The sequence below is a fragment of the Carettochelys insculpta genome, chromosome 1 (assembly GCF_033958435.1).
Source record: "Carettochelys insculpta isolate YL-2023 chromosome 1, ASM3395843v1, whole genome shotgun sequence".
NCBI lineage: Eukaryota > Metazoa > Chordata > Testudines > Carettochelyidae > Carettochelys > Carettochelys insculpta.
In genome coordinates this window covers 348,611,433-349,631,887 of record NC_134137.1, presented here as the reverse complement: position 1 = coordinate 349,631,887, position 1,020,455 = coordinate 348,611,433, and the positions used below count along the sequence as shown (strand labels likewise).

Here is a 1,020,455-nt window from a genome sequence, read left to right as displayed (position 1 = left end):
AGCACCGTAGTGGATGAGGGGGATTGTCCATCAGAGTCCCCCTCATGCATCTGATGAAGCGGGTCTGAGCCCAGGAAGGCTCATGCTCCAAAATATGTTAGTCTATAAGGTGCCAGAGGACTTCTTCTTGTTTTTGAAGATAGATTAACTTGGCTACCTCTCTGATGCTCATCAAGGAGTTGTGGCCATACGGCCCTTCATATCGGCTGAGTGGCCCTGGGGCATGTTGCTTCGAGGTAGGGGCTGTATAGAGTGATGGACAAAACAATCCCATCTCGGCTGGAGTGATTGGAGTTAAACTCCCAGTTCTTTCCTCTCTACCCCGCCCCAGCAGCTGGAACAATTCCATGCTAGAGGCTGTGAGTTTGGTGAGCAAGAAACTGTAGGCTTCCCTCTGAAGCAGATCTGAACCAATATCACAGCTAGGTGGTACAGAGGTGACATTTGCAGATGAATAAAACCAAGTTCCAGAACACTTGAAATATTATTTATTCCCAAAAAGCTGCAAGGTCTGAATGGGAGGGGATGGAGAGGTTATGAGGAGACTCAGTCCCAAAGGCACATAACTCGATGCCTGCTACACTCCTACAACCTGCCCCTCACTGCTGCGGGAATAACGGGGAAAAGCTTCAGGAGACACCCATTGCTGAGCTGCTGTAGGAGACTTTGTGCCTTTGTAGGGCCAGATGTGCCCTTTCACTAGCAGTCACTAACTCCCTTGCCAGGTAAGAAATAACTGTTATGGAAGTTTCAAGACAGATGGCTACAGTGGTTTGGACACCTGTCAAAAATGGACTCAGGAAACTTCTCATACATGCATACCAGCAGGAAAGGAACTAGAAATAAAAGACCAAGGATGCATTGGATAGACGCGAGAGAATAACAGAGAACAAGAATATTTAAAGATGAACAAAGCCATGACACTAAAATAAAACAAAGTGGGGGAAAGATTTCATTCAGGCCCATCATCACTATTGAACTGAGAGAGATAGTGTTACACCTTATACATTGTCTCCTTACCATTTAGCTGCTGTCTAGCTCCACCTAATGTCCAATGTAAGAGTATGACTTTCTTAGTGTGACAGATGCATTGCAAATGTTTTAAATAAATACATGATGCATAAATTTATCCACAGTAACCCCTGAAGTAGGAGCTTGTTTTAATTGCCAGGCATAAAGCTAAGGTAAAATGGTGTTAAGATTAAAACGCCATATCAGTTATTTAGGAGAAAATGAGATCCTTATAAAAACTGGAACTAATTAGGGGGAACTGAACATTTTTTAGATGCTATCAGTAACTTCAAGATAATTGATACAGGGTAGTTTGCCCCTTGGGGGCCCAAGGTGGGACCCACTCAACCCTAATTGCGGAAGGTACTGCTCCAACCCACCTTTGTCATTACCAGGGCTTTATTACATTAACTGGAGATCAGTGATCCAGAAATCAATCTCCTGGGGGTAGATTTTGCAGCTCTTGTAGGGATCTACTGATTTGGGGTGGCTAATCTTTTTTCATCAGAGGCCACATGGCATTTTTTTTACATGTTCTGGGGGCCAAACACAAAATAACCCCAAGCCCACTTCCACGCCTTAACCCCTCACAGCATCAAAACCAGGATTAACTTGCTTTATTCAGGAGCTCTGCCTCCTGCTGCCCCCTCACTTCTCCTTCCCTGGGCTGCCGTCTCCTCACTGCAGCTGCATGGCTCCCCCCTCAGCCTTTCTACTCCCTTCCCCCACATACTGCACAGCAGGGGCAGCTTTCTGCTCTGCCACCCTGAAATAATGAGACTCAGTTTAATTAGTTTAGTGGCCAGATCCCTCCTGCTGGCCATTAAACCAATTAAATCGAGTTCCACTCTTTCAATGTGGCAGGGCAGGGAGCTGGAGGAGAGAGTGGCTGCAGCGGTAAGAGCCACAAATGGCTCCTTAAAGAGCCACACGCAGCTCAGAGCCACCTAGCCAGCTTTCAAAATGGCATTGCTACTGGCTCCAAGGACCAGATTCTGGTGTGTGGGCCATGTGTTGGCCACCTCTGTACTAAATCAAACACTCATCACTCTCCTGTCCACCCCACTACTCCCCAAGGTCATAAGGAGTAAGGGAAGTCAATGGGAGCGTTTCTCCCTTCAGTCTCCAGCTTAAGGTATGTCGACTCCAGCATAGTTAGAGTTGGGGTGTCTTAAATCAACTTTCTTCCTAAGTGTACACCTGCCCTGATTTCCTGGTAAAGGGCAACAGGCAGCTGCAGGAGGAGGGAGGAAAACTAGGAAACTGTGGTAATGCCTGCAGTATGCCTCTTTCAGGAAAGTCCTTCAGACACTGAGAGTGGTCCTAGATAGGAGGATTCAGAATTAGCCTACCAAGGTAGGAGAAAGTCAGCACCAGGAGGTTGAACTTCAGCCTTAAGTTGTCTTAAATAATTTTTCACCATATTATTGGTTTTCCTGGCTGCACCTGATCCCCGCTGCAGCAGTGGCCTCTAGTGGCCAACTAGAAAGTTTGTTTCTCGCATAGCCAGTACTATATCAGTATGATGCAAACCTTTCAGCATTTGAAGCGCTGCTTGGGTAATACAAGCCATAAAAATTTGTATAACAAGTGGGAAAACACAAAAACTTTTTTTCCATATTGTGCCATGCATAACAGCTAACAGTTCTAGTGGTAAGAACTGATCACAAGGATACTTTCTCTCCTCAGTTAAAGATACCAGAAGTTCTGAAAACTTGAACTCAGAAAGGCAGCTTTCGGCAAAATCTGTTTCTGTCAGGCCAGCATGTCCTCTTTTAGTCATTGGCAAGAATGCAATCTCTGTGAAGAATTAGATTCTCACAGCAGTTATCAACATTGAAACTGTATTATTTCATGGCGGAGGAAAGCAATTATTTCCAATATTTCTGACACAGAAAAAAAGTCAATGATTTCAGTTGTGACCAATGTTTTCAATGAATGTATTTTTACCCAGAAAGGTCTCCCTGCCCCGTTGGAAGTTAGTGGCATGTGTACATTTTCAGCTATTCAGATTAACCTAAGCAGCCTTTCCAGAATAACAGGAAAAGGAATGGTTGAAAATATTTTAAACTTTCCCATAATCAAGCTTGAGGCCTGATTTATGCTACAAAATTCAGGTAATGTGCAGTCATGGTAAAAAATGTAAAAATGGTAAAAAATGTAGACAGATTGGGTTTTGGCTTCACTCTGGGTCAAAAAATAAAACTGTCACCCCACAGTTATTCAGTATTGTCTCTGAATTACCTTGCTATGGGTGGGGAGGAGCTAAAGTCTTTAATTAGTATTTAATTACAAAAGCACAGTACTTTTTTTACACAAAAAGAGAAGCTGGTGCTCAGCCAGCTCCCTGCTGGGGTTCTGCGCCCCAGCTGGCTCTGCCGCCTGGCTGGGGGTCCCATGGCTGGGGCAACCTACCAGCACAAAAAAGCATGGCAAAAGCATCCTAGACTGAATTCTTGCTTGTGTGAATGGGCTGCTATTTTCTCAAGCTTGCAGTTCCAGTTAAGTTTGGCCTCTTCTGATGTTCCACAGTATTTTCTTTACTTTTATAACCCATAGTTATAGTGTTAGTCCCCAAATCCTCTCTTGCTTTATGGTGGCTTTGCAAATACAGTTGTTTTTATAACTTGTCACGTAATCTTACCAGGATAAAACACATTTCAGCTGTTGGAGTGAAAGTGCAGATCTCATGCTCTCAGCAGAAAGGAGGCTGCATTGGCTTCGCAAGAGCCAGCTGAACACTTATCACTGATACTTTATTTTGCTTTTTGTAATCATAATCTCTTAAATCCATTCAGTATGTAAGCAGAACATTTATTTCTAGATCCATTGTTGCTAGTTCTGAAATACTTTCTTAAACACTGGCTTAGAGAGTCACTGTCTCATTAACAATGGCACTTCTGTCTGAAATATTTTACCTTGTTACACATTACACTTAAAACAGAGATAAAATAAATTACTTTGTTTCATGATTTTTTAATTTGTGTATGTTTCCCTGCATGGATATCAGTAGAGCAAAGCACCTAAGCAGAGGCATAAATTTTAAGCTTGTATAGGGGTCTGTAGCAATATAGAGAGTCTGGCTAGTGGTTCCCCATACCGGACTGGAGGCTATGTTTGTTCATTGTCCCTGCTGCTTGCTTGGGTTTTTCACACAGTAGGAAGAGAGAGCAGGGGGCATCATTCAAAAAGCACCAGGAGACTCAGAGGTAAGTATAGTAACAAATTATATTTATCTCATTTTGTTTTTAATGTATTAGATTTCAAACATAGATGCTCCCTGAGAAGTAAAACCAGTTACCCGTTTGGGACTGATTCTGCAAATCTTGCCTGTTATAAATTGTCTTTCCTCTCACAAGAACCTACTCTAGGGTCAAGAAGGTGGTTGATTTCACTAGGATTATGTGTCTGAGTAAGATGTTGCAGGAATTCTTGTTGTCTTGGGCTGCAATTCTAACATTAATTTCACAGTTTACATACTACTGTTTCAATAAGTGGAAAATCAGGTGGTAATGATTGTACAAATTTCTTATAAAATGGATGACATTTGTATTCTTCCAAAACTTTGACCCTCTAGGAGAGGGAAACTTATTCTAAGGTCTAGATATCAGTTCAACAATTAAAATAAAAAATGTATATAGAGTTCATAAAACACATTAATGATCCCCAAACTATAATTTACAAAACTAATAATGAAAGAGAGACTATGTCAAGATTCTTGCTCATGTAATTGCAGTCATCCATTTGAGAGAAAAGATGAGCAATGGAGCATACTTTAAAAGTTAATGAGTCTGGTTCTAGCAACTCAGAGAACAAGTAACAGAGATAAGGATCCTCCTAGTTCAGTGGCTTCTCCTTCATCCAGGACTTGAGATAAATGGCAAATAATTTTAAATCCCCCTCCCCATTTCACAGCTATGATTTCAGACAAATTAACATTCTACTAGAGCAAAATACAGAAGTATGACAAATAATTTGGTAGCGTGAGGGACTAACAATCTGGGCTGAGATCCTCAGAGATATTCAGAAACCTAACTCCCTTTGAAGCCTTTGGGCATGAGGTACCTAAATGCCTTTGAGGATCTGGAACCTATGGTTACTCTTAGTATCCAGTGTGACGTTACTAAATGCTTCTCCAGATGCTTGTGAACACCTAATTTGCTGTCCCACCCTGAAAACAGACCAATGGAGGCACTGGCTATCAAATGCAGAGTCAGCAGAGAGAGGTGCTCTGCTGGTGACCCTAACACATAAGCTAGAAGAGTGCTCAAGTGAAGTGGGTGGGGGATTAGGAGAAAGAGAGGGAAGTGGTGATAAGGTCAGGCATTGACAAAATGGGACCCAAAAAAACAGGGGCTTGGACTACATTCCTGGCACCCCAAACTTGGTAGCTCAATTAAGTGGAATCATGTCAACCTAAGTGGGCTTCATCTGCTAGAAGTGACCCACATATCCTGGCCTTGGTAGCTAGCAACAGCACCACCCAGTTAAGATTTGCTGAGTGTTTGCTGGGGGGGACATGAACTATTGTATTTAGAGGATCTCAGCCAGTAACCTGAATGCTGGGGCAACCACCCCTGAGAGATTCAAATGCAGCCCAGCTGATTAACAGAGTGCTCACAGCCAGCAAAGTGTGTTTCTCCTGATGGTGAACATCTGCACCTGCTTTGGTGCACATAACATTTATTCTGCACAGGGAGAGAAAAAAATTAGAGGGACTACAGATCACTTGTAAAGAGAAGTAGTAAAAAGGAAAGCTTGAATGAGTCAACAGACAAAGTGAGTTGTCCAGTCATAGTACTGCAGCTTTTAAAATCCTCTGCAGGGGTGAAAGCTAGTTTTTTTTTTTCCTAAGCTTGTTTATTTCTTTACCCTGGCATGATCCGTTTAGAATTTACCCTCAGGAGTACCTCTCCACCCTATGCTAGTATTACCTGTTTGTTTTCCACACATTAAACATCCAGGCCCTCATTTTCTCTTTTGTAGATTAGGAGGAAATTCAACAAGTACAAGCATGCAAAAAGCTAGATCAATAAAAATCAATCATAAAGAACAGACACCACACAATAGCCAAGAGCAACGACAATCGCAGTAGAGTGTAACACTCCAACTGGAAATGCGATGTTTTTCCTGCAGGCACCAATGTGTGATTTGTCTAATCCTCTGGCTGTATAGTGCTGAAAAGGTACACCCACAGTGGATATTAATGACACTAGAAATGAAGAATGTTTAAAACTAAATCAAGCATCTTAGAAAGCCCAGATCTCTCATTCAGGCCTGGAGGGGGTAAAAGGAAAGAATGAATGAATGAAGGTGAAGGAGCTGATTTTCTTTTACTGTCATGCTGTTTAACAGTCTGAATTGGGACATAATCCCTTCGAAGTTACCCATCATGTTTCTCTGGAGCAATTGCATCAGAACTTTTGTAACAGGAATGCTCGGCACACAAGAAACGTGATCTTTGACAAGTGCAGTGTGGTGCAAATATCCACCACTGAAACAAGAAAAAGAAGAACTTCAATACATACTATCTCAAATAACCCAGCTGACCCCTTTAATACAAAAGCAAGAATGTCAAAGTCCCAAAGAGTCCCTCTTCTTGCTGCTCTCACAGGCTTTGTCTATGGGAGAGGCTTTTCCTGGCAAACCTGGGCTTTTGTTGAGAAAAACCGTAGAGCGTCTACACACAAAATGCACTTTGTTGACTAAACCCAGTGTGATGGAGTGGGGGGAGTGCATGTGTGAGTCAGGCTGGATGTCCGAGGCAAGCAGCAGCTCCCAGTGGCTAAGGATGACCCTGGGGCTACAACTGGCAGATAACACCTCTGCCTGAACAAAGAGCAGGGAGGAGCTGAGCTGGGTTTTGAATCGGGGGCGGCAGTTAGAGGCGAGGAAAAGGGAGAGCTGGAAGGCAGCCAGCTGAGGAGGGGGGAAAGCTACACCCCAGAGGGACACCCCTCGGGGTCTTCCCCCCAGGACAGGTTGGAAGGACTGTCTCTGGCTGCTATGCTGTTGCTTCTGTGAGAAACTGGACATCTGTTGCCTAATAAACCTGCTGTTGTACCTGCTGAGTGAGAGTCTCTCCTGCCAGCGGGCAGGGTGCAGTGCAGGGGGACCCCTGAACCCCATCACACCCAGCACATCTGCCGGCAGTGTTAAACCTCTCCCAGTTCAGGTATAACTCCTCTTTTGACAGTGTTCTGTTGACCAAACAGCCTTGTAGACGCTCTGGGCCCTTTTGTTGACTGACAGGGCTTCCAGTTCCCTGGGCAGCCCTGTTTTCAGAGCTTCCGGTCAGCCGTTCTGTCAAGAGAGGGCCGGGCAGTCTGGCTGCTCTCTGACAACAGAGCAGATTGCTCTTTCCATCTGCCTTTATGCGTAGATGCAATCTGTCGACACAAGTTTTGCTGGTAAATCTCTTCCAACAGTGACTTCTGTCCACGGAGGCTTCTTGTGTAGATGTAGCCATAGTATTTTCCCCCATGGAATGTCTGATCTTGGGTCAAATGAGGCCCCAGCTCTCTAAAGAAAACACCCAGGCTACGTTTACACTCTGCCTTTAACTCAAAATAATCCTATTTCAATCCTATTTAATTTTGCAATAGGCTATTTTGGCATTTGACGCTGTCTATGCAGCACTAAATGTCGAAAATACTGTGCTATTTCGAGGAACCCTTACTCCTCCTGCAACAAGGTATACAGGGATGCTGAAATAGCACACCCAGTATTTCGAAAAACATTTTGAAATACTGGGCACATTTCATAGACGCAGAGTAGCTATTTCAGGATATAGTGGAATAGCACTGCAGTGTAAATATAGTCTCAGTAAAGAGGCTTTTTCTAAAAGACTGCCTAGGAGGGATTGCTGACGGGAATGTTCTGCCAACCTGCAGAACCAGGGGTGTGACACAAAAGTGCGGCTGAGAGAGTCTAAGCTTTATTTCCTGGCCTCTGTCATATGATTGGGGTTTGAAGATTGACTTGAGAAAAGAGAAGGAGGTTATAAAGAGGACAGTGACTGTTTGTTTTCTATGTTCACTGAAGATAAGGTATGTAACAGAGTTACTCTGTAGCAGAAGAAATCTGGGTTAGATATTAGGGAAAACTTTCTAACCAGAAGCGTAATTAAGCTCTGGAGTAAGCCTCTGATGGGGAGGATATGGAGTCCCCAGCACTGAAAGCTTTTAAGAACAAGTTGGACAGATATCTATCAAGCAATGTTACCTTCCGTCTTTTCCATCCAGGCCTGGATTTTTTCCATCCACATGCAAAATAAAACTTTCATGTGTAGTGAGGCATGTGTGAATATGTACCACCAACAGAGTTGGCTGTGTAGGCATTTGAATTTCTCCTGAAGGGCTGCACAAACACCCACTGTACAGGGAACAGTGCTGACACAGCTGGTCTAGGCTTGCTTGAGCCTGTCACGGTGCAGTGGGCTGCACTTAATGACTTCAGGTTTCTTCCAGTCATACAGTTCTGTATGTCTAGCAGGGCAGGGCGTAGCACCAGTCTACAAACATGCATTAGGTGACCACCAAGGAGGGGAGAGGAATAGTTAGGTTAGCACAAGGGGGCATAATAGGAGCCATGGGCCGAACTTCAAGAAAGGGAGTGTGCTGATTGACTATTAGGATTACATTCTTGATCTAAGGACCTGTTAGGCTATGAAATAGTCTCCCAACAACAGATGCCCTATTGTCTGGAAGAGTTGAAATCCTATTGGAGAATGCAATAGGGACCATAACCTACAGGCTGCAGAGCCCTTACTCATACTGAGAGAGAGAGAGGGAGAGAGAGAGCTGTGTGTGGCTTGAGCTATGCTTAGTCTGGAGTAAGAGGATATGCAGAGAAACAGCTCTATGACTGGATCCTGGTGTGTCTCATTTGCAAGAGTAACCTGCCACCTAACTGGGCCTGCACAGATACTGGTCAACCTCTTCCCTTAAGTAAGTTCCGGAGCCTTGAGGATACGTTTACACTGCACCTGGGAGTGAGCCTCTCAGACCTGAATCCAGAGACTTGCGGTGGGCGGCTCACACTAGGGTGCTGCAGGTAGCTGCATGGATGTTGCAGCAACCTCAGGCTGTGAAGACTTTGTGTAGGTGGGGCCTAGGGAGGGCAAATTCCAGCCTGTGCAATGTCTACACAGCTATGTTTTAGCAAGCCAGCATGAGAGCCACTATCACAAGTGTGCAGCAACTGCTGGTCAATCTCTGTCTGAGAGAGCCTATTTCTCCAGGTCCAGGTTAAGGAAGACTGAAAACAGGAATGTTAAACCAATTGAATGGTCTTTTTTGCAGGAATCCAAGTGATTCCATTCTTAAAGTGGCTCATGCTGTTGAGGAAGGTGGAGGGTATTAGAAGTGAAACATTTTCATGACTGGGGATCTACTGAAATGGAGCAGATATAATTGTTTAAATTCAGACATTTAGAAATTAGAGCCTGTGGACAACAGGTCTGGTCAGATGGAACTGAATAGTCTTATTTGACGTTTCTTGGCAGTCTCAGAAAAGGCACAGTTATGAGCTTGGGATAGATCAGCTGTTCTTCTTCACGTCTGATAGACTTGTAAAAACTCTTTCCTATGAAGGGCCTGCCCCGGCAGGCTCTCTTTGGAGCCTTCAGCACATACTGTCTGACCTGGGTTTCAGTTCACATGACTACTGTTGCGTTTTCAAATACAGTATTTGACAATCACCTTTAAATCTGTGCCATAGGCTTTTCTTCTCACTGACCAATCACCCTGAATCAGGGCAAAAGGATTGCAACATATCCCACAGATGGGGAATGTCTGATCTACTGTTAGGTGGCTGATGCCGAGCATGAGTTTGCCAGCTGGACTTCTGGAGGGATCACTCAATACTGGTTCATTAATGAGAGAAGGAGTAATCCTCCCACTGTAGGTTGTCATCACTGGCTTATCTGCCAGCATCATGTTAACGGTTGAGCTGTGCAACTAGAATTAAATAGGTCATTTATAATCACAGGATCATAGAATACTAGAACTGGAAGGAACCTCAAGAGGTCATCAGGTCCAGTCTCCTGCCCTCATGGAAGGACCAAGCACATCAAGCAGTGGTTCCCAAACTTTAGGGCATCATGCCCCCCTTTTGGTTTTTGAGAAACCCTCACCCCCTCCTTTCCTTTACCATCATCCAATCCCCCTTTTAACAAAATCTTCAATTTGTAATTTAAAATAAGCACAACAACTTGATATAAAATGTATTTAAAATTAAAAATGAGCACAAAATAGTTTTTCTTGGCCCCTTGTGGTTGCCTGGTGCAGCCCCAGTTGTCCATCTGCCTGAGCCCCATGCCAGCTACCAGAGCTGCTCGTGACAGCCGCTTGCCCACCTCAGACCAAGGCTGCCAGAGCCGCCCGCCCAAGCCCCGGACCGCCAGGGCCAGCCACCCACCCGCCCGCCAGCCACTGGGGCCAGCTGCCCACCCCAGCTGCAGCCCAGTAGTCCCAGCCACCTGCCCAAGCTCCACGCTGCCCTCGCCAGCTGCCAGCCCGAGCCCCATGTTGCTGGGACCAGCCACCTACCCTCCAGTCCGAGCTGCCTGAGACCTGCGATGCTGAAGCTGGCCACCCAAGTCCCATGAGTCTTGCAAACCAGCTGGCCACCTGAGCCCCATAAACCACCTGCCCCATCCCCAACCCCTTTACCTGAGCCAGGCACCCCCAGCTCCCTATCTAACCCCATCCTCCTCCTCCTCCTCCCACAACCCACACTTACTCACCTTTGCATGTGGGTCTTCGCTGGCTGCCTGCTTTTTATAGCGGCTATGCTGGGTCATCCATGTAAAATGGCAGGGGCTGAGAGCCAGAAGCAAAGGGTGATGGGGACCATGGGGGGGCCTGGGTTGCCTCGTGCACCTTCTGGAATTTCTTCAGGCCCCACCAGGGGGGCATGCCCCCCAGTTTGGGAAACCATGATCTAGATCATCTCCGTTAGATCCACTAAAGCTCATTACCTAATAAATTTTTTTAGTCGACAGTTGTCTACAGGGCTACTTGTTTGTTTTTTTTCTTTTAAAGAAAATGGAGCTTGTTTTCCATTGCATGCCAGATTGCGGAGACTGGACATGCAGAAGTAGTTAATTTAAAGCACTAAAATTGGGAATAAAAATGTCAAATCACAGGGTTTTTTTTTTTTTACATACCCTGAACTTTGTCAAAGATTTATTTGCAAAATATTTGCAGGAAGGCCAAGTCAGTTGTCCTGCTGAATATATTAAATATTATAGAATACATGTTGCAGCCCTTCTCTGTTTTACATTTTCTTCATTAGTATTTCTAAGCTGATGGATTTGTGAAGAACAAATCATACCAGACCAATCTGATAGTTTTCTTTGACAGGATAACAAGCCTTGTGGATAAGGGAGAAGTGGTGGATGTGGTATACCTAGACTTTAGTAAGGCATTTGATATGGTCTCACATAATCATCTAATCAATAAACTAGGCAAATACAACTGAGATGGGTCTATTATAAGGTGGGTGCATAATTGGCTAGATAACCATTCTCAGAGAGTAGTTTTTAATGGTTCACAGTCCTGCTGGAAGGTCATAACAAGTGGGGCTCCACAGGGGTCTGTTTTGGGACCAGTTCTATTCAATATCTTCATCAACGATTTAGATATTGGCATGGATAGTACACGTGCTCAGTTTGCACATGATCCCAAGGTAGGAGGTGTTGCAACTGCTTTGGAAGATATGTCATAATTCAAAATGATCTGGACAAACTGGAGAAATGGTCTGAGGTATACAGGATGAAGTTTAATAAGGACAAATGCCAAGTGCTCAACTTAGGAAGGAACAATCAGCTTCATACATACAGAATGGGAAGTCTTGGAAGGAGTAATGCAGAAAGGGATCTAGGGGTCAAAATGGACCACAAGCTAAATATTAGTCAACAGTGTGATGCTGTTGCAAAAAAAGCAAGCATGATTCTGGGGTACATTAACAAGAGTGTTGAGAGCAAGACATGAGAAGTCATTCTTCCCGTCTTCTCAGTGGAAGTACTGTGTTCAGTTCTGGGCACCACATTTCAAGAAAGATGTGGAGAAATTGGAGAAGGTCCAGAGAAGAGGAACAAGAATGATTAAAGGTCTAGAGAACATGAGCCATGAGGGAAGACTGAAAGAACTGGGCTTGTTTAGTTTAGAAAAGAGAACACTTAGAGGGGACATGATAGTGGTTTTCAGGTTCCTAAAAGACAGTTACAAGGAGGAGGGAGAAAAATAGTTTTCCTGGTCTCTGAGGACAGGACAAGGAGCAATGGGCTTAAACTGCAGCAAGGGAGGTTTAGGTTGGACATTAGGAAAATCTTCTTAACTGTCAGGGTGGTTAAACACTGGAATAAATTGCCTAGCGAGGTTGTGGGATCTCCATCACTGGAGATATTTAAGAGCAGATTAGATAGACATCTGTCGGGGATGGTCTAGATGATGGTTGATCCTGCTGTGAGGGCAGGGGACTGAACTCTATGACCTCTCACACTCCCTTCCAGTTCTAGTGTTCTACAATGCAATGATTCATAACAAAACATGGTTATGAAATTTAACTATAAAAATAGGTTTCCAAAGATTTTAGGCACACCAAAGGACTTCATATCTTACTAAGGTACTGGTTTAGGTGGAGGGTTCTCTTAAAACTAGTTCATCAAATAGTCCATTTATCTGGAAGAAAAGGATTATTGTCCCTTTAAGGGGGCAAAAGGAGAATAAGTATGGATAGCAAAGCCAGGAACATTTTAGAAGCAAGATTTTTAATACAGTAATTAAAATTAAAATGTGTATTTTACAGAAGAGTGATCTTTTAAGAAGTTATTTAAAAAGCTCACCACCTGAAGATCCAACCGTTCAAGGCTGACGTTGAATACTCAAATGGTACATCTAAATGTCCATGTGAGGATTTTTTAGAGATGTGATTTATAATCTTCACCCACAATCTAATGAAATATTTCAAACAAATTTTAAGCTAGGGTTCTGTAGACATGGTAATGCACAACTGTTTTTGTCCATAAAATAGGGTTGGTATATGCCTGTTAAATGGTTCCATTACTACTAAAATGGCTCTTTCACAGGTTCAATACTGTGCTAATAGGTCTGTCAAGGGGGACAGCTTTTCACTTTTAAGTGAATGCATCTACCTTGGGGAAAGAGTCATGAATCTCCAAGCTGTAACAGATGGCTGTGGGAGCCTTCAGGAATGATCAGAATAGGGAAAGAAGGAGGGATGAAGACTGCCTCCCTTTGCCTCACACCTGCCATCCATGCAGCAACCCTTGTCTCCGTCCCACTCATAGTTGCTGCCCTTGGTCAGTGCTGGCCCCCAGTTTCAAGGTGCATCTGTGGAGTTCACCTCTCGTTCTGCGTGTGGAGAGATAAAAATACATCTTAGTCATTCTGCCAGTCACTTGCCATCTGCCTGCTCATAGCTTTCTGCTGCCATTCTGCTGGCCACTTGTCACACCTATCCATCACTGGCTGGCTGCTCATCACACCTCTTCCCCACCACCCTTCAAGCTGTCAATCACCATTCACTGCCATCAACATGTTGACTGCAAGTTCTGCCTGTCAGCTCCAAATGACATCAACTCTTAGTAAGCAGGATAGAAGAAACAACTCCAACACAGTTAACATAAGAAAGTGTGTAGATGACGCCTACTTCTGATTTTTGAACAGTCAAGGGGAACAGATCAACACAACCTCAATGAGGAATAACCTTCCCTCCTCCCTGGTGTAGCAAGGTTCTTTCTGCTAACTGTGAGTCCTTTCCTTTGGCGCAATTTAGCATAGTCCTGCTGTTCTGTATTCCCATAAAATTACTAATATTGGTAACAATATTTTAGCTATCTCTGCATTTAATACTAATATATTTGGTGTTGGGCCACAAATTAAGTTGATTACAGTAAGCGTAATACCATTCCATCTGCTGAATATTTAACAAATCTAAGCAAGCAGAAACAAACTATATTTACATAGACACACCCACAATCTCTCTCCCATTCCAGCTAGCTGTAGTAAAAGCATTCTTTCAGACCTTGCTTACATTTTTCTTCAGGTTGCTTTCACTCCCACTGCCCTTCCACACTTATCCAATAATTCTCTGAAGGAACAAGCAGTTTCTTGTGGACATACAGAGGCAATGACAGTGGATTTCAACAGGGGAGTGACCCAATATTTCTGTAGCAATTTTCCATTTTCATCCATCTTCGAATTCTTGTAACTGGGACAGTAGGTTATGGCCATCGCATACAATTAAAATACTTGTTCCCACACAGCTTGAATGTCTAAGCACAACCAGCTGCCTGCAGTCCTCTCCTGCTTGTCATCACCTCCAGCATTTATCTAGACTGCTGCATTATGTTAGAGACAAGGTGGGTGAGGTAATATCTTTCAGTGGACTGACTTCTATGGGTGAGGGAGTCAAGCATTTGAGCTTACACAAAGCTCTGTGTAAGCTCACAAACTTGTCTCTCTCTATCTGTGTAAGTTCAACAGCTTGTTTCTCTTACCAGCAGAAGAGGGCTTAATAAAAGACATTACCTCACAAACCTAGTGTCTCCACCATTTTGGGACCAATGGAGCTAGAACACTGTAAACCACAATGGCATAATATGTTGACAGTTTTCTTAGGATGAACAATACAGGGATACAATAGTTACTAGTTTAAATATAACCACTGTGGTAGCAGGCATGGTTCCCTGCCAGGTCCAATCCAGGGGTGAAAGTAGCTTAATTTCTTTACAGGTGCTGTTGTATTACCTTTCCTTTGGGTGGGGGGCATGTGGTGGGGGTGGGATGAGGGATACAACATCAAGAAGAAGAAGAAGTTTAAGTGTTGGGTGGAGTGCAGGGGAGGTTGGGGGCGCAGGGCAGGAGCTGGGAATGTGAGGGTGCAGGAGTCAGGACATGGGGTGTAAGGAGGGGCTCAGGAAAGGGGGTTGGTGTGTGTTGGAGGGTGTGGGGCTGCAAGGGCAACCTTTACGGAGAGCAGGCGATTCCTTCCAACGTGGCTTGTTGCTTGCTCTTCCCTTAGGTCACCATTGGGGAGTGAGAGGAAACCCACAGCGTGGTCACTCACTCCTCTGCCCCCTGCCCTTGGCAGCCAGGAGGGAGAGGAGGGCAGGTGAGCTATGTACTTTCCTTTCACTCCCTGACTGATGGAAGGGAAAGAGCAAGCAATAAGCAATGTCAATGAGAATGTGTGTGGTGGTGGGACTCCAGCCTCACTTTCTTCCCTAGTGGTGCCTGGGAGGGAGCTCAGGCAATCCCAGACCAGCATGAGACATTTCGCAGCCAGCCCCTTTCATTTGTTTGCTGCTTAGTGCGGCAGCCTGCAGGAGAGCCCTGGGAGCCTGGCTGGAAGTGAACCACCTCTCTTCTTGCAGCTGAGCCCTAGCACCTCTTACCAGAGCAGCACCCTGGGGTGCACTGGCTTCCTTTCCCCTCTGATCCAAGCAAACATCTGTACCCAGAAATCCAAATTGTTGTTGTTGTTGTTATTATTATTATTGCAACACACATTTATTTGGAGGTGATCACTCTTTTCTCTGGAACTCTTACAAGACACAAATTGAAACAATTAAGAGAAACTGCGTACAGGCTTCCCTGCCGACTTCAGCTTGACCAACCAGGTAGGATATATGGGTTAAGAGTCTATTCTCAAAAGCGTTGAGACCTTTTTCTGTGTTGCTTTTTTGGGGTTCAGCAGTGGGAGTTAAGAGCAGCTCAGCATGTCTCAGAGTTAGGCTCCTTTGACTCCACCCAGAACCAATGGGAATTTTGCCTCTGATTTCAACAGAAGTGAGGAACATAGAAGGACTCACCTGGGCAGACCCCTGGAAGGATCAGAGCCTAACCGTGGTATGTACACAACACACTTTGGATGTGAAGGGAGACCCTCAAGCAGTTTAAGACAAAATTAGAGTTAATAAATGAAAAAAGGCTGGAAAACCTTGTATTAATAGACAAATTTTACTGGTTTTAGAGACAAATGCTATAAATTGCAGATTGGACCTCTCATCTCTGGCAGCCTTGGGACCTGATCTGTCCCAAAGGGAGGACTTGGCTGGACCAAGGGAAGTCAAGCCACTCTGGGCTGCCCTGAACCCTAGGCCACCAGTGGCTCTATGCCCCTGGCCACCAGCACTCCCTCCTCTGGGCTGTCATTGATTCTGTACCCCCAGCTGCCAGGGCTTCCTGCTGTGGGGTGGCCACTCTGGTCACTGGGACTCCCTGCTCAGAGCCGATGGCAGGTCTGGTCCCAGCCAGTAGGGCTGTCTGCAGCCAGACCGGTTAAGCTTCCAACAGCTGGAAACCTCAGTGGCTGGGGCTCTCTGGTCCAGCAACATCCATGGTCCTGCCGAACCACAGATGTTGCCATACCAAAGAGTACTGGACCAAAGAGGTTCAACCTGTTCATGCAAAACTATGTTAAAAGAAAATTATTAAGGTTGCAAAGTCAAGCACTCAAATCAGGAAAACCCATCTAGGCAAGCTTCCCTTTGTAGTAGATGGTCAATTGCACAATAATATTCTGGTCATGCCCAGTCTTAAAGGACCCATCACTTACCCCAGATCAACTGCACTTTAGCTCTTACACCAAAGACAACACACTTAGCTAATCCTATAATAAAGTAACTAGAAGCTTTTTAGCTCAGAAAAAGTGGATTATTTACAAGCTTAAAGCAAGTAAACACACAGACAAATAAGTTACAGTCTTAAGTTTCAAAAGGTATTAGAAGCTACAGCAAACTCTGTATGTTCTCTAAGGGTAACCAAGGCTAAGTAGCTCAGTGTCCCTTGGTTTTGCTTAGAAATCTTGTCCTCCAAAAATCTCAAGCAGCATACAGATAAAGTTTCTTCTTGTCAGGGATTTTTATTCCCTTTCCCACAGAGTTCAAGCTGATTGGACAAGTCCGCCTGTGTCCCCCCTTTTCATGGGCATTGTGGGGCAAGAGAGGAGGGAGGCAGGCAGCAATCAACAAAGATTTTTAGCCTCTGGTGTTCTATAACGATGTGTCTGGTATCTCTGGTCTTTTTTACTGTTGGGCAGTAGATCACAACAACCTCTGTGGCAAACTAGGTAATGCTTCTCTCCTGACTGGTAGTTTGCCTGTTGGAACAAACACTTCTGCAGTGACAGACCAAACACTTACATATGACCTTCTACCAGGGGCATGTGTGCAGCAATTCCAGAGAAATTCTTAAAGTCTTACCATTAGGCACATTTTATCTATTATCTAATATCTATTTCAACAATAGTAACACACAAGTGAGTCAGACGTGTTTCCAGCTATGTATTTGTCAGTGTGTTATGACCTAGGAATCATTGTATAAGTTGGTATCTGGTCTTCCTCACACCAAGCACATGAAGTTTTGCAAGAAGTTTCAAATATCTGGAAACGAGATCGTACAATGGGAAGTACCTAATCGATCGATTACCAGCCCTGCCTTTAATGAAAACAGGTTGTTGTTTTGTTTTTTGTTTCTTTTTTTCAAATATTCCCATGCAATGGTGACAATCTAAACTCTAGCATTGTGCTAGCACATGAGAAAATGATAATGAAATTGACTGGAATTTTACTATAAAACCCCCAAAACTGCTTGGTGTATGTTCATCCAAGCTGAAAAAAGAATGCAAAAAGTAGGCCTCAACCCTCTAGGACAAGAGTGTCCAATACTCTCCCCATTCACCACAAGTGGCACATGGGGCAGCGGAGAATGGCAAAGTGCAGCTTAGGAGAGCCTCACACCTGGGGTGCCTCTCTGGCCACGCACTCCACCGCATGGTGGGACAAACGCATGGTGACGGTGGTGGAGGCAGCTCCTCTGGCCCTAGCAGGCTCCAGCGATGTTCCAGGGCAGCTTGTGTGGCTGCAGCCTCGTTCCAGGGCGGCTTTTCTGAATAATCTATTGTGGGGTGGGGCGGCTGTGGCGGTCCCTTACGTCCCTTTTAGACACCACTGCTCTAGGAGGTTGATGGTGGGCATACAGATTTACACCATTGGTGCTGGATCCTGGCATACAAGCATTGTAAAACTGAGCCACAGAGTCAGAATAATTCAGTGTGTTTCTATGCTTTTGGGTTTATCTTATCCAAAAGACCCTTTTTCACAAAATACAAAAGCTGTGTTTAATGTCATGCAATTCACTTTTCATCCACTGGGTAGAGGCAAATACTGTTAAAAAACAGACACAATGCCAGAAGAACTTTTCAGAGGTTTCAACAGATATTTCAAAAGCTCTGATCCATTTATCTTCGAACAAAAGCTTCTGACCAATCTGTGATAATGTTGCAGTGTAAAATAATTTTTATCATAATCAACAACCACCCTGGGCTCAGTACCTGTTGGTGTCTGATGTCTCTCTCACTATTTCCTTCCATTTTTCCCTGTCCAGTCTGGAATGACTTGGTTTCTGAAGACTAGCTACGCACCATGGTAATTTTGGTACATATAGATGTAGGGAATGTGGCAGAAGGAACGCAATGCCGCTGAAGGCTGGGAGGAATGTGTCTCCCAGAGGTCATCTGCATGAGAATGCAAAGGGCGGCAGGTGTGATATTGAGGCTGGGAGGAGTGTGTCTCCCAGTGATCATTTGCATGAGAATGCAAAGGTGTGCATGTGTGATACCTTTTCAGGCAAAGCCTAATGGGTAGCAAGTAAGCCGTGAGATTTGGTCTATTGTAAACATGTAGTTGTAAAATCACAATTTAAGCTGACACTTAATGCGGGAGTTGTGAGATCTCACCAATGCTCTGGGTTGTTGTGGGGGACAGGGCAGTCGCCTTAGCTGTGTAAGACATTGATTACACAGGGCTCCCTGATTTAAAGCATTGTGAGAAAGAAGGGAAGGGGCACTGGTTGAGCCAGCTTGCTGAGTGCTTGGTCCTGCCTATGTCTTGGCCATATAGCTGTAAGCCTGGCTTGACTAACCCTCCCCACCTGTTGAAAGATAGAGCTGGATACTAGGGTGTTTGTGAAACCCCACACTAGAGATACCAAAAGCTGAAATCACAGAGTGACAACTGAGGCCACACAGAGCTGAAATCACAGAGTGGCAGCTGAGGCCACACAGAGCTGAAATCACGGGGTTCTGCTTTAGGGTGGTTCCAAGCAGTGGGATTAGGACCGGTGGATGATAGCAAGACTGTCGGGTGGCCAGTAGGAGCAGCAGCGGACTGGCGGGCGGCCGGTAGGAGCGGCGGCAGATGACGGCAACTGGCAGACTGCTGGTGACAGCAAGGGGAGGCTACAGACAAGTGGACAGCTAGTATTGCCCTGGTAATGTATTTGCGGGCTTTGGGTTTGGGACTGCACTGCAGAGGGTACACCCTGTAACTGTGTGTGTGTGGAAAAGGGCCAAGAGCCCCAGCAAGAGACTGGGTTCTACTGCATATGGGGATGGTATCTGCGTAAAGGGGGTTTGTCTCTTCTTTGCTGAGATATACTGCATCTGTCGCTGTAACCTTGGGGTAGGTTACGGTCATTAAACAAGCCATTTCTATCTCAGACTCTGTGCTTGCGAGGGGAGGAAGAACCGCCTTACAGGCACCCAGCACGGGGGTGAAATTGTCCCAGGCCACTGGGTGGGGGCTCGAGCCAGTTGGTTGTATCCTTGATAGGAAACCCCACAAGAGTTGAACCCGGCCCTTCTGGCAGGCATCTGGCATTAACAGAAGGGTTACATAAATATCAAAACTACTTCTCAGTCTCATTCTCTCTTCTAGTCAAGTCGATAATGCAGAGACATTTCCAAGATAGCAGCAACACATTATCAAGCATGATCTAATTGCACACCATTGCATTTAGGATGTTGGAAATAAGCTGTTTTAGGACACCCCTCTGAGACCATGGTACAGTTTAGTTCATTTAAGATTTTGACTTCATTTGATTCTATGCTTTCTTCCACATATAGTGCCACTCTCCCATCAGCATGACTTGTTCTGTCCTGCCAATATATTTTGTAACCTGGCAGTACTGTAGCCTATTGATGAGCCTCATTCCAAATTTCTGTGATGGCCCTCAAACTCTGCAAAAGCCTTGTCCACGCGAACAAGAGAGGAGGTCACAAGACACAAAACAATTCACATTTTAGCCAACACAGCCAGGAAAAGAGAGCATGGAGCTTCCTTCTCCAGCCAATTCCATGTCACCTTCCTCACAGCTTGACTATACTTTATTTTGAAGGGTAATCCTCAGAAGAATCAATTTTAAAAGTTTACTGGTTTGTAAAGACAGGCGTCTGAACCTCATGTTCTATGAATCAACATGCTGTGTACAATATCACAGTATTTACATGCCCAACCCTAAAATGTGCCCTGCACTCACGCTCACATATATTGAATGAGGTTTTTTCTTGACACTAATGACACTGCTGATTAATGTCATTGTAAAATTTATGCATTAAATCTGTGTAAAGAAATGTGGATACCTGATGATATTGTGCTTTCACGTCTGTGGTCAAACAAAAAGAACCACTTTCCCTCCCAGACAGCAGAGAAGTCATATAGCTATTGCCAGTAAGATTAATTTTGATGAAATCAAAACAAGAGAAGCCCCCTGATATACAGAGGGGTGGGAAGCCCACAGAAAGGGAAGAACAGCATGAGGCCACCCTGTCTTTTGAAACAAAGTAGTTGGACTTTGGAAGATATAAGCAAGGACAGAAGCAGTGTGGACATCCATCACTAGACAGACTCAAGAGAACAGAAATAGAGAGGTAGCCGTGTTAGTCTGAACTCCACAAAACAAAACAGCAGAAATGTAGCATTTTAAAGACTAATAAAATGATTTATTCGGTGATGAGCTTTCATGGGACGGACCCACTTCATCAGATCAATCTCATTTCCAATACAGACTGACATTTATAAGTACAGAGGACCAAAAAAAAAATTACAATAAAAACTGACAGATCAAATAGGATAGAAGGAAGGGTGTGAGAGGTGGGGAGATGTTAAATGTCCTGCCTGAGATAATTACAAGTATCAAAGGAAGGGAAGTTGTTTTTTTTTTGTTCCTCTGTACTAATAAATGTCAGTCTGTATTGGAAATGAAATTGATCAGATGAAGTGGGTCTGTCCTACAAAAGCACATCATTTCTGCTTTTTTTTTTTTTTTTACTGAAGAGAGCAGAGTTCTTGCAAGCCGGCAATGAGGGGTCCTTCCAATAAAGAGGTGTGTGGTGGTGCTGAAATCTGTGGAAGCTGAATGCAGGTTAGAAACCTGCTTAGGTAAAGACTTTTCACATAGGAAGATAAGGAAACCTCCATCTTGTATGATTGGTTCTGACTGCAGAAAAGAGACCTCTCTGCCTCCAAAGAATGACTGGTAAAAGAAACCAGCTTGAACAAACCCTTTAGCTTGTTAAATTAAGCTTAATTAAGACTTCTAACCATGTCTTGTTCTGTTTTACTTGTAGCTCTGGCAATCTGTATTCCTCATAGCTGTACTCACTTAATACTGTGTATAGTTTGCTAATAAATTGTTTCATTTTTACTATAAAGCAACTCAGTCCTGTGTTCTAGAGGGAAGGCTCTAGTTATCTCAGCAAAGTTAGTAAGTTGTGATGTGCTTTTGTCTCTTCACAAGAGCAAACAAGTCTTATCTTTTCTATGAGCTGTCCAGAATAGAGTTGGATGCTTCAGGGTACACAGCTCTGGGGAAACTCAGGGCTGAGTCACCTTTCTGGTTATAACAAAGACTGGAGGAAGCCAGAGTGAGACTGTAGACCACTGGAGCAGTGGAAATGGCCTAAAAGGGAGGGAGCCCACAGAGTGCCTGAACTGTGGCACCACCAGCAAAACTGTGCCCCGACACAGCCTTTCTCCAGGAGCGCCTACCTTCACGCGGTGATGTCCACGAGCAGGTTCCCTCTCGTTTTTCATCCCAGGTGGAATAAATTTTATTATGCACACAAAGGCACATGCAGATATGCACCACCAGAAGAAATACATGCTGATGGCTGTAGGCGCTGTGCTAATCAGCAGGGCGGCCCCCCAGTCTCTCCGGAGTGGCTGCCCGAGCACTCAGCTTGCCAGGAATATTGTCCCTGCAGCCCCACCTGACATCACTTTTTCACCTAAGGAACCACCTCTGCTCTGCTGCAGCACCACTTGGTCCCCACTAAAGAGGCTTCTAAGGTTAGACCTGCTGAACTCGTGCCAGCTGCATAGCACACAAATACTCAGGGTATGGCTTGGATTCAATTTGGGCATTATTTTAACTCCATATTTCATGTATTAGAAGAAAATCACTTCAGCTGTGAACCCAGCAGTGAAATGCAATCAGGGTTAGAAACTAATGCTGGAGAAAAAGCAACACCTACTCAGGGAATGTGACCTGATCCAGCAAATCACTTAAACACTTGTTCGGTTAAAGCACTGTGAACAAGCCCTGGAGAATCCCATGCCAATCTGGGAAGTATTAGTAAATTGGCATGTCATAGTGTAGGAAAAGGAACTACCTGGCTTCTGTTCAAGCTGTGTCATTACTGTAAGGGTTCCCTGTTAGTCTACTTCCATGACAGCTGAGGGTAACAGCTGGCATGTGTTGTCTTTTCTGTTTCCCGTGACAGAAAAACCACATGAAAACTTCAGAGTTCAAACTGAACTAGGAAGTGCCTGGTAAAAGAAAATGGAGAGAGGCAACTTCTCCAGTATTCCCATCCATGCAACAGAAATCAAGTCACATTGAAGCAACTGCAATTCAGCTGCAGGTGGTGAAAAGGTACTGATTTATGTGCTAGGCTCTATCTGAAATACCAGCATCCAGTCAGTCTGTTAATTGCGTTTTGCTCCATTGCTGGTAATCACTGTGAAAACTGATGTCTCACAGGGCGGACTACTGTTAATGGTCAGCTGCAAAGTCAGTTGCTCCAGTTTTCGTAATAAGGCACTTTTACAACTGTAATTTAATACATTTTCCCCTGTTGATTATCACGTGAGAACTGCACAGGGAACTGCTTCTTCCAGAGTGAGCTGCTGATGAGTCAGCAAATGTCACAAGATACCACCAGGTCAGTGAGAAATTAGACCAGATTAGATTACAGCTGGGAGTTTGTGTGAGACAGTCAGCACTGGGGAATTTTTGGCCCTGGGCAGACAGCCAGCACTTATCAAACCTAAGAGTTTCACATCTGCTCTTCTTTAACTGCCATACTAATTAATTAATTATAACCGCTTTCTAACTAGCCTTTTCCAAGCAGAGAATTTCAGGACAGGGTGAGATTAAGGTCTGGGTGCCCTCGTCAGAGGGTTACAGCAGTAACCTCAGGTTCCATTAACACCCTGCCCAATCAAAGTGGCAAGCGGACCAGTACGCAGCTCTTTCATATGCTGCTCCTTTGGCCTCCCTGCTGGTGAGATCTAGCAGCATCACCCATGGGAGAAACAAAAGAAGCATCAGCCGTGGGACCTGGTGATTTAAAAGGGCCCAGGGCTCCTGCTTGTTGCCACGGCAGCGGTGACTAGGAACCTTTCAAATTGTTGCCGGAGCCAGCACTGGAGGGTTGGCTGGGGAAATCTGGTACTCAGCACTGCCCCTTCTGCCTGAAGCTCCACCCCTTCCAGGGCATCAGCGACACTGCCCCCACTTTGCCTAGGGCCTCAACCGCTGTTGCATACCAGTAAGTCTGTGCCCAACCTAAGTCTCTCAGGGCCCTCTTGCTCCCATTCTTGCCTCCTGAAGGTAAGGAGGGAGGATCCCTTATGCTGCCTGTGAGGCAGGGTGGACTCTACTGCCAGTCCCAGTGTGAGATTGGAGCGTGAGTTCAGGGCACATTTTAGGGTTGGACATATAAATACAAAATACGCCGTATGGCCTTCTCTACCAAATGCACCTATTACGTTGGGCATGTGTTACCTTTTGCTCAGCAGACTTGGTGTAGCATTGACAATGACAAATCAGTCCTCCTTCTCTGCTTTCCAATGCATGACAAGAAGTCACTCAAGCTATGGCACATCTAGAAGTGATCAGGTATCATTCAGAACCAGCAAATAGCTTTTGGCTGGTTAGAGCATTAGTCTGTGAGATTGATTTCTGAGAGCATCAGAGAGACAAGAATCAAAGGAGCATTAGCTGTACATAAATTATTTATTGACTTTTTATTGGCAGCAAAAAACTTTATATTACAACCCTTGTGAGCTGCACTCAGACATTTGAGTCAGTATTTATTTATTTTAACATGTGGTCCCACTTGTTTCAAGACTGGGAAGCGAGGATGCCATTGGAGTGATGGAGGAGAAAAGCCAGAGAGCCTGAATTGTTCACTTTTGCTACTGATGATCAATGAATAAATATGTATGTCACTAAGTCACAGCATTTCCAAACACTGTATGTTGCAGGTCTGTAAATCTCAAACGTGTACACATAAGCATAGGCCACTGACTCCAGCCAGTCATTAATCGCAAGGGATTACATGTTGCCAGCACCACAGCTGCTTTGAGGGAAACGGGAAATCAGAGATATTCTAATCGGAAGAGTAAATTACCGGAGATTTTGAAATATGTCAGGTAATTTACAAAGGAAATGAAAAAAAACATCAAACAGGAAGCCATCAGCCTGAGAGTCTGAAGATTTGGTAAAAAGCACAAGAAATGCACCTTAATACTGAAAACTCTGAAAAAAGCAGGGATTTTCATAGCTGTTGGAAATCAATTTGTTACAGTAATTGTCAAGGTCAAATTCTGCTGTGTATTATGGAGTAACAAATGGAGTAACACTATTTACATCCAGATTTAAAGTGCATAAGTACAGCATGATAAGTGAGCCACAATTAACAGCAGCAAGCAGGGGTGAAAATAACTTAAAATTTCTTACAGGTGCTGCTGTATTGAAGCCAGGGTCCCTGCTAGCTCTTAAATACCTCCCTCCTGGATTTTGCCTCAACTCGGCCTTCTCTAGCCAGAGCTGTGCACCAGGGCACATCCACTTATTTTAACCTCTGGCAGCAACCCAAACAAAGATCACTTAAAACAAATGTTCGGTGAACAATGGAAACAGTTATTCATCATGATTGTCCCTAGATTTGTCATTATGCTATTAATGGATTATTTGCCTGGTGCTATGATGTGGGGAAAGGATGGAGAGATATTCTTCAAATTATTCAATTTTGAAAAATATTGTAGTGAGTGAACATTGTTCCATTGGTTCTGCTGAATCTGTAAGAGTCTGTGCCCATCTCATCTTTTCTGGGGGAGCATCATTTCCTGTAGCTTTATCTACTTCCAAGAACAAGGGCTAATCTAAAGATTAAAGGGGAAGTTTGCCCTTGTGCTGTAGATACTGACACAACATGGATATAAAGAGGCTGCACAGCCTGGGATGAATTCCTCATGGACCAGAGCCAGCTGCATGTGCTTGGTGCCAACTCTGAAGCAGAAGTCCCAGTGCAAGGTGCATTTGGACAAAATGGCAGGGGAGGGAAGAGGAGGAGGATGAAGACAAGACCTGGGTGAACTTGGTCCATAGTTCTTCTCCTCTGCTTCAAATCTTGTAGGATCTGTGGCAGCACGAAGTATGGGTTAGAGCCATCTCAAGGCTGCCTTTGCTTGTACAGTGGCCTCCAGCAACTGAGAATAGGGGCCTCGCTTGTGTCTGGGTATCAAGAGTTGGCACAAGGATGAATCCACACCATTGTGTCTGCTGTGGTTCAGAACCCTTCTTTCTCTCTGTATATTCTCATACAGGAAGAATCTCTCTCTCAAGATTACGAATAAGCACTTCATTTTCCCATTACATGTCAAGGTTCTTCCTTTAGAAGGCAACATAGTGAGGGACCCATGAATAGGATTAAGACCAGAACAACAACCATGAACTTTTCAGAGGGCAATAAGTCTTCCATGTCAGAACAGTGCAGAATGTGTCATTATTTCAGAGTGCCTGAATCATCTCTCCACATTCACTTGTGTTTGTAATTTCAAATACACACAGGTACTATCACAATCTTTAAAAGCTAAGATAAATCAATACAGAATGTTAATAACTGTGATGCAAGATGCTCCCTGGAGGTCAAGTCCACCCTTATCATTTCCTTAGACAACTCTGTCTTGTCTATTCCCACCAGTTGTGTCTCTTAGTTTACACTTAAATTGTAAGCAGGGCAGGATCCTTGGAGCACGAACCGTGTTTCGTTATGTGTTTCTATAGCACCTAGCACAACTGGGTTCTGGCCTGTGACTGGGATTATTGTAATAGGAATTGTTTATTAAAAATGACAATAATGGAAAGAGAGATAGCACTAGATCGAGTACCAGTAATATGTCACTCTGGTGTGATGTTGAGGTAGCTGAAGATTCAGGCCCTAGCATCCCAAGAATCCGGCTAGCCTTTTCGAAACTTCTAATTCTCAAATTGTGAAAATGGTATGCTCCGACCCTGCAGAGGGACAGCATTGAAATAGGATAGTATGGTATTAAATAGTTTGTGAGCCCTCTGGCAGCATCTGCTTGGACAGCAGTATGTAGCTTGATCTTACTTGCATATTTGGTTATTTAGGACTCAGCTGGACCCATGTAGTTTTTTCATATTTGTTTTGCTGTGAAAAGAGCAAAAGACAACAGACTTTATTTTCCATTGCACAACTATAACCTCTCATTCTGAAAAGGAGCTGTGTGTATAAATTCAGCATGCGTCATGTGTCCCCTTCTGTGCCTGATCTGTAGAGAATAGTTGTCTGCTACAACCCGAGTTTGAGAGACATAGATCAAGCTTAGCGGCACTTAGCTTAATTCTACTGGTGTTTGCCATCATATGCAGAGGCTTGTCTGGGATTGTGCACCTCCCACACTTGGGATGAGCTTTCCTTGCTCTGAGGAAGTTTGTAACCTACTGTTGAGTATGTGATAGAGGGTTCTCCTCTCTGCTTGACCTAAAGGGCCTCTTATAACCTCATCTTGAAGGAGAGAATCCGTCACTGACGCTGTAGCAGCTCACGCTTTTAGCTTGGGAGATCCTACTTCAGTCCAATCTGTGTTGCCCAAGATGACCACAGTCAGACACCAGCAAAGCTCCATAGGGAGAACTTCTGTCTTATCTTTCCTTAAAAGTCACTCAGGCTATAAAGAGCTTGTTGTAAAGTAGGAAACAAGGTATTTATTGTCAAGCACTGACACACAATGGATGCCTTATGCCTCCTCCTACAAAATCCATATTTTCCTGGTAGAACTGAGCAGTAATAATAGCAAAGATGTGAGATCATCATGGACACAAGGTCTGTGAAAGGATCAGCTTTAATCCCAGTAACTGAATTGTCTTTGCTGTGTTACAGACCTATGGAGCTGACCCTTCCAAGGTCTTCTGAGTCAGCTGAATGACACTCTCAGCAAAGCCTTTGACAAGCTTTTGAACGGACAAATCTCACCTATAAGTTAAGCATTATGTGTAGCAAACTTCTCTTTCATTTTCTTTCCATAAAAACTCTTAGGCGATGTCTACACTGAAACAAATCTTAGAAATGGCCATGCAAATGGCCATTTTGAAGATTACTAATGAGGTGCTGAAATGCACATTCAGCGCCTCATTAGCATGCTGCCGGCCATGGTTCTTTGAAATTGCCGCTTTTCGCTGCCACATGGCTCATCCTGAAGGGGGTCCTTTTTGAAAAGACCCCAGGAACTTTGAAATCCCCTTATTCCTATCAGCAGATAGGACTGTTTAAGGGAAGAAGGATTCTTTCGTAGACGGGGTTTACTTTCGAAAGAGCAGTGTCGAAAGGTGACCCTCAGCCAGAATATTTTAACCGAACTCTATTGGATATTCTGGGACGCTGCACCCAGCCACCAAGAGCTGAAATCACAGGGTTTTGCCTCAGGCCAAACCCACAGCAGATGGCACGACCGGCAGCCAGCCAGTAGGAGGAGCAGCGGATGGCACGACTAGTGGGTGGCCAGTAGAAGGAGCAGCGGACAGTACAACCAGCAGGCGGCCGGTAGTAGGAGCAGCAGGTGGCAGTCAGTGGGAAGCTGCAGACAAATGGACAGCTAGCACTGCCATGGTGGTGTATCTGTGGACTCTGGGTCTTAGACTGCACAGTGAGAGGTACACCCTTTAAGTGTGTGTGGGGTAAACGCAAAAAGCCCTCAGCAAGAGACTTGGTTCTATAAAGTATTGGGATGGTACCTTGTTAAAGGTGTTTATCTCTCCATTGTTTAGATATATTGCACATGTCACTGTGTAAACTTGGGTTAGGCTATTGTTAGTAAACAAGCTGTTTTCTATCTTAGACTCTGTGCTTGCGAGAGGGGAAGAACTGCCTTACAGGCACCCAGCAGGCGGGGTGAGATTGCCCCAGGTCACTGGGTGGGGGCTCGAGCCGGTTGGTTGCATCATTGACAGAAAACCCCTAGGAGCTGAACCCCGCCCTTCTGGCAGGCACCTGGCATTAATAGAAGGGTTACACATATCGATCGTGTTCAGACTGCTCGTTGCTTGTTCAAAATAACTACTCAACGTTCTGGGAAGATATCCCATGGAGCAATGTTCTGCCAATAAGTTCTTCTTCTCATGGTGCTTCTGAGATGCTTGCTGGAAACTACAGGAATTCTGGGATTGTGGAGAGTGAAATTCCTATGATTTCCCTACTGGAATCCATTATTTTTACAAGTGCCATTCAACAGATGCCAGGCTGTATGGAGGACACACTGCTGATCCCCTCTGCCAGTGAATACAAGAGGATGATGCATTTAGAATCATGCAGACAGCTGGGTTTAGCTCTGCAGTTTCTTAGGATTGTTGATGTTGAAGTGATATGACTAGAGGAGGAGGATGAAGGAGAACAGTTACTGGGGCAGAGTATGGATCTGGAAGAGCTTTACCCAGCAGAGTGCCACATCTGGTCTCAGCCAACTAGTAGTGATAGTGGGAGATGGTAGTGATACAGCACAGAGGTGACCAGTGGGTCAGCAGAACTTCTGCATCATAGAGGCAACTTTTTCAGACACCCATGTAGTGCTCACCCTCAAGCTGCATTATTATCGTACTAAGATGGCCGTTCCCCTCAGCAGGAAGCAGGGTGATGCCACCACCATCTGGAAACTTGCCACACCAGAACAAGCAGAAGCTAACCAGTCTGGTGCTGGTAGATTGGCCGTCAGTGCTGTTGTCATGGAGGTCTGCAGTACTATGAAGGCATGCTGCGGTGCCATGTTATAGTGCTTGGCAAGGCACACAAGGTTATTGGCGGCTTTGCATGGATGGAGATCATGACCATCTTAGATCCAGAACCAGAACCGAGAGTGGGCAGATCAGCCATTTTGCATTAAACAGCTTAGGCCTTTGATCTTGGATTTAGCTTCAAAAGTTTGGGTTTTTGCATAACCTGTGGATAGAAGATGGGTGGTGGTGGTCGGGGACTTCTGCATAAGAGGGACGGAGTCATCCATCTGCTGTCCAGACCTGGAATCCTGGGAAATTTGCTGCTTAGAATCCAGGATGTGATTGAGTCTCTTCCAAAAATCATCAAACCTGTGGATTATTACCCTCTCCTGCACTTGGGATGGAAGAGTCCAAAGCACTGTTCCAGGCTGGGGACTGACTAGCTAAGTAGCAGTGCAGCAGAAAAAGACCTGGTGATTATAGTGGATGAGAGGCTGGATAAGAGTCAACCTGTGTGCCCTTGTAGCCAAAAAGGCTAATGGCATAATGGGGTGCATTAGGAGAGGCATTTCCAGGAGATCTAGAGAAGTTGTTATTCTCCTCTACTCAGCACTGGTGAGGCCACATCTGAAGTATTGCGTCCAATTCTGGGCCCCCAGTATAGAAAGGATATGGACACACTGGAGTGGGTTTAGCGGATGGCAACAAAAATGTCTAAAGGGCTGGAGCACAAGACCTATGAGGAGAGGTTGAGATGTTTGGGCTTATTTAGTTTGCAGAAGAGAAGACTGAGGGGCGATTTGATAGCAGCCTTCAACTTCCTGAAAGGGGGCTCTAAAGAGGATGGAGGGAGACTATTCTCAGTGTATCACAGAGGTAGCCGTGTTAGTCTGTATCTTCGAGAATAACAAGAAATCCTGTGGCACCTTATAGACTAACAAAACAACAAGAAGTCTTGTGGCACCTAATAAACTAACAGATATTTTGGAGCATAAGCTTTTGTGGGCAAAGACCTGCTTCAGTGGTGACACATGGCAGAACAAGGAGCAATGGTCTGAAGTTACAGAGGGATAAGTGTAGGTTGGATATTAGGAACAACCATTTTACCAGGAGAATGGTGAAGCACTAGAATGTGTTACTGAGACAGGTGGTGGACTCTCCATCCCTAGAAGTTTTTAAGTCCCATCTTGACGTAGTCCTGGCTGGGATGATTTAGTCCAGGTTGAGCCTGCTTTAGGCAGGGGGCCGGACTAGATGACCTCCTGAGGTTCCTTCCAGCCCTAGGATTCTATGATTCTATGATAACTGGAGCTGGGGAATTTGCATTAACCTCTCTGTAGGGATTCCCCAGAACAGTGGTGGGGATCTCCCAGCCCATGGTCTGAGCTTGTCTGGATCTGGAACCCAAGACTCAGGGCTCCCCTCCATGGTATCTGGCCTATGGCAGTGTAAAGGGTGTGGAGCCCTGAGCTCCACGCACCGGGTCAGGCAAACCACATCCAGATCCAGACCACAGGCTCGGCTAGGGCTGGTGGGGTGGGGGCAGGAAGTGGCTCTGGACTTTGTTGCTATTCTCCCAGCTGCAGGGAGCAGCAGCAGCCTGCGCAGCCTGTCTGGAGGCTTCCTAATGCTGCTCTGATAAGCCAGAATTCCAGCCAATCAGAGCAGCAGGGGGTGGTGCCTGGAAGCAGGGGCAGGGACACAGAGCTATGTGTGTCCAGTGGTGCTGCAAAGGAAAGTACATCCTCATTGCTCAGACCCTGCGCCCCCAGACAGCTCCTGTGCCCTCTCCCATCCAGACCCCTCTGCCCACCTGCTTTCTTCCCTCTCCCTCCCTTCAAGAGCCCTCACCTGACCCTTCTCTTTCAGACCCTGCACTTCCCCAACCCCGCTTGCCCAGCCCTCTCCTGCACCTCCCTCCCACCCAGCCTCCCCACCCGCACCCTGCTTCTGCTGCCTCCCTTCCCAATCCCTCCCTCCACCCTGACCTCTCCCTTCCAGACCCCACACCTCAAATCCTCCTACACCTTCCTCTCACCTAGACCCAGCCTGCTCCTGCACGCCCTCCCGCCCAGATTCCCAACCCACAGCCCGCTCCTGCACCCCACTCTGGCCCAGATCATCCACCCTAGCCCACTCCTGCTCCCTTTCTCCCTCTGCTCCTGCAACCTCCTGCCCAGACCCCACAGCCCCAGCCCTCATACAGGTGGGACCACATCAGTGATGTGTGGGGGGTTTTCTTGTTTTGTTTTGTTTTTCAGGGGAGTTTTTTTGCTTCTCACTTCTGCGGCCCCTGACCGATTTGTCTACAGGTCATGGCCCCTGACCTGAGAAAGTTTCCCGACTCCTGCCCTAGGAAATCCATTTAATACTTATTGTCCCAAAAGGCCATATTTGTCTGGCACATTTTCAATATAGCCTTTGAACTCCCATGTCTCATCTCTAGCACATCTCTTCCTCCCTTACCTATGCCCTAAGAGGCTGCATGCAAACCCACCCCCACTAATTCACTGAGACCTTATAGATATTACAGGAAATTGACCTATCACAAACACATGCTCTTCTAGGAAATCCACCTGCTGACCAGTAAGAGTGAGCAGCTCAGTTAATCTGCAGTACCTTGAGATAAGTCTCCTATAGGACCCACTTAAATGCACCTGGTAGGTTGGTGGGAGAGGGTTGTTGGGGCTGCCTGCTGCTGTGGTTATCCTTTCTGGGCCAGTCTTTATTCAGAAGGTACACGCAACACAGCTGAGGGAAAAAGTAGCTCTGAACGACAAAAACCTGTCAAATGTCAGGGTCAGTGCCTGCTCATTACAGCAAGTTACTAGTGTTCTCCAGTTCTCAAGTGTTGGCTGTCCTGGACATTCCATTTGTAGTGGTGGTGGGAATACAGCCTGTCCTCTGATGGAGGAAAACAGAGGGAAAGCTGTACACTGGGGAGAGAGAGGTCGGTGTGTGTGTGCGTGCATGCACACGTAGAAACCTTCTCGAATTTTCAGTCTGCTTGCATGTTTGTTTCCCCCACCCCAAAGTAGATGATCTGGGCTGTGGCTGAAACATAGTTAAGTCTGTAGCTGTTTATTACTTGTATTAGAATTTTGTAATTATTATTTTGAACACTAAGTCTTGGAATCCTGGGTTGGTTTAAAAAAGTCAACTGTTGGGACGTGAAGAAATTAGCACTCTTGGAATTTTTTTCTAAAGGAAATCAAAAGCCTCACTTCTCTCCTTGCCACATGCCATCTGTACAAAAATACTTGAAGATGTGTTTTGTGAACAATCTCTTCATTCTGGATTGCATACAGCTGGTGTACAGATAAGCCTATGCACTGGGGTAGGAGTGGAATGAATGGAGGTGAGTCAGAGCCAAAACAAGGCAACTTTTGTCTCATCTTGATTTAGGTAGCCTGGAAAAAAATTTAAAAAACCTGCCGGAAACTCATCTCCTGCTGATTACAGCCTAGTGCTTGTAAACCAGTGACCTTTTGTGAGCTTACCCTTGCCCTAGTAGCGCCCCAAGCCTGAAGAGAAAATTGTAAGAAGCGAGCAGTGTGTTTTGTCAAACAGAACTTTTGACTAACAACTACAGACCAGATTGTTCTTTGCCCTTATGGAAGAGCCCAGGCAGTGAGAGAGAGTGATACAGTACACATGGTGCAGCAGGCAAATCCCACTGCACATGCTTGGAAACGTAAAACCGTGATGCCCCCTGGAACTCTGTCTGCCTTATCATGGATCCATTCCCCAGTAATACAACCAAGCCCTAGATTAAGTTGGCTGTAATAATGCTCTTATCATGCACCAGGTTTGGTGAAGTTGAGTATAGTATAGGCTACATTGTGGGGCAGGTTGAACCTCTCTAATACAGAACTCTCTTGTCCAACAAATTCTGTAATCTGGCATGAATTTAGTTAGCTGGACTACCCCTTCTCATGGGTGCGGCCAAGTTTCCTGTGGTCCCATAAAGTTTGTTTACAGCCACCAATCCTGGCTCTCAGTGCTGTTATTTAGCTCCAGTTTACTCCAAATGTTATCTAAGAGCCCAGTAAGCAGTGAAGTGTTGGTAATGTGCTAGAAAATATTGACCTCCCATGGGCTGGCAAATTGTCTACTCCGGCACCAGTCAGGTCCCCAGGGTGTCAGATGAGTGAGGTTCAACCTGCAACATGGAGGTTAAAACTAGGCCAAATCTTCCAAAATCCTGCTTGGCTTTATAATCACATAAAGGACAAAAAAAAAACAACCCTAGAATCTTTCCAGAGCTCCAGAGCCAGATCAGCAAAAAGCCGGGAGAGCAGCGTGGGTACTGCTGTGCGAATTAGCAAGACAAACAGAAGGAAAATCAAGAACAAAAAAATGTGTTGGGAAATTATACTAAATTATAGGCTCTTAAAATAATGCTTTCTGCTCCAATTTCACTAGCCCTATGAATCCAGGAAGTGTAATCATCATCCAGTTAGTGTACACGATGATGTTCACTGTCCCTGCAGCTATTATTTCTATGTTAAGCAGTGTTTGGATATTTGCAACTCTTTTCCATCATGCAACAGCTGTTCTAGTACTTGTCACCATTTTGTTGGATAAATCATCATGATCACATCCTTCAGACACACTATTCCCTTTGATGTAACTATCATTCACGTGTTTAAAAAAAGGCTTTCATATGAAGGAGTTTTCAAGCACTGTAATCAGTCATTACAATCTCCATAACTTTCTGAGTCCCACCTTTCCCATTTTCTAATGATCAAAGACATTGCTAATGGCAGTGATTAATAATTAAAAATCAATAATGCGAACGTGTAGTGCAGTACCTCTCATACCAAAGAATGACAAAGCACTTCTATAGCTACAGTATACACAGCACTGCCAAAATGTGCCTTATCTGGGTTGGAGGGCTGCAGCCAGGCAGAAAGCAATGTGGGTAGAAGTATGGGTCAAAAACAGTCAAGCAAATTGCTATAGTTAATACATAGAAGGGCTTCTTCTCTGAGGAGCCAAACTTGACCCATCGACTTCAATGAGAGCAGGATTGGGCCCTAACCCTCCACCCCCTTAATCTTGTGAAGAAAATATAGTGCTAACTGCTACCTCCCAACTGCACTGGCTGTTATGGGGCACATTCACAGTATCTCTGGGGTTCCCTCATGCTAGCCCATCGTGTTCAGTCTCATTTTTCTCACAGCTGCAGCTTCTGTGGTCAATCACGTTAGGCAGGCCTCCTCTTGGTCCAGTCCCCTTCCAGAGTTAACAGGAAAAAAAGTCTAATGGCCTCTATGTCAGGCCCTCAGCACTTATCTGGGACTCATTCCTTGTCCTTCAATCCCTTCTCTGTATTTCTCCTCATAGTCTGGGGGAGATATAAGAGAATCCAGGCCCATCCTCTCCTCTGGATTCCAGCACAGAAATCTCATATTATGAGCAGTCCTTTGCCACTTTCTAGAACCGGTCCCACCCCTTCTCTTCTTCTCAGTATCTTGCACAGACCTACAGACTACTATTTCTGCCCTGGATGTGTAGATCCTCCCAGCATCTCTTAAGAATATGTAAGTATTCAGAAGGAACAAAGAGCTGTATTTATCTTTATATCTGAGGCTGCTCTGTTATATTGATAACTCTGTTTATTTGGTATGCAGTTAAAACTTTTATCGGTCTCCATCACATATTCCATCATCTTATTCACTAGAAACTTTTATGTAACTATCTGTAAGGGAAAGAACTTGTGCTAATTAATAAATAAAGTATAAAATATTATCACATTTATGGTGTCATTATTAGACTAGGCTGTAAGATGGATGTCTATAAATATTTTTTCTACTGTAAATTTCTCTTTATGACAGTTTTGAAAGTTTTTGTGATGTATTCTATGGTACCTACATACCAATACTTTCCTGGTATATCTGTTGTGTTCTCCAGAACATCTGCTTTCATTTAAAAATGTAAATCTCTGTTTTTTACGGCTACAAAGAAAATCTCAAATGTGAAGTGAAGCAGAGATGTCTGAGTATGTGTGGAGCCTGGAATAATAACAGCTGTCAGAGGTGTGAACATTAGAGCACATTCACCTCAGTTAGGCATGAAAGCAGATACCTACTGATGATTCAAATACTAATATTAACTGTTTCTTTCCTATTTCTTTTCTCATGTGAAAAAAGGAGAGGGAAGATCATCATGTATTCTCACAATTTACTATTATTTACATCCCATTGTGGTACCAAAAGTGGGTTGTCCCAAGTATCAACACTACTGTTTCACCTCCGAATCAGGTATCAGCCGAACCAAACCTAGAAGGCCCATATCTGAGCTCCTCAGAAGAGAAGCCAACTCCAGGAAAACAAGAAGAACCCAGAGCCATATTCATGCTCCACCAAGGGGCAGACAGTCTCAAGAAACTCAGTGTACACCTACACTACAGGGAAGATTGACTCTGTTGTGGTTGATCTTCCAGAGTTTGATTTAGCTCGCCTAATGAGGACGTGCCAAATTGTATTTACAGGGCACCCTCACCTACTGTGGTACTTCTGGCCCCCATTAGGAATAAGGGAAGTCAATGGGAGACCAGGGTCCTGTCAACCTCCCTTAGTGGCGATGGTGCGGAAGCCCAAATTAAGGTGTGTTGACTTTAGTTATGTAATTAACGTAGCTGCAATTGCATACTGTAATTTGTCCTTCCCCTGCAGGGTACACCTGCTCTCAGTGGAATTGAGGGTATGCATAGTTATATTTTGAAAGCTGTAGAATTCTCTGGAAATGACAGTACATTTGTCAGCTTATAGGTGGAACTTATTTTATGGCTAGAGCTTGCTGGAATACTCCCACCATTTTCCTCTTAGTTCAAACCTTGACTGAGACATTATTAAAACAAAGACACTTGGACTAATTCAGTGAGTCAGTCACAGTGCAAAGCCCTACTACCCAATGGCAGCAGATCTTGTCCATGGCAGGAGGAAGTGGAATTAGTGGTAATAAGGTCAGCCCATAAGAAAGGGCTTCCAACCTCTCCAGCTCGCTCAAGGAAGGAACCATGTTCAGCTCTCTTATGTTGGAAGGATGGGCAATGTGATCTGAAGACTTGAGATACAGGAGAAAATAAGGAAAGACATGGGCCTTAGAGAACTCCATGGGCATGGACAAAACATACACAGAAGGATAGCCCAATATCAACTATTTATAATGAAAAATGTAAACTCTCAATCTACAAATTAAAAAGCATAACATGTAAACCTCTGTTACGAATAATGATATAAAATACCATGTACAGTAAAAGGAGTAAGTTTATAAAACACCATATATGAAAATGAAGTAGGAAAGATGCATCCCCTCTACAGTATTGGGAACAGTCCAAAATTCTGGCAGGATGTGATTTTTTGAAATATAACACCGGTAAATGTTGCAATACTGTTCTCTCAAGACCCTGGGTACTCCATGCCAAGCTGAACCTCAACTCTGCAGCACAGCTTCATGCACTCAGAGGCAGAAGGATCATTCATAGCAGAATAATTTAAATTAATGTTTAGCTTTTCTTTGTATTTAATGTGAGAGTGAATAATTCATTCAGCACTATACCCCCGGGTTATTTTCATACTGCCTTCATTTATTCATATGCAGGCCTCACCTCTTCAGCTTTCAAACTGCTGTACATGTTTTACTGACAATGCAGCAATATACTACATGTGATATTTGTGGGGTGGGGAAAAGTAGTTTTTGCCCAATGACAGGTTGCCTTTTTTTTTTAATGTTCTTCCCCAAGCCTGTGTGTTGTTTCTGCAATATCACAAAGGCCTTTGCACAAATTTGCTCACTACCTCTGATGGCCAACTCAGTCACATCCAGCGCCCTCTTCAGACTCAATTAATTATAGAAAGATCATGCTTGTAACATTATTCAGTCTCCCCAAACACATGCTTGCAGTTAAACATGGCAGGTAAGTAGGCGGGATGGATCCAGCAACCAAGAAGTGCTGTGATAGTCTGTACAGAGAAGCAGCAGCAACATTACCTAGCACAAACTCCTGGGTCCTTGAAGAGGGGGGAAAAGGCCAGGAGGTAAGGTAGCTGATCAGTCCAAATGTCCCATTTTTCCTGCTCTCATATCTTAGCAAGTAATGTGAGCCAGCTGAAAATCCCAGTACATCCAGTTTGGGTCAAAGGAGGATCAAGAGCTCAGGTTTCCATTGCAGTATTTTTTAAAACTTGCTGAGGCCACGGAATACCAAACAATAATATTTTTATGTGAAACGCCTATGAAAATTTTCTTAAAAAAATCATTGTCAGACCAAATATATTGTGGCAGAGTCAGTCTCATTGCTGGGCCCCAGGTCCTCCTTTCAGTCCACTGGCCCCACCATATGAACCCTGTTACCCTCGCTTGGGTACGGGGACCCTGGATGGCAAACCTGGACCCCACCCACTCGTTCTGGGTTCTGGCCCAGGGACCCTGGATGGCTGCTACCAGCAAGGGCTGATTCCCTTCACTCTTGTGCCTGCAGCTCCTCTCCCTGGGCCACTTCCCAAAATGATTCCACTAGTGCCTCCTTCCACTAGTGGTAGCCATGGCAGCAAGTCCCCTCCTTTCTTTGGCTCCTCCAGCTGACCTGTTCCTCACAGTCTCTGGCTGAGCTTCAGTTCCCCCCAGAGCTGGGGCAGTCCAGCCCCCCAGGTTCCTGCAGTTCCTGGCCTCTTTTGTGGTCTCTGGTGTTCCTCCAAGTCTCCTTCCCACTCTTCACTCACCTTCCAAACTCTCCTTACTCACCCCCATCCCCCAACTTGTCCTGCACGGAGAAGGGCTTATAAAGGTAGCCCTGAGGGGGATCAGCTGGCCCTAATTGGTTAAGGGAAGCCTTCTTCTCAGTTGCTCCCAATTTGATTGTCAGCTCCATCTCTGCTCTGTTTTTACTCCTGTCTTTTCCTCTCCTGGCCCCACCCTGCCACAATATACATATATATATATATATATATATATAACACCTAATTTAATCGGGTATCATAGCAATGAAGAAGTATCATTGTACCTGGTTTTAATAACAGAAAATATATCCATGGGCTACAGGTCATTGCTAGTTGCCACTCCACTGCGGCACACCTGTGAGTTGTTCACGGAACACCAGTGTTACAGGGAACATAGTTTAAGGAGCATTGCTCTACTGTGTATGAGGCAGAGTGTGTTAATTCAGCCCTCACATATATGGCTATTTCTATGCTATTAGATAAATATGATCTTCAATAAATTCGATTTTTTACCCTCTTTCTTATGAATTGGAATTTAAATGTCTACAAACCCTCCTGAAATTTGACCCATCATTTTTCTGCATCGAGTTTCCGTGCCCCCATTGCCCTCAGCAAGTTCAACAGCATGAGCAGTGCATTGTGGGTACCTGTCCCACAGGGCCTTAGCTCTGGTTGCTTGTGGGTGTTTCACGTTAGAATCCCAGAATGCAATGCACTGTCCCAGGATTCAGAGCACCCAGTAACAGAATTCAGACCTCCTCCAAACCCGCCTGAGTTCCCTGTGCCGTGTGTCCTCTGCGGATGTTGGCATGCCGGCGGGCAGCTGTGCTGTTAGCTCTGTCCACCCCACCTGGTTCTGTCAGCCACGTGTCTGCTGTGGACATTGGCATAGGAGGGGGCAGCTGTGCCTTCAGCTCACCCCAAAACCTACCCGGGTTCCCTGTCCCGTACATCCTCTGTGGACGTTGGTGTAGCAGCAGGCAGCTGTGCTATCAGCCCTCTCTACCCTGCCAGGTTCTGTCAGCCGTGCATCTGGACCTTCATATTTGCAGGCCTGAGCGCTACAGAATTCTCCCTTTATGTTATTTTAGCTAGCCATCCCATTCCTTCTGTTTGTATGCTGACCTACGTGTATTGCTCAAGGACAAATAGGCTACTGTCCTCTAGATGAACTATTAACACTGGTTTCTCAGCTCCCTTGTGACCAGGGTCTCAAGAGAACCATGCTGAGATTGCTCAGTTAGGGCAAACTATAAAGAAAGTATCAGACAATCTCCAAAGCTGCTGATTACTCTAATACTTAGATTTATCCAGGTAGCAACAAAACAGCCTCTACAATATCTTACTGGTTACTCAGAAACCAGAAATACAGTTCCCTTAAAGTGACCCCACCTTGAGCTCCCACCCAGACACCCAAGTCAAATATGATAAGGCAATGGCACTCACCCTTTTTTTCCACAGACTGCTTGAAAATTGCTGAAGATTTTGGTGGGCCTCTTAGTGATCTTTCAAATGTCTCTGCTTCTTTGCAACAGCTACAGAGTTGGGGCTGGAGGGAAGTGGGGGAGTGTCTCTCAGTCTCTCTCCCCCACCATGGCAGCCCCCGAACTGGGCCTGGGAAGAAGGTGTGTTCTCTTCCGCTTCAGAGCATCCAAAGAGCTGAGGCTCGGAAGGAGGGCATCTCTGCCTGGCAGCCACAACCCTGGAACTGGGCAAAGTTGTCTCTTTCTCTGGCTGCTGCAGCCCTGCACATCCCATTTTTCACCTATCCCCTCTTCTTACCCCACTGTCCCCCACCTACCTTCTATTTTCCCCACCTCACTGCCCTATCTGCTCTCATCTATCCCCCACCAAGGCCACCACATCACCATACATGTGCACCTTCTTTAGGGTTCAGGCAGCCAGTTAGTGGCACTACACCTGTGCAGCACCACTAATTTGAAGGACTAATTTCTCTTGTGTGGTCAGCCAGGCATGCACCTTAGTGGGAACTATCTGCAGAAAGGAATGGAGCTTGTGGACCACCGGTGGTCCACAGACTACAGTCTGAGAACTTCTGTGATAAGAATTACTGAAGATATTATTCAGCGTATAAAACATTATGTGAATCCCCCATGAGGTTAATGAACATTTCAGATATGCACACTTATTTCTTATTAACTGAATTGTTATTCAGTTCTTATTAACTAAACTAACATCTGGTAAAAAACAAAAGAGAGAGAGTATTGGCTAAAAGATCATTGTACATATTGGTTAGAATAGAGTTCTTAGGTCTGTTTCATAGTAGAGAAGGTGAGCATGAGAGCTGCAAAGAGTCCTTTCCAAAATTAGTTCATTAGGTAAAAGTCCAAGGTCAAGGTGAACTACAATGGAAGTGGAGATCTCAGTCTTGCAAGTCAAACCTCCCTGATGAAACTTAAGCAGATCTGAGATAAAAGGATCGGGGCCGAAGACTTCTTTATGTAGATAACTGGCAGGCTATGATAGCTGCTTGACAGGAGGCAGTCTGCGTGCTGGGTGAACAATAGGCTATGAAGGAACCTGCTATTCCTAAGCACACTCCTAATTTAAGTTCATTTAATGTAAGCAGCTTTCTGATCTCTGAATAACAGAACACAGCAACAGACAGGGACAATTTGTTTACATTATCAACCTCTCACAATATTTATCTAAATACCCAAAACCACAGACATTATCTTTCTAATGGTTGAATCTAGGTCAATTTGACCTGTGAGTTGTGTAATCCTTTCTGGGCCTGTGTCACAACCTATTCTCAGGGGTCTAGGAAAGTAGTCAGATAGCGGGATTTCAGTGACAAAGTTTATGTCTCCATTGCTCATCTTGCCTGCCACTGCCAGACAAGTACTTTGGACTTTTAATGTATTGAAATCAATCCTTTAGGTGAAATCTCAAGTCAAGTCTCCTTCTGTTACTTTTAAATTGCAGTCTGCTGGTACATTTTGAAAAGATTATGAAATAAACCAATGTCCAAGTCAATATTGCTTCTCTCTCAATGAGCCCATGTTGAACCCATGTCTGTGAGCCGTAGCTGAGTAATATTGGCTGTGCTGTTTGTCTAAATGTTTGTTGGCATTCTGTCGTCTTTCTCCCTCTGCTTTGTAGAACACTTTGAGATGTCTGAAAAGTACATTTTGATAGCAAGTCCTATTCTAGCCCTCCCTCTGATGATATTCACTGAAGTTTGAGATAAGTTCCCCAAGGTCAATTGCAAACATTTTTAATCTAGACACGAGAGGTGGGATATTTTGCACAGATTCTCAAACCCCACGTGAAATTAGTCTAGTGCCAAGGGTCATAGGGCTGAACTACAGCCCACAGAAGTCTCATTGGCAAACATGGGCTGAAATAGCAGAAGAGAGTCACCAGTAGGCACTCCTGCCAAAGAACATGATAATTACAGAATTTATTTCTCTGGAGGGCCTTATAGGATCAGATCCCTTTTCTTCTACATTCCTGTTTTCTTTTCCCTGCTGTCCCTGCACTCAGTGGTGTGGTGTGCACACCACCACAAGGAGCCATGTATGTGACAAAACAAGTTTCCAGATGACTCCAGTACAAGACAGTTGTCACTGACCCAAATAGTCTTTTAGTTTGTAGCAAAGCCAAGACCTAACAGAGTCATGTAACTCAAACTCCATTAAAATCCCACATCTACGTTACAAGCCCTACATATTTTTACTGGGTCAAGGGACAAATATGTTGTAACTTAGTCTCCTGACTTGCATGTTTTTTTATTGTGGTTGGAGCCATAAGAGACCTCCAGCCCCTTGTCCCTGTTGTGTCTCCAGCTCCATCCCCAACCTGCTGTTGTATAATCTCAACCCTTGCTACAAAAATTCTTTCCCCACTCATACCTATTGCTGAGGCTTTGTAGTGAGGAGGTGAGGCCTCTCAGGCTATGTCTAGCTTAGACTGATCTGTCGACAGAAGTTTTTGTGGGAAGATAACTTCTGACAAAACTTCTGTTGACTAATTGCAGTCAGACAGCAAAGCGGATCGCTCTTTTGATCCACTCTGTCAACAGAGAGTGGTCGGATTTCTCAGCTGCTCTCTTGACAGAATGGCCACACGGAAAAACCGTCATACAGGGTCACTTGGCTGGCAATCCCTTCTGGGAGCCACAGTGGGACGTGCTCTGAAAAGGACCCCCCTGACGCCCATTCCCTGCCCATACCAATGTGTGCCTACCTCCCGGAGGGACAGCACAGCTGCTAGAGCAGGGCTTCAATGCTTGCTGAGAGACATAGCACTTTTCAGCTAGCAAGGGTGCCAGAGCATCCCCGGACATGCACCGACCCCACCCAGAGGTGCTTTAGCACCTGCTTCACCTCCTCATGGCTGTCCTCCTCTTCCCCTGGGAGTGCAAGCCAGACACCAGCTTTCAGGAACTCGCCCCATCTGCCACATGGTCTCACCTGTGCCCACCCCCCTGGTGCACAGGTAGATCTGGAGGCACTGCACCAGTTCCGACTGGTGGGACCAGCTGGTCATGGGGCAGTGGGACAACCAGTAATGGCTCCAGAACTTCTGCGTGCAGAAGGACACCTTCCTGGAGCTCTGTGCCTGGCTCAGAGACAGGACACCTGGCTGCAGCCTGCCATCCCCATGCAGAAGCGCGTTGCCATCATCTTCTGGAAGCTTGCTACATCCAACAGCTACTGCTCATGGGAAAACAGTTTGGTGTGGGGAAGTCCACCATCAGGGCCCTCCTCATGGAGGTAAGGCACACTTGGGCTGCAGTCCCTGCATGGTGAGGAGGACATCCTGCCAAAGCATGGCCCTTGAGAAGTGGGGTCAGGGAATGCAAGGGGTGGGATGAGGGGGAAAGCCCCGTCCCCAGTGGACTGTGCCATCCCACCTTTGCACAGACCTGCTGCCGGGGAGGTGTCCACATGGGGGGATCCCAGAGAGCTTGGTAGACAGGAGATGGGAGGGGGCAGAGGACCTCCTGCAGGGCCCAGGGACTCCCTCTCTCAGTCCCTGACATATGTGTTCAGTTCCCTCCCTTTGCAGGTTGTGACGGCCATCAACACCATCCTGTTGTGGAGGGTTTTCTGTCTAGCAGATGTGGACACAGTCATGGCTGGATTCACTGCCCTGGGGTTCCCAAACTACTTAGGGGATATCAGTGGGACCCACACCCCCATCTGTGCCCCAGACTGCAGTGCAGCCAAGTATATCAACAGAAAGGGGAACTTCTCCATGGCGCTGTAGGCCCTGGTTGACCACCGTGGACACTTCAGAGATGTTTACGTTGGGTGATCAGGTCGGGCCAGGTATATGATGTGTGAGTGTTCTGCAATTCCAGCCTGTGCTAGAGTATGGAGGTGGGCAGATTCATCCCCCACCGTGAGCTGGCAATTGGGGATATGCACATGCCATGGTGCATCATGGGGGACGTGGCATACCCCTCATGACATGGCTCTTTAGGCCTTACACTGTCCAGCTGGACCCAATCCAGGAACTCTTTAATGCTCACCTCAACCGGGCCCACATGCAGGTGGAGTGCACCTTCCGCTGCCTCAAGGCACACTTCCAGTGCCTGTTTACCCACTGAATGTGGGCAGAACAGCATTTCCCAAGTTGTGGCCGCATGTTGTGTCCTGCACAACATAGTGGAGAAGGAGGAGGCCTTCTTCCCAGGGTGGGGTGTGCCTCAGGTATGAGCAGCCAGGTGCAGCTCCATTCCATCAGACCCATCAGGATGGGGTGTGGATCTGGGTGGCCCTGAGGGAGAGCTTCTCCCATGGCTCCCAAGAACCTACCCCAGGCCCGTCCTCAGCAGAGGCCTCAGGCCCACAGTCCTACTCCATCCCTGCCATGGCCCCTCCCTTTGCCTCCTCTCTGCTCCTCAATCCCTGCCCAATAAAGAGGGGCACGGGCATGGTGAACAACTATTTTACTGGAAGAAGGAGAAACATGTGCAAACAAAACTGTGTAATACAAAACTATTTAAAAGAAAGCAAAGTGAAAATGTCTTTGAACTATTTACACCCGGCGGGGCTTGGGACAGGGGTTGAGGAATCAGAAATTGGATAGGGGGCTTAGGAGAGGGGTGGGGCATCAGAAATTGGATGGGGGAGCTTGGGAGAGGGGAGTGGAAGGCTGTGAACCTGAGTGGGAGAGGGACCCCAAGTGGCATTGGTCTCAGGATCCCCGCCCAGCATGTGTTTAGGGCCCCCATTGGGGCTGGATTGGGGCCAGGAGCAGGGGGACAAATGGAGGCATTGTGGCTGTGGCAGGGTCTGGGTCAGTGGGGGAGGGCAGCCATGGCCCTCAGCCATTGCAGGAGGTCCATGATTCCCTGTGGGATGGCTGGCAGGGGCAGGGGGATAACAAGGGCAGTGGGTGTGCAGGGGATGGCAGCCATGGACAGCTGCACCATCATGTCCTGCCATACATTGCTGGTGGCATCAAAGAGGCACCTGAGTTGGTCCCAGGCCCATGGCCACCACTCCACGAGCTCCATCATTCTCCAGAGAGTTGTACTGTGGTCCCTTTGGATGTCCTCCTACACCTGGCAATGGTCCCTCCAGCTGCAAGCATGCCCTTGTCCTTGAGTGGGGCTGGTTTGCCCTCATGGTGATGTGGGGCTGGCTCACTCCAGTGCTGGGGTGGGGTGGCGGGGGGCTGGCTTACCCTGGTGGGTTGGTGGGGCTGGCCCAGCCCTTAGACGGTGCAGGCCCTGCTGTAAGGAAGACAAGAAGGAAAACCAGTAAGTCATTCACACAACACAGCCCATGAGGTCCTGCCCCCCTACCCTGTACAGAGACCAACACTCTCCAGGCCAAGGGATAGGGATGTCCTGGGAGCAACACCATGCGTGGGCTGCACAATGGGCCCTCCTGCATGAGCGCAGCATGGTGCCTCTGGGACTATGCTGACCGCAGCATCCCCCTGCCCCCCACACTCAATGGGCTAGGGGCCAAGGGGGGGTGTCTGGCAACAGAGGGGTCCCCACATGGGTGGTAGGTGAGTCAGGAGCCACCTGGCCCTCCCTGGGTGCCCACCCCACCCCTGTGGCTTGCAACACTGTCTGCAGAAGTGGGTGCTGCCTCTCACCTGTGGTCAAGCCTGCGTGCTGGAAGCTGTACTCCTTAGTGTGTCTGGAGTCAGGCCATCACCCTGGGGGTTAGCCCGCTTCCAGGCTTGGCAGGTGCTGGCAGCTCCCATCCCCCTCCGGGGACCTGGGGCTGGCCCGGCCTCCTGTGAGGCTGGTAGCAGACTGGCACCCATGACAGAAGGCTGCTAGCTGGGTCCTGGTGCAAACACCACCTTGCATGTGGCTCCAGTTGATGCTTGCAGCACACCTGGTCTGTGCCTGCCTCCCATGCTCTGGGGTGTCCAATGTGTAGGCTGTTTACCATAGGGACCCTTGCCCAGCTCTGAGAATGCCCTGGAGGTGGCCTGGCTGGCGGGGACTGACTCCTGCATGATGACCAGTGTGCTGCCTCCGAGACCATGTCTGCCTCTGGCTCTGGTGGGAGTTGGGACTTGGAGTGCTGTTCCTCCTCCTCTTCCGCCTCTGGGGGCTCCAGCTGCAGGGAGAGGAGCTTTCAGCGCTGTGTTGATGAGGCCTGGGTGGTGATGTGTCCCCCACCCCCAGGATGTCATCTAGCTCCATGTAATAGGAGCAGGTGGTGGGTCCTGTTCTGGAGCATCAGGCTGCATCCTGGGCCCAGATGTAGCTCTGGTGAAGTTAACGTTCACCTGAACCTGCCACATGCTGTGCGCAAGGTGGCTCCATGCTGCAAGGGCGGTGGCCATGTGGGCACAGGCAAGGGCATTGTGGTGCTTGGCCTTGGGGTCTCTGCCTTGACCCCAGGTCTAAGAGGGTCTGCACCTGGGCCCAGTCCAGGAGAGGGACCATTCCTTGGTGCCCCAGAGTGGATCCTCAGACCCCTCCAGCTGGTTCCCTCTAGGGCCCAAGGGCGGAGGGGGGTCTCAGGGTGCCTGGCTGTCTGTCATCTGTGATGGCTCTAGCACAAGGAGTGGCTGCACAGGGGACTGCAGCCTGTAGCCCTGCTGCTCCCATGCTTTCAGCTTCCTGCCACAGGGTTTACCAGGCTTCATGCAGCTTTAAGAGGGGCCAGTGGCTGGAACCACAGAGCGCTGATTGCTGTGGACAGGGTGCCCCCCTGCCCACCTGCATGGTGCTCTGGAGGCCTTTTCTGCTGACAGAAGGCCCCCGTGGAACATCCAGACCAGCTTTCTACTGACAGGTGCCTGTCAACAGAGGCATTATGCCTTGTGGGGAGCGGGATAGGACTGTACAAACGTGCTGTGTTCTGTTAATCTACTATCAACAGAACACCTTGGGACAAAACCCTCTAGTGTAGACATAGCCTCTCTGCGATTGAAAGGGAAGGACCACAACTCACTGCCTGTTGGGCAGAACCAGGAAAGCCATGTCCCATCTGTTGGAAGTGGACGGGCGGTATAGCAAGAGGAAGTATAAAAGGCTGGGTCAGCAACTCATTTTCAGTGGAATTGCCAAGGGAGATAGATGCCTCCTGCTACAGCCTGAAGAGGACGCTGGCTATACTGAGGACTGGCAGACAGTCCCAGAGCTGCTGAAGATACCAAAGAGCTATGAGGGCCAGAGCTCCCAGAGCCATTGGCCAACTGAGACCTCAGGAGCTGCTGGGGCTGCTGCTGATCACTTACCCTGAGGAGAAGGAGGACAAGTACAACACAGAGGTACCAACCCCAGAGGCGTATGAAGTAGCCCAGAGAAACTAGATGACAGTTTCATGGGGTGTTGGCCTGATACTAGGTCCATATGTTGTAATCAATTGCTGACTCAGTGGTGGATCACTTTGCCACTGTTACAACTCTGGTGATAGAGTTAGGTGGGCCTATGTCCCCCAGTCGCTGTGGTGGCAATCTGAGGCCGGGAGACTCATGTTAGTTTACCATCTACACAGCAATTGCACAGCCTGTGCTGGTGCTAACCTCTGGCCTGGGGCTTCCAGACTTCATTGCTCTGTTCTGGTTGCAAACCAGCACCCTATAGACGATGTGCTACTTTGCCTTGACTGAGGCCTGGGGCTCATAGCCTGCTTTACTGCTGTGCTTGGCCTGAGGGCCTGAACAATAGGGACAGCTAGTTCCCGTTGTTAATCACCCTCACAGGTGTGTGCCAGTGAGGGGCATGGCCTCCCTCAGCGACTGAGTAGGGGGGTTGACCAGGTTCCAGCCAGAACTTGGCTTTTGAGCTGAATTCTGCAGAGGGCAGAAGAGACTAATGAGAATGAGTCTGAAGGTACATGTTGAAGTGAATGGAGATCAAACATGAGAGAGGAGAGGAACAAGAACTGCATGTACACCAGTGGTCCCCAACCTTTGTATGCCCCAGATCACTTTCTAAATTTAAGGGCAACCCAAGATCTACCCTGCCCCATTCACAAAGCCCCACACTGCTCACTCCATCCCCCTTTCTTCAGTTGCTTGCTGTCCCCAGCCTCACTTAGACCAGGGTTTCCCAAACTTTATATAGTTGGAACCTGTTTTTTTTCCTGTGGTTTTTTTGCGGCCCAAAAATATAAGCATATAAAAATATAAACACATATAAAAAAAAAGAATGAAAAAGGAAGAAATTTTCACTGTTTATTATTTATTCACAGTAATAATAGTACATAATAATATAAATCTTGATATAAATACTGAAGTGCCTAATTTATTTTTATTACCTTAATCCCAAATTAATAGGATCATGCGCGATAATTTGCATATTTTCTAAGGACTGGTATTTTTTTCCAAGAGCTGGTACTGGGCCATGGCCCACACGTTGAGAAATGCTGACTTAGACTATGGCTATACTGTGGGTTCTATTTCAGGATACAGGGCTATTTTGAGCATGGTATTTTGTTCCCTCTACCTCTCATTATGAGAGGGATAGTGGGAAGTCAAACCTCAGTGCCATCCTGTACAAATGAGAACTAGGGGGTCACCAAATGAAATTAACGGGTGGCAGGTTTACAACTAACAAAAGGAAGTTTTTGCTCATGCAGCTCACAGTAGGCCTGTGGAGATCCTGGCCAGAGAAGGTTGTTAAGACCAGGACTTGAACAAGGGTTAAAAAAGGAACTAGATAAATTCATGGAAGTTAGGTCCATCAATAGATGTTAGCAAGGATTGGTAGGAATGGTGTCCCTGGCCTCTGTTTGCCAGAGGCTGGAAATGGATGACAGGAGAGGGATCACTTTGATGATTATCTGTTCTGTTCACTCCCTCTGGGGCATTGCTTGACCACTTTCAGCTGGTACCTGCATCTAGTGTCCCATTTGTATGAGAGACATAATGGCGACAATTCCTCATGACAATAGACTCTAAGGCAAATCTTTTGACCAAAATAAGGGCTCTGGTAGGTAATGATTTCAGTAAAACCAGTGTTAGTCCCCTATGTAGGGTTAGGGCAGAGTGTAGGGAGTCATCACAGGAAACCTAACCTGCCCATGATGGAGCTATGCCACCAGGGGGCTTTTCCACATTAGGCAGTGGGGTACCATATCTGGACTACAGAAATTAGCTTTCTTGCATGTTGCACTTGGATGGGTGTAAGAGGGCCATCAAGCCAGTCTTTATACTGTGATGTCTCACAATGGCCCACTTTTTATACCCTTTTTGATAGGTGTGGAACCACTCCTCCTGCCAGGATGCACAAGTTGAAAGCAGATAATTTTAGTTATAAAACAAAACCTACAGATTATGATACCGCATGGGATATGGGCGGTACAAGCCAGATTAATTCATGCAGCAATTTAGAAGCATTTATAAAGTCAAAACACCAAACACGTCCTTATAAGTTTAACACTTATCTTCAACAATACTAAAGTACTGTTGAGCTGGTCTGGTTTCCAGGTCTGAACGTTACTTATCACCTTCTTTCCCAAGTTTGTGGGCTTCTTTCTTAGTTGTGTCTTGGCTGGGGTTGTTTGGGGTGGGGAGACGGTGAGAGAAAACATTCCACTTTCTTTCTTGTTTGGAATCTAGGAGATATTTATTTTCAAGAGAAAGACATTTTTCCAAGAAAATAGATATTTGTCCCTGTCCTTGGGATTGGCTTCTTGACAGAAAAATATCACAATCATGGTCCTGAAGAATGTTTCACACTGTCAATTTTAAATGTGCTGTTTGCACATTAATTTTTAGTCCCACCTCTGCCCCAGTTTCAAGGAGAACACAGTGCTCCTGACAGATGCCAGCTTATCTACAAGCCAGAGCATAGACAACACACTTCCCCATTAACTTGCTTAACCTCTCTCCTGGATATTGTGGGTGGGACGTTACTTATGACTTCCAGTCATATCTCAGACTTCTGCTTTTAGGTTACACTCTGTTTGTTTTATTGTTACTTCACCTTTTCTGGCTTTTCAACTCTCCGCACTTTTCTGATGTGCCCTCTCCAATACCCTACATCAGCGGTCAGCAAGGCACACAAGTCATAAGCTTAGCCCTGCCCCTCCTGCTGTAAGAAGCCAGGCGCCTGTGGATTAACAAAAGACAAACTAATGCTACCAACCCCCACCTAAATGGTAAAGCTTGGCAACTTTATTTATCAATGAAGCTGTTCTAAGTAGGAGTATTAGTTACTTTAAAGCAGTGTCTACACGTGCACGCTACTTCGAAGTAGCGGCACTAACTTCGAAATAGCGCCCGTCACGGCTACACGTGTCGGGCGCTATTTCGAAGTTACCTTCGACGTTAGGCGGCAAGACGTCGAAGTCGCTATCCTCATCAGGAGATGGGGATAGCGCCCTACTTCGACGTTCAACGTCGAAGTAGGGACCGTGTAATCATTGCGCGTCCCGCAACTTCGAAATAGCGGGGTCCGCCATGGCAGCCATCAGCTGAGGGGTTGAGAGTCGCTCTCTCTCCAGCCCCTGCGGGGCTCTATGGTCACCATGGGCAGCAGCCCTTAGCCCAGGGCTTCTGGCTGCTGCTGCTGCAGCTGGGGATCCATGCTGCAGGCACAGGGTCTGCAACCAGTTGTCGGCTCTGTGGATCTTGTGTTGTTTAGTGCAACTGTGTCTGGGAGGGGCCCTTTAAGGGAGTGGCTTGCTGTTGAGTCCACCCTGTGACCCTGTCTGCAGCTGTGCCTGGCACCCTTATTTCGATGTGTGCTACTTTGGCATGTAGACGTTCCCACGCACCGCCTATTTCGATGTGGTGCTGCCCAACGTCGAAGTTGAACATCGACGTTGCCAGCCCTGGAGGACGTGTAGACGTTATTCATTGAAATGGCCTATTTCGATGTTGCTACATCGAAATAAGCTACTTCGATGTAGGCTTCATGTGTAGACGTAGCCTAAGTGTCCAAAAGGAAGCCCACCAATCGCCACATCCCCTCCCCTGCAGCCAGGCGCCACCTCCCCTCTTCAGAGCATCCTCCCCTCAATCAGGCACCCTCCTCCCCTGGCATCTAACCAGAGCTGCGCCACTGGAGCTGCCCAGACCCAAGCTGCACAGGCCCAAGAGCTGTGCAGGGAGGGAACCACTGCAAAGGAGCTGTACTGAAGCAGCACTGGCTGAAGGAGGCATGCGGAGCACAGCCCCTGACTAAAGCCACAGAAGCCATGCCGAGAAGGAGCTGCTGGGAAGAAGCCACACAGCGCGCAGCTCCTGGCCAAAGCCTCAGGAGCTGTGCTGGGGAAAGGGCTGCAGGAGCTGCCTCCTCCACTGCTGCCGTGAGCTTGTAGTGGGGTGTTGTAGCCAGACGGAATCCCCCTGCTCTATTCCACCTTGCCCCTCTTAGGTGCCTCAGAGCACACAGGACAAAAGGGAACAGCACAGTCTTTGATGCCTCGGAGCACAGATGTGCTGCCTCATCACGACTGTGGACAACAGAAGACCACAGATAAGAGAGCTAACACGCCAGCCGATGACCACAGGACCTCAAACTGCCCTTGGCTGGTACTGATAATTGATACACCTACACATCGTCCCAGGAGAGGAATCTTGCACCCATACGAAAAGAATGTCCTGTCTTAATGGTTTACTTATCTCTGTCTTACAAGTGTAAGAACTGGCGTCACAAAGGCGAACCAGCATAATTGGCATCTTTAGGTAAGGAAGAGCGTATGTTACCCAAGGGGTATAAAGAAGGGTCTGGCAGCCCACTCTAACAGAGCTCCAATTACCTATACCTGCCGGTCGGGTAACATCATTGCCTCCTGAGGACCCAGGGGACGCCCTCCTCATATTCTTCTTCCCAAGGGATTGAGTGAAAGATGCTGGCTACGCCAGAGTCAGAGGACACAGGGGTGAGAATTATACCTGCAATGTACTTTTGTGCACATTTAACAGTAAGAGCTCTGTAAGCTAAGGCATTTTGTCCTTATACGTGTAACTTGTAATCTAATTGGTATACCATATGTACCATCCTACTAGTAGTTAAGAAGAAAGAGCAATAACCTTGTAACTGCTAAGATTCTTATTTCTGCCTTTTAATAAATAGTAACCATTTAAGCTTCAGCCTGACTCCTTCCAGTTACTGTAACTCGGCCAAACACAAACAAAGAACCTTAGCTGGTTTGGCTACCTTAGCATGGTCAGTGGTAAGGTGCAGTGAGAGCTGAGCATTGAGTCATGTCGCCTCCATGGGACAGACTCCTGGGGCACCCGTCTGCCACCCTGGCTGCCTGCTGTGAAGGGACAGCCTGTCCTAGCAGTTAAAGACTTGGGTGAATCTCTGGGGCATCCGTCAGCCATTCTGGCTGCCCGCTGCGAAGGAACTGCTGGTCCTAGCAGTTAAAGACTCAGCTGTAATAAGGCTCACAGACCACTCATTACCCGGCCACCGGCTAACAGGTGTGTGCATGGAGTGGGCAGAGGGGCAGAGGGGCGTCTGTGGCTCTACTGAGCCGCTGAGTGGCATTTCTCCACATTGCGCTGCCCTGTTTGCTACATATGGCGAATGGGAAGCATATTGAACAACACAGCTTTAAAAAGTACCACCGGCACTTGGACTGCACATAGAGGTCTAAAAGTCAAATTCTGGCCCTCTGCCTTGGAAAGGTTGCTGACCCCTGCCTTAGATTATCAGTTCTCTAGGGGGCAGGGACTGTTTTCCTTGTAATTTGTCTGTACAGTGCCTAACGCAATGAGACCCTGACCTTTGATGGAGGTTCCCAGGTGTTAGCATAAAACAAATAAGGGCTGAAAAGGCTACCAGTGACATTATAAGCAGCCCCAGCAGCAGTCTTAGGCATGCCAGACAGGTGGAAGCCTATACTAGTGTGATACAAAGTCAACTGAACTAGGATTAGCTGAAAAATCTCCCCAGCTGAACTATATTTCCCATAAATCAACACAGTCAGGGTCTCCCATGGTGCATCACATTTGCTCATCAAAAGGGGAGACCATTGTGCATCATAGGAGATGTAGGCTAGAAAGGAAGACCAACAAATAGGAATAGGGACATGTAGCACATGAACTACAACTCCTATGAGACACCTAAGGACAGCATTTCTGAATAGAAATGTTTGGGCTTCAGCTGAAAGGTTTTGGTTCGCATTTTTAATTTTTGTCGATGCAAATGACTTTTAAAAATTCTCATCAAAGCCTTCTGCTGAGCAAAACCCACTTTCCAAACAGTTCTAACATGTAGGCTGGCTGCTACTATTATCTAGGATAGCCAGGCTGTTCGCAAAAGGTGTCAGATGTGTCCAGCTTTGGTCCAACGGCCATTTGCAACAGCAAGGTGAAGAAAATTCTCCATGTGCTTTTGGCTTCCCTGGTGTTGGGATAAAGTAAAGTGTGCAAAGAAACAAGCTGAAGAAATCTATTATATTTTTAAAGCATGAAGCATTATAGTATCTAGCTACCAGTGGGGTCTACAGTGGGATGGGAAACGAAGCCAGAAAATCCTACTTCTGTCTACATCAGGGGTCAGCAGCCCCCGCCAGCACAGGTGCCAAGAGTAGCACATGAGCCAATTTTCATCAGCACATGAGGCAGGAGCTCAGCCCCACTCCTCCTCCCCCATACAGTCAGGAGCTCACTAAAAGTCATGCCGCCTGTGGATTAACAAAAAACCAGCTAATGCTACCAACCACCACCTAAATGGTAAAGCTCAGAATCTTAATATATTAATTAATGAACCTGTTCTAAATAGAACTATTAGTAACTTTAAAAAGTATTACTGGCACTCGGATTGTACATAGAGGTCAAAAGGGCCAGTGTCAGCACTCTGCCTTGGAAAGGTTGCTGACCCCTGGTCTGCATCTTCCCCAGGTCCTGTAAAGCCTGATTATAGCCCTGCCTAAAGAGAGCCATCTTTAGGACTGAGATGGTGGTTCCATGTGTATGCCTTTTCCCTTCTTGATCTCTCTGCTGTGATTGGAAGAAGGTGCCAGCAAGTACTAACTGTGATAATAGGGGAGTTTATTTAGTTATTTGGACTATCGGCCAAAACATTTTTCACATATGAAGCCAAACAGCTGTCAGCTTTTCAATTCCTGTCAGGCTGAACCAGATTCCAAGCAGTGACCTCGGGCAGTTCAGCTCCACAGCTCATTCTAATTCACAGATCTCCTCCAGTCAGAATTTATTAATGAACCTAACAAGTTATATTGGCATATTTCTTTGTGTTTCCAAGTTTTTGATAGGAAAAATGAGTATGTGCAGTAAAAGCATGTGATCTTAGCCTTCACACTTTTAGAGCCTGAATACTCCTGATATTTGTTCTATTTTTGACAAGCTATCTTAGAGTAAACAGAAGCCATTTGGACACTCATTTACTCAGCTCTTTACGTCTGAATTGTTGTTAGTTCTGTCCAATTAATTCTCCTTTCTTTAATTCCTCTTGCAGAATGAAATCAATAAATCTGACTTTAATCCTACATGTCAAGAAATTTACATTGAAATTGCTGCTACTCTTTGTGTTGTCATCTCCAAACACAAAGAAGAGACTGCAAATTACTGTATGTTCCCATGGAAAGAAAATAAAAACTTCTCGTAATGGTCTCTTTCATCTGTTGAGAAACACTTATAAAAGCACTGACAAAACGTTTGTAACACACAATTTAGGAATGGCCAGACTGCCATCAAGTGACAGAGCTATTATTGGAACACTGTATTATTGCAAATTTCAGTCCATTCCTTCTTACGATACATGATATTCTTTCCTCAACATTATGAATTCTCTAAGACTGACGGTTTTGTTAGGACTCACAATGAAATTCTAGAAAATAAATTGACATGTTTAGATTATTTGGATCTCAAGCAATATTCTCTCTAATTTTTTCCATCCTTGTGTGGAATAATATTTTATGTGTACTGAGGCATGTGCGAATATGCAGCACCAGGAGAAGCAAAAAACCTAGCTGTAGCCACTCTGCTAATCAGGGGGGAAGCTTTTGAACCTTTCTTGAGAGGATACACAAGCACACAGCAAACAGGGAACACTGATTAAGTGTATCTCCCAGTATAAATGAGTTCCAATACTCATTATTCATTGAGATACATGTGGTGTCACGTGCTCACATGCATGGACTGATTGCCATATTTCAAATCAGAAAGCATTATTCTTTCTGGCATGCATTGTTACCGACTGCAGTGTTGATGTTATATTTGCCTTCTTCTGGAGCACTGATAAGGAACATCTATTGAGAAAAGTGAGCTTTTCCCAAATGACTAATTTTCTGCAATTGCAGTGAAGCATGGGATTGATAGACACTAAATCTTCTCTTTGGAGGCCTCCTTTTTAACAGACCATAATTCTTCAAAAAAAAGTCCAGTGGGAAGAATCTACTGGATTTGAAATATGGTATTTTTCAAAAAGTGACCATTTAATTACTGACAGCCAAATTCTATGTTGGGATAAATGAGTGTAGTTCCTATTGATTCTAACTAGATGTATTTGATTGTGAGAAGATTAGAAAATGACCTGCCCTAGAGTTACATATATGTATGTGTGACACAGGCTGGCATTAACTAAGGAATTTTGAGTAGCTGCCAGCCTGTATAATACTTTCACAAAGCCTATGTAGCGCTATACAAAACAATACTGGAAACAAATTTTGTGACTTATTAGAGCCAAATGTCTTTGCCCCCAACCATATGACTGTCCTTATACTTGTGTGTGTTTTCCTATTTCAATATTTATTTGTAGTTTGGAGAAAACATATATATTTTAAATACCAGAATCAAGATATTTTTCTGAGGTCCATACAAACTATGTTTCATATTCCTTTGGCCAGAGCTGTAAATTAGTCTCAGGCATATGGTGATATCATCGCTGCTGATGCACAAGCCAAGATATGAGTGTTAGACAGTGCTGAAAACAGGATGCATAATTTGAAATTTTAAAGAGAATGTAAAGTTCAGATCCACTATAACAGACGAAGAAATAAATGTTTGGCTAATAAAACAGCACACCATTGGTAGATTATCAAAACAAAAAGCAGTCAAGTAGCACTTTAAAGACTAGCAAAGTGGTTTATTAGGTGAGCTTTTGTGGGACAGACTCACTTCTTCAGACCATAGCCAGATCAGAACAGACTCAATATTTAAGGCACAGAGAACCCAAAATAGTAAGCAAGGAGGACAAATCAGAAAAAGATAATCAAGGTGAGCAAATCAGAGAGTGGAGGGTTGCGGGGGAGAAGGTCAAGAATTAGACTGAGCCAAGTATGCAGACGAGCCCCTATGGTGACTCAGAAAGTTCCCATCACGATTTAAACCATGTGTTAATGTGCCGAATTTGAATATAAAAGCCAGCTCAGATGTTTCTCTTTCCAAAACGGTGCGATAATTCCTTTTCAGTACCACACATAACTTTAGGTCATTGACAGAATGCCCCATTCCATTAAAATGTTGACTAACTGGTTTGTGGACCTGGAGTGTTTTGATGTCTGTTTTGTGCCCACTGACCCTTTGTCTAAGGGAGTTAGAAGTCTGTCCAATATACAAAGCATCTGGGCATTGTTGGCACATGATGGCATATATGATGTTAGTAGAGGAGCATGAGAAAGTGCCCGTGATTCTGGGAGTAACCTGGTTAGATCCAGTGATGGTATTTCCAGAGAAGATATGTGGACAAAGCTGGCAGCGGGCTTTGTTGCAGGGAAAGGTTCCAGGACTGGTATTCCTGGGGTATAGACTGTGGCTGTTAGTGAGGATCCTCATGAGGTTGGGAGGTTGTCTGTAGGAGAGAACAGGCATGTCACCCAGGGCCTTCTGGAGTGTGGCATCCTGATTAAGGATAGGTTGTAGGTCTTTAATAAGACCTTGTTTAATAACAGGGCTGCATAATTGCCCCATCACTATTCTGCATCTTCATTGCTATGTCCCTTCACCTCATTGATGGCAAGCTTCCAGATGGTGTGAAGGTTATCTATAGGACAAATGGAAAGCTTTTTAATCTCAGGAGATTGAGGGCTAAAAGCAAGATCTCCATGCCCTTGATCCTGGAGCTCCAATACACAGATGACAACATGGTTGCTGCTCTTTCTCTTGGAGCTCTTCAGAGCATCTTAAGTGCCTTCACCAAAGCATACAAGAATCTCTGATTCACACTGCTTGTCTAAAAGACCAAGGTGCTCCGCCAATTCTCCCTGATGGGACAAATCTAATTTATCTTCTACTGAAGTCACCAGAGAAATGCTGGAAAATGTAGAGTATTTCCCATACCTTGGAAGTCATCTTCCTGCTAAAGTCGACATTCAAAAGCAGCAGCTCCAACATGTGAATTAAGAGCAACCAATATGTCTTTGACTGAGCCAGTGAGAGCTCTATCATCCAAAACTTGTTTTTATATATCAACAGTATAATGTCTCATTTTAGACACAGCTGATCACTCCCACCTCTACCACGTATTCTCATTACTATGCTCTCCCCACCTTCTCTTTCATATCTATTCGTGATTGCCTTTCCTTCTTCCCACTCTCTTGCTGTCACTGAGTATCCTATTCTTCATCTCTTCCTCTTCTGTCCCTGCACCCACTGCTGGATGAACTCTTTCATGCCAAGGGTTCAGCTAGCTCCCTTATACTGCTGACTCCTAAGTCTTTCTCCTTGCATTGACTTCTGTCCCTCATTGATTGTGCTAATTTAATAATAATAATAACAACAACAACAACTAGTATTGGGCTGTGGGTTGAAATATGCACAATTTTTTTTGAGGAGCCGGGGGCGATTTGGTGGCTGCTGCATTTCTTTCTCTATCTTTAATATATGGTAAAGACATCTAAATCAACAAAACAGCACTCTTATGCTAGGTGCTGCATGGAAGACACATAGGAAGACATGGCCCCTACTGCACAGAGTTTACTATCTCAGATCTTCTGATCTTTCTCCAGCATCTCCACTTGGGTGTCCTATCACCTCTCAAACTCAACAAACTGGGAACTAATCTTGTCTTGCTGTCACTTCTGTTTTTGTAGGCAATTCTCCATTCCCTTCCATCAAACTTGTAACGTTGTGTTGCTATGAATTCCCCCAAACCAACTTCATCCCTACTGCTAAGACTTGTGTGTCAACTTCAAAATAGTTTGAACTGCTGCAACATCTTCCTCTAAGACCTAGTCCCTGCATCTCATTTCATCCCCCTCCATTGACAAATGCTGCTCAAATAGCTTCCTCTCCCACTTTCTGGCTTCTTCTCACCTTCCCTATCTTCAGGAGGAAGGGATAGCTTGCTAAACATAGTGTGATGAGCTCTATCCTTGAGGGGCCATTTAGGGATCCGGCAGAAACAGATTAAAAAAAATTGCCACAGATAGTGACTAGGCTCTACTGGGAGTGTAGGGGACTGCACCTGATAAATTCAGAAGGTTCCTTCCAGTTTAACAAGATATCTCCCAATTCAATATTCTTGCTCTAATTTTGAGACTCTACATAACTCTCTACATGTCTATGTTTGGTTCATCTTAATCTCCCTTTCAATACTTTACTCTTAAGCCTCCATCCTACTGACACCTTCACATCTTTATTTCACTCTGATCTTTATAGCTTCTTCTCAGTAACCCCTTGTGCTTGAGCTAATCTCTGCTAACTCTAAATGACTTCCTTCCTCAACACACATTCCTTTCACTAAGGCTGGGTCTACACGTGCCCCTTCCTTTCGAAAGGGGCATGTTAATGAGCAGGTTCGAAAGATGCTAATGGGGCACTGCAATGAATATGCAGCTCCTCATTAGCATAATGGTGGCCACGGCAATTCAAAAGTGTGGCTTTTTGAATTGTGTGCTGCCCGTGGAGATGGGACCTTCCGAAAGGACCCCCCCACTGGTTTTCGAAAGCCCTTCTTCTGATCACCAGATAGGAAGAAGGGCTTTCGAAAACTGTGGGGGGTCCTTTCGGAAGGTCTCGTCTCCACAGGCGGCGTGCAATTCAAAAAGCTGCACTTTCAAATCGCCGTGGCCACCATTATGCTAATGAGGTGCTGCATATTCATTGCAGTGCCTCATTAGCATCTTTCAAACCTGCTCATTAACATGCCCCTTTCGAAAGGAAGGGGCACGTGTAGACCCAGCCTAAGACTTTTGGTAATGATCCTCTGCATCATTTTGACACCAACCTTCCAGCTAATATATCTGAAATGTCATATTTCATTTGTGTTAACCTCTTCATGATATACTGTGTCTTTTACATTTACACAAGAATAAACAAACTGCCAGTGCTCAATAAACAACAGCAGCATAATGTATTTATTACAAGGACCACTTGTAAATTTGTTGTAGATTTAGATAAACTTTTTATCTTGAAGTATCAGAGATATTTAGGAAGATAAAATATTCATGCCTGGTGGATCATATTTTAATGGGGGTCTGTGAAATGACGTGATAAGGGTGATGATTAACATTTACCACAAAGGAAAATGTTGAGTTGCTGTGGGAGACATATAAATTCCCCCACTCCCCTTCTGACTCAGGTAAGTTGCTAAAAAGTGGAGGTGGCTACTGGGGAATGGAACTGTTGACACCAGCCAACTGCTCATGAAGTTTATTTTTTTACAATGAGAAGACAGTTAAATTGTTGATCAAATATTTTAATAAGATTCTTATTTAAAGAGTCAAACCTAACACTTGGCTTAAGCACACATTGAAATATTAGTGCCTGCTGAATTAAAGAACAGTCTAGTGTAACCTTTTGTCAGCCCCTCCGTATTCCCACTCCCACCGCTGATGATACATATGGTTCTACAAGTGCATCTTACCATTTCTAAAAGCACTTTTTTTTCTCCCACCACTGTATGGCAACAAAGGAAACTAGCTAAGGTCCCAGACCTGCAATTACCTTCACTGAGACCTTGAACCACACACAGTTCTTGACAGGATTTGACTCTAATAGACTGAAGAGGGGAAACATTAGTAATGACTATAGATAGCATGCTGTCCAATATACCAGAGACACAAACTGGGGACAGGGGGCAAGAGAAACCTACTGCCCCCACCACCTCAACTTATTTGGATTCCAGTACTCTTAGGTGTTACTTGTAACAACAGTTTGCTAAGGGTGTTCAGATGGAAGTTTTGATTTTTTTAAATGACAGTATGTTGTTACTCCAAAGGGTTAAGCAACTCAACCCAAAAGAAACCAGAAGCAAAGAAGACTCAGAAGTTAAGAGACAGGGCTTGTAGTCACGGATGTGGTGGTCCCAAGTAGACCTCTGGCACTTTGGAGGGGTGCAGAATAGTCCATTTGCTTCTCTAACTCCAGGCTGAAGGGTCAACACGCTACTTTCCGATCCTCCAGAACATTCAGTCCAGTCAGTGCTCTCTATTCCCTGCTCCACCTGATACTTCACATGTGTTTCTGACATGGCAGGGGAAAAAAGTACTTGAAAATACGACAAAATATGGGTCCAGCGATGCCTTGGACTGGACTAGCAGTATGAATCAGTGGCACCCATGCAACAGCTGGGAAGTGGAAGATCTGTAGTGTATTAATGTGGGTGTGTAAATCAGGAAAAAGGGGGTGGGGTGGAGAATGGCTAGAAAGTAAGGCTTGAACAGAATGAAGGGACCAGAGTAGCAAACTGTGTAATAGAATTAGGGAGCAAAAAGGGGGAAAAACATGGCATGTGAAGTGGGATGAATGATGGAATGTAAGCACAGAGAGGGAGAAAAGAAGAGGCGAGGACATAGTAAGGGAGCTAGAGAATGAAGGAGTTGGCAGGAGAAAGAAAAAGAGGAGATAAGTGGGGAGTTGGAGGTAATGGATCTACAAGTGAGTGGGATAGAAGTAGAGAGAAACAATGGATGAGAAGCAAGAAAGAGGAGATTGAAGAAAAAGAAAGACAAGGAGTGGAGAAAACTGAAGAGAGAATCAAGTGGAGAAAACAGACAATCACAGAGAGGAGGCAGTGCTGCATCAAGGAGGGATGATTCCAGTATCAGGAAGGACAGGAGATTAAAAAAGACATGGAGACAACTTCCAGATCTCAAATCAGACATAAAAGAAAACACCAACAATTCATGTCTCTATGTTAATGGCTTCAACATGCTTTTAGGGTGCCTCCCCTTTTTTCCTCTTACAGTCCAAATCAGTTCCAGTGCTAATACATAGGTATGCCTACATGTCAACAACATACTCTATGACATTATAGCTAAAGCAGCCTTTGTCTCCATGTCTCTTATGTTCTCAGGCACTAATAAAATATTTCAATATGAGTTTAGATTTCCTGTTTTCCAAAATTATCACAACACCTTTGCAGTATAGTTCAGAAGATGATTAAGAGACAAACAGGGATGGAATTTGAAGAAACAGTTAAATAACTAGAAAAAAACTTACCCTTACATAAGGAAAAACTCAATTTCTGCTGGGCGAATTGTAGCACCAGTTTGAGAAATCAGTTTTATTTGTAGTAACAGGATTAGCATGTGAGGATGAATGAAACCGTGTTTGTAAATGTGATATACAATTGCATGAACTCCCTCCTTGGTTTGATTTTCCACTACCTGACTCATCCACTGCATGGATTGACTCCCCCATCTTTTGATTCATAAATTCTTTATCAGGTAAAAATAAAAAGTTAAAGTCAAAAGCCTCTTGTGAGCAAAAAGGTCTCAAGATGATCTAAAACACAATAATGTTGGAGACAAGGAACATGCAACGAGTCATCATCAAGTGAAGAAAAAAACATCAAAACATCCAGCAACTCCCCCTCCCACCCCACGAAAGTTGACTGCAAAAATATAAAAGTCCAGATCACTCCCTTCAGGAATCAGTAGGATACAATACATAGGAAGCTACATCCTGTCTCCATCCTACTAGAGGCACAGAATGGGGTATATCAATACTTCACAAAGAGTGTATGACATATCCTTTAAATTGTAGATGTACTCATTTATGTATTCCTTGAATATAGAAAGTCAAGACGGTTTTGATGCAGAAGTATAATCCAGCCTTAAGTAGTATAACTGTCTATATTCTAGAGTCTAAAATGGCTAATATACAACAAATAATGCATAATTATATGTAACGTGTAACAAAGATATGTACTGAATACTAAATAATTACAATACACCTGTGTAATGTAAAAATGCAGCTCTAAAATGTGTAATTATGTATTAGGTATGTAATATTTACCAACTAATGGTAGAAACTCTACACCTCTAATGCAGCTATAAAATGTGTATATGTGAATTACTTTCCTCCCACCCTCCATTTGTCCCGGTCTTCTGGGCGCCTGATCCTCCAGGCACTTTCGCACGTGAGTAACTTCCCCGCCCGTTGTGGCGCCCTTGCTGTCAATGGGCCTGTTCCCATTTGCAGGGCCACGGACAGCGCTAGCTGCGGGGCTGGGCCCTCCAACCTGGCTCGGCACACCGCGCGAGCAGCCCAGCTGACAGCTAAGGAGCTACTCCCGCTCGAAGCGGAGCCCGATGCCGCTGGACCGGAGAGCCCCGGGCTGCGTTGGCTGCTGCCTGGAGGCCTCGAGCCGCCACCGTGACAATGGCGGGGGCTGCCCTGGCGGAGCCGCGGCCGGAGAGGAGCCGGTGCCCGCCTACCCGCCCGGGCGAGACTCCCTCACGGGCTCCGCGCGGCAGCAGGTGCCCCGGGGGCGGGTTCTCGCCACGGCGCCACAAGTCGCTTGGGGACTCAGCAGACTCGCCGCTCCGCGGCGGCGGCTCCCCGACCTGTCTCTGCCCGTGCCGCGGGAGCGGGGGGGTGGGGAGGCGCCAGGGCTCCCGGCGGGCCGGGCCGCGCCGCCCCCGCCCGGGAGCGCTGACGGGTGAGGGGGCGGGGCGCGGCTGCGCACGGCAGGGTTGACGGCGGCGCGGGCCCGGTGGAGGGAGGCAGACGGGGAGCGCGGGTGTGAGGCTGAGTGGCCCGCCCGGCCCAGCAGCCGCAGCGGGGTCCCTCGGCGTCGGGCGTCCCCTGGCGGCGGGCGGGAAGCCGGACAGAGCCGAACCGTCCGCGTGAATGAGAGTGCGCGCCGAGTGCCGGGCCGGGTGAGTCCGCCGCGATCGGGGGACACCGGGCGGGGACCGGGTACCCCCCCCTCCGGGCCCGGGCGGAGACCGGGTACACACCCCGGGTACCCCCCCCCCTCCGGGCCCGGGCGGGGACCGGGTACACACTCCGGGTATCCCCCCCTCCGGGCCCGCGCGGAGACCGGGTACACACCCCGGGCGGGGACCGGCTACACACCCCGGGTACCCCCCACCCTCCGGGCCCGGGCGGGGACCGGGTACACACCCCGGGCGGGGATGGCGGGGACCGGGCGCCTCCTCCCTGGAGGGAAGCGCTCTCCCTTCCCGGGGCCCGAGCTTCTCTGCCGCCCTTTGTCTGGCGGGCGGGAGCGTAGAGCTTGTGGATCGGGCCGGCTCCTTCGTCCGCCCGGCCCCGGCGAGCAGATGCCCGTGCTGTTCCTGCAGCGCTTGCCGCTCGCGAAGGGTTAAGTGTATTGTGCGGGGTTGTGGCGTCCTCCGGGTGCGAGCGGGCTCGGGGGCGGAGCTGCTCACCGCGCTTCGGCTGTTCTGGCCTTGTGCGTGTGTGTGTGTGTCGGGTGCGTTCCTGGCTGGCTGTGGCGGCGGCGGCGGCGGCGTTTATTCCCTCCTGGGGCTTGTGCTGCACTAGTGGGTGTGACACCGGGGTCAGGAGTGTCGGGGGAGGGGCAGTATCTCCCCGGGAGGCAGCGGCACCCTGCTCGGGGGGTGGGGGGGTGATGGGCAGGTGACTTTGCTGGGCAAAGGCGCCCTACGTAAGTGGGCGCTGTGGCTTTCCGCGCGTGAGAGCAGAGAGGGCGCCGGTCGGGTTATTTGCGGGGGGGTTAGAAATGGAAGCCTGGGGGTTTGGGTTTGTTGCTCTTACTTTCTCCCTGATCTCTGGGGAGAGCCAGCCCAGAGGGGCCTGGTGGGTGGGGCCCAAGGCAGTATGGTGACAGCGGGACTCAGCACCAGCTTGGTGAATGCTGTAGCCCGGAGTTTCCCCCATGTGCGGTCCGTGGCCCAGTACTGGTCCTTGAAAAAAAATAAGGGTCCTTAGAAAATATACAGATTGTCATTATGTATTATTATTATTATTATTAATTATTATGAATAAATAATAAACAGTGAAAATGTATTCATTTTTCATTTTTTTTAAATATGCATTTATATTTTTGGGCTGCAAAAAGAGGTACTGAAAAAAAACAGGTCCCTGGTATATAATGTTTGGGAAACCCTGTTATAGTCAATTGCAATGCTGGGCCCTGAAGTGGTGGGACCCAAGGCTTGCCTTGCCTGTGCCTGGTCTCTGTGCTCGTTTCTCCCTGTGTAAAATGCAGAGAATCACTATTTCCTTTTTTGGGCAGCTGGTTGCTTTCGTTGTGCTCTCTCCAGTTCTTCCATAGGCAAGTTGTTGTCAAAATTATTCTGGGCCCTTCAGTTGTTGGTGAATGTTTGTTTGGCTTTAGATTCCTTTCAAGGAGTTCAGTAAATTAGGGTTTATAAAAAAGAAAAGCCTCTTGAATATATCTCTCTCTGTTGATATTTCAGTAGCTATAAACACATAATCATGCTATGTGAAGTACACTGAGAAAGATGCTAGTAGTCTACCTAATGATCAGACACTGGGGGAGATTCAGATCATCCTCACGTCCATAGGGATACTTTTAGAGTAGCAACCATAGTTGCGGGATGCCTTCATTTTTATAAAGAAGGAGTTGGTGAGAAAATGTTTTTTGCCCCTTTTCTGATCTTGAGAGTTTGCTCTTGTATGCAGGTAGCAGTTGGTTCTTAGCTCTGTAATGTATTTCTTGTGCTGGCTGATAGGGTCTCTCCTGGAGTGGAAGCAAAGGACAGGAATGACCTGCATGCCACTGCCCTGAAAAATATCACCAGTGTCATGAATAAAGAGTCTAATCTGGTCATTTCCTACTAAACATTCATTTAAAGATAATGACCTTGTAGAGTAAGATCTACTGCAGGGCACTGTCTTCTTTCCTAATCTCTAGTTACTTCATTATGTAAAAGTTGAATGTCTATCTTCAGTTTGAATGAGCATGCTTACGTGTAATATCAACAATGTATTATCTGAAATACAATAAGGTTTATCTAAAATGACTGAATGTGGAGCAGGAAGTAGAGGAAGAATGGAGGAATGAAAGCTACAAAGGACTGTGTGAAGGGTTTTCCTCTGAAATAGATAGGAGAGGGGATACTTATCTGAATTGAACTGATAGACAAATGTCTGTAGTTAAACAGACCAAGCTGTGTGGCAGTGAGCTTATTTAGGAAGTGGTCTTCTGCTGGGTATGCTCATAAATATATTAGTAGATTTTCCTCTGCAGTCTTCACTGAATCCATTTGTAGGTAAGCAGTAAATTATTACTCTAAAAATTGCAAATTCTTATAAAGAGTAAACTGAATTACTGCAGCTGTAAACTCTTTAATACTAATACATTTTTGTTTGAGTTTTAGGTTTTTAAGCTTGTATGCAGGAAGTGGGTGTGTGGCGGGAGAGGGCTGGGAAAGATTGATTGCATTAGAGCCAAGCTTTCATGCATGGCTGGTGGAGGGAGCATGTTTACTAAACTAAGGAATCTAGTTAGTTTAGACTATCAGACATGTGAGAGCTGCTGCAGACGTCTGCTTAAGAACCTTTAGCTATGAATGGTAGATGATTTTTTGACTCTTGTCTTTAAAATGTTAGATTTGCCCAGCAGACCCCCTTGAGCACCTCCACCTGTCCTCCTGCAGGTACAAGTTAACCTCTCTATTCTGACACCAGCCAGTTCTTCAGAGTGCCAAAGGAGAGAATTGCCAGACCATGGGTGGTCAGTGTTGCAGCATTACCAATACTTTCACTGCTTACTGAACTAATAGAAGACATTTGGGATAAATTACAGCTAAATAACAGCATGGGATGCTGAGAGCCAGATCTGGTGACTGTAAACAAACGTAATGGAACTATGGGAAACTTGACCACATTCATTACAGAAGCTCATCCAGCTAACTAAAACCATACTGGATTATGGATGTTGCCAGACTAATGAAGTTCAGCCTGTACTAAAAATGGTATCCTTGTGGAAATGTAGTATATTCCAGAAACGCATTTTTATGGAAGTCTTGTGGTAGCTGAGAGCAGTGATGTTAATTTTATGCTTACAGTTTGAAACACTCAATTTCATGTTATTAGTAATATGAGCTAACATGCAAAGTAACGACGTTATTTGTGTTTCAGCACTTCCTCATGCTGCCTGTTGTGAAGGTAGGAGAGAAGTGTGTGAAATACATTTAATGTGGATGGGGAAGATGAACTGGAAAGACTAGTTCACTTTCAGGTTCTCATGCCCAAGCAGAGTGGCACAACAGTGGGCCCTGCTCCAGTGAGGAGCAACATGCTGGCAGACCTACGCAACTGGTTCCTTTCGAGATTCAGGCCCTTGGTTGTAAACTTGGCAAGAATACCCTTAAGTCCAAACAGACTTCTTTAGGTTGAAAAGAGCTTTTGTCCGTCTTCCACCCTCACTCCCGTAGGTATATCACAGAGATCAGATGCCATAGAGACTTGTGGAGGGTTTGGGGATGGAGTGGAAGAGGTCATCTGTTGTAGCATTGTTCCTGTCTCACTCTGCAGATACAGCATAGAGAGCTAGTTGCCTCAGGTACCAGAACAGCCAATTCCTGTGGAGTCCCATCCCCTGTGTGCTTGTACCTTCCACCCCTCCTTAGGTTTTTGGATTATTTTGGGTGAATTGGGTGAAGAGAGTGGGTTCTGGCAGGAGTTATGCTGTCAGGCTAGGGGTAATTGGAGAAGGAGCAGAAAGAGATGCCTGGAGATCACATTCTCTTAGGATGTAGGATTTCCTGCAGCTGGAGGTGGTTTTCTGTAAAAGTATCAGATTATCAAGTCATGCCTTTTCCTTCCTTTCCATGTGACCTCTATTCACACGTCTGTCAGCTGATGGCAGGAGGTCTTTGGCTTTGAGTCCAGCTTCAGTTTTCTAGATTCTCTGTCTTGCTCCACTTGATTTTAACTTGGGGTAAGTTGAGCTAGTCCTTTATCAAGTGTAAAAGCATCTGTCATCTCAAGCAGAGCACTGCTGTTTAACACAATGACCTAGCTCAGTTACTGTAAAGCAGACAGTGAAGTGTGCATAGAATAACTTAAAGCATGCTTTCCATTATAAAGATCTTACAGGATGACCTCAAAGCAATGACTTCATAGCTCGCTATGAGATAGATAGTAAAAGGCCATTTCAGACATTCTTAGGCAGTTCCTATATTGTTTCAAGAATGTTTGCAGTGTTGTTGTAGCAATGTTGTCTCTGACATCATTGAACCAAAGTGGGAGAGGTAATATCTTCTATTGGACTGACTCCTGTTGGTGAAAGAGACAAGATATAGAGCCTATGCCGAACTCTTCTTCAGGTCTAGGAAGAGAACCTCCATATAAACTCAAAAATATGTTCTACACAAACAGGAGGTGGTCCCATAAAGGATACTGTCTCACCCACCTTATCTGTCTGGTTTTAAGAACAGCAGATGGGTGGTGGAGATGGGGACAGACACTAACTTAAGTAAACATCTACCAGTAAGTTTGTTTTTACATATTTATTTAATCCCTCAGTCCACTTTTAAAAAAAGAGCATAGTTCCTTTGAAAATTCTTGGTCTACTAAGCCTCTAGAGACTGAACTTCGTGCACAAAATACATATGGCACTGTCTATTACAATGCAACATTGCTTTGTGCTGCACCTTGTGGCTTCAGACTTGAGTAGGAGGGACCATTTCTAAACCTATAAAGCAGGTTTCCTCTGCTGGGATGGCAAAACCTGTGATTCCACTTCTAGTGGTGAACTGTCAACCAGGAAGCTGACTGAGAGTTCCACTTCATTTAATCTAGACTACCAAAGAGCCCTCAGTTGGTAATGACTTTTTGGACACTAGCAAACTATTCTGTATTACAGGTGGTAATTTGAAATGAAGGGATCCATATTAAATGATTGTCCATTTCCAATAATGGAGTAACTTCTGTTGGTGAAAGAAAAAAGCTTTTATAGTAACATAGCTCTTCAGATCTGGGCAAGGTACTCAGAGGCCTTGTCTACATTGCACAGTTTTGGCAACAAAAAGCACTTTTTTGTCAACAAAACACTGGGAGTGTACGCACTAGTGTTCTCCTGCTGACAAAACTCTTCTGGTTTTGGCAATAAATTGAAACTACATTGATGAAAGGGGTAGAGCTTCTTGGGGCAAAATTAGGTTGAAAAAGTTTCAGCGTAGACACTGGATTTGTTACCTTGCCATAACTGGCCTCCAGACGGCATCCCATAATGCTCAGTGTGATTGCTCTGCTCACTGTTTTTGAACTCTGGTGCCCTGCATCCATCTATTTGGGAATGCTCCTCTCCTGTTTCAAAGCCCCAGGAAATTTTGAACCTGTGGATAGTAGGCATATAAATAACAATTTAAATCGTTAACTGCCAAAATGATTAAAATTATAATGTTTGCACAGTTAACTGTTTATCAGCACCGGGGCCTGGTGGAAGTGGCTGGGGCTGGGGCCCCTCCTTCCCACCTGCACTGTACTGGTGTGGCTGAGGCCAGAGTTCTGCTTGCCTGCTTTCGTGTGGCTTGGATCCTGATGGCCCATTTGAGCCAAGTTAGAGCAACCAGGGTTCAGCCTGCCTGCCCCCACATGGCTGGGGGTCGTGCTTGCCCAGTGCAGCTGACGCCAGGGTCCTGCTGTATCCATATAGCGAGGGGTCTGATGACCTGATGGAGGTGCAGCCCTGCCTGCTGCCCCCACACAGCTGACACAACTACAGGACTGCATGTCATGGCAGGCCTGTCATGGTTGGCTGTCCAAGCAGTTACCCAGTAAGTATTCTGGTAAGCCTAATGGTTACTGGGTAATTGGTTAACCAGTTAATCTTTTACATCCCTAGTGAATAGCTCACATGGTTATGGCGGAGCTCAGTATACTGGCTCCCAGCAGCAAATGCATTTCTGCCTGGACTACAGGGGAGGGAGTGGATCTCTTTGGTCTGTGGGGTGAACAGCTTTGGGCAAAATCAGAGTGAACCATGGGATCAAAACATTGATGTCTAATCCAGCTGTGCCCAGAACTAAGACTGGAACAGGAGGTGAGTAGGGTTGGTTGCTGCAGGCCTAGGGTAAGGGAGGAAGAGACAGCTGTGCTGTGCAGAGTTGGGGAGGGAAGCAAGGACTGATGCTGTGGTGTCCCCCCCAAGTCTGAAGCCACAAGGTGTGGCACACAGTTAGTGTACTGTTCTTTGTTCAGCTGGGGTTGGAGGGATGGGGAACACCAGCTGTCTGTGCACCAGATTCTGTCTCAGGATTGGCTGCTTCCAGCTGTTCTCTGAATTTAGAGACAGTGTGCTGACACCCTCATTCTCCTCCAACATTTTGTCCTCTTGCATTTATGCTTCTCCCCAGTCTCTTATGTTCCCCCCAGTATACACTCTCACTTTGTCTTGCACACACTCCTTCCATCTCCGTATATACACTTGTGTGGGCTTCTTGTAGTGTTCAGCAGTGTCAGCTTGGTTATATTACCAAGTGCTACTTTAAAAGAGATTTAAAATGTTACTTTTTGGAGACACAGAGGAATCACTACAGGGCTAAGAGCACAGTTCCAACCAACAATGCCAAGCTCAGCACACTTCCTGGCCCTCATGAGGCATTGCAAATCCTTCCCAAGGCGCCTAGTGGCCATTTGTGCAAAGGGATTGCTACACATCATTTCCTGAGCTCTCTGTCTGTGCAAGATGTTCTATTGTGGATGTACTCAACTGACATAAGGAACAGTGTGGGCATGCAACAGTGGTTTAATTACAGCCTTGGCTGTGTGTCAGTGTAACCTGTGTTTACAAAACTCTGCAGTATAGGGAAGGCCAGAGCATTGCAGATTGTGTGGCAGAAATAGTGAACGAGATCATTCTGGATGAAGTAGCCAGTTAATACTGCTATGCATGTAAGACCAAATAAGGGGTTTAGTGAGTTACAGAGCATTGTAATAAATCATAAATCCTTCGTTTTTGTAAAGAACATTTTTAGTGTCGAACAGTTAGTGTCTAAGCATTCCTTTGAAGACAAGAACTGAGAGGTCAGATATGGATTGATTGCTTTGAAAAAAGTGTTTTCCCATAGGTGATAAGGTATTTTAGAGAGACAAGGTAGGTGACAACTATCAGAGAGGTAGACGAGTTAGTTTGTATCTTCAAAAACAACAAGAAGTCCTGTGGCACCTTAGCGACTAACAGATATTTTGGAGCATCAAGTTTTGTGGGCAAAGACCCTCTTTGTCAGATGCAAGGTAGGTGAAGTAATATGTTTACTCTCTACCTGCAGTCTTCTCTCCCTAACATCCTAGGACTAGTGCAGTTGTAACAACACTGTGTACAGTGATGGTTTTTTTGTATGTTTGTTTGAGAATGTACTGGTTATCTGGTTTCACCAACATACAGAGGGCATTACTGATGCATAAGATACGTATGTTCCACCTTCATTTACCTGTGACGCTCCAGAAAGCTCTGAAATTTGTCTTTCACTAAACAGATATTGGTCCAATAAAAGATATCTCATCCTCCTTGTCTCTTTAATATGTCAGGAGCAACACACCAAAACACTGCGAAGAGTTCCAATAACTAAATCCTTTTTTTTAAGTTAAGCTATTGTGTTCAAGCAGATATTAATCATAGCTTCCCAGATGTTTCTCTGTGGCTGTTTTGTCTTCATGAATTTGGAACACCATTTAGGGATGTTGGATGACTTGCTACTCATAACTTTTTGCAAATCTCTTTAAAGCAAGCTGCGTGGTCAGGATCACCATGTTTATCAAGCCTAGCTGAACCTCCATAAAGCAGTAGTAACAGCATAAAGGATGTAATTATGCATGCAGACAGCTTGCAGGTCTCCCAAATAGCCTTGGAGAATGAAGTCAAAAGTTAACAGATTGAAATAGCTGTTCCAAAGCTTTCATGCCTGTTTTCTGTGCCACAATCTTCTTTTCCTTCCTTTGTAAACAATTATTTCCCACACTTTCCAGTACCAGCCTATATTCTACAAACAGTCTCTAACATAGCTTTCTTTCTACAACTCATTGGAAATCTTTTGAAAAAATGTTTTATTTTAATCAAAAATGTGGCTTCATCAGAACGACATCTTATGGCAACAAACATAGGAGATTTTTTTTTTAAACACTTCAAAATTGGCAAAATGTTCTGTTCTGAAATTTTTGAAACAAAGTTCTGCGTTTTTGGTTAAAACTGACTGTACATTTTAAAAAGTACTGCATATCTGTTTAAAATAAAACAAAGCAACACAGAACACTTTGAAGTGAATTAATTATATTTTATTTTGTTGATTGTGGTTTGTAGAAATTTTTGAGATTGTCTTTTTTCTGGATTGGGGACAATTTTTCAAAATCTAAAATTTTCTTGGATGGAAGATGGCTTCTTATTTGGCTCTAGTTGTGGTTGTGCTGCTGGAAGTTGCTTTTACTATGCTCTCCTAATACAGTATTAATTAACAAGAGGTGTTAGATCCCAGACATTACCACTGAATTATGAAAATTACTAACGTCAGAGTTTTCTGGAGTGTCACAGAAAGTGTGTCATATTCTCCGTCTGAATGTTTGGTGTGAAAAGTGAGGCGGCTAACCATTGAAGTCCTATGTGTTCAGAAACACATCTGCTACTTAGCTTTGGGTGCACTAAATGCACAGCATTAAGCATAGGTAGATACATAATATGATACATGACACTGTGACATATGTAGAAGGCTTGAGTTAATCATAAAAGTTAGGCATCTTCTTGAATCTGTATCTGTTTGAAGAAAGAAGCATCACCCTTTAACTCATTACAATTTGAGACATCATTAATGCAACATTTTTTGTTTAAATAATGTTACTAGGTTGACAACCTATATTAATATGTATTTAGATTTTATTAAAAGCCAGATTAAATAAAAACAGGATTAAAAATCAGATTTTTATTGACCTTGATTAAAATCAGTGGGAGTTAGTGGTGAAGCTTGTTAAAAGCCTTTCCAAAACCTCACTAGACACTGAAATACACTTTGAAATCTGGCCTGTGGTGACCAGAATAATAAACCAATTCACTGATTACAAAATACTTCTCAGTAAGGGTCTCTCTTGCAGCCAGAAGCCATGGCAGAAGTGTGGGGGAATACAGAAAGCTGTGTGTACGCTGAATAAGGTCTTGCCTTTTTCTTTCCAGTCCGCTCCACTCTTATTTGTATGCTGCCTCTGTCCTTTCCTATATATTGTCTCTCTGTTGCTGTGTCTACACTAGCTCCCAACTTTGAAGGGAGCATGGTAAGTAGGGTGTTGGGAGATTACTAATGAAGTGCTGTGGTGCATATGCAGCACTTCATTCAGGTAATTCTCCTCTGCGGCAACTTGGAAGTGCTGGCTTGTGTGTAGCTGTGGCTAACCTGCTGGTACTTCAAAGTGCCTGAGCTACTTCGAAATCCCTTTACTTCTCAAAATTTAGACAGAGTTTTAACTACCTACTTTGCCATGCTTGGCTAAGGTCCACCACCACGTAAGCACAGAACAAACAGTCCTGTCCTGGTTGTCTCTCTCTTTGTACATGTGACTTGAGTCTGCTGAGAAACTGAAAATCCAGAACCAAGAAATGGTAGTTAAGCTGGACAGATGAGCTATTAACTGATTTTTGAGAGACTGTAAGAGTAGGTGCAGTATGTTTGTGATGATATTTAATTGCAATTGATTTTTAAACAAGAAAGAAATTTTAGTATTGATTTTTTTAAAAAAATAAAAAATCTGATTTTAATAAAAATCCAATTTATTTGATTTTTTTAAATTGACTTTTGTCCACCCTTGTATTTTGCTATTTATGCTATTATACTTTTTAAAATGACATTCTGCAGGGGGCCCTAGTCATAAATATGAAGAGAGCAGTTGTTCCCCCCTCCTTAGAAAGCTTTTTCAAATGGTTACTGCATCTCAAAAACCCAAAATCCTTGTAGTTATAAAATGTTGGCTAAATTCAGTGTAGAGTTTACTAAGGTGAACACAAATATAAGTGGTATTTGTTTATTAAAGTTGTAGTGTAAGTTCACTGCTCTTTCTGGTAAGTTAACACTTATTTTTAGAGGTCTTTAGTTTTTATTTTAACTCAGTCTTGTTTAGTTAAATACTTCACTACTGCTGAAACACAAATATGTCTTAGTATACGTTTTGATGGTATGGTGAGGGATAGTAACAGACTAACACAGCTACGTCTGTATTCTAACAGAACAAATCAATAGTCATGTAGTACTTCACAGACTTAAAATTATTTATTAGGTGATGAGCTTTCATGGGGCAGATCCACTTCCTCAGACCTGGAGATATCGCCAGATAAATTACTTTTAGTCTTTAAAATGCTACATGGTTAAGATTTGTCTAACTTCACAGGATAAGTAACAGGGAGGTAGCTATGTTAGTCTGTGCTCCAACAAAACAAAGCAGCATAAAGGTAGCGCTTTAAAGACTAACAAAATGATTTATTTGGTGATGAGCTTTCGTGGGACAGACCCACTTCTTCAGATCAATTTCATTTCCAAGACAGACTGACATTTGTAAGTATAGAGGACTTTAAAAATGTGGCAAAAACTGACAAATCAAATAGGATTGAAGGAAGGGGGTGAGAGGTGGCGGGGGGGGGATGTTAATTTTCCTGACTGAGATAATTACGAGCATCAAAGGAAAGGAAGCAGTCCTTGTAATGCATGAGATAGTTGATGTCTCTGTTCATACCACGTGTTAATGTGTTGAATTTGAATATTAAGGCTATAGACGTGAAGAAGTGGGTCTGTCCCATGAAAGCTCACCACCAAATAAATCATTTTGGTAGTCTTTAAAGTGCTATATTCCTATTGCTTTGTTTTCACAGGATAAGTGCAGTAATGGATTTAATTGTTACATTACTTGGTGGGCAAATGGTGAATGATATTAATTTGATGAGAAGAACAAGTGAACTGAAATGTCCCCTGGGCTAAACCTATAGTAGCTATTTCTGTGGGTTATTGAATTCTGTAATGACATGGCTGAAGACATTAATGAGGTCAACACTGGGCTTCAAAAGTGACAGAGTTTGAAGATGGTGCTCTCTCCTGACCCCCCATGTTTGTGGACTCTGAAGTTTCACAATGTAAGTTTCGTTTATAAAAACAGGTGAGCCAATAATACTGGCATTGGTGTAATGCATGCTAAATTTTTTTTTTGCAAATACCACTTAATTTGTGGACGAACTATACCCCTTTCTCTTTTCTTTCCCTCTGAAGTCTTGTTAAATGTTCTGTTGCCCTAAGATTTTTTCTTTATAGGGCAGTTGCTAAGAATTTTTGGATGTTAGCGACTGAATGGTGAAACACTATCAAATTACAGTTCTCCTCAATCTTTTGTCCTCCTCGTCTGTTATTCTACTCCAGTGTTTCCCAATATTTGGCCATGGAACCCTTTTAAACTTGAAAGAATTTTACAGAACCCCATTCCCAGGCTCTATCCGTCTGAGCCCCAATACCGCTGTGCCTGCATCCCCTGGCTTAACCTCTTTCAGCCCCAAATCAGCCCCTGCAACTAACCCATCCATGGTGTTGCCTGAGGACCCTATTTTTCACTTAGTGGAACCCCAGGATTCTGTGGAACACCATTTGGGAAACACTGAGCTACTCTGACATCTAATCTTCTCCTCCCCACGCAAATGGTATGGTCTCTTCAGTGAATAACTCCAGTCTCTGCTATTACTGCCTTTTCCCTGCAAGCGTTATGAAATTGTTACAAGGGAAAGTTGTATGGCAGTGTTGTATAAACTTCCTCTGGGTAGGAATGCTATGATCCATAAAGGAGGTGCTGAAGTTGTAGGCAGGCTTGGGAACAGAGAACCTAATTGGTTTATAACATTTGCTTTATGTTTAGGGTGTTCTTTACACTGTTAAAGAAACCTCGTTTAAAAGTGCAACTTTACATATATAGAAATTTATGGGTAATGTCCTGGAGAAGCTTTCCACTCTCCTGGAAGGTGGATTTTTCAAGTCATCGAGAAATATTACTACAACATGTGAAAAATGCATTTCAGTGTTAGATATAAGCAGGTTACTTGCTACCTGTGTCAGAAATGGGCAGCCTTTTCAGTATCTTAGGGTCTGCCATCAAAATAATGAAATTCCAAAAAGCAAACCAGATTTTTTTTTCAAAATTCCAAAGTATTCTGTTGTTAACAAATGCTGGATGTTGCAAGGTGTGCTTTAAAGAGTTAGGAAAATTCCTTTCCCTGTAGAGATTGAACTGAGAAAAGGAAGGGGGAATACAAGAAAAACCAACACCACAGCAATTCAGATAAAGGAGATGGATGTGAAATTATTAGCAAAATATAAGAGGTTTTTAAAGGGTCTGAGCAGTAAGGTATGAAAGTTTAACTAGTGTGTGAGAGCAGGAAAGTATATCAGAAATGTATGGGGGCATGGTTAGATAAAGCCTTCAAAGAAAGTTTAAACTAGGTCCATCAATTCTGTTCTTTCTACGTACTCATATATTAAGGGTTATATGCATAATACATATGCAAAAAAGTTGTTCAACATGAGAGGAAAGGCAATATTTATCTTAAAGAGAACAAAGCCCTGCACTGCAAGCTAGGTGCTTCTTTTGTGGTGGGGGTGGGGGCTGATGGATGTAGTGGACTTTGGCAACAACTAGGGGCTGGTGGACATCCATTGTTCCCGAAGTCTGCTAAATTGAGGTCTGCAGAATTGAGGGTTTACTGCATGTTCTACTGGGAATCATAGTGGAGTGTTGTAAGAAATGACTTGGCCTGACTCTTGTTAGGGTGGCTTTGGATCCCGATGGTTAAATCCGGGGTCTGATTAGGTCTGGAGCCTCTCTTTATTATATTGTTGGGCCACATACCAATCTGTCTGAATGAAAAGCTAGAACTCTACCATTTGGAAGGGTGAGCATTAATGGTATATGACTTTCTGTCCCTGTATTTAACCTGAAAGTGTAAAACTGTATTTAGGATCTGTTTTTAGACTTCTTTTCCAGTCCTCTTAACGATAACTCTGCATTTCTATGGTGCTGTCCGTTCAAGGGCTTCAAAGTACAGTAATTTACAATGCCCAGCTCCCTTGTGGGACACTTGGGATTGCTACATGCAGCCCCCTCTGGAGTGAAACGTAGCAGCTTGACAACATTGCTACTCAACAGTTTAGGTCTGGACATGAAAAATATCATAACCAAAAAATTACAGGTAGGCAGAATGAATTTCCTCCTTTTACGAAAATTACAGACTGCTTTTTGGCTTGCGGCCCAGCCCAGGCAACTACCTGTGATGACAGAATGTATTTTCTTATCTCTAAATACCTTAAATACTAAATTATTCATGTTAGTCTGCTGGACCATGAATACATCTTTAGGAAGCTGTAACATGGAGGGGGCCAAAGGTCTGGAGAGTGAAGGCAGGCTCCCCCCACACTTTGAGAATCACTGATCTAGGTAGATGCTTTCCCAGTAGGAGTAGTGAGAAAAAACAGTTCCAGAACTTCAGTCCCCTGATACTCAGAAACCTTCTAATTTCCAGCCTAAATATGTTCATATAGCCAATTTATATCCATTTGTTCTTCTGCCAGAATTGTTTCTTTATTTGAAATAGCTCTTCTCCATCAATAATGCATTTATAGAGTGCAATAATGTGCCCTGTTGGCTTGTTTAGACTAGCAAAATACAGGCTAAGCTCTCTTAGTTTCTTCTCTTAAGGTAGGTTCTACATCCCCCTCATAATTCCTTGCACTTGTTCAAGTTTGAATTAATTTTGTTAAAATGTGGGTGATGAGAATTACATGCAATATTTTAGGTGAGGCATTAATACTTCTCCATCTCTACTGGAAATAATACCTCACATGATGGATACATTTGCGTTTCTTTTATGGCTATGTTACATTGGTAATCAGGGGCAACTTTTTTGTTTTTTATTACTTACGGCCTTTTATTTAGGGCATTTTTGCTAGGAAGTCAGTTTTATTTTGTATATTAGGACATTTGCAGTATTATACCTCTGCATAGTGGAACTTTTGTTTATTTTTGCTTTTTTTTGTTGAATACAATACTTCAAATGCTAATGGTGGCTAATCTTTATGTAGTAGATAGAGTACTTTTGCTGCTAGCTTTTTTTTTCCAATGCTTGGTCACAGTTTTTGTTTTCTTGGTTTCAGGGGGACGTACAGTCACAAACAGGCTTAACTCTCTGATCCTATGTTACACTTCTTGCAGTTTTGTTACTGTCCCCCCCGCCCTGCCACCATGGCAGGCTTATGCATTTTAAACTTTTACTTTTTTGTTTGTAAAATCCTTTTAATAGTTTTATTGTTTTTTGATGGGTGAAATGTAATGACTCTTGGCACATTAATAAGCTAAGCATTATTAAACAAAATTTTCTTAATAGATTTAACCATAAACCATTACAGGTTGAACCTCTGTAATCCGGCACACTCTCGTCTGGAAACATCTGTTGTCCACCAAGATTTTTAGTTACCTAGATATCCACTTACCGTGGTTGTGGCCAAGTTTCCTGTGGTCCCATAACATTTTTTTAAAGCTACTGGTCCTGATTATCAGTGGTCTGTGCTGTTGTTTAGCTCTAATTTACCTCTAAATATCTTCTAAGAGCCCAGTAAGCAGTGGAAGTGTTAATAATACTACTAGATGATATCGACTTCCTGTGGTTCAGCAAATTCTCTTGTTTGTCCTGAGGATGTTAGGCTTCAGAGGTTCAGCCTGTACTTTAGATTTGTTTTTAATTTAGGGCTTTTCATTTTTATATAATTGTGTAGTTTTGGTATAATTTTGTCATTTACAAATACTACCGTATAGGTTTTTACTTTTTAAAAGAATTCATTTTACACTACAACTAAACAAAACTCTTAGATAGGAGTACTAAAATTAAGTTTCATTTCCTATATTAATAGATATTGCTTTGTGTTGAGTGGGTTTCTACTCTAAAGCATACAGCCACATAAAAACAAAAACGACCTGTTGTGCCTCCTTTTTGAGGCCCTGAAGAATTTTAATTAAATAGCATGTTTTTACATTTGTGTTACCCCTTTTAGGATATATACTACATATTCTAAGGGAATGCACCTTCCTTCCATAGTGATGCTCTTATCCTTTATTTGCCATAAACTCATGTTAGCCACATACGTGTTCACATGAAGTATAACGTTCTTATACAATTTTTGTATTCCTTTATAAACTGATTGTCTGATTACTCTGAACCACTTAAGGCTCTGTGTTTCAAACGTGGGTAGTTTTATGATGACCGTCTCTCCTTGTTGTTACTTCAGAAGTGCACTCTGCCAGTTAGACAGCTGTAGAACAAAAATGGGGGGAAAAATAAAGTTTATATTTTATTACTTAATAAGTTTCTTCTTTCTAGTGTCCTAATTCTGACCACCCCACTCACAAACACGACTATGTCCTTTTGTCCTTGTTTTAAAAGACGTTGAACGTCTTCATAAAGATGTTGCAGTATCAAAGCCAGATAACATCACCTGTTTGTGTTTGACTTGATGGCAGAGCAGAGAGGAAGAATCTAGCAAAGACTAGTAGGAAACATTGGCAGCTGCTCAAAAAGTGTTGGTGAGTTTTTACAATTTTGAATGAAAAATTCAAGTGAAATTTTAGTGGTACCTTTTTAAAAAGCCAATTTTAAATGCACAAAATGGAGTTATAAGCTGGGAGTATCGTGCTGAGTCAGAAGCTATGGTCTCCCCATGCAAAGGCACAGAGGCACGGAATTGGAGTAACAGCCCCCTCCAGCAGAATAACGTAGCCACTGTGAACAGCTCAGCTTCGGGGAGGGCTTGGTGTCAGGGACTTGACAGAATGCAGGTGCATAGCCCTAGTGGAATCAAACCCCCAAATAAAAGTCTTACTCTGTACAAAAGTTTTAGACAAAGAAAGCTCATAAAGTTTGCTCTCTCTGCCAATGAGAGAGAGAGATGCACAGCTATTGTACTCATCTCCCCTGGTAACGGTTATTTACACTGAGTTTGATAATAAATAACAGTGGTTTTATTGAGTATAAAAAGTAGGATCCAAATGATTACAAGTGATAACTGACAGACTAAAGTATGTTATGAAGAATAAATAAAACAAAATATGCCAGCTAAGTCTAATAAACCAAAAGAAATTGTTATAGATACTAATTTCCTACCCTAGCTGTTATTTCAGGTAAAGTTCTTCTAAGGCTAGAGCTGTTTTTTTTTCCTGATGGGTGTCTGGCATCTTCTATCTCAGCATTCTTTTGTTCACATTCTATCTTGTGTGTACTCTTGTGTGGGGGAGGAGTCTGTGAAGTTACCTGAAGACAATCATTGTTTGCTTTCTATTCCTTAAATAAAATTTCCCCAGGGCAGGAAGTGTTTGTTGCATTCCCCCATCTCTGTGGAAAAATACAAAATTCAGAATGGATTCCAGCACTAGGTGGTATGGTCATGTCTACATAGGACCAACCACAATTAAGGGTTATAGAAAAAAACAAGGCTGATCATTGCGTTAAGCATCAGGCCATTAAGTTTCTTGACTATGACTATTGGTTATTCACTAGAATAAGTAGATTAATAAACAGGATTACACTTCTTATTTCTAATGAGAAATGATAAATGCACACATCTGGGGTTTACAGACTCTTGAATGATAAGTCACATACCTTGATTTGCATATACTTTGTTATGCTTATTCGCATGCAAAACACATTTCCACAAAAATATGGGGTGCAGCTCCCTAATATGTTTGCATTTCTTTTAAATATTTTAACACTTTATACTGCTCTAATAACTTTTTAATCCAACTAATTGCACTCAGATTACCTTTAAGGGGCAACCAAATTCAAATGAAACCCCCTTATTTACTTTTAGTGATCTTGACTATATTGTTCATAGTTAACTGATTCATGTCAGATTCAAAACAAAAAAGCAGTTTTGTGGCACTTTAAAGACTAACGAAATGATTTGTTAGGTGATGAGCTTTCGTGAGACAGACCCACTTCTACAGATCTGGAAGAAGTGGTCTGTCTCATGAAAGCTCATCACCTAATAAATCATTTTGTTAGTCTTTAGAGTAATACAAGACTGCTTTTTTGTTTGTGAAGGTACAGATTAACATGACTACCTCTTTGTGACTATTCATCACATCACGTTGTTTGCCTACAGCAATCATTTACAGTTGATTATTTACAGATCTTCCCCCCCCCCCAGTGGCTCTAAACGTTTCTGGAAACAAAAGCATAGTGATTGTAGTTGTTACCACCTGACTTCCTTTTGCATAATTTTTTGTGCCTTCTTGGGCTTGACCAGACTTGGTTAGACGAAGATTACTGCCATTACCAGGTTTTAATTATTTCCAGATGGGAAGGCAAACGCTCTAATAATTTTGTGTCACTATTTGGAGTAGCATTTATTAGCGTATGATCAAACTAAGCACGGAGCCAACTTTCCAAATTGAGAAGGGGTGTGTGCTTGATGCCTAGCTGTGCTCCAGGTCCCAGCTTTGCTTCTTCCCACCTAATTTACTCTCTCTCTCCTGAATGTGCCCTGCGCACTCCTTCTCCCTCTCCCCCACCCCCAGAGTCTTAAACAGCTGATCACAGTGAGCAGGAGGTGCAAGAGGTGGAACAGGAGTAAGGCTATGTCTACACTATGAGATAAATTCAAATTTAAGGCAGTTAGCTTGATAGTATGTCTACAATACAAAATAAAGTTGAATTTATCAAAGTCAAATTTGTAACACTGGGTTTTATAAAGTCAAAATTGAGAGTCTGCACCTGCCCACAAAGTTGACTTGGTGTGTTCCCACCAATTGTCAAAGTCTGACTGTGGCAGCAGGAGATCCCTGCCCCCCACCCTTGGCTACAGCCAGATCCTGAAAATCTTTGCCAGGGGCCGGGGGTGGGGGTTGGGGAGGGATGGGACACTTCCCCTCCACCCCCATGGCAGGGATTTTTGGGGGCTGGCTGTTGTCGGGGGAACGCTTCCCCCCCCCCCCCCCGGTGACAGCCAGTACCTGAAAATCTTTGGTGTCTTCACCAAGCATTCTTATTTAATATTATATCCAATACTTAACTATACTAACCTGCTTAATCCTTTCAGCGCTTAATAATATTTCTAAGAGCTGCATAAATGCTGCCTTTAGCTCACTCCCTTTCCACAAATCACTTGCTCATGTTTCAAAGGGACACATTTCTCAGTTAAGGTCTTTCTGTGGCTCTGTGCTTATCTTTGTGCTTGTTTGCACTCTTTCTTTAGCTACAGTTACTATTCTCATCATGTTTGCCTATAGGTCTTTAGCGTTCCAGTGGCATTCAGAAGACCGTTGCTGTGCTTTGCTAAGCATTCTTTTACATAGTTATACAGAGTTCTTCCACCTCTTCCCCTAGTGATACTAAAGTTCTGTGTAGGAGTGACTTCTGGTGTTACAGTTTTTTTTTCTTTCATTTTTTTTGTCTAATGTATTTGCTTGCATGCCTTCATCACCTATTTCTGTTCTTCCTGTCACTTCCTTAGGGAAGATCTAAAGGAAGTCCAACCCCCTCCTCCACTGATTGGGGAAGGCTCCTCAAAATTAAATTTTTCCAGGGCCATTACAAAAATTGTGATATGTGACTGCAAACTACATGTACTGTACAATAAATTACATGCTCCTGCTCTAGATGAATGTATCTGATCCAAGGTATGGTATACTAATGTTGAGATTCTTGCTGAGGCCTTTTCCATTAAACTTATTGGCTATGTCTACACAAAAGGGTTTTTCTGACAAACCCGGGCTTTTGTTGAAAAATCCCACAGAGTGCCTACATGCAAAATGTGCTTTGTCAACAGACAGCTGACAAAACTTGGCACGTGTGCCAGCAGCATTGTGCTTCTCCACTTTGTGAAATAACTCCTTTGTTGCTGGTTTGTTGTCGACAAAAAGGTGTGTAGGTGCTCTGGGGAGCCCTTTTGTAGACATACAGCGCTTCTGGTTTGCTGGGCAGCCCTGTTTGCTGGGCTTCCACTTGGCTGTTCTGTTGAGAGAGTGGCCGGAAGTTGCTGGTTGCTCTCTGTCAACAGAACGGATTGCTCTTTCGATCTGCTTTTGTGTGTGGATGTGCTCTGTCAACAGAAGTTTTACTGTAATATCTCTGCTGACACAAACTTCTGTCGACAGATGCTTCTCATGTAGACGTACCCATTCAGAGTACCTTGCGCAGATGTCATTCAGCAGAACATGTCAGGAAAACTCAGTTTGATTCCAGATTTCATAATTTATGCATCCTTATTTGGCATAGAGCAGAGCTACGCTGAGCTAATCAGGCTCAAATGTAGGGGCATGCCACGCATCCAGAGTTCAAAGAAAATCTCTTTCTGTATATACATACGCAACATTATATTGCATATATTGGCCAGTGCCTCACATGTCTCTTGGATTGGATTGGTTAGTCTGCATGAACCAGTCCCTTTGCAGCATGCTCTGTCCGTGCATTGTCAATACTTGACCTCATCTCTGTACAGCAAACCCTTGATCTGATAGACTAATGGGGGGGGAGAGATGTCTGTTAAACCCGAAAGTTGGTTGAATACGAGGCTTTACTGCCACCCACCCCTCCCCCGCAAAAAAGCCAGGGACTCACTAGACTGCCTTGGCTGGAGGAGCTGCCAACCCTGCCACACGTGGCTGGAGCATTTCTGCCATGTGCGGCTGGGACCCTGCCACACAGCTGTGAGAGCCACCGCTGGAGTTGATACCCACTTCTTCCACCAGGGGTGGGGCGTGTACACGAGTGCCATCTGTCTGCGTACGCACCACACCCCTGGTGGGAGGAGAGCATGGTGGCAGTGGTCCAGGCCACCATGGAGGGTTCAGCCATCGCAGACCCAGGAGTACTGAACAATATTTGGGGCCCCAGTTTGGTTGATGCTGTGTGAACATGAAATGGTTTTCTGCTCTGTAGAGTACTTGTAAAACAAGCAGTCTGCAGAGGTTGAGGGAGAAGGAAATTATTCAATGTAGACTTGCTACTTTTTATAATGATATAAATATTGACTTCCTTATCTTCCTGTTCCCTAAGCCGTCACTCATTATAGCCCTGCTACCCTAGTCAGTCATACAGTTACCCTGTCTTTAAGCCTCATTTGTTACACATACCATAATGTACTGATTACCCAGGTTTGTGTAAGTCAGGGGTGGGCAAGTACTGGCCTGCAGTCCAGATGGCCCCCTCCCTCTATATTTGCCTGTGCCTCCACAGGTATCGGGCATCCTCAGCTTCTCTTGGCTGAGGATCACCATTCATGGCCAGTCAGGGTGGTAGTGGAAGCCTCTCCCCAGGAGGTGCTACTCTGCTGTTTCTCCAACTCGGGGAAGGGGAGGAGGCGCGGCAGTAGTGGCAGAGGCACAGGCAGCAGCATTTTGTTCCTCTTGGGTAAAGACTTCAGACTAATGTCTTTTTAAAGGAAACTTAAAATCTGAAACATTACATAGATACAAGAGGGAAAGTCAATCACATAAAGGTTTGAGTAGGAACTGTGTTTTGCTTGTGACAGAGTCAGAGATCTGTTTAAAAAAGGTCAACTGATTAAGCTGAGGAAAATGTAGTGTTTTCCTCTTCATGTAGAAGTATTTTTTTCAAGTACTCCAGGGCCTTCTAGTATATTAGAAGGTTCTAATCAGGTTCTAATCTATAGATTTGCATGAATGAGTGGGGAGAAGTGTTTACCTATCAACATGCTGTTGAAAAACTGGTGTCATCAGTTGTAATGGAATGGCTAGCACTTCAGCTTGGTACCTCTCCTGGTTAAAACCAGAGCTCAACTCTGACAGCTGATAAGACTTTCAAATGCTTTTTAACAGATTGTCTCATTGAATATTTCAAGGCACGGTGACGTTTCTGGGGTTGAGTATATTAAGGCAATGTAAATGCCAAACTGGACAAGTAAGTTACAATTTGGAATCATGGACTACTAGTACTGCAAGAGACCTCAAGAGGTCATCAAGTCCAGTCCCTTGCACTCATGGCAGGACCAAGCACTGACTAGACCACACTGACAGGTGTTTTGTCTAATCTGCTCTTAAAATTCCCTAATGATGGAGATTCCACAGCTTCCTTGGGCAATTTATTTCTGTGCTTAACCACTGGACAGGAAATTTTTTCTAATGTCCAATCTAAACCTCCCTTGCTGCAATTCACACGCACTGTTTCTTATCTTATCATCTGAGGTTGAGGTGAATATTTTTCTCCCTCCTCCTTGTAACAACCTTTTAGGTACTTGAAAGCTGTCGTCATGCCATCTCTCACTCTTTTCTTTTCAGACATGCTGCACCGTAAAGATTAACAAAGTAATTTATTAGGTGATGAGCTTTTGTGGCACAGACCCACTTCTTCAGATCTGTAGCCTTACCAGAACAGACTCAATATATAAAGCACAAAGGTCCAAAAATTGTTATCAAGGTTGACAAATCAGAAAAATTGTTATCAAGTTTGGCAAACAATTTTTCTGATTTGTCAACCTTGATAACAATTTTTAGACCTTTATGCTTTATATATTGAATCTGTTCTGATAAGGCTATGGATCTGAAGAATTTGTCTGTCCCCTGAAAGGTCATCACGTAATAAATTATTTTGTTAGTTTTAAAGTGCTATGTGACTGCTTTTTTTATTTTGATACAATACAGACTAACAGGCTACCTCTGTTACTTTTCTTTCTAGACTAAACAAATCTATAGCTCATGTTTTCTAGGCCTTTAATCATTATTGTTCCTTTTCTTTGGGGCTTCTCCAATTTGTCCACAACTTTCCTGAAATACGGTGCCCAAAACTCCACTCATTGCTCCAGTTGAGGCCTGATCAGCAGAGTAGAGTGGAAAGAAGTATTATTTTTCATGTTTTTGACACTTGAAGCAAACCACAAAGAAACAGATAAGACCACTGCTTGTCTATTTCCACTACTCCCTGAAGCTTAATTTCTACTTCCTCCTTCAAATGCCAATCTGAGTATACAAGAGGTTAATATAGGTTCTCTGTTGCTTCTTTTTCAGGAATTCCTGTGGAGGGAAGTGCAGACATTGGGTTCTGATTTGTGAAGTTGCTCTTATGTTCCTGCCGTGGGGATGGAATTGTCCTATTCTTCTCCTCTTTGTTGTGCTAACCCGTGATTTAGAACCTTCCAATATTGGGAGTAGAGAATCTGTCTATTAGTCACAAGGGGCAACTATACAAAGACCTTATATGTAGATGGATATAGCTAAAATGTTTTTCTGTGGCTTCTGATCTTCCTGTGTTGCATTATTTTCTTCAGTACTTAGGCAGATGAAGCATGTTTATAAATAAAAATTACTTTGACCTTTGGACCTTGTCATTAAGAATTGAAATGTCAGCATAGCACAAATACACCCTTAAGTTCTGACTACTATAATTTTGGCTCAGTTCCCAGTTTCAGAGGCGTGAATATGAACTGCTCTTCGGCTTGCTTGAAAACTGGGCGGTCTGGTCATGGTTAGGCTTGAGTTAATTGTTTTCTGTTGTGGTTTGATTTTTATATTTATTAAAAATTTTATCTGAATTTAATCAACTTTGAGGTAGGGCTTACATAGTCTCAAATAATTGCCACATTCTTCTGAATTATATTTGTTTGCTGTAATATTTCAGGTATCTGACAGTTTATGTAATGACCATGATGTTCTGTCCTTCATGGAACAAGGATGTTTTATTTAAAACTTGGTTTGAAGGCTTAGCTTTATATCAGTGTCAGTAAACATCAGTTTCATTGTGCACACCTAGTCCACTGGAAAAAAGTATTTCAGTTGATAATGATAGAAATTTACAGATAGGCAAAGTAAGAAAATATTGCGTGAAAACTTGAGAGTTAGACTTAGTGATACTTATTTTGTGTATTTTTACACACGCTGTTCTTATAGATGCCAAGGCCAGAAGGAATCATTGAAATTACCTAGTCTGACCTCCTTTGTAATAGGGGCCATAGAACTTCCCCCAGAAAAATTCCATGATCATGTCTTTAGAAAAATATCCAGGCTTGATTTTAAAATTGTCAGTGATGGAGAATCCACCATGACCCTTGGTAAATGATTCCACTGGTTAATTACTCTGATAATTAAAAATGTGTGCCTCACTTCCAGTCTAAATTTGTCTAGCTTCATTTTCGAGTGATTGAACTGTTACAGCTTTCACTTCTTGACTGAAGAGACCATTATAAAACAAATTCCCCATGCAGGTACTTATAGATCAGTATTTCTTAATCTGTGTTCCCTGGAACACTGTGAACAATTCACAGGTGTGCCGTGGGTGTTAAGAAAAATACACTGATGTATATATTTTCTGTTAGCTATATCTATACAGGCTTGTCTACACTTACCCTCAACTTCGAAGGGAACATGTTAATCAGGGCGATGGGAGATTACTAATGAAGTTCTGCGGTGAATATGTAGCACTTCATTAGGCTAATTCTGCCCCGCGGCAACTTCAAAGTGTCAAACTTCGAAGTGCTGGCATGCATGTAGCCACGGGCACTTCGAAGTGCCTGCACTACTTCAAAGTGCCTTTACTCCCCAAAATTTTCAGGAGTAAAGGCACTTGGAAGTAGCATGGGCACTTCAAAGTGCCCGCAGCTACGCGCATGCCGGTACTTGGAAGTTTGACACTTTGAAGTTTCTGCGGGGGAGAAATAGCCTAATGAAGTGCTACATATTCACCACGGCACTTCATTAGTAATCTCCGATCACCCTGATTAATGTGCTCCCTTTGAAGTTGGGGGCAAGTGTAGAGCCAGCCTACTGGACATAAAAGTCAACTGCCAGTACCCAATTCTAGCTACACCATTTGTGTAGCTAAAATTGATTTATCTGTGGTCGACTTCCATGTCAGTCCACATGGGGGACCATCAATGGGAGCATTTCTCCCGTCAACCTTCTGTGGTTGACTTCGATGTCTGTCCACATGGAGGACCATCAATGGGAGTGTTTCTCCTGTCAGCCTTCCTTATTCCTCCCCATCTCATGAAGAGTACAGGGGTTGATGTTGATGCCTGGGAGCATGAAATTAAACACCAGAATATTGACCCTAAGGAGGTCAGTCATCCACTGTGGTGTGGCTCTAGCCTTATGAAAACAATATGCAATGTTACTTCTTCATTGATATGGTACCTAATTAAATGTCTTCATTTTGTTTTTGCTGTATATGTTGCTGTTTGATTTTTTTTTTTTTTTTTTTGGTCTGACAACAGTTTTTTTTTATTGTTTGGTGTCCTGTGATTTCAAAAAGTTTAAGAAACACTGTTATAGACTAAAATCAAGTCTGCCCTTAATCTTTTTAAGCTAAATGGATTGAGCTCCTTGAATCTGTTATTGTAAGGCTTGTTTTCTAATCTTTTAATCGTTTTCGTGGCTCTTCTCTGAATCCTCTTTAGCTTATCAATATCCTTCCTCAGCTGTGGGCAAAAAAACTGGATGCAGTATTGCAGCAGTGGTCACACTAATGCCAAATATAGGCGTAAAGTAGTATTTCTGGTCCTCCTTGAAATTCCACCTGGAGTTAATTCTCCCAGGATCATATTAGCTCTTTTGGCCAAAGTATGATCTCAAGTTTAGGTGATGATATAACAAGACCCCCACATTTTTTGAGAGTCGCTGTTTCCCAGGATAGAGTTCTCCATCTGGAACATAAGAATGACCATACTGGGTCAGACCAAAGGTCTGTCTAAGCCCTGTATCCTGGTTTTTTTGACAGTGACCAATGCCAGGTGCCTCGGAGGGAAAGAACAGAATGAGTAACCATCATGGTTGCATCTACGCTACAAAATAACTTTGAAGTAACGGACTACTTTGAAGTTAGGAGGCTCACTGCGAAGTCACTACTCCATTCCTGGTAGTGGAGTTGTGCCCTAGTGCAAAGTTGTTCTTCACTCACGACTGTGAAGTAAAGCGTTGGCCATGGCAGTGCCCCCTCCCCCAGAGCTCCAAGACACTCTGGCCAGCCCAGACAGGTCTCTGTGGTCCCTGCCTACCACCTGACAGGAAGCAGCTCCCCGGCAACTCCAGGCAGGAAGCTGAGTGTGTGCCACAAGCAGGGGCAGCACAAGCTCCCACTCAGACTGCCCCTGCACGAGGCTCCAGCTAGCGCCTGTACTGTCCGACCATGATGGCAGCATGGCAGGACTCCCCTGCCCCTTCAAAGGCCCCGGACAATGCCGAAGGCTCACAGCACCCGGGGAAGGGGCATGCCAGGAGGGGACGCTCCTGGACTGAAGGGGAGCTGAAGGACCTCTTCGCTCTGCGGTGGGGAAGAGGAGGTCCTTCAGTAAACCAGCGTCTGGCAGTGCAACGCGGAGGCCTAAGACAGGCTGGCCAGCGGGCCTGCTGCCTGAGGCCACTCCGACTGCATCACCAGCAGCTTCTGCATCAAAGTTAAATAACTGATGCAGGCATACTCCAAAGCCTGCGATGCTGCCAGCTGGTCGGGGCACAGCCTGTGCACTGTCCCCTCTACAGAAAGCTGCGCAGGCTCTTGGGGCCAAGGGAGGTAGACGCCTCAGAGTACAGCACCGGCCTCCTGCGTGGACACCAGTGACAAGGTGGGCCCCTCCGGCATCAGCAGACCCCTGCATGGGGAATGGATGTCTGAGACCGAGGGTGATGACAAGGGCTCCAGCTACGGGGCTCTCATCATTGCCCTCCCCTTTGGGAAACCCAGCTATGCCTCGTCTTGCCTGAGCCCTGCGAGGTCACAGCCGGTAGGTATGGGGCAATTGGAATGTCACAAAGCCTGGGGATGGGGGCTCCCCCAGAACAGCCCTGCAGCCCCCACACCAGAGCACATCACCAGGCAGGAATCCCTGGGCACCCGGGATCCCACAGGGCTCGTGGGCCATTGGGCATCAGGGGAACAGGGTGGGGGCCAGTGGAGCAGGGGCCCCAGCCCCCCTGGCGTTGGGACCCAGCACTCATGGGCCGTCCCCCGTCCCCATCTGCCGCCACAGCCCATTGGAGTGGGCTGCAGCTGCACGGGTCCCCCCATGACCTGGCCACATGGAGAGAGAGCTAGGGGGGATGAGGAGGCAGCCGCCAGCTGGGTGGTTGAGCAAGAAATGACTGGTGTGCTCTGGGACTGGCTGGCAAGGGAGCAGGAGGTGTGGTCTGGCTGGCTGGCAGCCTGGATACCGTGGCCCAGGCCTTGGCTGCCCGCCTTGTCTAACCTCTCACCCACTTGCTAGCGCCCCCCCCCCCCCCCAAAAAAAAAGGCTCCCACTGCATGGCAGATCTTTCCTTGGCTGCCTGCATTCAGCTGGCTCAGTGTCTCCTGGCCAGGGCAGGCATACCTGGCGTAGCCCCAGTGACCCCCTCCCTCTGCACACCCTACAGAGGCCGAGCCGGTGGCACCCCCACTCCACCTCCTCGTGGTCCCGGCCCCATTGCAGCCCTGCAGGGGGCCCCAGACTCAGGGTGGTGGGGGCAGCCGCCACAGCTCCTGGCCCTCCACATCCCTGGGTGACCGAGCCTTCTCCCATCCCAGCCCCCCCCCAATTCAGTCTCCCCAGCATGCCCCCCCAGCCTCCTCTCCGTGGAGCATTCCCCCTCGTGTACTGTATATAGTTTGACACATTCTGTTTTGTTCAAATGCATCTATTCCCCAGTAGTTCTGTGTATTGTTCCCACCCTAATCCCAAGTCCATGGTGTGTGGTGAGGAAGTGGTGAAGAGGGGAGCAGGAAGGGGGTATGTTTGGTGGAGGAGCGTGAGGGGTGCAGGAGTTGGGGGCTGGCTGTAGTGTGAAATGTGGCTGGGAGGGTCAGGGCAGGAAGGCATGGCACAAGGCCTCCCGTACCCTGACCCCATCCATCTGGACTTGGTGGCCTAGGACACCGAGTGGCTTCTCATAGCTGGCCCCCAGGTCCAGGCTCCAGCCCTGACTGAAGGACTATCATCTGCCCTCCACAAGATGTCGGAGGGCACAGCATGAAGCACCCACCGTGGGGACGTTTGGGAGGCTGACCTCCAGCCTCATGAGAACACTGCGAAACCTCCCCTTCAGCCTCCCAAACACCCACTCTGCTGTGCTCCTGGTGTGGCTGAGGTGGCCGTTGAAGGCGTCCTGGGCTGGTGTGGTGCTTCTAGTATAGGGCCTCAAGAACCACGGGTGCGGTGGCTTTGGCCACAATGCAGGGGGCATCTTGATGTCTCCAAGCGTGAGCTCTCGTGGGGGCACATACATGCTCTCCTGAGTCCGGCATCCCAGCCATGAATTCCGGAACACTTGGCTGTCACGGATCCTGGCCAGCACCTCATGCACACATCAAGGAAATGGCCCCTGATGTCCACCAGGGCCTGGAGCACCACTGAGTGGTATCCCTTACTGTTAATGTAGGCGCCCCTGCTGTGGTCCAGAGCCCAGATTGCCATGTGCGTCCTGTCCAGGGCTCTAAAACAATTTCAGAATGCCAATTGAGTGAACCCAGTGAGGGTGGTGTCCAGGTCCCTGAGAGTGATGAGGTATTGCAGGAACACTGTGTTGATGGCTCGGACGATCTGTGGGGGTGGAAGGACAACATGTCTATGAATACCAGAACGGGAGGACCCCTTGCCCCATCCCCACCAAGGCCTTCCTTGCCCAGTAGTCCCCTCCCTAGTGTGGGTCTGTGGCAGCGGCTGGACTTACTTCTATCAGCACCTCTCCGACAGTGGCTTTGCCGACTCCAGATTGGTGGCCGACGGACTGGTGGCTATCGGGGTGGCTAGCCTCCACAGTGCGATGGCCACCCTCTTGTGCACTGGGAGAGCTGGCCGCATCCAGGTGTCCTGCTGCTGGAGGACTGGGGCGAGCTAATGGCAGAGGTCCTCAGATGTCTGCCAGGTCATCCTGAGATTCCTCAGCCACTGCTTGTTGTCCCAGTCCTGCAGCACCAGCTGGTCCCACCACTCGGTACTGATGGTGAAGGCCCAGGGGGGTCTGGGGGAGGGGCAGCAGGGCTGTAGCCAGGGTGTGGAAGCTGGTGACCATGCAGGCAACCTGGCTGCGCCACTCCAACAGCACAGCAACCAGCATGGCCAGCAGGCTGGCCAGGGTGGAGAGGAGGTCCTCCTTGGGGAACGTCTGGGTGAGCATGTTGTGGAGCTTTTCTCCCAGCTCGTGGTCTGCCCTGCTGTCTGCTGCCTGGCAGCCTTGAGGATGTGCAGGGTGGGGGTGTAGGGAGGGGCCCTTTAAGGTGTTGTCTGGCTGCGAACCCAGAAGGGCTTGTTGGCCATGTGACCCCCTGCCTGCATCATTTCCGGGCCCCTTACTTTGAAGTAGGAGCTATTGTGTGTTGACACTCTACTTCAAAGGTATTTTGCAGTGTGGACGTGGTTGTTCTAAAACCTCCTTTAACGCGTCCATCTAGGCCAGTTCCTCACAGAGGTACTCAGGTTTGGAAATCTCCTTAATATCCTCAGCTGTGAAGACTGATGCAAAGAATTAGTTTGGTTTCTCCACAATGTCCTTAGCATCTCATTTGTCCAGTGGTCTCACCGATTACTTATCAGGCTTCCTGCTTCTGATGTACTTCATTTTTTTTTTTCTTTTGCTTTGTGTCTTTGGCTAGCAGTTCTTCAAATTTTTGGGCCTTCGTAAAAATATTTTAACACTTCATTTGCCACAGTGTAAATGGTCTAAATTCTTTGTTCCCACATGTATAGATTTATATTTGGCAATATCAAAATGTATATTATTTGTTCCCAGTTTGCCAAACAATCCATTTTGCTCTGAATCAGTGATCTGTTTGTTCTTCATTATTTTCACTCTTTCAATTTTTGTCAAGTGCAAACTCATGGTGATGGTTTTATGTTTGTTTTCTAGGTCACTGATAATGTTAAATAGGATAGGTTCAAGAACCAATCATGTTGCTACTGGAAACCGATCTGCATGATGACTATTCTCTGTTTATGATTGATTAGCTAGTGTTTAGTGTGTTTAATGCATGCCATGTTAATTTTGACAATTGCTGTTTTAATGATTCTAAAGCTTTAACTTTTTGATCTGTGGTCATTAATTATTGTCTGGATCCCTTTCCCCCCAGTTATTACCCATATCTTTGAAAAAATAGTTAAATTCAGTGACCACAATAATGGATGTTAAAATCTATTAAAATATAAAACCATTTAAAAATAAGTATAGATATCATCCATTGGGATAGCTTTTAAAAAGTGAATTCTGCCACACCTGCTTAAAGTGTATTAGAGTTTGTGATGGGTGTAATATTTTGTTCATTTTGCATCTGGAATGTTGCTACTCAAATACCACATCTCACAGAGCTGGAAGGGACCTTGGGAGGTCATCTACTCCAGGGCTAATCACCACCCCGTTACTTATTTGGCCTGATCCCTACATGGCCTGTTCAAAGATTGAACTCAAAACATTGGGTTTAGCAGGGCAATGCTCAAACCACTGAGCTAGTCCTCCTCCCTTTGCTAAGATTGTTTAAAATTGAAACCCCAAGCTAAAATAAAAATGGGACTTGTCTCCAAATACCCTGGCCCTCCCAAGCCTGTTTTCTTGTGTACATATTAAAGCACTTCTGCTAGTGGTGTGTGTATTGAAAAGAAATGGTGTCCAGGGAGATGATGGTGCCTGATGCCACACCCTTTTATTGGGGAAGATTTCTTCCAGGCATAACAACATGAGAGTTAATTTCAGGTAGGGGTTTTTGTGTGTAAGTGTGTGAATGCCTACAAAGGGGAAAGGAGGGCTTGGATATTTCTGTCTGACCCTGTTTCCCTGAAGATTTACTGTAGTGCAAGGGTGAGCAAACTTTTTACATCGGGTCCCACTTTTCATCCCTGCAGTTAGCAGCCCCCCCCACCTGTCTAAGCCAAACCAATGGACATTTTGGTTATATTCATATGGGATGTGTGGGGGGGAAAAAAGCCCTTTTGGAATGTGTGAGAAAATAAGCATGTAGAATGTAAAAACTTTATTAATTGGTACATAAATGTGAATACACATGCATAAAACAGGAACACATTTCAACATTTTAAATTAGACGGATGAGCCTGACACTCAGCAGCCGATCATGTTGCGCCCCCGTATGAAATTTCATGCCCCCTCTTTGCACACCCCTGCTCTCAGATGTGAAATCTTTGAATTTTCAACCTGTTTCCATCTGAAAGGGAAAATATGTTCAGCTGATTCTGCAGCAATATACAGATTTTTTTTTTTTTTTTTAAAAACCACATTAACCCTATAGATTTGTAATGTGGCCAGTTTTCTGTTCATGGGCTTGAAACTTTGCACGTAAGTTGTCAAACTAGGTACAAATTTGTTTTCTGTTTTCCTAAGTAGAATTTAAATTAGAGCTGTCTGTTACCTCATGTAATTAACTCAAAACAAATCAACTTGATTAAAAAAATTAATTGTGATTAATCACACTGTTAAACTATAATAGAATACCACTTCACATTTATTATAAATGGTTTTGCATGTTTTCCAATTTTTTTTTGTTTTCCAAAATGTTGATTTCAGGTTTTTTTTTAAAGCTCACAGCACTTTAAACCTAGGGACACTCATTGCACTATGCTGCTGCCTCCTGCTGCATTTGGCCAGAAGATTGATTTTTTTCCCTACTCATTAAGAAGAAACTCAGTGTCTAGAAGTGATACATAAAGCAGTTAAGGCACCGGAAGGAAAATGCATCTGCAGCACATAAGTTCTCCTAATAGGCACATCTAGGCAAGAAATTTTATACTACTTTAAGGTGTACTTTTATTTAATTAAACATGATAAATAAAGTGTCTTCAATGCCGTAGTCATGACAAGTTAACAACATATGTTCTGTTTATATTCACTGTTGTCCTTGAAATATGTGATCTTCTGGAGAAGGATCACCTCTGATGGCAAAGGGTATGCAGCCAACACTTAACAGAGTTGTTTGGGGAAAATTTCAATGGACAATTGTGTGTGGTGGGGTGAGGCAAGAATTTTCTTAATTTATTTTCATGGAATCGTAGAATCATACGGTTGGAAGGGACCTCACAGGTTATCTAGTCCAGCCCCCTGCTTCAAGCAGGATCAACCCCCACTAAGTCAACCCAGCCAGGACCTTGTCAAGCCGGGACTTAAAAACAATGAGGAATGGAGAATCCACCACCTCTCTAGGCAATGCATTCTAGTGCTTCACCACCCTCCTGGTGACGTAATTCTTCCTAATATCCAACCTACACCTCTCCCTCTTCAACTTCAGACCATTACTCCTTGTTCTGCTATCTGACACCACTGAGAACAGTTTCTCACCATCCTCTTTAGAGCTTGCCTTCAGGAAGTTGAAGGCTGCTATTAAATCACCCTTAAGTCTTCCCTCATGTAAACTAAACAAGCCCAGATCCCTCAGCCTTTCCACATAGGTCTTGTGCTCCAGCCCCTTAATCATTTTTGTTGCCTTCCACTGAACCTGCTGCAGCAAATCCACATCCTTTTTATACTGAGGGACCCAAAACTGGGCATAGTTTTCCAGATGTGGCCTCACCAGTTCCGAATAGAAGGGAACAACCACTTCTCTAGATCGGCTTGAAATGCTCCTCCTAATGCACCCTAGTATGCCGTTAGCCTTCTTGGCTACAAGGGCACACTGTTGACTCATATCCAGCCTTTCATCCACCATAACGCCTGTGTCCCTTTCTGCTGTATTGCTGCTTAGCCAGTCAGTCCCCAGCCTATAACAATGCCTGGGATTTTTCTGCCCCAGGTGTAGGACTTCTCCTTGTTGAACCGCATCAGATTTCTTTTGACCCAATCCTCCAACTTATCCAGGTCACTCTGGATTCTTTCTCTACCCTCCAATGTATCTACTTCTCCCGCTACCTTTGTGAGAAAGTTGCTGAGGGTGCAATCCAGTCCCTCATCCAGGTCATTAATAAAGATGTTGAATAACACCAGCCCCAGAACTGAGCCGAGCGGCACTCCGCTTGAAACAGACTGCCATCCAGATATTGAGCCATTGACCACTAACTGTTGGGCCCGACCTTCAAGCCAGCTTTCTATCCATCTTATAGTCCAAGGATCCAATCCATATTTCCTTAACTTATGGACAAGAATGTTGTGGGAGACCGTATCAAAAGCCTTGCTGAAGTCAAGGTATATCACATCCACTGACTTCCCCATGTCCACAGAGCTTGTTACCTCATCATAGAAGCTAATCAGATTGGTCAGGCAGGACGTGCCCCTGGTGAATCCATGTTGGCTACTTTTGATCGCTTTCTCCTCTTCCAAGTGCTCCAAAACGGATTCCTTGAGGATTCCCTCCATTATTTTCCCAGGGATTGAGGTAAGGCTGATGGGTCTATAGTTCCCTGGATTGTCCTTCTTTCCTTTTTTAAAGATGGCCACTATGTTTGCCTTTTTCTAGTCATCTGGGATCTCTCCCGATCTCCAAGAGTCTTCAAAGATAATGGCCAATTTTAAGTGTGTTTCAGTGTTGGAATGTTTGTTGTTAATAAATGCAGGGCTCTGTTTTCATAGGTTATCTGCCATAAGTGTGTTGAGCACTAAGGAAGATAATGTTGGTACTATGTAGGAAGATCAGTTTCACTGCACAAAATCTAATTTCTGTAGCTGTACTACAGCTCTTTTGTTTTCACACCTTTTGACCTGCAGGCTGCATGTGGCCCATCAGGGTTCTTTTTGTAGGCCATGTAAGATTTTGTTTACTGCTGTTCATATGCAGGGTTGACAGAATCTGCTGGCTTCTCTGCTTTTTTTTTTTTTAATGGGTATTACTGAAATGACATGCATGTAAAGCAAGGACATGTAAATTGAGATGTGTGCTAATTGCACACAGGATTGAGTGTGAGACTTGTGCACTCCCTCTGCATCCAATCAAAGTATTGTTATGGTTCACTTGTCACACCCTTCAAATTGGAGGTACACCCTTCGAACTGTAGGGTAGAAAAACTGCCCTATCCCAGGAGACTCTCTTGGTCATCACAGTCTTGTGGCCCACTCACGAGTCAAAGTTGCCCATCGCTGTTGTACTTCCTACCAGGAGCATGGGTGGTGCCCTGAGGCTTCTCATTTGGAGCTGGGATGTGCCTGGCCATCTCACAGCCAGAGATTTAACTGGACTCTCAGCTTGTTGTTCATGGACTCTCAGCTCATTGGGGTCGAGGACAGCTGTGTTCCTGGTAGAGTGTGAGAAGTCTGTTCCTCATGGGGAACTAAGAATCTGGGGGCAGCCCAACTGGGAGCCAGGAAAGCAGACAAAACCCTGGCTCTGGGTGGGGAGCTCAGACAGTCCCTGAGCTCCCAACAGGGAGCCAGGAGTTTCAGACAGGTCTGGCTCCCAGGGTTGAACTTTGCTCGGAGCTGAGTCTTAAGTAAATGAAGGAACTCCTAGTAGGACATGTACCGCAGAAGACGAAAGGAAAGTATGGAAACAAATCACCACAGATAATTACGTTTTTAGTGTAGACATGCCTTGACACAGCTGTATATAGTTACTGATTAAACTGGCTACATATAGCAACACCCTGTTTTCTGTGCAGTTTGTCAGAGTGCACAGGAAGTGGTCACTGTCTTCCAGCTCATTTTTGTTAGTTATGCTGTGCTAGGTTTAACGAATCAAACCTATTTAAAATGTGTTGCCAGAACTAGCTTGTTTAATCTTCTTTTTCTTTAGCTCTCAAGTAAGTGTTTTTATTAGAATCTCTGAAGGATCAGTGGGTAGCAAGCTTTTCTTTAGGTTGGGGTTTTAGAAAAAGTTCAGTACCTCACAACCTTTATGATTTGCTTTTTTATGACCAAAAGAATAAGGTCTGGAAAAAGAAGAGTTGCTTGTGTTACATAATCAAGTGTTCCTGGAAGTGTCAGTGTTACCTTATTGAAGATCAGCGTTAAAGTTATAGAAACCATGGTTGAATATCAGCTGCAGAGGTGAGCCTTAAGAATCCCTCTTTTGCTGAAGTCCAATTACTGGTAATAACATTACTTGTTTATTGAAGTGTATAAAAAGCACAAGGCCTCAGGGGTTTATTTGTCAGAGCTCACCTACTTGCAGTCAAGCTGTGATGGGAGTATGTCTCTTGAGCCTGAAGATACTGTAAGCCATGGCCAAAATGCTTGTAATTGTAGTTAATAGGGTTTATAATATGTGTGTTTATGTGCTTATATTTGTATTTTGGATGTAACCAGCATACAGTGGCCTTTGGATTAGTAAATAAGTGCTTGGGTGGAAACTGAGTCATGGTAAGCCTTAATAATGTAAGAAAATTATTTCCAACACCTTGGCTGGGTCTACACTTGCCCCACCTTTGAAGGGGGCATGTTAGTCATGGCAACAGGAGATTAGTAAGTGAGTAGGGAGTAAGTGCTGCGGTGAATATTAATTCTGAATTAGGCTAATTCTCCTGCGCGGCAACTTTGAAGCTTCATACCTCAAAATGCCTGCATGAAGAGTAAAGGGACTTAGAAGTAGTGCAGGCACTTCAAAGTGCCTGCGGCTATACGCATGCCAGCACTTTGAAGTTTGAAGCTTCGAAGTTGCCATGGGGGCGAATTAACCTAATGAAGTTCTGCCTGTTCACAGTAGCACTTCATTAGTAATCTCCCATAGCCCTGATTAACATGCCCCTTTCAAAGTTGGGAGCAAGTATAGACAAGCCCCTTGTGTTTTGGAACATTCTCTCTATTTTATTTGGACACAATACACACAGTAAAATTTTAGTGCAAAAGGCCCACGCAGGCCTCAAACCGCAGTCGGCTCCTTTTAATATTGGGCTTGAGAAATACAGGGGGTAAACCCTTTGCACTGGTGTGAAATTAACACAGTGTACTCTGCAGTTTTGGAGATCAATAAAACCACTAAAGCTCACAGTCTGTCTTTTCCTCTGTCTACTCATGGCTTGGGGAAAAGTCAGTTAGTTTGCCTGGGGCAAGTCACCAGTGGTGGTGTTAAGCAGAGCTCTTGACCCTTCAGTCTGATTGACAAGATCATGCTGCGCCCGTCTGATTGTAAGATTTCCCATGGCCAAAAAGCAGTCACCCCTAAACAGTAAGAGCAGGGAAGAATAATGGAAATCTATAATCCAAAAGATTCTGCCTCCATTCTGTGGTCTGCCTTGCAGTAGGTAAAAGGGTGGTGGGAATAGGGAACAGTGCCCTTTTTGTACTTCGGGAGTGGCAGCAGGTGTTCCCTCTCCCTCTGGAATGAAAGGTGTTTTTCTTGCTAATGAATAGGTAGGGGTATCAGCAGGGGAGGATGTACTCCAGTAAGTGGGTTAAATCTGCCAAAATCATTGTTTTTCTCTTGCTGCTCGCATGCTGTGGTCTGTGTAGGAGCAATGGTGTCAGGTCCCCTAAAGCCCTGAGTCTTGGAATTAATTCCCTGTTAAGATGCATTGGACATGTTCTTTTCTTTCTTGAGTCAGCCAACAGCTTCTTACTGAAAAGTACCTTTATAACCAGCAGCTCTTCTATAAGCTACAATTTTGGGAAACTTTGACTCCTTATTTAAAGGGCACTGGAACTGAAATAAGAATTTTTTAACCAGTTAATTCAAATTGAATCTGTAAAGCTTTTTGCTATGGCCAAATGTCCTTTCTTGTTGAATGTTCTGAAAAACCTGCTGATTGAGTCTAATTCTGATATATTCAAAGATTGAATGTTTTTGGTTATCCTGTAATGGCCGTTAAAACAAACCTAACTGAATCTGAGTAGTTCAAAACTGTTACTGCCAATGAGTGAAATAATAAAATAACCACCCTTCTGTATAATATAAAACATCAGGAATGCTTGTCACTGCAAACTAAGATAGAATTAAAGGCTAAAATTTTTAAACTTGTGGTTTAATGTAGCTATGAAACCTAATTTTTATCACTTCATCAGAAATGGCATGAATTACTTTTCTTTTTAACTTGCTGCCATTCCATCAAAGGCGCTGAGCTGTTGTAATTCCCATTGGCTGCATCTACAATGCCCCTTCAAAAGGGGCATGCAAAAGTTACCCATTGAAAATGCAAATGAGATTGATTTGCATATTCAGTCCCTCATTTGCATAACGACAGCCATTTAACATTCTAGAAGTACTGTTTTGGAAATGCAAAACAGCCGTGTAGGCAGGGTTCCTTCGAATGGAAGCCCCCCTTTCCAAAGCACACTTCTTCCTGGAAAAAAAAGCAAAATAGGAAGAAAGGTGCTTTCAAAAGTGGGTTGTCTTTTTAAAGGAACCCTATCTACACGGCTGTTTTGGATTTTGAAAACAGCACTTCCCGAATGGCCAGTGTCTGCTGTTATGCAAACAAGCTGCTGGATATGTAAATTAGTACCTCATTTGCATTTTCAATCCATTGTATTTGCATGCCCCTTTCAAAAGGGAGGGTCAGTGTAGACGCAACCATTGGCTTTTGACTTTGTGCATTCTTCCCATATGAAAGTCAAACTATTGACTCTGACTATAGACACCCAATTTGGAAAAGTAAGTCAGTAGTCTTATGGTCTTTCTGTATATTTGGAGTATGGAAGTATACTGGAGAAAAGTGAAGGGGTGTGGAAGTGTAAGTGGCATACATTGATTTCACAATATATGTGTATAATAAATTTAAAACTTTACAGTTTTGGCTTCATATCTGTAGTCTGTTCTTTGTACTCTAATGGAAATTTTCTGTTTCCTCCGGTATGCAGTAGGGCTGGTTTCATTGGTATCTCTGGGAGGGTGTTAACGCCAAATATTTAGAAAAGCTGAACTAAGGGCATGTCTTCACTGAAAGTCCTGCAGCGTAAACACTGTATGTAGGCAGTGCTGACAAAAACTTCTGTCCCCTACAAACAGCATTTGTTTTGGTGGCAGGAGAGTATGCCTGCTGACAAAGCACTTTTTACACTTGAGCTTGTGGCAGCAAAGCTTTTGTGATTGCGTGGAGGAGTTAAGTGCCTGTGCACACTAAAAGCTTTCTCGCTCATTTGCCAGTGTAGACAAGGCCTAAGCAAGACAGAGTTGTCATAATACTGCCATTGGAACAGCTTATGTTTTGTGGCTTAGGAGAATACTGAAATTTGCAATAAGATAAGTTAATTATGAATAAACAAAACAAACTCAAAAGTTGGTGCTATGTTGAGTGTCAGGCAGTAGTCTGTTGCTTTCTATTAATATAATTCCTTTTGAGGACAGTTACGATCGTCACACTGAGTCATTTGCAGTCTGCTGTTTTGAATATTCTCTTCATGTAAATGAAGCACGTTGCCACTTCTAATTTGCAGGTTTTTTTAAAGGGCTAAAAACAATGTCTTATAGTTGTAAGAAGGCATGTTTTGTCAGTACTCAACTAGTTACCTGTTTCTGAGATTGTAGGTAATTAGTAAGAAATTGGGTAAAAACAAAACCAGTTCTTAAATATTATTAAAATTTAAGTGCTGGACCATGCAGAACCTTTTGACCATGACAGTATAAGTAAAAGAACATCCTGTGGACACAGTTTTAAAACAACGTGATTGTTATGCTCATAAATCTCATAAATGTCTAGAATAATGACTTTAGGCATGTCTACACTCGCCATTTAAACTGCAAAAAATCCCTTTTTGTGCATAAACTGCAGGAGCTTCTACACTTGCCAATGACTTTTTGCAGACGTTTCACTGCAAACAATAAACCATCTCCACGGGTGGCCTAAAGATCTTACTGGTAATGCTTCTGCAGTGATGTGCAAGTGAAAGATGCTTTTTTCCTGTTTCCACCATTTTTAAACTCTGGAAGAGATCCTAGAGTGCCTATGTGACCACTCTGTTCAGCAGCTTGCTGCTCTGATGCCTGGTAAACAGACTTCTGCCCCGTCTCAAACCCCTTCCCCTGAAAAGCACTGGGACTTTGAAACTCCCTTTCCTGTTTTCTTGGCATTTGTCTCACTTGTTTGGCCAGGCGACACCGGCTGCTCCACAGATCACGTAGTTAGAGCAGTGCTGAGCTTTTGGAGCTGATCAGTGTTTGGGGAGAGGAGGCAGTGCAGGGACTCAGGGTACCCTGCATTCACCCTCTCCCCCCTTCCCAGAAGTCATATCCTCAAAATGGAGAGAGCTGCCCTGTGAGGTATTTGGCCCACAGTGTGTGCTCTCATTGGTGGCATAAGTGCAGCAAATGTGAATGCAATATGACTTACCTGGAAGTGAGAATACAAACTAGTGTTTTTCTTTTACTGGTTCCTTATCACCAATGAAAGTGACTGCAGAAGCTCTGCAGGTATAGACATATCCTTCAACTCCTTTTGTCATGTTGTGAAAATGTAACATGAAAGGAACAGGATAATATGATGAGCAGTGCAATAGGTTTTCTGTTACCAGAATTAATATTGCAAGAGAGAAGCTTTTTAAGCTGTATTGGTTCAGGGAAAATACAGGTCCATCTTTGGTTTTGAACATTTTCAAAATATGTTAAAGCTGATCAGAACTAGCAGGGGAAAAGGAGTAGAGGCAGTATGAAACAGCTGAGCTTGTGGAGTTTGAGACACGCATGCTGAATCTTTTGGGGACAAAGTGGGGGTTTATTGTAAATGTTCACAATGTAGCTGTAATTTAATGAATAAATGAAATTGCAACCTTTACTTCCATTTTTATAATTATTGCTTCAAGTGTTAAGTAGAAGATTTGTTTTTAGTTTGAAATTGCCTTAATTTTTATCTTGAGATGCCCAAAGCTTTGAGAAACAGATCCATAATATTGTTCAGGGGAGACTTAAGTGTTGCCATCTTTGTTGATTTTCATGGCTTTCAGCAGCTAGTTGAAGAAATACCACACTAGGTGTGTTTGTAACCAGAAAATGCATAATGCTGCACTTTTGTATGAAAACTGGGTTTACTTGTGTCCTAGTAGTGTTTCAAATACTCCTTTCTTAATGGAATAAATTGTGAATAGCGTAGTAGCAATAAGCAATTGTGGGACTAGAAGTTGGAGTTCTCAATAATTTTCAGACCTGTACTGAACAAAATGCCGCTTTAATTTGTACTACCCTTTTCAATTTATAAAGGAAGAACATCATATTTTTTTAAAACTTTTCTAACTCTTCTGAATATTAAAATCTTTCTTTGAAAAAGTAATATGACTTTGAAGTTTTATTACAGGTTGAATCTCTCTAGTCTGGCAATCTCTCATCTGGCAACATCCATAATATAGCATGACTTTAGTTAGCTGGACAACCCCTTACCATAGGTGTGACTAAGTTTCCAGTGGTCCCATTTAAGTTTGTTTACAGCCACCAAACCTAGCTCTCTGTTCTGTGCTGTTGTTTAATTGTAATTTACCCCTAAATGTCTTCTAAGAGCCTTGTAAGCCGTGGAAGTGCTTGTAATGCTTTTAGACTACAGTGACTTTCTGTGGTCCTGCAAATTCTCTCGTTTGACACCAGTCAGGTCCCCAGGGTACCACACTGTAGAGGTTCAACCCATATTCACAAGTTTGCTTTTAACCATCGTAGTTTAAATTAAACAAGCACAGAAAGAGTTTCCTTACCTCATCATATACTTTTTTTAAACTTCCACTTTATTTTTAATCATTTTCATTTAACACAGTACTGTACTGTATTTACTTTTTTTTTCTACTGCTTAGGCATGAGGTATTTCCAGTTGCAAATGATGTGTGTGGTTGAGTAGGCAATTTGTAACTCTGAGGTGCTGTTGTAAACCTAAAGGAAAAAATCAGCGTTTAAATAACAGTAAATTATCATGTCACTACCGGATGTGAAGAAAATATTTTTGGCAAGAGCTCAGTCTTTGAACTAATGTGCCATAAATCAAAATGTGCATGAAACTAGTGTAGAACTGGTTCTTGACCTGTAAGCCTTAGTTTGGAAAAGGCTTGCTTTTATCACCAAAGGAAGTTTTTAATGCTTTTTAAATGAGTTTCTTACCCCTTCTTTCTCTGTTGTGTCCTCCCCCATGGGGCCAGCTTGGGGGCATTCCAGCCTGACTGGAACAGTCTTCATCTGTCATGGGCCCAGCCTGGGGACTCTGTGGGCGGGGGTGCTCCAGCTCCAGGGCACGCGCGCGTGTGTGTGGTGAACCACTTCAGTTCTTCTCCTTAACTGATTTTAAATGAGATTTTACATCCCAACTATGGAAAGCAGTTACTGTGGGACTTTTGCCACGTTTACATTCGCATCTCTGATGTGTCACAAGTCTTCTGAACATGCTGAGGGGACTTTGTCCATAACAGGAGTTACATACCTTCTAAGACTTTGCATCTGCTGAGGTGCTATGCCAGCAGAGCAAGGGTTGTTTCATGCTGCTGGAACTTTAGTGAGAGGGCCTATCCTGCTGGACTGTTTCTTCAGTTTGTGTTCCCAGTGTGATCAAACATTGTGTTGGAATGTGAGGCAGAGGAAGGATAGAACAAGGCAGAGGTTGTTGCTGAGGGTTGCTGAGGGTGACACCAGGGACAATGCTGGTTAGTAAAGATGGTTCACTTATGCACTGTACATGAGAAGTACGTGTACTCCAGTCATGACTGGAGATTTTGAAGAGGGGAGGTTGATTTTTCTCGAGGATAGGGAGGGAGTAGTCTGGCTTCTGTATGATGCACAGAGGAGTGGGCCAGCAAGTCTGCCCTGCTCCAGTCTCTTGATAAGCAGCAAATATACTTGCTTTTGGTTTTGTGAGTGAAACAGCATCCTGTCAGAAGTTTCTGAAGTGACATGTTTTTCTGCCTCGAATAATTGAATCTGTTTTAAGAAGTAAACTGAACTCACTCACAAATCAACCCCTTCCCCCAAGAACATACCTTGTGTGTAATGGGTGTGGGGTTTTTCTGTTCTTTTTTTATTCCTCCTGTTTACCTGGGATATAAACTAGAATGGCAAAGCAGCTAAACCTCAAATGTTAGATTTTAAAATTCAGGTGGTCAAATTCTGGTGTAGCGATGTTATGGATGGTAACTAAATTTACATCTTTGTTTTTGATGAAAGACTCAGTTCACAGCTTCTGCAAATGTTACTATGGCATCCAAACTATTCCATTTATAGGAAACTTTTTGCCATATATCTTGTTCAGTTCCATTTTTGAGTGCCTTTCTTCATTAATTTTTTTTTGAATAATGTTTGAGTAATTTCCCCTCCTCCCACACCGGAAGAAGTAAGAGAGAAGTCTTTGGGTGTATGGGTCAGATAGCAGTGGTGGTTTTGGAGATGGATCTGGTAACTGTTTGCATAGATGACTATAGATAACTGCTTTTGTTGACTTCTCTTAATTTTGATGAGGTCTTTGATTTCTGTTGGCTGTCTAGAAGATTTCTTAAGTAAAACCTGTGCAGTATCTCACTATGCTAGTCCTTGACTAATACTTTAGTAGCTTTAATGCCAGTACATGCACAATTTCTTGCTGTGATTTTATAAGTCCCTTGAAATAACTGGTGTCAGTTATTCAGTAGAGTTGTATACCCTTTTTGATTAAATGTGGCGGCAATTCAATGTTTGTATATAGGAATTTACCCTCAGAATAGACGTAATAAAAAAGCAAAATGTCCAAAAAATCCCAACGAGCAAAGTCTTTTGTGGGTCACTTAGTTAGCAAGTTCCTACAATCAATTATCAATTAGATTTCACCATCAATTTTCAGCCATTAGAACATTCTCCGCTCACTGTCATACCTGAAAATGAGTACTACTTTAAAAGCTAAGCCTTACTACAGTTCATGTTCTAAATAACTGCTTAACCACAAAGCACTTGAAAAACAATTAAAAGCACTTTTTGTAATTAGAATGTTTGTTTGTTTGTTCAGGCATAGTGTAAGCATTTAAAAATATTTAGCATACTCTTTTCCTTAATATTTTGCAGAGACTCCAACCGTCATGTTAAGGTAAAGCAGAAAAGTGCAGTGCTGAACATGCTAAAGAGGTTAGACAAAATAAGATTCAGAGGTCACAAAAGAGATGAGTTCCTTGATTTAGCAGAGTCTCCAAATGCTTCAGATACTGAATGTGGAGATGAAATCCCGGTGAAAATACCTCGAACATCACTCAAAGAGAATGACGAACTAAGAGACCCTGTAAGTATTCAATCTGGCTACATTTTTGTAGCAATTATTAGATTAAAATAATGTAACATGCTACTATCATGATATTTTTTTCATAGTATTTCAGGGTGAAGAAAGCAAAAGGTGGGGGTGTACAGCTCTGAATACGCTCATATTTTTATAACTGCACATCAACTCTTCTTTTTTTTCTTTGTGTACTTTAAGGCTATTTATTCTAATGGTCAACTGCTGTCTGTCAGAAAGATATAAAGTTATATTATTCATGTTGTTTCCTTGGGCTTTTTGGGGTTGACAAGCCTATAGATGCAGTTAGCACAGGAAAGGAAGACCAGTGATACTCAGCAACATCAGTTTGGTAGCAAATTGTTAACCTCAACTGACATACTATTTATTATTATTATTATTAATTATTATTCTCATAATTTATCTATGTGATGATCAGGGCTGGCCCGAGCATTTATGGGCCCTATGCAATACTATTAAACAGGTGCCCCTAAATGCTTCACAGCAGCTCATGGGTGGGGATGAGAATTTTTTGGAGATGTGATTTTTATAATTTTCAGCAACACTCTAATGAAATATTTTAAAAAGCAAGTTTTAAACTAAGGTACTATAGATTAACACAGTAAATTCAATGAGGGGTTCTGCGGCACCTTAGAGACTAACAGGTTTACTAGGGCATAAGCTTTTGTGGGCAAAACCCACTACAATAAATCCTTGAGTTACGTGAGGGTTGTGTTTCTGCAACCACCGCCTAACTCGAATTTTCGTGCAAGTCAAGGGGAGATGGGAAACTGACCAGCCCAGCAGGACTGGTCAGTTTCCTGGCTCCCAGAGTGGCAGAGAGCCAGGAATCAGGGGTCAGCCTGCTTGCCATTTGCTGGACCTGGGAAACTGACCAGCTGGACAGTTTCCTGGGTCCTGCAAGTGGTGGTGAGCTGGGAATCAGGCAGTACCCTGGCTCCCAGTTCCCCTCTACTTGCAGAAAGGGGAAACTGAGCAGGGCAGCAGCCTTGTACAGTTTCCTGGCTCCAGCCAGTGGTGGGGAGCCGGGAACCATGGACAGCCTGGCTCCTGGTTCCCCTGTGCTCATTGGAACCAAGAGACTAACGAGGGCTGCTACCCTGCTCAGTTTCCTGTCTCTGCAAGCAGAGGGCAGCTGGGAGCCAGGCTGCCACCTGGTTCCCACCTCCCTGCCCCTCTGGAGACCAGGAAAACTGCTCCTGTCAGGGGTGGCACCCTGACTTGGAGCTGCCCTTCCTGATAGGAAACAGCTCCTGTTAGATAGCCCTCTCCTGTAAGGGACGGAAGCCTGACTAACATCTGCTGCCCTTTTCAGCAGCGGCTGCCACCCTTGACAGGAGGAGCAAGAGCCAGGCTGCTGCACGTTAACCTGAGACACACTCAGCTTGATTGCGCGTATCTTGAGGGCTTACTGTACTGCAAAAAAGTTAAATAAGGTGATCAGTCTGGGTGATTGTGGCCATTCAGGGTAACTGATGTGGACATGTGAATGTTCATCAAAAGGAAGTTGCCTCTAGAGTTTTTAACCCATTAAGATGCTTATTGAGATCTAATAGTATAGTATTGAATTGACAAATGAGCTCCAGTTCATTTCAGGAAGTAAAATCATATACCTGGGGTTGGCAAATGCCTCTCTAAATAGTTTAAGTACAACTTTAATGGCTCTTTCACAAGTTGAATGTTCTGATAAGTAAACTGGTGGGCTTTTCACTAGATCCTCTCCGGAACAAAGAGCCACAGAACAAGGAAAGGAAGAGGTGAGAGGGTGAAAATTAAGAACAGTGGTTCCCAAAATTTTTGGGTGCTTTGTGCAGCTGCATAGTTTGCATATTGCGAAGGACGCCCTGTTGATGGTATTCTGTCTGACATCATAGATGGTTGTTAGAGGGAAACAAATGGAACATGGACAGAGTAAGACATTTCTAGAGCAGGGATTCGCAAACTTTACTGTACCGGGATCCCCTTGTGATGATAAAAATTACTATCTGATCTTAGAAGGTGACTGAAGCTTGAGCCTATCTGAGCCTCACTGCCACAGATGGGAGAGTGGGCAAAGCCAAGGGATGTGTGTGGGAAAGCTGAAGCCCTTAAGTTTTGACTTCAGCCTGAGGCAGTGGAGCTTTGGGTCCCAGCAAGTCCAAACCAGTCCTCATGTCTCCATTAATGTGCGCTCAGGATTCAGGTTGGGGTTCTGACTCACAGTTTAAGAACCACTGCTTTAGAGAGAGAACACTAGCAGAACAATACAGGGATCAACTAATGGGGAAAGAGCCATCTGACTGGCTTCTGCTAGGTTGGCAGAGTTACAGTATCAGAGAGCTAAGTCACTAAAGATCTATGTTGAAAAATGGGGGTGAGTAGGCAGCAGTGCTGGAGGTGAAACTGGCATTATTGCATTATTAGCACATGCATCCAAAAATGTTTGGAATCTGCATTATTATGTTTAAATCAATACCCAAAACTTTTATGTAAACCTGAATTGCTGAGTTCATGAGCTCTCTCTCAAGGTGTTACCTCCCCAAGGAGCTATTTACTAAGTAAAACAATGCAAGGTATATTTTCGTCACGGTACTTTCAGGAACAGAGGTGGTGTGGGAATATGTAGTCTTGTGTGACTTCATTTTCATGAATGACTCCTAGGGGTACTGAGCAATAGTAAGAAAAATAAACAACAACACTAGATCTTACAAGTCTGTTTACATATTAGGCTGCGTAATCCTAAAGCTATATCTACACTAGAAATACTACAGCAGCAAGGGGTTCTTCCATTACCGTAGTAAATCCACTTCTCTGAGAGGCAGTAACTAGGTTAACAAAAGAAATCTTCCATTAATTAACACAATCTACACCAGGGATTGGGTCAGCTTAACTATATCTGTCAAGAATGTGATTCTTTGCATGCCCCTGAGCAAATGTACAGCTGGATCAGTCTAACTTCTACTATAGAGCAGCCCTTAGTCTTTATTCTGCTTTTCTGTATATTTTTGTCTCCTTTTGCTCCTTCATTTGTTCAGTGGGAACAATGGTGTTAAAAGATAGTGAAGAGTGCAAAATTATTGCCATCATACATATTGTTTCAGTCAAACACAACTGATATAAAAAATGGAGTACAAATTTCATGTTTGATGTAATCTGCCTGATTGATGATACTAAGGGTCCTTATCAATGCTTTTGGACTCCACATTTTCCATATTTGGTGTGCAGATGAACTCTCCTTGCCAACACTGCTAGTTCCACAGTGTATCAAATACAGTATAGTAAAAAGAATTTATCATTGGTTCTCTTAGATAAATTATTTACCAAGGGATTGATGATCTGCATCTGAATTTTTTTAACACTCACTTTGGTGTTTCTTTGAAATGTCAAACTGATGGTCTTGAATACTACAGCATCTTGTCCTTTATACTATAAAATCAGTGCAGCATGGGCAGTAGAATGCAAGTTGCTTCTGTAGTGTGCCATGAACCTGAATGGAATGCAGCAGGACAGTTCAGTCTGCTTTCAGTCCTTGTCTTGTGAACTTGTCAACAAAAAAGCCAGTTTACTGATAATTTTTATTAAGATATTTAATAAATATTATTCACTCACTAAGGGCACATCTAAACAGAGCTGTACTGCAGGCAGCTGCATGCTAATAAGCAGTCTCACAATTGCAAAGGGTTGCTCATTAGAGTAATCACATAATTAGCATAGCCACGTGAGATCTTGCTGTCGGCAGAGGGTGCTGCTGGCAGTGAACAAGCCATGTGGATGTGCCTCTGCCAGCTGAACACCCCCTCTGTCACCAGCCCCTTATGCCTCAAAATCTTCAGGGGGTTTAGCTGACAGAGGCACATCCATGCAGCTTGTTTACTTCCGGTAGCACTCTGTGCTGACAGCCAGATCTCACATGGCTATGCTAAGTAGCCCTATAATTGTGCTAATGAGCAGCCATTTGCTCATGCAAGACTGCTCATTAGCATGGAGCTGCTGGTAGTAGAGCTCCATTTAGACGTTCCTTAAAGGTTTACTGGCAAAGTTTTAAAGAATGCCCAGCCTCTGAACTGGCAGAATTCATTGCTCAAATACCTTGAACCAGAATTTATTAACCTAGTAGCAGTCTCTTCTGAAATGGAGAGAGAATATTTTCTTGATTTCATTCATTTCAGTGAGGAGTTATTCAAAGTTCAGAAACCAGTTGATGGTTGTAAAAAAAAAAAAAGTTTACTTTGTTTTGATTCCTCTCCCAATCATGACAAAAATAAGGTGTAATAAGTTCTTCCACTTGTAAAATCTTGAAGGATATGTTCATGAGACATAATAGGATCAATATACTAACTGCAGATAATCAATTAACCTTTGCTTAATCAGTTTTAAATGCAGAATGTTTCGATGCACTTGACTTATGTATCCACACTTAGGCCGTGGCCACACTTGGCCAAAATTTTGAAATGGCCATGCTAAGGGCCAAATTGGAGAATACTAATGAGGCACTGAAATGAATATTCAGCACCTCATCAGCATGCTGCCAGCCACAGCACTTCAAAAGTTCCGTGTTTTGCTCGTGCGTGGTTCGGCTGCATGGGGTTTCTTTTTGAAAGGACCCGCAGACTTCGAAATCCCCTTATTTCTATCAGCTGATATTCATTTCAGCGCCTCATTAGTATTCTCCGATTTGGTCATTAACATGGCCACTTCGAAATTTTGGCCAAGTGAGGCCACAGCCTTATAGTAACTGTAATTAATGAAAAACGACTTTTAAAACCTGTTTGCTTGGCTGTGTAAATTAAATTCTAACTTCTATCCACATGCAGCTAATAAAAAACCAAGAATTAATAAATGTGATTGTTAAAATCTGAATATGTTGTAAGCTGTATAATGGCTTAAGTAAATGATCAGATACCATGTACTGTCCTCTTAGCAATAAGTATCCCATTTATTAAGAAAATTGTTTAATAGCAAATGAACATGTTATCTGTTTGCAAAATACGTCATCCACTTCTCTTGTAACAAGATTAGGTAATACAGTTGAGCTAGTATTCGTGTTAACTTTGCTGTTTTCTGCTGGAAGACTGTTACAGCAAAATACAATATGTCCTACAACTTCTTAGCACATGTAGGCTACGTCTACACTAGCACACTACTTTGAAGTAGCCTATTTCGACGTAAGAACATCGAAATAGGCTACTTCGATGCGTATCGTCTACACGTGCTCTAGGGCTGGTGCCTTCGACGTTCAGCGTCGAAATAGTGACAGGGAACATCGAAAGGAGCTGCCCCGGAAGGAAATGCGGAACGTCCACACACACAAATGCTCCCCGTCGAAATAAGGGGCCAGCAAAGCCCCAAGCTGCTCTCTTAAAGGGCCCCTCTCAGACACACACTGCCTGCACAGCACGAGATCCACAGAGCCGACAACCGGTTGCAGACCCTGTGCATGCAGCATGGACCTGCAGCAGCAGCAGCCAGAAATGCGGCGACCATAGAGCCCCGCAGGGGCTGGACAGAGCGTCTCTCAACGCCTCGGGTGATGGCCGTGAGGGAGGACCCCACTATTTTGATGTAGCAGGACACAGATCGTCCACACGCCCTTCTTCGACACTCTTCCAATCTTCAGATAGGAATAACGATTTCGACGTCTAGCTGCCTAATGTCGATTTCAGCATCGAAATAGCTCATGGTACATGTAGACGCGGCACGTACTATTTCGACGTCGTGCCAGCTAGCTACTTCGAAGTAGCCGGCTAGTGTAGATGCACCCGTAATGGACAATTTTTTATTACCTAGAGCAGTTGTTCCCAACCAGGGTCTGCAAGGGTATGGCAGTATATCTGTTGGGGGGAAAACACGATAAATAAAAATGATCACAGAAAATAAGTTTTAAATCAATTACAAAGTGGCAATCAATTATTATTTTAAAATTAAATTAATTTTTAATTAATTAAATTAAATTAAATTTTAAATTAAATATTTTCCAATAGTGTTATTCATTCATCATCATCAACAACCATGGGCTCAGCACCTGTTAGTGTCCAATGCCTCTGTCACTATTTCAGTCCATCTTACCCTGTCCAGTGCAGAGTGGCTTTGGTGCAGAGCTAGTCTACAGAAACAATCTGTTATATCATGTACTCATTCTCTGTGGGGTCTGCCTCTCTTATTTGAACCATCCATTATGTCAAATACCAGGGTCTTGATTCTTTGTTGTTCATTCATTCTGCAGATATGCCCAAATAACTGTAACTTCTGTTGTAAGAGACAAGTAGCCATGTTTGTCTGTACTCCAACAAAACAAAGCAGCAGAAATGTAGCACTTTAAAGACTAACAAAATGATCCAGAATAGGTTGTAGGTTTTTAAGGATGCATTTCAGGGATTTGGGTTGGGGCTACAGGTGATGACAGGTGGTGTCTGTTGTTGATCTTCAGAGACAGAAGGCTATAAGACCTGTACCATGGGCCCTTTCTGCCCTGACTGCATAGAGTTTGTCAGCTCTAGCCCTTCCTTGTACTGGGACCACCTTCTGTAAATCTTCCTCTGATCTTCCCCCCCGATCATGCATCTGATGAAGCGGGTCTTTGCTCTCAAAAGCTTGTGCTCCAAAATATCTGTTAGTCTATAAGTTGCCACGGGACTTCTTGTTGTTTTTGAAGATACAGACTAATACTGCTACGTCTTTAAGACCTGTACCAAGCATTTATAAAACTGAATTACCCACCAGGAGAGATGAAAAAACAAATTAACAGGGCCAAACGAATACCCAGAAACCAACTACTTCAAGGTAGGCCCTTGCAGTGCATCATTAAATATCTACAACCTATTCTGGATCAGGATGCTACACTCCAGAAGGCTCTAGGTGACAAAGCCAGTCCTTTCCTATAGATGGCCTCCTAACCTGAGAGAGATTCTCAATACTAATCCTGGAACTTTTCCTTGCAACAAGCCCCGCTGTCAACTTTGTCCACATCTTTATTCTGGGGATACCATCATTGGACCTAACCATGTTAGTTACAAGATCAAAGGCACATCTTGTGCGCTTCCAGCAGCATTATATACACTATCATGTGCCAACAATGCCCTGACACTTTGTACATTGGACAGACTGGGCAAAACCTTCTCCAAAGAATAAATGGACACAGAGCACACATCAAGAAACTCAATACACATAAGCTGGTCAGTGAACATTTCAATGTAGCGGGCCATTATGTTAAAGACCTGAGAGCTTGTGTCCTGGAACACCAAGAATTTAACAGATTACATTGAGAGATTTGTGATTTAGAGTACATATTCAAATTCAACGCATTAACATATGGTATGAACCGAGACATCAACTACCTCACGAATTATAAGGACTGCTTCCCTTCCTTTGATACTCGTAATTATCTCAGACAGGATGATTAACGCCTCCCCCCACCTCTCACCCCTTCCTTCAACCCTATTTGATTTGTCAGTTTTTATTGCAATTTTTTCTTTTTTGGTCCTCTGTGCTTGTAAATGTCAGTCTGTGTTGGAAATGAAATTGATCTGATGAAGTGGGTCTGTCCCACAAAAGCTCATCACTGAATAAATCAGTTTTAGTCTTTAAAGTGCTACATTTCTGCTGCTTCGTTTTGTAGCTTCTGTTGTATACCCTTGTGTAGTAGGTCTTCTTTTGGCTGTATCTTCCTATATAGTTCCTCGCTGGTGACATTCTGCATCCATCCTATTCTCAGGATCTTTACATAACTCCTTTTGAATACCAGTATCCTTCTCTTTGAATAACAAGCTCAATTGCAAGGCATTCCTTCTAATGCAGAGATAAGAGGCCAATGTGGCTGCATAAGGAGTTCTTTAGCTATCTAAAAACCTGGTAGGATGCCTACAGGAAATCTAAGGAGGGGCATGTCACCAAGGAACTATAACTGAGAATGTGTATGTAGGGGTAAAATCCAGAAAGCTAAGGAAAAGAATGAACTAAAGTGGGCAAAAACGTTTTTTAGAAAATTTTTGAAATACTGGGCGCGTTTCATAGCTGTGAAGTAGCTCTGCAGTGTAAACATAGCCTTAAGGTATAATTTTCAGCATAGTTACATTTTTTCTTATAATTTATATGAAAACATTTTCCAGTGATTATAGCTGTTGATGAAAGACAAGCTTCCAGTAAAGATGGTATAAGGTACTTTTTGTAGGTAAACACCACAAAACAATGTGTTAGGTGTGCAGGTCCATCCGTAATCTGGCATGATTTTAATTAGCCAGAAGGCCACTTATCATGGGTGTGGCCAAGTTTCCCACAGTCCCATAAAGTTTATTTACAGCCATCAGTCAGTCCTGACTCTTCATTCTGTGCTGTTATTTAGCTGTAATTTACCCCTAAATATCTTCTTTGAGCCCAATAAGCAGTGGAAATGTTGGTAAGGCTCCAACATTGACCTCCCATGTTCTGGCAAATTCTGTTGTTTGGCACTGGTCAGGTCCTGAGGGTTCTGGACTAGAGAGGTTCAACCTGTAATGAGTTTCAGGTTTGATAAAGGATTTCCTCCTAGAAAACAGTGGATTCTTTTGCCATTTGGCATCAATGGGCCTCTGTCTTATAGACGCGTTGTCAGAGTACTTTAAAAGTATGAATCATTCCTGTATGTTATAAAGAAATAACTGAGCTGCTTTTGAAACTTTTGCATGGGATACAAAAGAACATTTTATAACTGAATATTTAACTTGGGGATCATGCCCTCCTGCTTGTCATGCTCGCCAACTCCCTCTGTTGGTCAGCTCCGGCCTCCGTGGGGGGTTGGGGAGCTGTGCCGTCAGCCCCGGCCTTCCTGGGGTCTCTCCTGCACGGCTCTGGTCTGTCTGCCACTCAAGAAGGCTTGGAGGAGGTTGCTGTAGGCAGCTTCGGTGGGGCAATAAGCTGTACAGCTTCTGGCCGTTGGTAAGAGGATGAGCTTGGAGCAGCCACTGCCAGAAAGCCATGTGGAGCGAAAGGAGCCTCTTGGAGATGAACTCCATCTGCTGCTACTGACTCCCCCAGCCCTGGAAGCGGTTTCCCTGCCAGCAGCTGCAACTTGAGATTTGCTCGGAGCTCCACCTTCCCTCCCCAGCAGGAGTGATGGGAGGGCCTTCTCAGAGCTGAGCTCCATCTGCTGCTACTGATGGGAGCCCACGTCCTGCTGCCTGGCTGGGGATGGTGGAGATGGGCAGGAGAGACCAGGGCTGGTGGCAGGGGGAGATGGAGAGAGGGCCCCAGGGATGGGAGGGTGGGGTGGAGGCACGTGGCCAGCTTCCACCTTCCTGCCACCTCCCCTCCCTGCTTCGACTCCCCTTGTGGCTGGGGGGTGGTGCATACTGCCGTGATAATGTTATTCTTTTGCTCTGGAGCAAAGTATTTTTATATATAAAGAGAAATAAATTGTTCTTAAATATTTAATTTGTTTTAAAATTAAAACTTCTTCACTAATTTGCTGAATTACTTGAATATATTTGTATTCCATTATACTGGATTTTATTTTGTATAAACTATTTCATTTCCTTCAGAAGTACTTGTGTTCTCACTTGAGCTCTGAAGCTACGTTTACACTAGCTTGGAAGACTGGGCCGCTCAGTCGATCCTCCAGAGTTCAATTTGGCACATCTAGTAGGGACACACAAAACTGACTTCTCGGGGTTGGAGTTGACCCCTCTACTACTTGTGAGATGCAAGGAATAGAGGAAGTCAATGGGAGAAACTCTCCTGTTAGCATGTTCAGTAGGGACAGCCAAGTAATCTGAGCGCAGAAAGGTTGGTTCTAGCTATGCAATTGCTGTAGCTAGAATTGTGTATTTCGAGTTGACTTAATTTGCATAGTGTAGATCTAGCCAGAGTAGGTACAGATGACTCAGCTGTGGACTATGAATAAAAGGTCGTATTTTCTTTACATATAATGGGTACTAAAAATATGTGCATCTGACAAGTGTTTAATACCTCGGATACTCGAAGAGCTTAAACACAGAACTAATCTGAAGGCTTTTTACATTGCATATGATATTTTAATTAGCCAGCTTGCAAGACAGAAATTCGTCTCTTTCCAAAAATGAAGTATCCTCACCTGTCTCTTGCTAAGTACATGTGTTCCTTTTGTGGTTTCATCTTTTGTAGGCTGATGCTGCTTCTGTTCATAGCCAGGCTTTCTTTGATTTTTCACATTCATCAGTATTTCCAGTACTTAGTTTATGCAGCCATTGCTGGTAAAGATGGCAATAAATCACTGCCAAAAGATGCAAGATCCTGGAGATTTTGTCCTGCAGCATCATCTTTTGGGCACTATTCACATCCCTTTAAACAGAAAAAAATGGCCTTGCTGGTTTTCTTTTTTTTTTTTTTTTTTTTTGACGTTCTTGCGTGAAGACTGCAAATCTTCTTCCTTCAGGATTATATCTCGACGCAAAAATATTCACAAATACAAGAGAGAGGATTTGTGTAGAATGGCAGCTTAGTGCTCAGAAAAAAATCTTTCTGTGGGGATTCTAGGCATGTAGCTGTGGCACTGTATCTCTGCTGCTGTGACACCATAATGTAGACATACAGTAGAGCAATGGAACTAACTCCTGCACTAATTGCACAGTAGCTTAGTCAGCAGAAGGATTCTGTGCCTGCACTGAGTTTTTAGGACAGCATGGCTGTGGCACTCAGGAATGTGGATTTTTCGCAGTGCCAAGAGCTATAGCTATGTTAACCTAAGTTTTAAGTGTAGACCAGGACTTAGATTGTTGCTTGTTTACATACTTGTAATATTGTTTGTTTTTAACTGGCCATAAGTCAAATTAAAGGGAAATGCACCCTCTGCCAGCAGGAGGGAAGTAAGATGATCGTCATGTTGCAGTAAATCTAGTCTTTCCGGGCAAGCGCACTGAACACTGGTCACATGTAAGGCAGATGCGGTGTGTCTGATCAGCTGCTATTGATTCTTTTCAGTATTTCTAATGCTAAATAAGACAGTTGCTGAGTAGTTGATTCATTATAGAGTTGGCTTCAAATCCTAACACAGTTTTTCACACAGCTTTTTGTTTACTGTCTTTGAGGTAAAATTGTGTATTTAAATGACACTGCAGGAAGAAGCTTCTTTCTGAGTTATCGATGTGTTTTGCTTTTCATTCTTTTTCATAGGCTGGTCCAGGGACCATCATTATGGCATCAGGAATCCAGGATTTTAACAGAACAGAGTCTGATAGATTAAATGAGATCAAAGGTCATTTGGAAATCGCCTTACTGGAAAAACACTTTTTACGTAAGTAATGAAGAATGCCCTTGAAACAAGAAAGCTTATTGAAACATGGATTGATGAGAAAATGGAAAACCTGCTTGGTAGTGCCTGAGGTTTTTTGATGTATGCTGTCTGTCGTTGAGTTTAGATGGAAATAACACATATCAGCGGGGGTCTTTAGAAAAGTGGTAACTTTTTCTCCCTTTTTAAAAGCGCAATCCCCAGCCAGCCCTGGTGCCTGGACTCCTCCCTGACATCCCAACCACCTTCCAACACCCTCCCCAGAGCACTTTATTGTACACTTAGATTTCTTCCAGGTACTGCCATATTGCAAACTTCCCTACCGCACAAGGTGGGAGGAAGTTGTAATGCAACAGTGCCTGTAAGAAATTTTGTTACTTTTTTCATTTTATATTGTTAAATAGCAGGGGAGATACTTTCCATTTCCACAGAGATGCAGACTAAATGTAGTGTTTGTGCTGATCTTTACAGTTGTAAAGAATGATTGAGGAGCTATATATATATAATATTATATATATTTTACTTTTAAGACTGTGTAGATTGATATAATATACAACTTTCAGCTCAGGTTCCTCATCTTGTTCATTTTGTTTCTGTTTATCAAGTTAGTGATTAATGTAAATTATGGCTTTATTTTTTCTTAGGAGGTATAAGCTTACTGATTACTTTCCTGTTGAGAGTCCAGGTCAGGAGATTAGTTCATGACATCCAAGTTGTGTAGATCAGTTTGTATCCACTGGTCGTAAGAAAGCCCTTGTCATTTTGTTAAACCCTTGATGAAGCTGCAGTGACAAGCTCTTGTTCTGAGGTTGGGTCACAGCCAATTGGAGAATACAGAAGGGGACAAGATAGTAAACTGTAGTGGTTGTAAAGAAGAACTCAACATATGCTTTTATCTTAAAATATGTTTCTGGCCTGATTGGAATAATCTGGCTGCTAATCTCCTGTACCAGACCACAGTTTACTTTTCAGATATGGTTCCTTTCTCTTTTCCATTCTCTGCCTTCCTTGCAGGTGCTCCTTAGAGTAAACAAATGCTAAGTGTTCTTTATAAATTATGGTATCAGTCCAAGTTAATCATGAGTGTCCCATAATATTACCAGTGTTTGGTTGTCTCCAGAAGGATGAATAGAAGAACATGATGCAAATGTAAAGTCTGTTTACTGTATCCTTAGAGTATAGGTTTCAGAATTCAGGATCAGAATTGGACTATCAAAAGTAAAATACAGAAAATCATATAGGGAGACTTGTCATGCAGCTGTCTGCAAAATACATCTTGCATAAAGATGGAATTTCATATTTTGAAAAGTAAGGTACATAGATGCTCTCTTCACCAGTCTTTTTGGGATTTGTTAAGTTATTTGTATGTAAACAAGTGGTCTGTCATTACATCTCATTCCTCTTTTGCCCAATGAAGTCTACAAGGAACTAGTTAGGTAAAACTGACAAAGGAGGATGATTTGCGGGATAGTTCATGAATAAACAAAGGGCAGCCCCATGAAACAATCAATTAATGTGTCAACTGTTACCCTTTGCAGAGCTGTCCTGTCCATAGGATGAGGTGGGGCAGCCACTCCATGCCCTGTTCTTTTGGGTTCCCATGACAGCTGCCCCGATCATTGTATGAGCGAGGGGAGGGGGTTACCGGACACAACAGCGGTAGCAGCAGCAGCGTGTTGCCTCCCTCCCTCACCTCATGGTGTGTGTAGCAGTCTGCTCTTCTCCACCATGTCCGGCCCCACTGAGCCGCACTCCTTTCTGACTGCTGGAAGTGGCTTCTGCTACCCTCCGCCTTCAGGGGAGCAGAGCACTGCAGGTGGGGTGGGAGCAGCGGAGTGGAGCAGGCTGCTGCTCATGGCATGTGGTTAGTTTTGAGGGGGAGCGAGGGAAGGTGACTCCATGCTGTGGCCGCCTGCCCCCTCTTCCTGCACCCTGCCCCAGGTAATCCCTAGCCAGGCTGGTCAGGAATGGGGTAAGAGTATAGGGTGGGTTGGGGCAGGGACTTGAGCATGGTGAGGGTTGTCCTGGGCTCCAAGCCTGGGGCACTGGAGATGAGGGGGGGTGGTTACCCTAGGCCTCACCCTCTCTTGGGATGGCTCTGACCCTTAGGACTCTTTTTTCCTTCTCTTCGTTACTTTTCTTCTTTCAGAGTGTAAGCTGGCGTATTATGGGTACTACTGCGGGCTGAATGATCATTCTGGTTGAACATACAGAAATTTATAGGGCTGTATTTTTCATGCTGATTTACATTCCAAAGGGCTCAGTGGAGGATGCACATATGACGCAAAGGTAGCAGAATGTTGACCTATTTCTTTTTACTTTTCCATGGAGATGTACGTTATTGTCAATCTTGAAGTCACAAATGTTGTGCTGACTTACATAACAGATCCAACAGAAAGAATCTGTGTTGTGAGAGAGAAATATCTTAGAACAGCATTACAGTTATCAGAGTGCAGCAGTCCATTTTTTGATAATGGGATGTATATATGACTTTTTCTTCTAGTTAACACCAGTAAGGAGCTCTTTCAAAATTTTTGTTTCCTGTCTGATTCTAGATTTAAAAAAAAAACAAAAACAAAAAACCCAAAACCACCAGGCTTAATGGCAAATTAAGTTTTTTGGTTTTCTTATGTGTATTTTTTCTGTTTTTTATTTGTGATCTAAGGTTAAGACTATTGCAGACACTTATTTATTTTGGAATATTAAAGGCAGAAAAGACCATGTGCGTAGAGAATGAAACAGTAGAGAGCATGGTGGAAGTCTGAGGTGTTGTTTACACTTATGTGCAAGGTTGAGCTACTTCAGCCATGTAAATAGCATAGCTGATGTTGACATACATACTGTGGCATGTTGTGTTCAGTAAGGGTGACGGAAGCTGCTCTCCAGTCGATGCCGGCTACTTTTCTTGTCTTGGTGGACAAAACACCAAGAATGGCACCATAATATGATATTAAATACTTCTGTGCTGTTTATATGCATTAGGAAGGAGTCAAAAGCAGCTTGGATTTAATGACTGCTTCCTTAATTCAAAACAAGTTTAAGGCAAATCATAATCTTTAGATTGAATTATTTAGTAATGGCATGGAACAAAAAAGCTTCACTTTTATTTCTCAAATTAACCCCAGTAAATAAGGTGGAGGTAGTACCTATTTATTTATCAAGGTTTGTAGGTAAGATACATAAAATAAAGCACAGAAATGTCCCTTTGGATAGTAAATGTTTTTAATCACAGCTGATGAACTTCAGTGACAGTTTTTGGTGTAAAGGGCACAATATAGCCATTTAGCTCATCAAAGCTGCATGTATGCAAAACAACAAAGAGATGAAAAGCAAATAGTGTGTGCCCATTTATAATTGTTCTTGCTTAGGTTAGCAAATGTTTTGGAATTAAACATGGAGCCTTAAAGTGTTAAGAGATTTAATAAAAGCTGTGAAAATGTCTTTAAATTATTATCATGACCTAATAACATTTTGTTGTAAGAACATTAGCCAGGCAGCAGCTGAGCTGCGGGCAAAATTTTCTCCTTTTTTATATAGGCTCTTTTTGGTAGACAAGGGAAGTATTGGATACTATGTCTTTCAATTCTTGATTCAAAAATTAACTGGGGATTAAAAGGATAGAAACTGTCCTATGGCTGAAAAGACTAAACAAAGGAAAGCTAGCAACGTATCAAATTGGGTGGATAGTCCTAGAGGGGTACTATAAGGATTGGTGAGCAGACTGCTCTAAACTTATGAAATAACATGATCTTAAAGGTTAAGTAAATGACACGTCAATGAGATTTGCAGTTGATTGTAAAGCTGGAATTGTGTATACTCGTAAAGTTAGAAGGCAACCATACAGAAGGATGAAGAGATCATAAATGTGGAGAATACATAAGAAACTGAGATTTTTTTTAAATGGAGAGATGAAATGAGAGATGTGTCAAATAATTGTATTCTGTGGGGAAGAAACTTGGCAATCAGTAATAGTGAAAAGAAACCAAAGCGGGGGCAAATTCACCATATGTTTAAACAGGTTCAAGAAAACCCAGTTTTGGGTTGCATGTGCAGATATATTACCTAAAACAATGGGAGGTTAACTGTCTTGCTCAACACAGCTTTAGTCTGGCACTGCTAGGAATATTGTGCCCACTTGTGTGATCCACACTAAAAGAACAACAAACTGAAGAAAGTTAAATGATGATATATCAAAAGTATTAGTAAACTGATGTAGTTAAATTACAAGAAAACCTTAAGAGTGAAAGAAGTAGAACTTGGCGAAGCAGTGATTTGGCAGAGACATGGTCTACAAATAATTTGTGTGTGTGCAGAGTGAGAGTGTAGAGCAGGAGTCAGCAACCTTTCTGAGTTTTTTGCTGAAATTTGACCTTTTGACCTCCTACATATGGTCCAAGTGCCGGTGATACTTTTTAAAGCCACTGAGAGATAATAAAAAGATGATAAAGTCACTTACAGCAGCTTCATTCTTAAATATATTAAAATGTAGGACTTCAAAGTTTTGGTGGTGGTTGGTAGCATTAGCTGGTCTTTTGTTAATCCACAGGCAGAATGGCTTTGAGAAAGCTCCAGCTGCAAGGGGGAGGAAGGGTGGGGCTGAGCTCCTGCCTTGTGTGCTTATAAAAATTGGCTTACGTGCCACCCTTGGGACCTCTACCAGGGGTTGCTGGCCTCTGGTATGGAGAAGTAGTTTGTGGTATGCAAGACTGTAGGTAGTCAGAGAAGCAGGAAATTGAGAGACAGATAAACTTTAGGCTGAATATAGCAACATTTGTAAACAATAAAGGGCAGTGAGCTGCTTTATTTTGTTCTTTTTGCTTTTAAAAGCCTTATTTCATTTATTGTGACACTATTTTAGTATAATTATTTCAACAGATTGGCTTATTACTCAGTCTCCCATCAAGTGTCCAGACATCATCTTTAACTCTGTTATACTGATTATCATGAATATCGAGCTCAGAAAATAAGTTATGTTTTTAGGTGCTTCATTTTGTTGTAATTTTCTATCCCCCTACCTCACAGAATTAAAATCTCCCACAGCGTGGCTTTGGGCATGATTTGAGTAAGTGTCTGACTTCTGGCTAGAATGGATAGATTTAAATTGTAGAGTTTGTGTGTTGCGTTTGTACTTATTTTCCTAAAGGAAGTTTCATTCTCATTTGTTGGTAACCATTACAAAGTTCCGATTTGTGGACATTTTAAGTAATTATTTTGCTTAATTTACATTTATTTTGAATTTTTAAAATTATATTAGAAAATGATGACTGGTGTATTATTTATTCGATGATTAGGTCTGTGCTTGTGACTTACGACATGCTGTACCAGTGAGATTGTGGTTTTATAGATAAACTAAGTGACTTGCACAGAGGATCACAATTGGAAATGGAACTCTGGTCTTCTAACATCTGTTCTAATTCATAGGCAAAGCTCCTGCATAATAAGGGTCCAGATCATCCCGTTTTGGAGGTGATTCTGGGGGAGCAATTCTGCATGTCTCCTCCTGGAGCTCCTCTCAGTTCTTTCTGTGATGGGTTCAATTACACAGATTCCTTTGTGACTGTCGCTTGATGTGCTGAAATACCACTGAATCAACCTTCCCACCTTCCTTGGCACCCCCTTTACTCTCTTGCTGGTTCTCGGTCTTCGTCCAACGCTGACACAGAGATGGGGGTCACAGCCCTATGCAGAGTAATACAGACACTGAGATCAGAGCAGCACTGGGAAAGCCCAGGTACAGGGACTTGCCACAGCCCCTATGGGACCTGAAACTCTTAAAGTTTCAGGTTTAATGGAAAAAAAGACAAAAAAAACCAAAAACGTTAACAGCAACAGAAGATGTTGTAGTTCCCGCAGTTCTAAGTGGATTAGCAAGTTGACATGATATATCTGCTCTGGCTTCAGTCGGTCAGGCTGGCGAACCTTATAATCCACCTTGCCAACAACTTCTATCACCTCATACCCTGCCACCTGGCGAGTTTACTCTCAGCTGCTGGCACCAGCACCATCACCCGGTCTCCCACCTGGAATTTCTGGGGTGTCGCTTGCTGGCTGTAGTGGGCTTGCTGGTCTTTCTGCGCCTTCTCTAAGTGTTCCCACGCTGTTGGGGTGACTCTGGCGAGTCGGTCTCTCATCTTCAGCACATGGTCAATGATGTTCCGCCCCGGGTTGGACTGTTCCTCCCAGGCCTCTTTGGCAAGGTCCGGAATTCCCTGGGGGTTACACCCACACAAGAGCTCAAACAGGGAAAACCTGGTATAAGGGAGATCCCTCAAGCTTCTAGCAAACATGAGAAATGGCAGCAGCATGTCCCAGTCCTTGCCATCCTGGCTCACAACTTTTGTTATCATACTCTTCAGAGTTCTGTTAAATCGCTTGATGAGGCTGTCAGTCTGGGGATGATAGACTGATGTCCTCAGGGTGCGTATCGGGAGCAGGGTACATAAGTCCTTCATGAGCTTGGACACAAAGGGGGTCCCCTGATCAGTTAGTATTTCCTTGGGTATCCCCACCCTAGAGAGAATCTGGATCAGCTCCTTCGCTATTGTTTTGGACAGGGTATTGGGCAGGGGCACAGCCTCCGGATACCTGGTGGCACAGTCCACAACAACTAGGATGCTCTGGTGCCCCTGCTCAGACTTCTCTAGTGGCCCAATTACGTCCATGGCAATCCTCTCAAAGAGGACCTTGATGATTGGTAAGGGCACCAACGGGGTCTGCAGGTGCAGTCGGGGCCCATGTAACTGGCGTTCTGGACAAGAAGCACAATATTTCTGGACTTCCATATAGATCCCTGGCCAAAAGAATCTCTGTAGTATGCGGTCTAGGGTCTTGTCCACCCCCAGATGCCCCACAAACAAGTGGCTGTGGGCCAGCTCCATTACCTCCCTGTGGTGCTTCTGAGGTACCAAAAGCTGCTCTACCTCTTGGTCCTGTATCCAGGCTACTCTGTACAACAATTCCCCCTTAATTACATAATAAGGGCCCATACCTTTGCTCCTTCCCCTCACGGGGTCCCATTAACCATGAATACCTTCTTACGGACATTCTGGAGCAGTGCGTCATTGGCCTGATCCTGCCCAAACGTTTCCCAAGGGAGACCCACAGGTTCAGGGTCGTCCACCTTGTCGCCTTCCCCTGATGAGCTAGAGCCTGCCACTGGCTCACCTGCTTCCCTGCTTTCTCCCCTAGTAGTTGGACAGGTTTGCCCGCCTGCCAGTACCTGCTTCAGATTGTGGCCCAATATCCTGGTCCCCAGCCTCTTGGCTGCCCTTCTCTCCTGTTTCGTCTTATGGGCCTTCCCAGGCACCAAGAATAGGTCCTGGGAAAATTCACAAAAGATTGGGTCCGGCCTATCCCCTTCGGCCCCATCACGCTGTAGTAGGTTATTGAACCCGTGAAAGTCCCATCCTATGACCACAGGATAGGGGAGCTTGGGAACCACTCCTGCAGTTACGTTTGTGATGCTACCTTGGACCTCTGGCTTTACCGGGATGGCCAAATAATTAACGTCCCCAAGAACACAAGAGATCCCTGTGCGTTTGGCCTGGGTCAGTTGGTCCGGTCCCACTAACATCCCTGATGCCAAAGTAACTGCACTCCCAGAGTCTACCAATGCAGTCGTTTCTGTCCTGTTCATCTTCACTGGGTAGGTGTACTGATGGGGGGGCTGTTGCAATGCCAGCAAAGTGAATCAGGGTGCAGGGGTCTTGCAGGCACCCTACGCCACGTTGCATGGGCTCCTCCTGATTGGGGCATTGTGCTGCTATGTGCCCCAGCTCCCTGGAGGCGTAACAGCTATACCCTGTGCAGGGCATCCACCTTCTCTTTGGGCTGCTGGGTCTGACTCTCAGGCCTTCCTTACCTTTGCCCCCAAGCTTCCTCACACCTTCAAGCTGTTCCCCTGCCCCCGTCTTCTCTGCCCCTGCCCATTCTGGGGCTTCAGGAACAGGGGCCCTGGGAACGAGGTCGGGCTCCTTGCTCTGCCACACCCTTTCCCTGGGGGGTCGAAACAGTTCCCTGGCCATCAAGCGTCTCTCCATGGGCTACCACCTCATCGAAGGTAGCAGGGTCATTCCGCCCAACCCGCTCCTGTAGGTCGGGTGGCAGTGCTCTGGTATATCTGTCCAGGATGACTACCTCAACGACCTTCTCCGCACTGTGGGCCTCCGGCCGCAACTACATCCGTGCCAGGTGGATTAGGTCAGACAATTGGTTTCGGGAGGGGTTTGTCCTTCCGGTACTTCCACTCATGAAACCTTTGTGCCCTCACCGCTGCTGTGACACCCGCCTGTGCTAGGATTTCTGCCTTCAGCTGGGGGTAGTCGGAAGCCGCTTCTTCCGCCAAGCCAAAATATGCCTTCTGGGCTTCCCCATTCAAAACGTGGGGCTAAAATACTGGCCCACTGAGCCTTGGGCCAGCCCTCCTGTACAGTGGTTCTCTCAAAGGCCAACAGGTAGGCCTCAACGTCACCATCCCCAGTCATCTTCTGTAGGTAACAGCTGGCATGTACCAACCGGGTCCTGTCCAGATTTGGCATCTGGAGATCCAGGGCCTCCACCTGCTCCATGACCTCCTGCAGGGTAGCACAGTCCTGGGCAGCCTGACTCACCAGCAGATGGTTCATCTCCTGCTGGACCTGGGTAGCCTCCTGCTGGGCAGTCATGGCCTTCAGGAGTGCCTTTATCATGTCCTCCTTGGGTACTTCTTTATGAGGGGCCCAGATAGTTGGCTTTAGGGTCGCTGTGAAACCTCACAGCAGTTATATCCCAGCTTGACACCACGTGTGACAAAATCAGTCCTATTCCTGGGCCTCTAGCTTCTGTTCACTCCATTAGGACCACTTAAGGGTCCTGTTGCCCTCGCTGGGGTGAGGGGTGGCCTGGCAGTGGGAGGAGCTGACTCCCTTAGCCCTTGGCTCAGCAGCTGTCCTTCCAGGGCCACTTCCCCAGACAATTCCCCCTGGTACCTTCTCCAGGCTATTGCAGTCATGGGTCCTCACTCTTGATCTGTAGAAGCTCCCGCTCTCCCTCTGTGATCTCTGGTGTTCCTGCTGCTCTCCTCTACTCCTCTCAAACCTGTTCTCTCTTGCTGCTCCTGTCTCCTTGCGTCTCTCTGCTCACCTCTCACTCTCCCTGCCCTTCCCACTGTGAAGGGGTTTAAAGGCTTCTTATTAGCACAGTCACTGGGGCAGGCTGACTTTAATTAGGCTGAGCCATCTCCCACCCAGCTGCCTGTTATTGCCCTGCAGGCCCTTCTGCTTGTTTGGGCTCCCTCTGAGGGGGCCTTCACCCTGGCCCTGCCACAACACCCAGCCAAAGTATGATGTTGCAAAAGGCTAAAATCTGAGCGATTGTGAGGAAAAGGGATTTTAGTCAATATTTTAGTGTCTCATCCTCACCCGTGGCATGGTGGGGGAGAAAGGGTTGTTTTCCTTAAACACCTCCCTGTCCCTGAGTGCTCCCAAGACCTCAGTTTCTTCCAGCAAATCTAGGAAGGCTAGTTGTAGCTTTCTTGATATTTCTAAGGTAAAAATCAATTAGGTAAACTTCTCTTTGAGGAGAACTGCTCAGGGCTCTTTTATGCACCAGATGCCACACAGAGGAACTTGAATTCAATCAACAAAGAATGCTTTTCATGCCACTTTCCTCACACTGAATAAATAAACCACTTGCGGAAATTAAACACAACTATTCTAATGTACCATTAATACTACAAATACTACAAATTTAAATATAAGAACGAGGTGTTAAAGTTTTCATAATGGCACTGTTTAACTACACTCTGAATCAACACAAGTGGGACGTTCTCGTGTATTCAAACCATCAAATTGTACTTGTAGTAAGTCTCTTATTGCTTTGAGTCTATCTGCTCACCTCCTTTACCTGCAGCCTGAACACTGTTTGTTCCATTCAATTGTAGCTCCAGTTATCTCTAAGATCTTGGGACAGTGACTGTTTTTCCTGTATGTTTTATGGCACTTAACAGTATGATCTTGAAAGTGGCCTTTGGGTGCTGTAGTAATGGAGTATACTGGACATTGGAGGCATCATACTAATAAGTTTAGATGAAGAAATTTACAAGTGGAATAGGTCAGATGTTTTCTTAAAACCAGTGAAACGCCATGTCCCCCCCTCCCCCCCGCAAAATCAGTGGTTGATTTGAATCCTAAATCAGAATACTCTGAAAGCTGTGCTTGAATATTCAACTTGGCCCTCGTGTATTAACACAGGATGTGAGTCTGTGCAGGACAGTGCAAAACTTCTAGCCTGGGAGAAAGGGGTGCTGTGTGGTTCAGATGGCTTTCTTCTTGCTGCTGTGAGAGCCAGAGGGATTCCCAGCACAATTTTGACAGCCCTGGATGATTTCCAAACTATGGCAGCCTGCCCATGCCTTGCAGTGCTGCCATCTGCTTACAGTCTCCTCAAATATACGTTCTATCGGCAAACCTCTGTCAGGCTTTTTCTTTTTTTTCTTTTTCTTTTTCCTAAGTGGCTGTCTTTGTCAGTTCCTGAACTGAGGAATTCTCCATTGGCTGGAAGTGAGGCTTACAGCCCTTTTCTGTTCCTGTTTCTGGGACAGGCTCCCTTTCATAACTTGTCAGATACTGTAATATAAACTGCAATCTCTTATGTGCTACGCTGTAACACAGGTTTATCCTACCTGCCTCTGCTATCATGGCATGTCCAATTTTCTTCAGTTAAATTAAACTTGGTATTTTTCAGCTCTTTCCTATGGTCTGGTTGTTATACAGTGGGAGTAGTTTGCAAGCATTTGCCTTATTGCAATATCTTCCATCTGTTCTGTAGTTTTAAAATAGTATTAATAGATCAGCAGTCCTCAGAGAGCCTAAAAGTTCATTAAAATTCTACAGTGTATTTCCAAAATATAAATATATAAATCGGTTTGATGACACTTCCCAGCCTCCTGATGGAGGGCTTCCATTTCTGTGAAATAAGGGAAGGGCTGTGATATCAGACAACCTGTGGTGTGTTTTGTACTGGACCTTGATTTGACTGGGGAGTCACTGGAATTCCATTAATAATGGGGGTGCTGTAGTGTTGCAGGTGAAAACAGGAAAGCCTGGAGTGATGGAGAAGACCCCATGTTATGTGTTTATATCTCAGACTAAATTTTCATTCTGAAATGCATACATGTAACTGGGTGAAGCTTTATTTTAAAGCAGGCTTTTAAAAAAATGTTAGTTCAAAGATGATCCCATCTTCAGGGAGGTCTATTTTGTGATTTCTGGAGTGTGAACATGTATTCTCCCTTGTACGCCTAGCTGTGCAAGTTATTTTATGCAAATATTTATTCTCTTGATTAACTTCAGATGTGGCAATAATCTCCTTGAGTTAAATTGCTCTATGAATAAAGTCTGTTATGTTGGTACTTCTTCATGGAATTGGAGCTTGTGTGTACCATACAAATTTTTTGGCTGTCTAGGAAGTGAATGAAATTGAATCCTATTCCTTATATTTCATGTTTACCTTCAGTTACTCTACTATAGCTGCATTATGTGCACTGACTTTGAAGTGGAATTATCTAAAAATTGGATTTTCACAAAAGCTGCTTGTCAGCACTTCAATGAGCAGCATTTTAGGAAGTGTCACTTAGCTGCTACCTCACTGAACATGGCAAAAGTTCTGTGGTGGTGGTTGGAGAAATACTCATCCCTCGTTTAACTAGTACTTTGCTTACCAGTACTCACTAAAACAAGGGACATACATACCTACCTTTGCTCACAAAGCAAGTGAACTTCCCCCACTTATATGAGCCAGACCCTGAGTCCCTGGCCAGGGAGCAGGAAGAGCTTCAGCCCCACGGCTTTCTCTGCTCCAGCCATGGGGTCCCTGGCTGGGGGTGGGGAGACCCGCAGCCCTGTGGTTGGCTCTGCTCCAGCCGCAGGGTCCCTGGCTGCAGGGTGGGGAGACCTCCAGTCCCATGGCTGGAGCAGAGCCAGCCATGGGATCGCTGGCTGGTGGGAGGGGAGATCCGCAGACCCAGCCCAGCCCATCCCGCTCCCAATGCCCCGACCCGCAACTCCCCATGCACCCCCCGCCCCAGTCCGCTCCCAACACCCACCCTGCCCATCATGCAGCCGCCAGCCCGCTGCAGCCTAGAGGAAGGAGCCGCCACCTCCTCCACCGGAGCTGCCACCAGGTTTTAATCCTCCTTCCCGCTCATGGTCCCAAACTGCCCCCAGGCTTTAACCCTTCCTAATCCTGCCCCCCCCAAACCCAAGGTTCACTTACCTTTCAAAAACAGTGCCACATGCTGCCACTCCTTCTCCAAGTCAGGAGCCCTAGGAACCAATCAGAGACGTTAACGTGCGTTTAATGGTAATTTAGTGTCCCTCTCACAAGTTTTTGCCTATGAGCAGAAAATTGGGAACCAGTTGTGCTTGTGTAGTGAGGGATGAGTGTACACTTGTTCAAGATTCATTGTTCTATGTCAACTAGGAAGTCAGGTGATGATCTGTGTTCAAGAGCAGATATTACATTGTAGGCTTTACACAGGGCTAGGAAAAAATGCACCTGTTCACTTGCCAGTTGACAGAGAGTGGGCTTTTCAGAGAGCCCTGGCTTGTAATTAGAGCATTGTTTCCACACTGATAGATCCTGCTGAATGAATCACATTAGCCCTCTATGTAGGATCTTAGGCTTTGTATACACTTGCAGATTTTGTTGAGAGTAAGTGCCTTTTCCCAACAACTGCATGAGTTCACATTGCTCTGTAAGGTGCATTGGGAAAAATAGCCATTTTTATTGACAAAAAACTTCAATCTTTACAAGGGACTTTTCCCCTCCCCATGTTGTCAACAAAATGTAGGGTAGACACTGCAAGGCATTTAGTTCCTGATTCTGGTTTATATGTAGCTCTTTGTAAGATGTGGGTTTCCGTTTCAGATGGTAACATCCAGTATCCTCTAATGTTACAGTGCTTGGCAGTTCACTAAATTGAGTCTTGTTAAACACACCTGGTAATTGAAATTAAAATACATTGTCAGTAAAATTGTTCAATTAGGATTGTATCTTGAATGTAGGATGCTACTAATAGAGCAAAATAATCGCGAGACTTTCCTGGACGATATATTTAGTATAGCTTAGTTTTCAATTATTCAAGGAAGTAGTGATGAATCTGACTCTTGTTGCTTTGTGCCCTGAAAACTGACTTTTGATTAAAATGTATTAGAATTCATTTTTCAAACAGACTTGTGTGGTTTGACTTATTTGGCTGATGAATGGGTTGGAGGGAGAGGATCTTAGTGAAAAAGACTTTGTGTTCTTAATAATTCTGTTTTCATTGGAAAGCTCATTGAAGTAGTAATGGGGAAGCTGTTGCAGATATCAATATATTGGGAAATGTGACAATTTTATGTAGCATTCATCATATGCATAACACTTTGTTCTCTGATAGCTGCAGTGATTCATAACCAAGAAGAGAATGATGGAGAATGATGTGGGCAATATTTAGTCTTCTCTAAGTATACACACACACAGACATGGGCAAGATCCATATTTGGTCATCACTCATCTGGGTATCTCAATATAGATTTAAAGGGTAGCTTCATCATCCTTAAAACAAACATAAAAACCTTCCATAAAACCCAACAATTTTGGCCACAGCCAGAACGTTTCTGTCCCAATCAGAGGGTTTGACTCTGTGGACATCCTGGGACTAGAGCACCTATGGAAAAATAATACTGAGTGCTCAGCAACTACTGTCACCGCTGCAGGTCAGGTCCTTCACCTCACTCCCAGTGCCCTGATCTGTGTTCAGCAGTGTGCAGGAGGTGCTGGGAAGAGAGGCATGATGGGGGATGGAAAAGAAATGGGGTAGAGGCTTGGGGAAGGCATGAAACAAGGGCAGGGCTGGGGGCAGAGTGAGGTTTGAGCTCCCCTGCCAGGAATGTGGGAAGTTGGCACCTCTGTTCCTAGGTAGTTTATAGATTGACTTTTGGGTACCCAAAGCGTAACATACCACTTTGCTTTTGCATTGCTGCCTCACGTCTAGGTTTGAGTCAATGGGGGAAGACTTCCCCAAAGTGAGTTTTAATGAAGGATTTGGAGGAGGAAAGTGTTGTGGTGCTAAAACTGGTCTTCATGCTCGACAAAGTACATAGTAATGGGCCTCTATGATTTAAGGGAAAGGGATCTGTAAATGTAAAGGAAACTCTCAGGGTGCATCTTCATGTTGGTTCCTAGCCTCCTTCTTTGCAAGACTAGTGTTGTAATGATTTAATGATTGCTGTAGGATTTTTATGTGAAACTCAAAATGTGCTACAAACTCATCTTGGTAGTACCCTGCACATGATGGAGGATAGAAATTGGATAAGAAGGGAAGAGGGACAAGGAAACTGCTTCTTAAGCCTGCCATAAAATGCTAAGGTGAACAGGACCTGGGGAGGGAGAGGGTCAGTTCTAAGTATAGTGATCAAATTTGAAAGAAAGCATGAAGCTAAGAAATGGTAAAGAAGCAAAAGGAACAGCTAAGAGAGAAAATGAGGAGCCTAGAGTATTGGTTTGGGAAGACAGCTACTGCATGTAGCAGTAAATGGGGAGATGAAGGGAGTTTGTCTAACACTAAGACTGTGTCTACACTAGCCCCAAACTTCGAAATGGCCACGCAAATGGCCGTTTTGAAGTTTACTAATGAAGCGCTGAAATGCATATTCAGCGCCTCATTAGTATGCGGGCGACTGCGGCGCTTCGAAATTGATGCGGCTCGCCGCCATATGGCTCATCCCAACGGGGCTCCTTTTTGAAAGGACCCCGCTTACTTCGAAGGCCCCTTGTTCCCATGAGCAGATGGGAATAAGGGGACTTCGAAGTAGGCAGGGTCCTCTCGAAAAGGAGCCCCGTTGGGACGAGCCGCGTGGCGGTGAGCCGCATCAATTTCGAAGCGCCGCTGCTGCCCGCATGCTAATGAGGCACTGAATATGCATTTCAGCGCTTCATTAGTAAACTTCAAAATGGCCATTTGCGTGGCCATTTCGAAGTTTGGGGCTAGTGTAGACGTAGCCTATATGTGCAAGCAGCAAACTGGATCTTGTGTGATATGTTGCTGCAGAGGGAAATACTCCTATAGGCTCTTGTTCTTAACCTACTAGAAACATAGGAATGGCCATTCTGGATCAAATCAGTGGCCCATCTAGCCCAGTATCCTGTCTTGTGACAGTGGCTAGTGCCAGGTGCTCCAAAGGGAATGAACAGAACAGGTGATCATCAAGTGATCTATCTCCTGTCATCCATTGCAGCTTCTGGCCAACAGAGGCTGCGGCACCTCGGAATTTGGTGTTGCATCCCAGCCTGTTTTGGCTAATTGCTATTGAAAGTCCCAGTTTCATTAATTTCTTCAAATCTGGAAGTTGTTCCATACTTCTGTTCTTTTTTGTTGCCCTTTTCTGAAGCTTTTCCAATTTCAGATTTTTTTTTTTTTTTTATTTTGAGATGGGGCAACCAGATCTGCACAAAGTATTTAAGTTGTGGGTATGGCATGGACTTAGATGGAGTCAGTATGATATTTTCTCTCTTATTATCTATCCCTTACCTAATGATTCTCAGCATACTGTTAGCTTTGTCTGCCACTGCACGTTGATGGAATGTTTTCAGATAACTGACCTCAGTGGTTCCAAGCTCTTTCTTTCTTGAGTGGCAACAGCAAATTTAGACCCCATCATTTTAATGTATAATTTAGATTGTTTCCCACAAATGACCTTGCACTTATGAACATTGACTTCCATGTGCCATTTAGTTGTCCAGTCACCCAGTTTTTCAAGACCCATTTTTTAACTCATCACAGTCTGCTTTGGCTTTAAACATGCGAGTAATTTTGTATCATCTGCAAATATTGCAGATTATCTCACTGTGTAACCTTTTTTTCCAGTTCATTCATGAATATGTTGAACAGTACTTGTCCCAGAACTGGGCTATGAAAGACACCATTATTTACCTCTCTCCATTCTGAAAACTGGCCATTGATTATGGACACCACAGTGTGGTGATTCTGGCTCTGTAGCGACATGCAGCTCTTGTAGCCTCTAAATATGGTTCCTCCTAGAGCTGCATGTGGGGAGAGCCATCTGCCGTTCTGTGCACACGCCCCACTTGTTGGGGAGAAGTGCATGGCTGCAGTGGCAACTGCTCAGGTGGCTCTGGCCCTGGCTGCTCCAGTGGACACAGTGGGTCTGGCATCCCCAGTGGCCCCACCAGTAGTGTTTTTGGCCACTGTGACAGTCCTGACAGCTCCAGTGGCTCCAGCAGCCCTGGTGGGTCACCAGCATTGATTTAGAATCTGGGGGGTGGGCTTGGGGGGGAACCTGTTTTAAATATGGAAGGACAACAACCACAAGTGTGGCGATCTTTGAATTACTATTGTACAACACTGTTCTAACCAGTTTCCGATCCGTGAGAAGGAAGTTCATTTTGTGCCTGAGGGGAAAACACATATGAAAGCCTACAACTGACTCCCCTATTTAAGGAATTGTAAGCTTTCCTCCTTTTAGCAGAGGAAACCCTTTTGCCAGTGATAGAGTGGTGGTAAGAGATTAAAAAATCCAGTTTAGTGTCTCGTAGGCTTTCATATGTGTCTTTCCCCTCAGTCAGAAAATGAACTTCCCTCTGAATGGTTGACTAATTGGATACACGCCAGGAGATGCGAGGGAGTGGGATATTAATCTGTGTGGTTGACTTAAATGTAAATATGTTAGTTTGTAGTTTATTACTGATATTGGAGATACTGGCATTGATTGAGATCTGTACCAAAGTAGTAGGCACAAGCCTGGTAGTTAGCATGTTAAGAGCGCGACTGTGAACTTGGTCAGCTAGATGCTGACATTCTGCTTGCAATATTTTATGACAGATCCTTTTGGAAAACTATAAATAAAAGCTTTAGGGTAAAAAAGCTGGTGGTAAGTTCGTGTCAAAATCATGTTAGAGTGTCTGGCACTGCCAATGTTGCTGACTGGTCTAGTTTCCCAGTGTGTGACTGGGATTTAGTATGTTAATCTGTACCTATTATGCAACATGCTTGAACTTGAAATAGTGTTCAGGGAGTCATAGTGGATTTTCCATAATTAACACAGACATAGAGAACTATTTTTGTCTTAAGCTTACACTGGGAAACACCAGTGTTTAAGTATCTGTGACTAGAGGATGTATTTAAACTTTCCATTGTCACTTCTATTCAGTTCCTCATGCTCAAAGTCAATATAATATAGTGTCTGATAATATGCCACTTTGGTAAATGTAAGTCTTGCATTGTGGGCTGTACTCTAACACTGCACAAACTTACAGCTTGGAGTAGCTCAAAAATGTGAATGCCAACTCGGGCGGACTGTTCTCAATCCTGGTGGAAAGGTATAACAAGTGGGGTTCTGCAGAGGTCTGCATTGGGACCGGTTCTGTTCCATATCTTCATCAACAATTTAGATATTGGCATAGGCAGTACACTTATTAAGTTTGCAGATGATACCAAGCTAGGAGGGGTTGCAACAGCTTTGGAGGATAGGGTCAAAATTCAAAATAATCTGGACAAATTGGAGAAATGGTCTGAAGTAAACAGGTTAAAGTTTAATAAAGACAAATGCAAAGTGCTCCACTTAGGAAGGAACAATCAGTTTCACACATACAAATGGGAAGCGACTGTCTAGGAAGGAGTATGGCAGAAAGGGATCTAGGGGTTATAGTGGACCATAAGTTTGACCATGAGTCAACAGTATGATGCTATTACAAAAAAAGCAAACATGATTTTGGGATGCATTAACAGGTGTGTTGTGAACAAGACACAAGAAGTCATTCTTCCGCTCTACTCTGCACTGGTTAGGCCCCAATTGGAGTATTGTGTCCAGTTCTGGGTGCTGCATTTCAAGAAAGATGTGGAGAAATTGGAAAGGTCCAGAAACGAGCAACAAGAATGATCAAAAGTCTAGAGAACATGACTTATGAAGAAAGGCTGAAAGAATTGGGCTTGTTTAGTATTGGAAAAAAGAATATTAAGTGGGGACATGATAGCGGTTTTCAGGTATCTGAAAGGACGTCATGAGGAGGAGGGAGAAAACTTGTTCTTGGCTTCTGAGGATAGAAAAAGAAGCAATGGGCTTAAACTGCAGCAAGGGAGGTTTAGGTTGGACATTAGGAAAAAGTTCCTAACTGTCAGGGTGGTCAAACAGTGGAATAAATTGCCTAGGGAGATTGTGGAATCTCCATCTCTGGAGATATTTAAGAACAGGTTAGATAAGTATCTATCAGGGATGGTCTAGACAGTACTCGGTTTTGCCATGAGGGCAGGGAGCTGGAGACGATGACCTCTCAAGGTCCCTTCCAGTCCTAGCATTCTATGATACTATATCATTCCTGCCAGGGCTTTGTTAAACCTTTGCCTTAAAAACTTGTAAGGATAGATATTCCACCACCACCTCTCCAGCTAACCCATTCCAGTGCTTCATCACACTCCTAGGCTACGTCTACACGTGCACGCTATATCAAAATAGCTTATTTCGATGTAGCGACATCGAAATAGTCTATTTCGATGAATAACGTCTACACATCCTCCAGGGCTGGCAACATCGACTTTCAACTTCGACATTGGGCAGCACCACATCGAAATAGGCGCTGCGAGGGAACGTCTACAGGCCAAAGTAGCACACATCGAAATAAGGGTGCCAGGAACAGCTGCAGACACGGTCACAGGGCGGACTCAACAGCAAGCCACTGCCTTAAAGGCACCCCCCCAGACACAGTTGCACTAAACAACACAAGATCCACAGAGCCGACAACTGGTTGTAGACCCTGTGCATACAGCATGGATCCCCAGCTGCAGCAGCAGCAGCCAGAAGCCCCGGGCTAAGGGCTGCTGCACACGGTGACCATAGAGCCCCGCAGGGGCTGGAGAGAGAGCATCTCTCAACCCCTCAGCTGATGGCCGCCATGGTGGACCCCGCTATTTCGATGTTGCGGGACGCGGATCGTCTACACGTGCCCTACTTCGACGTTCAACTTCGAAGTAGGGCACTATTCTCATCCCCTCATGGGGTTAGTGACTTCGACGTCTCGCCGCCTAACGTCGATTTCAACTTCGAAATAGCGCCCAACATGTGTAGCCGTGACGGGCGCTATTTTGAAGTTGGCGCCGCTACTTCGAAGTAGCGTGCACGTGTAGACACGGCCCTAATGAGATAGTTATTCCTAATTTCCAACCTAGATGTCCCCCTCTGCAATATAACACCATTGCTTGTTCTATCAAGTATACCACTGAGGACCTGTGTATGCTAAGCAGAAGATCGATGCTGCTGGTGCCGATTAATGCTTCCAGGGTTCTGTGTAGTGTGCTTACTAGCAACCTGCTAAATCAAACTCTGAGGGTGCCCTCCTTGACCACAGTACTCTATCTCAACCAGTCAGGGAAGTCAATGGGAGAGTTTCTTCTGTTGACCTCTCTCAGTGGGGCTGTGTTGGAAATTCGCCTTAATGTACCTCAACCCCAGCTCTGCAATTCTGATAGCTGGAGTTATGTATCTTAGGTCCAATTTCTTTTGCAGTATAGCCTATCCTGAGAACAGCCCTCCATTGGAACCCCTCTTCAGGTAGCTGAAGGCTGCTGTCACATCCCCCCTCACTTTTCCCTTCAACACACTAAATAAGTCCAGTTCCTTCAGCCTCTCCTCAAAAGTCATGAGCTCCAACCCCCTTTTCATTGCCCTTCTCTCCAATTTGTCAACATGCTTTTTTTTGAAGTGGGGGGAACAGGAGGAAGAAACTGGGCGTAATATTCTAGATATGGCCTTACCAATGCTGAATAGAGAGAAATGATCACTTCCTTCAATCTGCTGTAGCAGTGCGTGGGATTCTTCCATCCTAAGTACAGGAGTCTGTACTTGTTTTTGTTGAAGTTCATCAGCTTTCTTTTGGCCCAATCCTACAGTTTGTCCAGGTTACTCTGGACCCTATCCCTACCCTCCACCTTGTCTGCCTTGCCTCTCACCCCACAGCTTTGTGTCCTCTTCAAACTTGCTAAGAGTGGAAAACAACATATCACCTAGATCATTAATGAGTTAATCACACTCCGGGTTTCTCTTCAAAAAGGTTAATTGCACTGCAGAGCTCTCTTCCCAAATAGTACGTTTTATTGCCTATTCTGCGGCAAAAATATTCACTAAAGACTTATTAGCTAAGAAAAGAAATAGTTATTTACAAAGTTAATGCAGGTAAATATACACACACAGAGGTAAGTCTTAAGTTTCAAAAGGTGATAGTACCTGTGATAATATGCAGCCATCCTTGTTTCTAACTGTGACAGTGAGTACATTTTCCAGAGATGAAGCAGAACTCTGTCTCTCACCAACAAATGTTAGTTCAGTAAAAGATATTGTTTCTCCCACTTCGTGTGTATTTCATATCCTGAGATTAAAAGGCTACCACAATACTACATAAAAGCTCTCATCTTGGGGATCTCTTGTTTATGTTTAGAAAACTTTTCAACTTCCTAATAGTTGCTCCTTAATAATTCCCCCAGTGGTCAAGCTGTGATGGGATGAGGGCTTGTGCACGTCCCCTCTTCATTGGCATGAGGGGAAGCAATCAACAAAGCGTTTTGTTCAGTGATGTTTCACTGTGTTTTACTGGGGTCTATAAACCTTTTGTGCTGGAGGAGGTGACTCGCAATGTGGCAAACTGATATTTCATGCATAGTAATGCTTCTCTTCTGACTGTGAGGTTTATAGTCTGATCAAATATTTTCATAGTTACAGAGCAAACACTTAACTGCAACCCCATAGTGTGAGATACAGATATAAATAAGATACTACAAGCAGCATCCAGCAGGCATTTCATAAAGTCTAAATATTAAACACATTCTTACAATTCTGATATCTGTGCCAACAACATTAGCACACAGATAAGCTTGACTGGTTTCCAACTTTGTGTTTGTCAGTATTCTGTTAGGCCAAGTGATCTTGAAATGAGCTGGCACCTGGTGTGCCAGTGTGTCATATCCCTCTATTTAGCAAGCAGTTTACATAGACTGTCTGCCTGTCTGGTAAAAAGCACAATAGATACTGCAGCATTTTAAGATCAGCATTAAGAGAAGACTATCCTCGTTATTGTATATGCATTTGAGATGAGATTAAAAGCCTTGTTTACTGACAGTTTTCCCAGTCAATAAGGTATTTTATTTTATTCTATTAGACATTATCAAAAATTAACTGCTGCACTTCAGAAATATTCAGCCTAATAAAAAGGAGGTCTTACAGCTAACTGGTGTCATCAAGGGATATTTTTGATAATTCACATTTTGGTATTTTCCTTCTCTGCACAGAGCTGTAGATATCCAAGTGACCTAAATGCCTTTTATATTATTGCAACCTCCACAAAATAGTGCAGAGACAAAACTTCCTGATGGATGGATTTCTGGGTCCAAGGCATACAGCATTTGGCTATAATATTTTTGAAGAAGGCAGTGGTGGAGAAAGGGAGATGCTTTGGAAAAAGTGAAGATTTCAAGGTTGTTTTGGAAACTCATTCCACTGCCATTGATCTCTGCTATTTGGGTCTATTGTGTTACATGCTTAACAATCCAAAAGATAATTGCACTTAATCTTAGCATATAAACTTGTTCAGATGACTTCTCTTCTTTGTGCTTTTACATTTTTATTTATATAACACTCAAGGCTTTTTAACAGAGTGAGACAGGACCCTGTTACAGAAAAGATTGAAGGGTGCTTTTCTAGAATCACCTGTGGTGATGGTGCTACAACTCTACATTGTAATTACTGAAGAATTATACTGGTAGGTACGTCCTGTATGTAAAGTGTGTAGGAGTGTGTCTTTGGGCCAGAGACTAAGAAGGAGGTGTGTCAGGGCTGGCAAATTATTGGCCTCAGGGCCACATTTAAGTAGGCAAATTGTATGGGAAGCCGTAAATGTTCATTGGCCCAACCTCCTCCCAGTGGAAGATTAGCCAGTTGGCCAAAGGGGCATGGCTACAGGCCCTGTCCAGTTGGAGAGCCAGAGAAAACTGAGTGCTCCTGTGCCACCAGCAGCTCTGACTTTCTCTACCCAGTGTTCCAGCCAGGGAGCAAGGAGCCTTGGACCCTGCTCCTTGCTGGAAACTCAAGGCTGGATGAAAATGTCCAATGGACTGGATGCAGCCCATGGACTGTAGTTTGCCTATCCCAAGCAATGACAATGAAAGGTTATGGAGGAAACTGTAGTAAGAGCCAACCTGGACTGAGGTTTATGGTGTGTGTTTGTTTTCTGGGAAGTTAGAGAGAGGGGCCTTTGAACTGCTAAAAAATTAAATCCCAGGAAGGAGAGGTGAGTTTCAGATACTGAAGTTTTTTGTTGTCTGTTGAAGGTACTGTAGGGTTCACCTGTTTGCACTACTTTACAGACAAGTTGCTGATGTACCCTGAAGAATTTTCCCTTTCCAAGAGTATTGTGGACTTTTTTTTTTTGGGAAGCTTGTACACCCCACTGTTGGCAGCAGACCTTTAACATTTTTCAGGGTTAGGGCCTTGGGAGTTTTTTTTGTCACTGTCCAATAAAATTCTCTTCAGATTTGAGTATAAACTGTTGGAAACTGCCACTAACTCTTCTGTTATTTAGCAAGACTTGTAAGCACGCCAGACTAACTGCACATGAATGTCCTAATCAGCCAGAGCTCTGCTGCTGCCAAAAGTGGCAATAGCGACATTGTGTTAGGAGTGTCTGCTATTGCTCTCAAAGCATCTGTGTTGGTGGGAAATAGGGAGAAGCGGGTATTTTCCTCAGCACCTCCATTGTGTTGCACCAGTGCATGGTTTCTTTCTGCTTCTCTTCTGGGATAAGACTCCTGCTGTTTCAGCCTAATATAATTAGTTATATGCTCTGCTACTGAATGTCCAGAGTTCAGTCTTCTCTGATATGGGGCTGTTTTAACCTTTTTTAAAAAAAACAAAAAACAAAAAACTTTCCCCCAAAACCTAGGTAAGCACGTTCCAAACAACTACATAAAGAAATATCATTTGAGTTCCAAAATTATGAATTTGAAAGTTAGGAAATGTCACATTTATGGTTGTCTTTGTAACCTTAATTTTGCTATTGTGTACGTATGCTTTATCCTACAGTCTTCATTTTGATGATCATGTTATTTTTTTCATAGGCCCTCTGCCTCATTTATTGCGTAGGATGAATGCACGAGGGAGCCGAATTAAGATTCCATATGAAAAGGAAATTAGGTGTCATTCCCAGCTGTGGTAGAGTGTCCCCTGGCTGGACATTCACCAGGTGGTTGTGTGAGGAAGCCTAGCAAAGTGGTTGGTGTGTCAGGAATGTGCGTTGTCTGAAGAATGTCCAGGTGCCTGTCCCGGTTGGGATGTCTAGGCAGACTCTTAATCTGTCTGGCACCCTCTTCTGAGAACTGAGACCCTGCAGTCCAATTGCCTAGCACCTGGGACAGTGCTGACTCTTCAGACTCTGCCAGTGGCTTAAGCACATGCTGTCCAGAACTCTAGCTGAGTGGGTGCTGTGGGTTTACTGTTTAACTCTTCAGGGGCGTGTGAAAGTGAAAGCAGACATCTTTTGCACAGGATTCTAAATGCAATCACTCTGCTTACCTATTACAAAAAAATACAAATTTAGGCAAAATAATAAACAAATCTGTCCACATTTCTCTGTCACAGTTTTGTCACTTTTCTGGAAAATCCTTTGAATTTAGGGTAGAGAACTCCTCTTCAGCATTAAGGAGTGCCTCTCTCCAAGGTCAGCTAGCCCTCTTCTGTCCCACTTCCTGTGCATCTGGCTCCCAGTTCGTATGTTTCAGCAGCAACATCTGGTTTCTCTAATTTGCTGCAGAGGATTTTTCACTCTTCTCTTCTACAGCCCTATGCAGACAAATTTGGTTGAACTGTTTTCCCTCTGCTTCAGCCAGCCCGTTGTCCCAGGGTGCTGCTTCTTTAATAGGTGATCCAAAAGTAAAGGTCCAATAATCAACCCGGCTGTAGGAGGGACACACTATAGCCCTGCAAGCAGACAGAGCAGACTCTTCCTCTGTATACACATGCATAGTTTCATAATAACTTTGTAATATCAAGGTTGACCTTCCTTCCATATTCTTTTAATACTCAATCTTCTTTTTAAAGGGACTCCTTACTAGACGACTGTCTCAGATTAATTATTCCCTGTCAACATGGGTGGAAACTAAACCATTAACATAGCAGTGAATGGAGGTGAAGTCTGTTGTCGGTCACCTGAGTTACTTACTTACTTTACCTACTTTATATAATGTAACCTTTCAGTATGTATTCAGAAACATGAAGGAAATGGGTGGGGAGGAGAGATGTTTTGTCCACTATCTGCTCCCAGGTCACTTAAAAGCATAATAAAATGTCTTTGCAAATTGCACAATCCTCTGATTAGCTGAGACTCAAAAGAAGTGACATGAATAGGCACAGAACAGTTAGAGTGCAGGACATAATCTTATATAAGCATGTGTTGTTAGCTTATGTGAAATACCTTGTAGCATAGATCTGTTTCTCTGGCCCTGTCTGGGTTGCTTTGAGTTTGAGGCATTACAGCTGTTCTGCTGCTTATTTTCAAGGCACTGTTTTTTTAAAAAAGCAACAAAATACTGAGCAAAGTAACTTTCATTTTTAAAATATTAATGCAACTTCCTTTCTTGTTTTGTTTCATGCCTTTGTGCATCTGCTTAGAGTGCTGGAAGAGATATTGAATCCTTTCCTTCGTGGGAGACTATTGTGGAGTTTTAAAAAGGATACTGTCAGTACTTCAGGATACTTCAGTCTCTAGACTGCAAGATTAATTAGCCATTAATCAGGCTTTTCATTGGTTAAACTGGTTGATTCAGCACAGTCGATTTTTCTTAAAAACATATATTATAATACTCTTATTGGCTGTAAAAATGTAACCTACATCATGGGAAGGAATGGGTCTGAGTGGCAAAGTTTATATTAATAGCTTGTACGTATTTAAAAGTGTTCAGATCTAGGGCTTTGGTTTGACCCTCTCTGATTTAAAGGGAAAATAAAGAATCGCCTAGTATTTCCTTTGCTGTACTTATTGTAAAGAACAATTCTGTCCTGGGAGAAATTTCCCTGTTACTGGGATCCAGTCCAGAAAACTGTATTTGGCACTGATAGCTTATGCCTTTGATTTAACTATTTAAAGTGTTCTGCAAGTGCATTTTAATTAATGCCTTCTTTTTAAAAAAAATTAATCAGTGTTACCCTTCTATAGTGCATTTGGACACATTGAAAATATGCTTCCTTTTTATGAAAAGCATATTCAACAGTAATAATATTAAATGTTGAGTAAATTGGTCATTCTGTTCTTCTGGACAATATGGTTGTAATGACATAATGAGTGTAAAACAATCCATTTGATTGCTTGTTTGCTTTTTAAAAATTTTCTTAACATTTCAAGGTAGTTAAACGCTCACCTTGGCTGGCTTTCTTTACAGAGGAAGAGCTCAGGAAGCTCAGAGAAGAAACAAATGCTGAAACTTTAAAGCAAGAACTAGAAAAAGAACGACAGAGAAGATTGGAACTAGAACAAAAAGTCAATGAAGTACTTAAAACAAGGTGAGAGAAATCACTGCATGAAGTACAGCTCAAGTGTCATCTAAACAATATGAATGGCACTAAAGGAAGAATTGAATTTTTAAAAAAAATCATGCTTCCTTACTCTCACAGGATTTCACTAGCGAGAGTAGGGAAGTCAGAGGATTGGACATTTGTGATTATCTAATCTGTCCTCTTGTGTAACACAGGCCATAGGTCTTCCTGGAATTAATTTCTTTAAACTAGAACATATGTGGGTTTTTTTTTTTTTTAAAGAAAAAATTATGTCTTGATTTCAAAATTTCCAGTGGTGGAGAATTCATTGCAAACATTGCAATAACTTGGTAAGTTGTTTTTGCTGGTTGATAGTGTGCCCCTCATCTGCATTTTTTTAAGTGCCTTATTTCCAATCTGAATTTGTCTAGTTTCAATTTGCAGAGACTGGATCTTGTTAACCCTTTGTCAGTTAGACTGAAGAGTGCTTTCTCAAATTTCTATTTCCCATCTAGATACTTAGACTGATGAGGTCACCCCCTTAAGCGTCCCAAGATAAACCAATTGAGCTCCTGGAGTCTTCGAGTATTAACTCCTTTTTCCGATCCTCCTTCAGTTGTTTTCATAGTTCTTCTCTGAACCCTATCCACTTAATCAATATTATTCTTGAACAGTGGATAGTGGAACTCAACACAGTGTGAAATACAGATGTAATGTAAGCCCCTCTGCTCCTACTCAGCTTTCCCCTGTTAATGCATGCAATGATTCCAGTAGTCCTTTTGGCCACAACATTGCACTGGAAGCTCATGTTTTGGGTTGCCAGTTTTGGTTAGATGTATTCATGGAGGTTTCATCGTATAATTTCCTCAATTAAAGAGTAGTCTTTAATTCCTGGAGGTTCCAGGATATTCCTGGAGGGTTGGCAACTCTGCTCATACCTGGCTGATGATCTATCCCACTGGCTGACTTTAGCTCAGCAAGCCTTTTATCCAGACTGTGGCCATCCCTGATGGCTGTGGAGGGAAGAGAGCTTCAGGTGCTGCCCCCACCCCTGAGCAAACTCTCTCAGCTCCCATTGGCTGGTTTCCTGTGCTGCCTCTGCCCCCCTGCAAAATCTCTCAGCTCCTAGTGGCTGGAAGCTGGCCAATAGGAGCTGAAAGATTTTGTTGGGGGCAGGTGCAGCACGAGAGCCCCGTGGAGCAGCCAGAGCCTGCTTTTGGCACGACACCCCAAATCCCTCCCTTACCCTGTACCAGCTCCTGCACTCCTCCCCCAGGCCAGCATCCCTTCCTGTGCCCATGCCCTCTCTCTCTCTTGCACCCCAATACCCTGCCCCAGGTCACAAACCCTCCTTCTTAGACCCCACAGCATCTCCTGTGCTCCAGTCCCCTACCTGGGCTCTCTTCTGCATTCAACCTCCATCCCAGATCTTGCACTCTCTCCTTAGAAAAATGTGGCCTTGACCTCTTATCACAAGCTTGGAGAGTCCCCTGCATCAAAATTTATTGCCCATTCCTGATCTACTGTGGTCTCTGTCACAGGCAGACCTGGTTGAGCTCACCCCTACTGGACAGTCGCCAGGTTGTTTTAGTTGGACTCACATCCTGGGCTTATGTAATTTTTAGTTTCCCTTGGCTCCAGCACTGTGCCAAACTGTCTGATTCCTCTTTTGGAAGTGGGATCCCGTGGTCCAGCTATGCTAAGCTCCCAGGGCCAGTACTGCCCCCCTAGCCGCCACTCCCAAGAATTTCAAGTACACCTCTGCCCCCCACAAGTGGTAGCACTGCCTGGGGCCTGAACTGCTGGGGACTGCTTAATCCCTGTGAGAGGGTCGTGAGACAGGTGGCTAGAGAACAGGGAGCTAAGTCCATGCTCCCCGCATCTGGTGTAGCAGCATGGGCTAGGGCCTGCTGCTGGGAGCGGCTTAACCCTGGTGTAGATGGGTGGCTGCAGCACAATGAACCAGCCTCTGCCCCTTTCCCACATCCCTCCCCCATGCAGCAGCACAGGGCAGGGCCTGAGCTGCTGGGACTATGGAGTGGGCTGCACTGGTGGAGGCACTGCTCCAGGGCCAGGCTGTCGAGGGCTTCAGGGAGTGGAAGCCTGCTATAGTACAGACCCCAGACGGTGAAGGGATCCTCTTGATTTTCTGTAATATTTGAATATCTGGCAACCTCCCAGTCCCAAAGCTGCTGTATGCGGAAGAGTTTACCGTATGGTACATAGTTTACTCCTCTGGAGGATAGTTAAAGCTTGGACACAGACTTTGCAGAAGGATTTCTGCAACCACAAAAGGTGTATGTATACATAGATCTAGATTAAAGCAAATGCCTGAACACGGTTCCCTGCTTCAGTTTCCTTACCACTGTGACTGTTGTTTGGGATCAGGGTTAATGTCTTTTCAGGGTCCCAGGTCCTGCTTATGTCTTCTCTTCAAAATGGGGAGTAAGCTCTTACTCCTGTACCAGCTTCCCTTTCGTTCTCCTTCACTAAAATGGCTTGTGCCTTCCTTTCATTTCTTCCAGTCCCCTTTGGATGATACACTGTTCAGCTTCAAACCCTCCATCAGGTGATCATTTCTCTGGGTTCCAGGCTGTCTTGGGTAGAGTAGTGTCTCTTGATGATACCCTAGGTCAATGAGCTGGCTATCTCCTTTTAAATAGAAGACCACCAAGGTTTAAAGATCCTCTACTGTAAAACTTGTAACTCATTGGGATTTCTGACTAAGGTGGAGGTTATAAAGATAGAAAGGTACAGCCCAGCCTTTAAGTCAAAATGGGATTTGTAGTTTGATATAGATACAAAGCCCATAATATCAAACAGAATTCAAAAGTTGCACATAGATTCTTTAAATTGTCAGCATGCCCAAGTTTGTTTCTGTTTTCATGGTTGTGCCTGCTGTTGATTTTAAGGCATGGAGATGTGTGCAAGACCGAAAGGACAGCACCACTGGGAATAGTAACAGAGAGAAAGCCGAGCTTGTCTATATACTATCAAAACAAAAAAGCAGTCAAGTAGCACTTTAAAGACTAACAAACTAATTTATTAAGTGAGCTTTTGTGGGACAGACCCACTTCTTCAGACCATAGCCAGACTAGAACAGACTCAATAGTTAAGGCACAGAGAACCAAAAATAGTAATCAAGGTTGACAAAGACCTTGACTCCCCCCCCCCCCCGCCCCGCCTTCTGCACCTCTATTCTCTGATTTGCTCACCTTGATAATTTTTTTTCTGATTTGTCAACCTTTGATTACTATTTTTGCTTCTCTGTGCCTTAAATATTGAGTCTGTTCTGGTCTGGCTACAGTCTGAAGAAGTGGGTCTGTCCCATGAAAGCTCACCTAATAAATTATTTTGTTAGTCTTTAAAGTGCTACTTGACTGCTTTTTGTTTTGATACCACTGGGAATGTTTCCCTTTTTGTTTGGCTCATGCCAACTAGGTCTTTATTTTTAAGGCATCTTTTTTTAACTTGCCTTTCCACTTGAATTAAATGTGTGTTTTATTCCTTTTTGATCAATTACACATAACACAACATTTATTTTAAAACAACTTATGTGATTTGCATGCACAGACAACAGGGGTATCAGATAGAAACTTTTCTTTAGGGATGGACAGGGACTGTCTAATCTTTTCGCTGCAGCTTTTGGTGCTTTGCCAATGGAATGATGCATGAATGATTTGCCAGGCTAGAGATGAGGACCCATACCACACCGTCTTGTCTTGCTCTTTTGCATTACAGTGCGGAACAGTCATCTTTCTGAAACAACCAGTTGGCTGCACTTACTGTTTTATTTATTTTTAAACCGCATGAGTTAGTGATAGGTTGCATGTACAGTATGGCATGAGAATGTTTGTTTGTTTTTTATCTGTTGTGAAACCTTTCAGCATCTCAACAGAATCTCTTCAGATGTAAAGAACACATGGATCTGTACGGTTTTGTTCATGGGATCTCCTGTGTGAGAGCTCTTCCCTCTATTTTTGTTGGCAAAGAACTACAAGCATAGAACGTTAGCTACATAGAGTGTGCTGCATGTGTGGGCGTGCCTGGTGGGCAGAGAGAAAGGGAAGTCAATAGAATTTGTGTAAACCTGTAATCATTCCTCTGAAGTAAATGCAGTTTGTGAAATAATGTTCGCCCTGCTCACGCAAGAGGAGCAAAATCTGGAAAATATGTAATTGTTGTGTTAACTCACCTGTTCATTTATATAAAGGGGTGGGGAACCCCTCACCCACAGTCCAGATCTGGACCGTGGCTTGTCTGGATCCGGACACTGAAGCTTTGGGCTCCCCTCTATAGCATCTGGCCTGTGGTGAGGTGGAAGGTTTGGAGCCATGAGCCCTGTGGGCTGGATCAGGCGAGCCAGGAATGGATCCAGATCACAGCTCCGCTGCAACTTGCTGCCGTTCTCCCAGCTGATGGAAGGGAGGGGGCGCAGCAGCATCCTCGACAGCCTGCTGGGAGGCTTTGTATTATGATTCTGATTGGCCAGAATTCCAGCCAGTCAGAGCACAGAGGGAGGGGGAGTAGAGCCATGTGTGTCTGTGGATGAGCTGGTAAGCTGCAGCCCCATTGGCCAGACCCTGCACCATCCAACTGCTCCTGTGCTCCATCCAGAGCCCCACTCCCTCCCACTTCCTGCACCCTCCTTCTCACTCCTGTCCTGACCTCCCCTGACCCTGCACCCCACTCTGACCCAGATCACCCATCTCCAGCCCTCTCCTCTACCCTCCCTCCTGCCCAGATCTGTCCTCCCAATTCCCAGCCTGCTCCTTCACCTTCCTCCTGCCTAGACCCGTAGCCTTGGCCCCCGTGCAGTTGGGGACCACATCATTGCGGAGGTTTGTATGGCTTCTCACTTGTGTCGTCCTGGCTGATTTGTCTGTGGGTCTCTGGCCCCTGACCAAGAACAGGTTCCCCATCGTGGTATATAACTTCACTCCAAGTTCAGAAACCTTCACTTTGCCAAAGCACAACTGAATCACTCTTTCTCTGCCTTAGTTTGAGAAGAAGTGTCATGTTTGTACCCTTTTTATTAAGATATTAAAGTAAACCCTCAATTTAACAGGCCTCGATATAGGACTTTGGAAATAATGGAAACTGGCTGCCAGCCCCTCCTCCCCACTTAAATAAATGCTAGAGACTCACCAGAGCCGCCATCAGGGCTGGTGGAACTGCTGGAGGGGCTGGGGCCGCCAGGGCTGGAGGGGCTGGGGCCATTGGAGCCAGAGGAGCACCGGGGGTGGGGAGGGGGCGCTGCAGCAGGGTGCAGGAACACTCCTCCCCCAGCCCTGTGTGCGTGGAGCATGTTGGAGCCCAGCCGACACTGTCTGCAATGGCACTGAGCAGTAGCCATGGTGTCGGAGGCTGCTGCTGACTGGCAGGCTGGGGGTGCCCACACTCTGTCTGCGTGCGGGCAGCTCAGGGCCAGGGGCTGGAGGACCTGCAGCGCTGAGAGCTGCAGGAGGTGGAAGGATTCAGGCCAGCATTCAGCTCCTCGCCTTCTAATTGGGAGAGGGAGATGGAGGTGTGAGGGGAAGAATGGGGCAGGAGGTGGGAGGGGAGGGTGATGGGGCTGAGGACAGGAGTGAGTGATGGGCTGGGAAGGTCGGTCCATCGTTATACATAATAACAATTCAGCTATAATGGAGTTTTGGCATTAATGGACACCCCTTCCCCACTTTAGTCCTTTAACCAAGGGTTTACTGTATTTCAAGGATTAGAGGGCATGAATGCAGTCACTTTTGTATGTGTACTTAGTAAGATGTGCAGGGCCAGATCCTCTGCTTCTCTGAGCTTCTGAAGCAGTCATCAGGAGGCCAGCTGTGTCACAGGTGAGTGCTGATGCTAGAACACTGGTGTGTTAGAAACCATCCCTGTGTTCTGTCTATAACCTGAAGCAATTTGTGGCAAAGAACGTTTAATTTAATTCTCACATACCTCCACTGCTCACCTTGTATGTGCTTACCCGCTCACAGTTCTCTCCAGTTTTGCCCCTTGAACCACTGCCTCCTCCTCCCCCGACCCCTGTTGCTTTTTCATATCTCCCTCCTCTGATGGGCACGTCTGGCTCCCAGTGCTGCATGGAGAACAAGCCTTTGATTGGATTATTGAGCTCACCAGTAGCCTAACTGGGGCTCCTTCCTTCCACTACTGTCTTGGGATGAATCAGTGCTTTGGAAAAGCCCAGTACCTTCTGGCTCAGAATGCTGGCCAGGAAGAGCCAAGCTCTGAATGTGCTGGAGCCCCACACAGCACTAGCACAGGAAAGCCTCTCTGCTCCTCAGTAAAATTTTTTTTTTAAATACATTAGAAGCAGGAAGCCCGCTAAAAAAGCAGTGGGGCCCTTGGACGATAAAGATATAAAAGGAGCGATCAAGGAAGACAGTGCCATTGCGGAGTGATTAAATGATTTCTTTGCTTCAGTCTTCACGGCTGAGGATGTTACAGAGGTTCCTAAATCTGAGCCAGCCTTTTTAGGTGACAAATCTGAGGAACTCACTCAGATTGAAGTGACATTAGAGGAGGTTTTGGAGTTAATTGATAAGCTGAATAGTAACAAGTCTCCAGGACCAGACGGTATTCACCCAAGGGTTCTGAAAGAACTCAAATGTGAAATTGCGGAGTTAACAACAGTGGTTTGTAACCTATCCTTTAAATCCACTTTGGTACCAAATGACTGGAAGACGGCCAATATAACGCCAATATTTAAAAAAGGCTCTAGAGGAGACCCTGGCAATTATAGACTGATAAGTTTAACATCAGTACCAGGCAAATTCGTAGAAACACTAGTAAAGAATAAAATTGCAAGGCACGTAGAAGAGCACGAATTGATGGGCAGAAGTCAGCATGGTTTCTGCAGAGGGAAGTCGTGTCTAACTAATCTATTAGAATTCTTTGAAGGGGTTAATAAACATGCGGACAAGGGGCACCCAGTGGACATAATATACCTAGATTTCCAGAAAGCCTTTGACACGGTCCCACACCAAAGGCTTTTATGTAAATTAGGTGGTCATGGGATAGGAGGAAAGATCCTTTCATGGATCAGGAATTGGTTAAAAGACAGAAAACAAAGGGTGGGAATAAATGGTAAATTTTCACAATGGAGGGGGGTAACTAGTGGTGTTCCCCAGGAGTCAGTCCTGGGACCGATCCTGTTCAACTTGTTCATCAATGATCTAGAAAATGAGGTAAGCAGTGAGGTGGCAAAGTTTGCAGATGACACCAAGTTGTTCAGGACAGTCAAAAGCAAAAGGGATTGTGAAGAACTACAAAAAGATCTCAGCAAACTGAGTTATTGGGCAGCAAAATGGCAAATGAAATTTAATGTGGGTAAGTGTAAGGTAATGCATGTTGGAAAAAATAACCCAAATTACACGTACTACATGATGGGGTCAAATTTAGCTACGACAGATCAGGAAAGGGATCTTGGAGTTATAGTGGATAGTTCTCTGAAGACATCCACGCAGTGTGCAGCGGCAGTTAGTAAGGCAAATAGGATGTTAGGAATTATTAAAAAAGGGATCGATAATAAGACAAAAGATATCATACTTCCCCTATATAAAACTATGGTACGCCCACGTCTTGAGTACTGCGTGCGGATGTGGTCTCCTCACCTCAAAAAAGATATATTGGCATTAGAAAAGGTTCAGAAAAGGGCGACTAAGATGATTAGGGGCTTGGAACGGGTCCCATATGGGGAGAGGCTAGAGAGACTGGGACTTTTCAGTTTGGAAAAGAGGCGATTGAGGGGCGATATGATAGAGGTATATAAAATCATGAATGGTGTGGAGAAAGTGAATATAGAAAAATTATTTACCTTTTCCCATAATACAAGAACTAGGGGACACCAAATGAAATTGATGGGTAGTAGGTTCAAAACTAATAAAAGGAAATTTTTCTTCACACAGCGCACAGTCAACCTGTGGAACTCCTTGCCCGAGGAGGCTGTGAAGGCCAGGACTCTATTAGGGTTTAAAAAAGAGCTTGATACATTTTTGCAGGTTAGGTCCATAAATGGCTATTAGCCAGGGATAAAGTATGGTGCCCTAGCCTTCACAACAAGGGCAGGAGATGGATGGCAGGAGATAAATCACTTGATCATTGTCTTCTGTCTCCTTCTCTGGGGCACCTGGCATTGGCCACTGTCGGCAGATGGGATGCTGGGCTGGATGGACCTTTGGTCTGACCCAGTATGGCCTTTCTTATGTTCTTATGTTCTTATAACTCTGGAGTAGCAGGAGGAACAATTTCAAGCCTGTTCACACACTGAACCTGCAGGCGCATAGCACTGTCCTCGCTCACCCCGATCCCAGCCCTGAGTCCTGCTCCATCCCCAAGGGTGCCCTCCGGTGTTGAGTACCCCCTCTGCTGGATTCTCTGAAGCTCAGCAGAGGAGGGCCTGGGCCCTGGTGTACAGTGCATCTATACGACTTAACCCCTTTCTGCGTGCGCTGTAGCCAGGGGATAGGAAGTGACTGCGTTATCTTGGTGGAAAGCAACAGCCTGGAGATGTTAGCAGACTTTTGACACTGTGTGGACAGAAAGGGACAAGCTGTTTCCTGCCACATCAGCATGGTGGTAGGGGGTGGGGGAGAAGAAATGAGCTCTGTCAGATGTGCCCTCCTCCTCCTCCTCCTCCGTCTCACTCCAGCCCTGCAGGGGGAAGCCGCTCCCATCCCTTTCCCCTGCGCCGTGTTGATAGGCTGCTATTGGTCACATTCTGGTGCAAACCCTGGCAGAAATCTGGGGAAGAGTTATGTGACTTTGTGTTACCCCAGGAAGGCTGTGCCAGGCACCAGGAGGGGTGGATCCATTCTGGGAGTCCAGCCAGGTGTGGAAGGCACTGAGTGCCATGTAGGAAGAGCTGTATGAGAGTGGTTTTGCATGTTACCCCTCCTTGTTTGAATTCTAAAGCTTTAAATAAAAGGTAAATAAAAAGAATCCAATTATACCATGATTCTTTTTAATGGGGACTCGCTAAATTTGATGTTAATTTGAATATTTTATGATTCATTGCCATTAAACTCTCTTAAATATAAATAATTTTACTAGGTGTTCCATATTCAGCATATGGAAATAGGGTCATGCTTGATATATAGTGCTTACAAACTTTAAATTCTTATTTCCCCCCCCCCCCCCCCCGCCCACAATTGTGATATCATTGTCATGTAACGTCAAAAAAAAGTCATGTAGTTTATGTAGCACTTTGAGAATTTTGGAGTAAATTAACTAGCATGTCTCGTTCAGTTTTTTTTAACTTTATGCTTTGTGCGTGCAACTATAAAACTCATGCTTAAAACTCATGTTCAGCACTGTTGCAGGATGTTGCCATGGTTCACAATTAAATGGAAAAATGTAATCCTGTTCTTTTAAACTGCGTTGATGTTACATGACGTTTGCTACTTGCGAACAGCTAAACGTGACATTTCATGCATTCATAATTGCAGTATGTTTAAGCACAAATGAGCCTATTTTAAAAAAGATCTTCATTAATTCTACTGGGTGCCATGACCTTTTTATCAATTTAGTTAGTCCTTGCATTCAAGTGCAGGTCATTTGAGGTTGAGTAAGCATATGGCTTAGTGTACTCTTAATTCTATTACCCCTTAAAATGGCTTAGCCCTTCCCCGACACAGTTTTTCTTGGTGGGAGTTCCTAGTTGCAGGTATACATCTGATGCGGTATATTTTTGTTTTAATATGGAGTGAATTTAGGAACCCTGAACATGGAATCAGCCCTTCCTGTTTGCCAAGCTGTTGCACTCCATGCAGTGTGGGACTTGGGGAGACTATTATGTGAGTGTGCCCCATAACCTCCCCGGCTGAAGGAGGAGCTCAGAAGCTGGTGAGAAGAGAGGATCTCTCCATTCCTCAGTCTGTTTATTCAATATGTTCCAGTACTTGGGCCACTATTTTACAGGTGCACAAACGTGAAACAAAGGAGTTTGTGGCTTCACACGAACCTGTCTGAAGCAATTAAGTACAGTCCCTGACCTCTAAAAGCAGCCAAAAGCTGCCATGCATTATCACCTCATAGCCTGATTCTGAAAGTCCAGGTTGAGGTGGGCAGGATATGCCATACATACTCGTTCATTAGCCTCTTCGTTTATAAGCCGACCCCCTCCCCCGATGAATAGGCAGAAATGGAAAATCGCTCTGACTCTGTCGTAAGCCGACCCTGTATTTCGGGGATTGTCTGCCTTTGTTTCCCAACCTGCCAGGGTAAGCCACTGGCATGCTGGGATATTTTGTTTGTTTGAAGTGTCAGCAGGCACAGAACCCTGCAGCTTCCAGAGTTTGCAATTCACCATTCCTAGCCAGTGGGTGGCGGCCAGCACATCTCTCAGCCTGCGCTGCTTCCTGCTGCTTCCCTTGGCTGAGAAACAGGAACAGGAAGTGAGGGGATCCATGTCTGCTGACACTCCAGGTATGTGCAATATCTGGACATGCCAGTGGCTTATCCTGACAGACTGGGAGCCAGCGTTTACCAACCCATTGCTAAGCTGACCCCTGCTCTTTGATTCAAGTTTTAATCCCCCCTCCCCCCCAATATCGGCATATGAACAAGTATATATGGTGATTATTCAAGCAGTTATTCTGCCAAGACACTGGGGTGCACATCTGCATTCTTACAAAGAACATAGACAAAAGTGCCTCAGGAACCAACGGCTGCAAGCAGTTAGGCCCTTGGCTATGAATCTTACTCGAAATATGACACCATCAGCAGCACAGTGTAATTTTTGTCACATTTCTGGGAAGCAGAAAGTTTAAATCATAAGTTAAAATCCTTTTTTAAGAAGACCAATATGAATAAGATTAATGCACCCTTGGACAGCAATTTTGGTAATTTCTTGATGTGCCGAACCTGCCATTTGCTTGCTGCTCGCTTCTGCCTGCAGCCTGACCCTTCAGGGTCACTAGGAGAAGCTGCTTCTGGCATCATTAACAGCCGTGGCTTTATAGAGTAAAAAAAGACATTGGGCTGCAAAGTGTTTACATCTAATTCCAGATCTGCGAACATGTCATGCATAGTGCAAGGTGATTGGCCCATGATGAGGCTGACAGAACAGGAGGTGAAAAGGAGTGGAGGTATGGAGAGAGGGTTGAGGGAGAAAATGAGATGTGGGGCGATAGGTTTGCAGAAATTTTGGTAGTGCCCAGAATGCCCAAAGCCTGCACGCTTCTCCCACTCAAACTCTGCTTCCCCTGCTTTTTTTCCCTGCCTTAAGATCTGAGAGAGAGCTTGGTGGGGGAGGGTTGAGGGCCCTGGGGTGGAGTTTGTGTGCTGGGTGCAGGCTCTGGGGTGGAGCAGAGTGACTGGGGGCAAAGAGAGGGTGCAGGCTCTGAGAGGGAGTTTGGGTACAAGAAGGGTGAGGGGTAGGGCTTGGGGAGTGTGGTGGGGTGCAGGTGTGGGTCTGGGATGCAGGCTCTGGGATGGAGTCAAGGAGATTGGGATGCAGGATTTGGGAAGGAGTTTGGGTTCCAGAAGGGTTCTGGGGTACAGGTTCTGGGATGGGGTTTGGCTGAGCTACCCAGCGCCAGCAGGAAGGCCAGGGGACAGGGAGTGTGGAGTGGCAGGCAGTAAGTTTTCATAGAGCCCAGCCCGAGGTCAGGAATATTTCTTTTGTGGAGGCACCACAGGCCCATACAACTTGCTGCAATGATGAGTTGAACTGTATAGCAAGTGACTGAACAGAAACAGAGCAAAATGAGAGAAGTAGATAATATGGGAAGAGAAGTCCTAAGTCAGCAAGTACACCAGTGAATTTTCAGAAGGGATTTGACAGAGTGTTAAAATGCTTGATGCAGATAGGAATGCCCTGCAACATGAAGATGGCCCACAGAGGAGTAGGATGCATGTCTTTTGTTTTTAACTGTGGACTTAGCAGTCTGTGTTTCAGAAATTGGGTTATTCCTCAATATTCATGCTGCAAACATGCTGCAGGAATCAAATCGTTCAAGGAAGGGGCGATTTGTAAAGTATTAGAAAATGTGAAAGTGGTAGGAGCTGAGATCTAAATTACATGCCCCTCCTTCACTTCTCTATGTTCAGCTCCATGTTAGTAAGACTGTTCCTGGCTAGTGTCATGTTTCCAAGTTCTTTGTTTTTCGTATTGACAGAGAAGTAACTTTGCCCTTTCCTATGGTGAGGCAGGTAGAGATGTGACTTGATTGTTGGAAAATCAGTTTTCTGGCAAGACCTAGAAACTTTCCAATCTGTGGTATTAGATCTAATCGTGCCCAGGGCTTATAAATCAAGTTTGCAATTTAATTAAGGCGTGCATAACAGAGACCTGTGAAGCATTGTTTCACATCTTTTTATTGTTATCACTGACCTCCCTAGGGCACTGAATTCTGCATATCTTTTGCAGAGATAGTGGCCTGGCTTTTCTTGTGCTTAACTCTCCACTGTGGCTTGCCCCACTGTGTGTCTTGTTTCTCTCCTGGCTATAGTGGGATTGAGTCCAGGTTGGAGGATATTATGCTTTGCATAGTTTTACAATGTAGTATACCACTTAAGGATGGAAGGAAGCTTCTTCCCCATTCAACAATAGGGCAAGGGCCTTTGGGAGATCTCTTGATCCTTGTTTACAACTAGATGATTAGAAGGCCAACTCATGCAGCAAGTCTTTGAGAATCCGTTTTCTATTAGTTACAGGATCCATCCACTTCCCCAGTGCTGCACATGCTACAGCCTGCAGTGCTCAGGAACACGTGATGTGGGCTTCTCCTGTGAAGATGAACAGCATTGCATCAGTCTCATAGCACTTTCACAAGCTTTCCTGTGAAATTCTGCTGTGTTTACAGGATCCCTGTAGTTAGAGGGCGGTGCATCTGCTCATCCACATTTTACTGACCTACGCCGGGTTTGGCTTTTAGTGTTTTTATTGGGAAAAATACATCATAAAACTGAGACTGCTAAAACGCATTTATTTGACTTAATCATACTTTTGCTTCAAACACTAGGTGCGGCAATCATGTAAGTTCATGTTAAAGATGCTGTTATTACTGTTTATCCTACACTAATAGCTTCTCCAGTAGTGCAATTGGGTTGCATAGTGTCAGAGCCATGCTGTATGGATTGAGGGTGCAGTGAAGGCCCCAGTCTTACCTAAGGGCATCCCAGCAGCAGCTGGCTATGCATTGAAATAGATTTGCTGAAAATTAGGGTAAAAAAAGTAACAAAGTAGAAAGCTATGTATGAGAACAGAAGTTTGTATACATCTAAATACATAATTGTGACATTTGGATTTAAATGTACCAAAGTTAACTTTCCAAGCTAAGAGGACAGTGGACTTGAAGGACCTTTGGTTTCATCTGTTATGATCAATCGTGTATTGTTGGTCCTTCAAGCACGTATCCCTCAGCAATCCTGGTATATTCAGGATACGGAAATATTGGGCTTTTACATTACCTGCTTTTTCCTCACTAGTGACAAAATGATAAACTTATCCTCAGGAAGTTTTAAAGGTCATTTCACCATAAGTTGGTATCTGTGTACTCTGTATAGGAATTTAAACAATACCATACTTAAAGAAACTCTTTGTGTTATACTTAGTGAAGATGAGTAGATTGTGGCTGTAGTAGTAATGATGGTATAAATGAAGCTTTTGGGGTTTTGTTGTAGAACTGTGATTCTCAGTCCCCCCAGGCAATCAGCAGTGTGGGAAGGGAGCATGGTTCAGAAATCCCAATGCATGTTGGGAACCCTAGTTCTTGATCATTGTACTGCACATACAATACAGTTATCAAGAGAGATCTTGGACTGAACTAAAAATGAATGGCTGTCTGTAGAGCTACAGAGAGGAACAATTGAGCAGTCAGGGAAGAGGGGTATAGTCTAGCCTTTTGCTATAAATATATACTGTTTTTACAGATTCTAAAAATCTGTCAAAATAAATCTACAGTGAATATTTTACTTCCACCTTAGCTACCAGCTCTGCTTGCGCCACAGTGGAAACAAACTCCTTAGTTCCTCCTTGTGCTTCCTTTCTACCACACACTTGTGATGTCTCTGTATGGAAACACACAGTAACAGCCTTTTTCCTTCTAACCAGCAGAGGCAGTCCTGGAACATGAAACTGTTTCTGGTTCATTTTGGGGGAATAAAAAGCATGACATATTCTATTTCTTTGGGTATTCATTTCATCTTGTTTTTCTCTTTTTTTTTAATAGAACAGAAGAGCTGCCTACCACTCAGCAATCCACAAAACCACCGACACAAGTCAATGGAACAGGTAGTTTTTGACTAAGTCAGTACTAGTGACATGGTTTTTCTTCATGTGAGCTTTTCTCTCAAAGCTGATCTGGAAGATGACACTGGAATGTTTGTGTAAAAGCTGCTGGTTCTTTATTCAGGCTTTTGAAGAATTACATATGCCACGTGGTTTGGATATACTCTTCCTCTGGTCATGCGGCCATGGTTTAATTTAATGAACTTAAGTTTACAGAATGAAATAAAAGAATGCTCTGTTATCTCCCTTGACTTCCTTTGAGGTTAAATGACAATGCTGGTATTGAAACATTCTTTAGTCTTTAACATTAAGTGGAATTTTTGTTTTCTAAAAGCAAAGCCGTGTAGCTTAGTATCCTGTCTTTCAACAAAGTGGCCATTGCCAGTGAATGAACAGAACAGGTGATCATTAACTGACATATCTCCTGTGGCCCAACTTTTGGCAAACAGAGGCTAGGAACAATTTAGAACATTGTTTTCAAGCCGTCCCCATCCTGGATAGTAGCCATTGGTGGACCTACCCTCCCCAAACTTGTCTAGTTCATATTTTGAGCCCTGTTAGTCTTGGCCTTCACAACACCCTGTGTCAGAAAGTTACAGGTTGACTGCAGATTGCGTTGTGTGAAGGATTTTTTTCCTTTGATAGTTTTAAACCTGCTGCTTATTGATTTCATGCGCTGACCCCTAGTTCTTGTGTTAGGAGGAGGAATAAATAACACTTTCTTGTTTACTATTTTTCCTTACTAGTCAAGTTTTGAGAGAGACTATCATATCTCCCACCCCCAGCCATCTCTTTTCCAAGCTGAAATGTCAGTTTTATTAATCTGTTTTCATCTGGAAGCTGTTCCATACCCCTATCATTTTTGTTTCCATTTTTGTACCTTTCCAATTCCAGTATATCTTTTTGGATATGGGGCAATCACATCTGCATATAGGCAAGATGGTGGGTGTACCTTGGATTTAGATAGAGGCAATATGTTGTTTTCTGTTTTATTAGCTATCTTAAAAATCCAGGGCAGTTTTGTGTCATCTGCAAATTTTGCCACCTCACTATTTACCCCCCTTCCTAGATCATTTATGAATATACTAAATCCTGAAGACATCACTATTTCCCTCTCTCCATTCTAAAAACTAACCATTTATTCCTAGACTTTGTTTCCAATCTTTTAAATAGTTACCAAACCATGAAAGGACTTTCCCTTTTATGTCATGACAGCTTACTTCACTTAAGAACCTTTGGTGAGGGTCCTTGTCAAAGGATTTCTGAAAATCTAAGTAGGCCATATTCATTGAATTCATCTTGTGCACACGCTTGTTGGCCAGCTGAAAAAATGTAGATTAGTGAGGCATGATTTCCTGTTTTTTAAAAAATGTTAACTCTTCTCCAACAAATTATGTTCACCCATGTGACTGATAATTCTGTTCTTTATAATAGGTTCAACCAGTTTGGCTGGTACTAAAGTTAGGTTTATTGGCCTGTAATTGCCAGAATCATCTCTGGAGCCTCTTTTAAATATTGGTATAACGTTAGCTCTCCTCTGGTCATCAGGTACAGAAACTGCTTTTAAACGGTGGGTTATTGATTCTGCAGTTTCACATTTTGAGTTTTGGAATCTCCATCGTATCCTCAGCTGCTAAGACTGCTGCAAAGCAACTCCAAAGAGGAATAGAATTACTGATTATAGATTCTGCCTGGGGGGGGGGATGGCAACATACTGAAATATGCAAACACTCAGACAAAATCCTGATTCACCTAATCCATATCTGTTGTTTCTAGATTTTTCACATGCATTTTGATAGACTGTACCAGTTTCAATTTTTAAAGGAGTTCATGGATTACATAAAACTTGGATACAAAACGTCGGAGGGATTGGACTATTTCATTAGGTTTTCTGTCAGTTCTAAACTACTACTTTGCCCAGGGAGCGTGTTTAAAAAGGGGTTGGGGTCGGGGTCGGGGGGGAATCATTGTCTTCTTGTTAGTCCCCAAAAGTGTTTTAGCATTCAGAAATAAATTTTACCTTTTCTATTCCTCATGTTCTAATAGGGTCTGCAATGACTCTGCTACAGAATATCACTATGTTTCTTACTTCTTGTACATAGTGCATAGATTTTTGTGTATTTAGCTTAATTCCTTTTGGTAATGACCAACCCTTTGTTTAGTCTGCCTAAAAGCATATATCTGCTTCAGGCTATTTATCAAGCATTCTGCTGCTTTTTTTTAATACATGTAACAAAATATTAACATCTCAGATGTTCTAACCTAATGAATTCTATTACATAAATATTGAAAACAGGTTGGGTTCAAGAGTAGCTGCGATCCATCTTCTCCTGCTGTGTCAGAGTATAAATTAAATGTTTGTAGATGCTAATCTTCCTTTCTCCTATTTCCAAAGTTCAGTGTTTGGCAGTGCGCTTGCTTTTTCACTTGCTGTTTTCATAGCAAATGCGTTCTTTATCCTGACCCAACAGAAAACTTGAGGTGAGGTGAAGGTAGAAAGCACACATATGATACATGAATTGCATTATGAGAAGGTTAGATTTTAAAAAAATTGACCCCAGGATTAGAATGTTAAGGTAAGGTTACATTTACAAATGATCCAGACTCAGAACCTAAAAGTATTCACAATTAAGGCAGCCAGTCTGTCTGAATTCTGCTATAGCATCCTGTCTTTCCTCCTGGTGTTAGTAGAAAATTTCAAAATCTAGAATATTAGTTTTAAAATAGGTAGATTGTGTACATGTTAAATATAGTGATCTGTAGCCACAAGCTCCTTCGGTCTTTAAAGTAACAGCCATAATTTCATGAATGGGATCGTTCATATAGGCATGCTAATTTGGCATCTAATGAAATGTGGATGATAGATCAGAATCCTTTGTGATGGTGAGACCCTTTGACTCAGTAAAATGTTGATTTCCTGTGTTGCCATGCCTTTAGTGATACGTTTACACATTCTCAAAGCTTTCTTTACGTTCTCCCTATGAACTGACACATTTACAAACTGGCTTGATAAACTTTAAGAATAGCAGATTCACATTTTTTTAAAGGAAGAGACCTTTGTTTCTGACCCTGCATCTGTATACTGTATGCATTGGTATCACATTTGATAGGAAAAAAAGATTTACAAAGGTTGTACATCTGGCAGAAATTTCACAAGGTGATTTGGTTTGGCAGTGATGAAAATTCAGAGGGTTGATCTATAACTAAAGTAAAATTGTTATGAATAAGATATCTATTTCCCCACTGCATTGCTTGGAACATTTGTGATATTCAGTAACAAACCCCTCTTCAGCAGAGCATTTTTATATCTGTTAGAATATAGTATCTTTATTACAACTAAAGTAACCCATAAACGGGAAATTCTGGTTTGCAGGAAGTTCCAAAATTCAAAACAAAAGCTCTGAAGCAGAACGTAAACTAAAATTTGGGAATTTGACAATTTTGTTTTGAAAAGGTATCGATGAACTATTTTGACTTTGAAATATTTCCAAGGCTCGCTAGGGTTTTTGGAGATGTTGAGGAGCTGGTAGCCCCAATCCTAAGACTGCTTGACTGAAGGAAAGGAGGGTGTATTGGAGGCTGGGACTTCCTGGATCCCTATAATTTGTCCAGACAGGGTGCCAAGGAGCTGTACAGGCAAGCTGGCAGGAAACCATGAAGGTTTTAAAGCTTGCCTGATTTCTGTCAGAATCTTGTTTGAAATCAGGACATTCCTACAGAAAATTTTTACTTCATTGAATCAGCATTTTCCACCAGAAGAATGTGTGGTTGGAAAACTTTCAACCAACTGTAATTTGTGAGTCTCTCACTTACTGAATAGAATCTGCTTTAGTCAGTAATAGAACACACAACTTTTCTGTAGCTGTCCTGTAAGGAACTTACTGTGTGGATGGGTAAATTACTAGAAAATGTGGCTGCTGCATCTCAAGTTCTGTCTTAATGAAAATTACAATGGTGGGACCTAGGTACAATACCGCTCCAATTTACAGATAGATTGGCCTGTCAGGATAAGTCCACACTACCAGGTATTGTTGACAAAAATTTCCAGACGGTGTTCACACTTGCTTCCACTGTTGATGAGCATATCCACAATGGTGGCACCATCATCCACAGTCTGAACAATGCACTTAGAGGTTGCATCCCACAGTTCAGTGTTGTGGGAAGGCAGAGCTGACCCGTGTGCATCTTGGAATTCCCTCTGAGTTCTCTCTCAGTGTCTTCACCAGCTGGGAGCAGCATCATGAGTAGTTCTGTGCTCTCTCCATGTTTAGAAATGTCAAAGCAGCACAGCAGTCTTTCCCCGCTTCCCCTTCAGCAGCAGTCTGCCTGGGCTGAGGAGCATTCCAGTGATTTTTAGTTTGCTTCCCAAATGGAGCAGCTCGCTCAGCTGTCAGATACTTCACAGAGGGGCACAGAGATCAAAACACTGATCTTTGGTACTAATTAAACATTTACTGTGTTTGAACAATTGTACAATAAAGGACATTTGACTCTTCTCGTTGAATTCTCATGAAAACCAACCTAGTAGTCATTAAAATATTGTGTCCTGACCTTAAAAATTAAATGATTTCTCCAAATACATAGTCTTTTTCATCAAAGGCTTGCATAGAGTAATATATCACAGTTACTGTTCAATTTGGGGTTAATCAGTATTTTGAAAGGTCACAGAAACACTTGTATGCCTGAAGTTTCCAGATACTCCTTGCTTATTTGAGCAAGACAATCCTCAATCCTGGCATCAAAGGTGATGTTAATTGATATGAAAGGTGAAGGATGAATACTAAGAATGGTAGAAATTTGGGGGGCCTGTTGTATATAATTGGTGGGCTATCTAAAAGAGAAGCAATCCAGAGGAAGAAACAAGCTGTGTGTAATAAAACTTTAGCTAGAGACATCTACATTTAACTTTAATATTTCTTCTTAAAGACCAGGAGACAGATATTAATTTAAAGAGTGGGTGGCTGGCTCTATTGTTTTTGATTTCTAGAGCTGGCGGGGAAGGAATCATTCAGTTCCATTGGAATTTGCAGTGGGAGACCATAACTTTCAAAGAATGCCACTAAACTGAAAATTAAACTAGAGTTGGGGCAGTTGTAATTGTATATTACAATTAGTCATTTTCCACCATCTTTAAAAAAATTTTTTTTGGCCTAATGTGCAAAATACTCTGTTTGGATTCATAGATAAACGCAGTCAGATGATGTGTTCGAGAGTCCAGAAGTGGTTTTATGACAAATTTGGGGAATATGTTGAAGACTTCAGATTTCAGCCAGAGGAAAACACTGTGGAAACTGAAGAGCCACTTAGTGCAAGAAGGTAAAAATACCTGTATAACAGGCTTTGGATAAACTAGCTTAAACCTGTCACAAATGATTCTACTGTAATGAAATACATGTAAGGAACTATATTTCTATACAGAGTAAAAGAAGACGAAGTAGGAGGGCTAATTTTGGCTGTGTATGAGTGGTTTTAAATTAGTGTTATCAGCAAAGTGTTAAAATCCTATATTTTTCTGCATATTTACAATGAAATTGGAGTTGGAGTATGTTTACACCATAGCCTGTAGTGTGCTTTCCAACTTGGGTGAACAGACAAATGATAGCTCTGCTCAAACTGGGCACATGAAAAATAGCAGAGTAGTCAGGGATAGCGTAGGTGGCCACTCTACATACCAGATGGTCTAAGCAGTGTTGTACCCAGGTGATTAGCCCAGACTGCTGCCCATTTTGTTCCTTGCTATACTTCTAAGTTAGTATGCTAGCACATTCAGGGCTAGCACACCTACCAGTTTGGGTGTGGTTCACTTTATCTGTGGTGGCACTTAGACCACTTACAGAGAGAGAGGGAGTGAGGGAGAGTGAGTATCCTGTACAGCGAGAGCCAGCTTGCTTGTAGCTCAGTGTAGTGGTTCATGCACTAAGCTTCAGAGGCCCCAACTGCAAGTCAGATACACTAGCTGTTCAGTGTATTCGCAATACATGTTGTACTAGAACAAAATATATGTGTACTAGAACAGCTATGTTAAGTTGTCTTGAAATGCTTGTTTGCCTGACATCATCTTGTATTATGCATCTTTTTCTAGGTTAACTGAAAATATGAGACGGCTAAGTGAGTACCCAGCACCATCATTTTCTCAACATAAAATCAGACTTCTTTTCTCCATTCACTTAATATTTGTGCACATAAAAATGAAGTTCTGGAAAAATGCTTTTGTCAGTTTATACGGGAACCATTTCTGAATCTTTGAATTGATCCTTGGTGGTAGAGGAGTAAATGCAAGCAGTGTAGCACCAGAGTTGGTACTCTTCAGAGCTGGGTAACTTAAAGCTCACCTTTGCTCCTACTTAATTAATGGAATATTAGCAGAGATAGAGGTCTGCTGGAGTCAGTAAAAGTTTGCAGGCACTGACTCTAACTGACCAGGAGGAGCACGTCATTATTGCAGCCTATGCTAATGCTCTGTATAGCCTAATTTTAAAAGTAAAATGATCGAAGTGTGTTGCTTCCATTATTTGTGTGGCTAACCTGCAGCTCATGAAGCTCATGCAGCTCTTTTAGAGTAAAAGTGCAGCTTGAGGAGCCCCCCTGCATACCCTGCCATTTTCTACCTACCAGACTGGATGGGGAGAACACAGGGCTTCTGCCTTGAGGGAGGATGGTAGGGCTAAGGGTTTCTGCCCAGCAGGAAGAGGGATGTAGGTGCTTCAGCCCTGCTGGAGGTATCTGCTGGGGCTTCAGGGTTAGCCCAGAGAAGGTGGCAGCTGATGCCCCCAAGTCCCTCCTCCCTGCTTCAGTACAGAAGACCCGAAACCTAGTGGCTGTACCCAGCTCTTGAAATTCTGCCAAATGTCTTATACAGTTTGGAGGGTCTGTAAGTTTGGCTGCCTTTGGGGAGATGATTACGTGACTTGTTCTCTTTATTGGGAGGTCAGGAAAGTCCTGTCTGAGTAAGATTGTGCCCTGCATATTTACCTGGGCGATCTGAATAGTACTTATATTTCCTCAAGTGAACACTACAGGCTAGACTGCCTTAAGTTGGTGTAAAGGGTTGTAAAGATTTCCTTGAGCCATCCCAGCCCCTGGTACCCAGGTACAAAGACAAAGCAGTATTACCAGTGTTACCCAGTCTTAATACAATACTGTCTATGGCAGCTGCCTCACTGAAGCAATGAGCTCATCTAGTGCTACTGCCCTCCCAGCTAGTTCCCTACAATCTTGGTGTGTGATATTGGTGCTTAGAGCTAATATTTTGCTGGTGCTGACCCTTAATAAAATCCAGCCCTTGTGTTTCCTCTGCATGGAGGGGGTAGCAGGGATTGTTGAATTTTGAGCAATACAAATGAAGGCCTGCATCCTGTATTCCATGAAGTTATCAGATGTCTTGACCAAGAACTACAGGGGAACAGATTAGGCTCAGTAATAGGATATGAGTCTAGAAGGAGAAGCGTGGTTAGAGGATCTAAACCACAGTGTGAATCATGTTTCTACTTCCTTATTTAGTTTGTGGGTGTGTGATTCTCTGTAATTGCTCAGTGACCTTGAAATCGCTGTTTTTAGTTATGTTTGTCTTTTTGAATTAGCTTGGCTTGCTGGGATTTTGGGCAAGCTCTTGTATTTAAATAAAAAAAAATTAATCCATAAAACTGTTTTTAACATTCAGGATAAAACTCAGATAATTTCCAATGTATTTATTGTTTTACAAATGAGTCAATTGCTGTTACTTCCATTTTTTTTCTTCTGCCTAGAGAGAGGTGCCAAACCGGTTACTAATTTTGTGAAGAATCTTTCTGCCTTATCAGATTGGTATTCTATCTACACTTCTGCTATTGCCTTTATTGTAAGTTTCCCTATTGCTCCAAGTGTAATAACTGTTAAAAACTTTATAGCCATCATTTAGTGGCATTCTTTGTAAATGCTTCCTATAATTCGCCATTGCGACATTTGCTGAAGACACAACAATGTAGTATAATTTATTTAATATAGAAATATATTATCTTAAAACTATTTTTATTCATTCAGAACTATTTTTAATATTTGGATTCTTGTTTCATTTTATGACATAATGGCTACATTTTCACTAGCCAAAAACTTCGAAATTGCCATGCAAATGACCATTTCGAAGTTTCTTGTGCTGAAATACATATTGAGCGCCTCCTTGGCATGCGGGCAGCCAGGGCACTTCGAAATTGACGTGCCTCGCCGCCACGCGGTTCGTCCAGACAGGGCTCCTTTTTGAAAGGACCCTGGCTACTTCGAAGTCCCCTTATTCCCATCTGCTCATAGGAATAAGGGGACTTCGAAGTAGCTGGGGTCCTTTCGAAAAGGAGCCCCATCTGGATGAGCCATGCGGCAGTGAGCCGCGTCAATTTCGAAGTGCTGCGGCTGCCTGCATGCTAATGAGCCACTGAATATGTATTTCAGTGCTTCATTAGTAAACTTCGAAATGGCCATTTGCAGGGCCATTTCTAAGTTTTTGGCTGGTGTAAACATGGTGAATGTCAGACATTTACAACAATTTCCATATTTGCAGATGGTTTAAAGCTTAGTGGGTGTCCTCTTCATCCTGTTGCAGGTGCCTGCCACCACTTCTTCCCCACTCTCCGGAAAATGTGCCCATTAATCTGACCAGTGGTCCTCTGTGAAATATCTTGTCAATCTCAGTCCAGTTCCTAATGTGGACAGGTCCACGTCCAATGCACATGTTGTCCATGTATGGCCCCCCCCCATAATATCACAGTTAGTATTAATTTGGCACCATTGTTGCCATTGTCAGAAGAGAGGACCAGGAAATAGGCATGTAGACTGTATTGTGGTGGGGTTACGTAGGAGGACTGGTACTGCTGCAAGGTGATGTGTGCTCTGTGGATACTTACAGGACTTTGCTCTTTAGATTTGTCTGTATGGACACACTTCATACCCATTACATGTAATTTAAAATATGCTGGAAAAATTTAAATTCTAATTTAAAAATGTCTGAATTGGAGGGCTCTAGAAACATCATAAGTAAAGCATGCGAGTGAAATTTAATTTTACGTAGTTACAACTGCACTTCCATTGATTGTAGCAGCGCAGGTCAAAATGTGCTGCTGACTTAATGCTGTTTTTAATATGCTGATCAAGGAACGCTACAGAGAACCATCTCACTTTTGGGCTCCCTTATGCCATTTAGCACTGCCTCTATATCCCTTTGCCCTGACTTCTCCTTCTCCTGCTCCTCTCATCTCTGCATCTCACCACCTCTTGCTTCTCATCTGGAAGTGATATACCTAGAAGCATCATGGCCTCTGGAAGAGTCTTTTCTGGAGTTTGGGAACTGCTAGCTCTAAGACTGGATGGGCACGGTTTCATTGTGTGGCTTAGAGTAAAACACTTTGCTATGTTTCCTTGTCCATAGAGTGCCCTTTTCAGAAGTTTTGAGAGCATTAAGGAACGTATGTAAAGCAGTTCAAAAGGACAATCTCTTAAGCAAGTTCTAAATAATCTTTTCCATTTTCTTCTTAGACATCTTAGTTTTCCTTCCCCTGAATAGAATCAAACTTGGGGAAGCATTGAGGATATTGCTTCTGTGGGAAAAAAATACAATTTGGTATCTTGGTGCTTATCCCGCTCTCACTTCCTTAAGTCCCCAGTCGTAGGAACCACTCTGACTTCCACTCAGCTGGGTCTGATTCATTGCTACCTGGACCTAGCAAAGCCATGCTAGATGAACATAGTATACTCCCCTCTGTGGTACATTCCATTAATCTAATAACTTCTGTTGTCCTAACTTTGTACAACTCCAGCGACCATTCAGTTCCACACATGCAGCTCAGAGCTACGTCATTGAGATTGACAGAATCTCACAGTTATCTCTTGACTTGGTGTGTGTGTGAATCTGGTGCATTTTCATCAGTCACAGGGGAGCTTTCATAGCCCTAAGTGTTAATAGCTTGGGGAGTTGTGTTTTAGCATGTGTTGCAGTATATACCCTGTAACGTAGTTTAGGTATTGTTTCATGCAAATCACTGTAATTTATCATGTCATCTGCAACTCTTTCTTTTTTGTCTGCAGATTTACATGAATGCTGTATGGCATGGCTGGGCCATTCCTATGTTCTTATTTTTAGCAATTTTGAGGTTATCCCTAAATTACCTCATAGCCAGGTATTTACTTTCTTAAATATTAAGGATTTAGCCATTTGTATAACTTAATTTATCTGAAAGCTTTTATGTTGTTTTTAACAGCTTACAGTTAATTTCAATTTAACTTTGGTTACAGAAAGGATTAAAATGTGGGTTTAAATAAATTGTTCTAAAGCTATGGCAAATATCAAAAGCCCTAATATCCAAACTAGTTAAGTAGTACTCCTGGTTTGCATTGACTCAGGTCACCAGAATTGATGCTACATATCCAATGACTTAATGCAGTACATTATTACAGTAAAATCCCCAAAAGGAACCAGTTTCCATCTTCTAGCAGTGCCGGAAATGATTGAAAAGAATTACATTACAAGCCAAAGCCTGTTCACATTTTATCAGAAGAACTTCTTCTTTCTTCCCGGCTTAACACAAGTTGAATTAATATTTTACCTGGGATACAAGTATGTCAGCAAAAGGATATTTTATTTTTCACAATTTTTAACCTAACTAGTCTTCATACTCTTAGATAGATATAGTGGCATTTTTATTGTAAACATAAAACTCAGCAGCTACGGAGAATCTGTACCAAAATCTAAAAATTCAGTAACATTGATTTGATTTAAACAGCCCAGAAATTTATATTGACTGTTCTGAGAAGCTAAGGTATTGAACAGTATCCGTTCCTGAGACTCATGAAGAATGCCTAACAAAATCTGTGTGTCAGGCTTAGAACTCTTCAGAGTGAATGCAAAGTCTCACTTCCAATATCGATGACTTTCAGCAATCTTGCTGAGGAAGGGGGAATACTCAGATCCTTGCACTAAAGTCTTTTCTAACTAAAACTTAACAGGTAAAATTTAGTTTGTAGGGGTGTGACTTCATCGGAGGTTTGTCTTTTTAATTGTTGAATTGTATCCAGAATTTATTTAAGGGTTGAATTAGATCCAGAATATATAACTATTCTGTTGCTAAGGAGAAAATATGAGCTTTGTTGTTTCAATTGAAAATGGCCTGTGCAGTATTAGTAAGTATTTATGGAACAAAACTGTAATCCCTTGATCAATGCTTATGTCAGAAAGGGGTTGATGTGCTTGTTTTTTTTGTTTTGTTTTTAAAGAGCTCCCTACACAAATGATGATTTTGAACAGTTGATGTGATGTTTTTCTCTGAAGCTTAGAACAAACTTCAAATCAGTGCCTGTAAACATACAAATGGCTATAACTTCATTGCCATAAATCAGTGCTCAGTGTTTGAACAATCAAGGCCTTCTGACTAGTTATTGGATTGAGAGAGAGACTGTAGATTTAAAAGAACTCTTTTAACTGCTTTCCCATAGATATTTAAAAACATCATTTAGTTAAAGTCACATAAGCGTTGGCTGCAGAAAAGCATTTTAAACTCTGCTCAGTAGACTTGTGGAGAAGAGGTATCTACATAATTTGCTCCTTTGACTTTTAGGGGTTGGAGAATACAGTGGAGCATTGTGCCTGAAGTTTCTGAGCCCATTGTAAGTCTTTAATCTTGAATTTGCACTGCATGTTGTTATGCTATTCCAAAATACAGAAAAATGTCTGTGTGAAAATCGTTCTAAATCTTTTCCCATTTATAATAGCTCAGTTTGTGGGTGGAGGGTATAAAAATACAGCTGTCACCATTCTTCTGTCTTTTCTTAGTTGTAGCTTCGAATCCAACATTGATTGTGCTGTATATTTATGGGTTTTCTTTATTTGTTCTTTGTGGAATACAGTGGCTGTTCCATCATAAACTAAATAAATTTTTAGCTTAAGCTGAGATTTGAGATAAATATCGTAATTGAAAATGGGGTGACACTCTCAGTAGCTTTCAGCCTGTTGAAAGTCATGTTGATTTGATTTAAACAGCCCAGAAATTTATACTATCTGCAGGAGTTCTTGCGAAGAACTGTTGAGGCTAGGCAAACATCTATTTGAATTACAAAATCTTTTCAGTAAGATATATTGTGGATCTTGGGGTTCCAGCGAAAACATTTTTATTTTTATCATAATTCTCTAGGTGTATAACTTTACTAAATAGTTTTTAAACAGAAATGTAAATGATTAGTGTCTAGAGCAGGAAGGGCATCATTTTGGCATAATATTTGTATTCATCTGAACAGTTTGTTTAGCTACTGCTTACACAGCCAAAAAACTAAAACCTGTAAGTAGCATATGGAAATTTGAGGATACAGGATGAGCCTATATATAAAATGTTTTGATTTTTGTCACAGGCAGTTGTATAAAATGTAAAGAACTAAATTTAATTGAATATATTTATCTTGTCCAAGGAACCTCCAAAGGAAGACCTGACAGTGTCAGAAAAATTTCAGCTTGTTCTAGACGTGGCACAAAAAGCACAGGTAACTATACTCCATTCAAACTTTATCAGAGGGGTAGCCAGGTTAGTCTGTATCTTCAAAAACAACAGTCCTGTGGCACCTTGTTGACTAACAGATATTTTGGAGCATAAGCTTTCATGGGCAAGGACCTGCTTCATCAGGTGCATGAGTGGGGGAGATCCAGAGGAGGGTTAAAAGAGGGAGTCTCAATCAAGAGGAGGGCCAGAGTTGACAAGGTCTGTTCAGTCACAGAGGATGTGGCCCATTATCAGCAGTTCATGTGGAGTTGTGAACATCAAGAGAGGAGAAATCAGGTCAGTTCAGTCAGGGAGGATGGGACCTGTTACCAGTAGCTAATGTGGCAGTGTGAACATCAAGAGCGAAGAAATTGCTTTTTGTAATTGACCAACCACTCCCAGTCTCCGTTCAATCTTTGGTTGATGGTGTCATGTCAGATTTGCAAATGAATTGCAGCTCTGCATTTTCTCGTTGGAGTTTATTTTTGAAGTTTTTTTGTTTTAGGGTGGCTACTTTTAAATCTGTTACCGAGTGTCCAGGGAGTCTGAAGTGTTCTACTGTAGGTTTGTGTATGTTAAACAGTCTGCATGTAGAACACTTCAATCTCCATGGACACTCGGTAACAGATTTAAAAGTAGCCATCCTACAACAAAAAATCTTCAAAAATAAACTCCCAAGAGAAAATGCAGAGCCGCAATTCATTTGCAAATTTGACTCCATCAGCCAACGATTGAAAGGAGACTGGGAGTGGTTGGCCTATTACAAAAGCAGTTTCTCCGCTCTTGATGGTCACATGTCTACATTAGCTACTGATAATGGGGCACATCCCCCTGACTGAACTGACCTGATTTCTCCTCTCTTGATGTTCACAACTCCACATTAACTGCTGATAATGGGCCACATCCTCTGTGACTGAACAGACCTTGTCAGCTCTGGCCCTCCTCTTGACTGAGACTCCCTCTTTAAAGTCTCCTCCGGATCCCCCCTACTCATGCATCTGATGTAGTAGGTCTTTGCCGACGAAAGCTTATGCTCCAAAATATCTGTTAGTCTATAAGGTGCCACAGGACTTCTTGTTTGTTCAAACTTAATCAGGTTTTTCCTGAGTAAAGAAAGGATACATCTTGAAGACATGGGTGTGTAAGGTATAAAAATGGGTCAGAACAATCTGATCTACTTTTTAATCTTGTACCTTTATATATTTAAAAGAAATATTGTGTAATGGAGAGGCAGAAATCTTGCTAAACTGCTTTGGATTTTATGGAAACAGTATGCTGAATTACCTAAGAAAATGTCAAAGTATATAAAGAAAGAAAAATCCAGCATATAATCATTAATCTTCACAGATGTTTGGTTATTGTGGATGTGAGTCACTGTTGGGTTTTGCAGCTTTTTTTGTTTATTGTAAAAGCCAATTATTGGTATATAGTTTTTATCACATGGAGTGCAACGAAAGGTGCTTTCCAATTGATCATGGCTGCTCGATTTTTACTCTTTTTGTTTTGAGTGTAGAGAGCCACTCATTATCGTGTTCTGCAGTACCCGTCTCCAGACTAGGTCACCAAGTTGAATGATCTTTCACTTGGGCTTCCCGAGTCTGTGGCTCAACACCATTAAAATCCTTTGAGTTCCCTTTTAGGTGTTTTGAAATATAAGTTTTGGGTGTCCTCTCTTTAACTGCCCATATAAGATGCCTTTAGAAAGTCTTCCATCTTGCATCCTATGCATATGACATAACCAACAAAGACGGTTGTGCTTGATAGTAGCTGTAAGGCTGGAGATTTGTGACATCTCATATTGATTTCTCTGTTCCATATAAAACATGGCTACTAAGATAACTTCCTTGGCTTGTTGGTTTTCTCAGAGGACCTGCACTGTCTCCCACTTTCTCCTCTACTTCATCAAGTTCATGCTTTGTGTCTTTCTTCCAGTTCCGGTGTAATTCTACCCCTCCTTATTTATTCACGTCTGTCATTTTTCATCTTTTCTCACTCCCAGACCCTCATCTTTCTTTACTATCAAAGGTGCCAGCCTCACCGTACTATTTATCTGTTTCTCCAACAACAGTCAGACCATGCTCTCTTTATATTTAATAGAGCTTAATGTGGGATCTACTGAAAACTAACCATGCAATTAAAGGTGCTTCAAAAGCAAAGGTCGAGGAAAAAAGGTCTTTAGAAAATTCTGTCAGGCTCTCAATAGAGTGGTGGATAAACCAGTGTTTTTCGTAAGAGCTGTAGGGAATCTGATAGGCTTTGTCTGCTTCAGAGGATGTACCATTCAAATAGGTCCACCACCCTCATGAGACAGGCAGAGCCTGACTCCAAGCCAAAGACGCTAATAGTCAAACCATGACACAGACAATAACCAACATTTCCAAAATTCCAGTCCCATTTAAAACCTTTTTTAGTTCAGATCTGATGGGTTGTCTTTTTCAGTAGTTTGTCTTTTGACTTCTCCATTCCTTTGAAACTGTTACCAGGACACGTACATTTTCCAGCCATAACAATAAAGATAAACAGTTGCTTCCACTTTAGATAACCAGTGATTTAAGAGGTCATAATTTTTGGAACAAGATATGCAACAAAATGCACATCCCTGTCAAGGGAAAACATTTATATTAATAATAGTACATAATAATGTACATAAAGCCAGGAGAAACTAAGTGGTTGGCTTTCCAGAATCACTTAACACAGGAAGTAGCTTTGCTTTCCAGTAGTTTTATTTATTGCTGGGAAAAGCATATTACAAATTAACTGTCTGTTGCTTTTAATGCAGAACCTTTTTGGCAAAATGGCAGACATATTGGAAAAAATCAAGAAGTAGGTTCATTTTGTTCTTTATTTTCTTTTAAATAAGCCATTTGAACATCCTCTGCCTGAAAATAAAATGCTGTAACAATTATTTGTTTTATTTTTACAGTTTGTTCATGTGGGTCCAGCCTGAAATAACACAGAAGCTATATATTACTCTATGGGCAGCTTTCATTGCATCCTGCTTCTTTCCCTACAGGATTATAGGGCTTGCAATGGGTAAATATATACAATTTTTACATCAACTGGGTAGACTTAGCTCTTTGAATTTTGGAATTTGTTTCCTGAAAGACCATCCAGTTTAGGAAGAAAATGTTTTGATAATTTTATCCTTTGTTTAAAACTTAAGTCCATACATTTGAGCACCATATTTACTAAAACATCAGCATTTTTCTTGGCACAGTGTAAGAGACAGAATACAGGCACAATCCAGTGTAAGACACAGAATAAAGGCATAGTGGTGGCCCTGTGAGGCACACAGTTTAAAAAACAGAATAGATTATGTGCCAGGAGTGCTTGTGAATATTAACTCTGGTAAGCCAGGACTTTGTACAAAACAGGCATGATGAGGATATGCCATTAATGTGGGTTAGATTTTGTAGACCTCTCAGATTTTCAGGAAGCGTGTAAAACAGTAGCGTCCTGGGACATAGGTGTGAGGGGCAGCAGGGAAGAAGTCATGAAGCTGAGAGTGATAGGAGAAACACTAAGGTAACAACGACATTGTTTGTAGAACAAGGACATAAGGAACAGTAATACTGGGAGCATACTAGTTCCCCTAATCCTAACAGAGGAATTGAACAGGTAAGTAAGCTATGTCAACGGTAGCCAAGGAAGTCTTTGGCTGCTGTGTTCAGTATGCTAGGCTGCGGGAGTGTTTGGCTGTGGGAGGTGTGAGGAAGAGCGATTGAAATGTTGAATCAAGAAAGAAAAGCCTCTTCTGTACAACATGTAACTATGCTCCACGAATTAGGAATACCCACAATGCTTAGGTGCTGGAACTAGGGATGCTTGTGCGCCCTCTGGTTTGAAGTGGTTTCTATTATATACAGGATTTGCAGTTTGAATCAATCGTTCTCCACACCCTCACTGTACAAATTGTTCCAGCACCTCTGCCACCATGTTTTTGTAATGAAGTTTCTGATTGTCATGTATGCAGTTCTTAAACTGTAAGTAATATTTTTTAAATGTGACATAGACTTTAAATAGCTATGCTACATTTAGCACCTACTACACATATTGGATCGTTTTATATGGTGGTTGAATTGACTGGTTGGAATTAATTTTTCAATGGTTTTCAGAATGCAAATTCACTCACTCTGAAGACTCCTTTTAAAATTATTAGTCTCTTGGTAAGAGTAGGGGTTTGAAGCACATTCAGTGACCTAGCATAATGGAAGAGGTTTTTTTTTAGGAAAAATAGGACATAATCATTTGTCCAAGTGCACTGTGTTACAATTTAGATTATTTTAGACGACTGCTGTTTTAATAGAAAAATGGGCAAAAGGACATCTCTTGTCTCTGTTTTATTCTGAAAATAGCAGATGTATGCTTGATCTTTTTTTAAAATGCTCCTCAGCATTAAACCAAAATTATAGTTGCAAAGTGGTCCCACTTTCTCCACCTGATTTACTTTTGTGAGACAAAAGCATATATGCAGGTGTGCTATATGTTTATATAATATTGATTAAAAATATAGTTGTAAAATATAGGTTATTGAAGGACTTTATGAAAAATAGTGGAAAATCTGACACTCTTAATGCCGGCTATTATGTTTGCTAAAAATAGAATTTTTTTCCCCCAATTGTTCAGGACTTTATGCTGGAATTAAGTTTTTCCTGATTGATTTTATCTTCAAACGTTGCCCAAGACTCCGAGCTAAATATGACACTCCTTATATCATCTGGACAAATCTGCCTACAGATCCTCAACTTAAAGAAAGGTCGAATGCTACAGTATCTAGACGGGTAAGTAAAGTTGTTTTTTTTTATTTTTTTATGACCTGGCAAAGTCCACCCTTGTTTTCATTTTAATTTCCAGTGACTAGAGCACATTGAGGGAGGGGTAATTAATCTAATTTTAGTGTTTCGTTTCAGTGGTAGTCTGACATGTCTTTATGAATACAGGGAGCCTAGATTTAAAAATAAAAGTGACTTGCTTTTTTGTAGACAAGGAATTTTCTTTTAGTTTAAAACAAAAGTGTTTTGGTTTCTAATGCTTATCACAAGAAAAATTGCTAAAAATAGTATCTAGATATCCATATTAGTCTACATTTCCTGAACAAATTTGCTTACGAAAACAAAGTTTGGGTTTTCTTCCCATGTGCCAAAAGTGAAGACTTAGGCTATGTCTACACAGTGGGTGCTATTTTGGGATACGGTGGTATCGCGAAATAGCTCTCCTCATCTAAGAAACATGCCCATTATCTCGAAACAGTTTTCAAGATAATGGACGCATTGTTCCAGCATTGCTGTATGCATCATTGCATACAGAGGAATGCCTCAAAATAGTGCTTTATTTCAGCATGAGACACCATTTAGATTGGCTATTTCAGCATGTGGCACTATTTTGAAATCTACTTGAAATAAGCTACACAATTTGTGTAGCACAAATTGCGTAGCTTATTTCGAGGTTAGGGCCCCATGTAGACATAACCTCATTGTGCTATCTGGGTTACACAGATAAAGAATCACTGTAATACTGAAATTATTCATGTAATAATAAATAGTTTAGTTTAATACAAGATTAATAAATATTGTAAGACCGTTACAAATCTAAGTAGTGTGTCAAAAGGAGCCTTCAACATTTTGTGCTTTAACGACTGATTTAACCACTTATTAAAACATTATTAACTCTCTTACAGAGATAGCATTAATATAAACTGAGTGTTATGTTTATTAAATAATTACTAGCATTATAGATTTTGGAATACGAAATAACTGCTGCATGAAGCAGATTGGAATGCATTGTGCTTTTCCACATTTTTGAGTCTGGTGGTGTTTACAAAAAAGTAAAACCTTGCTGACAACTAAAATGTGCTCACAGGGAATCTTACATGCAGTAGAATGAGTATAAACTAGAATTTTATCTTAGAACTTTCGTTATTCTCTCACTGTTCTGAGTACTTTGACAATCATTGATCGCAGTGGTTTGCAACCTGTTTTTAATTTGCAGACCCCTAAAAAATTTCACATGGAGGTAAGCCAAAACCTCTGGCTTTTCAAACCACCATTTGAAAAAGCACTGTTCAACCTTTTACTGGCCCCTTTGCCATAGTGTATGGGCCACTGATTCATATGTGCGTAATCAGCCTTTAAAAATCAGGGTGTCCCCTCTGTTACTGGAAATATTTTTAAAACACAAGTTGTCTAAAAGTACGAAGTTTTCCAACAGATATAATTTCTCTTCCCCAGCCCCACTTTTACCACTTGGGTTTCTAAACTAAGCATTAGCACTCAGGAGAGAGAAGTGTTATCAGGTATGACAAACTTGGCTGTGGATCTAATTGTAAAATTACTGAATGAAGCCAAAAGTGATAGCTAACTTTTTCCGAAACCATTTATTCTCCATTCAGTCTGTAATCAGAACTCAAAGCTTTTCTGAATCTCTGACAGAAGGACTCATACTCTATTCAAAAATACAGAATAAGCTTCTCTAGTCTAGCATCTTTGAGACCTGATGGGTGCTGAAAGAGAGAATTTGCCAGACCCTGGTAGGTCAGTTTTGTCTAGCAGCATTACCAACACTTCCACTGCTCACTGGGCTCTTAGATGACATTTAGGTGCAAATTAGAGCTAAATAACAGCACAGAACACTGAGAACCTAGATGGGTGGCTGTAAACAAACTTTACAGGACCACAGGAAATGGCTAACTAAAATCATGCCGGATTATGGATGTTGCCAGATGAGAGAGTGCCAGACTAGAGCTGTACAACCTGTAGTGCTAACATTAAGCTGACTGCTTTCTCCTTAAGCAAAGCACTGAGAAATGATGATGTAGTATGGTTAAAATACTGTGAGTGTAAGACTTCCAGTGTACAGGTTTTTTTTTTAATTCTTCCCTGTCCTTTTCCACTGAGGCATCCTTATATTAAAATAAGGATAAAGGCAAGGTAATAAATAACCCCTGAATGCTTAACTGTTTTGTAAGACTAGATTCATAGACAGTGATTTCAGTGCTCGGGTGTCATTCATTTTAATTTTTTTCAGCTCGTAGGGCTCAATATGGAGTGTGTCATGAACTTACAGTAAAATCAGAAGCAGCAGAGGGTAGTCCAAATCTTTGTGGACTGTGTTTGTATGGATTAGGGGCTGAATTCCACACCCATATGTGGGGCATTTGTGCACTGGTGTGAAGGGAATGAGAATGGAGTCCTTCATAAGTAATTTCTGGGAGAAAAGCCAGCCTGTGGAACCATTCATTGTGCACCAGTCAAGATACAAGAAAATAAAGTTCAAAAGAGCTTTTCAGAGTCAGATGTGCACTTCCTTGTTAGAATTCAGGGTTTGGGCTGGATCCACCAAGGGCCATAAAACTTGAAATGCCTAACTCTTAGGTTCCCTGTGAGCTGAGCTCTTGGGTTACTGCCCAGGAGAGACTCAGATGGCGCCCTGCTGATTAGCAGAGTGCCCAGAGCCACGCACAGTGGGCAGCATGTGTTTCTGTTGGTGGTGCTCATATGGATGTGCATTGGTGCATATAACAAGATTTATTCTGTGCATGGATGAAAAAAATTAGAGTGAACACTGGTTCTTTGTTGAGGGTCCTCGTGAGTGCGCCACCTTTAGATGTGCCAGATTTGTTGGTAGCAGTGTTCTCTCCCCTGTTCCCCCCACGGCCGGTCATGCACGCAGGCACAGCACAAGATGCCTGTAGCACTTACTGTGCATACGCAGCCAGCCAGATCCTCAGTTTTTCTCTGACCACCACCAACTTTGGTAACAGAGCAGTTCCCTCACCTCAGTCAACTGACAAAACAAAAAATCAAAACCAGAAATCCTACGACTTACCTTTAGTGAACATCTGAATAACAACAAGCAAAAGACGACACTGGAGAAAAGCCGGAGATGTGGTTTCTCTGAAGCGGCAGTAGTCACTTCCAACTTTATAGCGCAGTCCAGTCTTGTCAGTTTCACTCACACCTGGCTCTCCAGGATTCAAAAAGTGCTCCTCTTGTGGCCTGTCCAGCTCAGTTTCAGATGGCCACTCTGTATTCGGTGTTTGGGTCAGCAGCATAATGCAGATGACTGCCCATGCTGTAAAAGACTAACAAAACAGTCCAGAAAAATGAGGCAACAACAGCTCCGTATCTGACAAGCGTAGCAGGCGCTGACACCTATGGATGCTCATGACGACTCCTGCCTCAGGCATAGACCACAGGAGGTTGAAGCTAATGATAGGGCTTTGATTCTGGCAAGCCCTAGAGATAAGGGGAAATCCCCTGGAGCAAGAGATCACATACTTCCTTGGGGGTCTGTCTCCCTGATGGTGAAACTGACCAGTTCCAAGCACTGCACTCCACCCTCCCTACTTTGAAGGAGTCGGCTAAGAGCACCTTCACCGAAAAGGAGATATGAGGAGAGGGTTCACCCCTCCTCAAATGAAAAGGTGGTGAGGCTTTTCGATTCAGCCACTCTCCCAGCACTACAGAATAAGCTGACTAAGAAAAGATGTGCACCAGCTTCTGCACAGAGCAGGCTAGTGCCATCAGCTGTTAGCGCCGACAAGCTGACACCGGTAAAGCATGCGTGAGTGCTTAGCGCGGCTTTAGCCTGTACTGTGTTCCCAGCACTGAAAGCGCAGGGGGCTCCAGTACTGATGCCACCCTCCTCCATTTGTACCGCCTTACACTACACAGGGGAGCTTTCAATCACCTGTGTGTCAGGCACCCTGCTGCTTAGCTAGCTCTCTCTACACAGCTCAATGCTTCTGTTTTCAGCCACTCCAAACTTCTGACTCAGCAAGGTTCTCTGACTCAGACGGTGATGTTTTACCTCAGAGAACAGCGGGAAAGCCTTCATCTAAGCCAGTGCGACTACGACAGTGGCAACAGCCGTGGGTGCCACCACCCATGCCACCCAGCTGGTCCTACTGGGATCCGTTGGCAGTCGTTCCTCAGCAGCCCATGCCCCTGCCATTGCCTCAGCCTCTACTGCTGAATAGTCCTCGACCCCCTAGCATAGTCACTGGACAGGTCTGAGATTTCAGAGGTCGAGGAGTATGGCGGTTACACAAGGGGAGATGATTGGTCAAATCCTCCGCTCCCCTGACAGTTCTCTCCCTCCTTGTCCTCCACAGATTCAGCTGTTTCACATTCCACCTCCCTGTTGGGTGATGACTCCAGGGCATATCAAGACCCATATCAGGAGGGTTTCAGCTGAGCTAGAGATAGCCCTCTCGACTCTGACGGATACACATCATAAGCTGACTAACATGTTACATGTGTCCACTCAGAACAGGGTGGCAATAGCAATTGATGAAGCCCTTCTGGATCCCGCCAGGCTTCTGTGTAATACCCCAGCCTCCATTCCACCCACATCAAGGAGACTAGATTGAAAGTACTATGTGGCCTCAAAGGGTGCTGAGTTCCTCTTTTCCCATCCACCCTCCACTTAACTTTTCACCGAGAACATGAATGCGACACTTCATTCCCTCAAAAACTTGTGTACCCTGGGCATCCAAATGATCACTGCAAAATGTAAACAAAACAGTTTAATTACATGTATAAACCATCTCCATTCAATAATGGACACTACGATAACAGGCAATGGCAGAAACAACTGCGGTGGAGACAAACCACAGATCAGTCTCTGACACAGCAGGCTCTGGCCTGCCAGTCATGTTCAAGCTTTGGTCGAGTGGTAGATGGCCCCCATAGCTTGCAGGCTCCAGGCTGAGCTACACATCATCTTTGGCTCATGGCTAGCAGCATTTTACCCTGCATGGTGAGCCATCACCACTGACAAGTGGGTCTTAGAGAGTGTACACACCAGTTATATCATCCAGTTCATGTTAAAACTCAAATCCCAGTCCCCGTCCTTTTTTGGGACCCCTCTCTGAGCTTGTCCTTGTGCAAGAGTCTCAATGTCTTCTACACCTGGGAGCCATAGAAGAGGTACTCACCGAGCACTTGGGAAGGGGCTTCTATTCACGCTACTTCCTCGCACAGAAGAAAACAGGGTTGGAGACCCATACTAGAGCTCAGAAATCTAAACTGGTATGTACTCTGTCAAAGATTCAAAGTGGTAAAGTTAGCCATGATCATCCCGGTGCTACAGAAAGGGGATTGGCTGTCTTTTCTTGACCTCCAGGATCTTTATTTTCACGTCACTATTCACCCATTGCACAGATGACTCCTCAGATTTGCGATAGTGAAACAATACTTCCAGTACAGGTGCTTCTCTTTGAGCTGTCCACAGCACCAAGTGTTTTCTCAAAGGTGCTAGCAATGGTGACTGCATGTCTCAGAACAAAGGGAGGAACCACCTTTCTCTACCTAGGTGACATCTAATAAGGGGCCACTCTTTAGCTCAGAACCAACAAGCAACAGCTTTGACCACAACACTATTCTCGGACCTGGGCCTATGCACAAACCTTCCAAAGTGCAGCCTGACACCAACCTGCACACTTGAGTTCATAGGGGCACTTTTGGATTGCCAGACAGCTGCACCCTTGCTGCCTCTACACAGATTACAGGCAATCCAAGACCTTATCCTCACGCTGCAGGTCAGCCCTAGAATAACTATGAGACAACGTCCGTCTTCTCGGCCACATGGCAGCAGGGATCTCAGTCATACCCCATGTGCACCTCAGGATGAGATCAGTGCAGGCCTTGCTCAGATCAGTGTTCAGGCCCCATGTTCATCTGCTGAACAAAACCCTGAACATTACAGCTACAGTCTCTCTCAGCTGGTGGATGCAGTCACAGAACATACGCAAAGGGGTTCCCTTTCAGACAGCTTCTCCAACTATCATGACAGATGCTTCTCTTCCAGACTGGGGTGCCAAGTGGTTCAGGGCATGCGGTCAACAGACAAACGGCTCAAGCACATCAACCTCTTGGAGCTCAGAGCAGTGTGGTATGCCTGCACGCACTTCTCCATGCAGATAACCAACAACACAGTGCACGTAGTGATTGGACAATACAGCAACAATGCACTACATCAACAAACAAGATGGAGTACGTTTGACAACTCTGTCGAGAAGCAGTGCAACTGTGGGACCTTCATACTAGGCCAGCCTTTTGGTGACCTCCATACTAGGTGGGGAAGATCTACTTGCAGAGTGGGAAATCAATAGATCTGCTGTCTACCACTTCTTCTGCAGATGGGGGTTTCCAACTGTGAATCTATTTGCCACAAGTACCAATGCATGCTGCTCCCTCTACTGCTCCAGTACCACCAAAAATTAGGATTAGGCTGAGATTCACTGAGGGATGCATTCAGCATCATGTGGAATGCATCTTTAGTGTATGCATTCCCTCCAGTTCCTCTCATCGAGAGGGTCATGATCAAGATAAAGTGGGAAAAGGCTCAAGTCATACTACTAGCACCCAAATGGCCCAGACAGACCTCATTCACCAAACTTCTACAATTGTCCAGGTGTCCCCCATCTTATCTTCCTCCCATTGCCTCGCTCTTAACCCAACAGCATGGGTCCATTCGCCACCCAGCCATTGACTGCCTTCACCTCCATGCATGGTTCCTGGGTGGCTGAAAGAGTCAGAGCTGCACTGTCCATCCCAAGTGTGAGGGATCCTTGAGAACAGTAGGCAACCTGCAATGAGAGAGACTTACTCACTCACAAAAATGGCAGTGCTTCATAGCTTGGTGCCTCTACCAACTATGTGATTCTCTGCATGGAGGGATCCCACATATACTCACTTAGCTGCTTTTCCTTTAGCAAACAAACCTATCCCTCGGCATGATTGGCATGTATATCGGCTTTCCACCCACCTATCCAAGACCACTCGGTCTTCACCCACCTGTCAATCAAGTGGTTCCTTAAGGGCCTCCACAACATGTTCCCGACAATTAAAGAGCCAATGCCAGAGTGGGACCTCAGTTTGGTCCACAGGGCCCTAACCAGCAAACCCTTTCAGCTGATAGCCACCTGCTCTTTGTTACGCTTGTGGCTTTCCTTTTGGCAATCACCTTGGCCAAAGTGTAGGAGAGATCAGTGCACTGATGTTGGAATCACTGTATATGACCTTTTACAAGGACAAAGTAGTCGTCCACACCCATCCTAAACCAGTGTACTTACCTGTCTTCTTCCCTAGCCCTCATTCCGATGATCAAGACAGAGCCATGCATACTCCGATGGTTGCCCTGCGTCTGCTCACATGTTCACTCAGCATTACCCCATACGAACCTTTGCTGACTCAGATTGCGTTTGGCTGATCTCTACTATTGTCATCTGATGTACACCATCCAAAGGTCTCGCCTCCAAGAAATGACACTGCTTTGCAGTCACCTAAAGGTGGAGCAGCCACGGAGACCTTCGAAGAAGAAGGGAAATTTATTCACCCTGTGTTGTTACCATGGGTGCTCCACCACCCACCCTCCTCCCCTCTGCTTCGGATTCCTCCTTAGGGTTCCGGATCAGAGAAGAACGGAGGAGCTGGCTGGCCGTGCTGCACAGTAAAGGAGATGCTGCTACCAACAAATCTATGGCCAGTGGGTGCAGCGGTGTTCGTGCACCTGCTGGTGGAGCACCCACGGGGACAACATCTCGAAGAATTCTAGTTACTGCACATGGTGAGTAACCTTCACGTCCCTGCTGGTGAACAGGAGTCAGAGCCCTGAATTAAGAGCCAGGGATACTTTCGCATTGCACAGGGTGAGTTAAGCACCCGAGAGAGGGATTCTCAGAAGTAAAACTAAGTGGGGAGCCACCTAGGTTAGCCAGTAGGAAATACTAGAGAGAGTGAGGTATAAGTCCCACCCTCAAAAGGAATTAGGCACCTAACTGTGAGGTAAAACGAGACAACTCCCTGCACTTGGGTTTCCCAGCTATGAACCTTCCCCTGGAGCTAGGGCTGACATGGCTTAGGGGCCTTTCTGGTGAAAAATGAGTTGGCAAGTGGGCAGTGGTTAAAGCATTTACGTGGGATGTGGGAGAATCAGGTTCAATTTCTTGCTTCAAATCATGCTTAAACTTGTAATTCTGTATGCTGGAGAAGAGCACTAAATCACTGGGCTACGTGGTGATGGCTGTAATCACATACTTCATAGTTAGCCACAAAAAATCCCATTATGCTACCCCAGCTGTGTTTTGTGTAAGGGCTGTGCTGTGAGAATGTCTACTGGTTTGGGTCCCACAGATGAGCTGGGTCCTTGCCTTGTTTGAGAATCCCACCTGGACTAGGATTCATAGCAGTTCGGCAACATCACCAGTTGTGCAGATGGCTGCTAGCCAAAATGAAGGCACCTAAATTTCCTTGTCTCCCATAGAGTTAGGATAGAGCTGAACAGGGGTTTCAAGGGTCAAAGGATTCTACCTAAATGTGTTGTATGTGCCTAAAGTGGAGGTTTAGAGCCTAAGTCACTCTGTGGACCTCATCTTTTACAATGGGACAGCATACAGTGACGTGGGGCTTTGTTTGAAAGTTGCTTTTGCTTTCGAACATGTCTGAGAAATCTTCAATCCTATCCTCAGCGTTTAATAATTACTGTAGTGTTAGCTTGGAAAATTCAGGTCAGCTTCCAAAGTTGGGAGGCCAGTCCACCTTTAGATAATACGGATAAATTTAAATGGTGTGCTCTAACCACTGATAACCTGTTCTAAATTGCCTTTGTTGTGTGCAATTTCTTGGTATGTAAGACCTTGCAGCTTCATTCAATTCATGTTTTATTCTGTATATGATACTGTTAAATAGATTTCACTTTTTTTCTTTTGTCACTGTCACATTTGTGTTTGTTGTTTCTTTTCCTGCTAGCTGTCAGGGCATGAAAAGGTATGGATCTTAGCGTGGAAATTTTTCTTTCAATTTGAGCATTTGTGTTCATAACAAGCTGATGCTGTTTTGTGTGTGTGTGTGTGTGTGTGTGTGTATGCGTGCACGTTTTCTTTTAATGTTTGCTTTTTAAATTCTTTATTTATAGTGACTGTTCTGGGTTTGATTTAAAGACAAATCGTAAATGCTGCTACTGGTTACGTGTTAACTGGGCCTGGAGAAGTCCCTTCTAGCAAATTAATTTGGATTGTGTGCATTGATGTATCCACACCTAATCTGATGTATTCCTTGGTGTGCAGAAACTGTATTTAAATACAGCTGCCTCTTGTAGAATGTCTTTTGGAGGCAGGAGCATCTGTCCAAAGAATAAAATTGCAGCAAATCAACACTTCTGAAAAATAACCTTCCTATGGGATATTAAAACATGAACACTATTCAAGGTTATTTTTAGTGATCCTTTTAAATTTGATTTTAAATATAGAAAGTTAACATTAATAATTATTTAAAGAGGCAATTAAATATTGATATAGAAATTAATCCAATTTATTCCCCTGCAGGTTCAAACAGCATCATCAAGAAGCTATGTGGGCTCAGGTGCCCCAGCTGGAGTGAACAAAGATGAAGACAGTAGTCGTTTTCATACCACCAAAAGAGGCAATTTCCATGAAGTCTTCAACCTATCAGAAAATGAACGTCCTTTGGCAGGTATTTGTGCAGATATTAAGGTTACAGTAGTGGGGAAAATTAACTCCTTTGAACTGGTCAGACATGTAATTTGAAGTCTGGTCCTTTGTCTGCATATCTCAGCAACATTCAGAAGTGAACTGTTTGCAATTCTATCTACTCTGCACTGGTATCGATGGGAGATCAAGTTAATCCTCTATTGCTTGTAATACAAGTATGATAAGAGAGAAAAGGTGCTTAGTCAACTCAGGAAGTTACTGAACACGTCGTTTGAAACAAATATTTTCCTTTTTAGAAGAACCTTGCCAGCAATGTCTGTAGAGCAAAGATTTACAACTACAAGAACACACGTGAAACTCCGTTTTCAGTGCATGGTGCAAAGGGGGACCTGTTTTAATTGCTGAAGAGCCATCTGTCAAATTTTAAGACTTAAACTTTTCTGTCCTAAGACACTGTCCTTGACATATTTGATTTTGTGTGTTGTATTTTCTGGTAGTATGTGAAAATGGTTGGCGCTGCTGCTTGATTAACAGAGACAAGAAGATGCCCACAGACTACATTAGGAATGGAGTTCTTTATGTCACAGAAAAGTGAGTACTTGACACTGCATCGTTTGGTGAGAGAGAACAGGAGAACATAATTACTGGGAACTCATTTCCTTTTGTAAATGCAGTTAAAACAAAGAAATGCAAATATAAATGTAATCCTGTAGAAAAATATTTTCAGTGGGTTTTTTCATAATACTTAAAATATAAAGAAACTATAGGGTAGAAACAGTTGGAAATGGGAGCATGGTAGGATTTAACAAATGAGTTGTGTGTAAAATGTTTGTAGCTGAGCAAGCCACAGTATCATTGTTTAGTGAACCGGACAGCTAATTTATAAAAATGTAAAGCACTAGCTGCTTGAGTGTGGTATTAATGTTAGCTCATTATAGTTTACCAAATTTTCTGTGTTTTGCTGTGTATGTCAAATGTTGACAAAACACTGGTAAAATTAATATATGCCTTTAAAAACAAAACAAAAAAAAAAATCCCACAATTGAATAAGGTAAACTTTGGTTTCAGAATCAAAGCCATTTGCCCTTCCAAGTACTGAGTGGGTATTACCAATGCTTCTTGGGATCTTAAACTAAAATTCCTTCAGCGTACTAGAATCTTGTAGAACTAAATTCCATCTGTATACTGTGCCAGCTAGGGATGGAGATACTTCTTCTGAGGTCTAGAATGTCAAGCTTTATTTTATCATCTTCAGGTCTGTCTGCATTATGGTAGTTTGCAGCTAAGTCCAAGTTCTCATTAGGTTTTATTTACAAGGGGCGCAGGTCATATGATAAGATGAGATTTTTTTTTTAACTTTCAATACAGTGGCCTACTTTTGTTCTAATATAAGATTTGTGTTTGGTCTCATTACACAGACTTTCATTGTAATAACAGGAGTATGAAATGTTTGTACATGCAGTAATAACTTATTTTTGAGAGGAATTAGATGTTCAGTTGATGGCATTTATGGAAGTTTTGTTTAGTATAAAATCATAATTGGAAATCACATTTTTCACAATTCCTTGCCAAGCTGTTTTTAATGTTAGAGAATTTCAAAACTCCCTTTTTTTTTTTTTTTTTAAAGATGGCAGGACTTTAAGAGTTTTGGTTTTCCAATTATTGTACTAACTAAACATTTTTTTTCGTTTGTCTTCAGTTACTTGTGCTTTGAAAGCTCCAAATCTGGCTCTTCAAAGAGAAATAAAGTTATTAAACTAACAGATATAACAGATATTCAGAAGGTATGTCTATTTTAGTTAGTGTATAGTAATGTGAGAAGTTGACTTTTTTCCTGTTCCATTGCTAATTTTTTGTTTTCAAGGAGTGTATCTTTAAGAATGAGGTGGTGAGAATTTAGATTTTATAATGCAACTAGGCATGCAATCATCTGAGTAAAAGTGACAGATTTACAAAACTCTAACTGAACATTGGGGTTCATCTAATGCAAAACTGAAATGAAGGTGAAATAATGCAGAGCAACACAGGCTACATCTATACTGTGAAATAGTTGAATTTATTAAAGTTGTCTTTGTAAAACTGAGTTTTATAAAGTCAAAGTTGTTTCTGCATCTGCCCACAAAGTCAATTTAGTGAGTCCCCACTAAATCACCACAGTTCAACTGTTGCAGCAGTGCATTGTGGGAACCTATACCACAATTCCCTCAGCACAGTGGCATCCTGGGTTTTCTTGCTGGTGTCTTATGGGGAAAGAAATGCTCCACTAGTGGGAAAACAAATGGCCATTTTTCTGAAGTCTCTTTGCCCATTGAGAGAAATTATTTCAGTTGTCCACATTATGCCCCCACCCTACCCTCCAAAGCCATTTCTAAGCATCCATTGCTGGGACTGTGCTTCATTCTGTCCCTTTTTAAAGAACAGTGACTTTAAAAAATAACCTTACTGTACCATGTCAAGAAGTTGCTCAACTACTTTTCCACTGGTACCAAACAGGTCACGGCTGGGACTGTGGTTCATTGTGTCCCTTTTTTGTGAAAAACAGTGACTTTTAAAAATAACCTTAGGGAGCACCCAGCTGACTGCTATGTTAACAGGTCACTCAAGAACTTTTCCCCTGTGAAAATGCACCAAACAGGTGGGCTTCAGAAGGCAAAGCACCCAAATGAGCTGTGGGAGGAGAGCAAAACAGTGACTTTTAAAAATAAGGGAGCACACAACTGACTTTGCCATGTCAACAGGTTGCTCAGTTGCTTCCCCCCTGGTGAAAATAGAGCAAACAGGAGGCAAATGAGCTGTGGGAGCACCCAGCTGACTGTACCTTGTACTCATGATGCCCATGTGACTTGGGAAACACTTTGTATTATTCGCAAGCAAAGAAGGAAAAGCAGGGAATCGCAGGGGAAAGAAAAACAGTGACTTTTAAAAATAAGGGAGCACACGCTGACATGGCACAGTCAGCAAAGTCACTCAGCTACTTTTTCCCAGTGAGAACACTCCAGACAGGTCACTGTTGAGAATGTGGTTCCCCTGAGACATGCTTTGGGAAGAGAGAGTACTTGAGCATGTTAGTATCACATGCCAGGGGCCAGCTCCCTGGCATATGTTGCCCAGAGGGGCCAGTCCCCAGTTACCTGTTGATGTTTTCAATCAGTTGTGTGCCTAGGCGGGGTGGGGGGTACAGCCCTGAAAATATTTACCAGTGTTGGCTAGTCTTCAAAAACCTGACATGATTTAGTCTGTGCACCTAGATGGGAGGGGCCAGCCCTGAAAATATTTGCCACCAGGGATGCCAGCTCCCTGGCTCATGTTCCTCTCAGGGGCCAGCCCCTGAAAATATTTGCTGCTGGGGGGACCAGCACCCCAGCACTTGTGAGCCCAGGAAAATGTGAAGTGCAGAAGCCTTTATCCCATGCAAGCCAGGATGTCTTGCTGTCCAGAAGTATGGGAGCACTGCACAGCTGGCACGTGGTGTGATGCTGTGGGGGCTGGCCCACCAGCTACATGGTGCTGGTGTGGGGAGGCTACCCCTGTGGTCCAGTGGGGGCTAACCCACCAGCTGCATGCTCCCTGGGGTTGGTGGGCGGCTGCCCTGTACAACTGTGAAGCTCAGGAAAGAAGTTTCTCAACCTCTCCTGCTACATCCTGTTCAGGGAAGAAGCCTTCACCTCTCTTGATGGCTCCATGCTGGGACTCTCTTTCATGGTTAGATGGCAATCGCCACACTGATCAGAAAAAAAAATGAATTCAAATTGCTGAGCTCCCTGTTTCCTACCTCCTGCACACTTGGAGAGCAGCACAGGTGGAAGCGGATAGAATGTACACATTCTGGACATTGTGGGATACCCCAGGGGCCAATAAAATCAATTTGAAGTAACGCTGTTTCCACACTAGTTTAGTTCAACATTTTAAATTCGAATTTGGCATTATATCGCATCGGAGGCTCGAGTTGAGAAAGTCAGCCTTAGCGCCCATTAAATTCAACCTAATGGTATTTGCAGTGAAGACCAGTCACATTGTAAAATCGAATTAAGTGCCTTAAAATCAACTTTATGCTCTACTGTAGACATAGCCTCGGTTGAGTTTTCCAGCAAAAGACATTTAAAGGAGTATATGGCATACTTTGAATTCTCAATGGCTTGAATGCCCACACTAGGGTTTTTTTCTGATAATACCTTGAAAACCGTTTGTTTTTTTTGCTACTGAATATCTATTATAATATAAATCTAAGTTGGAAATTGTGTTTGTGTTCTTCTGGTTCAGCTTCCTGAATTCCTCATTCTTCCCTCTTGATTTCATGGGAAGTGACTATTAGATCAACTGGTCAGATCCTCTACCTATCACAGGCCATTAAATGTCATGTTGTTACCTAGTTTGGAGCATATGAGCTAAATTAAAACTTTTCAGTCTTTGGTAGAGTAAATTTTTGTGCCTCGCAGGCAGAAAACAGGAGAGTGAGGTGTCCCCACACCAGATGTTTCGCCCATGCAGTGGCAGGGAGTTGTTTGAGGAGAATAGTCCTGTTGACCTTTCATGTCCCTTTCAATCTGTCCCTCCAAAATTGAAATTATTTCCTCCTGATGCCTCTTTATTGCTACTGACAAGTGAATTGCCCTTCCCATCTCAAACTCCCAGCCTCCCTTATCTTCGACTCTGTCTTCTTTCTCTCAGCATGTCATGATAGTAACTCAGTCAACAAAATTCTCCCCCTCTCTTGCTCTCTTACAGTCTTTATCCAGGGGATAACTGTGTCCTGCTTCTTGCTTCACCCCCTCCAGCCCATCCAGAATGTGACTCTGTGCCCTTCTACCCATTGATTTCAGGTTTTTGCCCAGCCTGTCATATACACAGCTATTTGCAGTATTTTGTCTAAGGCCAAGTCTGCCCTAGGAGAGAAAATTGATACATAATTCTAATTATGAATTGTATAGTTGGAGTTGATGTACCTAAAATGATTTTTGCTGCCATCTCCACAGTGGGAGGTCAATGGGAGAAACTCTCCTGTTGACTTCCCTGAATCCTTGCAACTGCGAGGAGTGCTGGGGTCTACGGCAGCACCATGACAGTTTGATTTAGTGTGAACCCACTAGGTGCACTAAATTGAACCCCAGATCTACTACCAGTGTGTTGATCTTCTGGTAAATACAGATACAGCCTTAAATATTCTTTTCCTCTCCTTTAAATATCTTCTTAAACCCCATTTCTTCTTTATCAGTAACCTGTGTCCTCTGCTCTCTTTCTTGATGACCTGACAGTGATGGTTTAAGGGTCTCACAATTAGGAATGATTGCTTAATCTTATGTAGGGCTTTTATGTGTAAGGAAATAAGAGACTGAAAAGAGAGCAATCGCACAGAAACATGCCCCAGAACAAACTTACATTCTTGAATATTATTGCTGGCACTTCATTTTGCTTGGCTTTGGTTTCTGTTCAAGTAGTCTGCTCTTGTTACAGTACTTTCAAAAGGCAGCATACAGTCCTTTGTTTATGAGATTTTCAGTGCACTGTTCTTGCATAATGAGAATTCTTCAACCCAATAGGAAGCTGTGATTCCTGCTCTACTGTCCCTCTAAATAATACCAGTTTGTGAACTCCTTAATGCATATATAATGGCAGACCTCTTCCAATGATCTTAGAACATGTTGTTGACAAGAATGGTATAAATACAAAGAAAATCTCTTGCATTGGTATATTTGGTTTGTTAAAACCAATTTACTATTTCAGTTGGAAAAGTAATCTTTGCAGTGTCCTTTTAAACACCACAGCTCTCACTTAAAGCAGTAAAAGTAGGCAGCTTTCAGGCAAGCTTCAGAAGTGGATTGGAGGATCCACTGTAGATGGCTTACATCACATGCTCTTTCGTTTCCTTTTGTAATTGTTCAGCATGTAAAGTATCTTTTTTTGTTTTATTTTTGTTTTTTTATAGTACAAAGTCCTCTCTGTTCTCCCAGGATCAGGAATGGGTATTGCAGTATCAACACCATCTACACAAAAAGTAAGTTCACTCTGTGTTGCTTCTCAGCAGCTTCTTTTGCTCAGCTTCCCCTGTTCTGTTTTAAAAGCTTCTTCTGACTTCTATTCAGATCCTGGTAATTTTTCACTTGACTAAAATAAAACCCAACCCCAAAACAAAAGAACCTAAAACACTAATAAAATCTTGTTTAAAAGGAAGTTGGGTGGGGGAGAGAAGGATGATGATGTGAAAGAATCTGGTTAGATTTGCAAAGGTTTCAGGAAACTTTCTCATTTCCTTTAGACTAATTTGGTTTGATATATATGTCTTTTTTTGTCCTATAGCCATTAGTGTTTGGTGCCATGGTACACAGAGATGAAGCGTTTGAGACAATTTTCAACCAATATGTGAAAATAACCTCTGCAGCATCGAACAGTGAAAGCTAGTATCTTATCTTCAGAAGATCTAAAGGAGACTTTTTTTATTTTACACGTTGGTAGTGAAAAATTGAACATGCTCATCTATTTTGCAATAATTTTTGTCATATGGTTTATAGGCTATCTGTTACAGAAATCAAGTGTATTTTATATATGCCTTCATGTTTATTTAAGGCTTTTGTAAAAAAACACTGAAAGTGCTATCATCACTATTAGCCTTGCACATTAAGCACTTTTAATGTTTATTTACTGACATTAAAAGCTAGGAAGATACTTGGAAAACTGACTAGACAACAGAAAGTCTGGAACAGATTGATTCCTTGGGTAAATCTAGTGATACCAACAGGAATTAATTTTGCCTACTGTTTTTTGCCTGAGTTGAAACATGTTACAATAGTCTTTATGTTGAGTGCAAGCACACAACTGGGGACTTTATGAAACCAGTATCAACACCTAGGAAATACCACTATTAGCTGGTTAGAATATTACTAATAAGGCAACTTTTTCTTCTGGTTTCTGTATCCAGAAGGATTTATTTTGAACAGTTTGACATGATTTTCCTGCATACATAGTTTCAGCTCCTTTTATGGTGAATTCAGCCTTAGAAACCAGAAGAAAATATTTGGAATCTTATCTTCCTTTTCAGATTAACCAAAAGTGCAAGAGGAAGAAAGGAAGCTACTTGTTTTTGGGCACATCATAGCTTTGTTCATAAAATATTAGGCAACATATATTTGTATTCCTATTGCTATTTGGGATGGAAGGGCTTAATAATTGTACTTGTACACATAATGTAGCAAGATGCATGTACATTCATGCAAAAAGACTTATGGGTATCTTTTTGTGAGCAGGGGGATAATTATGCCCAAGTAAAACTTGAAATTAACTTTGTATGTTATGTATTCATTTTTATTTGAGATTGTGGGGTTTTTTTGTTTTTGTTTTTTTTGGAAGCGTTTCTCATAACAGAAATGTCAGGATGATGTAACAAATGAAATCACTATTTCCAGAAGAAATTATTCTGTTTTGATCTCCCCTTTCTTTCTTCTAATTTTTCAACAGTAGAGCCTAAGTTTGCTAAATGGAGCAGAGGCACTGTGCCCATTGTCTCCATAGTTTTTCCTCTATTAAGGAAAAAAAGCACATAGCATTATCATATTTTACATTATGAAAGCTTGCATATTCCATGTAATAATGTCCACCTGAGAGTTTAGGGTTTAATTTGCATTATCCTAAAGGCCTAGCAGAATGTATACTAGCTCCCAGTATATTTTCTTCCTAGTGCATCTTTTGAGTTTAGGAATATTTTTATTGCACAAATGTTCCTATGAAACCAGTGAAGAAGATAATTCTGTTAGCCTGTCTAAAACAAAAAAATCTTGAGTTTTAAGTCAATACACTTAGCCATGTGTTTTCTATTGAAACTAATTTTGCAGGACATCATTACCCAGAAGATCATTACACAAACTCTGGGTTTGTATTCAGTTAAGCATAGTGATACAAGGATCCAGGGGAGCGTACTATTCTAAAGCAGTATCATAGTGGCAGTGAAGATCATTTTAATATGCATATGAATAATTGATAATATTTCTCTATATTGTATTTAAAATTTATGTGCATTGGGAGCCAATCAATTGAATATTCAAGGCACAAAATTCTTGATGCTAAGATCCATACTGTAGACATAAGTGTATAAATATGTATGAGAATACGTCTTAAATAATTGAACATTTATATCCATGTGCTGAATCATCAGTTTGTGAAATCACTTAATCGTGTATTCAAAGGTTGTCCTGAATAGTTATGGACTTCAACACATGCTTAAATACAGTAAGAACAGGAATGTTTTCCTGAACCAGAGCCTTGAAAGCTTACGATATTATTTAAATTGGTAGGACATCCAGTTTTCCACTGTCTAACTGGGTTGTTAACAAAAAAACATTGTGAAGTTAGTTTCTTTTGGCATAAATATGCTTATATTGTAGTCAAGCTGCTACTTTTAATTTTGCAGAATTTTTAAAAAGCAATTTGGTTTAAAGAGAAAAAATGATCATTTATCCAACAATAATTTATTTTGTAATTAGACTTTTATAAAACCTCCTTTAAGGATGAAAGTGGCAGATGAATTACAATAAGTGATGAACAAATAAGCATTAATATAGCTTCAAGTTATGTGCAACTTTGTCATATTCATAATTCATTCAGTTTGTCTTATAATCCCTTGGGTGTTCGTGAGGTTGTCATTTTTGAACGAAAAAACAAAAGATTATATTTTTTACAGAGAGCAAGTGTTTTTTTCTTATTTTTGTATCATTTTCAAATGTAATTTTTACCTTCTCTCTGATCAAAAGACACTGGATTCAGTGCAACTGCCGGTAACTGCACTTATTACCTCCTCCCCACACTGACTGTTGTATATAATAGCGTCTTATATTCTGGTTCCAGAAAGACAAAAATATTATTGGGTTGATGATGCCAGGACAGTTAACAAGACTTATTCTTTAAAGAAGAAATTCATTATTTGCCATCTTCCCAGATTTAGAATCCTTCCAAGTACAACATGCTTTTTTAAAATGTTAGGTTAGTCAACAAAGATGACCTTCCTCATGCTGATTGTCATTCAAAATTAATCTGCACTTTAACAGTATATACTTTAAAAATTGTTAAAGCAGCAAACTTATTGCAAGTGACAATGCAATGTTGGTTCATTCTAATAAAAATAAAATGAACTGGATTTTTTAAAGAGTAAAATGTGTAATATAACTGATTCAACATTCATGTATATATTTTGCAAAGTTGACTTTACATTAGGTTGTAAGAATTACCGCAAAGTAACTGCTCTCGTGTGACCTACTTAAAGGCACTAAACAATAACTTCAGTGTGCTTACTTGTGAGTATTGCTGCGCTTTTGTTTCTCCTAGGTCCTGAAATGCTGGGAGGCAGTGGGCAATTACATCATTTACCTGTGTAATTACACTGAAGTTAATAATTTTAAATTTACCTTCCTACATACAACTTGCAGTATAGTCTTCTTTTTGATTCAAAGTTGAGTGGTGCCACTTAATGTAAAGTATTACCTTTTTGATAGCAAAAAGTGACATTTTTGCCATACTATTGTTCACTTGCTGTTTAACTGTTGTAATTCCATTGATTGTATATGGTTTATTGTTGGATTGTTCACATTTAATTGATTTGACTTCTTTCCTAGAAGTATAGTGGTTAGTTTGAGCCCCTTTCAAGAAGAAAAGGGAGATGAAGACTTACCACATTTATTATTCATCGGTGACCATTTAAATATGAATTCCTGATGAAAATGTCGGGTATAACATCATGTCTTTTCTGTACTTTGTCACTCCTGTGAGGTCAGATTGAATATAAATGAGATACTTTTAAGGGGCAACATTGCACAAAAAGCCAGCAGAAAAATCTTTACTACTGTCCATGCAGACCAAGAGAAAAGATATGTACATGAGAGTGAAGAGGTGAAAGTGGGTACTTTTTTTTGGCAACTTAAATGCCTACGAAGAAAACTCGTAATTTCTATGGATTCTGTACATTTTGACTGATATTTAATTTCTACTAATAATCATTGAAATAGAATGGATGTTAAAATAGTTTTTATGTCTGAAACTTGTCTATTTTGAAGTTGTAAATAATTATGCATTAGCAGTGTAACTTTTGTTCAACAAAAGAATTATACTGTATGAAAAACTGAAATTATGAAACAATTTGCCCTGTACATTTTTTAAGAACCTTGTTTGTTTAAAAAAACAGTCTTGTATAAATTATAATTTTTATTTAAATAAACCTAAAAATGCTTTGTGCTAACAGGTATATTTTTAACAAATTTTCTTCCTTAATACAGGGTTTTGATTTCCACATACAAAGGTTAGTAAAAAATATTTTTCATCAGTTTATAGGCTAATCAGGAAGCTCAAAGAGATTCTTTTATAAGAAGCAGTGTTTTGAGCTGTTGCTCAAATTTTTACGTCTACAGGCTGTTATCGATAGTTCCAATAGGTTATGTGAGATGAAGAAAAAAAATTGCATTCTTCATCATGCTGGTCAGATTTACTTCATGGAAGTTCTTTCTGCAGTGATGGCCCTTACCGGAAATTATGTTGTGTTCCCTTCTGCATGTCAGCATTTACTTGAAGGAAGGAAACACCTCATAGGTTACATGTGTAATTGGCAAGAGTTCAGAGCCCACCCACTGTAACTATCCAATTTTACTCCTTTGTTTTTAGAAGAAGTATATTCAAAATGAGTTACTAGAAAAAGTGTGGGGATATTTAAAAAAAAATTGCCAAACATTTGAAGTGTCTACATTAGATTGCATTTAACACAAATGAACCTGGATGAGAAGTAGTAAGTATTATCCAGACAGGCAACGAATTTCCCTAGTTTCTGGAAAGTGCCCTGCCTTACCACCACTCCTTTCTTCTTTTTTTCCCTGCCCCCAAAAGTCTGTTCACAAAACAGGTGGGGAAGAGTAATTTTGCTGTTCTCATCCTTCGTTAATGGGTAGCTTTCAGTCCCTGACTGTAATCGTACCAGATGGATTTTTCCCAGGAGAGTTCCACAGGGGATAGGGGAGAAAGGAGGAATTCTACTTCCAGGTCAGATTATGCAGTTACTTGTAATACCAATGACGCCGTGTGTTTTGGGGTTGGGGGTGGAGGGACACTAGGTAGGGTGACCGTCCTGTGTTTGGGACACCAAAAAGACATCCCTACTTATTTTTAAAGGGGACTAATTGTCCCATATTTGGGTCCTCCCACCTCTGACCTTTTCCGCCAGCTACTGCATCCTTGCTGCTTCTCCAGGGCTCCTGGGGAAGGCTGGGGGCTGCCGCTTCCATTGGTTCCTGGGGCTTGGTGGAGCTGGGAGGAGCTGCCCCTCCCCCAAGATCTCCCTGTCCTGTATTTGGAACAGGGAGATGGTCACCCTAACACTAGGGGAACGAAATAATCACTGACCTATAGGTCACTCCTGCACCTGATTTACCTCTCTGCCCTGTTGTAGGCAAAGCCTCTAACAGAGCATGCCTCTGTGTCCATGGAGTTGAAATATTTTGCGTGGATTCACTATATTCCGTGCCTCTTGACCAGTGGTACTACCGCAGCAGTTCCATTGCCTGTTGGAAAACCCATTCTTCTGCCTGCAGTTGATTGGCTTAGAAATAAAAATCCAGAATTCTGAGACTTTAGAGATTAACTAGTTCAACCATATTGCTGTGCTAAAACAATTTTCTTCATCCATTTTACTCCATCATGGTTTTTCTTTGAATGAGTACATGTTGGTTCCGTTATTCTACTGACTTGCTTTCTGCTGAAGTCTGGCTAAACTGACTGAAATGTCAGTTCTACATTTTTTTTCCTTTAGGCCAGTCTTATGTTCCTGTTGTGTGTTTCCATGAGTGTTAGTGCAAAATGAGTTGTATTTGTACCAATGCTCAAAAAGTAAATATTGATTTGCATATCTGAACTTCAGGCATGCACACTTAAATGCTTGAAGCACACAAATATTGATGAGCATGTTCAGAATTTTGTCTTTCCACTAGCAATCTAACCAGCAAACAAAACTTGTTATTCCCAAAATACAGCCGTGAAAATGACGATAGTTCTGACAGTCTGAGATAGCAATTAAATTCACTGAACTATTAATTACCCTCCTGTTTATTACTCACACAACTCTTGACTGGGAAAACAGTAAGGCTAAGTACACATTAGAAACATCTGTCGATAGAAGTCACTGTCGACAGGATAATCTCAACAGAACCCAAAATGGCAAAACACAGAAAAACACTGAGGGTAAGTTTTCAATATGAATGAGACACGTTAGTATCTGTAGTTGCTCTTCACTGGCTCTTACCTGTAAAGCATCATAAATGTATTCAATGTTTTAAATTAGGAAATAGGACACCATGGTATCTTGTGTTTACAGATTTCAAGGGAACCTTCATGGCGTTTCTACTAGTTTACACCAGAGTTGAATTTGGCCCTATTGCTTTAAAATGACTCCTGAGTCAGACGTGGCAGTCTAGCTGCCAATAATAGCAACTTCAGTAGGAAACCTGTCAGGCACTAACACTTTTGGTAGCTAATCATAAAACTTTCTCAAATACCTTGTCAGCAAGCCACTGGTTCCTTTAAGAGATCCAAATCTCTTTCCTACATTATAAATGTACTACGAAAGCTGTTAAGTGATTCCATCTGTCTGACTCAAGTAGGGCATTTTCCAATGATCAGTCCCCCATAGCAACAGTATCCATAGTTGCCTTGTTTGCAGCCTTTAAGTGCATATGCAATAAGGTGCCTGGGAAAATTGTTTGAGAACGTAAAGATTTCTTTCGAGATGGATTTACTCTGTATTTGAATGAAGTGTTTTGGAGTCTTCTCTTGTCTTTGGACATTTATAGATATCTAAGTCCTTCTCACCAGTTACGTGCTTGTCAAGAGCTTGCTCATGTCCATTTTGGGCTGGGGTGTGTGCTCTCAGCAGTATCTGTAGGGGAGCGGCTCTAGCAACCAGGGCTGGATTCTGAAAAGGGCTTGAGCTGCAGGCGAGGGCCCCAGGGCCAAGAAGTATCCCTTTAGCTCAGGGCCCTGGGATACAGCCACTAAAGCCCTTGCATGCTGTATTCCTGGCTGGCTCTACCTGGGTGGGGAAGGAGGCAGCTCCACGTGCTGCACTTTCTCCTCTTCCCCCCCTCCCCCAGGCTGGAGCTGCGTCATTGTGAGCGCAAAGAAGCGTTCTGTGTCTGCTTCTCTGCAGGCTTTTCCCCGTCGGTTGCTGTTGGCTGGAGATCACAGCCAGTGGGAACAGCAGGGGGGTGTGCAGTTCCTGCAAGACCAGAGCAGTGCAGAACCACCTGTTTTCCGCCCTCCAAACAGGAGTTGCACCAGGTAAACACCCCAAACCCCTGCACTCTTCCTCCCTCCAAGATTCCCACCCCCATCCCCAGCCCACTCTGGCCATCTCCTTCCCTCGCAGACACAGCATCCCTACCCTGCCCCATGGCAGCCCCCTCACCCACTATGAACCCCTCACCCTTGGCTCCACTCGGGAGCCTAAGGAGCCCCACAAAATCTAGTCGCCCAGGTCCCCAGAAGAGTTCATCTGGCCCTGCTGGCAACTGCTGGATTGTCACTCTCATGGTACAGTATAAGGGGCACTATGTGCTCCTCCAGCCCTTAGTTCTTCCTTACTGCCAGTAATGGTGCACAGAATGCTCACTTGCTACAGCAATTCCTTTCCCAGTTACTACCCATGAACAGTGTTGCTGTAAATAGTTTTCTGCTTGCAGTTAGTTCCCTTAAATCAGTTTGATATCAGTGTGTCCATATTAGGACTTAGCCTGTCAGTGATCCCTAAGCTAGCTGCATGTGCTGCCTGGGGGATACCCACATTACCAACGAGTGTTGCATTTGTAAAAGTTTCAAAATGTGTTTGAAAAAGGAGCATGACATTAGACTAAAGATACGAATTATGGAATTTTCGCTGGGATTAAGCCAGTTTGGGCTCTGTGCAGAGTGCCCAGCTGGCACCATCATCAGACCGGGAAAGAGCCATCTTCCTGGTACTGTCCATTAGGAAATAGAACATGGGGAGAGGTCAGACTCCTGATCACAAAGGCAAGGAGAGAGCAGGAAGCAAGTCTAGATCCACACAGGGTGTCTCATGGCTTCCAAGTGGGAGCTGGGCCTCAGCTTTTATGAGCAGGAGAGCACTTCTGAGGACATGCTTGCCATCCCAGACAGCAGCACTAGCCTGTGGCACCTCCAGAAATGCCCTTCAGGAAGTGCAAAATGTCTTGTCCATCCTGGTGCCACCCACACTGCCTATGTCAGCTCCCAACTCTGGAGGTAAGCCTGGTGTGGGACTGCTGGAGCCCCAGGTGCTGGCCTCCTACTTTTTTCTATGGGATGGAAGCACCCATCACAGCTAGGTGGCAGGGCCATCAGGAGGCACATCTAGCCACACAACTTCGGTACCATGGGCAGGAGAGCCACTCCCTGTCCACACAGTGACAGCAGAGACTGCTAGCGATGATTTATGGTATCGATCTCCATCTTAGAGATGCAGGCTTCCACTGCTCCACCTCCTAGTATGCAAGACTGAGGAAAAACAGTTGAAGACTATAGGCAATTTTCAAAGGGACATTAGTAAAGGCACAAGAGCAAACTGTTCCTTTATGTAGGAAAGATCAGAAGAATAGCAAGAGACTGGTGTGGCTTAATCAGGAGATCTTGAATGATCTGAAAATCAAAAAGAAATTGTATAAAAAGTAGAAACTAGGTCAAAAAGCAAAAGATGAATATAAAAATATAACACAAGAATGTAGAGGGAAAATTAGGAAGGTAAAAGCCCTAAATGAGCTCAATCTAATATAAGACATGAAGGGACACAAGAAAAAAATTGTTCCTCCTCCTGCTTCTCATATACTTGTACAAGGACAGGTTAGGCCCATTGCTCAATGAAGAGGGAAAAACAATTCTGAAAACATGGAAATGGCAGAGGTACTTAATAATTCCTTTGTTTTAGTTTTCACCAAGAAGGTTGCTGGAGACTAGGTGCCTAACATAGTGAGTGCTAGTGGAAAATGGGCTAGTTCAAGAAATTAAAATAGGGAAAGAAAAAAAAATTACTTGGAGAAGACAGATGTCTGCAAGTCACCAGGGCTTAGAATATTCAAGGAGCTGGTAGAGGAAGTATCAAAGCCACTGGTTATCCTCTTTGAAAAGTCATAGAAGTTGGGAGAGATTCTAAAAGACTGGAAAATGGGCAAATATAGTGCCCATCTATAAGAAGGGAAACAACAAAAACCCAAGAAATTACAGACCAGTCAACTTAACTTCTGTGCCAGGAAAGGTAAAGGAGCAAATAATTAAGGAATCCATCTGCAAAAATCTGGAAGATAAGGTGATAGATAACTGTCAGCATGAATTTGTCAAAAATAAATCATCTCAAACCAACCTGATAGCGTTTGTTTTTTTGATAGGATAACAAGCCTGGTGGGTAAAGGGGAAACAGTGGAGGTAGTATACATACACTTTGATACAATATTTGAAAGCATTTGATAGTGTCACATGACCTTCTCAGTAAACTAGGGAAATGCAAACTAGATGGGCTACTATCAGGTGGGTGCATAACTGGATGGATAACCATTCACAGGTGTCAGTTTTGGGTGCAGTTCTGTTCAATATCATCATCAATGATTTAGATAATGACACAGACCATGATTATCAAGTTTGCAGATGATACCAGGCTGGGAGGGATTGCAAGTGCTCTTGGGGATAGGGTCAGAATTCAAAATAGTGTGGAGAAATGATGTGAGGCAAATAGGATGAAGTTTAATAAAGACAAATTCAAAGTACTTTACTTAGGGAAGAACAATCGGTTTCAGACATACAAAATGGAAATGACTTCCTAGGAAGGAGTACTGCAGAAAGGGATCTAGAAATTGTAGTGGCCCACAAACTGAGTATGAGTCTACAGAGTGACACTGTTGCAAAAAGAGCAAGCATGATTCTGGGACGCATTAACAGGAGTGTTGTGACCAAGACATGAGAAGTAATTCTTCTGCTCTACTCTCCGTGGATTAGGCCTCAACTGGCGTACTGTGTCCAGTCCTGAGCATCACATTTCAAGAAAGACGTGGAAAAAACTGGAGAAGGTCCAGAGAAGAACAAAAATAATTTAAAACATCTAGAAAATATGAGCTATGAGGGAAGATTGAAAAAATTGGGCTTGTTTGGTCTGGAAAAGAGAAGACTGAGACAGGAGGAACATAATAGCACCTTTCAAGAGGTTGTTACAAGAAGTAAAGGAGAAAAATTATTCTCCTTAAAATCTAAAGGTAGGACAAGAAACAATGGGCTCAAATTACAGCACAAGAGATTTAGGTTAAACATTAAGAAAAGCTGCCAAACTGTCAGTGTGCTTAAGCATTGGAATAAATTGTCTAGGGAGGTTGTGCAATCTCCATCACTGGAGATTTTTAGAAGCAGTTTAGATAAACACTTGTCAGGCTCTACCATGAGTGCAGAGTAATGGAATAGATGACCTGGCAAGGTTCCTTCCTGCCTCATCTATGATCATCTTACTACCAGTTTGCAGTGCTGCTGTTCAGCCTAGTTACGGCACCATGAGTGTTTAGAAAATATATGGCAGCCTACCTCATACTTCAGAGCCTTCTCATCTTATCCATACCTTGGCAACAGGCTGGTAAAGGATCACTCCAGGTTTCAGGTCATGGAAACCATCAAGATGTTTCATTCCATGTGCAAGAAGCTAAGACTGCTGCCTTAGTGTCCTGCACATGTAGTTGTTTCACGTTCCCAGTGTGAAAAACACACTGGTGGTTCATCTCAGCAGATCCTTCTTTCCTTAACATGAGTGGTCCCTTTATTTGGGAGTGTCCTAAATGCTCTTCCTGAAGTGTGAGAGGACCAGTTTGCCACAAGCACAACATGAAATGTCATCAGTTTTGCTCCCTGTTGGGTCAGGCAACAAAGCTCTCATAAACACCTGATGTATGCATTCTCACCCATTCCTCTGGTCAGCATAGTCCTGGCAAAGACCAAGAAAGAGAGAGTCCGGGTTATTTTGATTGCCCCAGCATGGCCACCTCAGCATTGTTTCATCATGCTCTTGGACCTTACAGGGGTCCAGCAGTGGACAGTGCCTGATATCCCAGATCCCTTTTCGCAGGATCATGGTCATCTGCAACCTAAGCTACTTTCCCTCCACCTCACGGCACGGTTGTTACATTGCTGAACCTGCAAGAGCAGGTCTACTCTAGGTAAGTGCAGGTGGTACAGGTAGGCGATAGGAAGCCCTTTACTAGGGCAATTAACTGATGAAGTGGATGAGGTTCTGTCTCTGGGTGGCTGAGTGGATTCATTCTTGCAGTCCAGGCTGGAATATGTGCTTCTCCTGAAAAATCAGGGCCCAACCTTGTCCTATACTAAGGTTTATCTAATGACTATCCCAGCATTCCACCCTCCAGTTCAGGGCAGATGGTTGGTTTTGCACAAGATGTTGGAGACACAATCCTAAAAAGCCTTGAAAAGCTCTTCCCTCCTGTCAAGTAGCACTTTAAAGACTAGCACAATAGTCCTCCTGTCAAGGATGTTGTCCCTCAGGGGACCTCAGTTTGATCCTCTCTAGGTTGATGGCAACTGTGAGCCAGGGGGCGCAAGTTGTCTGGTTCACTTATGGAAAGTCGCCTTCCTGTTGGGAGTGACATTGGCCAGATGAGTGCCAGAGCTGAAAGCCTTGACATCCTAACTGTTGTATACAATGTTCTACAAAGACATGGTCCAGCTCTGACCCCACACAGCCTTTTATCAAGAGTGGTATCATCCTTTCTTACTCATCTGTATAATTTTCTTTGTGGTATTTTACTTTAAGCCACATGCACACAGTGAGGAGAGGAAGGTGGATGCTTTGACTGTCAGGCGGTCCCTGGATTTTTACTTTTTGCGCATCAGGCTCTGCTTGGCAACTGCTGACAGGATGAAAGGCCTTCTTCACTGGCTGCATTCCTTGTCCATGTCCCCATTCAAGACATCTGTACGGACACAACATGATCTTACACGTGCACGTCCACAACTCACTATGCCCTCAACCAGCAGGCTAGGGAGTACTCTGGCTTTAGTAGTTCTGTGTGATGAGCAACACATCCCTGAACTCCTACCCACCTCCATCAATGCTGCTTGGAAGCCATCTAAATTGCAATGCACATGAGCTTGCACTCAAAGTTACCTGACTTGTAACTGGTGTTCTTCGAGAAGTGTTGCTCATCCATTCCGTGACCCCTGCCCCCCCCCTTTTTCTCCATTGATGGAGTTTCTTGCACGAGGGAACTGAGGGTCGGGGGAGTGCATGATGCGCCTTATACTGTACCATGAGGGCGCCATACCAGGGCTTGCCAGAGCCATTTCCCTTGGATGCTGACAAGGGAAATACTTTTGGCACCGGTGCAGATGGTAAGCACGCACACCTACTTTGGAATGGACATGAGCAACACATCTCAAAAATACCAATTACTGAACAGGTAACTGCCTTTTCTTTACCTCTGCGCTATCCAGTTTACGTGGTAAATGCCTCTATTTGGAGTTTAAATAAGGCATATGGTATCTCCTTTGTCTCGGGGGTAGCTGTGTTAGGCCAGGTCTACACTAGGGAATAAAATCAATTTTTAGAGACACAAATTCAGCTACAAGAATTGTGTAGCTGGAGTCAACATATCTAAAATTTTTCTTTGCTGCCCTCCCCACAGCTAGAGGTTGATGGTAGAAACTCTCCTGTTGACTTCCCTTACTCCTCATGACTGCCAGGAGTACTGGGGTCGATTTTGGCACCATGACAGTTTGATTTAGTAAGGCTCTGCCGGCGTATTGATCTTCCAGTAAGTGTAGACATACCCTTAGTCTGTAGCTTCACAAATAACAAGTAGTCCTGTAGCACCTGAGAGACTAACATATTTTTAGGTCATGAGCTTTCACGGGTAAAACCCACCTCTTCAGATTAAAAATGGAGTGGAAAAATAGAACTCATGGTTTATATTGCAAGGAGGCAGTGGGGTAAAGGTTACCTTTTGCTAGTAGGACTAGTTGAGGAAGCAAATTAAGTAGGATGTTTCCCATTCCTGTGCATATCAAAGGCTGGGAAATTGCCTTTGTAATGCATGAAATAGTTGAGATCTCTTGTTCACGGCTAGTTTTAAAGTGTCAAATTTGCAAATAATCCAATTCAGATTTTTTCCTCTGTAATCTTGTGGTAAAATGCTTTTATAGAAGAATGGCTACTTTTCAGTTTACAATTGAATTAAAATTAAATTCAAATATTCCACTACAGATTTGTGCGTATTCCAATTCCTAATGTCAGTTTATGTCCATTCACCCCTTTTATTTTTCCTTTTTTCTTGACAGCTTCTAGGGAAGAGTGACCATATATACAATTATTTGCGTTCAACCTGTCTCTCTCCTTGCCCTTTCTTCTCCCCCAGTTACTGATCTGGAGGTGTCTTGCTACTTCCACCTGGCCTTTGGGCTTCACCCACTACTCCCTATTGCACTCTCTTGCACTAGCTCTTATTTCGCCTTGTCATCCTCTCCTTCTGGAACCAGCCTTCAGTATATACTTCACCCAAACCCCTCGCCCTTCGCCCAAACCGCTTGAGCTCTCCTTTTCCCCCGTGTAGTCCTTTCTCTCTGATTTTTTCCCCTCTATATTTTGGTTTGGGGTGACCTCACCTGTTCACATAATTCACCTGCTATCAGCATGCTTAAGAGACAAACTTCTCTGTTCATCTTCCCTTATCTTCAATCGGATACAGCACCACTATCTCTGACACATTGTCACAGATGGCCTTATGGAAGCTCAGACTGGAGATGGCAAAGAGGAGCTGCTTTTCTCTGTCTTCCCATGTTCTCTTCACTAACTTCTTTCTCTATTGCTGTGGATACTACACCCATTGTCAAAGTCACTCCTGCTCCTCTTTGAGTCCTCTCATTCTCCCGTCACACACAAATTGTAGATATTCTGGTGCATCTTCACAACATCTAAACATTCCCTTCCTTCCTGCCCGGACAGCTAAACTAAGTGTGTACAGCCTGATCATTTCATGCTTTAGGTATTGCAATCTCCTCATTTCTGGCCTCCATATCAGCCCCTCCAGACTGTACAAACCAGAGCTGCTAAAATTACCGTCCTTGCCCTGTCAGCATCATACCTTCTCTGGATCTTTCCACTGGATCATATTTTTCTCCTCATATCAAGTTTATCCTTCTCACTCTTGCTTTCAAGGGCCTGTGCATTTGGGTTTAACTGAGGTCAGAGTATGGGCCTTAATGCTGTGTGCTCTCATTCCAGCACAAATTATTTTACAACACCTTCCATACAAATGCAATCTCTAGCTTCATCCAGCAGAGTTTGTGCTTGCAGGGCAGGAAAGAAGTAGATCACGCTGGATGTTGCAGGACGATGTTTGGGAATATTTGTTTGAATTCCAATTCACTTGTTGTCCAACCTTCTTTGTACCCTCTGAACTCCTGTCTCATTTGTAAACATTGAGTGTGACTGTTCAGTGCTGACTCAGCTCCCGGAGGGGTTAGGTGGGTACTGAGTGCTCTGGAACGTCCCAGCTAAGGCTTTAGTAAAGGTGAATATAGCAAGAGTGATTGCTATTTGCATAAATACCTGTATTTGCTGGAAAACAAATACGACATATACACTGGTCCCTACTCATCATTAATTACTCTCCTGTATAAAAAGTCCCCCAGTTTGCAGAAGAATTGTGAACAGAAAAAAGGGCCAACATTTGTGATAAATACTTGCAAAAAATAATCCAACCTGGCCTAGGGAAAGACATTGCTCTGAGGGAACTCTTGCCGTTTTAATTAATACCTGTGAGTATTCTGCTAGAAATGGGTGTTGGTTTTGTTGAAATGTGGACCCAAAATGGCAAAACACAGAAAAACACTGAGGGTAAGTTTTCAATATGAATGAGACACATGTTAGTATCTGTAGTTGCTCTTCACCTAAGGACGCATGGGCTCATATGAGCTAATTTTCAGCTGGACCTTCTTCAGTTTGCAGCCTGTTGCTCAAATATATAGAGCAATAATTACAGTAGAAGAAGCTCCTGTGTGTTTAATTGGGCTCTCAAATTACGGGGCCTGAAACTCCTGTTACAAACTTATTTTACAATATCATGATTAAAAAAGTAAGTCACTTAGACTTTTTTTTTTGTAGAGTTTCTCATGTTCTTGTTCCAGCTCACACTGAGCAGGGTGGCAGGAACCTGTAAGGATTTGCTGTGGCATCTCCACTGATGGCAAGGTAACACTTTGCCTGCTCCTAACTTGAGGCGCCCTCTGATGATGCCCAGCAAATAGAGTGAGGAGGAGGCAGAGCAGCTGTTATCTCAGGGCTTTGCAAACAAGATAGGGAAAAGTGACATGGCTCCAAAGGGAAAAGGTGGAAAGAGCCTGTCAGTTCTCCTTTGAGTCCCTGTTGCTCCCCCATTCTGTTCTATCTGTTTCCTCTTAGAGCACCTGTTCCTCAGCTGGGACTTTCAGGCCACTGGTTTGTCTGCTTGGAACAGCCTTTCTAGAAGCAGTGCACATAGAAACAAGCTCATCTACCTTTGAAACCTGTCAAGGGCAAGGCAGCTCTAGAGGCCAGGGACGTGTGTGTGCAGGTGGGGTGGGTATTTTATTAACTGGGGGCAGAATTGCCACACCCAGGAGTTAGAACTCAGGCATTAAAACTCAAAAATCATGAGACTGAAAAACAAAACGGGTTTGGGTAGTGTTTACACCTCCCCTTCCTGCTGTCCATGTCTCTCAAGCACAGACAGGCAGCCAGCCAGCCACACACAATTACAGGCTGAAAATGCATTCAGAATATGCATGCCCACCACTCTGTTCCGTCCAACTCCCTCCCATTGCTCAGACCTGACAGGCACCATCTTGCCAACCCCACACCTTCCCCAGCATCTCTTAGCTGTCCCCGCTCCTCCAGTTCCCAGTACAGACTCCAGCAGCCTCTTCCCCCTCCCCTGTCCCAGCTCCGACTTCCCTGCAACATCCACACCTTGCCCCTGCCCCACATTCTGACTTCCATTGGCCCCTGGCTGTGGTGGGGATTTTACACTAGAGGTGCAAAGGAGTCCCCCTCAGAGCCAGGGGTGCCCTGACACTGGAGGCAAAGGCTCTGGCTGCCTGAAGCACTAGGAGCCTCCAGCCGCCAAATGGGGAATCTGTAGGCAACTCTAGCAAAAGTCCTGAGGTGATTGTTATATCGTCAGAGCCTCAATAGTCACCCTACCGCTGTGGCAAGGCAAGTGCTGGCAGTGCTCTTGTTTTCTAACGTTTTGTTAGAGAGTAGCCAAGTGAAATGTGGGCTCTAGCATGGGGGTAGGTGGCACCTTAGTGGCTGTTTCAATAAAAGTCAGGGCTGGGTGGCTCCCCAGTCTCAGAAATGATTTTGGGGAACTGAACAGCCTGGGTTTTTGCAGGTGCCCAGAGGAAACCCAAGCCTATGAATGTTCCTCTGCTGTGAAATTATTTATTTCCAGGGCTTTAGTGTTGCATGGTCTATACAGTTCTGAAGCTGACTTCAAAGGATCAACCTGGAATTTGTGTGAGCTGGCAGTAGATGAAAAATTAGTGTGGTCAGCCTGCATCAGAAGAAAGCTAACGGAAGCCTGGTCTTCCTGAATTTTCCACTCTTACAGGTTCTGCCCCATCATCTACAAAGTGGAGGCAGCTTGAGCTATGAGGAAAGCCATTAGCCTGAAAAAGACTCTCCAGCATGCAAAGTTTTGCTATAGTCTAAAAATATTTTTTGTCCTTCTGAAGTGCAGTTGCTGTGGAGCTCATACGTATGGAGTTTTGGCTTAGGTTGCTGTTGAAATAGTGCCTTAAAAATATGTCTCCATTTATGAAATTTAATGACTCAATTTAAATGTGCAGGAAGAAAGTTTTACAGCAGGCGTGAAAGTTGGTTTCGTGACAGTTGCTTTACATTAAGCTACTTATATTTTTCTGTAATTGGTGTGCTTAGATGCTGTATATTATAATCTTTGAATGCCAATTACATTTTCCCCACTAACCATCACATGAAACTATAGTGATCATTTTTGGACAGCCTATATGCCTATATGATTTTAATAAGGCTTGTGATATGATGTGTCTTGTATTCCCAGCTACTGTTGGTCACAGGGGTACATGAGACTATCAGACTTCACTTAAATGTTTTCAACCCTCAAGACAGCAGAGGAAAACTTGGTGCTCAAACAGCAGGAGGGACATCAAATGACACATGGCCAATGTGTAGTTTTAAAAACCATTTTAAAGATAATTCTGTACAGGAATTTTACATTTAAATGCATTCGCCAAAAGTTGTTCATAATGCTGCCTTTGGGAAGAGCTATTTTGTTGTCCTTTTAGTTTTGTACATTTTTAATTAACACGGGACAGTTTTGTCGCCATCAATAGCTACAGTCAGGAACTGAATGTCAGTTCATCTGTAAGTATAATGCCCACTGCCTTGCAGAGGACATATTTAAAGTATACTTAAAAATAACCCACCAATTACTTCCTTTCCTCCTGTATTTTATGATATCTTTTTCATATGTTATAAAGTCCTGCTGTAAACAATTGTTTTGAAAGAGGTGGAAAACTCAGAAGACTGCTGACAGTCTAAGATTCTCAGAAGTCATTTTGGGTGATGAAGGTGGGGTAAAGATTTCAGAGGGAAGGTGCTTAGCACTGTCTCAAGTTGAGCATTCGGAGTCTCTAATTGCTTTTGCCAATCTTGGCCACAGTCCCTAAATTTGTGTAACATGCAAGAGATATTGGTTAACCATGAAGAAAACATCACAGCTTAGAAAGCAGAACTCTTTGTTGTTGCCAGCCAGCCAATCTTTTCAGTGTCCTACCAGGCTGTGTGTCATGAGCATCAAAGAGAAAACATGTCTTCATTTCTTCATTGTATTTGGTGGCTGTCCAAGTCCTGCTATTAGAAGTTCTCATTAGTATGTGTAGCCCAGCGATCAAAACAAAAAGGAGTAGTGTGTTACGTCATTTCTGGATTTGCTCCAGTATGTATTTTCTCCAGATTCCCAATCTTAGTTTCCTTCTCCAAATTTGCATGGGCAAAGATCTAGCAACTGGATACTATGGTGACTATTGCTGTAACTACAACTTAAATAGATTGCTTAGTCCCTTTGGAAGACACCTGTGAGGTGATGTACAAGCAGATGACATTTCACCCTGTTCTATTCATATAAACTGCAGAGGAGATGAGCCAAATCTATGGCCGTCCTTGGGTTTTCCTTTGGTAAACTGAGGCTTGTTCATTGTAACCTTTTTACTCCTGAGCTGTACTGAATAGGATACATCAGATGTTACTGTCAGGTTGAATCACCATAATATACCACAGCAGATGCTGCTCTAGTGCCTGCTAAAGTTGCTGTAAATATCCTGAGTCCATCACTACCAAAGGCGTTGTATAGCTTTAAACAGTGCATCATAGAGCTGATTGGCAAGGGGAGGGGTTGTTTGCAATTGAACATTTTTGTAGGAAAGGAAAAAGATTTTTTTCTGCGACAATTGCTAAATTCATTCTTAAAACCAATTGTAAAGAACTACCCAGACAAAAACCTCAATAGCTACACAAGTACTTTGCTAATGCTGCAGATGAAATATCTTCTGGGTGTAGAACGCTTTACTTCTACACTAGATATTCACTGTTTGCTCTGTTATATGCATTTCTCTATAAAGGGTCAGCAACCTTTCCCAGGCAGAGTGCTGAAATTTGACCTTTTGACCTCTATGCACGGTCCGAGCGCCGGTGATACTTTTAAAAGTCACTATTAGTCCTACTTACAACAGCTTCATTAATAAATAAATAAAGATGCAGAGCTTCACCATAGAGGTGGTGCTTGGTAACATTGGCTGGTCTTTTGTTAATCCACAAGTGGGATGGCTTTGAGCAAGCTCCTGGCTGCATGAGGGACAGGCCTGACCTCCTGCCCCGTGTGCTGATGACGATTGGCTCACATGCCACGGGCTGCTGACACCTGCTCTATAAGCTTAGTTTTGTGTTGGTTCTAAGTTCATAATTATTAGAACCTGGTCCACAGTAGTGGCTCCAAATACTCTAGAGCCCTGGAATGCGAATGACATTTTTATAAGGGGTTTTAATCTTCCACATTTTGTCTGTAGCGTCTAGCTGCAATTACATTGGATAATAAAACACATTCAGGTTAAGAGCCAGATTCCCGTCTCACTTTCTGGCTATGTCTGCACTTGGCTGAAATTTCGAAATGGCTATGCTAATGGCCAAATCGAAGAATACTAATGAGGTGCTGAAATGAATATTCAGCACTGCATTCGCATGCTGCCAGCTGCGGCACTTCGAAAGTGCTGTGTTTCGATTGCATGTGGCTCGTCTACATGGGGGTCCTTTTCTAAAAGACCCTGCAAGCATCAAAATCAGCTGATAGGAATAAGGGGATTTTGAAGTTGGCAGGGTCCTTTCGCAAAGACGAGCTGCAAATGACGAGCTGCGTGGCAGCGAAAAGCGGCAATTTCAAAGTGCTAATGAAGCGCTGATATGCATTTCAGCACCTTGCTAGTAATCTTTGAAAAGGCCATTAGCTTGGCCATTTTGAAGTTTTGTGCTAGTGTAGCCACAGCCCTTATGTCAGATTATTGGTCATATAAAAAAGAAACCCCAAACAAACAAAAAAAAAAAACGAAAACAGAAAAAAAAAAACTTCCCCTGTAAGAGGGTCTGATTCTTTGGTCCTCCTCAGCTCAGAAAGAAACAAGAGCATTCCTTAGTGTTGTCCTAGGGCCAGGGAAGGAGTTTGCGAGAGAGACTTCCCCTGCAAACCCAGGAAGCCCAGCCTCATCCCCTTGGAAGTTACAGTGAAATAGATGTCTGAAAAGAGTCTGGGACCATTCAAGCCTTAAAAGTTAAAGCCAAGGTCTGGTCATGCAGACAGTATTTAAGAGAGCCCAGCAGAAGGGAAGGGTGAGCACAGCCTCTCTCTAACAGGTATCAGAGAGGCAGCTGTATTAGTCTGTATCCGCAAAAGCAACGAGAAGTCCTGTGGCACCTTATAGATTAAAAGATTTCTTGGCGCATAAGCTTTCGCGGGCAAAAGCCCACTTCGTCAGATGCAATGAAGTCCAATTCTATATGCATTAATTATTGGAAGTAGTATGTACCAATAACAAATGCTTTCCATCTTGCCACCTTGATAATTTGTTAATCAAACAGATGAGGAAGCTGGTTAATTTGGTAGAGTGTATGCTTCCTTCACAGAGACATCAGGGCTATGAAGCTGAGTTCAATCTGATGAAGTGAGTCTTTGCCCATGAAAGTTTATGCTCCAAGAAATCTTTTAGTCTATAAAGTGGCACAGGACTTCTCTAACAAGAGTGGAATTGTTACATTCTGTACAGACTGCAGGCCTCGGAGCAGAGCCCGCTGCATCTAGTTAACAGGAGTGTCACAAATGTGCAAATCACCATTGCTGGCTCAGCACAGGAGAGGCAGAGGTACAGTCTGGAGCATGAAGTAAACTGATATCAGGCTTACATGAATGAGAAGTAACTTTGGATTTACATTAATGTGTGTACTGCCTAACTGCTTTCAGCTACTAAAATACTATTCTCTGTGCAGCCTTGATAATCAGGACTCACCTGGGAAAGGTCAAAGTGACCTGTGATTTCACTCTTAAAAGCAGAAGAAATACCAGGGTGTTTAAGATGCTGGTGATTGCCCCAACAACCAGAACTGGGTTGCAGAGCACTTTGTTTTGTTCAAATTCATGGAATGTGATATTTCCCACTATCTTGCCCATCCATGTGTGGTTTTCAGTGTGGATGGCAGAGTAGAAACAGCAGGGCTGAAATTAAAAACAAAGCCACACTGCCTTTGAGATATCTGCAAATGCAACAGGCACGTCACCATAAAATTGCTGGAGCTCAAAACAGAAGCTTGTCCATGGAAGGAAAAGGTGCATAAAGAAGCGAAAAGTAAGGGACTCTGAGTGAAGGGTTGGAGCTATATGTTTCATTGTGTATCTAATTCTAGTGTTCTGTCTTGATCTTGTGATCCTTCACACTTCAGTGCATAAGGGTGCTTGCTCTTCAGAAGAAACCCAGCTGCTGCAGAGCTTCAGTTCTCCGGTATAACAAACTAATCGAAATGAACAATCCAAAAAAGATTGAAGTTAATAAATTGTTTGATTTATTTTCTGTTAACCCTTCTTCACTGGGGTCTTAATTTTTTCCCTTAGCAGTTGACATGAGGGGTATTTTTTTAAATGTAACTTTGGATCAGTTTGACTCATTGAGGGAACAATCCTTAACTCATCACTGAAAGGTTATTGTTAGCCCTGAGGTCTCTGTAAAGGGAGCATACACTCTACCAAATTAACCAGGTTGCTCTTCTCTTTATTTGATTAACAAAAGATCAAGGTAGCAAAACAGAAAGCATTTACTATTGGAGTACCTTTCTTCCAGTTATTAATACACACAGAATTGGACTTCACTGCAAGTCAGAGAAAACTGTGGAAATGAGCCCTGAGCATGTTGGGGTTATGTGTTATTTGCATAAATACTAGTGTGAAACGTTGCATCAGGGAAAACCTGATGTAGAAAAAAGTGAAGTGGTATTTAAAATGTCACTCAAAGTCTGTGTCTACACTTGCATTCCTCTTTTGAAAGAGGCATGCAAATGAGGGAAATCAAAATGCAAATGAGGTGCAGAAATACATATCTGGAGCCTCATTTGTATTCTTTCAAAAGAGCTTCTTTCCAAAGAAGAAAAGCGGTGTAGTTGCAACTCTTTTGAAAGTAAACCCCATCTTCAAAAGAACCCTTCTTCCCATAATGGTTTACTTTCAAAAGAGCCGCTTCTATGCTGCTTTTCTTCTTTTGACAGAAGAATATGCAAATGAGGTTCCAGATATGTAAATCTGCACTTCATCTGCATTTTTGATTTCAAAAATGCAAATGAGGTGTATATTACATATCTGGAGCCTCATTTGCATATTCTTATTTTAAAATAGCCTCTGTCAAAAGATAAACCAGTGTAGAAACTCCTTTTTTGAAAGTAAACCCCATCTTTGAAAGAATCCTTCTTCCCATTAAAAAAAGGAAGAAAGATTCTTTCAAAGATGGGGTTTACTTTTGAAGGAGGAATGTCTACGCTGGTTTTCTTCTTTTGAAAGAAGCTATTTTGAAATAAGAACATGTAAATGAGTCATCAGATATTCAAATCTGCCCCTGTTTTGCATTTTTGATGTCCCTCATTTGCATACCTCTTTTGAAAGAGGAATGCAAGTGTAGACACAGCCCCAAAGTGTTAAGCTATAGTTTACACCAACTTTGTTCTCTGTTTCCATGGGAGACCTCAGGTAGCAACTGTGAAAAAATGAGTTAGCAGGGAAGAAGTGAACAGCAATTTATTATCTGTCTCTCGTCAGAATAGCTTTTTGCTAGCTTTGAAAACCATTATATAGAATGTAATAGCAAATCATATCCATTCTATAGGAAAGCTGAAATTAACAACCCTTTAAACAAAGTTAAATGCTGTAGCTTTTTAGAGTAACTCCCTTAGAATTCTATTACACGACTCAAAGTATACGACTTTTCATAAGGGTGCAGATCACATATTGTAATGCACTCAGGTAAACCAATGAGCTGTTTTTATCTAATCCTTTTGTGTTCTACAAGAGAAATAACTGGCAAATCTTGTCTGGACAGCCTCTAAAGCAGAACACTGTGCATAAATAGTAACAGAGAGGAAGCCGTGCTAGTCTATACACTATCAAAACAAAAAGCAGTCAAGTAGCACTTTAAAGACTAACAAAATAGTTTATTGGGTGAGCTTTTGTGGGACAGACCCACTTCTTCAGACCACAGCTGAAGAAGTGGGTCTGTCCCACGAAAGCTCACCCAATAAGCTATTTTGCTAGTCTTTAAAGTGCCACTTGACTGCTTTTTGTTTTGATTGTGCATAAATGTTCTTTTTCCATATTCAGGGTGTACCCATAAAACCACACATCTGCACAGCCTACAATCCACTGAGGTAATGCTTCATACAGCCTGTTTCACACCATACTTGTGTAAGCAGGGTCTGAGTGAATTCTCCCCTAAGAGTTAGATGAGAGAGAGGGAGAAACTTCAGGAGCAAACTGTGTTTACAGGAACACATGGACTCTGCATCTGTATCTAGTAGACACCAGTGTTGTGTTGCTTAAAAGTGACCAACTTTGACTGGTTTTGGTTTACAAAACACTGTAGAACTGAATGTGGGGTTGTGAACTGTTAGCTTTATAGTATGAGTCAAGGGAGCAGAACCTTGCTGAGCCTGTCCTGAATGAGGGGTTGCCTTCAGATGACAGCAATTTACGAAGTCAGGGGCTTGAATGCCAGGCCCTCATGAAAGTAGGAGAGCTGGGTTAGATGTTCTAGCCAGGAGGTGTGGATTCTCCTGAGAAATCCCTTGTCTTGTTCCCTTTGACTATTCAAAGACAGAGCTAAGTAGCTTCATGAGGAGCCGTTTGTTTTTTTTAAAAATGTGCTCAGTAAGAGCTGAAATTACTCATGGTGGGGGCAGCCCTGAGAGCTAAACATCACTAAGAAACTGGCCTACAGAGGTTGCAGAAGAAGGGCAAGTGGTAGCTTCACATGACTGATGAGCAGCCAGTGAAAGCAGTGAGCCGTGGGTGGTGCGTCGGATAGCTGGCAAGTCATAGCAGCTAGCTGGGTGACCAGCTAAAACAAGAGCAGCTACTGAAATGGCAAAGCAAGCAAGGTGCCTTCTTCCCCAGGTGGGAGGTAAAATCACACAACTGCTCCTCTGAACTCTGGGTCTCACTGGCCAAGGACAACACTGAGTGGGGTGTGTGAGGGAGCAGAGCGAGGCCACAGAAATGGAACTTTTGGCTGTAGAACTCAAGAACATGAGGTCAAAGGCCCTGCCCCATGTACTCTGGGGTGGGTGTCCTGCTCACAGTTTTATGATTGTTCTGTTTGTGCCATTTTCCCTAGTTCATGACAGGTGACTTCCCACTTTCATCAAAAGAAAAAAACTATGCTAAACTCAGATAGCATGGTTAGATAGCAGGACCCAAATGCTGATTTTAAAATGGTGACCAGTGTTTCTCATTCTATTTTCCAGTGATTTATTTCACCTTGTCACTTCTATTCAAACAGTTGCCTCGGGAAACAGCAACTGCAGTTTAATGGTGTTAAAGCCAGCCAATTGTTACTATAACAACTGTAAACTCCAATTACAAGAAAGCCGTTAGCTACCAGCCAGACAGAACCTGATTTTTTTTAAATGTCCATGTTATGATTGTTCAAATTATTTTTCTTTAGCATAAGTTTAACTGTAACCGAAGTGTAATAAATCTAAGTGATATTACTGAAAATGGCGTATGCATTAGGGTCCTTTTACCTTGCCCCCTACATGAGTGTCTGATCCTGTTGTACTAAATGCTTCTATGTGGTGGTGAGAGCCTTAGCCAGTCAAGCAGAGGGAAGACGCACACTAACTTGCTGGCCTGGGCCATGATTCAGTAGATTTATACATCTAGGTAACAAAACTACAAAATACTGACCTGAGCCGTTTATTTTCTAAAACCCCATTTCCAAGCAAACCAAAAAATAAAAATTGTGGAGACAGAAAAAAAGCACTCGCGGTGAGGTTTTAATAGTATAGAGAAATGAAGAGTAAACTGCAAATGTGGGGGAGGGGAAAACACCTCTTTCTGCCCAGCGGAAGAAAATGCTGAAGACTGGAAAATAAGACATATGAAGAAAGTATGAGAGTAGACAGTGTGTTCAAGGGGATGTGATCACATGCTATATAATGCCTTCAAAGTTGTGCTATAAATGAGATCTTGGAAGATGACAAATCAGGAGCTAAAGAAGGAAAAATTTAGGCTAGAACTTATAGGCAAGTTCTTAAGAATAATTGGGCAGGCGAACAATAGCACAGACTGCCAAAGTACAATTAGCAAACTCACCATTGGGTCAGATGTTCGTACAGGTCAGCACAATTTCATGGAAAATAATGCCGTGAGCAAACCTATAAAGATGTAAGGAAACAGAAAGGGCTAATTGTGCTCTTTTGACCCAGTTATTTGAGTCTGGGACAGAACATTCTCCCCACTGCCTGTGACCCTCACTACTTCTGCAGTTAGACCAGTGGTTCTCAACTGGGCATACATGTACCCCTGGGTGATATGCAGGGCTCTTCCAGAAGATGCAGTAACTCAGTGTTTCTTAAACTTTTTTTATGAATTAAAAAAATTGGATTTATTTTATGTTCAATATGTTTCTTTAATTTATCCTTTTTTTTGTAATCCTAAGTCTGATATCAAGTTTATTGTCTACAGGCAATTTCTTCCAACCAACCACTTATGATTAAGTTGTTTAAACAAATATGTTGCAATGGTAGAAAGATTTTTTGGGAGTCTGAAAATTGTAGGTTCAGGGTCTCTTTTTTTTTGAAATAGGGTACTTTTTAAAAAAAAATGTTGAATCATTGAGTTAGATGGTGAATTCAGCACTCATGATGCAAAACCTTCATTGTAACCCTTTTCAGTCTGCTAACGTTACAGACTTGTCATGTAGATCCATTGAAGGAATACTGTTAAGCATGGTCTAGCCACAAATTTAAGTCCTGACCCAGTAGTTTAAATACATTTGAGGCCTATGTTTGGCACAAACTAGGACTGATCGTGTCCCTGGAACAGATTCCAGATCCCATCTAGGTGCAAGGGTTGCCAGTGTAGATTTGACAATGCCATCAAAATTGTTTTTTGTTTTCAGTTTTTATGTGTAAAATAAAATTCTGGGAATTTTTCAGTGTTTATTTTCCAAACATTAAAATGAGGATGATATCTTGTTAAAACGACATTTAAAAAATTAAGAAAAATCAAGGAAAAGGAAAAACAAAAAACTTTCATAATATACTTATTTTAGTACAAGAGAAATGGAAACTTTTAAAAAAGGTACTAAGGTATCTTTTATCTCTCTGATCTAGTAGTTTTCCTGAAATCCTGATACATGTGAGCTCGCATAATTTTCAACAAATTATCTTCGTTCTTGTTGAACTTCTTGCTGTTTTGGAAGCAAACCAACTTGAAAACAAGTGCTGTACATCAACAACTGCAAGGGGTCACTCACAGCTCACCAGGCCACTTTTTTGAAGTTGGGGGAAAAAAGCCAGAACATCTAGTTTCACATTGTCAGGGTTAAACATGGTCACATAAATTGTAAAATCCCCTTTCAGATTTTAAAATTCATCTTAGTGGCAAAAGGCTGTAATCCTGGCATAACAGTTGTAGTCTGCTGCCAAATTCACCTTGAGGAAGAATATTCGGCACCAGATATTTTGGGGTTCAGATTATGGGTCAGGGTCTTCTCCCGTTTGTCACAGAGCATTGTGTTGAAGGATTTGAATGTTTTTTGTGATTTTCTTGTAAACAGGGTCAGTGAGATATCCAGAAACAGCTGGGTTTTCTCACCATATGTGACTCTTGCTGTTTCGTGCTCACCTCAGCTGAAATTTTGGTGGTTGTGATCTGATAAACATCTGTGCTGGCAAATGTGTTGGCAGCAGTTCGAGAAAACTCCAGTGTTTGCTGTGTGCCACTGTTACAATAAGTTTCAACAGTGAACATTACCTTGGGGTAACGAACATGAAGGTCATTTTGATTATTTGTCCGTCTCTTTGGAGATTCCTTTTTGGAACCAACAAACTCAAGATGACCAGGGAGACTCATTAGCACAGTTCATGTGTTACTCAAATGACAGGCAATGAAATACAACTCATCCACCTATGAAGCACGGCAGGGATAGGTAGTCAGCTGAGCATGTGTCTCTAATTATGTAAAATAAAGCCTTTAACTTGTTCATGTACTAGAAAATGACCTCGCATCGATGAGGCAAGATTTCATCTTTAGTTTCTTCCACAGCAGTAGCTGCTGACTGTGCAATGTTAATTGGATGAGTAGGACAGGTAATACTTAGCAGCTCCAGTTTCTGATTTAATTTCATCCACAAACTTACCCAAATAGGAAGTAGAATCTGTATTTATCGTTGCCTCTTTCCCCAAATTTGTTAGTACAAATCAAACATGTCAGTATTGCTGCTGTATTGATAAAACTGGTGTCAGCAGAGGGGATGAATGCTACATCAGTGAAAAACAATGTGACTTTATTTGTTTTGGAGTAAGAAACGAAAACAAAAGGCCAAGAATCAGGCAGTCCAAGTTTCAAAAACCAGACTAGACATCATGTTTCCATCAACGTATTTCACTGATTTACATACTAAAGCACTGTCATTTTTTTCCAGCGACTTATGAGTGAGGCTCTCTATTTGAGGGCGGATTTTTGCTGCTGGACAATATTGTCACACAAAGGCACTAAAGCATCTCTATAATTAACAGCATTTGTCTGGTGAAACAAAGAGTGTGCATAAATTCATCAACACAATCATGCCACGTCATCTCCTTTATTAAAGCACCAGTGAAAGTGCCTGCTATTACTGCTTATCTCATTTTCTTCTTTAAGCTGCTTATATCACTAGCTTTGGACAAGCTCTTTTACTCGGCCAGTGTGAGCACTGACCCCAGTGTGGCTGCACTTTCAGTGCAGTGCCTCCGCTTCACTCCTGTCTGTATTTTTCTTGAAAAGTCTTAAGCACTGATTTTTTTTCTTTTGTTGCTATTCAGGCAGAGATTTACATTTTCACCCCAGGTTTACTTTATTTCCCTCAGCGTTGTCCGTGGAGGACGGGAGGTTTAAAATCAGCACCACACTAAATGGGCTCAAAGAAATAAGGAGACAGCATCTGTTTGGACATATTTGCAGAATGAACGATGAACAAAAAATCAAGACCCTGGTATTCGGCATAATGGACGGTTCGAATAGGAGAGGCAGACCCCACAGAATGGATAGATGATACAGTAGACTGGTGCAGAGCTAGGCTACAGAAACTAAGCCATGCTGCACTGAGTAGGGAAAGATGGAAAGAAATAGTGAGAGAGGCATCAGACACCAACGGGCGCTGAACCTAAGGTTATTGATGATGGTGATCTCCTTGGCAACCAATCATAGCTCACTATTAATGTTGTTTGATCTCCCAACCTCCACTGTGTGTGTTCTGTGTTTCACTTTGTGAAACTTCTTCATTCTCCGAGCTGCAGGACACAACCACCATGTAAAGCTTTGTGTTACTCCTGAAAACTGAGTGGATTGATAAACTGGTGTAAATCAATTAAAAAAAAAACAAGCTGCTTTAATAAAAGAAACCAATAACTTATTGGTGAAAATCATTCATATTTGAAAATGTGGAACATTAAGAATCCAGGCTTTAGGTTTTAGAAAAATAAGCTTTTGTACTTATGATTTTAGGCATTTTTTAAATTTAGTAGGGAAAATGTTTTAACCACCACTCCACCCCCCACCCCACATTAATATTTCCCTGCAACATTTACTAATAATATATTGTGGTTACAGCTGGTTGACAGTTTTCCATGTGATAAAATTTTCCAGTGGAATATGCTCTTTTCACAAAATTGAAATTTTCTGCAGAAAAATTTCAACTTTACCAGAAAATTTAGAAAAATAATTAAGATTGGCTCCCTGGCTTCTTGCCCAGAAGGCTCTTGTCAATTTCACTCCCTTTCTCTAGGAAGGACAGGAATTATTGCATGTGGTGTAGTTGTAGCTGTGTCAGTCCCAGTGATCGCTCTATACCCGACCTACCTGTCCTCATCCTTAAAGGAAACTGGCATGATGCTTTCAAAAGATGAGCCTGGGAGCTTAAATTTGTCACACTGCTAGAAACACTGGATATGTGGCTTATTACAACACTCTCTAACCCACTAATCCCCACTTTTTGTCCTGTTTCAGTGCCTGCAGAGATGTTAACGGGCCCCTGGACTTCGAACAGTCCCTTAGAATGTCTGCTATCTACATATGATAAATAATCTGTTCTATATTGTCTTTGGCTGTGACACTGGGAATGTCTTTTTCTAGATATGAAGCAGAGGTCTGGGTGGCTTGAAAATTTGTTTCCCTGTTCCCTCCCCCAGAAAAAAGATATGCCCGATAAAAGATATTGTGGCACCTACCTTGCCTCTCCAACGACTGTCTAGGTTTGTAGCTGGCAAGCCAGAAACTTCAGTGTTGGTTCTTCTGGAATTGCATATCTCCGGAAATCTCTTCCCACCCAAAATTTTTCATTTTTGCCTTTTGTTTTTATTTTGTTTTGCTTTAGACTGGAAAAATGTTAAAAATGCAGGACTACGTTTCCGTTCACCTGCCAGCTCAACTTGTGGCATTATGCTAGTGCTCAGGAATCTGGAAATAGAATTGATTGAAGCTGTGTCTACACTAGCCTAGAAGATCGACACAGTCAGGGTCGATTTTCCAAGGTTCAATTTTGTGCATCTTACAAAATTAACCTATCAGGGATGAGATGTGAAGAGTAAAGGAGGTAAGCTGGAGAAACGCTCCTATTGACCTTCTTCAGTGAGGATGGCCGGGTAAGTCAACTGCAGATAGATCGATTCTAGCGATGCAATTAGCTAGAATCAGTACACCTGCAATTGACATTCTTTTCCTAGCATAGACACAGTGTTAAAAACCAAGCAAAATAGGCAGGTCTTTGAATTTTCCAGAATGCAAGAAACTCTGAAGCAAGCAGCACAAATACAGAAAAAGTAAAGCTGCATAAAATCCTTTCAGTACTAACTCGCCAAGGTGGTGGTAACGCAGGCAAGGAATTTTAAATCTCTGACAAAATCTGATTGTAACAGAGAACCTGGGGCCTGAAGTAGCCATACTACCCAGCTAACACCTGGAATTTCACAGCTGAGATTGAGGTTCCTGGCTCAGGCCATTACCATGTCCTCGGTATATTGCCCAGAGTGTATTCCAAATATTTGGTCTTGGCAGAGCCAGTCTGACATTTGGCCAGGTTGGGTCTCCTGGCCATATGGCCAAGTGTTCAAGCAGATCAGTGCTTCCCAAGGGGAGTTCACTGGGAATTCATCAGTGCTTACAGGGAGATTGACCAGGTCAGTGTCTATCTTCTGCGGCTGATTTTGCGGGCCTAGTGGGGACGTGAATCGCACTACAAGGGCTCGACGGTCAACCCTGTGCTTCTCATTATCACACAGAGTAAGGGAGGTTAATGGGAGAGTTTCTCCCATTGGCCTCCCTCAGTGAGAACAGCCAGATGAGTTGATCCTACATAAGTTGATTCCAGCTACTTAACTGTCACAGCTGGAAGTGCATATCTAGGATTGATTTTCAGGTCTAATGTAGACCTGCCCTGGGTCTCAGGAGGGTTCTAGATGGCTTGTCAGATGAAGGGCTGGCTTGACCCATCACTAGGTTCTAGCCTAGGCAAACATACCTTTCTGATGACCCGCTGCTGAAGGGAGGCCTTGCCAAATTGGAGGGTGAAACAGCCTCACGCTTACCCCACAGTGATCGCGCCAGCCCAATGCCAAGGCCCAGCCATCAAATAATACACAGCCTGGGGGCTTGTTCTCAATTCCCTGAAGATTTATACACCATGCACTGAGCTTCTAAGGTTTGATTATCAGGTTCACAGAATCACAGGGCTGGAAGTGACCTCAAGAGGTCATCTAGTCCAGCCCCCTGCTTCAAGCAGGATCAACCCCCACTAAGTCATCCCAGCCAGGACCTTGTCCAGCCGGGACTTAAAAACCTCAAGGGATGGAGAATCCACCATCTCTCTAGGCAACGCATTCCAATGCTTCACCACCTGACTGGTGAAGTAGTTTTTCCTAATATCTAACCTACACCTCTCCCTCTTCAACTTCAGACCATTACTCCTTGTTCTGCCATCTGACACCACTGAGAACAGTTTCTCACCCTCCTTTTCAGAGCTCCCCTTTAGGAAGTTGAAGGCTGCTATTAAATCACCTCTAAGTCTTCTGTTCTGGAAACTAAACAAGCCCAAATCCCTCAGCCTATCCTCATAGGTCTTGTGCTCCAGCCCCTTAATCATTTTTGTTGCCCTTTGCTGAACCTGCTCCAGCAAATCCACATCCTTTTTATACTGAGGGGGGCCCAAGACTGGACACAATATTCCAGATGTGGCCTCACCAGGGCCGAATAAAGAGGAATAACTACTTCTCTGGATCTGCTCGAAATGCTCCTCCTAATGCACCCTAGTATGCTGTTAGCCTTCTTGGCTACAAGGGCACACTGTTTATTCATATCCAGCCTCTCATCCACCATAACCCCTAGGTTCCTTACCACGGTACTGCTGCTGAGCTAGTCGGTCCCCAGCCTGTAACAATGCTTGGGATTCTTCCGCCCCAGGTGCAGGACTCTACACTTCTCCTTATTGAACCGCATCCGATTTCTTTTGGCCCAATCCTCCAATTTATCCAGGTCCCTCTGGATTCTCTCTCTACCCTCTAACTAATTTATCTCTCCCCCTAGTTTTGTGTCATCCGCAAACTTGCTGAGGGTGCAATCCAGTCCCTCATCCAGGTCATTAAGAAAGATGTTGAATAACACCGGTCCCATAACTGAGCCTTGCAGACCTCCGCTCTTCAATAAGAACCTGTTAAATCAACTACTGATTGTGCTCCTGTCAACCTCAGAACTCCACTGGGTCACAAGGAGTAAGGAGTCTGAAGGGAGATTTCTTTCTGTTGACCTCTTGCAGGGGGGACGCTGCAGGAATTTGACCTTGTAGCTTGAGTTGCATATCTTAGGTTGACTTTTTCCAGTAGTGTCGACCTGCCCTGGGACTCCCTTGGCAAGTACAGTAAGCCCTCAAAATGTATGACTCCGAGTTGTGCTCAATTTGCAGTAATACAAGTTAAGCACAACTCAAAGCCGCTTTGCGGAGGTCTACTCACTAAGCTCCCTCAGCTGGTTGAACCCAGGCAGGCAGACTGCCGCTGGGAGAGATAAAGAGAAGCTGTGCCTGGCTCCCAGAGTGGTGGGGAGCAGGGAACCAGGCTGCTGGTGGGCTGGTCAGTTTTCTGGGTTCCACCAGCAGCAGGCAGAAGGGAACCAAGCAGCAGCCTGGTTCCTGGCTCTCCTGTGCTGGTGGGCCCGGGGAACTGACCAGCCATGTGGTTAGTTTCCTGGGTCCCACAAGTGGTGGGGAGACAGGAACCAGGCTACTGGCTGGTTCCCGTTCCCTGTCGCTCTGGGAGCCAGGAAACTGACCACCCCTGGTGGGCTGGTCAGTTTCCCAGCTGCCACAAGCCCAGGGGAGGAGGGAACCAGGCTCTCACCTGGTTCCCGTCTCCCCCGACTTGTGCAAAATTTGAGTTATGAGGAGCTTGGGGGTTTACTGTAAGGAGCAGTGCTGAGGGCCCAAACCTCTTGGGCACCTACCACATGTTCTAAGGTTGCCCGGAAGGTTTTGGAGTAACCCTGCGGCCCCATCTTAATGAGAAATCCTCCCCTCCCTACAGGAAACCACAGCATAACATCAGTCTGTGAATCTGGCCATTCTGAGCTGGAGCTGAAACTGCCCCCTGTTGCCCTTTAATCTGCTGTTGCTGCACTTGTAGCTGTTCCTGCTGGAGCTGCTGGTACCGCTGTTGCTGTCACTGTGCCAAAAGCTGCCTCAGCGGCTGTTATTTTTGTAGGGCTTCAGGCTGTGGCAGTTGCCTGTGTTCTCCAGTGTGGGTAAACTCAGGGGCTCCCTCACCAGCCCAAGAAGAATTCATTCCATACCTGAGTTGCCTTTTCAGACCCCTTCCTCAGGGCACAGTCTATGAATGAACCTGAAGCTGCCCAAGATGATGCTGAACAAAAAAATGACTCTCGGGTGGCCACTGACAACAGGGTTCTCGTGCTGCATCGCTCTGTCCTGGAAGAGGGCAGCCCCTTGCCCCCTCCCTCCTTTAAAACCCAGCTGAATCTTGTGGCAACCCACCTCACCCCCACAACCAACTCCTGGCTGTTGAGCCCTGCTAGGGTCCTAGCTCAGGACAAACCCAGCTGTAGATGTATCAGCCCTTCCCAGCAGCTGTTTAAAGGAAGCAGTGTTAAGACTAAGGAGTCAGTGGGCAAGTTGCTGGGCAAGGCCATGATTATGGTGTGTGGGTCACAGTTCTTACAGTAACTGCAAATTGTAATAACATCTGTGACTCCCTCTTGGCAGGGCCTGTGGGCCCAGTTAGTTCCTTGCTCTGGTCTGGTGCATTTTCTCTTCCACGGAGAGAGTGGGGCAGACATGGCAGCCCTTTATGGTGGTGTGCCCAGATTCACTGGGCTGCAATGCTTAAAGCAGGTAGCGAGGCCAGGCCATGGGACAGAATCTGCCTTGCAGAGTGAGAGTGGGGTGGGCTCTCTCCCCAGCCCCAGAGGGCCTCTCTTTTTGGTTTGCTAGCTCAGATACCCGCCCTCCCCTCAGATGAGACCTTTCACTGCCTAAGGGGTTTTCCCAGCACCCCTGCCGTGAAACTGACGTGACAAAGTTGCACATTGAACTCATTGTCTTACTGGTAACGCATTTTTCCAGGGGCGCTCCAACTATTTTGCTGGCCCCCTTTGAAAATAAACCAGTTCTGGTTGTGGTAACCCCCGGCCCAGAGAGCAGATTGCCTTCAGCATGATGCATTTATTCTCACAACACCTCCAGAGGTAAGTGTGTGTTAGTTGCACAAGGTGGGAGGGAAAGTCAAGCACGCACATTCTAAGTGATTTGCCCATGGTCAGAGGAGAAGTCTGTTGTGGAGCAGGGAAACATGGAGATATACCTATCTCATAGAGCTGGAAGGGACCTCAGGAAGTTGAATCCAGGCCCCTGCACTCACAGCAGGCTCTCTCACCATCTGAGACAGATTTATTTTAAATATAACCGTTCTCAGAACCTTTAAAGGCCCCTCAAGGATTGAGCTCACAATCCTGGATTCACAAGGCCTACGGTTTAGCCACTGAGCCATCCCTCTTCACCCTGAGCTCAGCCTCTCTCAAGTCCGATTGCTAAGCACTGGATGAGCTCATCTCACTCGCCAGGTAGGATTTGGAATAGCTTTTGAAGCAAAATAGCTGTGAAGTACTTAATTTGTATTCTCAGGCTCACATACAGTACGGCATTCCTTGCGCTGGCTGGGGACGGCCGGGGGCAGGAAAGCTGTGCACTTTGCTTGTGCTCCCTGCGAGGGACAGGAAGGGGAACAACAAGCAGCTTCAGCCCCTGCCCTCCCTACATCCCCCCCATGCTCCCATCCCCCCTGCCCTGACGTCTGACCCCCTTCACAGCCCCACCTCTTGCCATGAATCCCTCTGCACCCCAACTCTGACTCCTACACCCTCCATCCCCCTTGCCCTGAGTCCCTTCCTTACCCCCCAAACTTGTTTTCATGGCTCCTTTTGGTGCTCTTTCTTCCGTGTCCTGTTGTATTACAACCTCCCCCGCATCCCCATTGGGGGGCCCTCAGGGCAGGAGGGTGCAGAAAGTGACGGGGGTTGTGATATAACAGTACCTGTGAGAAATTTAGGTGTAGGGTGGAATGTTGTGGGGGTGGCTTAAGGCAGGGAGGGATGGGATGTGGGGGCTGCAGGTTTTGAAAAACGCGATCATTTAAATAAAGCATGTACATTTTCCTTTTATTTAAGAAAGACATCACTGAGTTCAGGATCTGAGCCACACTGGGTAAATTTGCTAGTTAGGAAATAAAGAAAGGGCTAGGGTTGGGCAAAAGTAATAGTTTGTACTTTGTGAGGTGTTCTCTCTCAATGCTCACCCCGATTTTAATGAACATGTGAAGATTTGGAAACTCTGCCATGAAGCCTCTAGGGGTTCCATGCCAGTCCCAAGCCTGGATAAAGGAGGAGGGTTGGTCAGATGAGTGATGATGCGCTGACCATGAAACAACAATATGAATGAAATTGGATGCCAGTACAACCAAATGCTAGCTGCCAGCTCAGACGTCGCCTGGATATACAAGGTCCGCGACATCAATTGAGTTATTGGGGTTGGGTCAATAAGTTGGCTACCGAAAGAAAAATACAACTAACACTTGTCTATCAGTTGGAATATGGAACGTCTGAACACTGTGGGCGCCTGGAAACTTAGAGCTGCTTCGGAAGGAGATGGAGAGATACTGACCTGATGTACTTGGACTGACAGGGATGCGTTGGAAGGCATCAGGAAAGATGTGCTGTTGTGAAGTCATTTGGTCAGGAAAGGAAATGAAATACAAGGCAGGAGTTGGATTCCTTCTTAGCCAAAGAGCTAGAGCAGCATTATTAGGATACAAACCAGTGAGTGCAAGAAAGATTGTAGCGAGATTCAAAGCAAAACCTTTCAACATCTTGGTCATTCAGGTGTATGCACCCATGTCAGACAGTATGGAGCAAGAGATTAAGCTATCTATAAAGACTTGACAAAGACGCTGGAGGAGATACTGAAGAGAGATACGTTGATCATTGTAGGAGATTGTAACACTAAGGTTGGAACAGATAACGAAAGTTGGCAGAGAGTCATGAGAAGGTTTGGATATGGAGAAAGAAACAAAAGAGGCAAGAAACTACTAGAAGTTGCTACAGAGCATGAGATAGTGATCTGCAATACGAGATTCCAACAAAAGGGCTGTAGGAAGTGGGCGTGACAATTGAATAATGGGAAGTCCAGGAACATGATAGATATGACTTTGATAAGAAGAAGATGGTTATCATCAGTACAGTGGTGCCAAACTTTCCAAGGAACAGATATAGACTCGGACCACAGTCTAGTGATCTCAAACATCAAGAATAAAACTCAAGAGAAAATGGAAGACACAATTTAAAAAGTGAAGAGATGTGGTGAGGCTAGGCAAGGAAGAAATAGGGAATACATACAGAGCAGTGCTCAAAGAGAATATTAGGAATGCAGCCACAGAGAAAGACCTAAATTAGAAAGTCGAAGGACTAGCCACAGTGATAGAAGAGGCAATTGAGCAGAGTGTTCCGGAAAAAGAGAAGATTAATTAGAAGTGGATTATGTGGGAGACACTGAAGTTGGTCCACGAGAAGAGAGCGTTGAAGATCAGAAGGGATGTTTCTGAGAGGGTGGAACAGCAATATAGGGTGAAATGCAATGAGTTGAGGAAAGCAGCCAGAAACGTTAAGGTGAACTGGTTAGAAGAGCAGTGTGAAGATATGGAGCGGTATTATGGCAAAAGTAAGACCAGGGAGGTGTATAAAATCATTAGGAATATTAATAAGTGGCAGCCAAAGCAGATGGTGATCAAAGATGAGAACGAAGAGGTGCTCATAAACAAGGAGACGCTTGTGCAGTGATGGACAAGATATTGCACTGATATATTCAAAGCATAGTTGGACCTGACTGTCTCAGCGAGACTGATTGAAGAACTGAAAGAGTTATCTCTACTGAGCATCAAGAGTGAGAGTGATATTTTGAAGGAGGAAGTAGAAAGAGCAGTGAAACAACTAAAGAACAACAGCAGCCCTGGAAATGATAAGCTCATGGGAGAGATAATCAGATCTGGTGGAGAAAGTATGATTCAGAAGATACACCAACTATGTAATACAGCATGGAAAGAGGGGAAGGCACCTAAGGAATGGACAAGAGCCGTGCTTGTGACAATACACAAGGAAGGAAGTACATTGGAATGCAAGAGCTACATAATGATTGCCCTAACAAGTCATCTAGGCAAGGTGCTACTGATGATACTGACAGAAAGACTAAGATCGCAGATAGAAGAATATCTAGTGGATGAGCAAGTGGGGTTCACAAAAGATAGAAGTACCATACAGCAGATAGTGGCACTAAGATTGATAGCCGAGAAAGCTCAATGAAAGAACAAGAACATATACACTTGCTTCGCCGATTTTCAGAAGGCATTTGACAGTATAGATTAGAAACTGAGTTGGGCAGTGCTGGAGTTGTATGGAGTGGATAGAAGACTGATACGGTTGTTGAAGGATATCAATGACAATGAGGAGGCAGCCGTGAGAACATGCGGGGAGTTGAGAAGTTGGTTTAGAATGAGTAGAGGTACGAGACAAGATCTGATATCTCCGAATATCTTCATCATGGATCTAGAAAGAGCGATGGACAAGATCAAGGAAGAGGTGGAAGGGATATCATTGCATGGGAAAAGAATTAACAACTTGAGGTTCATGGATGATATATTTATCATTGAAGAAGATGAGGAGATGCTAGTGAAAATGGTGCAGGTCCTAAGCGAGGAAGGAAAGTGGTACAGGCTATTATGAACATCAATAAAACAAAAACAATGGGACCTGGAGATAAGGAAATAGGAAGGAAGATCAGTGTAGGTGGGATTGAACTTGAGAATGTAGAAAAGTTCACATATCTGTGGAACAACGTAACATATGACCTAGACTGTAAGAAGGAAATAGGAACCAGACTAGCAAAAGCAAGAGTGAGTTTGAAGGCAATGGATAAGATCTGGAAAAGCAAAGTGATTAGCTTAAGGACAAAGCTGAGCGTCTTGAAAATGTGTATTTAGTGGCATGTTGTATGGGTGTGAGACATGGGTGATAGTGAAAGATTCAAAGAGAAGGATGTTGACCTTTAAGAGGAGTTGTTATAGACGTGGGAGCACGAGCATCTGGTGTCCGGGCCTCACTCGCAAGGCAGAATGACCATACACTCCATCTTGGAACGCTATCATACAACGGCGGGAAGGTCTGAAGCCAGGCCAGGAGAAAGAAATCAGAAAGTTGACAAGTAGGTGGAGAGTCCCCAAAGAGAACATCCTGACAAGCAGATAGTAAGCCCCCAAAGAGAACAGCTGGGGCTAGTAGCTGGAAGCCCCCTAAAGAGAACATCTTGGTTGTACAACATCAGAGGGTCCTGGGGGAGGTTCAGAAAAAGACCAAGGACAGAGGAAATCTTGTAACATGTTCTGACAGGCCGGGAGGATAGAAAGCCCAAATTAGGTAACAAACGCTTCAATTGGCCAGGTATCGAACCCCCAAGTAAGAAACAGTATAAAAGGTGATTTAGCAGGAATAAGGGTGTGGGCTCCTGGACACAAGATGGAGGCTAGCAACTTCCAGTCCAGACAGCAGACCCCGGCCTGGTCACCTGGACGTCACCACCACGAAAGGTCCCAACCAAACCGTATCTCTGACTTGAAGGGCTGCTGTAAAGTAGTTGTTGGTGAGATGTGGGAGCATTGGATGTTATTGGTAAGTCACATGTAATTATATACAGCTATATGTAACCTAGTGTTTAGCCTATGCCAAATAAATAACTATATATATATATATATATATATATATATATATATATAACAAGTGTTAAGTAATTGTAGTTATGAATAAATGAATCAATCACTATCGGTAAATACCACTAGCTGGTCTCGCTGGGGCTGTATAGAGAATTATTGGGACTTAGAACAGCCACAGGGCGTTGTGGTGTTCACAATCGGAGTGTTATTGTTCCTGGTACTCATAATACTGTGGAAACCTAGGTTTTAAGTAGATACATGGAAACACATATTGCTGCTACACTATATAAGGCTGCTATAAAGGTGGGGTGGTCGGTCCCGTGCCACCCGACTCCCCCCACTGTATCAAACCCCACACGCACCCACGGGACCTGGAATAGGTCGGCACATCGTCAGTAGAAAGATCCTGAGACTAGGATGGATGCAGAAGGTCACCAATGAGGAATTATATAGGAAGATACAGCTGAAAGAGAAGCTCCTGCAGAAGATTATATGATGCAAGTTACAGCTATTTAGGAATGTTTGCAGAATGAATGACATACAAAAATAAAGACCCTGGTGTGAGGCATAATGGACGGTTTGAATAGGAGAGGCAGACCCCACAGAGAATGGGTAGATGAAGTGGTAGATTGGTGTGACGCTGGTCTACAGAAACTAACCCACTTTGTGCTGGACAAGGAAACATGGAAGGAAATAGTGAGGAAGGCATCAGACACCAACGGGCGCTGAGCCAAAGGTTGTTGATCATGATGATGATGAACATTTGGACCAGTGAGGAACTTGTATCCATTCCTGTTCCATGTTGTAAAGATATTTTATGAGTTTGTAGTTCTCACTACATGAAATTTTGCCAGTAAAAACAGTTTTTCACACAGGTGTGACAGATGCTTTTCAACTGCCAGACTAGCTTTCAACAAGTGGAAATTACAGATGCTTTGAGACGTGTAGGCTCACTTTTTTCAGGTCTTAAAGTGGGATAAGATTTTCTTCTATGTCCATTAGCTTTAGAGAAAGCCTAGTGAGACTCTTTTCTAATACAAATAAATAACCCTCAATCTGCCTAATCTTTTTTGAAATGAAGGGTGACTTTGGGAGCCCTATTGGATACACCTTAAAGGGTCTGATTTCCAGCCTGAAGAAACGCTGAGGGCCTCCTGTCTGCTTGATTTGTGATGAAAGGGGTGTTGTGACTCAGCCCTTGCATGAATTAAGCACTGGCTGGGTAGCTAGAGAGTTGCAGCTGGTGGCTGGCAGGTGAAGGCAGAGCCGCCGTCAGCAGCGGTGCAGAAGAAAGGGTGGTGTGGAATGGCGTATCATCATTCTTACATCTGCACACCTGCTGACAGTGGCTCTGCCTTCAAAGCTGGGCGACCAGAGAGCAGCAGCTGCTGGCCAGAAGCCTAGAGGTGATGAGCTCTGAACTGCCAAGCCTAGAGTTGCTGGGGCTGCGTCCTGGAACAGTTAAGGTGTCCCAAGCTGGGACCTTTAGACTGAAACTCTCAGGATCACCAGTTGAGCCTTCAGCCCCTCCTGCAACAGTATCATACAATATATTTCAAGGCACTCCGGTTTTATTGTGGCTTTGGCCTGTTACCAACAACATCTGGAGCAGTTCTTTTCCAAAGGAGCACAACGTATTTGTTAAGGAGTCAAATCACTGGGTTAGCTCTTCACATGAAGGCGTGAGTGCAATATCCCACAAAAGCACTGGGTGGCAGTAATTGCACAGTAAAAAACCTAACTGGCCAAACAAAGAATGTGATGACTTCAACGGGTTCAGTGCCCAATTCTTTACAAATGGTTATTATATAACATAATACGGAATTGTATTGGCCCAATTCATGAGAAAGCAATGTGCATGAGTACAACCTGTCTGCTTTAAAGGGCTAAACAAAGAAGTTGGCTGTATCAGATGTTAGCGGAGTAACCAAATATCAGGCAGAAGTGAAGGTCTTTTGTTTGCAGGACTATTGCAAGAGGGGAACCTAAATCTATTTTTCTGACAGTTTGAACAATGTAATGCGTTGTGTTGCTTGCTGACGTTTTGTGGGAATGATTGCTTTTGATGGAGATCCAGGCAAATGAGTGTGCAGTCGTTGTCTGTCAAACCCGTTACTGTTTTTTGATGACATTACAAATCAGATTGATAAAGATAATTGTTAACATAATATCCTTGGAGTGCTGTAAGCATCTGACTTTAATACTGCATGACATTTCGATTTAAAAATTAGCACTATACAAAATCAATTCAGTCCATATTAAATTGATTAAAATTGGCTAACTGACAGATTTAATCAAATAATAGTAAATGAGCACTCATCATCCAATGGGAGAGTTTCTGTTGGGGCCCCAGGGAACTGTTCTTGGCCTATTCTATTCTATAGCTGCCAGTGATTTTGGAAGAAAACGAATTCAGTGCTGGTGAGGTTTGCAGATGACGCACGACTAGTGGAGAAGTAAGTAATGATGAAGACAGGTCAGATCGACAAAGTGATCTGGAGTACCTGGCAAGCTTGTTCCCTTGAACAATATGGCTACGTCTACACTAGCACACTATGTCGAAGTAGCCTGTTGCGATGTAAGACGCTACTTCGAGGCGTATCGTCTACACATCCTCCAGGGCTGGTGCCATTGACGTTCAATGTCAAAGTAGCGACGGAGAACGTCGAAAGGAAGGAAATATGGAGCGTCCACACACACGTGCTCCCTGTTGAAACAAGGGGCCAGCAAAGCCCCAAGCCGCTCCCTTAAAGGGCCCCTCCCAGACACACTTGGCCTGCACAGCATGAGATCCACAGATCCAACAACCGGTTGCAGACCCCGCAGCATGGACCTCCAGCTGCAGCGGCAGCAGCAGCAGCCAGAAGCCCTGGGCTACGGGCTGCTGCACGCGGCGACCATAGAGCCCCGCAGAGGCTAGACAGAGGTAGCTGGCGAGTGTAGATGCACCCCATGTGTTTGAATGCAGCAAAGCAACGAGGGCCTATGTCTTGGGCCAAAGGAACTAGGTCATGCTTACAGGATGGCAGTAGGTATTTTGGAAAGCAGTGACTCAGAAAAGGACTTAAAAGGCATGCTGAATAACCGATTAACCACAAACACCCAGCTCAATACAGTGGCTGAAAGAGCTACTACAAAGCATTCAGGCACAAGGATGGCAATTCAAGCAAGACTGAGGAGGTGGCATTACCATTACATGTGCTGCATTGGTGAGACCATTACTGAAATACCATGACCAGTTCTAGTGTCCACCCTTTAAAAAGGATGTTGATGAACTGGAAAGGTAACAGAGAGGGTGCTGTGTTAGTCTGCATTCTAACAAAACAACACAGAAGGCATGTAGCACTTTAAAGACTAACAACATGATTTATTAGGTGATGAGCTGTTGTGGGACAGACCCACTTCTTCATATCTGAAGAAGTGGGTCTGTCTCATGACAGCTCATCACCTAATAAATTATTTTGCTAGTCTTTAAAGTGCTACACGACTGCTGTTTTGTTTTTTAAAATTGAAAAGGGTCCAGGAAAGAGCTACGAGAATAATTTGAGTCTGGAAAACCTGCCTTACAGGGGAACTAGAGAAATTCGATCTATTTAGTTTTTCTAAAAGAAGACAAAGTGACTGGTAGGTGGTATAGAATGGTCTATGCAGAGAAAAGATTTCAGAATGCAGATGAGTCTTTAATCAAGCAGACAAAGACAAAACGGGATGGAGGTGAAGCCAGATTAGAAACACACTGAAGGTTCAGACAGAGGGCAGGGACTTTTTGAATTGTGTCTGGGTAGCATCTTCCATTATGGAGTATTGTGTTCTGACTGCAGCCCTTAAAAGATTAGCAAATAGAGAATAAATATAAGCAATACACACACCTGTTGCGGGCCAATTCAGCGTTCATTTACACCCATGGATACCTAGCGTAACTATGGAAGTTATTTTCGGTGTCCACATGTGTAAATCAGAGTGGAATTTTGTCCTGTATTAGCTACTACCAGATTTACTGGCATTCCTCAGGTCCATAATGCAATTAAGTTTTTTTAAATAAAAGAAAAATGTACATACTGTACTTAAATGATTGTAGTCTTCAAAATTAAAGTATTATTTTTATGAAATTAATTTTTATTCTGGGTTTCTTAAAAAAAGGAATTAACTTTTTCCATTAAGTTTTTTCAGTAAATTTTTTAAAATGGGAATTCCATCAAGTATATTTTTTTCTTCATTCCTATAAACTCTTACCATTTGCTATGTTTTAACAAAAAAGGGCTATGATCAATTTGATTACCAAGTACATTTTCTTCTACTTTTCAAGCATTATTTATCTGTCCCAAAACAGAGCCCCACTCCAAATTTCTCCACCTTTTATCTCTTTCCTATAAGGTTCATTCAGAATCAATCCTATTCCAGGTACATTCTATTTTTCTGGTTCATCTTAGTTCTCTTTCTTTCAACATTTGCTCAGTTATGTGAATTTTGCGGACTATACTTGATTTGCTGATTCTGTCTCTCTTCTGTTTGGTTTTATGAGAAGCAATCCCATTCCAGGCACATCCCACTTTCTTGGCATATGCAAACCCTTATGTTGCTGTAAGTTACGATAAGAGGAAGCTGTATACCAAATTTGGTGGTTCTTGCTCTTACTGTTTAGTTCTTAATTAAAGAGTCAGAGACAAACTCTCTAAAATGTATAATAGATGTATATCTAAATGTTAATAGTTTTTGCACAAGACATAATAAACCTATGTTACCATGAAATATGAATCTATGTGAAGTATAAGATTCCATCAATGTAATTTGAAGTAATCAATGTCATTTGCATTACATCTGATGAATAGATACGCTCTATTTGCAATAAAAACGAAAGTGAATCTCTGTGTGTAAAGAAAAGCTGAAGGACACCAAATAAATATTTCAGAACACAGCTAAATAAAAAGGGAAAACAGTCCATATTCAATGTTTTCTAAACACCTTGTTCTGTCTGTCAGATCCGATGATAGCTGGTGACTAGATACTTCAACGAAGTGCTGCTTTGCTATTTATTACTTATTTGTACTCCTGAGAAATCTCAAAACATTTTAAATTTGATTTAGAGAAGTTTCATGACATAAATTGAACACGCTGCACAAAGCAGTTTACTTTCATGGTCAATATGCAGAGAACAAACGTGAAGTAATTTCATTCTGTGACACTTGCCTTGTATGTTTATGCTTTAGTGGGATTTTAATACCCAAGCCACTTGCTTTTAAGCTCCTGGATACTTCCTTTATGTTGAATCCTTTTGTTAAAGCTAAATCTTCACTGAGTCAAGAATGTAAAGCAGAAGTGTGAAATGCAACCCAGCCAAAGGCCAGGTGAGTTAATTGCCTGAGAGCCACACCTAATCTACGTAAAATGGACCAGACGTATAGGGACCACTGCACGCTAGGTAGATAGTGGACATTCCATACTAATGAAGATGACAGCTGTACTAAACAAACAACTCCACATGCTTTTTTTCCCCACTCCAGTGAAAGACAAAGCACCACAATGAGTGGCACCTATGTATAATTACTGGAAAACTGAATGGGAGGAAGGAAATGCACTCATAGAATCCAGGGGCTGGACGAGACCTCAGGAGACCATCACGTCCAGCCCCCTGCTCAAAGCAGGACCAACCCTAACTAGCTCATTACCGTGAACATTAAAATTCTCTTACCCCGACTTGGAGTTTGGCCACTTGTGGAGCGCCAGGCCGAGCTTCTCATGGTTCTAACCAACGGACCATGGCCGGGGCTTCACTCAGGCAAAGACACTGAGAAAAGGACCGGGTGTAAGCTGGCCATTGTTCACAGTGCTGTGTTAGCTGTCTCAGCCCAGCATGCCCCTGCTCCCACCTGCCCAAGGAGACGTGGGGCTTAGTGGGCTGGGATGCTGTGGCGCAGGCTGCTGCTCACGCTGTGCAGTGTATGTGTGGGGGGAGAGGGGAGGCTAAGGGGAGGTGACACCCTGCTGCGTTCTGCCACCTGCACCCTGCCCCAGGTAAACCCCAGATGGGCTGGTTGGGGAGGGCATCGGGGGCAGAGTGGGCAGAGCAGAGGCGTGGGGCCTGTGGCATGTGTGTGTGGGGGGGTTGCCTGTGGCCCTGGACCAGCAGCAAAGGAGGGGGTTGTGATGGTGGTGGGTGGGGCCAGACAGCACTATTGTCTCTTCCCTCTGGGGATGGGGTGGGGAGAAGAAAGGAGAGGTCCACTCTCCCCTCATCATTTTCCTCTCTCCAGGGGTGAACAGAGCGCCCTGAGACAACCTGGTCAGTCCGTCACGGGTGCAGGTTCCCTGGTTTTGCATGACTGAATGTAAAGCTGTGTGTTTCCCTACAATGGAAAACTAAACAGTTTTACAAGTTTGCTGCTGAGGTCTCGTGACAAGAGTTTCCTTTTCAAATACATCTGCTAAAACTTTATCAGCAGTTTCTACCCACACCAGGCAGACACTGCGGCCATGGTTACACTACAGCCATCTGTTGACTGAAGTCGCTGTCAGAAGAGATTTCCTGACAAAACTTCTGTCGACAGAATGCGGCCACACACAAAAGCCCATGGGAACAGTGCTCTGTCCTGTCGACAGAGTGCCCAGATGGACTGGCTGCTCTCTTGACAAAACAGGCACCTGGAAGCAGCATATGCCTCATGGCTGACAGGCAGAACACCGCCAGCAGAAGGGCTGAGTTTTGTCAACAAACTGTCAACAAAACATTTTTTGTGTGTGGACATTCCACCACTTTTGTTGACAAAACTGGGGTTGTGTCAGCAAAACTTGCTAGTGTAACCGTAGCCTGTGTCTCTGCCTTGGCACAGGGATCTTCCCATGCAGCATTGCGTTGCCCATCTTTGCAAGTTTTCTATCACTCCGCTTGAGTAAATGAGAGAATTGATCCTAAATGCACCTATTTGCTTCCATGAACCAGATTCTATATTAGTTGTGTCCTTCGCCTTCCACTGCTTTGTACTTCTCCCTCTCAAACTGCAGCCACCTAGGTCCACCCTTCGGAAGTCCATAAGATTCTGACTTCAGTGAGAACTGAGTGCATTCCGTGCTCTGAAGGACGAGGCTCTAAAATCCATTCCAATTAACACAGAATTTCAGTGGGTTACACACAGCAGCTGATGGACTCCTTTTTCCAAATTTGCCTTTACAGAGCCAGCTGCATGCAAGCTTTGCAATAAGTGGCACAGAGGGGTAACTCAGAGCCTTTTTTTTTTTTAATGTATATGGAATCTCAAGTCTCAATTTCCCCATGGAGCTAATATATTTCCAGGGCATTCTGCAGTGCCCATTGACATAGCATTTAAGCGCTTTTCCTGTTAGCTGCTAAACCCGCTGTTTTTCCCACAGTGCTCTGGCATCCTGACCAGCCTCCAACCACTATAAAGCCAGAGGGTCCAGTCATGGAGTTTAGCTCCTGTAACACACTCAGCTACAATTTAGAATCATGCAAATATAAGGTTGGAAGGGGCCTTGAAAGATCATCTGGTCCAGGGGTTTTCAAAGTTTCCCCTCAGAGGTACAGCTGTGGAAGTGCAATAGGCACTATGACCCTCTAGCAATACTTGTTGAGAAATGTGTTCATTTGAATTATTATGTACATAAACTATAGCACTGAAAAAATAAACCATGTACAGATTTCCTTTTTCATTTTAATATAAACAATTGTAATGGTGCAGAAAGAAACCGTCCCGATGTGCAGCAAGAGAAGTAAATATGGTAGGACACCAGACTGGCTTACTGGGGAAATCCTTGGAAAACTTAGGCACAAAAAGGGAGCTTGCAAAAAGTGGAGACTTGGACAGATGTCTAGGGAGGGCTATAAATGTATAGCTCGAGAATGTAGGGCAGTTATCAGGAAGGCGAAAGCACAACTGGAATTGCGACTCGTGAGGAATGTGAAGGATAACAAGAAAAGTTTCTACAGGCATGTCAGCAAGAAGAAGGTGATCAGAGAGGGTGTGGGGCCCCTACTGGAAGAGGGAGGTAACCCAGTGACAGATGATGTAGGGAGAGCTGAAGTGCTTAATGCTTTCTTTGCCTCTGTCTTCACAGACAAGGACAGCTCCCGGACTAATACGATAAGTGAGGCACTGTGGGATGAAGGTGGACAGCCTTTGGTGGGGAAAGAACAGGTTAGGAGCTGTCTAAAAAAGCTAAACATATATAAATCCATGGGCCCGGACCTAATTCATCCGAGGGTTCTGAGGGAGTTGGCCTATATCGTTGACGAGCCCTTGGGCATCATCTTTGAAAAGTCATGGAGATCAGGAGAGATCCTGGATTGTTGGAAAAAGGCAAATGTAGTGCCCATCTTTAAAAAAGGGAAGAAAGATGATCCAGGGAACTATAGGCTGGTCAGTCTTGCATCAGTCCCTGGAAAAATCATGGAGGGACTTCTCAAGGAAGTTATTTTGAGGTAGTTGGAGGAGGGGAAAGTGATCAGGAATAGTCTGCATGGATTCATGAAGGGCAAGTCATGCCTGACCAATCTGATTAGTTTCTATGATGAGATAACTGGCTCTGCGGATAGGGCAAAATCAATGGATATGATTTATCTTGACTTTAGCAAAACTTTTGATACAGTCTCCCACAATATTTTTGTGAGCAAGTTAAAGAAATGTGGATCGGATAAATGGATGGTAAGATGGATAGAAAGCTGGCTAGAAGGTTAGGCCCAGTGGGTAGTGATCAATGGCTTGATGTCGGGATGGCGGTCGGTTTCTAGTGGAGTGCACCAAGGTTCGGTTCTGGGTCCCGTTCTGTTCAACATATTTATCAATGATCTGGATGAGGGGTTGGATTGCACCCTCAGCAAGTTTGCACATGACACTAAGCTAGGGAGAGAGGTAGAAATGCTGGAGGGTAGGTACAGGGTCCAGAGTGACTTAGACAATTTGGAAGACTGGGCTGCAAGAAATCTGATGAGATTCAATAAGGACAAGGGCAGAGTCCTGTACTTGGGCCGGAAGAATGCCAAACATTGTTACAGGCTGGGGTCTGACTGGCTCGGTAGTAGTTCTGCAGAAAAGGACCTGAGAGTTGTAGTGGACGAGAGGCTGGACATGAGTCAACAGTGTGCCATTGTAGCCAAGAAGGCTAACGGCATATTAGGTTGCATCAAGAGGAGCTTTGCCAGTAGATCCAGAGAAGTGGTTATTCCTCTTTATTCAGCTTTGGTGAGGCCGCATCTGGAGTACGGTGTCCAGTTCTGGGCCCCCATTTATAGGAAGGATGTGTATATGCTGGAGAGGGTCCAGCAGAGGGTGACTAAAATGACTGGGGGGCTGGAACATATGGCCTATGAGGAGAGGTTGAGAGAATTGGGACTGTTTAGTCTGTAGAAGAGAAGACTGACGGGGGGACTTGATAACAGCCTTCAACTTACTGAAGGGAGGTTGCAAAGAGGCTGGAGAGAGGCTGTTCACAGTGGTCACGGATGGCAGAACACGGAACAATGGTCTCAATTTGAGGTTGGGAAGGTCCAGGTTGAATATTAGGAAAAACTTCTTCACTAGGAGGGTGGTGAAGCATTGGAATGCTCTACCTAGGGAAGTAGTGGAGCCTCCGTCCCTAGAGGTGTTTAAGTCTCGCCTCGACAAAGCCCTGGCTGGGCTGATCTGATGGGTTTGGTCCTGCTTAGGGCAGGGGGCTGGACTTGATGGCTTTTTTAGGTCTCTTCCAGCTCTATTGTTCTATGATTCTATGATTCTATGAAATGTCCAGGAGTAAGCACTCAAAATATGTCAGGATCCTGGAAACGTCACCAGTTTTAGGAAAACTATACTTTAAAACAGCATTGAGAGCAAAATGTGATATTCAAATAGGGAAAATTTTGTATAACATTGAGCAACAAGCAGCACAATAGTAAAAACTCTGTTAAAATCACATTGTGTTATTTGTTGATGTTAATACAAAATAATTGTCTGGCTTTGAATGCTATATTGTGGTTTCAATTTTTGTGTGTATAAAATTTTATTTTCTGTGTTGTATAAGTAAAAAAACAACATTATGCTCTGCTCTACTAGTTCTAAAATAATCATATATTGTAAATAAAAATATAAGATAACATTTATATTCCAACACAGGAGGGCAACAGATACTCATCTAATCCAGCAACGAAGAATCCAGATTTCAAGTATGTGTCATCATATTTTCTTACCATTTTCATTCTTGCTTTTTTTCTTTTTCTTTTTTTTTTTGGCTGTCTGATTTTGTGTAGCTGTAGATGGCCAGAACTTTCATTATGTTTTTCACCACTGCACCCTTCTTGTTTTTGACAAGTATATTGACTCATGTCAGACTGAAATGCCGCTTGCCAGTTTTTATAGTTGTAAATGACAAATTGTGTGTACACTGCAAGGTTGCATTGAAGTGACGCACACCATTGTACACATGAGAATTAAACTTGGCGTATTGCCTCGTTTGTTTTTTAAATATTTTTTCTGTACTCTGGCTCGAATCATTACATTAAAATAACTTCTACTTCAATCACCGCAAGTCATATGGAGAGAAAGAACAACTAAGACCTTGACTGGAGTGCTGTCAGACCATCTGGGACTGTGTTGTGGCCCATCTTGGGCTACAGCCCAAGTTTGGAATCCTTATGCTTGAGTTCTTAGAAACAATCACTGATTATTGTGAGATTGCTTCACTAATTCCTTAACTACTCTAGTGCAACGTTTCTTCAACTTTTTGAGACTATGGGACACAAAACAATAACATTTTTATGCAGAACACCTACAAAAATTTTCTTCAAAAAATTGTTGTCAGACGCCCCCAAAAAATAGAGAAACACACTGCAAAACCAACATGAAATAATTTAATCAGGTATCACAGCAATGAAATAGTAACATTGTGTCTGGTTGTAATTACAGAAAATCCATCCCATGAGGGTATGACATCAAAATAGTATCGGATGGTTGTGGCACACTTGTGAGTTATTCACAGAACACCAGGGTTCCACAGAACATAGTTTAAGAAACACCTCTGTGGAGTGACTGTCATCAGGCCCTGCCAGCTTGAAAGCTCTCTGCTGTATAGGCTAGGAACCAAACTGGATCAATGACTTGGCAGACTGCTCTGCTCACTGCTATACTACTCAGCCAACAGAAGGAGCAGAAACTACTTGTTACTTCTGTATATGTGCGCAGAAACCTCAAGTCTCTCAGAACCTGGATACTGCCTTCTCCTGTTCCTTCAAGTCCAGTTGAAATATAATTGGTAGCAGGACTCTCAGGGTGGGGGAAATGTGAAGAATGAGATTATTGACAGAAGCAGCTATTCAACACTGACTCCCTGCTTTCCCTGCTTTTGCTGACAGTTATTGGTTCCCAGTTTTTCCTTATCACCCTCTCATCTTCTGCTTAATTCTGTAGAGAATTCAAATCCCCAAGGCCTGATCCTATAAGGTGCTTAGCATCTCTTTGGCGCTGATAAGAGCCCTCAACTACCACTCCAACAGGAGTTGAGGCTTTCCACTATTTTCCAGTTTCAGACATTTCATGACAGCTCTGCCTGTTAGCATGGAAATAAGCACTGCTGCTTTCAGTTTCCGATGAGGGTTCAACAACAGCTGAGTAGCACTGGTATTGATCACCACTCATTTTTGCAGGTTACTTTAGGCCACTCATTTTCAGAATGCACATCAACTTCAGTCAACAAGGGGTTCTGGAAGGCAAAAGTGCGTCAAGACTGACAGAGCTAGAAAACCTATACTTTTCAGAGTAACTGCACTGCACTCCAAAAAGCAACGTTTTCAGATCAAATGTATTTCTACTTAGAATTCAGCTATTTCCCTCAACAGTATGCTTGTAGCTCCATGGAAATCCTTACGTTCTATAGGATTCACAACATACAAGCAAGCAACATGGAGAGAGGATTTTTTTCTGTAGAGAACAGGGCCAAATTCTCAAAGAGGCTGAACATTTGCCGCAGCTGGATTTTTGTATCAATACAACTCCAAACTCAGCTATCATTTTTGGTTTTGCAGGTTGTTGTGAGTAGCCCAGTCATGGGGCGTGTACGTGGGTTTCTTATCTTTCAGCAGAAGCTACTGCAGATCTCCATTTCTGCCCCATAGTCTAAATGCAACCCCCTGAATTGGTTGCACCAAGCTACTTGCACTTGAAGACAACAGAAAGTTGTGAAGCCCTACAGTTCCTTGTGGTTAAATGTCTTTAACTGAGACCGGCTCTACATGTAAAGTCAATTTTAGACACACAGTTCCAGCTATGGCAGTTGCTTACCTGGCTGTCCTCAATGTGGAAGGTCGACGGGAGAAACTCTCCTGGTGACCTCCCTTATTCCTCATGAGATTGAGGAGTACAGGGGTCGACTGATAGCTCAAATTGCACATCCCTACTAACCATGTGAAACTGAACCCTGGAAGATCAACCCTTCCAGGTAGTGAAGACATGCCCTGAGAGGCTTCCCCTGAATGAATAAGTGGGGATTGACTTTGTGTCATGTCTATGAACGATACGTATACAAATACCACAGTGGAACAGGACTGCTAGGTTGATACTAACCCTCATTTCCTCTTTTCTGAAGCATGGGCTGCATAAGAATCTGCACAGGGACACACATTTCCAGAGCTTGATCTAGGTCCATGAAGATTCCCTCTCCCAGAAGGATCCACTGTCCTGTCAGACTATGCTCTGAGTCTCCACCCCCAGAAGCATGGCTGTGCAAGGTAGCTTTTTGCAGCAACTTCCCTTTCCAGCCGAGAAGAGATGGGAAGCAGCCCAGAAAGAGGAGAAAGGAAAGGCAATGGGGGTTATGGCTCCCTTGTTAGAAACATTATTTACTTTACACTCAATACAGTGTGGGCCAGCCCTGCTAAGTTCGTAGGATGAGGGTACCGAAAAGAACCTGAGCAACATGACCTTCTGGACAGGCACTGAACTGTGATGCAGAAGAGTGAGGGGCTATTCCCATCTCTACCACAGCCTTGCTGGGTAACCTTTGGCAAGTCACTTCTCTGGGCCTGTTTTCTCTCCTACATAACGCACTGCGCATCAAACAAAACTAGACTTACTTGTCCTGTTTTAGTCCAGTTACTTCCAGTGGGGCCAATTAAGGGGTGGGTGGGTGAGGTGTGGGGGGCTATGAAATGTCAGTCAGGAGGGCAGATCAGGCTGGTTGGATAGGCCCTTCCACATCCAGACTACCATTGGCAAGTCTCTTCTTCAACTCCCCTTTCACTGTTCCTCCTGCCAGCTGGGGCACTCCACTCTGGTGTGCAGGCTTTTCCCATTTAAAGCACTGCAGGATCTCACTCACCTCTTGGTAATGGCGAGCTCCTGTCCTCGCTGCTGTGGCTCAAGCTGCACTGCCTGATGACTCCACCGGAGCTGCAAGAGATATGCCTGAATCCGCCGCTGGTGCTGCTCAACCAGACCACGTTCCTTCATCTTGTCCATTGGCTGCACCATAGCCACCTTCCTCCTTGACGGTCAGGAGTCTCAAAAGTCCTGCCAATGACACCCGTTGGCAGTGCTGTGCTTCTGCAGAGGCCAGTTCTCTCAGCGTCAGTTCTTGGGGTCTAAGGTTTTTATGAAATTGGCCACGTTCCTAAACAGCAGAAATCTTCCACCCAGCGCCAAGCTGGGAACAGCCATTCCCTGATGTCTGCAGGGCCAATAGCCACTGTGGGCCCCAGGGCAAGTTGGGAGGGGGCCCCGCTCCACAAGCCAAGGGTGGGAGGGGCAGGGGCCATGACAGACAGCTCTTTGTGCCAGTTGGAATGCTGTGCTCGGGCCCTGCCCTTCCTCCAGAGCCAGGCGAGGCAGCACTGCTGCAGCATTTCAAAGGGGCAAGGCATTTCTGCCCTCCCCCCCGCTGAAGTGGAAGCGTTGGCAGCCGAAGCTTTGAAGCACCAAGCCCAGGGGCAAGTGCCCCCTTTCTTCCCACATTGGCAGGCCTGCCTGATGTACTCTCCACCCTGGGGACCACTGCAGAAGGCCTCCGTCCACATAGTTTTCACTCCACTGTCCCCTTCTAGTTTCGCTCTTCCTTTATTCTCACCCTAGACTCTGTTGGACAGTGGCTTGACAGGAGCCAGGCTTTCTCTTTGTAGCTGCTCCTACGGACTGGCCAACTTTCCAAGGAGCTTGTATAAATCTGGTGGTGTATGAATGAAGAAGCACTGTTCTTCCATGGTCTAGCCCAGGGGTCAGCAGCCCCCGGCAAGAGGGGCATGTGAGGTGGGAGCTCACCCCTGCACTCCTCCCCTAAGCAGATGAGAGCTTGCTCAAAGCCATGCCGCCTGTGGATTAACAAGAGACCAGCTAACGCTACCCACCACCACCTAACGGGTGAAGCTTTGCATCTGTATTTATTTATTAATGAAGCTGTTGTAAGTAGGACTATTAGTGATTTTAAAAAGTATCACCAGCACTCAGACTGTACATAGAGGTGAAAGGGTCAAATTTCAGCACTCAGCCTTGGGAAAGTTGCTGACCCCTGGTCTAGTCAGTCTCATACTGAAGTCAGCCAAAGTTTTGTCACGGCAGTGGGGTGGACCCTTAATCTCTGATAAATTCTCAGAACAACAAAAAACTAAACACAAATGCAGGAGTGGGTATGGAGAGTGAAATGTGATCCAAGTACAGGACTCATCTTTTTCCTTGATTGTTTTGTTGAGCTGGAGAGCTGTAATTAGTCTTTGTCCTGGCTTTGGGGAAGAGTAAGACTGGAGCAGACTCTGATCTTTGCTGCACTAATGTAAAACCCAGAGCAATAACTGTGAGATTAATGGAGTAACTTTGCATTTATGCTGCTGTTATTTATGTCAGCTAAATAAGACTGCATTGTTGCAACAGCACAGTGGTGACTAGGTTGCTGACAGCAAGGCGCGTCACCCACAAATAATTCTACCAGCTTTTTCACTAGGGCTGTGTCTACACTAGCCCCAAACTTCGAAATGGCCATTCAAATGGCCATTTCGAAGTTTACTAATGAAGCGCTGAAATACACATTCAGCACCTCATTAGCATGCGGGCGGCCATGGCACTTCGAAATTGATGCGGCTTGCCGCCGTGCGTCTCGTCTAGATGGGGCTCCTTTTCAAAAGGACCCCGGCTACTTCAAAGTCCCCTTATTTCTATGAGCAGATGGGAATAAGGGGACTTCGAAATAGGCGGGGTCCTTTCAAAAAGGAGCCCCGTCGGGACGAGCCGCGCGGCGGCGAGGCGCATCAATTTCGAAGTGCTGCGGCCGCCCGCATGCTAATGAGGCGCTGAATGCGTATTTCAGCGCTTCATTAGTAAACTTCGAAATGGCCATTTGAATGGCCATTTCGAAGTTTGGGGCTAGTGTAGACACAGCCCTAGTGAAAAAGCTGGTAGAATTATTTTTCTTATAAACAAGTTACACATGTGACAGGAGTAACCCTTTATCTTGGACCTTCTCATAACTTGTTTTAATTGTATCCAAGAGATCTTATGCTCGGATTACTCAGTTTAAATAAAATACACAATTTAAATTCTAGTTAGGTGTTGGTTTATTCCCATGTTCCACAGCGGCAGAGAGGTATGGGTGGTTCCCACCGCCTACATAAGCTAATACTGACTTTTTGGAAAAATATATCAATTTCTACTTAAGGAGAATTCACACTTAGATGGTCAGCCTTTTTAGGTGACAAATCTGAGGAACTCACTCAGATTGAAGTGACATTAGAGGAGGTTTTGGAGTTAATTGATAAGCTGAATAGTAACAAGTCTCCAGGACCAGACGGCATTCACCCAAGGGTTCTGAAAGAACTCAAATGTGAAATTGCGGAGTTATTAACAGTGGTTTGTAACCTATCCTTTAAATCCACTTTGGTACCAAATGACTGGAAGACGGCCAATATAACACCAATATTTAAAAAAGGCTCTAGAGGAGACCCTGGCAATTATAGACCGATAAGTTTAACATTAGTACCAAATTAGTAAAGAATAAAATTGCAAGGCACGTAGAAGAGCACGAATTGTTGGGCAAAAGTCAGCATGGTTTCTGCAGAGGGAAGTCGTGTCTAACTAATCTATTAGAATTCTTTGAAGGGGTTAATAAACATGCGGACAAGGGGCACTCAGTGGACATAATATACCTAGATTTCCAGAAAGCCTTTGACACGGTCCCACACCAAAGGCTTTTATGTAAATTAGGTGGTCATGGGATAGGAGGAAAGATCCTTTCATGGATCGGGAATTGGTTAAAAGACAGAAAACAAAGGGTGGGAATAAATGGTAAATTTTCACAATGGAGGAGGGTAACTAGTGGTGTTCCCCAGGGGTCAGTCCTGGGACCGATCCTGTTTAACTTGTTCATCAATGATCTAGAAAATGAGGTAAGCAGTGAGGTGGCAAAGTTTGCAGATGACACCAAGTTGTTCAGGACAGTCAAAAGCAAAAGGGATTGTGAAGAAATACAAAAAGATCTCAGCAAACTGAGTGATTGGGCAGCAAAATGGCAAATGAAATTTAATGTGGGTAAGTGTAAGGTAGTGCATGTTGGAAAAAATAACCCAAATTACACGTACTACATGATGGGGTCAAATTTAGCTACGACAGATCAGGAAAGGGATCTTGGAGTTATAGTGGATAGTTCTTTGAAGACATCCACGCAGTGTGCAGCGGCAGTTAGTAAGGCAAATAGGATGTTAGGAATTATTAAAAAAGGGATCGATAATAAGACAAAAGATATCATACTTCCCCTATATAAAACTATGGTACGCCCACATCTTGAGTACTGCGTGCAGATGTGGTCTCCTCACCTCAAAAAAGATATATTGGCATTAGAAAAGGTTCAGAAAAGGGCGACTAAGATGATTAGGGGCTTGGAACGGGTCCCATATGGGGAGAGGCTAGAGAGACTGGGACTTTTCAGTTTGGAAAAGAGGCGATTGAGGGGCGATATGATAGAGGTATATAAAATCATGAATGGTGTGGAGAAAGTGAATATAGAAAAATTATTTACCTTTTCCCATAATACAAGAACTAGGGGACACCAAATGAAATTGGTGGGTAGTAGGTTCAAAACTAATAAAAGGAAATTTTTCTTCACACAGCGCACAGTCAACCTGTGGAACTCCTTGCTGGAGGAGGCTGTGAAGGCCAGGACTCTATTAGGGTTTAAAAAAGAGCTTGATAAATTTTTGCAGGTTAGGTCCATAAATGGCTATTAGCCAGGGATAAAGTATGGTGCCCTAGCCATCAGAACAAGGGCAGGAGATGGATGGCAGGAGATAAATCACTTGATCATTGTCTTCTGTTCTCCTTCTCTGGGGCACCTGGCATTGGCCACCGTCGGCAGATGGGATGCTGGGCTGGATGGACCTTTGGTCTGACCCAGTATGGCCGTTCTTATGTTCTTATGTTCTTATAAGCCATAACATAAACACTCAATGGGGAATGCAGTGTTTTTCACTACTCCTCAATATATGCAGTTAATTTGAAAGTTTATACCATTTCCAACAGGCCCATTGTCTGTATCAACTGGGGCTTTTCCTTACATAGTGGGGGAGCTTCTGCTCTCATTTACACTGAATAAATAAAGAGTGATAGCACCCAACTGAACAGAATCAGGTCCATTGTTTCCTACCTACAACTCTGTAGCAGGCCCAGTTCTGCTGAAAGCCCCTTTTGGTTTCAAGATCAGTATGATCAGAAAGCAGAAATATTACTTCTTTTTGTTGGACTCTCCTATATACAACAAACAAACAGATACTTCAGTCAGAGAGAATGACAAAAAAAAATGACTGGAAAGTACACAGCAGCTGCCTCTATGTGTCAAAATTAGGAACAATAATTTACCACAAGTGGAGGCTGTGAAAGTAGAAAAAAGACTCAGGTGTTTTTACCACCATGTCATTTAGGTATCAACAAGCCGTTATTTACAGGCTCCAATTTTCTTCATGCAGCAAAAGATGTATTTCAGCCTTGTAACAGGTTGCATTTCAGTACAAAAGGCAAGCTGTCTCTGCAAGCAAAGGAAAAATGTATCCCCATTTAAAAGGGGATGGAGAAAATACATTAGCCTTAACACAAGCTTCAGCCTCCCAACTCCGATTTGCCAGTTAATTTAATGGTAATCTAAAGGCCTAGGTATTCAGTTAGTGCTTTGTGTAAATGTCAGACAGAGAATTATTGGACATTTCAAAAAAAATCAGAACATTGATCGTCCCATGAGTACACATATGTGCACGTACGCAACAAGCTTTCTGACACTATCCTGCATGACATGCTAATGGGTGTCAGGGATTTTTACCACCCCCTGGGCATGATCGTCCCCGTGGGCCAGGGGATACAAGCCTTTGGCCACATAAAATCAGTGCAGGCACATGAGAAATCTAAAGTGTCATAGGCTGCCATTTAGCTGCAGCACCAACGGTCACTTTGGGTCAGTTGGTTTCCCCGGTAACCTGAACCCATGAATAATTCATAAGCACATATTTGAATAAAGGCTCCTGATTGGGCAGAGTTCCAGTTTTCTGGAAGCTTCCAGACCCGGTCGGACCTGATTGAAAACTGTACCTGAGAATCACAAATATTTAAATTAGCTCATGAATAATGCATGGAGACTGTCTATAAAAGTAAGGCTCGCCCCTGCATTCTTTGGCCCTGGGCGCTCACTGTCCTAACAGTGGCACCACATAGGTGAGCGTTGGTTGCTCCGGCAATGTCTGCTGCCCCTTAGGCTAGCCCATAGGGCGAAGACCTTTGAGAAGAGCTCCTGAGGGATCGCCGGCGGCGCCCACCTGCTGCCGCTGTGCCAGCGCCGCCTGATGCTGCCTACGGCCCCATTGATTCGAAGTGCAATATTTCTCATCACAGCGCTTGCGTCGAGGGAGCAGCAAGTGGGCCCTGTGGTGGAGCAGCCAGGTGGCGAACTGGCCCTGCCTTTTTTGGCGGGGTACTGCGTACCTGGCTGCAAAGCCCAGGGTTCGCCGCCTAGCGGCACTAGCGCTCCTGCCGCCTCCACCATCTTGAGGCATCGACGCCTTCACCACTTCAGCAGCTACTTACCTGACTGGACAACGCTACCGAACACGACTCAATCCACCAGATTTGACCACCACTCAGACTTCAAGACACATAACAAACCCTATCTACTATACCAAACAGAAAAACAGACGCCATTGTCTGGGTTTCGGGGCCCCCAGTGGGGGAGTAGGGGGTCGCGCCCCTTACACCGTGGAGTGGCCTGATGAGGCCCCGCCAGACCCGAGGGCCTGACCCTTCAAGGCCGGGCCTTTGCCCAGGCAATAGGCACATTTAATTACAGTGGTAATATTTTAATATTAGTATTATTAGTGGTTCTTATCGTTTAATAATTTATAGTAACAGGCCTGAAATTAAATAGATATACGTAACCTGGCAAGGTGAAGGCTAACGCCTCCCTGGTCCTTTAGCCTCTTTATCCCTCACTCCCTTATCCTATTATTCAGAGGGAGTCTCTCTATTGGGCCCCTCGCTTATCCCCCACTATCGAGGTGCCTTTAATACAAGGTCTCCTTGCTGCAGCCGACCTGCGCAAGGATCGTAGGCGGTGGCGTTTATCTCCCCATCCGGTAGCACCGATAGGAAGGTTCGGGCACTGGGTGTCATCTTTTCCCTTTTATTGCCTCAATTCGCTCTCCCAACATATTTAACTAACCAACCACTTTGCTTTGCGGTAAAATAAAAACTACATTCATTCAAGAGGAATTTTACCAAAGCACTATGAGTGCATCAAATATAGCTGTGAGTTAAATATACATATACTGTTACATATCATATAAGATCTTCCTTGTTACTACTTCATTGTATTTATTTGTTAACCTTGTTACATGTCTAATAAATAGTTAGTTAGTTTGTAACTCATTCTTGGGGTTCAGTCTTCTCTGCCAGCTCCCTCCTGCCAGGTGGGTTCAGGGGAGGCATATAGCTCCATCGGAGTTCTCAGGAGTAAGCACGCTCTCGGCTCGTTGGGTTTGGGGCGGTCTGCAACTGGGTCCTTGGGACTGGGAGGTGCTCGGCCCCTCCCTGGTGCGACACAGACCTTTGAGTCGAGGCAGGGGAACCTGTCCTGTAGTCTTTAAACAACAACTTGTCACAGCAATGGGTAGGCTGGAGAAATGTGGGCTTGGTGGAACAACTATTACAGGGGTAAACAGCTGCAAACAAAGAGTGACTATTAATGGAATGATGTCAGTCTAGGAGAAAAATGGTGTTGTACATCACAGGTACACATGGGTCAGGCTTTCACTAGATTGAGAGAGAGCAGCTGACAGTTCAAAAGCAAAGACATAAGTTCTCCTCCTTCTTTCTAGGGGCTCCTGGCCACCATTCACCTTGCTGGTGAGTGATATCATTGACCTGCCTCCCATGCTGCAAATCTGTGGCCTTTGTAGTGCACCTTTACTCTCCCAGGCACCAGTCAGGTGGGTGTTGCTTGGCTTGGCCACCCGTGTCTCTCTAGGATCTGCTGTGCCCGCCTCTGAGTGCCCAGATGGCCTGTTTTAACCTACGCTCTTTGACAGCCTCTGCAGAGTCCAATGGCCCTGTCACCACTGGCCACACCTGCTGTCCGGAAAGCCAAAACCCTCTCCTGGGCCTTCCGCCAGGCAGTGTAGCAGTTCTCCACCCTAGGCTGTGCCCTACATCACTGTGAGGGAGGGGACGAGGTGCACCCATTCTGGGATACCTTCCAGTCCCAGTTGTTGCCGGTAACAAAATCCCCATTAACAACAGTGAAATCTGCAGGAAAACACTTCAAGGATGTTATTTTCTTGCAGACTCAAAGGTCTCTCTCTGTATTTCTTTCCTAGGTTACAGAGACAGGCCTGCCAAGCGGGGGGAGGGTGGGACAATTTCCCTGAGGCCCAGTGATACAAAAGGGCCCAGAGCACTGAGCCCCTTAAACCACTCTTGGAGCACCTCCGGGAGCTGGGGTAGGGGGCAGGAGTGCACCATGGTCTGGGCAGTGCTGAGAGCTGGCTGCCGCACCCCTTCCACCTCAGGCCTTGTGCCTTCCGGAGGCACTGAACAGTCTCCCCCCAGTTTGTCCAGGGGGTCAGTGAGGCTATCAGCCCCCACTGTGCAGAGAACATGGTGATGAGGGGTGATCAAGAACCAGCTGTTTGAAGCTCAGGGGACTGCTCCTGCGGTTTTCAGTGTTCCCTGTAAGTTGAGTGCTCGGGCAGCTGCCCGGGAGAGATTCAGGTACTGCTCAGCTGATTAGTACAGGCTGAAGCTCTCCAATTCGGCGCTTTCTTGTCTGGCAACATCTGTAATCTGGCATGATTTTACTTAGCAGGATGACTATTTATCATGGGTGTGGCCAAGTTTCCCATGGTCACATAAAGTTAGTTTACAGCCACCAGTCCTGGCTCTCAGCATTCTGAGCTGTTATTTAGCTGTAAATTATCCCAGCTGTCTCATAAGAGCCCAGTGAGCAGCTGAGGTATTGGCAGTGCTGCTAGACAATAGTGCCCCCCTGTGAGCTGGCAAGTTCTCTCCTTCGGTACTGGTCAGGTCCCCGGGGGGGCGGGGGTGCTGATTAGAGAGGTACAACCTGTAGTGCATCTGCAGCACCCACAGCCGGCAGCATGTGATTCTCCCGGTGGTGCACATCTGTGCATGCCTGGGTGCGCATAACAAAATTTATTCTGCTCAGGGATGGAAAAAAACTAGTGGAAACACCAGCAGACACCATGATTACTTTTGTATTTGCTGAGTGACAACCATATCACTGGTGCTACCAAAATCCAAACAGTAAATCACATTGTTATTCCTCACCTTCTCATTTGCATTTCCCCTTTCAAGGGAAGATGGTTGTTTCTATGAAGTGGCAAAATGTCTCTGAATAGCAGGAGAATATTTCTGTCTTGTGCAACTGTTTCATACAACAGTGATCAGCGCATGGAAAGGAAGCCTTCAAGTAGCTCCATTTACAACTATTCCTGATGGAGGCGTGCAACGTTTATTACTTGTGGTTTGGATGTGTTAAAAGATAAAAAAAGGACCAGTGGCATGATTGGAAGCTGCCTTCCTTAAGAAGAAAGAGGAAGTTAAAAGTTTTATGCATCTGTACATCAAAGTGTTATTACTAGCTAAGGTTTCTTCTTTTATAATATCAGCCTGTGCATGAATTGAATTTCAATGGCATGGCTGCGTATAGTATTCCAATCTCCAGATCAGTCAAATTTTATGAACACCCCAAAGCTCAGTGGCCATGAAAGAGAGAGGGGGGAAGGAAAGGCATGTTTAGCAACATCAAATGGGAATGCAGGACTGATATGTATTGTCAGTAGAAAGATTGTTTTAATACCCTGTCGGTCACAGTAATAACCTTAAACAAATAGATCACTTGTATTTACTTTGTAATATCAATGCTTTTACCAGATTGACTGCCTAGTGGGATTGTCTGTACAAATTTCACAGTTGTCCCCAGGCAGCTCTGTGGAGAGGACACTTTCACTCCATATGCCATAGAAAGATGCCTTCAGTGATGCTCTATGAATTAATCATATCCCCAGGGGCTGGAGAAGGATAATCATAGAAAAACCCAGTGGAAGGGACTCGGAGAGCTCCAATAAGCTGTAACAGCACCTGGCCACTTTGTACAATGAAGAGCAGTTATATCAAATAGGCTGCTGCCTCCGAGAGCAGATAGCTCTGAACCTCATGGAGCTGCCTGGGTTAGTCAGAGATGAAATGAGATGAGTCCACATGATTTACATTACAGATTTGTGCCTGCTCCTCACCACCTGAGGCCAAGGGGTTTATAGGAGAGAAAAGGCACTAAACATTTATCTAGGCGATGACTCATTTTTAAAATCCCCTCACTGCTCCTATATGAGAGGAGCACAGCAAGGACAGCCTGCACTTTGTTCAGTGCTAAAATACAAATGCTAGACAGCAAGCTGAAGGTATTGGGGAAATGGTGGTATGTATCTTCATCAGTTCTGAGGCTTTCCTGCACATTTCTTCCCTTTAAGGGAGATGAACTCACCCTCGTGCTCGCCAGGGCATCATTCCATGAAACCAGCTATTATACCCAGCCTTTTCAGGTGACATTTTCTCTCTCTCCTGCTGTACCCCTAGCACATAGAGCCGAGGGAACTTACATTGGTTTCTTGGCCTCCGTGGAAAATAAAAGGTCTTATCACACACCAAGGGAAGGGAAATGTACCATTAAAACTGGGTCTGATTTTTGGCTCTTGGCCTTTTAACTACTACGACCACACTTGGTTAAGTTTCGTTGTATCTTTATAGGAAAATAAGATGGTTCTTAAAGTAAACAGATTTCAGAGTGTGCTAACTTGCAAAGTCATGGACTCGGGCCCTGCTATATAAACCCAGGATTCTGTATTTCCACTTCAAATCCCATCTGATGAAGCAGATTTTACACACAAAAGCTCGTGACAAAAGCTCATGGTTCAAATTTGTTAGTCTCTGAAGGTCCAGAGGGCTGCTTGTTATTCTGTAAAGAGCAAGTGCATAGTGCTGGTTTTTCCTCTGCATGTGAAACCCATTTTGTTTTATTTCCTCTTAAGCTGTGAGCAGGTTTATTACTCTTATTTAAAAGCCACCAGCAAACACGAATTGTTAATTTTTCAGGATATTTTTCTGCTGGCCTATTTCTATTTATTTTAAAGCTTTTTGTTTCCCCTTCAGACAAATTCTCACCTGGTCTAAGTAGGTGCAACTCTGCAAACCTCTGTAGTTTTGCTTCTACTTGTATTGGCATCCTGATTATCCACTTATTTACACCAGTGTAAATCCATGGATTTCAGTGAAGTTACTCCTATCAAAGGGAGAGGTGAATGACCTGATAAAACATCCATCCCTTCCTAAACAGTGTCACATTTTCATACTTGACACTAATTAAATATTCAGTAAATCTGTTCCTTTTAAAAAAAAAGTCTGGAGCTCTCTCAGGCTACATCTACACAGCAGCCCTCTGTGTAATATCTACTCCGAAATAACTATTTTGAAATAATGCTGCTACACACAGGTTCTAAACACATAGGCTGTGGCCACACTTGGACAAAACTTTGAAATGGCCATGCTCATGGCCAAATCTAAGAATACTAGTGAGGCGCCAAATTGAATATTCAGCTCCTCATTAGCATTCGCATGCTGCCAGCTGTGGCGTTTTGAAAGTACCACTTTCAAACATACACAGCTTGGTGTGGCTATACGTGGGTCCTTTTCGAAAGGACCCCGCACGCTTTGAAATCCCCTTATTCTGATAACTGTGGTCTTCTGAAATTAATTTCAAAATTTTCAATACATTTCAATTTTCAATTAATTTCAAATAATAAATTCAATTTTCAATTAATTTAAAAAGAACTTTTTGTGTGTAGATGTTCTGCTGGATATAGAGAAAGAGCCTCTTCTTTTGAAAAATATTTTGAAAGAATTTGCTAGTGTAGACATGACCACAGGGAACAACGCTGATTTTGAAATGCTATTTCAAAATAGGCACTATTCCTCCCACTATGAGGTTTACAGCTTTTGACATAACACACCTGATATTTTGACTTTATTTTGAAATAGCATGTGTGTATAGTGTGGATGACAGGAAAGTTATTTCAAAATACCTGCTGTTATTCTGGAATAACTTTGCTGTGTAGCCATAACTTCAGAGCTGAAGCCCAAAGCCTATCACATCTGAGCACCTAGCTCTGAATTTGGACAACATTTTATAGATGGCTGCTAGCTGCACCCTTTCTGGGAATTTCAGCAGACAGATCAGTGATTAAGGGGATACAAAAGCTAAACTCCCCCTTTGGCCTGGAGGTCAGATTTGAGCCACCCGACCAGCTCAGCATAAGATGTGCTTCCACATCTTTCGACATGGCACCTCACGGTCACTGAAGCTGGCAGGCAGGCATATCTATTGAACTGTTTTAGACCACAGCCCATCACCCTGGAATATGGGCATCTTCCATGTAAAATTGATAGTAGTAAAGAGTTACCTAGCACACATGGAGTACTGTTTCTTGTCTTTTTGCTGTAAAAACTCTTTTTAGCATAGTTGTGGTGTTTTTTTTTCCCTGGGTAGAAGACAGGGCCAGTTGATTTTTTTCCCCAGTGTGTTTTTCTCTATCCTATGCTAGATTCACACAGTTTTTATTTCTACAAAGTAAAATTCTACAAAGTTAAGCCAAAACTTTCTCTTCTAGTATAGTACTCAATCTTCCCTGGCTGTTTTGATATGAAGCCTCCTTCCGCACTATAGCAGTGAAATCTCCTGGGAGAGCACGTCAGTTCTGATTACTTGACTACTGTAGGAAATGGTGCAGAAGTAAGGCTCTTTCTTGTTGATGAAAGCATTGATTGCAGGTATAGGCTGCACACAGTCCTTTTGAAATTAGTTCTTTGGTTTATCAGGGGAGCAGGGTAGGCAATATCCTGCCTGTTTGCCTCAGTCATCCCTGTCAGTTCAGTGCTGCTCTCTCTTGTCCATCTACAGTAACAAAATAACTGTGATTCACCGTGCTTCAGGAGTGCTATTGCAGATCCCCACATGAATACTAGTGAAGCGGCATACTCAGTGCCAGCGCCATGTAGAGTCAGTCTACATGATAACATGAACCTGGGCTTGAGCCCTGTTCAAGCCTAACCCCTGTCACATCTACCCTGGTTGCAGAGACGAGGCAGCCCCATTTGCCTTGGGTCCCAAGAATCAGTTGGAAGTGACCCATAAATCCATGGGATCACGTCCTTAGTCTGTCTCTGCCAAAAATCTGCAATCCACTGTATTGAAAACGGAAGTTGCTCAGGGGTCGTTATTAAGCCATTCTCTTCTGATCATTGATCTGCCAGTGCACCATCAGAGAGCCTTCTGGGTTCACCAAGGAGACCAAACTGCAAAGGAAGCTGCTCTTCCTGGTAATGTGCCAGGTAAAGTTTTCCCACAGTACACCACAGTCCCAGGGTTTCAGAGAGCAGCCGTATTTTGTGGGGGATGGTGGGAGCTAGGGATGAGGGGATACGGTTACTTTGAGTCTGGTCTGTGCTGAGCAGTATGGACACCCCAGCTCTAGGTTCGGGCCGTTTGTGTGTTCCACTGACTTGGCTTGTGCTCTGTGCCGTTGAGCCAGGCCTCAGGATTTAGCCTTTGTGTCTGAATCTTACGGAAATCAGAAGGCAGCATTCCTTCTTTAAAAATGTTCCAACACTGGAAAAATCCAAAATGTTCTATGACAGAAATAAGACCTCTTGGGGTCGGAGCCTTTGGACTATTTCTGAAGTGGCATTTGGAAAATTCCCAAGTTTAGATCCATCAGTCCTGTTCCCCTGAAAACAGCACACAATGACTCTTTTTGTTTCAATTCTTAGAACTGCAGTAGCAGAAAAAAACAGACATTATTAATTATTATGAACAGTCCTGAGGCCTGATTCTCCTTTCCTACACTCAGATTTTAACCCAGATGCATGTCAGTGGGAAGAAGAAGAAGAAGAAGCTGGTCCTTTATTACTATTCAGGACTTTCTCCACTTAGTAGTGCAGCTTCAGTCTTAAGATCAGTATGTTTCTGAGTGAAAAGATACTGTTTCTTGCAACTGTCTGCAGTTGTTTATTCTTTGAAAAGAAAAGCAACACCAGACTAGGTGTATTTTATTTAAGAATACAACTCTCCTTTCATCTGCTTCTGTTATCTGACCATTTATAGATCCTCAGGGAGAGAGTATCCTCTCAAGAGAAGGATTTAACGGTATATTGTTCAAGATGAAGCATACAAAGGAAGTACGGCTCTGAACTTCTTCCAACCTGCCTTTCTGTAAGGTATTTTAACATGCACCACACACAGAGATTGCTTAAGGTTCTTTTGTAACCAGGTTACAAATGGCTTTGCCATCATGGGTGGCAGGATAGGATGGGAAGAAAAGAAGAGAGAGACTGGGAGGAATGGAAAAGAGAAGATTTTGAAGTCTAAAGCATAAAAGGAGGTAGAATGGGGATGGGAGTGAGGAGAGGAGAAAGAGAGTGAATAGATTGGCTGAGTAAGTAAGAAATCTGGGAACAACAATTCTGCTCTGACTTACTCAGTACAAGTCATTGTAGGATTTGTATTTCATAGCCTAAAGCACAGAGGTAAAGAGAGAAAGGAGCCATTTGGTGAAAGAGGATGCAGTGGTTCTGTGCTTGGTTTTATTATTTATTATTAATTGTCTTAAACAGAGATCAATTATTATTTACATTGTCATATTTTATTATATGACTCAGACGCGTGTGAGCCTTGATACTAATTTAAAAAAATCTTCCCAACTAAGCCCAGCTTCTGGATTAGGCATTCCATTTTGGCTCAGCCCTCCCCTGGTAAGCCTACACACTTCTAGAATAAAGTTGCTTCTGATGAAGTCTGTGCCTTTCAAAGGGCAGTCTGAAACAACAGACTCATATTTTCACCCCATTCCTCTCCCTGCTCAGGGCTCAGTCTAGGAGGTATTACAAGCCACACGGCCTATCCTTGGGGAAAAGTATGACCCATTGGCAGGTTTGACACACTGGAGGGGCCCTCCCAAGGAATTGCTTGTCACCTCTGCCTACCATCCTCCTGCTGCAAAATCATACTGAGTTTGTGTTTAGTCAGCTGGTAGCTTTCTATTGATAAATGTCTATTGTTCATGAGCTGAAACTTCCATTGTCTCTGTAGGCACTTCCAATAGGGCTGGTTCCAGTCAGTCCTGAATGACACATTCATACCACTCCTGACAGCTACTGGCCAGAAACACCTCATGTCTTTTCTTCTGCCCTTTGAGGCACAGTTTAAACTTTCTGAACCCGTTGCCCACTAAGGTGGTAGGTTCAGACTCACACTGACCATTCATAATATTACAGATAATCTCAATGTGCAGGTTACTTCTGAAGAAATGGAAAAACTTAAAAACTCTGGAACTAGAAGAGTTGGCAAACTGCACAAGTCGTGTGAAGTAGAGCTCCACAATTTTGTCCAAAGTGAGGAAGAACGGTTGCTGTTTTGTGTCAGTGTTTTGGAAGGGCAGTTCTAAGGTGGAGCAGAGAGGAATAAGAAGCCTTCTCATGCACACAGGGATGAAAGAAAGCCTGTGAAGCTGAGCACAGTTGGTTAAAAATTAAACAAATGAGAGGGAACTTGGTGGTGGCTTTCATACTAAGATAAAAGCCCTTAATCCTTATTGAATCCTTGCGGAGTTATTTATAATATTGAAAATAATGGAGCTCAGAAAGGATTTAGAATTTTTACAGAGTTAAACTATACGCTGGTATTTTTAGCTGAGCTTTGGACATGTCTGCAGCAATGAAGTCTGTTTAACTCTTTCTTCATACAGCAGAGTCCATTTTAAATAACTTTGGCAAAAATTATCAGAGAGGTAGCCATGTTAGTCTGTAGCTTTGAGAACAACAAGAAGTCTTGTGGCACCTTATAGACTAACATATTTTGGAACATAAGCTTTCGTGGGCAAAGACCCATTTCATCAAATGCATGAGTGTGGGGGGCGGTGTTTTTAGAGGTGTATTTAAAGAGTGGGGTCCCAGTAAGAGAGAGGGCCAGATCTGACAAGGTCTATTCAGCAAGGTGGAAATGGCCCAGTATCAACGGTACTTATCAAAACAGAAAAAACAAGTCAGATCAGACAGGGGGTTGTGAGCCTTTGTCAGAGTCTGATGGGGAGATAGCACCCAGAGCAGAGAAACTGCCTTTGTAAGATGAGAGCCACTCCCAGTCTCTGTTTAATCCATGGTTAATGGAGTCAAATATGCACATAAATTGCAGCTCAGAGATTTCTCTCTCCATTTGATTTTTAAAATTGTTTTTGTTTCGGCACTGTCACCCTTAAATCTGCCACTGAGCGTCCAGGGAGATTGAAGTGTTCTCCTGCAGCCTTCTGTACATTACCGTTCCTAATGTCTGATTTATGTCCATTTATTCTTTTACAGAGAGACTGTCCAGTTTGGCCAATGTAAATTGCAGTAGGGCACTGCTGGCACATGATGACATACATTATGTTAGCAGATGTGCAGGTAAAGGAGCCCCTGATGGTATAGTTGGTGTTGGGTCCTGTGATGATGTCACTGGTGTAGATATGTGAGCAGAGCTGGCAGCGAGGACTGTTGCCGGGGCTGGTTCCAGGCCTAGAGTCACTGGTTTGTGATTTGTAGTGGCTGCTGAGGATTTGTTTAAGGTTGGCAGGCTGTCTATAGGCGAGGACAGGCCTGCGTCCCAAGGTCTGTGAGAGTGAAAGATCATTGTTCAGGATGGGTTGCAGTTCACCGATAATGTGCTGGAGAGGCCTTAGGTGGGGGCTGTATGTGAAGGTCAGTGGTGTTCTCTTGTTTTCCTTGCGAGGCCTCCCTGTAGCAGGTGGCTTCTGGGTACCTGTCTGGCTCTATCAATCGGTTTCCTCACTTCCTTAGGTGGGTATTGTAGTTTGAGGAGAGCTTGGTAAAGGTCTTGTAGATGTTTGTCTCTGATGGATCAGAGCAAATACAGTTGTACCTTAGTGCCTGGCTGTAAACAACAGAGCGTGTAGTATGCCCTGGATGGAAGCATAGCAGTCCGTGAGTTTTCAGTATAGGGTGGTATTTAAGTGACTGTCGCTTATCTGCACAGTAGTGTCCAGGAAGTGAATCTCTCGTGTGGACTGGTCCAGGCTAAGGTTGATGGTGGGGTGTGTTAGCCGATGGTAAGGTAAGATACCACCTATGCCCGTATTTTCATCCGCGTCTTTAACTGCTAGGACAGACAGTCCCTTTGCAGCGGGTAGCCCGGGCAGGCCGATGGATGCCCCAAGGTCCTAACACCCGAGCCTTTAACTGCTAGGATAGGAAAAGTCCTTTTGCAGCAGGCAGCCAGGACAGGCTGACGGATGCCCCAATGGTTGCACTGAGAGCTTCCCACACCTGAGTCTTTAGCTGCTAGGATGAGAAAGTCCCTTCGCAGCAGGCAGCCAGGGTGGCTGACGGGTGCCCCAGAGAGTCTGCTCCATGGAGGCGGCAGAATTCAGCTCTCAGCTCTCAGCACCCTCTTACCAATGACCAGGCTAATTGCAGCTGAAAAGCAGCTGGGTTCTTTGTTTTGTGTTCAGCTTGCACAGTAACAGGGAGAGTCAGGTTACAGCTTAACCAGTTACTTATTTATTGACTAAGGAGACTTAACTCTTATGGTTACAAGATTACAAGATATGTATATTTAGTTGCAAGCTTACAAGATTTATACTTTGTTACAAAAATTACAGAGTTTACACTTTGTTCTTTAGTTGCCAGTAGCTAGCATGTAACCATTCATAGATCTATTATTGAATGTGCACAAAGCAAACAAAAGGAAAGCAATACACTTTACAGGTCTTATTCTCACCCCTGCATTACCAACATGACGTGGTCAGCACTTTCACTCAATCCCTCGGGAAGAAGTAATAATGATGAGGAAACGGGCATCCCCTAGGACCTCGGGAGGCAAAGACCCTCCTGACCGGCAGGTAGCGGTAACTGGAGCTCAGTTAGAGGGGCTGACGGACCCTTACTTTATATCCATTGTGTCACGTACGCTTCTTCCTTATCTAAAAGCATGCCAATTGAATTAGCTCGTCTCGAGACACTAGTTCTCACAAGGCTGGTTCACACCTGTGGGGTGGAAATAATTTTAGGGCATTCTTTCTTTATGGGCCGGAGATTTTTCCTCTGTCTGGGCCGTTTGTGAAGGCGAATCAACTGATGGTACTTAGCCAAGGGCGGTCCGAGGCCTGGCTGTTTATTAGCCCATTGTCTCTTGTTGCAGCTCCGGAGCATCAAAAAGACTGTGCCTGAGATAAGCACATCTGCGCTCTCGGGCATTCCAGGGCTGAGCTGTTTCTTTTAACCCTTTTGTGCTCTGAAGCACCCAGGAGAGACCAGATGGAGTAGAGAAAAGGAGGGGTTCTGTCTGGCTACAGGGTGGAAACTGTGAAAATCATGGTGGAACTGTTCAAGAGCCTCCTTTCCATGGGTCCAGATGATGAAGATGTCATCAATGTAACGTGGGTAGAGGAGAGGCGCTAGGGGACTAGAACTGAGAAAGCATTCCAGGTCATCCATAAAAACGTTGGCATACTATGGGGCCATGCAGGAGCCCATAGCAGTGCCACTGATTTGAAGGTATAATTTGTCCCCAAATCTGAAATAGTTGTGGGTGAGGACAAAGTCACAAAGCCACAAAGCCATTGTGCCTCAGTCTCATCAGGAATAATGTTCCTAACAGCTTGGAGCCCATCTTCATGTGGGATATTGGTGTAAAGGGTCTCTACATCCATGGTGGCCAGGATGGTGTTTTCAGGAAGGTCACCAAGGGATTGTAGTTTTCTGAGGAAGTTGGTGGTATCTTGAAGAAAGCTGGGAGTGCTGGTAGCATAGGGTCTAAGTCTGGCAAAAATTGTGCGCCGCATTCCTTTTCTCTTCAGCATTTATTTCACAGAAGTACCAAACATAAACTCACATAAACATAAACCCCTCTTCCCTCTTCACTTACTGTGATAGCTGCATTGGTTCCTTACTCCCTTAGGCCCTTCTCTGTTGCCCTCACACTCTGCGAAGGAGAGGCAGTTGGAGACAGAGGGGAGGCAAGTGCCAGTTTCCCCATCTCCTTCTACCCATCTTCCTTCCTTCAACTCACTGAATGAGCCACCCACTGCCAATGCCCTGAATTCCTCTGCTTTAACACCAGCCTAGTTCTTCTCCAGCCCAGCTTCTGCCCTTGGCAACTGTGGGCACCAAGTTTTCTAATGACTTTTATAAGGGATGCAGGCCACTTGTCTGGCTTCACTTCTTCTTCATGCTGACAAATCTCAAATCGGCTTCTCCACTGCGGTCCTTGAACCAATCTCACATTTCAGCTGGGCTGTTAATTTAACTACCTGCTGAGCCACAGGCAAACCTGAGATGGAAAGCCCCATCTTACTGCTGTAACCCAGCGGTCAGCAACCCCTGGCACAGGTGCCAAGACTGGCACATGAGCTGATTTTCACTGGCACCCAAGGCAGGAGCTCAGCACCGCTTTGCCTCCCCCATGCAGCCAGGTTCTTGCTCAAAGCCACGCTGACTGTGGACTAACAAAAGACCGGCTAATGCTACCAACCACCACCTAAATGGAAAAGCTCTGCCTCTTAATTTATTTATCAGTGAAGCTGTTATAAGTAGGACTATTAGTGACTTTGAAAAATATCACCAGCACTTGGAGCGTAGATAGAGGTCAAAAGGTCAAGCTTGAGCACTCTGCCTTGGAAAGGTTGCTGACCCCTGCTGTAACCCTTGGTCTTCTTCACCTTCCCATCCCACTTCCCTACTATTCCCACTGGTCATGTCACATCTGAGTATAAATTGTAAATTCTTTGGGGGAGGGACACTGTTTTGCTATCTGACCCATAATGGACCTACAACGCTTTTGGATGCTGTAACAATACTAACACACATGGGATATCATTCATCCCCTTGTTCTAGTTTGCTAATGATAGTATGATATTCTGTCATTTCTAAGGCCCCATACCATAGGAAAGGATGACAGAGTATTTTTGCCTGTCTAGTAGTTATTTGTAATTACATAGGAATGTTTATTTAAAAGTTCATGTGGCTTACATTAAAAAAAAAGCCCGGACTATAGGAGCAAACTAATAGCTACTATCTGCTGCCCTTATTTGGAATAAAATCACTTTCAGCCTATCGTGTTATACTCTGAAACACCCAAATAAATGCAGCCTAAGCTGATTCATCTTTCAGGACATTTCTGTCCTTACATGCTGAGGTTTGGCTAGGGTTTAGGCTAGTTGTTCAGGACTGTTAAAAGGAAGTTGAGGCAGGTGAAACCCATTGCTTTGTCTTTTGCTGTGTTCAGTCTGACAATAAGACGTTCTCCCTCACAGGCCTCACTAAAAATATTGTTTTTCCAATTTGGACTCTGCCGGCTTTTATTTTTCATGCTCTATATGTCTTATCACTTAGCGTGACAGGTGTTTTGTAAAAGGAGAAAGATATTGCTTTTCTTCTTAGTGTTTGACAACTTCTGTGTGGTTATGTCCAGACTTTGTCACCTCTAATAGCAGCAAGTTTTGAGATACTCTGCTCCAGCATCAGGGGAACAGACATTATGGAAAGACTAATACTATTTGGCATTAGTTCCTTCACTTTTCCAATACAAGATTGTCCCCTACCATCAATTGCCAGTCCACGGATCCCAATTTTCAGTTTGAACCCAAACCAGCTGGATAGATTGCAATATGTGTGCTTATTCAAACGCTGCTTTTTGAAAAAATTAACTCAGAAAAAGATGAGGATACATGGAGAATTCCTGATTGTTATGTCCATAACAGCAATAACTCACCTGTTCACATTCTTCATGGTTTCATTCATGAGCTTGCAGTGCAATGGCAGAGTCAACATTATTTCTGTGAGGTTATTATGACTCAGGCAGTTGATCCTTGCAGCAGAGTGATCTGTCGCCAGCGGCAGTTAATAAGAGCCCTGAGCCTTGTGGACCGAGCTGGGGCCAGATGAGGCATATGGGCTCTGCCTGGTGGTGGTGGGGAGGAAACAGCTGTCTACACTGCCATTCTTCCCTCCCCCAGATTGGGCAAGCACAGCAGAAACACTGGCCCTGCTGCTCCCGCTGGCCAGAATTCTGGCCAATGGGAGTGGCAGGGGGCAGTGCTTGGGAGCTGAGGGATAGGGCACAGAGCCACTTGTGCCCACCTGGGAGCTGCTCGGGGAAGGTCCTCCAACCCCCTCATGCAGCCACTCTCACCCTGCTCCTGCACACCCTGCCCAGACACTACCCTCATCCCACTCCTGCACCCTCCTCCCCACCCAGGCCCCCCACCCTGCTAGCTGTGCCTGTAGCTGGGGGCCCCTAGCTCATCTCTTACTCTGTTTCTCACCAGAGCTTGGAGCAGAGGAAGAGCTCTGGGACAAGTAGGGCAGCAGCAATGAGAACTGGCATGCTCTCAAGAGAAGCTACCCAGCTTAGGGGCAGCTTAGAGGGCATTTGCACTCTTCTTAAGGGAAGGAAAAGTGCCCACAGGCAGGGAGAATTACATAGCAAGGAGTGAGGGAAGCACAGAAGTAACGGCATGTAGAAAGTGAGGCAGTGAACTGGACTGAGGGGAGGGGAGGAGTCTGGGCATTAAATTATGGATGAGGGAGCAGATACCAGAACTGAACTGTTTGGGGCAGGGGAAAGCTAGAACTGACAAGGTGCGAAGTTAATTGGATGGGGCTTGACAGGAAGGAGAGTTGAGAAGGGAGAGAATACAAGCAAAGGGCTGATTGGTTGAACCTGATGTGTGGGGCACTGGCTGGGTGAAGTGATTAGGAAAAGGGGCATTGAACTGATGGGGAAGATTTGTACAGGACTGATGCACTGGTGGGAGAAATGGATGATACGGTACATAAAACCGGGAAGAAAAAGAATGACTAGAATAGGGAGAGAGCTGTGGAGGGGAGAGAGCGAGAGGCTGGGTCTACACTTCCAATATCGATGGCTGCTACGCAATTTTATGCATGCCAATTGCATACCAAAAATCCATTTTGCAGCTGTCGATATTTGTCCCTGTCCTCACTGCAGAATGTCGATGGGAGCACTCCTCCCATTGGCATTCCTTAATCCTTGCAGCTTGAAGGGAGTTCTGGGATCGACATTGACTGTTCAACCTTTCATGGTGAGTGTAGACCCAGCCAGAGAGAGACGGGAATGGGGAAAATGGTGAATAACATATGGGACACAAAAATGGCAGGGACGGCGGGGGGGAGTGGAGGGAGATATTTGGGTCTGGAAAGAAGAGATAGTGACAGGATGTCAGGGAAAAACTGAAAAAACAAAGAAATTGTACCCAGTATTTCAAAATTGTTCTCTCTGTTTTCTGGAATTTCTGGGTAGTTAGGGACTGTGTCTAGTTTGGGTAGCACCTAGCACAATGTGCACACAACTAGGCTAATAATAGTGATGAAGATAAATGACAAATAGCAGTAGAATGATCACACACTTTCCCACTCATTTCAGTAATTTCTATTGTTTTTTTGCGAGATGCCAGTATTTGGTTACTACCACCTTACTTTCAAGATGATAGCCTAGTCCTATAGATGTCAAAATGCTTATGCTTATGAAATAGGGCTAGCTGAACCAAAGTACCAATTTTTCCATTACATGTATACCTAAAATGACTGAAAAATTATCTAGCTAAATGGTAAAGGGGAAAGGTTGTTTTAATAAAAGGCCTAGCAGCTCTTAAAGTTTTAGAAAGCTGGTGTGTATCTAGATCAGTTTTTGTTTTATCTGTTAGCTCACTTAAGAGCTGGATTAGTCTGCAAGTTGGTTTCCCACCTTGCCTTGTAGTCTGACAACAGGAAACGTGTTTGTTCTTTTCCCTCAATATTTTTTTTCTTATCTCACTTAAAGGGCTGTATTTCAAACTAATGAGAAACATCACAATGGTGTTCAATACTAAAAGATCATTGTGCATTGCAAGTATCAAGCCACTGTCAAGGAGAGAAATGACTAAGAAGGAGGAGCATTTTTCCCCCCAACTTACTCCAAGATTGACATGACTGTTTTCAGGTACTTCTTTAGCTGCTGATTTCAACCAGTGTGCATAAATAATTTTTGATACATGGATTTCTCCTAGGCGCTCGGTGTGCAATCCCTCCACAATACTTAGCATGTCAAAGGCTGTCAAACATCTCAGAGCCCTGCCTGTAAAACATATGACTACAAACACTACAAAATAAATAAATGTACCAAAGACTGAGTTTTCGCAGTAGGCTTAAATCTCATGCAAACATTCCAGTACTGAGATTAATTAAAGACAGCCCAAGCGTTCCTTTAGCCAGCAGCGATATAAGCTGGTGGGGCATCTTAAAGCACCCTAATTAATACTAGGATACAGTGAAACAGGAAAGGTATTTTAGGTTTTTAGTTACTAAGGGAAACCTAAGCAGTGTGCTAAAGGTTTTGGCCTCTTTTTACCTGTAGAAAAATCTGCTTTATAACTCCTCCATATGCACCCGCTGTTCTCTTCCTGATGGATGTTGCTATGGAAGCAAACTGGGGGAGAAAAATCAAATAGCTAATGTTTCTGCAAATGACTGCACAGGTGGGGTTGGGAATTATGGATGACACAAGTTAGTTAAGCAGGAGCTCTGAACTCCAGCAGCAATTTGAGCACAAACTGGTGAGAGGATTTTTTATTTTACTGTCATTCCTTTCTCTTTCTCTGTGTTTATTGAAACTCCACATCCCTGTCAAAATCAGACCCTGAGGGCTTTCTGTGCTCTTAGCCGACTGAGTTTATTCAAAGAGATTCAGGGATGTGCCAAACCTCTGGACAAAATAACTGGGGGAGGGGAGGGCGTGTGAGATGAATAGAGGGAGGAAAGCAATGAGAGATGTTCATGCTACGAAGGTGAAATGGCGGAGGTTCCCTGAGGCTTGTGGATAACTGGCATATGACGTTCAGCAAAATTTCTGAAGCGAATGTCCATTTTGTTTTATGTAGCAATTTGCTATTCTCATGCCAAAGGTGGTAAAATGCAGGCAAGGGGTGAGTGGCTGTGTGACTTTCCATTAACTCACAGAGCTTTGGTTAAAGAACCTCACAGTATCTGAAGGGGAGCAGTGGCTGAAGGCATATGCAGTACAGCTGGTAAGGGTACACGGATAGGTAAGTGCAGTCACTTGTCTGGGCAGAGATTCCCAGATGAACATTTGAATCAATTCAAGCCACATTTGGCACTGGAAACAAAGGCTACATCTACACTTACCGGAGAAGATTGCCTGCTCTGGGTCGATCTTCCCTGCCAGAGCTGGAATGTCACAAACAGCTGATTTGCAGCGTCCCGGCTCTGAGAGGTGCGGGGCGGGGAGGGAGTAGGAATCAGGCAATTTGCAGCTCCAAAAATGCTGGGAGGGAGGGGAAATAGCAAGGAAGTGTGGGGCTCCAGTGCCCCAGTGTGCGAGAGGTGTGTGGAGGAGAGGGACAACTAGGAGGTCTGTGGGCTGCAGGTGGAGCTCCAGTGGGCCACGTGAGGGAAGTAGGGCCAGGGTGGGCAAAGTCCCACTGCCTCTCCCTTTCAGGTACGCAAGACTGCAAAGGGGCTTCTTCCACTTCACCTTTGAGCTGATGAAAAGTGAAGATGAAGCTTTTTCTGCAGATTTAATTGGAAATTCAGGTACACAGTTTGAAATATGGAAATGATTCCTAGGCTAGCCCCTTCCTCCAGGTACTGGAGTAACAGTTGCATTGTAAAGGCGGAGAGACCATATATTATGACTAGTGTTGCCAGCTCTGACTGAAGTTATTTCTGGAGATATTTTTTCCCCTAGCACAACATAACATCATTTTCCAAATATGTCCAGGATTGATTTCAATAGTAACTGAGAGATAGGTGCTGGGCGATTCCAGGCCAGCAGTTCTCAGCCTTTTCCAGACAGGGACCCATTTTGACAAGTCAGGAAGAATTGGTGACCCACAGCAATTCTGAAGAGAAGAGGGGAGGGGCAGAGAGGTGGGAGTACCATAACTAGCTAATTTTTTGCCTGAGGCAAGAATATAAAATTGCATCCCCTCATGTTTATATATTCATAGTAGTTATTTCATAGAAAAAGGGAACATACATTAATAACAATAAAATAATGACTACTTTAATTATAGTTAATTATTATTTTACTATTGTAGTTGATCTGAGTTGTGGTGGAGGAAAGACCTTCATCCCCAGACTGCTGCCCCCTGCTCCCCAGCTTAAACCCCACACTTAGGGGCTGGAGGTGCTGGGGGAGTCACAGTCAGGGGCTGGGAGGAGTCACACTCAGGCTGGGGCCAGGGGAAGGAGGGTCGCTCTCCAAGGCTGGAGGGGCTGGGGGAGTCACAGGCAGGGGCTGGGGGGAGATACAGACCTTCGTTCTCATGGGAGACTTTAATCACCCGGACATTTGTTGGGAGACCAATACAGCAACACTCAGACAGTCCGGGAAGTTTTTGGAGAATGTTGGAGATAACTTCCTGGTACAAGTGCTGAAGAAACAGACCAGGGGTTGTGTGCAGCTTGACCTGCTGCTCACAAACAGGGAAGAACTAGTGGGTAAAATAGAAATGGGTGGCAACCTGGGGGAGAGGTAGATACATCAGAGGGTAGGGATAGGGTCCAGAGTGACCTAGACAAATTGGAGGATTGGGCTAAAAGAAATCTGATGAGGTTCAACAAGGACAAGTGCAGAGTCCTACACTTGGGATGGAAGAATCTCAAGCATTGTTACAGGCTGGAGATCGACTTGCTAAGTAGCAGTGCATAACAAAAGGACCTGGGGATTGCAGTGGATGAGAGGCTGGATATGAGTCAACAGTGTGCCCTTATAGCCAAGAAGGCTACTGGCATATTGGGATGCATTAGGAGAAACACTTCCAGCAGATCTAGAGAAGATATTATTCCCTTCTATTTGGCACTGAAGTATTGCATCCAGTTCTGGGCCCCCCCAGTGTAGAAAGGCTGTGGGTACACTGGAGCCAGTCCAGTGGAGGGCAATGAAAATTATTAGGGGACTGGAGCACATGACCTGTGAAGAACGGCTGAGGGATTTGGGTTCATTTAGTTTGCAGACGAGAAGAGTAAGGGGCGATTTGATAGCAGACTTCAACTTTCTGAAGTGGGACTCTAAAGTGGCTGTTCTTAGTAGTGACTGATGGCAGAACAAGAAGCGATGGTCTGAAGCTACAGAGGGCGAGGTGTAGGTTGGATATTAGGAAAAACTATTTCACCAGGCGGGTGATGAAGCACTGAAATGCTTTACCTAGAGAGGTGGTGGAATCTCCATCCCTAGAGGTTTTTAAGTCCCAGCTTGACAAAGTCCTGTCTGGGATGACTTAGTTGGGGTTGATCCTGCTTTAGGCAGGGCGCTGGACTAGAGGACCTCCTGAGGGCCCTTCCAGCCCTAGGATTCTATGATTCTATGCAAACAAAAACAAGAACAAAAACTGAAAACTGACAATCAATCAGCTACATAGAACAGAAGAGCGGGGGAAAAGGGGGAAGCAGGAGGCGAAAATCACTTACTGCAAGTCTACTGCAAGCTGTTCTGGTCTGGCTCTGGTCTGAAGAAGTGGGTCTGTCCCACAAAAGCTCACCTAATAAACTATTTTGCTAGTCTTTAAAGTGCTACTTGACTGCTTTTTGTTTTGATAGTGTATAGACTAGCACGGCTTCCTCTCTGTTACTATGCAAGTCTACTATGTGGCTTGCCTGGGATGACTATGAATATCAAGGGTGGAGAATCTGTCTTTGTAATGCATAAGGTAATTGTTTACCTCCATTAACAGAGATAGCCGCTTGAAGTGGCAGCATTGAGGAGCTGCAAATGGCTCTTTTAACAGCCACATGCAGCTTGGAGCTCCCCAGCCAGCGACCCTTAACAAATCTAATTGTGACCCATGTTTGGGTCCTGACCCATAGGCTGGGAATTCCTCCTCCAGGCTAGTTCTGGAGGTTGAGTACTCTACTTATGGCCCATAAGTGTCAGACCTGGCTTTGTAGGGTTTAGGAGAACAGTCACACTCAGCCATCCGTCTGGCACCTTCCTGATGTTTGCTTGCCTGGGATCCCTTAAGCCCAGGCCCAGTTTGAGGCTCCACCCCTTTAGCCATATTGGTGGAGTCCCACAGCTGCTGATTGGCTGGCTGACCCTACTTAGTTCAGAGCTGGTACACAAAGCTCATCCGGGCTTTGTGTGCCTTGCGCTTCCTGCTCCAGTTTTCTGGTTGCTTGACCTTGTGGGATTCTTGCATCTGTTTCTAGTTTTAACCTCCAGGAATCCTGATTCAGTTGGCTCCTTTTTTATGACTGAATTCTGGCTCTGACAACTAGGTCTGGCTGCCCACTATCTGGTCAGGACACCTTTTGCACACATCTGTTAAATAAGCCTTGTAACTTACAGTGACAGTTCACCACCACATCTGCAGCCTCATCCTAAAGAATAGAGCTATGACATACGGAGTAGCTGTGCTGCACTGTTTTGCTGATAGTGCACATTTCTACAAGCGGACAACGCTGTGCAAGGCAGTGTCACACAATCACTTCTGCCCATTTTCACATCTCAGCCAACCATCAGAAGGCAATCAATCAATGCCACTTCGACTTGCCAAACTAGTTCTGTAATTATTGACTGCGTTATAGATGCTGCAAGGATGAGCAGAATAGAAACCCCTAAAATAGTTTCATTGCTGCCCTGCAGCCTAAGAGTAGGGTCTAAAAATTAACAGGTAGAAGGAAAATTCTAACAAGAAACAGGAACTGAATCTGCTTAGCACGTGTCTGCTAAAATCTGAGTTGTCTGTCAACCCTCAGGACAGAACATCTCCTTCTCCCACTGCCCCTGAGGCAGCACTCAGTCTGCTAGCAATGGAGACGGAGTACCCTATGTGTAACAGGTTGAAGTGTCATGTTCTTCATCAGCGTAACAGTCAGGGAACAGCAAGTGCAGCCTGGGGCGCTTGCCTTGTGTGTCTTGCTGGGCTGAGTTTGAAACCACTGGGGGCTGAATAAGATTGACCTGTGTGACAAGAGGTGTTGGCTGTTTGCTGTGGAGAATATCATGGATGAAGTGGGATAGTATGTGTAAAGACAGAGGGAGCCTGGCCGTTGGGATCGAACCTGTGACTGGAGAGGCTAAAGCCATACACCTCAACTGCATAAGCTAACTGCCTCAGAACTAAGGCTCCAAAACAGATTTCCCTTGTCATCTCAGTGCTTCTGGATTACACATGGAACTCCTGTCTCCTCTGGTGTACAAGAGGATAAGCAAAACAATTTTTGAATGTGCTCTTATTGTTGGATGTGACATAAGAAAACCGGGGAGGATGAAATTTGATTCTCCTGAACTTTGTCCAAACTCAAACCAAACACAAACCCATGTGGCTCTTTGAAAAAGTTCATTTAACTGTCATTATTCTCTTGTATATCTGTGCTCTTGTAGATGGAGGTTCTGGCTGGGCCCAGATGCAGAAGGATCAAGAATACATTTGCTTTGCACAAATCAATCAGACCATTGACCCTTCAAGCACAGTGACCTGTCACCAACAGCAGTTAGTAAGGTTTTACTTCTGCAGTAAATTATGTGCAATATGATGGACACACCCCCACCACCAGAAAATGGGTTATAAACGTAATTATGAACAACTCAGAAACATTTGGACAAAATGCCTCTTGTAACCTATCATCTTTGATGTTATAATCTGCTGTATTTGTGAATCCTATTTTTGCATGTATCATTTTTGTAGTTGAAGTTATAGGTGCTATATACATATTTGTATTCCAAATATTTGTCTCTGAGAAGACCTCAACAAGAGGTGTGGCTACCCTTTTGCAAGTGTGTGGTTTGTGAGGGAATAGGAGTACTTAACTGACAAAGAGCCTTTAATGGGGGATAATCCACATCTGAAAAACTTTGCTGTCTACGTTCAGACCAGCAAATAGGCAATGGCTGATTGCCTAAAAAGCACAGGAACAGGTGATTCACTCTTGTGACAATCCCCATCTTGGATATGCTGTAGCAAGCGCAATGGTATTCTCTTCACAGGGGCAAAGGTATATAAAGGGCCCTGGGGGTTCCTTACTCTTTGTCTTCATCCTCCCTTGGAAATTCATTATTGTTCTTTCTTTTACTTTAATTTGATAACTCACTTGGATCTGCCCATTTTTCTGATAATTACTTCAATCCTACTATTTTACTTAATAAAAACTCATGTTTATAGTCAAACAATGCAAATTGATATTTCCTGGGGAGGGATAGCACTCTGCATATCTCCCTTTCATTGTTACCTAATGAGGCTCTCTGTGCAAATCTTTTACACATAGAAAGATGAATTTATTTGGGAGTTGATCCCTTTTGGGGTTAATTTTCCAGGTGCTGTGTACCTTCCCAGAGCTGTGATTAATCAGTGTCTGTATTGCTCTGCAGGTGGGCCGTAACCCCACTCTGTGCCTTGGCCAGGGAGATCAGAGGATCTGACTGAGCATGCCACAGTGGTGGAAAGCCCCAGGGAGCAAAAGGCAGGTGTCAGTGGTATGATCAGCACACTGGGGAATACCCCAAGAGATCTTCTGTGACAGCACCCAGTTCCAAGCAGGCAGAACCCTTTTGAAGAGAGAGGTGGACAGTGTGTGTGCAGTTGGAGGACAGGGGCCAAATTATACTGATAATTTTACAGAATAATTTGCTGGGCTTCCTTTCAGTTGGTAAATTTTCTACCATCAGGCCAAAATTTATTTGCCACATAATTTTTGTGCGTACTTTTGTCCTGCTGCTCATTCACAATCAGTTTGTTCCAAGTATTTTGAGCTTGGTTTGATTGGAAACATGGGTCATGTAGTATGTTTTGTGCCTTGGGTGGATGTGCATAATTTCTGGAATTGGGTTTCCAGTGTGACTACCTGGGGATACATATTCAGCACTTGTTTTCCAGGGACGTGCTGCCATAGTAATTTGAATTTGCTTTCTTTGGAGATTACTGGCAGGAATCTTCACCTTTGCTTGGCTGTTTTCAGGAACTGAACACTGGAGGGAAGGATATAAAAAGCAAATTAATTCAAAAGAAATTGAATAGCTGCAGAAGACTTTGTGGTACATCCACCCAAGCAGTCTACCCCAAGCCAGTTGTGCAATGCAGCTCATGGGAAGAGATGGTGTTTTTATTAACACAATCAGCCTAGGTGTCCTGAAGCAAGAGATTTATTTGTATGTTTGCATGCTAAAATACAAACCCTATTACAGGTCATAAAACTGTCTAGAGAGACAAAGTGGTTTAGGTGATTTATTTTTTATTGGACCAACTTCTTTTGAAGGGGCAAACCTTCAAGTTTTACAGAGCTCTTCTTCAGGACTGGGGAAGGTAAGATGAGTCTTAGCTAGACAGAAGTTGAGACAGATTGTTAAGCATAAGGCAGTGGTCCCCAAACTTTTTACCTCACACGATCTCTTACTCCTGTCTGAGTGCCTCCTCGCCCAAGCCATATTTAGGAGTTGGGCCAGGCCTGGGGCTGCAACTCAGATCAAAGCACAGGATGTGGCCAGAGACTGTGGCTGAAGCAGAGTTGGGGGCAGAGCTGTGGGGGGCTTATCCAGTTCCCACCAAGTTCCTTGAACGTTTCTTCTAAGGGTGTGTGTCCCACAGTTTGGGGACCACTGGCTGAAGGTGTTTGGTGGGATACCACCTAAAACAAAGTGGGCAGTTAAGGGACAACAGACAGCAAGTTGTGTTACAAACTGCAGCATTGAACCACAGTCACTGACTTTCTCATTTCCATGAACATGCTCAACTGCTACTCTGCTAAAGGCCCAGACCCCTCCTTCCTAAGACCACACTTCCATCTCTTGATGACTCCTGCTCCATCACTCCCCCAAGAAAGCCTGGCCCTCGAGTCACCCTCCTCCCACTGCAGGTCACTGAACAGCTGATTGAGTGGGGAGGAGGTGAGAGAAAGCAAGTTGCTGGTGGGTGCTGAGAATTCATTGTTTTTTTCCTCATGAGTCCTCCAGCCCTGGAGCACTCATGGAATTGGTGCCTAAGTCATGAGCCGTAATATCAGAGGTATTTGTTTAGTGCCTAGCAGAATTATGAATGTAGGTTCCCAGCTTGTCTCTTGAAGGAGTTGTGCAGAATTCCTCTGGGACTGAGGACTGACAGGTCAGATATAGCGTGGTCACTTGGTAAATATTCTTTCCCCATGGATGAAAGGACGTTTTATGCCTATTATCATTTTCCTGTGTGAGTTCATTTGGGAGCGTAGTGATTTTCTGGTATGGATTATAATTGTTCAATGCACTGTTCAGCTTCCAGATTAGGCTTTTAGGTGACAACTAGAAGTGTGTGTTTGTGTGGCTGTGGGTTTTTTAATAGAAACAGGTTTTCCCAGGATATTTGGGTGTCCCATTCCACAACAGAATCTACTTCTTTGGTGGAGTGCACTCAAATAATGAAGGTGATGTTGAGTGTGTTAGGTGTAGAACCCAGACTTTCCCTTCCCTTCAGAGCAATCCTATGGTACAACAACACCACAAACACCACCTTATCTACTGCTTGTGTATATCCAGCACCAGGATTCAACTCTAACCCTACTGCACTGGGCAGACTGACTGTATACCACTGTTACCCACACAAATTTCTCATCCCTTCCACACTCAGGAACATATACACCTTTACCCAAGCCATAAGGATCAAGGTGTGACACTGTAAATTTAACTCCCACCCCTACCCCATTCCTAGGGCTCAGGGCGTAATTCCCTGCGGGTATGCAGGATCTGTGCCACTGAAAAAGCCGTACACAGTAATATTCTTATTCTCTATTTATTTACAATTACCAAGAAAACAGAATACATGCTAAGCACACAGTATCATGCTCACCAGTCCTGATGAGGCAGGCAGGCAGACTTCCACTGCTGGGACAGACAAAGTAAGTCTATGGATGCTGGTTGCTGCACCTCAAGGTTTTGGGGGGACTCTTGGGGGGCAAGTCTTTTAGGTGTTCCTTCTTCCCGCCTGTTGGATGTTCTGTTCTTCTTTTCCCCCTTTGATGTTCTGTTCTTCCCTTTTTCTTCTTGGACCCCAGTCTTTAAGTAGTGAAACTGAGTCCTGCTTAGCTATACCTTGACCAATTACTTTAGTACAATTTTACTAACCAATAATAGCCCGGGGAAACAGAATTACCTAACCAATCATAACCCACCACCTTAACTGATTTACACCTAACAAAATTAATTATACAGCAGACAGGAGCAATAACAAACCAGACAGAGAATATATAGAAAACAGTATACAGAAAACAGTAGAAAAGTGAAGACAGTCATCAGAGAATGGTGGTTCCACCTCAGCCATCGATAAGTCGTTGCCTGCCAGACAAAATGCTGTTAGTTAAGTTTTCTTTACCCACCTTGTGATCTGTTTAACAGTGGGTGGCACTACGACGTGGTCTTCTTCTTAACAGCCTGATATGCTACTATTGTGCTGAAATGTAGATGGAATGTGAGTATATGACTTGTAGCTTCATGGTTAATGGCTGCTGCTCTGTAGCCTGGCTGCAGACAAGCTATAGGCCTCTCAAAATGGCTAGACAAACCATATTGGTTCTACTGTTACACCGCCTGAGTGGCAGTCCCATTTGTTTGACTAAATATATCTGCTCTTTGCCTTGGTAAGTGGGTCAGTGTAAAAAAGGAAGTGCTGGACAGTTTCATTACAATCATCCTCGTTCTAAATTCTTCAGTTTGGTGATCTTTATTTCCTTCCTTCAAGAAAAAAATAATCCTCGCCTCAAAATACCTCTGCAAACTCAGCCCAGCTAGTCCAGTAATCCTGGTGTACCTGGGTATTAATTACAGTAGTACCCAGCGGCTCCTATTTGGAGCAGAGCATTAGGTACTGTAGAAACACATCAAAAACACAGCCCAAAGAATGTACAGTTTTCATTGGCCTTCCCTATACCGGCTCAGCCTATGGTGAGTTCACCAAAACTGCATACAATGATCCTAAAGAGAATGGGCTATTATTTGGTAGAACGTCATTGTAAAGAGGCATGGAAGATATCTGCAAGTGTATTTCAAAGGAAAGCACAGGGTGTGGAGAGGGTATTCCTAAGTCAAACAGCTGCAGTAGGACTGGACTCTTAATGGGATTTATCAATTGTACCATGTTCACTGGGGACAGTAAGTTTTTTTACCCTTCTTATACAGGTTTATTAGAAGGGAAATTTATGGTGCAGCCATTTTCACTTCAGTCTCTCCCTGCATCTCTCTTTCAGACCAGAAGTGGAGTTACTGCTTGAGCAGGGCTCAGACGACAAAATATGGGCCCATAGAAATCAGATATTTATTGTTATCACTGTAGGTGGACAAAAGAATTGTGTTTAAGGGAATGAAGTGTATTTATACCGTAGCAGTTAAATCCAGTATTCTAGAACTAGTTAATTCATTATGTTATCCTAATTCCCCAGATGACTGTACTAATAGCAGCCTGATACATTCTTAACAATTGGGACTGCTCTACATCCTTGGAATATGTAAATGCCAAACATCTTTGTATAAAGGCACCTATCTCCTGAGTATCCTCAGAAGAGGGTAGCATTCAACAGTGGAAAAACAATTAACACTTTCACATTACAAAAATGTGGATATTTCTTAAGGTAAAATGACCTTATTCTTTGATTTCAGGTCCCTTCAGCTTCTGAGAAAAGTTAAAACGAGTTCAGCCCATCCAGAGAAGTTAAAATGAGTTCAGCCCATGCAGAGGAAATGTATAACATTTCCTGCTGAACAAATATGCCCTCATTCATTTTATTCCAGTTTCCTGGCTCTCCACAAGGCTGTCTGAAAAAAAAAATCAGGATATATTCCTCCATATGTGCAAACCAGGTCTTGCAAAATTCATTTACAGATGCCAGCATAGTTCTGCTTGTTAGATAGCAAGAATACTCCAAAATGGATGTCTTACAATCTTTTGGGCCTTGTGGTGAAACTTATGGTACCATGGGTTAAACCAGTACTCATTTTTCCCCTACTTCATTTGCGCCGCTTCTGCACTTGCAATGAACTTCAAAATTCATTTCAAAGTTAGGGCTTTCTTTGACGTTAAGCACAGAGCATCTACACACATTGTACATTACTTCAAAATAGCGGTCTAAGTAAGGAGGCCCAACTTCAAAGTCCTTATTCCATTCCTGGGAGGGGGATAGCACCCCATTTCAAAGTGTAACTTCAAAATAGGACATGTGTAGATGCTCCACATTCTGTAACTTCAGAGTAATGGAGGCAGGCTGCAGGAGCCCAGAGACACTTTAGCCAGCCCAGATGGGCCTCTATGGTTTCTGCTGGCCATGGAGAAAGATGTAGTTACCCAGCAACCACAGACAGGAAGCTGAGAGCATGCTACAAGCAGGGGTAGCACAAATTCTTTGCTGTACTACCACTCCTCAAACACACCGTGGTGACAGCCACCCCCAGCCTGCCATGCCGGCCAGCCAGCAGCCCTGTGCCCCCCTCAATAGTCCACTGGTGAGCCTAGCCAGGGGTCCCAGAAGCCCAGCCAGTGTCAGCAAAAAAGGGGCCCCTCCTGGATGGAGGAGGAAGTCCAGGACCTCCTTGCACTGCAGAGGGTGGAATCGCTCCTGCTACAGACTGGCATACAGCGATGGAATGCTGATGCATACAACCAGCTGGCCAGGGGCCTCGCCATCCAGGGGCACCCCAGCAGGAGCAGTGAGACAGGACAAAGGTCAAGGAGCTCTGTCAGGCCTACTGGAACACCTCCTGGACACTGCCACTCCCCGCACCCGCCCAGAGATTGAGGAGGCACCAGAGGCAGCCTCCGAGGAGGAGCCAGGACCCTCAGGCACTACCAGCACCTGCCTGAGGGACCAGAGGACAGAGGCTGGGAGCAAGGATGAGGGTTTAAGCAATGGGATCTTCCTCATTTCCCTCCCCTCCAGAACATCGAGCCAAGAAACCTCCAGCTGGGCATCCCTGAAGTTCATGGAGGTATCAGCCAATAGGTTAGGGGCATTTGGGATCCCTTGGGGCAGAGACTCCATTGGGGCTGAGTTGGGGCTGGGACAACAGGAAGGTAGGGGTATTGGGGGGGTATGGAGGGAGCCATGGGAGGGACTGGGTAGCAAGGCCACAGGCAGCAAGGGGCCACATGCCCATGTCATACTTGCTGCCCACCCCTGCACAGCCCAACAGTCCACATGCTTGGGGAAGGAAGGGCCACTGAACCCGTCCCAACCCTCACCATGCAGGACCCCTTCTGCACCCAGGATGCTGGGAGGACCCTGGACATCCAACAGCGGGGGGAGAGGGGCAGCAGAGTGGAGGCCCCAGGCCCTGGAGTCAGGACAGAGGACTCATGGGATGTCCCCCTGTTTCCTTCCATCTCCACAGGTCCACTGTCCAGGAGCTGTTCCAGCCCTTTCCAGGACAAGCCAGCAGCCAAGAAGGTTTGGGATTCAGCCTCCCCACCTGATTTTGCATCCCCGCATGGTTGCCAATGGGCTGGGTGCCACCACCAACTGGGGGATGAGGAAGCAGATGCCAACAGGGCCATCCTTCAGGAGAGGACTGCACTGCTCCAGGACTGTCTGGCGATGGAGCAGCAGGTATGGGTGTAGGTGGCTGACAGCTTGGAAACTCTGACCTGGGCTGTGGCCACCCTCCTCGCCCAACCTCCCACTCCCTCACCAGGCTGCCCTGCAGCAACTCCCACAGCTCCCCCACCCCCCACTGCTCCTGGGGTGGCCGCCAACCTTGGGGCCCTGCTTCTGCCCACTATCCTTTCTGCCACCTACCTGGCACTAAACCAGTGGATGGCGGGCCAGTGCCGCTCAGGGTGAGCAGACCCCTCCCTGAACACCAGCTCCCCTGTCCCCCCCATGGCTCCCACTGACCCCAAGGCCTCCATACCCTCCTAACACCCCTACCTTCCTGTTGTCCCAGCCCCAACTCAGCCCTGATGGAGTCCCTGCACCCATGGTGGTAGGGTGTCCAGCAGCTGCCATGGTTCCTGGTCCTCCACACTGGTGGACGAATGAGTCCTTGCCCATGCCAGCTCCCTCCTCCAAGTAGGTGACCTCTCCACAATGCCCCAGCCCCATCCTCTTGTATAGAGTTCTCCCCTTGGACATAGTTGTAATTACTTGTGTTGTTTAGAGATTTATAAACATACAAGTTTTATTTACAATAATAAAATTTTAAATTCCATCCCTACTCCCATGTCCTTATTGTGTGGTGGGGGTGCACGGGTGTGTGTGGCCGGGAGTTGTCTCGGGAAGGGTCACTGTGGGTCCTGGGCGAAGGCTTCCGCAGGGCCTTCCTGACACCAACCCCATCTCTGTGCGCATGGAGGCATGGGGCTGCAGGTGGCTGCTCATACTTGCCAGCAGGCTTAGCAGCCCAGCCTACAGCAAAGGGCTCCCCTTTAGTCACCACAATATTGTGGAGAGCACAGCAGGCCATGACCACTGAGGACATGTTTGGGAGGCTAACCTCCAGCCTTGTGAGGAGGCATCTAAATCGCCCCTTCAGCTGCCTGAACACCCACTCCACTGTATTCCTGGCCTGGGTCAGGTGTGCACTGAACATGTCCTGCGATAGATTGGTGGGTCCTGTGTAGAACCTCATGGCCATGGTGCAGGGGACACATGTCATCAGACACAATGCGGGGGGTGGGGGCATGGTGATGTCTCCTACCGCGAGCTCCCACGGGGGTGGAGGTAGGTGTCCTCCTGCATTCAGCGGCAGAGCCAAGAGTTCCAAAACACCAAGGTATCAGGAGCCCTGCCCGACCACCTGACACACACACATCCATGAACTGCTCCACTGGTGTCAACAAGGGCCTGGGGGATCATGAAGTGGTACCCCTTTCTGTTCACAAAAGTGCCTGTGCTGTGGTCCGGGGCCTGGATGGTGATGTGCGTGCAGTCCAGTGTGCCCAAACACTATGGGAAGCCCAGGTCTGTGAAGCAGGTGAGGGCGGCATTCAGGTCCCCGATGGTGATCACTCAGCAGAGGAGGGGAGTGTTGATTGCCCAGATGACCTGCATGGGGTGAAACACTGATGCGCCCATGAGTGCATGGCCGGTTGGTACCTACCTCCGTTCAAGGCCCCTCTCCTTGGCCCCATGCAGGGCCACCCCTTGCCAGGTGCCTCTCCATGGGGGTCCATGGCCCCGGCCTGGCTTACCGCTATCAGGACTGCTCCAATGGTGGCCTTGACCACCCCAGGCTGATGTCTGATAGAATGGTGGCTGTCCAGGGTGGCACGTTTCCAGATGGCACTGGCTACCCTCTTGCACAGGTGGAGTGTGGGCCGCATCCCAATGTCCTGGTGCTGGAGGGGTGGGGTGAGGCAGTGGCATAGTTCCTTGAAGGTCTCCCTGATCATCCAGAAGTTGCTCAGCCCCCGCCCCCGGTTGTCATCCCAGTTCCCCAGCACAAGGTGGTCCCATGAGTCGGTGCTGGAAAGCCCTACTGTTGGCAGATCACTGTGGTCGGGAGCATCCACTGCCCCAGCAGAGGGTCTACAGGAAGAGGCCGATGTGATTGGCACTGCAGTGCTGCTAGAGAATGGCCTCCAGCAGCACTGTCAGCAGGCTGGCCATGGCCTGGAGGAAATCCCCTGCAGGGAACTGCTGAGGATCCATAAGGGTCTCCGCAGTGGCTCAGCTCTGTGTAAAGGGTGTGCTGGGCTGTATACAGTCTGGCAGCTCTGAGCACATGCAGGGTGTGAATGTTGAGAGGGGCCCATTAAAGAAGGGGCTGGCTGCAGGCCCAGGAAGGGCTTGTCAACCGTGTGACCTCCATCTATGGCATTTTCTGGCCTCTAACTTCAAAATAGAGGCCATAGGTGTGTAGACACTTCCTTTCAAAGTGCTGGGCCGCTACTTTGAAATAGTGGATGGTGAATTCTATTTGCTTTTGTGTGTGTGGAGGCACATTTTTGAAGTTCATTACTTCTAAGTTGAACTTCAAAATAAGCGCCTTTGAAATTATGGTGTAGTGTAGGCATGGCCCTGGTGTGTAATCCAATATAGAAAGAGCTAAGGAGAAATTACTATATTTGGGAGTGAAACAGCCTGTTGTGCATACAGTCCTCATATTACCTGCATATTGTACTTCAGGTGGTACGAAATTTGGCTGATTGAAAATAGAGTTAAGTTAGATGTAAATATTTTTAGTAGGCTTCCAGTTCTGATCATTTGCAAATGCTTGCACTTACCTAATTTGCCTCTCTAGAACCTGCAGTCTGTCAGGTGGCTGTTTCACTAAATAATATGCATAGCCATCCATCCCTACTTCATGCTCTTTTTCCTTAGACCTTTTGCCAACACAGCTAAATATAACCATAAGGTTTCCCTGCTTTTCCCAATATGGTATAGGAGCTGTACAAAGCTGGGGTCACCCTGGGTATTTTATGTGGGTGATTTTTCAGCACCCCTGCAGAACCCACTTTGGGTCTCAGTGGGTTTGATGGAAGATTATCATAAGATTTTCTTAAAAGAAAAGAGGCACAGGCCAAAGTTTCCTATTTTGTGGTCATCAAAGGAAGGACTTCAATACTTTAAAAACCACTACCTACTACTGAACAGTGTGTTAAAACACACCGGTATAGCCATTAAAGTGCCTCCAGGAGAGCCAGGAGAAATTCATATAAAGTGAGACCTCATTTGCTAATGCAGAGAATATGGGCCTTAATTTTGAAAGATTTTCACAAAATTTAGTGACGGTTCACAAAGAGATGTATTTCACTGCATGACATCAGTACATTCCTTCTGAGTTCAACACGTAAAGTTGATGAACCTGGTTCAGATTGAACATCTCTAATCTGAAACTCCTTCATCCAGCAACATGTGTGAGATGGCACAATTTTAGTTAGCTGGATGACCACTTATGGATGTGGCTAAGTTTTTTGCAGTCTCATAAAGTATATTAACAGCCACCATCCTGGCTCTCAGTGTTCTGTGCTTTTATTTACCTGTAATTTACCCTTAAATGTCTTCTAAGAGCCCATTAGTAACAGAGGGGTAACCGTGTTTGTGTTGGTAGTGCTGTGAGACAATATTGACCTTTTGCCATCTAGCATATTCTCTCGTCCAGCACCAATCAGGTCCTGAAGGTGCCAGATTAGAGAGGTCTAACCTGTATAAACGTGCCCATAGCTATGGATGCAAAATGGACGAAGAAGAGCAGTTTGTTTGTATTTTGGATGTAACAACAACTTGGCATTTGTAATTCAGTAGATACTAGATAAGAAAGAAACAATTTCCCAGAATAGTTGGTGGATGGGGCATTGTTCTTTAGGAACTTCTGCATTCATTGTTGATGTTGACTAAGTACTTTGATTTGGTTCCCCCTTTTTCTTTCTTAGGTATCACTATTGTGTGGGCTTAAGTAGCCTCTCAGTTCTAAGAAGCTCATTTATATGGTATTTATACCTCAGTGACATCTTTCTCCTTCTATGTGTGCTTGTTTTGATTTAGTATATCAGGTCCCTTTAGTACCAAGAAAACATGTTGCTTCTCTCTGGATGATAAACTCTGATGATTGCTCTTGTTTCGTCTTATGTGAGGAGACATTTTAATATTGCCTTCTCATCCATCTGATCTCTTCTTCATCTCAGAGATACCAGCCACCATTCTATTGGGAACCATTTCTTATAAGTGTTATTTTTGAAAGGTGAACTCTGCCCGGCCGCCGCTTTTAACCATATTTTAAAGACAAAGTGTTTGCTGAGACATTGTTATCAAAAGGATCTTTTAGCACATCTCCAAGGAGCATTTCCATACTTGGACTCAGTCTGTGTCCCACCTCCACTGCCACTTCCCTTTGTCTTCTGTTGTCTAAGAGAAGTAAGGCAACAGCCAACCAGCATATTTTTGTACTGAGCGCTTAGAATTGGCTACTCCCCCAAAATAGGAGGATGGACACTACTCCTGGAACACACTGTGAGCTGCACCTCTTGTAAAAAGAGACATTTGTATTTATATTCATAACTAGCAAAGGGATTTTAATTTCTTACATTGAGACTGCAGATTGCAGCCAATTGAGATTTGTTCTCATGTCCAGGGGAAGATAAAATTTCATTTGTTCCCTGCTGGCAGGGACCAAAGATCCTGTTTTTGTCAGTAGGCCTTTGATATGCAGGAGCAGCCACATAGGAAGCCAAAAAAGGCATTAAACTGATTCTTTGCACCTGGATGGTGTTGGAGGTGAACAATTAGCAGACTTTTGCTTGAGAACCTCAGGAGACCATGACTCTAGACGTTCTCGGGCTTCCCAAACAAATGAAGAATGACAAAGCTGGGCACAATAGGAAGTATAGGCTGGTACAATCAATCAGCTTCTGGGTTGCATTAACTGATCTTTTGTCTGACTCCACATCAGGTATTTGGAGTGAAATGTCTTTTGTAAAAGCTCATTATTTTCAAAGGAACAGTGGAAGTGTTCTGCATGGCAGGCTGAGTTGGCCCTGGCAATGGGCCAGCCATAGCAAAGCCCAAACTGAGCTGCAAGATGATTGTGCTTTACCTGCTGGAAGGAAACCAGTATCATTTCTCAGGCTTAGAACTTGAAGAGACATCTGATAGGTTGTGGCAGGGCCCTGCTAGAGGGATCAGATGTTTCATTTTTAAAGGGACCATATTGTAACCCTCCTGCAGGTGTACTGACTTTCTTAAAAGCAGGCAAATTGTCCTGTATTTTCTACTAACGTGCCCTGCTGCTGGCCAGATCACTGCTCATCAGCTGCCCTCCCACCAGGAGTGAGTGGAAGGGTCCAGTGGCTAGCCATGGTGGGTGCAAAAAGTTGGTGGCAGGGCAAAACTGCAGCAAACTCTGTTGCTGGTCTGTTGGCACGGACCCCACCATGTGTCAGCTCCCAACCAGCAAAGCTTTGCCTTCCAGATCATTTTTGGCTGCTACTGCCCTCCCATTAGCCCTTTAGGTGTGCTCACTTGACTCTCCCTGATTTTCCCCTTTCCCCTCCCCCAGACCCACTGCTCCTCCAAATTCCCCCCACCCCCCAGCGGGGCATGTTCTGCTCCCTCTGCTGTGGAAACCCCTGCTCAGAGTGCTCAGCTCACCAGCAGCCAGGCTGGCAGGCTCCTTCCTCTCCCCACTGCCTCTAGCTGGGCTGGCACCCTGGGAAAGCTGAAGACCCTGGACACTTGCCAGGAGGAACCAAGCCCTGCCTATGCCAAAGCCTCGCACAATATTGGGGAAGCTTTTCCATCCCTCAGCTAAGTTCTGGAGTGATGCGCTGAGGCTGTGGGGGGTTGTGATTTCCAGCCTGTTCTTGACACAAACTTGCACAGGGTCTTAGCTACCTCTTTGCCCCCTTGCCCTGGGTCCTGCATGCAGGGAGCACAGGATTGCTCTGTCCCCTACGCACCTGCCTCTGGTTGGTTTGCTGAAGATGCTGCAGTCAGGCTCTCTGACATCCTTAGGACTTAATCCCTTCCCGCCTGTTCTGTAGCAGGGGAGGAGGGACAATAGATGGCTGGGTTATGCCACTGTCCAGTGGCAGCGTGGAGGTACTAGCTGCCTTCTGATGCTATGGAGGAAGGAAGGGACAAACTGATTCCAGCTGACAGGTGGGTTGGGAGTATGGGCAGGTGGGAGGGAGGGAGAACAAGAGATGAGCCCTACAGAGACATGGGCTAAGTTATCTCTTCCCCCGCAACCCAGACTGGAAGCAGATCCCATCCCTTTCCTCCCAGACAGTGCCAAAAGGCAGCTGCTGGCCACATGCTGGTGTGAACCCTGGAAGAAATCTTGTGGGGGATGAGAAATGAGATCCTGTGTCCTCCCACCCCCCGTGTTGCCTTGGAGAGGGAGGGTTCAGTTGGTTGGTAATCCCACCTTGTAAGAGCGGTGTAGGGGAGTCTGAGTGTGTCACCTCTCCCTGTGCATGTGGGGCAGGGAGAAGGCAGTGCCTGTGTGTATCTCCCATCCTGTGTGAACCCAAAAGCCCTAGAGATAAGAAGGAAAATAAATGATTCTAACTATACAGCATTTCTTTGAATGGGTGTTCAATCAGATCGATGTTAGTTTGAACATCTGTATTGCAGAATTCTGATTGATTGCCACTGAACTTGCTTGAATATGAGTAATTTTACCAAGTGTCCTGTATTCAGTATGGGGAAATATGGTCAGCCTAGACCTGCACCCATCAGGCTTTAGCTAGCTGCAGAAATAGCCATTTTAAATCATGGCAGGTATGTGATTTGGTGCATTTTAGGGCTGCAATTTATCCACTCCTCTGAGTTTCTACTGTGTACTAATATACCAGACACATGTGAACCAGTCTACTACCTGTGAACATGAAGAGTTCTCAGCCAGGGGGGCAATGAGCAGTACCAGAGATCTTCCCAAGGTGACATTCCCAGTCCCTGAAGCCCCAAAGGCAAACATTTTTACAAGAAGGTTTATTGAGGTGCATACAGTCCTGCCAATTCTACTCCTTGTCTACTCCTGGTAGACTAGTTTTTAGCAATTCCTGGAATCAATTGCTGAGGGAGGTTGTGGAATCTCTGTCACTGGAGATATTTAAAAGCAGGTTAGCTACACAACTATCAGGGATGGTCTAGATGGTGCTTTGTTTCTGCTTCGAGGGCAGGGGACTGGACTTGATAACCTCTCAAGGTCCCTTCCAGTTCCAGTGTTCTATGATTCTGTGATTCTGTTGGGAAACCTGAGCACAGATGATTATTTTGTATTAGATTGGTGTGATGTAAAATAATAGATCAGGCAGCTAAATGTTTCCCTCAGAAATAACCAATGCCTTTGTTTTGCTCCTAAGTTAAAGTATCCAGATCCAGATTTGCCAGAGTCTATAACAAGACATCATTCTAAATATATTTCCTTATTCACTGTCCCTTATTCACTGCCCCTTATTCACTGGCTGTCCTTATTTCTCAGGCTTTCATTCCATTTAAGTCTGACATTTTCTATGAGATCTTGTTGGATCCCTTATAATATTTCATGTTGTCCATGGGCTAAGAGATCAAGCTGTTCTGCAGTAAATGAAATGGGAATGAATTATTCCACTGATACAACTTCAAGGAGCCTTTCATTGCTAGATCTTCTAATTTGCCCTAGTGCAGAGTGTTTGAAACTGCTTAATCTCTCTGAATTTGCCTTTGACAATCCTGCTGGAGTTGGCTCATATGTATAGTAGGGATGGTCCTTGTTTCCCCATCACTTTTTTTAGGATATACCACCGGGAAAATAAAACAGAGTGAGAAATCTGACTGGGCATTAATTTGTGATTATGTGTACTGTGTTGGCATCTCTTTTAAACAGGCTATGTATTGTTTACTCTTTTACAGCCCCAAATGCATGTGGTGCCACGCAGGCGCATAGAACAGTTCATATTCTAGACTACTTGGAATCTAGGCTCTTGGTCCTGCACCATGATCTCGGTGGGAAGAGCCCTGCTTTCACTAGGAGTTCCACTGATTGCCAAAAGCTCCCACTCTGGCACAGAGGACCACCTGCAAAGCCCTATAGATGGAGGGATCTCTTCTAGAACAGAAGTCTTCTCTTGACAGTGGCTTACTTGGCAAAAAGGCAAATTCAACATGAAGGTTCAGAAACTCATATTGTGTTAGTTCTCTCACACCATGGATGCACATCAAAAGGCTTATTTTGAATCATTCACCAGTTAACATGATCTATTTTCCTTTTTCTCCCTTCTGCTCTGCAGAAATGAGAATGCACTCCTTCAAATGCAGCGGGTTGGCAGGCATTCCTCATGCTGACTGAACAATAAGTTGGTGACAGTTTCTATTCATTTTACCTCCTCACAGGTCAGCAAACTCATGCTGGATTTCATGTTGCTTTTTGGTCACAGGCACATAAAAATGCTTCAGTGAACTCAGTGTAATTTGTCTGTTTTCAGCATTATTCCTTATTACTTCAGTGCTGAAGTGCCAGCAAGCTTAGGAAAATAATGTGACAAATATAATATCCTGGACCAATCTTACTGAATTACATTAAACCTTAGTAAATGAAGTCAAAGTATCTTATGCATCCATTGAATTATAATAAATATGTTTATGTATTGTACAATTATATATAATGTCTTGAGGGGGCAAGACATGACCAAGGTAAACTTGAAAATTATTATGAGCTTCAAGGAACAATTTGAAACAATATGAACTTTTCCAGTTCGGTGGGTTTCCCAGGAAATCTCCAAGGGGTGCATATGCAAATGCAACTCCTCACATTACCAAACTCCCTTTCTTTTGAAGCTACACCCTGAGGAGAGTCCCACTGCCTACGATTTACCTATTCCCAGACCTAAGACCCAGACTGCATAAAGGAGGCACTAAACTTTTTACAAGTGAGCTTATTCTGAGCTAACAAGGTTATGAACCCATGTCTGCAGACAAACACTTTGGTGGGTTTCAAAGGACTGCTCACCTGCCAGATACCTTGCTGGAGCTGGGGTGATGCCTGGTAAGCTTATGAGCATAGGTGGAGATCCCTTGATCATTTTAAGTGTTTTCCTGGTAAAGCTTTCATCTTCAGATTATAAGTGCTTGATAGCAGGAGCTATGTGGTGACTGAGCTAAAGCCGTCTGATTTGCTGGGGAGTCCACATTGCAGGCAGGGAACTGTGCAGCCAGGAAATACCTGTGTCGGAAGGGAGACAGACATGCATCTCCATCCAAGAGAGTTGATAGTGGGGGAACCTAAGGCCTCGCAGGCTCATAGAAGGGGAATACAGGTGCTGTTGACCTGAACTGTAGAAAAAGGTATAATGGAAGTTTGGACAGCTTTGGTATTCTTTATGAAACAGTTATAAAACAGATAGTGAAAGAAGGACTCAACTGATTAGATGAAAGCGAAAGGCTCCAAATTAAAAAGCAAAAATGATAGAAGTGGAAGGAAAGTCAGGGCAAGAGCATCTGCTCTAGGACACTTGTGGTCTAGCAAAACATGGCAGATGGGAAGATGTCGACCTTCTTACTTTTGTTATTGCTCTGTTGCTTCCAACAGTGCTGTTACTGTGCATGATACTTGATAACACATTATAGCTGAAAGGCGCTTGTCAGGTAATGAACAGGGCATCAGTTAGCCTCTTGCAATTTGCAGCTTTTCATACCTGCTGGATTTCCGGAATGAATGTGAAGGAGACACCGGAGGGGACTGGGAAAGTACAGAGTGACAGACCCAGCAACACAGACGTTACCTTGGAGAAGAGTTAGGGGCAGTGAGGACAATGCTGAGCTATAGGTTCACTCAGAGGAGCCGGCTTTCTGAGTTCCCTCAGGGGTGATTGACCCCCACTCTGCCCCAAGCTCTTCCCCCACTCCACCCATTCCTAGGGTGACCTTATGAATATGGGACAGGGCGATATGACAGGCGGTGTCTGTCCAGCTGCGACTGCCAAGGGCTGCTGCCCTGGCTGGCCTTCCTGGCTGCCCCATGCTTGGGGAGCTGGGAACTGGGTGGCAGCCGTGGGGGTGGGTTCCCTGCTCCCCACATCTTGGGGATCTGCTAAGGAGGAGACAGCCACCCCCTGCCCGCACATACCTTTTCTCTGCAGTGCCCCCTGCTGGCTCCCGCTGGTGTGACCAGAGAGCACATAAGGCCATGCTCTCCACGTGCTCTCCCGGCAGCAGCCGTGCCTGTGCGCCAGCAGGGGGTCGAACACAGACCATCTAGCCCCTTTGGTAAAATAGGTCGGGACACCCTTCTGGCACCTGAAATACGGGGCTGTTCTGCCAAAAACAGGATGGATGGTCACCTTGCCCATTTGCCACGGCCCTTCCCACACCCCTGCTCGGCCTCTTTCCTCCCTGTTCTGCCCATCCGAGTGTCTCACCCCCACTCCCCTCCCTCTGAGCTTCCTGCCTCCAGCTTCTCCCACCAAATTCAACCTGGGGTGTAGTCTCAAATGCAGGGGGAGCAGCCTGGCACTTGCTGCTGTGCTGGTCAAATTCCTGCCTTGGGAGCATGACTCTCCTGTTGGGGCTAGTGCAGCTTGGAGCGCTAGGGTCAGCTCTCCAGTGGGGGGCAGGGTGGTTCAGAAGTTACTGTCTGGAACACCCACCAGAGCCTGGAAACTCCAGCTGAGCCCAGGTGCCTCATTTGCCCTGCTCTTGGCCCCAGCATGTGAGACTTGGACATACGGAGAGCTTTGTGTCTGAGGATGGGGGCATGACTCAGACAGAACTCTGGGGTGGCAACTGTGGTCCCTGTCAGAACTCGGTGGCTGGAGATCTCCACTGTGCTAGCTGGACATGTGGTAGATGGAAGGGATGCTCTGGCTTCCTTGTCCTGGTGCCTGAGCCTGGGGGAGAAAGTGGAAGCCACCTCCTAGCCAGGGTCTCTCAAGCATCCCCTAGCCCATCAACTGCAGAACAGCACCCACAATTTTTTTCCATTTGTGCTGCGGGGGCTGAAATTGGTGCTTGTGTGATCACTGATGCAATTCAGTGCCTCTGGAACAGGAAGGCCAACATCCATACCAGGGGAAGGACAGGCAGTATTTGCACTGCTGTCTGCTCACAGAGGTCCCTTGAGGCCAGGACAACATAGGAATGCTGCTGCCAGAAGCATCCCAGGGGCCAGCAGAGAGTACATAACAAAGCTTAACATCTCATGTTGTTCTGGTTATACCCAGCCAACAGTGCTAATTGCTGGGACAGCTCAGTAGTTAACTGACACCTGTTGGCGTGGGAATTGTGGGCACTTTCTACTTCTGAAACCGGCTTGAGCCTGAGCCCTAGGACATGTCAGTGCAAACACCCTGTGCAAAGGCTGAATTAGGACCTACATATACAAAATATTAAATTACCTTTGACTGGTCTCAAAATAGAGACAAAATATGGAAAAGGAAAATATTCAAACCCATATAAGCATCCCTTCCAGGCTTTATGCCTGTTTTACATACATGGCAGCGTTGTGACAAACCAGTTTCTGTATCATTTATTTGGGGGAAAATATTGCAGGAAATGTCCCCTCTTTCTTTTGCTCTTCAAATCCTCAATCACCCAGGTTACCTCTGAGCACAATCACATGTTACAGCTGTAACAAAGACAGGTGGCTTGATCTTGTTTTAAACAAGAATTTTACTTTAATTCTTGTCTTTCATTGCCTAAACCATAGCAAGCCAGAGCTCCGTTGCGTCTAGCGATTCATGCTCACCATGTATCACACAAATAGCTCTTTTACTAGCGCTCTGTTTTCTTTCTCATTCCCTGATTATTAAAGGCGTTATTACAGTATCATCTCATAACAAGCCTACAGACGTGGCTGTTGTGGCATATGTGAGAACTCAGTTTTTATTTCCTAAGTGCTGCACGTTTAAATTTCTAAGAACTCTCCAGATGTGCGGAAATCAGACACCTCTTTGTAGAGGTTCTTTGCCTGTATCAGAGCAGGAACACACAAAACAGTCTTCAATAATATTACCTGATCTCTTCACCTTCTATCTTTTGAGGCAGTTCCAAAACACCGGTGGCATTTGAGTTTGGCTTGAAAAAGGTAGCAAGAAGGATGGATTTTCATCTGCTGCTGGGAGCATAAAGAGAAAATAAAAGTTTGAACATAGACTCCTCGGAAGAGCCCATAGGGACTTATTTGCTGGAGTTTGCATTTCCATTGAAAAGTGTGCAGAGGCCCTAGTGAATTTCTTTCTGTTCTAATGGTCTAGTCATCTGCATGCATTTGGGGCTTAACTTGTTATATCTGAGTTTGAAGTAATGTGCCAACCCAGAGTATGGCATAATGTGATCATTTATTTTTTCTGACCGCCTAGCTTCTGCTGGTAGCTTTTTGATTATGTAAAGTAATGAATCGACTGATAGCAACTTCAGAGACTTGCAGAAAATCCCACTCTGACTGTAACTGAGGTGGAAGCAATGCACCCACTAATGAATCCATCTGAGGGCTGCGTTCATTGTTTGAAAGGACCCAAACCTAGAATCACACTAAACTTTTGTTTCTAATTCCTAATTTGGAGTCTGGGTAGTTACTAGTTATTTTCTTGTTTTTTAAATAAGTCAATACATATTTGCAGTGTGAGTCCATGGAAGGCTATAATGACACCAAGTTTCACGCAAGAATGGTCTAGCCTGTTTCTTGGCTTTCCTACTTGACTTTCAGCGTGTCATGTCTCTTCACATACAGCATGTGCTGAGGGACAGCTAAAATTCAATTATCACCTGTCGTTATTATTTATATTGATTTATGAATCATCCATTGTGACAAGTTCATTGTGCAGCCTTAATATGCCTGAATGGCATTGCTGTTTATTAATAATACAACGTACCAGTCAACTTTAAGCCTGCTTAAATGTAAGCTATTTCATTGTCCGAAAGCTCAGTGGTGCAGATGTAGGGTAGGTTGCAGAGACAGTAAAACTGTCACTAATGTGCTGCAACCCTGCCTTTTATGCTAAGCCTGTACAAACAGGACAAGGAATAATTCCTCTAATTAATGAGTTCCCACAGCTTATTTTTTCTTGCATAGATTTTCGAGCATAAATAACAGGTCCTCAAAAAGATAATTAAGAAATAAAGAGGTTTAAATAACTGAACATTTGTCATTCAAATAATCGCCTGTTAATGTTCCTAACAGGCTAACAGTGCTTCCTTGTTCTTAGTCCTTCGTAGTGCTCTTTGCTATTGAGAGTCTTGCTGGTCTGTGCATTTCCTTTTGTGCTGCTTCTGCAGTTACTGCCTGCGTTCAGCAGATAGCACTACACTACACAGAATCGTCTGAGCTCCTTTAGCACATGCAGTCTGGTGACAAACAATAAAAAGTATGAAGATTAACATTCCAAATGGTTAGCATATCAGAACCGAGTCATAAAACCAAGACTATTACAGGGAATGTAGAGGTGAAAAATAATGTGCAGCATGGGGCTTTTTTTATGGCAAGCTATGTTGAGTTTTATAATGAGGGCAGAGTTCACTGGCAATTATTGCCGGGAAGAGTTCTCCGGGAAGGCTATTTCTCTTTCATTTCTGAATCTTGCTCTGTTAACGATCCAGGAGAAGTGTGTTTTATTTCTGCTAAACAGCACTGAGCTATTCCAGCAGGACAAGGAAGCAGGAATGTTCAGGAACAGCACAACAGTACAATGGAAAAACAAGTGTCCTGAATTGCAATGGGTTGTGGTTTCACAGTGTACCCTGCATATGGTAGCACATCAGCAGTATTAGAGGGCTAAGCAGCTGCACACTTCATATATTCCATTATACTGTCTGGCTACAATATTTGCAGGACTACATTTCACAATGAAATTATGTTTGTTTGCCTGTATATAGATTTGTGTATTTTCTCCTCTGTGCCGTGATCCTGGCCACATGACACCTAATGAGTCATTTGTTTTTTTAATTAGTTGCAACACGTTCTGATAATTCCAGGAGGAAGTTGCCTTGAAAAAGCCGTAAAATTGAATTGAGGCATAGAGCCAAGTTGTTACATGAGCATGGAAGGGAATAGGCCCAAATTCTTTCTCAAGGTGCAGCTATCAGTGCTTCAGACTCATCTGTAGCAGCACAGCTCTTTTATGCAAGTTATTTACTATCACAGCAGAGTCCAGTAACAGAAGTCCCTTCCAGAAAGTTTGGTGCTACCTGATATCTTGTTCATTGGCATTGAACACCTTGAAAGGACTATATTTATGTGCTTTTTTTGTCTTTTCCTTAGTCTGCTATGTTTTCCCACATCAATGCATAAATTCTCTTTCACTTACTAAGATGAGGAGGAATGGATTGCATTTTTGATATTATATATTAAAGCGAAAGATGCACACAAGGTATTTCCATTCTGATCTTCAGTGCCAATGGGACAATTAGGGTTTTTCTTTTTTTCCTTTCTTGGGTTCCGTTTTTAAGCGAATGCAGCAGGAGTTACCATTTCTGATGATGAGATGTGACCTCTTTTAATCACTGCTGTCCACTGTCAAGCCTGTCAGGCAATTTAACTTCAGGTGCATAATGGCAAGTTATTACAGAGAGAGAATCGTTTCAAGTTTCTAGACAGTGGGAGCATTCCCAGAATCCATTACTGCCTGATTAAATTACCCAGATTTCTGCGTGTGAAGGTTTTTACAGCAGCATGTAATCCACAAGAGTAACTAATCATATCATATTGATTTAGATGCTGCTAGAATAGGAAATCTAATTGTAATACTGTGAAAGCTTCTCAGGGAATGTGTACTAATGATTGCATTTGTAATCCCATTTGCAGGTGAAAGTTCTAAAAGTCATCCGTGAGATAAATATCAATGCTGTAGTTTTGGACAGTACATTGGAAACCAAACTGCAGAAGGTGAGGCTGCTGGAGGTTATTTTGACTCAGTTCTAGAGTCACAAGGTCGTACCATTCTAGCATACTTCTCTGCTGTTTCCTTTTACCATATACACAGAAAAATTGCATGCACATATGAGATAATTTAAAGGATTTGACTTTCTGTCTTGCTAGACCTTCCTATTCATTTCGGTGTGGTTGCTATACTTTGATCAGTGCCTTCAGGCTTTTGTAGAGATTGATATCCTTGATCTCCTCTCTCTCCACAGAGAAGAACAAACAGGTGTGAAAAACACTTCTCATTCAGGGCAATGAAATGATGGACTGCTTTTTAGCTGCTTTTTATCTGGAGTGCTTTGTTGCTCTTCAGATCCTCTTCATATGATAAAAAAATTCTACTGTGCACCTTTAGCTTTCAGTGACTTACAGCAGCTTAACCCTCTCTCTGTGTGTGTATTGAGCTAGCTAAACGGTTTTCGCTTTAGTGAAATGCATGGGCCATTTATTACATAGCAATTTTATTTATTGTTTTCAGTCTGTTGTCTATGTAATGTTGAAGTGGGCTGACCTGCAGGCTGTATAAATACAACACAATGGCATATATAGCATACTTGTGGGCAAGGGATTCTTTCAGTAAACCAGTATATTCCCTCTTCTGAGCTGCAGGGACTGTGTTTTAGGAGAGTCGTAAACAAGCATACAGCATATCAAACCAAGTCATTCTTATCATCACCAACCAGCTTTGTGTGTTAGCAACTGATTAGATGTGCACGATGAGGACAAGTGATGTGAGTGGTTAAAAGCCAGCTGTGTGTACTGTATTTTGGAAAGTGTTTCAAATCCTTTCATAAAGTGAAAATGAGGATTCCACAGGGCTACCTGGTCACTCTTTTGTTTTCAGATGACTCTGGGACTGATGAAAATAACAATTAATAGCAATGGCTAGTGACTGGGTCACAGCAACCTCCGTTTCAGAAACAGTGTTACTGCAGCACTTTGGTGGCAGAATGTGTTACTGGTGGAGGGATATGGATTCTGCAGGTGTCCAATAGCACAGAATTCCCTCAGGAGTGACAGTAATAGCAACATTGCACTATTTTACTTCTTATATTTATCACCAATGGGACTCGGGTAGGGCAGGGTATGAGCCCCTGTACCTAAAAAAACAGCTAAAGTAGGAATTCGGTATGCTAATTAGCTCATTGTCACACAACTTCTGCCCCAGCTAATAAGCACTATAGCTGTGTATTCAGTATTCAATTACTCAGAATTCAGGAAAATAATTTCAGAAATCATCTGAATTTTGGAAACACTAGTAAGGCAGGTTTCACAAGATGGAACTGTTATACAGTCTTCCGTTTTTTTCTTTTCTTTTTATTGGGGGGAGGAGCATGTGACCAAATGTTCAGTCTTGAGAAGACATGTTGCTGTAGGAAGATTAGTGTGAATATCGCTTTCTTGGTCAACAACTGCAGCCAGTTCTCAAGGCAGAAATGCTATCTGGGAACCTAGCGCTGCTGTTAGCCAGGGGCGGGGGGTATGTCTTCACTTCCTAGAAGATAAATCCATTCAGGGTCTATCTTCTGGGGTTCAATTTTCTGCACCTAGTAGGGGCATGAGAAATTGAACTATCTGGGGTCTACAGTTGACCCTTGTACCTCTCAATATTGTGAGGAGTAAGGGACGTGGATAGGAGAGTTTCTCCCATCAACCTCCCACCGCGAGGATGACCAGATAAGTCAATTGTGGATAAGTTGATTCCAGCTACGCCATTCCTATAGCTTGAATTGTTGTTTCTACAGTTGACTTTAAGGTCTAGTGTAGACCTGGTCTAAGAGTCTGAAAGAATGGATTGTCTGCAAACTGTATGACTGATTTCCCCCTCCCCCAGGACTTTTGTATGTGTCTAAATAAAACAATAACAGTTAGAATATGCCTACTATTTTGTCCTCCTGTGGGAAGCGGCCCTAGACATTTGCAAATGCTAGGCTTTTGCACAATAATAAAAAGAAAAATAAGAAAAATAGTAAAAGAACTAAGCTTAAAACACACTTTACATATTATTTACTAATATATAGTAAGTCTTGTCTCACTCTGAAATCACATTGTCATCTTCACCATTATTCTTCACTTCACCTTCAGAGTCTGGCTTCCTAAACCCATGTTTTACCAGCATAGGTTACCTCATATTTTGTAGAATACAGAACTAATATAGAAAAACCTTAATTAATCATGCCTTTTTAAACTTATTAACATGCTTTCTCCTCCATGGGAATCTCTGGTCTGAGATCTCATGCACCTGCTCATTTATTCTTTTGGCAAGTAGGTTCCAGGATCTACTCTCATTATTGGGAATCTGAACTGTGCTCTCAATTGCAATTTCTCTCCAGGTTTCTCCTGGCAGGATGTGTGGCTTCTCTAGTATGTGCACATATGATCGTTTTTAGCAAGACCTAACTGGGTCCACCAGATCTCTCATTGTCTCATTGCCTAGCAGAATTAGAGCCTAACTTTGACTTGGTTTTCTAAATTTCTGTCTGTCTATTGTCTATGGATTGGTTGGTTTTCTATGGTACTCATGCAAGTACTTTAAAATCAGTGTCAGTGTTACAGAATCAAGCCTAGAAACTTCCAGTCATTTGATATGGAAAGTCAGCCATGACATAATAACATGAGACAATGGATGTGTTGAGGGTAACTGATAATACAGTGGTTTTTAAATTCCCACCAAAGAAATTTAGCTTGTAAGCTTATAGACCAGTGAGTGTTAATAACTATATTGAAACTTTGGCTAAAGTATACCACATTATTTTGGTAATTCCTAGGCTATAGAGAGACAGTCATTTTTTCCCAATATCCTTCATTAATGAAATTAAACGTGAAGAAAAAAATCACCGATTAATGCAAGCATAATGTCCCATTACTGGAATTAAGAGTCAAATAAATTACCCAAATGCCTTAGCAACCATTTTGAGTGACGGACTTCTAGACTTTTATATTTATGTTACAAAGACATTGGGACAGATTTTAAATAAATGAAAGAATAGTTGCATTGACATTGGTGACTTAATTCAGATTTTCACTGGTATAGTTTACTGTTTCACACGGTTTTCATTCAAACCAGGTTAATTTGGGTAGTTTGGGTTCAATTATGGGACTTGCTCCAAGCAGCAGTCAGAAAAAGTGAATCAAACAAAACAAAATCAAATGAAATGTTCAAATGATATCTGCAAACAAACCCTGCTGAGTTTTGCACAGCTATCGTCTGTCACAACAGAAGCCTCAATGAGTAATTTTTCCTCCAGTGGTGTTGCTTTTATTTGAACTGTTTGTAAGACGTCAGAATGCCAGAGTATATAACAATCCTGCAGGGACAGCCATTGTGTTAACCCTTCATAGTCATTAGTCCTAATGCAGAATCAGGCATCTTACCTACTACTCGTGGTGTGGTATTTCCTAAAAAAACAGGTTGCAGTGCTTGCTCACATATCCTGCACAGTTTTAAGCATTATGCACCATAAATACAGTTAATCTGTAACACAGATATAAATCCTGATGGGCTACATTTCTGTTTTCCCGGTACGTTCCGTTCTTATATCTCAGTCAGCATATTACATTCCACCAGAGAAGAATTATTTCCACAATCAGATTAGTGCTGGATTTATACTAAGTCTGAAGTGTAGGGATTTACTTACTTTATTATTTAGTTTGCTGTACGTGTTGGAAATAAATTCTGAGAGAGGGAATTGAGCAATTTCTTTTCTACTGCTCTGATACATATTTCTAATTATTTGCACTATAGCTTTACTCCATTGATATTGGTTGTTAAGCAAAGACTAAACTGCTGTTTAGGAAGATTGTAATGTCTCCCACTGTGTAGAAATAATATCAGTAAGCTATGTTGCAGATGAACAGATCCCATCCGTTTCATGTAAATTTTCTCAAAGTAGGGTTGGCATTTCATCTACACCAAGCTGATTGCTGGTCTTGAACCTGAGTAGTAAAGAAACATTTCTTCATTTCCAAGTTGATGACACTTATGGTTTATTTACACACAACATAGGATCAGAGTTATGCCAAAATAGTTCTTCCTCACAGCTTTTTTGTGTAAATTTCTGTATGGCTAGCAAAATTTTAAAGGCATTCAGTGTAGATGGAGTCTCCTTTTGTGTTGTACAGTAACCTCTTTCATACCCAGCAGCCTGGGACTGGCAGGATGCCGAACATTCAGATATTCTGGATAATAGGAAGGTATTCTTAGCAATGCATAACACTAAAGAAAAATATAATTAGATATTAAAAAACAAACAAAAATGTATGCAGAGTGCTTTATTTACCAATGACAGTGGTATTGTACATTGTAAACTTACACTGTATTTGCTATATTTATTTGTATTTACTTTCACTATACTATACTTATGGAAAACGTAATTAAAATTTACTGATAGTTAAAATGCTAGTTATTTGACAGTTCCAGATGATAGAATGCTAGACATGAAAGAGTTTACTCTACATTCTGTGCTAGCCATGGCTAGATATGGTTAGTCTCAGAATTACATTCATGTCTTTGAGGGCTTTTCTAAGCACATGTGTTGCATGCAGATTTTTATTGCTTTAGGACTGCTGGCATTAGCAAAGAGAGAAAGGACTGACAATCCACTCAGATGCCCCCTACACGCTCTCATAGTTTTACTGAGGTTTTGACAAGCTTGTTAATCATTATTATGTTCTCCCACAGCTTCTTGGCCCTGGTAACCTATTCTCATTCCATGATCTTAAAGGGCAAATATTTTTATCTCTTTAAAGCTGTCTAAAACTGCAAATAATAAAGTTCTAAGTAGATCATAGAGTAAGGAGATGGATATATGTACTAGCGGGCAAGCTTCTCAAATGTGGTACTTAAACTACACTTCTAACATTTGTAAGCGTACCATTTCTTGAGTGCAAATCCAACATCTGTGAGGGGAGGAAAAAAAACTATAAGTAGATATGTAAACAGGCCCTGACCCTTGCAGTTACTGGTCTTCCACCAAGAAAAGAGTTCTTATGATCTCTGTTTCCTGGCTGCTTGTATGTATGCTGGGCATTATGCTTGCAAATATACAAAGGACTGTGTGGCTATGTGGGTATAGCAGAAACAAGGACATTATCAAATACACTCATCCCTCACTATACGAGCACAATTGGTTCCCAAATTTCTGCTTGCAGGCAAAAACTCGTAAGAGTTACACTAAATTCCCACTAAAACACATGTAAAAGTCTCCAATTCATTCCAAGGGCTTGTGACTTGATGTAAACCAGTTGAGTTTAGGTACTTTTCTGATGTATTTGAATAGTTTGGCACCAGAAATAGGAGGTAGGGTATGTATGTAGAGCAGGGATTCCCAGCCTATGGGTCGGGACCAAAACATGGGTTCCATTAGATTTGTTAAAGGTCACCAGCTGGGCAGTTTCCAGCTGCATGTGGTTGTTAAAGAAGCCATTTGCAGTTTCTTAACACTGCTGCGTCAGGCAGGTATCTATCAATAGTGATAACTGCTAGAGATGGCAGCTATCTTATGCCTAGGTGCTGAAACCTTAACACTTGAGTTAATTGCTGGGAGTGGGAGGGCTGGGGGAGCCACCCAGCCTAGCAGCCCCAGTGAAGAGGCTGCAGGAGGAGGAGCAGTGCCTAAGGCTGGGGCTGTTGAGGGATGCGGGGGGTGGGGGGGGCGTGTCTAAGAATGGGGAAAGTTTGGGGCTTCAGGGAGAGTCTAATGCTGGGGGCTGTTTGGGGCTGCTGTGGGGGGTGTAAGCCTTCGGGCAGCTTGGGGCTGCTGGGGGGGGCGCTCTAAGCCTGGAGGAGGTTTGGGGCTGCTGGGGGGGACGTTAAGGCTGGAGGCAGTTTGGGACCTTGTGGGGCAGTTAAAACCTGGCTGAGGGTGAGGTCTGTGGGGTGGGTGGAGGGTCTAATACAGTAAACCCTGGAGTTACCCAGGGGTTGTTTCTGCAACCCCTGTGTAACTCAAATTTTCCTGCAAGGGTACTGGAGCCAGGAAGCACCAGGCTGGTCAGTTTCCTGGCTCCCAGAGTGGCAGGAGCTTGGAGCCAGGGGCAGGCTGGTTCCAGTCTCCCAATGGCTTGTTGGGCCAGGAAACTGATCAGCTCTTCACTGGTCAGTTTCACGTTCCCACCATTGCAGGGGAGGGAACCAGGCTAACAGCCTTCTCCCTCTCTTCCCCACCAGCCAAAGGGCTGTCAGACAGCTGCATGTCTGAGGGAAGGGAGGGAGAAGGCTCCAGCTGCAGATCTCCCCGCCCTCAGCCAGGGACCCCATGGCTGGAGCTGAGCCAGCCGCAGGGCTGCAGGTCTCCCCACCTCCGCCAGTCAGTGACTATGCTCATATAAGCAAGGGAAGTTCACTCACATAGTGAATAAACGTAGGTGTATATGTTCCTCATTTCAGCGAGTACTCATAAGTAAAGTACTCATTAAACAAGGGATGGGTGTACAGTGATCTAGAAGGTAAACTGGGTCATTCTCTTGCCAATGCAGAATTATTCTTTATAATGGATTTCTAGTTTTTTGCTGTCTCATGAAATTTTAAACTTCTCCTCTTGGGAGATTGTTCCACAATCTAATAGCTTTCACCATCAGGAAGTTCTTCCTGAGTGTCTGAATTTTCACTTCCTTAATGTCATTTCCTTTCTTTTCTTTCCTGATAAGATCTCCATGTACCATCCCAAATAATTCTCTTTTTTTGCTGTTCACCGCTATCAGAGCTTTGTGAAGTGTGATCACACGCAGTGAACATGCACAGATAATTTATAATGTTCAAAAATGCCAAAGTGTATTGACATGAAATGCACTTCATACTCACAGCATAGCTCAAATCTTACAGCCCTTACTCAGCAGAAAGGCTCATGGAAGCCATGCCCATGGGGAAGGATTTAGGATTTAGGGTGGTAACACATTTGTTTGTGACCCACGTTAAGTCTGTCTTATCTGTTCATTAGCGTATTCAATTATTATGACATTCCTATTAGTTAAACATACTGTAAACTTTTCTAAAAAGCAGTCCAGTAGCACTTTAAAGACTAACAAAATAATTTATTAGGTGATGAGCTTTCGTGGGACAGACCCACTTCTTCAGACCATAGCCATACCAGAACAGACTCAATATTTAAGGCACAGAGAACCAAAAATAGTAATCAAGGTTGACAAATCAGAAAAATCTTTATCAAGGTGAGCAAATAAGAGAGCAGAAGGACAGAAGGAGGGGGGAGGAAGTCAAGAATTAGATAAAGCAAAGTATGTAAAAAGGCCCCTATAATGAGCTAGAGAATTGTCATCCTGGTTCAAACCACGTGTTAATGTGTTGAATTTGAATATAAAAGAGAGTTCAGCAACCACCTTACTCACCTTGCCCTAAGTCCAGGCCTGGTCACAGTATAATAAGTAAACTGGGCGTCAGATTCATCGGAGACAGAAGCTGCTCTGCCTATTTTCCTTCCTGTAGTTGAGGAATAGGTTTACAGAAGTGACACAAAGTCTGTTCCTGTGAGTGATGTCTCCAGATATTCTTTTCTCTACTGAAATCTGAAGTCATTTTCAATATCTGCCCAGCAGCTCTGGCACACAGTTATGTGATTAGGGCTCTGGTTTATCTGACCATATTGCTTCATACATTCCATCTTCCCGGAACCACCTATTGGAGCTTCCCTGGGTGCGTAAGACTTTTATGGTAGTATATGAATCCATCACTGAGCCCCCAGAACAACAGCTGCCCTCCCCCTCCTGGTGCCACTAGTAAAAGAGAACCCTGAAGATTTGCACCGCTCTTGGGAAGAAATATGTATCCATTTGTGGGAGGATTTGTTGTTTCCAACACAAAAATAACTCCCTGACACCCACCTACGTATTTTAAAAGTGTTCTCGAGTTATAACCAGTGATCAAGGAGATGCTGTACTGTGGAAATGAGCCTTCACTATGGAGTAAGTGCTGCAGCAAAAGCATTACTGATGGGGCAGGCTCCATGCCCATTACAGAAACCAGCCTCATATACAAATGCTATTGAGTGGGGAATAAAAGCAATTAAGCAGCACACTTCGTTTGCAGCTCAGGACGGTATTTTTCATAGTCCATAAAGCCTCCTCACTTAGCAGTTTTTACACAACTGAAATCTGTTTTAGTTGCTACATGTTGGCCACCAAAGGTTTAAATCAAACAATTTAGAGCAAAGTTTAAACAAGTCCCTCTGAGAACCAGCTGAACCTCTCCTCTTTTGAGGGTGATTGATAGTGTTTCTTTTTGCTGTAAAACAGACCTTCAGCAGGTTCCTGCTGCGCACAGAAAGACTACTCATTCCCAGTACAGATGCGGAGAACTCCCCTTCTCCCTTATACCTCAAAGGGGAAATCTTGGATACTTCAAAACACCATTCATGGAATAATGTGAAACCCTCTTAAGCGCATAAGCGCTAGAGAAATGAAACTAGTCAACACTATGAGTTTGCTGCTCAGCCGAGTCTGTGGTGGAAGCAGTCTGACCTTTTTTTAAGTGAAAGAAAGAGACAGTCCAGCATCACTAAAGGAACCTGCTTATGCAGATTTTGACTGTCCTCAGAGGAGAGCGGGGATTTCTGGCTGTCACAACTGTGCTCACGGATAGGCTCCTGTTCACTGAAGAGCTTACTGTATTAGCTTCAGACTGTTAACCAGAATAAGCCCTAAAACATGGAACTCCTTGTTCCTTTGAGCCTAACAGTTCAGGTCACGTTTTATTGGATTGTCTTTAGCAATCTTTCCTGCTCTGTTAATCATGATAACTGTCATGTAATAAGAAAAATATTAATTAATTGTTCAGATTTTGTAGGACCTACAGTTGCGGCTTCCCAAGATGAGATATTGATGATAACTAAATAATGATTTGGCTGCACAGGGGTATTTCCTTGTGTTTGTTTATTGTATTAACTCAGTGTTTCCCAAGCTAATTTGGCCATGGAACACTTTTGGGCTTGGAATGTATTGATGGAACACATATGCACTGGTTGGCGGGTGGGTGGGAGTGGAGGGCTTTCAAATCAAAAAATTGCCACACATAATGCTCAAAAGTTGATTCAAAAGAGAAGAAAAATTAACAAAGAACAAAAATAACAAGAGAAAATCATCTAAATGAATAACTAACGGCTTTCTGAAATGAGGACCATTAGCAACTCCATAATTAAGTATAAAAATTAAAAATTAAGTACAAACCGGAAACAAAATGTCAGTATGACAACAGAAAGAAGAATAGTTAGTGTCTTTCTTTTGCACAAAAACAGAAAGGACAATATTTTTCAAAAAAGTACTGTCCTTTCTTAAAGCTTAAAAATATTTTTGTGAAAAGGAATTGCAAAACAAAGTAGGTATGGAAAAATATTTTCAAATGTTGTGGTTTTATGAATTTGTTATTTTTACAGAAAACTACCGGAAAATAAAAATAAGTAACATCTGACAGTTTTTTTTTAATGGGAAGAGTGTTTTTTGCATCTTTTGTTCACAAACCTGCCTAATATTAGGAACAATGCTATAGAGTTGGATCTTCATGTCAGGTTCAGCATCAGGATGGATCTTCATATCAGGTTCAGATTTCTCTGAACATGACTCGTACTGAAACAATCCAAATTGATTCCGATTGTTTTGGCATAAGTCACATAATAACAACTATGTGATTATGAATGCATTATAAATGTTAATATACCTACAATCTAAATACTACTAAAATACCTCAGTGTTTTTGATGCACACATTTCATACTTAATATTTTTAGAAGGAAAAATATCGCTAGCATCAAAATTATTTCACAGAACACCTATTCACATTGCATGGAACACAGAAACACTAACAGAGAGTAAGCCGTGCTAGTCTATACACTATCAAAACAAAAAGCAGTCAAGTAGCACTTTAAAGACTAGCAAAATAATTTATTAGGTGAGCTTTCGTGGGACAGACCCATTTCTTCAGACCATAGCCAGACCAGAACAGACTCAATATTTAAGGCACAGAGAACCAAAAACAGTAAGCAAGGAGGACAAATCAGAAAAAGATAATCAAGGTGAGCAAATCCGAGAGTGGAGGGGTGGGGGGGAAGATCAAGAATTAGATTGAGTTAAGTATGCAGACGAGCCCCTATAGTGACTCAGAAAGTTCACATCCCAATTTAAACCATGTGTTAATGTTCCGAATTTGAATATAAATGTCAATTCGTCCGCTTCCCTTTCTACAAAGGAGTGATAATCTCTTTTCAGTAACACACATACCTTGAGGTCATTGACAGAATGGCCCATTCCATTAAAATGTTGACTAACTGGTTTGTGGATCTAGAGTGTTTTAATGTCTGTTTTGTGCCCGTTGACCCTTTGTGTAAGGGAGTTAGAAGTCTGTCCAATATACAAAGCATCTGGGCATTGTTGACACATGATGGCATATATGATGTTAGTAGAGGAGCGTGAGAAAGTGCCCGTGAATCTGTGAGTAGCCTGGTTAGGTCCAGCGATGGTATTTCCAGAGAAGATATGTGGACAAAGCTGGCAGCGGGCTTTGTTGCAGGGAAAGGTTCCAGGACTGGTGTTCCTGGGTATAAACTGTGGCTGTTAGTAAGGATCCTCATGAGGTTGGGAGGTTGTCACTCCTTTGTAGAAAGGGAAGCGGACGAATTGACATTTATATTCAAATTCGGAACATTAACACGTGGTTTAAATCGGGATGTGAACTTTCTGAGTCACTACAGGGGCTCGTCTGCATACTTAACTCAATCTAATTCTTGATCTTCCCCCCCCCACCCCTCCACTCTCGGATTTGCTCACCTTGATTATCTTTTTCTGATTTGTCCTCCTTGCTTTCTGTTTTTGGTTCTCTGTGTCTTAAATATTGAGTCTGTTCTGGTCTGGCTATGGTCTGAAGAAGTGGGTCTGTCCCACGAAAGCTCACCTAATAAACTATTTTGCTAGTCTTTAAAGTGCTACTTGACTGCTTTTTGTGGAACCACTGTATTAATTAAAGGCTTATGGTCTGGTTCAGACACAACTGGTAACGAGGAGTGTTGTGTACTTTTGACTTCACCATGTCTCTCTGTCACAAGGTTTCAATGTGTGGTGGCACCTACAATGAAGTAAGTTATAGAGAAACTATACCTATGGATTATACACACATAGACTTTCAGATCAGAGGCGACCGCCATGATTATCCAGTTTGACCTCAGGCACATAGCAGGCACAGAACCTTACCCACCCACTCATGTAATAGACCCGTAACTTCTGGCTGTGTTACTGAAGCCCTCAAATCAGGTTTTACAGCAAATGATGTTGCAGGAGGGGTTAAAATCAGGGTCAGCAAGTGCAGGGTGCACAAGAGGTCACATGCAGTACAGCCCTGTGTCAGCACCGTGCCACTTTCAGTGAGTGTGGGGGTGCTCCCACCCCTCTCCCAGAGTGGCACACCACCAGAGGAGAAGGCGTTTCCCAGCTCGCACTGCTTTTTGGCCACAGCACTCAGAGGGCGCGGCAGAATGGCCACTGTGCTCACTGTTAGCAGCATGACGCGTTCAGAGGAAGAGGTGGAGTGGGGGGGTGGAGCTGGGGGAAGCAGTTGAGCAGGGGCAGGGAGGGGGTTGGCCATGAGCAGAGCAGGGATGAGAGGGGTGGACGGGGGGGGTGGGGGAGAAAGATGGGTGGAGCAGGGGTGTGACAGGGGCATGTGGCTGGACCCCCTTAGAAGCCCTATCACCAGTTGCCTCCGGTTAAAATTCCTGAGCTTCATGCCTGAAGGGAGGAAGATTTATTCCATTATTCTTTATGATTTTTCAAAACATACACGATCTGTGAGGTGTTTACTTAAGAGTTGTGGATCTTAACCTTTTCCATACCAAGACCCCCCCCTTTCCATGGCTCTCAATCCCCTTTCTCTATCCAGGATCCTCCTCTCACTTACCCATGGGAAAAGCAGGTTGATTGTGAGGCTCTGATGCCCATTTGAGATGCCCCAGGTTGACAAACCCATCTCTTAAGAGCAAAATTGGATGGGTGGTTTGAAGGGGATTTGTCATCTGTGTGACTCATTATTCATGTTCTCTCTTTCTCCCGTGTACCATGATGTTCAAGGGTGCTTGTGGGTGGGGCTGTTGACCATTTTTTATGAACGTATGTGTAGAGTGGGTGTGTATGGGGTGTGGAGGTGGGGGAATTAGTCATTGTTCCTTTGGTAATCTGTGAATTTCAGGACAGTTGCCAATGCGTTATAAACTGCAGCTCTATGCTCAGGCCTCCCTTGAGTCAGCAGCTGTAGGAGAGCTAGAAGTGACAAAGCAAACTTCAGCCACTCAAAACGGCAGCAATAATGCAGCCAAGTAAACAGAAAACATGGCCATTTCAAAGAAAGTGGGTGCTGCTTTTAATTGGGATATCTATAGAGGTGAGTGCACTGAAAAATACTTTGGTAGATGCCATTAGATTAAATGGCGCAGAATAAAATAACCAAGATATAGCAGAGCTTGGACAACAGATGGGAAAACAGAAACTAGAGAGGGAGAAAGACCTAATGTGCTTTCTATGTCCGCTGCCTATGAAGGAACATCCCCTGCTAACCCTCTTCCCTTTACAACTTCTGAAATAGGTCTAACCTGTCTGCCAGCTGAAGTCTGCAGCAACAGTATCTAGGGGTTCTTCTTAATACAAAACTGAAAAGACTCAAAACCCCAAAGAGTAATCTGGGAAAACACAGCAGTGCCCCTGGGTGCCTTGCAGAGGCAGTACTTCCCTTCTTGCAAGCACTGAGCCTGTGTGTAGTAAAAGAGCACTTTTAGGAAAAGGGAAAGGAAACCCAGCATTAATTTGGGACAATGCTACAACCACATTCAAAAGTCTGCGACCACAAGCAAGACCAATCCCACAGCATGTGGGACAGTGTCCTTTGCCTCAGTTTCCCAGCTTGTAAGTGGCAGAGTCTGTTGACCAAACACATCACTCCCCTCTCCCTCTGCTGTAACCTACTCACTTCTGGTGTCCTTGGTTAGCAAAGACCCACTGTTCAGAGGTGTGTTCACAGTGGCTCACCTCCGAGCCCGGGGTTGGGCAGCATTGAGCAAAGCCCCTGCATCTAGCTCACCTCTTCTGATGTCTCTTTGCCACTGCAGCCCACCCTTTGCTGTTGCCACTAGTGTCTCTCTAACTGCTCACTGCACTTCACATTCCCGGGTTCCACCACTCACCCACGTCTCAGAGATTTCAGTAGGTAGCGGGGAACCTCACTGTCAGTGGCACTGCTGTGTTGTCTGTCACTCCAACACAGTCCTCACACAACATCCAAGGCTGAGCCCTTAGCCCTGCCCAGTAATGATGTCAGCACCAGGAACCACCCACCAGTGCAAAGGAGTCTCAGTGAAGTTTCATCAGCTCCATCTTTAAACACTGGAAAAGGGCAGGCCAAATGTTGCTGAGACCACTGGAGGCAGAGTCTGCACACACAGGCAGAAACGCCTGTCCCCACCCACTCCCATCTTCATTAGAGTGTGGTGCCTCTACTCCCTTCTGACAAACAAAGGTTCAGTTTAGGGCAACCTCCCCTCAGTTAGGACATGCTAAGCTCAGTTCTCCGGCCTGTCATCTGTACAATAAGGATAGCAATATTTCATTACCGCTTCGTTCAAATATAAGCACCAACTGTCACTCAAAGCCAATCAGAACTAGTTGTGTTGGCAAAGACGCTCCATCAGGCTGAGCACTGAGGCAGCTCCTTAAGTCTTTTCCCCCATGCATCACAAGGTGTCAGGAGAGAGCTTGTTCAGACTCTGCTTGTATAGAAAATAGAAGGCAAAAGATAGCACTTGCAGTTTTGCTTTGCTGTGCGTGCACAGGCAGTGACTGGTTTTTAGGGTGAAATGTTAACAAACTCGAGTTTGTGGGTGGTATGGTTGCACTGAGTGGCCAAACCAATGAGGAGAGAGGTGGGAGATGGTGAGAGTAGTTCCCTTCTTAAAATAATCAGTGAGTTTAAGGTAGGGAAATGTCACAGAAATAAGAGGACTTCCTCTTATTTAATAGGGTTTCGCCATATTATATGTTCACCATTCAAGCCCTGGGGCTCATGTTCGATCTATGAATGTCTATTCTTCTATTAGAGTAGAGACGCTTCCCTTCTCTCTCTTTTGAAGAAGGCCTGCATTTGCCTGAGCCTCATGAAATCCCAACATGAGCCATCCAATTCAGCTCCAGCCAACAGACCACCCTGGTGGGGATATGCCTTTGGCAGCTTGCTGTCAAAAGTGGTTCCCTGCAGGCACGCTGTCTTTTTCAAATTCCTGACAGAACTGCTTTCTGAAAGCTTTCATTCTGCAAGCATGTTTCATTTGCTCCCCCCTCAAACCTCCTGAAAGCCGAATTAGCACCCTGTCAATGCCTCTGGTGTGTGCTCTTGCACCCCCGAAAGCTGCAGGTTCCACAATCTGATCAGATGCATAATTTAAATTCAGCAGACATCTGGCAAACACGTCTGAGGAGTTTCAGTGCGTGCCATCTCGAAATAGTTGAAGCAGAATCTACAGTGTTAATTAGCAATTACATTCATGTCCAAAATATGTAAATAAAGTACGACAAGCTAGGTACGCTGAAGATCACAAAGACTGTGGGTACTGAGCAAAGCCTAATTAAAAATGTGAGGAGACTGCTGGTGTCTCTAATTTGTGCATCTTCCTTTACGGTTGATCCTTTCAATAGGTAGGGTTATCAAATGTGAGTTATTCCTATTCAGTGCAGATCATCACCTAGAAGCTCTCTCTACGTGGGGACTGAAATAAATACAACTTGCTTGGTGAAAAGAAACCTTGAATGGTTAGCAGGAACAAAGCTGTCGGAAGACTCATGGCCAACCTTTGCATGGTGAACTAACTGCCACTACCAAGCTTGGTCCAGAAGTATGATGGAGGACACTTTTTCTTGAAAGCCGTCAAAGCTATTGTGATTTCTACCCTAAGCAGGAGCTGTGGAGAGGCTTAGCACTTTTGGCTTTTCTCTGTCGATATTCCTGGAAACTTTTAGAAATGGTATAGTCGAAACACAATGCTGGGTTGAATGTCTTTTTGTAGAGCAAATGCAGAAATGTAATAAAGTGCAGCTGAGGTACTGTGCAAATTGAATACACTGAATTGCCTCTGAGTGATCCTTTTAATTTCCTGTACAAATCACTGATGTTCTCAAAGCTGCCTTCTGCTTTTATGTCTGTTAAAAAACCCAAACCAAACCTCAGCTAACAATCAAGATCTATTGTATGTCACCCGCTGGTAATCATTAATGGAATGTGAATGACTTTGAAGGCAAACCTCCAGAAGTGGCACCTGAAGGCCAGTTGTCATTTCATCCTCTGTAAAGGAGTATTATGGAGGAGGAAGAGGAGGAGGAGAATCTTCCAGCATGAGGTGCATTTTCACCATTAAAAAATATGAACCTATTTGCTTATGGTTTTCTGCCAGTCACCTCAGTGCATGCCTTTGTGGGTACCCACATTGGATGTGGTAGGATCCTGACATCCCCAATAGTCCCACTGATTTCAGAATCAGGGCCTTGAGTAGTGTTTTTGAACTGAAACAGAATTGAAAACTGTGTTTGTGGTACACAGGAATATAACAGATCAAGCCTAGCTGTATTGCTTCAGAAATCTAAAACATTTGCTGCTAAAGCACTTGTCAGAGGAAGCCATTCACATGCTGATATATAGAGCATTTTTTAAGCCAGGGAGAGGGAATGATGTTCTGCAGGTTTGTTTTTATTAAATAAAAATGTTAGTCTTGAGATTTGTGTGCTGTGTGCTGTGTGTGAAGCTTGTAAAATGAGCTGTTAAATTTCTTTGTCCTTGGCTTTACCAGTGAGTGGTGCTAGCAGCTCAGTTTTGTAGCCCTTTAATAGCGATTGAAGTTGTGAATACCGTGGATCCCCTATTAAAGGGTTACTTTTTTATCTGATAATATTTGACTATAACCAGTTTGAACTGCAAAGCATGGGAAACCACCCCCAGGTTAGTGTAGGCTTGCAATGGACGTGTTTGAATAGACAGTAAAGACAGGAAAAAATCACTCCTTGTTTTTCTAACCTGTTACTAGTATTATGAATATCCATTATTTAAGTAACTGCAGTACATTAGTGTGCACGTTTTTTCAAGTCCTTGCCTGATTTGTGCTCATCCACTTCACAAGCACAGATCAGGGTTTTGATTGTGCTTCTCCCAATGTCAAATCAAAAGCTACAGACATTCATAAACAGATCAAATGGCAAGACTTGGTCACAAATGAGGAGCTTTAGAACAGAGCAGGACAAGAACCACTTGATGGTCAAATCAAGAGAAGAAAGTGGGGATGGCCAGTCCGCCCTCTCAGAAAACCATTATCTGGCATAGTCTGTCAAGCTCTCATGTGGAAGCTGCAAAGAAAACGCAAAAGGGGAAAGGACAAAGTGGAAACGATCTACTGAGATTGAAAGACAACAACTGAGGTAATCCTGGGGTCAGCTAGAAGTTTTGTCCCAGGACAGAGTGAAATGGAGGAGACTTGTATAGGACCTAGGCTCCACTTGGAGAACAAGGATTTAAGTCAAGTAAGACACTTCTCCAGAGGTCCATGAATACTGATGCATACACGGAGTGCCAGAGAGCTCAAGGAGCAAAAGGCCTGCACACTTCGGAAGTGGGTGCAAAGAAGACATTTCCTCTGGGAAGGAAAAATGCCCTCTCTGCCTTTGTACCCGTAATTAGCAGGGGTTTTCCACATTTCTGTAAGGGATGGGGTGTTGGAGGCTGAGAACTTTGCTTCCTGTAAGTGAAGGACTTGATACAGCTTTAACATCATGTAAGGGTGCCTAGGTATTCTGGAGATTAATGCCTCAGAGATATACACACCAATAAAATAAGATTCACAGTGCCAGAGTGTTGGTGAGGGTTAAACTGTAAAATTAAACAAGGACAAAAGCCTTTGGCAGAAAACACCATCGAGAGGCTATTGCCAGAGAAGAGCGATAAATATGCATGTGCCTACCTGCCTGTATGAGTAACTCAACTATACAGAGTCTTAGCTAACAGGCTGCGTGGCGCTTATCAGCAGACATTCACTCAGGGTGATTTCCTAGCCAGGCCTTTCTCAGAGCTGGATGAAGCTGCATCAGGCTGTTCTAAGAATTTTATTAATAAAGCAAAATGAAAACTGGTGCTCAGTTAAAGAAGGGGAGTGCATGACTGGGAGTGTGATAAAGGCTCTCTCTGACATGTTGATGCATGGCTTTTTTCTGAGGGCAGGTTTTGTGGGGTGCAGATTAAAAGTCTGTATTAAACTCACAGCCTCAGACAAATCGACTGTCTAAAATGAACAACCCTGTAATGAGCTAGTTTTCAATTGCCATTTTGTTCTGGATGAGGGAGGTTGCAGACTAGTGCTTTGCAGGGTTGTGTCATGTCAAAAATTGAAATCCTGAGGGCTCAGCTGGGATAAGATGTATTGATCCCTTGGGCAGCACTTTAAGCAGGAGTCCCAGGGGTAGTGGAGCACTCCTGGCAGATGGAACCTTCGTAGACCACAGGGAACTCTTTTCACTCATCAGAGGGTATAATAAAAATGTGAGCTCAGGGCGGAGAGTTTCTTTTCTGGCCCTGGCCACTTGAGAGAGGTCAGTATTCACTGGCTTCGCTAGATGCAGGAATGCTGTACTGGGGAGAAGTTCATGAAGTGCAGGACTATTAATATCATCCACTGTATCTGATTTACACTTGAGTCCCTGGCCCATGGTCTGTGGATCATGGCTGTTTTGCAGTTTCCTTACCAAATAGGTGCAGGAGGGGAAGGTTATCAAAAAGGACAGAATAGCATCATTTTGTTAGCAAAGGAGATTCTGTTTCTCTTTCTGATTCCCATCCGACGTATGGATGCTGTATGCAGCTGACTACCCCTAAAGTCAGCCTCAGGGAGGAGAGAACCAGGGGAATAGTCTGCTCTCTGAAGAACAGGGATGCACAGCTGAAGGGAGCTCTTCTGTAACACACTGACTGCCTTGAAAAAGTCTTGCTTCTGCCTTAAATTGGACTTTCAAAGGTTTTTGCAGTTCAAGCATTCTTCTCCAGTTTGAGTGTTTTGTTTTGTTAGAATACAGACTAGCACAGCCACCTCTCTGTTACTATTCAGTTTGAATGTAGGTGCATCTTCTTGGACTGGCAGCTGCTGCAAGGATCAAGGGCATAAGGTACCTGGGATGGGGAGGAAAACCTCTTGAATACTAGTTAGTACTGAAAAGGTGAGGGGGCTGCACCTGGAAGGTGTTCTCTACGCAAGAGCTGAAATTCCAAAAATTCAGCCTGACTAAATTTTGCACTGTATGGAAGCTGCCTCCTGAAGAACAGTCTCTGTGGAACTGACTGTAAAATGCTGATTGCCAGAAAGGTGGGAGAGGATGTGCCACAGCAGGAGAGAATTTTTGATTAGAGCTGCTCTTGTTCAGAGCATGGGGATTGCAAGGAGCAGGTGAAATAGGCCCTTAAACATTGCTACCGAACAGCCTTAATCAGAACAGCTGCTACATCTCTTGGAGACAGGAAGGTGCTTTTGAACGTGAAGGAGGGAATTCTTTCCTTTGTTGCTGCTTCTCCCACCTGCAGAAGCTGAAAGTTAGCCAGACCCAGCACTGTCTGCTCCCAGTTACACAGAGGAAGGGTGCAGAATGGTGTGTGGGGTGGGGAGGCAGCTACTCAGCAGCAGCAAAACATGAAAGGTAGAAATGATTCCGAGAGAGCACCAGAAGCCTGGAAATCTCAGCTGTAATTGTGTTCACAGTAGAAAGAATTCTGTCTCAGCTGCACCTGTGTTAGGAGTGGACACTGTTCAGAAGCAACCTTAGGGTGGTCAGTGTTAAGGTGGTATGCAATTTTCACTCTCTTTTTTTCCATGCATGAGCAAAATAAATTTTGTTATGTGCACCCAGGCTTGTGCACATGTGCACCACCAATAGAAACAGGTTGCTACCGTGGGCGCTCTGTTAATCAGCTGGGCAGCACCTGAATCTCTCCTGGACAGCCGCCCAAGTGCTCAGCTTACAGGGAACATTGGTGGTATGGAATGTCACTGCAGGTGCAGTAACCTGCCCAGGGCATTTCCAGGCCAGGGATTCCTGCTGTGCATATGCATTTTCTGTGATTGTGTAAAGGTGACTGAAAACAGGTGGGGCAAAACCATTGTTCACATCGGCTCTCATTAGAATAACACTTGTCAGTGTGAGAACATCCAGTACTTGTAAGACGGGTGGATCGTATCACATAGGTGCCTAGCATGCTAAACCTTACTGCATCATCAGTGGCAGGACTGCGCTCTGGGCTTTTCAAAATAGCATGGTGTTGAGCGGTCTTAATTGGTGCTGACTTCAGCCTGCTTCATTTCAACTGCTGTGGTAAGCCTTGCTCACCTGATACTGAATCCAGCGTGGTTATTGAGGGCAGATGAGATGAAGCACAACCCTCAGTCATAAAACCAGCAGTCAGTGCAAGAGGAAGGAGTGAGTAGGAATTGTTATTAAAGCATTTGCTTCACTGGAATCAGTATAAATGCTGCTTCTCTACCCCCACGTCACCAAAACAATGGGAAAGTTTAGGTTCTATGCTTGGTGTGCAGCCCTACCAGAAAGAACAGCCAGCCCTGCTGTAGGTTTTCAATTAAAAATCAATATGTGGATTGTCAACAAATCAAATTGCCTCTCTGTATTGAACTCAGTTGCCATTTTGCAACCCAAATTTCATCCTACCAACGACGTCAGCCCCTTGAAACCAACATTTGAGGACTGTCTAAAGCACAGAGTTTGGAGCAAACAGCACTTGCCGCCTTACCAGCCAGAACTGTTGCAAATGGAGCAGTTTGTTGACACCTACATCGATGATTGTCTGGCTAGCCTAGGATTTTAACTTCCATTGCTGGAAGATCATAACTAGCTAACTACAGTGATGCAAACAGTTCTGTCTTGGGGAAGCCTGAAAACACCTGTGGCATGAAATCTGTTTAGTAGTTTATTATTAAACGCACTGGCAGTGTTCCCCGGACACCTCTGTGTGTTTGTGTTTGGAGCGGAGGGGTGGTCTGTGTCTCTCCTGTCTCTTGGTGGTAACTCAATAATGAGTAGGACGTGTTCATGTCACCCTCTTATTTGTGAGTCTGTTGATGGCTGATCAGCCTGAGCCTGGAGCTGCAGATCTTATCGCAGAAAGGGCAGGTGTTGGTAGCTGTATTTCTATGTCTACATGGAAAAGCCAGACTCTCTGGCAAAATAATAAGTATATAGTACTCTTTGTTTCTTGTATCTAGTTAATGTAACTTTTGCAGACAATGCTTAGAATGAAGCAAAGGGCATTGCATCAACTGATCTGTGAACAATTTAACCAATTTTTCATTAATCAACAGCTTATGGAGAAGTTGCTAAATTTTATGGGCCATTAGCAGCTTCTGATGCTGCAAATGACTATGAAAATCAGGGTCTTTCGCTTTTGAATCCTGCTCACTTGATAAATTGCCTCGTTGCAACTGTAGCATTTTTGAAGAAATGAACTCAGTCAGTATTACCCAATTTAAACAAGTTGTTGAAAGCTAGTAAAACAACCCACCCGGTGGGAGGGAAACGACTGTAGCCACATGCAAATACTCCACAGCTTTGAAATGTGCTGTTTATTTTTTAAAAGTTAATTTTGAATATTTTTACATCGGGGACATGGTTCATTGTGGTTTGGAGCTAGGGAGGATAAAGAGGAACAGATATTTATGCATCAAGTAAAGTGCCCCTTCCTGAAATGAACAAGACAGCTAACAATGACGTATTGCTCTCATCTTCCACATGTAGCAAAGGACTTTAAAAAGGAATGTAAATGTCATTCTTCCTATTTTAGAAATGGAAATCCAAAGCCCAGAGAGGTGATCACACAGCAGATCAGTGGCAGAGAAGGGCCTAGCACCCAGGTCTTTGGGCTTTCACAGTGCCCAATCCATCACGCTGTGTTGTCTCCTCCATACGGGCAACACAGTTGTGCATCTGTTTTTGAACTAAGGGTTAGTATAATTATTTTTGTTGTGTCCCAAAGCACACTGGGAACCTCACGACACAAATAAAAGACAGTGATCCCGGTCTGAAGAGATTGCAATGTAATATGTGAGAGAAGAGAAGAGCTGAAGCCACTAAATTTAAATATGGAAATAAATTTTGGAGGGTGGTTGGAGATGGAGTGTTCAGATCCAGGGTTATAGTCCATATTCAGCTCTCGCTTACATATAATTTTTTTTGTCAGCAGGGTTCAGTTGTCTTTTCCCTGGGCTATGTGAACAGGAATTTTTTGTTTGGGAACAGCATTATACAACCACATTGTAAACTACCAATGGCTATGGGTCTGATGCTTGGCTGGGAGGAGGGAACGGCTGAGAACCATGCTAGCAGCAAACCAATAGGTAAAATGCTTCTGCTCCCAAGGTTGATGGAAATTTCACATTCTTGCCATTCACTGTTAGCCTTGTTTGTTAAAACCAATTGAGTCAAACGTTAATTTTGAGATGGATTAGTTAGGCCTAGGTGGATGGGACAATGCTGCATCATAGCCAGACTTTAAAACCCTGCAATTTGCTCTCTATGTGGGAGAAGAAACAATTGCATAACTGGATAATAATACAGGTTAGCCTTGTCCACACAGATTGTACCAAACCATGTCTTAACATAGCTGGACCACAACTTAATTTAACAAGCATTGCTAAAATCAGGAGGTGTAGCTATGAGACAAACTGAGCCATAGGCATTTTCATAGTTTTGTTGGCCTAAAAATTTTTGGCAATCAATGGTCTTTATAGGGTTCAGCTTCCTGCCTTTGACTGATGCCCCTTCTGTACCGAAGCCATTAGAGTCAGCTGGCACGGCCATTACAATTAGAACATCTTCCCTGCATTACCAAGGCTGTGACGTCATGCGGGTGCAGAGGTAAAGGCAGAAAACTGCAAAGCAGAATGTTTTAAGCCCATTCGGAATCCCTTTGGTCAAAAATCTTAGATGATTTTCAAAAGGCTGGTTTAGAGGGTCTCATTATGATGGCCTTTCAGTGAGACTGTCCCTCAAGAAACACACCGAGTTGGCAGTTCTAAGAAAAACTGCTGGTAGATGATAGATTGGCCTGATGCCAGCATGCCCTTGGTGGCCTGTGAAGGTGGATTAACAGGATAGCAGTTCAGATGAGGATCTTTTTGACAAATCTTGGCACATGATTGGAAGATACAGTGATCTAAAGAGACATACTTTCACACCATGCTATAGAGAGGAGGTGGAGGAGATGGCATATACAAATACCCATCAGGGAGAAGTGAAAAGAAAGAACAGACATACGCTGGACAGGATTTGAACTTTCCTTTTTACTGAAATTCTTGAGATTCCCCAGCAGCGCTCCAGCTCCACGCTCCCACTCAGAGGAAAGCACGCACATAAGAACATAAGAATGGCCATACTGGGTCAGACCAAAGGTCCATCCAGCCCAGCATCCCATCTGCCGACGGTGGCCAATGCCAGGTGCCCCAGAGAAGGAGAACAGAAGACAATGATCAAGTGATTTATCTCCTGCCATCCATCTCCTGCCCTTGTTATGAAGGCTAGGGGCACCATACTTTATCCCTGGCTAATAGCCATTTATGGACCTAACCTGCAAAAATTTATCAAGCTCTTTTTTAAACCCTAATAGAGTCCTGGCCTTCACAGCCTCCTCGGGCAAGGAGTTCCACAGGTTGACTGTGCGCTGTGTGAAGAAAAATTTCCTTTTATTAGTTTTGAACCTACTACCCATCAATTTCATTTGGTGTCCCCTAGTTCTTGTATTATGGGAAAAGGTAAATAATTTTTCTATATTCACTTTCTCCACACCATTCATGATTTTATATACCTCTATCATATCGCCCCTCAATCGCCTCTTTTCCAAACTGAAAAGTCCCAGTCTCTCTAGCCTCTCCCCGTATGGGACCCGTTCCAAGCCCCTAATCATCTTAGTTGCCCTTTTCTGAACCTTTTCTAATGCCAATATATCTTTTTTGAGGTGAGGAGACCACATCTGCACGCAGTACTCAAGATGTGGGCGTACCATAGTTTTATATAGGGGAAGTATGATATCTTTTGTCTTATTATCGATCCCTTTTTTAATAATTCCTTACATCCTATTTGCCTTACTAACTGCCGCTGCACACTGCGTGGATGTCTTCAGAGAACAGCACACTTGTGCTGGTATTCAGCTGAGCTATAGCAGGAGTTCCCAGAGGATCTCTGTGTCATCTGAGGAAATGCCTCAGCACAGAAGAACGGTTATAGACAGAGTGAATGAGGGTGGGTGAAGGGGGATGGAAAAGTCTTTAAAGTTTGCGTCTGCGCTCCTCTGATCTTGGCACTGCTCTTTCCCAGACTGGTTCCCATTCACTGGGACAGAGCAGCCCTCAGGTTGTTCGATCAGATGCCAGACTGCACAAGCAAAATTGACAAGCAAAGGGTTACCCAAACCCCACTCTTTTTCTCTGGCCATGCTGTGGCGAAAGCAGGGAAGGAGAGCTCAGAGCAGTTAAGCCACTTTAGCACCATGGTGGCAGCAGAGAAAGGCAAAGCAGTTGAACCTTACTAGAGACTATCTGTGATGAGAAATAATAGTGGGGAAGGGAATTGCTGGTTGTTGGGTCCTTGGGCTGGAACCAGGAATAGAGGTTGTCCCAGGTTTCCCCTGCCAGCCACTCAGCTGGGGCTGAGAACTGTCTGGAAAAGACATTTGGACTGTCGTCACATTGGACTTCATAGCTGCAGAAGAAGTCGGTTAAATGGTGGGTTGGCCTGCAAGGTGCCATTTCAGGAAGGCAGGCAGGGCAGCAACTGTGTGTACCAGGACTGTACTAGCTCTTCTGATCATTGCCTTGCTTTCAGGGAGCGAGGGGAAAGTCCGAGGCTTGTTTGAATCACTCCTCTGCCTCCTCCCCAGACAAGAGCAAGAGGCATGCGCACAAGCTGGATACTTTCCCCTCACTCCCAAACAGTCAGGGGAACAGGAAGAAAAGCAATGGGTGTCCTGGTACACGTCTGCTGCCTCCTGTTCTCCTGAAATGGTCTCCTTTGCTGGCCAGAGGCCAAGCTGACCAAAGGAGACTGTTGCAGAATGAGTAACACTCACTGCGGAGAGAGCTATGTTCCCATACCTAGATGCAAGGAGGCATCTTGATCGTGAGTGGCAATCCCATTACACTAGCCTTAGATCAGTAATTAAATACTTCCTGGGGAAGAAAAGGAGAATCCCATAAACCTCTCTGACGTATGCGCCAAGCCCTGTTTGCAGAGGTCAAAGAGAAAGCAATAAAAATGCTCGTTACAAGGACTCTTGAAGCAAATTCAGATCGTTTTAAAGATGTTTACTGACAAAGATACTGGAACACTTGGTGCTAAGAAGGAGACGAGACGACAGCTCAGCTAGAGCGGCAACAATCAGATGTAAGTGTTTGTTCAGTAGTCTGTGTGTCTCAGCAGGAAGCTTCACATAAAGAGGTACCAGACAATTTCATACCAGCTATAGTAAAAAACGTTCCTGGAAAGGTACTGAATGGATCCCTAGTTAATTAGTGGTAGCATTTTCTAGATCTAACAAAGAGAAGCATACCAAACCTTGCTTGCTACTAGAGAACTAATGAAAAATGGTAAATGGAAGGACTGGAAGTCAAGCAACTAGTTTTGGTAAGACTGAGTGGTACCCTTTTTGCATACAAACAGATCAAGTTTCCAGGGGTATAATTGATTAAGAAGTGATGGACAGAGAATTAAAAGTGGGAAAAACAGGAGTGAGCAGCAGTGAGGGACAAAACACTGATAAGGGAAAAGGGAGCCATTTGCATCCAGGTGACAGATTCATATCCAGTCCTTACTGGAATTGGCATCTGATGTCTCCTTGGTGGCATATGTGAAACGTGCTGGTGCTCTCAGGTGCCCCCTCAAAAACTGACGTGAAAATTGCAGTCCTTGTTGTCAATCTCAGAGGAGAGGCCATTGACTGAATTAAGTAAAAATCAACTTGTCTCCTGGGGCGTTGAAGACAGCAGCATATTAGCATAATGGGAAAACATGTTCTGCTGAGGTCCCACTGAATCTGTTTTATAGCAGATTTCAGTCTCAGAGCTGGCAATCTGGTGTCCTTGAGGAGCACTTAGTATGTGCAGTGGAATCCTCCATAGACTTGTAAAAGCACTTGATACAATCTGACAGGATGGCAAAACTAAATATTTAACAGAAAATGGCTATTAAGGAAAATAATTGGATTCAAGAACTGGTAAATATAGAACCATAGAATTGTAGGACTGGAAGGGAACATGAGAAATCATTTAGTCCAGTCCTCAGCATTCATGGTAAGACTGAGTATTATCAAAGTCATCCCTGACTAGTGTTTATCTAAATGGCTCTTAAAAATATCCAGCGATGGAGCTTCTACAACCTTCCTAGGCAATTTCACTTCAGTGCTTCACCACCTTGTTAGTTAGGAAGATTTTTCTATTTGATATGAGTGTCCGGTAGTGACATTAAGATATCACATAATGGCTACGTCTACATTAGCCCCAAACTTCGAAATGGCCATTCAAATGGCCATTTCGAAGTTTACTAATGAAGCGCTGAAATGCATATTCAGTGATTCATTAGCATGTGGGCCGCTGCAGCGCTTCAAAATTGACACGGTTCGCCACCGTGCGGCTCGTCCCGACGGGGCTCCTTTTCGAAAGGACCCCACTTACTTTGAAGTCCCCTTATTCCCATGAGCAGATAGAAATAAGGGGACTTTGAAGTAAGCGAGGTCCTTTTGAAAAGGAGCCCTGTCGGGACAAGCCGCACAGCGGCGAGGTGCATCAATTTCAAAGTGCCGCAGCCGCCCGCATGCTAATGAAGCGCTGAATATGCATTTCAGCGCTTCATTAGTAAACTTCGAAATGGCCATTTGAATGGCCATTTCAAAGTTTGGGGCTAGTGTAGACACGGCCAATGTGTGGATTAGATATTAAAAAAGATAGGTAGTTTAAGGAAAAATTTCAGATACTTGCCTATGTCTGTTTAATCTGGTGTTTTATGTGTCAGAAATAATTCCACAATAGACTTTTTATTTCTTCTGCATTTTGATGCTTTTGCCTCTGCACACGTCCAGGAAATACACAGGCCTTTGAAATGCACGGAGTGAATCTCCTGAACGCTTGTACATTTTTGTACCTTCTGGGTCACTTAACTCTGACTATGCCTATACATGTCCTTAAACAATGCCAGGGAAGAGTTGCTAAGGAGTGAGATAGCAATCTCCTCTGTGCTCAACATTTTGTTCCCAGATATAGCATATTTGTCAGCCTGTCCTCGAAGGATGAAGTACTTTCTCTGCTTGGGCCAGCCAACAACTATTTTCTGTTACAAACTGACCAGTCAACCACACACCTTATTTGGAACTGGAAATATGCAACCAGGCATCAGCAGACAGCATTTTTCTTGAGCATAATAAAGCTTCAAAGCTGTATTAAGTCAATATTCAGCTGAAAACTTGTGAAAGGACCACCATAATGTTTTGTTCAGAGTTACAAATGTTTCAGAGTTTTGAACAGCCTTGATTCCCAAAATGTTGGTGACTAAAGTTCCTTCAAAGCTATATGTTTGTTATTACTTTCACATGTTGATTTGCAGATAGAATCAAGTTCTTGGTTGAGGAAGTAAACCAGCATTTGGGCTATACTTTGCTTCTGTTAGTAGCTAGCTGTACTGTTGTTAGCTTTTCCCAATAACCATTCCTCATATATATGCATGACTTGCTTAGTGCGCAGTATGTGGCAACTGTAAAGATATTATCATGTTTCAATGCCAGCTTTTTAAAAGTCACAGACACTAGTAAATGACATGCAGTTAAACCCATATAACAATACACTTGTCTCTTAGTTTATCTTTTCACCATGCAAAATTAATAAGCCAGTTCTAGCCCAACTGCCATCTATTGCTACATGAAATACTTTTGCATTGTTGGAGCAGTGTAATTTACAAAATGCTTGTCTCTTGAGAGGAGCCTCAGAAAAAGGTACTCTGTACTTCTTTCATATTTTCAGGACAGCCTGGTATGGATTTTTTATTAATTGAGTTTCCCATTTTCTTCTTTGTTTGGTCTATGGGTATTTGCTTTCATAGAAAATCCTTCTTCTTTGGTATCTATTATGAAAATTCATTACATGGGTTTAATTTTCCACAGTGAAATGGCATAGTGCTGAGTTGCTTGAGAGTCTTTATAGGAGCCCCACTAATTTAAATTATGTGCAAAGAAATACCACTGAAATATATATTAATTCACATGTCTGGAAAATGAGTCATCCAAAAATACTTCCTGTTCATGCCTGGCTAATTGAACAATGTACATACACACATGGTGGGAATATCCATGTGCTAAACAGTTTTTATCATTTGCTTTTGACCATCTTACTTGCACTTTACCATGTGATTCCACCCCTGCTGGGAATATTTCTAAAATGCCAAGGATGAAATTAAGAGCATAAGAACAGCCACATTGGTGCAGGCCAAAGGTCGGTCTATCCCAATATCCTACCTTCTGACCGTGGTCAGAGACAAGTGCTCCAAAGGGAATGAACAGAACAGGTAATCATCAAATGATCTACTTCCCAGTTCTGGTCCCACGGCTGTCAATAGTAACACTTGCTTAGATTTCATCAGGGCCAGGATTGTACTCCAGATCTTTGAACTGGTTCAAGTAGTTCCCAGTTAAAAAAACTGACCTAATACATTTTTTGTCTTCGTCCCTTTGCCCTCATCTTTCAGTTCACCGTTCTGAGGTGCAAGATGAGCCATATTCAGTCCAAACAATTGACAGTGCATATGCAGCACTTCATTAAGCAAATTCCGCCCCCCTCAGCAACTTCAAAATGTTAAACTTCGAAGTGCTGGCTCGCGTCTAGCTGCTGCTCACCCACTGGTACTTCAAAGTGCCGGCTCGCATCTAGCTGCTGCTCACCCACCGGTACTTCGAAGTGCCTGAGCAACTTTGAAGTCCCTTTGCTTCTCAAAATTTTGTAGTTTTCAGTTCTTTGGTGATCTGGAAGCCTACTTTCGCCTTCTCCGACTGAAGGAATACTTCTAACATGACACAGAACAGTGCACTGACCCACAGGTATGCTCCCACCTACGGTACAGGAAAAAGAATTCCTCATGGACTCCCCCGATAGTCGAAATGACAAACTGGACCCATACATAGAATGCATCTGCCGACGTGCACAGGCAGAAATTGTGGAAAAGTGGCATTGCTTACCCTGTAATCTCAGCCTTGCAGAATGCAATGCCATCAACAGCCTCAGAAACAACTCTGACATTGTCATCCAAGAGGCTGACAAGGGAGGTGCTGTTGTCCTCATGAATAGGACAGACTACCAAGAGGAGGCTGCCAGGCAACTCTCCAATGCCACATTCTACAAGCCTCTGTCGCAGGATCCCTCTGAGGAATACACAAAGAAACTACAGCATCTGCTTAAGACCCTCCCTATACAAACACAGGGCCAAGTCTACACAGACACACCCCTTGAACCCAAACTGGGTTTATTCTACCTACTAGCCAACATCCATAAACCCAGGAATTTCAGATATCCCATCATCTCAGGCATCGGCACCCTCACCGCAGGATTGCCTGGATATGTGGACTCCCTACTTAGACCCTATGCTACCAGCACTCCCAGCTTTCTTCGAGATACCACCAACTTCCATAGGAAACTACAATCCATTGATGACCTTCTTGAAAACACCATCCTGGCCAGTCTGGATGTAGAGGCCCTTTACACCAATATCCCACATGAAGATGGACTCCAAGCTGTTAGGAATATTATCCCTGATGACACCAAGTCACAAATGGTGGCGGAGCTTCGTGACTTTGTCCTCACCCACAACTATTTTAGATTTGAAGACAAATTATACCTTCAAATTAGTGGTACTGCTATGGGCACCCGCATGGCCCCACAGTACGCCAACGTTTTTATGGCTGACCTGGAACAACGCTTTCTCAGTTCTCATCCCCTAGTGCCCCTCCTCTACCTGTGCTACACTGGTGATATCTTCATCATCTGGACCCTTAGAAAAGAGGATCTTGAAGAGTTCCACCATGATTTCAATAGTTTCCACCCCACCATTAACCTTAGCCTGGACCAGTCCACACAAGAGATCCACTTACTGGACACTACTGTGCAGATAAATACCACCCTATACTGAAAACCCATGGACCGCTATGCTTGTCTACATGCCTCCAGCTTCCATTCAGGGCATACTACACGATCCATTGTATACCGCCAGGCACTAAGGTACAACTGTATATGCTCTGATCCATCAAACAGAGACAAACATCTACAAGACCTTTACCAAGCTTTCCTCAAACTACAATACCCACCCAAGGAAGTGAGGAAACAGATTGATAGAGCCAGACGGGTACCCAGAAGCCACTGGTACAGGAAGGCCTCGCAAGGAAAAAAAGAGAACACCACTGACCATCACATACAGCCCCCACCTAAGGCCTCTCCAGCACGTTATCAGTGAGCTGCAACCCATCCTGGATAATGATCTTTCACTCTCACTCACCTTGGGAGGCAGGCCTGTCCTCGCCTACAGACAGCCTGCCAACCTTAAACAAATTCTTCCTAGCAATTATAGATCACAACACAGAAACTCTAAATCTGGAACCAATCCTTGCAACAAACCTTGCTGCCAATTCTGCTCACATATCTATACCAGTGATATCATCACAGGACCTAACATCAACCATACCATCAGGGGCTCCTTGACCTGCACATCCACTAATATAATATATGCCATCATGTGCCAGCAATGCCCCACTGCAATTTACATTGGCCAAACTGGACAGTCTCTACGTAAAAGAATAAATGGACATAAATCAGACATCAGGAACGGTAATGTACAGAAACTTGTGGGAGAACACTTCAATCTCCCTGGACACTCAGTAACAGATTTAAAAGTAGCAGTCCTAAAACAAAGAAATTTCAAAAATCAAATGGAGAGAGAAATCTCTGAGCTACAATTTATTTGCAAATTTGACTCCATCAGCCAAGGATTAAATAGAGACTGGGAGTGGCTGCCCCTTACAAAAGCATCTTCTCTGCCCTGGGTGTTAATATCTCTTCATTAGACTCTGACAATGGGTCATATCCCCCTGTCTGATCTAACTTGTTTTTATCTCTTTTGATTCATACTACTGATAATGGGCCACCTTGCTGAGTAGACCTTGTCAGCTCTGGCCCTCTCTTTTACTTTCTACACTCAGACTCCATGCTTGTGAGTCGGAAAACATTGCCATGGAATTGGGCACCTCACAGGCTTTGATTCTGTAGCCTGCAAGGAGCTGAACATCATGGAGGTCACATGTCTGTGTATGGCCACAGCCCTAGACCAGCAATTTTGACCCCGGCAGCCGGTCAGCAAATACCAACCACAATCTGACTTCCAGCAGCATTGGCTACTACTTGCAGGGTGACCCCAACACACTCCTAGTATTGAGTACTCCTAGTACAGAAGCACCCAAGGTGGTGCATGAATTTCTCACATTTCTGGGTGGGCTTGGATCTGTGTTGGATGGATGGAGAGGAACCCCTAGAAACTGAACCTAGCCCTGGCTGCTGCTGGCTCCACTTGGCAGAAGGTTTACACAATGTTATAAGGGGACTAAAATGAAAGCTGATGGCAGTTTTCATTTTTGGAAACCTACCACCTGTCCATAATACGGGAACTATCATAGGCTGGCATGGGGACAAACTAGATGCTCCTACTGGTCTCAGCTTCCAGTTTCCTAAATTTTATATAGTCTCTAATTTAAATATATAATAAATTCTTTTCCCCTTTTATTTGCAGTGTTCTTAGTTCCCACCAAGATTCTGCTGTAAGTAGTAGCTAACCATGCATAATTATTCAAATATAATTATGTAGCGACTTGCAAATTTGGGGGATAATTCAGTGTTTTCTTGTTGCAAATCTCTGGTTCTAGCCAAAAGAGATGAGTTGAAACACTGTTGGAAATGTGTGTGACCTATAAGCCTAATGTTGTGTAATGACATAGTTCCTTTGTTTACTTTGATCTTTTGCAGTTTTTTTCAAATTAAGACTTTTCTACTAGGTCTTAAAAGTATTTAAACTCTAATAGAAAAGAACCCCTATGGAGAAATTATCACTCTCAAGGTATCTTTTAACTTGCTATTATCTCTTTCTTGGCGAATGACTTAATTACAGCTATATTGTTTGCATTCTGTGTTGTCTAAAACTGTTGAAAGTGAAAGCACTAGTGTTGATGAACTGGCATCATTTGAAGCTGATAATGAGCTAGGCATCTAGAATCTCACCTAAACTGACACTAGAAATCAGCCCTGATGGTGATATGTATTGCACATCTATAAATAACACCGCCCTACATAATTGCTGTCATTTTGTGGAATGTATTTTCACCTTGCCTTTTGAAGTTAGAATAATCAGTGTCTTTTTTAACAGTAAAGCACTTGGGAAAGTTATTGGATCAGAAGTAGTATATGATGCCTTGGTGGGCAATTTAGGCACAGATGTTATTGAAAGATAAATTCGCTATGCCGCTTTCAAGCCTACCCCAACAACAGTTTGTAGACTATCAAAATTGAAGTTGGCATAGTTTGGTGGGTAAAGAATCTGAAGTTTGTTTGCATAAAGAATATTTTACTATATGCCAGAAAGATTAACACTCAAGACAGCCAAGACACTGAGATGGAGGCATTTGCTGCCAGCTGAACTTTAGAAAATGAAAGATTTGAGTGAGGGCCCTAGGCAGGAGAGACCTGATATGTTAATCCAGCTGCCATTTGATATTAGAACACAAAAGTCACCGCTTGTCATGGCTCTTCCTCATTATTTTTGAATAGGTTTTATTTAGAGCTTCTCTTTCACCAGCATCACAGCAGTTTTTATCCCTGTAACTTGCAGATTCAAAACCTTTTTTAGTTTCTTTGACTCTGATGCAAACCACAACCACTCAAGTTGCAGTTCCTGAGCCGCGTCTCCACGTGCCGACTACTTTGAAGTAGCTGCGCCTACTTCAAAATAGCGCCCGCCACGACTACACGTGGCGGGCGCTATTTCGAAGTTGACATCGATGTAAGGCGGCGAGACGTCGAAGTCACTATCCCCATCAGGAGATGGGAATAGCGCCCTACTTTGACATTGAACGTCGAAGTAGGGCCCGTGTAGCCGGTGCGCGTCCCGCAACATTGAAATAGCGGGGTCCGCCATGGCAGCCATCAGCTGAGGGATTGAGAGACGCTCTCTCCAGCCCCTGAGCTCGATGGTTGGTGCTTGCAACGGCCCCTTAAAGCTCCCCGCCCCCTGCCTTCCTGTGCAGGAAGCTGAGAGAGCGTGCAGGCAGCAGCACAGCCACGCGGCCGGCCTGCACGTCTCACAGCAGCCCAGAGACACGCCCCCCGCTGCGATGGCCGCCTGCCAGCCCCCCAAACGACCCCAGGGCACCCCCCCCAAGGGGAGCCAGCCCTCCCAGGCTGGCAGCCAGCCCGGGAAGAGGCAGCGGGGCCCCTCCTGGATGGAGGCCGAGCTTCGGGACCTGCTGGGGCTCTGGAGCGAGGAGGAGGTGCTCCAGGTAATGGGGAGCAAGAGGCGGAACGCGGATGCGTTTTCGGCTGGCCAAGGGACTGTCTGCCTGGGGTCACCCTGCCCGCACTCCTGACCACGTCAGGAGTAAGGTTAAGGAGCTGCAGCAGGGTTACGCCCAGGCTCGGGATGCGGCCAGCTGATCTGCGGCCGCCCCCGCCACTTGCCCCTTTTACAGGGAGCTCAGGGAAATCCTGGGCCCCCGGAACACCTCCTCCCCACCGGCCACTTTTGACACCTCGGCCAACAAGCCCCAGCAGGCCCCGGAGGCGGAGTCTGCCCCGGAGGCAAGCCCCGCACCCCAGGGGCCCCCCCAGGAGCCCACCCCTGGGACACCGGAGGAGGAGGAGGAGGGGGGATCCTCCTCCAGCAATGGGGGGCTCCGGATAGCGCTGCCGTCCCGGAGCTCCAGCAGGGCGTCCGCCCACCGGGTGTCCCCTGACCGTGGGAGCGGACCATCAGGTATGTACCGCCCCTGGTGCACTCCCCCGGGGTTGAGGGGCGGGGGCAACAGACATGACCAGGGCCCTCCACATGCCCAGATGACCATGGGCCCAAGGACAGCAGTGGCATGTCCGTCAGAAGAGTGCATCAGCCCCTGCCCCGCAGCACGACAGTGCCATGCCCCATCCCTGGGGCTGGGGGGAGCGGAACCTAGGGTCCCCCGGGTGTAGGGAGTGGGACACCCATCAGCAGAAGCAGCATCTCCCGGGGATGGGGATGGGGAACCAGCAGCAGAGGGGTGGGGGGACAAGGGCCACAGCTCGGGGGCCACACTAACGGCTGTCTCCACTCTTCTTCCCCCCCTGTGTTCCGCAGCTGCACCATCGGAGGGACCGGAGAGCACCGGCGAGGTGTCAGTGGTCCCGGAGAGCCCACTGGGGCCATCACTCCAGGCCAGCCCCTTGGCGGAGCACCGACCAGCCCCAGGGCGGGGACGATGGTGGACCCAGCACCACCCACGGATGGCGACGGACCCCCAGCTGCTGGCGATCCTCCGGCGGCAGCTGGAGGTCTCGGAGCAGCGCCTGCTGGTGGAGGAGCGGTGGCTCCATCTGCAGGAGTGGACGCTGGCCTGGCACCAGGAGGCATGGGGGGGCCTTTATGCACACTTTCGAGCGCATAACCGACTACCTGGCTTCCCATGCCGCACTGGCCGCCGCTCTGCCTGCCCTGCCTGCTCCACCCGCCGCTCCACCCGCTGCTCCACCCGCTGTTGCACCGCCGTCCACCACCGAGGGGCCATCTGCCGAGGGGGACCTGGGGCCCGTTGACACCCGCCGGCCATATCTGCTGGTCCGCCTGGTCCCCAGCCAGCCCCGGCCAGGGTTGAGGCCGAGGCGCGGGTCAAGGCTGCCCACCCCCAGCGCTGAACATTAGGGAGTGCGGAGCCCAGGACTTGGCCCCCCCCTCCCCCTTTGTACATATCCCCTTTTACTTGTGTTTTGTATATCATTTGTATTAGACCCCTGTTATTTTATGATACCTGCCCCCCCATGTAAATAGTTCTCCCCTTCCTTGTCTTCCCCTTTTTTTCGCTCAGTCATCATTATAATATATATAATATTTATATTTGTTGTAAATAATATAATAATAATAAGAGTTCAACGTTTGGTAGTTTCACGAACAACAGGTCTATTTTTATTTGCAAGAAAAGTTGCGGGGGGTGTGCTCTTGGGTGCTCTGTGGTGTGGGCGTAGGGGCAGGGAGTGTTGTGGAGGATGGGGGGGTGCAATGGGGGGGCCTGCCAGCGTTCACCCTGCGGCCTGGTCGAAATGGTCCTGCAAGGCCTCCCGGACCCGGATCCCCTCGGGGTCTACCTGGAGACTGGGGGCAGCGGGTGGCTGCACGTTGGCCCTGCCAGCCTCCACAGCCCAGCCCTGAAAGAATGCCTCCGCCCTTGCTCTCGACCAGGTTGTGGAGGGCGCTGCACGCGCCCACAATCTGGGGGATGTTGGTGGGGCCCGCATCAAGGCAGGTGAGGAGACACCTCCAGCACCCTTTGAGGCGGCCAAATGTGCGCTCAACCACCTGGCGCGCGTGGTTCAGGCACATGTTGAAGCGCTCCTGGCTGGCTGACAGATGGCCCGTGTAAGGGTGCATGAGCCAGGGCTGGAGGGGGTATGCTGCGTCTGCGATGACGCAGAGGGGCATGGTGGTGTCCCCCACAGGGATCTCCTACTGGGGGTGGAGGTCCCTGCCTCCAGCCGGCGGCACAGGCCTGAATTCCGGAATATCCACGCGTCATGGGTGCTGCCAGGCCAGCCAACATATATGTCCAGGAAGTGGTCCCGGCTGTCCACCAAGGCCTGGAGGACCACTGAATGGTAGCCATTCCTGTTTAAGAAGCATCCTCCACTGTGCTCCGGGGCACGGATGGGGATATGGGTCCCATCCAGAGCCCCGAAGCAATTGGGGAAGCCCAGCGTGGCAAAGCCCATGACGGCGGCATCGGGGTCCCCAAGCCGCACAAGCCTGTGGAGAAGCAGGGCATTGATGGCGTGGACGACCTTCAGGGGAAGGACATGGGAGAGCACCAGTGAAGGGTGTGCAGGGTGTGTCTGGCCCTCCCCTGCCAGGGCTCCCCTCCCCTCCCTTGCCAGGGTCACCTCCCCTCCTCTCCGTAGGGCTCCCCTCCCCTGCCAGGGCTCCCCTCCATCCTCAGGGCTGCCTCCCCCTCCCCGTGGGTCCTCTTACCTCCATGAGGACAGCCCCGATGGTGGCCTTGCCGATGCCAAACTGCTGGCCCACGGATCAGTAGCTGTCTGGAGTGGCCAGCTTCCAGACAGCGATGCCGACCCATTTCTCCACGCTGAGGGCACGCCGTATGGTGGTGTCCTGGTGCCTCAGTGCGGGGGTGAGCCACCGGCAGAGCTCCAGAAATGTCTGCCGGCTCATACAAAAGTTCTGGAGCCAGCGGTTGTCATCCCACTCGCCGAGCACCAGCCGCTCTCACCAGTCGGTGCTCGTGGGGTAGCTCCACAGCTGGTGGCGTGTGCAGTGGGTGAGGGGGTGTGGGGGGCTGCAGGGTCTGGGGTTGCTTCCTCCTCCCCTGGGGGCAGCTCCTCTTCTGTGACTAAAAGGTGATCAGCTGCCTCCTGCATGGCATTGAGCAGGGTGAGCACTGCTCCTGCAGGGGCGGCTGGGTGGACCTCTGGCTGCTGCTGCTGCTGGGGGTCCATAACTGCATTGCCAAGGTGTGCGTGCCTATGGCTTTGCAAACCTTGTGCTGTGCAGGCTGAGTTTGTCTGGGAGGGGCCCTTTAAGGGAGCGACTAGCTGTTGCCCCGGAAGTGCTAGTCCACCCTGTGACCCTGTCTGCAGCTGTTCCTGGCACCCTTATTTCAATGTGTGCTATTTTGGTGTGTAGACGCTCCCCCGCAGCGCCTACTTTGATGTGGTGCTGCCCAATGTCAACGTTGAACGTCGACGTTGCCAGCCCTGGAGGACGTGTAGACGTTTCGATGTCGCTACATCGAAATAAGCTATTTCGATGTAGCATACATGTGTAGACGTAGCCCTGATGACCAGGCATGCATACTATATGCAAGCCCCCAAGTCACTAATAAACACAATATGATTGTTTAACCTGTCTCATTCATAACGGCAAATAGTGCAGAGTCTCAGCTGGGTGATCTATTGTAACATGGATTATAAAGCAGTGATGAAGCTAGACAGGTGGACAATTGCAGGATGAGGGAAGAAAGGAAGGGGGCCCGAGGGAAGGTGGCAGGAAGTATTGGGATGCAGGAAGAATCTGGTGCCCTAGTGAGGGGGCAGGTGAGATGGGGGGGGGGTTCACCTCCACCACCGTCTCTTACTAGTCAGCAGGAACTCCAGGGCACCCATTGAACAGAGAAGAGCTCCAATGAGGCTTGAGCTCTGCCGTCCCATCCCCACTTCAGCTGAATATCTCTTAGGCTGCGTCTATACTACGAGATAAATTCAAATTTCAAGGCTTTAGCTTGATATTAAAATGTGACTGTCTTCATATGTAATACTGTTAGCTCAATTTATTGAGCTATAATGCCGATTACGGAATATCGATATTACGGGATGGGTATAGCATCTATTTCAAATTTAAAATCTTGAATCTAGTCCAGCCCCCTGCCTAAAGTAGGATCAACCCCAGCTAAATAATCCCAGCTGTGACTATATCAAGAAGGGACTTAAAAACCTCTAGGGATGGAGATTCCACCACCTATCTTGGTAACGCATTTCAGTGCTTCACCACCCTCCTGGTGAAATGGTTTTTCTTAATGTCCAACCTACACCTCTCCCTCTGTAACTTCAGACCATTGCTCCTTGTTCTTCCATCTGTCACCATTGAGAACAGTTTCTCTCCATCCTCTTTAGAGCCCCCCTTCAGAAAGTTGAAGACTGCTATCAAATCACCCCTCAGTCTTCTCTTCTGCAAACTAAATAAACCCAAATCTCTCACCTCTCCTCATAGGTCATGTACTCCAGCCCCCTAATCATTTTTGTTGCCCTCTGCTGAACCATCTCCAATGTGTCCACATAGTTTCTCTACCGCGGGGCCCAAAACTGGATGCAATGCTTCAGATGTGGCCTCACCAGTGCCGAGTAGAGGGGAATAATAACTTCCCTAGAGCTGCTGGAAATGCTTCTCCTAATGCACCCCAATTGCCATTAACCTTCTTAGTTACAAGGGCACACTATTGACTCTTATCCAGCCTCTCATCCATTGTAATCCCCAGGTTCCTTTCTGCTGCACTGCTACATAGCCAGTCCGTCCCCAACCTGTAACCGTGCTTAGGATTCTTCCATCTGAAGTGCAGGACTCTGCGCTTGTCTTTGTTGAACCTCATCAAATTTCTTTTGGCCCAATCCTCCAATTTGTCTAAGTTGCTCTGGACCCTATCCCTACCCTCCAATATACCTACCTGACCCCCAGCTTAGTGTCATCTGCAAATTTGCTGAGGATGCAATCTATCCCCTCATCCAGGGCATTAAGAAAGGTCTTGAACAGTACTGGCTCCAGAACTGATCCTTGGGGCACCCCAGTTGAAACCGATCACCAACCAGACATTGAGTCATTGACCACTACCTGTTGGGCCCGTCCATCAAGCCAGCTTTCTATCCACCTTACAGTCCATGTATCCAATCCATACTTCCTTAACTTATGAGCAGGAATGTCGTGGGAGACTGTATCAAAAGCTTTGCTAAAGTCAAAGTATATCACATCCATTGACTTCCCATGTCCATAGAGCCTGTTTCCTCATTATAGAAGCTAATCAGATTGGTCAGGCACAACTTGCCCTTGGTGAATCCATGTTGACTACTCTTGATCACTTTCCCCTCTTCCAAGTGCTCCAAAATGGATTCCTTGAGGATCCCTTCCATGTTTTTTCCAGGAACTGAGGTGAGTCTGACTGGTCTATAGTTTCCTGAATTGTCCTTCTTTCCTTTTTTTTTTAAAAGGTGGGCACTACCTTTGCCCTTTTTCAATCATCTGGGACCTCTCCTGATCACCACAAGTTTTCAAAGATAATAGCCAAAAGTTCTGCAATGACATCTGTCAATTCCCTCAGCACCCTTGGATGCATTAAATCCAGATCCATGGATTTATGTGCATCTAGCTTTTCTAAATAGCTCTTAACCCACTTTTCCCCACCAAGGGCTGCCCACCTCCTTCCCATACTGCATTACCTAATGCCATAGTCAGGGAGCTGACCTTGTCCATGAAGACTGAGGCAAAAAAAGCATTGAGTACTTCAGCCTTTCCCATATCATCTGTCACCAGGTTACCTCCTGCTTCCAGTAACAGCCCCACACCCTCTCTGATAGCTGTTTTATTGTTAATATACTTGTAGAAGCCCTTCTTGTTCCCTTTCACATTCCTTGCTAGCAGCAGTTCCAACTGTGTTTTCACTTTCCTGATTCCCCCAAGCATTTTCCAGCCATATAGTTATACTCCTCCTTTCTCATCTGTCCAAGCTTCCACTTCTTATACTCATCCTTTTTGAGTTTAAGCTTACCAAGGATTTTTCTTGCAAGCCAAGTTGGTTGCCTACCATATTTGCTTTTCTTACTGCACATCAGAATGGTTTGTTCCTGTGCCTTCCATAAGATCTCTCTAAAATCCTGCCAGCTCTCCTGAACTCCTTTCCCCTTCATATTAACTTCCATGGGGGGACCTGACCATCAGTTCTGTCAGGGAGAGTCAAAGTCTGCTCTTCTGAAATCAAGGGTCTGTATTTTACTGCTCACCTTTCTTCCTTTTGTCAGAATCTTGAAATTTATCATCTCATAATCACTGCAGCCCTGCTTGCCATCCACTTCTATTTCTTCTACTATTTCTTCCCTGTTTGTGAGCAGCAGGTCAAACCGCACATGGCCCCTGGTCAGTTTCTCCAGCACTTGTACCAGGAAGTTATCCCCAACATTCTCCAAAAACTTCCTAGATTGTCTGTGTGCTGCTGTCTTGGTCTCCCAACAAATGTCTGGGTGATTAAAGTCTCTCATGAGAACCAGCACCTGTGACATTCAACTGTCTCTTCTCCCTCCATACACTGGAGCTCTGAGCAATCATATTGCTCTCTCTCACATAAATCACAGCTCCTCCTCCTTTTCTCCCTGCCTGTCCTCCCTGAACGGTTTATACCCTTCCACGACCATGCTCCAGTTATGTGAGTCATCCCACCAAGTCTCCATTATTCCAATCACTTTATACTTTGACTGTGCCGGGGCCACTAATTCCTCCTGTTTGTTTCCCAGGCTTCTTGCATTTGTGTACAAACACCATAGATAATAAGCTGATTGGCTTACTTTCTCCTTTTGAATGAGTGATCCTCCTTTGTTATACCTTCTTCCTTCCTGCTCACCTCAGGGCTTGGGTCACCGTCCCCCGCCAAACCTAGTTTAAAGCTCTCCTCACTAGGTTTGCAAGCCTGTCCACAGAAATGCTTTCCTCTCTTTGTTAGGTGGATCCCGTCACTTCCTAGCAATCCTTGCTCTCAAAACAGAATCCCATGGTCAAAGAGACCAAATCCCTCTCTCCTTTCTTCAGAGAATTCGCTCAGATGATATTAGAGCTGACTGGTTAAGTGGTTTCACCTTCTGTCCCAGGCAAATTCTCCTGTTAGCTGCCCCCTGTTTGCAGCTCCCAGCTGTTCATGTTACTGCTGGTCACTAGCTTTCTTGTAAGGTATTTCCAGGAGCATCTTTTAGGACACCTGAGAGAGCTTAAAGATTTTGATTCATGTAATAAATAAAACAATAGGATTTTTTAATAACTACAAAATGTTCTTGCTGAGCACAGAATAAATTCTACCCAGTTTAAAATAGTTCGAAAGAAACAATCGGTGAGGTGAAATGTGCGTCCATGGTGATAAACCAGGGTGGGTGTGGAAAGTTGAATGAGCCATGGCCTGAAAATGCATGCTGAGATGTCCATCTTTTTCTCGGACTTAGAATCTTTTGAAACTAAACCTGCTGACTACAATTTCTTAGGTTTCTGTTAAGGTGATCCAGTTTGTTGCATTGTTTAGAACCAGAATTAAAGATCTGCATTTCATAGAACAACAGATTCTGCTCTGATCCCAAAGGGGTAAAAAATAAAGGCACAAACACCACCAGATATGTTTCAGCTGTGTTTTGCACCCAGTCCAAACTACTTGTAACACTGACAAGTGATTTCCCTGGTTACCTGTCAGGGGATTAAAGCAAATTTCATTATTTAATGAAAAATAAAAGAAATAGAATGTTTGTTTGACGAGGACCTCTAATGCTAATATGGATGTAATTAAAGTAATAAAACTAAGAAAATGTCATGAGGAAAGAAAAATACTTGAAGGCAGAGGGTTTTTTCCTAATTAAAAATAAGTTAGCACTCAGGTGGTGAGATCTTGGCTGCTACCTCAATGAGTTCTGCTTGTAGTAAACACTTGAGAATTTCTAATAAAATTACTCACTTGGGGCCACAAAAGCTCATATTTTAAACTTTGTTATGAAGGTTACTTTTTATCACAAATGGCTAGGTGCTATGTAATGCCATCATTAAAAATCCCAGAATGCAAAGTGTAGTAATGCGAGCGCCTGACAATCAGGCTTGGTGTAAGGCTAAAGGCCTGGAACAACAGTCGATGCTTTGTTAACATACAGCAAAGCTGAAGGCCTCGAGCCTGAACAATGGAGGGTTAAAGCAAGAACTGTGAGCTAGGTAGATTCTGCTCACAGGAATGCAGCAAAAGACAAGGCTGATAAGTAGCAGGGCCTAAATGCACACAAAAACACCCAAAAGCACCCAGTGCCAGGCTTTCAGTGATACACATAAACATATCCTGCTTGGTGCCATGTACTCCCTATGCCCTCCCCACGCCCTCCCCATAGATAACAGCTTAGCACCAGGTACATTCTGACCCAAGTTCAGAAACAGGTTGTGATGACAACATGATGCATAGTGTTGTTTTGATGGTACCACCACTATCCCCAAGTTAATGGGCAGATCGAGTTACACTGGGTGGGGGGTGTTGATGTATTACAGTTAGGGGTTGTACCTGGATACATAATGTATATGAACTTGTTTGAAACTGAGTATAAAAGCATATGTCACTCTGAATGTATCGCCTGGTTTAGGGAACAGCATTGGGGCACTCTGGCCCCTTGAAAATATACCGAGGCCATTGTTGAGGCATATGCTAGCACCAACATAAAAGCGCAGACACCTAATGTAGATTCCTGGGGGTCTGGAGACCATACATCAACCACGATAAACCTGTTTCCAGTGCCTTCGTACCTCGCTTGACTTGTGGTTCTTGGGAGCTCTCCGAAGGTTATAGTGTTGCCTAACCGTGGAGTCTAAACTGCTGTCTAAAGAGAGCACATGCGTGCAGCTGAGATGATTAACATCAAAGGGAGCAGACTGGACATCCAAGCACTGTTCAGGTAAAGATGCCTGACAATATGGGGATTACATGTGCTGATATCACCACAAGAAGCTTCGACCAGGCTCCTGTGAGAAGTACCACCCAGCAGTATCAAGAGGCTGCTCCTTACAGCCCACCGATTGGCTGGCACCAGCATTTAAGTCAGGAATCCATGACAGGGAGCTGTCAGAGCAGCAATACACTCTGGCTTGCTTCAGATGCTGACCATGAGAGAGGCCACATTCCGGCTTCTGACCCTGCCTAATACCTCTTGCTTTATGGTTTATAAGGCCTTTGGTGCTCCTGAACTTAGGTCTCCCAGTAAGCACACTCTGCCTATCTCCTGCTTTGCCTTCTGGCATGTTCTGGTCTCTGACTTTCTGGTACTGATCACCAGGTCTGACCGCCCCTAATACTGTTGTGACATATGGGGTGAGAACACAACTTGTACCAAAATTTAATCCAGCTCATACTTATACTTTAAACATAGTAAATAATAGTGTGGACAGATGGGACTTCCTCAAAGAATGCAAGTTCATTCAAGCTATCTGAAATGGGACCCAACTAAAACTGTTAGGCACCATATTCAGCAAAATACTTAAGTGTGTGCTTAACTGCAAGCACGTGTTGAATTCCATTTTTATTTAACAAATGACAGCTTCAAAGGTATGGTTAAATCTCAATGACTTCAGTGTGACTTAGGCACATACTTCAGTGCTTTAGTGAATCAGAGGCTTTAATGTTCATGTCCTCATGAGCTTTTATAATCAAATACAAAACATCAGCTTTCATTGTCTTTCTGATATAAAGATGATAACATTTTGAGCTCTGCTATTTTTGGTAAGTTGTCTTTTTAATGGTCTCTGAAGTGAAAATACAAACAATAAGGGATGGGGGACTTACGGTTTTGCATGGGACATCAGCTCTTCCGAGATATCAAAGTGTCTCTGATTGAACAGTGACAAAGTGACATACTCAAAATCACAAATTACTTTGGTAAAATATAGCTCTCATCGAAGATTTACCTGGTGTTGCTCAGGTCCTTCAGGGTAGGGGGGCTGCAGGAGTGGAGCCACAGGAAACAGGGCAGAGGCTTGGGGATGGTGGGTGCTCAGAGCAAGGGCCTGGGGCATGGGGATGCAGGAGTCAGGGAACAGGGTTGGGTACAAGAGTCAGAACAGGGGCTGGAAGTGTAGGGGGTAGGAGGGCTGGGGGTGGGGATACAAGAACTAGAGTAGAGGGTGCGGGACCCAAGGGGGGGACTAGAAGGTGTTGGGGGCTCAAGATAGGGGGTGATGGTCAGACCAAAGGGGACTCAGTCTAGGAAGCTCAATTCAGGGGCTTGAGAGGTGAGGTGGAGGCTTACCAAGGCTGCCCATGGCTGTGAGGGTGGTGTTGCTCTGACAGCAACTCCTCTCAAGAGACTGTGGCTGCACTACCTTGGTGCCTCCTCCTCAGGGGCAGCTGCCTGCCCCTCACCCTCGCCCCAGTTGTCAACTTCTCATGGGCAGGGCCTGGGGATCTGTGGTTGGGCTGCCTGCCTGCCTGGCCCTCTGGATGCCATCCAGTGCAGTGGCCGAGGGCCAGGGATCCAGGGTTGGTTTGCCTGCCTGCCTGGTGGCCATCCAGTGCAGCTGCCAGGAGTAGGAGTTTAGGACCAGGGGGTTCTCTTACCTGGGCCCAATGGCTGACAATATGGAAATCCCCAGCCCCAGATGGCCACTCTGTTCCTGCCCCCCCACCCCTCACACACATTACCACTCTGCACTATAAGTGTCCCCTGCATTCACTGCTTCCAGGGATCATTGTGGAGTATAACTCTTCCTCTTATCAGACTCATCCCTTTCCAAGTTACAGAAACCAGTCTTACTCCTGGCACAGCCTATTTTCCTGGACCAACCCAACCCTGGCCTTGCTTTACCTTACCATGTGAGGAATCTGGTTCTTAACATTTAGGAGGAGTTCTTGAACTGACTCCTGGACGGATGGACTCACAGACAGACAGATACACAAACACTGTCTGTGTACACACACACACACACACACACACACACACAGAGATACCTGTGTCACAGGTGATCTTTGCTCTACCTGCGTATGAATCCTCAAAAATAAGTGCCCTAATTAAAAAGAGAATAAACTTTATAATTTCTCTGCATTTTAAGCCACTAGCAACCCTTCTATGTCCCAATGCAGTTACAAGCAATGATGAATTTGAGAAACAGTAATTAGAATATTGTCTATCTTGATACACTGGGTTCCAGCCACAGTAGGAAACCAAATTATTAACTTCAATTATTCCTAATAGAATAGTAGAGGTTTTTTTCTGCTCTAATTCCTACTGCCCAAATAATAGCCAAGAGATGATAATGCCAGAGAATTTTAGCTTTTACTCAATTGTTATTAGCTTGTTCTTGGGCTTCAGAAAATTGAACTTTTATGTAATAAATGATTAAAGTAACCAGAAAGCACGCATTCTAAATAAAGTCTAATGTTATTGGATGCCTCCAAATTGCCTTTAGTGTCTGAGGCAATTCTAGTCAAGTAACATTGTGGCACATATAATCAATAAGTCATGGCCAAAAAGTACTAGGTGTGTTTGTCTACTCTTTTCCCAATGCTTCCCATTTACTTGGATAAGACATACATTGCCTGTGTTTTTTTTTATTTGTGGGTTATTTCATTTGACAAATAATATGCTTTAATTCTAAAAATGACTCAAGTTCTGGTAGCTATGCTATTATAGCTACAAAGTCTGGGAGTTCTCTACTATTTTTTGTGAAACAGGAATTTTTAGCTGCACATTCATAGTTTAGTAAAGATTAGCTCTTCTTTTTTTGGCTGGGTAATTGACTTGGTTGCTTATATAAACAGTACATCAATTACATTCAAAGATTATACAAATTTATGAAAGTTTATCATCCATAACTGCTACCTTCCATGGTGTTTCCATGTTGCCAGCAAGGATGGAGTGACCTATCCATATGATGTGGCTGCAATAGCTTGAGCAGTTGATTGGAGGCATTGCTTTACCCATGTGTCAGTATCCCCCTCTTGACTTCACTGGTTTGGACCATAGGAAGGATGGTAGTTGACACATTTGGAACCAGCTACACTGCAAGAGATGCCAGTGTGGAAAAGATCTTTCATCTCCCCACCTTTCTCAGAATCCAATAACGTCACAATGGCAAAATACTAAAATGGGACCAAAAGAGGATAGGTTTGCAGGCATGTAATAAAATGAGGGTCACCCTGGAAAAATGTAAATTGGGAAAAGGCAACCCAAATGGCAAATATTCAATAGGAACAAGGTACACGGCACTCAGTCATGCCAATGAAAACCTAAAGAACACAATATATTCATATTTAATCTTCATAATTTGCAGCAGTCCCCCACAAAAGTCCTCCATATGATTCTGGGAATAAAATGATGAAGAAGACTGTCCACAAATTTCTTCTGTGAGATACAAAGCACAGCTCTTTGTTCAGTATAAATATTTCATAATTAGCTATTGCTTGGAACTTAACATCACATGTGCATGGCTATTCTAATTATTTATAATGTTAATATTTATTGTCTCATGCATTGTTACGGTGCTTCACACAAAGCAAACATGCATGATCCCACTGCAGAGAAGCTTGAACTCTAAAACAGATACATGTAATGACAGCAAGGGAGTGTGAAGCCCCTCAAAATAATGACTATGAGAGAAGAATGAATGGGAATACCTAGCAATGAACCCAATATCAACCGTGAAGAGCTAGCTGCAGTTGTACGCTTTCAGAAGCAGTTTGAAGACAAAGGGGTAGATGATGTTTTGTTGCGCATTTAGGGGTGAAGGCCTAGGCAATATTTATGTTGCCCTTCAGCCATTATTGTCATTATTATGAGCATTAATGGGACATAAGTGATTGCATTGGCTCTGTGATGGGTCTCTACAAAAGGTGAATTTCTCCCTGGAAAAGTCATAGAGGTCCAGACAGACAGTTTAGCATAGGCAGAAGAAGCCTGAAGGCAAAAATCAAAGATAGAAGAGTGGGCATGAAGAAGGGGGTAACTAGAAAGAAGGACTGACAGCAGGGTCATGCAGCATCCTGAAAGAATAGAGGAGAACCTTGCATGTGATGTGGAAAGAGATGAGGGCATGTGAGACGACATACATGGAAAGAGCAGTACGATTATGGCTGACAAGTCTAGAACATAGTATTTGTACATCTGGAAGACCAAAGCTTCTGCTGGTATAATTTTACTAACCAATCATGGCTGCCTGTGTGAAAGTAGCTAAGTGTATTCCCCTCTATTAACCTGTGGTGTGTTAACATTTTCCCATGAAGCGTTTTCATTTGCATTTGCCACAAACCTGATGGGGAGCAGGACTCTGAGTGGTGGTATCCTCAGAATCCCCTCCCACAGCAGGTTCAGGGCTCCTGTTGGAGCTGCAATGGGGCCAGGAGCAGGGGGAGGTATGGGTGGGGAGGATCTATGATGGGGTCAGAGTGGGCAGAGGGAGTGGGGGGGGCATGAGGGGCAGTGGAGCCTGGGGGGGCGGGGGGGGGCCTGCGGACAGCTGGGCCATCATGTCCTGCCAAGCATTGGTGATGGCATCAAAGCGGGACATGAGTTGGTCCCAGGCCCATAACCATCACTCCTTGTCGGCCTGCAGCTGCCACTCCATGATCCAAGTCATAGTCCACAGGGTGGACCCCTGGAGGTCCCCACAGATCCTCCAACAGCTCCTCTGGCTGTGAGCTGAGACTGGTGGTGAGGTAGGGGTGGCTTGGCCCTCAGTGTGAGTCTAGATGTAAGTAAGACAAGGAGGAGAGATGGTGAGTCACTCCTGCAGTGCAGCCCCTGAGGTCGTGCCCCTGCCCCCCTGCACCATGAGCACCAATCAACATCCCCCACAGGCCAAGGGACAGTGATGTCCTGGGAGCAGAGCCATGTGTGGCCCGCACAGCAGGCCCTGCCACACAGGGGCGCCACAGTGTCTCTGGAACCCTGCTGACCACAGTGCCCGCCCCCCACACAATGGGCTAATGGGCTATGAGGGTGTCCAGCCACATGGGATCCCCTCTTGGGTGGCAGATGAGCTGAGCACAGCCTCACTCTCCCCAGGGCCCACACACACACCTGCAGCTCATGGCACTGTGCACTGTGTGCTGCACTCCTCCATGTGTCTGGGGTCAGGCCAGCGCCCTTGTGGCTAGCCCACTTCCAGCCATGGCAGCTGCTGGGAGCCCTCCCACCGGCCCCCCCGCACTCAAGCCTGAGGCTTCTCCAGCTCCCTGAAGCTGGCAGCAGGATGCTGCCCATGCCTGCAGGCTGTCCGCTGGGTCTGGGTGGGGTACACTCCCGCTGCACAGGGTTCCATGTGCTGGGACTGCAGCCAAGTGAAGCTCACAGCATGCTCCATCTGTGCCTGCCTGCCTGCCATACCCCGCATGTGTAACAGGTAAGGTACTCACTGGAGGGCCCCTTGCTCAGCTCCAAGGATACCTGGCATGTGGCCTGCCTGCCGGTGACTGGGTACAGCACCAGGAAGAGGCTTCTGGTCTTGGAATCCAGCTCCGGCTCAGGTTGGGGCTTAGATGCCTCCTCATCCTCCTCAGCCTGCTGGAGTTGCCACTGTGGTGGTGGGAGCTAGAGCACCATGTCTATGTTCAGGCATGGGGGGATATATCCTCCCCAGGATGGCTTTGAGCTCCCTGTAGTAGGGGCAGGAGGCAGGTTCTGTCCCAAAGTGTCAGGAAGAATCTCAGGCCTGGATATATCCCTGCCTCAGCTCCTTGGCTTTTGCCCGGACTTGCTCCATGGTGTAGAACGTAGCAGGTAGACCTGTTTGGACCAGGTGGTGCCCACTCTGGTGTAGATTGGGGCTTTCCGACACCTGGTCTTGGAGTCCTGGAGGGTCTCCTCTTCCCGCCACAGGTCTAGAAGGGCCTGAATCTAAGCTCCACTCCAGGAGGAGGCCCATGTCTTGGGGTGGCTCCTGGGACCACTCAGGCTGGTCCCTTGAGGGTCCAGGGGGATCTTGGGAGGTCTCTTCCATTGTGGGTGGAGAGACAGTGTGGCTCTGAGGGTGTTGGAGGGAGAAGCATGTTGCTCTGCTGCTCGCACACTCTCAGCTTCCTGCCACAGGGTTTCCTGGGCTCCCTGCAACTTTAAGAATGGCCAGATGCAGGAACCATAGAGCGCTGCTTGCTGTGGACAGAGTGTCTGCTGTGGCACCTGCGCAGTGCCCCGGAGGCCTTTTCTGTTGATAGATGCCCCCCCGGAACATCCAGACTAGCAATTTCTTGACAGATCTCTGTCAACAGCAGCTTTCTTCCTCATGGTGACCTGGGTACAGCTGTCAACAAAAGCGCTGTGTTCTGTTGGCAGAACGTGCTTGGTAATCTGGATACTTTATGGTTTCTCTTGACAAAATGGCTATTTTGTCAACAAAACCCTTGAATCCAGACATAGCCTAACATCAGTAGACTTAAGTTTCTAGTTAGACAGCCGCTTTCACCCTATTCCGTTGTGTTTAGGACAGTGGGACCCAAGTGCGGCTGGCAAGCCTTCTCTCTACACTGTTCAATGTGCTAATGTTAATGTCAGTGTAGAGAGATGCATTCTCTTATGGTGTCTTTCTTTAGTTTTCTTTCACTTTTGGACCGGAGATCCCCTTTGGTCATGCTTACTTTTGGTCTGTGCCCAACTGTTCCTTCTACCTATGAAATTGCACAGTACCCATAAAGTGTCTGAGCAGAAGCCCCTACACACACACTCTGATAAATGTAGCTGCCGTCTCTGTAGACAAGCTATATTTCATTGAGAGCTGTTCTAGTCACAAGAGCAGCCTAGCAGTGGAAGAATGCAAACATAATTTCTTCTGTTGCTTTAGTTTACTGGGTTGTGAGGTCTGGGCTGTGCTTTGCAATACAGACTTTCACCCTTTCTTTGAAGACTTTGGTGGAAATTTTTTTAAATCAGACCTCATTTTTGACTGATAAAGAAAATGACTTTTAAACTCACTTTCCTAACTTGAATAAATATTTTCTTGGAAATGCACTGGAAACTACTCAGATAAAAGTTGGTGTACTTTAAAACTGGAGATAGGGTGGGTAATGTGACATTTGCAGAGGGTAGAGTCTCATATTTGCCTTAGTGACTAACTGAACTAGACTTAATAGATGCATTTAAAATACATTATATAGCAAAAGACCAGATGAGCCAACCAAAAGATGTTTCATCTAAAACAATTCAATTACAACCATTACATAAATGTTCACATAAATTTGACAGTGCTTGAAGATATGTCAGATTTAAATCATCCAGCAAGCCTGCTGGGTTTTGCTCATGCCAAGCCTCTATAAACAATAGCTCACCATTGCAATACAACCTATGTAGATTTCATAGAGTCTGCCTCATCTGTGAAGATGAAATAGACATACAAAATTTCCTCAAGTGCTTGTGGAAGTTATGTACATACATTAGCCATGTCAGTCGGAGAAAAGACTCTACAGTCTTAATTGTAGCAATTTGATTATTAATGCCTCCTGTGGCTGATTGCTCATCCTCTCAGTAAAGCTTTCCTAACAGGTATGCAAAGTGGAAATGAACACAACCCTCTGAACAGCAAATCCAATATCGCCTGTGTACTCCAAGCATGAGCACAGCTGCAGCCTGTAGCTGTCATAGTCAGATGGGCTGTTGTACTCAACAATGCAGAACTGCTAAGTATGCTCACCAAACCAGGCAATCAGGACAAAGAATTTCAGTTTCAATTCATTATGGTATTAATTTTTAGCCAGAGAACAGAAAAAAAGAGGAACCTTTCATTTCTCAAAATTAGGGTAACTGAAATCATCCTTTGTTTAAAGATAAAAAAAAAAAGTAAAGTATCCAATGCATGATCTAATGCAAAACCTGAATCCTTCTTTTTTTGTTGTTGCAGTACTGAATTATGTTGCAGAGGCTGTAAAAGCCAGTCCCACAGATTGGAGGAAGTGGAAAAGAAAGAATAGTTTACCAATTTGAGCAGATAATGTTGTTGTTCTGAGCAGGATTCTACACTAGGGAAGTGCAGGAGAGAACCAGTGTAGAATGTCACAATTTGGCATGCAGTCCAGATCCATGAAAGCTCATGCCAACATTTGGATTATAACTGAGTGGCCGCAAGTGCTTCTGCTACTTGTGGCTTCCAGGTTGGAGGGCACACTGCCATGCACTTTGTGTTCTGTAAGCTGTACAGCTCTGACCAACCCCTGTGAATCCAACAACAAGCCCGCAATTACCACAGACATGCTCTTGTCTTACTACACTTGATTAATGTTCACAAGTGATCCTAACACCCTCATCTCTAGTTCTGAACCTTCCCAAACACAAGTGGGCTGCAAGGTCCACACTGAGAGATAAATTCAAATGTATTAACATCGATTTTGTAACGCTGGGTTTTATAAATTCGATTTTGAGCAGCTTCACTTCCCCACAAATTCCCCACAAAGTTGGCTGACTGCTGCCACACTCAATCATCATATATCGACCTATCCCATAGTTCCCTGAGCCCACAAGTGGTTGTGGTATGTGATGTCATCTTCCTACATTGCATTGCCCTCCCTTGGAAAACAAATGGTCATTTTTCCAGAGGGAAAGAAGGAAAAATAGGGCATCAACAAAGACCCCCAAATTATCTGAAAGATCTTGCTTCTATAACTGAATTATCAAAGATTTTACAAAAAGCAGCACGTCTGAGTCTTCTCAACTGGTACTCCATCCACTGTCCCACATCCCTTGATTACATATGGTCCCTGAAAATAATACAGGAACAATGTAAGGCTTGAAGAAAGAGTAGGATAGTAAAGGTTTGGAAAAAAGATTGTGTGAGGCAGGGTTTTTGACTTCCCAGTTCATTACACAGAGGTGCCCAACAGGGGGGATGCGGCTCACCAAATTTACATACACAAATGCTTCTATACCCTGGCATCACCCAGACGTCTGTGTCATCTCAACTGCCCCCCCCCAAGCCACTTTTATCTGTGTTAAGGGGCTAAAGTTTGAGGAAAGAGAAGTATAGGAAAAGAAATAACTGAAATATCAAAGATTTTACAAAAAGCAGCAGGTGTCTACAATGGCCTTAAAGTTCAGCAAGGTGTCTGTGGCTGTGTCTACACTGCAAGATAAATTCAAATTTATTTATATCCATTTTCTAATTTCGGAATATATAAGCTCAATTTGGACCATCCTCACTGCACACCTTGCTCCCCACAAAGTCGAGTCATTGCTGCTGCACACGTTGACTAACATGGACTGTTGCAGCAGTGCATTGTGGGAAGCTATCCCACAGTTCCCTCATCCCCGTAGCATTCTGGGTATGCTCGCTGGCCTTGACATCATCTTCCCCCATTGCACGTTCATCATTCCCCTCCCGATCCCTGAAAATATGTCGACCCCTGGAAATAACGCAGAAGACACTTAAAATAACAGGAGAGAATTTCTGGTTTCCCCACACATTACATTGCCAACATGGGTGCAGTGACTGTGCTCTCAAGTGGCCATCCATCCTACCTCCCATCATCGCAGAAAAAAGGATTGTTGGTTTTCCCCCAGCGGCAGCAAGCCCAGGTATGGGCCCAGGGTGTTGCTGGATGACCAGTTGAAGTATTCTCCCCCATTGGCAGCAAGCCCCTTACCCACCAGGGGAGATATTTCCCTGATGGCAGCAAGTTCAGGTATGGGCTGAGGGGGTAGGGGTGTCGCTGGATGACCGGTTGAAGTATTCTTACCCAATGGCAGCAAGCCCCTTATCCTCTGGGGGAGACTTTTCCTCAGTCACAGTAGCAAGTCAAGGTATGGGCCAAAGGTGAGGCAGGGCGGGGGGCGGGGCATCAGTGGATAGCTTGTTGAGCTGTTCCTTCCCAACAGCCCGCCAGGAAAAAAGGCTGAACGTCTTCCACTTGCGCTGCCTCAGGCGCATCCTTGGAATATCATGGAAGGACAGAGTGACTAACACTGCTATCCTCGAGCAAGCAGGAGTCCCAACCATTCACACCCTCCTCAGGCAGCGTCGGCTCCGCTGGCTTGGCCATGTCCACAGGATGAATGATGGAAGGATTCCAAAAGACATCCTGTGTGGTGAGCTAGCCTCTGGCAAAAGACCTCCCGGACGCCCCCAGTTGCGTTACAAAGATGTCTGCAAGAGAGACCTCAGAGAGGTAGACAACGAGCTGGACAACTGGGAAGAACTAGCAGACGACCGCGGCAGATGGAGGCAGGGGTTACACAAGGGCCTTCAGAAGGGCAAGATGAGGATCAGACAGCTAGCAGAGGAGAAGCGAGCGCACAGAAAGCACACTAAGGACTTGCCAGACACCCACCACATCTGCAAGAGATGCAGCAAGGACTGTCACTCTCGTGTGGGTCTTCGTAGACGCTGTAAATGAAGTCCTCAGTTGAAACTATAAAGTGTGTGATCCATAGTCTATGCAGACTGAAAGATGCCTACTACGCATATGTTAGTCATAATTCTAGCATATCCCCAAAATACTTAGTACACACAAGGTACATAATCCTTGCAAGAGTATTAATGAGCAATGAGCTGTTTGTTTTCAAATGTTGCCTCAGAAGGTATATTTTGTATAAAGACTATAACAATGGTGTGTAGGGCTGTCAGGAGGCATGACTCACTGCCATGGCACCTCCTGCTGGTAACTCACAAATTAGCTATTTCTTCAGAAAGACTTAATTTTGAGGCAGAACAGCCTTAGTTTAAAGAAGCACAAAGTTAAGCTCCTCCTTGAGACACAGATTTGTTCATATTTCTAAGTGGGCAGAGCTTGTTCCACAAACAAGTCTAATCTGCCTGCAGCATCAGCTAATCAGATTTACAATGTGTCTACTGAGAAATTTTAGGTTGAAAGCTGTTTTATGCATGCTTGTGTTCTTGTACATGTAAAGACATATAGTTGGTAATAGCATGGACCTTTGAGATAACATTGTTTATGCCAGTAATGAAAGCCAGGGCAGGACTCCCTGTTTTATAAGACATGTTAACTATCCTCCAGGGCACCATGTGGCACAAGTCCTGTGAAATATACCACTGACATAAAAAGGATTAACATTTAGAAGCAGCAGAAAGCCTGGGCATAATAGCTATATAATGGGGCGGGGGCAGTATGATAGAAAGAAGCCCATATGTAGTTAGGATGATTATATTTGTAGGAAAATCAGCAGTTACTCTTATGCAATGCACTGTTCTTATATACAGTATTATTATATCTTTAAATAAGCTCCTGAATTTAAGGGGGTGGTCCTGTTTCCTTTCAGATTAATGACAAAACTCCCAAAGACTTCACAGGCGTCGGCTCAGCAAAGCCTATGCATACAAGTAGCTCCATTGTAGTTAATAGGATACCTGTGTGCTTAAAGTCATGTTTAGTCAAGTGCTTTGCTGGGCCAGGGCCATATGAATTAGGAGTGTGCCCAAAGAATTCTAGGGGTTTTGTTAGCTTTGCAACGCTACTGCTTTTCAATGAGTAGCACAGAGAGTCAGTCTGGTTCAACACTATGGTCTACCAACATGCAACTGGTCCTATGGGTGACATTATGAATTGTATGGATTTATGACAGAGAAATTACATTCAGAATATGGTACTTTGTTAACAAAGCACAGCCTGCAAGATCTGGGCTTTATTTTAGGCTACTTGATTTCCAAGAGGGTACTGACTTCAGTGTCTTACTATTTTAACTCAGTGAATTCCTCCTTAGGAGAGAGGATCACGCTAGCTATCAAGTACTTTGCTATCGCTAATTCCTGTACTGAGAAGCTTGTGTTCATCAACAAATGATCTCTAAGGCTGATGGTTGGTTTCTCTCTGTAGGCAAATGTACTTCCAAAAGGACTAAATGTTTAAATTTGTGATGCATATTTAAAACATTCAAAACGTGCTTTGAGAGGGAGACCAGACGCAGGTGATTTGTAACCTGTCTGCTCATTTCCCTTGACTCTATTGGAGAAATGTGTATAAACGTAAGTTAAATATCACTTGTCCATAGATGCTACCTTTTGCCTAGAAATTTAGTGCGCAGTGGATTGTCTATCTGACGTAGGGCTAGGTCCTGAACCCACTGATATTTTTAAACTCCCATTAACTACAATGAAAGTGACATCAGACCATTTCCTCACATTGTAAATGCTTATGAATACTGATGGAGCAACACATAATGGCAAATTACTCCTGCTGGTATTTATATTCACATATGTATAAATACAGTTATTTGGAGAACAGTTTCTCTGCTGTGTCAACAAGGCCTTGATGCACTTGGCCAAAGGGAGTTGTATTGGGAGAGATGGGAACTTGAGCTAGTCTTATGTTCTAGAATGTGTCTGTTTCTCGATCTCATCGAAGTTTGGAATCCTTTAAGGTGGAATAGAATACCTGCGGTAAGTACTAAACTGCTATAGTTGACTTTGCACTAAACCAGGTGGGTCCAACAAGTGGCTCGTGGGCCAGAATCTGGCCCATGCAGCCTTTTTATCTGGCTTGTTGAACTGGCAGCAGCACCATTTTAAAAAGGCAGTTGTGCAGCTCACCTAGCCCTCCGGCTCCCCACACGTCGAGCACGGCAGGGATAGCCCTCAGCAACTGCCGCGGTGAAACAATAGGACTCAATTTAATTGATTTAATGTCCATTAAACCATTAAATTAAGTCCTATTGTTTCAGTGCGGCAGGGTGCGGAGAGCTATCCTTGCCGTGCTCAACATGTGGGGAGTTGGAGGGCTGGGGCAGCTGCAGTGAAGAGGAGACAGCGAAGAAGCAGCATAGGGAGGCAGCATGTGTACTTCCTGTGCAAGGTGAGTGAATCCTGGGTTTGTGGGGGGATGGTTTGAGGCTGTGGCATGGGGGTTAAGCTTGGGGGCGGTTTGGGGCTGTGGGGAGGTTCAAGGCTAGGGGAAGCTTGGGGCTGGGGGGGGTTAACCTTGGGGGTGGTTTGGGGCTGTGGGAGGTTTAAGGTAGGGGGCAGCTTGGAGCTGGGGGGGTTAAGCGTGGGGGCAGCTTGGGGCTGCAGGGCAGGGGAGTTAAGCTTGGGTGCAGGAGGGAACAGTTTGGGGCTGCAATGGGTTAAGCCTGGGAATGGGGGTGGTGGTTTGGGGCTATTTTGTGTTCAACCCCTGGAGCATGTACAAAATTGCCATGTGTCCCCTGATGAAAAAAGGTTGCACACCCCTGCATTAAACTGTACCATAGGAAATTCATGGCAGATAAGGTTAACATAACAGAGTGGGAATTATTTTTCCCACAAATGGCCATGAAGGCAATGGAGAATGAGGCAGGTGGAGTAGTCAGATATTTAAATTAAAGTTCATAATTGTACTTATTGACGTAATTAAGGGAGTTTCCAACACCTTTATTCACCTTGAATAGCTCCTTGGTAGATGAGTAGCACCACTCTGAGCCACTTGAGTAGTCCCATAACATATATTATCCAGATTTGTGAAGTAGGAGCTAGGGGGTTTGAAGGGAAATACATTATGTTATGGAAAAGAGACAAAAAGAGGTGCTGGGGAGGAATGAAAATATTTCTGTTACTTTGGGGGTTAAGATCGTACAGTCACCAAAGTTTCATAGAATCATAGAACACTAGCACTAGAAGGGACCTCAAGATGTCATCAAATCCAGTTCCCTGCCCTCTTGGCAGGACTGAACACCATCTAGATCATCCCCAATAAGTGTCTGTCTAACCTGCTCTTAAATATCTCCAATGATGGAGATTCCACAACCTCCCTATGTAATTTTTCCAGTGTTCAACCACCCTGACAGTTAGGAAGTTTTTCCTAATGTCTAATCTAAAGCTTCGTTGCTGCAGTTTAAGCCCCTTGCTCCTTGTCCTATCCTCAGAGGCCAAGGAGAACAATTTTTTCTCCCTCCTCCTTGTAACCCTCTTTGAGGTACTTGAAAACAACCATTATGTCCACTCTGAGTCTTCTCTTTCCTAAACTAAACAATCCTAGTTCTTTCAGTATTCTCTCATAGCTCATGTTCTCTAGACCTTTAATCATTCTTGTTGCTCTTCTCTGCACCTTTTCCAGTTTCTCCACATCTTTCTTGAAATGTGGTGCCCAAAACTGAACACAATACTCCAAGTGAGGCCTAATGAGAGCTAAGTAGAGTGGAAGAATGACTTCTCGTGTCTTGCTCACAACACTCCTGTTAATGTGTCCCAGAATCATGTTTGGCTTTTTTTTGCAACTGTCTCATACTGTTGAATCATATTTAGCTGGTGGTCCTTCTCCACAGTACTCCTTCCTAGACAGTCACTTCCCATTCTATATGTATGAAGCTGATTGTTTCTTCCTAAGTGGAGTACTTTGCATTTGTCCTTATTAAACTTCATCCTGTTTACCTCAGACCCTTTCTCCAGTTTATCCAGATCTTTTTGAATTGTGAGTCTTTCCTTCAAAGCAGTTGCAACCCCTCCCAGCTTGATATCATCTGCAAACTTAATAAGCGTATTCTGTATGCCAATAGTTATATCGTTGATGAAGATATTGAATAGAACTGGTCCCAAAACAGATCCTTGCGGAACCCCACTTGAAGTTAATATAAGGCCAGCAATGGACTAGGAAGTCTTCTCCCACCACTTCTGCCAAGTAACGGATCTATGCTGTATCAACAAGAAAGTAAATTAAGTAATAGGAGAAATCTTTGTAAGTACCCAAACTGTGTAATAACAATTCTCTCCAACAGAGTCCCTTTACTATGACTTGCTAAATACGCAGAGATAAACTGTCCATTTTCAGGGTCAAAAGAGAGGGTTTGGCCTTTGTTATTATGTGGTCAATTTACAATTGCCTGAATTACTAGCCTATAAAGTCTAATAAAACCCAGCTCTTATGTAATTAATTTAATCTGTATTTATCAAAGTGCTTTTCAAGGCAGGTAAGAATCATTAACCCTATTTTACAGATAAAGAAAGTGAGGTATAGGGAGCTGATGTACTTGCCTACAGTCATACAGGATTTCATATTTGCTACTTTTGGTGACCCCCATGGATGACACTTCAGGGACTACAGAGGAAAAGCCAGACGGGGTGATGGCCCATCAGTTAGTTCATTGGACTGTGAATTGTGTTGCCCTCCTGGGGACATTCCATAATGCTGCTGATTCATGGACAACCAAGTCAGGCAACCTAGTCACCTGATACTAACCTACACTTTGTTCTGCTGAACTGTTTTACAGGCATGTGGGAGGAATCAAACAAAGATTTCCACCTCTTATGGAAATTTTGTATAAGGCAGGAGAGGAAAATAATGATAGTCTTCAGGTTGCCTTACCTCTGCCTCCCTATCCCAAAGATACACTTAAAAACACCAAGAAACAAAAGGCTTGTAACTGAGCAGGGAAAGAACTGCTTGACCAAGGATAAAAAGACATCTGGCCTGTGAAGGACTCTATGGCCGTGTCTACACGTGCACGCTACTTCGAAGTAGCGGCACTAACTTCGAAATAGCGCCCGTCACGGCTACACGCACCGGGTGCTATTTTGAAGTTAACTTCGACGTTAGGCGGTGAGACGTCGAAGTCGCTAACCCCATGAGGGGATAGGAATAGCGCCCTACTTCGACGTTCAACGTTGAAGTAGGGACCGTGTAGTCGTTGCGCGTCCCGCAACTTCGAAATAGCAGGGTCCGCCATGGCGGCCATCAGCTGAGGGGTTGAAAGATGCTCTCTCTCCAGCCCCTGTGGGGCTCTATGGTCACCATGGGCAGCAGCCCTTAGCCCAGGGCTTCTGGCTGCTGCTGCCGCAGCTGGGGATCCATGCTGCAGGCACAGGGTCTGCAACCAGTTGTCGGCTCTGTGTATCTTGTGTTGTTTGGTGCAACTGTGTCTGGGAGGGGCCCTTTAAGGGAGTGGCTTGCTGTTGAGTCCGCCCTGTGACAATGTCTGCAGCTGTGCCTGGCACCCTTATTTCGATGTGTGCTACTTTGGCGTGTAGACGTTCCCTCGCAGCGCCTATTTCGATGTGGTGCCGCGCAACGTCGAAGTTGAACATCGACGTTGCCAGCCCTGGAGGACGTGTAGACGTTATTCATCGAAATAGCCTATTTCGATGTTGCTACATCGAAATAAGCTATTTCGATGTTGGCTTCACGTGTAGACGTAGCCTATCTGAAACAATGCTCAGGGTGACAAATTATTAGCTGTAACTAGTTTCTTTAGTGAATATAACTTAGATTGTGTGTGTTTTTTATTATTTTCTTCGTAATCTGCTTTGTTCTGTGTGCTACTTCTTTATCCATGTAACATACACCTTTTCATAGTTCATAGATTTATTTCTGGTTTATAATATAACCCAGCTTTATTGAAGTTCTAAGGCTGGGGATAGAATGCTGTGCATCCTTCCATCACATTGAGGAAGGAGGCAAATTTCATGTAACTTTGGGTTTGTACCATAATGGGGGTGGGGAGGAGCTTAACATCTGAGTGGTGCAATAAATCCCTTAAGATGAGTCTTTCCAAAGTTGTTTTCAGGATCTGTACTGAGGGATAACGGTAACTTACTTTTCTTGTAGGTACTGTTCTACCACAACTTGCGCAGCTTGACGGGGTGCTCAGTGCAAGGGGTGTGGATGTTGCAATATGACAATACATGCAAGAAATTTAAGTGAGGTGGAGTGGAGGGAACTCAGGGCATAGGGTTGGGGTGTGGGAGGTGCAAGAGTTCTGGCAAGGGTGCATGAAGGGCTCAGGGCATAGGGTTGGGGTATGTATGGGGGGTGTAGGAGTCAGGGCAAGGGGCTGGGAGGATGGGGAGGCTCAGGACAGGGGTTTTGGGGTCAAGGGGTCAAATCAGGATGCTGTGGGGTGTGGGGGGTGCAGAAGACAAGGCAGGGTTTTGTTGTGTGGGGGCTCAAGGCAGGTATGTGCGGAGTGTGGAGGGAGCTGAGGCCTGGAAGTGCGGCCACCACACTATCCAGCCACTAGGTCACTTCACTCTGCCGTGCAGCCCCTCTGCATGCTGCACCATCAGCACCTCTGTCAGGTTGCCCCTGAGCTCCACCAGGAAGTAGACCCTGCCCTCCAGCTGACCCAAGTGCCGAAAGAGGCCCCAGTACCGCGGGCTGAGATGGTAGCGGAGCTGCTCTTCGACCTGGAGCAGGACACCTGGCTCTCTCTGCAGCTCCCGAGCCTGCAGCGCCTTGGTGCTGAGCTTGGCACACCAAAGCTGTTTGTAGGCGGCAGCCTGGCCTCCAGGTGCTGCAGGAGTGCATGCACTCCACGCTGTGGCACTCCGTCAACAGTGGCGCCTTCTAAATCTCACAGGGGAGCAGTGGGGGCACTTAGTTGCTCAGCAGCTCCTCCATGGCCAGGCTTGGAGCCACCACTCCTGGGCCTGGAGCAACAGTGGGGCCTGGCCCTGCCAGGCCTGTACAGAGTCCTATCACTATGGAGACACTGCTAAGCCACCTCAGCAGGACTCAGAATTGATGGAGCAGAGGCAGCGCAAACAGAAAAGGGCCCATCTGGCTCTTGATGGCTGATCCACACGTGGGCTTCTCACTGCATCCTAGCAGCGCTAGGCCACCGTGGTTTTTGGGTGGCACTCAGACAAAGAGCCTGAGTGGGTGGCATGGTGAGGACTGCACTTGCCTGGCAGCTGGATCCCAGGACTTGGGCGGGGAGGGAGGGACTGCACCATCCAGCTGCCCAAGCACCAGAGCTGGAGCCTGGATGTGTTACAGCCACACAGCCCAAAGTGCCGGCCACATCCAACACCCCCAGCTGCCCAGTTTCCTACTGGGGTGCTGCACCAGGGCACATTGGCTTACTTTCTCTTTTGTCTGTACTTCTGCAGCTGGGTCTGTGCCCTTTGGGGGAGGCGGCCTTACTGCCTGTCTGAGCTAGACAGGGTTTAAAGGACATGTAGGCTGTTAAAATAGGTGGTGAACCAGTGGTATCTCAGCACCTCAGTTGTCATCCCAATGGTCCCAAACCATCCCAGTCTGTAAAGGAGCAAGACTGGTGACGACAATCCTCTGGCACAACAGTACTTTCTGCAAAAAATGGCAAATCTTATCTGAGACAGAGCTCCTCAGCAGGGATTGTCCAACACCTTGAAATGAACTGGTACAGGAACTAAACCTACCACAAACCTCATCCCTTTCGACTCTAAATGCAAGAAGTAGTTCTATGACTTTGTCTTGTCTAAAATAAAAGGAGCAACATGTGTAACGATAAATATTTTTAAAAATCTGGAACAAAACCCTCCCACTTCACACACTTCTGCTGCTGGAGAAAGGAAGAGAGAGACCAAACAGATGCTAGTCCCTTTGCTTAATGCATTACTGGAAGCAATGTAGATAGTACTGTGATGAGCATAGTACATAGTATGTAGTGCAGGAACCTGCCAGTATAGAATAGAATAGACATTGAAATTTGCTAGTTGTGAACTTTCACATTGGTCAGGTTTGCTAAGAAAATTCCTAGCCCCATCACCATAATGGGGAGGGGGTGGGGTGCTGTAAAATTTTTCTTGTTCTAGACAGAGCTAAAGATTATTGTTGCCCTGTTGCCAGGTAACTGTCTCTTAATCAAAGAGGAGGCTGGAGGGATGCAATTAAAGCAGAGGCCCCCAGATGTCCCAAAGGAGGGGATCTTTGGTTGGTTCAGTTCCTCAGAGAGCAGATGCCCGGGAAACTCCACCTTGGGCTGGAGCACAAGACCTATGAGGATAGGCTGAGCAATTTGGGCTTGTTTAGTTTACAAAAGAGAAGACTTAGGGGTGATTTAATAGCAGCCTTCAGCTTCCTGAAGGGGAGCTCTAAAGAGGAGGGTGAGAACCTATTCTCAGTGGTGTCAGATAGCAGAACAAGGAGAAATGGTCTGAAGTTAAAGAGGGAAAAGCATAGGCTGGATATTAGGAAAAACTACTCCACACTGAGGGTGGTGAAGCATTGGAATATGTTGCCTAGAGGGATGGTGGATTCTCCATCCCTCGAGGTTTTTAAGTCCCGGCTTGACAAGGTCCTGGCTGGGATGACTTAGTGGGGGTTGGTCCTGCTTCAGGCAGGGGGCTGGACTCAATGACCTCCTGAGGTCCCTTCCAGACCTATGATTCTATGAGACAGAAGATAATTCTTCCCTCTGGGGTAATAGATTAAAGGGAAGAGAGCTGGAGAGATGAGAGATGGGTGGGGAGCTCCAGCTCCCCTGAGAGTGACTATTTTTACAATTTTCTCAAGCTCTGTCAAGTTAGGTTTCCACTTAGCCTACCACATGGTTACAAAGGGAGTGACAGCCCAACGGGCAGGTCAGCTAACTCCCTGCAGCTTGCTCAGCCTGCAGCCTGATTACTCACAGTTGCCTTGGCCAGGAGGAAAGGCAGGAAGCTTACATCTAAGCTTGTTACCCCACTATGAGGTGGCTTCAGCCCATGCATTGGAGGTGAATAGATATTTCTGAGACCCAGATCATTGGATCCCACAAGCACAGGGTCACTGAAACATCTACATGTACACCAGCAGTAGGGGCTGGACTTGGAACAGACATGTTAAAGGTTTGACTTAGCAGATAGAGTGAAGAAGCCTTTGTGTGGTTGTAGTAAATAACCAAAAAATAAAAAGAGGTATAAGACCTCCTCTCCTGACCTGAGAGTTTGGTCAGCAATTTTACTGGTAGTGTGGTAAGGGTCTTCACCTTGAACCAACCTGGGTATGTTAAATACAGAAAGCAATTTATCTTTGGAGCATAAGTTTTTGTGGGCAAAGACCCGCTTCATCAGATGCAGGTTTGCATCCCATGAAAGCTTATGCTCCAAAATATCTGTTAGTCTATAAGGTGCCACAGGACTTCTTGTTGTTTTGAAGATGCAGCCTAGCACGGCTACCTCTCTGGTACAATTTATCTTTATTACTTTTGTAACTATTTCTGGTGTTAATGACTCATACTTGTACTCACTTAAAATCTGTCTCTTCATCGTTAAATAAACTCGTTTTATTTTTTAATTAAATCTAAGCCAGCGTTGTGAATTGTCTGGATAACTTCATCTGAGGTACAGAATGTTGTATGTTGATCTCCTTAGAGGAGCAATATCCCTATTATAGCTGGATTGTCCAGGAGTGGGCTAGACAGTGCAGAACCTATCTTCTGGTGAGAAAATATGGGATTCGGAGTGTGTGGGGGGTCACCCTGTATCTAGTAACCAAGGCTACTGGCAGCCACAGCATGGCTGGTGTTCGCTAGAAGGGTGCTGGGGTCAGATATGGAGGGTGTACCTTGTTGGGAACTACAGGAGCAGAGCAGGGTGAGGCACTCCAGGTTGCAGAGCGGGCTTGACACAGCCCCTTGGTGGTCTGGATTGCACCTCAGAATGTCATTCCTGCCAAAAGAAGAGGAAGGAAAACGCTCCCATTTCAAAAAACAAGATTTTGCTTTAAAAGCAATTTCTCCCTCCTGTCCTCAGGTACCCCGGTGTCTAGATACCCTCCTTGGCAGCCCAGGGCACCATGGTCTAAGTGAAGGCAGCGGAATGAAGACGAAAGGCTTGTCTGTAGTTTAATCAGATTGTCTCCTGAAATTACAGTCTATATTCATCTTCTTATAGGAGCAGCTTTTACCTTCTACCCTCGACTGGAGTGGTGATAAATCACAATGTGGGCTGGAGTCAGCTCCCATTGTGTAACACACGGCTAATTCAAGATGCAGCTGAAGAAATCTTTGCTTTTGGGTCTGACTGGTGTTCCTCTGTGACCTCTCTTATTAGGAAGAAAAGGGGCTTTGGTGAAAAGGGGAAGATGCACTAAATTAAGACAGATCAGTAACTCAGAGTGGGCTGGAACTTTCAGAGAGGATTTTTAGATTCTGGCAGTCAATCAGCAGCAGCCCCTCAACAAGACGGAATCCAAACAGCTGAAAATGAATATTGAGGAAAATGAAATTGTGTTGAAAAGGTCGGGAGTTCAAACAGTCTCAAGTTAAAGTACAATAGGAAGAGGCAATAAAAAGATGGCTTTTCAAAAGTTTGATTCTACAATGCTCTTCATAAAAGATCTCATCTGGGGTTTTCAAACTTTTTCCCTCACTTGCTTGTTCAGCTTTTTTTTAACTCAAAGTACAGAATGGGGAGAGCAGATGGATCTGATGCCTGCTGTGTTTAAAGCAGTTCAAAAATCCTGCTAGTCCAAAGGAGAAAAAACAGCTATGCTACTTCCTGTTAGATTATGAAAATCACTTTGGTATCAATGATCCTATGAGCTATGTGTGACAATATGTGTTTGTATACATGGGACCAGCATAGAGTGATTATATTAGTGTTATAGTTATATTGGTAGTAGTTATTATTAATGGTAATGACAGAGGGGCACAATCTGCAAACTTTGCAAGTGGATCCTGAGTTGGAACAGACCAGAGTTCAGCAGAGTCCAATCCTTGACAAAGAATCTGTTTGCTATATTTGGATCTGAGTCTACATGCAGATTTTGAACACATCCTCCGTATTTCAAGGGTGTTTGCATTCATACTATGGCCCAGGTCCATCTCATATCAGCATTAATGACGGGTATCCATGAAGATATGTACATTTTCAAAGAACCAGCACTGTTTACTGATTCTGCACCAGACAGTCATTGCTACCAAAATGTTATAACCAACGACATCCAGAAGCCCCTCGTCTATCTTGTTACAAGGAAATGCTTTCCACTATGCAGTGACACCTAATGTCATGGATATCAGCAGACAGCATTCTGTTTGTGACATTCTGACTGACATGTTGTCACAAGGCATCTCTGGCTGGCAATACGAATTTGTGTATGAGGGTTATTTTAGAAAGTGGGATGACAATTTTATATTTCTGTCTGGTATTGTAAAATGAACTGCACTGGGGTCTTTATTTTTTAAAAAAGAGTCCCACTAAGATTTCTTACTTTGTTTTAAGCAAAAGGAAACAATTGCCAATGATACTTTGGACACCAGAAAAATCCTTTAACCTGGCAGCTCTTACTTCCCTATATATGAAAGTGTCAGAAACTAAACTCATTAAATGGGAAATCTATTTACTTTTCTATCTCTACATGCAACTATTACAGAACAGGAACAAAACATATAATTGGGGGCGGGGAATGGCACCGAACATAATTGAAAATTTTGTGCAACCTAGGAGCATTATGAATATGAAAGCTTTGTCGTACAAGTTCTAGATACACACCTTTTAGAACAGTGAAGACCACGGAGAGGCAATTCAGAGAACAGTGACAAATAACTGAGGGACTGGAGAGATTGATTTATGGGGCAAGATTAAAAGAGCTAAATATTTCAAACTGCCCCAAACAGTGTCTAAGGAAATATAACTGTCTACGAGTAGTTGAGAGATGTAAATCATAAGGAGGCAAAGGGATTGTTTAGAGTGGTTCTAAGAGATATAATTAGGAATAATAGAATAAAACTGAGCAAAGGGAGATTTAAGCTGACAAGATACCTAAAACAGATGTCTAACCGATTGTGAAATAGCTTTCCAAGTAAGCTGTAGAAGCCCCATCTCTGGGGTGATTTAAAAGTAGGTGGACATGGTACTTTCAAGTGTCATGGAATAGAAAAATACTGCAGTACGTCTAAATTATATGATCCCACAAGTTTTTGTTTGATAGCACATACCACCTCCCCTTCCATCTGTGATTACATGTACCATGCTACCTCCCATTGGTAACTGAATAACACCCCTGTGCAACTAACATGGACAATTAGAACAAGGAAAGTATTTGATGCACTGTTGCCATGTGGAAAGAGGGAGGAGGAACCAACATTACGGGTGTGTCTACGCTAGCCGGCAACTTCGAAGTAGCCAGCATGTTGAAATAGCACCCATTGCGTCTACATGTGTCAGGTGCTATTTCGACGTTGAAATTGACATTAGGCGGCGAGATGTCGAAATCGCTATTCCCATCCGAAGATGGGAATAGCGCTCTACTTCAACGTTGAACGTCTAAGTAGGGTGTGTGTAGACGATCCACGTCCCACTACTTCGAAATAGCAGGGTCCTCCATGGTGGCCATCAGCTGAGGGGTTGAGACGCTGTGTCCAGGTCCTGCAGGGTTCTATGGTCCCCACACACAGCAGCCTTGAAAGCACCACGGACCTGGATTTCCTGTGGCAGGAAGCTGAGAGCGTGCAGGCAGTAGCATACGCATGTGCTAGCCCTGCACGCTTTCCAGAGTCCCCGATCTGCACTGCCACCACCCATGGTCTTGAGCCAAACCCCCCCGAGCGCCCCCACGGCTCCCCTCCTGAGGGGACCCAGGCACCCAAGAGGAGGGCCAAAAAAAGGCGGGGCCCCTCCTGGTCGGAGGCTGAGCTCCGAGACCTGCTGGGGCTCTGGGGTGAAGAGGAGGTGCTCCACATGATGGGGAGCAAGCAGTGGAATGCAGAAGTGTTCACCTGACTGGCTGAAGGCCTGGCCACCTGGGGTCACCCTGCCTGCACTCCAGATAATGTCCGGAGTAAGGTAAAGGAGTTGCAGCAGGGGTACAGCCAGGCCCGGGACTCGGCCAGCCAGTCTGGGGCCGCCTCTGCCACTTGCCCCTATTACAGGGAGCTCAGGGCCATCCTGCACCCCCGAGACACCTCCTCCCCCCAGCCATCCTTCACACCACGGCCAACGAGCCCCAGCAGGCCTCAGAGCCAGAGTCCGGCCTGGAGGCCAGCCCCTCACCCTGGGGCCTACCCAAGGAGCCCCCCCTTGGGACAGCAGAGGAGGGGTCCAGCAGTACAGAGGGGGGGTGCTGCTCATCGACCTCCCCTCCTGGAGCACCAGCCAGGCGTCTGCCCACTGGACTTCCCCCAACCACAGCAATGGATGGTCAGGTACGTACCCCACAGAGAACACACCCATGGGTCACGGGGCAGGGGCACCAGACATGACCGGGAGCCTCACACACCCCCAGCGGACCCCAACCCGCAATTGCCCAGCCACAGCATGGTCCCAGGATGGTGGCACAGCCGTCAGCACCCGCACCCATGGACAGCACTGTGCCTTAACCCCGGGGGCAGGGGGGACAATGCTATGGGGACAGTCAACAGGGACATCACACCCACCAACAGGAACGGAGACTTTGCATCCAAGTGGGGCAGGGGAAATGGGCCACAGGCCTGGGCACTGTACTAACACCCTTCCCCTCCCTCTCTCCCTCTCTGCAGCTGCAGCATCCGACGCCCCAGGCAGCCAGGCACCCTCCAACATCCCTGACAGCCCGCTGGAGGTCAGCCACCGCCAGCACCCAGAGACACCCCCAAGGGCAGTGGGACGGTCCCACCACCGCCGGACCCTGGGGATGGCCCCTGTGGACCCCCAGCTCCTGGCAGCTCTCCGGCAGCAGACGGAGGTGGCGGAGGAGAGACTCCACTTTGACAGGGAGGAGTCCACCTGGTGCTGGGTGGCATGGGAGGACTTCATGGGGGTGTTCCGGTACATAGTTGAGTTGATCTGGGAAACCATCACCTGGCTCCCGCCCCCCACTGCCCCCCGGGCTGCCCTCCCCGCCACTCCACCTGAGGCGCCCCCTGCCGCACCGCCTGCTGCCCCACCCGCCTCGCCACCTGCTGGCCCACCTGCCACCCTACCCACCTCACCTCCTGCAAGCTCCACAGAGCCCACTGGGGCTGAAGACCAGCCAGGGGATGCAACCCGGCCGTACTTGCCGGTCCTCCCAGCCCCCAGCCGGCCACGCTGGAGACCGCAGACACGGGGCGGGGGGCTCGCGAGCCATACCCACTGGGGGTCACGCCCCTCTACTCCCACTCCAGCCTGATGGGCCAATGGCCGAGCTGTCCGCCAGGCCCCCATGTATATACTAGTCCCTCATGTATATAGTTGTCCCCCTTTTTGTATATTGGTTGCAGTTTCTGTTGTGCACAAAACAAGTTAGCAGTTTTCAGAAAAAAAAAGTTTTTATTTTCAAAAAAGCTGGAGGCGTGTGCTTGTTGTGGGGGTGGCGTGCGGTTGTTGGGGGCGGTGTGCAGGCTGTGTGTGGGGGGGGTCTTCTGGGGAAGGCCAGGGAGGTGCTCAGGGGTCTCCCTGATCGAAGTGGGCCTGCAGGGCCTCGCGGACCTGTACCCCCTCATGGTAGGCCTGGTGGCTGGGTGCAGCGGCCAGCTGGGGGAAGCCCGTGCCAGCATTGACCGCCCACCACTGGACGAAAGCTTCCCCCTTGCTCTCGACGATGTTGTGGAGCATGCAGCATGTGCCCACAACCTGGGGGATGTTTTGGAGGCTGACGTCCAGTTGGGCAAGGAGGCACCGCCAGCACCCCTTCAGAGGTCTGAATGTCCTCTCCACCACCTGGCGGGCGTGGTTCAGGCAGGCGTTGAACCGCTTCTGGCTGGTGTTGAGGTGGTCAGTGTACGGGCGCATGAGCCAGGGCTGGAGGGGGTAGGCTGCGTCTGCCAGAAGGCAGAGGGGCACGGTGGTGTCCCCCAGAGGGATCTCCCTCTGAAGGATGTAGGTCCCCGCCTCCAGCCGGCAGCACAGGCCCGAGTTCCTAAAAACACGAGTATCGTTTGTGCAGCCGGGCCAGCCCATGTATACATCCTGGAAGCAGCCCCAACTGTCCACATGGTGTGCAGGACCACGGAGTGGTAGCCCCTGTGGTTTATGTATCTTCCTCCGCTGTGGTCCAGGGTGCGGATGGGGATATGGGTCCCATCCAGGGCCCCGAAGCAGTTCGGGAACCCCATGGCGGCGAATCCAATGATGACTGTGTCCAGGTCCCCAAGTCAAACAACCCTCTGGAGCAGCACGGCATTAAGCGCACGGACCACCTGTGGGGAGGGAACACAGGTACCCATTAGGCTGTGCAGGGTGCCCCAGGGCCCTTCACCCAGGCCCCCCTCCTGGGCACCTCCCCGGGGACCCCCATGCCCAGCCCCTCCCTCCCCTGGCCCCACACCCGGACCCTCCCTCCACAGCTCCATACCCAGCCCCTCCGCCTCCCAGTGGGTGCGTGCCCGGGCCGCCTTACCTCCATGACGACAGCTCTGACAGTGGCCTTTCCCACTCCAAATTGGTGTCCCATGGAGCAATAGCTGTCTGGAGGGCGCGCTGCATCCGGGTGTCCTGGTGCCTCAGTGCTGGGGTGAGCCACTGGCAGAGCTCGAGAAAGGTCTGCCAGCACATGCGGAAGTTCCGCAGCCACATGTCGTCGTTGTCCCACTCCTGCATGACGAGCTGCTCCCACCACTCAGAGCTGGTGGGATAGCTCCAGAGGTGGGGAAGCAGCTGGTGGGGGAGGAAGAGGGGAGCCCAGTGGTCAGGGGCATCCCCGTCTGCCTCCGGGGAGGGCTCCTCTGGCAGGAACCCCTGGGCGGCCTCCCGGGCAGCACCTAGCAGGGCACTTGCCCCCTGGAGGGCCTCCTCTTCCTGCTGCTGCTGCTGGGTGTCCATATCTGCTGTGACTTGGTCTGCGAGAGAGTGGCTACTGCTCTGCAGACCTTGTGCTGTGCAGGCCAGGTGTGTCTGGGAGGGGCCCTATAAAGGAGTGGCTTGCTGTTGACCCAGAAGGGCTAGTCCAGCCTGTGACCTGGTCCATGGGCTTTGCTGGCCCCTTATTTCAACAGGGAGCGCTTGTGTTTGTGGACGCTCCACATTTCCTTCCAGGGCGGCTCCTTTCGACATTCCCCGTCGCTACTTCAATGTTGAATGTCAACAGCACCAGCCCTGGAGGACGTGTAGATGATACGTGTCGAAGTAGCCTATTTCGATGTTCTTACTTCGAAATAGGCTACTTCGACGTAGTGTGCTAGTGTAGACGTAGCCTACGTGATAAGCCAGTTACCACAGTTCAGAACTACTGAAAGTTATGTTTAGTTTTACCTGATGAATCCTGCAACCATAATATGTCTAAAAATTTCTGAAAAAAGAGGCTGAAGATGAAAAAAAGTAAAACTACAAGCCCATGTTTATTTGAAACATCTAAGGAATTTGCTATATTTTCTCCCTTTTTGTGTTCTACTTCTGCACACATTCTGGTAGGTGGATTCATTGCCACATGTTCCACTAGATGGGATGTATTAACAAGAACGTTGAGAGCAAGACACGAGAAATTTTTCTGCTCTACTCTGCTGTTGTTGAGATGTTAAGAAATCTGATGCGGTTCAATAAGGAGAAGTGTAGAGTCCTGCACCTGGGGCGGAAGAATCCCAAACATTGTTACAGGCTGGGGACTGACTGGCTCAGCAGCAGTACGATGGAAAGGGACCTACGGGTTATGGTAGATGAAAGGCTGGATATGAGTAAACAGTGTGCCCTTGTAGCCAAGAAGGCTAACGGCATACTAGGGTGCATTAGGAGGAGCATTTTGAGCAGATCTAGAGAAGTAGTTATTCCTCTTTATTTAGCACTGGTGAGGCCATATCTGGAATATTGTGTCCAGTTTTGGGCTCCCCAGTATAAAAAGGACGTCGATTTGCTGGAGTAGGTTCAGAGAAGAGCAACAAAAATGATTAAGGGTCTGGAGCACAAGACCTATGAGGATAGGCTGAGGGATTTGGGCTTGTTTAGTTTACAGAAGAGAAGACAGAGGTGATTTAATAGCAGCCTTCAACTTCCTGAAGGGGAGCTCTAAAAAGGAGGGTGAGAAACTGTTCTCAGTGGTGTCAGATGGCAGAACAAGGAGTAATGGTCGGAAGTTGAAGAGGGAAAGGTGTAGGTTAGATATTAGGAAAAACTACTTCACCAGGAGGGTTGTGAAGCATTGGAATGAGTTGCTTAGAGAGGTGGTGGATTCTCCATCCCTTGAAGTTTTTAAGTCCCAGCTGAACAAGGTCCTGGCTGGGATGACTTAGTGGGGGTTGATCCTGCTTGAAGCAGGGGGCTGGACTAGATAACCTCCTGAGGTCCCTTCCAGCCCTGTGATTCTGTGGTTAGGCCTCAGCTGGAGTATTGGGTCCTGTTCTGGGCACCACATTTCAGAAGATGTGGAGATATTGGAAAAGGTCCAGAGAAGAGCAACAGAAATAATTAAATGTCTAGAAAACATGATCTATGAGGAAAGATTTTAAGAACTGGGTTTGCTTAGTTTGGAAAAGAGAAGACAGAGGGGACATAATAGTGGTTTTGAAGTACCTAAAAATGGGCTTAAACTGCAGCAAGGGAGGTTTAGTTTGGACTTTAGGAAAAACTTCCTAGCTGTCATGGTGGTTAAGCACTATAATAAATTGCCTAGGGATGTTATGTAATCTATATCATTGGAGCTATTTAAGAGCAGGTTAGAAAAACATCTATCAGGGTTGATCTAGATGTTGCCTGGTCCTGCTGTGAGGACAGGGGTCTGGATTTGAATGAACTCTTGGGCTACATCTACATTAGACCAAAACTTCAAAATGGCCATGCAAAGTTTACTAATGAAGCGCAGAAATGCATATTCAGCATATTAGCATATTAGCATGCCGGCAGCTGTGACACTTCGCAATTGCCATGGCTCGCCGCCGCCGCCGTGTGGCTCGGCCAGACGGGGCTCCTTTTTGAAAGGACCCTGGCAACTTTTCCTAACAGCAAAATTTTGAAGTTTTGGGATAGTGTAGACACGGCTTTGAGGTCCTTTCCAGTTCTAGTAGTCTATGATTCTATGGATTCACCGGCACACATGCTTGCCAAAGCAGAACATTTTAAGAACATATTACAAAAGTCAAATTTAGCAGCCGTCATTATCCTCTAGTCCTGGTAGTCATAGTCTTTAGCGGTACCATTTATTGAAAGCAGTGGGACATGGTAGTTTGGTGGCTGAGATACAAAAGGAGTCAGGAGACTAGCTTCTGTTCTTGGCTCAGCCTCAGACTTTTCTTTGTTTGACTTATAAACAAGTTGATGATAAATCTCTCTCTGGGCCTGAGTGCTTTCATCTGTAAAATGGGGATAATAATGTGTACTTACCACAAAGCGCTGATGGGAAGCTCAGTTCATTAGTGCTTTTTCTGAATTTACATCCAAGTAATTCATGTTAGGTGGGATAACCGTTATTACATTGTAACAGTCTTTAAGATTCTCAAGTGAGAAATACTGTGGAATAGAAAAGGATGATTTAACATCCATTTTACTGCCTATTAGGCCAGTTGCTAGGAGGTGAGATCCCTTTTCGTACCTATCAAGAGATCAATCACTTTGCTTGTTACCAGTAGTGCAATATTAGACCTGACAGATCATGCCAGGAAGAAAATCTTGGTTCTTGGAAACATCAGGATGGTCTCAGCAAATAATGGCTATGAACATAGCAACAAGAGCTGGCTGAGAGTTAGATAATCTCTGGCTGAAAACAAAAGGAAAAAAGCCTTAGAGCAATCTTTGCAAAGCAGCACTAGATGTCCTCTGACACCGACAACTTTGGTCTACATACAGCAAAAGCCAGCTGCCGTGAATTTTTCTTAAAAAGAGGATTCATGTAACCGAAGGGCAGCATCAATACAAGCCTGTAACCACAGGGAATGATGAACAGTGTTGAAAAACAGAAATACAAAACAAAGCATCAGGCTTCTATGTGCCAATAAGCCTTCTGCAAGCCAACAACTCCATTTACTAAATCTTCCATAACACTGGAAATATACCTCTAAGCTGTAAAGTGCCACTACCTACTTGAAAAATTGCAACAGCAAATGTAGACCTGTCAAAGGGCAAATTAGGGAGTTTATTATGCAATTATGTGAGTTTATTTATTTTATGAAAGTAATGGCAGGAAAGTCTGGCTGGGAATAATATGTGGGAAGAAAGTCAGAAGAAAAGATCTCCCCAATTAAAGTTCTAATGAAGGGTTCGTGTTATTGAGCTACCTTCTTTCCATCATCATTACCACCAATATCATGGAGTGCAAGCTGGTGGCTGCTGACATCCAAGTGTCTTAAGGAGCCTCTTTCTTCCCTACTATTTTGAATGGGGGACTGCATTGCTTGATGAATCACAGGGAGCTTATCTGGTGGAGAAGCCATGTAAACATAGGCTGTGGCTGCCTCTAGGCACCTTGGCGGCTGTGCTGAGGAGAACACATAATGCAGGTATTCAGAAGGTTAATAAGAGGCCTTCTAAATCAAATACTCTCACAGGCCAGCCTGGTTCAAGCTCTAGCAAACAGAGGTCGCTGCTTTTGTATTCTGTTCAACTCACTTTGTGCCCCTGAGATGCAGGGCGATTGCATGGGCAGAGAGAAGGAGCAGAAGGGTTGAGGACCATAGACAACTGGCACAAGCTGCAGCAGCACCCAAACTGTTTTAAAGGAGGCCAGGGCCATGGATTGGGCAAAGACTTGGGGAACCTGTGACCAAATCTCTGGGATTCCCCTTCCTGCTATTGTCCTACTGCACTGCATTGTGCTGATATTGCTTTGAGAACCTGCTCTGTGTATTAGAGCTTGTCTAGCTGAACAGCTTAGGTTGCAGCGATGTTCCTTGTTCAAAGAGGAATAAATTAAAGTGTATTACTGAACTTTTAGTATGCAGTACTTGGCCCATGTGGACATTTAGTACTCAGCAGGGTAGATTTTTGTGTTCCTCTGGATCCATTGTACATACACCATCAACAACCAAGACCTGTGGCAACTGACTCACCAACTTTCTGCCACAGAAGAAATCAGGAAGAGAAGACAGTGGTGGATTGGGCATACCCTTAGAAAATCAACCACCACCATCACTAGACAAGCCTTAAGTTGGAATCCACAACGTAAAAGGAAAAGAGGGGGCCCAAGAAACACCTGGAGTAGAGACCTGAAGGCAGACACTAAAAAGATGGAATACACCTGGTCAGAACTGGAAAAGATTGCTCAGGACAGGGGACACAGATGAATGGTCATCAATGGCCTATGATCCAAGATGTAGGAGTGGAAGATGCTTATTACTTGCTGTGTTCATCTACCAACCCTTAGCCTTTACTGTGTCTTGTGGTGTAATGAACCACAGGTTTTAAGAAAAGTCTCTCCATCTCAGGCATTCCATATCCCACTTCTTGTGTGGTAGGCTGGGCCATTCTTCATCTAAGAGAACTCTCCTATCAGCCTCAGAGTGTGCTACCTGAGGAACCAAAAACAAGAGCAGCCCTGATACTGTGGTGATGCAGGGTCACAGAACTAAGTAGATTGAAGCCCTTCTGCCCTGATAAAAGCCAGTCTTTTCTTGCTTCAGGGTCTCATCTCTGGTAGGGATCCAGATGCTTCTGAAACTGGTGGAGGTAGTCATCTATCTTGGCATTTGCTTGAGGTCACTGAGGTCAGAACCTCTCAGAGTGTTTTTGTAAGGACTCATGGTAATACCTTAGTTCCTTCCAGGGTCTCCTGTCCGATTACCTAACTCAGGGCTGCCTCTTTGTGACTTTCCTCCAGGACTCTACTCTTTCTCCTCAGAGAAGAGTTTTTGGGTTTTGATTAGTTAAAAAAGTGACCATTCCAATTCTCCAGAGCAGAGCTGGTGCTAGGCATCAGAAGGAGATATTGGAAGATATTGTTTGGCACTTCAGAATATTGTGTCTTCATAATGGTCTAGCTCTTTTCAGCAGAAATGTCATATCAATATTTAGCCATTCAGTATCCTCAAAATACTATTTTGTACACGAGGAAGACATTTCCAGTAACATTGCAAAAACTTTCTTTCCACAATAGTCAATGTGAAGAAGCCAATACAATACCTCTACCTTCCTTCCACACAACTGAGGGGAAAAATAGGTCATTTCCTTCTATGCCTTGATGGTAAATTAATGCAAATCATTAAATCAAATCATCATAAAATGTAGACTTGCATTTGACAGATTGTTATGTTAGGATTTATCAAAAACAGAAAAAGTCAAACCACTGTACCTTGAAGGATTATATCACAGCAGTCATCAGATCTTCTTGTCTGCTTCAGCTACTTAATCAAGCATGAGTCCATGAAACCACCAGGGTGGTTAAGAAACGTAAGTGACTATGTGAAGATTAAAGGAGCACATCAACACTAAAACAGTTGGACAGTGATGAATCCTGATACTTTTTCAAACATGACCCACAACGACCACAGCTGCAGAACCCGTCATGTTGGCTTAGTGACAAGTATCTACCTAATGTAATTTTTCACTTTTGAAGCTAGTCCTCAGTGACAGGCAGAGGCTGTTTATTGTGGCATTTCTGCTGCACATTGTTACACTTTACATGTCTTGCTGCATATTTGTGATGTCTCAACTGACAGGTGCATGTCTTAATAAGTTCTACCAGGGGCAGGAATTAACAGACAAGAGAGCCTGAAGCACTGGAAGCATCTGGTAAAAAGAAAAAAAAATGGCTTGTAGTCTGTATTCTGTCAAGTGTAATTAGAATGGCCAATTGTCATTGCTGCCAGCACTTAGCTAAATAAGTTACTCTGATGTTATCTAGCTGACAAAGTCAAAGCCAGTCTATAAACTCAAAAGGTAATATAATTGCACACAGTGGCAATCATCTAATTATTTACTGTCTCACAAGCTAATTGGTGAGGAGTTAAGAAGTTTAGTAAGTTGCAAAACAGTTTTAATACACCTGTTTGTTTGGGTGCTTTTTAAATGTCACTATCAGCAACATCATTGTGTTATCGGTAAGAGGATATGTTCTTCAGCCCAAATAAGAAGTGCCCAATATGCTGTGATATATTCGATTTAATTTCTTTTAGACTATAATACATGCGCTATAGAGAAATATGTGTATTGCACACCTCCACAATTTACTTCCTGTCACCCTTTCCCACAGAACTGTGCTTTACGTGCTACAGCTTCAATTCAAACCACGCTATAAAGGAAGCCCTCCACATTAAAGCCTAAATTATCCTAAAACCAACACAGTTCTATGGAATGCAGGCTTTCAGACTTTGTGAACCGTCTGATACAATCATCCTAATGGGAGAGGTGGCTGTTCATTTTCCCTCTGAAGCATCAGGATGACAAGATAAGATTCAATAGTGTTACAGCTGATCAGCTTCACATTCACTCCAAGTTTTCTGCCATCTGATGTGTGGTAAAATGCTGCATGCTGGGGAGCCCCCACAGTAGGGAGCTGGCCACAGCGACATCATGTAACCCAACAAGAATATTTGCAGGAACTGTGATGTTTAATAGCCACACCTTGCTTGACAAAGCTGGAGAGAGCCAGTAACTTCACTCAGTGTAATGGGATCGCTGGAAGCAACACATCCTAGATGACGCAAAAGAGGCTCACTCTGTAATATTGTGAAAGAAAGCTAATAGAATGATTGTGTCACTAAAAATATTTCTCCCAATAAAATAATTACAAACTGTTGTAATGGATAGTCTTGTGTTTCCAATATTTACACGGCAATGTCTAGTAGACTAATTAAAACATTCTAGACAAAAAGAAAGAAAGAAAGAAAGAAAGAAAGGCTATATTTACACTAGACATAGAAGTCTACTGCTGATATGCAATTTTAGCTATGCCAATTGTGTAGCTGAAATCTATTTATCCACGGTCGACTTCCATGTCTGTCTACATGGCAGAAGGACAACATTCTTTGACCTTCCTTATTCCTCACCTCTCAAGGAGTACAGGGGTTGATGCTGACCCTTGGGAATGTCATTTCACACAAGCAAAATGAAACCCTGGAAGGGCAACCCTGAGCAAGTCAGTCTTCAGCTGACAAAGGAAGAAAGAAAGAAAGAAAGAATAGCATGATTTATCTTTACATTTACATTTACTGCAGTCATCACTTTGATGACCAGTTGTTTCAAAACATGGATAAGTTTTATAATAATCTGTGAGCAGAAATTTCTCGCAAAAGTAGAGCCTCGTGCAAGTGGGCACAGCTCCTACTGAGGTCAGTGGGCATTGTACCTGACTCCGCTAAAGTCGAATTACACCCTCCATCCTGTTGCACTGGGCTTGTTCTTGTCAGTAGTTTTTCCATCATTCCTAATTGGCTGTTAATGAGCTGTCAGTAACATCTGCTCATTAGGTGGCAGCACATATTGAAAGGTTGCGGAAGCTAGACTTGAAGTTTATCTGAAATATGACAGTATAAATGTCCAGCTAAGAACTGCCATTACCCTTTTGTCCTGATGTACAGTGCACATATTCTGTGATCTACCCTACAGATGAGGTGACTTTAAGTGTCCCTTTAATATATTTAAAGAGGTGAACAGAGGATTTATAATTCATATGGATGCTGATCCAAAGCTCTCTTTTGATATGCCCTACAGTACAGTTTAGTATAATCCTGCATTAAGAAGATGATACAAAGTATCTCTTGTGGCTATTTATTATTTAATAACAAAAAATTGGCCAAATCACAGTGGATTAGCTGAGATGCAGCAAATGTCTATATCTTAAAAAAAGATGACAGAGAGAGCATGAGAATTTATATTTGAATACTCCGGCCTCTGCTTGTTTCTTGTCTTCTTAGATTGTGAGGTCCTCAGAATAGGGATCAAGGCTCCCTAAGTTTTGTGCAATGAGAGCCTGATCCAAGTGGATGGCTTTGAAGCTACTGCAATATTCTAAGGAACAATTAATAATTGCCAAGTACCCTAATTGTCACAGGGTAGGTTTGAAATCAGAAGTAAAAGCTGGGAAGGGGATCGGCCCCAGTGGGTTCACTCTCAAGAAACAACTCATATCATGAGCAAGTTTGATGGCAAATGTGCAGTAAGAGAAACAATCAGTCATTTACAAAGGCTAATTTCTGTGCAACACAGGTATAATGTGAAGGTTTTCAGATGACAGTAAAAAAACCTATTGGATGAGACCTCCAGGGTGAGGTGGTCATTAAAGGTTCCATTTACTTTCACTGTGGACATGCAGGAAGAAAGAAGATAAGAGGGACTGGGCTTCTTTAGACCTCATATGTCACTTAATTCCCCTGGGAGGGCTCCATCTGGAGTGACAGGATTTATGTAACCTTCCTAAGAGGCAGCTAACATGAGTATCTTCAGCCAGCCCACTGGTTCAGATAATGCTTCCCCCTTCACTGAACCACCGTCCCTTTGCCCCTCCATGGTCAGTGAGGAACCCTCAAAGAAGCCACCACTCATCTCTTCCTGCTGAGTGGGGAAAAAGCAACCACTCCTCCCTGAAAACACACACATATAATTTTGAAATCACAGGGACTTCACTTCTAAGAATATGGAGGTTGGTCTGAGTGACCTGGTAGGATTTCAGGTCAGATAACAATATTCTGACTTTCTTACATTTTCTCTGTTCAGTCCGTTGGCTATCAGCATTCACTTTCTACTCTAACCTGGTATTTAGGTTGCTGAAGAGGTAAGGGAAAAAGAGATGTGTGCTCAAAGGTTATATGAGACAATAATAAATAAAGTAGGGATAAAAGAAGCTTATGGGGATAAGCAAAGAGATTCATGGCATGATGTTTTAGGAACAAGGTTGGCTTATTAAACAGCACAGAGATCAAGGCAGGAACATGATGAAAAAGAACCTGGACAAAACGGATTAAAGAATCATAAAAATAAATAAAGAAGGATAAAAGTAGCAAATATAAAACAACTAGCAAAAAGAGTAACGAGAAAACAGCAGCTTCTTTAAATACACTCTAACTGGCCCAGCGCCTGCACACATGAGTTTTGGACTATGAAACAACTTCAGCTTTCTCACTAGAGCTTGGAAAGTCTTCAGAGCAGACCAGAGGAAAGACACAATAATTAGCACCTTTCAGCAATCACCTACTCCTGGATACCAGTGCCAGGTGGTGGACGTGTCTTGCCTTCCCAATTGCAGAATAAAGTGAAGCCATCACAGCTAACATGGTAGATGTTATTTAAAGACATGATGTTAAAAATAATAATATAGGGAACATTTTAGTATAGATAAAAGCTGGGGTGAGAGGTTTTCCTTGCACAATGCTACTGGCAAAAGTGTAGCAGAGTCTAGTCCAGTGGTTCTCAGACTTTTTTTTATAAAGTACTCCTTTAAAAAAAATTATAGGTACCCCCTGACTTCTCTCTCATACCCCCAATGGTACATGTACCACCAATTGATAAACATAGTCCTAAGGTAATCTGAGGTCTTGAAACAAGTGCCATTCAACCTTTCCAGGAGTCAGATTTGTTTTGCATACCACCAAGTTACTCCTCACTTAAAAACTACTGACAAAACCATGCAAAAATATCACAGAATACTTCAGAATATTTGCTGACTTGCTATGATCTTATTATCAAATACATGAACTGGAAGAGAAATATTGTACTTCCATTTCAGCATGAGGAAACAAGTCATTGTCTGAATGAACTTTTAGGTTCTACTGACTTTACCAGTGTTTTTTCATGTAGGCTGTTTTAAAACCAGGCATATATCTAGATGAGTTGATGTAGCCCTGGAAGACCTCAGTGTACCCCCAAAGGTACATGTATCCCTGTTTGAGAAACACTAGTCAGTCCTCTGGGAAAATGGTAGTTACCGCAGCAGTTATCCCTGACAATGGTCAATAGGACTGGGATGCGCTGCAGACTGAGATGTGAGCCCTGGGACCAGTTTAAAATGGTTATTTTGGCGCATGCGTGAAGGTGTAAGGGAAGAGTGAAAGAGCACTAAATGCTCAGGCTGCAGGCTGCGTGGAAACAGAGGTTCAATGAGCAAGGTACAGGCCTGAGAACTGGGAGACCTGGGTTTAAGTTGCTGTGGGTTTTTCACAATATTTAAAGGCTTTATTACAATTTTTCAGGATTCTACTCAACGGATCATAGAATGCAGTACATGGAGAAAAGAATTCAATCAGAATATGTTTGGACATCTGCCAGAGACACTCCAAGTAACTGATGCTTGTAAAAAGACATGCTCCACTTACAGGGGGTTAAATATTTGAAATGGGGTATTATTCTTATTTTTAAAGAGTATTTTTAAAATGTTGCACCCACACATTTTGGGTGTACAAACAGAATTTATTAGATATCCAACTATCTTTGTGCTTTAATTTCATGATATTATATACATTCATCTTCAACAAATGGTGCGTGAAGTTTACTCACTGACGCTGGTAGATTAGTCTGAGTAGTCTGTTTGATTTAGCTTTTTTTATGAGGATGTAGCAATAAATCTGGCAAAATATCTATTTCCTGAACAAAAGCACAACGTGAGTAACACTCTCCCAAATGAATAAGCTTGCACAGAAAACCAATCTGTTTTTTTAGAAACTTTGCTGAAAAGTAATTGAAGAGCCTTTAAAAAAAAAAGAAAAGAAAAGAAAAGAAAAAAAAAAAGAAAAGGGAGGCCAGCAAGCACGTGTGCAGTTGTGTGAAATTCTGAAGATGAAGAAAGGCAGTTTGGGGAGAGTAGCCACTTGATATCTCTGGATTTTTCTTTTCTATTACAAGTGCACATGGTAACAAGCTAAAGTAGGATTTTGACTGACCGCACTAAAGCTCTTGGCATTCAGTGGCAAGATGGAATGAACTGATTAAACTATCTAAAAAGTGGAGCAGCTGTGCTAGGGCTTACTCAGAGAGACTAGAGCACCAAAGCTAATTGGCAGTTAAATTGATCTGGCTATATTGCTGTGTTGAAAGAAAGTTTAAGAACTGAAATTCCCCAGTAGGTATTTCCCCTGTTGGCCTTTTAATTAAAACTCTTGTCTGCCCTGACTTGGATACAAAAAATAAAGGAAAGACTTGTTATTAAAGGATGCTGTAGAGAACATGGGTTATTTTTGGTTCACAACACCCTGCCTTCCACTTACGCTGTGTAGCCATGGGCAATAACTGTGGAGAAAAATGAGGAAAGAAGAGAGCTAGGAGACGAGAGATCTGGAGCTCATTCCTGGCCTCAGCAAAGAATTTGTTTGCCTCCTATACCAAGGCAGATAGGTAGGGTGACCACGTCTCCCTGTCCCCAATATGGAACAGGGAGTTATGGAGTAGAGGGAAGGCTCCTCCCAGCTCCACCAAGCCCTGGGGAGCCAGGAAGGAGGAGACAGCTGCCAGCTGTCCCCGAAAGCCCTGGGGAAGCAGCAGTCACCAGTCCTCCCCCAGAGCCCTGGGGAAGCATCAGGGATGCAGCAGTTGCCCACCCTCCCCCTGCTTCCCCGAGGCTCAGGGAAATGACTCCCACCAGCAGCTGCACCTGCGCAGCTGCTGGTGGAATGGGTCAGTGGGGGGATGGCCCAAAGATGGGACAATGAGTCCCTTTTAAAAATGGGTAGGGATGCCTTTTTGGCATCCCAAATACTGGACCACCCCACCCAAGAAGGCATGGATGATCACCCTGCAGAGAGGCCAATTTTTTTTCAGACTTGGGCAGCTAACGTTAGGCATCTAAATCCACATTAGACAAGAAAATTGAGTGGCCTAGATTTCCAGATACAGGGTTCGCAGCTGCGACTCAAAAATCAAGTTTGAAAGAGCTGGCCAAGGGAATGTGAAGCAGACCCAAACACAGCTCACCTTACTCATTTCTATCCCATAACCCTGTTAGTCTATAAGGTGCCACAGGACCGCTCGTTGCTATTACAAATGTTAAGGGCTAGCAAACTATAACTGATCATATAAGGCAATGTCAGGAAGGTATACCTTGGGGAGGGGGGAGAGAGAAACATCTCACACTGCATGAAACTTGAAACTATTGGGGTTCCCAGGTGGTGATGGTAGCTGAGGAAGTCCATAATGTTGGAGGCAGGAGGAGCAGTGTCCTCAGCACAATTGGTCAGGAGAAGGTGAAGTCCAAATGGACCTGATGCAGAATTTGAATTCAGGCATCAGAACACTTTACTTGAGCATGGATAGGGTTTTTTCAGGGAACCAACAATTATTTAAGAATATTAGGTTCGTTTATGAGTAAACTGATGGGTTCAGGGAGAATTCCAACAATGTTTTGTTTAGGTTAGACAGTAGAAACTGATCACTCCTGCAGGTGGGCTGTGTTCCTCTGAGGGCACTCATAACGTAATTAGGCCTTTTCAGCATTTTGGATACCAATAGAGGATTTGTTATTAGAATCAGTCTGATAATTGCTATCTGAGTGTGTGCAGGTGTGGGTTCATTAGCATCTACAGGAGACATTTCCAATCAGACGATGCTTTCCTGCTTTCTATGTCCCAGAGTTCAGTGCAATCCTTGCCTTAGAATTACTGCTCTCCATTCTGTATGCTAATGGAGATGCCTTTCTGTCCCATCTTTGATGTATACGAGGGTAGTACCAGAGAGGGAGCTGTGTTAGTCTGTGCTACAACAAAACAAAGCAGCAGAAAAGTAGCACTTTAAAGATTAAAAAAATTATTTGTTCGGTGATGAGCTTTCATGGGACAGACCCACTTCAGATTTGTACTTGATTTGTCAGTTTTTATTGCAATTTTTTGGGGGCGGTTCTCTGTGCTTATAAATGTCAGTCTATATTGGAATGAGAGTGATCTGAAGAAGTGGGTCTGTCCCATGAAAGCTCATCACCGAATAAATCATGTTGTTATTCTTTAAAGTGCCACCTCTCTGTGGTTTTGTTTTGTATATGAGGTGAAGGGATTTTCTGGACGGGTTAAAGCGTGTCTTCCCCTGCCTTTTCATTGCTTTTTGTAAGTCTTTCTTCTGATTGGCTTGGTTCAAGCAGAGGCTCTGGGATGGGGTGGGGGAGGTCTGCCATGTGATGGGTAACCATCAGACTTCCACTGAACTGCAAATCAGGCTCTGCCAGGAATAACATATCAGACCACCACAAAGTTGTAAATTAAGTTCAAAAAGACCCCTTTTGAATGGCCAGTCCCTGGGGCAACTGCCTTGTTTACACCACGGTGGACCTGAATAATAATAATACATTTGGGCAGCTTTCTGTGTGATGTCTGGTTTTGGGACCTTTGAGGTTCACTCAGATCAGATTTTCAAGCCTTGAATCACAACCATGAGGATTAAACATAACTTACACTTGTTTAAAGTGAAAGCTGAGATGCTCACTAGTCACACAGCTCTAGGAGCTTTGACTAGTATAACACATGCCATAAGAATTGGCAATGGTATTGCAACAACTGTCCCATCCCAACTCTTCACCAGACTGAGACTTCATGGATTCTGGTGATGCTTGCATGTTACACAGAAGTGGTGCTCAAGCCTAGCAAGGCAAAGGTCAGTCAGAGAGGGACTTAAAAGACCGTGCTCTGGCATTTGGAGTTGTTTACATCCATGCTTGCAGCTATGCAGCTACGTAAACTTAAAAATAACCCAGACTCCTTTTTCCCTTTGTAATTTCACTCTGGGTCTACTTTAATTTAAATGTAGGGCTTTGTGCTATTCTTAACTCCCTATCTGATGCATTTAATTCCATTTCTCTCTTGTGAGATAGATCATGTCCATTGTTTACTTTTTATCTGTCACAGATTACTGTAAAATAAAGCAAAGCAATCCTTTGGGTGCCAAAAGCATCCACGAACTCTGTAGCCATATTTATTTTTCCTCCTGTTTTTGAAGAACTAAACTTTTATCTCTTCTCTCTGTGACTTGTGCAGTCAGTATAAGTGTGGTAAGAGTCACAGGTTAATAGCACAGATGCAAATTATACTTGGTTTTCTTGGTCATAAAAGATGACAATATTAAGGAAATAACTTGCTGCACTGCAGTTGTGTCTATGCGCAGAGATAGTGCAGATATTTTAGCACTCTCTCTTTTAAGCAGGCTTGGAAGATGCCGAGGTGACACAGTGCTACTAATGCTACTCTACACACACAGAACCAGTGTGCGTATGGATGTGGTATTGTGATGAGCAAGGAGACATATTCCCCACCTGCAAATTTTTTACCCCTTTGCTGACGTTTCTCTTCCTGGGCCTATACTTCCAAAAATAGCAGGGTGGAGAATAAGGACTTTTGTGCATAACTTAAGGCACCCAAGTTTGAAAGTATTGGTTTGCTGTTGCATGTCTCCTGCATTCTTATCTCCCCTTTCTCCAAATTTAATAATGATGTGAGTGGTGTTTGCTCTCTCTCTATATATAAGTAGACCCCCAAGTTACGTGAGGGTTGCACTCCTGTGCACCCTTGTGTAACTCAAATTTTGCACAAGTTGTGGGGAGCTGGGAGCCAGGCCAGCTCTCCTGGGCTTGCAGGAACCAGAAAACTGATGGATGGAACAGACCCCCATATGGATGTTCGCCTCAGGACCCAAGGGCTACGTCTACACGTGAAGCCTACATTGAAATAGCTTATTTTGATGAATAACGTCCACACGTCCTCCAGGGCTGGCAACGTGGATGTTCAACTTCGACGTTGCGCAGCCCAACATCGAAATAGGCGCAGAGAGGGAACGTCTACACGCCAGAGTAGCACACATCGAAATAAGGGTGCCAGGCACAGCTGCAGACAGGGTCACAGGGCGGACTAGCGCTTCTAGGGCAACAGCTAGCCGCTCCCTTAAAGGGCCCCTCCCAGACACACACAGCCTGCACAGCACGCGGTCTGAGGAGCCATAGGCACACAGACCCCGGGCGACGCAGTCATGGACCCCCAGCAGCAGCAGCAGCAGCAGCAGCAGCAGCAGCCGCCAGAGGTTCACCCAGCCCTCCCGGCAGGAGCAGGGCTTGCCCTGCTCCATGCCATGAGGGAGGCAGCTGAGCACCTCCTTGCTACACCGGAGGAGGAGCTGCCCCCAGGGCAGCAGGGCTCAACCCCCAACCCTGCAGCACCCCGCCCCCACCCCCGCCTCACACACTGGCGGCTGTGGAGCTACCCCACCAGCACCGACTTGTGGGAGCGGCTGGTGCTTGGGGAGTGGGACGATGACCGCTGGCTCAGGAACTTCAGAATGAGCCGGCAGACATTTATGGAGCTGTGCCAGTGGCTCACCCCCGCACTCAGGCACCAGGACACCGCCATGCGGTGTGCCCTCACAGTGGAGAAACGGGTCGGCATCGCTGTCTGGAAGCTGGCCACTCCCGACAGCTACCGATCCGTGGGCCAGCAGTTTGGTGTCGGCAAGGCCACCATCGGGGCTGTCCTCATGAAGGTAAGAGAACCCACAGGGGGAGGGCAGGGCAGGGGAGGGGGGCCCGGGCAGAGGAGGGCAGGGGAGGGCGGGGGAGGGCAGGGCAGAGAAGGGCAGGGCAGGGCAGGGCAGGGCAGGGCCACGCACACCCTGCTCACCCCTCATTGGTGCTGTCCCATGTGCTTTCTCTGCAGGTTGTGCATGCCATCAACGCCATGCTCCTGCACAGGCTCGTGAGGCTGGGGGACCCAGATGCCACCATCGCGGCCTTTGCCACCCTGGGCTTCCCCAACTGCTTCGGGGCTCTGGACGGGACTCACATCCCCATCCGCGCCCCGCATCACAGTGGAGGACGATACCTGAATCGCAAGGGCTACCATTCTGTCGTCCTCCAGGCCTTGGTGGACAGCCGGGGACGTTTCCAGGACATTTATGTGGGCTGGCCTGGCAGCACCCACGACGCCCGGGTTTTCCAGAACTCGGGCCTGTGCCGCTGGCTGGAGGCGGGGACCTACATCCCCCAGCGGGAGATCCCTCTGGGGGACACCACCATGCCCCTCTGCGTCATCGCAGATGCGGCATACCCCCTCCGGCCCTGGCTCATGCACCCATACACGGGCCATCTCTCCGCTAGCCAGGAGCGCTTCAACCAGCGCCTGAACCATGCGCGGCAGGTGGTGGAGCGCTCATTTGGCCACCTGAAAGGACGCTGGAGATGTCTCCTGACCCGCCTGGATGCTGGCCCCAACAACATCCCCCCTGTGCCTGCTGTGCCCTGCACAATTTGGTGGAGAGCAAGGGGGAGGCCTTTTTCCAGGGCTGGGCTGCGGAGGCCACCAGGGCACACGACCAGCCACCCGCTGCCCCCAGTCGGCAGGTGGACCCCGAAGGGACCCGGGTCCGGGAGGCCCTGCGGGCCCACTTTGATGATGAGGCCACGGGGTGAACTCTGCCAGGCCCCTCACTGCCCACCCCTTCCTCCACCACACTCCTGCCCCAACGCCCACACCATGGAGCACCCAACCGCACCCACCTCCCACTTTTCCTGGACAAATGACAGCACGCACTTGTGGCTGAACTTAAACTGCTTTTTCTTTGAGAACTTTTTTTTTTAACTATAAATATATAAAACAAGAACAAACTATATACAACGTGTGGAACCAAAGTAATATGTACAAATAAAACAATAGTAAGAAAAAAGTGTGCTCAGTAATAAAAAGAAAACCAGGGAGGATAAAGGGGAGAACTATTTACATGGGGGGGACGGTGCAAACGGGGGGCACAAAATAATAAGTTCAAACTATATTCAAGGGGGGGGCCACGTCCCGGGCCCCTCGCCCCTAAAGTCTGGCACTGGGCGTGGGCGGCCGGGAGCCCCGCCGCGGCTGCAGCCCTGGCTGGGGCTGGCTGGGGGCGGGCCGGACCGGAAGATATGCCCGGCGAGTCTCATCTGGCTCCAGGGGTCCCTCGGCGCTCCGGCCCTCGGCGGTGGGTGGCGGGGCAACGGCGGACGGGATGGCGACGGGTGGAGCAGCTGGTGGTGCGGCGGGTGGAGCAGGCACGTCGGGTGCTGCGGCGGCCGGCGCAGCATGGGGGGCCAGGTAGTCCACCAGGCGGTTGAAAGTCTCCATGTAGGCCCCCCATACCTCTTGGCGCCAGGCCAGCGCCCGCTCCTGCAGCTGCAGGTGCTGCTCCGCGACCTCCAGCTGCCGACGGTGGATGGCCAGCAGCTGGGGGTCCGTCGCCGTCGGCTGGTGGTGGCGTGGGGTCCGCCGTCTAGCCCGCCGTGGGGCCGGTCAGTCCTCGGCCGAGGGGCTTGCCTGGAGCGATGGTCCCGGAGGGCTCTCTGGGACCACTGATGCCTCGCCGGCGCTCTCTTCCGGTCCTTCTGATGGTGCAGGTGCGGGACACAGGAGGGGGGGTGGGGGAAGAAGAATGGAAACAGGCGTTAGTGTGGGCCCCAAGCCGTGGCCTTTGTCCCCCCAGCCCTGTGCTGCAGGTTCCCCATCCCCGTCCCCGGGAGATGCTGCTGTGATGGATGGGGTTCAGGGGTTCCCCTGCCCTGCACCCCGTCCCCTGGTGGGAGCGGCTCTCACTTCACTCCGCAGGGTCTGACAGGAGAGGTTTCTTAGGCCACAGATGCCCAGTTTCTCCCAGGAGTGACAGCACCAGCTGTCGGAAGAGACAGTCCTTCCAACCCATCCTGGGGAGAAGACCCCAAGGGGTGCCCCTCTGGGATGCAGCTTTCCCCCTCCTCAGGCTGGCTGCCTTCCAGGTCTCCCTTCCCCTAGCCTCTACCTGTGGCCTCCGCCCTCCCCCTCGAATTCCAAGCCAGCTCGGCTCCTCCCTCCTCTTTGTTCAGGGCAGAGGTGTCACCTGCCAGCTGTAGCCCCATGATCATCCTTTGCCCCTGGGAGCTATTCGGCTCTTGTTGCTCATATCTAGCCTAAGTCTCCCTTTTGCACTCCCCCCACTCCATCACATGCTGCTGCTGCTGCTGTTGCTGCTGCTGCTGCTGCGGGGTGTCCCACCCCCTCCTCCTGGGGGCCCCTCGATGTTCCGCTCCCCCCTGCCCCGGGGACGGGGCATGGCACTGTCGTGTGGGGTGGGGGGGGGCAGGGGCTGATGCACTTCTGTGAGGGACATGGCCCTGCTGTCCTTGGGGCCATGGCCATGTGAGCATGCGGGGGGCCCTGGACACATATCTATTACCCCCCGCCCCTCAAGCCCAAGGGTGTACACCAGAGGGGGGTACATACCTGTCAGTCCACTCGCACGGTCTGGAGATCCCCGGGGGGCGGAGGCCTGGCTGCTGCTCCGGGATGGCAGGAGGAGGATCTGCAGCCCGGAATCTGCGGAGGAGGAGCCCCCCTCCTCCTCCTCCTCCTCCTGCCGCCGTGATGTCCTGGGGGTGGGCTCCAGGGGGGGGCCCCCGGGGTGCGGGGCTTACCTCTGGGGCGGACTCCGGCTGCAGGGCCTGCTGGGGCTCGTTGGCCCAAGTATCAAGGGTGGCCAGAGGGGAGGAGGTGTGCCGGGGGCCCAGGATGTCCCTGAGCTCCCTGTAAAAGGGGCAAGTGACGGGGGCAGCCCCAGATCGGCTGGCCGCATCCCGGGCCCGGGACTAACCCTGCCGCAGCTCCTTCACCTTACTCCTGACGTGATCAGGAGTGCGGGCAGGGTGACCCCGGGCAGCCAGGCCGTCGGCCAGCCAAGCGAACGCATCCGCGTTCCGCCTCTTGCTCCCCATTACCTGGAGCACCTCCTCCTCGCTCCAGAGCCCGAGCAGCTCCCGCAGCTCGGCCTCCGTCCAGGAGCAGCCCCGCTGCCGCTTGCCAGCCTGGCTGCCCGCCTGGCTGGGCTGGCTGCCCTGGCTCCCCTTGGGGGGGGGTCCCCTGGGGGTGCTGGGGGTGCTGCTGGGCAGCCATCGCAGCTGGGTGGGTGTCTGTGCTGGCTGAGGAACGTGCAGGCTGGCCGTGTGTCTGGGCTGCCGCCTGCACGTTCCCTTAGCTTCCTGCACAGGAAGGGAGGGGGAGACGACCTTGAAGGGGCCACTCCATGCGGCCACCATTGAGCTGAGGGGCTGGAGAAAGTGTCTCTCAACCCCTCAGCTGATGGCCGCCATGGAGGACCCTGCAATTTCTACATTGCGGGACGCGCAACGACTACACAGTCCCTACTTCGACGTTGAACGTCGAAGTAGGGCGCTATTCCTATCCCCTCATGAGGTTAGCGACTTTGACGTCTCGCCGCCTAATGTCGAAGTTAACTTCGAAATAGCGCCCGACGCGTGTAGCCATGACGGGCACTATTTCAAAGTTAGTGCCGCTACTTCGAAGTAGCGTGCACATGTAGACACGGCTAAGGTGGCCCGGGGGCATTACCTGGGGAGCCTGGGGCCAGCAGCAGGAGTTGGGCCTCCCTGTAATCACCATGTCAGCGGGAACCGTGGGAAGGGGCTGGGGCTGGGTTGCTCTTCTTCCAGCTTCTGCAGAGAGGTGGTGTGACCCAGCTGAGCAATGATGGTGGAGTGGAGTTGCTCCCATCCCACACCAGCCCTGTCACGTAGCTAGGGGGCTTCACAGAAGAGGTACAATGGGGTTGGGAGGAGGCAGAGCGTGGGTAAGAGGAGGAATGGTGGAGGGGAGCACAGGTGGGGTTTGGAGAAAGGGTGGAGTGGGGCCAGGATGGGGGCACAGCAGGGGTGGGAAAAGGTAGGGCAGGGATGAGACCTGGGCTAGGGGGTTTGCCCCAGGTCCTGGGCCCTCTAGGGACAGCCCTGGCTGGCTAAGAGCCCAGTCCCAAAGACAGAACCACTACTAGAGTGGCACAGAAGTACCCATGGCCAAGTGTGTCACTGACACCCTGCAGAGCTTTGCCCTCCGTCGGCAGCTGCCACTATGCAGCCACACAACTCTGAAGGCAGCAGCAGCAGCAGCACAGAAGTAAGGGTGGGCAGGCATAATATTGCTACGTCTATTTCTGCACTGCTGCTGGCAGGCCGGTACCTTCGCAGTGAGGTGATGGACGAAAAACGGCCTCTCTCCTGCCAGCCAGCTCTGAAGGCTCTGCAGAAGGGTGGCAGTACTACAACCCCTTTAAAACTCCTGTGACACTCCCCTTCCGGCAACTCTCTTTAGAGTCAGGACCTCACTTTGAGAAAAGCTGGTCTCCCCCGTGAAAATCTACGTAGTACACAGCAAAAGCACCCAGAAAACCTGATTTCACGTGGAGCCCAGCTTTCATGGTCCATGACGTGTTTTTCATGACCATGAATTTGTTCGGGCTCTGTACGTGAGCACAGTCCATGAGGCCAAACAGAACGACGCTCCCCTCTCATATGAAAGCTGAGCTCAGGTGCTTTGTATGAGCGTAAACTTGATGGGGGTTTGTTAGCCGATGGCCGGGTAATGAGTGGTCTGTGAGCCTAGTTACATCCAAGTCTTTAACTGCTAGGACTGACGGTCCCTTTCGCAGTGGGCAGCCAGAATGGCTGATGGATGCGCCAGAGATTCACCCGGGTCTTTAACTGCTACAACAGACAGTCCCTTCGCGGCAGGCAGCCAGTGTGGCTGACAGGTGCCCCAGATGTTGGTGCACAGAGCTTATTTCACCTGAGTTTTAACTGCTAGGACAGACTGTCCCTTCGCAGTGGGCAGCCAGGGAGGCTGACGGGTGCCCCAGGAGTTGGTCCCATGGAGGCAGCACAACTCAGCACTCAGCTTTTACTGCACCTTACCACTGTCCAGGCTGATACAGCCAAATGGCTGAAGTTCTTTATTTTGTGTTCGGCCGAGTTACAGTAACTGGAAGGAGTCAGGCTGAAAGCTTAAACGGTTACTGTTTATTAAAAGGCAGAAATAAGAATCTTAATGGTTACAAGGTTATTGCTCTATCTTCTCAACTACTAGTAGGATGATACATATAGTATACCAATTAGATTACAAATGAAAGTTACACATATGAGGACAAAGCGCCTCAGTTTACAGAGCTCTTACTATTAAATGTGCACAAAGTACATTACAGGTATAATTCTCACCCCTTCATCCTCCGACTCCGGTGTAGCCAGGTCTGTCACTCAATCCCTCGGGAAGAAGAAGTGCGAGGAGGGTGTCCCCTGGGACCTCAGGAGGCAATGACCTTACCCGCCCACCTGGTATGGGTAATTGGAGCTCAGAGTGGGCTGCCGGGCCCATCTTTATACCCCTTGGGTCACGCACACTCTTCCTTACCTGTTAGATGCCAATTATGCTGGTTCACCTTTGTGATGCCAGTTCTTATTAGGGAGTTGCAACTTGATTTACACCTGTAAGATAAAGGTAACTAAATCATTAAGGCAGGAAATTCTTTTCGTATGGGCGTGAAATTCCTCTCCTGGGACAATGTGTAGGCATATCAATTATCAGTACCAGCCAAGGGCAATTTAAGGCCCTGTGATCATCGGCTGGCCTGTTAGCTCTCTTATCTGTGTCCTTCCATTATCCAGGGTCATGATATAAGGCAGCACCTCTGTGCTCCAAGGCATCAAAGACTGTGCTTGAGATTAGCACATCTGTGTTCTCCGGCATCAAAGACTGTGCTGTTTCCTTTGTCCTTTGTGCTCTGAGGCACCTAAAAGGGGCAAGGTGGAGTAGAGCAGGGGGATTCTGTCTGGCTACAGGGTTCTGGGCAGTTAATTTATTCCTCATGAACAGTGGGTAGGTACTGAAATACTGGCCAGATGTTGGATGATGAACTTTTTTAAACTCTGAAATTGTGCTTGTGTGTTGGGGAGGTGCAGAAGAGCTATGGGACAAGTCCCTAATAGAAAGGCATTTCTTGGACAGATGAAACCAGGCAAACTTTTAAACACCAGGTGTTTACTGCACCTGTAAGTAATTGCTGTGCTGCTGAAAAACAAGATTGCTCTGTTGAGATGCAAGTGTTCTTTACTCTGAAACCTGGGAAAATAAATGGCTTCGTTCATGAATAAAAACCCAAAAACATCATTTAGAGCTGAGCAATCAGTCTTAAAAGGTGGATCTTGTCTGACATAGCTACAGAAGTGGCATTTTCCTCAGCAAGGAGCTTGTGTTAGTATCATAATTCCTGCAGGTCCAGCTGGCTGCCTGGCAGAATGCAGAGTAGCTTTAATCACAGTTTTAAACAAAAGTGGCAGAAATTTATGATAGGAATGACAGTGGTGTCAGCTGTGTTGGATGTTGTTGCAAACTAACTATCAGCTGTCAGATATGCAGACAAAATAAAAAGAAGCAAGCCCCTCTTAAAATGGTGAGGTAATTTTATAAAAATAGAAAGAACACAATTAAATTTAATTAAACATTTATACTTATAAAAGCCACACAGGTTTTTTGGGGCTTTGATGAACACATTCATATTGTCAAGTGTGTCTGCGGGAAGATTAGATGGAGAGGTATTGTGATGAAAAGTGAACTGAGAGAGGTAGCTTCTCCTGCAGTATTCCTCCAATCTATATCCTATAAATTATGTCCCATGGCTGTTCACTCTTACCTCTCTCCCTGGAACTTATGCTGCTGATAATCAAGGATGCTAACTAGCTCAGGGAGGAGTAAATCAGACAGAAACAGTGAGAAGTCTCCTAACATTATGCTCTAATGAGTCAGATCCTAAAAATAACTGACCTTTGTGTAATTGTTCAACATCAGCTGTCTTAAATATCCTTCTCCAGTTTCACAAGCTGGTAGCCATGTACTATTGCACTTTCTCTGCATTTTCTTATTGTTCTTGTTCTCACTTCATTGTCCTGATGCTGCTGGCCTGGGACCATCAATAGCAGAGTTTCTTGTCACTCACTGTCAGGAACAGCTGTCTGCTGAAGGGCATGTTTCACATGACACAGTAGTTCTAGCGACATAGGGAACTGATCACTGTTCCAATATAATATTTCTTAAGTAAATAAGAGTATGTATCAGTAGCAGCTCAGATTCCGAAGGTTTTTTTTTTTTCCTAAGTAAACAAGCAGAAAGGTTTATATCCTGGATAAGCAATAATCGTGTAAAGTAAAAACACAGCAACTTAGAAGACTAATGGAGAATGCAGAAAGAAATTTAGAAGCACTGAAAGCAAGCTGATGGTTGGATGGAATTCAGTACATTGGTGTTTGTTACAGTCCTGTGGAGGACTCCTTGACTCATCCACAAACATTTTATTTTCAAACTTTATGAGTTGTCACAACCCCTGTCCCCTCACCTTTTTTTTCACCTTGGTGTCCACATCTATTCTGAGTCGGCTTCTTCTGGAGTATTGCGTCCAGGTCTGGGCACCACATTTCAGACAAGACATGGACAAATTGGAGAAGGTCCTGAGAACAACACACATAATGAAAGGTCTAGAAAACATGACTGAGGAGGGAAGATTGAAAAATTTGTGTTGTTTAGTCTGGAGAAGAAAAGACTGAGGGGGGCGTAGTTAAAGTTTTCATCTACCTTAAAGGTTGTTACAAGGAGGAGGCAGAAAACTTGTTCTCTGTAACCTCTCAGGATAGAACCAGAAATGACCGGTTTAATTTTCAGAAATGGCAGTTTAGGTTGGACATTAGGAAAAGTTTCCTGTCTGAGTGGTTAAGCGTTAGAATAAATTTCCTAGGGAAGTGGTGGAATGTCTATCAGGAAAGGTCAAGAACAGTGGTTCTTAATCCAGGGTGCTTGCACCCCTTGGGGGTGTGTGATGCTGTTTCTGGGGGTCTGAGACATGCCAGATTTTTTTAGAAGGTAAATCATCAAAAACACAAATTAAGCACAGGCACACAAGTACAGCTACTTAGTTTAATCAAACCATTGTATTTATCAACATTATAAACGTTTGATTACTGTAATGTACAAACAAAAATTTATTTTCAAGTTTTTAAGCTAATTGGAGTGAAATTATTTGCGGTGAGTAATAATATAAAACTATTTTACATATATTTAATATGCATTGAGAAGAGTATAGCCCCCCTCCCATTTTTGATTTTTGATAAGGGGTGCAAGAACATAATTTGAGAACCAAAGGGGTGCAGGCCGCAGTAAAGGTTAAGAACGAGTGGTCTAGAAAATATTTAATCCTGTAGAGTGCAGTAGATTCAAGGTCCCTTCTTTGATTCCGTAACCCTCAGCACTCCCCAGACATAGTGAGTGTATGGTCTCACTTCCCAGTTTAAGACAGGCTATTACTTCATTGCAAATATGATCCTTTATTGCGAACCCTGCCCTATGCCAAAGCCAGGAATAGAGGCTCAAGACTAGGGAAGAATCCTGAAGACGTAATCCTCCCCCAAGGGTCCACAGAACAGGAAGAGAATTATTCACTACTGAACTCTTAGGGCTTCGTTGTCTTCCACACTGCTTGATCCATCTAACCAAGCCGCCCAACCTCAGGAAAACTCTAATTAGCAGACACACACCACACCACAGAAATACTAATCCTGGACCTTTTCCTTGTTACAAACCCCCTTGCCAAATCCGTCCACATATTTACACTAGAGACACCATCACTGGACCTAACCACCTCAGTTACATAATCGAGGCGCATATTTCTGCACTTCCTCTAGTGTGATATATGCCATCGTAAGCCAGCAATGTCCCTCTGCCATTGGACAAACTGGACAATCACTTCACCAAAGAATCAATGGACAAATCAGATATTAGATAAACCAGTCAGTGAGCACTTTCATTTGGCAGGACACACTGTTAATGACTTAATGGTTTGTGTATTACAACAAAGAGATTTTAACACCAGATTACAAAGGAAGACATCTGAGTTGGAACTCATTTTCAAGTTTGATACCTACCACCATGGACTCAACAAAGATGTCAATTATCTCATACATTACAAGGACACTTTCCCCACCTTTGATATTCGCAGTGATGGCAGACATCCCATTTAACTTAGTAGAAACTTCACAGAAGGTTTTTTCCTCTCCTCCTCCTCCTTTTTGCCCCCACATTTAGCTGATTTCTCAGTTTTCTCTCATTAATATGCCAGATCTGAAGAAGTGGGTCTGACCCATGGAAGCTCATCACCTAATAAATAATATTGTTAGTCTGTAAGGCACTACAGGACTGCTTGCTTTGTTTTGTGAACACTTACACTGCTATTTTAGCTCCAACCCTGCCAGTGCAAGGCTCTCTCCCTGGGCTGAAAGGCTCACTCCCAGCTGTAACATAGACATTCCCTTAATACATCTTCCATTGCAGTCATGTGGAGCTGGATTTGGAACAGGGATTTCCTTTATACCTTTCCTTTGATTTCTGTGTTTGTTCCTAGCGCCAGGGGGCCATGGTAACAATATGAAATCTGTCATAACAATGAGACACACTATAGGGAGATAATTGGATCAATTTCTAAAATGACTGCACTTTTTCATATAATGGAGAGAGAGAGAGAGAGAGAGAGAATATATATATTTCAATATATTTCATATAGTCATGTTCAGTATTTTCACATTTTTAAAATAGTAAATCGTAGTAGTAGTAGGCATCCTTCAGTCTGCATAGACTATGGATTGCGCCCTTTATAGTTTCAATTGAGGACTTCATTTACAGCGTCTACTGTGACTATGAAGACCCACAGGAGAGTGACAGTCCTTGCTGCATATCTTGCAGATGTGGTGGGTGTCTGGCAAGTCCTTAGTGTGCTTTCTGTGCGCTCGCTTCTCCTCTGCTGGCTGTCTGATCCTCATCTCGCCCTTCTGAAGGCCCTTGTGTAACCCCTGCCTCCATCTGCCGCGGTCGTCTGCTAGTTCTTCCCAGTTGTCCAGCTCGTTGTCTACCTCTCTGAGGTCTCTCTTGCAGACATCTTTGTAGCGCAGCTGGGGGTGTCTGGGAGGTCTTTTGCCAGAGGCTAGCTCACCATACAGGATGTCTTTTGGAATCCTTCCATCATTCATCCTGTGGACGTGGCCAAGCCAGCAAAGCCGCCGCTGCCTGAGGAGGGTGTGCATGGTTGGGATTCCAGCTTGCTTGAGGACGGCAGTGTTGGTCACTCTGTCCTTCCATGATATTCCAAGGATGTGCCTGAGGCAACGCAAGTGGAAGACGTTCAGCCTCTTTTCCTGGCGGGCATACAGGGTCCAAGTCTCGCTGCCATAAAGAAGGGTGCTGAGGATGCAGGCTCTATAGACTTGCATTTTGGTGTGAGTGTACAGCTTGTTGTTATTCCACACTCTCTTGCTGAGTCTGGACGGAGTTGTGGCCGTTTTTCCGATCCTCCTATTTAGCTCGGTGTCCAATGACAGGGTGTCAGTGATGGTGGACCCGAGGTAAATGAACTTGTGGACGACCTCTAACGTATAGTTGTCAATGCTGATTGATGGGGATTCAGCAACATCCTTACCGAGTACGTTTGTCTTCTTTAGGCTGATGGTAAGCCCAAAGTCCTTGCACACTTTGGAGAACTGATCCAGCAGTTTTTGAAGCTGGTCTTCTGTGTGAGACACTACAGCATCGTCTGCGAACAGCATGTCTCTGATGAGGACTTCCCGCACCTTAGACTTAGCTTTCAGCCTTGCAAGATTAAAGAGTTTCCCATCAGATCTTGTGTGCAGCAAGATGCCCTCTGTTGAAGATCCAAAGGCATGCTTCATGAGGAGTGCGAAGAAGATCCTGAACAATGTCGGAGCAAGCACGCATCCTTGTTTGATGACGCTCCTGATTCTGGAAGCATCTGATAATGCGCCGTCATATTGGATGGTTCCTCTCATGTCGTCGTGGAATGACTGGATCATCTTGAGTAACCATGAAGGACAGCCTATCTTGTGGAGCAGTTTGAACAGACCATCGCTGCTGACCAAGTCAAAGGCCTTGGTCAGGTCGATGAAGGCTATGTAGAGTGGCTTCCTCTGCTCCCTGCACTTCTCCTGCAGCTGCCTTAGAGAGAAAACCATGTCAACGGTAGACCTCTCTGCGCGGAATCTGCACTGCGATTCGGGGTACACCCTCTCAGCAATCTTCTGGAGTCTGCCAAGGATGACGCCAGCGAACAGTTTACCAGTGACGCTTAGGAGGGAGATTCCACAGTAGTTGTTGCAGTCGCTTCTGTCTCATTTATTCTTATACAACGTTACAATGTTAGTGTCGTGCATATCCTGTGGAACCTCACCCTCTTTCCAGCACAGGCACAGTAGCTCATGTAGGGGTTCCAGGAGTGTGTCCGCGGCACACTTGATTACCTCTGGTGGTATACCATCCTGGCCAGGGGCCTTTCCTGCTGCAATGCTGTCGATGGCTCTCTTCAGTTCATCCACAGTCAGTTCCTGATCCAGTTCGTCCATTACTGGTAGGAGCTCGATGGCATCGAGGGCTGCGTCAACCACAATGTTCTCACATGAGTACAGCTCGGAGTAGTGCTCAACCCAGTGCTCCATCTGTTTGGCTTTGTCAGCGATGACTTCACCAGATTTGGATTTCAGAGGTGCCATCTTGTTCTGGGTGGGTCCTAATGCCTTCTTCATACCCTCGTACATTCCTCTGAGATTACCAAAGTCAGCACAGGTCTGGATGCTGCTGCATAGCTGGAGCCAGTGGTGGTTGGCACAGCGCCTGGCTGTCTGCTGTACTGTTCTTCTGGCCACTCTAAGTGCTTGCTGGGTACCCTGGCTTGGTGAGTGTTTGTATTCCAGGAGTGCAGCGCGCTTCTTTTCAATGACTGGAATCATCTCATCGGAGTTAGCTTCAAACCAGTCGTTCGTGTTTCTAGCTCTTCTTCCAAACACCGACAAGGCCGTGTTGTAAACTGTATCCCTCAGATGTTGCCATTTGGATGTCACATCAGCGCCCCCAGGGCCGCTGCGCAGATTTTCCTGGAGGGTGTCTCTGAACTTTTCAGCTTTCTCCGAGTTTGCTGTCTTTCTGGCGTCAATGCGGGGCCTTCTAGCAGGTTTAGAGTGGTACAGCTTCTTGGGTCTCAGCTTGAGCTTGGAGCAAACTAGCGAGTGATCTGTATCACAGTCAGCACTATGATAGGTACGTGTCAGAAGGACATTTTTGAGGTTATTACGCCTAGCGATGACCACGTCTAGTTGATGCCAGTGCTTCGAGCGTGGGTGTCTCCACGACACTCTGTGCTGTAGCTTCGTTTGGAAGAATGTGTTTGTGATGCACAGATTGTGGTACGTGCACAGTTCAAGGAGATGCTGTCCCTTGTCATTCATTTTTCCCACACTGAAGTGTCCTAAGCAGGAAGGCCATGAGGTCCAATCAGCTCCAACTCTTGCATTGAAGTCAGCCAAGATGTACAGTTGTTCACGAGCAGGTATTTGCGCTACAGCAGCACTAAGCACATCATAACACTTATCTTTTACTTCTGGTGTGGCGTACAGGGATGGGGCGTAAGAGCTGATCAGGTGGATGGGACCAGCACAAGTTTGAAGCGTGATCCAAAGAAGTCTTTCTGATCCGCCCATGACTAATTCCACCATTTGTAGAAGGGTGTTTCTCACAGGAAAGCCAACACCATGCTCTCTGGGTTTTTCTTGGGCTTTACCCTGCCAGAAAAAGGTGTAGTCCTTTTCCTTTAGAGATTCCGAATCTGCGAGTCGCGTCTCTTGCAGTGCAGCGATATCAACTCGGAGCCTCTTCAGTTCCTCGTTGATGACAGCGGTCTTTTGGGTGTCACTGATGGCCTGAAGATCTTCAGTCAGGCCGGTCAGCATGGTCCGCACATTCCAGCAAGCAAGCTTAAATTGTTGATGTTTCTCATTTCTTGTTGATTTTCTTATTGGTTTGCCTGGTGCCCAAATTTCAGTCACTTGTCAGGTTCAGGAACCTTAAGCCTCACGCACCCAGCGAGGCAGGTGAACTGTGGCGGGACAGTACCCTATTGACTGGGGGCTGCCCAGCATGAGGTGGGCGGTGACTGTCCAATGAGATGCGAGGATCTCTCCCACCGTCGAAGGCAACCCCTGGCACTCGTTCTCTACACCAATCGAGCAAGAGCTTATAACTGGTATCTGTTGCCTCCCGTGTTGATGCAACGCTGTTCAGCGATGCCGGAGTACCTCTCCGGGCGCGAGCCTGGGCACTTATTATGGAGACTCTGGGCTGCCCAGACACCAGTGTCCCCCTCTTGGCTTTACTGATATAGTCCAAAGGAGAGGATAACCTCCACGTCTGGTACCAGCTCAGCTGAAGGAGTTGCTGGGACAGTGCCAGAAGTTGACACCGAACCGCCTTCGGACTCCACTCTGGATTTTCTGTCAGCTTTTACTCCCTTAGCCTTGCTTCTTCCCAGGATATCCCACAAGGCAGTGGGGTGTGGAGAATGTGGTTAAGAATCCCACTACTTCATACCTCCCTGTCACCACGAGTCACCATAGCTCCCTGTGGACCAATGACCTCATATCCCTGGGACCCTTCTCCCCACCTTTCGCCCCCCACCCAGCTACCATCACCATAGGACCCTCCCCAACCCACTACCCCCATCTGCTCCCATGTCCGCCCTCCTCACTGCACTGACCCCTCTCCCCCCAGCTGCTCTCAGTGCCCCCCAGGTCCATCTTCCCCCATCACTCTTCAGGCTCTTCTCTTCAGAGACTCCTTTTCCTGATAGTGCTGCCTTTCAGGGCACAGGTGGAACACCATACCTGAAAATGACAACAAACACGGGGCTCCTCCCTCGGCGAACTCCCAGAGGCAAACTCCCTTCCCTGTTAGCTGCTGCCCCCTGTTCACTGCTCACAGTGTTCACTGAGAGCTCCCTTCTTATAGAGAGAGCTGCTAGCTGGTTAGGCCTGGCTCAAAGCCTTGCCTCCAGTCTAATCAGCCCTTGAAGGCTCACCTGGCAGGAAACTCCCCCAATTCACACCTTGCAAACTGCTCAGGCACACAGGCAGCTGATCAAACTGCCCTTCTCTGCAAAGTAACATAGCTGCAGACAGACAGACATTCACCCACCAGCTCACCACACAGCCCCCCAAATCCCACACTCACCCAAGCTCCTCTAGGACGCTTTGCCCAGAGGCAAACTCCCTTGCCTGTTAGCTGCTGCCCCCTTTTCACTGCTCAATCAACACTGAGAAAGCAGACAGTGAAGCACCTGGCTTCCTGCTACCACACGTGTTACTTGGGGAATGGAGAATGTGGAAACATACTGTCATTTTAATGAGAAAACATGCAGCAGAATCAAACACCTTAGAAAAATCATTTGTTCCTCACCACTGATAACACAATGCAGTCTGTCCTAGTACATGGCCTCTGAGATAACAGGTCCTACTTTTCCAGCCTCAGACCTGCTACCCCTTCTTGTGTCCTATTGTTGTCTCTCCCCATCAGGCTCAGAGGGAGACCATTGCCTTACTGCATCACAAAGCAGATAGTCCGGGGCCCAAGATCAGGCTAAGGCCCAAGCTCCACTCAGTCTCTAGCTTGAGCCTCCAGGTGGGGCAGAAAGTAATTTACACAGTATGGGGCTCAGAGTGGGGCAGAGAAGGGGCAGGTTTTAGCCCGATTTCTGACTAGGGAAAACAGCAAACACAAGGCTCTGACCCTCAGGGTGGGACAGAGCAATAGGTAGTAGTTAGCCCAGCCTTACGGCCAGGTTATACAGCCATAATACAAGGCACAGGCCTTCAGGGCTAGCTGAGCAGACCATCACCCCTCATGGGTTGGCAACAGGAAGCAGGAGGACCTGGGCCTACCCTATTCTACCATGTTCCAGCCAAGGACCTGAACAGGGGCAGAAAGTCCCCTCTGGATAGACAGTGGATGGCAGTTCAAACAACTCCTCTCAGTGTCTTCTGAGTAAACCATAAATGGCAAATCTCTGTACTTGGTTACCTCTGAGGAGGGGGTGCCAAAGAGCACAGTAGTGGGGCTGGATTCTTGCAGCTGGCTAGAGACATCTGTTTTCTTCACAAGTTCACTCCAAACTGAGCTGAAGAACCCTCCTCTGATATTTCCCATTCCACCCCTCTGCTTCCAGCACGGGACGGCCATGCCTGCTTGGCTCCACCTACCAGGGGAAAGTAGAGGTCCCTCCCCAACAAGTTCAGAGGAAGGACACTCTGACTCACTATGCTCCACATCTGAGCCCCAGCACTGGGAGTTCAGGTGAGAAAGAGCTGGGTATTGGTAATTATCCAAGATCAAAAGCATATTTTTTTCCTCCTCAGTTTTTGAAGACTTCACAGAGTCATAGGGTTGTGAGATACCTCAGGAGGTCATCAAGGCCAACCCCTGCTGAAAGCAGGACCAATTCTGACTAAATCATACCAGTCAAGGCTTTGTCAAATCAGGACTTAAAGACCTCTACTGAAGTAGATTCTACCACCTGTCGAGGTAACCCATTCCTGAGTTTCACCACTCTCCTAGTTTATTTCTTCCCACTGGTGATACTGTTAAGTACACACACTTAATTGAGTTACAAGCTAATACATAGAATGATGACAGGGAGTTTATTTTTGTCAAGCCTAGATAGAGAATTAGTCTCCTTCACACTCTGATCTGAGCAAACAGAACACTTTAAATTGGTATGTGGCTTTAAGATAATGTCAATACATTCTCTTCTCCTTTGTTTAGATTAGTATGCGTGTTCCCTAGAAAATGGAAATTTTCCTGGCCCAAGACATGCCCAGAGACTTTCATCACATTAAGAACTGGGTTCACAGGATATCAAGAGAGCACTGAAAAATTAGTTTTTAGGTAAAGATAACAGAAAACAATTCTACATGTAATGCAACCGATACAAATGATTGTTCCAAAACCAAATCTGATGAAAAGTACTTTGAAAAGCCACCCGTGTGGGATGCATATTGACCAAAAAAGATTAAGTCAAATTCTTAGTTGGTGTCAAGTCAACTAATGGAGCTCCTGTAAAATCAACAGAACTATGCTAAATTACATCTGCTGAGAATATGGCCCTTAACACTAAGTTGTTTTTGTTCATGGTCTCTATGAGAGAAGAAAAAAATCAGGTTGCTTGCAGTATCACCAACATTTAAGTGAACTGGAGAGGCTGTGTTAAGATTTGCTTGGATTTCAAAACTTTTACGTGAGATTGTTAAAGCAGAGTGGTCATATGCCAAAGACTTGAAAGCACAGTCTCTTTGGATTTTGTAATTAGCATGCCCCTGGCCAAGCCTTCAGTGCAAATCAGAATAAACTCAGAGAGGCCTCACTTTGGCCTGGCAACTATTTTTCTGTTGTATGGCTTTATTCTACTGCTCTCTCTGGGGCAGAAGAAAAAGTTCTCCTTAGGCTTTTGATGACTGTTCTCATCCTTTCCACTACAGAGACAAAGGACCTTAATACTATCAAATTTAATAATGTCTATGACCAGCAAAATGTCCAGATGCATGGAGTCCTTCCACCAATATAAACAGCCATTATCCTATTTATAGCTTATGGTCTCTGCCAAAATCCAGTTACAAACACTAGGATGCTCTTCAGTCAAGTGTTGTGTAGGTCGGGGATTCCATTGTAAGCAAGCCACTTCATGGCAATAAATTTTAGGAACACTGGCATTGTATTCAATTGGTCCTATTTTCTCAAAGTTGCTTTTACAGGTGTATTGTTGTTTTGCTATACAGGAAACAATATACAGAGCATGAATATGGACCCTTATATTACCCATGCCCATCATTAAAAAGATATGTTTTTTAAAGGCTTTCAATAAAGCCTTGCTGTGAGTAGGTTAAGTAAAGTGGGAACAAGAAACCGTTAGCAGTACGCTATTGTAATTCTGTTTCCTTGGAGATACTCTAGACATAAGTGAGGGCATATTATTGTTCACAGTATAAGAACTAGAAGTTTCTTTTAACCCTCTCTTAGTGCACATTAACTAGGTGCAATACAAGAGTGAATATGCCATACTAAAGTGGCTATTGTCCAGTGCTTCTGTACCAGATATGGACTGGCTACAGAAGATGGGGGTCTGTAAAAGCACATAGTTAAGAGCTCTCTACTCTAAAGAATTTACGGTCTACCACTTCATCTACTGAACCATATTACACCTAATATTGTTTTCATACTACCATGTTAATGCAGATGTTGGACCCTCGATATTTCTAGCTGACATAGGATTTTCAGCAGGTAAATTATCTAGGAGTTTGTGTGGATGTGTACGTCTGTCCACCAATCTGTTTGTTCAAGATCTCCTTTTAATTGGTAAGAGCTAGTACCGCCAAATACAGTATGCAGCATCCTTTTATCACAACTAAAAGCAAGGTAAGAGGTTGGTTGTTTCAGGACAATGCGATGTGCCTGGAATGTGATTATTTCTCATGAAATGGAAAAGGAAGGCTCTGTTAATAGGGACAGTTATACTGCACAATGACCACAGGGGGCAGTAAGGGGAGGGATGGGAACCAGGACAGCTATAACTCCATTGGGGCTGCAGGGGGCAGAGGTAGAGAAAAGGACAGTTATTTACTATATTTTTTCAGAGAGTTTGTCTGTTTGCATGTCTGTCTATGTACCTGTCTGTCCCTCCCAGCTGGGGCTGTGCTCCCCTTCCTCAACTTTGCCCATTGTAGCTGCTGCATCCATAGAGGTGCTTCTCACCTGGCCCCAAGCTGCTGCAGTGTGAGAGAGCTGAGGTAGTCATCACTCCCCCTGGGCAGCCTAAATACTGATCTCCTCATTACTAGCCCCACCCCGGAGCAATGATTTCAAAGAAGAAACAGCATATTTGAGTTAAGGACCCAGCAACGATGGATAAACATTCTATTGAGTGCGTGTGTACACACAAGTCATGGCTACAGATAAAAACTTGGCCCATGTGGCTTTTGTGCTCTGGTGCCTAGTTTCAATAACTGTTTGGCTCAGACAGCTGAGCACCACAAAAAGATACCTTTGGCACTTGGACCCATGTAGTGGACAAACAATTATAATATCCTTCACTGGACTATAAGAAAACAAAAAAGCAGTCAAGCAGCACTTTAAAGACTAACAAAATAATTTATTAAGGTCTTTAAAATGCTACTTGACTGCTTTTTTGTTTCGATAGTATATAGACTAGCATGGCTCTCTCTCTGTTACTACTTGGACTATGAGAGTATGCCCATTCTTCCAAATTCAGGTCCATTGGCTCTTGGAATATCTTTACCATCAGAAAAATCAAGAAAGGTTCTGTATAGACTAGAGAAGGACTAGAAAGATTATCCACTCGAGTAGCAGAGAACTGTGCCACTGGAATATTAAAGAAGGTCAAAAAGAGCATAAAAGAATACAGAGTAAGGGTGGAGAAGACAGTACTACGCAACCCAGGGATTACTGGGAGATGGTAAGGGAAGAAATAAAAGGAAAAGACAGCATGAAGTGAAGCAAAAAGAGAAACCTGCATGGAGAAGCCAAACAGAAAAGCAGGAACCAGTTGTGGCACAGAAGCAGGTTGGATATGCTCTGGGAAAAGCTGGGCCTATCAGTAGAGTTCATAAATGATTTGTGGCATAGATGAGCACAGAAGGGCAGGGCACTGCCTACCAGGAATTTACACAGGGATGAAAACAACAGCTTGGCTTTCTGGAATTCCTGCTCAAAATGTGGCAGATTTTACACCTTTGCCATAATGACTTCAAATGATACAAAATCCAGAGAGTGATTTTTTGGTGAGTTTTCTGAAAGGTGCTGGAACAAGGGAGCTAGAAACTTACTGTCAGTATTTACCCATGTTCTGTCAATGTGCCTCAAGAGAAATCACCCTCAGGGATGAAACAGTAGTCCAGCTTCAGAGTCTGTTTATTTTTTGTCTTCTCTGTTGAGATTGCCAACAAAAGTGCTAATTAGTATGAGTGATGGTGGCTGGGAAATATGAATTAGACTTAGCTCACAGGCTCATTTCACATAGGTCATCATATAGCCATCTGATGAAAATGGCCTTCATTAACAAACCACCAGTATTACATATGACCTGGGGAGAGAAAAAGATTTTACATCCCATTACCAATCACTAAGGCAGACTAAATCTACAGGAGCCATATAAAAAGGCCAAGGACCCCAAACACAAAAGAGCTGCAAAATTATTTTCATCCAGTAGCAATTTTTTTTCTGGTGTATGTATGACATTTTTAAACAACTCTAATGAAGCCAGAAATCAACTTGTTCATCTAATGAGTTCATCCAACTTGTCATCAAAAAACATTAATTAGAAAGGAAAAAAACTACATAGTTTTTTCTAAACCATCCAAAATTATAATACTCACAAGAAGGAAAATTAAAAACCAGAAAGTAATGGTTTGTAATAGACATGCATTCTTTTCTTGAAACATTTCTTGGCCATTTCTTAACAATTGGCTTGGATTTGCTAACCTGCCAATAGCACCAAAAACCCTTGTTGAAATATGCAGCATTTTAAGATAATTAATTTTCAGTAGAGAGAACTATAGGATGACAAAATCTAGTGTTCAGCAGCTTTAATGGCCATAGTGTTTTAAGCAACATGAAAAGTCAAAGCAGTGGCATATGCTTGCTCTGAAGAAGAGGAGGTTAAAGCAAAATACCCAGTTTCCCACAGATATCAGAACACATCCAAGCAACAGTTCTGTCTATTTATCTGCTTGGGGATTGGGTTCTTTGGCCCTCTTTCCAAGGCAGCTGCATAAAGAGACTTTAAAAGTTGTCTCAAATGAGCTTTCTGTCAAATTACAGGGTTTACCTTTTGTCAAATAGTGATCTGTGGGGGGCCCCCAAGGAGATTTTGGGGGGAAATATGAGCACATAGGTCTGTCTGAAAGTGAGCAAAGGGGGAGGAACAAGCTTAGCCCACCATGGCTCTACCTGCTCCGTCTCTGGAACCTCTGACCTTCTTCAACCTAATCCTGGAGATGTCATTACACTAATCCTGGAGAGCCAAATGACACTGGCATGTCAGCTAAATCCTGAGCACCTGGGCTATGCCATTTTGTCACACTCACATACCTTATTTCTTCCTTTTCCTGCCCACTTTTCCTTTCTCTCTACTGAAAGAGAGAAAGGCAAGACTGTATATTTTCGCAACACTGCTGGCAGCCTGTGACCAGACAGACAGCTAAATGCAATGCCCTGAACAGCCCCAACAATGGTACAACTTGGCTAGTGGCTGACTGGCTGACAAATCTGTGTACTGCAACATTTTTTTTCTTTTTCCAGCAGGAAGGCTGTAAATGAACATTAACACCAGGGCAGGATCTGGTTTTCTGTCTTCTTTGTTCTTCCTTTCCACTTTGTATATGTCTGTCTCATTTTGTCTTCTAAGAAGTGGGACAGGTTTTAACAGCACCACCACCATGGGTTCCAGCCTATTCCCATTCACTTCCTTTTCCTCCAAAAGGCCAGTTTGTAGCATCTCTAATTCCATTTAAGTGACACCCAAAGGTGGGGCATGGGGGATTCTTTTCAAAAATACTCTCCAACTACTGGGAAAGGGAACAAGGGGTATTGTTATAATGCAAGCCTTACTTAATGCTATACATTGTAATTGCTTTTAACTTTTTCCTTCTTTCTATAGCTTTGACAAAGCATTATAAAAGACTTAACAGTGCGTTTGCCATGGTACCATGTAGGCTGAGATCTCTGTACACCAAACCTTGTTTAAAAACTCCTTAGTAGGTTACATCTTTAACTCTTGGTCCCATACGCTGCTCTAAATTAACACAGCAGGAACCTGGGAGGCATCCAACTGAGGAACAGAAAGGAATGAAAAGTCAAACCTGATAAGGGAGCAGAGGTTTAGATTTGGCCTCTGGGATTTTGTTGGGAGATTCCAGGGGAGTATCCTTGAATGTTGGTCCTGAGAGAAGGGTGTGAAGACTGAGATGCCCAGTTTCAGGGCTGAAGGACATTGGATTATCTGATGGGTTGGATTTTCTGTTATCCTGGAAGGGGAGAGAGTTTAGGTACCTGGACAGAAGGCTAAATTTTAGGCCAGGAGACCAACACAGGCAGAAGCAGCTGTAGGTGGGTGCAGGCCTGGAATGGGACAGAGCCTGCTATGCCATGTCCAGCAGTGAGTCCAGTCTAGTGTACCTTCATGTTGAACTCAACCTGCTGTTCCCAGTTAAAAGTTGAGCTTCCAGGTCTTCACTGTGATTTTAATCCAGATTACTTAACATGGGTTAGCTAGCCCAAATTACAAACACACTTCCTTTCTGCATTGTAGACCTACTTGGAGACCATCTGTGGTGAGGCATCTAGTGGAGGCTGGAAGACATATAGTTACCAACATCATGTTTAGACCAGCTCTGGTGTTTGAGCAATACTTTATCAGATTACTCAATTATGATGTTAGGCTAGATTAAGCATCAACACCTCTTTTGTTCCTTACAGCACTGCCTGAAACAGGAAGGATAGGGAGGTGTTGAGCACCTGTTGGAAGCTCTGACAGTCATGTGCAAGGAAGGCGTCCTAAAGTTCCAGGGAGAGTCCGGTCCATCATTCTGCCTTTTTGAAGAGTGCAGTATCCACTCCTGCAGTACCTAGCTAGCTTCAGTAAGGAGAGAGTCTAGAACCAGAGCCCTACTGTCTCACTAGCCTCAGCTGGTCCATGGGCAGCAGGTATCGTAGGCAGGGGAAAGTATTGCTTTCCCAAACTGCCTCATCTGGCACTGTCCATGCTCTACTGGAGGCTACAAGCCTCCCCCAACAGCCTGCCCTTCTGGGGGAGAGAGGCTTGGGAAGGCAAGCTGGGGACCTGCTGCAGCCATGCAGTCGGCCTGCTCTCCGAATCTCCAGGGCCATTTTCTTGTGGGCTGGGAGCCAGTGGCCCCATTGTGTGTGTGGAGAGGTGGGTGGCAAGGGGTGGGCAGTGGCCACAGGGGAGGATGGGGCATCAGGAGGAAGGACATGGTTGGGGGTAGAGGGATCTTACCTCCCCAAGCCACGGGGTCACCCACCACCACTGCCTGGACCCTTTGGAGAAATGAGCCCCAGCAAGACTAGCCTGCCAGAGACTTTGTACTACAAATGCCAGAGGTACTGTTGTGCCTGACCCATGTAAGCTACACGGTGGAGATGGGGTTGCTTCCCTGCCTTTGTACCACCTCTTAATCCCTCCTTGCGTATCCCTGCACTGGCTAGCTCAAACTAGTCCAACAGAAGACACCAGTGTTTACTCTGAGTAAGTGCCATTCACCAGTGCACAAAGCTCCAGTGATGGATTAATCCAGTGGTCTGCAGGAAATTAAACAGGGGTAGGATGTAATGCAGTTACCTCTTAGCTCATGGGCCAATGGCATGGCTGCACTTCAACCACTCTGATTGCTACAGGTTGGAACTGCCCCTCCCTGACCTCTGTGAGGGAGTTTGGCCCACTGGCCCTCCGCAATTACAGATTCTTTAGCTACTCAGCCCAGACCAGCCCAACTCTCTCTTGCGCATGAGCCTAGACCCCCCCGACAGTCTCTGTATGCCCCTCTGCACCAGGTGTTGGGATGGGGGCTTCACATGCTGCCTCCACTCCAAGCACACACACAGCTCCCCATTGGCTGGAACTGAGAGATTATACTGGGGTTAGGGCAGCAAGCAAAGCCTCTTTCCCCTCTCTCCATGCACGGAGGCTTTGAGTCCCACTGGACTGCTGGCTGGGACCCACCTTGTTTAGTGCCTCATACATCCCCTCCATGGAAATGTACAGCCCTTGAGCACTCATCAAAATATTGGATTCGCCCCCTCTCCTATCAAAAATGTTTGGCCACGCAGGCCTATACAGAACTGGAAAGAGCTCCCATCTTAATACAATGGGAAGTGCAGGACTATAATCCAGACACTGTGCCTGTGGGTCCCTCTTATGCAGCCTCATGCAAGAGCTGTACATTTGCTGGCATTCAGCTTTGCACATACATACATACATACAGAGATTATGAGTAAGGAGCACATCAAGAGTGATGGTGGGGGTTAAAAGCCCTTTATAAGCCTCTGACCCAACTACAGAATCACAGGGCTGGAAGGGACCTCAGGAAATCATCTAGCCCAGCCCCCTGCTTCAAGCAGGATCAACCCCCACTAAGTCATCCGAGCCAGGACCTTGTTCAGCTGGGACTTAAAAACCTCAAGGGATGGAGAATCCACCACCTCTCTAGGCAACACATTCCAATGCTTCACCACCTGCCTGGTGAAGTAGTTTTTCCTAATATCTTACCTACACCTTTCCCTCTTTAACTTCAGACCATTACTCCTTGTTCTGCCATCTGACACCACTGAGAACAGTTTCTCACCCTTCGTTTTAGAGCTCCCCTTCAGGAAGTTGAAGGCTGCTATGAAATCACCTCTGTCTTCTCTTCTGTAAACTAAACAAGCCCAAATCCCTCAGCCTATTCTCATAGGTCTTGTGCTCCAGACCCTTCATCATTTTAGTTACCCTTCGCTGAACCTGCTGCAGCAAACCCACATCCTTTTTATACTGGGGAGCCCAAAACTGGACACAATATTCCAGATGTGGCCTCACCAGTGCCGAATAAAGAGGAATAACTACTTCTCTAGATCTGCTTGAAATGCTCCTCCTAATGCACCCTAGTATGCTGTTAGCCTTCTTGGCTACAAGGGCACACTGTTTATTCATATCCAGCCTTTCATCCACCATAACCCCTAGGTCCCTTTCCATCGTACTGCTGCTGAGCCAGTTGGTCCCCAGCCTGTAACAATGCTTGGGATTCTTCCAGCCCAGGTGCTGGACTCTACACTTCTCCGTATTGAACCACATCAGATTTCTTTTGGCCCAATCCTCCAATTTATCCAGGTCCCTCTGGATTCTCCCTCTACCCTCTAATTAATCTACCTCTCCCCCCAGTTTTGGGTCATCCGCAAACTTGCTGATGGTGCAATCCAGTCCCTCATCCAGGTCATTAATAAAGATGTTGAATAACACCAGCCCCAGAACTGAGCCGAGCGGCACTCCGCTTGAAACAGACCGCCATCCAGATATTGAGCCATTGACCACTACCTGTTGGGCCCGACCATCAAGCCAGCTTTCTATCTATCTTATAGTCCAAGGATCCAATCCATATTTCCTTAACTTATGGACAAGAATGTTGTGGGAGACCGTATCAAAAGCCTTGCTGAAGTCAAGGTATATCACATCCACTGACTTCCCCATGTCCACAGAGCTTGTTACCTCGTCATAGAAGCTAATCAGATTGGTCAGGCAGGACGTGCCCCTGGTGAATCCATGCTGGCTACTTTTGATCACTTTCTCCTCTTCCAAGTGCTCCAAAATGGATTTCTTGAGGATTCCCTCCATTATTTTCCCAGGGATTGAGGTAAGGCTGATGGGTCTATAGCTCCCTGGATTGTCCTTCTTTCCTTTTTTAAAGATGGGCACTATGTTTGCCTTCTTCCAGTCATCCGGTATCTCTCCTGATCTCCAAGAGTCTTTAAGGATAATGACCAAAGGTTCAGCAATGACCTCTGCCAATTCCCTCAGTACCCTGGGGTGCATTAAATCCAGACCCATGGACTTGTGCACATCCAGTTTTTCTAGGTAGCTCAGAACTTGTTCCTTCCCCACAGATGGTTGCTGTCCACCTTCCCATACTGCATCGTCTAGGACCGTCATGTGGAAGTTGACTTTGTCCTTGAAGACTGAGGCAAAAAAAGCATTGAGTACTTCAGCTTTTCCTGCATCATCTGTCACTAGGTTACCGCCCTCATCCAGTAATGGCCCCACACCTTCGCTGATAACCTGCTTATTGTTCACATGCCTGCAGAAACCCTTCTTGTTACTCTTCACAACCCTTGCCAGCTGCAGTTCCAATTGTGCTTTCGCTTTCCTGATTACTGACCGGCATTCTCCAGCCATGTGTTTATACTCCTCAGTCAACTGTCCACATTTCCATTTCTTGTATGCATCCTTTTTGAATTTAAGCTGATGAAGGATTTCCCTGTTAAGCCAAGCTGGTTGCCTACCATGTCTGCATTTCTTACTATGCAGCGGGATGGTTTGTTCCTGTGCCTTCAGTAAGACTTCTTTAAAATACTGCCAGTTCTCTTCAACTCTCTTCCCCTTCATCTTTGTTTCCCAAGGGATCCTGCTCATCCGGTCTCTCAGGGAGTCAAAGTCTGCTCTTCTGAAATCAAGGGTCTGTATGTTACTGCTCACCTTTCTTGCTTTTGTCCAGAACATGAAATCTATGATTTCATGGTCACTGCAGCCCAGGTTCCCTCCCACTTCTATTTCTTCTACTAGTTCTTCCCTGTTTGTGAGCAGCAGGTCAAGTTGCGCACAGCCCCTGGTCAGTTCCTTCAGCACTTGTACCAAGAAGTTATCCCCAACATTCTCCAAAAACTTCCTGGATTGTCTGTGTGCTGCTGTATTGGTCTCCCAATAAATGTCCGGATGATTAAAGTCTCCCATGAGAACCAGGACCTATGATTTGGAAGCTTCACTTAGCTGCCAGAAGAAAGCCTCCTCTACCTCATCTCCCTGATCTGACAGTCTATAACAGACACCAACTACATCACCACCTCTAAGCTTAACCCAAAGACACTCAACTGGATTTTCACCTTCCTCATACTGGAGCTCTGAGCAATCATACTGCTCCCTCACATAGAGCACAACTCCTCCTCCTTTTCTCCTGTCTGTCTGTCCTTCCTAAACAATTTATAACCTTCCATGACCATGCTCCAGTTATGCAAATCGTCCCACCAAGTCTCCATTATTCCAACCACCTCATACTTGTTTGACTGTGCCAGGGCCTCTAATTCTTCCTGTTTGTTCCCCAGGCTCCTGTTTGTTCCCTAGGCTTCTGGCATTAGTGTACAAGCACCTTAGAGAAGGGGCCGATTGCCCCACTTTCTCCTCTTCACCCAGGAAATCCACTTGATTGTTCCCTCATCCTTCCCCACTTACCTCAGGGCTTGTGTCACCTTTCCCTGACAAACCTAGTTTAAAGCCCTCCTCACTAGGTTTGCAAGCCTGCCCGCAAAGATGCTCTTTCCTCTTTTAGTGAGGTGGATCCCGTCTCTTCTCAGCAATCCCTGTTCACGAAACAGAATCCCATGGTTAAAGAAACCAAATCCGTTCCTGCTACACCACCTACGCAACCACACATTTACCTCTGTGATTCGACGATCCCTGCGCGGACCCCTTCCTTCCACAGGGAGGATAGACGAGAAGACCACTTGTGCTCCGTATTCCTTGATCTTCTTTCCTAGGGTTACTTACTCTGCTGTGATCTCGTCAAAGTTGTTCTTGGCTGTATCATTGGTTCCTACATGAAGAAGTAGGAAGGGGTAATAGTCTACAGGTTTAAGAATTTTTGGCAGCGACTCTGTAATATCCCGAATTCTAGCTCCAGGCAAGCAGCAAACGGGATTCTAGGTCCAGGTGGCAGATGGATGATTCTGTCCCTCTTAGGAGGGAGTCCCTGACCACCACCATTTGTCTTTTTCTCTTAGGGGTGGTGGTCATAGAACTCCCATCCCTAGGACTGTGCATCCCATGCCTTCTAAACCATGGGGACTCTTTCAGATACCTCCCAGGGATTGTATCAGCCCCAATTATCTCTGCTGTATCACCTGTGGAGAGATGCCGAAAGCGTTAGTTAACTCCACTGGAATTGGAGAGACTTGAACTGGTTTTCTCCTTCTGGAGGTAACATGCTTCCAGTTCTCCTCCTTGTTTTGGGTAGCCTGCTGTTCCTGCAGTATTATCTGTTGCCTTCCATCCAGAAAGTCTTCACCCTCTCTGATGGACCTGAGGGTTGATATTTGTGTCTCAAGTCCTTTAACCTTCTCTTCTAAAATGGCTACCAGCTTGCACTTCGTACATAGCAAATCCTTTCTATCGTTCGGGAGGAAGACAAACATGGCACATGACATGCAGGTCACAACAACAGACCTCTCACCAGCCATATCACTCTCCATTTTTTCCCTTTACAGAGATCCCTTGTTTGTTTCTAGGGCCACCTTGAAGGGCACAAGAGAAACACTGTATAAGAAAGGTAAAAACAGGTATTAGGGCTCCTCCCGAAGGCGAACTCCCAGGCAAACCCCCCATTAGCTGCTCCTGTTCGCTGCTCACAGGGTTCGCTGGGGCTGCCTTCTTATAGAGCTGCTAGCTGGTTAGGCCCAGCTCAAACCTTTGCCTCCAATCTAATCAGCCCTTGAAGGCCCACCTGGAAGGAAGCTCTCCCAATTCACACCTTGCAAACTTGCCAAACTGCCAAACACGTTTTCCAGCTGCCCCTCTCTGCAAAACAGATGCTCAGGCACACAGGCAGCTATGCAAACTGCCCCTCACTGCAAAATGAAACAAATGCACAGACACCACAGACAGAAATTCAACCCACCAGCTCACAGCACAGCCCCCCAAACTACCTACTATATAGGGCAGGGAAAGTGATAGCACCTCACACCTGGGGTGCATCTACACTAGCTGGCTACTTCGAAGTAGCTGACACAACATCGAAATAGCACACATCGCATCTACATGCGCCATGCGCTATTTCAACGTTGAAATTGATGTTTGGCGGGGAGATGTTGAAATCACTATTCCTATCTGAAGATGGGAATAACACCCTTCTTTGACGTTCAACGTCAAAGTAGGGCGTGTGTAGACGATCCACATCCCACTTCATCGAAATAGTAGGGTCCTCCACGGCGACCATCAACTGAGGGGTTAAGAGACGCTCTGTCCAGCCTCTGCGGGGCTCTATTGTCGCCATGTGCAGCAGCCCTTAGCCCAGGGCTTCTGGCTGCTGCTGCTGCAGCTGGAGGTCCATGCTGTGAGCAAGGGGTCTGCAACTGGTTGTTGGCTCTACTGACCTCATGCTGTGCAGCCTAAGTGTGTCTGGGAGGGGCTTTGCTGGCCCCTTTTTTTGATGGGGAGCGCTTGCGTGTGTGTGTGTGTGGACGCTCCACATTTCCTTCCGGTGTGGCTCCTTTCGGCGTTCCCCGTTGCTACTTTGACGTTGAACATTGATGGCATCAGCCCTGGAGGATGCGTAGACAATACGCGTCGAATTGGCCTATTTCAATGTCCTTACTTCAAAATAGGCTACTTTGATGTAGCATGCTAGTGTAGATGTAGCCCTGAGGTTCCAACCCCAGGTTTTGAAAACATGGAACAAAAGGTGATCTATTTGAAGACCCTATACCAGGGGCCAGCAACCCCCCAGCACATGAGCTGATTTTCACTGGCATGCGAGGCAGGAGCTCAGCCCTGCCCCTCCCCTCCCATACAGCAAAGAGCTTGCTCAGAGCCATGCCACCAGTGGATTAACGAGACCAGCTAATGCTACCAACCACCATCTAAACGGTAAAGTTCTGCATCATTATTTATTCATTAATGAAGCTGTTACAAGTAGGACTATTAGTGACTTCAAAAAGCATTACTGGCACTCAGACCGTACATAGAGGTCAAAAGGTCACATTTCAGTACTCTGCCTCAGAAAGGTTGCTTGACCCCTGCCCTATGCAAGTGTGCACAGCCCTTTCAGCAACAGGCAGGTAACTACCAGTGAATCATGTTACAGATCACGTCTCTGGTGGCATATTACTCGGCTTCAAGCAGTTTTCACTTACAACTGATTCAGCTCTAGCACTTGTTTTGGTTTGAGCAGGTTGACCTTTATATATAAAACTTTACAGATAAATACTATACAGATATTACAGTGATAGGCACTTTGGAAAAACAGCAAATAGTAGGCAGAAATAAAGGAAATAATAAGAGGACAGATGGTGTCTCTCACAAAAAGAATTCTGAGATGTGTATTCTCATTCTGGGCTTAAGTTTCCAGATGGGACGTACAGGAAAGATGTTTCATTTTGCAGTATTAAACAGTGGTGGAGTTACTTATTATAGTGACATTTTAAACGTTCATGTTTTTAAGACTGATGTCTGAAGATATTTTCTGTACTCAATAGTTTTTCGTTCACTTTGGTATTACAAATTAGAAGTACAATAGAGTTTGTGCATTAAAATTGCACTGCATCTAAAAATTTGCCTTTTTGTTTGGCTATTTTTCAGCATACAGCTAATAAGTTATTTAACAAGACTCTAGTTATCAGTAGAAGGCTAAGTCCTGAAAAGTTAATTGCTAGAAGTTGCTATTGGCGTTGTGGCAACAGCGTGCAAACTCAAAGAATCAGCAGATAGCCACACATTGTCTTAGTAAAGGAATTTATACCAGATTGTCCATGTTTTTCTTGTAGCTGACTTTTGGGAGGGGTTACTGTTAGTCATATGTATAGTCTACACAACAGAGAGACTAGGTGAGCTCAGTAACATGTTATTGGACCAAATTCATATTGTCATTTGTTATCCATGCATGCTGCAACCAACTTTATGGATTTGTTGTGCTCATTTCTCTCTCCACTGCCAATCAATAGGGCTACTAGCCTCAAAATAATACATCAAATGAAAAAATGACTATTAACCAGCAAATGATCTGAGAAGTGCATTAACTAAAATATATGTTTTTTTTCTGGTTTTTAATTCCTGGTGAATCATCAGTACAATGACTTAGTTGAAATGTGGAACATAATTTTTATTTCATATGCAAACATTCTTCAGCTCTCAGACTATGACAGAGATACCAATGTCTATGGTGAACGACAGATGTCAGGACTTTAAGAAACGATCTATGGTCAAATTACTTTTTCAGCAATGTCACAAAGCTTCCAAAATATGTTGGGAACTTCAGAGTCACCACCCATAAAAATGAAATCCACTGGCTAATTTGCCAGTTCCCTGTTTTTTTAATTTTGCAAATAATCGTATCTGTACTGGCAGGTTCACATGCATAATGAATGATGCATGCACTTCTGTATTTGTTGCTCTGCACCAAACTGGATATATAGTAACAATGATACTATTTTGAATTAAGATCTCCCACATGGAAGCCTGTTAATTCTGTCTTTGGCTACCTCTGCTTACACTGGTGTCAACTAACTCTTGCTACCACAAACCTACATGGAGGTGGGTGAATAGGTTAGTACTAAAGTTTTGATTGTTCACTTTACATAGCTTATCCTGAATTTTGAAGATCTTCTGTGCAGATCAGAGTGGCTGAAGTGTAGGGGAATTAGCTTTGCTAAAATAGGGCAGACTCAAATCTGTAGAAAAAGAACAGACTCGAGCAAACGTATAACAGAAAACCAGCCATATGGTGTACATCATCTCTTTATTTTTCAGAAGACTTCACTTCAATGCGTCAGAACAAAACATACTTTTCGCATCTTGAAGCCAGCAAGATTTAAAAAGTTAAACTTCTAGTTTTTCCATCTGTAATTTCCGTATTGAGATGTTTTTAGAAAAGGACAATCAATTCCAGTATCAATGAAGAAACAAGTAGACACTACTTACACAGCTCTCTTTGCTTAAAAAATATACAAACATATCACACAACCACACATGGTGCTTTAGTAGTACAATAAACTACAAAGACATTTTTAGAGGAAACAATAAAGTTTGTCAATTATCTACATTTTTGCTATGTTGTAACAGCCCAGTTATTTTTTTCATTTACTTTCCATCTGTTCAGAGCACAACTCCCTCTGTGCTTTTCCTTTGTGGCTTGCTCCTCACGCAAGTGCCCTTTAGAATAGGATTCTTTTGGAAACACTATAAACTCGGCCATGCCGAGACTGCAAGCTTCTATCGACAAAACTTCTGTCGACAGACGTTTTGTCGGCAGAGTGTGCGTCCAAACTGCCGATCTCTCAGAAGAGATCTGCCGGTCAGGAGCATTCTGTCAACACCCCTGTACATCACATTCCATAAGGAAGAAGGGATGCCTTGACAGAGGGGTTTTTCCAACACTTGTCCCTGTGTGGATGGGCCAAGTGTTGGAAAAGCCTCTCCTGACAGAACTGTTTGCAGAAGATATGCAAATCGCAGTCTAGACATAGCCAAAGGTTTTCAGTGTACGTTCTTGACAGACCTAGGGCTTTTTACTCCCAAAAATCTCTTTTCTCAGCCTTACATCTGTGATCTGGTGCAGCTGGATAATGCTCACTTCTGAGCACATAAATCATAGTTCTGACTGGCTGGTACAAAAACTTCAGAACATGATCAACATCTCTATCTGATCATGAGCTGAATGTGCCACATCCACAGTGCCTACCCAAGGCTCAAAAGAATTGGACTTCCCTCTAAATGGTCTTGACTAAGTCACAGAAGTGGACACCTTACTTTTACATTAAACTGATACTTTTACAAAACATGGATTTGTAAAACTTACTTACTGTATTTCCAGAGGAGTTTTTATTTCAAATACCGTTAGTAAATGTGGCTTTAAAATATAGTGTATATAATGTTTGTATGTTAAATGAGTTTGAACATTGGTTCAATCAATTTTCCAACCATTCCCATTATAGAACAGTATAAAATAGTACTGCTTTTGGAAAAGTATTCAAGTATTTCACTGAAATAGTACATAATGAAAAATAGAGTCTAAGCTTTATATTATATTTTAAAGGAAAATAATTTGCATATGTTATCAGAACACTGCAGTACAAATATCATTATAGCAGTAAAACAGCATACAACTTAACAGTTACACTTAAACATAATTGCTTTCCACGGAAAAAAAAATCAGACATCTATGATAACGGTGCTTCAAGTGCTTCAGCAGTACTATAAAAATAATCATGGTCTAAATAATACAAACAGATGGGGGGAAAAACTAACAGCTAATCAACAAAAGCTTCAATAAATTATGTAAATACAGTACTGTTAGTTGTTCAGACACAAAACAAGCACAAACAGAACATTTTAAAGAAAAGCATAGGTCACCAAAAGGCAGCATACAGAAAGAGTATTAAATTCTGGTCTTCATTATGTAGATGTAAGACTGGAATGACAAAGGAAAATTCAGCCCCCAATCTATACTGATGTCAGATTTCAGCACAGAAGGGTTAATAAACAACTTAATATACAAATTAAAAATAATCATTCTGTATCTGTACAAGATAATCCATGTTCCTTGCTACAATAGCAAGCAACTAACACAGTGAATTTGTGATTTATCAAAGATCAGTTTTTCCTCATGACTTCATACAGCAAAAAGTTTTGTTCTACCTGTTTCCACATTTCACTAATTAAAACTACCTAAAACCTTGCAGTTGATTAAATTACATTTAAGCTGAACATTTGGCTTCCTATTCCTTAAAAAAAAAAAAAAAAAGTTTTGCCCTTTATAAAGAACTCTAGAAAGGGCTGCGCCGTTGTCATTGTTGAGGAGGCAATCTTTCTGTGTATTAATCACAAATACTTTAAAACAATGTAAAATTGGCTGGTGCTTTATAATATATTTATACTATCTCCCTTGCCTGTACCTTCCTGGTACTATAATATGGCTCTATGAGCTGCACGTGAGATATTTCACCTGCAGTACTTGGTATCAGCCCAATAGTTCATGAAAGCCTTTTATGATCCCACAAAGTTCCACGTAAGGGAGTTTATAAATACAGTCTGTAAAATCATGTATGATTTATATATAGATGTGCCTTTTATTTGTTAAAAATATTTCTAAACTCTTTAAAGAGTTACTTAAAGCCAGGAATATGTATTTGAATTGCATTGATAAGTTGCAGGATACAGTCAGAATCAAATAATGAAAGATCAAAAACTGAAATGAAGATGAAGTAAAAGAAGATATACTATCACTACTTTCCAGCATTTAATCACATGCATCTACAGAATAATTCTAGCGAAGCAGATCTTTTCAAACAGACATTGCAAATATCTTATTTTGATCTACTCCAAGGATGTGATTTCAAGGAAAGTACTCACAATACTTTAAGCACATCTATAACTGTTTTTGCAGCACAGCCAGTCATTTAGTTATGCAGAAAATATAATGAACATCAGTCATTATGAAAATGTAAGCCAATTAATCCTCATTGTGCCACACAACAAAATTTAGGTTTTTCTCAACGAGCTTCTGATGACTCAGAAGATTTAAAATCCTTAAAAAAATGTACACAGATGAAAATAAAATATTTATAAACTATTTTAACAATCAAAATGCTTTCCAATTTTAAAACATATTAACTTGAATTAAATTCATATCATTGCTCAACTGTACTCTGGCTGTAAATAGCTTCATCAACGTCCTCTTCTATTCCTCTTGCAAAAAGTTTTATTAACTGACAGTGAACCCTGGAAAATAAAGAGATCACGTATTACTTTTACAAAGTACTCACTTCTGCTGCAGTCCTAATTTGGAATCACTGTGCACTCCCTAGGACTGGTCAAATCGTTCAAGGCCACAGCACAAAACTATTGTGGGCACTCATCTTCTGCAGAGGATGTTAGCATAGTGGACTACATATTCACACGTTCACTAGTTCTGTAACCACCACTCCCTGGAGAGAGCATTCAATGGAAGTTTTGCAGAAGCAGACATCTGATGGGCCATATCTGTTTATGAACACCTCTATAAAATAATTTATTCATAGATTCGAAGGCCACAAGAGGCCATTGTGCTTGTCTAATAATCTGATTACTGTTCAGTGGAGCTCTATTTTATGGCAGACTTTGTACTGTATCTCTGCCTCCTTTTACCAATTACAATAAAACAGTTTTCCACTATCCCTGTCCCATCTGATCTGAACATTTACTAGTTGTAAATATATTTCTCTACCTGCCAAGGCAACATGTGACAAAGACCTCAAATCAGGGATACGTGACGTCTTCATGTAGATTAAAATAATATGGGATGGGTTCATTCCTTTGGAGATAGTAGTTTCTATCATTTCTGTCTTATGACCCTTTATTTCTGATGCAAGTCATTTTTAACAACAAAAGTAAAGGGATAATGAATATGTGTGGAATGTAAGTAACTCAAATGTACATGAATGACAGCCCTCAAAATGAAGGATAATTGAAGGATACAGATTAAAAAGAACAAAAGTTTCTTTTAAGGATAAATTCTATATATGCCTAAAAATGTGGCATAAAATAATGAAAAATATAAAAACAGCAATATAGATATTGTCAAGGCTTACATAACCTGTTGGGTAAGCTTGTGATGTTGCATGGGACTAGTTCCTCCCTAGCCCAAGTTAGCACCAGAAGTGCTTGAATCTTCATTTTGGAATCCTGAGAATTATTGAAACAACTAATAGCTACAGTAAAATTCTTTTAATTCAGCCTCTGATGGTTTGGCATCTTGCAAAAATAGTCCCATTTATGGAGATAACCTTGCAAAATTTGATGGTCTGGCATACAGAAGTCCCCCAAGATACACATGCCTCAAAATTCACGTAAGTCAGGGGGCTTGGATGGTGGGTTGGGACCATAGGAAGGGGCGGGGGGCTGGTGGCCACAGGCGCTCCTGGCCCACAGGCCTAAATATGGGACAATTCATCCCTTTTAATAAATAAGTAGGGATGCCTTTTTGGTGTCCCAAATATAGACCGTCCTGCCCAATATGGATGGTTGGTCACCCTATGAAGTGCGAGGAGCGCAGGGATGAAGAAGCTGGGGACCGCGAGGGAGTGGTGAAGAAGTTGGGGATGTGAGGGCGGGGGGCGAGGTGAGCTGCAGCTGGGTGCAGGGGTGGTGACGTCCAATAGTCCAGAAAATTTGATAATCCAGCACCTGTCTGGTCCTGGACGGGCTGAATTAAAGGAATTTTACTGTATTTAAACTTTTAGATGATGCAGGAAGAAACGGACTGAAGCATTTTCCTTTTCAACCACTGCTATTCAGGCATATTTACAACCTCTTTTACTTAGCAAACAAGAAGGCATATGAAGAAAAGCAAACAATCCCTGGTGTACATCCAAAAAATGAAATTCCTTTCAGGATGTGATCTGAAACATTTTCGTGTGCTCTAGTGCAACAGAAAGGATGCATTTAATACTTTCCTGTAAAGTATCTCATAAAAACCAAACACTAGTGTTCAACGTAATTCTTCATAAAGATTCCAAAAAGAATCACTGAATTCTTTAGGAATATAATGTCATCTATAACAGTCTTAAAACTGGCTGACTTAAAAGCAGGTAACTTAAAAGGATCTGCTTGCCAGAGACAGAACACACCTTGACAGTTACTCACCAAACTTCAATAGCCAAACTATCCAAAGTTTCTCCATCACAGTTCCAAATGCTGTTACTAAGATTACAGCAACAAGCTGGATGGTCGCTGCAGAACTGGCCAAAGTGTTTCTTTCCTATGTCCTTGACATCGCTCTCATTGTCTTCCACATGCTTTGATGTAAAATGAAACTTCTTCACTCGATAAACCTCTACAAATGTGAAGTCAAACTGTAAAGAGAAATTAAAACAGGCATTCTAGAAAGTATTTTACTTTAATTAATCAGTAAAGCTCAAACACAGAATGCAGAATTTCATTTTCAATGAGGTCTCCAATTTTCCACAGAGGCTGAATGTGGCATGAAATACAAGTGATATTTTTCTAATGTTACACTGTAACTTTATGGTTCTTTTCACTTCATCCTCCTGGATGTCAGGCCTTTTCTTTCATCAACAGAACATGGGTTTTCAATCGACTTTTTCCCTCAGGACCCTGCTCTTCCTTCTAGATAAAAAGGGGTAAATCCTGAAATTTTGTGTAGAAGGGGTCCCAAAATTATTTTATGTTGTGTCATAAGGTCGCAATATGAAAAAGACTGCAGTTTACTGCTACAACAGCCACTGATTCTAAATATCCTAAATATCCAGACCATGTACTTTTGCACTGACTTTTCTGCAAACCTCTCACTTGTAACCTTCCTGTGATAGTGGGGTCTAGAGATTGCCACAGCTAGAGAATACCACAGCAGCACAGGCACTTTGAAGGAGCTGGGAACATCAGGGGTAGGAGGAAAAAGCATTATTTTCCAAGTAGATAAAATCTTCTTAACTAGGTAACTCTACTGGAAACAAATGTGATAACTGAGAGATTGTCGTAATTGTCAGAGGCTTACACTGTGATAACATACATTTCTGTGGTTGGCGAGACAAACTTGTAGGTATATACAGGCATTTTGTGAGGGATGTGTTTTAAATACTAATGGTATCCAAAAGAAATCATGAAAAATTTAGGAAAGCCTAATATAATTACCAAAAGTTGAAATTTGGCTAAGGACACCATGGGGGAAGTCCTTGCTCTTATACAAAATGTCATGAGACCTTCAATTGTCACACATGGTCAAAATATCTCATCCAAAATGCATAAACATGCTCATTTATCAGTTCCATCACAAATTATATTTGTGCCAAATAGTTCTACCAGTATTTATACCCCATTTAGACCCTGGTCTTAGAAAGAGATAATACCTGATCATCTTGGTTTGTATGTCTGACAAGATACCGGAGAAAACTGAATCTGGAGCATTTGCGAACGAGAATGAGGTCAGTAGAGCCATCTGCCAAGTGAGCTGCTGGGGAAAGGCCTTTAGGACTCCGCGGACAGGCACAGCTCATATTGACTGCATTGATGGCCAGAAACTTTCCTTTAATAACCTTCCAATCTTCTCCTTCATCCTCTGAAGCACAAAGTCATGCATGTCATTAAGATTATTGTGAATATGCTTACAGGAGGAGAGAGATACAGCCATGCTTAGAAATTTCAGCTATTTAATAAATAAAAAATAATTACGTATATGTAATACAATGTGTTTTATGCATTTTATCATGCATTCACATATAATTGATACTGTAATATCTACTATTTCTTCCTACTACAGATTCTTTTCTGAGTCTACAGCACCTGAATGGTCAATGCACTTCTCCCTTATACCTGTTTGACACCTCTACCACATGAAGGTTTAATTCAGGTACCATATACTTAACAATCATGGAGTGTAATTAATCCATATGAAAGGGAAAAAAATGGTGCCCACTGGGGAAAAAAATGCACAACAGGAGACAGCAATTTTTGCAGTTTTATTTATTAAAATGTTGATCTTAGAAAACTAAGGATGTATGAGTGTCGGAGGGGTAGGTTTGCTGTTTCATTCGGTTTTCAATTTTTTCCCCATGACACAAAATGTACTAAAATAAATTGTAAAAAAGGCAGGAGTTCTGAGAGGGGCTTTCCTGGTCAAGGAGGGGGCAAACTACAGCACCTTCAGGTAAGTGGCTGCCTAGAGTGTGTGGGTGTTTGTGTTTGGGGGTTCTGGGCTTGTGTTTGTCTGTTTGTTTGGAGTTTGGAGTGCTGAGCTGTCTGTTTGAAAGGCCATGTGCTCAGGCTGGCAGTCGGAAGCTGTGAGCCTTGATTAGGTTTGAAATCTAAACCTCTGTGCTGATTGGACATTAGAAGTAACTAGCTCCCTCTAAACTCCCCTCTCAAAACTCCTGCCCTGGTTGCTTGCCAGCAGGGTTTAAAAGGCCCTGGCCTTCCTGATAGCCCCTCCCTCTGGCTAAGCTCAGCCAATCAGCACAGAGGTGCTGTAGTTTGCCCCCTCCTTCACCAGGAGAGCCCCTCTCAAAACTCTCGCCTGTTAGCAGTCGGCCTGTTTGCAAGAGCCGTGGTCGCAAGCGCCCTGGTTTGCAGTAAAAAAAAAAAATTAAAAAGATGAAAGGCCACTGCTTCACATGCTTAATAGGGGATTCATCTCCCTATTCTGCATCGTGCCTGCTTCTCCCCCAGCTCAGTTTAGCAGAGGTTTAGAAAATTGTGCACATTACTGAGCGCTGAATGCATTTCTCAGTATTATGTAGAAGGACAGTGATAGTGATGCTGAAATGCTAAGGGAGATTAGAGGCTATCAAAATAAAAAACTCACGAATAATGGGGGATTTCAATTATCCCCATATTGACTGGGTACATGTCACCTCAGGAAGGGATTCAGAAAAAAAATTTCTTGATGCCTTAAATGACTGCTTCTTGAAGCAGCTGGTACAGGAACCCACAAAGGGAGAGGCAATTCTTGATTTAGTACTGAGTGGAACACAAGATCTGGTCCAAGAGGTAGCTATTACAGGACCGCTTGGCAACAGTGACCATACCATAACATTTAATATTCCTGTGTTGGGAAGAACACCGCAACAGTCCAACACTCTGGTATTTAATTTCAAAAAGGGGAATTACACAAAAATGAGGTTAGTTAAACAGAAATTAAGAGGTAGAGTAATGAGAGTGAAATCCCTGCAAGCTGCATGGAAACTTCTCAAAGATACCATATTAGAGGCCCAACTTAAATGTATACCCCAAATTAAAAAACACAGTAAAGCTGCGTCTACGTGAGCCGGCTACTTCGAAGTAGCCGTGCCAACTTCGAAATAGCACCCGCCACGTCTACTCATGGGGAGCGCTATTTCGAAGTTGAAATCGACGTAAGGTGGCGAGACATCGAAGTTGCTCTCCCCAACAGTGGGGCACGTGTAGATGATCCGCGTCCCGCAACATAGAAAGAGCGGGGTCCGCCATGGCAGCCATCAGCTGAGGAGATGAGAGACGCTCTCTCCAGCCCCTGAGCTCTATGGTCTCCACGTGCAGCAGCCCCTTAGAGCTCCCTGCCCCCTACGTTCCTGTGCAGGAAGCTGAGTGCTTGCAGGCAGCAGCACTGCCACGCGGCCAGCCTGCACGCCCGCAGCAGCCACAGCCCAACACCCCCGCATTGATGGCAGCCAGCCAGCCCCCCAAGCACCCCCCCCCCAGGGGAGCCAGGGCTCCCAGGCTGGCAGCCAGCTGGGGAAGAGGCAGCGGGGCCCCTCCTGGACGGAGGCCGAGATGTGGGACCTGCCGGGGCTCTGGGGCAAGGAGGAGGTGCTCCAGGTAATGGGGAGCAAGAGGCGGAATGCGGATGTGTTCGCTCGGCTGGCCGAGGGCCTGGCTGGCCGGGGTCACCCTGCCCGCACTCCTGACCATGTCAGGAGTAAAGTTAAGGAGCTGCGGCAGGGTTACGCCCGGGCCCAAGATGCGGCCAGCCAATCTGGGGCCGCCCCCGCCACTTGCCCCTTTTACAGGGAGCTCAGGGCCATCCTGGTCCCCCGGTACACCTCCTCCCCCTGGCCACTCTTGACACCTTGGCCGATGAGCCCCAGCAGGCCCCAGAGACGGAGTCCGCCCCGGAGGCAAGCCCTGCACACCAGGGGCCCACCCAGGAGCCCACCCCTGGAACGCAGGAGGAGAAGGAGAAGGTGGACTCCTCCAGTGACGGGGGGGCTCCGCATCGCACTCCCGTCCCAGACCTCCAGCAGGGCATCCACCCAGTGAGTGTCCCCCGACTGTGGAAGTGGACCGTCAGGTATGTACCCCACCCGGTGCACACCTTCGGTGTTAAGGGGCAGGGACAAGAGACATACCCAGATGACCATGGCACCAAGGACAGCAGTGGCATGTCCCTCAGAAGAGTGCATCACCCCCTGCCCCTCAGCAGGACAGCGTCATGCCCCATCCCTGGGGATGGGGGGAGCAGAACCTAGGGTCCCCGGGGGTGGGGGAGACACTCATCATCATCATCATCAGCAGCAGCAGCAGCATCTCCCGGGGACGGGGAACCAGCAGCAGCATCTCCCGGGGACGGGGATGGGGAACCAGCAGCAGAGGGGTGGGCGGGACAAGGGCCACGGGTCAGGGCCCACACTGACGGCTGTCTCCACTCTTCTTCCCCCGTGTTCCGCAACTGCACCATCGGAGGGCCCGGAGAGTGCCGGCAAGGTGTCCGTCGTCCTGGAGAGCCCGCTGAGACCATCCCAGCAGGCCAGCCCCTCGGCGGAGCACCGACCAGCCCCAGGACAAGGTTGACGGTGGAGCCACCCGAGGACAGCCATGGACCCCCAGCTGCTGGCGACCCTCCGGCGTCAGCTGGAGGTGTCGGAGCGGCACCTGCGGGTGGAGGAAGGGCGGCTGGAGCTCCAAGAGCGAGCGCTGGCCTGGCGCCAGGAGGCTTGGGGGTCCTTCATGCGCACCTTTGAGCACATAGCGCAACACCTGGCCCCCCCGCCGTGCCACCCGCCTGCCGCCAGCCACCCTGGGGCCTGCTGCCGACGGGGGCCGGGGGCCGCCGGGGGCCGGCCGTATTTGCTGGTTCTCCTGGCCCCCACCCAGCCTCGCCCAGGGCTCCGGCTGAGGCGAGGGTCGCACCCTCCAACACCGGGCACTGGACAACAGGGTGCGGGGCAGAGGATGTGGCCCCCCACTCCTTTGTAAATATCCCCCATTTGTATATAGTTTTTGTTGGTCCCCTGTTTTGTTAGCTGCCCCCCATGTAAATAGTTCCCCCCTTTTTTTCTAAGTTATTAATAAGAGGTTGCACTGTTTGGTTTGAAACAACATTTCCATTTATTTCAAAGAAAAGTGGGAGGGGTGCGCTCTCGGGTGCTCTGTGGTGTGGGCGTGGGAGCAGGGAGTGTTGTGGAGGATGTGGGGGGTGCAGTGGGTGGCTCGCCCGCAGCTGGCCCTGCCAGTGTTCACCCCGCAGCCTGGTCAAAATGGGCCCACAGGACCTCCCAGACCCGGATCCCCTCCGGGTCAACCTGGCGACTGGGGGCAGCAGGTGGCTGGATGTTGGCCCTGACAGCCTCCACAGCCCAGCCCTGGAAGAAGGCCTCTCCCTTGCTCTCCACCAGGTTGTGGAGTGCACTACACGCGCCCACAACCTGGGGGATGTTGGTGAGGCCTGCATCCAGGCGGGTGAGGAGACACCTCCAGCGCCATTTGAGGCGGCCGAAAGTGTGCTCGACCACCTGGCGCGCAGGGTTCAAGCGCGTGTTGAAATACTCCTGGCTGGCTGTGAGATGGCCCATGTAAGGGTACATGAGCCAGGGCCGGAGGAGGTACACCGCGTCTGCGACGACGCAGAGGGGCATGGTGGTGTCCCCCACAGGGATCTCCCGCTGGGGGATGTAGGTCCCCGCCTCCAGCCGGCGGCACAGGCCCGAATTTCTGAACACCCGGGCATCGTGGGTGCTGCCAGGCCAGCCAACATAAATGTCCAGGAAGCGGCCCCGGCTGTCCACCAAGGCCTGGAGGACCACGGAGTGGTATCCCTTCCTATTGAGGAAGCGTCCTCTGCTGTGCTCCGGGATAGGGATATGGGTCCCATCCAGAGCCCCAAAGCAATTTGGGAACCCCAGGCTGGCAAACCCTGTGATGGCAGCAGCCGGGTCCCCAAGCCGCATGAGCCCGTGGAGGAGCAGGACATTGATTGCGCAGATGACCTGCAGGGGAAGGACATGAGAGCGCACCACTGAGGGGTGTGCAGGGCGCGTCTGGCCCTCCACCCCCAGGCTCCCCCGGGACAAGGCTCCCCCTGCCCCGGGTCCTCTTACCTCCATGAGGACAGCCCCAGCGGTGGCCTTGCCCACGCTGAAGTGCTGCCCCACGGATCGGTAGCTGTCTGGAGTGGCCAGCTTCCAGACAGCGATGCCAACCCGTTTCTCGATGGTGAGGGCACGTCGCATGGAGGTGTCCTGGTGCCCTAAGGCAGGGGTGAGCCATTGGCAGAGCTCCAGGAATGTCTGCTGGCTCATGCGGAAATTCTGGAGCCAGCGGTCATCGTCCCACTTGCCGAGCACCAGCCCCTCCCACCAGTCTGTGCTTGTGGGGTAGCTCCACAGCTGGTGGCGTGTGCGGGGGGTCAGAGGGCAGCAAAGTCTGGGGCTGCTTCCTCATCCCCTGGTGGCAGCTCCTCCTCCACAAATAAAAGATGATCAGGTGCCTCTTGCATGGCACTGAGCAGGGCAAGCACTGCTCCTGCAGGAGCAGGTGTGTGGACCTCTGGCTGCTGCTGCTGCTGCTGGGGGTCCATACTGCTTCCACGGTGGTTTGTAACCTGTCCTTTAAATCAGCTTCGGTACCCAATGATTGGAAGACAGCTAATATAACACCAATATTTAAAAAGGGCTCTAAAGGAGACTCTAGCAATTATAGACCGGTAAGTCTAAACGTCAGTACTGGGCAAATTAGTAGAAACAATAGTAAAGGATAAAATTGTCAGACACGCAGAGGAACATGATTTGTTGAGCAAAAGCCAACATGGTTTCTGTAAAGCGAAGTCGTGTCTTACGAATCTACTCGAGTTCTTTGAAGGGGTTAACAAGCATGCGGATGGGGGAATCCAGTAGACATAGTATAGAGAAGTTACGCACCGTAGTAAAGATGGTTCTTCGAGATGTGTCCCCGTGGGTGCTCCACAATAGGTGTCGGGCTCGCCCGGCGCCACAGATTGGAATGCTTCCAGCAGTTTCTCCTAAATCGTGCATGCGCCGGCGCGCACCGCTCCCTAGTGCGTCCCCGGCCACGTGCGCGATCTGGTCCCCGCCAGTTCCTTGACCAACTGCCTCGGATGATCCTGAAAAACACTAAACAGAGATCCAAAGCGGGGAGGATGGGCGGGTGGCGGAGCACCCATGGGGACACAACTTGAAGAACCATCGTTACTACGGTGAGTAACTTCTCTTTCTTCATCGAGTGTCCCCGTGGGTGCTCCGCAATAGGTGACTACCCAGAAGTAACCCAAGTAAGAAGGTGGGTAATCGGTTTATGTGCAGCTCGCCCCCGAGAGGACTGCTGTCGACAGACGGGTGTCCTCTTGGTATACCCGATGTAGTGCATAATGTTTGGCGAAGGTGTCGTAGGATGACCAGGTCGCCACTCTACAGATGTCTTTTAACGCGATGCCCTTGAAGAAGGCTGTTGACGCCGCCACAGCCCTGGTGGAGTGAGCCCTAGCCGGGGCTAGCAAAGGAGTCTTTCAAAGTTCGTAGCACATTTTTATACAGGACACAATGTGCTTAGAGATTCTCTGTGAAGAGGGACCTTCTCTTTTTGATCTGGGAGTGAGAGAGACTAAAAGCCTGTCCGTTTTCCGGAAGGACTTAGTTCTGTCTATATAGAAGGCCAACGCCCTTCTCACGTCTAGGAGATGTAGGCGTGTCTCCTTGCTGGAGCTGTGAGGCTTCGGGTAAGACGAGGGTAAAACTATTGGTTCGTTAAGGTGGAACTCTGAAGAAACTTTCAGAACAAAGGCTGGGTGCAGCCGTAAAGTTACCGCCTCCTTTGAGAATACTGTGCAGGGCGGTGTTGCCATAACTGCTGCGAGCGAGCTCACCCTGCAAGCTGATGTAATTGCAAGGAGGAATGTTGTTTTTATCGTAAAGAGATGTAGGGGAACTGTGGCTAAGGGTTCAAATGGTGGACCCGTTAGCGTGCTGAGCACCAAGTCCAACTTCACAATGGTGGAAGCGGTTTCCGAGGGGGGTACAGGTTTACCAGCCCCTTCAGGAACCTGGTAACAACAGGATGGGCAAATACTGTGGGCCCCTCCTCTGCATGCCAAAAAGCAGATATAGCAGCGAGGTGGACTTTTAGTGAGGATAGGGAAAGCCCACCCCTCTTGAGGTCCAATAAGTATTCTAGTATTACAGGTATAGGAACGTCAAGGGGAGCTAACTGCTTGGTGGAACACCAGGCAGTGAATTGAGTCCATTTCTGCTTGTAGGTCTTCCTGGTGGAGGTCCTTCGGCTACTTTCCAGGACTTGTTGTACTCCCTCCGTACATGTGCTTTCCAGGCAGCTGAGCCATGGATTAGCCATGCTTGTAGGTGCAGACCTTGAGGGTGTGGGTGCACTACGGACCCCTGGACCTGCGTGAGTAGGTCCGGCGCCACCGGAAGGGGGAGCGGTGGGCGGTCCGACATGCTCAGAAGCAATGGGAACCATTGCTGTCGATCCCACGTTGGGACTACAAGAATCATGCGGGCTCTCTCCCTTCTGGCTTTCTGCAAGACCTTGTGGATGAGCACCGTTGGGGGAAACGCATAAAGTAGGGGGCCCTTCCATGAAATCGTGAATGTGTCCCCCAGGGACCCCCGCCCCAATCCTGCCCTGGAGCAGTACTGGGGGCACTTCTTGTTGTGCTGAGTGGCAAACAGGTCGATCTGGGAAAACCCTCATGTGTGAAAGATCGGTCATAGCAGATCGGAGCGGATCTGCAATTCGTGCGTGAGTGCGAAGTGCCTGCTCAGCTGGTCTGCTTTCACGTTGTGAGCTCCCGGCAAATATGAGGCTTTCAACGTTATATTGTTGGCGATGCACCAGTTCCACAGCCAAACTGCTTCCGCACATAGGGCACGGGATCGGGCTCCTCCTTGTCGATTTATATAAAACATAGTGGAAGTATTGTCTGTATTGATCCCGACTACTTTGCCCTGTATGTGGTCTCGAAAATGTTTGCAGGCGTTGAACACCTTGTCGCCAATGTGTGCTCCCCATCCTATGTGGGAAGTGTCGGTAGTAAGAAAAATAGAGATTTGTGGTTGGTTAAAGGGTACCCCTGTTAGCAGGTTCTTGGGGTTTACCCACCACTGCAGGGACCTGCGCACCTCTGTCGTGGGCGATACCACCCTGCGGACAGTGTGGGATGCTGGTTTGTAGACGCTCGCCAGCCAATGTTGTAGGCTGTGCACGTGCAATCTGGCATTCTGCACCAGAAACGTTGCTGCCACCGTGTGGCCCAGCAGCTGCAAGCACGTTAAGACTGGCACCGTGGGGCTGTATGTAATGACTTGCACCAGCGAACTGATGGCGCGAAAGTGGGCGTCGGATAGATACACCCTCGCTGTGATAGAGTTTATACGTGACCCTATAAACTCTATGTCTTGTGTGGGGTCGGTCTTTGACTTCGCGAGGTTGATGACTAAGCCCAGCGAAGAAAATGTGTCTGCTGTTACGCGTATCATGCGTAGGAGCTCTACCTTCGAGGCCCCTTTCAATAGGCAGTCATCCAGGTATGGGAATATAAATAACCCCTGTCTGTGGAGGTAGGCTGACACCACTGCCAGGGTTTTGGTAAAGACTCTGGGGGCTGAGGAGAGGCCGAACGGGAGAACCTTGTACTGGAAATGCTCCTTGCCGACCGTAAAACAGAGGAAGTGCCTGTGTGCTGGGTGGATCGTTATATGAAAGTAAGCATCTTGTAAGTCGAGGGCTGCAAACCAATCTCCATCGTCCAGTGCCGTGAGTATGGAGGCGACTGGGATCATCCAAAAACCTTGTTTGTGCAAGTACTGGTTGAGGCCCCGAAGATCTAAGATGGGCCTCCAGCCTCCTGTTTTCTTCTCTGTGAGGAAGTAGCGTGAATAAAAGCCTTTCCCCTGGAATTGCTCCGGCACTCTTTCCACCGCCCCTATGAACATAAGATGGTCCACCTCCTGTTTGAGTCTCGCCTCATGGGAAGCGTCCCTGAGGTGGGGCCTGGGAGGAGGTTTCGGCGGTGGGAGCGACTGGAAGGGGATCGCGTAACCCGTGGCTATGATCTCCAGTACCCGTTTCTCTGCGGTGATCTTTTGCCATTGGGAGTGAAACAGTTGGAGGCGATGATGGAACATGAGCTGGGAATGGCATTGCGCGATAGTAGTGATAGTGCAGCCCTCGACATGCCCGTCAAACTTGTTGCCTTTGGGCCTGCCCCAAGGATGCACAGCTTTGTTGAGAACGTCGCCTGGGAGTTCTGTACTGTTGCTGCTGTTGATGTCGCCCTTGGTCGTAGCCCCATTGATACGGCGCACGCTGTGGTTGGTACGGGTATCGTCTTTGCTGAGGGTAATACTTTTTCTTCCTTTATGGAGGGATATAAATACCCAGAGTTCTAAGTGTAGCTCTGGAGTCCTTACTGGAGTGGAGGACCGAGTCGGTTGAGTCTGCAAACAATTTCTGCGTGTCAAAGGGAAGATCCACAATCTTCGCCTGCAGATCCCTCGGGATACCCGATGTCTGGAGCCAGGATTCTCTATGCATGACCACCGCTGTAGCTGTTGAGCGTGCCGCTGTGTCCGCCACGTCCAGGGCAATATGGACTCCCGTCCTCGAAGCCGCGTAGCCCTCTTGCACAATTGCCTTTAGCACCGGCTTCTTATCTTCCGGAAGCGAATCCATGAGAGAAGTAAGCCTGGAGTAATTATCAAAATTATGGTTCGCTAGATGTGCTGCATAGTTTGCCATTCTCAAGAGCAGGGTGGCGGAGGAATATACCTTCCTGCCAAACAGCTCTAGCTTCTTGGCATCTTTGTCTGAACCCCCCGAATTATACTGAGAAGTCTTTGATCTCTGCTGAGACGATTCTACCACCAATGAGTTTGGTTGTGGGTGACTAAAAAGGAACTCCATGCCCTTTGCCGGGACGAAGTACTTCTTACCCGCTCTCTTGTTCATACGCAGAGCGGAGGCCAGGGTCTGCCATATGGTACTGGCTGACTCCATAATGGCTTCGTCGAGTGGGATAGCGATTTTGGATGAAGCCGGGGGTCTCAAATTTTTCAGGAGTTTGTGATGTTTCTCCTGCACTTCTGCCGTTTGGATGCCTTGCGTAAAAGCCACCCTTTTAAACAGCTCCTGAAACTGTTTGAGGTCGTCCGGGGGAGCAATGTCCTCAGGGGCCGTGGCCTCATCGGGGGAGGATGAGGAGGAACCACTAGGGTAAACCTCCCTCGAATTCTCAGGTTCCTGCAGCCGATGTTACACCCGCTCACTGGAGGGTTGCGAAGGAAAGTCTCGGGGTTCTAAAATTAACTTCCCTTGAGATATCTGTGTTTCCGTCTCCGGCCGGGAGTGTCCACGGGGGGTATTGGACGGCCGGGGGGACCTGCCCCTAGGTGTAGGCCTGTGGTGTCTGTGTCCAGCATGATAAGAACGACCATGGCAGCACGGGCCTGGGTCCGGGAATGGAGACCTGGACCACTCTCGGGGTGCGTAACCCCGACGTCTGGGACAGCGAGATCTCCACGATGATACAGCTGATGGTGAAACTGGTTTGTGATAGTACTCCAGGGGATCCAGTCCCAGAAAGGGCGAAGGTGGCCCAAGCCATGGTGATGTAGGTTGGAGGAACGGAGAAGGTGGCTCTGGACAGGCTGGTGGAGACCCAGATCTTCTGGGTGGCGTGTGCAGCGTAAGGGGAGGGCTTGTTGATAGCAGCATTGCAGCCCTGTCTGCAGAAGGGCTGCGGTGCCGGGTTTTTGCTCTTGCCTTCCCCCTCCCCTGCGGGGATGGCACTGCCCCCTCCCGTGCTGGGGATCTCAGCCCCACTGTCAGCGCTGCACTCAGCCTGCTCAGCTGCTGTGCCGCGCGGATGACGTCCTCTGGTGCCTGCAGTCTCCGTGCCTGTTGGCCCTGCACCGCTGGCGCCGCAGGGGTCGGTGCCGCCTGTGGCGGCGCCGCCAGTTCCGGCGCTTGCCTGGCCACCGCTCTAGGTGCCGCGCGTGTCGGCTGTTTGGTAATCGGAGGCTCAGCCTCTGCCACGTGTGCTGCTGCGCTGCCGCTTATTTAAGTATGCGGCTGGGGGCTGTGTGCTCCGCCCGTCCCGCTCGCTGAGACCGCCGGCAGGGATCGGGCTGGGGAGAGCTTCCTCCGTTTCTGCACCAAGGGGGAGAGGGAAGCTGCCTTCCTTTTGTGGAGCCCTGAGGGCCCCTCTGGTTGAGGCCTCTCCGGCAAGTCGGGCTGGAAAGCCTTATCAAACAGGAGCATTTTCAGCTGCATTTCTCTGTCTTTCCTGGCCCTGGCTGTGAGCTTAACACACTGGGAACACTTCTGGGTAACGTGTGATTCCCCCAGGCACCGAATGCATTCGCTATGCCCATCGGAGGCCGGTATATAGCTTCGCGGCAGAACTCACACTTTTTAAAGCCTGAAGAGGACATCACGGTGAGTCTTTTTGTTGTTGATAGGGCACTTAGCACTCAATTCATGGCTGTTTACCCGTCGTGGATACCGGCCTGCAGCGGCAGGAGTCCTACTGGCCTACACGTCCACGCGTCTTCTCCGCTCCTCTCTCTCTTTTTATTATATATTTTTTTCTTTTTCTTTTCTTTTTTGAAAGAAAAAAACCCAACAATTTACAGGTAAAACTCTAGCTAATCTGACTCTGGCCGTAGCCTGAGTGGATTCCGTCTGCAGCCGATGGCAGTTGAGAAGGAACTGGCAGGGACTGGATTGCACACGTGGCCGGGGACGCGCAAGGGAGCGGCGCGCCGGCGCATGCGCGATCCAGGAGAAACTGCTGGAAGAATTCCGATCTGCGGTGCTGGGCGAGCCCGACACCTATTGTGGAGCACCCACAGGGACACTCGATGAAGAAACTAAGATTTCCAGAAAGCCTTTGACAAGGTCCCTCACCAAAGGCTCTTACGTAAATTAGGTGGTCATGGGATAGGAGGAAAGATCCTTTCATGGATTAGGAACTGGTTGAAAGACAGGAAACAAAGGGTAGGAATAAATGGTAAATTTTCACAATGGAAGAGGGTGAGTAGTGGTGTTTTCCAAGGGTCAGTCCTGGGACCAATCTTGTTCAACTTATTCATCAATGATCTAGAGAAAAGGGTAAGCAGTGAGGTGGTAAAGTTTGCAGATGACTCCAAACTGTTCAGGATAGTCAAAACCAAAGCAGACTGTGAAGAACTTCAAAGAGATCTCAGCAAACTGCGTGACTGGGCAGCAAAATGGCAAATGAAATTTAATGTGGGTAAGTGTGAGGTAATGCACATTGGGAAAAATAACCCCAATTATACATAAAAGGTGATGGGGGCAAATTTAGATATAACAGATCAGGAAAGGGATCTTGGAATTATAGTGGATAGTTCTCTGAAAACATCCACGCAGTGTGTAGCAGCAGTCAGTAAAGCAAATAGGATGTTAGGAACAATTAAAAAAGGGACAGAAAATAAGACGAAGAATCTTACTTCCCCTATATAAAACTATGGTACGCCCACATCTTGAGTACTGCGTGTAGATGTGGTCTCCTCACCTCAAAAAAAGATATAGTAGTAGGCATCCTACGATCCCGAGGAATCATGGGTTTGCGCCCCAGTTGGACTGATTCAAGCAGCGTCTTCTGTGGCTGTGCACTCCAATGCGGGAGTCGCAGTCCCTTCCGCATTGTGAGCAGCAGTAGGCAGATGTTACTCTGGTATCACGGGCATGGATCTTCCCGAGGGCTCTCCTGTCTTCCGCTTCCTTCACCAAGGTAGTTTCATACATAACAAGAGCTTCCTTCACTCCCTGTTTCCAGGGCATGCCTGTCTGACGTGAGCGAATGCCAGGTGTTCATACTGATAGAGTGCGCGCTGAGGTCACGCTTGAATGTGTCCTTGTAGCGCAATTTAGGTCGCCCTTTCGGCCTCTTTTCAGACGGCAGTTCGCCGAAGAGGAGGTCCTTCAGTATTCAGCCATCTGTCATGCGTGACACATGGCCCAGCCACAGCATACGCCTCTTTTCGAGAAGGGTGAACATGGAGGCAGTGCCTGCCCTCTCAAGCATTGCGCTACTGGGGCCCTTGTCCTGCCATGAGATACCAAGTATGTGACTAAGGCAGCGCATGTGGAACGTGTTGAGCTGCTGCTCTTGTTTTGAGCGCAAAGTCCATGTTTCACTGGCATACAGCAATGTGCTCAAAACACAGGCTGTGTAGACCTGCACCTTGGTGCGTACAGTGAGCTTATTGTTAGCTCATACTCTCTTCGTCAGCCTGAAGAACATTGTGGTGGCTCTTCCAATGCGCTTGTTGATCTCGCTATCAAGTGACAAGTTGTCCGAGATAGTCGAGCCTAGGTACACGAACTCATGGATGACTTCCAGTTCGTAGTCTAGCACATTGATAGATGGCTCATTACCCACGTTTTGGCCCACCACCTGGGTCTTCTTTAAGCTGACTGTGAGGCCAAATTCCATACATGCATACGCAAAGCGAGTTATGAGTGACTGCAGTTCCTGCTGAGCGTGAGCAGCAATAGCTGCATCATCAGCAAAAAGGAACTCCCTTAGACTCTTCGTAAGCACCCTGGTCTTCGCTCTAAGCCTCAACAGTTTGAAGAGGTTGCCTTCCCTTCTTGTGCGGAGAGAGAGATGCCCTCTGTAGAAGTTCCGAAGGTATATTTGAGCAAAACTGCAAAGATGCCAAATGGTGTTGGAGCCAGCACACATGCCTGCTTCACTCCGTTGAGAATCTCAAAGGGTTCGGATGTAGATCCGTCGTATACGACGGTCCCCTTCATGCCTTCATGGAAGGCCCTAATAATGCTGAGAAGAGTTGGGGGACAGCCGATCTCAGCCAGAATCGCAAACAGACCTTTTCTACTGATGAGGTCAAATGCCTTGGTCAGGTCGATGAAGGCAATATACAGAGGTTTGTTCTGCTCCCTGCACTTTTCTTGTAGTTGCCTACCAGAGAAAACCATGTCTATGGTGGACCGTTCAGCTCTGAATCCACACTGAGACTCAGGGTAGACTCTCTCCACAAGAACATTGAGCCTCTTCAGAACAGCACGTGCAAACAGCCTCCCCACGGTACTGAGAAGGGAGATGCCGCAAAGAGAAGTTACTCACCGTAGTAACGGTGGTTCTTCGAGATGTGTCCCCGTGGGTGCTCCACAATAGGTGACGGGCTTGCCCGGCGCGACAGATCGGATCTTCCAAGCAGTTTCTGCCGGACCGCGCATGCGCCGGCGCGTGCCGCTCCCTTGCGCACTCCTGGCCATGTGCGCGATCCGGTCCCTGCCAGTTCCTCGACCAACTGCCTCGGGTGCCCCTGCAAAACACTAACAGAGATCCGAAGCGGGGAGGATGGGCGGGTAGTGGAGCACCCACGGGGACACATCTCGAAGAACCACCGTTACTACGGTGAGTAACTTCTCTTTCTTCTTCGAGTGTCCCCGTGGGTGCTCCAAAATAGGTGACTACCCAGCAGTAACCCAAGATAGGAGGTGGGTAATTGGATTATGTGCAGCTTGTCCCCGAGAGGACCGCTGCAGAGAGACGGGTTTCCTCTTGGAATACCCTGTGAAGGGCGTAATGTTTGGCGAAGGTGTCATAGGACGACCAAGTCGCCGCTCTGCAAATGTCTTTTAACGCAACGCCCTTGAAAAAGGCTGTTGATGCCGCCACCGCCCTGGTGGAATGAGCCCTGGGAGTGGCCGATAAAGGAGTCTTTTTGAGCCCGTAGCACATTTTTATGCAGGATACAATGTGCTTTGAGATTCTCTGCGAGGAGAGACCCTCTCCTTTCGATTTGGGAGCGAGGGAGACTAGGAGTCTATCCGTTTTCCGGAAGGACTTGGTCCTGTCTACGTAGAAGGCTAGCGCCCTCCTCACGTCCAGGAGGTGTAGGCGCGCCTCTTCGTTGGAGTTATGAGGCTTTGGATAAAACGAGGGTAGAACAATAGGTTCGTTGACGTGAAACTCGGAAGAAACTTTGGGAACAAAGGCTGGATGCAGCCGTATGGTTACCGCCTCCTTGGAAAAAACAGTGCAGGGTGGCGTTGCCATGACTGCCGCGAGCTCGCTCACCCTACGAGCTGACGTAATTGCAAGAAGAAAGGTCGTCTTTATTGTAAGGAGGCGGAGGGGAACCGTGGCCAAGGGCTCGAACGGTGGTCCCATCAGTGTGGTAAGCACCAGGTCCAAGTTCCACGAAGGTGGAATTGGTTTCCGAGGGGGGTAGAGGTTTACCAACCCTTTGAGGAACCTGGTAACCATAGGGTGGGCGAACACCGTGTGCCCTTCCTCCTCATGTCTGAACGCCGAGATGGCGGCAAGGTGGACCTTTAACGAGGATAGCGAGAGTCCTCCTCTCGAGGTCCAGTAAATACTCTAGAATTGTAGGTATAGGCACCGAAAGGGGGGCCAGCTGTTTGGTAGAACACCAAGCCGTGAAGCGAGTCCATTTTTGTTTGCAGGTCTTCCTAGTGGAAGTCCTCCTGCTACTTTCTAGAACTTGCTGTACTCCCACTGTGCATGTGCTCTCTAGGGAGCTGAGCCATGGATTAATCACGCTTGCAGTCGCAGGCTTTGGGGGTGCGGATGCACTATGGACCCCTGGGCTTGCGTGAGCAGATCCGGCGCCACCGGAAGAGGCATCGGTGGACGGTCCGACATGTGCAGGAGTAGGGGGAACCATTGTTGGCGATCCCACGTTGGGACTATCAGGATTATCCGGGCCCTTTCCCTCCTGGCTTTTTGCAAAACTTTGTGGATCAGCACTGTGGGAGGAAACGCATAAAGCAGGGGGCCCCCCCACGGGATCGCGAACGCATCCCCCAGGGACACCCATCCCAGTCCTGCCCTGGAGCAGAATCGTGGGCACTGCTTGTTGTGCTGAGTGGCAAACAGATCTATTTGGGGAAAACCCCATGCGTGGAAAATCGGCCGTAGCAGATCGGGACGGATCTGCCACTCGTGTGTGAGCGGAAAACGCCTGCTCAGCTGGTCTGCCTTCACATTGTGCGCACCCGGCAAGTATGAGGCTTTCAAGATTATATCGTGGGCGATGCACCAGTTCCATAAGCGGATTGCTTCCGCGCATAAGGCACGGGATCGAGCTCCTCCTTGCCTGTTTATATAAAACATGGTGGAGGTATTGTCTGTACTGATCCCGACGACTTTGCCTTGTATGTGGTCTCGAAAGTGTTTGCAGGCGTTGAACACTGCTCTGAGCTCCAGTACATTGATGTGTAGTGACTGTTCCGTGGGTGACCACAGTCCTTGAGTCACCTCTTCGCCCATGTGCGCTCCCCACCCTATGAGGGAGGCATCTGTAGTGAGAAAAACCGATATTTGCGGCTGGTGGAAGGGTACCCCTGTTAGCAAGTTCCTGGGGTTTACCCACCATTGCAGGGATTTGCGCACCCCGGCTGTGGGCGACACCACCCTGTGAACGGTGTGTACTGCCGGTTTGTATACACTCACCAGCCAGTGCTGCATGCTGCGCATGTGTAACCTGGCGTTCTGCACTACAAACGTCGCTGCTGCCATGTGGCCCAGCAGCTGCAAGCACGTCAAGACCGGCACCGTAGGGCTGAAGGTGATGACTTGCACGAGGGAACTGATGGCTCGAAAGCGAGCCTCTGGTAGGTATACTCTCGCTGTAACCGAGTTTATGCGAGCCCCTATGAACTCTATGTCCTGTGTGGGGTCTATTTTTGATTTTGCCAGATTGATAACCAGGCCAAGTGAGGAGAACGTGTTTGCTGTGACGCGTATCATGCGCAGAACCTCCCCTTTCGAGGCCCCTGTGAGCAGGCAGTCGTCCAGATACGGGAAAATAAATACCCCCTGTCTGTGCAGGTAGGCTGACACCACTGCCAAGGTCTTGGTGAAGACTCTGGGGGCCGAGGAGAGGCCAAACGGTAGGACCTTGTATTGGAAGTGTTCGTTGTCTACCATGAACCGGAGGAATCGCCGGTGAGCCGGATGGATGGTTATGTGGAAGTACGCGTCTTGTAAATCGAGGGCTGCGAACCAGTCTCCATCGTCCAGTGCTGTAAGGATGGAGGCGATCGTGGTCATCCGAAAACGCTGCTTGCGCAGGTACCTGTTGAGGCCACGAAGGTCTAAGATGGGCCTCCAGCCTCTTGTCTTTTTCTCCGTGAGGAAATACCGGGAGTAGAACCCTTTTCCTTGCAGTTGCTCCGGCACCCTTTCCACCGCCCCTATGAGCACGAGATGGGCCACCTCCTGCCTGAGCCTGGCTACATGGGAGGCCTCCTGGAGGTGGGGCTTGGGTGGAGGTCGCGACGGTGGGAGCGACTGGAAGGGGATGGCGTACCCCGTGGCTATGATCTCCAGCACCCATTTGTCTGTGGTGATCCTTTGCCACTGGTCGTAGAATGGTCGGAGGCGATGGTGGAATAGCCGCTTCGGATGACCTTGTGTGATGGTAGTGATGGCGCAGCCCTGGATCTGTATGTCAAACTTGTGGCCTTTGGCCCCGCCCCGAGGACGCACAGCTCTGTTGTGAGCGTCGCCTGGGAGGTCTGTACTGCTGGTGCTGTTGATGTCGCCCTTGCTCGTAACCCCTGTGATACTGGGGGCGCTGTTGCTGGTACTGGTACCGCCTTTGCTGAGGATAGTACCTTTTCTTTGTGTATGGAGGGGTGTAAATCCCCAGGGTCCTGAGTGTGGCTCTTGAATCTTTACTGGAATGAAGGACCGAGTCAGTTGATTCAGCAAACAGCTTCTGCGAGTCGAAGGGAAGGTCAACTATCTTCGCCTGCAGATCCCTCGGTATACCCGAGGTCTGGAGCCAGGACTCCCTTCGCATCACCACTGCGGTTGCTGTGGAACGTGCTGCTGTGTCCGCAACGTCCAAAGCAATCTGAACTCCCGTCCTCGCAGCCGCGTAGCCTTCTTGCACTATGGCCTTGAGGACCGGCTTTTTGTCCTCTGGAAGCGAGTCCATGAGGGAGGTTAACCTGGAATAGTTGTCAAAGTTATGGTTCGCTAAGTGCGCTGCGTAATTTGCCATTCGCAACGTTAAAGTGGAGGAGGAGTAGACCTTTCTGCCGAACAGCTCTAGCTTCTTGGCATCTTTGTCTGTTCCCCCTGTTTTAAATTGAGATGTTTTTGATCTTTGTTGCGAGGACTCCACCACCAAGGAGTTTGGCTGTGGGTGGCTAAACAGGAACTCCATGCCCTTTGCCGGCACGAAGTATTTCTTATCCGCTCTCTTTTGGACAGGCGGAATAGTTGCAGGGGTCTGCCATATCGTAGTGGCGGACTCTAAGATCGCTTCATCAAGCGGTATTGCTACTCTGGAGGAGGCCGGAGGTCTCAAATTTTTGAGGAGCTTATGGTGTTTCTCTTGCACCTCTGCTGTCTGGATGCCTTGCGTGAAGGCCACCCTCTTAAACAGCTCCTGAAACTGTTTGAGATCGTCCGTAGGATGGACGTCCCCCAGGGCCGTAGCCTCGTCCGGGGAGGAGAGCGAGGAACCGCTGGGGTACATCTCTCTGGACCCTTCCGGTTCCTGCTGGTGATGGTACACCCTCTCGCTGGAGGTTTGCGAGGGAAAATCTCAGGGTTCCATGACCAGTTCCCCCTGAGATGCTTGAGTCTCTGTCCCCGGTCGCAACTGCCCTCGGGGGTACGAGATAGTCTGTGGGGATCTCTCCCTAGTAGATTGCCGATGGTGTCTATGCCCCGCGTGGTAGGGGCGACCATGGCAGTATAGGCACTGTTCTTGGGAAGGTGACCTAGACCACTCCCTTGGTGCGTACCCTCTGCGTCTGGGGGAGGGAGATCGTCGAGACACTGGAGAGAGCGATTTCGCATAATAGTCCAGCGGTTCAAACCCCAGGAAGGGTGAAGGTGGTGCCAGCCATGGTGAGGCTGGTTGTACAAATGGAGAAGGGGGCTCCGGGTAGGCTAGGGGGGACCCCTGCCTTCTGGTTGGAGTCTGCAACATGAGGGGAGGGCTGTGAGAAAGCAGCTCCACAGCCCTGTCCGGAGAGGGGCTGCAATGCCTCCTCTTGTGTGCAGCCTTCCCCCTCCCTGGAGGAGGTAACTCCGCCCCCTGACGCGCGGGGGATCCCGGCCCCGTCGGCACCGTGCTAGGCACGCTCGAAGGCGGTGTCGCATGTGCGGTGTCCTTCTGCGCCTGCAGGCTACGTGCCTGTGCGCTCTGCACCGCCGGTTCCCTGGGGGTCGGTGCCGCTGCCTGCGGTGCCGCCGGTACTGGCGCTTGTTTAGCCGCCGCCCTGCCTGCGGTGCGGGGCAGCTGGCTGATTATCGGAGGCTGAGCCGCTTCCACGTGGCTCTCCGTGCCGCCGCCGATCAGCTGTTGCTGTGGCTGGGGGCTGCTTGCTCCTCCCGTCCCGCTCACTGTTGCTGCCGGCAGGGATCGGGCTGGAGAGACTTTCCTCCGTGTTTGCGCTGATGGAGTGAGGGAGGCAGCTTTTCTTTTAAGGGCCCCAGAGGGTCCCTCCTGCTGCGGCCGCTCCGGCACGTCTGGCTGGAGGGCCTTATCAAGAAGCAGCATTTTAATCCGCATCTCCCTGTCTCTCCGTGCTCTGGTCGTTAATTTAGCACAGAAGGCGCATTTCTGTGCCACATGGGACTCCCCCAGGCACCTTATGCATAGACTGTGCCCATCGGACGCTGGCATCGCCTCTCGGCAGGACTCACATTTTTTAAAGCCTGAAGAGGACATTGTTGGTGAGTCTGAGTTTTTAAGCAGGTACTTAGCACCTTCTTTGTGCCGTTTTCCCCGTCTGATGGCCTGCCTCAGCAGGAGGGCTGATGGCCCTAGCTCCTGGCCTCCGGCGCTTGTTACTGGGACTGGACTGAAGCTGTCCCGCTCGTAGTTTGTTTGTTGTTGGTTTTTTTTTTGCAAAATAACAACCGGCTAACTTGTAGTAGCCTAAGTACCTGAAAAAACTTCAAAGAAAAACAGATAAAGTCGTTGAATACGCTATTTGGCCTTAGCCTAGTCGGATTCCGTCTGCAGCCGACGGCGGTTAAGAGGAACTGGCGGGGACCGGATTGTGCACATGGCCAGGAGCGCGCAAGGGAGCGGCGCGCGCCGGCGCATGCGCGGTCCGGCAGAAACTGCTTGGAAGATCCGATCTGCAGCGCCGGGCAAGCCCGTCACCTATTGTGGAGCACCCACGGGGACACTCGAAGAAGAATAGTTGTTACCAATCGCTTTTGTCACCCTTGTTCTTGTAGACAGTAACGATGTTTGCATCCCTCATATTTTGCGGTACGCCGCCTTCTCTCCAGCATTGGCAAAGTATTCCATGCAGCTCTGAAACCAGGGTACCATTGGCACATTTGAGGATTTCTGAGGGAATACCGTCTTTCCCTGGGGCTCTTCCAGAAGAGAGTGCTTTTAGCACATTGCTGAGTTCCTCCAAGGTGGGCTCAGCATCGAGTTCAGTCATGGTGGGCAGAGGCTCGATGGCATTCAGGGCTCTCTCTGTAACTACGGTCTCTCTGGCGTACAACTGTGAGTAGTGTTCCACCCAGCGTTCCATCTGCTTGGTTCTGTCCTTCAAGACCTCGCCTGCGGCTGACTTAAGTGGAGCAGCCTTTCTTTGTGATGGACCGATGGCCTGCTTGATCCCATTGTACACACCTTCCATGTTACCAGTGTCCGCAGCCTGCTGAATCTTGGAGCAGAGTGGGAGCCAGTAATCGTTGGCACACCGCCGAGCAACCTGATGCACTCAACTCCGAGCAGACCGGAGCACCTGCAGGTTCACCTCACTGGGAGAGGACCTGTATGCAGCCAGTGCCTGTCTCTTCTTCTCAATCAGGGGTGTCAGCATTTCAGTGTGGGCTTCAAACCCATCAGCAGACTTGACTGTCTTCTTCCCAAAGGTAGATATCGCAGTATTATAGACAGTGTTCCATAGTTGTTCCCAACTCTTGCTGATATCAGTGTCGTCTGGGCGGGGCAAGGCCTCTTCAAGTGCTTGGACAAACTCGCGTACTTTTGAAGGGTCATGAGATTTGCCAGGGTCAATGCGCGGCCTCCCTTCCTTTTTGGGGCGAAAGAATCTTCACGGCTGGATGTGCACCTTACTACACACGAGCAAATGGTCAGCGTCACAGTCTGCGCTGTGGTAGCTACCTGTCACCCTGACATTACCTAAACGGCTGCATTTGGTGAGGACAAGGTCAAGCTGGTGCCAATGTTTCGATCTTGGGTGTCGCCATGAAACATCGTGCTGGGGTTTGACGTTGAAGAAGGTATTGGTTACGCAGAGGTCATGTTGGGAGCAGAGTTTAAGGAGGCGCTGTCCGGTTTCATTCATCTTCCCTGTTCCAAACTGTCCCAGACAGGATGGCCAGCTGTGATGATCGCTGCCAACTCTGGTGCTGAAGTCGCCAAGGATGAATAGCAGCTCGTGGGAAGGTACCTCACTGATGGCATTGCTAAGTTCATCATAGAACTTGTCTTTAACTTCCTGGGCAGAAGTTAAAGTAGGCACATAGATGCTGAAGATGTTGACCATGCCCACTGGTGTTTGAAGCTGGATTTTCAGCACTCTCTCAGTTCCTACATTTGGTGGTATGACTGAGCCAACCAGGCTGTTTCTGATTGCGAAGCCAACACCATGTTCCCTGGTCTCTTCTGGAGGCCTCCCATGCCAGAAAATAGAAAAGTCTTTCTCCCTGAGACATCCAGAGGACGATAGCCTTGCTTCCTGGAGGGCCACGATGTCCATCCGCAGTCTTCTCAGCTCATTGTTAATGACTGCCGTCTTCCGGGGGTTACTAATGCTCTGTAGGTCTTCCCTAAGGCCCGGAGTCATGGTCCTTACATTCCATGTGCCCAGTCTGAAGGCTGGATTATTTTGTTGCTTGTTTGCTTTGCCTGGTGTAAGGTTAACGATCCACCTGTCGGTGAGTCCCTAACCCCACACACCCAGTGGAGCAAGTGGACCGTGGTGAGGCAGCACCTACTTGGCTGGGGGCTGCCCAGCTTGAGGTGGGCAGTAGCTGCCCTATGAGATCCAAAGACCTCTCTCACCGTTGGAAGCAACCCCTGGCACCTCACTCTATGCCAATCGAGTGCAGTGGCTAAATACCGGTATCTGCTGCTTCCCGTGTTGTGTCACCACTCAGAAAGCGATGCTGGAGTGTCCTCTCCAGGGCGCAGGCCTGGGCAAGTAAGTTTGAAGAACCAGCTGATGCCCAGCAGCAGGTTCTCCCTCTCCACGCCACTGATGTAATCCAAGGGAAAGGTAAGAGACAGTACAGCTTGGCACCAATGTTGTCACAGGAGCTGCCAGAGTGAGATTGAGCACAACCTCAAACTGCCTTAGGGGCTCCATGTCCGGACTTTTCCTCGGGGTTTACTCCCGAAGCCGTTCCCATGACTAGGTATCGCTGCAACGCAGTGAAGGTTTTAAATCAGAGTTTCCTTCTCCTAGGTGGACAGCCTTCCTAGGCTGACGAGCCCCATCTGTCTGAAGCAGCTGGTTTGAAGGCACCAGTCACCCGCCTTCGCCCCTTCTCCTGTCAGTGCAAACAGTTTCGCCGGGCTTAGAAACTAAGCCACACGTGAAGGCCAGGAGCTGGACTTCGGTTGTCAGAGGCTATTGGAGATGCACGCCATGGGAGCATTTTATAGATAGTGGGAGCTTATCCCCACTACCACCCCCGGCTATGACAACCCTTGAAACCAAAAAAAATATATATTGGCATTAGAAAAGGTTCAGAAAAGGGCAACTAAAATGATTAAGGGTTTGGAATGGGTCCCATATGAAGAGAGGCTAGAGAGACTGGGACTTTTCAGTCTAGAAAAGGAGAGACTGAGGGGCGATATGATAGAGGTGTATAAAATCATGAATGGTGTGGAAAAAGTGAATACAGAAAAGTTATTTACTTGTTCCCATAATATAAGAACTAGAGGACAACAAATGAAACTAATGGGTAGCAGCTTCAAAACTAATAAAAGAGTTTTTCTTCACATAGCACACAGTCAACCTGTGGAACTCCTTACCAAAGGATGCTGTGAAGGCCAGGACTCTAACAGAATTTAAAAAAGAGCTCGATAAATATTTGGAGGTTAGGTCCATAGATGGCTATTAGCGAGGGGGTAAGGTATGGTGCCTAGCCTTTTGTCGAAGGCGGGAGATGGATGGCAGGAGACAAATCGCTTGATCATTGTCTTCGGTTCACCTTCTCTGGGGCACCTGGCATTGGCTACTGTCAGCAGACAGGATACTGAGCTAGATGGACCTTTGGTCTGACCCAGTATGGCTGTTCTTATGGTCTTAAACCAAGATTAACAGATTATTCCTCTTCGCTTATCAGTGTTATTTAGAAAATTAGGACCATCACATGCAATCTGGTAGGATGCCACAGGGAAAGATGTGAAGTAGATTGTTAATAGTCCATGTTTGTAGTGTGATAATTTTGATTTTTAAAATATATAACTGTTTATTTGGGATGAACTTCAATGCTGAAAAAAGACAAAACTCACTCCAATCTGCTCTGACATCTATCTAGGAGGCAAATCAGCTTCCATACTAGCTCAGGGTTTGCCAATTAAGGTTTTTTTTTTTTTTTTTTTGTGATCAAGAGTTCAGATTTAGGATTTAGATGAGACCACAAAATAAACTCATCTTCTCAGGCAGAAAAGCCTGATCCACTGAACCGCTGAAGGAATCAATATATTTATTAGAAGGGTGATGATATCTTAATGGTTTTTCTTTAAATTCTTCTTTTCAGCTAGAATCCTGAGTTCTTGGCAAGTTTATAACAGTTAAACCAAAGTGAAGCTCATCTAGGTATTTAAGAGTTTTTTGTAATGCAACACTATACCAGGGATTCTCAAAATTTCATTGTATTGTGAACGCCTTCAAATAACAAAATATGCGATTCCAGGAGAAGGAACGGAAGCCTGAGTGCACCCAAATTTCACTTTGGCTCTGGGTGATGGTCTTAACCTTCAGTCGTGGACCCAAGCAAGTCAAAAGCAGCCTTGGCAACCTTAGTAAAATGGAGGTGACAATCCACTTTTTGGTTATAACCCATAGTTAGAGAACAACTGCACTACCTATTCTTCATATTTGTCAGTATAGTATGTTACCATTATGTGCTAATTCATAGTTCTTCTCTTGCGCTGCAGGTTGATGCTTACTCTGCCTGCAAATGTAGCATCTGAAAAACAAAAATATTGTTCTGTGTTAGTGTTTCTTTTCCTCAACTATCTAAATATGTAACTTTTACCGGTGACCTACATTCATTATTCTTTAGCATACAGAGATTCCAAGTACTTCACACAGAGTTCAAAGCTTGGATTTAAATTGAAGAAGTCTGTGCAAGAAATATCCAGCCTGTAAAAGGGATACATACACAGTAATGGATTATTTTAATACAGTAGCCCCTCAAGTTATGTGAGGGTTGCATTCCCACACACCCTTGCATAACTCAAATTTCACATCAGGTGTGTGTGTGTGGTGGGGGGGTGTTGGTCCTCCAGATGAATGCTGCAGCCAGGGAAGCAGGAGCACCTGGAACTCCTTTGGAAAGGGAAGTCCTGGAGCTGGGAGGGTTAAGCCTGGCAGTGGGTTGGGGCTGTGGGAGCGGGGGCAGGTAGAGTAAGGCTGCAGGAAGGCTGTGTGTGTTCCAGAGCCATACGTGGGGTTGGTGAGCCGGAGCCATGCGCAGGACGGGGGGGGGTTGAACTGGGGCCAGAGGGTTGAGTCAGAGCCACACATGGGGGTGGTGAGCTGGAGCTGGAGACATGTACAGGGGTGGTGAGCAAGGCTGCAGGGACTGAGCTGGAGTGGCAGGGAACTCTGAACTAGGGCCAAGGGATTTTGAGTTGCACTCAACTCGCATTAATGTGAGTTAAGCGCAACACAAAATCGCGCATTTTGAAGGTTTACTGTACTTAAACTATGCAAAGTCACACTAAACTTGTATTTTCTGCTTATGATCAGAATCAAACTCAGCTGCCATTTCAAGAGATCTGTAATGTACTTCCAAAACTCTACAGCAGAGCACAGATACAGGATTACGAACACAAGTACAGTATAACCCCCTCCATGATCCTTGTGCTCCAAATGCAGCTATGCAGATGGATTCTTGTGCCCATGCCCAGCCTCACTGATTTCAATGAAGATCTGTCTTCATGGATTGGACTGCAGGACCAGGGCTTATATTAAGTCTTATGGGAGGGGGCTCATTAACAGCAATGTCAAGGGCTGAGGAAAGTCATTTCAGACAGCCTTTTTTTTTTTTTTGTAAATATGTTTGGAAACTCTTGTTTAGCTTTTACAGGATTTCTTAGTTTCACAGTTATTTTCAGGTTCAACATATTTAAATGGAAAAGAAACACCTAAAAATGCCACTTCAAAGAAAAATGTCTGCACAAAATTATGGAATTTAGTAAGATCCCAACATGACAGTATTCTACTGCCTATGTTATGCTTCATTAAAATTGCCCATCACATTTGAGAAGGACTGCTATATGCTAATGCCAGAGTGGGACAGGATGCTTTAAGCGCCGGTCTTTGGCAGCATGGATGGGACCCAGGATGCCTGGATAGGAAGACATGAGCCTCTATTGTCTGAAATCGAAGACCCAGGTCTGTTATCTCAAAGCCAGTACACGCTGCACCTCCTAAAACTGGCACTCTCTGGTCTGGCAACATCTGTAGTCTGGGCAGGGGCAGGTGGCAGGGCACCTCCCCATGTCCAGAAAATTCATTTGTTTGGCACTGGTCAGGTCCTGACCATGTCAGACCAGGAAGGTGCAACCTGTAACAGATTCTTAGGCCTCAATGACTACTGACAACAACAGTTCTAACATAGACCAAAACTATTACAATTGGAAAAAAGGAAACTAGGATCAATTAAAATACGTTCTCCCGGTTTAGGGTATCCTGTCCCCAGTTAAAATAGTTGAGTTTTGTCATTTATTTCAGTGGGAATTAACCAAGCTCCCAATTCTGAACTGTCTGTAGCCACATTTACCTCAACAGTCATCTTATGATAACTGTGAAGATTTTTACCTCAATGGGACTACTCATCTGCTTCAGTCTTCCCAGGATCCGGGCCTCATAAGCTGCGTCTACACGTGCACACTACTTTGAAGTAGCGGCACCAACTTCGAAATAGCGCCCGTCGCGTCTACACGTGTCGGGCGCTATTTCGAAGTTAACTTCGACGTTAGGCGGCGAGACGTCGAAGTCGCTAACCTCATGAGGAGATAGGAATAGCGCCCTACTTCGACGTTCAACGTCGAAGTAGGGACCGTGTAGACGATCCGCGTCCCGCAACGTCGAAATTGCTGGGTCCTCCATGGCGGCCATCAGCTGGGGGCTTGAGAGATGCTCTCTCTCCAGCCCCTGCGGGGCTCTATGGTCACCGTGGGCAGCAGCCCTTAACCCAGGGCTTCTGGCTGCTTCTGCGGCAGCTGGGGATCTATGCTGCAGGCACAGGGTCTGCAACCAGTTGTCAGCTCTGTGTATCTTGTGTTGTTTAGTGCAACTGTGTCTGGGAGGGGCCCTTTAAGGGAGCGGCTGGCTGTTGAGTCCGCCCTGAGACCCTGTCTGCAGCTGTGCCTGGCATCCCTATTTCGATGTGTGCTACTTTGACGTGTAGACGTTCCCTCGCTGCGCCTATTTCGATGTTGGGCTGAGCAACGTCGAAGTTGAACATCGACGTTGCCGGCCCTGGAGGACGTGTAGACGTTATTCATCGAAACAGACTATTTCGATGTCACAACATCGAAATAAGCTATTTCGATGTTGGCTGCACGTGTAGACGTAGCCATAGTGTAATTACTTTCTTGCTTGCAGAAGCCAGAAGGCATTTGGATTTGCCTTTTGCTAGCATTTATATAACATGCGCTCCCAAATTTCTTTTGGGTAACTGAGCTCTTTGTTATGGTTTTATTTTGCTTCCTTTAATAATGCAGGATAAAATAAGTCAGCAAGTCAATAGACACGTTTCTGCAACACAAGTAAATTCTAGGGTTTCTTATAGTAAGGTCTCAGAATACGCAAGGGCTCCATTCCACACTCCCTCGTGTATACCTGGATTTCGCATAAGTGGGGGTCCGGCTTTTTCCCAGGCAGAAGACGTTCTGCAGCCAGGGAAGCAGCAGAAAGGTAAGTCCTGGGCTGTGGGTGGCAGTTGGGCTGGGTTAAGCCTGGGGTGGGTTAGGGCTGCAGGGGTGTGAGGGGTGGAGTTGAGCTGGAACTGTGCGCGGGTGGTGATCTGGGCTGCAGGGGGATGGGGAATTGAGCTGGCAGGGGGCTGCACTGGAGCCGTGTGGGGTGGGACTGGATGGGTGGGCAACTTGTGAGCTGAGGGGTTGCACTGGGGTCATGGGGGTGGGGAGGGAGGTGGGCAGCTTGTGAGTCAGCAGGGTTTGCAGTGGAGGCATGTGGGGTGGGGGGGGGCTTGCACCGGAGCTGCAGGGGGAGGGAGGCAGGTGGCTTGTGAGCTGGCAGGGGGTTTGCACCGGAGCCACATGGGACAGGGGGGACAAGCAGGTGGCTTGTGAGCCGTCCGGGGGTTGCACCGGAGCCGCGCAGGGCAGCGTTGACGGCTTGAATCAAAGCGGCTTGCGGGCAGTTTAAACTGAGCCGGGGGGTGAGCTAGAGCCACGTGAGTGTGGTGGTAAGCCAGAGCCAGGCATGGGCATGTGGGTGGCGAGTGGAGCTGGAGGGGAGCTGCTCTGGGGCTGTTCAGAGCTGAGGAAGATTAAGCCAGGGCAGGGGGAGTGACTTAAGCAGAACTGGAAATCATGGTACACAGTTTACAATAGGAATAGGGGTTCGACACGTCAGAGCGGGGTCGCATACTCTGAGACCTTACTGTATTGTTTTGAAGAGTTTGTCTATTGATCCAGGAAAATTAAATGGTCCATTTTATAACTAAGGAACTGCCCTTACTCATCTCTTACACAACTTCTCTCTTCCATACCGTTTCTAGATATGAAGAAAACAAAAGTGCCTTCACCTGTAGTAACGATGGTTCTTGGAGATGTGTCCCCGTGGGTGCTCCACAATAGGTGTCGGGCTCGCCCGGCGCCGCAGATCAGAAATCTTCCAGCAGTTTCTCCTGGATTGTGCATGCGCCGGCACGCGCCGCCCCCCTGCGTGCCCCCAGCCGCGTGCACGATCCGGTCCCCGCCAGTTCCTTGACCAACCACCTCGGATGCTCCTGAATAACACCAGACAGAGATCCGAAGCGGGGAGGATGGGCGGGTGGTGGAGCACCCACGGGGACACATCTCGAAGAACCATCATTACTACAGGTGAGTAACTTCTCTTTCTTCTTCGAGTGGTCCCCGTGGGTGCTCCACAATAGCCGACTACCCAGCAGTAACCCAAGTAAGGAGGTGGGTAATCGGTTTATGTGCAGCTTGCCCCTGATAGGACTGCTGTCGACAGACGGGTATTCTCTTAGAATACCCGAGGCAGGGCATAATGTTTGGCGAAGGTGTCATAGGATGACCAGGTCACCGCTCTACAGATGTCTGTTAACGTGATGCCCTTGAAGAAGGCTGTTGACGCCGCCACCGCCCTGGTGGAGTGAGCCCTGGGCGGGGCCAGCAAAGGAGTCTTTCGAAGTTCGAAGCACATTTTTATACAGGACACAATGTGCTTTGAGATTCTCCGGGAAGAGAGACCTTCTCCTCTTGACCCGGGAGCAAGAGAGACTAGAAGGCTGTCCGTTTTCCGGAAGGACTTAGTTCTGTCTGTGTAGAAGGCCAACGCCCTCCTCACATCTAGGAGATGCAGGCGTGCCTCCTTGCCGGAGCTGTGAGGCTTCGGGTAAAACTAGGGTAAAACTATTGGCTCGTTAAGATTGGACTCCGAAGAGACTTTTGGAACAAAGGCTGGGCGCAGCCTTAAGGTTACCGCCTCCTTTGAGAATACTGTGCAGTGCGGCGTTGCCATCACTGCCGCGAGCTCACTCACCCTGCAGGCTGAGGTAGTTGCAAAGAGGAAGGTTGTTTTTATCGTAAGGAGACGTATGGGAACTGTGGCTAATGGGTCAAAAAGGTGGACCCGATAGTGTGTTGAGCACCAAGTCCAAATTCCATGATAGTGGAAGCGGTTCTGAGGGGGGGGGTACAGGTTTACCAGCCCCTTCAAGAACCTGGTAACGATAGGATGGGCGAATACCGTGGGCCCTTCCTCTGTATGCCGAAAGGCTGATATAGTGGCGAGGTGGACCTTTAGCAAGGACAGAGAAAGCCCGCCTTTCTTGAGGTCCAATAAGTATTCTAGTATTACAGGTATAGGAACGTCAAGGGGAGCTAACTGCTTGGCGGAACACCAGGCTGTGAATCGAGTCCATTTCTGCTTGTAAGTCCTCCTGGTCGAGGTCCTTCGGCTACATTCCGGGACTTGTTGTGCTCCCTCCGTACATGTGCTCTTTAAGGAGCTGAGCCATGGATTAGCCATGCTTGTAGGTGCAGACCCTAAGGGTGCGGGTGCACTATGGACCCTTGAGCCTGCGTGAGTAAGCCCGGCGCCGCCGGTAGAGGGAGCAGTGGGCGGTCCGACATGCGCAGAAGCAAGGGAAACCATTGCTGCCAATCCCAAGCGGGACTATGAGTATCATGCGAGCTCTCTCCCTTCTGGCTTTGTGCAAGACCTTGTGGATAAGCGCTGCAGGGGAAACGCGTAAAGTAGGGAGCCCTTCCATGAAAACATGACCAGGGACCCCCGCCCCACTCCTGCCCTGGAGCAGTACTGGGGACCGTTTTTTGTTATACTGGGTGGCAAACAGATCGATCTGGGGAAAACCCCCATGTACGAAGAATGCACTGTAGCAGATCAGAGCGGATCTGCCATTCATGCGTGATTGCGAAGCGCTTGCTCAGCTGATCTGCATTCACGTTGTGAGCGCCCAGCAAGTACGAGGCTTTCAACGTTATGTTATTGGCGATGCACCAATTCCATAATCGGAAGTGCTTCTGCACATAGGGCACAGGATCGTGCTCCTCCTTGTTGATTGATGTAGAACATAGTGGAGGTATTGTCGGTATTGAATCCCGACTACTTTGCCATGTAGGTAATCTCGAAAACGTTTGCAGGCGTTGAACGCTGCTCTGAGCTCCAATATGGATATGTGCAGTGTCTGTTCCGCAGGGGACCATAGCCCTTGCGTTACCTTGTCGCCGATGTGCGCTCCCCATCCCATGTGGGAGGTGTCAGTAGTAAGAAAAATAGAAATTTGTGGTTGGTGAAAAGGCACCACCACTAGCAGATTCTCGGGGTTTTCCCACCACGCCAGGGATCTGCACACCTCTGTTGTGGGCGACACCACCCTGTGGACAGTGTGGGATGCCAGTTTGTAAACGCTTGCCAGCCAATGCTACAGGCTTGACATGTGCAACCTGGCATTCCGTACCACAAACGTCGCTGCCGCTATGTGGCCCAGCAGCCGTAGGCACGTTAAGACCGGCACCGTGGGGCTGTATGTAATGACTTGCACCAGCGAACTGATTGCGCGGAAGCGGGCGTCGGGTAGGTACACCCTTGCTGTGATAGAGTTTATGCGTGCCCCTATTAACTCTGTATGTTGTGTGGGTTTGGACTTTGACTTTGCGAGGTTGATAACTAGGCCCAGCGAAGAAACGTGTCCGCTGTGACACGTATCATGCGTGAAACCTCTGCCTTCGAGGTCCCTTTTAGGAGGCAGTCACCCAGATATGGGAAAAATAAACTCCCCCGTCTGTGCAGGTAGGCTGACACCACTGCCAGGGTTTTGGTAAAGACTCTGGGGGCCAAGGAGAGGCCAAACGGAAGAACCCTGTGCTGGAAGCACTCCTGGCCGACCGTGAAGCGGAGGAAGCGTCTGTGTGCCGGGTGGATTGTTATATGAAAGTAAGCATCTTGTAAGTTGAGTGCTGCAACCCAGTCTCCATCGTCCAGTGCCGGGAGTATCAAGGCAACTGTGATCATCCGAAAACGCTGCTTGCGGAAGCAACAGTTGAGGCCCCGAAGATCTAAGATGGGCCTCCGGTGTCCTGTTTTCTTCCCTGGTAGGAAGTAGCGTGAATAGAAACCTTCCCCTGGAATTATTCCAGCACTTTTTCCACCGCCCTTATGAACATAAGGTGAGTCACCTTCTGCTTGAGCATCGCCTCGTGGCAGCATCCCTGAAGTGAGGCCTGGTGGGAGGCTTCGTCAGTGGAAGCGACTGGGAGGGGATCACGTAACCCGTGGCTATGATCTCCAGCACCCATATGTCTGTGGTGATCTTTTGCCATTGGGAGTGGAACGGTCTGAGGTGATGATGGAACATGAGATGGCAGTGGCATTGAGCGAGGGTATTGACAGTGCAGCCCCCAACATACCCATCAAACTTGTTGCCTTTGGGCCTGACCCGAGGGTGTATGGCTTTGTTGAGAACGTCGCCTAGGAGTTCTGTACTGTTGCCGCTATTGATAGCGCCCTGGGCCGTAGCCCCGTTGATATTGAACACGCTGTGGTTGTAAGCATAGTGTCTTTGCTGAGGATAAAATTCTTCCCTCCTGTATGGGGGAGTATAATGCCCGAGGTTCTAAGTGTAGCACTCGAGTCCTTACTGGCGTGAGGGACCGAGTCGGTTGAGTCTGCAAACAACTTTTGTGTATCAAAGGGAAGGTCCACGATCTTCGCCTGTAGTTCCCTCGAGATACCCGACGTCTGGGGCCAGGATTCTCTACGCATGACCACTGCTGTAGCTGTTGAACGTGCCGCCGTGTCCGCCACGTCCAGGGCAATCCGGACTCCCGTCCGTGATGCTGAGTAGCCATCTTGAACAATCGCCTTTAACACCGGCTTTTTATCTTCCGGAAGTGGATCCATGAGGGGAGTAAGTCCGGAGTTGTTATCAAAATTATGGTTTGCTAGGTGTGCCCATAATTTCCCATTCTCAATAGCAGGATAGGAGAGGAATATACCTTGCTGCCAAACAGCTCTAGCTTCTTAGCATCTTTGTCCCATCCCCCAATTTGTAGTGAGAAGCCTTTGACCTCTGCTGGGACGACCCGACCACCCAAGAATTTGGTTGTGGGTGACTGAAGAGGAACTCCATGCCCTTTGCCGGGACAAAGTATTTCTTATCCGCTCTCTTGTTCGTAGGCGGAACAGAGGCCGGAGTCTGCCATATAGTAGTGGCTGACTCCAGAATGGCTTCGTCCAGCGGAATAGCAATTTTGGATGAAGCCGGGGGTCTCAAATTTTTCAGGAGGTTGTGATGTTTCTCCTGCACCTCTGCCGTTTGAATGTCTTGCGTGAAAGCCACCCTTTTAAACAGCTCCTGAAAACTGTTTAAGGTCATCTGGGGGAGAGACATCCCCGGGGGCCAAGGCCTCATCTGGGGAGGATGAGGAGGAACCACTAAGGTAAACCTCCCTCGAACCCTCGGGTTCCTGCAGTCGATGGTACAGTTGCTCGCTGGAGGATTGTGAAGTAAAGTCTCGGGGTTCTAAAATTAACTCCCCTTGAGACAACTGTGTTTCCGTCCCCGATCGGGAGTGCCCACGGGGGTATTGAGCGGCTGGAGGGGGACCTGCCCCTGGGTGTAGGCCTGTGGTTTGTCTGTGTCCATCATGATAAGGACGACCATGGCAGCATGGGCAAGGGTCCGGGGATGGAGACCTGGACCACTCACGGGGTGTGTACCCTCGATGTCTGGGAGAGCGAGACCTCCGCAACAACACAGATAGAGGTGAAACTGGCTTGTGACAGTACTCCAGGGGATCCAATCCCAGAAATGGTGAAGGTGGCCCAAGCCATGGTGACATTGGTTGGAGGAACAGAGAAGGAGGTTTGTTTCTTTTTTCTGGATGGGCTGGTGGAGACACAGGCCTTCGGTGCGGCGTGTGTATCACAGGGGGAAGGCTTGATGCTAACAGCAGTGCAGCCCTGTCCAGAGATGGACTGCGGTGCCGGGTTTTTGATGTTGCCTTGCCCCTCCCCTGGGGGGCCGGCACCGCCCCCTCCCATGCCGGGGATCTCGGCACTGTCAGCTGCGGTGCCGCGCGGGTATCCCCCTCCGGTGCCTGCAGGCTCCGTGCCTGGCGTCCCTGCACCACTGGTGCCGCGGGGGTCTGTGCTGCCTGTGGCGGTGCCGCCGGTTCCGGCGCTTGCCTGGCTGACGCTCTAGGCGCCGTGCGTGCCGGCTGTTGTATGACCGGAGGCTCAGCCTCTGCCACGTGTGCTGCCGCTTGCCTGAGTATGCGGCTGGTGGCTGTGTGCTCCGCTCGTCCTGCTCGCTGCAAACGCACGGCAAGGATCGAGCCAGGGAGAGTTTGCTCCATTTCTGCACTGAGGGGGTCAGAGAAAAAACTGCCCTCCTCTTATGCAACCCAGCGGGCTGTTCTGGGTGAGGCTTCTCCAGCAAGGGAGCCTGGAATTCCCCCAGGCATTGGATGCCTTTGCTATGCTGCACGGAGGCCGGCATAGCTTTATGGCATGACTCCCGCTTTGTAAAACCTGAAGAGGCCATTGCGGTGAGTCATTTATTGTTAATAGGGTACTTAGCACTTAATCCGTGCCTTTCCACCCCAAATAGTGATCACCGGCCTGCGGCAGCAGGCGGCCTAAATGGCCTTCACGTCTGCTCTTCTCTTCTCCTCTCTTTTTCCTTTTTTTTTTTTTTTGATATTCTCTTTGTCTTTGCTTTCTCTCCTTTTCTTTTTTTTTTGTTTAATAACCGAAAACAACAAATTACACATGGAAAAAAAAACACTAAGTAATCTGACTCTGGCCTTAGCCTGAGTGGATTCCGTCTGTAGCCGATGGTGGTTGAGAAGGAACTGGCGGGGACCAGATCGTGCACACGGCCGGGGGCGCGCAGGGGGCGGCACACGCCGGCGCATGCGCGATCCAGGAGAAACTGCTGGAAGATTTCCGATCTGTGGCACCGGGTGAGCCCGACACCCATTGTGGAGCACCCACGGGGACCACTCGAAGAAGAATAAATGTTCTGCATTACTTTTCTTTGTTAGAGCATGCAAAAAATAAAATGTAACAGTTTATCAAAATTTAAATGTCCAGTTCTGATCCCTTTTTAATCAGTTTCCTTGTAGCACCAACAGAAAAATATCTTACCCTGTTCTGCATCTTTTTTTATCTCTTGGAGATCCTAATGTATGTGTTGCTGGTAGAAAGGAAACCGCTCCTTCGTAGTAATTATGAGAGAGAAACTTCTTGAAACCTTAAAAAAAGGCATTACACAGTTTTTATTTGTTTTAATCTCACATTTAATCCATCCCTGAGTTGTTGCTCCATCTCCTCTACCAGGAATTACAAGAGCACAGTTGCTCTCTTCAATTTCACATCTCTTAGCTATTCTGGAATTTTTGGAATAGGGAGAGAGAAATGCCTCTCCTTTGTTTTCCTTAATTATCACTTGAACAACAAAAAGAGGTGGTTCAGATTTTTAAAGCCAGCTGTAATGCTTACCTACACAACTCCCATGAATTTCAATAGCCAAGATGGGGCAAAAACTTTATTTTCTGGTTTTCAAGGATAAGGACAAACAGTACTTCCCAGAAGCATAACTGGTTTTATAGGATTAAACAATGGAGAGTAACAACAAAATTAAAATAAATATCTACATTTACAAAATGCTCTGTGAAAGTGAGAAGCACTACAACATGAAGGTGAAATACAACACTGAATGAGTATATTCCTGGATTTACAAGGATGTTGGCAAACAGTTTTAAGACATGGTGATGAAGAAATACTGGGAGTAGAAATATTTCAAGATGACTACTTTACCACCCCTAAAAAGTCTATAAAACCAAACCTTTTTTCCCCCGACTAACATGATTTATAGAATTTAGTGTAACAACATTTAGCAGAATAACGATGCTTCCTTCATGTTAGTATAGTTCTACAGCTCTTCTAAACCCAAGAGACTGTCAATCTCTCCAACTAATCCAGTACTTTGCTCCATTTTTGACTCCTTGAAAATATAATATAGTATTTTTAAGAGAACACTTTTGTTTGTTGGCTCCTCTTTCACTATCAAATATTGCTAACTGCCTGTAGCTCCTTAGATCACTAACATTAGTTGCCCTTGGCCAAAAAAACCCAACAACGAAACCACCCTTCAAAATATTCCAAAGTTATCTCCACTAGAAATGGTATGATAGATATATAGTATCACTCTTACAAAGGGACATGCACAATAGCATTGCTTTTAGTAAAATTTGGATAATAACTAGCTTGAAAACTATCAAATTTAACACATTTTGTTTAACCTCGCAGCTTCCACAATGTGAATGGAAGTATTTGTGATAAAGAATGTTCAACTAACTTAGAGTAAAGTGAACAAAGCTGCTATCAATTACATTTATTGTCAATGAGATCTCATATCTATAACTGGGAGAGTTTTTTGAGATGTGTGGTCTGTGCCTGTATTCTATTGTGGGTTACACATGTGCACTATTGGCCCAGAATTTGAAAGAAATGTCTGAGTGACTGTTGGAAGAGTTGTTCCAACAAAACTTCTGTCAACAGATCCTGTCTCCACATAAAAGCAGATCGATCTTCTGATCTGCTGTCAACAAAAGGGCCCCCTGGAGTGCCTATAAGGCTTTTTTGTCAACAGTTTCTATCGACTACAAACAAAACACGTTTCGACGCTCTGTGACTTTTGTCTACAAAACTCCAGTTTTGTCTGCAAAACTCTTTAGTGTAGACACAGCCAAAGAGTGATAAAGAGTGAGGTGGACTAACTGCAGCTCCAGTTCCTTCTGCACTGTGAAAACTGACAGATCTGATGTGGCAGGGAAGAAGGGCAGGACCACACATCTTGAAGAACCTCCAGGAAAATAACCTCCTTTTTTCTTCTTTGAGTGATGATTCCGAGTATATTCTACTGTGGGTCACTGACAAACATACCTAAGTGAGAAGAGGGTGTGAAGTTGAGTGGAAGACCATCATTCCAAAGGAAGCAACTGTTACCATGACTTGCATCAAGGCAAAGAGTTTTGCAAACTTGTGGACAAAACCCCACATGACTGATATACTTAAATCTATCAAAGGGATATCCTGAAGGGATGCCAGAGTTGTTGCTTGTATTCTAGTGGAGCAAACCTGTACCCTTGTGGGAAAAGGTTTTTGTTCTTCACAAGTAAAAGGTCAAAGCTTGTTGGATATTAAGGAAATGGAGTCCATATTCTTCCGCAGATGTATGTGCTTGTATGTGTGTGTGGGAGGGGGAACAACTAAGTGAAAGGACTGGTTAACATAAAACTGGAAGATGACTTTTGGTAAAGATTTCAGGTGTAGGTGTAAGGAGACCTTATCTTTGCGGAATCCTGAAAATGGCCTGTCTTCCAAGTTTATCAGTCCTTTTTTCTTAATTGATAGCAACAAGGATTTAGACACTCATGGAGAGGAGGGAAATGGAGCAACACACCATTGGTGCAAAGAGAAATTTTTGTAATACTGGAAAGTACCAGATTCAGGTCCCATTGAGGCATGATCACTTGAGGTGAGCAGGCTGTTTGGAGGACTTTCTAATATCTACCATTAACGTGAAACAGAAACATCCCCCATGGAAGTATGGAACATGCTAATCATCACCAAGTGGACTCACAAGGAGCTGAGAAAGAAACCCAATGCCTTTAAAGACAGCATATAGTCCAGAATAAGGGAAGCTCTGCAGATTCTGGTATAACACAATTAATTTGGGTCCAAGATGAAAAGCATCTCCACTTAGTCCACTAAAACTGTCCAGTGAGTCTTTCCTACTGTTAAACAATCCTGTACTGCTGAGGAATGTATATGATCTATGGTCAATGTGCAACCAAACCTCATACTCTGAAGTGCTGTGGTTGTAGATTGGGGATGCTTGATCCTGCTGATGCACTCAGTGAGAACATCAGGGAAATTTGGGTAACTGGTGGACAAGATGATGTGCAGGAGATGAGGGAGCCAGAATTGTCTGGACCTGAAGATGACAATCAGTGTGAACACCTTGTGTCACTGGATTTTGTATAGCATCTAGAGTAGGAGCAATAACATAAGGAACGTGTAGTTTAGTTGGTGTGACTAGAAGCAACTGGAAGAGCAAGAGTTCCAGATATTGACTGCAACTGCGCATAGAGCTAGAATTTCATTCCCCATTGTATGTTGATGTACAAAACAATGGTGGTGATGTCTGAAATAATCAGGATGAGAGCAAATGAATGCATGAAAAAATTTGCATGCCCTCCTGTTTCAAGTTCCATGATATTGATGGGCATCCTGGATTCCTGAGATATCCACATCCCTTGTGTTAAGATGTTGTCCATATGGACTTCCCAGCCTACCAAGCACAGATGACAGTTTTGTCTGGGAAGAGCGAAGAAAGAGGACTCCCATGTGTATATGATGTGGATCTGTCCACTGTAGGAGGTCAGGGAGTACCTTAGCCAGGACTGTCAGCATGAGGTCTATGGCGTGGCAGCTTGCTGACTGCCTTAACTGCACCCCTGCCTGCAGGCAATGGAGGTGAAACCTTGCCAAGGGGTGTCACAAAAGTTAAGAAGGCCAAGTGACCAAATAGAGAGAGAGAGTTCTTGGCTGGTATGCAAGGGATGTTCATGGTGCAAACTGTGATATTGTTCACTTCCTGTAATATGTCTGTGAGCAGGTATGCCCATGCCAGGAATGACAGGGGCTAGGGACGACGCTGGAAGCAGTGTTCAAGATAAATTACCTGGAGGGGAATGACCAGGCCCCTGCTTGTCCCCCACACCTTGTACAAGCTCCTGGATGAATCAACTGATGCTACTTTCAATTTCTCTGACTGTTAACGCAAAGCCACTTATTCATTACAATAGCCTGACAAATAGATTAGACACCAGCTGAAACATTTTAAAAATCAAGTCCTTTTAAGCTCCTTCCAGGTTCCAAAATATTGAAAATTACAACTTTCTAGGAAATAAAATTGATACAATCAGAGGAAGTGGTCCATAAATTTTGGGCATTGGAAACACTTATTTTCATCATAGATAAAATATAAAGAAATAAAGAGACTGAATCCCAGTGGTACACCGAAAACTCAGTGTAACTTTCATTTAGGAGCTATTTGTGATGTCTCCACATCAGTGTTCCTTGTAAGCCGTGTGCCTGCTCAGGAGAGATTCAAATGCCACACAGCTGATTATCAGAGTACCCATAGCTAGCTGCTTCTACTGATGGTGCACACTCACACATGCCTCAGTTCACATACATTATTTTGCACGTGCATGGAAAAAACATGCAAATGGATAGAGAAGAATAGAGGGAACACTGCTCCAAGTTATGATGCACTAAACATGAATGAAGTTTTAAAAACAATCTAGACTATTAATGAGATCTAATGTGCTTGGTGCTGCCTTAAGGAATGTCTGTCTGATTCAATCTGGCTGTTATGTTTTAACTTACAGAAACTTACTATGAAAGAGGGTATGCAGCCCTCCATTATCTTTAGATTTTTCTACAAAAACAATGTAGTGATTAGACAAGTTACCTGAAAAGTCATATCTGATTGTACCCATCCACCGCTTCTTTTCACTGTCTTGTAGAATATCGCCATAAAAGCCATAACCCAACAATGACACAGAATACTTAAGAAACGTATTGTTGCGATGTATGGAGGAGACATCCAGAGGCTGAGAATCACCTGTTAACAGAAATTCAGACTTTATTTCAGTTAAAAGTTTCTTTTTTTCAAATCTGATACTAATTTTTAACATTAAAACCATGTCTTTTTGCTGAGAGCTACCTTATAAAACATGCAACAGAGAAAGAGAGAAGCATTCTGCAAGACTAAAAATGCTGTGTACTGTTAAATGAGAAAAAATCATGAGGAAGCAAGGAGGCAGTGTACCAATAAGAGATACTGGAACAGGGTGGAAGAGACAAATAGAACCATCTTCCTGAGACCTGCCATTTTTGAAGTTGCTTAATATATTTGGGCTAATTCTATATTTTAGCAAAAGCAAAAATGCAATAGTTAAAATTACAACTACATTCCTACATTTGATATTCTAGTCCAAATACCATGTCCAGAGCACATAAGGGTCCCAATCCTACAAAGATGTCCAGAAATGCTGAACTTTGTTTGCTTCAGTGAGACTACTCACAGTTCATGAATTTAAGTATGAGCATAAATCTTTGCACAATCATGTTTTAGAATTACAATGGTTAAGCTTTTGAAAGCTGAGAAATGCTGAAATTAAGTTGGTATGCAAAACTTTATTGCTGTCCTTTATACCTCTGCATTACAATCATCTTCAAGTATGTCTTTTTTCTCGTTTACAACATAACATTTTCCTACAACTTTAAATCATAATCTAATATTGTGTATTGCTCTGTGCATGCCAGACAGAATCACAAAAACATCTATACCACAAGTTAACATTTCAGAAGGTTATGGTAACCTGAAAACAGTGAGTTAAAGTAGAAATGCTCAGTCTTAGCTCTCTTTAGAACATACGTCTCACTAGCAAACACATCATACTTTAGTATAACCAAACTATATTTTTACACACCCAAAGAACGGCCTAAGCAGAAATGATTACTCTTGTGTATGTTAAGGACTTGAAAAGAAGTTGCTGACCTCTAAGCAGAATACCTACCTACAATAATATGTAATGCTGATGTTACTGGATCAACGACACCAACTGTTGCATAGCATATGCAGTCTGTTGAACCTGTAAAAACCAAACGCTTTTCATTTTTCATCTTAAACAACAGAGAATACTGCTCTATGTACATGCGGTCTTTTAGATAAAAACATTATTTCCCCTTACTTTTATTCCATTTTCTTAAATGTGGAAATAGAATAAACACCAGGCAATATGGCTATGAAACATATAACAAAGCGTGGTCTTAATTAGAACACTGATTTTCTCTCTAAGTGAAAATCACCCCTCTGCACAAAGTGCATATATTTCCATTTTATACTCTGCAGAATGCTGGATTTGGTGAGCCAGAATCAGCTTCCACTTCAGAGATAGGACAACAGCACATCCCTTTATCTCAGCCTGTGAAGAGGAGTGGCAACTGCTGCTACTTTGCAGCCCAAAGTTCAGAATTTCCTGCTCACTAGAACCTTGTTAAAATAATAATGATAATTAAAAGCAAACTACTCCATACCAGTTCATTCTCAGCCTTAAGGCACAGTTCCTTAGGATAGTGGGATGCATATTCAGGTGTTGCTTTTTCTATCATCAAAGCCTGATCTATATTACCAAGTTAGGTTGACATAAGACAGCTTGCTTTGACTGACATAAGTTTTCTCCTACACCAATGTCATAACTCCACTTTGATGAGAGTCATAGAATATATGTCAGTGTAGTTAGGGTGATGAGTGTCTGTGTAGACACCCTGTTACTTACATCATTGTTAGCTCTTGTGCATTTCATAGCTCCACCAGAACCATGAAACTGACAAAAAAGCCTGGCAGCTAGAGCCCCACTGCCACTACTGTTTCTCTTTAGAGCTGAGTGGCTGGATCCTGCTTCCATCTGGGAACTACAGCAAGAATGGACCCTATGGCCAGGTGGGAGCTCTGGATAGCTAAACTCCACACTCAGCTGAGAAATGGGGAAAGAAGCCCTGGCAACTAGACCCTGCTCCCAGCCACTAACTAGATGAGCAGGAAGCCCTGGAGTCTGAACTCATCTTGGGGGAAGGGCAGGGAGAGCCCAGAGGAGCTAAACAATGGAGAGGCCTGAAGCCACAAGTGGCTTCCCTCATTTCCAGCAAAGAACAGGAAGGTGAGAAGCCCAGGCAGCTTCTCCCAATCACAGTGGGGAATGTTGAGGTGACACTCCTGGGCAGCTTCCCACGGGGGGCAGCTTCTGGAAGCCCCAGAGCTGTTAATTATATTTGCACCTGTGAATTTGATGAGGGCCTTATAGAACATACTTGCAATCTTTTTTTTATTTTCTCCCATATAAAAACACCTTTTCTTCCCCACTTCAAAACTACTGTTACCACAGTACAAAATTACTGGGTTCTGGACTCTAGTCAGTAAGTTTATACAAGCACCTGGATTACACAAATGTTTGTCAGGCATAAAGATACAACAACAAAAAAATCTAAAATCTAGCAGATATATTTTGACTTCTTATTAAAGTAGCATATTATTAACACATTTGTTTGGAAGAGGAACAGCTTGTGATACATTCAACACACTGCAAAAGAGTTGCTGTGAAACAGAGGTTCCTGAGGGAAAGGTCACCTCCTTCTTTGCAAACAACTCTCATCTCAGACCTGACAAACTCACTACACCCAACACCTCTTATAGGCTATCTATCTATGTAAGGTATTTATAGAAAAGTCATAACTTGATAAAATGCACAATCATGAGATTTATGTACAATATTTAAGGAATAAAATACTAATTTGAAAGTATGGCTTTATGGAGTTGGAGTAAAAATTAGTCACCAGGGATAATATTCATTGATGATGGCCTATTCAAGCAGTTGCAACCCTGCCTGTTTTGCTGGTGATACAATAAAAAGCTTAATTTTTTTCGCCTTGTTCAACACCAAGGCTGCATCTACATTACAGTTCTGTTTTGAAAGAATGTCTTTTGAAAAAGAACATCGAAAGATGGTCTTTCAAAACAGAGCATTCACATAAACCAGCAGGGACTGAAAGCTCAGCCCATTCTTTCGAAAGGCCTCCAGCACAATTTCAAAAGAGTGTCCACACATGCCAGGGCACTCTTTCAAAAGAGCAGGGGCATGAAGTGCCACGGGCAGGGTCGCATGGCACACAAGCCCTTCCGGGGCTGCTGCCCTCCGTCCCCTTAAAGGTGCCCCCCATACCTCAGCCAGCACACTCCAAGGGCCAGCAACTCTGTCCCCAGGCAGCACAAGAGAGAGAGACAGAGAAAGAGCACGCGTGAAGGTGGCATCTTGGGCTGCCATGGACCCCAAGCAGCACCACCCCCCCAATCACAGCCATGGCCAGTGCTCTGGCTGCCATGCTGCAGTGGTTCTGGCTGGCCTCCTGGATGCCATCCTCAGGGCACGACATCCCCAGCCAGTCCCCAGGGTCATCCGCCGCCTGTGGAGCTTCCCCACAAGCAGCAACTGGTGGGACCCGCTGGTGCTGGAGGACTGGAGTGACGACTGGTGGCTACAGAACTTCCGGATGACCAAGGGGATATTCTTGGAACTGTGCCACTGGCTCGCTCCAGCCCTGCAGCACCAAGACACACACCTGAAGCTGGCACTCCCCCTGCACAGAAGGGTGGCCATCGCCCTATGGAAGCTGGCCACCCCAGATAGTTACCGATCCGTCAGCCACCAGTTTGGGGTGGGCAAAGCCACCATCAGGGCTGTCCTCATTGAGATAAGCCATACTCAGCTCACACTAGACTGCATGTGGTGGGGGGAAGGGGACAGCATGGCAACAGGCACTGTCAGGAGAAGGGCGGGCACCCCGGGACAGGGGCAGGGACGGGGACAGGCACAAGCAGGCAAGCCGCACCCCACCCCATGCTCACGAGCATGCCTCCCTATGCCCAGCAGGTCATCCAGGTGATCAGCAAGGCGCTCTTGAGGCAGCTGGTTTGTGTTGGTAACCTGGACGACGCCATCGGGGATTCCAGGAGTTGGGCTTCTCCAACTGCTTCGGGGCCCTGGATGGCACCCACATCGCCATCTGGGTCCCAGAGCACAGCTGCGGGGCCTACGTCAATTGCAAGGGCTATCACTTGGTTGTCCTACAAGCTCTGGTCAACCCTTATGGCCGGTTCCAGGACGTCTGTGTGGGATGGTCCAGCCGCGCACATGACACGAGGGTCTTCCAGAACTGAGGGCTCGGACGTCGTATGGCCGAGGGGACCTTCATCCCCGGGGGGAGCTCCCCATCTACACTTGCTCTCTTTCAAAATTATCTTTCAAAAGAGGGTGCTTTTCCCATCCTGGGAACGGAGGACCAACTTTGAAAGAATGAGGGAGTGAAAGAGCGCTGTGTCAGTGTAGACGTTCCGCAGCTTCTTTCGAAAGAACTCGGTCTTCCGATCCTAATTTCTAACGCACTTGCTAGTGTAGACGCACCCCAAGACTTTCAACAGAAAGCCACTGGCGGCAATGGCAAACAATCAAAACCTCCTGAAGATAAACAAAAAAAACCAAAACAAAACGGCACATTACAGCAAGATGGAGGCTCACCCAATGTCTGAATATAAATACAATTCTGTTTCAGTGTAACACAGAGAAAGGGAAGATACCTGAATCCTTTCACTGTGGAGACCCCAAGATAAACATGGAGTTCACATGGAAAAACTGCTACCTTGTTCATGTGAAGCCAGCTGGTCTGCAACAGACTGAACTTGGGGCATGAAGCCCAGAAACCTACATTTTAGATAAGGAAGGTAACTGTTACTAAGTGTGGACACTGGTTCATGTTTGATTATTTTGTTTTCCCTTGTAACTATTTGTTTTCATCATTCTCTCTTAGTTCTAGTGGAATCTTTATTCTTTTGTTTTATTACAAGTGCTGCGTGTTAGTCAGACTGCACTCAAATAAAACTGAACTGTTTCTCTTGGGGGCAAAGGATCTGGAATTTCTGTTAGCAGAAAGTGTCAGGTACTGGATTTCACAGGGGAACAATTCAGAGGACCTGGGGACTGGGCAAACAGATTGTTAATCTGTAAAACCAGCTTGGGGAACACCTGATTATAAAGTGAAGTCTCAGCTGGCACTGCCTAGAACAGAGTCTATGAGCGGCTGTGAAGCTAGTGGCATTAGGGAACTGACACCCAGCCAAGGGCAGGCAAGATGCTTTCACACTTGAGGGGTTAACACACTTGTTGGGGTTGGCAAGGTGACTCATTTCTGGAAACCCTTACCATAGTTAAAATTAAACTTCGCTCTCTATAGTAGAAGAATATTTCTTGTTCTACTTTCTGAATAATAGTAAAAAGAGCAATCCTCTGCAGTGTTTACAACTCAAACACTTCCCTACCCTGCAAACAAAATTGACTGAAAAAACAAAATGCTAAGAAATGGAACTGAAAGTGAAATTGACTGGTTGATTTTTTGTCTTCTCATTAATGCAAAGAAACCTAACATCATGTTTCTCAACCTTTTATTTTTAGTACACCTTTTTTTAAAAAAAATTGTTAGCATCCCCAGACTTGTCTCGTGCACCCCTAAGGCAAAACACAGTTCTAAGGTAATCTGAGGTCTTGAAAACAAGTGCCATTCAACCTTTCCAGATTACTGTACCCTCTTCAAGAGTCAGATTTGTTTTGTATACCACCAAGTTACCCCTCACTTAAAAACTACTTATTTACAAAAACATGCAAAAATATCACAGAAGACTACTACTGAAAACTTGCTAACTTGCTGACTTTCTACCTTCTTATCAAATAAATGAATTGGAATAGCAATATTGTACTTACATTTCAGTGTGAGACATATGAAGCAGTAGAAACAAGTCATCGTCTGAATAAACTTTTAGATTGTCCCAACTTCATTGGACCATTGTAAAACTAGGCAAATATCTAGATGAGTTGATGTACCCCTGGAAAACCTCAGTGTACTCCCAAAACTACATGTACCCCGGCTGAGAAATACTGACCTAACACACAGTGAGGAATGCATTTGATTTTTTTCATATTTAACAAACGAAGGTGTTTGTTGCAGCACAGATATGGAGGTTGCATTCAGTATTATTGCCAGTGTGCCAGCATCCCTTTAATTTTTGGCTTGCCTTATGTATAGATAATTAACATATCAAAGACATTTAGCATTGGATGATACAAATTTATACAGTAGAGACAATCTATTTTATACTGTTTGAAGTAAGTCACAGCATTTATTTAAAACCATACTATAAAGGACATATGTTATACATCCAATCTTAGATTATGAAATACTGTCTTAAAGCGAAGAACCAGCTTTTGAGCGCAGACTAAGCAGAGGGAAACTCACCTACGGGAGCCCTAACAAGAGTGAAAAATGGGTGTGGAGGAAGATCAAGGTTGGTTTAGTTAGGCAAGTCAAAGAAAAGATCCTGCCAGAAGTCAATGCCTTGGTGAGATTTGCTGTGGGTCTGCAGAGCCTTCTTCCCCATGCCATCTCACCCCACTGAAATACATTGACAGCATAGGCCTTTGGTCCATTTCAGATTCACCATAGTCATACTGGACACAGGCCTAATCAGATTATTCCATTTTCACAAGGCCAATTCAGACACTGCAAAACATGCCAAGGAATGAATGATTTATCAGTTTCAAATCCATTCTCCATTTTTCCTCACTCCAAATGAAATCAGGGCATCCAGTTTTGGTAGATGGTGGCAGGGAAAATCGTTCTCTCAGCCTTGCTTTCAAGGTGACTGTCATCACCACTCCCACTTATGGATACGAGAGAGCATACTGCTCATCTCACACAACCATTTTTTAAATGCTGGTCACAGTGATTGACAGATTTTTAATTAGTAAGGCCCTGACAGCAGGATGAGGCAAACACATTATGGAATCACACTCCAAAAAGAAACAGTAAGTGTGATGGAGAGACCTTTCTGAGAGACCTGTGCACAGTTCATGACACACTGTCATGGGCAAGTGCTTTTGCACAGCACACAGGACTCCAATTTCTTTTCAGGGTTGTGACAAACATGATGGATGACAGATGGTAAAGAGCCAAATTTGGGACTGTACAGTAGCAACAGCTATTTAGAAATTTAGTAGGTTGAAATGGTAAAGAAAACTTTCCATTTCATTTTGCAAGCAGCTTGCAAGCGGTTGAAGATTTCAATAGAATCTGGGCATTCAAATGTGAACACTTGGTTTGTCGCTCAGTGTTTTACCCTTCTTCTAAGTAGCGGATTAGCAACTGAGTTCCAAAGTTGGGAAGATGCAAGAAATCACTTGGTATCTGTTAAGGAATAACAGGATAAAAGGTAGAGTTCCTTCCTATGAGTTTTCTGAAAGACTGGTACATGCCTTAAAGCATGAGGGTTTGTAACTTTTTTGCTTTGACTGTGAATGAACTCACTATAAAGTAATTTCCTTTCATCAATTTCAAACCATGTTGGTTCTGGATAAGTGTGGAACCCATTACTTCCAAAACACACCGGCAGCAGGTGCATAGGCAAGAATCTGTGACGGTAATGGGACTCAGAAGGTGCTGAATGGTGTTTCAACCACATGATTGAGCACCATTCCAGACCTAAACTTAATTCATACCCCTTCTACTTTCTGAATCCAATAGTGTCTTATTGCATCTAACCTGCTTGGAAACATCAAAAAATAGACCCTGAAGTAATCTTAGCTTCCTGCCCTTTAAATACACAAACACAGTGAAGGAAAACCAGTAGCATTAATAATGACGTCTGGAAACCACAGTTGTGTTCTGCCCTATGAGAGAGGTGAGGGCGAAGGGTAGCCTTTTATCCAGCTCTAAATAAATGGATTTGCTTCAATAAAAAGACTACCTTTATACTACCAGCTCGCACTGTGACTCCTAGCTTTCATACACATATCTGTACTAGCTTCATGACAGCCAGTATGAATACAAACAGTGAAGCTATAATGGGAACTTACCCAGAGGCTTCAGGTGGGCTTGTCCTGGGCACCACTCTGCTGAGCTGCCAATGTCTGTTGCCACAACTTTTATTTCTCTGTGATCTCTCTCTCTCAGTGAACTAATACAAAAGCCTTTTGTAAAGTTATTGCTAGTGCTGAAATACCCCTATGACAGTGAAATAGATTCCAGCACAGAGGTACAAATCAACTTATTTGTGTGGGCCAAGATGCAGGACAATATGTAAATTTGGCAGCGTGGGTAGCGATCTGAACAGGCTTCTTTCATGCTAGTAAATGCACAACTTCATTAACTGTATACTGAAGTTAAATTACTACAAAGGACTGGTGAGGTGGCCAACAGGGAACATGTCAAAGAAAAATACTAATGACGACCTGATCAGTCAGATGAGTAAACTGCCAACAGGTGCACTGTTGACCGTATAATAAACTTCACAGTTCACAACACTGCACTAAGTAACATTCTTATTTGGATTGTGTGATCAGTATTTGCATACACAGCATAGATACAGTTCCTAATTTGAACAGGGTATGCACACAGAATAAGATTAATTTCTATTGCTATTTAAACAATTGGGGGTATGTCTAGTAAAACGAAGAAAGGTATTTTGACACATATGCGGTCTGGGGTTTGTAAAAGGCAGCTGAATGGAGAAGAAAATGGAAGACAGTGCACTGACAGAAGCAGGATACAGTGAAATCCCTATTTACATGATTTTGACTTGTGCATTACTTGGATTAATGTGAGTCAAAATTGTGAGTGATAGGGAGCCAGGAAGCACCCAGCTCCCCTCCACTTGTGGGAGCCAGGAAACTGACCAGCACCACTGCACTGGTCAGTTTCCCAGCTCCAAGGAGTGGTGGGGAGCCAGGAACATGGTGGCTTACAGGAGCTAGGAAACTGACCAGTGCTGAGAAGCTGGTCATTTAAAAAAAAACTAAAGAAAGAAGGGTGGGGAGAGAATCTTGATCATATTAAGAGCAAAGGCACAGCTACCATTACCAAATAGGCCTGACCCTATTTTACTAATAATGAATCTTAACTGCTCTCAAACTACCTTTACACGGAACTCTTATTTTGTTTTATATACCGGGTTTAAAACAGGAAATGTGACCCACGTAAGAAATGTAATTCTATCTTAGCTGAAGTTGACTCTACTAGTATGTTCTTCCCATACCCCCAGAGACAGGCTCTTCTAATAGCTTTTTCCTGCCTTCCTTCACTGGTTCTCTGTCAGTCATGCGATACTCAGTTTTCTTGAACATTTTACCCCGCTCCCTATTACATCACAGCACTTTAGTTTAGTTTTCTCAGCTGTCAGGGCTGATTCCCACTCTGACACTCCAAGTGGAGAAAGTGGGGGACTATAAAAAACTTACGAACACCTTCTCTCTAGAGACACTGCTTTTTAAAAAAAAGCTTCCCAAGGTCACAGATTTCCTGACCTGGTGGTGCTGCCACCACCAAGTGAAGAGAGCTTCCCTTTAAAGCTCAGGAAGACGCACTAGGCTATCTTGCTGTGGAGTAACCCCAAGATTTTCCCTTTTCTTAGTCGATAGCTTGGAAACAAATAGAATAAGCTGTAATCTGATAGCTGACCTTTTGCTATTGACATGCAAATACACAGACAGTCCTCTAGTGCACAGAAATCAAATTATTGCCCTAAAAAGTAATTCATTCACAAAGCAAAATATGAAAAAATACCAAAAAAGTAAATAAATATACTTAGTTTCTGGCTTATAATAAAAGTAACTCAAAACAAAGATTACAGCCCAGAGAATTACTTCCCTGGGATTCAGTTTAGAAGTTAGAGTATGGGGAAAATCATCAACCATCCTAAGAATTCCACACCAAACCCAAAACAAAAATAACCTGATCACATCTAACTAAACATTTCCTTTCTACTTGCATACCTATGTACTGATTATGATGTGGCCAGGATATTTACTGGATACATTAGCATATTGGTCTCTCGCTGCTCCAGTCGCAGAACAAAGACCCCTCAACCTACAATTGTTTCAATTCAAAAAGAATCTCACTTTCTCCCTATTGGCTCACCCGGCTTCTTTCCTTAGAGAACTCCTCTTTCTGGGTTTAACCCTTTACAGGCATTAATTCGTGACATTTGCATACACAGGGACATATCTATATAGGTGAGGGAAAAAAACAGGGTCACAAAAGGAGGAAAAGTTCTCTGTGCCTTAAATATTGAGTCTGTTCTGGTCTGGCTATTATCTGAAGAAGTGGGTCTGTCCCATGAAAGCTCATCACCTAATATATTATTTTGTTAGTCTCTAAAGTGCTACTGGACTGCTTTTTTGTTTTGCTAGTATATAGACTAGCACGGCTGTCTCTCTGTTACTAGACAAAGATATAGGTGAATAAAGTTATGAGGTGTTCGGAAAGAAAGTTGAATTTCATTTGAAAGAAAAATCAACTTTTTTCAAAAACAACATATACTTAAATGTGTAACATTTTAATGAAATCTCCATGAAGGAATGAAGGACAAAAGGAAAAGTTTGTAAATAGCGTGAACACTTAATTTCCAACACAGAGTTAAAATAGGAACTTAGGCTATGTCTACATAAGAGGATTTTGTTGGCAAAACAGCTGTTTTGCTGAAAAAAATCCACAGTGTCCAGATTCCCAAGGCATTCTGTCAACAGTAAGTCAAGAGAATGCAGCACTTTTGTTGACAGTTATATCTTGCTCCCTAAGAGGAATGAAGTCTCTGTCAACAGAAAGCCAGCCTGGATGTTCTAGGAGGCCCTCTGATGACAGAAAGGATCATTGGGCAGCCCTGTCTGCTGTGCCTCCAGTTGGTGATTTTGCCGACAGAGCAGCTGGGCTGACCAGCCACTCTGCTGACATAGTGGATAGTTCTTGCGATCTGCTGGGCAGTCTGGCTTTGATCTGTCAACAGAAGTTTTGTTGCAAAAACTTCTGTCAACAAATCCCTGTAATCTAAACATAGCCAAAGGCTTCAACTGGAATAACTGTTCCTTATCTGCCCTTAAAATGGTTTGTTTCATTTCTGGGGTATATTCTGAATTTTCCAACAAGACTTTAATTGCAAACTTTCTCTTACCATTAGTTGGAGAGTTGGCACAACATGATAGACTGTAAAGTTTCACAGTTGTCTCACAGCACAAGGGAAATTACAAAGAATACACTATAAACAAGTTACTACGCTAACAGCAGATCCCAAACTTTTTCACACTACAGTTCCCTTTGATCTCACTTCTTAACACAACCTACCTGGTATTTAGCATTCTGGTTGACTTTTCAAAAATAAATGCTCCATTTTATCAGTCTACTTTGAAAAATGTGGGTGGATGATGAGACCCGTATTAATCAATATGCCCTCAACATACTTGCACAGTCACAAGGCCTCCAACTCAGGAGGACCACGTAACCACTGGATCCAAAATTAAGAAACCACCAACAAGTAGCCTGTAGGCCTCCTCCAGCTTATCAAATTATTTCATTTGGCCTGCTGCCTCGTGTATGGGAAGGGGATGGAAAGTGGGAATTCTTCTTTCTCCGATCTCATCACTAAGCTCCTGCATCCTCCACATGGAGCTTTAGACATGTTGCAGACCACCAAAGGCAGATTGCTGCGGGGATAGAACTCTATTTCTCCACAGTAGGGACGCTGTCTGGGTACCCCAAGAGCTATTTGCTTAAAACTCTGTTACATTTCTCCCACCCCTCCACAATCTCATGACTTTGATCCCACTCTCAGAACTACAACTGGAGAAAAAATGCTCTAAAATAAGTATATGAATAAAGATTTTTTTTGGATACAAGAATATGCCTTTGCCTGCCACTTTAAAGATTTAATGCTTCCCTCACTTGCCTCCAAAACAGGCATTGATACACAATGCTTTCATTTTAAATTCAGAACTGTTTAATATAAAAATTAAATATTTTATCTTCGAATAAGTAAAAGGAAAAATGAACATATATATGCACATTTTAAATTAAAGATTACAGAAGCAGATTTCCAATTGCAATATGACAATGCATAATATTTTGTAGACATAATTCTGCCCCATCAGAAAATCTAACATAATGCACATTGAACTCTAAGACTGTCATTGTGAGTGTGTTCACAAGAGGATAAAGGAAAAGTCCTGCTACTTTTTCCTCACACATATGACAATTTCACAGGTCAGAATGACCTGAAATTGATCCTTAAGCTCAGTACCGTGTACAGAATGATACAGCTCACTGAACATATTCAAGTACACCCTATACATATGCACCCCTTTACCAATTTCCCATCTTTTAGTAATGAAATATTGAGGGGGGGGGAAAAAAAAAAAGACTCCCTGCTTTTCCCCCTTACTTCTATCCACAAAAAAACAAAGCTCCACACATGCTTAACTAACATGAGGATTTACATTTTTAACTTTCTTCCCAGAAGAGCATTTAACAAATAACGAGGGGATTGTAGCATGTTAAAGACTAAAATTTATTTTGGTACAAACTTCTATGGGCTAGGGCCCACTTTCATGTCAGATCCATGATTTGCTGGCCTTCAAGGTGCCAAAGGACTGCCCCCCCACCTTGCCATTGTTTTTCCTGAAACACGTAAGCCTGGCTTACTTAAACATGTTCACTCTATTTTTCAAATTTGTTATTTAGAGTCAAAAGTTACATTAAGACAATATTAACAATGTGTAGTATAAAACCTTGCAAATTACAGGACAAGAATACAATGAAAATTCACTTACAGAATGTGGCTGTACAGTGGACAAAATTAATGTAAAAAGCAAACAATTCACATTTATAGCAAACAGACTATAAAGGATTGCACAACAAAGGAACTTAAAGTTTAATACTGTTTTAACAGTGATGATTAAAAAAAGCAAAACAAACAAACAGACAGGAAAAACTCCTCCAAATATGTGCACTTACAAATGTCAGATAGTGACAAACTGATACACCACAAAACAAATAATTTCAACTCCATTTTAACTTATTTCTCTCCCCAAAGTCTAAGTGTGCAATAAACTTAAACATGACAGTTATGTTTTTTACTTAAAACTTCTTTAGGTCATTAACACCATAAATAGCTGAATGTTTTCAAATAAACCTATGTCAAAACACAGAACACTTTACTTGGACAAAAAAATCTTGACGAACGTCAATGGAACTTTTAGCTGAGAAAAGAGTAGGGAATAAAAAAGCAATTCAGATTTTCTGCCTGTGAGCCTGAGTTGCAAATGGATTCAAGCACGTGTTTTCACTATTATTATTAGGAGCACAGACAAATCTCTCTGCAGTGTGATTTATTGAAAGCACATAGGATATACAGTATCTTTGTTTTACTCACTTGACTATAAGACTAAATGAACAGGACCGAGGGTGGGGTAAATTTAACAGTTAAAATATTAAATGGGAACAATTTAGTCAACATAAAAATTAAAATATGAAATTGCAGATTTTTTTGTTATCAGTACACTCAGTGTTTTGTTTTTAATCACTCCTCTAGTTTCAAATTTAGTCATTTACTCAAAGGCAGTCACGTGACTGCCAAAGGCAAAGTCTGTTCCTGACTTGAACAACTGTATGCCCACACTCATCTGCAGTTCTGGAAACACCATCCATCTGAAGGGGGTTTCACCCTCGAAAGGTCAGGACCTAATATACTTGTTAGTCTCTAAGGTGCTATAAGACTTTTTGTTATTTGGAAATATCCTTGAGTTTTATAAACACGAACTTCAGTATTGGAAGAGGAAACCTTCCCGCTAGCCCAAACTACATTTTTAACGGAGTCTCGGGGATCTCTTTTTGGCTATATGGGTCATTAATTTTCAATTAAAAGATGCTTTGGATTACCTATTGCAGTTAAATCTACACTGTCAAAAGGACTACATTCGGAGGGAAGAGTTTGAATTTTGAATAATGTTTCTCACTAGAGAATTAACATGAAGGTGGTTATCATCAAATGGGAGTAAACCTTGAAAGGTCATCAAGTCTAGTCCTCTGCACTCTTGGTAGGACCAACCACCATCTAGACCATACCTAAGAGGTATCAGTCTAACTCACTCTTAAAATCATCTCCAATGGTAAAATTTAAGCCCATTGCTTCTTGTCCTACCCTCAGAAGATATGGCGAATAACATTTCCCCCTCACATTTGTAACAACTTTTTAGATAGCTGAAAGCTGTTATGTCCCCACTATCTTCTCTTGTTCATACTAAACAAATCTTTCACAATCCTAGGCCATGTCTACACTAGCCAAAAGTTTCGAAATGGCCATTTGCATGGCCATTTCGAAGTTTACTAATGAAGCGCTGAAATACGTATTCAGTGCCTCATTAGCATGCGGGTGGCCGTGGCACTTTGAAATTGATGTGGCTTGCTGCCGCGCGGCTCCTTTTTGAAAGGACCCCGGCTACTTCCAAGTCCCCTTATTGCCATCTGCTCATAGGAATAAGGGGACTTCGAAACCGACTTGGCTTGCCGCCGCGCGGCTCGTCCACACGGGGCTCCTTTTCGAAAGGACCCCAGCTACTTCCAAGTCCCCTTATTCCTATGAGCAGATGGGAATAAGGGAACTTGGAAGTAGCCGGGCTCCTTTCGAAAAGGAGCCCCATCTGGATGAGCTGCGCAGCGGCAAGCTATGTCAATTTCAAAGTGCCGCGGCCACCTGCATGCTAATGAGGCGCTGAATGTGTCTTTCAGCGCTTCATTAGTAAACTTCGAAATGGCCATTTGCATGGCCATTTTGAAGTTTTTGCCTAGTGTAGACATAGCCCTAGTGAATTAAAATAGGCCAGCACACACCTCACTGAAATATGGAAGGAAGCTAGCAGCAGCGTTTCTGTGAGCCTTATAACTACAGAGCATCAAGAAGAACATAAAAGATGCACCTGTCTCTGGAACCCATTGCTGGGCTCCCCAGTGATTCTTTGGTTCCTGCGACAGAAGCACTGAGAGAGAAGGTGAGGCTATGTTTCTATACCACTAAAGGGATTTCAACACTTGCATAGCTGGCTGATCACGAAAACTGACATAAAATATTAGGCTATTTTTACTGTACAGAACAGGAACAATACATGTGGGGGGCATTTCCAGGAGTCACATGCAACCTCCAGAGTCACCCCACCCCCCATGTAAGTGCTGTGCCACTTTTGGTAAATGTGGCGGCAGCCCTATTCCAACCTTTCTAGCTCATGCTGTTCTTGCGCCGTGACACTCTGGAGGGGGAGGGTCAGCCCCCACACTCGTTGAAAGTGGTGTCGTGCTTTTGTAGGAAGAAACAAGTTGATCGTGGACATGATACAGGGAAGGGTGGGGCATGGACACATGGCTGGTGGGTGCCTCCCTTGGAAAACCTGCACCAGTTGCCACTGGTACAAAATAAACAGTATTTTGCCTCCATTCAGTGGGTTTCAAAAGATAATGTTTTCAGTTAATGTTTGTTTGTGTGAATTTATAATTTCTTCACTAGCAGGAATGGTTCCTCACCATTTTTTATAACATTTGTACTAGCATATGTAAGCCCCAAAACACTACACAAAAAAGCAGTTATTAGGTTCTACAATAATAATTTTATCATACACTTTAATTTTTGCTTCCTCCCATTCATGCAAATTCCCTCACCCTCAAACAAGGCATTGCAGCCAGCACTGTGTATGCTGGCCCACCAACAGCGTTATGGCGCATTACTGTGCATATTGAATTCTACAGGTAGGCCTAATTACACAAAATTATTGCATTACACTAATAAATAAAAGTAAACTGAAAATTAACCCTTTTTCATTCTTACCAGCAGGAACAATGCCAATCCTTATATTGCACTGGACTAATGGAGCTTTGGGATTATTTTGATCTATGCCAGAATCCTTCTGTATTCTTCCAATTAGACCATGCATCACTTCACTGAACATTCCGTCCCCACCAACACAAACAATACTGCCAGAAAACACAAGTTAGAACACATTCTAACAGTAAAAAAAAAACAAACAACAAAAAACCCACATTAAATGTTCCAATTAGTGTAGACACCACTTACAAAGAGTCATCACTTTGTTCTCCCTATTCACCTTTATGATTTATGAAAAGCAACACCACTTAAAACATTTTATTTAAACACAAAACAAAAAATAAAACAGAAAACAAGATAGCAGCAGGAACCACTGGAGTCCCCCTACCAAATTTTGTAACTTTCTCCTATTTTTAAATAAACTTTTTCTTTGCTGCTGCTGTGTGAACAGATACACACGTTAGTGACAGCTAAACAAGCAAAACACTGAAATGAACTGATCACAAAGAGTTCTTAAACACAAAAATAAAAATTCACCTTTTGTAAATTGCTGTATTTATAAATAATTTGAAAGTTCACAGGTAGTTTCAGACAGAATTATGATATTTGTATCCATTTAATACTGAATACAAATAATTTAATGTATGTTTTTATATTAATTTTATCAACTTTGCTTGATATGCTACACCACATGCAATTACTATTAAAAGATATAGCTAAAGCCTGGAACTAAACATTTACTCATTTCAAAACCATACAGTACAAAGACTTATATAAAGTGACTTACCATTCCTAATGTGACCGAATCCTGACGCATTAAATTGGCTTGTTACATAAAAGCATAAGAAAGCTGGCTATAAACACAGGTTGAACCTCTAGTCCAATACCTCAGGACCTGACCAGTGCCATACCAGAGAATTTCCCAGACCACCGGAAGTCAGTATAGTCTAGCAGCATTATCAACACTTCCACTGCTTACTGGGCTGTTAGGGAAAAAAAAACCCAGCAGAAATGTAGTACTTTAAAGACTAAACAAAATGATTTATTTGGTGATGAGCTTTCATGGGACAGCCTTTAAAATGCTACACTTGTGCTGTTTTGTATTGCTGGAGTACAGAATAACAGGACTACCTCTCTGTTACTATTCAACATGCTGGGCTGTTGGAAGACATTTTAGGATAAATTACAGATAATAGCCCATAACACAGACAGCCAAGACTGGTGGTCGTAAACAAACTTTCTGGGACCACAGGAAATCTGGCCAAATCCATGATAAACAGTTGTCTGGCTAACTAAAATCATGCCAGACTATGGATGTTGCCGGAAGAGAGAGAGAGAGTGCGCCAGACTAGGAGAGGTACAAGCTGTATAAAGATTACAGTTATACAATCTGATAAGTAGCTTTGTGTGTCTTCAGGTACAAGAGTTTGTTTTCCAAAAAAAAAAATCAACCCAGTTTAGCTGAGTACAACTATATAGCTATAGCTGATCTGTACTGAGCTTTAAGGTTGTAGTCAAGAGTAACCTCATAAACAAAATGTCAAATCATTATAAATATCTGGTCTGTTTACATTACCCTTACGAAAAAAACACTCCCTTAAAAATCTTAAAAGGGTACAAAGCTATAATTTAAAAAAAAAACAAAACAAAAAAACCTCTTCCAATGAGATACACTAAAAGAATGAGCCTAAGCAAATCTTCAGAAAAATTGAATAATAAGTCCCCAACGTACCCATACAAGCACTGGAAAGTAATAATGCATATGAAAACAAGTGGATTCATACAATTACTCTCTGATTGTTCACTGTCTGCTCTCACTTGTAGCACTTATTTCTCTTTTGCACTAATTTCTCAAGCAGCATACTCTTATTGCATATTTTACACCATCTGTATGAGAAAGACCAGTATGGGAAATAGACACCCCACAGTACAGACAAGAATAGAATTTGTCCTCACCATCATTCAACATATTTAGGCCAATATACCAATTTCATGTTACTTGTTGATTATTTAAATATTTTAATTCTGTCATCACTGAACTACTGTGTTGTGAAACTGATCAAACTCATGGTGCAGAGCAGGAAAAAAAGCAGTTGGCAATCCACACAATTGACATTTATCTTTTAAGAGAACACTTTTTGCTCCAGTACTGGAATTACTGCACTATAGATACCCGTTAGCCTCTGCTCAATACTTGCTCTCTATGAAAAATATCTTGTTTTACAAGTAAAAGAAAGATAGATTTTCTCAGGTGTATATTGCTGAGCTATATTATACCTCTGTTTCTCTCCTCTTTAACTGTATTCTATACCCAATCAAACCCTTGCCAAATTCCTGCCCCAACTCTAGATTGGATTTATGGCACTGTGAAGACAAGGACCTGGTTTGGAATGAATGTACAATTGATTTAAAAGTAACATTATTCCACTCTCAAATTACAGCAAACACAGATTCAGTACTGCCAGGATGAAACAGATGCCTATCCCTTTTGAGGATAATCCCCACAGCCAATATAATAGAAACCAAGAAATTTACGGTACATTACCTTGACTCAAACTGGAGGTGAATACCAGAATGTCAATGTGCAAAGAGAACTGTGCTTTAGCGAAGAATTTCCATAACTCAAGGGCTATTGCTCATTTTAATTAAATTCTTATAAACTGGCATCCCAGACCTGGCTATTATGGAGATAATTAGCACCACCCCCAACTTTTATGCTGAAGTATCCAATAAACAGATATTAGAAATAAATAGATTCACAAGGATTTTTATTTAACTGGAAAAAATCTGAAACAGCTGAACAAAGATTTTTGGAAATCACATATGCAGTGGGAACCAGCAAGGGTCAGAGGTGAAGTCAGCTTAATAACTGACAAATTTTCTTCTAAAGATCAGACCTTCCTTTTATCTGAATTATTTACTGAATTGCTGTAAGACACTGAAGTATTTTTGCCTTTTTTTCAGTCTGGTTTCTATTAGACAGTTCAGACTTCTCTCTCAGCCAAATCAAATAAGTTCCAATTAAAACCGAATGTTCTATCAACTTAGAGAGATAAAAGAAGATGCTCAGGAATAATAAAGACTACCTATGGAGATCTCTGGCACTTTCTTCAGGAAGTCTTTGCCCAAGGTATTGGTAGTGATTTTCTCTGGAATAGGCCCTATGCTGCATTAGAAGCTACTTTATATTTGGCCACTACCACACCTTCTATGAAAATATAAAGGAAGAAAACTCACTGAGAGGATTGTTGTGTGTTATTTACAACATATACTAGATTACATTTTGAAAGCATCAATTTCCCTTTCTACAGTTCCCCTGTGGGGATAGATTTATCCCTACAGCTGGCTTACAAACATGAAAATACCATCCCAAACCACCTGAAACTCCACTCTTATATTTTGGAACTTAGACAGACAGTCAGTAGCAAAGGTTGAAGCTAGCTTCAAATTACAAAACTGTTTTCAGTCATCTTCTCTGTAACTTCTCCAAAACACCCAACTCTCCTCAACTTAACATATCTCACTTTACACTGGAACAGAACTGTTCTGGGAAATCAGAAATGGAGTTTTGATATTTGTGGTGGTTTTTTCCCCTGTTGACATCACAGAAGTCATTGAATAATTTGGTTCAGTTCTCCAAAATGGCTTTTCCTAGAAACCCTGGGTTTCATTTCATTTTTCTGGGCTTCCTCAAGAGAAACATACTAGTATTCTGAAAGAGTGATGAGCAAGGAGACACCCACAGCCAAACCCCTACCCTCGCCTACTCCTTCTATTTTAACAAAAGACAGAAAGACTGCAAATGCCTGCCAACAAGCTATAGGTAATCTTTGAACCATCTCTGACTTTTATTAATCCAAGCATCATTTTTCCTTCTTTCTCCAAAATACAGTTATGTCCATAAACCAGTGCTTTTTTTGTGCCGGAACTGAATACCAGCACCTCAGCGGCCCCAGTACTGGAACTGGCTGGGCGGGAGGGGAAGCGGGAGGGGAGCCAGCTGAGTACCGGCTCCTATCTATTATTTTTTTAAACAAAAGAAAAAAAAGCACTGGCATAACCGTGTATATTTTCCTTTTATTTACCAGACAATAAAAATTGCCTCACTTCATACCTGAGCAATGCTGGGTCAATTGCTAGTAGTGCCATGTGTCGATGGGTCATGTTTGACTTCTCCTTCCCTCCTCCCTTTCTTCTTTATATTGTGTATCTCCCTCAGTCCTCTACTTTCATTGCCTTTTTTATCATTTGTATTTAATTCTGTGCCTAAGAGTTAATAATTGGTAGTCTTAGCCCCTATGGTAATTTTCACTGTAGTAGTTGGGTTATTTTAAATTATGTTATACATAACCATGCAATATAAATGGAAAGAAAACACTACAAATGGTTACATACTGTAACTGCAGTGCTTCGCAATGGGATGCAGATGCACGTTCCACTTATGCCTGTATGGACCACTACAGCCCATGACTTTTGCCTAGCAATATCCATAAAGTGGCTGTGCTCATTCCTTGTAGCTCTGGCGTTTCCCTTGGCTACAAGAATTAGTGCCACCCAAACTCCTTGCCCCCTGTCACCCTCACCCCAAAATCCTTGCACTGAAAACCTAGGCAGAGGGGACAAAGGGTGTATGCATCACATCTAAACAACCATTTCTTCTTCCACTAGATGCAAATGTGTTTTCTACTTTGGTCACTTGCAAACTCCACACCAAACTGAAGATGGAGCTTGAAGTCTACTGCTAAAGGGGTCAAAACGACTGTCCTTCCAAGGCCTGCATCCACTCTGGGAGATATGGTAATAGCATAATCAAAAATGTAGGTATGGATGACCACATGGCCACCCTGCGAATATCCAGTATGCCCCTGTACACTGAGTCCATATCTATTGAGGATGTACAGTGAAAAACCTATCTCAAACAGCCTTAACACAAGATGTTTTATCACTAAAGATAACATTGTGTGATTCATAAGAAACTGAGACCCCATCTTCCATAGAAACCTTGGATGTGGCCCAATGTTCCTTCTAATGTTTTCATCCACTGGTGGAATAATTTTTATGTGCACTGAGGCATGTGCAAAATGTGTACCACCAGCAGAAATAAACCTAACTGCGGGTTCTCTGCTAATTGGGAGCGGGGACTAAGTCCTGGCTGGGATGATTTAGTTAGGATTGGTCTCTTCCAGCCCTAAGAGTCTATGAGTCTATTACACATAGGTTGTGTTCCTGAACAACCATGCTTAAGTCAGGATGGGTCCCCTGCCCCCATGAGCGGCAGGGAGCCCAGAGCCAGGAGCAGCAGTGCTAGTCAGTTTCCCTCTGGCTGCCCACCACTGGCAGGATTCAGGAAACTGAACAGCACAGCAGCGCTGCTCAGTACAAGCAGAGGGGAGCAGGGAGCCTGGTTCCCAGCTCCCTGCCACTGCTGGAGCCAGGAACTGACCAGCGAAGGAGTGCTACTCAGTTTCCCAGCTCCTCTGAGTGGCTAGGGAATGGGGGGAAGAGGGTGGACTAGTGGGGTGGCATGGCTGCTCCCCCGCACCTGGCCAACTCCACTCGCTGGTTTTGACGTGCATTAATCCAAGTAACGCATAAGTCAAAATAGCATCAATCAGGGTTTTACTGTATTTGAATTTCTCCTGAGCAGCCATACAAGCACACAGCTTAAAAGGGACACTGGTATGGTTGCAGTGCTACCTTGGACAAGTGAGAGAAAGCAAACTCAGCTACAAGGCTGCAACTCATGCTCTTCTTGTCAAATGGGATGGTTATCAGGAATGCAGTTTTCTGACATAAGTACCTGACAGGATGTAAGGGTTTGAATGGAAGGCACATCAAAGTCACCAGAATCATGTTTAGATCCCACCATTGACCTGTTCTTATACCAGATGATGTAAATGGACAAGCCCCTTCAGAAGGCTTGTCAGGATGGTCTTGTAAACTTATGAATGGAACTCAATGTGAATAATACCCAGGTGAGGCTAGTCCTGAAGAGACACTTCAGTTGCTGCTAGTGCTCTAGAAGAATGAGCTCTTACTCTTTTGGGGGAAAGGTTCAAGAGTTGACGGCAGAGCAGAATGTAGTCAGATATCCATCTGTGGAGTCTCTTGGTGGACACTGCATGCTCTCTGACTCTCTCTGCTAGAGTAACAAACAGTCTTAGGAATTTCCTGATTGGTCTTTTAATTACAAAGAGCAAAACCAAGGCTTGTCCAACAGTGAGGAAGTGGAGTCTTCATTCTTGTGCAGAGGTATGTTGTTTTAGGATAAATGCAGGTAAGCGAATGGACTGGTTAAGGTGAAATTCCAAAACTACTTCTGGAATAAATTTGAGGTGTAGATATAAAAGAAGAAAATTTATGTTTCTGGAACACAGTGCATGGAGGGTCAGACAGCATTGCTCCCAATTCTCTAGTCTCTCTCACAGACACGACAGATAGAAAAAAGGGAAACTTCATAGAGAAGAGGGACAAGGAATAAGTAGTTAAAGACTCTAAGGGAAAGCCTTTTCAGAAAGAAAGGATGGACGTCAGGTCCCATTGAAGCAGAATCTTCTAAGCAAGAAGGTCTTTATTAAGTCTTTACAGAATTTACTGATTATAGGATGTGCAATAATCCAGTAGCACTGAGCAGGAAGATAGTATGGACTGACTGACACTAAGTCAACTCATAAGAAGATAATGGATAGACCCAAATCTTCAAAGACAGGATACAGGATCTTTGTGGACAAGAAAGATTCTGACATGAACCGTCTGACTAAGAGAAGGAATTGGAGAGGGGTCAGTCCACCCCCACATTTTGTCATCTTAGTCAAAGGCTTAAGGAGAGCCACAACATGTGTGTGGACAGACACTATTTTCAAATTCTCTGGCTCCAGGTGCATGGTGCACACACATAATCCCACAGTGGAATACAACCAGGACCATCACTTGAAGAATATTAAGTTCTGCCGGGGAACTGGACTCCGCCGAAACACTCCATATTCGCACTTAGGAATAAATCTAAATTCACATGCAACAGGCCCCAAGACCATGCCTGTCTTGAAATCCTATTTATTATAATGACTTCAAAATTATCACATTACCATAAACTATTTTGTTACAAAACTATCTTCTTCAGAAATTAAACTGCAAATTCCAGGAAAAATAAACATGTAAGCTAACGAGAATGAAATCACTTACCCATCATACTTGTATATATTAACTTCAAATAAGTTATCCTTAGCGTGGTTAGCATGTTCAGTTACTATGGAGAAAAAACAAACATTCACTCAAGCTTTCCTATTAAGTAGAGTTTCATAACTTGTAAATAATGTTTCATGACTTTCAAAAACAAAAGATCAAATAAATGTGACAGCCACACAGAAAACATGAAATAAAGTTGATGAGGGAGTATCTTTAACTAGACCTCTTATCAACAAAAAATGGTCCCTTAAAAGATATTTCCTCCACAACTTGTCTAACATCCTGAGACCAACACAGCCACAACTATATTGCATACAAGCAGAAAACAAAACTATTACAATGCCTTAGCTTACCAAAAATTTAATTGCAATGGATTTTACAACAAGGAAACAACTGAGAAATGCATTTTCTAAATAAAAGGAAAATTCTTTGTTTACCGAGAAAATGCAAGTTTAAGTGTTACGTACATAACTTTTACTGTGAGCCACTGTATCATTTTGTAATTATTTCATCAGGGCGATGTCCTGTGCAGTTTTAAACAACAAGTTTTATTTATATATTTTAAATGGAACGAGCAGGACATTGGTTTTATAAATTGAGAGCATAAACAGCTTGGGATGTATCACTACCTATGAAATGGTTACCAGTGTACTGAAATCAATAGCGAATTGCTATATCTCATTTGGTATTGCAAAGCTGTCTACATTAACTCTCATTTGGAATCACAAGGCTACAACTACATTAACTAACAATTTGTCACTACTCCACCTATTAATAGAGAAACAGTTCTGAAAAGGTATTCTCTTAAGCTTTACAGAAGTGTTGATTTAAAGAGTTTAGTTTTATACTTAATCAGAGATTCAAGTCGAATATTAACTTACTAATGACATCAGTTGAAATGGAAGCTAAACTAAACAACGGAGCCACTTTTTGTTCATAGATCCTCTTCCCTTGCCGTTTTCCTCCATATGGATTAATGTATACGAGCAGCTGCTTTGGTCTACATTCTGAGTGGGAAAGCAAACAGACACGTCACATTGTTAGGCACTTGAGTACAAAAATAAGCCAGTTTTGATAGAATGAAAAAGAAATTTAAGTTATTACATTTAAATACATACTCAAATATTTTGTCAGTGAATAGAGGTAATTTGGATAAAAGACTTTGTTACAACCCCTGAGTGTGAGGATTAAATGAGTTCCTTCTTATATGGACAGAGCAGCAGACAGTGCATATTACTATCAGGCAGTTCTGCTTCTCGCGCACATGTGAACACGCGCACACGTGAACACACACACACACACACACACACACACACGGAGAGAGAGAGAGAAAGAAAGAAAGTGTATTTTGTAAAAGCATATTCTGACCGGCGGGAAACTGCTCTGTAGATCTGAACTCAATGTTATACAGGAGGTTAGACTACATGAGCCAATAACCCCTTCTGACCTCAAAAAGTTTTATGAAATCAAAGGGTTCAAATGTTCATGTTTCTGGATAGCTCATTGTTAGTATTGGTATTTAAACTATTCAAAATATAAGGAGTGTTCTTTTTTAAAAATAGTTTTAAGCAACATTAAGATTCTGAACAAAAGTAGTATTACAGTAACTATAAAGCCAGCACTCTGAGGTAGAGGACCCTTTGGAGCTGGCACTGTAACTTATTTTATTAGAAGAAACATGATCACTAAAGCTATTGCATGAGATACTAACCCCTGAGCAACGCATTTAAACAGACCTAACCCCTCCGTGCATATTATACTAGGTTGAGAGAAGAATTTCCCCAACCACCAAGCTACCACTGCTTGGGAAAGTGGATTTACTTGCATCAGCGCAAGGCTCTCTCCTGTCGGCATAAGTAGAGTCTTCAGTGAAGCTCCACCATTGAAACATTTTAAGTCTAGGCAAGCCCATAGTTCAGGTCCCAAAGGGAATTTAATTAAAGACACATGAAAGGTGGAATAGGGGAAGAGGAGCTTAAACATCAGTGATTTTGCACCTAATGAAGTTTTGGGAGATAGGCAGTATTCCTTGTAACCGGAGCACTTGAACGGCTCTCCAGCAGAGAATCAGGTGCTGCCCAGCTGATTAGCAGAGTGCCAACAGACTCCCATAATAGGAAGTACATGTTTCTATTGTTGGTGCACATCAGCATGTCTCTTGGCGTGCATAACAAAGTTTATTCCACCCATGGATGGAAAAATTAGAGGGAATGCCGGTGGCAGGAGAGACTATGGATGTAATGGCTATTTTGTAGCAGAATCATACCGGCTAATAGGCAAACTTTTATGCAGTGGCCAGGGATTCCCTGTCAACATGAAGAGATATGTGAAAGACCACACCACTCTAAGCCATTTTATCCCTTTTGAAGAAGTAGGCTAGGGCAGAGGTGAGAGTCCCAGAAATAACTAATGGGCAGGTCCCTTTTCTCAGGGCTCATAGTTCTGAAGGGAAAGCCCCATCTTGCAGCTGTTTCAAGTCTCCATACAGAAATCCCTTTAGATTTCAGACATCGCTCTCTGCCATCACCCACCGTCCACTCAACTAAAAGATAAAAGAGGTTATCTATTCCACAGTACTGCGACTTTGAAAGTCAGCAGGTTACACATTCTCCAATGCTCTACATGGTCATCTGGCCACATCAATATGACCCCGACTGTTCTGATGTTAGGATTGACATTCACTTTCCATAGGTACTAATGGCCATGCTGCCTTGTGGCAAAGGAGAATCAGATACTTGCTAGTTCCAATTCAGCATGCCTTCCACCCACAAACTGCCCTCCCTTTGGAGGGCATGAGCCAGCTTAAGAGCTTGAGATAGCCACATTAATAGAAATGTAACTGCTGTAGGTGCCATGCAAATAAATGTTGTATATTTCAGGAATTCAGTCAAATCACTTACTCTGTAACTCAAGTAATTCTTTGAGTGCCTGTATCCACTGGTTACACAATTGCTCATCAACACACCAAAATGTTAGTTCGCTGCACCGCCAGCGGTGCTTTCGTGCTCTTGTCACATAGTATACTATATAAAAACAAATGAAAAACATTTATACATTCTACATTTACTGTAACAATTCTGAAATGTGCTTATTTGTGTGTTAAAACCCAAATTTTAAAATTCTATACAGCATATTTTGAAAAAAGACAATAAAGGAAATTGAACACAAGGTTACTACCTCCTTCTGGAACACTTCCAAGTATTTTTCACTATATAAAAATACAAATTCTTTCCTGCCCCACATTTTAGCTTTGAGTAGCTGCTCAAACTTGAAAATGACATTTTGTAAGACACTGTCCCTTCCTCTGGTCATGCTGGGAGTGCGTTATGACAAGATAGTTTACACAAAATACAAGTCACAGCACAAATATATGCCTTAAGTTGTTTTGTGTTGAAAATACTGTACATCATATAAAAATTGTGACGTCCACGACAGAAAAAAAGCCAGACTTCAGAAACATTTTTTCAATATCACATCAGCTCACAGGAAGCTGAAAGGAAGAGGGTGAATCAAAGAACCACTCTCGCTCTCTTGAGACGCATGTGAGTGGGTAGAAGAGAACCACACAAATATTTCCATTTTTCCAGTTTCAACAATCAAACTCACATATTATTACAGTCTATCTTCTCACTATAACTCCTTCCATAAAGCCTTGGAAAAGTACTCAAGTCCCCTTTCCAGGTTTCACAGTACAAAGAGTTGTCATCACATCGCTAAAGAGATTAGAGTACTGTTATACCTCATGATGGCACAACTGAAGTACTTATGTAAAAGAAAGCTTCACAAACTTTTCCAAAGTGTGAAACGATCTTTTTCTCATTGTTTGATCATTAATAATGGATTGGCATTTTAGTGAGGACTCATTTTCGGAGCATCTGTTACTTGATTCTCTAGTGGAATAATATTGTGGCATCATATATTCTACATTTACTTTACAGCAGCAAAATATAGTAAGCAAGGGTTAGGACTTCATTGTTCGACCAAACAGGTGAACCATGAAGGAAAGATTTTATTACAACATCTTTAAGAATAGATTTGGCTGTAAAAACTCTTTGCATGTCCCCTAGATTCAAGTCTCCTGCAAAATATCTACATAGTCCTGCAGGTAAATAAGGACAGGAATACTCTGAAAAGAGGTGTGGATTCCCTACCTGTGAAAGCGTGAGGTTTTGCCATTTTTTGCCATTTTCCCCTACTACATTGTTTCTTGTCAATTTCAGTTTCTTCTACAGCAAGTATCTCAGAGGCAGGCACAACACAATTTTCTGTACAAAAATAACATCCATATATGAAAAATGAATGTTAGCAATGCAAACATATTAAGAGCCTCACATCAGTTAAGTGTAAAATGTGTATTTCACATAAAATGTAAAGAATACCAGAAAGGCAGCTTTGGAAAAGAGGCATGGACAACCATGAATGTATATGAGGAACAAAGGGTCGTCAGACTACTCACTTACTCAAAACTGGCCCAGATATGGGCCCATACTTCCCCTCACTTGTGACAGAAGGTCAGCTAGGTCACGAGTGGCACTGTAACCCCGTGCATCCATTCCTCAGGCCTAAAGTGGGCAGACAGGCTCAGAAGCCACTGTTGCAGGATAAACATGAGGTTGGCTTTTCCTCCTGAACTGCTGAAGGACAGTCCCTCATCCCTACTTTAAATAGTGCTCCCTATGACTTAAAGCTACTTCTCCCTAAGCCATGAGTTTTAATAAATTTACTGTGACTGTGCAAAGGCATTTTGATAAACATGCTATAACAAATCTGAACTAATAACAAAAAAGGATCCCATTACCCTTTTGAGGGAAATGACAGAGGTCCAGAAAACATTCCCAGTCTTCTAAAGTTTTCTTCAAATTTCAATCCTTTCCATGCCACATATTCTTTCACTTTCAGATGGGAAAACCAGAACTAATCACAGTACTTCAGATGAGATCACATCATTGATTCATGTAGGGGAATTATACTACTTTGGGGATTTGCCTAACTCTTTATATCCCAATTTTTTAAACAGCAGCTGTATAACAAGCAGAGATTTTTACTCAGCCATTCATAATGATGGATAAGGGTATGCTTACACTGTAGTTACACACTGGCCCATGTCAGCTGACTCTGGCTTGGGCTAGAAGGTAGTTTAACTGCAGTATTGACATTTGGGCTTAGGCTACAGCCTGAAGCCAGGACTCCACAAGATGAGAGGGTTTCAATGTAGAGCAATTGCAGAGTAGTCTTTTTCCACAGTTCCATGTATGATTTGTTTTAATTTACTCTTCTGAATGCATATTATTTCTTGCTTGTCAATCCTATTCATCTGATTCTATCCACTGTATTGCTAACATACTTAAAACAAGTCTAGTAGATATAAGAAACATGCTTTTTCTTTCATAAAATTGTGCTCTTTTGCCTCCATCAGAATACATTCACTGAAGTGGTCTGCAATTCTAATTTGCATGGTTGTTTCATTCCTACTCCTACTACTGAAGGAGCACTGACTGTTTGGTGTCTAATCTCTAAATCACCCTGGCAGCATGATGATCTGGTTATTTCAGAAACCTGGCTACATTAAAAAGTGGGAAGTACATGAAAAGAAGAAAGATTTCACTGTACAAATAATTGTTATATTTATCAAGTCTAAAGAGGAGTAGAGTGTAGCAGGCCAGCCATAGCTATTTATTTCTGTGAAGTCTCTCCAGCAGGGATGGGCAACCACAAATAGTGAATCAGCTGCATGAGTAGCCCTCCTTCACCTCAGTGGACTGCAGCAGCCCGCAGACCACTGGTGTTCCTCTTGCACACCAGAGCTCCACACTTATCTGATCCTCCTTCTCCCTCCCAGCACTTTCAGTACATGTTCCAGCTTGGCTCCTTCACCTTCCTTGGAGAGCTGGACCACCACGAAGAGCTGATCCACAGTGTTCCAATTCTGGGAGGACGGAGGAGGAGGGAGAATGGAGCATAAAATAAGTAATCACAGTGCTGGGAAGGAGGCGGAAAGCACAGGAAGGGTGGAAGAGAGCCGCCAGGGCATCCATGGGTGGCAGGGGGTCCATCACTGCTCTAGAGCATAGATATATCTTCAAAGATTGAATAAGTATTGCTAGCTGCAGTTAAACCATGACTAAGTGTGTAATGGTAGGTTGTAATATCAAAAGGTCAGCTCCCAATAAAAGAACAGAATCATTTATGGAAGGAGAATTAAAAATTTAATTGCCTTAACCTCACTTAATATGAAGCTGTCAAGCAGAGAAGAGCAAGAAAGAAAAAAGGTAGAAATTTGTTTATTTATATTGTGTTGTTGCCTTTCATTCTACTACTGAACTATATAAGTTACTCAGGACAAATCTATGTTCTAGTTACAATAAACTTTTAATGATTGCTCATGTTGCTATATAAAATTAAAATGGGACACCCCAATTAGATAAACAAAGATTCTGGATAGGATACTCACTGGCATGTTTATTAGAAGTAGTAACAGGAGGCATATTGCTTTATCACACACTTTCCATACAATAAAGAAAAGAAAGCTCTCTAATCCCATAGAAAACTGCATAACCCCATAGCTAACAAAGTTCATGCAAACTTTTAAATACATATTAGTGCAAGCATTTATATGGCATCAGGCTGCTTTAGATGTGGCTTAGATGGTAAGCCTACATCCACTACCATTTTAACGACACATCAAGAAAATTTTGTTAATCAAACATGAGGGGAAACAGCCAGCAGTGTGCACAAAGCTAGTCAAAGATAAGTTTCACTATTTTTTTTTTTAACACTGAATGAGGCCAGGCTTAGGGTCAGATATACTCCTGACAAGAGAAAATTCTAGAGATGTTACCTGCTGCTAAACACACTAACTAACAAACTCTTTACTTCTTAATTTGAGGAATTTAGTTTAAGCATTCTAGATAGAGGTAGACAGGCAGCATGACGGGTTAGAGAGAAAATGGCACTTTTCATCTATCAAATCTCTTGGACTCATATACAGATTTAACCTGATCAGTATGCTGTACAATAAGCAAGAGAGGATCAAGAATGACCTCTCTAACCTGGAAACTCTCATCAATAAACAAACATCCACACAAGATGCCACATTGTGGGACTTCAATAATACTAGACAAGAAATCTGTAATATCCACTTCTATTCCCTACAAAATAGAAAGGACAATAAACTAAACTACTTCATATCAGAGGATATTACAACTGCGACAACCTCAGCTCACTGGATAATATTGTTAATCTTTCCAGCTACAGACTCAACCCAGCTGAAGAGTGTTTTATCCTGGGGAACTTCTTTCTGGCCTACCTCCCACACAACCTTGATACAATTTTGTGGTGACATTGAAGCCTTCTTTTGCCATTTCCATCAAAGGGGATACTTCCAACATACCAATGAACACCAAGCTGACTACCTAGTTCCCTCCTAACACCACCAAAAGAAGAAGAATTCTATGTGGACTCCCCCCTGACTGTAGTAGTGACAGTCTGTATTTCTATATTCAGTGCTTTCACAACTACGTACAGACTGATACTATGCGCAAACAACAAGTGACACAATCTCACTCATGTTGAATGCTATGCTGTCCAGAGTCTCAAAAATAATTTGGACATTATAATCAATCCAGCTGACAAAGAGTGTGCAGTAGTCATCATGGGTAAAACAGGAGGCAGCTAGACAATTCTCCAACACCATATTTTACAGACCTCTCCTCTGATCCCACTTTAAAATACCAAGAGAAATGACACAACCTTCTTAAAGAACTTCCTGCCTCTACTAGGGACCAAATTCACACAGGCATGTCTTCTGAGCTCTGGCCAGGATTATTCTATTTGCTTCCCAAAAATCTATATAATAGGAAACCCCAGATGCCCTATTACTTCAGATATTGGCACCCTTACTACCAGACTATCCACCTATGTAGACTCCCTCCTCAAACCCTATGCCACCAGCTATCCTTGCTATCTCCAAGATACCACTGATTTCCTGAGGAAGTTACAAAACATCTGAAACCTTCCTAACACCATCCTTGCCACCATGGATGTAGAAGCTCTCTACATCAATATTCCACATGAAGATGGACTACAAGCGATTAGGAACACTAACCCTGATGTTACCATGGCAAATCTAGTGGCTGACCTATGCAACTTTGTTCTCACCCACAATTATTTCCAATTTGCGGACAACTTATACCTCCAGATCAGCAGCACTGCTATGGGCACCTGCATGGCCCCACAGTACACTAACATTTTTATGGCTGACTTAGAGCAACGTTTCCTCAGTTCTCACCCCTATTACCCCTCCTTTACTTATGCTACATCAAGATTGACCCAGGAAGGTTAAAAACAGAAAACCACTCGTTACCTACAGCCCCCAACTCAAACCCCTCCAGTGCATTATCAACAACCTACAACCTATACTTGAACATGATGCTACACTCTGAGAGGCTCTCGGTAAGAGGCTTGTTCTCTCCTACAGACAAGCACCTAACCTCAAGAAAATTCTCCCTAGCAGCCACATGCCATACCGCAATAATACCAATCCTGCAACTTTTCCTTGCAACAAACCCCGTTGCCAACTTTGTCTGCATATTTATTCTGGAGACACCATCACTGGACCTAACCACGTAAATTACAGGACCGTGGCTCATACTCCTGTACCTCAACAAATGTTATATATGCCATCACGTGCCTACAGTGCCCATCTGCTATGTATATTGGACAGACTGGACAATCACTTCACCAAAGAATGAATGGACACAAAAGAGACATTAGGAATCTAAATACACAAACCTATCAGTGAGCATTTCAATGGAGTGGGCCATAGAGTTAAAGACCTGAGACTATGCGTTTTAAAACTAAGAGACTTGAAACAGCAGATTACAAAGGGAAACATCTGAAACAGAGTTTATGCTCAAATTCAATACTTTGCTCCTTGGCCTCAACAGAAATAGCAATTACCTTACACATTACAAAGACAGCTTCCCCATCTGTGATATTTGTAGTGATCTCAGGCAAGCAGCTTAACTTAACAGACACTTGCAGTAAGTAATTTTTCCCCCTCTGCCCTCCCTTCTGTCCTAGGTACCTGATTTGTCAGTTTTCAATTTTTTTCGTTTGTATCTGTTATATAATAGTCATGTCAATTCAATTTCAGCACTATCTCCAAATCTGAAGAAACTGGTCTGCCCCATGAAAGCTCATCACCTAATAAATTATTTTGTTAGTCCTTAAAGTGCTACATTACTGCTTTTTTGTTTTGCTAAGATACAGACTAACACAGCTACCTCTCTGTTACAGATTTAACTTGGAAACACCGACTCTGTTTAAGTTGATATAACTAATGTTCCTCACGGATATGCAAAAGCCACTGCTATGAACCACATAAGTTATGTCAACTTTGTGTGGTATGTACACTGCTTTATATTGGTGGGAGATGCTCTCCCCTCAACATAGCACGACTTCATCAGGAGTGGTGCAGTTGTGTTGAGGTAGCAGAGTAGTGTGGACTAGCCCTAAGAGTTTGACCTCGCTGAAAAATGCTGCAAACTCCCGTGCAAAATTACCTGGTGACCCTTAAGTTAATGGCCACGCTCAGGCATGTTAGGGTGAATTGCATGGGCACTTGAACAACGCGGTGAGGTACGTGGGTGGAGGCAGGGTCCACAGACCCTTTTAAATTGTGATAGGGAAATGTACCTTAGCACAAAAGGCTAAACCACAAACTCCAGACCAACAACTGAGGAACCAAGTGAATTGGGGAAGTCTAACCCAGTTAGCAATGGAATTTACTGAACTGCTAGCAGACTGCACTGTCTGCAGCCACCGCCCCAGTCTAAAATTGACAAACAGGAAAACCCTATACAGAAAAGAGCCATGGCCTCTGACCTAGCAGCCCAGAGGCGCCAGCTGCATACCTTAAAAGGGAAAAAGAAGTATGGGATTTATGGTTGTGTAAAAAGGGGAGGGGGCTGAGAGGGGCTGCAGGCGAAGAGAAGCAGAAGCAACCAGGATGTGATCTGTCAGGCCTCGGGTAGAGCCAGCAAAAGGCAGATCATAAAAGGGGGCAACAAAGTAAGGAGAAGGAGGAACTCCCGAATCCTGGAGAGACCGGATGCTGTCTGCGACAAGGACTGATCACCCTTCGCCGCTCCTCCCGCCTGCTCACGAGTTAAATAGAGTAATGTGTGAAAACCTATTGGAACCACGAAGAAATTTGTAACAGTATAGCTTAGATAGCCAGATGCAGTGTTTTATTGTTTTGTTCCTGTACCTGCTCAGCTACATAAGTAAAAGTTAGCAGTTGCATTTTATCTCTGGCTTTTCTTTTGATACCCTGCCATAGCTATGTGTATTGCTGTGTGTACGTCTTTAGTTTTATGAGTCTGTAAGGGTCACGTGTAAGGCTGAGGCAAAGATGCCCCAGGACCCCTGAGACGGCTTTGACCCAATGACCGGGAAGCTCTGAAAGCAAGCTGCCTCAGCTGGGAAGCGTGGTCCGCTGAACCTCCGTGTTCTACAGAACAGAGTGTTGTTTGTATCTGTACGTCACTTTCTCCTATTAATCCTTAAATCCTATCCCCTGAAACTCAAAACTCTCACTTCTTGGGTATAGATAACAGCTCTTAGAAATCAGGCTAGATAACAGCCAATGAATTCCACCAACCCGTGGGCTAATTTAGAGAACTACTGGGAGTTAGAAAAACCGCAGGGGGTGTTTCTTTTCCTTTTGGGTGTAATCCTATTCCTCCTGTTAGTAGTGTGGTGTAAGCCACAGCTATCAGTATGTCAGTTTCATAATAAATATCACAATCACTCTCAGTGGAGCGGGCCATCACTGAGAAGCAGCCCTCCCTTTTCCCCAGTTCAACACTTCACCAACCTCTCACCTGCACCCTTATTTAGGACTTGGAGCACAGTATATTTGCTCCTCAATTCCCAACAAAATGAATATCTGGTTGAGTCCTCACCATGCACTCACGTCTGTATCAAGATTCAGTGGACACAGAATCTACTGCTGAAGCTTAATAAGTAAATTAAGCAACACTCAAGTACAAACCAGAAAAAGATTGTTCCCTTGTGGAAGCAACAAAACTATAGATATTACATGTAAAAAGTTTCATGATTGATTTGTTCAAGTTTTTGTAAGCCACAACAGCTCTACTGAGTAGATTCACTCCATAAAAACATCTGCACTATTTTTAATTTTATGTATTTGACATATCTCAAGACAGAATCAGCACTGTTTCAAGAAAGCTAATTTGCCATGTGAAAATTCATGACGCAGCAAGCTGAAAACTGCACTGTATAGCCAACACCATTTTCTGACACTTAGTTTGTTAATATTCCTAAAATAGAAAATATTTTAGTAAATTGTGAATATTAAATCATTAATTCTAAGTCAAAATGGTACAGAACATGACAGGTATAACAATTTCTTGCCATACCACTGAAAGCCTGCAGGTCTTAAGTTTATGTATTGGTGGAGGGTCAAGATGGTATACAACATCTCTAGTGGAAAGATGTGAGACCAGGGAGATTTAAAAAAAAAGCATCAAAGAAATAGAGACTTCTGGGACAATCACTATTAAGTTGATTTCCTAGGCAGAGATTAATGAAATTTCCCCCAACTCTGGTTATGTGAAAACCCAGAGTTTTGAAGCTATGCACTGTAGAGTCACTGTCTGCTGATTACATGTTGGCAGAAGACCAAGCTCAAAGGTCTGAATCATATAAAGAAATGGCTGACAGGCACAGTTTCTATTCTGAATCTAAAAACCATAGGAAAAAACACAGTTGCAGGTTTTGAAGGACTTGCCTATCAGAGTTCTAGACTGGAAAGTGGTGGTGGTGATCCCTGGTAAGCTTTTAAGCCCATGTGCAGGTTCCTTCAAATAGGCTCTCTCTAATTACCTTAATAACTTTTTTGCTCAAAAGGAACTCAGTGGTAACTTATAACTTTGGTCAATATATTACTCATAGTCACAGGAGGGAAAATAAAGTGCAAGCCCTGGCATTTTAGGCAATCTGGCTTGCTGGCAAGATCAGTGTCAGGCCTTAAAATCTGTGGTCGGGAGGGAGGGAGATAGTTTCTTCCAGGAGAAGAAATAACTCGGGAGCTGGAAACCTAAAAGCAAAAGCCCTTCCTGGGCAATGGAGAGGGAATATGAGCACATCCTTAAAACTGTGACAGACACACATTTCAGTACACAAGCATCAGAAAAACGTGACAAGCGCCTGCTATTATTATATTTCCAATCCCTTAGTTCTACATCTGACTTAGTGTGTCCCCACTAAATTGCTTAAGTTTGACTGTGGCAGCAGTGCATTGTGTGCACCTATCCCATGGTTCCTGCAGCCCCACTGCACTTTGGGCATCTGTGCCAGTGTCTTGTGGGAAAAAATTTGCCACAAGTGGTTGTGGGTGTGTGATATCATCTCAGAGTGCAGTGTTCTCACTCCCCCCAGCCACTGGAAACAAATGGACATTTTTCCGAAGCCAGCCCCTGCATAAGGACACTTGACAACTGGCACATCAATAGCCAGCTCTGATGGTGGCAATCTGCCTGGAGCATAGTACTGGCTCAAGTACTGTCATTACTTCAAGTAAATTCTGAGAAAACTACCTCTTGCCCAAGAGCCTCTTCCCCCAGTGAAGCCTACAATACACAAGTACCGCTTGCGGCTAGTGTAGATACCAATGGAATCACCAGCAGTGACCACATGGACCACTATTTTCAAAGAAGATACAGTGATGTGTTCTCTTCCTGCTCTGAGAGTGGGGTCTAGTAGGTTACAGAGTAGGAGGTGTAGTAGCTAGGACTCTTGCATTCTCTCCCTAGAGCTTGGAGTGCATTGGTGTCTAGTGTTTAGAGTGCTGGAAGGAGCCCTTACATGGACATCTCCAACATGAGGTGAGGAGCCCCTCAGAAATAGCAGTGGCTCAAGCTCTGTAATTACTAAGTGGAATCCCAGAGCACACTGGTGTCTAGTGGTAGTGGCTCAAGCACTGTAATTAGTTCTATGGAATCCCAGAGGGCACTGGTGTCGAGTGGTTAGAGTGCTACAAGGCACTGTTGCCCCATCAGAAGTAATGGTGGCTCGAGCACCAAGACTCATTAGGAATCCAAGATTAAAAAGCAGAGAAGGAAAAGTTAAGGATGTACTAGACTATAAAAAAAAAGTTGGGGAACAATGAACCCTTGAATTATTCTCTGTTGGCCTCACTAAGAATTAAGCACTTCCCTTGCCTCTTCTGGCAAAGAAGCCCTAGCTCAGATCTCTGTGTGGAAGAGTGAAAAAAGAGAGAGAGCCCACAAGCTCCATTCCTTCATAAAAATTGTCCCCCGCAAGCCAAACACTTTGGGAAGGAAGTGTGGCCCTGCAGGGAGAATATAGGAAACCATCTTTAACCAAAAAACCTGTTGGGTGGGGTTACTTTTTTAAAAGGGACATTAGACAATGCTCTTTAGTAAACAGGCAATGCAGAACAGGGCAGGGGCAGAGGTCCTGAAGCACGGTTCCAGCAGGAACTGGTAACAGCTGCATGGCACTGGGTGGGGGGCGGAGGGAAGAGGAGGAGAGAGAGAGCCCCGTAAAATGCACAGTGCACAAAACAAGTTTCTCAACCTCTCCTGCTAAATCCCGTGGAAGGAAAAAGCCCTCTCAAGAACTGAAACCCCATGTAGATCAGCAAATGCTTCTGTCTGCAAGCATGGTCTGCACAACCTGGCAGCCACATAGCAGGGGTACTGAGAAATAGCCTGCCAGCCACTTGGCAGCTTGGAAGCAGCAGCACCATAAAACGTATATTGTTAGATGCTGCAGGGAATTCTTTTTGGCTTAGCACAGTAACTGCAGTATTTCTTGCTAACCATGGGAGGGAACCACAAGGATGAGGCCTCTCAAGCTCTGAAACCGCACGTAGCACAGGACATAGCTCTTTCTGGAAGCATAGTCTGCAAAAGCCTGACAGCCATGTGGTATGGGGGCTAGCCACATGGGGAAGTGAGGGGGCTAGCCCACCTGCCCCATGGCTGCTTGAGAATGACAGCCCCGTAAAACGTAAAGTTCAGAAAACAAGTTTCTCGGGCCTCTCCTGCTAAATCCTGTACAGGTAAGAAGCCATCTCAAGCACTGAAACCCTGCACAGGAAGCATGGTCCGCACAGCCCGCCAGTCGTGCAGCATTTGTGCTGAGCGGGCGCTGGATTTTCACTCAGCACTGCTGAGCATTCCTGATGTTTACTCAGCACAAATTCAGCCACCCATGCAGAAATGAGATCCTGGTCCTCCTGATGGCTCCACACTAGGGCTCTATTGCAACCCTGAGAACTCACGGCTAGATGCAACTGCTCTTGAGATCTGCTAGCCATACTGGCCAGAAAGAAAATGAATTCAAATTCCGAGGCTTCCTGTTACCTACATCCTGCACACCTGGAGAACAGCAGAGGTGAAAGTGGCCAGAACAGATACGTTTGGGGCATTGTGGGATACCTCTTGAGGCCAATAAAATTGACTTAAAAAAACACTGTTTCCACACTAGCATTAATTCAACCTTTTTAATTCAAGCTCTTAAATTCAATCTTGGCATTACAAGGACAATACCCCACCTTTGATAGTCGCTGGGATGGTAGACATCCCACTTAACTGACACTTCTATGGGGTTTTCTCCGCCTCTCTTCTCCTCTTTCCTCTCCCTGCTCCTCCCTCCTTCCTTAATTTTTATATTTAGCTTATTCTTCAGTTTTCTCCTGGTTCTCTTCTCAGCTCTTCTCCAGATTCTGAAGAAGTGGCTCTTTCCCACAAAAGCTCATGACCCTAATAAATAATATTGTTAGTCTTTAAGGTGCTACAGGACTGCTTGCTTTGTTTTATATGATAGATTATGAGGCACTTAGGGCAGTAAGTAAGGTCATAAACACCCGGAGATAACATTTTTGAAATAAATAGGACACTGCAAAACACTACCTATGCATAAGGCTGTTTCTGTCTGTCACGGATGTCTCAGAAACCATAGATTCTGTGACTTTCTATGACTGCCATGACTTCTGCAGCTCGCCTCCAGGAAACCTCCACTCCAGGTCCTGCCACTTATCCCCAGTAAACAGTGAGGGCATTCCCCCCAAGCACCCGCAGCAATCCTGAGCGGCAACACCCTAGGTTGGCTCCCCACTACTAGCAGAGCCCTGGAGCAGCTTATCTGCTTTCTTTTCAGTTCATGTATCTCTTTTGCTTTTTTGTAAAGGTTTCTGTGCTGGGAAACTTGTAAAATTTTTATCGCTGGTGGAATCTCTCAGGCAGCAGGTGGGGGAGCTACAGGAGGAGGTGGCCAGGTTGAGGAGTATCCGAGTCCATGAGCAGTTCCTGGATAGCATTCAGGTGGAGACTGCAGAGGTAACTGTCCCAGTGCACAGGACGGCTGATAAACCACTGGAGGAGGTGGACCAGGGTGGACATTGGCAGCTGGTTACTTCTCGCAGCAGGCTGTGTCCCACCCCTGCTCAGAACCCTCCCACCGTGGTACCGGAAAACCGGTATGCTGTACTCGATACAGGAGACCAAGAATTACCCTGTACAGAAGAGGAGAAGCCTCGTACCCCCAAGGCTGGGAAGTCTACTGCCACCCCTGCAAGAAGGAAACGTAGAGTAGTGGTGGTTGGAGACTCTCTTCTGAGGAGAATGGAGGCGCCCATCTGTCGCCCTGACATTTCGTCTCGGAAGGTGTGCTGCCTGCCGGGGGCCTGTATCCAAGATGTTACGCAGGCATTGTCGAGGATTATCCGGCCCTCTGACTACTATCCCATGCTTCTCATCCATGTGGGCACTAATGATACTGCGAGGTGTGATGCTGAGCAGGTCAAGAGTGACTTCAGGGCTCTGGGGGCACGGGTCAGGGGGTTTGGGGCGCAGGTGGTATTCTCTTCGATCCTGCCTGTCAGAGGTAGGGGCCCAGGTAGAGACAGGTGTATCCTAGAGGTGAATGCTTGGTTGCGTAGATGGTGTCGCCAGGAAGGCTTTGGTTTCTTTGACCACGGGATCCTTTTCCGGGAAGGACTGCTAGGCAGAGATGGCGTTCACCTTTCGAGGAGGGGGAAGACCATATTCGGACACAGGCTGGCTAACCTAGTGAGGAGGACTTTAAACTAGGTTCAACGGGGGCAGGGGAGCAAAGCCCGCAGGTAAGTGAACAGCATGAATACATGGGAGATGAATTTGAAATGGGAGGGAGTATGGGCTACACTGGGAGAGTAAAAAGAGGGCCAGGGCAAAACTGGGAGGCAAGACCAAATCAATGTCTGAGATGCCTATATACAAATGCAAGAAGTATGGGAAATAAGCAAGAAGAATTGGAAGTACTAATAAATGAATATAACTATGATATCATTGGCATCACAGAAACTTGGTGGGATAATACTCATGATTGGAATGTTGGTATTGAAGGGTACAGCCTGCTTAGGAAGGACGGACAGGGAAAGAAGGGAGGAGGTATTGCCTTGTATATTAAAAATGTACACACTTGGACAGAGGTGGAGATGGACATAGGAGATGGACGGGTTGAAAGTCTCTGGGTTAGACTCAGAGGAGTAAAAAACAAGGATGAGGTCCTACTAGGAGTCTACTACAGGCCCCCTAGCCAGGTGGAAGAGGTGGACGAGGCTTTCTTTAAACAGCTAACAAAATCATCCAGGGCCCAGAATTTGGTGGTGATGGGGGATTTCAACTATCCAGGTATATGTTGGGAAACTAATACAGCAGGGGACAGACTGTTCAATAAATTCTTGGATTGCATTGCAGACAACTTTTTATTCCAAAAGGTTGAAAAAAGCTACCAGAGGGGAAGCTGTTCTCAATTTAATTTTAACAAATAGGGAGGAAATTATAGAGAATTTGAAAGTGGAAGGATGCTTGGGTGAAAGTGATCATGAAATCACAGAGTTCACAATTCTAAGGAAGGGTAGAAGGGAAAACAGTACAATAGAGATAATGGATTTCAGGAAGGCAGATTTTGGTGAACTCAGACAGCTGGTAAGTAAGGTCCCATGGGAAGCTAAACTGAGGGGAAAAACAGCTGAGGAGAGTTGGCAGTTTTTCAAAGGGACATTATTAAGGGCCCAAAAGCAAGCTATCACGCTGTGTAGAAAAGATGGAAAACATGGCAAAAGACTGCCTTGGCTTAACCAGGAGATCTTGCATGATCTCAAAATAAAAAAGGAATCGTATAAGAAATGGAAACTAAGACAAATTACAAAGGACGAATATAGGCAAACAACACGAGCATGCAGGAGCAAGATTAGAAAGGCTAAGGCACAAAATGAGCTCAAACTAGCTACAAGCATAAAGGGAAACAAGAAGGCTTTTTACAAATACATTGGTAACAAGAGGAAGACCAAGGACAGGGTAGGGCCATTGGTCAGTGAGGAGGGAGGAACAGTAACAGGGAATTTGGAAATGGCAGAGATGTTTAATGATTTCTTTGTTTCGGTCTTCACTGAGAAATCTGAAGGAATGCCTGACATAGAGAATGCTAGTCAAAAAGGGGTAGGTTTAGAAGTTGAAATAAGAAAAGAACAAATTAAAATTTACTTAGAAAAATTAGATGTCTGCAAATCACCAGGGCCTGATGAAATGCATCCTAGAATCCTCAAGGAGCTGATAGAAGAGGTATCTGAGCCTTTAGCAATCATTTTTGGTAAATCGTGGGAGATGGGAGAGATTCCAGAAGACTGGAAAAGGGCAAATATAGTACCCATTTATAAAAAGGGGAACAAGAATAACTCAGGAAACTACAGGCCAGTCAGCTTAACTTCTGTGCCAGGAAAGATAATGGAGCAGCTAATTAAAGAAATCATCTGCAAGCAATTGGAAGGTGGTAAGGTGATAGGGAACAGCCAGCATGGTTTTGTTAAAAACAGATCATGTCAAACCAATCTAATAGCTTTCTTTGACAGAATAACGAGTCTTGTGGATAAGGAAGAAGCGGTGGATGTGGTATACCTAGACTTCAGTAAAGCATTTGACACCGTCTCACATAATATACTTATTGATAAACTATGCAAATACAACTTAGATGGGGCTACTATAAGGTGGGTGAGCAACTGGCTGGATAACCGTACACAGAGAGTAGTTATGAATGGTTTTCAATCCTGCTGGAAAAGTATAACTAGTGGGGTTCCGCAGGGGTCTGTTTTAGGACCGGTTCTGTTCAATATCTTCATTAACGATTTAGATATTGACATAGAAAGTACACTTATTAAGTTTGCAGATGATACCAAGCTGGGAGGGGTTGCAACTTCTTTGGAGGATAGGGTCATAATTCAAAAGGATCTGGATAAACTGGAGAAATGGGCTGAGGTAAACAGGATGAAGTTTAATAAGGACAAATGCAAAGTGCTCCACTTAGGAAGGAACAATCAGTGTCACACATACAGAATGGGAAAGGACTGCCTAGGAATGAGTACAGCAGAAAGAGATCTAGGGGTTATAGTGGACCACAAGCTAAATATGAGTCAACAGTGTGATGCTGTTGCGAAAAAGGCAAACATGATTCTAGGATGCGTTAACAGGTGTGTTGTGAACAAGACAGAAGAAGTCATTCTCCCGCTCTACTCTGCGCTGGTTAGGCCTCAGCTGGAGTATTATGTCCAGTTCTGGGCACCGCAGTTCAGGAAGGATGTGGAGAAATTGGAGAGGGTCCAGAGGAGAGCAACAAGAATGATCAAAGGTCTAGAGAACATGACCTGTGAAGAAAGGCTGAAACAATTGGGCTTGTTTAGTTTGGAAAAGAGAAGATTGAGGGGGGACATGATAGCAGTTTTCAGGTATCTAAAAGGGTGTCATAAGGCAGAGGGAGGCAACTTGTTCTTCCTTGCCTCTGAGGATAGAACAAGAGGCAATGGACTGAAATTGCAGCAGGGGAGGTTCAGGTTGGACATTAGGAAAAAGTTCCTAACTGTCAGGGTGATCAAACACTGGAACCAATTGCCAAGGGAGGTGGTAAAATCTCCATCACTGGAGATATTTAAGAAGAGGTTAGATAGATGGCTTTCAGGGATGGTCTAGAAAGTGCTTGGTCCTCCCATGAGGGCAGGGGGCTGGACTCGATGGCCTCTCGAGGTCCCTTCCAGTCCTACTCTTCTATGATTCTATGATCCCCATCTCGAACAAGCAGCACCCTGGGTCCCCCAGTAAGATTTTGTCAGGGATCTTTGTAGTGAAAGTCACAGACAGGTGATGAACTGTGTTTTTTTGTTTTTTGCGTGTGACCTGTCCATGACTTTTACTAAAAATACACATGACTGAATCATAGCCTTACCTACGCATACTATTTAAAATCCAATAGGAAATTTGATAGCTTTTTGAAATGTGAAAGATAGTGCCATTATTTCCAATATTGCACTTCTTCCAACTTGTTAGACATTTTTCTCCCAGTGAACCGAATGTGCATCACAAATGAACTATTTCATTATTCTTACCATGTGAAGAACTTCTTTTATCTCATATGACAGGCCTCTCCGCAGGAATTCCTAGGTGTGTGTACCTTATTTGTAAGTGTGGGTCTCCCCCTCAGCAGGCTCTGCCCTTCTTCCCCAGCAACCCCCATTTCTCCAACTGCCCCCTCACTCTCCTTCCAACCAGCCTGGCCCTGCCCTTCCCTCACCACCACCCCTGCTGCCACACTGGGGGTCCCTGCTGTCGTCTCCCACTCCTACCTGCCCTGTACACTGGGGTCTTGACTGCTGCACAAACAGGGCTCTCCTAGCTGCTCGCAGCCCAGCACATGCACTGGGGCCCTTCTGCTGGCACTCACAGTAGAAAAGCACCCAATAAACTATTTTGCTAGTCTTTCAAGTGCTACTTGACTGCTTTTTGTTTCATGGCAGAAAAGCAGTGTTCTAAGACTTTCCAGCCTTGAATGGGTTGAACATTGCTTATTATGTTTATTGAAAAGGAAATGAACACTACTCTTGGAGTAACTGCATTAGCATCCTTTCTAACAATGCAAGCTAGTGAAGCCAACAAAATGCATGTTTTCTACACGGAGCTCAGCTTTTAAGTTGCTAAACAAATATATCAGTCACTTAGAAATGCTCCAAAAATTATGGGATGGAATGTGAGGTGCTCAAGACAGTGGGCTGGGGGAGTGGGGGGTTCAGAAGTCAGGGTCGGTGTATGTCTTAATGTCTCTTCCACAGGTTCTATATTATGCTAATAGGTCTGACAGAGCGACTTTTGGGGAAGAGTCATGGGTCTGCAAGTTGCTGTTGCCTGAGCCTTCAGCGACAGTCAGACTAAAGAATAGGAAGTGGGAAAGACTGAGCACTGAAACCTGGGAAGGCCTCTTATAGCTGCTGCCCATTCCTTGGGCAAGGGGGTATTTGCACCCCACAGTGGAGTGTCCTGTAGGAACTAGGAAACTTCACAAGACTCTGCAAAAGCAGTTTCACTTTCAGCTGAGGGGTCATGCAACAGCTCCAAAGATAAATTTATCAGGAAGATATGGAGTGCTGGAAGCTACGGTGGCTTATCACAAAAGTGCTTTCTGAGCATATCAAAGTCCTCTAACTTAAACAAAAAGAAATGTTGTTACTGTTTTAAACCAACAATAATTCTACCACATCCAGCTGCAACTAATCTGAACATGAAAAGGAAAAACTATGTACTCAAGTAACGTACCCCACTGAGGTTCTCAGAAAAAAGTGTAATCATGTTTTTCAATCTGTGTTTTTGTACTGCACCTCTCCTGTATGTATTCTTGTGGTTGACAGAAAGGGGCAACGTTCACACAAACCACATAGTCATATGCTAAAATCATACAGTCTGAAAAGCGTACTGGCAAATAACCCCTAGGATTCCTAGGGCTGGTTTAAGACTCGCTTGTTTCAATGTCAAGGAGCGTTCGCTGTGACTGCTGCTCATACACGATAGTTCCACCCTATCTGCTCTTCCTTCTATTTCCCCCTTCTCCCATTAGCACTGAAGACAAAGGAGATTGGTACCTGCACACTGCGCCGTGTGCTGCCACACGAGCAAGAAGGAGCCTCAAAATTCGTAAGGTCTTTGTGCCAGAGCCACTCCAACCCCACACTGTGCAGCCCCCACTGCCAGAGCACCTCAGTGTCCCCTCTCTATGCCCCCAGCGTCCCTCCTAACCCCCCCGCCGCCTTTCAGTGCCCCGCTACCGTCACACCCCTCCCCCTCTAGCCTGCCCCACTCACCGCGGCCCCGGCGCCGTCGCGGCTGCGGGTCCCGCCAGGACAGCAGCCCCCGCTCCCGCTCTAAGGTCACCTCCCAAGCGCGCTGCCCGAGCGCCAGCAAGGAGACAAGCCGGGGCCGCCGGCCGCCCTCGGGCTCCGCCATGGGCGCTCAGTGCCGGGACACGGCTTCCGCACCACGCATGGCCCGGGCCGCAGGAGCCGCGCTGCTGCCCGGCACAGGGATGGCGGCAGCCGGCGGCTAACGGAGCCCTGCCTCACCGCTAGCCGGTGACTGCCCTCGGGGCAGGGCGGACACGTCACCGCGTATGCAAATAACTGCCGGGGGATGCACGTATGCAAATCACCGCGGGGTGGAGCCTCGCCGCCTGCCTGGGCCCTGGCTGGGGGAGGGGGAGACACTCCGTGACGCGGCCGCGACCTCTGGCCTACCCCGGGAGAAACCCGCCATGACCCAGCCTCCAGCCTAGGGCTCAGCCCTTGCCGCCGCGCCAGGAGCGGGCGGGGCTCTAGTGTAGCCCGAAACGCCCCAGCAAAGCGGGTTCGTGCTGCCCCGGGCAGAAGTGGCGCCGCAGACCTCACTGGGGGCCAGGGCTGCCTGCGGGGCCGGCCGCAGAGCCGGTGCCTTGTCTCGCCGGCGGGAGAGCCGGGCCTCTGGCCGCACGCACCTCTAGCCTGACTGCTAGGGACCGCACAGCCCCGTTCAGTCCCCCCAGGCTGGGCGCGCCCAGCCCCACTCCTAGCAACGCCCGGGGAGGTCAGGAGCCGCGTGCTCAGGTAAAGCAGCAGAATCCCCAGGACCAGCTGACAGGAGCAGGTGTGTGACAACTAGGTAAAGATTAACCAGACGGGCTGAGTAATGCTCCCTGCTTGTCTGGGTGTGTAGGTCATCTGCATTCACATCTGCACTGGTGTGTTGTTAACTGTTTCATGTCAAATCACTGATGGTCAAATCAATGCCACTCTACACCAGAAACCCACTGACCCCACGCCTGCCTACAGGTCTCCAGCTTCCATCCAGGGCACATCACATGCTCCATCCTTTATAGTCAAGCCCTAAGATTCAGCCGCATCTCCAACCTTACTGACAGAGACAAAAACCTTCAAGATCTCCACCAGGCATTGGTAAAACTTAATTGCTCATTGGGAGAAGCAAAGAAACAGAATGATAGGGCCTGATGAATGTCCAGAAGCCAGCTACTTCCAGATAGGGCCAAGAGAGTTAACAGAGACCCCTTGTCATCACCTATAGCCCCCAACTCAAACCCCTCCAGCACGTTATTGAGAATCTACAACATATACTGGAACATGATGCTTCACTCTCACATGCCCTAGGTGACAGGCCTGTACTTTTCTCCAGACAGCCACCCAACCTCAAGAAAAATCTGCCTACCAATCACATGCATTATCACAGAAATACTAATCCTGGAACCGTTCCTTGCAACAAAACCCATTGCCAAATCTGTCCACATATTTGCACTAGAGACACTGTCACTGGACCTAACCGTGTCACTCATACGATCAGGAGCTCATACTCCTGCTGTTCCACTAATGTGATATATGCCAACGTGTCCCAGCAATGCCGCTCTGCCATGTACATTGGACAAACTGGACAATCAGTTTGCCAAAGAATGAAGGGACACAAATCAGACATTAGGAATCGGAATACATATAAATTGGTAAGTGGGTATTTCAACTTGGCAGGACACACTATTTACAGCTTAATGGTAGGTGTTTTAAAAGAGATTTTAATACCAGATTACAAAGGGAGACATCTGAATTGGAATTTATTTTCAAATTTGATACCTATCACCATGGACTCAACAAAGAGGTCAATTATCTTATGCATTACAAGGACAATTTCCCCACCTTTGATATTTACAGTGATGGCAGACATCCCATTTAACTTAATAGACACTTTCAGAGGTTCTTTTTGCTTCTTTCTCCCCGGCCCCCATCTAGCTGATTAATCTGGTTTTTTTCTTTTTTCATTTTTTCCTCTATCAGTTATTCTCCAGATCTGAAGAAGTGGGTCTGTTCCACGAAAATTCATCACCTAATAAATAATACTGTTAGTCTTTAAGGTGCTACTAGATTGCTTTTTAGTTTTGTTTCATGTCTGAATGCTATCTTCTTTAACCCAATTTGCATTTAATGAGGATCGTAGCAAGTGGATAGTACTTGGGTGCAGACAAGATATATAATCTTATAGAAGCAATTTGTAAAACTGTGATTCAGCAAAGTGGCTGTTCAGGTAGAATGGGAGCTAGGAAAGTGCTTAGCCCTGCCCCCCCCCACCCTTCCCTCTTTTGCCTCTCCTGTGATCCACAAAATTGCAGAACCGTCTAGGTGCCTAAACTCACTTAGCACTTAAGTTTGCCAAAGTAAAAGTTCCTTTGAGGTCTATGGTTCTGCCTGTTGACATGTGCACTGAAGGGTTCCCTTAGGCACAGAATCTTAGAATATTAGTTTCGGAAGAGATATCAGAACTAACCCCCTGCCCAAAGCAGAACCAAACCCAACTAAATCATCTGTGGCAGGGGCAGGGCTTTGTCAAATCTGGTCTTGAAAACCTCTAATGATGGAGATTCCACCCCCCCGCCCCCAGGTAACCCTTTCCAGTTCTTCACCACCCTCCCAGTGAAATAGTTTTTACTAGTTTCCAACCTCTCTCCCCAACTACAAATTGAGGCCATTGCTCCTTGTTCTGTCATCTGCCACCACTGACAACAGCCTAGCTACATCCTCTTAGGAACCCCCCTTTCAGGAAGTGGAATGTTGCTATCAAATTCCTTTTCACTTTTCTTATCTGCAGCCTAAAGGAGCGCAGTTCCCTTACTCTCCTCATAAGTTATATGCACCAGTCCAATCATTTTTATTGCCCTCTGCCAGATTCTCTCCAGTTTGTCCACATTCTTTCTGTGGCAGAGAGCCCAAAATTGGCCTTACCAGTGCCGAATAGAGGGGAATATGCACCTTTCTCAGTCTGTTAGCAGTGCTCCTGCTAATGCATCCCAATGTGCTGTTAGCTTTTTTGGCAACAAGGGCACAGTGTTAATTCATATCCTGCTTCTTGTCCGCTATAATCCCCAGGTCCTTTCTGCAGAACTGTCAATTATCCAGTCAGTCCCCAGCCTGTAGCAGTGCATGGGATTCTTCTGTCCTAAGTGTATGACTTTGCACTTGTCCTAATTGACCCTCATCAGATTTCCTTTAATCTAATCCTCCAACTTGTCTAAGTCACTGTGGAACCTATCCCTGCCTTCCAGTATATCTACCTCTCCCACCAGCTTAGTGTCATCTGCAAACTTGCTGCCAGTGCAGTCCATCCCCTCATCCAGATCAGTGGTGGGGAACCTGTGGCCCATTGGAGTTCTATATGTAGCCTGTGAGATATTTTGTTTATCATTGCCAACATGGTTGCCAGGTTCAGCTGGTTTCCATCTGCATAGTTTCTTTCCTACTGGTATTACTAAAGTGACATGCACAGAAAGGAAGGGCACGTAGTCATCAAACTTGTCACAGAGATCCCCTTGAGGGTGTCCCCTGGTGTGCTGATCATGCCTCTGAGCCCACCTACCTGCTATCCTGGCACCCCACTACCCTGTCCTGCTGGGCCAGAAACAGTGGTATCCACCAGCAAAGACACAGAGTTATGATAACAGCCCCCGCCTCCCCCTCAACAGAGCAAGACAGGTGCTGAACCAGTTCAGCTCTGGGAAGGTTCAACTATAAAGCCATTGACAGCACTCAGAAACAGAACCCCCAAAAGGGACCAAAACCTCAATTAAATTTGTCTTACTCTGTGTAAAAGTTTTACACAGAAAAAGACCATTAAGATGTTCACTCTCTATCACTAAAAGGAGATACACGGCTGTGGCTGCTTCCCAGGAAGCATTTGACAATAAACAAAAGTGTTTATTAACCATAAAAAGTAGGATTTAAGTGGTTCTGAGTTAAAGATCAAAGTAATCTTCAAAGCCAAAATCAACAAAACACACCAACTAATTCTAATACACTAAGAAAGATGATTACAGAACATTGTCATGTGACAAGCCTGCAGTCTTCAGAGATCAAGAGTGGGAACTTCCATTCCTGAGGCATAGCCCAAGTCCCATCCTTGTGTTACAGCCTTGGACCCTGTAAACATAAACATGAGATAACCATAACAGCCCCTGTCACGTGTGTTTAAATATGGGAGCCTAGAGAAACCAGGGCAACCTTGGCTTCAGCCCCATGCGAATGTTAAAACTGACATTGAGCCAGTATGCACGCATGCAGCAAACAGCTAAGGGATACAATCACTGTGAGGTCTCATCCCTAGGCAACTTTCACCGGGGAGACTCTGCCTCAGGAGTGCCTTGGACTTTCCCCCAGTTGGAGCAACATCCACTGCAGCCCTGATGTGAAGTGCTTCAGGACTGGAAACTCCCCATGGCAAAAAGAGATGTAGGCATGCCAAATAGCCTCTTGTCCAGGCATGTGCATTCTGTTGTGCTTTGCTTGCCAATGTGTACCTTGTGAATAATTTGCAGTAACTTGGAGTAGGTAAGTTTAATAAGGTGCAGTTATCCCTAATAGGCTCTGTGTTGAAGCAAATCCCATGATCCTGTCTGTCCGTGGCCTGTGAGTTGATGAATAATTTGTAGCCTAATCCTTAGTCCAGGTAAAAATCCTTCAAGACAGTGGCTATGTCTACCTTATGGCCCAGATGGATTCTCTGAGATCAATCCACTGGGTCTAGTGAAGACCAACCAAATTGACCACAGATTGCTCTCCAGTGAAACTTGTTTCTCTACCCTGGACAAGACGAGTCTGAACCCTTCCTTGGGGCCAGAACCCTTTGTTTTATCTCTTTACCCCATGGAAAAATACCGGATTCAAGATAGGTTTTAGCACCAAGTGGCATGGTGTAGGGATATTAAAGTTTAACCCATTACCCAGTAATTTTCATCATAAACAGATGAGTCTTACTGGTTATGGTTATCTGGTATGGGCTAGAGCAGCCCCATGCCCGCCACACACAGAGAGTTGCTCCAACCCCACAGGGTTGCTGCAAAAAGGGGTGTTCCGGCTGGGCCAGAGTTGCCCTGTCTGTGGCACCGCCCACCCATTTAACTGGTTAACTGGTTAACCAGTTAAACAGAATTTTACATCCCTAGCATGGTCATGTGTCTTTCTAGTACCAACCAGAGTTTGTGTTTACAGGACCTCATCTTGAGCACTGGACCATTAAGTTTCCTTATGTACCAGTAACGGTACTAATGGCTTTCACCAGAAGACTTAGATTAATAAAACAGGTTTACCCTTCTTATTTCTAATTTCATGTGTAAGAATAAGACATGCACAGAAATAGAGCATGCATATTCAGCAGATCATAACTTTAAAAATATAACACATGATGCATTTTGCCTAAAGCAACTTTGAGCTATACATATCCATATTTGTAAGACAATTCGTCAGACCCTGACACGTGAAGTGAGGTGCATGCTGATTGCACACAATATTGCAAGAGCCATGTGCTTCCTCTGCATCCAGTCAAAGCATTGCTACAGTTCAGTAAACACACCCTGCAAATTCTAGGCTCACAAGTGCAGTTTGCCAAACTACCCTATCTCAGGAGACAGTCTTGGTTATGGACGATCTTGCAGTCCACTAAGATTCATAGATGGCCAGTCATGTGGCTCACTCAGTATCTTGAGTTGTGCATTACAGATCCAGATCTTTAATGAAGATGGAGAACAAAACTGCCCCAAGAACAACCCCTGGGGCACTCTGCTTGATGCCAGCTTGTAATATGCAGGACATTTCTGGGCACTGTTGAGAGAGCCAAATTAGGGAAGATTAACTAAAACTTACAGCTCAAGATGGTGGGTCCTTTTTTACAAGGCACACCAAGCCAGTCACAAAGAACACCTCTACTGCTTTGCTGGCTAGCCAGAAGTTACACAAGTGAAACCCTTTAAGCGCTCCAGCTTTCCTTATGCTACAGCCAGTATCCCTCCTAATACAGATGAGAATTTATGAAAACCAATCTCACCAAAATCCACACAGGTCTTCCCATATCCCAAAGGGACCAGCCACATTCCCAGGTCAATATATACTTAGATCTTACCCAAGCCAGCATACTATGCCAATTCTTTAGAAGATAAAATCTAAGATCATGTCTCCTCTAGAGGGCTTTGTAAAGAAAACTGTCATTATGTCGACAAAACTCAGAGCATCTACACACAAAATACATTTTGTCAACAGAAACTGTTGACAAAAAAGCCATGTAGATGCTCTAGGAGAGGCCTTTTGTCAACAGAGTGGATCAAAAGAGTGATCATTTTATGTGTAGATGCAATCTGTCAACAGAAATTTTGTCATCTCTTCCAACAGTAACTTCTGTAGACAGATGCTTCTAGTGTAGACATAGCCTAAAGATTTATTAAGAAAGAAAGAAAGAAAGAAAGAAAAAGAATACGGTGCAAGAAAACTTCATCAAGTGGTTAAATTACAACCACCAATCAAATCTCTTGATGAAGGCTGCAGCAGGTGGTAAAGGCTGCTATCTTAAAAGTCTCGGGAAATACATCCTTTGTTCGACGGATCCCCAGTCCATTCTGGCTTAGTTCATAGCAGAGATGTTTTCTGTAAATTATTGAGAAGATGGAGGCCGAAGACTGAGAACAAAATGGTAACTGCCAGAGTTCTCTTTTTATAGACTCTTGCCCATGTGGAGGGAATTTCCTGCTTCTGGTTATGTACTCAGTGGAGAAACTACCTGATCAGAGCACCTGTCCTTCCCTTTTTGGGCATTCTGCCATTGGCAGACTCCCAGAGGGCACGTCTCAGCCAAATTCCTGAGATATGGATTGGAATCTGATGGGGCTATTGCCATTCTGCTAACTGGGGAAAAAGGATTTGAACAGGGGTCTCATCTCTCAGGGCAATGCTCTTATCACTGAGGCTATGTTTAGATTGTGGTTCCTATTTCAGAACAGAAGTCCCAATATAGCAACTCTGCAGCTTTTGCCCCCACTCTTGAAATATCAGTGAATAGCAGCACTATTTCGAGCATAGTATTCTGGTTCTGCTACTCCTCTTTGTGAGAAGGGTAACAGAACCTTTGAAATAGGTCCTTATTTCAGACATTGGTGCCATTTGGATGGCAGCAGAGTTCGAAATAAGGACCTATCTCAAAATAATTTTCACAATTACATTGTGCAAATTTCATAAATTATTTAGAGATAAAACTGCACTATAAATATAGCCTGAGATCTATGGGATATTTTCAGGAGAAAAGAGGGGGAACTCCCTCAGTCTCTGCTGTTGAAGCATTCACTGTGGAGCTATACTAATTGAAGTGTGATAGAAGCAGGAGAACTATATCTGAGGTATCCCACCTCTCACGTGTGTAACCTAGCCACTGGGTTAAGTAGTCATTCCTCCCTTTGGGCCAATGATTGTTCCATGGTGGATAAGTATTATGGCTGTGAATTAATTACCATTAACTAAAGCAATTAACGCAAAACAAATTATTTGAAAATCAATTTTAATCACACTGGTCAACAAAATAGAATAGCAATTTAAATATATTATCATTGTTTTTGGATGTTTGTCCATAATATGTGCAATGCTCCCTTTATAGTATAAGTATTTGCAAAAAAATAGTGTGCTTCAATTTTTACCTCAAAAGTAGAGTAGTGTGATTTGTTTATTGTGAAAGTGCAACTTACAAACCTAAAATTATTGTTATTACATAACTGAACTCAAAACCAAAAAACAAAGTAAAACTTTAGCAGCCAGAAGTCCAATCAATCGTACTTCTTGTTCAGACAATCATTACGACAAACAAGTTTGTTTACTGGAAATAATGCTGCTGCTATGTACAGTGTTACCTGTAAGGGAGAATAGGCATTGTTTTAGCTGGAATTGCAAGGAGGAAGCTTACTGGTGGAAAGCTAACAATTTCCCATGGATTTAAGTACATGTTTTTGAGAGGATAACACACCATACCTCTGATCAGCATGTCCTGTTGGGTAGCTTAGGTGGTTCCTTGCCTCCCATGCTAACTTTGGTGGATGAACAAGAAGTCTTGTGGCACCTTATCAACTAACAGTTATTTTGGACCATAAGCTTTCATGGGCAAAGACCCACTTCATCAGATGCATGAGTCATCAGGTGGATGGTATTCTTAGGTTCTTATCTCTCTCTATTCACCATATGGGAAACCTTGGTACTGCACCTGGTTTTGTGGATCCCTGCATTGTTCCTGGACTGTGTCATCATCATCATCGTCATCATCATCAACCATGGGCTCAATGCCCGTTGGTGTCTGATGCCTCTCTTTCACTATTTCCTTCCATCTTTCCCTGTCCAGTGCGGAGTGGCTTAGTTTCTGTAGACTAGCTCTGCACCAGTCTACTGTATCATCTACTCATTCTCTGTGGCGTCTACCTCTCCTATTTGAATTGTCCATTATGCCAAATACCAGGGTCTTGAGTTTTCCATTCATTATTCACTGGCTGTATACGTACCTGTAAATTAAGTGCCAAGATATTCGGGACTGCAAAATTTAAGATCCTTGGTTCCCACTCATAGCACTGGCTCTCATTGTTTGTATCAGCTAAGTCACATTCAAAGCTATCTAAAATGCATACGTCTTGTTAATTATCCCTGTAGGCCGACTGGGAGGGAAACTGTCAGCACACTCATTTCTTTATTAAAGTTTGAGTCACATTATGTGACTCCTGGCTTAAAAAGAACAATTCCCCAGATTTAAATGCCAGATTCAACAGAGACGATTTTAATTGTCTTGCTTTAACAACAAAAGAATAACAAAAAGTTGCAAGCTGCTGCACATGCAAGTCAGTGGAGTTACTTCAGTAATGAATATATCCCAACTAAAAAAGCAGTTCTGTAGTACTTTAAACACTAACAAAATAATTTATTAGGTGATGAGCTTTCATGGGACTGACCCACTTCTTCCAATCTGGGAAAATCTCTGTGACTATACTCCAAATGTTTATCAAATCATAATCTGGGTGTGAGTTATATAGCCCCAAAGCTTCAGAGCAGATTAGGGTAAAACAGTGGACTGTGAAGGTTCTGGAGATCTAGGTTAAGTGCTGACGAAGTAGGGGGATTTCACTTTTAGTTGCTAACAATGTCTATTTGTTCAAGGCTAGAGAATCTCCTGATATGCTACTGCCAGGTTTCCTTAATTCAGCATTTTTCTTAAGAATATCTTTGGGTTTAATTATACCTTGGCACAATAAAGCAACTGTGTTTTTATTGGGAACAAACAGATACAAGTTCAGCTTACTTATATAACATAGTATTAAACTTACAAGAGATACATTCAGAATAAAATGACTTCTCTTCTTCCGAGCAGAAATAACAGTAAAGTTTTTGAATGTTTATCAGTAACGTACGTTGGTCCTGAGCTTATGGTATAGCAATGAGATGCATAATACAGAAGGAACCCTTTCCAAGTGACCACCTTAATTGTCCCTGCTAATTACCCTTTGCACAGAGTTGCCCTATTACCTGGTTTCTCTCACATGCTTTTCTGTTCCTTTTCTCCCATTCTCCCCCTACCCCCACTGTATAAGCTCTGGATTCTATTTTTCTACTCCATTCATCTGAGGAAGTGGATTTTACCCATGAAAGTCCATGACTTAATGAATTTGTAAGTCTCTAAGGTGCTACAGGGCCTCTTGTTATTTGTGAATGCTTTCCTGCAGCTGTCTTTTCAACACTGCAGAACTAAAGTGCTGCAGCTGTAAAATGGATATTTTGTAAGTGGTAGTTGCACCTTCCTCTTTTCCACTACTACATATTTGTCTCAGAACAAAAAAGCAGTCCAGTAGCACTTTAAAGACTAACAGAATAATTTATTAGGTATGAGCTTTTGTGGGACAGACCCACTTCTTCAGATCATAGCCATAGCAGAACAGACTCAATATTTAAGGCACAGAGAACCAAAAATAGTAATCAAGGCTGACAAATCAGACAAATATTATCGAGTTGAGCAAATCAGAGAGTAGAGGGGCAGAAGTGGGAGGGGGACAGTCAAGAATTAGTTTAAGGCAAGTATGCAAAAGAGCCCCTATAATGACCTAAAAAATTCCCATCCCAGTTCAAACCATGTGTTAATGTGTCGAATTTGAATATAAAAGCGAGTTCAGCAGCCTCTCTTTCCAAAGTAGTGTGAAAATTCCTCTTCAGTAAGATGCAAACCTTCAGGTCATTAACAGAATGGCACACTCCATTAAAATCCTGGCTGACTGATTTGTGGATTAGGAGTGTTTTTATGTCTGTTTTGTGCCCATTAATTCTTTGTCTAAGAGAGTTTAAAGTCTGTCCAATATACAAAGCATCTGGGCATTGTTGGCACGTGATGGCATATATGTTAGTTGAGGAACGCCAGAGTGTGCCCGTGATTCTGTGAAAAACCTGGTTGGGTCCAGTGATGTTATCTCCAGAATACATATGTGGACAAAGCTGGCAACGGGCTTTCTTGCAAGGAAAAGTTGCAGGACTGGTGTTCCTGCGGTATAAACTGTGGTTGTGGGTGAGAATCCTTGTAAGGTTGGGCGGTTGTCTGTAGGAGAGAACAGGCCTGTCACGTAGGGCCTTCTGGAGTGTGCCATCCTGATTAAGGATAGGTTATAGGTCTTTAATAATGCTTTGTAGTGGTTTGAGTTGGCGGCTGTAGGTAATAACCAGTGGTGTTTTGTTCTTGGCTTTTTTGGGCCTATCTTGGAGTAGCTGGACTCTGGGTATTTGTCTGGCCCTGTCAATTTGTTTTTTCATTTCTCCTGGTGGGTAATTCATATTTGTACGCTTCCCTTGTTGCATTTCTACTTTCCCTTTCTTTTTCATGAGGTGATAGCATGTTCTTACTGTGACTGAACAGTCTTGCCTCCTAAGATAAGATTCTTCTGACTAAATTGTTATAGGCAAATAGCCAGTTAATAGAAAATTGGCCAGTACCCAGCATTAAAGAAGTTGTTGTCATTCCCCACTGTTCCGGAGCTTTCTAGAATTGACAAAAGAGGCTGCTGTTCCCTGAAAATAGCTTCTAGTATGCAACTATTTATGTAGAGCTCTTAGTGTGAATCACTAGTATTTAACCAGGAGGGAGTGATTGTGAGTTAAAGACTGTACTTGCTGAGTTGAAAACAGTCCATACACTTTAGTGGACTGCAGTGAAGCTGCAATTGCTTATGCCAGTTGTGAAACTGACTAAATTAAAAGTCATTTCAAAGGGAGAAAAGTGGGATTTAGTGCTCTTTGTTTCTTTATAGTGAAAGACTATTTTTTTTCAAGTTGGGTTTTATTCTGATTCAGTAACTATGGTATTTCCTGATTTTGCTGGAGGTCTTCCTTGGTAGATGCAGAGAAATGATTTGAGAGTTCTCAGACATTCAGTGAAGGGACCTAGCATATTTAATTTTTAACAGAAGAAGTCTTTCATCCTGCAGTTTCTTAAGGTTTAGCTGAACAAAAATCACTTCTCCCCCTCAGTGAATGAAGTTTCGTTTCATTGATATGTATTATGTCATTAACACAAGGTTTCCAGCTTTCTAGGAAAAACAAACTAGATGAGTCATCAATATCTAGTGTTAAATTACTCAGAAAACAAACCTTTTGTGAACAAAGACTACGTCTACACTAGAGCCATTTGTCGACAGACGTTTCTGTCAGAAGAAATCTTCTGACAAAACTTCTATCGACAGATCGTGGCCAGACTGCCAAGTGGATCAAAAGAGCGATCCGCTCTGTTGACAATGAGCAGCTGGGCAGTCTGGCTACTCTCTCAACAAGATGACCAACCGGAGGCACAGCAGACAGGGCGGCCCAGCCTCTCAGAAGCCCTGTCTGTTGACAGAGGGCCCCCTGGAGCATCCAGACAGGCTTTCTGTAGAAAAAAAAACTATCAACAGAGGTGTTCTGCCTCTTGGGCAAGTGGCAGAATGCTGTTGACAGAAGTGCCTCATTCTGTCGACTTCCTCTCAACAGAATGCCTTGGGAAAGTGGATGCTCCAGGGGTTTTGCTGATGAAACACCTGTTTCAAGCTTTCTTTATGCCTCGTAAGAAATGGATTGCAATAAGGGGAGCAGGGTGGGAAAGAAGACACAAACCCATTTCTTCTCTTTGCAAGTCATTTTTTGCACCTATAATTTCTTCTCCTTTCCCAGATCATCCCCTTAGTAACTAGTAGCAACTATTGTAAAGTAGCAGTAATATATATAGTGAAAGAGCAACATAGGGGATGAGTAGCAGGCAAAAGCAGCTAATAAGAGGGTGGATGATAAAGTAAGCCCCCCCATTTCATTATCTCACCCACAAGTCTTAAAAGCAAATTTTACCCTGGGGTAGATTTCACTCCTGTCAATAGCTATCCCACCACAATCGGATATGGTAATTTTAAATAGATGAAAGTGGCCTTTGTTGCTTTCAGAAATATTATAGCTCATAGGCTAGACCTGACAGAGAACACTGTATAAAAGGTACACTGGTTATAATGTCATGAAAAACACACATATCAGGATAACCGATTTCATAGGGCTTACAACATTCCTCACCATTTTATATATAACAAACAACAATATTTTAACATGTTCCCAGAAAATCTGTGGACAGCAACTTCTGTCGACAGATCACTCTAGGGTAGACGTAGCCTCAGAGAACTTTACAACACAAGCAATCAATGTAATTTTATACCATCGCAACAGATGTTATGAGTGAAAGCATCCTACAAGCATTCAATCAAAACTAAACACATTCTTATCAACAGGTTTAACAATGCTAACACACATAAACCAGCCTGTTTTCAGCTCCGTATGTGTCAGTGATCATTCAGGCATGAGCTGGCACCTGGAGGGCTTACACTACTTTAGCAGGTGCACCTGGAGACTTTCTGGTGGAACTCCAAGGAAACTCAGTGTCTGTGCCATTCTTTAGTAGGGTGCAGCATGTACTTTCCTCTGGACCAGATTGTTTGGTATAGAATAAGATAGGCTTAAAGCCCAGACTCCTCCTTTTCCAGCTCTTTCAGGTAGCTTGCCTCACTAGCCAGTGGCAAATGTGCTCAGCCCTTAAGCTGGGATCAATCTTATTATCCTCATTTTACAGATAGGGAAGTGAGGCACAGAGCAAAGTGATTTAAACAATGTCACCCAGCAGGGCCATGGCAGAGCCCAGTATTGAAGCCATGTCTTCTGAGGCCTATGCCAGGTCTGTCACCACTAGGCCACAGTGCCTGGCTCCTTGTGTAGGAGTGCAAGTGGGAAAAAGGTTCCTTTCATCTACTCTTGCACATTCCCAGAAGGGACAGCACATTCTGGCCCAATGGAGAGATCTAGGTATGGCTAGCGGTGATATATATTGTGGAATTTAAAGGATAGTCACAGTTTCAAATTCCCAAGTAGTGAAACTTACAGTTTACTTTGGACAGCTTTTGGCATGGGTGCTTTCCGCTCCCCATTAGCAATTCCAGGTTGTTTCCTCTCTTCATGAGGAGAAACCATCTGAAAAATATCAGAAATGCATCACTCAGATCACCTCAGGAAAAGTGAAAGGAATAAACTTGGGCCAAAATTCTTCCAAATAAAAGCACACACATCTCATTAAAATTAGGTACCTATGGCTGAAGGCAGAATTTTGTCCTTTAATGCTTCTAAAGAAAGAAACCTAATGACCAAGGTAGTAAAGTAGAGACAAAAATGTATTTTGAAATTAAAATGCTGAATGACATTCTGAACTGATGAGTAAACAATGACCTAACTAGTAAGATCTTTCATCTGATGAAAGGGATGACATCATTCTCTCTGAAAATTCTTTTGAGTGTTTTTATGGTCTTTTTATGCTTATATTTTAAAATATTAATTATAGTAACGATTGGAAACAGTCTGGGAAAACAAATCCTGAAAGCTTGTCAAAAAGGCTTCTATGCCTCTAGCCTTTTTTATTTGAACTGAAAGGTAATTGTGGGAAAGTTATTGGCATGCTGGCGGGTATGGGAATGGATCCAAAGATAATTTGCTTTCCTGTGAATGGCACTGCTGTACTTTGTTATGGTCCAGGGAGATTTGGAGAGCATCCATCATTCTTGTTTCTCTTGAAGTCTACTCGTGCCCCCCAAAAGGTCGCATTACAGGCTAAAGGGAGACTTCTTGTGGAATTCTGTCTCAAGGATTTAATGGGAACTTTGAATTAGACTCCTTGGCTACGTCTACACTAGCCCCAAACTTCGAAATGGCCACGCAAATGGCCATTTCGAAGTTTACTAATGAAGCGCTGAAATGCATATTCAGCGCTTCATTAGCATGCGGGCGGCAGCGGCACTTCGAAACTGACACGCCTCACTGCCTCGCCGCCGCCGCGCGGCTCGTCCCAACAGGGCTCTTTTTCGAAAGGACCCTGCCTACTTCGAAGTCCCCTTATTCCCATGAGCTGATGGATTCCATTACACAGGTGAAGGGCCCTGCTAATTGCAGGGGTGAAATGTGGGGCCCAACATAAAATGTTTGCTCATCCTTGGTCTGGACAATAGAAACTGATCATTCCTGGCTATGGGCAGTATTTCTTTGAGAGCTCTCGTAATGCTGTTAGACAGTTTCAGTATTCTGGGTACCAATAGAGGATTTATTACTCAAATTGATGTGATAATTACTGATCTGGATGTGGACAGGCCTTGGTTCATTAGCCTCCATCCACAGATTTCTCACCAGGCAGTGCTCCCCAACATTCTGTATCCCAGAATACAGGGCAATCTGTGCTTTTCTCCATTCTGTATACTAATGGAGCTGTCTTTGATGTAGATGAGGCTAAAGGTGGTTCATTAATCCAATCACCCTTGTTGGTGGGATTTAGGTGTATCCACTCCTGCCGGTTTCAGTGTGTTTTGTGTTTTTTCAGTCTGAGGCTCTAGGTGTGTCTGGGGTATCTTCCGTTAGTTTTATGCCCTGTTTCCCCAAAAACACATTGCTAATAGGTAACAATGCATCCATTTCCCTCTATATAATCATTAAAAATAATAGTGATGATTTGTTTCAGGTTGCTGTGTCTATGGCTGCCATCCATAGGTACTAGTAAATGAAAAATGCCATTAGCATTACTGCCAATCCTTCGCTGAGCCCTCAAGAGAGCAGCAAATCAAATCCAAACCACAAAACCAGAGGGGGAAAAAACCCATTACGAGGAGAAGGCAAAGAAAAGTGATTTGATACAGATTGCTATAAATTAAGGGGAATGAACTCTCCAGTTTAAAAACCTGAGACCTACTTGATGCTAATTTGTGCACTGCTTACTGCGACATACTGCAGCACTACAAATCAACAGTTGAAAAAGAGGAAAAAGTGAAAGCTCATGAAAGAAAAATTGAGACAAATTGAAGAGGCAATAGACATCATTCCTTCTAGCATACCTGAGAAAAATGTAAATCAACTTAGGAAAGAAATCTCACAGCACAGGGTAGAAAAATCTGGAGAGAACGTATACAAGGCCTATAGGAATCTAAGCTGAAAAACTTACTTGTGAATGAAACAATGTCATTAAAGAAATGATTACACTGAAAAAACAAATAATACATGAAAATGTTTTAAGAAATGAATCAGTGACAACATTAATGTTGAGGGATCCTGTTGTCTAGAGGCAGAACCAAACACGAGACCTTTGGAGCTTAGTGCATGAACCTCTGTCACATGAACCAAAGGTCACACAGCTATTAGATAAGCTGTCAATCCTTAATCTCTGTAAGTGGTCTCAGTGCCGCTAGATGTGACAGTACTCCACACCCAGAAGATCCATGAGTTACACGGACCTTTACTCTGAAGCAGACATCACAAACTTCCAGCCCACAGGCCACCCATGGCCACAGCAGTTTCACAATCTGGCCAAGGGGTACTGGTGGACCAGGGAGGGGTCTGTCCATTCCTCTTGCCCAAGCCCCTCCCCTTCTCACCACTGTCCTGGAGCAAGGGTGGAGCAAGGGTGGTGAGGGAGAGAAGAAAGGGCTCGGAAGGGAGCAGAGCTTGGGGCAGGGGTGGGTTGTTCCAGCTATTCCCCAGGCTGAGGAAGAGCATATGGCCATTGCCTTTCCTTGAACCCCCTGCCCCCACTCACCAATTGCCTCAGCCAGAGATTCTCATTATAGTATTGATTATATAATACATAACATAGGCCATGTCTACACTAGGCAAAAACTTCGAAATGGCCATGCAAATGGTCATTTCGAAGCTTACTAATGAAGCGCTGAAATACATATTCAGCACCTCATTAACATGCGGGCGGCCGCGGCACTTCGAAATTGACGCCGCGTGGCTCGTCCAGATGGGGCTCCTTTTCGAAAGTACCCCGCCTACTTCAAAGTCCCCTAATTCCCATCTGCTCATAGGAATAATGGGACTTCAAAGTAGGCGGGGTCCTTTTGAAAAGGAGCCCCGTCTGGACAAGCTGCGCGGCGGTGAGCCGCGTCAATTTCGAAGTGCCGCGGACGCCCGCATGCTAATGAGGCTCTGAATATGTATTTCAGCGCTTCATTAGTAAACGAAGTTTTTGGCTAGTGTAGACGTAGCCATAATGATTAGGGGGCTGGAGCACATGACCGATGAGGAGAGGCTGAGAGATCTGGGTTTATTTAGTTTGCAAAAGAGAAGACTGAGGGGTGATTTGATAGCAACCTTCCACTTCCTGAAAGGGGGCTCTGAAGAGGATGGAGAGAGACTCTTCTCAGTGGTGACGGATGGCGGAACAAGGAGCAAAGGTCTGAAGTTACAGAAGGAGAGGTGTAGGTTGAATATTAGGAAAAACTTTCACCAGGAGAGTGGTGAAGCACTAGAATGCGCTACCTAGAGAGGTGGTGAATCTACATCCCTTGAGGTTTTTGAGTCCCAGCTTGACATAGTCATTTCTGGGATGATTTATGGGGTTTGATCCTGCTTTCCGCAGGGGGCTGGACTAGATAACTTCCGGAGGTCCCTTCCAGCCCTAGGATTCTATATTCTATGAATATGTAAAAACAATTAAAATTTACATTCAAAATAGTTTCCAAATGATCTGTCCATCAGTTTTTTTTTCTCACAAAACCACATGAATTCCACTCCAATGGCCATGATTCTTATTACAGAGTTGTCATTAGTCTCTGGAATCTCTGAGAGGCTGCACTCCTTGGCTACGTCTACACGTGAAGCCAACATTGAAATAGGCTATTTCGATGAGTAACGTCTACACGTCCTCCAGGGCTGGCAACATCGATGTTCAACTTCGACGTTGCGCGGCACCACACCGAAATAGGCGCTGCGAGGGAACGTCTACACGCCAAAGTAGCACACATCAAAATAAGGGTGCCAGGCACAGCTGCAGACAGGGTCACAGGGTGGACTCAACAGCAAGCCGCTCCCTTAAAGGGCCCCTCCCAGACACAGTTGCACTAAACAACACAAGATACACAGAGCCTACAACTGGTTGCAGACCCTGTGCCTGCAGCATGGATCCCCAGCTGCCGCAGCAGCAGCCAGAAGCCCTGGGCTAAGGGCTGCTGCCCACGGTGACCATAGAGCCCCGCAGGGGCTGGAGAGAGAGCATCTCTCAACCCCTCAGCTGATGGCCGCCATGGCGGACCCCGCTATTTTGAAGTTGCGGGACGCGCAACGACTACACGGTCCCTACTTCGACGTTGAATGTCGAAGTACGGCGCTATTCCTATCCCCTCATGGGGTTAGCGATTTCGACGTCTCGCCGCCTAACGTCGAAGTTAACTTCGAAATAGCGCCCGGCGCGTGTAGCCATGACGGGCGCTATTTCGAAGTTAGTGCTGCTACTTCGAAGTAGCGTGCACGTGTAGACACGGCTCTTCAGAGGCAAGTAAGATGTTCCACTCACCACAACTTCAGCAGGTCTTTCTGCCCTGCTCTGGGAGGTACAGTTTTAAAAGGCTTAGGTCACCTTAGATAATTGGGATTTACACACTTATATTAGTCATTTTTAAAAATGCTACTGTCTTCTACTCAGAAACCCCAAATGATCATATCTCTCTTCTTACTTCTACAGTTCTCTCCAAGTACATTGAAATTGGACTTCTGCTTTGCCCACTCTTTGTATCAGCTGATATACAGTTGAGCTCATCTCCAGACCTCTGAGTGCAGTGCTCAGAGACAGATGATTGGGTCTATCCCCTTGCAAGAGCAAAGTATGTGTCCTCTAAGAGAAGATGCATCTGATATTAAAGTGATAATAGACTTGGTCTTAAATAGGAGATCTTTATGACACTATATTTCTATTCAGTTTATTCTTCCAGCTAAGTCACAGAGAGAGACAGGTGTATGTAACACAGTCAACTGAGATAAAAAAAAATTCAGAAAAGCTAGAATATATGAAGCACAATAAATATACTTGAGATTATGCAGGTTTTAAGCATAAATCCCACTGATTTGCAAAAAAGGTGGAGAGTTTATATCTTCCTGAGGTTGCTACATGGACATCTATCATCCATGAGTCTGTGTGCCTGATTCCATATTATTTATTTAAAGTTGTATTTATGGTTTAAAGCTAGGATGAGGGATATTTTTGTTTTTAAATTATTTCCAAATCTCCTTGATAATGGATTGAGTCAGCTCATATATATGTTAATTAATAGTATAAATTTCAGTATCTAGTGCTCCAAATTATTTTTAAAGTGCCATGTAAACATACAGTAGATGTTTAAAGAAGTAAGGCAAATTATCTGTCACAGGCTAGTTTTACATGCCAAGATTCAGAGCAATCAGATATAAAATGTATTAAAGTGGTTCGTGTTTGAACTGAGTAATGTTCACTTTGATAGTAGTGCAGCTGAATACAGTAGTAAACGAGATGACAGCTGGGTATGAAGTTGTCTGAAACACTGATACCAGAATGTAAATGCACTCCGTTAATTTGCATAAAATGTACAAATCAGAGCTATTTCTGCACTGCCATCTCAGCATGCATGTTAGGCTGAGTACGCTGTCTCTTTTCCTCTTTTTCTTATACCAAAATTAGAAGGAAAGCTAAGAACATTATGAACAGAATATAAACTCTGGCACAGCTTACCCAAGAGGTGGGGGAAGCAGGAGGAATAGAATCATTTCCTATTTAAAGCCATATATTTCATTCTAGAAAACACATATATTAAAGGAAATCTGTTCTACTGGGATTCACAAAAGCAGAAAATCACCATTGTTCAAAAGCAGACTGTGATGAGATGGAGACATTTTTGAGTATACCGAGGGGAGACTGAAAGGGACAGTTGTCAGTTTGTCCACAAAGATAGTAGTGGCCGACAAATTAACCGGGAGTATCTCCAGTACTATGGGTAACTTGTCTAGGGTTAATTGGTCCACATGTCAGTCTGAAGTATAGGAAAGTTGATTTTGAAAAGAGTAGGCTATGAAAAAGGGACGTTTTCAAAGGACCGCGCATGGTTTCAGTCAGAACTGTGAAGTTAAATACACTTGCAATGCTTTGTGAAATCTGTCTAGGAACCACTCTGCAAAAGCATTACTCCCTAAGTAATTACTTCAGATATCTGTGGCCAAAAACTTCCAACTGGGGACACGGGCAGCATGTGGTAGGCTAACTCCCAGCCCTGTCCTTTCTGAAGTTCCCACCTTTTCTGCACCCTCTACTGGAGCCAAGAGCCCTCTCCACCACAACTGCTGGCCCTTGCCCCAGGCTAGCACCTCCAGCCCTGGAGTGCCAGGAGAGTGCACAGTGTGGTCCAGCCCTGGAGTGCTGGAAGGGTGGGCCACGTGCTCCCCTCCACCAGCCCCAGAGCTCTATAAGGAGGATGGTGCAATTCCAGCCCAAGCCAAGTCGATCACACAGGGAGACTGGTTTCACACACTTAGTCCAAAGCAGAAGGAAAGGCCTGTGTGGGGAGGTAGGGCAGAATGCGAGCAGGGCCATGCTTGCTTGTTTGGAGAGATGTGGCCTCCCCCAGCATATGATAAGCGCTGCCCATGCTTGACGGTAATCAGTACTGCTGGAAAAAAATCAAGTCCAAAACAAAATCATCCAGTCTGATTGCTTGCATAACTGGGATTCTTGAGAACAAATCTGCAGGAAAAGAATTGTATTGTTGAAGGAAGATTCTTCTCCCTTGATTAGAGGCAAAAAGAAAAAAAAGTATTATTGAGACTTCCCAAACTAATAACATGTGCAAAATGGATTTAGTTATGAAAAACTTCCTTCTCCTTCAAATAAGGATGGACATATGACAACCTGTAAAGTTGTTTACAGTAATGTTGGATCCTGGATATTAAAGATACAGAGTGGGTGAGGTAACATCTTTTATTGGACCAACTTCTGTTGAGGAGAAACGTAAGCTTTCAAGTTTACCCAGAGCTCTTGTTCAGATCTGGGCTCTGTAAATTCAAAAGCTTGTCTCTCTCGCCAAGAGAATATGGTCCCGTAAAAGATATCACCCTGCCCTCCCTTGTTGTTCTAATATCCTGGGGCCAACATGACTTTGACAACACTGTATTAAATCCATCTTATTTTGGCTTGAAGGCTCCATATTGGAACACTATGGGACAGAACTTCATGGGATGGATGAGAAATGAAAAGCATTGCATGTGAGTTTCTCATTAAGGGCCTAGCTCAGGGATAAATTGTGGTGGCCTTAGGAAGAAGTAAGAGAGAGGGCACAAAAGCCAGATACTGTATAGCTCTTGTCCATGCCTCATACCCACACTGCACCAATTTAAAGAGGGATAGGGAAGGAGTTAATGCAGGCTGCTGGGAGCCTGCACAACACACAAGCCAATAAGGAAAGGGCTCATGGGGGAGCAAATCATAGGGCAGCTTGCTGGAGCAACCCTGAATATAAGGATGTAAGGTTTTGCAGCAATTGGGTCCTGACCAGGGGAGCTGCAGGACCAGCTCCCAGTAAGCACCAGCATCTTAGCTAGATCAATGCTGGGCATGCTAAGGGGAGCTAGGGAGAGGCTGCAGCCTGACTCCTGCCAGGCTGCTGGACCTGCCATAGAAAGTCCAAGGGGTGTCAGGGGAAGCGGTCCAAGGAGTGAGAGGTGGTCAAGGGAGAGAGGAGGAGGGCAGGACAAGGCTGCTGCCAGATAGTCCCCGGCTCAGGACTCAGAGAAGTGAGCAGGTCTGAGTACCTTCCCTCCCTCCCGTATACAGAACCTAGTCACTCTGAGGGGTGGCTTATATGAACTGTGGCTCACCCTGGGATGAGGAGCTAGGCAGGGGCTACAGGTGGCAGTGGTGGGAGCCCTGAGACAGGACTGCAGAGACCCACCCCCCTGAAGGAGGAACTGTAGCGGAAGAGGGAAAGGAACTGTAAAAACTGGAGAGCAGTCCCTGAGGGGGACACTGTGATCTAGGAGTGATGTGGGTCCTGATACTGGAGCATGGAGGACAAAACAGCCAGAAGGAAGCACCCTGCTGAAGAGGAAGCTAACTCCCTGAGCAACCGGCAGGAGGTGCCATGACAGTGAGTTCACCCCGTGACATTATTCTTTCTGGAAAAGGTATTAACTGCAGACTCACAGGAGACCTTTTATGATGTCCTATTGATGCTGCAGCATTGGGGACCATAAAAATTCCCATTGTGTGCTCTTTGGGTCTGATGGATGGCTTGAGTAAGCCCCTTACTTATATCCAACATGGATAAAATGGCAAATTACATATCAAGCACTAGGGGCAATGTAAAGACTACGTTCACTTTGAATCAGGCCCTAATAGACATAAAGTGATGGAGAGGACTATTTGATCCCCTCCACTGCATAATGGAGATGAAATGGGGAATACAAAAAGGATAAGAAAGGGCAAAATCCCCTCTGTTCATGCTCACAGTCGGTCATTCTTGTGACATTTCTGTGGTTGAGAACTGCAAGAATTCTCAGAACATTTCAGAGCAGGGGGAGCTCAGGGCAGGGTGTGTGTCCTTCAGTATGTGGGGCCTCTCAAAATGGCATTGTGACAGGATCCCAAGGGTATAACCAGGAGCTGGGATACTGATGTGCCCACTTAACTCTCCAGCTTGCATCTGTACCTGCAAAAAGTACCTGCATCTGACAAAGTGGGTCTTTGCCCACAAAAACTTATGCTCATACATTTCTGTTAGTCTAGAAGGTGCCACAGCTCCCCTTGTTGCTTTTGCAGCTTGGGCTGTCTCTCACAATGCTTTGCTAGTGACAGGCAGCCCGGCAAAGTCCTGATGCTATAACTCAAAGACGGTGTTAAGATCATAGCTGATAAACAGAAGAGCTGTGGGACTGGAAATCAATATATCAACACTGTCATGTTGGAAATTAGTCCTAGCTGGTGGACAACGTGAAGAGGGGACAGCTATTTCTTCCCATCACTTGGGCAGAGCCCTATGTCAGTCAAGGAGTGAAAAAGTGCCTCTAGGCGCAGTTAGTTCCAACCTGGTACACATGTGGGTATGTATACATAGCAAGGAAAAACATGCAGCTGGACTGTGCCAGTCAGCTTGAGCTCATGGGACTCACTCAGGTTGTGTAGACTTCTGGGTTTGGGCTGGGCCTAAGTTCTGGGACTTCTGATAAATTGTGAGACCTGATAAGCCTGGACATAAATGGGTGTCTAAAAGGATCACTGGTCTGTGCACTATTTTTAAGAAGCAGAACAGCAGCTCAAAAATGACAGTTATCACCTAAAAACTGTCAAATACACTGTCCTTATAAAAGGCTCCTGCTAAAGGGAATAAAGGATGTTAACATGAAAGCTTTTAACTATCTTTTCTTTTGTGAATCCTAAATAAAAGTGGTGATGGTTTTAGCTATGGTACTTAGCAGGATGAGGCCTCTGTATACACAGCTCATAGAGCTGGAAGGGACCTTGGGAGGTCATTGAGTCTAGTCCCCTGCCCTCTTGGCAGGGCCAAGCACCATCCCCCACACCTTTTTTTTAGTTTAAATCTATTTGACTCAGATCCCTAAATGGTCCCCCCAAGGGCTGAGCTCATATCCCTAGGTTTAGCAGGCCCATGCGCAAACCACTGAGCTATCCATCCCCCTAAAAAGTCTGATGGTCTACCAACTGAGATAGTCAGGCTGCCAAATCCTATTTGAGGTTGGACAGGTCATGTTAATAACTTTAACTCTGTGGGCTCATATGTACTCTGAAAACTAACAAAATAAATTCCTGAGTTCTGAGGAGTCAAGAGATCCCCTGCCTCTTCAGATTTTGCACACTATCATTCATGAAGTTCTAGAAGAGACCATTTGGCTTAAACATCTAAAAGAAACTTAAACACTCCATTTCTGTGTGCTTATGTAGTCTTTCTAAGTGGAGTTTATTTGTGGTGCCTTTTACTTGACTATTTTTCTAACTTTCTGCAGCAACAGGTCTTCCCCACATACAGTAATATAGATGGATGTGATGAAACTGTGACTGTATTTAAACTTTAGAACCTCTTTGGTTGGAAGGACTGAAATTTCTTAAGTGAGTTGGCAGAAGTATTTTTCACCCATGTTACAACCCAAATTGTCCAGGCTTGGGGAAGGTCAAAAAGCCTAAAAGTTTCACATCATGCCTCACGCAATTCTTTCCTTTTCCAGAAACAACTGAGCTTATATTTAGAATATTCCCTTTGTGCTTTCCATCACCTTTGGTCCTGACACATAAAGTTAGGGTCAGCTTCTTCCCACTGAAGTATGGGCACTGTAACATCTATGGGATCAGATGGACAGCATTTGTGGAAACTGAGCTATACGGGTGCCTATGACTGCATGTTTTTGAGTGTAGTCTGAGACATTTCACTTCCTTTCTGAACATGCCGCAGTTTATAACAGGAAATACACCAATGCAGAATAACTGATCCAGTCCCATCTTGTCCTACTCTAACAGAGAAAATCTCTGTTGTGGGTAAAGAATCTGTTAAAACAAATGCTGCTGTTTCTTTGTGGGCAGTGGGTAAGGGAAAAGTAGGCAAGTGTCAGGCTTCCATCTCAGGAATTAAAAGACTCTGGGAATTACATTTACACAAACTTTCTGTAAAGTGTATGAAATGTCAAACTGCTAAATGCAAAGTTTCCCTGCCCTTGTCTATGGGCCAGTCCAAAACTCACTGATGTCAATTATAAGACATGTAGGCTACATCTACACTGCATTCCTCTTTTGGAAGCAGAATGCAAATGAGCAAGATCAAAAATGCAAACGAAGCACAGGTTTACATATCTTGAGCCTCATTTGCATATTCTCACACCATTGTGCTTCTGGAAGAGGCTTTTCTGGAAAAAAAACAGCCATATAGATGGGGTTGCTTCAAATACAAACCCCATTTTTGAAAGAACCCTTCTTCCTATTTTGTTTCTGGAAGAAAGGCTTTTTCAAAAATGGGGTTTGTTTCCAAAGGAACCCTGTCTACACAGCTTTTTTGTTTTGGGAAAAGTCTCTTTTTGAAACGTGATCACATGAGATTATGCAAATCAAGTGTGAGATTTGTAAATCAGCACTTCATTTGCATTTTCAATCTCCCTCATTTGCATTCCTCCTCCAAAAGGAGAATGCAGTGTAGCCCAAGATCTTACTAGTGAGTGCCATTTTGAATTTTTTCCTCTGATGTCAGCAAGCCCTTGGGCTTATCAGATAAGCTGTCTGAACAATGGCTTTGTGCATATAGCCTATTTGAGAACTTAGATGAAAGCCTATTGAATTTTCCAGATCTAAAGTGTATCTGTCTGAAAGCTCATCACCTAACAAATTATTTTGTTAGTCTTTAAACAAAACTGCTTTTTTGCCCTAAGAATAGAAATCACTTGCAGATGAGTAAACTGATGATTCCTAGCTGCAATATAAATTTCTTGGGAACATGCAGCTCATCTTGTAACTTTCACATAATGTTCAGCTTGTTTATTGTTGACTTTGCTACTTTATGGATGTTTAAAAACAAGCAAACAAAAACCATTCTGAATATAAGTGGCTTGGATTGTTGGTGTATCCTTATCCCATTTATTAGTATTTTCAGAGACACTACATTGTTCCTATTGAGTGAATGTCTAGATCTTATGTTAATTTACCTTAAGCAATGTAAATAAGATGCTATTTATATAAATGACAGAATTCTATAGCTGGAAAGCTCACTTTAATCCATTACAATTGAAACCTTTGAAATAACTGTCATGTTCCATTAAGTTCACCAAAAATCAATATTATTTTTGCTAATCCAATAATAAATCTACACTGCTTTTCAGTCAAAATTAAATAGTTGAGGTAATAGAATCAATTAAAAAAACCTGGAAACTCTTCTACCCTTACAGCAGTTTCTGTAACACAGATGGAAAAATATTTTTGGTACTTGCAGGAATGAGACACGTCCTACTGAGTCTTTGTCATTAACTGGCCTTACTATTGACAAGTAACTTTTCTTCCTGCCCTCCCCTGCTCAACCAACACTCCAATATATAAACCCTGGATTCTGTTTTTCCTCTCCATTTTCATCTGAGGAAGTGGGTTTTGCCCATGCAAGCTTGTGACCTAATAAATTTGTTAGTATCTAAGGTGCCATGGGACTGATTTTTATTTGTGGAGCTACAGACTAACACAGCTACCCCTAGAGACTGAAAGAACTGAACGACCATAGACATTGAAAAGGAAGTAGTCTTGTGAGTAGTGCATAGACTTTTAAGCCCACAAGGGCCTGCTGTCATCTAATCTGACCTCCTGAATAACACAAGATATAGAATTTCATCTCATAATTTCCACACAAGGACCAATAAATTGTGGGTGAACCAAATATCTTTCAGAAAGAGGCACTTAGTCATGATTTAAAGACTCTAACTGATGTATAAACTACCACAGCCTTTAATAAGATGTTCCAGTGTTACCTATCCTCACTGTTGAAGATGTTTGCCTTTTTTGCAGTTTTGATTTTTCTAGTTCCCACTTCCAGACACAGAATCTTGATAGATTCTTCTGTAGAAGTGATTGTCACTTCTGGAGTGGTACATGGAAATCTTTGGGCCATCTGCAAATTTTATCCTTAATTATTTTATTTCTTTCTCCAGATAATTGAAAACAAAGACTGAATAGGGAACTGATCCCTGAAGGACCTCAATATGTATGCCCTTGTTTATTGATTCCTTGTTAACAGAGCCTTGCATGGTGACAAGTATTAGAGGGTAGCTGTGTTAATCTGTATCCGCAAAAACAATGAGAAATCCTGTGGCACCTTATAGACTAACAGATTTTTTGGAGCATAAGCTTTTGTGAGCATCTGATGAGGTGGGTCTTTGCCCACAAAAGTGTATGCTCAATAAAATCTGTTAGTTTATAAGGTGTCAAAGGACTTCTCGTTGTTCTTGTTAATAGATATATCCAAAATATATTTGTTAGGTAATTTTTAAGTCATGTAGCATGTTTCCTATAGATACATAATGTTCTAATTTTCAAATTGGCATGGTAGTGAATTAATAAACATAGAATGAATGAGTACTGAATTTATTATAACATTACAAAGTTCATCACATACAACTGTATTTAAACAGTGTTTATCATCAGAGAAACAAATGGTACTGGGCTCAGCTTCATAGTTCTGATTAAAATGTACTGTGGGAGTGTAGCAGGACTTGCTTATCATTCCATGTTAATATATATATTCTACCCTGAAAATATAGTTAATTTTTTGTAATAGGTCTGCATAAACATAACAGGAAAGAATAATTCTGAAGGAGTTTCTGAAACTTGATTAGTATTCAAAACTGTACCTTCGTGCAGCACATTGCCACTGTGGAGATTTACAGAGATTTTTGCAGAATGATGCATAACATATTAATTTCCTCTGGCTACTTGTGAAATCTCATTTTAATGACCATGCATGCCAGAATTATTACCACTGTACTTTAGTGTCTCACCACAAGAGATTAATCCTTTGAGGTTTTTCCTTTTAAAATAGTTCTGATTTCTAAAAAACCTTGATTGCATTACCATTCTCTTTCCAAACTCAGGGTCTCTCCAGTGGTCTTACGTCGGTGCTGTAAGTACACTTATAATGAGATTGCAAGACTTGAAGCACTTGTCTAGGCTATTCAAGTGAAATTTCACATTGTGATTTTTGTTTTAAGGTTTAGAAGCTAAGCTGATCTTTCCTCCATTACTTTATTTTCAGCATCATCCCCAATGCTTTGTTAAATAAGAAAGTCATATGAGTTAACCTTTAATACTATCATTGTTATTCATTTACCGGGGACATTGTTTTCTTTATACAAGAGATGAAAAAGGTAGTTCTGCTCCCTCCTCCAAACTTCAACCCTATCTACATACAAGGAAAGCTAAACAATCTATCTTTTGTATAAAAATCATTTAACAATACACCTGTCCACTATGCAGAAGCTGGGGAAAAGTATTTCCAATATTTATACAGTCAATTCCAGCCAACCATTTTTAGGCTTATTTGAAAGTCACATCATAAATGTGGATTAAGGGACTTTTCCTTAGACATCTGCAACATATGGCCAGAAAGGGTTAAGGAAATCACTGGATTAATGATTCAAATTCAACCTTTAGGGACATACTGACAGATAATGAATAATAAGCAGTCCCATGGCACCTTAGAGATTTAGTCTTATTTGTGAAACTACAGACTAACACAGCTACCCCTCTGAGACTTGTTAGGTAATGATTGTGGTTTTGTTTGTTAACCTGTAACATCATTTATATAAGAAAACAATGTAACCAAATGGCTCCTGTGTATACTGTATTCTGTTAATTCAAAGATCAAAAAGAAATATTAACATGAACTGTAAATACTATAAATCACTATATTGAGCTCACTGTGAGGTGTATAGCAAATCACCTATGAATGGTGGAAAACAGTTGCCTTATGTTAATCCATGTAGCTAATTATTGGTCATGCTTAAAAAATCGGTCTAATCAGTCTATTTCAAAGTCTGCATGATTGCATAAAGACTCCAAACTGTCAAGAGAAGGACTGGAATTGTATAAAGGTTTCTTGGGTCCTGATTCTGTCATCTCATATCTCCTTCATGTAGAGGAAGCTTAAAACAAAAATCTGAGTTCTCCAGTCCCACCCGGATCACCTTGAATAAGGACATTGGACTACAACCGATGGACTAATTCTAAAAGAACTCTTCTGCAACTACAAAGCTCACCATCTTTGCTGTGAATCTGATTTCAGAATTATACTCACGTGTGCATGTGCGCTGATCTTTTAAGTAATACTCTCTTTTCCTTTTTAATAAATTAAAATTTAGTTACTCAGACTTGTCTGTAAGCATGTATAGGTTCAACCTCTGAAATCCAGCAACCTCTGTGGTCCGGCATGTTACTGAACCAGAGAGCTACAGTGGACAGTAGTGGGCGCCAGCAGGGAGTCCCATGGCTGGAAGCCCCCACTGGGGCCAGGCAGCTGGTGTCAGGGGCCAGGAAGCTAGCAAGAGCAGGTCATGGCAGCTAGGGGTGGGAAGCCTCGGGGGAACTGCAGCTGAGCAACAGGTAGCTGCTGGGAAGTCATTGGTGGCTGGGGAGCAGGAGCCTTGCTAGGCCCAGAAAGCTGGAGGCTGGGGTGAGGGCGGCATCTGGGAATGGGCTGACACTCTGGAGTGGTGCTGGCAGTCAGCAGGGGAGCACTGACCTCCTCTGGTACAGTAACATCCCTGGTTTGGGACCAATAAGGTCTCAAGGGTGCTGGACCAGGGAGGTACAACCTATATTTGGGTAAGAGCTGAAATATTCATTAACCTGCGAGATAATGTGTCCAGTCCTTTTAGGGTTGGTAGAACTTCCTTCTGTGGTGAATAAAACTTTCAGTAATCCTCAGCATATTTGACTTGAGTGTCTGGGTGGAGGCCTAAGGCTGGGTTGCTGTAAGAGAACAGTGTTTTGGCTTCTGGGTAACTGGTAAGATACTGTAGAAGCAGTTTTGATTTGGTAGATATTAGCATTGGAATATGCACTGGCTTTTAAGAGTGTCTGCCCCATTTTTTACAGTTTGTCCTAACTGAGTAACCTCAGTATGTCTCTCCTGGGATCCCAGTTACAGAACTCAGGGTTAAAACTTTGCCCTGTGTGGATAACAACTGTTAGGTTTTAGAATCTGCAAAACTGATCGAATGAAACACACACCTGGGATGATGTCTTTCATCCATTTTGGAGAATTTTACCATTCATTCTTTAGTCCAAGCCACTGAGATACTAATTGGGTGATTAATGACTTCCATCACACCTTTATAAAATTGTACAGTCTCTGTAAAACACTTAACTGACCAAGTACTGAGAAAATCCAGTTAATCAGCTGGGGTGGAGCTGGGGCTTACTGTGATGCAGAGACAAAGGGAAAAACTTCCAGGTTTCACAAATTAGATTTATAAAGTAAACTCTTTCATATACATCAGCCCCAGGACTGGGAGGTTGCTGGATATTCAAATATTCTAGATAATAGATCATAACACGAAAGAGAAACAAATAAAATTGCATGCAGAGTGCTTTTATTTACCAACAGCAGTAGTGTTGTACACTGTAAACTTACACTGTATTTTGCTGTATTCATTTGTATTTACCTTCACTATACTGTACTTATGGAAAATGTAACTAAAATTTACTTATGGTTAAAATGCAGGTTATTTGAGAGTTCCAGATGATAGAATGCCAGATAACATAGAATCATAGGGCTGGAAGGGACCTCAGGAGGTCATCTAGTCCAGCCCCCTGCTTCAAGCAGGATCAACCCCATCTAAGTCATCCCAGCCAGGATCTTGTCAAGCCAGGACTTAAAAACCTCTAGGGATGGAGAATCCACCACCTCTCTAGGCAACGCATTCCAGTGCTTCACCACTCTCCTGGTGAAGTAGTTTTTCCTAATATCCAACCTACTCCTCTCCTTCTGTAACTTCAGACCACTGCTCCTTGTTCTTTGTATCACCACTGAGAACAGTTTCTTTCCATCCTCTTTAGAGCAGCCTTTCAGGAAGTTGAAGGCTGCTATTAAATCACCCCTCAGTCTTCTCTTCTGTAAACTAAACAAGCTCAAATCCCTCAGCCTTTCCTCATAGGTCTTGTGCTCCAGCCCCTTAATCATTTTTGTTGCCTCTGCTATGAAAGAGTTTTCTGTATAAAGGCGACTGGGCCTGTTTTACTTTGCTCCTTTTCTGTACAGGTAGGTCACTTTTCCTTTCAGACCACACCAGAGTCACTGAACCACCCACCAAAATGCTATCCCTAGCTAGTTCTCCTGCACTGAGCTCTGGAATACCTTCTATGAAGAATGCTACATAAATTTAATTTATTGCTAGAATTGCCCATGCACTGTTCTGAAACCAGTGGTATTATCACTACAGAAAAACAATTTTAAATGAGTCTATTTTTACACCGGTGCACAAAGAACATGTGCACAGCCCCCTTGTTGTCACTCCGCATTTAATTCCCCTATGCGTACTGTGAAGATTTACCCTTTAGCGGTCCTCCATTTCAGCCTCTAAACCCTCTATAGACAACATTACATTTGGTTCTCCCACTCATTCTTGTCTATTGGAATTTTTTATGCCTTACTTTTAGAGTCTTTCTGCTTCCCAGAGGGAAATATTTCTCACACATTCTAAAGTTTTCTGCAACCAATAAAATTTAAAACTTGTGTTTTGATTACGTTGTTCATCTCACTGAAGGGAAGCAAGTGCTCTATCTAAAATAGTTAAACCAATCAGGGTAAACCACTTTCTGTTTGGGACAATTAATCATGAACTGTGGTTGCAGTACCAGTGTGTGAATATGCAGCCTTCTTACATGTAAAACAATAAAAATAAATAATTTAAAAATAGCAAATGTAATCGATACAGAAGTATAGTGTCCAACTTCACAGATTATATAGATAATATTGAAAAATTATAGCTTTCTGTCCAGGCCTAGGGTGAAAACTGAAATGGCTTATTTTTGGCACATAATTTATATAACTGAAAAACAGTATTGAGAAGGGTCCAAACTGGGGCTAGGAACCTCTGGGCTGCACTCAGTTCATTGGGGTTAACCACTAGCAGGCTCTGAGATAGTTTACCTGTGTGGCTGGAGGCATGGTGTCCATCAGCTCCCAGTAGGTGCGATTTCCTGTTCCTGGCCAATGAGAGCTGAAGGAAATGGGATCCATGTCCACAGCTTCTATTGGCTGGGAATGACAAACTGTGCCCAGGGATGCTCATGTAAACAAACTGTCTTGCAACCTGCCTGTAGCTAACCTTGAAGAAGTATGTGCAACCAGTGTGCTGGAAGTTCCCCATCCCTCGTCCAAACCTCGGGAAGCACTGTGTATGTTATACCCATTAACATCAATAAGTACAACCTGCTCAGAACCTTCAGCTGCTGGATCTTTGGTTTATGCAAATATTAGCTTTTGTTAAGCATCTCCTTTTTGGAAATGACACTATGCTGCAAAAGAACACCTACTCCGTACTGTAATACACCATACCACATCTACTCTAAAACAAACTGTCTTGGCAATCAAATCCTCTTTACTTAGGGTGCATCTACACTTGCATTCCACTTTCGAAAGAGGTATGCAAATGAGGGAAATCAAAAATGCAAATGAGGTGCATATTTGCATACTGACACCTCATTTGCATATTCTTATTTCAAAATACCTTCTTTTAAAAGAAGAAAACCAGTACAGATGCTGCTCTTTTGAAAGTAAACCCTTTATTTAATGGGAAGAAGGATTCTTTCGAAGATGGGGTTTACTTTTGAAAGAGCAGCATCTACACTGGTTTTCTTCCTTTGAAAGAAGCTCTTTTGAAATAAGAATATGCAAATGAGGGGTCAGATATGCAAATTTGCATCTCATTTGCATTTTGATTTCCTTCATTTGCATGCCTCTTTCGAAAGAGGAATGCAAGTGCAGACGCACCCTTAAAGTACAGATTTGCACTTTTCCATTTGCAATATGAGACAGGGATAAACAGGCGCTTCAAAAATCGAGCATTTTAAGAGTAATACCAATAGTAAATGATTAAGAACTGCAGTATCTCCAGTATGCGGAATTAATAAGAGGTGTTGCTAAAAAAAGCTTCTTCCATTTCTGGCAAAAGCTAGATTTCTCACTCCCTTTTTTACTCCAGAGTCAAGAATTTATTGTATTAATTCAACAATCCTCTGAAGTAGTATCATTTTGCAGTTCTATACTTGAACTTACACTGCATGTGCCATCCAGAGGCTAATAAAAAAGAGCAAGATGTATGTAAGAAAGAGAGCATATTACAGCTTCCAACTTTGCTATTTTCCCCTAGTCTTCCATTTGAGAATTTATTTGAGTCTTCTTCAGCATATTGCACCAGAATTTAGGAAGGGACCATTTCAGGTAATAGAAAGTCAGAAGGTGAATGCTCACTGGGATACAATGTGGTGGTGTTATACATTGCCATTCAATAGAATGTGTCGTAATGTCAATCAGTCCATTATAACCCTATAAGTGCTTTTGGGTTTTTGTTATTTTAATTGCATTGAATATAAACATGACTCCTGCTGCGAGAATATTGGTGAGTGGCAAATTTTATTTTTGAACTCTCACACTGATTACTTGTGAAGGCAGAATGACATTGAACATTGCAGACATTTACCCAGAGAGCAGCATTTATTTACACTCTCTCCTGTTTCGGTTTTCTTCTTTCAGTGTTACTGAATATATAAAGTATATCATTCCGTGCATGCATTGTAGCAGCATGTCTTTTCAGAATCTTGCTAATCTTATGGCCAAAATGGAAAGAGATCTATTTATGGAACATGGCCAAAATTGGCTATATAAGCCGTGCACATATCTGTCTCTTATTGTTTATGTAAAATGTGCACTATTAACTTAAGGAAATCACAGTGACTAATGAAACTGGAAGTAGTAGCTGGTTAGCTAAGAATCACTTATCCTAATAGGTTCTCTGATACTCTGATTTGTGTTACTCCTTTAGGACTTTGCTGTCAGGTGTAAGATCTTTCATTATCAAGATCAGTCACATTATTCAGAGATAACCAAAGTCTATAAATGAGGTTTGCCCCAAAAGAGTCTTATGGTTAAGTAATTCCCTCATAAGTGGAATTATGACATTTTAAGCCAGTGCATGGAGTAGAGAATTATCCCACTGTTTTTAAATTGTCTTCACTGACTATCTTAAACAGTTTTCATTCTGAAGGTCCATAGTATTCCCCTAAGGATGGTCACAGCCTAGTAAGGTGCTGGCTTTATAACTGAATGGAATTATAAACAAACACAATCCCACACTGGGTTTTGGGGCTCCGGCGTCTGTGATATTGCCTAAAGGCAGCGATGGGCAAACTGTGGCAAGCCCAGTAGCCATTGATACAGAAATTTACATATATACCAAAAAGTAGTGGTGGGAGCCCTTCAGAGTAATCTGATTGTGGGCCACAATACATGTTGAGGACATTGACCATCCAACGGCCCCATCCCCCACAGTTCTTAGTGGCCCATTTTGCCATTCTTGGTCAATGGGAGCTGTGGGAAGCAGCAGCCAGCATGTCCCTCTGGTCCCTTTGCCAGCCAATGCCATTCCCACAGCTTCCATGGGCTGGAAGCGTGAACCACAGCCACTGGGAGTTGTGGGGGGCGGTGCCAGCAAATAGTCAATGTCAGCAAAGTGTCTCATGGCCTGCAGTCAGATTACCCTGATGGGTTCCCATCGCTGCTTTAATATGTATCTGTGAATTTCTGCATCAGTGGCTACCAAGCTAGACAGGTAAAATCTTCTCTGAGGAGTAAAGGGCTACGTCTACACGTGCCCCAAACTTCGAAATGGCCATGCAAATGGCCATTTCGAAGTTTACTAATGAAGCGCTGAAATGCATATTCAGCGCTTCATTAGCATGCGGGCGGCAGCGGCGCTTCGAAATTGATGCGCCTTGCCGCCGTGCGGCGCGTCCAGACGGGGCTCCTTTTCGAAAGGACGCCACCTACTTCGAAGTCCCCTTATTCCCATGAGCTCATGGGAATAAGGGGACTTCGAAATAGGCGGGGCCCTTTCGAAAAGGAGCCCCGTCTGGACGCGCCGCGCGGCTGCAAGACGCGTCAATTTCAAAGCGCCGCTGCCGCCCGCATGCTAATGAAGCGCTGAATATGCATTTCAGCGCTTCATTAGTAACCTTCGAAATGGCCATTTGCATGGCCATTTCGAAGTTTGGGGCACGTGTAGACACGGCCAAGGGGAATTTTAACATTCCCATCCATTGCTAGTATTCCCAGCTCTACCTACCCTTCTCTTTCCCATCCTGATCTTTCTCCTTTTCCAATTCATTCTAACTCTGAGCCCACGCTGGCACACATGATCTCTGCTCCCATGCTGGGCTTCCCACAAGCCTCACCCTCTTTACATTGTTATTTTCCCTGGCACCACCTTCTGCCTCACTGGTTCTTTCCTCACAAACTTACAGCCTTCCAGACCCCTCCAGCTCCAAAACGACTATAATAATCTATGAGCTTTTCATCACTCACTCCCTTCTTTTTTGGCCATCTTTTGGATCCCTTTCAGATGCTGTCTTTGTAGCCATGCTTCTGGTGGTCTCCATAACTTACACTCTGGATACTGGAGATCTTTGCCCTTGCTCCTTCCAATTCTTCACTCCTCTGTTTTACCACTCTTTCCTTCTGAGCAGAAATCCATCTGATTCTTTTCTCCTTTCCACCCTCTCTGCTGCTGTCTGCTGCCCTCCTCAACCCTTCCCTTCTCACCCACCACTAGCCACCTTCCTCCCCTTCTTGGTTTCTGGCTCTTTATTCTTCTCAATACATCCTTCAGCTTCCATGCTGATCACGTGCCTGCCACTTTAGCTGCATGTCTCCTTGCTCTCACTTCTACTTCCTCATGTCCAGCTGGTTCTTTTTTTTTTTCTCCCAGTAAATCAGCATTGATTATCTCTCTTTTGCTCTCAGCAATTTTCTGCCTGCTCTCTTCCCTTGAGATGGTTGATCCCCTGCACTCTATGCTTTCCTAACTCTGTTTTCTACATGGCTTTTATGAGGCTGGGGATCTTTGTTAGTAGTCCCATACTACAATAGAATACAAATAGTCCTCTACTTGTAGTCCCATACTACAATACAAGTAGTCCCATACTACAATCTGGTTTTCTTCACTTATCCTCAACCTCTCCCTCTCCTCACGTTTCTTCCCATCATTATACACATATGCTTTTTTCTTCTCCTCCATCATGAAAAAGCTACCATGCTATCTCTCCAACACATACTTTTCTCCCCTTCACCCAAATGCAGTTAATGTATGTCTCTGCTCTAGTAAAACTGTCTTCAAAAAGGTCTTTAATGACCTATTCTTGGTCAAATCTCAGGGTCTGTACTCTATACTGACTCTCCTTAACCATGTAAAAGCAGAAGAGACATCAATCATAACCTCCTCTTGATATGTTAGCCATCTTTAGCTCTTGTGATTCTGTGCTTTTTGTTTTTCTGACCTCTCCAGCAATTCATACAGTGTCTGTTTTGGCAGGTTCTTCTCCTCCTCTTCCTTCTGCTATTATTTACCAAATCATTTTATCGTTGACCTCATCTATTGTCCCTTTATACGTTCTCTTTGGGTGAACTTAGCCTCACATGTCATGTGCATTGTTATCTCTGGCAAACTGCCCACAAATCTACATTGGCCCATTCCTGAGTCTCGGCCTGTCTTTCTGAACCTTTAAATATCCCACTCTGTCTGAGCTTACTAAGACCAAAACTGAAATCATTCTTCTGTTCCAAACCATCTCCCTTCATTTGAATCCCTGTTACTTTTGAAAGCACCATCATCTTCTTGTCTTTCAGGGTAATCTTCATGTCCTCCCACATATCCAGTCTGTGTCCAAATCTTGCTGCTGCTTACTCCACTGCATTTCTAAAAGCTGACCTTTTCTTTCTGTCCATGCAAGTCAAACTCTCCTACAGGAAGTTCTTTTCATTACTGCAACCTCCACTTCACCTCTAGCCTCTGTGCCTCTCACACAGTGCCTCTCCACTCCATGCAAAGGGCAATTACTCAGATAAGTTTTCCTTACTTGACCATTTGGACATATTATACCCTTTTTCAATCCCTCTATTGGCTCGTCTTCTCCACAGCATCAAGTTCAAGCTTCTTGTGCTATCCTGTATGGTCCTGCACAGCTCTCCCCCTACTTATCTTATAACTTCAAATCTCATTACTTTATCTTCTTCTCAAAAGCTGCCCACTCTGTTGGCTTATCCCACAATGCCATCGGTGCTTGTAGCATTCTGTTCTTATTTTTGTATAGAATGCCCTTCCTAAATTGGCCTGCTAGGGAATTCATGTGACCCTAAGAGCAGCCTCATTCCAGATCACAAGGGGCAACTTGGCATATGACAGTAGATTTCAGCTGGCCTGAATAGCATCTAACACACTTATATTAGAAATCTTTGAACTAACTTCATCTGAGAACTAATATTATGCTGGTTATTAATATCATTGTGAAATGTACAGAAGAATGCTATGTGTAAAATTATCAGGCGGTAGCTGTGTTGGTCTGTATCAGCAACAAAAGCAATAAGAAGTCCTGTGGCACCTGATGATGTGGGTCTTTGCCCATGAATGCTTATGTTCCAATAAATCTGTTAGCCTGTAAGCTGCCACAGGACTTCTCATTGTTTATGCGTAAAATAATGAATAATTTCTGCTATTATGTTTTGGAGTCTGTAAACAGACCAAAGAGGCAAAAACAGTTTTTTTTCCAGACAAAGGAGAATGGTCAATACCTCCCAGGCTCAACTGCAAACAAAGATAGGTGTGGCAAAGAAAATGGGCTATTCATTCTCATTGGAAATGTCAGAGGAGACTAAACAAATTCATGTGGTGATAGCTCCCTGCTGGACGTGGGAAGCTAAGCCCCTGACTTTTTTGAAAAAAAAAACAACAAAACTTTGAGGATATGGAAGGGACTGCTGAAGGATTTTGGGGCTTGTCGTCTCAGGGATGAGCAGGTGCAACACCCCCAGAGTTAATGAAAAGTGAATCCTCCAAGTTTGAGAGGCATGAGTAGCTGGAAATGGTCATAGGTGGGAAACACACTTTGATAAAATATTGTAACATGAAGTGTGTCAGTCACTAGAAAGCCATGCTTTGTTTTGTTGTAACCACGTTTCTCTCTTCTGTTCTTACTTATCACTTAAAGCTCTGTTCTTTGTCATATCCTTATACTTGTTTTATTATAAAGCCATCTGTGTGTTGTGTTTTAGAATAAAGTAAAATCTTCAGATTGAAAAAAAAGGCTTCTGTGTCTGTGTGTTCTTCTTCTCTGGAGGCAGCAAACTTGATAGCTACCGTGAGGGTCCATTGAGAGAGACTAGAAACTGCAAGGAAGACGTGGGGAAAAACTGGGGCTTGGAGGGGGCATTGGTGTCTCTGAGAAGGCTGCTGGAAGCCAGGCTGGCGTTGTTGTTCCGTGAGCAAGCTGCAGGGTCGTGGCCCTGAGCCAAAGCTGTACAGCTGAGAAGAACCCAGGATTACAGGGTGGGCAGTGACACAACCCTTTACTAGTCTGAGTGAACTTCTAAAGCATCATAATTACTCTCTCCTCGTTCAAATTCCTTCTAAAGAGCCATTTCTTCTGTGACACGTATAATAAATTAGCCCAGCGGTTGTAACCTCCTTTTAATAAGATTGTCAGGGCTAGCTCAGACTTCTTGTTAGAGCCTGGGGAAAAAATAAAAGCCTGAACTCCACTGCTCAAGATCAAAGCCAAAGCCCAAGAGCTTCAGCTCTAGGTGGTGGGGCACAGGCCTCCTTAGGCCCCCTGCCTAAGGATGAAACCCCTGGGCTTTGGCCCTCCCGTCCAGACTGACAAGGCTTTGGCTTTTGGCCTTGCCACCCAAGGCAGGTGGGCTCAGGCTTCAGTCCCCCTCCAGGGGGTCACATAGTAATTTTTTTATCAGAAAAGGGTCATGGTGCCAAGAAATTTGAGAAGTTCAGAATTAGCCAGATGGTAATGGCTAGATGGAAGGGCAGGTGGGAGGGGATGACCAGAGCTGACCTGTTCATAGGACAGTTCAGAGCAGCCACCTCAGGCCCCATGCTTCAGGGGAGGGGGGTGGGGGCTTTCAGTGACTGCTTCAACCATCCTATGGTGGAGCCCAAGGCAGCCTGGGGGTGCTAATTGGGGAGCTGCCATGGGGCGGCAGCAGGGATCGGGCCCTTCTGCACTCACCATGGTGGCCAGAATGACTTGGCAGCCTGTTCCTCTCTGCCCCGCCCTGCCGGCCACCTCCCAGCTTGTTGAGCTCACTTCATTGTGGCGGCAGGAAGCGGAGTACTCCAGCCCCAGTCCCAGGTGTCTCCACTTCCCACTACCACAGTGAAGAATAGCATAAGAGGCTGGGAGGTGGGGCAAAGTGGAGCAGGCTGCCATGCATGCCAGGTATCTCTGGTTCTGGACACCTTGGTGAGTGTGTGTGTGTGCGGGGGGGGGGGGGGGGGGCGCCTGCTACCACCCCATGCCAAGCTCTCCCCCAGATATTCCCATGGCTCATATAATTCGGGGAAGGGGTTTGTGGTAGAAGTGGGGTGGAAGGTGGTGATGGAGCAGAGGACTGTAGTAGAGGTGTGGTTGCCCTGTACACTGGGGTGGTTGTCCCAGTCCCCACATCTCCCCTAGGGACAGCCTTGGGGATGACATACACATAAACAAAGCAAAGCCACATGGAGCTATCAAAACCCCGTAAACTGACGCTCTGATCTCTTTGTATGTTTTTCCTTTTGTGTCTCAGTGTAGTTTTCAGGGAAACGACTGTGCTTTCTGGTGTTTCTATACTGTGTACATTACTGAGATAGTTGTCTTTTCTGCAATTATAAAAGTGTTTATTGTAGTATATGTGTTTTATGGAATGGTGGACACCAAAATTATCTTGCTGATCAGCCATTATAAGAGGGTAGAGTGTGTGTTTAGAAAGGGGAAAAATTTCAGATGGTTGCATGTCAAAGTTTAAAAAGTTTTCAAAAGATTGAGGCATCTGCCCTCCTGTTACAGTATGAAACACAACAGCAAATGATTTAACTGAAAAGGCAGACTTTTATTACAAGATTGCACTAGTTTAGCAAACAGGTGGATGATATCGACAAATTCTACAGTGAGATATTATATACTGTGAACTGCAGGCTTTGGCTACACATATTTGTACCAGTTTATTTAACTGTTGCAGTCATGTATGCAGACACTAATTGCAGTGTTAGTAGCTTATTTCAGTTTGCTTAAACTGTTCCCTATTAATTTAAGGAAAACAGAACTAAATTGATTTTAAAGTGAAATAGGTGTCCGCTTAGCCTTTTAAACTGGTTTGATTGCATCTGTTTAAAATCACCTTAAGATAAACAGTGCACACTGTGTGTGGAGAAGTCTATAGGAATAGCTCCCTTGGGAAGAGCAGCACACCAGCTCTAACACTAATGAGTAAGATTGCTGTGGTGGTTTCTCACTCCTGGGGTGCAGTCATGGAGCTGTGGGAACCACTGTGTTCCTCAGCTCACCCAGTTAAGCTGATCCTTTTATTACACTGCTTTGCTGGTGACATACCGCCTGCCTTTCCAGGCCCTGTTATCACCCAACAAGACCACAGGAAGCACCACACACCTAACTGAGTTACCTGAAAGCTTTACCTAAGCCACTCAAAGACAGCATATTTCTCAGATTCCCAGGCTTGCTCCCCCACTGCCATTCTGCCCCTGCTGGAATATCAACCCAGAATCAGAGCATCTTGCAGTGCATGGGGATCTCTACAATGTAAGCTTATTAATAAAGTTTATCTTCCCCTCGATGTGTGACACATGCCACAGCCTTTGCTCACAGAGCTGAGACTTTCCCCAGGCTTTTCATTTGAAGGTACCCAGGTTTAGCTAAACCCTAAAACAAAAGAGATTTTAAGTGATTCTGAGTGATAACAAATACATAAAAAATTACCTAGTACAGTGTTTCCCAAACTAATTTGGACAAGGAACACTTCTGGGCTTGGACTATATTGATGGAAGACATGTATGCTGGATGGGGTGGGTGGGTGGAGGGTTTCATGAACGTAATGTTCAATGGTGATTTAAAGGAGTTAGTCTTCTTATATGTCTTTTATTTTACAAAGAACAAAAACAAAAACAAAAAAACCCCCAAAAACACAAACAAAAAAACCAAGAGAAAACTACCTGAATTAAACACTTATTTCCTTCTGCTATGATGACAGTTATTAACCCTATAATTAAGTATAAAAATTAAACATTAAGTACAACCCAAAGCAAAACATCACTGTAACAGCCAAAAAAAAAAGGTCAATGTTGTTCTCTTGTACAAAAATTGAAAGGACAATATTGTTCAAAAAACGACTCCTTCCTTAGAGATTTAAATTTTTTTACGAAAAAAATACAAAACGAATTAGCTATGAAAAATATTTTTAAATTTAGTGTCTTTATAAATAGGAAGAATATTTTTGAATCTTTTGATTACAAATCCACATAAGATTAGGAACGATGCTGGAGAGTTGGATCCTCATGTCAGGTGCAGCATCATGTGATTTCTCTGAACATGACATATCCTGAAACAATCCGAATTGACTCTGATTGTTTTGGGACAAGTTGCATAACAACATCTATACTACTATGAATGCATTATAAATATTAATATTCCTACAGTCTAAATACTATTCAAATACATTAGTATTTTTGATACATACATAATTTCATATTTAATATTTTAGAAGGAAAATATCTCTCACATCAACATTTTTTCATGGAACACCTATTCACATCACTTAGAACACCAGTATTCCACAGAACACAGTTTGAGAAATGCTGAACTAGTAAATAAAAACAAAAACGATATCCAAAATACCAGATAATGGTGAAGGGAAAAACACAAAATAAAAGCTATGGAATATCCTTATATTTTGGGAGTGGAATTTCTGGTTTTTTATTAAAAGAAAACTATGGAGCTTTTCCAAAACTAAATAAATAGCAAAGCCAATACAATCAAATTTGCAAAAATTCTAATATTTGCTAATTTCCTCTCTAACATAACACATTTCCTCCATGGAAAATGCTATTTTTATTTCCTCAGATAGTAATTACAGAGATTAATGTTAGATAAAATAAAGTTGCACTGAAATGTACTGGAAAATGTGCAGGAATTTCAAATGAAGACAGATCACCAGAGCTACCTCCCTAAAAAATAGGAAGGTTCTGTTGGCATTCTAGGACTTTTTATCCCAGTAAATGCATCTCAAAATTCTGCAAGATCACTCTTCCTTGCACTTTGAAGACTTACTTTCCCCATGCACCTCAAGTTTTTAAAGTCTAAGAAGAATGATGTGATGACATATGAAGTTTTCATCAATATATGAAGCAAATGACAGTCAGGATCTTGGCAGAACAACTCTTTTCCTTCTCTGTCAATTTTATAAACTTCAACTGATTACACCAATAACTGATTTATACTGGTTTCAGAAGCACAAAATAAAATAAAAATAAAATACAATCCAAGTATTGTGTATGACAGCGCAAAAAAGATGGTCTAGTATTATTATAAGATGAAAAGTATGTTTCATTTAGAAAACTTGTGTACTTTCATTTTAATTAAAATTTGTCTTCAGGGTCAAGATAAGCAGAGCTTAGCAGTATTACTACTTTAAGAAAACAGTTTATGTTTTCATTTATCAAGAATTTTCTTTATGGTCATTTACATTTTTAAAGTATTGTTATATGCCAAACTTACATCAACAATTTTAGGTACTAATCCCGAAACTAGTTATCCATGTGAGTTGTTCTATTTAAGACAAAGGGCCTACTTCTATTCTATAGTCTATATACAATTTAAAATATTCTACACTTAAGTGGGCACATAAGTAGCTAGAGGACTGTGTATTATATGTCTTTTGTCCTAGGCTAATGTTAAAGCTATAGATATCAGAGAGGTAGCCAAGTTAATTTGTATCTTCAAAAACAACAAGAAGTTGTGTGGCACCTTATAGACTAACAGATATTTTGGAGCATACGCTTTCATATATACCCACTTTGTCAGATGCATGAATGGGGAGATTTCAGAGGAGAATTTAAAGAGGGAGTCTCAGTAAAGGGGAGGGCCAGAGATGACAAGATCTATTCAGTCAGGGTGGATGTGGCCCATTATCGGCAGTTAATGTGGAGTTGTGAACGTTGAGAGGAGAAATCAAGTCAGTTCAGTCAGGGGGGAATGTGGCCCATTTTCAGTAGCTAATGCGGAGGTGTGAACATCCAGAGCCAAGAAACTGCTTTTGTAATGGGCCAACCATTCCCAGTCTCTGTTCAATCATTGGTTGATGGGGTCAAATTTGCAAATGAATTGAAGCTCTGACATTTCTCTTGGCATTTTATTTTTGAAATTTCTTGTCGTAGGACTGCTGCTTTTCAATGTGTTACTGAGCGTCCAGATTCAATCTCCCTATACGCTCAGTAACAGATTTAAAAATAGCCATCAGAGAGGTGATTCTGTCACCTGTGCACTCTTCAGTTGCATGCCAATTTTGTCTTAGGTGTGTCTCATACACACGCCTGAGCTCTGGCAAAAAGTAAACTGCAAGAGGCACATTAAAGACTCTCTACCCCCAAGTAAATCCTGATTGTTCACTGAGGTTATGTCTACACTAGGGAAAGTAAGTCGATTACATATATGCATTTCGAGCTACACTGCATAGCTAGAATGGATGTATCTGCAACCTACTCACCTGGCTGCCCTCCCTGAAGAAGGTGGACGGGAGAGTTTGTCCCATCAAGCTACCTTTCTCCTCATGCTACGTGAGAACAGGGTCCACAGCCGTCCCCAATAGGTCGATTTTGTGCATGCCTGCCAGATGTGCGAAATCACACCCCAGAAGACTGACCCTATGACCGCAGAGACAAGGTACAGCGTCCCCAGCACACACCAAAGGGGGCTGAGGTGAGGCACGCGGGTGAGATGGTGGGGGAGTGGGCGGCATTTGAGGGAGGGGGAGTGGCGACAGGAGGGGCATGGCTGCTCCGGCTCTCGTCCCCCGCCTCTCTTCGGAGCGGCTCCCAGTCGTCCGACCGCAGCTTGGTTGGTCCTGATTGGATGACTCTGACCCAACGGTGAGAAAACTTACTTCCGATTGGCGCGCGACTCCGCCAGCCAATGGGGGTAGACTTTTTTTCCTGGTGTCAACATGGCCGCGCTCTGCGTCTAGTAAGTGGGAAGCGGTTGGGATGGAGTAAACTCCCCGGAATTGGGCAGCGCCCCGGGGAGGCGAGCGGACGCCGCGCTCCGGCGAAGGGGATGAGGTGACGCGAGCTATGGCGAACGACGGCGGCAGGAAGCAATTCTGGAAGCGGAGCAGCTCGAAGGTGCCGGGGAGGTGAGCGAGTGGTGAGGAGGAGGCTGGCTCCGGGCCGGGTGGGGGTGTTGGAAGATGGAGGGTCACGTGTCAGCCTGGGGAGGGGAGGAGGGGGGAAGACTGGTCCCTTGACCTGGTGCTGGGAGCGGCTCTGCGCGCGTCCCCGGTGTCCGGCGCTGCACTGCAGAGGGTGGGAGAGCAGCGCAGCTCTTGTTTTACAGCAGTTGTAGGAATAGCCGCGAAACTGACAAGCGCTTGGAAATAGCTGTGTGCTCTGGTGAGCACAGCTGTAGGTACGCGCAATCATACCGGCTCAGACCAAAGGACCGTCTACCCCAGTATTCTGGCGTCTGACAGTGACTAGTGCCAGGTGCCTCAGAGGGAATTGCAGTCATAAAGAACAGACAATTATAAAGTGATTTATCCTTCACATCTGTGCTGATCGTCAGATAAAACAGAGGCTAGGGACACTATTCCTGCCTATCCTGGCTAACAGCCATTAATGGGCCTAGTCTTCATGAATTTATCTAGCTCTTTTTGAATGTTGTTTTACTCTTGGACTTCACAGCATCTTCTAGCAAGGACTTCCACAGGTTGTGCATTGTGTGAAGAAGCAGAACATGAGTCCTGTCCTTTGTTGCTTCAGTTGAGGGATGTACATTAGACCAAAAATAATTGATTCCCAGGCTCCCTGTGCCTTGAAATATGGGAGTGTGGTCTTATGTTGGACCAACTTATTGTGTTGAGAGAGGTCAGTTTTGTTGCTTACACAGAGCTTGTCCTCAGGTCTGGGAAACTTACACAGAATGCCACAGTTAAATGCCACATGGAAGAGATTGTTTTGAGTAAATGGTAAGGTGTAATTTAAGGTAGGTGGTATTGCAGCCATGTCCTTCCCCTTCTTTAACTCACTAAGTTTCCCAGACCTGACGAAAAGCTGTTTGTAAGCTAGAAAGCATGTCTCTCTCATCAACAGAAGTTAATCTAATGAAAAAATGTTATCTCACCCACCTTGTCTCTCTGAACAGATTCTTGTTAATATCACTTTGGTTGTGTGGTAGCCACAGCAGAGAGTTCTTTGCTCCATGCTTGAAAGAATGCCAGGATATCTTTCAGGTCTTGTCTGAAGCTTTTCCTGGAGTTGAACTAACAATTGGAATTTTTATGTGTCAAACCATTCAGTTACTTGACTAGCTCATCTCAGTAGGTTTCAGTTACAAATCTTTATGTGTATCAATCAGGTAGTGTGTAGAGAATAGAGGATTCATTACACTTTGCAGAAATTCATAGATTGTAGAGACAGCAAGGATGGCTGTGGTCATCTACTCTGATCTTCTATGGCTACGTCTACATGTGAAGCCAACATCGAAATAGGCTATTTCGATGAATAACGTCTACACGTCCTCCAGGGCTGGCAACGTCGACGTTCAACTTCGACGTTGCGTGGCACCACATCGAAATAGGCGCTGCGAGGGTACGTCTACACGCCAAAGTAGCACACATCGAAATAAGGGTGCCAGGCACAGCTGCAGACAGGGTCACAGGGCGGACTCAACAGCAAGCCGCTCCCTTAAAGGGCCCCTCCCAGACACAGTTGCACTATACAACACAAGATACACAGAGCCTACAACTGGTTGCAGACCCTGTGCCTGCAGCATGGATCCCCAGCTGCCGCAGCAGCAGCCAGAAGCCCTGGGCTAAGGGCTGCTGCCCATGGTGACCATAGAGCCCCGCAGGGGCTGGAGAGAAAGCATCTCTCAACCCCCCAGCTGATGGCCGCCATGGAGGACCCGGCAATTTCGACGTTGCGGGACGCGGATCGTCTACACGGTCCCTACTTCGACGTTGAACGTCGAAGTAGGGCGCTATTCCGATCCCCTCATGAGGTTAGCGACTTCGACGTCTCACTGCCTAACGTCGAAGTTAACTTCGAAATAGCGCCCGACGCGTGTAGCCGCGACGGGCGCTATTTCGAAGTTAGTGCCGCTACTTCGAAGTAGCGTGCACGTGTAGACACAGCTTATATGTAATAGCCCATAGGATGTCCTTGAATTAATCCCTGTTTGAACTAGAGCATAACTTTACAGCAGTGATGTCTGAAAGAAAGTCCACCAATTGCCACATGCCCGTGCTGCCCCAGCAGCCAGGCACCCTGTTCCCAACCCACCCCAGTGACTTGCTGCACTGCCGGAGCTACTCAGCCCAAAGCTGCACAGCCCTGAGAGCTGTGCTAAAGCCACAGGAGCTGTGCTGAGAAGGAGCCGCTGGGGTGGAGCTGCGCTGGGTCAGTGTCGTGGGGCATGGTGTGCGTCTCCTGGCCAAAGCCTCAGGAGCTGCTCCAGGGAAAGGGCTGCAGAGGCTGCCTCCTCCACTGCCTCCACACACTTGTGGTGGTGTGTGTGTATATATGTGAAGCAGGCAGAGGGGCACCCCATGTATGCGGCTCTACTGAGTCACTGAGTGGCATTTTGCCACATTGATCTCTCCTGTTCACCACATGTAGCAAATGGGAAGCTTATTGGATGACATGGTTTTAGAGAGACATCAAATAAAATGTCTTACAGAAGTCTAAGGCAGGAATACATCGGAAAGTGGGATCACGCAGCTGCATTACTCAGGAGGTGTGGAAAAATGTGTGTCTTTGAGAGGTGCATTTAAGATGACCTATGCCCAAGTGTAAAGCATTAGGTTGGGGAAGAAATCTGTTAAGCAAGTTGCTTCTTCTCTGCAAGGGAGATTTATTGCAGCAATGAAAGCTTTAGTGCAGCCGTATCCAGCTAGCAGTCGGGCCAAGAGGCTGCATATGGCTTGACCTTTTTTTTTTTTTTTTTGTGGTCTGTGACTATATGTTAATAAAACATATACGTGCAGCCCACCTGGCCACACATCCTTCTCCGGCGTGCATGAGTGACCGGTGGCAGGACAAACACGAATCCTGGCTCCTCAGGTTGTCTGCGTCTGGCATGTGTGTATTAAAATCTCAGGGAGCCAATCCCCAAAGAATCTGAAAGGAGGAGAACACAGTGATCAGAGATTGCAGTGTAAACCCCAGAATGTCTGAGAAGGAAGTGCAGAGAAATTAGTTGGGAAATGCAGTGTAAACTGGAGGGGAGGGGGTCTGAGAGGGAGATGGGAGTGCAGTGTTTCTCCTTGGGTAGGACTGAAAGGAAATATCCTTTCTGGACTTTGGACAATAGCCACAGAAGCTGTGAGACCCTGACCTGGTCTCTCTCCCCATCACCTCTTCCCCTACTGAGGGCCACCCATTGCCCCTTTTCCTCATTCCCTGCTTCCTTTCTGCAGGGAAAAAATGCCTTGTGTGTCCCACTGAAAGGGAGTGGAAGGAAAGGGGAGTCTCTAATCTCCATGTGGAGAGAGAAGCTGCTCTTGGGGAAGGGGAGGGGTTTCACTGTATTGTACACACCCTGTATGAAGGTCAGATGGAAATAAGTAAAATCAGCCTAAGTATCATTCAAACCTGGTCACAATGATTGACAATGCAAACCCTGTACAATGGAAATATTCCAACTTAAGTACGCCCTTAGCAACACGACATCAGGGTGTTCGACTAGCGAGCTGGTGGTGATCAGTTTTTCTCAGCCTTCATCTTCATTCTTTGAGTCTGTACAGCTCCATTCCCGTCAGATACCGCTGCTTTAAATTAACTCTTGCTATTGTTCCTTCCAGTCACAAATCTCAAAGCCCATTCGTTTGTTCATGTTGGTAACTCATGACTGTCGCCAGATTTGCCTGCTACTCTGGGGTATGCTCATTTATTTGGGGTTATAGTGGGGAAGAGAACAACAAGAAGTCCTGTGGCACCTTACAGACTAACATATTTTGGAGCATAAGCTTTCATGGACAAAGACCCGCTTCATCAGATGCAGGTCTTTGCCCACGAAAACTTGTGCTCCAAAATATCTGTTAGTTTATAAGGGGCCGCAGGCCTTGTTGTTCTCGAAGATACAGACTAACATGGCTACCTCTCTGACACTTGTCACCAAGCGGGGAAGAGGTGAGAATTCTATCAGTGTGCTGCTTGTGACACTAGTGTTCCTAAGAAGCTTTACTTCTCCCTTCTGCTCATTCCCTCCCCATGGAGCTGTTCTGCCTGACACAGGGTCCACAGGATTAAATTCTTCCCACCCTGGGCTCACACGCATGCATGCATGCACATACACACACATGTGCGTGCGCGCGCTTGCACACACACACAGTCACTCTCTCTCTCTCTCAGTACTCGTCTGAGAGGACTGGTTAATCAGCACTTACCAGCTGACAGTGTCATATGTCCCTGTACTCAGTGGGCTAGGTTGCACAGCAGTGCCAAGCTGTGGCCCTTATGTGCCGTTGGACTCAGTGTCTGGGTTAAACAGTGCTCTCAGCTGCTGCCCCCATATGCCACCCTGGTTCAGTACCCCCTCCCCAATCCCACTTTCACAGTGCAATCATTCTGCTAGTAACCCTCTCGATGGGCAAACCCAACAGGAGTTGTGGGCACTAAAGGGATCTTTTAGCTTAGGTGCAAGAAACGCTGTTGCAGAGTGAATGGAGAGGCCAAAACAACACCTCTGAGGAAGAGTGAGCCAGAGGAAATGAAAAAGAGAGAGAAGCAGCCAGTTTAACAGTGACAGTTATTTATTTCTGGGTACTGAATATATATTTAACAGTTACAATAGCAAATAAACTGATTACAAACGTTAGGGCTAGCAAACTATAGAACTGATTACATAAGGCAAGGTTAGGAGGCTATGCTGAGAGACAGAGACTTCGCTATTCCGTGGAGCTTGCACTGAACGGGCATCCCAGCTGGTGATGGTAGCTGGGGATCCAGAGGGTAGGAGACAAGCAGAGCCTCCAGCATGATCAGGCAAGAGATGGGGAGGTCTCAATGGAACTGATGCAGAGTTTACACCCAGGCATCAGAACAGTTTCTTGAGCAAGGACAGATGTTTTTATAGAGACAGGACAATAGTTCAAGAAGAACACTGGGTTTGATTATGAGTAAACAGAGGTGAGATAATGGCTACAGATCATGCCTGGCTATGGGTGATGTCCCTTGGGCTGAGCTCACAATGCAACTAGGCAGTTTCAGTATTTTGGATCCATTACTAAAACTGGTCTAATTTGGATGTGAGCAGGCCTGGGTTCATTAACTCTAGAGCAGAGATTTCCCATCAGACAATGGTTCCCTGCTTTCGGTATCCCAGAGTTCAGTGAGTTTCCTGCTTTGGAAGAGCTGTTCTCCATTCATTATGCTAATGGAGATGTCTTTCTGTTCCATCTTCAATGCAGATGAGGCTAGGGGTTTTTCCTTAATCCAGTCACCCTTGTTGGTAGCATTTTGGTGTGTCCACCCCTGTCAGTTTCAGTGTTTTGTCTTTGATTCAAGCAGAGGCCTGGGGGAAGGGAATTTGTTTTCCATGAGTGTCACTCCCTGACTCCCCAAGAGCACAGGGCTGATAGGCAGTCATGTTTTGTTTCCCCAAAAACAGAGCTGGTAGGTTACATGAATTTCTTGTGTTGTAGGTTATCCTTATTTTTAGAGATGATGAAACTGACAGCACAGAGAGTGCAGCGCTAGCTATAGAACGCAGGCGTCCTGACACCTGGCTTTGCATGTTGACTACAAAGCCATCTGTCCCTTCTTTCTGTGAGATGTTGTAGCTTTTCTCCCTTGTGTGCTTTTATCATCAGTGTTTTCTATCTCTTTCTTCCCCTAACTGTGTGTCTTTTCTCAAAGTTTCTGAACTTCTAATACAATTATAAAGTAATAACATGGATATTAAATATTAAATTCTCAATTAAAATATTGTATTACATTCAAACAAGACCTGAAAAATATTATAAAATATACCTAAAACATAACCCATAATAATAAATAATTGCTACTTTCCATTAGACGTACATTTTCTTTGGCCCTGAAATTTATCAGTTTTTGTTTGTATGACCCTCAGTAGGCCTTGAGTTTGATACGTCTGCTTTAGTGTCTATGCAGCTGCACCACTGTAGTATGGTAGTGTAGACATAGCTTCCATATCTTATGCCACCAGTACTATTACCTTTATCCACCAAACTTGTAATCACTTCAAAAACATATGAGGTTAGTTTCATACAATCTATTTTCCCATAAAACTCTTGATTGTCATTAATTATATTTCCTCTTCTTTTAGTTCACGATGGCTTGATTCTAAGTCAATGCAATTTAAAATTTATTTTTTAAAAAAAGGTATATTACATATAAATTAAAGCATTAACTTTTTAACAAGTGATTTTTTTACATCCTCTTTTTGACTGGGGTTGATATCGGGTCAACAGTCCAATAATTACTAGGTCATTCTTACCTTTTTGAAAGATTGACACAATATTAGCCTTCTTCCAGTACTTTGGAACTTCTCTAGTGTTCTAGGATTTATTAAAATAAACATCAGTGGTCCAGGGAGATCTTCAACCAGTTTTAAAATAACTTTGGATTCAGTTGTACACCTTTCTGTTTCAGAGTGGTGCAGGAGCTACTTGACTACTGCATGCAGTTCTAGCATCAATAATTTAAGAAGTCTGTTAACATATTGTAGGAAGGTCATCCAAAACAAAAAAAATCCCCCCCAAAACACCCAACCCAAACAACCCCTGCCGAAAAGAAAATAACCAAACAAAAGAAACCCGAGCAAACCATAAACCTACTTCACTGACTTGGTTCCTGAGTGAGAAGCAGAAAAAAGACACTCCCTGTATTCCCCTTGCATACCAGTCTCAGAGCCCATGGGGCCTGGGCTAAAGGATTTTTGTAGACTCTGGTTTAGAGCCAGGAATGAGGGGCTCAATGTGTGGGAGGGAGCTGCCAGAAAGTGGGGTTGGAGCATGGGGTCTGGGCAGGAGGGAAGTGTTCAAGAGCAGGGTGGGGGTTTTGGAGGATGTAGGATGCAAGAGCTGGCTGAGATGTAGGCTCTGGGTGGGAGGGAGGTACAGGAGTGGGCTTGGGGTGTGGGGCCTGAGACCCCCATTGCTATGGCAGGACCAAGTGGCGGGACTTAAGTTAAAATAGTTAACCAGTTAACTGTTTTAAGATCTCTGATTTCTTGTGCATGCAAGCAGTTACCATAAGTGTCACAGAGATATTACATAGTTAAATAGAGAGGTGATCTTTCTGCTTGGGGATGAGAAGAAAAGTGATTGACAGTGTTAAAGAACTTCAGAACTCTTGTATCACCTGAGCAGGTAAATAAGGGAATCCTGAAAAATTCTTTCTTCACCATCTGTTTTCACAAACATCGTCTTTTCTGATGGTCCAAAAGGCACTATGATCATTCAGATGGCAGAGTGCCTTTAGTAATTGCCACATGCAATACTCTTACTCATTCTAGGTAGTGCATACTGCCATCACACTGTGTTTGTACTTGGAAATATGAAGACTCAAAATAATGTCATGCTAACCTAGATTGTACAGCCAGTCAGTATTAGAGTACACATTACACATCACAAGATGTACAGAACTTACTGATTTTATCATTGTTGCACTTTTTGTTTTCTTCTTGAACAGCAACCCCCGGGTCCTTCTCTTCTTCATCTTTTATTTTACACTGTTTGCAGTACCGAGGTGCTTGGAATCTATCAGTACAGTTTCTTGATCATTCACAGTACTTTGCTGAATGATGTTAAGCCCCCTTTTTCAGGAACTAAAGGGAAGGTCAGTCCACAGTTTTTGTGAAATTTTCACTGCTCCTTTGACTTCAATATGTCTACGACAGCTTGCCCCAAGAGAGGATCTGCACCCTAAATATGCTGCATTCCTGGCTTTAATCAGCCTTTGAATTGATTCTGTTGGAAAGCCATGACACACAGGCTGCTTCTACACTCGCCCCCTCCCATCAGAGGTGGCATGGTAACGAGGCAATTCAAAGCAGGCATGCATATTCAGTGCCTCAGTAGCATAATGGCGGCCATGAGAATTTTGAAGTGCAGATTTCAATTTGCAGATTGACAGTGTAGATGGGGGAGTAAGGGAGTGTTGAAGTGGAGCACTTATTTCAAAGCTGCCCCTATCTACACTGTCAATTTGCACGACTTCCATTATGCTAATGAGGTGCTGAATATGCACGTTAGACCCTCATTAGCCTGCATCAAATTGTCTCATTGCTGTGCAACCTCCGACAGCAGTGGGTGAGTGTAGAAGAAGCCATAGATAACAGGATATGATGTAATTGGAGATACACATCTCCTAGAGCTGGAAGGGACCTTGGGAGGTCATCTAGTCCAGTCCCCTGCCTTCTTGGTAGGGCCAAGCATCATCCCTGACATCTATTTGCCCCAATCCCTAAATGGTCTCATCAAGGATTGAACTCGCAAGCCCTGGGTTTAGTAGGCCAATGCTCAAACCTCAGAGCTATCCATTAATTTCACAGAGCTGGCTTGCGTGTGTCTGTTTTTAATTTTTATATCTGGCTATTCAGTCTAATAATTGAGTACAGACCTTGACATTGTATTGGGCTGGTGACCTCAATACCAGTGGGCAGTGAACAAAACCATTAGCTTTGAAGTTATGTATGGAGATTGGTGAGAAGAAAAAAGAAAAGTGGCGATCATACTGATTTTCTTTTAAAAGCAAGAAAGGAAATAATAGTCAAGTGTATTGCAAATTTTTCATTGCACACATGTTATAAACATGCATTTCTATACAACCCTTAATACTGAATCAAAGTAAGTATTATTCTCCATGCAGTTTTGGAATATTAGTAACAACAGAGCCATGGTGAAAGTATTATTCTTTCCCTTCCCTTCTCATTTGGAGGAGTAACTGTATAACTTATTCAACAGCCAAGCTTCCATGACTAATAATGAATTATCTTTGTCTGTCATGGGACAAACCTTGTTGTTTTAGTGGTGCATAATAGTTTTAGGAAGGGCTTGTGGATGGAGAACTGAATGCTGTCAGTGGGTTCTGAATGTTGGTGGTTTCAAAGATGAGGCTGGGAGTGAAGAAAAAGTATAAAATATGGGAGTGATGTAGTTATTAACATAATATCATAGCACCTAGGAGTTGTAGTAATGGACTGGAAACCCGCTGTGTTAGGTGTTGTCAGAAATACAGTCTGTGCTCCAAAGAATTAGCTTTCTCTTTCTTCATTCCCCAATAGAAGACCAGATATCACAGGTACTTGTCAGGAATTCCAAAGAGAGAATGCATAAGCATTGGTTAGCATGAGAGGCAGTGGTCTGCATATGCCAGCAGCCTCACCATGTTCTTGTTCTTGTAGGCCTCAGAGCAAATTACAGGTTTGAGGGGAGATGAGTTGGTTTGGCAGATGTTTATGTAGATCTTCTCCAAAGCATGAGACAAAACATGGGAGAAAGCATGACGGTGCTTGTTTGTAAATTTAACAAGTGGGTGATGGAACCTGATGTTAGGACCATTCAAAGGAGGACAGATGATATGCAGGGTGGGAGCAGGTTATGATGGCCTTGAAAGTCAAAACAAGTAGTTTGTGTTTATTATAATAGGGAAGAGGAGGCAACCAGTGAAGGGCTGCAAAGAGCAGAGTCATACGGTCAATGTGAAAGGCTAACAGAAAGGTCTTTGCAGTAGTATTCTGAATGCATACCGGTGGGGAAGATTCAATTTGTCAAGACCAAAGAAAAAGGCTGCTGCTGTATTTGAGTTGCTGCATTAAATAGTTGTGTGGCTGGATAGGAAAAAGCTACATTGTGGAAATTGTCTGTCTGTCCTGCTGAGAATGCAGACTGCTACACATTGCAAAATCTGTAGTATCTGTTACTTTGACCTTCAGCCTCAGAACCACTGGATGATGATAATCTACTCTAATGGGAAGAGGCAATGTGAAGGGGGAAACAGTATGTGGGGTCATGTGCTGCCTTCTCCCTGATTCTGCCATAGTTTACCAGCCCTGCTGAGTCACATGGTACAGTATAGCCTGACTCCCCTCCCTTTGTGGCAACTGCCACACCCTGTGAGCTGCGTCCCACAGGAAGAGAAAGGAGCAACAGCTGGGTGCTGCAGGGAGGGGGTGCTGCTTTCTTGGAAGGAAGTGTGAGACTAAGGGTGGGAGGCCTTGCTGGGGCGTGGGGGTGTTTGACTGAAGCTGCTTTGTGTATGGCTGAAGTTTTAGATTTTCCCCAGCCCATCAGCAGGTTTCGGTCATCTCTGTCTGAAGGGGATAATGGCATAGAAGTGGGAATAGTTGACTATTCCTAGCAAGCAGGAGGTAGAAGAGGGCATATCTCTCTAGTGATGCTACCCAGGTGTCCAAGAACAGTGACAGGTTGAGCAAGACTTTGAGGCCAAACAATTCTTGATGAATGAAGGGAACATTCCTTTGATGGGAAGGGATCTGTGTCTTGATTAGTTGTAGGAGGGTTTTTCTCCTTCCATCTTACTTGGGTTTAGCTGTTTTTGATGCAGGCATTGCTATCTTGTAGCTTTCATAGAGCTTTCTGTGTATCCAATAGGTAGGAAACTGACATGTTGTTGAAAGCAGAGCGTGTAGCATCTCCAGATGAGCTCATGTAGCTGTGCAAAAGGAGGAGGAATCGGGTAAATGTACATGAGTTTCAGCAGTTTTGAGAAGAACAGCAGTTGTCCATTGCCACTTACTTGGTCCTGCTTTCGGAGAATGATCCTAACTACATTAGTACTTCACAATCTACTCTGGATGTGTTTATATAAGAGGGTGATTAACAATACTTTTTTATTTACTGGGTCAAATATCACTAAACTCACTTTTATTCTGTTGTTGGTTAAGAACTGTGCCATGAAGTAGTAGTTTAAGTGCAGGTATGACACTCTCCATGACCAGTATGGAACATACAGCATTGAGTATATTCATGCTACAGGATAGCCTGTGTCTCTTTAATCTCCCCAATTCTCTCTGAAGTTTTTATTTCAGCAGATGTTCGCCAGGCTGAAATTTGCAGTAAATTTACTTTTGTTTTGAGATGGAGATATCTCATATTGCTTTCAGAGTAACCTTTTTAGATGCTCTGTAAGAGTGTTATACAAGAAATTGTATTTACAGGACTGTTTATTTCATGGTATTGTTATTGTTTTTGTTCTCTTATGCATGCTGGCTGACTTGAACTGACTGACCTTATGTACTTTAGTGACTATGAAGGAGCTGTTGGGATGGTTCATGATGTAATTGTCTAATAAAACCATGCAAGCTGTAAAGCATATAATACATCCTAACTATAGTTGTGCTTCCACTGCAGTTAGATAACCTTGGCTGGCCCATTCCAGCTGACTCAGGCTTGTGGGCTTTGGGCTAAGGGACTGTTCAATTGCAGTCTTGAAGTTAAGGCACCTCATGAAGTCCTAGACTACTTCAGTCTGAGCCTAAACATCTAGACTGCAATTACTCAGTCCTTCACACTGACTCTCAGTCAGCTCTCACCAGACATCCTTGGGTTTTTATAATGTGACACTTTTATCCTGTTTTGGGGCAATTGCAGGTACACTGTGAAATAACACTAGACGTGATGTCATGATTGGTTGATAACGTGGCACCCAATATTGCCCTCTGTATCTCTTCTTGAAAAAGTGAACTCTTGAAAATGTTAGGACAAAATGAAAAAACAAGAGAATTTTATGTTAAAACTTTCAACTCATTTAGTTACTGCAATACATGTGTTATGTTGCATCAGCTACCATTTGAGTGCTGCATCGTTAAGGCACCTGGGGAGACTTCTGGAGTTGATGCCAATTAAGTCTAAATCAGATCCTTAAACCACCTGTTCAACATTACACATTATGGGGGCCTCTGTGGCGTTTATAGGAAAGTTGTCTTTTGTAAGACTGAAAGTTGCTGACATATATCTTTTTTAAAAATCCCTTATCAAATTTGTGATTGCTTCTTTTTCTGTCTTCAGTATCCAACATGTGTATGGAGCACAGCATCCTCCTTTTGATCCATTGTTGCATGGAACGTAAGTTAACATGAAATTGAAAAGTATTACATAATTTTGACCAGCTATGGCATCTCACTACTTCCTCTTCTTTCTTAGTTTGTCCAAAATGCTGCTGTTAGTCATCTTCCTTTCATTTCTAACTATGTCATGTTTCTCTCACCCTCATTCTATCTTCTGCTGTTACGTTGGGTCTCTAATTACTACTGCATCAAATACGCTGAATTCCTGTTAGGTGTCTTGCATAACTTAAATTACAAACTCATTGGAATATTGTGTTTAAATGTGTTAATCAGTTTGCAAAACACCCTATGCATTTACCATGTTATATAAATGGTTTGTACTAATCACAATTTAAAAATGGCTGTCAGTAAATTTGGTAAAATAAGGTTAATTTAATCTTCTGTTTTAGGCTATGTTAGGTCCATTCTTTGTCATAGTTTGTGTGTCTCAAGGACCCAGAGAGGTATGATAATGGGAGCTACAGCTCCTGAAAGGGTCACCCAAACTGGACAGGCCAAAGGGTGGAGACCACACAAATTTGGATCACATCTCCTGGAGGTAAAAGAGGTTGACTTTTAGGGTTAACAACAGTATCTGTTTAAAAAAAAAAAAAAAAAGTTACAGAAACATCTACAAAGAAACCTGCAGCTACACAAGTCTTGTGGAGAGTTGCCAATCCGCTCAGATTGAATATGAAGCATGGAGGGAAAGAGATGAAATGTTACAAGCTTGCAGTTATGAGCTTGTGTGTGACAAGATGGACACAATCTGAGCATCTACACCTGTCGACAGGTGTAACCTCATCTATTCAGGACATGAAGAAGGGGGTGTACCAAACACAGAAGGTGTGGGATTTATGTTATCAAGAGAGGCATCTCATGCTTTAATGGAGTGGACAGCAGTATCATTGTGCATCATCCCAACCAGATTCTACACTGAAGTGCGAAAGGTACTAATTGTGCCATGTTATGAACCAACCAATGAAGCAGCTGAAGAATGTAAAACAGTCTTCTATGAAAAACTACGAAGTGTGGTGAACCTGAAAGCAAAGAAGGATATGTTGTTTTTGATGGGTGACTTCAGTACAAAAATTGGAAGCATAAATACAGGCAGAGAACAGACCATGGGAAAAGAAGGCCCAGGCATTGTGAGTGAAAATGGAAAATGCTTCAGTGACTTTTGTTCTTTCAGTGGATTGGTGATAGGTGCTAGTGTTTTTTCCACACAAAAGGATCCATAAGGTCGCTTGGGTTTCACCAGACTACCAGTCAGAAAATCAGACTGATCATGGTAAGCAGTTTTTTTCAGAAGATCAATGCAGGATGTCTGTGCTAGAAGAAGAGCAGGTGTAGGTTCAGACCACCATTTGGTCATGGTACCACTCAAGTTCAAGCAGTACACCACAACAGTGCCTAAGTCAGGATTGAGATTCAACACAGAGCAGTTGAAGGATTTAGAGACCACAGGTGGTTGCCAAGTGGAGTTGTCCAACAGATAGACACTGCTGGTAAACCTCATTCCAGAAGATGCTACCGTGGAACAAATGTGGGAACACACTAAAACAGCCTTGAAAGAAACCTGCAATAAAACATTGGGAAAGAGGATAAGGTATCACAAAAATGGATCACAGCAGAAGCTCTGAGAAAAGTGAGGGAATGAAAGGATAGAAAAGCAGCAGTTAACAATGGCAAACAAGAGCAGCCAAGGTGAAAGCTCAGAGACTGTATTCTAAAGACGACAAAGAACATGATAAGGCTGTAAAACAGGACAAGAAGAACTTTGTGGAAAACCTTGCGCAACAAGTGGACTAAGCTGCAGGACAGAGAAACTTGAAAGAGCTCTATAACATCACATGAAAGCTAACTGGGTCACAGCTTACAGTAGATCAGCTAGGACAGGTTAAGGAGCAGCACGTGCTAACAAACCCAAGTGAGCACCTCAGTAAATGGAAGGAACACTTTGAAGAGCTACTGAACTGCCTTGACCACATAGAACCTCCCAAGTTACCACCTGTAAATATACCACTGCAAATTAACAGCAACAGACCTCCAAAAGAAGCAATCAGAAAAGCCACTGCCCATCTGAAAAGCAGAAAAGCACCTGGTCCAAACAACATCCCTGTAGAAGCAATCAAGGCAAGTAGTGAGACATCAGTCAACATAATGTATAATCTGTTGGGAATATTTGGGACACTGAAGAGGTTCCACAAGACTGGAAACATAGCTACATTATCAAGCTTTCAAAGAAAGGCAACCTGAAGGAATGGAAGAACTGGAGGGGCATCACATTACTGTCTGTTCCAGGAAAAGTGTTCAGTAGGATTCTCTTGGAGAGAATGAAGATAGACATGGATAGACAGTTCAGGGAAGAACAGTCCAGTGTCTGAAGCAAGAGATCCTGTACTGACTAAATAGCAACTCTCAGAGTGATCATAGAACAGTTGCTTGAGTGGAACTTGCCCATGTACACAGCCTTTATAGACTTTGAAAAAGCCTTTGACAACGTTGATAGAGACAATTTGTGGAAACTGCTGCAACACCAAGGCATCCCATCCAAAATTATTAACTTAATTGGTTTAACGTATGAACCCTCAACAAGCCAAATCGTTCACAATAGTGTCTTGACAGAATCCTTCAGCATATTGTTGGGAGTGTAACAAGAATGCCTATTGACACCTTTCCTGTTCTTGGTCACAATGGACTGGATTATGAACAGGACACCAGATGGCCGTCAACAAGGTATTCAATGGACACTTCTCAAACCTCTAGCACACATTGATTTTGCTGATGATGTCACTGTCCTTTCACACTGACATGAAAGCATGAAAGAAAACTCCACAAATTTAGACAAAACAGGCTCAGTGATTGGACTGAGCATTAACAAGGTAAAGACCAAGACAATGAGGATCAACTAGTGCAACGGCACCAGCATCACACTGGGAGCAGATGGCCTGTAAGAAGTGGTGCATTTCACCTACTTGGGGAGTATTTTGGGCATAGATGCAGGAACAGATAAGGGTATCAATGTCAAAATATGGAAAGCAACAGCTGCATTCGAGGTTCTCCATCCCATATGGAGTTCACAAATAATATCTGCGAAGCCGAAACAGCAGATCTTCAACACAAATGTGAAGAGTGTGCTCTTATATGGATGCAGGACCTGGCATACTAAAAAGACTTGAAATCACAAGCTACATCTTCATAAACGGATGCTTGAGCTTCATCCTTTGTATCAGATGACAAGACTTTGTCACAAACAAGGAGCTTTGGAACAGAGCAGGACAAGAACCACTTGACATTGAAATCAAGAGAAGAAAGTGGGGATGGCTAGGCCGCACTCTCAGAAAACCATCATCCAGCATAGTCTGTTAAGCTCTCACGTGGAGCCCACAAGGAAAATGCAAAAGAGGAAAACCTGAGACAATGTGGAGAAGGTCTAGTGAGACTGAAGGACATCTGCGGTACTCCTGGAGCCAGCTAGAAGTTTTGTCCCAAGCCAGAGTGAAGTGGAGGAGACTTGTAGATGACCTATGCGTCATGTGGAGTACAAGTGTTTAGCAGTAGTTTAAGCTGTATTTCTCAATTTTGTACTGTATTGAATAGCTGTTTAAAAAATGAGTTTTTTGCCTTTGTTTTGACATATATTGTTTTGCCAAAGGCAAGATACCGACTATATTGTGGTCAGGTATGGCAATCCCCTTGCTCATAAATCAAAGTTACAACTTGAAAATCTGTGTCTAAATTTTTTTATCCAACATTTGTCACTGGCTGCAATATAGTGATGTATACTGTGCTTGCTTAGCTTGTGACAACTGTACACCTTTGCATATCTATGCCATCGTGAAGCTTTGCTTGCTTGGAACACAATAAGGGGTTATTATTGTTAGTTCTTTGTATTTGTGACAACTCTTGTATGCCCATTTTACTTAATGGGTTGTGCATGTGCCATATGAGACTTACAAGAATGTCTTTCCAAATAGAATATTTTATAGTCTTATTTAACGATAGAGCAGGGAACAATATACAGAGATAATGAGTTTGTCCAAGATTGGTGACTTCTTCTACATGAGAGAGAAACCACGTTATTTTATTTCATTTTCTCCAGTGCCCAGCCAAAGCTCAAGGCCTTGCTCATTGTTTAAAAGCACACATGGTTAACACAAATCCAAAAAATTATCTATTCTAATATCATTGTATCATTGTGCAGTGATACAGCACAACTGATTGTATTAGTTAAATTACAATGGTTGTTTTCTTTTTGTTTTTAGTTTTTAAGGGGGTGAAGCATCTCCAATTGCCCAGTTGGGAAGGAGTTACAAAACCACTATATATACACATGGGATTTTGGGGTGGTGGCATAACAGAAGCAATGGAGGGCGAAGGTATATATGTATTGGCTGTTGAAGTTTTTAAGCACTAACTGGTGCTTAAAGGACAATAGAAATAATCAAACACAGGAAGGGGAATGAGAGATTTTCCTCTGTTAGGTATCTTTGTCCTGTTAAAGTGTCTAGACTTTATGGAAATAAGCACATTAGAAATAGCTAAATAGGACTTTCTGGGCTTGTCTACACTACCTCCCTACTTCCAAGGGAGGATGTAAGCAGGGTGTTGGGAGTTCACTAACGAAGTGCTGCGGTGCATATGCAGCACTTCATTAAGCAAATTCCACCCCTCGTGGCAACTTCGAAGTACCCCAGGCACTTCAAAGTACTGGCGGGTGAGCCACGGCTAGACACGAGCTGGCACTTCAAAGTTTAATACTTCGAAGTCCCTTTACTCCTCAAAATTTTGAGGAGTAAAGGGACTTTGAAGTGTCCCCAACACTTCGAAGTACCAGTGGGTGAGCCGCAGCTAGACGCAAGCCGGCACTTCAAATTTTAACACTTCGAAGTTGCTGCGGGGAGTGGGGGAGGAATTTGCTTATTAAAGTGCTGCATATGCAGCGCAGCACTTCATTAATAAACTCCCAATACCCTACTTACCATCCTCCCTTTGAAGTAGAGAGGTAGTGTAGACAAGCCCTATGGGTATAGAAGGAAGTATTATTTCCTGAGCTGGCTCTCTATGACCTGCCAGGAGTGGCTGGCAGTGGATTTTTTTCCTGCTGACTTCTTTGTTCACATCTCGAGTGATGTCATATGAACAGTCTCCCATCTCCATGTTGGAGAGGAGAGCCATGAGAGCAGACACCTCTGTGGAGTGAGTGAGGAGTCTTCTGAGAATCATTGGTGCTAGGTAGCTGGGAAAAAGAGCCAATTCTTCCCCTGCTTATAAAAAATAGCCATGTAAAAAAGTATGCAAAAAATAGCTATGCATATGTACACTAGCCCCAGAACGTCAAAAGGGGCATGGTAATGAACCTAATTGAAAGATGCTAATGAGGTGCTGTCATGAATATGCAGAATCTCATTAGCATAATGGCTGCCGTGGCACTTTGAAAGTGTCACTTTTGATCATACGCAGCTCGTCTACACACAGTCCTTTTTGAAAGGAAACTGCCATCTTTGAAATCCCCTTATTCCTATTTGGTTACCTTTGGCTGCCCCTGGAGAAAACCTAGGGACTGCTAGAGCCTAATTGCCCATGAAGTCCAGCTTGGGGTATGGTAAGCAGGATCTATTTAGAGAGGAAGCTGTCACACTAGGAGAGGAAACCTGCACTTCCTCATACCTAGTGGAAGGCTTAAAGGGAGAATAGGAAGTAGCACAGAGAAGGTGAAATGAGGCTATTTGGTTGTAGGAATAAGGGGATTTCGAAATGTGAGGGGTCCTTTCAGAAAGGACCCTGTGTAGACGAGCTGCGTGCAATGTGTATATTATCTTTAGACAGTGAGGATGTCTGAGGGTTGACTTTTTTTGTTTTATTTTTTGTTTAAAAAAAACTGGCAGTCCTGGTAGTGACTCAAAACAAATTAGGAAAGTTCTATTACTATGCAAGAGGAACTGATTTGATTAAGGATTTGATGTAGGAATGCACTGGATGATAAGGCTGAAGATAGTCTTCCATAATATCTAGGAATTGGTGATTTCCTTTTTTATTTACACTTTTTTTGTTGTATATTATCAGTGTCTCAGGTGATAGAGTATATGGGTAAAATAACATTCCTGAAATTAGTCTTTCAATTTAACTAGTCCATTGCCATGATAAAACAGATAAAACCAAACTTCCTTGCCAGGTCTCACGCACCAACATGCTTAGGCCATGTGTATATGTACAGAGCTGCCCTGGTACACCTGTTCTTATACAAGCATGCCTGGTTGAAGACACTCTATGCCAAAGAGAGAGAGCTCTGCTGTCAGCCTAAAAAAATCTCCACTTCTGTGAACAGCATAAGTTGTTTCAGTGGGGAAAAAGTTCTGACATGAATATAACCGCTCATGTGTACAGCATGACGTCAGCAGTATTTATGCTGGTTCCGAGGAGAGAAATTCAAAATGAGTGATGTATGTTTAGCTGGTGTAGTTTAGACGTAACTTCAGAGTCTTTCATATAATTTGAAAATGTTCTAGTTCTTACAAAGTAAAAGCATTATGAAAATTTTGCAAGTATCATCACAAGCTACAAGACTTATTAGACAAATGGATATTGGCTGGCATTTTGTTTAAAAATTAAATTGTCCCATCTTTAAAAGGGAAGAGGAAAGTTCCAATTGGTATTGGAACTTTATTAATTTTGGGCATGGTTTAGTAGGAATGTCAGATATTGTAAACTGCACATGGGCATCAGCAATGGCACACAAATGTTGATAGTCTTAATTACTTCTGTGGAAAGTGTCTTGTTTTAGGCTTCTCTAGTATATTTATGTTTTAATAAATGTTGGAGTATAACAGAAGATAGTACGACTGATGGATTACATTGTTAGCAAACGTGAGAGGGGAACATTTGTTTCTCTGCCTTCTTAAAAGCAGCACTTGCATGTTATTAATGAGCCAGTGAGTATATCAGTTGGTTGAGTTAAAATGTAGAATCTTTTGCGTTTAATTTTGATTCACCTAAGAACTCAAATTAAAACTTTCTGAGACTTCAGAATGAAGTCCGTAGTTGGATGAAATGTCCCAATACATGCAGCTAAATAATGAACTTGAAGGCCAATTTAGAGATTAAAATAAGATTAGGTTCTGCACAGTGACAATGGTCTTTTTAATTTGGCCCTGGTATTGCCATTTCTCCAGTTGTATTCATTATATTCAAGAATTAATTAGGAGAATCTATACAAGCTTAAGCATTCTGTGTTAAATTCCTTATCTCCAGACAGGCTTCCAACACCATTCTGCAACGCCCTTGTGGTGAGACCTGATGGCAAACAGACCTGTGCACTGTGTTGTGCTATGCAGAACAGCTCTTCTGAGAACTTTCCTACTGGTGGTTTCTCTCTTACATAAGGGAACTCCTGCTCAGTGTGTCTAATCATCAGAGCTGTGGCATTATAGCGCAAGAGTATGGTGGAGGAAGAGTAGGGTGACCATCCATCTCGTATTGGTCAGGATGCCAAAAAGGCATCATAACTTTTATTTTTTTTTTTTAAATGGACTCATTGTCCCATATTTGGGCCATCCCACCCCTCCCACTTCCCTGAGCCTCAGGGAAGCAGGGGCAGTGTGGGCAGCTGCAGCTTCCTTGGGGTTCCGGGGGAGTTCTGGCAGCTGCTGCCACCTTCCTGGCTCCCTGGGGCTTGGAGGAGCCACCCCATCTCCCTGTCCCATTTTTCAGACAGGGAGATATGCTCACCTTAGGGAAGAGATACTCTCTCTCAAGAAGTCAAGCTTTATATCACGCAAGGCTTAATAGGTCAAACCTGCTGCCTTTTTAATCTACACACACAATGCACTAATGAGAGATTTTGGGTTGATTTAAGATTTAGCCCACATAGTGTACAGTATGGTAATTCTATCTTGATGAAGGCATGGGTTTTGTTCGGCAAGTTCTGCATTTATCATGAATTTTTAATATCTTTAGTAGACAATAGTAGTGCATGAATTTATCTCTCTATGAGTAATGACACCTGGGGAGTCCAATAATCCAATATTGTAAACTCCTTTATAATTAAAACATATGGTAGATATATGCCCTTATTTGTGGGGAAAATAATAGTATGTCTTTGGATTACTTCTTTAAATTCATTTGCTTTCTTTCACATTTCCCTGATTTGAGTTTTTGTTAGATGGTACTCCTCCATGCCTTAGTCTCCCTTGGATGTTGGGGAAGGTGTTTAACAGTTCTGATTGTATCAGGTGAGAGATACAGAGAGCTGGGAATTATCAGTAAACTGAAAGCATTTCCAGCAGTGCTTTCTGGTTTAAATTTCTTTATAGCTCCAGGATAGAAGATGAGATGGTACACTTTGTAATGTCACATGATGCCTAGACCAACTGTGGAAGGTTGGGTACTGGATGATAGTTACCTACATTGTGAGTTTCCAGCACTGGTTTCTAGAGCAGAGGCTGGACAAAAGGTTAAGGGATGTTAGTAGACCAGCTTCCTTAATAGAGGTATTGATAATGTCCACCAGTATTGAATGCAATGCTTCTCTACCAGCCTTCACCAGCCAGGAATGAGACACTTTAAGCAACTATGGAATCAAATATAACAAGGGGATAGTGGAGTCCAGAATCATTCGTTGATTGGAGGAGGGAGTTAACATTTTGACTGTGAGTGAGCGTGACAGAATGGGGAAGAGCCCAAGAATGGCATGACTTCACTTAAAGTCTTGTACTCTAGGTGGGACATAGGTCATGTACAAGTCTCCTCTGCTTCGCTCTGGTTTGGGACAAAATTTCTAGCTGACTCCAGGAGTATCCCAGTTGTCCTTCAGTCTTTTCAACATTGTCTGAGGTCTTCGTCTTTGGTGATTTCTTTGCTGGTTCCATTTGAGAGCTTGACAAACTATGCTGGATTATGGTTTTCTGAGAGTGTGGCCTAGCCATCCCCACTTTCTTCTCGTGGTTTGAACATCAAGTGGTTGTTCTGCTCTGTTCCAAAGATCCTCATTTGTGACGAAGTCTTGCCATTTGATACAAAGGATGTACATAAGAACGGCCATACTGGGTCAGACCAAAGGTCCATCCAACCCAGTATCCTGTCTGCCAACAGTGGCCAGTGCCAGGTGCCCCAGAGGAGGTGAACCGAAGACAACGATCAAGCGATTTGTCTCCTGCCATCTTTCTCCTGCCCTTGACTAAAGGCTAGGGGCACCATACTTTACCCTTGGCTAATAGCCATTTATGGACCTAACCTCCAAAAATATATCAAGTTCTATTTTAAACTCTGTTAGAGTGCTGGCCTTCACAGCCTTCTCCGGCAAGGAGTTCCACAGGTTGACTGTGCACTGTGTGAAGAAAAATTTTCTTTTATTAGTTTTGAACCTGCTACCCATTAATTTCATTTAGTGTCCTCTAGTTCTTATATTATGGGAACAAGTAAATAACTTTTCAATATTCACTTTCTCCACACCATTCCTGATTTTATATACCTCTATCATATCGTCCCTCAATCTCCTCTTTTCTAGACTGAAAAGTCCCGGTCTCTCTAGCCTCTCCTCATATGGGACCCTTTCCAAACCCTTAATCATTTTCGTTGCCCTTTTCTGAACTTTTTCTAACGCCAGTATATCTTTTTTGAGGTGAGGAGACCACATCTGCACGCAGTACTCAAGATGTGGGCGTACCATGGTTTTATATTGGGGAAGTATGATATTCTCAGTCTTATTTTCTATCCCTTTTTTAATAATTCCTAACATCCTATTTGCTTTACTGACTGCTGCTGCACACTGCGTGGATGTTTTCAGAGAACTATCCACTATAATTTCAAGATCCCTTTCCTCATCTGTTGTATCTAAATTTGCCCCCATCACCTTGTATGTATAATTGGGGTTATTTTTTCCCAATGTGCATTACCTTACACTTACCCACATTAAATTTCATTTGCCATTTTGCTGCCCAATCACTCAGTTTGCTGAGATCTTTTTGAAGTTCTTCACAATCTACTTTGGTTTTGACTATCCTGAACAGCTTGGTATCATCTGCAAACTTTGCCACCTCAGTGCTTACCCCTTTCTCTAGATCATTGATGAACAGGTTGAACATGATTGGTCCCAGGAATGACCCTTGGGGAACACCACTAGTTACAACCGTCCATTGTGAAAATTTACCATGTATTCCAACCCTTTGTTTCCTGTCTTTTAACCAGTTTCCAGTCCATGAAAGGATCTTTCCTCCTATCCCATGACCACCTAATTTACATAAGAGCCTTTGGTGAGGGACCATGTCAAAGGCTTTCTGGAAATCTAAGTATATTATGTCCACTGGATCCCCCCTGTCTGCATGTACCTCCGGCATCTGTTTATGAAAGTATGTAGCTTGCGATTTGAAGACATTTTAGTATGCCAGGTCTTGCATCCATACAAGAGCACGCTCTTCACGTTTGTGTTGAAGATCCACAGTTTCGTCTTTGAAGATATTATTTGTGATCTCCATGTGGCACAAAGAGTTGAAAGGAGAGTGACATTGATAAACTGGTGTAATACCCTTTGAATAGTTAGCCTCTTGTTTGCAAGTACAGTTGGAGATCAGAACAGGACCACTGAAAAAGGCAAATTAAGTAAAACTGCATTAGTAAATGAGCACATGAAACAATGCTAGTGCAAAAAATAGCCTTCAGTTCTTGTGTAGATGAGAAGTATAACGTGTAGCTTTCTTTTTCCTCTCACAGGCGTTAGAAAGAAAGAGGTTCAGTTTCTATTCTAATACAGAGGTCCTTCTCCCACTCTACGGGCTTGTCCAGTAACATAATGGGAGGTGGAAGGTTATAGCTACCTTGACAGTTCAATTACTGTTTAGATTGTGCAATCTGTTAACAGAGAATTGCTTTGAATAGCATGGATAAAAAGAATTCACCAGGGTTTCCATACTAAACAGGTTCTAATGTATCCTGTGTATCTACCAATAGTAAATTAAACTTTAAACTGAGAAACATGTCCAGTTTAATCAATGAGCCTTGGACTATTAAGCCTTGATGACCTTTGATATTAAATCTTAACCCATTCAACTAATGCAGGGTCAGTTTTCTGATTTCTGTGTTGGGAACATACATATGTGGGAGATTTCTCACACACACACAAGATAACTAAGATATGTTTAAACAGTTGTCTGCTCTCTCTCTCCACTGGTAGCAAGTCTCTGAGTGTGGGTCAGCTGACTCAGATTTGCATGTCTTGAACTGGAGTACTAAAAATACTGGTGTAAACATTTTGGTTGCAGCTAGGGTCAGTTGCTGCTGTGTGTAGAGGTATTTTTTTGCTTTTGTTTTTATTTTTTTCCCTGTGTAGCCAAGCTTTTATAAACCCATTTTGCACTGACAGTCAGTGACAAGTATGAGACAACTTTGCATCTGTGATCACCAGTCTCTGGACTGATTAAAATGTGACTGTTTACTCCTTTAACTTTGTTCACTAATTCTCTTAATGCTGTTGAAGCAGTCATACTTAAGTGTGTGTGGGTTTTTATTTTTAACAGCTTAATAAAACCAGGATTCAAGACACCAACAACTCCAGTGAAACCGAAGAAAACCAGTACCTTCCAAGAATTTGAAAGTAATACAAGTGATGCTTGGGATCTTGGGGATGATGATGATGAACTCTTAGCAATGGCAGCAGAAAACTTACATACAGATGTGGTTATGGAAACGGCTAACAAAGTAATTCAGAATCACAGTAAGTTACAAGAGCAGCATAAACTGCAGGAAGAACAGCTACAGGATGACAAACCAGTACAATTTTCGGAATTTCCTTCAGTGACCTATGGTGACATCAGGCTGGTTAAGTCAGTCAGTGAAAGTCATACATCAAGTTCTGCAGGTATGCTAAGATATGAAAATGATGTTGAATTCTGAATATTAGAGGCTTCAAGGTGCTAAACACTTAATATCAATTTTAAAATTTAATATCACAAGAAAAAATACTGATGGTAAACGCTAATTGAAGAAAGGGACATTGTATGTCAAATCAAGCTTTAAAATGTTTGGGTGGGTAACCAGGTGTTTCTTGTTTTCAAACTTTTAAACAACCATATTTCTGGTTTAAATCAGATTTTTGAGTTCAGTAAAGTGGTCAAATATCAAAGATGGTTTTGTACTCATTATACAATATTTACTTTTCATGGTGAAATTTACAATTCGCAGCTCAGACAAAAGATTTCAAAACTCTTACTTGCTTTGTAGGTGGATTAAGGTATTAAAAAGGAAAGGCCAAAGCCTAGTTTCACCTACCCCATATTTCCATTTATCTTACATGCCTTTTTCTAAATGCACCATATTTCTTTACTGAGTCTGTGAGTTACCTCCTCTGTAAAGCATGGGTATCTGTCTTGAGCTACATGTTGGGTAGTTGGAATAAAGCTAATATTTATATGAGGTGCTTAGATATAATTTAGAGATTCTCATAAAGAATAAAAAATCACCACTCTTGGTTTTCAGTCTTTACCTGAGTTTTTGTTATCATTTAAAAATGATTTTTAAATCTTGTTAAACTGGAGAAGGTGGGGAGGGGAGGTATCATGTAGTGGGTGGAACTCCTCTGAAGCAGTGCATATGTCCTGCATGATGGTCTTGGAAATAGTTGGAGCTGCAATTTTTTTCACCATCTCAGCAGCAATTGGGGGAGACTGTGTATATCTTTATAGTTGACTGGTCTTTTGAGGTGTGATGTGCCAGAGTGATGTGTTCTTTTGAATCCTGGTATGCTCCTGCTGGAAAAAATGAGTCTCCTAAAGCTATGCCTATACTAAACATAAATGTTGACTGCCAGTACGCAATTTTACCCATGCAAATGGTGTAGCTAAAATCAATTTATCTGCGGTCAACTTCCTTGTATGCCTACATGTCAGAAGGGTGACAGCAGCATATCTACTTTCGACCTTCCTTATTTGTGAGGAGCAGAGGGGTCAACTTTGACCCCTGGGAGCATCATTTCATGCATGTGTGAAATGAAACCCTGGAACATGAACCCTGAGTCAGTCGATCTTCTGCGGTAGTGTGTCTGTAGTCTAAATCTAAGATGCCACCTGCAGTTGAGACTGCTGGCTTGGTCTATACCAGGAAAACGTCTCCCAAGATTCTGTTTTTAAAACTGATCGGCATCATACTGTGTAGACCAGGTCATAGGAGGCTTGAACTGACCTGCAGAGAATCGCTAAATTAGTAGGGCTTTACCAAGACTCTCCTTTTTCTGTTGTAGAGCGTGTTAGTGAAAATTCTTCCATGCAGAGATCACAGTCCCTTCCACAGGCTCCAACAGATCCATTAGAGAGTGAAATGCCAGACCACAATATCTCAGCTACTGCAGGACTAACTGAAAGAGAGGCATCCCGATTAGACAAATTTAAGCAACTACTTGCTGGTCCTAACACAAACCTTGGTAAGTACTTGAAAAATAAAAATGTCAATTTTAACAGAAGAAGAAGTGGGTCTGTCCCACGAAAGCTCACCACCAAATAAATTATTTTGTTAGTCTTTAAAGTGATACTTGACTGCTTTTTTTGTTTTGAAAGTAGATAGTATCTGCCATACCAGTACCATTCTTTGTGTGTGTTCTACTTATATCTGACTGTGCTTTTGTTTCTGTAACTTGAAGATAAAATTACTTCAATAATTATCATTGGAAAAAGTCTTGCTCACATACTGTTGTTCGTATCTCAGCACCAATCTGCTGGAGTTCAGGCTATAGAATATGTAGGAGTTGACAGTTTCCCCTAAACATCTCCAAAGTCATAACTGTTTATATTAAGAGTAGAAACAGAATCACTACAGTTGATTTTAACTTTCAAGGGAAAAAAACCTCTCAAGAGGCTAGAAAAATTATATTGAACTTGAAGAACTTGATTAAATTCTTCTGAATGACACAGATTTTTGGAAAACATTAAAAATAAGAATGGAACTGGGAAGAGTGATTTCCTTGAATTGGAACATTCTGAAAGGTGTGGTTGACAGCAATGAGAAGTGCACATTCACAGTTCATGAGTTAACTGGCCCTTAATTATTAATCCCAGTCCTTCCTCTGTCTTCTTGCTGACTGTTGGTTTTTAGAGGTCCTGGAATAAATGATTGTAATGGGAACTGCAGGTAGTAACCTTTGAAAATCATTTCTTCATTTTTTTATCATTTTTCCTGCCTACTGGAAAGGGATAGTAGTCCACCTTGCCCACGTATCTAGAGCTTAAGGTCTTTGCTATGAGAGTTTTTCTTTTACCAGTAAAGTGCTTATCAGGCTTTTGACATTATATTAGTAATATTTGTATTAGAAGTCCTAGAATAACCCGAACAGACACATTTTTTTTCTCCCTGCTTTTGCTTCCATTGTAATGGAAAAATAAGTATCAGCTAACCTTGAGATCCTTTCAGTTGCACTTGGAAAGCCACAGTTGTATGGAGATGTTGTAGAATCCATTCACTAGTGCAGGACACCCCAGCCAAAGGTTTTTGTTCTTGCCTGCGTATGTATTTGAAAGCTTTGACTCCTGTAAGTGATCTAAATTCAAAATAGTTCCCCAGATTGCTTTGCTTTGCATGTGGTACTGTTTCTAATGCAAATTTGGGGTCATTTCACCAAGGGGATTTTGAGTTCCAGATCCCCCTTCAAAATGGCTGCTTTCAGCTGCCTTGTACTGTTGAACTGAGGTACACTCATCCCTCGTTAAATGAGTACTTCACTTACTGAGTACTTGTTAAAACAAAGGGCATACATACTTACTTTGTTCACTAGATGAGTGAACTCCCCTGCCACTAATACAAGCCTTAACCCCCCACCCTGCAGATCCAACCCGTTGCAGTCTAACCCACACCCAACCCGCTGCAGCCTGACCTTCCCGCAGCCAGCCCACAGACCCATCCCGCCGCAGCCTGACCCCCACCAGCCTGCAGACCCAACCTGCCGCTGCCTTAACACCCCCCACGTGCCCCATGGACACAACCTGCAGCAGCCTGAACCCCCCCCACCTGCCCACAGACCCAGCCCACCTCAGCCTTAATGCCCCCTGTCTGCCTTACAGACCCAACCTGCCACAAGGTTTTAACCCTCCCGCCCGCTTATGGTCCCAAACTGCCCCAGCCTTTAACCTTCCCCAACCTTCCCCTTGCCAACCCAAAATTCACTTACCTTTCAAAAGCAGCACTGTGTGCTGCCACTACTTTGCCAAATTAGGAGCATGAGGAACCAATCGGAGACTTCAACGTGTATTTTAATGGGAATTTAGGGTCTCCCTTACGAATTTTCGCCTACGAGCAGAAAGTTGGAATCCAATTGTGCTCGTATAATGAGGGATGAGTGTACTAATAATGGGTCTAATAAGACTCTTGGAGGCAAAGAACTTAAGTTAACATGACTCATGCTAAATTAGTCACAAGCCTTCACTGAAGGCAAAAGGAGTTTTGAACTGAGTGGCTGGATGCTGCTATAATTTATGAGTCATATGTGGCATCTTACATTGGAAAGAATGTAATTAGACTGTTTACGGAAAAATGTTAGTCATGTGAATTCTTCCTGGGAAGGACTGGCGGAGAGGTGTCTTGTGTTGTTGCAGTACTGAATGGGGGGTGGATAAATGGGGATTGATGGCCAGATGGCTTGGGAGCCAGGTAAGGTGTAGTTGTGGTAGCCCTCAGATTTGTCAGTACTTCCAAAAAAGGCTTCAGCCTTCTTTGTGCAGCCACACTGAACTGCAGTCAAACCTACCTACTGCATCCCCCAACTTCCTTAGGTACAGGTTAAGGAGAGTGCATGGCACCCAGTAACTGGGGCGAGCCAAACTGTGAGCAAAACTTTGCAACGTGTTCATTACTCTGCTTGTGTAGAGATGCAATATGAATTCCTTCCAAACTCTATGTGAACCAGTGAAGAACCTGTTAGCCTCTTTCCTTTTGCTTGCCTGCATACTTTGAAGGAATGTGCCCCATACCTTTGTACCTGTTGACTACCCCACCTCTGGTGTTTCTAGTCTGAACTTTTGTACACATTTGCAATAAAGATTTAATAAGTCACATTGCTTTTTACCAGTCATAACATTTGTGGGGAGACTTACTGTGAGAACAGCAGAATAGTCAAAGCTGGTGTTACTAAAATTCGTGTAAGAATGTATGGGGGAGAGCTGGAGAGAGAGGACTCTGTGTGTGTGTGTGTGTGTGTGTGTGTGTGTGTGTGTGTGTGTGTGTGTTGTGGGAGGTAGAGGGTTGTAGCTGTAAAGGGGTTAAATGGGAGGGGGAACAGGGTAGTAGGCAATCCTTGAATTGGTTGTTTTTGAGAATTTGTATCTGACTGTTGCCTGTGGGAGGGGAAGCAAGTGGGAACTTTCTGATCTGGGGGCAGAATGATGTGGGTGTTTCCAGAGGAACACGGTGTGGAGGTGTGGAACTCACATTGGAAGTAGTTTGATTGCCAATGAAAAATAAATATATGCACTGACATGGAAGTGAAAATGTGGATCATCAGAGGTACTGAATCATGATGTTGCAGATGTTTTTTGGAGAACAAGGAGGGCATGGAGACTGACTGCAGGGTGCTTTGGCTTAGTACGAAAGCTGTGGTACATACTATGGATACAAATTCCTGCCAACAACATATCTTTTTGAAAACCCAGGAAATGAACAAAGCCTTATTTAGTGCATAATTTGGGCTAATTTGGTTGCAATGTCATCCCCTTGCAGCATGTTCAGTTGAGCAAATCTCAAACTTCTGAAAAACCAGGAAATTCAGATTTAAACTTGCCCATGCAATCCTAATTCTTCCTCCTTTCAGCAGTCCTCTATTACACCCTGCTAATACACATAAGTTTACTATGCCATCATCATAGTTACTGAAATGTACAAGTTCGTTACCTCCTTTTTACAGCACATTCACCCTCACCTGCAGGTTTCAATCTATGGTCTGAGCTGTATCTAAAATTTAGATCGAACTAGCTATGTCTCTCTGGGGTGTGGAAAAAGACACCACTAGGTCAACAGAAGAATCCTGTCAAAATAGCTTCTGCTAATTGACGGGGCAGATTCAGTGCAGGGAAAAACTCCCTAGGGTAATAAGTGTCACAGTAGTAAATGTCTATGCCACAGCAGTGTAGCTGCAGCTGTACCTTTGTTGGAGTTGTGGAATTGAGATGTTTGAACAGTTTTGAAGAACCACAAAAAGTTGCCCATGTTACCGTTTCTCTATCTTCTCTGAGCAATGCCTCCTGTGTGCAAATAGCACATACTCTTGCTGGCCCTTGATGCTAGGTTGAAGATCTTTGCATACCATTACATACTTAGCCACCTCCCCCAAAAGAATATCAACTGAATATAGTTTAAGAACCACTTTAGCTTTTCATAACTACCTTAAGTTTTTTTGCAGAATACCCATCTCTACCCACAGTTTCACTTAAACTCTTGTTAAAGCTTTAGAATCCTTTCATTTTAGTCTTGATAATATCCTTTGTAATAAAGGTCCTGCTGCTGACAAGCTACACACTTCTGTATTGAAATGATGCATAACAAATTTTGGAGAAAATGAGACAGGTCTAGAAGTTAAAACAGGAAAACAAATAAAAAATTAGTTAGGAAAGTTAGATGTCTTCACGTCACCAGGGCCTGATGAAAAGCATCCTAGAATACTCAAGGAACTGATGGAGAAGATTTGTGAGCCATTAGCTATCATCTTTGAAAAGTCATGGAAGACGGGAGAGATTCCAGAAGATTGGAAAAGGGCATATATGGTTCCCATCTATAAAAAGGGAATCCAGGACAACCCAGGCAACTATGGACCAGTCAGCTTAACTTCTGTGCTAAGAAAGCTAATAGAGCAAATAATTAAGGAATCCATTTGCCAGTATCTGGAAGACAGTAAGGTGATAGGTAGTAGTCTACATGACTTGGAAGGAACAAGTCATGTCAAACCAACCTGATAGCTTTCTTTGATAGGATAACAAGCCTTGTGGTTAAGGGGGGGTGCAATAGATGTGGTATACCTAGACTTAAGTAAAGCTTCTGCTACAGTCTCACATGACCTTATTACAAATAAGCTAGAGAATTACAACCTGTATTGGGCTACTATAAGATGGGTGTATAACTACTCTCTGGAAATGGCTAACCAAGCATTAATTAGTGGTGGACAGGGTATAGCAAGTGGGGTTCCACAGGAATCAGTTTTGAGACTGGTTTTGTTGCATATCTTCATCAACAATTTAGATTATGTCTTAGAAAGTGCACTTACAGAGTTTATGAATGATGCCAAACCTGGTAAAGTTAGAAGTGCTTTGGAAGATAGGATTAAAATTTAAAATGACTTTGACAAACTGGAGAAATGGTGTGAGGTAGGCAGGATGAAATTCAATAAGAACAAATGCAAAGTACTCCACTTAGGATAGAATAATTTGTTTCCTGCAGGTTATGTCTACACTAGAGAGTTTTTGTGGACAAAACTGGGGTTTTGTTGAAAAAACTCAGAGCATCTATATACAGAATGCATTTTGTCAACAAACTCTGGACAAAGTTGTGTAGATGCTCCAGGGGGCCCTTCTGTCGACAGTGGATCAAAAGATCAACGCGTAAGTGTAGACGTGATATGTTGACAGAAGTTTTGTCAGAACATCTCTTCCAACAGCAATTTCTGTAGACAGATGTTTCTAGTGTACAGGTAGTCACATACAAAATAGGAAATGACTCTCTAGAAAGGAGTACTGCAGAAAGAGATCTAGGGGTCATAGTAGACCACAGGCTAAACATGAGTTTGACACTGTTGAAAAAGAAAAGCACACATCATTCAAAGAGAAATGTTATAAACAAGACACAGAAGCAATTATTCAGGTCTACTCTGTGCTAATTAGACCTCAGCTAGAATATTGTGTTCAATTCTGGACACGATATTTCAGGAAAGATGTGGAGAAATGGGAGAATTTTCAGAGAAGAGTAACAAAAATGATTAAAAGTCTAGAAAACTTGACCTGAAAGGAAAAATTGAAAGAACTGAGTTTGTTTAACATAGTAAAGAGAAGACTGAGAGGGGGACATGATAACTTTCATGTATCTGAAAGGTTGTTATGAGGAAAAGGGAGGCATTTTTTTTCTCCTTAACCTCTGAGGATAGGACAAGAAGCAATAGGCATGAATTGCAGCATGTATGTTTCAGCAACTGTGGGTTGTTGGATTGAAGGCATGTGTGTTAGTGGAGCATACTGGGGAATTGTGAGAGAGGGCAGAGTTGACTGAATGGGCAGCCATAACTCTGCATTTCCGGCTTCCCCCCCTGCCCCCCCAAGGTTTGCAAACTTTACTCAGTTTACAGTGGTGAAATAGGACTGCATGCAGCCAAACATCCTTGGTTCTTCATTTGTTGTGTGTGTATGTTTGTGTTTTGCCACTGGATAGTTATCTTTGATCAAGGAGGATGGCAAAAATTTAGCGTCAATTTTGGAGTAATTCATTCCAGAAAATGCCAGGAGTGAAAAGGCCCTTAATCTTAGGCTTTCCATTAGTCGTAGCTGATAGATCCTTATTATCATGACTTACAGAAGAAATCTGTAAAGGTCTCTTTTAGATGTGGATGTTATGAAGAAGAATTATTCTTTGTGCCTTTGGTCTTCTCTTTTATGTATATTACTGTAAGTTGGTGAGTAAGGTGGATTCTCTGTCATGTTTACCGGTATTTATACATTATAGGATGGAGACTTAATCCTGGTAGAACAGTGATTGTCATAAATATTCCTTGTCCCTTTTATGTGATTCATTAATATGGTAGGTTGCAATTAAGAATTAAGGTCTGTTATCCTTTAAGCCTTTTTTTAAAAAAATGAAACTGTGAGTGCAAAGATTCAGTAACATTCAACTCCTGTTTTTTTTTCTTAGCCTCATTATCTTTAATTTCTGAGCACTGAATTTCATATGCCATTTATCTTTGCATTCCCGGCCTGTACAAGTCATTTAGAATTTTATTGCCTCTACAGTTATTGATCTGTAATTTATCACTCTGATACACATGCTTTCTTCTAGGTCATTGATAGATAGTATGAAGCAACCAAAATCTTTCCCAACACTAATCCAGTTGGCATGCCGCTAAGAATTTCTCTTTCAAACTGTTACCACTCAGAAGTACCCGCATCTCACTGATGTGCCAGTCAGTTTATTATCAGCTCAACATGGTTTTCCCTTCATCTAATTCACAGAATTAATCCAGCAGTTCTATATCAAACTGCAGAGGAGCTCTTGCTTTTAAAATAGTATGAATCTGTGAAAGGAGTTTTATTTTAACTGCCCTTAAATAACTTCCCACCTATTTCATATGTTGAGGAGAATTAATGTCATGGGTTTTAATCCCTATTTCTAAAAATGAGTATTATGATTTTTAGTTTTCTGGATATTTCCCTGGTTTTATATATATATATTACATCATATACTTAACTTGGATGTATTTAATTGGGATGACTACTTTATAGAGAGATTTCCTAAAAAGTCTACATCTTTTTGGCCTGAGCTGTCGACTGACAGATCTCATCTTCTATGATGCTGTTGTTAAGTGCCTAAACCAATTCGTGACCAGCACAACCGATTACAGATGTTACACAAAAACCAGCCAGCCGCAGGCATTGAATATTCTTTTTGGATCCTACGCTTTTCCCGTAGTGCTTGGATGTGCTGACACTCAAAGCAATTGAGACCCTGCACAGTGGTTTGCTGCCAGGACAATCTGTCTTGAACTAGTTTCCAGATCACTAGGAGATATGCTGTATGACTTCGTGTTGGCCTTTTAAGATGTTTTTATAGCACTTATAGCACCACCTGTAGGAATAAGGGGATTTCGAAGTTGCTGGGGTCCTTTAGAAAAAGAGCCCCGTCTGGATGAGCTGTGCGGTGGTGAGCCACGTCAATTTCAAAGTGCCGTGGCCACCTGCATGCTAATGAGGCGCTGAATATGTATTTCAGCACATCATTAGTAAACTTCGAAATGGCCGTTTGCCTGGCCATTTTGAAGTTTTGGCTAGTGTAGACACGGCCTTGATGTTTCAAAAGGTGCTGATGTCTTTCTATTGTTAAGGATGCGACCAAGCATGTCGTCATGAAAAGACCGAACAATGTTGATAAATTTTTCAGGACAATCAATTCGCTCGAATATTTGCCAGAGCCCATTTCTGTTGACCCTGTTGAACACCTTGGTCAAGTCAATGAAAATCACATACAGATCCTGATGTTGCGCTCTACATTTCACTTGTATCTGTCTATCTGTAAATATCATATCAGCAATGCCTGGACCGGCACAAAATCTGCACTGGCTTTCAGGAGTAATTCCTTTTTTAAGCACATGTAGAGCAAGTGGGTTGTAAAGGATGTGAGCCAGGATCTTACCAGTTATAGAGAACAGAGAGATGCCCTGATGCTCATCACAACCCACACAGTCACCTTTTTTCTTGTATGTGTTTACAATGAGGGCATCTTTGAAGTCCTGGGGGACTAACTCCTTCTTAAGAAGTCTCCTTAGTGTGGTGTAATGGTGAAAAGATCATGTTGGCTGCTTAATCAGAATAGTAAGGGGTGAAGCCTTCCACTTAATAAACTATTTTCAAATGAGACCAGGTGATTTTAATATTTAACCAGATGTTAATTACGTAAATTATGAAATTACATGAAATGAATATTTATACTAAATTTAAAAATGGCCTTGTCTCTTGATCATTGACAGTTGATTGCTTTTTTGTATTTGTATGTCCAAGAGATGGCTGAAAATAAACAGATATTACTCTTGAGGATCTAACAATTTAGTTTTGAAATTATTGCCTTCTGTATCTTTTTTCTCTTGCTTAATGTTTCCCATTTAACTTCATTGATACTTCCATAACCCTCTCAAAATTTGGGTCATTAAAATTGAGTCTTACCTTTTTCCTGTTTTGGTCTTGCATTAGTTTAATTTGCAGGTTTATAGTAATTACTGCATAGATGCTCCAGTATTCAGGCACAACTTAATTCCAGAAATCTTTGTTCCGTTTTCCTTTCTATTAGAGTCTTACCGCTTAGAATGGTTGAATTTTCTTTTTCAGTGTTTCCCAAACTAATTTAGCCATGGAGCACTTTTGGACATGGAATTAACTGAACATATACATACAGGTCCAGGGTGGGGATCGGGGAGAGGGTTTCATACTGTAAAATTGCTGCATGTAATGCTCAAAAATTGATTTAAACGACTTAATTTTTTTAGATGTCTTTTATTTTACAATGAACAAAAAATAACAAGAAAAAATTATCAGAATGAACATCTAATGTCCTTTTGATAGGTGGATGGTTAAAAACCCTGTAATTAAGTATAAAAATCAAAAATTAAGTACAAACCCAAAACAAAAGGTCAACATAACAGCCGAGAGAAGGATGGTTAATGTTGTTCTTTTGTACAAAAATAGAAAGGATAATGTTGTTCAAAAGGAATGTCCTTCCTTAAATCTTAAAAAAGCGTTTTATGAAAAAGAAATGCAGAGCAAATAAGATATGGAATATATTTTTAAATTTTGTGTTTTTTATGAATGTTATTTTAAAAGAAAACTACTGAAAAATAAACATTTTACAGTTGTTTTTAATGGGAAGAGTGTTTTTGCATCTTTTGGTCACATCTGCTTAGTGTTGGGCATGATGCTGGAGAGTTGGATCCTCATATTGTGTGCAGCATCAAGTCTATTCCTGCATTTTGTTTTCATTCAGTTTCAGATAGGTTTGTAATAGCAAAGCAAAGGAGTGTGCAAACTGCATATTTTGCTATATATGGATACCCGGCAATTAGACTTCTGAAATGATTTAGTGGAAGTTTGTTAAACCTTTGTTTCAACTGAGAGTCTGAAATAAGTCAGTCAGACTCTCTTAATCTTGCAGTACTAAGTCAACTGGCTTGACTGTAATGTAAACTGATTTTTAACCCAAACTTAGTCGTCATATATTGGAGGGAAATATTCTAACAGAGTAGACTGCAAGTCACACAAGTGGTATGCAGTGGCACTGCAAATATCCTCATTGACTGCTTTAGAATTCATTTCAATCAGAAAGTCACTAAGCCAGGGCAGCAGTTAAAGTTCTTTTCTGCTGTGGATGAGGTCCAAAATTCCAGTTTCCTTGACAAAGGTGAAATTTTGTCCATTGCAGAGAAAAATGGTCACATTCTTTCCTTGCAGTGACAGTCAATTTAATTTCACAAAAATATGTACAAGGTATGCAAGTCTCAGCAGCCATGAGCAACTTGTCAAACAGTCAGACGGTCAAAACTTGGAATCCAAAACCACCAATAGTTCACCACAAAACTCAAAAAAATAGTGTAAGCACTTTGCCTTGTGATACCAACCTCACCTTCATATGTGGAAAAAGCACATACACACATCATTTCATGTTTAATATTTTAGAAGGAAAAATATCACTAGCATCACTTATTTATATTTATTTATTTATTTTTTCTATTCACAACATGTGCAACGCCAGTGTTCAGCACACTACAGTTTGGGAAACACTGCCCTAGTTTGTTTGTAAGAAGTCCAGAGGTACCTCATCAGCTGCTTTCCCCTGCTTCCATCCATAAGGGTTGTTACCCTGTCAAATAAAGCTGTCAGGTTGGTTTGATATGATTTTGCTCCAAGTTTATTTGAGAATTTGTGTTAAGTGAAACTCAAACAATTGAAAGTATGCTGAAGCACTGACTTTAAGCACAAATTAAATTTGTCCAGAATGAGTTTTCACTTTCACCTTTCAGTTCTATAAACAGTACCACATTTCTAGACATAGGCAAGAGGAAGAGAAATACAGGGTTCTGCCCATACATTTTTGCTATTTGTTATGTGGGAGCATTTTCCCCTGTTACAACAGATGAGTTTTTTGGGGGGTTGGGTCAGGAGGGGGGATTGGCAGTCCTCAATTTCTCCCTAAGGAAATTCATTCTTTCTTCTGGACCATAAGCTGTCAAAGTGGGTCTTTGCCCAAGAAAGCTTATGCTCCGATATATGTTAGTCTGTAAGGTGCCACAGGACTGACTTCTTGTTTTTGTGGATACAGCCTAACATGGCTACCCATTTGATACTCTTTCTTTTTAACTCCTGCCATATCAGGCAGGGGTAACAGATGAGTGATAAATTCTGCAGCCTCTTTGTAGAGACTAAATACTTTAACAATGTCCAGTCTCTTAAACATTATAAAACTAGTAAGTGTTTTCAGTTAATCTGAAATGGCGAAACAAAGCAAAACAGAGTAGTTGAGGCGGGGGAGGGGGAAATTGCATATTGCATGAGGTGATTGATGCTGGATAATTGTAGTTGTGCTTAGATGCTTCTTCAGGAAAGGTAAGCGTTCTCCATAATTTATCCTGACAACTTACTCTCGCATTATCACCTTTCGTAGTTCAAGTTTATTTCTAATAGTCTACTCAATCACTTTTGCTCCTTTTGTTTTCCTAATCCTAATGTTCACTTACTGTCTAATATCCACCTCATCTGTTTTGTTTCTCATTAGATTCTTCTACTTTCTACCTCTGTAAGCTAATGACATTTACTTCTTTATTCATTCCCGAAGAAGCTCTTAAATCATATACACAACATAGTATTTTACTTTATTTTCAGTTTTCTTCATGCATTCAGGATAACTCTTTGTTCCATTGAGAAGATTAAGAGCAGTATTTGCTTGAAAAAGTTGTAATGAAGCACCTAACGGAGCTATTATTCATTTTAGAAGCCAGTTGCTTTGGTTACCATAGTAATTTCAAGCCCTTTATTAAGGATATTTTCTACTTGGGCTGCTTGTTTTTTAAAGTGCTGTTGGGGGAGCTGCAGTTCCATGAATCTACTCTGTTGAAAGAATTTTCTAGTTATACACCTAAATAATACAAGGAGTTTGTTATTGGAATATAAAGCTTATAAATCTATTTTATCAAATCTGTCGTTTAATTGTTGATGCAAGCCATTTACAGTAATCTCAGTGAAATAACAGTTTTGTATCATGAAATGAATAATGCATCCAGAGAAACTGATGGGCTCCTTAAAATGAGCTTCTAAAATATTATGCTCTTACTTGAAACTGAGAGAACAATGAACTTGTACTAGCTCTAAGTCAAATACAGTAGCACAGATTGTCACTTACTAGTGATAACTTCCAAGAATAAAAAGTTGTCAAACTGTCAGTAAGCCAATATTTTTATTGTCAAAATCATGCTGTATGAAACGTTTATTCAGTACGAAGAATTTGTACATCAGTGCAATTAAAGGTATTATCTTAAGCATAATACCTTTTTAAATATATTGTTTTAAAATATGACTGTCTGAAAGAAGAAATGTGTGACTCACTGCTATGTGTTGTGGTAAAGTAAAATGCACTAATTATGCCACCATTACATGAATTTTGGCAGTTTGAAGCAGCTACATGGCACATTCATTTATGATATTTAAACATACACCTAGCCTAGCATTGTTTCTGCAGAATAATTGTTGGCTTGTAAACAGAATCCCTACTTTACTTTTTTGCGATCCACCCGGGTTCAGTCTTGGAGTCTAGTAGATCCAATACTGTAGTTACTCTGATATTCCAGTGTTTTAAACATTCAAAATAATTCACCTGAATTTACTGATTTTTATTACAGTGGACTGGACTCAATGACCTCTCGATGTCACTTCCAGGTCTGTTCTGTGAATAGTTTACATTTCTTGCAACAGAATAAGAGTGAAATTAGACTCATTCTGTGTCTGCATGGCTCCATACAATCTTTCCTATGTGGATTTTTTTTTTTTAAATATTTGGAATAGCCTTTTAACAAGGGTCAGTTTTAGCACTGGGGTTGAAAACATATGGGGCCATTAAGGCAAGGAATTAGACTGAGACATGGATGAAAGGTAATGAGCAGTATATAGGGGGAAAAGAGGTGATGGAACACTTCAAAAAGAAGGGAGAAACTCACAGTGAATTGGAAGAACACAAAATAACCCTTCCTCTAAAAGGCCAGTAAACCATGATTTGGCCATGCTTTCTGCCATGTGGTAGGTGCGGAAGTCAGTGAATGATAAACTCCAGTTAATGGAAATCTCCAGGTTTTTCTGTTATACCCCTTGAATCTAATTTTTCCATATACAATTGGTGGTAATTTAGTTTGATTTTTAAAGACCCTGGAAACAAAATTAGTGCTGTTGTAGACAGGAGCAATACAGTTATTTTTTCCATCAATTAGCTTCTGTTCTGTATTTATTGATGAGGTAAGGAAGTCCATTTTACAACAACTCTGGTGGATTTTTAATTAGTGAAGATAACCTGTGTGGACACTTTGCTAAATTAATAGGAAAATGTACTGCAATGTTGAGGTTTAGTTATGTTGGATAGAAGTTCTTTTCAGAGTAGTGACATCTCTTTAAAGTTTTACTCTGACTTGACGTTTGTACTCTTGCTTTCCTTAACATTATGAATCCTGGTGAAGAGGATTCAAAGTTTCAAATATATATTTGGAAACAGCCTTTTGACAAGTCTGATGCTTTTTTCTTCATCTTAGACACTCTGCAGGTACTAACTTAATTTTTTTTTGTGCCTCTTCTGTTTTTATATATCCTATCAATATTATCTGCTAAAGGGTGACCTGGAGTGAGTCTGGATTTCTTGTGATGTATTAAAAATGCTGATAAGGACTCTAGTTCTGCTGCTGCTTATTGTTGCAAACTGCTTTGTCGTGAGCGACCTAGATATTGAACATTTCAGTAAGTACCATATCAAATGATTTTTGGCAGTGTCCCTTAGTTCAGGTTGTATTTAAGCCATTATCCTTGTTCCTTCTCTTAAAGTGTTTTACACATTTTTAAGCATTCATCTCTAAATATTAGTGTAGATGTGGATTTAATGTCTTTAGTAGAACTTGTGCAATACACTGCTTACATAGCTCACAAAAATGTTAAGATAAGGCCATTTGCTCCATGCACAACATCTGACAGCTGAAAATACTTGACTTTCCTCAAAATTAATCTTTGTTCTAAAGTGTTAGTGTTTTGTGGGGTCATTTATGGTAGATTTAGTGCATTTAAATTTTGTAAAGCATTTTAAATGAGGGGGATCTGTGTACTCTGTAGAACAAAAGTAACAAATATTTATTGTCATGTAAGAGTAATGTCTCTTTCTTTCAGGGTGGGGGGAAGGAAACGTTCTGTTCTGTAATTAATATCTTACCAGTTTTTGGTTGGTAAGTCAGGGTTGTATTTATTTAAACATCTGTTTATCAGGAGTGTTTATCTTATGTTCGTATCAAAGGTTTTGTGAAGGCTGCAAAAGTTTCTGAAATGGGGAACTGTCAAACTGCTTACGAAACCAGGATTTTTCTAGAAGATACAATCAGTTTCTGATTTTGAATTTTGTATGCTCAATTTTGTGCTGCTGCTTGCTTCTTTTTTGGGCAAATAAACTGGGAGAGCTCTCCAGGCATATAAAGGGATCCCAGTAATTCCAGAAATGGTGGAAGAGACACTTTTTAGGTTTTTTGTAAAGATTTTCTTTGAGTTACCGTATAGACAGTGTGAGATCAATTGAGCATTGCTTGTTCCTGGTATATGTGTAATAACTACATAGACATGTGACTAATGGAAATATTCAAACTAGTCATGTTTGGTATTAGACCTCTATTGGTTGAAATGATTTTCTCACAACAAAAGAAAAAACACTCTTTGGGGAAGAAAGGGATTTTGTTTTAAGTTAGATGCTATGAATAGTCTCTGTTAGAGAGAGAAAACATAGCATAGCATTCCTTCTAGGTCTGCATCTTGAAAAGAGGTTAAAGTCTTTCTTCATAGTTTGATGAGGCCTGTGCTTTGAAGTATGAAGGTACATAAACACTAAATACAAGTTAACTGTAATATAATATCCTTCCTAAGAAGGCTGGAACATGAGATCAGAAGAAAATCTTACTTATCCAAGTTTCGGAGGGGTAGCCGTGTTAGTCTGGATCTGTAACAGCAACAGCTCAGGCTTAAACAAAGACTGTGAATGGCTGGCTAAATACAGAAGCAGCTTCCCCTCCCTTGGTGTTCACACCTCCAGATCAACTGCTGGTAGTAAGCCTCACCCTTGCTGACTGAGCATCTGATGAAGTGAGCCTGTGCTCACGAAAGCTCATGCTCAAAACTTTTCTGTTAGTCTATAAGGTGCCACAGGACCCTTCGTTGCTGTTACTTATCCAAGAGGTTCTGTTGTGGATCGTAAACTCTTGATATTTTAACTCTGACATCACAAATCTAAGTGAGATGGCACTTGTCTTTTCTCTTGCGGTGTATCTGCTGCTCGACAGAAGTTATAATTCACAGGGAATGGAGGCAGAGATCATTTGGAGAAAGAAAACAGTCCCTCTAGATTTTTCAGAAGAGACCACAGTCTTTCTTGTGTCTCTGCCTCCACACAGAAGAGTAAATATTTTTCCTCTTTCAGCTCCCACTTGCTGTGAAGATTCACTTAATTTATGCTCATCTGAATTCATACACATTTTTAGCTGGTCAAAGTTCTGCAAAATATCAGCATTTAAGGGGGCGCTGTTCCACATTTCACTTCTCAAAATATCTTTGTCAAGTCTTTTATTTGTGTTTCCCTGTGGAGTGCTACTTACATGAGTAGCTTGAGGTCCTAATGGCACGTCAGGTGTTTGTAGAAACTCAGACCTTTATGGTATTGAAAGAAAAAGCTTTTTTCATGTACCTTGTTTAAGGTACATGCAAGTATACAGTAACTAGTGTTGTTGAAAGAACTAGGTCTCAGTAACTGCATTGAATTTTTTTTCCCTTGACTTGCTTGGTACAAAGAGGCATATGGAAGCATAGCAGTTCTGTGATATCCTTGAAAGGCTGTTTGTAAACTTTTATGCTGAGATCAGAGAAAACATTTAAAAATAAAAATAAACCTATATACATGGCATCCTTTTTCTTAATTTCGTGGAGTGTCGCATACTAGACTGGTAACAGAATTTTATCACTATAGATGGGTGTTTAGTTAAAAGGTAAGGGGAGCTCAACATTTAATATTTTTCTCTTTCATTGATGAAGTGGGCAAACCTGATGAGCTTTTTCTGTGCACAACTTTTTCACAGAGTAAGACAGATTCTTTCAGGGGCTGGTTTTGTGTGTGCTGACCTCTTATTGCTGAGCCCTCCCAGAGCCGAACTGGTTCAGCGTGTATATTGCTTTGCAAGGGGGTGTTAGCCCCAATGTTGTGTTTTTCTTTGGGGATGCTGGAGGGTCAGCCCCATCAGGATAGTATGGTGAGGAGACCCAGAGGTTCATTGTACAAACTTCATGAGTAGAACAGCAGTACTGTAGAGTACAAATCAGTACTTGAATTTTTAAAAAGTTGTCCCAACTATGACATTTCCTCCACATACTTCTGGCACTGTTTTGGTATTGGACCAGATTCTACAGAAACTTAAAACTCTGGTAATTGTCTTGCTGTTGCTGTATCTGGGTATTTCAGTATGTGAATAATACAGGTTTGTTTTTTTTTATTTTAATACAAAAATAATGTGCATATAGTTGTCACCGTTCAAACCCATGCACATCCTGCACAATGATATCTAACAAATAATTGTTACTTCCTCGGTATGCTAATAACGCAGTCTGGCATTTGTTAATAGATTGTGAGAACCAAAGGTTAATTAGGAAGAGCTGATTAGGGTTTTAGGTTGATTGACAGGTACTCACGTAGATCTACAAAACTTCTAGATTTACAGTGTTTTTTCTTGAAGGATACGTGCTGTCTGTCAGCTTTGTGGAAGTTGTTATACAATAGAAAAATCACAAAGGCATTTCATCAAAGCTAAGCTATTATTAATTGTCTTGCTTTTATCCTTTGTTTAGTACTACTATCAAATCGAGAGGTAGGCATGTTATTGGATTAATCCAACAAAGAAGTCAGCCCTTGTAAGAAAGGGTGTAAGGAAGCAACTGTTGAATAGGTCCTCCTTGGATTTCAACTCTGAGGTGGCTACCCCCTGCTCCAACACATGCTGTAAAAAAAAGCTCTGGTTTTTTTGGCAAGTCTTGTTTAGCAGTTTACAGCTGATAGCTTCAGGTTTCTTAGCACTCTTGCATACAGAACACATTCGGAGACTTTATTTAGTGCTGTTTAAACCTGAAGAACTTTCTTTCTGGAGTCTTCACAGTTTGAACTTTCTGTTTACCAAAACACACATCTTTTCATCCAACTATACTTAAAAACCTTGCTATTAAAGAAAAAATAAAAGACCAAAAGTAGAAAATGAAAGGAGTAAGGTGAGAAATGTAGAGTAGCAAGGCATTCGTAAACTCTGTAGGTTTCATCGTTTTCTGTACTCTTATGGAACAGGAACTTTTTGTTAAGGAACCAAAGAGGGGAGGAGGAAGGGGGCGGGGGAGAGTGAGTGTGTGTTTCCCCGCCAACTCTAGGGAGAGATTAGTGAAAGACCAGCATAGCCTGTTTGATATCCTTACTTTCTCTCTCTGAGGTGATTAATCCAGGGATTCTGGAATGTCATTCTTTCCTCACATGGCTTGTTGACCCGATTTGATTTAGGTCCTCCTTAGCTAGCATCAAAGTGCAAAAAGCCTCGCATAAACAATTAAATGAAATTATTTGGTGTTACCATACCACAGACAGTAAGGCAGCTGCCTCCAAAAATATGAAAAAGAAAAAGAAAAAAGGAACTACTTCTGATGAAAATGGCACAAAGGGATGATTTGTGTTCTTATATCCACTAATAAAAGTCCTAATGTTTTCAAAAGCACCTAAAAGGGTTAGGTGTCTAAATCCTGCTGAGATTCAGTTGGAATCGGACACTTAACCACATTTCTGTCTTTGAAAAATTTTCCCTTAAAGACGTCATCCTTTTGGTGCTGCTCTTTACATTTCTTCAGCATTAAAATTTAAACCACTGCAGCATGGTGTGTCTGAACTGTATTAATTTCAAATATTAAAAGGTCTCTGATGGCTCTTGATAATGATAGTCAGGGCTGATGGACTTTGTATTCATGGGCAAACATTAATGGTTCAGTAGCATCTGAAGACACATCCCTGTCTGTTCTAGGATTCTTTGTACAGTACTATTTCTTTCCACTACATCCTTAATTCTTCATGGTTGAAACACTCCGATAAGACGTGAATCAGCTGATATTCTTGCTGATGTAGGGTCATATTACTTGGACTTAGGTTGACTTAGCAGACATGCTCTACAGGTTGAACCTGTTGTTTAGCTATAATTTAACCCAAATGTCTTCTTAAAAACCCAGTAAATAGTAAAAGTGTTGGTAATGCAGCTAGACAATTATGACCTCCCGTGGTCAGGCAAATTCTGTCATTTGGCACCAGTTGGCCTGAATGTGCCAGATTAGAGAGGTTCTTAAGGGCTTGTTTATGCTACCACTTTAACAGTATAAATTATGCAACATGCATGTATAAGAAAACAATTATCCCCACCTTCCCCTCACAACCTACTTTATGCTGATCTAAATGCTCACAAGGATCTTGCTATGTTAGCTTGTGGAGGAGGTTTTGTTATGTTGATGGGAGTGCTCTCACCTGTCACAATAGAGCAGCTCCAGGAGCATTTTTACAACAGTGAAGCTTTATTGGTACAGTTGTTCCACTGTAAACTTGCTGTGTAGCCATGGCCTACATTTGAAGACATTTGCTTTTTGGTTAAATGTTGTGATTGTGTATAACGCTCGTTTTTTGTATGCGTGTATGAAATCTTAGTTATGCCTTCATTTACAGGGAACAACTACATTCAGTTTCAACCCCTTTTTTTGAGACTTATTGTTCCATTGGTACTTTTGATTTATGACACGTTTCTGAGATCCTATCTGTTCTTCTTAATGAACGTAATTTTAGGAATTTTTTTTTTTAAAAAGAGATCTGAACAGAGAGCAACTTACGATTCTGAGGATTTCTTATATGTTTAGCCTTTTGCCAGATAAGAGATGTGATCACATCTATCTGGCATTAGCAGTAAGCTATTTAAAACCAAAAATCATTAACTAAATTGAATGCAGAAATCCTATAATTACATCAAACAGTATAAATATTGTGATCTTAAAACAATTGCAGGCTAAAGGATATGTTTTGACAACTAATATTCTTCAGAGTATTCTAGTTTACAGAATACTGCACTGATATTACATATTCTTCAGTAATATAGAGATAAAAGTGCTCTGCACACACATTTGGCATGTTTACACAGCTTTTGCTGCTAGATGCTTTCCAATTCATCCTGTTGATAACCATGTTGATGTGTGAGCATTGGGAGTAACTTTCTTCTTGCTGCATTGTCTTATTTTGAAAATAGTTGACAGGATCCTCGTGCGGTGTTATGGAAACAGTGATAATTGAACTAGAAAAGATGTCCTTTCTTCAAGGTAAATGCATTGGTGTGGCAGGAATTGCAAGCGGTCATGAACAGGGAATAATAGTTTGAAGCTTCACCTGCATTCAAGCTCTGCTTGTTTCAGACTAGGGGGGATGAGGAGTAGTGATTCAGTGCAAAGGCTGGCATTGGTTAATTGATACACCATGCCCCTGGCCACTTCCAGCCTGCCCCCACCCTTCTTTGTCAGTACCCCTATGCTGAAATGGAAGTAGGTGGCACTGTTTCCACCAAGCCCTCTGTAGGGGAGCATCTTTGCTGGCGCTTTCACCTGGAGTCTGTCCGTTGTGCATCCCTTACACAATGCATAATGAACTAGTTGTACGGGTTGCACCTCTAAAAACTGGCGTTCTCTGGTCCGGCAACATCCTTTTTGCAGCAGGGCGAAGGCTGTTCCTGGTCTAGGAGGCTGGTCAGGAGGCACCCAAGCTGGCCTCCCTGCAGCCCTGCAGGGGGTAGTAGGGCCGGGGTGCCAGCAACACCCTGCACAATGGGGGTGAGGAAGGTGGGGCACTACAGTCTCCTGGCTGCCCTGTCGTCCTCTAGCTGCCTTGCGTGGAGCCAGGGGAGGGGTGTTGCCAGGTATCAGCTTCTTTGTGGGGGAGGGGTGCAGAAGACAGGGTGCCTGCTGCAGCAAGCTGGCGGAGGTGGGTGGGTAGGTGGGTGGTGGTGTGACTGGGGACCAGGGTGCATTCACGTTTCCTAGTCTGGCAAAATTCCTTGTCTGGGACCACTGAGGTTCCGAGGTACAACCTGTATTGTAAAATCTAGGCCTGGGATAGCTTTGGAACCCTGTGGAATTATCTGTACAACATGATTACCTCTATACAGGGCACTAGTATGTTTGTAGCTTACAAGGTATATTATATATGCAGAGCAGCAGATACAAGATGGACTTGACCCTTGCATTAAATACACCAAACAATATTCTGTTAAAAAAGTGCCCTGTCACTTTCCTATTTTCCTCTTGATAAAATTTAGCTTTACTTTTTTCTTGCATTTTTGTGTAAAGAAGCCAGAAATATTAACCTACAACTTCTTACTATTTCAATTATCAGAGAAAACAAAAAGGTTCAGTATGATGCCATATAACAGTAACCTCTTAATTAAATCTTGTATACTATTGGCTGCAAAATCAATGATATTGAGAAAGCAGTGTGTAATTAGACCCTTTTGAAGTGTTCCTTTAAGATTGACTGTGAATCAGATGTTCTTTTTCAGAGAAGGGGAGTAGTTGTAAATGGAAAACACTTCATTAGATTTTGTTTACTTGCAGCAGACTTGAAAGTGTGTAGTCAAAGGTGAATGAGTAGTTTGTTCTCTCTCCACTTAAATGCTTTGTACGCTCTGTTTTTTAGTTTTAATCTTTATCCTTTTGCCACTTAAAATGGGAAGCACCTTGTTGAGTCTCTTTATTTTGCACTTGATGTGTTCTCCACATTTTGTTGTTAAAATTTCAGATTTATTATATAAATAGTGCAGAGTAAAGACTAGTGTCTTGGCTTTGTTTGAAAGAAATTTTGGCTTAGTATAAGTGACTGACTTATTTCTGTACTTGTTTCCATCACGTTTTAAGATCTTTCTGAATTACCTTTTAACTAACATGTTTTATATTGCAGCATTTCCCTTGGGCCGAAGAGTGGAGGGAGAAGCCATAGGGAGGAAAGGTGGATTTTAGTTGGAATATTCCATGTGTGCACATGCATAGAGGAGGGCAGGGCAACTCAACAGAAGGGTTCAGAAACATCCAGAGAAGGAAGTTACTAGACACTGTCAGTAGCTGCTTCTCAAGCTGAATAGGAAATTTTCATTGTAGGCAATGTGTTTTTGCAGATTCTATGTGTAGTCATACTTGGAGAACTGAGTCAGTCAGTGCAGAGAAGGAAGACTATAAATTTAGGAATTAGACAGTCCTGTGGACTGAAGACCAAGGGCATGTCTGCACTTGCAAGTTTTGACACCAAAAACCCCCTTTTTGATGGTAAAGCCCCAATAACATTCATACTGCTATGTGTCAAAAATATGGAAAAAGACCCAGTTTTGGTAACAAATCTTCCACCTCCAGGAGGAACCTCCCTTTACTGTCAGTCATGCAGTGTATACCACAGGAGGCTTTGTTTAGGCTTTTTTGAACTCCAGGATGTTTCCCACAGTGTCCAATTAGCCTCTCTTGGCAGTGCTTTGATCTCCGTTGCTCTGCAGCTACATAAACCAAAACATACCTCTTCCAAGAAATCCATTTTCTGGCTGAGCACGGAGTTCTCTCATGGCATTTTCTCAGGTGATCAGGGTGGGCTGTCGCTTCAAACTTCTTCTGCTGGGAGCACCATGGAGCTTTTGTATCTTACCAGTATATGGGGAGAGGAGTCAATGCAACCACAGTTGTGAGTGATCAGTAGGAACTATGGCCCATATGGCCATGTTTCTCAACTTCTGTTTTCATAAAGAACTGGATGCAATCCTGGGTGGGGAGCCCATGTCCACAGCGAAAGAACCCTGTGGATATTTCTAAAGGCATTCAGTCCGTAGACAGAATACTTAACCCAGGGAATGAAGTTCTAGATGAAGTAGTAGAGTTAGGCAAGGTTGTTGGGCTCACAGCAGGGTTGCCTCGTGTGGCAGACATCCAGGAATGGTTCTCAAGTCCCAAAGGTAATGTGCAAACACAACAAGAAGTCCTGTGACACCTTATAGACTAACAGATTTATTGGAGCATAAATTTTCAAAGACCCACTTTGTCAGATGCATGTGTATGTTAATGTGGAGTCTCAGCAGCAGCTGGACATGTGAACTCCAGAAAGGGAAGAAGATGCAGGGTAAGTGCCTTTGGTGCAGTGGGGGGCTGGGGAGAGTCATAGAAATGGAGGATGGCTGTGTTTCTCTGAGCTGGCTTAGTTCTGCATGGCAAGATGTTAAGTCCAAGCAGGGTGTTAATGCATACAGAAATGTCAGTTGAATGCTGCAAGGAGCTGCTCTGGGAGCTTTTCCTGAGGTACTTATTAGTTTTCTCCCAAAGACTACATGTCATTTCCCCACCCGCATAGTAAGACACTCTCTCAAACCATGCTTCAGTTTGTGCTGCCAATATCAAGGCATCCACAAGCAGAGCCTGGTTTTGCTTGCTTACACTTAAGAGTGAGAGATCGGCAAGAATGATGGCAGCCTGTGCACAAATGGAGCATCATTAGAGTTATTTCCATGCCAAAGTGCTGCGCAAGCCAGGACTTTACATTCTTATGCCACAATACACATCCCTTATTCCCCCTACCCCTAAACACACCACCATCAGAATGCCTGCAGAGATGCGTGCATGCTTCAAAGGTAATAAGAAAAGTGGCAGCTTATGTTCATAACAGTGCTTGTCAGTGAAATGCATCAACCTTCATGAGGAATGTTATGTTCCTTCTTTTGCTCCATTTAACTTGCAGAGGAGATGTTGACAAATGAGACTGTGGTAACTCTGGAGGAAACCCAGTGGGAGCAGAGAAGACATGATCAAGGACATTTGGCAACCTTCATCAATCCCAATGCAGAAAAAGGTGGAGAGGCTCTTCAAGGAGATAGAAGGGATGCCACTGATCACACGATAAATGTCATGGAAGATCAAACAGATTTGCTGATGTGTCTAATCAATATGCAGCGTGAAGAGAACGGCCACAGGCCTCTCCAGCAGCACCTACAGAATTCTTTTTGTTTAGTAACCCATCTTCCATGCCCACACGCTCTTCTTTTACTGTCACAGAATGCTCATTTTCCACCACACTTCATAGCTGTGACTATGACAGCTGGACATACAGTTGCGAGGTTTTCTCCTAATCCTAACCCTCTCTTACCAGCAGACATTCATGCTAGGAGTGTGACCGTGATTTGCAGTGATCAATAAGGCAAAACTTTTGAAGAATACAGTGACTTTATTTTCTGTTCACAACCTATACCACTCTATTCTGGCACCAGTAGATGCGTGTCACATTCCTTGCTTTCACTGGAATGTGTACTCAGGATGAGTAGTGGGATCCATCAGGGAAGCAACCCACAAAGAGACACATTTCAGCACCCTTTGTTGTCCGAGTGGTTCCTGAGAGCCTCCCTGATGTTGATAGTTGACTTACGGGCTCCTGTGACTGATAGCTCTTGTGTCTGGCTTCTCAAACGGTGCACGCAAGCACTGTGCTTCAATGCTCCATCCATGAACAAACACTTCACCTAACATGGAGGCGTGATCACCCATAAGGTCTAGCCAAAGAGACTTCTCAGTTGAACACCCGCAGCATCGGTTTAGGATGTTGTTGAACTGCTGTCCAGGTGCCCCGTATAAGGCTTAATGAGCCACGGTTGGAAAGGGTAAGCTGTCACCCAGGGTCACTATAATTTTGGGTCTGGAAAGAAAGTACCCACCTGCAGCTCTCCGTAGAGACCAATGTTCGTGAAGATGTGTCCATCATGCATTTTTCCAGACTACCCCACAATTATTTCTGTGAAACACCCACAGTGATCCACAACCACCAGAAGCATCTTGGAGAAGAATTCCTTCTGGATGATGTGCTCTGTGGCAAGGTGGGCTGGTACTACGCTTGGAATATATGTACCTTCAGTTGCCCCATCACAGTTTGGAGAGCCCATCTCTGCAAAGCCAGCCATTATGTTTTTCTCATTTCCTAGTGTCAGTCGTACACAGCAAAATATTGTTTATTGCCCTGAATACTTGCAGAAGTGCAGCTCTGATGGTAGACTTCCCCACAGTAAACTGATTTGCAACTGAACAGTAGTAATCGGGAGTCGCGAGGTTCCACACAGCAATTGCTACATGCTTCTTTACCAAGAGGGCAGCTGTCATTTGGGTGTGTTGCACCACAGTTCAGCTTATAATTCCAGGAAGATTGCTTCACACATCCTAAAGTTCTGTAGCCACTGGTCTTCACACAACATCTGCATGACAATGTGATCCCACCACTCTGTGATGGTTGCTTAGCCCAAAAACAATGGTTTACCCTGAACAGTTGCTCTGTGACAGCCAAATCCAGTGCCAGATTGCTTTTGTCCATGTCACTCACAGTGTCATTTGCCTCCAAATTTTCTTTCTCTGACCATAACTTAAACAGTAATTTTGCTGCAGTGCACTAAACACAGCGTAGGAGAGAGGTGTGGGATCCATTATTTCTCACAGCAGATGCTGGTGTGTACAGCAAGGACTAGTTTAATAAATAGTGAGAAAGTGAGCTGGAAGCCCCTGGAGGACTGGAAGACAAAGAGGTGCCTGTTGGCATGTTTTCCACACTCCCAAGATGCCCTATGGTCTGTTCCACATTTCCACAGTGCCTACTGACTGAAGGTGATGCATAGCCATAGTGTCAAAGAGGTGTTCCTGTCAGGAAGGGAGCTAAAATTGTGGCTTTCGTATGTCAACAGAGCGTGACAATGTAAACATGATTTGATGTCTTTCCTTTTGGCAACCTCTGCATGTTGACATTACTTTTGTTGCCAAAGCATTGGAATGTAGACATGCCCCAAGAAACATGTCTGCTCTAAGGACTTGATCCCAATACTTGTACCACATTGGATGTAGGGTAAAGATTTTCATTTGAGCAGCAATTGAGAGGCACTTTCAATTATTAGCCCAAGGGCTGGAATGCTGCTAGCTATGTAAAACCCCATACTTGTTTGTTTGCTTGACAGGCAGGTGAAGTGTTTCACAGAATTGAAATGCTAACATTCGTCTCAAGCTCTGATGAGTGGAGGTGACACATGCTGCGTATTATGTTTACACTGTAAAAACTTCAAAGTCCTCTGCAAGAGATGATCACATGGGAATGTGTTAATGTATGTGCTAAAGTATAGAAGTGTAGATGTTTGGCTGGAATCTTTTATATCTGTGAATATATGACTGCAACAAGTTGGGGACTTCTGCATGAGAAACACAGTAGATTTGTTGTCCAATAGCTTTTGTTTACAATTTATTCAGAGTATTCCAAATACCATTTATAATGTGTCATGTGGTGGTGTTTGTTTTTGTTTTTGTTTTTTTGTTTTTTTTTTCCTTGCATTAAATCATTTTACTAAGAATGCGTGTACTTTGTCTGCAAATGACTGGGAACTATTAACACCTGTTTGCCGTGCTTTTGCCTCGTGACCCTGAAAATAAACTGTTTAATGCTTTATGAAAAGACAGAATTCTGGCTAATTCCTCTGCAGAGAGTAGTACATATTACCTCAGCAATGTAGACAGTTCTTTACAAAAAAAAAACAAAACAAAACGTGGGGGGAAGGCAGAAAGGGCTGGCCTTTCAGACTGGCAGTCTGTTAGTGCATTCCACCTTTTGAGGGATCTCTAAATATTAAGGCTCCTGGCTTTCCTTGGAAGGTCCCTTTCCTGCCAGGTGGAACATTAGAAATCTTTTAAATGTGATAATTTTCATATTGACATTCAGGAATCAGAGGCTGTTTCAGTTTCTTCCCCTCTCTATAATTACCAAGGGTTGACTGGTCCCCCCTGGGCTTGCAGTGGGGATGGCTGCCTGCCTGGGGAACTGGACAGGCTGGGGCTTCTTGCCCTGGGGCTGCTGGCAGCTGGCCGCCCTTCAAGCCTGCCCCGGGGAGCCAGCCCCAGGGAAGCTGGCAGCTGCCCTGGGGCCAGATGGGGCTGCACTCCCTGCCTGGGGTGCCTGGGTTCCCTGTCCCATGCTGGAGGTAGCTGCCTATTGAGTCGTCACCCTGCCTCAGGCAGCCAGCTAGGGAGCTGGCCCTGGAGCAGTCAGCGGCTCCCTGTCCGCCATCCACCCACCTTGCAAAAAGGGCTTAGCAGCTGGCAGCCTGCCCTTCTGCCCCATGTCCTTTCCTCTTCCCTGATTGTCCAGCATATTCAATTATCTGAACATGGGTTGGTCCTGAATAAGTTGGATAACGGGGGGTTTACCTGTAGCTGCATAATTAAAACCTCTTGGTGGCAGTAGAACCATTGTTAGGGAGTGGTCTACAGTAGACCCAGCTACATTGATCAGGGCATAAGCACCGGTGCTGTGGGTGCTCTGGGACTGGAGCATCTATGTGGGAAAAATAGTGGATTCTCAGCCCACACTGTCAGCCCTCATCCCCAGTGTCTCCTGAGGTAGATCAGCTGATCGCCTGTGTGCAGGAGGTGTTGGAAAGGATGCAGGAGAAGGGTTGGTGAAGATGCATGCTTCATGTGGAAGTGCAGAAAGAGGCAGGATGGAAGGGACAGAGTTGAGGTTGGTGCCTGAGTTGGAGTTGGGGGGGCAGGAAGAGGTAGAGTGGAGGCGTAGAGGAAAGGGTGAGGTGAGGAGCAGGGTCTGTGCAGAGTAGGGGGTCAGACGCTTCTTGGGATTTCAGTAAATCAGTGCCTATGCTCAGGGGTGGGAACATTCCACGGTAAAGTGACTTTAGTCCCCATATATACAGCACTAATTTGACAGAAAAATTATTCTGTTAATTTAGCCGCCACTTCTTTGAGGAGGTGTCTTACCTGTGTTTCTGGGGGAACCCCTCCTATTGTTGTATGTATTGTCTACAGTGAAGTTCTACAGTTGCAAATGTTCAACTGTGGCATTTAAAGTGAAGACAAGCTATAGCTCTGGCTAAAGGTGGTGAAGCAGTGTTGCTTATTGCACCAGATGTGTTCCAGTACAAGTTTGGATGAGAGGTCCTTCTGTGGTCTTTGACGAGTGACTTAAATTAAGAATATTGGGTGAAATTTTGGCCTTCATGAGCTTGGCAAAACTACCTCTTGCTCCATCTTGTATGATTTAATTTATTTAAATATATTTTAGTTTACATAAAATGTCCAGTGTTCATGGAAATGCTGAGGTTTTATATGTACTGCGTATGTTTTTGGATAAAACTGTGGTTTGTGCAAAGGGGAATGTAAGCTATTGTGAAACAAAGTAGAAGGATGTCCTATAAGGTTGTAGTAAGTACTGAAAGCAGGAGGAGAAGATGCTATTCCTCAAAGAGGAGAGAGGAGCATAAAAACCAGAAGAGTATAAAAGAGGGAAGTCATGGAGTCGAAGGAAATGGATCACTTGGGGAAGGAGAAGAATGGCAAAGTAGAAGATGGTAAAAGCAGCACTGACCTTTTAGGCAAAACTTCTACTAGGAAATTAATTGTGGAGGTAAAGAAAATGTGGCTACTTCTGTTACATCAGTGATTGGGAACAGACCAATAAAGTTACATGAAACTCTGTAATTCACACAGCCCTCTGGGAGATAGTTACATTCTTATCTTTAAAACCCTCATTCAGTTGAACAGTTTCACCTCAAAAATTTAATTATGTGCACACCTGCTACAGATCTTGGTTGAGGAATTTCAGGGTAACCCAAAGATAGTTTCTCTCTTTTGCTCTAAGATAAAAATAAGTCAAACTTGTGGGTACACAGACCCTAGTTTACTGTTCAATGTACTGTACATGCTTATACAGTCTTATTGGAAAAACACTGTACAACTAAGTGCATTTTCTTCCATCATTTTGTCAGTGCAGTTGAGACCTCAGAGGTCAGATTTTAGAAACCATAGAAACTAAGGGATATTTTTTTTGCTTCCTTGCAACAATCTAAAAGCCTAACTAAAACCCAGTTTGTTTATATTTTGAAATAACTTTAGAAAAGTATAGCAGTGAACAGTTCTTGTGATCTTTATACATAAAAATGTGAAGTTTTACAATTAAAAAGGACACTATTCAAATGTTCCCTTTTGACATTACAAGTGTCTTTGACATGTTTGAAAAAAATCTATCTTTAAAAATGAAATTGAATACTGGAACATCAAATACTCTTTTTTTGGTCCTGGTTAAGTTTGGTCCGATAATTTGTGTTGGTATCCAATACTTGGGCTTGCCCATCACCCTAATATTTGGTGTCTCTTTAGGAACAAGTTTATAATGGAGTAATCTGTTTTGCCAAATCTAGCAACATTGAGGCTAGCTGCTGGGGTCTTATTTATCAACAGAATAGGCAGTAGTAATATGGTTGTACAGGCTTCTCTGCCAATGTGCTACCAAGTTCAGGAAGATCTTTTTTGCTAGGGATGTTCTTAGTTTAAAAAAAAAATATCATTTTGGTGCCTTCGGGTTTGTGTGAACTTGAAATGCTGAAGTTGCACACCCACTGTACTGTAGACTCTACCTATGCCAATGGGAAGGGTTCTCCCATTGGTGTAGATAATCTGCCTTCCTGAGAGGTGATAGCTAGGGCTGATGGCAGAATTTGGCCATCGAACTAGTGCTGTCTATATGGAGACTTAGGTTGGCTTAATAGCATCTTTCATGGGTGTGGATTTTTCATATTCCTCAGTGGTGTACAGTTAAACCAATCTTTTGTGTATATCAGGCGTAAGGGTTTTTTAAAGTGTGAGAGTATGGCTCTTGGTGTAATACTGGCTTTGTGTTGTCTGATTACGATGCAAAACATTTAAAGCAGCTTAATTTTGCTCAAGTTGCTTTAACTTACTTTGTTATACTGTACATACTATATTTGCTATTATAGTTTGTCTGAATAGTATGCATTTAGTATATTGTGGCAAAACATTAACATGAGTTCTTAATAAATGTTTTTATGCATCAGTTACAGATTGCAGGAAAAAGCTATTTCTTTAAACCAGAATGCTAATACACAAAAAAGATGGGGACAGGTAAACAATAAATAGCCCAAAATGGGGAATGGAGCAGCAGGAAGCACAGTTGGAGACCACTTTGTTTTTTGAAGCCTGAGAGCCTTCATTCGTCATCAAACTTAACTGTGCAGCTCACAGTTAGATTCCAGAAAACTATTTTTGCATCTGTAGTCCTCTTTAGTTAAGGGAGAATTTTGTTGCTTTTTCTGACCATAGACTATGCAAAATGAATATTTCTGAAGCAGTTCCTGTTGTCACACACTTACTCTGCTGTTATTCGTTCTGCTTGTGGAGCTGCCGTTTTGGCCTTGAGGCCTCCATAAAGGTGTGTGCTGGTACTATTCAGTTTTACTTTTCAGTGCTTGATTGCTCAAGTTTGTTTGACATCTAGTCTTGTATGTAATTGGATTCTCTCGCAGCTGGATATTGATATATCAAATTTATTACTTCACTGGTCCTTCGTTGTCAGTCTTATAATCTCTCAGTAGTTGCTGCACTTGGCATTCGCTCAAGACTTACAACATTGTTACAGCAGACCCCTCTTTTGTTTTCAGATGGCTTATAAATGAAGCTAAAGGTTCCTGCTGCTGTTAGAAAGTGTTACTAGTCCATCTCTAACTGCACATTTTAAAACCGTAATGTATAAGTTCATAATCTCTCACTTAGTTAAAAATCTTTTTTCTAAAAACACGATATAAGGCACAGTTCTATTTTTGACTTGAGGTTTAGGCAGGTGAAACCCCTGTATGTTAGTGCCTTAGGGTTGCCAACTTCCTACTCACATAAAACTGCACATGCCCTGCATTTGCATTATGGTGGCCACTTGCTGCATCAAAAAAGTGCATCTGCATCAAAAGTGCATCTTTGCATTATGGTGGCCACTTGCTGCATCAAAAGTGCTGCTTTTGAAAGGCAAAATAGCCATGTAGATGGGGTTCCTTTGAAAGGAAACCCCCCTTTCAAAAGCACCCTTCTTCCTGAAAAAAATTTGGACCATTCAGTGGATGGTGGCTTAAATTAAATCAGTGGTTCTCAAGTTATTTTTTCTTGTGGACCACTTGAAAAGCATCTCAGTGGACTTCCCAAATGTTCTTTGTGTTGTTAGCTAACTATTAATAAGTGCATTGGATAGAAGCACTACAGTCATGGGTCCCATGAGCTCATGGGAATAAGGGGACTTCGAAGTAGGCGGCATCCTTTCGAAAAGGAGGCCCGTCTGGACGCGCCGCGCGGCGGCAAGGTGCGTCAATTTCGAAGCGCGGCTGCCGCCCGCATGCTAATGAAGCGCTGAATATGCATTTCAGCGCTTCATTAGTAAACTTCGAAATGGCCATTTGCATGGCCATTTCGAAGTTTGGGGCACGTGTAGACACAGCCCTCATGTCCCAAATTCTCCCCACTCCCTCTTCTCACCCACCTACCTCCCATCTGTCTCCTATTGCCCCCAAGGCCACAACTTCGTCTAGCTTGTCCATCTTCTCTAGGATCCAGGCATCTAATTAGTGGAGCCATGCCTCGTTAAGTAATTAGGTGGGTGGCCCTTCATTCCCTTGCGTGTGACTGCCAAAACATGCACTTCAGAGGGAACCATCTGTGAAGCTCAAGTGGTCTGCAGACCACAGTTGGAGAGCCTCTGGAATAAGTGGCTAACGTGTGTGGGATTTGTGGTATTTCGCAGAAAATTCAGAATAGAGCCCAGAGGTGTAAGTTAAATTAGAGATTCAGTGATCCTAGAAATCTCAATGGTAAGACAATAGCTGAGCTAAACTTATCAAGGCATAGTGTTCAAAATGCCTTGGCATAAGTGAATCAGGAGTAACTGTAGACCTTAAGGTACAAGATAGACTGCTGTAATGAGTAAACTGCTGACAGGTAACCAAAAGATGCTAGTTTATGGTTTTAATTTAAAATGGCTCAAATTGCTATAAGCAGATGTCTGGCCATGAGAATGCAATGGTAACTAATGAACAAATATGCTAATAACTTTGAGACAAAAGGACTAGTAATCTATTCCAGGAGAAGGGCACTCCAACATGAGTAGGTCTGTGGAAATACCGATAAGGAAGAGGATCTGAAACTACATAGGCAGAGTCTGGGGTGTGTTAGAATAACACAAACTGTAAAAGTTATATCTGAGGCTGTGTGGCTTGAGAGGAGATGTAGCACATGAGGTATCATAATGAGAAAAATTACTAACATTTCATGTTTTGCAAAGGGTGGTGTGAATATTTGGATGCTCAGATGTGCATTGTAGACTATGAGCCTTGCTGAGGTTGGGATGTTTTTAGTATTGCTAACTGCATTAATACAATTAGTGCAAATCAATGCACATCAGAGTTCTCAATTAAACTAATTCTAAAAGCTGTTTCAGAGTCAGTCTTTAAAACTTGAGTATGGCTGGAGCTTTGTGGAAGTTACCAAATTCTTGGTGCTTTGAGTATTGGTAGCAAATAGGAAAAATCTTAACGTGGTGACCAGGGGGAAGAGTTATATAGAGCTTGTTGTAACATATGGCCTGAATCTACACTACAGTCCCCTTTCAAAAGGGGAGTGCAATTGAGGCAAATCAGAAGTGCCGATTTACATATCTCATGCTTCATTTGCATAATTGCATTTTGGAAAGAGACTTTCGAAAGACAAACAGCGGTGTAGACAGAGCTCTTTTCAAATAAAACCCCGTTTTTGAAAGCAGCCTTCTTCCTTTAAAAAAAATAAAAATAAAAAGATGCTTTCAAAAACGGGGTTTTATTTTGAAAGAACCCCATCTACACTGCTTTTGTTTCAGAAGACTTTTGAATATGTGATTATGCAAATGAAGCATGAGCTGTGTATATCAGTGCTTCATTTGCATTTCCGATTTTTGCCTCGTTCGCATTCCCCTTTTGAAAGGAGACTGTAGTGCAGACACAGCTATATAGTTTTAACTTAAAGATTTTCTGTTCAGTCATTACTTCAAGCCTGATCACGCCAAAAGAATCTTAATATAGTACTTTTTCTGAATGGTCTGATTTCCGCCCCCCCCCCCCCCCCAAACAAAATGACAGTAGACTTGCTGTTTGTACACTGGCTAGCTCTTTACTTATACAAGATGTTTTGGAAGCATTGGTAGAACTATACTTAAGTGACAAGTTTGTTTTCAGTAAGAATGAGTTTCCTTTTATAAACCTTCAATAACTTTCCTGTTGGTTTTCAGGCCTTTCAAACTTTAAAAGCTCTGTTTTTTCATGTAGAAGTTTTGTAATTCTATGCTCATAAAGTATAGTGGCGTACATTGAGCAAGTTCTCACTTCATGTGTTTTTCTGTGCCGAGGTCTTGGTGCAATATAACCTGTTATTCTGAATTTTAGAGTATATTGAGTTATGGCAATTACAGATACAGTACATTGGTAGCTCCACACTGACTGTGAAAGTTGAACTGCTGTTTCCATTAAATCTTCTTGTTAGCTCATATTTGTTTTAGTTGCTGTTAGACTTAACATATGGTACGTCAGTTCTCAAGTTGCAAGCACACTTGTTTTATCTGACTGTCACACCAGATTTCATGAACCTCGATTTTAGTTATTGTTACTTACTGTGGAGGCTTATTTTTCTGTTTCTGGATGCTTTTGTATAGACAAGGAGTTGGGATCAGGTTGCATATTATGGGTTTTCTGTGTGACTGTTTCCTGTTAACGTCTCTGTGCTTCAGGTTCTCTACAAATAAAATTGTGTTAGTGGTACTCAACCACACAGATTAACTTTCTTAACATACTCTGAAATCTTTGAATGTAAGTGCAAACATTATCTTAATATTTTTTGCTATTATTCTGTTGCTTTCTGATCACCGAATATAAAATGTCGTGCTTTACATAGAACACACAAATCATTGCAAATGTCCTGACTTTTTTGGGTACTGCTGCATAGAAGTTTGTAAATGTGAATAGAGTGGGGTTATTGTATAATGGGGCAACACTATCAAATTGACAAAATGCTCAGTTTTTAAAATATCTTATTTACGTGGTTTCTTTTAAGCGACGTTGGAAGGTTGAGTTAATACTCATTTATGAACTCTCCTTCTGTTCCTGAATATTTTAGTTTATAGGGTGTGTGGAAATGGAACTCACCTTCTCAGGATCTTTAAATATTGTCTCTCTCAAAGTTTATGAATGTAAATTGGTTATTTAACTAATTTTAAATAACATTTCGTTAACTGTAGTAGAAAGTCTCTCTCTCTTTTTTTTTAAAGAAATTGGATAAGAAATAGTCAGCTCATTCATATGTATCTATTTTGGTCTTAATTTAAAAAAAAATCAGTCATGTATCAGAGAATATTTAAAAATGACTTAAGGATTAATTTGCAAGGCTTCTTGGAAGCGGAATACAAGAAAGAAATAGAGTTACAACAGTGACACAGCTATGTTCTAGTATGGCAGCAACACTAGCTGGTGGTGACAGAAACCTTGTGATTTAACAATAGACAAGAGTATGTTGTAAGCAAGCACATCAGTGAGTAGACATTTGCAATGTCTCCCTACGATTCCCAGTCCTCTAATAATTTTGCATCTGTTTTAGGGTTCTCTTAGGGTGGTTTGGTGGCGTGGAAGTTTTCAAACATGGAGACTGAAAATCCTGATTTCTGTTATGTAGTGCAGGGGTGAGCAAACTGGAGGGCAGGCACCCTCGGGGCGGGGAGGGGCCAGGAATTTCATAAGATGGGGTGCAGCAGAGTTGGTTGTTAGGTGCAGGCTCATCCATCATGAAAATATTGAAATACATTACTGTTTTTATGTATTTGTATTCACATTTATACACTGATTTACAAAGTTTTTACATTCTATGTACTTATTTTCTTACTTGTGCCGAAAGGGTTTTTTTGGTATGAACATAACAGAAATTTCCATTGGTTTGGATTATATTAGGCAGGGTGGGGGGTGCGATGGGAAACTCTGCTAATTGCGGGGACAAAAAGCATGGCCTGATGTAAAAGTTTGCTCACCCCTGATGAAGTGTATACATAAATAGATCTAATCAGTAGGCCATAATGTAGTATTATCATCCTCACTTTCTGTCGAGTCGTCGTCATCATCAATAACCATGGGCTCAGCGCCCATTGGTGTCTGATGCCTCTCTCGCTATTTCCTTCCACTTTCCCCTGTCCAGTGCAGTTTTCTCTAGACTAGCTTTGCACCAGGGTTCTCCAAAGCATGCAAGGACTTTGGGCTTACCATCAGCCTAAAGAAGACGAACGTACTCGGTCAGGATGTTGCTGAATCCCCATCAATCAGCATTGACACCTATACGTTAGAGGTCGTCCACGAGTTCGTTTACCTAGGGTCCACCATCACTGACACCCTGTCGTTGGACACTGAGCTAAATAGGAGGATCGGAAAAGCGGACACAACTCTGTCCAGACTCAGCAAGAGAGTGTGGAATAACAACAAGCTGTACACTCAGGCTGTGTCTACACGTGCCCCAAACTTCGAAATGGCCATGCAAATGGCCATTTCGAAGTTTACTAATGAAGCGCTGAAATGCATATTCAGCGCTTCATTAGCATGCGGGCGGCAGCGGCGCTTCGAAATTGACGAGCCTTGCAGCCGCGCGGCGCGTCCAGACGGGGCTCCTTTTCGAAAGGACGCCACCTTCTTCGAAGTCCCCTTATTCCCATGAACTCATGGGAATAAGGGGACTTCGAAGTAGGCGGGGCCCTTTTGAAAAGGAGCCCCGTCTGGACGCGCCGCGCGGCGGCAAGGCTCGTCAATTTCGAAGCGCCGCTGCCGCCCGCATGCTAATGAAGCGCTGAATATGCATTTCAGCGCTTCATTAGTAAACTTCGAAATGGCCATTTGCATGGCCATTTCGAAGTTTGGGGCACGTGTAGACGTAGCCTCACACCAAAATGCAAGTCTACAGAGCCTGCATCCTCAGCACCCTCCTTTATGGCAGCGAGACTTGGACCCTGTATGCCTGCCAGGAAAAGAGGCTGAACGTCTTCCACTTGCGCTGCCTCAGGCACATCCTTGGAATATCATGGAAGGACAGAGTGACCAACACTGCCGTCCTCGAGCAAGCTGGAATCCCAACCGTGCACACCCTCCTCAGGCAGCGTCGACTCCGCTGGCTTGGCCACGTCCACAGGATGAATGATGGAAGGATTCCAAAGACATCCTGTATGGTGAGCTAGCCTCTGGCAAAAGACCTCCCGGACGCCCCCAGTTGCGTTACAAAGGTGTCTGCAAGAGAGACCTTAGAGAGGTAGACATTGAGCTGGACAACTGGGAAGATCTAGCAGACAACCGCAACAGATGGAGGCAGGGGTTACACAAGGGCCTTCAGAAGGGCGAGTTGAAGATCAGACAGCTAGCAGAGGAGAAGCGAGCGCACAGAAGGCACACTAAGGACTTGTCAGACACCCACTACATCTGCAAGAGATGCAGCAAGGACTGTCACTCTCGTGTGGGTCTTTATAGTCACAATAGACGCTGTAAATGAAGTCCTCAATTGAAACTTTAAAGGGCGTGATCCATAGTCTATGCAGCCTGAAGGATGCCTACTAATACATCATCTATCCGTTCTCTGTGGGGTCTGCCTCTCCTATTTGAGTGAGAAGCAATAAAGAGACTGACTTCTACATAATTCCAAAATTTTAGGTTCCTGAGCAAGCATTGTTAGATACCTCTTGTAATGAAATATTTTTCATACCTTTTATTTTCACAACTTTTCTTGCATTATGTAAGGTCAGAATTTGTACAACAAAATAAAGCAAGTGCTCATGGTTGGGTAGATGTTCAGTGGCTTTTGAGTGGATTCTGTTTGGTTTGGTTAGATATGCTACGTTGGATATGATGTACTGAAAACAGTTTTCAAGTTAACCTATATATAAACTTCTACAGGATGACTGGAAATGGAAATAGCGTTTTTTAAAATTTAAGATTAACTTCCACAGAGAACATTACACACTGCTGTTTGGGTTACATCGATATACGTGATGCCTACAGCAAGGCTCTCTTTTGCACATGTTAATATACAGCATATATGGTAAGAAGTAACAGTACGTAAACATGCCAGTAAAGTACCTTATCATACCAAATTTCTATTTTTTCTAGGCATTTGTATGTATTTTCCATTATGTAGGACCTTCTAATTCCTCAAAAATATTGTATACATCTGATTTATTTGTACTTTGATTAATATTATATACAATGTTGTATTAATTTGCTTGTATTGGTAAATAGGCATTAGTAAATTGATGGCTTCTCATGAAATTGATTTTTATTTGACAGATGAATTACGGAAACTGAGTTGGTCTGGAATTCCCAAACAAGTTCGCCCCATCACTTGGAAGCTTCTTTCAGTAAGTTGTATGTGTGGCAATAATAGCATTGTTTGTTGCTGAAGAATTTTGCTTCAGTTATAACTGATCAGTGATGTTCCAAAACATTGGGCTGTGTTGCTAAATGGTAAAAGCAAGGAGTAAATGGTAAAAACCAAGTAGTTTCATTGTTTGTTCATTTTCATGCTTGGTTTGTCAAATTTGCAGAAAACGACACTGAGTGGCAAATAAGTGGTGTACATTCAGGTTTTGGTTTAAGTGTTTATATTCAAAATTTTGTTAGCATCTCACAAAAATTATGAAGTATTCCAGGTAACAGTGTTTAGTTAGCAAGGTGTGAACTAGAGTATCTGACTTCAAAAGCATGTGTTTTAACTATTGTCTGTCTATGCTAGGGATGTGGGTGGCGGTGTTCCAGCTGGGCCAGAGTAGTCCTGTCCATGGTGGCAGCAGAAGGCTGTTTCGGCCCAGTGAAAGTGGCCCTGCCTGCATTATGCCCAGGGCCACCTCAGCTGAGCACTGCTTTGGAGTGCCCTCCGCCCACAGCAGTGCTCTGGGTGGGGATGCTCAGCCAGGCAGAGCAGCCCAATCCCTGGGGTGCCAGAGGCTACATGCTCCAGCCCAGCCAGAGCAGCCCGTTCATGGCTGGGCTAGAGTACCCCCTCACCCCAGTTGCTCCCCCATCCATTTAAGTGGTTAACTGGTTAAACCTAATGTTTAACCAGTAAAATGGGATTTTACATCCCTAATCTGTACATCATGGGTTGGGGCAATTGTAAAGTTCATTGCATTGGAAAGACTCAAAGTACTTTTTGTAGAAAATGTAGAAAAAACTTTATCAGCAGAGCACCATGAATTAAAGCTCTGTTTTACGTTCTGAACTATCCACACAACAATTTAGCACTGAATTTTTTCAGTGCATGCTTAGACAGCTTTCCTTCTTTGAGAATCGATCATCAGGGAATACTAAGTGTTCGCTTCAAATTGGGTCTGATTTTCAGTGTTTGAAAGACTCAGTCTTGCTAATGAGTCCTAATAAATTTGTCATGTAGTGCTTTCTCATTCCAAATGCATATGCAGTTTTGAACAGTGACTATTTTATTGATTAAATTCCTCTTGCAATTAAAATTAAGCACACAGTGTGCAATCACTTTTTTTTTATTTTTCAAAAATTGAAGTAAGAGTTTTGAGCTGAGTAACGTGATTTTGAAACTGAGGGTACGTCTAAACATAGGAAAGTTTAACTAAGAGATCAATCTGCAGCATTTTGAGTTAAACCAGTTTGAAAATGCTTGCATGCATATGAGGGAATACATAGTAGAAAACAGGCTCTGCATTTAGTGTGAATTCTGGAGTCCTCTTTCAAAGTGAACTAACTTCCCTGTGAAGCAACTAATGTTAGTGTGAATGCAATGCTGCTGCAAGCTACTTGGACAGGCTTCCAATGACAATCAGGTACTAGTTTGTAACATTATTGACGTATCTATTTATATGCAAGCTCTGCCCTACTTTGGGGTCAAGCTGATGGATGCTGCCACCTATGATAAAGTGATATGCAGCCATATTTTTTCCATTTGCTCCTTGATCCCAGTTTATCACAATACCTGTGGTGAATACTGACAGAGAGATAGCCGTGTTAGTCTGTATTCTATCAAAACAAAAAGGGAGTCATGAAGCACTTTAAAAGACTAACAAGTCAGTCTTTTTTAAAGTGCTACATGACTCCTTTTTTGTTGTGGTGAAATAGCTTCTCAATTTATTTCACTGGTCTGCTCTTTGCCTGTGGGAATAAGGCCTATCTCAGTCTCCCAATTAACGCCTAAAGTGTAATGCCATCTGAAGTAAAGCCAACCAGAAGGCTACGTAGAGGGGAATACTATCCAATTTGTGCCTGTAACCTCTCCCAATCATATAAACATCTCTCTGGGAACATAATTCCCAACCTCACTCTCCCCATGTGTCTGTAGCCAACCTCCAGGGCACAACAACAAAGCCGTACACCATGTATCTCACAGGGGGGAAAAAAAAAACCAGTGCACACACTATTTGCCGTCTCTGAGGTGTGCCAAGGCTATGAAAAATCTCAGGCAGGTGAGAAGAAAGAAGTGCCCATTTTTGTTTAAAGTACTAACACCGTCTCCCTAGAATGTGAGCAGTAATGATTTGTCATTTTTTATGCCACAACATCTGTAGCACCTGTACTGACCAGACTCTGAAGGATGGGGCCCCTAGCAGTGGCTGAGTGACTGACAAGCAGTTTGCTGGGGAGATCATTGCCATTCGTAAAGAACAGCGTGGTAGCTTCCAGGGAAAGCATTGCCATGGTGGAAAACAGTATGAAAACAGAGCCAGTACAAAGTATCATGTGCTGCAACAGAGTAGTTTGGGTGCTGGGGCAGCAGGCAGTGCTCTTGTGTAAATCAGCACCCGTCTATGTTATGCAGGCCTGGACCATACAGGCTACTGGGAATTGGAACCCCAATGACTCCCTGCTGTATCCTCTCAGTACTACGCCTGGGCTTGTTTCCACTAGTCCCCTCCTTCGAAGGGGGCATGGTAATCAGCCTGATTGGAGGAGGCTAATGAGGTGTTGCGCGCATATGCAGCACCTCATAAGAACATAAGAACATAAGAACATAAGAATGGCCATACTGGGTCAGACCAAAGGTCCATCAAGCCCAGCATCCCATCTGCCGACGGTGGCCAATGCCAGGCGCCCCAGAGAAGGAGAACAGAAGACAAGTGATTTATCTCCTGCCATCCATCTCCTGCCCTTGTTATGAAGGCTAGGGCACCATACTTTATCCCTGGCTAATAGCCATTTATGGACCTGACCTGCAAAAATTTATCAAGCTCTTTTTTAAACCCTAATAGAGTCCTGGCCTTCACAGCCGCCTCGGGCAAGGAGTTCCACAGGTTGACTGTGCGCTGTGTGAAGAAAAATTTCCTTTTATTAGTTTTGAACCCACTACCCATCAATTTCATTTGGTGTCCCCTAGTTCTTGTATTATGGGAAAAGGTAAATAATTTTTCTATATTCACTTTCTCCACACCATTCATGATTTTATATACCTCTATCATATCGCCCCTCAATCGCCTCTTTTCCAAACTGAAAAGTCCCAGTCTCTCTAGCCTCTCCCCATATGGGACCCTTTCCAAGCCCCTAATCATCTTAGTCGCCCTTTTCTGAACCTTTTCTAATGCCAATATATCTTTTTTGAGGTGAGGAGACCACATCTGCACGCAGTACTCGAGATGTGGGCGTACCATAGTTTTATATAGGGGAAGTATGATATCTTTTGTCTTATTATCGATCCCTTTTTTAATAATTCCTAACATCCTATTTGCCTTACTAACTGCCGCTGCACACTGCGTGGATGTCTTCAGAGAACTATCCACTATAACTCCAAGATCCCTTTCCTGATCTGTCGTAGCTAAATTTGACCCCATCATGTAGTACGTGTAATTTGGGTTATTTTTTCCAACATGCATTACCTTACACTTACCCACATTAAATTTCATTTGCCATTTTGCTGCCCAATCACTCAGTTTGCTGAGATCTTTTTGTAGTTCTTCACAATCCCTTTTGGTTTTGACTGTCCTGAACAACTTGGTGTCATCTGCAAACTTTGCCACCTCACTGCTTACCTCATTTTCCAGATCATTGATGAACAAGTTGAACAGGATCGGTCCCAGGACTGAGCCCTGGGGAACACCACTAGTTACCCCCCTCCATTGTGAAAATTTACCATTTATTCCCACCCTTTGTTTTCTGTCTTTTAACCAATTCCCGATCCATGAAAGGACCTTTCCTCCTATCCCATGACCACCTAATTTACATAAAAGCCTTTGGTGTGGGACCGTGTCAAAGGCTTTCTGGAAATCTAGGTATATTATGTCCACTGGGTGCCCCTTGTCTGCATGTTTATTAACCCCTTCAAAGAATTCTAATAGATTAGACAGACACGACTTCCCTCTGCAGAAACCATGCTGACTTTTGCCCAACAATTCGTGCTCTTCTATGTGCCTTGCAATTTTACTCTTTACTAGTGTTTCTACTAATTTGCCTGGTACTGATGTTAAACTTATCGGTCTATAATTGCCAGGATCTCCTCTAGAGCCTTTTTTAAATATTGGTGTTATATTGGCCGTCTTCCAGTCATTTGGTACCAAAGTGGATTTAAAGGATAGGTTACAAACCACTGTTAATAACTCCGCAATTTCACATTTGAGTTCTTTCAGAACCCTTGGGTGAATGCCATCTGGTCCTGGGGACTTGTTACTATTCAGCTTATCAATTAATTATCAATTAATTCCAAAACCTCCTCTAATGTCACTTCAATCTGAGTGAGTTCCTCAGATTTGTCGCCTAAAAAGGCTCATTAGCATAATGCCTGCCATGGGAACTTCGAAGTTGCTAACTTCGAAGCACTGACGGGCAGTGCAGCCACAGGTGCTTTGAAGTATCCACTGAACTTCAGAGTTCCCTTACTCCCAAAATGTTTTCTTTACAAAAAAGGAACAACAACAAAAGTCCACAGCAATAGTCTAGAACAGTGCTTATCAACCTTTATCGTTTTGTGGCACTTGTTATATTTTGCACGGCACACCCAATGCATAAAACACAATCCCCTCTCCATCCCCCAAAGCCAGGTGCCCCCAGCTGTCCCCCCCCCCCCACATTCTAACCCAATCCCCCTCCCCTACTGCAGAGCCAGGAACCCTCAGATCCTCACTATAACACAATCTCCACCCCTCTTCCAGAGTCAGGCCGCTCCAGCCCCCACCCCCCTGCTCTAACTTGATGCTGGGAACTCACCAGAGCTGCCATCACCACCGTCTCTGCTGGTGCCTCAGGGCTGCCCCCGCTCCCGCCACATGGTTCTCCCCTGAAGAGGTGGGGCACCTGCACAGAGCGGTGGGTGGGAACTCCTGGTGGGTGGATCTGAGGCATACTAATCACTGCTTTGCATACACCAATTGTGGAGCACTGGACTAGAAAACTGTCCGGTGATTGTTTCACTAGAAAGTGAAGCATAAATACCAGCAATTACAGAGAACGATTTAGTTTACAGCAAAACTTTAATATGGCAATGTTATGATTAGTATCTTATTTCTTACGCTTTTATATGCTTTTACTGTGGCTTTAATGCATTACTGTAATAAATTTCCTGGTGAAAGTCAGAAATTTGTTTAAGGACACTCTACAGCTAATGTGATTAACAACTGTTTTTAAAAATAACTCATTGGTTAATAAATAGGTAAGTGAAGGAAAATTTTTAACAATATTGGAAGGAAATATAGTATTGAATCTCATTTTTGTACATTGGAGAGTGGTATGACATTATACAGTTACCACGGACTGTTGATCTAAAATTCTGTGGCACCTTATAGACGAACAGATATTTTGGAGCATAAACTTTTGTGGGCAAAGACCCGCTTCCTCAGATGCATGAGTGGGGAGTCCCCACTCATGCATCTGACGAAGTGGGTCTTTACCCATGAAAGCTTATGCTCCAAAATATCTGTTAGTCTATAAGGTGCCATAGAACTTCTTGTTGTTCTTGAAGATACAGACTAACAGGGCTACCTCTGTGATACTTGATCTAAATTTGTTGTTAGATTAGTTTTAGAGCTACCTCTGTTAAGAAAAACTTTTTACTGAATTATTTTTTAAAATCCCCTTCCTCCATTTGTTTGAAATTGGAAACTGATGAGACAGTCTCTTCTTTGTAATTCAATGAAATAGTAGCGTTGTTTGTTTGTTTGAAATGCAACTGCTTGGACTTCCTGTACAATGCTTCTAGTATTTATTCTAAATGCATCTGAATATTGAAGAAGCTTTCTATTTGCTAATTATGGCAACATCTTGTGAGCTAGGATTTGTTTTTAAGAAGATCTGAACACTTAGCTGGAGACTTGGGCTATCATTTTGGGTGGAAAGCAGGGCTGTGAACGTTGTTGCCCTCTAAGTGGATCTTCTGTGGCACAGGATTATGAGTTTAATGTGGCACAAATATGATTTGTAGTAAAGCTATTAATATAAAATCACATACCTCTGTCTAGGCAGGATCTGAATTCCCAGCAAGATATGCTTAGCTTGAAGGGCCCCTTATTTCATGGCAAGGTCACTGTTAATATTTACTACTTAATCCTAAAGGAGGATCAATTTTTAAAAGAATTTATAGCCATATAACAATTTTAAGGCTTTCATTTTGTTTTGAAATAGTTTAATAAAATCCCTGAAATATGTTGAAGGGTTTGAAAGTACATTCTGCTGCAAGATGATTTGGACTGCGATGTACATTTGGACTGCATATGTACCTTTTTTTTCTGATTTTCAATGAGACATGCAACTTGTTAAAAATGAATGAAGTTGAAGGAATGAAATAAGGTCTACAGTGAGCTAATAAGTAAAATCTTATACAATTAAACTGTTTTCTTCTAGGAAGGCAAACATCTGCTCTGTATTTTTTGATGAGTAATTACCTATAGAAAATATATGCATAGATCCTGTTTTTAAAAAGCACTCATCCTGAATAAGCACGTCTAGCTCTGTGTTTTGTGTTCATTTTGAACTGAAGGAAAAAAAGGGACTTGTTGAAAGATTCTTCCTATGACAGCACTTGTTCTTGCCTTTCTAACCATTTCATATCCATGTGGGATTGCATTGTTACACAGTAATAACTGTACTATAGTTTATAATGCGGACATGAGCCATTTTTTTTTCAAGGCCTAATTATAGTTCCTATCTAACTGTGAATGATTTTTTGTTTGGCTATCTCAGCCTATTGGACTTCAGTATTTTGATTGTCGAAAGTGCTGCAGGCATCAACTTAAGTTAAACAGGTTAAGGAATATCTGGTAGCAGCTAAATGGACTATCTCTCTTTTTCTTCCTCCTCCCTTCCTGCAAACCCCCAAACTCAGAAAAAATCGGTGTTTTGTGTACATTTCTTCTAAGCATATTAGAGAATTTATTTTTGTTGCAACCTATATCTGCTTTTTATAACAGAATATTATTTGAAAAAGTTTGAAATAAAAATTTCATATTAAATTGTAGGTTTCATATTCCCGAAAATATCTAATGACCTAAATATTCTTCCTTCATATTTTCAGGGTTACCTTCCTGCCAATGTGGACCGACGAGAAGGCACTTTACAGAGAAAACGAAAAGAGTATTTTGCATTTGTTGAGCAATATTATGACTCCAGAAATGATGAAAGTCATCAAGATACATATAGACAGGTAGAGGAGCTCGCTGAAAAACTTTTAACATACATGAAATCCCTGTTTTAAAAGTTACGTGACAAATCTCCTTGATACCATATTTTGGTGCTTTCTATATGGCTTTATTATTATTTCACTGCTTGGCAGAGACATATTTTTGTGCATTACCACCACTAAGTTTAGCAAACTCTGTTCAGTAATATTGAAGCATCTTGGATCTGTAATTTAGAAAATTTATAAAACTGTTTCTTTTTGCTTGCAAAATGTTAAATATCCAGACTTGAAGTCATTTAGAGCACTTTGATATGTAACTCTGCCTCTTCAGGGTTGTCAAACATGGGAATAAATTGCCTAGGGAGGTTGTGTAATCTCCATCTCTGGAGATATTTAAGAACAGGTTAGATAAATGTCTATCAGGGATGGTCTTGACAGTACTTGGTCCTGCCACAAGTGCAGGGGGCTGGACTCGGTGACCTCTCAAGGCCCCTTCAAGTCCTAGTATTCTGTGATTCAGTGATAGTTTTCCTGCATGTGAGGGAGAACAGGTTCTATAAAGCTTATGTTTCTCATGGTCAGGTGGAGAGGGGTAGGAGCAGCAGAAGCTCCTTGAAAACAGGGGGAGTGACCAGCACCCAACCAGAGGCCCTGCCCTCTGATGGCCTCTTCCCCCTGTTTCCGCCTCCATGATGCCTTTTTGCCTTAGGCCCTATTCCTGCTCTCCCTTCCCCCTACCCCCAAGAACCTGCTCACATAGTTAATATCTTCCAAAGATATTGCAGGAAATTGTCATATTTATCTCACAGTGCAGATCTTAACATCATTTGATAAGGCTCTCTTCACTGTACCACTCTCTTCACTCTTCACCTATAGTCTATAAGGTGCCACAAGACTTCTCATTGTTTTTGCAGGTAGACTAACATGGCTACCTCTCTGATACTGCTGCTATATGTTTGTTTACTTCACTAATTCATTGGGAGAAGGTTATTATTTGAACTAATATGTAGCATTGTTGTGACTGTTGCAGTTCTGAAAATGAGAATTAAAAATTGCTGTTTTTGACTAAATTAATTTTTTTCTTGGGCTTAATTCTTTCTTGGACTTTAAATTGGAGGAAGAGCCCTATCTAATATTTTATAGGATAACCTCCCTTAGTGTAACAGTATGGGGAGGATATTAGAAAAGTAGACCTCCTGGCCTTCTTTCTCACTAACTCAAGCATTAATCTTTCATATTAATAATATGCTTATACAATACCATTAATTATCACTCAGTGTAATCCAAAAGTGTTGTCTGTGTTAACAAAGGATTAATTTTCTAACCGGCTCAAGCAGACTGTAATTTGCAAAACTTTGTGATACGAGCTAAGCTCTTATTCTTAGAGGAAATAGGGTGCCCTCTATTTTGGCTGTTGTTCATATCTTCTGAATGACTTGAAGATGGAGGCCTAGATCCTCAAATGATGTACCTTAGAATAGTTCCATTGAAATCAGTGGTGTTCTTGGAGCATTATATGGTATTCTAACACTTACTACGGCCTTGTCTACACTACAGATTTATGGTGACTCAGATTTCATGTAAACCTGCAAGTGCAGCAGTTAATATATCACTTTTGCGCATGCACACTTGGCTCCATCTGTTAGCAATGTGTGTTGCTCAGCAGAAGTATCTTGCATTGATTCAGATTGCCTTGCATCATAGATAGGTGTCTCATAGGCCGTGTCTACATGTGCCCCAAACTTCGAAATGGCCATGCAAATGGCCATTTCGAAGTTTACTAATGAAGCGCTGAAATGCATATTCCTGAAATGCATATTCCCCTTATTCCTATGAGCTCATGGGAATAAGGGACTTCGAAGTAGGCGGCGTCCTTTCGAAAAGGAGCCCCGTCTGGATGCGCCGCGCGGCGGCAAGGCGCATCAATTTCGAAGCGCGGCTGCCGCCCGCATGCTAATGAAGCACTGAATATGCATTTCAGCCATATGGCCATATGGCCATGCAAATGGCCATTTCGAAGTTTGGGGCACATGTAGACGTAGCCATAGTGTAACTTTCCACCATCCAGAGCACTGTCTTTTGGGATGTTCTGGCAGTGTATGGTGGGTTGGAACAAGTCATACACGAGAGTTGTACATGGGTCAGTTTTTCAGTGTGCAGCTGTTTCCATCTCATAATGTGATGTGTATCTCCTATTGTTGCACTTTTTTCTTTTTTTTTCCCCCAAATCCCTCAAACCTGCAGAGCCCTGCTCATTTTCCTGTATGTATAACAGAAGGCAGGAGCTGCCACAGCTCTGCACGATTGTCACAAAGGTTGCAAGAGCAGGGCATGTGATACTGCAGTATTTGCAGAGCTTCTAGAAGAAACAATTGAGTGAGGAGCATAGAATCACAGAACTCTAGAACTGGAAGGGAATGCAAGAGGAAGTGGAAGATCAATTTGAGACTTGTACACAACTAGGTTGATGTAAGCTACTGTGTTGTGAGGTTTAGAACTTAGAAAGCTTGTAAGAGTCACCCTTCTAAATGACGGCAGAATAGGGTCTCAGGATGCATTTCTGGTTATATATAGTTTAACAAAAATAGTTTTGAAAATGAAAGTTCAATAATGTTAAAAATAAATTGTACACATTTAATGATTTTTTTTAAATTGTTTTCTGCCTGACTAGATTCACATAGATATCCCTCGTATGAATCCTGAAGCTTTAAGACTTCAACCCAAAGCAACAGAGGTAAGAATGATTGTCAAGTGATGTTAGCTGTTCAGAAAATTTTAGTACTCCCTGACTGGCATTGTTCTCTCCATTTTTTCCATCCATGGGCAGAATAAATTTTGTTATGTACAAGGCATGTGTGGATGTGTACCACCAATAGAAACAAATGCTGCCCACTGTAGGTAGCTGTGGGCACTCTGCTAATCACCTGATTCTCTTAGGTGGCTGCCCAAATGTTCAGCTTATAGGGAACACTGCTGATGGGCTATATATTTTTATTAGTAAGGACATTACTTATGATTGCCAGAGAACAGTGCTTGAAAAGAAAATAAGATAAAGATTTTGCTGTAATTCCAATTTGAGAATAATGTTGAAAAGGTGAGAGTACCAGTGAAAGGTCCAAAGGAAGCATGGGCTCTTCTGGCTAGAGCCCCAGTGGGTTTGAATTTTGCCATTTTGGTAGACAATTTTTCTTGGTCATCTATAGCTTTCCTGTAACCCATGTATTCTGTGCTGCCCAATGCTACTCTAAATCACTTGGATAGCAGATAGGGCTTGTGTAAGCAATTATTTATTGTTAATTTTCTTATTACATGTATACACTTGGAACATCTCCATACAAGCGATCATCAAGTAATCAATCTTTGATCACCGATTCCTAGCTTCTGGCAAACAGTGTGGCTACTAACTTGCTTGCAGATCTGGTTTTGATTCCAGTTAAAACTAAGTAATTTTTATAGCTGGTCTATCTGTCACTGTATCTGAAAAGGGTTACAACTGAGACAGCCAAATTCAGGACAGACTGTCAGAAAATAGGGCAGGTGCCCTAAACTGGTGGTATATTGTATCATTAGATCTCACCATGCCAGTAATAAAGTTTCTCTCCTGGACTAGCATATTAGTTTTACCACAGTGTACAGACAGTAGGAATTCTTTTAATATAGGGAAAAGCATATTCTTTCCCTGGCCTCTTGCTTGGAAATGGCTAAAACTACAATAAAAAGTCAGCTTGAGGCAGACAGTTGATCTGTTAAATTTCAGTTGAAATAATTAAAATTTGACAGATTTTGTAATGGAAAGAAGGGATTGTTAATGGAGAGTTGGGCAATTTTATTCAAGACTATTACCAGCCCCAACTTTAGTAAAGGCTGCAATAGGACACACATTCATGAGTTTTTTCAGTTTACTTATCTCACAGTTCATTTTCCCACCATTATATTCATTTAAGAGCAAATTTGCTACTGTTCACAAAATCCCCCTCTCTGCAGCCGCAGTCAAATGTCATCTATCCACGGAGGTGGGTGTCTGAATGGCAGAAACTTAACCACATGCTGAATCAGAATCTTAGTGGTTTCAAAGTATTCTCTTCTAAATTAGTGATGAATGTTTGCAAGGTCAACACACACAAAATGGAATTGTTATTGTTTGAGTATGTCCATAGAAGTGTCTTAAATGTTAGTGTGTAGCCATTATAGTCAAAATAGCAGTTTCAGATTGTTTTAGTTACAAGGTGTGATTTGGCAAAACTATGTTTTTGGAGGGGACAGAAAAACCCCATAATATCATTCAAATCAAAACAATTCAAGTCAGAATATTTTATGCACTGTCACCTACTGTCTAGCAAGTCCACCTACTGTTCAGTGATTTGAAGACAAGATAATGATGAATCTAAATTAACGTTATTCTAATGAGGAAGATGAACTGTTGATACATTCCTATTTTCTAACAAATGTAATATTTGAAGTGTAAATTACTAAGTGAACAGGAAATCATTTCATGTTATAAAAGGGCACTACAGTATTAATACCATCATGTAAATCTGAAAAGAACAGATGCTCTTACATTAATAGTTATCCAATTTAGAATTTGTGGTATTGTATTGGGTATATACTGAGTGGTAGCTAGTTTGTAGCACAGTACCTTGACTTTTTGTAATTTTTGGGGGGGGTTTGAGAGGGAGGTTTTGCAGCTTATGTAATTCAAATGAGGAATTAGTTTTTAATAATTGCCTCTTTTCTCATATATTAACAGTATGAGCTTTCAAGAAATGTTAAGTCGTGCATTTTCTGCTTACATTCAAAGATAACAATTGCATGGCACAATAAGCATCTATCATGCCAGCTCTATTTTAAACACAGGGTAAATACTTAGTCTCCTTTGAAATAGGATTAGATAAAAGCAGATTAAACAACTTTTAATGCATGTCAGTAGGGTCCAAATGGACAGCTGATTCATTGGCGTGTGGTAAAAATAGATTCAGCTGCAGCTTGGACATAATTCTGTATAATATAGGCTCTTAAAACTCTGTCGTAATATCTGAGTGCCTACCAGTAGTTTATTAAATGATCTAACTAATGTCTATCATGTATGGGTCCGCCTTTCTTCTCTTTCAAGAGAATTATGTATACTACTAAGTTTTTTATTTTGACGGACATTTTTTGCTGTAAACACTGCTTCGTGTTTATTACAGAAGTTTTAGGGCTTGTCTATGCTACCTCCCTACTTCGAAGAGAAGATGGTAAGTAGGGTTTTGGGAGTTCATTAATGTAGCGCTGTGGTGCATATGCAGCACTTCATTAAGCAAATTCCCCCCTGGGGCAACTTCGATGTTGCCCAGCTACTTTGAAGTACCGGTGGGTGAGCCGTGGCTAGAAGCGAGCTGGCACTTCGAAGTTTAACACTTCGGAGTTGCCACAGGAGATAATTAGCTTAATGAAGTGCTGCATATGCACCACAGTACTTCATTAATAAACTCCCAACACCCAACTTACCATCCTCCCTTCGAAGTCGGGAGGTAGTGGAGACACAGCCTTAGAGTGGTAAAAGAAGCGTGCCTTGCACTTGGAATGGAAGATGTTTAAGTTTATGGTGGTCCTTATTTCCTGTAGGAAAGGTTCATACTTGTGGACTGGTCTCCCCAAGAAGGCTCTCACTCCTGTATAGCTTTATCTTTGTGATAGTGTTGAAGACAATGAGGATGGGGATAAACTAAAAATTATTCCTCAGGGAATTCTGCACCAAAAATAAAATTCTGCACAAAATATTTTAAGTCTGCATATTTTATTTGCCAAAGAATGCATTGTAATCACTCTGGTTTCAATTATTTCCAGTAATTTGCTTAAACTACAATATTAAAGGATGGAGAATAGACTGGGGAGAATTGGAGGAAATCCCCAGCCCTCTTTGTCTAACAATAACATAGTTAGGTTTGATCCTTTATTATACAGTCAACAAATACATACAGCTGTATGCTCAGGATCACATCAAAGGTAAGTGAAAGAATAAGTGAGAGCTGGCGATTCAAACTCACAATTTATATTGGCTATTGACCACCTCCAGAAAAGTCAGTAGCAAAAAAATCAAAGGACATTTTAATAAAAAATTTTTTCAGTCCAAAAATTTAGAGCATTTCTAATCACTGAAGCACAGTAAGCATTTGTGAAAAGGAGTGGAAAGGAGCCCTAACGTTATCCACTGTTTTATACTCCTGGAAGAATGTACAAAGATAATTAGAACAATTCACTAAGCGGGCAGGCTGCTACATTCCACACTGCCAGAGCGGGCAGAGGCTGCTCCATGCCTGCCTCTTTAATAATAGTTAACCCAAAGTCCTATCCCTCCATGCTGACCATACTGCAACAGTAGCTAAGGTTATGTCTACCCTGGCGGAGCGGGGGAGGGGGAAGTCATTTGCAGATACATTGATTCTAGCTACACAATGGCCATAACTAGAATTGTGTGTCTGCACTTGACTTATCTAGCTGTCTTCACTGTAGAAGGAAGATGGGAGAGTTTCTCCCTTTTGACTTCCCTTATTGCTTGTGAGACTCAAGGCGTACAGGGATCAGTTTCATGCGTCCCTACCAGATATGCTAAATCAAACCCCAGAAGATTGACCCTGAGCAGGTCGGTCTTCTTGGGGTAGTACAAACATAGCTTAGAGATGGAAATCCTCTCTCTCCGTCTCTCCTCACGTGCAAATCACTGCCAGGGCTCGGGGACTGGGCAGTTGTGCATCTATACCAGCTGTTCCCAGGACACAAACTACCATTCTGTGCTTCTTCAGAGGGGATGTGATCGTTCTTGTAGCTTTCATTTGCTTTTCTGTTAGAAGTCATTTTTCTGTGGGGAAGCAAAGAAATTTGTGGCGGGGGGAGGGAAATAAATTCTTCGCATGCACAATAATACTAAACTTCTTCAGGAGTTTAAAAAAAGTCTCTAACTGAATGTATGATAGCAATTTCTGTTCTGTGTCCAACAATCAATGACTATTGAAAACAATTGAAGGTATTGTTGGAATAAATGATGAAGGAGGCAGAAACTGCTCAAGCATTTTCATGAGAAAATTAGTGTTTGTGGTAAACCAAGAATGTGTGTTTGGGTCAAGTGAAGGTTAAAAACATCTATTAATGTCAAAACTACATTGTTACCACGATTTATTTTGGCTTTAAGTTAAATATTTTGAAATTATTTGTGTAATATAGATGTTAAAATTATAGAATATAATATTTCCATACTACAGCATGATTAAAATATTCCACTCAATATTCCTCTTAACGGAATGAAGATGAATTTAACTATTAATTGTTGCATTTCATAGGCAGATTTCTTTTAACCAGGAGCTACAAAATCCAAAATAGTATAGTTATACTCTTTTTAGGTATTTTTTGGGGAAAAAATCATTATAGGGGCACCTTAATTGATTAGTCTAAAAATCCTGCTGCTACAGTGTGTGTGTGTGTGTTTCTTTTGAAATCAAGGATCAATTAATAATTTTAAAACACAATATTTAAATTTAAATTTGAGATAGGATTAAGATTTTTTATCTACTTAATCAAAATATTTACAATGGCCCTATTTTTAGCTATGCTAAATAATAGGAGCTCGGTTTTTATTTTTTTTTGGTAGCATTTGGTATTTTAAAGGAAGTAAAATACTCCCAAAGAATTTGAAAGTAACACTTCAAATGATAAAGGAATGAGACGTACTTATACTCCATGGATGCGGCTTCATTCTCCAGTGGATTACCCTTGTAGTTATAAAGTCAGAGGGAATGCGAAATCTGTAAGAATTAGGAATGCACTTTCGTCTTCATTGTACTTTGTTGCGTTTAAGGCAAAAGATGACTGACTACTTTTTGGAGATCTGTGATGCCTGGCATATTATTGATTTCTGTTTTTTCCAAAGGGCAAAAGAGTTTCCCAACACAAATTTACATAATAGATTGTAACTACATAAAGGTTCTGTTGCCACGGATTTCTGATGTAGAATAATATAACTAGAAATTTTCGTGTTAAATGGATATTGACAGTCTAGACATTTGCACTAGTTTTTGCAACAGATGAATTATTTAATCTGCACACTATGAATGAAAGAACAGGTTGTAATGTTTAGTTTTTAAAACTGGAGAACTTAGTGTTTTATAGGCCATCCATACTTTTTCTTACATTGTGATCCTTGCGTAGCCACAGAATTTTTATGCAAATATATTAAAAGATGTAACAAAGATTATTTCTAAATTATTGCTTATTAGCAGTCATAATCTAGAGGGAATTTTAAAGCTGAGTTATAACCTTTGAAATTAAGCTGGTGTATTGAAAATGCTGACAGCCTCAACTCTTGCATGCGTGGGTACGACTGGAGTAAAACATTTTCATAATTATTGTTTAGTAGAAATTACCATAAACAGGAAAGATGCCTTGTAGGTTAAAATGAATGCAGCTTTCATTTTTTCCAACTAAAGCATAAAAATCATATAAGTCAACTGCTAACCAGTAAGGATTCATTGTTAAAAGCAAGTTCATATTCTTTTGTGTGTTCATTAAACAGGTGGAGAATTATTTTGGGCCTTTTCTATTTATTGGCCTTTAGTAGATAACATCATAAGAACATAAGAATGGCCATACTGGGTCAGACCAAAGGTCCATCCAGCCCAGCATCCCATCTGCCGACAGTGGCCAATGCCAGGTGCCCCAGAGAAGGAGAACAGAAGACAATGATCAAGTGATTTATCTCCTGCCATCCATCTCCTGCCCTTGTTCTGAAGGCTAGGGCACCATACTTTATCCCTGGCTAATAGCCATTTATGGACCTAACCTGCAAAAATTTATCAAGCTCTTTTTTAAACCCTAATAGAGTCCTGGCCTTCACAGCCTCCTCGGGCAAGGAGTTCCACAGGTTGACTGTGTGCTGTGTGAAGAAAAATTTCCTTTTATTAGTTTTGAACCTACTACCCATCAATTTCATTTGGTGTCCCCTAGTTCTTGTATTATGGGAAAAGGTAAATAATTTTTCTATATTCACTTTCTCCACACCATTCATGATTTTATATACCTCTATCATATCGCCCCTCAATCGCCTCTTTTCCAAACTGAAAAGTCCCAGTCTCTCTAGCCTCTCCCCATATGGGACCCGTTCCAAGCCCCTAATCATCTTAGTCGCCCTTTTCTGAACCTTTTCTAATGCCAATATATCTTTTTTGAGATGAGGAGACCACATCTGCACGCAGTACTCAAGATGTGGGTGTACCATAGTTTTATATGGGGGAAGTATGATATCTTTTGTCTTATTATCGATCCCTTTTTTAATAATTCCTAACATCCTATTTGCCTTACTAACTGCCGCTGCACACTGCGTGGATGTCTTCAGAGAACTATCCACTATAACTCCAAGATCCCTTTCCTGATCTGTCGTAGCTAAATTTGACCCCATCATGTAGTACGTGTAATTTGGGTTATTTTTTCCAACATGCATTGCCTTACACTTACCCACATTAAATTTCATTTGCCATTTTGCTGCCCAATCACTCAGTTTGCTGAGATCTTTTTGTCGTTCTTCACAATCTGTTTTGGTTTTGACTGTCCTGAACAACTTGGTGTCATCTGCAAACTTTGCCATCTCACTGCTTACCTCATTTTCTAGATCATTGATGAACAAGTTGAACAGGATCGGTCCCAGGACTGACCCCTGGGGAACACCACTAGTTACCCTCCTCCATTGTGAAAATTTACCATTTATTCCCACCCTTTGTTTACTGTCTTTTAACCAATTCCTGATCCATGAAAGGACCTTTCCTCCTATCCCATGACCACCTAATTTACATAAAAGCCTTTGGTGTGGGACCGTGTCAAAGGCTTTCTGGAAATCTAGGTATATTATGTCCACTGGGTGCCCCTTGTCCGCATGTTTATTAACCCCTTCAAAGAATTCTAATAGATTAGTTAGACATGACTTCCCTCTGCAGAAACCATGCTGACTTTTGCCCAACAATTCGTGCTCTTCTACGTGCCTTGCAATTTTATTCTTTACTAGTGTTTCTACTAATTTGCCTGGTAGTGATGTTAAACTTATCGGTCTATAATTGCCAGGGTCTCCTCTAGAGCCTTTTTTAAATATTGGCGTTATATTGGCCGTCTTCCAGTCATTTGGTACCAAAGTGGATTTAAAGGATAGGTTACAAACCACTGTTAATAACTCCGCAATTTCACATTTGAGTTCTTTCAGAACCCTTGGGTGAATGCCGTCTGGTCCTGGAGACTTGTTACTATTCAGCTTATCAATTAACTCCAAGACCTCCTCTAATGTCACTTCAATCTGAGTGAGTTCCTCAGATTGGTCACCTAAAAAGGCTGGCTCAGATTTAGGAACCTCTGTAACATCCTCAGTCGTGAAGAGTGAAGCAAAGAAATCATTTAATCACTCCGCAATGGCACTGTCTTCCTTGATCGCTCCTTTTATATCTTTATCGTCCAAGGGCCCCGCTGCTTTTTTAGCAGGCTTCCTGCTTCTAATGTATTTAAAAAACATTTTACTATCATTTTTTGAATTTTTGGCTAGCTGTTCCTCAAAATCTTTTTTGGCTTTTCTTATTACATTATGGCTACGTCTACACGTGCACCCAACATCGAAATAGCTTATTTCGATGTTGCGACATCGAAATAGGCTATTTCGATGAATAACGTCTACACGTCCTCCAGGGCTGGCAACGTCGATGTTCAACTTCGACGTTGCTCAGCCCAACATCGAAATAGGCACAGCGAGGGAACGTCTACACGCCAAAGTAGCACACATCGAAATAAGGGAGCCAGGCACAGCTGCAGACAGGGTCACGGGGCGGACTCAACAGCAAGTCGCTCCCTTAAAGGGCCCCTCCCAGACACACTTTCATTAAACAGTGCAAGATACACAGAGCCAACAACTAGTTGCAGACCCTGTATATGCAGCACGGACCCCCAGCTGCAGCAGCAGCAGCCAGAAGCCCTGGGCTAAGGGCTGCTGCCCACGGTGACCACAGAGCCCCGCAAGGGCTGGAGAGAGAGTATCTCTCAACCCCCCAGCTGATGGCCGCCATGGAGGACCCCGCTATTTCGATGTTGCGGGATGCGGATCGTCTACACGTCCCTACTTCGATGTTGAACGTCGAAGTAGGGCGCTATTCCCATCCCCTCATGGGGTTAGCGACTTCGACGTCTCGCCGCCTAACGTCGATTTCAACTTCGAAATAGCGCCCAACACGTGTAGACGTGACGGGCGCTATTTCGAAGTTACTGCCGCTACTTCGAAGTAGCGTGGACGTGTAGACGCAGCTTATGACACTTAATTTGGGAGTGTTTGTGTTCCTTTCTATTTTCCTCACTAGGATTTGACTTCCACTTTTTAAAAGCTGCCCTTTTCTCTCTCACTGCCTTTTTAACATGGCTGTTTAGCCATGGTGGTTCTTTGTTAGGTCTCTTACTGTGTTTTTTTATTTGGGGTATACATTTAAGTTGGGCCTCTAGTATGGTGTCTTTAAACAGTTTCCATGCAGCTTCCAGGGATTTTAGTTTAATTACTCTACCTTTTAGTTTCTGTTTAACTAGCTTCCTCATTTTAGTGTAATTCCCCTTTTTGAAATTAAATGCCAGAGTGTTTGACCGCTGCGGTGTTCTTCCCAACACAGGAATATTAAAAGTTATTATATTGTGGTCACTATTTCCAAGCGGTCCAGTAACAGTTACCTCTTGGACCAGATCCTGCGTTCCAGTCAAGACTAGATCGAGAATCGACTCTCCCCTTGTGGGTTCCTGTACTAGCTGCTCCAAGAAGCAGTCATTTAAGGCATCAAGAAATTTAATCTCTGAATCCTGTCCTGAGGTGACATGCACCCAATCAATATGGGGATAATTGAAATCTCCTATTATTACTGTGTTTTTTATTTTGATAGCCTCTCTAATCTCCCTTAACATTTCAGCATCACTATCACTGTCCTGGTTAGGTGGTCGGTAATATATTCCTAATGCCATATTCATATTAGAGGAATGAATTGTTATCCATAATGATTCTATGGAACATTTTGATTCCTTTAGGATTTTTGCTTCATTTGATTCTATATTATCCTTCACATGTAGTACCACTCCGCCACCCTCACGACCTGTTTTGTCTTTCCGATATAATTTATATCCCGGTATGATAGTGTCCCACTGATTGTCCTCATTCCACCATGTTTCTGAGATGCCTATTATGTCAACTTCCTCCTTTGATATGAGGTACTCCAGTTCACCCATCTTATTAGACAGACTCCTAGCATTAGTGTAAAAGCACGTTAAAAAACTACCACTATTTATATGTCCGCCTTTCACAGACGCGTTGGATTTTTTTTATATGCGATTGTTTCACATCTGATCTTGCCCATATATTATTTCCCACATTCCCTATCTGACTAACTTCTAGGGAATCCCTATCTATGGAGCCTTGTGTAAGAGAAGTCTCCGTCCGATCCAGGTGCTCCCCCGCACCAATCGGCTTTCCCCCACCTCTTAGTTTAAAAACTGTTCTACGACCTTTTTAATGTTTAATGCCAGCAGTCTGGATCCACCTTGATTTTAGGTGGAGCCCATCATTCCTGTATAGGCTCCCCCTACCCCAAAAGTGTCCCCAGTTCCTAATAAATCTAAACCCCTCTTCCCTACACCATCGTCTCATCCACGCATTGAGACTCTGAAGTTCTGCCTGTCTATCTGGCCCTGCACGTGGAACTGGAAGCATTTCAGAGAATGCCACCATATATGTTCTGGATTTCAGTCTCTTTCCTAGTAACCTAAATTTGGCCTCCAGAACATCTCTTCTACCCTTCCCTATGTCATTGGTACCAACATGTACCATGACGACCGGCTCCTCCCCAGCACTGCCCATAAGTCTGTCTAGATGCCTCGAGAGATCCGCAACTTTCGCACCAGGCAGGCAAGTCACCATACGGTTCTCCCGGTCATCACAAATCCAACTATCTATATTTCTAATGATCGAATCCCCCACTACTAAAACCTGCTTCTTCCAAACAGCTGGTGCTCCCTCCCCCGGAGAAGTATCCTCGGCACGAGAGGATACAATAGCACCCTCTGGAAGGAGGGTCCCAACTATGGGATGGTTTCCCTCTGCTCCCATTGACTGCTCTCCTTCCCTGAGCTTTTCATCCTCCGTAACAGCATCAGGACTGTCAGATTGGAGGTGGGACAGCCCTGTTATGTCCCGGAAAGTCTCATCAACAAACACCTCTGCCTTCCTTAGCTCCTCCAGTTCAGCCACCCTGGCCTCCAAAGCACGCACTCGGTCTCTGAGGGTCAGGAGCTCCTTGCATCGAGCTCACACATACGCCACCCACCCTACCACAGGGTAGGTAGTCATACATACTGCACTCGACACAATAAACAGGATAGCCCCCACTCTGCTGCTGGGCTTCTGCCTCCATTTCCTACTCTAATTATATATGAGGGGTTAATTAAATGTTTCAGATAGAGGTTGTTATAAAGGATTTAAGTTTAAGGGCAATAGAAGTCACTGGCTCCCTCCAAGCTCCCTCTCAAAACTCCCTCCTGTTAGCACGCACCCTGTTCGCGAGCACCCGGTCGCAAAGCTCCCTGGTCGCTTACTAGCGGGGTTTAAGTGCTCGGCCTCCCTGATAGCTCCTCCCTCTGCCTACAGCTCAGCCAATCAGCACACGGTGTTTCAATTCAAACCTAATCAAGACTCACAGCTTCCAACTGCCTGCCTGAGCACACGGCCTTTCAAACAAACACTCAGCTCAGCACTCCAAACTCCAAACAAACAAACAAACAAACAAACACAAGGCCAAAACCCCCAAATATAAGCAGCCATTTACCCCAAGGTGCTTTAGTTTGCTCCTTCCTTCTCCTCCTCCAGGAGAGCCTCTCAAAACTCCCTCCTGTTAGCACGCACCCTGTTCGCGTGCACCCGGTCGCAAAGCTCCCTGGTCGCTTACTAGCGGGGTTTAAGTGCTCGGCCTCCCTGATAGCTCCTCCCTCTGCCTACAGCTCAGCCAATCAGCACACGGTGCATATACAGGCAACTCACTTGTTTAAATATGCATTAATGTACTGTAACCGAGGTCTTCCCCCACCCCCGCCCCTTCTTCTTCTGTGTAGTCTGTGTTGGTCTCAGATGTTGAGAGAGACCTGGTAGATGAGGCGCAATATCTTTTATTGCACCAACTTCTGTTGGGCTATGTCTACACTAGAGCATAAAGTCGATTTTAAGGGAGTTAGGTCAATTTTAGAATTTACCTGTCTTCACTACAGATATCACTAGGACGATTTTAAGGGCTCCTGAGGTTGACTTTTCTGCTCCAGTTTTTTCACAAAGGCTGTGGCTACACTAGCCCCCACCTTTCGAAAGGGGTATGCTCATGAGGCACTTTGGCAGATGCTAATGAGGAGCTGCCATGAATATGTGGCCATTTGGTTTTAGGAAGAAGGGGCTTTTGAAATCCGGGGGCCCTTTCAAAGGGTCCCTGTCTACATGAGCAGCGTGTGTTTCGAAAGCGGCACTTTTGAAATGTGTGCGGCCACTGTTATGTATATTCATGGCAGCGACTCATTAGCATCTGCCAAAGTGGCTCATTAGCATACTACTTGTGAAAGGCGGGGGCTAGTGTAGCCATGGCCAAAGAATAACACCTAATTCAAATTTACAAGGTCAACTTAATGCTAGTGTAGACACAATGATACTTAATTTGATTTTATTGGCCTCCAGAAGTGTCCCATAATGCCCCAATATATCCGTTCTGACCATCACTTTCACCTCTGCTGCTCTCCAGGTAAGCAGGAAGTAGGAAAAAGGAAGTAGGAATCAGCCCAGGCTCTCCAGCTTGGCCCTCCCTCTCCATCACAGGGCTTCCAGGTTCTCTGGCTGCCCCCTGCACTATGCGCGGCTTCCTCCAAGCCATGTGGGTGCCAGGCTCTCTGGCTGACCCCTCCTCCCTCAACCACGTGTCTGCTGGGTCAAAATTAAATGAATCAAAATGAAGCATTTCAACAGTACCAAAAACAGCTTTTCAGTAGCTCCAAACTGAAACTTTTCAGATTGTTATTTCCACATTTTACATTTCTCAGGACTGGCCTGGTAGCCTTGTCAGGACATGTGCAGGGGCAGGCTGTGGAAAAGTGGCGGGAAATGCATTTGTCTATTTCTTCAGTGGGAGCAGGGAGTGAGGACACTCTGGGGTGATGACATCCGACACCCACAATTACTTGCAGCGCATTTTTTCCCATAACACACTGGCACAGAAACCCAAATTGCAACAGAGGTGCAGGAACTGTGGGTAGTTACCCACAATGCACTGCTGATACAGTCAAACTTAGCAAAGGTGATGGGCACACACTATGTTGACTTTCTAACGTGTGGACTCTTACCATCGACTTTATAAAAACTAGTGGTGTAAAGTCAGCTTTAATAAATTTGACTTTACTTCCTAGTGTAGACAAAGCCAGAGTGGAAGACACAAGCCCTGAAGCTTTACACAGCCAATTTTTAGGTCAGTGGAGTGGAATCAGAGTATCTGAGCTAAATACAAGTTTTTAGAGATTAAGCATAAGGGGTTCAGACATGCTGTGGGAGGGGCAAATTGAGTCAGTGAATAAGGGTTGGCGGGAAGTGGAGTGTGTTACAAATTGTTGTAATGTGCTGTAAAAACGGTGTTCTGAGCCCATAGATTTTATTATCTAGCAGTGAATTTTGTGAATTTTAGTCTCCAGGCTTGCCTTCTGAAGTGGTTGTGCAGATTTCCTCTGACTGTAACTGAAATAAAATATGAGGTAGTCACTTTGTGAAAAGTATTTGCTTAAAGGTATTTTACTTGTAATTTTTCTGTTAGTTCAGAGTATAGTGATGGACTAGTTTCATCCACATAATGGTTGGAACATTTGAATGAATGAAGTACATTTGAGAGATACACACTTCATTCTTCTTCAAGTGCTCCTCGTGGGTGCTCCACATCTGGTGTTGGACTCGCTCTGGTGCCGCAGTTCAGAGATTTTTACAGTTCTGGACAGCTGAACTACACATGCACAGCAGTGTGAGGCTCCTTTTTGTGCTCTTTTAGTCATGTGCATAGTCTGGTTAAAATCAGTTTCTTCCAACTGTCCATGGCTGCAGTTGGAGCTCATGTTCTCTCTCTCTCTCCTCAGGCGTGTTAGTTACCTGTTAATTCATTCTTGTTGTTCTTCATAGTTGTTAGCATTAGTAGTTAGTTGTTTGTTTAATAATTCAGTAGTTTTTTTTTTTTAAGTGATTTTTTTGTTGGAGTTAACTGGTTTTCAATCATGCCGCGGTCAGCTGGTTTAAAAAAATGTGATTTGTGCCACGAGGCTATACCTGTCTCGGATGGACACTCAAGATGTATGTATTCACTGTTTAGGTGAGGGACACGTACCGCAGAAGTGTCCCCACTGTTCAAAGCTCATGGTGAGAGCTCGAAAAGATGGGGAGATGCACCTAAGAATGATCATTTTTTGAATAAGGCACTTCAGCCTCCTGACCAGACAATGCCTACCCAGTCAGAGCCCACTCTAAAGCACAGGGCTGCCTCTCCTGACATGGGGTCTCATAAAAAGGCGAGATCTTTACCCACTTCACTCACTTCACCCACTTTTTAGTCCTTGCCTGTGTTACCTAGAGGAAGGATGAGCAGCACAGAGGATGGCTGCACCGTCGTCACCAGCTCCCTGGAAAAGTGGCCAAAATCCAAAAAGCCTTTTGCTACAATTCCATCTACACAATCCAGGACAGAACTGAGACCTGGCCAAGCACCACTGGCACCAACCATGCAGTCTTTGGCACCTCCCAAAACATCTGCACTGATGAGACTGCCAGAACTGGCGAAACCATCAGCACCGGCAGACCTGGCTCTGACAGCATGACCATCTGCACTGGTACTCCCAGCACTGGCAGGAGACTCATAGTAACCAAACACACCATTGGTTTTTTAACCCCCGGTACCGCTGCAAAATCCTTCTCCACTGGCACCATGCAAGTCCACTTCGAAATGACGGCACCGTAGTTCTATCCCTGAGCTGACCTTTTCTCCTGAGCGCTCTGCTTCTCTGCCTTCAATACATTTTCCAGCATTTCCTCAACAACCTCCATCCATTCCTTCTCCTTCCCACAGGCTACCCTCACCGTTTCTGGATCAGCCTGACCAAGCCTTTCATTACTTACAACATATAGCATTATCTCCATCACCTTCCTGCAGACCATCCTTTCCTATTTGTTCTCCTCACTATCATGGTCAGGATTACCAATATACCTCAAGGTACTCATCACCTGGCAGCTATCATTACCACCATTAGTATCATCACCTTCATGATGGTCACTGCTTTTGTGACTACCAGTGCTGTTCTGCTAAGTCCCTATAGCAGTCCTCTGTTGTTTGGTCCCCTAGGCATTCCACCCACTCTATGCAGAAAACTGAAGCTCAGCCTACAACATCACTACGCCCTCCATCTGAGCCAGAGCTGGATTCTAGAACCTGAGGATGAGCTGGATTCTAGAACCCGAGGATGAGCCACTGCTGGCCTGACACATGGATGCATCATCCTCCTCACCAGACAAGGCAGTGATTCCAGGTGACCTTTCACCACCTGATAATTTAAAGCAGTTCCAGGAACTGTTTAAAAAGGTAGCAGCCAGCCAGGACGTTCACTTAGCGGAGGTTCAACAAAAGCACCACTGCCTTTTGAAAAATGTAAGGCCTGCCACCTCTTCAGACTGCAATACCTTTTGGATGATGCCATAGCAGAGGCTGCTGATCACGTATGGTAGATCCCAGCTTCAGCCCCACCCATCAATAAGAGGGTGGATAAAACATATTTCGTCCCATTCAGGGGCATGAACTTTCTTTTTAACCCCCCTCAACCCAACTCCATAGTTGTAGAAGCAGTTCAACAGAGGGCAAAAACACATCAGTACAGAGCTTTTGGATCTGATAAAGAAGCAAAGAGATTAGATTTGTTTTGGAGGAAGGTTTCTTCATCCTCCACTCTCCTACTCAGAATGGCTAACTGCATGACCCATTTGTCGAATCATGATTTCAACAATCACACAATATAGATTACGTTAATGGTCTACCTCCCAATGTCAAAGAAACCAATATTGAAGTCCAAAGTACAGGAGGGTTATGTTGTATCCAGAACCGGGGCTCAGATTGCGCTGGACATAGCTGATACTGCAGCCCGTTACACAGCAACAGCAATTGTTGTGTGTTGTGCATCCTGGTTACAATCTTCAGGAGTGCTGAAAGATGTGCAATATAAAATCTAAGATTTGCCTTTTGATTAAATTTAAGCTGTTTGCTGCGACCACGGGTGATGTCCTCCACTCATGTAAGGACTCTCAAACGACTTTATGTACATTGGGTACGTACACATCACTATACCACTGAAGATGAAACCCCCCCTTCCAGAGGGGATACGGTTACTCCTTCCATCTCCCACAATATCAACAAAAGGGTTTCGATCACAATCACAATAGGCAGAGACAATGACGCTATAATCAACCGACCCTTAACCAGCTGGCCCAACCCACGAGACAGCAGGTTTGACAGGTTGGTTCAGGACTGCCTGCCTATTGCCATTGTCTATCCGACCTCCACAAACACGTTCCATCACCATCTCTACCCATTTTACAACCTTTGGACCAAGATCACATCAGATCATTGGGTTCTGGAAATAGTGTTAGGATATACCAGCCCCCCCTCCATTCCTCCTACCACTCCCTGCATTCTGTGCTTCTTCAGGGACCCCTCTTATGAGACTGTTTTAAGTGAGGAACTGGATTGCCTCCTTTCCACATGGGCTGTGGAACAAGTATCGGATAAGTTCAGAGGAAGAGGATTTTATTCTCGTTATTTCCTGACCAAGAAGAGCAGCAGGTGGAGACTGATACTAGACCTATGAACTTTGAACTGATATCTTCTCAAACAGCAGTTCAAGGTGGTCACTCTTGCTTTCATCATTCCTGCATTAGACAATGGTGATTTGTTTGGAGCCCTCAACCTTCACAATGCCTATTTTCACATCACCGTTCATCTTGCTCACAGACATTTTCTCTGCTTCACAGTGGGCGATGACCATTTTTCAATATCGAGTCTTACCTTTCGGTCTTTCAACTGCCCCCAGAGTATTCTCCCACAACTCTTGCCGTGGTGCAAGCATACCGTCACTGTTGAGGCATCATATTTCCCTGTTTGGACGAGTCCTTCTAAAAGGTTGTTCACGCAGGGAAACATTCAATATGTTTCAGATTCCGGCTGACTTCCAGGAACTGGTTTCAACTGGACTGCGCATGTGACTAAAAGAGCATAAAAGGAGCCTCATATTGCCGTGCATGTGCAGTTCGGCTGTCCACAGCTGTAAAAATCCCTGAACTGCAGCCCCAGAGTGAGTCCGACACCAGATGTGGAGCACCAATGGGGACACAGCCCAAAGAACAGTCGTTACTGCGCAAAAGTGAGTAATTTCCCTTGTCTGGAAAAAACTGGTTTCAGTGGGATGCAGTTTTTAAAACACATGCTTAGTACATATACACAAGTTCTTTAACGTCACCCATACATAAAGAATGCAATAATTAGGAAGATATTTCATAATATTTTTGTAGACAAATACTGTGACTGCAATTGGCAATAACTAGTGAGTTTATCAGGCCTAACAGAAATTGTTACAGAACAAAGAACCCACTTGCAGTTGGTATTTTGGGTGTTTTAGCATCAGAATTAGTACTATAATAGAAGCTTACATCAAACAGCCTTTCTAGTGGCATTCTTGGGTAGTCCAGATTCTGGATGAAATTGATTTTTACAAAAATGGAAAGGAAAAAAAATTACACTGCTTTCAAAGCTCAAATGACTTCGTTTAGTTCTCTAATTATTTATATGCATCCAGCATGATGTAGGTTGTTGTTCTTTCACTTAATATGCTTAATTATGGGGCTGCCCTTGTCACACAACAGTTAATCTGAAATGTCAGCTGTTAAAGCTTTGATGATCTAAGTGCTCTAAAATACACACCTATACTTACACTGTATTAAATAGCTGTGCATTGCAGTGTTAGTTATGCACATTTGAAGTAATTTGAGCGTTTTATCTGAGTTTTTCCCTCCATTTTTGCACTTTTTTGGGGTATGCATTTATGCCTCTTCCCAAAGATGTAAAATTGATATTTCCTGAACAAGTTTGATCTTGGCTAGAGTCCAGCACCCAGCAATCATTATTCATATTGTTCTTAAGGGACTGAATTGGCTCTACAACCTGTTAATCACCTGGGGTCTGCACTAGAGAAAGTGACTTGTGGCTGTCCTGTGAGACTGCTGCTCTGTGAAGAGCAAAAGTGTAGAAAGGCTTTCCTGGTGTGAGTCACTGGGTTCCTTAAAACACTATGCTGCAGATATGAAAACAAATACCATCCAAGCACCTATGAATCCAAGTCTGGCCCTGGGCAGATTTGTGTCTGCTGTGCATATTACTACTCTGTACCTGCATTCTAGGTTAGACTGAGGCTGCAGTGATTTCTTATTTGGACACTTTGCTTCCAAGGCAGAACTTTTTGTTTGAGCCAGTATTTTGAAGTGTTTAAAACCTATATGCCTATGTTGTTTTGAGAGTTTCAGTGCTTCATCTGGGCCAGATATACAGTTGAGGGTACAAATGGGGTTATTGGTGGAGTGGGTTTCTCAGATATAACCCCTGATGAAGACCTGACTTCTTACCCTCTAAAGGATCTAAAACCTACATGAATAGGGAGATCAGTTTGAAACATGGCATGTTGTAACAGGGCTTACACCAGGTCTACATGTAAAATTTAAATCCAACTAGCTTTGTCGCTCAGGGTACAAAAAATTCTCACCCTAGAGTGCTGAAGTTAAGAGGACCGAATCCCTAGCATAAATGCAGCGAGATGTACAAAAGAATTATTCCATTGATGTGACTACTACAGAAGGTAGATTATCTGCAGTGGGGTGGTGGTGGGGAGGACCCGTCTGTTGAGTTTGGAATTGTCTTCCTTATAAAGCTACAGCAGCATAGGTGCCGTGGTGCAGCTGTGGTGTGATAATACTGGTAGTGTAGATGTGGCTTCAGGTAGAGTTTGTGGGGAATATTTGGGGTCATGTAGTCAAACAGATGCAACCCATGCAATAAGCTGCTAATAAGAATCTCTTGTCACTTCTTAAGGCATAGCTTAAAAAGGTCAGTATTAACCTTCTTGTGGGGTGGGGTGGTATGATGTATAGGCAGTGAGTTGATGCTACATTTGTTGGTTTTAAGAGATTTAAGTTCAGTTACTCTACATGTCTTGCAAGGGCATCGACCAATTCTAGGCAAGGTAAGAATGCTTGTTTTAGAGGTGAAATATTGCAAAAATATGTAGTGACCTATCCTAGAAGTATGCATAGACCTTTTGCTATTTTGGAAAAGTATGGTTCGTAGTAATATATTTATCTTTGAGAGGGACCTGGTGGTTGCGGGATGGTGATGTAAAATTTCAAAAGGGAGAAAATCCTTATTTTTATTTTAAAAGCTCCAGTGATAAAAGTTCTCTTTTTCTGTAGCTAATACAACTGAATTATATGCAAGGTTGGTTTTAACATGTATTAATATCCTGAAAGTTCTTTCTTTAATAACTGAGAAACTTAATTAACATTGACAGTTAATTATGAAGTCCAGGATTCATTTATGCTTATTTTGGAGCATAAACTTTCGTGGGCAAAGACCGCTTCGTCAGATGCATGAGTGGGAGAGGGGGGTTCAGAGGGGGGTTCAGAGGAGGGTTTAAAGAGCCAGTCTCAGTCAAGGGGAGGGCCAGAGTTGACAAGGGCTGTTCAGTCACAGAGGATGTACCTTGTCAACTGTGGCCGCCCCTTTGACTGAGACTCCTCTTTTAACCCTTCTCTGAAACCCCCCCACTCATGCATCTGACAAAGCGGGTCTTTGCAACAAAACCTTATGCTCCAAAATGTCTGTTAGTCTATAAAGTGGCACAGGACTTCTGGTGGTGTTTTGAAGATACCAACTAACTCAGCTTCCTCTCTGATATTCAGTTATGCTTATATATGCATAAAACTTTCCATAGGCATACTTTTGGTGCTTGTTATTGTGTATGATATTAAATTTTTCCTTCATGCTTTCAAATATCATGCTTTAAGTGTACTCACCATTTGATAAATTCTTTGCTTCACAGTTTCTTCAATTCTCTTTCAGATTTTTGAACGAATTTTGTTTATCTGGGCAATACGTCATCCAGCCAGTGGATATGTTCAGGGGATAAATGACCTTGTTACTCCTTTTTTTGTAGTCTTCATTTGTGAATATATAGGTAAGATTTGGCACAATACTTAATTACAATTTGGAAGTGATTGCAGAATAATACTTGCTTTTTTTTTTAGTATAACTGTTCAGCAGGATACATAAATTACATTTCGCATATGAATGATTATGTGGTCTTTAAGAGGATAATTCTGGCAAATGTAACTGTACCCTTTGGGGGGGGAGGGGCAAAGTGGGTTTTTTGCCATGACAGCTTATGCCCAAATAAATCTGTTAGCCTTTAAGTTGCCATAGGACACTTCAAGGTTTAAAATGGTAACTTTAAATTATCGAGACCTATGTTACAAACTGAGTTCCTAATCTAGCAGTCTGATTTGTGTACGTATCATTGACATCAGTAATACTCTGAAACTGTCTGAAGAGAATCCTTTTGGAGGTGCAGGATGAGTGTCTCATGGATCAGAGGGCGAGACTGAGGTTTGTTGGATTTTTTTACAGTAAAGGTACATATTCTGGTACCCCACTAGGTCTTTTAACTATAGTTTAATCCTTCTTATGGCTGTAAGATTGCAGAATGTTTTTATAAGGACTGGTTTTCCATAAAAGCTGTAAATATTCAGGAATAGTTTTGCCATCTTTTTATTTTAATTTATTTTATGCATTAAAACTAAATTATTGAAGGGAAAGCTATTGCAAAAATTTAGTACTAGTTATAAGCTGTTGGGTTATGTTCATGTAAAGCACTGACATATTTTAGATTGTAGCTTTTTACATTTTAAATTCCTGATCTCTTTTGTAGTTTGTGTATTGTGTAGATTCTGCATTTATTCCAAGTCATTCGTAAGGGTAAGGAACAATAAGGGCAGAAAATAATATATTTAAAGTTAAAACTGTTTTACATTTCCTCTAATTTCATTTCAAATATACATATAAGCTGCGTCTACACATGCAAAAACCTTCCAAAAAAGAGGCCCTTTTTCGAAAGAGCAGGCAGAGCGTCTACATGTACAAACCTGTCTTTCGAAAGAAAATCGAAAGAACGGGGCTCCGAAATTGAAATCCAAACCCCAATCCCGTATCAGGAAGATCTCTCCCTTTTGAAATAATAAATCGAAAGAGTACACGTGTAGATGCTCCACAGCCCATTCTTTCAAAAGACAGGTCCTCCATGGCGCCGATCAGCTGGAACGTGGGGCCGCTCCAGCTGACAGCAGCGGGACTTGGTGGTCCCTGCTTTCGGCTGCCTTAAAGCCCCACTCACACAGGAAACCCGTGGCAGGAAGCTGAGAGCGTGCTCGGAGCAGGCTGTATATGTGCTCCAGCCACACGCTCGAGCACCATCATGGCTAGCAGCCAGTCCCCCCGCGAGCTCCACGGCCTCCCCACCGAGCCGTCCACGGTGTCCCAGGGCTCCCAGGTGGAGAGGAAAAAAATGAGCCCCCTCCTGGACGGAGTGGGAGCTGCGGGACCTCCTCGGCCTCTGGCAGGATGAGGAGGTCCTCCGGAACATGGGGGAGAAGCGGCAGAATGCTGCGGCCTTTGCCCACTTGGCCACAGGCCTCCAGGCCCGGGGCCACCCGGAGAGTACCTCGGAGCAGGTACACTCCAAAGTTAAGGAGCTCCGTCAGGGGTGTGCCTGGGCCACGGATGAGGCCGGATGCTCCGGGGCAGGTCTAGTGACCTGCCCCTTCTACTGGGAGCTCTATAGTATCCTGGGGCCCCAGGAGAGTTTCCCCCCCCGCCCACCGCCTTCCTGGACACCTCCGGGGAGGAGCTGCAGCCGCCGGAGGTGGAGGAGCAGCCTGGATCGGGGACCATGGCCTGGTCGAGTGAGGAGGGGGAGCTGACGATCCTGATCCCCTCCTGCTCCTCCAGCCAGGCAACCAAGGCCCGGGCATCTCCGGACATCGCCAGGGAACCCTCTGGTACGTACAGGGAGGGGCGCACACCTACTCCGGGGCGAGGGGGGGGGGCGGCGCGACGTAATGGCTAGGCGCCCACACATGGGACCGCTGGTCCTGGGCCATACACAGGCCAGCCCCCACATGGGATGTGGCACCCTGCAGTGGCACATCAGCCATGCCCAGCACCCACCCTCAGTGGACAGTGCTGTAAGCCACACAGGGGTGGTGGCTGGTTGGTGCCTGACAGCGCCCGGGGCCCACATACCACAGCCTGGGAAGGGGATCCTGTGGGAGAGACCCCCTGGAATCACACCTAGGCTGGGAGGCCCGTCTTGAGGGAGGGTGGAGGGGGTGGGTCGGTGCTCCCTGGCGGGGTCAGTGTTCCTTGTGGGGGCAGGGGCCCCATGGGGTTGGCTTGTCCCGTCTGTTTGGGCACACTACTGACATGCTCCCCTCCTCTCCACGCAGCCACACCATCTGGGGGCCGGGACAGCCTTGCACCGTCCCTTGTGCCGGAGAGCCCACCAGCAGCTCCTGCCTGGATGCCATCCCAAGCAGGGCGCCGTCGGGGCCGTGGCCGGAGGGCCCCCCAGAGACCCGAGGAGGATCCAGCCACCCAGCGGCAGGCCGAGGTGGCCAAGGAGCACCTGCACCTAGCACGGGCCAACATGGAGTGGCGGAGGACGGCCTGGGATAGGATGCTGGACATGCTCCAGGGCATCGGCCAGGCTGTCTGGGACCACACTGCCACCATGGCCCAGCTCCTGGCTCCCCAGACGACTCCCGCCCCTGAGCCTGCCCCTGCTGCTGCCATCAGGCTCACCCGCTGCTGGTACCTGCCGGTGGTACCCGCAGCTCGCCCCCCCCACCAGGAACCCCGCATCCAGGGGAGCAGGGGCTCCAGAGGCTGACAGGGCTCAGGGCCCAGCACACCTGCCCCAGAATGAGTGCCCCCCCACCAGGTTACCTGCCCCACTCCACCCTCCAAGTTAAGTTCCCCCTTATGTAAATAGCCACAAAACATTTTTTTTGATAGTTTGTTTATTGTTCACCACCCCATGCTGTGCTCCTTGGTGGATGGTGGATGTGCAGGTGTGGTGCTGGTGGGGGTGGGAGTGGCAGGGAGGGTGGGTGACAGATGTGCGTGGGATGTGGGAGTGCGTGCAGGTCACAGGAGGCCTTCGGCAAAAGCCTGCCAGAGGGCCTCCCGGATGCAGTGGCCGTGCTGGTGGGCCTGGCGAATGGGGCCGGTGCTTGGCTGCTCGTAGAGAGCACCGTCCGGAGGGGCCCCCCAGGGACATAGGCGTCCCCCTGTCCCTCCACAATCTTGTGGAGGACGCAACAGGCGCCCACCACCTGGGGCACGTTGGGGACCCTGACCTCGAGGTGTGTGAGAAGACACCTCCACTGCCCCTTTAGGCGCCTGAAAGCCCGTTCAACCATGTTGTGGGCATGGTTGAGGTGCTCATTGAACACCTCCTGGGCAGGGTCGAGGTGTCCCGTGTAGGGCCTCATGAGCCATGGCTGCAGGGGGTATGCTGCATCTGCCACTGTGCAGAGCAGTATGGTGACATCCCCTGCCACTGGGATCTCCCTCTGGGGGACAAATGTGCCAGCCCCCATGCGGCAGCAGAGGCCGGAGTTCCAGAACACCCGGGCATTATGGGTGCAGCCGGCCCAGCCCGCGTAGAGGTCCATGAACCATCCCCTTGTGTCCACCAGGGCCTGGAGCACCACCGAATGGTAGCCCTTCCTGTTCATGTACTGGCCAGCGCTGTGCGGCGGGGCGCGGATGGGGATGTGCATGCCATTCAAAGCACCGATACAGTTCAGGAATCCCAGGTCCTGGAAGCCGGCGACAGTGTTGTCCACATCCCCCAGGCGGATGACTCTATGCAGCAGCATGGCATTGATGGCCCGGACCACCTGCAGAGGCAGAAGGGGAACACATGCTTTAGTGCGGGTGTGGTGGCCATCGCCCCCCACCTCGGGCCCGTCCTGCCTCCCTCCTGTCCAGCCCCGGGCCCGTGCAGCCCCCACCCCCTCCTATCCGGCCCCTTGCAGGGGAGGGTTCCCCTTGCCCCAGCCTCCCCCCCCGCCCCACCTTACCTCCATCAGGACAGCCCCGATGGTGGCCTTGCCCACCCCAAACTGCTGTCCCACAGAGCGGTAGGAGTCTGGGGTGGCCAGCTTCCAGATGGCAATAGTGACCCGTTTCTGCAGGGTGAAGGCTAGCTGCATGGAGGTGTCGGAGTGCAGGGGTGAGCCAGTGGCAGATCTCGTCGAAGGTCTGCCTCGACATGCGCAGGTTCTGCAGCCACCTTTTCTCGCACCACTCCTGTAGCACCACGTGCTCCCGTCAGTCGGTGCTGCTGGGGTGGGTCCAGAGGTGTCGGGTCACCCGGTGGTGGCCTGGGGGGACCTTGCAGCCACCCAGTGAGCTCAGGTGCACCTGCGGCGAGGGTGTACAGCACTGCCAGCAGGGCATCCATAATGACGCTGTCCGCCAGCAGGAGCTGTCACTGGGCTTCCATGAGCACGAGTGAGTGGGTTCTGCCGGGCAGGAACAGGCTGGGCAGCACTCAACTCATGCGGATGGGAGGGCGGAGGGACGGGCCCTTTAAAGGAGGCGGATGGCTGCTGCCCTGGAAGGGCTTTTTGGCCATGGGACCCCATCCGCGGCGTTTCCTGCCTCCCTTCTTTCGAAAGAGAGCTTGGAGCCATCCAGGACGGCACTTCGAAAGAGCAGATCCGAACACTGATCCGAAAAACGGCGGTGGGTGCTGTCTTTTGATCGCCTCTTTTTTGAAAAATGAACTTCGATTTTTGCCCATTCGAAAGGGCGCTTACTGCCAGCCTTTTTTCTGGACAGGCTAAAGGGTGTTAGATTAAACAAAGCCCTACACCAAGGAGGTCTGTTTGACTCCTCCTGAGCACAGATCCCAGGACTCAGTCAGTTCCCTGCTGCAAACCCAGGCAGGAGAGCTCCACCCCAGTGTACACTAGACCCCTCCCAAGCCTCCTAGCGGGGAGTGGCTGGCAAGAAAGGGCGAGACCAAGGACAAGGTACAAGTGAGTGAAACAAAGTAATTATTTTATTAAACTAACTATTAAAACAACAAGCTAACCTTACTTAAACGAGATACATTGTTGAAGTGATGATTCCTGAATGCAGTTATAAGATTTTTATTGATCTGGAAGGCAAAAATTAATTCGTTATTAAGGAGGGAAAGGTGTAAAGGGTTAGGAGTTTAAGATCCCTGCTGCCAACTTATACAGGCGGAGTGAGGGGTGCTAACCCCCACTCCTGACCGGGGGGCAGGGCGCTACACCTGCCCTGAAATATAAACCCGGGGGGCGGTCAAGGTTGTCTCCTCTATTTGTGGGAGGCCTTCCGTTTCCCTCTGTGGGCTTTATTTGTAAGTTGCTCCTGGGAGGCCTTAGCTCTCCCTCAGGAAGCACTGTGTTGGCAGCCTGTGGGAGGTGAGGAGGCTGAGCCTTCACTCACAATTATATATAAATGGAGGAATATATAGGTAAAACAGTGAGGACTAATACCTTCCTAATAAAAATATTAATAAATACTTCAATATGTACTATAACAACACTAATAATATAAATAATTAACAATTAATAATTAAATGTGCTATATTTGAATATCCTGGGCTCTCAGGCCCGGCCCTGAGGGTCAGGCCCTCGGGTTCTGCGCCAACCCCGTCAGGGCGGCACACTGTAGGGGGGTGACCCCTACTCCCCCTTTGGGGGCCCCAATGTCCCAGGTGTATATGTGGAGTGTCAGTCCAGGTAAGTTTACGTGTCTCGACGTTTGTGGTCCAATCCGGTAGAAGTGTCACGTCAGGTAAATGAGGAAGCCAATGGTCAGAATGGCGGCGTGCAGGTAGAGGCACTGATAAGATGGCGGCCTCCGGGATTGGCAGCCGAGCGCGCAGTACCCGCCAAAGGCGGGTCAGTTCGACACTTGGCCACCGCCCCACGGAGACCGCTTGGGAGAGGAGCTGCTGCTTGAGAGCATAGGCGCCACTCGAGCCCAGTCAGCGCCACAAATGGATGGCAGCGGTGAAGTGATTTTCAGCTCAGAGCGATTCAGCTGCTTCGCCTCTGTGGGCTGGCCTAAGGGACTCGGCGGATGCCGCACATGCAGCCACGCCTCCCTATGTGGAGTAGCAGAAGTGAGTCTGTGTCCTCCAGGGCCACAGAATGCCCCGCAGCACCTGCTTATATGCAGGGAGTCCCATGTATTATTCATGATTCCAAATGAATATTCATGATTTTACCTGCGGTTTTCAATCAGGTCCTCTGGGGTTAACAAGGTGCTAGAAGTTCTCACCTCTGCCCAATCAGAGGCCTAGAATTCAAACACTTGATCATGAATAATTCATGAGTTCAGGTAACCGGGGGAGCCAACTGACAAAAAGTGACCGTTGGTAATGCTGCTAAATGGCAGCCTGTGACACTTCAGATTTTTCATGTGCTTGCACTGATTTTACACAGCCAAAGGCATGTATTCCCTGGCCCATGGGGACGATGATGTCCAAGGTGTTAAAAAGTCCTGACTCTTACGTGTGGGCGCAGCTGTAAGGCAAACAGTCACAGCTGCATACTTACCTATGCATAACAGTCTATCTTCTGTGGAGCTTTGAGGCATGTATATTTGCGTATGTATCCTCACTTTCTTCCTCCTCCTCCTTGAGTTACCCTATCAGTGTCCTAATCTAGACTGATTAGATTTAACGGAGGACAGATTACCCTTGAGTGAATAAAAGACTATCCATGTATTGATTTGCATGGCAATAACTGTCTTAGTTTGTTTCATTTCTTGTTAAATAGGAAGATTTTCATTGCTAAGCAACTAACAAGAACTACTGCTGCTTACTCCCTAATCATCTCTTAAGTAGGGGTAGAGGCCTACTCCTGAGAGTGCTTGCAGTTTTTGCCTCTTACTCCCTCATTTGACAGATAATGAAAACGTTCTTAATGATCCTGGAACAGTAGGATTTCTGTTGCTAGACTTTAGAGTTGTTAATTGAAATAAGAAGTTCAAATGAGAAGTGATTAGAGAATTGATATTCCATGTTAAATAGACCATTTAATTAATGTGGTAAATAAGTTTGTCTTTACCACCAACTTTCATTGTGATTGTTAATGCATTTTCCTGTTGTCACTATGATGGGATCAGAGAACATGACTGTTTCAGTAATTGTAGGTTTTTGTTTTTAAAACCGGGCAACAAAACAAAAAAAATTACTAATAGTAACAGTTGATTTGCCAATGAAATGATGTGTTCCTCAGTGAATTTACGTTTTTAAAGTTTCATTTCTGTTTGTTACCTAATAAATGTGTTTTTTTCCAGTATATGTTTGGGTATGTCTAACCCTCCATCTTTAAAAGGCATTCTTGCCAACACTGAGATTGGCTTAAAATCCTTAAATTTACTTGTGTCAAACTAGCATTTGTTTATTCCCCATGCTTCTTGCATTTATATACAGACAACTAAGATGGTGATTTGATTCTTCTCCCCTCTCCCCATTCTGCATCATTTCAGCTTTATCCCTGCTATTACAGCCCACGCTCCCCTCAAATTCTGACCCATCTCTCAGATCCCCATGTTTTTCACTTACCTGTGGGCTTTGATCATCTGCCCTCGTCAAACCTAATTTAAAGCTCTCCTCATTAGGCTAGCCAGTCTGTATCCAAATGATTTGTTTCCCTTCCTTAATAGGTGGACCCCATCTCTTATTAGCAGTGCTTCTTCCTGCAAGCATAGAATACTAGAACTGGAAGGGACCTCGAGAGGCCGTCGAGTCCAGCCCCCTGCCCTCATGGCAGGACCAAGTACTGTCTAAACCACATCTGATAGATATCTATCTAACCTGTTCTTAAATATCTCCAGTGATGGAGATTCCACAACCTCCCTTAGCAATTTATTCCACTGTTTGACCACCCTGACAGTTAGGAACTTTTTCCTAATGTCCAACCTAAACCTCCCTTGCTGCAGTTTAGGTCCATTGCCTCTTGTTCTATCATCAGAGGCCAAGAAGAACAAGTTTTCTCCCTCCTCCTTATGACTCCGTTTTAGATACTTGAAAACCTCTATCATGTCCCCCCCACCCCTTCTCTTTTCCAAACTAAACAAGCCCAATTCTTTCAGCCTTTCATTGTAGGTCACATTCTCCAGACCTTTAATCGTTCCTGTTGCTCTTTTCTGGACTCTCCAATTTCTCCACATCTTTCTTGAACTGCGGTGCCCAGAACTGGGCACAATACTCCAGCTGAGGCCGAACCAGTGCAGAGTAGAGCGGAAGAATGACTTCTCGTGTCTTGTTCACAACACACCTGTTAATGCATCCCAGAATCATGTTTGCTTTTTTTTTTCTTTTGCAACATCATCACACTTTTGACTTATATTTAGCTTGTAGTCCACTGTAACCCCTAGATCCCTTTCTGCTGTAGTCATTTTAGACAGTCTCTTCCCATTCTGTATGTATGACACTGATTGTTCCTTCCCAAGTGGAGCACTTTGCCTGAGTCCTTATTAAACTTCATCCTGTTTACCTCAGACCAGTTCTCCAATTTATCCAGATCATTTTGAATTACGACCCTGTCTTCCAAAGCAGTTGCAACCCCTCCCAGCTTGGTATCATCTGCAAACTTAAGTGTACTTTCTATGCCAATATCTAAGTCATTGAAGAAGATATTGAACAGAACCAGTCCTAAAACAGACTCTTGCAGAACCTCACTTTTTATACTTTTCCAGCAGGATTGAGAACCATGAACAACTACTTTCTGAAGAGTTAGATGCAATCTGATAACACACTGGTTCAAAGTGATATATGTAATGATCACTTTCTGTAAATTCAAGCTTCAGTTAAATTTATTCCAGGAAGTCCAGATGGTGACAATGAAAATAAATTCCAGGTGAAGTACAGTTGGAGTAGCACAAACACTCTTGCTCTATTTAGCCCAAGACTTTTGTAAACCACAGAAACTTTCTCAATCACTTGACACTCAACTCAAAGAAAACAAGCAGGAACAGCTGAAAATAGAATTAAAACAACACACACAAAACCCCCACATAAAATCCTCCACCAAAACCAATCGCATCCCATAGTCAAGGAGGCCAAAGCTCTCCTGGCGACACCATCTTTAGATCCATGAATTCACATCCAGGGTGCATTTGTCTTTTCCAGGGCCCTTACTCTGAGCACAGTAGTTACTTTTGATCTGTTCAGGGTCACACCTTGCAGTATCATTAATTACCACATGGATGAGTAGTATAGGATGGTAGTTAGAGGCTCAGGTGATCCTTGACAATCTCTCTATTAATGTCTTGGATATGGGACCCCCAGCAGATAGCATACCTCTCGGGATGTTATGTCAGGGCAATAGCTGGCTGCCTTCATCCGCCTTCAGAAGAGAGTCTCCAACTACCATCACTCTTTGTTTCCTTCTCACAGTGGTGGCTGCTATTTCCCAGCTGGAATGAGTGGTGGAAGGTTGTGGGGGGCGGGAGAGGGTGAGCGTATATGGCTTCTCCTTCGGGGTGTGATCCCTCATTTTCCATATCAAGAAAAGGATAATGATTCTCAAGAACCATCGTGGGTGGATTGGGAGCAGGGATGGATCACTGCTTACTATCAGAGGTAACCTTCTGTTAGTCTCTTCCCTGAGGCATATGGCTGGATAGCTTCCTCAGCCCTAGATGTCTCCATATGTGTATTCTCAAGGAATTTCTCAATGGCATGGATACTCCTCAACCTGGATACCTTCTTCTGTACTCTTACATGTGCGTCCTGAGAGATTCCACTCGCAGGCACCTTTTGTATTGTATGGTCCCTCAGCCTGGATTTCTGTAAGTTGGTAAAGTGAACCACAGTCTTTGCAAAACTATACCAGGATCTGGGTAGAGGCATCCATGTTCAGGTGGTCTGTCTGGCGTACAGGTGCAGTTGGAAGAGACCGTAGCACCATTGAAACAGGCGATGCAGCACTTCTTAACCACCTGGTTGTTGTAGGACTTCCTCCTACAAACTCCCCTGTTTGCGGACCCTTGGTCACTAGCTCCTCCTGGTTGCTTAGGCACTGGCTTTTAAGGCGTTCCCTCTTAGGTCAGCCCTACCCACATGTTAATCACACAGGTGGTGTTGACGTACCCTTATGAACATGGGACAGGATGCTTAACTTTATGGCACCTGATTAGAGTATTTTAAGTAACTGAATAGAGGAACTTTATTTTATGAAAGAGTCAACAATTCAATGGGGGTCGTTTATATAATATACTTCCATCTTACTAATTCACCACAGTGCATTAAAATCCTATTTCCGTATTGGGTGTCCTGTAAGCATGTATCAACAAGGTGCTACTGAGTGAAAGCTTTACTGCATGTTAATGGAGGACCACATCACAACCTTGATGGTCTACATCAGAGAGAACAGCCCTACAACAAGACTAGAACACTTCGCATAGATGTTGGAGATGGGAGGGTTATCTAGTCAGTTTCTCTGCAAGGACTGGGCTTTAGTAAATTCACCCTTGTTTTGTCCATTAATTCTTAAATATCCAAAGGGATGTGTATTGTACAATTTTACTTGGGTACTACTTTGATATTCTCTGTATTCCTCATTTCTTCCTCAGACCTACTGGTGTTTAGAATGTATGAGGTCATTGACATTGACATTGTTATCCTTAGTTGGTCTCCACCACATTTTTTTTTTTTTTTAAATTCCACTGACTGCCTCTTTACTTAACTGATGGCCGTTGATTGACTCTGGTTAAGACAGGTCACTTAAATGGGGGAAGAGAAAATGCAGGTTCTTACCACTGGCCTTCTATTGAATATAAGTAGGGCAGCCTTCAAGTTTGCTCTGCCACTTTCTCATTCCTTTCTTGAAGCTCCCACAATAATGTTAGTGAGGTATCCCTTGTGATCCAATAGAGCTTGCGACGTTAGTGAGAAGTACCACTTTTGGTTTATGTACTCTTTGTCAAGGTGGTCTGGTGCCAAGGTAGAGAAATGCATTCTGTCTGTTGCCCTATCGCAGTCAGGGAACACCAACAAAGAGAAACTATCCACTATGTCCTGCATGTTTCCCAGAGTCACAGCCCTTCTTAGCAGAAGTTTGTTAATGGATTTGCAAACTTAGATCTCAACAGATCACACAATAAGTTTACCCACTCCAAATTGATGCTCCACTGACCAGTAGCAGTCTGGTATTGTAAGCTCTAGTGGGTTATACCCACTTGCTTCTTTTCTGTCATAGCAGCTCTCATTTTAGTATTGCTGCACTTCTGGACTGGGAAAAAGTCTTCATGTAGTTCTTGGAAAATGGCCTTATGCATTGTAAAGTTCTGCAGCTGCTACTCATCATCCCATAGCTGCCTAACAATGCAGCACCACCCGTCAGTCCTTGTTACCTAGGTCCAGAAACAGTGCTTAATCATGTCAGGATGTTGCATGACTCTTGCCTGCAACGGCCAGTTAGTCCACTCCGTGTTCTAGCAGGGTTAGTTGCATGTTGTTTTCTGTGTCTGCTGCTGTATCAGCAGTATATATATTGCAGATCAAGGTGCAAAGTGTTGTAATGCTCACAACAAGAGTGACCAGCTGAGCAGCCTCCATGCTTATTGTGCTATGGCAGCCACATGGGTAATGCAGGCTTATTAAAAAAGTACAGAAAAGGCTTGGTTGGGTTGCTCTTAATTTGAGAGAGATGAGTAAGTGCATCATGGCAGGCGAACTCCATGTTCTCATAACCACACACAGCAATGTTTTGGTCTCATAAGGCATTGCAAACCCAACCCAAAATTCAACTCAGCTACGTGCACTGTTGGATAGTTATCCAGAGTGCAGTGGTCCAGGCACTGACACAAGGTCTACTAGTGAGGATGCACACTGCTGATACACAAGATGTATAGTGTGGACTCGCAAGATCAACTTGTTTCAATCAGAGGCTTGATGTCAACTTATGTAAAGTTGACGTAACTTTGTCATGTCTTGTATGACTGCAGTTTGTTTGGTTCACACATACAATATGTCAGTACTAAAGATTTTTTTCTAGGTCAGTACTGAAGATTTTTTCTACAACCTACTTAAATAATATTAAAATATTTAAAAATTAATAAAATGGTCTTTTCTTGGGATATTGACTAATTTTTACTCCTGTTATGAGGGTATGTGCTTACGCCTATCATTATTGACATTTGTGTTATTGTAGCACCTAGAAGACCCAGTCATGTACCAGTACAGGGGGTCCTCATTATAAGTCCAGGTGACATTCCTAAATGATGCAACTTATAGCGCAATGACTTTTAAAGGGGAATTAATACGCATAAGGAATCATGTAATTAGCTTGAGATACGTTCCCAACACCTACAGTTCACACACATGTTTATACATATAGGCTATGTGTACACTAGCCAAAACTTCGAAATGGCCATGCAAATGGATATTTCAAACTTTACTAATGAAGCACTGAAATACATATTCAGCACCTAATTAGAATGCTGGCAGCCGTGGCACTTCAAAATTCACGTAGCTCGTCCAGATGGGGGTCCTTTTCGAAAGGACCATGGCAGCTTTGAAATCCCCTTAGTCCTATCTGCTGTTAGGAATGAGGGGATTTCAAAGTTGCCGTCCTTTCGAAAAGGACCTCCATCTGGACGAGCCACATCAATTTTGAAGTGCTGTGGCTGCCTAATGAGGCCCTGAATATGTATTTTGGTGCTTCATTAGTAAACTTCAAAATATGCATTTGCATGGCCATTTAAAAGTTTTGGGCTAGTGCAGACATGGTCATAATGTACCTATACTTCATAAAAAAATAAATAGAAATAGATAAGACAAGTATGTTCTTCTTACCTTGTAAATGGATTTGATGGGCTTGATGGTGGAAGTAAAGGATACTGAAACAGTATCCCCTGCTTGGTGAGAGTTAGGTAGAGGAGAAGGAAGATGGGACAGGGGAGTCATCTGCCACCATCTCTTCATTGTCCAAGATATCAATTTCTTCCTCCTCCTCAATTCCTAAAGGCTGTGCAACAACTGTTGGTCCCACTTCTTCCATGTCTTGAAGGCCTGAAGGTTCACCTTCTTCTGTGACTAGTTTGGGTTTCTTTGCTTTCCAGAAGGAAGTCTCTAGTGTTGTCTGCTTGCCACTACACATTTTTGGATCCAAAAATCTCTGGATAACATGACTAGCTGTCATTTAGGAAACGTGCAAACTTGGAATAGCAATCAGTCAGATGATCTTGAGGCTTGATTGTGTTGATGATTTCATCAGCAAGGTTAAAACACATGGTGAAGAGACATCATTGTAAGTCCTTTATTTTCTTTCTTCATTGTTTCTTCTTTATCTTTGTTCTGGCTTTCCTCTTCAAATGCTTGTTTATGTAGCTCTTCCAGGTCTTCATTACTTAGAGGTTCTGAATGAGAAGCAAGTAATTCAGTCAAATCGTCGACATTGTCAAACACCGTCTTTGCTAGTATCACTCAGTCCTCTCAAATTGTGGTCTCATTGAAGCCAACAAAGTCATTGACTGGTTCAGGATAGATTCCTCCCCCCACCCCCCACACACACTGTTCATGTATCAAACACTTACTTCATCCCATGCTGTGACAATGTGCATCACTGCATCCATTATGTTAAAAGTTTTCTAGAATTCCTGCATGGTTGGTTTTCCCTTGATGAATCTCCTGAATGTCCTACATAGATAAAAGGCTTTCAAGTTAGCGATTGCATCTTGATCTATTGGTTGGATCAGTGACGTAGTGCGTTGTGGTAAAAACACAAATTTAATGTTGGGGCATAATTCATAATCTAAGTCATGTGCAGCAACATTTTCTACAAGAAGAAGAATTTTGAATGTTTTTTCATTTCTAGAACAAATAATGCATGAAGCAGTCATGGAATATTTGCTTTGTTATCCAAGCCTTTCTCTGAGACTTCCATGCAACGGGGAGATGATACTTGACATAATTTTTCATGGCACAAGTGTTCTCACTATGATAAAGGAGCAGTGGTTTAATTTTCTTGTCTTCCTTGGCATTGCCACCGAGCAAGTGTGTCAGGTGGTCTTTTGAAGCCTGGTGCCCTTTTTTCATTAACAGAAATGTAGGTTCATTTTGGCATTCATTTCCAATAAAATCCTGTCTCATCCACATTAAAGACTTGTTGTGGATTGTATCATCCTTCTTGAATTACCTCTCTCAACTTTGCCTCATGTGCTTTGTCTGGCTTCCTGTCAGTACTTGCTGCATCACCTTCAAAGTTCCTGAATGCATAGCATGACTGTAAACTCTGAAACCAGCCATGGCTAGCATTAAATGTTTGTTTTTAGAAATGCCTCTCATCTCCTGCTTCTCTATATCCTTCAGGAATTTGAATAACCTCACTGCTGTCTCCTGAATGGCACTGATACTTATCATTGTATTCTACATATGCAAGTCATCCAACCATGTAGCTAGAATTGTCTCCATCGTTTCCCTCACCTTGCGTCTTTACTGAGCTGTCTTTATAGAAGAATGCTGTGTTGTATGCTTAGCCTTTTCCATTATATCATCAGCATTCTTGGCAGTAGTATGAACTAGTATGAACTACTACTAGTATGAATCGGAGGCAGGCCACGATTGCAAGCAACATTGGCAGCCCATTCACCATTTCTGATGTGCTTTATCACATCTGTTTTCACAGCAAGACTCTCACTAACATGTCGTCTCTTGCAAATAGCACTTAAATTTGCACAAACACTTAATTTCCCAGTCATAGTTAAAAGATTCCACAAATATATTAAGATAAAGAATGTGCACTCGCAATGCATTCACTTCAAAATTTACAGACAGTAAGGAGGATGATGCAAAGGATTGTGGTCCCTTGAAAAAGGACTTAAGTGCAAATCTGTGTGATGCATAATGAATTTAGTTTCCTTACTTAATGGATGACTTATATGCAAAATGACTTATAATGAGCTGACATAACAGGGACTCCCGGTAGTCCACTCTGCTAGTGTTTGTCCTTTCAGGGAATAGTGGTGCTCTGTTCTTGAAGGATTGGTTAGGTTATATTTTTAAACCATTTGTTGGTTTTTTATATACAAGGTGTCACCTTTTGTATATTGAATGCTTTAAATAGTACCAATTTTCTTTTATATCACTCCTGTGGCATATAATACAGCTTTCCATACTTGTGGATTTAAATTTAGCAGAGAATCTTCTATTTTCTTAGAGGCTTCTTTTTTCTATAGCTGTGCAGGAGAATGAAAGGGACAAACTTTGTGTCTGTTGTGTGTTGGTTTGGCAGTGCTGCCAATAGGGCAGTACAATGTGTGGGCTTATTAAAACAATACCTTTGAAAGATAGGGGGCTGGAAGTTGGAGGGGAACGTGAACAGTAGTAAAACACACACGACTCACTGGCAAAAAGGTCCTTGGAGAGTATTGAGAGGGCAAGGAAACTTACCCTTAACTATTTTTTTTTTTTTTTTTTTTTTTTTGTAAACACACATGAATTTTTACCATGGCAGTTATAATGGTAAATCCCCTAATGTGCACACAATTATACTGTTATAAAAGAGACATTTATGCGGGTAGTGTTATTCTTTGCATACTGGAATAACTTTACAAGTATAAAGTGACTTTAACATTACATCCACAGTAGAGGTGGTTGTACAGCTGTATAGTTGAAACGCTGCAGTGGTCTGGTATAGGCAGGCCCTTAGAATGCTAACTTTAGTACTCATGTTGTTTAATAAAACACACAGTAGTGCCTACCGGATCAGTCCTTTTAGTTGGTCTTAGGACTGCCCTCACCTAGGCCTTAGATTGACCTAGATCCATCTCTTGGAACTGTGAAAATTTCTTGCCCTTTGTGGTTAGGTCAACTTAACTTCCCCCTCCCCTCCCCAGTGTAGCAGCAGCTACACTGTCAGAAGAATTCTTTTGATGTAGCTGCTGCCTCTCAAAGAGGAAGATTATTTTCTTTAATGAAAACCCCCTTTCAAATGAAGTAGGACAGGGCTCTTAAACTTCATTGCATCACAACTCCCTGGTAGTGTAGTTTCTGTATGGCCTGTAGAGGGGAGCAAACACTGAGTCACAGTGGGGCCGACAGCCATCCTGGAGCAAGGTGTGTGCTAGCCTAAGTTAGGTCAAAGGTATTGGACTATTTTGAGAGCCAATGCAGTGATTTAATTTTGGCATTTTGGAAGATTTAGCCAGATCTCTTGGAAAACTTAAGGTAATCTATGATATTGCATAGTTTAAGAAATAAATGCTTGTGGCTACAGAGTTGTTAGTTTGAATTTTTTCATGCAGAGAGAATACAGTTAGTTCCCAAAATAATCTTAACTTTGCTTGCTGCCCTATCACAGTCTTGTACCATTCCTGCAATATAAGACTACTTTTACTATAATTGTAACTTGTCAAATGTTTTACCTATGTATTTTCTTAGTGGTGGTATATCCTCACTAGTTTGCACTGGTGGGGGAGCATAGTCTGAGTCTTTGATCAAAATTTGATCAAAGTACAGATCAGACTCCATGGAGGATTAGGTTTCCAATCCGTATTGGGGGCATATAGTTGTTTTTGTAAACTCTGTAAAGTAGGCTGACAGGAGATTTGATTTTATTCCATATCTGTTTTGATTTTGCACTTTGTTTTGGAGGCTTATACTGGAGTGGGAGGTGGTAATATGTGTTTTAAAAACTGTGTGTAGAAAAGAAGTTAAAATGCTATGGACTCACGTAAGAGACAAGTCTTTAGCTTGTACGCAGAAGGTGTGACATTGGTATAGCTAGCTCAAAAAAATGACAATTCTGAAGAAACTCCATAGAATCCTTAACTTGGGATTTTGAAACTTGCATATAAATCTCTTATGCCTATAGTATTTCAATTAATTTTGTTCTTAAGTAATTGATCTAGTTCTGTAACCTTAACAGGGATAGTAGCAGAGAGATAGCCATGTTAGTCTATGTTCTATCAAAAGAAGAAAGCAGTCCAGTGTCAAGGTTGACAAATGAGAAAAATTGTAATCAAGGTGGGCAAATCAGAAGAGAAGAGGGGCGGTAGGAGTGAGGGAAGTCAAGAGTCAGATAAACAAAGTATGTAAAAACGTCCATACAACGGGCCAGGTAATTGCTGTCCTGGTTCACACCACGTGTTAATGTGCTGAATCAACGTTGATAACTGTTTTGGTTCTCTGTGCTATAAATATTGAGTCTGTTCTGGTATGGTTATGGTCTGAAGAAGTGGGTCTGTCCCACAAAAGCTCACCACCTAATAAATTATTTTGTTAGTCTTTAAAGTGCTACTGGACTGCTTTTTTGTCTTAACAGGGATGCCAGGCATTGGGTTTTTGACCAGAATGCCTAGGTGGATGTCCTCTTAAAAATCCAGTGAGCAGCAGAGTAGGGCTAAAGGAGGTTCCCTGCCTCTGCATGGCTCCCAGAAATGGCTGTTATGTCTTGCCCTTAAGATATGGTGTATTGCCACTGCTCCAAATGCCAGCCCCGTAGCTCCCATTGGCCAAGAGCTGTAGACACTGGGAGCTGCGGGAGCGGGTAGGGGGGTGTGACACCTAAAGGTGCAGGCAGCGTGCAGTTCTCTGGCCCATTGGCCTAGGAGCTGGACATGCAGGCCACTTCCGGGAGCTGCACAGAGCCATGGAAGGCAGGGAGCCTGCCTTATCTCCTCTGCGCTGCCATCTGGTAAGTGATACCCAGCTGGAGCCCCTACCCCAAACTCCATTCCACATCACAACCCCTGCCCCAGGTTGGATTCCTCTTTCGCACCCTAATTCTGACCCACAGGCAACACGTCACCCCCCTGCCCAGGTCCCATTCTCTAGCTGTGAGCCCCCTCCTACAGCCAAACTCTCTTCTGGAGTCTGCACCTTGCACCCCTGCCCCAGCTCAGAGCCCTCAAGCCCCTGCCTAAGCCTGAGTCCTCTCCTGAATCTGAATCCCTCTGTTCTGGCTCCACTCCAGAGCTCACATCCCCTAACCCCCTCTTATGCCCCAGCCTCTTGCTCCAGCCTAGTGGAAGTGAATGAGGATGGGGAAGAGTAAGCAACCGAGGAAGGGGAAAGTGAATGTGGGGTGGGGCCTTGGAAAGTGGCCGGGACAGTGGTGGGGATGCAGAACGGATGTTCTTTTCTTGTGATTTAGAAAGTTGGCAACACTAGATTTTAACAAAAACTTCCACCCTGAATTTTTTATAAAAGGGCTTTGCCTGCAGCAAAATGAAGTAATAAGCTGGTAGTGTTAAATTGGGTTTCTCTGGTAGCAATTCAGCATGTGCTGAAAAAAGTAAGGTGAAAAGAGTAAAAAGAGTAACACAAAATTAGGGTGCTTACTACACATATTAAACTGCCAGAATAATTTGACTTTTGAGTTAAATGTCGTGTGTAATGGAAACAATCTGTCATAACTGTCCAAGACGATCTGAAAGAATCTCTATTAGAATCTGTTTTTAAGTTTTCATATTTGACTCAGTCTTTAAACAAGAAAGTAGATTCTTGATGATTAATATGAAAGTGAAGAAGAATATGCTAAATAATTGGAACAATAGAAATTGCAATAGATGCAATCAACACAAATCTATTGGTATATAAAACTTAAGAACATTTTGAAATTTTCAATCATGTTTTATGGGTTTTCCAGAGAATATTTTAGAATGCAGCACATGACTAAAGTGCTACTGGAGTTGTAATTAGCAGACCATTGGCTAGGGAAGTCAATTCCCTTAACCTATAGGGAACTACAGGAGCAATAATGCATACAATTTATTAATAGATGAGTTTCAGCGATAGTAAGTCTTTCACATATTTCAATTATCAGAGTGTAAATTAAAGTTTGGATGACAGTGAAGGACAGAAAAGCTATCAGAATTATGTTGATACATTTGAGTTTTATGAAGCTGTTGTAACTGCTGCTGTTTGCATTTAATTTGGGCTTGATTGCTTTTTGTTTTCCAAATGTTCAGTGGTCTACTAAAAACACAATAGGATTTTTCTTTGTTTTTTGAACATAATGTTAACAGTTAAGATGATTTTTTGATTTTGTTGGCTATTTAAACTATGTCAATCAATGCTACACTTAAAATTTATACATTGTGTGAACATTTTTAACACAAAATATTAGCATTTAACAGAATGAAGAGGAATAGTCCATTGATACCAGCTGTTTTTAGTGAAAAGCTGAAAATAAATAGAATTCTGTGATAATCAATTTGTCTGAGCAAAATTATACCACTTAAATGTAATCTCAGAGATCATTGAGGTTTTTTTTTTTTTATTCTGGGCCTTTTAAATAGTATAATATAACAATAATACAAAAGGGAGAGTGATTTGCTTATTACTTATAAGTTCTAAAAAAGTCTCTCTTTTTTACCAGATTGTCACCTCTGTTACTGTAAGTGGTATTATAATTCAGGATTTCAATTGGGGTGGAACACAATAGCTAGACAACAAGAAAGGTATTAGGGTAGTGTAGTACCAAGACCATAATTAAGGTTGTGTTGGGGACTTTAGTTTTATAGAGTAACAATTTGTTATATACACATTATTTGTTGCAATAGCAACAAATATGATCTCTCTTTCTGACCATGAAGAACAGGCAGATGCCACCAGAAACATATCCCTGCAAGGGGAAAAAAATTAGTCAAGAATGGTTATTTAAGGCCATGTCTACACTTAGTAAAAACTTGGAAATGGCCATGCTAATGCCCAAATTGAAGAATACCAATGAGGTACTGAAATGAATATTCAGTGCCTCATTAGCATGCTGCTGGCTGCGGCACTTTGAAAGTGCTACGGTTCGCTCACCCACGGCTTGTCTACATGGGTGTCCTTTTTGAAAGGACCCTGCCAACATCGAAGTCCCCTTGTTCCTATCAGTTGACAGACAAAAGCTACATCTACACGTGAATGCTACATCGAAATAGCTTATTTCGATGTAGCGACATCGAAATAAGCTATTTCGATTAATAACATCTACACGTCCTCCAGGGCTGGCAACATCGACGTCAACTTTGACGTTGGGCAGCACTACATCGAAGTAGGCGCTGCAGGGTAGCGTCTACACGCCAAAGCGGCCCACATTGAAATAAGGGTGCCAGGAACAGCTGCAGACAGGGTCACAGAGCGGACTCAACAGCAAGCCGCTCCCTTAAAGGGCGCCTCCCAGACACACTTGCACTAAACAGCACAAGATCCACAGAGCCGGCAACTGATTGCAGACCATGTGCATGCAGCATGGATCCCCAGCTGCAGCAGCAGCAGCCAGAAGCCCTGGGCTAAGGGCTGCTGCACACGGTGACCATAGAGCCCTGCAGGGGCTGGAGAGAGCGTCTCTCAACCCCTGAGCTGATGGCTGCCATGGCGGACCCCGCTATTTCGATGTTGCGGGACGCGGATGGGCTACATGTGCCCTACTTCGACGTTCAATTTCGAAGTAGGGCGCTATTCCCATCTCCTCATGAGGATAGCGACTTCGACGTCTCGCCGCCTTATGTCGATTTCAACTTCGAAATAGTGCTCGCCACGTCTAGACGTGGTGGGCTCTATTTCGAAGTTGGCGCGGCTACTTCGAAGTAGCCATCACACGTAGATGCGGCTAAAGACAGACATCTGTGTCTGTGAGCATTTTGCAATGATCTTCTGTTAGCAAGAAGAACCAGATTAATTATGTATGTTCTGTCTGTGGTCTGGCCATCCATAGCACCATACTTAGACATAAATCTTTGGAAGATGTAGTGCCCCCTGCCCCCCCCCTTTTTTTTTTTTGGCTTTTAGTATAATTTTGTAACTGCTTACTACTTGCGTTGTGTGCCAGTGTTAAACACAGACTCAGTATTAATAAACTTGAATGGGATTTTTCCCTAAACCAGTAGAACATGTACATTGCTATTATAGAGTTCTGATTATACCCTCACAGCTATACTCCATGAAAATTTTTAGTACAGAATCTTCTGGGGGGAAAATCAAATGGAAAGAATCTAAGTTTGATGACTTGAGCAATCACATGCATACATCTATTAAACTTCATGACAAATGACGATGACAGAATGAAGGACCCAGTATGCTGATTGGTCAAATAGTCTAAGACTATGTATAATTCTATGCATTTTTGTACTCTGAGGCTATGTCTAAACTGCAGACTTCTGTCGACAAAACTTCTATTGACAGAAGTTTTGTTGACAGAACTCGTGTCCAGACCACGGGTGTCTCAGAAGAGATCTGCCAGTCAGGAGTGTTCTGTCGACATCTCTGTGGAAGTGGAATAAGGTGTCTCAACAGAGGTTTTTTCCCCAACATTTGGCCCTGTGTGGATGGGCCAAATGTCAGAAAAGCCTTTCATAACAGAACTGACCTCAAAAGATATGCAAATGTGTTGTGCAGTTTGCTTATTTTTGCCAAGAGTTCTTGGCAATCTAGACTCAGCTTGAGGTGGGAGTGTGATATTCCAAAGATTTCTTTAATTTTTGCTCTTGCTCTCTCTCCCCTCCTTATTAACCAGAGACTTTCAGCTAAAATAACTAATTGAGCAAGAGGCTAAGCTATTTGACTGCACCTTTTGTGGGTGGTACTGTGGACTCATATGTGATTAAGTACATAGATAGAGACAATGACTCTGACAGGTGATAGGTGGGAGAAAATTGAGATAGCAATTCAATTATGTTACAAGGTGTATGAAAGAGTAATGTATATAGGATGACTTAACAACGAGAACAACATTTCCCCTAACCCCACACCAGAGGCTTGACACCAGTCCAGGTTACAGAGAGATGAGGGTATTTTAGTTTAGGACAACTGCTCCCATTTCAACCTATAATTATCTAGTAAAAGACCCGCTCTCAAATTTCCAGCTCCTCGCTCTTGTCTGTCTTGGGTGGAGGCCAGCTTCTCTCTTCCTCCTTTATTGTGTTTTTCCTTGAAAAAGACAGTCTGCCTCAGTAGGCTTGCTTCCTTTCTTGTCAGAGACCATGTAACTACTCATAGATAAGCTATGACACAGCTCTTTTTATGCACTGTTATTTATCCTTCATTTTCTCTGTAATATTTTTATCCATATTAGGGGCTATAAAAGAACCCACATATATGCTATAAAGCTTACTTGGCATCACCTCAAATCTAACATGGGCTCTGGCAAGAACAGTTCTGCAGAACCCTACAAAAGGGGTCTCTTCTATGGTCACATGTTCATAGGAGCCTCAGCTCAAAACTAGGACCTTTCTGAAAAGTTTAGTCCATCCTTTATGTAGACTGAGGGTCTTTTGAGCTGGTGTTTTCAGGAACAGCTGTTTAGTAATCAATGGGGTCTTTCTTCAGGTTGTAGCTTCTGGGATAATTTGGATTTTTCTTCTGCCAGGTATTTTCTAAGAAATCCACTTCACACATGTCCCACTAAGTCCTTTGAAGTTCCAAAAACTTTCCAGGGATTCCAATTGCTAATGGGCTGATTAAAAAGTACTTCTTGCTCCTAGGGTTTCTGACATTTTATTTCTCATTCCCTAGTTGTGGTTAGGCAACTGGCAAGTTTGTCCTTACCCACAACTATTTCACATTTGGGGACCATTTGTACCTTCAAATCAGTGTTACTCCTGTGGGCACCCACACGGCTCCACAATATGCCAACATTTTTGTGGCTGAGTTAGGGGACGGGAGCTGAAGACACATTCTGTCACTTCTCCTTTACTTGTGCTACATCAACGATATCTTCATGGACGCATGGTAAGGAGACCCTTGAAGAATTCCACAGGGATTTGAACAGGTTGCACCCCACCGTCAATCTCAGCCTTGACCATTCTACACAAGAGATCAATTTCCTGGACACTACAGTACAAATCACTGCTGGTCAAATTAGTACCACTCTAAGCCAGAAACCCACCGACTGCTACTCTTGCCTACATGCCTCCAGGACACATCAAATGATCCACTGTTTACAGTCAAGCTGTAAGATACAAGCACATCTGCTCCAATACCACTGATGGAGACAAAAAACTACAAGATCTCTACCAGGCATTTGTAAAACTTAATTACCCACTGGGAGAAGTAAAGAAACAGATTGACGGAGCCAGAAGAATACCCAGGAGCTAGCACTTATATATAGGCCCAAGATGATAAGCAACAGAACACTACTTGTCATCATCTATAGCTTTGAACTTAAACCCCTCCAGCGCATTATTAACAATGTTCAACCTATACTGAAAAATGATCCCTCACTCCTACGTGCCCTGGGTGTGGGGCCTGTACTTCCCTATGGACAGCTGCCCAATTTCAAGAAAATACCAGCAGCCACACACCATGCCACAGAAATACTAACACTGAACCTTTCCTTGCCAGGTCTGTCTGTATGTCTTTACTAGAGACGCCATCATTGGACCTAACCGCATGAGACACACCAGCAGGAGCTCATGTACCTGCACTTCCGCTAATGTGATATATGCTATCATGTGCTATCAATGCCCCTGTGACACGTACATTGAACAAATGGGACAGTCCCCATGCAAAGAATAATAGGACAGAAATCAGACATTAGGAATTTGAATGCACATAAACCTGTAAGTGAGCACTTTAATCTCACAGGACTGCTATAAAGGACCTGAAAGATTTTAATACCAGATTACAAAGAGAGACATCTGAATTGGAATTCATTTGCAAGTTTGATACCTTTAACCAGGGACTTAGCAGGATCTCAGTTATCTTACGCATTACAAGGACAATTTCCCACCTTTGATAGTCGGAGGGATGGCAGACATCTCACTTAATTTATTCTTCGCAGAGGTCCTCTTAATAAGCAATTCCCTCCCTCCATCTTCTTTCCCTTTTCTCTTTTTCCCCTTTCCCCTCCTTCTTCTCCCCCTCCCACTTCTTTTTATATTTTACTGATTTCTCAGTTCTGCTCCAGAATCTGAAGAAGTGGGTCTTTTCCATGAAAGCTCAATACCTAATGAATAAAATTGTTAGTCTTTAAGGTGCTTGCTTTGTTAAACACAGAATGCTGAGAGTCAAGATTGGTGGCTGTAAACAAAGTTGATGGGACCATGGGGAAACTTGGCCACATCCATGATAAATAGTCATCTGGCTCACTTAAATCATGCTGGATTATGGATTTTGCTAGATGATACAGTGCTGAACTGGAGAGGCTCAACCTGTATTTCAGATTATCTGTTTTCAAACAGAATACTTGCTAGTGCTTTAAGGAAATATTCAAGAACTGAATGGCTGCATCTGTGCGAGCAAGTTCTTTCAAAAGATTTTTCAAAAGAAGGGGGCTTTTTTGAAATAGCCCATGCAGTGTCTACACACACAAAGTATTCTTTCGAAAGTAAATCGAAAGACTGCGGTGTTCCTTTTGAAATCACTCTTCCTTACCCGTTTCAGGAAGAGTGCAGCCTTTTGAAAGCTTCTTTTGAAAGAAAATGTGTGTAGATGCTTCACAGAGCCCTTCTATTGAAAGGACAGTTTTCATTTTCAATCCCTGGCCCATTCTTTCGAAAGAGCAGAGGGCTGTGTGAATGCACTCTTTTGAAAGAGCAGATCACTTTTTTGATCCACTTTTTTGTGTGTGGATGCACTCTTTCGAAAAGTTTTTTTGGAAGAGGTCTTCTGGAAGAGCTTCTTTCAAAAGATCACTAGTGTAGACGTAGCTAATATGTACTTAATTTTTATATTGTTGTTAATTATGCTATTTTAGCATAACTTCTGCTTATGTTTGGGTATTTTCTATTGTAGCCCTAGTTCATCTGTTCAAGGAGCTTAAAATTTTTGCTTTGGTTCAGTGATACTTTTGTGTGAAGTTACTGGCTAATGTTCTTTAGCAGGAAATTCATTTTCTTGTATCTCTGCGTCCTTTTGGTCTACTCTGTCAGCTGAGCGTTAAATGCCTTGTCCAACATAGAAATTTTGCATTGACTGTATTCTGTGTTAGTTTGTGCAATTTAATTTTTATACTGTATCACATTTAAAATTAAATTATTCTGTTAATTATGCAGAGAATATAGACTATTCCCAAATCCCCTATATTGGTAGCCTAAAATGACTGTTATATCTGTCTTTTATTCTAAATTGCTACAGATGTGTTGTATGCTGATAGCGTGCATTGGGTTACTCACCTAGGCCGTTTCTACACAGGCCACTTCCTTTGGAAGTGGCATGCTAATACATGGAGCGAAAGATGCTAATGAGGTGCGGATGCAAATTCCCCATGCCTCATTAGCATAATTTCAGGTGATTTGGAGTTCAGAAGACCGTCCTTCCTGACTTCAAAACACTGGGTAGAAGCACAGCCTGGGAGGGAAGCTTCTGGAAGGAAGTCCTTCCAGAGGCCCCTTCTTCCCAAAAATTTTTGGGAAGAAGGGGCTTCCGGAAGAAAGAACGGTCTTCTGGACTCCAAATCACGTGATGTTATGCTAATGAGGCATGGGGAATTTGCACCAGTGCCTCATTAGCATATTTTGCTCTGTGTATTACCATGTAGAAATGGCTCTAATGTTTTTATGTTCATTAATGAAAGCTGAACAGTATTTGTACTACAGAGAGTTTAGTACTACATAAATATTAAGCTGTCTTCTGCAACTGATAATGAAAATCTCCTTCTGCAGGAAATACAACTCTTCGGTTAGAGGAGTTGATAATAACATTTCCACTGAAATACATTTTAAATTTTGTTTTATTGTGCATCTTGATACAATAATCAGATTCCTGGGGTGGTTGCTGGCATTATTGTAGGGCGTTAGGGGCCCTCCTCATAGCTCAGGACCCCATTTCAAAAATATTCTTGTAGAATATTCTCCTTGTACAGAACATGTGCGGTGCATCAATTGCTACTTAAATAGGTGAACAAACTGCTGAGAAAATCGGAATGTTCCTTTGTTTCAGGGTTGAATAATATCAGTTTAAAAAGAAATATTAGCAGACGGTTGATCTGAGGATGCAAGGAGAATTGTCTGAAAGACATATTAACAGAAAATGCAAGTTGGAAAAATGTTGTGCCATGAGAACAAATGGAAAGTAAGAGTTTGAGTAATGATGGCAGCAGCAAATGGAGTTGAACAGAAGCCAAAGTACTTTCGCAGGTGTCAGAATGAAAGAGTTATGAAAGACTAGAAAGCTAATTGCAATTAATGTAATTATGAGGAAAGAAATGTACTCCAAAGGGAGCTGCTTACTCTGGCATGTGTAGTCTTCCCACTCTCCCTATGGTCTCCATATAGTTGTAATTAATGATCTTCATCTTCTTTATGGTAGAGAATCACAGAGTTGCTTGTATTTTCAGAGCTGGAATCTTCTCGAACACTGTCTTAGCTGTGGGGTAGAAGGTGACTTTAATTGCCTTTGGCATCTAAAATGACACAAACATTGGTTATCTAATTAAGAAAGAACTAATAGCAAGAAAGCTAAAAATTCTCCGAGCAGTGATAACAGATGTATAAATCTTCAAGGACTTGAAATTCAAATAGTTCTAGTGTATGTTGCTAGTTTGTCAACTTCCAAAAGGATTTTAAATTAAAAAGGAACTATATTTAACTCTTGTTACTCCAAACTAATACTTTTCTGTCTTTATTATTTAAAGAACTGGTATTTGTGTATAGCATTTGAGGAACTGTAATTTCTATTGCCTTAAATCTGTATCCCATAAATACTGCTCATTTTAACGTGATAACATGTCTTGTAATTTAAATACAGACTACTTAATGATATACCCGTATGAAGCAATTTTGAAAAGCAAACCGGAAGTACTAGGGATTAAATAAGTAAAGAGAGCAATGAGGGGGAAAGATGGTTGATATTTTTGTTTTTGTCAACATGGAAAGTGGCTTTTATTTTAAGGTAGGAAATTAAAATAGATTTTAATTAGCTTCAATCTGATGCCTGTGATAAATGACAAAGTGTGAAGCGGAAATGAAAAAAAAATCCACCTATTTAAGTATTTAAATTATACATGTACCCAAAAAAAGAGAGAGAAAACAATGGAATTTCACAATTGTTAGTGTGTACATGAACTCTCACACGTATACATTTTAAATTCAGATTGACTCAGAGGAGAGTGGAATCCATTACTGTTGTAAAACTTATAAAGATCAAAAGTTTTTGGTCTCACTGTTTGTGTGTATATTTAATGCTTTTGACAGGTGTTGGTTTTATGGCCATTGAAAATAGAGTTGTCTGCAGAACCAGCATGTCTACCATGTGGTAAAGTATTAGCTCAAGCGGCAGATACTTGTACTGTAGATCAGAGGGTCCCAGGTTTAAATTGTGCTTATGAACACTTGAACATGATAGAATTATTTTAGGAAAAGGCCCGCCAAGGTTAAACGAATGTCAAGTCTAGCGCTTGTAAACTGAGAAATATCAGAATTAAGGTTTCATTTTCAGCCTTAATTTACTTAACTTTATGGAAACAATGCATTGAAAAATATGTTTATAGGTTTTTATGCTTCTCCATTGATACAAGATTTTTCCTGAACAGGTTCTGTTAATATTAGCTTTGAATTAACTATGTAAATCTCTTGTGTTGAGTAAATGAATCCTTCTATATACAGGTGATTCAGCTGAGATCTAGCTCTGTACCTTTATTATCATGTAGCTGTCAAGTGATGGACAGTCTTGACTATGGAATTTTCAGCTAAGAGTTCAAAAATTTATTTAATTCTGTGTATTCTTGTTATTTGAATATGCAAATAGCTTTATTATTTTCAAATATATTTCTGCCTTTGCAGTTTTTCTAAAACACATTACTGCTGTTTTTCTTAAATCTTAAAATATAACCGTTAATAAATATGACTGTGTAAGGGTTTTATTTTTACAGCCGTTTAGAAACAAGATTTCTCTGATAAAATATTAATCTAGGGAAAATACTTTGTTTTTCCAGTATGGTGAGCACATGGCAACTTTAACTGAAATTATGCTGCAGGAACTATGGCACCTGATTATGGTCCAAATCACAAGTATTTAAAATACATGGCATGCTTTACTTCTTGTAAGTCTTGAGTGTGTTTTATTCTATAAGTTTAATTACTTTTGCATTCTAACATGAAAGTGATCTTTTAATTTTTAAAAACACCTCTTCTCAAAAATCAGTGTGTATTTTCACTGAGCATAATTAGCTGGTATTGAAGGAATCTACTGTTGATGCTGAAGAAGTTTTAGTATGTGCGTTCTTTTCCGTTGAATTTTCATGTCATTTGCTATTGTTCTGTAACTATTTTTTCATCCTAAAACTGCTTGCACCGATTCCTCTTAGGAGAATGTAACTGCTGCCAACTAGGTCAAAAAATGGTCCATATGACCAATCGTTCTGTCTTTAACAGTGGCCCATATTGCCGAAGTCTACTGAACATGGCAATCTGGAGAGGTCCACAACTGTCTTTAACTGCTGGCTTCTGTCAAGCAGAGGCTTAGGTTTGCCCTGAAAACAGGATTATGTCCCTGATTATCTTGGGTAATTTTCACAGATAGAACGATCCTTTGTGAATTTATCCAGTTCTTTTCTTAACTCTGTTATATTTTTGACCATCACGTTACCTGACAATAGCCGCATCGACAAGCGCCGGCTACTTCGAAGTAGCCGCGCCAACTTCAAAATAGTGCCCGCCATGTCTACACAGGGCGAGTGCTATTTCGAAGTTGACATTGACGTAAGGCGGTGAGATGTCGAAGTTGCTATCCCCATCAGGGGATGGGAATAGCGCCCTACTTCGATATTGAACGTCGAAGTAGGGCACATGTATCCGATCCGCGTCCCGCAACATCGAAAGAGCGGGGTCCGCCATGGCGGCCATCAGCTGAGGGGTTGAGAGATGCTCTCTCCAGCCCCTGAGCTCTATGGTCGCCGCGTGCAGCGGCCCCTTAAAGCTCCCCGCCCCCTGCCTTCCTGTGCAGGAAGCTGAGAGCGTGCAGGCAGCAGTATTGCCACGTGGCTAGCCTGCATGCCTCCCTGCAGCCCCAAGATACGCCCCCCCCCACTGTGATGGCCGCCTGCCAGCCCCCCAAGCACCCCCAGGGCACCCCCCCCCAACGGGAGCCAGGGCTCCCAGCCTGGCAGCCAGCCTGGGAAAAGGCAGAGGGGCCCCTCCTGGATGGAGGCCAAGATCTTGGACCTGCTGGGGCTCTGGAGCGAGGAGGAGGTGCTCCAGGTAATTCGGAGCAAGAGGCGGAACGCGGATGCTTTCACTCGGCTGGCTGAGGGCCTGGCTGCCCAGGGTCACCCTGCCCGCACTCCTGACCACGTCAGGAGTAAGGTTGAGGAGCTGCGGCAGGGTTACGCCTGGGCCCGGGATGCGGCCAGCCAATCTGGGGCCACCCCCGCCACTTGCCCCTTTTACAGGGAGCTCAGGTCCATCCTGGGCCCCCCGGTATACCTCCTCCCCGCCGGCCACTCTTGACACCTTGGCCGACGAGCCCCAGCAGGCCCCAGAGGCGGAGTCCGCCCCGGAGGCGGAGTCCACCCCGGAGGCAAGCCCCGCACCCCAGGGGGCCCCCCCAGGAGCCCACCCCTGGGATGCTGGAGGAGGAGGAGGGGGAATCGTCCTCCAGCGACGGTGTGCTCCACATCATCCTGCCATCCCGGAGCTCCAGCAGGGCGTCTGCCCAGAGGGTGTCCCCCGACCATGGGAGCGGACCGTCAGGTATGCACCCTCCCCCGGTGCACACCCCCGGGGTTGAGGGGCGGGGACAAGAGACATGAGGAGGGCCCTGCACATGCCCAGATGACCATGGCCCCAAGGACAGCAGTGGCATGTCCCTCAGAAGAGTGCATCAGCCCCTGCCCCCCCAGCAGGACAGTGCCATGCCCCATCCCTAGGGATGGGGGGAGTGGAACCTAGGGTCCCCCGGGGGGGAGGGGGTGGGACACCCATCAGCAGCAGCATCTTCCGGGGACGGGGATGGGGAACCAGCAGCAGAGGGGTGCGGGGACAAGGGCCACGGCTCGGGGGCCACACTAACGTGTGTCTCCACTCTTCTTCCACCCCGTATTTCACAGCTGCACCATTGGAGGGCCCGGGGAGCGCCGGCGTGGTGTCCGTCGTCCCGGAGAGCCCACCGGGGCCATCCCAGCAGGCCAGCCCCTCGGCGGAGCACCACCCAGCCCAAGGGCGGGGCCGACGGCAGAGCCACCACCACCAGAGGATGGCGACGGACCCCCAGCTGCTGGCGATCCTCCGGCGTCAGCTGGAGGTGTCGGAGCAGCGCCTGGTGGATGAGCGGCAGCTGAAACTGCAAGAGTGGGCGCTGGCCTGGCGCCAGGAGGCATGGGGGGCCTTTATGCGCACTTTCGAGCACATAGTGGACTACCTGACCCCTCATGCCACGCTGCCCTGCCCGCTGCTCCACCCGCTGCTCCGACCGCCGTCCCACCACCGTACGCCACCCCGGGGCCTTCCGCCGAGGGGGACCTGGGGCCTGCTGACACCCGCTGGCCATACCTGCTGGTTCTCCCGGCCCCCAGCCAGCCTCGGCCAGGGCTGAGGCCGAGGTGAGGGTCGCGCCTGCCAACCCCGGGCGCCGGACAGTAGAGGGGTGCGGGGCCCAGGACGTGGTCCCCCCTCCCCCTTTGTACATATCCCCCATCATATATTTGTGTATATAGTTTGTGCTAGACCCCTGTTCTTTTATGGTACCTGCCCCCCCATGTAAATAGTTACCCCCTTTTGTTCTTGCTATATATATATATATATATATATATATATATTTAGTATTAATATAAGAGAATTCACTGTTTTTTTGGTTTCAAAAACAACAGCTCCATTTTTATTTGTAAGAAAAGTTGGGGGGGTGTGCTCTTGGGTGCTCTGTGGTGTGGGCATGGGGGCAGGGAGTGTTGTGGAGGATGGCGGGGGTGTAGTGGGGGGCCTGCCAGTGTTCACCCTGCAACCTGGTCGAAATGGGCCCGCAGGGCCTCCCGGACCCAGATCCCCTCGGCGTTCAGCCCTGCCAGCCTCCTCAGCCCAGCCCTGAAAGAATGCCTCACCCTTGCTCTTGACCAGGTTGTGGAGTGCACTGCATGCGTCCACAATCTGGGGGATGTTGGTGGGGCCTGCATCAAGGCGGGTGAGGAGACACCTCCAGCGCCCTTTGAGGCGGCCAAAAGTGCGCTCAACCACCTGGCGCGCATGGCCCTGGCTGGCTGACACATGGCCCGTGTAAGGGTGCATGAGCCAGGGCTGGAGGGAGTATGCCGCGTCTGCGACGACGCAGAGGGGCATGGTGGTGTCCCCCACAGGGATCTCCTGCTGCGGGATGTAGGTCCCCACCTCCAGCCGGTGGCACAGGCCCGAATTCCTGAACACCAGGGCGTCGTGGGTGCTGCCAGGCCAGCCAACATAAATGTCCAGGAAGCGGCCCCAGCTGTCCACCAAGGCCTGGAGGACCACAGAATGGTAGCCCTTCCTGTTCAGGAAGTGTCCTCCACTGTGCTCCGGAGCTCGGATGGGGATATGGGAATCTGGGAAGCCCAGGCTGGCAAACCCCCACAATGGAGGCATCTGGGTCCCCAAGCCGCACGAGCCTGTGGAGGAGCAGGGCATTGATGGTGCGGATGACCTACAGGGGAAGGACATGGGAGAGCACCGGTGAGGGGTGTGCAGGGTGTGTCTGGCCCTCCACCCCCAGGGCTGCCCTCTAACCCCAGGGCTTCCCCCCCCCGGGTCCTCTTACCTCCATGAGGACAGCCCCGACGGTGGCCTTGCCCATGCCAAACTGCTGCCCCACGGATCGGTAGCTGTCTGGAGTGGCCAGCTTCCAGACAGCGATGGCAACCTGTTTCTCGACGCTGAGGGCGCGCTGCATGAAGGTGTCCTGGAGCCTCAGTGCAGGGGTGAGCCACTGGCAGAGCTCCAGGAATGTCTGCTGGCTCATGCGAAAGTTCTGGAGCCAGCACTCGTTGTCCCACTCGCCGAGCACCAGCTGTTCCCACCAGTTGGTGCTCATGGGGTAGCTCTACAGCCGGCGGTGTGGGCGGCACGGGGGGCGGAGGACAGCAGGGTCTGGGGTTGCTTCCTCCTCCCCTGGGGGCAGCTCCTCTTCTTCTGTGAATAAAAGGTGATCAGCTGCCTTCTGCATAGCATTGAGCAGGGCAAGCACTGCTCCTGCAGGGGTGGCTGCGTGGACCTCTGGCTGCTGCTGGTGGTCCATACTGCTTTGATGGGTGTGCGTGCCTGTGGCTCTGCAGACCGTGTGATGTGCAGGCTGTGTGTGTCTGGGAGGGGCCCTTTAAGGGAGCGGCTAGCTGTTGCCCCGGAAGTGGTAGTCCGCCCTGTGACCCTGTCTGCAGCTGTTCCTGGCACACTTATTTTGATGTGTGCCGCTTTGGCATGTAGACGCCCCCCTGCAGTGCCTACTTCGATGTGGTGCTGCCCAACGTCTACGTTGAACGTTGACGGCACCAGCCCTGGAGGATGTGTAGACGCTATTCATCGAAATAGCTTATGTCAATGTCGCTACATTGAAATAAGCTATTTCGATGTAGCATACACATGTAGATGTAGCTAATGAGTTACAGGTTAATTGTGGTGTAAAAAAGTACTTCATCTTGCTTGTATTCACTGTCTGTTGTTTATTAACTGCATTGGATGATCCCTGATTTGTGTGAAGTGTGTTGTTATAAGAACGGCCATGCTGGGTCAGACCAAAGGTCCATGTAGCCCAGTGTCCTGTCTGCTGACATTGGCCAATGCTAACTATCCCGGAAGGAGTGGACTGAACAAGTGATGATCTCTCTTCTGCCATCCATTTCCAGTTTCTGACAGAGAATGGGGCACCATTCCTTTACCTTTACCACACCATTTGTGATTTTATAGACCATCATCATATCTCCCATAGTTACTGCTAATCTAATCCGAATAGTCCCTTTTTTTAATCTCTTCTTATATAGAAGTTGTTTTATACCCTTTAGTGTCTTTGTCCGTCTCTGAACCTTTTCTAGTTGCGTCATATTTGTCTGAGATGGAGCAAGCAGAACTGGACACAGGATTCAAGCTGTGGACACTATGGATTTAGGTAGTGGCAATGTGATATTTTCTGTGTATTGTTGTGTAAAGCCACCAAGGATCTAATTCCTGTACTTAGGGCCTTTGGTTCCTTGCTTGAGACCTGAAACTTCAGGACTAAACCTGAAACTTCAGTCAATCTGGCTACGTTGTTCGAGGCTCTGAAAAAAATCACTCTCTGATGTGGTGAGATTGGTATAATCCCAACTGGAGATGCAGTTAGACTGACAGAAGAATCCATCAATCTAACAACCGTTTCTGACAGGAAGATTGCCTATATCAACAGAAAATCCCCTTTCAATGATTCAGAAGTGTCTGTGCTACAGCAGCACAAGTGCAGCACTGTACCCTAATTTTTCCTTTCTTTAATGACTTCCATAGGATCTGGAGCCTTCCATTGGGGTTCATTTTTGTAGTTAAATTGATGTTATCTTATTCTGCAGTATGCTTTCATTTTTACTAGCTCATACATAGGTGGGCCTACAACCTCACCTGCCCCTGGGCAAAATGAGGGGGGCCTGCTTTGCATCTCCCAGTAGGGGTGTGGTGTCTCTTGCAGAGGAGGCAGGGCTCTTGACCCCCTCCCACCAGCCTTCAGTGCTACCCAGAGCACACCGAGCAGCGCTCTGGCAGTGATTTGAAGGATTCAGGCTACATTCATGCTCCTTTGAGTCATAGCAGAGGCCATTACCCATATTTTACTAGAAAGTCCGCAGCAGAATCTATTAGGTAAGGGTAAACTTCTTCTGTGGTCCATTGTGAGGTTTTTTTTGTAGGCCATTGGAGTAAAATAGTCTCTTCTCAATGTGAAGGCCAGACTAGAAGTATCAGAGGTAGAGCTGTGCTAGATGTATCCACAAAAAGAATGAGAAGTCCTGTGGCACCTTAGAGACAAACAGATATTTTGGAGCATAAGCTTTCATGGGCAAAGACTCATTTTATCAGGTGTAACGTATATTGCATCTGACTAAGCAGGTCTTTGCCCATGGAAAACTTATGGGTATGAGAGTGGGCACACTCGTGGGCATGCGCAGGGGTGTCCCTGCACTCTTTCCCATCCTCCGTCTCCCTCCCTACTGGGCCCAGGCCCACCCCCAACCCCTGCTGGGGCACCCCTCCAGCTGTGGGCATGTGGTATTCACCCTAGTCTATGCCTACCTGTCCCTGACCACCCCAGCACCCGGGGGTCCTTGGTGCCCGCTGTCTCCCCCCCGCCCTCCTTGGCCAGGGTGGGGCTTACCTCTAGTATGACGGCCCCGACAGTGGATGTGCCCACCCTGAACTGCTGCCCGATGGAGCGGTAGCTGTCCAGGGTGTACAGCATCCATATGGCGATGGCCATGTGCTTCTCGATAGAGAGGCTTGGCTTCATCTAGCTGTCCCAACATCGGAGCATGGGGACAAGCCAGCGGCAAATCTCCAGGAAGGTCTCCTTCTTCATCCGGAGATTCTGCAGCAAGCGGTTGTTATCCCACTACCCCAGAATGACCCTGTCCCACCAGTCTGTGCTGATTGCGTGGCTCCAGAAGCGGGGGACAGCCCGGGAGGAACCTGGCAGGAGTGGTGTGGAGTCAGGAGGGTGGTCAGGAGGGGGCCAGCCTATGGGTCAGGGCAAGCTTGGTGGCCTGCAGCTGCTGGGGGTCCATGCCTGCTGGTTGGGCCATGCAGGACAAGGACCTGGGTTTGTCTTGTTGCAAACAGCACAGCAGGCCTTGGCAGCTTGTTCAGGAGGGGTTGTTTGGGTGGTGCCCTTTAAAGGGGCGCATGGCTGGCGGCCCTGGAATGGCTGTCTGGCCACGCAACCCCGTCTGTACCATTTCCTGCCTTGCTGTTCTGGAAGAGCGCCAGTGCATGCGTAGACATGCTTTTCCAGAAGATGGGGCGGCTCTTTTGTGTCACGTTTAGCATATAGACACAATCTTCCAGATGATGGTTCTTCAGAAATTGTCTTCTGGAGGATCATCTTCCGGAAGATTGTGCAAGTGTAGAAGCGGCCTTAGTCTGTGTATTGGAATGAGAACTACTATTAATCTTTAGGTGATCAGTTGTGATAGTCTGTCATTCTGCTGCTTTCTTATTGTCTAGCTGTTGCTTTTCCTCTTAGTTTCACTGATTTCTGAAGTCTCTGCTCTGGGAGTTCCTTCTAGGTCAAGCTGTGGAGATTGTTTTGTGTTTTTAGTAGACAATACTGTTCTGTATTTTCTAGAATCATAGAACAATAGAGCTGGAAGAGACCTAAGAAGCCATCAAGTCCAGCCCCCTGCCCAAGGCAGGACCAAACCCCATCAGATCAGCCCAGCCAGAGCTTTGTTGAGCTGAGACTTAAACACCTCCATGGATGGAGACTCCACTACTTCCCTAGGTAGACCATTCCAATGCTTCACCACCCTCCTTGTGAAAAAGTTTTTCCTAATGTTCAACCTGGATCTTCCCAAACACAGCTTGAGACCATTGTTCCGTGTTCTGCCATCTGTGACCACTGTGAACAGCCTCTTTGCAACCTCCCTTCAGTAAGTTGAAGGCTGTTATCAAATCCTCCCTCAGTCTTCTCTTCTGCAGACTAAACTGACCCAATTCTCTCAGCCTTTCTTCATAGTTCATATGCTCCAGCCCCATATTTATTTTGGTTGCGTTTTGCAAATTAGTTCCATTTTCCTCTTGTGTATTGGAGTTGCATTACTCTTCTGGAAAGGATTTTGTGTTTCTTATTCACCAGTATTTATGCAGCACGTGTATATTCTTTGATGAAAAACTGTAACCGAATGCAACTTTTTTAGTGCTGTCTGTCTATCCTTATGTGTCCAGTATGAGCTGATGAGTTTTTCTGAGCCTGTTACATTTCTGTCTGCTTCACAATCTTTGGTTGCATGAGGAAGATCCTCAGAAGTGACAGAAGGATAACCTTTTCCTGTCTCCTGCAGTTTTACAGCAACAGAAGGCAGAGACTCTTAGTTCACACCACTTTATTTTTTCATCTGCAGCAGCTCCCTACATTATCCCCACAGTGACTTCACAAGAATTAGAAACTGGTATTTTGGAAAACACAAAATAAGTCCGGTAAAATTAAATATACAAATTGAAAGTGTAAACAATAAAACAACAAGATTGAACAAAAAGCTCAGGCTGTGAAATTCCCCTAAATTTATAAGTGTTCCTAGGAGCAGGTTTGGCCTCCGGTCATTTCTGCCCTAATCCCCAAGCATCTCAACCGTTGCGATTTCACAGAAGGCTCAAATCATGCCGTCCTGGAAAGTTTTTATGCAGCAGCCTGTGCTTTTCACCTGTGCTGGAGAGTAATTGCTAAGCCCATATGGCTGTGGTTTGCTTTTAACTCACTTGAACTTTTCACATTTGACTTTTGGTTGTTCCTGTCACTAATTTAAACTTCAATCTGACAGTTTTTTCCATTCCATCATTTGGCTACAATAAACTAATAATTCAATTTAAGATAAAATTAAATGTGATCAATACAAGAAATATCCTCCTTTTGAGGTGTCATCAATACTGCCAACAGCTACAAAGGCTCATCCTCAGGGACAGAATTTATATTGAATATGTAAACTAACAGATTGTTCTTGACAAAATAAAGCTTCATATTTGACATTTTTGTTGCCAGCATCACAAATGGGTCAAATCAAGTTTGATTTTTTTATGCTTAAAAAATTATCTGAAATGGAAGAATTTGTTTATTTGATACAACTATAGTAGCCAGACTATACCGACAGTAGTCGTAACCCTTATGACTGCATTATTTGAACTACATACACGCATTCTAAATTAGTCTGTCTGAAAAGAGGTGTTCCAAGCAACAGACAAACCAAAAGAACCAAGGAAAATGGCAAAAGACTGTCTGTCTCTCTAGTAAACCTGAACATTGTAACACTTCGTGATTTGAGATTCAAAGCACTGAGAGATATTAACCAACATTAATCTTTATAGTAATTCTCATCTATAATTGTCTGATCACTTCACTAGTAGGTAAGCACTATGTTAGACCTTGGAAAGTTTATACATTTGTGCGTAAACACTACAATTATAAAAAAAAAAAAAAAAGATAAGTCTGATATCCTTTCTATTACCTAAAAAATGACATTGTTTTAAAGTGCTGTAGAAGAACCTTTGTAAAGCACAGCTGGAAATTCTGCACTGCATCTGCCTGCATCAGATTTAACTGAAGCTATTATTAATGCTCCTTCAAGGTAATTGTGTGTACAGGAAAAAAATAACACGTACCTGTAGAGCTAAATGAAAAAAGGCAAACAAACATCTTTAGGTATATGTTAGTGCCACTGTCTTCCCGACTTTCGCTCCCACACTTTCCCTCCAGAGGATGCTTGGGGGAATTATCATACGTTTCAAGATCACATATCATTTGCTATTTAGATATGAGTTGTTCATTTTTGAGTTTTTAGACATTCACCATTTATTAAAAATAATCAGGAGTGTGTGTGTTTTGTTTTTTGTTTTTTTTTAAAGAAAACTTTGCAATTATAGCATTGGGAGCCACAAAGAAGTCCTTAAAGAACCACAGGTTGCACACCCCTGGTCTAGACAGTGCTTGGTTCTGCCAGAAAGCAGGGGACTGGACTCAATGACTTCTCGAGATCCCTTCCAGTCCTAGTGTTCCATGATTCTTTGTTGGTGTGTGTGGCACCTTAGACATAAGACAAAGTCGCTGCCCAGGAGATGTTGGTATCTAAAGGCTTTGTCTTGATCTTGTTGAAATCAACAGGCGTAGGATCTGGCCCTAATTTCAATCGAAAGGAATACAAGAGAAAAAATCTAACTGAATAGGAGGTTCTGGGAATGAGCAAAGGAAGGGGAAAGTTAGGCTCCAAGTGTTAACACCAAAGGGAGACTACTGTCATAGGCTTTTCCAAGATGAGCAGATGGACAGTTTTTATTATCTCTGATTATGATTCGTGTTACTTCAGTGGTCAAATGCCTGATTGGGCCTCACGAAGGAATGCAAAGGAGAGGTTGAAAGCTATCTAAATTCAGGTTTTTTGAGCGATGTGAAGATTAATACTGCAGGCAGATCCCCAGTTTTGTGAATAAGCTTCCTTTGCCTGTAAAAATACTGATGACATAGTCTGATTTTCTGATTGTTTTGGGTAACTGTAAAAGCAGGCCCAGTAGAAATAAAAGGGTAGTCATTCAATCATTCTATAATAAATGAATTATTACAATTCTTGTGCTGGGTCTACACTTGCCCCCAACTTCGAAGGGGGCATGGTCATCAGGGTGATGGGAGACTACTAAAGAAGTGCTGCAGTGAATACACAGCACTTCATTAGACTAATTCTCCTCCGCGGCAACTTCAAATTTTGAGCAGTAAAGGCACTTAGAAGTAGCACAGGCACATTGAAGTGCCTGCGCCTACACACATGCTGGCACTTAGAAGTTTGACACTTTTTGAAGTTGACGCGGAGGAGGATTAGCTTAATGAAGTGCTGTGTATTCACCGCAGCTCTTCATTAGTAATCTCCCAGCACTCTGATTACCTTGCCCCCTTCGAAGTTGGGGGAAGTGTAGACAAGCCATTGGTGTTTGGTCTTGGAGACACAGAAGGTAGAAAAACGCCAAGTTCAGAGTCAGCAAAAGTATAAATATGGGGAAAAGGCAGTCACTGAGCACTCTAAAGACTAACAAAATAATTTATTAGGTGATAAGCTTTTGTGGGGCAGACCCACTTCTTCAAGATTAGGAGATACTGCTGAAAATGAACTGGCATGATGGCCATATAACAGAGAGAGAGTAAACAAAAAGAAACATTTTCTTTCCCTCCTCCCTACCCTTCACCCTTCCCCCAGCTGATTTCTCATTTTTCATTTCAATTTTGTTGTTTTGTGAAGCTACAGGTTAACACAGCTATCTCACTGTAAGTATGGGGAGTTCATCTTAAGTTCCAGAATGATTCTATTGATTAGAAATTAAACTTCTTTACAGGGGAGAGAGCTTGCCCTTCCACAATAGCTGGTATTAAACACTGAGAAGGAAGTGAAGAAGGACAGAATTAATTGATAGGGTCTATTGGTTAGATGTGGGCATGACTTGTTGGTCATTTATGTTTTTTGTTTTTGTTCATCCTTTCCATGGAAAGGGGATGATTAGTGGATTTGAGCAATGACAGTTAAATTCTCCCAGTCCTCCCCAACTTCTAAATCTCAGAAGTTTAGTGGCTTCCATGGAAGCCTAGCTAGTGTAAGTGTTCTACACGCTCTCAAACAATGCTTCCACATGTGCAATAGAATATCATGAGGTGCCAGCAATGAATAGGAACAGGATTTGCTACCTGTTACTCCACGTCTAGAGCCCTAGATATGGTCACTGATTTCTTTCTCTAGAGAAATATTGATTCATGTATCTTTGTTATAGTTTTACCCATTGCGCTTATGTGAGTTTACCTTTTTCCAGCTCTTCTGGTTCCTACAAGCTTTTGCTGCTCCCATTAGATGAGGTATGAAGCTAATTAAGATTTCTTAAGAGGTCTTGGTGCATCTTTCACAACTTATTTTCTTCTTTGAGTGGTCCCCGTGGGAGCTCCACAATAGGTGTCGGGCTCGCCTGGCGCCGCAGATTGGAATTCTTCCAGCAGTTTCTCCTGGATTGCGCATGCGCCGGCGCACACTACTCCCCGCGCGCCCCTGGCCACGTGCGCAATCCGGTCCCCACCAGTTCCTTCTCAACCGCCATCGGCTGCAGATGGAATCCACTCAGGCTAAGGCCAGAGTCAGATAAGATAGCTGTTTTTTGTGTAATTTGTTGTTTTTGTCACGAAAAAAAAAAAAAAGGAAAAGAAAAGAAAACAAGGACAAAGAGAATATCAGCAAAAAAAAAAAAGGGAGAGGAGCGAAGGAGAGAGGAGCGGACGAGAAGGCCACTTAGGCCGCCCGCTGCCCCGCAGGCCGGTGATCGCTATTTGGGGCGAAAAGGCACTGATTACGCGGTAAGTACCCTATTAACAGTAAAGGACTCACTGCGATGGCCTTCTCAGGTTTTAAAAAGTGTGAGTCATGCCGCGAAGCTATGCTGGCCTCCGATAGGCATAGTGAATGCATCCGCTGCTTGGGGGAATCACATGTTACCCAGAAGTGTTCTCACTGTGCTAAGTTCACAGCCAGGGCCAGGAAAGAGAGAGGGATGAGGCTTAAAATGCTCTTGTTTGATAAGGCTCTCCAGCCGGAGTTGCCGGAGAAGCCTCACCCAGAAGGCCCTCTGGGTTGCATAAGAGGAAGGCAGCCTCTCTGACCCCCTTGGTGCAGAAAAGGAGGAAACTCTCCCCAGCTCAATCCTTGCCGACAAGTTCAGCGAGCAGGATGAGCGGTGCGCAGAGCCCCCAGCCGTGAGCTCAGGGAAGCGGCGGAGCAGCAGCGCACGTGGCAGAGGCTGAGCCTCTGATTACACAACAGCCGGCACGCAGGGCACCGAGAGCGCCAGCAAGGCAAGCGCCGCAATCAGCGGCACCGGCCCCAGCGGCACCAACGACGCAGGTATACCAGGCATGGAGCCTGCAGGCGCTGGAGAAAACTACCTGCGCGGCACCGCAGCTGAGTGTGCCAAGCGCGGCGCTGACAGCGGGGCCGAGATCCCTGGCACGGGAGGGGGCAGTGCCAGCCCCGCAGGGGAGGGACAAGGCTAAAGCAAAAACCCGGCACCGCAGCCCATCTCTGGACAGGGCTGCGCTGCCTTTAGCACCGAGCCCTCCCCCCGTGATACACATGCCACATCGAAGGCCTGTGACTCCACCAGCTTATCCAGAACCTCCCTCTCCGTTCCTCCAACCAATGTCACCATGGCTTGGGCCACCTTCACCATTTCTGGGAATGGATCCCCTGGAGTACTATCACAAGCCAGTTTTGCCTCTATCTGTGTCATCATGGAGGTCTCGCTCTCCCAGACATCGGGGGTACACTCTCCGTGCGTGGTCCAGGTCTCCGTCCCCGGGCCTTTGCCCATGCTGCTATGGTCATCCTCATCATGCTGAACACAGACACCGCAGGCCTACATCCAGGGGCAGGTCCCCCCCTGCTGCTCAGTACCCCCGTGTACACTCTTGATCTGGGACGGAAACACGGGGAGTTAGTTTTAGAACCCTGGGACTTTCCTTCACAATCCTCCAGGGAGCAAGTGTATCATCGACCACAGGAGCCTGAGAGTTTGAGGGAGGTTTCCCCCAGTGGTTCCTCCTCATCCTCCCCAGATGGGGCCATGGTCCCCGGGGATGTTCCCCCCCCCCAGATGACCTTAAACAATTTCAAGAACTATTCAAAAGAGTGGCTTTCACGCAAGATATTCAAACGGCAGAGGTGCAGGAGAAACATAACAAACTCCTGAAAAATTTGAGACCCCCGGCTTCATCCAAAATTGCTATTCCGCTGAACAAAACCATTCTGGAGTCAGCCGCTACCATATGGCAGACTCTGGCCTCTATCCCGCCTACGAACAAGAGAGCGGATAAGAAGTATTTCGTCCCGGCAAAGAGCATGGAGTTCCTTTTTACTCACCCACAACTGAATTCTTTGGTGGTCGAATAGTCCCAGCAGAGGTTGAAGGCCTCTTAGTACAAATTGGGGGGATTGGACAAAGATGCTAAGAAGCTAGAGCTGTTTGGCAGGAAGGTATATTCCTCCTCTACCCTATTATTGAGAATGGCAAATTACGTGGCACACCTAACAAACCACAACTTTGATAATTACTCCAGGCTTACTCCCCTCATGGAGTCACTCCCGGAAGACAAGAAGCCAGTGTTAAAGGTGATTGTTCAAGAGGGCTACGCAGCATCGTGGCCGGGAGTACAGATTGCCCTGGACGTGGTGGACATGGTGGCACGTTCAGCAGCTACAGCAGTGGTCATGCGTAGAGAATCCTGGCTCCAGACGTCTGGTATCCCCAGAGACCTGCAAGCGAAGATCGTGCATCTTCCCTTTGATACACAAAAGCTGTTTGCAGACTCCACCGACTCGGTCCTCCATTCCAGTAAGGACTCGAGAGCCACACTTAGAACCTTGGGCATTTATACTCCCCCATACAGGAAGAAAAAATATTACCCTCAGCAAAGACGCTACACTTATCAACCACAGCGTGCTCAATATCAATGACGCTACGACCAGGGGCGCCATCAACAGCAGCAGCAGTACAGAACTCCCAGGTGACGTTCTCAACAAAGCCGTACGCCTTCAGGGCAGGCCCAAAGGCAACAAATTTGTTGGGTGTGTTGGGGGCTGCACTATCAATACCACTGCTCAATGCCACTCTCATCTCATGTTCCATCATCGCCTCAGACTGTTCCACTCCCAATGGCAAAAGATCACCACAGACAAATGGGTGCTGGGGATCATAGCCACAGGTTACATGATCCCCTTCCAGTCACTCCTACCGACGAAGCCTCCTGCCAGGCCTCACCTCAGAGACGCCACCCGGCGCACAGACACTTCCTCCACTTCACGGTCGGCAAGGAGCACTTCCAGTACAGGGTTGTTCCGTTCGGCCTTTCTTCGGCTCCCAGAGTCTTTACCAAAACCCTGACAGTGGTTTCAGCCTACCTGCACAGACGGGGTGTTTATTTTCCCATATCTGGAACGACTGCCTGCTGAAGGGGGCCTCGAAGGCAGAGGTCTTACGTATGATACGCGTCACAGCGGACACATTTTCTTCGCTGGGCCTAGTTATCAACCTCGCAAAGTCACAGATCGAACCCACACAAGATACAGAGTTCATAGGGGCACGCATAAACTCTTTCACAGCAAGAGTATACTTGCCCGACGCCCGCTTCCGCGCCATCAGTGCGCTGGTGCAGGTCATCACATACAGCCCCCTGGTGCCGGTCTTAATGTGCCTACAGCTGTTGGGCCACATGGCAGCAGCAACGTTTGTGGTACAGAATGCCAGGTTACACATTGGAAGCCTGCAGCATTGGCTGGCGAGCGTTTACAAACCGGCATCCCATACTGTCCACAGGGTGGTGTCGCCCACGATAGAGGTGCGCAGATCCCTGGTGTGGTGGGAAAATCCCAAGAAACTGCGAGTGGGGGGTGCCCTTTCACCAACTACAAATTTCTATTTTTCTTACTACCGACGCCTCCCGCATAGGATGGGGAGTGCGCATCGGCGACAAGGTGATGTGAAGGCTATGGTCCCCTGCGGAACAGACACTGCACATAAACATACTGGAGCTCAGAGCAGTGTTCAATGCCTGCAAACATTTTCGAGATTACCTGCATGGCAAAGTAGTCAGGATCATTACCGACAATACCTCCACTATGTTTTACATCAATTGACAAGGAGGAGCACGATCCCATGCTCTATGTGCGGAAGCAGTCCGATTGTGGAACTGGTGCATCGCCAGCAACATAACGTTGAAAGCCTCGTATTTGCCGGGTGCTCACAACGCGAAAGCAGATCAGCTGAGCAGGCGCTTCGCACTCACGCACGAATGGCAGATCCGCTCCGATCTGCTACAGCGCATTTTTCGTACATGGGGGTTTCCCCAGATCGATCTGTTTGCCACCCAGTACAACAAGAAGTGTCCCCAATACTGCTCCAGGGCAGGAGTGGGATGGGGGTCCCTGGGGGACGCATTCATGATTTCATGGAGGGGCCCTCTACTTTACGCGTTTCCCCCCACAGTGCTTATCCACAAGGTTCTGCAGAAAGCTAGAAGGGGGAGAGCTCGCATGATACTCATAGTCCCAACTTGGGATTGGCAGCAATGGTTTCCCTTGCTTCTGCGCATGTCGGATCGTCCACCACTCCCCCTACCGGTGGCGCCAGACTTACTCATGCAGGCTCAGGGGTCCATAGTGCACCCACACCCTCAGGGACTACGTCTACAAGCATGGTTAATCCATGGCTCAGCGCCTTAGAGAGCACGTGTACGGAGGGAGTACAACAAGTCTTGGAGTGTAGCCGAAGGACCTCCACCAGGAGGACTTACGAACAGAAATGGACACGCTTTACAGCCTGGTGTTCCGCCAAGCAGTTAGCTCCCCTTGACGTTCCTATACCTGTAATACTAGAATACTTATTGGACCTCCAAAAGAGGCGGGCTTTCTCTATCCTCGCTAAAGGTCCACCTCGCCGCTATGTCAGCCTTTCGGCATACAGAGGAAGGGCCCACTGTATTCGCCCATCCTATCGTCACAAGGTTCTTGAAGGGGTTGGTAAACCTGTACCCCCCTGGAAACCGCTTCCACCATTGTGGAGTCTGGACTTGGTGCTCAGCACACTCGCTGGTCCACCTGTCGAACCATAAGCCACAGTTCCCCTCTGTCTCCTTACGATGAAAACAACCTTCCTCCTTGTGATTACGTCAGCCCGCAGGGTCAGCGAGCTCACAGCAGTGATGGCAACGCCGCCCTGGACAGTATTCTCAAAGGAGGCAGTAACCTTAAGGTTGCACCCAGCCTTTGTTCCGAAAGTTTCTTCGGAGTTCCATCTTAATGAACCAATAGTTTTACCCTCGTTTTACCCGAAGCCTCACAGCTCCAGCAAGGAGGCACGCCTGCATCTCCTGGATGTGAGGAGGGCATTGGTCTTCTACATAGACAGAACTAAGTCCTTCCGGAAAACGGACAGGCTTCTAGTCTCTCTCACTCCCGGGTCAAAAGGAGAAGGTCTCTCTCCACAGAGAATCTCAAAGCACATTGTGTCCTGTATAAAAATGTGCTACAAGCTTCGAAAGACTCCTTTGCTGGCCCTGCCTAGGGCTCACTCCACCAGGGCGGTGGCGGCGTCAACAGCCATCTTCAAGGGCATCGCGTTAAAAGACATCTGTAGAGAGGCAACCTGGTCATCCTACGACACCTTCGCCAAACATTATGCCCTACGTCGGGTATTCGAAGAGGATACCCGTCTGTCGACAGCAGTCCTCTCGGGGGCAAGCTGCGCATGAACCGATTACCCACCTCCTTACTTGGGTTACTGCTGGGTAGTCAGCTATTGTGGAGCACCCACGGGGACCACTCGAAGAAGAAAGAGAAGTTACTCACCTGTAGTAACGATGGTTCTTCGAGATGTGTCCCCGTGGGTGCTCCACCACCCGCCCATCCTCCCCGCTTCGGATCTCTGTCTGGTGTTTTTCAGGAGCATTCGAGGTGGTTGGTCAAGGAACTGGCGGGGACCGGATTGCGCATGTGGCTGGGGATGTGTGGGGAGCGGCGCGCGCCAGCGCATGCGTGATCCAGGAGAAACTGCTGGAAGAATTCCGATCTGTGGTGCCGGGCGAGCCCGACACCTATTGTGGAGCACCCACGGGGACACATCTCGAAGAACCGTTGTTACTTCAGGTGAGTAACTTCTCTTTATTGAACTAAAATCTTGCTGTGAAGAAGAACTGGAAACCTCAAGTGGTAATGGGAATGCAGCACTTTTAACCTCCAAAATTACTGATTCATATCTTGCCCAGATTGCTAATGAGCAGAATTTGCCATGTTTTATAATGAGTACGTGTGAAATGAAGTTTTCTTCATAGAGATGGTTGTTTTATTTGTTGCAAAATGATGATTTGTCTTAACTGAAACTTCATGGGAATGTATCAGTTGGAGCAAAATGTTTGTTGGGAAAGTTTTTTCAGGTCTAGGTAATACCACCACAATTGGTATTAGGCAACGGATGCAGGAAAGTTGGTGAATTCGTTACATTAAATCTTACAGTATCCATGATCCAGCCACGTATCGTATGTTTATTAGAGCATTTAAGTTAGCCTGATCATGTCATTTTACAGTCATTGGTGTGGCCCTTATCACAGAATGGGATTAATAAATTATTTTTTTAGTAGGAATAAATGTCTCTGGGTCTTAACAAACAAACAAACAAGATTCCTTCCCTGAAGAGGCAATTCTAATTAAAGTAACTAGTTCAAGGTAGCTAGCTGTATGTACTTTTCCTGTTCAATAACAAAACACTTGACTATATTCCATATCCAACTTAGGAACACTTAATTACATTTCTCTGCACTGAAGCCAAATATTTAGTTGGGAAACAACAAATAAGAATTCTAACCCTTGCAAAGAAGAAAGATTTAGCTTTGTAGAGTTTGACTGCACTGCAAACTTGTTGTTTATAACCTATGATCATTAGCAGTTTAAGCGATTGATTCAGAAAGTTTAATAGTTAAGAGTAGAAATGCTGTTCCCAACAGCTATTTTTCCTCATTTTATAGACACACTTTATACTTCTAGTAACTGTATTAAGGCTTGGTAGTCCTATAATTAGTTGTGCAATTAAGTTAAGCTAATGGAATAAACAGTCTAATGTTACATGGTATGTTGTTTCTTATTGAGAAATTTAGCTACAAATTATGATTTCTTGATTCATTATTATTGGTTAATTTAAATTTCACTTAACCCAAACATGCTTTAATTAGTTTCTAATAGGAGGAGGAATATATTTGGTTGGTATATTTGAGTGAAATTACCAGAACAGTAAGAATTGTCAATGAGCATATGGGGAATAGTAATCTTAAAAAAGGAATACATGCATGTTTGTTAAAGAAGTGTTGTTGTTTTTAAAAAGGTTGTTTTCATACCGTGCCACATCTTTAAGTCCTTTGTATGACTCAGACCCATTTAAAAAGCATTACTTGCATTTTTATGTCGTATTTAGAAGAAATTTACCAAAAGATTTTTACTGTTTCAGGGTGAAGTGTACCTTTTGACTTGCTGTGTCTCCCTGTACTGCCAGAGCCTGTACTACTCTATTCACAGGGTTTCCTTCAGTGGTATCTTTCAAGTTGTTAGAGAAATAGAACTTGAGGGATAAGGCAATATCGCATTTATTGTGAATGAAGAAATCATTTACTGTCCTTAGCTACTAAGATTATGCACCACAGATATGCTCACTCTCTCACACAGTTCTACAGATGAGATATTATTGCCAGCCTCAGTTGCTCATTCTTGTCCACTGGTCAGGTGATCTATATATGAGGAGTGGAGCTGGATCATGTCTGTTTGAATCAGTGTTCCTGGAGGATGATGGTAGAAGCCAAAGACCCAATTCTGTAGATTTGCACCCATCTTTTTATGTTTTAGTTCATAGATCCTGTCCTGTTCCACTGCAACCAGGGCATTGTATGACCACCAGTCATCACTTAACAGAAGATTTGACTTAGCTCTTTTTTTCTGATGCGACCTTTGCCTCTCTGTTGGGTGAGTTCTTCAGGGCTCGCCTGCATTGTTCTTCAGCCATCAAGGTGGTGCTGGCAGCTGATCATCGAGTCATCTGCAGTCAGGGATGGGTCCCATTGCATACCCACACTGCTTTTAAATGAGATTACATACCAGCTGTCCAACTTTAAACAGAGTTAAGGTACTACACAATTTAAATTTTTTTTTTTGCTGCAATATAGTGTCACTTTTGTTACACTCTATTAATTTAAAATGGGGTTTTAGATACAAGATAGATATATATAAAAAAGTGCCAAAGTTACAACAAACAGATTCCACAAAGGCAAATCTTAACAGGTTACTAACAAATTCATCCAAAAATGATTAACACTGTGTCGTTTATGGAATTCCGTTAATAAAAAAAAATCAACAATTCACAAGATTATGTAATGTTATATTGTAGATATTCATTAAAAGTGTATTTTCATTCTTCAGCCTTACAAAGTCACCCCACTTTTAAACTAAGCCCAGTTTTACACCAACTCACTTCACTATATGAATCTTCAGCTGCTATAGCTTTTCTTTGGCCTGGGACTGGTATGAAAATGTAGTTAGACTGAGCAGTCTTTTCAAAACAAAGTCTTATTTATGCATAGTAGCCACATCCAAAAGAATGGGTAAGAACTAAACTAACAAAAGATCTTACATAAACCTTAGTTTTGCCTTGCCCCCTTTTGGCTTTATTTGTCATAGAATCATAAAAGATTAGAGTTGGAAGAGACCTCAGGAGGTTGAGTACCAGCAGAGGTCATGAATGATTATAAAGGAGGAGGCTAAAGAATCTTGATATTTTTCTCGTATGGCAGATTTATCTGGATATAAATGACTTGACCTCTTTGTCTGAGTATTCCTGTTTGTTTCCATCCCTATTTTGTCATAATAAGGTGGACTCACTTTGTCTGTATTTTTGGGAAGTGGCTATTTCTACAGTGGAAGTTGGGTGCATAGGTTATGGCCACTGTATACCAATATTCAGCTCATTGGGAGATCACCTTAAGTAGTTGACGAAGCATATTGCCCATGTACCAGGAACATTTACATTTAATCTTTTTCAGGACAGCATTTTATGTCATGTCAAGAATGTACATGCATAACAAGCAATTCAGAAATCTATTCCTTTGTTCAATTTATGACCTAACCTTGGTGGCTCGGAAGGAATGTATTTGTCTTATTTAATGCCTGTCTATCTCATAGAACTGGAAGGGACCTTGAGAGGTCATCGAATCCAGTCCCCTGCACTCACAGCAGAGACTATCACCATCCCTGACAGATTTTTTTTTCTTTGTCCCAGACTCCTAAATGGCCTCCTGAAGGATTGAACTCACAGTCATGGGTTTACAAGGTCAATGCTCAAACTGCTGAGCTATCCCTCCCATTTTATGAGACAGTAGTCACATTTGAAAAATACGTCATCTCTCTTGACTTGCATATTGGAAGCTGAACAGAAGGATAATCTCCCCTCAACATTTTGAGTATCTCTTAGAAATGGTAATGAGTTACGTGTGTGTACTGAGGGGAGAATATGTTTAAAAGTTGGAAATTGAGGTAAGGGAAACAAAACCAAAACTTGACTATCATCTACTTCTCCCAACTGGAACACCCACAGGACCCCAGACTTTCCTTGACATGTCCTGTGTCATGCATTTACACTGGACATTTTTGCATAAATGGGGGATGCGGGACTTGTAGGGGAAATTCTATCCTGCATCTGGGGCTGCCAGTCAGGGGCTCGGGCCCCAGCCTGCTCCCAGTTGGGGTTCTCTGCTCCCGGCCAGGGATCCTGCGTGGCTGCGGGGTGCTTCCACCCCCAGCTGTGGTTCTGTGGCTGGGGCTGCTGGCAAAGGCTCTGTGCCTCAGCCAGCTCCCAGCTGCGAGGCCCCCGCTCCTCCCTGTTTTTGGAAATCTTGTGCAGGACAGCTAGTCATGCTGGGGAACTTGAGACTTGGGATGCCTGTCCTGCATAAGTTTTCCTAAAGTCTGGCAACCCTGTTTGTACGGGACCACATTTTAGATGGCAATCCACACCATGACGGATGGTATTACCATCTTCCCTGCACCCTTTAGTGTCAATATTTTGCTGTTGCTGTGCAGAAACAGCTGGACTACACAAACACCATGAGTGGGTAGCTGCAGTCCTAGCCCAGTAACTCTGCCACTAAGAGCTTGTTGGCAGTGTTTCATCCATGCTCTGGCTTTCAGCAGCTTTGAAGTGTGATTCCCACCCCACACTTCTTGTCATGGATTTTCTCAAAAAGTGTATTATGCACTGTCCAGCCTTTTCCTGATATGATGTGTGTGAGGTAATATCTTTTATTGGACCAATTTCTGTTGGAGACAGGACAAGCTTTCAAACTGCTCAGAGCTCTTCTTTGGGTCGGGGAAAAGTAACCAGAATGCCACAGCTAAATGGGAGATCAAGCGGATAATTTAGCATAGGTAGAACATTTGCCAAGAGAGCTCTTCTATCTATTTAATCCATTCCCAGCAAGCTGCGGCTGCAGTGTCACTGGGAGAAGAAGTCCTGTCAACATAGCACCATCGACACCAGTGCTTAAATTGGTGTCGTTTATGATGTTCAGGGGACTGAGAGATTTCAACCCTGAATACTGATCTAAATAGTAGTACAGGCATAAATTAGAATACTCTTCAGTTTTCTTCAGAGAGAAGCCTCAGCTAGCTTGTTTACAGCAGAGTAATAAAGGGCCTGATACTCCAATTATTACGCTACCTAAATTATCTGTTCTTATGTGTGCAGTCCCAATCTTTCAGTTGCAGCTATCCACTTAACAGCTGCAGAATTGGATCCAAAGTCTGCATTCTAAAGCTATACTCTGTTAATTCAATATGAAGTCAGTTATACAAAAATCAGAGAGATGCTGAGATTTTTATCAAATTAGCTTGTGCACATAGTACATAAATCTTTAATATTCTGAATACTGTTGAGTCTGCTGATATGTAGGCTGGTTCATATAATTATAAGAACCATATTTTAGTCATCTTTTGATAACTTTCATTTTTTGCTTTAAGGCCCCTACCCATTCTTGCAGACCTCCTGATCCTGCATGTAGTTCCATTGACCTCAGTGGAGAAAGGTTTTTCTACCTAGGTGTTGGCAGGATCAAAGCTAATATGGCAACCTTAAATTGGCCATTACATTTCTTTAGTTTATTTAAGAAGACCTGTGACCTCATGAAATGTTAATTCTTGTAATGGAAAAGTTCTGTGTAATTTGGCAATTGCCGAGTGGTTTTTAATTAAACTTTTCAAAAAGTTCACCTTTGAACAGGTGCCAAGGACAGGAAATTTCACTGAAAAGGTGAATTTATTTAAGAGCTATTATACTTTTTCAAATGCTGAAAACAGATTTTTGCAACTAAGTACATGCTATAATAGAAGTATAGTGCTGATATGTAGCATGATGTATAAGAAAATAAAATTTATAGAGATGGAATTGTTTCAGCAAAACACAGCAGATGGATGAGCTACAGTTACTGACCCATAACTTTGCCGTCAGTTCTCATTTAGGGCGGAAAGATTGTAATTTTCATGAAGACTGGTTATTTGTCTATCATGTAGTATGCATATCCATATTATCACTGGGATGACAGCTATTGTAAGCCAATTCAGTGCACGTATTTGTGTAATCTCTCAATTATTATTGCTAATGCAGTGTTTATACAACTCTTTCCTCTCTGGCTTCAGCTCTCAAAAATTAATATTTAAATTGTAACAAACAACTTCTTTCTTCCTCTCACACTGTCATCCCATCGAACCCTAAATATGAAATATATTTAATTTAAAATGTATTGCTTTTTGAGGGATGGAAAGAGATACTAAACCTTGCTCGTGTGTGTGTGTGTGAGTGTATGAGAAGAGGATGATATGAAAACTGGGATTAGGTGAGGTGATAGATGAGGTAGGTGGAGGGGAGTGGGGTCGGAGGTTGGGAGGCTTAAGCCTGGGACTGGGGGCTGAGAGCTGGCACTGCTGGCTGAGGCACCGTGCCCCAGCCGTCTTCCAGCAATGGGGTCAGGGACCTCCCCTGCACCTGGCCAGGGTTCTTGAGGCTGATGGTGCTGGCGGGGGCTCTGCACCCTAGCCGTCTCCCAGCTGCGGGGGTTGGGTGTGTCTCCTGCACCTGTCCAGGTTTCTGCGGCTGGCACTGCTGGCTCCAACACCTGGGCGTGACTCCACTAGCCCCTGATTGTGGGGTTTAAGCCGGGTGGAGTGGTTTGGGATGAGTGTCTTTCCACCACCACAACTCTGATTAACGATAGTAAATTAGTGTTGTTATTTTATTAATGTATTCCCCCTTTTCTGTGAAGTAACTATTATGAATATATAAACATGAAGGGACACAATTTTTATATTCATGTCTCAGGTACAAGATTAGCTAGTTATGGCATTGTCCCTCCCTTTCCCCCTGTTTTTGAATTGTCTTGGCTCGCTAAGTCTTCCTGAATTGTCAAAATGGGTCCCCGTCTGCAGAAGGTTGGGAACCACTGCCCTAGGGGCTATAGAGGAAGTTTCTCCAGAATTCCAGGGCTGGGGGTTCTACTCCAGATATTTCCTTATCCTCAAGGCCGATGGAGGCCTTCATTCCATCCTGGACCTTTGGAATCCCAATACCTTTATAAAGAAGCTGTATTTCTCTCTGGCCTCAGTGGATTTGGGGGTCTGATTCAATGCCCTCGATCTCAAGGGATGCATGTTTTCATATCTCCATTTTCCTGGCCCGCTGGCAGTTCCTCCACTTTGTCATAGCAAACGGACTTTATCAGTTCAGAGTGCTTCCCTTCAAGTTGACCACAGGCTCTAGGGTATTGATGAAATTGTCTGATGGTGGTAGCAGTGGTTTTTATGCAGGCACTGGGTCCAAGTGTTCTGGCTCTATGACTGGCTAATTACACGGAGCAGGCGATTCCAGGGAGCAGATACTGCAGCATGTGGACTTCACAAGGGCTGCGTTCTCCCAGCTTGGCCTTATGCTCAGTGTGTCCAAGTCCACCCTCCTCCTTTTGAAGTGCATAGAATTCATAGGGGCCCTTGTCAACTTGATGAGGGCTCTTGCGTTCCTTTCCAAGGCCCAGTCCCTGCCGTAGCTGGCCTCATCCGGAATCTACAGCACTGTCAGATGATGACAGGGTGCAACTGCGTGAGACTATTCGGGTACGTGGCGGCCTGCGCATATGGGCTACGTCTACACATGCACGCTACATTGAAATAGCTTATTTCGATGTAGCGCCATCGAAATAGTCTATTTCGATGAATAACGTCTACATGTCCTCCAGGGCTGGCAACGTCGATGTTCAACTTCGACGTTGGGCAGCACCACATCGAAATAGGCGATGCGAGGGAACATCTACACGCCAAAGTAGCACACATCGAAATAAGGGTGCCAGGAACAGCTGCAGACGGGGTCACAGGGTGGACTCAACAGCAAGCCGCTCCCTTAAAGGGCCCCCCCCAGACACAGTTGCACTAAACAACACAAGATCCACAGAGCCGACAACTGGTTGCAGACCCTGTGCATGCAGCATGGATCCCCAGCTGCAGCAGCAGCCAGAAGCCCTGGGCTAAGGGCTGCTGCACATGGTGACCATAGAGCCCCGCAGGGGCTGGAGAGAGAGCGTCTGTCAACCCCTCAGCTGATGGCCGCCATGGCGGACCCCGCTATTTCGATGCTGCGGGACGCGGATCGTCTACATGTGCCCTACTTCGACGTTCAACTTCGAAGTAGGGCGCTATTCCCATCCCCTCATGGGGTTAGCGACTTCGACGTCTTGCCGCCTAACGTCGATTTCAACTTCGAAATAGCACCCAACATGTGTAGCCGTGACGGGCGTTATTTCGAAGTTGGCGCCGCTACTTTGAAGTAGCGTGCACGTGTAGACGCGGCCATGTAGTGTATCATGTCCACCTTCATCTCTGCCCACTTCAGGCATGGCTAGTGTCAGTGTTCTACGCATCCAGGGGCCAGCTGGACCGGGTGCTCATGGTCCCTTTGGAGACTTTTGCCTCATTCAATTGACGGCTCCAACCTCGGGTGGTTTGTGCAGGAGTTCTCCTCTCCACTCCCTAGCCAGAGGTCACTCATGTCACAGATGCTTCTGTCATAGAGTGGGATGTGCACTTACTCAATCTGCACATGCAGGTCCCATGATTTGGGGAGGAGCTATCATTAGACATCAACGTTTGGGAGCTCTGGGTGGTGTGCCCTGCTGACAGGGTGTTCTTATGATACCACAGAGCCAAATGTGTTTTGCTGTTGATGGACAATATGACAGCTATGTTTTACATAAACAAATAGGGTGTGGCCCATTTTCCCCTCTGTCAGGTAATGCTAATGCTCTGGGAATTTTGTATCCAGCATGGGATTCTGCCTCAGGCATTGTATCTCCTGGGAATGCAGAGCAGTCTCACAGATCACCTGAGTTTCTCCTTTCAGTTGCTCAAATGGTCCCTCAGTGTGGATGTGGCCCTCACAATTTTCCAACACTGGGGGCATCCCCAGTAGGACCTGTTCATGACTAGGCACAACAAGAAATCCACCTGCTTTTCTTGGTTCAGGGGATCCCTGACAGTTGCTTTCTGACTACAGTGGGTGGTGCAGTGTTATGAGTGTTCCCCCACCCCATTCCCACTCCTGCCCAGGGTCCTCCTTTAAAATCTGCAGGGCCAAGTCATGGTGTGACTCAGATAACAACACATGTTCACCAAACTTATGTCCTTGTCAGTGGATGAGCCTTCCCTTGTTTCTGGACCTAATCACATCTGTGACACCTGACTGGCAGCTCTTCTTTTCATGTCTTGGAAGCTCAATGGCTAAATCTCCCTGAGCTTGTAGAGTTCTAAGTTGGTCAGGGAAGTCCTCCTCAGTAGCTACAAGCTGTCTGCTTGCTCTGTTTACCTCACTAAATGGAAGCTGTTCTCTCTTTGCTGCCAGCAAACTGGTACGTCCCCTGCACGGGCCCCTGAGCCTGCTTTATTGTTCTGTTTGTTATACCTCAATTACCAGGGGCTGGTAGTGTTGTCCTTCAGAGTGCATTTAGCTGGTATTTTGGCCTTTCACCTGGGGTTGGAGACACATTCCTTGTTTGTAAATCCTGTGGTGAGCCGTTTTCTCAAGGACCTGGACAGACTCTATATACAAATGCAGTCCCCTGTTCCTCCTTGGGATTTGAACGTGGTTCTCTTGTGCCTGATGGCTCCCACGCTTTGAACTGCTGGCCCCCTGCCCCTTGTCCTACCTATTGTATAAGGTGGTGTTCCTGGTCACTGTTACATCAGCCAGGCGGGTGTCAAGAGTTGCAGGCCCTTACCTCAGAACCCCCATATACTGTGTTTTATAAGATGGTGCAGGTCTGACTCCACGCAGCATTTCTTCCGAAGGTGGTGTCAGCTTTTAACATTAATGAAGACATTTTTCTCCCAGTGCTTTTTCTGAAACAATGTGCTTTTGATGGGGAGCAGGCACTCCACTCTTTGGATGTGAAGCAAGCCCTGGCCTTTTACTTGGAGCGCATCAAGCCTTTCCTGAAGTCTCCGCAATTGTTTGTGGTGGTTGCAAGAACAGATGAGGGGGCTCAGTGCTTGTCTTCCTGGATCACATCCTGTATCTGGCTGTGTAATGACTTGGCTAAGGTTCCTGCACCACTGGTGATGATGCATTCTGCCTGGGCTCAGGCCTCTTCAGCAGCGTACTTGGTCCAGGACATCTGTAGAGCAGCTACATGGTCCTGGTCCATACATGTACTATGCGTTATGCTGTCCTCCAGCAGGCTGGGGATGATGTTGCCTTTAGTAGGGTGGTGTTGCAGTCTGGCATCAGATGAGGTTCAACCCCTCTTGTTCTTGTGCTGCTGGTAAGTCATATGTTAGAATGGATGGGAGCAAGCACTTGAAGAAGAAAACGAGTTACTTACCTTCAGCTGTTGTTCTTCGAGATGTGTTGCTTTTCTCCATTCCACACACTCCCACTTCCTCTCTGTTGGACTTTCTGTCAAGAAGGAACTGAGTGAAGTGTGGGTTGTCAAGGGTATTTATGCAATGTCAGGGAGATGTTGCTGCTGGGAAGGAGGTGGTGTACCTACAGCCGATCCAACAGGGAAAAGTCTTCAGATGATGGTGCATGAGGGTACACACATCTGTATTTGAATGAACAGGAGCAACACATCTCAAAGAACAAAAGTTACAGGTAAATAACCTTTTTTTTCCACCCCCCAAAAACTGCCCCTCATGCAGCAGGTGCTAATGCATGATGCTTGTTGCTGTGTAGAGGAGAAGTGAGGAAAAAATATAAATTGAACTATAAAAGCAAAGCAAATCCACTAAAAAGTAATGAGTGATCTTAATTTCAATCTGACACTCGTTAAATCTGAGAAGTTTGAATACAGTCACATCTGTTTAACCCATGTATTTGATAGGATCATCAGGAAAATATGTGTGTAACAAGCTATAATTAATTTCCCTTCATTTTGTCATGTTGCTGCTGCCTGCAGAGTCTGCATTTAGTTAGAGCTTTCCTAAATGAGTTACTGACTTTCACCCAGAGGACATTTTCACAAGCACAGGGTAATGTACTGGGAGGGAATAAACAGCAGCTAATAGCAATACTTGCGCTAACATACACACTCAGATCAGCATGCCACTTAACTCCATATCACAGCAGGATTTCTTCAGGCAACTGTTTTGGTGTCTTCTACTCCTACATCGATAACATGATGAAAATCTCCACAGGAAACTGGAGAAGATGAGAAACATTGCAGTGAGACATTATAACTGGGAATTTTAATACTGATTTTTTTTTCTCTCCACATAGCAATACAAATGCACACTTACTTGCCTGTTGCTTTTTCATCCACAAATTTAATAATTCTTTTTATTATTACTATGAATTCAACTAACTGTGTACAAATTTAAACCAGTCATCCTTAAGAATACTATAGGGAATTGTCTTTGCTTTCTAATGGGAAACTTAGAAAAGCTTTAACAGGAAATAGTGTTCTGATTCATATTCTTTTGAAATAATAATCTTTCTGCTTCTCTCCGATTTTATTCTGCTCTTTTGGAACTTTTACCATTTTTCAGTTCCTTGGTTTAAAAAAGTTTTCCGTTTTAAAAAAGTATATATATTTTAGAGGCCTATTTTTATTGCTGCTGGTACTCCTCTCTGTTATGAAATGTCTAGAGTTATATAACTTATTATATGTGAATTTTAGTTAATTGGACACGATTCGGTATTTTCACAGTCTGCAACAAATTAAATGTTAACATTTAGAACCTGTAAAGGTACAGTATGCAATAATGATGCATTTTCTGAAGACTGCAAATACCAGGTGGCCGTCTTTGTTACCAGTTATTTTCCTCAGTCTTGCTTTATTCTGTGCACTTCATTGACTTGTCTTTCTCTTCTCTCTCTTCCTGCAGCAGAAGAAGAAGTGGAAAATTTTGATGTTTCCAGTCTTCCTGAAGAAGTGCTGCAGAACATTGAAGCTGACAGTTACTGGTGCATGAGCAAGTTGCTTGATGGCATTCAGGTAAATAGATTTCTTCTGTTCTTAACTAGTGAAGATAACTGATTAATGTTATGGCTTTGAACTACTTTAAGCATGTTCAGGGAAAAAAAAATACAGAAAAAGAGAGGTCAAAAAATGTCCCCCAAGTGAAAATCAGCTGCAAGTTGGGTGAAGTGGTTTTGAAAAGTGTTGCACGTCTTTTTTCATAGAGAACATTTGCACGTCTCAGTGCATTATAATATGTGAGAATGGAACTTAAGCCCTTGATGTCTATTAGTAGACATGGTCAGCAACATTTTGTTATATTTGTTATTGAAGTTTGCACATAGAATGGTGTATGAGGGACAATGAGAAACTTGATTTTTGTAACTGAAAGTCCATTTTTTGGTAGAGTAACTCTAAATAGGTTATTCTGATTTAAAATAAATAATTTAAAACTATTTTTTGTACCCTAGTTAGTTTTTAGGGTCTCTTTGTTGTTATGGTTATTGTCTGATAACAATGAGCAAAGTGCATTCAAATGCAATAAAGAAGAAAATGCAGTTTTTAAAATACAGGTTTCAAATATATGAAGTTTTGGAGTACAGCTGTCTGTAAGTTTAGAATCATCTACATAAAAAATAAAACTTCAGTTAAACTTCTCTCTTGTGAACATAGAGCATTTGCAGAATCCAAAAGAGATTTAATCATGAAGCCCAAACATAGTCAAAATAAAAGCTTTTAAGTGGTTTTAATTAGTTCATGTCTTAGCACTAGCATGCGATAAAATAAGTTATTTTTAACATTTTCAGCTTACAAAGCAAATTACATTGTTACATTCACTGCCTTATGGTACAGGCATGTGTGCATTACAATCTTTTGCTGATGTGAGTTATATCGACATAAAGCAACTGTAGTTGATATGTTGTTTTTGTGTGTGCATGCTTGGCTCACTTTCCTCAGGACTGTGGTTACTCACCAGAAGTTCTTGTTTCAATGCATAGTACGGTACGTGATTTGTAGTGTACCAGTCTTGCAACTCTGCTCGGTGTCCCCCTCTGGTTCCCTCGTTTTAAACCTTTAACCTTCACTCCCATCCCTGTTTTCTCTTTTGTTGTCTCCCGCATTTGTTTGGGGGCATGGTTTTTAGTGGGCCCCCCCTTCGTCTTGAGAGGGGCCTTTTAGTTGTGGGCGGGCTGCAACCCACCCAAAAAAAAGAAGCCAACAAAAAAGCCGAACACCATTTTGCACGTTCTGTTTTAGTAAGTTGTGGCAGAGCGTAATAGGGCAGAAATATGTTCTTAAGGGGTGATAGAGACTGTAGGGTCAAGCTCTCAATATGCAACTTTCTCCATCCCGTAATGCTCTCTCTAACTCATAATTTTCATGCCTATTTTGAAAATCCCACAAATCTGCATGGAATTTGCTTCTGTCTGCCATCTCTAGCAGAATCATGGAGCTGCACAGCTCTGTGTTATTTTAATGTGTTGCAAAAACAGTGTGCACATCCTCTGCTATTTGCAGAGCCACAGGAAATGCCATAGAGTGCACAGTGATTTCCTGAAGGACAGAGTGCTGTGGAGTATAACAAGAGCCAATTCACGATGACCAGTGACATTCATGGAGCTCCTGAAATAGTGGAGTGCCCCTTTTTCACTCAAAGAACAAGCATTGATTGGTGTGATTGCAACATAGTGCATCCTTGGGATGATAAGCAGTCACTACAAATCTTTTGGACGTGCCAGGCCATGTTCCTAGATCTGTGTGCTGAGCTCATCCTAGGCCTCCAGCGCTAGGACACCAGAATGAGAGCTGTACTGAGAGTGGAGAAGAAAGTGGTGATCACTTCTGAAAACTTGAAATGGAGATTGCTGCCTGATGGGGTTCCTGTAATGCAGTGGAGCAGTAGATGGCACACCTATCCTTATGTTGGCCCAGAAGCACCTTGCCACAGACTATAGCAATAGAAAGTGTTATTTTGTATGGTTAATGCAAATGCTGTTGGATCACCATTGATGCTTCCCCACCATGAGTGTTCAGCAATCAGGAAGGATGCATGATGCTCACGTTTGAGACCCAAGGCTCATCAAAAAGCTACAAGCAGGAACTGTTCTTCCTGACCAGTGAATTACCATTGATTGTGTTGAAATGGCAGTAGTGATCTTGGAGAGCTCAGCCTGATCCATGCTTGCCTGTTAGCCGGTGGCCAGGTAATGTGCGGTGAGGTACTCCCCTGGGTCCTAAGCAACCCAGTTTTTTACTGTTAGAGCAGGCAGCTCCTAGCACACTCACCCACGGCCAGGCTGTAGTAACCAAACGGTTAAAGTTCTTTTGTTGTGCCGGCTGTGTTGCAGTGACAAAAGGGTTAACAAAATAGTTAGGCTTGGATCTTAACTAGTTACAAGTTTATTAAGCTACAGTTATAAGCGTGCGGTTACAAAAGGCTATTGTTTACTTCTTATATGCTAGCAAAGTACAGGTGTTAACAAGTTACGTTACAATCCAATACAAAGATATCTGTTACCATCTAACACAATGATATCTTGGCACAATGACATCTAGTTACAGAGCTCTAATTCTTTAGCTGTGCACAAAAAAAGTCAGAGACCTAGCATGGGTGTATCTTACCCTCTCTGCGTCTCTCGATACCAGCGTAGCCAAGCCAGATCGGTCACTCAATTCCGCGGAAAGACGAATACGAGGTTGGGCGTCCCCAGTAGTGGACCTCGGGAGGCAATCACCTGACCCGACCAGCAGGTAGTTGGTTGAAATGCACTCAAAGTTAGAGTTCTGCTGGACCCATCTTTTATACCCCCTTTTGGGTTACGTATTCTCTTTCTTATCTATGGTGCCAGATCATACTGGTTTGTCTTTGTGACTCCAGTTTGTTACAAGGGCATTTCTACTTAGTTTGCACTTGTAAGACAAGAGATAAACAATTTAGGAGTACAGGACATTCTTTTGTGCGGGCGGGGCACGTCCCCTTCTGGGTGATTGTGTGTGCATCATATTGATCAATGCCAGCTGGGGTGATTTCTTGAGGGTCCACCCCCCCTCTCATGTTGACAGTCTGGCCTGTTAGCCTTCTAGCTGTACTTTCTGCTTCTCAGGGTCACGATAAGCCAGCATATCTGGGCCTCAATGAGGGCATCAAAGACTGTGCTGTCAGCAGCCATTTCCGTGCCCTGTGTGCTCCTCAGTGCGGGGGGGCAACGAGCAAGCTGGCTTGTAAGGGGGAGACTCTGTCTGGCTACATTGCCTGGCTCATGAAGCTGTACACAGGCAACCACAGCCAAGAAATATTCAGTTTTTGACTTGGCTGATGCAGAGCGAAAGCTGAAAGTACTTCATGTAGATTGAAGGGACACTGATGTTGTTCATCACAAGATTGGATTTCAAGAAGAAAAATATCAGTGGCAATCAATGCATGCTGTGTCCTGCATAATATCTGTGAAACGAAGGAGGAAAAGTTGCTGTCAGAGCAGAGAAGGAGTGTTGTTTTGGTGAGTTGGAACAGCCAGATGAAAAGTACATCACAGCAATGTGGCTGAGGGAGGCTAAAAGGCACTTTAAGGTTGAGTCATAGTGATGTGCTGCTGTGTACAGTGCTTTATCAGGCTCTTCTGTTTGGGAACTTATTAGGAATTGTATGGTGCTTGGTGTATATTTTGTACATATATAAAAACACTGGCAATATATTTCCTAATTTTGCTGTGTCAAAGTGTACAATCACAAGTTAAGTGGATGCTTTCAGTTTAAATAGCCATTCTGCAGCATATGTTGGGAGACAATAAAAACGAATAATTTTCCAAACAATAGAGTTTTATTGAGTAACAAGAACACTTCAAAAATTCTTTGCAAGCTAAAGGAAAATACATTAAAACCTAAATAAATGTATGGAACAGATTTTAAAGAAGGAACATTAATGTCAATTTTAGCTACCCATACATCAGCTGTGGCTCTTGCAAGTCAGTACTTCAGTCAATTGTACTTTATGACCCTGGTGTGGAGTGACAGGGATAGGAGTTGAGCACCTGATTTGGGATATAGGAGGGGAATGTAGAGAGATGCTAAGTATCACAAGGCTTTCTGTTGATCCACTCCCCAAAGACAGAAAGCAGAAGAACAGAAGTATGGAGCGAGGGCAATGCAATGCTTATGTTGCAAGCCAGCATATCCCTAGTTCTACACATTTGCCGTCTGTTTCCCAGTGATCTGTTCCTAGCTCTGATGCCACAAACCATTTGCCTGGGTCCATCCCAGCTCTGACACAGCAGGGCTTTGCCCGTGTTTCTGTTCCCCATCACCACCTTCAGCCACCTTAGCAAGCCCAAATGTGCCGGCTGCTCATGCCCTAGTCCCAACTCTTTCAGCTTTGGTCATGTTCTGTACTGGAGGATTGTGAGTCTGAAGTCTTTGTGTCTTCTTTCTTGTATCCCATGAGAGCGTAATAAGTGAGATGTGATGGTCAAGGCCAGTCTTTTCTTTGGTTTTTAGTGTCTTATGTCTGGTCATCTATCCTCCTTAGCGCTCCTGACTGGTTGCTTGACCTTGGCTTGAGAGAAGAGCCAGGGAGCCTTGTAGTGTGTGCCCATATATTACACTCCTGCCATACCCTGTAACACTTTTAGCTCCATTTTCTATTTGTTCTCATTGTACTCAAGACCTCTAGGTGTGGGAATTGCAACACACAGTGTCTTTGTTGTTCATACATATTAGTAAGGATATCAAAGCATCAAAAAATTAAACCCAAAATTCTGTTTCAGGCTCACAAACAGGCCCATATATTAACACTATATTTCAGTTCTCCATGGACCCAGAAGGGAAATGAGCCAGTGTGGGAGAGGTGTCTCATGCTCCCCAACCCCCAACCACTCCCATTGGCTGTGTTTTGGCCAATAAGAGCTTCCTGTTTGCAGGACAGGGCGCATGTGAAGCTCCCCTTCCCCAGGCTCACAGCGTTCAACTCAGAGGCCCCTGCTTCTCTCTGAGCACAGAAGGCAGGGACAGTGGGTGGGTTACCTGCTGGGCTGTAGGCCAGGAGCTGCCCAGGTAAGTGCCTCATGGCGAGATCATGCCTCTGGCACCCCATTTCTCCATCCCCAACCCTCGGCATACCCCATGTAACCCAAACCCTCTGGACCCCCACTTCTGTACCCATAGCCCTTCCTTGACTCTGCACTGCCTCCTACACCTCTCCTCCAGGTCACAATCGCCTTCAAGACCTTGTGCCCCAATCCACCATCCCTGGTCACAAACCAAATCCCTACACCCCTGCCCCAGGTCACAACTTCTTCCCAGATCTTGCACCCCTGCCTCCAGTCCTCCTCCAGGACAGAATCATCTTCTGCATCCAGGGTGTGTCTACACGGGCACAAATCTTCGAAATAGCCATGCTAATGGCCATTTCGAAGATTACTAATGAGGTGCTGAATTGAATATTCAGCAGCTCGTTAGCATTAGGACGCTTCTGGCTGTGGCGCTTTGAAAGCACCGCTTTCAAACGTGTGCTGCCTGGCGCGGCTACACAGGGGTCCTTTTCAAAAGGACCCTGAACCTTTTGAAATCCCCTTGCTCCGATCAGTGAGCGGGATAAGGGGATTTCGAAAGGTGTGGGGTCCTTTCGAAAAGGACCCCCACGTAGCTGCGCCAAGCCGTGCGCTTTCAAAAGTGGCACTTTCGAAGTGCCACAGCTGGAAGTGTCCACATGCTAATGAGGCGCTGAATATTCAGTTCAGTGCCTCATTAGTAATCTTTGAAATATGGCTATTTTGAAGATTTGTGCCCGTGTAGACACATAGTAGTAGGCATCCTTCAGTCTGCATAGACTATGGATCATGCCCTTTATAGTTTCAATTGAGGACTTCATTTACAGCATCTACTGTGACTATGAAGACCCACACGAGAGTGACAGTCCTTGCTGCATCTCTTGCAGATGTAGTGGGTGTCTGGCAAGTCCTTAGTGTGCTTTCTGTGCGCTCGCTTCTCCTCTGCTAGCTGTCTGATCCTCATCTCGCCCTTCTGAAGGCCCTTGTGTAACCCCTGCCTCCATCTGCCGCGGTCGTCTGCTGGTTCTTCCCAGTTGTCCAGCTCAATGTCTACCTCTCTGAGGTCTCTCTTGCAGACATCTTTGTAGCGCAACTGGGGGCGTCCGGGAGGTCTTTTGCCAGAGGCTAGCTCACCACACAGGATGTCTTTTGGAATCCTTCCATCATTCATCCTGTGAACGTGGCCAAGCCAGCGGAGCCGCCGCTGCCTGAGGAGGCTGTGCATGGTTGGGATTCCAGCTTGCTCGAGGACGGGCGGTGTTGGTCACTTTGTCCTTCCATGATATTTCAGGGATGTGCCTGAGGCAGCACAAGTGGAAGACGTTCAGCCTCTTTTCCTGGCATGTAGACACAGCCCCATTGTTATATGATAGAGTTTCTGGGCACAGCTGGTGGAACAAATTCTGGGTATATTTGCTTAACACTGGGCCACTTATAGCCCTGGCTATGATTTCCTTCTCACTAAGGCGAATCAAACCAGCCACAAAAGTACCTCGGCCAGCCAGAAGCTGTACAAGGAAACCCACAGATTCAACAGCTGTTCCAAAGTGGCCAGACCATTATCCACCTACTCAGGTGAGAGCTTCTTAAAACCTATTTCACCAACTCAACACATTCTTCCTGGTCCCAAGGTCCAGTCACAGTTCCAGGTCAATATATACTTGGATCTTACCCAAATCACCACAACAATTCTAGTCCTTCAGATCTAAAATCTAAAAGTTTATTAACAGAGAGAGAACAAGGTATGAGAGAAATTGTTAAATGATACATTACATATATCAATTACAGTTATTAATGCAGGCCAACTATGTATTATGCTGAATTCTTGAAAGTCTCTGTAAGCACCCTTTTGAGGGATGGGGCCCTGGTCCAGATAGGCTTAAATCATGAGGACTGAAAGAACAAAATCGGCCCTGCAAGGTCCCCCTTATAGTTTTTCTATGTAGAGGGAAATATTCCTTTCTTCTCCCACAGGTCTTGGCTTACTACCTGACTAGGTGGGTTACTGTGGTATGTTGCCATTCACTGCGGCCCAAGAGGAAGATCCCACATTCCTGAGATGTATATTGGAAGTCTGGGAATCTGTTCCTTTGTTTAGCCCATCGCCTGGGCTGGGGAGCAGATCATGCCTCCAATTGTATACTCTTTGGCTCTAAAACATTTCTATTACTGCTATAGAGATGATATCTATAACTCCATATACAAACATGGCGCACACATACAAGTAACCATAGATTCAGGGAATCACCAGCTTTCATTAGACACCTCTTATGGCCTACCTGGCACACGATTTGGTGCCACTATATACAATGGTGACAGAAGAGGCTTCCATATCCAGTTTAAAAATATGATAACTTCACACCCATATGCCCTTCTTCACCCAAACTGTCGCCCAGATCCAACACCCCTCCTGCATTCTGGTTCCTTACCTCAAGCTCCCTTCCGTGCCCAACCAACATTCTAGACCCCAGATCTCCTCCATTATCATCATGAAAGAGTGCCACACCGGACCCCCTAAAATTGTCACTCACCCTGCTCTAGGGCAGTGGTACTCAGTACTAGTGTTGTTTTCCACAGGTGTGGTGATTTTACTGTCATTTCATTCCTGAGGGTAGCAGAAGCACAAATCAGCTGGTGCCTCTCAAAGCTCCCCATATGCTGCTAGTTTGTATGCTGCTGTGGGGCCTATTGAAGTTATTGCAAGCTTGTGTGGAAAAGTGTCCTACTGTGGTAAGAGGTACGGCTGCCATTCCTAGAAACCTTTGGGAGAGGATTGCAGAGCACTTCATGAAACTTGCATCATGACCTCTCAAGGGCTTCAGGGTTCCTGTGTACTTGAGCAAATTGTTCTGTGTGCTCATCCCACCCTATGCCCCTTCTAACGCTTAAAGGGAGTGAAATGCAGATAACAATTCTACCTCTGTCTGTTATCCTGATACCTCTTCTAGTAGATTAAATTAATGAAAAGTCAGTAGCTGTGTCCTGGGAAGTTGCGGAGCACTGTCGTACCAGGAAATTAATTTTACATGTTTACATGAAGTTCCTTCCCCTACATTTGTCTTTCCTTTGATTGACTTCAGGGACTTACTGGGATATGGTGTATACTCAAATAGGTATGATCAGCTGAGCAGGCATGATTGCCAGCCTGGACTAATCAGTTAGGGACACTTCAAAAATCTGCTTTGGTTTTCAAGTGGGTGGGGAAGTTTCTGCATTCAGAAATCATTGGCCGGTAGGGTTAACAACTGTGATCAGAGTGCCCGGTGTCAGACATTGTGGGACAGCTGCTGGAGGACTGTTATACCCAGTGGTCTTTTTGTAAAAAAGAAGAGCCAGTATTCAACTGGCATGCTACCCCAAACCTCCCAGCCAATCCCATGGCTGGAGGTGCTGATAGTGAGTACTAGTAAGAATGAACGCAAGAAAGCACTGACTATACCTGACCCAGGCAATGCAGTGTCTGTTTACACTATATCAATCGTTATACATTGACCATAGCTCAACACTGCTGGAGGAGGTGGTGTTACCATGTTGGAGTAATGGAGAACTGACACTGGTAGGGGCCAAATCTTAAGTGCGGGCACATGGACAGCGCGGATGACACAAGGCAGCTTATATCAGCCATCTTTGCTGGATAGGCAAGGTTTGTCTTGCCAGTGTTTCTCAAATTGGGTGTGGACCCACTTTGCAAACGCCATCAGCAGGCTAGAATCACTTTGTTTACCTAAAGGATCTGGAGGTATGGAGCCTCATAGCTGCCATTGGCTCCAGTTCTCTGTTTCCTGCCAAGGGGAGCTGCGGAAAGTGGTGTGGCCTGGGTTGCTGCTTCCCACGTCTTCCCCTTAGCTGGTAATGGTGAACTGGAGCCGAGAGATTCCATGGATACAGACCCTTTAGGTAAACAAAGCAATGCAGGCCTTCTAATAGCTTTTCCAAACTGGGCTCGTGGCCCACTTTGAAAAATACTGGTCTACGCCAAAGACCCTATGGCACTATAGTTCCCCAGTGTGAACTCAGCATACGCAAACAGAAGGAGGTTTTTCTGCTGGTGAATGGACATCACCAGCCTGAATAATGTTTCTTATGTTGATGTAAGTGCTTTTCTGTTGACGTAGCTTTGTTTACACTCGGAATTTCATCAGCACAGCTATGCCTGTCAAGGCTGCTTTCCTTGCACGAATCAGCCATCTCTTGGCCAGGGCCCTTGACTGCGGCCCTATTTGCTTCCTTTGAGTAGTGGAGAAGCAAGACGGGCAGGGACCCAGGTCCCAGCAGCTGCTGCTTCTCCCCTGACCTTTCACTCTACTGTTTTGCGTGAGTACAAGGCACACAACCCCACTCCCCAGTCCTCCATTTTCACTTTTTTACCAATTTTTTCACTTTTTGTTTGTTTTTTCTAAAAATTGGTACATTTCTGGAAAGCTTTAAAATTAAAATCCAAGGACAAAGGGTCTTGGCTGTGTAGCAATTATTATTCATTATTCCTGATATCATATTCTTATGAGTATTCCTGTAAAACTGTAAGGTCATTAGGGCAGAGACCTTGTCTTTTATGAATATTTTAAAAGAACCCAGCATGCTTTTAACTGATCAGAAATGAATATCATCTAAATTGTAACAATCCATTGTCTTGGACTGTTGTCTATTGGAAGTTATGGTGTATTAATGCTCAAAGGGTGGCATCATACTATTACATTATAAAGTTGAATTGGGTCTGGGTATTGTATAGAGTTGTTGCTGGCCTTTTGTCATCATTGTCACCATAAAATACATTTAAAACTTGTATTCAATAGAAGGAAAAAAGTTTTTGAAATTTACAGTTAAGTAATTCTTTAATTTCTCTTAATCACGTTCTCTTCAGCTGTATACATTCTTTTAATGGGATAATTCTTTACTTGATATTTTTGGATAGGCTTAAAGATAGCATTGAGGCCCTTGTTGGAGGAGGCAGTTTTGGCACTTTTTTCATCCAATTTGTGCAGTAAGGCACAAGCCTCTGCTCTACTCCTATTCAAAAAGAACTGTTGGGTTACAGTGAAATCCTGGATCCGTTTTCAAGAGGAAGATCCTGTTTTGCAAATGGAGATGGATTGTGGTCAGTTGCCATTATTTAAATGTTTAAAAAATTGTTTCCTATTTTTCTGGTGATGTTCCTCCTTATCTTTCAGATCTCTTGGTCTCAAGTGAGTTTGTTCAACCATGCTGCAAGCCCTTGTAGAATATTCTTATTTATTTTCTTTCTAGATTATTTTATTAGCGAAAGAAATTTTAGCCAGATGAATTATTGAGCTGTAGTCCCTTGTATCTATTGTGCTTTTCTAGAAACAGCTGATGGAGAACTCAAATTTACTTGTGTGTATTGCTTTTTTTGTACTGGTACATGCTGGAACTCAGTACTGACACCTCACCAGCCCTAGCTCCAGGATCCCTGGATGGGTGGTGGTGCGGCCGTTGCCAGCTGTGTGATTGGAAGCCCCAGCCCATGAACTCCTGTGGGTGGGGGTGGGAGGAGGCCAGCTGATTAGTGGCTCCTCTTTTTTTATTTTTACCAAAAAACAAACAAACCTCCACTGCTTGTCTGTTACTGAAGCTCTTGGCCCATCATCTGAATAAATCACACTAAAACATTTCTCTTTACGAGTCTTTTTATTTCTTGGGAGTGCGGGTGCTTGGGAATGAGACAGAAAAGTCTCCAAACTTCTGTGGAAATGGCCTTAGTAGCATAACTCAGATGAAAGTTGATTTTATGTCTGCATAATAAAATGAGTGTAAATGTGGAGAGATGATTTTCCCAGAGATAGATTCACTGTCAATGGGGGTTTTGGTTTTCTTTAGTATAATTCTCCCTCATTTAGCTTTGATAAGAATTATGCTTTATATTTGGAAAGTATTTAATTTAAAGACTGGTTTTCGCATGACATCTAACTAGATAGGTTTTTATCCATGTAACACTGTGACTGTCCTGTTCTTTCTTCTTACTGTGAGTTAACCATCATTATTTTATTCTCTAACCAAGAGATGATATTATGTATGTTTGTATGTTTGAGGTGCTTTTTAAAGAAGTTCTTAGTCCCTGATGAATGGATCTTTTACTTTTTGTTCAAGCAGCTGAATTAAACTTGTAACAGGTTGTGGTTTGCATATTAATTGAAGTGTAAAGTTTTAATGCTGATTTAAGCGATGGCTAGAGTTAAAAATGAATGTGCCAGCTCTTCTTTATTTTCAGTTTATGTGGAGGCAATAGGATTTGCCTGGACCCTTTCTGGATGTTCATTAAAAGTGAACAACCCGCACTACTGTGCTTAAACCATAGAGTCTTGCTGTGCTATAGTGAATGGTAGTTTTATTTTGTCATAACTTAGTGCATGTTAGTTTCCTGGAGTAAAAATTGTACATTTTTTTGAAGGATGACAGGCTGCATATGTTCCTTTCCTAAGATGTATTTTTGTAGACATAGTATTATGACTTTGTTCTTAATTCTGCTGCCGAGGAATTGACTTACTTGACTTAAAAACCTTGTACTCCACTGGAGTATAGGCCATCTGCAAGTCTCCTCTACTTCACTCTGTCTTGGGACAAAACTTCTAGCTGAGACCAGGAGTACGCCAGTTGTTGTCCTTCAATCTCAGTAGATCTCCACATTGTCTGAGGTCTTCCTCTTTTGTGTTTTCTTTGTGAGTTCCATGTGAGAGCTTGATGAACTATGCTGGATGATGGTTTTCTGAGAGCGTGGCCTGGCCATCCCCACTTTCTTCTCTTGATTTGAATATCAAGTGGTTCTTGTCCTGTTCTGTTCCAAAGTTCTCATTTGTGACAACAGTCTTGCCATTTGAAGGAAGGATGTACCTTGGACATGTGTTTGAGTGTCTGTAGCTTGTGATTTGAAGACTTTTTAGTATGCCAGGTCTCGCTGACTGTTACTGATTATCTTAGCAATATATGCTGAAGAATTTACAATAATTTCTTATTTGCATTTGCCACCTAAATTACTTCACTGTGACTCAGCAAGGTCCTTAAGTAGAGTATATATATGGGAAAGGAATTGCTGTGCTTCTGGCACTATTAATATTTATAAAGTAATTATTCTTCTATAGCACTTTCTTATTTTCGAATTTGAATGTTTCATTGAATTACGCATTTTGCAGAAGGTCCACAAACTAATTAAGGTCATAAGAAGTTCACTTTTGATAAAATTGTTTATGAAACATATGCTAAGGAAATGTACTCTGCTTTCCCTAGGGTATTTTAGATATAATTATCCTGATCCAGGTTCAAGTAAATAGCAGCATACTTTCTATATGTAGCAGAGTCTGAAAAAAACATAGCCAATTTTTTTATTTGACCTCTGTAAATTGTGATTCATTACTTATTTTATACTTCATAAATCACCCAGTTCAGAACACATATAACACAAACATAAAAAATAAGCTGTTATCCTACTTCTTTATTTATTTATTTGCAAGGATGAAGACAGTGACACACAATGTATTTTACAAATCGGAAAAGAAGTATAATGCACACTTGATAGAAAATGTCAACAAGGCATATGTAAAGATACAAAAAAGAGAACTAATTGCTTGGCAATAGTGGCACACATAATGTCCTGGGATTTGAGTGTGTAACAAATTCAGTGTTAATTAGCAGTGGAGAAAAACACAATATAATGCATTTCTTTATCTGGCTGCCTTGAAAGGCCCCAAACAATTCAGTTACACTTTCTCCAATGCATGCTGCTATACCTCTTGCCTACAAAGGAAATTCAGCTATCGCTCTGCCAGATCTGACTTGTGCATGTAAACATGTTTGGTTCAACCAATTTTTCAGTGAGGAGGAAAGAAGAAACAATAGTTTTAATATCCAACAAAGAACTTCTGAAATATGATGTGGAGATATTAAGATCTCTTACAGAGTTTATCAGATGCCACTGGAAATATTCAGAGATACACCTATCAGTCAGGGGTGATTTTTAAGGATAACAAAATGAAGCCTGCCAATATGCAGGCAAATAAACTAGAGAGCCAATGCTAGTTCTCGTTATTTTTATTCTGAAAAGTTGTTTTTTCCTTTTACAGCTCCTGCATTTAAGTACCTTGCTTTTGTCTTTTTTTTTCTGAGTGATCAAACAAAGTTAATTCATTTTGAACCCCATTTATATTCAAAACCAAATACACTGCTGGTTTTCTTCCCCTGGATCCACCTGTATCCTGCCCAAAAATCACCCATAATGATGGATGGTAATATTACCAGTGTCTGACAAGTTCAGGGTCCCCTTGTACTCTGTGCTGTACAAACACCTGACTGGTAACAGACTGTATCTTAAAGAGTTTGCAAACTGAACAGGTCTGTTAATTAACTAAACAGGGGTTTAAGTGTCGTAGTAGGGAGTTTTAAATCTTTTTACACAATCAGGTTATTTAAAGGGGGTGTCGTGTTCAGGTTTGGCAGTGATGAATGTAGTGTAAGAACATACACACGTGAAGACAGAGTATATAGACACCTACTGATCATTGGTGGTGTTCCATATGCCATATACCTAGTGTGCTAGTCAGCGTCAGAGTACATACTACCATAATGGGAATAGGAGCTTTGATGAGTAGCTTCCATGATGACTGAGATCTGTTGTTGAGGAGTTAGGTACCAGTTCGTTTAGGCTTGTCTCCAAAGAATAAGGAGAATGAGGCCCAAATTTAATTTTCCTGTCTCTTTAATGGAAAAAATGATTCTTCTTCGAGTGTCCCCGTGGGTGCTCCACAATAGGTGTCAGGCGTGCCCGGCGCCGCAGATCGGTTCTTCCAAGCAGTTTCTGCCGGACCGCGCATGCGCCGGCGTGCGCCGCTCCCTTGCGCGCTCCTGGCCATGTGCGCGATCTGGTCCCCACCAGTTCCTCTTAACCGCCGTCGGCTGCAGACGGAATCCGAACTAGGCTAAGGCCAAGTAGCGTATTCAATGACTTTAACTGTTTTTCTTTAAAGTTTTTCAAGTACTTAGGCTACTGCAAGTTAGCCGGTTGTTATTTTTGCAAAAAAAAAAAACAAAAACCAAACGCAACAAACAAACTACAAGCGGGACAGCTTCAATCCAGTCCCAGTAACAAGCGCCGGAGGCCAGGAGCATAGGGCCATCAGTCCTCCTGCTGCGGCAGGCCATCGGAAGGGGAAAACAGCACAGAGAAGGTGCTAAGTACCCGTTTAACAACTGAAAGACTCACCAACAATGTCCTCTTCAGGATTTAAAAAATGTGAGTCCTGCCGAGAGGCGATGCCAGCGTCCGATGGGCACAGTCTATGCATAAGGTGCCTTGGGGAGTCCCATGTTGCACAGAAATGCTCCTTCTGTGCTAAATTAACAGCCAGAGCAAGGAGAGACAGGGAGATGCGGCTTAAAATGCTGCTTTTTGATAAAGCCCTCCAGCCAGACGTGCCGGAGCGGCCGCAGCAGGAGGGACCCTCCGGGGCCCATAAAAGGAAAGCTGCCTCCCTCACCCCATCAGCGCAAAACGGAGGAAAGCCTCCCCAGCCCGATCCCTGCCGGCAGCAACAGCGAGCGGGACGGGAGGAGCGAGCAGCCCCCAGCCGCAGCAACAGCTGATCGGCGGCGGCACGGAGAGCCACGTGGAAGCGGCTCAGCCTCCGATAATCAGCCAGCCGCCCCGCACCGCAGGCAGGGCGGCGGCTAAACAAGCGCCGGTACCAGCGGCACCGCAGGCAGCGGCACCGACCCCCGGGGAACCGGCGGTGCAGAGCGCGCAGGCACGCAGCCTGCAGGCACCGAAGGACACCGCACATGCGGCACCGCCTTCGAGTGTGCCTAGCACGGTGCGGACGGGGCCAGGATCCCCCAGGGAGGGGGAAGGCTGCACACAAGAGGAGGCATTGCAGCCCCTCTCCGGACAGGGCTGTGGAGTTGCTTTCTCACAGCCCTCCGCTTATGTTGCAGACTCCAACCAGAAGGCAGGGGTCCCCCCTAGCCTACCCGGAGCCCTCTTCTCCATTTTTGCAACCAGCCTCACCCTGGCTGGGACCACCTTCACCCTTCCTGGGGTTTGAACCGCTGGACTATTATGCAAAATCGCCCTCTCCAGTGTCTCGACGATCTCCCTCCCCCAGACGCAGAGGGTACACACCAAGGGAGTGGTCTAGGTCACCTTCCCAAGAACAGTGCCTATACTGCCATGGTCGCCCCTACCACGCGGGGCATAGACACCATCGGCAATCTACTAGGGAAAGATCCCCACAGACGATCTCGTACCCCCGAGGGCAATTGCGACCGGGGACAGAGACTCAAGCATCTCAGGGGGGACTGGTCATGGAACCCCGAGATTTTCCCTCGCAAACCTCTAGCGAGAGGGTGTACCATCACCAGCAGGAACCGGAAGGGTCCAGAGAGACGTACCCCAGCGGTTCCTCGCTCTCCTCCCCGGACGAGGCTACGGCCCCGGGGCACGTCCATCCTCCGGACGATCTCAAACAGTTTCAAGAGCTGTTTAAGAGGGTGGCCTTCACGCAAGGCATCCAGACAGCAGAGGTGCAAGAGAAACACCATAAGCTCCTCAAAAATTTGAGACCTCCGGCCTCCTCCAGAGTAGCAATACCGCTTGATGAAGCGATCTTAGAGTCCGCCACTACGATATGGCAGACCCCTGCAACTATTCCGCCTGTCCAAAAGAGAGCGGATAAGAAATACTTCGTGCCGGCGAAGGGCATGGAGTTCCTGTTCAGCCACCCACAGCCAAATTCCTTGGTGGTGGAGTCGTTGCAACAAAGATCAAAGATATCTCAATTCAGGACAGGGGGAACAGACAAAGATGCCAAGAAGCTAGAGCTGTTCGGCAGAAAGGTCTACTCCTCCTCCACTTTAACGTTGCGAATGGCAAATTACGCAGCGCACTTAGCGAACCATAATTTCGACAACTATTCCAGGTTAACCTCCCTCATGGACTCGCTTCCAGAGGACAAAAAGCCGGTGCTCAAGGCCATAGTGCAAGAAGGCTACGCGGCCTCGAGGACGGGAGTTCAGATCGCCCTGGACGTTGCGGACACAGCAGCACGTTCCACAGCAACGGCAGTGGTGATGCGAAGGGAGTCCTGGCTCCAGACTTCGGGTATACCGAGGGATCTGCAGGCGAAGATAGTTGACCTTCCCTTCGACTCGCAGAAGCTGTTTGCTGAATCAACTGACTCGGTCCTTCATTCCAGTAAAGATTCAAGAGCCACACTCAGGACCCTGGGGATTTACACCCCTCCATACACAAAGAAAAGGTACTTCCCTCAACAAAGACGGTACCAGTACCAGCAACAGCGCCCCCAGTACCACAGGGGTTACGAGCAAGGGCGACATCAACAGCACCAGCAGTACAGACCTCCCAGGCGACGCTCACAACAGGGCCGTGCGTCCTCGGGGCGGGGCCAAAGGCCACAAGTTTGACATACAGATCCAGGGCTGCGCCATCACTACCATCGCACAAGGTCATCCGAAGCGACTATTCCACCATCGCCTCCGACCATTCTACGACCAGTGGCAAAGGATCACCACAGACAAATGGGTGCTGGAGATCATAGCCACGGGGTACGCCATCCCCTTCCAGTCGCTCCCACCGTCACGACCTCCACCCAAGCCCCACCTCCAGGAGGCCTCCCATGTAGCGAGGCTCAGGCAGGAGGTGGACCATCTCATGCTCATAGGGGCAGTGGAAAGAGTGCCGGAGCAACTGCAAGGGAAAGGGTTCTACTCCAGGTACTTCCTGACGGAGAAAAAGACAGGAGGCTGGAGGCCCATCTTAGACCTTCGCGGCCTCAACAGGTACCTGCGCAAGCAACGTTTTCGGATGACCACAATCGCCTCCATCCTTACAGCACTGGATTATGGAGACTGGTTCACAGCCCTCGATTTACAAGACGCGTACTTCCACATAACTATCCATCCGGCTCACCGGCGATTCCTCCAGTTCATGGTAGGCAACGAACACTTCCAATACAAGGTCCTACCGTTTGGCCTCTCCTCGGCCCCCAGAGTCTTCACCAAGACCTTGGCAGTGGTGTCAGCCTACCTGCACAGACAGGGGGTATTTATTTTCCCGTATCTGGATGACTGCCTGCTCAAAGGGGCCTCGAAGGGGGAGGTTCTGCGCATGATACGCGTCACAGCAAACACGTTCTCTTCACTCGGCCTGGTTATCAATCTGGCAAAATCAAAAATAGACCCCACACAGGACATAGAGTTCATAGGGGCTCGCATAAACTCGGTTACAGCGAGAGTATATCTACCAGAGGCTCGCTTTCGGGCCATCGATTCCCTCGTGCAGGTCATCACCTTCAGCCCTACGGTGCCGGTCTTGACGTGCTTGCAGCTGCTGGGCCACATGGCAGCGGCGACGTTCGTAGTACAGAACGCCAGGTTACACATGTGCAGCATGCAGCACTGGCTGGCGAGTGTATACAAACCGGCAGTACACACCGTTCACAGGGTGGTGTCGCCCACAGCCGGGGTGCGCAAATCCCTACAATGGTGGGTAAACCCCAGGAACCTGCTAACAGGGGTACCCTTCCACCAGCCGCAAATATCGGTTTTTCTCACTACAGATGCCTCCCTCATAGGGTGGGGAGCGCACATGGGCGAAGAGGTGACTCAAGGACTGTGGTCACCCACGGAACAGTCACTACACATAAATATACTGGAGCTCAGAGCAGTGTTCAACGCCTGCAGACACTTTCGAGACCACATACAAGGCAAAGTCGTTGGGATCAGTACAGACAATACCTCCACCATGTTTTATATAAACAGGCAAGGAGGAGCTCGATCCCGTGCCTTATGCGCGGAAGCAATCCGCTTATGGAACTGGTGCATCGCCAACAATATAATCTTGAAAGCCTCATACTTGCCGGGTGCGCACAATGTGAAGGCAGACCAGCTGAGCAGGCGTTTTGCACTCACACACGAGTGGCAGATCCGTCCCGATCTGCTACGGCCGATTTTCCACGCATGTGGTTTTCCCCAAATAGATCTGTTTGCCACTCAGCACAACAAGAAGTGCCCACGATTCTGCTCCAGGGCAGGACTGGGATGGGGGTCCCTGGGGGACGCGTTCGCGATCCCGTGGAGGGGCCCCCTGCTTTATGCGTTTCCTCCCACAGTGCTGATCCACAAAGTCTTGCAGAAAGCCAGGAGGGAAAGGGCCCGGATGATCCTGATAGTCCCAACGTGGGATCGACAACAATGGTTCCCCCTACTCCTGCGCATATCGGACCGTCCACCGATGCCTCTTCCGGTGGCGCCGGATCTGCTCACGCAAGCCCAGGGGTCCATAGTGCACCCGCACCCCCAAAGCCTGCGACTGCAAGCGTGGTTAATCCATGGCTCAGCTCCCTAGAGAGCACATGCACTGTGGAAGTACAGCAAGTCCTAGAAAGTAGCAGGAGGACTTCCACCAGGAAGACCTACAAGCAAAAATGGACTCGCTTCACGGCTTGGTGTTCTACCAAACAGCTGGCCCCCCTTTTGGTGCCTATACCTACAATACTAGAGTATTTACTGGACCTCAAGAGAGAAGGACTCTCGCTATCCTCGTTGAAGGTCCACCTTGCCGCCATCTCGGCGTTCAGACATGAGGAGGAAGGGCACACGGTGTTCGCCCACCCTATGGTTACCAGGTTCCTCAAAGGGTTGGTAAACCTATACCCCCCTCGGAAACCGCTTCCACCTTCGTGGAACTTGGACCTGGTGCTTACCACGTTAATGGGACCACCGTTCGAGCCCTTGGCCACGGTTCCCCTCCGCCTCCTTACAATAAAGACGACCTTTCTTCTTGCAATTACGTCAGCTCGTAGGGTGAGCGAGCTCGCGGCAGTCATGGCAACGCCACCCTGCACTGTTTTTTCCAAGGAGGCGGTAACCATACGGCTGCATCCAGCCTTTGTTCCCAAAGTTTCTTCCGAGTTTCACATTAACGAACCTATTGTTCTACCCTCGTTTTATCCAAAGCCTCATAACTCCAATGAAGAGGCGCGCCTACACCTCCTGGACGTGAGGAGGGCGCTAGCCTTCTACGTATACAGGACCAAGTCCTTCCGGAAAACGCTCCCAAATCGAAAGGAGAAGGTCTCTCCTCGCAGAGAATCTCAAAGCACATTGTATCCTGCATAAAAATGTGCTACGAGCTCAAAAAGACTCCTTTATCGGCCACTCCCAGGGCTCATTCCACTAGGGCGGTGGCGGCATCAACAGCCTTTTTCAAGGGCGTTGCGTTAAAAGACATTTGCAGAGCGGCGACCTGGTCATCCTATGACACCTTCGCCAAACATTACGCCCTTCACAGGGTATTCCAAGAGGATACCCGTCTCTCTGCAGTGGTCCTCTCGGGGACAAGCTGCACATAATCTGATTACCCACCTCCTATCTTGGGTTACTGCTGGGTAGTCACCTATTGTGGAGCACCCACGGGGACACTCGAAGAAGAAAGAGAAGTTACTCACCGTAGTAACGGTGGTTCTTCGAGATGTGTCCCCATGGGTGCTCCACTACCCGCCCATCCTCCCTGCTTCGGATCTCTGTTAGTGTTTTGCAGGGGCACCCAAGGCGGTTGGTCGAGGAACTGGCGGGGACTGGATCGCGCACATGGCCAGGAGCGCGCAAGGGAGCGGCGCGCGCCGGCGCATGCGCGGTCCGGCAGAAACTGCTTGGAAGATCCGATCTGCGGCGCCGGGCAAGCCCGACACCTATTGTGGAGCACTCACGGGGACACATCTCAAAGAACCACCGTTACTACGGTGAGTAACTTTTCTTTTCTTCTGTTTGATCTCTTCCCAGTGCTGTCTGATTTTAGATTCTGAAGTCATTCAGAAAGGTACTGAGGCATGAATAGTCTATGCAGTATTGACAAGCCTGAGAATACCATTAGTTTTCCTCCCCTTCTTTTGGAAGCATCTGTGGATGTGTGTTCTCAGTTGGGTGACACAATTTGCAGTATAGATGCTGCTGTAAGAAGCAGTGTGTCTGCTAAGTTGTGAAATAGATTAGGAATGTGGTTTTTGCTTTCTGACATAGTTAAGATTCTTTATCAGGAAATGAAAGTCACCTTTTATGTTTATTACCTTCGTTTATGTCTAGGTAAGTTGACCCAGTTTCTTATTCCTTATCGTTCACTTTAGAGAACTTAGGTAAGTACAGACTCCCCCTATGTCAGCACAGCTCTCTCAGTCAGGGATGTGAACAACCACACCCTTGACTGTCACAACTAGGCTGAGAAGATCCCTAATTGTAGGCACAGTTGTGTTAATGGGAAAGTGCTTCTGTCAATCTAGCTAACATCATTCAGAGAGCTGACGGTCCTACACCGATGGAAAGTCTTCTGTCGCTGTAATCTTTGTACCTACACTTGGCAGTATGTTAGCGTAGCTTGGCTGACATAACTATGCAAACATATGCACCTCATGTAGATATAGGGGGTATACTCATGCTGTTTTTGTGTTCTGAGATTTCTGATGTAAGGGTACCTTTGCTCCCAAGTTAGAAGGATGATTAGTCTTGGTATTTTTTTTTTTAACAGACCCTGCCTTCCTCCCACGTGCTCAGTATTTTAGAAGTAAATATTATCCTCAAATTTCTCAATATCATCTGTTTCCTCTGCCTTTCTTATTTTATCGGTGCCTAGTTACCAATGTCATTAATAGTTGTCTGTGTTCAGCTAGAAACAGATTTAATACTCTTGTAAAATGTTTTGGTATGTGCAATCCTTAAACTCCTCATTGCCAGTGGACAAAGGGATTACAAGACTATTCTGATTCTGGCATATACATTTTGGTTCACCAAAGACAGTCATGTGAAGTCTAAATAGAAGTTAGGGTCAGACTGGTCACTTTTATTTTTGTGACCTACATGTATAAATACTACATGCAAGCTACGTATGTATAGTAGAAATCTATCCTGAAGTCTGTGTCAAGGTAGAACAAAGGGGAATAAGAATAACCCAGGAAACTACAGGCCAGTCATCTTAACTTCAGTGCCAGGAAAAATAATGGAGCAGGTAATTAAAGAAATCATCTGCAAGCACTTGGAAGGTGGTAAGGCGATAGGGAACAGACAGCATGGATTTGTAAAGAATAAATTATGTCAAACTAATCTGGTAGCTTTCTTTGATAGGATAACGAGCCTTGTGGATAGGGGAGAAGTGGTAGATGTGGTATACCTAGACTTCAATAAAGCATTTGATATGGTCTCGCCTGATATTCTGACCAAAAAACTACGCAAATAAAATTTAGATGAGGCTACTATAAAGTGGGTGCATAACTGGCTGGATAACCGTACCCAGAGAGTAGTTCTTAATGGTTCTCAATCCTGCTGGAAAAAGTATAACAAGTGGGATTCTGCAGGGGTCTGTTTTAGGACCGGTTCTGTTCAATATCTTCATCAATGATTTAGATATTGGCATAGAAAGTACGCTTATTAAGTTTGCAGAGGATACCTAGCTAGGAGGGGTTGCAACTGTTTTGGAGGATATGGTCATAATTCAAAATGATCTGGATAAATTGGAGAACTGGTCTGAGGTAAACAGGATGAAGTTTAATAAGGACAAATGCAAAGTGCTCCACTTAGGAAGGAACAATCAGTGTCACACATAAAGAATGGGAAAGGACTGCCTAGGAATGAGTACAACAGAAAGGGATCTAGGGGTTATAGTGGACCACAAGCTAAATATGAGTCAACAGTGTGATGCTGTTGCAAAAAAAAAGCAAACATGATTCTGGGATGCATTAACAGGTGTGTTGTGAACAAGACACGAGAAGTCATTCTTCCACTCTGCTCTGTGCTGGTTAGGCCTCAGCTGGAGTATTGTGTGCAGTTCTGGGCACCGCAGGTCAAAAAAGATGTGGAGAAATTAGAGAGGGTCCAGAAAAGAGCAACAGGAATGATTAAAGGTCTAGAGAATGTGACCTATGAAGAAAGGCTGAAAGAATTGGGCTTGTTTAGTTTGGAAAAGAGAAGATTGAGGGGAGACATGATAGCGGTTTTCAGGTATCTAAAAGGGTGTCATGAGGAGGAGGGAGACAACTTGTTCTGTTTGTCCTCTGAGGGTAGAACAAGAGGCAATGGACTTAAACTGCAGCAAGGGAGGTTTAGGTTGGACATTAGGAAAAAGTTCCTAACTGTCAGGGTGGTCAAATAGTGGAATAAATTACCAAGGGAGGTTGTGGTTTAGACAGTACTTGGTCCTGGCACTGGGGGAACGGGGCTAGACTCAATGGCCTCTCGAGGTCGCTTCTAGTCCTAGTGTTCTATGATTCCTTTTCCTATGGATGCTGAGCCTCTCTCAGCCCCAGGGTGAGCCCTCCACCCTTTTTGCCCCTTGTCTTCTCCTCTTCTGCCCTGCCTCATCCTGCCCATTTCCACCCAGTCCCTATACTGCTCCCTGCATACTGGGGAACAGCTGATCTGCATGGGTGTGAGGCACTGGGAGGTATGGGAAGGAGCTGATTGGTGAAGCTGGTAGTAGACAGGAGGCACTGGGAGTGCGGGGTGGTGAAGGAGGGAGATGGGTGCTGGTGGGTGCTAAGCACCTGCGTATTTCTTGTTCATGGGCGCTCCTTTTAAGAGTATAAGAACATAAGAATGGCCATACTGGGTCAGATCAAAGGTCCATCCAGCCCAGTATCTTGTCTGCCAACAGTGGCCAGTGCCAGGTGCTCCAGAGGAGGTGAACCGAAGACAATGATCAAGCGATTTGTCTCCTGCCATCTGTCTCCAGCCTTTAACTAAAGGCTAGGGGCACCATACTTTACCCTTGGCTAATAGCCATTTATGGACCTGACCTCCAAAAATTTATCAAGCTCTATTTTAAACTCTGTTAGAGTGCTGGCCTTCACAGCCTCCTCCGGCAAGGAGTTCCACAGGTTGACTGTGCGCTGTGTGAAGAAAAATTTTCTTATATTAGTTTTGAACGTACTATCCATTAATTTCATTTGGTGTCCTCTAGTTCTTATATTATGGGAACAAGTAAATAACTTTTCTGTATTCACTTTCTCCACACCATTCATGATTTTACATACCTCTATCATATCATCCCTCAATCTCCTCTTTTCTAGACTGAAAAGTCCCAGTCTCTCTAGCCTCTCCTCATATGGGACCCTTTCCAAACCCTTAATCATTTTTGTTGCCCTTTTCTGAACTTTTTCTAAAGCCAGTTTATCTTTTTTGAGGTGAGGAGACCACATCTGCACGCAGTACTCAAGATGTGGGCATGCCATGGTTTTATATTGGGGAAGTATGATATTCTTACTGTTATTTTCGATCCCTTTTTTAAATAATTCCTAACATCCTATTTGCTTTACTGACTGCTGCTGCACGAGACCTTTTATAGGGGAAAAGGCAGTACGCTGCATTTATTGAGAATATAACAGTAGCATATGCTTTTCTCACACACACACACACACACACACACACACACACACACACACACACACACACACACACACACACACACACACACACACACACACAGAGTTCCACCAAACGATGTTTACAGTTACCAATCCAGAGCCTAGATCAATCTAGTGGCCAGCTAGACTGATCACAGAGGGGGAGTACGGCCTTGTTGGTCGCGATCCGATGCTGTCCTGGAGCTGGTGGCAAGACGAACCCAAAGTTCCATGGCAGAGCACCCTGCTTTTATAATCCTTTCCTCTGTTGAGACTTTTTGTGTAAGTCTGTATCTGGTGTGTTATCTGTTCGATACCAGTCATTCTCAAAACATCTCTGAAAGGCTCATCCTATAATTGATTGTCCTTAGTGGTGCCTGCTCCATGCTTTAGAGTCGTCAATCTGCCAATCCCATCGCTTCTTGACCAGGGTATGCACTGATGGTCCTTCTCTGATGCCGTGAAGTCTGTCTTCACCCACACTTAGCCCCTCCTTCCTTGGCCATCTGGCTCTGGTATAACCTTTATCTCAACACAGATGTACCACTTTCACACGTAAACAATTCTTACAAGGATTCTCAGAGAGAAGCAAAGTAAAGGCGTTGTAAATCAAACAATTAAGCTTCAGCCTTCAACATCATCCTGTAATCTCATTAACATAGACACAATACCTAACTGTCTCTTACTTACTTACTACATTCACTAAATTCTAAAACAGGAGGCATATATTCAATTAAAGAACTTAATAAAATCAATGTGCTACGTGTGTTCATATGTTACCTTACACTATTACCTTGTTAAGCTTAAAATTCAAAGTTTAAAAGGGAATAAAAGCAGAGGAACTTTCAACTCCAACACTCCAGTAGTGGAGACAAACAAGTTTTCTGTCAGACAAAATCCGGTGAACCCCTTTATCTGAGCCTTCATTATCCAGCTCTCCATATTAACTGAAACAACCACTGCCTGGGGTCATCTGCCCTGGTGAGCTGGGGCTTCTGCCATGAGTAGGCTGACAACCTGAGTCCCACCACCCATTCTTTGGTTTGCCTGGAATTCTGGTTCTTCAATCTGGCCTTGGTCCCAATTAGATTAGACAGAGTTCCACTGAAAGTTTGTTCACAATTCTGTCAGTGTGCATGTTAAGCATTCTAAACTATCACAATGAGTCTCATGTACATATGAAGTTAAGGAGGAGGGATGTGTAATTGATAAGAAGGCAGCACACCAGAGAATATCATGAGAGAGGGTTATCCTGGTTCTGCGCACCAAGTATAAACTTCAGGGGGATATCAGGAGAAGAAAAGGAAGACACCCTTTTATTATGTACCTAGGAAATAATCAGCCACTGCAGTTATATTCATGAAAATGGGATCCCAACCTGGCTTGGTTGGAAAGCTGCAGAGTACATTTGGGGGTGATGTATCCTTTAGACAGGAAGTTGGCATGTTAAGTTTAGTTTCTAACAATTAGGTTATGATTTTGTTTTATATGCAACTCTTTTGTTTCCATTAGCTTTTGTTGCTGTCTCTTGAATCTTTATTATCACTTATTATTTATTAATAAACTTAGTGTTCACTATAAATGTATATCAGTATTGTAATGTTGTACAGGGAGCTGAACCTGAGTTGAATCATTTAGCAGATGTGCACTCCGATAGGTGTAGTAGCTGTGGTATTTGTATGATTGCTCAGTGAAGAAGACAAAGTGAGGGCTGGCATAGTCTAAGGAAGATGTCTGGGTGTCCAACACAGTGAACACTGGTGTACCATGAGAACTATTTAAGTGTACCATGAAATTTTGTCAATTTCCCCTTGTGGTGGCTCTTTGCAGAGCCACTGTGGGGAGGGGGGGAATTAATGACCCTGTGCCAGCTGGTGCTGAAGCAGCAGATGTTTAACATAGGTATTAGCATATTTACTTCCATACTGGCATTGCAAGATTTAACATGCATATTTGTATGATAACAGAAACTGGATAACTCATCTTTTAGCATTTGTTGCTATTACTTAGGTTCATGAGGGACAGGTTCTGAATGATAATTCATGTTTAATATCATCTGCAAATTTAATGGTTTTTTCCTTCTAGTATTAGTTTCTTCTCTAAGTTGTATTCAGGGTATCACATAGGTTGGTCTCTTTAGCTTTCTGCCATTTTGCTTCAGCAGTAGCTTCTTTGGTGAAATATTCTGGCCTGGATTTGCTGTACACAAATTTATTTCAAATTTTTGTATAAATAGCTTAGCTTTTTCATTATAAGGTGTCATTCCAGTTTCTCTCTTTTTGGTGGTCACACGATAATGAGTAGGACATCTTCATGTCACCCTCCTACTTGAGAGTCCATAGATGGTGGATCATCTCTGTTTTGGAGCTGCAGGTCTTTTCACAGAAGGGGCAGGTGTTAGTAGCTGTTAAAGGGACACAGGCAATTTTTGTTGCTCTTCTCTCCTTCTCTGCCTCTCCTTGTCTTCAGTGTGACAGGACCTCTCAAATTGTGCCACCCCCTCACAGATTACCACTCTCCACTGGGGATGGTCCTGGGCAAGAATCTCCCAAGTGTTGACACCAGTGCTGCACTTTTTCTTGTCCTTATAGTGCTTCCTCTGGCTGCCAATGCTCTTTCATCCTTCCTTCAACTCAGAAAACAGTCTGTTTTGGGAGGTGCTGATCAGACTTCCAAAACACACGACCAATCCAATGAAGTTGTTGGTGAATGATAATGACTTCAATCCTGATTATGTTAGATTCTTCCAGGATGCTAGTCTTCACGTGCCTATCTTCCCAAGAGATATTTAGCATTCTCCTAAGACAGCGTTGATTATATTGTTCATGTGCCTTCCAATGATGCTTGTGTGTTGTCCAGGTTACACATATGTACACTGGCATTGGAATAACCACTGCACGATATAAAAGGAGCTTTGTCTTGGCATAGATGTCCCAGTTTTTGACGTGTCTTTGTCTCAGGTGAGCAAAGGCAGAGCTTGCACAACTCAGATGATGTTGGATTTCTGCATCAATGTTTACTTTTGCAGGAAGATGACTTCTAAGATAGGGAGGTGCTCTGCATTTTCCAGCAGGTCTCCACTGGCTTCAATAGACAGTGCATGAGATTGTCCCATTGATGTGGGTTGGTGGAATATCTTGGTCTTTTTGACGTCAGTGTGAGGCCAAGGTTCTCATATGCTTTAGTGAAGGTGCTTAAGATGGTCTGAAGGGCTCCGGGAGATAGTGCAGCAACCATGTTGTCATCTGTGTATTGGTGCTTCATGATGAAGGTCATAGAGGTCTTGTTTTTTGCCTTCAGTCTTCTGAGATTAAAAAACTTCTCATTCATTCTGTAGACAGTCTTCATGCTGTTTGGAAGCTTGCACTCTGTGGGTGTGTCTACACGGGCACAAATCTTTGAAGTGTCCATGCTAATAGCCATTTCGAAGATTACTAATGAGGCGCTGAATTGAATATTCAGTACTTCATTAGCATTAGGACGCTTCTGGTTGCGGAGCGTCAAAAGCGCCGCTCTCAAATGCGTGCAGCTTGGCATGGCTACACAGAGGTCCTTTTCGAAAGGACCCCGCACCTTTTGAAATCCCCTTATTCCATTCAGCTGAGCGGAATAAGGGGATTTTGAAAGGTGCAGGGTCCCTTTGAAAAGGACCTGCATGTAGCCTCACTGAGCCACGGACATTCGAAAGTGGCGCTTCTGAAGTGCTGCAGCCGGAAGCGTGCTAATGCTAATGAGGTGCTGAATATTCAATTCAGCACCTCATTAGTAATCTTTGAAATGGCTATTAGTATGGCCATTTTGAAGATTTGTGCCCGTGTAGACACACCCAATGTGTGAAAGGTCATGGTGATGAAGATGCAATACAGTGATGGGGCAGTGACTCAGCTTTGTTTAACTCCTGCTTTGACCTTCTGTTGTTGCGCAATACTGCAGTAGTCATGTTGCAGTGAAGCGGTCTCAAGATGCTAATGATTTTTTTGGTGCAGCTGATCTTCGAATGAATGGTCCACAGAGTGCTACGATTGATTTAGTCAAATGCTTTGGTCAGGTCAATGAAATACATGTATAAGGCTTGGTTTTGTTCACAACGTTTTTCTTGCAGTTGCCACGTGGTGAAAATCATGTTTGCTGTTCCTTGGAATGGTTGGAAGCCACACTGGAATTCTGGGAGAATTCCTTCCTAGAGTGGCAAGAGTCAGTTTGCAAGGATTCAAGTGAAGATTTTCCCTGCTGTGGCCAGGAGGAAGATGCCACAATAGTTTCTACAGTTTGACTTTTCTCCCTTCTTGAACACACTGACTATCAGTGAGTCTATGAACTCTCATGGTATCTGCTCCTTATCCCAGAGCTTGACAATCAGGAGCTGGAGTTGTTTGTGGAATTCTGTCCTCCTTCTTTGAAGAATTTGGCAGGGATTCCATCTAGTCTAGTTGTCTTATTGCTCTTCCTTGCTTTGATGACAGCTTGGACCTGAAGTGCTTCAGCAGCTGCTGAAGGATTTGGTCAAGGGATTCTAGGACCATGATGGAGGGGCAGTGCAAGAGCTCCTTATAGTGCTCCCTCCAACAAGAAGCAATGGCTTCATTGTCTTTTAAGATTTGGGTGCCATCCTTTTATCTCAGGAGATTGATTCTGTGGTTTCTTGGTCTGAAAACAGCTTTGGTGGTATTGAGGAAACCTCTTGTATGATTGATGTCTGTGAGATGCTGGAGTTCTCCCACCTTCTCAGTCCAACACTGGTTCTTGAGAGTCCTTGTTTTTACATTGTACTTCTGTCTTGGCCTTGGCATGCACTTCTCCCCTTGTTGTGCAGTTGATGTCACTTTGTCAGGTCATAAAGGCTTTCCTTTTTGCCTCAATCAGGTGTTCAATTTCCACATCATTGTCCTCAAATGAATCCTGATGATTCTGATGCTTCCTTGACTGGTAGCTAGTGGTTTCTTCACAAGCTCCAGTGATGGCACTTTTCAGTTGACACTGATGTTCTTTGACATTTTCAGGGTGTACTGTTGGCAACTTCCTTTGGAGAGCTATCTGGAAGTCGCTTTGTCTGATGTAGTCCTTCAGGACTTGTACGTTGATCTTTTACTGGATCACTTTCCTCTGAGTTCTTTATTTGGTGACAATCCTAATTGGCATTGTGGATCGAATAAGGTGGTGGTAAGTCCAGTAGTTATCAGTGCTATTTATTGCATGTGCGAGAACGATATCACGCTGATCCTGAGCATGGACGATGACATAGTTATGAGGTGTGAATGTTTGGATCTGGGATGTTGCCATGAAGTCCTAAATTTGTTTTTCTGACTGAAGAGGGTGTTTTGTGATGACAAGCTTGCATTCCACACATTTCGTAAGGAGGAGAACTCCATTGCTGTTACTGACTCCTTCTTTTCCAAAGTTAGTCTGCCAGAGGTCCGTGTCTCTTCTGACCCTGGCATTGAAATTCCCCAAAAGAATAATCTTGTCTTGGGAATGTCTTTCAAGACTGTGTCTAATTGGGTGTAGAACTTTTCCTTCACATCTTCTTTGGCATCTGGAGTTGGTGCATAAGCACTTACAACAATTGCCTGTTGGTTTTTGTCAAGCTTCAAATGGAGAGTCATGAGATGTTCCTTAGTGCTGACAGGGACTTCAGACAGAATTGTTGTCAGTTTTTTCTTCCTTTGGGGAGCCTTTCCAGAAAAAGGTGTACCCTCCACCTTGTTTTCTTAGTTGTCTTTCTTCTGCTCTACACGTTTCTGCCAGGGCAGCTGTATCAATGTTGAATTGTTGCAGCTCATGGGCAATAATTGCTGTGCATCTTTTGGATCATCCACTGTCTGGGTTGTCTATTTAGAATCTTAATAGTCCATGTTCCAGCATTTACCATTCAGTTTTGACTGCCTAGAGGTAAAACTACTGGATGTGGTTATCCAGTCTGGGGGTTGAGGTGGGCTATGTTTAAGGCACCTTTTCTAGCTCGTAATTATCTCAGGAAAGACACCTAATGTCCCCCACTCCTCACCCCACTCCTCTAGTCTTATCTGCTTGATTTGTCAGTTTTTATTGCAGTTTTATTTTTTGGACCTCTGTATTCATAGATGTCAGTCTGTACTGGAAATGCTATTGATCTGATGAAGTGGGTCTGTCTCACGAAAGCACATCACCATATAAATAATTTTTTTTAGTCTATAAAGTGCTAATTTTCTGCTTTTTTGCTTTCTTAGAATACAGACTAACACAGCTACCTCTCTGTTACTAGCCCTGTTCCTGTCTGGGTTAAGCAGTGCAGAACCTAAATAGGGCTACTCAGTCACGGATGCAGCAGCTTGATCATTCTACCACCTCAGTCCTAGAAATGAAATGATGGATACATCCACCACCAATGTGCTGGTCCATGTCTAAAAGCTTCCAGGTTTCACAATCCTGCTGCCGTTGCCATTAGCCAGTTGCTAAAGGGCTTAAATTTAGGAGAGTAGTCATCAGAGGAAGATGCCAGTGGCTGACTTCTTTTAATGCAGGGAGACTGTTACACTGTAGCCACTACATGATCCTTGATGGATAGAAGGCCCAGGTCCCATGGCATACTGTCCATGATGATTGGGAGTCTCCAGTCTGCTGCAGCCTTCATCCACCTTTACAGTCTTTGTAGCATTACCCTTGCTATCCTTCACGTGTTCTGCCATTGAAGACTTTTAGGTTCATTCTTTGTTTGGCTCTTCCCCCTTGACCTTGCTGCTGTGGGTGACCCTGCTGGGAATATGAGACTCCCGACAGCATTGCTCTCAGGTTCATTGGAACATGCGAATCTGTTCACCATGACAAGGTGATGATCCAGAGAGTGGGCAGTCCAGTTTCTATTGTAATAATTATACAACTTTTTAGCAATTGCCTATCAGAATACTCTTTACTGTCCCACAAATAGTTGATTTATTATTGATTAGTGAGTGCTGTTCTGACAAAGAACTGGTATATGGTATCTCTGTAGAGACACAATTTTCTACATAAGCAACTTCCACAAACCTGTTTCAAATTTATATGCATGTTCCGACATTTCAGGATCCAGTTTGTCAGGTATAGAAGTTAACCAGAAAGTCATATTTCATTTCCTTTTGCATGTTGAGGCCTCTAGATATTATACTTATATATAGAACATGGAATCTTTCAAGAGGAAAGGCAATGTGCATGTTTAAAGAACAAAAATCAGTATATGATTGCATGCACACACTTACTAGTTATAATTACCAGTCAGAGGCTTAAACCAACCTAATGGGCAGTTTGGGTTAGACACAAGGAGGGAGCCAGGTTCTGTCAGCCATGATTTTGATGTTCCTGGGCTGTTGGCAGGATTAACCCAATGTGCCATATAAGATACCCCATCTTTTATAGGAATCCCTTTTCATACAAGTCTGTAGCAACAGAGAGTTAGCCGTGTTAGTCTGTATTCTGTCAAAACAAAAAAGCAGTCAAGTAGCACTTTAAAGACTGACAATATTATTTATTAGGTGATGAATTTTCGTGGGTCATCATCTTTGCCCCCCCACCTCTTGATGGAAGAAAATCCTAAATTCTTTGTTGTATCTAAGGGCTACAAAAATCATGACTAGTTTTTAGGTTATACTTTCAAGAGTGCTGAAGATTATCACCACAAGATACTTAGGAGCCTAAGTTTCCTTGAAAATTAGGGTAAAATTTCTTATAGTGATTTTTTTTCCTGCAAAATGCGCTTACCCAGCTATGTGACATTTTATACACTAATATACCCTTTTTCCCCTTTATTACTCATGATTATGTGCTTCTTAGATAAAAATGGTGTATGCAAACAAAAATATTACACTCAGCAGTTTCAGTAATTAAAAATGTCACAGTTGAATGGTGTGTGAATTTGTATTACAAGTTGAATCTCTCTAGTTTAGAATTCTCGCTCCTCCAGCAATATCCGTACCAACAGATGAGTGAATACAAATATGACTGTGGTGGGTCAGACCACTGATATACCTATCGCAGAATCTGACAGTGGCCAGTGCTAGATGTTTCAGAGGGAATTAACAAAACAAAATTGTCCTGGATATCCGTCTCCTGTTGCCATTACAGTTTTAGCGACACCCAGAGCATGGAGTTGGGCTGTTGACCATCTTCATTAATACCCATTGATCGACCTGTCCTCCATGAACTTATTTAATTCTCTCTTTTTTTGTTTGTTTGTTTTTGTTTTTTTAAAATCCAGTTACATTTAAGTCACACGTTTGAGGTTGACCAGGTGTTGTTTGAAGAAAAATTTCCTTACATTTGTTTTAATCTGTGGCCTCTAGCTCATGGTTTTTTTGAAGGGGTAGGAAACTCTTCATGTTCATATTCTCCATATACGTGTCATGTGTCCTCTCCCTTAGTCGTCATCTATTCTAAGCAGACCAGTCACAATCTTTTTAATCTCACCTTGTATGACAGGTCTTCCATATCCTTAATCATTTTTGTTGTCCTCTTCCTCTACACCTTTTCCAACTATGGTGTGGTTTTCTTTTGTTTGTTTTTTGGAGGGCCATCTGAAACCGCGTATATTCTTGGAGTAAATAGCTCATTGGTATGACTGACAAGTTGATGAGTAGTCAAACTTATTGAGCCTGTGTATTTAAAACTTGTTCTAAGGCTGTGTTAGGCATTGTTCTGAATAATTGAATAACTGAAGATAGTCCAAACCAGCTGTTCAGAGACGTACATTGACATTCTGCTTGGTGTTTCATAGTTGTAATGAACATTCTTCTGAAGGCGCAGAATGTTAACTATGAGAATATAATTTCATGGTATAGATGTTCACAGAAAATTTAGAAAGACTACAGAGACTGAGGATTAGTGTCTTTTTAAGGACTAGCATTTATAGGAAAAAAATACATTTTTTAATTCTTATTTGTCATTAAAGATGTAATAGTTTATTAAACAGTGAAAAGAGAATATTTTGTGTGATAATTTCATTCTGTTTTTCTATGTTGTGTCAGTTACATTTTCATCAACAATTTGTTTGTGAATATTTGGTTGGACCTGAAGAAATGAGCAGCGCTATAGTGGTCTTTTTATGCTTGACTACAAGTGTTATTGAAGTTATTGACAGGTGTTCTTTTTAGTTTTAGGCAACTGCTTTTCTGCTTCAGTAACTACATTAAAAGCTGTCGTTCACTTTTGTGTTTCCCTGTTCAGTTCCTTTTCCATAACTGGAAAATGCATCGCACCATCGCATTTTTTAAAAAAAGTTCATTTTCTTTAACCAAAAAGCCATGCAGAATCTGACGACAGTTCAAAATAGAAAATATACCTGATAATTAATAGTTAATGCAACTGAAAGCTCTAATAAGACACACGTATTCATCATGTATTTAAAGCATCACGGTAGTGACAGGATAGTTATGCTTCAGAATGCACATTAATTCTGAGCATCTAACTTTGGAGGCTAAAAACTCCATCTATTTAACCATTTTTTTCATTAGCTGAATATGGAACAATAATTTTCATCCTCTAAATAAATATTATTCACATATTTCTTTAAACTAAAATTAATTGATTATTTTGTTTTTAGAAATTAAAGTATGTCAGGTAGGTGGTCCTCAGTAAGTAATGTTGTTTGCCAAATTTGAAAACATTGGCTGAGAAACAGTTAAAAGAAGTTTTACTGTGCAGGTTCAGTGTATTATTGTAAATTAATTTAACACCAGTTGCTGATCTCAATCTATCCTCACTTGTTGCTCTTTGTGATTAGACAATCACAATTAGACAATCCAGGATGTTGCAAAACACAAAACTCTTCAAACTTGGTATAGATTTAATCATCATGAGGACTAGGGCCTTGGCCATACTTCAAGACATGCAAGGTTAAACTAACCAAGCTACTATATAGCCATTAAATAAATTAAATGTACATAATGACAGCTAAGTCTCTCTACTATGTATTCCAATAGGGTATACTTTTTCTCTCTTGTATTGCTGTAGTTATTCTCAGTGTTAATATTTTATGCCTTCAGAACAATGTACTTTTCTTTAGGCTGAGACTCTTATTTGAAAGTGCTGTCGAATTAAAATGGCAGATACACATTAGACACCATTCACAGTCATGGCAATACTACGATGATGGATGCTATAAAACATCTAAGACTGTTTGTACACTAGAAAGCTTATGATGGTACATCTGTACCTATGCAGTAGCACTGCTATAAGATCTCACATATATGTGCTATATGCCAGCAGGAGTGAATTTTCCTGTGAATATAATTAAACCACCTCCAACAAGTGGTCATAGTTATTCCTGTTGGAGGTGCTTTCCTGCCAACATAGTGCTGTGCACAGTACTGCTTATGCTGGCAAAACTATGTTGCTCAGGGTGCATTTCTTCATGTTCCTGAGCTACATCAGCTTTGCCAACAAAAATAATACTGTAGATGGCCTGATTTAGAAACACCTGTTCCAGTGACATTACTGAAGGAATATTTCAAAAGTATAACTCTCCACATGGAAGAATTATTGTGTAAGGCAGTTCAGATAATGGAATGTTTATCACAATATGTATGCAATATTAATGTGATGGAAACTAGTGTTGATGTCAACCAACCCAGGACACATGCTTGTAGATTTGTGTTGTTTAAAATACCTGCCACATTGTATCGTTACATAGAAGCCATTGGAAAGATTATGGTGCACTTATCAAAGGATTACAAGGGCTCCAAAAGACCTATTCTACAAAATCAATCTAGTTTCCTTGGCACAGATGCTAGACATTTTTGCTTTAATACTTTGGTATCCTCAGTGGTTGGACTTGCCGCTTTGCAGTTTATATTGAACTTTATATACTCATAACTTGGTTGCAGATACAATACAATGTTCAAAACCACTGATGCTTTGGGTAAATAAGTTTGCCAATTCATTGATCCTGGTTCAAAGCTCAAGTTAGTGGGAGTTCATCTACTGACAGCAGTGGGTTTTTGGACCACTCTTAGGGGGATTATGTGAAATTCCTGTTTATACCTGTTAGGTCATCATCGTCGTTGTCATCAATAACCGTGGGCTCAGCACCTGTTAGTGTCTGATGCATCTCTCACTATTCCTTTCCATCTTTCCCTGTCCAGTGCAGCATGGCTTAGTTCTGTAGACTAGCTCTGCACCAATCTACTGTATCATCTACCCATTCTCTGTGGAGTCTGCCTCTCCTATTCAAACCATCCATTATGCCGAATACCAGGGTCTTGATTTTTCATTTGTTGTTCATTCTGCAAATATACCCAAATAGTTGTAGCTTTCGTTTTATAACCCTCTGCAGCAGGTTCTCTTTTGGCTGTATCTTTCTATAATATTCCTCATTGGTGACCTTCTGCATCCATCCTATTCTCAGAATCTTTCTATAAAAACTCCTTTTGAATGCCTCTATTTTTTGTCCAATCTTCCGTTATCACCCATGTCTCACATCCGTGCTGCTGAATACACGTTTTCAAGATGCTCAGCTTCGTTCCTAAGCTGATTGCTTTGCTTTTCCAGATCTTATCCATTACCTTCAAACTTCCTCTTGCTTTCACCATACTAGTTGTTATTTCCCTCTTAGTCTAGATCATGCATCATGTTGCTCCCCAGATATGTGAACTTATCTACGTTCTCTAGTTCAGTACCATCAACACTGATCTTCCTTCCTATTTTCTTATCTCCAAAGATGGTTGTTTTTGTTTTATCGATGTTCATAATCAGTCCATACCACTTCCCTTCTTCATTTAGCACCTACACTGTTTTGGCTAGCTTTTCCTCATCTTCCTCAATAACTATATCATCTGTGAACCTCAAATTGTTAATTCTTTTCCTATGCAAAGGTATCCCTTCTACCTCTTCCTTGATCTTGTCCATCACTCTCTCCAGATGGGTGATGAAGATATTATTTGGAGATATTCGATCTTCTTGTCTCATACCTCTACTTGTTTTAAACCAGCTTCCCAACTCCCTGCATGTTCTCACCTCTGCATTGTTATTGATATCCTTCAACAACCATATCAGTCTGCTCTCCATTCCGTATGACTCCAACACCACCTAAGTCACTTTCTGATCTATACTGTCAAATGCCTTTTGAAAATCAACGAAGCAAGTGTATATGCTCTTGTTCTTTCGCTGAGCTTTCTCCGCTATCAGTCTTAGTGCCAATATCTGCTGTATGGTACTTCTAGGTACACAGGATTAATAAGGACAAATGCAAAGTGCTCCACTTGGGAAGGAACAATCAGTTTCACATATACAGAATGGGGAGAGACTGTCTAGGAACGACTACAGCAGAAAGGGATCCAGGGGTTATAGTGGACCACAAGCTACGTATGAGTCAACAGTGTGATGCTGTTGCAAAAAAAAAGCAAACATGATTCTGGGATGCATTAACAGGTGTGTTGTGAACAAGACACGAGAAGTCATTCTTCCACTGTACTCTGTGCTGGTTAGGCCTCAGCTGGAGTATTGTGTCCAGTTCTGGGCACCGCAGGTCAAAAAAGATGTGGAGAAATTAGAGAGGGTCCAGAAAAGAGCAACAGGAATGATTAAAGGTCTAGAGAATGTGACCTATGAAGAAAGGCTGAAAGAATTGGGCTTGTTTAGTTTGGAAAAGAGAAGATTGAGGGGAGACATGATAGCGGTTTTCAGGTATCTAAAAGGGTGTCATGAGGAGGAGGGAGACAACTTGTTCTGTTTGTCCTCTGAGGGTAGAACAAGAGGCAATGGACTTAAACTGCGGCAAGGGAGGTTTAGGTGGGACATTAGGAAAAAGTTCCTAACTGTCAGGGTGGTCAAACAGTGGAATAAATTGCCAAGAAAGGTCGTGGAATCTCCATTGCTGGAGATATTTAAGAACAAGTTAGATAAATGTGTGTCAGGTATGGTTCAGACAGTACTTGGTCCTGCCTTTGGGCTAGACTTGATGGCCTCTCAAGGTCCCTTCCAGTCCTAGTATTTTATGATTCTATGATATCAGGACAGAAACATAACCTATGATCTAGACCGTAAGAAGGAAATAATGACTAGAATAGCGAAAGCAAGAGTGAGTTTGAAGGCAATGAATAAGCTCTGGAAAAGCATGGCAATTAGCTTAACAATGAAGCTGAGCGTCTTGAACACGTGTGTATTCAGCAGCATTTTGTACAGATGTGAGACATGGATGATAATGAAAGATTGGAAAAGAAGAATATTGGCGTTCGAAAGGAGTTGTTATAGAAAGATTCTGAGAATGGTGACCTCCTGCATCCAGCCTAAGGAAGAATTATATAGAAAGATAGAGCCAAAAGAGAACCTGCCGCAGAAGGTTACAAAATGGAAGCTAGAACTATTTGGGCATATTTGCAGAATGAATGATCAATGAAAAATCAAGACCCTGGTATTCTGCATAATGGAAGGTTTGAATAGGAGAAGCAGGCCCCAAAGAGAATGGATAGATGTTATAGTAGATTGGTACAGAGCTAGTCTACAGAAACGAAGCCACTCCTCAGTGGACAGGGAAGGAGGGAAGGAAATAGTGAGAGAGGCTTCAGACACCAACAGGTGCTGATGTCACAGTTTTGATGATGCCCCAATATGGATGCATCCTACAATATGGATGCATTCTATCGCTTTCATTTTGCCTTATGCCTACCCTCTTTGATACCATCACTTTTTTTTCCTTAATTATATATAACCATCTTTTACCTTTCTCCATTTCTCTGTAGACTGCATCTTTAAAATTATGGAAAAATACTTGAATGTTTATCTACTTATTCTGGACTCTTCCTTCCTAAGGATTGCCTTTTTAATCAAAAAGGGTTGTCTCAGAATGCAAGACAATCTTAATTTTAGAAACTGTCAAATCAAGTAGGATTGAAGTAAGGGGGTGAGAGGTGGGGGATGTTAATTGTCCTATCTGAGATAATTATGAGCATCAAAGGAAGGGAAGCAGTCCTTGTAATGTGTGAGGTAGTTGGTGTCTCTGTTCATACCACGTGTTAATGTGCGAATTTGAATACATACTCTAACTCACAAATCTCTCGCTCTAATCTGTTGTTAAATTCTCTATGTTCCAGGACACAAATTCTCAGGTCTTTAACAGAATGCCCCACTCCGTAGAAGTGTTCACTGGCCACCTTATGAGTATTGAGTTTCTTGATGTCTGCTCTGCGTCCATTTTATTATTTGGCGAAGGTTTTGCCTAGTCTGCCCAATGTACATAGTGTCAGGGTATTGTTGGCACATAATAGCAAATATAATGTTGCTGGAAGTGCATGAAAATGTGCCTCTGATCTTGTAACTAACATGGTGAGGTCCATGGTTAGGATTTGATTTGTCAATTTTTATTGCAATTTTTTTTTCTTTTTGGTCCTCTGTACTTAGGAATGTCAGAATGTATTGGAAATGCAATAGGTCTGAAGAAGTGGGTCTGTCTCAGGAAAGCTCAACACTGAATAAATCATTTTGTTAGTCTTTGAAGTTCTACATTTCTGCTACAAATTATGTGTATGTTGGTTTTCAGAGGGAGTTGCCTTGGAGTTGAATGGTTCTGGGTTTCTGTATTTTCCTTTCTTTGCAGTGTTGACACATAGCATAGTACTTCATTGTTAGAGCTACAATTATAAAGATGAAATGCTAACCAGAAAGCTTTGTTGCCTGTTTCTCATGGCTTTCCATGTGGGAAGTTGGAGTATGTGGCTTTATACCAAATTTTTCAGGGATTATCCTTGTCTTCAAGCCAACATTTGCTCAGGGATTATCCTTGTCTTTTGGCCAACATTTGCTTGGTTAGTATAATAGTTTCTACTCTTAAATGCACTAATGGATAACTGGTGTGTTTTGCCAACAGTGTCCAAACTACCAGTGCCTAATTTATCACTTTACAAAGCACTTTGGAGTTCCTTGATATTGAAAAGTTCTGTACAAAGCTGTATTTTAATTTTATAACCTGCTTTAAAGAGCAGGGTTTTAAATCTTCTCTCATCCAGCTACAGTTATTAAGCCCAGAGTTTTGGATCTCATTCTCTCATAATTTCTTTTGGGAGGAGCATATGCCTAGCAGTAGTATGGAAGACAGAACTTCATGTTCAGTAGCCTAAGTGCTCTTAATGCGGAGGGAAGAGATTTAATGGTCCCATGTGTACATAAAATTATTTTTTAAGGTTTTGATGTAGGTTCATCTTTTTACCTTTCCAGGTTCTTGGAGAGCTTCTCCTTCCTATTTTTTTTATCCCTTTTAATGGTCCATCTCCTTGTGAGTGTCCCTCTTTGACTAAAGGGTGCCACATCAGGTGCTTGGTCATCTGGCAAGGTTCTGTGGCTAGGATCTGACTAACCCTGTCCACAGTGCTGTTGATTCGTGGATTAGGCTTGCAGTCAGTCTTGGGCCGCTGAACCTGAGCCTTATGCGGGTCTCAGTTCAGCTCACACTCAGAGCTGTCCATAGGGGCTGCTGGTCTCCCAGTCAGTGTATAGACCTGCCTAGGTAGAGCTCCTTCCCTCTCCTTCCAGTGTTTCAAAATGAATTCGTTGAGGATCCACTTCATGATTTTTCGAGAGATCAAGGTGAGGCTAACTAGTCTGTAGTTCCCTGAATTTTGATTCTTCCCTTTTTAAAATTTGGGCACTATATTTGCCTTTTTCTAATCAACCGGGACCTGCCACAATTGCCATGAGTTTTTGCAGTTAATGGCCAATGGCCTGGATGATTTAGCTGGGGTTTGTCCTGCTTTGGGCAGTGGGGTTGGACTAGATGACCTCCATAGGTCTCTTCCAACCCTAATCTGCTATGATTCTGTGAAAATATTTCAGCTGCAATTTTACTGATATAGAAATCACCATGCCTCTTTTGGTTTTCAGACTGAGTGTGCTTAATAGTATCCTGTGTATACTTCCCAGGTTTACTTTCATTCTCAGGGTCTTGTGGTCTGCAATCACATTAATCTCAGATAGATAGAGGGAGTCTTGAAGCTGTAGTCTTGCTAAGCTTGGTCAGACTAGTAAGCTTTTTAATGAGTTTATGAAATGCCATTTGTGTAAAGCACTCTTCACTTCACAGACACATCACTTCCCACATTTGGAGCATGTAAATCTTTCACCTTTGACTAAAGACTTATAAAGAGAACAACATATATGAGTTTATAAATAGTTTCCGGAGGTTCCCCTAGGCCTTTCCTCTCTCACAAAACCTTCTTAGGCTGCATGGTTTTGGTAGTAGTATACAAGGTAAACCCACAGCCTGGGTTAATGTAGTGTTGTCAGTGCTTACAATTTTTCTGTCTTTCTAATGTAAGGATTCTTATGAATTTCTTCATTTAATCTGTTTAACCTTTAGCTAAATTAGTATAAACCTTTAATGTTCCACTAAATTAGCCACAGGCTTCCCTTAGAAGGAGAAGCGTGATGTCTGTTTTGGCCTTTGCATGTGGAAAGTAAGATATCCACACAAAAGCGGACACTACTTTCCATTGCTACTTAAGCTGCAGTCAGCCCTTTGGGAAGATGACTGCTACATTAATTTATGAAAGATTGGAGGGATGTATTTCAAAGGCAGAAGGGATGATTGTCATTGGCTAGTCTGACTGCCTGTTTAACCAGGTCATAGAACTTTCCCCAAAATAATTCCGACAACATATCTTCTAGAAAAACATTCAAGCTTGATTTAAAAATTGTTAGTAACAGGAAATCTGGAATTATATTTGTTAATTGTTCCCATTGTTAATTGATGTCATGGTTGAAAATTTCCATCTTATTTCATTCAAGTTTGTGTAGTTCCATTTTTCCACTGGGGGACTGTGTTCTACCTTAGAGCCCTCTATCAAATGTTTGTTCTCATGTAGTTACCTGAAGACTGTAATCAAGTCACCTCTTTACCTTCTCTTTTTTAAAATAAGTAGATTTTGAGGCTACTACTCTTAAGCATATTTTCTAACCCTTTAATCATTTTCTGTGCTCTTCCTTTAACCTTCTCCAGTTTATGTGCACATTTGACTTGTGGACAGCAGAACTGGGCACTGTATTCTGGGAGTAGTCATGCTAATGCTAAATCCAGTAATAAAGTAACCTCTCTACTCTTACTCAGATATCTCTTATTCATACGTTAAGGATAACATTAGTCCTTTTGGCCACAATTTCCCACTGAGAGCTCATGTTGAGTTGAACACCCAGCGTGGCACCCAAGTTGTTTTTTGTTTTGTTTTTGTTTTGTGTTTTTTGTTTTTTTAATGATAGAGTGCCTCATTTTGCAAGTCCATTCTACATTCTTTGTTCAAAGATATGTACAGTTATGTTTCGCTGTATTAAAATGTTTGTTTACTTGTGCCCAGTTCAGTGAGTGATCCAGGTTACACTGAATCAGTGATCTGTCCTCCACATTGTTTATTGCTCCTCCAATTTTTGTACCATTGGAAAACCCAGTGCTATTTGTCCATATCTCATAGAGCTAGAAGAGGTTTGGAGAGGTCATTGAATCTAGTCCTCTGCACTCATAGCAGGGCCTATGACCACCCTGGCAGATTTTTTTTAAAACTGAACAAGCATCATGTCCTTGAAAGCCCCCCTCAAGCATTGAGCTCACAACCCTGGGTTTACAAGGGCAATGATCTTACCACTGAGCTATCCCTCCTGCCTAATTTTACCTTAGATAGTATAGAACCAAGAAGCAATGCCTACAGGACTCCCCTAGAAATACCCCTGCTTCTTAGTCATTCCCTGTTTTGCAGTTACGTTTTGAGAACTATCTATTAGCTGGATGAAATCAAACACCATGCAGAAGTCTAAGTACATTACATCAGCACTATTACCTTTATGAACCAAACTTGTGGTATCATAAAAGGTCAAGTGTGACATTATCTAATTTGAAATAGTTACATTATCGTTCTTTAATACTTTATTAAGTCCCATATCAGCTGAGGGTCAATGTCACACTGACAGCCCTTTAGTTAACTAGGTCATTACAATTTCTGGAAAAATGGAAAGTATGTCGTCATTGTATGATCATAAAATCATAGGGCTGGAAGGGACCTGAGAAGGTCATCTAGTCCAGCCTCCTGACCAAAGCAGGATCAACCCCAACTAAATCATCTCAGTCAGGACCACGTCAAGCCTGGACTTAAAAACCTCTAGGGGTGGAGATATGGCTACTCCTGTTACCCCATGAAGAATAAAAATATTCTTAAATATTGTCTGAATTATTGATAATTCTCAATTTCTGTTTAGCAATGGACAAATACCACTGTTGCTAATACACTTTAAAATCCCAAACCCTTTCTTCTTATTGTCCTTCAGTATCCTGACCTTTGATTTCTCTTTGTATCACTTTTCTGACCTTCTAAATGTCCTGGCTTCTGGTTTATCCTCATGACTGTCATTTTCCCCTTTATTCCAAGTATTCTATTACTTTAGTTACTGTCTTCATTTCTTCTCTCAACCATGTTGGCTTTATTATCTGATACACTCTTCTCCCTGAGTTTTAAAATTGTGACTTTTTGGCCATCCAATAGACAAAGATGGCTGCATATCCTATTTTTTTTTTCCACTGAGACTAAAAGCAGGCTGCTCTGTGGGAAGCTGAGGCTACATGCTCACTACAAGATAAATTTGAATTTATTAATATCGGTTTTGTATTGCTGGATTTTATAAATTCAAATTTGAATATCCTTGCCTCACCACATGCTCCTCACAAAGTTGACTTTTATCTGCCACACTTAATCAGCAAACACCGACTCTTGCAGCAGTGCATTGTGGGAGCCTATTCCACAATTCCCTCATCCCCGTAGTGGTCTGGGTGTTTTTGCTAGCATTTGACATCATCTTCCCACATTCCAGTGCCCTCGTTCCTCTCCCGTGGTAAGCAAATGTCCATTATCCAGTTGGAAGGAAGAAAAAGTAGGGTATCAACAAAGATCACAAAGGGATACTTCTCCCTGGCGGATGCAAGCCCCTGAAAATCTTTTCTGCCCTTGGAGCCCTAACCATGTGCGAGCCAGGACATGGTGCTGCCTGGCAGCATGGTCAGTACCGAATGGTAGGCATGTCTTTTATTGGGTTGGTGGCTAGCCACATGATGTGGTTGAGAATGAGAAAGATCCTGACTGCATGGCGCTTGTGGGGGAGTGAGGAGGTGTGCACAAATATAAACTGCTGAGAAGAGGTTTCTCAGCCTCTGATGCAAGCACGACCCCCCACAACAGCTTTGCTGCCATGTGGTGCGGTGGAGCAGCAGCTGGCACCAAACAGCACAGGAGAGAAATACCAAGTGTAGAGACAGAACCACCAACTCCATGCAGGAGCTATTTGTAATGGTTAGATTCTCTCTCAGTGCTAATAGCAAAGAGAGAGACATTTCTCAGCCTGTCATACAAACATGACCTCACAGCCACAGGCTTCCTTGTCCTGATTCGAAATTCATGATCTTCCTGTTACCTAGTTTCTGTGCACCTGGAGAGCAGTGGCCAGAGTGGAGCACTGGGGGGTCATTGTGGGTTACATACAGGGCACTTCTGGAGGCTAATAAATTTGATTTTAAGACATGGTGCTTCCATACTGACCTTTAGTCAAACTTTTAAATTCAAAATCAACGCTACATTCAGCAGGTTCCAATGACACTTATAATATCGATATTAGTGCTCCCTAAATCAAGCTCGTGGTATTTACAGTGAAGACAATCACATGGTAATATCGAGCTAACTGCCTTAAATTCAAATTTATCTCGTAGTGTAGATGTAGCCTGAGCATTAGTTATGGGAAAAGAGAATGTGGATGTGCTGGGAAGAGGTGCTATTGGAATATGGATTAGGGAACAGGGCAAGTGACTGTGGAATGTGGAGAGCAGGAATCTTGCTGTGAGCATGCAAAGCAGTGTGGGCAGAGGGATGAGGCAGAGTGATGAGCATACAAATAAAAATAAGGGGAGCTGGTTGCAGACAGAATACAGGGAAATGCTGCAAGGCTGACACAGTGAAACATAGTGTGTCTAAGATGAAGAACAAGAAGGGGAAAGGAGGGCTATATAAGAGGCATTTTTAGTCCAAGATTTTTATGCCCCGTTCATGATTTTTTAAGTCCAATTTATTATTTTTCTTTGTAATATCTGGGGTTAACAGCACTATCAGTGCTGTTCTTCTGTCTGGTTCTTAATCCTTTGTCATGGGCTGGGAGGAGAGAGACATGTACAACACAAGAGAATTACTGGTTATCCGTTTGTTGTAGTCATCTCTTCTTCCATCCTATCCTCCCCTAAGCTGGATAATGTGCAGTTACTGTTTTATTATTTTTCTAACTATCCTGAGTGGTATTTTCTTTTCCTGGAAATGTCTGTAATGAATGGAAGGGTGTAATTTGGGGGATGGTGTAAGACTTCACATCTCTATACCTTTTTTCACAGTTGGTAGCCCCACAGTAGTGTTGGGACCTCAATTCACAGTTGTAGGGTGGGCAACAGACTATAGTACCTATAAAAAGGTCCTTTTTGAATTTGTTTTCTCAATATAATATTTGTAAATTGAGAACTAGTATAGTGTATAATCAAACATATATTTTAAATAAGCACTTTGTAAATTTTCCAGCCTACATCTATACATGTGCCAATATATCTGATCCATAGTATCCATTTTATTCCAGTCCTTGATTTCTGCTGATCAGAGGCTACTGTTCATGCTAGTTTGTCAGGTTTTTTTTTTTGGTAGTTGGGAAAACACACTTTACTAAACAGATTCATATAGTGTCCTTGGGTTTAATCCAAATCATATTGAAGCTGGCAGAAAAAAAATCCCATTTACTATTTTGGATCAGGCCCTTAGTGAGTCTCTTGAAGGTGAATCCTGGGTTACCAGAGAGAATGCATTTATTGCTAATCTCTCATGTTTCTTTAGTTTACTGTTATTGACAAGATAGTGCTCTTTGTTTACATATTTCTGATGTGTTCTACTCTAATTTGTGTAGGGATTGATCAGCTCAAACAAAGTTTTAATATTTTGTTCAGTTTTAGGACATTATAGATTTCAAAAATCTAAATTACATTTTCTAAATATTTACAAAACCTACACATGTAATTGTAGAAATTAAAGTGAATACATTAAAGTTGTATTTTTAAAAAAGTCAATATGTTAAAATATTCAATATTGTATTAATGCAAAGTTAAATTTACCTACTTGTAATCTAGATAGAAAAGGAAAAATTAACATGCCAAGAGCAAGGTTGGTTTCATAACAGGATTTTGGGATAGCTACACAGCTCACCAATGTCATGTCACAAGGGAATTATGGCAAAATATCTTTTATACCATATCACATTAATGATTTTGTGTAGTCAACATTTTATAAGAAAACAAATTTTAAAATGTGTCTTTTCTTTCAAAAATGTGTTGGCAGTATGGTTTCTTTTATTCTTTCTCCGCATTTAAAATCATGCTGTAGTATCATGAGTCCTACTGTACGGCGCCTTGGAGATGAAAAGTGCCAATAATAATTTGATATTCTGTAATGTATCCAAATAACTTTTCTCTACAAAATATTAACAAGCATCGGTGGGGGGGTGGTACGCTTTAGATCATCTTCTATGATATAACCAAGCATGATATTCCTTCTCTGTACAATTTCCAGTTATTTGCTTGCAATACATGCAAACCCCTTGTCTGTGCAACTACAATAGGTATTTGCACATACAAATACTCAGGCTGAATGCACAATTGCATTTTGCATTTGAGTTCAGTTTTACCTGTGACTTTGGGCTCATGAGAGTAAATATTTAACTGATACAGTTTTTCATAACTCCATTGAGGTGGAGCTGTGTTTTTTTTCTGCCAGGTGAGGATATGCATCTAAGCTTTCTCAGGTTAAAAATATAATCATGTCACTGGTTTAGGGCTGGACTTCCTTCACTTTAGATCTGTGTAATTGTGGGGTAAAATTTAACATTTTGGTGGGATAAGAGAAGCCTTTGATAGGCAGCTTTTTTAAGGTATGTTTTTGTTATCTGCTCAGAGGTTTAGAATATTAACAAAAATTTGTTAGTAGTGAAGGATTAGTGAGTAGAATACAAACAAGACAGGCAAAAATTAAAGGTATGCCATTGGACATGGAGATCTGTGATTTTATTAATAATGAAAACAGAGAAACAGAACTTTGATTTTTAAAATACCATTGTTATCTGAAAAGTTTATATATTTTGTACCAAGCAAAAATATATGGATTCAAATACGTAAATGAGAAGTCTTTATAATTTTTGCTGCTCTATATTATTTATATGAACTTTATCTCCTTAGGATAACTACACATTTGCACAGCCCGGGATTCAAAAGAAAGTGAAAATGCTGGAAGAACTTGTTAGCCGGATCGATGGTAAGTCTTAAAAGCTAACCTAGACCTAAATGATGTTTCATTTGAAAGTCTTTAGATAAAAGCTTTGCAAGTAGTCTAGCCAATATCAGAGCAGTTATCTACCACAAGAGTATAACACAGCCCTTCTCAGGCAAGGTGTCATACTCAATCAACTTGTGGCATAGTGGCCTTTGCAAGATCACTGCAGTGTATCATTTAAAGAAAAGCCACTAGAGCATGAGCCACTTCCATTACTTTTTATTAAGGCAATATAATCAAAATTCAATGGCAATCTCTTTGCAGCAGAGTAATGGTTGCATACAAAAAGCAGCCAACATTTATTTCACATTAAGCTCGATGATTGTTGCAATTCGGCAGAGTCACAGTGGTTGTTTATGGTTGTCCTTCAATACTGTGTTTTGTTCCTTTGTGCATTGTTTTGCTATCAAGAATGCCAAATAATTTCTCAGTGGAATGCAATTAATTACTAACTCTGGAAATAACATCTTTAATATTATAAATTACAGTGTGGTGCAGGGATAATTTTAGATTATGTTTTCATGTTTTAGCAGGGACTTTGAAATATTTTCTGTCTTCAGCCTCAAAATAATTCCCTCCATGAAATGCTGACTGTTCTGTTGCTATAGCAGAGTTTAATTAAATGAAATTCAAGAGATAATGCCTTGCCCATTCTAAACATATTCTCCTGGTAGTTTGTTAAATTAATGAACAAAGTGTTAACAAAGTGACGCCAAGCAGAACTAAGCATATATTTGTGGCACTACTGTGTCGATGAGAGAGAGAGAAAGAGAAAAGTTATTTCTTAAATAGCTTAATACTGAATAAGCTTCTTGAAATGATGAATTGTGTCTTTTCATTATTCATATTGTCAACTACTCTTGCACCAGGATTTACCAAACCAAATTTTACATTTGTTTGCACATATTTACATTCTGAATAGGTGACATTCTGTGTACCTTCTTAGTGTTGTAAGAAATAAAGGATAGTGATAACATTAGTAAAGGTGAATATTAAAATACTTTCAATATTGACAAAATGAGGGAGAGAAAACCCGTCTTAAAGATGATAAATTGCTTATGAGACTGTCAAAATAGGTAAGAGATGAGGTATATGTTTATAAAATGAATAATATACAATGTTATTTTATCAAAATATTAGGAGATTTAGGATTTATATTTTTTGGAATGAGTTTATATTGAGGCATATTTTAAAGATAATTGTTTTGCTTTAAAATTATTTCTTTCAGCTGCATTTTTGATCTTCCAGTATGTTATGCTATTGTACACAATTGTGTGGTCATTTGAGATGATGCTCCCCTGATAGTAATTACTGTATTGATAGCGCTATATTTGCAGAGACTCTTAGATGAAATCAAACTAGATATTAATGCCTAGAGTAACATCTCCTATGTAAACTATTTTTGTAAACTAGTTTTTTTCCCCAGTAAGTTCTAAACATTTTAGTTACACGTATTCTATTTTGATGATTAATTTAAACCTTTGTGGCTTCTGGGTTGGCTGCCTCAGTTCTTGCACAGAATATTCCAGGATCTTGGCAAACTCTCTGAAAAAAAGTAGCCCGCCTATGGAAGAGAAAAGTTTCTCTTCTGCATCTGAGCAAAATGGAGTGATGTTTTCCTCGGACTTACTGCACTCTCCTCACTATAAGCCAAGCTGCTCTGACATGGAATCCAGATGAAACAGGATGAGATATTGAGAACCTAGTGATGAGTCCTTTCATAGCATCCTTCAGGGACTAATATACTCCTCTCTGATGTAATTGTGGCAATTCCAGGCACTTTGACTACAACTCATCAGAAAGACTTCATTGAGTGAACCTGCCTTTAAAGCCAAATTCTCCTCATCTCTTAGGCCAACTCATGAAAGGCGACTGGTCCACCATACTCCTCAGTAAATTAGTAAATTCTAACATTTTAAATTAGCCTGGTTAACTGTATGCAATGTGCTTAGTTAATTTCTGGAATTTCTTTACTTTGAATTCACCACCAAAACAAACTCAGTGTTTTCAGGGGTTAAAAAACAAAAACACAACAACCCTATATTTCTAGAGCATAAAGTACTGTGAATCTTAAAATAGAAGAAAACAAGCATCATATGCATATATTTTAAAATATTCTGTAAATATCAGGTAGCAAAGTCTAGGCACTAAGTGGATCATTGTTCACAGTGCATGAAGATTTATTATTTGCATCATCGAAGGATGGTCCAGTAAAAGATATTAATTCACCCAGCCTACATCTTTGAAGAATAATTAGCAATAGAATACACAGTACAGTAGGCTCTGTACAAAATATTTTTAAAGCATTAATCAATTAAAATCCATGCTGTGCCTCCTGTTGGACAGTTTCCAGCACTAAAAAAAAATCTAAACCCATGTATGTTAAGCTGCCTGACTTGTGTACTGCAAATCCTGTTGCTTTCTTATCACATTTCACTGGCTGATGCACAAAACTCTATTAGTATCAGCTTTAAAGGAAGTTACTTTACTCGTATCTGATGATGAAAAGGAGATAAGCCTTAGGAGAGAGCTGGGTAGTGTGGCAGGTAAAATAAAAGGAAAGGGTTACTGTGGTGGCTGACTGTCTTGGAGGAGTGCTCATGCAATCTGTACTGTTCATTTTGTATCTGTACAAACTTTCATTGTGATGGGGCGGGTCAAGAGAACTGGTTGGACAAATTATGGTCAAGTAGTGTTTCTGGTTTAGAAGAGATGGAAAGGACTGAACATAAATCTTCTTAAATCGAGAAATCTCTCCTAAAACATCCAGGGCAAGTGAAATGTATCAGGTAATAGGAAGCCTGTGAATTTGAATTCTGCACCGAGAAGCCCATGGTGGTTAGGCTGTGGGGTCATGCTTGTATGAGAGGCTGAGAAACTTCCTTCTTTATTATCTTCTCATTAAAAACATCCCCTTCTTTATCCACTTACCAGAATAGCCTTAGGCTTCCTTCCTGCACATGATGTAGCAGGAGAGGCAGAGATTTTTTTCTTAAACAACCCCCCCACCCCGCTGGTGCTGGAACCAGGTCCTGCCCCACTGTAACACGTGGCAGCTTGGCTGTGGGTGGAGGTCATGCTTGCATGAGAGGCTTTTCTACCATCTTTTCTACCATTCACATTTGTACAGGGGTAGCCTCCTCTTCTCCAATGGGAGCCATGCATTTGGGGTCTTTCCTGTGCCCTGCCACATCAGGTGGCTAGCCCCTGACCCAATGAAAGCACGTGCTTGTGGCAGCACCATGTCCTAGCTTGCGCATGGTGAGGGCTCCAAAGGCGGGAAAGATTTTCAGGATCTGGCTGTTGCTGGGGGCGTGAGCGGGGAGAGTTTGGCAAAGAGTTTGGGGGCTTACTGTTGCTTGGGGAGGTCTCCCCTCCCACAACAAAGATTTCAGTGGCTGGCTGTCACTGCGGGGGAAGGCTCTCCCCTGCCCCTCCTGCAGCAAAGATTTTGGTGGCTGTCTGTTACCAGAGAAAGTCCCCCACCCCTCGTCGGCAAATGCAGCAAAGATTTCAGGAGCTGGCTTTTGCTGGGGGGAAGTCTCTGAAATCCTTGAAGGGACTATGTCAACTGTTCCCTCAACTACACACCCCACCCGTCTATGTATGTTGCAGGGAAGGATGGGGGGGCTCAGGACACAGTTATAGAAGAAAAAGATTTCAGTTAATTTGGTGGTCTTTGTAGATGCTTTTTTTCCAATCCTCGTTTCTTTTGGAAAATTCCTTTTCTAGTGGCTTCCTTAAGACAGATCATACCATACTGTAGCTTCTAGCGGGGCAAAGTAGCTGAGGGACCAGATGAGATGGGCTATTCACCTGGGTGATACCGGGGCACATGGTTATTCTGGCATGTGGGTATGACAGTCCTCTGCCTGGCATGCTATTTGGCTTATTATATAAAAGTCATACTGTTCTGGTCAGGTGGGGTGGTGTCAAGCTGGATCAAAGTAGCTGAGGGACCAGTTGAGATGACCCAGTCACCTGTGTGATCCCCTGGCACACAGTCATTCTGGCATGTGGTTAGGACAGGCCCCTGACTGGTGTGCTAGTTGGGTGATCAGGTAATGGGGGAAAAGCAACTGAGCAACTAGTTTACATGGTTCAGTTACCTTCTGGAGCAAGTGTATTTGGTTTTCTTTCACCTGGGATTCCCTACTTTTCCTCTTGTCTTTCTGAAAAAAGGGCTGTTTGCTTTCCACAGGAGAGGAATGAGGGCAATGCAATGTGGGAAGATGACATCAACCACTTGTGGGGCGTTTTTGTTCCATACTGTACCAGCAAAAAAGCCCAGAGTGCTACAGGCCTGAGGGAACTGTGGGATAGGTTCCCACAATGCACTGCTGCAACAGTTGATGTTTGGTGATTCATTGTGGCAGCACTGACTTGACTTTTTGGAGAGGTGAAGATACTCAGGTTCGAATTTATAAAACCCAGCATTATAAAATTGAATTTATATTGTAGTGTAGACATAGCGTAAGTGAAGAAAATCCTTTTAAGAAGGCATGTATCAGGCATCCTGACCCCATGACCAGACCGTTGCAGCTGCCTGTGGGCTATTGTTGCCTCGATGCTGCAGGAGTCAGATTTCACACCGCTAAATTATTCTTAGGTTGAATTCATTTCCAGGAGCTATTTTAATTTAACTGAGAACATAAATGAATGCAGCACTTCCCACATCTGAAGTCTTCCTATCCTGCAGAGAACAGTGCAGAACTCCTGCCCCTTACACTAGCCCACAAGACAGGCTCCCTCTTCTCCTTCTTCCTTTTCACCTCCATTGTGAGGGCAAAACTGAGCGGTAGCCAAGGAACCCCTTATTCCAGCCCCACACAGATGCTCTTTCTTCAACCCCCACAACAAGTTACCATTACTATCTGAAAGAAAAGAATGGAATTCACTGCCCAGAAGCCTATTTAACGTATAGTTAAGTTTGGCTGGCAGTACCTTGTGTCCTTGAATGTCAGATGAGTTCTCATTTGAAAACATGCCTTATGAGATGCAGTAGCAGACTTTCCCGACCATGCCGTAGGTAAAAGTTGAATTAGGCTGATTAGCAGAGTGGTTGATGCACAAAGTTGAGAGCTTCCTTTTTTATATTCTGATGGATTACACAAAATGCAAAGGTAACAAAAATACCATAAACACAATTCAATTTGTGGAAGGAAATTCAGCTTGTGGAGGGAAAACTATATATTCACACAATTGTATTTCGCTTACAGAACTTTGTATATATTCTTGCTAACATCATTGATTTTGGTGCTCACTAAATGAATAATGGAGGAGAAAACCTTAACGAAGTAAGCAGCTGCTTGTGTAGATGAAACTTGTGCAGACTGTTTGCTAGTCATAACAGATTACCAGCATATGAAAAGTTATATTTGCCCTTGAGTGTGAATGCATTGCGTTAGCAACTAAAGCAACCTTCATTAACCCACTCTCATGGATCACAACTCCTGTCTTAAAATAACTGTCCTTGTGTGTACTCCAGAACATTGCATCAGATTTTAACCTGCCAAGCTTTTTCATTTGTCTATGAAAAAGTCTCTGAGTTAAAACATTCAGAGTTTCTAATGAATCACATGATTAAGGGAGATGTTATGAATTTAGTCAATAGAATATTTTTCTAGGGCACACAAAATTTGGAGTTATTGAACCATCACTGTTTAATTCATCCACTTTACCACTTCTGTGAAGGTGAATCATATTGTAAAAATATAGATATGTGCGCTTTTCCTCAAAGAGCTTACAGGTGAATACAGCTACTTGTTTTTCATACATTAATATTTTTATTTCTAGATTATATTCATCTTGTCTTAAACTCTAATTTATTTTGCTCCCTTTCCCTCCCGCTGTTACTCCCTCTTTTATGCCTTGTGTTTTGACTGTAAGCTGCAGAATTCATGAACTATCTCATTACTTGTACAGTGCCTGACATAGTGGAACATTGATCTGAATTTATAACCTACTGGTGCAATTAGCTAAGGCTACTATCAATATTTCTTCTTAATAGCTCTCATGTGCGCCTGTCTCCTCTGTTTTAAATTGTGTGCACCTCTTCTTTAAACTCCGCTATGAAGCTCACAAGTTTTGTCACTTTTGCCTCAGAACTTGGTCCAATGAAAGATCTTTCCTCACTCACCTTTTTCTGAAAAATTACTTGGCATTTCCCTCAAATTTTCCATAAGCAAGAAGCAGTCCTTCCTGAAAAAAATGGAACTGGCAAAAGAATAACTTCATTTTTAATGCCAACTTCATGCTTACCTATAGCAACTAAATTCATGATGGGTAAGATTAATTCACTAAGCTGTAAGAACACTATTAATTGACATTTTAATGTAAGTATTCTTTTAGTGAAGTTTTTAAGGTGTCTGAAATATTACTGTTGGACTCGCATGTCATATTTATTCGAACAGAGTCACCAGCTCAGATCAGATTGCAGGATTGGGACCTTAGACATTAGTTATAAAGCCTTAACAAAATAATATTATGAATGAAAAAATTAAGAAACTCACCAAAACTGACTGACTGTTAGTGTTCTGAGATAGGTAGACGGAAAACAATATTAAACAATTACACTGAAATGGAATATTGTGTCTATAGTTCACACGTTTTTTGTTTTTGTATTAACGGCTCAGTGATCTGGTTTTAAAATAGTACTCAATTTTTTTCTACTTTCTTTTTTATTCATTATGAAGAGTCCTTTTGTACCTCAGTTTCCAAGGAAACTGTTGGATGGTTTTCTTGTTGTGTCATTAGTTTATGATATGATACTTTTTTTTAAAGGGAAAAAAAAGCATATGTGACAATTTGAGGTTTATTTTCCAGATTCAATATATTGAAATTGAGGAATGTTATCCTTCACAAAAATAGGAAGATAATTTGCTTGGGCAGTTTAAGGGTGAGGGGAAATGTTGTGCTAGTAGTGTGAGAAAAAGCTATTTAATTATTTAGATCAATGTATTGTTTAGGAAAATATTTTTGCTGGCAATTTTGTTCTGGCTACATTGAAAAAGAATGTAAATGTTGAGATTAAAGTATTCTCAGCCACTTGAATGAAAAGTAAGATTCCCAGTTTGTTAAGGACAAGCAAATTATTCTCCCCACCCCCATGCTGCTGGAATTTTTATTTACTCACCAAAAGCATTAATCTTTGCTACTTTCTTGGAAAAGGTGGAAGAAAGATATTTGTTAACAATCATTGTTTTGGTTTTGCCTAACTGAAAATTTAAGATTAAAAATGAACCATTCTTTCCTCCTTGCTTAATTTGTTTAAATGGGACAGCAGACTTGTTGGACGGAGCTTAATACCTTTAATGTGGGCTCTGCTGATATGCACAGCTATGTAGAAAATTGTATGTCATTAAGCATGGCTGTTCTTTTTGGTTCTGGCTTCAGTTAAATTCACCAGTGTTGATTTATTTTAGATTATAAAGGCCATTGTGCTGAAAATAAGATAAGTAGGAGTGGGGCTTTTAGCAAAAAGATAGTGAAAATTTGTCAAACATAAACATGCATTTTAATTGCGAATTAGCATGTTTTAATGGCTATTTGCATCTACTTGCCTCTGTGCAAGTTGCCTCCTTTTCAAACTGCAGGTTTTTAAATTCCACTCATGAAAATGTTTTCATGTGCACACAATTGATATATTTACTTAATTGCACCATACTGTGTGTGATATTCTTTTTGGAATGTTTAGGTTTTAATTCTAAGGACTGGTAGGAGGGAAAATAGCAAAATAGAGATGATGGATTTCAGGAAGGCAGATTTTGGTAAACTCAGAGAGCTGGTAGGTAAGATCCCATGGGAGGAAAAACTGAGGGGAAAAACAACTGAGGAGAGTTGGCAGTTTTTCAGAGAGACATTATTAAGGGCCCAAAAACAAGCTATTCCCCTATGTAGGAAAGATAGTAAATATGGGCAAAGACTGCCTTGGCTTAACAAGGAGATCCTGCATGATCTCAAACTAAAAAAGGAATCCTATAAAAAATGGAAACTAGGACAAATTACAAAGAATGAACATAGGCAAATAACACAGGAATGCAGGAGTAAAATTAGAAAGGCTAAGGCACGAAATGAGCTCCAACTAGCTACAGGCATAAAGGGTAACAAGGCGGCCTTTTACAAATATATTAGAAACAAGAGGAAGACCAAGGACAGGGTAGGGCCATTGCTCAGTGAGGAGGGAGAAACAGTAATGGGGAACTTGGAAATGGCAGAGATGCTTAATGACTTCTTTGTTTCGGTCTTCACAGAGAAATCTGAAGGAATGCTTGACATAGTGAATGCTGGTGGAAAAGGGGTAGAGTTAGTTTTTGAAATAAAAAAAGAACAAGTTAAAAACCATTTGGAAAAATTAGATGTCTGCAAGTCACCAGGGCGTGATGAAATGCATCCTAGAATCCTCAAGGAGCTGATAGAAGAGGTAGCTGAGCCGTTAGCTCTCATTTTTGGAAAGTCATGGGAGATAGGAGAGATTTCAGAAGACTGGAAGAGGGCACATATAGTGCCCATCTACAAAAAGGGGAATAAGAACAACCCAGGAAATTACAGGCCAGTCAGCTTAACTTCTGTGCCAGGAAAGGTAATGGAGCAGGTAGTTAAGGAAGTCATCTGCAAGCACTTGGAAGGTAGTAAAGTGATAGGGAACAGCCAGCATGGTTTTGTAAAAAATAAATCATGTCAAACCAACCTGATAGCTTTTTTTTGACACGGTAATGAGACTCGTAGATAAGGGAGAAGCAGTGGATGTGGTATACCTAGACTTTAGTAAAGCATTTGATACGGTCTCGCATAATATTGACAAACTAGGCAAGTCCAACTTAAATGGGGCTGCAATAAGCTGGGTGCATAACTGGCTGGCTAATCGTACCGAGAGAGTAATTGTTAATGGTGCTCAATCCAGCTGGAAAAGCATAACAAGTGGGGTTCCGCAGGGATCTGTTTTGGGACCAGTTCTGTTCAATATCTTCATTAATGATTTGGATATTGGCATAGAAAGTACGCTTATTAAGTTTGCAGATGATACCAAGCTGGGAGGGGTTGCAACTACCTTGGAGGATAGGGTCATAATTCAGAATGATCTAGATAAATTGGAGAAATGGTCTGAAGTAAACAGGATGAAGTTTAATAAAGATAAATGTAAGGTGCTGCACTTCGGAAGGAATAATCTGTTTCACACATACAGAATGGGAAAAGACTGTCTAGGAAGGAGTACAGCAGAAAGGGACCTAGGGGTTCTAGTAGATCACAAGTTAAATATGAGTCAACAGTGTGATGCTGTTGCAAAAAAAGCAAACATGATTCTGGGATGCATTAGCAGGTGTGTTGTGAACAAGACACGAGAAATCATTCTACCGCTCTACTCTGCGCTGGTTAGGCCTCAGCTGGAATATTGTGTCCAGTTCTGGGCACCCCAATTCAAGAAAGATGTGGAGAAATTAGAGAAGGTCCAGAGAAGAGCAACTAGAATGATAAAAGGTCTGGAGAACATGACTTATGAAGAAAGGCTGAAAGAATTGGGCTTGTTTAGCTTGGAAAAAAGAAGATTGAGGGGGGACATGATAGCGGTTTTCAGATATCTTAAAGGGTGTCATAAGGAGGAGGGAGAAAACTTGTTCTTCTTGGCCTCTGAGGAGAGAGCAAGAGGCAATGGACTTAAGCTGTAGCAAGGGAAGTTTAGGTTGGACATTAGGAAAAGGTTCCTAACTGTCAGGGTGGTCAAGTACTGGAATAAGTTGCCAGGGGAGGTTGTGGAATCTCCCTCGCTGGAGATATTTAAGAACAGATTAGATAGATGTCTGTCAGGGATGGTGTAGATAGTGGTCGGTCCTGCCGTCGGGGCAGGGGACTGGACTTGATGGCCTCTCGAGGCCCCTTCCGGTCCTAGTGTTCTATGATTCTAAGTGTGTAAGTGTTGGTTTCATGATCTATGCTAATCTCCTGTCTTTTCTATCTAGCAAGCTATTGTCTCCCTGCACATTCAGTTTTACAGGAGTTACATCTGTGATTGTGCAATAACTATATCCCTCACTCAGTAGCATCATCTGATGAAGTGGGTCTGTGCCCACGAAAGCTTATGCGCCAAAATATCTGTTAGTCTGTAAGGTGCCACAGCACTTCTTGTTGTTCTCAAAGCTACAGACTAACACAGCTACCTCTCTGATATTATATTAAAGACATTCTTAAATCGTTTTAAAAGATACTTTTTATTGAATAGCATTTGGAGTAAGAGAATGCTAACATCAAAACTCCTATTTCTCTGCTGTTTGCTACTGTTGTGAAATATGCTTGTGATGATAGTTTTCTCTGTGAAGCTGCATCTACGCAGCCCCTCCCTTTCAGGAGGGGTGTGCAAATGTGTCCGTTCGAAAATACAAATGAGGTGATAATTTGCATGATGTATAATTTGCATAACAACAGCCACTTGCAGTTCCGGAAGTACAGTTTTCGGGGGAAAAAAAAATTACTGTGCAGACAAGGTTTCTTTAAAATCGAGCCCCATTTTTGACAGAACCATGTTTACATGGCTTTACCCGCCCCCACCCCGAAAGCAACACTTCCAGAAATGCGGCAGATGAGGCCTGAGATTTGTAAATCTGTGTTCTGATGCATTTACAACCGGCAGTATTTTCATGCCCCTTCTGAAAGGGAGGGGCTATCTAGATATAGGTTTGTAGTCCATCTTTTTGCTTCAGCTTAATGCTATAATGGCATTTTTTAAAAAATATATTATAACTATAATTTGCTGCCACTCACCATTTGTCTGGAGCCTTTTCCTGGTCACCCTGGACATTAGCTCTTGAGGCTGATGTCTCTTATGATGGGTTCTCATTGGCATAGTCTTGCCAGTTTCATGGCTTTATAGGCTCTGCCTCTGAATGCCCAGCTTGCAGTAGATTTCCTGCTTCTTGCCCCCTTCTTCAAGTGCAGCCCCTGGAGGTAATCAGCTAACCAGCTGCCTTCACCCCTTTCAGTCCTGTGTGAGGTGGATACCCATCACACTTTCAAAGTGCTTTTCTGTTTTAATCAATTTCTCTTCCAAGTAAGAAGATTCCTCTCCGCCTCACCTTTTGTTTTAATAATGCCATCTTGGTTAGTTCTTCAGTATTCTATTTGCCTTTCCATGCTCTCTTTTCAGATTAAAATAACAGTATCATATTCTGACCGCTTATGCAGTGCTGCCAGCCCATGCATTCTTCATAAACAACATTATTGATTTAATATCTTCTTTTAATCATAGAGGATTTTATGCTGTACAAAATCCTCTGCATAGCTCAGAGGCCTCATTGAGCAATGGGCAGCATTGTACCAGTGCTGCACAGTTACTTCTATTTTCAAACAGTCAAAAATTTACTGTTATAAACATGAATCACTTTCTACTACATAATAATACTGTGGCAACACCCACAGTATGCTGGGGAGCCAAAAAAACAAAACAAAATCGCACATAGAAACATAAAAACACAATTCCTGCCTTGAAGATCATATAGGGTTTTTTTTTGTTTTTTTGTTTTTGGTTTTTTTTTTCTCTTAAAGCTACCCCCTAGTCCACACACGTAGGATGAGGGAAAGGGATATAACCTAAAGCAAAGTGATTAGTGTGCCAATTGCCATGCATCTTATTGGTTTCTAAATATTCTTTGAGTATACTTACATTATTTGTGTTATAAAAAATGTAAGTTATGGTTTCTAGGAGTTCACATGGGGGAGGGTAAGGAATTGAACAGAGAAATGGATGAAGGCAGCAAGCAATTGCATGAAGTGCAGGCAAAAATTAAGAATGGAGTGGAAGGAATGATTGTGAAAATCAAAATGAACAGGGAGAGGGAGCTCAGTCAGTTTGAAGGGAGGAATGGATAAAAATGCTAGACAACAAATTGGAAGCTTAATCTTAGTTCATGTTTCAGAATTGAGTGAATCATTGTGTCAGGAGATAGCCAGAGGCTTCCTGCCAGGGGTTATGGCTGCTTGTTGCCCCGAGTAAGTTCCTTTTGAATTTCTCATGGGGTTCTAGAAGGCCCTGAATTTAACCTATGTTAAGAGAGAATGTAAGAGAATGGTGCAGTGGGAAGCAGCGCAAATGGTTGGTACTGGGAATAAATGTAGGGTACTTCTATACTATACCTTAATGCTTGTCTACACTACCACCCTCCTTTGAAGGAGGGATGGTATGTAGGGTGTTGGGAGTTTACTAATGAAGTGCTGCGCTGCATACGCAGCACTTCATTAAACAACCCCCCCCCCGCCCCCGCCAGCGGCAATTTTGAAGTTTTAAACTTTGAAGTACCAGCTCGCGTCTAGCCGCAGCTCACTCTCTGGTATTTCAAAGTGCTGGGGCAATTTCGAAGTCCTCAAAATTTTTATTTCTCAAAATTTGTAAAAGTAAAGGGACTTTGAAGTTGCCCTGGCACTTCGAAGTACTGGTGGGTGTGCCACAGTTAGACATGAGCCGGTACTTTGAAGTTGCCATGAGGGGGAATTTGCTTAATGAAGTGCTGCTATGCAGTACAGCACTTCATTAGTAAACTCCCAACACCCTACTTACCATCCTTCCTTTGAAGGAAGATGGTAGTGTAGACACAGCCTTATAGTGGCATACGGCATGTGGTACGCTTGGGCACAAATAGCAGTGTAGAAGGGGATGCAATTCTTAGATGAATAGAGCAAGGACATGCCATAACCCTTAAGGCATGTACCCTGCATAGGTGTGTCTGTTCCAGCATTGCCTTCCTTTTCGGTACTGCTCTTTTTAGTAGCAGTGTGTCCCTTTGCTCCCTGCTGTCCAGTCTTTCCCTGCTTCAGTTAAAGGCTTCCATACTGGGGAAAGGCCCCAGCAGTGAGAAGGGGCTTTATCAACTTCCTGCTTTGTTTTTTTTGTTTTGTCTGTACAGTGTTTTGGACTAAGTTTAAACTTTATCACAATAAGTCAACTAACTTGAACTGCCATGAGATTTTTTTTTTTTAAACAAAGTCCTTTTCCACTCTGAAGGTAGAATATGTAAAATCTGGTTCCACATCAGTCAATTCTGAGTACTCAGAGCCATAGCTGTGGTGAAATTAATTTGTAATACTGTCATTTCCGGTTAGCACTTGAATGGCAAGGCAGCTCCGGAAGAATAAGCTGGATTCTGTTGTGGCTTACATAACATTCTGAATGCAGATTTCCAGTTTGGGGTATGTGACTCAACAAGAACCCAGGAACTGAGGAATTTCTGATCCCAGGTTAAATTTGCAGGGCAAGCAATTGTATAAACATAAACATCAATTTTTTTTCAGGAAGAAGGGTTCTTTCGAAAACAGGGTTTGTTTTCAAATGAACCCTGTTTATTTTCCGAAAACAGCACTTCTGCAACAGTGAGTGGCTGCCCTCATGCAAATGAGGTGCTCAATATGTAAATCGGCACCTCATTTGCATTTCTGTTCATCTGCATTTGCATTCTCCTTCTGAAAGGGTAATGGAATATAGATAAAGTCGTCGTGTTCTCAGGTACTAGTTCTCAAATTTTGGACATTTATTTTATAAATAGGTTATGATTCTTCATCTAGCTTTCTGTGTATGTGTTTTCCAATTTAAGAGGGGACTTGTTAGACTGCAGTATGTGTGTCATCTTCTAAGGAAATTGTTCTCTGACTCCATGGATCATAATTTTCCATTTAAGAGGATTTGTGATTTTTCAAGTTTTATAAGAAACACTGTTACACGAGCTCAGTAAAGCTGTTAAAATCATGTAATTTTAATTTTCCATAGTATGTACAGATCCCTGATGCAGGCACCCAGTTTGCCATGCAGTAATCAAATGTTAAGTTCTCCAAAGAGAAATAGCAAAGCAAGTGGTTCAAAGAATATTGTGCTTTAATTATGTCTTGCCAACAAATTGATTGGTAATTTTGTTCTGTACAATCTTTGCTGAACCCATTTCACTGTTTGACATTCTTCAGTTTATTTTAAGTAAAAAAAAAATCGTGTACTACTTGGAACAGTAGCTCTTCATTTGCTAGTGAAAACACTGCAGACCGTGAATACACAAAATATACTGCTAAGGATTTCTTTGCTAGCGTTATCATATTCTGGGTAGAAACTGAACACTGGGGGGGCAGGTTGGGTGAAAGGCAGGAGATCCCAACTTGATTAGAACGCGGCTTGTTAAACAACTTTAGTAGTAGTAGGCATCCTTCAGTCTGCATAGACTATGGATCGCACCCTTTATAGTTTCAATTGAGGGCTTCATTTACAGCGTCTACTGTGACTATGAAGACCCACAGGAGAGTGACAGTCCTTGCTGCATCTCTTGCAGATGTGGTGGGTGTCTGGCAAGTCCTTAGTGTGCTTTCTGTGTGCTCGCTTCTCCTCTGCTGGCTGTCTGATCCTCATCTCGCCCTTCTGAAGGCCCTTGTGTAACCCCTGCCTCCATCTGCCGCGGTCGTCTGCTAGTTCTTCCCAGTTGTCCAGCTCGATGTCTACCTCTCTGAGGTCTCTCTTGCAGACATCTTTGTAACGCAACTGGGGGTGTCCGGGAGGTCTTTTGCCAGAGGCTAGCCCACCATACAGGATGTCCTTTGGAATCCTTCCATCAATCATCCTGTGGACGTGGCCAAGCCAGCAGAGCCGCCGCTGCCTGAGGAGGGTGTGCATGGTTGGGATTCCAGCTTGCTCGAGGACGGCAGTGTTGGTCACTCTGTCCTTCCATGATATTCCAAGGATGTGCCTGAGGCAGCGCAAGTGGAAGACGTTCAGCCTCTTTTCCTGGCGGGCATACAGGGTCCAAGTCTCGCTGCCATAAAGGAGGGTGCTGAGGATGCAGGCTCTGTAGACTTGAATTTTGGTGTGTGTGTACAGCTTTGTGTTATTCCACACTCTCTTGCTGAGTCTGGACAGAGTTGTGGCCGCTTTTCCGATCCTCCTATTTAGCTCAGTGTCCAACGACAGGGTGTCAGTGATGGTGGATCTGAGGTAAACGAACTTGTGGACGACCTCTAGCATATAGTTGTCAATGCTGATTGATGGGGATTCAGCAACATCCTGACCAAGTACGTTCATCTTCTTTAGGCTGATGGTAAGCCCAAAGTTCTTGCACGCTTTGGAGAACTGATCCAGCAGTTTTTGAAGCTGGTCTTCTGTGTGAGACACTACAGCAGCATCGTCTGCGAACAGCATGTCTCTGATGAGGACTTCCCTCACCTTAGACTTAGCTTTCAGCCTTGCAAGATTAAAGAGTTTCCCATCAGATCTTGTGTGCAGCAAGATGCCCTCTGTTGAAGATCCTAAGGCATGCTTCTGGAGGAGTGCGAAGAAGATCCTGAACAATGTTGGAGCAAGCACGCATCCTTGTTTGACGCCGCTCCTGATTCTGAAAGCATCCGATAAAGTGCCGTCATATTGGATGGTTCCTCTCATGTCTTTGTGGAACGACTGGATCATCTTGAGTAACTGTGGAGGACAGCCTATCTTGTGGAGCAGTTTGAACAGACCATCCCTGCTGACCAAGTCAAAGGCCTTGGTCAGGTCGATGAAGGCTATGTAGAGTAGCTTCCTCTGCTCCCTGCACTTCTCCTGCAGCTGCCTTAGAGAGAAGACCATGTCAACTGTAGACCTCTCTGCTCGGAATCCACACTGCGATTTGGGATACACCCTCTCAGCAATCTTCTGGAGTCTGCCAAGGATGACGCGAGCAAACAGTTTACCAGTGATGCTTAGGAGGGAGATTCCACGGTAGTTGTTGCAGTCGCTTCTGTCTCCTTTGTTCTTATACAATGTTACAATGTTAGCGTCACCCATGTCCTGTGGAACCTCACCCTCTTTCCAGCACAGGCACAGTAGCTCATGTAGGGGTTCCAGGAGTGTGTCCGCGGCACACGTGATTACCTCTGGTGGTATACCATCCTGGCCATGGGCCTTTCCTGCTGCAATGCTGTCGATGGCTCTCTTCAGTTCATCCACAGTCGGTTCCTGATCCAGTTTGTCCATTACTGGTAGGAGCTCGAGGGCTGCATCAACTACAATGTTCTTGCGTGAATACAGCTCGGAGTATTGCTCAGCCCAGCGCTCCATCTGTTTTGGCTTTGTCAGCAATGACTTCAGCAGATTTGGATTACAACACAACTTTAAACAGTTCTCAAGTAACTTGAAACAACTTTAAACAGTTCTCAAGTACCAAGACATACAGGCAAAGAGGTAGCAGTCTGCTTGGCTCAGGGCACCAACTCTTTATTTTGCCTTTTACTTCAGAGGAAGAGTGAGGTTCTGTAAGCCCAGCAATGACCCTTCTCTGGCCATTTAAAAAAAATCTCATTCCTGGAATTCACAGCACGAAATATTAGTGACTACTTTTCTGTGCACAGTTGTGATGGTGATAATCTTCACAAATGTTTACATACTGAAAATAGTGTGATTATGTAATTTTCTTCTTTCATGAATAATATAGAGATCTATGGTTTGCTGGTTCTTATTTATGTACATGTTGAGGGACTGAGGGAGAAGTTTGTTTCCCTCCCGAGGGGGAACTGGGAATTCAGCTCTTTTAAGCTGTACTCCCTGGGTGAGGGGCAGAGGAGTTTACAGGAAATCCACTGTATTAACCCCTAAATTGATGGTTTTCAATTTGTTACATAGTTCCTTTCCTGATAGACCAGGAGGAATCAAAATTCCTCTTGAATTTTATGGTCTCCCATATTTTCTTTTGTGCTGGCACCTCAGTATTTATTTATAAAAAAACATTGTTCCAACCACATGTCACAGGGCCTTGAATGCAGGCAGAAAAAATGATGGTCTGCTATCCCTTAGTTAGTGATTTTTTTGGAGCTGGGGAATAGTTTCCTCTTTTGGTTTCATGTTTTCCCCCACTCCTTTCTTCTCTTTCTCCTGTTGCCCAAGGGTCTCCTATCCCAAGTGCATTTCTCTCTGCTTGCCTGTCTTCCTGTCCACAAAGCAAGAAAGGGAACCAAACTTCTCCTAGATGAGTGAAGCAGCTGATGCACTGCAGGGAAATAAGGAGAGGTGGTCTCTCAGCTACATTGCTACAAGAGAACTGTCTAGCACAGTAGGTAGTCAGCTAAGCTGATCACTTTTGGATGTAGGAATTTTTAACCCTCCTAATCAAAATGAGACTCTTGCCAAATATATGGCTGTTTTTGCTTTTAATCATGATAGTGGTGAATCTTTCACTTCAAACCACATTGAAATTGGACACCCCGCATATTTGTTTAACCATTAATCTAGGATTAGCTGGTAATATGAGAAAGACAAAACATTGCACTACAGTAAATAGTCACACAATACAGAGTCTTAAGCACAAGCTGGGGACCTCTCTGTTGCTAACCAACAAACCTCCACTGAAAAGAAACCCAAAAGTGATGAACCAGTAAGTAGAATCTTTGGATAAAGTTCTCAACGGTTTAGCAAGTGGCTGGAATGAGCAGCTTGGTTTATATTCTATACTTTCTCCTTTGGCTTCCAGAAATACAAGATGGCCAGTTTCCAGGAGAAATTCTCAGAACTAGGAGAGGGAAAAAAAACAGGTGGCTTATCTATTCTATTACTTCTTGCCACAATCACGTCTATATATTAACTGCAGGATCTTATTGTAGTTATATTTTAAATTATCTTTGCTAATTAACTTCAGAAAAATAAGAGTCTGTTTATGTTGTGCAAATTAGTTATTGAAATGGATAGAAATAACTAAATGTAGGCTTTTTCTCTAATATTAATACTTTGCTTGTTCTACACAATATTGGGGTCTGGAATTAAAGTTAAAATATTTTAACAGTATGGTAATCAGAAACTAGAACAACTTACTAGGGTGGTTGTGTTGTTTCCTTCACATGACATCTTTAAAGACTGGATGTCTTTCCAAAAGATGTGCTGTATCTCAACCAGATGTTACAGAGTTCATGCAGGAAATAGTGTGTGAAGTTGCGTGTTCTATTTCATACAAGATATGTGAGTAGATAATCGCAAAAAAGGGTACAGTAATCTGGAAAGTTTGAAAGGCACTTGTTTCAAGACCTCAGATTACCTTAGGACCATGTTTCTCAGATGGTACACGTACCCTTAGGGGTACACGTGGGAAGTCTCGGGGGCTTACTATATAAAAGAAAGTTGAGAAATAATGCTCTACACCAGATGAAAAGTGGCTCACCTTTGCTATCTGGAAGCTGGCCATCCCCAAATGTTACCAATCCATAGCAAAACAGAAGTCATGCTGGTGTTTGGCAAAATGCATAAGGCACTATTGCACCAGGTTATGAAGCTTGAAAATGCTTGGGAGACTGATGGCTTTGCATGAACGGAGTTTCCAAACAGCATTGGGGCAGTTGATGGAACCGTGTGCACATCGTTAGCTCCAATGAATAGATTTTATAAAAAGAAAGGTATTTCTTTATAGTGCTCCACTGCCTGATAGGCTACTAAGGCAGGTTTGCAAATGTAAATATAGGGTGGTCTGAAAAATTAGATGATCCTAGGATCTGTTGGCATTCAGCCCTTTTTAACTTACTGAGTAAAGGAGACTTTGCCATTTGGATCACTATTGATGTTAGTGGTAGGCAAGTCATTCCAGTTATCCTTGGACACCCAGGTTATGTTCTGCTTCCCGGATGTTGGGCAGAAAATGAGATCCACTTCAATCTGGTCTTAAACAATTTCTTTTAGCCTTTATTTTATACTTTTTTAGGATAATTCTGGTATAGCGTAAGAATTACATATATATGAAAAAAGAGATAAGGCAAGAGATAACTTGATCAAGTTTCCTCTCCTTAGGATGCGAACTCATTTAACACTTTTATTTGTTTTGTGGTATTCCCCTGTGTCCTCTCATCTCTCCTATTGTCAATCACCATCTTTTCTACCTTGTTCCTTAACTTTGCTCAGATTCAGGTAACCCAGTTTCTTTGTATACCTATTTATTCTAACCCCTGGTCAGGGGTTCTCATAATGAAATTTTTGGTGGCCTTTGACATTTTTCCTAACATTCTCATCTTTAGGAAAAACAAACAAATATGCATAAATACATGCCCCAATTGTTATAATTTATCTATGTATGGCTTTTTGTTTATTTTTGTTTTTCAGATTCAGTAATAAAAATAATATGCATTTCTCTCTCTTTTTTGCAGGACCTTAAATGTAACAGAAAAACAAATGATATGCTTTGCACATTTTTGTCTAATTTTCTTTGTATTTTTCTTTCTTTTTGTTGCTTTTAAAAATACTTGCCAGTTGCTAGGTGTGCTGTGAGAAGTGATATTAACAAACATACAAAAGTAACTTTTCACGAGCAGACTTAATCAGTCCTGGCAAGCCTGAGGATGAATTAAGCCCTGAATAGGAAAGTGTGAATATGGATGCACAGGGCATCGGGGTTATGGGGAAGTTAGCTTGGGACTGAAGCTCACCACTGTGTTGCTGGGAAATGGAGACTAATGCCCTGTAGCTTGAACTTCCCTCCCTGGCGCTGAAGCCTGACCCTGCCACCTCTGGGAATGTGAGGAACTCACACCTGTTGCCTGCTCCTCCAACATTTGGATCACCAGAGAGGGGGCAGAGCAGATGCCCAGTGCCTGAAGGCTCTTGGGGAGAGTCTAATGCTTAGCCCCTCTCCCCATTTCTGCCCAGGAGGCTGCGACCACAAGAATAGCTGCTTGGGGCTGCATTTGAGAAATGCTGCTCTTCTTAAAACAAGCTCATTGCTATATCCCAGTAATTAGCTAAGCAGTACATTTTTCTGAATAACAGAGAGAAAGCTGTGCTAGTCCATATACTATCAAAACAAAAAACTAGTAAAGTAGCACTTTAAAGACTAACAAAATAATTATTTATTAGGTGAGCTTTCGTGGGACAGACCCACTTCTTCAGATCATAGCCATACCAGCACAGACTCAATATGTAAGGCATAGAGAACCAAAAACAGTAATCAAGGTTGACAAATCAGAAAAAAAATTACCAAGATGAGCAAATCATAGAGCAGAGGGGTGGGGGGGAGTCACAAATTAGATGAAGCCAAGTATGCAAAAGACCCCCTATAGTGTCCCAGACAATTTGCATCCTGGTTCAAACCACATGTTAATGTATCAAATTTGAATATGAAAGAGAGTTCAGCAGTTTCTCTTTCCAAAGCAGAGTGAAAATTCTTCTTCAATAAAATGCAAACTATTAAGTCATTAACAGAATGGCCCACTCCATTAAAATATAGACTAAGTAGTTTGTGGATCAGGAGTGTTTTGATGGCTGTTTTGTGTCCATTAACTCTTTGTCTGGGAGACTTTGAAGTCTGTCCAATATACAAAGCATCTGAGCATTGTTGGCACACGATGGCAGATATGATGTTAGTGGAGGAACATGAGAATGTGGCATCCTGATTAACGATAGCTTGTAGGTCTTTAATAATGCATTGCAGTAGTTTCAGTTGGCGGCTGTAGGTAATGACCAGTGGTGTTCTGTTTCTTGGCTTTTTTGGTCCTATCTTGGAGTAGCTGGTCTCTCGGTATTTGTCAGGCCCTGTTGATTTTGTTTCTTTATTTCTCCTGGTGGGTAATTGAGGTTTATGAATATTTGGTAAAGATCTTGTAGTTTTTGGTCTCTGCAACGCATTATTAAAGACCTACAATCTACATTTGTCCCACTGCCTTGTGGGTTATCCTGGGAAGGAGCAAGGCTAAGGGAGTAAACCCTGACAGAAAATCCGGAGGGGAGTCCTAAGGCAGTTCTGTGCCAGCTTCTGGCATTGACCCGGCAACTCCTGCAGCTGAGCTGGTACCAGATGTAGAAGTTATCCTCTCCTTTGGACTATATCAGTAAAGCCGAGAGGGGAAAACTGGCATCTCGGCAGCCCAGGGACACAAAAAATTGCCCAGGGTCGTGCCTGGAGAGGTCCTCCAGCATCGCTGAACAGCGTTGAACCAACACGGGAGGTAACAGGTACCGGTTATAAGCTCTTACTCGGTTGGCATAGAGAATGAGCACCACGGGTTGCCTTCGATGGTGGGAGAGTTCGTCGCCTCTCACTGGACAGTCACCGCCTGCCTCAAGCTGGGCAGCCCCCAGCCAGTAGGGTACTGTCCTGCCACAGTTCACCTGCCTCATTGGGTGCGTGAGGCTTAAGGTTCCCAAACCTGACAAGTGACTGAAATTTGAGCACCAGGCAAACCAATAAGAAAATCAACAAGAGAAGGAAACCATCAAAGTTTTAAGCTTGCTTGCTGGAATGTGCGGACTATGCTGACCGGTTTGACTGAAGATCTTCAGGACATCAGCGACACCCAAAAGACCACTGTCATCAATGAGGAACTGAAGAGGCTCCAAGTTGAGATTGCTGCTGTACAAGAGACGCAACTCGCAGATTTGGGATCTCTAAAGGAAAAGGACTACATCTTTTTCTGGCAGGGTAAAGCCCAAGAAGAACTGAGGGAGCATGGTGTTGGCTTCGCCATCAGAAACACCCTTCTACAAATGGTGGAATTAGTCATGGGTGGATCAGAAAGACTTCTTCAGGTCATACTTCAAACTTGCACTGGTCCTGTCCACCTAATCAGCGCTTATGCTCCAACCCTGTACGCCGCACCGGAAGTAAAAGACAAGTTCTACGATGTGCTTTGTGCTGCCATAGTGCAAATACCTGCTCACGAACAACTGTACATTTTGGGTGACTTCAATGCAAGAGTTGGAGCTGATCGTGACTCATGGCCTTCCTGCTTAAGCCATTTTGGTGTGGGGAAAAATGAATGAAAACGGACAGCGTCTTCTTGAACTTTGCACATACCACAATCTGTGCATTACAAACACATTTTTCCAAACCAAGCCACAGCACAGAGTGTCATGGAGACACCCACACTCGAAACACTGGCATGAACTAGATATGGTCATCGCTAGACGTGATAACCTCAAAAACGTCCTTCTGACATGCAACTATCATAGTGCTGACTGCGATACACATCACTCGCTAGTTTGCTCCAAACTCAAGGTGATTCCCCAGAAGCTGTACCCCTCTAAACCAACTGGAAGGCCCCGCATTGATGCCAGAAAGACAGCAAACTCAGAGAGAGCCAAAAAGTTGAGAGAGACCCTCGAGGAGAATCTGCACAGCACCCCGGGGGGTGCCGATGTGACATCCAGATGGCAGCATCTGAGGGATATAATTTACAACACAGCCTTGTCAGTGTTAGGAAGTAGAGCTAGAAACACAAATGACTGGTTCGAAGCTAACTCCGATGAGATGTTTCCAGCCATCGAAAAGAAGTACGCAGCACTTCTGAAGTACCAATGCTCGCCGAGCCAGAGTACCCTGCAAGCACTCAGAACATCCAGAAAAACAGTACACCAGATGGGCAGGCACTGTGCCAACAACTACTGGCTCGAGCTATGCAGCAGCATCCAGACCAGTGCTGACTTTGGTAATCTCAGGGGAATGTACGAGGGCATCAAGAAGGCATTAGGACCCACCCAGAACAAGATGGCACCTCTGAAATCCAAATCTGGTGAAGTCATCACTGACAAAGCCAAACAGATGGAGCTCTGGGTTGAGCACTACTCCGAGCTGTACTCACGCGAGAACATTGTGGTTGATACAGCCCTCAATGCCATTGAGCTCCTTCCAGTAATGGACGAACTGGATCAGGAACCAACTGTGGATGAACTGAAGAAAGCCATCGACAGCACTGCAGTAGGAGAGGCCCCGGGCCGGGATGGTATACCACCAGAGGTAATCAAGTGTGCCACAGACGCTCTCCTGGAACCCCTACATGAGCTACGGTGCCTGTGCTGGAGAGAGGGAGAGGTTCCACTGGATATGTGCGACGCTAACATCGTAACATTGTATAAGAACAAAGGAGACAGAAGCAACTGCAACAATTACTGTGGAATCTCCCTCCTAAGCATCACTGGCAAACTATTCGCTCGCCTCATCCTCGGCAGACTCCAGAAGATTGCTGAGTAGGTGTATCCTGAATCACAGAGAGGATTCTGCGCACAGAGATCTACCGTTGACATGGTCTTCTCTCTGAGGCAGCTGCAGGAGAAATGCAGGGAGCAGAGGAAGCCCCTCTATATTTCCGTCATCGACCTGAGCAAGGTCTTCGACTTGGTCAGCAGGGATGGACTGTTCAAACTGCTCCACAAGATAGGCTGTCCTCCATGGTTACTCAAGATGATCCAGTCTTTCCACGAAGACATGAGAGGAACCATCCAATATGACGGCACATTATCGGATGTTTTCAGCATTAGGAGCAGCGTCAAACAAGGATGCGTCGTTGCTCCGACATTGTTCGGGATCTTCTTCACCCTCCTTCTGAAGCATGCCTTTGGATCTTCAACAGAGGACATCTTTTTGCACACAAGATCGGATGGGAAACTGTTCAACCTTGGAAGGTTGAAAGCTAAATCTAAGGTGTGGGAAGTCCTCATCAGAGAGATGCTGTTCGCAGATGCTGCTGCTGTAGTGTCACACACAGAAGACTAGCTTCAGAAACTGCTGGATTGGTTCTCCAAAGCATGCAAGGACTTCGGGCTTTCCATCAGCCTAAAGAAGACAAATGTGCTTGCTCAGGACATTGCTGAACCACCATCGATCAGCATTGACAACTATACGTTAGAGGTTGTCCACGAGTTCATTTACCTCAGGTCCACCATCACTGACACCCTGTCACTGGAGTCTGAGCTAAATAGGAGGATCGGTAAAGCAGCCACAACTCTGTCCAGACTCAGCGAGAGAGTGTGGAATAACATCAAGTTGTACACCCACACCAAAATGCAACTCTACAGAGCCTGCATCCTCAGGACTCTCCTTTATGGCAGTGAGATGTGGATCATCTATGCCCTCCAGGAAAAGAGGCTGAACGTCTTCCACTTGCGCTTCCTCAGGCGCATCCTTGGAATGGCGTGGAAGGACAGTGTGTCCAACACCGCCGTCCTTGAGCAAGCTGGAATCTCAACCATGCACACCCTCCTCAGGCAGCATCAGCTCCGCTGGCTTGGCCACGTCCACAGGATGAATGATGGAAGGATCCCAAAAGACATCCTGTATGGCTAGCTAGCCTCTGGCAAAAGACCTCCCGGACGCCCCCAGTTGCGCTACAAAGATGTTTGCAAGAGGGACCTCAGGGAGGTAGACATCAAGCCGGACAGCTGGGAGGAGCTGGCAGACGATCGCAGCACATGGAGGCAGGAACTACACAAGGGCCTTCAGAAGGGTGAGAAGAGGATGAGACAGCTAGCAGAGGAGAAGTGAGCCCACAGAAAGCACAGTGAAGACTGCCAGACACCCATTACATATGCAACAGATGCAGCAAGGACTGTCACTCTCGTGTGGGCCTTCACAGTCACAGTCAACGCTGCAAATGATGATCCCAAATGGAACTATGAAGGGCGCAATCCATAGTCTATGTAGACTGAAGGATGCTACTACTCCAACCTACATTCAGTGGGGCTGAATGTAAAAAAATTGCTCAGCTCTGCCTTATAGCTCTCTGCTTAACCAAGTTACACTCACGAAGGTTTTTACATATAAGACATAAGCCAAGTTTCATGGTTTGAGATCTTGGAGCTTTTTCAGTTCATTCTACATTAGGGAAGAGAAACAAAAAAGCAAAAAATCATTGATAGATTATTATGGTTCTATTTATCAATTGTTACATCTCGAATATTATTTAGTATATATATATTTGACCAACTGAATTGATTACGCAGTTTTCTATTATTGGCTAATAAAATCATTTATAGACAGTGTGACAGAAGGAAGGAAATGGTTATTGTTCATATTACCAAGACATGATGGTAGTTTGGTAGGATTTTACACATGGATTTCTGATTACCATTCCGTGAGGTTCTTCCTGGTGTTGGGGACGCCTCAGAGATAAGCAGTGTGTGCATGAAGAGGGGTGGACTAGGATTTTAAGTGTACAGTATATGTTTGTGTTCACAGTTGGACCTTGGATTCTGTGGGAGCTTCGACCTTGCGGTTTAGATGGTGGGAGTTGAGCAGCTGGATAATAATCCCTCTTCATTGCGTTTAGCCTGTCCTGATTCTTGATAATGAGACACTGAGATGGATAACTGGAAGGCAACAAATTGACTTACTCAGAAAGGTGAAGGGCAGACCAGCGAGAGATACTGTGAAGTCACTGACCTGGGTGGTCTGCTCTTCCACCTTCAAAGTATTAAACGAGTAAACCTGGTGGCTGTGCAGTGGCCACGACCATGCAGTTACTTTACAAATAAAAATCAAACAATTTCCCAGTCTTAGGGTTTGTCTACTTTTGAAATGCTACAGTTGCACAAAAGTAGCACTACAAACACTACCAGAAGGGGTTCTACCATCAATACAGGTAAACCATCTTGCCTAGACTGACGGACTACTTCAACCATTGACCTGGCAAATATGTACCTTGAGGTGTACCTTGAGGGTTTGATCAGCGTAGCTATGCCACTGAGAAGCTTGCATTTTTACGTCCCTTAGCAACTTAGTTAAGCTGTTTACATATGTATCAGGACTTACATTCTGCTTTATTTCCTCTTTAGGCATACCGAAGTTTTAGAGGAAAATAATTCAGGTCTTGTACTTTTGTTTGAATCTTTAATTGCTCCAAGTCTTTCTCTATGTAAGCCTTTGCAAAACAATAATTGTATGCCTGTGCTGTTCCTAAAATAAATTTCTTTTTCTGTATGAATGTATGTCACAGGGCATAAATACTTTTCTAGAGAGTTGTATCCTTAATACTCTTTTATGGGCATGCAATTCCCATGTCTGCCTCATGTAAACAGAGTATTGCAAATACTGTCTCAATGTATGGTTGGATTTCCCAAAGCCGAATAATTCATTTTTGAATGTACTATGGGAGGCCATAATTTTGAGCAGATGAATTGGCTTGGAGAAGGTGGAGTAGTTCAATAGGGAGAAGAGATATTGGCTGTGACTACACTTGAATTTCTCTTTCAAAAGTGAAATGCAAATGAGGGAAATTGAAAATGCAAATGAAGCAATGATTTACATATCTCATAGTTTTATAATCTCTTTTCAGAGCAGATTCTTTCAAAAGAAGAAAAGCCGTGTAAATGGGGCTTTTTCGAAAATAAACCCCATCTTCGAAAGAACCCTTCTTCCTAAAACAAAGTAGAAAGAAGCGTTTTTTCGAAGATGGGATTTATTTTCAAAAGAGACCCATCTACACTGCTTTTTTTCCTTTCAAAAGAATCTCTTTTGAAAAGATTATGCACATGAAGCACATGATATTTAAGTGAACACCTGATTAGCATTTTTGATTCCCCTCATTTGTATTCCTCTTTTGAAAGAGGAATGCAGGTGTAGACATAGCCATAGATAATGAAAGGTAGATAAATAGATGATGTGCCATGAATGTAAGTTTTGTAAGCAGTTGATGATTGGAGGATTAGCATGGTGTAGGCTGACTGCAAAGCTGAAGTCACCACCATTTTGAAAATGTGTGTTGGAGAGGTTGTACAAGAGTTTGGGCTGAGGAAGGTGAGGAGCTAGAAATTCAGAAGAATGCTCAGCTCCCTTCTGCTCAAAATGGCAGTTGTCATGGGGCATCCAGAGGAGAAGGTGGCATGGCAATATGGTTGCACTTGGAAGGACTATGTTTTTATCAGTAAATGTCATTAAACGTTGATTTCACCAAACCAAACAAGTTCCTTGGGTAATAACAATGTGCAGCTAGGCAAAATAAGAGACGTGCTGCCTTAGAACTTAATAGAGTTTGATGTAAACCTAAAATTTGACACATGATGTCGACAGTTTGATTTTATGGTTATAAGGCTTTAACTGTTTGAATCTCAAAGTGTACTCTCATTAGATAATTGTTTGATGTACCCCATGATTTTGTGCACCTATTAAGAGACAAAATAGAAAAAATGCTTAAAATAAGCATTGGTATTACCCATTGAATTTACATCCATTCAACTTACACAAAATCTTGAATTCTGCCATGTCTTGGTATAAAGCTAAATAGTTCACAAAATGTGTAATAAAGTTTAAAGACTTATATTTACATGCGAAGGTTCCCACCATAGGATGTGCTTCCTGAAATCTGGGCTGAGTTTCTGGCTAGGATTTGGGCTAGCTTCCTCCATGGCTGCACATGGTTTCCTAAATCCTGAAGAGGAGATTGCTTTCTGTAGTGAGCTCTTCACTGTCCTCCTCATCCTCCTCCTCTGATGACTTTTTTGTTATTCACTCTTGAGGTTGGGGCAATGTCCACAAAGTCTTTGGTTCAGGTGTGGCATCATTTCTCAAGATCCTCTTCAGCTCCTCAAAAATTGAGAGGCTCTTTTTCTGCAGCCTGTTTCTTGGATTTCCTGTAAGGAAGCCAGTTTCTGAGTGATGACAAGAAGCTTACATTCCAGTTAGCACCTGCTTTCTCTCTTGGCAAGGAAGAAATTAGTTTTGCAAGAATGAAAACCAAATACTGTATCATCACCAGGCACAAGTAGCTTAGGAATTCACAGACTGAAAAAACAAATGAAAAAGATTTTATGAAACTCAGACACAGTTTAACTATCTAAATAAATACTATTCGTTATAAATAATAATAATAATTTTTTATTTTTACTAAAATTGCACCTCTCATATTATAATCAGTTACTCTTTGGACTTCAAATTTTTGAAGTACTAGCCTGCAGGTAAAGATGCCTTAGCATAAGTGGTAAATTGTCGTGCGGCTAACTAACATCATGCCGGATTACAGAGTTTGCCACCTGAGAGAATTCCAGATTAGAGAGGTTCAACCTGTAGCATTACAGCAATGTTAATCCCGCAGCTGTTACAAAATGCCTTAAGCAACTATTTGGATCCTATTTAGACAAATCACTCCATAGTAGAAGACTGCTATAAATACATGAATGAAGGGGTATTAGGAAGTGCAGGCTTTCATATGCTGTATGGCAAAGAAACAGTTAAATATAGGTGAAGTGGCATATTTTTAAACCGTGTATCTCAAGGAAAGTAGTAGGATAAATAGCCGCATAAACATTTAGTTTAAGGAAGATAATTAAAAAGTGGGCTTCTCTATATAATGAAAAGCTCTATTTGCGAAAATTCCCTAGCAGTCTAACCCTACAATCATCACAAAATAGATATTGGCAAATATTTACTTCTAATGATGGGTAAATGAAAACTGAGACAAAGAGAATTTAACAGAAAGATAGAAAAAAAAGAAATGAAATAAAAACTGATGAATCAGCTACATAGGGTAGGAAGGGGGAAGAAAATTACTTACTGCAGAAGCCTATTAAGTTAAGTGGGCTGTCTGAGAGAGGAGAAGCTTCTGGAGAAAAGCTTTATAAAAACACAGTACAGTAAACCCTCAAAATGCATGATTTCAAATTGTGCTTAACTCGCATTAATGTGAGTTAAGTGCAACTCAAAATCTTGCTCCCTCCGGCCCTGGCTCAATGCCCTCTTCCTGCCCCCCTGCACACGACCCCAGTTCAATCCAACCCCCCCTCCCCCTGGAGCCCTAACGCACCCCAGGCTTAACCCTCCTGCCCTCCTCCCATGGTCCCAATCCACTGCCAGGCTTAACCCTCCCCAACTGCCCCTCTGCCCCCAGCCCCAGGACCTACCTTTCAAAAGGAGCTCCAGGTGCTCCTGCTGCTTCCCCAGCTGCAGAATGTGTGTTCCGCCAGGGAAAAAAGCTCCCATGCCACCTGACTTACACAAAATTCAAGTTATGCAAGGGTGTGTGGGAATGCAACTCTCGTATAACCTGGGGGACTACTGTACATATGACCATATATAAAAACTTTAAAGTACCCAGTAAATCCAAGGTCCAGGAATACTAAAGGAAAGTAACACACTGTTGCTGTGTGTATGTTTTTTAATTTCTACTCAACTGAACATTTCTTAAAGATATTTTAAAGAAAGATTAAAACACGTAAAAGTCAAAATTAAGAAGGATATTGGCTGTGGTCACACTTGGCCAAAACTTCGAAATGGCCATGCAAATGGCCATTTTGAAGATTACTAATGAGGCACTGAACTGAATATTAAGTGCCTCATTAGCATTAGGACACTTCTGGCTGTGGCACTTCGAAAGCGCGCGGCTCGGCACAGCTACGCGGGGGTCCTTTTCGAAAGGACTCCACTCCTTTCAAAATCCCCTTATTCCCCTCCATTGAGAGGAATCCTCTTATTCCCTTCAGTGACAGGAAGCGTCCTAATGCTAATTCAGCGCCCCATTAGTAATCTTCAAAATGGCTATTTGCATGGCCATTTCAAAGTTTTGGCCAAGTGTGGCCACAGCCATCATGTATATTTAAAATCAGTTCACTTGTAAACAAAACAATTCTCTTTAGTCTGCACTCCTTGAAGAGAGGGGTGGAAATCTTGAAGATGAGGGTAGTAAGCATTTGTGCACATTTGCTAACCTTTTATTTAAAATGTCTGGAGAGATTTCCCCCCCGTGGAATCTATTTCCTGTAGGAGTCAAGCTTTATTCTTCCAGAGAATATCAGTATTGAAATTAGATCATTCTCTTATCAATCAATTTAAACTTAATATTAGTTCTATATTTCCTTTAATATATCATTCAAATGTTGAATTCTGGTCTGTCCTGTACTAACTCTGGAAGTGGCATCTTAACTTTATACCATTTGATCTCTCTCATTGCTGAGCTTATTGCTAATTTGAAAGTCTAATTTCTAGCTAGATTTGCCGTTGGGTAAGATCACAGTTTATAAAATATAAAAATTTCTGGTTTTCTTACATATTTTCAAATCCTTCACAATGTGTTTTGTCTGCCCTTTTTGTAAAGGATATGGATTTAGTTCATAAGCAGAATTATATTCCACCACTTTATCCATACAAATTAACTCTGTCTGTGAGATATGGTCTTTTATAGTTTCTAGCACAACTTCTATCAGTTCGGATCCATATATCTATTTGAAAGCAAGAGTGCTATGGCTGCACACATATACTTTTAAATTTTAAATGCTCAAAATATGCTAGTTGATGATATTTAATTTAGGTTTAAATGTATTATTTATGAAAAAATAAGAAAACATTTTCTATTCTGTTTAGTAGATGTTCAAATTAAATGAAGACACGAGAGTGAATAATTTTCCACCACCTGCAATATACAGGAATATAAATTGGCTATTGGAGAATTCATATTACTTGTCAAAGTATGCATGCTGTAATCAGTATGCAAGATACAAATATTGCCTGTCTGTATTTAAACTGTGTTCTAAAGATAGACAAGATTAGAGCCCACAAATCTGAGAAAATTGCAGACTGCTGGTAATTTGGTTATGCTGCATCTATGCAGCATTACTATCTATATTATCTTCTGAATGCAGCTGCTAAATTTGCGTAGATAAATATATCTATTACTGTCACGTACTACCATTTAAAGATGAGTCAACATTTTGAAAGCTCGTCATCCAGGAATGACAAATTTTACCATTTTATATTCCATTATTTATTCCGAAAGATTGTTGTTTCTTGGTAATTAAACCTGAAAGCACTTTTGCCAGTTTGTTCTATATTCTAGTGAAACGATCTCTGATGTGAGAGCAATTTAATTCTTCATGGTTTGAATTATATTTGGCTATAGGAAAGCTTGCATCTTAAATTAATTTGCAGTCCAAAAGATTCTGTTAATACCTGTCTTCAGAAAATAAAATGGCTGTGCAAGTTGTTTTATTCAATAATGCTATTCTTTGAACATGGTTGTCAGACAGTTCTGATTATGTAAAGCCTGAATTACAGAAAATGATGGTGACTTGCTAACTTTTAGTTGAAAAATGTTATCCATATTTAAAAGTTCAGTTCTTAGCCTGTTGCATTGGGATTAAACTATGGCTTTCTATGAATTACCTTAAGATATTTACAAGCAAGAACCAGGGGTCACCAAATGAAATTAATGGGTAGAAGGTTTTAAACTCAAAAAAGCAAGTTTTTTCTCCATGCAGCTCATGGTAGGCCTGTGGAACTCCTTTCCAGAGCATATTGTGAGGATCAGTACTTTAACAGGGGTCAAAAAAGAACTAGATAACCTAACCTCCATGAATTTCATCACTGGCTATTAGCCAGGATGGGTGGGAATGGTGTTCCTAGTCTCTGTTGGTCAGAGGCTGCAAATGGATGACAGGAGAGGAATCACTTTGATCATCTGTTTGGTTCACTCGCTCTGGGGCACCTGGTCTTGGCCACTGTTGGAAGACAGGATACTGGGCTAGATGGACCTTTGGGTTGATCCAGTGTGGCCATTCTTATGTTCTTATGACCTTTTAGACCAGGCCTACAGTAAAACATTTGCCAATAGCCTAACGTCAGTTATGGGTGCATTTTGTTTTTGTTTTCTTGGTTTATTAGTTTTACATTTCAGTACCATCAAAAATCTAGTGTACAGCAAAAGCACTCCGCCCACTCCATAGAAATTGTATCTAACCAAAAAGACATCCTGGCATAGATAGGGTGGAGAAGCCTCCTATAGTATAGATCTCACCTTAGTTTTCTCACTTTTTGATCTCCTGCTCTGTGATCATGTACATCTCACAGTTTTCACAACCACTCATCTTCATAGTCTTTTCCATTGCTTGGGTCACCACCACTGATGCTATTGTGTCTTTCATAGCCTGCCACCTAAAGAAGGAAGAGAGAAATTATTACATGTCCCTAAAATGAGTGGCAGATTGTAGCAAATTGCCTAAATTTAATTTTTAGATTTCTTCCAAGTGTTGGGATTCAATTTACAGTATTTGGATGTAAGTCAGGTGAATAGTAAAAGTATGTTCCTTTAAGCCACTCACATCCCCGTGGTGGTTAGCTGTCTTGTTTGTTACTTTGGCTTCATATTCACAGTGAAATCCATTTGTCATGTGACCTTTAGGCCTGTAGAGTTTAATAGTTTGCTGAATAGTGTTCTTAATGCCTCAAAAGCTAGTGGGCGCAGTGCCCTCGCCAGGTATATGACCGAGTAATGTGACTGAGATTCTTTGGTGCTAGATAAGAGCCCTGGTTTCACATCCAGGTGCATGCAAACTAGCTGGTAGTCTGTCAATCTTAAAAGATTTTTGAAGAAATAGTATCTTACCAAAATCTTATTCAAAGTATTGATCAAATATATTATTGTAAAATGTTGTATTATATTCCTTTCCATCATCTGGTCTATAAATTATCCTAAACCATAATTCTGAAAAGCGCCCCTATTTAGGATAGCACTGAAATGTGTGAAATGAAATATAAGCAAGTGCTTTAAGTCATGTGTGGTCCTGTATAAGGAGAGATTTAATTACTTATGTAATTTCTGGTCAGAATCCGGGCCTTCATCCTGCAGACGCTTATGTACTTGCCTAACTTTGAAGTTAATGAGGCTACTTGTGATAATAATGTTAAACATTACAACAACTACTTAAGGAACTCCCTGCTGCTACTCAGGACCTTATTCACTCAGACACACCATCTGAGCCCCAACCTGGATTATTTTGTTTACTTCCCAAAATCCACAAACGTGGAAACCCCGGACACCCTATCATTTTGGGCATTGGCACCCTTATCACCGGACTATCCAGTTACGTGGACTTCCTCCTCAAACCCTATGCCACCAACACTCCCAGGTATCTCCGAGATACCACCAACTTCCTGAGGAAATTACAAAACATCGGAAAACTTCCTGACAACGCCATCCGTGCTACAATGGATGCAGAGGCTCTGCACAGTAATATTCCGCACAGAGACAGATTACAGGCAATCAGGAATATCATCCCTGATGTCACCACAGCCAATCTGGTGTCTGACCTCTGTAAGTTTGTTCTCACCCATGGTTATTTCCAATTAGGGGACAATTTATACCTCCAGATTAGTAGAACTGATATGGGTACCCGCATGTCCCCCCAATATGCTAATATATTTATGGCTGACCTGGAACAATGATTCCTCAGCTCTTGTCCCCTATTACCCCTCCTCTGCTTAAGATACATTGATGATATCTGTATGATTTGGACCCATGGTACAGACATTCTAGAAGAATTCCACAGAGACTTTAACAATCTGCACCCCACCATCAACGTATGCCTCAATTACTCCACATGAGAGATACATTTCCTGGACACTACAGTACAAATCAAGGATGGCCTGATTGGTACCACACTGTACTGGAAACCCACTGATTGCTATACTTACCTACATGCTTGTAGCTTCCATCCTGCACACAGAACTAGATCCATTGTTAACAGTCAAGCCCTTAGGTATAATCGCATTTGCTCTGATCCTACTGACAGAAACCAAAAACTACAAGATCTTTACCAAATGTTCATAAATCTGAATTACCCACCAGGAGAAATAAAAAAAAAAAAAAAAAAACAAATCGACAGGACCAGACAAATACCCAGAGACCAGCTACTCCAAGATAGGTCCAAAAAAGCCAAGAAGAGAACACTGCTGGTCATCACCTATAGCCCCCAACTCAAACCACTGCAAAGTATTATTGAAGACCTACACCTATCCTTAATCAGGATGTCACACTCCAGAAGGCCCTAGCTGACAGGCCTGTTCTCTCTTACAGACAACCTCCGAACCTCATGAGGATTCTCACCAACAGCCACAGTCTATACCGCAGGAACACCAGTCCTGGAACTTTTCCTTGCAACAAAGCCCACTGCCAGCTTTGTCCACATATCTTTTTTGACAATACCATCACTGGACCTAACCAGGTTATTCACAGAATATCAGGCACATTCTCATGTTCCTCAGCTAACATCATATATGCCATCATGTGCCAACAATGCCCAGATGCTTTGTATATTGGACAGACTTCAAACTCCCTTAGACAAAGAGTTAATGGGCACAAAACAGACATATAAACATTCCTGATCCACAAACCTGTTAGGTGGCATTTTAATGGAGTGGGCCATTCTGTTAATGACTTAAGAGTTTGCGTGTTACTGAAGAAGAATTTTCACAACACTCTTGAAAGAGAGGTTGCCGAACTCTGTTTTATATTCAAATTTGACACACAAACTAACACATGGTTTGAACCGGGATGGGAATTTTCTGAGTCACTATAGGGGCACGTTTGCATACTTGGGTTAATCTAATTCTTGACTTCCCCCCACCCTTCTGCCCCTCTAGTCTCTGATTTGCTCACCTGGATCATTTTTTTTTTCCCTGATTTGTCTACCTTCATTACTGTTTTTGGTTCTCTGTGCCTTAAATATTGAGTCTGTGCTGGTATGGCTATGGTCTGAAGAAGTGGGTTTGTCCCACGAAAACTCACCTAATAAATAATTATTTTGTTAGTCTTTAAAGTGCTACTTGACTGCTTTTTCGTTTTGACAGTATATAGACTAGTACGGCTTCCTCTCTGTTACTAATGTTAAGCATGTGTATGAGTGTCTTCCGCATTTCAACTTTCAGTTGTAAGATCTTGGTTCAAGGACTCTGCTCTTTTGTGTTTACATATTTGGCACCTAAGAATGATTTGAAAGCACCAGTGCTCATCAGGCCTGACCTTAGGGCCAGGTGGTTGCCTTGGACCCTGTACCTTCAGGGCCCCACACGCCAGTTGATTATGTCATCCACTCTCTACTGGCTGGGCCCCAATGTTGGTGTGCCATCTAGAGCCCCACAGGGCTGGTTCTCATTGCTATTTCAGGAAAGCCTTTCAGCACAGACTTTTAGTCCATTACTGTTCAGGAAAGCACTTAATTTTCTTATTCATTTAGTTATCTATATAACTGTCGAGCTGTAACATACTTATGTCCAGCAGGTCTTGTATTGATTTAGCATAAATCAGGAATCAATGTTTCTAAGCCAATTTAGTTCCATTTGAAGTCTGAAGATTCCCATTCAGTTTTTGCTTTAACGTTGCATTAATAGAGACAATGTATACAAAGCCACTGTAGTCAATGGGATTGAACCCCGATGCTTAGTTGTGATTGCTGCTGTTTCCATCAGAGGAGTGGTGGGTGGGATTACTTTAGAAGTCCTAGGTAGCTGCTGTTCTTAAACGGTAGTTCAGGTTTAACCTCTTTTGTCCGACACCCTTGTGACCTCCCTGGTGCCAGAAGAAAGAATTTGCCGGACCACAGGGGTCAGTATTGTTTAGCACGTTGCCAATATTTCCATGGCTTACTGGGCTCTTAGAAGACATTTAGGGGGGGTAAACTACACTAAATAGTAGCACAGAACACTGAGAGCCAGGCCTAGTGACTGTAAACAAACTTTACCTGATCATGAGAAACTCGGCCACACCCATGATAAGTGGTCTTCCTGCTAACTAAAATCATGCTGGATGTTACCGGGTGAGGGACTTTCAGATAAGAGAGGTTGAGCCTGTAAACTCTTTCCTGTGGTGGTCTATTTAAGATAATGAACAAACAACCATAAATAGTGAATGCATTGTACATGAAACAACACACATTTTTGTATCTGCTGCTCTCCTTCCTACCATATAGGCTAAATCTGTGGGACAGTATGTGTCAGTATATATTTCATTTTTAATCAGAAAGACTTGTCTCAGCACTGTTTTTAATCTGTGGGTAAGTTCAAAGAAAATGCTAAGAATTTGTTAAACAAATATACTCATTTCTTCTGTGTTTTGATGTAAGAACTATCATTTCTTGTGAATTTAGCAACATTTTATTATAATAAATTGCTGTATAAGTATTTTATGAAAAATATTTTAAGCCAGAAAATTGGCAATAATTACATCTGCATGCTCATTTATTACATGCACACACTTATTTCCAGTGAAATGGAAAATTTAAATTTAGGATTATTGTTACCCAAATTACTTTTATCAGTGAAATAGAATCTTCAGTTTCTTATAAAGTAGGAAGAATGAGTCTTTTCAAAGAGTTCATGCATTTGCTTTTGTAATCTATATAAATTGTAAGTAATGCTTACAGTTTAGCATATTTTTCATTTTTGTAGAAGAGAAGGCACCCAACAAGAAATTCAGTACACTTATTAAAGACCATAGTTGAAGTATCACAAGTGACAGTTTATCGTTTTTCATTGCTTACTTTTAAAGGCTTCGTGTAAAGCAGATGAGAATATGTGGCTGCTCTATGAAGAACATAATCACCATCCAGTGTTCCAAAGTGATTCCATCAAGTGAATGATTTTTTTCTGTATTTCACTGGATATAATGGATTTATCTAACTGAAAATCTACAATATAGAACCCTTTATTCTGAAGCAACAGGGAGTAGTCGTGTTAGTCTGTATCATCAAAAACAAATAGAAGTCTTACGGCACCTCATAGGCTAAGGCTACTTCTACACTAGAGTGATTTATAGACAAAACTCACAGAGCATCTGCACACAAAATGTGTTTTGTCAACACAAACTGTTGACAGATGCTTCTAGTATAGATGTAACGTAACAGATATATTGGCGCCCAAGCTTTTGTGGACGAAGATCCAGTTTGTCAGATGCATACATGTATAAGGTCCCACAGGACTTCTTGTAGTTTATACTGAAGTAAGTGAGCAGTGTCTTACTTCAGTGATTTGAACTTCTGTCAAATTTGTGTAGAGCAAGAGCTGACACATGACACTATTTCTTTACTTGGCTTGTGTGGCAGACGGCAGTGAAAAGGTGTTCAAGCCCTTTATTATGTGGAAGTTGAAAGAGCAAAGAGCTCTGAAGCTTGGACTCCTTCAAAGTTTTGACTGTTAGGTATAGAATATATTGTTCCACTTTCTAAAATATACTCTTTGTACTACTACTTTCTTGCTGTTTAAAGAGAACTTTTTATTCTTCTGTATACATCACTCCCAGGGAGGCGGGGTGCAGTGTGGACTGCCTAAGAGTTAATAGGAGCATTCTAAAACTGCTTGCCAGCATTGGAGGTGTAAGGTTCAAAAACATAAACTCCAGAGACTCATTCCAGATGCAATATTCTGTTTTTTCCCCATAATATATAGTGCTTGCCCTTTCTCCTCAGTCTTTCCACCTCAGTCATTTTCTTCATGTGTGGTATATGTGTACCTTCTAACAGTGTGTAGTTGATTGCATGTACTTTTAAGCACAGAAATCAACTAAACCACTTAAAGTGGATGAAAAAGTTCATTTCCTCAGCACTTCTGCAGCTTTAAGAAAATACATCTATTATCACTCCAGTGACTTTAAAAATAAAAAAGCTACACTAATTTAGTCAGTAGTTAAACACCTGAATTTCAAGACCTTAAAAACATAGGGTGCCTCTTTTTGAAAGAATGTCTTTTGAAAGAGAGCATCGAAAGATGCTCTTTTGAAATGGAGTGTTCACACACGCCAGCAGGGACTGAAGTTTCGATCCATTGTTTTGAAAGGCCTCCCAGCACAATTTCAAAAGAGCATCCACGCACACCAGGGCGCTCTTTTAAAAGAGCAGGGGCAGGAAGCACCACAGGCAGGTTCACATGGTGGACGAGCCCTTCTGGGGCTGCCACCTGCTGTCCCCTCAAAGAGCTTCCCCACTGGCCTGTCCCCAGGCAGAGAAGAGAGAGAGAGCATGTGCCAAGCAGGCTTCCTGGGCCATCATGGACCCCAAGCAGCAGCACCCCAGCATTGAGGCTGTGGCCAGAGCACTGGCCACTGTGCTCCAGGGACTCTGGGCGGCCACACTGCTAGCCGCCCTCCTGGAGGCCATCCTCAGGGCATGATGTCTCCAGCTGGTCCCACTGGTCACCTGCTGGCTGTGGAGCTTCCCCACAAGCAGTGACTGGTGGGACCAGCTGGTGCTGGAGGACTGGGGCGACGACTGGTGGCTACAGAACCTTGGAATGACCAAGGGGACATTGCTGGAGCTGTGCCACTGGCTCGCCCCAGTCCTCCAGCACTGGGACACCTGCATGAGGCCGGCGCTCCCCCTACAGAAAAGGATGGCCATCGCCCTATGGAAGTTGGCCACCCCAGACAGTTACTGATCCATTGGCCACCAGCCAGTGGTCACACCCACACTGCATGTGGGGGGCAGGGGATGCACCACCAAGGGACCCTGTCGGGGAGTGGTGGGGCATCCACTGCTGGGGACAGGGGCAGGGAGTGGTGGGGGTGGGTGTGCAGGATGCAGCCCGGGCCACACTCACGAGCGTGCCCCCACACCACCCCGCAGGTCATCCATGCCATCAACAAGGTGCTCCTGTGGCAGTTGATCCGTGTCAGGAACCTGCATGATGCCGTGTGGGGCTTCCAGGAGCTGGGCTTCCCCAACTGCTTTGGGGCCCTGGACGGCACCCACATCGCCATCAGGGCCCCAGAGCACAGTTGCGGGGCCTATGTGAATTGGAAGGGCTACCACTCCATGGTCCTGCAGGTGCTCGTTGATGCCAGTGGATGGTTCCAGGACATTTGCATGGGGTGGTCCAGCCATGCCCATGATGCCAGGGTTTTCAGGAACTCGGGACTGGGATGCAGCATGGCCGAGGGGACCTTCCTCCCCCAGCGGGAGCTGCCCATTGGGGACACGACAATGCCTCTGTGTATCATGGCGGATGCAGCCTATCTCCTGCAGCCCTGGCTCATGAGGCCATACGTGAGGTACACCCAGCCGAGCCAGGACCGTTTTAATGAGCGGCTGGGCCCTCAATACCATGGAGTGGGCATTCGGTCGCCTCAAGGAGTGCTTCAGGTGCCTCCACGCAAGGCTGGAGGTGGGCCTGGCCAATGTCCCGGCAGTGGTCGGGGCCTGCTGCACCCTGCATAACCTTGTGGAGGCCAAGAACGAGCCCTACATGAAGGGGTGGGCTGCCCAGCTGGGGCATGGGTACAAGCTGCCCCGTGCCACCTGGATCCGGGAGGCCCTGTGCCAGGACTTTGAGCAGAGTGCATGATGATGAGTGCATGATGAGCCACCCCACCCTGCACCCACACACCACCATTCTGCACACGTGCACACACGCACCGACATGCACCACCACACTGCACACCCCCCCACCACCACACATGCACAGGGGACATGGGATGGAACAAAAAAATAAACGTTTTATATAAATAACAAAGCAAGTCTTCTTGATAGCTATTTACAGAGGGGCAGGATGGGTGGTGGGGGCAAGGGGTGACTATTTACAGGGGTGGAGAGGCCCCGAGCGGTCTCCCAGGCGGGGGTCAGCTTAGTGCTCCTGGGGGCTCAATGGGCGTGATCCCTGTTGCACACACCTTTCCCGTCCTCCCCATGTCCGGGGGCCCCATCAGGGCTGGTACCAAGGGCAGGTAGGGGCGCACCTGGGGTGAGGCTGCTGCAGACTGTGCGGGGTCGGCATGGGGAGAGTGGGAGGTGGGAGCCATGGCCTTCCCCTCCTGGCCGGCCCTCACCAGCAGCATGTGGGCCAGCTGGATGAGGTCAGCCAGGGGCAGGTGGGTTGCGATCAGGGCAGCGAGGCTGGGCATTTGGCGGCGGGGGTGTTCACTGCTGGTGGTGGGGTCAGAGGGCAGACCAGGGAGTGGGGGGAGGTTGGAAGGCGGGAGGCTAAGCGGGGGACGGGGGGTGATGGGCATATGGGGGACAGTGGGGTGGGGGCGGGAGTGGGTGGCGATGGGGCGGGGGTCGGGGCCAGGTGGCTGGCCATGGCCTGGGTCAGGTTGTTGAGGTTGGCTGCCACCCACTCCCAGCCCCAGCCCCGCCACTCCATCTCCAGCCATTCCCGCAACACACTGGAAAGGTCCCGCAGTGCTGCGGTGTGGGCAGCCTCCCCTGTATTTTCCTTCCCATGTAGGTGGTGGCAGCGGGCCTGCGCAGGGACAGCGCGGGGTCCGGGTAGCTCCCCCTCGCCCTCGGTGGTGGGGTTGGTCTGGCCGCTGGCTACAGGAGCTGTGAAGAGAAAAGGGGAGAGTGGGGGGGCCAGGAGTCCCAAGCAGTGACTCTTGTGCCCCTCCCCACTGGGTGCCCTGTGATGCTCATGTCCTGGGGTTTCCTGCATGGGTGTCAAGGGTACGGTCTGCCCCACGCTGCCCCTCTGGTCCCTCCACAGCCACTGGTCTGTGGTGCTGTCCCACCCATGTGGTGCTGAGTGCTGCAAGTCAGCCCTCTGTCAGGGCACAGGGAACACAGCTGTCTGGGACCCACAGGCCCCGGGGTGGCGGGGATGTGGGGAGGCTGTGGCAATCCTGGGAGAGACCAGATGCCCCCTCCACAGTCCTGGGGTGGCTGGTGTGCGGGCCACTTACCTGTGGGTTCCTCCAGGAAGCTGGGTGGGGTACGGACAGATGGGGCCTGGCTGGACGGCCTGGTTGGGATGTCAATGACGAGGGCCCCCTCACTTGAGCCCTTGTCATCGCTGGTGGTCTCCAGCCTCTGTGGGCACCTGGTCCAGGCATGGGTCCAGGACGGTCCTCCTCCATCCCCGTCTCGGGCTCCTGCTCTGATGCTAGGACCGTTGTGTCCAGGAGCATGGCCATGGGTCCCACCTCCTTGAACCGAATGACGCAGTCCAGATCTTTATAGTAGGGCCCTACAGTATCCCTGGTGCAGCTCCTTCACCTTAGACCTCTCCTGGTCTGGGTCTCGTGACTCCAGCCTGTGAGGCCCAGGGTGAGGTGCTGGTGCAGGACGTCTTCATTTGCCCAGAGGGTAAGGATGTCTTGCACTTCGGCGTTGGTCCAGGAGGGGGCCCAGTGTTTGGAGGGGCTGGCTCCCATCCTGGGAGGGCTCCCTGGTTTCTTTGGGGGACCCCTGGGGTGACTGGGGTTGGGGGTGCTGGCCATGGTGCCGAGGAGGGCTCAGGGTTGTCTGGTGCGTCATGCCAGGGAGCAGGCTGTGCAGCAGCATGGGCTCCCTGCTGCCTGCATGCTCTCAGCTTCCTGCCTGAGGGCTTCTGGGAGCCTGTGTCCTGAAACGCAGCCGGACTCTGGAGCCATAGAGCGGCGCTTGTGCTTGGAGCAGCACTGCCGCCTGCCAGCTGATCGCAGCCATGAAGGACCTACTCTTTTGAAAGAGCGGGCTGCGGAGCATCTACACGTGCGCTCTTTCGAAATAATCTTTCGAAGAGGGCGCTCTTCCCATCCTGGGATGGGAGGACCAACTTCGAAAGAACAGGAGAAGTTCTTTCTAAGTTAATTTCGAAAGAGCGCCGTGTGTGTAGAGACACTCCATGCGTTCTTTCTGAAGAACTCACTCTTTCGATCTGGATTTCGAGTGTACTTGCTAGTGTACATGCACCCATAATGTTTAGTATATACACTATTATCCATACGCACATTTCACAATGATTATTATGATCAGTGGATTATTCTTCATTTAGGGTTTAGTTGCATCTCCTCGCACCCTCAGTGAACAATTATACCTGTATCTGACCCAAGGGATCCTGCTACAACTTTGTGTACTTCTGTGTCTTCTGCTTGTTGCAATGTGGTTCACTCCCTGGTTCATCCTATCCGAAGGTGAGCTACAACTCTAAAGCTATGTCTACACTAGAGAGTTTTTTTGACAAAACCCCAGAGCGTCCACACTAAAAATTCATTCTGTCAGCTGTAAATCGACAGAAAGTGGCACTTTTGTTCATAGACTTCTGCCTCTGCCCCACAAGGCAGAATACCTTTCTTAACAGAATTTGTCAATAAAAAAGATGTGGACACTTAGGGCCCCCCCCGCCCATGTCAATAAACATGGCTTCTGGGTCACCGGGCAGCCCTGTCTGCTGTGCTTCCAGTTGGCCATTCTGTCAAGAGGGCGGCTGGACTTTCTGGGTATTCTGTGCCTCACTGTGCTAGTTTCCCAATATATGTCTGGATAGTTGAAGTCCCGCATCACTGCCAACTCCTGTGTTTTGGATAATTTTGTTAATTGTGTAGAAAAAGTCTCATCCACCTCTTCTACCTACCTAGGTGGTCTGTGGTAGACCCCATCATGATTTCACCGATGGTTTTTTTTTTTTTTATCCCTTTTAACTTAACCCAGAGACTCTCAACATGTCTGTCTCCTGCATTCAGCTCACCTCAGTCTAGGAATGCACATTTTTGATATATAAGGCAACACCTCCTCCCAGTTTACCATGCATTCACTAATTCCTTGAAGTCTGTCCTTTTGAAATAAAAAAAACATAGTTGAGGACCTAGTTTTGATTATCTTTCTATTTACTTTAAATTGAATCAGCTCCTGATCAGTGTTCCCTCTATTTTTTTCCATCTGTGGGCAGAATAAATTTTGTTATGTACACTATGGCATGTAGAGATGTGCACCACCAGTAGAAACACAGGCTTCTCACTGTAGGTGGCTGTGAGCACTCTGCTAATCAGCTGGACAGCTCCTGAATTGCTACACACGTTCAGCTTATAGGAAGCATAACTCTCGATCATTACTCACCAGCACCAAGTTAAAATAGCATGGACTTTTGGTTCAGTGACAATTTGATGAATGGAGACCTGTGGAAAAATTGTTCTGCAATCTGTAAGGATTTACCTTCTCCCTTGGACTGTCTTTGTTCTGTAGTGCAGTTTGCTGAGTATCATGTTTTTGTGTGTGAACATCTCTAACATCTGAAAGAATTAAAATTATCTTGTTTTTAAGTGACATGTTGGACCTTTTGTTATTCAGACATGTAGACAATTAGTAACTATAGGTTAAGGGCAAGCATTATTTGGTAATGCGTGTTTGATACACATCAGTAAAAAGGAGTACAATATAAAGTAGTTTGAACTCCAGGTAACATGAATGAGACTTTATGCCATGAATTTGTGCTGTGTCCATGTAAACATCCCGTCATCTTCATTGTCTTCCACGCTGGAGAGCAACATTAGAAAGCAAATTCTCTTGTGAAGAGTGGTCCCTACTGTGCAGGTTGTCGAAAAGTCAGAGATGTCACATGCTCTTCCAAGGCCTTTAATTAATTGGGGTGTCTTCATTTTTAGTCTTTGGTGCCTCAAACCCATATATACTATGTTTTCTTATAACCATGCTGTACTCTCCTACTGTTGTCGTCTTAACATCTTTATGGTTATTTCTGAGAAAAGATAAAAAAAAAACAACAAGTTTTATAAAAGGGATGATAAGCATCTAGGCCCTCTGTGTTATCTGTTACTATGCCTCTATGAAAGTGGATTAGAGGAAAGGACCTTTGAGACTCAACTGGGAATATTCCACAGGAATAAATTGACCTCTAGCAATACTGTAGCTTGTTTATTTTTGGGTTTATGGTAGATAAATTTTAAGTCAAGATAAGACAAGAAAAAAAACCAACATAACCTGATTTAGGTTCCTGTTAGAACGTTCACTGCTGCAGATTCAACACTGTTGGAGCCTTAAATATAATGGCAAACATATCATGCAGAACATACTAGAAGATCGACACAGTGTTGCTTGGGTCCTTCAGGGCAGAGGGTTGGGGGTATGGGTGTGTATGGAGGAGTCATGGCTGGGACTTGGTGATGTGGGGGTCTCAGGGCAGAGGCGGTGGGGTGTGGGAGTGCAGGAATCTGGGCAGGGGTTTTGGAGGTGTAGGGGGCTCAGGACATTGGGTGAAGGATGCAGTAGTCAGGGCAGGGAGTTTGGAGTTGTGAGAGGTCCAGGTCAGGGGTAGGGCAGCCAGTAGCTCATTCCTGCAGCTGGTCTGAGTTGGGATGGCGTGAGTCACACTGCCTGGCTGCCAGTGTTGCTCCTCTGGACCATCCCAAAGTGGCAGGTGCAGTGCTGGCGAAATGGTGGCTTCTGCCATAGGCTAAACAGGAGTGTTGGGGGCCACACTGACCAGCCAGCAGCTGCTCTGCTGCTCTCTGGGGCTGTTTTGGGCATACTTGCTTGCTGTCCTCCGTGATAGTTCTGGAATGTAACTGTCCCTGCTACCAGACCCCCTCCCTTTCTGTTTGATGAGAAACAATTGCATTCCAAGCATGTGCCAGTGTCCTGGCGCAACCAAACCCTGACCTTGGTTTAAGTTCTAATAAGATGAAGCTGTATACCAAATTTGGTGGTCCTAGCTCTTCCTGTTTGGGAGGAGTTCTTGAACAAATGGACTCACAGACAGATGTGGAAACTATATTAAGTCTTCAAAAATGAGCACTTCATTAGCAGAAACCCTTTTATTATACAGTTGTAATGACAAACTGAGCTTAAGGGACATAAGTTGGAATACATCACTTCCATGAACTATCAAGGAACTCACATGGCAAATTCTCCCAGCTTCCAAACAATAAACATGGCCATTTAGAAGCATCATTACGTGCCTTTAAAAGAAAAATAACAGGAGTCAGAAATATTGTGCTTCAGGGTGACCTATACTAAAATCACTCCCCCTAACAGTTTGTTGGTTTGATAGTTTGTATTTATTTGTTTAACAAAAAAATAAAGTCAGCCAGGCTGTGTAAACATACTAAACTATGTTCAGAATAGCTCCTGAACATTATTCTGTTTCCGTACATGTACCATAATATTTGGAAATAAATTGGTGTCTTTAATTTGCAAAGTGCATACTTAACAATTACTGTAAAGGGCTTATGACCCTGGTGCTTCATAATACACCTAGCTTTTTCAGTTATTAGAGAATTCTAGTGCAGTGTTTTTTGACACCAGGGACCGGCTTGCTGCCTTCCTAAACTGTGACAAAGAGACCAGCATTGGTCCGTGGACCAGTCTTTGGGAAACACTTTCATATCAGACATTTTACCATGAACCTTTGCAATTTTTGTCATAGGTTCCTTTTATGCAAAATACTAATAGTTGTTATCTCTCTTTCAGTTATGCTTTTTATTAATATTTTTATCATCAAATCATTCCTGGAAATTCATTCTTCTTCGTGCTTTGCATAGTTAACATGATCCCTCTAAGTGTTAAAGAGTTTAAATGATAGTGACTAGACTGTTCTAGTCACTTTACATTGAATTATTAAAAACAAATTGAAGTGATTTGAAAATAACTGGCATTACTCCAGATCTGTATTACCATGAATGAGACAGCACGTGTTGGATCATTCTTGAAGATTTGATGATGGAGGTCACATATTTTGTCATGGAGGTCATGTGATTTCAACATTCCTCCATTCTATCTTCAGCTTGCCTCAGCAGCCAAGCTTAGGTAGTTGTCAACCCCTACTCAGGAGCAGTGGCCCAGGGCCAGATTAGGCTCTGGAGACCACTGGAACAATCCCTGAAGCAGCAGCTGCCATCACTTCAGGAGCAATGGACAAAACAGCTGCCCAGGGCCTGTTGAACCCCTAGAGCAGCTGGAGCAGTGAACTCAGTCAGCCACCAGGGGTCAGAGCAGTGGCTGCTGGGGCAATAGGTCATCTCCCAGGGCTTGAACAGCAGCTGCCAGGGCCACCACAGGAGCAGCCATAATGCCTTGTGTTTGTCCCCTGTGGCAGGAGCAGCAGCTGGGACTGGAGCCAGGGCTGGAGCTGCAATTCTGCAGGAAGAGTGCCAGGGTTGGAGCAGGGGCTGACAGTTAGTCCTCATCCCATCCCCAGTGGTATTTTTGGTAAAAGTCAAGGACAGATCGTGGGCTTCCATGTATTTTTGTTTATTGTCTGGGAGTGATCCATGATTCTTACTAAGAAGTACCTGTGACAACATGATAATCTCAGTGATAGTTGTGTAAATCCCCTAGAGTCAGCAAACCAAATGCAAGGTAAATTTAGCCATACCTCTCTGTTTTCTTCATTTTCTCTTAACTAACATTTTTCCATGAATTGTATTTATATATTTTATTTTTAGACTAATTATATGACAATTATAGCTGCAAACAAGGATCTCAATAGGTAATAAATATTAATTTGCCTTCCAGAACAAGTACACAGACATTTAGATCAACATGAGGTGAAATACTTACAATTTGCTTTCCGTTGGATGAATAACTTGCTAATGAGAGAAGTTCCCCTGAGATGTACCATAAGGCTATGGGACACATACCAGGTAAGCACTTGTTCTGTGGCTGAATAATTCCAATTAGTGATGTTGGATGACATTGTTCTGAGGTGCTTTTCTTTTATGTAAATATACCTTTCCCTACTACTAGGTATGGGCCAAGAAATATGTTTTGGCTTTGTTGCAGTACACAGTACATAAACTGAACATACAGCTTTTTCAGGTATTGACATTGAAAAGTTGATTACCTGATTTGATTGAAATCTTTACCTCAGACTTATTGCTTTGTTCTAAGATAATTGTAACATGATTGTTACAAATTGTTGGTGTTTTAGTGGCAGACATTAAGGTCAAGTGAGAAACGATTTATTTTAGCTGAATAACATATTGCACAGAAGCAGTGCTGCCTATCGATTAAATCAGGAAAGGTGGATATGGGCCCCTGGATTATTATAATCCATTTATGAAAATGGTTAGTATTTATTATTTGGTACATATTACTTAATTTCTTTCTCTCTCAGTAAACACATCAGAAAGGTATTTAGAGTTACTTGTTTAAGTGCAATGCTCAGAGATTTTACTAATGCTTTTAAAGCTCTTGGTGAACCTCACCTGAAGTGCACCCTAGGTGCAGTCTGTTTTTCTCTCAAATCGGGTGTGCTCTAGTCTGTCAACATTCAGGGTCCACAGGACCTCGGATGTTCCAGGATGAGAGTACCAGTCTGGGGTCAGTGCAGGAGCCCTGCTTGCCCTGCAGTAGCATGGGGCCAGGATCAGGAGCCTTCCTCTGCCTGGTCTGTAGGGCCAGAGGACACAGCCGGAGTCTCCTGGCTGCCCCACAGCAGCCTGGGCGGGAGCTGAGGCCTATGGCAGCCTCAGAGACCCTGGGCTGGGCCCAGAAGCTCTGAATCTCCCCTTGTCTGGCAAATTCTCTTGTTTGGGATCTGTCAGGTCCTGACCATGCTAGACAAGGGAAGTGTAACCTGCCTCACATTTTGCTTGAATTACTGTCTACCCCTTAGCAAAGCTGTTGGCATATTATGAGCAATAATGGTAGGCAAGTACCTTAAATATAATGGGTTCTTGCTTTTAGTTAGGCTGTTCAGAGCATATTACTAGGGCAAGTTGGAAATAGACTTCCTCTATTCTTAGGCTGTTGAGGCCTTCCTACTTTAAACAGATCAGCCTCTTCAATGTATGGATCAGCTCTAACTGCCCAAGAAGCAGTTGCTGCAGCAGAATCATAAGTTAGTGTGTGTCCCTTTTTGCTGGGGAAATTCCCTAGTTGCCACTTCTGCTCCTTTTGCACTGAGAAAACACCATAAAGACATGTGAGGAAATCAGGCTCTGTTTTTAAGGTTTAGAGTAATAGCTGCTCTAGTATAATATAATTGAAGATTTATAATTACCACAGTCACTGAAATAAACCTGTGTGTGTAAATAGGGCTGCAGAGACAACGATTTGAAGATTTTGTTGGAATAGTATGTTTGTCATTGGAAAAGTTCAGTATTTCTTTTGAGACACTGCAGATTTCTGCAGTTTCTATGGGATCCAGTTCTGCAGATATCCATACATTGGGTGCAGATTTCCATGCTGTACTTGCAGAATCTTTTAAAATCTTCAAGTCTTTTCAGATAAATAAGTTTATCTTGCAGCAGTTGCCTCTCGCTGGCCAGTATTATAATGGTGAATGAAAAGAAAAAAGCTATTCAAAATAATGTGCAGTTTGAGGAATGATGACTACCTCATTTGCGGTGTACGTCATGGCGTATCATTGTATAGGTGATCTGTATTTCTGTTAGTATTATGAAAATTTTTGAAGGTGAGCGTTTCCCTGATGTTTTGGAAGTTGTTATCTGTATATAAGGTTTATGAGAAATGTGTATATAAAGTGTCTCACAAACTAGCAACCAGAATTCAGGATTGTTCACTGAGGGCTTGGAAACCATGTGTTGGCTTGTTGGGTCATCTGTTTTAAGTTGATTTTCCTGGAGATCTGAATATTTATGTTAAAGCTTGTTAGCATTTATCTGAGCTTCTTCTGTATTGATAGTCTATACCTTCTCTGTATTTGCTGCTTTTTTGTTAAGAGTTGAATGAAGAGGTGACGGGGAGGAAGGCTGCAGTAATGGTACCACTTCCTGAAACACTTGCTGTCTGCAGTCTTCCTGCCTTTAAAAAGAAGCATACAGTTTCATCAAAATTTTCAGTGCTCAGATGTAGATCCACTTGGTACATGCCCTAGTGCCAACAGCCCTTCAAGCCTCTTTGTCATCGAGCAGGGTGTCATGCTAACAAGTGGAAGATGTAGCATTAAAGTGCTAACCTAGCGATCTGTTTAAGTCTAGATAGCTTAGATTAAGTGTAGTTGAAAGTTTAGTATGCAAGCCTAGATGCCTCCTGCACCCCAGCCCCTGTACTCCCCTCTGCGCCCATAGGGAAAACAGACTTGGGTGCATGGTACAGGAGGCATGGCTGTTCTCCCCCTGCACAGTCTTCTCATGGGTGTGTGAACAAGGAGCAGTATCAGGGTTCCCGATATCCAGGTCACTTCTTGCTGTATGGGGATGGCAGATGATACTCATCTCAGAGCACAGCCTAGTGGGGGGAAAGTAACTTGGATACAAGGAGTGTTTGCCTCTTTCTCTCCAACAGCTCTCTACGAAGGAATGGAAGAATGTTGGCTGGGAGTAAGCAATGCCTGTGTGTCACTGCTCACTTCCTCCTTTCCTCTGCCTGGGGGAAGTAGGGAGAAGTCCTGGCGCCCTCCCTCCATTGTGTTGCCTCTGCAAGTTTATGGCACTCCCCGGCCAGAGGTGTGTGCACAACTGTACACTGTGCCCCCTCTAACTTTGGACCCTGGGTGGTTACCTGACAAAGTTCCTCCTAATTTTTTCTATCCACATGTGGAACAAATTTTGTTATGTGCACCAAGGCATTTGTGGATATGCACCGCCAATAGAAACAGATGCACCTGACTGTGGGAGGCTGTGGGCATTCTGCTAATCAGCTGGGTGGCATTTGAATCTCTGCTTTATGGCCACTTATGCTCTCAGCTCACAGGGAACACTGTTGTCTGGGTGGCTTGCCCCTGAGAAGCTGTTCAAGATCACTCTGGGGAGTCCTGGACCCTCCACTTGCCTGGATGGCACGCCCTGTGAGGTGGGTCTGCAGACTAGGGTCTGCTCACAGGCCCTTCTGACTTCTGCTCAAGGAAGGCGGAGGTCGTGAAGATTCCCAAGCTTCCCAGATTCATCTTTTCTCCTGGCCACGAAGTGGGGATTTGGCAGGAAGAGGAGGAGTAGTTGGCAGAGCCATTCTTCAAGCATCAGTTCTTCTTGGAGTGGTCCCCGTGGGTGCTCCACAATAGGTGTTGGGCTCGCCCGGCACCACAGGTCGGAATTCTTCTAGCAGTTTCTATTGGATCGCGCATGCGCCGATGTGCGCCGCTCCCTTGCGCACCTCGGTCATGTGCGCGATCCTGTCCCCGCCAGTTCCTTCTCAACTGCCATTGGCTGCAGACGGAATCCGCTTCAGCTAAAGCCTGAGACAGATAAGATAGTTGTTTTTATGTGTTAGTTCGTTGTTTGTCACTATTATACAAAAAAAAAAAAAAAAGAAAGACGACCATTTTAAATAGCAGAGAGAAGAGGAACGAAGAAGAGAGGGGCGAACAATAGGCTGTTAAGCCGTCTGCTCCCCTGAAGGCCGTGAATGTTATTTTGGGTTCGAAAGTACTGATTAGTGGCTAAGTACCCTATTAACAGTAAAGACTCACTGCGATGGCTTCCTCGGGGTTTAAGAAGGGTGAGTCATGCTGCGAGGCTATGCTGGCCTCAGATGGGCATAGTGAACGCATTTGTTGCCTGGGGGAGTCTCATGTTACCCAGAAGTGTTCCCACTGTGCTAAGCTTACAGCCAGGGCCAGGAAGGACAGAGAAATGAGGCTCAAAATGATCTTGTTTGATAAGGCCCTCCAGCCTGAGCCGCCGGAGAAGCCTCACACAGAAGGGCCCTCTGGGTCGCATAAAAGGAAGGCAGCCTCTTTGACCCCTTCTGTGCAGAAGAGGAGGAAACTCTCCCCAGCTCGATCCTTGCCAGCAGTCCCAGCGAGCAGGACGGGTGGAACACAGAGCCCCCAGCCGTGAGCTGATGAAAGCGGCAGTGCAGCAGCGCACGTGGCCGAGGCCAGGCCTTCGACTATACAGCAGGCGGCACGGAAGGCGCCGCGAGCGCCAGCCCGGCAAGCGCCGGAATCAGCGGCGCTGACGGCGCAGGGGCACCCAGCACGGGGCCTACCGGTGCCGGAGGAAGCTACCCGCGCGGCACCGCTGTTGACGGTGCCGAGCGCGGCGCCGACAACAGGGCCGAGATCCCCGGCACGGGAGGGGGTGGCGCCCACCCTGCAGGGGAGGGGCAAGGCTAGAGCTAAAACCCAGCACCTTAGTCCATCTCCAGTTGGGGCTGCTATGCCCTTATCACCCAGCCCTCCTCCCGAGATACACACGCCGCACTGCCAGGCGGCAACTCCACTGGCTTATTTCGGGCCTCCCTCTCCGTTCCTCCAACCAATTTTGCTGTGGCTTAGGCCACCTTCACCATTTTTGGGCATGGATCCCCTTGAGTACTATCACAAACCAGCTTCACCACTATCAATGTCGTCACGGAGATCCCGCTCTCCCAGACATCATGGGTACACTCCCCGATCGTGGTCCAGGTCTCCATCACTGGGCCCTTGCCCATGTTGCTATGGTCGTCCTCATCATGCTGAACACAGACACCGCAGGTCTAGATCCAGGGGCAGGTCCTCTCCTACTACTTGTCAATACTCCCGTGTACACTCTCTCTCTGGGATGGGAATGCACTTGTCCCAGGGGGAATTAGGTCCAGAGTCCCGAGACTTCCCTTCACAGCCCACCAGGGAGCAAGTATACCACCGAACTCGGGAGCCAGAGGATTTGGGGGAGGCTTACCCCAGCGGTTCCTCCTCATCCTCCCCAGATGAGGCCATTGCCCCCAGGGATGTCTCCCCTCCGGATGACCTTAAACAATTCCAGGAGCCATTCAAAAGAGTAGCATTCACGCAGGACATTCAAATAGCAGAGGTGCAGGAAAAGAACCATAAACTCCTGAAAAATTTGAGACCCCCGACTTCATCTAAAATCGCTATCCCGCTGGACGAAGCCATTATGGAGTCAGCCACTAACATATGGCAGACTCTGGCCTCTATTCCGCCTACGAACAAGAGAGCAGATAAGAAGTACTTTCTCCCAGCCAAGGGCATGGAGTTCCTGTTTAGCCACCCACAACCCAATTCTTTGGTGGTCGAATCGTCCCAGCAGAGGTCGAAGACGTCTCAGTACAAATCAGGGGGGTTGGATAAAGATGCTAAGAAATTAGAGCTGTTCGGCGGGAAGGTCTACTCCTCCTCTACCCTATTATTGAGAATGGCAAATTACGCGGCACATCTTTCAAACCATAATTTTGACAATTACTCTAGACTCACTCCTCTCATGGATTCACTTCCAGAGGACAAGAAGCCAGTGTTAAAGGCGATTGTCCAAGAAGGCTACGCGGCATCGCGGATGGGAGTCCAGATTGCCCTGGACGTGGCGGACACAGCGGCACGTTCAAAAGCTGCAGCAGTGGTAATGCGTAGGGAATCCTGGCTCCAGATGTCCGGTATCCCCAGAGACCTACAGGCAAAGATCGTGGATCTTCCTTTTGACAAGCAAAAGCTGTTTGCGGACTCAACCGACTCGGTCCTCCACTCCAGCAAAGACTCGAGGGCCACACTTAAGACCTTGGGTATTTATACTCCCCCATACAAGAAAAAGAAATTCTATCCTCAGCAAAGACACTACGCTTACCAACCACAGCGCACATGATATCAGCGAGGCGATGACCAAGGGCGCCATCAACAGCAGCAGCAGTACAGGGCCCCCAGGCAACGTTCTCAACAAAGCCGTACACCCTCGGGGCAAGCCCAGAAATAGCAAGTTTGACGGGTATGTCGAGGACTGCACTATCAACACTATCACTCAATGCCATTCTCATCTCATGTTCCACTATCGCCTCAAACCGTTCCTCTCCCAATGGCAAAAGATCACAACAGACAAATGGGTGCTAGAAATTATAGCCACGGGTTACACGATCCCCTTCCAGTCACTTCCACCGACAAAACCTCCCACCCGGCCTCATCTCAGGGACGCTGCCCACGAGGCGAGGCTGAAGCAGGAGGTAGATCACCTCATGTTCATAGGGGCGGTGGAAAGAGTGCCGGAACAATTCCAAGGGAAAGGTTTTTACTCACACTACTTCCTAACAGAGAAGAAAACAGGAGGCTGGAGGCCAATTTTGGATCTACAGGGCCTCAGCCGTTACTTGCGCAAGCAGCGCTTTCGGATGATTACAGTTGCCTCCATACTTATGGCACTGGACGATGGAGACTGGTTTGCAGCCCTCGACTTACAAGACGCTTACTTTCATATAACAATCCACCCAGCACACAGGCACTTCCTCCAGTTCATGGTCGGCGGGGAACATTTCCGGAACAGGGTTCTTCCGTTCGGCCTATCCTCAGCACCCAGAGTCTTTACCAAAACCCTGGCAGTGGTATCAGCCTACCTGCACAGACAGGGGATGTTTATTTTTCCATATCTGGATGACTGCCTACTGAAAGGGGCCTCAAAGGCAGAGGTCTACACATGATACGCGTCACCGCGAACACGTTTTCTTTGCTGGGCCTAGTTATCAACCTCGCAAAGTCAAAGACCGAACCCACGTAAGATATAGAGTTCATAGGGGCACGCATAAACTCTATTGCATCAAGAGTATACCTGCCTGACTCCCGCTTCCGCGCCATCAACTCCCTGGTGCAAGTCATGACGTACAGCCCCACGGTGCCGGTCCTAACGTGCCTGCAACTGTTGGGGCACATGGCGGCAGCAACATTTGTGGTACAGAATGCCAGGTTACACATGCGAAGCCTGCAGCATTGACTGGCGAGTGTTTACAAACCAGCATCCCACACTGTCCAGAGGGTAGTGTCACCCACGACGGAGGTGCGCAGATCACTAGCGTGGTGGAAAAATCCCAAGAACCTGCTAGTGGGGGTGCCCTTCCACCAACCACAAATTTCTATTATTCTTACAACCGACACCTCCCACATAGGATGGGGAGCGCACATTGGCAGCAAGGTGACGCAAGGGCTATGGTCCCCCGCGGAACAGACACTGCACATAAACATACTGGAGCTCAGAGCAGTGTTCAATGCGTGCAGACATTTTCGGGAATACCTGCATGGCAAAGTAGTTGGGATCAATACCGACAATACCTCCACTATGTTCTACATCAATCGACAAGGAGGGGCACAATCCCATGCATTATGCACAGAAGCAGTCCGATTGTGGAACTGGTGCATCGCCAACAACATAACGTTGAAAGCCTCGTACTTGCTGGGTGCCCACAACGTGAAGGCAGGTCAGCTGAGCGGGCGCTTCACACTCATGCACGAATGGCAGATCCACTCCGACCTGCTACGGCGCATATTTCGTACATGGGGGTTTCCCCAAGTCGATTTGTTTGCCACCCAACGCAACAAGAAATACCCCCAGTACTGCTCCAGAGCAGGAATAGGGCGGGGGTCCCTGGGGAACGCATTCATGATTTCATGGAAGGGCCCTCTACTCTACGCGTTTCCCCCCACAACGCTTATCCACAAGGTTCTGCAGGAAGCCAGAAGGGAGAGAGCTCGCATGATACTCATAGTTCCAACTTGGGACTGGCAACAATGGTTTCCCTTGCTTCTGTGCATGTCGGATCGTCCACCACTCCCCCTACCGGTGGCGCCAGACTTACTCATGCAGGCTCAGGGGTCCATAGTGCACCCGCACCCTCAGGGACTACGCCTACAAGCATGGTTAATCCATGGCTCAGTGCCTTAGAGAGCACGTGTACGGAGGGAGTATGACAAGTCTTGGAGTGTAGCCGAAGGACCTCCCCCAGGAGGACTTACGAACAGAAATGGACATGCTTTACAGCCTGGTGTTCCGCCAAACAGTTAGCTTCCCTTGATGTTCCTATAACTGTAATACTAGAATACCTATTGGACCTCAAACGAGACAGGCTTTCTCTATCCTCTCTAAAGGTCCACCTCGCCGCTATATCAGCTTTTCGGCATAAAGAGGAAGGGCCCACTGTATTCGCCCACCCTATCGTCACAAGGTTCTTGAAGGGGCTGGTAAACCTGTACCCCCCTCGAAAACAGCTACTGCCGTTGTGGAGTTTTGGACTTGGTGCTCAGCGCGCTATCGAGACCACCCTTCGAACCATTAGCCATGGTACCCCTCCAATTCCTTACTATGAAAACAAACTTCCTTCTTGCGATTATGTCGGCCCGCAGGGTGATAAAGCTCGCAGCAGTGATGGCAACGCCGCACTGCACAGTATTCTCAAAGGAGGCGGTAATCTTACGGTTACACCCAGCCTTCATTTCAAAAGTTTCCTCAGAGTTCCATCTTAACGAACCAATAGTTTTACCCTTGTTTTACCCGAAGCCTCACAGCTCCAGCAAGGAGGCACGCCTACACCTCCTAGATGTGAGAAGGGCGTTGGCCTTTTACATAGACAGAACTAAGTCCTTCCAGAAAACGGACAGGCTTCTGGTGTCTCTCGCTTCCAGGTCAAAGGGGAAGGCCTCTCTTCCCAGAGAATTTCAAAGCACATTGTGTCCTGTATAAAAATGTGCTACGAGCCTTTGCTGGCCCCACCTAGGGCTCACTCCACCAGGGCGGTGGTGGCATCAACAGCCTTCTTCAAGGGAATTCTGTTAAAAGACATCCGTAGAGCGGCGACCTGGTCATCCTACGACACCTTCGCAAAACATTACACCCTGCATCAGGTGTTTGATGAGGATACCCGTCTGTCGACAGCAGTCCTCTGGGGGGCAAGCTGCACATGAATCGATTGCCCACCTCCTCACTTAGGTTACTGCTGGGTAGTCACCTATTGTGGAGCACCCATGGGGACCACTCGAAGAAGAAAGAGAAGTTACTCACCTGTAGTAATGATGGTTCTTCAAGATGTGTCCCCGTGGGTGCTCCACCACCTGCCCATCCTCCCCGCTTTGGATCTCTGTCTGGTGTTTTTCAGGAACATCCAAGGTGGTTTGTCAAGGAACTGGTGGGGACAGGATCGCGCACATGACCGAGAGCGTGCAAGGGAGCGGCGTGCATCGGCGCATGTGTGGTCCAATAGAAACTGCTAGAAGAATTCTGATCTGCGGCGCCAGGCGAGCCCGACACCTATTGTGGAGCACCCACGGGGACACATCTCGAAGAACCATCGTTACTACAGGTGAGTAACTTCTCTTTCCTCCCCCTGCCAACTTCTGACTAAGTTCAAGCTGTTGCATGGCTCACCAGATTGGCCAAGGCCCCTGGACTTGAGACCTATGGGTACATGCATTACTTGGTAAATACTTCTTACCCTTATGTTTTCTTTGAATCCTGGGATTACTGTCTTGGCACAATATATTGCTATGGTGCAATATTACAATGTCTGAAGTTTTGCAGGCTTTTCTGGAATTCAAAAGAGTTATGAAAAGAAAGTAAAGACGTTGCAAGTCTGAGATGAAAGGTTTCTTCAGACATTTAAAACATATACTTTTGCTATTTTCTGTTCAACTTTAATTAGGAAGAGTAAAATTGTCAATGTGTACAACTTCTGTGCTCTGCCACATTGGACAAATGTTATAGAATTTTATACCTAGTATTGAGAACTCAAAAATTGTACCCTTGATCTGATTTAAGGCATTTTATGAAAGTTTGTAACAACTTTGGGATTTCTTCTCAACTTAGTTCAGTTTAATTTCCTCACATTGAAATAGGTATATCTTCTCTATTTATGTAGCTTACCAGGCTTTTATACAAAACAAAGAGTGAATAATATTATTCCAGTGATTGAATTCATACATGTGCATCCCAATGTTGAGATGTCAGTAGGGGGTTAAACTGATATGTGTCAATTTGTATTGCGATGTTATATTAATTTTATGTATCAGGAAAAAAATCTTTGGTACTGAAACAATATTAATTTCAATATTTAAACAGCATTTTACGTACTTTTTATTGCCAAGTAGTAATTGCCAGTGTCGTACATGATGCCATACTGCAGCAGGCTGATTGCTGTTGGCATGAGGGCCAGGATTTCCATTTGTAATTTAGCTCTTCATTTGAGTCACTCTTTGGTCGTGTATGCAGTAGCCCCTCCCTTTTGAAAGGGGCAAGTTAATGAGGGAATTTGGAAGATATGCTAATGAGATGCTGACATGACTACACAGTGCTTCATTAGCATAATAACGGCTGCACACGATTCAAAAGTTCTGCTTTTGGAGCACATGCTGCCTGCGTAGACGGGGGCCTTTCGAAAGGACCCACTGACTTTGAAAGCCTCTTCCTATTTAGTTTTGAGAATGTCTACAGTTAGACCTCCAGTTTCATATTTAATAATTTTGTACCTTTCATAGATGTTGAAGTCAATAGCTACAGGCAGGCACACCAAAAGGGTGGGACAAAGGGCACAGTTGCCCAGGGCAAAGCACTTGAAAGGAGCCCAAAGCCCCCAATGTTTGCCACACCTTTCAAACGCTGCAGTGATACTGCTGTGCAGCTGTGAGGGGAGGGTGGGGGCCCAACATCACTCAGGGCTAACTGCCCTGTGCTCTGTCCCTTCTGGGACATAAAGTCCCCCTCTCACCCCTGTGGTGGCTGTTGGCCCTGCTGTACACAGGTGTTCAAAACTTTTAGAATCTTGCCACTTACAGGTACGTACCTCAGTGTTGATTTAGGAGCCTAACATGAAGCACCCGTTTTTAAAAAAAGTACTTGTGTGTATGTATATATAAAAACATGCAAAAATAAACTGAAATGTTATTTAGGTTGCAAAATCAAGCACTGAAAAGTGAGGAGATGTCAGATATGTGTTTGACCAAGCAATCTTAATCCTCTTTGCTATAGGTCTATCCTGGGCACAGAATCAGAAGGTCCGTGTAAAATATATGTGTGTATATACATAAATGCGAGTACATAATTAAAGACTGTACAAAGTGCCTATTCAAAAATGTCAAGGGACAAACTTGAAGTTCTGCATTTATGTATAACCATTTTTAAAAATTCATTATATTACGTAAAAGAATTTAGCATTCGAAACATCCTTTTTTAATCTGTTCCACTTACTGATCTAAGAAATTAATTCGGCTTTATTTTAGAAAGAAAGCGCTCCTTTACAATATCTTGGATGTTCATTTCCTTTGTGAACAATGCATAATATCAGCCTGTGTACAAGAAAGCTACATTAACTCACTGATATCAAAAGTCAAGATTTCCAGTTGTGAAGCATTAATGCAAAATACAAGCTGCTGATTCACCTAATACCATGGGATTGATGGCTCTTTGCTTCTTTCTCATTGTTATTCTTTGATAGTGGGTGTAATATTAGAGATCATTAAATCAGAACTATGGCAGCCATGGTATTTAGCCTCAGGTCACTTCTATCTACTGAGAATTGCAAGTCAGCCACTTGAAATTCATTACATACTTTTCAAAAGGCTGTCTTCTTGATAGTGCTTTGGAGAAGTTATGGAGAAGTTTGGAGACTAGCTGCTAAAGAGCAGTGTGATCGTTCTCCTGGTTGCCAGAGCTTAGTCGGCCTGCCTCCATTACGAAGGAGACTTCTTGTGCTTGGCTGGCTGTCAGTTCTCTGACATCACCAGCCTGTGAGCCAATCATGCACTCTTTTCTGGGCTATGCCAGCCCTTAGTTTGTCATCTGGGCTCAAAAACAGTGTAATCCAATACCTGAGTACCTTTGAAGCATTCATCTCAAGTGCTCAGTCTCTTCTCCACTGAACACTCATGGAAATGCCAAGCTGCCTGTCCCCAAGGGAAGGGTGTACACCAGGGGAGCTTAAAGCTTCTGTGGGTCCCTTGTCAAAGTGTGGGAGGGGTGAGCTCCATTCTCCCATAGGGATCAGTGCCGGGGTAGAAGGTGAAAGGCTCAGGGCAGCCAGGCCTCAGCACTGCCCAGAGCACACTGCATCCCCTCCCAGCCCTTAGCGCTGCCCAAAGTGATGTTTCAGCAGTGATTTAAAGGACCTTGGGCTCTGACCACTCCTATTGTGCTGCCCCTGCTACTGCCCTTTGAAGCCCCAGACCCCAGGGAACTGCTCCCTTCCCCTACTCCCTTTCCTCCCCACTGTCAGGGGGCCTGGTGTACACACCATCTTCTCTGATGCAACTCAAAATCAACACCTAGATTAATATCACACAACACTTAAATATCTTTATACTACAAACACTAAGTTTATTATCAAAGACTCAAAAGGTAGAGAGTAAGAATAATGGAAACAAAAAGGTACATCTAAAACTAAATCTCAGCATGCTTTCTAGAGATTAATCTTAACTAGTGGGGTTAATGTATTCTTGTAAGAAGTTAACTTCAAAAGGATCTCATCAGACTGAGTGACTGGGCAACAAAATGGCAAGTGAAATTTAATGTGGATAAGTGTAAGGTAATGCACATTGGAAAAAATAATGCCAACTATCCTTATAATATGATGGGGGCTAATTTAGCTAAAACCAATCAGGAAAGAGATCTCAGAGTTATAGTGGATAGTTCCTTGAAAACATCCACACAGTGTGCAGAGGCAGTCAAAAAGGCAAAGAGGCTGTTAGGTATTATTAAAAAAGTGATAGAAAATAAGACAAGGAGAACCTTACTGCCCTTATATAAGTCTATGGTATGCCCACATCTTGAATACTGTGTACAGATGCGGTCTCCTCACCTTAAAAAAACAAACAAACAAAAAAAAAATGGTATCCTGGCACTGGAAAAGGTTCAGAAAAGGCCAACTAGAATGATTAGGGACTTGGAACAGGTACCATACGAGGAGAGGCTAAAAAGATTGGGACTTTTCAGTTTAGAAAAGAGGAGGCTGGGGGTACATGATAGAGGTATATAAAATTATGACAGGTGTGGAGAGGGTGAATAAGGAGAAGTTATTTACTTGTGCCCATAATGCAAGAACTAGAGGACACCAAATGAAATTAATGAGTAGCAGGTTTAAAACTAATAAAAGAAAGTTCTTCTTCACTCAGCGCATAGTTAACCTGTGGAACTCCTTGCCAGAGGAGACTGTGAAGGCTAGGACTAGAACAGAATTTAAGAAAGAGCTAGATAAATTCATGAAGGTTAGGTCCATAAAAGACTATTAGGGTAGGAATGGTGTCCCTGGCCTCTGATTGTCAGAGGCTGGAGATGGATGGCAGAAGACAAAAATTGCTTGATCATTCTCTTCGGTCCACCCACTCTGAGGCACCTGGCACTGGCCACTGTTGGCAGACAGTGTTGGCTACTGGGCTGGATTGACCTTTGGTCTGACCCAGTATTGCCATTCTTATGTTCTCATATTCTGTCATCCAGTGTCTTCAACCCAGGCTGGTTATGTGATTTCTTTGTTGTTAGTATAAACGAACTGCACAATCATTTCCCAGGTACAGGGTGATAGGATGTCTTCACTATTTTCCAAACACAGTAAACATTTGACATATATTTCAGGGTAAGGTTTTTTCCCTCATATTGGGCTTATTTACACTTGCCCCCAACTTTGAAGAGGGTATGTTAATCAGGGTGATGGGAGATTACTAATGAAGCTCTGCAGTGAATATGCAGCACTTCATTAGGCTAATTCTCCCCTGTGACAACTTTGAAGTGTCAGACTTCAAGGTGCCGGCATGCGTGTAGCCGCGGGTTCTTCAAAGTGCCTTTACTCTCCACGCATGCCATGCGTGCCAGCACTTCAGAGTTGCCACGGGGGAGAATTAGGCTAATGAAGTGCTGGGTAGTCACCACAGCACTTCATTAGTAATCTCCCATCACCCTGATCAACATGCCCCCTTTGAAGTTGAGGGCAAGTGTAGGCCCAGCCATTATGTTTTTTGCCTGAATTTCAAATATGTCATAATTTTATATATAAATGTACCTCCATTATGTTGAGGCTTAATTTACATGCTAACAGAGATAAAAGTGGATAAACCCCTTTTGACTGTGAGAGAACCTGTTCCCTCATCTTGATTTTGATATAGAAGCTGAGAACATACTTTTAGCTACATGTGTATCTCCTGTACATATGTTTCACAGCAGTATTACAGGCCAATGTGTTCCTGGTTTTCAGTGAATACTTGCAATATATTATATGAAACAAAATTTACATACCTGAATCAGAACTGGGTTTTGAGTGACATGTAACTTGTGCTTAAACCTCCTTTTTTTAAGCTTTGCATGTATCTATAAATCTTCCTTTTAAGAAAACCCCTAGCAACGTGTATTAAGATATTTTGTTAAATGAGTTTGTGTGGGTTGCCTTACCACTTGTAATTGGCCTGATACTAGGGAAGAAATCTGTAAAAATGTGGTCTAAAATAGGTTTAGGAAAGCCAATATGGTTCATATTTTGTTAGGTACAGCTAACATCTTGCAGATCTTACAAATATCTTGAAAATTAAGCATAGAAACAAAATTGAATAATTTTTCTCCCTCCTAAAAATTGCCAGCTGTCTAAATAGTTTTAGTTACTCATCTTAAAATATGTGCTTAGGCATTTTTATTTGTACCTCTGTTAATTCACTGTATTCTTAGTGCCAAATAATTTGCTCAACAGACAAGCACAAAATTTACTTTTATTACTAAAAACTAAACTAGTACCTGTAATACATGGGTGTCCAACCTTTTGGCTTGCCTGGGCCGCATTGAGTGAAGAGGAGTTGTCTTGGGCCGCATATAAAATACATAATATAGTTAATGTATATAAATCACATAATAATGTTTAAAGTTTATGATCTTGTGGGGCCGCATTACTAGCTGTCCAGGGCCGCATGCGGCCCACGAGCCGCAGGTTGGACACGCCTGCTGTAATAGATGACTTCCCTCAAAAAGATTACATTTGTACTTACTGCCTTATAATTGTGAATAACTATCCTCTGTATGGAAAAGTGGTCTGGATTTAAAATAGCTTTATTTTTGCAAATTTCTCTGTCTTTTTAAAAAAAAAACAAAACCTAATCTCCCCTTTTGTAAACTTTTTCTCACCCCTTTTCTTTCGTGTCCTGCAGAATCAATACTGATAATCGTCAAAGAAGCATATTAAAATTTAATGGTTTAATGTTACAGAGGAAACCCAAAAGTTTCAGAAGAATAAATAGCTTATGGTGTACTGTTTTTTTTCAAAATAGTATAAGTATGTGTGTGTGTATTTTTACGTATATACAGAGAGAGAGAGAGAGAATACTGCATTGCTATTTTACTATTATATTTTGTTATCTGTGTTTAGAAGTGTTCACTATTGTGAGAGACCTCAACTTGTCCAAGACTACAAAGATGAGGCATCTGTTTATGCACACATCAGAACATGTAGGCAAATGAAAAAGAGGTGGATTCTAAAGTGTCAGGATAAAACATTAACAACTCAAACAATTGGAGGTGGCTGGGGGTGGAATGCACCTCTGTCTGACCAGGCTGCCGTTCAAATGCCAGACTTTTTATTAATTTCGATGTGCAGTTAAATTAGATCACACTTTATAACCAGCAAATTTGGGTTGGCCCTCTTGTGACTGACCCCCTACAACTTATTCCAACAATGGAGTCTCCTTTTCTGTACCCTGCAAGGAGGAATTGAAGGTGCTTCTGATGGGCAGTGGGGCCAACAACCACTGTGGGCCCCAGGGCAAAGGGGGGCCCTGGCACCACACCCCCAAAAAGGATAGGGTCAAGGACCAAAGAGGTGTGGCCGTGATCAAAGAGGTGTGACCAAAGTGGAGTAGCGCTGCAACAGCAGTTCAAAGGGATCCGGAGCTCAAGCTGTTACCACAACTAAAGTAGCAGCAGTAGGAACCAGAGCGCTGGTTCCCTTTGAAATGCCAAGTCCCAGGGTAATTGCGCTCTTGTCTCTTCCCCATCCATCGACAGGCCTGCTGATGGGTACCACAATCTGTGTAGGCTATCACTTCTTCCTACAGACTGAAAGCTCTGTCAGACCTAATATTTACCTCTAGCCAGGTGCCCATTCACCCTTAGTGCGTTCTGGATGCCAGCTGTGAATAGTAGTAGGTCCCAAAAAATGCTTCATGCCAACTGGCAAAAGGATAACAAGATTCTGAGATAAAAACATGGAGCTATGCCTGTCTGGTAGAATTGGAGGGGACCTTCAGAGGTCACTGAATCCAGTCCCATGCCCTCACAACAGGACCTATCACCATCCCTGACATTTTTTTTGTTTTGTTTTTGTTTTGGTTTTTTTTTTAAATCTGTTTGTACCAGATCCCTAAATGGTCCCTCTAAGGGTTGAACTCACAACCCTGGGCTTAGCAATGATGCACCTTTTGAGTCACCAAATAATGTGATGTGAGGTCTTAAATGAAAGAGAGGGTTATGCTACTCCTATAAAAGGAGTTACATATGCTGAAAATGTTTTAAAGTCTATATGAAGCCATGATAATCTTCAAACTGATTAATTTAAGGTTATTCTCTTCATTTCCAAAGAAAGATTTTTTTTTTAAATTTCTGCACTCAAGAAAAAAATCAGACATTATGGCATAGATTATTCAGATTTTATAAGCTAAAATCTACACAGAAGTTCATTTTTGATTAACTTATGTCTTCATGCATCTAGAATATGATTTTCTGTAGCAACGTTTTGAAGGTGTCAGGTTTTAATTAGCTCCTGTACAGTATGTTACACAAAAGTGACATGTTTGTCACTTTTCATTGTGCAGCCTGCCGAGTCACACTCTTCAAAAGAGCTAATAGAACGACTCATGATACTTTTCATGGAGGGAATTGGAATCTCTTATTTTTATTTAGCTGACAAAAGCTTTTGTCCGTTGTTAAATGAAATAAATATTCAGTAATGCAGTAGAAATAATAAGGAATGGAAAATCATTAAAAAGGAGAAATAAATGAAATCATGATACAATTGTTACAAAAGAAATAAAGAAAATATTTATTGAAGAGCTATTGACAAGATCTGGTCTATAGGTGAGTTCTAAAACAGGGCTAATATACAGAAGCATAAGAACATAAGAATGGCAATACTGGATCAGACCAAAGGTCCATCCAGGACGGTAGCCTGCCAGCTAACAGTGGCCAGTGCCAGGTGCCCCAGAGGGGATGGACCGAAGACAATGATCAAGTGATTTTTGTCTCCTGCCATCCATCTCCAGCCTCTGACAATCAGAGGCCAGGGACACCATTCCTACCCTTGGCTAATAGCCTTTTATTGACCTAACCTCCATGAATTTATCTAGCTCTTTCTTAAATTCTGTTCTAGTCCTAGCCTTCACAGTCTCCTCTGGCAAGGAGTTCCACAGGTTAACTATGCGCTGAGTGAAGAAGAACTTTCTTTTTAGTTTTAAACCTGCTACTCATTAATTTCATTTGGTGTCCTCTAGTTCTTGCATTATGGGCACAAGTAAATAACTTCTCCTTTTTCACCCTCTCCATACCTGTCATAATTTTATATACCTCTATCATGTCCCCCCTCAGTCTCCTCTTTTCTAAACTGAGAAGTCCCAATCTTTTTAGCCTCTCCTCATAGGAGACCTGTTCCAAGCCCCTAATCATTTTAGTTGCCCTTTTCTGAACCTAAAAGCAAGAAGAAGAAGAGTTTATTCCACCATAAGGAGCAACAAAAGAAAAAAAATGAAAAGAAGGAGAATTCCGAAGAAGATACCTACACACCAGTTTGAGCTCTGACAGACCAAAGTAGTGTATGAAGTTACCTTTGTGAGGGGGTTTGTGAGAGGGTTTGTGAGAATTGACTTACTATTGGAAGTTGCTCTAAGGAAAATATTTTATTACCTCATTCTTTTATAGATCATTCTTATTCAGTGTTGTTGGGGCAGAATGCTTTTAGCTGAGAACTACCTCATCAGATAGTGACACAGCCTAACTTGTGATGAAGCTTAGTGAGTAGGATCCTTCGTTGCCTTACTTTATTTCAGCTGGAGACTAATTAGAGGTTCACTTCTTCAGGGGAATTGCTGGAGTGTTTTGCCACTTAAATGTCCCCTCACAAGTTGGAGGCTATTTTTCTCTAGCTGAGTCTTTCTCTTGGGGTGAAGTATATGGAATACTTGGCAACTCACTTTTGTTTATTGCCCTATTCTTGATTTTATATGTGTGTTTTGTACTGTTTGTGCCCTTCAGCCTACTCGAGAAGCAATCATAAACTTGGCCATTGTAATGTTTGGGAGTTGGGGGCATTACTCATCTGGTTGCAAAGATTGTTGCAAAATTTCCCAGGAATAGATAGATGTTGTCCTAGACCAATATCTGACACAGGCATTCAAAAGTAATAGATTAGAGTTAGTACCAGCTGCCTGGCAAATGTTTGACTAAATAGGCCTTGCAGTATTGCATTGTTCATTTTGGTGTCTCCATTCTCCCTCCTAGCGGGACCCTGATGGTGTTGCTTTATGTTTTAATTAATGCCATCCAGTGTATGGCTGTAGTCTTAATAAACATAAAGAACATGACTTCTACCAGCAAGGAACTGATCTCTACTAAACCAGTGTGAGTATCTGCATTGAGTGCATTGAAACTGATTTCTGTGCTCCTTCATACCAGTGTGTTTGGTGATATCAGTGGCAGTGCGGAAGGTCACATTCAGTGTCATCAGTCTCAGAACCTTCATTGTTATGGTGCACTTCAATTTTGATTACACTTCAACATCTGTGATTGGTCAGCAATGTGAAGTGTAATGGAAAGAGGTGACAAATAAAAAGATTCATGGGTAGGTGCTGTTTGTGAATATCACACGCACTGTTCTCATTGATCTTCATTTTTCAGTGGTGTGTGTAGTGTCTACATGTGGATTGGTGGAATCACATTAGAAATCTTGTATGCAGACTACTGAAGGCAGAATCTGTGAAAATATTTTGTGAATTAGTTTACTACACTTGCAAGCACTTCACAGTTCTTGTAAGCATGAAACCAAAGCTACCTTTTATTTATGGGAACGTGATGAAAAAGAGAAGAAACACAATGATATAATATATGATAATACTTATTATTTTCTTATATTTACATATACTTGGTTTTGCTCATTTTGCTTTATCAGGGGGTCTGGTCTACAGCACAATTCCAAATATTAATTATCCTGCTTGTTAAAGTCCAGTACTTAATCATACAGCAATCCCTACCCATCTAAAATCCCACTCATGAGTCCAGTTAGACTCAGTGGTAGTCAGGGGCATCAAGGAATGTCTCTTTCATTTGTCTGTTCGAGTCCAGAAATGTCCATACACGAAGTCCCATTTTGATTATATCTATCTGTCCCAATTCTGTGTCATTAGCTCTGCCACTGATCCAGTCAGGTCTTTCCCAGGCAGAGAACTCTACGCCTCTGCCACCACCACTAGTTCAACCTGGCCCAGTCTCTCAGAATCACTCCGCGTGAGGTTCAGTGTCTTCAGGTTGGGTTAGTACAGCCAGACAAGACTCTTGCACAGAATTCTCTCATTGCTGAGATTCCCAAACTAGAATCCACTATTGCCAAACTAGAGTCTACTACCTGTAAGGTCCGTGTGATGGCCTTATTCAGGATGATTTCCAATTAAAGCAGCAAATCACAGTAATTATAATTAATGTAAATGAGAGAGTCCTGAGTTATTTTTTTCATATAGAAAGAAAGAGTTCTAGCCCTCGAAGCCTAGCTGTGGGTCTTATACAGATGCATATGGTGCATGTTTTTGCTATTCAGCTTGGTATTTGAATATTTATATTCTGGTTTTGGATTTGTTCTTAATTTACCTTTTTATTTGTAAGATATATATTTAGATAAAGTCAACTTATTTCAAAGGAAGCTGAATTACTGCTCTGATGATCAGGAGATCACTAAGTGACATTTGGTCACTGAGTTGATGGCATTCATTGTAAATTCTCACTAAACAGAGTGGATCCTATGATGACTACCCTCCTACACTCTATCATCAAAGATTTTAATAGTATGCCATCAACTAAGGAAATTCCATTTTACCACAACTATCAAAGTAGGGAAAGCTCCATGTTATCAATATTTATAAAGTCCCTGACATAAGGTGGCCAAAATCAGCACTACCTAGCACTTTTATTCCATGGAGATGATCTTAATAATAACCATATTATGTGGGACTATAAAACAAATGAAACTAATGGCAAAGATCTCATGGACTGGATACCTGTACAAGACCGATAACTAATATGTGAATTAAAACAACAATCAACATTCCATTCAAGCAGCTGGCAATGTGGGCACAATCCAGACCTAACATTCATGTCTAAAGATCAAAGTGGTGCCTCTCATGATAATTGTCAGCTTTTCCAAACAATCAGTGCAGACCTATAATGATTTATGTAGCATTAAAATTCCTGAGTTCTGTTCATAACAAGTACTATGACGGAATTTTTCTAAAGTTGATTGGGATGCCTATAAAACAGATCACTGGAAAAAAAGTTACAGGGATTTCAGTGAGATTAGAGTTCTGTGAGTGGTTCCTGAAAGTAGCAAGAAAACAAAAAACAATCCTGAGACTTCTGGAGAAAATACACTCTCTGCTGGATGAGAGAGATGCGGGCGTTGTTCTGGCAATATAGTCAGACCAGGAGCTCTCATACCACAAAGCCCAGCTGCACTCCTTTAACAGAGTAAGACAGCAACACTGGCTTGATTGCTTGCAAAACCTCAATTTTACAGATTCAAGTAATTGAACCTGGTTGCTACTACACTCTCTTGAACTCACTAGTCCACAGAGTACCAGCCACCAAAAATCTGGCCAAACTCAAAGTCTCCAAGCTGGTTGAGAACACAAAAAGACAACTTGGTAAACATGCAAAAAGAACAAATCTATTGAATAGTTGCAGCAGTTCCCCAAAGAGAACCTTCCATTGAGGAAGTAAAAGAAGGATGTATCTTGGAGGAGGGAAGGCTCTCGGCCCTGTTGGTATTCCGCCAGATTTCTTCCACTATCCGAGCCCCAAAGGTATTCCAATGGCTAACACCATTGTACTCTACTGCCTTAGAACAGTACAAATCCCTGAAATAGTATTATTAACTAGCCTCCCAGTTGGAAAGCTACCTGCTGAATCAGGAAGCTATAGGCCGGTTTGTCTTCTGTGTATGACCTAGAAACTCTTGAATGTCTTATTCTGAAAAGAATACATCCTTTTAATGAACTAGGTATCCCTGTTGAAGAGACAAGTCGTTGTGACCAAGTTCTAGCACTCTCAGCTCACATTTGAGGCTGGCTGACAAAAACAACCACCCAACCCCCCTTTTCCCCCCAAGACTGGTGGAGTATCTATAGAACTATCTTCTGCATATGATACTGTATGGCTTGTTCTAGAAAAATAAAATCTCAGTTTTCGGGAAGAAGGCATAGGCTACTGGCACTTACGCGATGGAATGGTTTTCTGACTAATTGTAAAGCACAGAGTCATATGCAGTATATGATCCATAATTCAGGTAAAAAATGTCTCTTCCAAATAATTCAATGTGATACATTACAGACATAGGGGAATATAAAGAGAGATGTTTTACCTGCTTGGAGTAACTTTGAAAAGTGCCGCATACTCACTGATTAAATGGCCTCTCGTGTTTGTTTATTTTTTATTTTAATGGCAGTATGGAAGCAGCATCACATCAGTATGCTGTATGCCTTCCTCTGTGCTGTGGAGAAACTCTGTAATTTAATTTCCATACATACTGACTTTTTGGTGTTTCTGCTGAGGCTTGCTAACAGTTACCATATTTGTACTGGTAGATCCTGGAAACAATGCTGGGATTAGCAGTTCATTTCCCTTTGATTTTTAAACAGCTGATAATGATGGTAGCTATCTGATCACTATTAGTCTGCACACATTTGAACTGTTGATCCTCAAATGCGAAAGACTTCCTATTCCACTAGTGACTTAATTATGGAAAGCTTACTGCCCAATTACTTAGTCCCCAGCTCTCCAGGCCCATGTTAATATTACTAATATATTCAAATATTCATAGCTTTCATTTTGATATGTTTTGGTGTGATTTTACGTTAGAATGTCAGAGGAGTTGCATAAAAGAGTAGATTGGCTGAATGTGGGAATACGTGAAATGTTCTACTTAGGTGAATTTTAGATCACATTAATCGTTTAAGTCAAATCAAAAGTACTAATAATAGGTCTAAGCTCATTGAAGATGAGCAGTTGAATACAAATGAAAACATTTTCATACTATTGTAAGTAATCCTAAACAGATGATGATAATGAAAATATGATGTTTAATGTTATGCATAATTGTATAAAAGCATTCATGAGCAACAGGCTTGAATAACAAGTTTCATCAGTTCAGAGTAGGCAAAAATATATCATAAATGAGCCATGACTGAAGTTCTTTCCTTCAGAATCTTAATTTCTGAAATATAAACGTTGTTCCTACCTTCCAATCTTATACAGTGGGTTTTTTAACCATCTATTAAATACAAAGTATGTAGTCACGACCGACTTTTGCTGTACATTTCAGAACACTACAGCAGAGGTCATTAAGAAGTAGTGATAATGGAGGGAAGGCAGTATATTGTTGTTCAGATTATACTGATTTGCCATAACACAGCATGTAGTAGTGACAGACCTTCTAAGCAGTCTGCAGGAGAAATCTATTAATCTGTCACTCTGTCAGTGTATATCTTTCTTTTCCCATTGTTTAAACTGTTGATCATACATTCAAAAGCATGCTATATAAAATGGCGAACTCTAAATCATTCAAATTCTTACCCCGCACATTTTCAGTAATATTCACTGCTTGCAGTGACATAAATAGGATTTAATTTGTTTGACTCTTGTTAACACTGCAGAGTGAACGTACATGTAACCGGAGAAAAATTAGCCTGAGATATGTTTGGCTTGTATATCTCTCACAATACAGGTGAAATCTTTGGATTGCCTGTAACCAGTCATCCTTATCAATCCGAGTGTCTCCCTTTATTTTGGTATTATAAATGCTTTTTTCCGTTGTATCTGGTGTTGCTGAATGCAAGGAAAAGAGAAAGTGGGTAAGATATTACCTTACCCACCTCCTATGTCTCACATTAGAAGTGCTTACCTTCTTTGACTTTTCCTGATAGATAGGTCATTTGTGTCTCTCCATTGCCATTTTGATTGTCATTCACTGTCTTCAACAGATCTTCTACCCTTTCTTCCAGACTATGGAAGGCTCAGATGGGATCTTGGTCCTCTTACCCCTACATACTGTCACTGGGTGAGCTCATCATTTCCTACAGCTTCAAGTGTCATCTTTATGCTGAAAGGTTGGAAGTGGAGAGGTAGATTTGCATACTATCTCCTTCAATTTACTCCTGCCTTTCTGCTTCTCTGACACTTCTCACCAGAAAGTTCATGACTTAAGTTTGATATACCTAAACTGAGCTCTTTGTTTTTCTTCTTAGCACCTTTCTTTTCCCCTTACTTTATTCCTTTTTTTAAAACAGCACCAACCTGATACCAAAGCTCATAAACTTTGGTTTTTCCACAGTTTTCTGTTACATCCAGGCTGTGTCCAAATCCTGCTGTTCTTTCACACCACATTTCCAGTTCTCTGAGTCCCAACAACTAGAACTCTTATCTCTTGTCTTGACTACTGTAATCTCTTTTTTTGTGTTTCCCACTTTGGTTTATCCAGAATACAAAATTTGTCTTCCTACCAAGTTACTCTATGAATGATATTTGTCCATCAGAAGATTCTCTGTATCTTGTTGGTGCTCTGACAAAGGCTCCTTAGAAAAGGGTCCCTCATTCTTTGAAAACAGCTGTCACCTCAGACCTAATGCATTCACTGCACCAAGCATATGTTTTAGAAGATACATATTCAGCAAGAGTAACATGTAAGATATTTACAGAAATATTGTAACTTGTTAAGATATTGTCAGGCATGTGCATACATTGAAAGTATATTTTATGGACTTGGAGTAGAAGTTAGTCACCAGGATCTCAATAATGCAAGAGGCAATTATCAGATCACCCTGTTTAGCTAGAGATGCAATATAAGGCTCAATTGTTTAGTCATGTTCAGTGACAAAGCATTCTAAGGTAACCCATCAGAGGCAACAGCAAATAATCAAAACCACTTGACAGTGTAAAAAGGAACTTTACAACTAGAGAAGAGTTTACCCTGCCTGTGAAAAAAGCAAAAGGTTGTTTTCAATCTAACATAGAGGAGGCAAGAGCACTGTGGATCTATTCGCTGAGGAAACGGAGCAGTTGGTATTTTCATGTACATTTGGAGCCTAGTTCTTGTGAAATGAACCAGCTTATCAACCAACTGTACTTTTGGGGAGAAAAATATTTTATCAGACAGGAAAGGTAACTATTACATGTAGATCCAAAAAAGAAAAAAAAGTCTAGTAGCATTTAAAGACTAACAAAATGATTTATTATAATTTTAATTGCTACAAGGCTGCTTTTTATTTTGTGAAGGTACAGTCTAACACTGCCACCTCTCTATGTAGATCCAAGTTCATGTTTTATGATTGTTTTGTATTGTAACCATTTGTTGCCATTGCTTTCTCTCATTCCTAATCAATTCTTGTCCTTACCTAACTAAACCTACTTTTCTTTATTACAAGTGCTCAGAAGTGGTGTGTGGCTAAATAGGAGTGATGGATTAAGGTATAAATGGTAAATGGAAGGTGCACTCCACTATCAGGAGCAGAGGATCTGGGATTTCTGTGTATGTAGCCAGTGCCAGAGGCTGGATATTGCAGAGAAGTGATTCAGAGGGACTTGTAGACAGGTGAGCACCTACTGTTAAACTGCAAGTTGAAGACAGGGCTGACATAGCCCAGAGGAGAGAATGCGAGTGGTTGAAAGGTTGGGGTTGGCAGGGAGCAGACATCCATCTAAGCCAGATAAGACTCTCACACTGGAGTGATGGGATAACAAGGTGGTTCAGTTCTAGATTATCCAAGATCCATGCCACCTCATAAGGATCTCCTTATGTTAGTGCACCAGGGCAGTACTTTCGTTTAAATTACTCCTGAAAACTCACCTATTAAAAAAACCTTACAGAATTGTTTGTTGTTTTAGAATCTCATTTAAAACTTGTATTTGTATTAATTTCTCTCGTGTGCATGCACACGCATTCTGCAAAGCAAAACATGCAAGTTTAAAGTTCCCTTAGCTGCAGTACGTAGGGAAAGCTGAAGCACGTAATGCTTTCTTTGCCTCTGTCTTCACGGACGAAGACAGCTCCCGGACTAATGTGATAGGTGATGCATTGTGGGATGAAGGTGGACAGCCTTTGGTGGGGAAAGAACAGGTTAGGACCTATCTAAAAAATCTAAATGTACATAAATCAATGGGCCTGGACCTAATTCATCCTAGGATTCTGAGGGAGTTGGTTTATGTTGTTGACGAGCCCTTGGCCGTTATCTTTGAAAAGTCATGGAGATTAGGAGAGATCCCGGATGATTGGAAAAAGGCAAATGTAGTGCCCATCTTTAAAAAAGGGAGGAAGGGTGATTCAGGGAACTATAGACCGGTCAGTCTTACATCAGTCCCTGGAAAAATCATGGAGGGGCTCCTCAAGGAAGTCATTTTGAGGTTCTTGGAGGAGGGGAAAGTGATCAGGAATAGTCAGCATGGATTCATGAAGGGCAAGTCATGCCTGACCTATCTGATTAGTTTCTACAAAGAGAGAACTGGCTCTGTGGATAGGGGAAAGCTAATGGCATATTAGGTTGCATCAAGAGGAGCATTGCCAGTAGATCCAGAGAAGTGATTATTTCTCTTTATTCAGCTTTGGTGAGGCCGCATCTGGAGTACTGCGTCCACTTCTGGGCCCCCAATTATAGGAAGGATGTGGATATACTGGAGAGGGTCCAGCGGAGGGCGACCAAAATAATTGGGGGCTGGAGCATATGACTTATGAAGAAAGTTTGAGGGAATTGGAATTGTTTAGTCTGCAGAAGAGAAGACAGGGGGGACTTGATAAGAGCCTTAAACTTACTGAAGGGAGGTTGCAAAGAAGCTGGAGAGAGGCTGTTCACAGTGGTCACATATGGCAGTACACAAAACAATGGTCTCAAGTTGCGGTTGGAAAGGTCCAGGTTGAACATTAGGAAGAAGTTGTTCACTAGGAGGGTGGTGAAGCATTGGAATGGTCTACCCAGGGAAGTAGTGGAGTCTCCATCCCTGGAGGTGTTTAAGTCTCGCCTTGACAAAGCCCTGGGTGGGCTGATCTGATGGGTTTGGTCCTGCTTAGAGCAGGGGGCTGCACTCGATGGTTTTTTTAGGTCTCTTCCAGCTCCATTGTTCTATGATTCTATACCAATAGATTAAAATAACATTGTACAAAGAGTGGATTTCACATCAAACATATTCCTTAACCTTGCTAGTCTAAGTCTACTGTCTTATTGTGATAGAAACAAATATTTTATGCAAAAATTGAATAATCAAACCTTTATATTTATTGCCAATCTAAAAATCCTGTTGGACCCCATTTAGATATGTCTACATTATCTCTTTCTCTCGTGCTGTGGAGGCATCAAGTGCATTATATGTCTGTAGTAATATCTAACTCTCTTCAGTTCAGAATATTGAGAATTTATCTTATTAAATTCAGCATTGGTGGTAGTTTATAAGTCAGTTTGAAATTGGGCACAGCAATATTAAACAATATAGTTTCCCCCTTTCTGTTGAAAGACTATCACAAGCAGCTAACTCTGTAGTCTTACCCAAATCTGGCTACTGAAAACAGTCTTCCAAATGTTAGTTGAATTACTGCTTACGTAATTACTTTGCTCATTTTGGCTGTTCTTTACTCTTTCATGGGAACACACTGCTGATATGCCTATTTAATACAAATCTTTATTAAATTAATGTTAAATATCCTTCAATTAACTAATGAACATACAGAGGTTCTAAATTGATGCTGATTTATCCGCAGGGGCAGTGTTTTTAGGATTATATCTGATTACAGCTGCTCCATGAACAGGTGTGTTTCTTGTATTAAGAATATTAACTGCCCAAATTTTGTACTTTCATTAACCGTTAAGACTCTTTATAAATAAATTAAAGAATGCTTCCACTCATCAGCCCAGGGAACTCAAGTGTTTCATCATTTCAGAAATCAGTAAAGATGATTCTATTTCCATAAAATTAAAAATCTCTGAACAAAAAGCATAATGGAAAAGACATGGAGGATACAACTTGTTATACATTAGCCCCTGCCAGTAGTAATTTAACTGTACAGCTATTAATTTATTCACTCATTAAACCCCAAATATTTTAATCTGATATCAGAGATTCGATTTTCCTCACATGGAATTGCTTTTTTGCATTTTGTCCAATTCATTTATTCGATTTAAAAAAAAATGGGACTTGAAACACAGTGTTCATTCCCTTATTCATCATTGATTTTGCTATTTACTGCCCTTACAGTACACAACTGTGATGTTAAAAAAAAAAATAATGCAAGTTTTCTTATACAAGTAATGGAATGTTCAGGTAACTGCATCACATTCATCCAAAGGTGAATCTGTTGCCTTCATTGGATTACACTAGGGATTAATATAGTTCACTGATACTAAGCAGTTTTTAATCTAGTACAATATAAATCCATACCTATAAAGCATGGATTAAAAAAATGTTACCTCAATCATAAACAGCATCGCCACTTACCTGTTGTACTGTATTCATGACTCTGTAAACTACTGAGTCATTTACAAATAAAATGAAAATAGCCCCTAAGGGAATCATATCTTTGACAAACTAAATAGTGATTCAGTGTCTGGCTCTTCTGTCTTTGAAAGCCATAGCCATGGTCATAATATGAAATGAGACTAATCCATGAGGCGGTGGTGCAGTTTGAGAGGTCCCACCACAGTGCAGATGAGGAGAAGTGGAGAAGAAGAAAAGAGCATCAAAAACTGCCCCAGACCCCTCCAACTATGATAAGATCTACGACTCCAGAACTGGGCTGATCAGCCATAATCAGACTCAGAAATAGGAGGATGACATGAAGGCATGCTACTCCTTATCAAGTGACTGCCAAGAGATGAAATAAGATAAAGCTCAGTTCAAGCTGGGGTGCCTGAGTTAGTCTGTTACTCTGCCACAATACATAGAAAAGTGGAAATCTGTTTATTTCATGCACACACTTTACAGATAAAGAAAATATGCTTTCATAGTGCTTCTTAGTTCACATTATGCATAGCACTATGGAAAATTTGTACCAGTTAGCTCTCTGCATGTATAGTGTTTAAATATCAGCTTCTTATATCACTAAATCCATGTCTACACATCAGCATTATTCCAAAATAAGCCGTTCCAGAACAATTTATTTTGAATTAGACAGCTACACACAAGAATGCAGTTTGAAATAGCACCCAGCTCTTTCAAAATAGGCACTACGTGCCCTGACATGCTATTTCAAAATAGTGCTATTCTGTGTTTTAACAACACCTATTTAGAAACGGGTATTTTGAAATAGGCATTATTCCTCCTGCAATGAGGCTTACGAAAATTGATAAAAAAACAAAAAACAAAATGCTATTTTGAATTTATTTTGAAATAGCCAGTGCATAGTGTAGAAGTTTGCAAATTATCTTGAAAAGTGCTGTGTGGCCATAACGTAAAAGTGTTGACCACAATTTCCAGAAATGATATTTGGGTGCCCAGTTTGAAGGTAACTGATAAAGGACAGATGCATCCTACTTCCAGGATGAGGAGCCATGTACCTGATGAATCAGTATGAATCTTCATTAGTCTTGAGTATTGAAATTCTGGTCCCCAGTCAACCTCTTTCTCCCCATCTCTTACACCGGTCTCCTTGGTTTTCTGAGACCGTGAGGTGTTTGGGACTTTAGGGAGGGGGGCAGAAAAGGAGAGAGGCATAAGAGGAAATTCAAGCACTAGTGGTGGAAAAAGGAAGCCTTATTCAGATAATATGAAGCATAACAAATTCCTCATATCCAGTGCAGATTTAAAAAAAAATCTTTCTGCCAGCCTCTGTTGAAGCTGCCAACTCCTATTCAAGGAGCTATGCAGGGCTGGGTGACCATCTGTCCTGTCTTCACTGGGACAGTCACATATTTTAGGCAGGTGACCTGCCTTTTTTTAAACAAAAAGAGGTAATTGTCCTGTACAGTCACTCCACCTGCTAAGCTGCTCTTCGCCAAGTCAACACCACTGCAGGTAAAATCAATCACAAGCTGGGCAGACAGCATGTGCAACATGTACAGCGGCAGTAGAGGGAGCCAGGGACTCTGCCATAGGGGTAGGGCAGGCTATGTTGGGGGGTAGGGCAGTGTGTTTTGTCTCTGCCCCTAGATGTTAAGGGGAACCTGCTGTCTCAGCAGTGCTGGGTAGCCCCTCTTTGGGGCAGCTGTCTCTGCAGCCAGGGATACCACTGCAGGAAGATAGTCCAATCCTTGCTGCAGAACAGCCTCCTAGGTAGCTGGGGACCCCTCCGCCTCCACGGGGCATTCACCTCCACAGCTAGAGAGCTCCCACAGCCAGGGAGCTTCTCCATGGGGAGCTCCCCAAGTAGCCCCATTCCCTCTGCCCAGAGGTGTGGGACAGCCTGGGGCAGCAGCCGCGTTTCTGGTGTGCAGAGGCTTTGGGTAGCCAAGAACCACAGTTGCCTGCTGCAGCCAGGGAGCGCTTTCCCCACCCCCACTGAAGGGTGGCAGCCCCCACAGGGCAGCTGCCATTAGAGCCAGGGAGCATCCATACAGGGCGGCAGCCCCATTGCTGGAGCTCGATGGTGTGGGGCGTCCAGTGAAACCTTCCCTCCCACTTCTGCAGGGCAACCACTCCAGCAAGCAAGGAGTTCCTCTTTGGGGCTGCAACCCCATTGTGGTACCCCGTGGCATGGGGCAGCCACGGAGCTGCACATGCTTGGCAGCCACAGCCGGGGAACTTGCCTGCACACCCCCAGGACGTTACATATTTGTCCAAAGGAAATATGGTCACCCTAATGCAGGGTGGTAAAGTACTTCAATCCTAAAATCCTGGAACCTTTGTCAGAACCAAAAAGAAAATGCTGTGATGAATTACCATCCTACTTTGCTGAAAAGAAGTACACATTTGAATAGCCTTCTCAAACACTATGGAGACATACTGCTTATACCCAACACTCAACACCCTGCCTGTACTCTCCAGAAGTATTGGACACCCTTTGAAACTTGGTAATCTGATTCAGGCTTTTCTTGTCTTATGAAAGAGAGTCATGAACAATTGGTGCGCCTCCTGACAAAAGATACTAAATGCTTCGTACACAGAAGGAATCTTCCTTTCCTGTGTTCTGTACGCCAGCTGAGGTTAACATTCTAGTCCATAGTCTATCTGGATTCAGGCCAAGACATGGAACTGAAACAGCCTCAGTGTTATGGATAAATAGTCTCCTTGACAGACTTACAGTCTCATTCACCTGGACCTGTCTACTCATTTGACACTGTTAATGGTTTGATTTTGCTGTTTTGCCTGAGAGGGATGGCAAGGGTCCAGGTTAATGTATTAAAATGTTCTTAGTCCTTACATGAAGGACACATCCCAGACGAAGTGATGGTAAATGTCACTTCCACAACTTGGTCTTTCAGTTGTGGAACTCCTGAAGGACTTGTTCTCTCATTGGTCCTTTTCAGTATTCACATGCAAACATGAATTAAACTAATCAGATGACATGAACTGCAGTATTAACAATAGATAAGTGGTGTATAACTCTTCACCTGGCAAGACTACACCACTACCACAAAGATGGCCCAGTGTCTGCATTAGCCCTTGAAAGAGACTCGTGGAGAAAGAAAATCTGGCTAAAGCTGAATCCAACCCAGAAAGATGCAATGGTGGTGGGCAAAGGAAACTATTGTGAAAGGGTTGCAGTCATGTAGGATGGTCAACATATCCTTAATCAGGATGCCACACTCCAGAAGGCCCTAGGTGACACGCCTGTTTTCTCCTACAGACAACCTCCCAACCTTTTGAGGATTCTCACCAACAGCCATAGTCTAAACTGCGGGAATACCAGTCCTGGGACTTTTCCTTGCAACAAAGCCCGCCGCCAGCTTTGTCCACATATCTATTTTGGTGATACTGTCACCTGACCTAACCAGGTTATTCACAGAATCACGGGCACATTCTCATGTTCCTCAACTAACATCCTATATGCCACCATGTGCCAATAATGCCCACATGCTTTGTATATTGGACAGACTTAAAACTCTCTCAAAGAGTTACAAAACAGACATCAAAACATGCCTGATCCACAAACCAGTGAGTCTACATTTTAATGGAGTGGGCCATTCTGTTAATGACTTAAGAGTCTGCGTCTTATTGAAGAAGAATTTTCACTCTGCTTTGGAAAGAGAAACTGCTGAACTCTCTTTGATATTTCTCTCTTTTGCATACTTGGCTTAATTGAATTCTTGACACCCACCCCCCAACCCTCTGCTCTCTAATTTGCTCACCTTGATAATATTTTTTATGATTTGTCAACCTTGATTACTGTTTTTGGTTCTCTATGCCTTAAATATTGAGTCTGTTCTGGTATGGCTGTGGTCTGAAGAAGTAAGTCTGTCCCACAAAAGCTCACCTAATAAATTGTTAGTCTTTAAAGTGGTACTTGACTGCTTTTCTGTTTTGATAGTATATAGACTAGCAAGGCTCCCTCTCTGTTATGGATGATACAGTTATTGAGGAAGATGAGGAGGAGCTAGCAAAAGTGGTGCACATGCTAAACGAGGAAGGGAAGCCATACAAACTGATTATGAACATGGATAAAACAAAAACAATGATATTTGGAGATAAGAAAATAGATGGAAGATCAGTGTAGATAGGATTGAACAAGAGAGTGTAGATAAGCTCACATATCTGGGGAGGAACATAACGTGATCTAGACAGTAAGAAGGAAATAGTGACTAGAATAGCAAAAGCAAGAACAAGTTTGAAGGCAATGGATAGATCTGTAACAGAAAAGCGATTAGTTTAGGAACAAAGCTGAGCATCTTGAAAATGTGTATTCAGCAGCATATTGTATGCATGTGAGACATGGGTGGTAATAAAAGATTCAAAGAGAAGAATATTTGCATTTGGGAGGAGCTGTTATAGAAAGATCTTGAGAATAGGATGACTGTAGAAGGTCACCAACGAGGAATTATAAAGGAAGATACAGCTGAAGGAGAACCTACTGCAGAAGGTTATACAACAGAAGTTACAGCTGTTTGGGCATATTTGCAGAATGAATGATAAACGAAAAATCAAGAGCCTGGTATTTGGCAAAATGGACAGTTCAAATAGAAGAAGCAGACCCCACAGAGAATGGGTAGATGATAGAATAGATTGGTGCGGAGCTAGTCTACAGAAACTAAGCCACTCCTCACTGGACAGGGAAAGATGGAAGGAAATAGTGAGAGAGAGACATCAGACACCAACAAGTGTTGAGCCCGTGGTTGTTGATCATGATGATATTGGTTAAAATATAACTAAGTATAATTACCGAAACAAGACACTCCACTCCACATGCTTCTCTTTCAAGAAGTGATGAGAAAACAAACAACTTATAGCAAATATATAGTTACTCTGCTTAATGCGCTACTGGAAAGTGCCCAGATACCATAATAATGAGCACAGTATAAGACCCTATATTGAATGGAGTAGATTTATGAAAATCAGGTCTTCTCTAAAATGACTGAAGTTGAGCACTTCAGAATGGATTAACTTTTTACAACATTGTGTGTTTTTATTTTTTCTTAAGCAATTGTTCTGAGCTATGTATTCACACAGGCAGTATTAGGGCAGATATGGTCTGAGTCCTGTTTATACTAAGGTAAGTTTGCACTACTTATTAAGTGTAATGAGACCTCTAAAGTGAGCATACATTATATGTATCAGAGAGGTAGCCATGTTAGTCTGTATCTGCAAAAATAACAAGTAGTCCTGTGGCACCTTATAGACTAACAGATTTTTTGCAGCATAAGCTTTCGTGGGCAAAGACCCACTTTGATATGTTCATTATTACTTTTCAGGTCTTTTTATTCCGCCAGAGTTGTGTAAAATTGAGCTAAAATGATAGTCAGAGAAATTTAAGGCTAGAATGGGCCTTGAAAGTTAGTGTAGTGTATCCCACTGTGGGGAGGTACTAACAAGTACTTTGTGTTTTCCACTTGGAATGGAAAATGGTGAGGTATGTGATGACCTTGATCATTCCTAGCAAGTATCTTTATTCTTCTAACCTACTTTTCAAAATCTCCGGTGACAAAGATCCACAGCCTCCCTAGGTAGCCTGTTCCCATACTTAAATATCTCTATAATTAGAAAGGTTTTCTCCTAATAGGTATTGCTGCAGAATAAGTTAGTAACTTCTTTTCTGATCTTCAATGGACTTGAAGAACAAATAGTCACTGTATTCTTCATAATAATTCTTAACATATTTAAAGACCATTACCAGGTCCACCCTTAGTCATTCTTTTTTGAAGACTTAACAAATGTTTTTTAACCTTTTCTCATAGTTCAAGTTCTCTAAACATTTTCTCTCTCTTGCTCTTCTCTGCATCCTCACCAATTTGTTCATATTTTTCTTTAAGTGTGGAGCCCAAAATTGGGCCCTCTGTTCCAGCAGAGTCCTCACCAGTGCCTGCTAGAATGGAATAATTACCTCTAGTGTTCTAGGTACGATGTTCTTAATACATTCCAGAACATTAGCCTTTTCTTGCTTCCATGTAACATTGTCTCATACAGAATTCATGATACAGGATAGTCCCCAAATCCTTTTCTGCAGTGTAGGGTGCGAGAAGATTTTGTAACGGTCGAGAGTGAAGTCTGACCCCCTCTGTGAACCCACAGAAGAATCTAAACAGACCAGTCTGTGCAAGGTGAAATGCTGCAAAACACATAACCCTGCCAAGGCAACAACTGTAAAACAAAGGGCGCTTGCCAAAACTTCAAGGCTACGCTGGCAGTAGGCCACAAGAGATAGTGAGAGTCATGCATAGGCAATTTTAAGCAATCTTATGTAAATGAGTTTAAGCTTTATTAGTTAGTGTTAGGAGGCCCGCTACAAAGCCTCTCCCCAAGCGAAGCTCCGATGCATCGGGTTTTCCCCCACAGGTGACTGCGGTGTTTCCGGGGCTCCCGTTGCGGGTGTCATGCTTTCAATAAACCAAATATAGCACTTGCCTTCTGGGTGCAGCCTCGTTTCTGGGGAACTTCAGCCTGGTTGGTTACATGCAGTAATTTTGTAGTTTTGCATCTTATTTTTCCTTCCTAAGTATAGGATTTTTGCATTTGTCTTTATTTAATTTCATTTTGTTAATTCAGACCAGTTGCTCTAATTTGTGAAGATTATTTTGAAATCTAATCCTGTCCCCCAAAGTGTTTTCAGTCCTTCCAGTTGGTGTTGTCCACAAATTTTATATAATCTGCAAGGACAAGAGTAGAAGGAGAAGCCTAAGAAAATATTCATGCTATTTCACAAAAAAACTATTTTTCGTATTAATAAATAAAGGAGTTAATGTTTTCCAACCTAATACAAAATATAAAGAATCATTCCTGAGAATCTGTACTTTACTTTGAGTGGGAGATAGTCAGTCATTGCACATTATTAGTATGCTTCATCTGGGTTAATGATTGTGTAGGAACTCTTGTTGTGCTCTCTTTATACATATATAGCGTCTCGTGGTTTAGCTGTGACTGAAAGCATTTTTGCAGGGTTTATAGATACAAAGGACAGAAACTGCAGAGTGCCAACACATTTAGGAATTGTTTAATTTTTATCACAGCAAGATCGGAAGGAATCACAGTAATTAAGTTTGCAAAACGGTTTCAATTATATAACGGTTTATTTTCAGATGATTGTAACTTTGTGTAGCATTCATCCTCTGAGCTGAAATTTTCCATGCTTGGCTCTTTTTCAAACATGAGACAGAGAGCCAAAATAATCTTGACTGAGAAGCAGTGCTAACTTTTTCCACTAGAAATTGGTTTTTGATTTTACAGATGGATATTTGAAGATCACATGCTGACCATGTAAAGTAGATTTCTACGAAATTAATTGTGTACTCTTGGAGCATGGTAGCCTTGTGATCCATGAGTCTGCCAAGGCCATTTTGAGGGCTGTTTTCTATGTGTTTTAGAAAACCCAAAGAACTGGAAAAGCTAGGTTCTTTCACCATCTACTGTTGCTTTTATCATCAAAATATCCCATTAGCTTAGCAAAGTGGTCAAATGGGTGGGAACCACTAAGACCTTGAGTTCTAATTTCACTTCTTCCATTGACTTATCTGGTAGCAAAAAAAAAAAAGAAAAATAAACCACAAAACATCTTTCCCAAAGAGGAACATTTCTAGCTGACTCCTGAAAAGGTGTTCTGGCTAGGCCCCCAAGAAATTTAGAAACCCATTTCTGGCATCTGCAACACTTCATAGGGGAGAGAAAGCCAGATGCAGGTATGAAGAAATTAAAATGGTGAGCCAGGAGCAACAAGATGTTAAATGATTAAGGGAAAGCGTGAGGGAGACTGTTAATGATCCCCAACTCTTCTGAAATCAGTTAGGGTAGCCATTGGAGGCAAAGACTCTTTAAACACCTCTTCATCATCATCATCATCATCATCATCATCCTCTTCTTCCCCAGCCACAAACTCCATATTCAAGCAAAAGAAAATCCAGTCTATATTCCAAGTAAAGGACCATAGCTCTGGCAAATGGAAAAAGTCATTTCCTTCTTTCCCATATCTGAGCTCCAATGGTTTTTGAAGAGGGCAAATCTATTTTTTGGTGATACAATCCTGTTTTCATGAACTATTCCAGTTTATCAGTGGTATACTACACACTTATGTAACCATTGAGCTGTGAATGATTTTTAAATGTAACTAATGTTTAATAAAAGAATTGAAAATCAAATGGAAAAATTGGCATTCAGTGGTAAGGCTGTCAGAGCAGCAATGCCAAACAGTAAGATGTTAGAGCAAGTGTGCTATAGCGTTTTATTTTTTTACAGTCCCATAAATCAAAATGAATGTTGCTCATCAGTCCTCTTGAAATAATAGTTGCATTTTTTTATATTGTTGGTTGGGTATTTCCAGCTGAAGTCAGAACTACAACAGAGTTTCATATAGACAGTGCCATAAAAAATAGACAGTGCCATAAAAAACAAGCACTGTATTTCTTAATATTGGAAGTTGTGTGGCTTAAATAGTACTATTACCTTGTTCCCCATAAAGCTCAATAATTCAAAAAATTGAAAATATATTTCCTCTTCTAAATAAAAACAAAAAAAATCCCAGTTTTACATGCACATTTTAAAAAGTGTTTTTGTTTAAAATGTTTCGTTTTCACCAAATTTTGATTTTTAAACAGCAGAGTGCACTCACAAATATACTTACCTCTAGTAAGTTTCAGTCCCTTTTCAATGAGAAATTCCATTGGAGAGGCATAATGTTGCTGTCACTTTAAATTCAGTGTTATCTGCTATAGAAATAGCTGTGGCAGTATTTCTGATGTCAACAAATGGGGTTAAAACTGGTTGATCATGCTAAACTGATCAAACTGGAAAAGGAGTCGTCCTTAAAACATTTTTTGCATGATCACATTAAAAATTTGAACTAGCAAGCCATTTATGTCTCTTACCCTCCACAAAACAAGCATGTATCACTCTCAGGCCATGTCTACACTAGCCAAAAACTTCGAAATGGCCATGCGAATGGCCACTTCGAAGTTTACTAATGAAGCACTGAAATACATATTCAGCACCTCATTAGCATGCGGGCAGCCGCAGCACTTCGAAATTGACGCGGCTCGCCACTGTGCGGCTCGTCCAGATGGGGCTCCTTTTCGAAAGGACCCCAGCTACTTTGAAGTCCCCTTTTTCCCATCTGCTCATAGGAATAAGGGGACTTGGAAGTTGCTGGAGTCCTTTTGAAAAGGAGCCATGCGGCAGCGAGCTGCGTCAATTTCGAAGTGGTGCGGCCGCCCGCATGCTAATGAGGGGCTGAATATGTATTTCAGCACTTCATTAGTAAACTTCAAAATGGCCATTTGCATGGCCATTTCGAAGTTTTTGGCTAGTGTAGACGTAGCCTCAAAGTTTTAAAAAGATTTTAAAATGGAAATAATAGCATGCAGATATGAAACTCTCAGAGAAAGCAGGAAAATTCGCTTATCAGTTGCCCATTAGACGCAGTAAAGTTAGGTTTTACTGTGGATTCCAATTTAAAAAAATTATCCTATGCTAATGTGCTGCTTAAGGATATGACTGGTTCTAATGGCAAATATTTTTGATTTATATGTTGTCCTGTTGGTACACTCATTAATGGGTATTTTAGATTTTAGGTTCATTATAAACCTTCCACCTGAAAAAAAAATCTGAATCTCTCTCAGCGGGAGTTTGATAAGCATTTCAGTATTTTGATGTTAATGCACTAACTAGAAGAGAACCAAAGTGCAAGTTTTGCATTAAAACAATTGCATGATGCCTGTGGATAGGAAAAATAATCTGAAATTGGAATAAGTTGTGTTTTCAAAATTCATATTTAATAAAATCTTAGATTTGACATAAGTCATTTGATGTGCAATCATTTAGGTTCTTCTTAGCAGCAAAAAGAATCTTAGAGCCCTGTTATATAGTTTGACAGAACTGTACTTGAAGATTATCCACAATTAAACTATTTTTGTTCTTTAGGCCCCTCAAAAATTCACTTAGCATGCAGTGCTATGTGTCAGTTCAAGGCTAAGCAATTTATTTAGTGTGTGCATAGTTGTTTAGCCAAGTGATGGCATTTTCAGTGGCATGATGCAATTCTGACAGCTCACTGGTGAACTTGCTGAGCAGGAATTCATTGACAAAGTAGGTCATCATCTGTGTTTGCTGCATCTTCAGTAAGGCTGTCACAAAGGCCCCAGCAATATCGATGGGCTGCACAGGAGTCTTGCCCAATCCAGAAGTTGTTTGAGGGACCACTGATGATGGGGCAGATTGTGGGGTCAGTAACAAGGAACTGCTTGGGAATTATAACACATGTAACAGATTGCCCTAGCCAGGGTGTGTCTGCCCTGATGTCCTGGTGTGGCAAATGAGACTATAATGAGAAGCATGACAGCAACTATACAGCTGGTGGTTTGAAAAAGGTAATTGATCAGTGGCAGGCTTGGGTTGGAGTGTACTTTCTCCATTAACGTGCCAGTTACAATCTGATAGGAGGAGGAGCAATATTGCTCATAACTGGGAGCCGTAGCAGTGACGTCAGATTCAGGGTGCCAGAGATGATGTGTATGGTGTTGCATAGCTGCATATTCACCAGTTTGCTGTGTGATGATAGACTTCATACTGATGCAGAGTTCTCTGCCACTGAATATGAGGTGGCAAGAGTTGCCATCAGGAGGGGCATGAATACCTCATGATGAATCTTCCTGTTGCTGAGAAGATTTTTGCACGTCTTAACATTAGGTGCTGTAACGAAAGATGCCATCCAAAGTCACACTTAGCTGGACCAGTTCTACTTCATTTTTCTCCTTCTTACCATTTAGGTAAACATTCCGTTCTTGGGTGGTGCTGGCATGATGAACATAGAACAAACTGGAGACTGTTTTTGTGACACTTGGGTGAAGGTGCCATATCCTACAGTAATCACTAACTTTACCACATCCCCATTTAAGGTAAAATATGGAAATACACATCACATCTCATAGAGCTGGAAGGGACCTCGGGAGGATATTAAGTCAAGTGCCCTGCCCTGCCCTCTTGGGAGGACCAAGCACCATCCTCTTTTTTTCCCTTTAATCTATATAGCCCCCAATTCTTAAATGGACCCCTCAAGGATTGAACTCACAACCATGGGTTTAGCAAGCCAATGCTCAAAACACTGAGCTAATCCCTGTCCTATGAAAGTAGCATCAATCCAGTGAAATGTCTGGGCTTAGATACTGCAACAGATGCTTGTGTAAATGAACTTTCATCACTTGGTCGTTCAAAGGTCATTGATGCAAAGGTAGTCAGGTTTGGAGAAAGCACAGAGTCCTGGAATAACCCACGGCTCTGTTACTTCCAAGCACTCATATTCTACCCCCATACGGATTCTGAACTGCTTCTTCTGGAGGAATAATTCAGCGACACCTGTGACCCAAGTTACAGGATCTGTGCAACTTTCATGAGCAGGCTAATGTACTAGACAATATCATATGCTGCTGGTAGCTCAATGAGAACAATTCCTGTTTTCAAATTTACCTGGAAGCCATTTTCTATAAATGTAGTCAGCGCAAGTACTTGATCACATGTTCTGTGGATTGGAGAAAGCTGGCTTAGTCAGGGCTCAAAATTCTCTCCATGTTGAGTAACATGGTCTGTAGGACCAAGCACTCCAAGGACTTAAAGAATACCAGTAGTAATATGGAACAATAGCTTGATGCTTGACTTGGGTCCTTACAGGCTGTGGGAGGCCAGTGACTTTTGTGGAGTGTCATATCTATGATAGCCTGCCTTCAATAATAACCTTCGTAGGGAACTTCACAGTCCAAAGACAAGCACAGTGGCCAAGATTTTTCAGGATTTTTTGAGCTATGTTGTCATAACCCACAACTATTCCACACTTGATGCTCTTCAGTGTCTGTTCCAGTTCTGTTAGAGTGAATGGTTCTGAGCAGCTTCTGGTCTGGTGTACATTTTCAAGCATATACCATTCTTTCCTCACTTATCTTCACACCTGTTTCTCCAGAGGTCTCTGACCACTTTAAGTAGGTATCCAGCTATCTCGTTGGGTGTCTCTGAGGGTTGTCTGAGTGCAGGCAGATGTTGCGCTATTGCATTACTGCAAGGTGATGGAGAAGACTCCAGCACTTGTGACTGGAGCAGGTAATGTTCAGGAACATATGAGTGACCAGATACTTCCTATTGCTTGAGCAAAGCCGTGTTCTCCTTGTTGGGACAGATGTTGTAGAGTGGATGGCAACTATGTGGAATGGTTCTGCAGGATGCTTTGTAAATTGCAGCACAGAACTGGTGATAGATCTCATTTACCAATATATGCTGTGCTGCTATTGTCACCACAGTCTTCTCCAGTGCTTTCATGTATTTTTGCCAGGTGACCATTCAGAAGTTCCACTGATTCTTTTTGGAGGTCTATATCGCGGACGACAGTGCTGTGAAGCACAATGAACAATTTGCGTGCACTGGGGGAAACTGAGGCACGACACTAAATTTAAATTTTTCTTGATTTTTTGCCCCTGAGACACCTAACCACACCCTTAGAGATGCTGGTAGAGTGTCTCACTGGATTTTACCCCGCAACCCAGCCTGGTGTACACGGTGGTCGCTTACAATGGGGTTTACAGGGTTGTGGTAGGATCCGCAGGAATGGTGCTGAACACTGTCTGCCCTGAAAGAACGAATGAGTCCCTTTAAAGGTGCAACCACAAAAGGAATTTATTAAGGGGAGAGGAATCACACACGAGGATGAACTTAAATTGACAGATTATAGGTTTTCCCTTTCCTCTACTAGTTTTTTAGCACAGTTTGTCTATTTATGACACCAGCCCTTGAATTATGTAAAGCTGCAATGAGCAGCACCCTTAAAATGTCCCACTACTTACAGCGAATCCCAGGAATCCCATGATGTCTTCGCTGAGTGCTGCAAGGGGAAAGTAGTTAAAGCACAATATTATACAATCCTCTTTTATAGAGGTGCCAGTTAACGGCAAAGAATAAGTAGTAACCTGCCGCAGGGAGTTATTCCCTCACAGGCAGGGGGGAGAGCCACGAGGCTCTCAACCCTAATTCCGGAATCACCTCTTACGATGATCCGGGCGCTCAACCTCCCTCTCGAATGGGGGGAGCAGATGGAATGGGACCGCCTCCTACGACAGTTCCCGAGGTTTGGGGTCACCTCTTACAATGACTCCCTAGATTGGACTGCCAGTTAAACAGCGAGCCCAAGGTAAGAAACACCTTTCACGGTAGTTTCCAAATACAATATCCGTCTCTATTACGGGCCAGTCAAATTAATCCTTGCCTCTTACTGGCAAAGTAAATTATGCTTTTAGAATACTATGGGGGTTGAAGATATCTCGGGCTGGCTATAAATAGCGCTCCCTGTGCTTTACATGGGCTAGTAGAAACAAAGGGTTACACAGTTCGGATTGTGTTAGTAGAACTGGGGCAGTCCCAGCCTACCATCTATAATGCATTGCTGCTATTGGTTAGCACATCCAGCAGTAAGCAAAGATACAACAACACGTGTAAAATACACACATTAACCAGGTCATTACAAGTACATTTGATTGTTACCTCTCCTTCCTTAGATCTGTTTCCAGGCGCTGGGCCTGCAATCGCTTCTTTCAGGAGCTAGGAAAGTATGGCTGCACAGGCGCGTTTTTACAGCACCGCGCTAGGCCTGACAGGAAAGAGGATTAAAGAAAAGAACCAGGAGGAAAAGAACCAACTTGGGATACAAAAACCTCCTGTAACAAATTTGCAAATAAGCAAGCAAATTTGTAGTGATTTCAGAACGACCTTAGTTCTCCCCACCGGCCATGGCAATGGGCGACGAGGAGAAGGGCAGGACTGCTGCTGCGGTTTGTCCCTGTCACAGGGCGCACGTTTGTTAGGCGGCGTCACCTGCCGGAACAAACCCTCCGGGAAAAGCCGGAGCCTTCAAAATGGTGGCAATCAGGAGTTCTTTGTCCATCGATGACTATGGGCGCAAAGTCCGAGTTCCTGAAGGCGTCCTCTTCGGGTCTTCGATGTCCCTCGGTGACTAGGGTACGATGACTGACACAAAGCTTGTCACCCTCTTTTCTTCTTTCTTCTTCAGCTTTTAGTGATTTCAGCTCAGTCCAGGTCCAGGTCCCCAGACTGAGTGAGAGCAGGGGCCTCAAGCTCCTAACTTTATAGGGCCTGTGACGACCTGTTTGAAGTCCATGTTGCATTTTGGTTGCCATAACAACCAAGGAACTCTATATGTTACATATTTATTAGGTATCCAAAACTAACCAACTAACTATTAGAATTTCAAACTGTAACTTATACATATTAACTACCCCTCATAAATATTTACACCAACTGTCATTTTCTAACTGTCATCCTTGTTTACTTCATTCTAGACAGTTCTATATGGTGTTTTTCAAAGGGGATTTTTTTACATTAGATTTTTATAGAGTACTCCTATGGGCTTGATAGGGAATAAAGTCATGAATTAAACAACATAGATGTTAAAATGCTTAGTTCCCAAGGCTTTTGGTTAAGATGTGGGGATGAACACACAGACACCACAGCCCATGGCCAGGGACGTATCAATCACCTCAGGTGAGGATATTTCAACAGTCTAGAGAACTGGGAACTATAAACCATGTGGATCAGTGATTGTCTGTGTTGGCTGTGTGGAACATTATCGAAGACTTGACATATTGTTGGCTGAGGATGCCATGAAATGAACTGACAGTAGAAGTCAGGAGAAAAGTAATGATCCCATCCCCTTGTAACCCCAGTGTGTGTGATTGCTAGTGAAGTCTCCAACATAAACTGCTGGAAGTGGCAAGTGTGGTGGAACCTGTTGATTCCAGTCGATGCTTAGAGGCTTATAAACATTAGATGGTATCACAGAATTCAGTGGATAACTGTTCATACGAACAGCCATACTGGGACAGACCAAAGGTCCATCCAGCCCAATATCCCGTCTGCCAACAGTGACCAATGCTAGGTGCCCCAGAGAAGTGGACTGAACAAGTAACAATCAAACAATCTTTCCTGCCATCCATCTCCAGCCTCTGACAAACGGAGGCTTGGGACACCATTTCTTACCCATCCTGGCTAATAGCCATTAATGAACCTAACCTCCATGAATTTATCTTTTGCAAACCCTGTTATAGTCCTAGCCTTCACAGCCTCCTCTGGCAAGGAGTTCCACAGGCTGACTGTGCACTATGTGAAGAACTTCTTTTATTTGTTCTAAACCTGCTGCCCATTAATTTCATTTGGCGTCCTCTAGTTTTGATATTATGGGATCAAGTAAATAATTTTTCCTTGTTCACTTTCTCCACACCCTTAGTCTCCTCTTTTCTAAGATGAAAAGTCCTAGACTCTTTAACCTATTTTCATATGGGACCCGTTCCAAACACCTAATAACTTTTGCCCTTTTCGGAACCTTTTCTAATGCCAATCTATCTTTTTTGAGATGAGGAAACCACATCTGTAAGCAGTATTTAAGATGGGCACATACCATGGTTTTATATAAGGACAATAAGATGTTCTCTGTCTTATTCTCTATGCCTTTTTAATGATTCCGAACAGTCTGTCTGCTTTTTTGACTGCTGCTGCACACTGCATGGATGTTTTCAGAGAATTATCCATAATGACTCCAAGATCTGTTTCCTGATTAGTTGTAGCTAAATTAGCCCCATCATACTGTATGTATAGTTGAAGTTATTTTTTCCAATGTGAATATTTTACATTTATCCACATTAAATTTCATTTGCCATTTTATTGCCTAATCACTCAGTTTTGTGGGATATTTTTGAAGTTCTTCACAGTCTGCTTTTGTCTTAACTATCTTGAGCAGTTTAGTATCATCTGCAAACTTCGCCACCTCACAGTTTACCCCTTTCTCCAGATCATTTATGAATAAGTTGAATAGGATTGGTCCTAGGACTGACCATTGGGAAACGCCACTAATTACCCATCTCCATTCTGAGAATTTACCATTTATTCCTACCCTCTGTTTCCTGCCTTTTAATCAGTTCTCAATCCATGAAATATCTTGCCTGTTATCCCATGACAACTTAAAAAAGCAGTCAAGTAGCAATTTAAAGACTAACAAAATAATTTATTAGCTTTCATGAGACAGACCCAGTTCTTCAGATCATAGCCATGCCAGAACAGACTCAATATATAAAGCATGGAGGACCAAAAATTGTTATCAAAGTTGACAAATCAGAAAAATTGTTATCAAGGTTGGCAAATCAGAAGAGCAGTGGGGCGGCAGGTGTGGGTTGGGGAAGGTAGATAAAACAAAGTACGTAAAAGAGTCCTTATAATGGGCCAGGTAATTGCTGTCCCAGTTCAAACCATGTGTTAATGTGTTGAATTTGAATATAAATGACAGTTCTGAGCACTTCCTCTGTAAAAGATTGTTAAAGCTCCTTTTTAGTAAAACAGAGACTTTCAGGTCATAACAGAATGGCCTACTCCATTAAAGTGCTGACTGACAGGTTTGTGAGTTGGGAGTTTTTTGATATCTGTTTTGTGTCCATTCATTCTTTGTCAAAGAGTATTTGCAGTCTGTCCTATATACATGGTGTGTGGGCATTGTTGGCACATGATTGCATGTACGATGTTAGTTGAGGAACAGGAGAATGTGCCCATGATTCTGTGAATAACATGGTTAAATCCAGTGATGGTATCTCCAGAATATATATGTGGACGAAGCTGGCAACAGGGCTTGTTGCAAGGAAAAGTTCCGGGATTAGTAATATTGTGGTGTAGCCTGTGGTTGCTAGTGAGAATCCTCATAAGGTTGGGAGGTTTTCTATAGGAGAGAATAGGCCTGTCACCTAGGGCCTTCTTGAGTGTGGCATGCTGGTTCAGGATAGGTTGTATGTCTTTAATGATGCACTGCAGTGGTTTGAGTTGGGGGCTGTAGGTAATGACCAGTGGTGTTCCGTTATTGGCTTTTTTGGGGCCTATCTTGAAGAAGTTGGTTTCTGGGTATTCGTCTCGCCCTGTCGATTTTTTTTTTAACTTCTCCCAGTGGATAATTCAGGTTTGTGAATGTTTGGTAGCGATCTTGTAGTTTTAGTCTCTGTCAGTAGGATCAGAGCAGAAGCGATTGTACCTAAGGGCTTTACTGTAAATGATGGATCTTGTTGTGTGTACAAGATGGAAGCTAGAAGCGTGTAGGTACGTATAGAGGTCAGTAGGTAAGTAGAGAGGTCATGATAACTTAATTTACATAAGAGCCTTTGGTGAGAGACCTTGTCAGAGGCTTTCTGGAAATATATAGTGTGGATTTCCAGAAAGCCTTTGACAAGGTCTCTCACCAAAGGCTGTTATGTAAATTAAGTTGTCATGACCTCTCTACTTACCTACTGACCTCTATACTTACCTACATGCTTCTAGCTTCCATCCTGCACACACAAGATCCAACATTTACAGGCAAGCCCTTAGGTACAATCACATGTGCTTTCATCCTCTTGACCCTGTCAAAGAACTCTAATGGATTAATAGGACATAATTTCCCTTTACAGAAACCATGTTGACTTTTGCCCAACAAATTATGTTCTTCTAAGTGTCTGACAATTTTATTCTTTACTATGGTTTCAACTAATTTGCCAGATACCAACCTTAGACTTATTTGTCTGTAATTGCTGAGATTGCCTCTGGAACCCTTTTTAAATATTGGCATTACATGAGCTATCTTCCAGTCATTAGGTACAGAAGCTGATTTAAAGGCTAGGTTACAAACCACAGTTAACAGTTCCTCAGTTCCACATCTGAGTACTTTCAGAACTCTTGGGTGAATGCCATCTGGTTCCGGTGACTTGTTACTGTTAAGTTCATCAATCAGTTCCAAACCCTCCTCTAATAGTACTTCGATCTTGGACACTTCCTCAGATTTGTCACCTCCAAAGGATGGCTCAGGTATGGGAATCTCCTTAACATCCTCAGTCATGAAAACTGAAACAAAGAATTGGTTGAGTTTCTCCGTGATGATTTTGTCGCCTTTGAGTGCTCCTTTTCTATTTCGATCATCTAGGGGCCCCGCTGTTTGTTTAGCAGGCTTCCTGCTTCTGATGTACTTAACAATATTTCAGTATTGCTTTTTAAGTTTTTTGGCTAGAATGTTGAATGGCGCTTGTAATGTTGCACTGAATGTGTATGGTTTGGCCATACTTCAAGTCTGTGTCTACACTAGCAAGTTCTTTCAAAAAGATTTTTGGAAAGAAGGGTTCTCTTTTGAAAGATTACGTGGAGCATCTACACACAAAAAGTGTTCTTTTGAAAATAAATCAAAAGATTGTGGTGCTCCTTTCAAAATCGCTCTTCCTTTCCTGTTTCAGGAAGCGTGTCCCCTTTTGAAAGCTTTTTTCAAAAGAAAATGTGTGTAGACATTTCACAGGCTCTTTTTTTGAAAGAGCAATCCTCTTGGGGCCTGAATTTTCAATCCCTGGCCCATTCTTTTGAAAGAGCAGGGGCTGCATGGAGGTTCTCTTTCAAAAGAGCAGATTGCTGTTTTCATCTGCTTTTTTTTGTGTGCGGACGCTCTCTTTCAAAAGAAGTTCTTTTGGAAGAGATCTTATATAAGGACTTCACAAAAGAGCAAAGCCAGTGATACTGTAATGCCTAGCTTCAGCAGTTGCCATGTGTGTCTCTTGCAAACAAATTATATCAATAGAATGTTGATGATCAAGAATGCCAAATAAGTCATGCTTGGCCACTGACAAACCCTCAACACTGAAGAACATAAGAAGACCAGGTCCAATTACAAAGAAGCCACTCATCTGCTGTTTCAGCATTCATTGAGCTTATAGTTATGGAATTTGGCACCAAAGCAATATTGTTAGGTTTTAGTGTTAAAAATTAGTTCCACCTGTGGTAGTTAGCATTAGCTGAAAGTTATAGTATGCTAAGAGGTTTTAATTAATAATGGTTGACCAGTTTGAATAAATGTTATGGTACATGAATATAAATACCCAATAATTCCTAGTTAATTTGATAACTGAATATTTTCTCATGGAAAGAATTCAGGCTCAGTGAGTTTAATGTTTTGCCTACCATAAATTTTTGGACATGGTCACTCATTCTGGCTACATCTACACATGCCCCTTGCTTTCAGAAAGGGCATATAAATGAAGTGGGTCAAAAATGCTAATGAGGTGCTGATATAGAATCATAGAACACTAGGACCGGAAGGGGCCTCGAGAGGCCATCGAGTCCAGTCCCCTGCCCCGACGGCAGGACCGACCACTATCTACACCATCCCTGATAGACATCTATCTAATCTGTTCTTAAATATCTCCAGCGAGGGAGATTCCACAACCTCCCTTGGCAACTTATTCCAGTACTTGACCACCCTGACAGTTAAGAACTTTTTCCTAATGTCCAACCTAAACTTCCCTTGCTGCAGCTTAAGTCCATTGCCTCTTGTTCTCTCCTCAGAGGCCAAGAAGAACAAGTTTTCTCCCTCCTCCTTATGACACCCTTAAAGATATCTGAAAACCGCTATCATGTCCCCCCTCAATCTTCTTTTTTCCAAGCTAAACAAGCCCAATTCTTTCAGCCTTTCTTCATAAGTCATGTTCTCCAGACCTTTTATCATTCTAGTTGCTCTTCTCTGGACCTTCTCTAATTTCTCCACATCTTTCTTGAATTGGGGTGCCCAGAACTGTACACAATATTCCAGCTGAGGTCTAACCAGCGCAGAGTAGAGCGGTAGAATGATTTCTCGTGTCTTGTTCACAACACACCTGCTAATGCATCCCAGAATCATGTTTGCTTTTTTTGCAACAGCATCACACTGTTGACTCATGTTTAACTTGTGATCTACTAGAACCCCTAGGTCCCTTTCTTTTGTACTCCTTCCTAGACAGTCTTTTCCCATTCTGTATGTGTGAAACAGATTATTCCTTCCTAAGTGCAGCACCTTACATTTATCTTTATTAAACTTCATCCTGTTTACTTCAGACCATTTCTCTAATTTATCTAGATCATTCTGAATTATGACCCTATCCTCCAAGGTAGTTGCAACCCCTCCCAGCTTGGTATCATCTGCAAACTTAATCAGCGTACTTTCTATGCCAATATCCAAATCATTAATGAAGATATTGAACAGAACTGGTCCCACAACAGACCCCTGCGGAACCCCACTTGTTATGCTTTTCCAGCTGGATTGAGCACCATTAACAACTACTCTCTGGGTGCGATTAGCCAGCCAGTTATGCACCCACCTTATTGCAGCGCGATTTAAGTTGGACTTGCCTAGTTTGTCGATAAGAATATTATGCGAGACCGTATCAAATGCTTTACTAAAGTCTAGGTATACCACATCCACTGCTTCTCCCTTATCTACGAGTCTCGTTATCGTGTCAAAAAAAGCTATCAGGTTGGTTTGACATGATTTGTTTTTTACAAAACCATGCTGGCTGTTCCCTATCACTTTACTACCTTCCAAGTGCTTGCAGATGACTTCCTTAACTACCTGCTCCATTATCTTTCCTGGCACAGAAGTTAAGCTTACTGGCCTGTAATTTCCTGGGTTGTTCTTATTCCCCTTTTTGTAGATGGGCACTATATTTGCCCTCTTCCAGTCTTCTGGAATCTCTCCTGTCTCCCATGACTTTCCAAAAATGAGAGCTAACGGCTCAGCTACCTCTTCTATCAGCTCCTTGAGGATTCTAGGATGCATTTCATCAGGCTCTGGTGACTTGCAGACATCTAATTTTTCCAAATGGTTTTTAACTTGTTCTTTTTTTATTCAGCACCTCATTTGCCCAAAGATGGACGCCCAGAGCATCGAAAATGCTGCTTTCGAATTGCAAAGTAGCTGTGCAGACAAGGTAACTTTGACAGGAAACCCCGATTTGAAAAGCATCCTTCTTCCCTGCTAATTAACAGTATAACTAGGATGAAGAAAATCAGATTCAGGATACCATCTTATGTCAATCCCTCACTGCTTTCAAAATTCTCAGTATTACTCCTGCTGTAGCTCTTGACCCTCAATACAGTTTCTTTTCCGTCTCCATTTCTTGAAGTTCTCCCTCCTGCGTATCTGAGTGCTCCAAACACCAGATCCTTCAAAACAGCACCATCTGAAATTTTCAAGATCAATAAATGCTACATACACCCTCCATTTATCATTCTTCAGATTTCAAGTGCATATTAAACTATGAAGCCAGTTTACTCTCCACTGTTTCCAACTACCTGCAACAATGTGTTTTGCCATTGTCCTTATCTTCTAATTAGAAGATATTACAATAAAGGTTAGATTTTGATTGTCTGTTGTCTTCTGGAAAACAAAATACTGAGTGAGAATTTATTTTAGTGAAGCAACAAATGTCTTGCAGGTTGTGTGTGTTTGTAGTAACCTTTATTTCTTTATATGTAGCCTAATATAATATTTAGATAAGTTTTCTATTTTGTACAATACAGTAGTGTTCCTGCATGTATGTATCAGAGTTAGTAATGATGTGGTTTCAGATTACCTAAAAGTCTATACATTTGGAGATGTACCCAAGTCATCCAGAATGGGTATGTGGAATTAAATTGGGCATTTCTCTTCACATGAACTTCAAATATCATACACCACGGTGAACTGTTAATTTACAAACAATATATTTTATGTTATTTTACCAGAAGTAAAGGTCATGAATGGAAAATTATGCAGAATCTTATTTGTCTGATGTGAAAGAACTATCAGGGAAAGAAGTTGAATATTTTAGTTAATAGTTTTTGTACCAGGAAAAAAGGGTTTAATTGTATATGTATTTAGTACCATTACTGGAAAACTAAGACAAAGTTTTTTGCTTAGCCTCAGGGAGATGGTTTGAAGATTGTCACTCAAGTATTTGAGGAGATTACCTTTGATTGTTGAAAAAAAAGCAGTTTTCTGGAAACACATAATTGGCATTGTAGGATAATAAACTTATATAGTAGCTTTTCTGGGCAGGATACTAGAACTCTTGAAAACTGTGGTTTGTTTAATATTATTTGTATTTGATATTTTTTCTCGTGTTCCTTCAGAGCATGCTTTCCACTGATCCCAGCAATAAAAGCAGTTTGTCCCAGCAAGGCAGAGAGAGTGTGTGTCTGCACTGCAGTCTCCCAGCCTAGGTAAATAGATTCACGCTAGCATAAGAACATAAGAATGGCCATACTGGGTCAGACCAAAGGTCCATCGAGCCCAGCATCCCATCTGCCGACGGTGGCCAATGCCAGGTGCCCCAGAGAAGGAGAACAGAAGACAATGATCAAGTGATTTATCTCCTGCCATCCATCTCCTGCCCTTGTTATGAAGGCTAGGGCACCATACTTTATCCCTGGCTAATAGCCATTTATGGACCTAACCTGCAAAAATTTATCAAGCTCTTTTTTAAACCCTAATAGAGTCCTGGCCTTCACAGCCTCCTCGGGCAAGGAGTTCCACAGGTTGACTGTGCGCTGTGTGAAGAAAAATTTCCTTTTATTAGTTTTGAACCTACTACCCATCAATTTCATTTGGTGTCCCCTAGTTCTTGTATTATGGGAAAAGGTAAATAATTTTTCTATATTCACTTTCTCCACACCATTCATGATTTTATATACCTCTATCATATCGCCCCTCAATCGCCTCTTTTCCAAACTGAAAAGTCCCAGTCTCTCTAGCCTCTCCCCATATGGGACCCTTTCCAAGCCCCTAATCATCTTAGTCGCCCTTTTCTGAACCTTTTCTAATGCCAATATATCTTTTTTGAGGTGAGGAGACCACATCTGCACGCAGTACTCAAGATGTGGGCGTACCATAGTTTTATATAGGGGAAGTATGATATCTTTTGTCTTATTATCGATCCCTTTTTTAATAATTCCTAACATCCTATTTGCCTTACTAACTGCCGCTGCACACTGCGTGGATGTCTTCAGAGAACTATCCACTATAACTCCAAGATCCCTTTCCTGATCTGTCGTAGCTAAATTTGACCCCATCATGTAGTACGTGTTTCAAACTAACGTATAAAATAGCAGCATGAATGTTGCCGCTTGAGCAATGCTCAGGCTCTCAAGTCCATACAGCCCTCTAGGCTTCAGAGCCCAAGCACCAGTTCAAACCAGAACATACAACCACACTGCAGTTTTTACTGTGTTCATGCAAGCCCCTCTAGTACAAATCTGTCAACCCAAACCTGGAGACTCTCTTCCTTCTGTAGTGTAGACATTCCTGTATGGAGCCTCTTATGTTAATGGCCACCAAAATAAAATGTGAACTAGCCATTCCAGATTACTTCAACTTGAAGATTAGCTAGTTTGCTAAAAAGGAGAAACTAAATAAAGGTACAGTAGACCCTTTCATATCTGGTATTCTGTTATCTGGAACTCTCAAAAAACTGGCATTTTAACCATAAGGAAATTTTAGTTATACTGGAGGGGCCCCAGTAATAAAAGGATGTGGATTTGCTGGAGCAGGTTCAGCAGAGGGCAACAAAAATGATTAAGAGGCTGGAGCACAAGACCTATGAGGCTAGGCTGAGGGATTTGGGCGTGTTTAGTTTACAGAACAATAGACTTAGGGGTGATTGAATAGCAGACTTCAACTTCCTGAGGGGGAGCTCTAAAGAGGAGGGTGAAAAACTGTTCTCAGTGGTGTCAGATGACAGAACAAGGAGTAATGGTCTGAAGTTAAAGAGGGAGAGGTGTAGGTTAGATATTAGGAAAAACTACTTCACCAGGAGGGTGGTGAAGCATTGGAATGCGTTGCCTAGAGAGGTGGTAGATTTTCCATCCCTCGAGGTTGTAAGTCCCAGCTTGGCAAGGTCCTGGCTGGGATGACTTAGTTGGGGTTGATCCTGCTTGAAGCAGGGGTCTGGACTAGATGATCTCCTGAGGTCCCTTCCAGCCCTATGATTCTGTGATTGTGTGATTCTGTGATTTAGGTATGTTTTCCATAAGCACAGTACCGTGAAAATAAATATAAATAAATAGTCTTGTGGCACCTTATAGACTAACAGATATTTTGGAGCATAAGCTTTCATGGGCAAAGACCCGCTTCATCAGATGCATGAGTGGGGCGGTGGGGTCCCAATAAAGGGGGAGGGCCAGAGCTGACAAGGTCTATTCAGCAAGGTGGAAATGGCCCAGTATCAAGAGTACTTATCAAAAGAGGAAAAAGCAAGTCAGATCAGACAGGGGGATGTGAGCCATTGTCAGCGTCTAATGGGGAGCTAGCAACACCCAGAGCAGAGGAACTGTCTTTGTAAATTGCGAGCCACTCCCAGTCTATGTTTAATCCATGGTTAATGGAGTCAGATTTGCAAGTAAATTGCAGCTCAGAGATTTCTCTCTCCATTTGATTTCTAAAATTTTTTTGTTTCAGAACGGTCACCCTTAAATCTGCCACTGAGTGTCCAGGGAGTGGCAGGTTTAAGGGTGACAGTTCTGAGACATCATCTGATGAAGCGGGTCTTTGCCCACGAAAGCTTGTGCTCCAAAATATCTGATAGTCTGTAAGGTGCCACAAGAGTTTTTGTTGTTCTCGAAGCTACAGACTAACACGGCTACCTCTCTGATACTTGTCACCATGCAAGAGCAAATACAGTATAAGTTTACAGTATACAATGCTACTTTTATTGGTAAATAAAGTACTCTGCATACATTTTTGTTTGTATCGTAATATCTAATCTTGCTTTTCTTTAGTATTATGCATTGCTAGAAATACCTCTCTGTTATACAGCATATTTGAATATCTGGCAACCTCTCCGTCCTAGGGCTACCGGATATGAACAAGTTTACTGTAGATAGTGTCTGAAAAATAGTCAGCAGAAACACTTTACCTCAAATCTGTTTTCCTGATAATTACAAGATGATGATGGTTTTATATGCCAGTTGAACTAAGAAAGTGTTTGATACATTTTAATTAGGTGACTCGCTGTTTATTTAAAGCACATTCGTACATTGCATTATGTTGGGTGAAATGGCTGTGTGAACAAGTTCTCACTCTAATAACAAGGACTGACTGATGGTATGTGTTTTTCCCACCTTCTGCTTTAAGTTTCAACCCTGTAGATTGCTCAGTTTATCCCAGAGAAACCAGGCTTGCTTAATTTATTGTCAATCAGTTATACTGTATACATGTTTGTGTGTCTCTATGAATATAATTGTGTTATAGATATGAGAAATCACAGTATCTATTGACAAAAATTAACAGCAGTTGTATAAAGTGATAATTACTGTATGTGGAGTTGGAAAAGAATACTTACTCCAAGCATTGTTTTGATTTGTTATAGTAATTTTTTTAGAAAGATACTTGTAAAAAAATGTCACTGAGACCCAGGTGTATTGAGAAATAAACATTTTAATTTGATACTGCTAGTGACCTCCCATTGCAGAGAGAGTTTTCAGGTTGTTAAATAGAATAAAGTAAGAATGTGCTATTTAGAGAAAGGAAGCAAAGGCACATGAAAAATGCTTTCAATGTAATATTGCTAAATGTAGAAGTTATGGTTAAACACTATTATTGCCCTTCAGAACCAGTATGATTTTACAAGGGCAGTTAGGGAAATGCATCTATTCAGGTCATTTGCATATAAGATTTTGAATATGTATTTGCCTCTTGTTTGTTCCTTCATGTGAGAATTAAATACTGTATTTTTGCTTTTTCCCTGATGAATTAAGATATTCTGTGAACACAAATGTTCATAATCTCCTTTTTAGAAAATTCTTCTGCAAAGTGCCCAAGAAGGGGTTAATGGATTAAAATTCACAAAACTTTGAACAGTATTACATATTTAATGTAATCACCAGATACGTGACAGCTGAATTTTCTATATTGTCCCTATCTTGTTTCATTGTGCCAAGATATTGCAGGAGACTGAGATCCTGAATCAGAAAATAAATCCTATTTAGGAAAGAGATGTAAATTCTTAAACTTAAGCATATGCTTAAGTATCCTTCCTGGATAAGGATAGCATTAAGACTAAAGTTAAACACTTTCATGAATTGGCAGCTGAAATCATTATGTAGTGTTGTACAGGTATTGCAGGACATATTGTAGATGTGAAAGGGTGGCTTCTTTTATATTATTAACCACAAGAATTCTCTAGTTCTGCTTATGATGATTACCCATACAGAGTCTATTCTAGTTATGTTTATGTAAGATTATTTTAGGCAGCAGCATCTCTTACAGCTGCTTTTACAGCTGCATCTGCACTCAGAAAACTCAGCACTAGGTGATTCATCTCCTTCTGACCACCTGTGGTTGTGAGCTAGAACACATTCAGTATCTAAGTCCTTGTTACTTTAACCTGAGTGTTTGTTTAATTATGGTTACTCTAAATAGGTATTTAATTCTTATTCTGTTGGTTTCCTTTGGCTATACTACGTAATCTGTCTCAATATAGATGTTTAAAAATTGTAGAGAGTTTATTGATGGATTTTCTTTATTCCTCCTCTCTCTCTACTCCTTCCCCCCATTTGTAGTGTCTCATGTTATTCAAAAACCAAGTCATTGGGATTCAGAGCTGCCCTTCCTGTGATACAGTAATTCCAATTGTTAATAGGCATCTAGAATATCAAATTTGCCTAGGAGAGGAGCATGTGGCGGAGCTCTGTTTTGTGTGCCAGTCCTTTGCCAAATATTCTCAGAAAACAAGGGAAGTAAGATTTAGTATTTTTCCCCGGAAGATGGATGCACGTCTCGCTGGATCCTGGCAGACAAACAAACTTCAGTGTTAGGGTCAGTCACATGCTTCCAGTGCCATGAAAAGCCAAGACTCCGTTCCAAGTTTCCATGTCACTTCTGACAAATCCCATTAATCTATACATCAATATCAACTTCTGAGAGTGGGTGTAAGGAACGCTGCTCTCATGACCAGAGCTGACATCACTTTCCTTCTTCGAATATGAGGGAAAGATTTTCCCCGTAACGCTCTATGATATTACTGGATTTTTGTAATAAATATAAAACCACCTCTGTGACCACTGTATTAAGTTTGCACCAAATCTTGTGCCAAGTGGGCCAAGAAAGTTGGTGATTCACTGAATCTGTTTATGCTACTTGTTTATATGTGCCATTTTTGTATGTGAAGTTATATATATTGGCTCTATGCCTGTATTAGAAGTGTTCTAGGGCTAAGGATTGCAATGGAAGGTGTGGTCTCCTCTCAGCCAGGAAGATGGACTAAACAAAGGCTCAAACTTCAGTCCACATCTTAGAAATTTGATTGAGATGTATCGTCTGGAATCTGCCAATGGGAGAATACCTCAACAGATAACCCGATCTGTTGGTCCTTCACTGAATACATGCTCATGAAGAGAGCTTCCCTCCACATGGCAAGTCTATAAAGATGATAAAGGCAGTGGCCAGCTTGTCTTTTCAGTCCTACAACCACTGCTCTTACCCTCCATCTTGGAAGCAGTTTGCAAGAACATCTATGCTATGAACTAAGCTGTATGGACTGGGGATCTGTCCCTCAGAGGATGTATTTTCAGAGACTTTCAAGATAGCAGCTTTTACTTTCAGTTGTAGCCTGCATCAATAGCTTTGATTGAAGTATGTAATTTAACCACTTTAACAATCTTTCTCTCACACCCTATTTTTTCTTTCTTTATTAATAAACCTTTAGATTTTAGATTCTAAACATTTAGATTGAAACAGCATGCTGTTTTAGGTGAGATCTAAGATATTGACCTGGGAATGTGGCTGGTCCCTTTTGAGGCTGGAAGAAACTATGTGGATTGGATGAAATAGGTTCTCATAACTTCTCACCTAAGTAGGCAGGGTACTAGTCTGGCCATTGAGATTGCTGGAGAATCTGTGGGATTTGCTTGTGTATCTTGTGGCTGGCTTGAGGGGCTAGTGGAGGTACTTTTGTGGCTAGCTTGGTTTGCCTCAGTGAGTTGAAAACTCTAGTCTGGGCTGTAAGTGGCCTGGTTTTGAGCAATTTGCCCAGGGTTGGTTCTCTCAGCAATTCCCTCTTCTACAATAAGCCTGAAGTCAGTCCTGTTTTTGGCATCTTCATCCTGAAATCAAAATTAGCTTAGATGGCCGCACTGCAGAATCAATACCACACTGCCTCTAGTAGCAATCATTCATCACGAAAGTCAAGATCAAAGGCCTTTCCATATCTGTGGAACTATTGAATGCTTCTGACTCCATGGCGCCAGATCTCCAGTAGTTCATCTTATTGGCACCAGGACAGTTCACAGCACTAAGCAACTTTGCTGTAGGTCCAGTACCACAGTCTTGCCTAACGAGAAGTTCAAGGAAGTGATCTCTGAATGCTCAACTTCTAACCCACCTATCATACCAATCACAGTTCTCACAAGGCTGGCAACTTCTGTTAGGAAAGCTCAGCTGCTTAAAGAATTGTGGTCCTTTTCATCCTCCTCAAAGGAATACAATATTGTTGTTAGCTGTTCTCCTGTGTTGGTTGTATGTGTATGTTCTCTGTGTGCTAACCCAGCTCTGCACAGGTAGTTGGCACAAGCAGACATACATTGAACTATCCAATAACTACAGAGTCAGTTCATATCTAAGGCACTTGGTCAGGTTTATTGTCAGTGAGGCACAAGCCTAATATCCTGACTTAGGCTATGCCTACATGGCAGAGCTATTTTGAGATATCTCGGTATCCCAAAATAGCTACTCTGCATCTCTGAAATGTGCATGTTATTTCAAAATATTTTTTGAAATAATGGGCGCACCATTTCAGCATCCCTACACTCTTTCTTGCAGGAGGAGTAAGGGATGCTTCGAAATAGCCCATTATTTCTACATTTTGCCAAATAGTCTATTTTGAAATAAACTTGAAATAAGATATGCAATTTGCATAGCACAAATTGCGTCTCTTATTTCAAGTTCAGGGTGCCATGTAAACGTAGCCTTAGTGGTTGTAGGTACACTAACAGATGTATGCCCATTGCAGTGGTCTAGTTCAGTTAATGTGAGGACTTCCCATTGTGCTCCCACAACACCCAAATACACTCCTTCTGAAATACTTCTTTATATGCCAATACAAACATATTTCTGTATAGCTTCTCTGATGTATCTAGGTGCCACCCATTACCTTGTATGTATTAGTTCAAAGCATTTCTATCCATTATATTGTCATCCTGACCTTATCCTTAGGATGGGTCAGTGTGTTCCTTTTATCTTTAGGGAATGTGTTGGTATCAAGGTGTTCTGTGTACTACCCTCCTGTAAAGTGTTTGTGTCAGTGCTCTCTGTAGCTAGCACTTAACAAATATGTGTGTCTGCAATATCAGCCCTGTTCTTGACAGATTCCATGAGCAGGTCTGTGTTTTGCTAACATCCTGGCTTTGCTTTATACATCCACAAAGCTTTGACGATTATTTTAGCACAGGCTTCTGGCTTCATACCAGGTCTCTGACACAAGGGCTTATGTTTCAGAGTGTATGTCTATACTTATCGTGCATTCAGCATGCCCCAGCTGATTCTCTGGAGTTCAATTTTGCCACATCTATGAAGATGCAACACAATTGATCCCGCTGGGCTCGGCTGCTGACCAGGGATATCGGTGCGAGCCCAAAGAGCCCTGATCTGCATCAGGGAACAAAGTAAATCCTGATACATTGAGTCTAGCTACACTAGTGGCATCGCTAGAATTGCATATCTAGACTTTGATCCCTGGTGTAAACCAGGGCAGCTTATAGGTAATCAGAAAACTAGTTCAGAAATAACGTCACAATGATAAACAGTACATTTTAAATAAGTATTTTCACATGCAATTTATTACTCAAACAAAAAAAAAGTTTGATCTAAAAATATGTTATAAAAGCTGTGGCTGTTATTATTAAAATATATGAAATACTACCTTAGCTTCAGCATCATGTACTTCCAAATACACACAAAGAAAAACTAATAAATGAGAGTTCAGCTTCCTGGTTTGTGTCTCAGCATTGCATAGATGGTAATCTACATTTTGAGAACAGGCAGGTAAAGATCTTGCTAGATAGAAGTAATGCAAAATGTTGTGTACAATGGGAACAGGAGGAGGTAAAAGATAAAAATTGTTTGTTGTAAATAAGACAGTGAAAACCACGTGTCTGGATTTGGCCTCCTACATTTGCCTAATATATGTTAGGCAGAAGGGCATCAGTTAACAGATTTGGAATTTAGTATTGAATATATTTTGATAATTGTTCAGCCCAGGTTTTTCCTTCATATCATGGCAAGTAAAACACAGAGTCTGTCAATTTGATCTCTATTATTATGTAACATCATTCATATCAACTTTAGACCCATCTTTTAGAGTCTGTTATATGTTCTACTCCAATATATTTATTTTCTATATAAGCATTTCTTTAATCTCTGCCTAATGGGTGTTTATTTTTGTCATGCATACTTTCATCTGCAAGAATGAGGGAGTATGAAAGAACATTTTCAGTAGTGTCTGATGAAATGAGGCTTATTGCTATTCCAACTGTGTGACTGCTTCTTCCTGAGCAGAGCTGTTCTGTCGTTGGCATTCATTTCCCACAGTGATATGATAACAGAATAAAGGAGCTTTACAGCTGATTGAAGTCAAGAAGCAGGGCCATGATAAATGCCTCCAAGAAGATCGCTGATGAATACTATTAATGTTGGAGACTGGGCTAACAAATGTGCGTATCTGTACTTATCCCTTGAGGGTGGATCAAGGCATGGAGGATGGGCTAGCAGTTGCAAATACCCATTCTTCCCCATGGAGGGAGGATCCTGGTGATCTCTTGACTTTTGAATGTTTAACATTTACATTGAAAGGTACATTCAACTGATTTTTGATCCAGTAAGAAGTGTATTTGCACAGGTGTTCTCATTATGGTCCCACAGCTCTTGCCTTTTTCAACCAGGAAGGTATGCTACGTCAGAATCCCTCTGCATAGCAACATCTATTTCAGAAAGCCTCTTACAGAGGATGGTTGGTGCAAATTCATGTTGTTGTTTTTTTTCCAACTCCTTCTTTGTAGAATCTTCAGTTACCTACCAGAAGGGGGGAAAGAACAGCAAGTTACAAAGTCTGATTTTTCTTAACGTTGCTTTTATCAGTCTTTTCTGCTCCACCACCACCATTTTGTCAGGCTCTCCTTATGCTACTCTACTTGTTGCTTGCCCCAAACATTCAAAACTAATGTCAGGACCCCCAAAATTATAGAAGTTTTTTTTAATTGCATGGTGGGAAGGGTTGTACCTTTTTAGTTTTGTGCATTTGGAGTTTACTTTTTAAGCTTATTTCCAGAACCACAAGAGCTAGAAAATAACTTACTTTCTGTAACAAACACAAACAAACAAACAAAAAAACTGAGATTTTAATATAATTACAGGACACCAGCAGATGACCTTTAAGAAGAATCACCAAAATTACACAACATGGAGACAGTGGTAACCTTCCTCCAGCAGTAGCTTTGAACAGAAAGTTCTAATTTTACATGAATCTCTAAACAGTTTTTGAACTTAGGCACTTGTTGGCGTAAGACAGCTTATTTAACCACCCTTGGTTCAAGTTTGTTCATTTCATTTGATTTACTCTATGACAGTGTGATTCTTTCTCCAGGAGCAGAGAACTGTGGGTCACATTGTTACACTACTGCCTCTGGAAGAGTGAGATTCGTTGGTAAATTGGCTGACAACTCCTTGTCACTCTGCCTGCTAGCCCTATCTGACAAATTTCTCAGGGCTCTGCCAGCCCCACTTTGTTTTAGTGCTAACACTTGGTGTACCTCAGTTTCTGAGTCCCATGGAAGAGTGTTACCCTGGAACATACAGCCCCTGTCACTGGACACTCACAGAAATAAAGTTCGGTATCACAGAGAAGTTTAATAACAATGTTAAATAATATTGAATGAGGATTGCAGAAATAGAATTGGTTACAAATACAACAAAAAATTTACACCCCTCTAAGAAACTAAATGAGTTTTGACATCCTGAGAGTTTTCTCAGAGCTTGCTGATTTTTCAGTTAAATCTGGATCCAGAGTTTCACGGTTTCCCCATACTTCAGTATGTGGAAGATGAAATGTCTTTGGTTTTTCCCACAACTCATTGTTTCGGTACTTGGACATGCTGTGTCTGTCGGTACAGCCCCTGATCGCTTCTGGAAGAACTGTAGGACTCATCGCACAATATCGAGGGGTCACATTCTGTACTAAGTCCAAACATTGCTGTACCTCACTTTGTGTAACAGAAATCATTAACAATACGGAAGATGTTCTCTGCGTGGGCAGTACAGATGCAACTGTCCCTGGGAGAAACCCCAGTAGTTGCTATTCTTGATTACTTGACAGCTCTAAAGCATTTCGGGCTTTCTTGTCAGCTCCGTAAGAATCCATTTGGGAAACAAGCAAAGCGGAGGGCAATGAGCCACTGGTATGAGGTTTGTTGAAAATGTTTCAGGGAGGCCCTGAAATAGAGCAGGATAGTGAAAATGGTGGCACATAAGCAGCTTGCAGGGTAGAATGGAGAACTGCAAAGAATCCCTGGTGCGTGCAATGAGCTCGGACAACAGAAGCAAAAAAGTATGTGACCCACTAATAGTTAGTAATTTTTTTACACTAAAATCATGGTTTTTGTCACAACTTCCATGTTGCTGATTCTTGGGTCTTCTGTTTGATTTCTTGATTTTTAACATGTAGTTTTCACAAAAGGTTCATTCATAAGTTACATTGGCAAACATCTATTGCTTGCATGCATACTTTACTGATAATGTAGTTTTAGGCAAAATTCATCTTGGTCTCCATGAAAAAGAAAATTACTTTTTCTGATAAAGCTTTTATTGCTTTGGTGTTATAACATTAACAAATGGGTGTTAGAAAAGATCCTTTGGAAAGTCATTTTTCTTCTTCGAGTGTCCCCGTGGGTGCTCCACCATAGGTGACGGCTTGGCCGGCGCCGCAGATCGGATCTTCCAAGCAGTTTCTGCCGGACCGCGCATGCGCCGGTACGCGCCGCTCCCTGGCGCGCTCCTGGCCATGTGCGCGATCCGGTCCCCGCCAGTTCCTCTCAACCGCCGTCGGCTGCAGACGGAATCCGACTAGGCTAAAGCCACATAGCGTATTCAACGACTTTATTTGTTTTTCTCTTTAAAGTTTTTCAGTTCTTAGGATACCATAAGTAACCGGTTGTTATTTTGCAAAAAAAAAAAAAAAAAAAACAAACAACAAACAAGCTACGGAGGGACAGCTCAAGCCAGTCCCAGTAACCAGCGCCGGAGGCCGGGAGCTAGGGCCATCAGCCCTCCTGCGGAGGCAGGCCATCGGACGGGGAAACAGCACAAAGAAGTGCTAAGTACCCACAAGCAAACTCAAAGACTCACCAACAATGTCCGCCTCAGGCTTTAAAAAATGTGAGTCCTGCCGAGAGGCGATGCCAGTGTCCGATGGGCACAGTCTATGCATAAGGTGCCTGGGGGAGTCCCATGTGGCACAAAAATGCGCCTTCTGTGCAAAGTTAACGACCAGAGCACGGAGAGACAGGGAGATGAGAATTAAACTGCTGCTTCTTGACAAGGCCCTCCAGCCAGACGTGCCGGAGCGGCCGCAGCAGGAGGGACCCTCCGGGGCCCTTAGAAGGAAAGCTGCCTCCCTCACTCCATCAGCGCAAAAACGGAGGAAAGTTTCTCCAACCCGATCCCTGCCGGCAGCAACAGTGAGCGGGACGGGAGGAGCGAGCAGCCCCCAGCCGCAGCAACAGCTGATCGGCGGCGGCACGGAGAGCCACGTGGAAGCGGCTCAGCCTCCGATGATCAGCCAGCCGCCCCGCACCGCAGGCAGGGCGGCGGCTAAGCAAGCGCCGGTACCAGCGGCACCGCAGACAGCGGCACCGATCCCCGGGGAACCGGCGGTGCAGGGCGCGCAGGCACGTAGCCTGCAGGCGCACAAGGACTCCGCACGTGTGGCACCGCCCTCGAGCGTGCCTAGCACGGTGCCGACGGGGCCGGGATCCCCCGCCCATCAGGGGGCGGAGTTACCTCCTCAAGGGAGGGGGAAGGCTGCACACAAGAGGAGGCATTGCAGCCCCTCTCCAGACAGGGCTGTGGAGCTCTTCTCTCACAGCCCTCCGCTCATGTTGCAGACTCCAACCAGAAGGCAGGGGCCCCCCCTAGCCTACCCGGAGCCCCCTTCTCCTTTCCTGCAATCAGCCTCCCCATGGCTGGCACCACCCTCGCCCTTCCTGGGATTTGAATCGCTGGACTATTATGCAAAATCGCTCTCTCCAGTGTCTCGACAATCCCCCTCTCCCAGATACACAGGGTACGTGCAAAGGGAATGGTCAAGGTCACCTTCCCAGGAACAGTGCCTATACTACCATGGTCGTCCCTTCCACGCGGGGCATGGACACCATCGGCAATCTACCAGGGGGAGATCCCCACATATTACCTCGTACCCCCGAGGGCAATCGCGATCGGGGACGGAGACTCAAGCATCCCAGGGGGGGCTGGCCGTGGACCCACGAGATTTTCCCTCGCAAACCTCCAGCGAGAGGGCGCACCATCACCATCAAGAACCGGAAGGGTCCAAAGAAATGTACCCCAGCGGTTCCTCGTTTTCCTCCCCGGATGAGGCCACGGCCTTAGGGGACGTCCATCCCAAGGACGATCTCAAACAGTTTCAGGAGCTGTTTAAGAGGGTAGCTTTCACGCAAGGCATCCAGACAGCACAAGTGCAAGAGAAACATCATAAGCTCCTTAAAAATTTGAGCTCCCCGGCCTCCTCCAGAGTAGCAATCCCGCTTGATGAAGCGATCTTGGAGTCCGCCACTACCATATGGCAGACCCCGGCAACTATTCCGCCTGTCCAAAAGAGAGCGGATAAGAAATACTTCGTGCCGGCGAAGGGCATGGAGTTCTTGTTTAGCCACCCCCAGCCAAACTCCTTGGTGGTGGAGTCCTCGCAGCAAAGATTAAAAACATCTCAATTTAAAACAGGGGGAATGGACAGAGATGCCAAGAAGCTAGAGCTGTTCGGCAGAAAGGTCTACTCCTCCTCCACTTTAACCTTGCGAATGGCAAATTATGCAGCGCACTTGGCGAACCATAATTTCGACAACTATGCCAGATTAACTTCCCTCATGGACTCGCTTCCAGAGGACAAAAAGCCGGTCCTCAAGGCCATAGTGCAAGAGGGCTACGCGGCTGCGAGGATGGAAGTTCAGATTGCTTTGGACGTTGCGGACACGGCAGCACGTTCCACAGCAACTGCAGTGGTGATGCGACGGGAGTCCTGGCTCCAGACCTCGGGCATACCGAGAGATCTGCAGGCGAAGATAATCGACCTTCCCTTCGACTTGCAGAAGCTGTTTGCTGAATCAACTGACTCGGTCCTTCATTCCAGTAAAGACTCAAGAGCCACACTCAGGACCCTGGGGATTTACACCCCTCCATACTCAAAGAAAAGGTACTACCCACAGCAAAGGCGGTACCAATACCAGCAACAGCGCCCCCAGTATCACAGGGGTTACGAGCAAGGGCGGCATCAGCAGCACCAGCAGTACAGAACCCCCAGGCGACGCTCACAACAGGGCCGTACGTCCTCGGGGCGGGGCCAAAGGCCACAAGTTTGACATACAAATCCAGGGCTGCGCCATCACCACCATTGCACAAGATCATCCGAAACGACTCTTTCACCATCGCCTCCGACCATTCTACGACCAGTGGCAAAGGATCACCACAGACAAATGGGTGCTGGAGATCATAGCCAAGGGGTACGCCATCCCCTTCCAGTCGCTCCCGCCGCCGCGACCCCCGCCCAAGCCCCACCCCCAGGAGGCCTCCCATGTAGCCAGGCTCAGGCAGGAGGTGGCCCACCTAGAGTTCATAGGGGCGGTGGAAAAGGTGCCGGAGCAACTGCAAGGGAAAGGGTTCTACTCTCGGTATTTCCTGACGGAGAAAAAAACAGGAGGCTGGAGGCCCATCTTAGACCTTCGTGGCCTCAACAGGTATCTGCGCAAGCAACGTTTTCGGATGATCACTATTGCCTCCATCCTTACAGCACTGGACGATGGAGACTGGTTCGCAGCCCTCGATCTACAAGACGCGTACTTCCACATAACCATTCATCCGGCTCACCGACGTTTTCTCCGGTTCATGGTGGGCAACGAACACTTCCAATACAAGGTCCTACCGTTTGGCCTTTCCTCGGCCCCCAGAGTCTTCACCAAGACCTTGGCAGTGGTGTCAGCCTACCTGCACAGACAGGGGGTGTTTATTTTCCCGTATCTGGACGACTGCCTGCTCAAAGGGACCTCGAAAAGGGAGGTTCTCCGCATGATACGCGTCACAGCAAACACGTTCTCCGCACTTGGCCTGGTTATCAATATGGCAAAATCAAAGATAGACCCCTCACAGGACATAGAGTTCATAGGGGCTCGCATAAACTCAGTCTCGGCGAGAGTATACCTTCCAGAGGCTCGCTTTCGAGCCATCGGTTCCCTCGTGCAGGTCATCACCTTCAGCCCTACGGTGCCGGTCTTGACGTGCTTGCAGCTGCTGGGCCACATGGCAGCGGCTACGTTTGTGGTACAGAACGCCAGGTTGCACATGCGCGGCATGCAACATTGGCTGGCAAGTGTATACAAGCCGGCAGTACACACCGTTCACAGGGTGGTGTCGCCCCCACCTGGGGTGCGCGAATCCCTGCAATGGTGGGTAAACCCCGGGAACTTGCTAACAGGGGTACCCTTCCATCAGCCGCAAATATCGGTTTTCCTCACTACGGATGCCTCCCTCATAGGGTGGGGAGCGCACATGGGCGAAGAGGTGGCTCAAGGACTGTGGTCACCCACGGAACAGTCTCTGCATATCAATGTTTTAGAGCTCAGAGCAGTGTTCAACGCCTGCAAACACTTTCGAGACCGTATACAAGGCAAAGTCGTCGGGATCAGTACAGACAATACCTCCACCATGTTTTACATAAACAGGCAAGGAGGAGCTCGATCCCGTACCTTATGCGCGGAAGCAATCCGCCTATGGAACTGGTGCATCGCCCACGATATAATCCTGAGAGCCTCCTACTTGCCGGGCACGCACAACGTGAAGGCAGACCAGTTGAGCAGACGTTTTGCGCTCACCCACGAGTGGCAGATCCGTCCCGATCTACTACGGCCTATTTTCCACGCATGGGGGTTTCCCCAAATAGATCTGTTTGCCACTCAGCACAACAAACAGTGCCCACGATTCTCCTCCAGAGCAGGGCTGGGCCGGGGGTCCCTGGGGGACGCGTTCGCGATCCCGTGGGGAGGCCCCCTGCTTTACGCGTTTCCCCCCGCAGTGCTGATCCACAAGGTTCTGCAAAAAGCCAGGAGAGACAAGGCTCGGATGATCCTGATAGTCCCAACATGGGATCGCCAACCATGGTTCCCCCTACTCCTGCGCCTGTCGGACCGCCCACCGATGCCTCTTCCGGTGGCGCCGGACCTGCTCACGCAAGCCCAGGGGTCCATAGTGCATCCGCACCCCCAAAGCCTGCGACTGCAAGCGTGGCTAATCCATGGCTCAGCTCCCTAGAGAGCACATGCACAGTGGAAGTACAGCAAGTCCTAGAAAGTAGCAGGAGGACTTCCACTAGGAAAACCTACAAACAAAAATGGACTCGCTTCATGGCTTGGTGTTCTACCAAGCAGCTGGCCCCCCTTTCGGTGCCTATACCTACAATTCTAGAGTATTTACTGGACCTCAAGAGAGCAGGACTCTCGCTATCCTCGTTAAAGGTCCACCTGGCCGCCATCTCGGCGTTCAGACATGAGGAGGGAGGGCACACGGTGTTCGCCCACCCTATGGTTACCAGGTTCCTCAAAGGGTTGGTAAACCTATACCCCCCTCGGAAACCGATTCCACCTTCGTGGAGCTTGGACCTGGTGCTTACCACACTCATGGGACCACCGTTCGAGCCCTTGGCCACGGTTCCCCTTCGCCTCCTTACAGTAAAGACGACCTTTCTTCTTGCAATTACGTCAGCCCGTCGGGTGAGCGAGCTTGCGGCAGTCATGGCAACGCCACCCTGCACTGTCTTTTCCAAGGAGGCGGTAACCATACGGCTGCATCCAGCCTTTGTTCCCAAAGTTTCTTCCGAGTTTCACATCAATGAACCTATTGTTCTACCCTCGTTCTATCCAAAGCCTCATAACTCCAGCGAAGAGGCGCGCCTACACCTCCTGGATGTGAGGAGGGCGCTAGCCTTCTACGTAGACAGGACCAAGTCCTTCCGAAAATCGGATAGACTCCTGGTCTCCCTCGCTCCCAAATCTAAAGGAGAAGGTCTCTCATCGCAGAGAATCTCAAAGCACATTGTATCCTGCATAAAAATGTGCTACGAGCTCAGAAAGACTCCTTTGTCGGCCACTCCCAGGGCTCATTCCACCAGGGCGGTGGCAGCATCAACAGCCTTTTTCAAGGGCGTTGCATTGAAAGACATTTGCAGAGCGGCGACCTGGTCATCCTACGACACGTTCGCCAAACATTACGCCCTTCACAGGGTATTCCAAGAGGATACCCGTCTCTCTGCAGCGGTCCTCTCGGGGACCAGCTGCACATAATCCGATTACCCACCACCTATCTGGGTTACTGCTGGGTAGTCACCTATGGTGGAGCACCCACGGGGACACTCGAAGAAGAAAGAGAAGTTACTCACCGTAGTAACGGTGGTTCTTCGAGATGTGTCCCCGTGGGTGCTCCACTTCCCGCCCATCCTCCCCGCTTCGGATCTCTGTTAGTGTTTTGCAGGGGCAACCGAGGCGGTTGGTCGAGGAACTGGCGGGGACCGGATCGCGCACATGGCCAGGAGCGCGCCAGGGAGCGGCGCGTACCGGCGCATGCGCGGTCCGGCAGAAACTGCTTGGAAGATCCGATCTGCGGCGCCGGCCAAGCCGTCACCTATGGTGGAGCACCCACGGGGACACATCTCGAAGAACCACCGTTACTACGGTGAGTAACTTCTCTTTCTCGTAACACTATTAAAAGAACATATTCAACATGAGAGTTGATTTTCACTGAATGATTTTAGACAGTGCTGTCAGTGCTTTTCCTGAGACTTGTATGGAGGGAAAAAAATAATTCTTTTTCTGAGGAAGGTGTAGAGAAAAAGTCATAAGATTCATTTGGGTCAAGATGTATAGTTGCCACTGAAGTTAATTGAAAGGGTCCTGATAAATTCAGTGATCCCAGAATTGGACCATTAGGGTTCAGCCTTCTCAGGTGCTGAACACTGTGATCCTGGTCCAGCAAAAACATTTAGCCACCTGCTTATATTTAAACACACGACTCCTTGAAAACTGGAATGCAATTTATTTACATTTTAATATATTCTTTTGGTAGAAGATTTTACAATATATTAGTCTAATGTGGAACTAATATCTTTTGAGAAATATATTTAGTATGTGGTGGGATTTTTTAGGTTTTTATGTGCACTACGAAATTGTATTGTAGCAAAATTCTGAGGGTATGTGTACACAATAAAGGTATTTCAAAATAACAACCGTTATGTCATAATCACTTTGCTTGCATTTACACAATGCAGCCACTATTGCAAAATAATTTTCTAATAGCTGTTGGCTCATTTAGAAATATGCAAACCTCATTCCCCAAGGAATAGTACCTATTTCAAAATAACTATTTTGAAATAGGGGCTGTTAAGACCTGGAATAGAGCCTCTTTCGAAATAAGCCGTAGTTCATCCAATGGCTGTATTTCAAAATAGGCTCTGTTGTGTGTAGATGCTCTGTTTTGAAGTAGCTGAGTTCTGTTTCGCAGTGCATTTTGTGTGTAGCCGCATTATTCTGAAATAAGCTATTCCAGAAAAATCTCTTCTTTCAAAATCTCTCTCAAAATACTGCTGCTGTGTAGAATCATAGAACACTAGGACTGGAAGGGGCCTCGAGAGGCCATCGAGTCCAGTCCCCTGCCCCGACGGCAGGACCGACCACTATCTACACCATCCCTGATAGACATCTATCTAATCTGTTCTTAAATATCTCCAGCGAGGGAGATTCCACAACCTCCCTTGGCAACTTATTCCAGTACTTGACCACCCTGACAGTTAGGAACTTTTTCCTAATGTCCAACCTAAACTTCCCTTGCTGCAGCTTAAGTCCATTGCCTCTTGTTCTCTCCTCAGAGGCCAAGAAGAACAAGTTTTCTCCCTCCTCCTTATGACACCCTTAAAGATATCTGAAAACCGCTATCATGTCCCCCCTCAATCTTCTTTTTTCCAAGCTAAACAAGCCCAATTCTTTCAGCCTTTCTTCATAAGTCATATTCTCCAGACCTTTTATCATTCTAGTTGCTCTTCTCTGGACCTTCTCTAATTTCTCCACATCTTTCTTGAATTGGGGTGCCCAGAACTGGACACAATATTCCAGCTGAGGTCTAACCAGCGCAGAGTAGAGCGGTAGAATGATTTCTCGTGTCTTGTTCACAACACACCTGCTAATGCATCCCAGAATCATGTTTGCTTTTTTTGCAACAGCATCACACTGTTGACTCATATTTAACTTGTGATCTACTAGAACCCCTAGGTCCCTTTCTGCTGTACTCCTTCCTAGACAGTCTTTTCCCATTTTGTATGTGTGAAACAGATTATTCCTTCCTAAGTGCAGCACCTTACATTTATCTTTATTAAACTTCATCCTGTTTACTTTAGACCATTTCTCTAATTTATCTAGATCATTCTGAATTATGATCCTATCCTCCAAGGTAGTTGCAACCCCTCCCAGCTTGGTATCATCTGCAAACTTAATCAGCGTACTTTCTATGCCAATATCCAAATCATTAATGAAGATATTGAACAGAACTGGTCCCACAACAGACCCCTGCGGAACCCCACTTGTTATGCTTTTTCAGCTGGATTGAGCACCATTAACAACTACTCTCTGGGTGCGATTAGCCAGCCAGTTATGCACCCACCTTATTGCAGCGCGATTTAAGTTGGACTTGCCTAGTTTGTCGATAAGAATATTATGCGAGACCGTATCAAATGCTTTACTAAAGTCTAGGTATACCACATCCACTGCTTCTCCCTTATCTACGAGTCTCATTATCATGTCAAAAAAAGCTATCAGGTTGGTTTGACATGATTTGTTTTTAACAAAACCATGCTGGCTGTTCCCTATCACTTTACTACCTTCCAAGTGCTTGCAGATGACTTCCTTAACTACCTGCTCCATTATCTTTCCTGGCACAGAAGTTAAGCTTACTGGCCTGTAATTTCCTGGGTTGTTCTTATTCCCCTTTTTGTAGATGGGCACTATATTTGCCCTCTTCCAGTCTTCTGGAATCTCTCCTGTCTCCCATGACTTTCCAAAAATGAGAGCTAACGGCTCAGCTACCTCTTCTATCAGCTCCTTGAGGATTCTAGGATGCATTTCATCACGCCCTGGTGACTTGCAGACATCTAATTTTTCCAAATGGTTTTTAAGTTGTTCTTTTTTTATTTCAAAAACTAACTCTACCCCTTTTCCACCAGCATTCTCTATGTCAAGCATTCCTTCAGACTTCTCTGTGAAGACCGAAACAAAGAAGTCATTAAGCATCTCTGCCATTTCCAAGTTCCCCATTACTGTTTCTCCCTCCTCACTGAGCAATGGCCCTACCCTGTCCTTGGTCTTCCTCTTGTTTCTAATATATTTGTAAAAGGCCTTCTTGTTACCCTTTATGCCTGTAGCTAGTTGGAGCTCATTTTGTGCCTTAGCCCTTCTAATTTTACTCCTGCATTCCTGTGTTATTTGCCTGTGTTCATTCTTTGTAATTTGTCCCAGTTTCCATTTTTTATAGGATTCCTTTTTTAGTTTGAGATCATGCAGGATCTCCTTGTTAAGCCAAGGCGGTCTTTGCCCATATTTACTATCTTTCCTACATAGGGGAATAGCTTGTTTTTGGGCCCTTAATAATGTCTCTTTGAAAAACTGCCAACTCTCCTCAGTTGTTTTTCCCCTCAGTTTTTCCTCCCATGGGATCTTACCTACCAGCTCTCTGAGTTTACCAAAATCTGCCTTCCTGAAATCCATCATCTCTATTTTGCTATTTTCTTTCCTACCAGTCCTTAGAATTGTGAATTCTATGATTTCATGATCACTTTCACCCAAGCAGCCTCCCACCTTCAAATTCTCAACCTAGTCCTCCTTATTTGTCAAAATCAAATCCAGAACAGTTTCTCCCCTGGTGGCTTTTTCAACTTTTTGGAATAAAAAAATTGTCTCCAATGCAGTCTAAGAACTTATTGGATAGTCTGTGCCCTGCTGTATTAGTGTCCCAGCATATATCTGGATAGTTAAAGTCCCCCATCACCACCAAATCCTGGGCTCTGGATGATTTTGTTAGTTGCTTAAAAAAAGCATCATCCACCTCTTCCACCTGGTTAGGTGGCCTGTAGTAGACTCCTAACAGGACATCACCCTTGTTTTTTACCCCTCTTAAACTAACCCACAGACTCTCAACACGTCCATCTCCTATGTCCATCTCTACCTCAGTCCAAGTGTGTATATTTTTTATATATAAGGCAACACCTCCCCCCTTTTTTCCCTGTCTGTCTTTCCTAACCAGGCTGTAGCCTTCAATACCAACATTCCAATCATGTTTATTATCCCACCAAGTTTCTGTGATGCCAATGATATCATAGTTGTATTTATTTATTAGCACTTCCAGTTCTTCCTGCTTATTACCCATACTTCTTGCATTGGTATATAGGCATCTCAGATATTGATTTGAACTTGCCCCCCAGTTTTTTCCTGGCCCTCTTTTTACTCTGACATTGTTGCCCATGCTCCCTCCTACTTCCGACCCATCATTTAGACATAGCCTAAATGATTTATACCAGAAGACTCAAACTTTGTCACAGAGTGGACTACCATTTGATCTCAGTGGAGTCCGAGCATTCTGAGGAACACTCTTTGAGAATCACTGTATAGCAATACCATATTGATGACAAGGTATCAACATTCATTAACAAGATCCATATTTGACAGTTTAGGTTACATCAGGACACACCTTAAATGCATGGAAAGCAGCAGTTCAAGTAAATGTCTCCTATCTGACTTGGCACTTCAGTGCCTGATAAGGATTCAATTCCATCACAACACAAGTTCATCAAACACATGTTCATTAAACTTATGATCCTATGCATAGTCTTAACAGCAACCCCAATACGTTGGCACAGTTGGCTGTCACACTTTACAAATATTGGGAAATTAATCTGCTTTATCATCTCAGTGGTTGCATTCAGGTTTTACCTCAGAATACAACTTTTAAAGAAGCTTAAATGGTTACTAAACATAGGTTTTGTTTATATTTCCTGTGGGGAATGGGCTGTTGGACCTTTTCCTAATCTCAGTAAATAGCTCCCCAGGATCATGGAGAAGTGGGGAAAAAATGGAGTTGGATGAACCTATTGGAAGGAGAAACTTTGCTACCAAAGTTTCTCTTGACTCTGTTGAAGAATATGAGTGGTTGCAACATGCCTCAGTAAAATCTTCATACTTACAACATTTTATTCCTATTTAAAACCATGTAGTGAGGGCATCCAAAGTAATTCCCATATTTAGCAGTGATGACATATCAATGAAGGTAACCTCCATGAAACACACTGTAGCTTTTCATGGACTTCTGAAAAATAGATACAGGTAGGATTGGCTGCAGCAGCAGTGTGCCTTTCTCCATTCCTCTAGCCACTTTGCCCACTTCTTCTGGATCACCCACCCAGAATGAAGTATGCCCCTCAACTGGAAAACAAAATATGTGGCAAATGACTGAAATGTAAAGCCTCCTGTGTTGATTCACATGCTCGTTTATAGAGTATCATGATTTAGACTTTGCAAAAGTCTTTTCAGTGTGTGAGATTCCTAAAGTCAAAGCAAAGGGCAGCTGCAGGGTTTGCACTGTGGAATTTTAGAGCCATAGCTCAGACCTCTGCCACTTGAGTTACAAGTAATTGCTAACCTCTTTGTAGATGAGGCACTAATGGAAGATTTGACAATCAGTTTGCCAGTCCGTTGAACAGTTATTTAGTGGTCAGCAGCAGAATATTGGTTTCCAGGGGTCCCAAGTTCTGTCCCTGAATTGTTTTAGTGTGGCTTAGTCATTTAAGATATGATAGCTGAAACTGTCAAGCTAAGGGGCAGCATGGTAAGATTTGGATAGGCCTGACTGCAGTGAGCTTGCACAGTTTCTCTATTAACTTGAAAAATTTGCGAGCAGAAAAGCAGCTCATACTTCAGTAACTTTTAAATTGCCATTCCTCAGCTTTCCAGAACTGAGATAGTGGTGTAGTAGGGACGCTGAAATATTGTCTTTTTATGTCAATGTGACACCACAAGAGTTCTCACAAGACACCATGTAATGATTTTAGTGTTGAAAATGGGTTCATCTAACTGTGCACACTCCTATTTATTTCTAAAATATGATAACATGTTCTCTAGACAAGTACTATTTATATGTAACTGATACTGTCAGAATTGGCATAGAAAAAACAAAATACAGAGCATGTATGTCAAGAGTTCTTGTGATGGGGATGCAAAGAAGGGTGAGAGAGTTCAGTAGACAAACTGACAGAGTGGTTTGGGACCACGTTCATTTTTCAAATGACTTGGAAAAATTCCAACCGTGCCCAAAATGATAGGTTGTGGGTTATGTTGTTTTTCATGACATTTGTACAAACTGGAGTTGAAAGCCCCTCTTAATTTTGCATTTAGAAGTTCCATTTTAACAGTGGTCAGCTCCACTATAAGAAATACACAGAGTACCTTTATATGGTATCTGAACGAAACTTTTTCTGTGTCACAGAAAAGGGAAAATGGGATTTTTAGGGTTTCCCTAGATGAAGAAGAGAGATTTTGATCATGTGGGATTAGGGATCCTCACAGCTTTAAGCGTGGGTTGCAATCAGAATACCAGCCTTCTTGCTGCTGAGGTCAAAATGGTTAGCTTCCCTCACCTGAGCTGATGGGCCAAGGTTATGTATATATTTTATGGGGCCTTTGACCAGGGTTTTAACACTTACGGTAATAAATGTCTCTTCTGCAGGGTATTGGATGAAGTGATTGAAATAATTTTAATACTGTCATCATAATAGTCTATTTTATCATTGTTCCCAGTTGATATTTAATTTGATACGGGATGTTGTAATGGGTATTCAGATTGTTTTGTTTAATGTTTGGGAGCTCAAGTTATCCTTTCTTTCTTTATATTTCTGCCCTTTACATTTTATCCTGTGGTGTTATTAATCTAAACATCTCTTAATCAACTAGCATATAAAGTGCATTAGAAAAATATCATAGCATCTATGAAACCCTAGGGCTGAAAACTCTAGTGATTGCCCTATTCATATATTGTGTGTTGCAGTAAAATGTGATAATTGATGAATATCTGGGAAAATGGATATGATTGTGTCCTTTTTAATGAGCTAACAATTTCATGCACAAATTTCCTCAGTCTTATTGTCTTAAATAAAAGAAGCCATGTAAATGAGGCCTATGCTTTAATTGTATTGAAATAATGCTGGCAGTTTCTTTGTCTCCATTAATTAATTTCCCAACATGAAGGTTCTCTGGGAGTGAACTGGAAAAAATAATTAAATGATACTGAGATAAATAGAAATTCAAAGGGTGAAACAGAGAATGTTTGTTTTTATGAACATGCACTTTTTAAAGGGTTTATTGAGAAATGCTGGTCTAATTTTATTCTAGCTTCATCTTGGTTTGGTATTCTTTTTAACTTTTACCATGAGTGCGTAGGTTATCCTTATGAAAACTTTTTTGTAATACGTGGGCACCTGCACGAAGTGCATTTTAAACCAACTCTATATACAAGCAAAACAATCTTTATTTTGTAACATTTTGCTTTAAAACACATCAGTTGAAGTTTAATTCAAATGCAAAGCATTTTGCCATACATTTAGACTGTTGGTGTGCACTTTGTGAGCTAGCTCATATTTCTAAGCTGAAAAGGGACAAAGGAAGTGCAAGTCTTCACATTCAGTATCCTTTAAACTCTTCTGTCTCCAGAGATGTGTAACTGTACTTCTCACTCCACATGCAATAGAAGGTGAGGAAGCCTTGTGCCTCCACTCTTCATTAGGTCCCCATGTTCTTGGCTCCACCAGCTCTTAGAACATCAGTGCTTTTATAGGAACCACTGCTAGGAAAATTCTCACTAGCCCAGGAGTAAGCAACCTTTCCAAGGTGGAGTGCCAAAATTTGAGCTTTTGACCTCTGTACAATCTGAGTGCAGTGATACTTTTGTGTAGTCACCTGTAGCCCTACTTACAACAGCTTCCTTAATAAATAAGTTAAGATGCAGAGCTTTACCATTTAGGTGGTGGTTGGTAGCATTAGCTGGACTTTTGTTAATCAAAAGGCAGCATGGCTTTGAGCAAGATCCTGGCTGCATGGGGGAGGAGGGCCAGGGCTGAGCTCCCACCTCATGTGCCAATGAAATGCAGCTCACATACTGCTCTTGGTACACATGCCGTGGGTTGTTGACCTCTGAGCTAGCCCAGAGTAGGTTCTAAACTGCAGGAGTAGAATCATAGTAATTTGCACAGTTCCTATGAATTCACCTATAAAAATCTCAGAGGGCCTTTTTTCTTCTTGGAGGAGGTTATATACAGTCATCTGATGAAGCAGGTCTTTGCCCATGAAAGCTTATGCTCCAAAATATCTGTTAGTCTATAAGGTGCCACAAGACTTTTTGTTGTTCTCGAAGCTACAGACTAACACAGCTACCTCTCTGATACATGTAAATCAGAGTGTTTTCCTCAGCAATGGACATTAGAGGAGCCAGTCTTTGCCTATCTTCTCTTGGAGTTTTATATTGTCACTTGTGGACTTCATGCTGCTGTGCTTAAGTATCTAGGCACTAATCATATTCAGAGGCTCTGAGAAAAGTAAAAGTGGTGCTCCCTACATCCATACTTTCCACTTTATGGGAAGAGAAACAGGAAGAGCTAAGGGGTGAGTTCTCCACTCAACACAAAGTGAACATCTTTAATGTCTCTGGCTAGGATCAGGGACATGCTGAACTGCCACAGAAGTAGAGAGGGATGAAGCAGCATCTTTTCTAAGAGCATCCTCACCTTGTATTGCCTGCTGTTCTTTCTCACTCATGATTCTGTAGAGTGACTGCGGACCCAAGTGGAAATGACATACTTGTTTTCATTGAATAGAGTCCTGATCATCCTATACTTAGTTTCTTTGAATAGATATTAAGTGTATTCTCCAAGGAGAGCGTGTTATAGCTTTGGCCTAATTCAGGAAGGAGAGGCTGATGCTGTTAAACCCATGCAATTGCAAAAATATAATTATGAAAAAAGAGTTGCTTGCATGTCAGATACAAGTGAAGATTAGCTAACCATGTGTTTCCTCTTTGAGGAACAATCTACTTCCATCATCACCATTCATAGTGAATCTCAGCAAAGCAAATCAGAAGCACTTAATGTTTTATCTCTGTGGTCTGTTGAAGTTCTAGCGAAGCCACAAAAAGCAAAAACAAACAAAAATCAGAGATGCACTAAAGAAAAGGGTTAATCATAAAACCCCCTCGAAAAAAGTCTCTCAAATAAGAAATATGTAATGGGAAACTGATTCCAGATGTCTGGGATTTGCCAACTTTCACACACTATAAATAAGCAACCAACTTGCACAATAAACCAAAAGTTAAGTTAATTCCATTTCAAAACAAGGCCAAAACAAGCCAGTCCCTAAAAGAACCCCAAAACTCTGTGACTCTGTCCCCCTGCAGTGTGCAGTCTGAGTTGTGGAACTGTGGCGGGTCCACTGTCAAACTCTCGTCCCTGCTCGCTGCACCATGCCCCTGCTTAGCTGGAGCCCACGAAAGCCTATGCTCCAAAAAATCTGTGAGTCTATGAGGTGCCACAGGTCTTGTTGTTTTTGCGGATTCAGACTAACACGGCGACCCCTCTGATACTTGTCAAATTGTCGGTGTTAACCAAACACACAGATTAAGTTTAAATATGAAATACTGTTATAGCAATTGAGTAACCAATTTTTCTATAAGCAGTTATTGAAATATGTCAGAGAAGGTTACATATTATTGTTGACTCACCTAGTGAAAACAGGTTGTTCACATGATCATGATGTGGTTGGAAGTTGTGCAGTGAAGTACTAAAGTCCTGAGGTTTCTGGTGGTGCCAGAATTGGTAATAACTTTATTTCCCATAGTTTGAAAAGTAATACTTGAAGTACATATTTCTGAAATATTTGGTATTTCATGTAAAATGTAATGGATCCTGCACCTTTTGCAATTAGTCTTCTAACTTTAATGCTGCTGTATGAAAGATGGATACAAAAATTATTGCAAGTGTAGTGAGATTGCGGGACTCCCCTCGCTGCCTGATACAAAGTACAGACTTAGGTAACACACTAGAATACAGAACTACTAGACCTGCACTTTGATTCCATAGAAGCAATTTAACTGCATTCCATTCTTCAGAGTAGAGAATTTTTAATTGTTACATATTATTCAATGCTGAAGGCTTTTTATTAAATATTCAAGAATCACAATAGTGTGTGACTTTCTAAAATGCAGAGTTGAAGGAATATTTTTTCAATATTTGATGGCTTAGTGGTACAGAAAAACTTCTTTGAAACATTTGGGCTATGTCTACACTTGCATTCCTCTTTGAGAGATGTATGCAAATGAGGTACAAATTTGCATAGTGAATACTTCATTTGCATATTCATATTTCGAAATAGCTCTTTCGAAAGAAAACCAGTGTAGACACAGCTCTTTCGAAAGTAAACCCCATCTTCAATATGTAGTGCAGCACTTTGTTGCTATTCACCAATTGGGCTTGTTTACACGCCCCCTTCGAAGGAGCAGGCTAGTGTAGATAAGCCCTGAGTGTAGCAGTCAGAGATGGGGCTTATAGCAAAGATTTGTTCTTGCAGTCCTTTTTTAAACACCTGGCACTGATCTCTGGAAATACTTCTGCATTAAAGCTGTGTTGCAAAATTCTGTCTTGTTCATTGTTTTTAGATTTGGTCTACCTTTTTTGTGATATTTGTTTTAATTATGCATGTAGTTGTTATTAACCCCAGAGAGGTAGTATGTATGTATGATTGTTTATAATAGAGGCAGGGAGCCACTTTTGTTCCAGCTGCATGTGGTTCATTGGAGACAGCCACTGGTGGGCCACCAGTTTGTTTATCTGAGTGTACATAGGCAGGGAGCCCAGCAGTTCCCAGTGAGTGGGGTTTGCCATTCCCAGCCAATGGGAGTTGTGGGAAGCAATGCAGGCTAGGCCACTGTTTCTCACAACTCTCATTGTCTGGAAATGGAGAGCCACAGCTACTGAGAGAGCTGTGAGTGGCCATTCCTGTGGATCGTCAGGTAAACAAAACACCTTGGCGGTGTCTACACGTAGAAGAAATTTCAAAATGGCCATGCTAATGGCCAAATCAAAGAATAGTGATGAGGTGCTGAAATGCATATTCAGTGCCTCATTAGCATGCCGCCAGTCGCGGCACTTCTAAAGTGCCGTGCGTCGCTTGCCCATGGCTTGTTGACGCAGGGTTCCTTTTTGAAAGGACCCCACCAACATCAGAATCTCCTTATTCCCATCAGCTGAAAGTGTACACATTTCAGCGCCTCATTAGTATTCTTCGATTTGGCCATCAGCATGGCCATTTCGAAGTTCTTACTGAGTGTACACGTAGCCCTTGTGGCCCTGTAGTGGCTAACCCTGATGAACTGCAGCCGGCCCTTGAGCCTGAGGTTCCCTAATCCTGATTTATAATCATGATTATCATTTGGGCATTATACTGTGATTAAAAATATTTTCCTGTGTTGTTCTTGATGTTGTTAAAAATGTTAACTCTTTAATTTATAATGCATCTAAAATGTCATAGAACCCAGACTTTATTCCAGTTCTCCAGTGATATAAAGTCATTCAGAGAAATCATACTTTATATTCGAGTATTATAATGTAATCCCCAACAGTTAAAAGAAGGAACTATATCCTGTTAAATTCAAGCAGCAATACTCATGAGGCTGCAAACTCAAGCAGTCAAAAGTTAAGTAGTACCAGATTTAGGTGTACCCGAGCAATCTGCCCTTATGTGCACTAAATAAGGCAGGGATCTTAACAAAAAATGTTGTGTGGCCATGTAATTAAAGACTTTTTCAGTGGGACATGGTCGTTTCAGATTGTGAACTCCATTTTTGCATTATTGGTTGAAGACATCTAAACGTTCTCACAGCCAGCCTGTTTGCTTTACATTACAGTCAGTGACCCTGCCTAGCACAATGTCAATGAAGTGTCAAACAATGTCTGAGAAGCAGAAAATGGCCATCAATAACCACTAGATTTGGAGCCCACCTCAACCCATCCAGCAAGCTGAAAGAACTTCACATGATGTCCTCAGGGGTAGGATCCGTTTGACACCCTCCCCCCCAGCTCTTCACTCTGCCCCATGTCAACTGGAGGAGGAGCACTTGTTTCCGAAAGAGGAGCGGGGTATGAAGGCTTCATGCTGGGTATAAAAGTAGGTGAGGAAGGATTGTCTCCCTCCCATACATTTGCTCTGGCAACTCACAAATGTTCTAATTGCATTCTTTGCTGCTTCTACCAGTCCAGTGGCACCTTGCTCCAGGTTTATACTCAAGCAGAAGATTGAATTAAGGTATGCAATTCCAGCTACGTTAATTAGATGTGTAGACGTGGCCTTGCAGAATGATCTGACTTCGGCAGTCTGCCAGAGTTTTCCTCAGGAAGGCAAGTTAGAGAAAGAAAATGGTAACTTTTAACACTGTGTATTCAGATGGATCTAAATTTTAATTTCATATGACAAAGGATCTTCTATACACTGGTGGGTATCAAATGCCTGTTGCAGACAACAAAGGTGTTAGAGTTCCTCAAGAGGTTGCAGGAATCCTTTATAATGGAAGGTTTTAGACAATATAAATAAAATCAATCTTAGCTACCTGTATGTTATTCATCCATCAGTCAGTCATTTCTCTATAATATACTTTCCTTTAATGTGGTTGTGAAGTTTTAACAAAGAAATCATGGGAGACCCTCTGATTTCAATGCAGCAGTACGTTACTGCTGGACTGGTTTATTCAGTGCCTTAGTCTATGTTCACAAAAGGGAAATTGACTCAGTTACAGATACACAATTCTAGCTATGGCAATTGCATAGTTACAATTGACATATCTGCAGTTAACTTACCTGGCTGTCCTCGCTGAAGACGTGAGATGCGAGGAGTACAGGGGTTGACTGCCAAGCCCTGCAAGTAACAGAGAGGTAGCCATATTAGTCTGTACTCCAGCAAAACAAAACAGCAGAAATGTAGCACTTTAAAGACTAACAAAATGATTTATTCAGTGATGAGCTTTCATTTATTGTCCTTTCTTTTCTGTAGGGAGTGAAGCGTGCATTATAGATTTCTTCTCTAGTGTAGGAAATGTCCCACTCTGTGGGGTCTTGCCTGGAAGCTTGATTATTGATGAGCGTTTCAAGTTCAGAGAGGTTATTCTTGATCCTTACTTATAAATGTCAATCTGTATTGGAAATGAAATTGACCTGAAGAAGTGGGTCTGTCCCACGAAAGCTCATCACCAAATAAATCATTTTGTTAGTCTTTAAAGTGCTGCATTTTTGGTTCTTTGTTTTGTTGGTGTAGAGTAGCATGGGTACCTCTCTGTTACTATTCAACATGCAAGGCACTACATTTAGCCGTTTGGAATGGATATCCATCAACTATATGAAAAAACTCTCTCAGATCCAGACAGACATCATCTTTCTCTCCAAATGCAAAAAGGTGGACATCGTGCCCAAAGGATTGACAGCGAAAAACCCATTACAATCAACGTACTACACTGGTTATAGTGAGAAGCTATGCCACCCACTCTCTAAGAAACTGAGGAACCACTTGATCAGTATCCTTTGCAGCAAGCAAGAAAGGCTCAAGAATAACCTCTGTGAACTTGAAACTCTCATCAATAATCAAGCTTCAATGCAAGACCCCACAGAGCGGGACTTTTCCTACACTAGACAAGAAATCTATAATATACACTTCCACTCCCTACAAAAAGAAGAGGACAATAAACTATTTAAATTACTTCATACCTCAGGATACTACCATTACAACAACTACAACACACCAGATAATATTGTTAACCTTTCAAACTACAGACTTAACTCAACTGAAGAGTCTCTCTTATTCCAGGGTCTGTCTTTCTGACCCACCACTTCTGCGAACCTCGTACAATTTTGTGGTGATCTCAAGGCCTTCTTTCTTCATCTCTGTCTGAGAGAATACTTCCAACATACGAATGAGCACCAGTCTGACTCTCTACGTCTCGCCTACCAAAACTGAAAGAAGAAGAATTCTATGTGGACTCCCCCGATGGACGTCGCGACAGTCTAGATTTGTATATGCAGTGCTTCCGCAGCCAGACTGAAATTGTAAGCAAACAACATCAAATGAAATACAATCTCAACTCTGTTGAATGCTAGGCTGTCCAGAGTCTCCAAAAAAACTCAGACATTATAATCAAGCTGGCTGACAAAGTGGGTGCTATAGTCACCATGAATAAGTCAGGCTATGGATAGGAGGCAGCTAGTCAACTATCCAACACCACATTTTACAGACCTCTTTCCTCAGCTCCCAGTTTGGAATTCCAAAAAACTACACCATCTACTTAAAGAACTCCCTGCCTGTACTCAAGATCAAATTCACTCAGACACACCATCTGAGCCCCAGCCTGGATTACTCTATTTACTGCCTAAAATCCACAAACCTGGACACCCAGGATGCCCTATCATTTCAGGTATTGGCACCCGTACTAATGAACTGTCCAGCTACGTAGACTCCCTCCTCAAACCCTGTGCCATCAGCACTCCTAGCAATCTCCAAGATGCCACTGACTTCCTGAGGAAATTACAAAACATCTGAAATCTTCCTGACAATTCCATCCTTGCTACCATGGATCTAGAGGTTCTCTACACCAATACGTGAAGATGGACTGCAAGCTATCAGGAATGCCATCCCTGATGTTACCACAGCAAATCTAGTGGCTGACCTGTGTAACTGTTGTCACCCACAATTATTTTCAATTTGGGGACTACTTATACCTGCAGATTAGTGGCACTGCTCTGGGCACCCGTGTGGCCCCACATTTATGCTAAATTTTTATGGCCAACTTAGAACAATGATTCCTTAGCTCTTGTCTGCTGTTTTCCTCTACTTACACTACATCAATGACATCTTTATCATTTGGACCCATGGTAAAGAGACTCTGGAATAATTCCACAGAGATTTTAACAACCTGCATCTTACCATCAATCTCAGCCTTGACTATTCCACATGAGAAGTACATTTCCTGGCTACCACAGGAAAATCACTGATGGCCACATTGACACCACCCTCTGCCAGAAACTCACTGACTACTAACCTTACCTACATGCCTTCAGCTTCCATCCAGCTCATACCACATGATCCGTCATTTACAGTCAAACCCTTAGATACAATCACATCTGCTATGATCCTACTGACAGAGACCAAAAACTACAAGACCTCTACCAAGCACTTATAAAACTGAATTACCCACCAGGAGAATTTAAAAAAAAAAATTGACAGGGCCAGACAAATACCCAGAAACCAGCTACTTCAAGGTAGACTCAAGAAGATCAACAACAGAACACTGCTTGTCATCGCCTATAGCGTCCAACTGACCCCCCTGTAATGCATCATTAAAAATCTACAACCTATTGTTGATCCGGGTGGAATGCTCTAGGTGACAGGCCTGTCCTTTCCTATAGACAACCTCCTAATATGAGAGAGATTCACACCAGCAATCACAGGCTACACCACAGTAATATGAATCCTGAAACTTTTCCTTGCAACAAACCCTGCTGTCAACTTTGTCCACATTTATTCTGGGGATACCATCACTGGACCGAACCATGTTAGTTACAAGATCAAAGGCACATTCTTATGCACTTCCAGCAACATTATATATGCCGTTATGTGCCAACAATGCTCTGTCACGATGTACATTAGACAGCCTGGGCAAAACCTTCACCAAAGAATAAACAGACACAGAACAGATATCAAGAAACTCAATACACATAAGCTGGTCAGGGAACGCTTCAATGGAGTGGGACATTCTGTTAAAGACCTGAGAATTTGTGTCCTGGAACATAGACAATTTAACAACAGATTAGAGCAAGAGATTTCTGAGTTAGAGTACATATTGAAATTTGACACATTTACACGTGGTATGAACAGAACCATCAACTACCTCACCCATTACAAGGACTGCTTCCCTTCCTTTGATGCTCAGAATTTTCTCAGACACGACAATTAACATCCCCCCCCCACCTCTCACCCCCTTCCTTCTATCCTATTTGATTTGTCAGTTTTTATTGCATTTTGTTTTCTTTTTGGTCCTCTGTACTTATTAATGTCAGTTTGTATTGGAAATGAAGTTGATTTAAAGAAATGGGTCTGTTCCACAAAAGCTCATCACTGAATAAATCATTTGGTTAGTCTTTAAAGTGCTACATTTCAATCCCTGGTAGGTTGATTTTGTGCGTCCCTACCAGATGTGCAAAACTGAACCCCGGAAGATTGACTGTGAGCAGATTGATCTTCTGGGGTAGCGTAGACATAGCATTAGTGAAAGGTTCTTTGCTTTGTTTTGTATGATTTTTGTTCTTTGAAGAAATCAGTTGAAAATGTCAAATGTAAGGGTATATCAGACTTGTTCCTTAGAACTTCCAAAGTCAAAACATCTCTTTGAAAGCAGAAGATGTATCCAGTTAAGTGGTGAGATCACCATTTGACATTTTGAAAACACAAGAAACAACAGGTTGGAAAGTTAAATTATCACAAAATTTTGTAAAAGCATAAGGCCTCAATTCTGATGTTGTATTTGTGAATCTTGACAGGCATGATGTATCTTTCCAAAAGATAATCATGCCACACAATTTTATCCTTTCACTAAGGATTTAAAGAAGCATGGCTATGATTAAAGCAGAGGACACAGAGTCAAGATCTGATTTCTATTCCCAAATCTGCTGCAGGATTCTTGCGACATTTTTGCTGGCAATTGTCTGATCTATTTTAAGTGAAGGGAATATCTATGAACAGCTTAGGGGTTGGTCTGTTCTTCGTTTATGAAGTGCTTTGAAATCCTTGAAGTCACTGTGAAAATGCAAAATGATCTTGTATTATTTTCACTTTTGTGTTGTGTTAGTAATACTTTTTGTGTTGTGTAATATAACTTCAATGTATACCTACCCAGTTCTCTTATGATATAAGTTACTTATAAGCATAATGCAAGTAGATATTATCATTTCATCTTTCTTGAAGCTGCATTGTGTCATGTAGGTTAGATTAATTTTTGTCTGGTTATACTACAGAATTTGCAGGCTACATCTGTTCAGTGACTGTCTAATTCAAGAAGTTCTGAGAGTGGAGTATGACAGAGTGCCTTTGATTTCATGTATAACAGAAATCAGCTTTAGCAGGACAATGTGATATCTCTGATGTTAACAATCTGAATGATTTTTATTGAGGATGACAGATGGCTCTGTGATAATGTGCTCTGAGTCGTGTAATATGTTCAGAATAAGTCTTCTGGAAGGTTGTACATCTGTCTTGAAATATTTTGTTAAAATATTTAAATCAAGGTCATTGTTTATTTTTGATTTTAAATGGCCTTTAGCGTGTAGTCTACAATTTTATACATTTAAAGATCAAACTGTTCACAACTTCAAGGGCTACAAATGGAAAGGTATAATAGGTAGCAGGTGTTAGAAAAGGCAATTGTGTTAGCTGTTTTGCTCAATTTCCAAAACTGTCTAAGACTATCCACTGGAAACACTTTATAGTCTAGTTTTATCTCTGAAGCATGATGAATTCTTAAATCTAAAGGGAATATGCATTTTTCTTTAATGAATAGAATATTTAAGCTTATTTTGTTTAATAAAAAAAGAGCCTAGGAAGATGGTATTGAAAAGGAGGTAGAAAGGGAAAATTCAAGTACAATAGAGGTCTGTGGTGTTATACTGGATATGCTGTATGCATTTTCTTGAAAAGCTTTTTCATATTCCAGTAAGAATGCTTGTGTTTTGGGATGTGTATTCTTTCAAGTTCTCCGAAACATTTTCTTTTGATCTTGTTCTATGATTTGATTCTCTTCAGTGTCGGACAACAAACTGATTATTTTGGATCAAAACCTGAATCTTAAAAGAACAGATTTTGTTTTTTCTAAGCCCATGAAGTCACTGAAGACAAAAAAAAAGCAGTTGTGCTAAAGGTTATGTTGAAATGAATCTGAGAAACATGAAAAATAGCAAAATGCCAATATATATATATCCTAAATTTAACTCTTGTTCCTGTCCCTCCCAGGAATGCAAGGGTACTTTACTTGAGAAAATTGAAATATCTGATATGCATCACCCCTACAAAAATGTTCTCTGCTGTTTGTGTCTGTTCCCCCTTTTTCAGCCAAGACAATACAATATAGGAACAGTTAATGTATACTAACAGAATTTTTAACCTTACTTATATTTTAATATTTTTTTCTTTTCAACTATTTGGCCATGTCTTCACATGTAAGTGACATGGATCCAAATTGGTTAATAAGGTGCTGATATGAATACTCAGTGCCTCATTAGCATAATAACAGCCAGTTTCGCTTCTAAAGTGCTGCTTTTGTAATTCAAAATGACCGTGTAGATGTGGGCATTTCAAAATAAACCCCAATTTTTGAAATTCCCGTATTCCCTTTTCTCCTTCATCAACCGTAGCTTTTGTCTTCTGGGGTGTGAGAATTTTCTTGTAGGTCTGGAATGCATGCTGTCTTATTTAGGCCTTCAGATTTCCAAATGCTGTGTGTTGCCAAAGGCCTATTTGGTTATTTTTCACCAACATCAAAGTTTATTCTTTCGTGTATTTTTGTATTAATTTAAACCCCATGCAAAAACAAGGCACTGTTGGTAGTTTGATGTGTTAGTAAAATGTGATAATTTGGCTCCAAAATCTATCATGGCACAATTAAGTGGTGAATAAATGTCATTACCAAACCAAGAACGAAGAGGTGGTAATTCAAAGGAACATTACTGAACATGCTTTCTTTAAGGTAAAACTTATATTACATGATTCTGTGCAGTATGAATTTAGCAGACAACTATTGTATTTGCTGTTCCATAGTCACAGGGGACTCAATTTGAAGCCTACTTCATGCAAAACTCATTTTATTGGTACAGTAAATTTAAGATACCCCTTGAGTGCTCTCTATTTATATTTCATGTTAAGGGTTTTTTTTTAATCAAAATGTTAAATGTTGGCAATTTTTAAATGACAACATATTATAGTATCAACAGCTCATTGTGCCCTCTTCAATTGATCAATTCAATGAATGGTTAAAAAGCAATCACATATCATGCCATTTGTTTTATTTCTGCTAAAACAGAAACCATCTGTTATCCTTTACTAGGAAGAAGTAGAATCGGAATATTATACCTATAACTAATTTAAAAATCTTGTTTTTATTTATTTTAATTTACTGATGTGAGCTGACATCTTAATTATTGTTCTTCTTTGAGTGCTTGCCCATGCCCATTCCAAAGTAGGTGTGCGTGCACTGTATGCAAGGCTGCCAAAAAGTTTTATTTCCCCAATCATATCTGTTGAGTTGGTTCTTGTGCCTCCTGAAGTCACACACTCATAGCACCAGTGGATAGGGCCCAGATGAACACTGCCCTCTCAGTTCCTTCTTACTGCCGGTGACAGTTGCTGGAACTTGTGCTCATCTTAGTAATCTCACCAGTAAATTTTGTCTCTTTTTGTCTCTTTGTATAGTTCATAAGATAGTAGTTGGTTACAGTAGTTTTACTGTATGTTAGTATTAGTAGTGTAGGGCCCCACTTACTGGGGTTTCCCCTTTCCTGGCACTGGATCTTGCCAGGATTTAAGTCATATGAGGCTTGTCATAAACCCATAGCAGTTAGTCACCCTCACTCTGCTTGCCTCAAGTGTTTAGGGGAATTTCACTTGTGGGCCTTGAGGAGAAAATATGCGGTGCTCCAGGTCCTAAATAAGGGTGGACGAGAGAGGTGAGTGAAATGTTGAACTGGGAAAAAGGAGAGCTTCGCAGTGATGACCCGCATCACTCAGATTGACTTTGCTGTTACAAAACTGGTGTAGTTATAGCCGTGGGTTACACCACACTACTAACAGAAGGAATAGGATTACACCCAAGAAGCACCCCCTGGGGTTTTTTCTAATTCCCAGTAGTTATCTAAAACAGCCCACAGGTTGGTGGAATTCATTGGCCGTTATCTATCCCAATTTCTGACAGGCTTTTCTCCAAGAAGTGTAAATTTCAAGTTTCAGGGGGTAGCGCTCAAGGGTACATAGGAGGGTGTGACGTACAGACACACACAACACTCTGTCCTGTAGAACACGGAGGTTCAGCGGACCACGCTTCCCAGCTGAGGCAGCTTGCTTTCAGAACTTCCAGGTCATTAGGTCAAAGCCCTTTCAGGGGTTCTGGGGCGTCTTTGCCTCAGCCTTACACATGACCCTTACAGGCTCATGAAACTAAAACATAAACACGTGAAACATATAGACAAACTTGCCACAGGACAGGATACAAACGGATTTAATAAAAGTGTTTACTTACGTAGGTAAGCAGATACAGGAATAAGACGCACTGTTGCATCATGTTACTTGAGTTATACTACTAATACAGATTTTCACAGTACCGACAGGTATTCGCGCCCTACTCTATCTAACTCGCAAGCAGGCGGGAGGAGTGGAGAAGGGTGATCAGAACTTGTTACAGACAGCATCCAGTCTCTCCAGGGTTCAGGAGTTCCTCCTCTTCCTTACGTTGTTGCTCCCCTTTATAGTCCTGCCGTTTGCTGCCTCCACCCGAGGCTTGACCCATCGCATTCTGGTTGCTTCTGCTTCTCTTCGTCTGCAGCCCTTTTCAGTCCCCCCCACCCATTTTACACAACAATACGTCTCATACTTATTTTTTCCTTTTAACGTATGCAGCTGGCACCTCTGGGCTGCTGGGTCAGAAACCAGGGTCTTTCCTGTTTATCAATTTAGGCCGGGAGCATGTGGCTGAAGTCACATACTGCTGTTAATGCAGGCTGTAAGCAATTCAGTAAATTCCAGTGCTAACTGGTTTAGACTTGCCCAATTCACTTGGTTCCTCGGTTCTTGCCCTGGGCTTAGTGTTTTAGCCTTTTTGTGCTGAGGCATATTTCTCTATAGCATTTTAAAAGGGTCTCTGGACCCTGCCTCCATTCCATGTACCTCACTGCCTTGTTCAAATGCCCATGCAATTCACCCTAACATGCCCGGCCGCGGCCATTCACTTAGGGGTCACCAGGTTATTTTGCACAGGCCTGCTGCATGATTTGTAAGGGAGTCAACCCTGTACCCAAAAGGACAGGGACCAAAGATTTAAATTCCTCCTCATGGACTTTCAACATCATCACCACCTTTGGAGCCAAGTCATAACTTGGCACTAACCACTTCCACGTCAGTGAGACCCATGCTGGCTTCCCTGAGAGACCAGCAGCATAGCTCAGCATCTCTAGCACTGGGAAAAGCCTCCATGTCTGCATGCCAGGAGTCAGCACCACCAAGGATCGCCAATGTAGAGCAGATCTAGCCCTCATGGGGATGATCAGCACCAATCTCAGACACCAGTGTCATGCGAGAAACAACAATAAATGGACAGTCGATGCTCCCCAACTCTAATGTCTGTCTGTCACAAGGTAGCTGGCAGAGTGAGACCGTGTCATGCCACTGAGTTTCAGTGGCTGCCACTCTTGTATTGTTGACTGCAGCCCAGTGAGGGGAACTGTCGAGTCCAGTCCTATTGGACTTTCTTCTGAGGGAGAATCATCTATTCTAAAGGCTCTCAAGGCAGCAAGAGACCTTCTCTTTCTCCCAGTTCTGCCTTTCCTCACTAGGTGGGAACAGGCATCAGAAATGAGAAAAATCATGTCATCAAGACTGTAGATGCTACCAAAGGGAAAACTGGTGATGAATTTGTAGCATGGGTTACTCCCCTCTTGGCACCACTCTCTGCTACCATCAGTACCCTTCCCTGTGGTCACCAGGGAGTTACTTCTCATCATCAGACTCTAACAAAGTTTCACATTTCCCATTGGAGCCAGCATGCATCCAACCATCAGCATCCAATGGCTGATATGAGCTAAGGGTTTCTACCAATGACCTAGCCCACACAGTGTCAGGTGCCTCTGCAATGGCCTTTTTGGACCCTTTGGCTTTTCATCAGACCCAAGGGCCTCAGTCAAATAGGTCATTTTCTACTGTTTTAGAGGGTCTGGCACCCTTTCTCTTTCTTCTGGTCAGGAACTAGTGACCAGCAACAAGCTCAGTAAAGAGCTTCAAAACCTGGCATTGCAGGTTCCTTTTGGTGCTGAAGAGCAGGAACAGGGTATGGTACCACTCCTAACACTCTTTCTCCTCCCATGATGAGTCAGTAGTGGGAACTTCAGTTGTGCCCACTCAAAATGACAACAGGGGTTACAAGAGCTCATAAGGAGGACAGCCCAGAAACTGGGAATCTAGGTGAATCTCAGAAGCCTTTCTTGGCCTGTTGGACATTTTGGCCCTTCCAGGTCCATCACAAGCAGCTTTGCCCTGAATAGTTCCATCATGGTACTCATTAAGGACCTTTCTCGGGCTCCAGACTCCTTGCAGTTCATGGCAAAGATGGTGTAAACAAAGTATTTTGTGCCCGCCAAAGAGTGTGAATATCTGTATATACCTCCTTCCCCAGAGTCTCTCATTTTGTCAGCAGCAAATGTACAAGAGTGTCAGGGGGAACGGCCAACCAGTCACTATGGAACTTCTGAGCCACCATGACTTTAGCACCTGATGGGAACTGAATAAATATAAGGACTTGCTGCTACAGAAATCTAGGACTACATTCTCTGCTCTGCCTCGACACCTCATTGGGGTCTGAACAGGCCATTTGAGGGTGTACTGAAGGATGGTGTACCACAATAATGTCTGGAGCTAATCTTCTCAATGGGCCAGCTAGCCCACTTCTGTTGGGCATGGGCCTATATTACTTCAGATCACTGGACTTGCACCGCCTCAGGTGCATCCTTGGAATATTATGGAAGGACAGAGTGACCAACACTGCCGTCCTTGAGCAAGCTGGAATCCCAGCCATGCACACCCTCCTCAGGCAGCATCGACTCCGCTGGCTTGGCCACGTCCACAGGATGAACGATGGAAGGATTCCAAAAGATATCCTGTATGGTGAGCTAGCCTCTGGCAAAAGACCTCCTGGACGCCCCCAGTTGCGTTACAAAGATGTCTGCAAGAGAGACCTCAGAGAGGTAGACATCGAGCTGGACAACTGGGAAGATCTAGCAGACGACCGCAGCAGATGGAGGCAGGGGTTACACAAGGGCCTTCAGAAGGGCGAGTTGAAGATCAGACAGCTAGCAGAGGAGAAGCGAGCGCACAGAAAGCACACTAAGGACTTGACAGACACCCACTACATCTGCAGGATATGCAGCAAGGACTGTCACTCTCATGTGGGTCTTTATAGTCACAATAGACGCTGTAAATGAAGTCCTCAATTGAAACTTTAAAGGGCGCGATCCATAGTCTATGCAGACTGAAGGATGCCTACATACATAACATAACTGGGATCTGTGCATGGAGGGGCTCAGCTATCCCCTGAATTTCAGGTTTTCCCCACTTTCCCATCTTCCTTCCCATCCCTCTTCAGGAACCCTTCTCAGGAGCATCTTCTAATTCAGGAAGTATGAACACTTGTGAAAGTGTGAGCAGTAGAGGAGGTCTCTCCAGAGCTAAGTGACTAAGGGGCTTATTTCCATTATTTCCTAATCCCAAAGGCAAAAGGCAGTCTCAGACCCCTACTGGACCTGCAAAATCTCAACAGATTAATGAAGAAGCTGAAGATACACCTGGTCTCCTTAGCCACCATTATCCTCAGATTCATTGTGGGCCACACAGGATATCAGTTCCTGGTACTTCTGTTTGGTCTGTCAGCAGCCCCTGTGATTTTCAAAAAGTGCATGACTTTCCTTAGGGATGAAGAGAGGAATTGGGTTTGTCCTTGCCTTGATGACTGGCTACTCAGAGGCAGACATACAGGTAATATTGTCTCAGTTCCAGAAGTTAGACCTGTTGATAAAAATGCAAAAAACAACAATCTCCCCTGTCTGAAAGATAAGAGTTCATAGTGGTGGTCTTCTGTTTGGGGCAGGCCATGATCATAGAGAACCTCAGAAATCCTCCTACCACCACAGCAAGAAATGGCCTGAAATTCCTGGGCCATATACCATCATGCACGTAAACAGTGAAACAAATGAGGCCAAGATTCAGACCTGCCTAGCATCAGTGAACTGACCAGGATGGGACTGCCTGAACATGGTGGTCATGCTTCTCCCCCTTTGGTGATCATCTCCCTGTTATGGTGGCTGGACCCAGGGTCAGTCATGCAAGTATCCTGTTAAAGAAACTCTAGCTGCCAGTGCTTCTGCTCTGGGTTAGGGAGCCCACCTGGGGTTCCTCTGAATGCGCAGCCTCTGGTCCAATGGCCCATTCCACAAGGACACAAGCTTCTACAGCAGCATTTGTGGCATTATGTTTCCATCCAGGATATTTGTAGAGTGGCAATGTGCTCTTTGGCCCACACCTTCCCAACTCATTATGCCATTATGCAGCAGACTAGAGACTGTGCTAAATTTGGCAAAGCAATCCTATAGCCTTCTTGCCATTGAACTCATACATCACCTACATTGGAATGGACATGAGCAAGCTCTTGGGGGGGACCTTACTAACCTTCCTTAATTGTTGTTTGAGATGTGTTACCCGTGTCCATTCCAAAATCAACCTTCCTACTCCTCTGTTGGTGTTGACCAGCAAGAAGGAACTCAAGCTGGCAGGGCAGCAGACCCCTATCCACCACTGCTGTGAGGGTGCTATTCCAGGGGTCACTAGAGCTGACCTCGTGAATACCAGTGAGAGGAAAACTTTCCGGCAGCAGTGCATACAGCACTCACACAAACACACCTACATTCGAATTTGTGTGAGCTCACATCTTGAAGAGCAACTGTTACAGAAAGTTAGTAACTTTTTTGTTAAGTGTAGAGCTGAAAAATCTATAAAGGAACTTTAATGATGCAACTAAACAAGAAAAAAATCTTTCATATGCTGTTAATTATGTTCAGAATAAGACAGAAAAGGTTTTTGACTTCTGTTGGCCTTCTGGATTTTAAAGCTTCCCCCGCCCAATGTCTTCATGTTTTGTTTAACAGAAACTGATGTGATAATTGGTATTTACTGCTGTTCCTACAGCTAAATCATCTTGAGCTGTCATTGTATCCAATTTCATACATTGTTCAGCTTTGCACCCAGTGCTTAAATAGGAATTCTCCAGGAGTATGTCTACAGTAGGAAAAAAGTCTGGTTGTTAGAGTGAAATAATGAACACATTATAGCTCATATTGTAAAAATCCTAATGCAGGGCAGGCAAGTTGTACTTTTACTTTGATTATCTGATCAAAATGAACCTTATAGGGGCATTTAGGTAAAATTCCAATTTGTCCTGTCTATATGCAATTTGTGTGTTAATTGTTATATGTTATAAAAAACGCAGAGGCATACTGATTTCCTAGTGCAGGCCTTTTTCCTAAGGTACCTCCTGCCTTGATTCCCAGAACATTCCCTTTTTCCTTTCTCCTGGCATCACATGTTTCATTTCAAGTGGAAATTCATGAAAAGATTGACACAACACTGTTTTTTGTGATTACTTGGTTTCGTCCTACTTATCTTTGGAGTCAAGTGCCTGCTAACAGGGAATGGAAGGTCCCACTGACTTGTTCCCATCCCCATCTCCCTTGCATCCATTCTCCTAGTTGGGAAGAGTCTGCTAAGGAGTTTTCCACTGTAAAGTACTGCAGTTGTTCTGACGACACTCAGCTTTTCCCTTATGCAAGGGGCATTTATGAGTATTTAGGCTCTATGTCTTCCTTCCCATCATCAGATATCTAACTATCAGGCAGAGAAATGGCTGATCTGTCCTGCCAGCATTGACCCCTTAATTACCAAGTGTATTTGGGGCAACAGAGTACTTCTGAGTTATACATCATGACTGGATGAATGTTGTTGTGAGTAATTATAATGTTATATGAGGCAGAAAAATAGGGTCACTGATAGTAAGGTGTGTTTTCTCCACCTCAAGACTGAACTAGTCGCTACTTCATACTTATGGGCTACTGGTGTTGTCTTTCAAGTGAAAAACAAAACTCATATTCTGAACAAAACAAAAAAAGCATTCCAGTAGCACTTTAAAGACTAACAAAATAATGTATTAGGTGATGAGCTTTCGTGGGACTGGCCCAGTTCTTCAGATCATAGGCATACCAGAACACGTGGTTTGAACCAGGATAGGAATTTTCTAGGTCATTATAGGGGCTCTTTTGCATACTTGGCTTTAACTAATTCTTAACCTCCCCCTCCCATCCCCCCCAGCTTCTGCCCCTCTACTCTCTGATATGTTAACCTTGGTAATATTTTTCTGATTTATCAATGTTGATTACTATTTTTGGTTCTCTGTGCCTTAAATATTGAGTCTGTTCTGGTATGGCTACGGTCTGAAGAAATGGGTCTGTCCCATGAAAGCTTATCACCTAATAAATTATTTTGTTAGTCTTTAAAGTGCTACTGGACTGCTTTTTTGTTTTGATAGTATATAGACTAGCACGGCTTTCTCTCTGTTACTATTCACATTCTGATCTCTGCCATCAGTAAAGTTATGATTTTCAAGACTTTGATTTTGATCCAAGCAGATTCCGACACCAGGAATTACATTGTCTTCTGAGTCATGTCCCCATGGCTACTACAGTCCAAATGTGCATGTGTCCCTCACTGCTGATCAGAAAACTTTTGGCTACAGTGTCCCTCAGGCTGGCACATGAGTTCTGTCTCTGTGCTCCTTGCCACAAGGCTAGTCAGCCCTGGTGGGCTGAATTCCCTCAGTTTTATCTTGATCAGCCCTCACTAGAGGTAAAACTATTCATTCTGTTGCAACTGTAACTTCTGTTGTACATTTTGATAGCTAGTTAATCTCCTAATACTTGGTTGTAGTTGGGCCCTTATGGGAGTGGCATGTGGCCTGCCTTAGCCTCTCTGCACAGCCAACCAGGAGCTACCAGTGATAAGTGCCACCAGGTGGGAGGGCATACTTTATCCCTCTCCCATTGCCAGCGCCCCATTTCCCTTCCTGCACCCCAAGATCCAGACCTGAGCCAGGGCCAGCATGACACACTTATTTCCAAACCCCAACACACTGCCCCAGCCCAGACCCCCCCACCTGCATCCAAACTCCCTGTCCAAGGCTCAGTGCAGAGCCCCCTCCCACACTGTGAACCCCTCTGCCCAAGCCCAGTAGCAGTGAGCAAGAGAGAAAGAGGGGGATGGAGCAAGCAGGGTGGGGCTTTGGGGCTGGGGTAGGGTAGATCCTGAATTGTGGTTACATTCAGAAAGTGATCTTAGGCATAAAATGATGGGAGATCACTGCTCTAAGTAGTGGATATGTGGCATATGTTTGTTACGTTGAATTTGGGAGAGTGTGCTTGAGCTTACAGTAGCTCATCGAACATGAAATGGAAAAGCTGGGAATGGGCTGGAAAGAGAGTGGTTTGATACTGAAAAATGTGCATCCAGATGTAGTTCTTAATACAGGTTATAGTATGTGAATGTTTATAGTAGAGAAGAAGTCATAATACATTTGGAATGTGAAAAAATAGAAAGTCTCTTCAGTCTAATAAAATTAATCAGTATTAAACAAGCACGTATCCTGTGTTCTTTGCTTAAGAGAAGCATTTCATGTTGTCAGCTACTAGTCAATATTGAAAAGCAGTCATGTAGCACTTTAAAGACTAACAAAATTATTTATTAGGTGATGAGCTCTCGAGTGGGTCTGAAGAAGTGGGTCTGCCCCACAAAAGTTTATCACCTAATAAATTATTTTTTAGTCTTCAAAGTGCTACATCACTGCTTTTTTGTTTTGGTAAGATACTGACTAACACAGCTACCTCTCTGTTACTAGTCGATATTGAATGTCTTATAAATAGGGTTAAATTTCATAAGCAAAATATTGGCTCAGTGAATTTAATTTTTTTTTTTTTATTTTATTTTTTAGTCTGAACCTGAGGGTTTTTCTCATTTTCACTTGTACGTCTGTGCTGCCTTCCTTGTCAGATGGAGGAAAGAGATACTGGAAGAAAGAGACTTTCAAGTAAGTAAATAAATTTTTATTCAGCCCTGCAGAAGTCTAGAGATATATATTTTCCCAGCAAGGCATTCTTTATTAAATTTTTATTTCTGCAATTACTTATGAATGAATTTGACAGAACAACAACAGTTGCACGAAAATTGACGTTTGGCTCTTCTGTGCATCATTTTAAAGCTCTTGTACTTGTAGCGATTTGAAGTGATTTACAGTGAACAGCAGAAGATTATGAGGGAGGGAGGGAGAGGAGAGACATACACTCTTGAGAAAGTTTTACTTAAACTGAGATGGTCACTGAGGCGAATATGTCAGGGGAAAAATAATTTAAAAAGTTTTGGAATTTCACAGTGAGGTTTTTTTAGAATGTAAGTGACTGATGGTAAATTGATCTACACGTTTTATCTTAAAATGTGGTTGTGATGTTCCTTATTTATTGTAATTAACATTTGTAGCACATCAGAGATATGCATGGCATTTCTACATAGATGATAAAGACATAGACCCACTTATGCAAACATGCATGAAATGACCAGGCAGACGCAATTCCACCTCTTTGAAAATCAGATGATTTACTTGTGTCTGAATATAGACAACTTACTTTGGGTGCCCACATTTGAAAACTTGAGGCTGTCTTTGCCCCCCCCGCCCCGCCCCCACCCCACAATCAAAACTAAGCCTAAAACACAGAGGTAAATGACTTTTGGTGTGGAGCAGAGAGGAAAGAGTGCACAGAATGAAGTTATAGGACTGGTTTGTTACAGTTTGTATTACATTAGTTTCTTCTTTATGCAGATGATTCAAATTGTTAGCGCAAGAGAATGGTTTTTATTGCTGGAACAATGCTGAAATAAAGTAGTTAGACAGGGAGCAGGTTGCCAGATGCAGAGGGTTAGTGAATACATTGTAGGTATTTGCCAAAGAAGTGTAGACGAGGTAAGAATTTGGGTGTGTATTTAAGATCACCTCTATTTGTAGAATGCATATTGTTTATGTCCTGCAAAAATAGTAGGTTTTTTAATTGTGTGATTAATTTTGCATAAATACTATATATACAATAGCTTGGAAGATGCAGGCTGAAATATACTGCCCCTTTGCAAGACATGCCTGGGAGCCCTCCCCATTCTGATGGAGCATGTCTCCTTCTGCTCAGGTCCAAAGACCCCAGTCTCTTTCCGGCTGAGCTCTGCTCTGCTGATCAGGGCACTGGAACAATTTTTCCAGTGAGGGTGCTGAGAACCAGTGAAGCAAACTGTTTATAAACCCTGTACATAATGGAAAGCACTTCAAACCAGGTGTGCTGCAGCACCCCCCCCCACCCCCGGCACCCCAAGTTCAATACTGTGCTGCATTTTAGTATCCCACACATATGAACACTGTATACTGACCCCAGAAAATATGCACTGACTCAGTCAAACACTGCTGCCTTTCCTCACAAAATGAATTGATGTACTGGGACAGTTTTAATTAATGTTGGGCTGCCCTCCTAACCACTTAATGCTGCCAGTCTAATCAGCAAATTAACTCTGAGTAGCTCCCCAGGAATAGCTTCATTCATACCATCTCCTAGTATGCAACTTATGCTGTTTTCCAAACAATATCTGAATGATGGACACATCTCCCTCTCAACTGTATGTTAGCACTGGGCACTACCCTCTCCACTAAATCCATTTGTGCTGTTTCCTGCTCCTGAAGTCTATCGTGTCTGCCTCATTTCCTATATGCTCACTGAAGACAAGACATATATATATATAAATGTAAAATAGGGAGCATGCAACCGGGTGCATGCGAACAGGGTGGTTGCTAACAGGAGGGACTTTTGAGAGGGGCTCTCCTGGGGAAGGAGGGGGCAAACTACAGCACCTTTGGGTAAGTGGCTCTCTGGAGTGTGTGGGTGGCTGGGTTTGGGGGTTCTGGGCCTGGGTTTGTCTGTTTGTTTGGTGTTTGGAGTGCTGTGTTGTGCTGTCTGTTTGTTTGTTTGAAAGGCCATGTGCTCAGGCTGGCCATGTGCTCACGCTGCATGCCTATTGGCTGAGCGGCAGTCAGAGGGAGGGGCTCTCTCAGGTGGGCCAGAGCTCTAAAGCCCTGCTGGCAAGTGACCAGGGAGCATGCGACCGGGTGCATGCGAAAAGGGTGGTTGCTAACAGGAGGGAGTTTTGAGAGGGGAGTTTAGAGGGGGGAGCTTAGAGGGAGCTAGTTACTACTTCAGTTGTAAGAGGCAGCATCATCCCCAACTGCTGGCTGGAGCTGAGGGACCTGCTGCAGCATGAGGAGCCGGGGGGTGAGATTGAGGGATGTCAGTGGTGGGCAAGTGGTTTGGGGGCGTCTGGTACAGCTGTGAGGATGGCAGCACCCACGGAGGCTGCTTGTGGCGTGCTGGCTCAGATTGCATGGCTTCCAGGCCCAGTCCTGCACTCCCTGCATGCACGTGCCGCACCAGATCCATGGGGCTCCAGGGACAGCCGTAGCCAGATGAAGAGTTGGTAGCTTTGGCTGGGACCCAGGGTGCGGCTGAGCTACAAGATCGGTGCCTTCCTGGAGGATGTGGGGCTGCAGCAGCATGTGGCCAGGTGCAGAGAGGCCAGGGGAAGGGGGACCTGGGGGCAACGAGAACTGATAGGGGGCAGTGTGGTGCAGTCGGGAGACATGGGAGTGGATGGGGGGAAAAGGGGACAGGGGGAAGGATCTGGGGGGTGATGGTAGCCGATGAGAGGCAGAGGGGTGGGGAGGAGGGTCCTGGGGAGGCGAAGTAGTCTTCACGGGGAGCTTTGGGGACATGTGGCGCCAGGGAGGTGCAACAGGTAGTGGGACCGTACCCACGTTCTCTATGCCCCACTGCCTTGTGGGTTATCCTGGAAAGGAGCAAGGCTAAGGGAGTAAACCCTGAAAGAAAATCCAGAGGGGAGTCCTAAGGCGGTTCTGTGCCAACTTCTGGTATTGACCCGGCAACTCCTGCAGCTGAGCTGGTACCAGACGTAGAGGTTATCCTCTCCTTTGACTATATCAGTAAAGCTGAGAGGGGAACACTGGTGTCTGGGCAGCCCAGTATCCCAATAATTGCCCAAGCTCGCACCTGGAGAGGTACTCCAGCATCGCTAATAGCGTTGAACCAACACGGGAGGTAACAGATACCGGTTATAAGCTCTTGCTCGATGGGCGTAGAGAACGAGCGCCAGGGGTTGCCTCCGACGGTGGGAGAGATTGTTGCATCTCACTGGACAGTCACCGCCCGCCTCAAGCTGGGCAGCCCCCAGCCAATAGGGTACTGTCCCGCCACAGTTCACCTGCCTCACTGGGTGCGTGAGGCTTACGGTTCCCAAACCTGACAAGTGACCTGAAAGCTGAGCACCAGGCAAACCAATAAGAAAATCAACAAGAAAAGGAAACCATCAAAGTTTTAAGCTTGCTTGCTGGAATGTGCGGACCATGCTGACAGGTCTGACTGAAGATCTTCAGGACATCAGCGACATCCGAAAGGCCACTGTCATCAATGAGGAACTGAAGAGGCTCCAAATTGACATTGCTGCTCTGCAACAGACACGTCTCGCAGATTCAGGATCTCTAAAGGAAAAGGACTACACCTTTTTCTGGCAGGGTAAAGCCCGAGAAGAACCCAGGGAGCACGGTGTTGACTTCGCCATCAGAAACACCCTTCTACAAATGGTGGAATTAGTCATGGGTGGATCAGAAAGACTCCTTCAGGTCATACTTCAAACTTGCACTGGTCCTGTCCACCTGATCAGTGCTTACGCCCCAACCCTGTATGCCGCACCGGAAGTAAAAGACAAGTTTTATGACGTGCTTAGTGCTGCCATAGTGCAAATACCTGCTCGCGAACAACTGTACATTCTGGGTGACTTCAATGCGAGAGTTGGAGCCGATCGTGACTCGTGGCCTTCCTGCTTAGGCCACTTTGGTGTGGGAAAAATGAATGAAAATGGTCAGCGTCTTCTCGAACTTTGCATGTACCACAATCTGTGCATCACAAGCACATTTTTCCAAACCAAGCTACAGCACAGAGTGTCATGGAGACACCCATGCTCAAAACACTGGCATCAACTAGACGTGGTCATCGCTAGACGTGATAACCTCAAAAACATCCTTCTGACACACAGCTATCATAGTTCCGATTGCGATACAGATCAATTGTTAGTTTGCTCCAAACTCAAGGTGATTCCCAAGAAGCTGCACCGCTCTAAACCAACTGGAAAGCCCCACATTGATGCCAGAAAGACAGCAAACTCAGAGAGAGCTGAAAAGTTCAGAGCGACTCTGGAGGAGAATCTGCGCAGCAACCCTGGGGGTGCCAATGTGACATCCGGATGGCAGCATCTGAGGGATACAATGTACAACACGGCCTTGTCGGTGTTTGGAAGAAGAGCTAGAAACACAAATGACTGGTTCAAAGCTAACTCTGATGAGATGATTCCAGCCATCAAAAAAAGCGTGCTGCGCTCCTGGAGTACAAATGTTTGCCAAGGCAGAATACCCTGCAAGCGCTCAGAGCATCCAGAAAAACAGTACAACAGACGACCAGGCGCTGTGCCAGCAACTACTGCCTCAAGCTATGCAGCAGCATCCAGACCAGTTCTGACTTTGGTAACCTCAGGGGAATGTACGAGAGCATCAAGAAGGCATTAGGACCCACCCGGAACAAGATGGCACCTCTGAAATCCAAATCTGGTGAAGACATCACTGACAAAGCCAAACAGATGGAGCTCTGGGTCGAGCACTACACCGAGCTGTACTCACGCGAGAACATTGTGGTCGACTCAGCCCTCGATGCCGTCGAACTCTTACCAGTAATGGACGAACTGGACCAGGAACCAACTGTGGATGAACTGAAGAAAGCCATCGACAGCATTGCATTAGGAAAGGCCCCGGGCCAGGGTGGTATACCACTACAGGTAATCAAGTGTGCTACGGACACTCTCCTGGAACCCCTACATGAGCTACTGTGCCTGTGCTGGAGAGAGGGAGAGGTTCCACAGGACATGCATGACGCTAACATCATAACCTTGTATAAGAACAAAGGAGACAGAAGCGACTGCAAAAATTACCGTGGAATCTCCCTCCTAAGCATCACTGGTAAACTGTTCGCTCGCGTCATGCTCGGCAGACTCCAGAAGATTGCTGAGAGGGTGTATCCTGAATCACAGTGCAGATTCCGCGCAGAGAGATCTGCCGTCGACATGGTCTTCTCTCTGAGGCAGCTGCAGGAGAAATGCAGGGAGCAGAGGAAGCCACTCTATATTGCCTTCATCGACCTAACCAAGGCCTTCGACTTGGTCAGCAGGGATGGACTGTTCAGACTGCTCCACAAGATAGGATGTCCGCCACGGTTACTCAAGATGATCCAGTCTTTCCACGAAGACATGAGAGGAACCGTCCAATACGATGGCACATTATCGGATGCTTTCAGCATCAGGAGTGGCGTCAAACAGGGATGCATCCTTGCTCCGACGCTCTTTGGGATGTTCTTCCCACTCCTCCTTAAACACGCCTTTGGATCTTCAACAGAGGGCATCTTTTTGCACACAAGATCTGATGGGAAACTGTTTAATCTTGCAAGGCTGAAAGCTAAATCTAAGGTGTGGGAAGTCCTCATCAGAAAGATGCTGTTCGCAGATGACGCTGCTGTCATGTCACACACAGAAGACCAGCTTCAGAAGCTGCTGGATCGGTTCTCCAAAGCATACAAGGACTTTGGGCTCACCATCAGCTTAAAGAAGACAAATGTACTTGCTCAGGATGTTGCTGTTTCTCCATCAATCAGCACTGACAACTATACGTTAGAGGTCGTCCACAAGTTCATTTACCTCGGGTCCACCATCACTGACACCCTGTCCTTGGAGACTGAGCTAAATAGGAGGATCGGTAACGCAGCCACAACTCTGTCCAGACTCAGCGAGAGAGTGTGGAATAATAACAAGCTGTACATTCACACCAAAATGCAAGTCTACAGAGCCTGCATCCTCAGCACCCTCCTTTACGGCAGCGAGACTTGGACCCTGTACGCCTGCCAGGAAAAGAGGCTGAACGTCTTCCACTTACGCTGCCTCAGGCGCATCCTTGGAATATCGTGGAAGGACAGAGTGTCCAATACTACCGTCCTTGAGCAAGCTGGAATCCCAACCATGCACACCCTACTCAGGCAGCGGCGGCTCCGCTGGCTTGGCCACGTCCACAGGATGAATGAGGGAAGGATCCCAAAAGACATCCTGTATGGCGAGCTAGGCTCTGGCAAAAGACCTCCCGGATGCCCCCAGCTGCGCTATAAGGATGTTTGCAAGAGAGACTTCAGGGAAGTAGACATCAAGCCAGACAGCTGGGAGGAGCTGGCAGACAATCGCAGCAGATGAAGGCAGGAACTATACAAGGGCCTTCAGAAGGGTGAGTTGAGGATCAGACAGCTAGCAAGGGAGAAGTGAGCCCACAGAAAGCACAGCAAGGACCTGCCAGACACCCATTACATATGCACCAGATGCAGCAAGGACTGTCACTCTTGTGTGGGTCTTCACAGTCACAGCCGATGCTGCAAATAAGGATGCCGAACGGAACTACGAAGGGTGCGATCCATAGTCTACGTAGACTGAAGGATGCTACATTATTATTACATTATGTGAAATATTGTAGTCTTTTTTTTCTCATCTTGGTATCTAAATTTTATCTTCAATGTAAGATAGATTTTGTAGTTTACTTTTCACTGATGTCATTAAAATCTGTGTCAGTACATACTTGGGAAAAGTTTTAAAACACCTATTATTCCCAAGACAGATCTTAGTGATATACCACATACATCTGCAGTTATGATTCTTGAGGATGGATATGATGAAATGTTGTCAAAAGTCACAGACAAAAACAGTCTTGGTTCTTGGTTTCGTCTTGGTTCTTATATTGGAATTAACTAGGTTAGCTATGACCATCTACAGGTCTATGACCTGACGTCACTGAGTGTTAGCTGTAGAAGCCTGATCACTGAAGCTGCTGGAGCAGGCAAAGCTTCAGGCTTAATTGGAATCAGTCAGCTGATGGGGATTACAATGCTAGGAGACAGTTGTGCTACTTGGTTTAGTCATGGTGAGGATATGTAATTCGAAGGAACAGAAGTTAAGGCTGGGAGCTCAGAGGGTGAGCTGGATAAAGGTGAGAAATCCTCATGTTTGGAAATTGAGGATTAAACACTGGTTATGTTTGGGATTGGGAGACCACAAAAACACAGTATACGATGCTGCTCACTGAATAGCGAAAGAAACATCCTGTTACACCTTGCCTGCTCTGTAAAGTTTTATTGTGTTAACACATGTGAAAACACTAGGGTTAATGAGAAAGGATCAGATATTTAATATGGATTATAAGAATATCTGCAGTTACAAGGACAATATGCTGAAAATATCCTGTGTATTACACTTATTCCCTGACAATATGGAGGAAATGTTTGGTACTGGCTATTGTCAGAGAAATGTTGCCAGTGGGGAACACTGGTCTGGTCTAGCAATGCCTATGCTTGTATTTTCTTTTTAATCAGAAGGAGGATATTCATAATGCTTTGGTGAGTGTACCGAGGAATGAATAACCAATATTTCTAATCTGGTTTTAAATAATCACATAGAAAGACTCTATAGTACCTTTCAGATATCTAAAAGGGTGTTATAGGGAGGAAAAAGAAAAACATATTCTCCTTTACCTCTGATGATAACACAGGAAGCAATGGGCTTAAATTGCAGCACGGGAGGTTTAGGCTGGACAGTTGGAAAAGCTTCCTAAATCTCAGGGTAATAGAGACTGGAGCAAATTGCCTGGGGAGATAATGGAATCTCCATTATTGAGATATTTAAGATCTAGTTAGACAAACGTCCACCAGGTATGATTTGAATGCTGCTTGGTATTGCTATGAGTGCAGGGGACTGGCCTCTTGAGGACCCTTCCAGTTCTACTATTGTATAGTACCTATCTGGAGGAAAATTGTATAATGATTTGGTTCCTCATTTTTTCAGCTATTGCAGTTTCTAGATTTTATAAACTTCTCTTCTAAAAAAATTTCTCAAAACCTAATATTTCATAGATACTATTAAGTACCCTCCCCAGAAACAAAAAAGTTGTTATGAAAGTGCTACAGGGAGATATTTGTTTTGTTTGTAAGAGCATGGTTGGGGAAGTTTGTATTAGAGGTTCTTAATTTGGGCTTTTCTAAATTCAAACAGCCTTAATGCAGTAAGTATTTAATGTAACACATTGCATGCTTTGTGATGGACATATTTTATCTGTACTATACAGAGAGTTGGAAGTCACAGGGAAGTAGATTTTAAATATATTAAGTTTTGTTCTTAAACTCACAAGGAAAAATGATTTGAATAAATGATCATATTATTAGGTGGAGAGGAAATACAATAAACCTTCAAGTTAAGTGGGGGGTTGCGTTCCTGCAACCCCCAAGTAACTCAAATTTTTGTGTAAGTCGAGGGGAGACGGCTGCTGCCTGGTTCGAGCTCCTCTGGGCTTGCAGGACCTGGGAAATTGACAGCCCACCTGGCTTTCAGAGTTGGCAGGAGCCGGGAACCAGGCTGCCTCTTGGTTCCCAACTCCTCATCCCTTACAGGAACCATGAAGCTGACCAGCCATGAGCTGGTCAGTTTCCCAGGTCCTACAAGTGGCAGGAAGACTGGAACGAGGCTGCTCTCTGGCTCCTGGCTTCCTACATAAGAAAAATGAAAGATGAAGTAATAAGTTGGGATATTACAAGATCAGTTCCATATCCTCAAAATTTTTAGTTAATACAAGAGCTCAGAGGACATACTCAGCAAGAACATATCCAGCTTAAGACTGCCTTTTGTCTTTCAGTCACCATTTTTGGCTCTCAGAATAAACAGATTAAATACATTCATTTCAGTTACAGGACTTGACTGTTAAAAAATCCAACCTGTGATCCAACATCTGAGTATTTTGTAAGAGAGATCTGTACTGCAGCATTATTAACATGCAAACGAATAGGTTCTGCTTGTTTGTGTGTGCATAGTGCCTAATGCTACTTTCTCCTCTCTTTCAGTGACTTTAATACCCTGTGAATATCGGAAATGAAATATATTTGACTCGTTTCTTGTAAACACCATGATAGAAATGGTGTATCAGGTCAGATAAGTTAAAGTATGGAAGAAACAGTAAATATACTGTCTCTGATCTCTTTGACAGCAAATGCTAAGCATTAGATGACTCCAGAGCAAGTCCTCAGGTTACTGCCCTCTTTTCATTCATATCACTCCTTAAGAGACTACTTCTACGACTTCTGCCAGATATGAGTCAAACGTATATTTTATTCTATTTATTTTAAAAGGGATTTTTTTCTTTACCATGATATGCTTCCAGCCTTTGCTAAGTCAATATGTAATCTCATTGATGTTCCTGTTGCTTCTTCTTGTCTTTTTATTTTATTACCCTCTTTGTTGGATTGTCTGTATTTTCCCATGTAGTATATTCAAAACATGTCTTTCACAAATACCTTTACTGTTCTTGATGTGCGACTTAAAATGGCACTTGCAAAGAACTTACTGGGATCTGGGCTATTTTTTTTCATGCAGTTTAAAATAAAATAAAATTTCTCTAAGGATTTAAGTTTTTCAACTCTACCCAAACAATACTTGCAATGGTCAGTGAAGGGAAATATTACACATGAGAAACAGGAAGCAAAGAGGTTAAGTGATTTTGCCCAAAGTTCCAGGAGTATGTCAGAATCAAGATTAAAACTCAAGAATTCATAGCTTTCAGACCTAAATTCAGGCCAGTAAAATACACTGCCCCAGAAGATATCACATAGTGTGGTGGGCCATACAGGATAGCACTGAAAAGTGAAATAGAATAATACATATAGTTATTTGTACTTCAAGATTTGAGTTTAAGTATATATCCACCTTATTTTAGATTCTCTTAATCACCATTGTATTGTCAATGCCAGTAAGCTTTGACCTGAAAGAATAAACGCTGTGATTTACTGAGTCTTTTTCAAATTGTAGTTTACTGTTTTTCTAATATGTTACCACATTTATCATGAAACTAAAACTGCGTGAATCATCTGTCACAGTAATTAAATCACAGTAAACTATGCTGCAATAGTCATTGGTAACAAATACTTAAAAATCTCACTGAGATGCCAAAATCAAAAGTATACAATATAAACTTAGAGTACTAGTTGAATTTTTCATGATGGCTTGATCAAAAATGGATTGAAAAGATAATACAAAGAACTTAATTGTAATTGCTATTTACTTTTCCATTTAACTCACTACTGTAATTATTGACTGACATCATGAACCTCAATCTCCATAGACATATAAGTTAAGAGAGAGTTTATGCAAGGTTATTTCTAGCCCAGGACCTAGGTTTCTAACAGGATAAATCCCAGTCTTATTCACTGCGCAACACGTCCTTGCAGAGTTTATTCAATTTTCAAGACAGTATTAATCATACCCTTCTCTCAGAGCTAGGAATAGAATGCAGGATTCCTACTCAGTAATATTCTGTTGTAGCCTAGTAAATAGCTGAGGAGCTTAATAAGAAACTGTGCCAAGTTCTCTTCCAGAGGCTAGTCTTCAGAAAGTCTAGTAATTACTCTCATAGCTAAATCATTAAGGGTATAAGCCAGGGAATGTGAAGATCTAGGGTGCAAGTCCTTCCCCTGAACTATTCAGGGGATGATGGTATGTGTGCATGAGGGTCATGCACCAAAAAGAAATCTTTAAACTTTTTTTTTTTAACTGGACTCATTAATATACATTTTCAGTCATTTGTTATGCATTTTGCCTGTCTAACCACTGTTTGGCCCTCTCTGTGTCTGTACTCTGTATGCATGGATGGTGTGTATGTGTGACAATTGTCTGCTTGAGGTCCTGGCCACTTAATACAAGCTGTATGTACAGACTCATGCTTTCAGCTCAAGGCAGTGGTTCCCAACCTTTTCACTAGTTCGGACCCCCAGTCACCTCCCCATGCCTTTTGTGGGCCCCCAATCACTCCCCCAAACTATCTGCAGACCCCTAATCACTCCTCTCCAAACCATTTGCGGACCCCCATCAAAGCCAGTTCTAGCCACTATGTACACTTCAATAAGTGAAAAAGAAAACCACAACATAGATTTCAGACAGCAATTAACAACATTATTGGCAGATATTTAAAAATAATAATAGATTGTAACTTAACAATTTATTTAAAACTTATTTTCTATTACCATTTTTATTTAGTGTTTATTTTTTTCATGGGCCTCCTGCAATACCCTCATGGACCCCCAGGACCCCAACGTGGAGACCACTGACTCAAGGTCATTTTTTCAATTCCTGGTGTTGGCCAAACTGGTGGCCTTCATGCTTGTGTGTTCCCACTGGCACCGGACGCTGATAAGGCAGCAAAACTTCCCAAATGGCTATTGTGTGATACAGTGTACTGATATGTTGATTTGAAGCTAGGTGAGCTGACCATAAGGTTTTTCATTAGAGGGCAAGTTTGAGGAACGGGGAGTATATAGTTCTTTTTTCGGATCTCTTGGTGATGGAAATGAAAGCCTTGTGGAGTTTTAGAATGCATTGTCAGAAGCATTGTAGGCAATATGAAGATGAAAAGTAATGTCCAAGTCTTACTTCTTATTTCTGTTCCTTTAAGTTTTGGAAGAATGAAGTGTGTGCAGCTCCAACCTTAATTGGCACTAAGTGTAGTTTTTGTTTGCTACTGTGCTTGTGTGAGTGAGGAAAATAGGCTTACAAAGTATGCCAAAGGATCAGCTGTGTATCTAATGATGCCATTGCAGAGAGACTTATTTTTTTGCTGTGGTGCTGATGAGATGGGAATATTGCAATTAAAGGAGACTGCCTGGAATTGCTGATTTGAAATGTTAGCATCTAGAAAATAATTGTTACTTGATCTTGTTTCTTAACTAAAGAGAATAAAAAGAATAGCCCCTAAGCATAAGGAAAATAGGACAGAGAAAACTTGGCTCCAAGCGAGAAAACTACAATGGAGAAATGAAAATGTAATGGATCTCAAAGTAACAGTATTGACTGTATTACTTACCTGCAGAATAAAATTAATGCTTTGGTACAATTGTGGGTTGATTATGAGCATATAAATATGCTGTGGAAAACTGAACTAAATGTGAGAGGCAATGGAGAGTAGAAATTAAATAAAGACTGCACAGTAATAATGAACAATGGGGAATTTTTTGGCAGTTATAGCAATTTGGAGTGATTATTTGAGAGCTATACAATCACGCAAAACTTCTCTCTGATAGAATGCTGTAGACAAAATAATTTTAAAAGACCTAATGTTCAGTGCCACTCTAATTTTTTCCCCGAGGAAATAATTAACAGAAACAAATTATTTCCATAGGAATGAAAACACTTCCATAGAGACAACATATTACTATAGTGAAGAAAAGAGGTTTTCATTGTGTGAGATTTGCTTTGTGAGAGAGATGATGATGATGATGATGGTAAAAGAACAGGAAGGCCATGGCTACACTAGCCCCTGCCTTTCGAAAGAGGGATGCTAATGAGGCACAGCCATCAATATGCAGCACCTCATTAGCATAACGGCAGCTGTGCACGTTTCAAAAGTGCCACTTTCAAAACACACGCTGCTTGTGCAGACAGGGGCTTTTTGAAAGGACCTGCCCCTCCAGATTTTGGAAGCCCCTTCTTCCCAAAACCAAATGGGAAGAAGGGACTTTTGAAGTCCGGGAGTCCTTTCAAAAAGCCCTTATCTACATGAGCAGCGTGCGTTTCGAAAGCGACGCTTTCAAAATGCACGTAGCCACCATTAGCTAATCAGGTGCTGCATATTCATGGCTGTGCCTCACTAGCATCTGCCAAAGTGGCTCATTAGCATCCTCCTTTTAAAAGGCGGGGGCTAGTGTAGCCATGGCCGAAACGTTTGCTTTATGTTCAAATATTTTAGAATTTATTAAATTTAGGAAGGAAACAGAAGTGAGTATAATCGATTAGTCACTTGAGAATTGCCAAATGTACTACCATGAACTGAATTCTGCAAAGATTTATGCATGTGCTTAATTTTACTTGCTGTCATGAGTCCCAGTAATCTAACCTCTCACAGGGCAAAGTAGTTCCATTTAAGTTTATAAGACCTACAGAATGAAGGATCTATTCAGAAGATAGTTATTTCCTGTGTTGCTAAATTGAGGAGGTGCCTGTTGAAGTTCTGTTGATCTCGGGAGTATCAGTGGAATAACAGCTCAAGAATTGGTATGTCAGATTAGAAATGGTAAACATTGTGTTTCTTATGTTGAATCTGCAAATGTAAACCAGATTTTAACAAAATTGTATTGTTTTATTTCCTAGATTTTCATAAAATCTGTGTAACATGTGGTCTTTCCATTTAAAATTTGCCCTACGCCACCAAAACACATGTGCAATAGTCACTGCATTTATTTAAATTGCACGCTCAATACAAAACACTCCAAAGTGTTTATTAATGGTTTTATATTTAATGTGGATAAAAGTCTTTCTAAGGTCTGGAATGACGATTTGTTCTTTTTTTTTTTTTTTTAGAGACTTCAATTCTTGTTCTTTTTCCCAGTCTTTACAATAAAGTAAACACGGTATATACTTTGTACAGGTAAAGTTGTATATGTGACTTACCTGCTTTTTAAATGTGTAGTCCTTTAAATTTTCTTTGCAAAACAAAAAAATGAACCAAGCAACAGAAAAATTATGCTCAGCATGGCTAATCAAATTCAAGATTTTGCTTACTCCTTGAACTCACTTTTAAAATAAGGTTGTTATAACAGTTATACGTCCAGTAATCTACTGTATATTTTAGAGTGTATCTGTCTGTCTGTCTGTTTTATGTTTGTTCAACAGCTCCTCCTAAACTGTAAGAGCTGTGACCACAAAATTTGGTATGCATTTTCCTCTTACCCTAACGTGAACCAAGATCAGGTTTTGATTGTGCCTGGAACATGGGAAGTGCCTGAAATCCCAGAATTTCCCAGAACAGGGAAAGGGAGGAACACTGACAGGAGGACTGGCAAACATCAGATTCACCCCCTGGAGGCCATGAGTGCAGGGATAATGATGTGGTAGAGTGACCATTGGGGGCAGCTACAGCAGCAAAAGAGTGGCCACAAGGAGGCAGGGCTCTCCACCCTGCTGGGAGAGGTAAGAGCTCCTCTATCCAATATCCTTCAGATATTCAGGCTGTAGTGCAGGGGGACCCCTGCGCCCACCTGCAACTCTCTCACACAATTACTCCCCACCAAATGCTTCAACCACAAACCCCGGCCCTTCCCCCTGCCCCAGCTCATTGTGGGGCAGGGAAAGCTGACCCGGCCTCAGATCCAGCCCTTCCTGTTGCTCTCCCTGGGGCTGGGGAAAACAGCCACCTCTAAGCATCTTCCCCACCAAACCCTCAGCTTCAGTGCCTCAACTCCAGCCCATAGTCACCACACTGTACCCCTGCCCTAAGCCACCCCCAAACCAAAAACCCTGCTGTGACATCTACACCCCCATCCTCTCCTCACTCACACCGGATGCTGTGCTGAGTCCCCACCATCCTGCCCTGCCTCGAGTGCATCTCACACCCCAAGCCCCTGCCCTCACTTCTCTACCCCTACCCTCAACCCCACTGCACAACCAGCCCTCTGCTCTTACTCCCACCCCGTGCCCTCAGTCCAGCACCTCTCCCAGCTGCTTGGTCTCACTCCTATGCCATTCACCCCTACCATCATCCCTGCCACACCCCAACATTTGTCTACCTCCACTATTTATTCTAGCAAAAGACAGAAGGACTGCAAATGTTGTCTACTAACAAACTCTGTAATCTTTGAATACCTCTCAGACTTTTGTTAATACAAACTTTTTTTCTTCATTTTCCAAAAATACAATCATTTGCATAGCAACAAAGGGTCCTGTGGCACCTTATAGACTAACAGAAAAGTTTTGAGCGTGAGCTTTCGTGAGCACAGACTCACTTCATCAGATGAGACTCACTTTCATCACATGAGTCTGTGCTCACGAAAGCTCATGCTCAAAACTTTTCTGTTAGTCTATAAGGTGCCACAGGACCCTTCGTTGCTGTTACAGATCCAGACTAACACGGCTACCCCTCCGATACTTGACAATCATTTGCATAAACTCTCTACACTGTCCTTTTATTTTCCAAACAGAAGAAAAAAGCTTATTTCACTTAAATTCCCGAGCAAAGCTGAGTCAGTTTGCTAGTAAGACAATATGCAATAGTTTGCAGTCATCTGGTTGATTATTCCTAAAATTAGGAGTAAAAATATCCTGAGCATTTTTGTGACTATAAGAAAGTAAATGAAACTGATTTGAGAAAGGACTTGAAGTTACTTAATATGGAGAATGATGAACCATTTTTTCCCACTAGTAATACATCACTCCCACCTCCATTGAGGGAGCTCTATTAAATGCTTCAGCCGATGGAATGATTAAGAAGTAAACTGCAGTAATTAGTTATTTTGACATGCAAAGGCAGTCCTTTGTGATTTTTCTTTAATACCAGTTTTAGTGAGAGCAACAAAATCAGTTCACCTGGGGTTTTCCAGGAGTGTAACTTTTGCTTTGCCTATAGTCGTATTACAGTAATATAAGATATGTAATTTATATTAACATTCATATTTATTTTTAATATTATAATTAATAATAAATATAATATGCAGTGAAAAGTTTTCTTATTTTAAATAAGAATTGTGTTTTCTTAATAAAAAGCTGAGAGTTCTTGCAAAATGAATAATAGCATCACATTAAACTCATGAGTATGATATTTAATGGAAAGTGTGCTTGCTTTTAGCCATAGCTACCAGCTGAGCTCTCGTAGGGCATTCATTCCTTTTTTTCATGTGTTAACACTGTTTCTGCATGTGGGCCTTCTTCATTTGAGATGCAGAAGTTGTTGATCCTTTGGCACTGCGCCTTGGTTCATCGATGGGGGATGTACCTACAGTATTGTATGGTATGTCAGTATCATACTCAGGTTAAAATATGATCATATTTTCTTTGCTCCTTGGAATGAAAAACGTTACCTGCCGGGAACTCCACAAACCTTTTTTCTGTACTTTAGGTGAGTGTCCTGATGGCTGTGCCTGTCAACATCTCACAGGGCAAGGCAGAGGTGGCTAATCAAACTTTCCTAAGTCCCTGGCCTCTTTGGGGCACTGGTCCTTCCTGAGTAGAGCCAAGATTTTTAGGGTCAGATTGCCCAAACATTTTCCTTAACAGGAGTGTTGAGAGCAAGACATGAGAAGTGCTTCTGCTCTACTCAGCCCTGATTAGGCCTCAGCTGGAATATTGTGTCCTTTCTGGGCACCGCATTTCAAGAAAAATGTGGAGGATTTGGAGACGGTCTAGAGAAGAGCAGCAAGAATGCTTAAAGGTCTAGAGAACATAAGCCAAGAGAAAAGACTGAAAGAACTGGTCTTATTTAGTTTAGAAAAGGGAAGACTTAGAGGGGACATGATGGCAGTTTTCAAGTACCTCAAAGAGAGTTATAAGGAGGAAGGAGAAAAATTGTTCTCCTTGGCCTCTGAGGATAGGACAAGGAGCGATGGGCTTAAACTGCAACAAGGGAGGGTTAGATTAGACATTAGGAAAAACCTCCTGACTGTCAGAGTGGTTAAACACTGGAATAAGTTAACTAGGGAGGTTGTAGAATTTCCATCACTGGAAATATTTAAGAACACGTTAGACAGACACCTGTTGAGGATGGTCTAAATGGTGTTTGGTCCTGCCAAGAGGGCAAAGAATAGGACTCAATGACCTCTCGAAGTCCCTTCCAGTTCTAGTGTTCTATGGTTCAGTGATTCCTTCTCCTGACCCAAGAGCACTGGGGGAAGAAAAGGGAAGAGAACCATGAAAGTCTTAAGACCCTCAGTGATAGATTCCATCCCACAGTCTAAGCTGTTTTGTTAAAATAGGGAGGCTGTTTGTTGGGTGTAGAAATCACTGGAAAAGGGAATAACTGAGTAGAGAGGCCTCAGTGGCACTAATGCCATCTCCTAGCCCCACTATGGAGATTTCCGAAAATATGTTCCTTAATTGATCTTAATACCCTCTTCTTGCACCTGATACCTGTATGGAGTCACTCCAGAACTGCAGCTAAGTAACTATCCAACTCAGGGAATGAATTTGTGAAAGTTCCCTCATCATCTGAAGGAATTTTTAGGATAGTTTTTGTTAGGTCCCCCCACCCCCGCCGCAACTAATGATACAGATAAAAAGGGGTGATTGGGGATAGTTGGTGTGAGGTTAAGTAATATTTTTAAGTCGCAAGTAAGTTTAAATAGACATTAGTTTTAGGCTTTACCATTATAAATGAAAAATGTTTAAACGATTCAGAAACATCAAGCTGTGCAACGTTCGTTGGTACAATAGTGTGAGTTCATTACTTATTCTACCCATGCCATTTGCCTGTTATTTTTTATTACACCATTGTCTAGGTTTGTCTATCAGGTGTATTTTCTTCAAGGCAGAAAATGTGGCGTTAAGCAGCACCTGGTACAGTGGAGTTCAGTCCTAATTTACTATACTGTACTCTAATTTAAAAAAAAAAGCCTCAAAATAAGTGTTAGCTGGACCTGTATGGGTAAATCCATAGCACTGTACAACTGCTGCGGCCAGAAGTGAAAGTATGGAAAGAGAGGCCATGTTAGCGATACTCTCTTCCCTACTGGAAGTCCCAATACCAGGAATCTCATAATAGAGCCTTATGCACATGTGATTTGTAGCACAGTTTTGTAGATCTAAAGTACTGGCTTTCTGGATGCTTATACAAACCTTTTTTGAAAAAAAAAAAAACAAATACTTTGTTTCATTAAACAACGTGCACATTTGGAAATGAAACAAGAATCCACTATGCCTGCATCAAACTGCTTCCAAATCTTTTGTGATCCACTTATCAAGAAGCACTAGCTGCTTCAAATTATTCTTGCGTGCATTGCATTTTCCTTCCCAGCAAGCAATAGTGGTGCAGTCTTAGTCTGGCATCAGTGCAGCTGAACATTGAAGTAGTTTCCTGTAGATGTGCCTCTATTAGTGCCTATTATTCCCCATCACCATTTTACTGAATTAGAATGTAATTCATGTTTATGAATTGATTATAATGTACAAGCCTGTACAGGATGGAGATTTAGTTCATCAGTGCCACCTGTGTAAATAGAGTGCAAGAGCAGTGTACATGTTTTGGGGGACCACAGCATACTATAATAACCTTATGGAGGGCAAGTATGTGGGCAATTGGGTCAGTGCCTTTGTTTCCCAGGGACTGAGGCTCATCCAGCACCTGCAACCCATTAAGGCCATAGAACCCTTTAAAAGGTTTCCCTCCAGTAAGGAAAGGGGGGAAGAAAGGGGACAGACAAGGAAGGACTGCAGAGGAGAGCCTGCAAGCAGAAAGTGCAGCAGCCAGAGGAAGATAAGGGGGAAGTGGCCCAGGAAGGAGAAGGGTGCACTTTGGACTGAGGGAAGCAGCTCAGCAGCAGCAGCTATCTAGGGTCCCTGGGCCAGAACCCGGATCGAACAGGAGGGGACTGAGTTCCCCCCAGACTGCCCCACACCTTCTGGGGCAGCTTGGAAGGGGCAGGAGGAGACCAAACATCCAAGAGGGACCTGTCCCTGCTTATGACTGTGCCAAAGATGAGAAGTGCTCAATAGGCTGTACCTTGCCCAGGGAAAACTGGGAGGTAGAGCAAAAGGGGTGCAGTGAGCCTCCAAGGCATTTCTTTACCTGCCACAAAGTGCAGGACCCACAAGGAGAAGATCAGGACTTTGTTACAATGTTTATAGACATTTCTCAGAAGGTATAAATAAATGTGTAAAATTAAAAAAGGATCGCTTATCCTTGGGTAACAACTTTTCTACATTGCTTGCTCTAAAATTATGGAGAAGCAAGTTGAACAGAACATAGCTCTTACAGAAATATTCTGTTGTTAATGACAAGACATTAATTTCCTAGTAACAAGAAATGTTGACCAAGTGAAAAACCATGGGGTAAGCAACTCAAAGACCTTGTCATGAAATTTCTCCAACATATTTGCTTCTGTGTTAGATACTTCACAGCAGAGTTTATAGTGTCATTTGCTAATGAGCACTGGTCAGTAAGCAATGAATCCAGCTTGAATATGTTGTTTATCTTATTTAGTCCTTGGTCCTGTCCCACCCCTTATTTTTTTCCAGTTTATTAAGTGAGTGCAGTCATTGCTATTCTGATTTCTTCATCCTTTCCTTATTCAAGTTATGCCTACTGTATTTGGGAAAGGAAAAAAGTCAAACAGATGGTGCCTGTGACTTACAGCGCTTCTGAGATACTGTCTTAGATTTTCAATTTGAGATTTCACAGTGGATCCAAATATGCCACAAAAAGGATATCAATTTTAAGCTGTCTTTCCATCTTTACATAAATTAGTTTCTAATCCAGCACAGTGAAATTCACTGAGTGTAGAAAACTGTAATTTTTCTTTCCATTATTTCTGAAAATTTGCAAGAAGCTAAATTGTGCTAACTTTTTTTAATGTGTAATTTTTCTTGACTCCTAATACTGCCAAATAATCTCCAATACATACCAATAATCTATGGCTAAATCAGGAAGATGTGGCTTCAAGACAATATTAGAAGTAATCACCAGTAAAATAGAGTAGGGCATACAAATTGTAATGGGCAGTGGAGAAGGATCTTTACTGTGGATGTAATTTCAGAAAACTATTGAGAATGCTGGAACCAAAGAATGACAATTCAATTAAAGTGTCTGGTTCAGGGTGCTTTTGTGTGGACTCAGATTTCAAATTTTAAAATTGTGTACACAAATCTATAATATTCCAGGGCAGAACTGATCAGTCCTATCTATGCCCTGTGGGAAATTCCACTATTATGTTATATGCCTTAGTTCTGAAGCAGAACAAGAAGGTAAATATCAAAACTTTTCCGAGAATCACATTATGAGTTGGAAATATTATGTTTCATATGGATACTTGTGATTGAAACAAATCTTTGCGACATTGCTTAATCGAGAATGCTTTGTTTGACTGACCCTTCAGTACTAATCTGCATCCAACTGAGCCATGACACCTTCTGCTATGATGTACCACAGTCTCTTCTCTGACTTAATCACCGAAGTATGTCTTCAGAGCAGTAGTCTAGCTGGAGATCCCAGTGCATTCAGCAGATTGGGGTATGACCCACTGGAACTGGTAGTCCCTGAAGGCATCATGGAGGATCGTATAGAATAGAGAATAATGGTGAACTTATCTGAAATGGAATATTTTGTTTTGATTATTCTGACAAAAACTGATGTTTTTGTTTGCCAAAATTGATCTTTTTTTTGCAGAAAATTTTGTGGAAAACACGCATTCTGTCAAATATTATTTTGATGGGAAATGTTCAACCAGCCCTACTCAAACTCTTTAATTTAGTCAACAATTAGTAGATGTGAACATGATATGGCAGCGCATAAATATGCGTGTAGCTCAGGAGTGAACAAAAAGTAGTCCCCCAGCCAGATGCAGTTCACCAGCATTAGCCCCAATAGGCTGTCTGACACTTTATTTATCTGCTCGTCCACAAGTACAGCCACTCACAGCTCCTGTTGGCCATGGTTCCCCATTCCTGACCAGATGGGGGAACCATGGCCAACAGGAGCTGTGAGTGGCTGTACTTGTGGACAAGCAGATAAATAAAGTGTCAGACAGCCTATTGAGGCTAATGCTGGTGAACTGCATCTGGCTGGGGGACTACTTTTTGTTCACTCCTGAGCTACACGCATATTTATGTGCTGCCATATCATGTTCACATCTACTAATTGTTGACTAAATTAAAGAGTTTGAGTAGGGCTGGTTGAACATTTCCCATCAAAATAATATTTGACAGAATGCGTGTTTTCCACAAAATTTTCTGCAAAAAAAAGATCAATTTTGGCAAACAAAAACATCAGTTTTTGTCAGAAAAATCAAAACAAAACATTCCATTTCAGATCAGTTCAGCATTATTCTCTATTTCTCTATTCCTGACCACTGGGAATTGCAGGAAGTGGTGGCCCAGCCCACAGGCCGCTTACTACCTATTCCTGGTGTAGCTCTAACATTATATGTGATTGTGTATGCTGAGAGGCATAGAGTATCGATAACACATTCAAAAAGATACATTATAAATTTAAATGTAACTACCATTCCACATGTATTTATGAAGACATATAGGCTATGCCTACACTACAGCAATCTTTCAAAACAAGTCCTTCCGGAAGATCTCCTCCAAAAGAACTTCTTTCGAACGAGAGCATCCACACACAAAAAAATAGATCAAAATAGTGATCTGTTCTTTCAAAAGAGAGTGTCCACACAGCCCTTGCTCTTTCGAAAGAATGGGCCAGGAAATGAAAAATCCTGAACCATGAGGACTGCTCTTTCGAAGAAAGGGCCCTGCGGACCATCTAAATGCATTTTCTTTCTTAAGAAGATTTCAAAGGAAGGTGCTTTCCCTGAAACAGGAGTGGAAGAACAATTTCAAAAGAAATACAGCATTCTTTTATTTAATTCTGAAAGAATGCTTTTTGCGTGTAGATGCTCCGCTGGATATTCGAAAGAGCTTCTTCTTTTGAAAAATATTTTGAAAGATCTAGCTAGTGTAGATGCGGCCATATTAACTGTTACATATAGTATATACACACACAGAGTCACAAGTCACCAGTATGATGTCCTGACACAGGTGTCTTACTCTGTCCATTTGATGATAACTGTTTGGCTGTGTGTATTTATTCCCCATATGTGCTGCAGTAGCTCTGTGCAGATAGCCCGCACATCATACTCTGACAGAAACACACACACACACACACACACACACACACACACACACACACACACACACACACACACACACACACAACCAAACAGTTGGCTGAAGTGCAAAGGCACCAAGCCAGGTTTATTGTAAACAAAGCACAATAATGGCACTGGATAGACTCTACGAGGACACTAAATGAGGTGTAAAGGTACTCCTCATTTAACATTGTGATGAGTTAACCGCAGACCATACAAATTAAATAGATTTTGCATTCTATTCATAAGCATGTTCATCTCCCTAACTACTGCTGTAATGCTGAAATTTTCATAGATTCAGCAGAAATAGGTATGTGAATGTTTTGTGCTCTCAAATACAGTGTTCTTGCATTAAATTAAACGTATGTGGTATTAAATGCAAAAGGAAATGATGATGTTTTGTTGATTTTAATAGGATTAAGCATAGTATAACATTGAACATAAGGAAATAATAACGGATCACGTTCTACAGTCATTATTGTAAGTCCAGAGTAACTCAGCTTCAGTGAAGCAGGTTTTCGATTGGTGCAAACTGGCATAGCTCCACTTGTTTCAACTGAGTTACAAAAATTTGCACAAGTTGGAGAGCTGATCCTAGTGATTTATTCTGGATAAACTTCAGTGGGAGAACACAATTAAACCCATTAGTTATGCCCTAGGTAGTTAGCAGATGTTTCAACAGAAACAGTCCTGCCATTAGGGCAGGAGGCTGGACTCAATGGCCTCTCGAGGTCCCTTCCAGTCCTAGTACTCTATGATTCTGTATCTCATTGTCTCACAACAAAGTGAAGTGAGTTCTACATGATTAAATTTTACCAATTGTTACACTATCCCTTCATTGTTCAGGTATAATTCAAGGTGTTGCTTTGCCTTAACCACTGTAACCTGTACAGTGCACAGAGTTTAAATGTATCAAGTTCATTAATTGAAATTGAGCTAGTTTAGTACCTGGTTGTTCTGTACATTATCTCTTTCCTCACAATGTGCTGTTTTAATGTGTATCTCTTAAATGGAATTTTAGAAATACATAAGAGTATTACAGTAGAAATGCAAGTACTCAGTGGTATTTAAATAGTTCCTGGTTCAAGAGCTTATACTTGTCCTGTATCCAAATTAAAATATCTGCCTGTCTCTCTGACATCTATTCATGGCTGGCTGTCTCAGCATGTCTAAAATACAGTTCTTAGTCATCCCCCAAAGCCCTTCCTGCTACTTCCTTTCTTGTTTAGAGTGGACAACATCGTCATCGTCCCTATCATAAAGGCTCATAAGTGCAGCATCATCATCTCTAGCTCCTCACACCCAGGCTATGTCTTGCCAATTCTTTCTGTATTATATCTATTAAGATGTGGCCTTCCCTAACCATTCTCACAGCTAACGCTCTTATCCAGGCTCTAATCATCTTGTATCATGAATACTGCAACGTCCTTTTCTCTTACACCAATGCTTGTGTCACCAAGAGGAATGAAAACACTTCCCTGAGTTACATGCAAAACAAACACTAGAGCTGGGGTCCTCCTTTGAATTCTGTGGTTGTGGTACAAATATCCCACTGTGTATGTAAACAGACTAGGTTCAACAGTTTAGAGTTGTGTATGCTAGCTGCAAGTCTTGGTCCTTCAGACTACTTCAGGCTCCTTTGTTACCCTAAACTCTCCTAATATCTCAATCGTATCCTACCACACTATGGCTGTGTCTGCACTACAAAAATAACTGAAGTTGCTTACTTTGAAATACAACTTCGAGGTAGCAGACTGCGAAGTTGAGCGTCTACATACACCCTACTTTGAAGTTAAACTTTTTGAGCACTACTCCATTCCCATGAATGGAGTAATGACTTCAAAGTTGGTCTCCCTTACTTCAAAGTTAACTTCAAAGCAAGGGAAAATGTGTGTAGACTCTCTGCAGGCTACTTCAAAGTAGCACCTAACTTTGAAGTTAACTTTGAAGTTAGTTCCTAGTGTAGACGTACCCTATGTGGCATAAGTCCTTAATAAGATATTTAAAAGAGGTATCCATCCCTCTGCTGATCTGACTAAACTCTGTGCTGAAACAGGAAGGGGCATTACGAATAAATTATTTTAAATGTTTGCATAGATGCTGAAAATAACTGAGATGTGAATCTTATTTCTGGAAGCACAACCAGAGATCTGCTTTTGGTTGTTACTAGCATTCAGTATACCTGATGTATCACACACCAGAATTGGAGATTTATATGAACCTTTGTTGGAGTCTTAATTCAGAAAATTATAGTAATGAAATCTTACCAAATCAGAGAAAAGTAATACTCTCCAGCAGTTCAGGAGAGCACATACTTTGCCCTTCTTTCTTGTAATTTTTCTAGTCTCTGAGGAAAATATCCCTTTGTCTGCAGAGAGATGTATTTCCCATAAGTTAACGCCATACAAACAGAAAGTTGCTCCTTTGTATGAAACTGATGTAATTTTAATTGCTTTTGATAAGGGCTCCATTTTTGCTTTCATTATTATAATAAAACAACCATAGTCAAAATTATCAGGCGTGTGGTTCCAATAACACTTGAAGGAAAGCATTCCTTTATTCGTGGTGAGAAAGGAGAAAAGCAGTGCATGATATCTTTTAGTGGTCATATTTTTGTTTTCATTTTAATAGCAAATGAAACTGGCAAGATATGTATTTCTGGCTGTAAGCAAAGGAAGAAATGAATTGCATGTACAATTCTACGTCAGTAAAACAGAGCAGAAATATTTAACTATTTCAAGTAATTAACCTTTCCCCACATCCAAGTACTTTGTACAGAGATATGAGAAAATGACAACTTTTCTTATTTTCATTTCATTCTTGGACCTGACTGGTAGTTCTCTGCACTGCAATATCACGTGCTTGCAGAGGGCTATCCAACTTGCACTTACCATTTTTTGGATTTTTACCTGTGTTCAGTCTCTTTCATGTGGACAGAACTCTAAGCAAAATACATATGAACATGTTCAATCACGTAGATGATTTTTGTTTCTAAAGAAACAATGTACCATGCTTCTTGGAAACTCAGTCAATTTTGCAAAAACATCAAGTAATGTGAATTGCACACTTGATTAAGAGATAATAGAATATATTGCAGTGGTGACAACCTAGCACAGTCAGATCCTTCACCATGTCTTGAACGTTATCTAAAGAAGTTAGACTATTATGGGGAAATTTCAGTTCCAGAATTCAGAACAATGATCAGGGTATTTTGAGCAAGAATGAGAACTCCAAGGGAGTTCTAACAAGGCAGTATTTGTCAAGACCCTACCAAATTCACAGCCATGAAGACCACCTCATGGACTGAAATCTGATCTCCCACTATGAAATATGGTCTTAGAGCCTGCATTGAAAGCTGGCTGTCTCAGATAACGAGAATCAGATCTTTTAGGGAGAGTGAGAACAATGAACAGGGATGTTAACACACTTTTTATGGAGTATTTCTGCAATTCATTTGTAGGGAAGGGCTTAATCTACATACTTGCTGATTCTGGCCACAGTCATACCCAGCAAGTGAGAGTTTTGCACCTGCTAAACTGTGTGACAAATCCCTAATATACCAGCTTGTCTGTGTTTTCAGCAAACTCTTCAGGACTGTGCCAATCCAAACATTCCTCTGCAGGTAATAGATTTTAACCCCAACTTCTGAGTTCCCCAGAGATGTCTGTCTGCAGTGTCCAGGCCCATGCAGAACACTCAGAAAATGCATTTGTTGCAAAGAGACATGCACTAGAATGTGTTAGCATAACTGGGGCTAACACACACTTCCCTTCAGTCAGTGCACCGCACTGGTTTAAAGTAAAAGTAAAACAAGCTTAACAAAAGGGCATAGGAGTTAGTGATATCAAGTGTAAGGAATAAAGACCAAAAGGGTTCCTAGTAAACAAAAGTAAAAATTCACTTGTAAGACTAAAATCTCATTTAACAAATTAGGTGAAATTCATAAAATCATTTCTCAGCAAATCTCTTACAATATGGTTGAGAACACTTTCTGGCCAAGACTTTTCACTGATCTCAATGTGATTGGCTCCTTGGTCTCTTCAACTGAAGGATAATTTAGGGGATTTGCTCCTTTTCTCTTTATAGACTAGTAAAGTATTCAAATGTATTTTCAGAAAAAATTACAAGTCGTCTTCTGGGAAGAGATGCCAAGGTGATTGCTGACAATTTCTTGCTGGTTCCTCCATGGGGATAGTATTTTAATCTAGTAATTTCAGCAAGAATCTGTTTTCCACTGACCCACCGTGTGACTTTGAGAAAGTTGCTCAAACTTTCACTGCTCTAGCTCTAAAGAGAATAAAATACTTATATACCACATAGAGATGTTTTGAGGCCTAACTGGTGTTTTAAGTCTTTTGCTAGACTTGGTGAATGGTGCTATAGAAATTCATTTAGGTTATTGTAGCAAGGCGAAATGTTCCTTAAGTAATGGAAAACATTTCATAGCTAGTTAATGGCTATCCACGGAAGATGACCAGTAGAGGATAGGTTATAGTAAATCTCTTTAGTAAATACTCTGAACAATTTAAAAAACCCTATGGTTAATTTACAATGTTAAATTTATCATTGCTGCCAACGACTATATTGTAGGTAGTCTCTTTCCATGAGGTCTCATTACTCTTATCTCTGTCAAGGAAAAACCAAACATGGCAGGCACTGGTATACCTGTCAGATGATAGCAAAAATTAGAGCATTTATAATTTGTATTGAAATAACAAAGCCCATCTTTTTGTTCATAGGCCATAACAATTCCTTTCAGGTGCACAGGGCCAGTTCATCTTTTTTTTTCCTCTGCTCTCACTGATATTAGCTTTGCATTGCTGGGGCAGGGGGGAAGTCAGCATCTCCCCTTCCTTCCTTATCACAGTCTCATTGATTGCAAAATCCTGAACAACGGCAACCATGCTTGGCTTCACTCTGAGTGAAGAAGTGAATTTTCAGCTTTCTGTGCCTAGTATCAGTGGTGTTAGATCTTAAGAATCAATCATTCAGTAGATTTGGACTGTAAAGAATATGACAGTGGTATTGTACCTTTCTTCTAATGCGCACAGGTTAGGAAGTGGCAAGGACATATTTTAAATCTTTAAACGAAAGAATTTGAAGATAGTCAAATACATTTTTAACAAAAGAATACATGTTTTGTATTCTGCTGCCCCATCACCCCTAAACATACACATGTTGAGGCCTCTCCTTACAGTATGTGATGATTCATTGCCCCTAAAATATTAAGAAACAAAAGTCCTTATCTCTTTATCAAGTTTTTGGAGAAATGAGTGAAGAATTCAGGGGAACAACTTTGATTATCAATAACCGCTGTCACCATTCTAGGCTTTGTCTACAAAGTACGTTAGGACATCTAAATGCAACAGCCCATTTTAAATAAAAGATTAAGCTGGTTTACATCTGCTTGGCATTATCAGAGTAGAGGAAGGTGTCCAGGCCTGACTGTGAATTTGGTCCATGAATTTTAATTTACTATTTTCAGTTACGTTTTCCAGATTGCAGTCCATTGACTGGTGATGATTACTCTGGTGTTTTTGTTTTAACTTGCAGTAAGGTGCTTATGTGTATCTACGTGATGCATATAATGAAAGAAGTTTATACTTTCTTACAAGGAATTTACTATTCACGCTGTTCATAACAATTTTGATAGTAAGCTATTAAAGGATTTAGGTCCAGACTGTAAAACTCCCTGGTCTAAACCCTAACTGTGAGACATCCAGTATGCTACGTTTGGATCTCCCTGGTTTGGTACGCTTGGGACCTGAGTGGTCCTAGACAAGGGATTTTGCCGGACCAGGGGAGGTCAGTACTCCTAGTCTCCTCTCCTGGCTGTCACTGCAATGCTGGCTACCAGCCCCAGCCACTTCCCTGCTGCTGCCCATAACTCCCAGCCCTAGATGCTGGACTGCAGGCTTCCCACACCTGGCCCCAGCCATGGGCTGCTGGCTTCCTAGCCCTGGCCAAGGTTCACCAGCCACAGGTCGCCACTCTCCAGCCAGCCTCCAATTGCCCAGCTGGCCTCTTGCTTCTGGCCCCGCAGGATCTCATGTACAGCAGCATCCATGGTTCTGCCAGACCATGGATGTTGCTGGACTAGAAAGTCCGAGGTATCAGAGGTTTGATCTGTAGTTTGTAATAACCTAGCATGTTGAATAGTAACAGAGAGGTAGCCGTGTTAGTCTGTATTCTAACAAAACATAACAGCAGTCATGTAGCACTTTCAAGACTAACAAAATGATTTATTAGGTGATGAGCTTTATTTCAAAATAGGAACCGTTAAAACAGGGAATAGAGCCTATTTTGAAATAAGCTGTAATGTGTCCAATGGCTCTATTTGGAAATAGGCTGTATGTGTGGCTATGTTTCAAAATAGGCTCTATGTGTTTAGGCGATTTATATCAAAATAGCTAAGTGCTATTTCAAAATGCATTTTTGTGTGTAACAGTGTTATTTCAAGATAAGCTATTTCAGAGTAGCTACTCCAGAATAGCTTGGTTTGGAATGAGGCTGCTGTGTAGACATACCCTATAAACAACTTGCATCACCTAACTCAGACACCTCTTCTGCATTTGATGTCTGAATCAGATATTGTCAGCTGATAATGCTCTTGAACACAACCAATCTGTTCTCTTCACTAACTTTGGAAACATCAGTTAATCCTCACAGAAATAATTTAGGCAAAATCATAATATCCAAGGTAAGCATTGAGATGAGCCTATAAAAGGAATACTCAATTTTATCTTTTTTTTAATTCCAGAATGGTAACTGTATTTGCCTTGTTAGGAGGGAGCAGCTTACTGTCAGGAAAATTATTGAAGGATTTGGTCATTTTGTTTGCTGGATGTCCATGAGGGCTTTTAGAAAAGTACAGGATAAATTGCTGGACCACAAGACTTCACTTTTTTTTTTCATTACCGTCTCCATTTTAAGGGGCTTTCCATTTTTGTTCTCTGGTCCCTGAAAGAGTAGGAACCTTTTCTTTATTACAGCATTCTTTTGTATTAATTCCTTGTAAAGTTGAAAATAGAATTCTTTTTAAAAAATTTACAATTTCCTTTGATTTGTATTATACCCAACCTTTGATTTTTCAGCTGGTGATCTTTTTTCTTGCTTTTACCTGAGTTTATAGGCTAAATATCTGTGGGGCTCTGTATACTGTTCCCAATGGTATTGCTTTGCCACATTTGCCTTTTCAGAGAGAACATTTATCTGCCCTCTAATAGCCAGGCTTTTTAGAGCTTAATGTTTTGTATCATATTTCCACTGTTTTCATTTAGGTCTGAAGCATGTTCCTTTTAGTCCCTCTCTTGTTCCCTCCCCACTCCCCCAAAAATATGCTGATGAGCTTATGTGTTATAGCTGCCTTTTAGAGTTTTCCCTAGTATTATTAGAAGTTTTATCTATTTACATTACATTTAAAATATATTTTAGCTTCCTTTTTTAAAATGAGCTAAAACTACATGTTTAAACAATAGATTCTACATCAGTGGTTCCCAAACTTTTTGGCATCACGCTCCCCCCTCTTTTGATTTTTGAGAAACCCTCACATCACGCACTTCTCCTTTACTATCATCCAACCCCCCCTTAACAAAAAATTCAACTTGTATTTTAAAATGAGCACAAAAACTTGATATAAAAATGTTATTTAAAATTAAAAATAGGAACAAATAGTTTCTTGGCCCCTTGTGGGTACCTGGTGCAGCCCCAGCTGCCTGAGCCCTGTGCCAGCTGCCCAGCCTGCCAGAGACCTGCGCTGCCAGCCTGAGTCCCACACCGCTGGTATTTCATCTGACGAAGCAGGCCTTTGCCCATGAAAGTTTATGCTCCAAAATATCTGTTAATCTATAAAATGCCACAGGACTTCTTGTTCATCTTGATTAATCTGTCCTTCAAACCTGGTATAGATTACACCAATCAGAACAGATCTTCCATTTTTCACATATCCTGGTTTTCCTTCTCCACATGTAGTCATGTCTTTTCACATTAAAATCTTCCCATCTCTTTGGAGGTCAGCCAGGAGTGGTTGTTTCAGTGGTTACCCCTCTGCGACAGCTGTGGTCCATCAATTTTTATTGAGCTTTACTAAAAGTCCAGCTCTTTGCATTTTACCATACCTGCTCTCAACAATGCTGTGCTCTACTTCAGTCTGCTGTCTGATTGTTTGATCAGTTGAACAGTCGCTGCTCCTCTATCTTCTTCACCAACCCTCTTTCACTGCTATACAACATTCTTGGCAGTACTGTTGAGTTCAAGAGGCTGGTGCATGTTGCTTGTTGATTTTTCCTTGGTGCACATCCTTGATGGAACTGAATGCAAACCACCTGCTGTCTTACTTCACAAGAGTTCATCTTCTTGATCATGGCTCGATGACTGACATCCCTGTTCTGTCATTTACTGTTTTCATCCTTGTTCTTCAGCACCATTATTGTTGATCTGTATAGCATCAATTCCCTTCTGCATTTATGACACTTCCTTAGTCATCAACTGTCTTTAAGAGCCTTGAATTTTGTTACTTCTCTAAGTCTTCCTTTAGCCTACTTCTTACGAACCTGCAGAGGAGGGTGTACTCAAGCTTGTCACCATCATTTTGCTTCATATTTCTCTACTTCTGTAGGAAGTTCCACATTTCCACCAAGATTCTTACCTTCTTTTTTTATCCTTTTTGGTCTTTCCTTCTCAGCTAATTTCATGCATTGCCACAACAGCAAGCAATCTTATGTGCCATATATGTTGCAACCTCTCCCCAACAGAGAGAAGTGCATGATGGCATCCTTAATTCAAATCGCCTTCTTTTGTTTGTCTCACATTAACGTTGGTTTAAAACATTTTTCCTGTTTAAATATTCTGGTCTTGCCATTTAAAATAGGCTCCTGGGTCCACAGTATGAGGCAGTGTCATAACTGTCATAGTTTAGTTGAGTTCGTCAAACTCCATTTCCATGAAATACTTCCAAAGTACTAATTTTTTCTGCATTCTCCCTTACACATCTCTTTGCACACAAATCTTTCCTTCCTCTACCATCTGTGCTTTGCTAGTCATCATTAAAATACTTGGTCATGGAATTGTTGTGTACAAGCGAGCAAGAGCTGGTCCCACTTACCATGCTCCACCTCCCGAGTCCCATTACCACGCAAGCCCCTCGAGAGGATCGGACCCCGGTGCTAATAGTGGTTTGGTGATTAGTGCTGCTGTCATGTATGATTCCCTGTTTGTTAAAACCTTTTTGGTAAAAATTAAAATGTATTGCCAATTAGAGCTGATAAAAAGTGAGTGTTTAGTCAAAAACACGCTGCTGAATTTTAAGGGTATACACAGGTGCCTGCACCAGCTTGTTCAAGCTACCCAGAGGGGGTGTCAGATAGAGCTCACCACCCCAATACACCTACAGTATGCCTGTGGACAAATGAGAATGAGACAAGTGAATAGTTCAAAAACAGGTGACAAATTTATTTGTTTAGACTGTTTATACCTTCTAAACCCTCAGTTTAGTGTTACAGTAACAAGTTGTTGCAATATACTCTTAGATATAACTGTTACATAGTTATTATGTTACTCACATGAAATATGCTGTACACTCCGACCATGGCTTGAAACATTGGCACTTAGCCAGTATTCGTTGCAATACAAGAAAATCATAAGATAGCAAAGGTTTTTGCTTCCCTTGCTCCTGTTTTTAACTGACCTCTGAGGTCGCTACTCTCAAAGGTCTGGTGATTTTCCTTGAGCTCAAGGCCCTGCTACTCTGAGCTATATTACATTAATAATACTAACAATAATAGTAATTGTTCAAGGTGGGGCGCTACTCCCACCAGGAACTACTAAATACTAATAAAAATATATTCCTTTCTGTAGTATAAAATTTATTTTAAATGAATGCTTATATCTTTAAGTAAGTACAGCTAGGATGTTAAACAGTGTTTTTCTTCTTAACTGAGTGCTATAAAATGAATAAACAACAATAAGCAAGCAAATTCTTCACTAAACTTATCCTATACCTTACTAAATAACTAACCAACTAATTATTTAATTAACCTATCTAATCCTAAGCCTATACTAGTACTAATACTATTAACAAAATTTTGCTTATTACTAAACAATCATATTGAATAAATTTTCTCAGTTTATCAGCACTGTTGTTAAGGAAATTAGAGTTATTGTCTTTTGTTAAATGTTTGGAGTCAATAATTAGGACACAAATTAATTTGGAGGATATTATCGGTAGGTAGCTGGAGGAGCGCTTTCTTTTGTGCGTCTCCTTTGACAGCCACCTTCTGGATAATGCTGCAGCTCAGTCACTGGTGCTGTTGTTGGACAATTGCAAGCGATAATGTGGCCAGTCGCCAGGAAGCACTGCCGCTCTCTTGATGCGATTTGGTGAGCTAGGGCAGAGACGCCGCTCAACGCTGCCTAGCTGCAGGTAAAGTTTCAGCTCTTTTAGAAAGGCGGGCGGAGACGAGGTTGTACGTTGCACACCAGTGATTTCAGTAAAGCAGGGTGGTGGAGGTTCGCTCAACACCACCGCTGCTATCAGCTCTTTTTATAAGAAGGCAAGGTGCTGCTGTTGCCGCTTTTCAAGCCCCTCAGCCACTGCTCTTTTCAGGTAGCTGTCGCCGCCGCTTTTCTTCAGTCTTTTTCTGTAGCTCCTCTCTTCGAAGGGCCTGCATCTGAAAGGCCCCTGACCCTTCTGTGGGCCGCTTTTTATAGAGCCTCCTCATGAATATTGATGAGGCCCAAAAGTTCCATGCGGACCTGTTTGAAAACTTTAGTTTTGTGGTCCGCCAGACTTCAGAAAGTTCTGGAAAGTCCAGGTATATTTACACAGGTATGAGTTCATCCTTGATTTCGCAGGTACGTTCATACTGTAATGGCATTAATACTCAGGCATGATTGGATTATAAGTGACCGTTGCGGGCTCCAACGGTAATCCCCTCAATGTAAGTGAATGGACATGTGATGGTTTAAAAGTAAAACCATTCCCAATAAAGAATTTTAAGGTAAAACCTCATGATTTGCGTGTGATAAGCACCGCCACACATAAGAGGAGACCATTCAATTCACCCCAAGGGCAGGGACGTCAAAAACCCCACTAAGGAATTTTTAACATGAATGTTTTTTGAAATCATTTCAATTCTGAGCAGTATTTTAATTTAAATTTAGTAGTACCTGCTGTTACTGTGCATCTTGAAAGGCAAGGTTATTAATTTTTATATGATCTAGGGCAGACAAACTTCAAGAAGGTTCATCTGTTTAACTGTTGTAAAATGCAATTACATTTTGGGCTTTATTGAAGTGTCTCAATATCTCAATTTCAACCATCTCACATTTCTTTTTTACAGAGTTAGAGATATCCAAAACAAATCTAGTATGGAAATTAAATTACTTATTATCCTGGAGAGGGTGGACCTTGAATTTCTGTGTTAACTTTGTTGGCTAGGTATTTTAAGAAATATTAGCTCTTTATTCAACAAAAAATGTTCTGCATAGTTTTTCAGGTTTCCATGGTTACCAAAGAGCAAATCCTAGATAATTCTTAGTTGGTAATGTTTGTATGAACTATATCTAGTGTAACAGGCCTAAAATATTCTAGTCAAAACATTATTTTCTTATTGATACTGGTTGCTTATACAACATGTAGTACCTTGGGGACTTCAAATCTTGTTGCAATATAAAGAATAAACTGTATTAATTACAGGCCTTGAAATTTACAAGTCCCACAATATTGGTAATTTAAAATCCAATAACCTTATTATTTAATCTCTAACAAATCCATGACATTTTCACCATCTCCATGTTTGTGTATATGGCAAAAGTCCAGGAGGGCTTTAGGCTCATTTTTAGAGTGGTTGTTGCTGCTAATTTTTATTTTTAGAAAGTGTTTGTGAAAAGTCAAGTTTCAGATCAATAAGAAAAAGCAACTTTTAAAGTTTCATTTCAACCTAACGTGGTGGACAGTGTTTCTTTTATCTTGGTGAAGAAATAGAACACTATGCCACTAACTCTAATATGGCAAGTAACAGGGTAGTTAAGAAGAGGTCACTGGAAATAATTTGATACTTTTCAACCCAAAATTAATTGGATTGTATTACAAAATAAACAGTTATAGTTTAGGGTTATGATTGTGTGTCTGACACAAGCCGCAGGCAAGCGAAACGTGTCACTTTTGAGGTGCCGCAGCTGGCGACAAAGCTTAAGAGGCACTGAATATTCATGTCAGGATCTCATTAGTATTCTCTGATTTGGCCATTAGCACGGCCATTTTGAAGTCTTCCCTTAGTGTAGACATAGCCTTATATGATAAAGCACTGTAATAAATTGCCTGTGGAGGTTATGGAATCTTCACCATTGGAGACTGTTAGGAGAAGTTCAGAAAAAACTCCTTTTGGAGTGGTCTAGATAATACTTTGTCCTACCCTGAGTGAAGGGGACTGGACTAGAATACTTTCTAAGGTCCCTTCCAGTCCTACAATTCTGTGATTCCATGATTAACCTTTTAGTCCTTTGCTGTCTATATAGATGATTCATTTATATATTAACTATTCTTTAGAATTCTTGGATACTAACAAAGAATATGCAGAATCCCAAGGCCTGGAATACTAGTACTTGACTGAGAAGTATCCCAATTTGGGACTTCTCTGTGTTAAAACTATATGTAATAACAATCTGGGACACCACTCCCTTTTATATATGCTTATATAAGCATTTTGAACCTGGAAAACTGATAAGGGATAACTGTTTTAGAAGAAAGGAACGAATAATTATGGGAGAAGAAAGACCCACTGAATCATAGAATCATAGAACACTAGGACTGGAAGGGACCTTGAAAGGCCATCGAGTCCAGCCCCCTGCCCCAATGGCAGGACCAAGTACTATCTAAACCATCCCTGATAGACATCTATCTAACCTGTTCTTAAATATCTCCAGCGATGGAGATTCCACAACCTCCCTTGGCAATTTATTCCACTGTTTGACCGCCCTGACAGTTAGGAACTTTTTCCTAATGTCCAACCTAAACCTCCCTTGCTGCAGTTTAAGCTCGTTTCCTCTTGTTCTTTCCTCGGAGGCCAAGAAGAACAAGTTTTCTCCTTCCTCCTTATGACTCCCTTTTAGATACCTGAAAACCGCTATCATGTCTCCCCTCAATCCTCTCTTTTCCAAACTAAACAAGCCCAATTCTTTCAACCTTTTTTCATAGGTCACATTCTCTAGACCTTTAATCATTCTTGTCACTTTTTTCTGGACTTTCTCCAGTTGGATGAGAGCACTTGCTGGATGACAACATTTTCTAGCACATTACTAACACTTCCACTGCTTACTGGGCTCTTAGAAGATATTAGGGGTAAATTACAGCTAAATAACTGCAAAGAACACTGAGGGCCAGGACTGCTGGCTGTAAACAAACTTTATGAGACCATGGGAAGCTTGGCCACACCTATGGTAAGTGGTTGTCTGGCTAACTAAAATCATGCCAGATTTCGGAGTTTGCCAGATGGGAGAGTTTTGGAGTACAGAGTTTCAATCTGCATCTTGTTAGTCCTCTTAGCTGAAAATAATCATGCCTTCACACATAAGAACAAGCAGTCCTGCAGCACTTCAGAAACTACCAGATTTATTAGCTTTCATGAGTAAGACCTGAAAGCGCATGACCTAATAAATTGGTTAGTCTCTAAGGTACTGCAGGACTGCTTTTATTTCTGAAGCTCAGACTAACACAGCTACCTCTCTGAGACTATTTATCACATAAAAACAGTTACTTTGAATGTTATAAGAAATAACATCAGAACACATTTCTTTTGGCAACTGACGCTTTCTTTGATTGGAATAATATGATGACACTTGTGAGGGAACTCTGCTGATGAATGATATAATGCAGGAGAGAGATAGAGACAGCTCTATCATCATCACATGAAAAGTTGGTAATGCATCTCTTCTTTCTCTATTCTGCGTAGTGCTGTATTAACCACTAACTGATAATCTTTGATTAAATAATTCCAACTCAGGGAAATTGATAGGAGAGGTTCTTCCATTCACATACACACAGAGAACACCACAGCAAGTCAAACTAACTTGCGTCAACTCCAGCAATGCTATTCATGTGGGTGGAGTAGCATAACTTGTTTTAACTTTGCCCCGCCCCACCCCACCCCACCCCATTATAGAACTGCCCTCTGAGATTAAGAACAATTTTCTCTCTCCTGCTTGCCTTTAATAAACTTGAAAACTGTTATCACGTCCCCTCTGTCTTCTCTTCTCCAGACTAAACAAGCCAGGTTTTTGTCAATCTTCCCTTGTAGGTCATGCTTTGTGTACTAACAAATACTACTGTAACCCACACACCTATGTGTCCCATGTCGTGGTACCTACATCACTTCACAGAGAAAGCCATAAGTATCCTCTACAGCCCAAGCTGCATGGCAGCTGGCCTTTAGCTTGAGCTGTAAAGGCACCTGCACTAAACTGTAGAGATCCGGGTTTGAGTCTACCTGGAGGTAGTTATGCTACAGTGTTAATATATGAAGATACAGTGATGTTTTTGAAGTGAAAAGTAGTGTATTCTTATATATGAATAGGAAGATTGCAGCTTCTCCGAAGTTCAGAAATACTTAGTTCCAGCACTTTGGTTGAGGCCCACCTTTGTTTTTTAATGTTTTATAAAATGTTAAACTACTTAAATATCTTTTTGTTCATGTTATGCTAGCAAATAGTTATGTCAGTAGAAACAACAAAAATTGGAGAGTTGGTGAGGAGAAAAAAATGAAAATACAGCATAGCAGGAATGTGGACAACAACTATCTATCTGTCAAGGTGTGTTTTTATTCATTCTTTTCTACTGTTGTCTGATTTTTAAACTTTTAAACTATGTTTAGACTTCCTATATAAGTTGGTTATTGTGATGACAATGCTAGAAAGAGGCTTCATGAACCAAGGCATTCCCAAGAGACCTGAAAATTTAAAGAAAATAAAGAATAAAATTAGTGGAGAGAGACCGTTCACTTTTTTCTGAAAATTTCATTGGAAATAAAGTTTCTACCAACCTAAAAATAAGTTAAGGGAAATACAGAAGTGTCATCTGGTACTGGAACTAGGGAACAATTAATTGACTCTGGTCAGTAAATGATCTGTGATGCTTTTCACTGTTTTTTACTGTGGCTGAAGATAGATATCAAGTGTTAAAACAAGTAGGATTTAAAACAAATCTAAGAAGGTCTCAGAGAGGAAGCTGTGTTAATCTGTGTCGTCACAAAACAAAAAAAGCAGTCCTGTAGCACCGTAAAGATTAACAATATTATTTCTTAGGTGATGAGCTTTGATGGGGCAGATCCACTTCTTCAGATCTGGAGAATAACTGTGAACAGTTATAACAGTTACCAATTAGTCTCCAATCTGAAGAAGTGGGCCTGTTCCATGAAAGCTCATTACCTAATAAATAATATTGTTAATCTCTAAGGTGCTACAGGACTGCTTTTTTTGTTTTGTGAAACCTGAGAAAGGTTTTTGTGCTCAGGTTTCCTGACTTGCCTCTGGCAACAGGCTCAAGAAGAAAACCTTTGACTTTTTTAGACCTTTTTCTTTACATTGGAACAAAATATGCTGTGATATAACTAGCCAAACTTAGAGTGATATTGGAATATTTTAATATCCATATTTAACACTAGTTCTGTATAAAATATGTTTCACTGCAGTGTATTTGGGAGATTTGCTTCTGATCTAGTGGCCCTAAACAGATAACATCATTTAGTGTGTTTTTTGAAAAATAAATCTGACAATTATTTGTACAGTATTTGTATGTGTTTGTGTGGCTAAATATACACACATAATGCAAAACAAACCTCAAAATGTTCTCTTTAAGTGGCACAGAAATAAAAGGATTTATATTTATCTCTTCCTGTGTCAGGCCAGAAATTGTGGACCCTAGTCTGAAACATAGTTTTTGATACTAAGAGTCAGCTAATTTTAATGTGGGTTTTTTTGTTCATGCACATGTATTTTTAGTGGATGTTTTCATCAGGAATTGCGAAACATTTAAAATGGCCTAGGAAGCCAGTAGCACTGATCTCGAAAATCCCCATGGCAAAATATATGTAAAATGGTTTCTGAGGGGGAGCCCCTGCCATACTTTGAGTGGCATTAAGGACTGATTGCCTTTGGCACCATCTCTTCTGTGCAAGGTTCTGCCCCTTCCAGGGCCATGGAGCTGCACCCCCCCACACACACATACACTTTGCCTTGGGCCCATGTTGGCTGTTGGTCTTGCTGCAATTAACCCCTTAACATTCTCTTTCTTACACTAAATAAATTGATAATGTTGCCATAAGATATGTTTTCTAATCTGTAAATCACTTTTATGGCTCTTCTCTAATCCCTCTGTAGTACATCCTTGAATAATATATGCCAAGACTGAGCACAGCATTCTAGTCTTTGCTTCCCAGGAAAGAGTATTCCCTCTTATAGCCTACATTCTTTATTCCTGGATGTATATATTTACATAAAATCTAGTCTCCAAATGAGCCAAATCTCTCTCAGTAACCTGCCCTCTTCATTATTTACTATAAACCCAATTTTGTGTCATCTGCAAACTTTATCAGTGATTATTTTGTTCTTTCCCCACTGGAAGCACACCCATTTTGTGACTAAACCCCATTTATGTTTATATTTTGAGACATGACCCCTAGTTTTTAATCTATTTAACATGTGGCATGTTAATTTTATATCATTCAGGTTTTTTAATTAAAATGTTACGAGGTACCAAGTTGAGCATTTTACAGAAGTCTATTGTATTAACACAATTACTTGTTTCAACCAAATTTATAATCTCATTTTAAAAAAAAAGTATCTAATTAGTTTTACAGGATCTGTTTTCCATACACCCACGCTGATTTGCTTACATTGTTTTCCTTTAGATCAGTGTTTCCCAATTTTATTTGGCCATAGAGCCCTTTTAAACTCAAAAGAATTTTGCAGAACCCCTAATAACAGTCTTGTATATGGAGCTGAAAAACTAGACCACAAACAAGTAGGGGTAGTAATAAACAAATGCTAAACAAAGTTATGATATCAACATTTAGTTTAACTGCACATATTTAAAAACAAAAATCACATTTAATTTAATTTACGATGGTATATAACAGGCGATCTTACCACTGGCTGTGCACGCAGCACTGAGTAGTGACATCATCATCCCCACACTCTGGCTAAGCTGGCATTACACAGGGACACTTATCATGGCAAATACAAGTGAAATTGTTTTTAATAAAATTCATAAATGCTTAAATATGAATAATTAATTTTAAATCATAAAACATTATTGTAATGGACTTTTATTGTGGAACCCTTATTTTCACTTTGTGGGACTCCAGGGTTCCATAGAACACCATCTTGGGAACACTCCTTTAGTTCATTATTAATCAAGTCCTACTCTGATCCTTGTCAAAATAGTGTGAGGTTAATAGGTCATTTACGTTTTGAAAAACTGGCACAACAAAAGTTTTCTTCTAGTTTTCTGAAACCTTCAAATTGCTCTAAGGGTTATTGAAAATCAACATTAATGATCCAGGGAGGTCCTCACCAGCTTCTTTAAAAGGTGAAACAGGATCTAATGATGCAAGTTAAAGCAAGACAAATTCAAACTGAAAATAAGGTATAAATTTTCAATTTTGTGGGTGATTAACTATTGAAACAACGTATTGAGGGCTGTGGTATAGTCTCCATCACTGACAATTTCTAAATCAGTCTTGGATGTTTTTCTAAAAGCTATGCTCTAGTAGTTATTTGGAGGGAGCTTTGTGGCCTGTAATATACACGGAGTCAAACTAGATTTTCCACATGGATGCCTTCAGGCTTATGAATATGTGGGTGTAAAACACTGTTTAAGAGCTACATGCTTATTCACTGTTTAAAAGTATGAATACTTTTATGGGAGATCTGTAGGTCCATCTTGTGGTGATGACCGTACAGGTGGTGCTACTAATGCTCCCCTACCATACGTCATCAAATCATCAACTGTGCCCTCCCTCCCGCCCCGCAAAACATTCCAAATGGAGTGGAAACCTTGCCCCATCAAAATAAGTATCTACCCTTCTTAACGTTTTGGTCTTTTGATATAACAATTCTGGAGCCTCACCAGCTTTCGAGAAACCTGTAATCACCCATTTTTAGTCCAAACATACTCAATTTACATCCTTCCTTCTAGTGCATAGTGTGCTTTTGTCAGTATCAGTTTTACTTAGAATATATTTAACTAAACTAGTGGCATGTTGGCCACCTTTCATGCATAACAGATTCAATTGTGATGTACTGATCAGTGGAATGAGGCCCAATCCTTTTTACATCTGTTTTTTTTTAAACCTTTTCCATTTTTTTTTCTTTATTATCATGTATTCTTATTGTATCTGAAATGTGGGCATCAGTCATTTTAGTATCCAGTCCTAGTAGGTTTTTTTCTAAAGAGAGCTGTGAAGTTCCCCGGCCTCTTACAATGATTCTCTGGTGGAGAAGAGCATAGAGTGCTCTCAGTAGCTCTGGTTACATCAGCTACATAGGAAGACCCAGTATGGTCTCATTTCAACTCTTAGTCATTGCATATATGTTAGAATTCTGGTACTTGGCTGCTCTGTAAGTGGATCGCAGAGCATACATCATTGGGAGAACTCTTTCATAGTTAAAATCCCCCCTGCCTCTTCTGAGAGCATCTGTCAGATTAAAGGAATTTGGACCCAATGGATAATGTTGCTAGGGGAATGAATTCAGCTGTCTGTGCTCTTGAAGAGGACTGTTTGGATAAGGCGGAAGAATGCAAAAAGCACCTACAGTCTAGGGGAAAACAATCAACTAATTTACAATTCTGGAATCTGTAGCCAGACAGAATCCCCCTGCACTACTCCATCTTGCCCCATTTTGTGCCTCTGAGCACCAAGCACAAAGAAACAGCACAGTCTTAGAATGTTTGAAGGCACAGATGTGCTTATCTCAAGCCCAGTCTTTTGATGCTTCAAAACACAGATGTGCTGTGTCAGCATGATCCTGGACTGAAGAATACAGACAAGGGGGCTAACAGGCTAGCTGTTGACCACAGGGCCTCTAACTGCCCTTGACTGGTACTGATAATGGACATGCCCACACAGTCGTCCCAGAAGAGGAACCTCGCACCCCTATGAAAAGAATGTGCTGTTTTAATGATTTAGTTGTCTCTATCTTACAAGTGTAAATTAAATTGCAACTGCCTTGTGAGAACTGGCGTCAAAAAGACGAACCAGCACAATTGGTACCTTTAGATAAGGAAGAATGCTCATGACTCAAGGAGTATAAAGAAGGGTCCGGCAGACCACTGTAACTGAGCTCCAGTTACCTATACCTGCCAGTCGGGTAAGGTCTTTGCCTCCCGAGGCCACACGGGGCGCCCTCCTCGCCTTGTTCTTCCTGAGGGATTCAGTAAATGACGTTGGCTATGCCAGGAGTCGAAGGACGCAGGGGTGAGAATTATACCTGCAATGTACTTTTGTGCACATTTAATAGTAAGAGCTCTTTAGGCTGAGGCGTCTGGTCCTCAAATGGGTAACTTTTCACTTGTAATCTAATTGGTATACCATATGTATCATCCTACTAGTAGTTAAGAAGATACAACAATAACCTTGTAACTGTTAAGATTTTATTTCTGCTTTTTAATAAACAGTAACTGTTTAAGCTTTCAGCCTGACTCCCAGTTACTGTAACTCGGCCGAACACAAACAAAGAACCTTAGCCGTTTGGCTATATCAGCCTGGTCAGTGGTAAGGTGCAGTAAAAGCTGAGCGCTGAGTCATGCTGCCTCCACAGAGCAGACTCTTGGGGCACCCGTCAGCCTCCCTGGTTGCCCACTGTGAAGGGACAGTCTGTCCTAGCAGTTAAAGATTGGGTGGAATAAGCTCTCTGCACCAACCTTTGGGGCACCCGTCAGCCACACTGGCTGCCCGCTGTGAAGGGACTGCTGGTCCTAGCAGTTAAAGACTCGGGTGGATCTCTGGGGCACCCGTCAACCACTTTGGCTGCCCACTGCAAAGGGACTGCCAGTCTTAGCAGTTAGAGACTCAGATGTGATAAAGCTCACAGACCACTCATTACCCGGCCATCGACTAACAGAATCTCAGAAACATCTAATTTTGGGGGCCAATGAGAATTTTGGCAATTCTTTATTTTACTTACTCAACAATTCATCCCTAATACAGTATAAAGATAGGACCAATACTATTTTATTAGTAAAAGTTCTGACACCTATATTTTCAGATCCTTTTCTTTTTGTTGGTGGCTTGGTGAATGCAGTTTTATAGAAGACATTTTCATGGAGACTGATGGAAATTCTGAAGTACCTAGGACTAGTCTTAATATGTAAGAATGAAACACTGAATGGGACTCTGTTTTCTATAGGAAGCGATTGCAGAGAGCAGAGGGCTGAGCTGGTGTGTTTATGGCAACTTAATTTAGCAGATAACTACTGTATTTGTACCAGCTGGAGTTTTTGAGAGGCCATTGCTTCAGTAACAAATTATGGATGACTGTGGGCAGAGCTTTCTCCATTAGGATGTGGTTCAATCATCTGCACACCTTTTTTGCCACCAAAGATTCCAAAATAACTTAATTCTAAGGACTGATGACCTCAACAGAGAGGGATGCTCTAGTGTAGCTAAATTATTTGTGGCACTTCCTTCTTCTTTACCAGCATTTCTTCAGACCTGCCTAGGTTCAGCTTAAGCTAAGTATTTTCATGTAGTTGCTAATTTTCGGTTAGGCATTGAGAAGGTTTGTGATGCTGTTCAGATTTTATCCTTCCAGGAAATCTGGTGCTGGGTATCATCCACATGCTGATGGTGCTTTTGTCTGAATTCTCATTCTGTTTGACCCAGATAGGAGGGAGTCCTTGTGATTTTTATCTTCATATCCAAATCAAAAGTACTATTAGAAACCCAAGATGGAAAGTTTGGATAGGAGATTTTGGACTTGACAAGCTTCATGCAGACAGATATTGAATTTTCAAACATCATCAGGTCTTGTTAACTTCATCACCATGTCATCAGCCGGCAGCTGGAGGTTTATAGATTCATAGGATGCCCAGATTAGGCTTGTCTGTAGTGAACTGATACTTGAAAAAGTTTGAAAAGGAATAGAATGAATCCTGCACCTCTAGATTTGTCTTCCCTTTGTCTCATTTTTTGTGGCTGTGTAAAGAAATAACCTTCTTCAGGTTTGAATAAACATATTTGGTTAGAGAAGATGTGAATCCAGCATTTACTTTATTAAGAGGAGATTTTCGAAAGCACAAATGGCTTTTAGGTATTTAGCTGCCATTAATTTTCAATGGGAATTAGGTGTCGAAGTGCCATTTATAGATTTGAAAATCTCACTCTTCACTATTAATTTTTTTTAATTATATTAGCTTTGTCTTTGGACTCAAATAAAACAGTTAAAGGATTTTGTTCTCAATGAACTACTGCATTTGAGCCAATGGAAAAATATTCTGTTCAGGAAGAATTTTTATGTTTATTCTGTAAACCTATACTGAACATATGTATATTCTTGCCAAGAATTGATTGGATGTGTTTTATTGATTTGTTAGATGCTGGTATTAGTATTCACTTTATGCAGTACCTAACTGGATAATCACCTTAACATGGCAACCTAAGAAGTATATTACTTGCATACTACTCTCTTTGTCTCTGAATAACTGCAATTATTGCATATTCAGGAAGAAAATATAAAGGACTGTGAAGGACATTGTATTTTATGTATTTAAGAAAAGCAGAGGTCAACTTCTAACAGTAATTTACTAAGAATTCTTTTCTAAAACATTTTACTGTACGCATTTTATAATCCTAGCAGTGTAATCCTGTGAATCTGTGGTTTAATACCTAGAATCATAGGAGTGGAAGAAATCTTGAGAAGTCATCTAATCCAGTCTCCAGTCATAGCAGGACTAAATATAATCTTAGATCATCCCTGACAGGTGCTTGTCTTACCTGGTTTTAAAAATCTCCAATGACGTAGATTCTAAAACCTCCCCAGGCATTATATAACCACTCTAACAGGAAGTTTTCCTAATGTCCACTTAAATCACCCTTCCTACAAATAAAGCCTGTTGCTTCTTATCCTAGCCTCAGAGGTTAAGGAGAACGATTTTTCTCCCTACTCCTTGTGGCAACTGCCAACATCTTTAAAAACTGTTATCTTGTTCCCACTCAGTCTTCTTATTTTTAGATTAATCAAATCCAGTGTTTTCAATCTTCCTTCATAGTTCCTGTTTTCTAGACCAGGGATCAACAGTCTTTCTGAGGTGGAGTACTGAAATTTGACCTTTTGAGCTCTATGTATGGTCCAAGTGCTGGTGATATTCTTTGGCCATGTCTACACTAGCCCCAAACTTCAAAATGGCCACACAAATGGCCATTTCGAAGTTTACTAATGAAGCACTGAAATGCATTTTCAGCGCTTCATTAGCATGCGGGTGGCCGCGGCACTTCGAAATTGATGCGCCTCGCCGCCGAGCGGCTCGTCCCGATGGGGCTCCTTTTCAAAAGAACCCCACCTACTCCGAAGTCCCCTTATTTCCATCTGCTCATGGGAATAAGGGGACTTTGAAGTAGGCGGGGTCCTTTCGAAAAGGAGCCCCGTCGGGACGAGCCGCGCGGCGGCGAGGCGCATCAATTTTGAGGTGCCGGGGCCGCCCGCATGCTAATGAAGTGCTGAATATGCATTTCAGTGCTTCATTAGTAAACTTCGGAATGGCCATTTGCGCGGCCATTTCGAAGTTTGGGACTAGTGTAGACGTAGCCTTTGAAGTCATTCGTAGTCTTACTTACAACAGCTTCATTAAATGAAGATTCAGAGCTTTGCTGTTTAGCTGTGGCTATGCCAGGTAGGAAAGCTCTGGCATGCAGAAGTGGGACAGGCATGTGCCGAGGGGGCAGGTGAGCTGAAGGGGAGGGACTGGGAAGCCATAGGGAAGCGGGACCTCCAAAAAACCTCACTGGAATTAACTGCCTGCCTGAAGGATGGTGGGAGCAATTGGTAAGGTAGCAAGACAGGGCAGAAATGGACAGCTAAAGAGCTTGCCGCCCCATCCCAAACTGTGAGCAGAGGTGGGGGCAGATGGACTAATACATCTGTGCCCAAGGGCAGATGGCAAGGAGAGGCAGAGGAGCTCAATCCCTGTTCTTGCTGGAGTGGGGGGGAGAGAGGAGCTAAGTCCTCATCCCTGGGGGATATGGGGACAGATGGCAGAGGTGTGGGGGCACAGAAGGTGTCAGTCCCCTTCCCCAGAGGAGTGGAGGGCAAATGGCTGTGGAAGGGTGTGGCACATGCAGCAGGCAGATCATCACTGCCCCGCCCCACTTTTGGATGAAAGGTCCAGCCCTGCGCTCCTGGCAGCTCCGTGCTGCCCCGCACCTGCAGTCTGAAGGGCCCAGCTCTGCTTCATGCCACCCCACACCTGCAGCTAATCCAGCCTGCTCTCCCCACCCCTCCACTGGCTGACTCACGGGCAGGGCTCACACATCCCTGCCTTCCCACAGTGGCTCTACCTGCTGCAGTGTGTGCCTGCAGGAACAGAGCAGTGCTGGTGGATCTCTGCGCCACAACTGCATGTAAGGAGACATAGGGCTGAACTCCTGCCTCACATACAGATTAATGGCACACATGGGGGTTGCAGGCCCGTTCTAGATCTTTAACAATTATTGTTGCTATTGTATGGACTTCCTCTCATTTTTCCATCTGCTTCCTGAAGTGTGGTATACACAACTAGACAAAATACTCCAGCGGAGGCCTAATCACACCAGAATAGGGCGGAAGAATTACTTCTCGTGTACGGCTTGCAACACTACTGCTAGTACACCTCAGAATGAGGTTCCTTTTTTTTTTTTTTCCCCCTACATTGCCACACTGTTCACTCATTTAGCTTGTGATCCTCTGACTCTCAGATCCCTGCCGCAGTGCTCCATGCTAGGCAGTCATTTTCCATTTTCCTATGCGAGGGACATGTTCCTTCCTAAGTGGAGTATTTGCATTTGACCTTATTGAATTTTATCTTATTTACTTGAGACCATTTTTCAAGTTTGTCCCGATCATTTTGAATTTTAATCCTGTCCTCCAAAGAACTTGCAACCCCTCCCTGCTTTGTATCACCTGTGAACTTTATTAGCTTATTCTCTATGCCATCATCTCAATAATTGATGTAGATGTTGAACAGATTGGGCCCAAAACTTATCCCTTTGGGACCCCACTCAATGTGACCTTCAAACTTGACTGTAAATCACTGATGATTACTCTCTGGGAATGGTTATACAACAGTTATGTACCAACCTTAGAATAGCTTCATCTAGTTTGTATTTCCCTAGCACATAATGCTGCATGAATGCAGTGTTTAGAAGTTTGATAGAATGTTGATTCATGTACTCTCTTTGAAACTTGCATATTTTGAATGTGATTAGGTCAACTCCATTAACCCTGCAGTATCATGGGTCAGCCTTTGTTACTGGGCCTGGGAATCTTTTCTCAGTTTTATAAATGAAAAGTGCATAATGAAATTTGTGCTAACTGAAGTATTTATCTGTTGTCTTCATTAATTATTTTATTTTAATTGCACCATGTTTAATATGGCTTAATGTCCTTTACTTAATTATATTTGTGCAAGGTTGCCTTTTAGAGTTTAAATGAACTGACACAGAACAAAAAGCCCCAGATGTAGCAGCAATAAGTGAATAACAAATGCAACTGTTGGGTGGCAGGGCACAAAACTGACCTTGATTGAATGAAGTTTAATCATTGTGGTTTTTAAAGAAAATTTGATTGTTAACGATGTCTCAGTGACTTGAGTTCTCAGTTGCTTGCATTCTGATGAGTTCCTAAGAGATGCAGGCATAAGGGCATTAAGGGGATCAAACTGCTACATTTTGCTGAAGTGAACACTGTTACATTGTTTTTTTACAAAGCATATTTGTATTCGGAATCTTTTTCCAGAGAGAGGGAACAGGTTCTAATGATTAGTAATGCAGTGTTCTGTAACACCAAATAATTCAATAGTAATAAACTTTATACCAACCAGTACATGAATATTGCCCAGTGAACCTGTCAGAAAGCTATATAATTTGACGTTTTATTACATTCTCAATCTTGATTAATTCCTCTCTGTTAAGCTCTGATCTGTGATTCTGTGTTGGCACCCAAGTACAATAATATCTCTTTATAATCTTTATTGGTGTCACTTGTCACTTCCAGGATTACAAGAAGTGGTGAAGACAGAGTTGAAGCCAAAGAAGTTCTAAAACAATTAGTATTTGCTTTTGCAATATGCAATAATGGAGATAGCTGACAATAAAGATTACAAACAAGCTACTCATTTTGCCATCAACTCCTGTAGATCAAACACCACCACATCAATCAAATATTCTAATTATACATGTGCTGCTAGTTAGATAGTAAAAAGAAAAGTGTAGCTGTATCTAGTCAGCTCTGTATTACATATTTTAAAAACACCTTAATTAAAACAGTTAGAATTGCCTGATGATTGGCATGGAAAGGCATGAACGAGTTCTGCAAAGTCAAAGTTAGGGTAAATGCCATCACAACCCTATCTCTGCCCTGCTCGAAATGTCAATAGACACTGTTAATTATCGCATACAACTCCAGCTGCATTCATTGTGCTAAGCATAGCTGTATTGAATGATGGAGTAAGCTGGAGCAGTTTGGAATCGCTGATTGTGATATGAGGAGATCAGCGTCTGAGCTATCAAAAGAAAGAAGTGCACACATAGTTTTAGGCATTGCTTTTTTAAGAAAAAGAAAAGAGGAGCTGATACTCAACCAGCTTCCCGCCCCTGCATTCCCACTGGGGGTCCATGTGTGGGGCTGATGCAGAGCAGAGGGTGCTCTGGTTCTCTGGGTGTGCTCCTGCAGGCAGCAGGGGCTCCAGCTATAGCCTGTGCTGCTGTGGGACTAGTTGGGGCTCTGGCCTCATTCTGCTGAAGGGCATGGGGGCTCCAGCTCTGGCCCACATTGCTGCACAGCCACTGGGGACTCTGACTCCCGGCTCAAGACTGCTGCAGGGGCAGCGGAGACTCCAGCTCTTGGTCCCACTCTGCTGCTGGGGCTCTGGCTCCAGCCCCACACTGCTGCATGGTCAGCAGGAGCTCCTGCAGCTGGGAGCTGGCTAGTGCGTGCAGCTCTGCTAGCAGCCCCAGCCATGGGAACTCTTGCTAGTGGGATACTGCAGCTCCATGGCTTGGAAGCGGCTGGGGCACAGAGCCCCACCAGCAGCCTCGACTGCGGGATCCCCGGCTGTGGGTAACATTGGTGCGGAGCTGCCAGTACTCTGTACTGGCCCATAATGCCACAAAAAGCCCTGCTTTTAGGTTGTAGTCTTTCATTTCCATACAGAATTATGTAGGTTGTGTCAGTAGCAAGGCACAGGGATCATCGTACTGTGGATATTGTCAGTCATGAGGTGGTATGTGATAGTGGTTCATGGAACTAATGATGGGTAGAGGAAAGTAGATGATAAGAGGGTGCCCTGTGCACAAGTGTGAAGGACATGTAAAAGGGTAGGAAATGGTTGTTAAATTTTCCAGTCGTGCTATTCCATCAGGATCCATGTTTTTGAAAATGGGGCACATTCAGACAGCATCTTTCTGTTGCAGGGAAAAGCTAGACTCAGAGCGTATGTGCTAGGGGCATGTCACTGACATATGGCCATTAAGGCTGGCGAGTGTTTACCTAACTGTTATATCTGGGTATTCTGAAGTTTGAATTTTACTGAAAGCACTGCTCTAGAAGGGCACAACTACATAGCTACACAGGTACACCAGCAGCCTTCACGCTGAGCTAATGAAATGTTTTACAGTTTAATTTCCTGATTTTTTTTCCTACAGAGAATTTTTTTTCCCAAAAGTGTAGCATTTAGACAGCTTTAACTCTCCTGTCAATTTGTGGTTGATATTTAGTATAGTCATAGAGGAGTAGGTAGGCTTGAAGGCCCCAGATCATTGCACATATCTTGGGAGAGGAATGTGGAACTGACAAGTTCTCCTGCCCTTCATCTCCCTCAGTCTTCTTGCCACCTACTTCTAGGTCCCACTGGTCTCTATCATCTCCCATTACCTGATCTACAATCCCTACAGCCCATTCCTACATAATTTTCCACCTCCGTCACCCTCCCCGTTGCAGTAAGCATTTGCTCTTGTACTTTTTTTTAACACAGTTTGTGCATTGTGAATATTCTGCAGTAATCCAATTACATTTCCACAAAGTAAAAACTCACCTTTGATAAAAGGGGATTGATAGAGTGGAGCAATATGCCTGTTTGTTTGTTTGTTTGTTTTTATTGTAGATATCTGTGCTACATTCGATTTGAACCTTCAGTGGTTTGTATAAAGCTTGGGTGTGATAACTGTGACATTCTATCAGTTACATAGACTCTGTGACAAAGAGATTGTTTTACAGATAGTTAGTACCTCTCCCACCTTCCACCCAAGCACAATGTAATTCTTTTAGTGGGAGGCTTAAAACAAACCTACTAAATGGGAAAAGTAAAGTCTTTTTTCAAATAATTATTTAATCTGATTTCCCCTCAAGGGACAGAGTGCACAGCACTCTATTGAATTAACTCTCAAGCATTGGATGTTCTGGTGAGATGATCTGGGCCCTCATTTGCTCTCTATTGCAACTATCAGAGAGGTAGCCAAATTAATCTGTATCTTCAAAAACAACAGAAGTCCTTTGGCACCTTATCAACTAACTGATATTTTGGAGCATAAGCTTTCATGGGTGAAGATCCGCTTTGTCACGTGCAGCTGGGGTCTTTGCCCACGAAAGCTTATCCTCCAAAATATCTGTTAGTTGATAAGGTGCCACAGGACTCTCTATTGCAAGTATCTCTAAACTAAATAAAGCTCCTGTTTTTCCCATTGGCTTTCTCTAGGAAGACCACTTGGTCCCAAATTATGCCACTTACTCAGGGATTTGTAACCTGCGGCTCCAGAGCTGCATGTGGCTCTTTAAGGACTTCTTTGTGGCTCCTGATGCTATACTTCCAAATAAACAAAAAAAAAAAAGACCTCCTGATTATTATTTTCAATAAACAGTGAATATCTAAAACCCCAAAAATGAACAACTGATATCTAAATAGCAAACAAGAAGGGTCAGGAGTCAAAGCAAGGAAGACAGTGGTACAAACACACATGTAAATTGTGAGGAAATAGAATGTGTAACAAGTTTGTGAACATCCTGCGCTAAACACGTACTGCATTACAAATCATTGTGCGCTCTGTTCTTAAAATAGGGGTTACAAAAAGTGTGCTTTGACGTTATTTATTAAGGACCCATCTCGTATTCACATGCATTGCGGCTTTTGAATTATGAGGTTTACCAAATTGAAAAAAAATGGCTCTTCTTGCTATTTTGGTTACTGACCCCTGCACTAACTGAACCCTGCATCCCACTGAGGCCCACCTATTAACTTGAGTAACCATGTTGATTTTATTGCACTTATGAGAGTCAAGCTTGAAACAAAAGCCTGATCTTAACAATAGTACAGTAGTCCCTTGAGTTATGCGAAAGTTCCATTCTTCTTCGAGTGTCCCCGTGGGTGCTCCACCATAGGTGACGGCTTGGCCGGCGCCGCAGATCGGATCTTCCAAGCAGTTTCTGCCGGACCGCGCATGCGCCGGCGCGCGCCGCTCCCTGGCGCGCTCCTGGCCATGTGCGCGATCCGGTCCCCGCCAGTTCCTCTCAACCGCCGTCGGCTGCAGACGGAATCCGACTAGGCTAAAGCCACATAGCGTATTCAACGACTTTATTTGTTTTCTCTTTAAAGTTTTTCAGTTCTTTAGGATACCATAAGTAACCGGTTGTTATTTTGTAAAAAAACAAACAACAAACAAGCTACGGAGGGACAGCTCAAGCCAGTCCCAGTAACAAGCGCCGGAGGCCGGGAGCTAGGGCCATCAGCCCTCCTGCGGAGGCAGGCCATCGGACGGGGAAACAGCACAAAGAAGTGCTAAGTACCCACAAACAAACTCAAAGACTCACCAACAATGTGCCAGTGTCCGATGGGCACAGTCTATGCATAAGGTGCCTGGGGGAGTCCCATGTGGCACAAAAATGCGCCTTCTGTGCAAAATTAACGACCAGAGCACGGAGAGACAGGGAAATGAGAATTAAACTGCTGCTTCTTGACAAGACCCTCCAGCCAGACGTGCCGGAGCGGCCGCAGCAGGAGGGACCCTCCGGGGCCCTTAGAAGGAAAGCTGCCTCCCTCACTCCATCAGCGCGAAAACGGAGGAAAGTTTCTCCAACCCAATCCCTGCCGGCAGCAACAGTGAGCGGGACGGGAGGAGCGAGCAGCCCCCAGCCACAGCAACAGCTGATCGGCGGCGGCACGGAGAGCCACGTGGAAGCGGCTCAGCCTCCGATGATCAGCCAGCCGCCCCGCACCGCAGGCAGGGCGGCGGCTAAGCAAGCGCCGGTACCAGCGGCACCGCAGGCAGCGGCACCGACCCCCGGGGAACCGGCGGTGCAGAGCGCGCAGGCACGTAGCCTGCAGGCGCAGAAGGACTCCGCACGTGCGGCACCGCCCTCGAGCGTGCCTAGCACGGTGCCGACGGGGCCGGGATCCCCCGCCCATCAGGGGGCGGAGTTACCTCCTCAAGGGAGGGGGAAGGCTGCACACAAGAGGAGGCACTGCAGCCCCTCTCCAGACAGGGCTGTGGAGCTCTTTTCTCACAGCCCTCCGCTCATGTTGCAGACTCCAACCAGAAGGCAGGGGCCCCCCCTAGCCTACCCGGAGCCCCCTTCTCCTTTCCTGCAATCAGCCTCCCCATGGCTGGCACCACCCTCGCCCTTCCTGGGATTTGAATCGCTGGACTATTATGCAAAATCGCTCTCTCCAGTGTCTCGACGATCCCCCTCTCCCAGACACACAGGGTACGTGCAAAGGGAATGGTCCAGGTCACCTTCCCAGGAACAGTGCCTATACTGCCATGGTCGTCCCTACCACGCGGGGCATGGACACCATCGGCAATCTACCAGGGAGAGATCCCCACATATTACCTCGTACCCCCGAGGGCAATCGCGATCGGGGACGGAGACTCAACCATCCCAGGGGGGACTGGCCGTGGACCCACGAGATTTTCCCTCGCAAACCTCCAGCGAGAGGGCGCACCATCACCATCAAGAACCGGAAGGGTCCAAAGAAATGTACCCCAGCGGTTCCTCGTTTTCCTCCCCGGATGAGGCCACGGCCTTAGGGGACGTCCATCCCAAGGACGATCTCAAACAGTTTCAGGAGCTGTTTAAGAGGGTAGCTTTCACGCAAGGCATCCAGACAGCACAAGTGCAAGAGAAACATCATAAGCTCCTTAAAAATTTGAGCTCCCCGGCCTCCTCCAGAGTAGCAGTCCCGCTTGATGAAGCGATCTTGGAGTCCGCCACTACCATATGGCAGACCCCGGCAACTATTCCGCCTGTCCAAAAGAGAGCGGATAAGAAATACTTCGTGCCGGCGAAGGGCATGGAGTTCTTGTTTAGCCACCCCCAGCCAAACTCCTTGGTGGTGGAGTCCTCGCAGCAAAGATTAAAAACATCTCAATTTAAAACAGGGGGAACGGACAAAGATGCCAAGAAGCTAGAGCTGTTCGGCAGAAAGGTCTACTCCTCCTCCACTTTAACCTTGCGAATGGCAAATTATGCAGCGCACTTGGCGAACCATAATTTCGACAACTATGCCAGATTAACTTCCCTCATGGACTCGCTTCCAGAGGACAAAAAGCCGGTCCTCAAGGCCATAGTGCAAGAGGGCTACGCGGCTGCGAGGATGGAAGTTCAGATTGCTTTGGACGTTGCGGACACGGCAGCACGTTCCACAGCAACTGCAGTGGTGATGCGACGGGAGTCCTGGCTCCAGACCTCGGGCATACCGAGAGATCTGCAGGCGAAGATAATCGACCTTCCCTTCGACTTGCAGAAGCTGTTTGCTGAATCAACTGACTCGGTCCTTCATTCCAGTAAAGATTCAAGAGCCACACTCAGGACCCTGGGGATTTACACCCCTCCATACTCAAAGAAAAGGTACTACCCACAGCAAAGGCGGTACCAATACCAGCAACAGCGCCCCCAGTATCACAGGGGTTACGAGCAAGGGCGGCATCAGCAGCACCAGCAGTACAGAACCCCCAGGCGACGCTCACAACAGGGCTGTCCGTCCTCGGGGCGGGGCCAAAGGCCACAAGTTTGACATACAAATCCAGGGCTGCGCCATCACCACCATTGCACAAGATCATCCGAAACGACTTTTTCACCATCGCCTCCGACCATTCTACGACCAGTGGCAAAGGATCACCACAGACAAATGGGTGCTGGAGATCATAGCCACGGGGTACGCCATCCCCTTCCAGTTGCTCCCGCCGCCGCGACCCCCGCCCAAGCCCCACCCCCAGGAGGCCTCCCATGTAGCCAGGCTCAGGCAGGAGGTGGCCCACCTGGAGTTCATAGGGGCGGTGGAAAAGGTGCCGGAGCAACTGCAAGGGAAAGGGTTCTACTCTCGGTATTTCCTGACGGAGAAAAAGACAGGAGGCTGGAGGCCCATCTTAGACCTTCGTGGCCTCAACAGGTATCTGCGCAAGCAACGTTTTCGGATGATCACTATTGCCTCCATCCTTACAGCACTGGACGATGGAGACTGGTTCGCAGCCCTCGATCTACAAGACGCGTACTTCCACATAACCATTCATCCGGCTCACCGACGTTTTCTCCGGTTCATGGTGGGCAACGAACACTTCCAATACAAGGTCCTACCGTTTGGCCTTTCCTCGGCCCCCAGAGTCTTCACCAAGACCTTGGCAGTGGTGTCAGCCTACCTGCACAGACAGGGGGTGTTTATTTTCCCGTATCTGGACGACTGCCTGCTCAAAGGGGCCTCGAAGGGGGAGGTTCTGCGCATGATACGCGTCACAGCAAACACGTTCTCCTCACTTGGCCTGGTTATCAATCTGGCAAAATCAAAGATAGACCCCTCACAGGACATAGAGCTCATAGGGGCTCGCATAAACTCGGTCTCGGCGAGAGTATACCTACCAGAGGCTCGCTTTCGAGCCATCGGTTCCCTCGTGCAGGTCATCACCTTCAGCCCTACGGTGCCGGTCTTGACGTGCTTGCAGCTGCTGGGCCACATGGCAGCGGCTACGTTTGTGGTACAGAACGCCAGGTTGCACATGCGCAGCATGCAACATTGGCTGGCAAGTGTATACAAGCCGGCAGTACACACCGTTCACAGGGTGGTGTCGCCCCCACCTGGGGTGCGCGAATCCCTGCAATGGTGGGTAAACCCCGGGAACTTGCTAACAGGGGTACCCTTCCATCAGCCGCAAATATCGGTTTTCCTCACTACGGATGCCTCCCTCATAGGGTGGGGAGCGCACATGGGCGAAGAGGTGGCTCAAGGACTGTGGTCACCCACGGAACAGTCTCTACATATCAATGTTTTAGAGCTCAGAGCAGTGTTCAACGCCTGCAAACACTTTCGAGACCGTATACAAGGCAAAGTCGCCGGGATCAGTACAGACAATACCTCCACCATGTTTTACATAAACAGGCAAGGAGGAGCTCGATCCCGTACCTTATGCGCGGAAGCAATCCGCCTGTGGAACTGGTGCATCGCCCACGATATAATCCTGAGAGCCTCCTACTTGCCGGGCACGCACAACGTGAAGGCAGACCAGTTGAGCAGACGTTTTGCGCTCACCCACGAGTGGCAGATCCGTCCCGATCTACTACGGCCGATTTTCCACGCATGGGGGTTTCCCCAAATAGATCTGTTTGCCACTCAGCACAACAAACAGTGCCCACGATTCTCCTCCAGAGCAGGGCTGGGCCGGGGGTCCCTGGGGGACGCGTTCGCGATCCCGTGGGGAGGCCCCCTGCTTTACGCGTTTCCCCCCGCAGTGCTGATCCACAAGGTTCTGCAAAAAGCCAGGAGAGACAAGGCTCGGATGATCCTGATAGTCCCAACATGGGATCGCCAACCATGGTTCCCCCTACTCCTGCGCCTGTCGGACCGCCCACCGATGCCTCTTCCGGTGGCGCCGGATCTGCTCACGCAAGCCCAGGGGTCCATAGTGCATCCGCACCCCCAAAGCCTGCGACTGCAAGCGTGGCTAATCCATGGCTCAGCTCCCTAGAGAGCACATGCACAGTGGAAGTACAGCAAGTCCTAGAAAGTAGCAGGAGGACTTCCACTAGGAAAACCTACAAACAAAAATGGACTCGATTCATGGCTTGGTGTTCTACCAAGCAGCTGGCCCCCCTTTCGGTGCCTATACCTACAATTCTAGAGTATTTACTGGACCTCAAGAGAGCAGGACTCTCGCTATCCTCGTTAAAGGTCCACCTTGCCGCCATCTCGGCGTTCAGACATGAGGAGGGAGGGCACACGGTGTTCGCCCACCCTATGGTTACCAGGTTCCTCAAAGGGTTGGTAAACCTATACCCCCCTCGGAAACCGATTCCACCTTCGTGGAGCTTGGACCTGGTGCTTACCACACTCATGGGACCACCGTTCGAGCCCTTGGCCACGGTTCCCCTTCGCCTCCTTACAGTAAAGACGACCTTTCTTCTTGCAATTACGTCAGCCCGTCGGGTGAGCGAGCTTGCGGCAGTCATGGCAACGCCACCCTGCACTGTCTTTTCCAAGGAGGCGGTAACCATACGGCTGCATCCAGCCTTTGTTCCCAAAGTTTCTTCCGAGTTTCACATCAATGAACCTATTGTTCTACCCTCGTTCTATCCAAAGCCTCATAACTCCAGCGAAGAGGCGCGCCTACACCTCCTGGATGTGAGGAGGGCGCTAGCCTTCTACGTAGACAGGACCAAGTCCTTCCGAAAAACGGATAGACTCCTGGTCTCCCTCGCTCCCAAATCTAAAGGAGAAGGTCTCTCATCGCAGAGAATCTCAAAGCACATTGTATCCTGCATAAAAATGTGCTACGAGCTCAGAAAGACTCCTTTGTTGGCCACTCCCAGGGCTCATTCCACCAGGGCGGTGGCAGCATCAACAGCCTTTTTCAAGGGCGTTGCATTGAAAGACATTTGCAGAGCGGCGACCTGGTCATCCTACGACACGTTCGCCAAACATTACGCCCTTCACAGGGTATTCCAAGAGGATACCCGTCTCTCTGCAGCGGTCCTCTCGGGGACCAGCTGCACATAATCCGATTACCCACCACCTATCTGGGTTACTGCTGGGTAGTCACCTATGGTGGAGCACCCACGGGGACACTCGAAGAAGAAAGAGAAGTTACTCACCGTAGTAACGGTGGTTCTTCGAGATGTGTCCCCGTGGGTGCTCCACTTCCCGCCCATCCTCCCCGCTTCGGATCTCTGTTAGTGTTTTGCAGGGGCAACCGAGGCGATTGGTCGAGGAACTGGCGGGGACCGGATCGCGCACATGGCCAGGAGCGCGCCAGGGAGCGGCGCGCGCCGGCGCATGCGCGGTCCAGCAGAAACTACTTGGAAGATCCGATCTGCGGCGCCGGCCAAGCCGTCACCTATGGTGGAGCACCCACGGGGACACATCTCGAAGAACCACCGTTACTACGGTGAGTAACTTCTCTTTCCCATGCACCCTCACATAACTTGAATTTCATGTAAGTTGGGGCGGCTTTGTTCCCTGGCAGAACACATGTTCTGCAGCCAGGGAAGCAGCAGGCTCACATGGAGCTCCTTTGAAAAGGTGAGTTGTATCGGGGGGGGGGAGCACATGGGGAGGGTTAAGCCTGTTGGTAGGTTGGGGCTGTGGGAAGGGGGTGTGGGGGGTTAAGCCTGGGGTGGGTTGCAGTGCAGGGGGAGCAGGGGAGTGGAGTTGAGCTGTGGCCACACGGCCCTGCCGGGGGTTGAGCAAGAGCCGTGCATGCAGGAGAGGGGGAGGGGCTGAGCTGCAGCTGCATGTAGGGGGTGGGTTGAACCAGGGCACGGGGGTTGAGCCAGGATCACATGGGGCCGGTGGGGTTAAGGCAGGGCCAGGGTGAACAGGATATTTGCGTTGCGCTTAACTCGCATTAATGGAAGCTAAGCACAACGTGAAATTGTGCATTTGGAGGGATTACTGTACTACTATTGCCCTGCTGTAATAGAAAATGTTTCCTTTAATGCTGGTCTCACATCAAAAGAATCCTATAGACATGCTGTTGCAGCAGCTGACACTTTACACCTCTGTGTTTGTTTTCAGATTTCTTTCCCCACATGCACAAGGTAGAGCTCTGGTTCTGAGAATGTCAAAGTGCTAGTACAGTAGCTAACATGTATACAAGTACTACGGTTTTGTAGTTTTCTACTGTAGAACTTGAGGGAGAGGCTGTTTTTATAAATGAGCCTGTTCACATAAATAGATAAATATCATGATGGTGGTGCACAAATAGATGTGTAAAAATATCATGCGGTGCTAGAACTTGCAAATCAATGCTTTATGGATATGGGTAGGATTAAATTGGTCTGGGAAATAAAGTGTATTTTTAAAGTTTCTATGACAGTGTTACAGAAAATGAGGAATACAAGCAATCTGTTGTGGGAGGGAGTATTTGCTAAGCTTTCTCTTTTAGATACATTAATATAATGAGCAGATCCATTAAAAGAATACTGTGTAACAATGAAAAATATCGTTTTGGCCTAATATACTTAACTAGTCCTTTATTTTGTGTTTAAAAAAGAAAAATAATATATATATTGACAATTATGACCAAAAAACTATGATTTTACTGGGAAGTTAGAGTTGTAGACCAACTTCTAGTTATAAAACTACATTTTAGATAATATAAATACAATTGTACTTTTTTTTCACTAATAAAAATAATTAGTTGACAAATATTTAAATAGAGTTCAATATGTGTGAAGGTTATTTGTATAGAAAGCAATGTGGAGAGATACACAGAATAAGGAATCATTTTTGTTCATTCATCCATAAAGTGTTCCCTTGGTATTCCTCTAGGTGTCTGTTTGGCATTAAGTGAACCTTTCAGTTTTGATTCAGCTGAGCTGTTTGATAAATGTTGCACTCTGTTTTTACTAGATGTTACCATCTACACTTAAATTGGTTAATGAGGGGAGAATGTATATCTCTGCTAAAGAATGTAAGAATGTCCTTAGTAGTTAGGGGACAAACACTATTAAATAAATAAAATCATATTTCCTCTCAAGGCACATTCATTTGGAGTATATTAAGTCAGTAAAAATAAAGTCCAATAAATGAGCAGGCTGAATCAAGGCAATCGGTGGGCCAAATCTAGCTGGCTGGCACACCACAGGTTCTGCACCCCTGGTAAAAGGCATTACAGGGAAAAAAAATAACACTCAAAGCAACAAAAGAACCTAGAAGGCAGCACCCAACTGTGGGGGTCTCTTTGAGTTTGAGTTCATCAGATATTCAGCTCAGAATGAGCATGTGGTCTTTTGAAGTCTCAGTAGACCAAGTTCTGTCAGTGGTCCTGTCCAATTGCCGCATAAGGAAGGAGACCCTTGAGTCAGCCTTAACTCAGGCTTTTTTTCCCGCAAGTCTTTCATTTGAGTTGCTAGAAAATCTACTTTGAATAAGTATGTTTATATCTCTCTGGGGGCTTCAAAGGCTGACAAGTAAGGACATCTCTCTCCAAATCTGTATTCAATTTTACAATAATATATACACTACTGCATTTTTAAAATAGCATACTACAAGGGCAATAACGTTAATTCATCAAGATTTAATTAGCATTGGATAAATCTTAATTCCGTGGTTTATTCCCATCTTGTCAGTCTGTAACAAACTTCACCTACATTTGTAACCTGGTTCACATGAGTGTCACACTTTGAAATAATACTCAAGTTTCTCTGTCTACACACGGGCAGTACTATCATTTGTCATGCTAGGATTTCTGGGAGCATATCTTTGGTACTGAGTGCTGCTGTAAACTAAGTCACATGTCTGATATCATAGAAATTGACCACGGTATCCTTTTCCGGGAAGGACTGCTAGGCAGAGATGGCGTTCACCTTTTGAGGAGGGGGAAGACCATATTCGGACACAGGCTGGCTAACCTACTGAGGAGGGCTTTAAACTAGGTTCGACGGGGGCAGGGGAGCAAAGCCTGCAGATAAGTGGAGAGCATGGATACCAGGGAGATGAACTTGAAATGGGAGGGAGTATGGGCTACACTGGGGGAGTAAAAAGAGGGCCGGGGCAAAACTGGGAGGCAAGACCAAATCAATGTCTGAGATGCCTATATACAAATGCAAGAAGTATGGGAGATAAGCAAGAAGAATTGGAAGTACTAATAAATGAATACAACTATGATATCATTGGCATCACAGAAACTTGGTGGGATAATACTCATGATTGGAATGTTGGTATTGAAGGGTACAGCCTCCTTAGGAAGGACAGACAGGGAAAGAAGGGAGGAGGTGTTGCCTTGTATATTAAAAATGTACACACTTGGACAGAGGTGGAGATGGACGTAGGAGATGGATGGGTTGAAAGTCTCTGGGTTAGACTCAGAGGAGTAAAAAACAAGGATGAGGTCCTACTAGGAGTTTACTACAGGCCCCCTAGCCAGGTGGAAGAGGTGGACGAGGCTTTCTTTAAACAGCTAACAAAATCATCCAGGGCCCAGAATCTGGTGGTGATGGGGGACTTCAGCTATCCAGGTATATGTTGGGAAACTAATAAAGCAGGGGACAGACTGTCCAATAAATTCTTGGATTGCATTGCAGACAACTTTTTATTCCAAAAGGTTGAAAAAGCTACTGGAGGGAAGCTGTTCTAGATCTAATTTTAACAAATAGGGAGGAAATTATTGAGAATTTGAAAGTGGAAGGATGCTTGGGTGAAAGTGATCATGAAATCATAGAGTTCACAATTCTGAGGAAGGGTAGAAGGGAAAACAGTACAATAGAGATAATGGATTTCAGGAAGGCAGATTTTGGTAAACTCAGACAGCTGGTAGGTAAGGTCCCATGGGAAGCTAAACTGAGGGGAAAAACAGCTGAGGAGAGTTGGCAGTTTTTCAAAGGGACATTATTAAGGGCCCAAAAGCAAGCTATCCTGCTGCGTAGGAAAGATAGAAAACATGGCAAAAGACTGCCTTGGCTTAACCAGGAGATCTTGCATGATCTCAAAATAAAAAAAGGAATCGTATAAGAAATGGAAACTAAGACAAATTACAAAGGACGAATATAGGCAAACAACACGAGCATGCAGGAGCAAGATTAGAAAGGCTAAAGCACAAAATGAGCTCAAAGTAACTACAAGCATAAAGGGAAACAAGAAGGCTTTTTACAAATACATTGGTAACAAGAGGAAGACCAAGGAGAGGGTAGGGCCATTGGTCAGTGAGGAGGGAGAAACAGTAACAGGGAATTTGGAAATGGCAGAGATGTTTAATGATTTCTTTGTTTCGGTCTTCACTGAGAAATCTGAAGGAATGCCTGACATAGAGAATGCTAGTGAAAAAGGGGTAGGTTTAGAAGTTGAAATAAGAAAAGAACAAATTAAAATTTACTTAGAAAAATTAGATGTCTGCAAATCACCAGGGCCTGATGAAATGCATCCTAGAATCCTCAAGGAGCTGATAGAAGAGGTATCTGAGCCTTTAGCAATCATTTTTGGAAAATTGTGGGAGACGGGAGAGATTCCAGAAGACTGGAAAAGGGCAAAGATAGTACCCATTTATAAAAAGAGGAACAAGAATAACCCAGGAAACTACAGGCCAGTCAGCTTAACTTCTGTGCCAGGAAAGATAATGGAGCAGGTAATTAAAGAAATCATCTGCAAGCATTTGGAAGGTGGTAAGGTGATAGGGAACAGCCAGCATGGTTTTGTTAAAAACAGATCATGTCAAACCAATGTAATAGCTTTCTTTGATAGAATAACGAGCCTTGTGGATAAGGGAGAAGCGGTGGATGTGGTATACCTAGACTTCAGTAAAGCATTTGACATGGTCTCACATAATATACTTATCAATAAACTATGCAACTACAACTTAGATGGGGCTACTATAAGGTGGGTGAACAACTGGCTGGATAACCGTACGCAGAGAGTAGTTATTAATGGTTTTCAATCCTGCTGGAAAAGTATAACTAGTGGGATTCCGCAGGGGTCTGTTTTAGGACCGGTTCTGTTCAATATCTTCATTAATGATTTAGATATTGACATAGAAAGTACACTTATTAAGTTTGCAGATGATACCAAGCTGGGAGGGGTTGCAAATTCTTTGGAGGATAGGGTCATAATTCAAAAGGATCTGGATAAACTGGAGAAATGGGCTGAGGTAAACAGGATGAAGTTTAATAAGGACAAATGCAAAGTGCTCCACTTGGGAAGGAACAATCAGTGTCACACATACAGAATGGGAAAGGACTGCCTAGGAATGAGTACAGCAGAAAGGGATCTAGGGGTTATAGTGGACCACAAGCTAAATATGAGTCAACAGTGTAATGCTGTTGCAAAAAAAGCAAACATGATTCTAGGATGCATTAACAGGTGTGTTGTGAACAAGACTTGAGAAGTCATTCTCCCGCTCTACTCTGCGCTGGTTAGGCCTCAGCTGGAGTATTGTGTCCAGTTCTGGGCACCGCAGTTCAGGAAGGCTGTGGAGAACTTGGAGAGGGTCCAGAGGAGAGCAACGAGAATGATCAAAGGTCTAGAGAACATGACCTATGAAGAAAGGCTGAAAGAATTGGGCTTGTTTAGTTTGGAAAAGAGAAGATTGAGGGGGGACAGGATAGCAGTTTTCAGGTATCTAAAAGGGTGTCATAAGGCAGAGGGAGGGAACTTGTTCTTCCTTGCCTCTGAGGATAGAACAAGAGGTAATGGACTTAAATTGCAGCAGGGGAGGTTCAGGTTGGACATTAGGAGAAAGTTCCTAACTGTCAGGGTGATCAAACACTGGAACGAATTGCCAAGGGAGGTGGTAGAATCTCCATCACTGGAGATATTTAAGAAGAGGTTAGATCGATGGCTTTCAGGGATGGTCTAGAAAGTGCTTGGTCCTGCAATGAGGGCAGGGGGCTGGACTCGATGGCCTCTCGGGGTCCCTTCCAGTCCTATTCTTCTATGAAATCTGGAGCTGTCAAAGTTTAGGTACGAAGTACAGGATTGTCTTGTCTTTTATCTTCTTTTATGATTTTTTAGTTCCTTCACTAACTACAAAAGGGAATGATTAATTATTTCTCTCTGCTGCTCAGATTCCTGGCAGTTATTTTGAAGTCTCTTGATTGCAGCTGCTAGATAGAATTGCTGAAGATGTACCCAGTAGGAAGCGCTAGAAAGATCTCTAACCCTGTTCTCCAAGACATAAAAAAATCTGCCCTATATAACCTCTTTGGATCAAAAAAAAGTATCTGTGTCACAGTGTTAACTGCAATGTCATTGTTAGGAGATAAATAGCTAAAGCCTTGGCTAGGCAAAACTGCATAAGTTTGTGTAATCATTCAAATATACTCACATAAGGTTATATTTTAAACTCCATCTCTTCTTTATTGGTAGAATTCATTTAAGCAGTAAGTATGTAGACTTCATATATTTGAATGTAGAGTTTCTTCCTGACGTGTAGTTCATCTTTCACTCTACTCTTCTGGCTCTGATTACAATGAAGGCGCCCCATGGTAAAGTAATGTAATAGCAGCATAAATATAGTGTAATAACACCATGATTTAACAGCATGAATCAGCAAGTGGACTATTGTGGCTTTCCTACTCTACTACAGCCCAGCTATCTCAACAGAATGTTCAAAAGTAAATGATGTGACATTGTGTTTGGAGTGGTTCCAGTCATCTTAAGCAGACTGAATTCATGCTTCACTAAAGCTGCAAGCATGCTGTCTTGTCTGATTGCAGTCTTGCCCAGTGTGTGCTTCAATTTCCCTTGTGGCAACATGAACCCTTACCAACAAGTGATATATTGTAGGTCATGAAATGTGCTATTGTAATGAAAAAAATTGATGTTTTATTTTCTTTGTGCATGGGTTATAATTCTGAAAAATAATCCATTTCTATTCCTATTTTAAATTGTTTCTTATTTTAGATATTTATTTTATAAACATTTTAATCATCTATATTGTTTGTAATATCCATATATCACAGTATTTTAAAATCCTTTTAATGTATGATGAATTCCCTTAATAATAAGTATTTTATAAGACGCAAGATAGTATATTAGATATTATAAGGATTTTCCTAGTTATCAGAGTAAAAAAATCCATAACAAAAATCTGAATTATTGGAGTGATGAAGTAAAGAGGAATGCAATAATTACACTAGCCTTAGTTTTTAATGTAAGACTAAAGGTTACATATTTCCCCAGAAATGGTTATGTTGTCTTTTTCCCATACATTGGGCTGTAATACTGAGCATGTAATAAAGAGCATGGCTGTTCCTTACTCTGTGGGTCTTTATTCATAATTCTGAGAAAACGACTGGTGAGATAGTGATATCTATATTTTTATGTAATAAATTATATTTTAGAGGTATTATTTGACCTTTAGATATATGCTTACTTGTCCACATACTATTAGGGTGTGCCTACACTTGCATTCCTCTTTCGAAAGAGGTACGCAAATGAGGTAAAATGAAAATGAGTGATACATTTGCATATTAACACCTCATTTGATTATTCTAATTTCGAAAGAGCTTCTTTCGAAAGAAGAAAACGAGTGTAGATGCTGCTCTTTCAAAAGCACACCCCATCTTCGAAAGAATCCTTCTTCCCATTAAATAAAGGGAAGCAGGATTCTTTCGACGATGGGGTTTACTTTCAAAAGAGCAGTGTCTACACTGGCTTTCTTATTTCAAAAGAAGCTCTTTTGAAATTCAAATATGCAAATGAGGTGACAAATATGCAAATTTATACATCATTTGCATTTTGATTTGCCTCATTTGCATACCTCTTTCGAAAGAGGAATGCAAGTGTAGACACACCCTTAGTGTGGATTTATCTTTAGGGGTAAAATGGAATACACTTCCCAATGTCGCTCCAAAGACCTAATTCGGGGTAGGCAATAAGAGGCTCACAGGCCAGATGCAATTCACCAGGGTTTAGCCCCTGGCAAGCTACCAGACTACTTTATTTACCTGCGCATAGGCAGGTATGGCTACTCGCAGCTCCTGTTGGCTGCAGTTTGTTCTTCTTGGTCAATAAGCTCTGTGGGATACGCTGTGCTTTCGTTTCTTCCTCTGTTGTGTCCTCTTTAGTCATCTCTTCTACAAACTGAAAAGTCCCAGTTCTATTGATCCCTCCTCATATGGAGTCTATTCCACACAACTTATCATTTTTGTTACCCTTTTCTAAACCTTTACTAATTCCAGTATATCTTTTGTTTTTGTTTTTTTTGTTTTGTTTTGTTTCTGAGAGGGGGCCAACCACATCCGCATACAATATTCAGGATGTTGGCATACATGGATTGTATAGAGGCAGGTGATATTTTCTGTCTTATTATCTGTCCCTTTCTTAATGATTTCCAACATTCTGTTTGTCTTTTTGACTGGCACTTCACATTAAATGGATGTTTTCAAAGAACTTGGGTTACAAGGGAAATGCTTCGCTTACAGGGGAAATCCTTGGTGAGCTTAAACTCAAAAAAGATGCGTATAAGAAGTGGAAACTTGGACAGATGAGTAAGGAGGAGTATAACGATATGTCTGGAGAATTCCAGGGGGCAATAAGGAAAGCGAAAGCACAGTGGGAACTGCAGCTAGCAAGGAATGTGAAGGGCAATAAGAAGGGTTTCTACAGGCATGTTAACAATAAGAGAGTTATCAGGGAGGGTGTGGGGCCATTACCGGATGAGGGAGGTAACCTGGTGACAGATGGTATGGGAAGGCTGAAGTACTCAATGTTTTTTTTGCCTCAGTCTTCACAGACAAGTTCAGCTCCCTGACTATGGCACTAGACAGTGCAGTATGGGAAGGAAGTAGGCAGCCCTCAGTGGGGAAAGAAGGCATTAAGAGCTGTTTAGAAAAGCTAGACACACACAAATCCGTGGGTCTGGATTTAATTTATCCAAAGGTATTGAAGGCATTGGCAGATGTCACTGCAAATCCTTTGGCTATTATCTTTGAAAACGTGTGGAGATTGGCAGAGGTCCTGGATGATTGGAAAAGGGCACATTTAGTGCCCATCTTTAAAAAAAGTAAAGAAGCCCAACCCAGGGAACTATAAACTGGTCAGCCTTACCTCAGTCCCTGGAAGAATCATGGAGGGGATCCTCAAGGAATCCATTTTGAAGCACTTGGAACAGGGGAAAGTGATCAAGAGCAGTCAACATGGATTCACCAAGGGCAAGTAAATCCTGGCCAATCTGATAAGCTTCTATGATGAGGTAACTGGCTCTGTGGACTTGGGGAAATCAATGAATGTGATATGCCTTGACTTTAACAAAGCTTTTGATACAGTTTCCCATAACATTCTTGCCCGTAAGTTAAAGAGGTATGGATTGGGTATATGGAGTGTAAGATGGAAAGAAAGCTGGCTTAATAGATGGGCCCAATGGCTAGTGGTCAATGGCTCAATGTCTGGTTGGCAATCAGTTTCAAGTGGGGTACCGCTTGGATCGGTTCTAAGGCCAGTACCGTTCAACATATTTATTAATGACCTGGATGATGGTATGGATTGCACCCTTGGCAAATATGCAGATGACACTAAGCTAGGGGTTCAGGTAGGCAAATTGGAGGATTGGGCAGAAGAAATTTGCACTTGTCCTTGTTGAACCTCATCAGAGTCCTGCACTTGGGATGGAAGAATCCCAAGCACTGTTGCAGGCTGGGGACCGACTGGCTAAGTAGCAGTGCCACAGAAAAGGACGTGGGGATTAAGTGGATGACAGGCTGACTGTGGGTCAACAGTGTGCCCTTGTAGCCAAGAAGGCTAACAGCATATTGGGGTGCATTAGGAGAAGCATTTCCAGCAGACCTAGAGAAGTTATTATTCCCCTCTACTTGGCATTGGTGAGGCCACGTCTGCAGTATTGCATCCGGCTCTGGGTCCCCCAGTATAGAAAGGATGTGGACGCACTGGAGAGGGTTCAGTGGAGGACAACGAAAATGATTAAGGGGCTGGAGCTCATGACCTATGAGGAGAAGCTGAGCGATTTGGCCTTATTTAGTTTGCAGAAGAGAAGACTCAGATACTCACTTTCTAAAATGGGATTCATGTTTGTATACAACTTTTTATAAAGCTGTCTGGTATGTAAAGCTGAAAATGCACTAGGTGATGCTAAATGTTAAAAACAAAAGCATATGCATATCCTCAATAAGCTTTACAAAAAGGTCTGTTACCCTATGTACACCTGGTAATTTTATCTAATTATAGAATTAAATCGCAGAAATTATAGGCCCTTTTGTTCTACTGCTATTGAGTCATCTTGTGAGTTTTCTAACCGGTAAGCTAGGTGTTGTCTTATGTGTGGAAATCCTGATTAGGAGCCGAGGCACCTAGAATTCCCTCTTTCCCATCCCATCTGTGAAACAGGGTTACCTAACACCATCACTACTACAATAGGCAAGATGATTTCTCCATCTTAGACCAGCAGATATCCAGAGATCAACAGAGGCCTTGTAGCAGAGCTGTTATTGGGGGATGAAGGGCCTGAGGCAAATCAACTGTATAACATTTTTATATAGTGAAGGGGGCCCTGGCCAACCTCAGTTAACCTGTAGACTTCCCCATCCCGAGTACTAAGAAACAAGCAGTGTTCCTCTTTTCCGGTGGAATCAACTCCTGCCATCCTAACACAGGGAACCTCCCCAACCCCCGCCCCCTCCCCATCTCCAAACCTCTAGAGTGTGGTGGGGAATCTGCAGAGTGCCGTACACAGTACATCCCCCCTCTCAGTGACCACCCACACACACACTATTCCCTGTCCGCGAAGGATTCTTATGTATAATTTGCCACTTCCACCATGAAGACGGATTACATTTTCATCAAAATCAAATTGTCACCATCCATGACTCACAAGTTGTAGCATCTTCAACAGGCGTCTGTTCCAAAACTCCTTTTGTCTAATAGGGTTGTGAGTGACTAACGCGGCTAGTTCTTGGTTACTATCCTTAGTTATGTTAACTGAAGGTGGAGTGAGTTCTCACCATATAGTTCAGTTCGGACAATGAGCTCTGTCTGTGATTCATCCTGTCATTTAGTACCTTGCTCTTTGCAGAACAGAAGGGAACAGGTCTGGGAGGCAGCCTGTAACTCAAGGGGATGTTGTGGTCAAATTATCCCAGATTTGGATCACTAGTGACTCTGAATCCCCAGGAAGCAGATTTCGAAGCAATTCAGAGGAGCCATTCAGATGTTAGAGCACTTAGAAAGATTGACAATTAAAGCTCATAAAATGGTTGGAGTCAATAGAAACCCATTGCTGTTTTTATGTAATTTGCCGGTCCTGGTGTTGGCAGTGGTGTTGTGGGATGCTGAGTCCTATCAGTGCAGTAAAAAAACCTCCTGGGCTTGAAACCAGCTGCTGGACAGCTGAAAAAGGCAAGGGGAAACCAGAGGTGGGGGGAATGTTAAGGGTTGCTTCCCGCCCCCACACACACAGGCAGTGCTGAGGGTCAGCAGGGCGGGATGGAAGGTCAGTGAAAGGGGGACATGTAGGATACTGAGGGGGGACACCAGTTCCGGGTGACAGAAACTGGCTGACTCTTACCTGTGCTAGGAGTGGGCTCCTGTTTAGATGGGGTTGTGCTAGTAAACAGTCCCATCATCGGAAAAGGGAAGGATCTGTCTGCCTCTCTGAGGCAAAAGCCTGTGTAGACTGCAGGAGTGGACTAGGAAGAGATCATGGGGAACATTAGGACCCTTCAGTAGCCAGCAGGCAACTCCTGGCCAAGCAGTGTGGCTGAGCAGCCTGCTGCATAGACTGATCAGTCTGAGCCCGGGAGAGCTTCAGACAAATAAAAAAAATAAAATAAAATAAACACCTGGGGGAGGGCAGGCAGCATTGGTCTCACCCCTGTTGTCACCGCCAGGACCCCTACTATCCCTCTCCCTTCCGCATGTCTCTGAAATGCAAGGCAACCCAAACCACAAGACCTAAGGAGGTCACCCAAGTCCTTCATGTGGATTGGATGGTTCTACCCTATAGAACATCTTTTCTGCCAAGCCTGCCTGTCCACTGGCACCTTCAGGGGTGATACTGCTATTAACTACAATAGGTAAGATGTTTTTTTCAGAAGGGGATCCTGCAGAAATTAAATGTTTACATGCACAATGGCAGCAGCAGCAGCTGCTGTGTAGTGCAGCTGTGACATGATTTCACAGCTCCCTGCCGCTCATAACTGAGAGACGCAAACACACAGATATCTGGCAGAGTGGCTCCCCCTTTTCAGTGTCTCTTGGTAAGGTTTTGATCGGCTCTACTCTTGCCAGAAAAGAGGGAAAATGTGGCCCAATGTTAGGGTTACCATATTTGACCTTTCAAAAAAGAGGATACCCCTGAGAGGAGTGTATCTGTATCGGTATCCACCAGCCCATATACTGATATACTATATAATATAAAAAAGCCCACCCAATGTTTGTGTAAGTGGTAGGCATTTTTCAGAAGCCTTACAAAGAGGTATTATCAGTTGTCAAATATTAAGTCAATTGCATTTTCAGAAAAAATTGTATTTTACTGCAGAGTTGCCAAGCTTTTTACAGGATCACTCAGTCAGAAAGCAACCCCGTGTAGCCGGGGATATAAGGATATTTGGAAGGAGTAACTAATCTAGGGTAGACTTGCCAATCCGACTTAAAGATTAAAGGCCTGTACCTACACCCTGATCACTTTAAATGCCAGCGAGCTATAAATGCTCCCAGACTACAGGTAGTCCTGGGATTTCCACTGATTACACAAGTAAATTTAACAAGGCTTTTCTTCATTTTCTTTCACAGCAGGTTGATTTAAAACAAATAGTTGAATTAATATAAAAGTACAAACTGTGTGAAACAGAGCCAATACAAGCTTCCAAACAATATACGTTTTTACTATTTTAGCACAGCATACTGATTATGGTTGCATTACAGTTATTACAGTTTATATCTTGGTAAAGTACAATACTCACTCCCTTCCAAGGATCCTAGGAGATGAGACCCGCTCTGCTCCACAGATGGTATGGGGAGATTGTATAATAGTAGAACAAGAAGATTAAGGTTAGAAAAAGTGAGCTGGTACCAGAGAAAAGAAATTAAATGGAGGCAAGAATCTTAGAAACCCTTTGAGAAGAGCCTCTTATGAGCCTACTTTTCCTACTTGTCATGCAGTGTTATAGTCCCTTTTACATCACCTTAACTCAACCTTCCCAATCCCAAATTAGGCATTGGCACACTAAGAATTTACGGGGTACACAGATGTGATTGGGGACATTCATTTGAGGCGTCATCCTGAACAGGCATGAGGTGTGATGTCATGGCCTTATGCATAAGTTCTGAGAGAAGGGTAAGAGTACTCAGTAATACCACCCTGGTGACCCTTGCCTTCCTTTTCCCCAGTAACAGGATGGGTGCAACCCATGGGCGCAATGGTATTGATACTTGACACATGCCCTCCATGACAACCATCCCTTCTTAAGTTGATATGTGGTTAAAAGAGTATGACTTGACAGTTAGATCTAGAGCTTGTACCAATACAAATCACTTTTATGCCACCTTTAATATAGGGGAAAACAGGAAAAAAAAAAAAAAACCTTCCAGTAAGCTAATTCTTGGTTATGGGACTAAGGGGATTTCGAAGTGTGCAGCGTCTTTTCAAAAAGGACCCCATGTAGATGAGCCATGTGCGATTGAAAGCTGTACTTTCAAAGTGCTGCGACTGCTATTATGCTAATGGAGCATTGCATATTCATTGACATGTCTCATTAGCATATCCCAATGTGTCTCATTAGCATCCTCCTTTTTGAAAGGGAGGTGCTAGTATAGACACGATCCTAGAGAATCTTTAACTAAACTATTAGGCCTTATAAGCTGGCATGCTGCACCTGGCTGCTCTGATTGGCACTTCCATTAAAAGTTCTGTTGGTGGTACAGTAGGAGCAGGTCCCAGGAGCTGTGACTAATACAAGCTACAGGGATGGCATTTGTGGGGGCAAGGGCAGCGTGTGGAGCCTTCCAGCACATAGGGTCCACAAGGACCTGCAGGCTGCATCTTGGCGCTATGGTAAGCACTGCCAGGACCCCACCTCCCAACCCCCACCGCAATTTAGAGTCCCCTTCTCCATCCAAACTCCCTCCCATAGTCCACACCTTGTCCCTCCTGCACATCCTAACCTCCTGCCGCAGCCCTGAGCACCCTCCTCCACCTCCAACCCCAGAGGTGACACCCCCAGCCGGAGCCCTCATTTCCCCACACTGCAACCTCCTGCTTACCCTGAAGCCCAAATCCCCCATCTGAACCCCAAATCCCTCATCCCCAGCCCTACCCTGGAGCCCACACCCCCAGCCGGAGCCCTCACTCCAGTGGCATAGCTGATTTTGAGTGGGAGTTCAGATGCGGGGATGAAGGACAAGGGGCTGCAGGTTAGACAGGGGAAGGATGTTTGGTTTTATGCAATTAGAAAGTTGGCAAACCTCTTTTACTGGCCTGTTGTTTTCTAACACAACACTTTCAAGTTAATTTGACATTTTTCCCTCATCAAACGAGGTTTGCGTTTATTTTCAGTAACTGCCACAAAGAAATCTGCATTTATTCTCCATGTCAGTATAAAAGACCTTTCAGGAGAAAAAAACTGCTCTGTCTCCTAACCAATTTAAGTGGCCAGCTCAACTAAATGCACTGGCAGTGTTTCCATTTAGTTAGTAATTCAGAGCAATCGCAGGAGACACCTCTCTCCAAAGAAAACTGTTCTCTTTCCATGTTTACTTCTGCAACAAAAACTGCTGAATAACATTGTCAATTATTGGCCTTATCAGTCTGTAACCTCTGAGAAGAGGAAAATCACAGGAGCCTGTACACTTGACTACCAAATTCAATCAGAACTGCTGATAAAAAAGACAAATAGAAACCAAACACTTTGGAGTATGAGCTAAATAATAGGTGACACATGCCTTTCTTTGAGGCAAACAGAGGATTAATTTTCTTTTTTGTTCCTTTCACAGCTCTGTCTCATCTCTTATGGTTTACTAAATGCTGGTGCATGTAGATTTCATTATCTTATAACAAAATTGTCCCACAGCAACAGCAATACAGCAAAAATGACAAGAATTATAATGTTTATTTTGTCATCTATGTGTAAACAAATTGGATTAGAAATTTCTTCCTGAAATGCTGCTGTATCTGTTAAACTATTAGCATTTGTAACCCTTAGTAAAACTGAAGAATTTTGCAAATCACAGCTCAGCAGATCTCTTTAGTATGCACTTTTGAATTATTTTCATGTACAGGTACATTTAGAGTTTTGATTTGGTCTGATTTAATTCAAACTGCATGCTTACATTAGCATGCTGTCCGCGGAGTAAATAATAATGGCTAAATTCTGCCTGTAGACCCCTGATTCTCCAAAGCACTTTAGTCCAGAAGTGACCAAACTTGTTATGTCAGGCCCCACTTTTTGTCCCTGCCTTTGGAGGCTGCAGGTTTAACCTGGTGGTTCGGTCTTGCATTCCCAGAGAACCATCACAGGCACCCAGGTAACTCCCTTTGACTTTCAGTGGGAGCTGGGTACTTAGCTCCCATAAATCCCTTGGAAAATGCCAACCGTAACTATTAATTTTATTTCCTAGGATCGGTCCTTCACATCAGCTGTCATATACTGATTTACATTAATTAGTTGACATTCAGGAGTTATAGCTTATTAATTAGGTAAAACAGTTGTAAAGTTCAGTAATGAATTATTTTAACTTCAAGAACAGTATATCAGTACTTAGTGCTCATCATTTCAGTATTCAGTTTTCATTAACCTTTTTTGTATGTATCAGGAACACATCCGTATACATGGGAGAACACTTAAACAGATTAAAACTCTTATGCTCTTAAATGTTGAGTCCCTCATGCCTGTCATAAAGGGATCCTCTCCCTCCCCTATCCTTTTTTTGTGATTGTGCCCTGACAAAATACAGGTATGCAGGTAGCTGGTAGGGGAAATTAAGTATTAATAGACTAAATTCTTATTTCTGACCACCAGTGTATCTTAAGACATCAGGGTGCAATTAAAGCAATTATCAATTAACTAAGTGTCTTGTCTCTTCTAAATTAAAATGCCTAATCCCACTGGCCACTGGTGTCTCATCATTGTTATTGCTGTGCCACCTTTTGCCAAATTCTGCACTTATCCTCTGAAGTCACTGGGGTTGCCCACATAAATCAGTGCAGGATCAGGGCTGTTGATTAATCACAGTAAGCTCATACATTTACCTCAAAAATTAATGTGTGTTAAAATAGTTCATCGTGATTAATTTAAATTTTAATCACACCATGAAACAGCAAAAACCAATTGAAATTTATTTAATATTTTGGATGTTTTTGTACATTATCAGATATATTGATTTTAATTTCAACACCAAATGCAACGTGTACATCATCCACGTTATATTATTTTATTAGAAATATTTGCACGGTAGTAATGACAAAAGAAATAGTATTTTTAATTCCTAATACAAATACTAAAATGGGATCTCTTTATCATACAGGTGCAACTTACAAATATGGTTTTTGTTACCTAAGTGCATCCAAAAACCAAATAATGTAAAACTTTAGGGAGTGAGCCCCATGACTATAGACCACAAAATTCTTGTAACCAGGACTATCTCCCAGGATAACATGGTTTTGTGAATTGTAGTTACACACCTAGAATTTGCAGAGGAAGTACATGGCTCTTATGATCAGTGTTGTGTGCAGTCACCATGCACCTCATTTCCTGTGCCCTCACTTTAAGTGCATGTGACTTCAGTAACACCAATAGGGAAAAACTACACAGACACAGTCAGGGAATCCGTCAACCCTATAAGTGGGCAATGATAAACAAAATATCTCATGGGCCACCGATAGAACCCAAAGGGCTGCATGTGTCCTCTGGGTGCAAGCTGCCCACCACCACTTCAGAATCTACAAGTCCACTTAATCCTGCTTCTTGTTCAGTCAGTCGCTAAGAGTAATAAGTTTGTTACTTTTACAGAAGATAATGCTCCCTGCTTTTTATTTATGTCACCTGAAAGTGAGAACAGTCATTCACATGGCACTTTTATAACTGACATTGCAACGTATATATGTGCCAGATATGCTACACATTAATATGCCTTTTCAGGCTTTGGCCACCATTCTGGAATATATCTTTCCATGTTGATGATGCTCATTTAAAAAAAGTAAAATACATTAAGTTTGCACTATTTGGGGGGAGAATTATATGTTTCCTGCTGGTTTGCAAGCATATATATCATGTTATAGCAGTCTAAGATGATAACCCGGCATATCCTATTCATTATAATAACACTTTCACTGCAGATTTGACAAAACAGCTTTTGATGGAAAAATTTCAATCAGTCCTATTCATTTTATCTTCTGGTTTCTGAGATTTAAGTTCAGAATACTCTCAGGTCATATTTTCAAGGTCTTCTCTATAACCAGGAGGGCCAGGAAAGCTGCATCAATATATAGGCAAATTATGGTCAGAGAATTCAAACCAGGAGAAGAGGAGGATAACACAGAGAGCAAGTGTTGCACTTGTTCAATTTGAATCTGCTATAGAAATATTTTGAAGTTGCTAGACAGAGAAATCAATAGTATTCAGTAGCTTACCTGTAGTAACACATTTCATAAATGGAATTCTGCTGTAACTGCAACTTTCTTGATAGATACAGCAATTCCTGTGCTTGTTTTTAAGGCATTAAGTTCTAGTTCCGCAGAGTCTGCAGATAGTTCTTCTACAGTTTTATATACTCAGGATAATTCTGACTATTCTTTTTCTTGCTAATGTTGGTAAATAGTGACAGGTTCTTTTGAACTTGTTTTTCCAGTAGTGTATATTTGGCTCATCCAGCAGTCTCCATCCACAGATCCCTGTGCCTCTGTTTTAAATTGGCATCTCAATAAAAAACAACCTCAGATGGGCGGCATGTAGGGTTTACCAAATGCAATTAAACAGGACTGGTAAAGTTAACATTCCATTGTGCTTTTTTTACTAAAGGTGTGGTAACAGGGTTTGTTTTTCATGTGTATTAATCTACTTAAATTGAACTACTAGCACTACTTTCAACATTGGGTAGTAACAGAGAGAAAGCTGTGCTTGTCTATATACTATCAAAACAAAAAAGCAGTCCAGTAGTACTTTAAAGACTAACAAAATAAATCATGAATAAAATGAATTATTTTGTTAGTCTTTAAAGTGCTACTGGACTACTTTTTTTTGTTTTGATACTTTCAACATTGGATGACGAAATTCTAACCCCAGTGAAGTCAGAGTTTAGTCATTGCCTTCAGTGTGGCCAAGATTTCATCCCTGGAGCATTTCACCTCCAATTTTGACTTTTTAAAACACCCTATTTACTTTTGACTTTCTTTTCAGGTAGAAGTCAGAATTTTTATGATTAAGATGTTTCCCAGACAGGTCTAAAACGCTGCTTTTATGAGTTTTCTGTATAGGCCCAGAGCAGGGTTTTGGAATTCTGACCTGCTTTTGTGTCCTCACAGAGACTCCATCAGGCTTGCCAATGGGGAGAGCAAAGTGGCCATCTGCCCTGGGGCCTGGTGATTCGAAAGGGCCCAGAGCTTGCATCGACTGCTCTAGCCCAGCCCTTCCTCCTGAGGCCCTGCCCCTTCTGAGAGCAGGTAGACACACCCTGCCCAAGTGCCCAGCAGTTCTCTCAGCACCGCCCCCCCGCCCCCAGATCTGAGAAAGCAGACAGAACAAAATAAGAAAAGTCTATTTTTTATAACAAAATCTGAAATGAATTACAGGCAAGAACATATACAAAATAATCCTTTATAGTTTATCCTTTATAATGACTTTCACATACATGTTTACCATTCCTTGGGAATGCCATGCCCTTAAACACAAGCACTCAAAATTTGATTTATTCCACAGAGAAAATAAAATCAGTAGTGAAGTGGTGGTTCTCTACTTAGTTGCTTCAGTTTTGTCTCCCTCTTGGTAAGGTCGCATCAGATTATGCTTTCTGTAAGAGTGAGAATTGTATTCTATAGAGTGTTATTTCCTAAATGTACTGGCACAACAGTTAATTACCTGCAAATTAATTGGTGGTCCCAAATACCACTGTTTTTGTTTTATTCGTGTTCATAATAAGTCCATACTATTTCCCTTCCTCATTTAGCACCTGCACCTTTCTTGCTAGCTTCGCTTCATTTTCTTCAATGACAACTATATCATGTGAACCTCAAGTTGTTGATTCTCATCCCATGCACAGATATCCCTTCTACCTCTTCCTCGATCTTGTCCATTGCTTTGTAGGTGCATGATAAAGACACTCAGAAATATTGGATCTCCTTGTCTCATACCTCTACTTGTTCTACACCAATTTCCGATCTCTCCACATGTTCTCACGGCTGCCTCCTCATTATCGTTGAGATCTTTCAACAATTGTATGAGTCTGCTCTCCACGTTGTATGACTCCAACACCGCCCAAGTCACTTTCTGATCTATATTGTCAAATGTCTTCTCAAAATTGACAAAGCAATTGTAGATGTTCTTGTTCTTTCAGCAAGCTTTCTCCACTATCAATCTTAGTGCCAATATCTTGTCTACAGTACTTCTGTCTTTCCTGAATCCCACTTGCTCATCCTCTAAATGTTCTTCTATCTGTGATCTAAGTCTCTCCATCAGTATTATCATCAGCACCTTGCTATAACAAGGACCAAAAAAAAGGAACAAGAGTGATACTATCCTGTGGTCCTCTAGTGGGCAAAGTGTCCTTTTTAACCACAGGAAGTTCCGTGGGCAGCTATACAGACTTGACCTACAATCACTCCAGACTTTGGCTTGTCTCTTACTCACTAGTCTCCAGTTACTGTCCTGACTCTAAGCCTTGCCTTTTTGATTCCAGCTTGGTACTAACCTTGACCTTCAGTCTCTGGTCTTGGCGTGACTCTGAACCAACTCTCGCCTACAGAAGCTTACTTGAGATTCCTCCAATTCCTGCACAGAGACTACCACCCCTGATGTGCATCCCCCAGCCCTGCTGTGGCTATTAGGCAAGACCACCTCCGCCTTGGTCCTTTAGGCAAACACTATTAGAAACATATAAAACCTTTTGCTAATATTCCTTTCCAATGTAAAAAAAATTGTTACAGTTCTAACAGGGATAATAAGAAGGAAATTGGCCCAGATGACTACTAGAATTTTGGAAAGTATCCATGAAACAATATATTTAATAAATTATGGACAATTGTGATGAAAATTCCAAGAACTCTCGTTTTAAGATAATCCTGATGTAATAAAATAATTTATTTTTAAAAAATTGCCTAGAATGCCAACAGTTGTCAGTCCTACAAATACCTGCATGGCATTCTAAAGCAACAAAAGGTAATAATACATAATAAGATCATAGGATTTCTAACAGCCATAGTGTTGATTGATAGCAGCTCAGTGATGGACACTTTTCTACTTAAGAGATGATAGCACAGATCTGACTAAACCAGGAGCAGGCAAAAGCCAACCACTGAAAGAGTCATTTCAGAAGAAGTAATTCCAGGCTCCAGATTAAATGTTCCTATCAAAGTAGTGACAACAGAATGAGAAATACTGAGAACTACAAGCTGAGATATGATAAGTAAGCTTTCTAAATGTATGAAGAATGCTCTTTGACAGATGAACAAGAGGGAGAATAATTCTTCCATCTGTTCAGAGTGTCTGAGGTAGACCAAGCTGATTTCCTACACTGTATGTATGTCTGAAAAAAGTCTAAGCAACATTTTATCAACATTATATTTTCCATTGTCTAACAAAACAAAAAAGCCAGTATTAAAAGGTATGCAAAGTCTGATTTTTTTTTTTTTCTAATTTCCTTGGATATATTTTTGGAAGTAAACAGAGGACTAGAATAATTAACTATTGCAAACAATTGCGATTGGCTGGTTCTAGTTTGGTAACCCTTGTATATCATGTTATATTCACAATAGAACAGCATTAAATATTTTGTCAAATAATGTTCACATTTCAAATGAAACATTGACAGCTAAGGAAGTAGGTACATTACAAAGCTTATAGAGCAGAAGTATGTATCATATAAAGATAATTAGATATTCAGATAATTTAATCACTTCTGTGGTTACACATCATGCACATTTTTGCAAAGATGATTTTATTTCTATATTTAATATAAATTATAGCAAGATCTATTATGGTAGCACCTATCAGTCCAAATAAGAGTTTGTGACACTATTGTATTAGGTACTGTCCAAACATATATTGAAGCTCTAAGGAATTTGCAATCTAGGTTATAACACAGGAGTGGCCAGACTGATTCACAACCTGCACATCTATTTTATGGTTAAGTTGCAACTTGCGGAGCCCCCCATGCAGCTGCCTGTTCTCTGCCTACCAGACTGGGCATGGGGGAGCTCGTGCCTTCTGCTATGCAGTGCGGTGATGGAACTAGGTCCTCTGCCCTGTAGGGAGGTGTGAGCCGATGCCCAGGTGCCAGCTAAAGGTCTGGTGAGGCAAAAAGAGGGGGTGATGCTACACCAGCAGCTATGCTAAGCAGCCAGGGCAGGCTGGGTTCTTTGGTTTGTGTTTAGTTCGGGTACAGCAGCAAGAGGAAAATTACTCTTAGAGAGGCTTTAACAGTTACTTTTTATTTATACAAAGATAGAAACAATTTAACTAAGACAAATGATTAAAGTACAAGTTAGTACTCATGGTTCTTAAAGGGGAAACAAGACAATTTAACTTAAGAAAAGTTTTAGACAAACTAGCTAGCTTAAACTAATACAATTAATGTGTACACAAGAAAGGCCTGTTGCAGGTGTGATTTTTACCCCTGCCTCTTAGACCTGGTGGAACCAGAGTCTTTCCCTCAATTCCTATAGGAAAGAAGTTTAGTACAGGTGTAATTCTTACCCCTGCCTCCTAGATCCAGTGTGACCCAGATTCTCTCAATCCCTTGAGAAGAAGTAGATACGAACCAGGCGTCCCCAGTCTCGGGAGTTAATTCCAGACCTGGCCAGCAGGTGTAGGTGATTGAAACTCAAAGCGGGGGTGGTCTGCCAAGCCCCTTTATACTGCTTTTGTCACGTACGCTTCTTCCTGGTCTTAAGTGGCCAATTGTGAGGAATGTGTTTTGAACCCCAGGTTTCCCAGGGAAGATGAAAGGCTCAATTTGCACCTGTGAATTGTGGACAATTGGGCACCTTTGGAGGTGATGGGCAGGGTTCCTCAATCTTCCTGGGGAAGTGATCAAGGCTGGGGAAGTGATCAAGGCATGTCAATTACTGAGATCAGCCAGAAGGGTGGCCATTAGCTAGCCCATTCACTGTCTGGTTTTTGTGTATAGTAGAGAGGCTGGGCGAGACAGCACACCTGCGTTCCCAGGACATCAAAGGCCACCTGTCTCTCCTGCTTATTTCTCTCTCTCTCCCCCAGTGGGGGGGGAGAAGAAGAAAAAAAAAGGCCAAATGGGGGGTTCATGTCTGGCTACAGGAGGCGATTTCTGTGGGCATTAGTCCTGTGAGAGAGCATTGGGGCTGTGAGTTCAGGTCACCTGTAGATTCCCCAAACTGCTTAAATTTGCTCTGAGTAAAAAGTTAAGAATAATATCCTGTATCCTCCAACTAAACTTCCATATCAGTGCAGCTGCACTGCTGTAGTGCCTCTCGAAGGAAAGGAGTTATTCACAAGCTCGAAAGCTTGTCTCTTTCACTAACAGTGTCACATGACTGGACTTTCATATTGGAGGTGGAAGCTATTTTATGTGTCCATCATATCTATTGGCCCCAGACGGTGTGCCGGGAGGCTGTGTGAGGTGTCTAATGAAAACTGAGGAAACCCTGAATCTGTGTATGCCACTTATATGTCAGTATCATGTTTGTGGGTAGAATTATGGGTTTTAGCACTGTAGTTGTATTAGCCATGTTTTAGTGCTATGATTAACAACAGGAGTTGTGAACTGAGCCCCAGCCAGAATAATGGACTGTAAACAAAGGCTCAGACATCAAATCCACATCTCAGAAATTTGGGACTTGTCAATGGAATGCAGCCAAGTGGATCAAGTGACTTTGGGTGGAGCACAGGAATTGAAAGCAGATGTCCAGATATCCGTTGCACCTGCCTTGTAAAAGACTGGGGCGTGCTGGCAAAACCAGTGACCAATGGCATTTTGCCACAACAGCTCACCCAGGTAGGATGACATGGACCCTCAAGAGCCTATGAGAGGAAGAAAGGGCTTTTACGCTCCACAGGAGAAAACTATAAAAGGGGCCTAACAGCATCCATCTTGTGAGAGAAGTCTTCTGTCTTGAGAAAGCCTATGTCTTTTGTTCCCATCTTTGTTCATGTTACTGTTCAAAAAATCTATGTACCAGCGTGCTAACTGCTGCTCACTGGATCTACAATTCTCCAGCAATTAAGACTATGTAGCCTGGAATCCTAACCCTTATGGGGTCTAATTTCAGGGACTTTCAAGAATCAGCATAGGACATTGCTGGCCTGCATCAATAGCATGTATGTTAAGTATTGCTTTAACCATTTTTTTCTCTAACCCTGTTTGTTAATAAACCTTTAGATGTTTATGTCTGAAGAATTTGGGCATGTGTGTGTTGTTTTGGGTAAAACGCAAGTGTATATTGACCAGGGAGTGTGACTGGATCCTTTGGGGCCCAGAAGAATCTGTGTGCTTTTGGTGAAATAGGTTTTAAAAACCACTCACCTTAGTTGGGAGTTGTTGGGCTAGGCTGACATAGCAGTTGTGAAGTCTGTGGATTTACTTGTATGACTTCTCGCTGGCCAGTGCAGTAGCAGAGGTAGTTTTGTGCCTGATTGCATTTGCCTTAGTGAGAAGGAAATCCAAGCCTGGGGCTGTAAGTGGCCTGGATTTAAGCAAAGATACCCTGGTTTGATTTTCCTAGCTGTACCCAGAAACCCCATAATATTACAAACAGACATTGGTCCAATAAAAGGTATTGCTTCACCTGCCTCGTTTCTCAAAACCAAAAGTCTGTTATAGTCTATGTCAACACTAACTTAGTTTTAAATTTTATATCATTAACCATGTAGACAGCAAAATCTTTGACAGCGCTGGAACTGTTCTATAATGTATGCAAGCAAACATATGAGCTACCCACCATATTAAACATTAGATAAAAGAAACTAAATTTATGTTCCTTTTCCTGTTTGAATTATTAAACTCTCGCTGTTAATCGTATTTTCTACTACAAAGTCTTGTAAATGATTATATAAATCCCCTTCCCACCCTAACTAATAGACATAACAATTTTTGACCATGTTCTTCAAAACATAGTATTTAACGACCAGCAATTAAGGACAAAAATGCCATGGTGAAGATAGATTCATACAGGATCAAACAAGAATCTAATTGCTGTTTTTAGTGTTTAAATATGCTGTATAGTGATCAAAAAGTCTTTTTCAGTATACATGAAAAGAGAAACATGAAAGGGAAAGAATAAGACCATCAACTTGTCATAGGCTTTTATTTTCAGGACTCTAAGATGTAGTTCTCTGTACAATTCTTTCTTCTGAAACTAAATGAAATTAATTACAAGGACAGTGTTCCCTGTATATATTATCTGAAGTCTAATGGAAGATTGTTCTGTCAAACTATCACCTTCTATTTTTCACTTTGTTGAGAGCCATCATCTTTAGCTGTTGGCCAATTTCAGAAACTGGTAGTGCAGCCGTATTAGCTAGTACTATTTTTTAGCAATGGTTTCTTCCAGAATATAACAAGATTTTCAAACTATGTAAGTAGTCTTCAACAGGTGATTTCTTTGACAACCTATCTTAGCTAATACTTTCAGGGTGGCAGTTGAAGAATTTTCTGGCCCTGTGAGATCACCAGTAATTTCGAGGACAACAAGTAAAAAGTCAAACAGTGCAATTCACAATTCAAAACATTGAAGCACAGAAAGACTAGTGACATTTAAAGGACATGCATTGCAAATGTAAAATAAGAATTTTTTTTCAGAGCAAGGGGATCTCTCTGCAGTTGAATTACTGAATATGATGTGATGGCAAGGAAGATTTACTTCTACGTATTTGGAATAAAAAAATGAGCATCTCCTACGAGCTAACAATTCTAGTCAGTGTGTAGAATGACCTTTTTATCCATTGTTAGTTTAATCTCTTCTGAGAGTCAGGTTGTGATCTGTGTTCTTTGATCCATTGGTAAAAAAGTGATGGAATATGAAAGAAAGGTTAAAATGAGATACAATAAGAAGAACCTTTTCATAATCAATTTTTTAGATAAATACTTAAAGGATATAATTTTTGTAGAAAATAGCATTCCTCATGTTCTGTTCAATAAACAAGGTGATTAAAATGCTCATAAAATGACACCACATTTAATAAGTTTAATATTCACTATTTCAACAAGTATTGCTTTCTTTCTGTTAAACTGTAATGGGGAAAAAGATTGTACTTACCAATGCACCACAGGAGTTTTTACATAACCCTGATTTATGGCATATCATGAATGTATATTTCCTAAAAGATTTGAATTCAGTGTCTCTGAGATTTTGGACCATTTTTATTATACATAGGGAGAAGGTAGATGAGGTATAATATCTTTTATTGCACCAACTTCTGTTGGTAGAAGGTACACACTTTTGAGCTATAGAGTTTTCTGTATCTCACAAGCTTGTACCTTCCACCAACAGAAGCTGATCCAACACAGCTACAACAGCAAACCAAAATAGCTATCAACTACAGAGTTAAATATTCAGAACTTTCTGTTTCTAAAGCATATACTGTAACCTCCATACATTAAGCTTCTTACTTTGTCGTATCTCAAATGCCATATAAATACTTACATCTACTGAAGTAGGTAACCTAAATATTGAAAATATCTTTAAAAGTCTAAATTATCATATCTGTAATGTACTTATAAATATTTAAAAAATAGTAATGAAAATTTAAGTTTTTTATCACCAAAATATTGTGGGTATTCAGTGTTCTTGAAAGTGATTCAATATAATCAGTGGCGACAGTGTTTGTGCTAAAAACACCTATGCCATCAACTGCAGTAAGCTTTCCTTCTAATTGCAAGACGATTTGTTCAGAACACACATGTGAATGAACAACAGATGCCAGAATGGATTTTAAGTGGCAGACTACAACTTCTTCAATTTAACACTGGGAAAAAGGGTGGTGTACGTTCACCTATCTCATTTATTAGAAACTTAAATTGGTCCAATGAAGGGTTACGCAGCTCCCACCTTATAACCCATAATCCTGGGTAGGTGCCTTGGCATGCTCCCTAGGATTTCTCTCACTTCATCGTCCTCCGCGCTGGCCTAATTCTGCTCCTTCTTGAAGCAAATAGTTTTGACTTCTATAAGAGCAAAATCAGGCGTATGCTGAGAACTTTGGAAATCCCACCCACTCTAACTTAATTATATGATGGACCTAGTGGTTTTCATTATGTATTTTTCATGTTTGCATTAGGATAGTGTGGTAAGGTGGCCTCATTCCTGGGCTCCGGGCCTCTACTCAGTCCACTGGCCTGACGGCAAGGAGACCATTGCTTTTCTTGGGATGGAGGCGGGGGGACGGTGGTCTGCGTGGAACCTGGGCCCTGCCCATTTGTTCCGGGTTCTGGCCCAGGGAGCCTGTGTGGCTGCTACTGGTGGGGAAGGACTCCTCTTGCCCTGAACACCGCAGCTCTTCTCTCTGGACCAGTTCCCCACACGATCCCCCCATACCTCCTCCAGGTAGTGGCAGCAGCAGCATGTTTCCCCTCCTGGATCAGCTCCCCCCCGGGCAATCAGTTTCTTTCCAGCCTCACATCAAATCTCAGGACTACTTGGATGGGCTCCAGCTCCTCGCTGCTGAAGACTCCTCCTCTCCTCTGCTATTCCTAGGAAAAACTCCTTTTGCTTCTCTCCACTCACCTCCTATGCTCTCCTCAATCACTCCCACCTCCCACTGGGCAAGGGTTTTTAAAGGCAGTCTTAAGTGGGACCAGCTGACCCCCACTGATTTAGGGCAGCCTCCTCCTCCCCGTGCTCCCACTCCGTCTGTTTGCCAGTTCACACACAGCCCTGCTTTTCCCTCTTGTACTCACTCCCCTGGCCTCACCCTATCACACTAGATACATAATTATGCTTGTACCCCAGTATCTGCCGTATGACCTCTACTTACCTATAGGGAGTCTGTGATATTGCACCCACTGAGGAAATGTTGTTTGGTTGAGTAAGAGAATTGATAAGTTTCCAAGAGCGATTATTGTGTATGATGTAGCTGCAAATTTTCAATAAAAGTCTGGAAGACATTTTTTTAAATTAGAGGTCTAAATTAATTGTGTAATTGCAGACTGTCTTGCAAAGCTTTATGCAATTAAAATAACAGGTGTAAGCTGAATGAAGTGTTATGATGGATATATTTGTGTTCATCTGTTAATGAAATGTTGAATTTCAAGTAGTCTGGAGCCAGGCATTAGGAGAGAGTATTTTACTATATACACTCTTGTAGATTAAATATGCAACTAATATCTTATGGGGTATTCAGTTATTGCAGTACTTTTCAGTATCAGGTTTTTATTTTTCTATAACAGTTATGAAATTAAGTACCTAGCACCCAATCGAGACCCTAATTTACATGTCAGAAGGGATGTGTAAGTGCCCACAGGTGAGGGGCTGACAGAATTGCTATGCTCCTGGGCAGGGCAAAGGTAGGAAGCCCACTGCACGCCCTTGGAAGGGAAAGGCCTGTGGCTAGCGTCCTCCAGACAGCCTCAGTTTAAAGGAGCCAGGGTTCCAGCCAATTCCATTGTTATAGTAGCAGCAGCTGGCAGCACCGGACCCTTTTAAATCACCTGGCTTGGTGGCTGAGGCTAGTTCCCGCCCTCCACAGGCCACATGAATTACTGAGGGGTGCCCAGAATAGTTTTATTACAATTATCTCTTTAAAAGACAGTAGTTCTTGTTTATAGGCCAGCATAGTGTTGACTATTGGATCAAGCACTGGACTGAGAGTTTGGAGACCTGGGATCTAGTCACAGTTCTGCCAATGGTCTGCTGAGTGGCATTGGGAAAGTCATTTCACCTCTCCCTGCCTTAGTTTCCCTAGCTGCAACAGCTATGCTGACCTGCATGTTAAAGTGTTTTAAGACTGATTGATGAAAACTGCTGTATAAGGACTAGGTAGTATTAGTTGTTCTGTGTTTGCTAAGGTGTATATATATAGTGAATGTTTTTAATGAACTCTTGTGTCATCTCTTTTTTTTCTTTGTATTGTACTTGACAGCATCAGAGTAGGCCAGGTCACATAAAACTTGTTTACTACCATTACCCAATGTGGTGTGTAAATGGAATAGTTTAGGAACAGTCCTCAAAGCTGCAGAGTACATAGGTGGAAGTCTCATGGAACTATATGGTTCCTCCACAAATAATGGCTGTTTTTGTGTAATACATGGGGTAGGAATAGTGACTTTAAAAAAACAGTATTTAGAATTTGCAAAATATTCTACACAGGATTACGACAAATTTATGGTTGATGAAATTTAGTGTTTAAACAACTTGAAAAATTCATGTAACGTGCAGTATTATGGAAGTTATTAAAATGCTAAATGGGAAAGAGCAACACACTTCAAATCATCTTTAAAATCTATGTGATGCTACATAGCTTGCCATAAATGAATAGATTGGCTGCAAAGCACATCCAATGTGAAAATTGTTACCTAAGTGCTAGATGTTATTAAAAATTAAAAAAACCCCACCAACCTGATAAGAAATCTGGCATTTTTAAATTGTAAAACTGAATTAGTCATGTGTATCAGATCCAACCTCATCTTAAAGAAGGGACTAAATCAGTTCTTATGTCTGATATTGAAGCTCCTACTAGCAGTGTAGAGCCACTCTACCATTAACAGCTATCCTCTGAGAAAGTGTCGAGGTTGTACAATGTAATTTGAGGCCCTGAAGTGTGGGGATCTGTGAAAGCAGATGCACCAGGAGCAAATGTGGCACTTAAACTTAGGTCTGCCTGTGCATCTGGGCACATTGGGTAACAAGTGTTCACCAGCGATTTCAGTCAGCTGCAAATAATTCTGCCTCCTCCCATGATATACCAATGTTTAGTAAGTTTTCCTTAAATGTGGTGCACCAGCTCTTGAGTGGCCTGCCTCTCTTCCTTCTTCCCTCTGCCGATATCCATCTCATTGCAGTCTTTGGGTGCGGTTCATCTGGCAGATGCAGAATGTGTCCAGCAAATCGCACTCTGCACTCTGTCATGATATCCTGCAGTGCCCGTGACCCGCATCTTTGTAGTATCTGCTCATTGGTAACGCGATCGCGGTAGGTGACACCCAGGATCTTTCGTAAGCAACGCTGGTGGAATACATTGAGCTTGCGTGCTACTCTTGACGTTATTTTCCATGTTTCGCTAGCGTAAATGGCGACTGGCATGATGATGGTGTTATGCAGTCGAACTTTTGTTGCAGTGTCAATTTGTTGGTGCAGACCAAATTGGGCGCAGTCTTTGGAACACTGCTGACTCCTTACCGATTCTGCAGTTAACATCTGCCTCGACACCTCCTTTGTTAGACAGAGTGCTGCCAAGATAGGTGAACCGCTGTACTTCTTCTATGGGTTGGCGTCCAACCACTAGTGGTGTGTTTGTCTGAGTGTCCCCAACCCGCATCAACTTTGTTTTTTCACTATTTATCCTCAGCCCAATTTTGCCGGCTTCTGCTTCCAAATTTGTTGTCATGCCTTTCAAGCATTCGTTCGTTTCTGCTAGCAGTGCAATATCGTCTACAAAGTCCAGATCCGTGAGTTGATGCTGATCTTTCCATGAGATACGTAGATGTGCGTCGCTTATTGCCTTTCTCGTGATGAAGTCCACCGCCAGAGGGAACAAGAATGGAGACAGAACACACCCTTGATGCACTCTGGAGTTGATGTTGAAAAAATCTGTCATCCCATTATCAGTCCTCACGCAGCAACTAGAATTTAGATAAAGATTTCGGAAGATGTTGATGTAGTGTTGTGGGATGCCATATGTTTGCACTATGTTCCATAATGATTATCTATGAACACTGTCAAACACCTTTTTAAAGTCGATGTAGTTAATTAACAGCGGCCATTGGAACTCGATACTCTGTTCGATGATGTTGCACAACGTGAAGATCTGTTCACTACACGATCGTCCGCAGTGACATCCAGCTTGCTCTTCACGCAGTGTTTTATCCACCAAGCTCTGCAACCTCCTGAGTAGGACATTGCAGAAGACCTTACCTGGGATCGAAAGGAGCATGATACCTCTCCAATTGTTACAATCAGTGACATTCCCCTTCTTTGGTAACTTGACAAAGCACATCTGGGTCAGTTTAACCAGATGTTATACTTAAATCATTGTGAAGGTAAAAACACAAAAGCCAAGCCACAAAAACGTACATGGCTAGACTTTTATTGTACCAGACTCTGTGTGGTGACTTCGTGATAGACTCAGATGGAAAGATGAGACTACCAAACTAATTTTCCTTTGTAACCTGAGCAACAGTAATAAGTAGTCCTTTTGAGGTAAAAAAAACTAAGGGTCTGATCTTGTCAGATGCCAAGTAACCTGAATGCTAATTGACATCTAAGGGTGTTCAGGGCATTGACCACTCCTGTGGAAGTTTTTGGCATCTTATGGCATCAGACTTCATTGACTCAGCTACCTAGCTCAACTTATAAGGTGCTGTTAAATGCTATCACAGTAGAAGCTTGATTATCTGTATCCCTTGAGAACAGGGGTTGCCAGATAATGAAAATTTCTGGTTAGTCAAGTGGGGTCACTGGCCACACTCCACCATTCCTGGCCTCGTTCTGCTGGCTAAGCAACCAGCCCCAACCAGGAGTACCAGTTAACAGAGCGTACCAGTTATCTGAGTGCTTGGTAACACGTCTTTTACTGTATAATAGCTTCACTTGAATGTTTCATAGAGCATTAAATTGTGTTTCCCTTATGGATATGAGAGGAGATTTTTCTTTACATATATAATTTTCTTTCTGCTTCAGAGCCATGTACCAAAACACCGACGACATTTCAGTCTGAAGCAAATTTCTATGAATGTATTACTAATAGGACTGCCAGACATCCAGTTTTCAACCAGAATATCTGGTCAAACAGGGATCCTGTCAGCTCCAGTCAGCACCACTAACTGGGCCATTAAAAATCCAGATGGCAGTACAGTGAGGCTAAAACAGGTTACCTACCTCCCCTGGGTCTGTACAGCTCCTGGAACCAGCTGCAAGGTCCCTGCAACCTCTAGGCAGTGGGGCAATCAGGGAAGCTCTGAGTGTTGTCTCTGATGTCAGTGGCTGCACCCCAAACCCCATGCTACAGCTCAGGTTCCCCTCCTGGAGCCTGGACCCACTCCCCATCCTACTCCCTGTTCTGGCCCTGAGCCCCTTCTTTCCCCCAGACTCACACGCAGAGCCAGCACCTCACACTCCATCCTCCAGCCTCAGCCCTGAACTGCTTCTCAGGCTACATCTACACTGACCACAGAAGATTGACCCACTCAAGTTCAATCTTGCAGGGTGCTGTTTCACGAGGATTAAGGAAGATAGACTGGAAGAGCACTCCCATCGACCTTCTGCTGGGAAGACAGCCATGGAAGTTGACAGCTGAAAAGTCTATTTTAGGTATGCTAATGGCATACCTAAAATTGTGTATCACCCGTCAACCTTCTGGGTGAATATAGACACAGCCTCTTACCCCAGAGCCCACACTTTCAGCTAGAGCTCACATCCATTCCAGCATCATACTTATTCCCATAACACAAGAGCTATGGAGTCACCAAATGAAATTAATAGGTAGCAGGCTTGAAACAAACAAAGGAAGTATTTCTTCATGCAACATATTGTCAACCTGTGGAACTCCTTGCCAGAGGATGTTGTGAAGACCAGGACTTCAACAAGGTTCAGAAGATAACTATATACATTTATGGAGATTAGGTCCATCAATGACTATTAGCCAGGATAGGGATTGTGTCCCTAGCCTCTGTTTGCCAGAAGCTGGAAATGGATGACTGGGGAGGGATCACTTGATGATTACATGTTCTGTTCATTGTCTCTGGGACGTCTTGTGTTAGCTGCTGTCAGAGGACAGGTTGCTGGGCTGGATGGACCTTTGGTGTGTTACTCAAACCCCTGCCCCAGCTCTGAGCCTGCTCCTTCACTCTGAACCCCTTTGCCCCATCCTAGAAATCACCTCCCACAGCCAAAACCCTTCATCCAGAGCCCACACCCCAGCTGGCGTCCTCACCACCTCCCTGCCCCAAACTGAAGCCCCCTCCTGCATCTTGAACTCCTCATTCCTGGCCCCAACCAGCCTGCACCCCCAGCCAGAACCCTCACCCCTTCCTTGCCTCAGTCCAGTGAAAGTAAGTAAGGGTAGTGGAAGGCAAGGGAGTGTAGCAGGAAGGTGCAGTGGGTGAGAGTGGCATTGTGGAGAGGGAGTGTTCAGTTTTCTGCAATTAGAAAGTTGGCAACCCTAATTACCAACCTGTAGAAAAGAAGGATTTATTGTAGAAATGCTGATAAATTCATAACTATAGCAGTGAGTTCCTCAGTATCATAAAATATCAGGTGAATTGATAGCATATTAAAGCCCATCTGTCCGTGCCTACTGTAGCATTTTTCAACACCTGCTGGAAGATTTGTGGAGGAAATAAAGGAAATAAAACAGCAGGAGAATAAACAAAGGAAGAAGATAAGCGAAATAAATGAGGATTAATAAAGAGAAACCTATTTTATTTTCCTACTTAGCAACAAGTTTTTAGTGCTTCTTCAATTTCTGACCAATTTCAAAAAGTTTACTCACATTAAGGTCATTATTTTACCAGTCTTGCAACCATGAACACATTATAATTCACACTGCAGATTCATGTACTCTAACAGCAGACAATATCAAATCTCTTTGGTTATCATTTAACGTCAGATGATATTGTATTTTCCTTTTTTACATTCTCTTTCTCTTACAAAGTAGAGACTTTTTTAATTGAAAATTTGAATCATGCAAGTTCAGTACCATAAGTGATATAAATTGTCATTTAGATAGTCTATCAAAATACACTACCAGTTTTTGTGAATAAAAACACCTTCTGACCTTTTTTTAACTTGATTTGTAGTGATTCTCTACAATTTAAAATCAAAATGTTGGATACAGTTTTGAGCCTTTGTCTTTGGTGAATAATTTAAATACAAGTGCAGGCTAATTGACTGATTTCACAGCAAGATGCGTTTACAGAAAAAAATTAATGGACCAGAAAAAATGGGTAGCGAAAGCACATTTTACAAACTCTGTTTATAAAACTCAGCATAGCTTCCTCATTCCAATATATATTCTTTAACAGTTTACCACCAAAGAATTTTTCATTAAAAGAAATTAATTAAAATTAAAGTAAATAAAAATAAACTAGGAAAGTAGCACAAATTAAAAATCTAAATGTGAATGGAAAATGAATTACGCCAATTAGAATGGCTACTTTATTTGCACCTAGAGCTTAATGGTTCTTACTTTATCATTATCTGTTAGGGAAAAATAAATAAAATCATAAATAAATTATTCTAGTTTATAGCAGTCAGTACTAATTCCTCATCTTTGCTCTGTTGTCATTGTAAGCTGCTATAATGAGTAGTTTTTAAATAACGTTGTCATGTACTTGGTTAAATATTGATTAGCAGATGTTGTATATCTCTTGTGATTGAAAGGCATAAGAGCATATTTTTCTAAATTGTTTCATACTCAGGCTGCAATAAACCCAGTCCCATAGTGTGTTCGACATTAAAAGAAAGTGTCATTTTCCTGAAGTGGAATTTTTCACGTTATGCCTGTTACTTTTAACAAGCTATAAGATCTGGTTTTGTCCTGTTCTGTTTTGAAGCTCTGTTAGGCAGTAAAATCAAGTAAGATCAACCTCATCTCCAGTAAATTAGATCAATTATGTGTCTTTGTGATGTCCAGTTATCTCACTTGGATTTATAATGCATATTCCCCATCAGGATCAATCTTATGTTCTCTAGTAGTTAGGGTCCTGATCCTTTTTTCTGTCTATGTGGCCGTGTCTACACTAGCCCCAAACTTTGAAATGGCCACGCAAATGGCCATTTCGAAGTTTACTAACGAAGCGCTGAAATGCATATGCAGCTCTTCATTAGCATGCGGGCGGCCGCAGCACTTCGAAATTGACGCGCCTCGCCCCAACAGGGCTCCTTTTCGAAAGGACCCCACCTACTTTGAAGTCCCCTTATTCCCATGAGCTCATGAGAATAAGGGGACTTCAAAGTAGGGGGGGTCCTTTCGAAAAGGAGCCCCGTCGGGACGAGCCGCACGGCGGCAAGGCGCGTCAATTTCGAAGTGCTGCGGCCGCCCGCATGCTAATGAAGCGCTGAATATGCATTTCAGCGCTTCTTTAGTAAACTTCGAACTGGCCATTTGCGTGGCCATTTCGAAGTTTGGGGCTAGTGTAGACATAGCCTGTCAGTGACAAAATTCCCATTTTTTCGATGAGAATAGGACTGCACTCAGCAAGTTACTCTGCTATGGGTTTACACATTCAGCCCCAATGAAAATCACAACTTGAATTTGAAGTAATTATAGAACCAGTGTTGTTTTTTTAAGAGCAGCTCCATATCTTATTTAAGAACTGTGTTAAATTTAGTACAGTGTTTAAATGAAAGATGAACTTTCATGATGCTGTTTGGCATATGGAATATTGCATGTGACATGGAAGGCAGTATTTTTCTGGGAACTCCTGCGTTCCAAATCAACCTTCCAAACAGACACATTCTGTGGCCTTGTAAGTCAAGTCAGTGTCTTTGTTTGTTTTCTTGTATGTAAGAAAAAATCATGATGTGGTTTGTCAGTGTTGAAACAAGCAGTAAGTTTATATATCTATAGTAAGTTAAGTACGTGCTTTGAAAAAAGTAAATACACCATATTATTTATTTTGGGGCAGTAGTTTATTCCTTTTAATCATTATGCAATCATCAAGGATTTACGAAAATATTCATCAGGATGTTTTCAAGGATTGAAAAAAAAATGCTAGTTTCTCATCATTTTATGATACTCAAAACTCAGTTTAATTGTCACATCAATTTAAAAGAGAGAGCAATGTGACGAGGACCCAGCATCATTACACATTGCTCCCTTGTATTTGCAATAAATGTTTTCTCTCTGAAATTTATATTATAATATAATAATATTTTTGTCATTTAAAGACTGAGTGTGTGTGCCTATGTGTGAGCATATGATTTTAGAACAGAATGCTTTTCACACACCAAACTGAGTGGGAGTAAGGGAATGTTAAAGTAGAGCGCTTATTTCGAAGCTGCCCATGCCTACACTGTCAATCTGCAGTTCGAAGTTTTCACTTCAAAATTTGTGTGGGTGCCATTATGCTAATGAGGTGCCAATCATGCACGTTAGTGCCTCATTAGCCTGCTTCAAATTGCCTCTTTACCATGCCACCTCTGATGGGAGAGGGCAAGTGTAGAAGCAGCCTTATTCACAGTCCCCACTCAGCCACAGTGGTTTGCTCCCTGGGACCCATGAAACAATTCACTCAGGTAGTTGTTAGGGAGATTTGCCTGTGTCGTCGAAGGTGACACCTTGTAAGGCAGAAAACCTAGCCCTCTGCAAGAAGGGTGGCAGCTCAAAAGCAGCCAGGCATAGGGCACTAAGTATATTTGTGACTGAGAAAAAGACTTATCTTACATTATAATCTTGGCTCGGAAAGAGACGTCCAGTCTGATCTTAGTCAATTAATTTAACATTTTTTGCATTAGTTTCTTTCTCTTTTGAGTAGGGAAGCAGATCCCAAGTGATTGCTATCATATTCAGTTAGTTCATGTTCTATAAAGCGCTACACTTATACTTCACAAAAAGAAGCACTACAGTGGTTTGGGAGCTAGTTGGCTCCCAGCTTCTTTGGACATGAGCTCCTGTTGAAATAATACTTCTTCAAGTCATTGTTCACATGCAGGGTGAAGGTGTGTATGCATGCTCACATGCTCAGTTGCCAGAATTTTTTTCCCCCTAGCTGGTAGCTGTCAGGTCGGTGCAGTGACCCCTGGAGTGGCACTGATATAGCACCCAATATAGGCACCTCCTGACCCACCCCTGCTCCATTCTTTCTTGCTGTGGTGTTCATTGTTGGCACTCCCCATCGTTCATGCAACCAATTATTTTCTAGTCAGTTGGTAGCATTTAAATCTTATCTGTAAATAGTTCTAAGTGTTAATAATGAAAATAGTTTAAATATTTAATAATTAACAGTTCTATTGTTAGTAGTTAGAGTAGTTTGTTGAGCCCCGAGTAGGAAGGTCACTCCCCCTCTTTGACGTCTAGGTGTCAGGGCATGCTGAGGTTGCCAAGCTTCAAAGTCTGCGTTGACTGTGGGAAGCAAACGCTGAAGTGACCTGCATTCAGCCTGCTTGAAATGCCTGGGCAAGAGTCACCTGCAGGACCACTGCCCGATCTGTAAGACCTTCAAACACAGGACCTTGAAAGAACCTCAAAAGCTTGTTGATGGAGGTAGCTCTCCAGCCTGAGAAATCCCCGTCCACTGAGCCGAGCACATCTTCCTTGATGTGGAGTGCACCAGTACTGAGCTTGGCCATGGCATCAATGAAGGAGAAGGGAACCCAGTGCCATTGTGGAAAGGCCAGCACCTCAGCCTCCTTGGAATCATAAGTCTCAGTCCCCGGTGCCTCACAAAAAGAAAAGGCACAACAGGGGCCATTCTCCTGTGGCATCCAAGCACAGGGAGAACTCCCAGGCAGCACTGGGGGAGACATGTCATGGGTAGACCATGGAGGGTTGGGCATCAACGCCAGTCCAGAAGTCCAGCCCCAGCTCTCCACAGCTACCATCGATGCCAGAAGCATTTCAGGCGTTGCAGAGTCTCCTGCAAATCACGGCAATCTTTTGGTGCCTAAAAGAAACACATCCATGAGGCAGATATCGAATTGTCCTCTGTCACAAGGCAAGCCCTCCATGCTGGTATGGCCATCTACACCCCTCACCCCACTGGTAACTCTGGCACTGTCCCAACCAGTGCTTACACAGGCAACCTCGGGACAGGCACCTACTTGATGTTCAGCATCGGAGGCCTCTGAGTTGGAGTCTGACTCCTGCTTCTCCAGCTCGGAAAGGAGTTGGAATGCTCACTCTTCCTCCAGATGGAGCTGACACTCTGCACTTGCGAAGTGGCCACCAAAGTGGCAGCCAGAGCCACAGTGGCCATTCTGGACCCTGTGCACATTCCACAAGAGCTGTGGGCATTTTGTTGACCATCCGTCTAAGGCTCTGTCTAACCCCTTCCCCACCCCGCTTCAGGGGCCCCTCTCATAAACATCTGCTCAGACTCATCGGCATGATAGAGGACGTTCCCCCCCCGCCCCCAATTCAGGGGCCAGGGTTTTTACTCCCATTATTTCCTAATCCCAAAATTAAAAGGGGGAATGAGGCCCGTCATGGACTTGTGAGGCCTAAACAAGTTTGTAAAAGAGTTCAGGTTTCGCATGGTCTCTCTGGGGCTCATTATCCCAACTTGCAGGACGCGTATTTTCACATCGTCATCTTCCCCTTCGCAGGAGGTTCCTAAAGTTTGTGGTGAGCAGAGGTCAATATCTGTTCACAGTCCTTCCGTTCGACCTGTCCATGGCCTCAAGAGTTTTCACCAAGTGCATGGTGATGGTGTCAGCCTTCTTCCACAGGCACAGTGTCCAGTTGTTCCTGTACTTGAACAGGAACTTAGTCAAAGGGAGCTTCCAGACCCAGGTTCATCAACACATAAGGTTCATTCACCAAACCTTCAACAGTCTCGGCCTCCTGGTAAAGGAGGTGAAGTCGACACTTGTCCCCACTCAAAGAATAGAGTTTGTGGGGGTCTCCTGGCCTGCCTACCAGAGAGCAGGTTTCAGGCTATGGCCACCATCATAAACAACATTGAACAAGTTTCCTGTCGTAACAGCCACGTGTTGGATGAAGCTCCTGGGATACATGGCAGCTTGTATGTTTGTGATGCAACACATCAGACTTTGTCTCTGTCGCCTCCAGCTGTGGCTTTCTTTGGTGTACTGCCCTGTGATGGCTGATATAGATAATGTAGTGACATCGCTGCAGCAGTTTTTTTCGGACCCTCCATTGGTGGCTAAACGCTTGGATGCTGTGTACAGGGATACCTTTCAGGACTCCCCAGTCTTCCCTGTTCCCAGTAACCGACATGTCAGATTTAGCTGGGGGTGAGGAGGCACATCTGGAAGAGCATCAGACTCCAGCTCTATGGGGCACCGCAAGTCTCGAACTTCATGTCAATGTGAGGGAGGTCAGGGCACGATAGCCTAATGGGACATTGTGCGTCACTGAGCACAGACAACATGACAGCAATGTATTATATCAACAGACGGGGCGCACACTCCTCTCCCCAGTGGCATGATGCCCTCAGGTTATGCGAGTTCATAGAATCATAGAATTCTAGGGCTGGAAGGGACCTTAGGAGGCCATCTAGTCCGGCCCCCTGCCTAAAGCAGGATCAGTCCCAGGTAAATTATCTCAGCCATCACTGTGTCAAGCTGGGACTTAAAAAAACCTCTAGGGATGGAGAGTCCACCACCTCTCTCGGTAACACATTGCCGTGCTTCACCACCTTCCCGGTGAAATAGTTTTTCCTAATATCCAACCCCTACCTCTCCCTCTGCAACTTCAGACCATTATGCCTTGTTCTGTCCTCTGTCACCGCTGAGAACAGTCTCTCTCCATCATCTTCGGAGCCCCCTTTCAGGAAGTTGAAGGCTGCTATCAAATCATCCCTTCTGCAACCTGAATAAGCCCAAATCTCTCAGCCTCTCTTCGCAGGTCATGTGCCCCAGTCCCTTAATCATTTTCATTGTCCTCTGCTGAACCCTTCCAATGCGTCTGCATCCTTTCTATACTGGATGGCCCAGAACTTGACACAATATGCCAGATGTGGCCTCACCAGTGCCAAGTAGAGGGGAATAATAACTTCTCTAGATCTGCTGGAAGTGCCTCTCCTAGTGCACTCCAATTTGCCTTTAGCCTTCTTGGCTACAAGGGCACACTGTTGACTCATATCCAGCGTCTCTTACATGGTAATCCCCAAGTCCTTTTCTGCTTCACTGCTGCTTAGCCAGTCAGTCCCCAGCTTGTAACAGTGCTTGGGATTCCTCCGTCCCAATTGCAGGACTCTGCACTTGTTGAACCTCATCAAATTTCTTTTGGCCCAATCCTCCAATTTGTCTAGGTCACTCTGGACCCTATCCCTACTCTCCAATATATCTACCTGATTCGCTAGTTTAGAGTCATCTGCAAATTTTTTGAGGGTGCAAGCCATCCCGTCATCCAGGTCATTAGTAAAGATGTTGAAGTGTACAGGCCCTAGAACCGATTCTTAGGGTACTCCACTTGAAACCGACTGCCAGCCAGACATTGAGCCGTTGACCACTACCTGTTGGGCCCATCAATCAAGCCAGCTTTCTCTCTGTCTTACAGTCCATGTATCCAATCCATACTTCCTTAACTTATGCGCAAGAATGTTATGGGAGACTGTATCAAAAGCTTTGCTAAAGTCAAGGTATATCACATCCATCAACTTCACATGTGCACAGAGCCAGTTACCTCATCATAGAAGCTAATCGGATTGGTCAGTCACAACTTGCCCCTGGTGAATCCATGTTGACGTCTCTTGGTCACTTCCCCCTCTTCCAAGTGCTCCAGAATGGATTCCTTGAGGATAATCTTCATGACTTTTCTGGGGACTGAGATAAGCCTGACTGGTCTATAGTTCCTTGGATTGTCCTCTTCGTTTTAAACATGGGCACTACATTTGCCTTTTTCCAGTCATCCAGGTCGTCTCCCGATCTCCATGAATTTTCAAAGATAATTGCCAAAGGCTCTGCAATGACATCTGCCAATTCCTTCAGTATCCCCAGGATGCATTAAATCCGGACCCATGGATTTGTGTACGGCTAGCTTCTCTAAATAGCTCTTAGCCCATTCTTTCCCCACTGAGGGCTGCCCACTTCCTTCCAGTACTGCATTGCTTAGTGCCATTGTCATGGAGCAATACTTGTTCGTGAAGACTGAGGCATTCAGCATAAAATTCTCCTGTAGGCCCATTACTTACCTGGGATCCACAATACCATAGCAGACCACATCAGCAAATCCTTCATTAACTGAGTGGGCTATTTACCCGGATGTACAGCAATCAGTTTTCCAAGTTTGGAGCTATCCCGAGGTGGACCTGTTTGTTGTGCACCTCAATTCGAAGTGCCAACCATTTTGTTCTTACCAGAACCAGAGTTCCAGATCCTGGGAGGGCATGTTCAACATGTCCTGGACAGGCTCTCTGCTCTATGTGTTCCCTCTGGATCCTCTTGTCCACAAGACTCTCCTTAAAATCTGAGTAGACCAGGCCTCAGTAATCTTGGTGGCTCCAGAGTGAGCCAGGCAGCTCTGGTACTTGGTTCTGTTGGACTTGTTCGTGTGCAATCCATTAAGACTCCTGTTATGTCCAGACCTGTTGATGCAGAAGGAGGGGTGGCTTCAGCACCCCAAGCTCCAGTCCCTTTACCTCACACCATGGAAGCTTCATGGTTAAGTGCCATGGAACTTTGCTGCTTAGACCCAGTGAGGGAGATGCTTTTTTAAATAGTAGAAAATCTTCCATGAGGGCTACTTACTTGGCAAAGTTGAAAAAAAGTTTGTGACTTGGGTGTCCAGAAGGGGTTATCTCCCTTGCAGACCACAATTCTCTCAATTCAGGATTATTTGTGGCACCTGAGCGAGTCAGGGCTGTCCCTGCCTCTGTTAAAGTACACCTGCCCACTATTTCTGCCTTTCAGCCTGGTCCAGGCCTATCGTCAGCATTCTTGGACCCTGTGGTCGAGAGATTCATGAAGGGCTTGGAGAGGGTTGGGACCCCTTGCACTCCTGGGGCTTCAGTTTGGTTTTGGCTTAGCTTATGGGGTCCCTTTTTGAACCCCTTGCTTCTTACTCCCTGCTAAGTTACAAAACAGTCTTTTTGGCAGCCATCATATTGAACAGAGGGGTCTCAGAGTTGAGGGCCCTTATGGTGGATCCACCCTATACAGTGTCCCTCAAGCACAAGGTTAGAGTGAAACCCTATCTGCCTTTCTTGCTGAAGGTGGTCTCCTCTTTCCATGTCAATCAGGCTATTTCATTGGCTTTTATCCTAAACCTCATCTTATCCCAAGGGAGCAGAGTTTACATACCCTACATGTCCATATAGCCATGGTGTTTTACACAGACAGGAGCAAGCTGTTCAGAAAGTCATGGCAGCTCTTTGTAGCTGTAGCGGGCAGGATGAAGGGCCTTCCAGTTTCGTCCCAGAGGATTTCCTCCTGGGTGGTAGCTTGTATTAAGGAATGCTACAAGTTAGCACAGGGTTCCCTTCCTCCACTCATGTCTCACTTTACAACAGCACAGGCCTTCTCCGCAGCATTTCTAGCCAATATCCCTATTCAGGAAATCTGGAGGGCTGCCACCTGGTCTTCCATTCACACATTTTCAGCCCCTTATGCTATTATGCAGCACACTAGGGAGGACACTGCAACGGGCAGGGCTGTGTTACAGTCATTCTGGGGCTCTGATCCCACCTCCTAGTCAGCTTGCATCCACCTATATTGGAATGCATGTGAACAATCACTTGAAGAATTAAAGACCATTAATTACGTCTGTAAATGTTGTTCTTCGAGATGTTCATGTCCATTCCAAAACCCTCCCACCTTTCCCCCCCATCAGAGTAGCCGGCAAGAAGAAACTGAACAGTGTCGGGGTGGGTGGTGCCTATATTGGGTTTTATATCAGCACCACTCCAGGGCTACTGGTTAGGGGATAAATTTACTGGCAAGTGGGCGTGCACGCACCTACATACCAACATTGGAATGGACATGAACAATACACCTTGAAGAACACCAGTTTTGGAGGTAAGTAACTGTCTTTTTCAGATTTTATCAGCTATACATCGACTCCAGCAAAAGCATCTGAGCTCTACTTCTGCTCTGGCAGGGTTGTGACAGCTCTGGTGATCTGCTTTCATTTTGGCATAAGATATAATAGGAGATATACATCTCCTAGAACTGGAAGGGACCTAAGCAGGTCATCTAGTCCAGCCCCCTGCCCTCTTGTTAAGACCAAGTGCCATCCCTAAATAGGCTCCTCAAGGATTGAGCTCAGAACCCTGGGTTTAGCAAGCCACTGCTGAAACCACTGAGCTATCCCTCCTCCCAAGTTTGAGAGTGTTTCAAAGAATCTTCTCTCTGACCTTTCACAAAATGCATAGGCTGAATCTACAACTTAATGTTGTTCACACTGTGGATAGAAATCCTAGGTTTGTGGGTTAGGGATGAATAATAGCTTCATAGGACCACCAGATAGGGTTGAGTAGGCATTGACAATTTATATAATATTAGAGATTTGTGCATCTGTCTGCAAGTCCATTTGTTAGAATGCCTCCTAAACTGTAAGAGCTAGGACCACCAAATTTGGTGTGCAGCCTCCTCGTCTAACTTAAAGCAAGGTCATGGCTTTGTTGTGCCAAGAAAACAGGATGTGCCTAGAATCTGATGGTTTTTCATAACATGGAAGGGCAGGGGGAAGTGATCAGAGGGACAGTGGTTCTGCACAGTGGGGCCAGCGAGCATGGGAGGGGCATCTATAGTGCAAAGTGACTACTGGGGGCTTCTGCACCAGGGGAGTGGCCAGATGGGGATGGGGTTTGCCATCCTGCCAGCCACCGGCCCAGATATGTGGACCCATCTGCCCCAGCCTCCCACCCCAAGCCCTCAGCAGTGGCGATGGACTACAGTGATGGGGAGACGCCCTGCCAATCCCATCACCGGGTCCCTCCCCCTGAGCACTGCCAGACTGAGCAGCATAGCCCTGCACCCACCCAACCTCCTGCTGCAAGAGACACAGAGATGGCCCACCCCATCTCTTCACCCAGCACCAGGTTTGGGAAGTGCTAATGGGGCCAGCCTGCTCAGGTAGGTCTTACAGTAATATATTTTGAATAAGATGGGAAATTGATTACATAGAGGTTGGTCTGATGTAATAATACATAACTTGACAACTGCATAAATATTTGAAACTCTACAAACTTTCCTTATGTTCTTTATTAAAAGCGCAAAAGCAGAAGGCCATAGCCTCAGATGGTACACATTAATTATACCTGTTTATACCATAGGAGGATCTGGCTTAACAAATCTAGGGCTTGTGAATGACATTATAAAGATAAAAATGGCTTATTTCTCTGAACTACATATGTAACTGATTTAATGTTATAACTGTGATTAGTTCATTGTTCAGAATAAATTTGTTCAGGTTACACATCTCAATTTTTGTGAGCAATGCAGCTCTCTCATTGAAAGAGATTCCTATTTTATAGCACTAATCTATTAATTACAGTTAGCAATACAGCTGTCAAGCAAGTAGAAAGAAATGAAATGACAAAGATTTTGGTGGTGCTTTGGCAACTGACTAACAATTACATGACTACACTTGAGAGCACATTTTAAAAGACATGCTGTTGCTTTTTCTGTTGTACTGCTAATTGTCAGCTATGGTTGTGATTGTCAGATTTATAACACCGCTTGTTTTACAACCTATTTTTCCATCTTACAAAACAAGCTTTCATAAAGCAAGCAATGCCTGCCTTAAGCTACCAGAAAGTAGGTGAAACACAAACAACTGCAAGCCAGTTTAGGCCCAGGTCTGAGCACCTGAACTGAGATCAGAGAACCTGTCTCTCTTGGACTCTCCGTGATCCCCTAATGGGCCCCTAAAGCCTGTGGGAGAAAGGAAGGTGCCAGATTGAAATCCAGAGGGCCATGAAATCCAGGAACATGAGGAAGTCTGTACTCACTGAAGCAGAAGTCCCCAGACTTTGAGAGCTGTTCCCCTTGCAGGGCGGGGGGTGGGAGTATAAGGGAATATTGAAGGGGGAACACAGCTGGGGCCTGAGCCAGTCCCCCTAGTGCGGGAAGGAGAGAGTAACACCCAGCTCTGCTCCTGGCCTGAGCCCTCAGCCCTTGACCCCATCTGTGTCATACTCATCCCCTGCACAGAACCACAGCCCTTCTCCTGGCCCAACATGGGGAGCAAATGGGCTAGGGGTGAGTATGAGGTAAGAAATTTGGGGACCACTGCACTAAAGCAGGCCTCTCTTCAGAACCTGGAGTGGAACCTATTTCCCTGAATCTCATCATTCCTCCATTACTAGATAGCTATGAAACTTACTAGCCTATCCCTGTAGTAGAGGACAGCCTCCTGTTATTGTCAGTTGTTACTCTAATCAGGAAACAGGCAGAGATTTGTGAGAGTCTAAAGATTTGAACCCCGATAATGACATATGGCTATCAATATGTTTCCATTTGATGGAATGTCTTTGCAGTTTCCTTTATTAAAAACCTAGGAAATAGTTACAAAAAGACCCCCTATGTTAAATGAGTATTATTGAGGTTGCAAAGTCACACGCTCAGAAGTTAGGAAATGCCAGAATTCAGACTGTCTGTGCCCTTGTGTGTATGCATCATGATACAGTCTTTAATTATGTGATCCTAGGTTATGTTTTCCACAGGGCATTGAATGGACAGTGTTCACTGAATGAAAAAACTACTCATTATTTTGTTTTCTTCTTGTTGTTCAATGCCTTATGTACTGCACTTTTTTCCAACATTGCTTTGAAGACAGAATTGCTAATTTCCTCATGAGCTTTCTTTGGTAGCCAACACTATGGAAGCTGAATGCTTCACAAATGTTAGTTACTTTATTTCCCATCACCCACATGCGATATTATCCCCATTTTACAGGCGGGGAGCTGAAGTATTAAGGTAAAATAATCAATTGATTTTTGGGGACCGCATATGAGACACCTAACAGCTGGTTTCTCAGAGTACTTAGTGTCATAGAGCGATAGAGCTGCCTACTTTCTACTCTCACAATACAGAACACACTTGTGCTGCCCCCTGTTCTGACCCATCCATGCCATCTCCCTTCTCCAGGGCCCTGCCCCTGCTCATTCCATGCCCCTTCCCTCTGTCTTTTTCTCGCTCTACCCTCTCTCACTTGTTCATTTTCACTGCTCAGTGACTGGGGATGAGGGCTGCAATCGGGGGCAGTGGGTTGGGATGCAAAAGGGTGTGAGCATTTTGCTGGGGGTGCATAGTCTGGGATGGGTCAGGGATATAAGGGGTTTGGGGTGCAGGAGGGTGCCCCAGGGTGGGACTCAGGGGTTTGGAGGGCAAGAGGCAGGGAGCTGGGCCATGGGGAGGGGGAAGTGAGGATTCCAGGGTGGGGCCCAAGGTGGGTGTTTGGTGTATAGGAAGATATTCTGGGCTGGCAGCTGAGGAGTTCAGTGGGCAGGAGGGGGAATCAGTGCTAAGACAGGGAGTTGGACTACAGTGGGAAGTGAGTGCTTCAGCTGAGGGTCTGGGCTCTGGGGTGGGGCTGGAGATGAGGGGTTTTGAGGGAGGCAGGAGGTTCCTCTAGGCTGGGATCAAAGGCTTGAGTGCTGGAGGGGAATAGGGATTTGGACCTGGGAGAGGGTCAGAGGTACAAGCTCCAGACGGCATTTATCTCAACCAGCTCTGGGAAGCAGCAGCAAATCCCTTCTCTGGTTCCTGTGCAGAGACACAGCAAGGTGGCTCTGCACTCTGCCCCGTCCAAAGGAACCTCCCCCAATGGTCCCATTGGCCATTGTTCCCAGTCAATGGGAATGGTAGGGCAGTGTAAAGAGTCCCTTGGCTGCCCATACATGTAGGAGCCCAGAGGGAAAGCATATGGGATACTTCCCAGGATCTTCACAGAGTGGCGCTTTGAATGGCACTGCCAACCAGACAGTTAATGGCCTGGTCAGCAGTGTTGACTGGAGCCACCAGGATCTCTTTTCAACCAGACATTACAGTTGAAAACTGGACACTTGGCCAACCTAGCACTTTTGTCTGTTCAAAGCACAGTTTCTGTTGGGTTTAGCTGCACCCCTGAGTGCTCAACACATCTGTAAATCAGACCATAACATTGTCAGCTGGTGTTCAGAAAATGACAGAAACACTATTAGTGGACGCCTTGGATGGCTTTTTAATTAACTTAATGAGCATCACATATGAACCATTTGGCACAGACAGCATTAGAAACTAATTCTCCAGGCAAGTCTTCGGCTTCTTTAACAATGAGACTATCCGGTCTCTTCCTGCAATTCTCTGCCTCCTTTCTACACACCTTCCAACATGTGCAGCAAATAAAGGTAAGGTCTTACAGACTACATCTCCCTTAACTGTACTGATGCATTGTCTCTCAAGTGGTACGAGGATGTCTGAACTGCTGACAGGAGCCTAAGTTGAAAGCTAATGGCAAGTACATAAATAAACAAATAATTATTGGCTTAAAGGGGGGGGGGGGAAGAGCTCCAATATATAATTCATGCTTGTGGCTGGAGAAGTGACCTACTGCTTGTTAGAGATCTCATCTACCGAGGAGATGAAAGGCTCAGATAGCTGATCTGTCCATATTATTGGGGGACATTTCTTTCCAGACAGACCTCCTGATTAGCCATGACTATGGGCATGTAAGTAAGGGATATTGTTCAGAAACCTGTAGTGAAAGGTCATGCAAAGGTTTACAAGGATGTGTTCTGGATGACCAAAATTGATGTTTGGGAAGCCATGTTTCTTCTGGTCACTGTGTGATGGAGCAGGAAAAAGATTAGTTCCCCCCATGACCTCTTCTGCCTAAAAACGTGGAGTCAACCGTCAATCCTTTTTATCCATTGGGATTTAATCTTATGCATGTTGGATTTGGCATACTCAAACTACGGCTGCTTGTTGAACAAAAGTACATTTGAAATGTCTTCTGTTACCACATGGGCACAGTAATACCTTATTTGCACAGTACGGGTTGAACCTCCCTGCTCCAGCACTCTTGGGACTTGCATTGTCCTGGACCAGGGCTTTTTATGGACATGGGGAGTTCAATTCTACCCTCCTAGCCTCGTAGCCTGGCCATCGGTCCCCAGCCACTGCCAGGCCACTGGCTTCCCAGCCCCCTGGCTGTGGGCCAATGCTCCCCAGTGCCAACCATGGCTTCCCAGACTCAGCTGTGGCTCCCCAGCCACTGCCAGTCTCCCTGTCACCGTTCCTGCTATTGCTGCCCAGCCTGGGCCAGGGTTTCCAGGTTGGACTCCCATCTAGGCCTTGCTCTCAGCCTCTGGGGCTTTCTGGTCCAACAATATCCACAGTCATCCTGGGTCACAGATGTTACCAGACCAGAGTGTCATGAGTTTCAGAGGTACTTCTTGTAGCAGGAATCCGTATTTTAGCAAAATATTTGCCTATGTTTTAGCTCTTATTTCAAAGTATTGTTGGACATGTACCCTATTTTAATCTGTTGAATTCATAAGAATGATGAAGTAAACAACTAATGTGATGTTCCAAAAACAAAATCTTGTGTGTAGTGGATATGAAACAGTCATCTACACTTTGGCTAAACTGTAGCCATAACTCAAAGTAACTTACTCAATTTGCACAACACAAATTGCATAATTTATTTCAGGTTAACCTATTTCAAACTTGGTGCCATCCACATGGCACCAAAGTTCAAAATAAGCAACAATTTCAAAGTTTGTGCTACTGCTTGTATGAGTAGGGGTACCGGAACCAGAACACAACACTCAAAATAGCACTGGTATTTCAAGCATGGCGTTTAGATGCTGAATTGCTATTTCAGGATACATTTGTATTCTGAAGTAGCAACTATAGTGCAGCCATAGCCATAGAGACTTCAGCTGTGAATTGTTTTTGTCAGTGTATAAGTAAGTGAGCAGTTACAAAAATGCAAAAAGCCAGCTCATACCAGATTTTATTTTGCTCTGTGTGCTTTGCTTTGTATGAAAGCCAGCTGGACAGAATTTTAGTCTCAAATGGTACAGGTTATTCAGTACTGGGCAGTTCTGTGCACCATCCATTTAGTGAACCTGGGTTACTAAATTAGAATCTGAAATGAATGTTCAGCATAGGCAGTAAGTTACCAGCAGAGTAGTACACTATGTGTCACCCTGAAAATATAGAGGTTACAATAACCTGATGTAAAGTGGATTAAAAACAACAAAGTATTTATTTTATTAACTTCTAAGAAATAAGTGAGGGATTGATATGCTAATACGTTCAGAGCTATCATATCGATGTCAAGTGACCTGTACAGTGTACAATGTCTAGGAACTGTGACTAGGTCCTTGATTCAAATCAGAAAGCCCCTGGAGTGTAAATACTTGCGTAGAATTTTAAGAGAGTTAAAGTCGAAGACAAGAGATGAGTTGAAATTGGAAAGAATTCCCAGTACTCACCTGATACTTCATTCAGTTGGAATTTGCAACTGTGGAACCAGAAAGTGTGAAAAAATTAGCTGGGGAAAAAAATTAAATTGCTTTTTACATAAAGCAAATTGACTTAATTTGATAAAACTTGATGGGAGGAAGAATGAACTTTGTAATAGCAATGGATTGGGACTCTGGCCATTAGAGTTTATTTCCTACTTCTGTCAGTGACTTCCAGTCTGACTTTGGGCATTTGGTCCCAACACTTCTGTCACATATATAAAATGTGGATGATACATATTTCTTTCCCCTCCCTCTATAACTGGTTTGTCTGCTTAGCTTTGCTGCGTGTTTGTTACTGTGTGTTTGCCTAGGAGACTTGATGGATTAATGGAGGGTCTGTGTATTACAAGAGTACAAATAATAGTATCAATAGATCTTAAGCTTTTCAGGGTAGGACCTATTTTACAATGTTTAGGGAAACCGCTTAACACACTGGAGTCTCAGTTTTGGTTCAGGCCTTGAGGCACTACACAAATACAAATAGCATGCTCACCATGGGCAGCAGGTAATGCAGCAAGGGAAGTCATTGTCTTCCCAAAACAGCCTACGGGAAGGTTGGGTCTGCGGTGGAGCAGCCAGCTCTCTGGCTGTCCAGGAATGCTGGGCCATGGCATGGCAGTATGTGGCCTCCAAATGGCCAGGAAGGCTTGGTCCTGGGGTCAGATGGGGGTTGGCCATAATTTAGGAGAGAGACAGAGAAAGGTTGTTGAAGGGGTGGGGCGGCAGGGATGGGGTTGGGATTTGCTTTTCCAGCCTGGGCCTTCACCCGCCACCCATGATGCTCAATATATTATAAGTCTATTTTAAGGTCATTCATCTTCATATATATTTTTCTTTGTTTCTCCCCAGGAGTTGCTGATTTTTTTACAGAATTTGCCCACAATGCACTGGGGAAATGAAGATATTAGCGTTCTCCTAGCGGAAGCCTACAGGCTGAAGTTTGCATTTGCAGATGCCCCCAATCATTACAAGAAATGAGTATAAAGAACCAAGAATTTTAAGACCAGCTTCTTCTGGTGTATTATGGCTTTCATTACTCTGGTTTGCACTTTCACATAATTACTAATCATTGCATTTAAATGAAGAATTCTGTGAGAATTTACAAAATGAGATTGGAATACCAAAGAGGTGGACACAGCAAGATATTGAACATTATATTGACATCAAAGTGAACTTTCTTGCTCAACACATAAAACATATGCTCAGTTAAGTTTCATAACATTTCATCTGTCTTCCTTTGATAACTCTTGGAATTGCATATGAATATGCAATGCATCTCACATTCATCTCTGCATAGTGACTCTCATGTGTCCATGCCCCTTAAAGTCTGGTATGGGAATGACTGTGAGAATGTATAATTCCTATCTAAGAAATAGACGAGTCTGATACCTTTACTGGCTTATAGTTGTCTGTAATAGGAATGATTGTCCTTGGTAGAAAACAAGGGCACATCATGGGTATGAAGATATGGAACTTGGATTATTTTTTTATTATTATTTTGAACCTACGAGAGCATTTAAATATTGTGTTTCTACAGGAAACCAAAATATGAGCATTCTAGTATAAGAACACAACATACGGTGGTACAATTTGCACATTTTCTACAAGTCATTAAGGTTGTCTTGAGAGCTCCCTCAGGCCCAGTGCACCACTGTAACCGCATGTTAAGGATTTAAGTGGGGCTTAAGGATTCATGGCAGTGCTGAATAAAATTCTCCCATGTATCTTGGAATATTTCTAACACATTGAATAAATTGATAAATATGCTTTTCTTGCCATGATAAACACATTCATAATAATAAAGTTTTAAAGGATGTAAATATTTGTCAGCCTGAAAGTTCACTTGTAAGTGCTTTATATTCAGGGGCTTAGTTTACAATACAAAATAATTTGTCAGTTATTGCCTCATTAGAACATATTAGAAAAGGAAAAATGCAATGCTTGTGTCCTTGATTTATTTGTTAAAGTTTTTGCTTGAAGATTTATTTTCTCATCCTGATCCCAGGGAAGTGCAAAAATTAACAATATTATTAATATTATATAATAGTATTACTGTTACAATGGTAATACTATTAACAGTAACTATGTGACCATATCCCCCCACACCATGAGAAGAATAAAAATCCCGTGAAAATTACTACAGTTAACATTGCTTCATATAATTTCAAGATTTTGAATGAATTTGTACAGTCTTTTAATTTACTGTACTTAAAATGAAATATTTAATTTCAGGAAATCTTGTAAGATAGTTCTGCCTCAAGCTGAAAACTGCAAGGAGCACAATATACTAGGAATTCAGAGATGTTTTACTTCAGTACACTTGCAGGGTGATTTACTCAGTATTAACACCGCAAATATAGAAGTAGCAATGCACTTTAAAGTTAAGTAAATAAAAAAATCTTAAGGAAGACTTAGTCTTATGATACACTAATAGTGAATTATTTGCAATCCCTTACAAAGTATTTATCCACTAAGTTGGCTTGTTTCATTTTGCTTTTGGGAGTTGACATTAGGTAAATTGCCAGTTTTGTGCGTCATGGTTCTTGAAAATTTTTTTTTGTTTTTTGGACTGATTTAATATCAGAATCAAGGTAATGGAAATAACCTGTTTGTGCTATTATATTGAATAGGTAAATGGATGTAATTGCTCATGCAGGAGAAAGTACCAAATTAAACAATTAATGTATGACATTGTGGGTGTGATTTCGTTTCATTGGAGTTAAAGAGAATCAAAGCAAGATCAGGATTCCTGTATTATTGTGTTTGTGCCTAATGTTCACAGTCTATGTGCCCATATTAAATGTCAACATAGTCCCAACATTTTGTTTATCTTTAATTGTCTAGTGTATCTAGAATTAACCTTACGTTGACAATGAATGTTATATTGTGCCTAACAGAAAATCTACAGATAACAGAGCACAGAAATCGCTGAAACTTTTTACGTAACCATTTGTGGTAACTATATCTATAAAATAATCTGTTAATGGAAATTCAGATTATTGTAAATAATTCAGAACAGCAAAAGTACACAGCATATAATGTTCTGTGGGATTTGTATAGTTAACTTTTTTATCAAGATATTATTTAGATAGTTATACAGAATGTGAAAAGTTGACTCAAAATTGTTTGCTACATTAGATGCTACTGTGTAACATTTATAAAGCTCAGTATGTATTTTTAAAGTCTCCCTCATAGGGTTCACTGATGTTGACTGATATGTCTTCCAAATTCAAAGCATGAATATCACTTTCCTTTAAAAGAAATGCTCTCATACTCCCAAAAGAAACTATATTTGCTGTTTTTCCCTTCTCAGAAATTAAAGATTATACTGATGCACAATTGCTTTATGAAGGTCTTTGGGAGTTCCCCATGGTATTGATGATATACAGAAGATATTTTAGACCACGGAGAAGGCCAACGTATTTTTATGTAAAATCTTTCAATTTCTATTACCATAAAACTTAATACAAAAATATTTCACTTTATAAAAATAATTATCCTTATGTTTTCATAATTGTGCATTTTAGCCTAAGTGCCATTCCAATTAAGCTGTCAAGTACAGAATGGAAATAACTTTTTTTTTCATCTTTGCATCTATAGAGCTATTTTTTCAAAATCAAGAATGAGAAAATTAAAATTGGTTTGTAATTTGTATTTTCTTATGGATCAAAGTTTTTAAACATTCAGGAGGCATCTTGACACATCATTAGGGAGTCCAGTCTGTAATTTAATAAAATTGATATGACAATACTAAAGGCGGTGTTGTCTAAAATGCAATGTGTTACAGGATTTTTGTAATAAAATGTACAATATAGAGAAACAGCTTTATGGCTTCAGTATTCATATAGAAGTGTAAATAATAAACAAATTAATCAAGAATGTAAATAAAATACAGGGAATTTGAAGATTCTAAGCCTGAACTCTTGTGTACATCTCTAATACATTATAGCAAATTGTGTTACAATGTTCTTTGGCGGCTTTTCTTATCCATGAGTTTATATTTAACTTCAGAGCTATAAAATAAAATATAAGTACATGAAGTCCAGTTGTATTTTTTGACAGATGATTCTAAGTTGGCACTGCTTAAAAACTGTAAAACCCATGAATAATAATGTAATAAATACATATTTCAAAAGTAATGTGTTGTGTAGCACAAAAGCACTTTTTAAATTAGATACATTTGGAAATGTACCATTTTTATAGTAATACGCTTCAGTTCTGTATTGCAATCCACTAAACTTAATGGGCCAAGATCTGCTCTCCTTTGTATTTCTGTGACTCCCTGCCTTGCAGACTTCGCAAGCTAATAAAGCAAGCAACATACAAAGGCATATTGTGCATAATGAGCCACATGAGGGGAGTACTGGAATGTTTCCATGAGAAGCAGATGAGGCAGGTATGGCTTGCAGAGCAGAAGTGGTGGAGGAAGGAAACCAATAAAAGACCAGAACAATTTGGCTACATCTACATGAGAGGGTTTTCCTTGCAAAACTGGGCTTTTATCAGGAAAACCCATGGAGTGTCTACACGCAAATTGTGCTTTGTCGATGGTCTGTCAACAAAACTCCGCACATCTGCTGGCAGCATTGTACTTCTCAGTGTTCAGGTATAACACCTTTGTCGACAGTGTTTTACTGACAAAAATGCTGTGTAAATGCTCCGAGGTCCTTTTTGTTGATAGAATTGTGAAAGGCACTGGGAAAGTTAGGGTAAAGAGGCACAATAGTCAAGATGGGAGATGATGAGAGAATGTGACTGTCGTGGTTGTCGAGACAAGAAGAAAAAGGATGGCATAAAAAAAGGCTTTGACAAAAGCTTGGCCTGCAAGGGCAAGACAGAGGTAAGTGCTACAGACAGACATTATGTTCCATAATGGAGGGACACAGGAAGAATTTTTACCAAGTTGAGGGTCTCACTTTCAATGAGCCTTATTTATCTGCATCAATTAAGGTCTTTTAAAAAACCTCACCTGCTTAGTTTATATTGATGATGTGACATCCAGAAGATGACAGAGAGGCAATATTGGGTAGAGGAAGGCAAGTCGAAAGTGGAAAGAGAGATGAGAAAGAGAGGCTATAAAATGAGATAAGGATAGAGACAGAGCCCAGTGAGTGCTCATGGATAACAATGCTGTGGAGAGTGACAAAGTGGAGCTTTCAGATGAGATGATGAACAGGAGGAGGAGATGAAGGGAAGGGCTGGAAAACCAGGAGAGAGTGGGATTTCAAGGAGGCTGAGGATGGAACAGGGATTTCACAAGGAAAATGTATTTGAAATTTAGCCAAAAGCAGGTTATTTATGGTGTTGTATTTATTTCGAAGCTACAGTTTCCCATCTGATACATTGAACTGTCCCAAACATTAATCTACTCCTTCCTCAGCAGCCTGAGAAAGAGACCAGAAACAGGCTTTTGCAGCTTTCCTGTAAGGTTAACCCCTCTAAGCTCAGGGGAGTGGGAAATAAAGGGTTGACAGAGAGAATTCCAAAACCAAAGACCCCTCACTGAGAATTTCCTGGTAGCACCTTTCCATCCTTCACATTCAAGAGCTCTAGGTCAGATACCTGTGCTGATAACATTGTAACAAGAAGTCATGAGGAGAGCAGTAATCTTTGCTAACCTACTTCCACTAACTCTTCCAGTTACATCCACTTGTAGCCAAGCTCCATCTCTTCCCCGCCAACATATGGTAACATCAAATGGTCCCATACACTTCAGAATAAAATGGTGCATTGCAGAGAACTAACAACCAATATCGGTCAAACTAATTTCTTAGGCTTTATATGCACCCTACCAAGACATAACATTGATATATAATCTTTTAAACAGAAATGTTCAACTTAGGGCTGTCTTAAATGTCTGGTAACCAGCTCCAGAGTCACCATTCTCAAATTCTGTTGGTCTAATTACACACATCTGCATGAACACACATACTCATTCTGCCAGTTACCTTGTGGTTGGAAAAGACATGCAAGAACATTTGTTGGGAGATCCTCTTGCCAATAGACATTCAATTTTTTTTTTTTTAAAAAAAGGATTCTTATGCAACAAGGTTAACATGACTTGACCATTCATCTTCATCAGATTAGACAGATGGCTTTCTTAGCTCAGCTGCTTATTGTCCATGATTTTGTTGGCCAGTCACTGGCTTTTTACAAGTTTCCTCACCTGTGCCTTGGTGGCCAACCAGAAAGATGGAGAAAGCACAGGCCTTCTTTTTCAATGATTTTGGAATTACAGAGTCAGAAGACATGAGCAATGATTTCACCTTTCCCTCCAACTTTTCAGGATTATGCATTCCTTTTTTCTTCCACCTTACAATTTCTCCTCAAACATTCCTAAATGAGGACTGGGAATCCTTCTCTAAAATCATTGGCAACACCTAATAGAAATCTTTATTTAATCCTTGCAGTTTTAGCAGATGTTACAAAAAAGCCTGGAAAAATCCCCCAAACTCAACTTTCCATAACTGTTGACATGAACTTCTGTTGGCCATGCAATCCACCAAGGCACTAGGGCAGCAAAAACCTTTAAAAAATGACTTAAAGTCGTATAAAATGGCTCAAAAATACAAAGTTCATATAAAAATTAGAACTGAAATCAGTCCAAACATGGCATCTTCGTTTTAAGGTTGTACAACTGATAATGTCCAGATTAATGTTTTCAGACATCATGTATGTTTCTGTTGTACAGTACAGTAGCTGTTAGGTACTATTCTAGTTTCAAACAGCATTTCACCACAAAAATCTATAAGAAATTTGACTTTACCTCATCCAAAACAGTCTCTTCCCCTTAAAAAATTCATAATTTAGGTGCTGTTTCTATATTCGGCCTCTTCTGCCCACACACAATAACCTGAAGGACACACATGCTACTGTACTGTAACATCAGTTTTACAGAGCTATGTTTCAGCTCCAGCTTGGTTTCTGCTCAGCCTATTAGTTCACTTCTTATATTTGCTATTGTTTACACTGTGAATAAGCTATAAATCTGTGGCATGGAATGGCATGTGTCCCTGCATGCAAAGAGAACCACGTGGGAAAAATTAATTTTAGTAGTTTTATTTCAAAATGTTAATTTTACTGTTTTAAACAGACCTCAGAGCTAAAGTTAAAGAAAACATAACTCCCTTCTCCAAGCCTCAACGTAGTGATTCATTATTATATTGCAATGGCATCCAAAAAGTGAAAGGCATTTTCCAAACACTGAAGATGACACAGTCTCTGCCCTAAAGAGCATACAATATGTTTCAAGCTGTCGTGAGAGAGCTTTCCACGAACCATATTAGGATCTGCAGGCAAGATGGCATTGCTCAAGGTGGAATAAAGACTTCAGAAATATCCAAGATGATTCTGCATGACAGACCAGGTTCCCAAGCAAAAAATGTTTCTGCTAAGTGCAAACATATATTATTTATATTCCTTTGGAAACAAGGAATGGCATATTAAAAACATAGTTCTCTGAAGATTACTTAACTGTGTGTGTTTTTAAAGGAAATGATGCTAGGTTATTTAATTAATTGAGAAGCCTCGCAAAATAGTTGATCATTGTTTTGAAACAATAAAGCCTCTTAACTTTTCTTGTATCAAGAAAAAAAACTTATTAAGCAATCAAAAAACTTGAAACTCATACGTTTCTCATGAGCTCAGCAGCCATTAAATTCTATCAATAGCCATAAAAAGAGTTCAGTATAAGAGGGGCAATATGTTGTTGCCTCATATGAGTGTAGAGGTCACACCAGAAATGATTGCACAAAACTTTAGAGAGGATTAATGTTACTTCTGCACATCAAAGCCTTCCAGAATCTAGGACTTCAAACCCACAAGCTCAAATATTTCTTATTACCAAGAGCAGATTATATATCAACCAGAACAAGCTATCTGCCTTCTTATACCCAGCTAGAACTGTGCAGAGAGGAATCAAAGGCGAAGTCTATGTATATCAAATCTTTAGAAGAAGGTAATGATATTAATCCTAACAGCATTAATCATTTACGTGTCTCACCACATGGTTATGCTGATTTATTAGTTCATTCTATAAACCATGTTTATTGGGAATTGGTGTAGATAGTGAAAGTCTCCATGACTAAAATAATGACTTCACTCTTTCAATTTCAAATTATCCCAAGCCCATTAACCAGCAGGGTCATGTCAAGGAGAGGTTTTTTTTTGGCCTACATTGAGATTTATTGAGCAGGCTTATTCTGAAGACAACTTTTCATTCTCTGTTAGTTTTTCCGTAACAAAAAAAAAAAAATGAGGAGCCAACCATATATTGAATTTTTAAGTAGATGCTGCACTGCTATCTGATAAAAAAAATAACCTAACTATTTAGCTCTAGAAATCAACAGTGTCTGAGGCGGGGGGTGTGGGGGAATGCAAGGGAAGATGAGGATTTTGGATAAAGCAGCATATCTACAGCAGTTGAGTAATGCATTGGTGATGGGTTGACCAAATTGAAATTACCTAACAGGAAAAAATCATTGAAATAGAAGATGGAATAATTGTGGTTTCAAATAGCTTCTTTTCAGAATCTCATAGGGGGTGTCTACATGTGCACAATATTTTGAAAAGACCAGCCCTCTTTTGAAAGAACAAAGGGAGCGTCCACACGTGCAATGCGCTCTTTCGATTTGAAGTCGAATAAATGCAGCCCAGACATCAAAAGATGGACCCCGATCCTGTACAGGAAGAACGCCACCCATCGAAAAACAATGTGGAAATAGGGCACTTATAGACACACCATGGCCCACTCTTTCGAAAGAGGAGGCCTCCACGATGATGCCCAGCCCTGCCAAGTGGAGCTCTATGACCCGTGTGACTGGCCACTCTTAAAGCTGCATGGATGCAGAAACCCCATGGCAGGAAGCTGAGAGCAGGAAAGCTGCGAAAGCGCGAGCCCCAGGCAGCACGCCCTCTCATCTGCCCCTGACAACAGCGATAGGCACATGGCCAGTTCCTGGCAGTCTCCTGAGCCCCAAGGCCCCCCCTCAGAGCCCCCACAGGGCTCCCAGGGGTCCATCTCTGAAAAAAGAAGAGGAGCCCCTCCTGGATGGACTGTGAATTGAGAGACCTTCTGGGCCTCTGGAGAGAAGAGGTTCTCTGGGAGATGGGGTAAAGTGGAGGAATGCCTCTGCCTTTGCCTGTCTTGCCCAGGAACTGACCAGCCAAGGCCACCCTGAGTGGACCCCGTAGCAAGTCCAGAGCAAAGTAAAAGAGCTCCGGCAGGGCTATGCCCAGGTCTGGGATGAGGCCAGGTGCTCAGAGACAGGCCCCTCCACGTGCCCCTACTATAAGGAGTGCCACAGCATCCTGGGGCCCCAAGACAGCTCCCTACCCAAAGTGGTCCTGGACAGCTTGGCAGACCAGCCTGAGCTGGAAGAGCTGCAGGAGCCAGAACCAGCCAGTCCGAGCCAGGGGGCAGACACCACCTGTGACTCTCCAGCCAGGAGGGCGATCTCGTCATCGACTTCCCCTCGCGGTCGTCCAGCCAGGCCATGGGGAGACGGGTGTTCCCAGAGATCCACAAGGTTCCCCCCAGTAAGTGCACAGTGGAGCCAGCACCCCAGTGGGCAAGGCGGGGGTGGTACCCCTGTCAGTGGACTGGGCACAGGCCCAGAGGACCAGGGCCAGGCCCCCCCGCAGCTGACCACAGCCCAGAACATGCCCTCTGCACCTGCGAGCACCACCCAGCACGCGGACCAGTGGACAGTTCTAGGCATCAAGATGCCCAGTGGGATGCCTGCAGGCCCGCCCACACCCAGGGATGGTCCCACCTGGGGGTGGGGAGGAAGCCCTAGTGCACTTGTCGCCACAAGAATGCCATGGCCAGGGCCCGGGGGAAGGCAGGGCCTCGGGGGACAGGCTCCCCGGGGGATGAGGTTCTGCTCAGAGACTGACATGCTATCCATCACCCCATGCAGGTGCAGTAAACAAGGGCCCACACAGGCCATCGGCGTCGCTGGTCCCCAAGAGCCCCCCAAAGACGTTGGACAGTGGCTGGGCACCTTCAGCAGCAGCATCACTCCACGGGCACAGCCGGAGGTTGCAGTGGTGCACAAGGGATGACCCCGCCAACCTCTGCCAGGCAGAGCTTATGGAGCTCCACCTCCGGCTGGAGGAGTCTGACCTGGCGTGGTGGAGGGGGCCTGGGACCGGCTGATGTCCTGCCTGGATGCCATCCATGGGACTTTGCAGGAGCATGTGGGCAATGTGGCCCGTCTCCTGGCCCACCGCACCACCCCCAGCTGCCCAACCCCTTGAGTCCCCCGCAGGGCCACCCCCTAGAAAGGACCCCCCCTTAGGGTCCCCTGCCCAGCCCACCCCCCCCACAGAGTCATCCACCCCCACCCCACAGTGATGACCCCTCTGCTGTCCCACCACTCCCCTACCTTCCGGTGCTCCCTGCCCCATCCCAGCCCCACCACGACAGCTGCTTCTTGGGGGGGGGGAAGGGGATCTCGGGGCTGGCGTGGCTCTCGGCCCACAACCCCCTTGCCCGAGTGACCTTCCCAATTCTGGCCCCCTCCCCACCCCCCTCCAAGTTCAGGCCCCCCGCCCTGCAATGTGCAGGGGTGTCCCCCCACGCACATTGTAAATAGCTGGACTTTTATATCACAGTTTTTTACAGTTTATTGTTGGTAAAGTTTCATATTGTGCACCAATGCCCTTGTCCTGTGGTCCCGTGGGGGGGGGCATGGGTGCAGTGGTGGTGGCAGTGCATGTGGTAGGGGGGTGGATGTGTGGGGGAAAGGGGTGGGGTGGGCATCAGGGTGGTCACTGAGGCTCTGGGGTGAGACTTACACGAAGGGCCTCCTGGATCCAGACACCGTCGCGGTTCACCTGGCTTGTGGTGACAGCGGCCAGCTGCTCGAACCCCATGGTGGCCTCAGCTGCCCACCCCTGGATGTAGGCATCCCCTTTGGCCTCCACAATGTTGTGGAGGACGCAGCAGGCACCCACCACTTGTGGGACATTGCGCATCCCCACCTCGAGACTGGCAAGAAGGCACCGCCACCGCCCCTTGAGGCACCCAAAGACCCATTCGACCACGTGCTGGGCCTGGTTGAGGTGGATGTTGAAGGCCTCCCTGCTGGGGTTGAGGTGGCCAGTACAGAGCTGCATCAGCCACAGCAGTAGGGGGTATGTCGCATCCGCAACTATGCATAGTGGCATGCTGGTGTCCCCAACCAGCATTTCCCGCTAGGGGATGAAAGTGCTGGCTTCCATACGCCGGCACAGGCTGGAATTGCAGAAGACCCTAGTGTCATGGCTTCGCCCTGACCAGCTGACGTAGATGACAATGAACCAGCCTTAGTGGTCCATCAGAGCCTGGAGGACCACCAACTGGTAGCCCTTCCAGTTGATATAGCGGCCGGCACTGTGTGGTGGGGTGCAGATGGGGATGTGCATCTCGTCCAGGGCACCAAAGCAGTTTGGGAACCGCAACAAGGGGAAACCCTCAATGATGGCATCCAGGTCCCTGATGCAGACAACCCGGTACTGAAGCGTAGCATTCAGGTCATGGACAACCTGCAGGGAGGGAGGCCATGCCCTCTCGTGAGGGTGTGGTAGGGTGTTCCCAGCTAGCGACCCTCTCCCACCCCCACCCCCTGCCAGTTACTCCCCCCTTCCAGCGCCCTCCCTGGCCAGCGACCCCCGAGGGGTCCCTGTTCCCATGGGCCCTCTCCCCCTTCCCATGGTGGGAGTGTGCCTTGGACCTGGCTTACCTCCATGAGCACCGCTCCAACAGTGGCCTTGCCCATGCCAAACTGGTGGCCCACTGAGCTGTAGGAGTCCGGAGTGGGCAGTTTCCACACTGCAATGGTGACTCGCTTCTCGAGGGGGAGTGCGGGCTGCGAGGTGGTGTCTTGATGGCTCAGTGCAGGTGCCAGCCAGTGACACAGCTCCTGGAAGGTGTCCTGGCTCATGCGAAAGTTCCGGAGCCAGGTGGCATCATCCCATTGCCCCAGAACCAGTCACTTCCACCCGTCCATGCTGCTGTGGAGCTGGGGTGGCTCCACAGGTGCTGGAAGCCAGAGGGTGGGGTGCAGGCTGGGTGTGCTCTGTGTCCTCAGGGGGGCTGTTCTATCTCCCAAGGAGGAGGGGGGCAGCTGCGGCAACCATGCAGACAACATGGGCAACAGTGCCCATGATGTCTATGTCCAGTGTGAGGAGCAGGGTGTCATCAGCCATGATGCTGCTGCGCTGAGGTCCTGCATTGCTCCTGGCAGCTTGGCAGGCCTTGGCTAATGTAGGGCAGGGGAACTGAAGTGGGGCCCTTTATGGTGGCAGCTGGCTGCGGGCCCCAGAAGGGTTTGCTGGCCATGCGACCCTGTCCGCGGTATCTCCGCTTCCATTCTTTTGAAAGAGTGCTTGAACACCTGTGGACACACTCTTTTGAAATAATTGGACAGGGTTTTTGAAAAAGTGGGTCGGAACTGCGATCCGCCTTTGCCGTGTGGTCATGTTCTTTCGAAAGATGGCATATCAATTTCTGAATTTCGATTTTGCTCTTTCAGTGGTGGGCTCCCGTGTAGACACAGCCATACTGTATTTCAATAATGTAGGCTGAATGCTTTACTCATTAACCTTGCCAGCTATAATTCTGTTTTCATTTTAGAATTTAAAAGGGCACCATCATTGCAAAGTGCTGTTCTTTCTGTGGTGTTTTTAACCTAATCTTACATGTAAAACCTGTGATTACTAACCCTACAAGAAAGAGAGGAAAAATTGTTCTCTCATTTGCAAAATTTGTGCGTTTGACAGCTCCGTGTGTTTAATGAGTTTCAGACTGGGCCAGCAAACTTCTCTATGCAGTCATTTCCTGGGCCTAAGCCAAATCCCCATTTAATTTATTTGTGGGTCTTGCAGGCATAAGAGTCTGCTCATGCACAGCAGCTTGCAAAATAAGACCCTAAATCACCATTCTTATTGGTTTGGGTGTTTCACACAGCAGCAAAGGAGAAACAAATTTTAAGAAAAAAGAAAAATGTGATTGTAAAGCCAGAAAAATTGGCAGGGGACCTGAATGACAGATGTTGGACAAGAAACTAGTTATAACTTGTTTTTTGAAATTGGCTAGCTTTCAAGTTATCATTTAAGACAGAAGAGTTAACTTTCTGCAGTAATCTGCTGTGCATAATTTATTTCTCCCACACAAACATACTGTTTTTATAACACATTTCTGTCACAGTGATGGTTTATTGGATAGATCCCTTTTATTGAGCTTGCTAGAAAATTTATCCAGAGGACTTAGATTTCTCCATTAACAGAAGTTTGTTGTGGAGTTGAAGTGATGAACTGAAGTATTAAGAATAAAAAAAATTACAGAAAACAATTTTAAAAGTGCTTTATTCTATTGGCAGTTGATCCATATCAGGTGTGTAGTATAGTTCTTTTTGTTTCCATAATTGTGTGTTCCAAACCAACATTTTATATAGTGTTTGTAGTCCCCAACTCGTTAAAACAGTCGTTCTACGCCAGGGGTATATGTATTCCTGGGGGTGTGCAAATATCTTCCAGGGGTATATCAACTCATCTAGATGTTTGCCTGTTTTGAGACAGGCTAGGTAACACGCACTAGCAAAGGCACAGTACAAACTAAAATGTCATACAGATAACTTATGTATATGGTCCTTTATACTATACACTGAAATGTAAGTACAATATTTGTATTCCAGTTGATTTCTTTTATAATGCTATGGTTAAAAACATGATTTTGTTTCACTGAGAAAGTGCTGGGAGACTTATTTTCATCTGATTTGGTAAGCAATTAGGTTTTAAGTGAGGTGAAATATGGAGGTATGCAAGAAAATTAAACATTAAGGCTGCGTCTACACTATATTCCCCTTTCAGATGGAGAATGCAAATGCCGCTGGCCAGAAATGCAAATGAGATTCTGATGTACATATTGTGTGCCTCATTTGCATAAAGGCAGCCACTCTTTTTACGGAAAAAAAACAAGCAGTGGCTTCATTTGAAAGAAAACCTGCCTTTGAAAGCACCCGTTTTCCTCAACTTTTTCAGCCCATCCAGAACAGTGAGTGCCATTATGCAAAGGAGGCACATGCTATGTAAATCAGCATCTCACTCGCATTTCTGATCAGCCACATTTTCGTTCTTCTGAAAGTGGAATGTAGTGTAGGCTCAGCCTAACAATTTGGATGGTGGGATGGATTGCACTGTCAGCAAATTTGAAAATGATGCTAAACACTGGGGGAGAGGTAGATATGCTGTAAAGTCTGAACAGGATCCACAGTGACCTAAACAAATTGGAAGATTAAGCCAAAAGAAATCTGATGAGATTCAACCAGGACCAGTGCAGAGTCCTGCAGTTTGCCATGGAAGGATCCATGCTCTGCTAGAGGCTGAAGACTGACTGGTTACGCGGCAGTTGAGCAGAAAAGGAAACGGGGATTACAGTACATGAAGAGCTGGCTATGAGTCAGCATTCCCTTCTTGCCAAGAAAGCTAATAGCATGTTGGGCTATATTAGTTATTGCATCCAGTCTGGGGTTCCCCACTATAGAAAGGATGTAGACACATTGGAGAAAGTCCAGTGGAATGCCATGACAATGATTAGGGGGCTGAGGCACATGATGTATGACATAAGGCTGAGGGATCTGGGCTTATGTAGTCTGCAGAAGAGAAGAATGAGGGTGGAGGAGATTTTATAGTAGCCTTCAACTACCTGACTCCAAAGAGGAGGTAGCTAGGCAGTCCTTAGGGTCAGCAGATACCAGAAGCAACAGCAGTGGTCTCAAGTTGTAGTGGGGGAGGTCTAGTTTGGAAATTAGGAAAACTATTTCCCTAGGATGGTGGTAAAGTGCTGGAATGGGTTAGCTACAGAGTTGGTGGAACTTCCATCTTTAAAGGTTTAAGGCCAGGCTTGACAAAGCCCTGGCTAGGATGATTTGTGATTGGTCCTGCTTTGAGCAGGGAATCTGTCTGGATGACCTCCTGAGGTCTCTTCCAACCCTAAACTTTTATGATGTCTGAAAGGGGTACAGTCATCTGTATAGGTTCAGAGCCACTTCAGTAAACCACTTCAGCATGTGCTTATAGTAAAGAATGTAAGCACATGCATAAGTGAATTGAGGTTTTGATCTCTAAGCTGGAAACCAGTTTCTTACAATGGCAATATTATTAACCCATTATACGTTCCATTTTATATTCTGTGCCCCAAAAATTTGCTGTTACAGCGTATGAATAAAACATTATAAAATTATTAAAATGAAATGTTTTTAATGTTCAAGAATAAGTCAGCACTCGTCTCTTAACAAAACATGAAAAAAATCGCAAGAGACTATAGTTGTCTAACAAAATTCTGAACATTGGATAGCTTTCAAATAATTTGTAATAATATAATTAGCTACATTCATAAATGGATTTGCTGGCAATGCATGTATTTTTGGCATTTATCTAACCATAAATATTATATTTTAAAAGTTTGTAACATTAAAAACAGCTTGCTAATCATGCTTATTATTAGAATGACTATACCTTATACTCTAATTGTTCTCTGTAAATGTATTTGATTGCCAGGTAATCACATATATTTGGCTGATTCAAACAACCTATCATTTTGTGTATAATAAATGTTCCTTATAAGTCACCTCACTTTCTGGACTGCTTACACATGCCAAGAGTAGCTCCAAAGGGAGTGATTCCTGGAATTACAGCTATGAGTTATTGACCTTTGCAGAGAAGAGTGTTTGAAACTAAGAAGTGGTTGGCAAACTGTTTTTCTTATTTTAGAAGATATGTTTCTGGGCCAGATTGATTGAATTGGACTCTTATTCTGAGGAGCTGGGGCTAGGTTTCAAGACTGGAATTTTTAAAAAAGAAAAACAGATTAGGTGAAAGAAGAGATACTGTTGGATTTTAGACAGTCTAATGTGGAAAACTTTCCAATTTCAGAATGACCAATAGTTGGATTATTTAGATCTAATGTCCAATGTAATGTCCTTTCTGAAGAAGATGGAGAATCTCAAAAAGCAGCTAAGAAACCCGGTATGTGCAAGGAAGCACCCTTGCAGAAACTGCCAGCTGGAACAATGGGCAGAATAAGTGGGGAGCAAGAAAACTTAAAAAAAAATACATAAAAAAGTGGTGACTAGCAGTAGTAGAGGGAGAGCAGGATGAAAATAGAGACTATGTATTCCAACCTGGATTTCTGCAATGGGAGCCAAGATGAAAGACTTGAGAGAGTCCAAAGAGAGAGAGTCTCACTGGTGAACAAGAAATCACCAGAAAGGAAAGAAAATAAAGTATTAGCTACAGTGAGCAAGCTTGAAACCCTGCAGGAAACAAGATTCCTGGGTAACTTTAACTATCTCACACTCTCTTCTGTAAGTGAACACCTTTCCTGGCAAAAAGGATAAAATCTTCTGATAGTCTTTGAGATCAGTAAGGTAGCCAAGACAGTATCCAAAAAGCAATAGGAGCCACTCGTGGTCATGCAAAACAGCTACGGAGATGAAAATGTCTGCAAGGCCGGAAACATTTATCTGAAATAAACTAGCAAAGTAGGTTCTTTAAAAGTTCAGGAATGAAATATAATGGGTTGCCTGTAAGGTGTGGGTTATGTTTCAGCATACAGACTAATTGTTTTCTTAATGGGGTAATGCTTCTGGAGGCCTCAATTTGGAAAAGCAATAGCTTGGAAAATGGAAGTCAATAAAACAATGCACGGATAACTGGCCTTACTAAAGGGGCAGAGCATTCAGATGCAGACAGTTAAATCACCAAACTGATTCCTCATTTGTTAGGTATGGAAATGCTGTTTTGGAAGTTGACAGAGCGCATCAGGAGTTATGGGTTAAGTCCTGAGAGTGCAGGATACCATGTGGTGTCATGGCAATGCGTACCCTTGAGCAGCAAGTAAAGGAAAACACATCTCTTTGTTCTTGTTTTCCCCAAAAAAAGGATGTGTCCAGAATTCATTAAACGATCATGGCTGATGAGATGCTTGTACTCTGAGCCAGGCAAGAACAAAGCCCCATGTGCGAGTCATTTAGGCATCTGTAAAAACAGTTGCATAATACACCTTCCTGCCAAGTTACAAATACGTCTTTTCACTGCTGTGGTATTAAAAACAGGCTATTTATCCAATGGAGGATCATTGGCCAGAACTGCAGTTTGTCTTCCCATCATGGTGCCGAAGCACTATCCTTATGTAAACATGGTGGCATGGAGGGTTTGAAGGAAAAGGCTACAGCTGACATTGGAGGAACCTAGAAGGGTGCAGTTCTATGCCTAGCAAGTGAATGTGCATAGCAATTGCCTTGTCTTACTGCACGTCATGGCTACGTCTACACTAGCACACTACGTCGAAATAGCCTATTTTGAAGTAAGGACATCGAAATAGGTTACTTTGATGCGGTATTGTCTACACATCCTCCAGGGCTGGTGCCATCAACTTTCAACATTGAAGTAGCGACAGGAAACATCGAAAGGAGCTGCCCCAGAAGGAAATGCGGAGCGTGAACACACACAAGCACTCCCCATTGAAATAAGGGGCCAGCAAAGCCCCAAGCAGCTCCCTTAAAGGGCCCCTCCCAGACACACTTGCCCTGCACAGCACGAGATACGCAAATCCAAAAACCGGTTGCAGACCCTGTGCACACAGCATGGACCCCCAGCTGCAGCAGCAGCAGCCAGAAGCCCTGGGCTAAGGGCTGCTGCACGCAGTGACCATAGAGCCCTGCAGGGGCTGGACAGAGCGTCTCTCAACCCCTCAGCTAATGGCCATCATGGAGGACCGCCCTATTTCAAAGTAGCGGGACGTGGATCGTCTACACATGCCCTACTTTGACTTTGAACTTCTTCAGATGGCAATAGCGATTTCGACGTCTCACCGCTTAACATCGATTTCAATGTTGAAATAGCACATGGCACGTGTAGACGTGACGTGTGCTATTTTGACGTTGTGCCAACTACTTCAAAGTAGCTGGCTAGTGTAGATGCACCCCTTCTGAATTACTCATCGCAATTTGTCTCTGCTTTAGTAAGAGTTAAGAGACCTGGAGAGAAGATACCTCCTCCAGCAAATCTCACCCTCCCACACAGTCTTTGCCTACCTTTACTCCTCCCAGCCAGTGAACCACGCAGATTCTAGAACCCTTTTGCTATCAGTATCACCATTGTCAAATGCCTTATGGTTCAGAGAAGCCCTGCTGCATAAATTAGGGATCTTGCTGTAAAATGTGATTTTTCACACACAGAGCCTCAAGGAAGTTTTGTAGCATTATTAGACCTGAAAAAGATGTGTAATAGCTAATTCAAAGAGCATGGTCCTTCAGGGATGCACAGTAAAATTGAGAGAAGAAAATACATGGGAATCAAGGGTAGTGATGGTTTTCAATATTGTTTAAGAAAAAGTGGAGAGACTTTTGAGAGCACACGTTGCTGAGCTGCAGAAGAATAAAAGCCAAGAAAGAGAGACTGACATTCCAAGGAGGATACAGACAATTTACATAAAGGGAGTGTTAGCCGGTGGCCAGGTAATGTGCAGTGAGGTACTCCCCTGGGTCCTAAGCAACCCAGTTTTTTACTGTTAGAGCAGGCAGCTCCTAGCACACTCACCCACGGCCAGGCTGTAGTAACCAAACGGTTAAAGTTCTTTTGTTGTGCCGGCTGTGTTGCAGTGACGAAAGGGTTAACAAAATGGTTAGGCTCAGAGCTTAACTAGTTACAAGTTTATTAAGCTACAGTTATAAGCGTGTGGTTACAAAAGGCTATTGTTTACTTCTTATATGCTAGCAAAGTACAGGTGTTAACAAGTTACGTTACAATCCAATACAAAGATATCTGTTACCATCTAACACAATGATATCTTGGCACAATGACATCTAGTTACAGAGCTCTAATTCTTTAGCTGTGCGCAAAAAAAAGTCAGAGACCTAGCATGGGTGTATCTTACCCTCTCTGCGTCTCTCGATACCAGCGTAGCCAAGCCGGATCGGTCACTCAATTCCGCGGAAAGATGAATACGAGGTTGGGCGTCCCCAGTTGTGGACCTCGGGAGGCAATCACCTGACCCGACCAGCAGGTAGTTGGTTGAATGCACTCAAAGTTAGAGTTCTGCTGGACCCATCTTTTATACCCCTTTTGGGTTATGTATTCTCTTTCTTATCTATGGTGCCAGATCATACTGGTCTGTCTTTGTGACGCCAGTTTGTGACAAGGGCATTTCTTACTTAGTTTGCACTTGTAAGACAGGAGATAAGCAATTTAGGAGTACAGGACATTCTTTTGTGCGGGCGGGGCACGTCCCCTTCTGGGTGATTGTGTGTGTGCATCATATTGATCAATGCCAGCTGGGGTGATTTCTGAGGGTCCCCCCCCCCCATGTTGACAGTCTGGCCTGTTAGCCTTCTAGCTGTACTTTCTGCTTCTCAGGGTCACGATAAGCTAGCATATCTGGGCCTCAATGAGGGCATCAAAGACTGTGCTGTCAGCAGCCATTTCCGTGCCCTGTGTGCTCCTCAGTGGGGGGTGGGGGGGCAGCGAGCAAGCTGGCTTGTAAGGGGGAGACTTTGTCTGGCTACAGGGAGTCAGCAAGGTTAGCTGACCAGAGTACGGCAAAACAAAAAGATACTGAAAATAGATGAATCAGATATGGTGCTGAGAGATCAGTGATATACAAGGACTGAAGTACTGTATAAACAGTCACTAATATGGTGTGTGTGAGAGCTTCAGTGTTGCAAGTGGCTTTGATTGAACATGATGAGAACACCACTGTTGGCATTGTATGGTCTCTAACCTTCTGATACCAAAGTCTAATGTGCACTCGCCATTTGTGCTACAACTTCAACAAAGAAGTGTATGGAGAAATTTGATTGTAAGCATAGGATCTGTACCAAAATGTTATATAAATAACAAAATTATAAGGAAGAATTTCCAGAAAAGTCCACCACTAAACTAATAATATACTTAATATATACTGATGATGTTTTCATCCTTGGGCCAGAAGACATAATATAAATATAATATAATAATAATAATTAATACAATATTATTAATAATAATTAATATAATAATAATAATAAATATAATGGTAAATATAACAATCATAAATATCCACCAAAACTTCAACAACCATCAGCTTTTCATCAAAGAGAAAGACTGAGGCGGGGACTTGATAACAGCCTTCAACTGACTAAAGGGAGGTTGCAAAGAGGCTGGAGAGAGGCTGTTCACAGGGATCAAGGATGGCAGAACACAGAACAATGGTCTCAAGTTGCGATTGGGAAGGTCCAGGTTGAACATTAGGAAAAACTTTTTCACTAGGAGGGTGGTGAAGCATTGGAATTGTCTACCCAGGAATGTAGTGGAGTCTCTATCCCTGAAGGTGTTTAAGTCTCACCTTGACAGAGGCCTTGACAGCCCTGGGTGGGCTGATCTGATGGGTTTGGTCCTGCCTAGGGTAGAGGGCTGGACTTGATGACTTTTTTAGGTCTCTTCCAGCTCTATTGTTCTATGTTTCTATGATTCTATGAAATTCTCTCAAGAACACTCTTACACCAACATCAGTTTCCTGGACAACACAATTAGATTACACAAGGAACTCTAATAACTATATACAAGATGATGATGACTCACCACACTTTCCTTGAAAGATACAGCAACCACCCCAAACACACCAAGATATCTGTTATTACAGCCAAGTACTGACTGTACACCCTTACATGTCACCTACAACCCAACATTGGAGCCTGAAAAAGTACAATCATATTTGATGCAGGTCACATCTGGAAACAAATCTTTCCTGAATCCCCTCACTGACTTTCAAGCATTCACCTTTTAAACTTGCCAACCTCGACAGCGGAAGCAAGCTTGCCACAGAACAAGACAATTCAAAGAAACACAAGAAACTGACAGAAGAACAGGTAAAAAAGCCTGATCCACTGCTACAAAGATCAATATTCTCCACACTACATCTTTGAAGCTCCCTAGGTCCTACATGTGCCTCTTATGACATGTGGTGTACCGCGTATGCCCCCCAAAACAACCATGTTTGTGAAATCAGACTACTGCTGTGCTCTTTGAATAAACTGGCACAGATTTTTTTTAATAAAAGACAAACATTGTGTCACCAGCAGGTGAACAATTTTCACAAACTGATTATTCTATATCTGATTTTTCAGTACTTATTATTAAAGGAAACCTATATAAATCCTTCAAAAGGCAAGCATGAGACCATTAATTCATGGTGGTACTAGCCACTAAAACCCACAGGTTCATCAGGAACACTGGTTTCATGGCTTATTGTAACACACATCTTCCTGCTAATCCTTGACGGTTCACTTCAAACAGTTTTGCATAACAACATAACCCTTACTGCCAGCTCTATATCAGGTGACTTCCTACCACTTTACCCCTTATGCTTAATGGTCTAGGTCAATATGTATTTAGCTCAGACACTGATTTCTTTCATTATACCTGAAAAAAAGAGCTCAGTGTAGTTCAAAAGCCTTGTACTTTCCACCAACAGAAGTGGGTTCAATAAAATATATCTCACCTACGTTGGCTCTCTAAGAAAACACTATTGTCAGTTCTGTATTTGAAATAGTTGCCTCTCCTGTTTTTATTACATTTTTAAACTGTTTGAGGTAAATTTCTATCACAGACTGATGAATTGTGGAATCAGTTTTGGTGATGGAATTGGAACCGCTCTGTAATAATTTATGAAGACTGTAAATTGACCTGTTTTACTATATGTTGACCTGTTTGTTGGGAAGTTTACAATATGAATGATTAGTTTAATGGGGGTTGAAATGAAAAATCCTCAGGAAGAAAAGAGGAATGGTTCAGGAGAAGCCACCCCTCATTAAAAATTTGTCAAAGGCCTGACACTTGAGAGAGAGCTTTCAGAGAAATCAAAAAAGAGACAGAAATGTAGCCAGCCCTGTGACAAAGGCTGTGACCTATGTTGTTCTTTCTTTGTAAGTGTAAGTATGAAGGGCTGCAGGTTGCTTTTTTTTGATATTTCTGAACATCTGGAAATAGATGGACAAACAAAAACAGGAGAGCGATTAATGACTGCTAGCCAAAACAGGAAATAAACTCTCACGCATAATAGAATTTGGCAAGTATAGTGCAGAAGAAAAAGGAAATGAAGATGTGAGATTAGTGTGAACACCTCATACCATATTGAAAGATCTTGTATTAAAATCTAGCAATAGCTTGGCTCTTGTCTTTAATAAAGTACGGAATGTCAGACTTTGATGGATATCAGCAGTGACCAAAAGGTCCTGTTAGCCAAACTTCGTACTATTACATTGACTTGGACCACAGGTTTGGATCTCAGCCGTGTTAGCTTAGCATTGAATCCTCTGGAGGCAGGATAAATTGCATTCCATGCAGTATGCTGTGTGTGTGTGTTGGTTGGGAGGCTGGTGTCCAACACTTTAAAAACCAGGAAAGGATGCCATTTAAAAAGTAAACGTCTGCCAACTGACACTGCACAGTTATTTCTTTATCTAAACATAATGAAAAACTTATTTCAGGACTAAAATTAACTTCAATGCATTTTAACAGGGTTTTCATAGCCCAAAACTTGAGGACAGGTTGATCACACGGTCACCATCTTCCCATCCCAAAGATAACTGCATGATCTTCATTTGAATATCATTTGAAAAGTGCTTTCTAGCTGACCCATTTACCTTCATTCTCAGCATTAACTCTCATATCTGTAGTATCTCAGTACTTGCCAATAGATGAGAAAATCAAAATCATGATAGGTTCTGATTTTAAGTCCAAAAGGGACTAGTATGACAATTTAGTCTGACCTTCTGCATAATATATGAAATAGAACCTTGCCCGGTAATTCCTGCATGAAATCCATAGCTCTTGATTGAGGTAGAGGATCTCTTTTGGCAAGCCATCAAGTTTCCATTCATATATTTAAAGTAACAAAGAATCACTTTTCCTCTCTAATTTTCTTCTCTTCTGTTCCTTGGCAATCAGAGCTGTTATTTTTTATTTCCTCTGTCTCTCTTTCCCTCATCCGTTTTTCTTTGGAGTTGCATTGAAGCAGAATGAACTATACAGATATGCTAAATATTATTGGTGTTTATTACTGAGGAATAGATTTTAAGACCTGAAGATATCTGGTTTATCATACATTATTAAATGTAAGATGTATCCACTAGAAGACTTTGTAATGTGCCTTCTGGATGGCAGTTTTTCTATCAAGAGCTCCTCAGGACTGACTTAATTCACTCCCCTACTGATGAAAGTAAAACATGTATCAGATGTTAATGGTAACCTACAGAAGAATATTAAAAAAATAACATGCATATACAAACAAAGCATTTACCTTTCCCACTGCACTATGTGATCTAAAAAAGGAAACCAAAAAGCAGCTCCCCCTCAACCACCGGGGGCTGTTGTCAGGGAGGTGAGGGGGCTGCTGCAAGGGCAGTTCAGGCTGGTCTTTAGGAAAAGCTTCCTTACTGTCAAGGTGGTTTAGCACTGAGATGAATTGTCTATGGATGATGTGCAAGTTTTTTAAGAGCTAAGAGGACAAACATCTGTCAGGGATGGTCCAGATAATACTTCTATCCTGAGCTCAGGGGACTGGATTAGGTGACCTCTAGAGGTCTCCTCTTGTCCTATGATTTTATGACACAGAGTTAGAATGGAGAGTCTGGACAGTAAGACATAATGTTAGCCGATGGCTGGGTAATGAGTGGTCTGTGAGCCTTATTACATCTGAGTCTTTAACTGCTAGGACCGGCAGGCCCTTTGCAGTGGGCAGCCAGGGTAGCTGACGGATGCCCCAAAGGTTGGTGCAGAGAGCTTATTCCACCCGAGTCTTTAACTGCTAGGACAAACTGTCCCTTGGCAGCGGGCAGCCAGGGTGGCTGACGGGTGCCCTAGGAGTCTGTCCCATGGAGACGACACAACTCAGCACTCAGATCTCATGGCATCTTACCACAGACCATACTAATATAGCCAAACTGGCTAGGGTTCTTTGTGTTCGGCTGAGTTACAGTCACTGGAAGGAGTCAGGCTGAAGCTTAAATAATAACTATTTATTAAAAGGCAGAAATAAAAATCTTAATTGTTACAAGGTTATTGCTCTTCTTAACTATTAGTAGGATGATAAATATGGTATACAAATTAGATTACAAATGAAAGTTACACATTTGAGGACAAAGCGCCTCAGTCTAAAGAGCTCTTACTATTAACTGTGCACAAAGTACATTGCAGGTATAATTCTCACCTCTGCGTCCTCCGACTCTGGTGTAGCCAGCGTCTTTCACTCAATCTCTCGGGAAGAAGAGTACGAGGAAGGCATTCCCTGGGTCCTCGGGAGGCAATGACTTTACCCGACCGGCAGGCATAGGTAATTGGAGCTCAGTTAGAGTGGGCTGCCGGACGCTTCTTTATACCTCTTGGGTCATGTATGCTCTTCCTTATCTAAAGTTGCCAATTGTACTGGTTCACCTTTGTGACACCAGTTCTTACAAGAGAGTTGCGACTTAATTTACACTTGTAAGACAGAGATAACTAAATCATTAAGACAGGACATTCTTTTCGTATGGGTGCAAGATTCCTCTCCTGGGACGATGTGTAGGTGTATCAATTGTCAGTACCAGCCAAGGGCAGTTTGAGGCCCTTTGGTCATCGCTGGCCTGTTAGCTGTCTTATCTGTGTTCTTCCATTGTCCAGGGTCGTGATCAGGCAGGGCATCTGTGCTCTGGGGCATCATATGCTGTGCTTGAGATTAGCACATCTGCGCTCCCAGGCATCAAAACTGTGCTGTTTCCTTTTGTCCTTTGTGCTCTGAGGCACCTAAGAGGGGTAAGATGGAGTAGAGCAGGGGGATTCTGTCTTGCTACACATAATAAAAGGGAGTTTGCTGTGAAATTAAACAATGACACAAGAAAATAGGATAGAAAACGGTAACTTAAGCTAGCCTGGAATGCGCAAAAAAGCATAATGTATTATTCTATGAGTAGAGTTAGGAATGAGTAGAATTAGGTCAGTAATAATTGGGATGAGCTGGAGCTGTGGAAAAAGAAAAAAGTTATGTGCTAATGTAGATGTAGCTAGTTCTTCGGAATTACATGAACACTGAGGCCCTTCAGCTGGGGGAGGACAAGTAAATTAGTTAAGTTATTCATTGGCCCTCAATCTGTTTCTAGCAGACTGGCAGCAGGTGTTATCAATGAGTTGTGAGCTGCACTAATATTCTTAACAAATTGCATCTCTTTATCTGGAGGAAGTTATTGAGAAAGAACAGGGTGGTCCTGTCATTGGCATTAATTAAGAAGTCTGAAGTGTCATTCACACCCTGGCATTTTCTTCAAGATCACGCTGTAGGCAGCTAAGAAATTCAGAGGTAGCAACTCAATAACTAGCTAGGCAGATATTTTTTGAGCAATTTGGGCTCTTTAAATGAAAGTGTTTTATAAATTTTAATAAAAAAGATACAAAATAGTATTTTGTGAAAACGTTTGATTATCTGAAAGTTACCACAGTATGGCTGTGATTTAAAGGATCATTTATGTGATTTAAAAAGAAGCTATGGGGTGGGGAGTACAGAAAAAAACATTTTTATTTATGATAATGTGTGTTTTTATTATTAAAATAAGCTTCAGAAATATTTTAAGTCATACTGAAGGTACTTCATAGTGTTTACTAGCAGTCAAAACTTATGGGCTTGACTTTGAAAGGAGTTTTAGACCTGTAGCTCCCCATGTCTCCGGTGGGACTTGTGGATGGAACTGTATTTCTAAAACTGGAGCTCAATTTATGTAACCTTCTTCAAGTGGCTGTCATGCTAACAATGTCATATGCCGGGGGGGTGGCTAATGATACCTGTGCTTGTTCACTGAGGTATTGATCTGAATTCATTCTGGTATCCCTGACGGTTGATCATTTCAGCTGGCTTTTTCATTGTTGTTGGTGATCTGCTGCGAGGAGACGCACTCACAGATAAAATGTGTATGAGTTCATGTAGAGTCCATAACTTTCATTCATTTCCTGACCCTCCTACTCTTATTTCATATCCTTTCACTGTTCAGTGGTTGCTCCAGTGCTCCCCTGGGGCTGCTTAAACTGTAGATCAAATTTTCAAAAGAATTAGGCACCTAAATAAAAGGCCTAACTTTGAAATGTCATGAACATCTCCAGTGCTCATAGCCATCTGAAAATTGCTGACATTTCAATCCTTGCTGTCTCAGTCCCCTCGAATGTGTTTACAGAGATGTAGAGCATGATAGGGGAGAGGATGGATTCCTGTCAGACTGCCTAATGGGGGACTCAGCTGACTGAAGGGCACCCATCATGGTGCTGATGGCGCGGTCTGAGAGAGATGATTAAACAAAGACAGCGCAGCTCCCCCCTACACTCTACCCCATTTCTGAGGAAGATCAGCCGCCACCCTGGGCAATTGAGTCACAGAGTTCCAGCCACATGAACAAGGCTCTTTGCAAGGGATTGTCCATTAGGTCCTCCGTCATTATGTTCTTCTGCTGAGCTAATGCTCAGTAACAAACCCTTACATAGACATTGAGCCAAACTCTGTGAATATGCAATTCAGTTCTAGTCTACCACACTATATCTGTTGCATGTCCTGGCCTAAAGCTGACTGAGATGGGGGTCTAGGATGCTGCCTGTGTCTGGATGAATTTGGAAATAATTTTGCAGGGACTTCTTAGTTAACCTTCTCAGGACTGGGAATTCACATAGGCTGTCTACACTTAGTAAAAACTTCAAAATGGCCATGCTAATGGCCAGAGCGAAGAATACTAATGAGGTGCTCAAATGCATATTCAGCGCCTCATTAGCATGCTGCCAGCCACGACACTTCAAAATTGCCACGTTTTGCTCCTGCGCAGCTCGGCTACACGGAGAGCCTTTTCGATAGGAATGAGCTCATAGGAATAAGGGGATTTTGCTGTTTGTGGGGTCCTTTCAAAAAGGACACCCATGTAGCTGAGTTGCATGGGAGAGAAATGCGGCAATTTCGAAATGCTGTGGCTGGCGTCATGTTAATCAGATGCTGAATATGCATTTCAATGCCTCATTAGTATTCTTCGATCTGGCCATTAGCATGGCCATTTTGAAGTTTTTACTAAGTGTAGACGTAGCCATAATATACAGTTGTGGGGGAGGCTGGTGGCAATTTGCTGTGGTTTAAATAATGACAGGAATATGGCATGTTTTGAAGTGGAAGGCAGTTTCCTTCCTCAAAAATGATGCTGAATATGGGTCCCAGTGCTCATCCCTCTCTTTCACTAACCAAGAAGGGAATGATCATCAATGTAGGTGGTAACTTAGATCTCCTCTAAGTCTTCCTGCTTTGTAAAGGTGCTGGATATAAAGGGGGAAAATACTGTGTCCTGGGTCTGTGTCCTGGGAATGGTTCCCAAGACACTGAAAAGCATGCAGTGGTTTCTGTGTGGTGCATAGGGAACATCTTTTCCTGATGCTGTGCTACATCCTTCGCTTTGAATACCATGATGTTGCTATTGACTGACTCAACTGGCTTGCTGAACTCAGATGAGATTGGGGTGGTGTGTCCTCACTAGTTCCGTTTGAGTAGGTTCCAACAGAAGGGTGCTGAATTATTTATTCATAGTGGTTGGTTTTGTCTTTGGGCTTAGTATGTTCAATGTGTATGCAAAGCTATTCCAAGGATCATATCTGACCATGAGCTGAATATAAGATCACATTCTGACAGTGGTGAGGAGTTTTTTTTGTTTTTTTATCTCTGAAATACTGGGAAGGTGCATCATTTCTGCAAAAGTCTGTGACTAGAGTGTTACATAAGGCATGTGCTGTGCAATTCTAGTCCTGTGGGAGTTACACTGGTACCTTATTAAATACTCCATTGATTTTAGTACTGCTTTAAAGGACTATAAAGAGCACTGCACAATTCTTAACCTATGTATCGATCTGAGCTGCTATTTTTGTACTGAATCTAGATACTGTACAGGTTGAGTTCATCCAAAGCAACTTTATTGGATGCTCTAACGTGTAGGTTCAAGAACATGTGTTTTTACTTGCTATGCATCACATCTTTTACATTAATTACCTAGCAGGGTCTGAAATGCTGAATCATTGTTCTTGTTTAAATATTCCCTTTTCTTCACTCAGGTAATTTTTTTCTCACAAATAACTTTCATATTTGTTTGTTTATTGTCAAAGAACTAGGGAATACCATTTACAGGAAAGATACAATAGAGATGTATTTTGCTTTATTTTATTTTAAGACAGAAAAAGATGGGGCCGTAAGGAATAATATAACATTTTTATTTTTGTCTTGTGTTTGGCATAATTGTCACTTTTTCTTGACTAAAATGAAGTGCAGCCCAGAGTACAAAATGCTATTTTTAACGTTTAATGCTCAGGTAGTTTCTACGAGTGGCTGGAAGAAATTTATTTTTCAGTGAGGTCAAAAACCATTCATCAATGTGTGTGCCCCCGGGCAGTTCTTTCATATGTGCCCAACTCAGGCCCATTCACATTTGAGTGTGCTCTTACCAATAACCTCCCTAACCCAATTCTAAAAGGATCCCCACTGTCTGACAGCCCTGGCTCACCGCCCTTTCACCATGAACAGCACAGTGCTCTTGCCTTTAGCGGAAGAGGACTAGCAAGAGAGGCCCTGCATCTACTTCTAGCAATATTCCTCATTGTATTACCTGGAATAGAGAGGACCTCTGCAATGGCTTCTGATGTCAGAAGGACAAAGCATCTAGGCCACTGGTTCCCAACCTTTTCAGCATCACTCCCCCTTTTTGATTTTTGAGAAATCTTCACGCCCTCCTACCTCTTCTTTACCATTGTCCAACCCCCCTTTAACAAAAAAATCAATTTGTCATTTAAAATAAACACAAAATCTAGTTATAAAAGTGTTATTTAACATTAAAAATAAGTATAAATATTTCTCTTGCCCCTTGTAGTCACCTGGTGCACCCCAGCTGGCCAGCTGCCTGAGCCCTATGCCAGCCTCCAGAGCTCCCCGTGCTAGACATCTGCCTGCCTGAGACCTGTGCTGCCTTAGCTGCCCACCCAGGCTCCATGCTGCTGGGGCCAGCCACCTGCCCTCCGGCTGCCCGAGCCCTGCACTGCCAGGACCAGCCATCCACCCCAGACACAAAGCAGCTGCCCAAGCCGCCCGTCTGCCCAATCCCCATGCTGCCAGGGCCAGCCATTCACCCACCATCCTGAGCTGCCTGAGCCCCATGCTGCCAGGGCCAGCCACCCGAGCCCTATGCTACCAGGGCCAGCCAGCCACCCAGTAGCCTGAGCCGCCCAAGCCCCATGCTGTTGGTGCCAACCACCCAAGTCCTGCTCTGCTGGGGACAGCTGCCTGAGCCCCAAGGTCCCACAAGCTGGACGGCTGCCGAAGCCCTGCAAGCCCTGGGGGCCGCCCACCCAAGGCCCTGCCCTGTCCTCCTACAATGACAGGGCACCCCCAGCTCCCCATCTAACCCCATCCTCCTCTTTCTCCTCCCCAACCCATGCTCACTCTCTTCTGCAGAAAGCAGCCAGCTTCACGTGGGGCTTTGCTGGCTGCCTGCTCTTTATAGAGGGTGCAGCAGTTCACCCACGTAAAATGGCAGGGGCTAAGAGCTGGAAGCAAAGGCTGGGTCTTTCTTTGGGTGGGGAGAATGATGGGGGGGCTTGCTTGCCTTGCACCTCCCCTGGAACTTCTTCACCCCCCCCACCAGGGAGCACATCCCCCATTTGGGAAACCATGATCCAGGTTGTACATGCATTCCCACCCACCCCTCTTGTGAACACATTGATATCACACTGTCAGACCAACTCTTTTCTTTGACTGTAAGCAGCAGGCTGTTTGCTAAAGATTACATTCTGCAGTGCTGCCTATGGCTGTGAGACTGTATCTCCATGCATAAGCCTTCTGCTTGCTCGTAAACAGAATCAACAATCAGAGCTCCCTGGTAGCCCTGGAGTTCATCCTACATGAGTTCTAGCTTCGATTCCCAGCTCCACCCCATTTTATATTCTTGTACCACCTCTTCATGCTGAACCCCCACAGCCCCGCCTCTCATTTTCACCCTTGTTATCTGTTTTCATGAATTCATTATATATGTGTCCCCAAGCTAGTGTATTTCATACAAGCTGAAAGGCATGTAGATCCAAAGAAGTGATCGTTCCTGTTTATTCAGCTTTGGTGAGGCTGCATCTGGAGTACTGTGTCCAGTTCTGGGCCCCCAGTTATAGGAAGGATGTGGATACACTGGAGAGGGTCCGGCAGAGGATGACCAAAATAATTAGGGGGCTGGAGCATATGACTTATGAAGAAAGGTTGAGGGAATTGGGACTGTTTAGTCTGCAGTAGAGAAGACTGAGGGGGGACTTAATAACAGCCTTCAACTTATTGAAGGGAGGTTGCAAAGAGGCTGGAGAGAGGCTGTTCACAGGGGTCAAGGATGGCAGAACACGGAACAAAGGTATCAAGTTGTGGTTGTGAAGGTCCAGGTTGAACATAAGGAAAAACTTTTTCACTAGGAGGGTGGTAAAGCATTGGAATGGTCTACCCAGGGAATTAGTGGTGTTTAAGTCTCGCCTTGACAAAGCCCTGGGTGGGCTGATCTGATGGGTTTGGTCCTGCTTAGGGAAGGGGGCTGGACTCGACGGCTTTTTTAGGTCTCTTCCAGCTCTATTGTTCTATGCTTCTGTGATACTCTTGATAGATACATATTGTAATGTGTCATAAGTTTAATGAAGACACCTTAATCATATTGTGAGAAGACCAGATGGTTTTTCTATAACTACTCTGGTAGATTTAAGGGCACTGTTCTACCAAGAGCATAACTTGAGGATAAATTATGGAGGAGTGAAGTCAGGTTCTCAAGGCAATATTAAAATGAGCTTTCCACAATGTTGTGCACAATGATGTACTAATTAGGCCTACAAATGCATTTTTCACTGTTGAGCTCACAGTCAGGGTTAGTGAAAGTTGATACGTTGTCAGAATAGCCCATAATCAAAGGCACATTCTCATGCACTTCCAGCAACATTATGCATGCTATTTTGTGTCAACGATGCCCTGACGCTATGTACATTGGACAGACTGGGCAAAACCTTCATCAAAGAATAAATGGACACAGAACAGACACTAAAAAATTCAATACACACAAGCTGGTCAGTGAACACTTCAATGGAGTGGGCCGTTCTGTTAAAGACTTGAGTATTTGTGTCCTGAAACACAGATAATTTAACAACAGATTAGAGAGAGAGATTTGTGAGTTAGAGTACGTATTCAAATTCGACACCTTAACATGTGGTATGAACAGAAACATCAACTACCTCATGCATTACAAGGACTGCTTCCTTTTGTTTGATGCTCCTAATTATCTCAGACTGGACAATTAACACCCCTCACCACCTCTCACCCCCTTCCTTCTATCCTATTTGATTTGTCTGATTTTATTGTAATTTTTTTTTGGTCCTCTGTACTGATAAATGTCAGTCTGTACTGGAAATGAAATTGATCTGATGAAGTGCATCTGTCCCATGAAAGCTCATCACCGAGTAAATCATTTTATTAGTCTTTAAAGTGCTACATTTCTGCTGCTTTATAATCACAGATGTTGATGAGAAATGGCATGAGAAAGAGACAGCCTGAATTAGTTCAACTAGAAGATCTATTGATATAATTCATGGACTGTATTAAGATTATGTCTGGTAAATTAGAATAGCATGAACCAAAATCCATGAACCACAATTAATGTGCTGGAAATTAGACCTAATTGGTGGGCATAATGATGAAGGAATGGGGCTGTTCCACCATGCACTCCCTGCTAGGGTTTCATGGAGTCCTTAAGAAAGAGACTTTGGAGACAAAAATGGATTGTTGGCAGAGCTTCACCATGGGTGGTGGGTGGGTAGAGGGGAAGCTACCTGGAGTGTCTCACCCCGGGGCACAGGGCCCAGCTTCCCTTATATCTTCCCTCCACCCCCTGCTCTCCACCTAGACCCAGGCACCTTGTCAATTTCATGGAGCTATGAATTTGATAACACTGTCAGGTTTCCAGCTTGAAGCTGGGTGCAGCCTCCCAGGTCTCTAGGACAGTGGGGCAGCTGGGCTCTAGATGCCTGCCCTTTCTTTTTTCAAGTTCACAGCAGGAGCCACAAAATTGACAAGACTACCTATGTAAGGGACACAGTGTACACACAGCCACTGTGTCACCTGACTATACCTACATAAGCCTTATTCCCCATTTACATAAGTGGGAGGAAGGCCTGTGTAGTATAGATCAGCCCTCTGTATATTCAGCCCACATATTCCAGCTAAATTAACCCAACAGTGATTATTCTTGCGGGAATTGGCAATGTTTACATGGTATTTTTCTGTTTTCTGGCACTGATGGTGAAATTGGTGGCTGCACTCTCGATTGGTGAAGGCAGGGTGACTGGTGGGCATATGGGAATGATGTTATTATGGAAAATCGGGTCTCAGCAATGATAAACTGCAGCTGATGATCTCTTTTAGGGCCTGAGTCCTCTATAGCCAGTGCTGATGTTGCAGCGAATAATTCACCATGACATTAAGGAAGCCTTCTAACTGGTGTGAACCAGGTGACTTGGCTGCTTCCAGTGGGGTCTCCATGAAGCGTTCTGTGGCTGGTATTCTCAAAGCTGTAATGACATCACTGCAACAGACAGGATGCATCTCCTCTGCATGACCTTGTTCAGCTCAGCTCTCAACACAATGCAGGACCATCTCTTAAGTAAGCTTTCACAGAGGGATGAAATGTTCTTTACTGAAGGCAAAAATAGGCTCCATAGTTTATAGATGTGGTCTGGAGAGTATTCATACTTCCTCAGTCTAGGAACTAAAACAAACTTTAACCTCATTTAGTAACGATCGACCCAACTCTGTCTCCCATCCTTGCCTTTGTGAATCTCCTGAATTGCCCTGCTCTGATTTAGCTATAAAGCCACTTGATCAGTTTTTATTATTATTTATCATCATTATTTTATTTTATTTTTATTTGTATTGTGGAAGTCCACTTATGGACTAGGGTCCTATGGTACAAGGAATTGTACAAACACATAAGGAAAAGATGATCCCTGCCACAAAGAGCGTACAATTTCAGTATAAGGCAAGCAACAAGGCAAAAAAAAATCTTTGCTGTAGCATTTTGAAGAATATAATGGAACAAAACTGCATTTGTCAAGGCTGGACAAGAAGATGTTGCAATATTTGAGATGAGATAATGTGAGCCTGGCCATTTTTGGCTGTGCGGATGTAGAAGAAATCACGTGGATGGAGAAGAAAGCTTAAATCTTAGAGATGTGCAGAAAGAACTGGTGAAATTTAGAGACAGAAGGGATGTGAGGATGTAAAGAGAAGGCTGAATTGAAGACGATGCCCAGATTATGGCCCTGAATGAAAGCAAAGTGGGCAGTTGGTAGAAGGAGTGAATGTGGGAAGATCATAGGTGACAAGATTGAGAGCTCCATCTGAGAACTGTTTGTTCCCCTCTTTCTTTCTGGGTATCAGGAGCACCTCTGCTGTCTTGTTCTCCCTCCCACTTTCTCTGAGGTATTTGCACTCAAGAAGCTGTCTGGCCCATTTGAGAAGGTGTTGCTTCATTTGTGTTGTGCTGTGCAATGGAGTGGTTGGTGCTTCTACAGATTGTGCTGCAGCAAATTTCTTAGCAACACCACTTACACAGCTGAGTTAAGTGCCTCTGGCTGAGCAGGTGGAGGCTCATGAGCAATTGTGAAAACTCTAATTTACCATCAGTCCCTTATCCCCATCATGTGAGTGAGTGCTCAAGCCTCAAAGTACTCTGGAGAATTTGGGCACAACTAACGAGCTTCAGTGAGAAGCCCCTTGTTCCTCAGGGTGGTAATGAGGCTCATTGGGAATGCACAGATGATCACTCGCACTCCTGGAAGGTTCTGAAAATACTGGTAACAGTAAAGGCAAAGCCAAGTCTCAAAGAGAAGTTTTGGCTGCATTTGTCCCCCTACACTCAATGTTTTTCTTGTGCTCATTTTAGGATGTATCAACTTCAGAGACTGAAGGTCTCTGACATGACATCATTCATAGATTCATTCTCACACCCTGCAAGAGCACAAAGAAAAGAAAAAGGAAAAGAGGGAGATGCAATTGGAGATGCGGAGTTGGGCTGCTGCTGTTTCACAGTCCCATGAGATCCGCAGCAGCCGCAGAAGTGAGATGCTCAGATTCCAAGCCAAGTGAACATAAAACTTCCATTAATAAGAAAAATTTAAATAATTACAGAGAAGTTCAATTAACATATTACAGCTAATAAAAAAAAAGAATCTGTTACAACAGAAAATGGCCCTGAGCTGCTGAACTTGTTTTGGCACATTGTTCACCACTTAACCTATATCCTCAAAATGTAATGGTATTAAAATCCTGCAGTTACGAGTGAAATCACACGGTTTCTTACTGGCCCTGACAGTTAAAGGTCATTATGCTGCAAAGATGATACTTCAAGAATTTCTCACTGTCAACACCACCAGCTCAGTTCCACCTCTGGAAGCATGAGTGCACAGAGGACAAAACACATTGACTGGTGTTGTACGCACCATATTGTCTGTGCCCTGATCACAGCAAGGCCTACATAACATTCTGCTTAAAATGCCAGCCCTTCTGGGGCATGACTATTTTAATGTTTCTATCCTGTCTGTTGCCCTGTTACTCTACCACTGGTGGGAATGGTGGGGAATCCTCAAAGCCAAAGATTAGCAAATACCGTTTATATATTAACAATAGCCCTCTTTCGAGTCTACATTTCATTAAATAGGGCCTAATTGCCTCTAAATGTGTCTGTGTCACTCACACATCAGTGATGCCCATTATCACTTATATATCAGAGGAAGAATATCCCTCAAAATTTCGAAGATATAAAGGCTAGATAGGGACCAACTTTCATAGAAAATCAAGTGCAGAACTCCCATTGGTCTCTTTGAAAATATCTCTCAAAAGTCTTTCACAAATAATACTTCTCCACTGGTGACAGTTACTTTTGCTTTCCATGTATGTAGAACGTTTGGCATTGGTTTAATATTTGGAATTATTCTCATATTTCTATTTGAATAACTGCAGATGTCCCTGTTAAATGTACAAGTTAATACAAGATAGAATATATGGTCATCAAAATGAATAATTTCAATATATGATCATCAAACAGATGAGACAAAAAGGTAAGTGTACAATAGCAAGAACTAGATTTTCTCCCTCTTTGAAATCATTAGAAATGTTGCTGTTAAATGTTGCTGTTGACGTTAGTGAACTTAGACTGGGTCCCAGTGGATTTAGCATGTGAAGATAGAAGATATCATGAATTTATATTTCAAAGTAGACGTCGTTCTCCTGAAGTGACAACTAGATGACCGTGGTTGTACTTTTTTTAGGCATCTTCAGAACTGATTAGACAATATTTTTAAGAATGTTTCCATTTTATAGGCTAAGCAGAAAATAGCTGACTTCACAAAAACTGCTTTCAGGAACACAATTTGTTTTCCATTGTATTCTAATTAGACCATCTTTATTTTCCACAATCATAAATAGTTAACAGGTGTCCACATTCACAAGAAAGGTATGAGAAGTAATTGACATTAGGTTGAGACCTCCAAGTTAGTTGTGAGAAAGTTTATTCGAACTAGAAATACTGCTGAACTTAACATACTGCTTTTGAAACAACACAGTATCAATTTATTTATGGCAGTTTGATATACATGGTAAAACCAGTGCCAGGCATAATGGGCAAAATTAACTGATGCAGTTACTCTGATTCGAATAATTAACCTGGCTCCTTGATTTGCTTTCTATCTGGGTGACTTAGACTAAAGGAAAGTAGATGAGTAGGCAGGACACTTCCTGACTATAAAACTGAGCGCAGAAAAACTTTAAATATCTAACCCACAGAGCCTTATTACCCTAACAGTACATGGACATCAGTAACCTTTTATGGGACCTTTTCTGTTTTTGGATTTGTGTCCCTGTGTTAGTGAATGTACAGTCTTTTAAGCAGGCACTATAAAGGAATTTCTAAGGCTGTGTCTACGCTAGACATGGGGGTTGACCTTATAAAGGTAAGCCACTCTGCCTGGGAGGAAAGGAGGGGTGGGGGAGGGGATTCCTGCCTGGGGTTCCACCTAAGGGGAAGCCTCAGGAGGGTGGGGCAGGGATGGGGGCATAAGAGGTTGGGGGAAAGCCCTGTCCCTGGGGCGACATGCCATCCCACCCTCACACAGTCCTGCTGCCAGGGAGGCAGCCTCCCAGGGCAGGCTTCCAGAGAGCTCCTGGGGGACGAGAGGATGGGAGGGGGAGGGGAGTCTGCCAGGGCCCAGGGGTGCTTTCTTCCTCAGTCTCTCATATGTATCTGCTGTGCTCCCTTCGCAGGGACGGGGGTGGCGGTATTATTCCATGGAGTAGGTAGAGGGCCATGAGCCCGTGGGGGGTGGGATCCTGAATGGTGTTGGCTGCGGGATCCCCTCCTGTCATGGGTTTAGGGTCCCCATTGTTGATGAGATGGGGCCAGGAGCACAGGGATGTATGGGAGGGGCAGGGCTGGGCGGAGTCACACTCAGCAGGGGGAGCAGGCGGGGTGGACGTGGTAGAAAGATCTGGGGCAGGGTGGCTGGCACAGTGCAGGGGGCCTGTGTGGCAGGTGTACAGGGTGTGGGGTTGGGGCACTGTCCATGGGGGCGGGGCTGCCTGTTGCCTGTGGGCATGCGCGCAACCTGGGGGGTCACACTCCTCGGTGGTGTGTCTAGGGTTAGGTCATCAACTGTGCAGCTGGCCCACCCTCAGCCATGGCAGGGACAGGTGGGACACCCCTAGGGCCCAGGGGCTTGTGCAGCCCCCCTGGCACTGGCTCCGGCACCAGGCCACTGCTCAAGCCTGGGTGCTACCTACTGGGTCCAGGTGGGACACATTGCCATGCAGAGGGGTGCATGTGCTGGGCCCACGGTGTAGTTCCCACCTGAGCTGGGCTGTTGGAGGCTCATGGCATGTCCCATCTGTGCCCCTGCCACCCATATCCAGGGCATGTGACCCATGGGGTACTCACCAGACAGTCCCCCAAAGAGGTCCAGAGATGCCCTGGATGTTGCCTCACTTGAGGGACCTGAGTCTAGGGCAATGGTGAGGGTCCCCTGACTGCAGTTGGGATCTGAAGGTGGCTCTGGATGGGGTTCCAGCAGGATTCCTGACTACCCTGGCTCTGACTGTGTTGGGAATGGGGACTTCTCTGCCGTGTCCACAGCTTCTCAGCTGTCAGTGTCGTCTAGTTCAGTGTAATAGGGGTAGGTGGACATCCCTTCTCCGACCTCCACTATGTGTCCCGGGCTTCTACATAGCCCTGGTGGAGCTCCTTCACTTTGGCCTGCACCTGCTCCAGGGTGCTTGGGCGAACCCCCGCCCTTCACCAAACATACCTACCCAGATGCTGGTTTGAGGTTTGGAAGGCTAGCCTGAGCCGCTACCGATGCTGCAATGTCCATGCTGTATGCTTGCTTGTGTGGCGCTAGGGCAAAGCCTGGTAGGCTTTCAGCTGCAAGGTAGGTATAGTGGTAGGCATCCACAGGGAGCAGCTTGCATTTGCTTTCAGCTTTGTGGGTCTCATGTGCTACAGTCCAGAAATACAAGAAAAACAACAGTGTTATGTGGCAGCTGTCCAAGGAAGGTATTTATGTCTCTCTCTTCTGTACAAGTCTTCTGTGAACATAATGCATCCCGATGTGCCTTCTCACTCATTTCACCGACTCTGACCCTTTTGGAAACAGATGTTTTTACTGTGATCTTGGCTGCAGCTGAAGGCAGGGCGTATTTGCACTATAGTCAGTTTAAATGATATTTGAAGTGCTACAAATTTTTTCCTGACAATAATATTTTTATTTAGTTTTTGCTTGGAGTGTTTTCTAAACGAGCTACTGCAGAATCTCTAGTAACAGAGATTTTTTTGCAGAATCTTTCAATAAGATTGAAGCCCAGTAGCTTTGTATAATGGTGTCTCGGGAGTAAAAGGGGTTCGCTGGATGAGTGGTGGATGGAGACGAGATAAGCAGTGAGCATAAAAAAGCTTTATTAACAATGGCTTAATCAATGTTATAGGCGGGGGAGAATTAAGGGGAAATACCTAGTGTGCTCTAGGCACCTACTCCAAAGTGATGTCAGGTGATGGACAGGGGAAAGCCTGTACTTATGGGGCAGATACCAAACCGCAGATGGCAAGTGGAGCCCACACCAACATCTAGCTGAAAGTGTCCAGACTTTCAGCGGGAGGGACAAGTGACTCGGGTCGGCCAACAGGCTTGTCAAGGCACACGTCTCCGATTTGGGAGGGGGAGATTAACTTTTTATTGGAGTTTGGACACGGAAGCAACCGCAATCCCTCAGCTACTGTCAGTGCATTGTGCTCTTTTGCCCCTTTTAGGAGTTAGGAGATTTTCCTTCTTAGGGGCTTTCAATGTTTGGTGAGGCGGGGTCTCACTTCCGCATATGTGACTAAGCCCTTAGCTGGCCCCTCTTCCTTGAATGTGGCTTACCTCCTCAGGGGGTTTATCAATGCCAGGTTCTGATTGAGTAGCGAAACCTTGATCATGCACAGGGTGCGTGCAAACGGTACTGCCCACAAATGGATAGGGGCCACTGCTAATATTTGATGTAATATACACATTTCTTTCCAAAAAAGACGTACAAACACACACAACACTCTGTCCTGTAGAACATGGAGGTTCTGCGGATCATGCTTCCTAGCTAAGGCAGCTTGCCTTCAAAACTTCCCGGTCATTGGGTCAAAGCCCTGTTGGGGGTTCTGGGGTGTCTTTGCCTCAGCCTTGTATGTGAACCTTACAGACTTATGAAGCTAAAGACATACACACATCAAACATAGAGACAGACTTGTCACAGGACAGGATACAAACAGACAGAATACAAACAGAGTTAATGAGAGCATTTACTTACATAGTTAAGCAGATACAGGAATAAGACGCACCGTTGCATCATGTTACTTGAGCTAGCTGTACTACTAATACAGATTTTCACGGTACCATTAGGTATTCGCACCCTACTCCATCTAACTCGCGAGCAGGCGGGAGGAGCGGTGAAGGGTGATCAGGCCTTGTCGCAGACAGAGTCCGGTCTCTCCAGGATGTTGGAGTTCCTCCTCCTCCTTACATTGTTGTCCCCCTTTATGGTCCTGCCATTTGCTGGCTCCACCCAAGGTCTGACACATCACATCCTGGTTGCTTCTGCTTCTCTTTGCCTGCAGCCCCCCTCCCCATTTTACACACCCATACATCTCATACTTACTGTTTCCTTTTAAGGTACGCAGCTGGCACCTCTGGGCTGCTAGGTCAGAGGCCATGGGTCTTTCCTGTATAGTTTTTCTTGTTTGTCAATTTTAGACCAGGGGGATGTGGCTGCTGAAGCCACGTACTGCTGATAGTGCAGTCTGCAAGCAACTCAGTAAATTCCGGTGCTAACTGGTTTAGACTTGCCCAATTCACTTGGTTTCTCAGTTCTTGCACTGGGATTAGTATTTTAGCCCTTTTGTGCTGAGGCATATTTCTGTTTTACTTTTTAAAAGGGTCTCTGGACCCTGCCTCCATCCCACGTACCTCACCGCATTGTTCAAGTGCCCATGCAATTCACCCTAACATGTCCAAGCATGGCCATTCACTTTGGGGTCACCAGGTAATTTTGCACAGTTTCATTTTGGAGACATCCCATTACGAGTGTGATGAGCAACCTGTGGCCTGTGGGCCACACACAGCCAGTAAGGATAAGCTGTTGGTGATCTGTGAGACAGTTTGTTTATATAGTGTTTGCACAGGCAACCTGCCCACACCCACCCAACAGCGCCTAATGGCCATGGTTCACTGGCCCTGGCTAATGGGAGCTGCAGACACTTAACCTGGTAAGCTTCATGCTGCCCATCGCTGTAGTAAGGTAAGTCTGGCCCAAAATACCAAAGGCTTTCAGTGTTTGTTATGTTGTTAGATTTTAATCTTGATTTGTGATGGGAAGGGTGTGTGTGTGTGTGTGTGTGTGTGTGTGTGTGTTACATGGGCATCAGGAACAAAAAGGAGTAAGCAGCAGTGGGCAAATTTTTTGGGACAAATAGTTTATTCACCAAAAAATGCAGCTGAAATTGATTTGAAACTATTCCTGGATTTGGCATAACGTTACTGAATACTTTTTTTCTAGGGGAAGTGGAGGCTATTTTACAAAGTCAGCCATGAGAAATGGTGCCCACCTTACAATTTTTAGCCCAGCGATTAGGGTGCTTGTGTGGAGCAGAGTGCTTTAATCACTGCTGAAGAGTAGAGATTTGAATCTAGCTGTTATCCTCTGAGGTGAGTGGCATAACTACTAAGCTATTCTGGGGCAGAGGATCTTTCAGTCACTCCTCATCAAATTGTTCCACAATAGCCACTGGGACCATGGCAGAAAGTGTGACAATGAGTCTTTAGCCTTATGCTTAGGTGACTCACAAGGGTATGGGGAAAACTTATATTCAAACTGCTGCAGCAGACTGGGAATTTGAATCTCCCACAGAGAGTACTTGACCCACTGGGCCAAAAATGATAACGTAGGCACTACTGCTCATCACCGGTACTTCAGCCTTCTCAGTTGAAAGGTGTGAGGGATGCCCTTTAAAAAGGGAAGGTTAAATTTTACTGAGGAAAATAGAAATGAGTATAAACTGGCCAGTAAAGTGGAAAAATATTATTAGGAAGTCCAGAAAAAGAATTTGAAGAACAGTTTGTCAAACACTCAACGGCTACGTCTACACGTGCAGCCAACATCGAAATAGCTTATTTCGATGTTGCGACATCGAAATAGTCTATTTCGATGAATAACGTCTACACGTCCTCCAGGGCTGGCAACGTCGATGTTCAACTTCGACGTTGCTCAGCCCAACATCGAAATAGGCACAGCGAGGGAACGTCTACACGCCAAAGTAGCACACATCGAAATAAGGGAGCCAGGCACAGCTGCAGACAGGGTCACGGGGCGGACTCAACAGCAAGTCGCTCCCTTAAAGGGCCCCTCCCAGACACACTTTCATTAAACAGTGCAAGATCCACAGAGCCAACAACTAGTTGCAGACCCTGTATATGCAGCACAGACCCCCAGCTGCAGCAGCAGCAGCCAGAAGCCCTGGGCTAAGGGCTGCTGCCCACGGTGACCACAGAGCCCCGCAAGGGCTGGAGAGAGAGTATCTCTCAACCCCCCAGCTGATGGCCGCCATGGAGGACCCCGCTATTTCGATGTTGCGGGACGCGGATCGTCTACACGTCCCTACTTCGATGTTGAACGTCGAAGTAGGGCGCTATTCCCATCCGCTCATGGGGTTAGCGACTTCGACGTCTCGCCGCCTAACGTCGATTTCAACTTCGAAATAGCGCCCAACACGTGTAGACGTGACGGGCGCTATTTCGAAGTTACTGCCACTACTTCGAAGTAGCGTGCACGTGTAGACGCAGCCGTAACAAGTAAGAGAAAAAAAAATTGAAGTATCCCAGAAGCAGCAAGCCTGCTAAACAACCAGTGAGGCCACTGCATGATTGAAATGCTAAAGAAGAACTCAAGAACAATTGAAACCTTCCTGGAGAAACCAAATGAATTTTTTGCATCTGTTTTCATAGCTGAGGATGTGAGAGGATTCCCAAACCTGAGCCATTCTTTTAGATGACATCTGTGGAACAGTCCTGGACTGAGGTGTCATTAAAGGAGTTTTTGGAGTAAATTGATAAAGTAAACAGTAATAACTCACTAAGACAAGATGGTACTCACCCAAGAGTTCTGGAGGAACTCAGACATGAAATTGCAGAACTACTAACTGTGGTTTATTACCTATCATTTAAATCAACTTCTTTACCAAATAACTGGCGCATAGCTAATGTGATACCAATTTTTAAAAGGACTCCAGAGGTGATCCCAGCAATTACAGGCTCTCAAGCTTTTATAGTAAGAGAAAATATCTGACCACTTTAATCATCACGCATGTCAACATTAAAAACACTGCACTCCTTGTAATTACTATATGGGGAATAATCCTGTTATTAATACTCATTATTAGCGTTATACTAGCATCTAATGGAACAAGTGAAGGTCAGGGCCCATTAAATATGCCCAAACATATAGTAAGAGACCGCCTTTGCTTGGACATCAGACAAAGAAAGTACATTGCCTGCTTTTTACAAATGGGAACTGAAGTATACAGAAAGAAAGTGATTTTCCTTAGACTGCACAAGTGACTGGTCCTAGAGATGAGTGAAGAGGGAAGCAGTCTTAGAAGCCAGCTGCTGGGGGTTGGGGTGAGGCAGCAGGAGTGCTGTGATACTTGGCTTCTGAACTCTAGCTGATTTTTGCCCAGGACAGCAAAATGCCTTGACACCCAGTCACACAGGAGCCAGGCCAGGTTTCTGTCCCATTTCAGTCCCTTGACCACAGACAATTCTTCTTCCTTCTACCTGTGCTCTCCCTTTCAGTTTAGCTCATAGCCCGTTCTCTTTTGCCTCTTTGCTGCCTACGACCATCACTCATTGTTACCTAGTAGTCTGTCTTTGAACCATTTAATTTTTATTAAACGATTTTCCCCTTGGTTCAAAGGCCTAGTGTTGTTCAGTTCATCTTGATTTTTTTTTCACGCCATAGCAAATTGCTTCTTGCTAAAGAAGATATTTTTTGCTTGACTGAAACCTGGCGTGCTGCATCTGATCATTTTTTCCCATTCTGAATCTACTCATCCAAGTAATTCCTTTCTAGAAGAGTATCACTCGCTAGCCTTGGTGGAACTTTGCACTGTTAATTTTATCCTCCAGTTTTTGGCCAGATTCCCAGCTGGTGTAAATCTCTATAGTTCCTTTAAAGTCTATTTACGCTATGGTGATTTACACCAGCTGAGGAACCCTCAACCCCTTTATACCCACAATTTCTTTCTAATAGATTGTCATTTCTCTGCCACCTGAAACCCTTGTCCTAAATTTCCACATACTGGCGTTGCCCACCTACTTCTCCTTGCTGAATTTACTGACTGCAGTATTTTTCCAAGCCTGAAATTTTCTATTTGTTGTTTTACTCTTGCTGGTGACATTAATGTCCATTCTCAAGCCCCTTATTTATTTTTCTTTTTCAAACTCCAGAAGTTTCATCCAGTTTGTCAAGCCTCTTTCATAAGTGTGGCCATATTCTTGACCTTGTCATGTGTTATTTTATTTATAACAGCACAGAACTTGCCAAATCTGAAAACAAACCATGATTCTTCTGGCCTGGAAGCCTGGCAGAAAGGGCAGGAGGCTTAGAGTGCACTGATACAATGGATCAATCTTATCTAATTGGAAGTAAATCCTCTTTGACCCCACCATTGATCAGTTACTGATTATTATTTTTTTATTGTAAACAGGCTGACCTGCATTTTCTCCTGGTTATGTTTATGTATTTGATCCTTGTCCAATATTAGTAAGAGTTTTGACTTAGTAATACTGTGTGGCAATGGATTCCATAAATTAAACATATGTTATATAGAAAATGACACATTCAACATCAATGATCATTTTACTCCATAACAAACCCATAATTTACGTAAAAACGAACACAACATCTAAACCATGGGCCTATGTTGCATTTTGCCTTTAGTAAGACCTTCCCTTGAGAGGCTGTTTTCCTTAGCTTTGGTGCTGCTTTTGTCTGTTAGTTTCTTTAGTTTTTCTGAGCTCTTTGCCTGTTCTGCTTTTTTTGTTTCTGTCAGCAGAACTGATCGATAGCGCACCTCTTCCAAAAGCATCCATCCCTCTGCAGTATGGGCCATAATTAGCTTGACAAAACTGTACTGCTTTGTTTGTATCATCTTGGGTTCTTAGAGGCCTTTCACTAGCATGGCACTGTTGCATCCCATGAAAATTGGCTTACAAAAAACATCTCTAAAATTTCCCCACAGATGAGAGCAGTTGCTTAGGATATGCACACAGTATTTCTTTTAATTTATATCAGGAAGCGATGAAGGAGGAATTATGAGGACAATTCTAAACACAAGCTCTATAGGGAGGTTCTGAGCAAAAGCTCTAAAGCAGTTTTAGGGAAGATACTGTTTTCCTTAAGACAATCACTTATTCAGCGCTGGAGGCAAGACCCTTCTAGCAGGCAGCAGAGCCCAGAGCTGGGCTCTGTCTAGAGTCCTGGTCTAAACTAAATAAAACATACAGCTCCAACTAAAACTATTCTCTCCTGGGTTTTGGGAAGTGTGGCAGGGTGGGGCCAGGAGAGTAGAGACAGAATTGACAATCAAAGTGGGAGCAGCTGAGGAGTAGGCTGCTCAAAATCAATTAGGACCAGCTGATCCTACTCAGGGCTACCTTTATGAGCCCTTCTCCATGCAGGGTAAGGGGAGGGTGATTAAAGAGAATTTGGAAGGTGAGCGAGGAGAGGGAAGGGAAGGAGACTTAGAGGAACACCAGAGACCACAGAAGAGGAGAGAAGCCACAGCAACTCGGGGGGCTGGACTGACCCAGTCCAAGGGGACCTGAAACTCAACCAGAGACTGTGAGGAAATGGTCAGCTGGAGGAGCCAAACAAAGGAGGGGATTTGCTGCCATGGCTACAACTAGTGGAAGGAGGTACCAGGGGTAATCATCTGGGGAAGTGGCTGAGGGAGAGGAGCTGCAGGGTCAAGGGTGAAGGGAGTCAGCCTTCACTGGTAGTGGCCATCCAGGGTCTCTGGGCCAGAACCTGGAATGAGTGGGTGGTGACCAGGTTCCCCCACAGACCACTCCCTGCCCCAAGCAAGGGTAATGAGGTTCACATGGTGGGGCCAGTGGACAGAACTGAGGCCCAGGAATGGGACTCTCCTTGCCACAGAACTTAACAGTTAACCCCCCTTGTCACCTTTAGAGGTGGTTCTTCTCCATTCACAGACACGCACAAGCCTTTGGGAGTGTGATACCACAAGTACTTTTTATTTGGGTAAGTTGCAGGGACCCTGTATGGACTAACACACAAAAATTAGTAACAACTAGGGTGTTAGGACATGGTCACCTTCATAGTCCCAAGTAACAGCCAGAACTCTTACAATACATTACCTCACCTGAAACCTTCACTCACAAATCTACATAGGCTCAGGGGTACTTGAATGGGCATCACTTGGTGGCCCTTCTCCTCCTGTCTTTTCCAGTACTGCACAGCATGCATCACCTCGGCTGACTCCATGAATTGGCTCCATTCGCTCAGTTCTCCCATGGTCTAGCCTCTGTGAAGTTGGATCAGTGGTGTCCAACCTCTTCACTAGTGCAGACCTCCAATGACCCCCACACCATTTGTGGACCCCCCAGTCATGCCCCCAACCTGTTCATGGACCCTCAATCACCCCCCAAACCATTTGTGAACCCCATCAAAGCAAATTCTGGCTGCTATGTACACTTCATTAAATGAAAAAGGAAACCACAACATAGATTTTCCTACAGCAATTAACAACATTATTGGTAGATATTTAATTTAAAAATAATTGATTGTAGCTTTGCAATTTATTTAAAACTTATTTCTATGATCATTTTTATTTACCCTGTTTTTCATGGATCTCCTACAATACCTTCATGGACCTCCAGGTGTCCACAGACTCCAGGTTGGGAACCACTGCATTAGCTCCATCTGATCAGCTTCTGTCTGATCCCACAAAGTCAGTCCCATCACCGTTGGCCTGAGCAGGTTTTGCAAAGTCATATTCTCCACTACCATCAGTATATCACTGCCAGCTTTCCACCCTCCCATCCCCCCATTCCAGGCCAGCTTTACATAGAGCACCTGATCTATGTGGGAAACCCCGAGCAAAGCAGGACTCTAGGGCAGAGTCCCCGTTAGCTTTTGTTGAATTTGGGGTGTCTGATGCATTCTGAGTCCCCTACCAGCCATCTTAAGTTAACCAACTTTCTACAGGGTATATCCTCCTCAGTTCGCATATCCTGTCATTAACATGCTTACATGCATAGTCTATTACAAGTCTTGAAATCAGAAAATGAACTCCAGATAACGCGGTACTGCATGATTATTTATATAAACTAGGCCAACCAGTAGCTAGAGTTTCCTCTTTCTCCTACAAGGAGAAGCAAAGTTCTGTCATTCTCAGCATTCTAGTTCTGTAGCTTATAGAGGAAAGAGACTCTTCACCATCACCACATGCATCAGCTTTTAAACTTAATGAAAGTTAATCAGATTCTTCAGTGGTCTCTTTTCCCTCTTGCATGCTCAGTCTGAACAGGTGACACTGAAAGCTTTCAGTCTTGGTAGCAATAGAGAATGTTTTACATTATTCCTTTACACCATTAATGGGGTCTATTTACTCCTTCCCTGTGAGAAATTTGATACCCTGACATGCTCAGGTCCTAGCAACAGTAAATAGTAGGATTACTTTTCCTTCTATTTACGTGGACTTTGACCGTCATTATGTACAGAAGGAGGCAGTGCTTAAACATCATCCATGTTCCTTCCCTGTTTCCTATCACCAAACGCAGCTCTGTCAGAGGTTTCAATAACTGAGTTTTGCTCACTGGAAACCGTGGTGTTGCAAACTTCAGAAACCAGGGTCACATCTACATGGATAGCCTCTGTCGATAGAGGTCACTCTTAACAGAGAACCCTCAGCAGTGTCTCTGTCTACACACAAAAGCAGATCAAAAGAGCAATCTGCTCTGTTGACAAAGAGCAGCCAGAGTGCCCTGCCCTCTGTCGACAGAATGGCTCACCGGAAACTCTGCAAACAGGGCTCCCCGGGAAACCAGAAGCCCTCTTGGTTGACAGACGTGTCTGCACAGGCACTCTGTTGACAAAAGACTGTCGACAGAGACATTGTACTGGATCAGGAACAGAGATAACGCTGCCGACTGAACAGCTGAGTTTTGTCAACAAATTTTGCCAACAAAAGCCCAGTTTTGTTGACAGAAGCTGCCTGTGTAGATGTGGCCTAGGTGTTATTTTAAATAAAATCTGTTTGTTAGAAAAGCAACTGGAGATACCATCTGCACACAGCTGAACCATGGAGATCTAGCTGGTTAATTCCAGCTGGAGTAAACCAGCTTCTTGTCACCATCTTTATACTCTGCAGTGGTTCTTGTGTGTTGAACTGATGGTCACTCAAGAGTCAGCATGTGAATAATTGCTCTCTAAATTTGGGTAGCATATGCAGACATATGCTTTGGTCATCCCATGTGACTAGTGGGGAAACATCTCCTTGTTTGATACATAGCTGCACTATCCCTCTGAAACATATTTGATGCTAAATTGATAATGTTACATCTTTGAAATATAGTTAGTGTGAAAAAGACAATTTGCTCCTTAAAGAAACACTAACATGTTATGTCTGAATGGTAGCTTACATCATGGTTTTAATACTTTCTAGGCAGAAGAAACAGTGTACTCTTGAACGCTTGTTTCAACCCTGGCAGATTAGATAAAAGCAAGAGAATGGAAGGATATTAAATCCTAAGAGACCAGCAGTAAATGAAAAACTCTTTATTGATAATTAATAAGTAGGGAATTCTGATAAAGAACTCCCACATAATCAGCAAGCCTTATACTCACCCCATCCATGAATTGCTGATGGAGGAAAGAATTCCTCCAAAACAGAAGTCAGACATTATGCTTTCTATTAAAAATAATTACAAATCTTTAATGTGGGGAAACAAAAAAGTTGCTTCCCATCTTTAATTTGCAGCTAAGTTGCACACTAGTTTCATGTTTCCATAGTAACAGAAAATGTACATAATTTTCAAAGTATTATGGTTACAGTTTCTCAGGAGAGGGAGAACCAACAAATGAAAGTACATAGACTAAGTTATAATATTCAATATCTCATATAACTGTAGCAAAGGTATTTTACAAAATAGCCCCTGTATCAGACTGCCAATATCCTGAAAAAGCCTGGACAAATCTTATGGAAAGAAGAAAAACTTTATTGAATTAAGTTAAACCTGATTGAATCAGGTTTAGTGCCTTTATATTAAAATACAATTGTGCATGTGATGTGGTGGAACTGTATGTAACTCTGCTAGGATGGAAGGAGTGTGCGTACAATAGTATAATTCCTCCAGTTATCAGCCCCTGTGGTGCTCCACATGAAAGGTTCACAAAA

The 1,020,455-nt window shown here is 43.7% G+C and overlaps 3 protein-coding genes across 10 annotated transcripts; 2 read left to right on the top strand and 1 right to left on the bottom strand.

Annotated features, from left to right (window-relative positions):
- The first annotated feature begins 59,015 nt into the window (after positions 1 to 59,015).
- GRAMD4 (GRAM domain containing 4) lies at positions 59,016 to 189,548 on the top strand. Of its 3 annotated transcripts, none has more exons than XM_075015956.1 (20): positions 59,016 to 61,872; positions 104,112 to 104,322; positions 115,435 to 115,555; positions 141,006 to 141,126; positions 155,277 to 155,338; positions 160,519 to 160,651; positions 161,418 to 161,443; positions 163,081 to 163,172; positions 165,386 to 165,477; positions 166,912 to 166,960; positions 167,756 to 167,827; positions 170,603 to 170,646; positions 170,747 to 170,856; positions 172,450 to 172,604; positions 181,575 to 181,592; positions 182,150 to 182,297; positions 182,773 to 182,866; positions 183,975 to 184,059; positions 188,199 to 188,267; positions 188,570 to 189,548. In XM_075015956.1, the coding sequence occupies exons 1-20, from the start codon at positions 61,775 to 61,777 to the stop codon at positions 188,669 to 188,671; spliced, it is 1,902 nt and encodes a 633-aa protein (XP_074872057.1). In that variant the 5' UTR covers positions 59,016 to 61,774; the 3' UTR covers positions 188,672 to 189,548. The 3 variants fall into 3 exon arrangements, with proteins under 3 accessions (XP_074872057.1, XP_074872066.1, XP_074872075.1); XM_075015974.1 differs by lacking the exon at positions 59,016 to 61,872 and adding an exon at positions 62,091 to 62,274; XM_075015965.1 differs by lacking the exon at positions 181,575 to 181,592 and having other exon boundaries at positions 59,018 to 61,872.
- Positions 189,549 to 402,912: 213,364 nt separating this feature from the next.
- On the bottom strand, positions 402,913 to 534,897 carry CERK (ceramide kinase). 4 transcript variants are annotated; one of them, XM_075015922.1, is made up of 15 exons: positions 534,585 to 534,897; positions 511,767 to 512,020; positions 505,343 to 505,431; positions 474,848 to 474,961; positions 473,597 to 473,719; positions 471,578 to 471,703; positions 470,694 to 470,757; positions 463,515 to 463,660; positions 448,792 to 448,866; positions 447,681 to 447,833; positions 443,282 to 443,387; positions 433,297 to 433,367; positions 409,315 to 409,523; positions 408,092 to 408,300; positions 402,914 to 406,189 (listed from the first exon to the last, which is right to left on the bottom strand). In XM_075015922.1, exons 4-15 carry the CDS (start codon positions 474,870 to 474,872, stop codon positions 406,099 to 406,101), a joined length of 1,398 nt encoding a protein of 465 aa, XP_074872023.1. In that variant the 5' UTR covers positions 474,873 to 474,961; positions 505,343 to 505,431; positions 511,767 to 512,020; positions 534,585 to 534,897; the 3' UTR covers positions 402,914 to 406,098. The 4 variants fall into 4 exon arrangements, with proteins under 4 accessions (XP_074872014.1, XP_074872023.1, XP_074872033.1 ...); XM_075015932.1 differs by lacking the exon at positions 511,767 to 512,020; XM_075015940.1 differs by lacking the exons at positions 511,767 to 512,020; positions 534,585 to 534,897 and adding an exon at positions 511,531 to 511,728.
- Positions 534,898 to 535,037: 140 nt separating this feature from the next.
- On the top strand, positions 535,038 to 976,441 carry TBC1D22A (TBC1 domain family member 22A). Of its 3 annotated transcripts, XM_074984135.1 has the most exons (14): positions 535,038 to 535,229; positions 547,089 to 547,145; positions 558,640 to 558,980; positions 560,358 to 560,537; positions 596,373 to 596,443; positions 603,541 to 603,669; positions 606,317 to 606,379; positions 625,881 to 625,995; positions 682,445 to 682,554; positions 728,187 to 728,262; positions 773,918 to 774,045; positions 867,917 to 868,012; positions 881,551 to 881,617; positions 973,195 to 973,302. In XM_074984135.1, exons 1-13 carry the CDS (start codon positions 535,168 to 535,170, stop codon positions 881,593 to 881,595), a joined length of 1,473 nt encoding a protein of 490 aa, XP_074840236.1. In that variant the 5' UTR covers positions 535,038 to 535,167; the 3' UTR covers positions 881,596 to 881,617; positions 973,195 to 973,302. The 3 variants fall into 3 exon arrangements, with proteins under 3 accessions (XP_074840236.1, XP_074840237.1, XP_074840238.1); XM_074984136.1 differs by lacking the exon at positions 881,551 to 881,617 and having other exon boundaries at positions 973,195 to 976,441; XM_074984137.1 differs by lacking the exons at positions 547,089 to 547,145; positions 881,551 to 881,617 and having other exon boundaries at positions 973,195 to 976,441.
- Positions 976,442 to 1,020,455: the final 44,014 nt, after the last annotated feature.

Excerpts from the sequence above, each read along its gene's own strand:
- GRAMD4 (XM_075015956.1), top strand. The coding sequence starts at position 61,775 with ATGGCGGGGGCTGCCCTGGCGGAGCCGCGGCCGGAGAGGAGCCGGTGC. Across the intron at positions 61,873-104,111 it reads CGGGCTCCGCGCGGCAGCAG|AGACTCCAACCGTCATGTTA; the intron begins GTGCCCCGGGGG and ends AATATTTTGCAG. Across the intron at positions 165,478-166,911 it reads CTAAATTACCTCATAGCCAG|GGGTTGGAGAATACAGTGGA; the intron begins GTATTTACTTTC and ends TTTGACTTTTAG.
- CERK (XM_075015913.1), bottom strand. The coding sequence starts at position 492,052 with ATGGCGGAGCCCGAGGGCGGCCGGCGGCCCCGGCTTGTCTCCTTGCTG. Across the intron at positions 447,834-448,791 it reads AGCATTACATATTATTGTAG|GTGATTCTCAGCCTCTGGAT; the intron begins GTAGGTATTCTG and ends TTCTGTTAACAG. Across the intron at positions 406,190-408,091 it reads AGTTTGGCTATTGAAGTTTG|GGTTCACTGTCAGTTAATAA; the intron begins GTGAGTAACTGT and ends TTTATTTTCCAG.
- TBC1D22A (XM_074984136.1), top strand. The coding sequence starts at position 535,168 with ATGGCGAACGACGGCGGCAGGAAGCAATTCTGGAAGCGGAGCAGCTCG. Across the intron at positions 547,146-558,639 it reads GATCCATTGTTGCATGGAAC|CTTAATAAAACCAGGATTCA; the intron begins GTAAGTTAACAT and ends TATTTTTAACAG. Across the intron at positions 728,263-773,917 it reads ACTTGTTAGCCGGATCGATG|AACAAGTACACAGACATTTA; the intron begins GTAAGTCTTAAA and ends TTTGCCTTCCAG.